The following is a 1,079,038-nucleotide window of genomic DNA, read 5'->3' as shown; positions in this document are numbered from 1 at the left end:
TCTGTAATGGTTTATTAACTAACATGTACTTTAACCTTCAAGAATAGGCCCCACCACTGCTGAATTTCATACATAATATAGAGTTCTCCTGCACCAAATTTTCTTCAGAAGTGGGGTGTTTAACTATGTCATGGAAAGCATATACTGTAACAAAATACATATTGTGATTCAGCTGGAACTTTCCCTTCTGCCATGACAACCATCAGTTCCTGATTTAACCCTGGGTTGGTAGCTGCACTTAACTTAACAGGTAATAGCAGTGTTTTCTGTCTGGAAAACCAGAAAATAAATTTGATGAAGATTAAATGTCAAAGCTGATAGAACAAACAGAACCTCTAAGAATAAGCCATGGGACAGAACTGTGGAAAAAAAAAAGTCATCTTTACCAGATTATTTCAAGTTAGCTGCTGAATTTTAAAAAATAAAAATAAATGAAGACTGTTAAAAGCATTCCAGGTGACAATGTTATCCAAGTGACTAAATACACCTTTTATTTAATGTTAACATAATACATGAGAAGGTGTGGAGCTAAGCTCGCAGTGGTTTTGCTTTACTTATAATACAATAAAACTAGTGCAGAATAGAAGGCAGTTGACACTCTCTTCCTAAAATATGACAAGTAAACAAAGCCCTCAAAATTCAGTTGCTTGTATGAGACACAGGCTTCAGAATGTGGAAGAATATTTTCTATTTATCAATTTCAAATAATTCCTAAAATCAGAGGAAAGAGGCTTTTTATTGTGTCCTGCAGATTAATTTCTTGTACCAAGGAGAGAAGAGTGAGAATTATTTCAACCACAGAGCACAGGGCCAGGCTCCTTGGCCTTCAAATTAAGGGGGCAGCAGTCTCAGTTCTTTACCAACTCTGCTATTGACACAATGGCTTTGCAAGGAAAACAGCCTCCGAAAGAAGGAAATTCAATACCATTTGTCTGTAAACTCCTAACAAATTCTGCTTGTAGCCCAGTGCCTTCTCAGTGCAGTTTCAGGATTACCAGTGTGCTTTACACATGGTCTGAAATGGAACTCTCCAGAGTTGGATGAAAGTAGGAAGTTGGATGAAAGTAGAGAAGTAATGCATCTAGCAAACACTCCCTCCAAAAACACACACACAACCAAACACCACATCTCAAACCTCCTTTCTTCTGTGAATAACAGTCCCTCTAGATACAAAAGCATCAACTGAAACAGAAGACACTCCTTGATGCTAACTAAATGATAATTGAAATAAGACACGTGACTATCCTACTGTGACCTGCAATTCCTCATTAACTCTTCTGGTCATTCTAAAGGAACATTGAAGAAAACCAGGGAGAAATTTCTTTTTAAAACCCCAACAATTTTCTCAAAGTTTTTCCCAATTTTCGCAGATTCTGAGAGACTGATAGCCAGTGTTATCTCCTCTTCCTTCCTTTCACTCTTATGTTAAGTCTCTATGATCAACATGATGCCAATTTTATGCCCCAAAACAAGGCGCGGAGAAACTGCTCAGAGACAGAATTTCAGTCTATAAGCAGGAGGTATTTATTTCACGGCCGGGGAGCAGCCAGGTCGCCCTGGACAAACTGCTCCAACTCGAGAAACACACAATCCAATTTTTATACACTTTTTGCTAAGCAATTACATCATATATTATGAATATTCATTACATTGCAACATCTACTTTTAATATTCATAACAGGTGGAGTTGAGGCGGAGTTAGAGGCGTGGTCCTTAATTTGGGGAGAACTTCGGTGGGAGTTCCGGTCTTCCTTCATCATGAACCTCATGTCCTTTTCATCATCATCCTCCTAAACTTTTGAACCTTCCCTAATTTGGGTAGCTTCCTTATGAATTTGGCAGAGAGTTTCGGTATTTGGCACCAATACCTAATTTCTTGGCATGTTCCTCTCTTTATCTCTTTGGTTTCCTCCCCATATGTCTCTTTTTGTGTGTACTAGCATTTTTTGTTCATGTTTATGTTCTCCTGTGTCAGAGCGACCTGTACCTCAGTGAATTTATTGTCTCCGCTTTCCTAATGCTGAATTCTATGTGCCTTGCTAAAGCTTGCTTCTACATTTTGTGCTTAACTCTTTATATTGCTTAAATTCGCTTTTCAGGTGTTACCTGGCTTCAAACATATGTATGATAGTGCCTTGCACACTTATTCACACAAACATAATCTCTTTTCATTGCATGTAGAATATTACCTATCAGTTTTTGAAGCAGCCCTAAAGAGTTGTTGTAAAACTGGTAAGGATTATATTTGAAACAGAACTGCTGTGAACACAGTGAAACCTTTGCTATAATATCAAAGAGAAAAGATGGACATAAACCAGATAATTTACCGCAGACACACAGGGAAGCTCTTTGACAACATGACCTTCCTAAATTATTCACTGTCATACACCACAAATTAAAGTGTTACACTACTTTTCTCAAAGGAAAATCCGAAAAAAAATTGAAACATTTAATAAAAACACATTATCACTTGCAAATGTGCAGCATTCAATCTGTCAGCACTCAGAGACATCACACAAAATTCAAGGGTAGGTGCACCGCAGACTAAGACAGCTCTTAAACTTCCATTCCTCTTTGTTACTTTATAATAGTATCTTGAGAATGTTGGCTTTATGAGATGTGAGAGCGGATTAAAATACTTTGTGATTATCACACAAAGATATTCACCTTTTAAGTGGATAGGTATCTTTGAAGGGCACCTTACAGAAGAGACATCAATCTTCATCAATTTTTGTTTCAGAAACTGTTTCTACAAACACAGCTCCTTCACATCTGAGCTTTCACCAACTTTCGTAAAAGTTAAGCAACTGGGGGGCAAGCTACCCCACAATGTGCCTTATTTAATCTGACCTTTTAAATGGTTAAGCCTTTTCTAGCTGCATTTGGTAATTTTGTGTCTTTATTTGAGTGACCTTTATATTTTCTAAAACAACTTTTCTAGCAACTGCTAAACATTTCATGAAACTACATAAAACAGCATGGAAATAAGTACAGGAATAAGGTAGGTGGCAGAAACTCAAATCAACAGCATAAATGTAACCCTTGGTATTTGACTAAAGATTCAGCTACCTTGTCTTAGTAAAGAACTGTATTTAGACAAGGTTTGTAAGCTGCAACTGAAATGTAATAGACAATCATGGATTCATGTAATTGTGGATTTAGGATATTCTAGAAAAAGATGAGAACAAAAGGCAGCGTGATGTCTTGTGGCATGAAATAGTATTCCTTTTAAGAGAAAGATTAGGAACAGTGTGGAACCTTAAATTGAGTAGAGTTTATTTCCATTAAGTATTGGACATTGCAAGAGATTAATTTTTATCTTTTTACTTGCTATGGTCAGAACACACATATTATGTCTAAATGTTTGTGAACATGTTCCGATTAGGTAGGACTTCAGAGAAAATACCTGGTGTACTACACCAGCAGCAATTTCACTTTTAAAAATATTTTTATCTGTGTAACTAAATGGAAAGATCACATGAAGTGAAGACAACAACAGGGAAGAGGTCCTGATGACCATTTCACTGTCCTACAATCCTTCAAGTGTCTCTTATCCCAACAGATTATTTGTCCATATTGTGCAAGGGAACAAAAGCAGCCATAACCTGGTAAATCCTATCACAAATACAGAATAGTTTATTTAATTAAAATTCTAGGCGAAAAGAAAGAGACAAGTTTTTTATCAGATTTTGCAGGAAAGACCAACTTGTCTATACATTTCTCAAAGACAGAATGAGCAAATAAAATCTGTCACCTGGCATTTACACATAAGACAGAGCATTTCATTCAGGGGAAAACAATATTTGATTGAAAATAGAGAAGGTTTGCTTTTAGCTTTTGAGAAACAATATAATCGGACTTCATTACAGTCCTTACAAACATATTTAAGAGTTTGCCTTATGGATCTCCAGAAAGCACTGCTTCTCTCCAATATCCTTACAGCAATATTGGTGGTGGTATCTTTGGAGAACTTAATCTTGCAAGTCAGACATAGGACATATGACAAGTCTGTACTGCTAAAATGCCTATTTATACAGAGGGATGGGATAGGACAAGAGGATGCAATAGGACAAGAGGAAATGGTCTCTGGTTGCTCTAGACGAAGTTTAGATTGGATATTAGGAAAAATTCTTCACCAAAAGAGTCATCAGGCATTGGAATAGGCTTCCCACTGAAGTGGTGAAGTCACCATCCCTGGAGGTATTTAAAAGACAAAAAAAGATGTGGCACTTTTTTTAGTGGTGGGCTTGGTAGCACTGGGTTAATGGTTGGACTTGATGATCTTAAAGGTCTTCTCCAAACTAAACAATTTTGTGGTTTTATGATACTGTGGTCCAAGTGAAGTGTTCTAAAAGAAACCTTTCCCAAATTTTGAGTTGCTGCAAGAGAACTTCCTATCACCACTTGCAAACCTAAAGCTTTGTCTCTCCACCAGTTTTCTGAACTTGTATTCTTTGGGGATCTCTCAAGGTACATAGAAACTAAGTGGGACAAAGTAAAGAGGACAGTGAGTGCCTTCTCTCCTCCTTCACTGATAAACAGAGCTGGTTCTGCTCTCCACATGAATGGTTCAAATACAAGTGCCAGTATCAGTGGAAAAACACACGTGCGTTCCAACGTTTTATGCCACAAATAAGAAATGTAGGATTAAGCTCTCCAGCAAATTATCCACAAGCATCTATCTATGAGAGAGAGATTTCATTATTCACTTGTAAAAAAAAAAACAAAACAACAAACAACCCCACAACAAACTGAACTTTGTTAAATACACAAATAGCTAGCTAAAAGTTACCTGTAAGTCATAGAATAGCATTCCTGCAGGAATACAGTTACAAGAACAGAAAAAATATTGTTATATCTAGACATAATACTTAATGTTTTGATATAAAATATTTATAAACCACTTTTTTCCATCTTCTCCCCCCACTTTTTTTTCTCATAATCTCTTCTGCATACATGTTCTGTTCAATGAAAACCCTCCAGAAAATAGATATTTATTCTATAGGTACATTTTTTCCCAAGGTAGAAACTCCATTTAAACTTTCTCAGAACACACATGAAAACCCAAGATGAATAAGAAATACCTATTTAAGAAGTCATTAAAAGTGAGAAAGCAGTAGCAGCTCTATTTGTTTTACTGAATACCAACAACATCTAAAGGAATTAAGAATCCCACAAAAGAAGACTTAAGACCTCAAGGAAAACAATTACCTGCATTATAGTAATTGGTAGTTTTGTCAGTTAGTGGCTTTCATTTGGTGGATACAACAAGTGGTAATTTTGGTAACCTGCAATCCATTACCATAAGCACTCAAGAGAAAAACATAATTCCAGGTCCAGTATAATAGAAATTATAGCAGAGATTTATAACAATCCCAGATTTATAACAGTCCCAGATTGCTAGCCAAGGTCTGAGAGAGAAAATAGCCTAAGCATTGCATAATTTATCTTTGATATGGATGTGGGCCCACTCTAGCATAATGAACCCAAACATACAGTAGTTGACGTAATGCCTGAACTTTTCACAAGTAGACACATGTTAGCAAGCAGTGCTGATTGGTTCATCCTCTAAATGATTTTAGTTCTTCAGCACACCGTACAATTTAATGACATCCATGCACCAGAATTCAGAAGCTAATTGGCTAGATATTATGGTCTTCATATTATGCACAGGGAAAGCAGCAGCCAGAGCAAGCAAAGGCACTTGTTCAAGATTATACAACTGGTTCGCACAAAGGTGGAAGCAGAAGCAATGGTTAGACTCACTCTGAGCCCATCAGATCAAATATATGTAAGTATCTCTTAAGCTATCAGATGCTTGTAGAGCACAGCTACATAAATTTGGGATTTCTCCCCATCTGTGAGTTTTGGGCTGACAACAAATTGTACTTTTTGTTCTGGAGTATTGTTGAAGGCTTCTGACGTGGTTTCTGGACTTCACCTTCTCCCCCTGAAGTTTAGTCATACAGGACAGAGAAGCATGAGTCTTTGTGGAGCACTTTGCTCTGGCACATTCCCTTTCCTCCTTCCCCACAGACCATTTCATGATAGAGAGCTTTTCCTGATGCTCTCACCACTTCTTAGTGATGACATCCCAGTGTCAAACTCCCGAATTATCCAGAATAGCTGTCCTGCTGCCTTGGAACTCTACTCTGCACCAAGTAGCAGGCAGGCTTCCTACCTACTTCAGGCACCAAATCTGAAATGATGAGAGGGGAAGGAAGAAATCATCTGTTGCATCCAGATGATCCTGAAACACACCACCAGGAGACATAAGCACATGGAGTTCATCTTGGTCACTCTGTTTTCCTGCAACTCTCTTTCTCCCCTGGCCATCATTTCATATGATATTATTGGGAACAATAATATCAAATGCCTTTCTCAAAAAGCTAGAAAGGAACATGCTGCCCAGGCAAATAGTGCAGCCACAGTCCCTGGAGGTATTAAAAAAAAATTTGTATGGCTTAGCAGTGGGCTTGGGAGTGCTGGGTTAACAGCTGGACTTGATGTTATTAATGGTCGTTTCCAACCTAAATGATTCTATGAAAGGAAGTTGGGACAGGTACAGCAAAAGTGGACTTCTGAAGAATTCAATGCAGGAAAGGCTGGGAGCTCTAAGAATCATAGCAGGAGTCTAAGAGCCTAAAAGTTCACTGTGTAAGCCAAGCCCCTAAGTGTTCAAAGTATAGTATATTAGATATACAAGGGAAGTGCCTGCCTGGGCCAGACAGCTGAATCAATATTAAAAGGGATCAAGTAGGAAATGTTTAACTGCACTTTGAATAGCTAATTTAGGGGAGATGAATCTTATCCTTAGGGCCACATTTTGCATCCTTGTTTCCTTCTGAGTAGTCCATTGCTTAATCCAAAATGACTATTTGCAAAGTATATATCTTTGCAAAATGAGCAAGGGTATTATAAGCTGACACTTAAACTATATAATTCCAGAGCCAGGGAGTAGCTTTTATTGTATGCAGAACAAGCTTTGATTGTGCTGTTAGACACTTCTGAATATACAAATATTAAGTAGGGAGTAAATAAGCGGTCTAAGCAAGTAAAAAATCCTGAACTAATTATTTGTTGCTGAGTTCTCCTAATGACAAAATGTCAAGTAAGGAAAGATGGATTATTTTTTTTCTCCCCCTAATCTTTCTGGTTTCTTGCTTCTGCTAAACTTTTACACCTTAAAAATGCTGTTATAATCTTGTGCATACAAAAGTACATGGGATAACTGAAAAAAGACCTTTTTTATCATGATTACAGACTTAATGACAGTCAAATAGTTTACAGAAGCCTAGTAATATGAATGTTGTACGATCCCATCAGGCTGATTACAATGCTCTGCATGCAATAGTTGGGGATAGAGCACTGAGTTTAGTGCTGCAGAGAACATTGGATTTAATACTGAACAATGACATTGCACATAAAATTTATAGTGAAATTTACAGGTGAATTTTAAGCACAAAAATTAAAATATAATAAAAGAATAAAAATATATGTTTTATTATCTTTTATCACTTAAGAAATTGACCAATAATAGCATCAAGTCAGGCAAGGTGCCAATTACTAAACAGAAGTAAACTACACCATTACCATCTGGTAGTAGTAGTTGGATATGAATTAATATATTCATAGTCTTTAACATATCATTACATCATCTAACCTGATTTCCAGTATTTCACCAATTAAATTTTTGCCCATTTTTCCTGTAGCATGTTAATAACCAAGATTTTACTGCAGTCAATAGAATAAGAAAGAAGTTATGATCTCATTTTGAGCCTCCCACACCCAAACTCTGAACTACTGCTTCTTATGATCCACTGATCACACTGTCTACTTAAACCAAGGGCTGATAACTAGAATCCAAAAGGAAGATCAGTAGGTGACACTATAGTTGTAGCAAGTTGAATGAAAGAAGTAAAAATCGACTATGTTGAAAATAAACCACACCAAACCAACTCCCCAAACAAAAAACCCCCATCAATTCCACTTCTGAAAAAGAAGATTAGACTATTTGTGGACTATTAGTAAGCCTAACTGGAGCTTAACTGTCAGAAAGAACATTTGGTATTAATTTCAAATTTTCAGGAAATACACAATCCACACTTCCCCTTGGCAGTTTGTTTCAAAGGTTAATCACTCTCAGCACAAAAATCTGTGTCTTATTTCTAATTTGAGTTTATGCATCTTCTGCTTCCAGTGATTTAGTTCTTGTTATGATGCTTCTATTAGATTAAAGTAGCCCATTAGTACATTTTCTCAAGCCTGTCAATCTTTTTCTATAGCTCATTTTCACATTATCTTCAGGTTGTTGTTCCATTAAATACCAACATCAAATTGTGCAGTGCAGCAGAATCAGTCTCAATATTACTTTTATTACTGAGTAATGGAGCTAAAAATCGCTACATTGCTGCAGATATACTAAGCTGTGTAAAAAAAAAAGAAAAAACATGCAGGATATATCTGCTAGAGACCATCTCCTGATAGCAAGGCAGCAGCTAGTATTTCTACACTGTGTCTGCAGTCTCTTTCTAAAACCTCTAGTGATATAGATTCCTCAAGCATTCCTTCCAAGTTCTTCAAGACTTCTCCTAACATATGAAACTCATCTTTACTATATGCCAATCATGTTGTGTTTTGTGCATAGGAGAATATGGAAAATACTTAATTCATTCTGTCACTGTACCTAATTAAAATGCGCTTGAAAATTATCACCTCACCTCCTTTGTCTTCTTTGTATCCCGGAGTTCATTGCCTTCAAGACTTCTCCAAACCTTACAACTTCCTAAGCTTCCTAACATTTTTTCAGGGAAATTTTCTAGACTTTATTGCTTTAGCCCCAAATTCCATGAATTTTGATGCAAAAAGTTAGAAACAACAGTTAAGCTAAGATTTCACCACTACTGCTACAGCAGTAGGCAGGTCTCATTTCCTCATTTTGCTGGTGATCAGCTTCAGTGTAGTCTGTCTTCCTTTTAGCACTACCACCAATAATACCCTGTTACTATTCAGAGGGCTACAGGTATGACATTAAAAATAAGCCCAAATGTGATGCACATAGGTATAAAAAAAGTTAAATAGCATTCAACAATGCCCAGCAGTGGCCAGCATGAAAGCTCTGTTCAGACACAGTTCTGCACATTAGTCAGGTATTTTTTGCTTTTATTGAAGAACTGGTTTAAAAGGATGAATATGTAGTGGACATCATTCTCCCTGTTGTTGCATCTCACCTGGCATGAAAGTTTTACTTGCCCTAAGCAAGGGGAACATTTAGTCTGATATGCACTCTATGTGATATACTATCTTTGCTTTACATATTCTTCGATGAAGAATGTGTCTTTATGTAGTTTATTCCCTTTGATAGCATTAGGCTTGGGTCCTTCTCTGTGCCTGAGCCATCTTTATATTACTGCTACAATCAACAGTGTCATATGACCTGCATCATTAGATGCACAAATGAAAGGTAGTGTTATCAATATTCCACCGTAACAGGTCTACATTAGAGATATAAATTACAGTTTCCTAGGATAAAATTAAAGATTTTCTAAAGCCTGGTAATACATTTGCTGTTTACAGTACATACAACAGAAGTCTTGTGTGGATAATGAATTCCACAGTTTAGACATATGCTGTGCTATTCACTCCAAAATGCTGCAATTTTACCCTTTTTCCTAGGTTTAAATATAATTGAGGGAGAGATTTTTTATGATATGTTTCCTCCATCAACTTCTATCTTTAATGTCATGTTAAGTATAAGGTCTTGTCTCTTAATCTTATGTCATTATTATGAATATTAATAGTGGAAAGACAGAACTTTTCTTATAAAACTCCATTTATATAATGAGCTCTGAACTGAAGTATACTATATTTCCTATAGTTCATATTAGATTTTCAACAACTACCAGTACTTTAACTAGATAAAGTTGGCACACATGACTTCTCTTTACAAACACAGCTTTATCATATATAAAATACTGTCCTGTACTTTAGAGAGACTCGCAAAAGAAAAAAAGGCAGATAAGTACAAATATCTAGGAAAGGAATAAGAAAAACCGAAGAAGAAAACTTCATTATATCATGCTACACATTCATAGCAAATTTGCATCTCAAGGATTGCGAAGCATGATCCTCTGTCTACACAGACCCCAGTAAAACTGGAAACTCTTCAAAAAAGGAAGATGAGAGGATTAGATGGATTCTGTGCAAAGGAGCAAGGTTAGACTTGAAGACCTCCTGAAATCCTTCCAAACTGAATTTTATGAATGAATAATTTCAGGCTTATGAGTCTGGATAAAGAGAAGTATATGAAGCAACTGTCTACTAAACCATAAATGGCACAGAGGTAAAAGGTCTGGAATGATCACTACCTCTTCTGGTACAAGACTGTTGCAGTTCAAAATTCATATACCAACAGAAAAGGAACTGCTAGGATTAAACAGGAAGCCTTGGGCCACAGGGGCTGGGGAAAAACCCACCATCTAAAGGACTTGACAAGATCCATTGACATTCATTTCATGTAGATTGTCCTGATCTCCCCCAGCAGAATGTGGAGAGATTTCATGTGATGCTATCAGTCCCTGCAGATATCCCTTTGTTTTCTCCCCTCCCTGTGTAATCCTTATTTCGGGAAAGCTGACCAGTATAATCTTGCCTACTGGAAATACCAAACCCTTTTTCCCCCCAAATGTAAATACTGAATCCAAGAAATGTAAATCCCTTTTTTCCCTTATTTCACCCTTGCTGCTGGAAATGCTAATAGATTATGGAATCCCTTATTTGGCATAACCCTGCCTGCCTCCTTATTAGCTTGTTAAGCCCCCGAGACCCTTAAATAGCAGTTTGCATGTTCAATAAAGGTATTCCAGTTTTTACCCCCATATCTGGGATCGTGTTAGCATTATTGGACCCTTACACAAGACCTAAATTGTCCCATATGAAAATTACTAGGCGAAAAATTTAGAATAACTGAAAGTAGTTGATTCATCACATTGCTTGTAACAAAACTTGTAGAATTTCTGGCCACAGTATGCTGCAAGTTAGTACAAGTTTAAGGACAGCCTGGGTATCTTCATGGAAGAGAAATCCTTTAAGGGCTAAAAAACCCACACAGAAAGCCCTTCTAGCTCAGTAACTTTCCAAATTATAAATAGTTTGAGGCTGGAAAAGTAATGAAGTATTACTATGCACTTGCCTCAGTCTTATACTATCCCTCAAGTATTTGCATTTTCCCCCCCAGACACTATCAGAGACAAAACACCAGGAGAGACAAATGTCCTCCCTGTCCAACCTTTTCATTACATTACCTTCCTTTTTTTCTTAAGCTAAACCATTGACTTCCAATGTTTTAACCTAAATTTTGCTCATGAGTCTTTCAGCATACTCCTTCCTTTTCCCAATTTGAATTAAAACAACTCCCCACCAAATCTTGTCTCTACTCTGATCTGCAAGTGAAACATACTTTCTTGAACCAAGTTTTACCAATGATTAGTATATTTTAATTACATTGCTGCATTTTCTTAGAAACCACTTATGTGTGATTATGATGGTCTGACAGGTTTTCACAGTGTGTTACCTGAATAGTATGTCTACCCAACTCCCACGGTTGTCAAGAAACAGCTCCTTCTTGTTCTCAGTGGAGTTTATGTCAACGTGACTGCAACAAAAGATAGTCTTCTGTGCATCCTAAACACACACACACACACACACACACACAAACATTCCCTCCCCCTTGCAACTGTCCCTGATGGGCAATGTGATTTGTCCTAAGAACACCAGGTAGGAATGGTAGGAGGAACTGTCAGGATGCTTGCAGAGTTAATGCATTCCAGAGATGGGGAGTTCTGAGAATTTTGATTTACTTTGGTGCAATTGGCCTGCAAAAGGATATAAAATGCTGCCAAATGGATCAATGGGGCAAACTGTTCTTCTGAGGCCACAGCCAGCTTCCCAGTGGATCTGCCTTTGGCAGAGATGCCTGCAGGGTGTGTCCAGCCCAAAGACAGGGAACACTCACTTTTGGACTGGTGAGTAAAAGCACTAAGATCTGGTAACATACAGAGATAAAACCCTAAAGTAGCTCCATAGATGTTTTGTGGCTCTGTAATTGTGCATTCTGCAAGGCCAAAGGTGGTAAACCTGTATGTTTTTAGTCAAACCTGTTTTATATTATAATCCTTTAGACCTGCTTATGTTATATACTGCCTTGATGATGTTTAGATACTGTGTTAGCAATAAATCTAATCATAATCATCCACATAATCAGTGTCATACTTCTCACACCTGACCAAGAATGCTTCTCCCTACTACTCTGACACAGTGAATCAATAACAGAAGCTGGATCAGTCCTCAAAGTGAAATACTATTTATCCTAATGACCAAAAAAAGTCAAGTTTCACCTGCAGTTCTGTCCAGAAGTGAGAGGCTGCTGACCACAAGGAAGCTGAACTAAGCATCTCTAGAATGCTGTTGTATGGTACCAGAATGGACAGTTTTGCTGTGCCTTCAGTGTTAATATACAGATATACTAACCAAGCACTTAATAACTGGTCTTGACATGAATACATTAGTCCTGTCCTTGTGTGGTTAAAATTTAGAGTAAAGGTTTACAAACAGTGACTAAGATAGTATTCAAATCAAAGTTTAATATGTCTTTAGGATCGATCTCTCTGTTAAATTCAATTGACACAGCTGAGCAGTGAAAATAGGTTTTATTTAGTTTGTATTAACTGAAATGTCACATCCTATACCATTTTGCCCACTTTATGTTTTGTCTTTAAATTTTTAAGTCTGCCTAAGTTCTGGGTTTATTCCTTCCTAGGAAACGAGGGGGGGGAGAACAAGTAAACAAACAAAAAACCCCAAACAAACGAAAAGCCACATGCACAAAAAAGCCCCTCACTAAACAGGAAAAGACACAGCCCTGCACTAATAGTTCCAAAGTCCAAGAAAGACTTGTTTTCTGTTTGAATCAATTCTTACAGTGTGCAGCTAAACTTTTTTTTGTTCACGGATCCATGCCTTTAAATGTCTTTGAAGGAAGATGACATAAAAACATGCTCTTTAAACTTACAGTGAACAAGAAAAAGGTGTTCTTCTTTAGTTTGCACCTAAAATTACAGCTATTTTCTGCAGAAAGGTCTAATTGCCTTCCTAGGTCATCTAATTCCATCACCTTTGAGATATTTCTTGTTGATAAGCTTAAGAAGCCTCTGTAACTATCTACAGTTTCCATGATGCTAAGCTATAAACACAGAAAACCAAATAAAACTGAAGTACTGTAGCTGCAAGCAAAGAGACAATATCATCCGCTTAGAAATTCCAGTTGCACAGAGATCACATTAAATGCTCAGAGCACAACAATTCAGGTAAAGGCCTCAAATACAACTGTTAGCAGGTCAGTGGCTATTGTGGGGTTTACCCTTTCAGCAAATTCTAAGGCACAAAAGTCCAAATATTTAAAAACAAGTTGTCATTCTGAACACTTGGAAATTTACCACTTAAAGTGAAGCAATTATTCTAGTACTCTATCTTCTGTTGCCAAATGTACCTTGGCACACATCACTTGGACATGGGCATTTTAACATACAGGAAACACAAATGTTGGACCATTCAACTCCTAAAACTGCCAAACATCAACTGCCTAATTATGAGCCAATAATTTTCATTGAATCTGTGATCTTGGATAGCAGTTTATCCCGGTAGAAATGCATTTATGCTACTGGCTTACTTGATTTCAGGTTATAGAAAGATCCTCCAATGCTGTAATATCTCTAATGAATACTATGTCTTTATTAGCCTCTGATTTATTGACTTACATTCCTGCTGTCATATAGGAAAATACCATGGAGGCACTTCAAATAGAAGGGCATATCCATTTTGGGAGAAAAAGTGAATAACCATATATAAATATGTCCGTTAATATAGGTTTTCTGTTTTATTTTCCACTTCAGAACACCAAAGTAGTTGAATTTTCCTGTGCATGCAGCTGCTTTATAATCAAGTTTGTACAGAATAAATACTTTTTCATTCAGACAAATATATTTTACAAAGCAAAAGGAGGTTCTCATTATTTGGGGGCAGAGCATTAGAAAAAAGAATTTCTACTAGCACAGCTGCTGGCTCTCAATGTCACATTGTGGCAAAACCAAGTAAAATCAGTGATGACCAGTTTTTCTGTAGCCTTTTGCATGGTAGTAAAGTGGTATGTGCAAATCATAGGTAAATTAATGCTGAAGAAATAATTTGGTTCCATTTTTTATAAAACCATAGGTGCTAGACAGCTGTGATTTGCTTTCTTTCTTTGCAGCATCAGCAAGGTAGCCAAATCTTTTATGTGATGAATGGATGCTTTAAATGCAAGCAATTTTTATAATCATACCCTTCTCACATTTTGGGGTCTGGTAGAAGTAATATTTTAACACAGCAGATTGCCAACAAGCAGCTTTAGCAGAGAGAGCAAGCTACAAGTGAACACTGCAGAAAAATTATAAAAAAGTTTTTTCAATCTAATATTTTCTGTTTTGAAATTATTTTTCCCATCGCAGTCATTGGACTACTTTTGCAATATTACATTAATAAAATGAAACTGTTTGCAGGTTCCTGGCAGTTCTTTTGTATCATGGGGATTTAATAACAAACATGGATTCAATTTAGACAAGATTGCTAATGCAGTCATTTGGAAGTCCATGGTTTTGAGATTTCAGCAGAAGTACATATTGTGAAAGCAGCTCATGATAGATATAAAGATCAGGGGAAAAAAACAAAGCTGATTTATATGAGGGATGGAAAAATTCTTTTTTTTTGTTAATTATTTTCTCAATGAGGAAATTAGCTTTAGAGAATTATACAACATTTACGTAGCCATTAAGAAAGAAAAACACAAAAGGTAAGAGAAGCAGATGATGTCTTAGATACCATGAATTAAGTACATGTTCCAGTCATTTTAATATTATGTAATATATGAGATAGAACAAGAAAAAATACAGGTTTCACCAACTGAGCAAGTGAAGACACAGTGGCATTCTAGATGATCATTATACCAACACATTCTGTCTGTTGCCTGAAGATAAAAAGCAGACCATTGAAAATCCCATTTACCTTTGCAGCATTATTAAATGCTTCAGAGCAGTGAGGTGGAGAAGATCAGTTTTAGGATCCCAAGGCATGCCTCTAGAGCCAGAAATTAACTAGCTAGACTAACACTTAGTTTCATTCCTATGGTTTTGAATTACACTGGCTGGACTTTACAAGCTTTTATGATTTTCACTGCTGTGGCTCCAGCTGCTGGGAAGGTCACTGGTGTCATTGCCTCCACCCAACAGTGTTCAAGCTTGCAGCTTTGTCTAAGAGCACCTATATAACTGAGGGCAATCTGAGAACTGGTAGGACAACAATGCTTCCTCCTCCATTGTGGACTATATAAATTATTATTTTACAGGGGTAGTCTCAAGCTCATCAGTTTACATGCTACTGCAGTACAAATAGTAATATTAATTTCTTGCAGGACATTGCTTACTGTTCAGCACAGAAAGCCAAATGGGGTGTTCTTATAATCTGCACTGCCCTGTGTTATGATGACTTAAAATGTTCTTGCATGCAGTAGTTGGAGACTGTGTTGATGAAAAAACTGTCCCTGAATACTTGTGGAAAATAGAAAATTGCCATTTCTGAAATTGAGTTACCTAAACTAGTAATTAAATTAACAGACAGTTCTAATGGTGGATACCATGACATGCTCGTAAATAATTGCCTGCTTCATTGGAAAGACCCTCTTATTTCTATTACAGCAGATAGTGACCAGCCTGTTACAGACCTTATTTCTAGCTTCACAACACATGCATGAGCTTAATTATGTTTTAATTTGTCTAGGCCGGGAGGTTCTTATCACATGAAAATTACCAGGATAAAATCTCAATTCCATCAAATTGCAGATTATTTTTCTTCCAATAATTTAATTATTTGAACAGCTATTGACACATACATTTTCCTATGGATTCAAATTGTTTTCTATTCTGTAATGTTTAGAAATGTCCTTTGTAAGGTGAGGGGGGAGACATAATTCCATTTCCTGGAGAAAGAGCACTACAAAAGGGAGTAGCAAGTCCCAGTTAGTGAGGGCCTCACTTGGCAATTACTTATAGTATAGCATGGAATGTTATATACTATCATACCAATTTGTGATTAAGGTTGCCCAAGGAGAAGGATGATGTGTCTGCAAGGACAGCTAAGGAACATTTATAGTGCAAGACTCAAGCTCATTTTCAGAGATGGGCAAAATCCTGCCAAAGCACTTGCAATTCACACATCAAGCTTTTAAAAGAACAAAATTCACACAGCTCTCCTGAAAAGTAAATAATCTGTTCAAACTATTATTTTTACAGCCTTGATAATTTTCCCTTTTGCTCAGTTATATAAAATAAACATGGTATATGTAATTTATTACTTCTAATTAAGTCATCAGACTGACATAAGGTAGTTTTTCATACTGAGAACAGCAAAGTAAGACGTTTGTGATTTATTCATTGGTACATCTTAAATTGCAAATATTTCTGAAGCTAATGCATAGAACTGCACCTCATTATTTTGAATACATCTTGTTAAAGGGCCAAGGTCTTGCCTCTTTCCCATGAGGAAATTGTCACTTCATATTGTGCACTTGAATTTATAGAAGCAGTAACTCAAGTGAGCCAATGTTTCAATTACAAGGCTTCATATGAGTATCAAAGTACTTTTTTTTTCTTCTCTGAGTTATCGAGGTTTCAGTCTCAATGGATCTGTGACTTGCTCTACATTGCACTTCCTCTTCTCATATTATAAGTTATATTCTTCAAAGTCAAAGTTCTGTATGAGCAAAGTATTTCTAGGTCACAGAAAAAACTGGGATGAAACACATGTGGTATAAGACAGTTTTACTTGACATAATCGGTCCAAGTCAAGCAAGTCAACAGTATCTGTTCAAAAAGAAATCTCTTTTCATATGTTCCCAGAGCTGATAAAACTGACCTGGACTTAATCAATCTTTATGATGGTTCCTTTACATCACAGCAAAGAAACAAGACAGTAATTTACTAGCAGATACTATATATGACACCTAATCTTCGCATTCTGTTCTAGGATCTTACTCTAATTGTAATCATTATCCTCCTCCTTATCCTTAAGGCTACCTGCATGGAAGGAGTCACCTAGGTATTTCTCTCTGTTTGTTCTGTAATAGTCTTCCAAACTGTCCTATAGGAATAACACACTAATCTCTTTTCAGGATGCTTGAGCTCTATCCACTGTGTTTTTCAAGAACTGACATCTGTAGGAGGATTTTTTCTTCTCTTTTTATATTCTTTCTTTTTTCCCCCTCTTGTTAAGTGTCTTCAAAAATCAAGTGAAAAACACATGGGGAAAGCGACACCTGCTTTACCCTGACTTTTCATTTTATGGTAGTCATGGTACAGATACTATACCCATGCAAGTCAGTGAGATTTTGATGTAGGAAACTCACCAGCTTAGCCAAAAATGTCATATTACAGTCACGTCTGTTGTCTAATCCTCACCTACCCGTGATTTTTCTGCTCAAGATACATCTCTTTCTTTTGCTTCAGAATGATGACCTGAAACTATGCAGCATAAAAAAAACCAAACACCAAACAAGTGACTTCTAATCACTTAGGAAATTCCTAAAGTTTACCACATGTACAGTCTTGCTTCCAATAGTCACTGTTCCTTCCCATTTACCTTGGTACAGCAACAGAATCCTTAATACAATACTGAATAAAAAGATGGAGAAGTAATTATTTGGTGTGCCTACATTAAGAAACTTAAAACAGAAAGCAGGGGAAGCTGTTCTTCTAACTAATTAGGAAAAAAACCACATTACCCTGTCCCAGGGTCAGTTTATACCAGTATGTCCAGCATAAATAAAAGCATTTCAAATCAACCTACTGCCATTTCTCTTATTTTCCATTTATCTAGATCACTCATCCTAAAGGTATTTCTAAGCATCTTAAGTCATATTCCTCTCCATACCGATATGTCTTCTCCACATCACTCTGAATACAGTGTATAGGAAAAGGTATGTGCTGCCTGTAAAGCAGGAATAAGAACTGGAACTCTGAGGGAACTTTGCTCTTTCTTTTTTGTTAATGCCATGTTTTTATGTGTCCAGAGAAGGGCAACAAAGCTGGTGAAGGGCCTAGAGCACAAGTCTTATTAGGAGTGGCTGAGGGCACTGGGGTTGTTTAGCCTAAAGAAAAGGAGGTTCAGAAAGACCTTATCGCTCTCTACAACTACCTGAAAGGAGGTTGCAGCAAGGTGGATGTTGGTCACTTCACCCAAGAATCAAGTAATAGGAGCAAGAGGATATGGCCTCAAGTTATGCCAGATGAGGTTTTGATTAGACATTAGGAAGAATTTCTTCACTGAAAGGGTTATCAAGCACTGGAACAGGCTGCCCAGAGAAATGGTCCAGGGGAAATACCACCACCCCTGGAGGTCTTTAAAAGACATGTAGATGTGACACTTAGGGACATGGTTTAGTGGTGGACTTGGCAGTGCTGGACTCAATCTTAGAGGTCTTTTCCAACCTAAATCATTCTATGATTGCATGGGGGGGGGGGGGTTGTGGTGTTTGGTAGTTTGTTTAGTGGGGTTTTTTGTTTTGTTTTGTTTTCACATGTTCTGTTGTTTTGGATTTTTTTGTTGTTTTTTTTATCTGTTCACATGGAAATAAGACGACCTTTTTTTCCATCTTTTTTCTCATGATTTTAAGCTTCAGTTGTTCTGGAGTTCAGTCTGCAGCTTCCATTTTGGAAAAGTAAAAACGATTTTTCTACATACTGATAGTGTACAGACTTCAATAGTAAAATATCCTTCTGGAAAGCATTTTCAACATCCTGCTAGATAACATCAACTATCCCCTCCCCCAAAAAAGTCAATTTGTAGACCTGACTGTGAAAGTGTTTGTTGTTTTGAAGAAGCAGCCACAGAGGTTTATATGAGTGGATATGTGTCCAGAAAAATAGCACAGAAGGATAGAATAGAAAAGTAAATACAGATCCCTCAAATTATTGAAGCTCAAACATTATATATAGGAGAATGATATCAAGTGCTGCATAGCTAATTTTCTCTAATTTTCATCCCATTTTGCTCCAATCTGTTTAACTGTGTCACTTTTTTCAACAAAGATGTGAAGAATTCTTGCTTTAAAATGTACTACTGTTTATCTAGGTTAAATAGTATTGACTGTGTTTCTTTGAAATTTGAGGTTGTTTCAGTCAAAACTGGACTAAAAAAAGAATTCTAAAAATCACTGCTGTATCTTGAAACAAACAATCAAACACTTCAATAGCCCTCAGCATAGGAAAACTAATCAAGATTTAAAAAAAAAAAAAAAAGAAAAAAACACTAACACAACTTTTTTTACCCCAGCAAAGCCTACTTACTGTTTATGAACTCTATTTTTATTATCAACCGATAAAGAAATCATGTAATTATCCTGATGTTTTTTGTAAATTATATAAATTTATAATAGACTATATAAATAATTAATTTAAATTATGAAATAAGGAATAACTACACATTACAGATTCTTTCATTCATCTAAACACTACTTTAAACCAAATGTTTCAGATCAAAACATTATGCTCATTCTTTTCATTGTCATTCATGCATTAGGGACAATGGAATATAATTAGAGAGCTGTGACCATTTTTAAACCTTACAATTCTCAGCTACAATTTTGTAACAAAATAGATTTACTTTCTTTACAATCCTGTCTTTTGCTGCACTGTTAAGCACTTTTCATGCTCAATTTCCATTTTTGTTTCCATCATTTCAGTGTCAGGAAGCTTCCATTCATCTTCTATCATACCATATGAGCTGAAATAGGTTTTCTGTAAACAACTGTTTGTCCTATAGGTGTGTGTGCTACTGAGGTTCTCTGACATTTATGAAGTTAAATTGACTCAGATAATGTAAAAATACCCAAAACCAACTGTGAAACCCCATTGTTACTTGAGATCTTTTCAGACAAGTGTGGTGAATGAAAAACATTCCTTTTAGGTACCAGCACTTTGTATGTGCATAAGAGCAAAAGGAATTGTCTTGGTCTACCAACCATTTGACCTTTATCAGATATACTGGACAGCTGTTCTAAAGATCTTACTTGTCTGATGGCAAATTCTTCGTGTTTCTATCAGTCCTTGTTCCCAGCAGACAGCACACCACCTCAATGTGCTCTGGTGACAAGGCTCTTTAAGCTTCAAAGATATTAATGACACCACATCTTCATACTGGTGTCAATCTCCTGTCTTCTCATGTGCATTTTTGCTCAACTTTCCTCAACTCTTTCTCTCCTCCTTGCTTTTCATCTATGTCTTTGCCTACCTCATCTCTAAGTTCTCTGTTTTTCTGGTATTAATTAAATTCTACTTTGTCAAGAGACTTTACTTCCTGTTGTTCCTAAGTGCAGGAAGATTCTTTGACAACTATATTGTTTTCTGCTCCAGCCAGTCTTGTTTGCCCTGTCCTTCAGAGCATGAGCTTCTATGGACTGCCCTTCTGCTCTAGAGTTTTGCCTCCTTAATTTTTTGTTCAGAAAGTATTTCCAAGCTCTAAGATTATCATCTATTCTTTTCCATTGTATTCCTTAGCTGCAACATGTCACTGCCTCCACTTGCATCTAAATACAGTATAAGCAACGAGACATAAGAAATATTAGACACTATTACTGCAGGATTACAATGCTGTGTCGAATGTTAATTAAAGTCACATCACGCTTTTCTTTTAATTTTACAGTAGTTACAGCTTGTTTATGTGGTACAAGTGATGCTTCTGCTCTGCAATCACAATGGACCTTCAATGGCTTAGTGAACGAGGAAAAAAGTCCATTTAGAACTTGTAAGCATCAGGCAACTTTTCATTAGTAAATAGGTATTTCAAGGAAGTGAATAATTCCACATTCTCTTAGAAGTGAAAGGAAACCTAGGGAAGAAGGCAACTTTATTAGCTGCTGTAGTTGTGACAGTGAAACCAGCACACTGCTGTGCACAGCTAAACCATCCCCATATATATTTGCCTAAAATGTGTCACAAAGCCTAGTATTTTGCCTCAAGATACTTCTCCTCATAGTTTGAATGGACTATCTGAAACTGTCTGTGCTTCACTGCTCCACCATTACTTTCTCTTTCTTTCCCTGTATTTTAAGGGAGGAGAGGTATTAAGACTGCCTTTAAGTTCAGCATCAAAGTTGCTCTTTTCCTTCGCTCACCTGGGTCCTGTCACTGCTATTCTATGGCATTTTTGTCTAGTTCAATGCTGCTATGCCCAGAAGCCCATTGTTGTGACTAATAGCAGGTAATCACCTTCACCACCAAATCACTGAGGTCTAGAGGTGCCCAGGGCAAAAATTGCTGACAGCCCATATTTTGCATACATATACAACCCCTCATTTCTACTCAACCAAAATATGACTGTGAATTTAATTGGGCACAATCTGAACTATGAAGGATTGAGGTGGAAAGGGTGGACGATCATTTCCATTGTGAATATTCCAGCTAGGCATCCTGATAAGAGCTAGACAAAAACATATTCTACTTGACAATACAGCCATAAATTCTTGAAGCTATGGTATTATTGCTAATGTTTTAGTGTAGTAACTCAGGGTAAATGGCTATGTCTTGGTTGCTACATGTGAATACTTTAAATCACAGAAGGTTAAGTCCAAACTAATTTACATCCTTTGTACATCTATTAGACTACTGAATTTCTGTTGAAATACAGAGAAAAAATGGCCCTTATGCCTTATAATATGTATAAAACAAATTACACTGGAGGTGGCTCAACGTATAAATCTCAATTTATTAATATTATATTTCTAATTCACATTAAGAGATCAATTTCCTCCCCTTTCCAGAAAGCAAGAACCTCAAATAAGATATTGTTTGTACAAGATTAACAATCTAGTGTGATTCCAATACCCTTAATCACATTGAACAACACTCTGCTTTGCTAGTAGCCCGAGTTAGTATTTGCAGAGAAAATTACTACCCAACAGCAGAAGGAATGCCAGAATATGATTTTTAATAAAATCAAAATTAAAAAAAAAAAGAGAAGAATGTTATATAGTGTAACCATTATTAGGAATATTACTATAATAAAATGGTAATAGTGTTCCTTATGCGTCTGTTAGATAGATAGCAGCAATTCAACATGCACAAGATTGTTGTTGGAACTCAGTGACAATGCAACATTTTTTGAACCTTTGTTGCTGAGAAATTACAGATATTTGTTTCCTGCAATGAGATCGAGTCCTTAAAAAGCAAAGAAAAATTGTTTCCTGTAAGCCTGCATGTAAAGTTACCACCAGAGGTGAAACAGGATTTTCCCTGCAATAAGGACAGCAGGAATAGGGTCAGTGTAAGAGGCTGAATGAAGTTTAAACTGTATGCTTTATTTTTCGAGGTGTGGTTAAAAGTGTTTGTGTAAGGTTGAACTGCCCAACTAGGTGGGTCTCCCTCCTCAGTTCTTTGCTTTTGTTACTTGCTGAAGAACAAAATCATAGTTCTCAATTGTTACTTGCATAATATACCTTAATGAGACTGCGAAATATTATTAGCTAGGAAGAGAGTTATAACTGGAAACTGGTACACCTTAATTGAGAAAAATCACTTATAACCACATTACATAGCACATTCCTTGATAAGGGCATAATGAAATATCCTATCATTATCTGAGTGCCCTGCAATGATCCGTAGACTTCTATTGAGGAGTATGCATAATTTTCATAGGAAGTGAGATTTGTGAACATAAATATGTCATTATCATAAAAAGCATTCAATCAAAAAAGAGTAGTCAGCTATGTCAAAACAGAAAACAATCAAGGTTTAATAATTATTTAGGAAGTTATATTCTTTCCTGCAAATAACTGTTTCTAAAATAGGATATCATCCATATGTAAAGTTCCATATATTTGAAACTATCAATAAGGCTAAAATTCTTTCTGATTATGCTGGAAAAGTTTTAAATCCTCCAGTTTTATGCAAGTAACTAAATAGTAAACAGAAAAATTTTCAGAAAGCAGATGTGCCTTGCCACACTCAAAAAACAGAGCTAAAGAAATATGCTTTTCCTTATACCAATGAATATTGTAACATTTATAAATTTAGGAAAGCTGTACTTTTCCAAAATTATTAAAAAAGATAAAAATAATAACATTAAATAATTCCCCTCACACTGCATATTCTCATTGCATTTAGAAAATGAAGGCAAAGGAAAAATCTGAAAACGCCAGCAGGCAAAATATATTTATTTTTATTTTAGGAGTTGAACAAAGTGCTAATCTTTACTATCTTTCAAAAAAAAAGTTGAAGCCATGGAAACTGTAACAAAAGGACATTATAAAATCAAGCACTACATTAAGTTCCATCTTAATCCTACCCCTTTTAACTTGATATTATGACCCAGACGCTCATTAGTCAGTCATCCTCTTTTTCTCTGTCTTGCAAAACCTGTCCTACCTTTGGGATGCCCACAGAAATGTGGGGGAAAAAAGTTAACATGTAAAAGTAGTATTCTTGCATTTAGTACTCTTGCATTTTCATATATTCAAATACTTCACTTTTGATATATTTTTTGAAGATGATGTAGGAAAATAAGCTTTTTAATCAGGAAATCCATCAAGGACTTACTTTAAGAGTTTAGAATTGATTGCATCAGCTTTACAGAATCACCTTCCCTCAACAAATACTGTAGCTAGCAAACTGAAGACGTGAGGACATTATTTATGAATAAGACACTCTACCAGATCATCTTTGGTTAGGTGAAAAATAAACTAGGTCTTAATGGCTGTTGCTTCACTATGAAGTTGCAAGTCCTGCAAATGCAGGTACCATGCCAGTCACATGCATAGTAGCAAAATCATACCATTGTTACTACCTTGCTCTGTGCATATTCTAGGGTTCACAGAGAAAAAGGAACCCATATCACTGCTTGGAATACCTCTTTGCAGACTTCACTGATCAGTCATGCCTCTGGAATAATGCCTCCAGGGCTGGTTTAACATACTACATAGAATCACTTACGTTGGAAAAGACCTTTCAGATCATCAAGTCCAACCATTAACCCAGTACTGCCAAGTCCACCACTAAACTATATCCCTAAGCACCACATCTATATATTTTTGAACACTTCCCCAATGCTTGACCACTTTTTCAGTGAAGACATTTTTCCTAATATCCAGTCTAAACATCCCTGACACAATTTGAGACCATCTAGTCTTGTTCTATCACTTGTTACCTGGGAGAAGAGACCAAGCCCCACCTGTTTACAGCATCCTTGACCCAACTTTCTGCAGCTAAAGCAATCAGCTGAGAACCAAAGGATAGAAGCAGCAAACTGAAGCAGTGGTGTACTACCAGGCTGCTTTAGCAGTTTATTGAGCCCTGATTAACCAGCATGGTTCCAGCAACTCCAGCACCAGCTTGCTGGTGGTACACAACTGCAGTGGTATTCTGCAAGCTCTTTACCCACCAATTGCCAGCATGTTGAGCATGCTCTGGTGGAAGGTGGTCTCAAACTGTGTGCATGGGGAGAGGGAGGAGCAAGTATGCTGAACTAAACCCACCAGTGTAACTTGAAAACATTACTCATTAGTTCTACAAGGAGTATTTGGCTGTTTTTACCCTTTAGCAGTGCTGCACTGGCAAAGTGTGCAAGGCCAAGATCCTGCAGAGCTTTGATATGCTCAAGGTTTTTCTTCACTGATGGCAATTGTAATACATTACTAAGTTAATTGATGTACTGCCAGTGAGATTTATTTGCCTATCATTCTTTCAAAGATCACACTTATTTTCTGCTTCTCTAGATGATGAAGCTGCACTTGTACCACAGTTGGGCCAAGTAGAATATACAGTTATATGCTAAACAGTTAGATGAGAGTGATTGAATGAGCACTTGAAAGGCTGAAGGGAAGATGGCACTAGCTCCCAGTTTGGATGTAATGGCTGAAAATGTTATAAATAAGTCTCACTGGCTACCTATTGTTAGCACAGCTAAAAGTGAATGTTTTCATAAAGCACGTACCCTGCACACTGATTTTCTTTACTGATCTGTCCAACTGGAAATCAATTCACCCAGCAATATCAGCCCAGTTGCAAGAGAGGTAGTCGCTGACAGACACCATATGTGCACACTTCCAATAAAAGGATTTAGATCTTGTACGTACATCTTGTCTTGTGCTTTACCATGAGATGTGCTCTTGTATCATGCAGATATAGTATAAGTCTATACTTATTTTAAATTCCTGGGATGCTGTGAAGTATAGTATTTGCAAAGCACGTGCCTGTAAAGCTTAATAGGCTTCAAGCAAGAATTGATGTGCTGTTTACCAAGTGTTACATCAGAATTCTCATAAAATTAATTTCTACAGGTAATTTAATATTATCCCAAAACTCTACTAAAAGCTTTTGGCTTAACCACATTTGCGAATTTCCTCATACATATGCTAAAGACAGCCAGTTAATAAAAGCAAAGCTAAGCACTTAGTATATTAAAGCACCATAGAAGTTCCAGACAGACCAGCTGATCACTAACAGTAATAATACTGCCTCATGGTAATCATCATTTAAGATGAACATTCAAACAAAATTTCATGTCCTAAGAATGGCTACAGGCAACTTTAATGTCAGCAACTTTGTATCTCTAGTCTGGTGACAATAGTCTGCCTTCCCTTCTATTTCTTCCTTCATATATGCTGCAAGAAGGTGGAAGGGCTGTCTGTCTCTGTTCACACTCTGCAGTCACCAATGGCCTAGATCCTAATCTCATGTGGGCAGCAATCCTTGGGCAACAGCATAGGCCATTCCAGAGCTCTGCATCCCAATTGCCAGCTACCATCGATCCATCCACCCATCCATCACTATCCTTCAGGTAACAACTAAAGTTTATGGGCACTTCTCGAGCCAGGTACCAAACTGCACGTCATACCTCTGCAGTGTGTCACAGCAGAAGTCATCTAGAAACCCAGGGTGACAGAAATAACATCTGTAGTTTAGCATTGTCTGCAAGGAAAACAAGACTGAGCAAGGTGACATAGCGTGCCATCCAGCTGACAGAAAAACAGGTGGAAGATGCTGACACAGAAGAGGAAAGATATTGCCAAAGGTGTTTCTGTAATTCAACTGTGTTTTGCTGGGATCAAGACAAAATCACGCATCCCAGACTCTTCATGAAATAAACCAAACTCTTCTTTTTCAAGGATAATTGCAATATAAACTAGGGAAATGAGCACAAATGCACATGTAATTTGGTACTGTACTTATGTGATGGATCAACAGCAGAGGAACATTTATCACAATCAAGTTTCACATTTCATTCCCTTAAAAAAAAGTTGTATGATAGAAATATAACACTATTATTTTCTAAAATTTCTTTATCATGAAAGGAATGAATTTTGATCAATTTCTCTGCTGTGAGAAAAAAATATACCAGTAGGGCCATTTGCAACATTTTTCAACAACATACACTGAAAGAGAACAACTGAAATGCAAAAGCAAGTGGGGGGCTGGGAGATAAGGGAAGTTGCCTCCTCAGAAAGATAAAGAACAAGTGACAAAAAGAAAAGATATGACATTTTCTTAGTATGTTCAATTATAGGTGACCACTAGAGAGTGTCCAGAGCTGCAGAAGCATTCTACACAAACTATTGGTTTACAAAGTGACCTTTAAGAAATTTTGGGTTTTTTCTTCCCCTAAGGGCAATTGCTCAAAGTTATTTATCTAGCCACAGCATAAGCTTTCTGAGAGAAGTGTGTATCTACAGAAGTCTGTCTTCAATGTGGTGGCTAAAAATGCAAAAAGCCCTCAAAAATATACATAAATCTAAAGAAAAATCAATCAGTGGTTAACGTGTGGATCTTTTTTAATGCATCATAATAAATGCCGAGTATGAGTTTAAAAGGAAAGTGTTTTACACCAATGTGCTTCTATGTACAAGTTTACAGAGGAAGGGGTTCATCTCCATTCTAAATAATATCATATATATATAATTCATACAAATAATTCAGATGTTTCATTTTGGAGCACACCAAAAGAGTGACACAGTCCATCTCATGACCTGGTGCACAGCAGTCTGACATGAACAAGATATGGCCAATGCCAGGAATCCACATTTATCTGCAGGCAAACAAACCAAAAAGTGGATTTTTTTTTTCTTTAATTAGGGAATTATGGAGGGCATTATCCTACACAGAGCTCCTTGCCTTACATTCCCAAGGCTGCTGTATATTGTCAAAGCAATGCTAAACAGAATATTCCTTTCGAAAATTCTAACCAAAGAAGGACTGTGAAACTTGACCTGAAGCAGTTATTGTTTCTCCATGGAGAGGACTGACTTCCTGAAGACTTTGGATTAATAGTTGTGCAGCTCTATAGCTCTGCTACTGAAGAGAAAAAAAGCCCTTGCATTTCCTCATGTGGTGATGAGAAAGTAGAGCTGATTTCCATGGAGGGATCATTCTGTCCAAACACTCCTGAGTTTTATAACTGGAATCATTGAGCAAAACAAAAGCCTTGTAGAAGTACGCACGAGACACCACACTTCAGATTTAGTGCTAGTAGTTATAACAGTGCAAGAGGATAAAAATAAGGATATCTGCACTTCGTATTATTACATTCTTCCCATATACAATAACATTCACTAATTAGCGTTCTGAGAAACGTCACACCCCTCTCATTGAGGCTCCTGCCAGAAAGCACATTCACCACGGTGTATTGGCACAGCTCTAAACAATAGATAAACAGTACACCTGCCTACAGAAGACTTTAATTATAGCCCTGCAGTAGGGACAGCACTAGATTACCATTATTTACCCACAAGGGAAGAAAAACCAGGTGATATGATCTGATAGGTTGGAACATGGTTTGATGCAATGGATCTGGCTTTAATTTTCCTGACACAGAGTGCTGAATGTTAAGTGATTTACAAAATGAATACCTGCTGACTCACTGCTCTTGTTCATTTAAAGTGTTAAGTAAAGGAGCCATGCATTAGTATGGATTAGATACAGAAATATCCAAGCTTTTAGAAGTTTGGCCTCTCAAACCCAGTGTTAGGGGCCAAGAGGAAGAGCTGGCATAAAAAAATCTGTACAGAATGGGAAAATGAAATATGCTATGCTAAAAATATCTGTGTACTGCTTCCCTTCCCTGGGCCACAGCACCCTGAACTGGCCCAACAGTGTGCCTGACTTTGACCTGCTCCAGCCTGAAATCCTCTCCTGGAGTCAATGGGCACAACTACTCACCAGGACCTGATCAATTTTTTTCCTCTGAAACAGGTGCTGGTTCTAGTAATGCCAGTAGTGGTTTTCTTACGTTAAAGATGAGTTACTAGTACCCCCAGTTCAGGAAATTGGAGACCAAGCTCAGTTTCTCTTCTAGATCCAGAAAGAGCATAATGTTATTATAAATTTCTTAATAAGTATTAAGACATTATTTTCAATTCTGCGACTTGACTATCCCTCAATATCTTTATAGAATGCCAAGAAATGGCTCCAAACCAAATGTTTGCCCATGCATTTTTGTTTCAATATGTGCTACTATCTTCCTATATACCAGATATCTGCAAGTAGACTATAGTAAAGACATTATAATAGTGACAAGCTAGAAAACGAACAGCTCTGGCAGCAAGTAGGAACATAAATAAATATAGAAAAGGATCGCTAGTTCCCAACAGTTATCAAATTGTAAAAGCAAGTAACTGGTTCTTTCTTCTGTCACGTGCAGCTTCCCTTGTCCTGCATGAGCACATTAATAAGCCTCTAACAGTATCCAGGGACTTAGGGCATGCAGCTACCCTACAGCTTGATCATAACAGAAATAAAAATAAAAGAAATAAAATAAACCCCACAGTCTTCAAAGGTTGCAGGCAGCTTTTGGGTGCATCTCTGCCCCAGCAAGGATGCCTGCAGGGTATACCTGGCTGAAAATAGGGTACGCTCACTTTTGGATGGGCGAGTAAAAGCACTAAGGTCCTATCAAATAGGGAGATAAAATCCTAAAGAAGCTACATAGCTGCTTTGTTGCTTTGTAATTGTGCATTCTGCAAGGTCAAAGACTGTGAATCTGCACATTTCTAGCCAAATCTGCTTCTATTATAACCCTTTAGACATAGTCACAGATTTGGTCAACAGTTTAAGTGATCTCTGAGAAGTTTAGGCAGCAAGAGGATCTCATTAAAGCTCATGACTCAATTGAAGGGACCACAAAGTAATTATACTATAATCAATTGTAAGAAATGATAGAGTTATTAGTTAGATACTGCACTGTAGTATTTAAATACTGAATTAACAATAAATCTTATCAAAATCATCCACATAATCATTGTGTCCTAATTCTCACACCTGGATGGGAGCCTTCTCTTGGTAGCTCTGCTACAGATATCAGAACTAAATATCTGAACACCAAAGAGAGTGTACTTAGTCCAGAACCAAACTAATAGTTCAAACTTGATCAAGAATACACCCTATAAACTTTATAGCAATCTAGTAGGAAAGGAATTCTCCTTTGAACTGTTAATTTGCAGTCCTCTTCAGAAAAATGACAATGTGAAAATGATAACTTTTATTCCCTTCACAAGCAGCCAGTCTCACATCATCTGATTTCAGGTCATATAAAAGATAATACAGTTTACTCCTCCTTGTCCTGTAGGATTGGGATAGATTGAATCATTTCACATTATTTCTATATTTCTGTATTTGACTGACAGAAATGTCACTAAGTACTAATCAATTACACTTGGCAAAGGTATTATGAAGCAGGTTTAAATTAGCTCTGTTTCCAGTGATCAAATGAATGATAGAAAAATGTGATCATAATTGTACCCATAGCTGCTTACAGAGCTGGCAGTTTGTTTGCAAGATGAATAATTACTAAATTAACTGTGTTCATTTAATAAATAACTATCAACTGTCTATTTCTAAGTCGATTAATAGCTAATTAACTCAGTCAATAGACAGATGTATCTGAAGTATCTTTTTATCAAAGAAACCAATGGTAATCATTAAGTAATTCTGCTTCAGAATAAAATTTCCCCTTACTACCATTGTCAATATTTAATTGCTGAATGAAATAACAGCATTAAAATGTAGCCCTGTACCCATTGATCATTAAAGGTATGCACGTTCCAAATTCCAGCAGGTATGCACATTCCAAATTCCAGCAGGAATTAAAGGTGTCAGAGTAAAATACAGCAGCAGCTAATAGAGGCAGTCATAGCTCATGGTTTGGGGTTCATTCTGTAATCATAAGATTTCTGCAAAAATTGTGTATCAGACAGATGCAACAGAATAAAGAGTCAAGCAGCAGGCAAAGTTAAATTTGGTAAAATCCCATAAACCTTCCTCTAAAGGGTTTTTTTGCAAGAAAAAGCAACAGTTGATTTATCTCATTTAGACAACATGCTGGAACCGATTGAAAAGAAGTGTTTTTAACACACAAGACAACCATAGTGAGGCTCTTCTGCCCCTTAGGATAGGCCAGCCAAACATCACCTTAAAAGTGCATTCTTAGGTTTTATGTTCCTTTACAAGATCATCTTTTATAACTATTGATAACTGGAATTTTGCAAGTGCTCCATCTATGGAAGCATTTAGAACTGTACAGGTTTTAATCTTGGCACAGCTTTTGCTAGCAAGTTTCTTGCTAAAGAAAAAGACAGACTTTCATATGCTGTTTTCCTCCAAGCTACATTTAACTGTGATCATTGACCTGATTTAAGGATGCAGAGGCTAGACAACCATTTCATACAGAACTATGCCCTCAGCCAGTAAACTGAACATACTGGACACCACAGGTGCAATAAGCTAGGTACCTACGTTATCCATCCACATCCTGACCCTCAGGTGCATTCACACTGTGTAGTCATACAACCTTCCAAACTATTCCTCTGATGTAGAGGCCTCTAAAATCAGCAGATCAGGGGCACATGCTTTCTTACAGCAGGTCCTACGTGTTCATGCTGAAGTGCCAAAAGTACTTCAAATCTACAGGGGAGGAAGACACAGGATTCAGAGGCAGCTCTGGCTGCCAATAGGACAGGTTGCACTGCAGTAGCATCCAAGAATCCCTGAAGACCACTTCTGATACTCAATGTGAAAGAGAAGGAGACTGCTGCCTGCAAGAACTCTGAATGGTAGCACAATGACAAGTAAACAATAGCTTGACAAAAATACTTACACAATTGAGACTGAACCTCGCATTTTGCTTTCCTCATGGTAATAAGAATGTCTAACACAGCCTCAAATATTCTCAGACCTGACAATGCCCACATACATTCATCTGTATAGCTTGACTTTAGCTAACCTGAGCCCACAGGGTAACATTCAGCCACATTGCACAGAGCTCAGGATGACCTAAAAGACTTACTTGGGAAGTATCTTGCTGTTATTACTCTACTTCTGGGACTTGATATAACCAAGTGATATTTATTGAAATACATCTACTGACCCAGAGTAATTACTTTGCCTGTAATATTAGCCTATCTTGAAGTGCTGCCTGCTTTTATGTTTAGAAAATGTAGAGGGTGTCTGGTGCTTGACCACATCAATACCTGCACATAACATCCAGATACATTACTTCAGAGAAACTAGTACAGGATGTTAACCTTTCCAGTTTAAGTTAGATCATCAAGACACTACAGATGCTGGGTAGGAATACTAGAATACTAGTGAAGAATACTAGAATACTAGTGTGAAGCATAGAGATGTTGCAGAAATTGAAGTAGAAAGATTCCAGAATAATGTTAGAAAGATGATAATCATTTTATAGAAATACTATACAGGACATAATTCATATAATACTGACAATTGCCTTATTTTCCTTCTCTGATTTGTAGTGCTGGAGTCAGCCCCAACCTTCTGCTTCATTAACACTGTCCTAACCTGGTACTAGATCCAGACTACAAAGTGTTACAGAGGAAGGATTTAATCTTTAAATGGATAAATCGAGGCTCCCAAGCAATCCACAGCATGATAAGCAAGCTAGACTTGTGTTAGTCTCACATTGTATCTTAAGCCTGTTTAATGATAGCATTGATCATAAAGGAAAGTTATAGCATCTTCATGGTAAGGTACTCAAAAGACTGTTTTGATCTCAGAATCATCAGGAGTTAAGAGAGTGCATGAAGGCATTGTAACACTAAACCCCACTTTGCCCTCTAAAGTTTTATCATGCTGTTCTGGGGAAAAAAGGGCAAAGTTTTCTTCTATGGTTTTTTGGTTGATTGTTTTTTTGTTTATTTGTCTTGTTATTTGCTTCAGTGACTGGGATAAAACTGATATTTTGCAATACAAAATACGCCAGAACAGTGTTTCATACTTCTCTAGGAGCCCAAAATTCACAGTTTCAAGCAGTGCAGGGGCAAAGACAGCACACAAAAATTGGTAGCGTGTATACCCTGGCAGTCGAAGTGGACTTAAAAAAGCTTTTCACATTTGCCAATATATCATGGCTCATCGCAGGTGAACATAAAGAAAAGCTTTTAGATATAGCAGCACCTGCAGCAAAACCTTATCCTCAAAGTATGACTCACTTTCACAGTTCCATTCATAATGTGGCTAGCACCTACTTCTCAAGTGCACGGCTCTGAGAAAAGCACACGCAGCTACACACTGCTGAGCAGAGCCGGATCACTACATAGCCTGCAGTCAGCAGAGGGCAGTGGAAAGTATTTTCTTCTCACAAACTTTGTATAATGCTTCTATTATCCTCTGCGTTTAGAAACTTCCCTGATACTGATCTCCCATGGCTTTATAATGAACAGGGTTGAAAAGCTCGACCTTTTATTGTTTTTGACTCATGCCTTCAGGCTTTAGGAAGGTATTAGTCAGTCCCTCACACCTCCTTGATTTTTAGTTTTGCTTCATAATAATAGATATTCTGGAAAATAGACCCACTCAAGTATTTATTTCACCACATACTAAGCAACCCGATTTTAAAAGATACAGAGCTCTAGATAGAAAACAATTCATGGCTGCTCAGCAATCCATGGCAAGCAATTTCCTCAATTTGATCTTGTCACAGTATGTCTACATGCAGCAGCAGGGAGAGTACTAGTTTAGATGGGCCAGGGGTCATCAGCAGCACAGGCACTGTTTGATTTAGATCTGCTTGAGCTAAAGTCTCATCCCAGCTGAAACAGCAATTGCTTATTAAAATAGATCAGTTCATCACAGTAGGAGATACTTGGAAAGCACTATTTCATGATATTTGGCCAAATCAGATAGTTGCATTTAGTAACTTCAACTAAAAAAAAAAAAGGGGGGGTACAAGTTGAAAAATAAAGAAATTGTACTGCCTAATCCAAGATTCCCATTTCTACAGCATGACAGCACATAACAATCTGGAAACTATTATTCTTTGAGCTTCCCCATCATACTCTGTATTGATAAATCATTAAATAGAAGTCACTAGATTTTTTAAAATTACCTTTTTAAGTGGAAAAATTGTTAAAAGATGAGAAAACAACCCACTCTTCAGCATTCAAATACCATATTAACCCCACTTCCAATAAAAATCCTTTCCTTGCTGAAATGCTGTTTAAATACTTTGAGAAGAACAGAATATTGCTACAGCAAAAGTAAGTTATTACAGATTTTCAGCTAGTTTATTCTTTCTATAGTAAAAGCATAAACAGTCAGAATGGTCAGAGCCACCACAAACAAATCTGCCTCCCTGGAAAGAACCGCAACAGCTAAAGGGTACTTTGGTTTCTTAGACTTAGAAAAGAGTTACTGTACAGTAAGAAGGCTATCTTAAATGCATACAGCTGCTTCTGATAAGCCTTTAGTATCTTTTATCAGAGGATCATTAGCCTTCATTTTATTCATAAGATGTAGAGGGGCCAAGGAAGAGAAGAAAGATAGAGAAGGAAGACAGATGTGCCTTATCGGGAAATAAAGCTACCGCCAGCAGCTTCGTATGTTACTATTGGATCCTTGGATTCTTTGCAAATCTTTAGTCTATCTCTAGCTCCCAAATGACTACAGATTTGCTGAAAAGTGTCTGAGTAGATATTTGGTACCAAATTCTTGTGTTAGGCACAGCATACTAATTTCCTTCTGCAAATATCCTGTAAATCACATGAATAAAACTAAAAAAAGCAACATTGTGTCTAAAAGCAGGTAGCATGTCCTATTAAAGTGTATTTTATACTATTTATTAATAAAAGTCATAATTAAGACAGAAAATCTTTACTATGAAAAGCCTACTCTTTTCATTAATTATTCCTGGTGAGAGAAACGTGTCATGTAGGTACAGCCAGGACCCCGTAGCGCTATTTATTCCATAGTCCATACTGTAGATCACCTTCAAGTTGTTATACGGTCACCTGCTTGTGATAAATCCTAAACGTAAAGGCAAGTTCTACAGTATTTTTATTTTTCTTCTACCTTTTTTCTTGATACTGAGTTAGAAAAATTACACTGTATCTTGCTAACACTTCGTCTCATTCCTCTAAATTTCTGTTGTTACTGACAGTACATGGAGATCATCTTATGTAAGTTATCTTAACTTGGTGTAGGGGGGGCATCAAAGACAGATAAAGTTTCATTTATAATTACCATACACTTCTGATACTCCAATTTATCTCAGAGTTATAAAGAAACATCAAAAGCTTGCTTCCTACTTTCCTGAGGTTTTGTGGGTTGTTGTTTTTGGTTGTGTTGGTGTATTGTAAAAAATATTTATATATCTATATAAAATTGACATTATGTCAGAACAACACAAGCACATCTTCCAAAAAAATTCTTTAAAGGTATCAGTCACTGACAAGAATATACAGACTAGAAAGTCTAATCTTTACAGCAGTTCCTCAGTGGGGACCACTGTTGTTTCCTCAGTAGCACAGCAAAAAGCTGAAATTAACTCAGCCTAACCTTTTGAAGTCAATCAGGTAGAGAAAAACAGCTCCAAACTCCCTCAATTCTGCCAAATATCAATGTTTCCACTAGTCATCTAACATCATAATTTGTTTTCTAGGCATATACACAAATGTCTATGACCTGATTACTCAGCATCTAGTTATGAGATCCTTGAAAGGCTTTTCATCAGGAACAGAAAACAAACAAACAAACAAACAAACAAAAAAAAAAACCAAAAAAAAACCCAAAAAAACCCACACACACACACAAAAAAACCCCACACACCAAGGAGTTTTGACATCCTAAGAGCAAAGTTAAAATAAATGAAATTCATCCAATAACGTTAAGGCTGCTTACAGTCAGGAGGCACACAAAATAAAGGCAAAAGGAGCACAGATAATCCATCTCATTCTCCATTCCCTTTCCACTGCTAGGTGTCTTATGGTCCCTTTGAGCAGTTATCAGCAGTCTGATTAGCATTTAGCTTAGCTTTACCCAAATCTGACCTTGATTATTTTATAGCAAGTCTCTATGAAAGTCCTGTATCTTGTGGAGCAGCTCCAGCCAAATAACTTAACTGAGGGATTCAAAGATACACATCACACCCCATGAGTTTGCCCCATTCTGAAAGGGGGCGTAGGCACTTATCTGCAAAGGAGATTCAGATTTACAGCTCTGGAGTTGAGCTTACAACCTTATAAAAGAGCTCAGAAAGGTCCCCAATCAGTGCTTATTTATCAAAACTTGCTATTTTCCCTACCTAGAAATTATAAAGATTTTCTCTTACCAATGTTTAGACCACCATATCTTCAGCACTAGGGTGCCTGCAACAGTTCCACACTGAGATATCTTATATTTAAGGGGAATGGGTGGGTGGAGGTGTGGTATGTGTGTTGGTCCCAAAATCAAGGTTTTAATGAATTCCAGCTGATGGCAAGGCTACTTAGAGTCAGCTGTTGCATGATGTGAGTAAAACTTAAAGACTAGGAATTTTACTCTTTTGCCTCATAGGTTATATAAGTGGCTCTGGAGGTTTAAAGCTGTAGGAAATTTCACCTAAACTTTTTCACTATACTAAGCAATCCTATGCCCAAAAGAGTTACTGATAATTAACTGCTTTCTAAACTTATATTTCTCTATTGAAAAACAGACACTTTTTCATACAAGCATTGTTCACTCTCATTAAATTTAAAAGTTTCTTTTGCTAGGTTTAAGGTGTCAGATTTTCTCAATTTCCAAACACCTCTAGGGTCTTCACGTATCTGAGTAGGCAAGAGTCTCTTAACAGATCTTCTTCATATTTCAGATAAGGCTAAAAGGAAAAAAAGCCAGTAGGTTTACTCTTCCCAAATGCTGTATATTCTCAGTTCTCACACCAGCAGTATTTGTCATTACCTTTCTTAGGGCATTCTTTGGGGATTCTTATATGGGAACCTAGTTTGCTTTCGCTGCAAGTAAAAGATAATCTCCTAATGCACAGTCTGTACAAAGTCATCCTATCTATCCTGGGAACAGTAGCAAAATGTAAGAGCTTAACTATGGCAGCATGTATAAACTCCAGAGTCTCACAGCACAGCTACACAGCTTTCACTGGGAATATTCTTTCCTTTCAGGTTCTGAACTGCCTGCTGTGGCCAAGCTGTACAAATCTGAAAGGCTATGTGTTATAGACTATGACAACACCAGGATATGACCTGTAGACATTCACTAGGGTTCAGGCTGATAGGTTTGGGATTTTTTTTGTACTTCCCAAGTCTTTCTCTACTGGAAAGTGCCTTTACAGGAATATATTATAATATATAATCAATTAGAATGGCTCACTTTCGCCATAAAAATGCTAAAATACTAAGACTGTTATAAAGCAAATTATTTTGCGAGTTGCAGAACTATTTGGCACTGGCACTTTCCTTTGTTCTTGACTTGTCTTATCTTTATCCTTACCAAGCTAAGTCAACAGCTATAGCTATATCTTTGGCAATGAACACAACCTGGATTTAGATGCCAAGCATATGAGTATTTTGCATTTCACTCCAGCTCTCTAGTACCCTCAAGAACAGACTGGGGGTCTGCAGATGATATTTTCTGGTTGGTTACTTGACAAGGTCTTTGACAAAAATTGATCACTGAGAGTATAGCAGCATTGACAGTAAAAAGAGCTAGAGAAGGCTCAGAGAATTTCATTGGGTTTGATACCACTTGCTGAGACTCTCTGCCCAACAGGTGATGTCCCTTTCAAGAATATATCCCTATCAACAATACTCAGAGTTGATGCTGTAGGAAGTAGAATTATTATATATATATAATCATATATATTTCCAGGCCCAAAGCCTATGAGAAAGTCTGCATTGAAAATGCAGAAGAAAAGAGTAATCAGGATTGCCTTTTTCCTCTCATTTTGGAATTAGCCTGCCTGACTGGGTCTGTGCACTGTAGAGTAATGTGCAGACTGGGAGAGAAGCAGTGTTTGTATGTGGAAAGGGTTTGGTACTAGTCGAAATAACTGCTCTTTTTTACAGTGACTGACAAGCAATTTGGTGAGAGGCATTTTAAACAGCAGGCACTTAAGAACTCCTTCAGTTGTTAGAGGTAGCCAATATACAGCAGAAATGTGATCTGTGCACATAGTCATGTGAGAGGGGTGATATGCACATTCATAAACCCACAGAGAATTATCTGGCAGCATTGCATCCACAGTCACAGTTGCTCTACAGTTAGTCTGCTCCAGCTGTGAAGAGCCAGAGGTCCTTTGGACTCCCAAATAATATTTCAAATGCACACTGCAGTGAAGCAGACACAGAGAGAATTCCTCTTGTTCCATAAACTTATGTGATACATGCTTGCTTACAGAGTTCATGCATACACACAGTCCTTTAAAGAAAAAATTTGCATCAACGCTGACACAGGTTCTTAGTGCACACAGCATTATCAAGGCAGTTTTAAATGGAGGAACGTAAAGACTCTGAAAAATGGATTTGTACTGAAGCATCTTAATCAGAACCTTTGGAGGGAAGGTTGTAAATAAAGCTCATATTTCATTTCAGCAAGAAATCTATCATCCCTATCATGTCATTGAATTATAACAGCATGGAGTGACTTATCTACACACGAACACTTCACGCTGAAGCACGTTAGTAGCAAAGGAAGAGACAAAGCCACAAGCAGCCTCTAATAAAGTAGCAAGTGCTAAGTATGAAGAGGTAAGTAAACCAGTCTACCATGAGATTAAGTTTGTAATCATGTGAGGTCCTGATGCGTAGAAGCAACTGCTGAATGACCCAAACAGCCACAAAAAAGGAGAGTGGAAAAATGAGAAAAAATACTGTTCATTTTTATGAACTATATTAAAATAATTTTCAGGATAATCCTGCCATTGCAGTAGTCCAAGAGGAGAGAAACATACTAGCTGTTCCTAAGAAAATGTTAAAGATTAAATAATTTTACATCCCACAAGTCTTTTTGTACTTGATACTGTTTTGTCTTAAATGCCACAACTTAACACAGATTGCACTCCAATAATCAATAACCAACAGCAACTTAATAGTAAAAAGTACAGATCTAGATATCAGCCAGGTGAAACATGACCTACTAATTTACTACTTGATATAAGCGATTGCAAGACATGGGGTCAATTTTACAGTCTTTGCTTGGGTAAATCTCCCATTAATTCCTAAAATGATTCCACCTTCTCAGGAAAGAATAGGCTCTCTATTTGCCCAGGGATACATGTGGAACACAATTTCAGCTTTCACAAGAGCAGAAATAAATGCCTTCTCTATTAATAAGACATAAAAGAGAGAAATTTTAAATAGTTCAACTCCAGATATTATTTGTTGAGAAAAAGTTGAGAATGAAAAGAAAACGGGTGAAGGCTAGGCAAACCACTCCATGACAGGGAGGCTGGAATTTAAGGTCCCTTCCAACACAAACTACTCTATAACTCCGTGAAAATTTGGAGCAAAAGGACAGACCAGAGCAGATAAAACTAAACCCACTTTAGCCAACAGCAAGATTTCTCTTTCTCCTACTGCCATCAGCTCTTGGTCCAAAGAGGTGCCAAACTGTTTTGTTTAACTTATAGGTCAAGATGGTTTCACAAGCACCAACCAGCTGTGCTTCAGCAAGATCTGATTTGTGGGTGCACAGCAACGCTTACCTGTGCACTGCACCAGTCAGAGCACAGCAACGCTTACCTGTCTTAGGAACCTAACCTGGTCTTCTCTCTTGTATTTCAGGTGTTTCTATTTCATGCATTGGTTTTCATTTATGTACATTTTATATATATTTTAAACCTTTCTGTACCTTTATAAATAAAGCCACTAGAAGCATTGCCAGTGGGATGTCTTCTGAAAAGCAGCAAGCCTTGCAGACTTCTCATAGCTCTCTGTACAAGCTCCTGAATACTAACATAGGTAAGGGGGCACTTAGGGAGGGTCTGAGAGGATACCACAGAAAGCCTATTAAAGCAACCTCCATTACCCTTTCTAGAGTAATATTAAGAACAAACATACAAACAATGTTTATACTGTAAGTAGAAGTCCAACATCAATACATACAGGCATACTTGAACAAAGTTTAGTCTCTCATAGATAAAAAAGCAACTCTCAAACTCACGCTATTGACTACCTATAAGATTACCTTAGAATACAGTTACTTAACCTCTTTTTGTCATTAGTCTTTCTGGTGTATAAGCCTCTTCCTGTCATCCACAAACACAGTGCTGCAGGCTGAAGCTCATTGAAAAGATACATAATTAAATGATACCAAAAACAAGTGTAAAATATAAGAAAACCTAAACAGGTAAAATCTTTGTGACCAAAAATCTATAAAGCAAGAGTCGAACTATAATTATAAGGCATCTATCACAGACCAGTGAAGTATGCATATTTGTAGGAAGGAAATAAACTTTCCTACAAAGGACAATGAATCTGTTATGTCTTACATAAGCCTGAAGATGAACTCTACCTGAAGGGCTTCCCAGAAGATCTGTTTGGAGCACCTTGGGAAAATGCTAACTGTGAGAGCTTTAGAGAAATCAAGAGAGAATTGCATGCAAGACTAAACCAACACATGGCAGACATCAGCAAAAGCCAAGTCAGCTCCCAGCTAGGAAAACATCCCTTATCCACAGGTTACAGAATAAACACAGATGCAGCAAAATGAGTCACCAGAGGAAAACAAAAATTTAAATTGGTGGCAAATGAAGCTTTTTGCACATGCATGACAAGAAATCCATTGAGCAAAACTAATTTTATGTCTGTGCTGGAATAGCTGTCTTGCATGTTAAAAGTAAAGACTACAGTGGTAAGAAGGGAAGTACGATACAGCTCAGATCTTAGGGAAAAAATAGAATCAAAAAGTCCATCCAAATAAAATACTCATTTTATTCATTTAATAAAAGATAGATTCTTCTCGTGTAGCCTTATGTTAGTACATTTTTTTTCTATTTACTGCAGGCTAAGAAGATAACATGGTCATTCAATGCACCTCAGCTGATAGCAGCTCATCAACCCACAATCACTTGTCTGTGGGTCTAGTCCACATACTGCGTCTTTTCACACCAAAAAGTCTTACTTTGTTTCAAATGACAAAGCATGACTAGTGTCACCCCATATCCTGGGGCATACAGAAAGTGGTTTCCAAAACACATAAATACATGATGAACAAGCAAGATTAAAAAAAAAAAAAAAGAAGGAAAAAAAAGAAAAATGCCTCACATCAGAATGATTTTATCTTCTTTATAATGAATAGCAGAATTGGTCACAGAATCATACCCTTATCCCGCTCAGTGCTCTGCAAACTCTGAGGTTAAAGCCATGTTCAGCTCCAGTGAGTGTAGTTCAAATATTAATCAGACATCTTCTGAAGTGTGTGTTAAAGATAAATATTTTCATAAGGGCTCAAGTATTAGGGTTGTTTCAGAAGAATGCAGTATGTGAGGAGGGTGCTTCATGCACAGCATATCCTAACCCTGTACTCTATCAAGTGAAGTGAAAAATGCTTGAAAAATGCTTCCAATAATCTGCAAACATTTACACTATAAAGTAAACAGGATTTATAAACTCCTTGAAAATGCAGAAAATAACCTACAGCTTCTAGAAATTTTTATACTATTATGATTTTACATCTATTTATTTCCCTATAACCTTTCTAGCAAAAAAAAAACCTATTCACAGTTTAAGAGCCAACTGTTTCTTACAAACCAGCTCCACAAAAATAACTGTTGTCAGGGGACAAAAGACATGTACCAAACTCAGGAGTCACAAGTGGGTTTCCCTGTGTAACTATATGGTTTTAAGAAGTTCAATCTTCTTGGCACCTTACCACCTTACTGATTCTTGGTTATCCAACAAGAGAAGAAACTGAATAAATATTTTCAAAGTGATCTGCTTTTCTCATATAAATGGGGACACATTGACAGCTTTGCAGAAATAGACATGGGTATATGTTTATTTATATTTGTGTGCATTCGTGCTTTATGTTTCTTAAGTTCAAATGCTGCAGACTTTAGAAGTCTCAATAAAAGAAAATTACTTAATTTGTGTAGGAAGTGAAGGAAGTGCTTAGCTCCAATACATCACCTATTTTAGGAGAACTAAGATCACAACCAGTGAATGAATATGAGAAGAGAGAGCATTCAGTTATACATGGATAGCTGGGCCTTACAGAAACTGTCTTTTTATATTGTAATGCATAGTGGTACAATGCAAGATTGTAATTTTGATTTTGGGCATGGACCCATAGGAATTGAAATGCATTCTGTTACAAGGCAGCTCTGAGTTCTGGAGTCTTTCTCATTTGTTTGTTTGCATTTTAAATGGTTTAAAAAAACCCAAATCCAGACAGACTTGTTTGGAGATATACTTGCAACAGAAAGAAGTAATTGAGAAGAACAGTAAATGCTAGTTTCGCGGTCCAGATGAAGTGCCAACCTGCATGGGATTCTTCTATTTCCCTTTAAATACTGTATAATAACATTAGTGGGAAACATACTCTCCAAATGGCATCCTCTGAGTATGTAAAGTGGAGTGCTTGGTTCAGCCTCGCTGAAGCCATGAGTGCTGCCTGAGGAAAGCCCGGCTGTCAGGCAGTTCCCGTGCCTGAGCCGTTCAGCAGTTGTCCCATTAGGAGCTCATTGCATTTATGGGGACAGACAACCGCATTTATAACTGTTCTGGGGTTTTCTCTCTCTGGCAGGTGTGGTGGGGAAAAAGTAAGAGATGGAAACTCCACCAGTTCATGCCTATGCCAGCTGGGATAGTCTTCTTTCTGGTCACTTTATTTCCACTCAGGATGAAACTAAAAAAAAAAAAAAAAAAAAAAAAAAAAAAAAAAAAAAAAAAAAAATCAAACCCAAACCCTAAGTGTTTACACACATATGCCTACACCCAGAAGCAAATTACTGAAACAGGAAAAGAAAAAAAAAAAAAAAAGGAGAAAATCAGGAGTGGCAAACCAAGGATTCATCACAGTTCAGCCTTGCTCAGTACAGGCAAGACCATAGGGCATTGGACAGCCACCAGGTTCAGCCAGCTCCACCAACTTGTTCCCAAGTTGAGGATGCCTCCTAATTTGCTATTACAGCTCAACCAGAATGGAATAGACCATGCGTATTTACTTGTACATACATATAAGAAATTCCTTTCCAATCACCCTTGCTAACAATTTTCTGAAATATTGATCTGTACTACCAAGTTCCCAAATAGATGTACCCATAAACAAGTTAAGTCAAAAACTCAAATATTTATTTACTGAAAACTTTCAAATATATGAAGTGTCATTCATACAAAAATAACTGTAAGATTTAAATATCACAGTGTTATTGCTGTGAGATGATGTGTAACATCTGGGAATCTGCATTTTCTGGGTATTAAATATTACTGAACAAACATATTGTTCTCATAGGGCCCGATTTGTGAAGATGAGAAGCTCTGACTCCCACTTCCTTTGCTGGAAGCCAAGAGAATTCATCTCAGAGAAACACTTTGGAAGGGTGAACTTCAAATTAAATTATTTTTTTATTATTATTATGTTCTGGATCTTGTAATAAGCACAGCTGTTTACTTATGTGCTAACTATATTTATATAGACATTAGAGGTTAAAATTTAATTTTCTAATTTCAATATATTTGCAAATGGTCTTTCTGCTGCCAAAAAGTCATAGCGTGCTATAAAAATCCATAGCCATCTTTATCTCTGTTTTCATATTTCACACATTATTAGAATGGATAAATGTGCTGACATTCAGATACAGCAATGAGCTTTTTGAAATGTCTGCTTAAAAATGGATACTATAGGAAGGTGCATATTATAGCCAATGAAACACATTTGAAAAGATTGTATGTTATTTTGCTTTCTTTCATGTTTATCAGATATTTTGCCAGGTGAGCCTATACTATACCAAGACAAAACCAGGAGGGGTTTTGCTTTCCTTCCAGTTTCCTTCCATTGTTCTGCTCATTTGGAAGAAGAATTGCCACTACTTGTAGCCCTTGCAGCTACATGTAGAGCAGTTCTTTTCTGTATCACAGTAAAGGCATGAGAATAAGGCTCTTTTTCAGAAATGGGGTATCTTGCACCTCACAAACAAAAAAAGAATAAATTAATTTTTCTTAATTTCTTTTAGCTTTATTGCATTTTCCTTATTCTGCATTTTGTGCCTGAATGTGTAAAGCTCTTCTCCTTAAGTAAGGTAATTCAGTGAATGTGCATTGTTTGTCCTTTTATCATTAGAAACAATTCAAGCAATTGGAGGAATGAGAATTTATTCTGTTTCTATTGCAATTGCTAATATTTGTCAAGTTATTGATTAAAAAAGATGTTTCTTCATTTGTAATTCTGTTACACTTTGAAAAGAGTATAAAGAGTGTTCGAATACGAACTCTTCTCTTTTTTTGTGAGCTGCAAGCATACCTTTGTTGGATATTCAGCCTTTGATAGATGTGAGATTTTTTTAAATATCATGATATGTGCTTGCATTATTATGTACAGAATGTGTATTTATGTGTGGATACACGGTAGGTAATGCCTTTTCTGTTATAAAAGGGTAAAATATAACAAACATAAATGACATTATGTAGCATTGATACAGACAGCCTTTGAATGTTCATTTTTTAACTACATAAATAAGACTTTCTAAAGGACTAATTATGTTGTCTTAGCTTCCTTGGTGTTGCAACATTTCCACTCTTTCAGAACTCACAAAAGGTTTTAATCTAAAGCCAAAGGCAGCATCACAGAAAAGTAAAGAAATACAGAAGCAGAGCAAGGGAGAGCAATCTAATGTTGAAACAAGCATCATCAGAAAAGGGAGAAAAAACAACCTTTCTTCCACATGTGTGAGCATGCTTAACCTATGACAATATGCTCACATATGTGCTCTATAGGGAGAGGAGTGGCTTCAGAGTCAGGCTGTGCTGCACCAGAAAACAGCAGTCAGTTTGCAGCTGATAGCAGAGTATGTAGGGAAATCGCAAATGGAAGAGCTTTAAGGCAAGAAGGAAAAGGAGAGGAAGCTGCAAAGGGTCTTAAGTGAGGACACAGTTTAAGAGAATATCAGTAATCCTTAATGCTATCAGAGACCTGGTAAAATTGAAGTACATAACTACTTTATAGCCATGGAGAACAGAGGCTGAGCTCAGCCAGCCTTGGAACACCATGCTTGGCAATCTGCAAGATCCTTAGTCACATCACCAGAGGTGTTTGGGGCTCATAATGTTTCTCAGTATGATCACAGGTTCATACTCAGGATAAGAGCCTCAAAAATAACCAAGTCAAATGGAAAGATGCAAAGGAAGCAGAAAAGGGGAAAGAGATCGGCATTAAGATGGTCTTCGAGAACATTAGTATTGAGTTTCACAGCTTAAAAATGTATAGAATGCAGAACTTGGAAGCAAAATAGAGCACTGGCACACATGGCAGTCTGAAGAACTTAAACGTGGGTATTGGGAATTGAGAGATGGCAATTAATTCCCTTGTTACTGAAAGCTGAGTGCCATTCCAAAGTGGCAGAAAAGGAGGCACTGCAAATGCAACATCAAACATTTTAAAAAACTGATATTATACCATATTCCTACTCAAAAACATGGTGAATGTCTTAGTGTGACATCAAAGGAAAAAAAGGAGGGTAATGTTATTATAAAGGTTGGTTCGAGGCTATCTAATATTAAAAGTCATGAAGTGTAACTGAACACAGAAAAATCCTGGGCAGCAGAAAGTATTTCCCGATAACTTTTATTTGTCTGTGTCTTCATATGAGTTCTTTAAAGGGGACATCTACCAGGTGGAGAAACATAGGCAGACACAGAGTGGATTCCCTAACAGATAAAAATCTAGCATATCACACTTATGAAATAAGCAATGAAGTCTAACTTTTGGTGCCATTCACATGGAGATAAACATATGGAAAATCCTTGTAGTTTCAGACTGACAGTCTTGTAAAGTATAGCTCTGAGTTTAGTTTAACATTTTTATCTGTCTGAAAGTTCCAGCCACTGGCTTATCCTACTTGAGGAGGAAGATGGTTAGACTGAATCAAAAATCCTTCTTAAAAACCATTTCCCCCTCTTGTTATCCTCCTTCAAAAAAACCTTTAAGACCACTTTTATAAGCTTTAAGATCTTTAGAAGTTTGAAGCTCTGTAAGCTACATAGTACTAAGACCTCTTTCTGCCAAACCAGACCATACTGTCTTTGTTTGCCTGACTCTGCAAATATTCTTTTGCTGTCCTCTGCTTAATTTTAGATCAAGATCCATTTGGGCAAGAAATCCTTGTTTTGTAAATACTTGTATAAACCTAGTACAATTCAGTCCTAGCCCAGAAAGAATTTTAGATATGGCCATTATTAATAGTAAGAATGGGAGTGGCCAGAATAGAGAAGCTGTTCTCTAGTAATGCCACGTCACTTGGAGAAGACATTAATGAAGCAGAAATTGTGTTTTCTGAGTAACTTTCACTTCATCAGTGGAAACAACAGAACTATGCAGTATTTCACATATTAATACAATCCTTGAGACAAACCATAAAAGAGATGAAGCATCTCGTTGCTGGAAAATAGCTATAATTTAAGCTATAATAAGCTATAATTTAAGACTTATGCCAGACAGAAATATGAACACTCATTTCTCTGCAAATACAAAAAGATACCCAAGGTTTAGAGATTTTACTTTCAGTTGTTTTAACAAATTTCCAAAGTTGAGGGGAGGGGTAGGTAAGAAAGGAACTGCAACTGTACTTTTTCCAAAAAGAGTGAACTGATTTTTTTTCCCCCTGATTTATAACTGTCAGATGTTGGACATAAACATGGAAATTTTAAAAAGTAGTGAAAATTGGTGTAGCTTAAATGAAAACAAATGCCAAATCATGTCAACTTGCAGGGGAAAAAAGTATTACAGATAGAAGAATGGGAAGGATATTGTGAGGAGGTGACTAGCAGAGGGAAAAATGACTGCTTGCTAGCATTTCATACCATTCTACCTCAGATTTTAGAGGTAAAAAAAAAAAAAGAAAAGAAAAAAAACCACAAACTCACTAAAGCTTAAAGTAGCAATAGCTTTCCAAGGGTTTAAAATGTTTGAAAAGCTGTCTGTGGTGAACATTCTTAGAAGGTACAAGGTGCACCGGAGGGGTTTGCAGGAAAGCCAGAACCAAAGTAACTCTCAAGATCAATCAGAAACTGCTGTTCAGGAGTTGAGCTAGAGTTAACGCCAAATAAAATGCATACTACTCCACAGAGATTTTAATGAACCTGCTTGGAGGCAACAGAATGGAAGTGCCATTGGCAGGGAGCAACATTTCAAAATAACCTGGAGCAAGTTGCTTTAAGTCCAAACATTTATAACAAAACCAAACAAAACACAAGCAGAAGCTGGGAAGAGGTTAATGAAGTCCTGTAAGCAGCAGCATCACTTCCTAAAATACACAGAGAAAACACACTATGTTCAAAGGTGTTTTTTAAAGCATCACGTGCAATACATTAAAATCCACTGTAAAGGGGGGACATTCCTTTAAACAAATTTAAGTATTAACATTCAGTAAACAAGACATCTAGAGAAAAATTCTAGTCAAACCCTCCTGTCCCTCCAAGCTAAGTTCTTTGGCATTTGTCTCTCTCTTTCTTCTCCATCCACTCTATACTTCTTTTCATCTGTGTTTCACTTTCAGCATTCCACTTGGGATCACTACACAGCAACAGCCACAGTGTTCCTGCATTAACTGTGCTGTGCCAGAGCTAGAGATGAGTTTATTCACCCGTATGCCTAAGCAACAATTCCAAGGCATTCCTTATTTCATTTTTTTTTGTGTGTGTTAGGAGATTTACTAGCTACTCCTGGAATCTGAAACATGTTTCACTCAGCTATGTGGTAATTAGAAATTATGCTCTAATAATCAGTGCCTTTTTCAAGCATCTCATTGTTTGCAAGGAGATATTTTTCTAGCCAGTACCAGAGCAAAAGGGGTGATTCTGTTATAATATATTTTGCTCTCTTTATTTTTTGTTTGATTAGTTGGTTTGGGGGGTTGTTTTGTTTTGTTTAGTTCTAGTATACATCCTGGCCCTAACAGGAAATGACCATCACTACCTGCCACAGAGCTCAGCTGCTGTTGCTAGGATTAGTTCTGCTTGTTTGACCGCTGAAGACTGGGCCAGGTTATTGCTCTAGTAGTATTAATTAATGGTGATGAGTTCCAGTTGTACCAGGCATAATGAATGCTGGGTCCTGGCACAGTTCTCAAATAGCTTCTTTGTAGTAGTATCCCCCAATAGTATGAGACTGCAGATGAACTAGTGAAAGCATGAGAGAAAATTCTTAAGACTAAGAAGAAAAGCCAGACCAGACCATAAGCTCTAATTGTTAAGCAATTGTAGACTTTCTGATGAAAACTAAGTTTCTCCAAAGGAGACCTTTTAGAAACTTATTTATTATTTTGAGGAGAGTCTCTTTCTTTTGTAATTTTTTTGTGGGCAGCTCAAGCGGATGTCATTAATACACAATACTTCATGTATTAATGGTACTTCAACAAGTATGTCACTCTGGTGGAACAATTTGCCATAATACAATTTGGTAGTTAGATTTTTCATTCCATTGTAACTAAGATGATGTTAGGAGTTTCAGATGCCAAAGCAACTGTGATGACCATTATGGATGTCCCTCCTTGCCAATTCTTGTTGCACTCCTGTATCTGAGCCTGGGCTAGCTAGAGTTAACACTCTTCCTGAACAGTAAGAAATTACAATAATTGATCTGTGCAGCAACTCAGGCCTGGCTGAACATGGTAGGGATGAATGCATTTAAAGCAGGTGTTGAGCAGCTCACACATAGCTTTTGTGTTAACAAAAAGGGAACCTGTTTTGTTAGTTCTATGCATTAGGAACACTTAAGTATCAACAAGAAAATGCTCCTAATAGTAAATATCTATGGTCTTTGGGTACACCTGGCAGGTCCCTGAGGTGGTGGTGGGAGTGTGTGTGGCTTCATTCTTTTCTTTCTCCTACTTTTTTAAGCTTTTTAAAGTGTTTAAATGAATTATGGTCTAAAATGTTTCTGGGGTGTTAGCATGGCCTCCAGCAAAGCTGTGGCAAACAGCTATTTCTGGCAAGCAGGTATGAATATCCACAGTAACTGTTTTGCAAGCCCCATAAACAAGTATTAAGCACAGCTGAAAATCTTCATCTTCTTTGCATTTGGATTCGTATCAAGAAATATCTTTTTTGTAGGCAAGACTAGGAGGAATAAAAATTGGTATAACTCAAAAATGTTATGTGTGTGATGAAACAATAGGTGATTGCCAGCAGAGCACCATTTCCATTTCCCTCTTACTTTCTTTTAGACAGTATATGCAGACATAAGTCTTGTGGCCCATTGAAAGTCACAAACAGTGATGCTGAAGATGCATATGGTATAAAAAAACTCTTTCAAAAGAAACAGTAGCCTGGGTGATATCAGGTTTAGGATCTTAACAGTCTTTCACCATGGACCTCAGGGATTTCAGGACTAGACTGCAAAGGCCTACTGAGAGAAACATTCATTATTTATGACCTTGGATAAGGATAAATGTAAACAAAACACCAACAAACAAACAAAAAGCTCAGCAGAAATTATACCATGTGGTTTTACTACATTAGGAGTTTTCATTAATAAAGTGTGGGGGGAGGTTTAGCAACAGTGTAACAATTTAAAATAATAAAACCTAATGAAAAATTAATAATAACATGAAATGTTTCAGTAATGTTCCCTGTAATGGCTGTTGACATGGGAAATAAATCATCAAAAGGATTTCTGAAGAACAAATTTAGCAAAGAAATATGTAATAAGAGTGGCTTAGATAGCCGTATTCAGTACATAGATTTAAATGTGATTCTACATTCTCACACATTAAATATTTAAATTCTCATAAGGAACAAAGAGTGTGGGACTATCTCTCTCTTCAGGCATATTACATTTCAAAGCAAGGATGTCCTTAGTATCCAGCTGAAGCCTGGAACTGCAACTGTGTTCTATTGTTTGGCCTCAAACTAATTGTAGCAGAAAATTAATTATGTCCGACATTTCAAACTTAAGTTTTTTAAAAGCAGCTTGATCCTGAAGGGCAGGAGTTGCTCAGCATGTTACATATTGAAACACTAAGTGGCCTGATTTTTCAGAACTGCTTGACTTGTCTAACACATTAGTTTTTGATAGAACCAGATGGTGTTTAGGTCTCAGCATTTCAAGGCACCTTGACACAGATCCTTAAATGCATTTCGGTATAATTCAAACTGATTTTTAACATCTCTGAGGGTCTTGCCCCCATGTACATAATAATACCATTTGGAAACGGCAGTCTAAGCATTAATCCTGTGTGCATGTCCTCTGCAGGACAAACACAATTTGAGGATTAGAGAACAAGGGAAAAAGTTATTTTTGTATCAATCTAAAACACAGAGAGCTTGTACTGAAGTTCTGGCTCTTCCTTTTCCTTCCCTCTCTCCTTCCTTCCTTTCTTTCTCTCTTCTTTCCTTCCCACCTTCCTTCCATTTTACAGTCTGTGACTTGTAAAACAACTCCAAAGTTAAAAATCTGCTCATTTGCTCTAGCCGAAGATTTCAAATTTTTTTTCAGGGATATCACATCGTATATCACAAATCATTTTTCTAACATATAACTGGAATGGTGAAGGAAAAACAAAGAGAGAAATACCATGTACATAACAGATTTCATCGTGCTTTTTATTACCCATACTACACAAAAAGCCTGAATTTTAATAATTAAGTAATAATTAAATTATTACTTAATTATTAAAGCAAAACAGCTTGAAATTACAATTTATTGACTAGCCATGGTAGAGTGAAATACTTCTGAAAGATTTTGTTTCCAAAAGGTGGGCAAATGTTGTGTGGGAGTGTCAGTTCTCTCACAAAGGCTCATCACTGCAAGGTGGTTATGCTGAGTATTGTCTAAAAGGACTGACTTGAAATAGAAATGTCTTGACCTTTGCTTGTATTGAAAGTCTGAAATTTTCTGAGTTTATCACAAGCTTAAATGCTGCTTATACCTTTTGGAGACTTTGAGTGTTTTATGAAGATATTTATAAACTATGAAATAAAACCATAATGTCAACTACACGCCTACTCTGTAATTTAACCCTGTAACCTTTTATGTAACCATTCAACTCAAATTCATTTCCTATACCTCTTTCATTTAATATTTGCTTATAGCTTGACATGGTGTTGTCTGAATTTAACTAAATCTGTCAGTGAAGTAACACTAAGGTGTTACCAGAGCAATCTATGACATCCACCACCCACCACAAATACTCTATTCATCTTCATTTTCTTTCGTGTGCTGTACTAGTCCAAACGTGTTCAACATAAGGACTCCCCCTCCTTCACCCTGATGTGAAATGACCTGTATGACCTTTACAAACCTACTAGAGATAGCATGTAGAGGGGGAAAAAGGTAAATAGAAAGTCCTACTGCATTTTAAGTCTTCTATTGGTCTTTTAAATATTCCATCTTTGGAAATGGGGCACAACTAGGTGTCAAGGATAGCAATTTCCCCGGCTAGCTGTATTATTCACAGCATTTCAGATTGTATAAGCAACTCCTTCGCTTTTGTTTCAAGCAGATTGAAACAAATATTATTGAGTTTTATTTTGTGGTTTTGTTGTTGACATCAAAAAGCAAGGAGGAAACAGGAGGCTGCAACAGCATGGAGAGAAGCAGCAGTGTGTGCACAATAGCATGCTGAACTATAACCAAGCAAACTTTCAGTGCAACATCTAAGGCAAGACTTGGCTTGCTATAAATGTCAGTAAGATCGTGTAGTGGCCCTGAGTGGCCAGAGCAAGGAGAGCTCACTGCCTCACTGGCTGCCCTGATAAATCAAATCCAAAAGTAGAAAGGCTCCTTGGGTCTCTCAAACTGTCTCAAGCTGATTTCAAGACTGGCAGACTGGCAGTATTCAGATTTTTATTCGCTTTAGTCTTGCTGGATCCTCTGGGCTCTCTGAGCATCTAATTTTTCCGAAGAACTCTGGTAGAATAATTTTATTTAACCTCATGTTTAACTTTCAGACTAGTCGGAAAAGGCCTAACATTTAAAAGAATGCCACATCTTCAACTTCTTATTTACTCAGTGTCCTAGAAGGAGAGAATCCATTGCCTTATTTTGTTTTCATGAAGCCGATTTCTTTAACAACCTGTGTATTCATGTGGAGTCATCTTTTATCAGATCTGACTTTTTGTTGAAGATACAGGCAATGCAAAAGCATTTTATAATATTTATCTATTTAAACTTACTATCAAAGCATCACAGACATTAACAGCATTTTCTTCTGAAACATAAAGATTAATGTTTATACAGAATGACCTGCAGAGCATGGAGATTTTAAACTAAACCCACTTTGTTTTGAAGGAAAATTATGGAAACACTTGGAGTATAACTGTAGAGGAAATGAAGTAGCCGACCTTTTATTACGCTGTTCGATGTGATCTTTACTGTGAAATAATAATGATAATGATGGCAACAATGACAACACTTGGTGATTTGAGCTACTCAGAATAATGAGGAAAAATGTGTCCTTAAACCAACTTATAAGCAAAAAAATGAGTTATTAATCCTCATAGGATCTCTCTAGTATACAGACAATAAAATTGCAACTTTTTTTTGTTAAATCCATATTCCTCAAAAAAAGCCATAGACAAAAATTAAACAGAAGAGCTAATCATACTATGAAGTATTAGCCTATTGATGACACATTCAAAACAGCTTTTGGAATTAATAAATACAACAGTATTATTAAATTAAATACAATTTGATCTTATTTAAAAGTATGATGCATTTGAATTGTTCTGACTCTCCTTGCATGAAAATTGATAAAAAAAATTCAAAGAGGGGATTCATTGCTAAATGAACAGGTCAGAATCAGGCCTTTATCACTATGCTCTGCAATCACACAACTGACTGCATGCATTAGACTCTGCAATATTTTTCAATAGAGCTTGGTGAGACACTGAAAGCTGGCCTTTTCCAAGTGCTAAAAATGCACACGGGAAGGAGAAGCATTGAATGTGCAGAGACATGAACAACATGAGCTGACAGGGCTTTTCAGCTCTTACCTTGTTATATTATGGGTTTATCAGTAGGGGATGGAGAGAAATCCATTGACTTTCCCAGCCTGAGGATGTTGAATACCAGACTCCCTAAAAAAATCACCGGTCTTTAAGGTGCAACAAGCTAGGATTTCACTGTTGCAATTCTTTAAGCTAATTATCATACCAGTTTCCAATTCTAAATTTGTTCTTTTCTGACTAAAGTACCTCCTCCTTCTTTTGCTAGGGAAAGAGAAGGTTTGGGATAAAATTCTGCTTGCTGAAGTCCGGTGTGAAATTAGACTCCCCTTCAACAGACTTCATAGCAATGATGTCAAAAGGCTTAGTCTTTTGTTCCTTTTCAAAAATTCTAAGAGTTTTTGGGCTTTTTTTGGTATTGTATATTTTTATAGGTGAAGTATATGCCTTCAATACAGCATTAGCAATAGTACTGAATGGCCTTGTAGAGATTAACATCAATTAGATTACATCTAAGCTGTAAAGATGTTTTTCGTCTTTTAAAGAGAAAAGCAGTGATTATTTATATCCTGCATATTTATATGCAGGTTTCCTTGACTTGCTGCTTAATACTGGTTGTATTGAGAGGTAAAATGAGCTGAATTTTAAGGGAAGAGTAGGCATCTTTTCAGTTTAGGCTTCTAGTGCCAATTGCGTTCTCTGCTCCCAAGGACTGTCCATAGGTATTTTGATTAAACAGGGTCTTGACTATAACATAGCCCATTCAAAAACTTTAGAAATTAGTCAAGTTAAATTACTTAGCACCAGCAAAGAAATGCAAGATAAATATGATGAAACCAGTCAAGCTTAGGAGTAACAATTCCACTGTATCCCAAATGAGCAAAAGACTGACTTAAAGTGAACATAACAGTCAAAGTTTGAAGTTGGAAGAAATTACCTGGGATGCCTCTATTATGTATTGATACATAAATACATAATGTATGCAAATAGGCAAAAGAGAGGTGGAGCTGGAAGCCATTGCACAGCAGGAAAATTATGACATAATTGCCATCATGGAGACATGGTGGGATGACTTGCACAACTGGAGTGCTGCAATGGATGGGTATAAACTCTTCAGAAGGGATAGGCAAGGAAGGAGAGGTGATGGCATAGCCTTATATGTTAGGGAGTGTTTTGATTGTTTGCAGCTTAATGATGGTGACAATAGGGTTGTTTAAGGATAAGGACTGAGGAAAGGCTAACAAGGCAGATATCACAGTGGTAGTCTGCTATAGATCACCCAACCAGGATGAAGTGGCAGATGAACTATTCTGTGAGAAGCTGGGAGAAGTTTCACAATTTCTGACCTTTACTCTCATTGGAGACTTCAACTTACCAGATGTCTGCTGAAAATACAACATATTAGAGAGCAAACAGACTATGAGATTCCATCCCTGGAAGTGCTTAAGGCAAGGTTGGATGGGGCTCTGAGCAACCTGGTCTAGTGAAAGGTGTCCCTGCCCATAACATACGGGTTGGAAGCCGATGACCTTTAAGGTCCCTTCCAACTCAGACCATTCTATGATACAATTTCTGGATTGTGTGGCAGATAATTTGCTGGCTAGGGAGCCAATCAGGAAAGGTGCCTCACCAGATCTGCTGTTGTGAACAAAAAGGACTGGTGGGCAATGTGATGGTTGGAGGCCGTCTTGGGCACAGCGATCAGGAAATGACTGAGTTTTTGATTTTCAGAAAAGTTAAGGAGTGGGGTCAGCAGAACTGCTTTCTTACACTTTTGGATGGCAGATTTCAGCCAAGACTTCAGTTTAGGAGACTGATTGAACAAATCTGTTGGGAGGCAGTCTTGAGGTGCAAAGGAGTCCTAGACTTGCTTCAAGAAGGAAATCTTAAATGGCTACCCCCACGTGCCAAAAGATGAGCTTATAGGGAAGACCAGCCTGGATGAACAGAAAGCTTTGGCTGAAACTCAGGATCAAAAACTTTACAACCTTTGGAATAAGAAGCAGACAACTCAGAAAGACTACAAGAAAATAGAAGGGCCAAAACCCACCTAGAAGTTGATCTGGCTACTGCTGTAAAAGACAAAAATGTCTCTATAAATACATTAACAACAAAAAGAGGGCTAAGGAGAATCTCCATCCTTTGCTGGATGTGGGGGCAAGATAAGGACAAAGAATGAGGAAAAGGCTGAAGTACTTAATGCCTTCTTTGCCTCAGATTTAATAGTAAGATCAGTTGTCCACAGAGACAACTGTTGAAGCTAGAAGACTGAGCAATCTGCTGCACTGCTTAGACATTCAGAAGTCTGTGGAGCAAGATAGGATCCACTCAAGGATACTGAGGGAGCTGGCAGATCTCACTGAGCCACTTTTAATCATTTACCAGCATTCCTGGTTGACACGGGAGGTCCCCATTGACTGGAGGTCAGCAAACATGCCCCCTGTCTGCAAGAAGAGGTGGAAGGAGACTGTCAGCCTGACTTTGGTTCTAGGGAAGATCATGTTGAATTGCATTACATGGCACATGCAAAACAACCAGTGGATCAGGCCCAGCCAGCATGGGTTTAGGAAAGGCAGGTCCTGCTTGACTAACCTGATCTCCTTCTATGACAGGGTGACCCGCTTAGTGCACAAGGGAAGGGCTGTGGATGTTGCCTACCTGGACTTTCGTAAAGCTTTTGACACCATTTCCCACAACAATCCTGGACAAGCCATCTGGCTGGATGTCCAGAGTGGTGATGAATGGAGTTAAAATCCACTTGGCAGCTGGTCACTAGCGGTGTTCACCAAGGCTCACTTTTGGGGCAGTCCTGTTCAATATCTTTATCGACAAGGATGGAGTACGCCCTTGGTAAGTTCACAGACAACACCAAGTTGGTGAGAATGTTTATCTGCTGGAGGGCAGGCTCTGCAGAGAGATCTGGACAGGCTGGATCATGTGTGCCAAGACCAATGGTATGAGGTTCAAGAAGGCCAAGTGATGGGGCCTGGGTCACAACAACCTCATGCAGTGCTACGGGCTGGGTGAAGAGTGGCTGGAAAGTAGACTGGCAGAAAAGAACCTGGGGGTGCTGGTCAACAGCTGGGTGAACATGAGCCAGCAGTGTGCCCAGGTGACCAAGAAGGCCAATGACATCCTGACTCATATTGTAAATAGTGTGGTCAGCAGGACCAGGACAGTGATCATCCCCTCTGCACATGATACTAGTGAGACTGCACCTTGAATCCTGTGTCCAGTTCTGGGCCCCTTATTACAAAAAAGACATTGGGGTGCTGGAACATGTCCAGAGAAGGGCAATAGAGCTGGTGAAGGGTTTGGAGCACAAGTCCTATAAGGAGTTGCTGAGGGAGCTAGGGTTGTTTAGCCTCTGGAGAAAAGGCTCGGAGAGGCCTCATCACTTGAGGGTGTAGTGAGGTGGGGCTTGGCCTCTTCTCCCAAGTAACATTGATAGGATGAGAGGAAAAGGCCTCAGGTTGCTCCAGAAGAGGTTTAGATTAGATATTAGGAAAAGTTTCTTCACTGAAAGTGTTACCAAACATTGGAACAGGCTACCTAGGGAGGTGGTTGAGTTATCATCCCTGGGTGTATTCAAAAGACATGTAGATGTGGCACTCCGGGACATGGTTTAACCGAGGACTTGGCAGTGCTGGGTTAATGGTTGGACTCAATGATCTTTGAGTTTTTTCCAACCTTAAGTGATTTTGTGGTTATATATTCAAGATAATTTATAACCCGTCAGGGAAATGAACGTCATTTATATATCACTAAAATTCCACATAACTAATATCTGGCATAGCTCAGACATGGAAGGTTATGTACCAACAGAAGCAAGCTTACTTTATTGTTTGTATATTCTTACCCTTTTGTTTGTTCAGCCTTTCAAAGGCTGAATATCATATCACTTACAATACTCATTAATTACCTATTTCCTTGATACTCATTAGCATTTTGCTTTTCTTCAGTGATAGATTCATATGTAGACATATTCATTTTTTTGCTTTATTTTCTTGCCTGGAAGACTAACAGAATAACATTACTTAGAGAAATAATACTGTGATTTAATGTATGAAAGCAGATGGTTATTTAAAATTACTTACTTCTAATGTTTAATATTAAGTAACATGCTTAATAAACATAAATATGATGTTAATTAGGCATCATTTATTCATGTATCCCTCTGAAACATTGATGACAATTTATTTGAGAAAACTAGGCTCATCTGCATGTTAGTTTATTTGCATACTATAAAATTAAAAAGATTTTTAAACTGTAGCTATTACTATAGATCTATTTTTACTCTTATTCAGAAGAAAAGAATGACAGTTCTGTCTTACCTGGAAATTTTTTCTCCTGGCAAATGAATGCTGTAAACTGACAACCTCAGCTGTTAACTTCAAACAAAACTTGAGAACTCAATGTACACCTTTATGTCCATAGGAATATACACCTTCTCTAAAACCTCCTTCAGATAAATAAAGTTGCATTCATGTGATCTTAAAATAAAAGATAACCAGGCAAAAGTGTATTAGTAATTTAATTAGATTTGTAAGAGCCATGTACAGTACTGAATAGTATCTATTTCCAGAAAACACCTGTACACAGCAGCAGTTTCAATTACACTCCCTGAAATACGTTTCTGTAAAGTCTTTTCCACAATTCGCCAAGCCATGTATAAGAAATGAAATGACTATTAGACATGTTATCCCAGCTTCTTTGTATTTGATAGATACAATAAACCAAAATGAAACTTCATTTTACCTCAGGTGTCTGGATGGGCTAGTATCTGCAAGTATACATATTCAAAAATCTAGAAAACTGAGTAGGAAATGAATATCAAAAATATCTGATCTTCTCTGGCTCTGCTTCTAGATGCCAATAAAAGGTTCTGAAAGTTTATTTTTAAACAATATGCTTTATTTCACAATCTTGTATTGGTTTCACCGTATGCCATATCTAATAGCCTTAAAGACCTTTGTTGGCATTACAGTATGAAGCAGGCATTTTTATTAAGATCAATATTCTGAATTATTTATCTATTTATTTCACATCTCCAAAAAGATTTGCGACTGATAAAAAAGAGAATGGAAATTATTTCTTCTGCCAAACCAAATAGTTTTGTACAAACTTTGCTTTTACTATGAGGTAACCAAGGGCAAAACCAATTCCTTTGAGGAGAAAAAGCTCCTGCCTTTTCCAGTCCAGCAATGAATGCTCTGTATTGCTAGAGCTGTGTTACTGGTGCAACAGTCTTTACTGCATGACTCAAACAGGACTCCAGAGAACACAGATAAGTCAGGGATTCCAACAATGACTCAGGCTTAAAGTGTCAGTGGAGCCTCACAGAGATATAAACTGACTGCAGTTATGAAGAACAAAAAAAAAAGGGAAAAAAGCACATATAAGGCAAAGAGCATTAGTATTCTGACCATTTTTCCACAATGTTTCCAAGTTGGCATCTTTTGCTTTTGGGGAAAAGAAAAACCAACTCCCTCCAACAAAATAAAAACCAAAACCAATAAAAAACCCCACAATCCAGATTTTCGGTTCTTAGCCAACTCTAGGTATTTTTTGGCACCTGGTAAAAAATAATCTACAGTGCAAGGAAAACAGTTTAAGAAAAAAGTTCAAAAAAACTTTCTGAAGATCTACAATTGGGAAAGTCTAGTAATATATATAAAATGGACAAGGAAAAGGAAGAAACTTTTTATTATCAGTGTCTATCATTAGAAAAAAGAGATAGTGTGAGAATGATATCTGCTTTAGATAAAGCACTGACAAGCCAGCAACATCTGAAAAGAGAAAACATCATCATAAATACTATAGTAGCATTTGGGTACAAACATTATAGGAAATATATATATACACACACATATATATGGAAAGAAAAGGGGTAACAAGGCCCTCCAAAATCCACAGTTTTCACATCCCACTATAATTGATCAAACCCATCATAGAATCACAGAATTTGGAAGGGACTCACAAGGATCATTGGGTCCAACTCTTAAGTGAATGGCCCATACAGGGGATTGAACCTGTGACCTTGGTGTTATTAGCACCAAGTTTTAACCAACTATCCAGTCATACCAAGGTAGAAACAATCCTGTAATCTTTTCAAGCCTGTGCAGCCACAAGATGGCACCCAGAGTGACAGCCTGAAAAAGGCACATCCTCAGGACTATGGGGTGCCTGTGAGTTCATTAATTACAATTTCAAGCGAACCATGCACAATGCCTGTTTAGTCCTGGCAGTTGCACCCTCTGACATGTTAATGAAGGAAGACAGGAGTACAATCTTTAAATGCTTCTCGGAGAAAGAATACTAAGTATGAAGGGAAGGGGAAAATTAAACAAATGCAAGCAGATGGTGAAATGCATAAAGAGAAATGAACAAGCAGATTATATTCAACCTTTCACCTCAGTAATCTTGCATATTCTGGACCAGCACCATTTCTGTGACAATAAAAATAAATATAAGATTGAGCCTTTGGTTTTATTATCTCTTGTCACAGCACTGAAGAAATTATGCCGTTGGGAGTCTCAGCTCGGTGATAAAACTATTTATTAGGAATTTAATAATTACAAAAATGAGGGGAAAGAATGGAATATCACAATACACATCATAATCCCAAAAGATAATTATTTCAGGCATAGATAAAGATACCACAACATGGATGGGTTTAATTTGAGAATAGAATGATGTGATGTAGCAGGACACGCGTTGCCTTTACATATAAGCTGGAAATGGAACCCAATTTTTTCTGTGCGTTAGCATGGCTTTTAACTATTATTATACACCTACCTCTACAGGAAGAAACTGTTCCTTTATATTTCCTTATTTGTTTCCAAAGTACCAGCCACACAAAGGATGCTGAAAATAGCAACAATGGGAGAGAAATTCATGTTTCATTGTTAAGCTTGACCATTTCATAAGTTTCAAGAAATCCAGGTACCACAACTTATTTTCATCACCTCACATGAACTCCTCCCTTGCTGACTGTGCTATACTTTATAAGGTTTTGGCGCAGCTTTAATTTCCTCTCTATAAGCATCAATAAACCTGGCTAAGAAGCCTGACAAGGATTACTCCTGAATATTCTAATTACAGTGGCCTTTGTATCATCTCTTCTATTATCATTCCTCTTGCACACTGATGCAAGGCAGCTGGGAGAGTCTAATCCCTGTTTGCTGAAATAATTCCTTACATGCTGCTTGCAAATGGCCCAAAATCTAGAAAAGATACAGGTGGCTTAAATTGTACTTAACTTCAACACTTGAGTAGAGCTTGGACAGAGGTAAAATCTCCTGGGACACTTTCTTTGTATTAGGCTACACTAGTTGCTCCAATTAGAAGTATAGCAACACTTTTCAAGACCAGTTGCTGTGTAATGGACTTAGCATCCTCAAATCTTCATCAAGAATGGAAGAAAAATTAAAACTGAGACAAACTCCCCCCCCATTATCCTCCCAAAATCTGCAAGATTTACACCAAATTAACCAAGTCAAACTAAAGGATGTTAAAGGGCCCAGTAATTTCCCAGTACAGTTGTGCTGCTCTTCTGAAACAAAGGCTTGAACTAATTATCTGAAAGGTACTCACTTTGTTATGTTATAATGGAATAAATATCAGACTTCCTGACTGTTGCCACACCTGTGGAGTTACTGAAAAGATATTTTAATTGAAAAGATGATACTTAAGATTCATAAACTAGAGGCTTCTTTTTGTCCTTGCTTAAAAATTAGTATCAGATTCAAAGCTATTTTCTCTTTCAAGCTTGTATGAATAAATCATAGACCTACAACATCAGGACCGAGAAAACTCTTTTGAATTAAGGCCCCATTAGTTTCAGAAGATTGGAAGCTAAGCAAAAAAAGTTACCTAACAGTATTAAAATAAAAGGGCAATTTCTCACTGGCTTTTATGAATACCCAACTTTCCTAAATAAATCAGAATACTTGTCTACCAAAGAAGACTATCACTGATTTTTTAAAAACATAAATATTCATATGACCATCCCAAAAGACATTGTCACCTGATGTCTGTAGAGAAAAAGACTGTTCTTTTTGCAGTAACAACCACGCGTCTGACTGAGATTATAGCTGGGTTTCTGTTCACATGGCACTCAGGAAAAAATAATATTAAAAATTACTTGTCCAAATTAGCAGAGCAGTACTTTGATGGATGAAAGTAAAAAACTGCAGACCTTGCAAAATCTTTTCCAGGGAATTGATCTATCCTTCAAACATATCTATGGTTTAGAGGGTAACACCTTCCTCTGAGTTTTATTATACTATTCTTTCAAACAACAAAATATTTTCGGGGAAGTACCTACCAGTGTGAAAATCAAAGATGTGCTGGGTTGATAGGTATCCAATGGGATCACCTAATTCATCTTCCTTCTTTGAGGCAAGATGAAGTGCATGCCTAGGACACCCCAAGCTGATGCTTGCATGGCCTGTTTTTATAAACTCCTGGTTTACCTCCTTACATAAATCCTCTGTCTAGAGATTAAGATTGTTATATCTTATCTGATGTGCAGACATGACACAAATTCCTGTAACAGTATTGATGTGCTAGAATATTTTGTTTCCCTATCAACATTTCCTTGCACTAATACAGCAAACCCAGCATTTTTATCTTTCTAAGACAAAGTTAATTTCTATTATTTGAAGCTTGTTACTCTCTTCCAGACACCAAATCATTTTGAAAGGGGGGTATGTGGGATGGGTCATGATACTTCTGAGCATGACATATCTGCTATTGTGTTCCATGCAAAAGGGAACAGAAACAGTGCCAGCATCAGCAATAACAGAATCTGTTTGCTTTCCCCCTTCGGGAGCAATCCAACATGTGGAAACATGAGGGCTCTGTCATTTGCAGAAAGTGAGGCTATTTAAATAAGACAGGATCCATCTGCTTCAAGATGAGCAGAAGATTGTTTGCATGGTAATAACCTCTTTGTATGTTGCATAAGATTTCTGCCACATTAGCAAATGGAGAAGATGCACATTACTAAATTTACTTATTTAGCTGTAAGTCATAGGTATCAATAGTATGGAGGATTTCACACACAGCTGACTTTCATTTAAAGAAAAGATTACAAATAGAGTTACTTGAGGAAATTTGGGAATGAAACCAGATGAATGGAGCCTTTTCTTTTGAAACCTCTACTTGATGGTGATGATTCACTTCTGAAGTTTGCCTACTTTTCACAAAAGTCAAACTTTTAACAAATCTCAACTGATATGATTAACAGGGAATGAATTGCACATATGATGTGGAGGATCTTAGCAAAAGCACACTCCACCAATTGTGGGTGAAGAAAATATATCTTTTATTTGTAACATGGAAATATGAGAAAATACCTAGTTTCCAGGTTTATCTAGTTTACTCCTGACTTTTCATCTGTTATAATAATCTTCTCTCCTCTCTTCATTAATTTATGCCTGTAATTAACTTGTACCTGTTAAGAATATGAAATGGTATGGAATACTCTTATTAAAACTAAGCTTGGTGTAGGTTTAGTTAGTATATACTGTGGATGTCTGATTAATCATTTTGACCTGTAATATCAGGTAAGACCTAGAAAAAACAATTAAATGAGCCACTGAAGACTCTACCATAAAACAATTCACCAACACCAAAAGATTTTACCTATAGATAATTTATATGAAAGTGTTATCTGAGATTTTTCTCATGACTAATGGAATTTAAAATAATTAGTATATGCAAAGGATGGATGTAACTCTCTTCCACCAATGTATTAATGTAAATACAGTGATTAGCAATTACTGGTTTGGGCCTAAAAATATTGACACTTTAAGGTTATATTCTCCTCCTTCCTCTTTTCAGAAGTGTTTTGCACAGTAGTGCAGCCTCTAAACTGGAGATGCATGACGAAATAGTGAAGCAATATGCTATGACACAGTGCATATTATGTTACATTTCTGGTAGTTGGGTTTTTTTTTCTCCTCAACTTTTGGCAACTGTGTAACCTGGCTTTTAACTGCTGAAGTATGGTTCATAAAGCATGGATCTTTAACACAGTTTGCATTATTCCTCTGCTGGAATACAGATGAAGAGCACACAAACCTATCTCTACTAGATTACCTAGCAGGTGATCCAGTACTGTAATTTTAAAACAGCTTTGAAATAACACACTATGCTGCCTTGGGAAGAGGCAGGGTAGCAGAAGCTCAGCCTATGTAATAATAGCCCACAGTTTCACTGTTCTCCTCTTGTTTCACTAGTGGTCTGCACAGATAAAAGTGGCTCTACAGTTTGCTGTGTTTTCCTCTGCCCTAGCACAAGGCACAATGTATTCTGCATCTTCTTTTCCATCCTACACTTTTATTTATTTATTTATTTATTTTAATTAAGACTGTGAAATAGAAGCATAGAATTATCAAGGTTGGAAGAGACCTTTAAGATCACGAAATCCAACCATCCACCCAGCACTACCACTGCAACCCCTAAATCACTAAACTATCTCACCCAGCACTAGATCCAGACCCCTCTTAAACACTTCCAGGGGTGGTAACTCTACCACCTCCCTGGGCAACCTATTTCAATGCCTGACCACCCTAACAGTGAAAAAAATTTTTCCAATATACAATCTGAATCTCCTGTTTCAGCTTAAGGCCATTTCCTCTGGTCCTCTCCCTGTAGGTATGGCAGAAGAGATCAGCCCCTCCTCACAAAAACCTCCTTTCAGGTAATTGTAGAGAGTGATGAGCCTCCTCGAGACTGACAAACCCAGCTCCCTCACTCATTCCTAATAGGACATGTTTTCTAGATTCTTCATGAGCCACGCATAGCTGCAAGACTTTCTTTTCAGGATTTTAGCTGCTCTTTCAGCATCTGTTTGTATTTTAGTTCACTTTCCATTATTAACCTATGGATGAGAATTTCCTTTCATATAGAGTAACAGTGGAAGCTTTCTTGCTTGTGGATACCTGAACAAATACATTTGGAATATTAAACATCTGCTAATTGGAGGCAGATTTCCAAAATCAACATGTGTGCCTACTTATATGGGCAAATTACAAATTCCTCTCCAGCTGGATAAGAGAACTGGTTCAAGGATTTTGTTTTCAGCAGAGAGATCATAGCCATATTCGCTTGGAATTGCTTTGTATATAAGGATGTCTCTAGACAGGCTAACTGGCCAATGTACATGATTTAGACTAGTTATTTTCTAATAGCTATGCCATTAAACTAGCCAAGTATATGACAGGTTTTCTTCACAGCTTTGTGAAATATCTTTATATAACCATTCATTTTCACTGTCAGACTGTATTTCTTTTATCTTAGTGTTCTTCCCAGAAGGAGACCTAGACTCACACATATCAGCAAAATGTCAGCTTGCACTGAGGCACCCAAGGCAACAGTGCACGGAGATTTTGAAAAATAACAATAGCAATGTTGCCTTTTAATAAACTATGAGGTAAGTAACAACAGCTTAAAATCTTGCCTTTAAATGACCTACTGTTGTCCACTAAATGTGTGTAAAATTAACAGAATTATAACTGAAAAAAGTGTAATTTTTAAATAAAGTTCTAGAACTACTATTGGCACAGTATTTATCTTAAGAAAAACAATTTGACATGAATCAAAACACAAATCAATTTGAAAATAGAAAATATAAAATTATTCTGTGTTAAAACTACAATAATAACAAATATCCTTATTTCTATGTTACTTCTCATTTTCTTTCTGTCTCAGCTCCTGATCATACACTCTTGTATGCTAAAGCTTAACTTAGAAAAAACATCTCTGGCTTTTTTTTTTCCTTTGCAAATACATTCCAGGAGTATAATTTTCATACAAGCAGACTTGCTATGATTGTTCTTATTGCATCTTTTTTTCCCCCAAGATATAAATATACCCAAGGGTATATTTATATACCCTTCTGGTCTTCTCTAAAAGTGTTTTTCACCATTTCTATAACATGAGACAAACTTTCTGTGTATCAAAATGAAAAAAAAAATTATTTTACGGAAGAAGAAAAAAAAAAAAAAACAAAACCAGAACAACCAAACAACACAATTTGGATGTGTTCTTCAGATTAAACCTGATGAAAAAAAGCCAGTTACTATCACCGCCATTAATTTCCAGGAGCAAATATTTCCCATCTCAAAAAAGAAATGCCAGCAGAAGCAAGTACAGTTCTATTGCCCACAATTGCAACTTCAGTTCCCTAAGGAAGGTTCTTCAGACACCTAGAAATTCTGGTCTTATTCATCTCCTGCCCAATAAAAAACCTAAACAAAAGAAAGGAAAACATCGGCCCAAAGTAAGAACAACCACAAAAAACAAAACAAAAAAAAAAAAAACAAAAACAAAACAAAAAAAAAACCACACCAAACCAAAACACTCAGAGTAAAAAAAACACAAAGGGAAAACCAAACAAATAAACAAACGAAACAAAACCCCAAAACAAACCAAAACAGAAAAATAAAAACAGGAAAAACAATAACAAAAGAACCCAACCAAACCCTTCAATCCTAAAAAACAGATATACTTCAGAAGATGGAAAAAAATTGAAATGATGCCTTAATTGTTGAGAACAAAGAGTAAATGACATAGACTAATGTGTGAAGACAGAAACCCAAGGTGTATATAAATTGATGGATGAATTACAATGTTAAAATTAGAAAAGAGGAGAGAAAGATGAATAATCTGTCATTTTTATAATACATCAACATTTGCTCATGATCAGAGATCTTTTTTAAAACCCTTTTCATCACAAACTTCAGACTTCTGTTTGACTTGGTAACAAAGCATCTGAATAGAGAGAAAAGAGCAAAATTGTCTCAACAGCCTTAAACAGAGCATTACAATTGGATGTTACTATAATAAAACTGCAGCACTGCTCTGAAGAGGGAACAGAACCTCATGGCTGTTACTCAGTAATTTTCTGAAAGATAGGTTCAATAAAAATATATCCAGTTTCTGCACTACTAAATCTCACAAGGCAACAAAAGCTTTATATATTTTATTGAATTATGCCTAAAGCATAGATTTGTAAATGAGAAATTATCTGTTCTTGAAACTTAGCAAGGAGATATTTTATTTTCCAAAGTTGTTGTATCCCTCCCCTACTCCCCCATGCTTTTTTTTTTTTCCTGGACTATAAAATAGCAGAAGATGTTGGAGAATTTTTTGACTGTTTAAAATACTTATCTGCATACCACAAAAATGCAGATGATTGTTTTAAAAGCAAACAGTGCAATGAGATATCATTACACTATGATAGAACAGTCTTTTTTATGTTCTTGTTATTACTTTGAGTACATTAGTTTATTGCAGAACAGAACTTAGAACTTACTCCACTAGAGAAGCATGAACACAAGGACTGATGCTGAGATTTTTTTAAAAACCAACTAGAAAACGCTTGGTGTTCATTTTGTTTCCAATCCTAATATATAATTTTGATACATCTATGGGTTATGTCTATGCAAGCTGACATACATGCACATTAGAAAGCAGTCAAGGTTCCTCTCCATTTTCAGCAAAAGAATATTCAAATTACTTGTTTAGTTTTCAGTAACTCCCTGGCTTGAAGTCAGTGGATAACATTCAATTGGAACAGCTGTCTGCTGGCAAAGAAATATTTGTCAAAAGTCATTAAATCTTAGCTACTAACACAGTAAGACTTTGACATTCAAGAAAATCAGAGGAGGAGGAAAAATCATCTAATGAAATTTGCATGCCTCTTTTCAACAAGTCCAGAGCTTCTAAAACAAATGTGGGTTTTGTTTTTTCATAAGCCCAGAAACCAGCGCTGCAGCCAGAGATCGCTGCACGTCCTCTGTAACACTGCCCAGCAAGAGGCCGTTTAATTTAGAAAAGCAAGTCAGAAGACTGGTGCCTCCCTGTGGAAAAATTACTGTATTTTCACAAATGTCAGACGGATCCAGCCATCAAAGGCAGTGCTGCTGACTGATGTCTGAGTCAAAGACAAACAAACAAATCTAAAGATAACTTTAATGGAGCAAATATAAAAGGATCAAAGACATAGAGGAAACTAGGTGCATGCAACAGTAGCACACATTTGGAGTTAGCTGAAAAACAAGGAAATTCTAAGGGAAGGAGGGAGGGAGAGAATATGATTTTTGACTTCCAAAATTCAGACATAAGCATGGCACCTAAAAAAAGACATTGAGGCACAAATCTGGTTCACCTCTCCATCACCACAGTCAGCTTGCTGGCAGTAAAGCCAGCAACAACCCCACTGCACACTCTGTCGGTGTACAGGTTGACTGCAGGGCAAGTGCTGTGATCTTAAAAGCATACTGAAAGCTCTGCTACTAACAACTGGAAGTTCCACCACGAAATCCTGCTGAGAAGTCACTCTCTCCAGTTTTACACAATTACTTCCCATTGTTACAAAGTTAAAAAGCCGCTCTGTACTTTCCAAGCCAAGAGGTTAATGTGTATGAGCTGATGTTGAATAGATGATAAAGACGGACAGTTAGTGACTGGGTAGGTTTGAAATATTTATGGATAGGAACAGAAGAGTATATAAATGGAATCAAAGCACGAGTTCTTTAAGGACTGAATTCTTCGTCCCATTCAGGAGATTCACAACAGTGGTGAACTTACTCCAGTTTTATCTCATTCCTGCACAGCTCCTTCTGATGAGGGCTCAGCTTTTGCTCCAGTTATTGTCATCTGAAAAATAAGCTTTTAAAGCCCAAAACCAGATACCCTAAGGATATACTAATACCCTCATCTCTATCTATCTGCCGACAAATAGCAATAGAGAACAAAATTTAAATTGTTATATTAGCTCTATTATAACTTATAACAGAAACCTCAATTTCTTAACCTCATGTCAACTATACTTTGCCTAGCTCTGCAGCTTAGATTTTCCTTACCTTACCAGTAGCTATTTACCTCTTCAAATAACACACACAGTTACATTACAATAAAACCAATTTGCAAGTATTGTTATTCCAGTAGGCAAAAGGAAATTGCTTCTTACAAGATTTAGGGCAGTTTTTACAGTAAGAACAGTTTTTAACACATCCTAGGACAGTGTCAGTTTGTCATAATCAGTAAATTGCATCCCTTTCAATGAATTTACATAATGGCTTCAGAAGAGGTAACTACAACTATTAATTTTAGTAAGTCTTCCACTGTTTAATGAGCAGGAAGCATCTCATGTTATCTCTAAAACGAGCTGTTAAAGTTAGCACCTTTCCAAAGCAATCTACGTTGGAATAACTACAGCTTGCTTTACTGTGAAGATCAGATAAAGGTACTACTTCCTCAGAAATACCAAGAGTAGAAACTCACCTAGTCACTGACAGCAAACAGGAAAAACAGGTAGAAGTACCTCTTTCCACCTGAATGTGTCCCTGCCCCTTTTTGCTTAGAAGGAGCACTTGAGCAGGACAGCTTACCCCTTTGTGAACTGAGGGCACTAATAAGCCATATGAAACTAATAAGTCATATGCTGAGTATTGGCCAACTCTGTAATCCCCATATCCCATCAGCTGGAGACTGGAAAAATCAGAAAAATGCTGTAAAATGAACATTTTATCAGGACAGGGATAGACCTTAAGAATTCTTTTCCTCTGATTCCACCAAAATGTTTGAAGATTCTTTTAGAGCAGGTCTACTAGGAATCCTATATACTGCAATGATGCCTCAGTGAAGTCCATCTCCCCTAAGACTGTAGTCAAAAATAAGCACATTTCAATACCTGTCCCTCTAGATCCTTTAAAAATAAGTTAAAAAGTTGCAATGAGTCCTACATACAGAGAAAGATTATTTTTCTTTTAACACGTTTTCAGAAACTTGGTGCACAGAATGATATATAAAATATTCTTTAAAAGAGCATTGTTTTCAAATTAAACAGTTAAGCTGTTAGAAAGTAAATCATAAGGAATCCAGTGAAAACAGAGTTGCCAATTACCAGAGAAATAGAAGCTGAAGAGATTATTAGTCATCATTTTAATTTTTCATTTTCTACACTTGTTATGTTCTATGCAAAATCCAGTGGTTGTTAATCACTCTGAAGGACATAAACATTCAAATATTAGAACATATATTTAGGCAAAATTTTCATTACATACCTCTATATTTCTATATCAACATACAGGTACTACTTACCCATCATATATCTATGTTTTCATGCGCTTTCAAGGTTCAAACTTTCAAGCTTTCTTTAGAACACTGAAGTCTGGAGATTTATTTAATGAGTTTCTTTTCTTTTAACTAGATATGAGGTTGAAATCATTTAAAACCAAGCAGAATCAAAGTGTCTTTTATGAAACTGGAACCCACTCTAGGGAAAACAAGCACATTAGGATAAGGATTCTAACTGCTTCTTTGCTTAATGATTGTCTTGAGATAGTTTTTTTTTAATCAGTACTTCCATTGATCCCAAACAATTCTAAACAATGTATATTTCATACTATACAATACCTTGATTAAATGTAATACCATGTAAAAAGAAGCAGTGGGAGGAAAAAAGGGAGATTATCATGGGTTCGTGTGACTTCAGGAGCTACCAATGTTGGTTGACATATGACTGAACATGAACCAGCAGTGAGCTCCAGATGGCCAAGAAGTCAATGGCATCCTGGCTCATATCAGAACCAGTGTGGCCAGCAGGACTAGGGAAGTGGTTATCCCTCTGGCAGTGGTGAGGCCGAACCTTGAATCCTGTGTTCAGGTTTGGGCCCTTCACTGCAAGAAAGATATTGACATCCTGGAACATGTCCAGAGGAGGGCAATGAAGCTGGTGAAGGGAGCACAAGTCTTACGAGGAGTGGCTGAAGGAGCTGGGGTTGTTTAACCTGGAGAAAAGGAGGCTCAGGGGAGATCTTATCACTCCCTCCAACTACCTGAAAGGAGGTTGTAGTCAGTCTCTTCTCTCAGGCAACTTGTGACAGGACAAGAGCAAATGGCCTCAAGCTGCACCAGAGGAGGTTGAGGTTGGACATCAGGAAGAATTTCTTCACTGAAAAGGTAGTTAAGCAATGGAGCTGACTGCCTGGGGAAGGGGTAGAGTCAACATCCCTGAAAGTGTTCAAGAAAAACTGGACTTGGCACTTAGTGCTACAGTTTAGTTGACATGATGTTCTTCAGTAAAAGGTTGGACTCAGTGATCTTGGAGGTCTTTTCCTTCCTTAATATTTTTATGATTCTACATGGTAATAATTTCATAGATAATGCTAGTTCTGGCCCCTCAGTTTAGTCCTCTGTTTCACATTGATCTTCAGTAATCTTCAATATTGTCTTGCTTGGTCATATGAAGACATAACAATGACAAGTACAGTAGTTCAGAAATGTAACCTGTATACAACAAAAAATTAATTAAAATTGCTCTGGGAACCATAACCTTGTTTAAACATGTACAATATGATAATGCTAAGTAGTCCCTTTAGGTATTCGATGTTGAATGCTTAACACTAAATTTCCTTCTGTCACTTTGGCTAAAGCATTTCCATGGTTCTTTTTTTCAATTAGATTTTGTAAATTTTGTGATATAAAGAAACAGGCTGAAGTTTTGCTAATAGCTTTTCACTTTTTAATATACACATAAGCAATTAATATATCTTTCTAATTGCACAAAATTAGGCTGTTGTTGTGAATGTTGTACCACTGGTGGTGAATAAAACATTTTCATACTTAAAATAACAAAGAAAAAGGTTTTCTGCCCTTACATAAACTTGGAAATTCTGAATAAAATAGAGTGAGGTCTGAAATTGAAAAATTCAAATGTATTATCAACCTGTATTTTGATAATTGCTGCGGGATTTTTGAAATCTTTCAGCAACTGACTTGAATTTTGCTGAAAGTTAGACTTTAGCTGGGTCTGCTAAATGCTTGAAACTCTGGCTCACTCAGCTATCAAATCCCACACATTATGAACTGGGATTACACTTTGTCTGATCAGTATAGGATCTAACTATAACAACATCCTTAGCTAATGTTGCTGGAAACTTCCCATAGAGAGAATTTCATTCAGTAAACTAAATTCAAGATATGTAGGAACATAGAGAATTTATAAAAATCTATGTTTCTTCTTAAATTAATTTTCCATACACAGATTGCATCCTTTGTGGCCTAAATTAGCCTAGAAACAACAGCAGACAAATTTAACTGGCTCAGACTGAAATTTTCTATGTTGCATATCTACCTCAGGCTGATTTCTTTTTCCTTCAAGTTTCATTTTAAATAGTTCAGCCTACTTTTAGAGGACAAAAATACAGTGCTTTACACTATGCTGGAAAGCTTCTGTGCTTTGAAGTGAAGGCTTGAAATCAGGATGTGAAATGTCTGGGTGTCAAGAATATGCCTTTTGCAATCCCTAAGAAAATCCAAGAGAAAAAAAAAGTAGCAGGGCAATAATACCCTCCATTTGTCTGCTCAGCCAATTGAGCTGTTTAATGTGGAGCTTAGGGCAGAATGACACGCATATGTGGGAGTCAAAAATTATCCTAGTTCTGATCTTTATGTGGCAAAAATATGGCAAGCTGAGCATGGGAAGGGGGAGAATAGGTTTTCACTCAAGTGATTTGTGTAGCAGTTTGTGTCCCTTTCAGCAATATCAAAATCAGTGATTAGAAATTTGTGTTGAATGGTGACAGTTCAAGTAAAATTTCCAAACTTACCTGAGTTGTGTTGTCCGTGAAACTATCTCCTAAGGAAGCAGCTCAGTTCTGCCTCTGCAAATTAATGAAATGGGGCAGGAAATGATCTGCACTCAAAACTAAACCAGTGAGATTTATGTATTTATTTGTGCAGGCCTAACCCCCACAGAGGTTGCCCCCCTCTTCTGGGCAGAGGGGCAATTTATGCCAATTTAAATGTATGTGAAACTATGGCCTTAAAATTGACTTCCAAGGAAACAAAAAATAATCATATTTTAAATGGCGTTAACCAGGCATTAATAAGGTGTAAAGCTCTGAGCCAGTCTATTAATAATGAAGTTGCCAACTAAAATTTTAAAGAAGCAAAGATCAAATAAAGATAAAACAGACTGAATCTCATTTTTATTCTTGCATCTTTATACAGTGGAGTTTTTTATGTCATTTAGTCTTTTTAGACTTAGAGGAAAAATGATCTCCTACTGTTTTGGGAGAGTTGTTGAACTGGACCAAAACTGTCCACTGAGATACTGCCATTTAAGGAGATATTATAGAATTGTATCTGCATGTCAGAATAACAATTAGAAGTCATATGTGTGTATTTTTTCAAGATGAAGACCCAGTTCTCCATAGTTTACAAGAAATTTATTCATTAATATGGGCACAAGCAGACCTTCTGTGTCAAGGAAGATTCCTCATAGGGTTGCATTGCCATTGCAAAGGTAGAAGTGAATCAAGATAATACGTTATAATTCAAGCTACAAGTGTGCTTTCCATTTTGGCTTTCTGTTTTTCATGTTAAGGAAAGGAATAATGACATGTTCACAATGAAATATTTAATGACAAAGCATGTGCATAAGAGTATAGTTTATGGGTTTATTTGTAAGAGCAGGAGCTAGTCAGAATTATTGAAATAACTGCCTCCTACCTTTTTCTTGCAGTGAAGATATTGTGAGTGATTTTTCGCTTTGTGGTTCATTTTTCTCTCCAGACAGTAATTTCGCTGCATCCTTGTTTTCCCTTTCCAGGCACTTTTATAAACAAAGAAGGCAAATGCCACACCAAAAGAACTATAAACATAATACACAATGAATTATGTATTATATTTAATGCATTACATTAAAAATTATATTCAAAATAAAAAAATTACAAGTGAAAAAATTTTGTAACCATTTCAACAAATACAAATAATTCTCTGGATCTTTTTAAATTGACTATAGATGATTCACATTGATCATTTATTATTTGCATTTGCTTTGCAAATATGCTCTTACAGTGTAGTCTAAGGCCTTGGTGTAATCTATTTTGTAACAATGTAGTTGGTTTTAATAACCCCACTTTTAAAAAATATAGTTAAAATATTTTTTATCATATAGCAGAAGACAAAATAATTCTATGTTCTCTGATGTTTACATTCTCCTTCCTTACAAATCTATCCATACTGACAGCAACCAATCCCAGTTAAACTGCTTTAGAAACTGATAAAATGTCCTTGATGTGGGCCTTAACGTAACAGAGAATGAGGAATATTCAACTTCATAGAGATGCTTCCAATTTCTACTACCGCAAAGGAGACTAAGCTCAGGTGCTGAGTCTTTTTACATATGGCTGTCATTTACACTGATCTCTTCACAAAACTCCTTCTTTCTGAAGTAACATTAGTGCAAAAGCGAATCAGATCCATTAAGTCAATGAACCAGTAGTTGATCTATTTAAAATTGGGGGGTTGGAGGGAGGTGGGGTGGGTAGGTATGTATAATTGGCTCCTTGGGGCTTTTCTATGGTTGTTCCTTTAGATGTGTGAACAGTCATTGATTACAAGACATAAAGCTTGTTATGCAGTCCTACCATTTTAATAGTTTCTTTGTGTTTTTCTCAATAAAAATGAAAGTTTAAAACAGCCTCCCTTTTAAGACGTCATGATGATCTAAACTGTATAGGTTCAAGTAGAATTTGTTAATACGACTTTTAAAAGTATCCAGTTTTCTATAATAAAATTATGGAAATGCCTGAGTGTTTTTGAAAGTCTGCGTTTGACTCAAGACCATTAAGATCATATGAAATGGCATCTTCTTTCTCAAGATCTAGTACTATCATCAGCAAAAACACTGACTTCCATCCTGGATGATGACACTTTATGAACAGTGTCGAAGGAGAGCATGTGGTATAAAAGCATTCCAACTGATTATGACGTCCCTTCCATGGTGATAAATTGAAAGCTCCTTTTTTATGTGTTGTGACCAAGATCTTGAGCAAAACAACGTGCTCATAAGAAAATTTTACCAACCAAAGAGTCTACACCCAAGTTATTTATTTACAGCTCTTAAAATATCACTAAAGAAAGGAAATGTGTTGCTATCCCCATCTTTCAGATAAGAAAACTTGAGCGTTATGCCACAGTAAGACAGCAAGGCAATTATTATGTTTCTTTCATTTTCTATTCAAGTGACAGGGTCCTTGCTCTCCTTTAAGCTAAATGCCATATTTTTTCTTCACAGCAATAAGCCATGGCTAAAAATAATTTTTTTTCTGCTCAGAAATTGTCTCATTGAAAAACTGCAAAGTACTACTTTAAGAGGAATAAAACCTCTTAGCTCTTCCTATGTCCCTGGCTTATTTCAGAGCCTCAGCAGCCTGCAAGGTGCAGAAGCTAAGTAATTATGGTTCTGTTAAATAGAATTCTAAAGAGAGTTCATCAAGGGTGTTTAGAAATTAACTAATCCACACGATTGGCCTGTGAATCTGTTTACCATCCAAACATGAACATTAAACAGATATAGCAATGGTTAAATTCTGTTGTAAACACTGAAAGAAATAAGTAATGACACAAGCAGGGCCCAACATTCATAGGGAAAGACATCTTGTTTTTACACCCTTTCAGCTGAAAGGCGATGCCTAAAAGTTACTATACCAGAATTTGGTCTCTTCCCCCATCAGTTTGCCTAGAAAAGTTGCCAGAAAAAAATTCTATCAGCAGTACAATCTTTACACAATATGGTTATTTTTCTGTCCCATATCCTCAGACTGTTAATATAACTAAGATGCTGTTGAACACTGAGACTCAGTAAAGAAGCAAGGCCTAAAGAAACATCCACTACTGTTCCCTGAAAGATACATCTCTCATCTCAGCTTTGCAAGGCTCAACTTTTATTATTAATTTTCCTTCCACTACTTTAACTCATTTCAGTATAGAGGTGCAGAGAGATGACAATAACATTTAAATATGTTTTATCTCTCCCTTTGAGCTCTTTTTTTTTAGGAGAATGACAATTACTACTGTAGGAACATCAAGATTATTGTTGTCCAAAGCAGATCCCTCCAAAATGTAAATGTTTAAATATTATCATATTCCTGTATGGTAGAACCGATCATGGCTACCTGTCATCCTACCACCACCCTGAAGCTTTCCTCAAGATGCTCCTTAATTTCCAGCACTATCTGCTAGTCAAGTATTGTCTCTAATGTGTTCTTCTGCTTCACACCCTTCGTGATGAATACTGCAAGAAAAGGCCATTATGAGTTACTCAAGCACTAAGGAAAACCAAAAACTACTGAATTGTCTGTATGTGGCAAGGTTGTTTTTAGGGATGGGGCTGGTGCGCTGAAGGGGTGGTCTTAGGACATCTAAGGAGCAAGGAAACCTAGCTACAACGAATTCCCTAGATCAGCAAATTTCCAGACACCCACTCAAACTATGCAAGCTGCAAAACACTGTACCTCACTATTAAAATGCCTCAGCTTGGATCTTCCATTCAACTTGAATTCCTTACCTTTAAAATATCACTGTTCTCTTACAGTTTTTGTCAGATGGATCACTTTTCCTTTTCTTCTTGTTTTTAAATAGCTAATTACCTTGTCACAGCCTACAGGTATATTGCCGACCCTTCTTGTCCCAAGCAAAATGCTTTGGGTTCTCACTATTCACAGAAAACACCACTGATCAAAGTCCTGTACTTAGAGAAATGCTGTTGTTTACATAGAACATATAAACTGTCCTTTTCCCTTAAACATAAAGTAACAGTTTAAGCAATTTCCTTTCCCAGTAAATATTACCCAGGGAGACATGACTGGCTCTCACTTCAGGGTGGTGATGGCATTTGATGCACAGCTGAGACCCACTGACCACTCAGTCTCAGCTTCATCTGTTGCCAGACCCACAGCATTGTCTTACCTCCTGGGCTTTGCTGTTGTTTCTGCATTAGGCAGGGCCTCTTCTGGGACAGCAAAAGGCACTAGAACAGCCATTCACATCCTGCTGGTGATCTTATGAAATAAACCAAACAAAACAAACAAAAAAACTAAATAAAACAGACAAACAAAAAAAACAAACCCACAAACAAACAACAAAAAAACCCACCAAACCCAAGCCCTACAATCCTAAGAACGCTGCTCTGGGGGTGATGCTATTTGGTGCTTGGAAAGAGATGAAAGACTACCATTTACTGAAGTATATGCAGTGTTCCTCTTCAGACACAGAGGAGGAAAACATTTCTGTTTTCTCAGAGGAATACTTCCTGAGATTGTTAGGTTGCTTCAGCACAGGTTAAATGGATTTTTACTCTGGAACTATTCATTAATTTCAAGTTGGACTAAAAGACATGAGTAAAAAATTTGCCGGCAACACTGATAAAAGCATCAAAAGAAAATCCCTAAGTCATAATTATAAAACAGAGCTAGACCACATGTTTTACAGCAGGGTTAAAGGCTCATTAAAAAGTGTGGGGTTGGGGAGAAAAAGAGGGAAGTGGTGATGATAATGAATCCCTTTTTTTTAGGTTGGTTGTATGAAAGCAGAACTCACATGATGTATTTTGTGATTAAGAGCTTTGTTACTAAAGTAGAATAGAGAAAAGAGTTCAAATCAGTACAAGAGCAGAGTTTAAAGTTAAGTGACTTTTTTAGAGTAACATTTTTGAATAAACCTTGAAGTAGTAAATGGAAGATAGAATTCTCCTGCCTGGTTATTTGCCCGAGACCATGATATCCTAATCTACCACTTTTCTACTCAGTTTTCCCCTTTTCTCTTAATAGTAAAGAAATTATGTAAGATGTGTTACATAAAAATCACTACAATCAACCCAATGGAAGCTATTATCACAAGATATTCACCTCAGGTAGAGAATGAAGCTGAATTGGATCTCTCACAGTCCTGTACAAACATGTTAAGCATGGCAACTGTGTGAGCAGAGAAAGTAGATACTCCTCTTTCTCTCTTAAACGACCAGTATCCTCTAGTAATGACTACTGTGCCAAGGTCTGCGATGCAGAAAGTTGCAAGGAAAGAAAATAACTTTTTTCTGGATAGTGACTCTTTTTAAGCATGAACTACAATACTCAGTCCAACCAAACTGAAGCCTTTTTAGGCATGAAGAGAAGCAGTCTTCTATGCACTTGTGGAAAATAGAGATAAAAAAAGCATGACAGTATTAGAAGAGTGAAGCTGAAGCTATTTGAAAATGTTTAGGGTTGCAATTTAGGATTTATTCATGTTTTTATCTGTGGTTTTAATGTGTTTGCAATATGTGATGTCCTTTAAAATGTACACTGACTCTAGCTTCCAAGTGTTGGTCCAGAGGTCATCCAAACTTTTAAAGATTAGTGTTTGTCTCAAGCTTTGATTCTAAAGTTTGTTACTTGAGCTATAGATAATATTCTCATAAAGCAACTACAAAAGTGAAAACTTAAATCCTACTTTCAAACAGCATATAGCTTAATTCTACTGACAAATGCATGCTTAGTCACTGGGACAGGACTGGGCAAGATGGCATTCAGTTACTATACTGCTTTCAAAGTAAGTCCTATACCACATCTGTGCTGTGAAAGGGACCAATGTTTGAATTTCACTTATCCAGCTGTAATATCCACATCAAGCTGTGGACATATTTCCATCATATTGTGTCTGGAGAAAATATCAACTCATGACCCAGAATCACTCTCCCTGCACCCATACAGGCTCTCGGACCTAGAAGTAGCACAGTTGGTGCTAGACCATCTCCAAGCAGAATAGACATGTCTTTGACCCCATTTTTAAAATCAATTTCATTATGAAGTACCACATTAAAAAAAATAATCATTTAATCATTGAGTAAAAATACTTTTCTCTCAAAATAAGGGGAAAAGCAAGAATAGGTGGGAGTAAACAAGGCCATGTTTCTTCTGATGCAGAAGGTTATTTTCCCTGACTGCTCTGAGGATTTTTCTTACTCTTATCTGCATAGTACTCCTTGGTTCTGGATGGGGAAGGACACTGGAGAAAATTGAAAGTGTCCAAGTAAGCAAAAAAACCTAATTCTTCTTATGCAAGTGTGAGGATATTGGAAATGGGAAAGGTGCTTTCAGGCCATTTATTCTTTTTCAATGCAAAGTTTGGGAAGTTTGGTAGACCGTCATGAGACTGGCAGACTTCTTTAGGAATATAGGGTATAGGGGCTCTGAACAAAAATCTTGCCTTAATGAAATTAAAACAAAATGAAACACAAACCAATCAAAAAAACCCCCAAACAACAACAGTAAAAAAACCCCAAAAACATAACAAAACACACCAAAATAGTGCCATTCAAAACAAACTAGACATAGTAGACAAACACAACTAGCTTGGCTCTTCCAGCACAAGGACTCATTGCAGACGGACCACAACTCTAAAGTCAGGTGAGATAATAAATTTAGTAACTAGCACCTTGTATGTAAAAAAATATATTGTCTCTACTGAGTAGAGTCAATCTCTTCACTTTACACTTTATTAATAATCTCCAGTTTTCTGGCAAGATAAGTAAATTTCTCTCACATTTTAGGTTTAAATTTGTTTGTTTTTATCATGAGTTCTTTAATAGGCAAGATTTGGAAAGAAAGCAGCTGTCAGTTACATTCTAGAATGTGGTTTTGGCAGAGATCTATTTTCTGAGCATTGAAGTCAAATCTGTTTAAGAACTGATAGGCCAAGGTCAAACCACAGTAATCTTTAGAAAGAAAATAATGAATCCTTTCAAGTGTTTTGACAGAAATCAAAGTTTTACAGCTGAAGGGTTATAGAGATACAGTACACAGAGAGGTGTGCATAAAGATATTTATATACACAAGTATACAAATGTGCGTGTGTGTGTGTCTATGCATGGGAATTGAATTGCAAAAAAATGTGGCTTTTGCTTCTACCATCATAGTCCAGTGGAATCTTGATGAAGTATAGGCTTTACATCATTATATTCTCATTTCTATAGGAAGTAGGGGAAATGTGTTTGGGGTGCAGCTTTCAGGAAAATACTTATTTTTTCAAAACTTCAGGCAACAGTGCATTTCCTGCTAAAGAGCGAAGTAACTATTAGAAATATTGGGATAAGTAGCTTCAAAAGATCCACAGCTTAAAACATTTTATGAAGTGATTGATGAACCTAAAGAATTGTGGTTTAAGTGCAGTTATGAATTAAATCTTCAAAACTTACAGATCCTAAATATCTGTCCTGTAGTTGAACAAAAGGCATAGTAAAAAAACAATGGATGAGCAACGTCCCTCCAGTCCATGACTCTTTGGGGAGCTGTGTTAACATATAATTGAAAATTCTGCTTTCTTCCCAGAAGAACCATGGAAAACAATGCTGCTTACTAACAAGAATAGCAAAGAGAAATACATGGGAGACAAGTTTGTACCCATCCATTCTTGCCTGGGGCTACACTTCCATGCAATTTATTAGTCTCCTTGCCAATTGTCTTGTTAGACTGCTATTGTCCTGAGGACAAATATGATGCATAGGGTCCAAAACTTCTGTTACCAGATGTAAAGTTCACATTTCCTTTCCTCCTAACTCTCAAAAGTAAAAGTATAATTTTTCTCAACACAGGTTGGTTAATTTAAATATCCAGATGGAAACAATACTAGCAACTTTTCTGTTTTCCTTTATAACCAACACCTAACAGATCCCAGCTGGGGGAATGGAGAAAAACAGGAAAATATCCTGGCAGTTACTCAAGTCTAGAAAGTGATAGAATAACATCTAGCTAGCTTTAGAAGAGCAATCACTATTCTCCAGGCACAGTGAGATGTCTTTATTACAAGAAATATGCATTTACAAGGGTAAAATGCAAATAAAGTAACAAAGATGTTTTCACCTAAGAAGTGAGCATGTTGCTCCCTTTTCACCATGCCTGTATATAAAATAAACATGAACCAATTTTCATTAAAGTTTGCTCCTGAGAACTCATGGAAAATATGCCTTCTACAATTCTCAATGCATATTTAAGAAATAGTCAGAGGTATGCATAAGGACATTGAAAAATTGACAAGGTGATTTTGTATTTAGATTTTTAAGGATCCTTGAGGACTTTTGGTGTTGAAATGTTATGAACATTTTCTACACTTTCACACAGTATCACTGCCTAAAGAACTAGTGACTGTAGAATTATTAGACATCTAGTTACAGTCAAGGATCACATCAGTATTCCAGATCTTCATTTGTCCTTTTATTGTTCTGTGGTCTTTAAAGAGCTCTCACCTCCAGCATGTGGTTTCAAAGTTTTCTGCAGTCCTCTTAACATTGAAAGAGTTACTGTTCTATAAAAAGACAGATTTTAAAAAAAGCCAAGTTTTATTTAATATTTGTCTCAGACCGTTACAAAGTCTTGGTTTCCCTTTGAATGACAGAATAAGTAATGGGTGGTAGAATGCATTCCTCTAAAAAGAAGTACACTGACATAAAAGGAAGAATTTAAAAGTAGTACTACCTGAAAGAGAAGACCAAAACACAGTTTGCCACTAATGGCACTGTGCTTGCAATTCCTGGAATTATTCTATCTGCATGCAAAATGCAGGCCAAGATGGAAAAATAGAAATTTGTTTTAGCAGGCTATTTTAAATTCACATAACATTAACAATGAATGTGGTAACAATTTGTGGAGAATGCATTGAATAAACTACACATTTTGAGATTCAGGTTTGAATATCTTTTTAGTAGGAAAAAAAGGGGAGTTAGATACTATTTCAGAAAATAAATATTGATTTCAAAATGAGTAGCTTAATTATTGTGATTAAAAAAATTATGTGGTTCTTGATACTAGTGATATGGCAAAAGAATATTTGAGTGCACTTGCACTTATGAGAGCAAGACAGGGTTATTATTTCTAGCTTATTTACATTATAAAATAGAGCAGCTCTTTCCTTCCTCCAAAGAGGGAAATAGAGAGTCTTAATGTTCATCTATTGAACACTTGCTGCATTTGTTCAAAATGAAAAACACATCATAGAGAAACAGGAAGAAAAATTCCTAGTAAAGTGGATTTTTCTTTAGTTCTCCTTGTAATTTAGGCACTCAATCACACAAATATTTATGTATACCTAACTGAACTGAGCAGAAAGCTTTATTCAGAATTTTCTGAGATGAAGCTTCACTGAAGTGACATAACTAAGCATGGGAGACAATAGACTTGTGAAGACATACTGTCTTCAGTTTTCCCACACTGTTGCTAGTTTGTGTAAGTGCATTCTACTTATCCATGCACCAGCCATTCACTTCTGTGTTCAAACCATTAAGAGTAAGCGTCTGCTACATTTCTCAACCTAAAAGCTAGCCTAATAATTAAAATTAAAACAAGTCATGTATGTATTTCTCTCTAGATTCACATGCATATAAAAGGCCTACTTCTGGATATCACACTGCAAATAACTTTCACTAATTATGAAGAGATGCTGTAATAAACATTTCAATATTAGAAACAAAATTAATTTTCTGCTTAGAATTTTTGTTTCATCCATCCAAAAACTAAAGATTATATCTGCCAATTCTACAATTTTTCCATTTCTAACTCAGGCAACAGTTTTTCCGTAGTTATTAGGGATGCAGAATCAAACACATTCCTACTGCATTATTTCCTAGGGAATTTATTCTCAAATTTCAGCCTGTATGCTTACTGGGAGAAAGATGCAAAGGAAGATGATACAAATCTTGGTTTTAAAATGGAATAAGGGGCTAAATGTGGCCCCTAGACTACACACCACTGAAAGAGAGGTTACAATTCTTTTTCTTCTACCTTCAGAAATACTAAGAGCAACATAAACAAAGGTTGTCTTTCTACATCCTCTTCATTTCTCTTTCATTGAGGCTCAAAGTAATACATGCCATTGATTGGGAGGCTGGAGAAAAAGATCCAAACAACATATTACAAATAGCAGAAAAGAGAATACCATATAAATTTTTAGGAATTTAACTCCCTCCACAACCTACTGAAAAAAAAATTCGGCTGCTGGCAAGCTCCCTGGCTCTACTCTAATTGAAACTTTTATTCTTTTGGTGTTAATCGTTTATTTATAATCTGACTTAAAACATTAGAAATAACTAATACAGAACTCCCGTGGACAAAACAAGCTTTTAATAAAAACCTAACAAAGAGAACAGGTTAAGCATAAGAAAAGAAAGAACAGGAAATAATAGAGGGTAAGGTTTTTTCAAATGTTGTAGCTCTCAATTATTGGACACAACAAAAAATAGTGTAGTGTAGGTCAACAGTATTCTATAAAAATTGATCATAGATCAAAGAATCATCAATAATGCAGCTGCATCACAGTTCTCTCTATGTAATTCTTTTTGTCAATGTCAGAGCGAACACACTAACTTTTGTCTCCTCTTAACTCCTTCCCCTACTAAGGAGCAACATCATTAGTTAAAATGCTGATTTTGGCACAAATAACATCACACTTCAGGATTCTTACCTCAGCCTGACCCCCAAAGGCTGCTTGATGCTTGTGTTTCATACTGTTTCAACAGTATTTCCACCTCATGTGGGACGTAAACTGTAACGTTTGTGTCCCAGAATAAGAGGGGTGGCTTCTTTCCGATATGGTGGCCGTTGCTCCTGATTTAATACAGACAGGCTGGTGCTCCTGCTTCAACTGTATCTATTGCATGCAGTAGTATGGAACAGGTCTCTGGTGAGGTCCTAACTTCTGTGTTGTCACTCCACTGGCTGCTCCTTTCCATTCATGCATGTATAATTTGAAGGGTTCTGCACAGTCCAGGAGCACAAGAGTGGCCACTGATGCCAAATCTCCTTTTATCGCTTTAAAAGTTTTTTCCTTTCCCAGACCCCATGCAGTTCTACCTCCTCACTTCTTGCTGCTTCTGTCAGAGATTTGGTTAATTCTCCTAACCTATATAATGTATATTATATTTTTCTATTCTCACAGACTGAGCAATAAGCAACCTTGAAGAGATTCCATTTAAGCCAAATTTTCTTCCCCAACTTTTTTCTTTTTTTAATGTACTTCCAAGGTAAGCGACAGACGAATTGTATTGAGCGCATTTAGAGATCTGCAATACAGATGGCAACTGTGAATAACTGTTTTAATACCAGACATAATAAAATGGGTGAGGAAAGAAGGTACAGACTAAATTAAGACTTCTAATAGGGGAAAAAGTTCAGGGAAAAAAAAAAGTTAGAGTTGAAGTCACAAGTATTTAATTTGTGCTAGCCAGATCAAAGCAAAGTATAAGCAAAAACAGCTACTTGAAAGAGTTTGATGCAAGCTTATGGATGCAATCTTTACTGGCCATTATCACCACTTTTTGACCCACCTTTTTAGATGAAGGCAGCAACATCATGTTTACACACGGTTTTATTGTATTGTTTATTTAAAAATATGTCTTATTAAGTTCTCAGAAGAGAATCATCTTACTTTACATGGGAATGCTGTAAATGATATGAATATCACTTATTCTCAGTTTAGCTGCTGTAGTTTACATGATGTGCTGTCAGATGCCTTCCAGATTTTGAATATACTCTGTCTACCACGCCAACTGTTGGGTCCATGACACTTTGAGAGAGCTAAGATTTCTCACAACTGCTTCAGCCTCTAGCCCCAGTGATCAAATCTCAATTGCAGATATCTATATCCAGGAAGTTTTTTTTTTTCCCTTTATGTTGAAGAAATCTGGTCTTTTTAAGTCTCAAGGGAGAGACTTAAACATCCCCTATATTTCATGCCAAAATCTGACCATATTAAGTGAATATAGCTGATCTCATGTGAAGGTCTGAATAGCAGGGAGAAGTGCCTGCAGACATGTTTCACAACATCTGTTGGTAATGCACTTCACTTGGAACAACTCTACTTTTTGTGGGTTAAAGCTTTAGAATAAAGTTGTAAGAAAAAAAAAATCATATTAATTACAGAACAAAAAATTTGGCCAATACTGTGGCAAAGATCTGTCAGCCACCACATTACAACCTCAAATTTACACTAAGTTAACTGTAGTTTTCTTTGGTGTTTTCTTTCTTGGTTTTCATGCCATTAAATTCACTGGTACTACCATGGCTTCAGGAGAAGAAGAATCTGTCTCCTGGATGGGTAGTTGTTTGTTCAACAGGAAAAAAGTGAAGTTCTCCACATTGGACACTTGCAGCTTTTTGCAGATTTTTAATTTTTGCAGAAGAATATTATTGTTGCTCCCACCCTCATCTACTTGCAGAGCACTGCACATGTCACATGCAGATCTTGATATTTAAGGGGCATACATCTCTCACTGGTGCTGTCTGAGCCTGGAAGCTTTAACCAAGATCTTAAAATCCAAGAACACATTTATTCCAACCCTTACTTAGTACCTGTTGGCAGTACTTACTTTTGAATGTTTCTAATAACAATTTTGTTTTGCGAAGCCAGAAGTCTGCATTCTGCTACAGTAGTATTACTGAGGGTCCATACTTAGCAATTTCTGCAGAATCACAAATAACTTTGTCTTCTTTGCTCTTAAACACAGATTCTATGAAGAAGCCATTTGGGCATGCTGGAGCGAGTAATTTCTGGTAGATAGAAAACAAGCAAAGTCATCCTCCCTGTCACTGCTATGGCTTCTGAAACAAGACAAGAAGCAACTAAGGAGGTACCATTCCACTTACTGTAATTATATAACCCTTATCATTCTCTTGTGCTGCATAAGAGGAAAGGAAACAAGAGAGGGAAAACTGCACTACCCATGCAAACAGAACTGTCCTGAGCTTTGCCTGCTTGTTGTGAAACAAATCGGTATCATAAAATTAAAACACAGTCATTTTCCTTGCCACAACTGCTAGGAATTATGTGACTGATACCTTTCTCCCAAGCACCAGTGAACACATCACTAGCACCCTAGAGGCAGCTCCGTGCCTACACACCTAATGTAAACAAATTCACACTACTGTAGACTGCAAGGACAACCCTGTTGGCACCTCTTTTGCTGTGAGACAGTAGAAAAGCTCAGTTTGGAAGCTGTGCTGAACTGGGCGGTGACAGCACAGCAAACGGGTAGCTAAGCCATAGGAGTTTCAGTATGAGGTATTTGTACATGTACCCTGTCAAAACTCCAACTCCGTGTTCTGGAGTAACAGGCATAGGAAAATCTTATCTGGAAAAAGGTTTTATTATGATACAGTCTCCTTCTGTCTCTAAAATCAGAAGATAATTGTTTAAATGGCATGCCACGTACAGCATGGCTGAATAGAGCCCAGGAGAATGACAACAACACAGTATTTCAAGTGATGAATGTTATTCACCCCCCACAAAGATGTTTAAAAAAAATACAAATAACAGTGATTAATTTCAGAAAGTTGCATATCATAAATGATAAACTGTGCTGCCAATAAAGTTTCATGCTCAGCACAAGATTAAGGTAAAATATATGTTACTAAATAATATGTTTATTAAAATGAGTTCCATGTAAATATCCAGGTGACTTTTTTATTACACTGTAACATGAGCTGACCAGAGTATTATCTATTGACATAAATAGTTTAAAATTACTTATATTTCATGTTGAACAGCACAATAGCCTGTTAATAGTAATATTGGGATTCAGCTGGAAAATAAAAGGCTTTCAGAAAGAAAATAACATTTAGTAGGCTTCTACTAAGTGGTTCTTACATACCTTTTGTAAACTGGTAAAAAAGTAATTTTCTGTACATAACTTTTGGCAAAATACAAATATATAGTGAATCCCTCATCCCCTTATTAAACCATTTGAATACAGGGAGGTTTCAAATGCCCAAATACCCTCCAGCTCCAGTGTTTGATTCACCCAAGAATAAGGAGTATTTATGTTGCCTTTTCTTTTGTGCTTTCTGTAAAGTCCTTCTTTGCCCATTAAGAATTTAAAATAAAGATGCAATTCCAAACAAGACTGTGGCACAAAATTCGTCATTTGGGATCTGATGTGAGTGGAAAAACATACAGTTAGGTTATGGGAACTCTTCCTTGAACTAAAGAAATCTGTCGTCTTTCTTTTGAGAGTATGAGATGAATCAAAGTTTGGGAAGATCTTTGCCCTGGGAGCTAGTGGTATCACAAGGGGCTCTTGAAACAAAGAAGCATGTTGTGACAGCAAAGCAAACTTGCACACAAGCGCACCAGAAATCTGGTTGAACATTACAGGTATGAACAATTCCTCCCCAACTCTTACTCCTGCCCAGTGAATGTTGAGTTGCTGACAATAAAGTATGCAACTCACCTCTTTGCTATTCTGTGAGATTGCCAAGCGGTGTGAATTGTTTCAGATTATATACAGCACATACTCAGACAGGCAGACAGAACAGCAGAGAAAGTGGGTGGAGATGAATGAGGAAGAAGGGCAAAGGAGCAAAACAAAAGAGAAGGTCAGATAAGGCAGAAGAAGGGCAGGAATGGGCAAAGACAGATGGGCAGAGAGAAGGGTAGATAAGGGACAGAGAACAGTGGAGAAGACGAGCAGAGAAGAAGGGCAAAAAAGAAGGGTAAGAAGAAGGGCAAAGTAAAATGGCAAAGGAGAAGATCAGAGAAGGTTAAGAGAAGGGCAGAAATGGGCAGGCAGAGAAGAAGGGATGGGAGAGAAGATAGGAGGAGAAGAAAGGAAAATGAGAAGGACAGAAACAGGAGAAGCCAGGCAGAGAAGGAGGAAGAAGAAAAGCAAAGGAGAAGGGCAGAGATGAAGCGCAGAAGAGACTGAGAAAGGGCAGAGAGGGGCAAAAGAGAAGGATGAAGAACAACAGAACAACTCAAAATGAAGAACACTCAAAGATTGTAAATTCACTTTCACAATATTGGCCCTAAGGATGTAGTAAGAAAATTCATTCTCTGATTTATCAGTGTTGCTTAAGGATCCATGATCAATGCAGCTAACCTCATTTCCCTCAATAATGTACACACACGCACATACATACATGCATTTTTCAATCTGAATGGGAAACATGGTAATTTTGCTCTCACCTTTCCCTACTCTACTCCTTTTTCATCTGGGGACAGAGAATTCAAGTTCTGTCACAGCAAAAAAAATAATAGTTAGAAATATTCTTACCAGAAAAGCAGTGTCATTTCGGGAAGGTTTGAAAGCCAGACAGAGCACAGTTAGTTCAGTTCCCAGCCACGCACAAGAATAGTGCTAACTTTGCAATAGCACTTTTCCTGTTAGAATAGTTTTTTCCCTATTTTTATCTTTATTTTTAGAGTATTGTTCTTAATTACTCATATTAACTGGAGGGTATCATGGTTAAAAATTGATTTCTATTTTGAATCATTAAGACCATGACCTTTATTTGTTCCATCACAGTTCTCAAATATATCTCTAAGGAGTGATTGCAATTTATTTTGGAAATTACAGATCCCATATTTTATTTATTTATATTTTTCATCTGTATTCTAATTAATATTTCTTATTAACAGGGTATGTTTTTGAATTTCAAACACATTTTTGATAAAGATAGAAAAGTCTTTCTCCGTATGAAGCTATCTGCTATGCAAAGCTGTTGTTGCATTCCTGGACATAAAATGTGTGTGTATTATCATGTGAGTGCAATATTTTGCAGCACAGTTTTACTGATATGATTTTGTTTTGAGCATAGTTTCTCCTCACTATTTGTGCTTCTATTTAAAATTAGTCTGGAAAAGGGTTGACCGTTTAGCCCAAACTCTTAACTTCCTTTTTACCCTTCTCTACTTTTTTAATATGTCATGGTTCATGGTTAGTGCATACAAACTTCTGTAGTACTACCAAAGTCAGTAGATAGTTTACACCATCAGAGGATAAGTAATTTATATATGTAAATCTACTTCTTAGCCTTAAAAAACCCCACAACTAAGACTTGTCCCAAAAATGCATCTGCCAAAGGTCTCAACAAGATTTGATTGTCCTCTGTAGTAATGGGAATATTTTTTATGCTGTTGTGAATACAGAATTGCAGATGTATTAAATTGTTTCTGTTTATATGTCCTACTTAGCCAGCAAAACCTATGCTGGCTTGCATTGCATATTCAGTGACTAGAGCTGGCATAACTCATGTTAGCAGGGGATTCACATCTCCACTAATACTGCTGATCAAAAGGGCATATGTGCTAACGCAGTTCCGCTCACCTCCAGTCCACTTCCATCCTCACCTCAGTTCAAATATTTGTGCAATCAAATTGCTAATCACACCAGGCAATGACATAGATCAAAACCCATCAAGGCACAAATAAAAATCATAACCCAAAACCACTTAAAAGTAAATCTCTAGCAATTGCAAATAGTACAAAATCAAATATAAAGTAGCACTGATTTCAATGGTCCACAAAACTTTGACCCAAAGGACTGGAAAAGTAAATTTCACAGACTAATCTTTCTAAGTTGGAAAGGATCCATGAGGATCATTGAGTCCACCTCCTCAGTGAATGACTCATATGGGGATCAAACCCATGGACCTTGGTGTTATTAGCACCATGCTCTAACCAACTGAGCAAATCTCAGGGTCATTCTTTTACATTTTTTTTTCTTCCTTTCTTCAGCTGCAGGGTTTTTTTGATGTCCTGTATATTCTTCAGTACAATTTCCTGCATTTGAGACTCGATTTTAATATCAACTTTCCAACTTGCCTCCCTTATCTTTTTGTGCAGATTAACTTTTAGCAGCCTTCTGCTTTGGAATGTATTTTGTATTTGTCTCATGAATTCAAAAAATTCAAAATAAGTGTAAAATAAACTCTGCCTCAGGTAGGTTACTGAAATCACGAGGTCTCTTCACTAATTGAGCTAAGTCGATACAGATTCTGGTCTATTCTGAAGTTCATATTAAGGACATAATTAGCTGCTGATAGAGACTAGTAAACTAGGCAAGGATCTAACAGTAGAATGAAAAGAGAGTTACAGTAAGAACAAACAGATGTACTTTGTTCTTATGTTCCAGGATTAGGTTTAGAATAAAGTTAGTATTTGAATCCCAAAGTGAAAAATGCCATCAAGGAACTTCAGCTACAAAATCCCCTCTTATTTATAATATTACTATTGTCATCTCTGAAGACACAACACATGCTAGGGTTTCAGTGGGTACATGTCCTCCTATGGTGCTGATGGGAGACATTTTTTGGCATGAATGGACATAGGAGGGGAAAGTGTTTTGTTACAAGTTTTAAGAGTGAGTGAGCGTGTGTGTAAAGATGCATACCCACAGCATTCCAGTGGACAAGGTGACCTTTGAATCATATCGTCCCAGTTGAAAAAGTGAGTATGAGGTAATAAAAACTAATGGATTAGGGATAACACTTGAGTATTTCCTGAATAACGGGAGTTGTGATAAGAAGGTAATAAAAGGAGGAAAAAAAGCAGTCTGGTTGGATTCTAAGAAAAATGCTGCATTAAGAATAATCCAGAAGAAAAATTGAAGAATCAGCAATGGTAGTGATGTTGAAATCTGTATACAAAATTTTTCATATATGGATTAGGGGGAGAGGGGAGAAATATCACATAAAAAAGGTGAAGGATCTGGAATTTTTACCAAATGCAGCATAGGTCAGATCAGATTTTATTGTATGTCTACTCCTGATGTCAGCATGTATGCAGTTCAAGAATTGCTCTGTAAGCAAAAATTGTTCATTGCACTGACAGCAGGAGTTGAAAGAGAAAGAATCATCTACCTACAGTATGTCACATTATCTGGATCTGAATTTAACCTGCATAATTGGAGAAATTTTACTTGGATGAATCAAAGTTCAGATACAGAGAGAGTATATGAAATGTCACAAGCTAAACTTAACAGAAAAACTGAAAAAATACACATAGAAGGGCAAAAAACCTCAAGCTTACCTTTTGTGATCAATGACTACAACTGCAGGGGCTGTGACTTCGAAGAGATACTAAATCTAGAAGAAAAACAGTTAGAAAGAGCCTCATTACTCATCCCTGTTGCTGATCTCCTGCATTGTTGGAGTCTTAGGGCTCCTACAATTAAAGCCCTTACACAGGTTAAAGTGTTTGACAGTACATCTTCAGCATAAACTCAATGTAAATTGCATAATTGCTATGACTATTCTTCTCACCTGGCACTTGCTGGTAGACCCTATGTTGACAACCAAACCATGAAGAGTACCCAGACTTCCCAACATTTGCTGAGCAAAGCAAAAAATACCCAGACTTGCCCTGACATGAACCCACCAAGGACCATCAATCCCTTTCCAATAGAGGGGATGTTGCCTCAAAACAGCAGGGTGGAAAGAGAGAAAACCTTTTCTTCAGTAGGAAGGAAAAATACTGTCCAGAAAATGGGAAAAAAAAATATGTAGCTGCTCATGTTTGAACAGATCTGATGACTCTTCTTACCCTGTTACCTGCTAACAGAGGAAGAAGTTGCCAATCAGCAAACAAATAGGAAGATAGGACTGGAGCAGCTCATCCTGTGTTTGATTCTGTTGTCCAAACCCAAGCTTTTGTGGTTATTTTTTTTAAACTGGGGGTGGGGTTAGAGAAAAGCAATTTACTCTCTTAAGACTGCAGATTTCTTACAGGTCTCCATGCCACAGCCTCATGGAAAATTACTTGTGTTTTAGAACCAATTGCTGCTAATGACCCACTGAAGGTCATTAGTACAGTCTTAGTCTTCAACGGAAGAAAAAAAAAAGATGGAAAAAACATTCAAAAAAGTCATCTGTTTGAAGGTTTGTTTAATAGATGGATTTATTTTGGATGTTACATTATATATCCAACAAAAAATGTTTTATTTTCTCCCTTTAGAGACTTCTTTTCTCAAATTTCTTCTTTTAACTGTCATGCTAACAAACTGATACAAACTAATAAGTCAGTCTTCTCTTGAACTCTTCACAACGATTACGTGCTAACAGAGCAGAAAAGTATCTGATTTGTCACATTTCAGGATTTGGATTGCTTGACAAATCATGACAGTTTTCTGTAATACGTCTTTTTAAATTAATTAAGTTAGAAATAAAATGTTTTACCTTAAGTAAAATTAAAACACTTCAGAGAATATCATATGACTGCTCCTTGCAAATATTAAAAGCCAAACATATATTTTTATGAGCATGAGTGATTAATGAGGGTTCAATTTAGGATAAATCTCATTTTATACAAATCATCCAGAACTATTTTCCGGCCAGATATTCTACAAACATATAATGACAGTCAATTAATGAAACCATATTTGTGTTACGCTGACAGAATGGCTTTACATATCTCAAGTTCTACTAGAACAGAGGCTCCCATTCCCAATAGTTCTTTGCAATAAAATAATATTTTATTTGACTACATTCAATACTTTATGGACTCTAGAGTATTTTCGTAGTGATTATGCTGTACTAATAAACTTGAAATACTTTAAATCATACATTTCTATCCAGTATTACAATGTCATATTTTTAAAAATTTAAATGCTTGTATGTAACAAATTCACTACGTTTCAGGAACTTGCCTAATACCTTATCAGTGAAATTGGCCAGGCTTATTTCTTTAACTAAGAACCAATTCTTTCTCATTTAAGTTAGCAGCCAACATACACTAAGGAGCAGCTGGCCTTTTGATTTTAGGAAGCATAATTCAAATTTTTTAAAACATCAGTTTTCTGATTTGGTCCAGAAGAAATAAGAATATTTTCCCAGGAGACTATGGACAAATATCTTGGGGTAGTTTTCTTCAATTTGTGTATGGGTGCATATGTATGCATCTCCATCAACAGCTGTATTCAAACACAGAGTGAGGACCAGATCATAAAGTTGCAATTATTCTTCTTTCAAAGCAACCATAAGAAGACTATCTATAAGCACTAAACAGAGTGCCTATGGACTCAAAAAGCCTGGTCAGATTAATTGATATCATTTGCTCCAAGTCAATAGAACTGCACAATAGAAAAATAGGTAAAAAATCAGATTTTATATATGGCGCTTCTAAAGATATCTTAAAATTGGTGAATTATGTACAAGTGTGTGGTTGAGATGACGAGAAGGAGTGCTCATTGTAAAATATATATTTTTTTTTTGTAGAACCTTTCTTTCGCTGACCTCAAAGACCTTTAAAGTGAAAAATCCAGCTCAACGCAGGGAACCTAAGCAAGTAATCGTTCTAATTAAAAAATAAATAAAAATTGAAAATTGTTAGAGAAATTTCATTCCAAAAGTACATATTGACAGACAAAGAGTACACAAGGAATAAAGACAATCTTAACAATCTTTACAGATAATGAGGAAGGACTGTCAACGAGAAAGAAAATCGAGGGTCTTAAAATGCATATGAAGAGAATTGCATCTCATCAGATAATGAACTTGTTTTGAAGTCACAAAAATGATAATGAACCTATTAGAAATTCTGTTCTCAGGATTAATAATGAAGATGGTGATTGGGATTGCAGTGTAGAAGAAATATTTTCATTCTAGATGAAAGAAAATGGTGTAAACCATAGGTAAATGAAAGTTAACTAGAAAAAAGAAAGAAGGAAAAGATATATGCTAACAAAGAAGCAATAGAAATTTCACTCAACAAATGAAAAATTTTAGAGCAAAATGTGGTATTTATAGTAATGAAATTGGAAACCACAGAAAGCAAATTAGATAAACCATGAAAGATATGAATGTAAACCTATTTTTTCTTATCTCAGTTTGAATATTGTAATGTATTCTGCAAATCATTTAGATGCTTTTAAATAAGTCACAGCCTTAAGTTTTCATCTTACAGTGTACCAACAACATTATTCCCTATACGCTAAGTTTTACCCATTGAATCTCAGGACATCTATAAAGTTGTCTCAAAGGAAGGATGCATGAAATGGATTTTCTACTTCAGTAATGATAAATAGTGCCTTGAATAAACAGTTAGTGTTTCCTAACCAGTTCAAAACTGCAATCACATCAAATAACCTTATTTTTACATATTTATTCTTATTAGTAACTGCTCGTCACATGTAAAATTTAAATCTCATTCTCTAGGCATTTGGTGGAAAATTGGGATCAAATAAAAACACTGTAGAGTTACTTTTTTAAAGGTGCTAGGTATTTAATAGTCTTAGTAGCATTTCGTGTTTCATAGTTCAAGCATCACCCAGAACTCACCATTAAAGCATCTTTCAGGTCAAATTTCAATCAGCTACTCTACACTACTTAAGTGAACAAACAGCAAAATAATTTATTTCTTTGAATACTTGGTAAATCAAAATACTATTATTGTCAGAGTTAATACTATTATTGTCGGAGTTACATTCCAACCAACAACATGTATCTGCTGAGCTAAAATCTATATTTGACGTTCATCAGTCTATTAATAAAAACTTGAAATGGCAATCTGCCACAGGAGTTAAAGAAAAGGAAGTGATTATTAACTCTTTGGGGGTTATTTTTGTTTCTTTTTTAAACCTGAGAACAAAAACCATGGCTCATTTTATGCTCAGTGTTCAACAAAGGCATCCTTTTTCAGAGGTAGCACAACAGAGCAAAAATAGTCTGAAAAGAAAACATTTCCTGAATGGTGCTTTCATCTCTCCTTGCAGAAGGGACTAAGGAAGGAGCTACCTGAGGGTATTCTGTGCTGGGAATATGGGGAAGGAAAAGTTGTTTAAGTGTAGTAAATTGCAAAGCATATTAGGACTAAAAATATTCAGGGCCAGAAGAACACAGACTGCAGTATTAGATAAATTTAATCAGCACCTCTTTAAAAATTACCTTAGGAAGAAGAGATGCAGTTGCTGCTGTCAATGCCTCTAGCAGTAGTGAGGGTACACTGCAGTAGAGCTGGAGGAAAACTTTGGTCTGGTTTTGGTTTATAGCATTAAAAAAAAAAAATATTAGAAAATGCCTTATTTTTTGCCCTTATCATCCTTGTAAGAGACCAGACAACTTGTCACTGCTGTAGTTGTCCATGGAAACTGGAAGCTATTCATACACAGCCAAATTCTAGTTACCTATTTGGACACAGTTCTCCACAGTGTTGTGCCGGAAAACAAAAGTTCATCCTGTGAAAGGGTATTTTCTTGCAAGTTATACATCAGATCATTAGGTCCTTATTCCTCAGAGGAGGATATTTCATATCAGTGGAATGACAAATCTTCCTGTTCAAAAACACTCAGTTTTATACTGTTTCTTTCTTAAAGTCCCTCTCTCTTATCCTTCTGACTGGTAAAATATGCAATCAACCAGTTGCACAGTAAGAGTCAACCCCTTTCCCCCCAAGGTACTGTGGCTTTTTCATTATTAGGTTTCTTTCTGGTTAAAGTCTACATGGCCACTTCATGTTATTTTGTGAGAGATAAGTTAAGATGGAAGAGAGAGCAAGGCTTAGAATATGAAATATGTTTATTTTAGACTTTTTAAAAGGCTTATTACTGCAGTAGAAAACAGCAGATTAATTTTACTGCATGTAAAACATCCATTTCTGTGAAGGGATACATATTCCAATTTAATGACCTCAGAAAAGGCATTAATATTTACTAATTAAAAAGGCATATGTGTATTAAATATGTATATATTGATCTAAAATGTGGACTATTTGATGCATGATGGCTGCAAGAATTCACATGTGTCATTCAGAATTAATCAGGCAGCTGGAGCTTATTCAGCCTCAACACATTCACAGCAGACAACTGCTGGGCTTTCTGCTCTTTGGTAAAAAACATCAAACACTATTTTATAAATAAGCAACAGTGAGTAAAATTAGCTGATGTTCTATATCTATAAACACCTTCAGCAATGCATTATTCATTGAACTATGTACTGAATGTATCAGAAGAACCTTTGTTACAGTTCATTTAAATTGACTTTCTGTTTCTTATAGAAATCGTATGATACAATAAAGCCCTTGTAATGCTGTAAGATACTTTATATGCCATATTCTGCACACTAAAGTAATTGACAGAATATATTCATCTGGAGATATACTTGAGTGTTACAGTCCAAATAATTGTAATGAAACTGTCTCAAATCTACAACAGGATGTTAAAGCGGAATCAATTAAAACTCAATACGAGGTTATAAGCGTCAGATTCATCCTGGAAAAACACCATTTACAAGCCTTATTAGTTTTTTACGGAATCGACATAAGAATCAAGATAGCTTTATCCACAGAAGCATCATGTCAAGTGGTGTTGTTTTAAGTATAGTGTGATTTTTACTTTTACTGCATCTCAGTGCCATTTGTAGGACATAACTTCTGAAATATTATGGTAGGTGTAAGATTTTGTTTCCTGTCATTATTTGGTAGCTGGAAGTGTGGGCACTAATGCCTTTCCCTGAAATCTGCATAATTTTCTTCTCATGCACCTCCACCAGTAATAAAGTGCCAGAAGGCCCCTGTGGGACCCCCGACAACACACTTCTGCAATCCTCTTAGCCATCAAGTCTTTTTCCAAGGTTCAGGACAGAGAACAGAAATTGAAAAGCCATTGCACCTCCAATGGTTAAAGAGAAATAAAAGAGCTTATAGGACTTATAGAATATGATGAAAGAGATATAGAGGAATAAAAAAATAGTGTTTGCTACCTATACTAGTTAAAGTAAATGCCCTAGATTTCCATGTTAAAAAGAGCAAGTGGGTTATAGATGGAAAGACATTATTAGTTTAAGGGGCCAGAAAGAGCCTTATTCCTAGAAGATACAAGTTTGTTTTTTTTTATTCTTTAACTTTTCTCCTTTCCAAAATCTGGGAAAAACTCCACATTAGCTTAATCCACTCTCTTTCACATAACTTGCAACATGGAGTTTCCTTCTCTTCACCCACACCTCATATTTGTTACTCGCTCCTTTTACATGAAACCTGGATATTTCAATGCATGTGATATCACTTTGTGCTCAAGGGTCCATAATCTCATGAGTGGGTGGCAAAAACTAACAACATCCCCAATTCCATTTAGTCACCCTGCTTTTGAAGCAGGTCAATATTCTTTCTAAAACATTATGAGTTTTTGAAGGATTTCTTTGCGGTTTATATGCACAATATGGAGATGTCATTATTTAAATAGCATTTAGCCATTTAAATACTTGTACCTTTGAGGTGAGGTTATTGTGCATTAAGTAAAAATTCATTTATTATTACAGAAGTATCTAAAACAACATGTTCTAGTGTACTCATATGCTGAGCCTCTTTCTTCTATTCTCATCATCCATTCTCACAAAAACAATGACAGTTTGTTTCTTTGTATTTCCATGTCTGCTATTTGTGAACATTTTATTGTTAATTGTTAAGCTTCTCTTAAGCTTCCTAGTAAATAATTGATATTTCTAGAAATAATTGAACACATTTATAATTATTGCAAATTACTTTTAGTTAAGCAAACTGTACTGCTAAATTGAACTGTTCCATACTAGTTGGCAAAATACACAGTAATAAATATTCATTTTCAAATATTGTATGATTGAACTTAATATTGAAGTATCTACTGAGAATCAATTCATTCCAACCATGCAAACAGGGAAATGCTCTTAAAGGATTATTTTGGAATATAGAATTATTACTACATTAAGTGTTATTCAGGCCTAGGAAAGCAAACACAGACAATACCAACAAATTCTGCAGAGAAGTGATAGTATCCCTCCAGAATACACATTACAAGGAACAAAATTAAACAACTTAACACAAGATATAAAATATAGTAAGTGAATAAGTCCCATGAAGTTTCTGAAATCAATCTGCCTCAAATTACAACTCAAAACCCCACAAATGTACCCAGGAACCCTCTCTCCCTCTGAACTGTCTTCTCATTCCTTGAGCTTTGCTTTGTTTTCTCATTTTCTCTGTTTATTCTTTCCCTCTGCCCATTTGGCTTTCATTGCCTCAATCAACCTCTTCTTCTGCCCCAAACTACTCTATTAGTTTCTTCACTGTTTTTCAATACTTTATTTGGTAGGCTTTTTTAGCATTGAAAGCCTACTGCTTTGAACAAGGAATGGGAAGGGCAAGTTATATGTAATCTATTTATTTGATTTAGAGTAGAATTAATTTAGGCTATTCAGAATAGGTGAGATGGTTTTTATTTTCCATGGTTCTTCCTTTTAGCTCAGGTAATTTTTATGGAATTCAATTATTTGCATGTTATAATTTCTTCAGCATCTCTTTGTCCATGTAGTGATACAAATAAATATATAGCTATACTAAACAAAAATCAGAAGACACAATCAGTATACATGCCACATTGAAACCCACTCTTTTCACCTTTTAGAGCTTCATACCTTCCTGTGATGGGTTTTGTCTTGGTAGTCAAGACATCGAACAAACATAAGCATAGAAAATCCCTCCGACAATTCTCAAAAAAAAAAAAAAAAAAATGCTTAGCATGATGCAAAATTTAGGGTTAGTAAAAAAAGATCATCACTGTTGCTTCCAAAAAACCACCAGCAATGTTTTTGTCAGTTCAACCAAACTAGCCTACTACAAGAACAAGGAATGCTTTAAAGACTACTTACAAAGAATATATTGAAATAGGCAAGATATAAGAAATTACAGTGATTCAATACCTCCATTATCCTCACAAAATGTGGAAGAATTCAGATACTCAATAAAAAGATTTAGAGCACTCGTCTTCAGCAGATTATTTTATTCTAAACAGAATCCTATTAGCCAAGAACAGCAGCAGAGGTAAGAAGCAAATGTTCCCTGAAATCTCATCATCAGAAACTGCGCACTGACACACTAAATGCCAGATTTACATCTCTGAAAGCAGTGATGAATTTTGATCTAGCTCAGTGTAAGATTGCATATGAACTAGTAAGATGTGTTTATATGCAAAGCTGTAGTTGTAAACAGTAAAACTTGTCCTTCCATTCTAGGATGCCCAAGTTGCCTACAGATACATTAACAAATATTCTCAATGCTTTACATACCAGATGTACTACAGCGAATCAACTTTCTTGTATTGTTTTCAGAAATACAAATTACTGGAAAAACTCTTTTCTAGAAGAGCATAGTGAGAAGCATTAGAAGGTTTGTTGAGGATGCATTTCATATTGCAAAATGTTATTAAGTTACAGCCAGTGATAGATTGCATAGCATGTTGTCACACTTTTATTCTATTGCTCTGCAGGAAGCAGATCCTCAAACAGTTCGGGAGACACCAGCTTCTGAGCTAAAGAGCAACTGGAGTGTGAATGAGTTAAAGGTATCATTGTAACCACTGCCACATCTACTGTGGCATAACTAATGTATGAATTACTTCAAATGACAAAGACCCTGTTAAAGTGAAATTTGTAACCTTTTGCTTTCTTTGAAATAAAAGACAATGATATTTACCTACTTTCCTGTCACACATGGGCTCTGCTAATAAATGTCAGCCTACCTACTGGGCCTGTACCTTTAGTCAATTGCTCTAATTTTCACCAACAATTTAAAAATGAAGTTTCACAAAGCCAAGTAGAATAGTGTATGATGCCATGCTCTTCTGAAATTTCCTCTTAAGTCAGGTTTTACAAAATGTGCTCCCAATTAGGAATTTTGACAAGTTTTTCTTTTTGCAAATAATTTTCTGATAACAAATTTACAAGAGTTAAAAAAATATTGATAAAACGGAACAGTTTATGTACTGTCTAGGTACTGGCAGACCGTGACAGTCCTTCTCAGGATTAATCCATTTCAGGAATTTTAGAATTCAAAATAGTAAATATGCATATACAGTAAGAAATGTATTTTCAGTTGAAAAAAAAAATTAACACAGGATTATTTTGGTCACCTAAAGTCTCTGCATGGACATATAAGTTTCCTCCTACTTTTTTTGACGCAGTTCTAATGTGTTACTCCACTTCACTATCACTATCCTCAAGCTAGCTTTCCTACCATGTTTTTCAAATGTCCTTTCCCATTTGAAATTCTTCTAAAACTTCATCACTGTTTGAAGTTTATTTTTTTTTCTTCGATGAATCAATTTATTCTAACCCATTTTGACAGAGAACAGTGCTTGTTTCCAATGATGCATCCTCTATCTTCATTTTCTCTTTCCACAATTCCATAAAATACACTTCCTTGGGGATAATAATCCCATCTTTCTACTCCACAGGTTGGGAGAAATCACAATAAAATGATAGTCCTATTTTTAGCTGGTAGTCAACTTCGTATTAGTAGAAAATACTGTACTTTCACTATATTTTAAATAATTTATAGAGGAAAACAAAGATCAGTTTAAAGAAAACATTCTTCACACCGTCAGAATGGTATTTACAAAGGAGATGAGGCTGAAGAAATAATCTGAGGAAAAAAACCCAGAGCTTTGGAGGAATGGATTTTAGTTTTGAACTCTGTGTTTTGGAAAAGATTGAATGTAAATATTGGGGGAAAGATCCGGAAGAATATTAATGGGTGGAAAAGAAATGCCATTTTCTGTCTTGAGGTGCCTGGAGTTAGTATTTAGTTCCAAAAGGAGATTACATTTCATAAGTGTAAAATAGAAATACCGTTCAGATGTTAATGTCATTGTTAGCTTAAAATTTATATTAATCTGGAAAGTCTGAAAAGCTATTGCATTGAATAACACTGCATAGAAAGGGATAATAATTAAAAATGAATGGAGGGTTAAAGAAGATTTTTAAGTGAAATGCTAATGAATTGGGAGAAGCTTAAAAGTTATATTAAAAAAATACATTTTCTAGCAGAAATTTAGAAATCTCCAAGAAATGTGATTTCTCTTAATATTGTACTGTATTCCATTCAGTCATCTGAAAAAATTATAAACTCTCAGTATTATGGTTTTTGGCTGATTACATATTCTAAGGAACAAGTGGGTAAGGTGTGAATAGATATTTATATGTTTTTGTACTGGATTTCAGAGGCAGCAAGGTGAAAAAAAATTAACTCCTTTCTTGTGTAATTACTCTCTATTTATAGGGTTATGTGTGTTTATATATATATATATATATATATATATATATATATATATATGCATTGTATAGCTAAGAGCTTTTGGATTTTTGTTTGTTTCCTAAAGTACTTCTTCCGGATAATACATTACAATACTTTAGAATGAAAACAAAAAAATCTTATTCTCCACCATTCATAACCTGCCTACAGGATTATGTTCCTTTATTAACAGACTCAGAACAAATTATTTTTTTTAACCAGTGATTGGCAACAACTTTTGGAAGTTGGAGAAATAAAATATAAAAATTTATAAGGAGCTAAAAAGAACTTGGATTATAAATACATATTTCAATGCATTGATAACAAATACCTAGGACTTCACCTTGCCTGGTTGTTGTTGTTGTTTGGGGGGGGGTTGCTTTCCCTCTCTCTTTCTCTCTCTCTCTCTCTCTCCTTTTCTCTATTGCATTTTCAGGTTTATATTCAGAGACTTCAGCATTCAGAGGAACAACAGTGCAGCAAATAGAGTAGTAATAAGAATCCTGCCAGTTTGATCTGAGTGGGAATCAGAGCAAGAGCAGGCAGATTGAGGTGAGTGAAAAAGAGGAAGGATAAAATCAACACATAGAAGAGAAGGTAGTCCAAAGGCAGCAAATGAGAATTACAGAAGGTAGCTTACAGAAACAGGTGCACATTTTTTATTTTGTGGGGTGAATGGCTGGGGGAGTGCTGATTTAGCAAACAGAATTTTTATAGCTGGTGAAGGATGAGCTAAGCCAGCTTTGTTTAACAGCTTTGTGTAGGAGCAGGGAATCCAGTGCCCCATAGTAATTAAAATGAGTGGGAAGACTGAGCAATTGGGACCTTGGTAGTGAAGCTCATTCAGCAAGTGACTGCAACCTGAGAGAAAAAGGAACAGCATTCCTTAAGGAGAACACATCAGAAGGGAAGAAGCCATTATTAAGAGATAATAGTTCACAAAAAGACTACAGAATTGTTTTCAGAGTTCAACATTTTTATATTTTGTCACTAAGACTTCCAGAGCAAAGTGCAATAATGCAAACTCTTCAGTTTGGGAAGAAACAGTGTAAAAATTTACATCTGCTCTTGTCTGTTCAAGAAACTAAGGAAATCATGGACACATAATCAAAGGCCAACCCTTGTGATCCTATGGGACAGGAAAATGAAAATAGAGAAATAAGAGAATGATACTCCTATATTATTTCTTAAAAAGCTAACACTTTCTCTCATGGTAAGTGCAAATATGACCACGAACAGAAACTAATCTCAAATAGTAAGATAAAAGTGCAGCTACAGTCTATATGAAAAGAACAGGATCATATGCTAGACTTCCATTTTCACAAATCTTGTCCTATAATAAAAAAGAAAACAAACTAAAACCAGGATAGAGTGAACCAGTTGTACCCTTTCACATCAATGGCAGGTCTCTACCAAAGACAAGTCACCACTAGAGGAGGGAAATGTGGTGAAAATAAAGATGACTAATAATAAGATGATTAGACTGTGACTAATGTTGGTTCTCTTTCAAACATAAGCTATAAAGAAGAAAAATATTCAAAAAACAAAGTATATATGTTTCTCTGTATGATATAGGAATTGGAGCTTATATTTTTAATAAATACTTAGGGACATCCAAATTTGGGTTGAAGGAAGAAGAAAACAAAACAGACAAAGTGTCTGGACTAAAATCTGAATCCAAAGAAGTTTACCTAAATTGTCAGATTTTGCTCATCTTCACCTTGATCAATGTTATTCTATTACTTTTTCTTATTACTTCAGATTATCTCTTGGAAACATTATGGAACCTCTAGTACCTCCTCACATTATTTTATGAAATCAGTGTCATCTACTGTTCTCTCAGTTATACTTTTACATATTTCAGAACCTAGACCTCAAACAATGCTATTTCATAATGCTACTTAGTTGCAAGACATTTATGTAGCATAAGTGAACTCAACGGCCATGTTCGATCTCCATATTATCTTTACTGTAATGAGTATTAGTAATTAAGATGCTGGGCCCCACAAATCCTTAAGTATTTTCAGGGTTGTGCAACAAACATCTCTTTCCTTCTTTCTGTAATACTGTCTCTATCTGTCCTTTCAATATACCTCCCTATTTCCCTACTTCACTACTGTACTCTAAAATGGTAATTTTTTTCTTATTTTTTTTTCTTTTCTTTCTTTTTTTTTTTTCTTTTTTACAGAGGTGTATGTTATACACAAACCTTTCTGGTTTGTGAAGGCAGATATATGTCCTATGTGTAGCTATAAATTCTTAGCACACACAAAGAAAAACCAAACCAAACCCAAACAAAACTCCCCAAACCACCATCAAACACACTTTCCCAAGCCCTCCAGAATTTTAGATTTTCAGGGACATGGTCTCTGGAAATAATGATTGTTTCTAACTGCAGGCTACAAATGAGACAAATATATCTATCCATTACAAATGCATGTGTGCCTAGAGCACAAGAACCTTTATTATTGACAAGTCAGGTACCAGCCTCCCCATGCGATAATAAAAAATTCAACTTAAAGAAGGAGGATAGTTAGAATAGAGATTTTTTTGGTTCGGATTTTTTAGTTTAGAAGATTTTACAGTCCTCCCCTGTGTTTGGCTGTAAGCTTTCCAGCAAAATAAAGGTAAATATGATCGTGTTTTATAAAAGACAACTTTTGTAGAAGACCTGTTGTGGTGCAGGTAAAGAAAAGTGATACTGATCCAGCTTTTGTCATCCCTTTCCTTCCCCCTCAAGATCAAGCATGCTCTAGCTGGAACAGATGCAAACCATTATAAGAAGCTCTGAAGCAATAAAATAAAATAAAATTAAAAACTGCTTAATTCAAACTGCTGTGCCAAACTACATGCTCTCTGCTGTGAAAAAAACCCAAAATGTAGTTGATTCAACCATTTTGTCCTTCCATTAAGCTGTGCTCTCAAAGTGTTTCAGTTGTCTAAGTTTGGCACTTTCTTCAGTGACCTGGGTTGGCTTATCAAAGTGACAGAAAAGCATTTTCAGGAGACAAATAGTTCACATTTTCTGCAGGTTTACTGAACACAGTTGGCTGATCCAGAGGTAAGTCAGGCTCCAAAACTAACACAGGAAAGAGTCTGGAACCACTTACCTTGAAGTACAGGTTAGAATCAACCCTTTGTGCAGGGCTGAGTTTGCTCAGTTATCTCAAACATCTCTCAGGATTAAATCTGAAGTCTTGTCCTCTACCTTTAACCAGCTGGCGTGCTATCAATATATTCCTGACATTGTCTCAGAATTGTCTCTCTTACAGTGGGAACATGTTGTTTGGTTGCATCCACCGGAAAAATCACCACCTCCAGGGGCTTCAAATTGTCTTACTAAATGTCATCATTTCTCTTAATTAGAAAATTGTTTGCCTCTACTTTACAAGAGTTCTTCAAATTGTCTTAACACAAGCAGAATTGTCTACATTGGAATTGCAAAAACATCTGTTTAAAAAACTGACAATCTCAAATGCTTGGCTGCCTAATCAACACGTTTGCTCTTCTACCTTCCAACTGATAAGTCATCCTGATAAAACATTCAATTCAGAGTGAAGCAACTCCATCTACTGAACTTTCTCTAAATCTAAAAATTAACAAACATACTCAATACTAATACCCCAGTGGGATCACACTGTTCATTATTTAAACACCACTGAAATCATAAATTATGCTAAGTGAGTGCTGGAAAGATAGGAGATTAACAACTCACACTAATATAGCCTAAAAATACCAAAGTGGGTACATTTTATGAAATTCAGTTGTGGCTTACTTTGCCAATCAAGTTCCTTGCCTCTGTATTGCAGCTTCTCTCTACAGTGAGAAAATGACTAGAGGGAATGCTCAGTGGAACATCCTACATTCTGCCCTTTGCCCTACGCTCCAATTGACATTGAGAACACCGGTAAGGGTTATGCGGTCAGTGCCGTAGAGACAGTCTGGAAAAGGCTCACAGCATTGGTTGCCCAGTTTAACAGGCTTATAAGCAATTTTCACCAGGATAAGCACCTCCAATTACTACTGTTGGCAAAAGGAACTCAAGTGCTTGGCAAAGCAGTAGTCACTGACAATCACTGCTGCAAGAAGGCTCATTCTTGCATGACAAGTCAGAATCAAAATTCTCATTAGCATTCTTAGACCATCCAGAGAGTGTTTTGTGGTGAGAGCTTCCTCTGTTCTTACCAGAGGAATTGTGTTGGTGAATATAGTATTCTAGAGGAAAAGAAAAAGTAGGACAAAATCCTTATCTCCTTGAGGCAACGCACAATTGTCTAGTTCCCTTTGCCCATAGAGCTGTTTGCGTTCTATTTATAGACAACAGTTCTTTTGTTAGAGGAAGAGCATAAGTTCAATTTCTTGTTAGGAGAACATGGAAATTGCATGAATTAAAATTAAAATCTGAGCTTGCTAAAACTAGACTTTCACTAACAGCCTTAGTGCCATGCAATACATACATGTTAGGTATAGGTACCAGTTCTTTCAGTTGACTCTAAGTTCACCAAAAACTTGCCTGGTTTGATCTCTGCTTGGAATACACACACAAAGGCACATCAGTTGAAAACCAGCCTCCAAGAGCACAAATTTGAAATAAACTCGTTTAGAATTTCTTAAGAAGTAGAATTTACTCAGATATATGTCCATGAATTTTAATTTACAAGAAATTGTCCAAGCTCAAATTGCAGCATCTCCTTCCTAAATTAGTTCTGCTTGAGTATTTGGGGAGTAATGGGCACATCAATGTGAATTCAGGTGTAATGATGACATCAAATGCTGCCATGTGTACTTTTTCAGTGTCTTATCACCTGACTATACGAAAAAGCCATGGAAGTGGCACTAGTGATGTTCTCACAAAATACTGCCTGAAATGACACTAGATAAATGAATGAAGTAGTCATCTGCTGCAACCAGAAGCAAACTAACTGTTCATTGTAATATAATTAAAAAAAAAAAAAAAGGGACTTGCACTTTATCTTTTTGTTCAAAATGTGAGTTAGAAGTGAATAAGTTTAATGTTTATAGACCTGAAAAAAAATGTGTTCAGAGAGCATTTGTGGGTAATTTACAGTTATTGTTGATTTAACTTATTTATAGGCCTTTTTAATGCAGTGAATATGATTTGTCCTCTGACTGACTTCCCCCTCCCCCCTGAGACTCACACTGGTGGCGAAATTAACTTTACAATGACAAACTAAATAGTATCATTTTTGCTAGTGCACGTTTTCAGCACAGTAGCAGAAAGACTCTGCTGGACCCCTACTGCTGCTAAGATTTCCTGTCACTGTTTGACTAGTTGAAGTTAGTAACAATTCTTAAACATTTGGGGTCACAGATTTGTAGCCCCAAACTTGGCATCCTAGTCCTCGAAGTACATTGTGGGTAACTGAAACCGCATAACACGTAATCAGGTTTTTCCCCTAGGCTTCTACACTCGACACACTTCTGATCTTCTGTAAGTGAAAAGTAGCTTCTAATATTGAAAATTAGCTTACATTTAGCATTTAATCAAAAACAATGCATAATCTTCTATCTCTACTCATATAAAAATCTTTAAAAATGTGTATTTCGGTTATTAACTTGCTTAGAGCTAACACTGTGTCTGTAGAATATCTCTTAGTTGTCCATGAAACACTCTTTCTACCGAAGAAGCCTGTTAAATATGATTAGTCCAAGCATTGCAGGAAGTGCAGAGCCTTCACTGAAGTCTGAAGACAGCCTATTCCAGGGTCTGGCTCTGAGCCTTTGTCCTCACTAGAGACAAAATAAGATAAACCCCGGAGGCATGGAAGCTAATCAGAAAGTAGTTTGCTCTCCAAATCCCTTTGTGGTGCCATCACACTGTTGGAGTACTTCCGAATTCCCAGATGGCTAGATTTATGTTCAATTTCCATGTTGGAATTTGGGTCTTTGGGGTATTTTTTTTTAATGTAAAACCAAATAAAATTAAAAATAAAAAATAAATGACCTCAAGTTCCTTCAACAACTATGTACTCATTTTAACTGTCCTACTGAAGATACTGTATCCCTCTTACATTCAGATTTCTTCCTGATATTAAACCTCCTTTGAAATTAAACCCATTATTTTATGTCCATGTAAAAAAACCCCACAATTGAGGTTCGAACGCACAGTTAAGTACCTTTCTCTGTGCTCATTTGAGCACACCTCAGGAAATTTGTCATTTATATCTATACCATTAAGAACTTCAGGAGTTTGATTGTATAAATTAAGCTTTCTATGCTTCCATTACCAGCTTGCCTTCATCACAGGAGAATCAGTGTTAGTACTTCATACTTATATTACCTTTTTTGGTTTTTTTTTGTTTTTTTTTGTTTTTTAGAAAGGACTGAATTCTTAGACAATATTGCAAAGTATTACTTAGCTCTTGAAGGCTTGTAGTCAATTATGTGTACCAGTTGAAAAAAAAAAACACCCCACAAATGCTAATAATGTCTACAATGTATGCACAAATTGGTTGCCAAGAGTTGTTAAGCTTGGATTGGAGTTGAATTACTCTAAGTCAGACAACTGTCCTTCCTGGATATGAGACATGGGGATCTATTTAACTGCTTGGCATAGCACTGCATTTATTCTCAATATGTTTGACCTAAATAACTGAATTATTTTAAATTGTTATTATACGTTTGGCTGCCCTATTCTCTCATTGTTGTAACCTTGACAAATTATTTGTTTTTTAGACTATCATCTCTGAATTATGTTATGCAGTTCAGGCTTCTTTGTAACACAACTGGTGTGGATATCTCATAATTGGCACAACCCTCTCCTACCTGTCACAATCTCAAGGTACAACTTCGGCGATTATTTTTTTTCTGAAAGCAGATAAAGACAAGACATCAAAATGTCCATTTCCAACTTCACTATTTGTTTTCCTCCATTTTACCTGAACTACTATTTCTCTCACTTGAGTTAGAAACTAAAGTTCACTCAAAATAAATCCAATTTCAACAAGTTTGAACAAGGGGAAAACTCATGTCACACTTCCAGTGAAAGAAGACAACCGGTCATGTATAAGCAAGAAAGTGTCCAGCATTCAGCTGTGTTTCTGCAAATCAGTCCTATCTCTGCGTGCATTGAGCCTGCTGGGAAATCTCCTAGCAAGATCTGCTGACTTAACGATAGGGGCATTTCCTTACTTGATCTGGGAACAAATACCTGAAAATGACAAAGTTTTAAATTATAGGTTGAAATTTATCCTCCTAGAACTGCTTAAGAGTAATCAGCTGTAAGAAAAAACTAATTTCTAGAATAGCCTTGGAAAATAAATTAACTAAAAAACAAATTTTTCTTTCATCCTGGTTCAAGTTAATGTCAGAATTTATAAGCTGGTTTTCTTGGTTTACCTTCTGAACACATGATAATTTTGCAAAGATTGCTCTTGCCTCTCTGAAGTAAGAGATAGCCCAATATAGAAAGAGAAACAATAGATCTTATCTAATTAATCAGAATGTGTATTGGAAAGAAAAAAACCCTACCCACTAAACACAATCAGTACCACAACCAATCCTAAAAAAAAAAAAAAAAAAAACCAAAACAAAAAAAACCCCATCTTATTAAAGCACTTTGGCCATGACATATTTATTAATGGATAAAGGTCATACCACTTACAACTAGGACCCTGGTTGATGCCCTGTATCAAACTTAAAGTATCAATAGGTTCATACGATTTTATTTCTTCCCAAGAAAAGCTAGCAGGTAACTAACTGAATAGGGATGTGTCTTAACTATTTCCATAATTTAAAATGCTGACAAAAAAATTCTGAGCCCTATATCATGGAAATGTTTCTTTTCCCTGGTTGCCTTACTGACAAAAAAAAAAAATCTCTGATCTTTGATAGTTTTTCTGAAATCATGCTAGTTTTTTCTTCCTTCGTTTCTAACAGCAAAGACAAGACAAAACTGGGTCAGAAATGAAATACATAAATTTAATTACAGGTGCAGATTTTCTTAAATACAAAAAACCCCTCCACAGGCTACAATGTTTTAGGGTGTTTTGGTCTGAATAACTTCGTGGGTATTTGAGTACAAACACGCACCTGAAAAAAACTAACATTAATGCACAAAAATACAGAAAAAAGCCGCAGGTATCACTGGAATGAGAAATGAGGAAATCTGTTCCAAAGTCATTAAAAATGCACTTTCAGAGTTCAGCATTTAATATTTTGTAAGGGTTCACTTAGCAGCGAGCAGAAAAATCCAAATTCCACTGGCAGTGTCTCAGAGTGAGCAGACAGAGCAGCTGAACAGAACCACTGCAAACTTAACTTTTATACTATCAAGGTACCCAAGTAAAAGAAACTATTCAGCAAGTCTTTTGACTTCACGTCTGTTGGTAGGGAAAGCAAAGGAACAAATAAAACTTCATAGATCAAATTCCAGTCCCCCTGTCCTTCATAGCCTCTCAGATTTTTCTATTTGAAGCATATAAATCTCTTTTTTATTATTATAATCACAGACTAAACCTGTGATTGCTGTACATGACTATTGAAAACACCACCAAGGAAGAGAATGCTTCATAGCAGTGTTAAGTGTTTTTATGGCAACGGTTTAATTAAAAGCTATTAAAATATGTCTGTACCTTTATCTGTGTCTTGAATATCTGTCCACTGAAAGGTGGAGCGAAATAGCAAGATCTTTATCTCTTTTGCTTTGCTTTCTTGTGTGGGTTGGAGACCGAGCACAGTAGAGGTAGGTAGGCAAGGGCAGACAATTAACATGCCTGGACAATACGATTAATACTTTAGTGGAAGCCTGCCTCTAATCTGCTCAATCTTTTTATGTAGGTTTGGTTTTCCAGCCACTCTTCATTTTACTGAACTTTTAATGAGTTTTTAATTGGTTAAACTTTTGTTCTGGACTGAAAAACAGAAAAGCCTCTTTAGTCTGTCTTTTTCAAGACTAAGTACAGCAATTGTAGTTCCTCTGACTCCTCAGAAACCGAAAAGTGTCACTTATGCTTATGTATTTGCATTCATAGCTGATGCAAGGCCAAGTATAAAAATTTGCTTTCATGGTTTTAGTCATTCAGATTAGAAACAAGCTCTCATTAACCTGAGCAAAACTAGACTGGAATTATTACTCATGACAAAAATAATTTTAAAGGGATCAAGTCAACATCCTCACCTACAACATCAACACAGACACTTCAAAGTTACAGACATTATATGGACTGTGATGGTTGCAAAAACTTGCTAGGAACTGGTTCAGAATCTAGTATCAAATTAGAAAAATAAATCTCTCCAAATATTTGAAATTAGCCTGAACCAAGCTTATTGCATTGCTTGCACAGTTCAGTAGCCAAACTGCGATGTGCTATGATGCATCACTTATGATTCATTTAAAGCTTCAAAGACTCTTCTTTTTCCTGCATAATGTAGCTTTGTTACCTGACTGAGGCAGAAGGATATGCTATTACAGTGCCTTATTCACATGCTCAGAGCATCCTTCCAAATGTCCCTTGCAAGGAGTATGAAATGAAGAATGGTTAGTTAGAATAGTTAGAACCTACAACACACACCATCTCAACTCAAAATGGTCAGTTTGGAAGAGGTGACATGGTCCTGTGCTGTCACAGCACACGGAAAAGGTTACTTTTTTACAGTAATACGTACAATTTTCACCAATCTACTACTCCTTGCCCTGTCATGCAGCCTGACATGCTGTCGCTATAATCACATATATGTAGTGGCACAGAGCAGAAAGAGTATTTTTAACGGTGTTTATCAGTACCTAGAAAGATGAAAGGAAAAGCATAATACGCTCCTGTCACAAAGAGAAAGCACTTGTCAACATAACTGATGAGCTAATGAAGGGTCAACCTTCAAAGATATCTTCTCAGCATCTTAAAGTATCCATCTTTTTTTTTTTTTTTTCCTCAGAGCCCTGCCTGATATTTTGATGCCTAGTACTTAGCCCTTGTGCCCATTCACTCCTTTTCTCAATTTTCTTCTCTAAAGCTAGAAATTCGGCAGGTGTCCTTGCAAATTAAGAAGGAAGCATATACATTTCTCCTTCCTGATTGGGTTTTCTGCTGGCTATTGGAAAGCAATAACCTTCAAAAGGTGACTGTCAGCCAGATTATTGGCAAGCAACATCCCTGTAATTCCAAACAGCAAAGTGTAAGAGACAAGGACAACTCTGTCTTTTTTGCCTCCCAGTATAGCAACCTGCTTTTATTTTTACACAATGACCATTACTTCCATTAGGGACATACTTTGAAAAGTTCTTCACCATCAAAGATTAAAACTGACAGAGCAGGATCAAGAACTGCTCCACACTGTAATATTTGGAAATTACAAGCCAAACTCTGCCATTAGACATTGATCACATTTTACAATAACACTGATAAAAGGAGGGATGGCAGCCACCCACACACAGACAAAAGCAGCCCCTGCAGAGTGGGGCAACCAGGAGATACGTCCTCTGCACTCACTGGAAAGGAGGTGGTGACCCAGACAAAAACTTCCACGAAAACATGCAGCTGCCCAGGTCTCAGGCTGCAGTGACAGCCAGAGCCTGTCACTGGTGGTCAGCAGAGAGAGCAGCTGTATGACATGCGACCAGATGGACAATCTGCTCAGCCTGGTGGCAGAGCTGAGGGAGGCATAAGAAAGGTTAAGGAGCCACAGGGACTCTGAGGAGGAGATAGTAGAATATGCCTCCGCCAGTCTACCTCTGAGACAAATGCAGCAACCAGCTGCACCACAAGAAGCAAAGGATCCCCCTACCCTCTCACTACCAGGCAGGAGACAACCCAAGAGATGGAGGGAATGGAAATAGGTTTCTGCTCAGAGTGGCAGGCAAATCCCCTCCCAGCCTACCTCACCTACCCAGGTGCCCTCACATAATAGGTACGAGGCTCTGGAACCAGGCAAATGACAATGGGGATGAAGGTGCATCCAGGCTAGAGGAATTGCCTAGAGTGAGTCAGTATACTTCCTACATCATGACCATGCCAGTGAAGAAAACAAGAAGGGTAGTTGTCATCAGTGACTTACTGCTCAGAGGAACAGAGGGCCCAATAGGACAACCAGACCTAACCCATAGGGAAACAATTCTTTGGTGCCCAGGTAAGAAACGTTACCAAGAAACTCTGATTGTTATCCATTACTGGTTTTCAGGTGGGCAGCCATGAAGCCCTAACAAGAACTCAATCAGGAGAGACCTCAAGGCCTTGGGGCAACTGGTTGAGGGATCTGGAGCACAAGTGTTCTCCTGTATCCTGCCAGTTGCTGGGAATAATGGGAGTAGAAACAGCAAAATCATACAGATCAATACCTGGCTCTGAGCTTGGTGTCCTTAAAATAAACTTTACAGTTTCCCATCCCTCCCTTTTTGCTACTTCACTCAACTTACCCAGCCTGTTTTCTGGACAACACTAAAAATCTAGACAAAACTTGGGAAAGAGGGTGATAAGAGGGAGATGAACAAAGGGCCACAGCAACATTTTTGTGCTAGTGTACTTAGTCAAAAAGAAGCATAAACACATGGTAAATTTGACTAAAAGTGTTATATTTTGAGGGTTTGTTTTGCTTAGCATGCAATTAACTTATGTTTACTTATTGAAATGAAGCCTTCTTTTTTCTCCTTAGTTTAGCAAAGCCTGGGCATGTTTTTAAACAAAAATTTAATTCTCAGTCTTAAGTATCAGCAGTTTGAGGAGGCTATGACACATCAAAAAGCTTATTGTGATGTACTTTAAAGCACTGTTATGCAGGGTTTTTCAGAGTCAAATTCTCAGCTGTTTTTGAAGTTGCTTAAGAAAATCTTGTAGTTTAATTAATAACAACAGAACCTTCACCATGTTAGCCCTCAAAACACCATAGTAAAGTGTTAAACTCTTATATCTGCCATTACCCTGAAGAAAGGTCTCTAGACTGCCCAAAAAAGCAACCATCTTTCCCACAAGTGCAGATGCAGCATACTAGAAGAGCAATGGACACAGCCTTATGACTATAGAATCCACTTCAGTGATACTAATTTATCAAGGAAACTACACTTTTTCTTAGAAGACAAATGTGGGGCCAAAGAACCCCAGGTATCTTCAGAACTTACATAAGTGGATGCCAGGTACTTGCTCTAAAGGATGATACCACCTTTTGCTATTGGTACCAAAAATCAGCCCAATTACATAGCTAAACAAAATCCAGGCACAGATGTATCTGTCAGTCCTTCAGTATGCATTTACAGTGCAGTAACAAAGTCACTGAAATAGTGGCTGTAATTGGAACCCTCAGGGCATCTCATCTAGGGATTGCTGAAGTCCACTGCTTCTCTGATACATAAAAAAATGCTTAGAGAGTCCCAGTCTGCCCCACACCATCCAATACCACTGATAATGGGGAAGTTGACTCACAATGTGTGACAAGAAGTAGTGATGATCAAGCAGTTCTGTGACAGCAGCTTTACGCCATAGGGTAATGTTTCAGACAGAAAACTGAAAAAAAACTGAAAACCCCCAAAACTTTTGCAGCCATTTCTCTAAACACATCACACCCCTTCCCCAGAAGATTAAGCATCAGTAGACTCATATAGGTTGTCTTGCAAATTGATTATTTTGACTCTACATTATAAAAATATAAGATGTGTTTGAAAGACAGAGTTTAAGGTGGGGTTGGTTGTTGTTATTTTTAAAAAAAATATGGGTTTGCTTTCCTAAGTCATCATAGACAACACTTTCCTGTTTGTTACATATGTGCATATGCACAATTTTCTTAATCTACATAGGAGAGAAACAAATGGCTTCTCTCCTGCCCTGCCTTTCTCAGAGTGCCAGATAGTTTCAAGTAATACAAATCCTGAGCAATCATCAGCACCATTTTTAGGGTGACAGATGGAAATTGTCATTATTTCTATAAATATTTAAAGGACCTTAAACAATTTCTCCTTACCTTGAGTAATTCGCTTTCTCAGTTGACTGTAATGACCACAGAAAGTAAAATAAGAACTCGGCATCCTTCATGATATTCCTTCCAAACAGGAAGCTGTTGTAGCTCTTTTTTTTCTATGTGCTATGTTTTAATTATACATATGTAAAGCTCACACAGTGATATATTTACCTCCAGAAGGTTTTACATGAGGAAGCATATCACAGTTTGAGTTATACAGCATAAAGCAAGTTTAGTTTTTCATAGGCTAAAGGCTTGTCATCTGTGAAGTTATGCTATGTGTAGAAGTGGGGTTTAGGAGCTGCACAGAGTCTGCTATGATCTTTCATTATATCAGAAGACAGAAGGCTAAAACCACCTGGATAAATTAAATACCCATATGGCAGGTCCAAATAATATGATGTGACCCAGTGGCCACATGCCCATGCTGCTGTGGAACAAGCTGCAGCTATTTCAGAATGCAGAATTTGACATTCCCTGATACCATAGCACCAAGGTCAGAGCATGCATTCCATTTGGGTCAGGGTATATGATCCCCATGCATTCACTACATACTTATTCAGCAACATTTCTACAGCAATTGTTTAAGCTAGACTCATGTGACATCTATTTAAGAGACATCTAAAGAAAGAGGGGAAGGTAACTTCTAAACCTGGGATGGGTTTGTGTCTAGTTTAAAGAACAGTCCTCCAGTTTGTATGGAGGCAAATTCCTGGAAGGTCTTTAGAACCACATCAATGCATAGCTGAAACATGAGCAAGGGAAATCATGGGTTTGTCTTGAAGTAACCTGCTTAAAAACACTGCAATTTTGAATTCTTAAGAAAGGAAGAACATTTCTCTTTGGGACAGTCTAGCATTAAGGGCTGGCTGATTATGTCCCCACAAAAAGAGTTTAGCTCTAAGTTATAAAGACAATACGATTCAGCTTGCATTGCCTAGAGAAAAAGGTAACTCTTGGGTCTCATGTTTGTCAGCCTCCAGTGTCCCAGTTCTTTGCTGATTTTATACGCTAGCTACTGTAGAAAGCAAGTCAGCTGCAACTGTGGCTAGCCTGAGTAGCGTTACCAGAGATGCAAGGAAAAGATTACAAGACGAGGATCTTCAGCAGAGTAGCTTCTAGAGAATGGGCTACAGAAAAAGTCCCTCAAAGGATTTTGTACACAGCCTATGAAACAGTTAACACAGAGGGAGAATTTTCTCTGATAATTATCAAGATATATAACTCTTCCCCAAGTGAAAGACATTTACTGGTTAATTGAGGCTATCCCTCCCCGAGCTGGCACAGGAAAGCCATTTTAATACAAGCCATCCAGAAGCAGAGGGGGGCAGAAACAGAAGTTCTTCAAAATTTTGATTTCCTATTTATCGCTGGATTAGCTGAACCCTGGTGTCAGCTACTACTGTGGCACACATTTTCCAGTAGATTATAGCTCAATGTTTGGAATAGATGCATTCTTTAACAAGACAAAAAAAATTAGTTAGCTGTTGCCAGCAAACACCAGCACGTAAAAAAGTGGGGAAGTGAACCAGGCCATTGTATGTCATTGCTACTAGGGTAACTTAGAAAACACAAGCACTCACTGCACCTTCCTGAGAATTGCCACAGCCAACAGCTTCCTTTCTACATCTACCTTATCAGCTATACCAATATCAATTTATACAATCACACTTAAACATCAGAATGCAGGATTCAAGGGAAAAAAGGATTGTTATCTTCTAGGTGTTTTTTCCTTTGAACATCAGTGTCCTGAAGTCACTATCTTTCTAGCTACTTTTGATCCATACTGCAAACATCTGCATTTTCTGAAGACTTTAGTGTCTGTCACACACACTAATCACAGAGAAAGTTCTTTTCAAGTACCCTTCATAGCAAAAGTTGCTGACAGGAGAGATAATTCCTCAAGTATTTGTCTATCAGATGACTATGCTGATGCCTCATCGAGCAGATTTAGGGATCACACTAGCACTCATTTCCTCAAGTTTTGATATGCCATCCCATTGCTTATCACTGACAAGTCTGATTGTGACCCTTTCCCCCCTTTCAAACCAGTTTAAAGAGTCCTGCTAGCTCCTGTACTAAAACCCTTTTTCCCCTCTGAGAAAAGTGCATCCCAACAGGTGTCAGTAGACCTTCATAAAGAAGGATGCCAAAGAAGTGATCTATGGGCATGTGTGTTGGTGTGACAACATTTTCCTTCTCTCAGAGTTTCTTCTGTTCCTCCAATCAAAACAGAAATAACAGCCACTAGGATATACTTCCAAGAATTTCCAAATGAAAAAAAAAAATTCTCAGCAGGTTGCTGCATCTGGGATTTCCTTTACTGAGTGTACACAAATGTCTATTAATATGAGTCTTAAATTTCCACATTCTAATAGAACTAGAAGGTTAATTACATTGGAAAGGGGTAGGATAAGAAAATTAAATTTATAAATTAATTTCTAATTAAATTATAATCACAGTATAATAATTATTTGCTCAAACAAAACTGTCCACTGTTAGTCTAGAAGTCCTACTATATCATTGTCTAGCTTCTAGCTGTTGCTCCAAGGAGCACTTCTTGATTTTTACTTTTATTTTTTCACCTTCTTATCTTGTATAGATCCATGGCTAGAGCTGTTAGGGCCAGTCAGAACTGTATTTTAAGTACTTGGTACAAGCAAACAAGGCAAATGGTCCAAATGGAGAGTGGGGCAGCAAAAGAGAGCTGGAATGCCAGGAAACACTGAAGCAATTTAACAAACCAGTCACTGAAATAAGATGACAAGGTCTTGAGATGATTATTACGTAACAGCTAAGAAATAGAGGTAAGATATCAGCAACTTAAGGAAACTAAATTTATATATAAAAATACTTGTATCATTGCTAGAAAGTAAAAGGGCAAGTAGTCTATGAGCAGACAGTTCAGCCTCAGAACACAGTGTCAAGAGTCACCTGGTCACTGAGGCAATGCTGCCTTCTGAGAACTACACGATTAAGTCCTTTTTCAAGGCAAAACCTGGGAGAGTTTTTCAGATTATTTCAAACAGACACACCAGATTCTACTTCTGATTTTTTTCCTTGGAGTCTGGCTTTCAATTCAGGAACCTGAGAGTAATGTCAGAGCTGCCAAAGTCCCAGTGGAGTTAATTTGGTTGGGTAAAAACCTTTACAAAAGGACACCAGTTGCTCTGCATGACTTGTTGCCTTTTCCATTCTATTAGCTTTTGCACCAGTTATAAGCTGAAACACCTTTCACAGCAAAAGAAGATTTTTATTTTGCTTTCATTACTTCCGTTACAGAGTATAAGCTTTTTGAGAAACAGTGTGGGTCAATCTGTGCCATCTCCCAGTCCATACAAATTGCATTATCACAGCAATATATTGCAGTGTTATGGTTCCAAGATTCAAGCTCTTAATTTTACAGTTAGATTTCTCCCACTATATATTACAATTTTCTTATGCCCTTAAGCATCAGACAAACAGTGACAGTATTCACATGCTTGAACTAACACTGCATTTTTTGGACTGCTTCTTCCTTGGCTTTATGTAGCAGCGTGTTACCATAGAAACTAATAAAGACAATTACTTACTCATATGCACCTTATCTGATACTTCTCTAGTTAATAATTTTTAAGCCTTGGTGCAGCTAAGACACTGCGATGCCTTAGCTCCTCTTGTCGTAATGAAGTGGAGGGCATAGGAAATTCCACAATTAGGTTTCTCTGTTGGCCTCAATGCTTTTCTGTTTGCTCATGAGGGCTAGTTTTAACTTCTTTTCCTCCTTCTCAGAGACTCTATCACAGTATTTTTCTTCCCATCTATTTTGGTTTGTAGGGTTTACCTACACAATTTCAAAATAGATTTTGTATATATGTGTGTGTGTGCATGTCCATGGGTTAGAGTAGACCATGTATTTGCATATTTTTCATACTTGCTTCTTAGAGATCAAGAATCTGTGCCCTGAAGCTATTATAGTCTGAAAAAAGAGGCAGGCCAGAACTGAGAACAGTAACACAGATGAAGTAACTACCACAGAATTATATACCTAGTCATCAGCAGAATTAGGAACATATATTCACACAACCATAATTTCTAGTCAGAGTTCCCTCCACTAAGCCATGCTAAGTAACAGAAAAAGTATCTCACTGACTTTAGTAGGCACTAGTCATGTTTCAAAATGAAAATCAATTAAATAGAAGGAGAAAGGTGACAGGTATGAATAATAGGTCCATAAGCATAACAATCTAAGGGATTAAACAAAACCCATTGTTATTTAATGAGTAAAAAAATACTGGACCCCACAGCATAACAATCTCTACATAACAAAGATTTCACAGTGCCAAACTGTAGGAATAGAAGGACTTACCAAAGCATTTTTCTATCTGGTTTATTGCAGCATCTTTTGTGCAGTCAAGTCTTGAATTTCTACATTTGAATCAAGTAGAGCCTAAAGTATTATAGTCTTAAAAGAAACCCAAACAAACAACAAAAACCCCCATGTAATTCAGACTATGCTGTTTACAGCCCTTTGCATTGTCTGCCCACAAAATGCACTTTCACTACCTCTTCTTCAGTGTTGCTTGTGCAAGACCACTGATATCAATGATAGTAACAACTTCCTACTTCCTCTTCAGGCCTGGTACTTATCTCTTGACCTTGTAATCAAATCAAGCACAGGTGAAACTCAGTTCTTAAAGTTCTCACTGTCTTAAGGGGGTCACAATACCTTAGAATAGAGATAGAATTTTTTAATGAAGTATAAAAGAAAATATGAGAAAAGGAAGAATGGATTAAAATAACTGAAGCAATTTAGAGCAGAACCTGTATCTAGCCAGTGTTGCAAACAGGGGGGCACATCTATGTTACACAGCAGTGTAAAGGTAGATGCTGATTCCTCTGAACTACAGCTCTGTATAACATCAGGTTGCTTGAAACAGTGCTGCATGTAGATGTAATTATGTTTGCAAATAGTTTAACTTGCACTGACACTATATGCAGGATTTTTCTGAATAATATTTAATTCTTAGAAGAAGTGTTTCACGTTTGTCACTAAAAGAAGTGAAGTCAAGGAGCTATGCTGATATTATTAGTGCTTTTCCAACACTTGAAAAATCCGAGGGATTGATTTCCTTTCATTTCATATTACTGAAACTATGAATTAAGGCTTAGTTCATTCTGTTATATGTGGGTTTCTAAAGCAACTACATTTAAGAGTTATTACAACACAAAATATTACTACTAATAATACATACTAACCAACTGAGAAATTACTTTGTTCTCTGATGAATATTGTTTCACTCTGGGTAATCAGTAGTTTCGAGGTATTTCTGTGATAGGGAATAAATTCCTGTCCTTTCAAAAAAGACAAGAACACTTTACAGGGAAGTAAGGAAACATATATAATGTAACCATGAAAAAGTTGTCAGGCACTTAAAAGACTATCACAGTACAAAGACTAAGCTGTCCATCACTTTGGACACACTTAAGCTTCATGAAAGTGATGTTATTTGGGGAAGTTTCCTTAGCTCCCAAGCACTTTGTGTGCTAATTTCAAAAAATCTTCCACTTTCCAGCACTTGCATCTAATTTGATGTTTCTTTAGCTTCATTTAGTAGAAGGCTGACAATACGGTAATTTAAATTCACAGAAAAATATCAGATTAAAAGCTATTCTTCTATGTCAATTTTATTTTTCCTTGAAAGATATATATATAAATATATATATATAGTTATAAAGTCAAATAACCTATTAAGATTCATATTTCTGCCAGGGACCAAAACGCTAGAATGAATTACCATAAACAGCACAGAAATAGAGCAGCTATTCAACAGAGCGGCTTTCAACAGTATATAGTAACAGGAAGAAACAGCTTAGAGTAGGACACATATTTTAAACAGTATTACTGAGAGAGTAGTAGACATTTAAGTACTGCAAAATGAGCCACAGCCACTTCTAGATGCAGAATTGGAGGCTGAGCTGAGGCTTTCAAAGTTGGGATTGAAAATGGTATACTGCTGGTGATGTAAAAAAAGACCAAATAAAAAGCCCCCAAACAAATAAACCTGTTGGTCTGAGAAGGCAGCCCATAGGAATTACTTACATGCAGGAATACTCTGAAACAGAACTCACTTATGACAACATCAGCAATCACTTTGGTCTTCATACTTCTTTTAATAATATACTACTGTTAGTGATGACAAATATTTTAGAGCCTTACAAATGTAAAAATTTTGGTTACTTCTTCTGTATTTGAATCAAGGTAATATTAATGCTTTTGGCCTTTGAAGGTTAAGACACTCATTTAGATATGCTTTAGGGAAAATGAAGCAAAGTGGAGGAGGGTTTTATAACATCCTACTCAAAACACGGTGATGGATAGCACAAAAATATACACAAAATATAAGCAAAAGAATACAGCAGAAAAAGAAGCTAAAGAGAAGAAAAACAAAATTAAGGCCTAATTTTAATTACAGAAATTACTATTTTCACACTAAGAACAGGTGAGAAGTGGAGTAGGGAACTGAGGACTTTTGTGTGTGCAAAATTATTTGGTACTTAGGAAATAGTGTAATAAGGGCTTTGCAAAATACCAAGGCAGAATGGATTCTTTTTTCCTGCAACACAGTAGAATTTTTGTATATAACCTTTTGATAGTGTAAAAAGTTCTGAACAGGTGTCTGTACTTTATTATTAGCACAGTATCAAATAGCTTCAATCTAGAATTTCCATTAAGTGATTAAAGAACCTCAGGAAAAAACAGTATAAGTCTTTTGATTGTGACAGAATGCTAATAGCATTAAGTCATAAAAGAATTTCTGTTTATTAAAGTGCAACATGTATTTCCCAACAAAACTACGAAGAAAAGTCAAAGAAATGTAAGCCATTTCAAAGACAAAACCAACACAGGCTCATCATAGAACACAGGATTTTTATTAACCAATGATATTTTGGCAGAATGAAAAGAAAAACTGTAAAAGCCCTTTATGTTAATTTTAAATACGGAAATATATGAATGTGTACCTCTATGATAACTTTTAAAATTAAAATTCCATACAAATATTTAAAAATAATATATATGTTTTCCATTAAACATAGAAGGAAAAATAATGTCAACCAGGAACAGTAACAAACAAACAACCATTAAATAATACCAATAGAATTTCACAGTACTGTTTTACAGACTGCCAAAGTAATTCACAGAAATTATTTACCCAATAATTCGATTAAAAAAACACAACAGAATTCTGCTTGATATTCTTCAGAGACAACAGTGTTTTTATCTAAAGGCTATGTATCTTTTTTCAGTCAGTGCACAAAGATTGAATTTGAAACAATCAGATTCTTATTGCACAGAAGTTACAAAACCTCAAAACAATTAAAAAAGAAAACATAAAAAAAAAATCAGAGGATGTGGGGAACTGTGGTACTAAAATAAAATGTTAAGGTTGTGTCTTGAATATTCTTAAATATTACATAATATTTGCCTGTTAAATAGGAATAAGAATTTAACTAATTTATGGCTTTGTAGAGTAAGACCACTAAAATCACCGATGAACTTATCAAATCAGAGATTAGATACATTTTACAGCTTTCTTTTCAGACCATATCTTGGGGCAAATACCCTCACTATTGTAATTCTGATCCAAGTTGATTTTTAAGTTGCCTTTTTAAGTGTGTTATCTCTTAGAAAAGCTATTCTCATTTCTTTCTCTTTAAATCTAAGTTACCATCATCAAAGTGATCCTGGACTGACTAGAGTATGTTCAGTGAAAAAGCTTTTCATTGTCTCACATAGAACTGTAATTTTCAATACTCTTCAACAGTGCATTACTTATACTTAACCTTCAAGTTAATAGTTTCCTTCTTTTCTCATTTTTGTTATTCTTTTAAAGCCTCTAATTTAAGTACTCTGTATGATATTGCCAATTACATTTTAAAAATTTATTTCAATAGCGTATAACAACTAGCCTTGCAGTGTACTGTTATTAAAATTAAATGGATAACAGCATGCAATACAAAATTCAATGTCTTATTAGTCCTTCAACTTTTATAGTGGTCAGTAGTGTTAAAAAATAGTATCCTGAACAGCAAGATACTCATAAACAAATTCACAATGAGAAAATGATCAGATAAAATGTCCAATTTTAATAAATAAAGCAGAATATTTTTGTTAATAGAAAAATGCCCAAAGCACTCTAATGGCCTTTGGCAGTATTAAAGAACATGTACAATTTTCAAAAATAATCAAAATTTTAATCAATTTTTTAAAATTAAAATTTTAATTTTCCCCCAAATCAGTTTGGAGTTCACATAGGTCAAACTGTTTGTGGAGATGTTTGTATAAAGGTTTTCTCACAAGAATCTCTGTCATTTATTGGAAAGGAAAACCAAAAGTGCGACCCTGTTAAATAAATGCAGCTCCTGATGCAGGGTCTGGGTCATGACTCTCTTCAGTGTTTACTTACTTTATAGAGCAAGCTGATACCCAGTGTAATGGCAGTACCATGGCTGCATGGAATACAATTACATAAATCTACTTCAGATAGTTAGAAAAGATGGTACAAAGTGCAAGGCTTTAGGGACAGAATCTTTTTTTTTTTTTTTCTGAATCATTTCAATGCTACAATGCAATTGCATTGTTCTGCTTACACTTATCCTTCAGATAAAGATAATACTCTGGTAATAAAAAGATGTAAATTCACTCAGATGCTGTTTGATCAAATTATGGAAGTACCCTTAACCATACTTTGTGCTGTTACGTGATCATTTTATCTCATTTCTTGTTATTCCAATAGATTTACTTTATAAATATTGCTTCAGTGTATTTCACAGCAAATGGCTATGCATGACCAGCCCTGGAACAGAAGAAGAGTTATTAATCTCTCAGCCTTTACCCTTTCATTACATTTTTCTGGGCAACAAAACATCTGTTCTCCTCTTACACAGATTTTTATGTACTGTTGATCCTCTTAAACAACATCAGATGCATCACTGATTAAGGACTGCTTATATTCTACTTGTAATATTGATCATCTCTACACAGAATCTGTAGAGCATGTACAAAAACATATTATTTTTTTCGCACTCTTAAGCATGGGAAAGAAATAGACTTTTATTTTTTTTTAATTAATGATATGGCAAACAAAGCCCAATGGTATAACTGGACAAGTGACTTTAGTACAAAACCAGTTTCTTATCTTTTTGACTTAACTGAGGGGTTTGAAGAGTAGTTATAAGTAAATATAAGTAAAAATACTTTTTGTACATTATACTTTTCAAACAATAAATATGAATGGAATTGCTTATGTTAGAAAAAAATATTATTTATTTGTGTGTTACTTTTTCAAAGAAGTGGGATTTGACTGTTTTATTTTTGGGCATTGCTTACATGCTTAAAGTAGAGAATTCTGAACCCTGTTGAAACCAAGAAAAAGAATACAAGTTAATAAGTTCATATTAAACCCCCATATAAAGTGCATTGACGTAATGGAAAATTAAAAATAAATAAAAATTCTACTAAGATTGTTGATATCCATATGCATTTAAAAACTACCCTATTAGGGCCTTTTCAATGTGACAAAAGCAGGCTCAAATCCTGCAATGTATTTGTTTATGCAAGTGCTTAAGTAATTTTGACAGTTTTTGGGCAGATGTAAATCAGCTCTAAGCAGTTGGAGCCTTCACAGCTAGGAAGGGAACATTTTCTGTGAATGTACTTACTACTATATCAGCTGCACAACAGTTCTGGGAGAAAATATTAAACAATTTAATGGTGAGATATATATAAAAAAAAAAGCAAAACCAGCAGAGCCTTCTTAAAGCGGAAATAACACAGGAGTGCAACCTGTCTACTTAGTCATCACAAGCTCATACCCAAAGGAAATGTTTCTGAAATCCAGAGAGACACAGAAAGGGTCACAACACAGAATATAAGGAGATGTAATTTGTGCAATAGAAAACTCTTCTCGGTGGAGTATTTTGTTTTATAACCTCTGTGTGTTATAGCACAAGTTATATTTTTTTTTCCTCCGGGTATTTATTTCAACATTTTGTAGATGTTACTCTACTTCATTTACGACCTATGTAGATACACAAAGGGTTTTACAGGGATTTTTCGCTTTTGAATATGAAGGTTAAAAAAAAAGTGCATTCACCATCGATCGTGATCTGGCATTTTTGCTGGGTCAAATATTTTCTTGTCTGTTTTGTGAACTAGGAAAGATTTCCAAATTTGGAGTCCCCTATGCATAAAGTGAGACTAGTTGGATGAAAGGCCACAATCCCAATCATCAGGTGACTTAACTCAGTATAATCTAGTTGAAGTCAATGTCATACCAATCAACCCAGTGGAGATATGGCACAACTTTAATGGCATATAAATTACAGTACTGATTTGTAAATACCTTAGTTTTATTGGTTTGCACTGTATTTAACAATATAAAGTGAATCAGCACAGACAGAAATCACTACTTCCAAACTGGCTTTTAGGAAAAGGAAAAATATCAATTTTTAGGTAGTGACTGTAATGAACTTGTAGGACAAACATGAATATTTTGGTAAGCTATCAAATGCTTATCTAATCATCATGTGAACATTTTAGTCTGGATATACACTCTCACAGGATGCAGAAAAAAAGTCATGTAAGGAAAGCCCTTCCAACATTTATGTGCGTGTGCCTAGTTTGGAATGAAAAGCAATAAGAGTCTGGATTGAAGGAAAGGAATATATTCTGGCTGTTTAATTTAACATATAGAACCCTGGCCTGTCTTGAAAGGTGGCAGAAATTGATGTTGCTGGATGATTTCATATGCTGCTAAACAGTCTAAATACAGGAGAAGTTTGTAGTAAGACTTATCTTTCCAGTATGCACAAGCATACAGCTTGAACTTCATTCACATGCACAAGGTACACAAAAAAACCCTTTCCTCTGCTCTCAGTCAAATATAAAACCAGTACTGGACAAGTGTTTTCCTTCCATCTCAATAATTTATGACCAGGGCTGGCTCTAGTCTGTTATTGTACCTTATAAACATGTCCCGTAGAAGCACTCTAGTAAGGGAAGTAAGGATAAGTCTAGAGATGATAAGCCATTTCAGGTGTGGCTCCATTAAATTACTAAAAAAATATTTAGGGCACAGGTCTGAGGTTCCTTTTGCCAAGCGATTTTTTTTAAAAAATGGGACGGACATTGCTTCAAATGGAAAGAATATTTCTTTGGGGATTTCTTCCTCCTTAAATTGCCCTCTATCACACTAAAAGACATGGAACTAACAAGAAGTAATTTTAAGCAGAAACTTTGCAGTTATGCTTTGTTGTACAGAAACAGAAAATAAAAAAAAAAGGGAAAAAAGGTACATCCATGCAAAAAAAATAATAAATGCCTTTTCCCCCTGGTGTCATGTCTTTGGATATGTACAGCCTTGGAGAAATGTATAAATCATTTTATACATGGAACTCTTAAAAAACTAGAGATTTTTAGTACAAAGGAATCAGTTCACTTCAAGAATGTCCACATGCTGTTGCTTTATGATTTACTATATACACAAGAGGATCAAAGAAAGGACCTCTGTTTTACAGTTACTGCTGTACTATACATTAACATGTGGCTAATACCCTTCTCTGGGTGAGATTTACACTTAGTATTACAAATAACATAACAATGCTGAAAATACTGATACAAAACAGCTTCAAGATGACATTTTAAAAATATCCCTCACTTTCATTGAACTGTTTTCTCCAGTGTTTTTTAAGTTTTCAGCTCTATAAAAGATTCTCCAAGAAAATAGTAGCATTTAAAATGTTTTTTTTTTGAAATTCATAGATGGATTTTTTTTTTAATAAAGTGTAATCCAAAAGTCCATTTTTCCAGGAAATAAACAACTGTAGTACATAAGCTATGGTTTGGTTTTGTTGTGTGTTTTTGTTTTTGTTTTTTGAGGGGTGTGTGTGTTTTTGTTTGTTTGTTTGTTTGTTTGTTTGTTTTTTAATGTAGTATAGTACTTGTATCCTGGAAAAAAAAAATCCTTGATTACAGCATATGTTTAATTTATTTACAGATCTGAAATATAATTGCACACATCAACTTTTGAGATGAGCAAGACTGAAATGAGTTGTTAGTAAGAATCAACTGTCCTCTGAATCTACCATGACATTAAGAGATTGCTCAGAACAGAAAGTGATTCTGAGTAGTGAAATTCTCTTACTATTATTTTTAATTTTTTCAGTAGACTTTAAATTATGAGTTGCAATGCAGAACTGGGAGTCTCGAATACCCATAGTTAATTTGGTCAAGCTGTGTTTGCAATTTTTGCACATTCTGTTTTGGCAGTACCAATGTACACATGAACATGAAGAATTTTGGCAAATATTTGTATTCATTCTTATGTATCCATCTCTGGATACTCAAAATTATCACTACAGAATATTTAGACAAAACCTGGTCTCTTCAACATCAGATAATGTAATAAAATCTGCTCTAACCAAAATAAAATCCTCAATAAACAGAAACCAGAAACTTCAGGCTGTTGAAATCACCTTGCAGAATATCTGCCAAGCTCATAGTCTATTTTTTTCTTAATCTAACCAATCCTTGTGTTAATCCTAATATTAAGTAGTGAAGCAGATATATTTAACACTAGGTAAAATCGGATCATTAATTCATTTTACATGCTCTATGTGACTTACCTTTCAAAAGTTACAGATTTTTAGTGGCTATAAAAGCTTTGTTTTTCATTATATGCTATTTCTGTTAAGTTGCACTGCCCTGCTTCTTCGTGTGAGAATGTGCTGCACCCTTGGCTTTCTTAATCACCAGTTAAGAGAGAGGGGACTTGTCTCAGATCTGCCTCAATTGTACTTAAATGTGCCAGATTATTTATAAACTACTAACTGTATCTCTTTCTACAATTCAGAATACCCTCCATCGGAGAGATTGTAAACTAAGTGTCATGTTTAGTATATGCCACATGTTTAGAGTAACTTGACTCAGATGCCTGTTTTCAGGCCTTCTGAGAGGGGAAAACCAGATCTTTTGCTACTGACAGGTCTGCAAGTTCTATGGTGTGATCAGATGATTTCATACCCCTGTGAGACCAGGCATTAAATTAATCTCACTTGTGTAATATGTCAAGACTAGCAAACCTGCTGAGTTGGTATAAACCGGGTTTTTAAGTACAGATGACACAGCCTACAGAAATTTCGACTTATGCAGGTAATTTGGCCTGGGTAATAACACTTGTCTTTTGTCTTTCACCCATTTTTGGTTTGGGAAGTGAAATGAAACTATAGGATGAATTATATAGCAGAATGTCACACTGCATCATGAGTGGTACAGTGCCTGTAAAGCACAACTTGACATGTCCTCAGAACAGAAACACCTGAAGAAATGTTGCTAAATCAAGGTGGGAGGAAGGAAGGGAAGGTTGAGGAACCAAGCTGACATTCTCATTGGGACTCAATTACTGACTTGAAAACTTGGCAAATCTCTATGGACCTTGCTGTTAAAGGAAAATCACTCATCTCCTCTACTGTGGCATGAGGCACTCATAGAACACATACAGCAGGAAGTGGTAACACACCTCTACAAGTCAAAAAATTTCACTGTATTAAAAAAAAACAAAACGTAAAAAGAGGGTCCTTAAAGATTTCTGACTCCTTATTTCCCTAGTCTCTATAAAATTCAAGAGGGTTTACTAATTATTATCTATTCATTCCTCACATCTACTTTAACAGTAATATCATTAAACATACATGATATTATTTAAGATCATCTTCTAGACCTTTCAGGAATGATAGTGACTTATAGAGGGGAAAAAATAGTTTGCCAATATTGGACTAGCAGTGCCAGCCAAATGGTCCCATTTATTATATCCATGGTGACTTCCACATGACAAATCAGGCTAGTTATTTAACAATTTAGTTCATCCTTTTGCCTCATTCCCAGATGGGAAAGTATGGAACCTACAGACAGTGCTAAATTTTTACTTTATTTTTTTCACATGAAAGTAGCAACAGATGAGAAGTGAAGACTGTGTTCTAGGCGAGCTTATTCTCCTCCTTAATCAACTCTCCTTCCATGGCAAGAATATAAGCACCTTGTTAGCCATCTTGTTGACCTAAAGTCTGTAGCTCTGCTGTGTGTAAATTGTGGTGGAGAAAAACATTTTTCCTGCTATACATGTGTAAAGAGATGGGTCCCCTCGGAGGCTGTCCAAGTCTCCCTGTGAAGGTGGTGTGCTGCCGAGGTACAGCAATTTGGTCTTTTGGAGCCCCTGAGAACATTGGATAGCTGTCTGCCTTGGATGCTGGCTTTTCTGTACTCGGTGCTGTGATAGCCAAACCATTCTGGGTGACCTCTGAAGCGAGGGTTTCATACGTGCCTCTAGTATGCTTGATGACTTCCACGATCTCCTTCTCTTTTAGCAGGTTACTCAGACACAAATTAGACAGCTGACAGCTCTTGCTTTCATAGGCTGCTGCTTGGTTGCCTGACGGGTGTCTAAAAGGGTCCTCGGTGGGAGTATGTGCTGACTTTCTGTCCCTTGTGCTGAGATTTTGGCTCACCATTCTGATTGGATATGTAGTCTGGGGAAACAAGACAAAACAAAAGTCTTAGTAAAGAACACAGTAGAAAAATGGTGTGGAGTATATAAAACACTCCTCACTACACATTTCTGTAGACCCAGCACATGGGTCTGGCAGACTAAAATGAAAGGCGACTCTCAACTGCTGGTAAAACTTCCAAGGCACTGCCAGCATAAAATAAAAGTACTGTTCATTCATATTTATCAGCATTAACATTGACAAATGCTTACTACAGGTAATGATTTAGGCATTTTCTTTAAAAAAACATAATTTAGATAAAAGAAGGATAATTTTTTTTCAGAACATAAAAACTGGATAAAAAGTTTCCACGAACTGTAAACAGATTTTCAAAAGCATTTCATATGATGAAACAACGAGAATTTTCATTGCATACAGTTCAAGACTTAAAACTCTCAAATGCTTACAAAATCTAAAGAACATGTTTTATAAAGATGTTCATGCCTTGGTTAAGCTTAGATCATGCTCAGTTCTTTTTTCCCTTGAATTCAGGTGTTTTGTTGCATATTTACAAGTCAAATACAGAGCAATAATTTTATTTCAGCTGCCCAGTAAAAATACAATGGAAGACAGATTACAGCATGTTACCAACTTCTGATGCTGTGTAATCATGCATGCATTTGATTTTGTTTAGGTGATGGTAATCTATCTGTACATGACAATGATCACTGCAAATTTTCAGCGTGTAACTAGTGTAATACTTCATATTGTCCTCCACAGAACACCTGACTGAGAACGAGGTGATGGTGCACTTTCCCTGGTTAAAGCAACTAGTTAATCTGCAACAAAGGTCCAATTTGACTACATATAGGTTTTCTGCAACAGAACTCTAAATGGACATAGTAGCATTCTTGACATTTACATTAATAAATGAACTCTGACATTGCAAAATAAAGCTGAGAGAAGACAAAATACTACCAAGCCTTACAACAATATTTTGCTAAAAATATTTCAGGATGTTTCCCTGATTCTATAGGAAACTTGGATATATTGTTTCAGAATGAATTGTATCACTTCACATGCATTTCTATTTTAAGCAACACAGAAGAATGATACAGTCAATACTGACAGCTTAAATCCTTTTTTTTAGTGTAGGCAGGCTAATGGTCATGATTTTACAGGTTTGGATGCAAGGATTGCAGGGCATTTTAGGCATCATAGATAATACTTCAAAAAATTATTAGTACTGGACCATCAATTTTTTTCCACTTTATTCGGTGCTGATTGCACCCAGATTCATAAATGGGAGTAGAACACTTCTGGAAAACATTAGTTCAGTTTTTATGCTTACTGGACATAGATGATGAAATGAAATTCCATTTGATTACTAGGGAATCATTCTTGGGGGAACCTGTCTATAAGTTCAATCACTTTTTAACAATTAATTTATCTATCTAGCTATCTTTCTTTCTTTCTTTCTTTAATGTAGTAAATAAAATCTTCCTACTTTGACAAAAGAGTCAAATTTAATGCTCTGCCAAAAATCCCTGCATTTATTGTAAGGGAATGTCACCATATGTCACCCTATGCCCTTTGACAACCTAAAGATTGATATAAAACCTTAGAGGAAGCTTACGGTGGGACTTCTAATCTATTCTCTGGATTTAAGTCTATTCTTTCTCTCTCTCTCTCTCTGCCATGGAAATGATGAAAGAATTGCTGTTTGATCTGGAACACCTGTTTATGTCTTCAAAGAATGCTGTCAAGCAACCCCTTAATCTTCTCTGCTCTAGAATAAAAAAATACCATGTTGATCTTTTCTCATAGGACTCATCTGCTAGATTATGAGTCATTTACATTTGTCTTCTCTGTACATTCCCTTCAGAAATTCCACCATTTTTTACTTTAGGCATAAGGCCCAAGAGTACAGTACTCAAGGCAATCCCACACCATTATGAAGCAGAAGAAGCACTATTAATCCTAGGAAGGGACTTCTTCATCTGCTTCCTTTAATTACTGCAGTATGAGATTAGTAATTTCATTTGGCAACAGCATGAAATTGTTCACTCATGTTCATCTGGTTGTCCACAATAGTTCCGTGATTTTTTTCTACAAAATTATTTCTAAGTTCAGCTGACTATTGTCACTTAGACATAATACCTAATCTGTCTATGTTGAATTTCATAATTTTTCCTTTGATCTTTAATGTATCAAGATAATTCCGAATTCCAGTTTTATCTATTAACCTATTTTCCATCCCACTCAACTTCAGGTAAGCTATAAATTTAATAAGAATAATCTCTAGTCCATCATTCTGGTAGTAAATGAATAGTATTAAACTCTATAAACCCCTACTTACTATAGCCTTTTCTTTTAATATTGGGCTGTTGGTAAGTAATTTCGAAGGACAGTTTTCCAATTTATGGAAATCATAATCTTCTCCCAAAACTCACAAAAATAGACATTGATATTGCAGATTGGTCTGTATATACTTGTTTTAATAAAAACACCTCAAAGCTTGTAGTGGTCTTATACACTACTCAGTAAAAAGTCTAGGAATTAAGAACCATTTCATTCTTACAGCTGCTACTGATGTGCCATCAAAAGCATGTAATGAATCTGTTTAATCAGTAAATATCCCTATTCTTGTCTTCATTCAATCAGATTACTCAGTCATAAGCAGCATGACATGTGAATAACCAGAGTTTAAACATGTTGCTGTAGACCTTTGTGGCTTTGGCTACACAGGTCACTTCTAGTGAGAAGCATGATCATTGCTAGAAGTCTTGGATACAAGTTGTCTTATAATCTTAAGAATTTCTAAGCTGTCAGTCTTGCCTCTTGAAATAGAATAAAAAATAAAAACTTGTAGGGAAAAAAATTCTTGTGGAATTATTTGTACTGACAAGGAAGGTTTTAAAGTAAATAGAGAAGAATCAACTAATCTTGAAAATAAAAACTGCAGTAGCATGTTCAAAGCAAGGCATACTGTTGAAACTGGGTACCAGTAACAGGTCAAGGCATGATTACATGATTTTTTTATACTGCTTTTTAACTTGATCTTGATGAAATGCTGTTATGAATATCTTGCACTGTGGTGTTTCTTTGCTCTTCCTTATCAAGGTTATATTTCACATGAAATATTTTCAATTTAGAAAATAAATGCTGGTTTGTAGGTCTGCAAAATACTTGCTTCTGGTTCCTGGGCAATGGGGGGAGAAAGTTTGTGTGTATCAATAAATATTTAATAATATAGATATGGTTAGGGAATCTCTTAGTTTTGTGAAGCTGTAACTTGCTGAAATTCCTCTTCTATTGAATAATTAAACAAATACCAGGTGATGACAAATTAAGACTAATTCATCTAAATTTTAAAATAGCAAAAGAAATTCAGAATATGCCATCAGTACTCTAAGACATTGGTTTGGCCACATCCCCAGCAATAAGATAACAAGATGGTTAACAAGGAGAGACAGAATCATTCTATCAGATGCATAGTTAGATATCAAATGAGCAGAGATTTTAACAGAAACACTCCCAAACCCAATACTATCGTTTTTATCTATGAAAAAATTACTGAAGAATAGCTTCCAATCAGGAAAAGAGAGAACAGTGATCAGATGGGAGTCAAAATCAGCAGTAAATCCTCTCCCCTCTCTTCACACAAATAACATTATTCTCCCTCCAAAATATTATCGATAAAAAGTCCAATGCAAGTTTGATCTTAATGCAAGTAATTTTTTGCTATCATTCTAACATTTTTATAAAATTCACAGCATACAGAATTAAAATTAGTTGTATGTTCTTGTTCATTTGATGAATTCAGATATTTAGCTTGAAAGAATACAATCCAATTGGGTTTTCTCGGTGGGCCATTCTACAGTTATTTAGGATCCTTATGAACTAGTCAGAATGAGAAAAATGTCCCAGAATGAAATGTACAAAAGTAAAAACCACACATGCCATACCAACAACAACAAAAAAGTTGGACAAACTTAAACATTTATTTTTAACCTATTTCTCCTTATCTTCCTGTAAACGTTTAATGCAAAATTTTTTGCAATGGACTTTTAGGTACCAACTGCGTTGTATGAGCATTAGACATGAGCGAGCAAAGCCACAATCCCAGTGCATCTGTTTGCCAATTTGAAGGCTGAGTCCTTGTCCAAAGCTGAAGGTGGCTTCATGCCAGTCATGCTCCAGCCTAGCCTAGAGCAGCTGCAGTGCTGCTGTAAACTGCTGCTTGGCAGTGCTCCAAGGAGCTGATCTGCCAGCTGGTGACTGCTGAAGCAAAAAATCCATTCATCTCTTTCCCTTTTATTTTTCAGTAGCTCAGCTAGAACCAACAACTTCTCTGCCCCAGAAATCCCCAATGCCACTCTATAGTCTGCCTAACTGTGGGCCCAGGAAATGGGTTGCAATTAGGATGCAAATGGGGCTGTGAAATTTCTTTCAAAAGTGTCCCATTTTAAATATATGAAGAGGGGAAAAAAAAGGCCTCCTTTGTTGTTTCAAATATGTCTTAACCTTTAAGAAAACATCTGGATTTGAATTTCCTGATCATATTAAACACATACACACAAAAAGTGCATGCTTCATGCTTGACTCTATTTCTCAAAAAGAAAACAAAAAAGGGTTTTATTAAAATCTGATTGGCTGTAAAATTTTGATAGGTTTGTATCATGATTGGTTATGTTTTAAGGCACAAATACGTGAGAAATATCAAAATATTTTAGGTTTGATTATTCCACACTGCCGCTAAATACATCAAGATTAAATCAAAATGAGAACTTAATATTCTTAAAATACCTTTTCCATACATTTTTTGAGGGTTTCTCTGTAATTGTCATTCTAGCAACTTTTTCTAATATTAGGAAAAAACTCAAGCCCCCTCAATGACCCATCACAAAGTAAAGAAAATGTACTACTCTCAGAGAAAGCTCCAGAATAATACGTTACAAACAAAACACTGTAGTCATTCATCACTTTCCGTTTTCAAACCCAATGAGCGAAATCTGACAAGAGTTAACAACAAGACAATAGTGCTGCAGGACATTCCAAAATGAATATTGTTTCTGGCTGTCCTGTGATAAAGTACTAATAAAAAATGACAGGAAAAGACATGAATTACAAAAACACCCCAAAAAGGGTGCAGATTTTTAAAATGTCTGTGTCCAGAGGCACCTGGGAGTCTTAGATGCCTATAATGTAATTCTTTCAAACAGAGCAGCTTTCTTAAATACATCATTCTGACAGCAGGCATAGAGAATAAAAACAAACAAAATACTCCCTCATCAGCCTACCCACTGCACCCTAACAACCAAACAGTGGTGTATTCGAAGAACATGGTTTTATCACCCCAAAGGATTTTTGCTTTCAGAGGTGTTAATGGAAGCACACAAGAGAAAGCAATTATTCTCACAGAAACCTGAAAACTTTTTGGATTCCGTCATGTTTTCTACTGCTTAATAATTTTGTATTTGCAGATATGCGAGGAACTAAAATGTTTTTTCCAATGCAGTATTATCTATACAGCCCAGCATGGCTCACTTGGCCCCTGTCAGGTCTCAGCTGGACTGCAGCACCTTCTGCTGAACTGTCTCACTTGCGGCCTAGCCCAGAAGTCATAAAATATAAAGCCAAATAAAGGAGTCCAGAAACAAAACAAGGTGCTATAGCTCTGTATTTCTTTGAAGGATGGAAAGGATTAAGCCCTGCACAACGTTTTTGAATTTATATCCCTTCAGATGCCTTTCGCAGTTCTGACAGTTTATATAAGTGAAGATCTAATTTACCAAAACACAGGTTAACTCAGTACTTTGGTATGCCACATCTGTCACTATGTCAGCTCCTTAATTTCTACACCTCCTCACTTTTGTGCTTACCAGCTTCCAGCCTAGAGATGATCCAATACAAAATGTAATTTAGCTGCTGCAGGTAATTGTTCTTCATTCAAGACTCTTAAAAAGCACTCACTCTTATTGATTTCAGGAGCACCTGAACTGAGAGAGTGGCTTTTACAATCCAGACCTGCATATATTGAACATCTCGTGCTGCCTTCTGGCAACATGTGACACATGAAAGGAAGAAAGCAAGCCCAGTGTATCAAAATAAGGCATGGACTAGTATCAACAGGTTATGGGTAAGAATCAGCTGCTGATCAATCTGACAGCTCTGCCATTGTCCATTACAAAATGAATGCAGTCAACATAGATCAGATACGTTTCTCTTTCTGCCTTTCAAACACCTTCATTTACTTACTGAAAGCAAAAATTATGGCATGCTAAAATTCATGCCTCTTTGCCATAAGGCCATTTAAACAAACAGGCAAATTGAATAAAAGTGAACTATAGTAAGCTAATGTCCAAAAATAATTTTCTGGTAGTGGTGATACAGTGAGATAAGTAACTGACTGAGGGCTTACATAAGATATTCATTTTCCCATAACATAGAATTATCCTTGAAAAATTTTATTTATGTAAGTAATAATGCACAGTTAAGGCAACAAGGTGTAAAATGATGTAATGCTGTTTTATAAAGCAGGAAGAAAACAGTTGAAGAAATTCCCATTAATTTCTAGTAACATAGAGTAATCACTACTCTGCATTCTCTATACTGCATTTCAAGGGTTAACTGGAAGATTTTTCTCATTAGTAAATCTAAGAGAAAAATTTGCAAATTTTATAGCAAATACTAGCTCCCCCATCTCCAGCAATTCTCATAATACCTCTGCCTCTACTGAAGCCTTTTACATCTCTTTTTACTGATCTTCTATCCCCCCAGCTTCTTTGGGTAGACATAGCTATGGCAGCCAATTACGATGAAAATCTCTTCGTTAAGCTCTTTTTATGCACAGGCTCCACCTCTGTTTACAGGCAGCAGAGTCCAGAGAAAGATGCCCAAGTCAAGCTTGCCCATGGAATCTTCGAGGCTCCACCAAAGGAGACTGGATAGGTCCCACGTTCATGCAGCACTTTGGGTCTCATTATTTCTGTGCAACCCAAGAAATTATGGCCTCTTGTGCCATGCTTTTAGCTACAGTCATATAGAAAGTCACAAGTGTCTGCAATTAAGGTCCTCTTTTGCATAACTGATGCAAAATGAACAAACAGAAAATGCAGAAGTGGATTCATGGGAACACCAGGGTCACTTCAAAAGACCACGGTTCATGCAGTGTGGGCAGTGAAGTATGACACAAAGGTCCTGAGGAAACACTAAGGGAGTTTGCTCTGGAATTACAATCAGGAAAACTGGACAAGTGCTAATTAGCCCTTCTGAAAGAATGTGCTATTCAGCTGGCATTTATTGCTATGCTAACACAGGTGTTCTGGCTTTGCAAGCCAAACTAGTATTTCTATACAGCATTTGATGTGCTCTGTAGACATAATTTGTTAAAGGATCTCTGCCTTGTGCCTTACCTATTTTATTAATGACCATAGCCTGAAAGCTATGAAGTCCATTCTATCTCCTTACATTTTAGAACTGTGTATAGTTGGTGGTGATAGAAAATTTCCCTGTGTAATTTCAAACAAACCAAGTTTCACATAGGCAAGATAACCCATCAGATAAGTACATAAAATAGTCTCTGCCTATGCCAGCAGCTTATACAAAAGAAGAAAAATATTTCATAGCATCTTTATTGTACGTCTACAAGAGTCCATTCAATTCAGATCTCTTTAAACCAGATTGTGCAGGGCAGTGTTCATTACAAGACATACTACTTAGTGTTCAGGAAAATGAACTCCAACAAGGTAAATACTATTTCATATATTTCATGTATTTTAAGGCCAGAAAAACCTGTTACAATCATCTTGTCTGACCTTTTCTGCAGTCAAAGCCATAGATTTCTCTTGGTGAAATCAAGTGATCCAAAAGAGGGAGCAGAACTACAACATAGTTTAGAATGTACGGAGAATTAACGGAGAATGTATTTTATTTCTTCTTAATTCACTAAAATATTTTATAGCAATGCTATCCAGGTCCTTACTGGAAATGTTGCTATATTCTGGTAACAAATCCTAAATTAGTAGTTGAACATACTGCTGCTGACAAAACTGCTGCTAGGAGATAGTGTCTCTACAGAGCAGAGGGGACTAGTGTCTAAGACATTTATGTATACACAGTTCTTGGAGAAAGCGCTGGTTGGATTTGGAGCTATCCCTGTCTGGAGAAATTTTGGGTCATTTAAGTAGTTATATAATATGATGTGAAGGTTCTAATCTCTTAATGTACATGATTATACAGGATGCATGACCATGAGGACCCCAATACAGCCTGCAAAGTTAGAGAGCCCAACACTTCACAAAAGCCTGATAGCACCAAGATTCTTACTTGAATCTTAAAAAACCCCTTCCTTTTCATCTTACTTCCTTGGAAACATGCAAAAAAATAATGCAGGCATTTCAAAATATTCACCATATTAGCTCCTTATTTCCTTCAGCAAAACTATATCACACAAACTTAGCAAGAGAAAATGAACAAAAGAAAACAAAAACATAAATAAGCATCAACTGAAATTTCTTATTTTTCCTTTCTTTTTATGAGAACCAACACCAAGAAATTTGTCAAAAATACTGAAATATTGGATTCTACTTCTCTATTCCTATGCCTAGCTTAGGGATGGTTAGCAACATTATATTTCACACTATACTTCCAAATGGGCATTTAGCTATTGCCCATTGCAGCATACCCTTTCTCTGTAAAAGTGTAAATTTACATTTTCTTTTCTTTACAGTCCAAACTGTGGGTTTCTCACTTGGGAAAAAAAAAGTAATAGAAGATAATTTGCTCACTTGGGTTTATGGGCTGAAGGGGATCTCACTGATGTGTACAAACACCAGAAGGGAGGGTGCAAACACAATATAGCCAGGCTCTTTCTAGTGATGCTCTGTGACAGGACCAGAGTCAACAGGCACAAATGGAAACACAGGAGGCTCCATCTGAACGTCAGGAAACACTTCACTGTGAGGGTAACTGAGCACTGGCACAGGTCACCCAGGGAAGTTTTGGAGTCTCCATCCTTGGAAAAAGCTGTCAAAAGCCATCTGGACATTATCCTGGGCAACAAGCTCTAGGTGGCCCTGATTGAGTGGGGGGTTTCGACAGAATGATCTGCCAATCTCAGCCACGCTGTGCCTTGTGAGTCTGAGATCCAATTACGAGAACAAGTGAGAGGCAAAAGACTGAACAGAATAGGAATTAGGAAGTTACATACATGTAAAATCTGCAACTCACTTTCTACTTTTGCTTTTTATTTACATCCTATCACCGGGGCTGAAGCCCCAGTGCATTGGTCCTAAATCTGGCAAGGAACACAAATTTTTCCAAGAGGTGTGTCCTTTGACCAGCTTAAGTGGCATGACCTGCATGGCTTGCCACTCAAGCCTCTCAAGGCACCCCCAAGAGGAGAGATCTCTGGTCTGACCATCAGATTTTCTGCTGTAAACTGAAATCCCTGTGGTGCTGAATTCCTCTATTTTGTAGCATTTATTAGTGTTACAAATATTCTTAGTGATCTCCCTCATCAGCCAAAACAGCACTGTTTTAAAACTGTCATCTACCTAAAAAGGATACATTTAATCTTATCCATGTACAATGAACCTGCCTTTTGTTTGAGACTACCAACACTTAAACTGACTAAAAATTTGGCCAATGTAGCTAAAAAGACACCGTGCTTCAACTCAGGGAAGTTGGAAGCATGGTAGCAAAGCTTTGCACACAGACAACAAAGCTGTCTAAGGCAGCATTCCAGGCACTCCAATTAACTGTACACTGAAAGATAAAAGATGAGCAATGTTTGAAATTCATGAAGGAGGACAATGTGCATGCACATACTCACACACACCCTGAGGACTGATAAAAGATAGTCTCAGATTTGACTGACATCCATCAACTCCTAAAGGCCTATAAAGCACACACAAACAACTCCCCAGAACATTCCAACAGCACACCTGAAGTAGGCTGTGTAGGCTACGCTTACAATGCACAGGTGCTCATTATTTAGGAGGGGATATCTTACAAGCTGCCTATCGCACCTCTGGGTTTCTGCCTCTCAGCCATTGGCAAATTGCTCCCCTTGCTTTCGCAAACCTTGCAGGAAACAGGGAATACTCTATAATTCAGGGCACATACCAACTCTGCTGCTTCCAGGCGTTCAGCTAGTGCATGTCATCTACCTTTCAGTCTTTTAAACACAATCTCTGCTGTGATCTGGAAGATGCTTAGACACTAGTTTGGCAGTTCTTTGCTCTGGTCCCAAAGTAAAACCCTTCCTCAGCTGTGGAAAGAGAGATTAAGCAGGGTGTTTTGGAGTAAAAACAACTATGCTGATGACTATACTACTAGGTATGCTGAAAAAGCACTCTTGTCTCATTAGGAATATCAAGTAGAAATTTTGAAAACCCCAGCTCACAAACATTTTCCTATCAGCCAGAAGTAAATATGATGAATCAAGTAGGTTTTGGGCATTAGAGCACACTGGAGCACAACTCAGCATATTTGTCCTAACATATATCTAATCTACTGCTGCCAGAATAGTCCTAAAATTACATTTCCCTGCAACTGGCTGAGCAATTGCACGGAGAGCCTCTAGTAACCTCAGGAAGTCTGGCAAACAGTAGGACACCCACCAACTGCTACCTGCCACATGCAATAAGCAGCACAAAGCCACCCTGTCAGAGCAGTCTCAACAGTTCACCTCCCGAGGCCAAACAGGTTAACAGCTGACTCCTGGCTTTTCATGTAGGAATAATTACACACTTCTCAGCAGACAAACTCTCATGCTGATATCTGCCTGCATAGTGCTAGGGAAGGAAATGAAATGTAGAAGCTCTACATGCACAAGATCTACCTGATCACCCCAAACTTACAACACAGGCTTTTGTTTTTTTTTTTCCCGCCCACAGTTATTCCTTAGTGCACAGTACATTGCTGCTTTGGGAAAACTCATGTTCAAGCAGCAACACTGCTTCGCCTTTCTCTTCCTTGTCCTTCTCTTTTTCCATTTCCTCATTTTCCTGGAGGTGAAGCTACAAGAAAGAAGATCTTAGAGCATACAGTTGCTTCTAAGCCAAAAATCAATCTATCCAACAGCCACAGTGACAATATGTCAAATAAAGAGAACAGAAGATGTTGAACGTGCCCGAGTGCCGGGCTGTAGTGCAGAGAACTGTTCCTGCCCCAAGCTCCAAAGAATTTTAACATGCCTGCCAGAAGAGGAGGAGACTCTCAAAGTGGGAGTCATACTCTTTCTGAAAGCTTGACCAGTGTCATGACACTCTGTGATTCCCTTTCCTTGAACTATCCTGTCCTGAAATGTGGGCAACACACAAACGCTTGAAATCCTTTCACAAGATGCAGCGATACATGGAGCAATTGTGTTGCAAACTGATTTTGAATTGAAACAGGGATATTAACTTTTCAGACTGTTTCTCTTTAAATTCAGAAACACATGTGTTAGACGACAAATAGGAAGTGGCTGCTATGTAGAAAGAAAAGCACTCTCCTTTTAGTACCTGAAGAGGAGTGCTGAAACTATGTGAATACGAATCTTTACACAGGAACAAAAATGCATTCCATGCCAATACAAAACTGAAACTGCTTCTCAATAGCAGAAATGTAGGTTCTCCTTTCTCTTCAGAAATTATTTAATTGAAAAATAGTCTGCATGTAACACCTTTCATTTCCAGATAGAGTACCACTGCTTTGAAATCTTAATAGTGGATTTAACAAAATTTATACTATAAGTTCAACACGCATCCTTGTGAGAACCTCTAACTAGAGTGACTCATGATAACTTTTCATTAATATTAAAACACATCCTCCTGAAAGCCCTAATAAGGGTGTCTAATATTTTCTTTTTCTTTTTTTTTTTTACCTGATAACAGTCACTAAGCTTTATTTTAATAGAGTTTAAATATCACAATATCCCCTTAAATAACATCAAGCAGATTTATATGTTCACATAAAGGAAAATAAAATAAAAACTATATCTACAGTACAAACTTCTCTTTCTATGCTTAGTGTATATTTACACAGAAAAATATTATTGAATATTATTTAAGGTCCTATTTAATGAAAATATCTTTACTTTCTTCCAAGAAGCTTTTAATATTAAATAGTGTTCAAACAATGTTGCCTATAACAAATCTCACAAATGCACAGAAAAAAAAGAACTTGCATAGATATTAAAATGCAGAAAGAAAAAAAAAAAAAAGCCCTAGTGAAGAAACCTGCGAATTCCTCACCCACAAAAAATGTAAGAACAAACAGGTCAGGTCACGTTGCACACAGGTAATATTTTCTAAAATGTTGCTAGAAATGGTGAAATGATGTACTGGCTTAATTTGACCATCTATATGTATATATAGCCAGTGTAAATGTGAAATAAAAAGCACACTAAATCTAACTAGCCCACAATGCCATAAACAATACCCATTATACGTTATTTCATTCTCTCGGGGAAAGAAATATATGGTAATTTGCTAAGCTATTTTCACTTCATTCTTAACATTTATGGCTATTACTAGCAAAAAGAAACAACAGCTTGACTTTTTAGCATGCAAAATGCTAGATCTGAAAAAGACATATAAAAGAAAAATATATGCAGCTTCTCACTTGTACTGTGTCAGCAAAGTCTTTAACTAGGTATTCTAGGTAGAGTTTGCTAATTATAGGTGATTTCTGGTTCTTACAAATTATCACGGGAAGACAAGGAAATGAGGAATGAGAATTCGAGAATTTATGGGAGTGTAGCACTAAAAAAAACCCCTAATGTCCCTACTTTGCCAATGCTTTGCATGTGAATTATGACAAACCACAGTATTAGAAAGCCTAATTCAGAAATGCCCCATATTTAAAAGCTGTGTCTATTCAGACTGTATATTCCTGTGTTTAACTCTGGTCGTTACTGCTTTGTTGTCAAATATGAGGCTGTAACAGGATGTCTACACTTCAGGGAATCACCTCAAGCTCACACTAAAAAGAAGGGTATAAATCCACGGAGAATTATTTAAACTTCTACCCTGGGGCCTTGGGTTCTCTAGAGAATATTTCTCTTGGGAACTACACTTTTTAATATTGTATCAAATAAAATGGCCACTGCTATGCTAGACAATATGGGGCAGAACCCTCTGTGTGCAAAACTTACCCCACTATATTAAGTTTTGTACCTCTGTCATCTTTACTGTTTAACTTGCTGCAGCCATCCCTGCCTGCTAATTCCCTTGTGCCAGTGTCCGGGTTTGAGTGGCTATGCAGTGAATTAAATAAGGAAGCTGGTGTGACTGAAAACTACGTCTTTCAAATCTCTCTATATGTGGAAAGTTATTTTTCAACAAGAACAGTTCACTGATCAAATGCTTTTTAGTCACACAAGAAAAGCAGCCAGAACAATCATCCAAAGAGGAAGACGGAGACCAAGATTTTCTTTCTCTCTCTTTTCTTTTTTTCTTTTTTTTTTTAATGAGAGGGCAGCAATGTGGCAACTGAAAGCGGGTTATGCAAAAAAACTTGGTGGGGATCCATCTCCTCCTCTGCCTGAGCTCTGCTGCCAGATGCAGAGCACTTCTGCTTCTATTGTGCTGTGACACACCATTGGCATTTGTCCCTGAAGGGAAGCAAGGCTCCTGCAGACACAGGGGATTATAAAGCTCTAGTGGGAACAGATCCCACCCATCTCCAGTGCCAGAGTTTTGCCTGTGCATAACTATAACTTTCCTACTCCTAGTCCTCTGCCACTGCCACGTCCATCCAGCCTGCCTGGCTACTGGATTTGCTGAGTTCATCTCTGAAACTTTTGTTCCATGTTCTGGTTCTTCAAGGTATGGAGCAGCTGCAAGCAGGAGTTAAAACTTTCTCTCATATATGACATCAGTGGGAGTTACCAACTTTGGAATTTCCCAAGGGCACCATCTAACTATTAATTTTGCTGTTAAGGAACTTTGTATTCACTACTTCACTATGAAAAAGCCATAAACATCCAGCAAGTTCCTAGTAGGCCACTAAATGAAAGCCATCACCACGGTAAACTTTAATGTCTTCAAGCAAATGATGACAAAAACCAAATAAAAATGTAAAACATATAAGGATCCCTTAATCATTCTTTCTACGATATAAATTATTAATAAAAATTGCATCAGAATAAACACATTTAAATGGGATTGCATGGGTTCTACATCATATCCATGCACAAACTGGTCAATTGAAATATCTACTAATATCTACTACATGACAAACAGGGGATGATTTTCTAATTTTACACAAGGATCTTTCAACTCCAGGACTGACTCAGGTATTCCGGATTACCATCTAGAAGAACATGGTTCTTACACCTTCACCCTCTGTAAAACATACCTGCTTTTACATAGAGCAAATAAAAGGTTCATAATTTGTTCTTACAAAAAAAGATAATGAAATTACTAGTGCACTCTTATACTGCAACACCCAAAGACCATCTGTTCTCGTTGGCAGGCATTTTCTTATTTTTAAAATGTGACAGACTCTTCATCAGTTTATCAGGTTATTATCTATCACCTTTAATGCTATTCTCAGACACACTATTCAATATAGGATAAATAAATTAGCATCACTTTTATGTCCTGTTACATATTGAAAAAGGTTGTTCCAAAAATTTTGCAACTTTGAATTACTTTGATATTTCTATCTTGAGAGTGAAGATACTAGGATTTTTGCTTATCCACATTGCTCATAACCAAGTGATGTAAGACACAAAGCCAGACAAAGCCTTTTTCATAATTAAACTTTTCTTTACAGATTTCTGGGATGAGATCCTGAATTTAGACAAATGAGTGCAGATGGTGATTTAAAGCTGTATGGAAGACGAATGGCAGCTGTGGCTTTCAGGTGAAACTCTCTATTTTATACAGAGCCCTTGTAAGGTCTCCAGAACATTTTGTTGCTGAAAATAGAACATCACTACGATTTAAGTCTTTTGTATGCACTTGTGCTAGCAGCTTACAAAGAGCAGTTGCTCAGTGGATCTGAGCATATACCTACATGACTCCTACTGAAGGTTTGGGGCTTTAAGGAATACACTTAAAAGGCTCTTTTGGTTGTTTGTTTGGTTTTTTCCCCTTCTGATATCTTCTGAGTAATGGGAAATATGAGAGCTAGCAACTCCCAGAAGTATCAATTGAGAACTTATTGTCCCTGACTTTATAGATAGCATACCAGATAACTGAGAAGGAATAAATTACTTTTCTTCTTTGTTATAGATATGGTGAAATGTATATGCTCAGATTTTAGAGGCAGATATTGTCATCAGAGTATATTTTAAGGCAGATCATTAAGGACACAATCACAGTTTTTGAGCTTTTAAGCAAGGATGCAAGGGGGAAATCCACATTCACCTCCCACATTCTCCATTATGATGGAAGCTCAGACACTACAATGAAGAAGATGCCACAATATAAGAATCCTTTGCTCCTCATTTTTATTTCAAGTCTCTGAATTCTGCACAAAAGGCAGTGGAAAGGTTTCCTAAGACTGAGAACAATTATATAAGGTGCATTTATTCCATACATATATCCTTACATCCATTGCACATATTGTTTTCAAAACAATCCACAGACTTACTTTAATGCCACAAGTTTAAGCTGTGAGTTTTCTGATAACTTCATTTGAGACAAATTAAAGCTCTTTGAAGTTTCCACCAATAGTGTGAACATATTTGTTAAAAACATCTTTAATCCTACTTCAAATTTCTGGTCTTCTTTATCTTCCTTCCCCCCCTCCCCCTTTTTTTTTTCTTATCCCCCCCTCTCCCGTTTGTTAATGATTCATATAAATTCATAGCTTCTATTACTGTCTCCTCATTCATTCTGGATTGCTTTTGTGCCTGAAATGGGTAACTTCTACCCTTCCTCCCTAGAATTCCTAACAATCATACATAATAACTTTAAAAATTATGTAGAAGAAATCTAATTTATATTCCCAGGGGCACTCATAAAATTCTTAAGCTGCTCCTTGGGCTCCAGTTCAGCCCTTAAATGATACAACTCAGTGGCTTCTTATCAAGGAATGTACAAATTGACCCACTAACTTTAGAGAGCTTTGGATTAGGCCCCTAGTAACTGGAATTTACTTCTGAATGTTTTAATGTGTAAGGGTAACACATTAGGACCCTGCTGGAAGGAAGGCTCCTCAATACTATATTCATATATTAGACATTTTAAAAGAGAAGCTCATAATGCTACTCTGATCATGCAGTGACATATCCCAAGTAAGACTGACTGCTTAACTGGAAATAACCAAAACATCATTCCTCCTTTCAAATTAACTCCAGTATTCTTGCCAATATGTACCACTATCATGCAGCCAGACAGCAGGCTGAAATTTAATAATATTCCCACTAAAATTAATTACAGAAAAGGAGAAAAAACTCAAAAGCTTTGTCTAATGATTGAGGTTTGAGCTTTGTTAAAGTTTAGTACTAATCCTTAAAAAATGTCTGGAGGAAATATAAAGGACCTTTTGCAATTTCACTTAAGTCTGTATAACTCCCGTAAATGCTTTTTGAAAAGTAGATCATGCTATTTAGTTTTCTGAAAAGTCTCAATAAAATGCAACGATGTAATATTTAAATTCAGTCTGGAGACTAGATCTTAGGGCATCTTTAAGCAAAGAGGGTATTCCATAATATTCCATTATTTTTTCCTGTTGTTTTAATAAAAATAAAGAAAAAAGAAGAGGAAGATAATTATTTTTTAACAGGAAGCTATTTTATTTTTATTAACTTTATTAATGAAGCTGCTTCTTCACATTCAAGATAATTCAGTCCTCACTGAAAAAAATGGCAAAAATTTCATTTTATTTCACTGAGGTTTGGATGAGAACATCAGAGGGTTGCCGTAATTCTGTTGTCTTTGTTTCCTCCTTCTCCTTCATCACAGACTACAATGGACAAGGAAAAGATTGTGTCTAACTAATAGCACAGTCATCTCTTGTACTCTCAATATAAATCTGGGATCATTAGTTCACTGAAGATTGTCACAGTTCTTGAGTTTTACCCCACATGGCAGTCAGTTTGTGATGTTTTATATGGAAAAACATTTTCATAGAAAAGACATGAAATCTTTAGGATGCAATGCAGGGGAGTTGGGATATCATTATATCTTTAAAATTACACGTCTAGATATTTCAGATCCTAAAACTCATTTGTGCTACCAAGCAAGGGATACCTATGCATTTCAGAGGTTCTGTTAAAGCTAAGAAGAGCTGCTTGCCTTAGGACTGCAATTATTCAATGTCTGAATAATGACAATCCTAGACACTGAGATTTTTTGTCACCCACATTACAAGGGATGGGGAGTTGTTTAGGTTGCTGTGGTTTATGACTAGTTCCCTGTGTTCAACACTCTCTCTTACAGCCAAAAATCAAAATTCACCCTCTTCCCTCCTGAAGCTGTGAAATTTATTAGCATTAAAACTGTCAAAGCAAGAAATTTCACTCTGAAACTGCTCAGAATACAAAATGCTGGAAATAGTAACAAAACATTGGAAAAAGAAAAATGCAGACTAATAACTCAAATGTGGTAGCAGTCCCATGACAAATTGCAAAACCATATTTTTTTAAGTATAATTAAAATGTCATTAAAGTGCTTTACGAAATACTGATTTAGTTAACATTATACTGTACATTGCATTGTAGATAATACTTTAAGCTTCTCTTCTGAAACCACCACTAAATATTTGCAGCTCATTTCTTTCTCAGTAAGTTCACAGTGTCTTATTCTGCTGATAAGACTATTGTACAGTAGCACAGTCAACAGTCCTCAATAGAAAACAACATGAATTCTACAGAGTTTGTATAATTTTTTACTGTATTTAAACAGTAAAGCTACAAATCTATCATGTTGTGGGAGTCAAAATCACATCTGGATCCAAACTTCCTCAAAACTGACAGCTTTGAGCTCATATAGCTAATATTCACTGAAAAGCAACATTCGAATTTCCACTTTAACATTGTGGCTCAAATTTGCCAGGGGAAAGATTGAAATATAACCTCTATGTTTTCAAGGGAACAACAAGACATAACTTACAGGAATTTATTTTGCTATTTTCTTAATTTTTTTCAGTCAAGTAGTAATGAGAAACATATTGTAATTCTTATGCTTGATCAATATTTAGTAATGATTGTGTTCAGAAAACCTCACAAAAAGAAACAGAAGACCCAGTTATCATATGCTGTGTAATAAAATGGTCAACTTAAGCAATACACACTATTTTCCATTTTCAGTCTTATAATAATGCATTACTAAAAAAACAACAGTAAAGATTACTCTACACTGCATTCTGGAATTTAATTAGGGAACATTTGTCTTTGAATCAGCAATCTTCGGGTTTTCTGCTTTTCACCAGGCAACAAATTTTATTCTAGCTAAGAAGGCTACACCACTGTGAAGTCCAAAGGGCTTGTTGCACTCCTGCATGCAGGGCTTGACCTACCTATATTATTTCATGGCAGGAAGCAAAAGAGAAGGCAATGAAGCTCCAACCAACACACTGCAGGGCACAGCTCAGCCCCTCAGCTAGAACAGTGGTGCCTTGGGCAAAGTGTGTTTAAGAAGAGGCAGAAAATGCTGGGCAGAGAAAGGATGACGGTTAAAAAACCCCAAACATATATATATATTTATATATATATATAGTCTATAATAAAAACTTCAATAATCTCGAGGGAGGGGAGGGAGGAAGAGGGGAAGGGGGAATGGGGGAAAGGAGGAAGGAAGAGAGGGAGGCAGGGAAGGAGCGAGGGAGGGGCACATAAAGTATACATTAAGTATTAATAATTCAACAGAACTTTTTCCATCTCTATGTTTGTTCACAAAGCCATCAATGAATGTGCTTTGCATAGCTTTGCTATTTACATGGTGAACAAAAATACACTGAAAGCTGAGCAACTGGGCATGTTGATCACTTGCAATGAATAATGAGATGCATTTTTTGGTGTATCTATAAATTCTATTGCTTTCACTTGGATAGAGTAATAACATTCAGAGAAGGAATTGACTCGTACACTCCTTGAAATTAAAAAAGTCAGCAAACTATTAGCATGAAATAATTCCTTTAGAGGTATTTTCAAACTATATTTCACTGAAGTATATTACCTTCAGATTTATTACGAGAGCCATTCAGCACAACCTGAAGTGTATTTTAAACATCCTAACAAACTAATGTCTTTTAGGTATGATAGCAGCATTTCAAACTTCACAGTTTCCTTGCTTTGTCAATGTGAATAACAAAAGAACAAATAAGCTTTTATATAAGCCTTCTGTTCCTGACTTGGCGGGTTTTTTTCCTCATACTTATAGAAAAAAGAAAGTCTTGCAGCAATTTAAGTACTGTGCACACGCCTTTGTTTTCCAGATTTGTTGCCTTAAAAATGTATTTTTTATTATATATTAATCTGAAAAGCAGTTTCAGTGTTCAGTGGATATGAAAATGATTCAAAACAGAGACGAAAAAGCTCTTGAGATATGAAGTGCTTCAGGGAAGAGATGTAATATACATATAAAAAGCAAATAAATTCCCTCTCATTGCCCTCTGATGTAGTTTTTTTGGTAAATATCTACAGTGCATTCTGTCAAGACTAATATTCAGAGCATGTTTCAAACGTGACACAGGAAAGTGAACCCAAGTAAAATTCATTAAAAGGTCTCTTTTTTTTAGCCTAGACCAGCAAAAATCAAGCAATGGCTTTCTCATTAACAGAGAAAGTAATCCTCATGTTGCTCTGGAAGCTTCTCATTCCAATGACGGGTTTTTTTATCTTCTACAAAAAATAAACTTGCTAAAAAAAGTCACATTATAGATTATTTTTAATTCTATTTTGAAGACAAAGAAATGACAGGAGCAGCACTGAAAATTATCACTGCAGGTTCTAATATTCTCATGTTAAGACCCATCACAACATCTAATACACTTCCCAGCAAAACACCTAATCATATAATGCTTACGGAAAATAAAGCTAAAGTTGCCACAAATATAGTAAAATTAATTTGCATTGGTTTGCCACATTCGATTTTACCCAACAGTTTTTATACAATTCCATGGGGCTTCATAATCGCTTAAATAGCACCTCCTCAAGAAGTTTTACTAAATAATGACAGGACTAGACAGATTTTTTTAAGGCAAACTTTTGCTAAAACTAATGCAGTACAGCAGGACTATATGCAAATACAGATTATTTCTGTATGTTATGAGGGTTTGATACACTACGTAATGATGTGACATGACTTGACACTGAAAACATATGTGTGAATCTTAGGGCTTTCTCAAAGCTTCTAACTCTGTGGTTACTACTAGGAAAATATTCCAGAATTCCCAAAGATTAACATTATAACTTTACATGTGTTCTATACATATATCTATATATGTACTGCAACTGAAAATCAGTACATAACTAAATTTGACTATTTCTTTATCGCCCTCTCCAGTTCCTTTTTATTTTACAGCATTCTTAGTGTCTTCTAATGAAAAACTAGAGGCTACACAGTTGATAAGGTGATATAAAATCTCTTACTTGTTTACTGCCTACGTGAGACCCCCAAAAGAATACATGTGCATGTATCTGTCCATGCCCATGGATCTGTTGCTTTGGTGTTTAATGCACGTAGATGTCAGGCTATAAAACTCCAAGAGTGCAGAAGCATAATTTAAAATTCCACCAGTGCGAATCTTAGCAATTCCCACAATTTAATAATTGGTCACGACAAATGCTTTACCTTATCCTTGTAGTTCATTTGCTGAAAACAGGGGTCCTGCTTTTTCATGGTATATGTCGCCATTTTAAATGACCTTATATCTAGGAATGAAATTAGCCTGCCAAATTTTAATGAAGGCTATACTATAGAGCAATATTAGTCAATTATAGTCAATATTGAGACATCCTCTAAAAACACAAGCAACTCTTGAAGTGATAAGGAGAGTTGTTTCAGTGTTTCATTTCTATAATAGATTAGATGTTTCATAAAGATCTTTGTCATAAATTGAGAAAATCAAACTATGCAATTCTGTAGAGCTGAATAAAAGGAGACAAAAATAATACCAAAGTAATGAATCAGTAACACGCAAGAGTTTCTAGAGGAAAAGTTTGTCTAGTTCCTGACTTTTTAAAATATATATTTTTCTGAATACTTTTAACTTTTTGAATATACAGCTTTGACAATAGCAATCTCCTTATAGAAGTGAGATCTGTCATTTTTGCTGAAAGACTTCTGCTTAGCAAAACTGAATTTTCACCTTCAAGGGCACTGTGAAATATTGCCATAGAGACCACCTATTTTTAGAAAGAACTATCAAACGTGCATCTAGAGCTCTGCACTTGCTTTTTCTTGCATAATGTTGACAATACTATTTTGGAAGTCAGAAGGGAAGTAGTGTTGATATTGAGCATTGAGAGGAAACAGCAAACAAAAAAATTAAAGTGGGAAGGGAGGAGGGTACAGAAGATATGAAAGAGTAGAATGGAAAAGAGGTTTAAGTTTCATTGGGTTTTAATTTTAGTGGCAAGCTTCTGTCTTCTCACCACTGTGGAAAATGTGACTTCTCCTCATGTGCAGAATTCTGATGTGTGTAATTAAAGTTCAGCTCATTCTAATCACATAACTTGCAATCGTTCCCTTGAAGGAGATGAACACCCATACTACTCCCTGTATGCCTAAATAGTACATCAGTGCAATCTTTGCAATAATTTTCTGCTTTTGTTTACTTATTTATTTCTGTTTTAGCATGTAAGTCTTTGACTACAGACTTTTTCATCAGTTTTGCTGGCACATATTCTCCTGGAGGTTGGTGGAGGAAAGCTTCAAAAGACTTAGCAAGTGCTGATGAGCAAACCTGTAGTGCTTGCAACCCCTGCAGTTTGAAACTAGCACAGCACAATTAATAGAAACAGTAGGTCATAGCCCCATCTTTATTGTCCTGGCTGGGTTAGCTCTCTGATATAAGGATTTTCTGTAGCTGAAAGTCTCCTCTAAGCTGATTTGTGTAACTACACTAGATTTCTTTGTATAACTACACTAGATTTCTTTTATAAGAAAAGTGATTTTCCACCATCTATGCCATAAAAGTTTAGCTTCACACACTTCCCCTTCTCCTGTAAACCAAGAACACCAATAATGCCAAAAATAAATGGTGCACATGATAGAAAGATGAAAAAAAACCCCCGAGAAATTTCTTTTCACATTTTGTTCACCTCATAGAACTATGACTTGTATTAGATGCCAGCTATGCCTTATGATTGGTCTGAAGACTAAAAGCTTTTTAAACATTCATGGAATAATGAATCAAATCCATCTGTTCTATCATAAATGTCTATGCAAGAAAAGTCAAACCTTCCCCTTTCAAATTTTACATTTTTATCACTTACATATGTGGCATATTAGTATATATTTCTTACTGGAGATAAATACATAAAAAGATAGACTGTTTTATTGGCCCATAACAGCACAGATATGAATTACTACTAATGTGATTTATTGTTCATGGTCCAAAATGAATTCTAAATTATTATATTCAAAGCTGTCTTCACTTACTGTTGTTTTTAACCGCCATCATCTGAATTAGCTTTTATTCTTTGAGATCATTCACAGACCAATAACACTTTTATTATACCTATCCTTGCTTATGTAAGAATCCTTTTTATAGCAATTTTGAACTTCTTTACTGTTTCAATGACTGTTATTAAATTCAAAAAGACTACATATTCAGTAAGGTGTTATTTGGTGTAAATAGAATATTAGACTCCAGCTTGAGATTTTCCCCGTTTCTCTCTATATATTGTGTTCACCAAGCTGATTTTTACCTTCATTTTTATCTCCTCTCCTGTTCTCGCAAATCCTTGTCCTCTCTGGACTCCAAGGGAAACTGTTTCAAAACCAGAAAAATTATAGTGCATGCTTATAACAGTAAGCAATCTCACTGGAACAAACAGTTTGTAAAGAACAGGAACAGGGTTAAGAATAGGAAGACCGATCTTATTTCAAATGACATTTCATTTGCCACAATTAGTAAGCATTCCTCTTTTTTTCTTGTTTCCTTGTCTTTCAATAGTATTTGATTTGTTGAGACATGCTAGGGACTCACGTGTCCATGTCACACATTGAACAAGCAGTGATCTTCACATCAGTTCTAATTGGCTGTGTCCGCACAGAGGGAACAAGAGGGACCAGGTCTTTGCATTGCAAACAGCTCTTGTGAGCAAAACCAGACAAAGCTACACCAGGAGAATCAGCTCAAACCAACCTTCAAACACACACATCAAGGCTCAGAGGTAAAACCCAGATACACAAGGCAGAACTGTCACTGCAGGACAAAACTCTTGGAAACATGCTTTGGGGTTACTTTAGCTTAGTGCCAGACATATAACACAGTCTTGCTTTAAAAACTGTTAGAATTCTGTTTTTTAAATGCCACAAATGGTGCAAATGGGGCACCTGGAACAGTTTTTCTACTGTTCCTCAGAATTTTCTCTCCAAGTTTCTACTGAAATTGATGCTGAATTGATTCATCCATTCAACTGTCAGTGTGTGTCAGCTACAAAATTTCTTTAACAAAAGTTAAGGATGTAGACTTTTCTCCACTATCTATTTCTACAGAAAAAAAGCAAGTCCCACATTTCATAGTAAAGTCACAGGGAAGTTGAGAAGTAATTTTTTTTTTCTTTTTCCTTTCTTCCTTTTCCTTTAAAGAAAAATAGAATCATAGCCCTATATAGGAATTTACCCTGGAAAATACATAACACATCAAGAGCTGTGGCAACATCATTTATAAACCAAAACTGTAGAGGAGAAAATAGTATTGCACCACCATTTATATATTGATATACAAAATAAGGTCATTATTAAGAAATAACGAAATATGTTATTGTATGTGTATATATATATACATATATATATATAATACAGCTGATGATATTTGCATTGCAGAATGTGCATTACAAGAATTCATGGTACAAAAAGAGAAAGCCATGACTAAACAGGTTGACAAATTATTTTCAATCTATGGATAAATGTGCCAATTCATACTTTTGGAAGGGTGAAAGAAAAGAGCATCTATCATATATAAAATTCTTCAGTTTTTCTTCTGAAACACCACATTATCCTCCCACAAAAAAACCCTTATTCTTATCATGTTATCTTCTTCCTCCCCAGTACCTGAAGCTTTTATACTTTTTCCTTAGGCATATCACACAGGGACTATCAACTTCTCTCTTTAAACACAAAACCTGAACAAGCATTTCTGACTGAGGTCAATTATGAAGGCACCAAAAAGCAAATTAGATAGTACATGCTTAGGCCCCAGATTCAAACCAGATCAAAGTAATTTAGCCGTTTCACATTTCAAAACAAATAGCCTTCAAATATTTGATGCTGCCTTCATGAGAAATCTCTGGACTGGTGATATTTTTTGATGAAATTATTATTTTCATTTCCCAATCTAATTAAAAGTTTCAGAAGAAATAGTCTCATAGAGCTCCAGTGAATTAATAATGCTCCATCAAAGGTACACAGAGGAGAATCTATCTGAGCCACCAATTTCTGGTAACATTTATTAAAGTTGTAAGACCAAAGCATATGAAAATTTCTAATAATTCAAAAATTTTATCAGGCTTCACAAAGCACATTGGCTTTTGACAATGTACACATTATGAGGAAGGAGCTTATTTATGTACCATACCTGTCACATCTGAAGGTCTTGAATCAAGACCTTTCTTAGTAGCCAATAACAAGCAGTATGGCCACATACACTCTTGTGCTTTGCAAAAAAACCTATGCTCAGTCTTACCTGCTGACCACCATCTGCTCAAATACTAGGGCTCACATCCACAGAATTTCTTTCCCTTGCTTTGATGGCTTAAGTAATTGGCCTCCAAGAAGAAATAAAGATAATGATCTTCAAGGCAAATTCTGAAGAAAAAGAATTCCCTACAAGAAGGTCGAATTTTGTCTCAATTTACTAATTAATCCTGTAATGTAGACCTTACACAGGAATCACCTGGAGCTAAGTTTTCTGCACTAAAATTTCATTTCAGGTACATGGCAAAAATACAGGATGTGACCCCACAAAAACACATACTATCAGCAGAAAGAGGTAAAAAAAAAAATAGAAAGCAATAGTTGTTTGACAATTGAAACATGATACTCAGGCAATGCTCCTTCATTTCACATCCATGGAAAACCTCTTGAATTTCCACTTCACACTTCATACCTAGCAGTCACAGCTGCAACTAAATATGCCACCAAATATATATATATATATATATATAACACCAAACAAGAAATATGATGATAGAAGATTAATACTATCCATACAGACCATGCTACATATGAATTATTTTTACTCACTGACTCTATTAGTCTAAATGTTGCTGTAGTTCTCTTGATTTGTACTAAATTGTTTTTCCTTTAATATCCTGCCTAATACTATCGACAAACAATGCAGTCACTGACATGGTGATTTGTACTGGGTTATATAAATGAAGGTTTCCTCATCATTGTTTTGTTTTGTTTTTGTTTTAATGTTCTCTATGTATGTAAGATGTATGCTTACACAGAAGAGTGTGTGTTCACACCTGTAACGTGCAGGGAGTGACACGATCGTGCTAGCAGCTGACAAAGACCCAAAGGCTCCACAGATGGGGATGTCACCTATGATCTGATACATTTTATGGGATGAAAACAGACAGTGATATAGTCAAGGTGCTAAGGTTACACCAGTTCTTCAAATGTCATGAGCATTTTTGTATTCCTGCTGGTAAGATTGTTAACAATTCTCAGATAATTCTTTTTTTTCTTCATTATTTCAGTAACAACTGGAACTTTCTCTCCTCTCACTATTGCATGTTCAGCCATTTATTTATTGTTACTGCTAAACAAACAAAAGAAAAAGAGTGCCAACCAGAAAAGGGATATAACCTGTGACATTAAATACTGCAAATAGGGAATTATCCCAGTAGGGTGGGATACACATATCTGAACAACCATCTTGTAAAAAACTGAAATAGTAGATTTCCACATTATATAGATTAGAAAAGCCAAAATGGAAGACAAGATAGTTTAATTTTGAATTAATTTTCAGAAGGGTGGCATAAATTGGAAGACTCATTTGAGGATGTGATTTCATATAGTGAGTGTGATAAGTGCAAATAGAAAGCAACAGGAATATATTTAGGAAGAAGAGACATGCAGAAAGGAAGGGATTGGTCAGGAAAGTGAAAAGCAAGCAGGTGTTTTAGATTGGCATTTGTATAGTGGATATATAATGTAGGAATATAATGCTAAGGCAGCAGCCATGGAGGGTAAGACAAGGAGAAAACATGAAGAAACACTTGGGGACATCATAATGGACTTAAGCTAGGAGGAGATGACCTTGCATTGCCAATAATGAAAAAGCAAATGAATGGAAAACAGGAACATAAGCAAGAAAGACCAACGCAGCTTCAAGGTAAAGAGCAGAGCTTTTAAAATCATAAATTTTCATTTTGGGGGAAACTTTAAAACTCTGCCACTCCACAGGCATCACCTAGCTAGAATGAAGTACTACGAATAATGGTTTGGTGCAGATAAGGTGTTCAGAGACTGTATGTGATTTTAGATTAAAATCTTTTGTACTGTAAGAAAAGGATTGCATCTGCATTGTGTACCAGAAGCTGCAATTATGCATATAGCACAATTCAATCCATTATCCCTAAAGCTCTTCAAATAGAGTTTGGAATAGAGTTTCTCTGTGAAGATCAATGTGACAGCAAGTTATCGCCAGATACACTGCACAGTACATCAAATTGTACAGTACAGATACTGTGTTTTTTCATGTAGTAAAAGCTGCATTTTGTTCTTAAAATATCCTGGCAAATGCCCACTGCTGTTGCAAAGTGCTGCTTAGAAAATCACAGATTTTTTTTCTTGGACTGTCCTTTAAAACGTGTAAACTTGAGGCAAACATCAATGGATGCTGAGCCTCCTGTACAGCTGATCTGCATGATTACCGGATCTTGCTTATTTTAAAGGGACTGTGTTATTCAGAGGACCCCAGAATGTTATGTATGTGAGTTATTAAACAGACATTAAAATGAAGAAAATGAATGCAGGAAAAAATCCCAAACTTTTAAAGAATAATAACTTTAATTTCGCAGTGTAACTGGGATTAAAGAAGAGATTGTGCTAATCAGAGATTCTTAGTGAAAACTGCAATCTGTGCTAGAGGTTTTACATTTAAATCTTAGTACCTCTGCTCTAAAGAAAGCTACAGTTGCTTTTAACCCAGTTTTTTAACCTAAGTTCTCCTTTATCACCTAAGTGGCACAAAACATTTTTAAATACGAAGTCAAAGCACTTTCTGCTTACCATCTTTGCTAATGTACCTTCCCTATTAGAAGTTAGCAAAAATAGAGTCAATACGGCAAAAGAAAAACACACACTTCTGATTTCAAACCACTGGGTCACCACTGCTTCTGAACGTCACCTGGAAAACGAGAAGGGCATAAGCTGCGCTAGAGACATGTTGCTGGACAAAAATTACTGCAATCAGGTGAGGAAGTGAAAAAAAAGCACAAAACTTAGTGTAGGTGTGTTAGCATCTGCTAAAGCACCAACAGACTATTTCTAAAGAAAATTAACATGACATAATAAACCATCTGCTTAATGGGAAGACTAAATGGAGTCTTTCACCATTTGAAACAAAAACATTATAAGCAAGGTGAAAGAGCAGGCAAGCTCCTGGCTGCAAATCTAGATCCGTAAGGTGTGCAAATAAGCACAATTTATAATTAGATGGAAAAAGCCAATTCATTCCACAGATTTTATTGAGATATCCATATACACAACTGTAATGTTCATATTTACAATTATCTCAGGCCTCTAATAAAAAATTATCTTTTCAATGAACACTGAAAACATGGAAAAGGGATATGTTTTCTTCCAAGGAATAAAAAGGCCATTAAGTAATTAAGTACAGACACTGGTATAACTGTGTGGTTTTATAATCTATCCTCTTATCACCCAATTCTGGTACTAAAGTAGTATTTGGAATGCAGAGAAGAAACCACATCTGCAGACTAACTAATAGAGAATGTCACAACACTTATAAACAGAATACATCTTCTTAGCTGGGGGGGGAGGAGAGGGGAGGGTGTTGTGGAAGGCTAAAAGGCCAATGATCATGTAGAGGGACAATATTGGGCATAGCAAGACCAGGGTTTCACGGGGGAACTGTGACCACGCACACCACATACAGACGTGAAGTAAATGCAGTTTTTAGTTCAACATACTCTTGCATTACATCTTTTCATAAAGAGAAGGGGACTGTCAGAGCAAGATCGAGTTAAAAGTATGATATAATTTTGTTTCAGGTTGCAATATCTGAAATTTACAGCTGTAAAATAATCTGCCTCAGAGAATACTTCTGAATCTTTGAGGAAAAAAAGCTTTGTGTTCATTTTTATTTATGATTTATTACTGTCTTTTAGAACACATTCATTAGATCTGTCCTAAACCATTTATTTCTCATGTGCAGAGGGCAATAAAAGACAGAAAAAAAGGGCTAACTTAGCTTTTTTCTTTTTTTTCTTAAATTAAAAAAAAAAAAATCAACTTGCTTCCCACCTAATTTTTAAATAAAACATCAAGTGGAATAATTTTATTTGCATACCATGTTGGCTTCTCTCCTTGACCTCAATGTATTCATTGAATTTGATCTACCTTCCTGAACTGAACATTTGCTGAACTTGTTCACTGACATTTTGTCAAGTTTTACTTCTTATAGGTCTTTTATATTAAGTTGGATCATTTGCAGAGAGTAGCATGTTACTTGTAGCATTTTCTGATTCTTCCTTCCTCAAACAAATCTCTACTTCTGTCAAGATGCTCAGTTGCACTGCGTTTGCTGCTACTACTCAGTCTTTTTGTAAGTATTTTTATAATAACTTCTATAAAGTCAGCCCATTTTTCCTGAGCTGCTGTGCATTACAGGTTATGCATGCCTCTTTTAGTTTCATTCTTTTGAAAACACATTTGTTTAACCATTTCCTTCCTGATACATGATTAATTATTAAATTAAATAAATGTACAAATATTTGTCCACAAGTACTTACTACTCCAAATGAGGAACTTTTCAAGTAAAAGCAGACAAAATAAAAATTGAGTATTGTTACCACCACATCTCTAGCTCCTACGAGTTGATACAAAAGTATTTTAGTTATCAATTGCTTACTGCTTTTTACTAGTCCACAAGGTTCTTCTATTTCAAGTGTCCCTTGGAATAAAAATAACAAAGATTTACTGTTTGTTTGATTGATATGATGTGATGCAATTTAGTAATGATTTGTTGCCATCTAGAAAAGAACTTAAACAGTCTTAATTTGAAGTCATTGACTTCAGCCAGACTGCATATGTGCTCAAGATTCCAGTGGTATAAAGAATGGATGTGCTGCAAACTTTTGGTAATTTTTTTCTTCACAGAAAACCAAACAAAAGCATATTTTCTTCCTAAAACAACGTGTACTCATTTCAAAATTTGGAACTCCTGTTTTTGCTTCTAATTGGCAGAGAAAAAAAGTCAGGAAAGACAGAAAAATCCTACCACTTGCCTAGGAGTTATCCCTATGCTGAATCACTGTTATTGCCCTACTATAGGGTTCAGCTCTTCCTAAATTAAAACTTCTGTCAGTGACAGCTCATAAAGAAGGCAAAATCCTTTGATTCCTCTGTAATACAGGAAAAGAAACATGAAATACCCTGTCCCTCATATTGCTAATTCTTTAAGCTGTTTGCATAAATTGACTGAACTCCATGTTAGATAAGTCAGCTGAAAAAAAGGGCCAAATCAAAAGCACTAAAACTCTTTGTTAACATTCGCTTGTATAATAAACCATTTACTTATCACCCCAGAACAGTTCACCTATGGCTTTTACCATTTCCTGTATATTTATTGGTCTGCATGTCGATTATGTAGGAGTATTTTCATGTCCTATTCACAAGAGGAGAATATACTGTAGCAATTGCAGTATCTAATGATTGCAGTAGGTGTACCATTATTATGCCCTTGGTACCCAAGCCTCCCTCTGGCATTTTTAAAAGCTGCTGTTGCTAGTAAGCAAAACTCTCTAAAGCATTACTGGAAAGGAACTCTGAAAAGTCAAGGTAGATTTTTAATGTTGCCACAAAGTGAAAGAAAGCTCAAAGGAAAACAGCAAACAACGAGAATCCAAGTCATTAATATCCAAATAATTTTCAGTGCAAAGATAGTGGAAGTCTGCAAAAACAATGGGGTATTTTGCTCGAAGAGTTATTTTTAAGGGAGTTTAATTATAAACTGTCTGATGTGCTCTCCTTTGAGCACAGCTTTGACTTACTTGTTTCAACTTCAGTGGCACAGCATTCATTTATGGCACAACTTCTTAGAGCAGAATGGCAACAAATGACATGGCAAAATCCATTATTCTAGTGCTCTTGCAGAGAGAAACAGAAATTTCAGACCAAAGCTTCTTTCATGGTGATCCTGTCACCCCTTCAAAGTCTAGGAGCCAAGCTCAAGCAGATAGCTAAGCCACCTGCTTAAAACAGACAGGGGAACTGAAAACTATTCTCTGCAACTGAAAAGATCATTACTGTACACAGAAATGCCTTATCTAACAGTTTTTTAAGTATCCCCACTACCATCTGGACTATGGATTACAGATTTATATATTATAGAGCTCTTGCCCGTCTCCCTTGTCTCCTTGCTAAACAGAACCCTTGCCATTTTTTAAAGAGGCACCAAATAAATAAAGTTACAACAATAAAAAAAAATAAAAATTAACTTATCAGTGAACAATATTTGGGGAGAGGCAGAATGTGTATTTGCAGTGAAAGAAAATTATTTAATGTATTAATTGCGATATATGAGTGAAAGGGCTCCACTGATCACAACCACTGTGACAAATAAAACTGCTTCCAAAATACCAAAGAAAAGGCAAAGATATTATTTGTCACTGCACTGCTAAACAGTCACTGTAGAGTAACAGTTAAAGAGTAGAACACCATCCTGCTTAGTGCACTGTATTTTCTCCTTCCTCATGCATTAAAAATGTATTTGTCAGAGTCGCCCGTGACTTCATGAAAATATAGTTTCACTTTTCACTATCATTTTGTAACAAAGAAGCAAGCAGAAAGGGGACAAATTTATTAGTTAATATACAGAAATATTTAAACTATAAACCTGTCATGATTCAGATATGTAAATTGACTCCTTCCAATATTCTCTCATTTCCTCCACAATCCATAGCTTTTCAGAGCTTGTCAAATCATTCTTTTGTCCTCTAAAGTATTCTGGAACAGTATCTTCTGATGACAGTGACATTTAGTGATGACAGTAAAGCTGATAAACTGATTATTGGGTTGCTATCACTTCCTATTCTCCACCCCCATTTCTATAAAGCTAGAATAAAATAAAAAAAAAAATCTACTACCTGTGCTGCATTAAGTAGTTCTTTTAGCCTTTCCTGTAATATTAGTCTCAGTAAAACTGAGCCATCTGCAGACTGAAGAAAAATTACACTAACCTGAACTGCTGTTTCTTGTCCCTATAAAAGTACGCTCACGTCTACATTATATCAAGGATAACATTGTGCTACTAATATTATATTTAGTGAGCAAGAGATTCATAGCGGATTCTGCTATTTAAAATAGCAGAATGTTGGCTATCTTGGTTGTCAAGGAAGAGACCCTTGTAAAGCTGCAACTTCATTTGAATGGAACAGAACAGACGGGAACAGAACAGAATAGAACAGGGCACCAGGGAGAAGAGCTCAGCATCTGTCTCTCCACTTCCCCTCCTCAGGAAGCTGAACACAGCAGGTCTGAGGTTGCCCTTCAGTCTCCGTCTCTCTAAAGCCAGAGTCCTCAGCCATCCCTCACAGGACATTTCCAGCCCTTTCACCAGCTCATTTGCCCTCCTCTTGACACATTCAAGTAACTTCACATCCTTCCTAAATTGCGGGGCCCAGAACTCCACACAGCAGCCAAGGTGAGGCCGCACCAACACTGAATACAGCAGGATAATCACCTCTTTTGACTGGCTGGTGACGCTGTGTTTGATACACCCCAGGTTGCAGTTGACTCATATTGACCCTGCTGTGAACCAGCACCTCCCCATCCCTTTCTGTAGGGCTGCTTTCTAGCCACTCCTCTCCCATTTTATGCTTGTGGCTGACACACTTTCTACTAGCTAGTCTTTCCTTCAAAATCCTTCTGTGTAGTAGTTGAAAACTGAAAGCTCTTTTACCTTTCGCAAATGCTTATCTTCATATCTTTGACAAGTATTCTTAAAACAGATAAAGCAACATGCAAGCCAACTACAATTGACTTCTGCCTGAAGACTGTTAGCCTCATATTTGCAAATGTTCTTTTTTTTATTAAGCTTAAATTTCATTCTGATCGTAGTGAATTTAGTAGGCTGCAATCTGAGTTTTAAAGTCAAGTTAAAATGTGGCAAAAAGAACTGTTTCAGAGATCTTACCATGTTTCTGATAATTGTATAAATATTACTTACTCTTCATTAGGGAAATGCAGGCAGGAGAATCCAACTCAGAGCAGCCCTGCAAGTCACTAGATCATCTAGGAACAGAACAAATCAATCCTAACTCCCCGTTGCTTCCAGTCTACTGTATAATGTGCTGGTTAGCTATACTTTAAAAGGGCTTGATTAATGAGTGCATATGCAGGAGGAGACTTAATCAAATCTTCCCTTTGCTCCAGCTGGTGAAGGCACTCATGTTTTTGTTAAGTGAACTTTCCTCCTAATTGGCACTGTCCTCTCACTTCTCAGAAGACAGTGTTTCTAGAAGCCTGACTCCACAGTCCTCTCGGTTGGTGCATACCTGTGCTTGCTAATGAAAGTACATCAATTTCTATCAGCTACTAGTCAAGTCCATGAGTTTAAATACAAAAAAAAGTCTTTTATGCCTGCTCATGGCAAGAGTCCTGATCAGTATAAGATCTCTGTGTATGTATTGTGATGTCAGTTATGGACTAACAAAAGTTAAGACTGCATTTATTGTCTTCTGTGAAGGCAGATCAAGATCTTAATTAGAAAAGAATATAATATTTTTCTATTTGACACCTTCAGCTCTTGTTTCTATATCACTATTACTTCAGAAATATAAGATACAGCTAAACATGTCAGGACATTAAATCTGCTTCTTATTTAATACATTCAGAGACCTCCTAGCTATACACTTTAGCAGCTCCGCTATTTCAAAAATGCTGTAAAATTTTATTATGTCATTTTGATCAATTTTACACTGAGGAAACAACAGCAGATGTTCTACTTCTTTCTCAGTAGAACAAAACCAGGAAAGTAACATGTGCTTCCCCTGTCAAAGGTGAACCATTCTGATGTGTCCATCTGAGTGAGCATTAGACAGCCAAAACTAAATAACTTTTAATATAAACTCCAGGCTTTGCAAAAAATGGAGACAGTATTCCATTCCTGTAATCTTCTTTCTTGCGTGCACAGTGTCCTGCCATCTCAATTCAGCTTCCTGGAATTTATTTCACTTTACATTTCCAACTTGCAAGATTCCTTTTTTCTAATAAAGGTATCAATGCTGATAACTTTTTCCCCAAGAATCTTTTCTCTTGACAAAAAATAGAACATCCTCTGTTTCTCAAAACTTTGATCTGTGTGTCAGTAAAAACCCCACATCTTTAAGCTCTATTCCTATTTATACAAAACATGAAAGATGATGTAAAGACGCAAACATGAGCGAAACCCTAAACTACTTTTTACCACTACTTTTACACAACCACGAAAATGCAAAAATCTTCCTCCTGGTTTTATTATACTTCATTACTCCTCAAGTCCCTTTTTCCTTTCCCCTGCACCTGCACAATTTTTCAGTAGTTTTTAGTATTCCATATTTCAAACCAATATACAGAGAATTTTGCTTTCTGAGAATTGTGCTGTTGCTTGAGTGAATCGAACTAATATTCTAATGACTGAACGATCTCCCATTAATTCTTGTAAATTTGATGCTTTCTACTTACTTTATATCCCCCAACCAAAACAAAATTACTCTGAAAGAAGTTTTCTGTGTTTCCTTCCCTCTCTCTGTCTAATAGGTTGAGACATATAAATGACAAGCGGTGTGATGCCTACAACAGTGCAAAATAAAATTCACAGATGTACTGCCAGACATACTACTTTATTGCAAAAAAAAAAGGAAAGAAAAAGGAAAAAAAGACGACAAAAAAAGCTACAATCTTGCAACTATTTGGTGAAAAGTGACTACAATCAAAATAAAGCTGTTCAGGCAGTATTTGCAGCCCTTTTGAATTTAATTCTTTACAGCATTCATTCACAGCATCAGACACTAGATTAGGACCTCAAAATTTATCTCTAGAAAATCCAAACCATTTTTAACATCACTTCAATAAAATAAAAATAAAATCCAACACAGCAAGGAAATCAAGGTGGTTTAAGAATTCAACTAAATTATAGTCCATTAACATTATTTTACCACAATCAATACCCAGTTTTAAAAAATGTTTGAAGAAGGGAAAGCATCATGAAAAGCGTAGATCTATCATTCCTGTTTAGAGAAGAGATTGAGAAGTTGAATATAAAAGCACATCAGATTCTTCATCCAGCTGCTGTTTGCTATGTGACCTTGCCAACTGCAAGTTGTGCCACGTGCAAAGTGACTCAATATGCAGACTTTCTGAAGCTGAAGTACCAACAGCTGAGATGGGAAAGACTGGGGAAGAAAAGGTCAAAGAACCTCTTTATCGCACATGCATACACACCATGTACCTTCTCATCAATGGATCACAGCATGTGAATCACTATTCTGGTAGTCTGAGATGATTGAGTTCATAGTTAAGGAAGCAAGTAGCCTTTTCCATGCCCACCTCAATCCAGTATTACTCAGTACCACTCATTCTGAAGCACTTCTACTAACTCTTGCAGAAAAGGCTTTATATTGGTAGTCTACATGTTGAATGATTATGCTTCCCTAGAAAAGGCAAATGCATTAATCTAAATGAGAAAAAGAAAAAAAAAAAAGGCAAGCCAAAAAAACCGCCAAAATCAAAGAATTGCAAGTAACAGATTAATTAGTATAGAGCGGGCCATGTACTGAGCATGTTTTGTGGATATTCGATTAGCACTTTTCTCAAGAACACAGGGCACTCACTGGGGGAATGGGTGCTTCAGAAGGCCTGGAGTAGGTTTTCTTACTACAGGTAACCTTGCATGTCAGAAAGAACAGCAACTAACATTACATGTTTTAATTAAGTAAAACACTTGCCTGAATACACCAGTTGCATTTTATTTCTGAATTGCAAATTTTAATTCTATCTCTAAGTATAATATCCTGACAGAGCTGCCACATAGACTGGTAAACATCCTCACAAAGGATGTCTCCTTAGCAGGAGCCCTGAGACATCCCTAATAAGCTCTGCTGAAACCTTGACAGGGAGTAGTTGGCAGGACAAAGAAACCTTCATAGGTGTAAGACAGAAACCTTGGTGGGTGCAGGACAAAGAAACAGTGATAACAAACTGGCCTTTCAGGAAAACAGGAGGCAGCAACAATTATTTGGGAACTGATGTCCTACACTCAGTTACACCAAAAGTGATAGAAAGTAAACTGCTTACCCACCTGAAATGACCTTCTCTGCACAAGATCTCCTGGACAGCCTGGACACTGGCTGGGGAGACCTGGCTGACTCTGGACTCCAGGACATGGGTCAGGTTTGAAGTGAGGCTTTTCTGTTATTGATTTGCCCCACTGCTGGGAATGGTTTGCTGAATGTCATGGTGGTAACACTTCACATAATATATTTATAGGTACACACAGGTAAACATTCACAAGTATATACTTATTTCACTAGTTGGAATTCTGTAATAAGTTTTAATATATATATTTGTTTTTCTAGTGGCAATTTTGTACTGGCTTGTTGTGTGTGCGTGTATGTGTGTGTATACTAGTGTGTGTACATCTTTACTAACAGTAGTTTTGTAGGAATTCAAAATGATTACTACAAACCCAGATCAGAAACCTGGATCCCCATGTCTTTGTCTATTACAGAATCTCGAGACCCCCATCCTCACATTCTTTACACACCTGTGGGTCAGGTAATTCTCAAGAGCTGTACCACTACAGGGCTGAGAAACTTTCCAGAAAAAATTTGGCATCCGTTTATCTCTTTATAGGGCCAATATTTGATGCTTATACTGACCTATCAATGCCCTCTTCTGGAAACACTGTCAGCCAGCCTGGACTAAGCATTTAGCTTCCACTGGATGCGGGGGAGAAGTGAGGGAAGGGGATCTTTTGTTCACTCTCAAGCCTTTAGCAGATATTTTACTACCTCTTTGAAAACTTGTAGCAACACAGCCCTACAATAAGTCCAATTATCATAATTTGCCTCAAGATAGACTGTGAGAAACCCTGACTTGAAAAATACACAAGTTGTTAAAGACAAAAATTGTCCAATTATTATGAAAATTAGCTAAGTGAATAAATACATCTTCTTAAAAAGCAGGATACCTAAACAGATATAACAGATTTACTGTACATACTGAAAAAGTATTTGTGCAAAGATGTTTATAAAATATGCCACTCTTTTATTACTCAGTATTAAACCAGACATGGCATAATAATTACCATTACTGCTGACTGTTTGAACTTTTGAGCTTTTACTCTAAGCTGACTGTATTTAAAATAATCCTGCCTGTAAGAATTTCTTCCTTCAGAAGTGAAAATAAATGTTACTTCTGTGTACATTACTTATCCCCTCAAATCTTTTCAATAGCTTATGGCCTTGTCTCCATCAAGGAGCTGAGCAACTTTCCAGGAGCTTCTGTACTCCTTCCATCTCTAACACAATGATGGCTCTCTGCCTCAGGCAAGTTCCCTCTCTTGCATCCCTCTCTTTAAAATACTCTTTATCCATACTACCTTTTAAGCCTAGAGCTTCCTGGTATATTTTACTTTTCCTTTATTTTCTCTTTTTTGAGGCTTCCCTCAGAGTGTCTGTGTTCTAAGAGGCTTCCTACTTCCCTCAGCACCCCAAGATGCTTCTCTTTCCAAGTCTGTGCTGTATGCACTGGGAAGGCTTCTGTCTGTCTAACAACACAGTCCTTTGTGAAGACTTCTGCCATAAACACGTGCTGAGTGTTTTGGTGGTGTGCTTGACACTGCAGTACCTTGCCTATTAAACTCAGTCTGGAATAAGGATTTGCAGGACCCAGTCCTGCAGGACCCAGTCCAAGGACTGCCTGTTGGATTTAGGGCAATGATTGACATGTGTTCAGCTTTTTCTGTGTGTTCATTGGTGCCTTCTGATGAGTTTGATACAGAGTGTGAGTGGAAGCCACGTTATGAAATTAAAGGTAACAGAGCACAGGTAAAAGAAAAATTCTATTCCCTGAACCACACTGAATGCTTCGCCTATTTTTGTAAAAAATACCATTTTCTAACACAGAGATGCTCTCTTAGGCTTGATGCTGTTACCTGGGTAAGGTAGGTAACTTGCCAGAAGATCTCTGATCATATTTATCACGTCAGCCTGCTTCAGCCAAGATGTTAGCCTGCACTTTTCTCACTAGTACCTCCACTTTTCTTCAGGGAAAGGTATTTTCTAATTTCAGATGGATTCAGAACATTGTTTCCATCACTTTTATCAGTGGCTAGAGGATTAGCTTTCACTCAGTCTCCTTCCACACATCCAACCTTAAAAGAATATCTCCTTACCAAGCCAGAGCATGCCTTCTGTATTTCAGGGACACAAATGTGATACAACCCTCCAAACTAATCATGCTGCATGTATTTAAACACAAAACTAACAGAAACACAGCATTCCTAGTACCAGTGAAAAAGAGATACGTGAGAAAAGGAACACTCCCCACTAGAAAAAAGCCAAAGGCTTCTGCATTATTTTATGAAGGATAGAATGTAAATTAAAAATTCCCTGCTATCTATCCCAAAATTTCTATTACTCAGTCAGCTTAACATTTGGAAGCTTTCTTCTCCCTTAGAAGTAATGTAAGAATAAGTGACTGCACATTCCAGCATAGTGCATCCCAGCCCTATGAGACAATACTACAAAGTAAATCCATTTAGCTCTGCCTGTTCTTTTCTTTTATTTTCCCAAACACTTGGGGAAAAAATTATCTACTTGCCAATGGAGGGACAGTATATGGGTAATTTCTTGGGAAAGTGGTTACAGGAATAATGATGGTTACTCTAACTGTCAACAGTTTTTTGTTCTCTAGCAAGAATTTAGTTGGATGAATTGCCATAATGTTACATTTCATGTGCATTAGAAAAGTCTCTATATGCATACAAATAATCTTTTTTTCCCCCAAAGCACATAAGATATAGAAACGCTTCTGTACCACAAAATGATCTGCAGAGTTGAGGAAAGGCAGGTGGGGAGAGGTAGACAAGAAACAATTTATACGATTCCTGATTAAGGAAAAGAGGAATTTGCATCTTGTCCAAAGACACTCTAAGTAGAGGAAAAGACCTCAATCAATTTAACAAAAGCTTTTTAGCTTCTACAGCTGTGTCTAGAAGAAGGGGGGAAAGTTGCTGCATGATAAATGGTGCAGAGTATAGAAAAGAAAGTTTTACACCACAGAGAGATATTTTCATTGTTGTAAAAAACATGTTTGTACCTGTCTGAGGCCATAGTCTTTTTTTAGCTATATAAAGCTATTTTTATAGTTGTTTCTGTACTCATGCCAGCTGAATACAACTTCTTTGAATGATAACATGTCAAAGACTTTTAAAGTTAATGAAAGTCTTGCTGCTAAAAAATGTAATTTCTACAATTACTTCCAAGTATTAGCAATAATTGCCTTTATGCTGATGTATATCTGACATGTTTTCAAAGGTAAACTTGAATTAGTTTTACAAAAATAGAGATAATATGGACAACAGATTTTTTTATAATCTAAGACTAAGAAATATTTTAATATGTTTTCTAAGAGTTTCAAAGGAAAAAAGAATTTTCAACAAACCATTAAGGAATTTATCTAATTACCAATCTTTTTTTTCCTTTATTTGGAAAATAATTGAATGCTTTGTACATTTTGATGCGTGAAGATTGTTCCCAAACATGGCAATCATAAATTTTATTTTTAAATTATTTTTCTGCATTCTTATTGGTCAGAAGTAAGCTTTGGCCATAAATTATGGACAATATTGTTTAAGTTGTATGCATGAAGAAACAGCAATTTTTTAAACAATATACATGATTTTTTTTTAATGTTAGGCTTGTCAAATGAAAAAAAGACCCTATTAATTATCTGCAATCCAATATTGCCACATGGACAATTACAAAATGAAGCTGTTGATAAGCAAGAATTGATTCTTGATTATCATCATTCTGTTTCTTGCATATTACTTGCAAAATAAAAACAAGTACATATTAAATCCAGTCAGAACAGTAATACCCTCACAGAAAGCTAGTCTATTTTAATAATGCTGATGTGAAATGTGTGTAAAATTAACTCTGAACTGCCAGGTTTTCCTAAAAATGAGCTTTTTTTATGGGCAGCTTTCTCTAGATGAATAATTTATAAAATGTTGAGTAATTTTTATGACAAAGTGAAATAGAAAAATAATAGTCTGGTATCTTCTAACTTCTGATGCTTTATCTGATCTTGTATGCTTCCTGAAACCAATGATACAGCTACAATCCTTAATCAGAGGCATCAGAATGTGATTCTTAACTGTTTTTACTCAGATGTTATCTGACATACATACATTTACATTTATTCCTATCAATATTGGTTGTAACATTCAAAAAATTATTCATTGTCTTGGTAAGAGCTTACTTAAGGTGTTACTTTACCAAACCAGATGTGAGACAAAAACAAATGTTCCATTTTGCCTTCCAGCTGCAAGTAAATTCCCACTGAGTCAGGTTTTTTTGTTATAAAAAATGAGGCATTAAGTACGAAGAATAGCTCAGATGAACAATTTCCTTCCACAGAAAGTTAAATTAATTGCAATTCAGCAAATTTATTATGTCTATAACAAAGGCAGGGCTATTTAAGCTGACTGGGAAATCCTGTATATGGAACATAATTTCCTTCCACTATTGCTTTAAAGCTATATAAAATATACATGCCAAATTAATTTATTCTAAATAATGACTTGTTGCAACCTGACAATTCTTCTGACCTGTCATTTAGGCAGTATCTGCCTTTACTCCCAGCAATCTCTCAAAAGTGTGCTGTGCAATGGCCTACATGCAATAACACTTCATCTTAAGCATATATTGAATTTCAATCTGTTTCAATTCTTTGGTACAAACTAAGCTGAAAATTTTATTTACATATGCAGATCTACTTTCGTTGTACATCTGGAGAGAAGATGACACCTACTTCTCATGCTACCACAACACAAAGCTTAGACTTGCCCCTCTCCCTCCCCAAAAAAGGTTTGTCTTTAATGCACTGTGCCAATGTGATCCATTAAAACACAAGTTTTTCAGCTTTACCTACCTAGGCTAGTATCATCTGAAAAAAAAAGTATGTTGAGGTTGGGCAAATTGATTCAATATCAGATTAATTTATCCAGTAGATAGATTTAATGCTGCTCATGCAAAAAGTAGTTGTGTGCGTCAGTACTGAGTTTATTTTAGTCCATGTTTCCTGCAATGACATGAAAAAACCTCCTAGGAGCCTACGTACCACTTACATAGCAGTTACAGAGAAGGATAGAATAGGCAAACAATTAAAGGGCTACATATTTAAAAGTCAGACAGCAATTTTGACAGAATAGATGGAGAAAAAATTTAGAAAATTTGAAATAAGATTTCCTTCCCCCTCCCAATAAAGCATTTTTGTCTTTATTACAATGAGCAAAAAATTAAGAATCATTATGATAAAAATATTTCCTGTTTTCTTCCTATCCCCAAGAATAATGTGTTTCACCAGCTGGATGGAAACCAGAACTGTTTTCAATTTTTGTTAAGGACTGAACAAAGAAGATCGATCTTTGTTGAGCTTTATAAATCAAAACAACTATACTCAAGCATTGTATTTAGTTTCACAGAAAAGAATAGAAATTGCAACTTGAAGAAAGAGGTTAAAATGGAAGAGACTGGAGGTGAAGCTGCATTGAAGATACATCAAACTGGAAACCATAAAATCAGTTTTTGACTCTAGAAACACATTCAATCACTGTTTCTAAAAGTTACACCCCTTAGGTCCATGCTGCCGTCAAACTAAGTGTAGACCCTGTTTAGCTTTCTGTTAGTGCTAAACACTCACATCACCTTAAGCACTAACAGCAGAGAAATGAACACAGGTAAATATGGTGCAAGGGAAATAGAATACAGCAAATGTGTAAACATAATAAAATGAAACATGAAAAAAAAAAAGTCTGCACATTTGGTTCCTTAGATCTCCCATCCGAGTTATACAAAAGAAAAGGGCTATTATAAAACCACAAGAAAACCTATTTAGACAGAAGTGTTCCCATTCTGTTTGTACACAAGCATGTCCTTGGGTCAGCATGAAACATTTATGAAATACAGGCATACTAAGCAATAAGCCCATTCTGAGTCTTGTCAAGCATATATTCTCCTCATAGGGCGTAACATTATGCCTGCTGGTGCAACCATACATAGAAGTAAGTGTTAATACTCAGTAAATATCAAGTGTCAATTCTACTTAGAAGTATGCTTTATAAGTAAATCAATCAAAAGTAGTTTCAAACTTGACAGCACATAATTATATTTATTTTATGATGGAAGCATCTGATGCTACATCTTTGCTACAGAAGATTCTCATCTTTGAGCTACAGAAATCTATGTGTTTAACTAGTCTCTTTTATTTCTATTATCCCTTAGTGCAAAGCCTTGGAGACTACAGTGCAACTTGTTCTTAATGGGCCTGCCACAGCTCTGGAGCTAGGACCCTACTAAACCACTGCAAATATTTATTGCAGTTGTACCGGTTTTGGCTGGGACAGAGTTAAATTTCTTCATAGTAGTTTGTATGGTGCTGTGTTTAGGAACAGTGACCAAAACACTGCTGATAAGACACAGAGGGATGTTTTAGCTATTGCTGAGCAGTGCTTGCACAACGTCAAGGCTGCTTCTGCTCCTCACACCACCATATCAGTGAGTGGGCGGGCTGGGGGTGCTCAAGTACTTGGGAGGGGACATATCTGGGACAGCTACCCCTGACCATATGACATTGTACTGAGCAACAAAACCTGAGGGGAAGAAAGAGGAAAGGAAGCAGTGAATGAATTCCTTGTTTTGCTTTGCTTGTGCAGAGAACTTTTGCTTTACCTATTAAACTGTCTTTATCTCAACCCATAAGTTTTATCACTTTTACCCTTCTGATTCTCTCCCCCATCCCACTGGTGTCAGTGAGAAAGCAGCTGGGAGTGACTGGGCTTACACCAGAACACCAGTTCTATCAGGCTGCAATCAGTCAGCATGACATGTTACAGCAATTTTTAGTATTTATGACATTGGTTCTAGGTGGTAAAAAGATTTTAATCTTTGATATTTCTATGAGAACACATCAGAGGAAATCATGAAGATTCTACTCAGAATTCTACAGAAAATATACTGAAAGAGTTTATGCCTTAAAGGCCTCATAAACTTGCGTGTTAAAAAAGTGCAACAGGTGAGACCAGCGAATTGGAGGACATCCACTAAGTACTGACACCCAAACCCTGTGTCAAATGGCACTCTGTCAACAAAACAGGAACAGTATTGAAGGATGACTTTAAAGAATAAATGTGTAGCTTTGTGATTTTTGATGCAGAGAGAAAGACAGGAAAAAGCACTTCTTATGAAGCTAACGAAATGGAAAAGCTGAGTCCTGTTTTGTTTTACAGCGTTCCTGCAGCCACACAAGTAGCTGATGTAACTTTCAAAATTGTTTGAAGTTCACCAATACCTGCCAGTATTTCTGAGCTGTGGGTGCTTACAGTATGTGAGCCCTGGTTCACTGAAGTCCAAACACTGAGGTGCCAGCAAGATGTCCTAAATAAGTATCACAGAGGGATATATTTGAATGGGTGGCTCTGTTCAGCATTGTATTTTCTATGCTGGACAATGAATTGAGAGTTACTTTGGTATACCCTAGAATTCAAGATGATCTAATTTTTCTACTCCTGTTATCGCCATTAGTCTAGGTCTTCTGAAGAACAGCTGATATTTGAATTCCCACTCTGCTCAACTATGTTGACTTCTGAATTAAAAACTGCAAGGACTTCTCTTTATCATATGATGACAAAAGCTGTATGGAAGATATTCAGCATTATATTCCAGCAAATCAGAATACGGATCTATGCTACACAGCTAACAACAAAGAAAAAGACAGAGTCTGATTTATGAAGGAGGACCTAGAATTCCTCAAGAGATGACCAGTAGAGAAATGTGGACAGAAAAGAACTAGTATGGTTGGTGGCTGAAAATACTTCAGATGGTGAGTTCGTAATAGAGATAGATGGTTGGCCCTGTTCTCAGAAGAAAGAACAATTGGCCTATAAAATGATAATAAAAGAGCATTTTAAAAAGTAGAAATGATAGCAGTGTAAAATTTAAATTATTCAGAGAAATAGAACCTAAATTGCATCTATTTGAAGTAATAAGACCAGCAAGTACGCTGCACTAGACTATCTGAAATGTAACTAAATTCAATGTATACATTAAATTGCAAGGGAATAGAAAGAAAACTACAGAACAAGTGTGTTTTAAGTCAGAGAAGAATCTCAGCAACACAAATTTTATTAAAAGAGAAGTTAAGTCAGGAAGAAGACACATACTATCAAGGCTGGGTACCGTTTAAACCACGTGGAAGTAAACAGAGTAAGGCAGAAAATAAGAATAAGTGAAAAGAGAGGAATTGAGAACGATTAACTGAACATACAAGATAGTATTGACACTGACTACGGGAGATAGAAAGTAAATAATACAATGGTGCAATGCCACAGCTCTGTGACATTTGCCTGGAAAGGTAGATTGACACAAGGACTGAGAAAATACCTTACTGGAACGTATGAATATCAGTGAAGAAGGCTGAGTGAAAGATATACAAACAGTAATTAAATTAGAATCTTAGCATGGATGAGGAGATATAAAAGCAGGCAGTGAAATAAAAATAGCACAGAAAATAAAGATGAATTGCAGGCAAGTCTTTAAAAAAACCCCGGGGTATGAGCAGCATGATGAAGAGACAGTAGGACCATTAAGGGACAAAAGTGACATTGTGGTGACAGATGAAATCAAGTTGCTGAGAGACTGAAGTCTCTGTCAATTTTTTAAATAGTGAAAGCTGAAGGTGATCTCCTGAGAGAGATATCTTTCTGATGGAGAAGTGCTTTACTTACTATTTTCATTACCACAAGGTAGAAGAACACTTGATAACGGGGTATGACTTTAGGCGTGGACTAAATATTTAATATCTTGGAATAAATTAGATAGTTCATTTTGCTGGTAACCAAGACCTGAAAGATGCACTGAAACAATAAGAAGGTCACAGACCTAGAAATTAATGAGGAAAACAGGTAGACTTTTGGCAGGTGGATTTATCATACAACATTGAACAAACTCCAAGAGATATCCAGTATGTGCAGATATCCCCATAGATAAGAAAAAAAACAACAAGATGAAGAAATAGTTCTGTCTTCAGCTGCGAGGACACATTAGTAAGAGAAAGAGATTATACAACACGCAGTGAAGTAAGGGCCAGCCACCCCATGAAAAGAGGATTGCACCTATCAGACATCCTCCAAGCACGCTATTGAACTGGAAAGCAAAAATGTGAAGTAATGGATATAATTTGTCTGAAGTGAGAAACAGACTCATAGTGTAAGATTCATGCCCACAGTGAGGTTTGATTGCTTGTGTCAGTGTCACAGCTAAAAAGAGTTATTAAAATCAATTAAAGACTACTTATGGACAAAAGAAAAGGTCTTAGCAAGAAATAATTATTAAAAATGGAAGAAGATAAAAGGTGAACTTACCTGTGCCAAAAAGCTAAGTATTGGCTTGGGCTATTGCTCTTTACATATGAGTATCCAGGGTAATGAATATTTTCCAAGTACAATGGAACAAAGTAAATACTTTCAAGATGGGAGTGAAGCATCCTCATTGGCAAAGCACGGTTAAGAGGTGAACCGAAAGTCTCTACTTAACTGTCATAATATGCAGATGATAGGTCTCACAAGAAAGTGTGCAGTAAAGTGAAAATTATAACTACTGTAAGAAAAGAGTGTGGCAGTATGCCCCTCTCATCCCATTCTGCTTAAGCAATGGGTCATGATACTCTCATCTGGGTTAAGCTGAGGGCTATAAATCTTGCTCAACAGCTAAGGGCTTGTTGACCATGTGCCAGCCAACCAAAATATGACTGGTATGCAAATATGACTATAAATCAATCATCTTACTTCATAAACAGTGGAGAGCCCACAGCCCGTTGAACTCTCCTGCATGACAGCTGGGCACCAGGATCTCCCCTTGAGGAGGGATGCCTCTCAAGGTTAGTCCTTGAGGTTGAGAGAATCCTTATTGTGCCAGATACTGGGTAAGTGAATTGGGAATAAGTTCACTGAAACTTTGAAATCTTACCTAAGTGATATAAAAGATTTATTGTGCACATACAATCCTTTAGGCATAAACCACTGACCAAGTCTGGATCCAGCCACATCTAAACTCTCCTCAGAAAAAAATTAAGAATGCAAGGGGGTCCTTTCTGAACCTCATGCCTCAATGGGAGTGTCTCCTTGACAGTTTTATCTGACCCTGTCCTTCATGAAGTAAATAATAAGGGTACTTTGCTATCTAATCTTGTTAAACCACTGTCACATTTACTATCAAATTTCGTTAAATCACTGTTTTATATCAATAAACTTATCGCTAATTCTCTCTTAAGAGTGAAATGTGTCACTGCATCCATGTACATACAATGGAAGTCCTCTTCAAAAGAAAAGATAAATGGTACTGCAAATTAGATTATTTTATTTCTGCTAGTTATTAAACAGCAAACAACCCTACATACATACCCCTATAACTTTCACATTCTGATAATTATTTGCAACCCACACAAGTGTTAACGGAGAATGTGGTCCTTCCTATGGAATTTTTATGGAATGGTTAACTAAAACATTGTGCTGAGTGTAGCTTGTTTTAACATATTCAGGTACCTTTAAATTAATTAGAACAAGTATTATTAGTTACCTAGCCACTATTTTCTTAATCATAGTTTGAGCTGCTCCCATCCCACTGATCCAGATTACAGTTAAAAACATGGCAATTAAACATGACTGTCCTCATATCTTAGAGACATGCACAGCCAAGGGCTTATTGAGACTCTCCAAACTATTTTTTAATCTTGTCCAAAAGTTGTTAACCACAGTGTAATTCAACTTCATTTCAATCATAGCAAAATTTTCAGGGCTTTACATATAGGAGGAAAAAAAAGTGAAAAGTAACAAAAGAGAAAACCATGAGAAAATGTCAGCTGCAGAAGATTCTTGACTTCCACTTATTATCCTGCAATGTTCTGTGAAGAGTTTAAGGAAAGACTGACTAAACTGTTTGCAACTAACCCTTGCTGATTGCTGTAAGAAAGTAAGATCAATTCCAGGAACAGAGTAAATCTTCAGGTAATATAGTAAAAGAAGTGACCTTGCCCTGACAGCTGGTAGGTCCATAGACCAAATAAGCTACTTCTTTTATTGCTATGTTACTGCACTAAATTTATCCAAAGCACCTCTGAGAAGGGTGGATTTCACAAGCAAACGAGCAAGAGTAGTAGGTATGGTTTATCTTCACTATCCTTTACAGCCAGTTGTAATTTTTGTAACAGAGAAGATAGTGGAAAGAAAGTTAAATGCAGCTTCACACCAATAAAATATTTTTAGGAAAATATATTGATTAAATGAAATTTTCATCAGAAAAAGTAAAAATAAACTTTCTTCTGCTAATGAAATTTTTTTCTGACTAATTCTGATAATTTAAACCATAATTTAGATGTCTTTACAGCAATCAAAAAAGATAATTTAGGTATAACACTATGATGATTTAAACATTTTTGCTTTATATTAAGAGTACTCAGAAGTTTTATTCTGTAGAAAATTTAATCTTATTCTTCTAGTTGGAATGGAAAGTAAAGTTTTTTGCGTTTGATATTCCAGGCATATAAAAAGCTCTACTTCTTCCTTGCAAAGAATGCAAATGGTCACATAAATAGGTGCAGGAAAAGTAAAAAGTGTAGGCAACAGGAGTTACTGCAAATAAATAAAAAGTTATTAACTGAAGCCAGGTATCAGTGAGAAAGAAAGAAATAAAGGGGAAAGTAAAAAAAGAAAGGGCAGGGTAAGATCAGTCAAATGTGAGGTGAGAAAGCAAGATATAGATGGATTTAGCCAGCAAGAATAAAAAACCTTCCTACCTTCATCACTCATTAAAAATCTGAGGCCTAGTCATTTATCAGGAACTGTGTGCATCTGCTTTTTGTGATATAGAGGCAACCACTTTCGTTTCTCTTCATTTATGTTAGCAAAGTAAGAGAAGAATTTTAAATGTCAGGCTATGGAATGAGATTACCTTACTGAAATCTCAGTACAGAACTGTAAAAATACAGTACATAACTTTGCATTTATGAATAGAAAGTTATCCTTCCTTTATCTGTATTATCTCTCCACCTTTATCTTAAAACCTGTATATGAAGTTTGACATATTTTTGGTCTCACAATACCAGTGAACACAAGTGTGCTGATTTTAAATAGATAAATAGGTAAAAGTGGCCTGATTTGACATTTTCCTGCAAATCCTAGTAGCACTTTTACATTAAGTAGATAATTTTGGTATGAGCTAGATTTCCGTTTGAGCTGTGTTCCTTTATAAGGTCAAAAAAAGTTGACCCTCCCTTAAGTGTAGACTACTTCTCATTTAGCAAATAATAGGCATTCTGCACCTGGGCTGTTAAGGTCGGCATTAGGTAACCGAGCCTTAACTTTGACTTGTAAATCACAGTATCCAAGCTACTTGAGCCAGCATAAATTGTTTAGTATCGATGATGCTGTACATGGGCCCAAAAATCTTGCTTTCCAAAACCAGGTGAGACTGAAAAAGGATATTAGCCCCAAATTCCTGAGAATATTCCTAAAGATGACCAATTTAGCTAAATCTGATCTTATACTTGTATAAAAATGTCATTCATGCCTGTGAACTTTGACTAAATACACTCAAGATGTCTAGAATTGAACTATAAATCTGTGCCTGGTCTGTTCAGCAGCAAACCTCTCCCTACATCACTGGCTTTCCTGAATCTATTGTGACACCAAATCAGCCACGGTGCCTTTTCATGACATCATGCTGGAAAACATTTAATGTTCAGGGCAACATGAACACTAAAATACTGCTACTGAAAATATGCAGTATGACAAACAAATCAGGAACACACTAGTGTTTTCTAATTTCACTGACCCATTATTTCCCATTTCTGACCATGTTACTTGAAAAGAAGAATTCTGTTTTATCAAGAGTATCATTGGCTTGAGACCAAGTAAAGCTACATTAATGGCTGACATTCCTTTTAAGAGAAAAACAGCTTGTGCCTATGGTGTTCATCATTCCTTGTCTGCACAAGGCTGGAGAGAAGCATCATTTTACAGATTATCACCCTGTTAGCACAAGGAAGGAGAAAGGATAATGTAACATAGATTATAAAATATAATTAAAGCTTGTATAGAAGAAACATCATTAAAATTATGTCAGCCTGCTATAAAAAAAAAGTAGATTAATTATAATGGGGCAGAGGGATGAGAAGAAAGTTGCAAGTAACAAACTTATCTCTAGATGCTCTGATTAATTTCACCCATAAAACTGTCAGTACACCATGGCACATATAAATTCCATAAATACAATTTGGATGACTTTGCAATGACGGTAGTCATGAATAATGTGAACACTATGTATCCTAGGACTGCATATGAAGATGAAAGCCTAAGGTCACAAGTTATGATCGCAGAGAAAGTACTGAATATGGAACTTGCATAAACACTTGGATCAATTATGAGCCACTGGTGAGGAGATGGATATGACAGAAGAATCCCTGCAATGGCTAAAAATACATTTTCTGGCATAAAAGGGGCTTATGTAGACCATCATACTATATATATATATCTTTATAATGCATACATATTATATTATAGTATGCATTATATTACATATAATCTATTCCTGTATTCCGCTGGAATCTTTGGAGGAGAGCACTACAAATGTACATGAGTCCATTATGGATAGATGAATGCACACAGCTAAGGAAGCAAGCTTCCTTGCTTCCAGGAAGGAGGGATCCAACAAAATGGAATAATTTATTTTGAACTAGCTATGAAAAAATGCGGCACAATTTTACAAATATCAAATAACTGTAATAAGCAAAATAAACACTAAAGTTTAGAGAAAATGAAGCATTCTCTAACAACTTATAGTATTTCTGAGAGGAAACATTTCAAATATTTATCTTAAACACTGTACCACAGAATCTGTCAAAACCTTGTCACCCTCCACTTTGATTTCACTTTTTCTACCTAGTTAAACTTATGTTAGGAACTCTTAACGTCTCCCATTCTCCATCAGAATTTCAAAACACACAACAAATTTAGTCATACACTGGTGAAATGAGACATACATACCAGAGAAAAATTTGAACATTGTATAAAATATTTATTCTTATTTATCTGAGAAACTGTAGTCATGAGGGTCTCTATCAGAAACAACACTCATTCATCAACCTTGGAGAAAGAGAAAAAAGTGGTTTAAATGTAAAACCAAATAAAACAACCCTACATATCAATTCAGGAGAAGATAACTTTCAGACATTTCTTTTGTTCAGCACAAAGTATTTGTTCGGAGAATAGTGGAGAGTATCAAGTATCTCCATCTCAAGACAAAACAGATTCGAATCTTTATATTAAAAAGAATGAATGTGAAGTCCCATATCTGAGCCAGGGTCATAACCCAGGGCTACACAATATTCTGAGATAAAACCATCATTTTTCCACTGGTATTTCTTCATGAAAAGCTTGAAAATATACTGAAACAGAGACTAAAATACAGGCATTCCTTTCCCAAGTGTTCACAGCCACCTATATACATACACCCTGTTTTTCCTTCCTCAACTGCAAAAAGAGACCCCAATGTGTTTGAAACAAAACACAGAAAAGAATCAATAGGGAAGCCTGAAAGTAAGTCACCCCATAACACATGATAACCCTATGTCTAGGATGGGAGATGGAAAATGGAACTACAAGCAAGGAAAAAAGAGTTCACTTCAGGCTGCAAAGGCAACTGAGAAGGCATTGAAACAATTTCTGAAGTAACTGTAGACATGCTCTTGAAACATAAAAAGACATATCACTGCAGAGATGTATTGGACAAAGCAACAAGAGCACACACAAAAACATATACAAAAATATGAGATTTTAAATAAATTTTCAGAGTAAGCAAATACAGCAAAGTTAAAAAGTCTTATTATCCTTATTTTATAAAGGAGTGAACAATGTAGTCCTAAAACACCAATCTCTGCAATACAAACTTTTATCTCAAATTAAAATGTTATTTATCAAACTTGTTTCTAGAAACAGCTTAAATGAAACCTGAATTGTGATACACAGTGGACTCTCCTGTTCACAATTTCCTACTCTCAAAAACTCAAAATGATCTTCAAAAAATCTGCTATTTATTTATTTTTAATGAGAAATACGAAAGTGCTAACGTATGCTCCTTTAAAAGAGTTCAATCACTTAGGGATCTGCAGCCAGGGAATTAAAATTCTCTCCTCTGGGGTAATACTCAAGATAATATAATCACTGATAACATAATATAATACTTTATATAGTATAATCACTAGATAATAATCACTGCTAGAACAGCCTGCCATGTAGTTTTATGCTGAGTTAAAAAAAAAAAATAATCAAAAGCTGAACTCTTTACCAGGTTTTAGACAATGTATTCCAGTTCTCTCTGCAGGAGCAGCCCTTCATATTGTGTTATACGTACTTTTACAATGCTCTCCTCACAGCAGTATCCATCCATATTTACACTCTGTCTCAGCAACACCTGTTCTTCTGGAAAAAATAGAAGTCATCCCTCTATTCTCTACAGTGCTTTGTAAGAGTTAGGTTTCAAGCACTTTAGTCAGGGACAGAAGAGAAGCTCTTAGTACTTGAAGATTGATGCAAGTGCTGATAAAAGCTGGAAACAGCATAGCAAACTGAAGTTCAGTCCCAGGGTATCAGTGCAGGGATGCAGCCATGTGAAGTTCCTTTGCTTGAACAGAAAGAAATCGCAATACTTCATCTTTTGACAGCAGCTTTTTTTTCTTGAAGATCTTATGTGGTCTTCATGGCACTGAGATTTGAGTGGCTAACATATGCTGCACAAATGTGCCTGTCGAAGGATAAATTCTGGCTCAAGAATGAATGTATTTATTCTCATATTAAAAAAAAAGAAAGAGTTGAGCTGGAGAAACAGCATTCTTTTAGGAGCTGTGAACTGAGAATGAATGGTTGTCCTACTCCAGGTCTACAGAAAGAAAAGTTCTACCAAGGAGAAAAGTGAACTTCTCTAATGTACCTATATTTCTGAAATTAGATCAGGGTATGTTAGCAATGCTATGCACAGATGTCCCTCCAAAGGACAATGTGTCCATCAAGGACTTCTCAGTACCCTCCTGTTCATCACTTGAGATAAGAGCTTTGGCCACATCGGATGGACTGTGTGCCACACAATTTCATACACACTGCTTGAAGACTTCTGCCAGAGCTAATTAAAACAGTTCAAAGCAAGTCTGTGTTGTGCTTGTATGCACCCTTCTAATGGCACTATAAAACTAAAATGTTAAAGAAGACCACCTCCATTAAGCAAGCAAGTAACAATTTGGCAGCTAGTGATCACATCTTTGAGTTAAGAACATCTTACAGTCAACTAATAAATCATCAAGTTTTGCTACTATCATCTCTAACTTCACAAATCATTCTCAAAAGTTGAAGGGATTTTCTGGTAAACTTCTGCCTAACTAAAACACTCTTCCTTAAAGCATAAGTTTCTATGATGTATGCTGAAAGTATTTTCTTCCTAATAATGCTATAAACTGAACTTTCATTTTATTGTTGCGCTTGTACAGATATGTAAATAGATTATAGATAAAAAATGTAGCTGAAATCTTTCTACCTCTTTCCAGGAGTAGGAGGCATCTTTACTAGAAGTCCTAGTTATGACAAAGTTTTGCAAGTTTTTTTTCTTTAATAACTGTGACATGAACACTGCACACAAAAATGATCAAATTCACTATAAACAGTATGATGAAACTAATTTTGACTGTTTTCAGATACCCTTAATAGCATTTCTCAATCAACAATACTGCATTCAGTGGAAAACTGTAAAAGAATATCTGAACCATAGATCAAGAAGTTCTGAGACACCCCAAAATTAAATGCCAATTTTACAGCAGCTTATCAAGTAGAATTTTTTTTTTTTTAGTTAGAAAAACACAGTCAAATCAATTCTCGTAAGTTTTCCATCTTCCACTAGATGCAAAGTGCATATTAAAAATGTGTTTTGGCAAACTGGTGCTTCACTTAATTTCTCTTTGTATTCTTCTGCATTTTGCTCAACCACACAGACAACCTTCCATTTGTCTGGCCCTGTTACTGCTTATGCTATGACCTAACACTAACACAGTCATACTCTTCTAATATTATGAGTCTGACTCTTCTTCACTAGCATTAATTGACCTAAAAAAAGAAAAAGCACTAGCTTATTGTTCCTATTACAAATCATTGGTGAGGTGCATCATATTCTCATAACTTCCCATCTTTCCTTCTTTAAGGACAAAGAGTAAGAAATAATGCTTACTTCAAATATTTGATTTGAATTTACCATGTATTTACCACATTATGTAGTATCAAGAACAACAGGAAGCACTAAATAAAATAAAATATCTTAAAGTTTAAATGAGTGTGTCACGTTTTCTGGTGTTTTTTGGAAGACAACAAGAAGATCACCTAAGGGGTTGGTCAGGCTGGGTTTTTGCTGGCTTTATTATCCAGCAGATGGAATGGCAAATGTGTGACATACGGAGAAAGCTATCTTATATGCCAGTTTGTTAAACAGATTGTCTTCATCATCTGACCACTGTTAGAAAGGCAATTGAAAACCACAGGCTTCTAGCTTCTCCATAATGAATGTTAAAAATGCAAATATGGAGCCATTTCTCACCCTTCAAAACGACTGTCAAAACCACACATACAGTTAAAAATTCTACGCAAGCCAAGGTGAGCCAGTATCAGCAACAATTCCCATCCTAAAATCCCTCCATGTGACCCAGTGAGAATTTAAATTGTAAGAACTGGTTCTTGGTTCTCTTTTCATGGGTATTCACTGGGAAGAGATTTCATAAATCTGATAGTGCACACCTACAATAAACACTGTCTCCAACTTAAAAATCAACAAAACCAACCAACCAACCAACCAAAACCCAAAAAACAAATTGAGAAAATAAAAGTGCTCTCAATGTCTTCATCTGCATACAAGATTTTGGTGTTCGAAAATCAGAGAGATAATTTCTGTTGTACTTTATGTGCTGATAATATACTAGTGTATATTATCACACTGACAGGTTTTGTGCACCAAATAGGTCTATTAGGATTAGCATTCTTCATGTTATTTATAATATAGCTATATATTATCATATACATATATAATCCCTTTTAGTGTGTGCAGTTGGTATGATCAGGTGGTAACTTGGTAACTGCAAGGAACATGGCAGTGTACAAGTGGTTAAATACTTTGATCCACTAGATACAGTCTGATTTTCAATGTATTAAAATCATTAATTTTGCAATATATTTAGGTTAGAAAACAAGAGAAAGGAGTTTTGGAGCTGTCCTCCAAACTGTGCAGCACGGCAGGAAAATTAATTGTTTAAAGCTGGGAATTGAGAAGATTATGGGAAGGACAGTGAAAGTGCGTACCACATTTTTATTATGTGATTCACATACTTTATTTCTGCTGGTTCTGCACAGGAAAAAAACCCACTTGTCAGCACTAGGAATGATTACCTTCCCCTTTTTTGATGCATAGTTAACCTTCAATTGCTACAACTGCTACTATTGCAAATAGGATCTAAAGCAAGGTAAACTAGTATGACTTAGAGGTACTAACATTTCTGAGGTAGTTTATGTGTATCAGCAATGATGTTTGTGCTGTTGTTGAATATTTGAACATTGGAAATAGAACTCCTTATCCTCATTAGCAAATTTCATCTTTAAAGCTTCCCTCTTCCCATTAAGCCAAGCCCAAGTACATAACAAGAAGTCCTGTATGAAGGATAAAACCACACAGATAGGCTCAGAAAGGTACTTGGAAATGCTATCATGTAAGAGATGTAAACTTTCCTACAGCAATCTCTCTAATGCATATGTTGCTTAGCATGTAACAGTTGTAATATATTTTAAATCAAGAGAATAACCACTCTCTTTCCCTCAGGGAATCTTGAAGGTTAGCACTGCTTCAAACACTTGCAAAGAAGCTACACACAGCTCACAGTCACTTGGTTCTGAACATAACGCCGGTTTAAGTGTCAGTTAGATGTATTTTACTGAGAAATGCACCATTTCTTTCTAGCATCATTAAGCCATGAACGGAAACAATTAGCAGAATTACAACAGCTAGAATCATGCTGTCATACCATTTACATTAATACAGCCCAATGTCATGACACAGTTTCAGGCTGCGCCCCCGGAAGGCATTCATTAATTTCTACTTCCATGCATTTACTCCACTCATGCGCCTAATTATTTTAATTTTTTTTTTTATTTTAATACCATTCCCAAACTGCTTTCTTTGGTACATGCTTTAACTGAGCCTATGCCTTTACAAAAAAAAAAAAAAATGGACTAAAGATTTTAATTTGTCAGTTTAAGCCTTGAGCTTTTTACTTTAGGAAGACATTTAAAAACAAGTTATACTGTTTACTACTTTTAAAGATCCTTCCTTTCAGCTGTTTTCTGATTCTTCACAGTATTTTGATACAACTACATCTAACTACTCTGCCTTTAAAGAAGGGGAAGAAATGACAAAGATAAAGTGAGTCTCAAGGTGCTGTCAATAGGAATGGAGGCATAAGAATGAAGACTAATGAATATTTTGGAAGCTTTTTTAATGGAAATCTTGGGTTTCTTTTTTTTTAAAACCAAAAGTATTTGCTTCCTTTGAGTTTTTCTTAGAAGACTGAAAGCAAGCAGTATCTTCTGAAAACTGTGCCTATGGTTTTCAGCTAATTTTACTTTTTTTTTTTAATGAGGTGGTACAACTTTTTGCTGTGCTGTGAATATGAAGATATCCTCTGCCCAGCCATGTTCAGAATTGCAGTTCAACACTAGCTTCAGCTGCACATTCACAAAGTTTGAATTAGAGATGCCCTAGTAAAATGCAGAAACACACCCAACATCCAAATATCTTCCCTTTTAAATGCTGACTGCTGCTGTATTTTCACCTATTTCCATGCATAAGTGGAAACACACTGTTGCAAAAACAACACATGAGTTTGAGAGCTCAGTAAATATAACGAGTGAATGAAAAAGCCTACTGAACCCAATAGGAGACTGTCAGCCTTGATGCATACTACGGGAATCTCCTTGAAAACCACAATTAGAAATTGATTTCAAAGAAAGGCAGACATACTTCTTTTAAAATGAAACAAATAAACAAAAAAACATTGTGTGTGCAAGTCTGGATGATCTCCATTTTGGAGAACAATGCAATCAAATGTCATTTCTTATTTTGACTCCTTAGGTTGAACAGCTTTTGAATGCTTCTACAGTGTGTGCAACTGTTATTAGTCCTGTATCAAACTCAAACCAGAAATCAGTAATGCAGTTACAGCAGATTGTTTCTGAGGTTTATTTCCACTGAATTTATTAGGATTATTTTGAAGCAAGACATTATGCATCTTAAATAAAGATATCCTAATCTGGAATATTAAACTTCATGAAGAACCACTCATTCCATTCTGTGTTACCTACTGTACATTCGTATGCAACAAGAAGCAGTAGAGATGCCCTGGATTTGCTTCAAAAGTCTAAAGGATCTCAAAGACAGGAGAAGAAACCCAGAAGCACAACTATCATACCAGTCTAATCTTTGATCCTAAATAAAGGGGAATTTTCAAAGTCATTTACATGCCTCAAAGCTTATCTTTTTTCCCCATTTTCTCTCCTTCATATGTATTCTGTTGTCCATGGATTATAAGAGAAGTACTGTTTTCTGCTCACTAAATGGATTTTGTAAACCCCTTCTAAAGGCTAGATTTTCAAAGCAGCCTGGTGATCAATACATCCAAATCTCAATGAAATAAATAGCAACTACACCAAACTTCCATGGCGCCCTGCAAAAACCCATCAGAAAACTGAAACAGTATCAGAAGACACAATTTATAAACATTTTTTCTAATGCACTTCAGTGGCCCATTGTAATAAATTCCTCTCAAGAGCTGATAGTAGTAGAGATCACTATCACTTCAAAAAACAGAAGTTCAGTCAATTGCTATTTGGAATTAGAGGCCAGGCTAGGCATGAGGCAGGGTAATAAACAAACAAACAAACATAAGTAAATTAATAAATTTGTTTCTTCTTGTACACTAACTTAGTAGAGACCCCAGCAGGAAATATTAATTATTCCAAATGCATATAACTTTTCTAGAGGGAAATTAGGTCACACTGTGTAACCCGGGTGGCAGACAGTGAAATTCATCAATATTTGCCTCTCAGGTAAGTGGCCTTTAATATCTCCAACATTTACTTTTACCATATTACCTGTATTTTTAACTGTAAGTAAAATGTTTCCATCATAAACACTGACCTCTAACAACTGATGCAATTGCAAGCAAAAAACTTTTACTGCTTTGAAGCTGATAACATGGGAGGATTTATGCTAAGATGCTGCTAAGAATGCACTCTTGTTTCTAACTGGAATTTTAATTGTCTTTGCCTTTTTAAAATTATATTCTGCATATTTTTCAATTCTTTAAATTAACTTGAGGAACTAAACAACTAATAAAGATTACTCAATTCATTCACTGACACACACCCTACTGCACCCCAAACTATACATACAGGACTGAGCAGAGCCACCTTTGTCTTAAAATATGGTTAGAATTCACAGTGATTTCAGTAAGAGCTGATTTAGGTCAATGCTGATCAAATTTGGAAATCTGACCTCAATTATTCATCATCAGACTCAGTACAAATTGTAACATAATAAAAAGCAAGAACAAATTCTCCCTGATTTTTTTTTAAATCCCATTGCACCTGCCAATGAATCTTCCTAATTAATAAACATTCATTTCTCCGAATACTGTATCTTCATCAAAGCTTTCATCAAAATTTTAACCTTTAAAATCTGCCCTTCAGTGCAGCTTAAATTACTTTGTTCATTGTTAACCCAAGGAGCTAAATATCACAAGTGCTTTAATCACCTAAATTAAAATTGGTATTTAGGAGAAGGGAAAAAAAAATCTTTTCTGAATTTTAGATACTTAGGTTCTCTTACATGTATGGTTCTACATAGCACATGAGAGCTTTTCTTCATTGTAACTTCTACTGCTGTAGTAGTTGGCCACAGTAAATAACAGATCTGACGGAAGTAGTTAATAAAAAAACACTTTCTAAACAATGCCCTATGCTACATTGGGTCCAGTGAGAAAAGCAGCATTTTTGAAGTGAATGATACAAACTGCCATGTTTCAAAATTAGTATCACTACTGTAACACTGTTCCTATGGACAGCATGGATTACCAAATTATGCTAACAGCTTCATTCCCAAACTACACGGAGTACAGCAGCAGGTCTGTATAGCCTTGCATATTTGAAAGTGTGTATTAGCCAACAAACTGGTACTTCTACACCCATTGAAATACTTTCTGGTGCATATTTCTAGTATGAAAGCCAAAACCCTCATACCAATCTCCCATGGGATTTTTTAGTTAAGTAAAGGCATCAACTGAGACAGTAAAGCAATTCTTACTGAATCTGCAACAAATTTGCAAGTACCCATCAGAATTTTTTTAACTCGGGAGGTTTTCTTTTAACTTGCACATTTTACACAGGAAAATAGATGTAATAAATTTTAGGCTTATTCAATGACTTACTGTAACAAGCAAGCAGCTTGTGAGTGGGATGGAGGGTATGAGTCTGATAAATTAATGAGAAATCTTTATCTCACAGAGTACAGGAGCCAAGTAGGACTCTGCCATTAGATCATTTATTTGTGCGTTGCTTTATATTAAACAACTCCTCCTAGAAGGAAAGATACAGAAATACCTGTAGTGGTGTGCAAATCCCCACAGTAGGAAGCTTGTTACAGGCATATGCTACAAGGAAACTGATTCATGCAGCAAGGATCAAATCTGTGTACCTGAGTGGTGTGGAGTGAAATCCTTCACATCATGTGATGAAAGGTATAAGGACTTGGTCCAACAGGAGCAGACATCGGATGTCCTGCATCTCAGAGCAGGAACTGGGGACGAAAACTTGAACTCTTTTATTGATTCTAAACAAAAATCCTTCAAATCATCTTTGCATGAAAATTACGAAAGACAATCAGGATACCTGAATGGCCACCTGATTAGGCTGGAGACTCCCCCTCCTGTAACTAAGAGAATCAACAAGCTATGAAAAAAGAAAGTAAATGAAAAAATTCTACTTCTATACAGAAATACTAAGTGTTAAAAAAAAAGTATGACTGATCACTGCCTTCTTCATATAGCTGAGAAACTCAGATTCTTAAATTAGAAAGAAAAGAATAAAATCGAGGTTCATTTGCATAGGAAAAACATCTTGCTTTTAACAGTGATCATGCCACAGGCTTCCTGGCTACTAGCAAACAGGACACCTGTGTGTGCTCTTTGTTTAACAGTGTAGAGGATGCAACAATACTTTCTGTAGTCTGTGGATGTGAGCCCACTGCTACAGGGATGCCACATTGCTGTATTACTAAAAAATGTATCTCCCTCACAGCAAAGTTTCGCAGTCAGCAGGAGTATGGCTGTCCACAACCACAGACTAGAGTATGTCAGCTTTACTGAAAGTTACACTTAGACACGTATATAAAGTTTTAGAGAGAAAAAAGAAATCAGGTAAGTTTAAAGACATGAATACAAGTGGAATTCATGCAATCATTTAAGAGAATCACTTTTGACTGTTGCCACATCCATATATTTGCATTGTTTATTGCAGGCACGTGTTTCCCACTGACACAGGATGGGCATTAAGGTCAATAACATGACACAAGTTGTGAGAAGGGAGGCGATTATTACGATAATGTCATTCTCCAAAGAGGTAGTATTATTTGGAGGATAATAATTTTAAACAACTCTTGTAACAGAGATTGCATTATGCTTCCACTTCTGTCTTTAAACAAAAAAAGTCCAAAAAGATCAATCACACAAAACCAGTAGTAAAAGCCAGAGTAAAAACCCTGCAAATTTCTTTTTTATTACTATATCAACTGACTTTCTTTTCTTTCCTCTACCTCTGGAGGAATAAAGAATGACAGCAAATTAACTATTTATAGTTATAAAAATAGTGACTTCCATCTGCTATAACTTGGAACTGCTGTCCCAACAACTTGCATGCTTGATGAGATATGAACAGCAGAATATAATTAGGTAATGTGAGTGATGTATAGTCACTTTTCACCAAAATACTCTTTGAGAAAAAGAATAGAAATATGTCAGCCTGACAGTATGGGCTAGGTACATGCAGATAATGAGAAGACTTGAAAAATTTTGGAGCATTATCCGGAATATTTTTTCCACTTTGGAGAGCTCTAGAAGACTAATATCGCAGCATTGCCATCCACAAATGAGTACACTACTAAGACAAGCAGCAAGCAAGTTTAATAATAGATAATATTTAGACAATGATACTAAGAGTCTAGGGAAAAAATACAAGATGAGAGTAGAGCTGTTCTCATTTTTAGACTATAGTATCTGAGCCAAAATGAAAACTTTTTAAAGGGTTCATGTGATGCCTCATAGCAAAATGTATCTTTTTTTATGTAACCCTGATTTTTTAAAATCTAAATAACAATTCAATTATCCACTGCAGTATACAGCAGAGATGCTGCTGTCAAATCAAGATCTCACTGAACATAACTGGCAAACCGAAGCATTCAATCATTTTCAGGAATATTATATACACTTTACTTCCAAATGAGCATATCTAAACTTTGTGAACTAATATGCTAAATAAATAAGCTTCTCACTTTATCTTCTCCTGCCTGAGCCTTTCCATTTAGGAAAAACTTATCCCTTGGGGCATACTGGGAGAAGTTGCACTGCAGTTGCACTGCTAGTATTCAACTATAACTGTACTTCAGAAAGGATTTTTCCTAGCGACTTTTGTCAACAATATTTTTTTCATGTGGAAGAGAAGAAATAACAACTTATATTTAAATGCATCTTCATGTCTATAAAATAATTTAGCAGACAAGGTCTTTCTTACAAATCTGCAGACATTATGGATCACTCATCTACAGCCAGGGGTTTTGCTTCTTTAGGAGAATCAAATCCCTCTGGTTCATCACAGAGGAAAAATATGATTTTAAGCTATAATTCGAATACTTTATCAAATTTTCTCATCAATCACTTAAGATTTTTCTTTACACAGAAAAATATCACTTTTGAAAGGGAGATTCTCTTTTTCCCCTGAACAACTCCAACTCTAAGATATTTGTCTCAGAAGTTGGTGGTTGAGCAAAACCAGAATTTTTAATTTAAATGCCAACAGATTTTCATCTTCAGAGAGTCCAGATGATTACTCCACTGAAAAAAATTAATAGCAAGGAAGCTCACAGGAAATAAGTCTTTAAATAATCTCTTCCAACACAGGAGTACATTTCTTTTTTATTTAATCATTGCAGGCGATAACTCTTAATAAACACTCATAATTAAGGCAAGATTAAGTAGCATGATGACAAATATGTTTTATTATTTGCTGAGGACAACAAAGCCTTCCATTTGGATTTGTTTCAAATGACTATGGTTAATGTATCATTCACCTTTCTAGAAGAGCTAAACCTGGGGTCATAAGGGAATCTAGATCCCTAAATCACACTGACTGCAAGGCTACTCAGGTTACCAAATATTTTCAGTATCTGAGGAGAAATCTCTGCCTTCTAGAGAAGACTAAGAGAGCATCCAAGGCTAAGTAAGACTAGCTATGACTATCTTGACTACACTGAGGAATGAATCACTTTTCACATTACACTTATTGAAGAAGGCCTCACTTTTCCAATGCAGACAACTCCTCCGTATTGAAGGTTAAAAACCATTGTTTCCCTTGCTGACCCTTCAGCACATAATTAGCTTTTAGCGAACTAAAGAACACACAAATGAACAAGTTAAAAAAACTTGTGGACAGTTAAAGGTAAGGTAGGGTAAAAGTTTGTTCATGTTTTGTCACAACAGAAAAGTTAGAAGCATATGCAGATGATCTACCTACACACATGAAGAAATGAAGCCTCCTAAATGTGGGACTCAATGGTTCCATTTTCCACCATAATATGTGCTTTATTTATGCACATACACAATGATGTGCTCATGACCTTTAAAGACAGCACCCACAGTGCTCCGCAACTTCACTCTATTTTTGAACTCTCGACCTCATGTTGGTGGAAGTAGGTGCAACACAACTGTGCTTGCCTGATCACAAAAATGCAAACTCCTTGTAACAATCCACTTTAATTCAGAGGGGATGAGATGGTCTTGTTACAAGTACAAGAGATTTAATAAAATGATTTATACAGAATTTTTTTTTCTTTCTTTCAGTTATTTATTTTTGCTTGTATGTATCTTAGGAAAGGCCAAGCATGAAAGTGGAGCTGTAAAGTAAGACAGTATTTATTGATACGACTCTGCTCTGAGAGTTCTATAGATGTGCAGCAAGCAAGAAGGGTAAAGGGGCTGAATTATTCATTGAACCTTTAAACAGCAACAAATAACACTTACAGTGAAGAATGCCTGTTTTGCAGCAGTAGGTGTGAGGTGTACACATAAAAGAAAACAGATGTTGCAAAACCTGTCCTGTAAGACCACTATAGAATCTTTTTCTAATTAGTAATTTTGAGGGAAAGTAATACGAGCAAGTTAATCACAGGAGGTACATAGCACTCTTTCTTTTGTTTTTAATTTTACTTAGAATAACATCTTGAATACTGCATCTACTATATCAGCTTCAAGGGAAAGAAAAACTGACAAAAATTGATAAAAGGAAAAGCCTTTCTTATCAAGCAATTACAGCACTGGAATGAAACAGCTGTTATTAGCATAAACTTAGTAAAAGAAATGAAAATACATGAACTACACCTAAAAAAATGTATAAAAATAGATAATAGATATTATAACATAAGCATGTTGTTACTTTTAAGTTCCAGCTTCCATTCCTAATTCCACTTCTGTGATAAATTTCCCAGACAAATCCTTTCAGTCAAAAATTATCTTTGAGCTAAAAAATAATTATTTTCATATTTTTCAGCTATTCAAATTTTAAAAGTAATTTTTTTTCCCTGTATGTCCTCATCTGTAGCCAGATCCATATTATGGTGAGAGCCACTCAATCAACTGATAAATCTGATAAAACTGATAAAACTTTACCTGTTGGTAAAGTCAAGTGGCTGCAAAACTTTCTAACTGCAAATGGAAAGTTCATATTACACAAGAAGATACAATATTGTTTTCAGATTCAGGTTAATTAAATCTTTGACCAAAGGTATTTACATTGCAGTTTGTATTATTTACTCTTTTTTTGACAGATCTAGAAACATTAATATTTCTCATCCTCAACTAGCTTTCTGTGTCCATACTTCTGGTAGTTTGATATTTTTTATTTCATCTGCTGCAGGCCTAATCCTAACATTTTACCAGCAGATTATTGCTACGTCTTCTGAAGAACCACTTGCTGTATAATTTGGGAAAAAAAGAAAATAAAATGATATGATTAGTTCTATTTTCACATTGTAACTCAGTGAATTAAAATATTTTTTCTTTTAATTTGCACTAATAGTTTGCTTTAGAATACAGACTTTCCAAGTTTCCTGTCTGCTGCTAATGAACCAGAGAACACAGAAGGGAAGAGGAAAAAGTGTGGCCAATCAGCATCTTACCTCCAGCTGCAGCCAAGAACTAATGCCCAGGGCAGGGTAAAAGACCCTGGGCAGTCACACAGGCATAGTTCCCAAATATGCTCCACCAACCTCCAGAAGAAACCATGTAGATACCCACTGTGGCTTTTCTTTATGATTGTTCTAGAACATCATACATGAATGAGTCAGTAACTGCTGCTCTTAACAAGAGCAATGAAGCAAAGCATGGGAACTTTGCTCCCTGCAGACCATATCAAAATACCACAAAGATGCATCCCTCCAAGTACACTGGCCCTGCTTGCCACTGCTGCCAGAAACCAATGCACCTGCAGCAGAAACAAACATGTGCCTTGGGCTCAGCGGCTGCAGCTCCTCATTGCAAGCGGGCACAGCAGTCTAGACATATATTTCTATCCACTGCTCCCGCTGTGGCACTACTAATCTTTCCACAGAGGATGGGCAACAAGTGCTGGTAATTTCTTATAACTGCAGCAATAACAGCAGAAGGAATAATGGTGACATTTGACATCACAGTAAGACTATTGCATCACCGAAGGTGGCTTTGGGCAGAAGCAGCTTTGAGCCCTATTCTATCACAGGCAGATAGATCCAGATGGACTGAAATTCAGGAGCAATACTCATGGATTACAATTTCTCACATCTTACAAATTAGATCCAATGTTGGAAAGGCATTTTAGACACATACTGCTTTCTGTTTTCCACAAAAACTCCATTAAAAACATTTCCAAAACTATCACCTGTACTTCAGCATGACACGGCTTCCCTTGTGACAAACATAATTTTCTTAGTGAGTTATCATTTGTAAATATCCACCTGCTCTTCACCTATGCCAGGCCCACATACCACCATAAAGTAAAAGAGTTTATAGTTTGAAGCTCTCAAAGAGTAAAACTAGATTGTGATGAATTCTCCTCTCATTTCCTAATAACATAACCTTTACCTAAAAGAGATTATCTCTCTTGTTTTGAAGTCTGTACAAAATAAATAGTGTTTCCAAAGAACGGAATAATTCAATTGCACTTCTACTTTTAATTATCTGCAGCAACTATTTATTATTTTGCTGCACTACAAAGAAGGAGAGCTAAGTATGAAATGAAAGCCAGGCAAAATAAAGCTTTTAATTTAATTCAATTCAGTGTTACTCCTTCAGCACAAGTTTTGTAAACTCCTTGATATCACTGTTAAAACAAACAGCTGGCTTTTACAGAATGATTCTGTAAATGAAAGTACTACAGATCTTGAGCAAGAGCAGAGTTGTGTTATCACAGGACTTGTGTAAGTCATGGTAAGGAACCATCATCTGAATAACTTCCAGTTTGGTAGCCAAGACAATAGAGATACAGAAGTGTAAAGCAAACCAGAGGCAAAATACTCAACGAACAGCTGATTCACCTTTGCATCCACTGTAATGGTGGATGTACTGCTCTCCTGCTTCTAGTCCTCACTAATAAATCCAGGATTGCTTTTAAAAGGACAAGCTCTTCCTAGACATTTGCCTGAACCTCAAGTGGATGATTCAGGACTTAAGAATGTTTATTACAACAACTAAGAGAACTCAAGCAAAAATTCCCAGGGAGTCAATTCTGCTTCTGCAGAAAGGTGTGAATGACCTACCACCTAGGCACACGAATCATGGCCACCATATGGGCCCTGCTACGCCCTTTCAGAATAAACTGAGCCAGAACAAAACTGTAGGAAAAGGTCATGTGAAATTACTATGTAACTAAGTATCATTCTTTTCCTCTGGCTTTTCTATAATATGTTTGCACTCTGTGTAACACTTCAAACGTAGGTCTGCTCTGACAGGAAGAAGTCGATCCACAATCCACATTAGATCTTATTTTGAGCCACAAGGAGAGTGCAGCCTCATTACTCTTTGCTCTCTATCACAGGGATTTTACAATTGCACCTACTCCTATCTCCAGATTAACATTTTGCACAGTATTTATTAACTTCTGGCTACTGAGTGCATGTTCCCCTTTTATGTCCTTTATCCCATGTTATTGTTGTTCTATATTTCTCTACATGGAACTGGAAATCCATCTATTCAACTTGAAGTCAAGCTTGTCTAAATCACTCCCAAGTTCATCACTTTCTTTGGCAGTTTCAGCTCAACAGAGGATTTCATCATGTTTCAAGTTCTTTCTCTTAAATCTTTAAACACATACCAAAAAAATGCTACTTAATAGCTTCCTATCAAGAACACAGTCATTTCACCTCCCTTGTATCAAACTGCATCCACTCATGTACTTTCTGGCTGCTAGTCTCTGACATGACCCTCAGTACTCTGTTACAATTTCTAACTTTGAACTTTAGTTATTTAAGGCTGAGTCCCAAACAGTTATTCAAATAACTTCCCCTGCTGTCGACCCAGATCTTTTAACCCAATCTTTTAACATCTCTCCACCAAGTTTACTATATAAAATCCTTCAAAACTTCAGGGGGGGAAAAGAAAGGAAATGAGGAAAAATTACATGCGGCAAACGGTTCACTGCCAGAGATGTCTATCAAAGGGATCACTCTCTAAGCTCCAGATGGCAGGTCTCCTACAGGAAGCAGCTGGTCCTTTGGCAGCATGTCCTCAAAAAGTGCCAGTGGCTACGTCTGTCTGTGGTAATTCAGGGCCACCACAGGAATTTTATGCTGAAATTATTTCAGCTGTACAAGATAAGCCTTTGCTCTTCAGTGGACCAGAGATGGCAGCCAGACCCACTGTTCTATCACATACCACCCACCATGTCAGAGATGCTCTCTTCTCTGCGAGGGGGCACATGGGTGTACCATGTGCTATGAACTGCTTTAAACGTAACCACAAAGTTTGGTAAACTTGATTTATTCGTCAGGCCACCGCATGCAACTCCTTCCCTACTGCATATGTAAAACAGATAGCAAACCTACAGTAATAAGGTGTGTAAGAAAATGAACTGTAGGTCATCACTTACACACGGGGGATGACATCACAATTTCCTTACTTGCTTTTCTATTCATCCCTTACTAGAATAATTCTTATAAGTTCAATATTACTTTTATAACCATTTCTAAACTTAATACATTCCATAGATAAAAAGGTAACCATAAAGAAATTTTGTTTTCAAATTTCTCTTATTTCTGATTAGCGTATTTGGTGCATAGTTCCATCTTATTCCATCCCTTACTCCACTCTACCAGTCCTCTAGAATCTCCTTAGGACAGGAGACAGATAGCTTGCTTTCAATCACACTTTTAAAGCCATAAAAGGTGTAGCTTCTCTCCCTTCTTTATAAAACTCTCCTCAACACTTTAAAGATGCTGATCAGCAATTCCTCATTACACTGTTGGTAAGAAGATCACCTAACTTCTACAAACAGCAATTAAACTCTGTGGGTGTTCAGCAACCTTGTTCTGCACCAGCGTGCAATGCGTTCACAATTCATTGCATTGATCTTCCTACATCAGCTACACCAGTCCACAGAGAATGCAATTCCCTAAAAATTAGAACACCTTCTAACTTACATAAGTACAGTAACAGCTTAGGAACCAGACAATGACACACAATGTCAAGACTTCCAGTCAGGCTGCAAAGCCTTGCTTTGCTCCACACATCAGTGGCACCAGCTGTAGCCCAATTAAACTCAACAGTGCACAGGTGTTCCTAGAAATGAGTAACAAAGTGAACTTCCCTTTAGGGTTCTGGAAAAAAAAATTAGTTTAACTTCTTTAGGCCTCCAAGAGCCAAATGGATTGAGGAAATGGGAAAGAGACAGAAAATGATATACAGAGGAATAACAATAATATGAATTACAACTTAATGTAATTCAACATATTTATACTAGAAAATACATATGCTCCCAGTTTACCTGTATAAAGCAAGACTAATGAAATATTTTAGGTCCACTTTTGTTTTAGCTCTGTGTCAAAGGAGTTCTTCTAACCTTGGAAAACAGCATGTGTAATCCAAAAGATAAAATGCAGTATTTCTTAATAACATTCTAAAGCTTTATCTTTTATCCACCATTTAAAAGCTATCTGTAGCAAAAAAAATTGGGGCAAAAGTAACTCAACAACTTGTCTACAATTTTGGGCAACATTTCAGTGTGTCTGTGAACAGAATGGAATCAATTCACATAAAACAGGAAAAAGAAAATGTGACCATCTAATTTTAGAAATGTGAAAAAGCTCCCAACTACAATTTTCCAAAAAAGACAAAATGAAGGTGTCGTGGTTTTATGGAAATGTGTTAAAAATTCACCTTAGAATAACCTGTTTGAGATAAGAAATCCATTTTCATGTTAAGAAATTAATCAAGCTGAGGATTTGGAGAGTTTCATTCACCAGTAAAACATTATTATATTATACCAATAAACTTACTCCAACAAAATGAGCAAATGTATGTTTATTAATTAAACTACTAGAGAGGCAAGATATTACAGTAGAGTTGTCAGCATGTAGGATTCATAGATTCACATTCTCTTAATAAAAATAAGAGCACTTATACCAAGTAATTGATCTCATTTTCTTAATAGAAGTTATAAGAGAAGCTATGTGGTTGTACAGAGAGCACAAAACCAAAAATTTAATTACATTATGAGTGGCAGCCTTTTCAATTTAAAATAGTATTTACCTTTATTGATAGGACCAGCCAATATCATAGAATATAACTGGCAGATGCTCAATTGTCTTCTAAATTATTCTAATACACTAACTGGCAGATTTTCAATTCATACAAAGATATTCATTAGTAATACTATTAATACTTACTTGTGGAACAGAATTTTTTTGTAATTTTATAAGGTAACCATGGTCCTACAAAATGAATAGGTCAATAAAGGAAAAGCAGATGTTCAGAAACTGAAGACACCTAAAATAATAATGGAAAATAACACAGCTTCATTTGGTAGACCAGGAGACAACATTAACTCCTAAAATAGTGATTTTAACTGTAGCATGATAATATGGAATATTTTTATCCTGCAGCTGGGTAGATACAACCAACTCTTTAACAGATGCCAATTTTAATAGTTTTGCTCACTGACATGTTATCAGTTAAGAAAGATAAAGAGTGCATAAGCACATTGGTCTTCAATTAATTAACATAATAGTGGGAGAAGGATGCTGGCCCAAAAAGAGATTTTGCAAGCTCTAGAAGTAGTTTGGAAACCTTGTGATTCTGGACAATAGATCTTACATATTCAGCCAAACTCTGTGATGTTTTACAGGTTTACTTTAAGTTGAAATTTAAGAATTAAATAAGGCAGGAGAAACAATACCTTGTGACCTGAAGATGGAAAACAGATCACTGAGTCTCTGGAACTAGAGACCAGAATTATATATATTATATATATATTATACCATGCTTTTGATATGGCAGTGTGTATGACTGTTTACTGACCCATGCCAACTGCCTCAAATCAAAGCACTTCCAAAGAGACAAAAAGTTCCATGGAGTCCCTGAAAAATCTATTCACATACATTCTTTTTATTTACTCTGGAGAAAAAGTCTGAGAGACAGGATTGGATCTTTCTGTGCTAAGATTACATCCCTCCTTTGTAAACAGCTGATGTGAATTGCAACACATACACAGAAAAAAAACTTTTCAAAGCAATCATCATTTATACTTTTTTTTTTTCAAACTTCATGCAAAAATAATGATTGCTCTTTCTCATTCTTAGTAGGATTGCAGACGATGCTTGATGACAATTCCACCTGTGAACAAGTTTTGTTTCGTTGTGTTCTTCTTTAACTGGTGTTGCATGGAAATAGGTACCTGAGCACAAAAATCTGCAAAGTTTGTCTGCAGGTTTGACAAGACTTCGTCCATTGTATCACTTATACAGTCTAAAGGTGTGTCAAGAAGCTGGCTTTTCAAACAACTTTTCATACCCTTGACCTGGTTCCCTGCCAAGTGCCAAATGGCAATCTTACAAACTCTGGAAAACCAGTGCTGTGAACACCTCAAAACTTCTGCCTAGGTCCAGTTTGAAAGAGAGACTTATTTTTTTGAAAGTAAAATTTCTGCTTTTCCAGGACTATTGTGCTTTCACAAAGACTCAAATGGTCAAAGGCATAGTAAATCAACCACAAAGGTGAAAGCCAGGGTGACATGATACCACAATTGTCATAAATAGTGGCAGTTTTGCTGGTCATGGTTTGGAAACGCTGGTACATTGCTAACAAGATACAACATTTTATGTCTGCTTTCAAAAGTCACTCTGAGTTAGTGGTGGAACAGTTATTTTCTAAAAACTTGCTGAATACTAGGGAATAACTGAATGAAAATAATCAAGAACTCATTACTTTCGTTCTGGGTAGTCTGTAAACCTAATAATGTGCTCTGGACAGTTCATGAAGCTGACATTTTTGGAGAAGAAAATAGAGAAGACTTTGTTTTCATAGAATCATAGAATCAGCTGGGTTGGAAGAGACCTCTGAGATCATCAAGTCCAACCCTTGATCCACTACTGCTGCGGTTACTAAACCATGGCACTAAGTGCTACATCCAGTCTCTTTTTAAAAATCTCCAGGGATGGAGAATCCACCACTTCCCTTGGCAGCCCATTCCAATGTCTGATCACCCTCTCTGTAAAGAAATTCTTTCTAATATCTAACCTTCTTTGCTAGTTCATGAGATTTTTATAAGATGGCTGCAATCAAGCCTAGACTTGGAAGAGATCAGATTACAAACACTGGGTGCAGATGTGCCCTTTGGCATTTTCATTAAAAATATTTTTCAATAACACTTGTGAAAATTCTGGAGAGATTACATTAGTGTGAGAAAATACTTTCCAAAACAGCTTTAAGAAAATAAACAATCAATAAAATAAAATAAACAATCAAGAAAAGCTACAGGTAACCTTAAGTATGTCACACTTCTTGTCAGGCAAGTATTATACTTCTAGTGATATAAGTATGCAACTTAATTAGAAGTAAGATTATACATGGCAGCAACTGTCATGTAAACACAAGTTGATTTGTGGTGTCTGGGTTGTTTTTTTTTTAGTCACAATCTCTGTGCAAGCGGTTGAGGGGAGATAGGAAAATATAGCTCAAAACAGTTTAGTCATGACCATCTCAGACATTTAAGTGATGACATCATTCTTACTGTGCTAGAAAACATTCTCAATAAGAGAAGAAACAGAAGCAAGTTCCACCATGAAATGTAAATCTCAGGGAACAAGGGAGCCTTAATGGACTCTTAGTTCCTTCTAGAGGAAGCATAACAATGTAGTCCTTAATTTCAGAAATAATCCACTGTTTTATCCTAGTTTCATTCCACCAGTCTGGAGGCCTTTTCTATAAAGGTTAGAGATGAAACAGAAATAAAATAAAAATATAAAAATCTTTTGGATTGCAAGTATAACCAAGGGAGAACTTAATTTCAGAAAACTTTAAAAGGCATTAAAATGTTATCTTTTTTCCTCCCCTCCCTATACAACAGTAGATAATCCTCTGAATTACAAGTCACGTTTTACATATAGTCTTAAATTACATTGCTAAAATATTGATACAGTCAGACGTGGTTAATTCAAGCCAGTTTTGCTTCTCATTAAGATTTAACAGAGGCTAAAGCATTTATGGTATAATGTCATGCAGACTTTGGGAAAAAGGGAATACAGCAAGCATGAATTAGGTGAGAATACAACAGCAACCAAATTACATTAGAAATAAAGAGAATATTTGATGTGGAGAAAACAATTTTCTCTTAGGCTAATAATAAGGGGTGGAGACAAGGCTAGCCACTCTCCTCAGAGAGCTTACATGAGAGAAAGATTTTGGTGGGCCCCTTCTCATCTGACACATTCTTCGCCCAGTGGGTGCCACTGGTGTGTATGAGAACACCTCCCCGCAAGCCACACAAGCCTTGGCACCTCTCAGGTGGCCCCACTTCAACTTCAGCCACACATCACAGCTGTGTGGTGGGGCTTGGGCTCTAGGCTGCGCAAATAGACAATGTGGTAAATCTAATTGTACTTCTAAATCTATCGAGAAATAAAGGAGTAGTTCAAGTAACTGCATTAAAAACAGTTTACAAAGTCATCACTTTGCAGAATGGCCGTACATGCACTGTAGCTTTAGATCAATAAAAGATACAACTTTATTTAATCCAGAAGAAATACCAGCATGTAGTAATTGTGACAACAATAACAAAAGCACTCTTGAGAAGTGTTGCAAAGATGTGACAAAGATGTTTCAGGCAATTTTGTCTGTACTATCAGACACTGCAGACCAGCCAACACCAGCAAAGTACCTTTTGAGTAACAAGTTTAATGAGGCAAAAATAAGCAAAAACATTCATGCATTCAGATCTAGTCCCAAGATATTCACTGAGGCATTACTGTGATGATGGCTTTTATTTACTATCAGAAAATTGCCTGAGACTGACCAGATACAAACTTAGGCAAAAAATACCGAGTTTTTAACTCTTAGAGAAACCAAGTACCCAGTGATGAATAAAATTGTCCACAAGAAAATTATTTGTTACAAAATAACTAAGTTGGAAAATCCAAACAATTGCAGATTAAAAAAAAAAAAAAGCATGTTACAACCACATTTCTACAACATTACATCTCTCAACAACAATAAAAATAGCTATAAATATAAATCAAACACTGAACCCAGTAGATAAGAGAACCTGCTGGTCCACATTGTGACCATGCTTTATTACCTCAAAATAGTTACAAAAGCATGGGAACACCAGGAAGGGGAAAAGAAACATTCTCACTAATAGTATAAGTACAGTAAAATTATTATTAAATTCCAGAGGGAAACAGCAAATAATATCTTTACCAAGAGGCAACTGGAATATACAGAAATTTTGTGAATTTGTTGCATTTATTTAGAAAAAAATCACACCCAAGTTTGCCTGTTATGGACGCATACACAGAGATTGATGGTATAGAGCACATATATACTCTGGGAGATTCAGGAGCTTGTTTAAGTGAAATGATACAGCTCCAGGAAGACAGAGGCTTTCTTTCCAGCAAAGAAGTAGTCTGCTCCCTGTCTGCAATGACAAAATCAGAATTTCCTTAATCATACACTTATCTTTCAACTATTCTGTTGCCTTTTTACCAGCAGAAAAGAAGAATACATCCTCCCTTAATATCAGACTACACCATTCATCTGAATAATAATTAAAGAGCAGATAAATGATTCCTTTTTTACTGCACATCAGAACTAGAGTTCTTAAAAATGTAAAAATCAAAGAATATAACTCATACTGGGCATCACATTACATTTGAAGGCATTTCCAGGCCTTACAGCAGAACTTCTGTGTAACTCTCCAATCTGTTTCGCAAAAGGAGTTTGATGTCATATCTCCAGCATTTCTGAGTGTGACAGCATTGCACAGCTCTACAGAGGCTAAGTGAACTAGAGACTAAAATTCTGCAAACCTTCCTTGAGCAAATAGCTATGCTGCAGCTATGGTTTAACTGTGATGAGGTAAGGAAAATTTTATGGTGACACAGGACTTTTCACTCATGCTCTTACTTCTGACAGAGTGTATAAATAGTAAATAAATGACAGGTCTCTATTATTTATCATGCAGCAACCTGGAACTTCTTTCTGACGTCAACAGAAAAGTAACTAAAATATTCACAAGTGCCCTAGTTTTCAATATTCACTACAATTGTAGTGAATAACTACACCTGCAACCAAGCTCTGCTGGTTTCGCACAGAAGTCTTAGCTGGTGGATGGTTCCCTCAGAGAGGAGCAAGGTACCATCAGAAGAAGGGTGTTCTCTACAAAGGCACTACTGCACAGCTGTTTTGTAGTTCCTCTAGGTAGTATGACACTGTCATGGGGCTAAGCTTTCTGCAAACGTTCAAGCTGGTATTTTGGAAATCAAAATAAAACAGATCAGTTTCACTGCCACTAGAATTTCCATTTTTATCAAAATATAAATGGTAGCATGTTTGGAAGTTGAGGTCCAGCCTCATCAAGAAATGTGCAAACATGTTTCCCTTTGCATGCTAAGCAGTATGTACCTATGCACACAGTAGAGTTGTCTAAACCTTACAATACATTCCTTACTTGTGTCTAAAACTGTGGCTGTGTAATGAGATAGGCAAATTCAGTGGAGATTCTGAAGTATATACAGGTCTATAATTAAATAAAATACTCCCCAAAGTTAAGGCATTATTCAAAATTAAGTTTTCTGATTGACTGAACACCTTATATGGCTTCTTTGAGAACATGGTATAAGACATTTTGAGACAAAACTAGGAGGCAATATCAGTTTTTCTCCTACTTAGTTACAGACCAGAAAACTAACTAACCTTCCCAACTGTGTTAGAGAATTCTGAGAGAAAGAGAGAATTCTGCTAAATTGGAATGAGACTCAGATACTGACACGCAAAGTGAATACAGAAGTTTGAAGATAATAGTAAAGCATTTCTTTGGATAATTCTGTGTTAAGGCTACAAGTGTCACCACCAGGACAATGCTGAAAGGTCCAGTAAATGGCTACTAGATACACTAGCGAAATTAATGAGAAAAAATGATGGTATCACTGTCACAATAGACTGCTACTACTTAAATGTAATTAATTGAAAAATTCAAAGAACATATTCTTCAGATTTATGGGACAGACTCATTAAAAAGTTGTGAACAACATGTCAAATTAGACAACAGAAATGACATAAAAATACTGAAAATACCATGTTTGTGGGTTTTAAGAAAAGAAACTATCACTGGGTTAATATTCAGAATGGCATATTCCTTTTACAGCTTCTTTGTGTAGTGGTTCAGACTACCACATGTTAGGTGGGAGGACAGATCCTAATCTGATTATTATCACTACTACCACTGGTATTATTATTAAATCAAACCTTGCTTTTACAGATTATCCAATTGTAGCAAAAGAAGCAACATCTCATATCTGAATAAATGGAAGACATCTATTTGTAGCTGATGAACAATGAAGTAGAAGGAAAGGAGTAAATTAAAGTTTGAAGTTTGTGCATATCCTACTAAATGAAAATGACAAAATACTACCGAAAAAGTGTCTTCCATAAAGAGCATAATTTCTTTTTTAAAAAAGTGGAGATTAAAAAAATGTATAATGAGAGGTCACTTATTCTATTTCAGTCATTGCAGAAGAGGCTTATTCTTTTACCTTGGTTATCCACTTCTAACCAAATGGGTGGTGTAAGCTTGGTGCTACCTGCAAGTCCCATTCTTAAACCTTCCCTATTTTTTGGTCCCTGGACAAACTGACTGAAGGCCTATCACTGTTCTTAATCATGATGACTCCCAGATGGGAGTCATTCCATGAGGACTGCACATTTGGTAAACACCTCACATGGGTCCAAGACCATACTTCAAGTGGAATGCACAACACAGAAGGAAAGGCAGCTTTAATGTCTTTATGCTGGCTTTATGGCAGTTAAGAACAGGCCATGCCTGAACCCCCATAAGTCTTCCCACGTAAAACTAACCTATCAAGATTATTTGAGCCAAACAACATATTGGATTGGCACTTTACTTGACATGACTGCAACATTTCTGGTTTGCATACTAAGAGGACCACACAGAGTTACAGCTCTTCTATCTAGAAGCCCATAGTTTTGGTTCTGCTTGGGCAGAGACATTTAGGTCCAGGCATCGTTCACTTTACAAAAGAAATTTTTCTTCACTGGTCACTACTGCTCCCAAAACAATGAATTTTCTGTTTTCCGTAGACAAGGAACTGCAAATGAAGAATGACTCACCATTCAGTTCCCCCCAAAGGATTTAGTGTGATGAGACATGTAGAGGCACTAATAGACTGTGAAAGAAGCGTGGGCTAAACTAATTGAGTAGTATCGATCCACTAGTGCCAGGGAGATTATCAAGAGCATCTACTTGCCCAGATGCTAAGTCCTCACAATATGGGAGATTTGAGATGAAGGGAGTGAATTGGGAAAAAATTCAACCCTCCAACTGACTCTCAGCTGTGCATTTAGCAACTCTGTTGCCGTAATACTTAACACACACACTGCATAGCCTGATTTATCTTCAGAGCTTCACAAATATTAGCTAATTAATCTTTCACCATTGCAGTTTCACTCCACAGCACATCTTAATTTTTCTTTATAATTGAAGCTAAAGATTTAAACTGGCAAAGAACTATGCACTATTTCTAAGGAGAAAGCTCCATGATCTCATCCTACTTAATTTTTCACAGCAAAAAACTTTAAAAAAAATGGATAGAGAAAATATACATATTTATAGAATAAACTACAATCATTTTTCTGATTACTATTTAGAATAAAATGCATGTTGACAGTCATAACAGTCAGTAATCCTGTTTTACTAGAAGTTTAATGAGGGATTTGTGGTTGAAGTCCATACTTTTGTATTGAAGCTGGCTGAAGTGCTAAAATGTCAAGCACTGACTGATTACTGTCTAATTACAGACTATAAACAACTTTATATGGCTACAAAATTATTCCCCTAGGTCTTCACAGTGTTGCCATCAAGACTAATTTCAAGGAGATGCTTAACTTGCGCACTATATTTGATGTAAAATTTTCTTGTTGGACGTTTTGGCATTAGAGCCCAATTTCTGGATGAAATTTTTCCAGCTATCTTTGCAACAAAAAGCTTTGTCTCTTGCCTCTGAAAATCATTTATTCATTTATTTTTATTTCTAGAACTTACTTGCTATTGAAGCTGAAAATTGCCTCAAGAGACATGGCAGTTTTGTGAGCACGTAAATGTTAGCTCAAGACAAGAAATAAACAATTCACTGCATCTCAGTTGAGAAGGGGTTGAAAGTTTAGCATGTATGCTCAGTGTCACTTCTTACTCAGAGCATTCAAAAACATAACATATCTATAATTATTTACAAAATTATTTATCCCTTTAAGGGTGAGAAACCCTTCTGAGCTCTTTTCAAATCACACACAACCTCCACCTCTTTCACTATACAGCAAATGGAGAAGGTGAAGTTTGAACTCTGTAAAACTATGACTTTTCCCTCCAGCTGATGCAAAATAGGAAAGAAATAAGTAGAAAGAGCCAACAGTGAGAGCAAGGCATGAGGAATCTGTCTTTACTGAAGAAAGGGAAAAAGGTAGATGTTTGTTTCCAATGGCTTGATTTTGGAACTATCTTATGAAATCTTTGCCTACGGCTTTAGATAATCTGACTTTGTGGAAAATCTAAACGACAAAACAGACAAGCACAAGTTCATTTGGATCAAAATTAATAGAGGATTAGTGTGCCATCAAGCTTTGCAAAATTAAATTGCTCCCCAGAATGCTAAAACCAGATTTTAATAATAAAATACTTTATTATTCACATATATTTTAATAAAATTGTAAGTTATTAATACAATTGATATGACTTCTACTAATGTCTTACAATTTTTATTAAATTGGAACATGAATTTAAGTGAAAAATGACACACTGTAGTGTATCAGTCTTTAAGGACACTCCTTCACCTGTTTTACACTGATTCCCTGTTTATTAACACATCTGCTATTTATTTCTTAATGTCTTATTAAACAGCTTATCTCATTGCCTAAGCTTATCACACACATTTTACACCACCACACTGAGAGGTCAATTAAAGTTTTTGTTAAAATGATACAAGAATAGAGTACATTATATCCTCAGTGTATACTTTAAAAGCCAGCCTCAGGTTTGTTTGATTATTTTGTAGTTTATGCAAATAAGCCATTAAGCTCCCAAGAAAAATTTCACATTTCCCAACCCATTTTCAACTCATTTTTTTTAATCTGAAAGTGTAAACCTAATTGGAGAAGTGTATGGCTTCGGTACCATTGCTGTGTATAATCCATTTCCTTCATAGTGGAAGTGATTCTTAACCATTTTTCTAATAAATAGCCTATTGTATTTACTGCATATTACATTTTTGTTTGTACCTCAGCATATTTTGCTTCACATTAAAATAATAATATTTTCACTGCTCTTTTAAGAGCTCAGTACATTTTCTTAAGAACTTGGCTGACTGAAAAGCTTTAAAAATGCTGAATATTTGAAACAACATTTCCATTGCATTCTCTACTGCTGACTGTCCCGTAAATCTACAGCTTTTACCAAAAAATTGCTCAGTTCAATAAATCTTTAAAAATATATCATTATATTTGCCCTTCCCAAAAAACTGCATTACAATTCTGATTAAAAAAAAACCAAACCCACAACTGGTCTTGGCTATCAAGCCCAATAAGAGATATCCATGGGGTAGTAGCACTGGTACTCGCAGTGGTCTCAGAACACTCTATTTCCATCTTATTCAGCATGTTTTAATCTTGGCAGTTTGGCTGAACTCACATTTAGACCTAAATCACATACTTCCATGGTCCCTTGCACAATCTTTTTCTAAGTCTGTATAAGCATATTAAAGGAAGGTGCTTTTTTCCCCCCTCGGAAGATGTAAAATCACATTGGTTTTGTGACTGACAATGAAACTGCTTAAACAGGTTTCCCATCTGTCTGTCCCTTGACTGCTCATTCCTGTCTTCAGGAGTGTCAAAATCTCTCTCTACCTGCGGTGTGCTGTTATAATTTATGGCACAGCTGCTCAGTAAACTAAATCCCTAATTTGCTGTTGATTAAAAATAAACTTGAAATTTATTTAAAAATTAACCCACTCATTCTGTGTTGTTTCTGTGAAACAGAAAACAGGTATGCAAAATGATCCCAAAAAAGATTGCATAGGCACATTTGACAGTTTTTGTATTAAAACAAATAAGATCCTGACTACCATTTTCCACAACAGTCATTGAGAAATGTGTGACTGTCATTTACCATTACTTACATGTTCTATTGAAAGATTTTGTACAGATAACACTTCATATTTAAAATTTCCTTCATTAGTCAGAGAGGGCAGAGAAGCATTATTGCAAACAACTGAAGTATTTTGAAGCTAAGTTGTACAACTATTTAAATGCCATAGTTCTCCTTCTCTTGGGAGTAGAAATGTGAATGTATTGGTTTTGTTCATCCTACATTGGAAATATACAAAAACAATCTGAAAGCATACCATTATCACAGATGATATTATTATCACAAGTTCAGGTTACATTCTGAGTTTTACTTTTTTATGTGAATGCTTTAGTTTAGCATGACTACAGTTTCTGGGCCTCCAACATTTGGAATAAAATATGCACTTGTGAGCTTGAGTGCTTTCTTTTTCTCCTCTATTGCCTCATCGGCTTCACAACTTCTCCAGTTTTCTCTTTCTGCTTATAGATATTTCCTTGACAGGAGCTAATAAATCACTGCCCCTTAAACATGCTGCTGAGGTTCCCATAAAGCTGGAGCTTTCTAAATTAGTATATAAATACACATATCATCTTTATGTTGCTGATTCAGGGCTGCAACTTTTGCACCTATTAGGGGTGCCCCATGGCATGGCATCCTCCCTGGCAAGGGAGAAGGCCCCGTCAGATTTTGGAGAGAAAGGTAGAAGCCTCTCACTCTTGGTGCAAAACAGGAGGAGAAGGGGAAGGTAGACACTTAGGGGATAATTTTTTAAACAATATTGTTTCCATGTCCTTCTCAGCTTCATGACCAAAGTCATTTATCTCCAAGCTCCTACTAAGAGGCCCTGGTACTGGCAGAGGATGAGGAAAAGCAGAACACTCACCGCTCATCCTGATGATGCTGCGCCACTATGAAAGGGGAGGTTTACGGGGGCAGAAAGAACACAAACGGTATAGAGTATAATTTGGGATCTTTGAGATGAGGGCACTCAGTAGACATTACTCCTAAACTGGCATCACAAGGACCAGCAATTGACTAAAATAAGAAACCACATTTAAAGTGAAGCTGGTCACTAGAGGCATATGCAAATGAGGAGAGAAGAGAAGCAGAACAACTGGAAGGGGAAAAAGAGCAGAAGTTTGAATAACAGGACAGGTGTTGAGATCTTGATTCTACCTAAAATCCTCCTTAAATTATGACAACTGTGATTTAATGGCAACTTTCATTTTGCCTCTCATGGTTCCAATCTCTTTACGTCCTATGCAGGTCAGCTGGATTCCCACTAAGAACTTTTTCTCCATCATGGTTGTTCTCTGTCATATTCCTCAGTTAACCTCTGTACTTTTTCTCAATTACGTTTGACTACATTGAACTGTTACATCTCTCACTGATTTCTCATCCACTTGTTATTTATTTGAAGTAAGTGCTATACCTCTGAGCAGACATATGTCTCCATTATGTTATTTCTATATGTGGTGTTTATGTATATGTGGTGAAAATGAGAAGGCTTGGTTAGACAAGATAGCAGAAGCACATGTTTTCCTGGATGAAGTATCTGAAACAAAAAATAAATAAATTATGTTTAAGAAAGGAAATGAAATTAAACAAAAGAAACTAAAATAAGAAAGAATTTTGGAAAGCCCCAAATATAGACAGTTTTAAAGGACCCTCAGCAGTATGTGAATATTCTGAGTGGTGAGCATGGGAGAAGGACATCTTCCTGGAATAAATTTTTTTAAACTCCCTCATACCCTCCTCCAGGTGACATCCTGAAATTACAAGCCACAAACACCTGTTGCAGTATTTTAACTTAAAATGCTAATTATTACTGAAAGTCAGAATGTCCTGCTGAGAAGCAGGAGACCCGGGGCCTTGGACACAGATATCCTTGCCCATACTTCAAGACTTCCTGCGGTGCCATGCATGTGGATCTGTTCTCCTCCAGTGAACAAAAATCTCTACGGCTAATTAGCAGTATGCATAAATAACTTCTGTGGGAGAGACACATTTTGGAAGTAGTAATTGGCACGCTGTCTAGCTTTGATTTGCAGTTATATTGCATGACCGACATACGGCTGGAAAGAAGAAAACATTCATTGCCTCAGCCTACTGTAGTATCTACTTAAATCGCTTAGATGAGTGGAAATGGAAATAAGTGATTATTCCAATTATCGAAGGCCCACAGGAATATGTTGAGCCATGAGAAATTTACCCTCATTTAATAAAGTGCTTAAAATTAGCACTAAAAACACAGCATGAGAGTCAAAAGCTGTATGAAGTTCAGCTGACCTCACTGCAGCAGCACAGGGCAGCAGCATGTACTGAGCTATCGGGGACACAGTCGTGTGCCCAGTCTGTGCTGAAAATCACCAACTGATATCTCTAAAAGACTCTGACTAGACTAGAAAACAACAAGAATGACTTTTAAATTGAGTATGAATATCATGTATCTATTTAGATTTACTGAAACATGCTGCCCTTTGTTTCTATCCTCTGGCATTTGTCCATTAAAGCAGTGTGCCAAAAGGGAATTGTTTCATTAAAATCTGAAACAGAAGAGATCAATGCTTTAAGTTACAAAAATTAGTCTTCTTAAAAGATACTACTTGTTAACAGAGAACACCGATCATGATTCAGTGTCTGCACTTAATTCCATCAAGCGTTCATATTCCATGTGCTTTTCAAATGCACCCACAAGCACATTTCAGGGAAACTAATAGTATTTTCTTTATAAAATAAAATTACAGATAGATTTGATTTCTTGGTTTTCTACAAAATTATAACAGTGTAGAATTTCAGATGCTTCATGAGTGGAACTACAGAGATTTCCTTTAACTTTAGTCTTTGGGGGCTTGGGTTTTTTTTTTTTTAGAATTGAATATGTTCTTCATAAATCCAAAACAGCCTCATAAGAAAATCCTCCAGCAGATTTTTAATGATCTGGGTGAAAAAATACTTTGAAATCTCACTATTTCATGACAGAATAACATCTGTATGTAACCTGAAATATCAACTATTTACTGTTTAATGAAAAAATACAGAATTAATTATATGTCATTCCATTCTCATGGAAAAAATGTTATTCTTTACGTTATATTATATGCCTCAGAAACTAAATAAAAAAATGATAAAAATATAAAGTATTTAAATGCCAATAGCCATGTCCATACAATCTCATTGAGGTAGTTCAACTGCCAAGATGTGCCCAAGAAAAAAGGGATTTACAAGTGAAAATATGCAGTATAAAAAAATTCAGTAGCACAGGCCAGATACAAACAGTATTCCTTGCACAGCCTCATTTAGTACTGATTACATCTAAAAGTGCTAGCCTATTCTGTGCAATCATTTAAGGGATATTTGTGATGAATAATATAATACAAACTAATGTAATCACAGAAGGCTTAGTTTACCAGGATTGGAATTTAAATATCAGTAGCTAAATACAACTTTTCTTTTTCTCGACTTATTGCAAATTCATGATCAATACACTATAATAACACTTTTGTGCAAATTGCCCTACTTTCTTACTAGCGACATATAAAGTAGAAAATAGGCAGAATTATTTGGTAGATTTTATTAGCACTGTTGTAAGCAGTGCTACAAGATGATGCTTTGCTGTTTGTTCTCAGACTCTTCCCAGAAGCAAAATACAGACTTGTGTATTTCATTCAGCTCCTGTTCTCCTTCTCCCTTATCATATATCTTCACTTTCCAAATGATTTTCAATGACTACAATTTACTGAACTTTGACCATCAGACTAAGGTTATGCCAAAAAACATAGGAAAAGAGCTGCTGGAATAGATAGTCCTCATAAATCAAAAGAGGAGCTGTTTGAGCTCCAGGAGTGATCTTGAGACTGCAAACCTCTAGTAAAACTGGAATATTTAAATTCACAAACAGATAAATATTATTTTAAGCACATTAAAGGTATACCATGTGCTTCTGTGACCTCAAAATACTGTTTATAATGTAGAATTGTCTCTACTAATATAAATCCAAGAATGCTGAAAAATCGCTAAGCCTACCAGTGGGATTAGACTCACTTATACAACTATTCATCCATCTATTAAATGTATTTCTAGTTATCTCAATGCTTCCAGTTCTTCCTTCTCTAGGAAGCTCACTATTCAAAACAAATTAATTTTTAATTATTTTAAATCAAATTACATTTGTGCTTTTGCAAAATGTGATTCCACAGCAGGTACCATAACAAAGCTATTACCCCACGTGATTATCATAACCAAACCCTGATCCTTATCCATTGGCTTAACTGAGTAAATTAATAGATAATTTTATATCCCACATAATTTACCTTAATCATAAGTAAGGAAAATCCATTAAGGTAATGTAATTATACAGGTTGGGACATAGCATGGAAGCAATGATAGTTCATTTAGGTTTGACCTCGCAATAATGCATGTACCTTGCAGCTTGAATGCTACAAAACTGCAGCTTGCAGCTATTTAGGAACACATCATATTTATGCCAATACACATCCTGAATACCTCTATGTAATCTTGTGAATGGGGTACTGAGATGAATTTTAGCAGCTCTAAATGTTGTTATCACCCAATACAAGAAAAAGCTGTACATATAAATCCAGCTATTTCAGAGCATTACTTCAAAAAGAAGTACTTGCCACTTCCCTTTTTTCAATTCCTAATATTTATTACAATTTTACAGTCTGAAGTTGGGGGGACAGAAAAAACAACAAGTGTCCTAGGAAAAGAGGTACTGATAAGTTAATTATGTTTACATGGGAAAATGATTATGCTGTTAAAGTTGTTGCAGAGACACGGGAGTTAAAAAGCTGAGATATGACCAAAGAGCCTAGTAATAGTCAGCATGTAATTTTCAAGAGTTTTTTTCTCAATCAGAGAAACTTATACCTCTATGTACAGTGCAGCTTAGAGAGTCATAAGGACTGTACGTTGACCCGGAACAAATATTGAATAGAAAGGACTAGCATTACGAATGGTTTATGAGATGTGTCACCAACAGAAGCAATTGGATTATATTAATTTTTCCTAGCTTTGGACTTGGTAACTTGTGTTTAGAAAGAATTCTTATTATTTCTTGTAAGAAGAACGCTTAGAAAGACTTGATTCATGTTTAACATATTGACATACAATAAATGTGCATAAGCTCATGAACACACATTAATTACATTTATTTTTATTCTGGAAAAAATGGTCGCGAGACATGGTTTTTCCACTGTCACTAAGAACAGTTTCTTGCAACAGCTCTTTAATGAAATTTTCTTCTGCCAAGTGCAAAAGTAATCAAGCTACAAGGCAGTGATGTTCAGAAACATCATTAGAAAGTTATAAAAATTTGCATGTAAATGAGCATCTTAAGGATCTTGCTACTTTCTCAAAAAAAAAAAAAATCAGCTAGCCATATAGCAATCTGCATATAACGTGTTTCTAAAAGCCAGATAAACACTGATGAATGACAGTTTAGATATAGAATTAGGACAATAAGGATTGACAAGAGCACTAATTTATTCATCAGTGTTTACCATTACAGAGGTCAAAACCACAGCTAAGTATCAAGCTTTTAACGTAAACCAATCACAATCAGAATGAAAACTAACTGAACAATGCAGCTCTGAGATTTTACAAAAATGAAGCTTCATAGCAGATGTTAATACACTAAAAAGATCACAGATCCATAGGCTGTGACCTATGGACAATCAAAAACTTGCATGGTACTGCATAGCTTTTTAGACCTTAAGAAAGGCAGTACCTCCTTGACACAGAACATTAATTTTTTTTTTTTAAAGACATTAATTTTAAAAATCACTTTCCCGCAGAAATGTTATTTCATATATAACAGGAAAGGAAGAGAGGATAAAAGAGGTTAATGTAAGAGAAATCTGCTATGCACAACACTGGATAGGTTTGAAAACACACATATATGTTTTCAGACATGTGACACCGTACCTGGTGATGTGGGGAATTGCCTTCACACGGTGGTAACGATTACACAGACTGTAATCAAGAATGCAATGCGTGACAATGGATGGATGGAAGGTAAAAGAAAGAAAAAAAAAGAGAGAAGGAATGAAAATGATATTAAAACACATGTAACAAAAAATGAACAACTAGAAAACTTCATGGGCACACTGAAGAATTAAGTGCCCTCTCCAACTCACTTCTGAGATCTCTAAACTAAACTGATCATCTTTACAGATCTCACCCTCATATTTGCTTACTTTCTGCTTGTAACTGCAGTAAAGAAAGACTAGTCTCCTGTGACTATAACATTTCAGCTGATATTATACTCCATTATTAGAGTATTGCAGATTGGAAACAAGTCCCACCACTGTCACCAGAATGCAGTTGGGTTTTTGTTGTTGAGTACCTCAACCTAACATGTTACATTAGGTTATGAACACATGGAGAGAGGTATTTAACATTTTTTCAATCACTGGAGAAAAATCTCAGTTAAATCAACAAAAGAAGAGACATTTAAAATTTATCTTAACATTTTAAAGAAGGTTAGATGGTATGTATATATACAAAAATCTACAACAACCACCTCCACTAAAACTTCACGCTGTGACGGTATCTCTTGCTTTATAGTATCCCTCCTATTATTTTGTGAGGAAGAAACAAATGGAGAGGTAAGAGACATACAGATCACACCAAGCTCTGACTCTCTGGTTCAGCAGGTTACCCAAGGGGAGCTAAACTACATGGTGTGATCCATCTACTTTAGAAACCCAGGCATTATTTGACCTTTTGTGAATTTCGTTCCCCATAATTTTTTCTTCAGCTGAAATACCACTTGGGAGGTTCCCATTGTTTGTTTCTTTCTGTTCCTTCACTGACAGGCTCAGGCTCCCTCCTCCCCAAAAAGGCCACCATGTAACAGAATGGAAGGAATGTGCTGAGGTTTGGGGGAGCCAGGGATGGATGGTAGCAAAGGGAGGGGACTTCTTTAACCTCTGTTGGCAACAAAGCAAGGGCAACATTAAGCAGCAGTGAGACTGTTCACAATTCCCATATTCAGCCTTTCAAGTGATACACGGCCAGAAAAACAAAACTGCAAATAATGTTAGACTACAGTAAACAAGGAATTTTAATCTGTGCTTTATATCTAGTTTAATTACTTCATTAAGCTGAAATCGGAACCGGAAAGTTTTTGATACTTTGGTCCACTTAAGGAGTAGATTCTATTGCAAGATGTAATCACTGCTGAAAGCCATGCACAGAAAGACATATAAAACAAATTACTATATAAGAATCTGCTGTTATTGTGGTGTTTTGCTCCTTTCTTTCTTTAACAGTAAGTAGCCAGATTATTGACTGCGGAAGAAGGAAAGGACTGCATACAGAACTATAATGTCCTCTTATGCATAGGTAGTGCTCAATATGGAAGAAGCTGAGGGACTGCATTTCTGAATTCACAATTACAAAAAAGAGATACAGCTATAGGGATTGGGCTACCATTATGGGGTTCTACGGTCAGAATACAGGTTTCATGAGAAATTCAAGATGTTAATACTACTTGGATTGCTGAATTTTTGAGTATTTTGAGTAATCTTCTCTCATTCTGACATTATCAATTTCTTAGAGAAGAAAATGGTAGCCTAAATTTAATCAAAAATTGCCAGTACACGTACAAAAAAAAGAAAATTTGTTGAATTTGCACTCCTTTGTTTACCAGTATTATCTGTATGGCCTCTGCTAAGATCACATTATTGTATGTGTATACTAAACACATTGTACGTTTTGTACGTATTGTATATTTTGTGTATACACAGATCATGTTCATTTTCTGAACACTACCTAACCATGACATTTTGGAAATAAATGTTAAACTTAGGGCATGAGTCCTTTAAAGTGACAGGTAAAAGAACAATTAATTAATTATAAAAAAATACAATTCTATTTACTTATTTCGTATTCACCCTATGCATTTTTTTAAAAAAAACCTACAATTTGAGTGCTCTGTAGGGGTTTTGGTTTATATACTTTACTAGTGTAATTTGAAAAGCATAACAAATGAATAAAACTGAGAAATCAAATAAAACTAAAGCAACCATATAATGATGAAAAATAGCACCAATTTTTCCTGTTATTTAGCTGATTTATCTGAAAATCATTAATACTATTATCAAATTAATTTCAATTACTTTATAAATTGGCAATAATTAGATTATGGACTGAAGTCCCATGTTTCAAAGCAAAATTGCTACATATCATGCAGCCAACTGATGGTTCAAAGTGAAATGCTGGAATCACTGCAAGCTGATTCTTTTATGCTACCATTTTCCTTAGTGCACTATCACAGCTTTCAACTACCGAGAAAACACATCTAAAAATAAAACACAGAACTAAAACGCAGAAAGTTATGTTCTAAAGTCACATATAAATCAAAGAAGTGAAAGCCATTGTAATTACATACGAAGTTCAAGGCACCAGGATGAAACAGCAGTTGAATCTACTGATACAGGCAGCAAAGTCACCATGTTATCCCTCCTCTCCCTAATATTTTCATTAAAACTGGGAAACTTTTCAGTAGTTTCAAATAGAGATTCTGCTAAAATTTTGATGGTAGGTCAGTAAAGACACAGTTAACTGACAGAGGTTAAACACCTTTTACTATTAATTGGGTACCACTAAGGTCTGAAGGAAAATCTAAAAAGAAATGGTGTTTATCAAAGTTGCCTATAACTAAAACTAAAAATTATTGGCAAGAAATCTGCTGAGGTGACAGCCTCAGAGGTGATCCCATGTCATGAATTAAAATAATCCTAAATGCAAAAGAACACCAGAATCGAGGTTCAAATTCAGCAAACTGCTGTGTGCAAGCCCTGCTGAAGCCAAACAAAGCTCTGCCACAGCTCACTCAGTGATCTTTACCACTGGACTTCATTCCTGGACTGCAATGCAACCACAGGCAAACCCACCATCATTTAAACACACATCAGATTCCCAGGCTTTTGTTTCCACCTTACATTTTAATATAATTCAATCAAAACTCTAGACTGGGGTATAATTTAGAGAAACATCCATTAATCCCCCTACCCCTCCATCCTTTGCACAGAGACTTGTCTCATGTTCCCACAAGGATGTTTTAATACTTTAAAGGGGGAGGCACACCTTTTTGTCTGCTGTTGAAATTCACTCATAGACAAGTCGTGCCACTTAATCACTGATTTTGGCAGTCTGGAGGAAAATTAGGAATGCATTTTTTCCTCTTTTTCCACAGTCCTACCTAGTCTTGAGACAACCTGTTCTCACTGCTGATGTGGGCAGAGTTAGGAGCTCTAAGATTCAAAAGGCAAACACAGACATGAAAAGGTACAAAATCCTAAAGTGGAAAGAAAACCCATAACCATTAAAAAAACCCACTCATAGAATCAGGGTAGAGCTACCCAGCAACAGGATCAACTCCAGGTGCACTGTGAGACATTTCCCCATCTGACTGGCTGAAAAGGACTGAAAACAGTATGAGACTGGTTTCTCTGAAGATTGGTTGTTTTTTGAGGGTTTTTTTGGTGACATACTTTCAGCTCTGTCAGTCAGCAATGCTCTGTATTCAGCACAAGTGGCAATTCCTTTCATTAATTTCTGCTGGGTAAACTCTGTTCGTTCAAATGTCATTTTCCCTTCCCTTGGATTGACTCCCAGGTGTTTGCCTATGGAGTTTATGCAGAATTCTTGTTTCTATTGGTCTTACACTGTAAATCACTTTTTCCAGAAGAAAAACATAAAAAGTAGTTGCCTCAAAAAGATATATCTTGTGTCCTGTTTTAGAAAGGCAATTTGCCTTTTCCTTATTTTTTCATGCAATTCCCTTCATGAATAGCATCAGTATGACATTTCTAGGTATGTCTTAATTTGAATGGTTCACAATTGTCTTGTCTGTGTCTCTTTACTGGGGAAGACAAATGTTGTCGTCTGGAAACATCCAATAACCACTTGGAAACCTTCCATAGGATTGTTGCAAATTGAACGTTTATAAATAGTTCCTTGATATAAATAGATTTCCTGACAATTTATAACAAAACTCCAAATGGAAGATAAATAAAGTAAATAACATTTGGTAAAGCATTTCATATTATCTCTCCAATGGCCCATGTCTAGTAAGTCTTTTGGCATGAAAGGGAATAGTTATAATTAATTATTCTTATGATGTTTAACCAGCATGCAAGTACTGCACATTTAATCTTTCATCAACAAATTTTATACCGCACTGTAAGACAGAGAGATTTACAGGAAGACTGTAAAAAGACTCACTTTAGTAAAAGTTTCATGAGAGTTAACTCGACACAGCAACAGCACAGAAACTGGAGGTTAAGGAAGGGATTTGTGAATTTGGCCTCGCTGAAAGTTTTGAATGCTTGAGAGTGACAGGACACAATTTAACAGGGGTAGGCTCCCAAGGATTTGTATTCAACCTTGAAACTGAGAATGAGACTTTTACATTTAATTCTCAAAGCAAGAGATCCAAGGGTCTGGTGCAATAACTCCTCACATACATCATGCTTGAGTGCCTTACTCCACGAGTAGACATATTGATTTTAATTAATCAGTCCATTTATTTCCAGTCATTTTACTGACTGGAAAAATCCTCATTTCCAAACTCACAGAGTTCCTCCTTTAATTTGGGCTTGTTTTTTTTCTTTTTCATAGAAATAGGAGTGCTTTGGGCATCAGAGATTCATGCACAAGATATCCTTTAGCTATGCACAGTCTTGTCCTTGGCAAAACACAACGGCAAAGCAACTCTCCTGTAAAACAAGAGTTGGGTGCCAGGTACCGTCAATAAATGGCAAGATAAGAATACAAACATTGTCCTCTATACACTATTTGGCAAGCACCTGCATCTCACACCTTCTACAAGGCCCTGTTGGAAGCCAGAGTATGCTGACATCGCTGTGTTTAAACCATATCTGAGACTTAGTTTGCTTAGCTGCTTTATCATAATAGTAATCAATGTTCCTCTGGAGTTGTTCCGGGCAAAGAACAAACGTCCTTTCATTTCCTCTTGAAACATCAAGGCTGCTACCAAATTCATTGGTACATTGCAGCAGCTATTCCAGGGGATGAATTAGTTTTACACAGACTTTTATAGGGATTTCATTTCATCAGAATTATCCCCTCTGCCCATTTAACAGTAGTACATACTTCTCAATTGAAATATTGTATCACTTCTCACCATATAAAACCTAAACTTGACAGCAGTATAATCACAAAATGTTATCTAATATTTCATCTTCCACCAATTCAGAAGATAAACACAGCGAATCATATTTACCACTGACCCATTCCAAACTGTTAAAATTTAAAAGAAACAAAGAAATTATACTATCAAAAATAAGACTGACTGAAGAAAAGAGGGTTGGAAATTGCCATTATAGTTCTGTATAGTTCTATATAGTTCTGTATAGCACAGCATACGCCAAAACATTGCAAAAGATGTTGGATATTATTTTTTGCAGAAGCTCAGAATTTTACAGTGTGGCTAGACCCTCATGAGTGGTCTAGTAAATTCTTTACAATTTTCAGCAATAAGAGCATGTGAAAAATCATTAAAGACGCAGTTAGGTACCCTGACTACCCTAAGCTAGAGCAGCAGTCAGTTGCTGTTACAGAGTGCTACAGTTATATGCTTATTATTGCTTGTTTCTTATCCTAAGCTATTCAGGGCAGAAAAAGACAGCTGCAGGAGAACAGACCTCTTCCAGCTTCCACAATGGTGTTGAACTACTGCAGATCTACTTACGAGAAACCTTTTTTAATAGACTCCAGAAGTTCACTAGAGCGTGCTGACCATTATGAATTATATGTAAGTATATAAAAAGAAAAAACTCTGTGCCGTCGAAGAATGATCTTCTGTAATGTAACCACATTTAAAAAAAAATAAAGTAAATAGTGGTGGTAAGAAGAATAAGAATGGAAAAATATCAAAACGCCTCAATGATTACAGTAGGTATAGGAGACTCCAGCACATCAGCCTGAAAAAACGTGTGAACTTCTGAGAGATGACTTCAGTTAGAGCAAGGGACACTCGCCTTCTTAATACACTCAACACCTTGTAGAATTGGTCCTCAAGGGATTTTTGTTTGTTTGCTCTACAGAAAATTCCTAATTGGGACTGAATGACAAACTGGGGGCACAAGGGATCCTAGTGGGTGAATTTTGTACATTTAACTTGTACAATGTGTCTAAACATTCAGCTTGCAGCAATTATTTCATCAGCTCTAGTACAAGTTTTTTTACTGTGCTAATGAGTTGAGTGGATGCAAATAAAAAGATATTGCCTGGAAATAAAACGTGTCTCAAGTTTCTCTCTGAGGATACCAAGCAGACAAAAAAAAAAAGTAATTCTTACTTGGAACATTTTGCTTAATTTACGTAATTCCTTCTGGAAAGCTTTCCCATTCCCAGATTTATTCATCTTTGCTATAACATAAAATCATAATTATGATTTTAAGTTATGAACATTTGTCAGGATTTTTTTACATTTTATTGGTCACTGATCTTGCATTAATCATTTAAAATAAGGATGGTTATACATTAAGTCACATAGTTCTATATTCTTTAGCTATATAAAAAAATCCCAGTAATATCAGAAAGAAAAACAAGAGTGCCTTATTGGCAAAAGTGAAAAGATTTATTTTTGCAGATATCTTCCAGAAGATCACACAAAATCATAAGACTGAATACTAGCATTCAATAGGAAACTGGAAGTGTCATGAATGTATATTTTAAATAATTCTATAATTGTTTTGATGTTTCACTTTATATGCATACACCCCATGTCCTCCACAGAGGAGATCAGAACATGACAGTTAAGAATGTCAAACTGCATGGTTTTATTTACAACAGCATGCCCTGCTATTAGCTCAGCTATTTTACTGACCTAGAAAGCCATAATGGGCACATTAATTTTTTTTACTGAGATACACACACATACATACTCTTAGAATTTATCTTCCAAGTCTGGTCTTGAGAAAAGGTAATCTGGGTTTGCAAAGTCTTTTGAAGGCTAACCAGTATTTCACTTACTGCATAGTAAGTGCTACATATTTGCAAAAACGCACGTGCAAACACTTTGAAAGGTAGTCAAGTTTTTTCTTCCAGATTTCCTTCTGAAAATCATCCAAGAATTATGGCAATATGTATACTGTGATTTGTACCATCTTGCTAATTCTTCTGTTCAGCCTCACGGCTAAGCAGAAGAGTTTTCAACATGAAAGTTTCAGAAATTGGCAATGTCCAAGAGTTTGAACTAAATGTCACTTCCATCCTTGATGATGCTGTCAGTTTTATGAGCTGTGGCACACATAGAATATATTGTACACTTAGAGCATGCTCAGCAATGTTATTTTAAAACCATGACAGATGTACAGCCCCAGCAGGATCTCACATTACAGAAGCCAGAGCAACCCTGTCATACAGCTGATCCCTTTGTTCAAGGAGGCAGAGTATCACACAGGAAAACCAACCACCCAAATCCATACAATTCCTCCATCTATTAATGCTTCTACTGTATTCCAGCCCAATTTCTACATTTCAATCTGAAACTTTTAACATCTTCATGAGATTCAGGCAATTAGTGGAGATGCTTTTCATTTACCGAGTGCTCATCCTTAACAAAAGAATAAAAGCGGCAACATTGTTCCTAACACAGAAGACTGGTCACTTGACTCGGTATAATATGACTAATTGGCTGAATAGACTTGAAGAGCTCTATAAGTTCACCACTTTCAGACCAACTTGTGCTCACACTTCTTTCTTCAAGCACATCCACGATAAAGTCAGCAAAAAAAAAGACAGTGAGTGAGAATCCACTGTGTGTATTTCCAATGAGAATTTGATGTAATCAAGTCCTAAGGGTGACAAATGAATAAAAGATAAACTGCTATATTTGAGAGAACATCATGGTAGGAGCTTTAGTTGGCATCTCTCCTATACATTTTTCTTTTTTTTTTTTTCTTTTAAACTCATGCCATCTTTAAAATAAGTTTTGTATATACCCAATTATACATCAAACAAAAATCTTTCTATCTCTGGGTGAGAACAATGAAACTGGGCATCTATACCAAGCAAAAACATATGAGAAGCAATCTAACTATCTGAAATGACAGTTTTGTCATGACAAACTATCTGCTTGAAGAGAAGGAATAACTCCTTTTAGAGCATTTTTCCAGTTTTTCTAACCCAAGCAGACTTTCTCTTTTGAGCTGGCTTTTCACTTGTGGTGAATAACATCAACATCTTTGCCATGTTACGAGGTAATTTTTTATCTTTTTTTTTTTTAATTTTTCTTTTCCATTGTTACGTATATCGTATATCAGATAGGCACAGAGATGTCTACTCACAATATGGAACTCCACTCAGGAGAACAAGAAGTTTTGAATTTCCTACTGAGACAGCAGGACTGGATAGGTATTTAAAGTTTTTGTAAGTAGAGGGATAAAATATGTTTCTCCTCATGTCCCTCTGTCATGAGAGGGACACGAATATCCCTTATCATACCTGAGAGACATCACAGTTATGAGCATCACTGACCTATCAAGAGTATCAGTGTTTAAGGAGAAAATAAATAAAAAAAACCAGCTGTGGTTATAGCTTCTTTACCTAGAAAGGGTATGGATTCCAGGATATTTGGCTCTGTAGCTCACAGCCACAAACACCATTTTAACCCTGCTGCAAAGCTGTTACTCTAAGAAGGTAGCAAATTAGACCAAGAATAACTTTGGTGAGAAGCTGTTTTAGAGCTGTGTTAGCATGTAATACAAATCTAAAGACAGACACCTGAAGAAAATTTCACCAATAGCAAAACAACTGAATGTGCATTATAATTGTCAGAGACAAAAAAATCCTGCTAATCCACCCCATATTATTCTCACACCATATTGGGGTTGTTTAGCCTGGAGAAGAGGAGGCTCAGAGGTGACCTCATCACCGTCTATAACTACCTGAAGGGAAGTTCTAGCCAGGTGGGGGTTGATCTCTTCTCTCAGCCACTCAGCAATAGGACAAGGGGGCACGGGCTTAAGCTCTGCCGGGGAAATTTAAGTTGGATATCAGGAGAAAATTCTTTACAGAGAGAGTGATCAGGCATAGGAATGGGCTGCCCAGAGAGGTGGTGGATTCACCATCCCCGGAGATTTTTAAACGCAGATTGGACGTGGCACTGAGTGCCATGATCTAGTAAATGGACTGGATTTGGACCAAGGGTTGGACTCGATGATCTCGGAGGTCTTTTCCAACCCAATCGATTCTATGATTCTATGATTCTATGTATGACATTGCAAAATTTTAGGTGTATGTGGCCTGTCTTCAGTGAAAATTGGGTCACTAGTGTGACTTTCAACTTTGCTGAATTTTATTTCAGGAGAGCTTTGTGTACTTCAGGGTTTGTTTGGGTATGATTTGTTCAGGTGATCTGTTATCATCTGTTATTATCTGTTCAGAAACTCTGTGGATGTTCTCCCTCCTTCAACAGCCACCCTCAGCCAGGCAGATCTGCCATTTTGCATGAGTCTTCCACTAAGTAACAAACACAAACAGACTCAATGGACCCAAGAATTTCCTCGATTGATTCCCAGATTGGCTAGGATGGTAAGATGGCAGTAAAATGGCAAGGTCATAACTAGACTCTCTGAAGAGGAGATGGTTAAGTGGCAGCATTTGTTGATTCAAGGAATTTTGACAGCATAAATTTATGAACATTTCAAAAGGAGTAAATATTTTCAAACTAAATTAGAGGGCAAACAGAAAGAAGGGATTTGCCCCACTTTAAAGTCAGATTTGGAAATGCAAACCATAGGAAGGAATTGCAGAAGAAATTATCTTCAAATTTTTTTTTCCCCCAATACCATGTTAAAACAAAAGCTAGTGAAATAGTAAATAGCACAACCTCTGCTAATATCTTGTCTAACAAATATCCAAGGAATACTCAGCAGCTTGTAATGCCTCTCTAGCTCACAGGTTATCTTGAATAGAGCACTTTCATGAGGCTCTATCATTTGTAACTCGAGTATGCAACTTGTTAGGTGCTGCTCTGGTAAGGTTAGGTGCTGCTGCTATGCTGTGACAACTTATTGTGTATTATACAATATTCCAATTTCTCTTCCCAAGCTATCAATTCAAGCATAATGGTACATTTTAAAAACATGAAACCTTGGGCAATTCCTCTGATAACAACAGTATCCTAAATGTTTATGCAGCTGTTTAGCAAAGAGGCTCTTTCTGACAAGAATGGCTGTTTAGATACAAGTATAGACTGACAATTTCTTTGTGATACAATAATCCTTCAAGATTTATTGACTCAAAAAATAGCTTACCTGTGGTTTGAAAGTTTAGAAAACTTTTGGTTCAACAAAAATAGCTACATATTACCAGGCCATAATTCATTCCACAAAATATTTCATTTTGCTAAAACAAAAATTTCAAACTATTTTATAAAAACAACTAGTCAATATTACTTTAATGTATTAAAAATATAATTTTTTTTTTGCCTATCAGACCACTTGTTTTTTATCTGTTTTACTAGCTTGCTTCTGAAAATTTTTTGTACAGTACTAAGAGAATCAAAGTTACAGGAAATGGTTTATAATACTTGCTTTTAAATTACACTGTATACATTTATTTTATTTGTACTAGAATTTTATACTCCTTTTTGAGATAGGATTGAAAATAAACTATCAAGTTTCTTGAGTTCTAAAACAAGATAAGGTGAATCTATTTAAGTAAAAAGCAATTAATACACATTTATAGAATAGGTAGACTTTGTTTACAATATACAATAAAAATATAGTCTACTTAGCCCAACCTACAAATGTTTCCTTTTTTCCCCCTAAGTTATTATTTTAAAATATAAAGCATAAATACAAATATTTATTGATACAGCCTTTGAAGTAGCTCCTGGTTATCCCTGTTGGAACTATTACCCGAATGAAGCTGTGCACCTTTCAAACCTTGTAATGAGAATTTGAATCTAAATCTTTTGAGATAAACTGATAAACTCAAATCTCATCCAGTGGAAATTTCCAGTTTTTCCAAAACTATCAGAAACACTTAAAAGGTTTAAAGCCATTTCTCCTCTTCTTTTTTTGGTCTCAAAACAGGAAAATTCTTTTCCCCCTGACTTCTGGGAAAAATAAAACATCAAAAAGAAACACATCCAAGATCAGATATTTTCATGTTTGTGATTGTCTTCTAGCCTCAACACAGCTATTTAAATAAAGTTGAAGGGCTCACACTGCATTTTCACTGTGAAAACATTGTTCAGGTTGTTTTAGATGGTGCTGGTAAAGCACCAGCAAAGACAAAATTTGAGTACACCGTTTTCTCTATTAGGGAAAAAGTTTCAACACCTACCAAAACCTAAGATAAAAGGAACCCAAAACTTCAGCCCCAGGTCTACAATATCTCATATTAATACTTCACACCCAGTATGAAGCCCTCTAGAATCTAGACACGAAACCTCCAAAAAAGCATACTCAGTGAAATTTTTGTATCATAGGTAATCAATAAATTCTGCTGACAGTTTTAACATCTGAAGTATTTTAAAGAATTAATACAGCACTGCTTCTCCAAAATAAGCACCACACAACTTCTCCAGCATGAGCTAACCATGAAACTCCTTTCAATAGGAATAACCCATCTTAATGGAGCAAGGGGATGAGGGAAAGAGGCAAACACTATGCCTATCCAGTAAAGATTCACTGGAAGTAAGCTTTTTGAATGAAACACACACATAAGAAACAATACTCCCTCCACCCCTCAAATGGGTAAGTAGTCCAGAAAGTTGGAGTATAGAATTAAAAACAAGATAGACATGGAAGAACATATTATGTACACAAAAGGAGGGGTTGGGTGTGGGTGGTGGGGAAAAACAGAGGCAGGACCAGATGGTGTCTCCTTAAGGATCCTGAAGAACCCCAGGGCTGAAACAGCTAAATTACTACTTGCAGGATAAATTATCATGCTTAAAACAGCCTTGTCATCTAAGGACTGAAGAATAGATCTGTGGACTCACAGATGATGATGTCTGTGCAGAAAATGATTAGAAATGATTAGAAATAGGTGAAAGTCTAGAGCTGGTGTACATCAGAATAGACATTTTCTGCTTGAGAGAAGTCATTTGGATGACAGTTTGCCAATGGTACTGCATTATCAGGATACAGAGGGCAAAGGCCGACTGTTAAGGACATTACAAGGTTGACTAGATGGGCATGAAGTGGGCAGCATGAGATAATCTATGGGTTATGATCTGTGGCTCTGTAAAACACCTTTAGTGTTCAGCAACACTGAAGAAAATAAGTTATATTGGGGATTTTAAGAAATTAAGAAAATACAAAGAACAGAAATAAGGACTATCAAAATATGGAAAAGTTTCCAGTGCAAAGAACAACCACATAAACAAGAACACACCATCCTGGAAAGGAAATTAGGATAGGATTTGGAAAAAGTTCCTAAGAATGGACTATCCACTTACGATAATAGAAGGAACAAACAAAAGAAGGTCCTTACTTCCTAAAACCAAGGAACAGCATCAGGATCAAAGAAAACATATGGCCACAAATTCCCTCATGAAGATACCTAAAATCTGTTCTAATCTCAGCTATAGCTGTGCTTATTGGCAATAGTTACAAAGTTAATTTAACACCATCTTTATTTGTTAGTTAAGTCATGTCTTCAGCAACTGGTAATGTACAGAGTTCCTCTGTGCTATGTAAGCATCATGGTAAGCCATAATACTTGTCTGCCCACACTGTTGGGATTACTTTGGATCCTCTGAAAAACAACAGGATCAGTATGGGTAAAATATTCCATTGAGCATTACAACATAGTTGCCAGCATATATGAATTGCAGCTGAAAATATCTGGGCTGTGGGAAAGTATAGGGAAAGGCACACTCCTTAGGGACTTACCACTATTGGAGATAACACAGGGCAAGCTGACATTCATATGCTCCTATTTAGAAAAATCACTGCAGAAAGCAGCCCAGAAATGGAGAAACAAGGTACTCAGATCCCTTTCAATCAGCTTGAGTTGTATGAGGGGGGCTATGCTGAGAAACACTAACTGCTAAGTAAATCCATGGCTTTAGGTAAGATCAGGCTCTCATGCCAACACTGTAAGCAGGATTCTTGATACAATTAATTTTCTGTGTATTTTAGCTAAAGAATTGAAAACTCTTTTATATGTAGCATAACTGAACTCTTAATTCAGTTCTCTTCTTCAATATAATTAGGTTCTGTTGTTTTGCACATGTGTGAAAAGACTCTGCCCTTTCTTTCCCTATACATGACTAAGCACACACATGTAAAAGACCTGGTTGCTACTTATTGCTCCTGTGAAAGAACTCAAGTCCCTATTGTGCTTTTTCTCATACTGGATTGTATGGATTTTTACCAAGAGAAAAGAAACTCAAACAATTACTCTTCCAAATAGAAAAAAACCAAACCAAACCAAAAGATTAATGTCCCATTAAACAACTGATTCATAAAGTTGTGACTAATGAATAAACATCTCTATTTTCCAAGACAAAACTAATGGATCATTTTCAAAACCCTAGTATCTATGCTATTAATATTTAACTGTGATTTCAGCCTGTTTTTCTTGTCTAGTGTCAAAAGAAAAACAGAATAGTGCGAAGTACTAGGGATATGTGGGCACATTATTCCTAGCAAAGAAAAAGTAATAAAGGAAGAAAGATCTGTGAATTGGCTCATGCATTAACCATATAGAATGCTGGCAATGCAAGTAAGCAGTGTTCAGTACAAAAAATGGGTGAGACCATGAGTCTGATTTGAGACATCACACTACAAGGCTCTGCCACATGCTTTTAGCTCTGCTTTTCTGTGGAATGCTAACAATTCTAAAAGCAACCTTGGCAAACAAAATATTTCTGTCTTGGTTTTTCATCTGTCTCATGAAGTTTATGATAAAAGAGATTCCTCTGTTTTCATTGGTCTCATATTTAAAAAAGTGGCAGAAAAAGCAGAACAGAGAATTAACTGATGGACAAGGTATTTAAGGCATCACTAATTTCTGTGGGTTGTTTTCGGTGATTTGTTCTTATAATATAACTTGGAATTTCAGCAGGAGGTCAAGCAGCATGTTCCAATCCAAGACATGTCAGAGTTAATGTGGTAGTGCATTCCAGTAACCTCAGTTTCAAATATACTTGGGGTATACTCTACAAAAAAAATATTATTTATGTATAAGGAGCTTTTTATTAGCTGTCAAATCTGTACAGAGGCCAAATTCTATCAGCAAAACAGAGGTGAAGTTCTGGAACCAAAACTAATATGCTAAACATGCTTGAACATTGTTTAGGTTTCTTTAAGTATTAAGTACATAACTGTAATTTTTAAAGTATCTTCCATTGCTAGTAAAGACAAGGGTGGAAATATTGAAACCTGAAATAATTGTCAGATTTTGCAAGTTCTATGAAGAGAAGTCTCAAAAGAGCAAGCTTCAGGAATTATTTTCTCTACCTGTCTCTGTACTTCACTTTTATGATAGCTACTCAGAACTGTAATTACTAATATTTTCCTTCCTTCAGGCATATTCAAAATACCAAATTGATGTGTGGCATCAGAGAGAAGAAAAAATAAAAATGCCCACCTCTACATTTAAGGGAGCTATACCAGATACAGCTTAGGTTTTTTGCTGACCCCTAGTGAAGCAGCCATAAATTAATAATATGTGTGGGAACACCATGAATTTGACTATGACCACCTCCCCCATTCTCTGTCCTGTGGTTATCCTAGCTTGTTTTTAAAAGTGATGGAGGAAAACAAGGAACCCTTTTGAACAGACATTTACTTCCAAAACACACTTCATTGTGTGGCTGAGGTAATACAGATATGTCAAACTTTTCAGCAGTGGGTTTATTTGAATTTGGTCAATGTAACATAAAGTGTAGTAGTGTCTACTTCATGCTCTCCTACAGTGTTGTTCAAGACAGGTGTGGAATTGCAGTATGATGACAATAAGATACATCAATTATAAGTTCAATTATCTGCAATCTACAGTGTAAACATTTACTGACTACAGCCAGGAACTAAGTGGTGTGATCTGCCTCTAAGGGAGGTGCAATGTGCTGTAGTTAATGTGCACGCTGTGCAAGCAGGGAAAGAAAATGCTATTTCATAACTTTGATATAGTTGGTGCAACTTAGATTTTTTTTCAGTTGATGGTTATTAGAGAGCCTATGACTATTTGTACAAAAGCAGGAATAAAAAAAAAAAAGAGTGTGATAAAACTACAGGGATCCACATAAAAAAGGTCATTAAATCCCTCACAAAAAGCAGTCAAGGCATGAAGAAATATAGATATCTTGTAAAGAATGCTTTTGCAGTCCTTACTTCTTTGTATAAGAATATATCATATCTTCATAATCCTCTTTTAAGGCTATGCCATCAAAAAAGGTTATCTTTGTGGGCTTTTTTCATCCTATATGGAAGGATTATTTATATTTCAAGATGCAAAACTCATTACAATAACTACTTCTATGTAATCAGGTAAGTTTTATAGTAATGTATTACAGTAATTAATTAGTATTTTCAATATTTTATAAGAAATTTATTATACCTATCCTGAAAATAATGGATTTTTTAACAAATCAAAGAAATGCTGTCACTGAAAATTATTGGTTTGTAAATATAACCATTACTTTATCACATTACTTTCTGCATTTACGATGAAGTCATTATATGGTTTTGAAATTGAATCTTTACATAGAAAGTTCTCAACTTCCAGGCAAAAAGCCATGCTGTTAGTATTTCTGCAAGGCTTCACAGCACCTGTACATCAACCACCAGTCACAGCTGGACTCTGAAGCATTTTCTAGATTTGGTATTTAGACTCCAGTAAATATGATTCTGTATGGGAAACCTGTCTGCATGGCTTGTGCTACTGTTCCATGGTGTGAATATTCCGTTTGCAAAATTGAAATACATACCTATTAGAAAATATTCCTATTCACAATTTCGTTAGGGAGCTGACAATGCCTTTTTTTTTTTAATGGGAAGATACTGTCAATACATTAAGGTTTGTTATGCCCAAGCCCATGCTCTTATTTTAAACAAATAAATTAATGGATTTATGGAGAGTTGGACCAAAACCCATAGAACTATTTCTAGGGATTAATTAATCCCAGAACAAATAACAGAAGGCAAAATCTCCAAACTGTACAACTATCAAGAGCTAAACCACTGTATTCAGAAGTGAAGTTTATTCTAGTTGTAAACATACCAGATGACCCCAGACACATTGCTCCATTTGTGGAGAAAAAAACAAACAGAAGGAAGAAAGTATTTGATGACCATGAGGTAAAAGAAATCGGAGCATTCCTAATCTCTCCAGAGGAAGCAGAGTTGCAGCACCCCAGGAAACCATCTCGTGTCAGGAGACACAAGCACAGGCTCTATTTCCATCCCTGAGACCACTGTGTGTTGTGGGGAGCAGAAGCTAGCTCACATACCTCTCCTGGCATCATGTAGTCCATCAGCTTAACTTCCCAGCCTTTTCTATGTTTTGTGTCTCAGGATTGACTCCCGAAAAAGTAAACTTCTCTGCTTCCTTGTACTATCTCTGAGACACCTGGTTTTAGCTCTCTCCAAGTAAATTAAAAATTCAAGAAGCTTCTAATTTTTATAAAAATGCTGCAGCATCACCTTTCTTTTGCTTGATAAGGTACTACAGTTTAAAGTAACTTAAAAGGCAGCTGAGAAGTTTGTTTCTTATTGTTTATTTTATACAGTAACTCATCCCCAAATTCTGTGTTTCCTTTTTGTACTGAAACTTTTTTCATCTCTTAACACTACCACCACCTATAGTAAATTTGCTAAAATGTATATAAAAGCTTCATCCAAAATGCCACAACATGCTGAAAGTTAGGAAATAAAAAATTATCATCGCTTTATAATTGGACTCATTCTTTGTTAGTCAGACACAGTCCTCCAAGGCACAAAGGTGCAAAGTGAAACAGCTCACCCCTGGCCCTGACTATGCCATTTAAGTCCTCCTCTCTTCCTCTTTCATGTTCTTGGTATTCCACAGGCAGTGTCTGGCACTGTACATATGAGGGTGCCTATCACTATGATTGAACACTTTAATTTGCAATTGAACACGTTCATGAGTTGTATTATTCCTGGACATGTGAAACTGCTCAAAGCTGACTCAGTCACTGGTTCCCACAGCACCTAATCCCTTTCACATGTGATTTGCTTTATTCACAAGATGCAATCAAATTATGAGGTTATAGACTGTCTGGGAATAATTTTTCCTCAATTTCTGGTCTCTAAGATGACAAATTTTGTTAATTGGGTTAGGAAAACCATGAAACAAAGGAAACAAATATTAGGGATGCTTTATACACACACATACTGTCTACACATGAAGCTGCAGAACTGCATCCTAAAGCACAGCAGGAGCAGGGCACACAGGATACAGCTATTCAGTTGTCTATCTCTGCTACGGATAGACTAATTGGATTAATACTGAGGGGTAAGAAATATCCTGAACTCTGTAGGCTTAACAACTCAGTAGAGATGCTTAATCCTTCACAGGAATTCCTCTGTGAAAGGAGAGAAGTATAAATCACATTACTATGATCAGCCTAGAACATAGCACCTTTTCCAATTAAGCAGCACTTTGCTGCATTCACTGACTGAGCACTGATAAAAGCCACTACAAAATGGGAATGAAAGTATCCACATTCAAGCTTTAGCTTTACAAACTAACATTAGGAGGTGGTGAAAAATATATTAAGCTTCAGGTGTCATTTATGTTTTTGCCACCCTACATCACAATTAAAGAAATGCAAATTATGTACCTTTATAAAAATAAACACACAATATTGAGTACTTCTGGTCTTGGAAGTGCTACCTTCACCTATAGGGAAACAGGTCACGTTTTTTAAGAACTACCTGAATAACACAGAGAAATTTACTGTAATGCACTATTAGTGATTGTACACCCTGCATGTCACTTACTATCCTACTGTAGCACTTATACCAAAAGTCATTGAACAGTTACACCTAGCACCAGAGACTTAAAGAAAGATTTTTAAGGTTTTTAAGATTTAAAGAAATCTCCCCAGGGTCATATTTTCTATAATTCAAGCATTTCACTATCCCGACTAAGCTCACCATGAAAAGCATCTTCCGTGAGAACCAATATGCCTCAGGAATAGTTACTTCCTGAGTGTTGCCTGTGTGTAAAGTAATACCTGCACAAATTTTTGACCCTTTTCATCAATTACTGGAGTAAATACTTCCTAGATATTCCTCTTTACCCTTTTTATAGAAGAATCTCAACTATATATATTAATACACAATTACAAAGTAATTATTTCTTTCTTGTCTTCATAGCGAATGAAGAGTATATTATTTTCTTGTCTCTTTTTTTCCTTAAACACTAAACATCTTATTGCACTGTTTTGCTACTACATCCCCTCTGCCTCAGAAGTATCAGTTAGTTCTCCACTCACATACATGGATGGATGCATGTCTAAAACCTGTAGCTGTTGGTTTTGATTTGAAATTTGCTGTGTCTGTGAAGCCTTTCCATAGATTTATAAAACTGTTGTTGAATATAATACCACCTGTGACACAGTAGCTTGATTCTAACAGGGAATAAATGCCACTTCTCTTTTGAAGTATCCCTTCAAAAACTAATATTAAATAAAGGTGTAATTTTAATGCTCAGGTTGCTATTTAAAAGGGCAAGCTCCCCTGAGAGATCATCTTTCTGTTTTCCAGCATTGAAATCAATAGTGCCAGCAATCAGTATTGCTTTCCACAGATGACAAACACAGCAGTTTATCAAGTAAGTTCACTGCAGGATCAAATGATTGGCATTTACTTTGAAGCCTTTGAGCACTTAAGCAATGCTATCTGAATATCACATAATGACTATATTGTATCAGAACCTGTTATTTTCTTGTATTAAAGTTCATATATCACATTTAATGATGTTCTACAAATACTGAGGTTTTCTAAATATAAAACAGAGATATTGGCTAGAAGGCAGCTTTAAAAAAAACAATAAAGTACACTACATCAAAATTTCCCCCCCCCTTATATCCTGTATTCTTCTGGTATTATAGCTCTTATGAGAAAGAATGCAAACAGTATCTTTTTAAATAAGCAAATTACTCCAGCATTACCTCCTGAGAGACACTACCTCATGTGTGCTTCACTTAAAGGGAATGCTATGACAGATTTGGCTATTTATTATAATGAAATGGAGCTGAAAACCTTATGGATTAAACACAGCAGTATAGCCCAGATATTTTATAGTCTGTCATAGGAGCTGAACTCACACCTTGAGAAGGTTCTGGTTTAAACCACAAATAAAGAAAATAAACAAAAACAAAACTACAAAGAAAAAAACCAAAACAAAACCCAAAGCAAACTGAAGAAAATAAATGAATGGCCAAAATATATACTGTGTTTAAGAGGTCTGCTATGTTTGAATAAATGTGTTTCTACTCAATTTCTTGGGTTTTTTGGGGAGTAGGGGAAAACAGTGCACACTTAAATTTGAGAATACTGGTGTTTAAAAGTATTGAAAGAGGAAGATACATGGAAGTTGGGAAGTGACTCAGCAGACAAACCGTGATTTTGTTGGATTTGCCTTACACTCAGAGATAACAACATGACTTAGGGCAGGAAGTAAACTCTAAAAACACCAAGTCCTCAGGTCAATTATTTAAGCTTCACTGACAAATAGAAATATTTCATCCACCAAAGTCTTAAGTCAACTTTATAAAATTAGTTTAATTGGAACTCTCAGTGTAAGATTTTGTTTTACACAATGTGGCATGACTACTGCTAACATGTACACTGTATGAGGGCTGGTATCTCAGACAGATCTGCACCAAGGATATGAAAGATGGTCTTTCATCTTTTTTCTCCCTTTTCATCCTGTTAAAAGACCACAGGTTAATGCATGCTTAACGGCATCCAGTTATACTCAATGACTTATATGGGAGTGGGAAAGTACCAAAGTTATTTCTCATATCAACAGGCTTTCCAGAAAAGTCATACAAATGTAGTCACACTTTTTGGCCTGACCTAGGGCTGGGCACAACTTAATAATGTATTTTGAAGCTGCTAAGCCTCAAATATAATTGTATATCAGTCACATTATTTAAAATGTGTTACTGTTCATATGTCAAAGGAATTACAACCTTACTTTGTGTAAAATTTCGTGCAGCTCTTCAGCTAAACCACAAGGACAGGAATACTTGTATCTCTCCTTCAATTTAGCAATTCACTGAGCAGGGTACAGAACAGTCCTTGCCCCATGCCATCATTACATAAAATGTGTATTAATAGCAATCCTGTACATCATAACAACTAAAATCATAAGCCATCCCAAATTACAAGAAGATAATGTATAACCACACTATTATGAATCACAGCTAATCTTAAGAAGGTGACTTCAAACCTATGAAACATATATTTATAAATGTCAAGCATTTAGAAATTACTCTCATAGATGCAAACAATCAAGGAAAAATTATAACAGACCAAAAAAAAATTTAAACTGCTGGTAAAGCTAAAATCATCAATGTCAATGGACCAAATGCTAAAATAATTGATAACAGTGGACCAGCATTTCAGTGTCCAGGAAAACATGAACACTTAAATTTTCCCATTGAGAAATTTATACCTGTATACACTTGAATTTACAATGAAGAGAGAAAATTTAAAGCAAAATTAAAATCTCCAAGGCTACCTGACAAAAAAAATAAGGAGAATTTAAGCTAAGTCTGGGAAAAAGCTGTTAGTGTTTGCCTAAAGCACAAATAAGCATTTAATACTTTTGACATCAGGATCTCAAGGTGAAACCAGCATGCAATATTTTGTAATGTGAATAGCCCTGAAGCCTTTGCAAAATATGTGTTGGAAATAGGATTGTAACAACTCTGTCTGGTTTTATAGATTTACATTCTTACCACTGATTTCAACTGGGAGTGTAAAACTGGGAGTGCAATACATGATGTATTTTGTGTTTTACTTCAGTGGACTGATCGTGCACTATGCTGTTTACCTAACAGGACCTGCACTGTTTCCTTAGCGATGGCTGGTGATCGAGAAGGATAAAAGCCTGTGGTAAGGTGAAATAATCCAATATTTGTCCAAGTTTGAAGAGGGCCTCTTTTTAAATTCGGCACAAAAAAGATCTTAAATGGAAGACTCGCCACCATTCACATGAAAAAAAAGATCTCCTGGGAATTTTTCTTTGGAGAATAAAAGGTGATCTTGAAGCCTGCCTTTATACTTGCAAGACCTCCATCTCTATGTTTAACTTTAGCATTGACTGTATAAGCTTTAGACAAACATCTTAAGCTATTTTAGTAGGACTCAAATTTGCATAATTCTTGGTAAATGTAGTGAGGTAGCTAGTTGACTACAGCATGAAGTTAAACAGGGAATATTTTGTTTTTTGAGGAAAATGGTCAGATGCCCTGCTTTATAACCTCACCAGCTGCTTCCATGCAGCAGAAGATTTGACACTTGACCTTGCAAGACAAGTAAGCTGTGGAGTCAAAAGCACAGCCAAGCAGATCTGGACTGATGGGAATTTTGCCTCTTAACTTCTTTTTCTCCTTAACTGAAAGAAGAGAACCAATGTTCAGTTTAAATCAAGATGAATACATAATGCTAAAAGAGCCTGCACCTGTTTTGTCCAGAGTCCTGCAAGAAGGGTAACACCATGGCACCATGGATTCACCTGTCATTTTAGTCTTTGAAATGTAGAATGGTAATTCATTTCGAGTAATGGATCAGCTGGTCAAGACTTTGAGGCTCTGGTTTTTTTGATGCAGCATTGGTATTGACTGCTCTTTTCTGATACTATTCACTCTTCTGAAAGAAATACCATTGAATTCATAGAAGTTCTCATGGTAATGACAAGAAGAAACAGATATTAACTCTCCCTATAGCATTTATCATTGTTTAAATTTATCATGTATCTACTCAATGCTTACTAAAATTATTCAGCCTGTTTATTAAAATCATGTGACCTAGGAGAAAATGCAGACAATGAAAAGAACATAGAAATTTATTTCCTCCACAAAATATATTTGCATTTCTACACTTTTTCAAAGTGTAGAAACTGTTAAATTCTGTCAACCTGATTTTTTTTATTTTCACTACAGATTCTGAATAGTTAGCAGATTATGTGCTATATTTTCAAATACATTAATGTCAAGTTGTACCAGAAAGGGAATAAAAACAGCAATTAGGTGTCATTTTGAAAGCATTTGGTAAGGCTAGTGGGGTGACAGAGGGGAAATAAGTGGTCAAACTACCCAGACAATATTTTGCATTCTGATTTTTTCCTTCCTTCCTTTTCATCTTATGAGGTCATTGACCCAATATGTCTTCATTTTCTGTTCAGACTGAACTACTTAAAATAACCTACTTAGTTGAAACTTTTTTTTAAGGTGTAGGTTTTTTTCCCTAGATTTCTCTAATTCTATTTCAAGCGAATATATTACGACAAAATAGATGTTTTACTCCAAACAGAACTATTTTGAGGGCTTGCATAAACATGTATTATGAACCTAAATGAAAAGGTCTAGTACCACATTAAGAAATACCATAAGCAATAGTCAGCCATTTCAAGTTACTTCAGCTGCTATGATAATAGTGCTTCCATATATTCAGAAAGCCTTTTCAGAGTAAAATTAGTCTTGTACTGTGTTTCTAAATGCAGTATATATTTTTGTTGATATTTATTTTATAATAAGCTACACATTCATGTTGATATAATTTCAAAAATGAGTGCTATTGCAAAACGTGTTCTGATACAGCAGATGCACTTTTTAGAGATGCTGAACATGTCTGGGGATTTCAAGGGGAAATCAAAAGAAGAAGAAACAGAAGAAACAAGAAGCCCCTCCACAGCTCACACAGGCACCATACAGCACAGCTACTTGAAGGGACAGTAGTCAATAAGTGACCAACAGGTACTAATTTTAGTACGAACCACTGATCATTGCAGTAACACAACACAACCCTATGAGCTATATAAATTTCTTTAGCCACTTCCAATTACTTTTAGGGGAATACCCAACCCAAAACTAAATTTTGGATCATTCTAAGAATTGATTTCTACTTGTATTTTATTTTGTGGACATATTCTGGACAATCAGACCTCACAATCCATACACTGATTCCCAGACACTGAATCTATCTTGTATTCCAATATCACAATAGAGAAAAAATGTTTAAAAGAGTCTTTATTACACAACCTTGATGGGTTACCTAGAAGCCAAGAGAAAACTACAATCACATGATAGTATGGCAGTAAGTTACTTTTAAATGCAATTATTAAAACATGCTTTGGCCCATAGATGTCAAAGTAAACATATTTTCTTCAATAATAGCTTTAAAATGGCTCCAGATATCCATCAGTGCCCTTTTGGAAAGGATTGGTTGTTCACTTGAAGTCCAGCCAGAGAAATATAGGGTGAATGAAAAGAAAGCCATAACTAAACTAAAATTATTTACTACTATATCATTCATATACAAACCCCATCACTTAGTTTTAAGTATTCTTTTGTTTATAATTTTCCTAATTTTACTTCACTCAGAGATTAACTTGAACGGCTGAAATAGATGAAATTAATTTCAGCACTAATATAAACACTATAAGGCAGTGCAATTTCATGTAAACTCTATCACAAGTGCTGAGTTTTAGGGATGACAACATAATGTTGGCATGTCTTACTGAGGTAGTACAAACAAAAGGAACTTGAAAATTTTATTAGAAAGATGGTACTAGAAAGATGATCACACTTACGAGGGAAGAACCCTTTGTAACTTCAATATTCATTCTGTCTGTAGTTTCCTATATCAAAGCAATTCAGTCATTTGCTAGGTAACGCTCTCAATAGATTTCAGTATGTCCCCTTAATTGCAAATAAAGACAGAGGGGTATTTTGTAATATGAAGAGTCTTTTTTTCCCATATATGTATAATAGGAAAATGTCTGAAATCAGAAATCAAACACAGACATTTAGAAATTAACACGTCTAAAGTATCAAGCCATTAGTCTATAAAGCTCATTATTATCTAAATCAGCCCTTTTAGGAAAAAAAGATGGACAAAAGTCTATGGACTATTTGCAGATGGAACATAATTTTATACCATTTCTTTATAAGTGTGCACTCTCAAACTAATACTTACTAATTCATAACCAAGGTTGAGCTACTGCCTAAAATCCAAGCCAACAGCTTCATACTGATTATGTTTAACCACTTCTGGACTTTCTTTTTTCAAGAAAGCAGGTTGGTGTCTTGCCATCAGCAGCACACTATGTCCATAGCTTATCTCTCACTAGGAGACCTCTGTGAAGCAGCAAAGCAGGACCATGTTGTTCAGTAAATGTTACAAAACACAACACACATAAAATATTTGTGTATGTCCCCATGGAAAACAAAGAATACAAAACTGCCTTTTGCAGTTCTTGACATTTTGATCCAGATTTCAGGGGAGCCGAATGGTTGTTTTGCACCACACACTTGTACTACAGCTGTACTGCCATCAAGGAAATCCATCAAGCACTGCAGAGTCCCTCTGCTGCCATTGCTCCTCTCCAACAAGTATTAATAAAAACAGAATAGGGAAAACACAGGGTGCCTGGGGTGGGACTCCACATCATCAGAAATGACAAGTATTTATACAAATCATGGTTTAGATAATACTCAGTTCATATTATTTAGACTAAGAATAAGGCTTCACGTGTCACTGAGTCATGACTCCTTTTATGCCTTCTCAAAGCCTTGTAGATTTTCTTTGCAGCAAAAGACTTGACCACCTTGATCTGGATGGGCTAGAAACAGTTTTGTAGATTTCCTTGGCATTTCAAATCAGCACAGGAAAGTGCAACGTTTTTCCTTTGCAGCTGAAACTAGAATTAAACCAACCTCATACCTGCTAAGAGACACATTTAGATGGTGAGGGTCAGCACATGACACTCCCTCAGTGGGATCAGAATGTTAATTGCTACATGCTCAAATTATGTGCTTTCAGCTGCTTTAAATACATCATCCATCAAAGATAAATTACAGTATTTAAATTGCCTTCTGCCTGTTGTTTTCAAAGGGAAAAAAATCCCAAATCAGTCTTCAAATAGTTAGTTATAAAATAAGTAATATGAAGAATTACTCCATATTTGTCCTTCTTGATTTTCCATCTAATTCAGAAGCAGGGCAACTGCTTAAACAGTATACTTGGAAAAAATACAACAATATAGCACCTAATCCTGTAATTAGCTAGGTATTTTTAGGGAATCTGTGTTCCATGTCATTGTAAGTCCATTAGGAAACAACCAACTTCCTGCAGTAGTTCTTTTTGTACTTTATAGTTCCATGTAAATGCGAATGCTGAATCTGTAGTGAGGCATCCTGTGCTTACGGCAACGAAACATACATTTGGCACACAGATGTACTCAGACTCTGTAGTTTTCCTTCTCAGACAAATTAATACTGCAGGGTACTTTTCGTGTTATTGTTTTATTCCATATGACTTATTGCACAAATTGCATTTAAATTTTAGCACTGAAGTAAAAAATGAACTGTAAAATGTCCAGATGTGATTACCATTTCAGTCTCTGGCTATATTTGACAGCTCCTTTGAAAATATCTGAAATACTTATAGAACCATAAACATGTTTAATATCATACTCAATAAATAATAAAAGAAATTATGTTTGCATCCAAAAACAGATCACACACTTCACAAAGATGAGCAGAGAAATAATTTTTCAAATCTTGAGACTGATGCTTATACTTGACCTGGACAGCTAACTGAAATTATTGTATCATTAAAGCTTTCAGTAAAGCAACAGTTACATTGCTTCTAACAGATCATTTGGATGTGCAACTTGCTGGCAAGTTTGACAACTGGATGTGAGATCTTTCAAGCTTTTATAAGCATTTTATAAATTAATAAAACTCCTTCACTGTCACAGGAAAGCCTCCTAAATACCCTTATCCCCTTGCTGTGTGGTTAGTGCTGAGGCAAGAGAATATGAAATCAGTCATGGGATGGAAGCACCCCCACCCCTGCTCCAAGAACACAGGCACATTTAGTTGTATATAAGAACAGTCTCATTTTGTTCTATTCACACCCGTGATGTTAGGCACGTACAACTGTCTGCCTGGCTGAAAGGCACATTAATCAAAAAAAAAGAAAAATCTTGCATGTAGATGGTGAGAAGTGGGGCACACAGCACTCCAGGTGAGCATCCCTCCTCCCAGGTCTCTGTGTTGTATTCTCATAAGATGTTTGAGAGGTCGAGGCAAGGGGTGCCAGTAGAAAAAAAAATAAACACATGACTGCTATTGCTAGCATCCAGTCATCACATCTACATCATTAACTTGTGCCACATGAGACAAAAGAAGACAAAAAGAAGAAAGGAGGGTTTTATACACTGTCTTTCATGTTATGCTAAAAGACAGCCATTTGCTCCCAGCCTAAAGTAGCAGTTGCTTTATTTTAATTAACTCTGCTTATTTTGCTAATATAAGTGACTCTTAGACTGCTTTTTAAGATTAGATAAAATTTTCAACTTATGAACAATCACTGCTGCTGAAAAACGAACTACAGGTGCTTATAGTTAGGTGACAGCAGTCTAGTTTTTGTATAGTCCACTTAAATTTCATTCTTTGAAACTTCCCAGCCAAGGAACATCAATAGACCAAGAGAAATCTTTAGCCAAGCTTTCTCCTACTACACCACCATACATGCCATAGTTGAGGGCTACCAAACAGTGTGACATGACAGGAGATGTTCATCGCCCGGGAACTCTTCTCCTTTCCAAGGCTGGCTTTGGCTGCTAGCAGAAAAGCCAAAAAAAAAAAAAAAAAAAAAAAAAATCCTGTTTGGCCTCAACCTGTGTGTTCTTCACAGGAAGACTTCTTAACCCTTTCTAATGAAGACTGAGTATATATTATACTGTTTATAGTTCACTTAGGTAGAAGTGAGTAGGCAAAACTGATGCTAGCAGATACACTGTACATGGCCAAGATAGCTAAAACCCAAATGAATTCAAACTTCAAAAGCCTTCTCAAAGCACCATTGAGAAAAATCATACAGACTGAAATCTCTGTCAAGTTTTTATCTACAAAAGCAGTAGCTCAGAGTGGGAATGCAGACACAAACTGCAAGCAAGTGAGGCTTACAAAACACTAGCCAGTGACAATTAGAGACCAAGCTGATCCCCCAGTAATAGTGGCTCTTTTCTCAACCTCCACAGATTATTTTTTTTTTTGAAAAAACATTAGGAATAAATTAAATAGAATAATAAGGTTTTTCACATCAGGAACTATTTTAATGTTATAGGAGATACAACACAGTCAGCTAGAACTGGTTGTGTTGAAAGGACAACCCAGAAGCAGGCAGGGACACATGATGACACTGAAACACTGAGGATTGTTCTGTAGATAAACCCATGATTAGTGTAAGCTGATCGTCACTCAAGAGTTCCTGGAAGGAATACAAAAAGACATGAATTCACACTTCTGGATTGTCTGCATCAAGCTGGTGAACCACATCTTTATACTCTTGCCTATGTTTGTCTTTCAAACACCTCTCTTTGCATGGATGATGGCATTTTTCTTGTTTGGAGTCATGCTTCAGTTAGCTTAAGTGCCTGATCCCTAAATTTCAATATCCAAGCCTACTCATAGAAACTAAATATAAGCAGCCTAGGGGTAATGATGATAATCTGATGAGTAAAATATTAAATGCTAGCATAAGGCCAACTTTATGCATATACTCACTATCATAACAAATAATGGTCTTTGTTAACTCTTCTTACAGATTTTAACTGTAAGAACATGGAATACTGCATCCTTTTGTAGCGAAGGAGAGGGAAACAAGTCACGGAGCATTCCTACTTTCCCGTTCTCCATTTCAGGTCTAGATTCATTCCCATGGAGCTGGCAGGAGACTGTGGTAGAGACAGACCCCTGAACTGAACAGTTCTTTCCACCTGGGAATTACCAGTGGGTTTCTTCAGACATACCATTAGTACAGAGGATAAGATTTTTCACTGCCAAAACATGCAATCTTGAGTAATAAAATCTTGGTATAGCTTTATTACCTATGGTAGAGTTCATTTTTACTATGTTCATTTTTGCATCTCTTTTCTTTGGTCTTTTAAACCTCCAAAGATCAGATATACAGGCAAATGTCAACAATATGAAATATTTTTAAAATAAAATTCTAGAAGCAGCAAACTTATATAATGTGCTATTTTAACAACCAAACTAAGGCGATTATTAGCATTTTGAAGAGAAGGGACATAAAAATTATGGTTGCTTTATAGAAAAGCTTAACAAGGTTTTCTGTACTGCATTTACTGTATTTCCTTATAATAAATGCTTGAAATAGCTTCCAGAAAACATTCAGCAGATATTTATTACCCAACAATAGATGACTGTAACAAAGCACATAAAAGCCTCTCATTCCCTTCCTGTGTGTTTGAACTTCAGCAGTATGACCAAATGACAATAATGAATTGAGTTTTCTATAAAAGCAAAGCAGTGGATGTTAGAAACGAATGGATGAAAAGGAGGAAAATCTTCTTAGAAAAATAACTGAAGGAGGAATGAGCTTGAATAAACTGAGTTGATATATAAAGTATTATATACACTGCTACTTAAAATTGCACAATGCCAAATGGTCATTTTTAGCAAACCATACCACATTAGTTGTATTTATAGTTCCTATGGGTGAACTTGATAAATTCTCATAAATAATTCAAGCATTAGCAACGTCTTGCTTCATCACATTAAAAACAAGTAATTCTAATTAGTGGTCTATGAAGCATATAAAATCCATGGTGTTTATGGGAAAAAAAACAGAGTAGATCATTTGTCTAGCTTCTCTCTAGAAAGGTACAGACTGTGAGGGAGTGAACAGCAAAGGGTGCATTCACAAGCTTATGTGGCATAGATAAATGCTGAATATTTTTATTCCAACATTTAACTCTCTTCAGCCATCTGCAGCAAAATGTCTATCAGTTTGCTTTTTCCACTGTTGATAAAACGCAAAAGTGATTGCAATAATCACACTTGCAAAGTCTTAGGCGGGAAATCTGGGAAAAAAAGTCATGCCATGTTGATTAATAGCAGCATTTTTTAATCCATCCAATGGATATAGAAAACTGTTAAATGGTTTAACAGCTGTATCAGAAGGACAACAAATGGCATCGTTCATTATTCAGCCTATATACTGTAATTCTGCCAAAGCAAAACATATTCATGATATCTCTAGCCATACATGCAACAAATAGCAGTATGGCAATAAGCAGAGCCTCACAGAATTTCTCCGCTCCGTTTAATATACGCTAATGGAAACGGCTTGAAAACTTTTTAACATGGACTTGCCTATTAAGCGTTTTAGTAATTTAAATAACCTACTTCAGCAGTCCCAAATTTCATTAACACTCTTAGGATGGAACTACTGACCAAAACAATGAGTACAATAGTTTTTAATTTAACTACATACAAGAGAAAAGCACTATCTATTACAATAATTAATCAAAAAGCGAATACAATCTCCATAATTGTAAATGCCAAGTGTCACCCAAGGTAACTAAAATATAACTGTCTAGACTGTAAGTCATCATGAAATGATTTTGTAATACCTCACATCATGGAGTAACATTTTTTTCATGACTGCACATACTCTAAATCAGAAAAACATGGGTAAATTCTGCCTGAGACTGCTTCACTCAAGTCTGTTCCAACATCAGTGAAAAGACTGGTATGTGAAGCCACTAAGCCTCTGACACTCAAATGTCCTGAGTAAGAGTCTTTAAGCCGCAACTTTTACATTTTCTGAGTAGAAATGTTCACTGTTGACATTCATTCTGTTGCATCCTTTCTCTACCACAGTTTCTTTCACTGGAGGCTTTATTTCGAATTGCTATGTATTCTACTACTCTACTATTCTCATTAATGAGATAAGGCATCAATTTTTTGCAGATGTTTTTCTTAATTTTCCTGATGCTTTCCTTATATAAACATCTGACAACTATGTGATCAACAGAATATTTATAACAACCGAACAGCTAAGCTGCTAGTAGGAAAAGTTTTTCACAGCAAAATTTAACAACAGGCAATCTTAAAGTATGCATCGCTACTATTGTAATTATTATAAGACAGTAGATGGTCATCTGGAGAAAGAGAAGGATTTTTTTGGTGTGGAAAAAACTTGTCCAGGAACAGCAGTAATATTTAAGCAGACAAAAGAGAAGTACTGAATGAGGGAAATTACTCCACTGACAAAGCATAAGCCAACATATGCCCATACTGACAATTCATTACAATTCAAAAATAGTTCTTTAAAAAAAATTGCTGTCAGATTTTAGATAACTGACTAATCGGAAATAGGATTAGTTTGAGAGGTAATTTATTCAGAATAAATGAATCTCTGAGTTTACTCCTAAAGGAGATCTATCAGAGATTCAATTTCATTACTCATAATAGAGTTAGGTGAATAAGGGACTCTTCAGTTTTATGCCTGAATTAAAATGATCAGATCAATCAAAAATATTTTGTAAGGCCTAAAATGAAATATTACTTAAATTGAAGAATTATTTACCGCGTTAACCTTATTTTTAGAATTAAAAAAAAGTACCATCACTTTGAAAAGTCAATCTCATTTGAAAAACTTGAAAACAAAACCACTTAAAAAGATAAATTACTCAGTTTAGTAGCTTAAATTTCTTAGATTAACTGCACATGAATTTGCAAACAGAAAATAAACTCAAAAGAAAGATGTAGCTTCAAAGACTGTATGTTTTTTCCCTTCTTTCTATTCACAGCAGTGCTTCCCAAATTACAGACTCAGAGAAGCACTGGCTGGAATGGGCCTCTGGAGGTCATCCTGCCCTGCCTCCTGCTTGGAACTACCACCAACTCCAGGTGAGCTCAGTCATGCCTCTGACTGGTCAAGTCTTGAAAACATTTGAGGATGGAGATTTTATAACCTGAGCAATGTCTTCCACAGCTGTGACAGCCTCCTTGAGTTCTTCCTAATGCCCATCTTTTACCTGCCAAGCAGTAATTTATGACCCGTCACTGCCATTTCTGCTTATTTTCATGGGGAAAAAAAGCTTAAACCCCCCCTGAATATTAAAGGATTTCATACAGAAATTACTTTAAAATATATGTATCTTTTAAGTCTCAAAATAAGTGTAAAACCATGTACTTCATTTTTACACACTATAATGGCAGCAGAAAACAACAAACACAATAAGCAATTCTTCAAGTTCATGGCTTCTGTGCTCTATTTTCCTTTGATTAAGATGTAATCAAGTCAGTCCATGAATGCAAAGCAGGACAGGAAGAACTGATTATGTCTGAATTTAGTGAATCTCACCCTGATGGACATTTATTTCAATGATGAAAGACTAAGTTTTTGAAGGGCTATTGCATTTTAACAGGAAACAATATCTGGTTTTTAATCAAATTATGATCATAGCTTTTTTTCCATGCTCAATGATAAGACAAGCAAGATACCCAATGCCATGATAAGATAGCAATAACATATTTATTTTCTTCTCCCCTATTCAGGTGTGATGTGCAAACAAAACTGATTTTTAATCCACCACTGTACATAGCAGTCCTACTCTCACTCTTCAAGCACAAACTGATGAATAACAAAATTCATTTCTATAAATTCCTCAATGTTCTTAGGTACAGAGCCACATCCTTCCATACAGTACTCCTCTTGGGGAGTTTTATAAAAGCAGGAAAAATCCTTCTTTACAATCGTGGAATGAAGAAACAAAGACAAATAAAACCCACATGTTAAGATATCACATAAAAACTTTTTATTTTTGTTTTATATCTAAGTTCTATGGCTTTTATGAGTGGATTCCAAATTCACTAAATGAAATCTCCAGTCTCCAATGTTTTCAAATAATCACTTTTTAAAAACTTTCATTGTGCTAATGTTTGTTTCCATAGAAACAGAAATGAAAGCAGAAACTGCTGTTAAAGGAATTAGAATTCTCTCCCACAAATGAATGACTTAAAAATAATAATGTATTAACAAAACAATTGTCAGAATATATATTTTATCATTTTGCAAAAACAGAGCATGATCTTACCTCTACTGGAGTTAGCAGGACTGTAACTTGTGATAACATTACAATAAGCCTAAATCGCTAAGAACATCTTACTGAGTTTAAAAATGCGATAAAAAGAATATTCAGTTAAATGGATAATTTTGTAATGAATTTTTAAATTAAATTTAGCAGGTGATTGTCAGATAAGACCATTTTGAGAAATAGTACAATGAAGATTTATGAGCCAAAAATGTAAAACAATAGATTCTAAGGATTATTAATATTTATATAATTTATTTCTAATAAACAGAATTAAAATTATTTCTAATAAATTATTTGCTAATTTTTTGAAAGTAAATTACTTCCATTAAAGACTGACTGGAAATTTTTTACAGTTACCCAGACACATTTCTATGCTCTACCTAGACAGTAATTGAACGTATGGACATCATACTTGCATAAATCTAAACTTTACAGAATTAAGAACATACTTCTTTTACAGTAATTAAGAGGTTTTGTTTTTCCCCTCACTTCTCTACATATCTTATAAACATTGAAGCACCTCCCGTAAGAAAACTGGTAATAAAAGAAGTCATAATTTACCTCTTCCAAAATCATAACTTCAGTCAAAATCTTGAAAAGAGAATCTATCCAGGATTAGCTTGCAGTTAGTAAGGTTCCTGAATTCACAAAAATCTTACTTGTGCACAGTCCTACTGAGTTAAGACACTGAGTTACTCAGATTCATTGCTGCACAATTATAATTTTTAGACAACTTTTCCTCCACCACATCAACCTCAATCACTTTTATTCTCTGGATCAGCTTCTGTTATACTATATATACCTACTACTATACAAAAGAGCAACAAAGCTGGTGAAGGGTCTGGAGCACAAGTCTTATGAGGAGTGGCTGAGGGAGCTGGGATTGTTTCGCCTGGAGGAAAGAAGGCTCAAGGGGGCCTCATCACTCTCTACAATTACCTGAAAGGACGTTGTAGTGAGGTGGGGGTCAGCCTCTTCTCTCAAGTAACATTGATAGGATTGAGAGGAAATGGCATCAAGTTGCTCCAGGGGAAGTTTAGATTAGATATTAGGAAAAGTATCTTCACTGAAATCACGGTCAAGCATTGGAACAGGCTGCCCAGGAAAGTGGTGGAGTCACTATCCCTGCAGGTATTGAAAAGACATGAAGATGTGGTACTTAGCGACATGGTTTAGTGGTGGACTGGGCAGTGTTAGCTTAATGGTTGGACTTGATCTTAAGGATCTTTTCCAACCTAAATGATTCCCTGATTAAGAGAGGCACAGCCTTTGATAGCTCAGATTTGCATGAAGCTTGGGGCTTTCCAATCTGCACAGCTTAGAGATGCCCAGTTAATTGGTGACTGTGTGAAATTAAGATATCAGGAATTTTCTTAGTCAGATGTCCAGTCTGGAGAATTCTCATCTGGCTTACAGTTGGGGGGAGAATTTTGCACCCTCCTGTGAGGGTGAAATTTCCTTATAAAGCTTAAAATACACTGATTTATTTCCTATGCTTACAATTTTCATCATACATAGAAGAGAATTCTGATAGATAAACCTTTGGAGAAAATACCTGGTATGGTATGACTTCACAAATGCGCAGGTATTTTTAATAAGCATTTTTAAGGCACTGTTTTAACCAAACTACTACTTACATCTTGTCTACATATATTTTGATCAACTCTACAAGAAAGTGACTGCCAGTACTTTTTCATAAGAGAATATGTTTTTACTAGTGTGCTAGCCTATTCATTTATGTGATTTTCATTAAAATTCTGAAATAAAACATCGTAAATATTTTCGTTCATAACCTATGCATTTACCATTACTACCTTAGGTTTTTCTCTTTATCAGAAAACTATTCAATTCAAAAAGGTTTCTTCCTCCACAATGTACCACAAATCAATAAAATACTTCTCAGCATTTTATCTTATTTCCTTGTTTTCTCCTTCTGGTTGACCAAAGAAGCCATCCAGTGCTTTGAAATATCTTGATGGTGGGCAAGTATTTAAGATGTTTCATCATGTGAACTATCTACATTAGAAATTTAACTCTTGTAATTTCCATTCTACGTATTTTCTGCTGTAATTAAAATCACTACAGCTGAATTTAAAACTATGAAGTATTTATATTTGCCCCAAGTAATTAAACTTTGTTTGTGAGATTGCAACATTAAAGTGCCATTTATCAACCAGCTAAGACTCTACTTCCTTTAATTTTGATGTTAGGTAATTTTATTTTAAATTCTTCATTGTATGAAATTCCATGCCTAGAAGGTTAGGTTAGCTGCATTCAATTCTGGCACTCTTCTTATCATTAGATGGTATGAAATTCTCTGGATATAATATGGCTATTCCAAGTGTCCATTGATCCATTTTTTTCTGTCTGTAAAGTTGATTGTCAGGTACCACATAACCGTATTATTTTTGTTGTGATCCTTCTCTGTTTCAAGAATGTCTATTGTAGCATGGTTCTTTCTATGCTATTTCTGCCCATTGATTTCTTCTTCTAAATAGTGCTAATCAAAACAGGTAAGTATTTTTCATTTCCAAATTACATGTAAATGAGAATAAATTTTCTTAAAAAGTACTACCCACTGTCACCTTCATTTGGCAATTACTTGCAGTTTGAGGACATTTCAGGCTAAATAAGGAAAATGTTTGGAATAAAGTCTTTATAAAAAATACCACAGGTATAAAAAAGTAAAAGCTTTGCCTTCTGGTGCACGATCCACTATGTTTTAACACAGGATATAAACCTAAAACCCTGACTCCAACATGAACTTTTGCAGGACAAAAGTGCAGTTTGAAGGAAATCTTGCAATGAACATGTGTGGTTTTGGCATTGTGGTGTTTTCTTTATGTATTTCATTGGTGTATTTGTGCTTCTACTCTATGTAAGAGACAAGTGACAGAAGAAAATATGAAAGCCTTTTTCACTCTAGGGTGACTATATCACAATTCTGCCAAAAAATCTGCAGCTGCATTTTATTTTGATACAAAATTTTATTAGGTCATAACTGTATTTTGTAAATCTGTGTTTTGCCTTTAGGTCAGCAGTATTCCAATGACCCAAAGCTGTGTCATACAGCTATCATTACACTCCTGTATTCACTTTGGACTCCCCATCCTGTGCCTTTGCATCTTATTTTCTTGCTAATTACAGATTATCTCATATCTTTTGATCAGTTTGGATTGTATGGTCCTTTTCTTCCACTTCTGTTGGTGTCTTTATTGTAAAACAGAAACAAAGTTGCAACCTATTCAATTTCAGAAAGCAAGTTTCTATCTTGTGGAAAGGAGCCTTAACTCCCGTATTGGAATTTATTAGCTACCCTTATACTCATAAGGAGTCTCATAGTTTATAGCCAGAGTTAAAATGCCCTTTGAGTAGAGGTTTTTTTACTTTAAAATGTTATATAAACATCATCTTAAGTCTCGACCACTCACTACTTTGCCACATTTCCCCAGCAGCTTCTCTGGACCCCAGACTACAAGAGGAAATGTGGTAACACAGAATTAGCACAGATGCCACTCAATGTTTAGGACAGCTTTGGATGCCCAGAGGTCTGTGACTTCCTGGTGACTTGCAACACCACCACTGAGCCAACCCTGCTCACTCTGGAGGTGAAGCACCCACAAGTCCCCTGTAGTCTAAAACATCTCGCATGAACTGAGATCAAATTAATCTTGCCTCTTCCATTGCAGTAGAGTTACTGTAGGATCACGGGTCATACCATCTGGAAAAAAAACATTTTTGCTACCTTTCAGCTTCTACGTGATAGGACACAGCACTCATCCAGTAGCATTGCTGCTCTGGATTCCCAGACAACCTCTTTTCCCATTCATTTTTGTACGTGATCAAGAATAGCATTCAATGCTTTGTAAGGACCAGGAAAAAACAAAGATCACCAATGACTAGAAGACAATCTTAGGATGTTCAAGCTATAATTCCACCTTCCTGTTAGAACTTTACCACAAAATATTCATAGTTCCATAAAATCTTTGCCTCCCAGAACACAAAAAAGCAGAAAAAAGCTGGATGAAATAATTCCCCTGGATGTTATGGATTCCCTTATTTACATGGGTTTTTTGCTTCCATTTGTTTCACAGTAAAGCCACTGACATATTCTATAAATGCTGTTTTAAACTTACTTCTCACATCTCACCATTTCAGCGATGTTACTTTTACTGTCTTTTCATCAACTAAGCACGGAGATTCTGACCACTTCTTCCAGCCTACTCATCCACATATTTAACCCAACCATTATCCATTCCTCTGCCTACTTCAGAGTTCTGCAATTCCATTTTGTTACCCAAATTTTTAACCTGTCTTTGCCAGATAAAACATTTTCTTCCCTTCCCACACTTTATGTTCAAATCCCAGACACTTCATCACATGATACTTAATCATTCACCTCAAACAGGGGCTCCATTTAAGAAAGGAAGCTGTCAACGATGCACAGTGCTGATTATATAGTACTGAGCATGTTAAAGCATGTTATTGTTTCAGTGTGTTTCCAAAGTCTTCAGTGATGTTGTTAATCATAAAAATCAGTAGCAGGATTAATTTAAGTGAGAGTAAGTCAGGCAGAAATTTGAATTTTCATTTTAGCAGACTGCTAAGTGACATACATATTGGATAAAAATAACTCCAGCACTGTTTTTCTGAAGGACTCAATGAGAATATTAATTCTTTCCACCATACCTTAAATAACTGTAACAGGAGTACAATTATATTTCATGAAGAGTGTTACATCTTGATATTTTTTACTTCCTTTAGATATACCCAGTAGAATAGGAACATCTTAGATAATTGCACAAAAGAAAGGACAGTCATATACAGATCATATTTTTTGTTACTTTTGCAAGACCCACACTCATAGACAAATGCCATATGTTTTCCTAGGAATACACAAGAGCAGCACCAGTGAATTTATGCAAGCAACATGTTTCAAGACTGCCAACAATGAAGCATCGTTCAAACTGCACTGTATTTTATGAATAAGCCTGTAATGTTATATTGTAATGAACCTATTTGACATTCAGCAGTGTGATGCAGTGCACAGTAATTATAATAATGCAGTGCATGGCTGTAGCTTATTATGTGCATATGGAAGACACCAATGTCTTTAGTATGGACATTAACTCAAGGTAGGAGGAGAAAGATAGAAATAACTCAAGGAATGTAAGAAAGTCCTCATCTCAAAGTCTGATGGTATTCTGAGAATCTATTCAATATACACACTCACACGCGAACACTATTAATGCAGCAGAGAGATCATCTTGAATTAGAATGCAAGCCTTTCTCTTTTTTTTAAATATATAGCACACTTTGTGATTTCTCAGGTTTTTGTAGACAGCAGGGGGAATTTATTTTAATTTAAGAGAAATTTTATTTATTATCAATAATTCCAATGGATTTAAGGAAACAAGATGAATGAGATCCCTTTCTAAAAGTTCCCTTTCCTCCTAAACTCAGCAGATGGACTTGTTCTTCAAATTAATTAGAAGGAAAGTCTTATAAGGAATATAGCTGATCTCAGTAGCATCTGCCTTACACCACGTTGTTTGATTTCTTCATTTTTTGAGGACCAGATTTTTTTATTTTTGTCTGCGCAATGGAGAGACTAATTTGAAGAATAGGAAAAAGGGTCTGTTTAGTTTTAATAATGCTTCTCATTACTATGCTGCACACATAATCTGATAATATTATTCTTATTCCCCTCCAGACTTTGAGTCATCATGGTATTTTCTTCTCTTCTTGCAACTCTATAGTGCACAGCGCAGCCCCATTTTATGATGTGTTGAACAAAACACAACAAAGAAATAAAGAAGGGGTCAATAGAAGCTGTTAGCTACAAACACATTACAGGCAATATACAACACCAGTGGTTGAATATTGACCTCAGGGCATTAACTCTATATTGGCATGCCATGCTACAGCACATGAACACATAGTCATCTTTACAACACAGAGCGGAATTTAAGAGACTCACATAATTGCCTGCGAGAAGGTACAGGAGCACTTCCAAATGCTGTGCCCTGTAAATAAAACACATTTTTTTTGGAGCAAAGGATGTCAGATTAACAGCAGCAGCAAATGAAAAAAATGACAGGACATGAAGAAAATGAAGGCAGTGAAACGAAATAGAAGAGTTTGTTATTACTGAAGAACTGCAGTTCCTACTTTCAGATAAACATAAATTATAGTGGAGAACATTCTGTGAGTAATCCACCCATCAGTGAACACAATGAACCAAAAAGAGAAAAAAGAGAGAGAAAGAAAGAAGACAGGAAAAAAAGTATCAGCCTAAGACAGGCATGCTCATACTTGTCAAAAATTAAATTTGATGGAAAGGACAATGTACGGAGTATATATTAATATGAATTTCTTTACAATAATAAGAAGGCTCAATTACATCAATGTCTTAGCTGATACTGTCACTGTTTGAAGGTAAAGTACATTTCAAACAGGTATGAAGGAGAGTGAGTGCAGTACTGTTTGGTTCTTGCCACTTCCTCCTTATCTTCTCTCCACAATTCTTCAACATGTCCTCACTGGGTCAGTTTTTTGACAGCTGACAGGAAGCAGCTTTATTAAATGCCCGATCAATATACACAGTATACTCTTCCAGTAGATAGAGTGCTTCATCTTTTGTGCATTATGCCATCAATTACCACACATCTCTGAAATACCAACTGTGCATGTAATCAAACCATGAATCAAATACCAAGCAAGTCATACCAGTTAGGATCTGTAGGCAAATCTCTTCCCAACGTGATCCCCTATTTCCACAATCTCCCTCAGCACATCCGCCCGCTCCCCCCCCAAAATCAACAAATCAATCCCATAAAAACAAACTAATAACAGAAAGGAAGAGGATGACTAGGTAAAGAGAAATTTTAGTGTATAAAATTTGAAAAGTACCATTTTTAAACTATGTTGTCTCATTCTGAATCTAGACCATGAAGCAGAGCTTTGCTCTAAATTTGTATCCAAGACTGCATCCTCCTTTCCAATGTAAAAGAGCATTCTGATAATTTGGACTGGGTAGTCAAGGGTGACTAAATTACAGTAAAATTTAGTTTGCAAGTATTGCCTTAAAAAAAAAAAAAAAAAGATCAAACACCTGCAACTTATAAGACTTGAGTGGAGCTTGGCTTCCTTTGAAGTCAATTTGACTTCTACCATCTCTTAGAAGTCAAGGCTGGGAACTGATTTACCAGACATTTAGACAGTACTAGGCATTGGTTCTTGAAGATAATTTGCTCTTTCAGGTCTTGTAAAATGCCATTTTCCTTTAGCTAAGACAAGTGAAGAATATATATGCATATCTAAAAAGTGCAACAGAAAAACCATCTTTACATCACTGATCCCATCTCCCTTTTTTAAAGGAAAACCAGAATAATGATGAAATAATTATGATTATTCTTCACTTTAGATACCATGGCTGTGACACTGCTATGCTGTGGCCACATGCAGTGCTGGGTAGCTCTGCAGAAACCATCTGTCTTACTATGCCCCAAGTTTGTCACTCAAAGAACAATTCGTTCCTGCAACTTTAGTAAGAGGCCACAGTCACTGCAACAAGTAGCCAAGAGGGCAAGCCGAGGTTAACTTGTGTTAGGGCAGCAAAAACATCAGTATCTGCATCTCTTGTTTTCAAGGTTGCAAGGCTGCCAGGAAAATGCAGTAAGCTCTCCTACTTACCAGGAAAATAGGGAAAACAGGCAGTGTGTTCAAAGCCTTTTCCTCCAAGGCAGGCAAGTGCCCTGCAAGTGCACTATCCCCGAATGCCACAGTTATTTCTGGGGTTATTTCAGCACTGTCAAAGCCCACATTTATCACCAGCTAACACCTCATAGTAGCCAAAGGGCAAGTTGGTTTGGGTACCAAATCCAATCATACACTTAGCACTCACATGAGTTCTTCAGTGGCTGCTAAGGCTTTACCTATTATTTCCAGTGCTCCCTTAAGTCTTTCAAAAACAAAATACAGTTATTTGAAATACTAAGGAAATTTATCTACAGCAAAGCTAGAAATACTGAAGAACACACATTGCATAACGGCGGCACCACAATCTCCCCATTCTCCCAACTATATGTTATCCTGTTTTGCCTAAAGGCTTTCTAGAAAAGCTGAGGTACACAGTGGTACTTTAAATGAATGTACCTCCTAAAAGTAAGTTTTCAGTTCATCATTTAAAAACATTAAAATGATCTGTGAAATCATATAAAAACCAAAAAGCACAAAGTAAATTGGTCTGATAATGGTTAAATGACTACTTGCTTATTTAGCCAGCAGTTTTCTTGTTTTTCCTGTACTTTTAATGTGTAGCATGTACATTTTCCCCAGCCATTAGTCAAATAGAAAACATTTACACAGCCTCAACTTATACAAATCCATCAACCAAAGAATTGGGAATTTAATTATTGATTGCTGATTATTATTATCACTACTGACACAAATTATGTATTTCTAATTACATAATGCTACTTTGAAAAGCAAGATGCCAATGAATTTTAATGCACTACTTTTAATATTTCTGATTTCCAGAGTAATTTGCCTTCTCAGGGGAAAAGATATTTATCTTTTAACCAGGCCTTCCTTTGCTTTTCACATACTCCAGAAATAAATGTTATCCTTCAGTATCATCTGGCATAATAATAAATAGAGTTTTTCAAAACTAAGCCAAGTTTCAGGCTTGCAGAAAATTCAGGCTCTGCTAGAACTCATGGTAGTTCAACAGCTCCAGTTACATGTAACTTTCTTTCTGTCCTCTCTATGTGGTATAACATGTAATCCTGTAAGTGTCTAGGCTTCCATGATCACTTCATACTAAATACTTTATTAAAGTTCTCCAAGTGCCCTGTGATTCACAGATATGTAGAGTCTTACAAAGGTATAATTCTATCAATAATATAGAGGCATTTTAGATTACTAATTACCTTGTAGTTACTAAGTTAATGCTTTATAAAGGTTAGCATCTGAAGCTTCTAAGGGGGTAACTCTTCCTTATCTTTTTGCTGCATAATTTTAACTAAGAGATCACTTACTGAAATAGCATCTCTCAAAATACTCTTCTCAGTATATAGCTTGAATTTCGCTTAATCTTTAAATACAGTTGCATGCATGCATGAAGTTCACCATGACTCTGATTTTCATACATTTTAAGGTATATAACTCATTTTGATTTAGTGTTCTGAGGTTCTTTCAAGGGTACATAAAACATGCTAACAATAGCATCTTTTATACCTTTATCATGTAAATGCACAGAACAGAGGTACAGAATCAACATCCCAGATCACTGTGCAAAAATGGAGTTTTTTTGGTTGATCCCTCTGCCTGTATCAACTCATAGCTAAAATGCCAGCAAGTCAGGTTGTCATTTATGAGAAGCAGGAAAGCAGTTTTCATGATGATTACACCTTTCTTAACCACTTCAATTAGTTCTAAAGAACTTAACATGCATAAATAAATCTCTCTTTGCTAATTCATTTCACATGAAATAGACTTTAAAAATTATATTCTTGATATTGCAATACACATTATTCTTCCAACAAATACCAAAATAGTCCAGTGAGTGCAGTGACATACACTTCATCAGCAGCCAATTAACATGTCCAGGTAAGGAAGCTGAAAAAAGTCACTCTTTGTGAACAGAGACTTTCTGGAGGGAAGGTTTAAAAATGGACAGCCCCTAAATTTCACTTTTAAATATACGTGTGAGGAGAAAACAGCTTTCGGTACCTGAAAAGTCAGAGCTCAGGAATCCATCCAGATCTGTAAGCTAAAAGTGAAGATGCCAGGATGCCTCATTTATAACATCTGGCCTATTCAAAAGGCCAGTGGGGGAAACACAATTTTTAGGACTGCTTTGCACACAAACACAGTATGAAAAGAAAATACATCTGCTCAGGTCTTGATTCCTGCCTACATCTGATAGCCTGTGTCACAAAATATATTGAGATTTCAGTCTGAAGTGATTGCTTGCCTGGGAGGGCCAGAGAAGCTTAAGTACTCTATGCAATCAGACTAATTTATTTAATATTTACCATAGCACCAGATGCTGAACTAAGGACCAATCAGCTAGTTAACTCAAGCTTAGGATAGATTCCCTAGGAGTTGTGTTCCCTGTGAAAGCAGGGCACAGACTAATTTTTCTGTATGTTCCTTTGCCATGTAATTTGGTGCCACAGTCTCTGTTCCTCAAAATAGAAAAATAAGAGAGGCTTTTATTTTAGCTTTTCTGCCTCCATATAACATATCCTCAGCATCCCCTCATTTTTAATGCAGGAATGTTTGATTACCCAAGACAGCCCTAAAATGAATGTGGATTTTATGCACCAGACAAGCAGATACACAGTTGTTCCGTTTACATTCCTTCAGTCAGTCATTTCTAATTTCTTTTCACTTAGCTTTCACAAATGCAATCAGAACATTACAAAACTTAGTTCTTTTTGAAAACACTATCAATTTTTAATCTTGTCAAGGTGAGAGTATGACACAGTTTCTGTCAGAAGTCACAGTTAAGTATTCGCTGAAAACTCCAATGAACTCTGCAAGAGAATCTGGCATTTAGTTCCCACAGCTGTTTTATTTCTCACATCCCCGCATTGAACAAAACCAGTCACTGTCAACTTTTTAAAGTAATGACTACAAACACCAACCAGTCTAAATATTTATGACTATAGCTATTCTGGGACAACAGCAGCAAGGAAGTTCAAATGAAAAGGGTTCATAATGCAACCTATTCAACAAAGCAAAACATCCAAGTATGTATTAGCTTGCTTTCAAAGGAAGCTTTTCAATAAAAATACTTTATCAAGTGCATGTGTTTCCTATATCTAGCTGAATCTCCAAAGTTATGATTTCACCTGTTATTAACTTAATATAGCAACCAAAGTCCTCTGGGTTCACCTTGAGCAGCTCGGAAGCCTCAGTACTGCAATATATGAAATGATCAAATCAATTCAACTGAATACTCCCTCTGCAGAATAACTACACAAATATTGCTGTTCTTTTTTTGTCACTTTCTATGAGGAATCTCCACAAAGATATGTATTAACAACAGACCAATCAATGCCAGAAATAAACAGAAGAGCTCACTACCCACCAAATGAATGCTTTTCCAAGGGTCCTCTACTCTGTTAGAGCACAAATCCACCTATTACATGGTTTAAAAGGCAGATTAAAAAAAAACCACACAAAAAAACCCCAACCCCCCTCTGCTCCTGCAAAACAACCCAAAACCTCAAGACAACTTCAACTTCATGTTATAATTTTATAAGAGCCTAACTCACGATATACAACATTTTCCCTAGACAAAGCACATAATACTTTGACATGAACTTCGAATATTCTTCTCACCACAGAAACCAGACCGTTATCTCAGAATGTTTCAGAGCACCACTAAGAATAAAAAGCACAGTCTTAAAAGACAGGCTATACTGAAGTCTTAGTTATGACCACATAAAAAAAAGGTTCAGCTGATCTCACAAGTGTTCTGAAAGATAATTCCACATCAATACATGATGACATACTATCAACGATACGTAAGATTTCCTAGAGACAGAATAACTTGCTACACCACTCCTACGTTCTCTTGTAAGAGCAGAATATATTTTTTTCACAAAGAGGGCAAATGTTAAAATGGTAAGATGTGCTTCGGTGTGACAGTTTACACTTGTATTACACAGCACTTCACTCATTGAGTGTATCAATGAAATGATGGACAGACCAGTGTGCTGCTACTCTGAGTTCAGAGGTGAGGTTCAGTAAAGGCTTCCTTGGATCTAATACTTTTCCAGTGCAATGTCTTAACTCTTTAATTTATATGTCTTAACTCTTAAAGGTTATATACATATATATCAGTTAATTCAATATAATGACATTAGTATGTCTTCAGATATAGTGCCACCATATTCTAAAATATGCAGACTTCTATCAAGTCTTTTCTCCAAAGCTTCAGTTTAGGTGCAAGAAATTTATTCATTAACATCTTCTTGATCATTGCGTCTTACTCTGCACGCTCAACTTTGCTAGGCACAAACATCTCAAAAGCCCTTTCACAAATCAAAATCTGTATCTAGCTCTCCAGTATATCCTCACTACCATAATATGATCCATAGCCCCCTTGACATAAGTACTGCCTCTTTCAACTGCATTTAGAAAGTAGCTTGTAACAGCTCCTTTTACCATGCGAGTCCCAACTCAACTCTATAACTTGGTAGTAATCTCCTATCACTTATTTTTCCATAAATTCCTGAGATGCCTGCTGTAGAGTTCTTCATTTCAGGACATGGAAATTCACTCATTTTGGTTTAAACATTTTTACCATCTTGATAGAAAAATCCGCTTTTTGTCACATGACCTATTTTTTGTGCAAGCTGATTCAATAGGACTATGCTAGTTAGGATAGCTTTGCCCTGTTTTCTACTTGAATTTCAAGCCTTCACTCAACTGCTCATTTTAAAAACTTCCCATTTAAAATTAAAAATAAATAAATAAATCCCATTTAAAATTTTACGTGCTAAGACCACTTCTACTTATGTAGAAACCATCCATCCTTCAGGCTCATTTTGACAAGTTGAATACAGAGAGGTGGAAAGCTTGACACTTTGGAAGAAAAATCATCTGTATAAATATAAATGAAAAACCATAGTCAAAGTAGGGAGACATAGGCTTTCAAGCAAAACTCAAGCAGAACAAGAATTCTTTTTCCTTTTAGAAAGATAGAATTTGAAAATACTAAAAAAAAAGCCCAAGCAAGTAAAACCCTCCACTACTTTTCATGAACAATTGTTTTCAACTTAATGTCTTTTATAGCATTATCCAACTTTAATAATGGACAACATACAGTCTTTACATTCCCTCTGATGAAAAACTGCTTATCATTTGTGCCTTTTTCCTTTATTAGGTTTCACATTGCAATGTATTTTACCTTAAACAGAGTAATAAGAAAAAAATGGTTTTTTCCTATAGTGGCCTAAAATAAGGCCTTCATACAACTCCAAAATATTTAAATCTATGTGCAATTGAAGATGATAGCACACAATCAGACACATCCATTTTCACTTTTTTGAAAGCTATGCCAAGCATGAATAAAATGACTAAAAGAAAATAGCCCCAAGAGCCAATGTGGCTCCATTGTCTATAGATAGATTAATATAAATATGTTCCTCCTCCAAATACACTCCAAACTGAAGCTATAGCTCAATAAGGAAGACGTATTTCCATCTTAAAGTTATCAGTAAATATTTTACTAACAGTCTCTTGGCACATTTTCGACTCTGAATCAACATTTACATGCACTTTTCAGCAATCTGCTTCCACATATAAGTGAAATATCTTAAAATACACTTTCACACCAGCTTTCGGTTTGCAATCTCATAAGGCCAACCTATACATACTAGGTTAGCTCTAGATACAATCAGACAAGGCAGTAACAGTCTTTCTGGGTACTTACAGTCCCTTATGTGATAGCAATAGGATACACGTTTCAAATGGATAATCCAAGTGATATTCCTGTACAGCCAGCTTCCCTTTGTTAATTGAATGCTTCCTTGTAACTCTCTTACTGGCAACAAAAACCTGCTCAAATCGCTTAGGTGGGAATTTCTTATAAATTGTGAATCCTTGCATGCCTCAACATCTGCTGAAACACTGTTCTTACATTTAAAGAAAATGTTTTGTGAATATGGCAAAAAAATGAAATCAGAAAATATTAACTCATTTGCAGACCTCTCATTCACACTTTAGATGTTATGTTACATTAATTTCTTATTCACTTTGATCTCCTGATTCTTTCTCTTCTCAGGAGACTTGACTTAAGGGAACTTGAATTTTGCTATCCCTGCCTTCCGTTTTATACAAGTTGTTTTAAAGCTACCCTGCTTTGCTCATTTAAGTCTTTCACGAACTTGGTCTTACAGGTCTCTTAGGCACTGTTGCCTAAGACATCTTTCATTTAGTTCTATTTTAGGGCTGTGCATGGGAAATTCAGACTGAAAATGCTGGGCAACTTCCACCCCTTCTCTCACTCTCCTCAGCCCCTTCCTCCTGTCAAAAGCCACCCTTCTGCTGAAAGTCTGACTGAGGGTGATCTCATGTATTTAGGTCCTCTTACATGAACTAAGTTTTCCACTAATGGACACTTTTTGTCTTGTACCTGGTTCATAACTATGATATCCAGCTCTGCAAAGTTTTTTTGGGATTTGTTTTGTGTTTTTTTGTTGTTTTTTTTTAAGACTGGCCTTATTTAGCCCTGAACTACTCCGAGCATCAACCATAGGAAAATTTCTTCATTGGATTCAAAGAGAGGCAAAAAATCAAATGATTTTGTTTCTGAAGTTATTTTCACTTCCCATTTCTAGCTGTTGTTGCTTTTGCCTACACAACTGAATTGAGATATATACATATGCATGCAAAGTGCTTTTAGAATATTCAAGAACCAATTCAAAAATGCTTATGGTATAGATATATCCACATCCTATTGATTGATTATTACACAATCTGCACCATTCTAATTGGAAGAGATCTTTGCTGGTCATGTAGTTTCCCCTCCTGCTCAAAGCCAGGTGTCAGCAATGAATTTTGACTTAACCACCTGTAAATTAAAAATTCAATAGAGAAAAGGGTAAAGACCATTGGATGATTATATCTAGATCTGAACATAACACTGCAGTAAATGTTTGTACAAAGCCTAACTGAATGCCTGGGGATTCATATTCCAATTTTAATTTAATCAGAACCTAATGCTGAAGCACACATTTACAGCTACCTTTTCAGCTCATATTTTCACTATAGCTCATTTATTTCTAAAAATAGCCTCCTGTGGTTTCATAAAAAGCAGTGTTAATGCTAAAAAGAAATATGTAACAATGAACAACTGTGCTGGTACTGGCTAGGGTAGAGTCAATTTTCTTCACAATGGCTAGTATTGGGTTACTTTTTGGATTTGCACTGAAGACAGTGATGATAATATAGAGATGGTTTTTTAACCTCAGAGTTTTCTAGCTTTTACTCTTCTGATTCTCTCCCTGATCCTGCTGGTGTGGAAGTGAGTGGATGGCTGTGTGGTACTTGGTTGCTGTCTGTGGTTAAACCACAACAACAACATGTGAAATCTGGACTTCTCTCCCTATTGCAAACTGCAAATCTAGTCCCATATTCACTGAGAAAGTGCAGAACTGCAATGCTTGCTTTGCTACATTAAATAAATACTTCCACAGTTCTCTATACTATTTCCTGTAATTGTCCCTGTTTGACATACCCCAGCAATCCAAACTCATTTTCCTGTTTTTAAGGGGTGAATATGAAGCTTGTACAAATCACCATGAATGTGATTACCAGTGCCAGTTTTGATGTGATTACATTACAGGTCTGACCAAAAGTCAATGGAAGTCATTGCTATCCCAAAGCATTTTCTTCTTGTGTAAGCTCAAATACTGTATGGAGCACTCTCTGTATATATTAGTTGTCCACATGAAAGCAGATACTCACAATCCACAAGTGGTAGGAGAATATTTGTAAAAGCTGCTGTTTGATTCAATTAATTTAATTTTATTTGTAACAAATAATATAAGTAACTAACACCAATAACTCATTATTACAAATAGCATGAGCTTTTAAACTAATTTGATGGTTCTATTAGGAAAGTGAGGATTATAGTTCAAAAATACATATCTATAAATTAATCATATGAGTATACACATGAAAAAGGTGACTGACTGTCAAGAAAGGAAAGGAATGGTTATTAGATGATGAACTCAGTCAGTATGAAAGCAATTGTCATTGGATCAATGCTTGATGGCCCCCATGTTAATTGTCCTGGACCTAACTGGTAAATCTTCACATTACAACAAAGCACTACTGCAGGGGGGTGGGGATGAGACAGGCAGGGAGGGAGAAAACATTGTCATCCCTGGTAGAAAAAAAATAAAAAAATTGATTGGACACAATCTCTTCTTTTATGCCCAAAGCTGAAGCAAACTGTTATTGGAGAAAGATTTTATTGCTGAGATGTATGTTAATTTGTATCACCTTCAAGCAGAGGACCTGTTTTCAGATTGTTGATTTAGCTTCTTTACAAAACCAAATTAAAATATAAATAAAACACATACTACAAAAGAAAAGGAACATGATTCTGGATATGTCTCATTTTGATTTTTATTTTACAGGCAGTGTATCAAGCTCTCAAATTTGATTTCCAACTGCCTGGTAGGAAATATTTAATTTCTCAGTTCCTGAAGACAATTATCTTTTGTGTCTATTCTTTTCCCGTAAAAAGAAAATCTTTCTTTTTTGTTTCCAGAATCTATAGATAAGAGTGTTTTGCCAGTTAATCCTTACAAATAATAATAATTATAAAAATCCCAGCAGGCAAATTGAAACCACAAATATTTTTACAATTCTCATATCTAAGCCACAGTCTAATTGATATACTCATGCTTTGCTCAACTTTTTTCAGCATCTGAGATTTTGATTTGGTTCAATAAAATATGATTCTTTGTTGAACAAATGGTCAATCATGGAAGTTTGCTATTAGATTTAGCTCTGCTGACTGTTTCTTCTGTTTGTTTCATATATATGAATTAATTTGACCTATGCTCACCTGAGCAATACAGTATTTTACCTTTTTTGGCATGTCCAGATACAGATCAGTGATGAGTGGTGTCCCTCAGGGGTCTACTGGGACCAGTACTGTTTATTATCTTCATCAATGACATAGACAGTGGGATCGAGTGCACCCTCAGCAAATTTGCAGATGACACCAACCTGAGTGGTGCAGTTGACACACCTGAAGGATGGGATGCCATCCACTCAAGAAGTGGATCCATGGGAATCTCATTAATTTCAACAAGGCCAAGTGTAAGGTGCTGCAGCTGGGTCAGGGCAAGCCCCAGTATCAACACAGGCTGGGGGATGAAAAAATCCAGAGTTGCCCTGTGGAGAAGGACTTGGGGGTGCTGGTGGATGAGAGGCTGGACATGACCCAGCAATGTGCACCTGCAGCCCAGAAAGCCAATCATGTTTTGGGCTGCATCAAAAGCAGCATGGGCAGCAGGTCAAGGGGAAATGATTCCAACCCTCTACTCTGCTCTCATGAGAGCCCACCTGCAGTGCTGTGTCCATCTCTGAGGTCCCCAGCACAGGAAAGACATGGATCTGATGGAGCAGGTTCAGAGGAGGGTAACAAAGATGATTAGAGGTCTGGAGCATCTCTGTTATGAGGAAAGGCTGAGAGAGTTGGGGTTGTTTAGCCTAGAGAAGTCTGCAGATAAGCAGCCTTCTAGTATCTAAGGAGGACCTACAACAAAGATGGGGACAGATTGCAGCAGGACTTGCTACAATAGGAGAAGGGGTAATGGTTTTAAACTGAAGGAGGGTCAAGTTTTTTTACAGTGAGGGTGGTGAAACAGTGGGACAGGTTGCCCAGAGAGGTGGTGGATGTCCCATCCCTGGAAATATTCTAGGCCAGGTCGGATGGGGTTCTGAGCAACCTGATCTAGTTGGAGATATCCTTGCTCACTGGAGGGAGGCTAGACCAGATGACCTTTAAAGATAACTTCCAACCCAAACCATTCTTTTTAATACAGGGCTACCCATCAGCTTTTTACAGAAGCCTTTTAGCATAGTGTTTCAATAGTATCCTAGCTGCTTAAGGAATTTATTGCAAAAAAACCCCCACAATACAACCTTATACACAGCTGCAGGGAATTGCTGTTATGAACCTGTGTGCTGCTATTACTATGCATATTTTTGTTGCTGCTTGATTTTATACTTCCTTCAGTGTGAAGGCTGGCACACCTTTCAGAAACACTCTCTATTCCATTTAAGCCTGTCCCTTCCTCAGCATTCATCTAGAAATAATCAGTTGAACATTATTTTTTCCAACCTCTTATACCAAAGCATTTTCAAAACAAGTGAATGCCTTGTAACTACATTAAAACATTCTGAATTGCAGCTCAGTCCCTTGCCTTTGTTGCTTGTCAGATTCCCTGATACCTTGTTAATGCATACTTCCCTAAGAATACAATGCTACATGCTTCACACAAAGCATGTGTGGCACAACAAAACCTAATTTGGCACAAAACATTTCTTCCTTCCCACACTCTGCAATTGAACTAAATTTTTTACTCAGTTCCAAAATGGAAAAGTCTTTTTATCACTTGATGTATTAAAATTCACTACTATTATCAGATTTACTGGTAGTGCATATACCACAATGAATTCCAACTTTTTCTGAATGGATGGTAGGATATGAAGAAAACAAAGAATCTATTTTACTAAGATTTATTAAGGAGGCATGAAACAAGAGGAAATGATAGGTGGGTAGGGACAAAAAAAAAGAAGAAACAGAAGAAACAGAGAAGCCTGGGAAGAGAGGATGGACTAAGAATCTCCTTATCTTCTTAGAGTCAATAAAAATGCCAAAGCCAAGAAGATCACAGCTACAGCATGTAGGTATGCTACCAGCTGTGTGGAAATTCCTTCTAATAAATGTAGGTCAAAACACGACTGAAAAATAGGCAGGTGACATTTCTACTTTGAATTCCAAACTGCTAAAGACATTTTAGACATCTTTGCACTTGTCATTTGATTAAAACTTTGTGCTTCTGGAGGTTACATTCAAGCTGTGTCTAGTCTTCTAACTGAAATTTCATAATTTCCCAAATCAGAGGTATAACTCTACTACAAAACAGATGAGATTAGATAAGAAAAAAAGAGTAAGTATTGGAAAAAAGGTTATTAAACACAGTAGAATTCAAACCTGAATGAGAAAGCAAGATATTACAAAGGTGGGTTTTTTTTGTGAGAGGAGTGTTAGTTACACATATACATGCACGTGGGATTTGATACAATACCAGTTTTCAGAAGTACCACAAAAATGAGAGTAACATCTGTTTGTTTTCTATATAACAGATGAGAGTCACCTTGACTTTTCCTTATTATTTTATTTTGAGGTGTTTTTCTTTCATTCTTTTTAAATAGCCTTAAGGCTATGCTACAGTCAAAGAAAGGACACCAGCTATTACGAACTAAGGATAACAAACAAAATTGTCCTAGAATGAGTGTCACAACAACCAATATGGGTTTTCAAAATCTCTTCCCTCTCCTTTTATTAGAGAATATCTACTAGAGAAGCATGAAGTATACATGCAGCAACTTCTCTGGCGGTTCAGGGCATTTTTTTCTGTCTCCCAAATTAGCAAGCATTTAAACTGATATACAAAGGGAGATGAAAGAAAAAAAACAAATCATCCTTTTACTTTGAATATTCTCTATGCCTCAGAACTCAGACTTTCTCATTATAGTACCAATGGTGTATTTGTCATTCCATGAAGGAACTTGTACCTCTGATTACTTCTTATCACTGTGCATCTCATTAAAACAAGAGTTTACCATTATAAACAAACAAAAAAAAATTATAACTGCAAAAGCTATTTTAAAAGGTGCCAAGGCATGACTAACAGTCATTAATGTCACATTTAGAAATCAAAACCTCATAAACATTATCTAATGCCCAAATGATGCACCTTCAAATAGAAATCCCTTCTTTATAGAATTGCCTTTTTTGAAGTTAAACTCACATCATCAAAATGGTTTATTTCACTACTCACTAAGAAACATACTTGAGAATGAAAAATTATTAACATTTATGGCACACAGCACTTCAATATTTTGGCAAACAACCACGCAATGAGCTTGAAGGGAAAAGAGGCATGGCTCTAACTGTACTTTGAATTACTTAAATTATTTGTGAACACACACACAAGACCTCTCAATGTAGCTCATGCAACCTACAAAACAGGAATCTTCTTTTCCTCCAACAGACTATAGAGTGCACACTCACACCTCCACTATGCCTTCCTGAGTCAGACACAGAGTAGAAAATACTTTATACTATCCTTGCTTTGAGAAGCTCTTCAAATTAATTTTCAGTAATTCGAAAAGACTGACAGAGTAAATGCAGAGAATAAATGGTGAAGAGATAAGACTTGAACCGTAGTTAATATCAAGCAACTGTTCTCTCCCCTTCACGTGATACCTACAACCAAAGGAAGGGTGGATGGGAAGGCCCTCTAGAATGTAGGGATGGGGCAGGGGGAAGCAAGTAGATTTGAAACAATTGTTCACAAATTCTACCAACCTCCAAGACTTCAAAATCTTCACAAAATCCAGGAGAGGTAGAGAAGGTGAAAAAAATGAAAAAGAATTTTACATAGCAAGCTCTATCTCTCAAAGTTCAATAAGGGAATAACGTACTTAAAGTATGAAAATCCCACAGTTTGCAGCATGTCAGTGGAGCTCCATCCTACTGTGAGGCACATGCAAAGAGATACTCAAATAGAAATGTAAACTACCTAGAAAACAAATGTTACATTGTACATGGAGGTAACTTCAATGACCAAAGCCACTAACAAATATTTACTGCTGGAACCAAAGGAAAAAGCACAAGAAAGGTCAAGGAAAGATGAGTTCAAAGGTTTTCGAGATCAGCAAAGAAACACATAGCCCACCCAAATCTAAGCAACAATATACTTGCAACTAGAGAGGCAGTCGAGCCAGTAGCAAGATAGTCTGAAAAGGAAAATCACGTGAGTTTGTTGACCCTGCAGAAACCAATACAGTCAAAATAGAAATGAAGAATCGGGATTGAAGAACCATAGCTTAGAATGTCACGAATTTCCTGTTTTCTTCTGCCTTACTAATACGAATGACGCAACCAAGATCTTGCTTGTTCTCCCACAGAGAACCTGGTCCGTGCTCAGGACCAAGAGGTGGAAGGTTCAGGTAGTGACTTGCAGCACTGGCTCACCATTTCCATACAAACTTTCACTCATCTCATTTGAATAGCTTCGTGTTTAGCTGAGCTAGTGCTAGTTAAAATGTGCCAAAACCAATTAGTGCAGAAAGATGCTGCTATAGCAACGGCATCTAATTTTCCAATTAGTAATAATTGCTGAAACACCTGCCATAAAACATAAATACATTTGGATTGGGGGTCTCTGAAAGGAACTTTGCTTTAAAGTTTCTTTTTTTTTTTTTCAAATTGACCTTTATCATGATAATGAAAAAAAGAAAGTGCTAGTTCTCGTTTTGCTGCTATCAAATGTAATACAAATAGACAAAGTATTATTTATTTTTAAGGGACTCCAAAGAACATGTCCTAAAGTCTTAAACTAATTAACTACACTGTGCTTAGAGATTCCCAGGCAAGAAAAAAAATCCAGATAGCTCTCAGTTTACAACGAAGAGCAGTGTAATGAATGCAATACAGAAATACCACCTGATGCAAATGCTCTGACTGGCAGAGCTAAAGACAAAGCAGTAGTAGCAGTGCTACGGTACATATAGTGCTAGTGCTACAGCAAATTGTGGGATCAAGCAAGATATAAATGATCATATTCACCCTAGGCAGCTTCTGAACTCTGAACATACACATTTTACATGTAGTTTTAAGTACATTTGTACTGTCCAGCTCCAGTCACAAATGGAAATGGGATTCACATTTGCTCTGTGTTACGCCTAGAAGCATCCTCTTGTAGCAGTCACTATCCACCCACACACTGGACGTATCTCAAGTCAGTGATCTAATGCTGATTTCCACTCTTAGCACCTGATGAGAGTGCTAATTTACTTTAAATTTTCTGTATTTCAAACATTTACACTTGATCCCCGCTTACACAGCAGGGATTATATACCTTTCCAGCACTTCTCAAAGATTATTTTGAAAATGAGACTTTCTTTTCCCAACTTTCTGATAGGATCCATCTGATTGCAGTCTTAAATGATGACATCCCTAAGTACATTATCATACACACTGAATTTAGAATGTGAATAATGCAATGGAAACACATAGTCAGAACACACTGGTGTTTGTAAATAATAATACACATTCAGTACAGGCAACATGCAATCCTTGAGGAAAGAGGGAAAAGTAGGTGGGTCTATTATTTCCTATACAATAACTGTGCCCCAATGTTTTGTTCTTTTGAAGAAACTAAACCCCAGGGCAACTATACAATCGACTACTTACACATTTCAGTGAGGGAGAAGAAAGTGTGCCTTTTTTTTCTCTGTAGCAAAATGATTGATCATACAGGGGCAGAGCATTTCAGCAATTCAGACTGTAAAAGACCAGCCACATACTAATTCCCTGCTTGTAAGCACCTAAAATCACCCATAAGGATTCCCACTTCAGCGACTTCAGAGATCCTAATTGGAGTGAACATAAGCAGTTAATCAGAAAGGCAGGTTTCACAACAAATGTAATAAATTCCCAAATGGTCAAGCTCAGCAGTGCTTCTTGAAACAGCAGCAGCAGTAACTGCAGCAAACAGATGTTGTTGTTTTACAAAGATAAGTTTTAACACACACTTTTAAGACATGGCTCAAAAATAATATTTCTATATTATAACAGTTTTAACTTTTTTATTATTATTTTAACAGAAAAGGAGAACAACAGTGATAAAAGACAAATTTACACTTTTAGCAATGTACACTGCTCACTGCAATTACATTTGTAAACTGGTTATGCCATCTCTTGAGACCAACAGAAACAGTTTGTAGATTTCGTTTTTCCTTGGGGGTTTTTAGTTTGTCAAAAGTAAGTTGGTTTTTGTTGTTTAAAAAAATGACCTAATAAGCTTTTTGCAGAAGTGTCCTCTCAGTCGGTGTATTGTGCTTCAGAGTTTCAATAACGCGTTTACTTCAATAATTTATATAAAATCACACTCCTTGCCCAGTTATTATTCCTGAACTCAAAGGGACATCTTTAGATACAGGGACTTATGTAAAATTTACTATTTCATTAAGCAAGTCACTTTCACTTCACCTTTGAAAGGTGTTGTCATGACAAATATCTTTTGAGAGAACAAAGTTTGTGATAAAGGCTCTTCTAGCATTATGAATTATGCTCACACTCCAAATGCTTAAGAATACAACATGCTTCCTTTATATGCTGAAACCATATTAAGGCATATAAGATGCCAAGGAAGCTATTGGAAATCCTATTGAAAGGAATGCAAAATTTTGTCAAGGTGAAAGAAAAACCTTAACAGTTCCATTAAACAGCATGAGGGTTTTTTTTTTTCCTTCATTTATTTCAGCCTCTGCAGAACTGGCTTTTCATCCTGATACCTCTTTCTAGTACTTCTATAAGCCAAGAAAACATGTAGATTAAAAACCACACAAACCAACGAACTCTCTAAACATCCAACTGCTCAAAACAATCCTGTTTGCTATTACCTAGCAAATAGAATTCTCTACACTGTAATTCTAGTTTATGACCAGCTTTTCATAGAAGGCTTTCTTCCTGTATTTCTGAATCAGGTAGTAAATTCAGTATGCTTGAAATGCCAGGAGAACTCCTTCAACCCAGCTTTTTTGGCAATTTTTAAAATAATTGTATTTATAAGGTTCTTTTTGGTCATAAAAGAACAGAAATGTTTTCAGAAGGTTCGCACTAGTGCAGGACATAAGTTCACTTGCTTTAAGCACCAGTAATCCCATTGACACCAATAAAACTATTCACACTTTGAAAATTAAGTGATTAAGCGTATTCTTACATTTTTTCCTGGGCTGGACCCCTAGGTAGTAGGCTTAACACACTCTGCACAGCTTTTACATGATGGACTATGTACTAAAACAACCCAAAAAGTCAAGTGTATTGTTTCTCTCTGGTCTTTTTCAGCATGTTAGTCTTTCAGGGGGACAATTATGAATGGTTGTCTCTGAAAACGCCCAGGTTAGCATGAGAATTAAAGGGGGTAGAAGATATGCAATTACTTCACAAAAGAACAAATCTACAAAGAATCAACGACAGGCTACACTGCAGGGAATGAGCTGAGTTAAGATTTGTACTGTGAATTAAGATTTAATGAGTCCCTGGGCAAGTTTTATCAAAGAAACTAAAGGAAAAGAAAAAGAAGACTGCTTCATCCTGGATTAGCTAAACAAAAATGCTACGTATGTTAAAAATAAAATCCATCCAAGACAGAGTGACCTTGAACATTTAGCTACAGCACTAGTCATCAGGAGGTAAAACATTCTGTTATTTCAATGTAATGATTAAATGGCTGCAATGAAAAGAAAACTACATTGTAAGAGTATTTCAAAATCACAGTGGCATATTTGTAATATGCATTTTCTGATAATAAGTGATTGCAAATCACTTATTTTTTATTTAAGGAAAGGTAAAAAGAGGGAACAGCTTTCTAAAAAAACTAAAATAATCAATGAAGTGTCTAAAATTTTTAGTAGAATATCTTTTTTTTTCCTTAATATCCTTCACAGAAACAGTAATCTGTAATTAGATGGGCACTGTATCACATCCAATACACAAATACAACTATCAAGAACAATTACCTAAATGATGGTATGAGTTCACTGCATAAAGTGAGGTTTTTCCTTTGATAACTACACTGAGGAACTGGTTTTCAGGACAGAGTAAACAGAGTTTATGGACTGATGCAGATATATCATAGGCATAAAGTGGTTATTTGGACAAAACATTTCAGTCTGTCACAGAAGTAGTTCCATTTCCCATTTCGAACTGATGATAATTTGAAATTGATGGTAAATTATTTGTGGACTTGGGAGCTACAGATTTCAAAATCATAAGAGAGAGAACATCTGAACAGTTTGAGAACATTTTTCAACAGTTTTTATTCTATATTAAACATAAACTGACACAGAGAACAGTGGGGAACGTTCTGTTTCCAACAAATTGAACTCATCCATGTAAGATATAATTATAGCCCAGATTTCAAGTATCAAAATTGCTGATTAAGAACACAGCAACTAAGGAGAAAAAGTCTGATCCAATGTCTTCTGAAATAGCCCATCAAATACTGCACATTCCACAAAATAGCAGAAACAATTGCAATTTTATTCTGTTTAAGAGACTCAATGTTCTTCTGTAAAATTGCAGGACAGAAAATTCTCTATGGGAGGGCAAGAAATTTCAAAAAACCTAATTCTTGTAACTAGGGTCATAGTCAAAGGAAAGGCCAGAGCATAAGCCTGATGAGAAGCATTACAGCTTGTTCCTATGACTTGATGGAAGCCATAGGAGTGTATATGACAATACTTAGGTCCAGATTAGACAGATCAGGCTCAATCCCCTCTTCTATTCCCTAGCAAAAATCATTAAATTGCAATCTCTATGAAACCCTTAGGACCAGCAAGAATCTAAGGCTGTAGAAACATTTTCAGAAACAAAGTATTTGTAGTTTCGAAGAAGGATCTTTCACAAATTATTATGGAAAAGCAGATTTAAAAAATGTATAAATAAGAACACCGTATCTTCACTTTTTCCACCCTCAGAGTTCAGTTTTTCTTTAGAAATGAGACCCTAAGGGATTAGCTCCCTCCTGCATTGAACAAATATAAATTTTAACATTACTGAAGCTACTTTTCTGCTGTATAAACACAGTATTACTAGATGGTAGTAAAACTAGTTGCTGTAACCAGAGAATAGCAAAGCACTGGAAAAACCTATCTACAAACAGGATAAAAAAGAAGTATTAAAAAAAGCAGACATCATAATCACCAACCATATGAAGTTCAACAAGGGAAAGTGCTGGATTCTGCACCTGGGATGGGGCGACTCTGGATGTTCGTACAGACTGGGGAATGAGATGCTGGAAAGCAGCGCCATGGAAAGCGACCTGGGGGCCCTGGTTGATGGCAAATTGAATGTGAGTCAGCAGTGCCTTGGCAGCCAGGAGGGTCAGGCAACTGTGTCCTGGGGGGCATCAGGCAAAGCATCACTGTCGAGGGAGGGGACAGTCCCGCTCTGCTCTGCACTGGTGCAGCCTCACCTTGAATATTGTGGCAGTTTTGGGTGCCACAATGTAAGAAAGATTTGGAGAGTGTTCAAAGGAGGGTACAGAAGATGGTGAAGGGCCTTGAGGGGAAGCCGTATGAGGAGCAGCTGAGGTCACTTGGTCTGTTCAGCCTGGAGAAGAGGAGACTGAGGGGAGATCTCATTGCAGTTACAACTTCCTCATGAGGGCAAGAGGAGGGGCAGGCACTGATTTGTTCTGTGTGGAGACCAGTGACAGGATCCAAGGGAAGGGCCTGAAGTTGTGTCAGGGGAGGTTTAGGTTGACTATTAGAAAAAGGTTCTTCACCCAGAGTGTGGTTTGGCACTGGAACAGGCTCCCCAGGGAAGTGGTCACAGCACCAAGCCCAACGGAATTCAAGAAGCGTTTAGACAATACTCTCAGGCATGTGTTTTGACTCTTGGGGATGGTCCTGTGCAGGGCCAGGAGTTGGACTTGATGATCCTTCCAACTCAGCATATTCTGTCATTCTGTGATGATTTTAGTAAAACACTACCATTAGACTACATCTCTTAAATTCTGTATTTTTTTCCTTCATCAGCACTTGAAACAGCTGAAAAAAAAAGCTCATTTTTATTTGCTATGAGAACCATAGTCAGTAAGATAAGACTTCAAAATTCCCATGAGATATGGCCTCCTAAGAATAGTAAACAAAGAGCCCAATCCCTTCCCTAAAATCTCAGTAAGAAGAATATATTTGTGCTTCTTCTCTATTCATGACACATATTTACCAATGAATAAAAAAATCTAATTCTACTCATTCAGTGCTAGAAAAATACCTTTTTATGCAGTCTTCAAAAATCAAGAAATTTACATCAACGGAGGCAGTAAATCATGGCCCTGATCTAAGTAATTTGGCTTTTCACTACACCTTGTCCTTTCTCCCTCTCTTCATAATGTAGCTGCTAGTAGCTGCCCTTTGTTTCAATAAACTCTTGGGTACACATTCACCTTAAAGACTTATTAGAGACAAAGGAAAAAAATCCAAGCAACATGAGAGAAACTCTGATCCACTGACATCAACAGCAAAAATTCTATTTCTGCGTGACCAGAGCATCATCTCCATATAATTCCCCAGAGAGAGGTAAAGTGGTCTAATGGTTTCAGCTCAAGACAGAAAACGTACAAAACTGCCAGACCTCAGGTACAACCCTGGGCAAGTCACACAGCTGCTTTCAATTTTCTCATTTGCAACACACAGATAACAAATCTGGCAAATGTACATGCCATAAAATAGCTAAGCATGATTATTGATTTTTGCCCTATAAAAGGCAACAGTACAGAGCTCAAGTTAAGAACACTGTATCCCAGAGCTAGTAAGCATGAAAGTCTGGAAGGAAGAGAACTGTCTACTTTTATAATTATTGATTTTTATAGGGCACATATTACTTTATTTTCTTGACACTCTTTAAATATGGAGCTTCATAAGGAATTAACACACCAAATACAAGAAGAAATGGACCTTACATAAATGCCAGCAGCAGCCCTGCTTTAAATAACAAAAATGAAAGATGCTATTAAGTAGGCTAAATGTCAGAGATTCCTGAATGCTCAAACTTAATTAGAGGAAGACTTTGTTTCAATAACATATTCTGAATCTAAGAGAGTTCAGAGTTAATTGAATACCTGTGAGGAACAATCACTACAGATTTCTAGATTCTATAAATCTGAAAAATTGAAAGAGACTTTTTTTGGTACATCCTACTGGGAAGATCTGTGAGGTACAGCTAAGCACACACCCATACAGACAAAACACAGGAACTCCTATCAGAGTTTCTCCTAAAAGCTAATACTGTTTGGTTGTTAGTAGTTTGCACAAGGACCTTAATTCTACAAGCTCCACACAAAAGGTCCAGCTGCTCTGTCCATGCAGTGCAGGGGGTCTGCCTGGACAGGAAAGTCCTGTATTTGCAGCCACAAATACTATCCTTGCAAATACTGCCTATAACCAGGCATCATGCTTTTGCTTTTTGACCATCCTGTGGTTCTTCTCTTTCATTTGCTTGTTAGCAATAATAAAGATATTTAGCTCTTACATGGCAAAAGTTTCTACAGAAGTCTTAAAAAATCTAGCAAATCTGCCACATCTCTCCAGCCCACTCCACCCCACTGACAAGAAGTTGCTGATCAAAGGACTTGTCTTTGTGACACTGACCAAGGTGACCTGGTCCAGCAGTTGTGTTGCCTGTATAACTTCTGCAACATCACCAGGCAAAGGAATATTCTTCACAGAGCAAAACTGTTTATGGCGCGTCACCTATTTAGTGACACATAGTAGAAGACTGGTCATAGTGAATTGTGTTTTCCCAGAGACTCTTCCAATCAGTTACAAGAAAACTGCTTACAAGAAAACAAGAAACCTAGCAGCTGCAGGAACTGAACTCCTAGTCTTCTCTCTCACGGGACTGCCATTATCAAGGACAGTACAGAATAGGAGAAATCACTGAAGATTGCCAAGGCAACTGCTAAAAGGGAAAAAGAAAAAAAATGAACTGATCAACAGATATACTTTTTCCCCCTGGAAACTAAGGTATAAATCCACAGAAGAATTTCTTTTACAACAGCTGTTTTTTGTTTGTTTTTTTTTTTTTTAAAGTCTGATGAAATTTGCTCCTAGCTCCACCCTGATCCAGCACCTCACCCCTCTCTGCACTGCATCATTTAAATCATAGGCAGTAATTGCCACTGTAGCTGAGCCAGAACCTGGCAAGGAGCAGAGGAGAAAAGCAAGGGACCATAACCTTTTCAACCAGATTTTTCAGAAGACAAATCACAATGCTGCTACATACCAGCAAATATAAAACACCTTTACTGCAAAACATCAGAAAGGTTGCTGCAACTACCATGCTGATCGTAAAAAATATCAGCAACATTGACACATTTTATCTCTCTGTGGCAAGCCAAGCATCAACAGTGCTTGCCACCTCATGGACAAACTGTAAAATACAGACTGTGTATATTCATGACTGGTAGCAGGATTAGAGGCTTTCAGATGAAAATTTGTTCTGTTCAGATGAACAGGATTTGTAGTCATCCACAACTGTACTGAATATTGATTACAGTTACCTGTATTTGAATCTAGCATTTTCAAATCCCTTGTAAAGAGAGAAAAATTCTGTCTCTCTAAACACACTTGTTTGTTTCAAAAGAAAATGTAGAGTTAATAAGAAATAAGAAAAAGAAAAAAAGGAGGAAAGGGACCATTATCTAGCTTTCTGGACCAAAGATGTTTCTAATGTGCAATTTATAGAGCAAGTTTACTTGCATACAGCTCAACAGAAGTAAGAATCTTCTATACCAATGCAGAAACTCATTTTCAAATACACAACATCATAGTACATCACAAACTACATTTTTCAGAGAAACTAACATGTATGATTATTGACTATCATGATAGAGCACGTAGTGGGAGTTCCTCTCCCTCAATCTGTGACTAGATTGTTTGAAAAATCTCTTGTTAAACGGGGAATTTCTGCCATTTGTCTTAAAAGGGGCATTGATATTACCAGCAAAGATCAGCCATTTGAATGCTAGTGCTGTTAAACTACTAGATGAAATACAAAGAGTCAACCTGAGTCATTAAAATGTCATTATTCAGAAAAGGTTTAGATTAATTTTCTTTTAAATCTCAGTTCCAATGTAGAATAAGAATCAACAACACATTCAATAATCTACCAATAAACCACATGTTTCCAGGGAGACAAACTAGAGGGCTTTATTAGTCTCTGCCTTATCTAGGGTTCTCCCCTCAAAAACTGTGCCAATGTCTATTTTGGTACAATATTCAAGTAGTATTTTTATTTGTATAAAAACTGGAGTAAGAGAATGGAGGGTAAGTGAATGTAAACTGAAAACTGTACTATATAACAAATTAGTCTGAGTTACTAATTTATTCTCACTTATAAAATGTCTTACTGAGTACGGTGCTTTTACCTCCTGTAATCAATGGTTTGGTTTGTTAATTGTTTATGAAGTGCAGTCTGGTTAGATACTGCCCCAGGGAAAGTAACTGTACTTAAGAAAGATGGAATAAAAATATCCAATTTAGAGTGCAAACTGTCTTGGTCTATAAAAACTTAAACGAATCTCAGATCAGTAAAACTTAAACCAAATTTTAAATCAAAACTCTACAGGATCTTTTAAACTTACTTTGATATTTTGGCAGTTCACTGCACTTGGTTGCACAATTCTCTTTAGCAGGTTTCAGCAGTTTGGAGATCGTTAGTGTGACAAATGGCTGACTTTGCAAGAGATTGTGGTTTCAGCTCTTGCTCAGATTCAGATATGTGGAAGCTGGCTTTCTTTTTTTTTTTTAAACTACTAACTTATAAATATCAAAGCTTATCCCTTCATGCTGAACTCATAACTCTAGATACTACACTTAGACCTTTCCTGCAGTATTTCTTCATAGAGTGCAATGCACTGCAACTCAGTGATCTTTCCACCAACTTAAAAGGAAAAACAAGGACAAAATTATGGCAAGAGCTGGATCTTGCTCTTTAAGTAGTGTTTAATAAAAGCAAAAAAACACAAACAAAACACTTCATGGAGAGACTCATCAAGAAGAAAGGTGAAACAAATGTAGAGACCTCTTGACAAATTCAATGAAACACCTGCAAGCAAACAAGTCTGCAGACTTATTCTAATGGAAACAGTGTGTAGACAATTGGTCTTTTTCTCCTTATTTTATCATTTAAGGTCATCTTAATGATGTTGATACATTAACTCACATAGAAACTTCAGTTCTGAGACAGCCAAACTATTGGTTTTTAATCTTAGTTTCCTCCCTGTTTCTCCACTCTCTTTAGATATCCTGGGAACCATCTCATTAAAAGACAAAATTAAACCAGACTAGACTTATGTAAATTAGTGCAGTTTCTGAGTACTTTTTTCCGCTGAGAACAGAATTCAACAGGCTAGCTGGCTTTTGTGCCAATTGTGTTTACATTATTTACATTTTCACTTGCAACTGGACATGTCTATCTCGTATTGGCCTCATTAGCCACCAGCGTGCTTGTAACAAATGTGGATAGAGCCTTTCCCAAATCTTCATTCGCAAAGCCTAGCCATGAAATTTACATTTTCACTATGGCTGCTGTCAATTATACAGATCACTTAGTATTCAAATACTAAAACATTTAAAAGTAATGAAACACACCAATACAATTACAACAGCCAGTGGAAATACCTCAAATTCCATGTCCATATCATAATGGAAATAAAGAAGTCTCTTTACCTGAATCTAAGCTCTGGACACATTTTCTGAAGCTGTCACTCCTGTCTCTAGATCAATACTCCTCATAAACTGCCCATCTCTTCTTCCCTCCTTCCTTCCTTTCCTCCCTTCCTCCCTCCCTCCCATGGTTTTCTGCAACTTTAATGTCACCAGCACTAACAATATTAATCCTCTGTCCTCAAATCTACCCCCTAGCTCTTGGCAGTGCTGAGAATTCCCTTTTTGTGAGGCTTCAAGTACTTACCCAGACTTAACATGTTACTTCAGCTTACCAGAAAGGCTGTGATGGCAAGCCTCTTCTCTCCCCAGTAAAAGCTTTCTTAGATATTCCTCTTAGATTCTTTCTAGTCCAAATCCTATAATTAATCTGATTTACTTTTTAACCTCCTATTTCTTCAATTTTTCTATCCACTTCCTTGTTAAAGCTTTTGGCTTCTCTTCAGTTTCTTTCAAACTCCACAGCCTGAACCCCAGAAGTTTTCTGCACTACTGAGTTACTCCAAAGCGTCTGAAAAGTTGTGCTGGATACCTAACTAGAGGTACAGAGATAGGGTGGCTACTCTTGTAAAAAGATATCTGCCAAGTCAAAGAAGAATACTCCTCCTTCTCCAGAAAGTTCTCGGAAATGTTGCTGTCTTTGTCATGAGTGATGGTAGTTTGCTTTCTGCAACTGGCTAGCTTGGGACAATGAAAATTGGGGAACATCATACAGCAAACATCACACAGCAACATCTCCATGCAGCACTAATGTTTACAGGGGTTTTTGCCAATCTATTAGAGCTACTGGTTATATTTAACTTTTTCTTTTTTTCTTTCAACGGAACGTGATAGGCAGGAAAAAATATCTTAATAAAAATCAGCATAATCACGACAAATTAATCTGAAAAACGTTTCTTTCAAGTGAGTTGCCAACACATTAGCAAAAATGGAAAAAAGAAAATCATAGTCACAAGCCACTAGCCTGTACTGGAAGCAGAAATAACTGTCCTCCAATCCCATTTTGCAAAGAAATCCACATCAAGTGCTTTCTCATGCACTGAAGAAATGTAATACCAGGACTGGAGTATATGCTTCCTTTCTGTTTCTAAAACTCTCTGACACACTCTGCAGGTCACAAGGCGTCATGTCATCGTATTACATTCTAAGTGGAACAGTGGAAAATGTATCAGGACCTAAAGGAAGGGAAAGCAGATTGTAAAGCCTCTTTGAGAGGGAAAAAGAAAATAATAATAATTGGGGAAAAAAAAGTACTATACAGGTATAGTAGGTACAATTTCGAGAGTTTGTTCTTTAAAGACCAAACATCCAGCTCACATAAGAATTTAAAGAGCTTTAAAAGTTTATCCAAATATGTTATTTTACTGCTAGATTAGGATAATGGCTTTTTTTTCCCTAGTCATGTCTCCTTGCCTTGGAAAACACTAGGATGGCAAGCAAGGGGAATCCGTGTAGTATGGGCACAGAGCCATTCAGTGGAGAACAGGAATGTTTGCCAAAGGAGAGAGGAGGGGGAAGGACATTCTCTAACTGTGAAGTGTGTTGGCCACATCCCGGTGGCTCCTGCAAAAACCCTAACACCTGCCACTGCAACCTATGGCCCTTGCCATTTCACCTGTGCTAGTCTGCATAAAGACCAATTCCATTTATCCCAGCAGTGCCTCCTGGTGTTCCTCCACCTCTTCAGATGGCTGTACAGTATCAGAAATTGAACAGAGAGGCTCTTGTTTTGCCAAGTATGCCACTGATGTCAGCTCTCCTATACTCAAACTGGCTGGAAAAGGAGGATACCAGTGATGTGCAGCACAATACCATAAACATGACTTAAAGCTTTGCACAATAGCAGAGCGAACAAAGATGGTGAATCAAACTCCAACACATCTTGAAACTTATGCTGGAATAAAGAAAACAGCAAATTTAACAAAGTGTGGAGGGAGAGGTGCAGTGAACCTCATGAAGCAGCCACAACATTCAAACTAATTGTAAACATTTCTGGGAAATCCACAAAGCCTAGAATAACTTATGCATATAATTTCTAATGCTAATTTGTAATTCTAATTCTAAAGCACATTGTAGTTCCTGTTAGAGTAAATATGTACTCTCACATGTAGGTGTGAATTTTAAGATCACAGGCTATACCTCTGAACCTGCTACTGCTTCTTTCTTGAGATGAGCTCCAACCGTGACACCTGGCTCCCTGTCTATAAATGCTGTCTTCATATAAATCACGTCTGTTCTACATCTCAACAAAGAAGTCAAAATATTTTCAACTTCTTTAGTAGTAAAGAATTTCCAACATTTTACTTCACATTTTTAGCTTACCCAGCCCCTGAAAAGTAATCTCTGCTGCAGCAGAGCTGCTTAAAACATAGGAGCCCTTAAACCAAATGATCGAGCTTTACAGAATAGGTGGCACTCACTGATTCACCATTACTAATTTGCATTTCAGAAGTACAAATTTCAAAACGTTCATAACCAGTTCATATCTAAAATTTCTAAACATTTATTTTTGTGTGACATTTTCTAGATATGAGAATTTCTTTTTACATCAAAAATATCTTGACCATACTGCTAAACAGTGTGATTTCAGTCAAGACACAAGACAGAAAAATTGGTATTAAAAAGGCAGGTACAAGGTATCCTTATGCTTCTAAAACTCTTTCCATACATATACTTTTCCTAGAAATGAAACCTTGGTCATGATGCAGTATTTACAATTTCAGAGATAAGTTTATTGTGGGACAATCTTGGATTAAAAAAAAATGAAATTATATAATGGAAAGTTTGATTCAAGCTTAAATATTGGGGTAGCTACTGCAGCATTATACACTAGAGACCGATGACTGGATAAAGAAGGACTGCAAAAAATGTAAAAGAAAAAGGGCTTTATAAGAAGCCAGCTGACATTGATGCTGAAATAAAAAAAAAATCCAAATCTTGCTGAATTACTTGAAAGGATTCGAATGGAAACAAGATAAATCTAAATAATAAAGATATATTAAAATACAGTAAAGCTATTTTGATTTAATTCTTTTTCCAAAACTGACAGTTTTATGAGGTATATATAATCAAATTACTTTTTTTTAAAAAATGTGTTATTTAATTTGAAAAAACAGATCACATTCAAATCTTGTCATAATGTTTCTTCTTCCCTCCAAGTCCATCACATCTACATTTTGTGAATATATATATAATAAAAATGTCACTTTTTCAAAAAAAAAGAAATCACCTTTTAGCAATTAAATTGAATAACAACTGAAACAAATAATTTCATATAAGTTTTTCAGGATATCGTATTTACTATATATTATTCAGTTAGCCTAATTAGACTAATTAGTTAGCTGACAATTATTTAAGTTGGGATGAGCTAAACAACCTATATTCTTTAATAAAGAAGCCTTTAATAAAGAAGCCTTTTTGTTTGGGTTCTCTTGCAGAGAAATCTTTACAAAAACAAGCAAGCAGCTGGTAGCTAAAAGCTACCTTCTACTACACAATTATTTACATCAAACAGCTAGGAAGTATAATGTAAACAGTATTTCAAGCATCTACATTCCTACACAGAACTACACACAAAGCCATGATTAATTTTTACAAGAAAAACTATTAGTTTCTAACCACAGAGTTTTTAATCATTATCCTATGCAGCAATAATGTTGACAAGGCAGTACAACCGCTCCCTGGAAGCATTTTCTCAATCTTTAGTCATGCTGTCCAATCTGAAATCTCACAGGTGCTGAGGAAATTTCATGCTTACCTGGCTAGGATTGGTTCACAAACACCATAGTTCCACCCTTTACTAGCCATAAAGAACTTTGCAAACTTTACTGTCTTTAAACATGTTGACCTCTAGGCATTGAAAAATTACAACTATGTTTCTTGAATATAGTTTATTTGTCCTAAATTTTCAAATTCGGCAAGGAAAATAAGAACAAAATTAAGGAGCAAGGTCTTCTTTTGCCTATTTAATAATCAAGCATAAATGGGTGTGTAATTTAGTTGTGCCATAGTTATATAAGCACACATTTGAACATACATCCAATTCAAAACCCCCACCCTCTGGGAATCTGTGCCCTAGTTTCCTGGTAGCCTACAGCACATGCCAAATTTGAAATGGAAATATCTCCCTAATCAGCTAAATCTGGGTCAAAATGTCAACTCGGCTTAGGTCCAAGTCATTGCCACTCATGATCTCTAGAATGGCCACAACGAATATTTGTGCGGCATGAGGGGCTCCAGACACTAACCACGGGGCACGGCCTCCTAACAACTGCCACAAAGCAAAAAATATATACACACTCATGCCTTCCTTTGGTACACTTCCTTAGGAAATTAATCATCAGGACAGAAACACTGCACTTGTCTCCACTGCCTTTTTTGCTCTCTCAAAGGCTGCACAATAGTTCCTGTTCTATAAAAGGGCACTTTGCAATTATGACTCCTTTAAGGGTTGCAGCTAATTTTCACACAAGCACTTTTGCATTGTAAGTGTAGCAAATTGAAGGCACTTATCTTTCAGCCAGTCAAATAAGCTACCTTAACTAAGATGCACAACGTTTCCTGGTAGAAGTTCCCTTGCAATGAAAGGAGCAGACACACAACACCTAACAGGAATTGCTCAACTGTGCTGAAGAGGATGGTGACACCAGCTAAACTTGGGGGTAAGCAGGTGAGTCTCTCATTAGTACACACACAGTCCCTCACCATCTACAGTCAGCAGGTATTGATATTTTGAAAACTAAGATAGCAAACATATTATTAGCAAACTTGTATTAAAAAACTTAGAATATTACACAAGAAAGCATTCACTTTGCAAACTACTACAATAGATGGTGATTTATTAATTACTGAGAAAAACGGTGCTCATGCAATTATTGTCTTCAGTGAGTTATATAGACAAAGAGGACAAAACTAAAGTCAAGTCTTAAAGATAGCCTATCTTCTGACTTTACTAGGCTTATACCAATTTGCACCAACAGCATGCAATAATTTTAGGTAACTTTTCTACTCTGTGAAAAAGTTACATACATTCGATGTGTATGAATACATGCACATACGTGTATTATAAAGACACTAGAAAAACTTAAATTAAGTTGTAGCGCATCCAAAATCACCCTCCCTTACTTTGCAAACAGTTCCCTTTCTTATGTAATTGTCCCATTAGTCAATAAAAAGCAGATCCACTTCAGTAAAACTGCATTATTTGATTGTCATGGAGTGTACCACTCCATTGTCTAAAAGTAAGACACCTTAACCTACAGAAAGCTATGCCCTTCACCCAAACATGATGTTTTCGAACCTTATACATATTTTGCAGAAAATTATCTTTTGTGAGGGGAAATATTTTTTATACCTGAGGCAATCCCTAACCTGGAGCTGAGAGCAGGAATGCAGCTCTCCTTAGCTACAAAGAGTACTGCTTCAGGGGTTAATCACCAGGGATTGTTTGAACAGAGGGACATCTGGCACACCTCCCCACAGAGACCAAACAAATCATTTCTAATCTCCCTTTACTGTATCAGGGTCTGGGTTTCATCCAGTGCTAATTTGGAATTTTACAGTGCATTCCGTCATTTTCACAATACTGTGTAGTTAAAAGACACAGCTTTACATTTATTCCAGCAGAGCTTTAAACTGCCAAAAGACAAAAGAAAGCTTATTTTTTTTCTAAAGAACACTCACCTAGTACTGTTGTTATTGTTTTAAGAATACATCTGTGCTATTTTTCAGAGCTACTGAATTGTGCAAAACCAAGAGTGTGAAGAATAAACAGAGCAAAATATGGCAATACAAAATGTATGTTATTTGAGATAATAGAAAGAGTGAAATGAAAAATGATACTCTCAGAAGTACCCGTTCTATAAAAATTTCAAACCATCAATTTTACATAGCAAAATGAACAAAGCAGCTCTACAAGCAAGGCAATTACTTATTTCTCTTTGTACTAGATGCAGAGAAATGGAATTAAACAGAAACACTGTTTTTGCACTGCAAACGTAAAAGCCTGAAGTTTTGCATGTGAAAGGACTTTTAGCCTTTCTTCCCCCTTTCCTTATTTTTAATTGTCCTACTCTCACTTCTCATCTGAACCCCCACTAAGGGGCAACTGTGGTGGAGATACACAGGGGAAACTTTGACTAGGATGAAATCCACTACATTTTATTTGAAAGATGAAGAGGTACAAAGACAAAAAAATCCTCTGAGAAGTATATCACATGGCATTTGTGTCAAGCAGGGTAGGAAATATGACTATATCACCCAGCTGTGCTAGGCAAAATATCATAAACATATCTGAGATTCTCTCTCTTAGTTTCATCTGTTAGCATTTGTCCTGTTTTTCAGGGGATAACATAATACAATATAATTTAAAAGTAATAAACTGTAAAAGTCTTTGAACAGATTATCACTTCAACAAAGAAATCAAGTCATTGTCTATATTCAGATATATTCAGGGAGTCTTTCATCACAGAGCAATATTACTTCTATGTATCTTGGGAGGTATATTGCATTTTAAAATCTCTCTATATATCCAGCTTTAGGACAGTAATCTGAGACTTATATCAAAATTATCATTTAAAGTTGTTTTTACAGACTCACAATGCTTTGGAAAATGAAAAAATTTAGGGGTGTGACTGGACTGTGAGATGTTGCTGTTGTACAACTGGACTTGGGTGGTCATGGACAAGCAGGCTGAGGGCCTTTGCTGAAGCGCTAAGCTGTGACAATGTCATCAGTCAGTAAACAAAACTTCACAGCCTCTCTGAAAGGCACACATATTTTTAGTCCCAAACCAAACAGGAATCGTCCTGTGCACTTGAAATATGGAAGAATGTTTCTGTGAAACCTTTCTCTGCACATTTCAGAGCCCATTTCGCTAGTACTAATACAAAATGATGTTCATGATAAATACCATGATACTGAAAAGTTTATGTCTGGAAAATGAATTTGCTGTAGCCCATAATATTCAGTAATTCCTAATTATTTTCAGGAGAAAGTGTAACTGGCCTTTTTATTTCTACAGCAACAACATAAAAGTGAACTGATCCAGGCATGGTCCTACCTTCACCCTGAAGGGGCCTAAACATTAAGGGTTAGTTATGGGAATGTTACCGGGCACAATTCAAACCACTATTCATACTTTAAAGTGAGGAGACTGAACAAAAGCTATAATAACATGATACTACGATTCCAAAGTGGAAAAGATAAATGACATTTACTTAGAAACACCACAGCTTCTGTATACTTAATGATACACATTACAGAACCCACTAACATGTGCCAAGAAATTGATATATTAACCAGAAAATTGGTCAAGTTAATAATACTAAGGGTTTGTAATTTAACCTTTGAAACTTCACTGTTACAGGAAGGCATTTATAGATGAATAAATACATACACACACATATCTGAATGGGCCCATACATAATGCTAGGCCATACTAGTGCTTGTCAAGGCAGCTAAAATACATAGTATCATTTCTGTGTAATTGTCTACAAGAAGAAACAATTTCCAACAGAACATTTACATTTCTGTGGATTTAAATATAGAGATTACTGAAGTATTATAAACATAGGAATGTCTGCAGGCCATTTTTTCTCTCTATGCAATTATTTTTACAATATTTCACATTATTTTTATGTGTGTATATATATACACACATATTCTAGACTACAAATACATACATACGTAGGTATTAAAAAGACTATATAAACAAAGTGTGTATTTATAGAATCATAGAATCATAGAATCATAGAATCGATTGGGTTGGAAAAGACCTCCGAGATCATCGAGTCCAACCCTTGGTCCAAATCCAGTCCATTTACTAGATCATGGCACTCAGTGCCACGTCCAATCTGCGTTTAAAAATCTCCAGGGATGGTGAATCCACCACCTCTCTGGGCAGCCCATTCCAATGCCTGATCACTCTCTCTGTAAAGAATTTTCTCCTGATATCCAACTTAAATTTCCCCTGGCGGAGCTTAAGCCCGTGCCCCCTTGTCCTATTGCTGAGTGCCTGAGAGAAGAGACCAACCCCCACCTGGCTAGAACTTCCCTTCAGGTAGTTATAGACGGTGATGAGGTCACCTCTGAGCCTCCTCTTCTCCAGGCTAAACAACCCCAGCTCCCTCAGCCTCTCCCCATAGGACTTATGCTCCAGTCCCTTCACCAGCCTTGTTGCTCTTCTCTGGACCCGCTCCAGCACCTCAATATCCTTCCTGAACTGAGGGGCCCAGAACTGAACACAATACTCAAGGTGTGGCCTCACCAATGCAGAGTACAGGGGAAGGATCACTTCCCTGCTCCTGCTGGCCACGCTATTTTTGATACAGGACAAGATCCCATTGGCCTTCTTGGCCACCTGGGCACACTGTTGGCTCATGTTGAGCTTCCTGTCAATTAGTACCCCCAGGTCCCTTTCTGCCTGGCTGCTCTTCAGCCACTCTTTGCCCAGCCTGTAGCACTGCATGGGGTTGTTGTGGCCAAAGTGCAGGACCCGGCACTTGGCTTTATTGAACTTCATCCCATTGGAATCAGCCCATCTCTCAAGTCTATCCAGATCCCTCTGCAGAGCCCTCCTGCCTTCCAGCAGGTCGACACTCCCTCCCAATTTAGTGTCATCAGCAAATTTGCTGATGATACACTCAATCCCCTCATCTAAATCATCTATAAAGATGTTAAACAGGACTGGGCCCAACACTGATCCCTGGGGAACACCACTGGTGACCGGCCGCCAGCTGGATGCAGCTCCATTCACCAGCACTCTCTGGGCCCGACCTTCCAGCCAGTTCCTAATCCAGGAGAGGGTATACTTGTCCAAGCCATGGGCTACCAGCTTTTCCAGGAGTATATTATGGGAGACAGTGTCAAAGGCCTTGCTGAAGTCTAGATAGACCACATCCACAGCCTTCCCCTCATCCACCAGGTGGGTCACCTGATCGTAAAAAGAGATCAGGTTGGTCAGACAGGACCTGCCCCTCCTAAACCCATGCTGGCTGGGTCTAATCCCTTGTCCATCCTGAAGGTGCTGTGTGATTGCACTCAGGATGATCTGTTCCATAACCCTGCCAGGCACCGAGGTCAGGCTGACAGGCCTATAGTTGCCAGGGTCCTGCTTGCAGCCTTTTTTGTGGATTGGGGTGACATTCGCCAACCTCCAATCATTTGGGACCTTCCCAGAGAGCCAGGACTGTTGGAAGATGATGGAGAGCGGTTTGGCAAGCTCTTCTGTCAGCTCTCTCATCACCCTGGGATGGATCCCGTCTGGTCCCATAGACTTGTTGGGATCCAGCTGGCTCAGTAAGTCACTAACTACATCCTCCTGGAATACAGGAGGGCTATTCAGGTCTCTGTCTCTGTCTATCTGCTCTAGAGGCCAGTTGTCCTGAGGGCCACCTGTCTTACTGCTAAAAACTGAGGCAAAGTAGGTGTTAAGTACCTCAGCCTTCTCCTCAACTTTGTTAACTATATTTCCCTCAAAGTCCAACAGAGAACTGAGGTTTTCCTTGCCTCTCCTTTTGCTATTAATGTATTTATAAAAGGACTTTTTGTTATCCCTAACTGAATTAGCCAAATTAACTTCAAATTCCACTTTTCTTTCCCTAATTTTTTTCCTGCATGACCTAGCTCTTTTCGTAAATTCTTCATAAGTAACCAGCCCTTTTTTCCACAGTCTGTAAACTTTCTTTTTATCCCTGATTTCTTTTAGAACCTCCCTATTTAACCAAGCCGGCCGTCTTCCCCTCCGGCTGGCCTTTCGGCACACTGGTATAGCCTGTTCCTGTGCGCTCAAAATTGCCTGCTTGAAGCATGTCCATCCCTCCTGGACCCCCCTGCCTTTAAGGGTTGTTTCCCAGGGTATGCCTTGAATTAGTTTTTTGAATAGGCCAAAATCTGCCCTCCGGAAGTCCAGAGTAGAGGTTTTAATGATGGCTCTCCTTACATCCCTGAGGATTGAGAATTCTATTATTTCGTGGTCACTATGCCCCAGGCGGCCTCCAACCACTACATCATCCACCAGCCCCTCTCTGTTTGTAAACAGTAGGTCTAGTGGGGCCTTACCCCTGGTAGGCTCATTTACCAGTTGATGAAGGAAATTATCCTCTATACACTCCAGGAACCTCCTTGACTGCCTCTTCTCTGCAGTATGAAGCTCCCAGCAGATATCCGGCAGGTTAAAGTCACCCACAAGCACAAGGGCTGGAGATTTTGAGACATCTGCCAGCTGCTTGTAGAATAATTCATCTCCTTCATCATCCTGGTTGGGCGGTCTGTAACAGACACCCACAAGGATGTCAGCCTTGTTGGCCTTCCCCCTGATTCTGGTCCACAGGCACTCAACCTTGTCACTGCTGACCTCAACTTCAACAGAGTCAAGAGACTCTCTAACATATAAAGCCACCCCTCCACCTCTTCTTCCCTGCCTGTCCTTTCTGAAGAGCTTGTAGCCCCCCATAGCAGCACTCCAGTCGTGTGCGTCATCCCACCACGTTTCTGTGACAGCAACTATGTCATAGTTTTGCTGCTGCACTATGGCTTCCAGCTCCTCTTGTTTGTTTCCCATACTGCGTGCATTGGTGTACATGCACTTCAGCTGGGCCATTGATTTTATTCTCAACTCAGGCTCTACACCCTTAGGCTTTTTTCTGGAGAGCCCAGTTGCCGCCCCTTCCCCCTTCAAACCTAGTTTAAAGCCCTCCTAACTAACCCTGCCAACTTACGGGCTACAGTTCTTTTGCCCTTCCCAGATAGATGAAGCCCATCTGGTTTGATGAGACCAGGCAACATGGAGTTTGCCCCATGATCAAAAAACCCAAAATTTTGACGATAGCACCATCCTCTAAGCCACCTATTGGTAAGCTGTGCTTTCCTAAACCTCTCCTCATTTATCTCTTCATTCATCCCAGCTAGCACAGGAACTGAGCCAATTACTACCTGTGCTCCTGTCCCATGAAGTGATCGGGTCAGAGCCTTAAAATCTTTTTTAATTACCCTGGTACTCCTATTATTGATGTCATCACTTCCAACCTGGACAACCAACAGCGGGTAATAGTCTGAGGGTTGAATAAGCTTAGGAAGTGTTTTTGTAATATCCCTCACCCTGGCCCCAGGAAGACAGCAAACTTCCCTGTGGGATGGGTCTGGCCGACATATATATATATATATATATATATTTATATATATATATATATAAAACATTTATGTTTTATGCCTAATTTTAAGTGGGCCAGATTTCAGATAGTATAAACTATTTACTTCTCACAAAAAACTGTATCCTGAAATCCTGGCATACTTAAACAACCGGCAGTTTATCTTCAAATCTTTAACTGTTATTAATATGATTGCTATAAATGTGTAAGTTAATTATACCTCATTATGACCTGAACGTTTTTGAGCACAACTATTTCAGTTTCTATAACTAGTAATATCTTGGTTAATAAGCTTCAGGAATGTGGGGTCGCTTAATTCTGATTTGGAGCAGTCGGTGGAAGAAAACATCAGTCTGTCGCATGGAGACATCTCACTCATTCTGCCTTGCAAATGTAAAGCCTCAACCATTTCAGCTGCACTTCAAATTGTCTTATGTATCAGACACATACATATTTAAATACTTTACACTATTGAAAGACATATTAACATTTATATTGACTATTAAAATTCCTGTATAGAGTCGGGAGCAATAAATGTTAATTAACTGCATTTCTAAGACTGTACAACCTCATCTTGAAAAACAAAGTTTCCATTTCCTGGGGTTTCCTAAGCACTTTCAAAGAATATGAAATTGAATGTTTGTATTTCCTCTGATATAACAAGTCTACCAGCCAAGTCACAGCAGGCATGAGCTTGATTCATCTAAAAGGTGATCTTCACAATTTATACTAGAGATGTAAGAGCCCTGGAGACGACAGAGTTAAATGGCATAGTAATTAGAAGCAGGATTTTGTCTTCCAGGAAGACACAGCTCGTTATCATCTGGAGAAGGTCTATACACAGGATAGACAGTGACCTTGTTCTGGGCACCACATCCTGGTCATCAAGCTTGGTATTTCACTTGCAAAAAATGTTACATATAGTGGAAAAGACCAGTTCACAATCTCTAAATGTGGTTCTATATAAGTTGAAATATAAATAGAAATTAACAACTGCAATTTTTTTTAATGGAAACCCATTTACATTTAGACAATTTGGATTGAGCTACCAGAAATACAGCATTATAGATGTCATAACCAAACAAACGGGAACTTCCTCTGAAATAGAAAATATTTCTTTTATTCACTTTTTCCAAGGATTCACAGAAATTGAAACTTGCTGAAAACAATTACAATTCTAAATGGTAACTGAACAGATAACCTTGCTCATTAGATCCTTCAAGATGGGTTCAATGTCCTCTAGAGGATTTTTGAAAACTGTAAAGAGCTTAGAATTTTATTCTCTCTCTTCCTTTTTTTTTTTTTTTAATATTGCCTTTTTAATAGCAGTAGTTTTGGGTTAAACCAAGATGAAAACTTTGGCATGTATTTCCACAAAATATACACCTCACTGCTGCTGCCTTCCATTGCTGTCTCTGGGCCTACTTGCAGCAGTCATTACCAGAGACTTCGAGCACACTGCAGACTCTGCAAGTTCCCAGGTAGGAAATCAGATAACCAAACCAAAGTGTAAGTACAGGGTATGTCTTGTTGATCTCCCTGCATCTCAAAGGCCAACAGGTCCTCCTTCCAAAAAGCAGGAAGAATTAAAGCCCAATACTACCAATCTGAGAATGGTGAAAACACAGGAATTCCACTCTGTTCTAAGCCTTTATGAAACAAAACTAGCATAAGAGCTTAGTTAAAACCAGATTTTGGACTGCAGAGTATGGATTTTATCTAATCACTGTTTTTAATTAGCACCATATTTACACGTGTAATTTTAATAACAAAATTATATAAAATAATCTCTGATCGGAACCCCCTAAGTCTTAATAGAATCAAACAAAAGCACTTGACAATGTAAACATTTCCTGTCACTGGCTGGTACATGCAAACACTGGAATAATTAAAAGTAAGTTTTATTTCAATAACAGCTTTTTTTTTTCTACTACCTTCAAATGAACAGGAATACCCAAAACTTCACAATGCTTACAAAGTTTTCAAGTCAGTCTTCTTTTAAAGTGAATGCTTCATCCTTAAAGATTTCCCACGGTTTCTAAATTAACATCTCTCTAAGATCTTACCACTACAGCATAGAATGTAACAAAAGAGGGGGAAGGGTAGATGCATTTTGATGTAGGAGCAGATTTTTTGGGATGGCAGCTACAGAAATGAAGTAACAGAAATGGAGGCAAAAGTCAAGCTTATACACTTAGATGAACTGCTAAAGTGAAATCCAAGCAGTCACAAAAATGTTTAGAAATAAAAATTTGTTTATAACATAGAAAATATTTTGGTAAAGAGCTATAATTTAGCCCTGTGCAGCCAGACCTTCATAAAATGGTGTAAACTTTACTGAATGAAATGGGGTAATGTCACGTTACGTTGTAGAAATATCTGCCTGCTATATTTGTAGATACCTATAAAGTCGATCGTTGCTAAAGAACAGAATAATGATGGTACATAACCACAATACTAGTTTACAGAGCAACATTAAGATGAATTTTATACAACCATTGGGCCTTATGATATCACACAGGGCATGTAAATATCATGTCCTTATAGCTGGAAAGATTATTATTTTTAATTAAATGATCACTCCGTGCTTTATAATTTTGGAACTGAAGCATTTCCTCTTTTATTTCCAAAACACAGTGTGTTTAAAATATGCCATTTTTAACATCAAATTTTTAAAAATTTGTTAAGACACAAAAAATTTATGGCATATATAAAAAAAGTGAAATGCTTGCAGCAATGCCTATTTTCAAACTTTAACTTCAGTATATGATATAAAAATAGTTTTATAGTGGGATTATTTTCAATGTTCAAAAGCAAATTCTTTACTTTGTGAATTTCTCATCTTCCATTAGAACTGAATGATAACGTTACCTCTGTGACCTTCCTTCCTTCAGTCATCTTTTTGATGCTTATATCAGTAAGCATCAGTATCAGAGGCCATAATAACCATTTACAGATTTAATGGAATTTTCTGTATTTTTTGTTACCCTGTTCTCTTCTGAAAGAGAAGGGGGGTTCATACTCTGTTTCAGACCTTTCTCCTTGGTGTCTGTGTTCTAAGTCCTTGTACAGTTAGCAGAAAGAGCTAAGCCCCAAGTTTATGTAATGGGGACAGAAGGCAGAGGGATATTAATGAGATTCAGAATTATCACAGGAAAAGCAGGCAAACAAATGCATTTTTCCTAACACTGTGGATGACAAGCATAAACTCAATGGCAATACAAAATCTTAAATTTGATAGATAAAATGAAATAGTTAACTCATGAAATATTACGTGATTTCTGACCTTCAAAAATGACTCGGTAAATCATCAGAAGGTGTTTGCAATATAAATATTCAAATTACAGTTTAATTTTAAGCTAAAGACTTGAAAGTCCACAAAAGTGTCAGAAAGGCACTTTTATGACATTCCATTATTTCCTTTTTTACCCTTCCCATATTTTCACATGCACACTGTAACATCTTCAGCTAGTTGTTTTCTGTACAAGTGTCTCATTTTTGTGTGCATAGTTAGGTCTTATTTTATCCTACTTTCTGGAAGCAAGACTAAGAAGAAAGACTCTATAAGACTCAGGAAAATCAGTATGACATATCACTACACTTCCCAGCTTTGCTACTGTCTTTGGCCCTGTTAGTTACCTATTTACCTTCCCAGAGTAACAGAGCATCCAACACACCAAGATATGATAATGCCATGAGTTGTACACATCCGAACAGTAGTAGTAGGTTGTGAGAACATAAAATACATTGATAATTAAACCATTGAAGTTTCTTCTGAGAGAGGCAGGAAGATGCTTGTCAAAGCTACAAATGCTATACAGGAACAACTTTCTCATTTCCAAATTTCTGAAAAATGCCTTCTTGAAACAACAGAGAAGATACATCACACAGACAGAAGATACATCAACTACATCTGCCCATTTCTGGGAGATTCCTAATGTGGAGATAACATGCAAAGAAGTAGCAAAGACTAACTGCTAACCAGCCTGAAAAAAGCCCAAACAAATGGAATGCTCATTCCAGGACCATACTTTGAAAAGGTACAATTTTTGGGGAGATCTAACCCTTTTATACTACCCTTAAGAAAACACTTCAAAGTGCATTTTCTAAGAGAAATTTAGCATGCTGGATTCTGATAAAAACCATGTCACAAAATCAATTATTAAAAGGCTAACAAACTAGCTGTTTTTCCCAGGAAGCTTATTCTGACTGAAGCTTATTCTGATATGAAGTGTTCTCTGATATAATCCCACCTGCAACCATGAATTAAAGCTAAAGTAGAAGACTGATTATGCACTTTTTCCTTCAAGTTTGATACACCTGTAAAAACTTTAAATGTCCCTTCATCTAAAATTCTAGTTCTGTAAAGGGTTGAACTGCATCTATTCTAACAGACAATGCATTTTCCAGACCAAATGCATTTAACCATTGTTTTACATGTTTTTTTCTTCTATTTTCTGTGGCACATCTGTGTGGACTGAAATGGGATTTAGATTGCTTAATCGATAACAGGTTATGAAGCACATCATTAGGAATGGAGTTTAATCGTAGGGACGAGGCCATCAAAAACTACTAGTGCAATAGTATGGTCAAAAGCTCACCCTTTTTGTTGCCTGAATAAGAAATTATTTCAAGGGAAAGGCATAGAGAGCAAGTACAGTAACTGGATCTACCATTAAAATGTTGGATTACTGTATTTTTGTATTTCATGAATGCTAGTTTTTATAATTATTAGGAAAAAAAAAGCTGTATTTCACAAGTTGCAATGTGAGAGAAAAGAGCAAAGACCTTAATTCCCAAAACAGAACTCAAATCTTACAAAAAGAATTATTAATGTATATGGCCTCCACCTTTTACCATTTTTGGTACATTTTGCTAGCAGATTTCATGAAGAGTGAGGAATGGCTATTTAAACTGGGAAAACACCTCCTTTTTCCAGTCAAGATCTGGAGGATGTCGAGCAATATCTGAGACCAGCCACTCTGGTATAAAAATACTTCCACATAAAAAAACCACCACATTTTATAGGAAAAATCTTGAACTAGTTCTTTAGGATACTGTAGCATTAGCAACAGTGTAATGGCAGCCATACGAAGTAAATCAAATCTACAGTTTTCCGTAGTGTGATTTTACAGCACTGTGACACTGCAAGCCTTCTGGAGAAAGGAAGTGTGCGTGTGTGTGTGTGTGTGTGTGTTTGTATGGCATTGAAACATTTTGGGTGTCACCGTGATAATAATACCAGCAGCAAAGACTTCTGGAGTCTATCCAAATGACAGGTTGAACTGTCTTCTGGGAGAGAGGAAATATAAGCTTTAAAAGCTTAACATTTGCTTGGATAGTGACAACATTGAATAGGACGTGAACTTTCCTACTGAAAACAGTTTGCAACCTCTTGAAAAATAAGCCTAATCTCAAAATTCATCTGTAAAACTGGATAACATTAAGAGAAACACACATTTGCACTCTATTATCTCCTAATTATTTTTTATTTCCTTTTTACTGTCAGAAGGCAGCATACATATGAGGCTTTTGGTCTTTCTTAGAGCAGGACAGATTGCTACACATTTGACAGCTGCAGTGGGATGATACTGCTCCACCTTTTCTCTGCCTCCTGTCCCTTTCTGGTAAACAAAGAATAAGGGGGGGGAAATAAAGTAATTTTAGACACAGTACCTGAATTGACCACTTGTGGAATACAGGACTGAACACACACAGTCTGATGCAGAAGCGGGTGGAGAATCTGCATCCTGACAGAGCTTCCACTAGTGTTACAACTTGCTTCTACTCCTTTCACGAGCCTATTTACACCTGGTGAATTTCCAGGTGATTTCACAGTTTTAAAGCAATTCCTCAGTTCAATTTTTAGCAAAAATATTTTTGTTTATTATGTCTTATTTAGCTATGAAGTCTTCTCTCCAACTACTTTTCTAATGCCTAACAATACTAAACTGTAACAGGACTGCCTAAACTAATTTCTTCAGGATAAATTCCATTAGCACAAGGCAGTTTAACAGGTAAAAGAAAACATTATGCCATGTCTTAATGGCATTCAGCACACTGCTTTGATCTCTAAAAAGGCATTTCAGCACTATGACTCCTATAACATACAGCATGTTTGCTAAAAGTAGTAACAAAAGTTTGAAAGGATCAGTAAATTATGTCTACTGTTTAAAGTGACTGTTTCTACTCAACTTTTGCGTAGATATACATAAAAACTTTTCTGTCCTATCCTGGACAGAATCAGAGAATTTCTTTGAATATGCATTTGCCTCCTTAACTAGGTCATCCATTAAAGTAATGAAAATATGTATTTTGGGACTGGCAAAACCACAAGATTCATATATGAAACAAGGATTTAAAAACTAACAGAAAAAGTTCTAAAAAGAACCAGAAAGTTTCTGAATTATAATTCTACTATTGTTCCTAAATCCTAGCTCTCAGAGGCAGTCACTTGTATTTCAAGTTTTCTGTAATATAAATAGATAATTTAAACTGCCTCAGCACTGGCTTATTCTCCCAAGTAATTACAGCAAAATGAAGTACCCTTCAGTGTTTCTCAAATAAGAAAATAGTTTATAGACTTGGAAATTCTGTTCATCTTTAGTATAAAGTAAATGAGACTGGAACTAGAAGTAATTCCTGAACATGTGATTAATTTCATGTACATTTGATATATAGATGTTTTCTATCATCCTTTTTCAAAGAACATAAAGCTAAAAATACATTGGAAGGGTAAGGTAAGGCTGCCCCCAGCCAGCTTGCACTTTGATACTAACAGAAGTATATTTATGAAAACTGCAGAATATGCAGAATACTTTCTACCTTTTTGGTGTACATACACTTTCAATTCAGAACCAATTCTTTAGGTTGAAAAACAGTATAGGATTCTACAACCACAATATAAAGAGAATAACGAGGGCTTCAAAGGGCTCTTTTCAATATGGCTTTATGCATTCATTTCATATAACGAAGGAAAAGAAATTCTGTCTTAGCAGAGCACAGTGTTTAGATTGAAGTCTTTTACTTCATGATTTATTAATATATTTCTCTTCCTTTTCTCCTGCTTCACAAAATACTCAATATTTGTTCAAGAATGGCACTGGATTTTTAAGTCATCTAACTTTTGATATTTCACAATAATTTCCTTTAAAATAAGGAGGAGAAAAATAAGATGACCATTCTCAGGAGAAGAATGGGGGGGAAAGAAACAATGTAATTGAGGTTATAAGGAAAATTGGCTGCTACACAAGAATACTACTGGCTGAACCACTGAATTAAGTGTTGGCTGGTATTCTTATTATATATGTTGCTGCAAAATTATACTGCCCAATTAGATTGGTAATCTAATATTCTAATTACACCTTATATTTTTTGTACAGTACCCAGCAGTGAAATCCAAGAACTAATTAGATAGTGAATTTGAATCCTTGTTCATTGTTTTAATAACTTTTAATGCAAGTTTTTGTTATTTGCTGCTCTCTTAATTCTAAATCCCTTTTAATTCCTCCCTCCCCTCCTATTTGAAGAAACATGGTGGGAGGATGTCATATGAGTGATATGAAAATATTTTGACACAGGCTATGAATGATTCATTAATTCTTGGTCAATAATTCAAAATTAGGTTTCCAAGCTAGCAGTTAGAGGTTTTCAGATTTTATTGGAAAAGTACTCAAATTAGAGATGTGCTCAAGAATGGGATGCAGGCCTGGTAGTTCTTAGTTGCACAACAAAAGCAGTCTAATACACTTCTGTGAACAACCACTGGAACTTTCTCAGATTGCATTTGCTTTTGTAACAGCCCGTCAGCACACTCTTCCAACCCCTCCAACAGCTACCTCTTAAGTAATGGTTTAGTTCAGCATTTGGGCAGAAGTTAGACTCAATGCATTAGTCTGCTAGGGCCAACACGGTTACAAATGTGTTTCTAAATGCTTGCTGACAACATGGCAAATGTCTCAAGACTGTTATCCAGCTGTATCACAGAACACTGAGGTTCTTAAAGGCAGTGGGAATATAAGGTAAATGAAAACTGTCAATTCAAAATGACTTTTCCTTATATAAATTAGACTCTGTATGAACAAATGGATTGGTACTTGTTTTCTTCCACACTTGGTCAACAACTATAACTCTCAGTTCTGAGCTTGGGTGTCAGGCTGAAAGGAGTAACAGCAGGGAAGAAAGAAAACAAAGGAGTGTAGGAATAAAGGAAAGAATACTTGAGGTATTTTCTCCTCTTCCCTTGCTGAAACAGACCAGTACTCGAAATATACTGCAAGCAACCCTTTGGCTGCTAAGGTACCTGCTGTGCAATGCTCCTATTAGAGGATAATGTGCCAGAATAAAACCTTAGCTGAATACACATTTTAACCTAAAAATCTAAAGACAATAATGCTAGAAAATCCAGAGAGTTAAAAAAAAAAAACACATCCTGTAGATGTACGAGTCCAGGTCAAGTTGAAATTTTTTCTGCCATCAATGGTTTTACAGTCATTCTGTGAAGACAGTAAACTTTCACAAACCTACTTATAATTAAACACCACACTAAGAGAAAACAAAATAACTTAACTTGTTCTCTGCTTTGATTAAATAACATGAGAATATGCTACACTCCCTAATATAAGCATAAATGTGGTACCATATGAGACTATTGTCCAAATTACTGTTCTGATCAATGCATACTGAGCAAACATTATAAAAGTTGAAAGAATTTAAATGGGAAGAGATACTAAACAGCACATGAAAGGGTAAATGGATCTGGTTTGCAGTGTTTTCTACACAGCTAAATAGATTCCAATTATGCTGTTTCCCAAGTATGAAAAGCACAGTGCTTAAGATTACACATAAAAATTACTTCTTGTTAAATAATCTCTGTGCTTTTGTACACACTGTTCTCTGAGAGGTCCATATATTTCACTTATAAAGGCAGTTTTCCTGTGAGTTTTGATCAGCAACCCTATTATCTATTCATGATTAGTTGTTGGGGTTTTTTTTAGGGAGGAAAGAAAGAAAGCAGTTTCATTTCCAAGCTAACAATATAAACCCCTCAGCACTCAGTGCTTTAAATGAAGCTCCCCTAAGCTAGTTCAAAATGAACTAGCATGGGTACACCTCAGCAGTGTCGTAAGTCCCGCAGAGGCTACTCAAGAGCATTCCAGTCCCTGTATACTCAGACAACGCTGAGTAGATATGCCCTAAAATGTGAAATGTCCCCAGCCTAATAATTTGCAACACAGATTTACCACAGCAGATCCCATATACTTACTATGAATAAAAATCCAAAGATGTGTGGATAAGAAAAAGCAATTCCCTGCCTCACTTCATGTGCTCTGATATCACTAAAAGTACACTGTAGACAAGAATTTCCCTGGAGCCACCTGCAGCTCTGTTTTCAGCCCTGTTGCTAAAAGAGAGTCACAGTTTAATGACCCTGTTCACCTCTGCTTCCCTTACTGCACTCATGCCTCTCCCTGAGGCAGCCTGACACAGCCCCCAGCAACTGAGGTCAAGCCCAAGGCCGTGTTCGGTTAAATGATGCACTCCCTGGGGCTGCCTTTCGGGGCTGGTGAAGACTCTGCAGTTGGAAAATGTGGCTGGATACACAGTTCTGTGTGTTTGTGTGCATGGGGGGTGGGTGTGTGTGTTTGTGTGTACTTCTGCACAAGCAACAGGCAGAATATGCATGACATTTACTGGTCATGCACCAGCATCATGAGACAGATGCACCAGCACTTGTTGAATAAGTGAATTATTATATTTATTTATATCCACAGACTACATGAAGCAGGTGGCAGGGAATTGCCCCTCCCTCTGCTTATTTGGGGGACAAAAAACACACACCCCAGACTACACAGTCCCTCTACCCCTATGAATGTAACCAAGCACATGGGAGACAGAGACGGTCCTGATGTTTGGGACAAAGGATGGATAGATAGCACAGTGAAATATTTCTTTCTCTTCTTCTTTTTTGAATCATGGCTTTGGCCCTTGCAAAAAAATTGATTCAGTTTCCCATGAAGATTTTTTTTCATCAATACTTTAAGAATTTGCTCTTTGACATCCTAACGTATTTATTTAGCACACAAATTTGGTGAATTTATTTTAAATTTACACTCCTCTACTTGTAGTCTGAAAGTAGAAGACTATTCAATGTGTATCATCTGTTTTCCATCTGAGAATACAGAAAATAAATATTGAAGTTTATTTGGAATAATTAACAAAGTAAAAATAAGCTTCCCTAATTTCCCTTAAAAAAGTGGCATTATCCTAAATTATTCCTGATTTCTTAAGAATGTAGCTGAAATCTATCTTACATGAAGACATCACTGTCCAGTTTCACCACAACTACAATTTCTCTACAGTTTTGCTTCTGAAAATGTACAAATATATGTATATATATAACAAGTTGATAATAACTACTCAAAATAAATGCTGTGTCCTATTATTGAAATGCCTGTGGAAAATGTAATTAATAATAGACCAGATCATCTTTCATACATTTCTTTCACTATTTCTGTATATTTTACCCAAGTGTGATTTCCTGTCTCACCCTTGTATCAGGCAATTTCAAGGTACTTAAGAATTTCCTTCTGAAAAAAGCACAGAATGCTGACAGAAAACAATTATCATGGCAAGCATATTTCCCCTTTAAAAGGGAAGTGGAATTGAAGTATGCTGACTTTTCCCAATACCAGTACAATTTTGAAAGCATGTTTCTACTGCTGCACAAAAACTACCTTACACAGAAGACAGCTATTTCATTTTATGCTGTCCAAAAAAAACCACCCCATAATCAATAAAAATGTTATAACTACATTCTTCCTATTTAAATCAAGAAATAAAGGGACAGTACGATGCAGGTATGGATGACTTGCATTCCAATGCCAAAAATTCAAGCCTAGCTACTTGGTATCCTTTCCCTTGGAAATTACTTTCAACAGTATCTAGGCCTGGAACTTCCATATGCTGAAAAACTCCTCTCAGGTTTGCAATTGCTCAGTTCTAGTGGAGGACAATGACTCCGGCAAAAAGCTCAGGCTTGGAGTTAAATTCCCACTGTGGCACAGTGTCAAATCTGCCACACGGCAAAACTTGCCAGGTCTTCCAAGTGGGTAGGGTTACCTGACTGCAAAAAATAATTTCTCTGAACTAATTAAAGTACTTTGAAGCCAACTGGATTCTGGGGCATGAGGAAAAAAAGGGGTGCGAATTCTTACATGGCTATAATGAAAATACTTGTTATTTTCCTGATTATCTTGAAAGATACCTTTGGAAATAGCAAGCAAAGATAAGGTATATCAAAGAGAATGCCAACAGTGTTTTAAGAAATAACAGGAAAGTGTCTTCAAGAAAAATATTTGCAAGTGTAGCTCATTCTGGGTAGTCCAGTTTGTGTTTCTCCAGCAATGAAGCTGATGTACGTTATGGCAGAGATGAGGGATGAACTCAGTGGATTGGCCAGACACTGAAACGTGAAACAATCTCCAAAAAATGAGAAAACCATGCTGTCTTAGAGGTTGATCTACAAGCATGGCTATCTGTTACAAACTTGTTGATCTAGAAGTAAGGCTAATCTGGCCAAAATTAGGCTCATAATTTTCAGCCAGTGCTGTTCACTAGGCTCAATAGATTGCTTTCCAGGGCATTGGAAAGAAGAATCGATCACAACTGGGGCATAATTGGAAAGCTTGAGAGAATCACACCTCAGAAATCACCTACAAAAGACCTGAATATTTTGCTTCTGTCTTGAAAGATCTGCAGAAACACAATCCTGACACACATGCTGAACAGATACTCAAAGGGCTCCAAGCCAGATATTCACTTGAAGACTCCCAGCAGCTTGAACATGACATCTGCAGTTTTGCTGGTGTCACCACAAGGTCAGCTCCTACTTCAGCATCACATGGCGTTTTCTCCTAATCACTCTGCCCACTCTCCTACCTCCCAACAGTATTATCAAGGCAGGAAAAGAGGGGAAAGGGGGAAAGGGTGCCTGAAGATATGACTAATCTATATCAATAGCAAAGATACAGACTAGTAGTCATCACAGAAACTGTTGGTAGGAAAAGTGTCAATGCAGATTAACATTTGTCCACTGGTTATGTCACTTATGCTGTGCCAGATGAAAAATTTTGAAAACATCTGGCTCTAAAATATAATGTTATGGGAGGCTTCTGTCACAAAACACATGTGGACAGGACAGTAAATAAATTAATGAAACCAGCACAAAGCCACAGGGACCATGTCCACCGTGTAAGTCGTGCTTCCATTAAAAAGAACAATACAATTACAATACTTGTTTCCTGTATATCATACTCTCATCAGACATAATTTTCGACACATGCATTATTCAAGCTTCACAACACTCTCAAACTCCAGAATATTTAAATTTGAGTTTGTTTTGGCACTGCAAGCTGATTTAACCATTCCACAACTAGTTTCTCAAGAGAATCTCACTGCAAATTTGGTTCCAAATTTGATTTTTTTTATTAAGATCAGTGTAAATAAATGAAGAATGCTCTCTCATATGTATTTGTGAGAGCTGTCCATAAAATTCAAAAGGAAGTAGTTCTATTAAAAAAATTTATCATTAGCAATAGGCAACTCCAAAATTTCAGCATTGTACAGAAGAATTTGAAACAAACAAAGCTATTTCACTATCCCTGTAGATGAAGATTAAGGGAAGAAACTAACTGCATATAAATGAGGAGAGAAATAGCAGCTTACAACACAGTTAAAACTCTAATGATTAATTATCCATATCTAACATCAACATGGTAACTTTTTGCTGACCCTAAATATAAAAATATTTTGACTTCAAACAAAGCAAATATTTCTCTGGATTAACCTTTGAAATTGTATTTTATAATCTGACTACAGAGTATGAATAGCTATCACCTCACTTGCCTGTTTCTTTTAAACGTGGGAAAGAATATCCAAATGTAAGCAAGAAATTCTCCATGATGGAAAAAGGAAATTTTTTTATTACTCAAACCAGTTTAGTCTTCCCTGAAGAGAGTCACCATATCAGATGATTACATTCTGTTAACTCATCAAAAGAGATAAATAACTAAATTTTAAATGTCTATGCTACTTTTTTACTTCATATTCTTAACACGATGCATATAAATCACTGAATTCAACTGTATAATAGCCTATTTTTGAAGCAAATAACCCACCAAAACCCACAAACCATAAAAAGTAATTCTTTTATGCAATATAGAGTGTAAAAATACTAAAAAACTAATAATTCTATATTGAGCGAAAATATTCTGGATTGAGATGCGTCTCTACATAAACAGATAAAGTAAAATGCACTGATGTGGGCACTTAATTATTCCTCTATATTCAACTCTAGGGATTAATATATGAGTGTCAAGGCAAATACATTTGATTTATTTTAGACTTAGTAAATTCAATCTTTGCCAGTTCCTAGAAAAACCCATGTCTTAGATTGAGAAGGTATGTAAGTAGATCTTGTTGATATCTTTTCCCACCAATTCTAGTACTTACTCGAAGAATACATTATTAAAAGGATGACAATTTGAGCGCTAGCTCCACTTTAAAAAAGTCAAAGTATTGATTGTTTTACAAGACTTCAAAGACAAAGGCTTTCATCTGGTGGTTTCCACAGTCAAACTACAGGTATTCCATACTGTGAGACAACTATTGTGTGCAGAATTAAGCTCATATCAATTAGACGGCACTGTTTTTAAAAATGACAACAGCCACAGCACAGAAAAAAGTGAGCACATTCTGTGAGAAATTCTACCCCTTCCAGAGAAACTATTGGTTTCCCTAACATTAAATAGGCATTTGCTTTCATAGTAGCAGGAAGAAGCAAACCAACCATGAGCACAAAACAGCACATAAGTTAAAAGTTAATCTCATGAAATCTGAAACTAGTGTACTGTCATTGTTGTTGGCATAGGTCTGTCTGTCTGTCTGTCTGTCTGTCTGTCTATCTATCTATCAGTGTAGGGGGAAAGTATTTTAACAGCTAGGCAGTAGTTACCAGACTAATTTTGGCAGCATAACATAGACGTGGGTAGAATGAGTTAAAACTGCTGCCCATGTATGCCATTTCCTCCTGCTTTCAGTAGGAATTTTAACCTCCAAATAAATCAAAGATTAAGAGCCTAATCTATAACCACAAATGTGGAATATTATCTCTTATATTGATGCTGCAGATTACAACCAGTGCATCTTAGAATGGACCTTACAAATGTACATATTGGTTTGGCTACAGAGGGAGAGAGCCAGAGTAACACTACACAAGTTCAGGAATGTTTAGAACAATATCATGATGCTATGATCAAAATAAAGACTACGCTTGCTTTATCACAGAGTTACTGAGATCTGATGCTACAAAGAACAAAAGATTCTAAGAGGAAATATAAGATATTATTATAATAACCCATGAGTGAACAATTCACTGCCCATTGTGGTGGTGCATCCTTTGGCAGTGATTCTTTAAGAGGTATTAAAACACTCACTGGCGACAGGCATGGAAAGACAAAACAAAAACTTGCTAAAAAATTGGTGGAAGATTTAAAGGAAAAAAAAAAATGGTATCAAGACTTGAGAATTTGTAAAGGGGTTGTTACTACATTTATAGAGCTCTTCGAGGAGAAGTGGTTTACTCTACCAAATAAGCAGAAAGACAGTGCCAGTTCGCAGTTATCTGTAAGTCTGAAGGATACAATAGTACAACTGTGGCAAAGAAACTCCTCTGGTATCCCCAATTTCCTACTTGTCTAAAGAAGACAATCAAAATATTCAGTATCCATAGCAATATTGGAGGGACAGAAAGGACACTGATTTTAGAGCATAGGTTGAAAGCCTTGACTTTTCTAGGAAGCACACTTTATTCAACCAGCACACCCAGATGATATGAAGACATGGAGAAACTTCTTAGTCTCAAACCACAAGTATAATAGTTTTTATTTTTTCTTAAAAATCTGAAAAACACCTTGCTTAGGACTGTAATCCAGCATGGTTCTTAAAATGATATTACATGCAGGTATGTGGAGTCATAAATATATGTATATAATTTTCTAGACCAGGACAATACACTGGAATGAAAAGTAGAGTCAGTGAAGAGGCCAAAATTATACAGTTCACTTTTGGCAGCCAGTTTTGCATTTTTTATATAATAACTAATGCTAAGAAAAGATTTTTATTTGCTGAGAAACAAACCAAACAAAAAGCAATAGGCACATAACAATACAGCCCACCAATTCATTGGTAAGGGAAAAGTCTTAGCCAAGAGGGAAAAAAACTGGCTGAAGAACCCAACAAGACACATGAGACTGTCTATCATCATTTAAAAACAGTGTGAGTGACACTGTTGGCTAGATTTTCCTTTTTGTCATGCAATACCTTCTTCCTACAATGGTATTGACACAATCATCACTGGAAAACTGCCTGGGAAAGTTGGCTAATGACTAATTAAAGGGTTTGCTTGTCAAAGATGGCATGATGACTGTCTGACTTACCTCTCCCATTTTTATACTCCCCTCAAACACATTGTTGTTTTTCTGATTTGTGCAATAACCATTATATCATTTAAATATAATCATATATGTGAGAGAAAGCAATCTTTCCACAGCACGCATAAAGAAAACATGAATATTAAAACAAAAGGAGATGATTGCAATTGACTTGAAAGAGCAAGTGATTAAGCTTAAATGCTTGTAATTTAAAAGGCACAGGCAAAGCACATTCGCCTACACACTTCCAGAGCTCTCTTGAGTAAATACAAGCCAACACAGCTCACTAGATATTTTTAGTGTTATTTATCCTACACAGAGCTCTACAGAAGAAACAAAACCAACAAAATAATCCTTGTTTTCTATAGTGGCCAAATTTTGATGGCATATGTTCACGAGTACTACATGAATACTACAAAGATCAACAAAAAATAACTTTGGACTTAGTATACGATACACATTCCTTTCAGGTTAGACTGCTATTTGAATATATTTAAGCACTGGATTCTGCACGCTGTTGTTATGCAGTAAAATATATTTAAAGCCACATATACTCCTGAGAGTAAGAACAACAGTTTTCTCTTTCCTTTTAGTGCAGAATATAATTTACACATCACTATGCATATTCAGTGTTGGATATGGTTCTCTGACAGCGTTTTTCTTTTTATTTATATTTCTATTTTTCTTTCTTGCAATATCCAGGTGTATTACAGGACTGTGGTTTGCATACAGTATGGCAATACTTATACTGCTTGCTAACTTACTTTGGCCTAATTATTGACTGCAGCTGGATCATATCTCTCACTTGGTCCCAGCAGAATACTGTGGCAAAAGTGCTGGAAGTCATAGTAATTAGTCATAGTCTGACAAGAGCAAAAGATGCATTTGTTCGAACAATTATTTTTTTTTTCTTAAGGGAACACGAACTCTCAAGCACAAACTGCAATAAAATTCTCTGCATATGGGAGTTAGCTGATTATCTCTGTGGAGACGCTGAATATAATATTCACACGCCTCACTTCTGGAAAGAAGCTCAGAGTTGGCTACAAAAAAGGAACAGGAGAATTTCAGTGGCATGCTGGGGCATGGATCTGAAAACGACATTTACCACTTCACCACAGCTTGTCAATTCTCTTTGAAACGAGAAATTCTAATTCAGACTACACCCTGATTAAAGTGAGTATTCAATATACTGAGAATTCATCCTAAGTAAATGCATGTGTTTAATCGACCATTTAGGACTCTGAGAAAGAATTTTTCTCAGCTTCTTCCTCTGAATGAGCTCTGTGAACTCCGTAAATGTAAAGGGTTTGAATCAGAGTAAGTTTATCTTTAATGATTAAACTGCAGGCTTAGACACATGTGAAAGTCAACAGGTTTGATTCACAGTGCTTTGATTCAGCTTTTACATCTTCATCACTAGATTAATAATGAGATGTTTTCTTTACTACTGATCTAACTCTAGGTGTCTATGTAGAGGAACTGAAACATCGTAATTAGCAGGATAAAGAAGCCAATCTACTATGCCAATAAAGCCAGAAAGTATTCCTCAGAATTACAAATTACATACACATTTGAAATTAGCAGGAGTAGTTGCATATTCTTTTTTCTTTGAACACTCACTTCGTGACTGATAACTCTGAGTGAAGGTGTACTCTATTATGGACCTTCCTGACATGCACTGGAGAGGTTCTTGACCTTGCCTGGCCAAAAGGATCTACTACTCTGCTGGAAAAAGATCCACTTTTTTGTGAGGGAGAAGTAATGGTCTTCAAGACTCTTGTTGCATATGTGAGATAAAAAGTCATGCCTCTCTACTCAACCTTCACTGGTTTTTATATGGTAACATCTCTCTCTCATGCTTGGTATTTTCCTTTTACTGAGTGCTTGAGAGTATTGCTGACATCCGATTTTAGAAAGGGTCAAAGAAAGTGGTTAAATTGCCAAAAACATTGTCACTGATATCGACATGCCCGGAGAGATGTCCAATGTCACGTACCAAACCCAAATAGCCTTCAGGCTTAAAAAATTGATCTTTCTTCTATTAAATAATTTCTGCTTTTCTTAGCTACCATTATCTTTCTTAAACATCTGTCAGAATGAGTACATCCATGCACAATAACATCATTATGGAAGTGTGAAATACTGAAGTGTCCTTCCATACTGACATCAATTATGGTTTGATTTGGGGGCATTGTGAGCACACCTAAGTTTCACTGAGTTCACTAGGGTTTTATAAAGCAGAACATGAGTCAGAACAGGTAGATTCAGATATCAACAGGTTTCACATGAATGCCTATGATCTCAAACCGTTCTCCACCTGCCACTGAAATATAGGAAGAACAACACCTCTGAGATCATGTATGTTCCTTTAAAAGAGTTTGAGAAAGAGCAGAGATTAGCTCCAATCATAAGTAAAATATCAGTTAGAGAAAATGATTATTAGTTTAAGCCACTTATCTTGCACAGGAATATCCTAAAGGCCTTGATAGTATTAAGAAAGAAACAAAGAAGCATTTTTTATCATTCTTCTTCTGGAATTACTGCAATTATACAGTTGTTTGTATTCAATATAGGTCTTTTATTTTTATTTTTTGATCTTTGAGAAATCCTTTCTGTTAATGTACACTAAGGCACAGGATAAAACAGATCATAGGCTGAGCTGATAGTTTTGTTCTATGTATTGTTCTGGTTGCTGAATTCTTCCCTAGATAAAAGTTTTTCGAAGTCCTTATCGCTTATTAAATTTTAAAGAGTCCGGGCTAGTAATTCCTATCACTCAAGCTGACTCTTCAAAAATTTGAAGTTGAAATTAGTTGTCTAAGTTTGAGAATGGTGTCAAAGCAAAACACTCTAAGACAGAGTTCCCAAATCAACATTATTCACTTCAAAATTTTAGTTCCTCAGAGTTATGAGGTTAGAGAAATTTCTCTCAGCTCCTTAGATATGTCCTTTGTCTTTCTTACTGAAAGAAATCCAAACCTAGAAAAGTAACAAGCCACTGAATAGCTTTCTTCACACAGCTTCATGGAAGACATGCTGGTATTTGGCCTCTACATTTTCTTAATTAATTTTTTTTCAATGTGCAAAACAAACCCTACTTTCTCATATCCAAAATGTGCCTATTATGTTGAAGGCAGTTGAACAGGACTTCACTGGCATTCACTCCTTCCACCACATGTCCAGGGTTTTCTCTGCAGTTCTTAATATGCTTTCAAAACCTTCTCTAATCCCAAATTATCCACTTACTTGAAAGATGCTCAAGCTGTGTGGAAAATGAAGAAGCACTTGTTTTAAAGATGAAACTGAGTGGAAATTCAGAAGAAAGGGCATGGGATCTATAGTGGAAGGGAAAAAAAGAGACAGAGAGAGAAGGCAAGAATAAAAGTGGAGGAATACACATGTAGACACAATAGATAAGGATGCTAAGAAATCAGATGCAGGCTGAAGCTGCAAAGTTTAAGAGAACACGAAAAGAAAAGCCTGCAACTACTAGACTTCCTGTTCTTGGACAAATCCAACTTTCTTTAGTCTCAGCAACCACCTGTGAAATTTCTTTAATCCAAGCGAATCTCTATCTTGTTCCTTGATGAAAAAAAAAAAAAAAAAAAAAAGAAGTTTCATCAGAAATCCTTAAAGTTACAAATTAAAACATTACCAAGAGAGGAGACACTGAATTTTAGGTACTTGATATAGGCTGAACAGGATGAATCATAATGCAGAATCATAATGCAGAACCGGATAACTACACATTTTTACCTCTTTGATTCAGTGCCCAAGGTAGGTACTACCCAGTGAATGACCACATCTGTATAATAAGGGAACCTGCTAGCTCTACATATCTTTGATAAGTAGAAACTAGAAGATGTGAAATGGCTGAGACAATGAAGTTACTGAACAGTACCTATGTAATTGGATCCTTGCTTCCACCATCAAGTTTGTAAATGTAGTGAAGCCAACACCCCCCAAGTTTTCACAGCTATCAACAAGCCTGTATATTCTGTATTTTCAGGATTATGTGAGGCATTTAGGGTTTGATTCTATTAAGTACAGAATGGCCCAGGCCTAAAAGAGTTAACTGAGATATCTTGGCCTGCTACGAAACCCAATACCTGTTTTGCTGGAAGAACATTTTAGGAGCACTGGTTAATATCATGTTCTGTTTTGCTCACTGGACCAAAGGCCTTATTATAGAAAGAACAGAAGCAGTACACACACAGTAATAAATTAGGTAAACTAGATGTTTGAATAATATCTAGAAGGCTCAGAGCCAGGATTTTGCAAGCTTAAAGAATTCAGGTCACTTAATTGAAGAGGTGAAATTGAGGAAGACGTCCATGGCGACCACCAGAGGGATGAAGGCTTGAGGAGAAGACCCCCACAGTAGAAGATTGCGCATGTCTGGAAAGACTCCGCCCAGAGACTAGCCCACTTATTAATATGTATATTAAATGTAGTAACCATGTATCTAAAGTGTATAAAATGGCTTAGTTTTGCACTTTCAAGTCGAGCAAGTTTGTCCAGCGCGAGCTGGCTTGCTCCCAACATTGAATAAACAAATACCTTGCTGCTTAAAGATAAAAAACCGTCTCTGAGCAGTCTTTCGGGCCAATTTTTCGGATTCAGGATTGTGAACTGACTCATCTGGATCAGTGCTTTGAAAATTACAAAAATAAAACCAAAGAACAGTAATAAAACAATCCAGATTAAAAAAAAAAAAACAACAAAACTATGCACTTTTGACAATTTGAAGTGTTAGCACCCCTTTGCCTCAGTTTTCTACACATGCAATAGGCATACAATATCGTTGTGCTAAAGCCATTATACTTGAGTGCATTTACTACAGCATAGCATTATGGGACTCAGTTAAGGTTGCAAGAACTCTAATTCCACTAGCTTTAACCAAATTTCAAGCTGTAATAATCTCTTAGTATAGCTGTTGAAATGCAGTTTTGGAACACATTAGCATACTAAACATAATAATGTGCCATTAAACTTTGCAATCCAGGCATATTAGATACACATGCATATTCTAATAATATGCCCTGATAGGATAATCATTATATCATTACTGGAATCTGCAGATAAGAATTTAAGCTAGTACCTCACAACAACATCCTCAGCCTGCCCACTCTCAACATTTTACCATCATAAACCAACAAAAATTCATTCCGTTTGCAATAGGTTTCTAAATGCATATGGAATATCTCTACCTAACATTTCCAAAACACTGTGTGGATTGCTTCTGACAGCTCAGAATGGAAGCAAAGTGATTGTTGAGATCTTTTGGCAAACTGTGAGTTTTACACAAACCAACATGCTTTTATGACTGGTAAGGATAGGAAAAAAGCTGATGTAATCTGATCAGAAATTTAATGAGATTATGGATGCACAAATGCATATGATCTCTATTTAACTGGGGAAAAAAGAGAAAATATCCATCTTGCCACTAATACCTATAAATGAAAAACAGTAGAAATTCCTTTTTTCATGTGCTTTTTCAAAAACTGATAAGGAATGAGATCATATATCTAGCTGCAACTTCTGCTAAAGTACAAAATGATAATACAATTAATAGCTCCTCCAACTGTCATAGAGTGATTATACTAATTGCCTTTGTAGTAGCAGCATCAAACACTGTCTGTATTAAACAAGAGCTGTTGGAAGGACGAATACCTCAAGAACTGCATTAATGACAAAATGTCAGAGGTTCCAAGCAAAAATTTCTTACCCTACCTTTACAGAGTATCACCTGCCTATGAAACGGAAATTAATGAATTTTCTCACTGTCCTAAATGAAAGAAGATGAGGATGGAATACACCTTCTTTTTGCTAATCTTTTAGCCAGGGAGCACTGTTTCAAATGACAGACAAAGGTAAAAGAGAGAGCCGCAGAAAAAAATAGTTTTCTCTTAGAGCAATAATCAATGCAAAACGACGATGAAAGAAATTCTAGGGCTGAGGGAAAAAAACCAATAAGCACACATTTTTAAGTTACCTTGTGGTTTTAGTTAATGATAAAATATAAAGACACAAAGTTGAGCTTGATAGGTAATGGCTTAATTTTCATTCAAAAGCAAGATAAACAAATGGGGATCTAAAAAATCCAAATTCAAGACTTGAAATAAACACCAAAATAAAACTTGAACTTCCTCCACCTCCAATTTCCTCAACATCCAGCTCATTTTGCCATAATGCCATGACCAAAACATTTCATTTTTCATTGGTGATCCTCACCAAACATTTCAGTTCTGGATTTATTTTTCCTCAAAGTTTCATTTTGCTTTTTATGTGAAGTTTGACTTGAACCCTATACCGAAGTAAGGGTTAGTCACTCACCTGAGATTGCAAAAAGACTAATAACAGAGAGGGGTTTAGTTTTTGTTTGGTTTGGTTTGGTTTTTTTTTTTGGTTGGTTGGTTGGTTGGTTGTTTTTTTTTTTGAATCTGTTCGTTCTGCTACAAAACTAGACAATGGCCCCTTTAAAGGACATGGTTTCAAGTCCAAAACGTGCTTTGAATCCCCAAAAATCTCACCTTTGAAAAATACACTTCACTGTTTTTATTGTGGATCAGCAAGCAAAGTAAAAAAAGACAAGAAAAAACAACTAATGAAGCAACACAGAAATCAGTGCAGCTCTAAGAGTTTAGGCCATGTGAAGTACTGTTTGATCCACTGCTTCCCTTTGGATCCTATCGAAAATCAGCCAATTCAGAACACAGCAGTCAACGAAGAGAAACTTGTGGGGTTTTTTTCCTTCTTACAGGCACATCAAATTGCAGTCAGAGAAATCCAATCACTTTAAAAGGGACATTTAAAATACATTTTTTAAAATAAATTTGCAAGTTCAGCTGGAGCATCCAGTATACTCTACTTAAGGTGATGGGAAAGAAAACTGTAATCATACATAGAACATTATTATTCAAACCAGTGTGGTGACAAAATGTCACAGAATAGCTATAAAGTTAATTAACATTTAGTTATAAAATTAATATTACAACCTCAGGCCCCTAAAAGATGAGAATGTTTTCAAATCTGAACTGAGGTAGTAATCCACTTATCTAGAATCACTTGCCTTGAAGAGCAAATTTTGCATGATCCAGCAGCCTCTTTCAAAGCTGAGGATAGGTATCTACTTTAGATGATCGGAGCTTGTCAAACTTTGTGTTTCCTGCAACAGAAAGTACTTTTTGAGTGGAAGAGACAGGCAAAGTCTTTGAAATCTTCCTTACACAATTCCCCAAGAACTGGCAGCTAAAGAGCTTTCTCAATTATGGAAAAGCAGCTATTTCCACAGTACTGCTAGACGGAGCTGTTCAGTACAGCCCAAACCATGGAACATTCCTGGCTGGTAGATGAAGATATTTTCTACCTCTCACTAGAACTCCAGGAATGATTTTAATTCATGCTTTGTTGACTGAGAACTTGGAGCATATTACTTAAAATACAAAGGGACTGTTTGGATGGACTATATGTCATTACCCACAGAAAATTAAAAAATTCTAAAATCTAATAAAAACGCCAGTGTGACCACTATAACCACAATCTTGGTGTTTATGTGAAGAAATATACACCACGAAAGTCTGTAGCTTTTACATATGAACACTGTTCGCATAATCCCCTTCCTAAATATCCACTGTACCATCTCATACAGCTGCTATCAAAAACTGCTGACACTTCCACTGACTGTGGAATATTACTGGTAATATCCAAACCTGGTCAGAATCTACAGGTTTCCAAGGAAACTTTCAACATAATCCACCTGAATACAACAACACAATACACTGCAGCCCCTAGAAACTGCACAATAGGCAAACACTTTCTCTTTCAACCTAGCAATTGTCAGAGGAAGGTATGAGTTTTGAAGAAAGCATGTCCACTTCAATGTAGTTTTTATTATTATGAGCGGGAGACTATAAAATTTGCCTGCATTTATCACTTGTCCTGGAAACCACAAACATCCCCCAAAAGCTAACACAAGAGAGTAAAACTAGAAAGCCCTATAAATTCTGTTTTCTGAAAACTTTTAAAAGCTTTACCTGAAGTTGCACTTCTACTTGACCACAATTCTTATAATACAAACTGTTACAAAACATGTATGCCTAAAACCTGGCATCTATTAAAATCAATTATTTTCAGCTTTGTATTACTTGTTGAGGTTAAAATCCAGTTAAAAACCTGAGTAAGCTTTCTAATATCCTACTTACACATCTAATTCTCCTAATGACAATACTTAAGTATGAGTGTTAGTGACATGAAAACAATTAATTGGTTTTCCCTCTAGTTTTTTCCCTTCTTCTGACTCTCTGCTTTTGTCTTCTCCTCTTGTTTCTGAAGTATTAGTCAAAATATATGTGCTTTGCTAAACGACATGAATGCTTAATATCTTCTGAGATTTATCACAAGAGCTGATACTTGAACTTAAAACTTTAATGGCACACTTACAATCTTATAATTCAGACAATTTCACTGAGGGTAATTCACTAAGATCAATCAGATCTAAAAAAAGATAGGGTGGGGAAAGAAAAAATGAAACTAGCAAGTAATGTACCAGAGACACTCTTTAAAGAACACGTTTCATTAATTCAAATTTCTAATTAACTACTGAACATTTGCAAATCATGGACAATGAACATCTACAAATCAAAGAAAAAAGCCACTGAGCTTGCTATGAAGACCACCATTAGGTTGTGTAATCTGATTTAATATGTAGATGTTTCTGTGTATTTAGGAACCAAAACTTGAATGTCAAGTACCACCAAAGCTTTAGATTCTCATTTATCATTTTTCATGTCTGCATTAATTTTCATCTCTAAATTTTCCCTCTGTGTTTACTGTAAGTTATGCAGAATGACTTCCCAGTTGAAACAAGCCTAGCAGTATTCCCCGCTGGTTTTGCCAGAGGCAGGCTTTGTTCTGGCTCACCTGGCAGAGCTGTACTGACGCCTGCGCCTCAGGACAACTGCAGGTCTCAGCCTCCATTGCGGTAATGTGAAAATGGTACTCTCTGTGGAGTTTGTGAAGGATACTGTAACCCAAATTATTACATGCTCAATCACTCCCCACTAATCATCAAAAAAAAGTGCTTAGCATATCATTTTCTGTTATTACTTTACTTTGTTTTGCCAATTCTACTTTAAATTTTACATTTCCTCCCCCCCCTTTTGCACTGCCTAAAAACAAAACCACTAACATCTAGTCTTGACTAATTTAAAATTCAAAATATGAAAGGAAAAATACCCAGAAACCCAAAGTGGTCTAAGGAGGGATAAAGGTGCACCGCCTGAGAATGAAAACACATCCAAAGCCACTACAAAAGCAGCACATCCCACTGCACACAACAAACACAGCACAGGCTCCTCTCGCTACATCCACCCGGGAATGAGAGTGGAGAATAATACTCCTTCTCACCTCTTAGAGAACCTCCTGCATGGGTGCATTTTTTTCTTCTTTTCTGAATGGACTTCAGAAAAAGGCACAGCAGATAGCCTTAGGACCTAAAACTAAATGTTATCTATGTGGTTTCACAGTATGCCCATTTATTTCTGATACTGCAGAACAGAAACAGGCACATAGAGTCATCCTGAGACGTTCCTGCTGGGCAGACTTTTCTGCATGCTTGCATAATGGCATAGGGATACTTGCGAATAGTGATTTTTTTCATATAATAACTAATATTTCATTTAGAGAACTGAAAATTATATACTCTTAGGAACTACAAACTCTGCAGGATAAGAATTAAACAGTTGTATTTTCCCCAAGGGAACAGAAAGTTGATGTGTCCTATAATGAATAAAGCATCCAGTTGTTAAGACCATGGATGATTTAATCCCATCTTGATTATTCTTTTTAAACATCTAGGAAAGAATGGGTGGCATACTGACTTACAATGAGGTTAACACACAAATCTGTGTGAGCCCTTCTCTCTGTAACTCTGCTGGAAGTGCCTTACACGCATGCACACACCTACACCCCCCCCCAGGGGCTTTGCTTCCTGTTTAACACAGACTACAGCTCTAACATCACCAAACTGTATTGCCTTGACTTAGGTGGCTAAAAAAGATCTGTAAGGATCATAGAATGGCCTGGGTTGAAAAGGACCTTAAAGACCACTTAGTTCCAACCCCCTGCCAACACAGGGGCACTTTTCACAGGTTGCTCAGAGCTTCATCCAACCTGGCCTTCAACTCTTCCAGAGATGCGGCATCCACCACCTCTCTGGGCAATCTGATCCAGTGCCTCACTACCCTTACAGTGAAGAACTTTTCCCTAACATCTAATCTAAACCTACTCTCTTTCAGTTTGAAGCCATTCCCCTCTGCCCTGTCACTTCATGCTCTTGTAAAAAGTTCCTCTCCATCCTTCTTGTAGCTCCCTTCAGGTATTGGAAGGCTGCAATTAAGTCACACCAAAGCCTTCTCTTTTCCAGGCTGAACAAACTCAATTCTCTCAGTCTTTCCTTGTAGGAGAGATGCTTCATTTCTCTTATTATTTGGAGCCCTCCTCTGGACCCACTCCCACAGGTCAATGTCTTTCCTATGCTGGTGACCCCAGAGCAGGTTGCAGTACTCCAGGTGGGGTCTCACCAGAGCAGAGGGGCAGAATCAACCTCCCTCAACCTGCTGGCCTCAACCTGCTTTTGATGCAACCCAGAACATGACTGGCCCTCTGGGCTGGGTGTGCACATTAATGGGTCATGTCCAGCCTCTCATCCACCAGCAGCCCCAAGTCCTTCTCCACAAGGTGGCTCTCAATCTGTTCATCCCCCAGTGTTGATACCAGGGCTTGCTCTGACCCAGTTGCAGCACTTGGCCTTGTTGAAATTAATGAGATTCCCATGGGCCCACTTCTCAAGCTTGTCCAGGTCCTTCTGAATGGCATTTGGTCTTTTAGGTGTGTCCAAAGCACCACCTAGCTTGGTGTCATCTGTAGATTTGCTGAGGGTAACGGCGGAGGGGTTCAGACAGAAATGCACACAAATCAATATGATTGGCAAAAATGTCCGCTTTATTAGAGGAAAAGCAGCTTATATGCTGCTTGTGATGCAGAGACATGTGATTCTTTTTCAGGTTACATTGGATACATAAGGTAAACACACTGAGCTGTACATTACTAATTGGACCACACCAGGTGTCCATAAAACTTGTTTTCCTGCCAGCATAACTCCTCCGTCACCCTGGCACAGGACCTGCAGTCATATTAGTGGCGCAGTATTTTTTTTACTGTCTGCACCCAGCCATGCCAAGGTGAAGGTCGCAGAAATGCAATGGAAACTGTTCACACAGTTTCTGTCCTCCGACAGAGGGTGCACTCAATACTTTGTCTATGTCATTAATGAAGATGATAAATAGCACTGGTCCCAATACAGATCCCTGAGGGACACCACTTGTCACAGATGTCCATTGGGACTCTGAGCTGTTGGTCACTACCCTCTGGATGAGACTGTCCAAACACCTTCTTATCTATCTAACAGTCCACCCATCTAATTCATCCCTCCCCAACTTAAGGGATGTTGTGGGGGAAGAAGTGTAGAGATAAGAATGGTGAAATTACAGTGAGAGGGCAGGTTCATTGAGATGGCATTGCTGTCACATTTGCGATTCAAGAGAGAAAACACTAGTGTGGCTGGGATGGAGGCAGCCCTTGGTCACAGCAGCCCATATGGTGCTGTGCCTTGCATTTCTGGCTAAAACAGCATTGTAACACACCAGCGTTTTGGCTGTTGCTAAACAGTATGAAGGCTTCCTCTCTCCTCCTAGCAAGTAGGCTTCTTGTAGGTACCCACAAGAAGTTACAAGGGTGCACAGCTGGGACAGCTGACCCCAACTGACCTAAGGGATATCTCTGACCCTATGGCATTGTACTCATCAATAAAAACTCACGGAAGGGAGGTGAACAGGGGTATTTGTGGTTATGGTGCTTGGTTTCCCAAGCAAGGCTTAAGTCCCAAGCGTGCTTAAGTCCTGCTTCCCAGGAACTGACTTAACATCTACCTGCCGAGAGGTAGTGAATGAATTCTTCTTTTTTTGCTTTGCTTGCATGCATGGCTTTTGCTTTCTGTATTAAACTGTCATTATCTTGATCCAAGAGGTCTTCTCATCTTCCTTTCATTTTCACCTTAAAGTGAGAAGGGAGTAGGTGTCGGCTGGAGTCAACCTGGCACAAAACATATAATACCCTTAAGAGAAAAACACAACCCTATTTATCTCTGCTAATGGAACTGGTGAGATACAGCACTGAGATTCAACTGTGGAAGCTGAACCTCCCTTGCCTGCCTGATGTCTTCCTGGCCAGTGAGGACTCTGTGAGTGGCTTATTAGCCGTGGAAAATTTAAAAGCTCAGAAAAATCACTGTCACCTTATTTGTGTGTCAGTAAATAATTCCTTTAGATTTTAAGCTGTATATATCCTGGTTGCAGAAGACTCTCTCCATCAGGCCAAAGACGCGTGACTAAACTGACACATGTTGTTCTATAAATCTCAGCTATTTTGACAAGCTGCATGTAAAAAAGTTTGCACATACATGTACACATGCTATATAGGAAATTTTATGTGTTCTGTGCAGGCAGTAGGGGGTCCTCAGACCTCAAAAAACATGTAAATGTGTATTCATTAGAACAGATAACTTCATGAATGACTACTGTAAAAAGCAGGAGAGAACCATGTCCCTCTCCACTGGTCCTTTATATATTTTATATATATATAATAAAGCTATTCCCTTATATATAAATAGTAATTTTAAAAACTTCATCAGAATATTGCTATCAGTTACAAGTCATTGCCTCTCCCCCATAAAATTGGAGTTCAGAACTGTTACTGTCTTTCTGGGTTACCCACCAGTAACAGATGCATTTAGTCTCCTAAGCCCATGGAAAGTTTTTGGGGTGAAGCAAGGGAGAAGACAGAAGTTTGATGAAGGCAAGGGTAGAAGAAAACTGTGTTGTTTAAAAGCTTTCTATGGATTTGGACACTCAAATCACTGTTAATTTTTACAGCATCTTAATGAAAATATTAATGAAAACCCTTTGGTAAAGCATAATTTAGTTCTCTAGATAGGCAGTTTGCACCACTTAATGAAGTTCATATGAGATGAACAAGGAAATGAACTAGAAGTTACTTCCTGATCTATCCATATGTTTTCTGTGCAAGCTATTTGCATTTAAGTCTGAACACAAATTTAAATTTTCCCTTTTACAGGTTGCAAATTTAAGCACAGGATATATTAAGTCATTTTCTGTAGACTATAAAGTAGGCCTGCAAAAGGACAAAACCAGTTTCTCATAGGGATGAGGAAAATGATGGCATTCAGCAGTATAATATCACACTTTTATAGTGATGAAACAGGTAAGTTATACGACAATACAAATGATGTGATTTCAGTAAATTACACTTGAAGGCACAATAATGGATGAACAACAGAATTCCTCTCAAATCCTTAAGATGTAATTGGTAATAGCTGTTAGTAAAAGGCATTGGTAATATATGGTTACATCTTCATATTTAGGAGTTTAATGGAAGCGACATAGAAGGCACCATTTAATGTTACTAAGATTGATACCCTAATGAAACAATGTACTATTCTCCACTTCTAAAATAAATTAAATTACATTTTAATATTCTCTTAATTTACATTTGTACTCACCATGATGTATTTGATATGCTGCCTAGTAACTGGTTCTCTAGGAGTATTTACTGTTTGGCTAATAGTAAACTACTGCCTGCTTTTATTTCCCAAGCATACCTCAACTGTTGTCATTTCCTCCAATAAGCAAATAGAACATCTTGCACTGACGTTAAGACCACCTAGCAATAGATGCTTTCTAATATACCCAATACTAACTCACAGGAAGCACCTACAGGTTGAACTAGAGTAAATTAGTGCTCCGTGACAGGCAATTATTGCTGCAAAATTCTGAATTTAAAACATACAGCTCTATAGTGTGAGAGCTGCCCCAAGTGCCAGGCCAGAGCTGTGCACCGTTCAGCACAAGATGCCTCTATCAGGCTTGCATCTGGGACACATCCAGATGGCAAGATACAACCCAACTCACCATATGAGTCAGTCAGTGTCCTGAAAGGAAATCCTCAGACAGACTTTGCTTAGAGCAGGCCATGGGGAATCAAAGCTTCTCCTAGAAAGACTTGGGCTTGTCAGTATTTTGGATGCCACACCCAGGATGACACTCACATTATGAGCCACACTGTCAGCTACCACAATTACAAATCACGTCCGGTTTATGTGATCAGTAAGGTATATCTGACTAACGGCTATTCCTTGATGAGGTTCAGAATTGACAGGAATTCTCAGGATCTTACCAGTTGAGCAAAAGAGTAATTTGCTTTTCTGACTCCTTTCAGCAAATCTACCCAGTCACTATGCAATTTCTTCATGTTACATATCAGAGTAATCATTACTAATTTCCCATAATGGAGTCCCATATCTTCTTCAGAGTTGGTATTCCATTAATGTCTTTTCCCAATCAAATTCAAAAATCAATCTATGAAATAATTACCAGTCATGAGGATGTTACGGTTAATATGAAAGGCAAGTTTAATCAAAATGGAAACACTCTCTTGTGGTATCTTTTGAAATACAGTTTTATGCTGAAAAATCATACCCATACTACAAAAAGACTTTTAAATGCTACAAAAAAACCCAATCAAACAAAACATTTATTTTTCTTCTTATCCTTTGTTCTGACCTAATTATGGCCTTTCTTGCAATAAAGTTTCAGTTACCTGTAACACATAATCTAGTTACCAAGATATGTACCACAGGCATTTGTACCCTTAACCATTGGCACAAAAAAGATGGTCAGACCAGGGAGAACAAGCATCTGCAGGACCCTACTGTGTCTACACTGGGTTGACCTGCATTACTGAAACACTGGTCAAGAGTATAATTTTTAAGTACCTATCTTCTGTAAGTAATGACCTTTCAGCAGAACAATGACAGTCCATGTTTTAATAGAATTTCAGCTGTAAAAAAAGAATCCAGAAAACGTCAAAAGCCTGAACATATTTGAATCTATCTCTTTATGACTGCATCAACATTATCACATCCTAATTCTCCTGTACATGGATTTCATATGTCATTTGAACCATCTTCTATGAAAGCCACATGAGAAACTAGGCCTTACCTAAATACTGGAAGTTATTTCATTAGAAACAACCTCATTTCACCTCAAGACACTTGTGTAAATTTATCATAAAAAAAAATAATCAAGACATGAAGCATGTGCATAGCTTAACAATAGCACTCCCATTACAATGAGGAATGCTATGTCAGTTCCTGCATTCTCTCTGCTCTGAATCTATCAGTCAGAGATGTCTGGTCTGTCACATAATCTGGAAGAGAATTCAACTGGTCTGTGTTTATGAAACACAGACTATGGTATTACCCAGATCTCCTTGTGTCATATTTTAAAGCCTATATAGGAAAACAAATATTTGAAAACCTGAAGACTCTTTTTTAAACTTCCATTACAACATCTAGAAATAAAAAGATAAAGGGAACACGGAATTTCTCACATCATATTTTTGAAGGTGGAAAAGAACAACTTTAAGCAATCTACATTCAGAAAGCACCAATTTAAAAAAAAATTATTTGTGTGGCCTTTTGGGGTAGTGAAATTCTACTAAGGGTAACCTTAGACAAGGGTAACCTCTACAAGCTTCATGTTACACTGCATATTAAGATACAGTATCTTGATACTACATATGTGATAGTGCCCGAGTAATTTGAAAACCAGAATATTTTGTTGATAAAACAAAAACTCTTAATGTCAAACAATTAAATAATCGTTTCACTGTTCCATGACTGTTCTCCTTCCATGCAATTTCACAGACTGTGGTGCAATTTATCATTAATTTATTGCACTCAGCCCACAGAAAAATGTCAGAAAGGTAGATTAGTGAGAATAAACGAGACATCTAAAGAATGGAAGAAAATCATTAACATAATTTTCATAAACAGAGTTAGATAACAAGGTTCAAAAATACTAAATCACATGACCACGTCACACAGGAAGTCTATGGCAAACCCAAGACATTAACACAGATATGCCAAATCCCAGTTTGGTACCCTGCGATGTGAAACTTTCCTGTCTCTAAGTTTATACCTGTGCAGACCTTGAGAGAAGTAGTTTAACACTAAGATGAAATGCAAAAAGCATACATTAAGTTGTTCAGCCTGGACATTATGTTAGATATAGCTTATGCTGCTTTCCTTGAATACTTAGTTTATTTTTTTTTTTAAACACCTGTTTCAAGAAGACACTATTTTAACTGTAACCAGTTCAGGAAAGGCTTTTACTAAATAACTCTAAGTATGGAGAAAAAAAATAAAATCAAATGTTACTCAGCCTGTCTGGACTGATACTGCTAGCTCCTGTTTAAATAGGCAGGCAGAAAGAACTGCTCATACTTCCTATTCAGGGGGAAAAACAGAAGAATGCTAACTTGTGCCAAATCTTTTTAAGCGTTATGAATTTACATCAGCTCAGAAGTACGTGCTTCTGAACACTGAATTTTAAAGTGGGTTAGATTTTTCTTCTGTTCCTTAAAATGCTTTTTCCCCACTATAAAAATATGTCACAGTGAAAAAATGAAAATATAACAGACTGACTTTTGTAATTCAGTATGCATGACACTTATATCTTCACGATGAAAGCTGCAAACTGGTGTTTGCTTATGCTTAAATTTTTCATTAATAGACATGACTTATAGGTCTTGTTTGTGAAATACACCAGTTATGATGATTCTGAGACAGAAACATTACTGAGATGAAATGACAGATACTGAGATGTTCCTTGTTTCTCCTTTCATTTTATCTCAAAAATAAGGTCCTTTTTTATCTTACTCCAGCACACAAAAAAAAAGGTTTTTCTATTATTTGCTCTACAATCCCTTCTATAATGAACATTAAAGATTCAGTATGTCAGTCATATGAATAGATTCAGCCATTTTGAAATGGCGGTGTTTAAAATCCTATGTATATACACAAAACAAACCCAGTTTTTAGCTGGCATCTTTGCTGTCAAAAGGCAAACACCAGTGTGGATAATGGATGATCTAAAAAAAGCACAAACTGGGTGCCAAAACCACCTACAAGGCCAAAAGGAAAATTGGGAACTCAAACCAAAGAAATAATTAAGATATGCACTCAAAAATGCCAACTGAACGATGAATGCAACACGTGACTGGGTTAAAACAAGTTTTAACTCCACAGAAGCATATTAGCAAAACAATGATTTTTTATTATTACTTTTTTTTCAATGGTATATAAGGTATTTTTATGTGGAAAAGATTATTTTCTAGGTAAGTATGGAGAATACAGCTCCCAAAGAAAAGCACTATTGTGTAGCTGAGATTTTCTGTAGTTTTAATATTATAGTTTCACCTATTACAAATGCAGTTCATAAAGAAAACCACTTGTACATAATAGAACTCTTCTATGTTTTTAATAGCACCAATAATCCCAAGCTTCAGTTCGTTTTCTTGGGAAAACGGGGATGACAAGCAGCAAGCTTTTCTGCACGCTGCTTGCATTACACAAGATGGGAACTGCATTATGCCAGCTGTTTTGCTCAGGAATGAATCAATATTGGCAGAAGGGTCAGACTAATATATTGAGATGATATTTATTCTCCTATCTGTCATTCTCCTCTCTACCCTCATGCTGCCAAACCGTAATAAAACTAGTGAATCATAGTGAATGTATCTGTGAGGCTGATGTCACCAGACGACAACTCTAAGCCAAGGCAGGTGCTAAAGTACCATTGCTCACCCTAGAAGGTGCCTTCGGCTGTGTCCCTCTCCCTCCCATTCCCACACCTACCCAGTCTAAAGGAGCTTCCATCTGTTTCATTTTCAGATGATCTAGTTTCTGAGATCATAAGTTAGAGCAAATGAGGCTGACAGGTGAAATAAAAGCATATAATTTTTTTTCTTAAACTGCCTTTTTTTTAATTAATATGGTGCAGAGTGACACATTTTGTTGATCCATTACATTTCTATTTGGAATATTTTAATGTAATTATTTAATAGCCTAAGGCCAACAACAGATAAGTTTGCATGCAAACATAACACCCAACCCCAAAAGTTATGCAACCTGCACTGTGATTTTATATGCTTTAAAGCCCAACAAAAACTAAGCAATAACCATTTCAGCAGCATTTTCGTGTCGGGGAATATATATTTTATGCTCATTTTGTAATATATGACAGCACCCTGATCCTGCAGGGTGACGGAGACAGCAACCCCAGATGCTTGCTTACTTAAAATGTTAAAAGGTTCTGTTTCCACAGCTCTATAGCAAACATGCACGGTAATGTTTACCAGATAATCTTCTCCCTGCAGAAGCCTGTTGCTGTGGCAACCTGTTGGAACACCCGACATGCCAAAGTGCCCACCGTGTACGTGCATGCAACACACAATAGTTTGTTGTGGTTGGAAAAGACCTCTTAGATTATCACTCTCCAGTTCCAGGAGAATCAAGTTGAAACAACAGAAAAGTCCATCTCCATCACTGCTGAATGGCAGATTTTTGAAGTTATAAATCCAGCAAGAATGAATCTCTTTGTACCAATGACAGCATTAGAAGACCCTACATAGACTGGAATTGGCATAAAAGCAGTCTATTCATTTCTGGTGAGCTTTTTTTCTCCCCCACTACAAAATGTAGTCCTGAACCCATCAGAGACTATCTAAACATGGACTTACCACCCTGATGGCTCATTTTCAAGCCAGCTGGCACCTAGATGCTCTTTGCAGACAGGTTTTAAGTTGACCTTGACTATGTCATTGTTATGTCATACTTCCAATGCTAAGTTTGAATTTTTGCATATTTACTAGAAATAATTTCTTTTAATAATGAAGTATCACGTTAATTTGTATATTAATAAATTAAACACAGCAAAAGGATAGCTAATTGCTAATAACTAGGATTAGTATGATTCACACGGCAAAAAAAAAATCCACATCCTTCATGTATTAGCCAGTATAGTTACAAATTCATATATATGCATTTCTCAAATGTAGTAAACTTTGATAGAAAAGGCTATCTAAAACAGTGGCTCCTTACAACTTTTGGCAGCAGTCTTGGGTTTGGAAACTGCATAATCTCACCTCCCTGTCTCGCACATGCAGGAGTTTTGCCGGTATTTTATTATTTGGATTATATCAGTGCTCTCCCATTGATCATGACATTCAAGAGAAAGTGTTTCCAGATGTTCAGAGGGAATCTCCTGCATTTCACACTCATTGTGGCCACTGCCTCTGGTCCTGCAACTGGGCACTACTGAAAAGAGCCTGGCTATGGCCTCTCCCTTCAGGTACTTAGATTCCCAAACCTTTTTTCAGCTAAACAGTCTCAAGCTCTCTTAGCCTTTCCTCATAGAAGAGTTGCTAGTGCCTTCTTTGTCTTGGTGGCCCTTTCCAGTACGTCTGTGTGTCTCTTGCATTGGGAAGCCCAGGACTGGTCCCAGCACTACAGGTGTGGCCTCACCAGTGCTCAGCAGATCAGAAGGATCCCCTCCTTTGACCTAGTCAATACTTTGCCTAAACCTTCACTGCATTATCCTTCCTGGCTAGATCACATTGCTGATTCGCAGTCAACCGGCGTACACCAGGACCCCCAGGTCCTTTTTGGCAAAGCTGCTTTCTGGATGGCACCTCTCCCAGTTGCCACAGTTATTCAGAAATTACTGAGAGAGGCCTCACAGTGACACCACCATCTCACTCACCATCAAGGTCTGTGGGTTTATCTATTTAAAGTCTGCTTAAGTATTCTCTGACCTGATACTCTTCTACCAAGGGTAGTAGTTGTAGTAAATTAGTCACATAGAAATAATTAGTGGATGTATTCATAATACATACCTTTGTACAGATCAGAAACCAAATCACAGGCTATCAAAGATACCTGAATTTAAAATAAAACAAAACCAAAACCAGAGGTGGTGCTTTAACCCAAAAAATGAGTCCCAACCAACTGCTGCTATTCTGTTCTTTAAAGTACTTCCTTTCAGGCAGCAGAATAGACTTTAATCTTTTCTGCCTAGAATTCAGCAGCAAGGGTGCTTTCTTGCTCACAACACTTTTTTTCTGTATTTGTTTAATCAATAGATTCATTTTATGTAACAAAACACAATCTGGACTTTTAATCAAGCTGATTTAAGTCTCCGCTTTTAATTATAAGCAGATAAACAATTATAACCAGAGAAGTTAGAGGAGGTATTAAAGCCTAATTTGACTAATTTTCTTCCTAAAACAAAAATGTTATCTTTTCTAGCTTATCTTGCATTGTACCAGCATCAACATCTGTACATCCAGGAAATATTTTCATGTCAATAATTTAATAACATTAAAATCTTGCCTATTTATAACAGCACAGATCAGTTTTCCCCTGAATTGTATTACCAAAATGTTTCTCAAACATCATTGCCAAATGGCTTGTTCAAATCTCTACAGAAAGGGCACTGCTCATTGAGAAACAGTGGCAGATCTTTGCTGTCAGAATTATCCACAGGGGACAAGTTTTGCCATCTCATAATGTTTCTAAACCTTTTGAATCACTTGTGTGGTCTCATAAAGATTTCCCTCGATACCCTGTAAACAAAAGGTCAGATCTGCATTTACCCAGGTTCCACAGTTGTGTGAGATTTATCACTGCATTATCTGAAGATATGGCGTGGGCAAGCAAGCTGGAGCACTGTATTTCATTTCAAGCAGCTGAGGCCTCCAGATCTCATTTTGCCTTTTTTGGTGTTCTTTTTTTTCCCCTCTTAGCAGAACTGAAAACATTTTGGTTTGTTTTCTAGGTCACCTGAACCATTCAATTACAAAATTAAGAGATAAAATAAGCCAGTCATGTAAAGAAGCACCATAAAGAAATTTTGAATCTTTTGCTAGGTTTATCTGATGAGCAGTCTTGAAGTAAATTAGCTATCTGTAGATACATTTTTGGCACAAAAATTTGTCTGGATTATCAAGCATTAAAGGAGCAGTAACAGTTTAAACATGGTGAGTGAGTCTGGAGAAGCTTTACATAATATAATACAGTTATTCTAAATCAAATAGCAAAGAAACAGTATTTGTTTCCCATTTGTTTGCTTTGGGCATTTGACAGAACTTTCTGTGCAGATTGTTTTCTCTGCAGTGTCAATTCTCTCTGCTGTTTCTATAGTCAAGAAGCACCAGGCACAAGCAAAGGACCAGAAGCTATTTTAAAGTTTTTGCTTCCATCCCTCTCTTTGCTTCCTTTAATTAGCTGGGTTCATGTCCACATTTTCCCTTTAAGCTAGAAATTGCTTGAGCTCTTAGTGTGAGGTTTTAGCAACAGATGGTACGCTTTCCTCTGAGTTAATTCTGAACCAGCATCTCAGGGTTGAGATTGCTAGAGGTGTTATCTTACAGCAGAGATTCTGATTTATAAAATCATTACCAATCCAAAGCCTGCTTTAAAGTAAAAGTTGTTAAGCTCTGCTGTGGCATTATTCTGTGTCAAACAGCTGCTTCAATGCATCTAAGAGAAATATGCTACCAGAATGCTGAAGATGCAACAGTGAAACAGGGTATTAAATGAAGACGTGTTCACTATTTTCTATTGAACAAAATACTCTCTCTCTCAAGCTCTCACACAAACAACAGCCAAGTTTCTGCAACTTTTTGCCAATACCAATGGAACAGCATTCCTCAACCTCGGCTGAAGGCAAAAGTAATACAATACAATGAGAAGAAAGCTGGAAAGAAGGTTAAGACAATCTGATAAATTCAAAAGGGGAAAAGGAGATAGTTCTTGGCCAATAAAATGAGGAGAGCAGCATAAGGAAACCATGGAAGCCTGAGAGGATGAGTAAAACTGTGAAAGAAAGAGAGTGGCAATGGGAAGGGCAGAGAAGATCATCTAGTCAGAAAAATGCCACTAGGTCGAACTGTGAAACTGAGATCTGATGATAGGAAATTCCATAAAGTCTAGAAAGATGTTGAGAATTTAGCAGACAGACACAATAAATACATATTTTTAATTTAACATGTTCTTACAATAACTTGCATATTAGCATCATTGGTCATGAATCTATTAAAATATGGAAATAAAAGGAAAATGAAAGGAAATTAGCTTGGCTCTTGGTACTCTTCATTCCTTGCACGAAGAGCAACATTCAATTGAAATGCTTCCTGAGGCAGAGAAAGATTAAAAGAAAATTAATGGTACTCTATGGGCACAAATGACATTTCATAGACTTTGTCTGTGGTTATCACAGCTGAAGGCTAAATAAAAAATTAAGTCTGAGTGAAAGTTCGAATCATATGATATGCAGTTGCTTTTACTTCTTGTTGCCTAAGTAAATTCCATTGCACAAATAATGAGTAAAGAGCTGAAACTATAAAGAGTTCTACTACTTTGACCACTGACCAAAATCTCTATATTTAGGTATCAAAAGGTTAGATAACATGTTTGGTTAGGGGTTTTTTCACCCCCAAGAGATACTGAGGATACTTAATTCACACCGATCTTTTACACACAGCAGCCTCTGAATCTTCCCAAAGGAAATCTTGATCGCCCTTCAGCTATTGTCATCTGAGCACATTGACCTTTATCCTTATTTATGCCCAATACTTTCAAACTAGCATAATGCTCTGCAGAATTTATTTCATAAGGGATCTTTAAATTTGTCTGCAGGTTCGATATTTGTCTAGAGTAAGTTAAAATCAAAATTCAACCACTGATTCCCATTAATTAGACTTGTGGAACAACTGGGAACTGTTGAAACATGTATGGCATGATGAATAACCTTTGTGCTAAACATTATTCTCTGGTCTCCTCTACTTCTTTCAACTCAAAATTCACCATGTCACCACTACTCACTTCAGCAGTTCTCCTTCTCTTCCTCTCTCTCTCTCCCCTGTTCTTAAATCCTGTAATTCATCTACTATCTAAAATTCAGCCTATCTTCTACACGACATATAATTCAGGAGCAATTCCCAATAAAATACACAGAAGAGAATATATATATTGTTGCTTGTAATTAGCATGGACCTGATTGTTAGCTTGCTCCCTCTCTTGCAGGGTCTGATAGTAGTTTTCTAATAGTAACAAAACTCTGTATTCACTGACCTTTTGTGATAATAATTGTTAAAATAACTATATCTATATACTTGGTATAAAATTGTATAAAAGTGAACAATCCAACCATTGCTAAAAATACAGACTATAAAACATTACAGCTACCAAGGAATTCAAATATGCTTCTTTTGCTCAGCCAGAGAAGTTCTTGTGCCCTTTCTCTCTAGACAATATGAAAAGCAGGGAGGGTTTTTTCTGGCTCTGGAGCACATATAAGCTCCTGGTCTTGAAGGACAGGATTAGGAACACACCATCTGTCTGACTGCTCATTCCCATGGGAGGAAAGCAGGGAACACAGGCTGGAAGAGAGTTACAAATCATTGTAAGAAGTTCTCCATTCAGGCAAACCGGGACAGGGGTGGCACAGCAGTGTGCATCTGTCCTGCAAGCTACACACAACCTCAAGAGTGCCAAATTATCTGCTGGTGTTGAACAGTGAGGTTTTAATCATAAGCAATTTTGTCCAGTATGAGTTCATTACTTTTTCTCCAAAGATGTTTACAAGATGAGTAAGCTAGTGGTTTATTAAATCAGCACTCATAGTTTATATACTTATACTTGCTTTTAAATTCACTGCCATAGCCTGGACTCCAGTCTGACCATTTTTCATTTAAAACGCAAACCCTTTGGGGAACAAATAAATAAATAAAAAAGAAAAAAAATCAGAAAAAGTGTGGCACAAAGTATTTAAGAATATTTTCCCCAAATCAAGTTCAGCTTTCATCTCCCTGTTTATCCCTCTGTTTTATTTTCTAGTTACGTACAAATTGCTCAATGATATACTTCAAACACAGAACTGCATTTCTGGAGCACCAGACAACACCCCAGTACCATTACACAGAAGTACTTAAGGGCCATCACAGTATGAAATCTTAAAATTAAAGGTTTTTCACTGCTTTTCTGCATAGCCTATCATAGCACTGCTGAACAAGGCTGTGATCCTCTTCAGAAGATCTCCCTAGAAACCAGATGTTTGTTGAGGTTTTAAATTGGTACTTATTGTATCATACTAAAGATATCATGCTGTGAGAAATGTATAATGCACTTGATGTGTGTGCTTGTCCCTTGGCATCTGCTGACTGAATCAGGCTCCCTAAGTGCCTTCTAAATAGCATTTGCTTTGGAAACAGTATCAAGAAGTAAAAAAATACACATCTTAACTCATCATTTGGGATTAAACAGATTAAGGAATATTTTTGTTTAGCTCTGATTTCCTTTAAAGATAACAGGATCAACTGCTGTTGTACTCTCTAGAGCTAGAAGACAATCAGGAGGATGAGAATTCTTGACTGCATAAGATACTTGTCCTGGACAGGAATTTATTTCATTCAAGAAACCTTTTGATTGGCAAGTTTTGACCTCTCTTCTACACTCAGGGTTTGGGTTAACATTGACTGGCCTGTGGTCAATACAATACAACGTACTCTGCACTTGATAGAAGTGAGAAGTTTTCTGGAATCACAAGCAATTTATATTGTCCAATGAACTGTGCGTGATGCAGTAAAGAGTAACATTAGACTTTTTTCAAATCTCTTTTTTCAGAGGCAACAGGGTGTGCACCAATAGTGCCTATCATAGACAGTAACAGCCTGTTTTAAAATAACATTGTTTCTGTTTTGAAGTGGAGATACAGGTGCATAGATATGTAGAGCAATGTAGGTGCACAAACGAACAAGATTACTTTGGTCAGATAGAAAAGATGTCTCAAAGTTATGAAGTTAAAAATTCTTAGTGGTAGAAGTGGATAATACTTGTTCACTTTAAAATTAGGTCTACTTATTTTAATAGCAGATAATCACAGTAGCCTGGAAATATATTAGTGTAGAATACCTTACATAATTTTTCTTTGCATTTGGAAAACTACTTAAAATTAGCACAGCTTTACACCCCTCTCCACCAAAATCATAAAAGTAGATTTACCACTTTGGACATTGGACTGCTTATTAGCCAGTCTTTGTCAGGAAAACCTTTTGAGTTTCTTGTGGCAGCTCTTTCAAGACTCTCTTCTCACTGTTTGTTGAACTTTTATGTCTAAATTCACTAGAAAATGTTCTGAATATTTAAGCAAACCAGAAAACCAAAGTGAACAACATGCAGTGCTTAAAGACAATTTTGGCCTCAGTAGTATGTGCAACAACCTTATTTACCCTACATACAGTGCTGGCCTAATCCTAAATGTCTCCGATCCTGAAATGAACATCTCATTTGATTGGTGTTTCCAGAACTTAAAGAGAAATACATAACAAGATATGCTAGATTAAGTCACAAAAATTGTTTCTCAAACCTCGTATGCTTTGAATCCAATCTCAAATTTAATCATACTCACAACAAATTATTTTGCCCTTTCACAGGCTGACAAACAATGTGAGATCTAGAGCCTTAAGAACTAGAGCAAAGCAAAGAGGAATGCCACATCCTACAGTAAGAACACATTGGAGAATGTCTCCAAACTGTTTGGATAGTCCACAAGCTGCATTTAGGCTGCAGAGGACAGGTAAACTCAGCTCTTTGAAACCAATCTTACCTTTCATGTAGCAATGCCTCACTTCTGAAGACATTTAAGTACATTGCTCCCAATAAAATCACCGATCACAGTAGTGCTCAAAAGGCCTTTGAGGATGTATGTGGTTGCTGGCAACCTAACAGGGTAAGCATATAGGCTTTTTGTTGAGGATGTGAAATAGGACAAACATCAGGATGGAATCCACAAAAGGCAGGATGCTGAATATAAAGTTACTTCCAGGAGAAACAGGGAGACATTAGCCTGAGCCCTAAGAACTCATAACCAAAGGTTAAGTTGTTAGAACATGCATCCAGAATGTGAGAAACCAGTGTGATTACCCTATTCAGACTCAGGAGATTTGATTCTCCTGGCAGGGTGCTCTAATTAGCAAGCTGTCCCCTATTGTGGAGCAGGAAGCTTTAATCTTCCCAATGAAGCTATTAGACTTTTCAGAGAACAGGAACACTGTAGCTGCAACTGTGCAGAGACAAGAGTTCCTGAGGCTGCTGCAATGGCTGCTCAATACACCTGAAATGCATTAAAGCACAGACCACATACGCCATTTCCTCTCCCAGGCACGTGTGTCAATAGCTGTAGTCATGGAATCACAGAATCACAGAATAGTCTGGGCTGGAAGGGGCCTTTTACGGTCATCTCATCCGACCCTCTTACAGCAAAAGCAGGAAAATCTTCAAGTGGATCAGGTTGCTCAGAGCCCTGACTGACATGACCTTGAATGTTTCCAGGGATAAGGCACATACCACCTCTCTGGGCAACATGTTCCAGTGTTTCAAAAACGCTTATTGTAAAAAATTTCTTCTTTGTATCTAGTCTGAAAATCCACAAATTCTCTTCGGTGGTCAGGCAAGCCTCAAATGCTACGAAAAATACAACTGCTTCAACAGAGGGACTGGCTGGGAGTGCCAGAGACACCCAATAGGTGGTTGGGTAGGTCACTTTTTGGAAGGTAAGTGATGGGCAGTCTCACCTCCTCAACCAGAAAGATGCACAGATACTTTGTTTCCTGAATCCTGGGTGATAGCTCTATTTCTTGGAAGAGGTAGCAGAAGAATGTGAAAAAGGGGGGTTATGATTCAGTGCACGTGCTGCAAGAAAACCACTGCAATAGGTGTTGCAAGAGAGACTGAAAAACAATGCCAAATCTGTGGAGCGTGTAAAAGAGGAAGAATGAGATTAGCACCAGGTACCTCAACTGCATCCATTCCACAATATCTAATACATACATCCCCATCCAGAAAACAACAACACTGAACAAAGTTTTTCAGGACAAACTTGGCATTCAGATGTCCAAAGATGCTTTTAAACATCTTGTGCCTTTTGTGGAGCTCCCTTATGGTCTCTTAGATCTCACATAAGATTTCACATTAAGTGTATGTCTATTGGCTACTGTACATAGTCAAAGCTGTTAAATCCTTGGTAACTAATGATATGAATCTCTGAATTTTCCAGTTAAGGATTGATTAGCCAATGATATATGATGGTTTGAGATTTTCAAACTGAAGATAAAAGGTAACACTTGCATTCATTACATTGATGCCTAAATGCCAATAACCCTTTGTTTTTAATAAGACAACATACATATTACATGTCTACAAAAGCCAAAAGAAGGTTTTCATTTTGGAGCCCTTCTGACAGGTAGGAAATTATGCAGACATACACACGACTGTATGATCACTGCCCTAGGGAAACTGCAACAAACTAGTATTAATAACACATCCCTAAATAATAAGCAAAGAATTGTATATAGTGATGAAAACTTTTAAACATCACCCCATGTCCTAATGTTTTTACTCTGCTTTCCCTTCTTTTGTATTATTTTCTTCCTTTTTCTGTGCCAAGATACAGTACTTCAGTACTGAAACTTGTTTTGTAGTTTGACATCTGAAGAGTCACTTTCAAACTTGAACTCCTATCAATGTTATTAGACACTGTGGGAACCAACCTGGCTTGCAAAGGAGGCCAGGTGAATCCCTAAGGTTCAGTGTTCTGTTTCATTTCTATACCCGGTCACTAACTGTGAGACCATTTGTCAGCAGCAGTCTTGAAACCTTCAAATAATTAGTTCTCGCAAAGATAGTCAGAGACTGTAAAAAGAATATGATATGGAAGACTATAACCAAAAAAAAAAAGCAAAACTTAATAACCCACACTTCTGCAACGTGCCCTGCCTTATTTGGAAACAGTTGAAGGAAAGTTTGTCAGTTAAGTTTGTACCTTTTTACTCCCTTTATACTCCAATTAAAAGCACTGCAAGAGAAAGAAAAACCTTTCAGAACTGAGTTGGGATGGGAACAAAGGAAAAAACTAATTAAACTCAGCAATTAAAATTGGCTGTAAACAAAAGACAATTGTGTGTGTGTGTGTGTATAATTTTCTAATTAAATATTCTGTACAGGTCCACAGTAGACCACTTTGAAGAAATGTTAGCATAAAGAGACATATTTTAAAAGCATCTTTAAAAAACTTTTACTTGTTTAAAAAATAAAAGAGTGGTAAGATTCTCCCATCATCAGATCTGTGGTGTGTTTGTTCATTTGTTTCTGGTCTCTGACCAATATTCTCAGTACTCATTTACGGCCAAGCAGAAATACAGCATTTCTAAAATCACAGCACTGCTGGAATTGAGATCTCATAACTGCATCTCAGCCTCCTACTTCTGAAGAAAGTGGTCTTTAATGACAGTAGCCACTGAATTGAGTATATCTCAATGGCAAACACAAAAAAATGGAGGACTGGGAATAACAAGAACAAACAATCCAGTAGATGAACCTTTCCGTCTTAGAAATTACCTGTGGGACTTGGGAATGGTGGCTGGATTTTGTCAGCCACTAAGAGACTGGAGATGGGAAAAAGGGCTACAAATGGTGCCAGAAGCTGAAGGATGTTTTTCAGAACTGGCACTTCACTTGTTTGCCTGCTAACACTTATTTCAGATGTGAAGCTGGACCCAGCATCTTTTGATTTTAAAAGATTCTAGAAAGATATTCCTCTCACATACAACTGACACATGGCATGTTGACAGGTTCCTTCCACCCTGAATGTTTCCAGTCAAGTACTTTTTTTTTTTTAAATAATCAGTGCTTTGGTGGCTCAGCTTCTGAGTCATCTCCCTCCTTCCCCTTGCTCCCCAGCATATCAAAATTCAGTAACACAGCCCTCACTTGAAAGTGGACTTACTGGTTTCTGCTGATGCTGTTTACAGCTTAGACAAGCTGTTTCTGTGGAGAAGAGCATGGCCCATCATCTTTAAGCATTCCTGCTTGCGTTTGTACATCAAAATTCACCAAATGCACAAGATCTCAGATGAATTCAGTGGTGTACTCAATTCAGCACACCAGAACCAAAAAGTCCAAGATTTCTAAAGAACTTAACTAGAACAGGGAGAACAATATTTTTTCATTTTCTAAACTAAAAAACCATTACATATTCCACTACCTTCTTATTCCAGCTGGGGTACAAGGTTTCAGTTTTGTCAATGCTAACAATACTCCCAAATACCTATAATTTCACTATATTGATAACTTGGGGCTTTAAAAACCAACCACACAGCCAAAGAAACCTCCCCAAATCCCTTTGTCTATTTTGACCACTGAGGTACAGGAAATAAGCATACAATCCTGACACTACTGTGATATTGATATGATCATGTTATAATCTTCCTCTTATACTTAATACAACAAATTTTAAGTCTTTAGATAAAAACCAACGTCATTGTAGAAGAAAATCCCAGTGCACCTCCTTTTATGTGATCCTTCTTGACCTAGAAGCTTAACGAAATTTGATAAATTGAACTTATTTTAAATTATATATGTAATAAAAATCAATCTAGCCTATGCCCAGGGGAAGGGGGAAAGAGAGTGAGATACGCATAAAAAATAATCATGCTGTGATAGTAAAGTTCTTTATTATAAACTGTTGACTGTTGCATTATCGACAGATGGCATTCTACCCATGACAAAGTCCATTTCCTATATCTCCTTATGCTCCCAATTATGTGTTTTTTGAAGTGTAGAAAAGGCATTTTAGGTATTAAAAATTTGAATTTTAATTTATGTTTAGATAAGTTTAGTAAATGAAAATATACCACTTTGATGTTTGAAGCTGAGAAAGAGTGAAAGGCTCACTACTTCTTATGACATAGGAAGTCAGAGGATAGCTTCAAAATGATTTGGGGGTGTTCAACTCAGGACACCATTTTATTTTCAATATTTTGTAAAATCAGCCATAAGTGAAGGATTTTAAACTCTATGTGGGAAATCACCAACACCCTGTATCAGTCTCCAATTCTGTTTATATATCTACACAGCTAAAAAGTGTTAGTTTGGAATTTTGATATATTTGCATAAAACCAGAAGGATGTTAGGGGTTCAAGAATGCGCTTGGCCACAGGAGAGAGAGAAAAAAAACCAAACTGTTCTGGAAACTGTACTTTTTAAAAGATGCGAATATGTTTTTGCTTTAATAACCACAACAATCTCAGAAAAGTGGTCAGAAATACTTAAAATCACAATACATATTTCCCACTTCATGCATCTCAGTTAAATGTGTGCAGCATGCTTAGACACAAATACCCTTTTGTGTCACGTTTGTGCACATATGAAACCATTCAGTATTTTTCATAGCTTTGGTCAACTTTAAACACGAGTTTTAAAAGCGAGACTCAATTTTTAGCAACAAAATATTTACATACAACCAAAGGGACTATCATTACAAAATCATTAGCTTTTCAACCTAATTTTAGGAGAGGTTTTCCTGAAAATACTTAATCTAGGCCAAGTATAGTGGAGGAGAATTTTGTGTGTTTGAAACAGTTGTTCAAAGACTTTCCAATAAAATGCAAAAAAATTATGATAATTATATAACTTAACCTTTCCCACATATTTCATAGCAGCTAATAGCCAACTATACTACTAAACATCCTATGGGCGATATAATAAAAAGTAATGCATGTTATTCAATTACTAATTAATTAGAAGCATTTACTGTGTTTAACTACCATACTGTGTGATAGCAGAGTGGTGATTTCAATGAATGCACTAACATTTTATTAATCACATGGCAATTATTGTAATAAATTTCCATAGAAGTGGTATTATGGGACCATAATTCTAATCACCATCCTTTATTAAAATTCTTGTTAGAGTCAGACAATTACCAACAATCAAGAGGAGATACTCTGACAATTGCTTATGGTGGAAACAATACAATTCCACAAAAATCAGAATACAGGGATGATGAGGGTGCATCACCTGCCTCTCTTCAGAAGTTTCTGAGGAAGAGGCAGGTGCTGGTAGTGACAGTGGCTGTGAAATAGCTGGCTCCTGCTCCTCAACCCTGGAAAGGACAGGGATGAGTCTGAGCAGAACGAGTCTCCCAATAATTACATGTTGCCATTGCTACCATGCCGGGCCCACAAGACTATGACCCCCAGGCCCACAAGACTATGACCCCAACTCTCTACAACAGCTTTACTTGCTTCATGCCCCTTTATATCATCACTGATATAAAGGACAACAAAAAAGGTCCTAGAAGGACTAGGCCAGTACCTCTTCAGTACCATGTCAGCAAAAAAGTCTGTAATAACCAAAAATCATGACTTAAAGTAACTCTTATTTTGATAGCAAACTGTTCATGTGTTATTTTGCTCCTTTCAGGTGACCAAAACAATAGATCTGGCCACAGAGTTGTGATTTTATCTTGCTTTAGAGATGGCAGGTTCCAACAGAAAAACTACAGTGCTTTTAATCAACATGAGGGTTACACAGGTGTGCTACAGCTCCACACAAAGCTTTCACATAAATAAATGCAATCATATTTATGCAGCCATTCCCATGGTCCTAAAATGAAGTTGTTTGCAAAGACCACTATTTCTCTGCTGAAGAGTCTGACGGGACAGGGTCAAGTTTTGCCAGCTTGATGGCCCTTGCTTAGTTGCAAGAACTGGATGAGTTTGGTTCAGGTAGATTCTGCAACACACAGGAGGGAGCTAAACATAAGAGACATCTGAAGGGACACAAGCAGAGCCCAGCAGGTGTGCACCATGTTCTTCCAGAGATCAGTAATAAGTACACATGGGTAGAATCTACACATGTGATTTGTTATCAGCCTGTTTTGTCTCCCATGCATCTCAGTCTCATAATGTAGCAATTAACTAAAACTTCCAAGATTTCTGCATCATAAACTACTAGAATACCATACTATGCAAAAAACCCTTAAAAACTCATAGTAGTCTGATACCTCGTGGTGTAACAACTACGGGTTGGCAGGTTTTCACCAAAGTTTATGAAGTCGCAACAGCATGAAACTGGTGTAAGCTATGGAAGAGTGATACTCTCTTTCAAAATACAGTAGTCCAGGAACTTGAAGCACTCTGGAGAACAATTTTAGAAGGTGGAACCACACAGAAAATTAATTTTAAGCCCAGAGGTGGAGGGAGGCTGAAGCAACCTACATTAGTGTTCTAGAATTCCTCCAGTAGAAACAAATAGCCTAATTTGCTAAAATCAAAGTTCAGGATAGCAAACAACTTGCAATTCACGCAGCTGAAAGTCAAAGACAAAAAGCCTTGATGAAGTTTTACAATCACAAATTTATCAACTAACAAACAAACTGTTATGAGAAATATCTGTGTAGTTGTGTATGGTTTCCAGAAGAGGACATAATGCACACCATTAAAGAGATTCTAAAACTATACTATGCAGTTTGCATAAAGCAGGTAATTTTAAATCAAGACACTAATATAGCAAGTTTAGTTTCAAATATGGTAATCCAATTTTCCCTCTCCTACACCCATGAAAAATAAAATACAATATTGCTAGGAATATGCATACAAGAATGCCATTGTACTATAATGATACATTCAATAATCACTTATATTTGAGTATTATTTTGTGGTAAGCATTTAAAAAATATCAATATATGACATGGCTTCTCTCTGTATAAAGCTTATTAAAAGAGAGCAAAATCTTTGCCTGTAGATTCACAGCAAAAATAGATTACAAAAGAAATACCAAATTATTTACTTGTGCTAAGAAACAAAGGCTGACTCAGAAAAATAACATACATCTTACATACTTAAAATATTGTAATAAACATCTATTTCAAGAAGATACTGATATTTATCTAAAGTACACTCTAAGTTTCTTATTTTTAAATTTACTGAATCTGTTTGCATTCACAAATGTCAATAAATTTCTCTGTTGTCAGAGAGCAGATGCAACATACTTTTAATAATAAAAACCCCACATTTTAAACCTATGCTATATTTCCTCTGTACTGAAGCAAATTACCTAACCCTTAGCTACACAGCAGCTGGGATTTACTTTTCTAAACAGAAATTTTATGCTGGCACCATCAGTTCTGCTTCATTTGTGATAGACCCACAGATTTTATTTTCCTCCTATGAAAACAAAGGGAAATGGAACACCTGGTAGCTGTCATGTCAAAACAATGTATTGCAGTCCATGGTACCCTCCATACCTAGGGACTTCTTGCATAATGACATGAGAATTCTTCCCTTCTAGCCTTCTCCTCCTCTTGCAAGAGCTTTGTAATAGTCTGCTGCTCATAATTTTATACAAATACTAGGCCATTATTGCCCCACTATTAAGCCATCCTGATTTTTCATCCATTAACAAACGCAATAGAAAAATTATTCCATTGAGTCAGATGTTTGCAACTCTTGAAAAAAATTGTCTCCTATGCCCCTCAATTTTTATGCTTATAAAGTTTGCAAAAACTACTTAAGAACATATTCCTACATACAACTTTTTAGCTCAAAAAAACCCCAACCCCAAAACTTAAAAATATACAAGGCTTCCCTGGTCACAGAATAAAAGATAAATTCTCTAGAACTTAAGCTACTGCTATTAAGTGAAACTCATGTGTTTGACAGTACACTTTATATTATTTTTTTACTTCCTTGGAGTCTTCACTTTGGAATTCTTTTCCTTTGTCTCTCTTTCTATTCCTCCCTCTGCCCCTCTTTGAAAGAGTTCGTCACTGGAATCAACAGCAGCAAATGGCAGTTTTTTTACATTGGTAATAGATCACTCTGCTGCTGGCTAGTAACAGAAACCTGCCATCCTTTATGTGCTCCAGTCTGAGCAAAATAGCAGATAACACCCTCATAAAATTTTATTAGTTATTAAAAAAAAAATTAAATTTTTCATTCATAAGAAAGTATCATTAAATCATTGAACTCAACATGACTAAGCAAGAAAGAATAAGTATCGTGGATTCTGACTCCAGTTGTAAAAAAATCCAAAAATCAGCCATAAATGGACAGTGTTTTATTTTTGAGAGGATCTCAATCTACACTTTAAATACTCTCATGCTATGTGTCCTAGGAATTTTAAACACCAAAGCATTTTCAGCGTCCCCTCTCTCTCCAAGCTTTGCACAAAATAAAACAATCTTGAATATACAAAAAAAAAAACAAAACCAAAACCAAAAACCCCCAAACTATATTTCTTTGTTTGTAACCTTTAGAAAATACCATTAAGAAAATAAAGAGATGGCAGCATTTCTAAAAGTATCAATATAACAGCCAACAACAATAAATGCTTATAGTGAGATCTGTAATTGCTATATCCATTAGTTCTCCTTTCCTACAGCCAAACTTTGGATCAGTTAAACACCAATACCTGCAGCAGTTTGATCATTTACTGTGAGAATTACAGAGACACATATCTTCAAAGGTACTGCAGAAACACAGCTAGTTGGTTTGGTTAAAAAAAAAAAAAAAAAGATGAAAAAGTAGCATCAGAGAGCTTTTCTGTATTTTCCCATTATTCTTGGACTATATCCCTTTCTGCTCAGGCAAACCACCAAGAATACACAACACATGCAAATACCCACACAGACTACAAAATCATAGACAAATTTGCCTAAGTCACTCAATGTAAAATCAGGACTCAGAAACAGGGTAAGTACATACTAACTGGAGCAAGATATTCATGAGAACTGAAAAACATAAGGTTTTTTTCCTTTTTTTCTCTAGTTGTGTCTAACTTGCTACAATGCAAAACCACACAATAGATTTAAAATTCTCTTTAATAGGACTGTTATGATTACTGAAGCAGAACATTTAACTGTTTTACTAAGTTATAGCTAAATAAATTAAAAATACATTGAACAACATCAGGATTCATGCTAACCTGAGAGAATAGCACAGTTCACCTGTGCAGAAAACCGCCACAAAAGAAACGAGAAAGAAAATTTACAGCAACTGAAAAGCAACGTGCCTGTGCAGAGCAGTAGGAATAAGCTTTCCAGTTTTGCTCACATTTGTAAGTCACTGAAAACTAGGTGACCTTCACAGGTTCCTTTCCAAGTTAATTTTACTGCGATTATAGGAAGCTCTCCAACCAGAAGCCACAAGAACATCAAGAAAAAAATGGGTAGATAGTACATGGACCTTAACAGTGAAAAATGCTGATATGAATTGTAGAATGCTCAAAGACAAATTCCTTCACCAGGCTTTTAGGGGTAACTGCAAACACATCTGGAAGGTACTCTCCTGTGATCTTTTGAAAGATATCAGCAGCTCTAATTGTTAAATGCAATTTAAAAGTAACAAATTTATATTCGTTTGTTCAGTACTAGTACAATACAATCTGTCATTAAAGTCTACAATGAAATCCTACATCACATGAATGGATCCTTCAGCATGAATTTGAATTCCTAGTCCTCATTGTTTTATACATTCTCTCAATGATATTTCCCCCACATGGAAAGAGATAATATCTTAAAGTGTGTTTGCACAGTGTAAAGAACAAATCACAGTACAAAAAATAATCAGACCTCAAAAATCAGAATCATCATCTAAATTCACTCTTACACTGAGAGGCATCATCAACGCGAGTCACTCCAGTGCGACACCATTCTAATGTTCCCTCCAATGCTCTTTTCTTGCTCTGATGCCAATGCAATTAGCATCTAACACAATAAATGTTTCATCCACCGCTGGATTTCAAACTCCTCTCTCCCCTGCCTTTGGTATGTATGATTTCCTTATTCTAAAATGCAATAGGCAAAACCGGGGAAATCCTGCTTCTCCTAACTCATTCCTCGGTTCCGTGATGAATACCTGGAACAACACTTACCCTTGAGAACACCTCTGTCAGGCACAGAAGAAGCATTCATTTACCTGATTCTCTGACAAACAAAGTTTATTAAGTTTAATAAAATTCTCCAACACATGTATCCATCTTTCTTTAGCAGGTTGCTTTGACTAACATTTTAATGTTAGTCTAGTGTTTCTCTCATTTGTTTCACACCACTGTTATTTTTAAGTGGCAACATTTCCTATGGGACAGTGGTACAAGAGGTGGTGTTTGGTTATATTATGGCAGCACTTTAATTTCAAACAAAGAAGAGAGAGGGTAGAAAATATATAAAGAAGGCTACACTAAAAATTCTAAACTAAAAATATCTATGGCTCATGAATAGATACATGATCTGACAAGACATTTATCAGCACTTATGAAGACTGAGTAACATGGCTGGGATTACCCTCTTCTGCACAGTTTAGACTTTGGAAAAAAGAAGGACAAAAAAATATTTTATTTTTTATTTCAAATTACTTCTGTTCTGTGCCACTATCATTATTTATCTTGGCACAATATAACTTGTATTTTTAATGAGGAAAAAAAAAGAGATGATAAGTTGGAAAATATTTAGTCATGCTATATACAATCATTCATGAAAAATTTAAGTGTATGTTATCAATAAAACCCAAAGCAAGTGTTGAAGTTACTTGAATTATAGCAACATAGCCTTCATTTCACAGACAGCTAAATATCTCTTTTTCACACTCTTTTTGTAGAGCTCTCAGTATGGATTTTGTTCTTAAAGTAGTAATCTGATTCACTGCCAACCTCATTAGTAATTTATTATAAATGTTCCTTTTCTAAAGAATCCTGATTTCTCCATCAGATTAAATGAAATGTATATAACCTTGATTAAGCTTTCATTACATGCTTATGAATGACTATTTTGATTATAGGATGAGAATTAGAGAATATCACACGATCTGCAGGCTAGAGATAAGAGTTTATTAGAAATTAAGAACTCTCTTCATCTGTCATTGATCTAGTATAAGTAATTGACTTTATCTCTACTACTATTTAACCATCTGTAATAACGTTTGTCTGTTTCATATTCACAAATTTGCTTTAATCTAACCCTTTGCTTCACATAATTTGGAGACACTTCTTACAAGTGATTTCCTCCCCCAGGCCTATAAACTATTAGAATTGACAAAGTATCTTTAAAATAAAGGAAAAAAAAAATTAATCTTGTGCTTGAATGGAAAACGTAAAAATTCAAATAAATGTATCAAATAATTTTCCAATTTAAACACATCCTCAAAGTTGCCTTGTTTAAGAATAGGATTAGGAGAGGATTCATCAACTCAATCAAACTAATACTTTAATGCTTCTCTGAAATTCTAGTACCTTGGCTAAAATCCTCTGAGAGCAGACACCTCTGTTTTCCTTTATTTAGATGTGTCAAGCATCAATTCAATCCAATGATATGCCATGGAATTTATCATGTTCATAAAGCATTATTTAATAAAAATATTTGATCAGTGGGATCACACCCATCACATATAGACTTTAGGCTTCAGTCCTTAAATGGAGATAAACAAGATGCAGGAGAACAATGTGGTTTGCAAAATGCTGTTTGCACAGCAGTTTACATTGCTATCTTCAAGCAGAACAAGGCTGACGGGTACCAACCTGTGAAGCACTCTCTTTCTGAGACTGAAGTTTATTTTTATTTCCATGTTGCAATACGTCTTGATGAATAAAAATAATGTTTTCTAAGCTCACAATTAGTATGTGCCAATTTATTTTGAAACAGGTCTGAAATGAAATAATTGCGTGATTTACCTTCTAAATTATAATTTTCAACTTTGTGTGATGGAGTCCTTTTACAAACACACGGTATTTGTGATACAGGGAATATTTATGTGCACACATACGCATATACATGCACTCTCCTCCCTTCAAAGAAACAGGCTGGCACTAGGGGACAGACAGACCAAAGCTGAGCACAAATGACAGGATGAAAGAATCTCATATTGGAAAGTCTCACATAATTAAAAAAGAATTAGAAACTTCCTTCACATCCCTTCAAGTGAAGGACAGTTTTATGGCTCCTCATACTTTTCTGTCCTTGACCTTTTGTTGCAGTCAGTAATGGAGCATTACCTGCCAGAAGCTGGCATTGCATTGCTGTCTCTAACAGAGCCACATAGATTTATATCTGACCTCCTGCTCTTCAGTTTTTTCCCCTGTTCTGGGTTTTAATTATCACTCCCATGCTCACAATTGGAAAATTCAGTCTTTCTCCATCACCACTGCTTGTACATTATTTCTCCATGTTTACAGCTGAAGCATAAATTTTATAAACATCCTGCCACCCAACAACTGCGTTGTTAAAATACCACTGCAGTATGGATAGTGAGGTAAAAAGGAACACTGCATAGAGTGTTTATCTGCTAGCATTTTTAAGAAATAAAAAAGAATCTGCAGAAACCAAATCCAAAGAATAAATATTTTAATCCCATTCATCAAAAAACTTCAAATTAAATAAAATTATGCAAAAAAATGTTTTTGGTTTTTGTTTTTCTTCCTGCAAAACATACTAATCATCTGATCATTCCTTTAGTTGCATGGCCTACTATTCAAGTAATTAGACCTCCCTGCTTTTAAAAACATTGCATTTCAATTTTTTCTGTTCTAAAAGAACCGCAAATAAAGACTTGCCCTCAGTTATTATGTGTCTGGATCTTCATCTTCCTCCTACTGCTTAAGCTACTAGGTGTTTCCAAAACATTAATAATATGTATTAGACTCTTGGATGTTTAAATGATTGGCAGAGCTACTTTAAAAGCATTCCTCCTAGACCAAACTTTATATTTCCAAAGCTGATAACTTCAATATCAGATCTTTTGAGAGACAATCCACATTACATGCACCAGGATTGGTGTTTTCTGCCTCCATTTTCTGTGCTCATATAAATAACCAGAGAATTATTACATGCATTAAGAATACAAAATCCATAAAATAATATAATAGTAATAATAATAATGATAATAATAATAATAAAGTCCAAATCATATTTCATACTATTGCAGTGCCAAATGTGGTTTCTGTGGTGTAAATAATAGAAGTAAATAAATAACATCTATAAGCCTTGCTTGTGTGTGGTAAATTTTTTGCAAGATATTTGATAATTGCTAAAGAATTTGTAGCTTGTATGCAAACAGTAGGAGAAGTACCACTTGCTTTCCTCCCAGCAAAGGAGAAACTTTTGCATTCAGTTCAAATCCTTCTCTAGAGGTTACCTTCTATTCTATTCTGCCTTTTTCTTTGAAATCTATTCACAAAATGGGGCAAAACATAATGAAATAAAGACCTCTTTCCAAAACCATGCTGAAGGAATGCCATTTTCATGAGTTCTTATGCTTAACACAGTACTGTCAGCACATTTCACAGTAGATTAAAAGGACTCATGTGAAAATGCAATTATAGGGTTTTTTAATAATAAAAGAGAGCACTGTTTGGATGCAAGACATGCCACACACTAAAAGACTGCAGTGTAGCTTGGTACCACTGGATGTTTACTAGCTCACTAGAAGGCAATGTCAAGAATTGCACCAAGTCCTATATCTGTGTCAGGGTTTGTAGGATATATTGTGGTGACACACCCAGGCCTCCCCTCCCCAAGGGAAAGGTACGACAAGGAAGTTGTAGAAACATCAACAGCATGGGGAAGGGATCCTGATCAGCTTCATACGAGCTGGGGTCTGGCTACAAGCCAAACACATGCTTGAACACGTTCTCCAGGAAACTAAAATAAGTATCTTCAACTTTCATCATTATTGCCCAATAAACTATTCCTTTTATTACACATACCTTCCAGCTAATGGTGTGCAAAAACACAGCTTCGCACTTCAAATAGGAGAGTTTAAATCTGTTTAATAGCCTTTGAAACTTTATGATAGGTATTAACTCAGAAAGTACTCACAAAGTTTTAAATTCTCACAAAGTTGGGTACAACTGAGGCAAAATAAAAAACTTTGACCAGTCAGTATATTTGTTGCTGGTCGTTTGGATTTTTTTACAATTACTTGAATTTTTTAAAAGCCACCCATAGAGTTTGCAGCCCTGTAATCCCAGGCTATCACACTAGCAATGTTTTATACTTACGGACTGTAAGGCCAGGAGGACACAGTGTTTTTACAGTGAGTGTTTAGGCAACTACTACTACGATTTCAATATATTGAAGCAAATATGTGCAGTATGAAAAGAAAATACAATTAATGAAGTTTCTTCACTGGCAAATCCCAAATAATCTACTATTGGTGCAGATCTATAAGTATGGTATAGTCAAAGCTAGATACTTCAGAATCAAATTATGTTTTGGGGAGAGAAGTTCACATTATGCAAATGGAAGGTAAAAAGACACAGTGCCTGCAAGAAAATTAAAAAGTAGATATTCTCTCTTCTTTGGATAGTACATCTTGGCTAATTGTCAAATAAAGTAAACAGGATGGATGATGGTTATCTCTTAAGAGCTAAGATAACATCCTAAAGTATTATGGCTCCATTTCTAGCTCTGCTATAAATTTCTGTTCCTGCCTTAGAATGGACAGTTTAGTGTTTCAATTCCAACTCAACAAAAATCCAAAGAGTGTGTGCACTTTGGTGTAGCTTTAGTTTCTACAAAATTAATCCAGACTATAAATATATTAAATATGTTACTGGAATTACAGACCCGATTTCTCAAAGACCTCTCCTACCTCTCTGGGCCTCTAAAGGGCCCAGGGAGCAAGGATACATGAACACCCTCAGCCCATCTTACTATTCTTACATACATAACAAACAATTTTCCTAGAGAAAAACAAACACTCGACAGATATCTTGAGACAGAGAAACACTGCTGTTTCAAATATAGAAAGCTGCAGCTGTTAAAAAAATAAACAAACAGAGAAGATAAAATATTTTAATAACAACTAAATAGAGGATCTAGACATAGATGTGGGATCAACAGTGCCTATTTGTTCTAATCACTCAGATTTCTTTTATTCAGAGAAGAAAAAAAAAGCTCTACAAATTATGGGAACTTGCTTAGGCTGCACCAAGGCACAATACTTAAAAAAGAAAATAACCACTTGAGTGAGGTTCTCCATTTTCCTATATTTTCTTAGGTAAATATTTGGATTATCAGTGTTCAGACAGACTGGACAGTTTTGCAGATTTCCAGTGGCCAAATAAAAGTTATTTTGTCTCCTACTTAACATGAACTTAACATCTTTAATCATCAAATAAAAAGAATACATAAAAAAATAGGCCATTAAGTCTTCTACTTACATGAAACTTCTGAGTTAATGATCACCATAAAGACCTTAAAAAGTATATAAATATAATTTGTAAATATATAAAGCCTTCATAGACACAGTCAAGAAAGTTATGTGCTCCTCTTTCTCCAGTAGTACTTTTTCCATTTAATATAGAGAACAGCACTCCTTTTATTCATGGTACATTAAAACTGGATAAACTGTGATAATCACTTTGAATACTCCTAAGGCAGTGTCCTAGTTAGGACAGCTGAAGACCAGTTCATCATGGTGGGTGTAACCCAAAACTGTGTATTCTATAGCCTTCCATGCCATTTCCCAGAAACTAGACTATTGTTGTCAATAGACTATTCGCACCCTCTGCCCATAGAGCCTGACTCCTCAGGCTACAAACTAGGTGTTAAGAGGCCTGTGAGATAGGAGGATGCTCTTGTCCTCACACCTTTTGTGGAACTCCCCGCCCTGAGGGAAGCACTGAGCATTCCTGCCTGAACTGGAGGATATATAATCTTGGAGTTTTGGAACATTTTTCAACCACTCTGTGGGATCCAGAGAAAGACTGCAGCTCATCGCTCTCAACCAGACTTAGACCACCCTCAACTGGACTGCAACAGCTTTTTTTTCCCCAGCATCTCACTGCAATCACCACTATTGACCAGATTGCAACCGCTCTCCCACCAGCAGGTTCTTCCCCTCTCCCTTTACTTTGGACTCAAGCGGGGCCCAAGGAACACCACTTTGTTCATGCCCCAGGGTACTGGGTTATACATTTGGGTTTTGTGGGTTAAAACCAATTGTTTGTTTGTATGATTGTACTTACTGTATTATTTTAGTAAATTGTTATTCTGACTTATAATCTCTCCTTTGAGTTGAGTTCATTTCCCCTGCTGGTTAACTCTAAACCAGCACATTATTGGCCGCCCAACGTGGGGCAGAGAGAGAGAAGTCAGAATCACAATTTCATTTTTAAGCATTTGTCTATTTGGATATAGAAACTCCCTGATCACCATGTTGTTTGATGCATTCACATGGATGTTGTATTTGAGCCTGTTCATATTTCCACAGATGGGGTATTATTTGCCTGTTTTGATGCTCTCTTTAAGACCAGGGAGAGGGATCCAAATTGCTCTATTAGTATATTATGTTTATGTCATTCTAACATCAGAAGCAATGAGTTTCATTGTAAATGTGTATTCAGTCCTGTTTGCCTGTCCTGGTTTGGGTTGCTACCTCTGGGGCCTCATTAAAAATCGTACCCAGCCTTTTGGGGGAACAGGGGGGGATGGTTGTTTCCAGCCTCTCACCTCCTTCTTCCCCTTCAGACCTGCTACAACAGTTTTTGAAAATATTGAGTTCCCTTTTGATGTTAAGGACAGCATAATGTTATTGTTAGTGTTGCTCTGTCTGCTCTGTACTGTGTACACCATGTTTAGGGTCAGAACAGGGCCTTCTAGGGAGGTTGTTTGGACACCTGCCCTGGGAGCAGATAATGCTGAGTGGCACGGGAAGTGGGAGGACATCAGCCAGTATTTGGAGAAGTTTTCTCCTCCAATGATCTGGAAATTCACCCCTGAACAACTGCAGGATCCTGTTAGCATGATAAGACTGGTGAAGGGAAAATGCTCTGGCAGCTCCAGAGATGGCCAGCTCACAGCAACCTGCTGGGCCCTGGCCACTGCCTACCGGGCACTGCTTGACATGGTACAGCACTGTCAGGGGGAGGAGAGAAGGACCAAATCCACAGGCACCACGTCCACCCAAACCACAGCTGAGTCAGAGGGAGAAAGAAATGGATCAACTGTCACCGTGTCCACACAAACCATCGAGGAGCCAGAAGAACCACCAGAACCAATAGCAGTCGCCCCTGTCCAGAAAAGGAAATCAAAGACTAAATCAGTCCGTATAGCAAATGATGATGAAGAGGCAGGACCTTCACATCCACCGGAGGAGACAGAGCCAGAAATAATCACTCGGTCCCTATCCCTGGGTGAGCTACGTGAGCTCCGGAGAGAGTTCACACGACAGGCAAACGAGTCCATTCTGACCTGGCTGCTCCGAATCTGGGATGCCGCAGCTAACGATACAATCCTAGATGGGAGTGAAGCCAGACAGCTGGGATCCCTGTCTCGAGATGTAGTCATTGATCAGGGGATTGGAAGGAGGCAGGAAACTCTCAGCCTCTGGCGGCGACTGTTGTCCAGTGTGAGGGAGAGATACCTTTGCAAGGAGGACCTCCACGTACAGCAAGGACAGTGGAACACGATGGAACAAGGTATCCGGTGCTTAAGGGAGTTAGCTGTACTGGAGATAATCTTTTCAGAGGATGAAAGATTCCCTAAGAGTCCAGATGGTGTACAGTGCACCTCCCAGATGTGGTTAAAGTTTGCACGACTCGGGCCAGAAATGTATTCCCGCTACTTAGCAACGCTGCAATGGAGGGAGGGAGAGGACAAGGTGGGAGCATTGGTCAGTAAACTCAGGATTTATGAAGACACTGTCACCGCCCCATTACGAGCCCACGTCTCATCTGTGGAAACCAAACTGGCTGAACACGTCCGAAGCCTGGAAGAGAAAATTGAAGAGGGACACCAGAAGCTAAGAGAAGAAATTAAGGAAGGGATTTTCCATATCTCGCCAGGACAAACAAGAGTCTCTGCTATTAGGAGCCAGCGTCCCCCAGCTAAGGAGAGAAGGTACACTCCACGTGGCGATCTATGGTTTTACCTCCGTGAGCACGGAGAAGATATGAGGAAGTGGGATGGGAAACCCACCCCTTCCTTAGCAGCCCGGGTACGTGAACTGAAAAGAGGAACAAATACCATAAAGAACTCTTCAAGGGTAAACGTTGCTCCAGTCTCTCGTGGGCAAGACTCCAGACGGTACAGGAATGATGATACGTCTGATCCTCTTGAAGGGACCTCCAGGTCATACCCACAAGAAGAGCACAATGAGTACCATGACCAGGACTAGGGGTGCCCTGCCTCTAGCCAGGTAGAGGAGAGGGACAATCGAGTCTATTGGACTGTGTGGATTCGGTGGCCTGGCACATCAGAGCCACGAAGATATAAGGCCTTAGTGGACACCGGCGCACAATGTACTTTGATGCCATCAAGATACATAGGGGCAGAATCCATCTCCATTTCTGGGGTGACAGGGGGATCCCAACAGCTGACTGTACTGGAAGCTGAAGTGAGCCTGACTGGGAAGGAATGGCACAGACACCCCATCGTGACTGGCCCAGAGGCCCCGTGCATCCTTGGCATAGATTACCTGAGGAGTGGGTATTTCAAAGACCCAAAAGGACTTCGTTGGGCTTTCGGCATAGCTGCTGTGGAGACGGAGGAAATTAGACAGTTGAACACCTTGCCTGGTCTCTCAGAGGACCCCTCTGCTGTCGGACTGCTGAAGGTTGAAGAACAACTGGTACCAATAGCCACAGCAACAGTGCACCGTCGGCAATACCGCACCGACCGAGACTCTGTGACCCCTATACATAAGATGATCCGTGAACTGGAGACCCAGGGGGTGGTCAGCAAGACTCGCTCACCCTTTAATAGCCCTATATGGCCAGTGCGTAAGTCCAGCGGAGAGTGGAGGCTGACGGTGGATTACCGTGGACTCAATGAAGTCACACCACCCCTGAGTGCTGCTGTGCCGGACATGCTGGAGCTCCAGTATGAGCTGGAGTCCAAGGAAGCCAAGTGGTATGCCACCATTGACATTGCCAATGCCTTTTTCTCCATTCCTTTGGCAGCGGAGTGCAGGCCACAATTTGCTTTCACTTGGAGAGGTGTGCAGTACACCTGGAATCGACTGCCTCAGGGGTGGAAACACAGTCCCAGCATTTGCCATGGACTGATCCAGACCGCACTGGAAAAGGGTGAGGCTCCAGAGCACCTACAGTACATTGACGACATCATTGTATGGGGGAACACAGCGGGCGAAGTCTTCGAGAAAGGAGAGAAAATAATCCAGATTCTCCTAAGAGCCGGTTTTGCCATTAAACGGAGTAAGGTCAAGGGACCTGCTCAGGAAATTCAGTTCCTAGGAGTGAAGTGGCAAGATGGACGCCGTCTAATTCCAATGGAGGTGATTAACAAAATAGCAGCCATGTCCCCACCAACCAGCAAGAAGGAAACACAGGCTTTCCTAGGCGCTGTGGGCTTTTGGAGGATGCATATCCCCGAGTATAGTCAGATTGTAAGCCCTCTCTACCTTGTGACACGGAAGAAAAATGATTTCCAGTGGGGGCCCGAACAACAACAAGCCTTTGAACAAATTAAACAGGAGATTGCCCATGCGGTAGCCCTTGGGCCAGTAAGGACAGGACAGGACGTGAAGAACGTGCTCTACACCGCAGCCGGGGAGAATGGCCCTTCCTGGAGCCTCTGGCAGAAAGTGCCTGGGGAGACCCGAGGACGACCGCTGGGATTCTGGAGTCGGGGATACAAAGGATCTGAAGCCAGCTATACACCAACTGAAAAAGAGATCCTGGCTGCCTATGAAGGAGTTCGAGCTGCCTCAGAAGTAATCGGCACCGAAGCGCAGCTCCTCCTGGCACCCCGACTACCAGTGCTGGGCTGGATGTTCAAGGGAAGAGTTCCTTCCACACATCATGCTACCGATGCTACGTGGAGTAAGTGGATAGCTCTGATCACGCAGCGAACCCGGATAGGAAATCCTAATCGCCCTGGGATTCTGGAAATTATCACCAATTGGCCCGAAGGTGAGAGTTTCGGACTATCCTCTGAAGAAGAGGAGGAGAAGGTGACACGGGCTGAGGAGGCCCCACCATATGACAAGCTACCAGCAGAGGAAAGGCGATATGTGCTCTTCACGGATGGCTCCTGCCGCATTGTAGGGACAAACCGAAAATGGAAGGCAGCTGTATGGAGTCCCACACGGCGAGTTGCAGAAGCGACCGAAGGACAAGGTGGGTCAAGTCAGTTTGCAGAGCTTAAAGCCGTTCAGTTGGCTTTGGATATAGCTGAACGAGAGAAGTGGCCAAGACTCTATCTCTACACTGACTCATGGATGGTGGCCAATGCTCTGTGGGGATGGCTGGAGCGATGGAAAAAGGCCAACTGGCAACGCCAAGGGAAACCCATCTGGGCAGCGGAGATGTGGCAGGACATCGCTGGCCGGGTAGAGAAGCTGAGCGTGAAGGTCCGTCACGTAGACGCTCATGTAGGCAAGAAACGGGCTAATGAGGAGCATCGTAACAACGAGCAGGCAGACCGAGCTGCCAGGATTAAAGTGTCTCAGGTAGATCTGGATTGGCAGCACAAAGGAGAATTATTTCTGGCTCGATGGGCCCATGACGCCTCCGGTCACCAGGGGAGAGATGCAACATACAGATGGGCTCGTGACCGAGGGGTGGACTTAACCAAGGACATTGTCTCACAGGCCATCCATGACTGTGAGACATGTGCTGCCATCAAGCAGGCCAAGCGGGTGAAGCCTCTATGGTATGGTGGACGGTGGTCGAAGTACAGGTATGGGGAAGCCTGGCAAGTTGACTACATCACGCTCCCCAAAACCCGCCAAGGCAAGCACTACGTACTGACCATGGTAGAAGGAAGTACTGGATGGTTGGAGACATACCCCGTGCCTCATGCCACTGCCCGGAATACCATCCTGGGCCTTGAAAAACAAGTCCTGTGGCGACACGGCACCCCGGAGAGAATTGAGTCTGATAATGGGACCCATTTCAAGAATGGCCTCGTAAACACCTGGGCCAAAGAGCACGGCATTGAGTGGGTGTATCATATCCCCTACCATGCACCAGCTGCTGGAAAAGTTGAGCGGTGCAACGGACTGCTGAAAACCACCCTGAAGGCACTGTGTGGGGAGACTCTCAAACACTGGGAGCTGCATTTAGCAAAGGCCACCTGGTTGGTCAACACCCGAGGCTCCATCAATCGAGCTGGCCCTGCCCAATCAGAACTTTTGCGTACTGTAGATGGAGATAAAGTCCCCGTGGTACATATGAGAGGAATGTTAGGGAAGACTGTTTGGATTAGTCCCACCTCAAGCAAAGGCAAACCCATCCGAGGGATTGTTTTTGCTCAAGGACCTGGTTCCACCTTGTGGGTAATGCAAAAAGATGGGGAGACACGTTGTGTACCACAAGGGGACCTAATTTTGAGTGAGAATGGTCTGTAATGTTTCATTGTATATATATATATATATATATATGTATATAGTTTTAAAGGGATATAGTTTTTAAAGGGGGTTAATCTGGGCATGACATGGATGGCATAGAATAAGGGGTGGATAATGTCCTAGTTAGGACAGCTGAAGACCAGTTCATCATGGTGGGTGTAACCCAAAACTGTGTATTCTATAGCCTTCCATGCCATTTCCCAGAAACTAGACTATTGTTGTCAATAGACTATTCGCACCCTCTGCCCATAGAGCCTGACTCCTCAGGCTACAAACTAGGTGTTAAGAGGCCTGTGAGATAGGAGGATGCTCTTGTCCTCACACCTTTTGTGGAACTCCCCGCCCTGAGGGAAGCACTGAGCATTCCTGCCTGAACTGGAGGATATATAATCTTGGAGTTTTGGAACATTTTTCAACCACTCTGTGGGATCCAGAGAAAGACTGCAGCTCATCGCTCTCAACCAGACTTAGACCACCCTCAACTGGACTGCAACAGCTTTTTTTTCCCCAGCATCTCACTGCAATCACCACTATTGACCAGATTGCAACCGCTCTCCCACCAGCAGGTTCTTCCCCTCTCCCTTTACTTTGGACTCAAGCGGGGCCCAAGGAACACCACTTTGTTCATGCCCCAGGGTACTGGGTTATACATTTGGGTTTTGTGGGTTAAAACCAATTGTTTGTTTGTATGATTGTACTTACTGTATTATTTTAGTAAATTGTTATTCTGACTTATAATCTCTCCTTTGAGTTGAGTTCATTTCCCCTGCTGGTTAACTCTAAACCAGCACAGGCAGTCTTCAGGGTCACTGGACCTTAGACTTTGTCGGAAGACTTCTGTCTAAAAAACCAGATTTTTCTTTTGCTTTCTGTTTAACTGGACGCTTGTAAAATATTTAATATCACAAGTCACTTAAAAAGATGTAAAAATCTCTGAAACTACTCATGTTCTTGATCTGAGACATTTTATTACATTTAATAAGCAATATGATGTCACTAGTAAATCATGCCAGGAAGTTTAACAACAAAATTAAAGTAACTCTGCTTGAAAGTATCACTAGATGAATCACAACCAGTAACAAACAATAAGTAAAACTGATGGTAACAGAATTTCACCTGGTGTAGATGGAAAGCAGCCTACTCCACTAGTAGCTGGATGAATTTTAAAGTTTCATCAGACTTCTACAAGTAGTCATTAAATGAAGAAGCCATTAATTAAATCTGCAAATGATGCATTATGTGGGAAGATAGTTAAGTGCTAGACCGATGAAAAGAAAAAGTGGGACTATGTTAATAAGAATTATCAAATTGAGAATAAAAAAGTGCTACTTAGAACCTCTAAGCACCATAAAGCTAAACTTTATGCATATAAAAGGCATTAGATTTATGTTTCTATATAAATGTAAAATAGCACTAACAATGCACTGAAAGACCTAAGATTGAAAATAGAACCAATAGCTAACCACCCCCCTCCCAAATATTGAAAACTGCAAAATCTGCAAAAGCAATTCCAAAACCAGAAGTAGAGTGAAGCTTCACAGCAGACTGCTTCTTTTGTTCATAGCATGGAATATATTGACAAGTTTCCCTACAAAATATGGTTGTAGTTAACAAGCTGCCTAAGGGACAAAAGTTTAGAAAAACTTGGGCTGCTCTCCTCTAACTTCACCTCTAATGATTCAGACCAACTAACTTGTGATTACAAGTCTCTGGGGGTATCTCAAGGCCCATAGAATACAGTCAAACAAAAACAGACAGCGTAGTTTAGCCCTCAGTAGTTTAGCCCTCAAATTCCTACATTCAGCAGAAATTCATATAGTTATCATCAGTTAATCAAGCTTCAATAAAACTGTGCTGCTGCTTATGCTGCCCTACTGAATAGGATTCCACTGGTATTTCTTTATGAGAATAAAGTGAAGTATTCTGACATATGGATAGGCTCCATATATCTCTATACAATCTACAGATGTAATATCAACAAGCATGAATCAAAATTGCTGTCTTTTCCTATGGGAAATCAGTTAAGTGTTTGTTTTTGTTCTGTACAGAATACAAAATACTGGATCTAGGTAAACAAATTACTGTAACACAGAAAATGATTCTCGGTTTGTCTTTTTATAGTGGGGTTTTCATTGTAGCTTTTTTCCCCTTGTTTTAAAGCAGAAGTAAAGATTTATTTCCTTTTATTTTATGTTATGTTAGTATTGCTGTCTCTTTTATGGTGTAACCCTGATTTTATAGTGGTTTTATACATAAACATTACTATGCTGTGACTCAGGAATAGCATCCAGATCTTCACCAATCCCCCACAGTCCCTTACATAAAGTTGCATATTTTATCCAATCTTACTTGCCATTCATGCCCACCCACGAGACACATTACTCACATCCAAAGATTATAGCATTGTTATGCTGATGATACCTATTAAACATTAATGATGCAGTATCCTGGCATAAATTTAAAGTGCATTTTTAGATGTAAAAACTTGAAGATAGCATGAAATATATCAGTTTTTCTGCAAAATAAATTTTATACTGTTAGTTAAATGCTACAATTTTACCCTGTCTCTTCCAAATAATTAACCAAAAAACCACATTTATGACTATATTTTCAGCTAGTCCTGGTTACACTGTAAATCAGTTGAGAAAAATAACTGTAAATACTTTATAGGAATTAATACTTCTGTAAAGATGATAAATAAATGACTTATATACCTTCTATAGTTGAAGCTTGCTCTCCTGTTGGCACATTTGCTCATATCCTTTCACAACAGAATTAGACTTTTAGAAGACGCTGACACGTTTGCAGTACTTGTTCTTTAAAAAACAAGACAAAACACCTTTTTTGTTTTTCCTGAGACAATTTTCACAATTTCTTTAAATTTGAAAACTCTGACTTGTTCAGACATCCAGAGGACAAACCACTATAATACTTATCAATCCTCCACTACTGAGTAAAGCAAGAGAGACAGAAGACATGTAGAACAGCCCAGGCTGGTTTTGGATATTCCAAGCACTGTCAATAGGGGCACTTAGTAAGATGATTCACGTCATCGATCAGTCAGCACATCTCTCACAATTTAAACAATCTGCTGCCTTAGCAAAATGGTTTGCTTGCAGCTTGCAGGCGCCCTTTCACAAAGCAGCTCATGTTCCCCACCGTGGGATCTGTATTACACTGAAAAAGTAGAGATCCTTGAAAAAGAAACAGAAAACTATGAGGGCAACTGAAGAAAGATAAATAGGACACTGCTGCCTCCCACAGCAATTCACATTTTCTTTATCCCCAACAACTCTGTTGCAGAGGTCAAGTTTGGAGTCACTACTTGTTCTAATGAAACAAGACACTTTTTGATGGATAGTATTTCAAGCAAATGCTACACTTCTCACTAAGCTGGCTGTTACATTAAGATATGTAGAACAATAAAATATTTTTGAAATGCACAGTTAGAAATAATCTTCTTTCTCATAATAGACCTTACTTTCCTTGGGACCAAATCCTCTGCAGTTCTCCATATAATATCCTATTGAAAGCCAGAGGGCAATAATACGTAAGTGCTGGCATTAGGCTTTACAGTGCTTGCATTTTACTGAAATAGTAGTATCAGAGTAGTCAAGGAAGGTGCAGTCTGAGTTGCGCATCTTTGGAGACATTGAATCTTTCTAGACTTCCAAGAGGAAAAAAAAAAACCCCAAAAAAGCACCACAGAATGGCTTGCAAAATTGAACTTAGCAACATGACATCTTTACAAAGTAACCCAGAAACACGTCTATCTGCAATCAGAAAGTACTTAGTTAACATGCTGGTTTATTTTCCTGATAAGTTACCAAAAGAAAATAGCACATTCTGACATCAAATCCATCAGAAGAGCAAAAGATCAGTTCAATTCAGCTGATCTATCATCCATAACAGAAAACAGTAACACTCACTGATTACATGCAAATTTGAAACTTTGGAGTTGTATTTCACTTTTTCATTTAAGTCTGATTATTTAGAAGCTCAACCTTGCTATGAAATAGTAGGCTATGGCAGCCCACAGGGAAAATGAGACACATTACATACCAAGAATGATGAATTTGGGAACATCACACAGCTCATGGGGTAGGTTGCTGTCCAGCTGGCCCATATTCTGTGATGCATTAATCAGAATCGAATCAACTACAGTAGAAGTTAATCCTATCATAACATGGTAAAGCAGAACATGCTACATTATGGTTCCATGTCATGCTCCCATACACCTTCAGTAAAATAATACCACACACAAAAATGCAACTCTTTTATACACCATTATAGAATCCTCCACACTTGTAGATGTGATTCATGCTAAATCAAGCGATGGGTGTAACAGATGTCAAGGGAACTTTCAGGGGAATAATGCTAAAGTTCTTACAGGAGAAGAATGTGCGGGTTTTTCTTTTGCTTTGCTATGAAACAGCTTATTCAGTAATCAAAAGTTTCAAAATTAAGCATCGAAACCCACATAGGCAATAATCTTAGTCAGAGTAAATTCTATTTTTAGAAACCTTCTCTCATTTTTTTTCTGATAGCAGATGAATTCTCTTAGAAATTAGTAATAAATTGATCTAATCTCGGCACGATGGAATGTACTTTCAGATTAAAATACTCTAGATTTATTAGAAAATAAATATTTTACCTTGGAGGCAGAAAATAACTAACCATTTTGCAAAGTATTCAAGATGTAACCCCTGTCCCCTCCAAAAAAATAACCAAACAGCAGAAAAATCATTTCCCAAAACCTTATTAGGTTAAAGCATGTGAATCTCTGAAAAATATTCCAGTTTGTTCCAGAAGGAACAAAAAGAATAATCTTAATCTTTCTATTCCCGGATTGTTGAAACTACTTTTTCAGAATTCAGAGTTTATTTGGTTTTGTTCTGAGGAAAGTTCCAATTTGTTCAAGCAACCTGGCACAGGAACAGCCATATTAATTAATTTCTATAATAAATATATCACTTAGAAAATTCAGTAATTCTCTCTTCTCACAGTATGGGTATTTAGAGACAATCTTAGCAGACAGTGGTGGAAGTATTGGACACAGTCCCATGCCATACACTAAACAGCAGACCAGTTTCTGAGACCATACATTTCATGGTTTAATAGCAGCATACAAACTGAAGAGCATTTAAACTATGCCAATTTATGATCCACTACGAATCTCACTGTATTGCTTTTTCAAGCTAGGTAAAGACAGATAAGGGTTTTAAAATTGCCTATTTAAACTGTTCATAACAAGCTGATTAGCTAATGGCTTTTGCATTACGAACACTCATTTTTACTTTGAAATGTTGACACAAAGCCATCACACTTGTTACCTCTACTACACTGATAGTATTGCAGTATGGCAAATTTAAATATTTTATGCAAATATTAACAAAAAAGGCTGGTATCTTTTCCTAATAAAGACTAATTCTTGACATTCAGGGAATTCAAAGAATTTCAATAAAAGGCAAATAAGGAAACCAAGGTAGAGAAAGGAAAAATGACCACAGTGAGATCCTACAGAACATCAGTGGAAGCATGAGGTCAGAAAACAGGTTTTCTGGTCATTAAATTCAAGATTCTCAGTGCTAAATCATGCTGTGGTGGAAGATAGGTAAAGCAGAAATTCCAGAGCAATCCTTAAAACGCTAAGTGACATTACAGTTACATATACAAAATAACATAACAATAAAAAAAGCAGAAATACCAATAATAATATATACTCAGTTCATCTCTCCCTTTAGAGGAGTAAAATATATTACAGCATTTTATCTTCAACAAATACCTAATTAACAAGTAGAATTACTACTGCAATTTTTTCAAATGCTATGAATTGATTTGAGTGGTAAATCTGCACAAATGGTAAAATGGAAATTTTGTAGGTGCTTTGATAATAGCACCTACAACCCAAGTGTGGACTATTTATGTTTGTATATGCTAATTCAGACTTCTGTATCATTTTGAGATGAGGAGAAATACTCTTGATACGACTGAATTTCAACTGCAGCATCCAATGAAAGTTTTTCCTTGTTCTGATACTTTACCTTCCTTATTTATTCTTCCTTAGCACAAACAATATTGTGCATGCATTTTTTTTCTTTGGCTGGTGGGGTGTAAATGTTGTATTTTTTAAGCACTCCACTTTTCATTGTGGTGTGCAAATGTTTGCATTTCTCAGAAGGAATTGTCATGTCATTATCCCATACCTTCAACAACTGCCCATAACAGAAAAGGACTTAATTCTCTAAGGTATATACAAATAGATTACATCATCAAGAACGTGGGCTGTCAAGAGCTAGTGTGTCACTAGTTGCAACCCTCAGTGATACTTGACATTTGCAGCATGGCCCTCTAGGACCATGCTTGCAGCATTCCCTCTCAAGGAAGGTCTGTAACTAGCATGAGACGTTCTCTGAGGACCCAGTATACCAGGGTGTTTCTCCAGTGCTGCCACATATGAGAGTATTCTGCTTTTGACAATCCACCAGAAAAAAAACCTATGACTCCAGGGTTCCTGTGACTCCTTGGCACCCTGGCTCTTGACCCTGCCCATGGAGCACCTCTATGTGCTACCACTGACAGTCACAGTCCACAGACTACGGGCAAATCTGAGCATCAGCTTGCTTCAGCCTCAGTTCTCCCTCTCACAACTCAAGGTACAAGGTGGAGTATTTCACCATAACTAACCTGCTGCTGCAGGGGAAGCTGCACTGAAAGAGAAGTCAGTGGGTTCTTACATCCCTCCACCCATTTATGCCAACTCTAAAGATCAGGATGCTGCAGGACAAGATGGTGCAGATGGGCCGCCCTCACCGTGTCAGCTGACTCACACGGTGGCTCCACAGTCACTATATTCAATGCTACACAGACAGCAGAAACCACTTCAAACATCTTGCTGTTGGAGTGCTGTATGTAGTGTAGAACTACATCACTACTTGTTACTGCTTCTCTTCCACTCCTTCCCCCAGCCTAAAAGAAAAACATTAAATTCATCCCGCAAGATCTAGCAACAGTTGACTTAGCATCTGTCAAAAAGAGAAAGAAATCAACATTTGGAGCTAATATACTATGTAAACATCTTCTTATTCCTATACTCTGGGGGTTGCAGGATGCTAAATTAAGGGTAGAGCACAAAGAGGCTTCAGTTGAGTTTGGGGAATATATTTAAGGATGGGTGCTTCTGAAAACATCATGATGAATTTGTCTAAATGAAATATTGATGAACAGATATTTATCTCTCACCAGCCTTACATTACCAGCATTGAGTTTTCCTAGCAAACATAAAACTACATCTTTAAGGCTTCCCTTTCAATAGCTTCAGGGTTTCAGAACTATGGTACATATGGTAACTGAACTACTTTTAATGACCCAATTGAAAATACAGTTAACAAAATTAGTACTTTAATTGTCATTTATCCAAAAAAGCAAGGCTATCAACTTACTGCACTATGTGGAAGTTTGAGATTGATTACTCAGGATTTAAAACATTACAAAGGCTGCCAAGAATCTATACCTACCCAGGTACAAACCTAAGCACGTGCATACTCTTGATATAGCTTGAACTCCAGCTATTTCCACCGTATTTAAAATTTAAACTGCTTTCGATTTATCCCTGTGAATTCTCAAGTCAAAGTCACATCTCTTCGTATCCGTTGTTTAAAACCCCATTGGATCAACAAAGTATCAGGTTAAGTTTGAGTTCACCTCTTTACACCAGCGAGATGTTACTCTTCCAGAGCACAAAAAGTCAGTCAAAGTTTGGACTCCACAGTCTCGTCCTGCAGCCCTACCCATTCCAACGCAAGTAGCAGCGATTGCATCACAGATCACTGTTGTGGTGAGCTCTCCAAGACAAGGCACTACTCAAACACCTAAAAATCACTATCCATTGTGGGGAAAAAAGGAAAAGCCATGCAATGTTGTCCCTAGGCCCTCTGCTTTCATGGAGACCTGAAGTGGTACACCAGCCAGCTGCTGCCTACAGCACTGGTATTGTTGGGCCTCCTGCTGCTCCTTTCTTAAAAACACTGGCATGTCTCACACCCCAGGGAGGCAGGTCAGGAGCTCAGTCAGTAGCACCTAACCTGACAGAGAAGTGAATACCTTCCTGAACTGCCTCACCGGTGGTTTGGGGAGAGCTGCTGCAAATTCAGTGGCAAACTGCCACTAACAGCTTTAGCTAGAGTGAATCACACTTCAGGAAGGAGTCAGGCTTCCCTGTAATGACCTACTCTTCTCAATTTCATGATATGCCCTTTAAACTGCCAGCACTGGCATTAGAGAGCCCTCAAATTGAGACAGCCAGTAGAAAATTGTTCACTTTTTGCAGAGTCAAGATGTAGGTTCATAATATGAGTGAGCAGCTCAGCACGACTGAAAGGGGCAGCAGGAAGACAGAAGTCTGCTCTGCGATCGAACTTAATCCCAGGGTGATCCTTCTCAGGTGACCTCAGATTCGTATCACTGAAGGCTGCTTTGCTAAAAAGTATTTTTTGCTTTGCAGGTTCCTATTAATAAAGAATTATTGACATTTTTCTCCTTCCCACTTAGCTTTAATTAACTGTCTCAGCTTTACCATTGTTTATATGCAGTACTGAAGCTGCAAAATGATTGATGCAGAAAGAGTTTCTGCAGAAATTCTAAGCTTAGAGATCCATATCAAACAGTCTCTAATATGGTTTTCCTTACAGAACTCAGATTCCAGAAAATTCTCCGAACAAGAGATGGTTTCTTGCCTTTTGCTCGTCTCCTTCTACTTACTTTGGACTTTCACAAACTATTAATTTCAGATCTTGCAATGCAATCCCCAAAAAACAGCAGCAATCTCAGAAGGCCTTACCAGCACCAAACTGATAGGAAGGATTATTTTGGGTGTCTTGCTGATAAATTTCTGATTCACTTGAGTGTATATACATATATACAAACTGTAGCAATCCAAGTTCTGGTGGTAATTCAAGATCTCTCCCTGCAAATAACCGGTATTGCCACTGTAATCACTCAGCTTTCTTAAGGCATTGAAAAAGATGAAACATTTAAATGTGGCATTTAAGTAATTATGACAGCCTAAGTGAACACCTCAAATGAGGATAAATGTGGAGACTGAAATTGCCTTAGCAGTGATTACTTCCAGCTCTTGCAAGTCCCTGGCAAACATTATTAAATAAATTACTATTGGATCACAACTTGTGGACAGCCCTTGAAGTTCAAAAGTGACATTATTTTAAGAACAACAATGCATAAAATTACACAGTTTAAGGTTTGAAAATAACTGTGAAACGGGGACATACCAAATAACTGTAATTTATCTCATTAATACCCAATGAAGGGAAGGTTGTTTGATTTATAACGTGTTTTGATTTTGAAGACTTTTGTCCAAGAAATCTTCAAACAAAATAGACAAAAATACACGAATTTTAGAGTAACAATTACTAGTACTTTAAAATCAAATTTACACTTGCAAATAAGATCCACCTCTTTTAAAGCTAACACTTTGAATAAGTGGTACACATTATGTCAGGTAGGCAACTGTACAGACAGCTGCAGAAACTTCAGTGACATAGCACTGTCACAACTTGTGAATTTGGATCAACATGTTTTTTGTGGATCTAGTGAACTAATAATGAAGTTAAGAGCTTGATTTCAGAACTTAAAATTAGGGAAGAAGCAGTATACAGAAGACTACAAAGATGCAACTAACAATGAAAACTCACAAGAAGAGGATTGGGTTCAACTTTTCCAAAATAAATGAAAACAAGCATTTGATAAAACATTTAAAAGAACTTTCTACTTCAGTACTAATAATGCTTTGTTGTTGCATACAGAATCTTTGCCTTTTTCAGGCCCCCAAAAATGCATTAGATCACAATTTTTTAAAGAAATAAGGTGCGTACAAACATGTGATAGTGTATCAAAAGTCAGAGACTGATCAAGAACTGTTAAAAAAAATCAGACCTTGAAATATCAGATAAGTCTCATTAAGTAAAACAGCTTTTGCTGTTCCCCATTCATCCCCCCTCAAATAATGATTATATTTGTTGAATGTGTAAAGATGAAAGCATCTCAAAAGCTTTTCCTACAGACCTTTTTCAAATAATTAATAAATAAACAAAAGCATATATATGTAAATAGTTACAACAGTCATGAAAAACCTACAAATCTGTTCATTAAAACTGATGTCCACTTTCGATTCAGGAGACTGTGTACAACACATTACAATGTAAAAAAATGGCCATTTTTAAAATACTACCGGGCGTAATTACAAGCCCTAAAGGTCAACTTCATAGACTGACTGACAGACAGAAAAATGGTCCAAGGAAAAACAACACCGGATAATCTAACAGAAGTTGTCACTAGTTCATATGAATAACCTCTAAGTTAGGTTTACGGAGCTATTTTAGTGAGTTTTTATAAATGTAACTCTTCGTCAGTCTGGACTGCAGCTTTCTACATACTGAATACAGATAATTTACCCACCACCACATCATGGAATTATGGGGCCAGAGAAAAAAAGATGTTACGTCACTGACCTGCATTATGTCCACCTTATGAAGCCCAATGTTTACACTGCAGCAAGGTCAAGATCTGTGCTCTGGAATCCTCTATTTATTTAAATTAGAAACTCACACTAGTAGTGTAGAAAATATATTTATTATAATAATATAATATGTCATAATGATAATTTTTAAAATGTCTGAGGTCAAATGTATTTGCAAGTCTTCACCAATCGTGATTGGTTCAGGTTTTTTACTTACTTATTTAATAGTAGCCATATCCAATAAATAAAACAACAAATATTTCACTAATCAGCACATAATCACCGATTACTGTCAATGGCTATGATTTTATGAGATGGTTGAAGAGTAGGTATGTCTTACCTATCGTTAGTAAATGTTTATAAATTAACATTTTTCAACTTGTAGCATATAAAAAAAAGTTTAAATTATTTGAAAGCAGTGAAAAGATTTAAATATAAGATAATGATTGGCTTTCAGCTATGGGTTTTACTTTAATTTAGAAAGAGGTAGTTTGCAATTGACGACTGTAAAAATAAGATCTGCTAAATTTTATTTTTAGCTTATCATGATTGAAAATTAATACTTTGCTTAAACTACCACATTGCACAAATTACCCATTCCATCACAATGTGCATATGCACTTTTAATCTTCCTCTGAAAACAGAACCAGGAATTAAGGCCTCCAAGAAATTTTCTTCTCTTTCAGAATTTTAGATTCTCTAGATCTCAAAATCTTGTATGTAGGAACAGACAAAAAGTGTACATATAAAAAAAAGTCCAAAGGTATTTATTATTACTGTTAGCACAAGAAATTTGTTATATTACATGTGGACACATGCATTTTATTATACCATGATCAAGTTTCTTACTACATAAGGGTTTAGCTTTCCAAGAATAAAAACAAGGTATTCATCAAAATAGTAAAAGGAAAAAATAATTTCAGAATTTCCCTTCCTTTGATGTGCAGGTAAATTCCATCAAATCAATAGCAATTGTTAAATAAAATCCCACTACCTAGTTTAATTCATCAGAAGTTGAACCTAGATTCAAAATCAGGTATAAGACGTATACTTTTGACGTGTGCCAAAAGTGGTATTTTTTTTCCTCTGTTCGCAGAGCATTAAGTGGAGTAACGAGAAAACAAAACTGTTTGCAAATGTAAATACAATGAAGCAGTCGTTAATTAGCACATGCAAATATAAGTTCAGAAAATTGCTTATTATCTACAATGTTCAAAATGTTAAAGTCTATTTATACAAATTTACAGATTATATTTTGTGTAATTAGGTGTAAATTTTAAGGATATGCATTAATCATAATTTTTTGCAAATAGGATTAATTAGAGTTTGTAACAGCATGTGCGAGTGAAGACTAACCATGAATCATACTTGCTCAAGTAACAGACTAAATTAAGTCAGCATCACTTTTTAAAAAAATATTTTTTAAACAAAGGGAACTATATACTTCAGTATCATTTCAGAAACTCTCATAGTAAAATAAAATATATAAAGGAACTGATCATGCCCATTCAAAAGGCACCACAATGCATGTTGTTTATGATGAACCAGAATTCCCTCGTGGAGTGCTCTCGATTTGCACAGATCATGATCCCAGAGTTCAATGTGCTAGAACAGGTGACAGCTGAGACAAGGTGACAGAATATTTACTTCTCTCTGCCTCAGAAGTGATAAACAGCTGAATACTCACATTGTGTCCCTCCAAATAACTCACAGTTTCATTACAAAATGAGATCTGATCAGAACCTAACTGAATAAGCTACAAAAGTCGTACAAAGTCCAACAGAGGCAGAACACTGCTTTCTGATAAAAGAGCATCACAGCAGACTTTATGTATATATACTGTACTATACTTAAAATTCTAACATTTTCATCAAGCAGCTTGCAGGTAGAAAAATTCAGATTCATTTTGCAAAGATAATAAGATTTTCTAAATTGCAAATGGGCAGTCTCCCCTGCTCTCTCCAGCCTGCAAGAAGTAATGGTAAGAATAAAAAGAAATACTACCTGTCTACCTCACCCCAAAGTTTTTGGACAGAGACTAATATAGAATTCAGCTTTTAAACTCCATGGAAGAGGAGCAAGTTATAACTTTTTAAATAATTTTTTAATTTGGAGAGCTAAACAAAGGAAGCAACAACCAATTGCTGTCCCCCTTTTCCTTACAATTTGTAAATAGCTTTTACTTCAGTCTTGACATATGTGTTCACAGGAACTGTACAAAAAAAATCATTCTATTTGTGCCACACAAATAAATAAGATATTCAATTCTATATCCCATTATAAAAAAAAAAAATAAAAAAAGGTGATTCCCATCTCTGACACCCTTCACAGCAGCTTTTTTGACCCTTTTATAGGCAAAGCAGATTAGCAGATTTCTATTGTAGCAAGGGTGAAACCTCTTCCAGGCAAATACAGTGAAAAGTCCTCACTTCTAGGACACAACAATTAATACGCATTAGTACAAGATGAAGTTTTTGGCATCTTTCACCTTTCATGTACAAAAGGTTCACACAGGAAAACCTCTATTGTGGTAACTGAGAATACAAGGATGGAAAATGAAAAAGAGTTCTATTAAAAAGAAAAAAAAAAAAAAGGCAACACCAAACCCCCTCCTCCAAACTTAAAAATAATTATTTTTTTCTACAAAACCTACCAGCTCCTCCTATTTGCATAAAAAGTTGTGCCTGGGTCATTTATACTACAAAAATATCTAAAATTCCAACAGTTACCTTGATCCAAATCCAGAAACTACATTTAGGTTTTTGGATGATGTTCACTGCAGCTGGTAATTAAAAACAGCTTTCTATCTGGACTGATGTGCTACCAAATTCAGTATACTGAATAATAACTTCCTAATAACTTCCATGTGTCTGCAAAATTTTCAGTGAAGATTTGACCTCGTTCACCAAAAAGATGCTGTTTAAGATGGTAGTTTACATTTTTCTAAAAGAAGGCCCTGAAGCTTAAATATTCATCAGCACAACCTTAGAGCTGCTAAAACTAACTGTTTTTCTGAAACAGCAAACTACAGTAAGATGTTAAGTTACTGAAGTTAATATTTATTGCAGCAAGCAACTTAACCCCTTTGAAAATGTAATGTTATTAAAACAGACCAAAAAAAAGCTCTTTGGATATCTTACATTATATTGGCCTTAGAGATCCTTTGATACTGCATGCTGTGATTTGGGTTTTGTTCCCATTTATGGCTAGTAATGAAACGGTAGTCCTTGTGTAGGGAGTATAATCTGGTATACTCATAAACTGGTTGGCCAACTTTGCCTAACCTAAGGCCTCATAAATAATTCAGACAATAGAAAGAAAAGTTTTCATGGCAATTAGTCAACATGTAAAAGCCAGAGTTGCCACTGGTCAATTCCTACCTTGGCAAATGTAGCTTCCTTGAAATTAAGAGGGTGTCAACATCAGTACATTGCTTCTTATAATCACGTGTCATTCAACCAATTACTTTGCAAATGTCACACTGAATTCAAAGCAGTTACACTGGGGAGGGGTTTTGCGTATCATGGTATTTGTAGTGCTTGTGTGCCACTTTTTACAAGGAAATATAGCATCTAGTTGGTGACTAAATGAAGCACACTAAAGAACAGATTCCCTTGTAGCTTTTTTTTTACCAATTCAGGAAATCTGAACTGCCCTGTGGATTAAATACCCTCTCTCCCAAAACTTTTCACATCCCTACAGAGCTCTGCAAAATAATTTTAAAGGAACATCTTAAAAGATACCTTATGTGTAGGTTTTCTTGGTTATTTTAATTTTGACTAAAGTTACGCAAAATAATACAAATTAGTGGAAAAGAAGGTGGTATAAGTAGGCAAAAGACCTCCTGCAATTTCTAGGGTCACTGCAATTCCATGACAGCTGTATCAAAACCAAGGTTAACTGGCAAAGGTTTCCCCCATAGCACAAGGACCAAAGCAACACTCATTTACATACAGAAACCTCTGTTGCAAAGACTATGATTAAAGAGCAGGGACTGTCATGTGGATCCTCTAGTTGTCAACTACAGCCAAAACTGTTGCCATAGGTGTTGACTCTGGAGTCAGATATTGGCCTCTGAAGACAAAGTAGGTGAAAATGACAGCAAACAGTAATGGGAAAGTGTAAGAACATCTAAATACCATCATCGTTATTTCTGAAGCGCCAGCGGGCCAGCTGAACCTTACTTGCATCAGTAACACGAATGTGCTAATTCAACATGTGTTCAGGAAATCCACAGCTGGTGCAGTAACTCAACATTAACCAGGAGCCCAGAGAACACACTTTTGAAGGAAAGAAAAAAGAAGCCTAAGGATTTTGTGACAATCCTTGATGTAACTTATTTTCTTAACATGGGCATATAACCTATTCTGTAGTAGCTGACAGAGATGCTGAGTAAGGCAAAAAATATTAGTAAAAAATATGCAATAACTTTTTTCCAATTGGAAATTTTATTCTACACTCAAAAGATTTCCCTCTTAACCTCACTGGTACCTCCATATAAACTTACACTTCAAGTTATTGGTTCTGCACTATCAATATGATTACAAAGAAAATAATAAAGACATATTTGAAAGAAAGATTTCAGGTAAGAATAAGAACTGCAGATGGGGAAGATGACTTCCCAAATGAGCACAGAAGTAGCATGGAAACTGAAGTGCTGACAAAGAAAAAGTCTGGGAACTAATGAAAAAGGGGGAAAAAAGAAGAAATACAGTAAGGAATAGAAACTAGAGAATTACAGAATTGTAATGGGTCAATGAGGCAAGTTTGCAAGAATAAGAAGTGAAAGCACTGGAAGTTTCCAGAGAACATTTCAAAGAAAGATACAACAAACATACAAAAAAAAAAAAAAAAGTGAACGTGTCATTAACTATATTGTAGAGTCTTTATCTCTGATCCCCATCCCAGTGCCTCCCCTGCTTGCGCCCTCCAAAAGAAAATAGTTTCCTGTAGGCAGCAGAACTTTTTCAGAAATAATGCATTTGTTAACCTGTGAGAACTGACCTAAACTTCAGTCTTGGGAGAGATGTAGGAGTGGAAAAATGTCATGCACTGTGCGAGGTTTCCCTGCTCTTTATTTGAAACATCAACTCTTACTCACACACACGGAGCGGAACAAATTTATCCAACCAGGGGTTACAGAATAACATTCCACATTACTGTTGGGGTTATATTTAATGAGTTTTGGCAGTCCTTTTAGCAAAAAAGGGAAAGAAAATACTATATGCAAAAGAAAACTGAAAACGCTAAGAAAATGTGCAGAAGAGATTTTGAATGACTCACCCTAATGCCTCAGATAGTTCAATATAATGTTCTGGCATCCCAAATTGAACGTGGAAGTTGAGTCAGGCTGTTCGCATTTCCTTGTCCTTCAATCAAAACAGAGCTTCCTCTGGCTACAGATATTGAGCGGTACACTGGAAATATTTCTGTAGAAGTTTTCTTAGTCTGATGGCTAAGAAAATCTGTAGCAGCATCAGGCCTTCCCTGGGCAAGAATTATCTAGAAAATAGAGTAGCTCTTTAACATGGCCTTTAAAAGGTTTTCTATGAAAAGGAGGTGAAATCTTGCCATGCAAAATCTTGAGTGGGTGTGCTTTGCCAGGTGCATTTAATAAGATTTTTATTTGGTCCCACAATAATCTACTCAAATTAATACAAGAAGATGAATATTTTACGAACACATGGCCTTAAGTCTTTGAACATGTTTTTTATGCTTATGCAGAAATACTGGTACTAATCATAGATTAACTAAATTTATCAGAAGTAAAGCAGCTCATTGCATTCACTATTTACAACCAAATGACAAGAAGAGCAATAGTTGGAACAACGCAGGACAGAAACAAAGCTGAAGTAAGTGTCTTGGATAGAAGAGAAGCTGCTGAATGTTGTCAAAATATTAAAGTCACCTTTTTTTACTATAACATTAAGTAACTCACCTAGAGTTTTAAAAAGCTTCAAAAATTTTACAGGTATTGTGCAACAACAAGAACTATGAGGTCTGTTCTGAAGTACAAGCTAGCAATATGAAAGGGGAATATCACATCAGTGCTCTCTTCACATCCTCCAATTTACCGCCCTAGGATCTTCCACAAACACATGATATGATAAACATACAGAAATTATTCTGTGTTTAGCCAGAACAGTAGCCTGACCTACTGAAAATTCAATACATTATGAGCACTAGTGCAAAGTAAGTCTTCTGGCAGTATAAAAAGTTTTCTGTAGATGCCAAAAAGAATTTAAAGGTGTTTTAATTAAATTGTACCTCTGCACGATCAGCTGAAAATAGTTGCACTTTATGCAGTCCAAGTTGACAGCATACAGTACAGTTTTCTCAATATACCTTCCAGAATATGTTACAAATAGTTCAAGAAAATCAAATGGTGAGTAAAAAAATTTTACAGGAATTTTTTTCTTGATACAAGATGGAGTAAACCAATATAATTTTATAAACACTTAAAAAGATAACTAAAATTACCTTAACATCCACAGAATTGAAAATAACATTATTTTCTCTTCTTAGATTTTGAATATAGCAGTTAGCATTCAGAACTACAGGACAAATATGACTTCCTAGTCCTTGAGAATTATTCTGTATGGGTAGTTTTGCCTAAGATGTAATTGTTTTCTCTTTCCTTCTGCCTCAAAGTAGGAAAAAGCCTAAGACAAAACAGAAGTTAAAAGAAAAACTGTGACTTTCCGGTTTTTGGTATTGTTGAAGTTTTAGAAGCAAATGTGATAAAAATTATGTTTTATAGAAAAGATAGAAAGGAGAAGATGAGCCAAATGGGACTATAATGTGGAGAGAGAATAAAAACAATACAGCGAGATAAAAGGAAATGAGCAAAGGAGCAACAGCAGGGGAAAATAATGAGCCAGAACAAAAGCTCCACCACTAACAGAGTTTGCAAATATTTCCAACAGAAAGAGAAATCTGCAGACACGGAAACCAGAGAAAGGAAACCAGAAAAATATAGTGTTTAGGAATAGAGTCAGCCAACTAATTTTTTACCTTCCTGCTTAAGGACGTATAAAAATCTCTTAGATTCAAGCATTTGTCACCTTCTTTTATCAATATATGCCCCATATATATCAATATATGCCCCAATATCCACCTTATCTGCTTGTTCAATAAAGACAGAACTATAGATAGTGAACTATATAGATACATTTTTTTCAGTTAACTACTGAGAATCACCTATTAAAAATCACAAACCTTGAATACTAGTTTTATGACCACTATATATGATAAGAAGTACATCAATTAAAGTAATATCATAAACAAGAATAATCAGACTAAATGTAAATGAGAATACATTCCTTTAGGGATGTTCTCAAGATAAGAGATTCTCAAAGGTAATAAACTCATAAAAAATAGGACTATCAGCAATTATCAGTCTTCAGGTTGATGAAAATCCCCAATCTCATTTGGTAAACAGGCCAGTTTACTATTACTGCCCCTTTATACTTTCGTTTGCTTGTTTTTGGGTTTTTTAATTGTTTGGTTTTAGTCTTGTGGGGTTTTCTTGGGTTTTGGGGTTTTTTTGTTTTGCTTTTTCTCTACTACTGGCCAATCTTGGGAAAGAGCACTGAGCTATAAGGAACTTCACAAGACATACCAACTGGTCTCTAAGGATATTTGTTGCAAAGGAAAATATTAAAAAGTAAGGAAAATCCAGGATGAATGTTGGCAGACTGACAAATTCATAACAGGTTTTATTATCCTCTTTGTTTTGTTTTTGTTTCCTCTTTCACGCTACTTGTCCATGTTATTTCATCAGTCAGATCACTCAATTTGCATCTTGGAGTTCCAGAAGAAGGCAATTTTGAAAGGTTTTACTGTTTAAGTTACTATTGAGTTCATATATGTACTGTTTTTAAAAGATTTGAAAATTAACTTCTGTAGCAACAGAAGAGCAGGTATAAGCAATGCATGCAAACACGTTTTATTCAACTTTTTAAAAGAGACTATTTTTCTGTTGCCAAGCAGTTTATTCCCATATATTAAATAGCCAGTGTTTGACAGATGCTTGTGAAATGGCTACCACAGAATTTGTGGTTCAAATTTGGGAGGCAAACTCTGCCTGCTGCTCAACTCCTACGTGATTGACATCAAGCTTGCACACTCTCAAGTGTTGTACAGATTCAACAAGAATTGTGATGAAGTATCACCACATATACACTAATAAAAATGTGGTAGATCACTAGGTCAAAGATTTTTCCAAAATAGTAATATAAAATGCAACACTAATCCACTCCATGTTTTTGTGTAATTCATGAAGACTAACTGTTCTAAGAACACAGTTAAATAGAATGATACTATTTGTAATTTTTTCTGTTCTTTTTCTGAGGCTTGGACCACCTGAATGACACACTCAACACAATGCCCAGCTCCTGTAGGGAAAAACAAATGCAAGTTGATGGATGAATTCACTACAGTCATCACCAACACCACCAATCGCAGTGTATCCAGGTATTTTGGAACAAAAGTTATGCTGTTTCACTAGTTTCTGAATTTGCTATGGAGCTAAACTCACACATCTAATCAACCATTTTACAATACTCACATATTAACAGATTTGTAACTCCATGGAAGCATTTTCCTAACATAAAGAAAACCAATTATAAGATTATTAACGTTCATCCCATTCAGGTCAGCTGCGGGGTTATGCTTTGCTTTTGTTGCTTTTGCAATGAGTTTATGCGGCAAGGTGTTGGCAAAAGGAGGGCTGCAGGGTGCCCTCTGTGAGAAAAGATCATGGGCTGCCCTGTGCCAGACATAAATGCTTCCAGGCAGTTCCACAATGGACCCGCACAAATGACACAGCGAGCATCTGTAAAGCTGGTGGCACCTCTGTGAAAACATTTAAGAAAGGGTAAAACACCAGGGAGCAGAGGAGTAAAGGAAAAAAAAAGGTGAGAAAAAGCTCTGTGAACATCAAAGTCAGCGGAGAAGGGAGAGAAGGTGCTTCAGGCACTGGAGAAGAGATCCACTGTGGCCTGCGGAGAGCACTGCACTGGAGCAGATGGATATGAAGAAACTGCAGCCCATGGAGAGCCCACACTGGAGTGTCTCCCGAAGCAAAGTCAAGACCCTCAGTTCCAGATCCCAACTGAAAACCAGGAAAGAACAAATGACACAACCTCTTAGCCGCGCTCAGGTTCATTGGGAAGCTCTCATAATTTCCAGAGTCCCATAAGTAACATTACCTGAGGCTTCAGCTCATATTATATTTAGCTTTGCAATTCAGAGAGCTTCTCACATAGAAAAAAATGGGCTCACTTCTGTCCAGTTATCAAAATGATTAAAAATCCCTGGGTTTATTTTGCTCTACATATATATGAACAAGCTTTTGGCAAGCAACTAGCCTGTTAGCTATTGTTCTCTAATAAGCAACTTCCAGTGTCAGGAGGGGACAGTTCCACAAGCCTTTAAAAAAAAAAAAACAAACTTGTGAGAGTAGGAGTATAAGTAGACACATGAAAATGCCTGAAAAGCCAACTATTCATCATTAGTCTCAGGACTTTTAATCATGTTATGCTATTACTTGAGTTTTCTCAGAGTACCCGGATGCTTGCAAAACATACAGAATCTCAGAAGTTGACTTCATTGAGCCAGACTGAATCATTGAATTGGTCCATTTGCAAACTTTCGCTCAAGCCAGTGAAACTTCTCTTTCTTCATGTGGTCTTTATTTCTGAAAAAGCTGAAATTTGGCAATTTCTTAGGGGTTATCTTCGCAGAATTAATTCATAACCTGACAAGACTCTAGTAGTAGATTTGTCTCCACATTAATCTTTTTTCCCTTATCATTTAACAGACTGGAAGATGAAATACAGATGTACACACATACACAAAGAGATATTCACATGGACACTTTCTAATACTTGCACATTGGAAAGCTCACATCTTTGATGTGTGCACTTAAAATTGTTTCATATCTTTAAGATATGAAGGTCCTACTGCCTTTATCATCTGCTCCTCTGTTGCAGTTGTGCATTCCTCATTCGTTGCTCAAAATGTAATATGTCAGTGCAGGTGTTGGCATTTCTCTATTATATAGTATGGATGCACCATTACACAATACAGATCAAGCCCCTCTACTTTAGTATCAAATACAAAGGTACCACTTAATTTTATCATTAAAGTTATCATTAACAGCACCACCAAGCTTTTCCTATGTTTTTAGAGGAATAAAAATCTCCCTGAAAGTAATGAAGCTAGTACTGAATATAAAGTTGTAATATGGTATCTAATTCGGGCACTTTCATCTTCAGCATGATTTAATACACGCACACACAAAAATATATCTCTGTAAGTTTTTTTGCAATGCATTTGCTAGTAATCAAACAGAACTTTTTTTTTCTTTTATTGCTGCTATATCCAGTAGATTCATTTTAAATTTAATGCCTTTTTGTACACTACAAAAGAAACATATTACTATTCCCCAAATATCATTTATAATCCTTTCCCTTCATGTTCCTTCTTGCTGTTTTATCATTAATGTTAATATTCTGTTGACTCTTAAAAAGTAGAAGCTTCCATTACTAAAAATGAATAAATGAATACTAAAAGAGCACTGTATTAAAATGAAGGACGAGTACACAGCCTGGATATACTTCTCACTGCATTTCTATTGAGAAAATACTAGTAATAGGTTAGAGATAGAAGTGGCATATGTTGGTTTTGTCCTCCTAACTTTTAACACTCACATAAAAGTCTAAAGCATCTTGAACAGTTTAAACTATTATCTAAGTGACCAAATACTGTAAATAAACCTAAAAACTAGTGGTCAACACTGGGTAAACTCAGCTCCAGAAGTAAGCCATTGATGTCCTATCTACTCAAGAAAAACAAAATTTCCAGCTCTTTCACCTATGCCCGCTATGCACACAGCATCTATGTCCACGAACAACCTCGATGATTACGTTACAAATTATTTTTAACACCTTTTGTAAACATTGTAAGCTACAGGAATTCTTTATTGGCCCAAATGCTTACTGAAGTACAGCAGAATACTTCAGTATTCACACTGTTCTGTGTTTTCATATGGAAATTGCTTCAGAAGATCAAATTAAATGAAAAAGGCAAACAAAAAAAAACACTGACTGAAAAAAAAAAACTCCCTTCAATTCAAGCAGAATGTAACCTTTCTGCCTCTCTATCCTACCCCAGGCTTTTTGAGACTCGTCTTCCTTTCTGAGTGCTTATAATCTGACTCCTCTTAAAATCACTCATGTTCCTTCTCAGCCTCTCCAACATTTACCACAGAATATTTGCTCTAGCTGTAACATTTTTGCACCTTTGTTACTTTTCAGTCCTCAATTTCTACTTTTCCCCCTCCTATGCTGTGTGAAACAGCCTTGCACTCGCACATTCACAAGTCCCTGGAGGAAAGCGCTGAAAGCAAACTCAGGTTATCTGGTATCACTTGAAATGCATCAAATAGAGAAAAACAATGTGTGCTAGTTAAAACAACAAACTCCTGTACTTGTTAAATGCCAATGCTGAGAATGAGAATAAAGTATTTTGCCAATACTGTTTTAGTGTTGTATCTCTGTTAACACGGTGCTGCCATTGCTTGGAACAAGGTGTAGGCTTTGGATCAAGCTAACGACACAGGCATCAAGATTTGGTTTTGCCTGGCCTGCCTGGATATTTACAGAATATTTTATTTCTGGATATCTGTAGGATATTTTACTTAAGCTCTAAAGGGCAGTTATCTAATGACCAGGTTACTATCACCTTTTTGCACCAGCTGTTCAGGTTTTAGAGCTCCAGGACTATGAAGTTACTCACCATCAAAGGAAAGAAATCTTTGGAGCATGGTAAAACCAGTTGTAAGGATAACAGAGATATCACATAAACTTGCAACCAATGATAAAGAGCAAGGTGTACAACATGTTAACAAACATATTAGAGAGATTCCATCCGGATTCCAGAATGAGGAGAAAGAAATCAACATTATTATCAGACTCCTTCCAAGGAGTTGTAATAGCAGATTTACTGTAATGCTCCCACTCCCACAACAAACTAGAAGCCACTGGACTCCAGATCACAAGAGTCTGTGCAAGACTGAGCAATACATCAACGAAAGAGACAGGTACTGGGAACATAATGTACATTTAATTTTTTTATTTTTTTCAACTAGATGTGCTAGTATCACTCTGTATTGCAACAATAATTTTTAAAAAATCTTTGATCAGACTGTTAAGAGTTTAATTAAACTAGCATTAAGGTCTTGCTTATGTATATAAAGTGTTGATTGTGTCTCCCTGAAGTTAGAATAGAACTTGTCAATCATAACAGCAGCAAGAGGTAGACATTTCTATGCTCATCAATGATTACAAAAAGGATTTTCTAGACCAAGGAAGAGAAGGAAGAATGGTAACAGGTTAAGTTCAAAAAGATAACATGCACATGCTCATTTCTATAGTTTCTTTAAATTATGCATTTGCTACTAATTGGTTTTACAAGATACTTCCAACAAACACAGTAAGAACTACACAACTAAACCCACAACGAAGTTTCAGGCAGCCTGACCAAAAGGGCAAGAGAGGATGCCAAAGATGACCGTTATGATCAAAGAAGAAAAGATTATATAAGACTGATAAACAATAACACTATGTTAAGTGGTAAAGAATTTCAGACAACATAATGCAACATCACCTATGAAGAAGGTTCATTTGCTTTAAAGATCCTGAATGAATATTCAGCTGAATGCTTTTATTTTCAGTTCAGCTCCATTTAAGAAAAACTGCAGAAATGTTTTTTTTTTAAATTAGTGCAGTATGTCCTCTGTTTGAAATTAAAGGTACAGGTGCCTAACAGTTGCTCCAGCTGAGTAACTGTTCTTACTACATACTATGAGGCCTGATTGAAATGGCAGAAGAATAAGATTCAAGTATTGTATCTTTTCAGTAAGAAAAAGTATTAGCAGGAAAGGTTAAAGAATACTGCTGGCACAAGCACCTTCTTATCTTACCTGGTAAGGGTGGGTGTAGAGTACATCCTCAGGTGAATTAAGCCATTCCTGGGTAAGGTTACACTGAAGCAACTAACAGTGGTGACAGGGTTTGTGGTGAACTTCACTGTTTGCTTGTGGTTTCTTGCTTAATAATGCCATGAACTAGGAATTACCCTTCCCCACCCCACCCTCTCTGGACAACAACTACTATCAACTCAAGTAGCACAGTCATGTCCAGCAGACGCAACATTTACTTTGCTCACATTAATGTTGTCTTAGCAATGTCTCTTAGAAGCTGCAGGAAAATTAGATAGAAAGTAAAGCCATTATTCCAATGGATTAAAAAAAATCAGTATACGTTTTTAGGATCAGCTCTCCTATTTCCTGGGATAAAGATGGGTAAATTCTGGCCTTGTAAAAGCTTACCTAATACCCTACAGAAATGTCTCTTGAGTCCCACATAAGAATTATATACATCATTATGAACATTCATCAGATAGACCACATACTGAAAGGTCCTGACCCTGTATTCACAATTCGTGCAAAAGTATTGCTACTGGAAGAAAAAAATACATGTTTTAAAAAGTAATGTTTTCCTCAGGTTTCTAGATGTTGAAGACACTTTTTTCAATCTCTGAGACAAGCATCAGCAAAGGATTTTCTCAGTTACAGTGAATCACCAATGGATGACTGAATGCACAAAATGATAAGAACAATTTTTATTTCAGATAATAACTTTGTGATGGTTTACTAATAATTTATTCATAGATACATTTAATAATGAAGATATTGCCAAAAAAGGTGGTTTGACTGTTCATAATACAAATGTTACGATAAGTAGTAGAATTTTGCCAGCAATGGTGACTTGCAGTTCATTTCATATACAGCAGAATATAATTAAATCCATAAGTGCAGAGTGTCCAGATGTTGTTTTTTAATTTAATAATGATGGAACCAATGAGATGCTGATAGGTTTGTAAACTAAGCCTTCAGAACATGAAGAGTTCCACAGGGCCTTTAAAAACAAACAAAGAAACAAAAAAAAAAAAAAAAAGAAGAAATGAAATGAAATCTTAGTGATGCATGGTTTGATGGCAACACAAGGTTAAATGAAAAATGATTGTTTCTGCTGTATGCAGTCATGCAGGCAGCATGTAATAATAAAGCTTCTTTCACACTAATCATCAACATACCAACGAATTAAGTGACAAGGCAGACAAAACCAGAAATATGACTCATCAGCTTGGGTTTGACACGGTTCTAGTTAGAAAACAGTTACATACAAGAGATGCCATGTTTGTACTGGAAAAAGGTCACCAGAATGAGCTAGTCTATGCTAATAAAGGAAACCTACATACAACATAAACCACTTCCACATTACGATAAAACTGTGTCAGCAGATCATCTTGTATTAAAAAACACTCACTCCAAATGTACTAAGACAACAAAACCCATACATATGTCTTATAATGCAGTGGTTATCCATAACTCATTTTTCAATTTTCTTTGTTGATCTTTTCTTCAAGGTGAAAAAAAATTTTTCTCATTTTTAAGAAAATATATTCAAAGGCTATTGCAAAATCTTACTATTTTTTAGAATTTTGACAGTTTTTGAGCACACTTCACTAAATTCCCACTTCACTCTTTTGAACAACACTGAAAAGGCTTCAGTGCTGCTATTTTCCAGCCTTACAAACAGGACACTGTTAGTATTCAGCATAATGCATGAGTCAGCAAGGTATAATCTGGTGGAACAAGGATGTCTTTTTAATTTAAATCAAATAAAAACTATTGCAACATCTTGTTTTTCAGTATCCTATTTCTTTCTCTCCTTAGAGTTAACAGGTCAGAGTGGATACAGTAAGAACATGCTATTAATTCTAGGGCTAACTCTCATTTATTTCATGCTGAGAGATGTCATGAACTGTCTGGTAGCATCTTTATGACAGAAACAGTGTAACTATAACACACTGAAAATACACTACTGCAATAAAATGTTGGTAAGTCATACTCCTAAGTACAGTAAAGAAATTAAAGTAAAACAAGAAATGAGACAAAATGGTTATAGTTTACAGATATAAAGTGAAAAAGTAAACTTCTGGAGAACTATAACGGGCACACAGTGATGGAGCTAAAGCAGAAAAAGTGGGAAAAGCTATGTCTTAAAAAAAAACAAAACAAGCAAAAATAACTTCTAGGATGAATAAGTAGCAATAACTAAACACCCTTCTTTGCTTCTTCCCTTTCTTCTCTCCCCCACGCCAAGACACCTAAGCAAAAGTTAGTGACAGTAAGTTTGGTCAATATTTCTATATACCTCATATTTTATTGCACTTTAAAAGCAAGATAGCAGCAGCATAACTGCAGATATCAAGACAGAAGAAGTTTATGACAGAAAAATGTAGAAAAAGTAGAAAGATGGAAAACTTAACAGGCAAGAAGAACACTACTCTGTTTATAAAGAGTATATTACAGGAAAACAGTGTTTTAGAGATACAGAGACTACAGCATTATATTAAGTTTGGGTCTACAAGGAAACAGCTATTATATCCTCAAACCACCTACTACTCCAAATATTGAAGCGGTACACAGTTTATTTACACAAGCAGCCAGAAACCAACTTGCATGCCACAAATCAAAACTAAAGATCATTCATACCAACTACACACCACACAGAACACAAATTTTATTGTTCTTCACTCCTAAAGGTGGCAAAATTAAATGCATAATAACCTACCGATAATCTGCCACAGAATTAAAGTGGTTAGTAGAAGCCTGTCTTTTCCATATGGCAAGCCTCAGTTTCTGTCCCAGAACCCAGTTACTTTTGAAGTTTCTTTATGTGAAAACTTGTATCACTTTTTGCACAGCACCACAGACACCAAACCCTCAGCACGTGTGTCCTCTGGCAAGTTCAGCACCAGTAACTTGAACTGTTTATACCCATTGTGAGCAGGTGTAACAAATCTTTCATCTTCAATATTTCGTGGTTGAATGGAATTCAAACACCAAGTACATAGGGGTTTGATGGGGACGCAGTGTGTTTGATCAGGGTTGGTGGAAGGCAATCATTAAAACCAAAAAAAGTTTCAGCATAACATTGCACTATTAATGGATGAAGAGTTTGACAATTTGCATAAGTAGGACACCTTAAAACATATGTGGATTTTAAAATGGTATTTTGAAATTGTATACTAAAAAAAAGGAAACTGCACATAAGAAGAGAAAATGATTTCTATAGGAAGTTGTAGGAAAGGATGTAGCATGTCAAGAACAACCTGGATATCCAGATATGAATAGGTACATAGACATACAACCAAAGCAAATATCAAAATAGTTAACAGCTTGTTTGATTTCTAAAGGTATTTTTAAAAAAATTGCATTAGACAAAGGTATATTATGCATAAGTTTGTGTTATTTCACTGTATACATTAGAAAATAAACTGAGAGAGAAAATAAGAAATAAATGGAGAAAAATAATCTAGTGGTAAGATGCAATAGCAGATGGACATCAGTCTCCAAGGCGAGGAGGGGAAGCAGAAGTAGGATGCATTTCTAGTTTAAGTGGCAAAATACAGCTCATTTCACACTGCAACAAACTATGCAATACTGTGGGCAGGAAAGTATTTAGATTAAACTGGAAAGTTCAAGAAGTTCAAGTACTTCAGTATTCTATTCCCCTGCCCTCCTAAAGTAGAGGACAATGCAACACAGTCCCTTCACAGCATCCATAAGCTACGCTGACTGGCTGCCAGGGAGGATAAGGAGCATAGAAGGGAGGTGGAGGGGAACAGTTAGAGCATCCTCCTCCATATCTTCCACTCCCTCCCAGTGAAACTCAGAGGTTCTAGAAAAAGTAGTACCCAGGCTTTAAGAGGGTAAAGGAGGCACGATGTCCAAGGCAATTCACAGTAAGCTACAAAACAATTACCCTAAAATATGTATCAGTATGGATTTTAATACTGCATGATTGTACAGGTGATAAAAGTCAGTGCCTTCTGGTATATCACAGAGCACTGTTATAAACACAAGGCTGGTGATCACCAAGGAAAGGTAATTTTTGTCTGTAGCAATGCAAACCAAACTGTAGCAGATTGCGAGCAATCCCACACAAGTTTGTTGTCTAAGATTTTAGAAGCATCATACAAAACGTAAGGATCACTAAACTGGAAAAAACTCTCATTAAATATGGAATGAGTTTAGGACCAGTCCAAAACCTGTTTACATCAGCTTTACTCTCAGTATGAAAGACAAAGAACAAAGAGAATAGCAGTTCTCAGATGTGAAAGCTGTAATAACAGCACAAGGCAAGCACAGAAAAGACTGCAGAAATCATGTCAGTTCTTCAGAATTTCTACTCTGTGGAGAATAAAATTAAGTACAAACTTTTTCATCTGAAGACTGATAAAGACTGACAAAGTGGTGCCGAGTTGGACTTCTTTTGGTGACAGAAATGAGAAGTGTACTGTGACTGTTTAATGCTGCTTCTGAGACACATTTTAATGAAAATGCATTAGCAGGGGCACATGCTGCAGCGTGCTTGTGTGATGCCTGCATGATACTTTGGACTACTTATTTAGCTAGAAGCCATTATTAGAGTTGCATCCCTTAACATAATCTTGTAATCAGTCCCAATGCTAGTTGACTGTATCTATTCATCTTTCGGTCCATTCCAGCAACCTGATCGACATGGAAGAAATTATGCTTTGGTCTCTCAATAAAATAAGACTCTGCAAGCCCAGAAAGGTGAAGGAGGTTAAACTAGCATTGATTATTGAAGACACATTAATAATTTATTATTTAGCAGCCTTGACATCAATCTGTTGTGCACATGGCTCTTTATGCAAGACTCCCAGTGCGTTTTAAATGATTCTCAGTAGACATATTGGAAAACAGAATAAATTTAGGACTATCACAAGATGAAGATCCCTTGACATTCTGCAGTACAAAGCCTTCTAAGAAACCCTGATTACTTTCTAATGTCTTCCATTGAATACATAGGGTAGTTGGGCTGGTATTTTACTTTCAATCTACTCAAGCAGCAAAGTGGTCATGTTAATCACTTAAGAACACAGTAGCATTTCTCATCATGGAAGACCTCTTTCATCCTTATCAAAAATTATTTTAAACTTTATGTTTTAATTCCATAATTAAGTTTCTATTAGATCATTTTAATATAGAAAAGACATTAAACAGTGTGCTTTCCAGTTCAAACAGTTCTTTATGAGAAACATTATCTTTACTGCTACAGACTTTATCTTCCACTTGCTTACTAATACAGTACTGTAAAGCAATTTCAGTTAAAAAAATCTAAGTGTGCTGTATGGGAAAAAAACAGGGAAATCTATCAGAAGTATTATCCAGGAATTTAAAGGTATTGCAGGAGATTGCATGATCCAAACTTTACTGATCATCTTGATAGCCAGAATCTGACTGTAATTATGTTATGGCTGCTAACATAAAATACAATATATTAAATTCCATCACCTCTCAAACACATAAACATTCACTTAATACTGTTTAAGCTTCATCAGAGCAGCTCCACAGAAACAAGAACATTTCTTCCCTTTGAAATGCTGCACTTCCTCATTTCTTCACCCATTCCTTCCTAAATATAGATTAGCCTCCAGCTTTATTTCATTACTGTACACCCTATGGACAAAAGGATTAATTCCTCATCTAAGTCAAAGTCAGAACTTCCATTTACTTTTAATGACACATCTAAATGAATTCCAAGGCTAAAGAATAGTCTCTTAACTACTGGAGACATTGTCCAGAAGTCAAAAAACCCCAAGCATTGCTTTATTTTGGGGCTAACCTGTCTCAGTTTTTTGCACTGCAAAATAGGCAACTTTTAAGATTATACAGTGAAACGAACAAATATAAAACAAGCCATTCGCAATGGCACTATCTTAAGCATTTCTGAAATATTATACTATGAAGTGTATATCAACATTTGTACAACATTTATGAAAGAATGCTATGCAAATTCCTAACTAGTATTCGCTTCCAAAGTTGAATTAAGGAAAAATAAAAAACATGAGGGTTATTTTTTTGGTTGGTTAATTTTAGTTGTTTTTTTTAATTAAAGCAGCAACTCTGTAACGATGATGAAATGAACTTAAATTTTCTGCTTACCTCTTAAACTAGATCTTAAGTATTCAATGTATACTCTTCTCAGAATGTGCGACTAATGGAGTGAAAAATATATCTTGTATTCTCTGGTCTGTTTTACGTTTTTCTATTGAATCTTATTTCATAATAGCACAATGTTCTTGTAGCTATACACATTTACTGACATCCTGAATAAAATGATGAACAGATACTACTTGCCACAGTAACAACATGATCTTTAAAATCTCATACAAAAGCAAAGAATACAAATGTAATTGCCACTTAGTTTCCACAGAAACACAGTTGAACCGATCATTAATAGCTATCCTCTGAAGAAAAGCTGCACAGTCCAAAAAATAAAAGAGTAAAAAGTTTTAACAATATTACAAAAAGTGTTTATACTATTTATTTGCACATCCTTCTTCACTCAATTCCCTTCACGGTGATGATAGCAGGCTTGTCTTATTCCTGCATATTAATTCAAATTTCTCTGCAATCAAGTCCCTGAAATGGAATTTGCACAAATAGTCTGTACCAGATAAATACAGGTGAGGCGTTGTTCCATAGAAAAACATTCCACATTTCCTTTTGTTCTTGCATTGCAACAGCCTATTTAAAAAAAATATATTATTGCAACCATGACAAAGTAAGAGACATTTTAAGCAGGTAAGTTTAAAAAATGCATTCTGCTAATGTTGAAGAGGATGCTGCTAAAGAAAAGGATTTATTTGACTTACTGTTGTTATTATTATGTTTAATACTCAGATCTCAGCCAGAAACCTGTACCTGTTTGGGAGAGGGAGTTGTAATTTTATTTTTTATTTTATTGATAGAACACCTCCTCTCTCAAACTCCAAGGGAACGCAGACTGAAAAAAGGGAAAAAAGATACAATCTGCTAACAGCAGGAATCTCTCCAGCATAAGTACCACATATTTGATTTGGGAGAGAACAATCAAATGCTTAAGTCATACCTGTTAAAAAAACAAACCAAACCAAAACCAAACAAACCAACACAAAAAACCCCCAAATCTCACATATTGCTTTTTAACATTTTAGTGGAAGACTTTTATTTGACATCCAAGATATAAGAAAGCAGCTGTTAAGGATAATTACTCACAGAAGAAATGGATATATAATTGCAACATACAAAAATGTTTTTAATTATTTTTGAATATTATGTCATTTTCACCAGTAATATATACACACCTCAGAGTTTCAGTAAATTCCACCAGACATTATTTCATAGACAAAGTAGAACATAAGAGTTCATATTCAGCAAACCAAAATCATGAAATCAGTGCATATGAGTACATTGAGTAAAGTACTGATTTATTTGCCCTAAATAAGAAAATAGTCAAAAAACCCCATCTAACAAACCACAATTGTTGAGCAATACATATAAGGAGAATAATTATAACTACGGTTTTGTTCAATGTATTTATTTAAAACGAAATGTTAGTACTCCTGGTTTGATCAGCTTAAAAGAGTCTGAAAAAAAACACTGAAGCGTACTTTGGTTCAAAAACTTTTCAGATTAGAACATGAAACTTTTATGTTTCTATTTTAAGAAAACTATGCAAAGACTCAGAAGACAAAACTTTAATGCTCCACTGATACAAAACATACCAAAAGGAAGGCTTCAAAACCTGCTTTAATTCCATCATTCTCTTCATAAATTTGAATCAGCACGTTGATATATACCAATGCACAGCCATAGCCTGATTTTGCAGAACAGTTTTTGGCAAGAATTACTGTTAAACTGCTCAGATCACAGAACAGAACTGTGCTAAATATTCCACATAGTGGCATTCTTAATCAAAGATTATTCAAAGGCTCATGTAAACAAGTGAATCTCTTGCATATATTTAAGCAACATCCCACAGACAAAATACTTGTAGTTAGAAAAACTGGGGGAAAAAATATTTCTACAGTTAAGAAATATTCCTTGACTACCTTCTTGCATGAGGATACATACTATGAATTCACATTCTAGGAGAAATTCTGAGAGATGCTCTTCAGGAAATGGAATTTTAAGATCACTTGGCAAAATCGTACTTACTCCATTATCTTCCAAAATTCAAATCTTGTTGGGACAGCATACGACAATTATAAACATAATAACTTAATTAAAGCATCAGTAAGTGTGCAAATGAATACTGAAAAAAAAAAATTACAATCCACTAATAGATATCCTCCACATTCATTTATGCTATTTCTCAGCTCTTTGTAAAGCCTAAAATTAGCAGAGCATTGGTGTGATGACAGGTAGTTGTAATTATCTTCTCATGTTTCCTAAGGTATTTTAGTATCTGGACACAACAGCAGCAGAGGCAAACCAGCTGACAGAAGTCTGAACACCCATAAAGATGATAAAAAAATACTGTTTAATACAGCTACTTACATCATGGCATACAAGTTCTGTCTGCGTGGATTTATCTGCTTGGGAAGGAAGAGCCTTCTGAAAGCACTGAGCCTTTTCCTGTAAAACAAAATAACATTGCACAGGTGAGTCATGTTTTTCCTCACTGGCTTTACAGCTACAAATATCCAGATAAATTCAAAAGTCATGCATGGACAGTTGTTAGGATATAGATTTAGTATGGCACTATTCTCACAGGGAGGTTGATTTCCTTACTGTGATATCCCTTTATAAATTTATCTTTCTCTTAAACAGAGGGTGAACTCAGACAGTCCAACTATGAAGTACAGCTGAGCCCACAAGAAGGATGTCACTGAAACCTGATACGGAGCACAGCAAATACAGGTACAAAGCACTGAGTAGCTGCCGGAACTCTTGCAAACATCAGCACCTTCCAATAGCAAAGAAACAATTTTTTTTTTTTTAAGAAACATTAAGGAATATGCAAACTCCACTGCAGATCACAACGCTGAGATGACTTCCATTCCCCTGATGCAAACATGATATTGTACCAGTTTCTGCTTTTCCCATCCTTGTCCCTCTGTACCTCAATCACTTTTGGAAGTGTGACATGGAATCTCTGAGACAGGCTTGAGCAAAGATATCTTGCTGCTTTGACACTATTATGTTTCACCAAAAAAAAAAAAAAGGATTTTGATACTTCATTTGAAACTCATCACTAAGCAGAAATGTTGGTCCTCATCAAACCTGTATGTATACTACTTTAGGTTCCAGGAGAAAGCATATGATGAAACAACTGTAAATATGTGGGGTAAGGCAGGAAAAGGCACACAGGAGGGGAAGGAGAATCAGTAAAGTCCTTTACTGTATTGATTTATGTTTTACTACTTACTGATACAGTTTTATTTTTCAGCTGTATCCATACAAAATAATTATCTTGGACTCAAATTCCTCAAGATCTACAAAAGTGTATTTTAATGTTACAGACAGGTGTGTATCACAATAAAACAGAATTTGTTTAAACTGAATTTCAAGTAAATTGATTTCAAGTTCTCCTGTTACTCATTTCAAGGCAAGATGTGTACACTGCTATATTAAGTAAACAATAGGAAGACATCAACATCTAAGTAACCCTTATCTCTACTATTTCAACCTTTTAAACAAGGGGTGGGGGGAAACAGAATTCAGACTCATCTCTTCACTTGTATAAGATACTTGTGCCCCAATTTGCTGATGTAATTAGAGTTAAAACTGAATTCATAAAAAAGGCAATCTCACTTCTGACAGAAAAGCTTCATCTTCTCGAGGTTTGAATTTACTAGTGCAGTGCCTACAGCATTTTTATGTGTTTAAAAAACAGCTATTATTACATATTTACTCTATTATTTAATCACATTTTACTGCTCAGAAGCTCCATGAATTTTCTAGTTACAAACACAGATACAGACACTGGATGTTCAAGTAACATTATGACTGGACCAGTACTAGGTCCAGTGCATCTGATCAAACTTAACATTTGCGTTCTTTCTCTGTGGATTGACAAATATATGTTTTGAAGAAACAGGGGATAAAAACACAGAGGAAGTCAAAACATTCATTAAGGCAAACAATTAACTAGGAAATCTAGAAAGGCTGGAATAACAAAATCCACTTCTTTCCCTGAGCTGCTCATTTAACTACATATGTGTAGTGAGATCCATTTTTAATACATCCAAGTTCTGACTCTACATTAACGTGGCAATACTTTTTATTTACTTTTTAGTAAGCTAACTAATACAAATGGGAAAGACTGAAAATTTCCAGGTGCCCAGATACTGCAAACACACATTTGGAACGAAAACGTCTTCCTTTTTCTCAATTATAGCAAAACAGGAAATGAAAAATCTTTACAAGCCAGGTAGCACACTTTAACATTAATTCATAACAAAGAAATAAGTTACCTGGACATATATTTCCACAGCAGCCTTCTATTGCCTTCACATCATTACTCCCAGAGACAGTTACTATTATAAAGTAACACTTTAAAGCATTTTTTTAAGGTTTTTCAAGTCCTTAAACTTCCTTGAGACCTTTCTGCCATTTTAAAACACCAAAGTTGCCTTCTTCCAGGGGCTTCCTGGTGGACCTGAATAATTAGTGACTTTTTCCACATGTGATCCAGTCTTCATGCCACTAACTTCAAATGCTGCACTCTATCATCTCCCCAAACATCAAAAAGCTCACAAAAGCTTTTTCGTAAGTCTGTGTTACAAAGTAAGGATTTAGAGAAAGTCAAAACACAGTACAAGGGGATTCCTTAATGCCACAATTTTTATTTTGAGAGATTTCATGGAATCACAGAAGGTTCAGTTGTCATCCTCCTGCTTTCTGCCCTTTCTCTGTGTTTGTCTGAGTCAGCTCCACCTCCTCTATAAGATATTATGTAGTAACAAGACTGCAAATAGATTCTTCCTTATCCTTTTTCTTTACAGCGTAAACAAAATAGGTACCTTTGCCTCTCTAAAGACCAAGAAGGGACCAAATAATTTATTTTAAAAATATTTTTAGGACTTTTTAAGATAGAGCATTACCATTCTGTGTGTTATTATTCTTTCTTACTAAAATAAATATAATGTAAGTACATTTGCAGGTGATACGGATAAGAGCATGAAAAAATTTTATTCTCTGGGTTCATCCTAATTAGTGAAAAGGTAAGAAGAGCTGTTAGCAATCCTAACTGCAACATTACCAGCAACATTCATTGCACCCCTCCCTCTCACGTACACATGTGTGTGTGTTTGAGAGCGTGAATGTGTTAGGGTTAGAGAGAGATAAAAACTATGTGGAAGGACATTTTCTCAATCATTTGCAGTTGCTTAAATTACTGAGATTACTGACTCTAGTATTTCAACAGCCTTAGTGAAAAGCATTAGACCATGACCAATAAGGATCATGTTCCTATCTATTTCTTCACATTGGAATAAGTTCACATGTAGTTTATATCTCAAACTACTACCTCTACTACAAGAGCGTAATTGTTTGAATACTTACTATGTTATTACTATGCTTGTAATAAATCACCAAAAGGTGCTGAAATAGGAAGATAACAGACATCAGCTGATAACATCTAAGTAAAAATATTAAAGTAGAAAAGTGAAATAAAAGAGTAAGTGAGAAAAGGCCTTAGTCTTCATCACTGAAAGACAAATAGTAGGAAAGAAGTCGAGTCAGTTACTACCAGACTACTTATTTTTAGGGAATCAATACAGGTTAATCATCTTGAAACATGAGACTGGCTTTCTAAAATGTTCCTTCTCCAAACCGAAGAGTATCAAAACAATTTTCATAGCTTTGACTGTGAATAGGTCAAAGTTATTTTTTGTGACTATTCTCTCATCCATTTCTTTACCTGTGACAGCATGGTGACCACTTGTGGTGCTTCGTTTAATTGCAAATTCCAAAAAGAAAATGCTTGAAAATCACCTTGAGTGCTCACACTAAATCAAAGAGCAAAATTTACTGTTCCAGCTGTTTTAGAGGAAACAGAAGCCTACAGGACAGTACAGCTGTGGCTTTCACCCCTAAGGAATCTATTTTGTCTAGTTGATAGCATATTAAAAGGTGGTTTGTTTTTTTTTTTGTTTTGTTTTACTGTTCACCTCCTAGCTGTTTCACCTTTATTCTTACTTAGATTAAAAAAGAATAATATCGTAAAATTAACTTTTAGCCTTCAAATCTCTTAATACTCAAAAGACTCAATCTCTCTCTCTCCTATAGTCTGTACAGATTATTGTACAACTGTATGAAAACAAATGTGGTCTTTTTAAATTTTCTCTCAGCATATACCCAAAACAGCCTATGGCTGTCATAAACACTGCGGTCAGATTTACAACTTACAAATCATTGTTTCTCTTGCTTCAGGCATTTACCCCACTGTGAATAGCAACTTATGTTCACCACAGAACTGGAGGGAAAAAGCTGTTCTTCAGAAGACTTATAAAAATGCAAAATCTTTTAATTTTTATGTGCTTTGGGATTAAACTTAATCAACAGCAGCAGTTAGGTAGTGAGAGCAAAGGGACAACAAACAGAAAAAATCCTGCTTTTCACCATCTATTCTACCTAATTTACAGACTACAATGAGCTACAGAATTGACTTTATGACAGCTATTTCCATAGAAATTGAGTCCCTACTGGTTTGAATTTCAGTTTGGGAAGAAAACATAACATATACAGCATAGCTCTAGTGATCAGCTGTGGTACAGCTGAATCACATCACACTTGAAAATGCTTTGTGAAGCCCAGCAAAAAGCCAAGCTGTCTCCTTAGTACAGGATGAGAAAACAGCTACAGCTTGGTTCAACACTCAGCAGATAAATGTACTGAGAACTAAGGTGCTCAAAAGCCACAACAAATTTCAAGGCATTACTCTGGAATCACAGTGGCAAATGGGTGTGATCATCCCCAAGGAGACTAGCCCACTGATCAGGAGAAAAACAAGGGAAAACTTGGTGGGAATGCATCCAAGTATGCACAAATACAGATTTCACTGAGGGTTATAGTTCTGTTAAATCACTATAAACAACAAACACCAAAACAACATGGAATTTCAGTGAAGAGTTCAAAGTTTTCACGTAGGACTCACACAAACCAAAACAGTTTTTCAGTCATTACATTATAATTTTTTTGTAAAACAAAAGGCAAAGTTCCATGCATATGCTAAGTATGGTATCTGGAATGAAAGACAACATACCTTCTGTTTTGATTTCTATCAGAATACAATATCCAGGTGTGAATCAAGAAAGGCTAAGAAAAGCCTGGCCTCAAGCAGTTTGCAATATTTAAATAATTAGTTATTGCCAAGTCCAAATTTAATAAAAAACCCACAGTTTCTAAAAGTACAATCACTTCACGACAGCTCTTTGAAGATCAACAATATTTAATAAGGTTTCAACTCTGATAGAGTTACTAGTCCTGTTGTAGACACGCCAGCTAATCTTACTCACAATACAGAAAAGTTTTACTAGATCCTAACCAGAGAGGGTTATTACTATTTTTTTAAAAGTTCTGAAATCCTTGTTATCTCAATTATTTTCTTAAATTTTCCATATCCCAGCCCCACAAGTTAAAAAACTCTTCTGTTTTTCTGAGTGCTGTACGACCTTACCAATAAAATACAATTCCAAGCTTTGAGAGCATAGTCTATCTAATCAGAAACACAAAACACACCAAAAAAGTGAATCTCCTTGTCCACTGAGCTGACAAATGTCAGACACAGGAAAAGAGTCTTAAAAATTGTATCTTCTGATTTTCATTTATTTGACTGGACCATGCTGTATCATAAACATTGCCATTACCACTTGTGCATGTATTGCAAAATTAAACAAATTTTTACAGGGACATGAGATGACCCCAGAATGTCAGGATGAGGATTTTGCAAATATACCTGAGTGTTTGAATTTATTTTTAAAAATCATCTTGATGAGATGCTTTAAAATATAGATATCTGTTTATGTTATGTGAAAAAAAAGTACACCCATTGAGTTTCTTGGATCAGGAGAACTCTTTAACAACAGATATATTTTGATTAATTATTTCCTGTTACAGAAAGTAAAATATTACATTTTCAATTGGTGTTAAAATTTATGATTTATATTTTAAAGCAATACCTGGTTACTGCTTATTTTTATCATTCACTCATTTAGTAAAGCTGAATAGCAAGCAGACATTTCCTTACTGATTACATTTCTCATGGCTACTTTTAGACATAAATGTAAGTAAACACATCACTAGAAGTATAGAGGAACTTTTTCTAGTGATCACATCTCTAAAATAAAAATAAATTAAAAAAAAAATCAAGGATCACACATTCACATATGGCCCAGATATAGGCATGCAGGCTGTGAATAATGCAAAACAATAAAAAATTTATAGGGTCACACTCTGTGAATAATATGGTCATAACAAGTGATGACAATCTTAACACCTGAAGAACAAAAACAAAAACCATGACTTGAGAAAAGTGGTCCTGGAAAGGAAAGAATAAACAAGCACTAGTGCAGTCATGACCCTTCACAAGGCTGACATATCAGGCATAGTAATTCATGTAGAAATTATCTCTACAAGTAGTTTTGAACTTTTAATAAGCATTGTTGTTAGTTTTAATTTATGTTATGGTTGCATCCAGATGTCCAAGAAGATATTAGTAAGTCTCATAGTAGCTCATCTAATACAGAATTTTATCGCTCTCAATCCATATATACTTGGATTATCACTGCTACACAAACTGCTAGGACCACCTAGATAAATACAATCCTTTCCCAAAATATGACACCACACCCAACAGACAAGACTAGGAGTCAGTATTATCCCAGTCTGATAACTCAGAAATTGTGATACTGGGACACTAAGCCTTACAGCAGCAAAAAACAAAACCCACCTTAGTACTATTGACTTGATCATCCCACAAATATTTAAAGAAAAGTAGAAAATAGGTGATTTATTTGTTAAGGTCATGTGTGAAGCCATCTCCTGACTTATGGAGTGCTGCATAAATCCATAGCCTAAATGTCATGTCCTGGAAAAGCAGTCTTCCTCACACCATTAAATTTCAACACATTCACATTAGATAGGAATTTCTGGGCTCAGTTACCTTTTCAGAGGCCACAGTGAAGAGTATTCGGTACAATACTGAATTACTACACATTTAGGTTCAAATATCCAACTTGCACACCATTGATTCACAATGCTTGAGCATTTTTATCTAAATGGACATCACCTAAAAATCAATGAAATTCTCTTCAATTAGAGCTCTCATTTACTTAAAGCATTTAACAGCCCCACTTAAGATATGAAACTGGTTACTGTTTCATATTATGGGTCAAACCAAGTGTTGACCCATAAGCTGTAAAGTACTTGCTCATCAAGAATAAACAGGTTTTACCCCATTTAGGTTCTGCTTTTCTTATGTTTACTAGCTGAAAATGGAGATGAGACACAAAGTCTCTAATTAAATTCCTTGCAAACTAATGTTCAAGTATTTCAGAAACAACTCCAACTTTGAAAATCTCTATCCTACCCCTTAAACAAGGATATAAACATATTTATTCCAAGTATTTGTCTCATTGGAGTAGCACTTTTCTCATAGTCTAGCGAGAATTAACTCTAAGAACCCAGAGTAGGACAAAATGGATTGGATAGATTATTCCTTATGCGCTTCTGCTTTCAGTAAAATATACTGCCACAACATCACCTCTAGCTGGTATGCTCATGATTCAGCTGGCAGAGTTGTGGTGACCACAAACACAGAGCTAACATGTAAATGAACATAAACCTCTCAAGTCTGGTAAAGAAAGAAACCACAGTTTATAACTTCAGGTTTTTCTCTTTATCCTTCTTCACAGCTACCACATTTATCACTTTCATGGTGTACATGTTTTTAAATGCTGACAGGTTCTGCATGGGTACACAAACAGAATTTCACAGTCTGTCCAAAACATCTGTTTTGGAAGGGTTGGGGTTATTTTTCCATAATTTCTTTCCTTTTTTTTTTTTTCTTTTTTTCTGTGACTATCAGCATTCATCAAAGGAAAAACTCTCTGGTTAAACAAATACAACATAAAATTACAGCATTACGAAAATCCCCTAGCATTAACTAACAGATGACTCTGCAACACATTTAATATAAAGTTGTTCTTGGGGAAGTTAGTTTATTAATTTTTGAAAGTATCAAAAGCACTTGTTAATTTTTTGTTATGTTTTTCTCCCCTACCACGTGAAATGCTACCATGTCCTTTAGGCCTCTAAGTGGAGATGTTTAAGTGTGGTGCCTGTGAAATACATCTCTTGGATTGCGGTTTCCATTCCCTCTGTGCACACAGGGACATCGGTGGGATGCGATTAATGTCAGCAGCAGTCACTCGGCACATAAATTTAACAGCACACGCATTAGGCAGAGTGCAGGAATCATTAACTCAGCACATCCCAAATTGCAACTGATGTTTGTTGAAGGCTTCTGGCATTAATTAAACCTCACACCGCTAAGTGTTTACAATAATTTTACAGACTGCTGTCCCGAAGAACGAGATTCACGACTGTGACATTAGGAGCATGTAGCACAAACAGAAGAAAAGGGTCATTTTCGAACTGTCCCAACAACTGCATGAGGCAGGAAGATTTTGATCATTTGTTGGTTTAATGAATAGAGGAAAATAATAACATAAATTAAACAATTGATGCCACCATGGAAATCAACAAATCCCTGTACCAATCTCTGCGATAAATAAGGCTGCAGTTTCATTCACTGATATCAACAATATATGACCCCTGTATCACTGTACATATATCCAGCAATATTGAAAACAACCCACAGCTGCCATTCTTTGACTTGTTCCACCTGTGAAATTACGCCAGTTATTTAGTAATTTATCTGTAGATTTTGGCAAGTATTTTGGTCAGAACCATCAGTTTGGGTTTAGCGCTGCCAGAACAGGACAACTATGTGGCTTGCTTTTGTCCTACACTCATGGGCAGCCCATTAAGTTTACATATTCACATGCACATGCTGAAAGTGATCACTGCTGTCTGTCCATCTGTTCCTCAGTAATAATTTTTTTATTACAGTGGTCAATACTAACTAGTCCAAGCAACGGAGTTAGAAAATTAAAGCTTCTGTAAGTTTCGTGAAAATCACTGTCTGCACAGATGAGAAGAGCCAAGTTGGCAAGGGGCTTCAGCATGAGCTTCAACCTGACAGTCAGTCAAACAGGCAACTGGCAGAGAGCTGTGTAGTGCCTTCAGCCCAAGTAACACTTAGGAGCTCAGAAAGGTCTTTATGGGCTGTATGGGAAAGCGGGGCATGAAGCATTATAGGGAAACAGAGGGTTTCAATAAAAGACTAGGGAGATATACTCAGAATAGGATTTAGTAGTATTGCTCACGAAAAAGCTTCCGTCACTACACTAGGCACTCACACATACTGCAAAGACTTTTTCCTCTGCAATTAATTGCTTAAGCAAGGACCAAAAGGCACTTTTACCCTTTGCGAATCTTCTCTCAGGGGAAGCCACATCATGGGGTTTGCCAGTAATTGACAATGGAAAGCTATTAAAGTAGAGAGCTTTTACTGCGCATTCAGGTTCACCACTCATGCACTCCATTCTTATCCACTCACCCCAATTGAGATACTGAAAATTAAGTATAAAGCACATCATATTCAATTCGATAAGACAAAACCAACACACTTTAATATGCATTATCAGAGTATTCCAAATACTATCTAACCAAGGCTTACAAGTAATGTTTGACAGCTTTGTACTGCTTTTCCTAAGCAGAAGAGTTTTGACAAGACAACAAAATTTTCTTTCACTTCTACAATACCAAAGCAATCCAAGCCAGCTTTCTTATTTTTCATAGTACTTAACTGACTACAAAACAGTAACATTTCAGCACAACATGAGAAAAGCATATCAATCTCCTCTCCTTTCAAATGTGTCTTTAATTAATTCAGAAACTCTACCAATGATGGGAGTTTGATTTCATGAAAGCTACATGACTGTTACAAATCCTACAGCAAATCATTAGGATGCTTTGTTAAGCATTTTAGCAGTGACATTCTGATTTCAATTGGTGAAACTAATAAAATACACAGTGAAATATTCTTATCATTGTATAAATGTTGTACTTTTCCAAGCACCTGCAAAAGATACTAACAATTCTTATACTGTACAAGGAAAGTAACCATTACATTAGGGTTTTTGGTATGATGTGCACAAAGAAGTTGTTGCACAAATAATTAAAATGTTTCTTATTATTTCTGGGAGCATTACAGGATCTGTCTTTTTTTCTCCTTTTTAAAAATACAATTTCTCACCATTTAAGGAAATGGTGACTAGACCTCTATTTACCACTGACATACATCATAAGCAAAACACGTTGCTATGGTCCCCAGATTACTGCTGTAATCAAACCAAAAAGGATGACTTATCAGGCCCATAAAGGAGCTGTCACATAAAACTGTTCAAAGAGGGGAAGTAACAACTGAAACTATGATATATTCATAAAAAACATGAGAATTACGTTATACAAGTCTAAAGAGATACCCTGATACTTTCTTATAGAGTTTTTCAGACAAAAAGAGGAATAAATTCTAATTTTTTCTTCAGAAAACAGGACATGAAAAAGAAATGAATCTATGGCACTTGAGAAACATTAACAGTCAGTTTATACTGTAACATAAATTCACTCTGCCAAAGAAACCCTCTTTATTGTCTCATAATTAGCCTGTTGGTACACTGTTGTTGATAAAATCGTTTTGCTAAAATTTTTACAAGTGTTCTTTAATTCTGCCATAGCACTGTCTCATCTCATAATGTGTATCTATTATCAGATTAAGGATTTGTTTGCAATTGCTGCTTTTAGGTAAGCCAGTGTTGCCTAGGAAGTTGCATCATTTCTGCACACATGCTACATGCTCTAGTATCTTGTAAAGATATAAAAGAGAGATGAATCCTGTCTGTTGGTCAAAGACCAGGGACTCCCTCTGGTCCTTAAGTGTAAACCAAAAAAAGACAGCTTTGAAACAAAAGCACTTTCAAACTAGGCAGGTTAAAAGATGTGATGAATGGCTGAAGTAGAAGATGGAGATATAAAACTACAAACTTGGTCAAATTGGACTGCACAAGTGAGCAGCAGAGATCCTTTGGGGGTTAATAAATAAACAGGTAACAAGAATTTCAGGTGATTCCTCGAGTTTCAAAGTGACGGACTGGGAGAGCACTGAAGAAAGTATCCTGTGCCTTCACATATCAGCTTTTCTGTGAGCAGCTGCCTGTGGCCGCTGCTGGAGACAGACAGCTGAAGGGCTGGATAAATCCTTACACTGACCCAGTACAGTTTTTCTTATTTCATGTTCTAAAGCCTAATCCAAAACCAGTTTGCTTTGAAATACTGCAATATCAGTATTTCAAAGAGGCCAGGTGACATTGTTTCAATAGACAAAAAAATTCCTTGCCTCTATTTTTCATCCAGTTTTTCCTTGTTTCTTAATAACTGAAAGACACTTTGTGTAGATACAACAGCAAACACTTTTTTAATCCAAAAGAAAGTGACAAGACTCAAGGAAATGGCACGAAGCTGAGTCAGGGGAGGTTAAGGCTGGATAACAGGTTCTTCACCTTCACCTGCAGCTCAACCACCTAGAACAGGCTCTTCAGGGAAGTGGTCACAGTACCAAGACTGACAGAGTTCAAAAGTGTTTGGACAATGCTCTCAGGCACATGGTGTGATTTTGGGGGCTGTCTTGCACAGGGCCAGGAGTTGGACTTGATACTCCTGATGGGTCTCTTTCAACTCAGTATATTCTATAATTCTAGAACTTATTTTAACCTACAAACTCTTTGTGCCTAATTGGGAGCCATATGGCAGCTCTCAATCAATTTTCAAAATTTCAAACTGAATGACAATAATAAAACATGGTAAAGACATGGGTGTTTTATTAACACAGAAGTGAAAAGAGACTCTATAAGACCCTCTAGAGGTGCATCCAAAAGCTAGTGGCAAAAGCAATTTAAAATTTACTTCTGAGACCTTGGGGGTAGCAACCTGTGCCTCCACCATACTACTGCTACTTGGTTCAGATTTCTGTTTTCTCCAGCAACTTCCTGCACTGTCCACTGTAACAAGATCTCTGTGGATTTAGGAATCACTGTGACACAAATATCAACTATAGTCATTAAGTGAAAGCTGTGCAAAAAGCTCAGCCGTTTTTGTTCACTGATAATTCAACCAAGTCAAATAAGGTGAAAATCTGATTTTACCCTGTTTGTTAAATGGGTTTTGCAGAACTTAAACCTGACCATAGGTTTGTGAGTTTTTCACCTACCCAATTGTTCAATCCATTTGTGTCCTGGTTTCCTATCTGCTTTCTTGAAACTGACTCAAACCAACAACTTGGAACATCACTGAACTCTCAAAGTCAGATGTTTATGAACAAACTGGTTTAGATTGTTGCCTATTTGATACTCACAGAAGGTTTTACAGTTTTTGTGTCTTAAGCATTTATGGCACGCTATTCCATTCATAGTAACAAAGAGCCTCATTCCTCTGAATCCAACTCATTTACAGAATGATGTCACAGGTCTATTTCCAAATTGTGTGAAATATGAAATATAAAAGCTGAAAAAAACAGAATTACTTGAACAAACATAATTTTGAAGTACAGATATTATCAGAAATGGTAGATGTATCTTGTCTTCTATGGAAAAAAAGCTGAGTTTTTCCTGAGTTCCTTGAGAATTTCTCAAGTCAATTATCTCAAGCTTGCAGGTTTTTCTAGTTATTTGTTCAAGAAATACCTCTGAAAAATGGACTTGTTATTCACAAGCACCACTTTATATCAAAAGAGTGAAAAGCTCGAGAAGTTCAATAATTTTAGGAAGAGATGCTCAGTTTATTCTGTTTACACTGACTTCTCTAGTATCACTTACAGAGACAGTATTTGCTTTCCTATCCTAATTTGCATACAATCAGAAGTGAAGAAAGACAGCGACTATTTTTGAAGTGCCAAAATTGCACCCAACCTGTGAAAGACTTTACTGTTTTTGGCAGCCTAGGTCTCAAATTCTACAACAGGAACTACAGCAAACATTACAAATGGATGAATTTTCCTCATTTCTGTTCTTCTGAGTGCATTTCATTTCTATCCTAGTTTTAGGATAGAAAGTTCTCCAGAGGCACTCCAGAGATCTTTTGTGACATTTGATCCTATATACTCAGCTCAGCTTCACTCATCTGCTGCTCAGACTATAATGTTCTATTAGTTGTCTATTTTGTTTATTTATTGTTCTTGGTAGAAGTCACTAGGTAGACTCTCAACTAGAAGGAAACTGCACCATGCAGAGACCTAGTCAATGCACTTACACACAACACATGAAATAGGCAACATGAAGAGATCATTAATTTGTCAGTGGATATAAAAACTGGGACTGTAAGAGGACTTCATCCAGAAGACCATCTTTAGCCCTACAGCTAAAGGCTCAGAGGCTCTGGTGGTACCATTAAAGCTTTGCTTTCTTAGGCTGGTGTAATTTGTGTAATCTTTACAGTCTTAAAGATAGTGACCCAATACTGCAGTTTATTTCCCTGCTATAAAACAGGGAAAAGGGGAAAAAAAAAAAGAAAAAAAGGCAACACAAAAAAAAATACAAAATTGCCCATACAATTTCCTCATGATCAGCGATCAGGATAGTTAAGAACTGGACTCACACACTACAAAGCTAAAATACTGACACAAAATTCTAAGTTCTAGTCAGCTGAGTTCAAGTCCTTTTGTCTTTTTTTATCTGCACTAGATTTGAGATGACCATCTCTTGCATTCCTTGCTTTCCACTCATGTTATTTCCTTGTGGACCTATTCCTTCCTTGTAACTTTCCTGTGTCCCTTCTTTCCTTGCCAGAGAGTCTCTAATAATCTTTGTTCTTTCTCTGCCAGTGAGAGGCTTTGCTCTTCCCTTTAGACTTTAGTCTTTGATACGTGTGACCCTTAAATCCAAGGTTTCTCTTCATTGCAACAACTTCAGTTTCAGGAGCACTCACAACAACTGGCTGCTAAAGTGTCAGGGCTACCACCTTTTCAAAGTTCTTTCTGAAGAAGTAAAGATGTCACAGGAAGTACAAAAATGGAACTCACTTCACTGTGAAGTTATCTTTGAACTGGTACTTTTATGGCATTAGAACATCCTCAGGCATGAAAATACAAACACACGGCACCTTTGTTATTCTCATTACCTTTTTTTTTTTCCTCCCACCAAGGGGAACACCTGTTTTCTCCATCACAGGGATCTATGCTGGAGCAGTTCGTGAGAACTGCAGCTCGTGGGAAGGACTCACGATGACGAAGTTGGTGGAGGACTTGTAGGAGGGACCCCGTGTTGGAGTGGGGCAAGAGTGGGAGGAATCCTCCTCATAAGCAGGAAAGAGTGGCAGAGACAGTGTGTGATGAACTGACCACAACCCCCATTCCCTGTGCCCCTGCTCTGACGGCTAGAGAAAATCCAGAGTAAAGTTAAGCCTGAGAAGGAGGGAGAGGTGGGGGAAGTTTTTTTTTAAGATTTGGTTTTATTTGTCATTATCCTATTCTGAATTGATTGGTAATAAATTAAACTAACTTTGTCAATTTGCCCATGACGATAATGGGTGAGTGATCTCTCCCTGTCCTTACCTCAACCTATAAGCCATTAATTATATTTTCTTTCTCCTGACCAGCTGAGGAGGGGAATGAGGAGCAGCTTTGGGGCACCTGGCATCCAGCCAGGGTCAACCCACCACAACAGGTTAACTGTGAGCCTACAGGAGATGCACTCTGCAGTTGACTTGACCACGGACAAGCGGAATGAAATTCTGCATGTCCTAGAAGCACAGAGGTGTATTGCTGCACTCTGCCTTTACTACTAGAGGGCAGAATGATTGGAAAATTTATTTACAGTAGTCCAAAGAAACATTGTAGAATCTTATATGACTGTAAGATCAGTATTACAAGAGTCTCAACTACTTAAGTTATACCTGGTAGACTGTAAGTATCTCCTTACTCCGGGAAAGGCCCAACGATTTTAAATTTAATTTAACACACATTTTTAGCAACACATTCTCAGAAAGGGAGGGGAAAAAAGAAAAAAAGAAAAGAAAGAAAGAAAAGGAAGGGCAGGGGCGAAGAAAATTAAAAGGCTCCAAAACACATTGGCTTTGATGCTACCTTTTCAGGGAAATTTTTAAATTGGACAAAATGAGAGCTCCAAGGTCAAAAGGGAAAGGAGTTGCACTGTAATGTACCTCTCTCAGAAATCCTTTCCTCTTCTATTTTCATTCATTTTGCAATTCAGAAAGGTAGTCACCAGAAATTTCATATTCTATATCAATGATTCTTACCAAATTGCCTTGCAGTGCAGGTTACATAGTTCATATACTTCCCTCTGTTCTGTCTGTTCATATGTTTCAACTGACTGCTTTAGACAGGTGGTTTCTTTATCCATCTCTGAATTTCTGTTCACTACAGTTACTGAGTGGTAGTCTCAGGATGCTATTCTGAAAGAACAATAACTCTGATTTCCCCAAGTGTACTGTGTCATTACAATCTGTCAGGTTAGCATATCCAGCTTATCACTTCATTCCTCATCCAAAAACGAAGCTCCAAAATCATGTATACCCTTTAGACTTCTTTTGCAAAAGTGAACCCAGAGCACATCATCATGTTTTAATCACAAGCATAATGACAGAATAGTTCACTGTAGTATCAAACTAAAAACCTTTGTGGGAAATCTGTAGAAAGACAATAACATCCTCCTGCATTCTTGAACAAATTATTATTATTTATACAACTCACAATGTCACCAAATTAGTTGTCTAGATCTTGTAATCTACTGTGACACTATTTTCTACATGTGAAACCATGTGCTAGTAGAAGCACATTCCTTAAAATGTTTTAGCACCTGTGGGAAATCAAGTACAGTCTGTGCCTTAGTTCGGACAAAATATTCCTATGAATCAGGTTCCAAAGATGAAGTTAAATAAAAAAAGTTCCTAGTAAGTTGTCAGAAAATTTGTTTTTTATGTGGCAGACATAATTTTTAGTATTACAGAGATCACTACCCTATAAATCCTGGGGGTTTGTTTTCTTTTGGGTTTTTGTTTGTTTGTTTATTTAATTGAACACCACCATATAAAATATTTTCTGCTTATTTGTTCCTTAACAGTAACAACCTTACAAAACACTGGGCAACATTTGCTGTTTCTCAAAGGGATAGTTCCCCCAGCAATAGTTTCAATGAAATTCAGCCTTCTCAGTTAGTGTTTTTCTTAAAAGATATTTTGTCCTGCAAGGCTTTTGGTGTTATTTTTAATTTCTTTATTTTTTTAAGTATTTAATGTGCTATCAAAATCTATTCCGCATGAAATATAACTTTTTAATTGATTTCTAATGCCTCCCTCCTCTAGCAGCAACTTCTGGCAGGAAGGTGGAAATTTCCAAGGTTTAGCTCACAGGGCAATACATTTCGTGTTTCGTGGAAAAGAAGAAACAAAATCTGAACTGCATAGCAAACCATGACTATATGAAAAGCAACAAACTCCTCAGAAGATTAATTTCTCCCTCTTTGGAGGCTGGGGAGGTAAGAGAGTGGCAGGAAGGTGGCTCATGTAACTGGAAATTTTACCACTGCCAGCAGGAAAATGAGAAGAAGTGAAGCCAGTCTTCACTTCAGGACTTCCCGTGAGAGTGCTTTATTTTGCAGCCTTGTAATTATATTTCCATAATTTAGTCACAAACAATATTATGACTTAGGTACTTTCCCTTAATTCTATCTCACAAAAAGAGCAGGTTTGAGTTTGTCACTTATCACACAAGTTAGCTTATTAAAAACATTTGGCAGAGCTAAGTGATCATAAGATACCCTTGCTTTCCGATATTTCTTTCAGAAATAGCTTTTACATATCTTCTTGGGACAGAGCTTCTCAAACAACATGGCTTTCTTCATGGCAATGTGATTATATCAAAATCAAATTCATGTATCTGATTGACAGACTTGCTTGTAATTCAAAGAGTCCATATCGTTAGTGTTGCTCTTTTAAATAAGAACAAATAATTTTTGGTGATCACCTTACCTTATTAGTGACAAAAAGACTGTATTCAACCTCATTTCCCGACAATCAGCACATAAAATTCTGTGCTCAGCCTCAGAGAAAGGTTTTCTAAGACGCAAAATTAATTTCTTACAAATTAGCGTAAGTTAAACTGTTCTTCTTGATTAGGACGTCTAGCACTATTTTCCCAAAGCATCCATGCCACCACCAAGACTTCTAAAGCACTTTTTCTAACAGGTAACATAGTTGTACAGTTCTGGCATAGGGGTTTTTTTGCTAGTTTGGAGTTTGGTTTTGTTTTAGCTTTTATTACAATGCAGTTCTGGATTAAGCTATTAAGTCCATAAACAAAACATTTTTCAAGTGCTGGAAGCATGCAATTATCTGTATTAACTTCCATGAGACTCTCAAATACCAATTGCATTTGAAGACTTATGCAATTTTCAAGATAAGGACCCAGAAACCAAAATTTAATGGAAGTAAAAAAATACAAGACAAGCACTTAGTCTTCAAAACATGGCTATATGATGAATAAATGCCCTTAAACCAAAAGAGCAGAGAAAACAGAGTTAAGTACTTCACTTACTTTAGCATCTGACTAAACTAACATTTACATACTAATAGCACAACATAGTTTCACCAACTGAATTACATTTTCAAAAGCCAACGAGCAACAATTGCTCCTGCCAACCTGCCAAGTAAAACTAAATTTAATGAAAACCTGAAGCATAAGCACAGAAGTAGAGGCATTTAAAAATAAACATGATTACAAGAAATTAAGTTGCAGAAATTGAAAGATATTTAAAAAATATTACGAATTAGATCCTGGAGACTGGAGAACGGGTGCTTTGTGTAACAAATTAATTCCAGTGAACATACCAGTTTGTTTATTTTTATTTACATAAATATTTAGCAGCTATCATGACTTTTCATTTGAAAACTGAAGTAGTCAATCAAATATTTACTTAAGGTAATGAATATATCTTGTATTTCTTATACAGTAACTTTCAATTAAGCCCCCTATGATTAAAATGGTGAAAAGAATGAGATTGCAAATGTTTTAGAGCAGCACTGCCTTAGGTCATTAATTCAAGTTATGGCAACAAGTCTTGAGTCTACAAAGGTTGAGGCCAATTAAGGTTGATATATTATAAATACTGAATTTGTACCACATTTCAGCTTGAGCACCACAGTGTGAATCCAAATATTATCAATCAAAATTGCTACATCATCATTGGAGTTTCATGTGTAAAACAGAAAAAAAACCCTATATTTAATCTTACAAAAGTGACAAACTAATTTAATCACCATATTCCTAATACCACATCAGTATTAATGATTAAGGATAAACTCCCAAGCACTTGCAATTTAAGAAATAGAGGTTTTACTTTGCAGTCAGAGGGATTTAGTCTCTCAATAATTATTCCTGCTACGCATTATTACATAGTGTTAATCATCTAATCACATGATTTTAATGTTTACTTAAGTTCCATATAAGATGGCATATCTAGGGAAAAATAAAACCCATACTTGCTTTTCAAAGAGCAAAGAAATGGGCATGCAGAAATAAAGTATAGAAGTAGCAAACTAAAAAAGCTTCTCTAATGTCATGGGGAAAAAACTTTTAAAAAATTTATTAAAATAAGTATCTGGAAGTTAAGGGAACCATGAAAGATGGTAATTAAGGAGATACAGTCATTGCTTATTAACTGCATACATAAAAGGTATTCTACCAAGAACACCAGCTGCTAGCTGCAGCAAACCTATCAGCAACAGTACTTGTATGGACCCTGCTTTGTAATACAGAGTTGCTGTATGAACTGAGGTACAATACAGGTACCATAGATGCAAGAACACTGACAATTTAGATCAGAATTAATCACATATGATAAGAAAGGCATGGTTAAAACTTTTGATATCTGCTGAAGGAAGAATATAGAGTAACTTAACTGGATTTTCTAAAACTCTGAATTTACGTAAATGTAAAAGAATACTTTCCAATAAAAAAATACCACTAGCACAAACCCATTTCACAAAGGCAAGGTAGTAGTCAAATGAAAAACAATACAGAGAAGCAAACTGAACCAAGAGATTTCTGCAAGTATTTCTTCAAACTAAAGCCTCTATAGGGCTTGCTCCTCCCAGTATAAATCATTATCTTTGCTATGAAGCACTTCAAACTCCTAAAGCACATACAAGTTAGAATTACCTACTACTTAGGTGAGAGAAAACTGCTGGATCATGTTTTTCAACTTTGTATAGAGGTATGTACACCCAGTGCAGTTACAGAGAAATTACCAACTATATGGACTTTTGGTGCAGAGCAAAAAGAAATTCTACAGCCTTCAGTATTAAACATACTATATTTGGCAATGTGCCCAGACTACCTTCATTTCCTTTGTGGTAGATCAATTTAATTCTACTGCAGAGATATGAATTCTTAACACTACACTCACATTGAACAGACAGGGAGCAATGGCAGTTGCTTTGCATTCTAGGCCTTTTTTTGAATACAGAACGATGCATTTTCTTAGTCAATTAGAAATACAGGCACAGATTAGACATCTCTAGATGCCTCCTGTTAACTAAGAAATCCCCTAAATGCGAATGAGGCAGCAGCCATACTACATTTTTAAAAAGCAATGAAGTTTAGTGGTATACTCAGATGAGAAATTAGGATTATGAATTATGAAATATATACTTCTATATAAACACATACAAAAGAATTCAAGAGTATTGACTATCCAGAAGATATTCCAACTTTAACTTCCTTCTGAAAACTTGAGCTTGTACTATTTTTACTTCCTTATTATACTGTATTATTTTTAAGCAAAACTGATTGAACATCCTTTGCTAATCTGTTCTACCCTGCCAAATTCCATTCCTCTATGCTAAGTTCCACATAATACATTTAATACATCCAAATAAAGGAAATTTGCAAATCACTAGGCACCATGTGCATTGACCTTCGCTCTTCTTTTGAATTTGCAGTATGGTTCATTTTAGTCAAGCTGTTGAAACATTTGTGCTATAATGCATCAAATTAAGGCAACCAGCTGTGATGTTTAATTTAAGCTAAAAGTTTATGATCTACAACTACACAATACCTTAGGGAATAACTGATATTTCATGTTACTAAGCTAAATACAGATCAAAATGGTTACAATCTTCCCCACATTTTACACAGAGCACATTGTCATTAAAGTTTGAGTCTGTAAAGAGCATGAGCATTCAGTCAAAGCTGCATTATTATAGAGAGTAAATGAACAAACAGTTCTAGCCTTTGCTGAATACATAGATTCAAAGCCTTCTGGTCTAATGTGTTATTCGATTATGCCTATATTTTATCCTTCATTATGTGTAATGGACTTTCTCCAATTGTGAGAAAATGAATTAGAAAAAAAAAATTAACTATTTTGTCATAATGCACCATTTTTAGCAGATATTTTGTCCAAACAGATACAGCACATAGAGCTGAATAACTCGAAGAAAAACAGCAATAAAAAAAAAACCCAAGCATTTTCTACCTACGAAGCACTCCTGAAAGAAAATCTCCTCCAACAGTGGCTAACCTATTGTATTGTTCTTGATAACAGCAATGTATAAAAGGAGAAAGAAACAACACTTTCTGAATGATTAAGTAACTATACCTTTTGGAATGTCTTGAAAGATTAGTAAAGGAGAGAAAAACTAAGATGTGGCTATATATCAGATGTAAAAAGTATGAAAAGTAATGCAATGAAAGCTGAAACTTCAGGTTACCCATCTAGAAAGAAATGGATTCAGCTATATAATATTGACATAGGGCAAAAACATCATGCATAGTAACTAGCTCACTACTATATGTTCATCAGTGCTCAGCTGCTCTTCTAAAAAGTTAAACCTACAGATGTTATGGCTTATAAACATACGATACATAAGTTACATGCTGCAACTATAAAGACATAATGACAACTCTTACTGACAATGTCCCTTCTAATGTGAACTAGAAAGACAATTTTCCTTGATTCTGATATGTTCTCTGTAGCTCCTTCACTTTAACAATCTTCTGCAGAGCCAAAATACCCAGCCAACACCAGCAAAACGAAAAATAAGATCTTTGTGTTTACTGCAGCCTTCTGGTAACTAGCTCTGCCACAGGCAAAGAGATTCAAGTATAACGATGGCCCATAATGGGTGTAACTCCACCACAGGGGTGCACTGGAGCCTCCAGCTATTTTTTTCCTAGCACAGGGAAAGGCAGGAAGCTATAAAAACCCCTATTTTATTAAATTAACCATTTCATAGATTCATTCTATTTGGGTTAGTGTAGCTTCTCTTATTGGAAACCGGAAAATTACTACTACTTCGATGACATCTATTAGAACTGGCTTCAACTAAAAAAAGGGGGGGGAAATTTATTTTTCTCATTACAACGAGAAACTCTTTAACATCCAGAAACTCACAGTAATTTTAAATACATGTTAATATAACAGATGTCCATTTTTACTTACCTAAATTAATTTTAATCACCACTCTGCTTCCCTGCCATATTGCAATCATGCATGATTGCAGTCGGCAGTTTCATCAAAGGATCACGCAATTGAGAAAGCCCTGCTGCTTGAAAGCTGATTACTACACCAACATCCTTGTGACAAAAACTATTAAGATCTAAGGAAGGCTGAAAGCAAGCACATACTTTCAACTACATACTGTTTGACATCTCATTGAAATCAGAAGAGTCTGCTGTACTAACATTTGAAAACTGGGGATTACCTGGTACAACATAAATTTGAAATACAACAGTATTTAAAAATCTTTCCTTCAGACTCAGGATAAAAACCACAAAAACTCATAATGAAGAAAAGTCAACCTCAGCCTAAGATGGTTTATAATGCTGTGAACAATTATTTAAAGGATTTTTAAAGTGAAAGCCAGTGCTGAATGCTTGGCTTGATCTTTAATAACACAATTATAACACAACAATCATTAAAACACTCATATAAAAGTTTATGCAAACCATATGCCATCCACGCAATTTCAAACAAGCACTATAATTTCATAGTGAGAACTAAAAACTGTGAAAAAGCAAAGTACTTTCTGTATACAAGATGTTGGAAGTCATAACTCTAATATCTACAGCATTTTCAAATTATTACAGACTGTCATTCAAGCAGACACTAGTTACAACTCAGACTGAAACAAAATCAACCCAAACTGCAAAATAAAGATCCATAATAATTATATTTAAACGCAAAATACTTGACAGTGAATTCCTCCTTTGTTTGCCTGCCAAATGCTGAAGTCAGAATGTTGTTACTCTGGCAACATTGGATCAAATGCCTGTAAAAGTAGACTTTAAATTTTGTAAAAAGAATACATGATATCAAGATTTATAAAAAAGCCAAACAACAACAACAAAAAAAAACAACTGACAAAAAAACCCCACAAACAGACAAACACAAAAATCCACCAGAAAACTGATCCTTAATTTACAGTTTTTAAGGTAAAAAAACCCTGAGTGAAAGTAGTTTGTTATTATGGTTATGAAACACCTAGAAAATGTTAATCATGAATGATTAACAGTTAACAAAGACTATGTCAACCTCAGTAGCACCTTCCTCAGTGGCTTTGTAAATACCAGCAAAAAGTACTGGAAAAACAATACTGATTTCTTTCATAAAAAATCAGCTGAGACTTCCCGGAGTCATAGGCATCTTTAAAATTCAACCAAAGCCTTGTCCACAGATGACCATGAACTATTTGAGACTTCTATTGCTTCCAAATTTTTTCTACTATTTTCTGCCAAAAATACCAGAATAAAAACTTCTAAAAAGATGAATGTAAATATAATTACCTGCATGCTGAAAAAACAATTTATTCCATACAAGGACTTCAGATGCACAAGACTGTTGCACATAGAGCTAAACTCCTGTTACTATGGGTAGAAACAGTTCTTTCAGCTAGTGACTTCCCACCCATCCTTATAACTGCTCAGATATTTACCCTTTTTTTGACCAATACAATGGAGTTCCTACAAATATTACTTCTTTATTATTCCAGGTTAGCAAAGTAATAAAGTCTGTGTTTAATAAGCATATGCCAGAATCTCACCTGAATTTCATCTCAGTTCATTTTATCTTTTCCTGACATACACTGATGACCAAAATTGGTGGAACTTGAAGGGATAAGCATTTTAAAATGTAAAACTATCTCACTATTCTATATCAAAATGTCATGGTTTGAGATAGTCCCGAAATCCAAACTACAACCCTTCTCTTCCGGTCTGGTTGTGATATGTTTACATTTCTGCAGGAGCGCCCATTGGGCAGAATTTCAAAACTTCTAGGGGTTTCCACCCCTTGGGGTCTACCACTTTTCTCAGCCTCTGGGGGAAAACAAGGTCTAAACCACGACAACACTCCACCCCTCGCTCCTGCGAAATTGTCAACATATCACAACAACTTAAAAAAAACTCTAATCAACATGCAATCTTCAATAAACTAAAATATAACCAAAATCTCTCTACTACACATCAATATAGCATCATCACAAACTTAACTCTACTCTTAGTACTTAACTTACATTACTATAGTCTTACTCTTACTCTACAATGGTACAGTCTGTGTTTTGTCTGGAAAACTCTTTCTATTACCACAAGCATCATGGCTCTTATCTCTTTCCCTCAATAGTTCGCAACCATCTAACTTTGAAGTGTTGCTTAGAAATGGTGATCTTGATGGAATATCACTTGAATTAGCATTTTGTAGCAACATTACAGTGCATAAAATGGTATTTTCTGTCAGAAGAAACAGAGAACCTACCAGCATTGACAGATGTATGCATGAAAGACTGGACAATGCTACGGAAGAAATATGTCTTCAAGAATCCTGATATATCTGAAAAGTAGTGTATTATTTGCTATTTTGTCTCATGGAACAGAAAAAAAAATACACAAGAAAGTTTTCTGGGAAAAGTTTGTATTCTGCAACTTTTACTGTAATATTTTGCTAAAGCATTATCTATCAAAGAATATTTATGTTCTGTATTCTGTTCTACAGCAGCTTTGATGACTACAGGTTTCCTACACATTATCTTCTCATTGATACAGTGTTTACACTCTCTCTTTTTTTTTTAAATTCCAGGAGGACAACTTCTTAAGATTTCACCTGAAGTTTATTTTTTCTAAGGGTATGTGTATAACTTCCTTAGCAGTTTTCTTTTTTGACAAATCGATGAAGGAAAAAAATTGTTGTATTTTTGTGATGATCACTATTAAATATCAACAGTTAAGATTTGAGCACTTTTGGAGGTGAAAGGAGCCGGGGAAAGAAGTACTTAAGTGACATATCATAACCCATGCAATCTCTTTCTAAAACACACTAGCAATGCATTCAACAAAGTATTACAGTCTACACATTTAAATTTTTCTCAGACAATCTCAAGAAACTATTATTTCGTAAAATTCTCATCTAAAACCGGCCAACAAGCTTTTTAAACGTGCACACATACAGCTTTAGAACTATATCTTGCAAAGTAAGTTTCTATGAGGAAAATCCCCGTTTATCCTGAAGTCTCAGGACACTACCAAGAGCCAAAGTACTGAAGCAGTTTGCACATTCACAAAAAAGCCCCACGGAATAATGGAGATATTGCACTTGCTCCCTGTCAAAATAAAATATTTGCTTAACATTGAACTTTTATTTCTGTTCAAGAGATTATTTATTACACTTCATAATTACAAAGAAGGCTACCATTTTGTGGGTATGGAAAATGTTTTTTTAAGAAAAGCATTGTCTTCATGGTAAATTTAATTTCCATGGTTGAACAGCCCTTCCAGACATCAAGCTATTTACTGCAAGCCATTGCAGACCTGTCTTAGCAAACATAGACACGTGTGGCCCAACACAGAAAGCACCTACTGCTCATGAGAAAAGGAGTTTGAAACTTGTCACATTTGCTCTTTCTATAGTTCAAGGAGAAGAAGAAAGCTCTGGAAAGGAGTGGGAACCAGCTCCCTGCTCTGCTAGGGACTATGCAGGAGACCTCAAGCAAGCTCCTGGGGAAGAGAGCAGCAGAAGTCACAAATTCCAATATAAGCAGTATTGGGTTTACCACACAACATTGCCATTCTAAAGGATAATAGATGTTTCGAGCCTAATTTAAATGCACAGCCTAGTCAGCCTCCGAGAGTTGTATCACAGAATTGCTAATACTGATGTACAGGTTTTATTCTCATCTACAGATCTGAAGGAAGATTTAAAATTTACTGGGTGAACATATGAATACTTATGAGACATGTTAGTACATATCATTGCCAATGGAGCCAGTGTTAATTTCCTAATTCCACATTAATAGGAGCAAGGAAATGGAAAGTGATACAAATTAGTCATGTTGATTACTGATGGAAATGGGGTAGGAATATAAAGTAATATTGAAAAAAAATTCCATAAATATGTAAATAAATAAATATCCTCATCTAGTATATTAGATAGAAGGATTCAAAATGAAAGAACTAATTAAATTTTTATACAGTTTATAAAATATTAATACCTCAGTAATATTTAAGTAAATGCATTTTGTTCATATTTAATCCTATTATGCTCAAAATATTGAAATACAAATTATCTACTGTTAGTATAATTTTTTATTTTTTTTTTTGTCTTAGGCAAAAATAAACAGTGAAATTACCACAGGAACATTAGGGTTTTTTGTAATTTACTTTGGTAGACATTCCCTAAGAATATATCTGGAAACAAATTCAAAGACAAAAAATTCCAAAACACACCTGAGACACACCTTGAAAGGTGACCTCAATAATAAGACAATTTCTTCAGTATCTAAAGTGTTAAAGAAACATAATTATTTGAAGAATTGTTCTAGGCATAGCATCATCTTGACAAAAGACAATTCATCTGAATTTCAGAGGAAAACTGGCAACAGTCAGACTGACGTAAAATGGTAATAATGGTTTCATACATGTGCATATGAGAGAATTTATTACTCCCTAGATATCTCAAGTTTGTATTATCCAGACTAATGACTGAACTTAACATTATATTTTAATTACGAGACTATCCATATCTATCCTTACTCTCCTCCCCCAAGCCCCCACTGCCTGGCTGTTCATTTACACTGCATCTCTTGTGTCACATGTAGCCCTTATGTGACCACATGATGAGCTGGATCAGCTCTTTAACATGAAAGCAAACTCGATTTAATTTTGTTGAGGAAGTTTTCCATTATAATTAGACTCATGTTGTTCAGTTATTAGCCCTTAAATTGGAAACTAAGAAGGAAAATGAGCAAAAACATTCCTTGCAGAAGAAGATTCTGCAGTCAGATTTAGTGAAATCACCCAAAAGAGGTGGGATACCAACAGAAACCAAACATGTAATTTGAAGGGTTGGGATATTATCCTTTCACCCTCTAATGTTTCCTACTACTCAAGAATTGGGAGGAATGCTCAGGTGGGAAACAGAATGCAAAGGAGGGAATTTCTGCACACACAAGATGACTCTCTTTGAAGGCAGGCAGGTCTTGCAGAGAGACCTGGACAAATCAAAGGCTGGTCAATCACCAACCGTATGAAATTTAACAGAGACAAGTGCTGGATTCTGCATCTGGCATAGGGCAACTCCAGATGTTTGTACAGGCTGGGGAATGAGATGCTGGAAAGCAGTGCCACAGAAAGGGACCTTGGGGGCCTGGTTAATGGCAAGCTGAATGTGAGTCAGCAGTGCTCCGGCAGCCAGGAGGGCCAACCGTGTCCTGGGGGGCATCAGGGAAAGTGTCACCCACCAGTCAAGGGAGGGGACTGTCCCGCTCTGCTCTGCACTGGTGCGGGCTCACCTTGAATATTGTGTGTAGTTTTGGGTGCCACAATATAAGAAAGACATTAAGCTCTTAGAGAGTGTCCAAAGGAAGGCAGTGAAGATGGTGAAGGGCCTCGAGGGGAAGCCGTATGAGGAACACCTGAGGTCACTTGGTCTGTTCAGCCTGGAGGAGACCAGGGGAGACCTCACTTCAGTCTACAACTTCCTCGTGAGGGGAAGTGGAGGGGCAGGCACTGATCTATCTGGTGACCAGTGACCTGAGGAAATGGCATGAAGCTGTGTCAGGGGAGGTTTAGGTTAGATATCAGGAAGAAGTTCTTAGCCCAAAGAGTGACTGGGCACTGGAACAGGCTCCCCAGGGAAGCGGTTGCAGCACCAAGCCTGACAGAAGCAGGAAACATTTGGACAATGCTCTCAGGCACATGGTGTGACTCTTGGGGTGGTCCTGTGCAGGGCCAAGAGTTGGACTTTGATGATCCTAGCGTCTCCCTTCCAACTCTGAATATTCTATGATTATATGTTGCTAAATAATGCCACTTATGAACAGAACATATTGTGGATGTAGAAAATCTATGCTGGTTTACAAACTTATTTAGCAGATTTCGAGAAGGAAAAAAAAATCCATCAGTATCTATAAGACAAAGAAAAAAATTCAACTTGGACTGCTCAAAGAGAGAAAATTACTTTAAAATGTGAAGCTATGTTAGGAAAAGCAGTAATGAAGTGTCTTTCCAAAGACATCTGCTCCTGACCACTATTAGAGACAGGATTCTGTATGAGACAAATAGTTCAGTTGAACCAACTGATGATGTTTCTCATAGTTTTAGAAATACATGAATGTTCTTACACACATTTTTATGACCTTGTGGAGGAACCCGCAAGCATTAAGTCAAGCGGGCAGTACAGCTCACAATGAAATTTTAGAAAAATTAAAGCCTAACTTCTGGCCAAGCAGTTAAACACATAGCTAATTTTAAGGTCATGCATAATTCAAGTTACTTAAAAAACCCCTAAGTATTTAAATCACACATAATGCTCAAATGCTCTACTGCAGCAGGAAATTACACAGAGGATGGTATGGAACTCTCATAACCTTCCTTAGTTTTCAGTTTTAGGTTAACCTTCAGCTTATTATAAAGAAGAGTTTTTGAATACAATTGATTCTGTCAGTGTCTTAGAGTCTGGATGCAACTTTAACATACTGACAACACTGTTAATGCTTTTGAAAACTAAACCAAATAATTTCTCCAATATTTTAATAAAGGGAGACTTCATTGAAGTCATTAAATGAGAATATGAAAGGCATAATTTTGGTTTAATGTGGTTCAAATAATAATTTTAAAGATGCCAGTATTAGGCTACCCTTCTGGAAGACAGAATCTCATATTTAGCCTGTACTATGAAGAGAAACAAGTTACTATAGGAAAATGTTCACTTTTGTGTGATACAAAGCAGGTTATTTTGCTTGCTCCATGATAATGCAGCCTTAAATATCAAAATTATTTCTCCTCATATTACAAAAAGGTATGAGTTATGGAGATATAAGAAATTCATGTACCCAGAAACATACACTTCAGTGTGTTTCTGTACTCAGCTCCCAGTGGCATAGATTTGCTCTCTCATTCATGATCTTATAAACTGTCCTACATAGAAGTAACTTTGTTATCCCCCTAAGACAATAAAAAGATGTTTAAATACCTCCCTAGAAAAATCAGTTTGATCATACTAAGGTTACTACTTGGCAATTTATTAAACTTCTGTAATCAGGCAAGCCTTTAACAGAGTAATTGAAAAAGACATAGCACACCTTGACAAAACCAATTGGTCCTCAGAATAGAGGCTATGGATTGCTGCACATCTGCACTCTACCTAATACAGCATCTGCTCTTAGACTGCCCCTTTCACAGTAACACTGAGAGAGAAGCAGGCAGTCCCTGCTGACAGACCCTGCACCTGTGCAGCTTATGTGAACATGGAATACAAGGGAACAATGGTTGTTTTTACACCACATATTAGTTTGCTGCTGTATGGAGAAGCCAGCTGTGTTCAGCAGCTCCATCTTTCAGACCTCCTCTTTAGAGACTTCTGCACACTCCCAGTGCAACAAATAAACTCTGCTATGAGTGCTGCTCCGCTTACAGAGCAAGCTCTGTTGGCATAAGAGCTTTTGAGCAGCAGTAAATAGATCCAAACTAGGACTTGTATTACATAAAATTGCATTTAATGATTTTACAGAAGAAACCATAGGAGTACGAAAAATTTTCAAAGCAACAATAGCCTCTATATTGCAAAAGACATCTGATTGGACTTAAATTGACTGAACCAGATGAAGAGATGCACACAATGCATGAAGACTCCTATTATACTCTTATGTCCTTGCTAATCTCTAACTCCATAATCATGGCCCTTGAACTCAGGGAGTTTGATCAAAGCACATCTTCTGTGCCTCTCCAAGTATGGGTACATCCTGGTAATGTTCACTCGCAATGAAACAGTCCATTCAAAGCTTTCAAAAGAGCTGCTTTCCACTCTAATAAAGAAAAACAAATGCAGTTGTAACTTCAAAGCGACCATCTTATGTTTTACACATTAAACTAAACATTGAAAGAGTGAGGATAGCTAGCTTTGTTTTATAACAGGTGGCTTAATGGAAAATCTCACCCAACAGGACGACAATTTTCTGTCCCACTAGCTCATTTCTTGCAGTAGTCCAGGATCCCTGTACCTATTTAATATCAGTTATCATTACAGTTTCCAATTTAACGTCAATTGAAAAATCAGACTTCCTGATTGCAACAGCAGTTAGTGTCAGGTACTACATGACACGTAGAAATTTTTTTCAACCTTTCAATAAAATATATGGCACTCACTAATGGCTTTGTTTCAAGTTGTTTCAGTGAAGGACTATCCAAAATAAACGCTTCAAAGAACAGGACTGAGAAAAGCACTTATGGTGATAATGCCTTTATAACCATATGTATAGCTTGAGAACAAACAGGCAATTAATAAAACTAGATAGCATTAAAAAATATAATCCTATAACAATCTGGAATTCACTTCAGATTAAGGGGAAAACTTTCAATTTCCCTCAACCTTTCATAAAAAGGAAACAACTTGTAACTACACAAGTATTCTAACAGGAACAACGGCAAAATCTTGGGAAACATGAAAAATCTTACCCAAAGTATATTTTTGAAGATCTTTTGGAATTTTACAAAGGCTAATATGAGTTCTCATAATGGCACTTCAAAAATAAGAACATCAGAAGTATACCAGTGTTATTAATGCATTGAGAAATTACTGTTTCGAAGCACCTTCCAAAACACAGTCTTCCTCTAATTATCAATAACGACTTAGAAGTGATATGCACAGCATTTAGGACAGAGTTGTCCCATTCACTACTAACACAGATGTGATTTCATTTTCTTCATAATTTAAGGTTTCTAATGCATGAGAGAGTGGTCAAGGATAAAGCATAATCTTTCTAGAGAGAGACCTCCCATTCCAAAGCTATGAATAATGCAGTAAGAGTCACACTGTCACAAAACTTCGGGTGTCTAGATTCAGTCCAAATTACCCAAGTTGAATAAATCTATCTGTCAGATATCTCATTTCCCCTAACTCCTAGTACAAGTAATACCTGTGAGAGGTGCAATAACTTCCCTAAAATTACTGGGCTGTATCTTAAAGAGATTGTTCATAACCAACTCACAGACTGAAGACCAACATTTACACTTTGACATCTCAGTACGTAACCCTACATCAAAACTAAGCAATGTTCAGCTATTTGAGGCTTTGGGGTTTTTTTGTGGGTTTTTTGTGGGTTTTTTTTGTTTGTTTGTTTGTTTTTTGTTTTTTTGGTTTTTTTTTTCATTATTTTTGGTTGTAATTCAAACAGTAAGATTTAAAAGTTTATTCTGTATAACAACATATTCTAGGATAGTATCAACTTTGGAAGTGTGCATCTCTTCATGTAAATATGGAAAACAGATTTTGGTTTTTAACTTTTTAGAGAAATCAACAGAATAGGGATACAAATGATCTATTTGATCAATATACGTAGAGGAAATGTACAATGAGACACAACATTCAGTAAGATCCAAAAAAAAAAAAGCTATCCACAGGAAATGGAGTTTAAATGTGAGCAAAGACCAACAATCACCTAAAAATGGAGCATAAACCACTGCCACAGCAAATTTATTTTCTTTGTATCCATAATCGCACAGGACAAATCTGACCAAATCAAACAAAACAAATTTTGTCATCAACTTCTAGAAGAGACTGGTATCTGCTTGCTTGAAATTGCAGAACTGCAGAGGTTTTTAATACAATAAATCATTCAGAGATAATCAGAGAAAATTAAATGAATTCTGTACTAACTAATTCATAAACAGTAAAATTTTATGCTATCACCTTGCATTCAAGAACTCATTCTCTCTTTAGATCTACATTAATGATATGACATTGGCATGAATGCTACATGAACGGGACTAGCAGGATTCTTATAAACTGATTAGGCACCGTAAGGGACAAGTAATGATCTATGCATCTTTCAGTGATTCAAAATCACCAAAAAAGCAGCAAAACATAGAATTCAAGTGAATTTCAGTCATTTCCTAGAGAAAGGAGATTTCAAAATACTAACAGACCATTTCACAGTGCTTTTTTTTCAGATAACATTTTTAATGCTCGCTGGCCACACATCACATGTTAAAGTTGTGCAAATAATCCTTTAACTGTCTCTGCCCCAAGAGAAAATACCTTTTTCTTGACAATAAAGTTTTAGTTTACCAAAGTAATGAAGAGAATAATACTGTTTTGGTAGGAAGAGCCACCATTGGATGACCATGGTAAGTGAAAGACACAAAGAGCACAAACATCTTTTCTTTCGTTCTTGTTAATCCTCTCCAAAATTGATGGACATAAATATGTGTAACTCTCATCACTAAGAAAGCCTGCAATAGAAGTAGCACCCAATTTCTTTTCACAAAAACAAAATTTGTACCATATGTACCTTTTTGGTAACTCCTCTGTCAAGGCTAAGTTCTTCTGACTTGGTAAAATCTTTTTTTTCCAGAACAACTGAAACACCCTTTTAAGCTGGTGCTAGTGTCTAAACCCCTCTAAAAGTAATTTCCTACCTCTGTTTCATTAAGCTTGGACATGTTTTAATGCATTTCTGATTCCTCTTGGTGGTAAAAATATTACAGGATTCACAGCAGTTGCAGTGAAAGGGAGAGTAAAAATCACCTTCAACAGATGACCTTATGAAAAGAAATTTTCTATAGCATTCTAGCATGATTTTTTCAAGTCTTCCCTAAAAGCTGTTTCCCATTCTTGTTGAGATTTGCACTCTTGTAGCTGCTATTGCGTCCTTCGGCTACCATAAACCAGAAAAGTCTCAGAAAACAAGAAGAATTAGCAAACCTTCAAAATTATTCTCTTGTTTTCTTCATTTTAATCCCATGAAGTCTGAGAAACACTGTTGCTATTTCACTTCAGAAAGATTAGCTTTCAATTTTCTAGCAGACAAGGGGGTGTGTGGGCGTGTGTGTGTGTGAGATAGCATATGGTATTGTCAACGCTTTCCTTTCTTCGTTTCCAGCCTGATCTTAAAAGTAACGCCTTGTTCTTTTTGGTTATTTGATTAAGGAGGTCAAACCATAAATCACAGAGAGAGGCAGGCAACTTGGTTAACACTGGCCTTTCTTGAGCTCTTTTACTTCCAGTGCAGTACACAAATCATCTTTAAATCAAAAGGCACAACCCGATCTAATGAATGACAAAGTAAGTTGCCAACAATCTTTACATGTGAGGTGTTACATTAATATACCTGTCCATCAAAAGCATGTAAAGTAAATGAAGCACTCTCTTACAAAATGGATACTTACAATTTTCCCCTTTAGGCATTAAATGACAGGACTTGCTGTAAATCAGCACAACTCATCAGCACATCATCTAGGAACACTTATGCATGCCTGCTAAAGACCCAGTCCTTATCAACAAATATATCATCATGAACAGAAATTAGAACTTTCTTTTCTCATATTTTACACTGAAATTTTGCAGAGAAAAAGCATGTCACAAAAAATTACAATTTTATTTTTTTTTTTACATTATAAAATGGCTTAATTGTGATTATGGTAGACAATTTCTCACTTCAAATTTGTTTTGCTTATTTCGTTTTTTTTTTTAAAGACTTCATGCCTCTGCTAAACATCATATCCAGGTATTAATGCAAACAAAGACAGTTGCCAGGAATGAAGCCTACACATGAGAGCTTTCATGGCATGATTTAAGGTGCTTCCCAACCTTGTGCAAGAAACAGAAAACAACTACTCTGGGGCTGGCATAAGTGAATGAGAAAAGGATTGCATTGTTACTTCGGGTCCTACAGTGGAATAAGAGATTACGTGGTTCTAACCCTAAGACATGAATGGGATGCTATCAACGTATTTTCTATAGCCCATTTAAGTTCAAAGCAGGCACAATAGGGAATCAAGTCTAATGTAAAGTTGATGTACACCTGATAACTGAGATTGTTAAACACTTTTTTTAACAGCAAAGAACCATGAACAAGCTTGTCCATATAATTCTCTCACAACAATTACATATGAAAAACCAAAGCAGATGTTTCACAGAAAAAGGAAGGATATCTATTTTCACTCATTTTAGCAAAAAAACAGATGAGCTGTGAAAGATGTCCCCTTGTACATGATCATTCTCAATTGCATTAATTAGTCGTAAGTATAAAATTCTACTCCTACGCCTTCTGAAAAATGTAACACTATTTATAGTATAATTCAGGAGCTACTTCACCCAGTGCCTAGTGGGAGACTAGCAACATTACTGGGCACTGGAATATTATTCTATATTTTATTTTTTCACATCAGTGCAGAGAAGCACAACGATTCTAGCACCACAAAACACAAAGAGAGATGACAATGATTAATAGGGCTATACCAAAAAGAGTCAAAATCATAATGAAATGCCAAGTAATGGAGTTTGACACTCCTTTAACATTCTTCACCAATAAACACTTCTAATTCTGCAGCCTGAATTAATTACTAAGTGATTACTGATCAAGAAACACTAAGAAATTCACAGATCTAAACTCCTGAAACCTGTAAATTTGAGGCCCTTAAGATCCCTTTAAAGATGGTGTCCCACAAGTTAGATGTATGGTACAATACAGTTACTTGTGAAGAGATGTTCAGCAAACTAAATGAGCAAACTTTTGCTAACATTTTTTGTTGACGTTTTTAGTGCACACTAGTGTAAGTATACACAAAAGCCTGAATAACATTCCAAAAGTTACCTCACACCAAAATCTCTTCCTGGGTACTAGCAGCTACCTAGGCAGCAGCTCTCCAGGGAGAGGTGAATAGCTTCCTTACCCTTCTAAAACAAACCTAATTGTGTTGATGAGGTCTATTAGCCTGGGATGTCCTTTCTGTTAATTATATCAAGTCAGAAAATGATTAAGCTACAAAACATTCCAAGCAAAAGAAGGAGGATGATCACAAAAACTAGAACAGCAAGACATAACCACTATTTTTATTTTTTTTTGGAGCAGTGCATGCATGCCTATTCATGCATTCTGACTAAAATGATAAAGATAAAATCTATGCCAACAACCAACCTAAAAATTTTACAAACTATACTGGGCAAAGCTGTAGAAAAAGAAAGTGAGAAAAAATCTGCTCTGAAAAGGGATCCTATAAGTCTTCAGTATTTTATTAGAGGAAGAAAGAGTAATTAAGGAGTAATTGTATTCTGTTCTTACTGAGACAAAGCACAAAAACATCTAGTTGGTGCACCATGGGGCAACTCAAGTCTGCTGCTCATCTGAGACATAGTCCCATGTAGTACTGAAATTCTGAGCTGTAATCACTCACACACACTCCTTCCTCATGATTTTTTCATCATTTCATATATTTTAGCTTTATTCTATATCCTTGACATAAAAAATATTTTTCCACACATTTCTTTTCTTAGAAGTCCTATTCTTAAAAATATATCCTATTTCCTTAAAGATATATCCCATTTGAATGTAGTTTCTCAGGCACTCCTGAAGATTTAACTTAACAGAGGCAATACTGAGTTCTCAGCTCTGTAGAATATCTTCTACTGAGACTTCGTGTGATTATCTCAAATGCCAGTGTCCATGTAGAGATTTTATAGAAATATATGGCTTGTTCAGATATTGACTTATATGGCTTACCCTTAAACTAGATTTCACTTGAATTATACAAACTCACTGTTAGAGTCCTTGCTTCAGAAAAATCAAATTCATGTTCACCAACCTTTTTATCCCTATAAGAGACAGATACGTGGGGGGGGGAGGTGTGACATAACCAAAAAATCCCAGCCTCCCAAACCTCACACCACAGCCCAAAAGGTTCCCCATGGGTAAGTTTCTCACATTTTAAGAGGGAGAATACTAGACAGCATAAACATTGAAGCATTTTACCTGTAAGTCATCAGATCAACTCTAGTTCAAATTCACAGTGAGTCAAAGCTCTTCCTATGTGACAGCCACAAGTTTTCAGTTAGCCCAGAACTCCTTAAAATGCAGTAATGTAAACAATAATTTTATTATGATATTGATATAATAATATGACTTATGCTTAGACACTAAGACCAGAAATTTAACAGTATGCTGGGCTACTGTGCCAAGCATGCAAACAGAAATTGCCTAGAGCTGTATTACCCCTCAGTGCTGTGGAGGTTGCACCTGAAAATAAAACACATTGTTTAGGGTGCCCCAGTATGAGAAGTGGATGCAAATTGGAGAGATTTCAGGCCACTGTGATAGTGATCAAACAAAAACGAAGGAGAGGTTAAAGAAAATAGTTTGTTTAGTCTGCAAAAGGGAAGGCAAAGAGGGGATCTATTTGCTCTCTCCCACTATCAAACAGGATAGAAGCCAGAGGAAGCAGCCAGAGCCTTCCTAGATAGACACAGAGAAAAGCAAAGAGCAACAGTTCATGTTGCAATAAGAGAAAGTCCTACTGGACACAAGAAAAAAAATCCTTCACAGGACTGCTTAGACCAAGGAGGCTGCATTGTTTCCATCCCTGGCAAATTTCAAAACACAGCGAGAAAACGCCCTGAACAACTGGGTCTAACTTTGAAGTGAATGCTACTTTGAGCCAGGAGGTAGCACTGGTCCTTCACTCCTAAATTACCCATCCTTTTAAGTTACCTGCTTATGTTCTTAAAAAAAAAAAAAGAAAAACATCAAATGATATTAGAATTTATGATATAATGTATCATGTATCAAAGATGTGAGAGCTAATAAATTGACTTATGCATGTATTTGTTATGCTCTGCAACTGGTCTTACAGGACAATGTTCTTTTTATTTTTTTATCTCTCTAGAGATAAAACTTTTTATCTACTTTTATCTCAGTTTTTTTTCAACTGAACATAGCAATTGGGCAAACACAGCACATTTAAGCCCAAACTTCAAATGTTCAGTGCATTCAGCGCTATTCACAGTCAGAATTGCAATTCAACTGACTGCCTGTATCAACAACTCTCTGGGCTACATGGTCACTGCTTGTCTTTTGGTGTTTCTAGTACTTCTCAGGCCAAATTTTATGCATTCCTTATCAGATCAGCCTCCCTGACTCATTAAGCTCCCTGTTAGGGACTTCATGTTTCAATAATTCACAAATAATGAAAAAAAAATTGTCAAGATTAATAAAAAAGGAAAAATAAAGCTGAAATGGAATTAAGAAAAAACTTCATGTTCTGCAGACATGTTTTATTACTGATTCTCGGAATTATCAAAGACACAACTTTGTCTTTGCCACACTTTTAGGGTTCTTTCTATGCAGACAAACAGACAAGCATGCAACATGCAGCTTCCCGATTTCCTACAGGTTAAGTACAATTGCACACAGCAGTTAATTGAAGCCCTACTGTTTAAGAACCAGCTTTTTCTCTCCCTCTCAATCTGCCTACATGATTCAGCAGAAAACCAGATTTTTGCAATAAATATATGTGAAAAAAGCTCTCTGCTTGGATACTTCTTAAATTTTGCTGACTAAGCAGAATGGTCCACGAATTTGTAGGTCAAATCAAGAAAAACAGACATACATTACTGACGGTGATCTGACAAATGAAGACAAAATAGCACTAGAAAAGATGTTCTAAGCTACTGGTGGTTCATCAGTTCCTTTTTCTCTACCCTTATCACCCCAATGGTTCTGAACCTGAGGGAGAAAAGAGAGCAAACATCTTTGTCCCTTAAGAACTGAATTCCATTTCCATAAATTGAAGATGCAACAAAATGAATTCTGCAAAATTCCAAAAAATTATCTCAGCTTTCTTATTCACACTGGCTAAATGAGGATCCTTTGCACAGCAAGTTCTACAGGCTGAACATGCCTCTGGTTGAAGTGATCTCGAAAGGTGGATCTAGGGACAATCCAAAAATCCTCCTCTGTATACCACCCTTCCGTTTAGAACCTATCACCCTGCTCTTTAAAGCAGAACGATAAACATAGTTCAGCTAAAAAAACAGAATGAATTCTTCTGCTTCTTTAGATCACCCTTTAATTACTTCCACTTTTTATTTTTTTAGCCTATTAACCTGAGCTCCACCACAATCACACCAACCAGACTGAAGCAAGTTTACATAAGTTTATTTTTATTCCTTCTCATCACCATACTAGTAGCACAGTAGCTCCACTTGTTCTTTCTAAAGCCAGAATAATACAGCATCCTATTTCTCAAGTAGCATTGTCTGGTGAAACCCTCATTTTTAAGCTGCAACACAAATATCACACTGTGAGAAAGTCTGGTTTTATAAAATCCTGTGTTAATAATCGGCGAATTCTGATAAATACCACAGCCTGCAAACTCTATTACTCTTCTGGTAAATCACCAGAGCTCCCTTTGAGAAAAACAATATCATCTGTAAGTCAAATTGGGAAGTGTAAGATAAATGCCTTCCATTATTACTAGAAAACGTTGAAATACGTTAAGTACATTTCAAACATACTGAATAATTCATGAACAACAGCTCAGAAAAAAAAAACACCTCACCAACCAAATGCAAAAAGATATATTTTCACTCTATATTCTGAAGTCAACAAAGAATATTAAGAAATAGTTTATTATGTCTATTTTAGTAGCCATATAGAGCAACCTAATGAAAAAATACTCAGAATTGAATACCCCAGACAAACCAAACAAATGTACGAGTGAGATTAAGATGATTTACTATTAACCAGTAGCCCTTTTTCTCCTTATAATTTAACTGTAATATGCGGCTAAAAGTCAGTGAGACTGTTTTTTATTTGATTTTCTGATTATGACCATATACAGTCATTTTATTGTCTTCTAATCAAGATACAAGGGAATATAAAGAGTTCATCTAGTTAAACTATCAAGGGAGACAAAATATGAAAGGAGATTACTTGAGCAATATTTTTTGGAAAGAATTTGCCAATGAAAGTAGAAATCTGCAAGCCAGCTCTCCGCTAGGACACTACTCAGGCTTTTGTGTATAGTCTTCTAACACACTTTTTTTATCAATGATATCTCACATGGCACTTTTTACTACCACTCAGCATGAAAGCATTACAGCTCTTCAGTCACCTGCCTCCTCCCTGAAGGATGAAGAAGCATTTGTACAGACCCCTGCCTACCTCACCCGGCTTAAATACAGGGTAATCAGCAGGTCATTTCGGAAAACTTTGCCATGGAATCCATTCCCTTCTCGTTGCACTGGGATATTGAAGAAATCTCATCAGGAGTCAAAAGGTATTACAGCTGAACATCAGTACAAATGTCAAAGCTTGAAAACAGTAGCAGCCTTCACCCAAAAAACTAGAAATGGGCATCAAACAAGCTTCTGGATCAAGAATTGATAAAACATGGAAAAAACATTAAAAGATGTGCAGACTGCGTGGATTCTATAGAAAGAAGGGAACTATATTTCAAAAGATGAAGAAAGATGTAGGAAATCAAAGCAGCAGAAGACCAACCCAAAGTGGAGCATTAAAAATCTGGATGGAAGAAAGAAGCTTGACCCCATGACCAAAACCTACCACTTCATGTAAAATACATATTGTGAAAAAGGCATTTATCTAAATTCTCTGAAACACATGGATGGATAAATGGCCACTTCTAGTAGCTCTTTAGGACCACCATCCTTCCCACCTACGCTGGCAAAAATAACAGAGATAACAGAGGACATGCATGATAATGATTAGCTACTCAAACACAGAAGATCAATAACACTTCATTCTATTTAATTCACTTCTCCCAAACATGGGAAACAGCTACAGAAAAGGACAGTTTTGCTCTTCAAAAACTGGAGGAGGTAACAGAAATACCTTTTCAATTTCAGAGCTAAAGCTTCACATAGACAAACTGGGTATGCCTGCTGATCTGCTGCTTGTCAACACGGTGGATCGCATGAGTGGAGATTGGTGGTCACCTTGGCCACAGCAACCACGACGTGACTGAGTTTAAAATCTCTTTTGACAGGAAGAAAAGTGCCAGCAATACGTCACCTCTGGACATGAATATACCATGAGTGAATGAAACAATTGAGGACGAAAACCTCATAACACTCTTGCCTTAAAGAACTTCACCAGAATGTAAAGAAAAACTGTATTCTGCCATTAAAATACAGATGATTCTTCATTGTGATGTTGCTACACCAGTGTTTATGCACAGACTTTTCTGTGAATCATGCTCAGGTATGGCAAAGAAACTGGACAAGTTACTAAACTATAATTAAGGGGAAGGAAAAAAAAAGTAAAAAACCCCATTATCCTCCTATCAATCTTTAGTGAACTACACAGACAGATGAAACATCCTAAAAAGTAAAAGTATTCCCCAATCTAAAAATTAATTATTGAAAGAAATAACACTACCAGTTGATTCATTAAACACCGTGGTGCAGAGCTGAGGATAATGCATTTATGAGACAACTACAATAAAAATGTGTCACACACATGCCTTTAGCAACATACTGAAGCTGTTAAGTCATACAAATTAAACTGTTGGTCTTCAGAAGCAAAACAAGCTTTTCAGCATATGTGTATTTGATTTTAAGCAACATTACTTTCCTCTGTGCTTTTTTAAACACACATACACAATAGTATTCCATTAGATGATACTGACAGCAGTCACCTTCATGCCAGCTCAAACTTAAGTACTTCTTTGAGAATTCATCTAATATCACTAACATTGGGCCATGTCAAGCAACAATGAATTTCAATATTTTTAGCCAGCTTTCCTTCTACGACCTTCTTTATCATAAAGTGTTAGCCATCCTTGAGTGCAAGGTAACTACCAAGGAGACACTGAACGAGAGACAGCATGTGCATTTGTGTGTGAATACGTGCATGTTTCTGTGTATCTCTAAATACATGTATTACTGTAAATACATATATTTCTATGTGTGCATGTTTATATGAAAAACACAAACTAAATTAAAAAAAATAGAATTTTGAGCAATCTAAACTATACAAAAATCACACCGGCTCTTTGCTGACCTCATCAAATCCTTTATTCCTAGCACTTATAAAACCACATGGATTTTCCTTTGCTTACCATCAGAGACTGAAATATGACTTAATGAATTAAACATTCTAAGATCACCAAAAGGCTTCTGTCCCCTGTAGCAAACTGAAAAGAAACAGCTGCACAACCAGCAAAGCCTACCCCTCCCTGAATATGCCTACTGCAAAAGGACCTTCAATTGTCAGCCACCTTTAGACCTTTACTAGACTTAAAACTTGTTAAAAAAATGAAGTGAAAAAAAAAAAGGTGAAATTGAGACCTACATTTTGTCCTTCAGATAGATCAAAAATTAAAGTTCTCCAAGATTTTGGCATAAGGCCAGATCAGAATTGCCTGATTATAGTAGAGGGCCTGTCAGGAAAATGAGTACACATCTCACGAAGTCACCTGTCTACAAGTGACACTCAAATGACACTCCTGTTGAAGACAAGCATACACAATGCATTACTACTACAGGAGGGTAAGCCTTGGCACTGTGTCTCAAGGGACACTTTGAGCAAATTTATTATTTCAGGTTTGCTCATTTTTGCAGTGTTATTTTTATGAGCAGAGTCTCAGTGAGACCAAGAATACTCTACTCAGTGCTACTGTCATATTTTTTTATCTGTGCCAAACACCGCAATAGGAAAATGTTTTGTAGTAGACTTAAACTCATATGCAGAATCCCCTCCACAAGCGCCAAGGAATATTAAAGATCCTATCTGACTGGTAGCCTTTCATCAAGGGCCTGGTGTAAAGAGGAATTGGAGCCTAATCCTCGTTGTGTGTTATAGGATATTGCCATTTTAACACTTCATGTCTGTCTTATGGAACTGATTCAGAGAGTAATTACTGCCAAGATAAGCCTTTTCTCGAATACAAGCAATTAATTTGCCTGTAAAAAAAGGGGGAGGAAGGCTGATACTTTAATAATGTTTAAGTACACCTGATCTATTTCTTTTCTACTCCTCACGTTTCCTAAATATGAGGAAGTAGGAGGATTTGAAAGTACTTACAAATGCTGGTTCTTATGTGAATCATCCAAAGGTCTATAATATCTTCTCATAAAATAGCCAAAATGTAATAACACTACAAACCAGCAGAATGTACAAAAAATGGATAATCAGTGTAACAATTAATTTAGGTTACTTTTTTTAAAAACATACGGACTATTATTCCTTTTGAATGGGAATTATGTGATTGCCTTAACGTTTCAAAGACAACTTTTTTCAAATTTTGAAAATAGCCTGGTCTAATGAAAATTTCTCTTTTTCCTAACAATTAAAAAAAATTTATTTTTTACCACAAGTTCATTAAAAAAGAAAATTCATTCTTTGCTTGTCAAAACAAGTTGTGATGTTAAGACTAAAATTGAAGGGATCTGTATTGGCATAACTACATAAGGTGATTTTTACACTTAACCTAAGTGTCTTTCATAAACAGTTCATCGGCAGGATTCAAAAGCATCTAAGGCTTTCTGTTACACTTCAAAGCTGAATAACAAGTACTCATCTTCATGATACTTCAAAACATCAGCAATTGGCTAATTGCCCATTATTGAAATCGATCTACAGAAACAGCTAAGCTTGCCATCATTCTTGCTCTCCAGGAATATATTATATTTAGGAAACAGCAACAAACAAAGAAACATAACCTCCCCCCGACCCCAAATAAACAAAAAAACCCCACTTCCCTCTCAAAAACAACCACACATACACACACCTCCTCCCCCAAATTACAGTACAAGCCCCCCACCTCCTCAAATCATTTAACATAAAGTTTTGGGCAAGGAAGTAGAGCTTGTTTATGATTTGAAAAGACCAAAAAAAAAAAAAAAAAAAAAGGCAGCTATGTCTTATGGAATATCCAGTCCTAAAGGATTAGTTTCTACAGCTTGACGAAAAGCCCACTTAGCTAGCACTGTACCTAGCTATTCCATAAATGTAAAAAGTCTAAATACTTGATAAAGAGCCACCTCCACAGCAGAAAAGTATCTCCAACAGCTAGGCCATAAGGGGGATTAATCTCCTGACCTAACTTTGCCTCCAGTTCTACTCAGAATCCACTCAAACTGCCTCACTACATTTTTTATTTCTGTGGCACATGACACATGACTCAAGTTACACAGGGAATCAAGGTTGAAAGGATAATGCTGTTAACACTCATTTTTCAGTGTGAATGTCGCTGTACCAATGACAGCAATAGAATAAATGTTACTGTAAACAGCAGTCAGTTATTTTTGCCAATATACCATGAAAATATTTTCTGCTTAAAGTCATTCTAAGTGCTCACACTGCAGTGGAAAAAGATCGATTTGGGAAAACGTACGTAAAGATGCAGTTACAGGTAGAGCTGGGCATGAGACAGCCAAAGTTTCAAACATCTTTGTGCCCAATGAAAACTAAGACATTCATTTATTTTGGCTGATTTGGGGGGTGGAGAAGGGAGAAAGGAAAGAGAAAAATGAAAAAAAAAATAAAAATAAGAGCACATAAATGACTCCATTACCAAACCCTGGAGAATGGATACAATTAATTTCTTTGATTTACTAGATAAGATAATATTTTCACAAATGAGTAGAGTTTTGAGACAAAGCGATGTTTTGAACCCAAATTTTCAGTTTCTGCTGAGGTTTACCTTCACAGGGAGCCTTAAAGCAGGTTTTAGCACCTGACATCTTGGAAGACAAACTCTCCTTCAATTTCTGAAGCAGGTATTTTTCAGGAGATAATGGGAGCTTAGAGGAATTAATCCCACTTCCCTGTCTACCCCTATTTATTTCTCCAAAGACAAACAGACACCCTTCTGATGACCAAGGGAGTCAATTCAAAATAATCACTAAAAAGAGAACAAACAAAAAATTCGCAAGAGACTACTTTTATGTGTTCTTTTTTGTTTGCTCAGAGGTAGGTGATCGCTCCTTGCATTTTATCCTTTCCACCTCGGTATTGTAGTTGAGCATCTAAACCCTTATTTTCATTCCCGAAGTATTAATCTTTTTCTCCCTTAAAAAGCTAGGTAACAATTACAAGAGAGAACAGTTTCAGGTGTTTTGAACCTTCATCAGCTTACAGCAAGTCAGCTCACACTCCCCCTTGACATTTTCCACCCTCAGCTCCGTGCAAGGTCTCCTTCATAATGCACTCAAATGAGGCAGAAATAGTTCTTTACACTATTTGAAAGTTAAAAAAATATCCAAGGGGAGAGGGGAAGGTAACTAGGAAACGCCAGAAAAATGAGAGAAAAGAAAGAAGCAAAAGCTCCTGGAGAGCCAAAATTTACCTGAAATTCACTTTAGTTTAGTTGAAGAGTTCTGCAGTAAAGCCAGTTAACCAAGGGGTTTACATCTACATGCAAGCATTCAACTTAATGGAAAATAACAAGGAAAGTACAGATTTCCATGTACTTCTCAAGAAGTACAAAACTGACTCCCACTCAAATCAATTTTTATGTGCTATCTCTGAATTAGCATCATGATGCCACAATTTCAAGATAGGTAGGTTGTATTTACAAATCTTACATTTCCATATTCAGAATGACAGTGAAACATGGGTTGCCCTAAGATACAAGAATAAAAATGGTAGTTATCCATCAAGTGCTAAGCCTGTAATAAATTGCAGACATGGAAACATGTACAGTTTCATTAGCCAAAAATTACTGCTCCTAACTTTTGTAAACATTCACTTTCTGAATATTTACAGTCTTACAAACACATAAGTAACTATAGCATTTGCAGAATATTAAAGCATGCTTTGTATCATTTTTGGCCAATTTTATGTAAGCAAAGAAAACATTATCAGAATTTTCTAGCAATCATTTTAAATTTAATTCATTTCTAACAGCTCTGAAAAGAGAGCTTGCTTTTCCTGAACAGTCCACTGCATGCAGCTCCTAAGAACACCTCACACAATCAAGAGCAAACTTCATGAAGTGCCATGGTGGCAGGGCCCAGGGCACCTCCAGGAAGAGAGCACTAGATGTGCAGTGCAAGTGGTGGTGTCCAGAAGGACCGAAGTCCTGCTTCTCCTCAGAGGACTTCAGATTGCATCATCAGCTTCATACAGGCTCATCAGAAGCAACAGAGAAACAACAGGGGCTTGCTGCAACCATATTGAGCCTTTTTTAGATGCTCAAGATCAAAAATGTCATTGGAAATCGCTGTTTCATAGCCACCTAACCTTAGACAGTGCCCATGCCTAAGCTGAGTGGGTACTTCCCCAGCTGGATTGCTGAGGTCCTTCAAAAAGTAGACTTTAGTTCAGTGATCCCGACAATGTGATAAAAATCACATTGTTTCTGGAAGATTGTCATAATGTTCAGTTCTGGTACAACTTCTAAGTGAGCTCTTTTACTAGACTGCCACTAATTCTAGCTGCTCTAGAAATCCTGGCATGTCTTACAACACTGCACCCTTAAACAAAACCCCCACTTTTCTACAGATAAATTTTATTGCAGAAGAAGACGTAGTAGAGATTAAAAAAAAAAAATCATTTATGACTGTACTTAGATATCTCAGACAAAAAAATAAAAATCCTTTTTTTCCAATCCTGTGGGCACCCACTACTTTTTTTTCTAAACTAAAAGTAGTTTCAGTCATATTCATCTTCCAGTCTCTCTTTATTTAGTACAACAGGAGTAAATCAGATAACATATTGAGTCCTTTCAAAACTTAATTTCAAATGACTAAATGTGGTCTCAGGAATCTCACCTGCACTCCTTTTACAAGTTCTAGAGTGTCAAAACTGAAGTCAATTAATCATGCATTAAATCCATGACACTTACTTTCAATCATACAGAAATCCTTATTTCATAGCCCTAGGAAGTTATAGTTTTTTTGTCTATTATGACAGTTCCCTGTGAGACTGACACATATACAGATGAACTTTGACAACAGTTAACAGCAAATGAGCTACAGCTCCCTGTATCAACACAGGGTAATTTCACGTCGACAAAATTGCCGACCAGTTAAATAGCATATGTTCTGAACTTGACTGATATAAAATTAATGCTCCAGGACTGTGCAGAAGCTTGATGTACCCCGTGTCCCATTTTGTCATTTAATTTTAGATAATAATTACATACTATATCATTTCTTAATGTAGCCAAATATGAAACAAAGAATATTGATGACCTGTATTTATTTTGCAGATGTTACTATAGCAAAGAAATCTTTCATCCTTGAGCAGCATTACATTTTTTGCATGTAACTTGAAACTTAGCTATTTATAAGCTATTTGGCATAAAAGTATACTGGTGTTTTTAGTGAACATATAAAAGATGCAATAATAGATAGACCTGAATTAATTCTGTTCCAGTTCTGAGCTAGCCATGAGGCATGAGATAGAAAAGCACAAAAAGGCCCTGAGGTAGATCAGCTAATTAAGATCTAATTAAGGAAACAATCCCATATCCCAAAGGGTGCTAAGAAAAATCTTAGGTGCTTGCACACCTGCAGCTTTCATAGAAGGAATGCATGTGTTGAATGCCTTCCTGAATGTGGTGACCCTACATGCTTTCTCTGCAGAGCGTTTCAGTTCTCTGTGAACAAGGAGGTAAAAAATTGCTCTTCCTTTATTTAAAAATACAGAAGACATCCATGTTCCACCAAAAAAGAAATTTTAAAATTCTGTTAATACAGCCTAATAGAATAATAAAATGCATTTTCATGTGTTTGATTTTTTTAATTTCTATATCAGGTATTTTACTTTCTTCAGTCACTGGAAAGTATTCTGTCTATCCTTAAAATGGTAGTAGTCAAGAATTAGTAGCCCATATGCTATGGAAAGGTTCAGCAAATGTAAGAATATGTATTATTTTATGTAAAGACATCCATTATGGATTAAAAAAAAGGCATTTCATTTTCTACTGAACAATCTTGTGCGTGTGAAAAGCAGCTCATGGGAGAAGTACTGACAATTTATCAGGCATGTGCATGGCCCTTCAAGATTTCTGGCATATGCTTACAGTGCTGTGCTACTTAATCTGCCTCTGATCAAGACAACTGTCAACACAATCTTTTCAAAGAAACTTCTACTAGCAGTGAATCTAGATAGCCACTTCAGAGGCTGACAAGTCCCTAGAAATGTACAGTCAGTGTTATCAGTGTTTATCCATATGATTAGCATAGCCTTAGGCTAGCTACTCTGTAGAGGGTGTGAAATTGTATTTCTTTAATTTCTGCTCTTGGAGTGACATTATCAGGTAAACGAACTCAAAATCACCCATAAAAAAAAAAAAAAGATTGCTTCTTCTGCTTACCAGCTCCTCACGAAGCTGGGCTATGAGTTCATCTCTCTCCTTCAGCTGCAGCTTCAGCACCGAGCATTCATCTTTTATTCCATCCTACAAAAACATCAAAAGAGATATTATAATAGGCTTAACACTTTTACTTTGCTCTTGACAAGAAAAGGCTGTTTCACACAGTGTGAGATAATTACATTCAAATAATGAAACTCAATTCTCCTTTGTCATGTGTGGTATTTTCAATAACATTTTCTAAGCTGCTTCATAAACAAATTAATGCATCCAAAGACATTACACAAAAATGTGAATAGCTCCCTGCACAGAAGTCCATTTCTTTGTTTTCTGGATTTTTAAGCCTTTTTACTGAAGATCCTATCAGGTCATTCCTTTTCATTTAAGGAATAGCTATGAAATGTTATAATTTTAATCATACAAAACAACATTAGAGAAATATCAATTTAGAAGCATTATTGCAGAGCTCTTGATCTTGGAGAGATGAAAAAGAAAGCACAACAGACATCCAGAGGAAAAGCAAAGCATGCATACATCTTTTGTCCCACACCAGCCAAAACAGCAGCAATTCTGGTATTAACTAGGGGAGAAAAGAAAATAGTTACCACTTAGCAGCGTAACCATTGACTAGAATTCAATTTGACTTGCATGAAAATGAATCTAATAGCTAAAACTGTAGCAAAACCCAGGTCCATGAGACAGTCTGCAAGCTGTCCACAGGCAATTTAATGGGTTCATGTAAATCTGAACACCTTAACTGAAGAAGAAATATCGATCACGTAGCTTTGTGTTGTTCTGATAAACACCCAAGAGGAGAAACTCAAATTAAATGACTGCACTGTTGAGTAATAAAGACATAAGAAACTAACCAGCTGGTCATATAAATGTAACTGAAGATCTCTATCTTTATATCCTTCTACCATGGAAATATATTTAGTTTGGGAAATTTAATGGTTTGGAGTATCAATATTTTAAAAAACCCACACATAAAAGCCATACAACAAGAAAACTTATGGAAATCTGCTGGTATTTGCACAACACTTTGTTTAAAAATAAAAAAAATTGGACCTCTAGTTATCAGCTAATAACAAGTGTAAGAGTGCAGAAATTAAGACCATGTAGAGTTCAGGGACTCGAAAGGGTATAACAAGTGTGATAAACTTGAACTCTGTCAGTACTGATGTGGTTTTGATTACTTATCCTCCTGCAAAATGCGTTTATATCAATATTTTATCAAGGCTATCGGTCTAATGAGAACACGGATGCTACGAAAACATCAGTCCAAATAATTCAATCTATGCTCCTGTATACACTGTAGCTTTGAGGCCATTTTGCTGAGTTTAATAAATGATATGTACTACATATTACATAAAGTATTACATGTTATAATGTTATTCTCATTATTTTTATGAATGCTGTTCATTATTTTATTATGAAAAAAGGATAAGAATTCTGCTCTCCATTGCAGTAACCACGTTTATAACAGGCTTGTCCAAGACTCTGGAAATATTTGATAAAAAGAGAAGTCAATTAACATCTCATTCTTAAAGAGAACTGTTAGACACAGGATGATCTGTAAACAAAACTGTGCATCTTCAAACTACTTTCTTTTATTAAATATAATCAAAAAGGTTTGTAGTCTAAATTCCAAGTGCACCTAATAAAAAATGTAAAAGCAGTGACTATTTATCATTTTCTTCACTTATATGCTCTGATACTGTAAAAAAAAAAAATCACAATTTAGCTGCAAGTTCACTATGGATCTGCTGTTATTATCATACACGTTTATGGTCAGAATATTCTTCAAATTATCATCCTCTTACTTAGTTTCGGTCATCAGCTGTGACAGTGATTGCTACATCTCAATGCTAGTATTTTTCTGTTTTAGTTTAATTCTGTCCATTTGGGAAAATGCTAAACATAATAGCAAATCTGTTTCTCATCAGATCAGATCACAAGATGACAAATTGTTCTGTGTGTGAAGACAGCTGCAGCAGGTTATGTGTAAGTGCCAAAAAGCATAATAATTTCCATTTTGAATACTTACTTTATACTTCTTCATACTTCGGAACAAATAGGCATATCGTGCTTACTATAATCAAAGGGCTATAAACAGAACTAACCAAATATCATGGAAGATAAATGTACTGCTTTTCCTTTGATACTAATAAGAATATGCTTCCAAAATTGTACCATAAAATTAAAATATCATAAAACTCACTTGATAAATGTGCTGAATTTCAGACGCTAAACAGATTGTTTACCAACTTATGGTACCGCAAAAAATCAGCAATTACTTAGGATGTAGCGTCTTAAGAAAACAATCCTAGAACAAATCAAACTAAGAAATTTTAAACTGAATACTGGGTCCAGAAAGATACATAAATGACGTAACAGTTGAAGCTTCCTCTAAGTTATACAACAGATCTATATGGCAGAATTAATCCATTTCTAGATACCTGCCTAGAACATTCAGAGAAAACACAAGCATATAGGATTTTAATGCCAACAGCATAGGAGTCCAGAGAATGTACAGGATTGTGGACATCTTTTACGGTTCACTTTATAATATCTGACAGCTGAAAGGCAACAAGTAGTTTTGTGGATCTTACATGAAAATTGTAGAGTAGCACCATTATCTATCTCCAAACAGAGACACCACTTGTGTTAACCCGTATCATATTGATACACCCAGTTTTAATATAAGTAAGAGCATCTTACTATTTGAGATTACACATGAGTAGACTTCTAGATATTACAGACCGTGTTTTCAAAAATGAGGTTTTTGTCAGATCATGAGTAGTTGTATGGGTTATTGTTACTCTTATTTTAATTAAAGTCTTAATGATACTAGCACAAGGCAGAGAGCCTGAACCTGCATTATTTGGTTCACGGTGTCAAAATGAATTCACTGGTCTGGTCCCCTGATGTATGTCCACCATGGCACCTTATGTATGCAGTATGACTTTTTTTCCCTTTCTGTGCTCACTCTAGCTTTACTTACTGCATCAATTTATATCTGTTGTATCAATTCCTTTCAATCACACCAAGAGAGTGTGATTTGGCTGGCTGCACTTCTTCACATGTGCAAAGCACATTGATTTTGTTTTTTTGGCTCATCTGTTGTTCTGGTGCTGCGCCAGTCCAGTTAGTCTTGGCTGGAGTCCCAACAATGCTCCCAAAGAGCAGCCGCTGACTGCAGGCAATGGTCACACTTAACTCTCCTGCTTCTCACGTCAAGCTGCCCTGCCAGCTGCTGCTTAAGCCCAGTACCAGGGTGAGAGAAAGTCCATGCTTCAGAATTTCCTTATAGAAAGCTTAACAGGCAACTCAGAGAAATCTCCCACAGCCATCTTGACCCAGCACAAGCAGAGCCTCACTGCAAGTTATTTTTCTGGTAGGAACAAAACAGGTCAGTAAAATCCTTAAGCAGGTCATATCAGAACATGTTGTACATCTTCTTTCCACACAGCTTCAGTATTCAAATCATATTTCTAAAGGAACAACTCTATTTCATTTCTTGATCAGGAAATCAAATGGAGCTTGGGGAGCAGGGGACCTGATCTTATAATGATAAATAAAGCTGCTTAATCTCCCAAAAGAATCCTTATGCAATATTATAATATGTTCTAATTTCAATTGCATGGAACATGTCAATAAATATTTTACTGGACAAATTATGGCAGCTATATCCATTGAAATACTAGAATTCAATTGATACTCTACTACGAAAGTAGCATCAAAAAGACTATGTAGGCCATGTAGGCTTTAACTTCAGACATTTATGAACATAGAGCTAAACAAATAATATTTTCTTCACAGTGATCCACATGTATGTTAACTCGGAAATGCAGATTGGACAAATTAATTTGGTTGTTTTGGTGGGTTTTTTGTTTTGGTTTGGTTTTTTACTACAGTTGAAATTTGCTCTCTTTCAGAGCAATAATTAAAAGTATTACTTTTAAAGGAATGAAGGTTGACTAATAAACAGCAAAACATAAAACTGAATGATCATACTAGATGAAGGTGACGATGTGTCTCATCTGCAGAAACCATGAATAGCAGCCAAGAGTGTAACAAGCAATATGAATGTATTTTTCCCAATATAACCACTTCACTCATTCTTCCTTTATGGCCAGAACTCATACACACAGTATGACACCTCTTCTGGTGATATCCCTAAATAAATCACACATTCATTAAGAGAAAACAACCGAGTGAAACAAATCCCCCCATCCTTCCTTCTCAGCCTGCTGTGGAACAATGTAATTGTTCCTATCTTAAGAAAAGACAGGACTACTTCCTAACCATCTTCTCCACACCTTCCATTGTTTTATAAGTCTGTATGCTTCCTGCATAACTACTGTCCACTCTGTTTAAAGCTAGGAAATATCTTTGTCCTTACATAAGACACTCTGTATCTCTGGTCAAAACCTATCAACAACCTTTTCTAGTTGCACTGTATCATTCATTCAAACCAGGTAATCAGGGTTCCATGTAGCACTAAAGCAGCAGATGAGCCATCCATTCACACAATGCACTATGATATTTTGCTTTGGATTAATTTGTAAGTAATTATTCAAAATAAATCTTAAGGGCACAAATTTATAGAAAAAAAATCACGCATCTGCTATGTTTTGTATAGAAGGGGGAAAAAACACAATCAAGCACTCTTTTGTAAATCTGAAGTCAAATGTCAGAAACTTCAGAATAAACAAATTTTGGGAACAATGTCCCTCTACCTAATTCATCAAGAATGCTGTAAGAACTATCAAGAATAATGGCTCAACTGTATGTACTTCTTTTTTTAATTTTAATAATTATTAAGGAAGTCTTTCTGAGGAACTATGTCTAAAAGTTCTCGTTCTTCATTTAGAAAAATAGGACTGTTGTTCCCTTGGGTACTCCACTGTGTCTGCTGACATTGAATCTCAACTGTCTTTCATCTTTAAATCATTTAGTATGACAAAATCTTTCTGCAACATTTCATACCCCATTTTAATTCTGATTACTCTGGACCCTCTAGAAATATAATTCTTCCTTTAATAAATGACTACTTACTCATGTCTTTTGTACTCTACACCTCATCTGCCATTAATCCAAGAGGAGACTTTCCTCTTATATTTTAAAAGCCTTTGATGAAGGGCCTTGTTAAAAGTTTTTGGAAATTAAGTTAACTACAAAAACCAGATCATGCTTATTCACATGCTGATGACTCTTCCAGCAGACTTCTGTTATGATTAAGATCTCAGGAAGTCAGGTCTGCTTTCCCCCCTTTATTATATTCATTCACGGTCCAAGTAAATCTATTTTCCAGAAGAGTTTCTACTAATTTACTCATCAAGAAAGTCAAATTAAAATAACTTTAAAATAACTCCAATAAACAAAACCTGTCATCTTATTTCCCTCTATCCTTTTACTAAAAAGGGATAACAGGCAAGAGTTAGCAGTTTGACTATTTCTCCTATGTTTCATACTTCAAATGAGTAGCTAGTGGAAGAGACTTCTTATTCTGTGCTGTTACATTACTACTCCTGGATATCTTAAACTAGCATTTCAAGACTCATCCCTTGGACTAGTTCTCCCAGTGCTACTGGTGCATCTATTTATATGAAAACAAACACTTTTTTTTCTTCTTCCCCACAAAAATCTTATTTGCCAGGAGTTCTTCTTCAACCATCAATTTTCTTTAAGCATTGCAAATTCTCCGGCAGACTTCATTGCACTTATTAACTTGTAGAAAACCTTCTATAATCAGGGTGGGGTTTTGTCTGTTTGCAACCATAATGTTTAGCAATTTAATATTCTATTAACTCTCATCATCATCAGGGAAAAAAATAAGCTATTCATTTCTATTTTCTTTCCTAGTACCAACCAAATCAGCAAAACCAAAACCTGTTCACACTCTTACATGCAAACAACCTTATTAATCATGTAATGCATATAGATCTTTCATGTGAATCAGCCTATAACTTTGTACAAATATAATTTCACTCAGAACTGAAATGCAGCCACTTTTTTATTGGTATGTCAGTTTCTTTCTGCCAAGTAGAATGACAAAAAACATTCAGGCCAAAAAAGTAAAGTAAAAATATCTGCCAACGGCAGCATTTTTGTAAAAGTTTCATTACTGCCATACCAGTGAATGTATTTCTTCATATTCAGAGAATAATGTCCTACACAAAATCTCATTTGCCTAAACAGAACAAAATGAGCCCCAGTTGGATCCTGGCTGCCCTGGGATGAATAGAAAAATTTCTTCTGGCTCCAAAAAAACACAGGCCACCAAGCTCAAGTCTCCTCTCAATCCACTGTAGTCTTCTACTATCAGCTTGAAAATGTGAACATTTCCATTATTTTAGGCTGAATTCAACATTTAAGCTTTAAAATATTCTTTGTCCTGCTTTCTGGAACCACAAGAAAGCTTCAGACAGGAGGAAAAGGGGAGCATTAGGAAATAGTGACTTCAACTCTTCCAGTTGTGAGGAAACAAAACAACAATAATCACAAGACAAAATACATATTTTACCATTACTGTTTTATATAAAAATAATTTTAGACTGCTGAAGATGATTTGAGGAGGGAAACAATGAGTAAGTTTTGAGATCTTCCAAGCACATTGGAATTAACAGAAGTAATCTTATTAAATCCTCTCAAGAGAATAAGAAGGAAGAGATCCAGCCAGTTCTGCTTGAGGTTATAATTATGAAAATAATGTGTAATTCCAGTAAGGTCTTTAGGATCAAATACACAAATGCTTGCACATATGGATGTTGTGTGCAAATAACAAATACCTTTGCTTTGGCAATTTCTTCAGTACTTTCACACCAATCTAACTCATTCCAAAAGGCTTACTAGATCCACAGCTGTAACACAGTAAAGAAAGAGACTTTCACATCTAGATAAAACAAGATCCCAGAAGTACCACAGTTTATTTTTATATCATGAAGGTGTATTGTAGAGAACATGATGTCTTCTCAAACTATATTTAATGGTTCTAATTCACTACTGCTTAAAGACTTTCAAATATTTAAATAAACACACTGTATAATATTACTGACCCTTAAAAGAAAATAGCAATGAATAGCAAAATGATGCACAGCTGTCATTCATTTTGATATTTCAGAACACCTTGCTACACTTAATGTAAAATTTGCACATATAAAACATGAGGATTTCCTGCCTTTAACACACTTGCTAAACACAGATTTGTTTCTCTAAATAAAAAATTTTGTATATCCTCATTTACTACCATTTAGTACACTAAGCTCTGACACACACTGCTTCTCTACAAATACTGAAGTTTTATCTCTTCCTATCAGTAGGAAAGAATAGATTCTGAATTACAGAGAACACACTTCACACCAAGTACACATGTATAAAGTCAATTGACTTAACTAGACTATACATTCGGCGTGACTCCCTCACAAACTGCATACTCATGACTTACTGACCTTAAACAAAAATGCATTTTTCAGTTGAGAATAAACCTTTGTTCAACCAATGGGACATTCTGACAGTAAGTTTTATGCAGCTACATCAATCTTCGAATATCATCAACTTTGTATACATACAGAAAATCTGATTTCCGGACTGATATTATGGTCATTACAAAAGGCAAGACTTGTTTATCTTAAAGAGTTTTTGAGAAAAAAGAAGCAAACAACCAAACAGGAAAGGCTTTGCCAAGTAACTTAGACCAACACAATTCAGCTATCAAAAGATAATTGTCCTATGATAGCATAACTACAAAGATACTACAGAATTTAAGTCTTCTCAGACAATACAATACCAATTATAAATACCAACCAGTTTGTCCAGTATAGAAGACAGTACAGTCTGATCAGTACATCACTCACTACCATAACAAACATGCTAATACAGAACTGCTCTCACTGTTTCTAGGCTACCACGTAAAGAGATAAATCAATGCACTAAGCCAAGCAGAAATAAAATTCTTCGCATAAAATAACAGGAATATGAAGGGTTGGGTTTTGTTTGGTTTTTTTATATATATTGAAATCCATCTACATTTTAAATCAGAATATTTCAAGTATTTTTTATGCAAGACTTGTATAACTATATTGTTCTTTTCCTAAAAATGAACTAAAAATGTATTTAGAAGCACTATAAATTTATCAGTCTTGATAAAACGTTCCTCTGTAAAAACCAGACAAATAAACACCTTAATAATGCCAAGATACCATGGGAAACACAATGGCCATGAAGTAAAGACATCTTTTGTTTATTTCTTTGCAACCAAGTAGCAGATTAGCACTTAGACTGAAGCCAGTTGGGGATTTTATAACAATGCATTTCCTCACTTTAAAGTGTTTATTTGATTAGAAAAAGCCCTTGACCGCTTTGAATAAAAATTCATCAGTTTTAAAGAACCTTATAGGGGCAAAATGTTTCTGTACCATTGAGGTGGAAGAATAGCCTGCCCATGACTTCGGTGGCAGAGGGGGAGGTGGATGGAGACACGTGTGCTTCCTCATCACAACAGGGACTTGAACCTGAGTCACCTGCATTTACTGCAGCTGCTCTGGTCACCCATCGCGAAGACTGACTGAGCTGCCCGCACATTTTCTCTTCACAGGAAAACGAAACAAAATCTCAATAGTCTGCATAAAATGAACTCCTGATTCAAGTAGAACATCATTCAAGCTTCTTTGTTACAAATGAGAAAACAGCACAAGGAGAAAACAGCACTGTGGCGGACAAGACACCAAGGGAAATTTATGGAATATGGCTGCTGCTTCTGCTTTGTAACAGCGTACCTGCTTTACCTTCTCTGCATACACTTATGAGCATATGTTCTGCAGAACTTTTTATTAATATTAAAACACATGACACAAACGGAGGTAAACTAAAGAGTAATTTGCCTGGTAATAGCATTCTAATTATGCCTGTGGGATTTGATTTAAAAGCATCCAAATGCCAATAAGAACTAGGTAACTTCATAGGTTAGCTGTGATTAGCTCTTACTAGACTTTATCTTCTACAGATGGGGAAAGTTGCAGGGTTATAATCTAAGAAAAATAAGGGGTTCTTCTAGATTTGTATTTGCATGAATCACCTCTTTCCACTTTTAAGACTTACTGTTTAATTCTTCAATATTTGTCATTGGTAAACCTAACCTTACAACCTCTTCTCTGCTCATTTTGAGCAAACAAAAAAAATGCCAAGAAACTCAGCCAAAAAAGAGCTTGATGTTCTTTTCTTTAGGCAGTTTCCCCAGGGATCCAGCTACTAAAATATTTTTTGTAAGTCATTTTTTACATGATATGTGTGTGTCACAGAAGCATTAATTATGCTGTCACTTGCAGCACAACATTACACCGAGTTAAGTTCCTGCATGATTCTTCCTTCACCACAGTTACAGGGTCTTAGCTGTTTACCCTTTCTCATTTTAATTATTCAAAAGCATATTCGACTTACAGCAATACCTCTGCTGTCTCCTGGCTTTTTTTCAAAAAAGGGAAAATAGATGTATTTCAGTGTCCATTTTTTTCCCGGGTAAGTGTTCTATCCTTACATACCACCAGAGAAGCTTAGTCAATAGATGTGGTGAGCAAGACTAGATAGATTAATGAGCTCATTATAATTCATTAAAGAGTGATGTGAGGATGACTGCCCACTTTAATTAACTTTATTACCGTAGGAAATTGTTTCATATGTCAAACTCATCACCAAGCATGCCTGGAAAACATTAGAGTGGTAATCAGACTTGATACGAGAACCTTTCATTAGCCTGTAAGGCCAAAGACACTTATAATGACAAAGAAAATACTAAAAAGATGGACATGAGAATGGCTAGCATAAAATAATTTATCATGTCTAATAATTCAGTGACAAACTTCACAATGGTGATTTCAAGTTAAAAATTTGGTGGAACAGCTGTGTTGCTACGGCACACCATGTGCTCTTTCTGTAATCATGAAATTAACTGACAGTAATAGATTTAGAAGGTTTAATAGGTCAGGTTTGCTCAGATAATAAATCCTAATGCAAATTAACTATGACTCAAATATTTTAAAGAAAATCTTAATTGTTAACTGAATTTTCTTCAGAAATATGTGGGCCTCTTTCTCAGTCATTCTTCAGATTAGCAAACACATTTCCACACATTTTTTGGTGTAATTTGCAGATAGACAACAGGTAAAGAACTTTTGCAGATAACAACAAGTAAATATACCTAGGTAAAATAGCAGAAGATTTGGAAGGAGAGAAATAGAAAGTTAGCATTAAGAGTTTCGTTCAGTCTGCAAAAGTCCCATTGGAGAAAGGATTACATTCTAGGATCCACTTTTTTAATGACTAAAGGCCTGCCACATATTTACATTCAATGTCTCCTAAACATTAATCAAATGGTTTAAGGTCTAATCTCTGTAACCTCAATAATTTATTCCAATCATGACTACTTTATCATTCTAATTACACTCTCTTTCACTCTAAGCAACAGTAAACCTTTCTAAGCCCTACCTTCCTGATTAGTTGTATTTTGAATAAATTGCTTAGTATTATCAAGTTATATAACTAATCAAGAGTTTGGTATTTGTGTTAATACAAATGTTAAGGAAATACTTATAAATGCCTCGGTTCTATTCATGAACAGAACAAGTGATGAAACTATAGTATAAATTAATACTTTTTAAGATCAGGGATGATCAAATTTTTCAATAGCATATCATAATGAAGTATGGAAAATTAAGGCTGAGCGTATGTTTAGTGATAGGAATTATTTCCATTTTAAGATAATTTTCAGGTGGTTTTAGAGCAGCATAATGGGAGAATCCCCCCCATACATGAGGTAATTAAACAATGTACAATAAAACCGCTTTTCAGCTCTCAAACATACCATTATATTTTCACGCCTTACGTTATTCATCCACTCCAAACACCCACTACCTCAAAGCAATTCTTTCTCCTCACATTTTCACAAACAACTTGCTAGTAACTCTTGAATTTTCTAGTGCAAAGGAGTAGGTTCCTTTATGACTACACAACAGAGCAACTGTCCATTGTTATTCTGTGTCACGTACAAAAGTAGGTGTCTCTCAGTCCTTTGCACAAGCTTTGCAACATTTCCCCCCCAGCAAATGGCTCCACCAGTTACTATTTGAGTATGATATTGTTAAGACTGACAGGGCAGCAGCATCTGACTCAGATATTTTCACATTCCTGTTGAAAATACAGTACATGTAAGTATCAGAAACGGAGGATTAACAAAAACAAATAAAGAAAGCCAACACACAGGTTTCTGGGATGCCCTCTTTACAGTTCTGTGTGCTATTATCCTAAAGGCAGTTGTTGCTATTGCACTGTGGCTTACAGAACTAATAAAATAAGTCTTACAAAAGTCTTCTGACAGGTCATTTTTTGAATCTCAGAGAAAAGGAAGCTGAACAAAAATGCAGTGAAAATAACTCAGAAAAACCCTCACATTTTTTATTTTTCATTTGTTGCCATGACCATAACTCAATTATCTTTTGCTTGTTACTGCTCTCAGACCCCTTAATCCTCTTTACCCTGTACTACACCTGCATCAGGCATAATTAAAGTCGGTATAGTTTTCCCAAGCCATGCTGGTTCTGAGCCCAGGACTTTATATTCCCTGAAGATTTCTAGATACTTGAGAGGGGGGAAGGATGAACCCAAGACTGAAAATATTTACCATAGGATTCCTGGGTCTACTACCAATAATTGAAATAGATGGAGGGATTTTTGCAGGTCTTATTTTCTTATTTTAGGAGTGATTAATACTGATTTCCCAATCAGTTAGTATTTGTATGCTTCTCCCTCTTGTATATTATCTTTTTGAGGGCCAACAGTATCATTAGAATGTCTAGTCCAACATCTGAAATATTTTTTATTTTAATAGTCCAACGTAAGGAGAAACATTTTCTGCAGTTTAAGCTGTGAAACAGTGAAAATAGAAGCAAAACAAACACATCACGCCAAGCTACCCACTTCCATATCCAGGTGGGAGGATTTGAGCAAGACTTCGGCATAGTCATCTGACAACTGTACACAGCGGATTTACGGGAGCTACTGAAAACTCAGTAATTTCAGCAATGCCAGATATGACAAGTTAATTTGCTCAAGTAAAGTTTGTTCAACATCACCCTTGTTTATGTATGTAGGATAAAGCTAGGTGTAAGTTTAGTTAATCCACGCAGACTGATCACTCTGCACATTTTGAAGACTGCCAAATTACTGTCACCTCATCTTTTTCTCACTTGCATCACTTATTATTTGCACTTTTCTGGGAGCTGTGGAGTGAAACTAGGATTAAAATCAAATCTCAAGCAAGGCAGTAACATAAAAAGAGACCTGCTTGGAGTTGATCCTCTCCGAATTTGAAGTACAATAGCCCTTGCTAATACAAAATTAATGTAAAGGCTGGGGTTTGTCCATTTATTTGAAAGGACACTCAACATACTAAAAGTTCTGTTCAAAACAGTTCTCTGAGACATTACAGGACTGATTTGTGTACTTTCCATTTTATTATTACAAGGCTATACAACCAAACCATTTGTAGAGCTAATACATAAAGTTCTTATGACAAACCTGTTGTTTAGATGTTTTGTAAATTACTATGTTGTATACAATAAAGACATAGAAGGAAAATAATCTGAATTTATGTGTGAAGAAAATACTTTGAAAATCCCTGTTGAACTGGTCATTGAATCAGTAAATTATACTAGTATTGTTCCCTAACACCACTGAATAGTCTATTTATGTCAGTTTAGCTGTGGAAAAAACACAGCTACACTTCTAACATGCACTTTCAGTGCAACAAAAGGCCACATACATAGTTTTTTTGGTTTAAAAACTAACAGCAATAGGACTCTCCAGATATTCAGAACTATATCTGCATATACAGAAGCATGAGAGCTACACTTATTAAAAAAAACAAACAAACAAACAAACAAAATAAGTCCCCAAAAATAAACTTAAAATTTCAGTTTCTTCACTTTTTGGGTTCCTGACACAGAAAATCAACAGGGCTGTAATTTTAAGAAAACACTCAAAAATCTTAAGTACCATGTGAATAAGGAAAAATCCTGAAAATAATGGCGACTTTCACTATGTTTGGACCAATCACATTAATCAAAACTATCATTTTTTTAAGAATAAGTATTTAAAGAAGCAAAGCCCAACTGACTTAAGTTATAAATTAATGTAAAAAATTAATTTCCTTGTTTTTTCTAGTTATATTCAGCTTAAATAACCTATCACAATTTTTTTTAAATATGGTAACACAGTTCTTTAGTATGTTCATAGCCCTTTATTGATTGTAGTCTATTTAATTATATTTTCTCAAGTATGTCTTTTTGAAATCCACATGAAAAACTGTGTCATCAATCATATTATTCTTCTCTCATGAAAAATAAACCTAAATTTTTCAGCAGTATAACCTGTTTATGACAAATGACTCATCAAATAACATCACTCGTGTATCGATCTATATGTCAAATTCAGTCTTTGGGACTCCTACTTCAAAGATGTACAAGATCTCAGTCATTCACCTTTATTAATTTTTTAAAGAGTACTTATTGTCCTATAGTTCATACTCCTCCTGCACACATTTTTTAAAAAGTTTGAACTCAACCATCAGCCCCATCCATGAAAAGTAATAATGAGGTAGAGACTAAACTAATGGAACTAATTAAAAACAATCAGCAAAATAAGGCTGGAATATAAAAGTTCACATATTTACGTGGCTAAAAATAAAAAAGATTATGCCCTTTAACCTGGACCCTGATTTTTCTAATACATATATGTTTAATAACTGTTAACATGAAGTACACTCTCTCTCATTTAGCTAATTGTGTGTTATCATGTTTCAAAGTTTCTTGTCTTCTTGCTCCATTCAAATTACGCAGAACAATTACCTTATATCAGAAAATCAAAGGTGGAAGAGGGTTATTTCCTTCTCAGTTAAATTTCTTGATGGAAGACTAAGTGAAAATGGGAACGAAAGAAGCTGATGGCTCTTGGGGCTAACCTAGCTGATGAGCACAGAGTACTGGTAAACTCTCACTGAGAGTGTATCAGCTACTGTCAGTGCTTTGAACACTGTCTAAAATCCTAAGTCTGACAGACAGGCAAACAGAATTTAGACTCAACTATTATTTCTCAGCTGTTGCTATATTTACACATCATTTGTATTAAACTTTGTCCTATAAAAGTCAAATGCTAGCCCTGGAAATATAAAATGGCTGACTTCGCAGTAAAAAGAGCAGAAGTTTTAGCTAAAATTAGTAGAGAAAAATCATTCAAGTGTGAAGTTTGCTGTGGTAATATGCATGGTTTCATCTGACTCCCGTCACCCCCACTCCAGAATTTAGATGTGTGAAAATCCTATGACAACAGTTACAGAGTGACTTAGAAAATGACATAGAGTCCTGGAGACTGTCCTTCAGCACCTTTCACACTGTGGATGAGTAGTTTAATTAAGGCTCTAAACTAGGGAAAGAGATTACTTCCATATCTATATATGATTAAACAATTGTCCAAATGAGGTCCTGATTTTTAAAAGATGATATTGAACACTATCTCATGGGTTAAATCTCTGAAGCAAATATTAGAATTTACTTTAATTGTTGATTGAATGACTCATTTTCGCAGAAAGTTTTCACCACATTGAAAGGTATCTCCAAAAGAATATCTCCTTTATGGTATACAGAGACACTGCTTTTGTTCTTCTGTCTGCCGTATATAAAACAAGAACTCATGCAAAAGGTCATGAAAACATTAACACCACATCTGTAATCTATAACGAAGAAGACAGTAACATCCAATATGGGATGCGCTCACACCTTGAACCAAGTTGCAAAATGTTAGAAAACTTACTGTTATTTTAATAAGCTTAAATAAAACAGAACCAAGCAAAGGTCATGAATTTAACCTTTTTTGCTGCTGTCAGTGAAAAACTGAGAATTTTTAAAGTTAAACAAGTTTGCCTGTACATTTAACAGATACAGATGTAGTATCCAGACATAATACCACTAAAGCTGCAGCATACCCTTCCTTCCATGTACACAGAAGCAGATCATGTCCGGGTGAACACCACTGCAGGCATTATCACTAACAAAACAAAACAATTACTTCTGCACAAAATTCACCCTCTGCCCCTTCATCAAAAGGCTATATATTGCCACAATATTCATGGAATTAGATCATCATCCTCTATATATCCCCACAGTTTTATGAAGACAGATGATTTGCCCTACGTATTTTCTAAACAAGTAATAGGTTAGGCACACACTACCAGGTGTTATGAAGATTAACGGGACTATGCAAACTAGTAAGCCTGTGCTCACCTACAGGAGTGAACAGTAATTTTTTATATCCTGCAGAGGGATGAGTTCAGACTTCAGAAAACCAGGAAAAACCAGACTAATTTTACAGAGCTATCAAATAGAATGAAAACACCAGAGTAGGCTTTCTTCATTAAAATAGAAGCATAGATTTATTTATTTTTTTTTTTATTCAGTAGAAAGAAGCAGCTTTTGGGAGAAACACAACAGCTTATGGTATCATGAAGATCAATGCGGGCAACTCCTATTTTGCTCTCCACAAGAGCAACATGTGGTTTTGCCAGGCATCTTATTGCCCAACTAATTTATAATTATTTTTACTCTGTAAAGTCAAATTATTATTTACTCTTTAGCGCTATTGTCAGCTTTCAACTAAACCTCACAACAATTAAAATCCTTCTGCACTGACACAAATCAGCTATTTTAAAAAGCATTAGGAATGCTATTAGCCTTTATAATCCAGTCCATTAAAAGCAAAGTAGTATATGTGTATTAAGTAGGAATGAGATCAAAAGGCATTAAACTAGTCACCAGAAGTAAGTAAAATTCTAATCCATTAGCAAAAGAACCATTTGCTGATCATTTGCTGCACAAGATGTTAGCTGGCCGAATCACCTTTCTCAATGCTAAATTCAATATACATGAGATAGGTATAACACAACTGAACAGGAAAATTTATATACACCAGCTTATTTCTAGAGAGTGCAACCTGTTATAGAAACAGTAGAAATTTTGCATTTGAATACAATCCTGTCCAGTGGCTGTAACTGAAATTCCACAGTTCCTGAAAAGAAAAAAAAAAAAAAAAGGAAAAAAAAAAAGCATCTATGCAGTTTCTTATTGGATGTAGGTGATGCATTAAGTGAGGATTGCCCTTTTAACTTACTCTTATTCATTTATTTCATATACTGACTCCTACTTATCCTAACTGAATTTATGCTATTCTACTTGTTATACAATTAGATGCAGCAATCAGTATTATATTGCTCTGGACAACACATTTGCTTATTTGGTCTTGGGTATTCCTCAGGGGTGCTGTGCTGTTCCCTCACAGAGGAGTGCAGGAGGTCAATGTTGTACACCAGGATAGATGCTTCTATGCCCCAAATCTTTAATCAGCTCCATGAGCAGCTGCTAAAGGCTACCTACACATAAGCTCAGGCCCAGTTCCAACAGTTTCTTATCCAAGGCCTCCCAGATCCTGATAAAACCTGCTGGTTGAAACTGGGATGAGAAAGGATTAATCTTATTTTGCAAGTGATGCTTTTTCCCCTGCTTAGCAGACCCAACTCACCAAGAAGCCTAATTAAGTGCCCAGGTTTGTGTATGTGGTGACACAAACCTCCAGCCCCATGAGGGAAGGAGGAGCTGTGAAAGGGTAAATGAGTAATGTAATAAAAGAATCGATTAAGTAAGACAGAAAAGAAGATTAGATGAAAGAATAAATAAGAAAAATCATGAAAGAAAAATTAAACTAGAAGGAGTCAGCAAAAACAGTGGAAGAAACGTTTACAGCTTTTGATAAAAAATATGATTAGAATGAAAGATAAACAAAATAAATGCCCCAGAAAATCTGAAATGTTTCCTTCTGCTACAATTTACAATAATCAAAACCAGAACAGATTCAGTAATGTAAATAGTGTCATATCATGTATAAACAGAATCTAATTTTCTTGTACAAGAACCTAAAATGAATGTTTTATCCAATGTCTGAACTTTTGATGTGTAAGTAAGTAATTTGCTGAAAGACTTGGTGCAGTATTCATCTTTCATTCTTGCCTTGGAAAGGCATGCAATCCTGCAGAAGTCATATAGAAGAAATAATGCCTTAACAAGGAAGTCAGGGCTGTATGAAGAAATGCCCATAGCTGAAAAATTCTAAGTATTCAATAATTTTTAGAGGCAGCCCCATTGGAAAAATTGCTGTTCCAGCAGAAAAAGAGACTCAAATCAATGAAAAGACAGCAAAGGATAGAGAGAAGATTTTGATCTTACAGACTATAGGAGACAAGATTTTTTAAGAGTCAGGAAAAAAACCCTGAAGATTGACTGGACCTTGACTAGACAGTGCATCTAACACAGGACCATAAGCTAAGGATCATTTCCCATCAGGGGAAGCTGAACCTTACAGATAGAAAATAAAAGGCCAGAGTAATTGATGTGGCATGAGCAGGTAAGGAGGCCATACCTCTGGATGCTGCATGAAAAGTGTAGGGCTTGATGGAATGGCAAATATGCCTAATATTTTTCAGGTTGCTTTTTTTTCCTGTACCCCAGGCAATGCTATGCTCAAACCACTACATCACTATATATTATTTTCAGTCTCTGGATTCAGATAAAAGACAGCCCACACGTACCTGGCAGAGCACTTGATCTATGCCTATTCAATTCAATCTATGTCTTAAAATAGCCAGGCACTGTGCTCATCCTCCTAAGACAGAAAGGATGGATCACCAACTCATACAAGCTTCACTAGGTAAGATTTCATAAATGTTTTATAACTTTATATAGTATCTATTTCAGTATCAACAGAATGGTAATCATAATGAATGGGATTTAATGGAGGAATGTGTATATCAGCAGACATAATTGACAGAAAATCATAAAAATTTACGCCAAGCTTCATATAATAATCAAAATTAAATACCAGATGGTATTATTTTTGCACTGACAGAACATTCTCTCTGCTTTATGTCACTATAATAACCTTTGTGATAGAAAATAAATTAAAATATTGATTACTCCCTCCCCCTCCCTTTAATGCAGGGAAAACTATTATAAGAAGGTATCTGGCTTATTTTTAAACACAGAATGGACAAAGAGCCACCTAACTTATCAGAAGATAGTACTGAGATGCACAGCCTAAGAACCAAGAAAGAAACCACACCTCATTTTATTCCTTTCTCAAGTTTTCCACTGCTCAAAGCCAGGATAGTATGGCTTATTCTCACCATTGTACTTGGCTCTCATCATATTAGAAGGCAGAAGTCATTGTTTATCGTCTCTCATCTAACAAAACTATTCAAGCAGTTAAACTTCAAGGCTTTCCATCCTCGGATTTCTGATTATTCAACAACACTTCAGACATTTTTAAAAGCATAGTACAAAAAAAAAATTGACAGATTGCATTTTAACTGTAAAAATTTGTTGATTAAAGAGGTCTTCTAACTGAATCAATCAATAACTTAAGTCTGTAATTTGCTGAAGGGAAAGAAAGTGTAAGAGGACAAGAAGAGCACTTAGCAAAATTGGTTAATTTACACACAGAGGACAAAACACTTCCAGCTGTAACCAAACGCAAAATGTTTCTTCTTGTGTTGTTTATGGGGTTTCATTCAGGCTGCTGGCAAGGATGGCGAGACTAATCTCACTGCATTTATGGGCTAGAAGAGGTCCCACTTAGCCTGCTGAACTCAAATTACATCTATCACAGTTGAGAATCATGACTACAAAGCTCAGCAAGAGCTTTGTTGCAGGGACAAGAGAGCCAGGAAAGGGAATACAGCAGTCCAGAGTACACTCTATAGGGAGGGCAATCAAAGGGTGCATAGGCATGAAAAATGTACAGCAACTAAGAACAGGGAGTGATGGGGTGGGGGAAGACATTACTCCAAGGAGTGACTACATGCCTGGGTATTTAGGGTTTCCAGAGCCCAAAGCCTACAGTGCAGGCTGATACAAATGTTTATTTCCCTTCACACTAAAAATGTGGTGAATTTTATTGTAATTAAAAGGTTAAGAGACTTCCAAAGATATGGAATTTGAGTCCAGAAAGACAGGACAAGGAAGTTTGATGGTTTCAGTATGTATCTAATAGTTAAGGTAGGGCTTTTACCTCATAAAGCGCACTGTCTCAGGAAGGTACCCCTTGTCAGAATGTGAGGAGGATTTATGGATTGATTCACACTGATGGTGGAATGGCTTTCTGTAAACTTCTAAGAAAGAATACTATGCAAATCGGATTAAGTGCAGTACCATTTCACGATGAGGGATGGTCTGGATTACATCCTGCTACAGTCAGACATAAAATATGTCAACTAGTTTATAAAATGTACTAGTTTATGATCAGGCATAAAACTTAGACCTTTCATTTTTGGAGCTACAGCTTAAGTGTTTTTAGAAGTACATATAAAAAACACTTTATAACTCAACTGCTCGATAAAACATTTTAAAATATATAATTCCAATACGTAATTTCAGCTTCTCAAAAAGCAGTAATACTGTGTGGCCTTAGCTAATAAAGCTGTAATAAACACAAGATCACACCAGGAAAATGCCACTATGTATATACAACAAATACAACAGGAATTCATCTCTCATGATAGCATTTTGAAAAGTTTTAGTAAAAATCAGAAATTTATTTAGTCAAAGTTACCTGATTCTAATCAGGAAACTAATGAAAAGAAATTATGCTCATTTAGACTGTTACTCCAAGCACTTCCTGAACATAGTTTTTGGTTTTGGAAGTCTTTAGAAATTTATGATGATTTGACAGACTTTCAGCTGTACAACTATGTTCTCAAGGTGTAGAACACATATTATGCATTACTCAAAAAATATCATATCCAAAAGGTCTATTAATTGTGTAACTTTCTACCAAACAAAAAACCAACATGTATCTTTTTTGAAATACTAGGTTGCAGCTGCATCCCTATCAGAAAGGTTAAACAGATTTATCTTTCAAGTGCAAATGGGATGGTCTTGAGATTCATCAAACATTCCTCTTGGGATCACAGGTCCATGCTTTCTTTCAGCAGACGTTCATTACTGTACACTCACTTGGCAGAGGCACAATATCCAAACTGTCTCGTTGCCATGTGATGGCTATTCATCCTGAACATCAAGTTTGTTGAAATGATTTCCCTACATATCTGAGGGCATGACACCACTTTCACTCTTGTATTTTTAAGCTGTTTGTACAACAGCACTCCTACATAAAGATACTGGCAGCAAAGGAAGCAGATTATTGCATTTTATTCTGAGTGTGACATGGCCATATAATAAAGGGATGCTAGATAAATCCGAGGGGTTTTTTAAAGGAAATAATTACTATTACAAACCATTCACAACCAGAATATTGTTACATTATGAATTTGCAAAATATTTTTAGTTGAACTGTTGAGTTCTGGTGAATTCTGCTTTTATGTATCGAGTTCCAAAAGCTGGAACCATTCCTTAAGAAAACATTGCTGTTCAGTATGGCTGCTTTCTTTGTGAAGAGCACTTCAATACCTCAAACACTTTCAATAACTCTTTGATTTTATTTCCCCAGCACTGAAAATGCCAGAGGTGTGCACTAATAAACCCAAACACGTGTATAAAGAAAGACACATATTTATATTAGACCTACTTTTAATACCATAAAAGTAAGTTGCTGCAGTTGAAGTTATATTTTTCAAAACATTTATTAATTCAAGGGGCCCAGTATGGCAAAGTGTCTTCAAAGACTACCTGCAGAAATCTTATGTTTTAAGCAAGACGTCAGAAGAATAGAAATAACTCCTCATGAAGATCGAAAGATACATTTGGGAGAACTACTGTAAAATCAATGTATTGACAGGGGCATCCAGGTTATATGGGCATTTCTAGCAGCACCTTAAATTTGTTAAATAAAAAGTTGAGACTGATTTACAGATTCTGGTAGCTTTACAAAATAGGAAAATTATATGTACAACAGTGACTATGGACTTGAACAAGTTTTCCAAAAAGAAGGGAGACTTTTCTGACATTATTTCTTAAGAAATATATTTAATGCATTAAAATAAGTAGGTACCTTGTATATTGCTTTGAATGTATGTTTGGGTGTGCATTTTACAAACTGTATAATTCACAAGTTCTTTTTTCAGACAACTTTATTTCTCCACATGCTGTGTAAATGACACTGCTACTTCTGGTATGAAAGACTTCACTTATATAAATATCTACCATAGGTACAGTAAGCCTTCCTCTATTTTAATTATCATCAAATGACATCACACAGTGAATGCTTTTAACTGATATTAAGCACTTTTGCATATTCAAATGAATCAGGCCTTTGACAACGTTTTCACAGAGCAGCCCCTAAAAGAAAAATTCATAAGCTACCTGAAATGTAAGAAACTCTTGGCAGTTTAAAGACCTTAGCTGGTTGCTCTATTTGTAATTTGCAAACATTAATTTTCCGTACAAAGCTGTGTTATGTACCAGAGCAGGCATTACCTGCTCTGAAGAGCAGCATTTCTTTTTGGTACAGAAGATGTTCACCACTGCCTTTTAAGCAATCTTTAATTTTAGGTAACAACAATTCTTTAGAAACTTGACTTGAGGAAACTACTAGGTATTTGAGTACAAAATACCTTTCCTTTTCATGTCTTATGCTAAGTAGCAAAAACTAAGGAGCTTACACCACTAGGCACTTCTGAAAACTTCAGCTAAAACCAGCCACTTTTGAGTAACAACATAGCTACATCTCTGGAAGTGCTACATTTAAGAAAGAATGTCCTTCCTGAAATCAAATAATTTATGTTTAGGTTTTTTTCAATTTAACAGACACCTAGAAATGGACGGGGGGAGGAACCAAATAGTAAGAAAACCAACTATTTCTTTTACTTCTGACAACCTTGAAACTTCAGCCACAGCTATATTATCCTGATTTATCTTAGCATTGAACTGCACGCCTGACTCTAAGGATCCAATTAATCTTCAGTTTCTCTGCCCCTTTCTCCCCAGTGGAAAACCCAATCATGGAAAAGTACTTTTCCAGATTAGAAAAAAAAATTTGTGATTTTCATTTGATTAGGCAGAACTATTTTTTTCTTAGATGTTGCTGGTAAACCCTTTCTTGCACAGGTGAAGTTTCACAAATCAAATACCATGCTTTCCCAAGAGCAAGAGAAAACAAATGTTTCTGAAGAAGCTTACTATAAAAGCTCCTGGAAAGGGACATTGAATTCATTTGGATTTCTGAATAGTCAAATAAGATAGTTTAAGAAAGATCTTTACGTTCTTAGTATGGAAAAAAGTATTTCAAGTAATTTGAGTGAGAATGGACAAAAAGTTAACAGTACTTGGCATCACTCTATGTTGGAAAGATTTAATAGATGATGGCTGATGTGACTATAAGGGAAAGATAGGATTCTTCTTCCCTTTGCATCACCACACAGAACTGAAAAAGACAGGCGTGGGTATGCAGTTGACTTACCAAGGAAAAGCACAGCAGCTGGCTTTGCAGCTAGCTGAAACCCTCACTTCAAGTAATCTCTTTCCTTTAAACCTTAACTGCTGTGAACAGGGTTGGCCATTTTCTGTTCTGGATCCAATCTCTTTATTCAGGTGGATTTTGAATAACTTATCATTTCCCAAAATAGTCAGCAGGTGGCATACTCCAAATAATGGAGGAACTAATGGCAACTATAAGACTCATCAATCAGAGAACCTGCAGCTTAGGTCACAGGAACCTTGCTCAATCCTCTGCCCATGAGTAAATCTTCACGCTAGCGCAGATTCCAGCTGGAATTATCTTCCTACGTAGCCAAGGCCTTTCCAACAGAAATTACCAGAGTAAAACTGCTTCCACAGCACCACTGTGAGGGACACTGTCCTTCAACCCATCCAGCTGTCTCTACTATCCCCCTTCTCCGAGTCTAGTCTTTGCTGTTTGCACGGGGCCCCCAGCTCTGACCAGCATCTTCCCTACACAACAGTTTAGATAGATGAGACTTTTGCAGCAGAAAGCCAGCTGCTTCTCAGTATAGCCTTTGTATCAGAAAACTAACCTTTTTCCTGTGAGTCCATCACATGTCAGTCAAATCAGCATTATGCAACTGCTATGCCATGCCACTTCCATACAGATTGGCCAGCGAGCTAGAGAAGCATCAAGCCTTCTCTTCCTGTTTGGACTTGTGGGCAAGGTATGGCTCATCAGCCATTTGGTGGCTATCTCTGATTTAGGCATCTTCTCCTACTCTTTGCCATGTGGCTTTCCTGTTAGTTATTACTTTTCTGCTGTTCTCAAAAAGTGTTCATATCTTATGAAGTGCATGATCACATCAAACATGTAATCTTTCTATTATGACACATTTAAGGTCTTTTTTTCCCCATCGTGTTAATTGCTTTACTAAAATTTAATTTTGACTAACTGAAACATTGCTGTCATGCTCTAATAGCTACAAAAATTTGATAGACGTATTTAGGAGCAAGAAATTACTGTTGTAACAAAATTTGTATGTGAATCTGTCTTCACAGGCGGTGAAGACAGTCTAGTCAAGTTGTACTCATTTTTCATATAGAAATTTTATCTTTCTTTCCCTTCTGAGTGAAACATCATCTTTGAGCTTATTTTCTACTGAAACAAATAGGACCAAGTTTTATGGGTGTGAGTTGTTTGTTGTTTGGTTTTTTTAATGAAGTAATTGGAAAGATGAAACTGTATGTCATCATTACCATTACATGACATCTTTACCCCCTGCCTGTTCCCAGCCTCTCATCCACCTTGGTGACAAGAAAAGGAAGGGATGAAAACAGTTACTTGTTTAATGGTATTTTCATTATTATTTGAATTTCAGTTTCATTATCTGTTAAACATGAAAGAAATGTTTGGCTCCTCTTGTGATATGAGGGAAGCAGAAAGAGACTTTTAAAGAGAGAATAATTGGTAATGAAATGTTGCTTAGAATTCAATGATAAAGACCCTTATCCTAAACTTTCAGACTTTATGTATATAATGTAATAGATGACTACTAAGAACTTAATAAACAAACTTTTAAGATTAGCAGCCTTTTGCAAAATGTATTCATCTTGTGTTACTTACAGCAGCTCTTTTGATCCAAACTTATTTATTAGGGACAATGTAACTTAGAGGGGAACCTGATTTTCATCGAAATTGTCAAATATGCAGTTTTTTAATCTCGTATGCATGAGATCAAAAACCACTAGAGCAAGGTGACTTTAACATGTTTCCTGTAATGTAAGGTGTCAACCCTTCTAAAGCTCTGTTAAGTTCATAATAGGAAAAACTAATTAAGACATAGAACAAGACATAGTATTATTAGGCAAGACATTGCCCATTCCCTTCATGAATAACAGATCTAATCTTACCAGTTCAATGAAACATCCTCAGACCTGCCAAAAAGTGGTAATTAAATTATAACATTCATAACAGTCAAACAGTTAGATGCCAGTGTGGACTATTTGATATGAATTAATATTCTTATTACGAATGAGCACCCCCATAGTTTTCAGTATGCAACCTGCAGCATCATGTTCACGTCCCTATTCTTACATATTCTGGCATCTAGAACATTTTCAAGTACTAATATTTTGCACATATACCATGGCTGCCTTCTGAGTACTTCAAAGGATAAATAAAATTAGTCTCACTATGCCAGCAAAATGAATAAATGTACTCTGGCAGTTCTTCAGATAGAATTTAAATCACCTACATTATTTCCCCTAGGAAGATACCCTGTTTGTGGGACAGAAGTTCCGTATACTCCTATTTGCACTTTTGCACCTTAAACCCAAGGCCATCTTTCTCTATAAATATACTACTAGAATAGCACAAAGCTTGCACTAGTTGTAATTTAAACACATCTTTGTAAATCACAAATGGAAATTCCCATCCCTGCAATCTTCTGCCTTTTGTACATCCAGAAAGAGAAAGAAAAATCCAGCACTCCTTTTTGAAAATCACAGACAGATGCAATCTTTTCTTGTTCTGGGGCTCTTGATAAGAACCTTTGATTGGCATTTGATTTACTTTTCCTCCTATTTTCTTTTAATGCCCTTTCTTCTCATGAAACAAAGGAGAAAAAGAGGATGAGTAGGCTGCTGTCAAGAGCGACATAGATGCAGCTCTGAATAAAAGCAGGTGTAATTTTTTTTAAAAAAAGCAGCTATAAATTGACAGTATGTTTATAGTAAGTATGTCTGTAAGAAATGTATACATGTATCTGTAGGTGGGTAGATATCAGGGTGAAATCAGTTCCCCAGGGAGCCTGATAGTAAACTTTATAGTAAAATAAATTTTATATAAAACTTTCTAAAAACTACATTAAGTCTGAATGGTCTTCAACTCACCCAACCCAAAATACTCTGCTAGGATTAAAACGAGCATATAATTTTTCAAGTACAGAAAATTTCTGTGTTTTTTGAGGAGAACTGAACAGAACCACAGTCACTTCTCAGTTGTCCCTGTGCCATGGGAGACAACTTTCCTGCTTTGCTGGTCTGATTTGAGCCTCTCACATAACACTCCACTTCCACAATTGTGACTTGGAAGACAAACACCATCCCTCCAAACATCCCTCTCTTGGTCCTTCTTCCCCCACTTTATATACTGAGCATGGTGTCATATGGTCTGGAATATCCCTTTGGCCAGTTTGATTCACCTGACTTGGCTGTGTCTTCTCCCACCCTCTCATGCACACCCAGCCCCCTTGCCAGTGTGGCAGTACGAAAAGAGCAAAGGCCTTGGCTCTGTGTAAGTCCTGCTGAGCAATAACAAAAACATCTCTATATCATCAATGGTGTGTTCAGCATAAATCCAAAACACAGCCCCATACCAGCCACTCTGAAGAAAACTAACTCTACCCCAGACAGAACCATCACACCATAGCGCAAAATAGAACTCTCTACCTATGCCACTTCTGCTACTCGTAACACTTCTTGAGTAAGCCTGGTACATAGAGAAGCTCCACAAAGTCCCATCATCCGATAAACTATGTCCTCATTCCAGGTACCCTTGATCTCCATTAGTTATCCTTTCAGTGGTAGCATATTCTAGTTGCAACTGGATGTTTATGCGTTCTTGACCAGACCAGATCACTGTCACCTACAGATGTACCCAAAGCTGTTTCATTCATAAAACTTTGCTCTGTCTTGTCACATGAGGAAAACAGTTGTGGTGGGTTCTGTTTGTTTTTGCCTTTTTCATTAAACTAATAAAAGAACTTAATGTCACTTACTGCAAGTAACTTGTTTGGGGCTTATAGTTCAATTAATAATTTATTAGAATAAACAGATCCTGTGCCAAGGTCCTGCCCTTTCCTCAAATCCAGCTCATTTTCCACCTGTATGCAAGCAAGTGGAGCAAAACCAAAACAGAGATCTCGCATACAAACACTCATGATGACAGAAGAGAAGCGAGGCTGGGAATGTGACTGCTTCTTCTGGAGGTTTAAGATTATACCAAGTTTGAAAAGAGATTAAGCCAGGGAAGCAGCAAGTAGTAAAGTGGAAGATAATAAGATCTGGATCTGTCACTGACAAGCTTTTTCATAAAGTCACAACTCCATGCTGTACTTTTCCCTTTCATTTATTTTGTTACTTCAAGTTAAAAAACTCTCAAATCTTTTTTTTTTTAATTGAAAAAATATAATCAACTTGTTATAGAAAAGAACTAGGGAGGTTCACACCTCCGGGGTGGTTTATGACCTTGAGAAAGCCACCCAACAACTTCATGTCTGCACAACAGAGCATGGCAGCCAATCTGTACTATATACACATCGTTGCAATGATTTTTTTTCTTTTAAGTACTCTTAAAAATTTCACACACATAATAAAGATTGACAAGCATACAATTCATTCTCTAGGTCATCAACTACATGGATGTATTTTCCATCTCTTCTCTGAACAACTTTTTTTTTTTGTTAAAACAAGGTCATTTGGATTATCAAATTCTATTCTGGATTATCAAGTCTTCTCTGCTCAAATTATAATGGAGGTATTGATCCATGATCCTCACATTTATTTATGTGTTATCAGCATTTTTCACACAACACAAAAACAAAATTAAAGAAGTAGACATATTCCACTTCTTTGGGAAGGCAGCATGGATGTTTTATAAAACTGTGAATCCTTGTTCACATACCAAGAATCCAGCAAGCATTGATGCATCCTTAAGATGAGGAATTAAATAGTTAAAATGTGGACTTCTAAATCAAATTTTGAAGTGTCAGTGTGCATTCTCAGTTGACCCTTCATAGTAATATGATAGCTGTCATAGGAACAATAGTATCCTTACAAGTAAATAATGGAGCTAAGGCTGCGACATTGTCACATTTTTGGGTAACTGACTACCAGTCTGGATCTTTTAAAATCTCTTTTGTAGTCATTTAACCAGTTAGACCCTTACACAGTACTTTTAAATAAATTTACAGCTAAAGTTGCAGCGTAAACATCAGCAATTTCTTTATGTTCTTTGAATTGCATTTGTTTATACCACCATGATACCCACAGACACCAATTCTAGTGCCAAATAGATTTAACACCAGAAACGGTTATCACAATTTTTCAAGAGCATTGAGTAACTACTTCTTTGCTGAATGATAGTGTAACAAGTGGCAATCAACCTACTCTGCAGGAGACTCCTAAAACACCACTGGGGACAAGCCTATGCTGCAGCCAAAAGAATCACACCAGGAAACACAATCAGCTCACTGTAAAAATTCTCAAAAGCCTCCAAATTATTACTTTTAAAAATTCAATTGCCCAAAGGACTGGGAAGGAGTAACAGTCAATCTACAAGAAGCTGGTATAACACAGCAAAATTTCCCAAGATGCTCATGTTTTTCATGGCATCTTTTTGAAGTGGCCCAAGATGAATCCTCATTCATATTGGCAGTGTTTCTCATCATGTAACATACCAGTATTTTCATTTAAAAACAGGACTAACATCAACTGTCACATCACAGACTATATTTGAACCCTTTTTTAGGTAAAACACTTATAGAGGAGATACTTTTCTGGTGTTAGCCATGTGATATTTTGTGCAAAATTTTGTTCTGTAGGAGTTGATATCATAGAGAAAAAACTGAGTCAAGACAAAATTATGAACATGCTGTTATTTAAGACATGAAAAAACCGCAAACAGATGGAAAGAGCTACCTGATAAACTGAACTCATGCAGGGCAAAGAAAGATGGCTTCTGTTGATTTAACCTAACAACTGTCCAATTCCACTAAACATCTTGGTTGTAAACATTTTGGTTACACTGCCAAATGCTCAATTTTGCTCAACAATCTAATGCTCCATTAACCACAGTGTGACAGTCAGGTGGCTATTTTTTCACTCCCACAACAGGCACATACCGAGAAAGTAAGATGTCACTTGATTCATTTAAAGAAATAGTACTTCTGTAACCCAACTACCTTTAACCATTCTTAAGCCTAAACTGATTTTATGAAAACTACATCTCAGCTGAAAAAAAAACAACAACATTACTGATTAGGCTGATATGGTTGAAAAGTACAAAAAGTTGCACAGCACAGCTTATGTATATTTTATATCTGCAGGGGAATCTTTTCAGCTTAACCCTTTAATCAATTTCCCTGGCAGCACTTTATGTTTTGCAATGTAGAAAAGTCAGCTTAAATGTATCTGGACTGAACTATAGGTCAGTTCTGTATGTATACACAGTGAACATCCTAGACTTTGGAATGGACCTAGGGAGGCATCATTCCTGCATTACAGAGGAGAAAAGTGGCATGGTCCATCTGACACTATCCATTCATCTGTCCATCCATTCACCCATCTTAAATTGGACATCATTGGCACAGTTGATTGCCCAGAAATACTGGAACTACAGGGTTCAGGCTTCCTTTGACTCCTGCTGTGCAAAATAACAAGCCCCAAACCTCTGGCGTGCAAGAGCCTACAGAATCATCACACACACAGAACTGGTGCTTTGTTTGCATCTGATCTTTTCTTTGACTGAAGTCAAATCTTTGTTTCTTGACCACTTGTTTCTCTGCCATTATGCTTTAACTAGCATTAAATGCCACCTTGCTTGCACTCATGTCCTTCTTGTTTTCCTCCTGACAAATTGCCCACAGTCAGAGGCACAAAAGAACCTGACAAAATCAGCTGCACTCCACATTCTTATGTTTATTTTTTCCACATTGCCAATACAGCCTGAAAGGATGAAGCTGCTGCAATTGGACAGTCAAATAGCAACCTCTTATATGTATCACAGAAGAACATTTGATGCCCCATAAGCTAACTTAACTTAAAACTGTTCCTTGGTGAGATAAGCACTTGCTTAGATTCAGTTGCTTTTAATGATTCATGGAGGCGTGCAAGACATTCCTATGTACAGGTGAGCAATTATGATTTCCATAAATCACAAAAAAAAAAAAGGAAATATTCGAGAAGGGATTGAATAACAATGGACACTTAACGCCTCATCTCCTTGTGGCAGAGTAGCCACTAAATTTTCTTAGCAAATGCATGCCATTTCTTTTTCAACACTTAAAGTCCTTGGTGTACAGGTTTCCAGAGGGGAAAAACATAAAACAGGAAAAAAAAAAAGAAAATAAAAAAAAGAAACTCATTTCCCTATGAGATGAGAAGGACTCCGTAAATAGAAAATAAAGAAATATACAAAGAAATATTTAACACACTACATTTCCCATTCAATAGTATGATGTAAGGTTAAACACACTATTTTTTGACTCATCTTTCCACTCTTATTTGTAATCAAAAGCAATTTCAGTATTATACAGAGAACTGAAGTATCACACACTATGAATTACTTCTCTGTTTAATGCTCTAATGAAATGGAAGTTATCTTAAAATAGAACAAATCTTCCTCAGATGCCACTTATTTATTAAAAGAGAAATTATCTTTTCCTACATGTGACTGTGAATGAAGAGATCTGTTTGCAGAGTGGGTTTGGTTTCCCAGCTTGAGTAGTAAAGGAGTTGCAGAATTCTTGTTCTGACTGGGAATATTAGCCCTTTGAGTAAGACACAGGTCAGTGAGGAATTATTAATATCTGGAAATTGAAACCAGAAAAAGCAGAATCCGTTCCCCAGTCTGAGACCAGGACAACATGCAATATCAGCAATACAAATACCTCTTCCTGTGACAGGAAGATAATTCCTCTTCACCCTATAGGAGTGTTATGAGCATTAGTGTTTGCAAGAGCCTCTGTACCTCAGAATTAATTAATATTTATGATGATCAGTCACATCAAATTTGCATGCTGAAGATATCTAGTTGATGTGTGAGTAGCATTTATATGATTGCAGTACTGATACATTAAAAAAAAAAAAAGAGACAGCTTCATAACATTTGTTACTTTTTTCCCAATTAATTTCATTTACTCCAAGGACCCCTTTCTGTCCAAGAGCTGCATACCTCTTTATAAAACATATTAAGCTCAATAGAATGTTGGTTTAATTTATGGACAGATAATTCTGTGAGGTTTTTTTCCTGTCATGATAAGGAATTATCATTTTGCTAAAAAATTTGCATTCATCCTCACGCATCACTAAGGATAATTATGGAAATGGAGAATACTAAAATCAACCATTCTGTGGTTGTAGAAGAGAAGAGGATAAAGATATTCAAAAGAGGAGACTGAAGCAAAAGGCTTAAAGGATTAATAACTTAAAAGCCTATACATATTATTCATTCAAAATGTTTATAAACACGGCAATAAACAACACATATACCAACTTGCAATTGAAGAATCACCCTCAAGAATACAGTAGAGCATAAAGCAAAACAATGAAGATACCAAGAAGCCACAAGTACCATTTTGGTCACTTCTAATCATGACAAATACCTTTCTGTCACAGCCAAAGACTTTGCCGCTTATAGCTTGGGGTGACCAAATGACACAGCATATGATCTGCTTGTTTCCTACTAGGAAACACAAGAGTGTACTGAAATGTTTGACATTTCCATGGGACAGGAAAACCGTTTCTTATCCAAATTTAACTCTGTATTGATATGACAACTTGCCTTCAAGTGGTCAATTTGACAAAATCCCTCCTCTCAGTGCTGCTCAGCGACCAGAGCTCACTGCGGACAAAGCAGCAAATGCACATGCAGAACTGCCTGCACAGAGGTTCTGGCCTATTAAGTTTGTAACTATAGAAAGACCTATAGCCAAAGAGATTGAAAATTTGATCAAAGAAAACTGACCTAGAGCAATCCAAACAATCACTCAGAATTAGTAAGGTAACAGTACAGTCCAAGTTCCCCTCTCAAACAGTATCTCAATTTCATCCTACTTATCAGCTGCAATACCAGAATGAAAACAATATTTAATATCTTTAAACTTTTTCTCTCACAGTACTAAAAGTTGATAATTTGTGTGTGAAACTCCTAAGTTCTTTAACATTGGCATGCCAAATAATTACTTTATTTTAAACATTCACTCTCCCCTATTTTCTTCCTATTTGTTTTTTTCATGCTTTTATTGCATATTTGTTATTAGGATACATAATTACACACTGCAGATTTCCAGTTAGTCTCTGTTTCCTAAGCATTTTTAATTTGATGCAGACATAGCAGTCTGTCAAAGAAGTGAGGTGATAGGTATTTTAGTGAACAGTAAACAAAAAAACTTCAGCAATAATATTTGTGTCATGCTGCTTGTAAGAATTATTTATTCCTTATTCATGATTTTTCCATTGGTTCAGCTGTAGATAAACTATTTTTTTTCTGAGCTTTTTCTCTTTTTACCGATTTATTGAAATAAACTGGCTATTTAGGCATCTTGTTAGAAGCACCAGAAAAAAGTTTTGTTCTGTAAAGGCTTGTGGAGCATTATGTGCTTCTCCCCTTCACTTAAATCTGAAACTTCACTGTGAAGAAAAAAAAAACCAAAATAAACAACAATCAGTTATGCTGGTTCATTCCTTTCTTGGTTACTGACAACGTCAAGACTTATAAGGATTACAGAAAATGGTCATATTGATTTCAGGAAACAGAGATAATCAGACACCAGAGGAACAGAACCTTTAGGGGACTGAAAGCCTGTTCAAAGGTGACTTTAATTAAATGAGGACTGGAACTATACAATACTGGTGAGAATAAATACTACAAGAGTAAAGACCTGGTTAGGATGGAGAGGAGGTCCCTGTAATTCCCAATTTCTATCAAAGAGCAACCACGCTGCTGACCTCAATGAACTTCATCATCTGCTGTCTAGGAACTGAACTACTCAGAATTAATGGAAAAGGATTTTTCCTATCTCTTTTCAGATCCCTAGTACTTAAAGATACCTTCATCATACCTTGATCCACAAGCCCTTGCTAATCTTAATCTCATGAAAAACTACAATTATTTGGACAAAAATTTTCAATGTTCTCTGGTTATATCAAGATAAAAAACTTCTCAAAATTTACTACAAAGCCAGATCCCATGAACTGAAATGATCATTTTATCACAAAGGAAAGCTGCCTTTTGCAAGAACCAACAAACATCAGATTTTACAGATAGGGACCTGGGAATCAGACATGTGCCTTAAGAAAACTTTCTTCCATACAACCTCGTTATCTTCATCTAATCTTTCAGAACTCATATTTAAAATTACACAACTATCGGAAGGCTACCCATAACAGTGTACCACATAGCTGTAGAAGTTTAAAACACTTTGAAAATATTATCCAAACTAAAAATTTGCTATTCCTTCTCATCTATAGCATTCATCCTTGCTCGAAGATATCAAATCTAAAAAAAAAAAAAAAAGTGTCTTTCTTTAGTTCATGTATTCTCTCTGATTTTCTGTCAGATGATCTGCTGAGTATTTAGTTCTTTATTCACTAAGACAAAATCAAGTGATTAAATATGTTTTTAGGCTTTTTTGTCCTTCCCCTCCCAATATCAATTCATTCAACCATGAAGGCAGCACTCTTTTTTCCTTTAGCCCCTCCCTTTTTTTAACAGAAATTTGCAAGTAAAACATATCCTCATCCATTTATTTAAAAATGTTTATAAATTTATATTTTTTAAAAATTACAGGGTTTTTTTTTTAAAATTGTCAAAGTTATCTCTAAGATATTTAAGTACAAATGGCATTTTGCTATCCATTTTCCCTATGACAACAATGCAATATACCCACAGCCTAGAGACTAGGTTTTTAACATTTTAAAAAGAATTAAAACTGACACTTTCCATTGTCTTCATCCCCAATGCCTTTCAGAACTCTTATTAATCTCTGATAAATGAAGAAACCTGAATAAATAGATTTCTTATTCTACACATGTAAAGAGATACAACTTTTCTGGACTACTATTAAGAGCCAGATCATATAGCTACATATTGTTTCAATAAACAAAGATACCTTTTTACTTCTCCTGTTTTTAAAAGATTGTGTAAAATGGAGGAGAAAACTTTATGGTTCCTAAACAAATGATAAGGCATTAAAAGGTCACCTTAAACATACGAATACATTTCACTACCAACCATCAAAGTACTGAACTGTACCAGCAGCAAGGAGAAGAACAGAGAGTAAATGGAACGCACATGCTAGGGTTTAAAATAAGACTACATTACACCATTCAAAAACAAAAAAAATTACCCCAACATTACCATCTTATGATCTTTAAATGGAGGGGAAAATATTTCTTTTCACAAAGAACTAGCTTTAATGTTATACAACCATGCAAAGGTTGGCAGAAAGAGGAACAGCACTTCAAAAGTCCCAACCAAACACTGTAAGTCACCAGCTGTATGATGCAATCAAAGCCTCCAAGACAAGTCACATCCCTTGGTAAAATTAAACAGCACAGTATAAACAAGTGACTTGCAAAGAAGTTTAAAACTTACCAAGAGACACAGCATGTCCAAATAACAAACTTAAATGGAAAAGAAACCAAGAAACAACAAAAACCAAATCACTGCTCAGTACCTTGTCTGCTCTACTAGAGAGCAAGAGGAAAGACAGGATATAGCTGGGTTTCCTAAGTGGCACAAGGTGTCTCTGTTTCAGCAATTAAACCTTGCCTTTAATTTCAGGTGATTACACTTAAGAGAATATATCCACTCCTTAACAGCTGTCTAAATTGCTCACCAAAATATCTGTCTCTTCAAACTCTAGGTGAATGTTACCAAAATCAGTCAGTTACTTTTAGTGTCATACTTTTGAGACATTCAATTTGATAAGAATTTCAAAACACTAACCTTGTATTTCCTACAGTTTTCCTGTTTTCTACAGGGATTGTGTTTGAAAATGTGGCCATTAACATTACTTATTTCAACACCAGGAAAGTCGTTCATATATGTTTTGTTAGAAGAGTCAAGGACTGGATGATCTGCATTTGAAATCATTTATTTGACAAAGCCAAAACTTTTTGTCAAAAACACATTAAGTTTCCATGCAAATGTCTTTCAGAGGCTTTCTGGATAAAAAATGTGGTCATTGGCCAGAAAGAGAGAAACCACCTGCTACAGTGAGAATACACATCTTAGATGCAGGAAACCCATTTTCAAGTCCCCAGTTTGTTTAATTCATTCTAGGAAGAAAACATATATTGCTCTCACACATACTGGAAAGTGAATAATTATTATTGAATTAATTCCTGCATTGCAAACAGTTTACATTTTCACTACACTGAATGAAGTTTATGAAAACACTCAAATTTTATCTCATTTATGACAATACAACCACAAAAAAAATACTCTCGGGTTGGAATGGTCAATATGGTTTTACATTTTCACCTTTAAAATAACTGCTGGGGTTAAAATGGTCAGTACAGATTAACATTTTCACATTTAAAGTAACTGATGCCTCTGATATAATCCATGCCATCCATGACCTGAAGGCACATGCCACTGTGTCATCGATTTAAACAGAATTTTACTCCAAACCTCTTATAATAATAATAATAATTCTGCTCACTAAAAATAAATTCATCATATTTTAAAAATGCCTGTTAAGGGAAGTTCTCTGTTTGAGCATCCAGGAGCCACCCTGGCAGTCACTCTCACACCCTCTGAGCTTGGACCGAGGCCCCTTCACAGCTACACACCCCACACTCACAGTCAGACCACGTTTCCCACAGCAGAGTCTCAGATGTCCAGATCTTTAATATAATTTAATGACAGTGCAATAACTACATAACAGCTTTAACTGTCTCCAAAGAGGGACCCTGAACAAAAGAAATCCTGGGCTTTTATACCCTCACAATCTAAGGGCAGGAAAGTCTGGAGTCATCTGCTGCTGCTGTGTCCCTCAGTGTCCAGTCACCTGCCTGGGCCAAATGTCCCAAGGCCCTTTGATAAACAAAGGGTCAGCATTTCAGGAGCTCCTACCTTGGCTTCTGTTCCCCAGAGCTCATCCTGGAGCTGCACCCAAGCTACCTGCACTGAATGGATTCTTCAACGTGCCAAGGTTCTCCCCCAGATTTACTTACACCTATCAGTCCCTAGACAAGGGAAATTAGGAGGATTTACTGTCTGTATTGAGACGAAGAACTTTAAGTGCTCTTACTGGGTATATCAAAATCCTCCCATGGAGTTTCAAGAAAATCTGTTTTCATAGTCTTAGTGATAACACCTTGTCAGGAACCCATAATGTTACAAGTTTTATGACTTTTAAATATTAGATATAGAGTACTCAGCAGGACAAACTTACTCTGTAGGTATGCATCAGAACACATTGTGAGCATGCACCTGTCTGAGGGAAAGGAACCTGAATGAACCCAATATCTACCCTTGTAGTACTGATTATATCAAATATTAACTGAAAAAAAGTAATGATGATCCTTCTGCATTCCTTTGTTGAAGCATCATCCGTGTTTCTGGTTGCTTTTGGAGACTTTAATAAGATATACATTAATAATTTTCCTGTATGTGCCCCACTGAGTAAACTAACTGAATTTACAGCACTAAAAACATCAATTTTGCCTAAGATCATGGATTACAATTTTGAAATATTGAACTAACTGTCATGCTATGACAAAAGTTTCAACAAATTAAGGAAAACATGCTAAAAGAAAATGCATGTCCACAAAATTTGGGAAAGAAAGTAAACTATGATCAAGGCATTGAGGCAGAAAGAAATCAGACAATACAACATAGTTCTCAGGGTCATTCCTGATTTTTTTAGTAATTATATCAGCGACACTGGGAAATTACTGATGTTGTACCTACACTCTCTGCAATAAAAAGTAATCTCTTCTTTTAAATAAACGTCCTTGCACCAGGACAACCCTATTACTGAGTTCAAACAAGTTTTCTTGAATGATCCCCCATTTCATGTGTCAGGGCCTTCAGCTATTACCTCTCTTGAAGTTTTTTATTTTCAGACTAGACTTTGAGCTGCAAGCCCTGAAAGAAATGGTAATCTCAGGAAATATCATCTTATGTTCAGAATGTGTAAATATTTGTCTGTCTTCTCCATACATGAAGTCTGGCAGGTATAGATTACCCACAGGCACTCAAGACTACTTTCGTCTGGGTGATAAAATCTTCCTTAACTATACATCGGTCATTCAGAAAAGAATATCCATTGAGGCATTTTAAGTCCACTCTTTCCTACAGTCTGTTTTTTAACACTTCATTACAGCATCCTGGTCTTTACTCTGCTTTGGAAAATTGCTTATTTAGTCTGTTTGTTTCTCCTTACTCACCCAATGTCCCCTAAGAGAGCTAAATCAAATACGTCCATGTAGGGACGTATAATAGCCCAAAGTATCTAAGCAGTAACATTATCTGAATGATTAACTCACATACAGTATTCCTAAAATTGTATAGCAGTATTTTTGGATTATACAGTAGCTCTGCTGTCTTCTACATTTCCTCCTTTTAAAACTTGAAGGTAGGTATTTCTGGTTCCATGGTGTACAGGAAAGCTTTTTCAATGGACACACATAAAATACATAAAGAGTTGTTCAAATTTGCCCATAAATGTAACCTATTTTCAACAAGAGTAAGAAGTCAGAATCAATGGCAGACACAGAAAATGTCTTGAGACAGAGACAGCTTGTTTTCCAGACTCAGTTTAATGGCCAGGATAAACTTACACCTGAAAGAAATTATTAGGTCAGGGGAAAACTGGGAAAGTTTGTTAGTTTGGGGGTTTTTTAATTTTTTTCTTTTATTAAGTTCTATTTTGATAATACTGTTCTTTTTCACTCCATTTCATATCAGTCAAAGCTGAGGAAGATAATTTCATAGCCACATCCACACCCTGCTGGATGGGCTGATGCAAATATTACTCATGAAACAGGTGATGTGGTCATAATGAGATAGGCTTGCTGGCAGAACCCTGTTCCTAAGGAAAAGTGTGCACAGAGCTACTAAGGAAAAGGAAAATAGAGTGAATAGATATACAGATGCTTCTTGCAATAGGACCCATAATACCTACTTTGGACTCCTACCTTCAGAATAAATTCAGTGGTTTTGCAGGTATCATAGACTAGGATGATAAAGACTGCAAAACAAATCAGATGTATAAATCTTTTTGAGAAATTGTAAAATTGAAGGCTTTCATCAAAGGTAGAAAGCTGCTGTGATGATGTGGCTTTTATAAGTCTGTGCTACACCAGTAGGACATAAGGAGTCATAAAGAAAGCAAATACTGACATGGAAATAAAATTAAAAAGTGGGAGGAATTGATTAAACCACTGAAGAATGGTGACAGACTTGTTTAAAATAAGATGGAGACTGGGGCAGCAGATTAATAGAGGTGGGGTTGCATGAGTCATACTTGTATAACTCTACTCACTTTAGTAAAAATACCAAAAGCATCCACAAAAAACCCTCCAAAACCAAACCCACCCCCCAAAAAAAAAACCCAAACAAACAAAAAAACAAACAAAAAACACAGAAGCTTCAGAACTTACATGCTTCTCAGAGGAAGCAGAAATTCAGGCAGAGGGCGGAAGGAGATGGATGAGAGCTACTGAGGCCTCCAGCCCATGAAAGAGGATCAGTGAACCCTAACCTCTATCTGCCCATGGGTCAGAATGTCTATGTGATTATTTCAGAGTATGTTTCAAAAACAAACAATACATTAAAATGGTCTTATTCAAAGAAGTGACAACAAATATTTAAAATATTGGAAATACTGCATTTAAGGTAGAGAGGGTAAATATGGCTGCTGTGCCAATCAGCATAAGAAGTTTTTTGAAGTATAGGCCCATTTTTTTGTTATCATTGCTGACTAAGTTAGGAAATGACCTCATTCTTCACCTGGATATATAAAGTCACACTCTCAAAGATAAGTCTGCTGGGCTAACCAGCGATCACTATTGTGACTGTCATATTGATTATTCCAAACATCCGCAGCAAAATTATTAATCTGATTATTGACCAAGTGGAAAATTTATCTCTTGCTAAGTTGTATGCACAAATGTCATGAGCTGCCAGAGTTGTGTCCATCAGTGACTGCAAAGATCTGTGTTTACAGAGCCAGTAGAGCTGCAGGATGAACAGCAGAACTGTTAGTACAGACCTATTTTAGTATAGATCTATATAGACCTACAGCAGTGGTAACACTTATGAGGACTGTTAGCTTTTGTGGCTTCTGCTGGCACTTACATTTTCTTACTTAGGGAATTTGCATGAAGAGTATTAATTACAGAAGTCAGAACACAGTAAGATAATAAATGCTGAAGGAAATTCTCAACTCCCTCAAAGCAGAAAGGAGAGGATGGAAGATTTATTTTTGCTTTTGTTTAATGACAATTAGTAAAGCGTGGTTGAGATTAATCATAGAATTGAAACACAATTAAACATTCCTAAATTAAATTTATGGTTATTATTTACAACTTGGTTGTGGCTAATAACCAGTGAGACTGATGCTCATTATAATAGATAATGTATAATTAGGTAATATTAGATACCTTATGTACTAAATGGCTGTCATATATCTCTTCTTAAAAGGCTGTCACTATATTTTAGAACAATTTTAAAATAATAAAATACTATCATAATAAAGCACAGTATAATGAGTAGGAGAAAAGAACAGGTTCTAAAAAATTGATGAGACATTGCTTGGTAAATTGACCTTTTAGAAATACCCCTTCCTTCACTTATCTTCTAAATGAAAGGCAGGATTATTTTTAATTCCAGCTAATGAGCATAGATATAAGTAGTCATAATTAAAAGTCACTCACATTTGAGCCAGCTCTGGTTTTGCTATTATAACATAGAATAACACTTGAGTTAAAGTTGCATGACAAATACTGTTTTATTTCAAATTTTTAATTCTAAAATTTTTCAACTGTGACACAACTTTTTCCCCACAAGATAAGGACCTAATTCTTCAAGCAATATTATACAGGGACAGAATAATAAATTTCTGTTCAAAGGAAGATCCTCTCTACAGAATAGTTTAAGTTCAAAACCATCAACAAAGATGATGTTCTTTTGTGAGAGGAGAAATAAATTTTCCCCATAATATGAGAAAATATATTGCTTTTTTTAAACACTTTTAACCATGGAAAACAGCAGAGGACTGAAAGCTGGAATTTGACATAATAATAATCACTAAAATGAAATGCCTATGAGTGTTTTATCAAAAATTCTTTCAGAAAAACTTTTCAAAAGTGTCTGTATATGCAGCTGAATCGGACTTTTTTCCAAGATTTTGAAGAGCACAGCTAAAGAAGACTGCTCTGAATACCTGTTTGTCACTAACTCCACAGGGAGAAGGAAACCCGAAGGCACACAACATTGTGTGCATTTCTGGCTGCTGTGTAAAGTTGCTTTTTCCTCACAGAAAACAAAATTTACTATTTACAATAGCTATGGAGCAAAAGTTGCTGAACGGCGCTAATGATATATTTATCTTTTCATTTTCCCATGGTTGCTTTTAGGATTAAACAGCACTGGAGTTGGCTACCTTTATTTCTTACTCAATTGTTTTCTATTCCTTTTGCTAGGTATCACTTATGCTCTTTTAACGGTACCATCTTAACATAAAAAAAGCACAATGATTCAATTAAAATAGCAGCATACAATGGACCCAGGTGGAGTATCTCTTGCTGCACTGGAAGCGATCTTCCTCCAAATACTCCTGAGTATGGTCTCCTATGATTTGCATCTTTCTGGCAGTGCTGCATGTTACAGCATGTGGAATAGACTGGGAGAATGGTAGCTGGGTTCCATGTTAGGAGTGCAAGCACTCCCAGGGGAATCTTGTTTCCAACTTCCATTAGATTAAATTCAAAATCTTAAAATGGTTTTGAACAAGCTTAGGTTCTCCATATTTATATGGACATATAATCACATATATCCTGTGAGATTAAAAATGACAGACATCTGTTTTGGTGAAGCTGGATGTAAAACAAGAGTATGATGACAGGATTTGTATTCTTTCTTTAAACAAAAATAAAGGTAAATTGTTAAAATCCAAGGAAGGACAATTGTCTTTCTTGGTATGGTTGAGAACTGGGGTTGGGTTTCATTTCACAGTCTAATATAAAAGCTCATTAGCTCAGAGATCCTCAACTATCCCAAAGAGAGGTAGTTTTTAGGGCCCTGCTTCATTTCACCTCTGTTTTCAGAACCACAGAATAGAATTTCTTTTTCAATCTTCATTTCTACAGGAAGGATGTGGGAAAGGTTTATTATCATGTTGCTAAGGGAAATGCATCATCCCATCATCAAAAGCCAATATTATTGACTGACAGTACTTGGAGAGGGTTATGACTTGTAAAACCTGTTATTCACATTTCTACTGGAACAATACTGCTCTCTCTTGGAGTGAGTCAAGGAGAAATAACAGAAATTGTTACATTGTAAATTACTCTTTTTTTTTTTTCTACTAAAGGCCATTGGCTGTGAGATGTATTTGACTTTTTCCTGGTCTGACCTCCATTTTACTTGAATTCCAGAGGACAATGTTTCCTGTTTTGAAAACTGAATGAAAATTAAAGATTAAATAATGCTCCCTGCCCTATTTTTCAGTTTCTTGTACCATTTTCTACTAGACTTTTAATCTGAAAAATTTCTTTACTGTTTTGTTAGAGCAACTATTCCACTCCAAATAAGTAATTTACAAACCATTTTGAGCTATACAAGCACCATCTCCTCCAAAAATAAAGGCACTACAATGTACTTGTCAGAGCTTCCCTGATGCAAACAGAGCAGCATTTGCTTACCTCAGCATGAGAGTTCATTGTACTTTCTCAAGTTAGATTTTCTTACCTCTTACATCTTTATCTGTGCTGAGCAGACCATTTCTTCTTATGTGACATATCTTAGTGGTTTTCCAGGCACAGGGAGATACAATAACTACTGAATCTGACTTAGGATGTTGACCAGACTTCAGTGTGCCTTTAATGTGGTGTCCCAAGGAAAAAAGATGTGCACCCAGGTATCTTGGAACAACACTGCTCAATTTCAGCCACATGTGACTGAGGGACAGGGGTCTTGTAAATGTGAAATCCCAAAAGAGGAATGAGAATCAGTGAACAGCTGACCACTGATATCCCACTTGTTGGGATCATCACCTCTGCTGATGAAACAACTGAGCAAGCACAATCCTTAACCATTCTAATAACAGGAATCATCTGTTTATGAACAGCTAGTTGATTATGACCTATAGGCTACAAGTCTTGCACAGACATACAAAATATGGAAAAAATAAAAAAGGGTTTTTTTTCCAGAGCTGGCCAGGTCTGAAGGGTGCTGGTATTTCCTGTGCCATGTGCAGGAGAGACACAAACTTTATATCATGAAACTTTATTCATTTCAGTTCTTCATTTGTAATTTAGCATCATCACAAAGTGACTGAAAACACAGTGCAAGCAACTAATTCTATCCAAACAGAAGGTGGAAACTTATTCAGGAGAGGGAAAATTTAAAATTTTTAAAAGGGATATTCCTGTGAGTGTAACTTAGTCCGTATTATGACAGTTGAGTCAACGGTGAGGAAGACACAAGTTCCCTCTTCTTTATCTAACTAAACAACTGGCAAGTTGTTTGCTTCCCAACACAGCACCGTTCTGAATACCTGGGTGGCCTCAGGAGAACTCTTCCAAGAGTCCGGCTCTGCCTAAGGCCTTTCTGTATCCCAGGGCTGGATACCATGAAGTCAGCTGAAAAAGTGACACACTGTCACTTACTCCTCAAAGCTTAAACCTAATGAAGTCGTGGACATTGACCAAACATTTATTATTAAAATTATTAAAATGCCAGGCCTGTAGCTTACACCGGATTTACGACAAACCTGTTCTTTGACAGATCTTTAATGTCTCCTGTATCCTCAGAGTAACTAATCACTGTTTCATTAAAACGTGTACTTGAAATACAAAATAAAATTTGTTGATGATACACACATATCCAGGAATGCACATATGAAAATGTATCACCAGCGCATGAAATGGATAAAAGCACAGTGTTATAAATAACAGTTTATAGCTCTAGTCTGCTGGAAAAATATTCCTCTCAAAACTAATAACATTTTATTCGAGGTATTTCTTGAAAATTGCATTACTGCTATATACACAGGACATCTGCTGATACCACAGTAATTTAAACAAAAGGAAGAAGTAATAATAGCACTTCACAGTACCCCAGATAATATGATAAGCCAAAATTAATAGACAATATTTAGTATTAAATTAATTAACCATACCTTGAAAAATAATGGCTCCTCAGGGAGAGGGCTAACAGGGAGTGAGGTGGTACTACTAGCTGGACTCATGTCTGTACTCTGAAAGAAAAGCACACAGAGTTTGCATTTTCAATTAAGTTCTGTGGACAGCTTTTTTTGTATTTTTTTTTACATTTTGCGAGAGAAGAAAAAAAGCTTGAAAACAACACTGAAAATCCAACAGAATTAGATTGACAAGGCAACTGCAATCTGTACTTTATTTACTTGTAATTAGTTCAAGTATTTCACTAATGGTTAAGTACTCTGCATTTTCTTTATTTTAAATTACTCCCCATTCAAAGACTGAAAGACATGCACAAATACACAAATAAGCCCTAATATATGAAAAGAAACAGGGAAGACCAAAGTTGTTAATAAAAAGAAGTCATTGTTCTTCAATGGACCTATCAAGTCTAAATGCTTGAAAGATTGATCTAAACCCCTACTCTCTTTGTTGGTTAGTATGGTCATTATTTTTACAGCTGTGATAGATATGAAAAGAAGTGTGGAAGCTCTTAGCGATTTGGAATGGTAATAATAATAGAATCAAATCTGGATTTAAAAAACACAATAACACAACTGTTCTGGAGAAAACTAGAATATAAGATACTTTTTGGAAAATAACTCCTTAAATGATAAAATGAAAAGAAATCCATCACAACCACCAATAAAACAGAAAAGATATAATGAAGAATACAAAAAAAAATCAACAAATTTGCATGGCCTAGAAATGCATTTCCTTTTCGTACTGTAACATTGCAATGTAGAATGAATTAATGGATTCAGCTTATTTAACTAATCTGATATCTGTTTTCACATCAATATGAATCTACTCAGAGCCCTTTAAAAAACCCAAATTCTGCAAGTGAAGAATATGGCTCCACCCATTAAGTGATAACAGATCACTCATCAGAAGATTTTTACATTATGTAGAGACATTGCATTTTATTCAACCAACTGGTACATGATGAAAAACGAGATAAAATTTTGGGTACAAAATCCCTATGTCAGATCTCAAATAGAGCGCACAGACTTCAAAGTTAACACCTACTAAGAAAATTTCTCAATTTACTTAGATACACATCAGTTACACCACACCGGAAAGAAGAGACAACAGTTACTTGCTAAATAAAAGAGATGCAAATAAAGGAAAAAGAAGGGGACCATGGTAATTATTTCCTAAGAGAAAGAGAGAGTCAGGTAATTAATAGCACATGGAACACAGAGAAGTTGTTGAGGAATAAGGGAAATTATAGCATGTCAGAAAGCCAATATTTCTGTAGAATTGATCAGTCTCGTATTCAGAAACATTACAAATTTTAACATGGACTCCTGCACTCAACCAAGAAAACTGGCCAATAATCTTTACAAAAGGAAGTGAAATATAGCTCTTTTAGACTAAACTCAAAGTACAGACAGACTGGACACCTCCTCTGTGGGAGTATTCTGCATCAAAAGCCAACAGTTCAGCTGAGGACAATTTGTCTTTTAATTTACACAGAATAGAAAAAACCTAAGACAGGAAAAAAAATCAAGTAGCTGCTTCCAAACCAAATCAAGTGCCCTAATTTGCATCAAGTGCCCTAATTTGCAACTAGAAGTTGCAATGATTATGTTCCTTGACAAAACATCTCAGGGCACATACCTCAGAAGAACATCTGCTCTTCAATGATGACTGGACATGAGCCAGCCCACATCTGAATGTCACACTGGTGTGGCACCATGCCTGAACTAGTAAGGCTGTTGAGAGATGGGGTATATTTGAAGGAGCGCTGTGACTACACAGCTTCTGGACTGAAAATGGCCAGACTTTGAGTCTGACCAGATAGGAGCACTGGCAGAAGAGTCTGTCCCTGACCAGCGCGCTGTTCACATGTACATACTCTCAGCGGCCCCCTCCAAGAACTTCAGTAATTTTCCCCTCTAAGGAATGCACAGCTGTTTCCATGCCTTTGTAAATTAATTAAATCTAGTAGCACTAACACAGTTTATTATAGCAGAGAATTGAGTGGGACAGTACCAAAAGTGTTGTTTCTTGAGCTACTAAAAACTAATCGCTGCTTTGAGAGGTGCTGTCAGCTTGCCCTCCTGAAGGGATATACTAACAATTTCAAACAACATCACAGCCCCCCTAAATATTCTGTTCATGGTATATTTATCACAATCACACTTTGCAGTCTAAGGCTCCCCGTACATATAAAAAAATATCACTGTGAGGAATTCACCCAATGGGTACTTTTAATTTGATGTTGTCTTTTCAGTGCTTTTAGGCCAATTTTAGTCTGGAACAGGCTGTTAAAACACAGAACATTAACTAGACATTATTAGAATTTTTCCAGCAATTTTTCCATGATTACAAAGATCAATGCTCAAGTTTTATTCTAATTTCTGAAGCTGATCAGTCTAAATATACATCATCCTTCCTGTGCAACTGAATGGGTACCTTGGAGTCACTGCTAGGCCATGTTAATCATTTATCCTCGGAGAGCAACGTTAAAAATGTGATTAACTATCATGAAGTTTCTTGATAAGAAGGCAAAGGAAGAAAACAAGTCTAAGAGAACAAAATTCTACATCCTGCTTGGAGATCAAGGATCAGGATCCTGTTTGAGGACAGATAACCACCATTTGAGCCAGATAAAAGAAAAAGCAGCTCTTTCTGGAGCTGTTTTAAAGTAGTTACAGGCTTGGCTTTGTTTTCTTCCACTTGTGTATACCTGCCTCAGAGCAGAATGTTTCACAAACCTACATACTGATGTAAATTGTCTAACAGCAGAGTAGAGAATATAGTCAGTGGTTTTCCAACAATACAGACGATCAGGTATGTGCACATTGTGAAAAACATGCTCCTCTGAAAACAAGAGTCATCTTCCAGTCTGCAGCAACTATTCTTTAAATGAAAGCAGCTTCACCTCACCTCATAAATTCGGATTTTTCTTGGTACAAACTCTTGCCTTTAATCTCATCTTTTCTAGGAAGTGGCCCATGTATCAACCCTCATTAATTGTACCATAAAATAAGGACTGTCCACTGACAGAAGCCAATTTAATTTGCTACAACTGCTTTTCAACAAGGGTAAACACTGCAATGGTATTTGGCAGACATTGACTTCTCTGGAGATCAGTATCACAATTTATTGATCTAAGAAGTTAATACTGACAGAGAAAACCTTCAGTGGATATTAGAGCTAGAGATCAAATAAATCTTTATAATAACTGAAGAAAAGACAATCTGTGTACTTTATAGCTTTTACTAAGGAGTGTTGAACTGACTTTCAGAGTGATAGTTTTAGTTGTATCATAAGTTATGTCAAAAAGTATCATTTTATAATCTAGAAGTTGAGTAGAGCTAGGAAATTAATAAGTGCAGTCAGCAAACTCAGTAGTGACATTTTGATATACCGAAGATAATCAAAGACCTGCAAATGGATTTATTAATGGGTCTGCATAGCATCTGTATGAAATATTGTACTTAAATGTTATTATCCCATTTTATCTGTGGAAGTGAAAAAGAAGGGAAAGTGATTTGCTCAAAGCTGTGAAGGGAGGTTAGAAACAAAGACACAATCAGAAATCCAGTTATTCATCCAGACTGCGCAATGGTCTACACACTTTTGGAGTGCTCTGATCTCTGTAATTTCTATACTATTTAGCATCACAAAGAGGCTTTGCTGATACACATACATCATGCAAAAAAATCCTATTAAAAAAATGAGGCCAGAAAAATGAATATTAGTTTAGATAAGAAAAGACAGTAGATACACAATACAAACTTTCATCTCCTACCCCCACAGCATGTTTGAGAAAATGTCCCCAACACCTCCAATCTCTCTCACTAAGAGAGAGTGCCTCCTTATAAGGTGGATAGGCCTATTTTCTAACATCTCTGAATAGAATTCAGGTGGTTACTTCATAAATCTATTTCATGTCTCTCTTATTAGAAGGTATAGTTAATTATTCTTACTAAGTATTAATAAATGCAATTAAAAGCTGAGACATTTAATTATTGTTTTCCAGCATTCGCCTGGTCTTGCTGCTTGCTGCTCCCATAGCTTAGAAGCCCACCTGAGTTATTGCAGCTCCCACTGCAGGGATGAAGCATAAATTACATCCGCTACTGTGTCTTGCTACCTATTTTTATGCTAGTATGTGGCCAAGTATGTTTTCAGTCGTTCAGTTCTCTACTGATTAACAATGAGCAATTAGTATACAGGTGTACAGATTAGACCTGATTGCTCTTACAACGTAAGCAAAGCTAATCACCTGAGCTGTGAAACGCCAGTGGGAAATTTCACCTCATATAAGACATTGATCTATCACTTAACAGCATTTGTATGTCTAGTACTGTTTATTTTAGAAGACTCTGAGTTCTCAGGAAGTCTATCAAATCTAATACTTTGCACAATATTTTTTTTCAGCGAGGAGGGATCAGCAGGAAGCATATTTTGTTAACTTTCTACTTTGAAAAATAGCTGGAAAGATGCTCTTTTAGCCTTTTAATTAGGATGAATCAGTTATAAAGCCCATAACCATCATGCAACATAAAGTGTGCATAACCACAATTTGTTGCAGGGTTACAGTGTTTGAAGTAGTTCACACTCCGATTGTATTTTCACATTGTTTGTTTATATTTAATATAAACTTAATTTACTCAAATATTTAAATTGACCAAGTTACCTATCTCTCCTCTCCTTATATTAAATGCAAAAATGTAAGAATATGAAAGTACTAGGCACAAATTACTATTACTACCGGTTCTTCAGTTTCAAAAAAATGGCAATATGAAAATTCTTAACATAAAAATAATTTAGTAGCGGGCGCAAGGAAAACACCTTAATAAACATGTTTTTAAACGTGTAAATTTAAAGAAAGAGATCTAAGGGTTTCTGGTTTACAGTGGAGTATATACAGAGGAAAAAACACAGTATTTTTATAAGCATAGAAATGTCACATTTCTCATAATAGACAACGACACATATACACCACATAATTAATAGATTTATGTAATAGCAAATATCTCTTCCTTTCTGCTCTTTAGTTTCCCCTTGCTCATCCCTCCAATTTGTCGTCATTCCTTGCTTTCCTCCACAAAACCCATAATAAACAGAGACACAAGTTTCCTTGGTCAGATAACTTCCTGGCACACAGAGATTAGATGAAGGGTCCATTAATATGTAGGAGAAAACCATTTTTACCTTCCCAAACAGCAAATTCACCTCGAGTTAATCTCAAAAAAACCCCTTCACTTCCATCACAAGCAGAATCTAATTTCAAAAGTAATTTGGACAATGACTTTGGGGTTAACATCTTTTGGAGAAGAGTACTTGCAGGATCATCAATTACTGTCACTGTGTGAGTTGGGACTGCTACTATGACACATTATATTAAATGCAACTCCAGACATATTTTTATCCTAATGAAAACCAGGGGGTTGCTTTCACAGATGCAAATGCTTTGTTGATAACACAGTCGAGAACTGATTTCCTTGAGCAAAACTCTACTCCCCCTTCAGTTTCTATTGTTTCTTTCATACTTCATTGACTATACTATCCAGCCTTGACATTTTGTTATTGTATATTCTTTCCTAATAATATCATATAACATCAGCTTTTTCTGCTCTTTCAGCAGGCAATTGAGAGAACCAAGTGCTCTCCTGGGATTTTAATCTGCAGGCTGCCTATTTCAATTGCTTTCCTTTACTTGCAGGAGATCTTTCAGGTTCAAATGTACACATTTTTTTGCTCAAACTGCACTTAGCTTTGTGGCAAATATGATGGCTGCCTCACACAGTAGGTTCAGTGGGGTTTTTGTTGGTTTTTCTTTACTCTAGTCACAAAGACACGTTCTTTCTCCAAAGCCTACATCACAGCACTGAGTAATTACCTGATACTCCATACCACAGTTATAGCCTGAATCTAGAAGAAAATGTCTGCATCCATTTAGAGTGTATCAGCAAAGAATTTGTGGGCTCTCTCAAACTCCTTTATCTTCCCTGCATAGAGATCCATTGTTTTTCTGCACTTCCAAATGAAACACTTAGAAAAGAAGTAACCAATTAATTAAACTGACAAAGGTAAAATCAGGTACCAGAATTGACTCCTCTCCCTCTCTTACATACACATGCATGTTCTGTATCATTACACAGCATAGTATATTGGGACCAAGATAGAAGCTGTAGCCAGAAAGGATCAGATATCAATACAACCAATAAATGCACCTACAATTACATTAAGGAGGACAAAAATATTTACAGAATATACATTTAAATATTACTGGATATGTGGAAGTAATTATCTTGATGGGTTAGGAAAAAAATGCTCCTGAAAACAGGTTGCTCTCTAAGTTCCTCTGAACTATCCACAGATGGCCACTGTTTCGGCCAGACACGGATTTAAGTGCCAATTTCAGCAAAACGGTTCCTATGTTCATATACTCATACAATTAACTGCTCTCCATGAAGCACTGAAAGATATTTGTGATCTCCTTACAATGTAATGTCTTTTTTTTTAGTCTACAAGAGACATGATTCCTTTGAGACAAAAATCTATTTCCACTAGCTATTAATGAATATTTTTCTTTAAGGTACACATTTTAACATACACTAAACTCATGTCCAAAAAACTATACATGTTTTACTGTTCAGTGTATCTCTTTGTCCAAAAGTACATTGGGATACAGTTGATATCTCCTCCAGTATTGTGGCTGGTCTTCTGACTATAGTTTCCCTGTCATAGAGTGTCTTCATCTAAATGAGGGCAATCTTTCATAATACTAACAAAACTTATTTTTCAATTCTGAACATGATGAAGCCAACCTGATTTTCATTAATAACTTGCTGCTCAGTTGTCCAGTTGTTTCCTACCTTTACTTTACTTTGTAAGCATTATGTAGGCAATTTTGCCAGATTTTCACATTGGTGTTTCAATATGAGGCTATGTTTTATTTTTCTGTGATTCCCAAAAAGATTCAGATGCCTTCAATTGCTATGCATTTCTCTGAGGTTTTAACAAGCCATTTTGCACTTTCCAAATGTTGTGACTGCAATTATTCTCACTTCTTCATCAGTTCTCAGAAGGGTTTTTACAATTTCAGTGTGGAACTACTTTTGACAGTGTCTTTTAACTTATTTGGAGGCAGAGGCGCCATTCTCATAACTTCCTTGAATTACCCAATAACAGCTTAGAGGAAACATTTTAAACATCTGTATGTGTCTGCTGCTAAATCAAGGAAGACACAATTGAGGTTTTTTCCCCACTACAAGAAAAGAAGTAAGTGGCATTTTACAATTTGAAATAGATTTTCCATGGCTGCAGCAGTGCTTCCATATAATGGTGATAGAAATAAAAGGTAAATAATTAGTAAGTAAGTTTTGCCATATTATTTGCTTCACAGTGGTTTTAATTGTAATACTCTTTAATGATTTTAGGAAGCTGAATCTATTTGTGCAACAGAAGGCAATATGTCAGCTTCTGAAATGTAGAAATTTTGATTACCATAGACACAGTTTCTAGAAAGCAAAGCCTGCTTTTTGGTTTAGGGAGCAGGTTCCAAAGTGAAGTTGGTCAAAGCAGAACGAAAATTCCTTGATTATGTGGTATGCTGACTTTCCACCCTCACACAGTAACTTTCATTCTCATAGGAAAGAATAAGGGTAAGGCACAACAGGTAATTCAATTCCCACCCTATCAGAGGGTTCAATAGAAACTGCCCCAACTGCAGTAAGCTCTCCACAATTTTTCTAGTTATACTTGTTCTTCTTCCCTACTCCATTCTAATACTTACTGCTCTTCCCAGCACTAATCAAGGTATTCATAGAATCACAGAACTGTGGAATGGTTTGGGCTGGGTTGGAAAGAACCTCAGAGATGACCTAGTTCCAACCCTCTCTGCCGTGGGCAGGGACATAAACCAGGTTGCTCAGAGACTCCTTTCACCTGGCCTTGAACACTTCCAGGGGTGGGGCATCTACAACTTCTCTGGGCAACTTGTGCCAGTGTCTCACCACCCTCACAGTAAAGAATTTATTCCTAACATCTAACCTAAACCTACTCTCTCTGCTTGAAGCCATTCCCGTTTGTCCTGTCACTACATGCATCCTTCTTTCTTGTGGGCTCCCTTCAGGTACTGGAAGGCCACAATTAGGTCATGCCTACACCTTCTGTTTTCCAGGCTGAACAATCCCAATTCTCTCAGCCCTTCCTTGTAGGAGAGGTGCTCCATGCCTCTAATCATCTTCATGGCCCTTCTCTGGACTTGCTCCAAGATGTTGATGTCCTTCCTGTGCCATGGACCCCAGAGCTGGATACAGCACTCCAGGTGGGATCTCACCAGAGCAGAGTAGATGAGCAGAATCACCTCCCTCAACCTGCTGCCCACGCTGCTTTTGATGCAGCCCAGGATACAACTGGCTTTCTGGGCTGCAAGCACACATTTCTGGGTCATGTCCAGTCTCTTATCCACCCACACTCCAAGACTGTCTTCAAGACTCTGATCTTTCTCACCTTGCACAACATCTCACTTGCACAGCATCTCCTGTGCACTTCCCATTCCCGCACCCATCCCATCACCAACACTACTGCTTTTGTACCCCATCTATCTGAACTTGAGTGTTCCCACCTTCTCTACCTCTCCCTCTTCCTTTGGTCAACACTCATTCCCTTTAGTCTATATACAGGCTATTACATATATTAAAATACATCTAATATATCTAAAGTATATATAGTGTACATATACTGCATATATAAAAATTGACTGAAAAAAATCTTTATGTAGCTGCTGTGATGTACCAGCCATACAATTAGTTTGCTACTTAAGATACATACACATTGAAGCTGGTCAAATAACGCACGTCTGAAAAATATGTAAGATTTTTGCTGCAGCAAACATCCATTTTGACACAACTTCTCAGCCTCAAGTTCTGTGCAGTCTGGGGAGGCCAAACTACACTGCTTAAGAAACTGATACGACTTGCAAAGGAATAGAAGAGTTAAAAATTGCCTGTACTAGTACTTAGGCATTGCATTATCACTATTTTTAGAGCCCTCAGCTGAGCATTTTGTTTTAATTTTTGTGGTTTGCAATGCAATTATATACTAAACGTGCTGAGATATCTAAACAGCATTTGATAAAGTCATTAGCAATAAAATATTCATTTTTCATTTATATTATGTCCAGGAATACAAATGAGTATAATTTCTTCCTACCCTTCAACATTAATAGGGAAACCAGGGAGAAAAATTGAACACACCTTTCACATTCATTTAGCTACAATAAAATATAAAGAGCTTTTAAAATGAAAAACACTTTAAAAATAATGCTACTTTCTGGGTTTTTTTGGAGGCACTGTTACGCGCATCTCCATTATAGTATTTATATATTTTTTAGTTTGGTAATTCCACAAAGCAAGGTACTGGCTCTGTCACCATGTGATAAATCAGTATGCCTTGAAATAGCTTTGGTTGAACTGTTACAAAAATAAATCAGCAAGAGTCAGAGCAAATGAGGAGACATGTCAACAAACTCCTAGGTTCGTGCTACAAGCTATGAGTTTTATCCGTACTCACGTTACGCCACAAAGCAGCTGGCACTCTGGCTGATCTGATGGCACTCTCTCTGCACGGCTCCATTGAGTTTCTTTTATCTGCTTCTTTTCCCCTTGAATCCACCACTATGATTTTAGCTCTCATCAGCTGCCACTGCTTACAAGAATCTCTGTAGGCTCAGTTATGGTAAAAACAGAAGCTTTTCTTGGCATCACTGTTGCATCTTTCACTCCTCAGCACCACAGAGGTGATGGCAGGTGCTAACACCACTTGGCTGCTGCAAGGAGGCCCTGTGGTTGTCACTGCATCAGCTGCTTCCAGAGGCAAGCTCGTGCAGAGCAAACTGCACATGACTAACTCATCCTAGGCATGAGCTATCATCTGAGTTAAAAGCAAAAGCTAGTTCCCCAACTGCTTCCTAAAATCCCCAAGAACTCTGAAAGAAACTGATATCCATAGGCATATAAAAGAATACCCTGAAAGATCACAGGATCTGCAGACAGCAAAAATAAATGATGTCCATCAGCAGGGCTGGGCTGAAAAACCTGGCTCACAGTATTCCTGGTGAACTCTAGCTCTTATCCTATTGCTGCTCTCAACATTTCAGGAGTGACAAGCTCAATATAAAAATTTCATCAGTCTCCTTTTTCATGTCTCTTAAAGTTGGGACAATTTATTTTTTGTCTGTATCAGATACTGCATACAAAGTAGAATCTTGAAAAGGCGGTTGCTGTGAGAATACAGGCAAATGTTTTTTTGGCGAAGAGTTTGCATAGAAATACAGGAAGTGAACAGATAAAATACAAGGAACTTTTAGCACACACAGTGAAGATGCAAAAATACACTTGTGGAACACTGCATTTTCAACAGAAGAAATCAATATTGAGGGAATGCTAAAATCAATATTGCCATGCCTATCTATTTTATTACAGCTTTTCAGTAATGGCCCCAGACCTTTTTCCTCTAAATTCTGTGCCAATCAGAGCACATGATGATGGCCTTTAAAAACTTCTCAGTATTTTTTTTTTAACATACAGTACTCTTATTGCAGCACTGGGATGTTTAAAGGGTCTGGAAGCTGCCCACATACGATCAGAAGAAAATTCTGCTGCCAGGTTTCAATCTTTTCTAGTCTAATGGCTCCGTTTCTTTCACGTTATGACTGCTCTTCAGTAGAATAAAGTCTAATTGGTTTCCGTATTAGCAGGGCAATCGACAGGTGCCCAGAAGCAGTTTTAATCCTTGTCATAACCGGAGACACAAGGGTTCAATTCCAGGAGTTCTGTGAAATCTTATATTAAATATAACTCCATTAATAATTTCTTTAAAATTAGGAAAATTTGCAACTTTTACTGATGGCTCCTTAAAACAAGATATTAACAGTGAATACAAATTACTTGTACATTACTTGTTTGTTTTCCGCAAATTAGAGAGTGTCATATCTAGAAAGCAGGGGAAAAAAATAAAGCCATTTTGTAGCTTTTTGACAGATAGAAGCAAAAATCCAATAGAAAATCTTCATCACGCAAGTATAGTTTTCCTGAAGGAAAATGACAATTTTCATAGGATTCTTGCTGAATGCCTTTAACAGCCTATTATAAGCAGGTACCTAAACTTAAGTAAAAATACTATGGTCAAAAAAGCTACTTGAAGGTATATATTTTTCAGAGGACTTTTACAAAATCACAAAATAGAAAACAATTCATACTATTATTGCCACCTGTTTACAACAAATTTCTTTAAAAAGAAGAACTTTGTTTTTAAAATGTCAATAGTAAATGTTTTTTAAATGTTATTAGTATTCAAGGTGCAAGGTATGGTTGACATACTAAAAGGATGGGATGCCATCCAAAGGGATGTGGACAAGCTTGAGAAGTGGGCCCATGGGAAGCTCATGTAGTTCAAGAAGTGATAGAGAACAGGCCTGAGAAGAAGAACAAGGGAGTTTTAGAAAATGAGAAGCCAAATGTGACCCAGAAATGTGCACTCACAGCCTAAAAAGCCAATTGTATCCTGGGCTGCACCAAAAGCAGAGTGGCCAGCAGGTTGAGGGGAGGTGATTCTGCCTCTCTACTCTGCTCTCCTGAGACCCCACTTGGAGTGCTGCATCCAGCTCTGTGGTCCCCAGCATAGGAAGGACATGGATCTAATGGCGCTGGTCCAGAGGAGGGGCACCAAGATAATCAGAGGGATGGAGCACCTCTCCTACGAGAAAAGGCTTAGAGAATTGGGTTTGATCAGCCTGGAAAAGAGAAGGCTTCAGAGAGACCCTACTGTGGCCCTTCAGTACTTAAAGGGGGTCTGTAAGAATGCTAGGGCAGACTCAAGCAGAGCCAGTTGCAAAAGGATAAGGGGCAATGGTTTGAAACTAAAAGAGGATGGATTTAGCTTAGATATAAGAAAAAAGTTTATTACAATGAGGGTGGCAAAACCCTGAAACAGGTTGCACATAGAGGTGGTGAATGCCCATCCCAGGAAACATTCAAGATCAAGTTGGACAGGGCTCTGGACAACCTGGTCTAGTGGAAGATGTCCCTTCAACTCACTGCAGGTGGGTTTGACTAGATGACCTTTAAAGGGTTTTATTCCTTGAACATAGGGATATCACAGAATTCCAAATCTTCAAAAAGACAAGCAAGGGCTTTGAACAGATTTACACAGCAGTGACTTGTACTCAACAGTCACAAATTCAAGTTCCTAATCTTCCTGTTTCACAACCCATTTCAAGCAGATGAAGGTATCATGTACAAATGGGGCCTGAAGTAATGAATCACGATTAATAAAGTTCAATTTATGAAATCAACAGCAAAAAGACAAGGAAAAATTAAGAGGGGGGAAAATGTCAGAATGCAAGAACATCAAAATAGCATTGATAATTTATTTTCTACTTTCTATTTTGAGCAGTATGATCATTTCTGCAGTTTCATTTGAATTTATTTATAAATAAAGCTGATCAATGGTTTGTATTATAAAACGAATTCAAATGCGAATTCTTATGATAATTTAAATACTTTTCAAGAGAAACATGGTTTTCTTCTGCTGCTTCTCATTTAAATCTGTGCCTCAGGTGCACAAATTTAACCTTTATCTTGCAGTACTTGTATAAGCAAGACTAAGTTAATCTGTGAGGCAAAGTCAGACAGTTCCTCCAGGACTAAAGTATCTTCTCTCCTATGGACTGTGCAGGAAGGGAGCTGCTACTGTACAGTCAGTCTGGACATGAACATACACAGTGAATGATCTGTTCTGATCTAACTTCCCACAAGAAAACTCTTCACACAATTGCCAGGGTGAAATATAACTATTCTATTTTAAAACTGGAAGAAACCCCTTGCTCTGTAAATGCAAATTGTAACTATGCAGTAAGTATCTCTTCTGGATAAAACCAAACTTTTTATCCCCTCACACTTTCCATTTATAAAGCAAAATAGGGAAACTGGAGATTTGAAAAGGTCAAAGCCTTTTGTACATCATCATGCAATTCTCCAGCTAATAGTATAGTACTCTTAACAACTCAGTTTAAGGTTTGCTGAGTGACTATTATCGGAATGATTTCTAAAAATAACATCAATTGCTAGATGCAAGGAGGAAAGAGAAAAGGGTGTGATTGCTGAGAAACAAGCCTGACAAAAAGAACCTATGTCTTTCGTGCCTATTTTGACACAAGCTTTTAAGCATTTGACTTACTGAATTTCAGCTGCCTACACAAAGATACACCATTCGTTTGATATATTATGCTCAAAGGAATTGTTCTTTATTTTATATGTTTTGTGAAATATGGAGTCTCGATTTTCTTTATTCTAAACAGACTAAAGAATAAAATTTAACAGTATAGCAAGCAAAAAATAATAAGATATTGTGTTGCTATAGAAATCTGAGAAATTCTGACAATAAAAGTCACATCTTCAGATTTCAAATGTATATTAAATACCAACAGTAATTTTCCAAAAATACAATATTACTTTTCATCCATTAAAAAGTCACAGAACGAATCTGAAAGAACTCACATCATGCAAAAAAAATTGCCCTACAACTCAATCAAGAGCTAGAAAAAATAGTCTATTTTGTTTATTCTTTATAAGGAATGGGTGGGAGTGGGCTTCTAATGTTGCATGATTGTCTTGTAAAAACAAATCACTCCTCAGATATGTTCTTGAAGGCCAGCAGACAAGAACAGAGACATTTTGTTTCTGGTTGCCAAGGGATACAGAAGACCGTTTTCACATAGGGAATCATCACTGCATTTGAAAAATGGTCTTAGCAGAAATTTCTGTCACCGATGCGCTGATGAGTCTTTCTCACCTTCAGCGATCCTGCAGGGATCTACAGTCCTGATGTTGGATGAGATACTGTTTTGTTTTTTTTTTCCTTTTCAATAACTATCTATCCCCACGGCCTTTACAAAGAATATACTGCCATTAATACATAGTAAAACTCAGAAGTATGATTACACAAGGGCTGAAACACTTCTTTGGAACAACAGAATGTTGTACAAATCCAACTCTGTAATAATGAATACATGCAGAGTAATGTTTGGTATGACTAAAGTCTTGTATAGCATGATTTTCAACCAGTTAAACAACAACAGAAGACTTTACAAACAATGGGACAGTAGTATCTGATAATTTACTCTACTCTGGTGGTTTCAGACAGCATTCTGGCATGTGGATTTTGTGCAAATCCACTTGTATGCCACATATGGGAGCTTTCATAAGAAGCAACATCAGTTGCAGTTCATTTCCACTGAGCAACAGAAGCTTGGAGGAGGGAAGGGAAGCCTTCAAAGGATAATTTCTCTGACATGAGAAAAACTATGTTAGACAGAAATAAAACTTTGCAGCTTACTAAAAGATTGCATCAATAAAAGAGTTCCTGAAAAGAGTCTCAGTGGTATACTATCAACAACAGCTTTGGTATCTGATCTCCATTAGCAATTATGTACATTTTGTATATTTTTTTTACAAAAGATGAATAATACATTTCAGTATGCAAAAGTTAATAGGACAGTCTTTATTATATCTTTATCAGTTCAGCTGATGCCTAAAGTGCTTGCTGTGATAAGATGTACTCCTGAAAGGAAAAATTCTCTCAAAGAACTGAGAACTAAGGCATTTTACCGTAACATTTTTGTAAGAGTGTGAAAAAACAGGAAGCCAAATGCAGTGGCATTCTGATGGTATAACTGATTCCAGAGAAGTGCACATAATTAATTTCAGAGGTATAGTTACGATGAATTGATATGAAAGCAATAAACGGGGGGTTTATCTCTTAACCCACTCAGATTTAGTTTCAACAAGACAAAAATTGTCTGGAGAAGATTACGAGATCTCCAAGTTAACCTTTTATCTGACAGATTAATGTAGTCAGATAAGAACATTCAATGAGCTATGAATGAAGGAGAAAAGGACACTGAAGTGGTTTATGAACTCTCACTGACTGTGAGCTGGTGAGAGAGCCAGGGCATTTTATGCTGAAGAAACCAATAAAGAGTCAGAAGAAAGAGAGCCAAACACCCACTGATACCAAAAAGGACAAGACCTGAAGAAGAATGTCTTGACATTGTGTGGAATGGAGGGAACGTTTTTGAGTGATGGATATGAAGGACGGCCTTGATGAAGAGTAGGATGACTGGAGAAGTAGAAGTCTAAGCACAGTCTAAGAGGATTCTCTGTAAATCTGAAATAAGCCATTTAAGAGATCCCAAGGTTGTTTTCAGTTATTACACAAGACATTAAAATAGGCTTGTGTTGTGACAAGTAAGACATGGAAGAGAACAAGCAGGAGGAAGTATTTACATATAGGTTTTCTATCAAAAGCTAATCAAAATACAGTGGGCTGACTGGGGCAGGTGGGAAGACTGGAGAATAAGAACAAGTGAGGATCTTGATATGGGCTGAACAAAGAGCCGGATGAAGTGCCAAAAGAAAGGAATTCTTTGGAATAGTGAGGTTGAAGAAGGTATTATAATTTCTTCTCTCTGAAATGGAAAAGAACACTAAGAAATAAAGCAACACAGCACCCTCAGTATTACTTGTTTTGTTCCAGGGATGGACTACTTCAGTTTCACAGTGTGCTACACAATCTACAATCAGATGCTAAAAAAAAAAGAAAACAATACAAGAAAAGTCTTGCTATTCCTATCCAGGTAACAGCAGATTTCTTGTACAATTTCATGTGTGTGTTCTAATTGGGCTTTTGCATCTAACTGTAGTCCTGCTAGATCTGCAAATAAAATAACAAAAAAAATCAACAAAATGAAATAGTGATGAAGGACTGAAATCAGTCCAAGACACTAGCCAAGATAAAGGATAAAATCATTTCATGTGCTTACAAATTAATACAAAGAAAGCAAAACCAAACCAAACTAAAACATTAATTGCATTAATGCACGTAACTACCGTTCTTTACCTTGATCAACAATTTTTTTTGACTTAGCCTTTTTTTTCCCTATCTGTCTATCTATCTATCTATCCTCAATACATATACTCAAGTATGCATGCTTCACACTCCACTGATGTTCAGACAAAGCAAAATAAGTACTTTCACTTTCCTGTAGGAGCATTCTGTAAGACAGATGAAAAAACAGATAAGATGTGATGTCTTGTGAGATAGTTTACAGTATTCAGCACAATACATAGTGCAGTATAAATGCAATTAACCAGGTAATTACAAATTGATGTCGTTTCCCAGCAGAGCTCACTGTTTATTTTTTTTGTCTCAGATAATGCAAATCACCTGGTTTGTAATACATATGAACACAGAAGACAATATTTTCTCTAAACTCTAAAAGGAAGTGAAATGGCAATTTAAGATCAAGAAGTCTATCAGAGAAAGGAATGGAAAGCAGAAAACATGATAATTATTTGTCTAGCTATTGATGTATTGAACAAAATAACCCTATTTAGAGCATAAAACAAAAAAAAAAACCAAACACAAATATTACGTAAAAGACCTCTTCAGTGTCTTGCAATACAACACTAAACTTACATTAGATAAGGTTCCAATGTTTCATTTAATGGTTTTGCTATAACAGCTAAAGGGGAAACGTAAACTGAAGATCTTACAAATGCTGAAAGATTTCAGTTTGTCTTACTGATTTTTCAGGTACACAATCAAAGTTACTCACATGTTTGCACTTAATTGTTTCCAAGTTTAGGCCTCCGGGCAAACACAAGACAGCTTGTAATGACACCTACAGGCAGCCTGCCAAATGTTTTTCATTATAAAGATTCCTCTGACCTTTTCTTCAAAGCTTTCATGCACACTCTCTTCTCTGCAGGTCTTTTATATGTAGTTCAGAAAACAGCCTTGAACTGAAGAAGTGACTTTTCATTGTGTCAAGAAATCTTGCTGAGGTATAAACCACTTTAAAGTACAATTTCTCTACACTTTTTTCACATTCCTTGGGAAAATGTTGGCAGTCTACCTAAAACAGTAACCCATTAAAGTAAAACCCATACAACTTAGCTCATTGCACTACTGAAGTACTAGTGGGTGCCACAAAATCCACAAAGGAATAGCTGTGAGCTGTCAGTGGGAGGAAACTGTCACTTTGCTATATTATACAAACCAGTTTCTACCAGGAAATATAAAACTTTTCACCTGAACTGAACCATAAAAGGAAATCTATGGACACAGCAAAACAATTCCTTAAAATGAAGTTGAACCAAAGATACCACACCTAGATTATATGGTCTAACATGTGACCTTTATTACCAAGAACTGTAGTAGATGCAACACCTGTTTAGAAGGAATATATTCAGGACAGTCATTCTGTCACATTCAATTTGTCAAACTGTTGAAATTTCAGTTGTGCTTCCTGATTGCTGATATAGCTGACAATTACAAACATGGACAACTGCTGGGAGAGCAGGCAGGAGACGTAGGAAATTTCTGAGAATCACACACAACAAGTACAGGAAGCAAACAACAACAAGAAGCAAAATACACCCACCATATTTGCCAGCAGAGTTATCGGTCCTTATCTGATGGAATATATAATGCATTTTCTGATTCACATCTGGTAACTTAAGAGGAAATTCTCTGAAGATGAGGTGCTACAGCAGTTCCTTGTGGGTTGGTATGGAACGACACCAATGTTTTCTTCAATTAGAGACTCTACTTTGAAGGGTAGCCCAGGAAAAGGCAGCTGTGTGCTGAAGTTCCCCTGTGCCTTAATACTGGTGACCTTCAGATCAGATCAATAGCAGCAAAGAGAGCAGTTTTGTCCTAATACCCCCCGCTCTTTTCCTACAAAGTCACTATTTCACAAATAACAAAGTGTTTGAAAGTTAGACAGACTGCTCAACTATCTGATAATGTTTCTCAGTTTCAAAATGTGGGCAAAATAAATAAGACCAGGCTCAAGAGATCTGACAAAACATAGATAAATATGGCATAAAAAACAACCATAAAGCTTTGTTATTCCAGTTTAGCATTACTCAGAAGTCAAAAACAGGCTTGTTTATTCAATACCATAAATGTTTTCCCCTTGCTCTTCTAATACACTAAAGGGATTAAACTATCACTGCTTTTCAGGATGAAAGTGGCTGCTACCAAGCCTTGTCTGTTATCTGAAGCCAGATGGTGATATTGCAGGCTCGGAATCTCAGGTCTGTGCTGGCTGAAAAGCAACCTTTACCTGATGCAATAATTTTTCATTCCCAAGTGACAAGCTTTCTGGAAGCACCAATGAGGAGAGGGCAAGATACGGGAGGACAGAAAGCAAGCCAGCACAAGGGAAGTGATGAAGATTGATTGAGTTTGCTACAGACAGCCCACACTGCTCAAGGTGGCTTACGTGCTTGTTTGCACAGGCAGACTCAGTCACTTGTAAACATTCAGTCCATTTTTAACAGGGCATACTAAAGCTATGGTTTAGCAGAAGAGGCTAGAAATAGTTACTGGTACCAACAGAGTCATGGCAATGGCATTTTATGTGATTAATATTGCATTTTGCCTACTCTAACCATTACCCTCAACATTAGCCTTTCTCCTGCTTACACAATGAACTTCAGTGGTACACAGGACAAATAGCTAACTGCATGTAGAACAGTAGAAATGTTGTAGTTGTGCCTTATCCCTTTAAAGTATAAACAAAAATTGCCTTCAATTAATGATTTATGTGAGTCAAAAATACTGTGATATTTAATCTAACCATCTTGTCCAGAAAAATGGCACCAAATGACACCTCTTCTCAAACATTTTACTGGCACCCCTAGAAAACCCTCTTTCAAAGTCACACCGGAAGATATGAATGATTTTCAGCAAATAATTTCCTCGGTTTTGCAAGTAGTACCATAAAGTAAAACAGAAGGCAACATAACACTGCTTAATAGCTTGCCTATAAACCTCCTATTTCCTTCTAACAGTATTCCCCTCTCTTCCTTCTTCTCCCTGAGACATTTGTCACAGTGTCTTTAGCATCTCTGTGAAGATTAGGCTAGAACATATACCATTTATGCATGGTGTTGCATATGTATTTTTAAGTGCAGATGTCTGTAAGCTGGTCTATATAACAGATGTGCAGGATCCTAATCAACTGTTTCTGTTTAAGTTTATAGTTCACTGCCTTGAAATTTCTATTCTACCTAAGCAAAAAGCATTCAAATGAACTGCCCCATTAGTGTAACTACAAGGAATGAAAGAAACTGTGAAAGCATTCATAGCAGTCTGCAATCAGTATTACAGTATGCGTAACGTGTAACTTTTCCTGTATTTCTTGCAGGCTTCTCAGAAGTTACAGAGATTTCTTCAGAACCAAAAAGTCAAGAGGAAAACCATCGAAGCTGATTCAGTAAGCTTTCACAGCAAACAATCTCAAGTGAACCAGCACAAATCATAGGTTTCAGGGGAGGGTTTGATGCCCTATTATTTTTACCCCATACAAATCATGAGGAACAAATAATTGTAAAGAGAGCAATATTAGAGGCAAACAGAGCCCAAAAACCTGCAAGTCCTTCTGCTTTGACTGATTCCTCCAGTATGTCTGATCAGCCCTTTGGATTTGCTAAATGAAGATGTAGGCTCAAGTATCAATTATGTGATTTAAGTACTTTTGGCTAGTGCTAGGGAAACAAAGAGGGTATGCCAGACTTAGTACTATCTCAATCAATGCAGATGAACTCAAATAAACTGAATAATAGCTGCTTCTGCCAAAACCAAATTGAGTAAACACCTTTAGTCTGCTTCTTGGCTAACCAACACTTACTGGTTTTTGTCTGCAAGCCTTTCAGAAGCTCAAAACCAACACCCCTTACCCTACCTGTTATCCTATGGATTAAGAGAATGATATACATATATATTTTGTTATATCACAGTGATAACTGTGATATAAGAAAAATGTGATAATTAAGCCCAGTACCAATTAATTCATTTTGAAAAAGGTATATGATAGGAAGATGCAAAGAATAAACAGATGGCCCAAAAATCAAAGCCCCCATGGCTGATGCAGGCACTAATCTTAGATTTGCCAATGTCTCAAACCAGAGCTTCACCCACATAATCTCTTTTCACCCTTATTGGCTTTAATCACTTGCTCACAGACAACAAACAAAGAGCTTACAAAGTAAAAATAAACAATAAGAGCAATGTAAATGCATAACTGTAATATAAACACTTTCCTCCTGAAAACAACTTCTTTCACAGAGGTTAAAGGCTAAATTAAGAAACAATAAGAAAGAATTAAAGCAAACTCTAAAAGGCTGGCTGGAAAAATGAGAAATACAGCAGCAGTACATGTTAACTATGCGATATCATGATAATATACTTTCATATCCTACTATCTCCATAGGGCATTTGAGTTTTATGAGATAGTGGGATGTTTTGTACTGAATTTTGAAAATTTTGAAGTGATAACTAAAGTTATTGTTGGCACTCTCTGAACGGAAAGACTAAATCACTGGTATCTGCCCCTGAATTCTCATAAAGCAAAAAGAACCAAAGGGAAGGGATTATAAAGCACTACAACCCCTTCATCTCCTGCTCAGCTCACAAAGCAGCTTGCTCGAGAAGCAGTTAGGGAATGATATGTTGCATTTTTCTGCACCACATATGGTGAAGAAGTTTTAAAGACTGACAAATTTTGAGCTCCCAAACTCAAAGACAAAACCCAAAAGCAGTAAAGGAGGACACCATGCTGATTCTCATTTCAGCAAATCTAGATACTTGTGAAGTTAACATCAAGTGTGCAGCCATAACTTGAAAAGGGTGATTAGTTAGCTGAAGCTCTTTCCAAACTAATATTGCACAATATCACAGTAACACCAATTTTCGCAGTCTCTGGAACGACACTCTGCATGGTTCTTCCCAGGGCTTGGCAGTCTTTTCTCCAGCACCTGTTTCCTGTAAATTGTAAAATTCCCGTTCTTCCCTTCTCTCCAAGGACAGTCAGAGCCCTTTGTGTGCTCACAGATGTAGCAGAGCCTTTTCTCATACTTCGTTCTCATTCACAAGCAGTTTTGATTTTTTAAAAATCCCTCTTTCTTTAGGCACTAAAAGTACTTAACAATTAGAGCAGAACCAATACAAAGAGCCCAAATAAAGACTTATACAAATACACAACAACATGTAAAAAACATGAATTCTATTGAATTCTTGACATGACAAAAGTAGGTCTGAAAGACGTAAGGACACAAAGGGAAAAAATTACAGCAAACAGCTTTCATTATCGGATGTTCTGATGCCCTAGAGGCTCTCTCTCCACTGCTTTTGACTGGTCATCCTGGTCTAAAGCATGTATTAAAATTGCTTTGATTTTCAAGGATGCCCCGAGAGGCACATGAATTTAGGTTTTAGGTGTGTTTGACAAAAATCAAACCTGCAAATATTTTAGTTAAGACAAATACTTTCAGTCAGAGATTTTTAACAAATGTATCTCATAAAAAATTTCCTTTCTCAGTGATGTCAAAGACATTTATAAACTTCTCTTTCATCAAAATTCTCTGCTCAACAGGTGACACTAGTTTATCAGGAATAAATGCAACACAATTCAGCCTACCTGCATGCACAAGGAGTGCCATATTAAATTGAATAAAGCCCCACAGTCATGAGTACTTAGCCTGATGATCTACATAAGCTATTCCATCACTGTCTCATGTTTAAGGATACTCATGATACAAGGTCAAGAGTAGTAGTGTGAATCAAGTCCTTCACGAGAAATTTCTAGGGAAGAGGAGAAAGCGCTGGAGACAAAGGTAGCACGGAAGAAAGGAAATCAACTTCCAGAAATGTTCTACCTTGCAGCAAAGTTCCTTATGAAAACAAAGCCTTCCAGAAGGAAGAAGAGCATTAATTTTTTTAATTAAACAGCTTTGCTCTCAACTATTTGTAGCTGTTAATATCGTTTTTAAGATCTTATTTTCCTACATCATACATCCCAATTTTTAATACTTGTACTGGGATTACATGGCAAGGTTTTGGCAGCAGGAAGGGGAGCCTCAGGAGGCCTCTGTGAGAAGCTGCTGCCCGTGTTGAATAGAACCAACACCAACCAGCTCCAAGACAGACCCACTGCTGGCCAAAGCTGAACTCATCAGCAACGGTGGTGGCACCTCTGAGATAAGAGATTTAAGAAAGGGTAAAAAAAGCTGTGTAGCAGCTAGAAAGAAGAGTAAGAATATGTGAGAGAAACAACTCTACAGACACCCAGGTCAGTGCAGAAGGAGGGGGAGGAGGTGCTCCAGACGCTGGAGCAGAGATTCCCCTGTAGCCTGTGGTGAAGATCATGGTGAAGCAGGTCTCTGGAGGTCCACATCAGAGAAGACATCCACCAGCAACCCATGGAGGTCCCCATGCTCGAGTAGGTGGAAGTTCCCTGAAGAAAGATGAAGGCTGTAGAGAGTACACACTGGATCAGTCCATTCCTGCAGGACTGAACCCTACGGCCAGGACCCCTGATGGAGAAATTCTTGAAGCACTGCAGCTAGCAGGAGAAGCTTGTGAAAGACTGTATCCCATAGGAAGGCCCCCATGCTGGAGAAAGGGAAGACCATGGGAAGAAAAAGCAGCAGAGAGAAAGAATTATGAACTTAACCCTCATTCTCCACTCCATGTGCTGGTCAGGGCTGGGTGGGGCATGGGGTGAGAGGAGCTGGAAGAGATGAGAGGACACTGAGCTTGTGCAGAAGGGAGGGGTAGGGAGAAGGTGTTTCAGTTTTCTGTAATTCTCACTATTCTACTCTGTTACAATTAATTGGCAATTAAATAAAATAAATTTTCTCAAGTCAAGTCTGCTTTGCTCATGATAATAGTTATTAAGAGATGTCCTTGCCTTTATTTGGATCCATGAGCTTTTAATTGCATCTTTCTCCCCTTGTCCTATTCATTGAGGGGGAGCAACACAGCGGCTTGGCGGACACTTGGCAGTCAGCCAAGGACAACACACAAGAATACTGCACCATGCCAAAAAACCCAGTATTAAGAACCTACAGAAATGAAGAAATTCTGATCTGCTGTGAAAAGGCTGGAATAGGCCTTCACTATTTGGAAAGATCTTTGACAAAGCTCCAATCAACAGGTGTCTGCTTTCGGCATCAGCTACCCAGTAGATAACAACAAAATAATATTTGAAAGGAACTATGACCAAAGTGTATGCAATATTGAGCATCATTCCAAAGGAGAGTATCTAGACAGATGGCCAACTGTGCATGAGTGAAATGGACTGACAACATGAAATTGAGAAGTAGGACATAAAAACAATATAATAAAATGCCAAAGACTTAAAATACTGTTCCTCATGAAAAAATTAAAATTAAAGGCGCTATTAAAGAAGCATAATGTCTGAAAACTAAACATGAAAATGATCTTTAAAGAAATTGACGGGCAAAAGTGTATCTTCTGTAACTCATCAATTGAATCAGAACTCATTTTCACCAGCATACTTCAAGACACCAGTCTTGAAGTGCCTTGAATTTTAGGCACTCAAATGCATGTTGACAAGGTTCTTTTGCTATATGCACTGGAAAGGCAACAAGGACTAACTGTATAGTGGACCACAACACTATTATACGAGGTCTATAACAGAATGAAAAGATCAGTCTCTAGAGTAGCTAGCCATAAACTTGCACACGTGAGGATAGAAAAGGAATGAGGCTTTTAAATTGTCTTATTTTGAAAATTCATTTTTATAATAATTAGTGAAATAAACCTGTGCTTTCCACCTTATTAGCAACTATAATCATCTAAATTTTAGTTTATTTCACCTGTGCAAACCCAGGTAAGTGTTCTCAAACAACTGCAGCTTACACACAATTTTTAGCATATATATAACACATATAAATATTAAAAAAATACATCATAGAAATGCATGACAAAGTGCGGTTATATATTAGGTAACTTCCATAGCTCATATACTCAACAAATAATGGAACCAAGCTAATATATAACGTGATATTGCCTTGACTCTGCCTCAAAAGAATAATGGACATTGCAGTTCATTTTTCTTTTACATAAACTCATTGACATTGCATTTATAATCAGTCTTCTACACATAAATCTGTTTTTACCACACTTCTGCTACATACTGTACATCCTAGGTTATAGAGCTCATGGTTATTTTTTTTAATTATTCTGTTCAAATACACCCATAAGACTTCGCTGTATTTACTAGTTATAGACAGTTCCTAGGCAGGTCAGCTTTCATTTCCTCTCACTCTTGAACTGTCAAGACTGAAGCCTTATGTTCTATAAAGAAGACTGTGAAGTGAACAACACAATTGTAGTTAAACTACTTTTTTTCTTTAAGACATTCAAATATACTACAGCTGTGTAGCAACATTAACTGTGCAAATGCCCCAAACATTCCATAATTCACTTAAAGAAAATGCCTTATTTCTTAACCAGAAACTTATTTGGAGGAAAGATAGAGCTTTCAAAGAGGGCAAAAGGAAATCTTCTTTCTGCAACGTTAGTCTTTTTGCAGTGGACATCTAACAATGCTTATTCATATTAATATTTGGTGAAGGAGAGTGACCTTAATAACTGTGACCAGATGGAAAGAAGAGGGGAAAACTGTACATTAGATGAGAAAATGTCTCTAGGTTATGAGAATATAAGGAGGGTGCGAAGGAAGGAAGGAGAGACTGAAGCTGCTGCCAGTGGCTTTGAGGGACATAAAAAAATACAAGAAATTTTATCTTAAAACCAATCTGCTTTATAATATGAAGGGAGAATCAATAAAAATAAGAACAAATACTTCCACTGAAAGTGCTCCTAGGAATTGCAGACTATAAAGGCTCCCTTGGTAGGAGTCATCAGATTAGTAAGAGGACTTATGTGCTTCAAATCACAGGGTTTAGCACAGGAGGCAGACTATAAAGGGAGACTTTCAGCTTATTTTCAGTTCTGCTTGATGCCAAGTACCTCTAGAAATTCCACTGGCAGTCTCTACATTTGTAGTCAATGCATTGCAGAATGGTTTCCAGACAGTGCTTGTGGGTTTCATATAACTTGCCCACAAAAGTAGTGTGTATTTGGGGAACAGAGAGAAAGTGCTGTGGAGATTCACATTTGATCATGAAGAAGCTTATGCAGATTACAAAGAAGAACAGGGACAACTGATGCTGAAAATGCCAAGTTATGCATAGTTAAGGCAGATTCTCACTTTTCCTGGTGAGGGGAAGTGAAGAGACTCTTCAATAAATTTGTATGCATATATTACTTTATCTTCCTACTTCAAGTCATTTAAATTGACTTGAAACCTTTAGTCCTGTGGGTTGTCCATTTCATAAAACCTCTATAGCACTATTACATCAAAATAAAGGCTATGACAAAATTTCTGCTGGTTAGTACAGAAACTGAACATTATGTGAGATTTTTCACTTCTTTAAAAGCTGAGATTCAATTTCAGTGACCAATTTAATGGTTCAGACCAGAAGAAAAAGCAGTAATTCCTCCAGAATTGATGAAACTGCCAACTGAATGAGCGTATCAGCTAGAGGCATCTCTCCTTAGGTGGAAGTTAATGAAGCCAAGATCCTGACTTCCATATTAGACTATGTTCATAATACATGACCTGCAGTTTTCTAAGTGCTTAGGGAAAAACTGAAAGGCGAGACAGACCAAAATAATATTTTCTAAGATCCCTGCTTAGGAAACAGAGAACTTAAAATTGCTCTTCTAAGAATTTGATTTCTGAGGTATTTTTTGCCTTTTTGTTATTCAACTCACTGAGGAAGGCTTATTAACTTCCAATACCAATATACTAATGTTTTACTTAAAGCCAGCTGTCTGCTTTCTGCATTAGACTAGCACAGCGATCCAAAATAATTTCTGCAATCCATTAAATTACTTCAGCATTTTTATGGTAACTCTTCTTGGTATGTTAGTCATTCCCAAGAACATAATTTAGATAAAAAGCACTGCATTAAATACAGAGATAGTACCAGGATCCAGGAAAAAAAAAAAAAAAATTTTATAGACAAGTATTGAACAAAGGCCAATGTAAAATCACACTCACTGATATTCACATAATGCTTGTTGGCTTTTTTCTCTCTCTCTGAACCAATGAATCTTAGATATGTTTCTGCGCAGAGGTACAATGTTGAAGGGAGAAATGAAGAGCATTTACCTTCTGCCTTCATTAGCTGCTTGCTCAATCGCCAGAAGTGGGTCTGAATTTCCTCAGGTACGTGAACAACATAATCACAGCTTTCCAGCATCCCTCCCACCCTGTTGTTGTGAAAATAGGTGCTGCTGCTACCACTCTCTATGGTTGCTAACTAAAAACACCATCAGTGGGACTGCTGAGGAGACACAGTTTTATTGGTGTCTGGCAAACATGACCACAGAAAACATGTATGAGAGAGAGCCTTGAGTACAGTTAGATGAAGACATAGTTCATTTCCCAACCTTGAGCTAGACCTTGCATGAGCAAGGGCAGCATTATGGGGACCTCATAATATGGTAGACAACATTTGCTAGACTCCCATTTAGCATTTCACCAACAAAATTCCCAAGTCACTCTTAAATGATTGAAGTCTTTTTGAATCTGGACCATTAACAGTTCTGCATGATCAGTAATAGTCAGCTTTACAAAAATAGAAGTGCTTACAACTATATGAACATATTTGGAAATGGTGAAATATATGTGTAAATATCTGTCAGTACCTAATCAAATAGAGATTTTTGCTTTTCCACATGGCTGGCAAACTGCACTAGCCATTTGGCAGGGCACATGCTTGATTCAAAATATGCCTACATAATCCAAACACAAGTATGCAATAAAAATAAGTTCAGTAATATTCCCAGTTATAAAGTTACCCTCTTATATAATAAATTTAGAGCCAAAATGAGATTTTCTAATATACCAACTATGCAGGCAACACCACCACCTTGCCTTTTACTGTATCATATAAGAACATAAATAATTTTGCTTACACACATACATATAGATAATGTACGTTAATGTACATATTAACAGACAACTAATGCATATACATATGTTTTAAACATGCTTTTCGTACTTTGACTTTTATGGAATACATAAGCCAAAAATGCATGTTCCTTTAATGTAATAAAATTCAGAAAGTTAAAGTGCTTCTTGAAGTTAGATCTGATAACTCTGAATGCACTGGTTTTTCGTATTGTAAACAACAGTTATGTAATTGAACACTGTTGACTGACATTCAATTATATCTCAAAACAAACAGATTTGGTGCTTTGAATTTTGAATTTGATGTAAAGAAGTTTAGATTAAAATAATTTATTGACAGGCCAGTAGGTGTTACTTTAAATAAGTAACCAGCTACTTACACATCTGCATCAACTTTCTATGTTACTTTCTGCAGAAACATTTTGACTTCTCTGTTGAACAGTGGCCCACAGCCAGGATGGATTCAAACACTATACTCCTTGACACAAAACCAGAAACGAAGATAAAACGTCTTTCTAACAATAGCTAATCATCGCACCATGTTCATATCATTCATACAGCTAAAACTAACTTCACAGAATCAGACAATCCTGGATGGTCATGTCAAGGTAACTTCATCTCTATGTCATCACGTGGCATGGCAGTAATATGGAGACCTGGCTGTGCACTGTTGAAAGCCCAGCTTGGCTTGTTTGAAAACCCGGATTTTAGAACTGTCACTATTTTGGCAGGGCAGTTCAGAAGGAAGGAAGAACTCCTAGGGCACCTACTCAAACACAAGGAAGTCTACATACAGTACGCCCAAGGCATTCTCCAGGCTGGATTAACAGAGTGATGTATGAAGCTCTGCAGAGAGCAAGGCTGCAAAGATCACATTTATACACTCCTGGCAAAAGAGAAAGGCCTCCAAATTTGCCTCCTTTTCTGCAGCGGAGCTACACAAAAGTAATTAATTCATGACATAAGTAATAGTTATTTGGGAAACAGAAATGAGAAGTACTTCAAGGCTAAATAAGGAAGGGTCACTTTTTATCTGAATATTAGCAACACATTAAAGAATACTCCTTGTTGCCTTCAAACATTAACCTCAAGGTAGACAAGATAGGGTTTGGTTTCTTTCTTGTGTATACTGTTGTAAAGCATGACTAGCTAGTACAGTCTGTTTCTGTTTCTCTGAGAGGTTTCACAGTGCATTTGTAACTCACTCCTGTTCCAGGTAAACCGGGTTTGAATCAGTACTTAACAGGTAACCTTTATCTGTAATACTTACAAATACTATCAGTAAACTGCAGTAACTGGTGTAACTGCAATGTTGTCATATTTTGACATCTTCAGACACCACTCTTAAGAGATGGGTAGATTTTCCTGTATTAACACATTCATCTTAATTTTAAACAATGTTTTCCCAAAAAAGATGCTTCACTACTGACTTTCTGAACATTAAGAAAGGAAAAAGAAAATTCAAGACTCTAGAGAGATAATTAAACCAATAAGCAGTCCCTCTTTTCTTCCTTGTGTTACACTGATCCTTATAGGTTGAAGCTAAAACAAGATGTTTAAAGTATCGATGTTCACATAAACAGATCCCTGGTTAGTAGGCAGGCCTTTGCTGCATAAAATCATTAACTGAGGCCCCTGTTTCAGAATAAGAGTAAAACTAATCACTTACATTGCTCCCTCTTGAGACAAAGACATTAAATCTATGCAAGTGTTTGCATTCCATGGACTTTCAAAATATTTTAAAATGTCCTCAGATACTACTTTAAACCAAGGCATTTTTTAAAAACCGTATGGAATATACATGAGACCATAGAGGTGGTAAAGGACATTTAATTGACCTTTGTAGTGTTTTCGATCATGCCCTGTGTAACTTCATGAATTCCAAAGAGATATGAAAATAAATCATATAAGGGTTTGAGAAATTATTCCAAGCCTGGCTCACTCTATCGCCGCTGCTTTGACTTTCCATTCTCCCATCTCAAAAAGACAATGGAATAGATTGTTTTAAGTTAAATTCAGCATGACATTCAGCTCTGACTGTCAGTAATTTAGAAAGCAAACTAAAAAGGGTCTTTGGGACTTAAATCTTCATTACATAGGCTATATTTTCAACAAACAAGCCAAAATTAAAAAGCATTTTCCTACCTCACTGTGACATTTTTAATGCAGGAAGATGAGCTATTAGATCAGTAATTAAAAGATAAGAGAAATGGATTAAATTAGTAACTACTACATGTTTGTATTATTCAGAGAAGCTACTGAAAATTTTACTTTTGATCGATTTGATGGACTAGCTTGGACCAACTGCTGTCACTAGCCAGCATACCACCCAACACTAATAGTATATGCTTTTCTAATCAACCAATGCCATCTGGCTGCTGGAACAATTCAAGTTAGAGGAGAGTATTCATTACAAGCAGACGTGAGGAGGAGAGGAAAGGTGAGCTGGCATCATGAGGGCTCAGAGCCTCCTCCAATCCCATGCCCACTGCCTTCCCCAGTGAAGAGCCTGGCTTTCACTTTGGCACCTGACCATATCCTCAGTGAGCCTGAGCCAATTACAATTTTCAGATCAACATCCCAGCTATTGCACAACTTCAGGATTGGATTTAGGAGACTGGTTTGGGTCCAAGCTTCACAATAAATTTAACTAAACTATGTGCACAAGTGCAACTTTCTTGCTTTATATTATTCTTAGATCATGACAGTGTCTCAGATAACTCAATACTGATTTTGTTTCATAAAACTACTTTAATCAAATGACAATACTATGCAGCATTTAGACAGATAAGGTAAGCGGAGAGATTTAAAAGACAAAACAAGAGGAAAGGTACTTAGGAGCTGTGAGGCAGGCAGTGTGAGTTTATGGACAGTTGCTGAGAATTTAGACCTACATATTCTCTAAAGCTAGCAAAAAGTTAATTCCTCCCTTTGGATAGTAAATATAACCACCACTGAACTATGTTCATTCTTTCAGGATCCAAATTTTAGACTCCTAAATTGCTGGAGACTCCTAAATTACAATTAAGAATACAACTCACACTGAAAGCTTCTTTAGCATGAAACCCTCTATATTAGTTCAGAATTTTTCTATTTGAAAAGCTCTGTTGGCATTTTTATATATGCTATTTGATGCCACACTTTCATTCAAAATATAAAACATTTTTGTTCTTGTAAATTGCACAAGATGAAAATTGAAGGTATAAAAGAAGAGACAGTTTCAGGGCTTCCTGACAAGCAACACTAAAGCCATGATTTCTTAATTTTCCCATAATGCAAATGGTATAGGCAAAGCAAAAGACACCCAAGCTATTATTATGTCACACTGAATTATAGAAAAGGGCACTCTGGCAAGCTGAACATAAAATGCATCCTTTATTTCAGCAAACAAACCTTATTTAGTGAAGAAAATGTGATATCCTGGCATAACACTAAAAGTGAATGAAAATTATATTTATTTTTCAGGATCAAGAACAAAAGATGCCATCACAGAAACACAGCATATTCTAATTTATAGTAATTTCCACCCATAGCATCCAGATGGAGGATAAAAAGGCTTTTCTATACACATACAGAAGGAAATGTTGTTGCCAAATGCTTCCAATTTAACTTGATTTATGTGAAAACACTCTATTATCTTCCAGAATCTGCTATCCTGAAACATTAAAAAAATGAACTCTTTAGGATATCTATCTTGACTACATGAATAGTATGAGCTGTGAGACAGATTTAGTTTATAAGAACTGAAGGAGAAAAAAAAAAAAAGTTAGCAGCAAAATCACTTCGGGGATTTGACTGAATTAAGGGAAAACCAATTATCTGCATCACTCCAGGAAGTGTTACACCTCAGCTTGTTCATTCTTCCCGGGTACCTACAAGGCAGTGGAAAGGAGAAGGGAAAGGAGGAGGAAATTAGAAAGCAAGATTGATTGTTGATGCTCTTACACTTGTTTCTTTATTAATAAAATAAAATAAAATGCTTTATTCACTGTGAACAATCATGGCCAAAAACAGTTATGCTTTCCCTGTTGACTATGGAGTAGGAGTGAGTGACAGGGCATAGATCACGTGGGTATGTGCATGTATGTACACAGAGAAGGTATGTTGTGGAGTCACACTGCCTAACACCTGTTTGTGTGACAAGTGTTCCTCTCCAGGTGGGAAGCAGAGAATTCTGAAAAAGAGAATTTTGTCAGGAAATGTTCCAGTCTTCAGACTCTTACAAATAACACATCAGTATGTTGTACGTCCTGGTCTGAAGCGTCCTTGCTAAGCTGCAGTACCTGGAGGAGGGAAGGTTGCCCCGACTCCCACTGGACGTTACCAGGTCTCAGAAAGAGAGAAATCCAGAGAGAAGTTGGAAGACTACATGCTTTTGCAGAATGCTAACTGGTTGGTTTAAAATCACTAACTCATTCTAAGAAAACAAAGGAAGAAAGACATGAGCTTCAGATGTGACAGACAGAGGATGGGACAAGCCAATTCACTTCTTCAATAGCTTAGATTTTGTTCCAAATTATCAGTCGTAACTTTTGGCCTGGTTTCCGGCCTTCACCCAAGCTACAGGCACATAAGCTATTTTAGACATAAAATTACTTTGCACTATAGGCAATTAGTGAAGCCAAGAGGCCACCAGAGAGCTGCACATGATGAATGTAATTGCTAGTAGGAAATCCTGGAGGGTTTTTGACCTTGTTGCTAATTTTTTTTCTTTCTTTCTTTGGGAATACTCTGAAAAGATCACACAGCTGAGACAACATTGTTGCCTCAGAAAGAAATTATGAGGTAATTTACTCATTAAAGAATTAATAGTTTCAGAGGCTAAAGAGTTTATGAACAAGAATGTTAAAAAGATCTTAGGACCAATATATCAGAAATTGTTAATACCAGTAAGTTCAACTAAAAATCTGGTAGGCTTAATGTTCTTTGGGGGAAAAAAAAAGCCTCAGAAAGGAAAAAAGAACCACATTCTTCAGAAACACAGACCAGTGTCAGGTGGGGAGCATCTGCTGCCTTAAAAGTAACACTGTTCAACACAGATAGAAATAACAGAACCGAAGCAATTGCATTGACTTTTTACAATTTACCTCCATGTTTCTTTCCAAAAATATAAAGGGAAGTTCCTTCAGTCAATAAATCATTGAAGCCATAGGGAAGGATGTACCAAAACCACTGTTGCTCAGCAGGATACTGACACCCTCAGCATTCAACAAGCTAATCTGGGCACTGCCAGCAAGGAGGTTGGAGCAGCCTGGATCTCACATCGGCACTAAGGCTGCCTTAGAATCTATTCAAAGGCTCCAGTGGCTTTTGAAGTTCATGTTGTGCCTAATGGTGTGACAGCTACATTACAAGCTACTCTAAGTTTAAAACAAGCTCCGTTGCATCTAAGCAAGCTGCAGTCACTGCAGTGCAGGTACTTCCTATGCCTGCTCCTGTTCAGTTCAGTGTTAACAGTCCCTTTAGACAGGTTTGTATTTTTTTGGTGTGTAGAGAGCTGCTCTGAGGAGGTTATGTCTCCCATACAGAAAGGAAGATTAACTGGCTAAGAGTAGTGCTCCTTCACTTGCATACAGAGAAATTCATAAAAACAAGTGTTAGACAAAAAAAACCAAAAACAACAATGACAAAAAAAGGCATCAAAGTCTAACAGGAAACGTAATAACAACACTCCTTGGGTAACCACGAAGAACGCTCTGAGCTTCACTGGAGTTTATCACCAGTTATAGTGATAAATATGTATTCACATGTATTATTATGCCCACATTGATGGATAATACTTCACTCCAGCTGCCTATTACACAGAAGGTATTTCAACATCCTCTTGCAGAGCCTCAATAAAAGGACCATCAAACGGAAGGCTTAATTTTTCATCATCGAACGAACACTCCGATTCCCGTGGGAGGGCTCTCTGCAAAGGCAGGTGCATTGTGCCATCAGAGAAACGCAGCAGACCTATGCCTTGTAATGAAATCAAACAGCTCAGTAAATCTAATACACACTCTAGCTGAAATTTGAGCTTCAAAAGCAATAGCCCATAACTTCAGAAATTAAACCTAGCAGAAAAGCACTGATGGTGCTCTTAGATGTACTATTTTAGTGTCATTCTTACCTCACATGAAAAGCTGCTTCTGAAAGATAGAGCCAAGCTGTGTGGGCTTGATACTGCCATTAAGTCAGGTAACAGCATTATTTTACTGCATACTTAACAATGCTGAAAAATGGAGATTTAGTTTCTCATGTCTACAAGGTAAAAAGATTTCCACATAAACTGAATTTGATAGGTTTTATTTGTGGTTTGTTTCCTCGTTTTGTTTGGTTTGGGTTTTGTTTGTTTTTTTTAAATGTCTGTTCAAGATCTTTTCCCTAGAAAGACAGGCTACAAGAATGAAAGCAGTATAAAAGAAAAAAAAATCTTTCTTTTTTTATATGGAAAACAGAATGCATACCTCCACGTGAGTAGCTCTACTGTAGCAAATACACTTAGAGCAAACATTACACCAGCTTTATATTCTTTTGCCCTCTAAAGTACTACAAAACCACAAAATTAGAATCATAGAACAGTTTGGGTTGGAAGGGATCTTTAAATTAGTTATCCAGTCCAATCCCCCTGCAATGAGCAGGGGCATCGTCAACTAGATCTGGTTGATCAGAGCCCCATCCAACCTGACCCTGAATGTTTTCAGGAATGGGGTATCCTCCACCTCTCTGGGCAACCTGTACCAGTGTTTCACCACCCTCATTGTAAAAAATTTCTTCTGGTAGATTGCAGTTGTTTTGACATGTTTGGTTTCTGATTTGAGATTTTGGGAGCAGGTCAGTTCCCTAAATATAAGTACCTCTGAGATATCCTAAAGTATTTAAGTCATATATAGGGTGGCAGATATGACATAGGACACGTAGGAGACTAATGCTCTTCACGAGCTGGAGCGAGAAGATAGATGAGATTACCATAAGGCATAATAAATGGCACTCAACACTTACAGTAAAGGAACTGAAACAAGCCCTTTCAATATTTAAAAATATTTACTTTATGCCTTGCTCGTGTACGTAACTTCGAAGAGTGCAGTTTATAAAAAGGTCGAAGTCTGCAAGAACTTCTGTATAAAGACTGGATCCCTAAAATACCCTGAACTTGCCATCTCAGAAGGTACAATTTTCAGAGCTCTCCTCAAAACTGAAAAACACATGGGAAATTATGACACTGTTGACCTTCAAGAGGAACCTTAAGAATGGTTAGTCAAAAAGAATAATCCTTACTGAGCTTTACATTACATTATTTATCATGCCTTTGTCTTCATCTCTTCATTTTTTACTTCTTGCTGGGTACAGAATTATGAAAATACAGCACAAAAAAATCTCATCTGGCTCATGTAAAGCCCACATAACACTCCAGAAGCCAGTGGAAGCTCTCTGGATTTCCGGAAGAAATTGAAGGTGGCTGAACCCCCATGGTGTTTGTTCAAGTTTTGGTTACATCAAACTATGATAATTCCACACAAACCTGAGTTCCAGCAGGACCACAGGCTGAAAGCAGAACTGGCACAGCATTTCTCACAGATGGATGAACTCAAAATGCCATTGTCACTCAATCCTATAATATGTTATTTTTTACTTACAGAAATCACATGAGAAAATTTCAGGGCACATACTACCACTCCTAACATTGTCCTTCTCAGAATACAGTGTATTATGTCTGAATATAAACAGATGTTTCCACTGCTGTTATTATGTCTTAACACTGCTTTAAAAAATCTCTTTCCATTCTTGTATTCTCATTTCCTTCCTGTGTACATATTATCAAACTGCTCTACAAAGGATGGTTCCTATTCCTTATATTCTGATACCGATGGATATATCTAATTTTCCATTTCCCACACCTTCCCACTCCTATCCAGTGCCTATAACATTCTCCTTCCCCTCATACACACTGGTATTTTCCTCTCCATTCTCTCTCATAAATGGACAGTATCATCTATCGTGCTCAAAATATGCACTCAAATGTCCTTACGTCTTTGGGAGATTCTTTTCAGTGAGGGAAGAAGAAGAGCCTTTGCTATTATTGAACCTACCATTAAAAACAGCCGGTGAAGATCCAATTTTAACCTTTTTTTTTTTTTTTAAGGAAAAGGTTTGTCTTCTGTTTCCTACCACAATTTTGATCTAGTATCAAAATTAAAATCCTCTCAATGATCTTTCATATTGTCTGCCAGACAGCAGTACACATTGGCTACTCTCTACCCTCCCTCATCGTACTACTTCATTAATGTGATCTCAAGGTCTCCTTCCCTCTTTCATAATTTCTAATTACCTATAGGCAATATTATAAGGAATGTCCATTAGCATAAAGATTATTTTTGGCATGATAAGAAACATGTTAAGGTTATCAATCTTCCTCCAGACTGAAAATTATATATTTTGCCACCTCTGGGTTTTACCTTAGAGCTTTTAAAAAGTAGCATTCCATGCAAAGAGGTTAGATTTACTACATTCTTTTTTAATTTTATTCCCAGCTATTTTTATAACACTACATTTGAATTTAAAGTTGAAGCTTGCTATCACATATAACGAATGACAGAAATTTAAAAAAGGATAATTTCATCTTCCTTACAGTCCTTCCTTACAGAGTGTTTAGAGTTTGGTCTGTCATGCTGTGAAACTGGCTTGGCTCTGCAATCTGCAAATGTACTTCTAAATACCGGAAAAAGTCTGTGTGAGCATCAGGCAGAAAACAAGTTCACCATTTGAAAAGGCTTGTCATTTGAAAATACAAGTAGGACATATGTGGCTCATAAACACAAGCCCCCCTTGTAGGAAGAAATGTCTAATTAGTTGTCTGTTAGAGCTCATGTATCCTTCAATATTTAAAGCTAAATCTCCATGTGACAAATATGAGAATATTCACAGATTCACCATAAAGCACACACGCATATTTATATCACACATTCAAAGGTAAATTTAAAAAAAAAAAAAAAAAAGCCATGTTCCTTGCTCTATATGTTTGCAAAGCACTAGTAAATGTTGCTTAATTAAAAAAAGGCAGGTTTTTTAGTACATGGAAACCACAGAAGGATGTTAGAATCTGCAGGTGTGCTCTGAGCCACACAGAAGAATAAACTCCCTCCTCCTCCAACCTTACTTGTTCTACCCAGAAATGGCTCTGGTCCAATGACTCCCTTGGTGATTGCGCAGTGGATTCTCCCTTCCTGCCACTGAAGTGTTGAAGCTATACATCAAGAGAAGGCAAGGTTTAGTTTTCCTGACTTGCAGTTAGTAAAGCAGAACAGGCACACTGCAGGAAATAAGATTTTGTCTCTAAAGAGCCGTAATAGTTTCCCTCTCTTTCCTCATCTTCTCTTGCCCAAAAGAACAGCAAGGCAGGAAATGAAACATCATTTCTCCTTCTGGCTTCCTCTAACTAAGAAGAGCAGTTACCAGCTGCTCCTTGTGTTGACACATGTTAGAAGACTGATTCTGTCCCAATCCATCTCCTGTAGTCTTGGTACAGAGCAAAATCTATTCCATGTGAGAGAATAAGAAAGTACCAGATTAAAATCTCCCGGGTTTCTATCACCTTTTTCAGAATGAAAAACTGAAACCACTGGAAACATTTGTTAGAAGTTTTTAAACAGCAAGAAGGAGCACTTCAGCAGAATAAATCAAGTTCTTGCCATTTCATATATGGTTTCTAAAACAACTGCTTCTGCTCCCTGAAGGCATTTAATAGTGGACATAGTTTAACAGCTGCTAAGCATGTAAAACTGTCTACTTAAAAATGCCTCTTGGAACTTTCACACACAACTCATTCATCTTCCACATAAACATATTTCATTAAAAAAAAACACCTATTCCCACCAAGAAATAGCTCAGAGGTAATCTCCAGTAACTTGAGAAGCCTTTTTTTCTGTACACCATAAATCTTAATTCCTTTTTTCCAAAGCTATGTTTGTCTTTTCTTCCTAGGTCTATTGTTTCTGATAATCAGCATCTGATTAAGACCCTTTGTTTTTAAAAAAAACAAACAAACAAACAACTAACAGTACACAACGACAAATAAGCAACTGCACATGTTCAGGTAGTATTAAAATTCCTGAAGATTCAGCCTAAAGATATGATTTCATTTGAAACTATATATTAATTCAGAATACATACACTAGCTTTTATGCCGCTTTTACTGGAACTTAAGACAGCCTTTTTTCTCTTTCCAAAAATTATTCTATATATATGCATGCACTTAAAAATCGCTTCAGTTCCATCTCTGAAAGCAATCAACATTAAGTTGTGTGTAACAAAACAATGTGAACATTCAGCAATAGGGCTTGCAAAATCAAAACTACATTAATATTTTACAGGATGTAGTATTATTAGGAATACAAGGACACATGTGCCCTAAACAGAGAGCTGTGTGACTTTAGTGATTGATGTTTCTGTCTTTAAACAATGAAGGTGAAAACACAACAAATCCAATGTACATGGTTCCACAGAACAAAGTTTTTAATAGGTCTTTTCAGTCCTACAAAATTCTATAGTCACTGTACAGTAATCTATTAATTTTTAGAGGATAGATTAAAAACTCCTTAACAAACACTGATCTTTCCACATCAAACCCTGTAAAAATTATTTAAAAGGAGACTGAAAAACTCTTTTGGAGTATCTTCTCAATTGGTATCTATTATGGTTAATGGAAAGACGTAAACTGACCTTTTATATACCAGATGGTCACCAAAAGATGACTATTACAAAAAGTGATATGCATATGCAGAACAAGAAGCCAGTGACACAGAGGAGAAGAAATTTACTATGAATTAATTAACCCATGGATGAAATAAAATAAAAGGGAAATACTGGTATTTTGCAATATCCACAAAACGTTCACCAAATATTCACAAATATTTATAGCATCTACAATCACTCAAGGGAAAAAAATGCTTAACACACAGATAACAAATGCAGATTAAGAACAGCATCAGTCATGTTCACTGAAGGTAGGCATAATGAGCCTTTTGTCCAAGCCCTATCTGTAATGCAACAGTGCACTGGAGGTAGACGTGAGACTGTCATGAATATACCTTTGCAAACACCTAACTTCTGAAACTGGCTTGGCTTGAGAAAGTCTTAAGATTACATTAAAGCACAACAATGCTTATTCCGGTTATAAGTAAAGATGTGTTTTGTAAACAAAATTAGCCTGCACTAACTTGTACTGTACTTCTGTGCTATAATCAATCAAATGACAATAGCAACAACAAAGCTTTTTAATTTCCACAGCCAAGATCTTTTCCTGGTCTAGTCAAAGACAAAACAACTGCACCAGGCAGACTTTAAAAATAAAACTGATGGCTGCACTATTCCCTATGAGTATCCGAAAGAATGGAGTTACAAATCCTGGCCATGCACAGGACAGCCCCAACAGTCACACCACGACTCTGAGAGCATTGTCTAAATGCTTCTTGAACTTTGTCAGGTTTGGTGCTGTGACTGCTTCCCTGGGGAGCCTGTTCCAGTGCCCAACAACCCTTTGGGTGAGAACCTTTTCCTGACCGAAACAGTGGCCCTGACACAACTTCAGGCCATTCCCTCCTGTCCTGTCACTGGTTACCATAGAGAAGAGATGGGTACCTGTCTCTCCTCTTCCCCTCATGAGGAAGCCACAGACCACTATGAGGTCTCCCCTCAGTCTCCTCTAGCTGAAAAAGCCAACTGACCTCAGCTGCTCCTCATATGGCTTCCCCTCTAGACCCTAAACATACCCATAAATCCATACAGTCATCATTTTCTTTATTTCACTGCAACAGAAGTTAAAGTACCACAGTCAGCAGTGTAGGTCCACTACTCAATGTTACTGAAATCTAAGGTGCTTAAAAACATCATTTTCTAGATAGATGACACTCTATGTAGGAAAACCAGAAGTTAGTCTTAGTGCATGCATTTGCTTTACATACAGGAACAGAAGCAGGAGTATTGTCATTAGAAGTGCCCAACTGTGCAGCATCCCATTTAGTTCATGTCAGTTTGGATGGCTGATCCAAGCCAGGTTCTACTGCCTATTTTAGAACTTGCAAATTCAAATTGCCAGACTGACTTTATCTGTTTCATGAAGGCCTTTGTCTCATGCTGCAATTGAGCTGCTGTGTGCTGGAGTGAAGTAGAAAACTGAAATTTGGGCATCTATAGCAAAAGCTGCAACTAGTGATTCTTTGATTACTTATGCTGTAAGACCATGACATGAAGCAGAACAGCATTTGCAACTGAGAAGAATGGTAGATTTCAGATTTGTTATTTTCAGTGAAAATTAGGAATTATTGAAATGAGTCCACATAAAAATCAGAAAAATGCACAAACTACTGTTTGTTTTTGAATTTACTTAAAAAATTAGCCCAGTTTTCATTAATGTAACTATTTTAATTTCAGCTGTACTCTGCCAATCATAGTGTGAAACTAAACACTACTTTGGTACAAGCAGCTTCTTTGCTGGTATCCAGCAGTACACAATGTCCTCTCCTCTGCCAGTACTACAAGCTATCAATTCATTCTGCTGGGTAGAAACCTCTCTAAATAAAGCTTTGCCTTAAAACCTAATATAGGAAGAAAAATACCCACACATCTTGTTTTAAGTTAAGTCTCATAATCTCACCACCAGCACCCTCCTAACTCAGAATAAATCCTGTATGTTATACAATTATGAATGCATTAATTTTTTTTCCTTATCCACTCCTTCTAAGATTTTTTTCCTTCAAAAGCAGGTGAATCAACTTGTCACCATAGTAGTGATGAACAAGAAGGGCCTGAATGATGTCATGGGCCAAAGCCATGAGAATTTCACTGGACAGTATATGAATATTGCACATTACTGCTCCAAAAACCATCTGAAATAATGGCTACCCCAAACCTTAGTCCTCATACTTTCTCTTGTGGTTGGAGCTCATAATCTTACAACAGGAGACAGTTTCTAAAAATACTCAAACAAACAAATAAGCAAACAAACAAAACAAAAAAAAACAACCTAAGAAAGCTAAAAAGCTCAGCTGCTTGATCTTATTTCTGGAGTTCATGTAAAACACTTGCTAAAGTGTACACATACAAACCACACAAGACCAGTAAGACATGACAAGAAGATCCAAAAACAAGAAATAAAGCATATTTCTTCTTAGAAACAAGGGAGAAAGTGTTAATCTTAGTGAAACAGGATTCTTGCAGTACTGGCAAAGTTACTGTCAGGATAAATTACTTGCTTCAGCAAATACCAAATACAGAAGCAGGCTTGTCAGGGTGCCAGACTAGCTCAAACAACCCCCCTTCCAGCAAAGCATTTCTACATTTGGTTCATATTTCATCACTTTTCTTCTGTTTCTATTTTTGCATCTGTGCTTCATTCCCTCTCCTTTGTGCAGCTATATTCCAGATCATGGCAGGAATTTGCAATTTAACATTAAAGCCAAGATGGAATAAATGAAGGGGTATTTTGGTGTAACTTGCACAGAATGCCTTTCTGAATGACACACATGAGTAAAGCTATCATTACTTACATTGCATTTTCCAATAAGAAGATCCAAATGAAAAAGTAGTTTATAGCCATGTAAATTTTGATTATTCTGACACACTGAAAGAGCTCCAGAAGAACACGCATTTTGATTTCCCAGTATGTCAAAAAAGGCTCATTTCTATCTGTACTCCACAGAAAATGGAATAAAGTTCTACATTGTAACCATGGCACAAATGGAATCTGAAAAAAAAAAAATCAGCACAAGAATAATATGCTCTTGAAGACTCACTATATATCTATTTATAAACTGGTTCTACTACATGAACAAATGTGAACAACGCAAGTTAGCACTGGCTTTGAATTATCACCACATACATGCTCTTCCAGCTCTGATGGAAACATATTCCATAAGACACTGTACCAAACTACCACAATCTCAATTTGTTTCCAGTAGGATCTGCAAGACCACACAGGTATCTGTCCACAGTTTTGAATGTCACTTACAAACACAGATCAATCAGTGATCAACTGATTATAATTTATTTAAACACTACAGAGAATACAGCATTATGCAATGACAATATTACAGGACCAAATTCATCCAAAACTCTTTTTTTCTCTAAGATTTAAAAACTGTCAAGATACTTAAAAATGTCTCTCTAAGAGCCTTTGTGGTATTCTGATGGAGATACATGGGGGGAAAGAAACTGCATAGTATCAAAATAAGAAGAAGACTATGTGGTACTACTTCTAATATTAGCATACTAGTATACTGTATTTTATACTAATTCTTACTAATCCTAGACAATTAAGTTGTACATAATGCAAGTCCTAAAGTGACTAGAACATGAGAAAATAATTAATCCAAATAATACTGTATAATTATGTTTTTGTAAAAGCTGGGATATAAATAGTAAACAATTATATTTTGAGCCAATAAATTACCCTTATAAATTGCTCAAGAAGCTGGCAAAATATGCCATAAATATGAGATAAACAAAAAGATGCTGAAGCTGTGGAAAAAAATCAATTATCTGGGTATATAAACAAACCAACAGCCAAAAAAGTGCACAGTATGAGCAAACTACAGCATATGGTAAAATATGGCCTGCAGAACTGCCAGACAAAATATACTGATGAAGCTTGCATTGTCAAAACATAATGACATGTTAATAAAGATAGATATATCTAAGAAAGAGCTTAATCACAAAAGTCAAAAGAAATACATTAAAAGTTCATATTCATTAGAAAAATCAGTTGTGAAAGAACAGTTCAGTGATGGAATGACATAGGTTAGGAAAGCCCAGTACCTAAACAACAGTCCAAGAAGCACATATTTAAAAGTACTTTGCATTTGAAATTATATAACAAATTTTTGGTATGAGTTCAGTTTTTAGCAGAAAATTCAAGGCAACCATCAGCAGGAGACAGAGGCATATTTTAGGTATATCTGTAAGAACTGTATAGTTATGCATGTATCACAAAGCCACATTTATCTTTGTAAGTAGTTTATTGTAAAAGTATATAAATAATTTACAGCTACACACCCACATTTTACCCACAGACACACACACACAATCACAATGAAAAAATACAGTTGGGTCCACCAGAATATGAATTATAATGACAACCACATACAAACAGGAACTATGAGTACAAATCCATTTTGATGTCACTGTTTATTTGTTCAGGGAGTCCAAAGCTCACACACATAAAGGCAGAGCTCTCCATCTCAATGAGCTTTGAAAGAGACCTTTAATGAAATAAAGAACTAGACAGCATACAGTTATGACAGTTGACTGGTTTTACAAAGGTCAGTATAATTAGCAGTATTTTTATCCTGGATTATCTTAAACTTTACCTCTAATGTTCAGTTTGAGAACCCCAAATAAGCTAACTCTCTCTTTCAATATTAAAAGTAGCCTATACAAATAGGATACAAAGTTCTTCCTCCCTGAATGGGCAAATTAGGAAAGGTCCCACTTTTGTGGGAGATTTGCTTATATCTTAAGTGATTATTTTTGTTAAATCTTTTAGCTATAAAACATTCAGACACATTAAACTGTTTCTCTCTATATGTACCATGCCAGTTTTTCTTTAAAGCAATCATTGCTCCATAGCACTGTGCATGAGAAACTAAATATCAGGCAGACTAGGAGTACAAGCTTAAGACACCAGCTGATCCAAAGCTGCCTCACAAAGTACAGAGAGAAAAAAAAAAAAAAAAAGGGGTTGGGGACTGGTGAGAAAAAAGCTCATTTTCATAGCAAAAGGACTGACACAAACACTGCTTGCTCTCTCTGTGCTATTGCCAGAAATTTATTAGCAGCAGAGGTCTTGCACAGATGAGTAGGACTGGCATGGCTATACACTGGAGATTCAAGTATTTATTTCACCATGGATCTAATTTCATAACATAGTTAAATGAAATGTGAAGAACAATTTTTTGAGAAGATTTTGCATGGGTTGGCAAGTTAACAGAAACCTGCTCCTCTTTTTCCATGGTGGCAGTTTATTGTTGTGACCTGAGAGTTGTTTTCCTCATATTACAAGAAAATCTAAAACCAAAACAAAACCCAAAAAACCCCCACCACAATGATTTGCCCAATAGAGACACTAGAATATAAGCGATCCTTGGCTAGTTGTTCATTCTATTTATCCCTACCCTACTTAAAAGAGGTAAGTCATCAAACTGTATCCTTGCTTAGCTGCTTTATGACACATTCAGTTTATACTGAGGCAACATCAGTTATTTTTTAATCTGTATTTGCTCCTATCTAGATTATCTTCATACAGATTTGACACAAGAGCCGTTGATAAAAAGAAGAATTCTCCCTTTTAAGCTTGCAAATAAGGATATTGTTTTTACCTGACACCTTTCCAATATTTTAGATTTAGTCTAGGAGGGAAAACAGAGGACAGTTGTCAATTTCAATTAAAAAAAAAACAAATTCCTAGGCATGAGCTAAGTTTGCATTTTACATTCATGAGCTCTTAATCACAAGGATGATTACTGTCTCTGTAAAGGGAACTCAACCATTAACAAGAAAATGTAAGGAGAAAGATGAAGGGAGCAGCATTCTGTGCTATTTCATACCCAGCTGAGACTCCGACCAAAGGCACAGAACTGCTGTACTTATAATATTAAGATATATTAAAGAGAGAAATACAGATTGTTGGACATACGCAATATTTCTTTAGAGACACCATGTATTCATGAAAAATACATGTGCCTCACTCTGGACAATTACAAAGGTGTAGAATATGTCTCTGATGTGCAATTTCTAAATCCTTTTCCAAAACAATGTTTCTTTTTCTGTCACTGGGATTCATCGTGTAAGTCTTCAAACAAATCACTTCATCTTCATGAATTCAAGTGGAGCCAGACTGCACAAAAACAGTGCTATTATTATTGTCAAAATCAGAATTATAGAACAGTCCAACTCCCCTGCAGTGAGCAGAGACATCTCCTGCCAGATCAGGCTGCTCAGTTGTAAGCATGCTATATCAGCATTTTTCATATCTTATCTTTCTTCCACTAGAAAAATGATCAGCACTGTTCTGCTAACCTGGGTTACAAAGTAATGGAATGCACTGTGCAGAGAAAGCATTAAACAAATCTGCAGCACAGAGCTATGCCAACATCCATCTATGCTGTGAACTGTGAGAATTTCTCCTGCGACTACACTAGCACTTGATTCAGAAATTCTGGATGATTAGGGGATAACTAAGATATCAAATTTAATTTCTGGAAAACCATCTTCATAATCATATATGAACACAAATATTGAAATGAGTAACTATATGCCCAGCTGGCACTCCACTACCTGAATACGAGACTTACACTTTTATCTATGCTATTTTATCCTTCTTGTACATCCATTTACAGCAGCAGTTGCATATTATCAGTTTTACTGCTTTATCTATAGAACCAGTCACTTTTCAGTGTCAAGAAAACTCTGAAAGCTATCATGAGGAAGACAAAAAATCTTAATACAGTGGGTATATAGGACTGTAAAACTTCAGAAGTTGAGAAACTGTATAGATGAGGACAATTCTTTTTGCTTTTAACTTACTCCAATTTGAAGGCAATGGCACCAGCTATAAACCTCAGATGAAGTGCTCTTTATAAATTCCATAAGTGTTTGACAAGTTGGTACTTTCATATCTACAACTCCAATAAATGTGCAGGAAAATCAATTATAGTGCAGCTTAGGTGCCGTGCACTCATTTTCATCCCACTCCTATTTCCAACTGTTTTTTTCTTTAAGAAAATGGATAACTTATTGGGAAAATTGTTAGATCTGGCAGTATTATTCATTTTCTTATCATAAACTCTTCCATCTACCCTCTGTCATTTAACTTAAATTACTTATGAGCTCTAACAACTTAGTATAATCAATTCCTTCTACAGCCTTTTGCAGACATTCTGGATTTCTTCCACTGCCTGCTCATAATTTCGTAATGCACTCTTTGGTATTTGTAGATTTATCAGACAATGCAACTGGTGTGATCAGCTCCATTGCCAAGGAGCGTCAGGTGCACTTTAGCTGAGTGACCTGCAGCAACTGATCAAAACCACGGCAGTACTAAATGACAAAATGGTTTCAGTTTTGTAACTGTTACAATTTCATGGTCTTCAGCCACAGGTTAATCACAGCCAATTGCACAGAACTGCTGATGTAGGGACATTACATATTAATAGGGTTACTATTTTTAATGCCTCTCTGCAAGGTGCTCTTAAGACCTGGCTGTTGAGGAGGCTGGGGCAGTATGTTATGCAAATCCGTGCTGACCTGGAGCACACATTGCACTGCCCTATGAAAATGTTTCATTTTGGCAACCACAGGAGAAACAAGAAAGAACCAATCACTTGCCTTCTGAACACATGGAGTACATATATATGTATCACCACCACCTCCATGCAGGAGAGAATAATGTTTTATGGTGACTCTGGTTTCACTAAGGCTGCAGCACACAGACATATGTAATCTACAAACATTAAGCCACTAGGTCAACAGCAGATCAAACAGAACATAAATGGACCTAAGAAATTTTCCAATTTCAGTATTAAAAGTTAAGAGTATTCATTTGAGACTGATAATCGCAAAGTGGGGCTCAAAAACACTTTGAATGTGGCCTTTTAAAGAACTTCGTCGTGAGCATGGGCAATGACATGAACTGATAACTGAGCTGAACCATTTCAGATTTTTTTGTTGAGTCGAGATTAGTGTGACTTCGCAGGAGTCAAAAGCTGTGTGCCCATCCCAGCCTGTAACCTCACACTCTGAATTACTCATAGAGTGTCAGGAGAGCAAATGAACACACTTTCAGGAGCATCTGTTGTAAAGTACAAAGATCCTTGAGGGAATCCTTAAGAGAAAAGGAGTCCAGGAAGGCTGGATATTCTTTAACAAAGAAATCTTAGTGGCACAGGAACAGGCCATCTTCACGTGCCAAAAGACAAGCTGGCAGGGAAGAAGACCAGCCTGGCTGAGCAGAAAGCTTTGGCTGCAACTTAAGAAAAAAAGAGAGTTTGAGACCTTTGTAAGGAGAGGCAGGAAACTCAGGAGGACTTCTAAGATTTCATGAGGATATACATGAAGAAAACTAGAAGGGCCAAAGCCCAACTAGAACTTAATCTGACTACTACTGTAAAAGACAAAATCAAAGAAGTTTCTATAAATACATTAACAACAAAAGGAGGGCTAGGGAAACTCTCCATCCTTTACCAGATGTGAGGGGAAACAAAGTGACAAAGGATGAGGAAAAGGATGAGGAACTTAATGCCTTCTTTGCCTCATTCTTTAAAGTCTTTAATAGTAAGACAGGGACAGGAAACCTCCATAATCCAAGAGGAAATGGCCAGTAAACTGCTACACCACTTACACATGCCCAAGTCTATGGGGCCAGAGTACTGAGGGAGCCGGTGGAGCAGTTCACCAAGGCATTTTCAGTCATTTACCAGGTGTCTTGGCTCATCAGGGAGGTCCCAGTTGAATGGGGGTTAGCAAACATTATGCCCATCTACAAGAAGGGCTGGAAGGAGGCTCCAAGAAACTACGGGCCTATCAGCATAGAGTTGGGTGGGAGTCTGGATGTGCAGAGGGATCTGGACAGGCTGGATTTGGATTGATGGGCTGAGAATTGTTTGAGGATCAACAAGGCCAAGTGCTGGGTCCTGCGCAACAACCCCATACAGCACTATAGGAGTGTGGAAGAGCGGCTGGAAAGCTGCTTAGCAGAAAGGGACCTGGGGGTGCTGGTCAATGATTTCTGAGGAATATTCAGCTAAGAAACCTAAGAAATAGGACTTTAATTACAGCATACAACCTGTTTCAGAGTATACTAAGTTCAGCATACATAATGACAATGTTTGAGCTGGTGCTTGCCCTATGAAGTGTGCCTAAAAATTATGGTTGGGAGGGGGGGAGAGGGGAAAGTTTTCATGTAACTTGAGAACATCTAACAACACAGCAAACACTGAGTTTGTTTGTTGTTATTAAATACCTTATAATGAATAATCTCAGAGTAAAACATCTTCACTGTGAAAGTGAATACCAGATTATATCCACCAGCTCCCATTATTCTCCATTACCCTGACATATACTCTTAGAAAATACACACAAAGTGTGAAATGGGGGGTTCTGCTTCTGTCTTTGCAAGTAGCTGGGCATAGGTATGCCAATGCATATTTTCAAGTGAAAAAGCAATTTAATGTGATAAATTTAAATCCTATTACTAAATCTAGTACATTTTTATTATTAGTTATTTAAATTTATGGGTATATGCAGTGTCAACACACCATGAAATGAAGGAATTACCAATTTCCAGCATGAATTACTTGATAAAAGGGACTGTGTTAAATGCAGACTCGTTGAATAAATCAGCAATGCTACAGTGGTTAATTACAAAGTTACTTAAAGGAAGAAAACCTGCAGTCTTTTACAGTGTATTAAACTTGCAATTGGTTCCTAGAGTGGCTAGCACAATATTAGCAAACACAATACATTTCATAGTGGACTGCAGGAAATGCTTTCATGTCTTTAAAAACCATAGTTTAAGGCCAATTCTATATTGCTTAGCAATCAGACCACAAAACATTGGAAGCAACACTTAGCTTTCTCTTAGTACTTTCCATTAGTAGATTGCAAGTGCAGCATAAAAGAAGACTCTATAATTATGCTTATTTTACTGATGAGGTGAAAGATGCACAGGGAGAAGTAATGTACCCAGTGATATCTGACAGACTAATTGCAGACTGAGTGGTCTCACTCTGCCCCCCTAATCTCAGGCAGCTCTCAGGGTCAGACTCACAGCAATTTTAACCTCATTTTCCACATTTCTCTTTTTTCTTTTTTTCAAGTGTAATCTAAAGACACTGTATTGGACCCATTAAGTTTTAATGACAGCCACAGACAGCTGCAATTTCCCTCAGTAAAATAAATGATTAATTAGTAAAACACAGTATGCAATGTATGTCCAAAGTGACTTATTCCTATTGCTAATTGTAGGAATTAGCTAAAGCTCTACAGCCTGCATGCTGTTTTGCAGAGCTCCAAAAAAAGCATGGGCATGCACTGAATAATTTATATTCCAAATTACACAAACATATAGACAATGTATCTTAATTTTCTAGATTAGCAACCAGTAAGGTCACTTCTGATAGCCCCATAAAAATATCCAAAAGTAGAATTATGTAGTTGATAAACCATATATTTCATAAAGAATACAGGGAAAATATGACCTGCAGAAACAAGTCTAAAGTATGGAACAGCATATTGGGGAAAAAAGTGGCAGAGATTAAGTTAAAGAGCAGTTCAGAGCAGAAAGGCCTGTCTGAAGTCAGAAAGCAGAGAATCCATTTCTTAGGAGTGGGCAAACCTACCAATGCCACCCATCCAACTCCCTATTTTTTCCCTTTTTTCTTTTAAATGAGAGGAGTCATCACTGACAAAAAGGTCAACACTGTTAGACTTTGAGGGGGGAAAAAAAATTTCAAACCAAAACCCAAACAGTTCAATAAACATCAGAGAGCCGGAGAGAAAAGACAGACCAAGAACTACTTGTAAATCACAGGCAGGCTACACGATAGCTTGTATTGTCTTCTAGGCTGAATTGGCTTCTATCAAGCTGCCCATGATGCCAATCTCTAGTAATACTTTTTCATGAAATGATGCAGCCCACAAGCCTTCATTATGCCATTACTGCAGATCTGTCTGTTAGAAATGGAACTGCCATGAGAAAAAGCTGCCGAAGGTAATTTGAGATATTTTCTGGACGGCTTGGTGGATTGCCTAGTTTCCTCACTTGCCAGGGTCCTTCAGACTATCTTCAGCTTTGTTCAATGAAGTTTTCAAAACACTAGGGGACAATCTGCCTTATGAGACTGGCACAGCCAAAACTATAAAGAATTATTAGTAGACATTTTCAAGGCTTTTCCACTGAAACTGAAAAGGTAATTAATTCTCTTAATTGAACGATCATTCATTAGCCTTTTACTAAATAACATTCTCAATCTTGCAAGTTACTGCCATGTCTTCAATTTCCATTTTCAAGATAAGACTAATAACAAGCTAACTCACTGCTTTATAAAGCTGCAGCACAGTACAGCATACATTGCATGCAGTTTTTCCATTTAGATTCTTCAATTACAAGCAACTGCAACAAAAAAAAGCATATTCTACTAGCTAGTATTACATTTTGGTAGATCATAATTAAATTATTCCTTAGAAGCGGTGTTGAGTGCTTAAGAAGAAGGATTTTATTGAATAATAGGGCTAATATTTTAACTGAATTAGCATGTTATTTTTCAACAAAGAGGTGTACACTACTGTAATTCCTTCTTCTACAGGTAATATCAGCTATAAAACAGAAATACTGCAGCCTTTTTTCTGGTAACCCGTGTAATTTTCCCCGTGTAGTTTGTATGCTCTGTATGTTTTTTTAAGTGGATGAAAACGTGACATATTATTATTTTTCTAAGTAATCTTAATTTATATTTTTAAATAAAATATATCACTTCTATACCATATCAGCCTGCGAGAGACTATGTTTCACTACATCTAAAAATATTTGAGCATTCCATGGTAAGGAAAGAATTTTTCTTTTATGTCTTTTGTTCTGTACTGTTGTGAGTTTGATTTATAATACTGGTTGGGGCAAAAGTGATTTCTGGATGAAGAAATTACATCTAGTTGCAATGGAAGTAGGGTATCTTCTCCATGGAAACTGTCTGCTAAATATGCTCAGATGACTTATTTATCAGATTCTTCAATACAATATTTCAATTTGATGGGATTATATTTTCCTGTAATCTTTCACTAATAATTTAAAAGTGACGTAAATGCATAAATGTCTGTATTTCTGAAAATAATCAAGTTGTGTCATTTCAATATAAACTTCTAATATATTTCAAGGTCATCTTTTCTTCGGTTGTTCAGACTAGTTACTCATGGTGTTTTGAATCATATTCTGGGTTTGGCTTAATTCTTACTAATTCTTAACAACACCTACGGTGTAGTGGATGAGTTTGTTAACTAAGAAAACTGTGCAAACCTCGAAAAGTAATTATTTGTTTCAAAAATTAGCACATGTATTTATATCAGTAGAACTGAAATATTGCACTACATAATAAAGAGCTATTTCTCATGTGGGGATACTAAGAAGTACGCTCCCATACCATTTTACAGCATTCTTCATAACTTTTCTATCACTGACATTACACAAGCCATTCACTGAAAACTGAAATAGAAATAACAACTCAAGGCAACAAAACTTTTCAATAATCATCAGATTGGTGATTTCATTCTGTCCAAGTAAGAAGTTTTTCTAGTACATAGCTAAGAAAATGTAATTCTATCAAGCTATTAGATCTCAAAGGTGTTGATAAACAGCAAGTTAAATTCCAGCACATCTAATATGGAATTAGAAAAAAGCCATTTTGATTTCATAAGGCAAGACAAAAAAGAAAAGCAAAGGACAAAGACACACTTTGTAACAGTCAGATGGAGAGATGGAAATTATATGACACAAAGGAACAAGTAAGCAAAAGACTGAATGATTAAGATGACAAACTAAAATCAGTGAGTTACATAAGGAGAAATTAGTAAGCGGAAATGAAATTCCAGCGAGTTGCATGAAGTACCTTGTGTTTCTTTTGTGCAGATCAACTGGCGAATTTTCTTAAAAATGAAGTAGTATAAGGTACAACATATTTCCATATAGAAAATAACAGCAGATTCTTAGACAAGCTTAATCAAACCTGGTAAGTTAAAACTAAAATTCTTATGCTTCCCATCATGGTAAGGAAGAACTTTTCTGAGTGTAATAGAATTATTCACATTAGAAGCAACAGCGAACGCTGCCAATGTTACCACCTGAATGTAACAACGGCTATGGCATGTAGTATCATAATTCTTATTATTTCTTTCCAGATAAAATGAGGTTATAAATCCTTTAAATTCACTCTATATTCTGACATTATATAAGAAGGAACTGATGGAGAACTAATGACTTCAATTCTGGATTCAGCAAAACAGGAGTGCATTAAGAATCCCAACAGCATACATGAAGCTTCTAGAGAATCAAAGGAAACTGGAAAGAGGCTTGCCATCCAGCAAAAAAATGTGATTTAGGAGGACTGATTGAAAAGTATCATGAGTAAATGATAAACATAGTTTATCAAACAAAAGGCTGACAAACCTTTTCAGACAGAGCAGCAGTTGGTTGAATTTAGATACAGATGACCAAGAAGTGAGCAGTAAAAAAACCCTAAACTTCTATTTGGTCTTTATTGTATGATGAAGCGGACTGCAACAAGAGAAATTCTGTTCACATCGCAGGGAACAAAAATACAATGATGTAGTCAAATATTGGAATGCTTACCCAGAGACAATATGGAAATGCCATTTAAAGTACCAAAAGTTTAAGTGGGCAAGAACCTGAGCAACCTGTTCTGAGCTGGCTTTGCTTTGAGTAGAGGAGGAGGACCTCCAGAGAGCCCTCTGAACCTAAATTATTCTGTAATTCTATGAACTATATAGATAGAAAACAAACCAAAAAAATTATCTTTCTTGTAGATCTCAAAGATAATACACACTGCAATTCACACACATGAAGATAAAAGTTTGTAATACACACCTGAGTCAAGGTTCCACAGCTGGAAAGTACCAAAAAAAAAAAAAAAAAAAAAATCCAACACAATAATAATTTGATTTCCCTAAATTTCTAAAGGGAAACAGATACAAAATAAAATTTTTAAAGAAACACCAGCAGTCCATAGGGGAAGCAGGAGAAACCAGCAGGACAGGACAAGATGTGACTCTTGCAACTGTTAGGAACAGCCTACAAAATCTGATTTCAGACATCATTTACATACTCAAGCTGGTAAAATTATAGTACTCTTAGTTAAGAGATTTTTTTTTCTTAACATCTCTCCTCTAAATAAATTGCATGTTTGTAATGGTTAACAAATGCAGTAAGAAAACTGAAAAGCCCTAAAATACTGGAAGAAAATCATACAACATATTTTGATCTAAAGCAGTTGGTCTCTCCTGCCTTCTTTTTGCAGCTCAAGAGAAGCTTTACACTTTGGAAGCCAAGATGGCAGTATCAATTAAATTCTGTTATAGTATAAACTTCCTGACCTGCACCATGTTGAGGCATGACTATTTATACTTCTGCATCAATTCCATATATTCAAGACATATTAAAAGGTATAAAGTCATAAACTTTACTGACCCTTTTCTGCTGCTTAGCTCATTAATGCTGAAGGATATTAATCTAACAAATAAGTGGGTGATTACCTCTTGAAGAACCCTCTTCATTTTCAGAAGCAATGTCTTTACAGCTGTGCAGTCTTGCAGCATCAATCTGAAGGGCAAAGATTCAATGCCTCCGCCTTCTTCTAGACTGGTGAAAGGCCACTCCACAGATGGGCTTCCAGTCAGCTGGCTAACACGAGGGTACCTGGCTTCTGCTTGGTCTACCTCCTTTGACAGCTTCAGAGATAGGTTCCTTACAAGAGAAAACAGAAAGATCAACACTAAAATATGAAAAAGAAAAAAACCAACTTAATAATTTGGGGGGATTAGTTCCTTTGTGTTTAAAGATGCATAACACATTCACTTTTTGAGCCTGCTAGCATGAATGGCCTTTATAAAATACATATAGCCATATGGTGTTAGCAATAAAATACACATTTATAAATGTACCATATTCTACAGGAATTGAAACCATGCTCTATCTCATGCCCTTCAAAAGAAAGCCATTTTCTTTAAACAAAATATCCTATGGTCAAAACTGCTACGGGCCTATTTTATTTCAGTTCAGCTTCATGAAAAAATGAATCTGTCATGCACTTTCAAAAGCTAAATCAAATCACATTCTTCCATATGCTTTGACTTAGAACTCAAAAAGAAAAGAAAACTGCAAAAAAAAAAAACCTCACTTCTGGGCTGGCGTCGTGACTTAAGATGAACCTGCTATTGTATAAAATGGAATTCAAAATTTAACTAATCTCTACTCGCTCTGAAGTTCAGTTATTACCAAAGCTACATAAGCAGAACATGAAAAAAAACATTAAGTTGTGGTTGAGAATCCATTAAAGGCACAGAAAGATTCAGAAATATTTTGACGGCCTTTGGAGGTAATGAAAGACCATTATTTTGCTGTATACATACTCCCTTTAATATCAGAGCAAGTTACGTACAAGACTTTCCCATGATGAAGAAAGTGCAGCAAACACCAACAAGATGGTGAGGGGGGCTGGAGTGCACACTAAATGAGGAAAGGTTAAGAGAGCCAGCTTTGCTCACTCTTCCAAAGAGGAGAAGTGAATCTCATTGCTGACCAGAGCAGCGTTTCCACTAGGAGGGTTCAAAAATTATGGAGCTATCCTTAGGGATGCACAGTAATAGGATGAAAGACAACAGACAGAAGATAGAATACAGGAAATTGTGACTAGATATAAGAACTTTATTTATTTACTGACTTATCTTTTACCATGAGGATGGTCAAACAAAGGAACAGAGGCTCAGAGATGCTATTGGACACCCACCCTTGGAAATATTCACACTATGCTGGGACAAGCCCCTGAGTAACCTGCTGTATTTGGAACTGCTTTTAGCAAGAGCTTGACAGAGAGACTTATATAGGTTCCCTCCCACCTGTGTGACTCTGTGATCTAGAGGTCAGAGATTCTATCCGCCACAATCAGCCCAAAGTTTAATTGTAGAAAAACAGAGGTTGCTTGACATTTTGGTGGAAGAGAATGCAACTAAAAACAGTAAGGATTCTTCTGGCATGAAAGCATTCACAACTTCAATTCTGCACCTATTTGGTTCTCTGACCAGCAGGGGAAAAAGGACAAATCTGAATGGAGAATATATCTGAGAATGTGGCCTCACCGTGCAATAGTAGAATATAATTACTACTAAATTATAAAGTGTGGTAACAGCAATGCATGACACACATGTTCATACTAAATTAATTCAGTACAATTAAAGATGTTAGCATAAGCGGTGAAGAAAATGACAATTTTTATTCATTTAAAGGATTGTTCCAATTTTTTGTTCCATTTGAATTTTCATGCAACGCAAAACTGATTCTGCCATAATTTAGAAGGACAAAGAATATTTTTCACATTAAATTTTCCTTAGTTAGCTTTGTTTTTATAGGATCCACATACAAAAATGGATTAATGTGATTTTTTTAAGAAACTCCAAATGCTATACGAAAAAAATTGGAAATTAGAATACTAGAACTATCTTTTAAGGATGGTTCATTTTCATATTTTGCAAGCTATGTAATACGCAGTAATGAGAACATGTTATATCAAGCAATGTACCACAGGGACCACATATATGGACAGATACTCATGATGGCCAATGGAACTAAAATTATTTTTAATCTAGGCTTTTCAAGACTCCCCTAGAAAAAACAAAATTAGTCTGTTTTAATTTTTAAATGCACTGAAACAACTTTGAGTGGAATATTTTGCATCCTTTAAAACAATAATGTGAGGTACATGGTAAAGTTGCTTTTGATTGAAGGATATTAAGCCACTGCTTTTTCATAACCTCTACAGGCATCCTAAAAGGGTAACATCCTGGCACTGAGAAGGGACCAATTTAAGACCTATTGCCTACCAGAAAGAGTCTTTTATCGCATATTATCAGGAAGAAGAACCTGGTATCACCAGCCATACCAAGCTCCCCAGCGACAAGGACATAAGCAGTACTCTTGGAAAACTATCTTTCTCTCTTATATGGAAGAGATAAAGTGTTTATGTATAAGCTATAGATGCACTGGAGATACAGCAATTCTGAATTTCAAATAAAAAAATATCTTTGATTATTTTGGTGGGCTTTATGTTGACATCACACCACTAAATACATGAATTCACTATCTTTTCAAATACAGAGTCTTGTACTAAAGTATGAAAAGCACCATAATAACATATTACCACTCACAGTCATAAGAGTTTAAAATCTAACTCAGTTGCTACTGAAAAATAGTGACTCAAGTGTTGGTATACAATGAGTATTCAGATAATGTAATCCTTTCTGATAGTCCAGATGTACTTTAACTGATTTGTGACAGAAAATCTCTTCACTGTCTGATACAACTCATTCTACCTGCTGCAGAAAAAAGCTCCTTTTAAATACATTTCAGAACTGATCTTTCATTAAGTTCATTATTAACAACGTCCAGGTGGTCTGTTACAGGATTATTACAGTAATCCACTGCAGTTTATCTCAATGAAGCAGTAGAGATTTAGCAGGGGGAAAAGAAGTCCTCAGTAAATTAGAAGTTTGACTTTATTAGTAAAACATCTCTTAACCTCTGAAGTTGGAGAAGGAGCTGGTTCTTCAACTGGTAGTGCAGGATCTCCTTACAAGATGGGCCAGCACCCTCCACCTTCCAAATATGTATTTACTGTAATAAAAACATTTCAGAGGCAAATGTTATCTGTGACAAACTGTTGATTAAGAGCCTCAAAAGTTCTATTTTAATGACTAAAGACAACATATTTCCTTTAAAGAAAATGTATTTCCTTTAATTCTTTAATATTATCAATGTACAGTATTTCAGAAAAGCAATTTGGTCACTTTTAAATATGTGGCTCCTGGCTTCAGCCCATTTCCTCAGGACCTGTCACTGGTCACTCTCATTTCTAATTGATAAAAAATCCAGAAGCTACAATACCCACATTTAGTAAAATAGTAGTGCCGTTAAGACAGATTTCTATTTCAAAAGCAGTCTTTACTGAAACAGTATGATAGCATTAAAATAATCAATCAGTGACTTTTAGCATTTTAACAGCCTCTATAAATCTAATGCGACTGCATGTTTTCTGAGAAAGAGACACAGTTATGCAGCTCTTTTGAAAGCCTCTTCCCACGAAGAAGGTAGAACGAAACCAACATTATGTCAAAGAATTTTTAAAATATTCTACTAAAAAGAAAAAAAAAGTAAAGAACAGGAAAAAAAAGGATAAAAAAGGAAAACAAAAAGAAAAGAAAGAGGACTCAAAGATAAGGATTTGCAACTTGAGCTTGTTTAAGTTATTCTTCTTTCTTACTGATCCTCACATCAATGATTTGAAGAGCTTATGGTAATTTGAACTTCACTTACATAAAGATCCCCAGATTATGTGGACTTTAATCTTCTTAGTTTTCATCGGCAGTGCTCAAGATGTTGGTATAGAAGAATTAGCCTAAACTAATACAATTGGTTCCCCTGAGTCTGCTTTTCTTGATACCAGCTTAACAGAAGAGAACCCATGTAACGCTGTTGGCATCAGAAAGGCTCTGCAAGCAGAGCAAAAGACCCCAGACTCTATGGGAAGAGCAGAACATACCTTCTTTCTTCCCTGAGGGCTTATCTTCTAAAGCAGGGTCTTAGATAAAGCCTTAAATCACTTATTTCCAGTGTTTGAGTGTGCAACTTTATATGTTTATATTCCTAAATACAGATATCATGTGTATATATATATATATGTGTATTTTATAGATATATTTATATTTACATATATTTATATATGTTCTACAAGTCATACACACACTCATATATAAACACATAAAATTGATCTTCATAAATATTTCAGAAAAACTAAAAGTTCTTATTTGTCCGTAACTTGGCCCATTAGAAACATACGACCTTTTACATTAGAAGAATGTTTTTAGTTCCATACAGAGGTTATATCCTGAAATCCTTTCTCATACAAATCTAGAGAGCCTTCAATTCACGCATCTTCCTCCCATCCAGAATTTTCTGTTTTATCACCAACAATAAAGAGATTTTTCCTCCTTTAGAAAAATCACTAATTCCTATTTAGATAAAGGTCCCTCAGTTGGACCATGTAAGGCACATCAGAGCAACTACTTCTGATTTTTAGAGAAAAATCTGTCTACCTCAAACTCTTCCAAAATTCAATTCAAAGCACTCTGTGGCTCTCTTAAAATGATGAACATTACCTGTCAAACCCTACTATCATCCCAGATTGAATCTTAATCCCTGAGTGATCTCTTACTAATCTCATCTAGTACAGAGAAATGTTCTATCCCAACCGGTTTAGAACTGAAATAGATGGACACATTTTGGAAAAAAAAAAAAGAAAGGCCTCTCACCATATCTAGCAGAACTGAGGCACAGATTTTTAAAAGGATGTTCCTAAATATTCCAATGGGCACATAAAATAATGCACTGCTGGGTGCCTACATGTTCTGAAGATCTAGTCAAGGAGGATAAAAATTGGCAAACTCCTCACTCAGGTCTGAAAATGCAGCCTTTGCAATACTGAGAAGATAAAAAGGTAACCAGAACATAAACACTTGGCTAAGTACCCATATTAGCATTCTTTAGCATCAAAATTTATACCTCTGTCTCACACAACTCTGCATTACTTCTGTTCTAACAGAGAATGCTTCAGAAGCTACAGGGATAACATCTCAGAATATTAAACATCACTGTGTCATAAGGTACACTTTGTTTGACATTTTACAGCTTTTAGAACTAGGTATCATTTACTGGTACTCTGATGTTATGATTTTTCAAGGTCAGCCTTTTAGAAAAACAGTGTTCAGTATCTGTCACTACGAAACTCTCCAAGCACACAGGAGTGTACACACAAACTCTAATGGCTAATGCTGCTGTAAGTTAAGCGACTAGCAGCCTCTTCCAGTACAACTACTTTTCTCTCTCAGGTTTATACCACAGTCATCCTTTGGGCTAGAATCTGGTGATCATGAACTATGGCATCAAATTAAAGAATTAAAAAAAAAAAATCCCTCCATCTTTCAGCTGCAGGTAAAGTACAGCTGATATGGCCATGTCAAGCATTTCTTTCTCTAAATTCCACAAGAATCGAGCTCTCTGTTTATATCCCCTGATCTAGCATGCAAAAAGCACAGCACTTCAGATTTCAGTCCTTTTCTTCCTCTTGGAATCCATCAGGAAAATTTAAATGTGCTAAAGTAAGATAATTCAAACACTATAGAGCAATCAGATAATGTTAAAAAAATAGCTACTTGGGAAAGACCAGTGGGGCTTTTTTGCTTTCAAGTACTAACAGTGCAGTAATAAATAAAGCATTACAGACAAACCAGGAAAAGTAAATGATGATGGCTGGGCATTGAGATTTTGGTACTTTGAGTATTTAAAAATTTTTATTACCCCCCTCTCCTCCCTTCCCCCTCCAAAAAAACAACAGCAGGGGATCATTCTTGAAACTATGGTAAAATTAGTATACAAAATATAAATTTTAGCTAAATTATGCACACAAGCAAGCAGTAATTCACAACACATCTCTGGCTGGGATACAAACAAAAGAAAGCATTCCTGTCCCTGTCCATTGCAAGGGAGCTGGAACTAAATGATCTTTAAGGTCCCTTCCAACCCAAAACATTCTGTGATTCTTTTATTTGGACAAAAGATAAATCCATCCCCAGCCACTGCAGTGGTTGTAAACACTACTTCTGACGGGACACTGCCTCAGTACAGATTAAAGCTAAAGGCACTTGGTGTTCTCTACAAATCTCACTTCAAATGCACTCCACGGAAGTGACCGACTCAGCTGACCTGGGACTAGAACCACAAAAGCTAATCCATTAATGACAGCCACTGAAGTGTGCCCAGAAAACTTCATAGTATTGGGGGAAAAGGAGAAATATAAACCCGTTTTGCCACTGTCACCTTCTGGATCAAAGCAACATTTCTCTTCACCTTTGCTCTTTGATCTAAACGCTTGAGTCTTGCCTTTAGAAAATGTGAAAATGGAACATAAAACTCTCAAGTTTTTACAAGGTTAAAAAAAGTTTAAAAAAGCTGGAAAATCACAATGGATATCGGATACGACGACCGTCTTCCAAAAAGCACAAATGAAAGCACACTCCCTTCATTCAGTTACCAAACTAGGTAGGTTCCATTAATTAAAAGCAAATTGTCAAATACTTCCAACTACAAGTCAGTATTTTTCGCTATCAAGGCTTTTCAAACTTCTGCTCAAAATTAGGTACATTTTAAAACGGGAAAAAAAAAAGAAAAAAGCATTTTCTGTGTCTAATAAGAAGCTGCTGAACAATCACATCTAAATTCAGAGGATAAATCCAGCTACTTTACATAGCAAATTTGATTAATACGTCAGGAGGAAACTGCAACTCTAAAACCCATCCTATTTCATTATCACATAAAATAGTTGGAACCTAACGTTAACATTAAAAGAGCTTTTATGTTAAATCTTTTTTTATGCCCATTAAATGAAAGCACGCAACAGATTTAGGGATATAATTTATGAAGAAATACAGAACATGTAGTAACTATATATCCATTCCTGAAAGACAGCAATCTACTAGAGGGTTTTTTTAATGCTTATATTGTATTCTTCTATAAGGTTTTTAGGAAACATTATGGAAGCCTGATCTACACAAAAGAAACAAAACAACATGAGAAATCCAGCACCAGTGCTAATTAATTTCTCTAGTGAAATTTGCAGACAAAAACATCCTCACACAACAGTTACAAATAATCTGTTTTCTTGATGAGTAATGGTGTCTATGCATGTCCACATACATATTGTTTATATTATCAAGGAGACCCAGAATATCCTCGGTTGGAAGGGAACCATGAGGATCACCAAGTCCAATCCCTGACTCCACACAAGTCAACCTGAAAGTTAAACCATGTATCTAGGGAAGCTGTGGAACTTACAAAAAAAGAGTAGTGTTTTCAAGCTAAAAGCAAGACAGAAATCTTCCTCAGTCCATTCACTGATGTAAAATCTGCCGTTTCATAATCAACATTGTCAGGCAGGTTTAGATAAGAAATAATAAGTAAAAAAAAAATTTAAGAAGTTAAATAATATACACTTTCTGGTCTCCGGCCAAAACTGACCATAAATAAAGTGTATAGATGTCCTAGTTAGGACAACGGAGACCAGTTCATCATGGTATGGGTGTAACCCAAAACTGTGTATTCTATAGCCTTCCATGCCATTTCCCAGAAACTGTTGTCAACAGACTATTCATCCCTCTGCCCATAAAGCCTGACTCCTCAGGCTATAAACTAGGTGTTAAGAGGCCTGTGAGATAGGAGGATGCTCTTGTCCTCACACCCTTTGTGGAACTCCCCGCCCTGAGGGAAGCACTGAACATTACTGCCTGAACTGGAGGATATATAATCTTGGAGTCTTGGAACATTTTTAACCACTCTGTGGGATCCAGAGAAAGACTGCAACAGCTCTTCCCCCAGCTTCTCACTGCAATCACCACTTTTGACCAGACTGCAACAGCTCTCCCACCAGCAGATTCTTCCCCTCTCCCTTTACTTTGGACTCAAGCGGGACCCAAGGAACACCACTTTGTTCATGCCCCAGGGTACTGGGTTATACATTTGGGTTTTGTGGGTTAAGACCAATTGTTTGTTTGTATGATTGTACTTACTGTATTATTTTAGTAAATTGTTATTCTGACTTATAATCTCTCCTTTGAGTTGAGTTCATTTCCCCTGCTGGTTAACTCTAAACTAGCACAATAGAACAGAATAAATAAACTTCCTTTTAGTATAACTGTGCAAAAGCTATTCCAGAACTGTAGGTCTAACACTTGAAGTTAAACCTTTAGCTCTATGAAGAATGCCAGGTACCAGTATGAAACAAACAGCTCACATTCAGATGTACATCATCTTAAAATAAGAGTCTGAGAGCTTCACAAGCCCAAAGATTTCCCAGGAAGCACTGACCTTCCAAAGGTTCAAAACCTCACTTTTTCCCTGGAATATTGCACAGCTCAAGCTATTAACTTACAAAAACTGTCACTGGCATAAACAGAGGCAAATAACTTACTAAGAAAAATTTCCAGCTGTACAGGGGGATGAAAGCTTTTAAGTTATGGGATCCTTCATGTGTTGTTTTCTTGGGAGCGTCCTCTCAAACAACCAGAGCACTTGTATTTATTGAAAAAGGTTTCACTTACAAGGCAGGTGTTGCAATGTCTACACTTGGAATTTAATTAGTGAAATTAAACCCATCCAACAGCATATGCTCAATTTTTTAAACAAAGGCATCAGAGACCAAACAAAAAGCAAGCAATAAGCTAATGAATGTGTAAATTAACCTAATTGCTTTGTTCCTACATGACATAATCAATCGCTAAGTGCCACAGAAGAAATGTGTTATTATATGATACGGTAAAACTAGCCCACCTACAGGAGACTTCTCTGACTCCAGCGGTTTGTTGGAGATCTCCTAGGAGGCGAATCAGCTGACTAGGGGGCGGAACCCAGCCCATCCTCGAGGGATTTAAACGGCTGCTGGGAGCACCAGTGACCCGGAGCGCGGCAAACAGGGACGTGGCATGGCGGTTAGCGAGGCAGTTCGGGCAAGCAGGAGGGGCACAGCCACCTCCCAGCTCTCTCAGGCGAGCTTTTCTCTTCTTTTTTTTTTTTCTCCCCACAACTCAACTAAAGCCAGCAATGGTTTCCAAAAAAGCGAAAGCCGTTGCTGCTGCTGTTATCACAAGGGGTGCGTTCACACAGACAGAACCCCCCAAGAAGGACACCAAGAGGGCCGCAGCTGTTCAGGTCTCTGGCTGCACAGAGCGTTTGAGCCTGGCGTTAGTACCAGGGGACAGTGTGAGTGGGGTCTGTGTACGATGCGAGCAGGTGAATGATTTGCTCTGCCTGGTGGCAGAGCTCAAGGAAGAGGTAGAGAGGCTGAGAAGCATTAGGGAAAGCGAAAGGGAAATGGACTGGTGGAGTCACACCCTTTTGCCCCAAAAAGAAGTCCAGGAGGAGACGGTGAAGCCCTGCCCCTCCTGTCATCAGGCAGATGGAGTAAGCCAAGTAGATGGGGGGGGATGGAAACAGGTCCCTAATCGGAGAGGTAAAAGAATCCCCTCCCACCCCCCATGACCTCCCCGGGTGCCCTTAAAGAACATGTATGAGGCCCTGGACCCAGATAGTCAGGTAGAGGACAGTCAAGAGGAAGATCTATCTGGAGGGTCTCCTGGTTGCACCCTCGTCTACCAGACGGATTACAACCACAGCTATAAAGAAAAAAACAAGGGTAGTTGTGGTCGGTGACTCCCTTCTGAGGGGAACTGAGGGCCCCATATGTCAACCAGACCCATCCCACACGGAGGTCCGCTGCCTTCCCGGGGCCCGGGTGATGGATATTAGTAGGAGACTCCCTGAGCTAATTCGGCCCTCAGATTATTATCCATTGTTGGTAGTCCAGGCTGGCAGCGATGACATAAATGGAAGAAGTACCAGGGCGATTAAAAAGGACTTCAAGGCAAGGACTTCGGTCAATCAGTAAATGGGACAGGAGCACAGGTGGTGTTCGCCTCAGTTCCTTCAGTAGCAGGGATGAACGAGGAGAGGAGTAGGAAAACTCATCAACAGGTGGCTAAAGGATTAATGCCACCGGTGGAATTTTGGTTTTTTTGACCGATTCCATGGCAAATTCCATGGTACCTAGTCTCTTCAAATCAGATGGACTTCATCTGTCTACGGAGGGCAAAAGGACTCTAGCCCATAAGTTGGCAGGGCTGATCATGAAGGCTTTAAACTAGGTTTGAAGGGGAAAAGGATTGAAATTGGGCTCTCCAGAGAGGCGCCTAAGGGTGGAAAGCCTGAGTTGAGTGAAACCAGCAGCCCAGCTGAAGTGCATGTACAGCAATGCACACAATGGGTAACAAACGAGGAGCTGGAAGCCATCATGCAGCAGGAAAGCTGTGATGTAGTCGCCATCATGGAAACATGGTGGGATGACTCTCATGACTGGAGTGCTGCCATGGGTGGCTACAAGCTCTTCAGAAGGGACAGGAGAGGTGGAGGGGTGGCTCTATATGTTAGAGAGTCTCTTGACTCTGTAGAACTTGAAGTCAGCAACAATAAGGTTGAGTGCCTGTGGATCAAGCTCAGGGGGAAGGCCAACAAGGCTGACATCCTGGTGGGAATCTGTTACAGACCACCCAACCAGGATGATGAGGATGATGAATTATTCTACAAGCAGCTGGCAGATGTCTCAAAATCGCCAGCCCTTGTTCTCATGGCTGACTTTAACCTGCCGGATGTCTGCTGGGAACTTCATACAGCAGAGAAGAGGCAGTCTAGGAGATTCCTAGAGCCCATAGAGGATAATTTCCTGCTCCAGCTGGTAAATGAGCCTACCAGGGATGGGGCCCTACTAGACCTTCTGTTCTCAGAGAGGGGCTCGTGGGAGATATGGTGGTTGGAGGCCGTCTGGAGCACAGTGACCATGAAATAATAAGAGTTTTCAATACTCAGAGATGCAAGGAGGGCCATCAATAAAACCTCTACGCTGGACTTCTGGAGGGCAGATTTTGGCTCTAATCAGCTTTATGTTCGTCCTCTGGACCTGCTCCAACAAGTCCATGTCCTTCCTGTGCTGTGGACCCCAGAATTGGATGCAGTGCTCCAGGTGGGTCTCAGTGGAGCAGAGTAGAGGAGCAGAATCACCTCCCTTGCCCTGCTGGCCACACGTTTTTTGATGCAGCCCAGGATACAATTGGCTTTCTGGGCTGTGAGTGTACACTGCCAGCTCATGTCCAGCCTCTCATCCACCAGCACTTCTGAGTTGAGTCCTTCTCAGCAGGGCTGCTCTCAGTCCCTTCATCCTCCAGTCTGTACTGATACTGGAGGTTGCCCCAACTGAGGTGTAGCACCTTGCACTTGGCCTCGTAATTAAAAGAGTAAAGTTAACATGTCTAGGAATAAAAAGGTTTTTTCTGTCTGGACCTGTAATTAGATATGTAATTAGTCTGGAGTGTCTCAGCTTTAGACTAATGTCACAACTTCAAGACAATATACAACAGAACATACTGTGTTCAGAGCTGGTCTCTGTGCCTCATTTGGATGGATGGCCTTCTTAAGGCTTGCACAGAGGTGTGAATACCCATCTCCTGAAGCCATACCTCTGTTTCCAGCATGGGCCAAGGTGAATGCTATCTAATCTTCTCTTTTGTGCACACTGAAGGGTACTTGACATTTAAAACCAGATAACACTGGCTAGCAGCAAAGGGGAAGGTTTCTATTCACACTAAGCCACATAAGCAGCAATCACTATCTTTGTTCAATTGTCTTGTAAACAAAGTGCAGAATGCAACTACTGCTCTGTCCAAAGAGGGTAAAAATGATAAAAGTCTTCCTCTCCTCTGTGACATATCCCAGGAGGGACAATCTCATTCCAGTGAATACAGTTAGGGGAACTGGTCAAAAAGGGATAAAGTTCATTTCTTCTGACAGGAGTGATAAATTTTATACATTTGACACGTGCTGTTTTTCACTGGCTTTGTGAGGAGTTGAGATAAAGATGAGTCAGATACCAAATTACCTCTTTAAAAAATCTTGATGCCACAAAACCATAGGGAAGCTAGCAGCATTCACTTAAATCCACAGTTCCTAGGCCCCAAAAATCAAAATGTCATGCCTTTCAGTCTGCATCTCATAATTTATCAAGATTTTTACCACCTAACTAAATAGTTCTTCTACTCGTTATAATAACAAGTTGCTGTAAACGGTATGATCAAAGCTTCAGACAGGAAAGAGGGCACAAAATATGGCATGCAGAATGCATATTTTTAGTTATTTCTTAGAGTGGCCAGGAATTATTCATATTCCTCTGAGGCAACACAGGAGAGTAGGGATACCTGTCCTTGAATTTTTTTTATTCCATCTCACTTATTTGGGCTCCTGATATTCCACAGTCTGTGTACCTGCATCTCCCACACTTAACACCTGGCAGTAACCTCTCAAAACTACTACAGAGGTGTTTCCACAAAGGAAGATTATCTCCTTACACACACCCCCAGCAAGCCACCCCTTTCTCCTAAAAGGTTTCATGCAGGCAGCATAATAAATTGACGTTAATTAAGCACAGTCAAGCTAAACTGACAACAGAGTGATTTAGAAGGTACTTTGACCATCACTAGTATGAGGGTTTCAACAAAACTCCAAGTATAAGCTGTAAGTTTTTCTCCTTTCCAACAGAACTACTGTCCATCTTTAAGTAAAATACATTTTCAGCTTGTCCAGGGTCATACGACAAAACACAATATTTGCCAGCAAAATCTGGTAGCAGACAATTAAATAAGTTTTCCCTTACAGACATTTTTATTCATTCTAGAAGCAGAATTTTTAAATTTCAGTATCATTTGCCAGACAAAATGAACCATGATGGGCTGAACCCTGCATTTTTTTAAAAAAAACATCAGTCACCAAGCTTTTTTGTTTAATTTTCAAGAACAAATACAATGTTGGAAAAAGATAAGGAAACAGAAATGCCTAGATCAGAGCACAGTTTAAGAAAAAATCTCTTCTAAATTACTTTCTAAGTCCTGTAATATTACAAATTGCTTTTAAAAAACAGAAAATAGAGTAAGAAATAACTAACCTAATGCAGATCATTCCTCATTCATCCCATCACTTCACTCCTGGATAAAGGCTGTCACAGAAATAACTAAGAGATAAATGAAGCAACTCATTTAAATGAAGGCAAAAACTGTAAGACAGACAACTAACACCTTTATCCATGTGCCAGAAAACAGAGGAAAGCCAATCCTACTGGACCTCTGATTTGCATTTGCACAACTCTACAAAATGCAGGGTGAAAGGCAGGAGATTTTCATGCTTCCCCTTCAGGATAAGCTACTTGAGTTTTTCACATGCAAAACTTGCATGGCACAAGTCATGTACTTTTGCCAGAGCAATAATAAAGAGGAGAGAAAATGTGAAAATGTAAAGCTGATGCAACAGGAGTATTAACCTCATTTTTAAAACAAAGTAAGGATAACCAAATAAATAATTACAATTCCCATGCCTTTAAGTGGAAGACTAGAAGCCTGCACTTTGCAAATTGTGATTAGCTCACTACTAACAGAGAGGAATCCTGTAGATCCTACAAGGACAATTAGGTTATATAAGAATAAATGATCACCCCTTCAGAACATGAACAGAGAATTCATTTGCATACTTACAGCAGCCACTGCACTATCAATATAATTGTTGAGGCAGCCACTGAAACAAGCAAAAGTTGTAAGGAAGAAAGTTTAAGATGGTGTATCTTTATTAGCATCCACTATTCCTTGTTTTCATCCTGCTTGGTTGACTAAGTGAGACAACTGGTAATGTTATTTGTATAGATGACATTTTTCCCCACAGCATCATCTAAAACAACAGGCTGAGCATTCTATACTTAATTATGTTATTTCTCATTTTTTATGTGCTACAACTTTTTTTGAAAAAAAAAAAAAAAAAAAACTTTGGCATTTTAATCAGCATTAAATTCCAGTACCCCAAGACACAGTGGGTAACTACAGATGAAAATAACAGAAGTGATAAAATAGCAATTCCACACCTTGACTGATATATTTATACCTATCTTTCTATATCTCTCTATACTCATCTCTGAAACAGTGAAAGCTGTGGAAGCTTGGAAAATAAATACATACTCTTTATCCATAAAATTCCTGAAATTTAATCAACTAAACCAAACCATAAGTGCTTTTTTTTTATAGGCCCATAAGGTTATCAATATAAACAGGTGCAAAATGAGTGTTAGAGATGTGTGGTAGCCAGCAGTTTTGTCATTTTGTTAATATTTGGTACATGATTCCTCTTTCATTCTTGATATTGACAGCAAAAGCAATTAAAGTCTTGGATAAGCACACTGCTTAATTCAGTATGCATATGGTAAAAAACACATAAATCTATTTGCTCCCGAAATACAAACTTCTCCTTCTAAACTAGACAAAAATCTCTTCTAGTTTGAACAGCACATTGTCCAGTTTAAGAGCAGAAATTTAGAAACGTCAATTACAAATAATACCTGGGGCTACTGCTCTTAAATTAGAAATATTTGGAATTTCAATAATAATATAGGCAAGACTTCTACTTTATATCCCCACTTAAGTTGGCACATTTTATCATCACACTAAACTATTTCTTAAATGTGAAAAGGAAGTACTAAGCCTCTCATTAGCACTACAGGCTACAGAGGCAGTGATTTCATGGCAGTCGTACATCCAAATGTTGGTAATAACATCTCAAATATATATTGAGAAGCTTTTAGAGAGGAAGGCAAATAATGTAGAGTGAATGTATAAGGAGGTACTGTTGAAGGACATCCTCTTCCCAGCCTGGGGGACACTGTTTCACCTGTGTTTCAGCAGTCTATCTCTGCGTATGTTCCAGCTAAGAAGAAGATCAAAAGCAATTGCATATTCTGCTGAGGCATTTCAGAGCTTATCACACTACTTGTGTAACTTCAGCTGTGGTCTCTCCTGACTCTCTCCACTGAATTTCAAATTTCAACATTTAAGTGGAAGAAAAAATCCATTTTCAGTCAGCTTGCTGTCAGTAATTGAAGTCACGAAGCAGAGTTAAGGCAGGGGAATTTTGAAAAAGGTCTTCTACAAAAAAACCTGAAGAGTAGGGGCAGCTCTTACTCTGGGGATTGTAGGGCCCATCACTACTAGAACATTAGCAGGTCAGCTTGGTCAAGTCATTTTATTCATGTGTTAAAGGCCCAATGGACGCGTCAATGCCAAACCCAACACCTCAGGACATCACAATTGGAAGTGTATTGTCCCAGCACAGTGGTCTCAAGGAAGGGAGACGCAGAGAAAGTGTGAATCCATCCCAGCTAAAACCGGTAAGAGCTGCTTCTGCTCTAGGACTGAAGTAACCCCAATATATTTTTGAACTGATATTCTGAAGCTCTAGAAGAGTATTGCCACTAAAATGTTTTTATTGCCCCCCTGTATTTCATGGTTGTAGAAACTGGGGAAAAGATTTACGTATGTAGAAGAAGGAGCTTCATGTATCACAGTGCTGGGCTCTACCTGATGTGACAAAGGCTACTGCTGATGAAGGCAATGTTTTAGGTGAAAAAAACAACTTTCACTTACATGTGTGAATCTTACCCAACCCATCTCAATATGTATTCACTGCATGAGGTAATTAATGCTGTTTCTTGACTGATCAAAGATTCCTGTCACAGGTGCACAAATTGCATTTAGATGGCTGAGAGCAGGAGAAAGCTCTTTGCCACCCGCAGCATCGATGCAGAGGCTCAGGTGAAAACATAAGAACAAGAGAAAAAGGCCATATAATTAAAAATACTCCCTTCCTCAAGGACTTGTATGTGGAAAGCAGAGGGTATAGAAAAGTTATCACCTCATTTTGTGCTGCTAATCCCCCAAACTATCCTTCCAAACACATTCCAGTAATGCCAGACAGATGGCAAAGAGTGATTTCAGTGGTTCTAGGTGAACACACCTGACTAAAAGCCTTATTACTCATTTGTTTCCTTGATTCTATCAAAGACATTCAAGAACAATTTTCCTAGCTAGTGTTTTAAACTTTTTACTTATACTCCCCCCCCTTGCTCTTGCTTTCAAGAGACAAAACTTTGCAAATGGACAAAGAAGCTTTTGCATTAGAACTCACTGGGCCAACACAGTTGTAAGAAAATATAAATATTGCTTGAAGATCTTGAAGTGACACTTTTTCCTGCTCTTTAGTGAGAGTTACTTGGGAGCAAAGAAGGACAACTAAAGGGTATTTTTTGCTGCCTGAATGCAAAAAACCAGGAAATACTACTTCTGTTTTGGATATTTTTTCCAAACTTTCAATGATGAGACCTGTTATTGCTGCATTTTGAAAATCCTACCAAGCATCAAAGCCCAAGAGCCACACCACATTACCAATCCACTACTGACCACTGCTTCCTAGTAGAAATAATGATTGGAAAAACAAATAAACATCAAAACAGACATTTCATAAGGAAGTGGAGCATAGAAGCTGAAATAAAAACCCTCACCAAAGCACTAACAAATAAATAAATACACAATGAACCAGTCATGGAAAAGAAAATCAATAACTGAGAATTAAATTTACAGTAAGAGCAATTTAACTGTAACACAGAGAATGACAGTTCTGAAGAACAACAGAAAAGAAGTGTAAATATGAACAATATATCAAGTACTTAGAGATGAGAGGCAACTGGAAAAACACTCACATCCATGCCTTACTTTATCACTCATGACCACACAAAAAAAGAGAACGACAACCCTATTTTTCAAACTACATGTCCTGGTCCTACAGTCCAAGTGCATATAAGTGACAGGATAAAGTAGGTATGTTAAGCTCAACTTCAGTTTAGCCCCACCTGTGATATTACATAGTTCCAAGCAGACTGAGTAAGAACCACAAGGTAAGCCTACAGCTGCAGGTAAGTCCTGACTGACAGCTAAGAATAATGGGGAATCACTGTCACTCACACACAGATGAAAAACTCGGGCATAGACAGATTATGTTTTTCATCAAAACTGACTTGAAGAAGTGTCATTTGTGAACCCCAGCTGGCAACTAAGCATCACACATAACCCCCCACCAGCAGGATGAGAGAAATAATGGAAGAGTCAAAATAAGAAAAACCTCATGGGTTGAGATAAACAGTTTAACAGGTAAAGCAAAAGCTGTGCATGACAGCAAAGCAAGGAATGCATTCACTGCTTCCCATGGGCAAGCAGGTGTTCAGCCACCCCCAGGAAAACAGGACTTCATCACACGTAATTGTGACTTGGAAAGACAAACACCATCACTCCAAACGTCCCCACTTTCTCCTTCTTCCCCCAGCTGTACATATAAGCACGATGCCAGATGATCTGGAATATATAATCCTTGGGTCACCTGAGGTCAGCTGTCCCAGCCGTGTCCACTCCCAGCTCCTTGTGCACGCCCAGCCCCCTCGCTGGTGGGGCGGTACAAAGAGCAGAAAAGGCCCTGACATTTTGCAGGTGCCACTCAGCAGTAATTAAATGTCCCAATATTATCAACACCATTTTCAGCACAAATACAAAACATAGCTCAAAATCAGCCACTGTGAAGAAAATTAACTCTAGTGCAGCCAAAACCAGCATAAGAAGTATGATGTCTTGAAACAGAAAGCAAGGCACTTCAATGAGACAAGCAAGTTAATATGTGAAAAATGGTTAACAAAAATTATGCTTATTTGTATTTGGGCATAGAGAGAAACAAAGGAAGAGTTTAACTGGCATTTTTATAGCTTTTAATCCCTTAAGAGGAAAAAAAAGAAAAAGAAAGAAATCCTGATGAGAATGTGAAAGTCAGGACTAATTCATTACTTTTATGAAACCATCACTCTCAGACTTATTTGATTTCACAATACATTCCAGAGAGTTTACAAAACAAATCAGCTTTAGTCTAGAAAAACAAAATTAAAACCAGACAATTCAACACAAGTAGTTCCTTCTCTAATGTTCCTTTGCTGTAATTTCTTTCAGATTACAGCCATCAGATTAATCTTTTAACTATAATGTAATATTTTTAGTTCATATCTAGAAATATTCATTTATTTGTTTATTTTCTTTAAATACCCTCCTGCATAGTAGAAACAAAATGATGAAATACAAGTTACACATAATTCCTGCACATGGGGCAAAATGGGCAGAAGTAGCCACTCAGCTAAGGAGAATTTTTTAAAATAGAAATAATGGGGGGAAAGAAGAGAAGAAATTTATATATATGATAATAATCTTAGAAGGTTCCATTAATAGCTAAATGCTGTTGCAATTCTAATTGCATGATCAGTAAAATATTGTAATTTTATGAAGAAATTAACGGAAGATTCTCTGCCACACACTGTTTCTTCTCAGACCTGACATTTACACCTATCTTTTTATATCCTTATAGTGAAAGTGCAGAAAAGCAGTAGGTGATACAAGCCATTCTATCCAATCTCATTTAGAACAAAATCCAATTATTTATTTCACTTAATGTGAAAATCCTTTCTAGCCATTAATATTTTCATAAAGAGTCCAGTCTCCACTGTCAGAAAAATTTAAACCCCGGAGGGAACTTCTGAAGCATAAACAGGATTAAGATTTCTGGATGCTTTTTATGCAATGCATTTCATACCCCAGGATGAAAAATCTCAGTGTATGAACAGTTCCCATAAGCCTTTTCTATGCAGATGCTTTTCTATTTTATCCCACAGCACAAATACAGTATAAATAGCAATGACAGAGTTTCAGCCTTCAAAATGTTAGCTTATAAAATAAATATTAAAGACCGCATAAAGGACACTTCCCATTATAATAATGTACAGCAGACAGCAAGCTTTGGTTCACTCCCTATGGAAAATGTGCCAAACATGCTCTTCTGTATAAAGTGCATAGCTGAAAAATTCAAATTGTGAAACTTTTGTTCTCCTGCATATAAATTGCCTTCTCAGTATTGTGTGCCAGAAGGGCTTGTTATGCCAAAAGGAAAGCAGTCAGGAGGAAAAGGAAACAGCAGGAAGTAGGATGTGAATTTGGTGTTACTCTAAAATGGATAGAATACATTTAAGATATGAAAATCAGTAAGACAAAGAATGGTGTAAGCTACTGCTGCAGCTATCAGATGCAGCAGGTATCTCTCACACTGAGGCAAGCTTGGCAAAGTTGCTGCAATTCTTCCAAAATGAGATTGATGGGGCAATAGCCAGGCTGACCTGCTGGCAAAATACAAGAAAAAACTTTCCTCATGGTGATCTCCTCGCCTCATTCAGCAATGAACCATGAAGAGACATAATCACACAGACCTCAATTCTCCCAAATCTATAAGGCTGGCTGCACTTAAAAGGGTCATCTTTCAACAAAGTTCAGCTCTGTGTCAATTTTGTCAGTCCGCTCAACATTATCTTCGTATGCTTTCTCAGAGGAGAGGTGAACCATTATCAAATATAAAACACTTGAAATAGTCTACTGTTTCATTTTTCTTCATTTTATTGCTCAGTTGTTACAGCAGCTGTTTAATACTACTTGAATGAGTCAATTTTTGACTGTAAAAGCAAGAGTTCCACTTTGTGTTGCAAATAAACAGTTGGAGCTAACTTTCTGGAGCCTCTTTTTCATTGAAAATGTTAAAAAATAGTTTTCAGTATTGAATCAGACTAAACATACATTGAAAAATTCAAGGCAACCCATGAGTGGAGTCTGCTATGTCCTGTCATCACCATTGCTCTGGTGATATGGAAACAGCAATTTAATTGTATGAAGTAAGTTTCTGCTTTGGACTGGTGTATGGCCACTGGAGCAAGTAAGGAACTCACTTCAGAGTTTCAAACTCTTTGCTTAGCTTTGCTTTCTGCTGTTTGCAGAAAGTGAGACTATGTTTTATTTCCTGAACAAAAAAGTCGGTATATCCTAAACTGAAAGTTCCTTGATTGTACAAACATTTTTAGAGGGTGTTTACCTCTACAAAGCCTAAATTTTAGTCACTGGCATGGGCATCACTTTTATGGCATCAAAATCTTATCAGAAACACACTCACAGCTGGACAAGCTCTAGCAGTGTGGACTTTGCTGCTCTTGGTTTCATCACTCTCAAAAGTGTTCAGAATGCATATTTACTGTCCCTTGAACACTGGCATGCTATCCCATGGCTTATCACTACTGAGCCTGGTTTTAACCCTTCCCTCCTTCAAATCTAGTTTCAATCCACTTCAAAGAGCCCTGCTAACTCTTCTGTGAAGATCCTTTTCCCCTCATAGATTGGCGTACTCTGTCTGTTGCAGCAGGCCTGGTGTCATGTAGACCAATCCATGATTAAATAACTCAAAATTCTGCTGGTGACACCAGTCATGGAGCCAGGCATCGATCTGCTCGGTCTTCCTGTTCCTTCCAACATCACTCTCTGCAACTGGAAGGATAGAGGTTTCACTACTTGTGCTCCTGCCCCTTAACCATTAACCTTATATTACATATAAGGAAGGGTAATTTTCTCTTGATTCATAACAACGAAAAAATAAAAAATTGAGCATTTACTCAAACACAAAAAGAATGACAGCTAATACAACAACAAATCCAAGAGAAACGATATGCAGATGACTTTCTATTACTGAAATGGTCAAACTATTCTTCCTATACAGAAGCTTATTTAAATGGAACAGTACAGTGCATATAAACTCCGTAGTCCACAAGGTTTGTTGTTTTTTTTTTAATGAGTGAGAATTTGAAAAGTTTGATTCAGTGCAGGGAAATAGATTCAGCGATTACCAGAAAGTAGGGGCTAATCTATGAAATCCATACTACAATCCTAGCAGTATTCTTCAGGACTACTAGTTTATTGAAGAAAAAAGTTCTCTTAACAAAAAAAAAAATTCATTCTATATCAGGGAATGCACCTGAAAGGGTTCCAATAAGAAGTTTGGAGTTAGCTGGCTTTTAACAAACCATAACAACAGCTTCAAAATTATCAACATATTAACATCCTTTTTTTTTTTTTTTCCTGTCAAGTAAATCCCGTCTTTTCTTCATGTTTTTTTCTTCACAGGAGGTATTAGACAGTGGTTAGAAAGAGAACATGGTAGGATGTAGCTGAACAAAGCCCAGTGAGAGGCAGTAAATCGCTTGCATCCTATTCCCATTTTTGAGGCTTCTGAAGAAGGAATGAAGTAGGATGAATTTGTGCCAAGAAAGAGGTTAATCCTTAGCCTTATCTTTCCAAGTTTAAAATCCATTTCTAGGCTTAGTTCCTCAGGTTTGGATTAATCACCTCTGATTTAGAGTATTTTTTGTGGGTTTATTTCTTTTCCCTTTAGTTCTTTCCTCTTTGCTTCTACCAAGTCTACATTGCCTATTTTCATCAACATCCTTTAGATTTCTTCCTTCATTTTCTTTCCTCATCTTCACTTCACAAAATGTAGCATTGCCTCCTACATTGCCAGTCCTGTGCCATCTGGTATCTTTCAAGAAAAAGGTACCACTGTGTCACCTGAGTGGAATTAGAAATTTAACACGTTACAGACTTGTATCAGGTCTCTGACATTTTCCTAGGCCAGACTGAATCTACAACATCTAGTGACTTTGCAATCTTTATTTTTTTTACCTTCCACTCTGTTCTTCTCATACCTAAACCTTTCTCTTTTAAAGTTCACAGATACCTTTCAATGTGAACGTGAATCGTCTCCTTTCATCACTGTATCCATTCCAGACTATATCACAACCTCCTGCTCTGCTCTGCACTGGTGCAGCCTCGCCTTGAATACTGTGTGCAGTTTTGGGCACCAAAATATAAGAAAGATATTAAGCTATTGGAGAGTGTACAAAGGAGGGCAACAAAGATGGTGAAGGACCTCGAGGGGAAGCCATATGAGGAGTAGCTGAGGGTACTTGGTCTGTTCATCCTGCAGAAGAGGAGACTGAACGGAGACCTCATTGCAGTTACAACTTCCTTGTGAGTAGAAGAGGAGGGACAGGCACTGATCTCTTCTCTGTGGGGAATGAAGTTGTGTCAGGGGAGGTTTAAGCTGGATATTAGAAGAAGATTCTTCACCCAGAGGGTGGTACATTGCTGGAACGGGCTCCCCAGGGAAGTGGTCACAGCACCAAGCCTGACAGAGTCAAAGAAGACAATACTCTCAGGCCCATGATGTGACTCTTGGGGATGGTCCTGTGCAAGGCAAAGGGTTGCACTCAATGATCCTTGTGGGTCCCTTCTAACTCCCACGTGTGGCAGTGGAATACCTGACCAACACCTTCATTCTACCTCCTAATTACCTGGAGAGCTAACCTGCATCTTTCATTCTACCAAATTCCCCTTACCAAAGACTTCTATACAGACCTTTATTTTCCAAGATTACAGCCATATTCATCACAAGCCAGTGTCTTCTCCAACTATGTTTTCCCTAAATGCCAAAACATTCCCAGTTGTCAATGCTGGAGATTACACACACCCATCTGAACAGTTCAACACGGGACTTCTGACCAGAAGGATTCCTTAGGGACCTAAGTGTTTCACAATCAATTTGGATGAACAGTTCTGTATCAATATTAAACAATTCCTTTATCAATATCTAATTTGTCTAACTGGACTGAGAAAGAACTTCAGTTTAAGACTGAACTTCAGTTTAAGATCTGACTGTCTATGTGTAACCAGTGTTGTCCAATGAGCTGTTCTGAGAGAAAAGAGAAAGACTACTCATCTTGGTCTGATGCCAGTTCATAACGTTAACATGGGTATTTAACGCAATATTCAGCTAATCTGTAGCTTCTTGCTGTTGTGTTAATAAGGTGGTTTTATTTTTTGCTTTATATATCAATAATATCTAAAACACTACTGGAGAGAGATTTTACCGAACATCCATAAAAAATGCTTTCTTACATTACCTTCCAATTTCACATTTCAGAAAGTTCAGCAATTTATCTTTAAATAGAAAAGAAAAACTAATATAAACAAGGAAACGAAAAACCTACACAGCAATTTATAAGGAGATGCCTACAGTAATAGAATTTCTGTAATATACTATGACCTGAAATAGACTTCCATAAGCAGCAAAATAGCGGAAGTTTCAAGAGGATTTTCCTACAGATATTTTAAAGGCATATTATATATATTATTAATGCAGTAATAACAGTAAAACTTTATGTAGCTACTTCCTTCCCACGACCAGAAAAAAAAAACAGTTTGGTGATGACCCGTTTTAAGTTGCAAATCATCAGTCTTGCAGTACAAAACTTCTGTGTATTAAGCCATCAGTAGTCCATGTGGAGACAAGGAATAGAGACAAAAAACTACATTGACATTTTTGATCCCTGACCCTTGTTCCCCCTCTTTCTCTCATATTTTTGCTTTCCACAGTTTGAAATGAGTCAAATGTTTTCACTTCCAGGGCTATGTTACAAAAAAAAAAAAAAAAAAAAATCCATTCCTTTCTCTTATTTTTCCTCCCACCATGAGCTAGAGGATTATGAAAGATGGTCAGTAAAGAAAGAGGCAAGCGATAACTGGTACAGGGAAAGCCAAAGCATCCAGGATACCAAAGTTTTAAACACTTCTTTTAAAGCTTAGCTTTCACTGCATTTCCCTCTTATATTCAGCATTAATACAAAAGCAAAAGATTTGTACAGGCTGTAACTAATTCTTACCAGAAATGGAAATTGTCTAAAAAATTCTTTTAAACATCAGTGTTTCACAGGACTAATGGAGACCTGCAAAATAGTCTTTTATTTCTGCTTTACATTTCAAAAGACAACCCACCTTTTCACAAGAAATTTGAAAATCAGGTCACAGATAAAATTACTACCATGTCCAAATTCCTTTGAAATAATTTTCTGCCTTTTGATTTCTAGTTTCTTAAAGGTGCCACCTTGGATACTGTAAACTTACCTTCTTTACTTATAACCAAATGCATCTTATAGAACCATGATTCTTATCAGTAATGTCTTTTTTTTTTTTTAACACACCTACCAAAATACTATATAACTTACACAAGGAACTATAAATCTTCTCTAATTATTGCAGAAATCTGACAAATTTCCTGAGTGCCTACTACACATTTGGAATATCTTCTGTGATGAGTCAACTTCACCTACCCAAGTTAATTACATTTTATCCTCTAGAGCTATTGCTCAAAGCAACTCAACTCATTTGGCTTTTTTAACAACTTGGGACTCGCAGCAAAAACTAACAAAAGAATTTAATTTTTTAAGCAGTTACAGGGATCTGAAGTAAATGCCATGTGCTACTACTTTTTGGTATGACACGTTGAAACATCTGCAGTATTCCACAAAAGGAATTTGGTTAACTGCCTCACAGTTTATTTAAAAGAGCTACAATAGATGAGAAAGTTGGCTCCTAAAACATGCAATAACAGCTTGTAACCTCATTATTACAAACTTAATCAACATGTTCCTGGCCTTGCAGTTGTTTTTACTAATCTGTTCACATGAGATTATTATTTTCACCCTTCATTTGTATTGAGGTAAACTCAGAATCATGCCTAATACTTCATGAACTTCAGGAAGTAGTAATTCCACTGAGCTTTAGTTAGATATTCAAAGTACCATTGACATGAAAAAAACCCTCTGTATCCCACCTTGTAAATTGGGGGATTCCTGTCTTTCTGGGCACTTAGTATTGATCTTTTAGTGCCTGCAAGTGTCAGTGCTTATTCTCCATTCTGATTTACAGGTTAAATCTGATTATTTTCTATTGCAAAAGCCCTTATTAACTGCCTCATGTAACTGTCCTAACTTTAGCTGAGTCATTCATCTGCTGTACTCTCCAGCACTGGTTTAGAGAGGGAACTACAGACCTGGAACATTTGGCATCATTTTATAAAGGTCACCCTGGGTTTCTCCAAACTTTTACAGCCCCACAAGTACTTCTTCTTATTCCACCAAAGACTGCCTTGATTCCAGTTTGTATAGATTCTGTGGACTTAAAGAAAAAGAACAAATAGATCCACATAAAATTTCACAGTTAATTAGTCTTGTGTCTGATATACAAAATGCACATGCCTCAGTTTTCCAGTCCTGACTGTGCTTTCTCTCCTTGCAATTCAGCACTACCACTCAGAGCTTTACCACTCAGAAGGAAGTATCTCAAAAAACATGGAAGCACTGCACAGATTTTCAGGACGCATCCTGTGAACTGGTAATAAATCAGTCCCCAAAACTTTAAATTGACTGAGGACAACACATCCTAGAAGGATCTTGCCACAGCACTGTAAGAGGTTTAGGAATGATGCCATATCACATGGTATTTGGGAGGGAAAGCAACTCTCTGCTGAGAGATACCTCCTGTCTTGCAATTTCTTGCACAGAGAAGAGGACAGCAGAAACTGTGGCAAAGAAAACCCGCAGCTCCTTTAAGATCCAAATACTATGCTTCTTTCTGATCACAGCTTTAATGTACCAGACCACTGGTCTGCAGTGCAATCAACATCTTGCTGTGCTGGGTTCCATAGTTACTGAAGCAGCTCCATAATTATGGACACGGCATACTGCATTATCTTAACATTATGTTTTGCGCATTGGTTAAGAGGCACAGCTCAAAATGCGTGCCCAGGAAACTCTTTCATTATGGATTATCAGCACAATCTGTTCCCTATCTGTCACCAGCCAAGAGTCTGGGGTTTCAGACATGCAATTTCTTTTGTCTATGTGAAATATATGTAGGCCATATACTTATTTACTGTGAAGCACCTGCCTCAGCTAACACAGTCACGTACCCTTGTGAAGCTGAAGACTGCTTCCAATAGCAAATTTAAGCATTGTATATAATGCCATTCATTCAGCACACCTAGGTATGATATGTAATGTCTATGTAATGACTATTTATTTATTTCATTTATTTTTAATACTGGTGATAGCAGGGAGGAGTTGCTTTCCTTTAGTTTTCTATGAACAGGAGAAAAGTAGGTTCAAACAGTGATTCTCTACTTACCAACCTATTTATAGAAAATAGAAAAAGTTTACTAGCCACTAGCAATGAGTGTAGAATTCAGCTACAGAAAATTCATTACACTAAACTTGACAGGGGAAATCAATTAAATTAAACCCAGGAAGGTCTCATACTCATTAGAGAGCTCAGTTTTGATGTGAAGAGACATATAGTGCTACACCTGCTTTATTTTTTGGCAGATCTCTCTGCTACTTTCTTAAATGTGCCTCTCTACAATGAAAAGAAATCAAATAGTGAGAAGCACAAAGTGAGTTGTATCAACAGTTTGTGAGAAAACAGCACTGCAAAGTTACTTGAAGAACCAATCTTACAGAAGCAGTTTCAGTTATTCTGCTGCTTATCAGGAAGCAACAAAAATATGAATTAAATTGCCTAGCACTATTTCTGACTCATGCCTGTATGACAACCAAAACCCTTTAAAGAGCAAGCTTAATGCCCATCTAATTTAGAATATTTTTTTTCATACTCTTAGGCAAACAATACTAATTAAACCAAATGGCTGAAACATGGTTCACTTTTGTTTTAAAAAAAATCTTCATGTAAATGATGATATAAAGCCAAATGTTTCACAGTTAGAAATTTATGGCTGTTATCATTTTATTGGCACAGTAAAATGCTACAGCTATATTAACATATCTATGTATAAAGTGCCAATTTGCCTTTTAATGTCCATCCATCTCTGCCCTCCTCTATTGAGAACCATGAAAATCAGTCTTTTGCTGGCTTTTGAACAACTGCTAATTTCCTTTGGCTCAAAAACTTTGATTTACTTCCCTTCTCCCCCACATGTCGGGGCAGCCATAAAATGTCCAGGAGAAGTTAAGAGTGTAGCACCCGAAGGGTTATGGAGACTATTTACCCATATCAGTGTTCTTTTCATTTGTGTGCCATTACTAAGATATAATGAGGGTGAAAAAGATGGTTTAATAAAACTGAACAGCATAATAACAAGTATCCTTTGTGTGTCTGCGGCACAACAAAGGGAAGATAAGAACTCATATTGCTCAAGTGATTGAAACTTGATTTCTCATATCCGGAGCCAATGCTTTCTTCTTTTGCTGTGCAGTGGGAAGGGTGAGGACAACATCAACTGTGTGGACTGCACTACAACCCAGTGTCTCCTCCTGACAGCATGAGTACTCACCAGAAGTCAATTTATACTCTTCCCCCCCTCCAGCTGCGAAGAGTGATTCTGCTGGACTTCTGGTAAACCATCCTGTCTTTACGCTCTGCCAGTCCAGCTTTTTGGCCTCAAGAGGTTTCACCTGATCTACAGTCACAAGATGTGTGCCAGAGCTTTTGAACCCAGCACTTCAGGAACACTATCAGAGCTACTGGAGAATATCTCACCCTGCTACCACTTCCAGCAGTAACTGAGCCCCTTATAGAGCTGATAAGCCGTGGGTAAATGAGACTGGGACAACAATGATCCTAAGAGAAAAAGCACTGGAAGAGTGCCATACCATAGGCAGTATTGTGATTACTGTGCAGAAGACACTGTACTACAATTCCTGCGTGATCAACTAAAAAGGTCAGAAAATGTAATGATAAAATTGTACAGTAATTTTCAGTTGCTATTAGTAAAATTATTGCTATAGGAAAGTACCTAAGAAACAACCATTCAAAGAAATGATAAAAAATGATGGCTTTGCAAAGCTGGAATCACTCTGCTCCATCTGTCCTGCGGTGAATTGAAGGAGAACACATTCTACATTCCAAGTCCGAAATATTAACAGCCTGGAAAGCACCATATGCATTTTGGCATTCCCTAGTTAAAAAAAAAAAATTAAATTAAAATCTCGAGTATAAATTGCTAAAAAGACAGACCAAGGGCTTTTTTCTTCTTGTGAAAAAGTGGGTCTGTATGACTGAAAATGTTCAAAAATAACAGAAGTTGTCACGTGTCATAGTTACTCTGAAACAGTATTCCAAAACCCCTCAAATTTTTCTGCTACCTTTTGTTAAATTTCTGCAAGTCTTACAGGATTTCAACAGAACAACACAATTGCAAAGTAAAATCTACTAGGTTTTGATATTTAGTGTAATCTTGTCAATAACATACAATCTAAAAACATTTGTCCTTAGAATTCCACTTTTATTGAGCTTCATGCAGATAGAGACTGAATACTAAGAGCTGAAACCATCAAGAACAGAATCAAAACTTACATTTATAATTAAGGTAGTGTAATAAAAAGAAGTGACAATTTATGTTCTCGAATTAAATTCTCTTCTCTAAATAGCAAGAAAAATGCAAAACCTATTCTAGGCAGCAATAGTCAAATGCATAATTTCTCCTTTTTACTTTTTTTCCCCTCCAAAGAGCCTAAAGCTAGTAACATACACAATTTTTGTTCCAGTGCATCTCTTCAAGCAGTGGGATATAGTATACATGATTTGAAGCAATTCCTATAATATACTGTAAGAGAGGCTATTATAACCTATACTCAATTAGAGTACAGAATAGAAAGGGCACTTTACTTCATTATCATTGTTTATTATTTATGGAGAAAGAAAATGAAATTTGGAAGAAAACCAGGATGAACCATGCTGAACATGACAAATATACATAACAAAGAGTGCAAATAGGAGCAAAATCTTCATTCTACAAGCAGTAGCAACATTCATGATGAAAATGGTAAACTCTGGTATAATTTGCATGCTTTTGTTTTGGCATTCTGCAGTAAATGACACTTCTTCAGACATAAACTGCCTTTTAAAAATAAAAGAGAGGAGAATTTTAAATGCAAATTTTTTACATGTCAGCACAAAAACATCCTTCATTAGAGATGGTACTGGCATCAGAAATGATAATTATACCACAGAGTTGCTTGTTTCTGCAACTTGAGTTCAGAATTTCTTGGAGTTGTTTAACACTTCACAGCATTGATGTCAGGATGCCTAACTTTTCATAAAGGGAGATTATGCACTAGGCACAGTGCCTCATCCTAAGTGTTATAACAGAATGTCATAGAATGGTTTGGGTTGGAAGGGACCTTAAAGATCATCTAGTTCCAACCCACCTGCCATGGGCAGGGACACCTTCCACTAGACTGGGTTGCTCAGAGCCCCATCCAACCCAGTCTGGAACACTTCCAGTGATGGGGCATTCCCAGCTTCTCTGGGCAACTTGTGCCAGTGCCTCACTACCCTCAGAATAAAGAATTTCTTTCTAACATCTAATCTAAACCTACCTTCTGTAGGTTAAAGCTATTCCTCCTTCTCCTATCCCTACACACCCTTGTGAAATCCCTCTCTGGCTTTCTATTAGGCCCCCTCCAGCTACTGGAAGGCCGCTCTAAGGTCACCCTGGAGCCTTCTCTTCTCCAGGCTGAATAATCCCAGCTCACTCAGCCTGTCTGCAGAGGAGACATTAATCTGTATTAATATGAAACAATGTATAAATAGAAAATTAAAAATATAGACTCAGTCATTCATTCCTGTTCGTTAAAGATTATATTATTGGCATCTTGATGCCTTTCCCACACTTTGTATTCTCTACTGTTAGCTTTCCTTCCCTGAAGATAGCACATCTGCCCAAACTGCACACCACAAAAATCATTCATTTTGCTTCCAAACAATTTTGCTAATCTAGAGGAAGGGTGCTATAATATAGTTTTGGAAATGAAATACAGTATGTGCTGCTTAGGAGAGACTAGTCTGGAAGAATGGGCTGAACAAAAGTGAGGGGGAAAAAAAGCTAATGTCTAGGTTTTTTCCTTAGAATGAAAATGGAGCTAGATATTAACACAAAAATATCTTGTTTGTTGAATTCAAACTAGCAAAGCCCATTCCTAATACAAACAACCAGTATTACTATGTCTCAAAAAGGTGAACTTCATTAATGTAAGCTGATACATTATTTTTTTCATCCTGTTCTTTTTTTTCAAGAAAAAAGGTCTTGTAAATAATCTGTTCATACTTGCCTAACTCAAACACTTTCTTCATAGACATATCTTTCATTTGGAAGCAACGTAAAGAAAAACTGGATTCTTCTCCTCATAATGGCTGCTCAGTCTGCCTTTATTTAGTGATATATATCAGACAGATAAAGAAATTAAGAAAAATGCTTAAATTAATTCACAACTTGAGCTATTGTTATATACAGCATGCAACTTCAGATAAAATTGTCATGAAGCTATAAAAGACAAATACAAGAAATACTATTTAGTAGGAATAGTCTAACCCATTTTACTTTCTTGACTTCTACCTGCAATACTACAGCTCTTCTCTGCTAGTTTTATTCATTTTAGACATAACACATAACTCACCCAAATAAAGTAAGGACGATTAGGCAAAGAATTACAGGCAACAAGCTTCTAAAATTATTACCACATCAAACTTTTTAAACCATGCAAGTTATCATCAACATATGTACTAAAAACACTTCAGGTATTCTTAGGTATTCCCTAGGAAATACACTTTAGGCATACTTCAAGTATATTACAAAAAATTCCTTCAAGGAGCTAAGAACGCAGAAAATGTGAAAATTAAAGAGACAGTCAAGTTTTAAATCTGTCCACTGTCATCATAAAGAGACAAGCAGAACGGAACTAGAGACACGAATTCCTGGTTTCACCTACATCCTAGAGAACAGAAATTGGAATTGGTCTAATATAATTTTCTTAAAAGGATTACTCTGCCTTCATATACATGGGACATATATCAGATAAATGAAATCCCTGTGAGATTAATTATGCTAGAATTCATTCCTCAACATAGAAAACAATATAAAACTAGGATTTTTGTACATGCTTCTTTTTTTCCAGTTTTAGCTGCTTTAAATCAGAATTTTCAGACTACATAAGGATATATCCTAACACCTATCTAGCTGCTTAGAAGTCCTCATATTGTCAGGGATGGTAGTAAATCTAAACCTGTCAAATAAAAATACCTGACAGGATGTACTTCTACTAATGCAAACAAAAAAATACTTCAGAACTTTGCAATTGTGGCATCATAGAGTGATTGCAATTCAGTAGCAGGTATCCCAGTAGGGTGATGACAAGGCAGCCTGAGCCTTTCAACAGGACAAGGCCAGATTCTATCACTCGCCCATCACACCTCTACCCAATAACTTCAAACAAAATTATCATGTACTCAGCAAAATCTCTGCCAAATTTGTCATCACACTTTATATCGCATCCTCAAGACAGGAAGTAAGTTTTCAGTTCAAAAAAGTCACCAAGCAGGTGTTGTTTGCAATTGTACGATCCTACAATAAATGTGGAATATTATAGGCCATGAAACAGTAAACAATTTCAGAACCATGACATGATTAGATCACTACTCTGTCAATAGCTCTCTAACTGTTCCAAAGAGCAGGATCCTCTTTAATCACTATCAAAGGGAAACAGAGGAGGGCCTCAAGCTCATGTAAGACTTCCAAAGTCATAAGGAAGTCTTTCAACTCCACACAGCCATCAGTGGGAAATCAGTCATGCAGTATGACTGCACTCAAGTTGCTCTAGGCACTGTAATTTGGAATTTCTTTACTGTTTTGTGTTTATGCTTTTAATGTGACACTGGAAGACCAAAGGTTAACTTGGGCATTTTGCGACTATGTTTCACTATCATGTATTTTTACTTCCTACTTTTACACAGGGAAATGCACAGAATACATCCTCAATAAGAACATCTCTAAGGCTGAACTGTGAAGGCTTGTGGTAATTTTTTCAGCTTTTTCACAAACACAATCTGAAGCACTTTTCCTTTGTGACCTGCCAATTTAAATTGAAGCTCTTCAGATTACCATTTGGAACAACAGACTTCCCAAAGTGAATGAAGTTTGATGCAAAGAGGGAAATCTTTCTTCAAATGCAGATGTTCTTTATATTCTTCTTCCTCAGAATAGCAGATGCAGAAGCAAAATAGCATAAATTATGCTTGACCTCAGCAGGAATAATTTATACTCCTGAGTCACTTTATGTGCATAGCCAGGAGGGAGCTGTCTGACTGTATGAATTTTTACACATCTTTCAGCTAATTTACAGATCCGGTGTAAAACTCAAGGACATCATAAATATTTGTGGCATCACCTAGAGAACTTCGGGTTCATAAACCGATTAATTGATTGCATTGGTCCACAAAAGTATTCCCTTCATCCCCAACAGAAACAACCTTAATTTTATTGAAGTGCTTCGGAGCAATATACGAGAGGGCAGATCAAGGAGTATTTTCATGGTATGAAATGTGCCTGTCTCATTGCAGCAGAAGGAAAGCAACATGATGACCTTTTCTAAGACACACCAAAGAATTTGTAACCACCACCGTCAAATACTGGAAACCAGAGCGGGAGCATACATTACTTGTGATTCACTGTAATTATCAGAAAGTTAATATTGACATAGAGGTCTCCATCTCTAAATGGTACTACATCTTACTTTTTCAACTTTCCACTTTCCAGAAACTCATTTATTTTTAACAATTACTGTTACGTCCTTCTTAACAGTTACTAACGAGTCATTTTATGAACAATAAAGGACGCCTTGAAAAACAGGGTCAGATCTCACATGGCTTAATTAGCTAAACTCCATTAACTTTCATTTGAAGAGACTGGTTTGCAGTACTAGAAAATTTGGACATTTACTTCAAAACACAGCATGATGACAAAGATCCATTTTTGATACAGGTATGCTGCCACAAAAAAAAACTTGCCCACAGATGGCAAACTGCATTTAATGCCATCTCCTTGTAGAGAGTCCCATAACCTGCCAGTTAGGGAATATTTTCGAAACGAGCCAAACTCAGCACTAAATTTAACATAGAGAATTTAAATGCCCAAGGTGAATATGTTTTCACCCCCTCAGTCCCTCAGTCTCAGCCCCTCTCCCCCTTATATTTTTTTAATTATTTATGCTCTTTTTAATTTAGTTAGGAATTTACAAATGTAAACTACAATGTTAAGAATACAGCAAGTAATACATAATTAAAAAGAAAATAAACATTTATTTTCTTTTGTGGTGTCTTTAAAAATTACTTGTAATTGTTTCAAGTTAAAACATTTCAGAAAAAAAATACTTCAAGCTTCCCCATCAAAACCACTGAAAAAATTCCCAGAAACAGATTAGAATTTTGTTTGCTCTGCTGCTGGCAGTGTTCTTTCAAAAAAAGGAAATTAATACTATTTCCATCAATTCTACCACTTCAGTTTTAGCAGTTCCACAGACGTTTCCTTATTCCTGCACTAGCTGTAGAGTGCAGCCGAATCCATCAATGTTGCAGAAAAAGGAAACAGTTCATTTCAAATAGAATTTTATCAGATGAGAAAAGTGGGAAAATATCAAACAACACCTTGATCACCATATTAGATTAGTAGGGTAATGGAATGACAGTTCACATTCATTCTGTAGCCACAATATAATTACACAATATACTCGAAAGATCCCACAAAGGGCAACATTACTGCAGCCAAGGTTATTATAAGAAATAGCAGCATGTGGTTGTGGGAATGTAAGGTGAAACAAGTTAATAACTTCCTATTATCTACTGGTAAAGCTGCTACCTCCATATGCGGAAATAAATGACATGAAAAAAAAGCTAAATTAAACAACCAATAATTTATGTGAGGTAGAAGCGGACTACAGATGGTGATCCTAAGCTGCACAAATCACAGCAACAGCAAAAATCACCTCCTCCTGTTGGGAAAACACTAATTTCAAATGCTTCTTTACTGAAATGCATGCTAAGGTAGAAGCACTTAAAAGCATTAGAGAAACACTAGACTAAGTACTCATATACATTAGTGAAAAAAGAAATCTATGAGGTGCTAAGCCTCTCTGTTCCACAGCCTGATAATCAGAATTTAGGAGAACATTTAGATGTCCTGGACGCAAATTGCTCCTCTGCCTGAGGGACTTTTGACCTACATGTTTCTATTTGTCCTCATGATTCAACCACAAAACTACAGGGAGTTTTTCAGAAAATGTTGAATGCTCCACTGATTTTCTGACCAACCTAAACAGAAGAGCTCCAACAAAAGGGAAGGAAATATTCTCAGAATACTAAATTCAAGGAGCTCTGCTTGGGTATAGGGCTTCACAACCTCTATGCCAGAAGGACTGAAATGGTGGCTTCCCAAATACAGTCCACTTTGCAAGTCACTGACCTACTGAATAAAGCAGAAATCTGTGATACATCTTTTCCAAAATTTCCCATCAGGCCAGTTATGTCTCTCTCTTCCACAGCAGAAAAGGAGTGTGTTCAAGTGGAAAAATATTATGAGAATCAAATCATTGAACAAAGGAACTGGTAGAAATACTATTATCAAGTTTAAAGTGGTTATAATAAGAAAGAGAATTGATAAAATCTGAAACTGCTCTTTAGTGTGTTTGCAGTGGCTCTTTGAAAGAACTCTGTTAGCATCCTTCTAACATCTGGTGCTACAGGTGAAGAAGTCAGGGCAATGACTTCTTGCCAATTCCGTGAATCCCAAAGGAGCTGAAAAAAGGAGCCAGATGTCAAATTAACTGACTTTGAGCATGCCCAGAGGCATAAAGTTGGGCACCACAAATTAAATAAAGATTTTGGGAACAGTGGAAGTGACTAGAAGCTCTCATTTACAATTTTAAAAACTATTCTGTTACCTGTATCTCCTCACTGTCTGAAGTGGAGTTTCTTCCTGTACATTTTTTTTCTGACTCTGATGTTGTAAATAACTTTTTATTTAGTTCTATGGGTGGTTTGTCAATTATGCAGAAAAGTCAAAGTTCTCTTCTAAATTCTGCAGGATTTATAGAAAATTTTGTGACCAAACGTAGGAATGTTAATCATTCTTTAAATCTTGAAAAACATTTGCAGTAGATTTTTAGTAGACTATGAAATGTTTTTACTAAATTATTTATCAAAAATTGTGCAAATACCTACAGGCTTCTTTGCTCAAAGCCTGAAAAGACTGAAATGCATCTTCCCTTCATTCTCATATAGGCCAATTTAGAAGAGTTCCATTCCTTTAGCCCTAGGTTGAAAAAAATCACTTGTCCTAGAAGCAGCATGGTATGAACATATCTCAGTATATCTATTAAACTAACATAAACTTTTCAAAGGAAAAATTACTTTACATCAAGGCATAATGAAATAGCTGCACAGAATCATAGAGCACCCTGTGTTGGAAGGGACCCACAAAGATCATCGAAGTCCAACTCCTGGCCATGCATAGGACAGCCCCAAGAATCACACCATGGGCCTGAAAGCATTGTCCAAATGCTTCTTGAACTCTGTCAGGCTTGGTGCTGTGATCATCCCTGGGAAGCCTGTTCCAGTGCCCCACTACCCTCCGAGTGAAGAAACTTTGCCTAATACCCAACCTAAACCTCCCCTGACACAGCTTCATGCCGTTCCCTCTGATCACCAATCTGATGTCACCCCGGTCACTTGTCTCCTCTATGCTCAACCTGTGAACCAATTGCTCACCCACCACATGATGGGTGCACACATGCAACTGTGTGCTGGACAGTTTGTCCAGAAGGATCCTGTGAGAGACAGTATCAAAGGTTTACTGAAATCCAAAAAGATTACGTCAACTGTCTTCCCTTGATCAGCTAGGTGGGCTACCCTGTCATAAAAGGAAATTAAGTTTGATAAGCAGGACTTTCTCCTAATGAAGCCATGCATGTTGGTTATGCATTTAATTATTTTAAACATTAAAAATTTTAAACTGGTTAAATATGGTATTATCTAGACCTCAAAACAAGTTGAAAGACACAAATGCATGTATGCAAATTTACATACATGATAAATCTTAAACAAGGAGTGAACTGCAGGAAACAGAGTTGAAAAAAAAAGGGCCTTGTAGGTAACACCAGGTGAAGCTAATACAGGAGGGTATATTCCCTCCTCTTACCATAAGAATCCAGGTGTGGTAGCTATATACCTAGCAACCACCAAACAGAGTAGTCTACAGTTACATCAGTCACAGAATAGAGACACACACACTGCAAACTCTTTAGGTGATGTGCCTTATCTTAATCTTGTATGCTTGTTTCATACCAGCACAGCTGGGTTCTCATCTCTGATAAGGAGTTCTCTCTGTGACCCATTACAGTACAAAGACAACAAAAATTGTCCTCAAACAGACCAAAAGAATTATAAATCACTATTTACAAGGGAGAGCAGCAGCAGAGATCCTTTTCCAGGAACACAGAAAAAGACAAGAAGTCAAACTTTAAATTCAGTAACTTATGTCCTAGGCAAAAAAAGGGCTTTCATCTCATAAGTAGTATTACATGATATTATAGTTATCAGCACTGAGACAAATAGTCTGCCAGCATATAAAGAACACTAGAAATCAGAGGGAAAGGTTAAGAAAAAACCATACACGTCACATTTAAACAAACATTGGGTATTTTCATTCTTTGTAACATTTATGAAGACAACGTATACAGAATAACTGACTGTCCCTGAGAAATCTGGGTTGAGAACAAGGCACATAATCTTTGCCTTCTGCTTTCACTAATGGTTGGAACACTCCATGAGAATAACCAGACAAAACTTAAAATTTTTATCTCTGTTTGAAAATTATCACTGACTCAGTGATGTGCACAGTCTTCTCCCACAGCTTTCATATCACCAAAAAAACAAACAAAAAATCAAGGAAGCTCTATATCCTTCTCAAGAAAACAGCCCAGATTCCTACTGTATGAGTATGCTTGTGGTTTGTCTGCTCTAACTTAGCTGCTTTTGTCAAGATTTACAGACCTCTTCATGTGAACTTGAGTCCTTCTTTATTAACTTGCCCTAATGCCAAATAACTAGGAAACAGTGTCTACAAATTAACCTAGCACTAAGACAAGTGTGTTAAAACCCTATCACCTATACTGTGGAAGTTTTCTGTGATGTTGCTGGGAGCATCTGCCAGGAAAGCTGCTCTAGATTTTCCATTCCAAGCTGAATTTTCTATGCCAAGCTTTTTGAACCTTGAAGCTGACATCTACCAAATGAGTTGTCAAGTTCCGAAAGAAATTTTCAAAGACATTCAGAAAATACTGTGCTTGTAAAAGAGTTGTAAAAGAGTTGTTTCCAGCATTCAGAAAACCCTTAACAGCAACTAATTCATTCCATCACAAATTTGTTCCATCTCACTTTTGATTTAATTGTCAAGTACTTCTCCCTCTTATCTTATTCAGGCTTCTGGTACCTTTACACACCAAGCCCTTCTTCTCAAAGATGACATAGTATGTCTTCCCCAGCTACCTATTAATAACACAAGGCTTTAAAAATACTTCTAAAATATCAATAGTTATAAACAGCAAGTGATATTCTGATTTTAACTTCCATCATTGATTTCTGTATTTTCCTGGACACATACAAAGTATGAAGCTAATATTGATCTGAATGATCTTATTTTATTAATTTTATTCCCTGTCCACTCTTCTGTTTATGTTGTCTCTTGGAAACAGTAACAGAGAAACTAAACCTCTAGTAGCATTTCCTCTCAAATACATGGTACAACAGAACATAATTGCTAAATGGTTTTGGGGGAGTCACTAACTGAACTTCTTCATACCACTATACTCACTTAAAAATATAACAATCAGCTATTTAATAGTGTCTAGAGAACCATGAAGACTAACTGAGCTAATTTCTTTCACAGCTCCATACAAGGTGTTGCATTCACCAGGGCTGAGTGATCCACTTTTGCTACAGATTTTTCCATGGAAGCATTCTCTCCTTTCAGGGCTTGAATCAGTTAACTCGATACTGCCAATAGCAATTACAGAGGAAAGAGGTGCTGCAGAGTGGCCTGAAATACTTAGAACTCTGCTTTAATTATCACTCTGTTTAGAATATGGAGGTATCAAGCAAATAAATAAATAAAATGCAAAGAAAAAGTATATCATAGGAATCATAAACCCCCAAAGTATATTCCATTCTATCTCCTTAAAAAGTAGCATCTCATAGTTATGATGATTGTGCTTGCTTTTTTTCTGTCCTAATGGTGCTTTAGCATTCCCCTCTTAAAGCTTACATTTCTGGGATGCACATAACAACACTATCACCACAATTTAAATTTGTGTTACACAATGAAATGTCAGCCTTATCTATTTATATTTTTCCTTCACTTGCTTCCAGATTTTCATCAGCATTTTTAAACGGATACTGTATGGTGCAAGTTCTTTTGAAGGAAAATCCCAGTATTTTCTTTGGTGGCAAGTGCTAGCTGAAACCAGACTGGACTTGCTCATACAGTGTGCCTAGTCTATGTTCAGACCTATGTTCCACAGTCACACTTTTCAACAGCTGCCAGGAATATAAGACTACACAATAAAAATGTTTTACTGGTAAAAATGATTACTAGTTGTGAACAAAACCACTCCATAACACTTTTTGATTGGTGTCTTCACATTTCCCAAATCACTACTCTCCATAAATCCCAAATGATTCAGAAAAATCAATGGCTACTGGCAGAACAATATTTTACAAAGGTGACAGGCAACAGGCAGCGTAATGTTATCCTTTCTAACCTGTGTGGCAGTACAGATGATATTATTGTTCTATGTTTAGGCATACATGGCTCTTAATACATATAAATGTACACAGACCCATACAGGTCTGTGTATAGTTTGAATCAATGGGATTATAGACTCAGTGCATGTACACTAGAGAGGAATAACAATCAGGAAAATAAGGTTGAGGCTAGAGAGAATAAGCACTAGTCAAATATATTAACCCATCACTACTACGTTATGTATTCTAGTTCTCGACAGGAAAAAGCCACAAATAGGTTTCATATACATATGAAAAAATTAGTTATCTAAACTTGTTCATGTAATGATATCCCAACACAAAATCTAATTGCCATCAAGAAAAGGGATGACTACTTCAGAGATCATTTCTGGTAAGGTCCTGTTCTATGATAGCAATAAGCGCACCCTTTTAGACCATATGTTCACAGTAAGCAAATTCAAATGGCTTATTAGTTAGAAATATAGAGTAGAAGAAGTAGGAATTAACTGTAGTTTAAAAACAAAAAGGAGAACAGTAGTGAGACATTAAAACAGTAATTTCGTAATTAATTGAAGAAAAACTGGTAAGATGAAAGATAAGAGAAAGTTAAAAGACTGACTCACAGTATCAACTCAAAATTGAGTAGCAAGGTATAATTTCCATGGGCTCTGATTTTCCGGGATTCTGCATCCAACTTGTGCTGTTTTTCTTTGGAATCAGATGCCTAGTCCCATTATTAGATCTAAAAATATGAACAACTGATCATATAGAGAAAAAAATAATTTCCAAATTTGAATGGAAGCATACCTGAACTAAGGATCTACAGTTCTTGCTGCTTCCCTTATCTCCAAAGCATCTGTCAGCATAGTGAATAAATTCTACCTGGTAGCCACATTTGAAAAACAGGATAAAAGATCTGTGCTTCAGAATTAAATCACTGACACGTGAGGGCATGAGTTTATGCTGTGAAGTCCTCAGTCTTGGTTCTGTACAGAAAATAGAGAGTAACTGAGAGTACTCAAGAAATATTCTAAATGGCGCTGATACCAAGAAGCAACCCAAACCAGGTCACCTGGACTCACAAGTACATTCATGGAGTAATTGAGTCCAGGAAGTAAATATAGAAACAGAAAAGCTGTAAAAGCACCTTTTCTATGAGGGTTTCTCCAGTTTCTCGTTTTTGTTTACTTTTTATTTTCCACAAGACACAAGTTTTCTTTTGATTTATTTTCTTTTGATTTAATCACCTATGAAAAGATAACCCCATAGGCTTTTAATATCCTAAAGCCTCAAACATTCCTTCTTAGTAGAAAAGTTTGAATATTTCATAGCTGTTACACTGATGTTAACACAGGAATCAATCCACATTCAACCACAGGACTCCAGAAAGTGTGTTCTCCAGTTTTTACTTTGGGATAGGCTGGAAATGGGATGAAAAGAGGCATGAGTGAAACAGGATGTAAACATGGCATTAGGGCACATTTGCTAAACCCACAGGTTCAATCCAGAAAAGAATTAATAATTGAGGCTGTGCTATTAACAGCATCAAAACCAAAAACACTCTGGTCTTTGTTGTCTGTTGTAATTTATATAAATGAAAGGTAGAAATATAGTAAAGCACTTTGCCCATGAACTGATGAAAAAGCGTTGGAGGGTTGGGACGGGGAAATCCTCCGTGCCAGAACCACAACAGTAAAATTGAAGAGCACTTTTACTCCCTACATTTCAAAACAACAAAACACAGGACCTCATCACTTATGATTTCCAAGATACCCAGAGCAGAGGCTGTAAGAAACCAGGGGTAAAATTTACAAGGTATCTTAAGTAAAACATTTTCCTACATTTGTAATTTAAGACAACTAGATGCTTATCCTAAATCTCATTAATGATTAATTGCTTCTAAAAAATACTAAATGCACAGCTACATCTGAAACTAGGACTTTTAATTCCAAGTGTTTTAGCAATTATGACCCTTGATGCTGCTACCTCCACCAGTTACCTGTGACCTCCACTAGCACTTTCTGACCTAATCAGAGTATTGCTAATTATCTTGCTTTCCTCAGGCCTTTTATAGTGTACATTTTACCCCATTTACAGTCTTAAATTTCTTGATGGCTGAAATAAACTCCTACCTGTCTTGCATATGGCTTCACTATATATGGAAAAGCGACTGGATCCACTTTGATTGGAGTAGCAATCAAAGTAGAAAGTTGGTTATAAGTATACCTAGCTATAATATTCTTAGTAAAAGAGTATTTGAATTAAATTCTTGTGTTTATTTTAAGGAAGAGGTCTGACATGATGACCTGCTGATCCAAACCAGCTAGGAGAATCTATGAATTATTTACTGTCTTTACTATATGATCAGAATTTGTATTTTCCACATGAATTGTACTGTTGGCCTTAGCTTATTTATGCCAATTACATAAGAATGAAATTCAACATATCAGGGTTTTATACTGGCATGAGCAGTAACATAATAAAACTAAAATCTGTAAACTGGAAGAAAAACAGGTCAGATGTCAGGTTTCTGATCGGGAATTAAATTCTGCTGCAATTTGAGGTCATAACCTGTAACACAGAATCTCATCAATATTCAGTGATCTTGTGTATGCACAAGGAGGGTGTGTGGGGGTGTGTGAAAAGGCTTGATCTAGTCAAGATTTTTCTATTTGTTTCTTTTTCTGAAAGAGGAGAACCAGGATAGCATTAAAAAGAAATAGAAAAGCTGCCTCTACAAGATTTAACCAAGACTTTTGACTGAAAACTATGTAAGTGTGCATTGACTTATTTATACAATTAAATCCCTATCATGCTTCATAAACCTAGCTTCTTATTTCTAGATAAAATGAAGAAATATAAACAGGAAGTGTGTCCTCCTATTGGTACTTATTTAGTTTTATGAAGAATAAAATAGTAAGGGAAGTTCATTCTTGTCACAATTTGCTTTACTCTGAGACATATTTATTAAGATATTTTGACTGAATCCCAGTATGTTCAGCGCTTGCAGCCCTCACTGACATCTGCAAAAAGCTACAGATCTTTTCAAAGGGAAATACTTCATTTCTAACAGATCTCATCTGCAATTTTGGCAAATTCCCTTCAAGCCAATGACTCACATTTGTATTTGGTCTCACTCAAGTGCATTGGGAATTTTACATACTACTCTGTACTCGAGGACTGTCTCTCACCATTTAGATAAAAAAGGGCAAACTGACAGCACAACAACATAACTATAGCTTTAATTCTTGCAGTGCAACTAAAGCCTCAAGGGTTTACTCCTCAGCAAAGAGAATTGGAAGCTGCAAATTAATCTGGCTGAAAGTTCCTAATATTACAAGTAGTAGGGGATCATTAAGCTCTTAGCAGCATTGGGTGATAAATGGCTTTTTTATAAACTGTGACAACCAAATATGAACCCAGAAGACCCTACATGACTCAGGGACTGCTGGAGTATAACACTGCATGTGTGCCTGCCAGGTCTTCTCCTCACAGGTGTGTATGTCAGACATGGATAAATCTATGGCAAGGAGACACGTGTGCAACCATTCCAGAGAGAACCACGGTTTCCCTGCAGGATGGTTACAGGCATAGTTCTAATCCAGCATAACCTATTAACCATCAATTTAACAGTGACATCAACCTGATCCAAATCCTTCAGAGTGAAAGACAAGTACTATACGAAATGTTTGAGAAGAGTGCTGTCGATATTGTTATTGGATTCCAAAATCTCCTAGAAGTTCAGCATTACAGGAGAATAACTGTGAAGAAAACCTGACTGTTCAGACGCAGAAATGGATAACATTAATTATTCTCATGACAGCTTTTCAGAGAAAACTAGTTTGTCAAAAGTGAGTAACTTTGATGAGGTAATCAGACTCAGTTTATTAATATACAACAATCATTTCCTCTATCCTTGCATTTATAAAGAGCTTGTTATATAAGGACTAAAGTACCAATACCATTACGTACACACTACTGAAATTAAAAACTGGGGTACAAGTTTTACTGCCTCATTACACCTCAGTTGATATAAGCACAATCCACACAACTATCTTACCTCAAGAGTCACCATATTTAGCAAACGAAGAAGAATTACTTTGCAAACTTGTTTTTCTCAAAGGAAATCAATACTGTTTTACAATTATTAGACTGATTTAGTACCCTCTATATTCATATACTATCTATATTTACATAATCCATTACAGCATTGAATTTTCCTCATTTCAAACAGCACACTGCCTATATAAACATCCTACTCTTTCCAACTATTTCAAGCATGTCTACTATTATTTCATAAATAGTAGGTGATGTATCATTTCTAGTTTAGGCAAAGCACCGTGTTTAATATGGTATGTCAGAATAATCTCTATTCTGCATGCCATTACTTTCAAATATTTTCCCCATCTCTTTTATTAGTCAGTCATAATGGGTTTTCTTGCTTGTGTCTCACTTTATTAATTTCTGTTTTTTTTCTGTGTGGGTACCTTCAATATTCCAAGAGAATTATCTCCTCCCACCTTTAGAGTGGTACTAAAGTCATACTTCTTCTGTTGTGCTTTACCATCCAGATTTGCTTTTCTTTTGAATGTTCATCTTACTGTTCAACATTAACCTGTGAACCATCATGCCCGAAAAAAGCTTCTAAGTAAAATAAAAAGGAAGGCACTATATTACTTTATGTTGTTGTAGCCTAATGTATCTTACATCTCAGAATTCTTATTTCTCTCATATGATCTAGTTCAGATAACCTAACAGCAAAAAGACCTTCCAACTAATTTAATTGAACTTCTGCCCTTCACATAAATGCAATAAATAATTCCCTTATGAAAGAGTATTTGTCTCTGTCTACCAGTTGACAAAGACAAATATTGCCATTTTTTAGCAAACTGCAAATTCTTTAAATCTCAATTTAACAGTAGCTAACTGAAGACTCATGGCAAAGGTTCCAAAATCACATTTGCCAACTAATCCTCCCCAGGAGATATTAGGAATTTTTAGTGAAATAGTTTCAGTGATGTTGTTTAAATTTCTTCTAGATTCAGACTTCATAGACCATTAATGCATTCCTTTTTTCCCCTTCAAATTTGCTTCTTAGTAAACTTGGACAGTAATGTGCATGTGTGTAACAACCCTGAATAGTACAAATACTGCATTGAAAATACTGCTTAATTAATAAAGCCATTCTACTGCTGGCAGTGTGTCAACTAAAAGACTGGTGTGGTTGATCACAGCACACATGAAGACGATCCCTGCTTCAAGAAGATTACGGCATTTTCTGTAATAATGAATTAACAATAGTAATAATTACTGAAGCCTTGGGGGGGAGGAAGAGGTTGCTTGCTAACTTCATCTTTTCTTTGTTCCTTAAGGAAAAAAAAACAAAACAGGTGAAGGGATTTTCTGACAGTGGCTTGTGTCTGGTGGACTAAGCGACAGCAGCTCTTCTGCGGGAATAATTCTCCTGAGACTTTTCCTGGCTGACGGCCTGGTGCTACGACTTAGTTCCAGGAACAAGGAGAAAATCCAGGAAACACATTCATGAAAAGGATCAACATACATTTCTGTGGTATCACTAACAGTATACTACTGAGGAAATTAATATGCACTCTGTATTTGTAATTCAGTTTTAAAATATATTTTAAATATGTACGTAAACTCAAGCGCACACACGCACACACGCACACATATATATATAAATTTCTTTGAATACAAGCCATAAATTTAATTCAAAAGGTTTTAGAAAGTGTTTAGAAATCTGGCTCTACTGAATACAAAAAGACTTTGACATTATCCCTACTGAATTAAAGATTCACCTGACAGCTATTTTATAAATTTCATAACTTTTGAGGATAAACTATGCACAGGTTGTGCTGGCTTCTATGAAAAAGAGTACTAGGAGAGTGGAAAAAAATCTTAGCAAATAGGGGTTTTTGTTCTGTTTCCCATCTTGTACATGAATCCATCTTGAAAACATGCAAATACCCCTTTTTTTCCTACTGAAAACTGCATTTCTAGGTGATAGAGGTGTTTGGGTGAAGAAGATAACATGGCCAAGATTTTTGGACTATTGACCAAAATAAATAAGTCTATGTGGACTTCCAACACATTCAGAACACAGAAGATCCACAGTACTTAAGCAGGACATACTATGCCCTCCTATGCTAGTGAAGAGAATTTAGGGGTAGACAAGGTATACTTTTGGAAAATGAGTTCTGGCAGCTGCAAACTACTTTGAGCAGAGCTGTGGAATCTTCTGTGTCAAATGCAACAGTGAAATAAGACCAAGTAAAGTTCTAGTATGAGAAACAAAGATTCAGTACAAGTAGGTTTTTAATTCCATAAACTGTTTTTGACCATTACCTCCTTATATGCATGAAATTCTCTAAGCTTATTTATTATCACTCTGACCTTTCAAGTACTAAGAAAAAAAATTTCTGTATGTTTCTTCTGCAAAGAAAACGTAAAATTTTAAATGTAATTAGCACGTCAAATCCATGTTCAGGTGACGTCTATGCTTCAGCAGCTTCCACTGCTTATAAACTCTACAAGACCTTACAAACTACTCTATCTGAGAAAAATGATATAGTAAGAGAAGAAGTATCAGTAAGAAAGTAAGAGTGGTGAGTATTCATATGGTCAAAATAAAAAATACAATTAAAAAAAATCAAAAACCTTGAAAGCTGTCTCTTGATTAGGGCTACCTGATATGTTGTCACAACATGCTGAATCCATCAAAAGAAGCCTGCCACTTTCACTGCTGTAAAGAATGTTATGTTCAACATTTCTTTTGCTCCAGCAGTTGAAACACCACATGATGTGATTTAGAGTCAGTCACAAACTTAATATTATCCCAAAGCAATTGATTACCACTGCGCCTGGTCTCAGTCCAGAGCTATTAATAGGCTTTACACATTAATCCAGTATAGATGTTTGTGACCTGTAGAGTTGTTCAATTTGTAGGATAATATAGAATATAATGTTCAAGCAGTGGAGAGACTTTATTAATAAAGTGTAACTATTGAGTCATCAAGAAACAGGAGAAGAAGGAATTTTTTGTTTCTTGAGTCAAGCAGTTACTAACAGACCATGCAACTTCAGGAGATGACACCTGATCAAAAAAAAAGGGGTATTTATGTCTCCAATGACACATGCAAGTTCTTCATTTATCAATATCAAACCACTCCCTGAGCTCTGTGGATATGCAAATCCATCTAACTGGAATTCCTGTAAAACTCTAACAAGAAGGTTACTATACATTTCAGGGAGATGCATTAACTGGGAAAGTGAAGAGGACATAATTCCAGATAAGTTAGGTCAAAAAAATATAGGGAAAGGAGATGGTGACTTCAATAAATTGCTGTGACAAAATAAATTAAGCTTTGGGTTTTTTTATTCACTTCCTATTTTTGTTGTTGTTGTTTTAAACAAACATTAATACAGCCTTTGTAAATAAGGACAAAGAAAAACATTTATGTTTGGATCTGGAACTTATGTGAATTGAAGGTTTCATGCTATTTTGGTATCATCAACCATGTCTACAGACATGGCAATACTAAAAAAGAGAGTGTTAGTCTTCAGAAACTACATAGCATCGATGGGGAAGAAGCATTTTGCAGTGAGCAATATTGCTAAAAAAAGCTCTCTGGCACTGAATAAAGTAAGTAGAAGCTCAACTAACTCTGATGTAGTTTGTGAAATCATCTCACTTTTATTTTCTGTCAGATTTTATCTAGATGTCCCTTACAATCCAAAGCAACTGTTTGTGGCTTATCTTTATTAGAGCTGATATCACAGGACTCACAGTCCTCAAAACTGCCATGACTGTATCTTATTTCTTATAAATGCTACCTGAGTATCTGCCTTCCTTTTAACAATGGCAATGGAAAGAGACACAGTCAATATTCATTTTTGTTCCTGGAAGAAGATGCAAGTGAGATGCAATTACAGCTTGCCAGCTTGCTTATCAAATGCTATCTGGAAGAACTGGCCACTCACAAAGAGGGGACACCTCTAAGACAGTATCAAATAGAAGAGATGACCAACTTGTAATTATCCAGAAATATGTCATGGGATTCATCCTAGAAGGCCCCTCCCCAGATTACTGTGTAATCACTTCCCACGATTCACAAATCAGAGGAATGTTCAGAAAATTAAATGTGTTGTTCAAAATTTAAAACTTCTCCATCGCTAGAAGAGTTTATCACAGCTGCCTCCAACAAAAAATACATGATAACCATGTAGCTGCTGCAGCTCCAACAGCATCACATGAGCATGCAATGATTTCTTTCATTGTTATTGTAGGTAACCACAAATAACTGAATATGGGTAATACAAGAAGAGAAAAGGGATTGCTTGGGGCACAGAGACTCAAGGAAAAACTCCTGCAACCAGTACAATGCCCAGACTGGGAGGATCTAACCAAATAAGAATAGAGAGGCAGATAAGCCTACACACATACATGTTCCAGCTTGGAACATACAATCTAGGTATTTTAAACATGCAGAGGAGCCAAAAATTTGGCTCTTTGCTGCAGACTCTAAAGCTACTACAACGAAAACATTTTTTGCCTACTCAATTTACCTCCTCAGTGTTCATTAAGAAGAAAAAATGAAAGGGAAAAAATTGCTCTAACTTTACTTGAATGCAAAATGGATTCCATCAAATGGAATAAGAATTAAAGCTTTGAGCCAATTTTATTTGAAATCCTTTGACAAAAACAGAAATAGCTAGTTCTTACAATTTAAAAAAATATGCAATTTTCAGTTGAAAGTAAATCTTGTTACTAAAATTGCCCTTTACTTTTAAAAAGGCCAAGAGAAACCATTAAAAGCTTGAAACAGAATCAAAATGTTCTGAGGATATCCATCTTATATTTAGTTCCACGTCTGCCAATAAACGCTTTAATTCCAAATTGGAAGAAAATAGTTTTAAACTGCTAAGTAACCAAAGCGTAATAACACAATTCCTTTAAACTCAAGCTTTCTGAACTGTTTATTCAAATGCTGTAAGTTGACTACAAAGAACACTGAATGTTGTAAAAAACAATAAGATTTATATAACTCTAGTATTTAAACTGAAGCTCTTACAGTGAAAACAAACTTGAGATCACTGTACAAGTAAAGCTACATATCAGCTCATCATATGGAAGTTACTAAATTGTATTATTTACAGGAAAACTTCACTTAAGAGCCCTCAGTGTAAGTATATGCGGTGAAGGCAAATAAAGGCAAATCTCAATTTATAATAATTTTTAATGCAGAGCAGATCCAGAAAAAGAACTGACAGTTTACTGGTCTAAATCTAGAATGCTCAGTCTTAATAAAATGTTAGCCTCTTCTCATCTGTATTCATCTCAGTGCTGTCCACCCAGTTGTTTCTGATTTTAAAACTGACAGCCGTGAAATAACAGTGAGTGCTATTATTTTTGTCAGAATGAATGTAAAATACCAAGATTCTGGATTTTATTAGGGTCAAAGATCTAAGGAAAAGGGATTTCTCCATCTCCAAAGCCTTGCAAAGGCTTTTATTGGAAAACAGGTCTGAGTGTTGGGCCAACCAGTGTCTATTTTGATACCATCTACACTGAAACTTCTCCAGATGCAGAGGCCAAATGCAGACATTTGAATATCACTGGCATGCACAGAAACAATTTCTTCCATGCTCAACAAACCAACTCATTTAGTGATGTGAAGGTCCATGATGTTGCTGACAGAGACTTTAACATTGTGTGATTAGCAATATAAAGTGACAGACCCTATTTACTATGTGATTCTTAGGCTCTTTCTTCAACCTAATTAAGAAATACAACCCACTAAGGGCTTGAAAAGTTTATTTTCATTGATGACTGGATTTTCTATACCTATTCTCTACCTGAAACTTCTAATTGTGAGGAGTCAGTGACCTATTCAGCATTAAACATGCTGACCTGCATACATAAGAGTTAACATTTGTAGTCTTCAGAAGTGTAGAATGACACGCCTGATCCCATTAGAGTCTTCTGGGTAGAAATGAAACATTTAAAAAACACAATGAAAAATAAAAGCTTAGCTTTAAATGGCTGCGAAGCTGGAGAAGAAACCACTGGAAACTTCTTATTAGAATTGTACCAACAGGTGGGTGGTTATTTCCCAGAATATGTTGAAGTTTACTGTCTTTCTATATGTTGTTAAAACCATCTTTGTCAGAAATTACAATCCTACAGGCACATAAAAATTATTCTATAAAGTCAGACATACACAATTTGTAAAAGATTTCATTGTGCCAGCTAGCAGGTCTTTTCCCCATGTTCTCACAGTCTCTCCCTGTGGCCCCACTTTTCTGTTTGCTGAAACCACAACTTAGTATCTATTTTCTGTCTAAAGTGACAGAAACTATTCACCACTGTGCTGTTATAGCAAATGCTTTTAGGAACATACAAATCTCTCAAGTAAGCAGAGAGATGCAAATAAACGTGCCCGCCTGCTGAACAAATGCAATGTTTCAAATCCATACTTTGATGGGGTAACCCTGAGGGCACTGCTCGGCTTCAAAGAAGATGAATATGAGGAGCTATGGGGGAATTCTGTCCAGCTGTCTGTGTTTCATTCAAAGCTTGCCAGTATAGCTGGTGAACCTGAAGTATTTCAGATTTCATTTCAGCTACAGCTCCAAAATGACGTTACTCTGAACTTCATCACGCTCCTTTAAATTGAAAAAAAAAATTAATATCCAAAGCCATTATTCAAGAAGGAGCTGGGTTTTTTATCTTGCTTTACCCACTTACTTTCCAGTTTTGATTTATCAGGTTTGTTACTAAAAATTCTCATAAATGAGAAACTAAAGCAACTGAACCATATTTGCATCAAAACAACTTCACTGGGGTGCATGAAGCTTACCTTGATAGCTTTACTATGATTGATGCAATTGTTACCAGCAATGGGAAGAGAAAAGGAGGGAAAAAATGTGTGAGAAAAAGTAGTGTCTATAAGCTTGACTAGCATAAATGCTCTTCTCACTTTCTTCTGTGTGAAGACTTGTTTTCATTTAAATTACAAAATATTTCAGAGAATCTAATGTGATTTGACAGCTAATCTTAAATTGTGTCTCTATACAAAAAGGGGAACAAAAATCCCAAAGACAAGATATTATCTATCATGCTTTGAGAACGTTGTATCGGCCTGGAGCAACTCTCCTACAAAGACGGGCTGAGAGAGCTGGGGTTATTCAGCCTGGAGAAGAGAAGGCTCCAGGAAGACCTAATTGCAGCCCTCCAGTCCCTAAAGGGAGCCTACAAGAAAGCCAGAGAGAGACTTTCTGCAAGGGTATGTAGGGATAGTACAAGGCCAAATGGCTTCAAACTGAGAGTACATTTAGATTAGATATCGGGAAGAAATTCAGCACCATCACAGTGGTGAAGTGCTGGAACAGGTTGCCCAGAGAAGCTGTGGATGCCCCATCCCTGGAAGTGTTCAGGGCCAGGTTGGATGGGGCTTTGAGTAACCTGGTCTAGTGAAAGGCGTCTCTGCCCGCGGCAGGGGGGTTGGAACTAAGTGATCTTTAAGGTTGCTTCCAACCAGAACCATTCTATGATTATTTTCAAATCTAATATTTAATGCAAGCATTCACCAAATAGACAGCTTAATACTTTTTACAGTCTTTCTTGAGATCCATCCTTTCATAATGAATTGGTATTTCTGGTGTAATGGGTAGTCATCAAGCCCCTTTCTCATGTTTAGAGTACATTTACAGGCAGCAATCTCACTATCACATGAAGAGATCATTTAAAGCATTAAGCAAGATGCCACACAAATGCCTCTAAGCACTGTGCCCCATGGCATGCTGGAGTCACTTCCCCCTGAACCGCCTGGAGCATGAATCATCTCATAAACCAAAAAGCTCTACTGAATATGTCCTGCCTTCAATTGCATAAGTTTTTACTTTCAGAATCGAGACAAAAGCCCTTCAAGGAATATGTAGCACAGTGACAGACACTGCTCCTATTGAACACTGTAGCTGTAAACATGAACAGTTCAAGAGCAAAGTGCAAGTAGATGAGACACCAAGTCTCCTGTGGCTTAGGGACAACCTTATAAATATTTTCATGCTTAAGAAAGACAGAAGCCAGGTAAAAATCTAAAATTTTTTCTAACTTCTTACCCACAATAAAAATAGTAGAAGGCAGCATTTTTTTAAATCCTATCCTTTCTTTAAAAGTTTGCCTGTTTTATGGATCTAAACTCCACAAAGTTTCAATAAGACTGACCAGACAAACAGACTTTAAAGAGGGATCTTCTATTTCCAAAAGTACTCTCGCAGGGTAGTAAATAGAATTTATACACAGCTAGAAGCCTGGATTTGTTTGTAACCTCCTATTCAGCCACAACACACATTCAGCTAAGTATACCCTCAAATCATTCACTCAAAAATTCCTTCCTTGAATAATTACAGTCAGTAATCTAGGATGTAGGTTGTGTGTGCACTGTACACTGCACTGTGTGCAACAAAACCTACGTGGTATAAAACAGTTCAAGTATTTGAAAAAAAAAATCATTTATTGGTTCTTGTACTTTCAGGCACTTCAGAAAACATTACCTCTAGCAACTGTAATGTACATTTTTATCCTTTTATTTAAACACCTCATTTTAGAAGTATTTTAGAAAATTATAGGGATTTTTACATCAACTTTTTGGAAGAGATTTTTACATCAAACCTTTCTGGAATTGATATTGCAATCGGAACAACTGTCTTTTGGAGAAAATACTACTAAACGGAGAGGATGCAAAGCTAGACTAATACTAAAAACAAGGAGTTTGCACACGATACTTGCATGAAAAGTATGCCTAAAGCCAGACTAAGAAGAATAAGGAAGAGATCTACAAATTAAACACCAATTTCACTAATATCATATAACAAATAACTTTATTATCATAATCAGTCTTTCTTATGTAGGTTATTTGTTGATCAAAACATCCTCTTGTGGTTACCAGTTTTGAACACTCCTGCTCCGAAGATTCTGTTTCAATTAATGCCACGTACTGGTAAGATCTGTCAACACAACACACTAAGTTCACAAATTCTGTTGTTCCTAAAAGACCTGATAGACAGTATTATGAAGCAGCTTTACTGTCTACTAACTTTTTTTTAGAAAAGCTACAGCACAAAATACAGAGTGGGCTTTTGCACAGAGTAAACTCTTGTGAATGACGTTCAGTCTCAACTATTAGGTAAGACATTTTGCCCATTTGCCAGCTTGATATTTTGCCTGCAGTAGATCTTCCAATCTGCTAAATTACCTTCTTTTAAACATACTTTTTCTCAGACTGTCCACAGTGATACATTTAATCCACAACTGAAAATGGAAATAAATCATAAAAATAGACCGAATACATTCTATAGCTCATATACAGACTGTATCCTAACTGGTAATCATTCAGGTTTCCTCTGAGATGCATATTTTATGTATAAACTGCAGGCCACAGGCTACTTGCAGTCAGTCATGGACCTCTGTGCTTAGGTTTGATTTCTACAAAAACCATGGCACATACAGGAGGACAGGAATGATGTGTACACAGCTGCCACCTCCATAAAAGGATGGGACACAGCTGGAGAGCATCCTTCCGAGGAAGGAAGAGAAGCAGTAACTGTTCATATAATTTTTCATTCTTCTTCTTTTAAGAAACTGTACTTTCACAATACCCACTTCTCAACCTTCCCCTTCTCTTTATACAAAAAAATATTTCTGCTTATCCCTCCACTCCCCAAACCAAATGAATCTTAGAGAGCCTCTTATATTTCAGCCCACCCTAGGAACAGAAATGAGGAAAATTAATGGCTCCTGTTTTAGATCTATTCTTCCTCCTTGCTTACATTCAAACCCCCCACCAAAAAAAAGGTGAAAAATCATCTGAAAGACAGTATTGTAATATGCAGTAGCACAACATTTCAGTATGCCCAGCATAACAAGGTGCCTACAAAGTCTGTTTTCTATTATCACTTTGTAACTATAACCTTGGCACTTATATATATATATATGCACACAGATTATGAGACACCGTAACTCTAAACAGAAGCTAAGAAGAAAAAAAAACCACATCAACGAACCTGATCTAAGGTACTCAAAGTTTATTCACATAAGTAATGATCCAATATAATCTGTCACTATCTAAAAAGCACGATAATTCTTGTCACATCAGGTTATTAGTCTGCCAGTCACATCTGACTTATTTTCCACTAGCAATGGCAACAACTGGATTTAAAATATATTTATTTTCCTTTGATAGCTCTACATATACCCTTGCACATTGATATAATTGTAAAGAACAAAAAATATCCTGACTTTTAAATAAGTAGGTGACGTATTTTTGTAAGGAATAATGGGCTTGTCCTACTAGAGGGAAAGAATCATTTACTCTTATGAAGAGTCAGTCAAATCTCACACGAGATATGCTATGCTAAATTGTGATCTTCAGCTTGCAATCATGGGAAGTACTTCAATGCAAGAAAAGCAAAAAAAGCCATGACAAAAGGAATAAGATGAACTTGACAAAATAGCACATATTTTCAATCTGGAGTATGAGTTTTATACAATTACCCTATGACTTTAAAAATGATGGACAAAGCCATTCTTTGGAGCTATTCAGATAACTCATCTAAAATGTACTCCCTTCATAAACATTAAACCAGAAAAAACAAGCTAAATACGTCAATTAAATTATGCAGAGTGATCCAGTCACTGGTGGTGAGACACAAAAGACACTTAAAGGCTGTGACATTGAACAAGGTAACAGATGCTGAGAACCCAGTTCCCTGAAGCAGAAAGCACAGACATAACTTGGGCACCTTAAGTTATTATAAAGCAGACAGAGAAAAAGAAGTTGCCTAAAAGTAGAACAGGCTCAGAACAGGAACCCTAAGCAACCCGTGTAAAACACTCATGGGAGAGGACAGTCTTAAATCTTTTCCATTTAAGATGACTAAACTGGACGCCAGAGACATCCCAAACTGTAAAATTACAATCTGCATTGTCCAACAGCTACTCTGTTACAGATTACAACTGTCAGAGTGACACTCTGATTTTCTTTATTGCATTTAGGCATCTAAACTATTAGAACACGCTCCAACATTCACTTTACTAAATGAGTGCAAGCTGGAGGGAGGAAGCAAGAAAACAGCTGTTTTCCTGCCCCCATCATTACACCTTGCACGAACATAGAGCAGGCACCAACAAAATGGAGATCAGCTATACAGAAAAGGACTTCAGGGTCCTGGCAAGAGCAGAGTGGTCAGAGAATGCCCCAGCAGCGATGAAGGCCAACCACACACTGAGCTGCACTAGTGAAGCCAGCAGGCTGAGGGAAGTGATTCCATCTATGCATTCAGCACTGGTGAGACTATCACTATGGTACTATACCCAGTGTTTGGCTTCCAACAGCAAGACAGACATATATCTACTGAAGAGAGGCCAGTATATGGCCACTGGAACCAAGGGCCTGGAATTCCATGATATATGAGGGGAAACTTGAGAGAACAGATTTTTTTCAGTCTCACACTGTCTAAAACTACCTAATGCCAGGTACAGAGAATACGGAGAACATCATAACAGGTAGGTGCAGAACACAGTAAATTCTTACTAGATACATTGAAAAAATTAGTTCTCATCAGGGCTGTGAAACACTGAGAGATGGCCTCAGAGAGGCTGTCAGATCTACATCTTTGAAGATACTCACAACTCAAATCGACAAGACCTGGTGTAACAGGCTCCAAATGGACCTGCTCTGAGTATAGGGTTGGACTAGATATCTCCAAAGACCCCTTCTCAAACAAATTATTCTATGATTCCTTGAGCGAGCTCAGGAATATTTATTACTCCTACTCCTACTCCTCCTCCTAGTAGTATTATTACTACACATAGACTGAAGTACCTAAATTCTTCCTAAATGTTTTTTTTGGGGATATGAAAATAGTTCTCAATACCCAGCTACCTCTCATTACGATAACAGTTCTCTCCCTCCTGCCTTGAGTACTTCATCATTCTCCGCTGGAATTACCACTGCCTGATACTGTCCGTGACTCCACACATCATATTGAACTGAAATTCTGGATTGGAAAAATCCAAAGCCACTTATCATTTGGCCATCTGCTAACCTTGCCACTTCTCTCTCCTCCTGTCTTCCTTATTTCCTTGTGTCTCTAATGATTTCTACTATGAGTACATAAAAGTAGATAAAAATTAAAGGCTAACCGTTCAATAGCTTGTACTTGGTACTGAATTTCTAGTAGCAAATATTAATTCAAGTATTTTGATTAACCTCCTAGTTAATAGAAGCATATATACCATATGTAACCATCATAATAATCCCAGACAATTGCTAAAATATGACATTTAAAGTAAGTTTAGACTGTCAAACAAAAGATTAATTTACACAACAATGAAATACTGCTAGGTTGCAAAAATATTCCTGTTCTCAGAAAAAAAATAAAGCAAAGACATAAATACCTAACAATAAAACATCCTAGTTTGTAGTTTTTAAATCTGCAATTACCTGTATGCTTTCTAAAATAAAATAAATATTAAAAGAAGTTAATACATAATTTATTTTACAGGTTTAAAATCGTAAGTGTGAGTACAATTTCATTCTTATCTTAAAAAAACCTAACTGACAGATATATACTCAATGTGTTTAAGAGAGAGACAGTGTAGTACTATTATCTCAAATGTGAAAAATTGTATTATTAATCTACAGTGTAGTTTGTTTCATAACCATGATAAAATACTAATTTAAAAAAATAAAATGCTTCTGCAAAAATTAGTTTAATGTATCATCCCACAGAAGTAGTATATAGCCAAGCTACAGCATTTCGGAAACGAATTGCAAGTGAATCTGTAATTCTCAAACAGCAGCAAAAAATGAGCAGGCTGAACTAAAAAATATATCTGACAAGTCTTAGACCTGAAATATTTGGAGATAAAAATTTTATTTTAACATGGCCAGGTTTTGTTGGCAAATCTTGCAAGAAGTTGACTAATGCTCCAGCTGGTATCAATGACAGAGCTCTCACTGATTCCAAGCAACTGCTCCCATTCAGAGAAGCAAAATGCTTTCCTAGCCCAGGGGAATATCTTAACATTCTTTCACAAACATACACAAAAATAGAAAAAAAACAAACAGAAGATAAAACTGTGACTCCCTTTGCTTTTCTCTGCATACCTCATGCAGTCATTTCTCCCAAATCTCCTTCCAAGCGAGCTTAATGGGAAGAATACTCAGCAAAACCAGTAAATATCTAGTGAAGTTAACAGAAAGCAAAATTAAACTGCATTACACAGCCAAAAGTAGCAGAAAAACAACTCTAAAAATACACCATATAAACTCCAAACCGAAATGTGCATCCCTTGCCATTCTCCAACAGATACTAGAAACCCTACCTTGCTCATGATGGTGAAGTTAACAAAAGCATTCAAGAGAGACAAACCTAGATTCTTCCTAGCACCTTAACTTAGCTCCTTCCATCATGACTTTCGATCATAGAAAAGGCAACCAGAGATTGCAGCCATTAGAATCTTGGAAAGCAATCATGCTATTATTATCATCACAGTAACTACTTATACTCAGCAGAGAATGTTAAAATACTGACAAATTAAATAAATCATGGAATAAGGGGGGAAGAGAGAAGAGAAGAGAAAGGTAGAAAAGCAAATCAACATGTCACATAAGCCAGCAGAGTCAACAAAATTATTTATTTCAATTTTCTCTGGCAAGGAATGCCTTCTTTTAACACCCTTAGTTTTTGAAGTTGATAACTCAAAGGCCTTCTCCACTATTAACTGCTGTCAACTGAGACTCAATAATTTAGCACTGGTGTGTCATACAGCTGTGATAAGTAACGTTTGATCTCAGTCATCCCATCACAGACACCATGTGACAAGATGAACTGGCAATAATATGCCAAGATGTTATGAAACAACAAACATTTCCCTCTATCTCAAGTCCAAAGGAACTTTAACATGATTTTAAACAAGAAGATATAACCTAAAAATATTGAAAAAAGAATAGAGCTCCAGATGACAAAGACAGGGCCGTTTCCTCCAGCACAGGCCTGTATAACACATGGAAATACAACTCTGGACTGGGATCAAAAATAACCTCCATGACAAAGTTCAGGAGTTCTGATCTGATGGCACCAGTTTGTTCCACCAGTCCAGACTGCTCTGAGTTATAGCTGCCAAAGCCAAAATGTGAGACTGAAGCAATAAAGAAAAATATCTCACTCCAGAAAGATCTTGAAAATTTCACTCCTGTAAGAGCCATGTAACTGAGAAGTAGGAAATATATTGCGACGAGTGCACAGAAGAAGAGTTATTACATGTTTTTCTCATTATTTTTATATATATTAAAGTCTTCTCCACTGGCAATGACAAAGCACTTAGAGCTTTCCCACCTAATTGCCTACTTGCTAGATCTCTTTAACCCTCTGCTTAAAACATCATGCATTACAGAAGAAATTCTTCTCCATTATTAAAACTTTGGTGGTTTTTTTTAATATTATTTCTAAAATGCCTATTTCCATAGCTGATAAACCCCAGGATATTAAGAAAGCACCTCTATTTCACTGAGCTAAATTTTATGCTGTTGTGGCTTTGCAAGATAACAGTCTGTTCAAGATTTACAAGAGGCAATGACAAACCTCTTCTTTAAATTATTGTGGCAGATTAGGATTTCCGCTTGAATATTTCTATTTCATAGTCTATATTCAGTGCCTCTATCTAATTATTCAAACAACTGATGCATATTTGCAACAGAGATGTACACCTCCACGAATCATTAGCTACATATATACACCCTAACACATAGTGAGCTCAAAATTAATTTAAAAAAAAAAGTTAAAAGATATGCCATTTTATGTGTGATGGCAACATCACAGTAAACCACATTAAAGTGGTATTCAAATGGATGTATTAAAAACAGTTCAACATGCAGAACTGCCTGACTGGATGCTTATGGTGCTTCTGAAGAGCTAATCCTGCCAAGGAAGAAAATTATTATTCATTTCATCTGAGCAGTTAAGCATAAGGTAATATAATGAGGAAGGCTCAGCTAGCAGGCTACTTAACTTTTCTTCCTTGAAGCACTGAAACCCCTATTAAATTTTTGTACTGAGACCTAAGGAAAAAATCTAACTCTAAATCTAAGCACCTTATGATTAACTGGTGCTTGCTAGGGAAAGCACTGTAAAATCATCAATTGCAGTAGCACCGCAGAGGAAGAAGCTTTTAACAAATATATAAGAAGCCTGCAATGAGAGAAACCATTTCGTCGAGATCTGCATGCAAAGGTCAAATACAATTTTCTCCTGTACCCTTTATGCAACAATAACAATTGGCTTTTAGGATGCTATTGTTTTCTTGTAAGGCACAATAATGCTGACCTAAGGTCTCATTTAAAGTGTGCCATTCCTTTAGCAAAGGCTGTCTTCTTCAAAGAGCATTTTTGGGCAGCATTATAATAATTCACTATTACTTTATAAGGCACTGCTCACAGACAAAAGGAGTTGGTGGAGGGTGCAAACTAGCAGGAAAAAAAATGGAAAACAGGCTTGTTGACAGAAAAGCTAATTCATAATGAGTCATCTTTGGCTATGATTACCGAATGATTAACTTTTGTTTTCAACTTTAATCAGTTCTTTCCTAGGGGTTTAATTTTGTTCAGGACAGCTCCTCCATGAACAAACTTGATATCATCTCTCTTGACTTGTGTGTATTCACACCATTACAGGATTTAAAACTGTATTCTATCTATATTGAAACGTTTTTCCCCTTAGATGGGGATGTGTTTTCTGTAATCCTGGACTAACTGTACCAGCTCTCCAGCACCCCAGAGGTCTGTCTGGTCCACCCACTTTTGACTGGATACCTGCAAAATGAAGCAGTTTGGCTCACCACCTGGCGAAGCACAGCATGAGCAAAATACTAGTTTTCTACAGTCACCTGCAAACTGAGAGAACTAAGGAAAGTGGAGGTGATCCCAAAGCATCGTGGCTTATTCAGCTGAACCTCTAAAAACGTAGGTGATTATTCCTATCTTTTCAAAACCATAAAATTCTGTCATAAGATGAATTTCTATTTAGAACTCACATTGAGGCTTTCTGTCTCAGTATTTGCTAGGAACACCAGCAAAAGGAAAAGACAGCCTCGTGACATTTTGCCTTTTCCATTTGTCATCCCCTCTAGAAAGCAACATAAAATGGCAGAGAGCAGTTTTAGATTTCTCAAATAATTTGTTTTAAAAACGTTTCTCACTAATATATGACACAAAGAGGGGACTCATCACTCCACCCTAAACACTAAATAAGCAGCTAGTGACATGACAAGGAATTCCTCCTCTGGGACAGCAGAAACACAAAAAAGATGGAAAAGAGAGTGCAATTAATGCCACGATTCTGTCTCTACCAGGAAAATCCTCAGTGGCTGTGCCAAGCTCCCATTTATTGTAGTAGACTAAACTCTGCAGGCAGAGTTTGGCCACTGTGTGCACTTCAGGAAAAAAAAGCCGGAACGGTTAAATACCAACTTGACTTCATAAAGGAATTATGTTTTCTAAGCAGGACAAGAATCTGTAAATGCATTATCTGCTATGCAACGCTATCCAGTTTTGCATTTATCTTGTTCCTTCTTCAGTGAGCAGGCAAACTTTCATGCTTCAGTAACAGACTCATAAAAAGTGCCTGATGGACTGCAGAAGGTATTTCTACTGCCCTGGAAAATTACATAAATCAAATGCTGAGCAATTGTCATTTTCCAGCAAAATGCTATTATAAATAACTGTTTATATAGCCTTATCATTTTTTTCTACCTGTCAACTACTGATAAAGATTCACTCCCTAAATCACAGTAATTTCCTTTTAGCTGTCAGACAGGAGATTTAATAAGGTGATAAAGAAATAAATGAGAAAGTGTGCTTTACTTTTTTTAAAGAGTTGTATAATTTTGTGTAGTTGTTTCAAAAGCATTTTGCTCTCATTTTTTAGTTCATGTCCAAACAATGACACCAATTTCTTGTGACATGATATTCTCTTTGCAAACTTTGATATAAAAAACTCGATAAAGTTTCTTCACTCAGTACAAAAAATTTAGTTTGGAAATTATGTCTACTATCAGGCTGCTTTCAGATTTTTTTAAAGTAGAATCACAAAATCAGCCACTTATAATTTTACTGGAATTAGCATTCAAAGCTGAATATCCTTCCTCATCATTTGTAGTATCACATAGATCATCCTAATACAATTTACTCTGACTACCTGAAAACACAAATTCTGTCAGAGACACAAGGATTCATGCATTCACATCTAATATCACAACAGTATTAACTGTATAAACTACTGCGTGAATGTCAAATTTGGAGGGTTGAAACTTAGGTAGACTATGTAGGATTTGAATGTAAGAAATTAAGTCCTTCTCGGTAACCTACAGTTTCTCTTCTACATTCTTGCATGCTATCATGCAGATGGCAGTGACTGGGAGTGTAGAATTTAATATTTTTTTCACCATCCCAAATAATATTATTTTTAAATTTAAAAATACTTTTCAAAGTAAAACTGTGAAAAATTAATCATGGTATGAACAGAAAAATGCAAACAGAAAGGGACCCTTCAAACTGTGGTTACCAAAAATGAATATACACAGAGTGTTGATCAAGAGTTTTTAACAGAGGAAGTGACATATTTCTACATGTAAATAATACCTTTAAGTTGTGATCATCCTTCAGCAGCATTGAAATGGTATATGTAATTGCTAAAGTCAACAGATTTTCTTCAAGAGCTTTGCTGCTTATGTTTACTATCCAATTTTACAGAGATTAGTTTCACAAAAACAGAATTTTTACATGGCAACATCCCCAGGGGTATGCAGTCATCAGTTCGCATAATGATATTTCTGAAGATAGATAGAAGAATAGCTAAGACTCTTACAAAGAAATACAGCTCATCCTTTCAAAAATGCACATAAAAAAACCCCCTGAAAATTAATCCAGAATGTATTAACCTTCATTTCCTCTCTTTTTTGAGGGTTGAAAATAGAAATTTACAACCACAAATGTTACTTTCAATTTCTGAATTAATAAAATGGTCTGCTGTGGAATTCTCAAAATGAAAATATTCATCTTCCCAAAACACAACTACTTGTGTCTGGCTTCATACTTAAAAATTAAAATAGTTCACTGCTACTATGGTAGACACAAACACCAGTGATCCCCTGTGCTGCTCCAGGTGGTAGTTTTGGGGTGGTTAGAGTAGCTATGTCATATTAACTTCTTTTCAAATATAATTTTTTCTCAAACCTCACATATGATATATGAAACACCGTTATCACCTGGTTTTCATGCCCACACTTGGAAAGGACAGACAACAGGTTCTGTCATACACCCTCACACTCAGTAATACATTATACCCGATGCAGATTTATAAACCAGCTTTTCTGGCAATGTCTCAGATATGCTCTCCCTTCTTACAGAGAGAAGGTGATCTATGGCAGAGGGCAGTCAGGTAGACTCTGGGTTTATGAGGACGTTTTCACTACTGACTTCCCAGGTGAACCATTTCAGTCATGAAAGAAGAACATTAAATGAACTGACTGACAGATCCCAACAGGCACAGGTAAGGGCAACATATGTCTTTCCAACCTTTACTTGCTCAAACTGCTTTTTGTCCTTCCAGCATCCCTCAGCTTTACAGGATACAGAGTTCTTAGAAAACTTTCCACTTCAGCAAAATTGCTCCTTTCCTGAGATAAGGCCACTGTTCTTGTTGGCCCCATGATGATGAGAAAGATATACTAACCTGACTTCTAAACAGGTTTTCATTGTGAAGGAGTCCCCAGTAATCAATTTAACCAAGTAGATACCACTGACCATATCTGAAGAGGTAATCTCTTATTGTATAGACTTTATTGGTGCTTTTTATTGATGGTACCAATATAAACTTGAGCTAAGGCATGAAGATAAAAATCAAATGTTACTACAGCTCTTCTTTTTCACTGTCCTTGTAAATCCACTCAGATTTAGTATTTAGACATTTGTGCTAATGAGTGTGATTCTTGTTGGACTTACTTGACTTCACAGATTTGAATAGTAAGTGAACAGAATACGTGTGAAAAAATGTACATTTATTGAAGATTTTCCTGGTAGGTTGAGGAATAGTGCTTTCAATTTTGTCTAGATTCTGTCAGCAAAGTCTACTATTTCTAGTATACCAACAGTCACAACCATTTTTTTTCTAGGCAGAAAATAAATTGCAGATTAAAAACAGAATTTCCTCTGAGAACAAAGGACATAGGGAAAAGAGCCAAAACTGGAAGGATGTCAATAACACTGTACATTGCTTTTTTTCTTTCCGCTTTTGGGACATTTACTAAACTCCTGAGAATTACAAGAAAGAATTGTGCTCTGTTACTTTTCCATACTAAAATCAATGAAGAATCTCACAGCAAACTCTTTGTTGTGTTTCAGAAAAATAACAAGGTTTTTCCCTTATTTTGTAGTGTTTCATTTTCATTCCTTTCCTTTTTTCTTCTAATCCTAGAAAATACTTTATTATTTCTGAATTTGATGCGGTAGCAATTCTCTGCATTTTAATACTGTACCATACCACAAGAAGCAAAGGGTCTATATAATCTTCTATATTTCTATAATTTAAATGTTATTTAAAAAAAAATTAAAATCGCTCTTGCAAAATCATAATGGCTTCTCATTCCATCAAAGGACTATAGAGATAATTAAAATGCTCCTTTAAACAAATAATTTGGTCAGATTTGCTTTCTAGTAGTGAAGCACAACTTGATGTTTGAAGCAATCCATTTGAAAAGGCTGACTGTCTTTACATTTCCTGCTCTTCGAATGATTTGGGGTGGATCCATACCATAAACTTTTGGGAAAGGTCTTTTTGAGACAGCACGCTAAAGAACATGAAATTACCACACTCCTACAGAATTTTGTGATTGCTAATGCTACAATGAGGTTTACTTCCCTCTTCTAGTTTAAGTATCCAAAGATTGATTAAAATAGAATAAAATCTATCATAATGTCATAGTATTAAAAGAAAGGTAAGATGAAAGACAGAAAAACAGGTTTAAAATAAATTTTAAAAAGCCAGATAGTCCTCAAGTTCACTGTAGCCATCTGTCATTAGTCAGGCATAGGTACAGTGGGCTAATTAAATGTTAATGAAATATAAATAATCTGCTGGTCTCAGAGCATTAGCTAAGGAGCAGTAACTGCATAACAGCTGCTGCAGCTCACTGAAAGTGCTCATGTCAGCACCTCAAACAACATCCAAAACCTGGCTTCTAAACAGCTGAATGAAATAATAATGACTTCTTCATGTAACTCATTTCAGAGGACCTGCAATAATTTTTGCTTAAGAGAGAGTTGAAAGGTCCACATGATAGCAACAAAAGCTGAATAATTTCATGAAGCAATACAATTAAATGTGAGATTTTTTGTCTGCTGTTTTGTTAAAATCTTTTTAACCAAAGCACAGTATCTGTAAAAGCAGTGCTGTATTAAGATGCTAATGGAATCGATAGAACAAACTCATGCCAGGAATATTGTTTGAGACACAAAAGCTTTGCTCCTCTTCTATAGCATCATGGTCAAAGAGCGCATTGGGCCAAAGATAAGATTTAAGCTCGCTCCCCATTTAAAGCCTGAATTTTTTTTATGCACAAACTTCTTCCTAACCAGAAAGAAGTGTTACATCTACCTTACATCACCAAACTACTTGAAAACAAGCAGATCCATCACTGCCCCCATGTTTACAAAGGCAGACACAAAGTCAAGTGTAAATCACTCCACAAAAAAATTCAGCATGCAATATTAATGCACGTGTTTCTATGTGCACACAAACACACATCAACATGCATTATAAACACCTAATAACTAGAAAAGGTTACTGATTGATGGTTTCTAGGGATGTTCTAAACAATCTGGGGCTATTGTTTGAAGCTATTCATATCAGTGCTGTATCAAGAAAAAGGATTTCCACTCCATAGCAAAACTCATTCACCACAAAGATACACAACATTGCTGCAAAGACATAATATTTTCCTGTAGCAGGTAGAGCAAAAAAATTCTTAAGAATACAGAGCAGTGGTACAGAAACTCTCTGCTCACTGCTGACAAAGTCCATCTGACACAACCTATGACTCTGAAACTATCAGGGAAATGTTTCACTCTCCTCTCTTCAGCAAGAAGGAAATTTGCAGGAAATCAGTTGAGAAACTTGATAATCAGTATGCCAGTCACATTCATCCCTTTCAAATAACACAAAGGAATATTAAACTACAAAGTTACAAAGAGACAGCATCAAAATCAATTAAACTCTTCAGATTCTTCAGTGTTCTGAAATCAGGGGAGTTCTTGTTTTAACCTAAACAGAAGTAGTAATTCCATTTACTATAGACATAGAACACCAAGGTGTGTAAAATACCTTTATACTGGGTGAGCACACGCACAAACATTGGCAATTTTAAATAGGAAATGTGCACTTCCATATTCAGATAAAAAAAATGAATACTGGTTTTGAATCATTAGTCAAGAATTTTCCAGCAACTTCTTGCATTTGGAAAATACAAGCTCTTTTCAGCTCCTCGACTGAGAGTATTACACACATCATCAGACATCATCATCACATTAGTACACACATCACCAATGTGTGTGTGTGTGTGCCCATTGTCAGAAATACGCTCAGCGATTCAAAAAATCTTTAATTAGAACAGGTCAGACATTAGTCCAGCATATGTAAATTCACACTGCCTGTGCTGGCGTTTAAATTGTAATCTCTGTCTAGCTAAAACATTTTTTCCAAAAGAATCCAGGAGCTTCCTACCTCAATAGCAAACATGAAGTCGTACCACTTAGCTCTGTGCTGAACAGTAGTTGCCTTTAGGCTGAAACCTATGGGCTAAGCAACATCAAAGCAACTCACACCAGGGATTCAGGATGGGAAGCAAGGAATGTCACATCTAACTGCAACTGCAGGGAGAATAAGGTAATCACTGTGGAACCAATCAAAACTGAATTTGGCCAGGGCAGGGGGGGTTTATCCCCAAAAGTACCATGGGATCTTTCATGACCACAAATGGTCAGAATCATGTTTTCACACCGCATTCAAAAGCAAGCATCTCATGGCTCTGAGCACTTAAGATCTCAGTTTGCAACTAAGTTGAAGAACATCACCTGATAAATCATCAGCATCGATCTCCTTTTTCTTTAGGAATGCCTTACCCAAGTACGCATCCAACCAGAATTATTTAAAGCCAAACAGCACAGTACCTTTAGTCATTATTGCAAAAAGAAGAAGAAAATCTTGCTTATATTTTGCTTCATACTACAACTTGTGTAGTCCTAAAAAGCATTATTAGGTGATACACTCCACATTTCAAGATATGTTATTATGAAAAAAGATGAAACACAATGGAATATTACTGTCATCTTCAAAGTTCTCCTACTTAACTTGGGGAACACAAAGAGATTTCAAGCTTTTCTCCTTTTTTTTTTTATTTTGTTTTTAAACATTTAGATCATATCTTTCATCTTTTGAAGATGTCATTATGCTCTTTTAATCTTTTATATTTTGCTTCTTCTTAAGCTCTTGTCCACATCCAGGGAAGCAATTAAGGACTGTTTTTTGGATGGATGTGTGCAACTGCAAATAGATAGCTTTAATGAGTCTCTCACTTATAGTGCTAATGTCTCTAAAGGAAGACTTATTCAAGAATGCATTAGCTTTCACATTGAGCAATATCTATGGACCATTAAAAATAATAGCCATCACACTTATTTCTGTAGAGAAAATGGAGGAAGATAAGTAATATTAGTGTTTTATTTTCATTCTGTATAAATTCTCTGAAAACCCCAAAAGCTTTCCTAACCTTTCCTGTCAAAGGAGCCAATAAGGAAAGTCATCACAAACATGACAGGTGTGAAGCTTCCATTTATTTCCCTTAAGTATGGTGAAAATATATTCTATTCAGGATACTGTAAGCCAGAAAATGACTTTTAGTTTTCTACCTCTCAACCTCAGAATTTGACTCTACTTTTTTTCAATTAAATTAATACAGCATATTAGTCAAAAACACTAGTCATTTGATTAAAAAAAACAAATAATCATGAAAACGGGATCCTCTCAATTGTAATTGTGTGTGATTTTTTCCTCCCTCCCTTTCCGAGATATACTAAGATTACTTGATAGGTCATCACTGGAGAGTCAATCCTGGATGCACATCATGAAGCTCCAATGCCTTTTCTGAAAGGATGATATCAGGCAATTTCCAAGGAGAGAGAGATTCCTAAATCTTAATTTGTTGTCTCATCATTAATAAAGACAAAATAATTTCTGCATGATCACTGTATAGTCCAGAAGCAGGGCTGTTCAAAAACAACACTGGAGTAGATCAGAACCCCCTTTTTGCAGAATTCAAGTATCACATTCATCCTGTCAAGACAGCTGAAGGCATATTAACTGATGAACTGGCATTCCAAACTCCATCTACATCAGCACATAATTTTTGTGCCATACTTGGCACAAAAATTTGAATGTGAACACCAAATAGTTAAAACCAATATATACAAATACACTTGAGAATACAATGAAAAAGTGTCAATATTTTCTGTAGAACCTCAGCTAGTCTAGTCACTGCTCAGTAATTCATGCAGAAAACAAAGTTAGCTAGTCTACACTTTCATTCTCCAAGACACATATTTTTAAATAACTCTCTATTAACAAAACTTTTCCCCTTCCTTCCCATGTTGTACGTTTTTTGGCATTCTTAGTTGTATTTCACAGGTGTGTTATAGATAGAGAGGCAAGAGAAAATGTAACTGTATTGTTGATATATAGCCAGTACCATGAGTGACACATGGATAGGAGCAAGAAGAAACCCAGACAGCAGCTCAGACACAAAACTGGTGTTTCATGAGGCAAAGTGTTGAAGGAAACAGAACGTTGTGTCATGTGAAGAGATGGGACACAGGGATTTATAAAACCCACACTAAGCAGGCGACCTCTCACTCTAGATTTGCCCCTCCTGTTTTTGATTGACTGCACATAATTTACAAAAGTATTTTAATCAGTTCAAATAATTAATAATAATGAAAGCTGTGCTGAACTGTGGGCCTTCTCAAGCTCTTGAGGTATTTTTTGTTAGTTTCTCCCTTTTGTCAGGCTTGTGTCAGGCTGAAGAGTGTGTTTAAAAAACATAACAGAGGCCTTCAATATTGTTTTTGTTTCCACCATAAAGGCTTGTAGCTTTCTTCCTTACTATTAAGAACTACATGGCAACATGAAGAAGAGTACCATAAGAAAACTGTTTAAATTCCATCCTACTGTGAGATTAATAAACCATGGAAATCTGACATTATTGCAGATGCAGAGCATTATTTCCTTCAGGCAAAGCTTTCAAAAACATATTCCCTAGATGTATAGACAAAATATTTCATTTTATTTTGGGGAAAAGGTGGCATCAATGTTTGACTTCAAAAGTACCTTTTTATTTCCTGAAATGCTACCTCACCTGTAAATTTCTTTTAAATAATTATAACAGAAATGATTACTGAAAAAAAAAATCAGTATGTTCAAGTCAACAGATTTGGGATTTTTCAGAATACTGAGACCACTCCCACAGCTCTGCCAGTGTGCCTATTGTGTCACAGTGCTGTTCCCATACATCTCCCACATTATCACAACCCAGTTATGGTAACTGCTCTCATCTGCTTGTCCACAGCATCTGCATCCTTCAACATTTGCTACACATTTAGTTTCCATACACCGTATGGATGGTTGCTGCCCAGTATAATTAATTTCCTAGGTTTCTCTGGGAATCCATCCCATCAGTTGGCAAGGAATGCAGCTCTCCATCTGACTCCTAGCATGAACTGAGACTATAGTGCAGGGAAAAGGGTTCATGCTTTCATAAAGAATAATTTGAAATATGTAAGCCAGTATTTTGATCTTTAAGCAAAATAGCATTGCTGGTGTTCTTTGTAAATAGGGAAAATACACATCTGTAAATCAGGATTAAACTGAATTGTCATTACACATTATAAATATCAGTGCATAATACATATCAATTTAATGGTACAAAATTCTACAATCATAACGCTTTTAACCACTGGGATCCTCACTGAAAACATAACAGCTGATGCAATTTCACAGTATCGGTCTCCTCCACATAGCCACCAGGGCAGGAGCTCTGGTAAGGTGCTGCTGTCATGATAGGGATCTACCAGAAGAAAAGCACAGGTTGTATGTATGTATTTCACTTCCACCCTCACGCTCCAGTCATGCACTGTAACGCTGTTTATGCCCAGTGAAATGAAGATGACCTGTATGAGCTAAGTATATTGATTGCCAGAAGGGAATGAGATAAATTTCACACAATCTTAAATTGCAGTAGTATGTCCTGGCCAGATAAGGAGGAGCTGAGAGCCAGGGCTGGGAGAAGGAAGCTGGGCAAAGGTGGCACTCAAGTAACTGTGTAACGTTTCCTAAGACTGCTAGGCTTCTAAAGCTGGGGTTTAAATGTGAAGAGTTGGTGGGTGGCAGCAACAGTTTTAGTTACCATGAATGTGAGTAGGCAGAGGTGCAAGCAAGGAGTTAACACAAACTACATTTGTGATGGGTAATGCAATCTGGTGGCAAAACTCTGATTTAGGACAGCCATAAAGGTAAAAACACACAGCTTACATCTACAATTGGCATAACTTCAAGAAAGAGGTCTGTGAAGAGGAACTGGGGCCCATGTAATCACAAGAGATATGAAAAAACAGGCAGTATGAAAACAAGCTAATCTTCATCTTCAGTACGGTTTTACCATCTGGAGGTAAAGATCCAGCCATGTACTTACAATGAGAAGACAGCCTGTAAGTAGCCATACTAGAAGTGAATACTGAGGGTTCAGTAACATATTCTATGACAAAGCTTGGGATTTTTCATTCACTTTAGCTTGACTACAGCAAATACTAACATTTGCACATGGCAATGTGCACTAGAAATCATTAATATGAAATTGCCTAGCAATACCATATTTTTTCATTTACAAAACTTTGCAGTACTACTGAAATACTGAGGCAACATAATAATGCAGCATATGACACAAATACAAATTTAAGAGCAATAAAATGTTTCAGCAACAAAATGAAACTTCTTGCCCAATCACAGATTTGACAGGGAAAAAAAGTAATGGTTTATTTATTTTGCCTAATGTTAATCTTTGTTGATATTCCCTAAGGTCAAATATATCCACATGAGCTTATGTTTTTATATGAAACTATGATTACTGCACAGGAGATGATTTTTTACATTACTTTCAAAAGGAGAAAAAAAGAGGCCAATTTCAATTTTCAACCACTCAAGTGAATCTTCAGAAGCCTCCACAGCATTGTATATATCTGAACTAAGGCAGAATTTGCACCAAGGAGTTTTATCTGTGTAGGCATATGCATGCCTGACATCTAAAAAGGCAGAAGCTATTCTTCACATGATGTATCTTCTCATCATACATCCACAACTTCGATATTCAAGATACACAAACTTGGAAATATTAATTTTGCATTAGATGTTAGTCACAAATCAGAACAAAACATATACAGTCTTCCAGAGATTTCATCTACTTATACCGTTCATCATCACATGGGTTTTGAACATCTTAAACATATACTGTCTTGCTCAGAATGAAAACAAATAATTCTTGAGAAAGGACAAGAGTTTTCTCTGGAGCTAAATTAGGTTATACAGCTGATCACTTCAAATTACTGCAACCCTACAGCAAATGCACAATATCTTCATGCAAGCAGGTAAGCAAACTAAAGGCATTGCATTGTAACAACCAACTTCCACTGGCTGGACAGAAGGCACAAAAAAGCATCTGAAAGCAGTTTTTTCCAATATGACATTTTTATGTGTGTCATACACCATCTAAAAATCTTATGCAAAACTAATGAAGCTATTATATTTTGCTACGTTGGCAAATGCCTTCTCTGCTCCTCAGATCTTGCACACTACCACATACTAACAACAGTAAACCTTTCAAGGGAACATTTTAACACTACACTTTTCTTGCATACTGATATAATTCAAGTAAGATTTTTTTTCTTCAAAGTGTTTATAATAAAATGCTCACAACAGTGAGAAAATTGAGATTTAAAGCAATATTGTTGGGCTTCAAACAGCATGAGTTCACTGCAACAAGCAGAAAAAATATGTTAACATAATCACTTTGCTTCAGCGAGCACCTCATGAATTCTGGATTAAAAACAAACAAACAAACAAACAAACCCCACATTCATTTTTAGTAGGCAAACACAACAAGTTTAAAGAAAAAATAACAAAACAAAAAACAATTATAAATTTCTATTTCCTTGCGCAGTGACATTTTAGGAAATTCCACTTGTGCAATTACTGTCAAGCACACCGGACATCAACTGAACTTTTGACTGGGTTGTCATAAATGAACCTCTACAAAAGAAAAATTAATAAGGGTGATAAGTCTACTCTTCACAATGCAAAGACAGTGTAATAGCTATGGCTCCTGTAACCAGCATTATTTTAGAAGTGGAAATACAGACTGTTGTGATCTACAATCCATAAGGAGGTTGAGAAAAAAAGTAGCCATATCTTAACCTTGCAAAATCCCAAGACTTTATTAAAATGATTTTTCTGCAGTTATTTGTGTAAATCAAATATACTGTGGAGTTCAGAAAATTAAAGTGACCAATGTCCTAAAACAACTAAGGGGGGTGGGTAGGAGGCAGAGATGTCTCTGCCTTAATAGAGAACCGTGTCTGTTGGGCTTGCTTTCTGCTTTTGTCTGTATATTGTCGAATCTACTGCAGACAGATGAAGAATATGAAATTTTAAACCACAGATTGTGGCTTCTTAGCATCTTTTGCAGGTTTTTTTGTTTGTTTCTTTGTTTTTTAAACATAGTTAATACTGCCAAAATAGCTCTGACTGACAAAAACTTGAGTCTTTTACTATCTGCCTAATAGGATTCCATAGAAGGTTCCTTAGAGAAAACATGGATGGATTATCCCTAACATTAAGGGTACAGATTAGTTTCCATATCCTCTGATCCCAGTAAGAATAAATGCTCTCTCAGATTCTGTTCTTAGGATATGCCAAATACAGATTATGAGATTTCAGAATAAAATCTGGATTTTATTCTGGAAAAAATCATTCTTGAACCACCTGAAAAAGATTACATTACTTCTGGTAGAAGTATCACTATAATTTTAAGAGAAAAAAATGGCATTACATTCCCTGTTGCATCCCTTAGGAAGACTTCCCTTAGAAAATCATGCTTTAATAAAGTATATATACAATCACTGTGTTTCCAAGAAAGTCCACCACAAAGTACAACAGACATTAAAAGGAAGATATCAAGCTTTTAAAACCTTAAGAAATATCTAGTATAGCTTTAAATGCTTATCTAAGAACTGAGGTAATACAAAGGCATACTGTCTTTGGCTGATGCTTTTTGTACAGAGCCGTTCTTTCCTACAACAGTGTTCTATCAATTCTAGAAATTCATTAGTACCAGAATTTACAACTCGGCGTTAATTAGAGTCACCTATACAATTTATTCCTGGTGTAGATGAAGCTCCAGTGTCATGCATCAAACAATGCCTCAGCATTCTTACATCCCACACAGTAATCTCTATTCTTTTGCTTAACTAGATTTGCTCATTCCTGCATTGTAACAAACAGAGATTTAACTGAACATAAATGGTTTGTACTCAGACCACAGGTATGCATGAGTAACTCCTATTCAGCTGAGCCAGATTTCAACTCCCATTGATCCATTTCCTTTCACTTCAAGAACAAAACAATGAACAAAGTTCAAGTCCATACCAAGCAGAGGTGAATTTAACATGTGGTGAATATGAACACTCTGTTTCAGAGTAGATTTTCATCCAGAGTGACCAAAAGACACTTCAAAAAAATTCTATTACAACAAAATCTTAAAGTGAAGAATTTGATTGCGTAGAAGACATACTCCTAAATTGCCAGTATTAGTATCTTTTTTGAATAGAAAAGGTGATTATTTCCACCATAAGAGCAAATACACATCCAACTTTCGAAGTTTCCACTGTATGGAATTGCACCCATACACCAAGATTTTGTTATGACTTGACTCAACACTTCTGCAGCATCATGAAAAATCAGCTAAGGGAACACTGTTGCGGACAGCTGTGGTATCAGCAGTTCATGCAGGACTGTCGTGGTTTAACCTCAGCTGTCAACTAACTGACTGCCCCACCAGCAGGACCAGTGAAAGAATCAGAAGAGCAAAAGCTAGGAACTCGTGGGTTGAGATAAAGACATTTTATCAATAAGTAAAGCAAAAGCTGTGTATTCAAACAAAGCAAAGCAAGGAATTCAATGCTTCCCATGGGCAAGCAGGTGTTCAGGCATCCCCAAGAAAGCAGGGCTCCATCATTCGCAACAGCCACTTGGGAAGACAAATGCCATCATTCCAAACGTTCCTCCTTCCTCCCCCAGCTTTATATACTAAGCAGGACAACATATGGTCTGGGATATCCCCCTGGTCAGCTGGGGTCAGCTGTATCTCCTTCCAACTCCTTCTGCACCCCCATGCCCTTCACTGGTGAGAAAGTAAGAGAAGCAGAAAAGGCCTTGACACCTGATTTTCCTTTTTACAAATGTTCTCGTCTTCTGTTTTCAATCTGTATACTAAAATTCCTAATGAGCTGAGATCTATTTTAATGAGTATTGAGATTTCTTCATAGTTAAGATTAATTTTAATGGTTGTTCCTAATGAGTGGATGTCTGTTTTAATGATTGTCACAGAAGGATTAATTTTACATAGCAAACATAAAGAAAAGATGTGAAGAGCCATGGACTCTATTGGTTATTCTGTTTTGTTATTCAAGGGTGCTGATTTTGACAGGGATGGGCTTTTACAAAAATCCCACTTGTGCTAAAATCTACTGTATCATGCTCAATTTTCTACATCATTTTTCAGCATCTCAAAATCCACGAAAATAAATGTTTAGGAACAGTAAATACTGTAAACAAAAACTTGTGCTACACCTTTTAGCCTGAAACCTGTCAATTGACTTAAACCACCATGTCCTCACCAAAGCATCTCCTTGGAACTCAGAGCTATAAATCTGTAAATCAGTTACATAGTGCTTGGCTAGGTATTAGGACCGTGAGGGCAAAAAGTCCCAAGAAAAGTTCCAAGAAGCAGACTTGCCATTAAAAAAAAAAAAAAAAAAAAGAACAATTTCATTCTATTGATAGCAATTACACTTTTGCAAGTTTCTTCCTCATTCCCCTGCTCTGGACATTCACTCTTCTCCCTCAGTTGTCTGCTTTAGGTTTCTGCTCCCAAGTGATGCTGAAGCACGCAGATGAGTGGTTATCCCAGCCCCACCCTGAGATTAGGTGGGGCTGGGATGAGGAACATGGTGAAATAAGGCAGGCATGAACCTTACTTTTTATGATCCATAGCTGAGAATAACTATGGCGTAAGTAGATGCTGCACCAAGTCAGAAAACTGCTGTCAATTTTCAACTTCAGTTCAAGAAAACTGTGCAACTATGTAGAAATCTTTCCCTAAATGCTCTGATAGGCTTTAAGACTGCAGGTTAAACCTCCCTTACTGCTGGAAGGTTCCAGTGCAGTGCCAGATCACAATGAATAAGGTTTGGAGCTGGCAGAGGGTGACTTGTCTGGGAAAGCTTCTCTATAAGGTGTAGAGCTACTACCTGATTCAATTGGACTATTGAGAATAACTTTTTCGGAATGTGATTTCGAATCTTTACCCACCAGAAGTGGTTAAGATCTAGACTAAGCATCCCCATCTGGAAAAAGTAAGATCTTAAGTATCTAATAACTAATACTTAGTCAGAACTTCATTACCCTGAAAGATTTGAGTCTTCCTTACTGAAATCACTATGGGTAGCAAATGGATTTCTAAGTATGATTAATATCAAAAGTGAATTTTAAATGTTCAGTGTAATGAAGGACAGAAAAGGTAAGAGATCTCCAAATTCCTTTTTAATGGTTAAAATGGTACAAGAGATTTTATCATGCTACAATCTTCACCTCAAAAGAAAGAAATAGTTTAAATTATTAAAAATGAAAAGAGGGTCCACTCTTTGCAAGGACACAACATTCATCTGTTTGAATTATAGTTTTGTCCTTTGTATCTTCCCATAGTTGAAAATTTATGGCTAGTTCTATTGGAAATAAGAATGCTTTTATCTTTAATTTCTGCGTTTCAGTACTTATTTTCCTAAAGTTCTTTAAATATTGCCATGCAAATGTACTTATATTTACATTTCACAGACATGTATCGTCCCAGCTACTTTACTGAATGAAAGAACACTGGATAAAACAGCACAAGCTTGCCACAAAGATTCATGCACAGGCTTAAATTTCAATGGACTTTCATTTGCTTAAATTATAATAACTATGCAGATCTTCATAGTACTGTAGTTGAATTTTTAACATATATTAACTTCATTATGACACTTTCAAACTTCAGATAAAAGTGCATTTATGGTAAGTTATATTTTCTGCAAAACTCAATACATCAGAATCTAGGACTTTCAGACACACAAGTAATACAGAAGAGAATTTTCAAATCTTCTGTATTTACTTCTTTCAGTGGGGGATTTGAGCACCAAAGCACGCATATGAATTGGCTTTCATGAACTTCGTTGACTTTATAATGTTCTAATGCCCATAACCAATGTATTTTAGAAAAAAACACCAGCAAAACAAACAAACAAAAAACCCCCCAATCCTCTATTTCCATGAAGAGAGTAAAAAACCAATAGCTACTTTATTTCAGAAGGTACTATTCATACATGCTAAAGGCCTCCATTTCACAAGCACACATATGTATAAGGACACCTGTTCCCTACTAGTTTTTTTAAGTCAGAGAAGCAGCACTACTCTTGGCCAGTACAAATTACTGGGCAAAACCATTCAGCACAGTGCAGCATCCGGCATTTTAGCATTAAATACAGAGACCTTTTAATGTTATGAAATTAAAGTTTACAAAGCGAATCTCAACCATTCAACTGCTTTACCACTGTATTTGCATTAATATATGAAAGGGAGGTTGTAATTAGTCTTTTGAAGACAGTATAACAGCTGCCACATTTATATTTATCTAACTATATAACTCATGGTTTAAAGTTCCTACTTTTAACTACCTTAATTCATCACTATCTGGAGGAATTAGCAACCTCAGGATAGGCATGTTCTTCAATCAAAGTTTCCCTATAAATTTTGGCTGACACAAGGTTTTTCTTTATTTTTGCTTTGGCAGACGGATATAGCCATTCTGAATTGAATTTTAAAAAATACAGCCTTTGACCAACACATGATGTGATGTGCTCAAATAGCAACCAATATGCATCCAAACTGACAGATCTTTAGAACAGACATGAATTTTTCATAGGTGTGCTTGAGAGAACAACTTTATCCCTGTGTCATCAATATACAATGGGATTCATAACCCCAAGAAACCTAAGGAGCAGAAATCAAGACAGCAAACCTGCTTTTTGCTCATCAGCATTCATAAGATAGACAGGGCTGAAGCGCATTTTTTCAGCAACAGGCACAAAATACATAACATTGTTAGAAAAGAATGTCCTAACGTAAGCAAGCAAGATTAGATGTCTCACAAAACACATTAGCTATATCAAAAGGATCAACTGCTAAATCTTCCTGTAAAAAAATCGTGCTTGAAGAAAGATTAGCATTTGTTCATCCGTTCACCATCAGCAATGGAGAATGTCTACATGATACATTAATCAGTATAATATAAATAAACCATCAAGCTCTTTCCTATAGAATCTATAGAAACAGGGTTACAAGAAAAACATTAAAAAAAAAACAAACTAGACCATACTCAATAAAACCATTTTCTACACTGATCAACTGTATCAAGCAAAAAAAAAAAAAAACCCTGTTAAAAATAATTAATCTGCTATTATTTCCGGATAGTTAGTTGACAGTATGTCATTATGCAGGCATACTCCAATCACTCTAGGTAGCATTCCATTCAAGCTAAAATACTCAAGTTTTTAGTAAAACAAGTGAACGAGAAAGTTCTAAGATAACTGTTGTTTCTAGAGTCCAAGGGAGGTTGCTCATAATTTACATTTCTTGTCATGGCATTGTATTGAACCACTGACATCTACAGCCATAGTTGCATATATTAATTCAAGAAATATCTGTGCAGCTTTCTGTTATGAGACAAGACATCTCTGAGGATAAGCAATAGAACTGCCTTGGACAGCCTGACTTACTGGCAAAGTACACATGAATCCCGTGCAGATAGCACAGGCATCTCATTTCATGTGAGGTATTTCTCCCCATTCACCCCAACAAAAATGCAGCAAACAAGTTGATAAAATTAGTGAACTCCTGCATAACCAGGAGTTCACTAAGCCTATGTCATTATTCTGGTTTTACACTGATATAAAGAGAAAGTAACAGAACTCACTCTTATGAACCTCGCATATGGTCATATAAAGACCCCCAAAAATACATTGCCTATACATATTCCCTAACAGATTTGAAATTTTTACCGCCTCCAAAAGCAGATGATGAAGATGATGATGATCACAGGGCAGCATGATGTATTATTAAGTAAACTCATTTATAATCTCTGCTCTTATTTTTTACTATTTACCACAGACTTTATTTCATTATAAATAATAAGGAGGCCATATTTGGAAAATATTTTAGAAAATATCCAGGGCCTAGAGAAGATCAGTTCAGAATTAAGGAACACTGCTTCCTTCACCTCACTTTAAGCAAACTGCAGCATAGAAAATGATTGCTAAAGTATATGTAAGAAAATCACAAATACCTATTTTTAAGACAAGATTAAAAAAAAATTAATTAATTAATTATCTGGTCCCATAAGAATGACTTTACCAGACTTTCCACAGAAGTATGCTTTCTCCATAGCCATTGCTAGCAAAAACAGGGCTTTCTGAAAGATCCATTTTGTACTTTACTAACTTTGCAAAGGCCATTTAAGAAAACAGGTAAATGTGGCAAATCAGGACAATGCCACCTCTAAGATTAAAAGATACAAGGCTGCTTTTACTTCATCAAAAAGAAACTTATTATTTATTTTATGATATTTTGACTGCCCAAAATCACCAAGGTACCCATAACATCACTTCTGAAGCCTTAGCAATATCTAGGCATGAGTTAGCTCTCTCCCATCCAAGTGAGGAAAGCAATCTATAAAAACGTATCTTTTCTTGTCTAAAGACAGGCTTCCTGTCTGTCTTCTATTACTTTTTCTGACATGCTCTGAGGTCACCTCTGAAGCAGCTGTCAACAGGTGAAGAAAAACAGCCCTTGCCTTCTGTCAGTGATACAAAAGGTATTCTCCTGCTGGAGGAGGCCTATCCATGCCTGTTTCTCCCAGCCACAGACTGTGGCACAGGCTGAGCAGTGCCTGTTCTCACTGCTCTTTCCCCTGACTATCACTGGTACTACCAGGTTAGACACTGGGAAACAGGGCTCATGTGAGGAAGTATTTCAAACAGATAATGCTGAGCACTAAACTCATTTCAGTTCTGGTAGCAATTTGTCTGCAGACAGCACAACAGATTTGTCTCAATCCTCATTAAAAGTAATTTAATCAGCTTTTCAACACAGTTTTGAAAAGGCTCAGGATGGTAATGAAGCAGCACATAGTAGTCATGGCAGCTATACATTTGGAGCGTATGGCCTTTGCAGTGGTGCTCAGTGGGAATTTCACAGAGGAAAACTAAGAGAGATCAGCACAAAACCATCTGTAACACAACTTGTTAGCCTCCTTCTCCATGGAGGAGGATGTAAAAGCCAATGAATATCTTGGAAGTTGAGAAGGCCACTGAGCTACCCAGCATCATCTCCCACCACTAGTTTTGTATTCCCTTGTTCCTGACAACCATTTGAAGTTAGAGGTTATTAAATGATCTAAACAAATGAATGTGGGTAAATGAAAATCAATTCTTTTCCCAAAAATGCAGAATCCAGAAAACTTTGGTTTATAACACTCTGGCTGCAGGATAGAAAACACTTCCTTGCTTTTTAATGGTGACTTGTAAGAAGGCCAGACCTACATACATAGGCATGTAAGGCAAAAACTAGTCTAAGTCTAGAGACTTTCCCCTCACTCTTGATTGCACACACAACTGTTAGTCATATATATATATGAATCTAAAATAATAATCTCATAATCGACCAACAGAGTTGAGACTTTGCAGTATGTATCCTTAGTGCCCCTAAACATGTTTTTCTCAATATATAGCACTCTTGCTTCAATACTAAAAATAAAAAAGCTGTAGTGTACTTAGCATCACGAGGTGGGCACTCTCACTTCACAAGTAAGCACAGAAAATTACATGACATATTTAGAGAGTTTACTTAACTGCTGGTTTGTAGTTCAACATCAGCACATTCCTGTATCTGAAATTTGAAAGATACACAGAAATAGCACAGTATTGTTTAATATGTATTTAAATAACAGCTGATAATATACTTTCCAGACAGTTTATTTCTTTTAAAAGAAATCAAAGAACATTCTCCTTTTTAAATTCATTGTCATATCATGAAATTACTTCAACTACAGTTTCTTTTACTTCAAGGGACCATATTTCAGATGATCTGAAGTCTTGCAGACTATGCCACTTTCCATACAGGACTGATCGTTCCTGATAAAGCTTTTAAAGCTTCCGCAATAGATAAACAAAACCTCTGATTTAGATCAAGTATAAAAGGTGTTTAAATACTTTTAAAATTTAGTCCACTGCAAAGTTGATGCTGTAAGTAGTACCCACCTTATTTTTTTACAAATATAAAAACTGAGGTATCGATGATAAAGTTTAGAGTCAAAAACTAATAAAAATAATGACGTTAACACCTGGTTTAGCAATATTATTAAATACTGCATACATAACGTGACTGTGCACCCTATTTGAAAGCACTTAAGCTTTAGCGAAATACAGACTCGATAATTTTCCCTACTTCTTCTCCTCTTACTTGTGCATTCATCATTTCCAGGTTAAGAGAATAAAGAGAAAAGTATGTGAAAGGAAGTGTGAATCTACACTACAGATGCCTTAATCTAAGTAAGATTTATAAGATAGGATTAGATCTCTCGTAAACAGCCCCGGAAATAAAATAACTCGTCCGCATCGCTCTTTCATTCGCTAATCCTCTTTGCAAAGTGCTTTTTGCTACACAATTCAAAAAACTCTAACTCCAAAAACTAGTGGCAGAAAAATGGGGGTAAAGCAGGAAGAGAGGACACAAAAACATCGACATATTGTATAGAGGTATTTAAAAGCTTCTGCTTGAAATATTTCATATTATTTAGTCTTTTTCTAGGAAAGCTTTCATAGCTTCTTTGACTCAAAAGAACAGAATTTCTCTTGTATACACACAGTGGCTCGCAATGCTGAAAACTCTCTAACTGTTCCCATAGTAACCAAAGCCATCCTTTGTATTTAATTGTTGTCTTTTCAAATATAATGTTACTGTAGCTGGAATCAGTGTGTTCTGTTGCCACCTAAATTATGGATTCCCTGAAGCCTATCAGGCATTTATTATAAATTCAGGTTGCTTTCAAGAATTTGAAATGTAAAGCCTTTACTGCAGTTGGTATCACAGTAATAAAATAATTCAGGAAGAAGAACATAGATAGCACAGCGCTGGAAGCATTAAATATTTTTTGAACAGGTGAATTTTAGTAACTTCAGTTTTAAATATGAGGATAAACAATCCTTGCTAGAGCTCATACCTGTACGGAGCTCCTTTCTGAACTTCTCAGCTTTATGATTCATTCCTGTAACAGACCTGGACTAAATTCCAAGCCCTCTGAATGTATTCCCAGTTTTAGGGGACATCTTCAAAAAAAAGAACTTCTGGAACAATAAATAAAGAATGATGATTTCCTTTCTTAAATTTTCTTAAATAATCTGATTTGTTGCAGCACAGTATTTAATCTCTCATTTTAATGGCACAGTGTAATTTTAATCTGCAGAACAAATGAAGATTAGAGAACTTGAAAACAATTGCAAATAGTATTTATTATTACACACCTTACTTGCATTATTCCATTTCAAGTCCATCTGCTATCAAAGTAAAATGTATTCTGTATGCTATTTCTATGTATATTTGTTTCCACATCAGCAGCACAGGATTTAGAAAGTAATAGGTAATCCTACTTCTGGACACTTGGGCTTTCTCATTGACCCATAAATGTTATTTTCTAGCTCCTCCACAAGTTATCTCAAATAGAGTGCACTGTTCCTTGGACAAGAAAATAAGGAGGTTTTTATTTACCTATTTTGGAGTGCTGTAACACACTTTGTCAGAATTGACAATAAATAATCAAGTTTAGCAATGGTTATCTAGACCATATATCTGAAAATGTTCACCTAGAACATTTACATTTTTCCAGTCAAAAATATCAATCATTTCTATTTACACAGGTTCAGATAAGGAATAGAAAAATAAGAATGCAACATTAGATTAAGATTTAAAAGGGATTACGAAAATACAGCCCCATTAACTGGGGGCTGTTGTAGGACAAAATAACTTGGCATCACCTTACCACTTAGTTAATCTGTCAAAAAGGACTTCTGTTTTTCCTGCCCTGCCTTTAAACTGCATGCATGAGACCTTACCAATCGATGCAATCAAAACTACAAGAAGTGCATTTTAAAATAAAAGAATATTTTTCATTCTTGGTTCCCATAACGTTTATTCCAGGTTGGTTTGTAGCTCTTATTTGAGGTCTCTGTCAGTTCTGCACCTACTGCTGCCAGGAGAGATAAGTCCTTTTCAACTCAGTATCTTCTAAAGTAGCAACCTGGGCACATAATAAAATTGTATATGAAGATGTTGACTATACAAAAGGACATAATAAAAAGGTACTTGGCTCCTGAAAAAAATCAATATTTAAAAATTTGAATAAAAGGCTGGGGATGGCACAGTACGTAAGTACAACAATTAGATGAACATTACCACACTTTTGGATGAATACCCTATAGGCTTTCTGTATAAACAAACAAAAAACCAGATAGATAAAGAGTTGTACCAAGAGTATAGTTTATAAGCATGACCGATTAAAACATGGGAACGCTTACCTCAAAGCTACCCTCTTTTTCCCCTGCCTGTGCTTCCCTTGATTTTTCCCAATAGCTCACTCCTAATAATCTCCTATCTATATTTCCCTCTTCCTGCTTGTCTTGCTCATCACAGGAATCTTCTTGGGATTTAGGAGATTCACTGAACATAAAAAACAGCTGATCTGGGAGGAAAAAGGGGTTGTAGCCTATGTCATATTTTGATGTATAAATCCTTGTTCCTGCAAAAGCCACCTCACACTTATGATGCAAGTACTGGCATCTTTTTCTTTCCCTGCTTCTGTTTTTTGGAGACATTTATTAGATCTGTACACAAGCTGATGTTGTGGGCTGCTGCGATGGAAGCTCTAAATCTGGATTATTATTATTAGGTGGAAATATTTGCAATACATGCTGTTGTGCATTTAATCAATGTAGCGGCAGCAAATATCTTTTATGGGCAACAAAAGCTACATACTTCTCCATTATGTAATGATAAAGAGAGGATTAAAATAACCAAAACAACTTGTAATCAAAACAATTGAAATGAAATCCTACTGTATCCACAAAGATCCAGTAAATGAACCTGGAAGAACATGAAATACTTACAGGTTCAGCACAGGAAAAGAAAACCAAAAAATATTCTCCCCTCACAAACATCAGTGAACTTTTTACATGGTGGTCACTGTACCTACTACTGATAAATAGCAGCTGGGCCAGTTGATATTAGTATAACAGAGATTAATCCTGTTCCTGGAGCACTGGAGGAAGAACTTTTATTTGTACTCACTTCTTAACTGTAGGGATGAGGTTTGCAGCATCCGGCTCTTTTAAATTAACTGCTACTTGTTACAGTATTTTGTCTTTACAGCTTAACTTTACTGCAATATAATTGCAAATTTATGTCTTAATCCAACCCCACCGATGCTGCATGTTGTCCTAGCATGATGACACAGAGTCCTTTCACTTTCGTCTCCTCTGCTTCCTACATCCCCATTTCCCATTTTGCTTTTCAGGGCTGGTTTGTTTTTTTTTAAGCTGTAGGTGTTTTATATATCCCATATGGTGGCTACCATAGCAAGTGTGTTGACTGGGAAAAGCCAGAAGGGGGAAGAGAAAGAAAAAATAGTAATAGTACCATTTCACCCTTTTAGCTATAGCCTTCCACCTCCACTATCACTAAATCTATGTAAATGAAAATAATGTATTCATTACTCATTTTGATAAGTTACTAAAATCCCTGCTCCTAGGGCTATTCACAGATACACTGAAAATGCACACAGAAGAGAATAAGGGATATTGCCTTTATTTCTTTGATATCTTAAGGAAAAAATAAGTAAGAACAAAACAAACTGTACCTAGAGGTGGGGATAAGGAGCTTGTTCTTAAAATTATTTCTGTCCTTCTCTAATATCTCTTTTTTATTCTGCAAAACAGACCAAATCTTCCTTTTAGAAATACTAATATTTAGATCATTAATACTTCTGGAGCATCTCTCCACATCTAGTTTGGCAAATTAAAAACTGAATTCCCCCTGATAGTATGTGAAACATAGTATGCAGGTATATATATTTTTTTTTCTCATAATTCATTTCCTCTAGGATGCAGGTAATATCTCATCTTGAAGCACTATGAAGAACTTTAGATATTTTTAAGTAGTATGTTGATCGAACTTAAATTTGTTCCAGTGATATTCCTATTTAGATCATGATAATACAACTCAAGAGTAGTACATTTTCTAACAAAGTTAACTCTAATACAGCCACTGCACGAGATGATGGGTTTTAGGAATGTTCTGAAAATACATGGTTTAGAAAACCCCTCAATAAAGCCAGTAACATCACAACAACACTTTTTCACCGATCTTATTCAAGAGAACACCTGATAAATGTTTTCACTGGAAGTGTATAAAGACCTTTAAAACAGCACAGCATAGTCCAATAGCTGTACCATGCAGTCATAACTGCAAATCTACCTGGTTTTTCCCTGACATCCATCCTTTCCCCCACTTCCAATGACAGAAAGAAATCATTAATAAATGCTGTTCTTTGTTATGCTTCAGAGATATTAAATTACTGTGAAAGTGAAACAAATACCTATCTGCTATGTACTTGATCTGTTTTTCTAGTTTTAATCTACAATACATTTTTCTAACCAAATTAAGCACTTTACAATCCTGGCACTACATGTACAAGCATATTTCCTTCATGTTTTTTCATTTTATGATGCTTTAATTGTTCACAAGTAATAACATAGTTGATTAATTTTTATATTTGATGCTGCAATTATGCTTTGAAATCTAATTTGTTAGAATTGTAGTTTAATACATATGCCACAGACTTCTAAATTAGAAAAAAAAAACGATCCCCTGGTCCCTTTCTCCCCCATCACCCCACCCCCGTCTCTTCAGCATTTAGACAACACTACCTCAGACTGTCCTTTCTGCAGCACGAAGGTAGCAGAGAGATCCCAACCTGCCTTAATTGCCTTGTGAGATGAAAAAATACAACCACTGGCTGTCTATCAAACAGAACTTCAGTTACAGTTTAGCAACAGCTTATGCTTTGACATACCAGACTGTGTAATTCTGTTTCTGCAGTGGTTCCTAAGACTAAGCACTTCCATTAAATTTTTTGAAAGCTTGAGTCAAAGAGGTTCGACAAATATTTTTTGCCCCGATTTTACAGCAAAATAACTTCTGTACACTTTGAAGATTTCAGACATGCAAGAAGAAAAGGATCAACAGGCACGACTGGCACTTCTCTCATTCTCCCCATTTGAGTTAAAAGGGCTTTCTTCCAAATCTCTGAGGACTCTTTGTGCTGCCCCAAAATCAAGTTCTTTCAACCCCTTGAATAAGTACTCGTTAAATAAAAACTCCAGATCTCCTTTAAAACGTGAAACTGAGGGAGTAACAATGCTTGTTCTGAGTGTCTAAACTGGACATGAATTTAGGCTGGATGAAAATGAAGTTTGTTTTCCAAAGGGAATTTGTTTTTCCTTTTAAATATGAAGTAAATGAGTGAGTCATCTTCCACGTGCCCAATGCAACCCTGCCTCAGAAGGATATTATGCCTGAGTGGCTCTGTACAGTCATACCAGCAGACAATGGGTATGCTCTTCAGAGATTAGGCAGCTGCCATATAGGATAATGGAAAACACTGTAATTTTATCAGAATAACAAACACTGTAAGTGACTAATGCTTCAATTTAGAACAGCAGCTCTTCAGATGTAGATCTCCAGATTAAATATTTGATGTTCAATTGCCTAAGCCTGTCTCAACCATCCCTGCCTGCAATGCCTACAGTAACCATCCTTTCCAAGGAACCAGGTAAGACTTTATTTACTTCAACTACATCATCTTTCAAAATTGCTCCAGACGTTAAGGACTACTGACATATATGTAATAATTTTTATTTCATCACACACAAAAAAATCCCAGCACGAAATAAAAATTCAAAATTGTCTTACGGCTCCTTCTTATAATTATGACATATATGCCAAGAATATTTTGCAATGATTACTCAAGGCCATCAGTTTAGAGGAGTTTTTGCTTGCCAACTATTAGGCTGTCACTTTGAGATTAAGTTGATATTGGTGATCTGATTCATACTTCTCAGTAATGTAAATAAAGCAGACACTTCCAGACACTACAGTACACACAGGATAAAACTTCCACTCCTGAATCAAGTGCATCTTAAGCCCTTGCCTTTTTTACAGATATATAAACATAGATACATACATACATATATAAATATATTTGGGTAACAACTGGCATATTTTCAAATAAGATCTCTAACTACATAGTTCAAAATTACTGATCTTGACGTATTTATTTTGGGGAAATGTGTGGGCATGAAGGACAAGCAAATCAGATGACACTCTATTGCAGAAGTGTCCAGTAGAGACCGTGATGATTCACAGAGAACAAAGAAAAGATGGTTGCATGAGAATGCATGGACGTAAAACTAATATAGGAATTAAAAAATTTTCTCAGGTCTGATAAATAAATGGATAATCTAACTCTAAAGGACATTCTTCTTAGGGTGATGTCCAAAACCAGAATGACATTATGGTATCATAAAGGTATCTAATTTTACGGATGTGAATGGAACAATGTGATCTTTTATTCTTGCTTCAGGCTGAATCAAAGCCATTTTCTAAATGTCATTGTGATTTGGTGACAATGTTTTTCTTATAACAACTTCAGATCTAGTTAAGATACTGTACTTGTTGACACAGTTACGTTACCCACTGCTTGCTGTTGAAGCAGGGGAAATTTATACTCCAGATTACTATAACTGGATTGTCCTTTGTTTGTGCAGTCCAATGCTTTAAGTCAGCTTTGGTCACACTCTCTGCCAATGTAAATTACAGTAACTATTTTGCCTCTCTGAGTTCTATACAAATTTTCACCATTTGGTGCTCAGAAACATCACTTTTCAGCCAAGTTGTATTACCCCTACACATTTTGATTTCCTGAATTTTCTTTTATTAATAAAAACTAGCTACACAATGATATAATGAACTCATCTTAAAGTTACAATTATCTCAACTTGAAAATTCCTTAGTGTTCTTGATCTTCCACACTTAGATCAAACACCTTGCTCAACATTCCATCCCTACATCTTTTCATCAAGCAGAGTTCAGTCACATAAGTAATACTTTAAGCAAAATGACTGAAACACTCACGGTCAATTGTCCATTAGAAACCAAGTTTCTTCTCAGAGTTAAAGAGGAAGCTTTCTAAACAATGAGTACATTTGCAAAGCATCAGAACTTTCTTGGTAGGGCTATAGAAAAAGTCTATATAACCTCTTCCCTCCATAGGGCAATTGTCCTCATTCCTCTGCCTCCTGCATTATTGGCCACCACACAGAAAAAGACAGGAGTTGAACTACAAAATATTGAAAATATTGAGTGCTGTAATTACAATTAGTTAGTGGCTCTCAAAAACCAGCTTATTCAATATTTTCAACTAAAGATCAAATTAGGCTGCACAGAACTGCTTAATCCTTTGGTTGCAAACAATTGCCTAAGATATTTAAATTACGTATGTAGATTGTTTTCCTGCCAATCTCTCCCATAAATTGATGATTGCAGTGATTGAGAAGAAATATGAGAACTGATGATGCTCCCATTCTAAAACCACACATAACGTTTCTTCCATATTCGCTTTGCACTGCATTTGTATTTCCTTTGTACAACATTTATTTATGTTATTATTGTTTTTACAAAATTATTTTCATTTTTGCAGTGGCCAGACACAAAGGGGAAAAGAAAGTAGAAACAACAGTGTCTGGTTTACTGTTTTGTTTTTCCTCACAGCAAGCACAAAGAGATTACCAATTTGAGCAGCCTAGAGAATAGGCAATGTCAGGTAGGAGTTTCCACAAGTTAGGTTTAGGGACGAGCAGACAATAAATGAAGTGTAAATACTATATTTTTATTGTTTTCTGAAAAGTTTCCCATTTCAAAGAAGACATGAATACAGCAAAATAAGTTATTTTCCCATTATGTGCACAAAGCAATACAGGATGTACAGAGAGACATGGAGTTGTTATAGCCATAGGCTATGATTTGTTCTTTCTCTGTTTTATTGCAGAGGGACAGGAAATTGGAATAATCAAAATTGAGTTTTTAATCAAATGTAACATCTTAGTAGCATCTTTTAGACAAAGAGGTAATTTGTCACTTGTTACCTTCATTATGTTTAGGTATTTATTAATTCTTTGCATACTCATAGCCAGTTACATACTCTTAATATGATTTTTTTAATGCTTTTTTGCTGGTACAAAAATAAACCACCTTTGTTTCATTAAGCCTAACTTTATCAAAGGATAAAGTTATTCTTTATAATAATTTTATTATTATAATTTTTATTATAAAATTATTATTATAAATTATTATTATAATGTTATTATTATAAAGAATAACTCATATTATAAAGAAAAGCTCATCCCATGTTTCTTCTGAAGAATTTTCTATATCCTACGCAAAACTCATCTTTTCCCTCGGCTCTAAAGCAAATCAAACATCCTAATCTACAGTGGAAATTACCTTCCCAAACTCATCTGCTGTGATTTCCACCTTTTGCAGGTGGCCTGTCACACGAAAGGTAGATGATGCTCCTCACCAGTAATACCTGCATCTGTCCTGTCCATTGAGACACAGGGAGCACTCATAAGCAGTTTCCACAGGTGTGAGGAGGAGACAGTGCACTTCCTATCGTGTGAGTCACATGAATGTGTTATAGCCACTCTTAAATCTACACAGAGAAAAAGCCACACACTCACCCACAAAGGACCACAAAGCAAGGGGCTGCAAGGTCCTGTGTGGAGCATGGTCCACTGTTCTGGCCTGCACCCTCAGAAGACTCAGGTCTGGCTGGCTTCCCGAGGAGGACCTTCAGTATCCAAGCATGTTGATCAATTCTGGGAATGTATTTGGCCCCTGCGGATATATATATTTGATTTCTACTAGCCCAGGAAGATATTTTAATGATGGATTTGACCACAGACAGCATAAGCACAGTATCTGCTTTAAAGAAATGGATAAAAATTTCACCTCCTCTACCTATTACCTATCACTAAAATGTAATGATAGAAAGTAAATTACAATTCAGCTGAAACCACAATTTTCAAAGTGCTGTCATTCCAGGGCAACACTGGGCATCCCTATTCTCTCTCTACTACCCTAAGAGTTACACACAGTGTATCTTCCCAATTATCCAGAAAACTGAAACAGTACAATCATCTTTTATCAGGTTTTCCAAACAAGTCTGAAAGGCATTCATTTTTCACGTAACTAAAACATGCCTTTTTGAAAGGACTGTCAAAGCAGACACAAATCATGCAGTGCGCACCACTGCCTGACAACCTGGCTGCATGAGAGACCATATTTCACGTTACTGCTAAAGAGCACCGAAAATTAAAAAGATAAAATAACAACACTGTTGCTTAGAGGGGAAAAAAAATCTCCCCTGAAATTTAACAAAATACAAAATTAGAGGGAAAGATAAAAAAAGGAAAAGAAAATCTGCAACTGAATAAGTGAAGAATAATATATAATCAGCTTGGTTTGAACTTCTTTTGAAAGGAATTAGGCAAGGCTGCAAGAGTCAAAAAAAGGATTACTAGTCTTCTGATGTAACAATTATATTTCTACAATTTGAAACTTTCAGAGAGGAAAAAAAGTTCCTAAAATTTGGAATATGCTTACTGCAGCTAACAAATATGTATGCACCAAAATCTTTCCAGACACCAATCTGTATCTGTAGTAAAGTCCCAGGCTGGTATCTGTACTAAACAGTGAGGTACAGAATGGCATTAAAGCCGTAACTCTCCCACTTACCACCCTGTTTCACACCAGTAAGCACCCAGCTAGTCACTGTGACTTCAAGAAGCCTTCTCATGTATTTAACTCGTGTAAGAATCTTGTTCAGGTTAAGTACAATTGCACGGTACGAGTTAAACAGCTTTAGCACAGACAGAATATAGAAAAGACTCACTACATAGGTTCATTCATGTGTTTACCAGAAAAAATCTGACTTGATCTTAAGAATCTGAAGAACTGTCAAAGGATCTGTAGCATTTAGAATCATAGAATAAAATCCCAGAACAATTTTGAGTTGGAAGGGACCTTTCAAGGCCATCTAGTCCAACTCCCCTGCAATGAGCACGGACACCTTCAACTAGATCAGCTTGCTCAGAGCTCCATCCAACATCCCTTGAATGCTTCCAGCGATGGGGCCTCCATTTCTCTGGGCAACCTGTTCCAGTGTCTCACCATCCTCATCGTAAAAGCCTTCTTCCTTAGACTTAGTCTGAATCTACCCTCTTTTAGTTTAAAATCATTACCTCTTGTCATATCATTTTTCTAGGATCTTCATCTAGAAATCTCCCCTAAATTTCAGGAAAATATTTCTGACATGAAAAACAGTTGGCAAATTACTGTGTCTGCTTTATGACATAAGACCTGTAGCTCTAAAAACAATTTAACAGCAAATAATATTTTTAAATAAAAATCAAAATCAGAACTGTGACAGTAGCTAAAATACAAATGCACAAACCACTTTTAAATTGGCCAGCTCAGAGGGCTACATGTTGCCATCACTATTCTGAACTGCAGGGCAGTCATATCCAAAGAAACTAATGAAATTAAGTATCTAAGTACCAGCCCAACTTTAACTCTGATAAATTAAAAATTATGCACCTGAACTTCACTATATTTTTTCAAGCACTAGAAGCACATGAGTGGTTTTCTGTGTTTACATAGGAACATCATACAGCAGCAGAACATTGTCTGCTCAGGGACACATGTCTGAGAAACATCTTTTTCCACACTGCCCCTTGAAAGCTGACCCTTCAGCCCAGTAAAGCTGAAGCTAAGTTGCTTTAAAGCATAACATACAGTTGCCTGGGCCATGCTTCCTTTTCCATGCTTCTTCATAAGAACTTGAAATGGAAGTGAGGATTCTTCATGTCATTGCTCTGTGCCAGCAGCTGATTTATTTATATTAGAATTCAGATAGGAAGGACTAAAATTAGGACTATGCAAACAGAATACACTGTTCAAAATGTTCAGATTGTTTTAGCACCTGGGCACTTTGGAGAGCAACTGACTGATCTATCACTATGGCAACACAAAGACTCCTCAATAACTTTGAACTGCTAAGACAGCAAGAGGTTTTTAAATCTTGTATTTCTACAAAATATAACAAAGTTAATGCAACATCCTAGACAAAGTTTAGGGCCCAGAAGGCAAAGTCAGGTAGAACTCACATTTCTTATTTTTCACCGCGACCTCACACTGATCATGTATTTCTCTGCCTCAAGAGTCTGTTTTGGAGTCGAAAGACGAAAGCTACCACTTTTCCTCTTGCCAAATGCATTCCTGTTGAATAACTGAGGTATGGATTCTGCACAGTGCACAAGCACACAAGAGTTAGCAATTACCTACATATCACTAAGAAATTGCTCCCTGATGAAATGGTTTCAGCTTCCAAGAAAAAATACAGGGCAAAAAAAATTAGCCTTTTATTCCCGCAATCCTGTAACATCTAATCATTGACAATTCAAAGAATTGTTAAGCTTTGCTGCTACCACTTCTGGTACCATTTACTGCTTACAAAAAAAATACATTCAGCAAATACAGTACATTATTTAAAACCACTAAACAGTTTCTTTCTAAAACAAAATAACATCATTAATCAAATATTATACAAGTCTCATTAAAGGCTTTTTTTTTTTTCTCTGCCCAGGCTTCACAGCTTCTTGTTTCCTGAAGGTCTTGGATATAATTTTACTATGGTTTACAATACAATTACTTTTGTTTATTTATAACTGTTTAACATTTTATTATCATTAACATGCACTTTATCTAGTTTGGATTACACACTTTCTTACGTAGTTTTAGAAAGCATTAGCTATTCTAAACATGCTCTGTCCCTGTTAAGACCTGAAAGAAGCAACTTCAAGACCTCAGTGGTGGCCACTGCTCAGCCCTCTATCATATGCACAATTTTTGGACATGCAAGTCAAAACCATACAGGTGCACAAAGATAAGCATAAAAATCAAAGCATTGGTGTTGTTTCCAACTATGATTATCAATAACTATAATCCACACAAGCAGATCAGGTCAAACATGGACTTTGCATTCAAGTCAATGGAATTCAAACATGTCAAGGGCATGTTTGCACTGGGGACAGATGGCACTGGGTTATTTAGACACAGGAACTGGGACCTGTTTTGCTGGATATGGAGAAAATTATCTACATGTAGAAATCACTGGATGAAATGAGAGATGTGAACAGTATGCTGATGTTTCATAGTGCTTGAGGTTTTTTTGAAGCCTTCCTACAATTACTTTGAAAGTTTCTACATTTACTGAATTCCGGCTGCAAATTTTTTCCAGCGAGACAGTTCTGTTTAACTTCCAATATACTTGTCAGAAACATTCATACACTGATGCAGTTTCATATGGAGAAGTTCAAATAGATTTAATATGTTTAAGCACAAGCTTGTTTCTGATTAAGCAGATTAATGTACTTGCTATTACCAATAAAGCGAAGGAAAAAAGAAGTCTAGGAGGTGTCATCATGCTAAACAGGTACCGGAGTTTCCTACTTGGAATTCATAAGTGATTATGAAGCGCTGAATCTAATGACAGTAGATGAAAAACCCAATCAAACAACACTGCAGGTTTGCCTTTCAGTGAAGAGAAGGCAAAAATGTTCTATACTGCTTGAACTAACCATAAAAATTACTCTGGATTTCAGCACCATACTTCACAGCTCATTGACTTTCCAACTCCTTGGTATTCAGAGAGCCACACAACTGAACCACTAAAACAATTAGAGGCTAACCCTATTTCAAACATTAAGTCATTGCAACAATACCTAGATGATAGGTAACATACTGTGTTAAATTTTAAGTGCATGTAGAGCAGATGAAATGGGTTTATCAACAGATTGAAAAAGATGCCACGGTCAAATACAGACTTAAGTCACAGATCTGTAACAAGATCACATCCCATCTTATCTAATCCACCAGTGGTGTTTTGGATGCGTGGGTTTCTTGGGGGTTTTTTTGGTGTGGTGGTAATAAGAGGATTGTTTCATTTTCTTACGTAATAAGCATGCAAGCCAGGATTTCACAGACAAGTTCAAAGCTAAATTTGTATATACCAAGAGAAGCAGAAAACTAAACATAAATGTCATATTATCCATTGTCATGTTTTTAATTACCTTCCACACTTTAAAATGCACAGACTCCAAGTTTGTGCTGTGATAAGGTCTTACCATTGTATTTGCCTCCTTTTCATGAGAAGAAAATTATTTTTATTCTCCAAGGACTCAATCATTAAGAAACAACCATCCTGCCTGGTATTGCAAGGCAAATGTTACTGTGCACACTGTGGTTATGATTCACATCTATGCAAGATATCAAAATACAGTCTAATTAATTAAATAGAATTTCTTTAGAAGCCCATCATCACGTTTTTGAAGATGCAATCAAATCTTGTATCACAGAGGTAAAATAGTCACTGAAAAATACTGAAATATCTCAGATGAGCTCAGCATTTAGGAATTATGTTCTTTATAAAAATCAACTACCTGCAAGAATGAAAGGACTATTTAAACAAAAAAAATCATCTTAATACATCTGTTAAAAAGTCAGTTTCTCAGTATAAGTGATGATTTCCTCTATATATGTCATTACCAAAAGCCTTGGGAAAAAATATAGGCTAATGAACAAAAGCAGCAGCCTAGCCTCAGGCCAGTTTCTACTTTTGGAAACACCTATGTTTCCCAACAAAGGTTTTGGAAAGGTGTTTTGGAAACACCTTCCCTGATGAAGGAGAAGGGAGATGTATATGCATATCCACAAGAAGGAATCTGGCCTGGTATTTAAATTGCACTTGTAAAAGATAATGTTATTTGAATAACTCACTGTTTGGACACATCCGGCATCATCATCTGTTCTTTCTTCCTTGTATCCACCGTTGGCTCTACAGGCCTAAGTACTACAGCAGCACATGAGACTATTGACTGGTACGAGTCTTCCCGGCAAACTGCAAAGATAAAAAAAATCTCAGTGTTGAAGAGTGAACTCAGTTTGCACTTTAAAGGACAAAAAAAAATAAATCAATTCATACCGTGATAAATACAAATGCAAATAATTAATCAGACTTCACTGTGGTCACCTGCAATGAAAATGCCATTGTTTTCCACATTTCCTAAATGTGCTTGCTTGACACTTTTTTTTGACATTGACTGATCATGCACTAAGTTTTATCTAGCACAAGATCTGATGTCAGTCTACTCATTGGTGTACCTGAGTAAAAGGACTTATATTTCATAAATGACATCAGAATATGATGCACTTCTTTGTCCTTTTTCATCACAGACTGAAAAAGAGAGTGGAAATAATGGATGGTTTCCAGACAAACCTCCAACATTCAAAAATTTCTGCCTTTGTTAGAAAATAGATTTGAGAAAATCTGATTAGTGATTTATTTTTTCTCTGTTATTACTCACTTTACTCCAAAAAGGCCAAATCCAAGTCGTCTAGAAGTGCTATCTGATCCTTTCTTTTAATAAAAATAATCTATGTGTTGCTGTGCTGAATGCTATAACTTAGACGATATTTAGAGCTTGAAGAATGATCATGTATTTCAGCTGAGCACCTGGATCAATTAAGACTAATAAATGAATACCCAAAAGTTTATGACCTCCAAACAGACAACTATATGTGTCACAGGTTATACATGTTCTAAACTCTGAACTGTGTCATTATAATTTAGCTTTTAGCAGTTACCACTCCTACTGATTTTGAAGCTATGGGTTTCCTTTACAGCCAAGGTATACCTTTCTGAGATTTATAAAAACTAGAATTAAGAGTTGGTTATATTTAACAAAGCATAGCAGCTTCTTATATTATATCTGCTACTACAAGGTGTCATATAAAAACGAGAAGATATGTGGTGACCTATCTTTAAACAGAAAGTCACCTGGTAATTTATAACATGCAGAACTATTTTACAGAGGGCACACATGCACATACACATCTAATTACATAGCCTGTGAAACAAGAATGATAGCGACAAATTCTTAGCAATTCACCAGAACGAACATATTTTACAAGTACATAAATTTATGCAAGATTGGTATAGCTGGGATCATTGAGCTATGGCATTTATTTATCAGTGGAAAACTTAGTTCTGAAGTCTTTCCTACCTTTCAGTCTCCACAATGAAGTGCCTCCTTACTGCCCCACAGACAACATACCGTTTGCATAGCCTATGCTCCCCTTACAGAAGAAGCAAAACTGGAGTAAAGCTTCATCCATATTGCCCTGACTGGGTCAAGATCCACTGTGGTGTTTTACTCTGAGCACTCAAATTACACCTTCACCATGAACTCAGCACACATCAAGACGACATGCTCCGTGCCCAACAAACACCCTGAAACAGCAAATGGCGCTTCAAGGCAGCTACAAAGTAGATTTTAAGGAACAGGTCAGATTGGGGCTGGACAATTCTACAAAGGTCAAAAAAATGCAAAGATCTTTTTTGCTTTCCAAGCAATTCTGAGCCATTTAGCAAGCAGCACAAGGTCAGCAGGAATACAGGCAGCTTCTGCCAGGAAGAAAACCTTTCTGAGAGTGCAGGTAATTACATTTAATTCATCTGATGTTCTCCAGCATTGTTTATGCTTGTATTTTGAAATATTAATGTGCACACTGTGCTAAGCGACTAAGACACGTAACATGACCGGTATTTTTTTTCCTTTGGAACCAGCGCAACTCGAAACTTTGTCACTGTCATAGACACACATCTCCAAAACATGGTCATACACAAAGAGAACTTGCTATATCGGCTACAGGTATGCAAGTAGCATATACATTACAGCTTCAGGCATAACAAATTAAGATAGAACTAATGCAAAATATTATGAACTTGAGAAACATCATAAGAAAGAATGGAATTTCAGGTGATTTTCATCCTACTATGTTATGTGCAACCAGCAGACCATCTACTAGCAAGGTGCTATTTGCTAGGCACCAAGCAATGTAAAAAACACTATCTTCTCATTACAACCAGGGACTGAATATGTGCAAATAAGAACATTTATGTCTGTTTCTCTCTTTATTTACAGTCAAAGAATTGCAAAGAGTTAGGCTTGTCAGAGGGTGATACTGACATTCAGGACCTGAATTTTAATCAGAAACACTGATAAAAAAAGGGAGCATAAAGGATGAAGCAAATACATATTTTTCTTTAGAAGACCTGTGATACTGCTTGAACATCAAATTATTACTTTAGAACTTGTAAAAAGTTTCATGACAAGCATCAAAGTGTAGGGTTTGCCCTAGATCACCCACTGTCCATCAAAGCAGTTACAAAGAAAGACAAAATAGGGAATCACAAGTAACAAGGATGACACAGCTTGTCTTTACAGAAATTTCACAAATGAATAAAACTGTGAAATTGCTTTTGTTTAATAATGAATGCTATATAGGAGTTGTATAATCCCCTAATTTACAGCTGAAGACAAACCCAGTGGTCATCCAGTGATTGGAGCTAATGGAATTTATTATCCTCCCATTCTAGACAGAAGCACTATTTGGTCTCGCTTTTGAAAACCACTACAATTCCTCCTTTTTATCTCAAGTCTCTGTGTACACAGTTTCAGTCATTATGGGACAGTATAATTAACAAAAATGTCATGAAATAGCGATGGCACAGCAGCAAGTAATTTTCACCTACTGGAGTGGTGCTCTTATTATCTGTTCATAACTTGCATTAAAATTACGAGAGTGTGTTTGAATGTGGACTCTCAACTTTAATATTGATGGAGATGAGCACTGTTTTACTTAAGATTGTCTGCATTTTTCACTCCAAACTCAACTCTTAAACCCAGCTTCCTTTCTACACTTTAATTTTTTATCTACAAGTGGCTTCTATTACCCCCAAAAAGATCATTTATGATGTCTACATATTGTACTCTTCACGAATCAAAATCTCTTTGATCCTCAAAATATCACAAACCTCAGAATAACAATTACACTAAGGGATTACCCCTTTTAAACACAAATCCTCTCACATGTCCAACTGGCTTTTTAACATCCAGCAAGAACTTTAAAAATTTAGCCTTCCCACATGAAATGGTAAGGAAAATTTAAAAAAAAACAGTAGAATTTTATATCATCTGAATTGGTGTCTGGCAAACCCACTAACATAATCAGCTGGCCCAGCCTATTTCATTACTCCTGATGTGAGTGTAGAGAGCAAGCTAACTCCATGCTCTCTACCCTCTGGGCCCAGCCATTCAGTTTTCAATACACCTCAATTCTCTGCTCACCCAGCTCAATCATCAACAGCTTGTCTATCAGGATTTTATGAGAGACAGCATTGAAAACCTTATTAAAGCCATGGCACACAACAACGAAACCAATAAAGAAAATCTGCTCATCTATCTGCTACATTTTTACAATGGCACACAAACATGAAGTACATGCTGTAGGTAGAGGTTCATTATCACACTTGGTGTTGCATACCCCCAGAATGGTGGAAAAAACTGTACAAGGTATCAACAACAACAAGGGAAACAATCAGGTGATTTTACACTGCCTGTAGCAGGTTCTTTAAGAAACTAACATTTAGTATCTGAGAAGGTGTTATACACTGAATAACTTCTGAAATAAATAAGCAATTTGTATGTAAGTGAGATTGCACTTTTCAGTCCTTTATTCACAATTCAACTACTACATGAACAAGCTAATAACTGTAGAGAAATAACACAACTGGAGGAACATCTTTACTTGTGTTATCATTAAAGAAACAAATAAAAGACACTACCTACCAATTACAAGTCAGGTAAAGGACAACTCTACAGAAAGGGAAAACTGCATAGAATGCTATTATAAAAGAGCCATACCACTTTTGAAGTTGCACAAGTTCTCCTCAGATTCTTCAATTTAATGAAGCATACAGCTTGTTTTCTTCCATTGCCAAGTGTTTTAAAAGTACCCCATATATTTATGTCTAGGAGTGCTGGCTTGGATTTACCCTAGCTGGTTTAAGCAGTCCCACAACATCATTCACTATCAAAACAGATTTCTACATCTGGAAAAGAAAAACATTAGCTGCCGGTTTTTTCCCTCTGCTGTTTCTCTTGAGAACAATGAGAATGACTAATTAGACAGTTTTCTTCTACTTTAAACCAACCAGTGAAAAAATTTGAATTCCCTAAATAGTAGGACAGTAGGAAGCCTTCAACAGCTACTGAATAGAATGTATCTCTCCAGAGAATAAAAGGATTTTCAAGTTCTAGGGGTGTCATTTACATCATGTATTTCAAACACTTAATTGTACACACTTTTTCCCTTTATTCTTTTTTTTTTTTTTGTAATTGAGGAGAAAGAAAATCTGGTTATCACTGCTTGCTATCAAAAAATAAGTCTCCCTTGACACAAGATGCAAGTGATGGTTAGATGAAATTAGCAGCAAGTACTACCTGCTTAGAGAAAACAGAAGGGAAATGTTCATATGCAGTGTGCAATGAAGCATAAGGGAATCATGATACAGGGAGACAAAACCACTGAGGTATTTCTGGATTTAAAAAAGCTGGGCACTTATCCTGACAATTCAAATATTTACATTTATGCCTATGAAGTTTAAAATAATCAGCTCTCATAATTTAAGAGACAGATCAAGTCTGGAAGCAGCCACTGTTTTTAACCAAAAAATCTTCTGCTTTGGTAAAAACCTAGGCAACCAGTCAGGAGCATGGAAGGTGCTAAATACTTTACTCTGAAATATCTGTCAGCTGCCACTGTACAAGACAGGGGACTGAAATGTGAGGGAGCAATGTCTGGATCTTAATATCCAATCCCACATTCCTTTTACTACAAAAGGTCAGAAAAGATGTTTTAATAACTCTGGAACACCAATTCTCAGTGCAGGCATCTACATCTTAGCACATTGTTTCCAACATGTGTCTCTGCCATGAAGAGGCTCAGGAAATGAGCCACACTGAGGTGGTCTGAGCAAAGGACAAGGAAGAGCTGCAAAATACGTAACCCACATGCAGGTTCTTCAGATAAGGGAAATTCAGGACAAAGAACTGTTACACATGAAACAGAGATTTTGCTAAAGAAAAAACCCCAAAACCAAGCCAACCAACCAAAAAACGCCAACCAACCAAAAAGGAATAGTGGATCTGCTGTAAATTCCTTTAGTACATTAGGACAAGTGAAGAGCTGAGGAAAGAAAAAGGAACATTTAAAACATATAACTCAAGCTATTTTCCTAGGAGAGCTGATGACACTAGAAATAGAATATAACAGAGGATGTTGAAATCCAGCGTAATAACTGTGGTATGTCCAGGAAGAACTGTGATTAATCATCATGATAATCCCTTCCTGACTGCACAGGTACCTCCCCTGGTAGACTCGGGCCACTCAGCGGGCTCAGAAAAGAACTAATGTTCCAACTTGTCTCCCCATCAACCCCAAACATCACCTACATGAAACACTTCAGCAAAACCAAGTGTATGAGTTCAGTTCCATACCCTCTTTCTCAGCCCCAGAAACACAATAAAGTCTTTCACTACTTTGTTATTAAACCCAAAAGCCCAAGGAGACTTTCAGTCTCTAAAGCAACAAAAGGTCAAGGTACTTCGTGTGAAAGCCATTTTTGCCCGTCTGCCTAAAAAAAAAGCCTAATATTAAAAAATAATAATAAAAAAGCCTAATTTCCCTGCTGCTTGATTCCAGATTTGATGATGGTCTTTGGAGAAAAACAGGAAACTAAATGGATCTCTATTTTATTATTAGTTCAACAGTTATTCTAGGGCCTCTTGTCCCTTAGAAACAACTACATTTCACAATATTGGCCAAATAAATACTTAAGAGAATGAGAGTATATGCTCACAGTCCCCAAAGGTTTTGCTGTAATAATTCTGCAATAAAACCACAGGCCCAATTCTTAAACACAACATAGTCACAATCAGAAATTTTGTAATAGCAACAATTACAGACCCATTATGGGCAAATGAATTACTTTCTATCAGGTTCTTATGTTTCATGGCTCTTTTATAGTATTCACAAAGGCTGCACACACATATCTGCTTTGTGCTATCTACACTGGCACGCAAATGTGAAGGGTACATAAGGCAGTGTTAAGAGGAACCAGGGAATTCTTCTCCTACACCAGCAGTTCTGCAGTGATTATCTGCACCCTTGCTTTTGTTGTCACAAGCCACTGTGATAATATGATAAGAGCCACCTGAGAAATTTGGGCCTAGTGACTCGCACTCTATGCATAAGAAATTTAACTGTAATCTTTCAATGTTCATGCTTAAGGAAATGCTGATGTTAGTGCTGATACTGAATGAAAGGGTATGCTCTGATCACATAAGGACCTTACAGACATGATAAGCGATGGAGAAACACTGATTGCTAAAACAAACACCCAGGCAATGGGGGTGGCCCACTCTTTGCATTGTACTCTTAAGTACAATGTATTGACAAAAGGACTGTAGCTTGGTCTCTCCTGAGGTAGAGAGATGCCTCAGGGTAGCACCTTAACACCTCTTCAGTCTTCTCAAGCAGCCTCCCCCAGCTTACACTGACTTGCAGACTTGCTTTAATGAGTGGTTGTGTCTGTATTTACTAATCTCTCATGGATTTTATGAATCTGTTCAGTTACTTACATTCTTGCACAAACTCCTAGCATTCACAATGTCCTGTAGACTTCCAAAGCCGAACTATAGATTACGGGAGGAAATATTTCTATTAGTCCACTTGAAACTTGCCACCATGTGGTTTCCTCTGACTCCCTCAGTTTTAGTCTTGGAAAAGACAATTCCCCCTTCACCTTCCATTCAGGATTTTACAGGCTTCTTTTGGATACTTTACCAGTCATTTCTTTTGCAGGCTGCAGAATCTGCATTTGTTCCTGTATAAAACCTGTTCCATAGCTCTGGCCACCCTGCTGACCTCTCAACAAACAACCACCCATTGCTGCAGTTCCTGCAATGATGGATCACTGCACCAGGAGGAACTGTAACTGCATTTATGGAAAATTAAGTAGGTTACTTTTTCAGCTGTAACTACTGTACACCTAAAACATTCTAAGTATATCTCTTTGTGCTCGAGGCTGCTTCTAAAATACTTTCTTATTCACAGTGAACTACTTACAGCAAATATTGTTCCAAGCAGCCTACATAGAAATTGAAAAATCAACCTTTAAAAATAAAAGCATATTCTGTATACAGTAGGTAGGTATTGCTTCTCAATGTCAAAAAGCATTGGTTTAGTGTTAACATTAGGACTTTTAAAATAACAACTAACTTTCATTAGCTTTTGGGAACACTATCAGTCAGGATGATGTCACAGGCTTGTATTTTTAGCACTGCAGTCTGTGACTTGTTTTGTGACGTGAGCATTAATAAAAACCATATGCATAAATGAGGGAAAGGTTATAATGAAAGACTAATGATCTGAGCCCCACCAATCATACCTAACTCTGCCAAATTGCAGGAAGTCTCATGAATATCTCAATACGAATCTCCGTTAAAATAAGATGTGGAGGCTCAGTCATTTGGTCTCAGTGCGTGGTAGTAATCACCATGTGATCCAAAAAAGTGCACTGGTTTATTCACAAAGAGGCTTTGAAGATAACTGGTTACATTAATTTACTATAGGAAACAGCTGCAGGCAGGTTCATAGGGGAAAGAAGGCTGGCCCAGACCTCCTCTGTGGGTCTGTTCTTGGCCTACATACAAGCCTGAGCTCTCAGACCCCTTGTCCTCCTGACTTCCCAACAGTTACAAAGTGCAGGGCTGCCTCACTGGGAGGCACACAAGGCACAGGAGCTCTCACTGAGTAATAAGTAAGAAAAACACCACGGGTCCTAAGTGACGGAAGAAAACAGAACAGTCCAAAACTCTACTTTTCCAGTAAGAATGAAAAAGGTATTACTGAAAGTGCCAGTTTCAGATGGAAGCATAAAGCTGTGCCCCAGTAATAACCATAAGGTACCAGAAACTGGGAAACATTTGTCTCTCTTCCTACAGGACATGGAGGAAAACCCAACAGGGATGCCACCAGCCACAAGAGCTGGCTGCCTACAAGTTCCTTTTTCAGCCAAGAGAAGAATAATAATTTTAGTTCTGGTTTTGATCACATTTGGGTTTCTATTTAAGCTACGTGACGCCTTCAAGAAAAGGAGAGAAACAGGAGCGACTGTGACACTGGCATCTTAAAAGGAGGAATATAAAAAGGCCTGCAGGGCATTTCCGTAGGCATAATACAAGTCCCTGAAGGAATGACTACTCTAACAACAATATCCTCGACTGTCACTCACCGCAAGTAAACCTGTCAAAACTCAATAGCAAGTGTTTTCAGGAGCACAGTCTCTTGGCTTCAACTATTATTCTTGGCCTAGCTGAAATCAAGACTGACGGGCAAGCAAGATTAATTTATTGTGGTTTGTACTGAATGGCTGTAGTCACAAGAAATTTATTTAAACAATTAATACACAGATAACCTCCAAAAGCATAGTTTCCCAAGACAAATTATTAAATAAAACCACAATGTCACCTCTCCTTGCAGACTCTAACAACAAAAGCTCACCACAAAAATTGTATGAGGCATTTTTGTTTTGCAAGACTATGAGGCTATTTGGATTTCTATTACAGCCGTATTGGCAGTCACTGGCAGGAGCACCAGGTACAGTTGCCAGTAGAGCTGTTCATCTTTTCAGTCACAGAGTGACAGCCTTTGTCAACTCCAGTGACAAGCAAATCAGTGAGAAGTCCCAACAGCAGCACATTGGTCGTAGCTATTCCAGACTCATTCCTTCCTTCACAGAAGTCACTCACATACTGTATTTAAGAAATTTACACCCAACATTGAAGCGATTAGAGAATCCACAACAAAAAAGACCTCCCTCTCTTTTCTCAGGGAACACATCTTCCATATTTATTACACAATGCAAGCAATATATGTTACTCCTTTGCTCTCTTTAAGGTGGGCGTGGTTTCCTTCAAAAACAAAACAAAACAAAAAACACCCAATCAAGACACACACACACACACCACCCCAAGGGAATTTTGCAATCACTGTTTTTGTTTAGTGATTAAACTGCCCCAACTCTGGAACACTAATTAGTTAAGAACTCCAATATTTACCCACATCCCTTGAGAAACTTCAAAATCACTATGTGCTTAACTGATATTGAGGTTTGGTTTTGTTTTCTTAATGCTAAAAGTGTCAATTGTATGAAATCAGTTTTGTAGAACTATTTAATAAATCTAACAAAAACACATACTAAAACAAATCAACCTCTTCAGAAAACAAAAATAAACATTTATTGGGAAAAGTCAATTCCACCTTCTTCATCAGACTCTGTCTGGAGTAGTTACAGACCTGACCTGGGCTAAGCTGCAGCCTGGCTCCCACACTCATACAGGAAAGCAAATTCAGCCCAAATGTGTCTGCAGTCACTGAACCATCATGCATAAGCAAACAGCTGCTACTACTCCAGCAGACTGCTCCAGTGTAACTGCAAAGCAGCAGAGAAATGAGGAAAGTAGGTAAAGCATCACCCATAGTCTTTCCACTCAGTATTCCAGAAGCAAAGGGATAGGCCAGTAGCACTTTGAGCACCTACTGATAGACTCTGAACCAGGAGGGGAAATAGAGAGGCTTTAAGGAACAGCAGGTGAAAAATGGGATAAGACAGAATACACAACTTCCTCTTGTGAGCATCTACCATTAGGCACCCTCTAAACCTGGACATGAACGAAGAACATTTGTATGTTCACAGGGCTAGAAAGGGAAGGTTGTTCAGTGGTATGTTGTGACAGCAAGCAGAAGAGGGACGCTAGAAGACAACCAAGACAAGAATTTCCTAGGCTGCTCACACAGGTTTTTATTCAATACCACAGAAATGATGTTCACAAGCTGGCTAGGTGACAAGAAAGGTTAAGGGTAGTTATGAAAAGAGAACGGTATGAAGCCTCTCGTGCCAGAAAGAAAATGAGGAATACCATTTGTTGTACCTGCATTTTTAAAACTCTGCCCATTTACACAGCTTGCAGACTTTGCTACACTTTGTGATTATTGCATATGTTTTACTATATTTCAAGGCCAAATGAAACTATTGGGATCATCTAATCTGACACGTGGCACATGTACATCCTGTGGTTCTTCCAAAAGTTCAATATTATAGTCCTGATGAAAAACTTGGAAGAGTAGAGGTCACTGCTACACCAAGTTTGTAAGTGATCTGAGGAGTTCTTCCAATTAATGGTCAAAATAACTGCATAATTTTTCCAATTGATTTTCAGACTGCTAGCCATATATCTATGCTGCCGATAAAGCATATGCCAAGGAATATAGATGCACCTTCCTGAAAAGCAATAAAACAATTGATCATTATGCTGATACCTTTTCACATTTTCTCTAAAAGTCTCAAATATTCTAAAAAAAAAATCACTAGGGCTTGAAATCCAATCAAGTTTTGAGGGCAATATATTTTACCTTAAAGAAAAATAAATTAAAATAGGAATACATTATACTTGGCACAAAGGGCCAGGACAGGCATATCAGACAAGCTCAGCAATCTTGAAGAGCCATTAAACCAGATGATTATAATCAACACTGTTTAAATGGAGCCCAATGGAGGATTGTAGCCCTAGAAACAAAGATTAGCACTACACCGGTGCAGTTTTGGTTCAGAGCAAACCAGCAACTCAATGTGCTGCCACTGCAAAAAGGTCCAACACAAGCCTTGGCTCTACCAATACAGAATTGGTGATTCTGAAGTCATTGAAGTCAGGCTTAACTTGGTTACCATCTTGCCTTGTAAAAATGATTGAAGGGTACACTCTGCTGTAGGTGATCTTGTATGAATGAAAATTCCAAACCTCCCTAAATAAGCAGAAGTCAAACTCTTAAAGGCAATTAAACTTTTTTTTTGGGGGGGGGAACCAAACACTAAACATAAAATTGGTGACTGTCTGAGTCTGAACATATTTAAAATTAAGATTAAACTATTCTGAAAGATATGTGTTAGTCAAGTATATATCTTAAGGTTGCAAAGCATAACTCTGCAAAGTATAATTACTCTGCTATTTGGGAGATTGTACTTGATGAACTGAGGCCCCCATCTGTGAAAGTCACAAAAGTTAGTTGTTCAAAGTCACACTTCAAGGGTGTGACATAGATGTTTCAGTTACACAGGCCTGTCAGCCAGTGTTTTTAATTATACAAACAGTCATGGCAAGCAAAAAAACATTAGCATGTATAGAAGTATTTGGGAGGCTGTTTTCTTTAAGAAAGTTATTTAAACCATTTTTCTCTTGATGTAATTTTCAAATCTGATACTGGCATTTACACTGCAGTCCCACAGAACTCAATGGAGTGAAAGAAGATCCATGTATCAGAAAATTACATGTAAAACTACATGGGTTTAATTTCATCCAGAAATATTTTCTTCTGCATAGGTAACAACTCTGCATAACATGCAGATGTCTGTTAACTGTCCATATGCTTGGTACCCATATGAAAACATCTAAAAAAACTTCAGTGCTGCCTGCCACTGGACAACGATGCAACACGGAGATAAGACTGGTGCTGGAAGCAGAATAGCCAGATCTCAGTGGTCTCCATCCAGACCTGCATTACATTTGCTCTAATCTCATTAAACATCAAAAAAACTTACCAATGAGGAGTAATTCAAATTCCTAACGTGACTCAAATAAAAACCTAACTAGCAAAGAAATTCAGTGGCTTCTCTTCATGTTACCAGTGAAGTTCTTCACAGAAGGCAATGATACAAACCTATGAAGCAATGCAACAGCTAAAATCAAGCATTACAAATTCATCAGTTTCTGTTCAGATTATACCAGCCATACCAGATGCAAAGCAAAAAATGAATAAGTTAGTTTTCTTTCAGTGACAAACAATGATTTGGAAATTAGATATTAACAAAACATACATTTCCATATTATCCCTCTACCTTGATTTAAACACCTTTCCTCTAGTTTTGGCTCTGATAAGGAAAGAGTGCCATTTAGTGGTCAGGTAGGTTTGCTGCACTTTTTAAACTAAATACAATAGTGTACTCTGACAATATTAGTACAGGAACTGCAAATGATAAGTATTGGCACCATTATCAATACTGTTGTTTTTACTTGAGGAAATACTGTAAATGTTTTTTGGACAAGTATGATGTTTTATTTAAAGCATGATTTGGAACCTGCATTGAATCTTTTTTTTTCTTTGTCTCCCCCAACAGCAAAGAACTACATGCTCTTTCTCCTGCTCTCCACCAGGTGTTAATCTAGGCTATAAATTTTATGAATATAGAAGAGGATACTGGGAAATTCTGTAGGAGCTGGCAGGAAGATAACTTGAAAACCTGTTCCAGAGAAAAAGTCATTATATTCTAAATCAGCAGAAGATGCACAGAAAACAGGAGTAAAACATACATTACTGATTTTCACTGGATAACACTCTAGCTGAAGATAAAAATTAAATGGTCAGATTCACCTAGAGCTTTCTGTGGATTCAGCAACCTCACAATTTCTGAACCCAAGGTGAACTGGTTAAACAGAAGCAAAAAGATGAAAGCTCAATTCTCAAATTGCACCATTTGTCAAAGCAGATGAAGAGTGTTCATGAATATGGAAGACTGGTTGTGCATCTGTGAATCCAGCAAAATCTGGCCTAATGACTATTTAAATAGTGAGAACACATTCACAGCCCCACGTTCCATCTTCCCTTGGGAAATCTTCAATCTTTACTTCAGATGTCACGCCAGAGGCATCCGAGGCACCAGTCAAGTACAACAGGTCCTGCTGAAAGTTAGAGTACAGACAGACTAGATTTCTAGAGGTACCTAAAAATTAAGATAAACAACTTTTTTCCTAATCCACAGTGATCCTGGAGACATCTTTTACCTACAAGTAAATACTAGGGAATTTGGCCTTATATAAAATCAGCTTATATCCATCAGCCTTCACAGCTTGTTTCCAAGGGACAATACTCTCCTTACTACATATTTTTATAGCTTGCTTCAAAAGGATACCACACACAAACACCACACAAAGAGAATGTCCAGGCTCTAGAAAAGTCGTAACCTACATAGTGAATCAGAAGAAATAAGCTTCAAGGTTTCTAAAATGTAGTGCACTTAATGGCACTGTTCCATTCTCATCCAAAGGTCAACAGCTATCACTTTCACAGCCTCATTTAACATCTTAGCACTCCCTGGAAGGAGTCCCACTAACTTCAAGAATACTCTGGATGCCAGGGTGCAAAGTTTACCCTTATCTCTTCAAAGGGAGAGTGATGAATATGATCTCTGGTATGCAGAGTATTTCCTTCCATTTTGGAGAACATGGTCACCAACCCTGGAACTTCTTTCAACTTGTTCTTTAAGTCACTGTGTATAAGAAGATAATTGACTTCGCTCTCCACTTGGTGAACAATTATGCTCTTAGCTGATTAGAATTTAAGAGTAGGCTTAAGATTAACACTTGACATTTGCTGAAAGCCCTGAAATTTCAAAACAAGAATTACTTGGAAATTACCCAATATTTTAAATATCATGTGTATGACTCAAAATAAAACTTCACTCTTGATAAAATCTTAAATATAAATGTTAGGTACTGCATTTAACCTACTAAAATATTCAAAATATAAAGATCCCAAAGGTGAAGGAAACATACTTAACACATTACCTTCCTCAAAAACACCTCTGGTAATTGTCCTATATGATGAAATTTTATCCACCAGTGGCATTTAAACCAGCTAGATGCTTTATACACTCAATAGCATAAAAAAGCTGGAAAATCAGCTATCTAAATTATCTTTATTGCTTTGGAAAGAGTAATTCCTGTACTCAGGTGTGATATGCCATGCATAAAATGTGCTAAAGTTACTGTGCTTTAGGCCATCAGCATCCATTTAGATCTAAAAAGCGGGCAGTGCATTTTCTACTCAAAGATTTCTCACTGTATGCTTTCACTTTTTCTTCATACATTCACTATCTTATTCCTGGCTTTGGTTTCAGAGGTATTGCCTAGTCTAACAACATAAAGCATAAAATACCGTCATGAGATAGCTGCAATCCCCTGGGATTAAACACTTGACCAAGGTTTCATTTGACTATTTCCCTGTCAGCCTCTGTACAACTGTGCCAGCAATGTGGATAGCAATGATTATATACAGAACTGCTACCCACAGATGAAAATTCTAGGAAAGAGTAATACATTAAAATTTGATATTTATAGTACTTCTGAATTCTGAGCATCTATTTTGATTTTTAGATCTACTGATGGATTTGTTACTGAAATATGTTTTTAATATGAAGTAATACATTAAACACTTTGCAACCTGTCAACGCTGAGACAGCAGAGAGGCTGTTCAACCTAACTAGCAAATGATTCCCAGAGCTGTACTGTCAGTATTAATGATGTCAGAAAACAAACATGAAAGAAAGGAATGATTACTTTACACAACCATGACTCCTTTTGATGGAGTAGGAAGTGAAAGTTGCACAGTAAGGTATGGCTCGCTGCAGCTACAGATAGGATATACACAGACCCCCGTGCCCCCAAGGAAGGTGAAGAATGACAGAAGGACCAGCACTTTTCAGTTCCGTGAAATTCAAAGATGGAACAAGTAGTCAAAGACTACAACTAAGAGAGAGTCAGGGTGGTCACACCACCAAGCCTGCCAGAATTCAAGAAGGATCTGGATGATAGCCTCAGGCACATGGTGTGACTCTTGGGGACGGTCCTGTGCAGGGTTGGGTTTTGGACTCTGTGATCCTTGTGGATTCCTTCCAACTCAGCATATTCCGTGATTCTGTGACTGTGGGATCAAGGTCGACCACGGAGATCTCAAAGATACACATTTACTGTGGGATACATGAAACTTTCCTTCTTAGATAACTAATTTAAACTACTTTTTTTGAAAAAAATAGCAGCCAACTGGTGGTGTCTTTTCAGGATGGTGGAAGTCAGGATTTATGGCTCTAGAAGCCAGAAATAATAGCCTCAGCTTGGTGTCTGTCTCAGTAGCTAAAACCTAATATGCAGGAAGTTTCAACCAGTTCTGGGCATCACATGCTCTGTGTTTTGTCTGATGTTGGCATAGCCCTGAAGGATATAGAAGAGGTAGCTTGTCTTCTAACTGAGAGCAAGAGAAACATTAGTAAACCAGAAGAAGGTAACAAACCAGAAGGAAACTGTGAGTTAAGATACAGTCTCTACTTCAGTACTCTTTGTGCAGAAAGGGCCTATTGTTAAAATCATCCAGTTATGCCTCTGAATAATAAAGAAAGACACTGAAAAGGAGTGTACAAAACGCATCAAAAATAAAACCATATGTAAAGTCTGAGATACAGCTGATGTGCCTAGTAGCTGTTCTCAGCAGGAGTCTCCCCAAACCTCTATTGAAGACTGTAACCTCTATTGAAGACTGCTGTGGCAGTAAGCAGCAATGAGGTCCTTCTGCTGATATACAGACATTGTACAGTCAATTACGACACTGTTGAGTGTCTGTTCTCTGAGCTCTGTTCTCTCTTCCTGGGTTATGGAATATCTAATTTGTCATAAACACAGAGAGAACGAAGAAGTATTTTTAAATAATCTAAGCAAAACCCAGTTTGAAATTCAGTACACAGAAATGTATTAGGCAAAGGTTCTGCCTTGCTTATACATGGAAAACAAGGGAAGTAACAACCATTTTGGGCTTTATACTTTCTCATAGGACAATGAAACATCACAAGAAAAGTTTGTGGGCCAAGACATTACTACTAAAAGCAATCTGGTCACAAGCATCTGGAGGGCACTCAGTCACACAGGTATACATACCCCCACTGACATGTCCTTGAAAGATGGCAAAACATTGCCACATTGTTGGAATTTCTGGGTAACTTGCACTGATGCTTACACAATGCCTTCTAAATAAGTACAATAAAACTGCAAGAAATTAAAAATTGCTTTAAAAGAAAGACTGTCAAATGAGAGAGGGTTTCCTTGATAGCTCCAGAGTAAAGGTCTCAAATAACCACGATTCGAGAAACTCCTGCATCAGAAACTTCCAGTTTCTTGCTTTGAAATCTCAACAGAACAGTGTTTAGCTTGCAGAGCCAATAAAAGGCAGAAAAACCTCTTCACATCCTGCCCAATTTGCTAGTCAATTTAAAGCATGAAAAAAATGCTTTTGTTTTCCTAAGTGCTTAATACCAAACAAGTACCCCTTTTACTGTCAGAAACAGGGTATTTTCTTCCTTTTCTAAAAGCAGTGCATTTATTTGCAAACAGAGACTCAAGTGTTAGTTTAGACACACACCAAAAACAAAACAAACAGCAAATTAAAAACAAACAAACACTTAACCAAAAAGATCTCTTCTTTAGGAATTTCAACACCACCAGATACATTCCTGGTGCAGGGCTATACTGCTCCAGACTTATCCTAGCAGAAATACCAGAAGACAATGAAGACTGAAGGGACTGTAGGCCCCACCATATTCTGCAGTGATGCTCTGGGAGGGAAGAAGGCTCCAAGTGGTAGGTTAGAGCCCTACCCTCTGATTAAGGTCTCTATGTTAACTGAGTATGGATGACTACAACGTATGAAATTTTAAGCTTATCAACACCACCTCTTCATTTTTAATGATGAAGGTGAAACAAAAATTTACAGAGCTGCTACAAAAGTATGTGAAAGATTTTTAAGTATTTAACAAATATTTAATTTAGTAATACTTAATAGTAGCTATGCCATAGCTTAAACAACCATAAGTTTTGTTAAGTTCTGCCAAAACTAAAAAAGCTTTTTTAAAGTAAGAATTTTCTGAAATGTTATGCTCAGTCTATAGTCATGCATGCATACTGCCAATTGAAGGCTAACACTGGGCACTCCTGTTAAGAGCATACCACACATCCTAATGGGAAGCTTCACCCACTTCTTTCCTTTTAGCCTGCATTTCTGTATACACAAGCAGGAGACATTCAATTCTTGCTGCTTCTCTCTCTCTCTCTTAAATAGAGATCTTTTGCCTCCCAGTTACAGAGTGATTCTGCTCTTGGTTTTTAGGAAAATGTGGCTGCCTATTTAAAAAAAAAAAATTCCAGTTTTTCCCTGAACAAACAACAAAGACAGGGGCTGAAATCAGTTTGGATGGAATATTGTAGAACCATTACTGTAGATAAAATTAAAGTATTTCCAACATTACAAGATCTATTTGAAGGTAAACTAATACCATGCTGTTGAACAGGTATTTCACAGTTTTGACTATGGAGTTGCCTTCCCTTGAGAGGCATTTTCACAGTTTATTTACTATTATTACAATGTGAGAATGCTAAAGTCCAGTATAATAGAAAATACCCTTGCATATAATTTGCAGGAATGCTTTGTCATGTACATAAATTAGTAATGCCACTGGGATAGGAATATTCAACAACAGAAATCAACTTCAAAAATTGTACAGTAAAATTTACATTACCACAGCATTAACTTTGCATTTTATAGAACCTAGTAATTAGTGATGAAGAAGTAAGCAATCCACTGCAGTAGCTTACACTGTGTGTTACATGGGAACACGCAAGTGGTCGGTTATTTCAGGAAGTTCCAGGTCAAGCTCAAATCAAGTGCAAAATCTTACTAATGGTGAGAAAGAAAGCACACAGAATTTGTATGCACTGCATTTTGTATGCTGAATAAAAATAGGCAAACAAATGCTCATTTCTATGGAGTGCTGTGGACTACTTTCCTATGTGAACATGAAGAGAAGCCTGTAAGTGCACAAAAAAAAAGGCTTGACCGTTTATTTTCCTTGTGGCTTTCAAATACATCCAATACTCAGCTAATTCAGAAAGGCCTGTATCTAATCAGCAAAGTTACTGCTAATGTCAAAAAGCATTTTAGTTCATTAAGAAAAAAACATAACCACATCTTAAACGCCAATTATTTTTTGAATATCATCAACGTCTAAATTTCTTATGGGCTTCAGATATGTACCACTGCCTCCCTGATACAGAGTGTATGTACTATGAAGACCTTACATTGTAAAAATACCCCACAGGAATGTTTTAAGCAAAGGCATAAGCAGGATCATGACCCTGATATTTAATGGGAATGGTGGCAGAGGTACAATTTGTAGGAGGATTTGATGTTTAAGAATCTGATTAACCTTCATTAATTAGGTACTGGATAGAGAGGGAGTATCGTTCAAATTCTTAGTAACTCGTGTTGACTTCGCAGTGATATGAGCAAACCTGTAGTTTCTTTAAATGCAGTACTCTTTTTGGTTTTTGTTTTCACTGGTGTGGCTTTTTAGGCATATTGACAAACATCCACTTAAAAAACCGTCTCTAGGTATAATTATCTTGTTATCAGGTTGTTAATTACTGCTGAAATTAACAATGTCATATAGGATTTTAAAATAATTACATAACATGCAGGTAAAGATTCAACTTACATAAGCAAATAAACACTATCAGAATTTTTCTACCTACAACACACTCCTTGTGTCCAGTGTCACAGCTCAAGACCACTGTCCTATCAACGTGTTTTGGACTTCACTGGCATCAAGCACATAGGAACAACAGTTTTGATGGAAGGGCTGGAGGGAAGGTAGGGATGAGGATGCAGAAGGATAAGATACAATTTCCCCACATTTTATGATATATCAGAAACTCAAGCTAAATGAATTTTTCCCTAATGCTTAAGAATACTATCAGGGTACAGAAAGTTATACAAGGCATGAAAATGGCATTTTGTGCTGTTATCTTCTTTGTGGTTTTAAGTAAAAGAGTTTTGAGCACGTGCCATATTATAATAGAAATATATTGAATTCTGCAAGATCCTTTCCATAGAAAGATGACTTTCTCTTCTCTGTTGCTAAGGTCTCTCAGGTAAAGACAGGAGAATGAATGAGAACAGACACAGTTTTAATCCAGAGCAGAAACTCCCAGGTTAGTATGCTATTCTGGCCCTTTTATTATAATTTCTATATATAGGAATTCCCTGTACTTATAAATCAATTTTTATTAAATGAATTATCCCCTCTTTACTGAATTATTTATATCTAACTCCTTATTATCCCAAATGTAGATAGAGTACAATCATAGGTACAGTGAGAAATAAAATAATTAAAATTTCCCAATTTCTACCAAAGAATACTTCTACAGTAGTTTTTCCTTGTGGCGTTAATTCACACATTTCCAGCACTTTACAGCCACTGAATTGCTTCTCTCTGTAATTCACATATTTAATTCAAGCCTTTTATAGCCACTGAATCACAGCTTTCCTTTAAATCTTCATTTTCCAATCAATCCTTGCAGTTGAAACTGTATTTGCAGGTGCATAAAAGTATATTCCTTTACAGAGTAAAAACCTGTTTTCAAATACTATTTTAAGCTCTAAGGATTTGTAAAAGTAGTTAAGCATACAAGATACTACAGTTAAACTAAATGTGCATTTTGAGTGAACCTTGAAATAACCTTGTTCGGGAAAAAACTGGAGTGAAGATGAAGAGACTGGACACAACAGCAAATGGTCATCCTTCCTAACTCTATCACTGATAAAGGAGCAAAACTCCCATGAGCAGATCAGTGCACTGTACACATTTTCTGAATTTCAGCCTTCCACTTTGTCCAACGGACAAAAGATAGTGTGTTCAAAAGACGAAGCTAAGGCCCAAGTTTTTATCCCAGGTGTGCTATCGCTTTTCTTTGGCTGCAGGGCTTAAGTGAACCAAGCTTTATTAGATCCAAGAGTTCTAACAACTATGAAATACAACATCTCGCTCTCTTTGGACACTGGACTTCCGTCTGATTCCAACAGTCCATCAGCCCCCTGAGAGCTTGTATCTCACTGGAAGTCAAAGGAAGAACCCAAAGACACCAAGTGCTTTTATAAAATAAGACTACTGCTCTGAGGTCAGTTAGGTCTTGCAAAGTGAAGCACCACAACACCTTTATAAGCAGGACACAGACCCTGAGCTGAGGAAAACTGGGATAACTCAAACTGAGCACCAGTACCTTACACATATGTATAGTTCTGATTAAACATGGCTGTTTAATCAGTCATTCTGGCAGCCTGGGGATATAAGCAGCATAAAGCATCCATCTAGAAACAGAAAAAACATATCTAGATAGCTAGAGCAGGTAGGAACAATAATGTAGTCCCCACACAAGACTGACATCTCTTCACACCCATAGAAAATTGGCAGGGGGGCTTACTCTTCTTCTAGTTATCCTCTTAGCACTGAGAATTTTTTGGAGTAAATGCTAATTTGAATTTTCAGTTACACCCTCTGCGGCCACCATTTATTACGCAGCTCTGTAAAGGACAGCTAACACCTTAAAATGTTACAGCATTAATTATGTACATAAATCACTATACATTGGACACAGTTAATTTTAATCATTAATTAATTGTTTGCTGTTTTCGTTACAGAGACTCAAGGCTTAATTAAATACCACAGGAATAGTCTCTCATGTTTTCTGACAGACACTGTCATAGATGAAAGTGCTCAGAGACTTTCTTCCTCCTCCCAATTAGACTTACGTCCTCTGCAGTCATCCTGCCAATTCAAGGCACTATTACAGAGTGCATTAAGAACAACACATGGAGATGTGCATGACAGATCTAGCTACCTGCATACCCCCAAGAGCTCTTCCCTTAAAGCCTCTGAGACCCTACTGACTACTCACTCAAACAACTGAACACTACCATAATGCTATTTATGCTGCACATAGTAGAGATATATCACTTATTTTCCAGCTACTCTGAAGTTTTCAGAGACTATCAGAGAGTCTTCTATGGTTGAGGCTGCTGTTACAGTTCAAATTTAGTGACTTTGGAGATCTACACACTGCCAGAATCTCAACCCGCACCGCATTGTTTAAGGTAATTTATTAAAAAATGTTGCAACTTATTTTGCTAAGGAGTAAAGGATAAAACCATGCAGATACTTATATGTGAAAAAGAGCTCCAACAACAGAAGTAATAGTTAATTTAAAATAAAACAGTGAGGCACTGCTAAACCAAGGTATGTCCATGTATGACAGCAGTTATGCTCCATCCATTTTTAAACCAATATACTGGCTGGTACGATTTGTCATACACAGCAGTATGATAAAATCTCAGATAAAACTTTTGTCTTCTGCCACTAAAAACTTTGCATAAGCAGTTAAAAGCGCTCTTGCTCTGGATAATCTGAAAGGAATCTTACTTCATTATTTTGCTAAGATTTAGCTTTTTCACACTCTACTTGTCAATGCAAATCCTTCAGCTGCATCTAAATTCTCTCTTACAAGAATTATACTAACAGACATATGTAAAACAGGGGAAATTCTTTCTTATTTCACAGTATCATTATTTATTTTATAATTTCATAGCAGTAGTATCTATCCAAAGCAATTGATACCAAACAGCGGATGCTAAGGATTGTGGCAAACAAACAAAAGTTATTTCACAGAATATCCTGAGTTGGAAGGGACTCATGAGGATCATCAAGTCCAACTCCTGGCCCTGCACAGGACAACACCAGGAATCACAGGCATGTGCCTGAGAGAGCCATGCAAACACTGAATTTCTACTACAAAGAGGCCTCTATGCCAGAAGCACATAAATTAATTCAGTCCTGAACAAACAATGAGCTGATGAATGTGTGATCCTGACATACTTGTGCACAGATGAGCAATTCATACTAGTGAGCTACTCATCTTCACCTTTAACCCTGGAAGAGTACAGATTACCTTTAATACACTCTTCCAGGATCTCATCTGTGGCACATGCAGGAGCCTAAGCTTTTCCTCAATCCTCAGATGGAGAAATTGAGAACTGAGTTCTGTTGTTTCTTATTTTCCATGTAAAAATGGAACACTTTGGTAAATACATTTCATATAATGACACCAAGGCTGAGGAGAACAAAGTATCTTTTAAGATACCAATCTACTACCAAAACCAATCTACTGAAATTGGTACTAACAGAGTTTATATTTAGGCACATCCATGGATGGCCGAACACAGGCAAAGATGAAGTGTAGATCTGAAAGTTCAAGTGTAAATTCAACTGACCAAAGCCAACCATTTGCCTTCTTTGAAAGTTCTAAAGACCAAAAGATACAAGAATATTTGTATTATTTTGGGGACTAGTGAATGTTTTTACTGAAAGCATCATCTCAGCATGACTATGTATGAGAGAGTCTCACGAGGCCCTGCATTTAGTCTCAAAATGATTCTACTAATATGCTCCATTTATTAGTATAACCTTTTTCTTTTCCCTCGTGGCAACACCAGAATGCTTAACATAGCCTCTGGGTTTCTTTTTAGGCTAATAAATTATTGCTAATAAAAATCAAAAGCAGCTCACAGTTCTGTTGATTGAAAAACCTGTTAAGACCAAGATGAGAAAAATAGTTGGCTTCCTTCTTTTTACACTCTTTCCTCTACTAATGAAGTAAAAGATCAAACAAAATGTACAAGTCTAGATATTTAGTTTTCAGAGAAAGTGAGCATATTAGAATAAGAATACGCAACAGAAGCTAACTTACTGAACAAGATGGCATGTACCTGGACATTTTCCTTACCATAACGAAGAAATCATATTGCTTCATGGAAGTCATGAATGAACACAAACACAGTGTGTATCAAAGAGAGGAAAAAAAAGTGTTTCTGATTCGTTACCCACATCAGAATTTAAAAAAAAAAAAAAAGAGAGAAAGAGAAATTTGCATATTAGAACAGTATCCATTAAGTTTAGGATAAATGTCTGTTACAGAAAATGGTAAGAAATACAATTTTGATCAAGAATCAGGGTCAGAGGTAGAAAACATAACAGTGGGAACTCTAGGTACATCTGTTCATTCATCTTACCATCTATTTTTCCTCTGCATACATCACTCAGATCTATGAACACAAGATCCAAATCAAAACAGGAAAAAACGTGAAATATGGGTAACTGTCAAGGCAACTGGCTGCAGTCTCATAATTGAGGTAATGGAAAGCTCATGGGAAACACACCATAGGCAACATTCTGTATTGGCAGGAAAAACAAAGAAAAACAAACAAACCCAAAAGCTCAAAATGAGGTATTTAGCTCTTTCCATCTCTAACTTTTGCATTATCCAACTCTACTAGGTGATCTGAATGTGTCTGGTGAAGAGATTAGCAATGAAAGAGATAAAGATGGCATGTATAATTTCGACAGTAAGCTTTAGGGCTATTTGCCTACTGTTGGCAGTGGGCAGTTTAGACTAGTTGGAGCAATCATGACAAATTCTTTCTCAAATACATTGGCTTTCACTGCAGGTATTTGGAAACAACAGAGTAAAATTGAGGCTTGTTAGGCATAGCTGGAGATTGAGTTTACCTCATATTTAGGAAGCCATCTCTATAGCTGTTGAAGTTAGCAACTTAATTTGCTTTGAATTTAAAAACTAAAATTAATGGCAGCAAAAGAAAACAATTTTCAGCTCAATTTCAGCATAATGAACAGGAGCTGCATAGCTAAACAACAAAAGTGTTCTGCATTGTAAGATTACATAGTGAACTTGATTCTCTAGCAGTCTTCAAATGGAATTCCCATTTCAGTCAATTATAGACTGTTTACTTCATTGCTTTTCGAGCCTTTAAACATCACTGGGTTTAATTAATTAAACAAATAAGCAACAGTTTGATTAATCAAGTGTATATGCAAAAGCCACTAAAAATCAGGATCAAGGAAACCTTTCCAGCAACTTCAAGTGACTTTGCATGATCGCATCAGTAATGGTCTGCCATGAAAATAATAAAACAAATAAGAGAACTGATATTCTCTAGGTACGTATCTTGATGTATGTGACTACAGCTTTACCACAGAACCTAGCAAGTATCTAGCACTTCTCAAATACAATCCAGTTGTATTTGCAAGCAAAACAGATTGAGTCCTTATATCAGTTTTAAGAAACCAAGACAGAACCCATAAAAACAACAGCAGGATTCATGTCAGCAGGCACCTATACCTGGGTTAGTTGTTTAGACAACTTTACAGCCCATGCAGAGAAACTGTCACATCTGAAGTCTGTCTCACAAGTGGTGGTGCTCACCAGCCACTAAGAACACAAAGAGTCCTTGATGGTTCAGAAGTAGATTTCTAAAATTAGACAATATGAACTTCAGGCCTGGGCAGTGACAAGAGAAAAGGGGAGAGAGAGTGATGAGGTGTAGAAGTAGTGGTTTGAAATCACCTTCATTCATGCTCTGAAAACAATGAGATGTTGCAGGAAAAAGTTATACAACCTAGACACTCAAAATGCCTGCTGTTAATGCTAAGGACTGCAGTCAAAACACGTCTTAAGTACTAGGGACTAAGCTTCTGCCTGGATGTTTAGCCAAACAAATCAAAGACTGACTGAAGAGCAGCAACATCTTACTTGGGATAGCTTTCAAGATCACTATCTGGCTACCCATGCAGAAAAATGTGTGGGCAGCTTTTAAATCATCTCCTGAACTACATTCTGAGGTAAATTGCCACTGATCTTCATTTGTCTTAAAATGCCAAGTTCTAAACTGCAGAGGCACAGGGACTGATTTGCTAACAATTCAGACATCAAGGCAGGGGGCATAGGCTTATCAACAGGACAGTTCTCAATATTAACTAAATCCTAGAGTAGAAACATGATTCTAAGCAGCTAGCAATAGTAGAACATACAGGGGAAGGTATATTTCCATGCCCTTCAAAGTTTTTCAATATGAGAAATTGGAAAACTAAGTCACAGGGACAACCAAGGCAGAATCTTATGTAGCCTGATACATGAAGAAAAAAACAAACTGTGTCTCTAATAGAAGGAAGATAGCAATTACACATGACTGAAAAAATCCAACCAACTGAATTAAAAAGTGCTGAATATACCATATGGTATAAGAGTGACATGGAAGGAAAAATAAAAAGAAGAGGAAAAACCTCTCAGAATTCCAGTTTGCATAAATGACTGACACTAATTATGACAATGACATGAAACTACAATGCATGAAGAAATATTCATCCTACAAAAATGTTTCACATTAATATAATTAGGCTACATTCATATATCAATAATTGACACCACTTATTTCTTCCAGCTAAGTGAGTTTAAATTACTTCATACAAAATAAAATGAATGTAGGTTACTATGGTGATCAGTATAATTGAGGAATAATTGGTTTATATTTTAAACAAACACATTTGTTTCTTCAACCTGAGGCTCAGAAAACATTTAGTTTTGAACTCTGAACTTCAGTTTTCCTGCCTAAAGTCCAAGATGTAGAGGAAACTATGACCTCCTCAAAGTGATTAATGCATTAAAATGATCTGTCCATGATGATGAATTATGTATAAAACCATACCATTCTATCACTGACTTCCGTTCAGTAACAATATTTGAAATTTATCAAAAAAAGGTATCAAGCAATATGACGGCATGTAACTGATCATTTTTCAGTCATGGTATTCCAGGCTGTGATCTCCCCATAACAATATACGAAGCATTAGGCCTGACAAGTATTAAGATGAGAAACCACTGAAAGAACAGGAAACACCTGTGTCTTGGGGATTGGTTCTGTTTCTTCAGCAAGGGCACTAGTTCCATGTCCCACTACTGTACAAGACGATACTGTGCCTTCTTATAGTTATGGCATAGGAAGACAGATGCTTAGTTCATTAACACAAGTCAAACACTACTGATTTTTTTCCCAGAACTAAAGTGACTCATACTGGCTCATAAAATCTGTGTTCACTGGCTGAATGAAAGATGTCAAAATATTTTCACACAAGTAGGGATGGTCAATTATGTGTTTTTTCAAAATTTCTGTATTTTCTTCTAGTTCTGAAAGAAAGCATTTTTCCACTTCTGCAAACAAACAGATGTTAGCAATACCATAATTAGTAAGTTCTATAGTAGAAGTATCTAAACTCTCAATACCAGTGGATACCAGAAAACTGTACAGAGAAGGTATTACAAGCACAGGATCCAGAAAGTCACAAAACAATCCAGCCTGTGATTGGGTATAGAGCATACTGGCAAGCGTACATTACAAAAGTGGCTCAGATGGTTTGCAGTATTTTTTCCTGCATTGTAGTTTGTTTGCTAAATCGGGTTTTAAGCAACCAAGATGGTGAAGGGCCTTGAGGAGAAGCCATATGAGGAGCGGTTGAGGTCTGTTCCGTCTGGAGAAGAGGAGACTGAGGGGAGACCTCACTGCAGTTTACAACCTCCCCATGAGGGGGAAGAGGAAGGGAGGGCACTGATCTCTTCACTGGAGTGACCAGTGACAGAACCCAAGGGAATGGCCTGAAGTTGTGCCAGGAGAGATTTAGGTTGGATATTAGAAAAAAGTTCTTCACCCAGAGGGTGGCTGGGCACTGGAACAGGTTCCCCAGGGAAGTGGTCACAGCACCAAGCCTGACAGAGTTCAAGAAGCATTTGGACAATACTCTCAGGCACATGGTGTGATTCTTGAGGTGTCCTGTGCAGGGTTGGGGATTGGACTTGATGACCCCTTGTGGGTCCCTTCCAGCTCAGCATATTCTATGGTTCTGCGGTAATTCCACTAATATTCCTGTGATGCCACCATAAAATGTTTTGAGATTCTTCAGGATGAAGAGGATCAGTTAAAATATGGATGTACATACAGAATAAATACTTGTAAAGTAAATACACTTTACATGTTGGGTGCAATATGTATGATGAGAGCACAGTTACAGATCTGCCAAAGGCAGAATGACAGCACAGAGTGCTGGAGCCCTTGGACCTTCCTCAGTACAGACTCATTATCACAGCCTGAGGATGCAGTACTTGATGATTCTCATTCCTCATGCTCTAGATCAGAATCTCCTGCTTGCTTCTATTCACTGTCAATCAAGACACTAAGCTCCCTGTGGAGCATTTTGTTTCATCACTGTCAATTTGATTGAAAGCTATTTACTTTCTCCTTTGTTAGGAGTAAACATCACCTGCAAAATTACAGCAAAAGAAGGTGTAACAAATAATTTCTCAAACAATCCAGTTGGTATCAGAATCCTATTTGCAGAACACTTATCAAAGTTATTAAACTGCAGGATACATTATAGCACTTGGAATCACAGCACATAAACACCCATAAAGAAAAGAATGCATCCCAAAAGAATCCTTATGTGAGAGATAAATATTGATGAGTAAAGAGTATCTTGCAAAGGATTATATAGACAACACAGACAGAAGTAGATCTCAAATTTCCTGAATCAAGACTACACGCTTTTCCTGTAAACTGTATGATTTATTTCTCCTTGCCCAGGGTACATCTGTAATTCCATTGCAGTTTCTGGGAAGGCCATAAAACTTACCAAAAAAGAAGCTGTTCAGAATACAAAATACTTATATAAGTGTAAGTTAGTGCTGGTTTAATTTAGGATATTTATCAAGTAAAACAAGTTTAAAAATATATTCATTCTTATCTGTTAATGCTTACACAGCCTTTACCCATGCTCAGCTTATGAAAAAAAGAAACAAAACTCAAAACTAACAAGAAAAATATTTCTCCCCTCCTCATAGACTTTTCTTTTTTTCTTCCCAAAACCCAGAAATCAAACAACCAGAATGACAATATTTCTGTCATAGAATAATTATTGATTTCTAGACCAGAGGTACTACAGAGAATGCACAAATCTGCACGATAGCCTTGACTGTTAGATGTACTGTTAGAATCTCTCTGAATTATGTGAAAGATATACGATATCACGTTACCAGATAGTTCCCTACTGGGTGCAGATGAGAAGAACATTACTCAAATGGCACTCCCTCCAAAGTCACTGTAGTAAATTCTTTCTTCTGACTCAATAGTCACCTATTTAAAATGGCAGTCCTTAACTAAAATAATCCTTCCAAGTATATTTTACATCCATTTGTTTTAGTGTTTATAACATACTACTTCTCTAAGCAAACTAGCTAGCCTACGCTAGAAGATACGAGTCTGTAAAATTCAGGTTATACTTGATCATCCTCAGCTTCATTAGAGCTGAACCAACTTTAACATCATAAAGCCCACCACAAGTACCAAGGAGAACAGTCTGACACAATGACAAAATTAAGTTGTTTTGCATTTTGTAACTGGAGCAAAATTAGATCTTTACCAATCAGTTTGCTAGAGATACTTTCAAATGCAAAGCAAAGTTCTGCATTCATTTGGAAACTGAAATCAAGTCCCTAACAAAAATATTTCTTTAAAGTAGGTTTGTTTATAAAACTATAGGGAGTACAGAAAATATTTTGTTGCTGTCCTCAAACCCAATATGCATCTAAAAGTTTATCACTACCTTAGCAATGCGAGATTTTCTTTTACCAAAAATGTTGGGAAAAAAAATCATCTAACATAAATAACGTATCAAACACTACGTTCCCTTCCAAACTACTCCCTAAGTCGTGGCCATATTGATCAACATAACTGGCCTCCAATAGGGAGGTCTGGAGACACACCATCTTTAACACTGCTGATGCTTTTGAGAAAGCACGCAGGATCACTCTTGAGGAGAAAAGACAACACAGAAAGAATCCTGTCTTGTAGAATATACCACCTAAGGAGTATTTCTGCTGTGCCTTTTGCAACCAGACTTGTCTACCTCGTATTGGCCTTTTTAGCCACCAGTGCGCTTGTAACAAGTGTGGGTAGAGCCCTCCCCAAATCTTTGTCCATGAAGCCCAGCCATGATGACTGCCTCAGTACTCAACAAGTGCTACAGGGCATGAAGAGATCCCTAGACCACAACCACAAAACCTCATTTGCTCCATGTTAACAGACATAACTCCAAAAACTGAACCTTGAGGATGACTGAAATTCAAAGTTACTCCTCACTGGGAACTCTACATAACTCTGACACTGTACATGAGAACTCCCTTTTTTATAACATCTGCTGTGTCACCTCCAGAATATGTGACTTCTGCTTTCCATTTGCAAGTGACAAACTGTAGAAGTAATAACCAATAGTGGCTCAGCAGCATTGCTTGGCTGCCACCTCAAGAACTAAGAAAATAAACAAGGAGTTTTCAGTATTTTCAGCATGCAAGAAGTTTCATTTCTGTCATGCTATCTCATATGAACACACTTACATGGTAATGTTTCAGAATGAGTACCAGAAAAGGGTTTAGAAAAAAATTACACAAAGCAGTCCAAAGCTATACAATAAATTCAGTGTAATACTCCTTATAGTATTTGCTACGGAAAATACAATTAAAACTTTTTAAGCTACTACATTAAATACTAAGGTAAAAGACTACAAAAAAAAAAAAAAAAAAAACCAGATAAATGTTTCTAAATCCTACCCCCTGCTCAGACAGCACACTGTCTATTATTTTTAAAATACAGGTACACTAAAGGTACACTAAAAGGCGTGAAAAGTTATTAAGTTATTAGCTTATTCTTGCAATCTGGACAGCTATACCACACAGACTAATGCATGTGAATACAAAGATGGGGAAAAAAAAAACCCTCACACCCAAGTCAAAACTACTGAGATCATGAATGAGCAGAAGGCCAAGTTCCACTAAGTATGGAAAGCTGCATCAGCATACGAAAAATTACCACTCACCACATCACTAACAACCCAAAGAACAATGGCTTCATAGATCCTCCTTTAAGTAGTCTATACCTAATCCCCTTTTTTAAATCCATACATATCCTCTTTAGTGTATGTAGGTACTGCATCAGAAAAAGAAAATATGGACAGTATTTTGATTTTTATCAAATCGTAGCATCTGATACTTGAATCATCAGTACTCCTTAACTCCATAAAACCATTTAAATCAGTGCATAATATCTCCATAAATTATTTGATTACTTGGTACCTAAACAAAAGGGTAAGGAATAAAGGCCTGTGCACTTAATGGCACAGACTATATAATCAGGTAGGAGCTAAGATGCCATTAAAACACCGTAGATCCAGATCCAGCTTCTGCTTATTGAGACAGAACTGCTTTTCCAGAAATTGCGATTTGATTCCACAGCACACAAGCTCTTACTTATAAAAATCTCATATAAAAATCTCTCACCGAGTTTTGGCTAATTTTTCCCAGTGTAGGTATTCTAGATGTTCATATTAGGTCATGTCACAGATGGAAAAGCCTAAAAAAAGTCCTGTGCTCAAAAACTCTTGTGTGGAAGAGAAGAAAGCAGCAGTATCATTTTAGTCACCTACTGGGAAAATCTATTGGAAACTACATGCTCAAGATACAAAATTCAGAAATGAAACTGTAAGATCATGGTCTTTGGTTAGGCAAGAAAAATCAAATATTCTTGTTAAGAATCCCCTATTCAGATTACTTTAGTTATTTAGGAACCTACACATGTGTTCAAGGCTGCCAGGAAGGACAAGGAAGAGACCCAGACCATGCAACTTTCTAGGCTGACTTAGTTGGAATTACTAGAACAATAAGATAGGCTCCCCCAATAATTTCTTCTGAGGGCTGCAAAATATCAAGGCACAATATTTTTGCAAGAGAAACAAAATTAATTTATTTAAGACAAGAGACAGTGAGGGACCTAATCAGCTTCTAATCTCTTTCTGGTTTATATTAAAGAACCAATCTCAGATCGCTTCTTAAACAGGACTCTGGTGGGTTAAAAGGCATGCTGAGATTTTAAATGAACCTCACCAAAATGAACACTGAATAAGTTATTTTTGCTGTGGGGTTCCCCTCCCTCTCCCATATTTTTTTTCCAGGTCTACTCAGACTACTGAGTGTACTGAGTGTTATAAAAAAAATAAAACGGTTTAATAAAAATTTTCTTCAGGAGTAAAGTCTTCTTACTACCTATTTCTACTCTGCTTGGATGATTAAGAATTAGCCAGGAATTATGTCCTCATTGTTTTGGGAAAATAGCAGAGTTTGTATGGACTAAGCCTCACCAGACAAGAGTACTTTCTGAAGGATTTTTTTTATTGAAAAGATATTAACATTTTAATTTAAATAAGCAGACTGTGCTTTGCTACCAACTCTAATTTTCCTTGCAAAACAAAACAAAAATTTTGTGGTGTCTTCAGATCTTTTTCTTTCATATCCATGTGTAGAAAACACATGAAATTAAACAGATAGATGGCATCCCCAAACTATTTTAGGAAAAATAATCATTACCCACATTAGTCCATATATTAGTTACAACTATAAATTTTCTCAGGTGGACTACGCAGTTTAGTCTTTTACCAAATATGTTAGCAATACTGTGCTCACACATACTTTTAGCCACAACATAATTGTATTTAAGCAGATGACAGCAACTGAATAGCTATTAAAAAGTCAGTCTCACAGGAGGCAGTAAGATGAATTGAGTTCAAGCTCCAAAAACCAAGGTCAGTTACGAATGAGCTTAAATCTGAAGCAAATGATCCCACTGACTTCCATGGAGATAGTTATATGCCTTAGGTTAGATACATGCTTAATTCCCTACTGAGACATTCTCACAGCAAATTCTTGAAGCATCGAAAAATTCCTTTTTCCCAAAGGAAAAACATGTTTTTTCTAGTACTCTTTGATACACTAGTAATGTATTTCCTGCAAACTAGCAAACATGCATATATACAAATGAGTAAAAACAGAGAATAAATCTGAATCTATAATGAACTTTAAAAAGATAGATCAAAGGGATAAGTGGTAAATTCAAAACATGCTGAATCATCCTTCATATAGACAGGAAATTGAACAGAACAGTAAATGCAGTGACCTAAATCCTTATGAGATATCTTTCAAATATATTTTTGCAGCAATAAGGACAATTCATTCCACATTATTAGAAAGTAGATTGATCTCCAAGGACTTCTACCAACTATAATTTATAAATATAACTAGCATTATTAAATAATCATGGTGACTCTATTCTACAATAGGAGAAACAAAATAATCTATTGGGAGACAGAATTCTCCATTATTATAGCTGTAAAAATCTGTCAAACTGTTATCTCAGTTGTCTGGATTTTCAAACTTGAAAACAAGCAAGAATTACCACCCTTGACCTACAGTTTCAAAATATATACTGTTACTTGACTAAGCTGTTACCTGAAATCAAGAACTAACTAAAGGCTGAAAATATACAGGCTGTCTGCATTTCATACCTCAATATGAGATTTGAACAAGAATGTATAGTAGAAAGAATCCCATCAAAATACAACTCTTTAATAGAAAGCAAGCAGAATGAGGCTAAGAGAAGAGTTAAAGATGAACAAGTAAGGTGGGTTTTTTTGCACAACACCTCTAAAATGAGCTGAATTTGCAAAAGTAGTATCTTATTTTATAAAGTTGCAATCATAATAAATCCAAGTGTCACCTAAGGGAATACAAGCTCCTGCATATTTCAGGAAAGTACAGAAAGCTTGGCAGGTAAGAAGAGAGGAAAAAATGTGCCAAATGTGACTGTGAAGGGGGAAGCAAGACAACCTTACTTCTGGTTAAGAAAAAACTGACACAACTGTAAGTGTCTTCCTCTACTTACAATGAAAAAATATGGGAAATATAAATTCTCCCACTGTAAGAAAGTGCAGTCTTTTCTCTCATCTCCTCTGGCCTTGCTGAGTACCCTTTGCTTCCCTCCTGGCACCTGCCACTGAGCTGATTGTTCCTGTATTCCAAGGGAAAACCTCAAGAGCTTTTCTTGCAGGTTAGATAAGAGTCCAGGCTATTGTGACACTAGATGGACCACATAACTTACCTCTCCATAACTTCTTACTCTGTGTTTGCCATGGGGAGCAAGGGGAGCAGCACATGCAGCAGGCACACTTGTATTAGAGGGCCCCTGCTTATGACCCCTGCAGCCTGAAAGATGCACACCACCTGGATTTCTTTCAAACCTGTTGATTTCTTTTCAGAATAGAGGGACAAAATAATACCTCTGCTGGTATCTGAAAGCTAAGAGAGTTTGAAAAACTATTTTAAGCTGCTTCCCATATATCATTCTAAACCAAATTTAGAGCAACTTCATTCCAAAGCATGTTATTTTTCCCAGAAGCTAAACGTGAGATTTTTTTTTCCACACCATTTTTCCTTCTTACCTCTATTCATTTCTTTTCCCCTTTCTAATTACCCCTACTCTTTACCACCTGTGATAACTCAGTGTCAAAGGATCATGTATGAGTTTCCACAAAAATTCAGAACAAGGCAATGCCTTTTGCCTGGTCAAACTCCTTCCACAGCCAAAAGTGCCCCTTCCAGATGCACAATGATACAGTCACCAGCTCCTCCATGTAACTCCACACAGCTCTGCAGAGTCTGTGAATACAAGCATGCTGCATTTGCAAGCTGAGGGGCTTTGATTGAAAATCCTCAGAACCAGGAGCTATTTGCATTTAATCCAACACACGCTGACAATAAGATGGTTGAGTAATGTATTTATGTCATTCTAGCTTAAACCCTATAATTTACAAGTACATCATGTCAGTAATGTTATATTAAGAAGTATCAAGAATACTTTTTCCTGAACCCCAATCCTGCAAAAATCTCCAAACAAGTCAAACAAATTAAAGATTAAGTAGGGAAGAAAACAATGAAATTGAACCTTAGAAATAGAGTTATTTCGTGTTTTATTCATGGAGAAAATGTATCAGAAATACAGAGACTTGTCAAAACTATTTTCTGTGAAATTAACAGCTTTGGGGAAAAGCACAAAAATAATATTACAGCACAGCTATACTTTCACTTTATCTACTGCCTGCTTTTCAACCTTCAAGTAAGTGTATTTTTACAGTAAATTGCTTTTTTATAAAGAAAAACTTCTGTGAGAAAAAATTGATCAAGTCAGGAAGATCTTCAACAGGTTAATCATGGTGCCTGGGCTTTTGACAGTCAGCAAATTCACAATCTAGTATAACAAAGAGATGTTTACTACCAAAATTTTTTTTTTCCCTTAACAGTTTCTTGGGCCCTAGGGCCTCTCTGGTTTTCTTAACCTTTGAAAAGACACTGCTTTAATCCTTTTTCCTAAAACATATGTTTTAGGAAATTATGTTTCCAGGGCTGGAAATATTTAGAAAGGGAAGAAAAAATGAGCATATTATCCAAAAAAAAAAAAAAAAAAAAAAGCACTACACTTATTTACCATCAATTTTCTCTTATTTCCCACCATTCCAGATTCAGCAGTTACTCTGTTACAAGTGTCACTAGCACTCAAAAGCTGAGTGTGAGGAATTAAAGCACAAGACACTGACGTGGCCGGACACACAGACTGCCACAGACAAGGTGCTGCCTGCAATAGTGCCTACATACAGAACTTGTACAGGATGCAAGCACAGACAGGTCCCTTCCTCCTCTTGGGCTGGTGAAGACTGAAGGTCACTAGTGAAAGCACCCCCATCCCACTCTCTGGATTCACATGCATAGTTGTGGATGCCTCAGATACCAGCATAGTTCCTCTGTCTGCCCAGCACCCCTGCCTACATCCCAGCCCCTCTTACCTCTTATGAGAATCCTCTGCTTTAGCAATTGCTTATTTTATCAGCAGCGTATGTGACCTTAACACCATACTACTCACCACAACTTACTCACCAAATCTCTTTCCCCAGTCTGCAATGCACTGCCTTCAGAAACATGCTGATTTTTCTTTACTTGTGAAGTTGTGAAAGAATTTCAGTTTCACCACTGTTTGTAGTGAAAGAGAAACTTTTCATAGAGCAGGATTCAAGAAGCTCTCAAATTACCCATTCATCAGACTATGCTCTTGAAATTGAGAAACCTTTACTGGCAATCAACTTTTCACAGACTAACGCATGGTTCAGCAACTCTTTAAATATCAAACTGATAAATGCTTAGTTCTGTGGGGGGAAAAAAGGAAAATTATAGGGATACCCATAGATTCAGTGTAATAACAATTGGTGCATGAGTTGCTATTTGCAGATCCATGTATACATGTGTTATCCATCCCACAAGAGAACACTTGTTTCTCGTACTCAAAAGCTCATTCTAAATATTTTCAGCTGCAACCACACTTTCCTTTAAATCTTAACTGGAAACAGACTCCCTTTCCTAAAGATATTACATTATGAAAACAGGAGAAAAAAGAGCCCCAAACCCAGTAACACCGAGGTCACACTCAGTAGGTGCAAAGAACGCACTGTCTTTTGGAGAAGCTACTGGAGCGGTGGCAAGGAGGTGCTTTGACAAACTTCCATTTGAAAGCTGTTCCCTACACTAAGGGGTTGCATGGAAGAATGTTGATATCTGGCGTGTGAGAAGGAAACCCAGGCACTATTCACTTTGGGTCAGACTGAACATTTCTAAAATAAGCCTAAGTACAGAAGGTAAAACCAGAAAATTGTCTTCAAGGTTACCTTTCAGAATGTATCTCACATTGTTCCCTTGGCAAAGACAGGTGTACAATATCCTTCTTAAAACATATTGCAGAAAACTAGCTAGGCTGTAAAATACAAAAATACTGGCCTCTTCTAGGGGTCTCTGAGAGGACAAAACATTCTCAGGAACTAAATGTACCCCCCCGACCAACCTCCGAAGCATTTGCTACATATTGATCCCTCTCCTAAAGCTGAACCTAGGCTGCAATAAATCTCAGGGCTTACTGCCTGCATGGCAATTATTTGTCAATTCCTTCCTCCATCAAGAGAAGTTGGAGATAAAAACAAGGAAAAAAAATATCAACAAAATCCAAATAATACAAAGTATTTGACAGAACCCTCACAGAGACAAAAGAAGGGACAACAGGCTCTCTCATCACAAGAGATTCAGGGAAAGACATACAACAACAAAGTCACCTAATATTTTCAAACACTACAGCAGATAGGACTCAATCTGTAATGATGGACAGTAGGTACACTTTTGAAAGATGTAAAAAGTAATTTATATTTGAGCCCAGGCTTTAGTTGATTAGTACAATAGGTTTTTGCCATATTTTTTCCCCCTGTTATATAAAGAAACTTAGGCTTTGCTTTGGCATTTTTTTCAGCAGAAGGAAATAAAAAGTAAGAGGAGCAGTAACAGGAGTGGACACACCAGCAACAGCAATGGCAGTGTCTGCTCCACTTCCTAGAATGACATAGGAAGAGGCACAAAACAGAACATAATTGGCCTCTAAAGACTGTAATGGCTCTAAGTTATTAATGCAGCTGCATCCCAATAGTATCTCGAGGATCTCTCAAACTTTAATGCCAAATCCCCATGACTACTAGAGTACCACTTTCTAAGTACTACAAGTAAATTAAGTGACTAGCCCAGGGTAACACTGGAAATCTGCATCAAAGAATCCAGCTCCACCCAGGAGACCGAGACTGAAGTTTTAACTATCAGACTACCATTTCTTTCTTTACCTAAGAATGAAGCTACAATGATCCCAGAGATAAATATTTCATAATGTCAAAAGCCACCACTAACTCACACTTTCTAGACACATACAGTTTCGGTCTGACCTTGAAGTAGGATCATTGCAGAAGTTGTATGGAAGGTCAAGTTGTTTTTATATAAACTGAATAATGGTTGTTCTGCAGAATAATTGTGAGATCATAATTGTTCCTCTTAGTCCCTTAATCTCTCAAAGGAAACTGAGAAGAAAGAGCATGCTCCTTTCAAGTTCTCATTACATCTCCATTTTGGCAAGACATCCAGTCCAGATCTTTGTAAATTCACAAAGCCTGAGGAAAAAAAAGCAGTATTTGGCATCCTACTTAAACTTTGCCATCTAAAAATGCAGAATTGCTTTAAATAGGACGGTATGCTTTGATTTGTCATAACGTTTATTATTGCATTTATTTTCTGCCTGCAGATATCATTAAAGATGATGTTTCATCTCAATATACGTATAAAATCAAAGGAATGAAGAAAGGTAGTATGCCTAATTTAATTACTGTCCTGGTTCTTTCAGTAAATGATGGTTGAGCATACCAATATGAATAAGTATTTGTAACTAAATGTCACACTATAATTATGAAAGAGCAGGAAATTGAGATACAGACTCTGATTCTAATTGCTCCATGATAACCATACAAATGCATCTCACTCAAAGTATTCTTTCATGACCCTGGAGTTCAGGACTGTGCTCTTTTGCTCTTCTTGTCTATTTATGAAGAAAAAATCTCTTGGCATCTAAATTATGATGTGATCCTCTGTGATGCTGCTCCATTTAGCTGAGTAGGATTTACAAGTACATATCATTAATAAAATTTATAACAGTCAGATAGGAAGCTAACATATATCCACCATTTGAATATATCATCTCTCCACACCAAAAAAAAGAGCTAAAAATTCTAATTTGCTCAGGAAACTAAGTATTTTGCTTGATCCACTGAGAACACACATCACAGGCCAATTATCTATATCCCAGACATGATCTAAACATATTCTGATGCAATCACAGCTAGAAGTTAGTGTTACACTCCTCCTGCAGCTCATGAACTAGGCTTGTTCACAACTCACCTTTTAAAGTAAAATACATTACAAGACGTTTAGGATAAAGTCAATTTGGTAGCGGTTGCAGGGTTTGGGGTTTTTTCCCCTCAATTAAAATTGGAAACTGCACCATCCACTTACATAAATAACAGAACAGAAACAGGACTCTCAAAATTCGGTACTTCTTTTCCAGAATAGGGACCAGGATGCTCCAAGATGCTGGCAGACTAACTTTATACAGCCTATGGTTTCTATTTAGTTTCAATCCAATTTAATACTAACTTCTCTAGTCATTATTTCTTCTTCTCTTTGCTTTCAGTAACTCCCACTATCAGAATCCTAACACATGCCCAGCCACAAGCGTGCAATGGTTATTTTTGACTAACACAAATATGCTCTTCTTATTTAATAATGCTATCCATTCTTTCACTGCAAAGCCTGCAAAAACCCCTTTTCCTCCATGCCCAGTGCTCCTAAAGAAGCTGTAGATCATTTTCAGAAGAGTTTAGAAGATGACAAGTTTTATTTCATTCTCTGGAGACCTTAAGTTACTCCATTACTGTGCAATATTTATTAAACGATGTTTCCGGGGGAAATGTGTAGCTTAGTAGAATATGTCCTTCCCAAAATATAAAAGTCCTTCTGTTTCTAACCTCTTCTAGCTGTGTAGAAACTAGTTGCATGTGACTGTCTGCTCCATACTTCAAAGCCATGTGGGAAGTCAGATGTACATGTGAAATCAGGCTGGTCACAGTTGTGGCTTGTGCTGCTCACCTTCACAACAAGAATTTTGATGGAGGAGTTGCAGGCATTTATTCACCAAGTCTTTTTCTCTTACAAAAATAAAAACTTATACGAACTTCCCCTTTTAATTGGTATTAGGATATCTATATAGTGGTGTAATTAATGTAGTGAAATCACACATCAGTTTTTGGTTTGTTCATTATTAGTACTACTTACTTTTTTATTATCTTATTGTCCAAAATTCATAGTGACAATGCAAGATGCTAATCAGCTAAATTATCTATGAACATCCTTTTTGGCAGAGGCACAGAGCTCTGTGTTATTTTACCATTACAAATTTGATTCTGTTCAAAACATGTATACATAAACCAAAATGTTTTTACACATTTCAAAAATGAACTGTAAAGGCAGAAAACTAAAATGTAGTTATAGTTCAACCTGATCTGATACAACTCTAAAAGGTGGCATTTGGCAATGGCAAAGCTTTCAAAATAGCTCAAGGAGTTGAGTGTCCAATTCCAAATAAAAATCAAAATATGTCATTGTTTATAAACACAGAAACATAATTTGCTGCCAACAATACATTACTGAACAATACATTCAAATTACCTAAATATCTAGTATCTAGTTCAAAGCAGCTGTCTGATAAAAATACATAGTCAGTATCTTTTTGTCCTATTTTCTATTTAAAGGCAAATTAAAACCTCTGAAAAATCTGCTTTCCTTGCACTGACAAACACCAATGGATTACATGGGCACTTTATTAAACTCTTGGAGACAACTTCTGCTTGCGAGCAGGACATCTGCTTTGCTAGAAAACCTCAGGAAAAACAGCTAGCCAGTGCTATTTGGCCCTTTTGAGTTCCTATGCTGTTGCCACCGTCTTACAAAAGTCTTACATCTATCCAGACAACAGCTGTGCTAATGTCAAAGCTCACTGCCCACGCTGTCCCCCACAGAAACTAATGCCAACTCCCGGCTTCTGCCAGGAGCCCCCTGCTTCGGGCAGGGCAACAGTGGCAATGAATCCCAGCTGATCCACCTCAGCCAAGGGGCTGACTTTCAGTGATTCGCTGCCAAAACAAGTAGTATAACTTATACATTTTTCTATTCCCCTATTACATTTCAAATATGTTTCACATCTGAAAATCAAGTAAATTTATTTCTGGTTTACAGTTTGTAACTATCAGTGTCAATGACTACCACCACTACATTTTTATATACTTTTTCTATAACAATATCTGTATTTTTCCCACTCTGGTCAAAAAAAACCACCAAAAGACCAAAGGGGTTTCATCTTAGCTCTGCACTCCTACCCTCCATTAAAAAATTAATAAAAATCATTAGTACATTCAATTAATACACACAGGAGGAGCTTCAAACTCACCACAGAACTTTCACACAGCTTGTTCATCATATTCAAAATAACTCAGCAACTACCTTAATAAATTGTTGGTGTAATGACCCAGTGATATTAGTTTCATTGGGTGCTGATGGCAATTGATCTGCAAGCTAGCTGGATTTAAAAGAAATACAATATAAATTCTCGTCTTTTTCTTTCTTAAAAACAAATGCACTGGTTTTGTTGGTGAGGCTGATAATACCTATTGTAGTTATGTTGCTGTAATTTGACATTTAAATAAGTCTGTTTAAGTTGTGTGTCCCAGTCAAAAACCAAAACACTATTCCTACCTTGCCCTTGGAGTCATGCAGTAATCTGTCAAATGATTTTTTTTTATACACATACATATTTGTGTTATGATAGAGTATTCTAGCCCTAGATACTATGCTTGGGATGTCACTAATGGGCACTAAATAAAAACTGCCTAATACCAACACATTACAAAGTTAGAGCCCACAGTTTCCAAGAACTTCACTAAGATGTGCCTCTCCCTGCTCATTACTGACAGTGCCAGGTAGACAATATACCACAGTATTGCATTTTAAACATAAAGAACATCTATTTAATAACTATTTTTCTATTTTTTATCAGGTATACATGAGCAAGTGTTACAGTATAAGAGTGATACTACTACATCAGAGCTTCATATGCTCATTCCTTTCATTTATATTAACATAAAGCTACACCAGAACAGGCCCTTCTTTCTCAACATCCACTAGTAGAAGAAAATATAGAGAGAGCACATAAGAGCCACTGCCACCATATCGAAAGTTACTTTGTTAAGTCACATATACTCTTTTTCATTCATAAACCTTGAGCAACTACCAAAACATGTATTACCACAGAGTTCTGAACACACTTAAAATGTTTCTAACAGGCGTGATCTTAACTCAGGTTTGATCAAAATGTGCCCATCTCTGAAAGCGTTTGGTTTTTTGAGAGTTGAATAATATTTAGATGGATTATAAAGTACACTGTTGTATTTCCACTTTTAATCCATTTTTTTTCAGCAAATAAAGAAAATAATTTCATTTCTGAAATATGCTGCCATCCTTCTTGTATACGCTGGATTACAGCTTTTCAGCTGAGGCTGAGGCATTAAACCCAAAATGGCTGAAACACTGGCCAAAGACAAATCTCTTCTAAAAAATTTAGCAAGCTACATTATTCAAAACTATTCAGCAAGCATTCAAGCTACAACATGATGGATGCGCAGGCCAGTCTGGGTATACAGCTAATCAATATCACCCTCATGAATAGTCACTGCATAGTGTGGAGCCTGATGTGGAGGAGACAGGCGCATGTGCTTAATATTCGGTGCCACAAGCAGTGCCCCTGACTTCAGCCCAATCACTCGCTACAAATCCCAGCTACACCCACACAGCTTTGTAAGAAGAGGCAGGGCACAGGTTTTATGACACTTGTGGCAAACACTTAAGAAATTACAAAAGCCCTTGGATAGCTGTGCTTTTGCGAAGTTTCAGAAAAGGTTACTATTTACTGCAGTCCTGATTTAATGACAACTAACTGTATAAAACCTTTCGGTTTTCAATCAGCTATGGCACAACAGAAGCACACAACTTATGTACATTAATGTGCATTACTTGAATAAATTCCCCCCTGCTTATACCACTGAATAGAAAGGTTTTCCTCATACATTTGACTAATCAATACTTGGAATCAAATACATCTTGTTTCATGAGGGAAAAGGAAAATGAATGAGGTTAAATTAATGCTGTCACTTTCTATAAACCGGCAATAGTTTCCCACTACAGAAACCACTAACTTCATTATTTTGCAATAGGAAATCAACGCTGTAGCATGTTTTAAAAGTCTAATTTACTAGAGCAATAAAAAGGCACCCTCAAGGCTCATCATGTATGTCATATTATGCTTAATTTTAAGCATTCCAGCATAAGAACAGTAGGCAAAACTCTCAGCGAATCAAGTTGATTAGTATTTTGAATTTGTATGCTGTAGTGCTCTCCACTCACTAAGTACTATATAAATATTATTTTATTAAATTTCAAAGCAATTGTGTTAGGCGGGATAATAAAATGTCTCTGTCTTACATTCTTTATCTCGACAATACAGCCTTTAAAACAGAAGCAAAAGCAGTAAATTAAAGCAGTAAACTCACAGGGAGAAGGTCAGAAGTGAGGGTATTCAAGACTTCTGAAGCTGTGCTAGGACTAGCAGGGCACAGAAATCTACATCTGAAGTAGAAGCATCTGCCTGAGGTTTGCAAGTATCTCCTTATCTTCTATTGCATGGTTAGAGAAAAGGTTTGGGGTTTTTTTTTATTATTTTCTGGTACTCATCAGGGTTCACAGCACCTTTTTGCAGGAACCCTATTTCATGAGGATGCTGCTGGAGAGCAACTAGCTCATTAGGGAAAAGCTGAGAGGACAGAATAAGAACACAGGTAAAAAATGAGTTGGAGTAATAAATAAATAAAAAACCAAACACAAACAATGAAAGAGGTAACAGATCTTTGCCCCTTTTCCTTTCTAACTCTCTATTTTAATTAACACAGTGTTCCACTTTCTGGAACAATGTCTCCTTGCCTGCCAACTGGCTCCTCGCTCCTCTTTAAAAAACTCCTTAATAGCCATTTCTCCCAGAAATCCTTCTAATAGAATCTTATTTCCTATTCATAAATGGTCTCTAAAATTATGGTTGATCAATATGATACAATTCTTTTGTTAAATTATTATTATTTTGTAAACTTCAGTACAAAGTCAAAGACATATCCTCACCCTGGCAAATACTGTTCTTTACAACCACAGCAGCTAAATGTAAAAAATACTGTAAATCGTGTCTTAAATAAAAAATTTCTAAAAAACTAAAACTCCTAATAACATTTAAGAGACTTTCTCAATTTGCCATTAATCAGCCAACTGTATTTATTAACTGTGGCACTATGCTTCAGAATCGTTATGTTTCAATGACACAGCTTGCTGTGTACAGCCTCCCGATCAAGGAATAGTTTGTGATAGTCAAGTTAAAAATGCAATGTTAGGCCTTGTATTTGTGTAATTTCTCATTAAAGATTTTCATAGGCTTTTGAAGTTTACTTATCCTTAGCTATTCCCTAGTTATCCCTCTGCAACAACTGAAGAAAGAACTGAATTCTTTTAAAATTATACCTCTTCATATTTCAATGTATTTTTTAAAATACTGAAAGGAGCTTCTCTTGGAACATTTCTCCCTACAGTAATTCCCCACAGAATTGCTTACTGGGAGCCAAATGAGGCAGAAGTGAATTGTAATATGGCTCTAGGACTGCAGGCCTTAGCCAAATAAATGCTATAATCAGCATCAGTATGTAGAACATCAACAGGATTTTTATTGTACTGCAAATAGTCACAGTAGTGTTAATAACTCTGACTTCCAGAAGAGAATAATTTTAACCTTTCCATGCAAGACACAGCTTTTTCTATCATATTTTTACACTCAAACACCTTCATTTTTATAACAGACATAGAACACTCCCAGATGACTTCAGTATGATACACATGTGAATGTCACATACAAAGATGCCTTTCAAGTATTTGAGAAACACAAGGAACTTGTTGGGAAAGTAAACAAATACAGTAACCACTGAAATATGTAAAGCTGACATAACATAGGGCTGAATCTTATATATGACAGCACATACTAGCAGGGAAAAAAAGGCTCACAAACCTGTATGTCTGATTGTGTTGACTGAATTTTAGTGAGGCAAGCCACAGGTAAACTGTCAAGCCCACCGTCTTAAAGAAGCCTTTATAAAGAGTTCAACAAACCTACTACTACCAGAAATTATGGAAAATCATCTACTCTTCAGGCCACTCACATACTCAAAGAATTAAGAAGCTCCTTGGTTTTATTCAAATTCAATTAGAATAATATATTCTACCATAACAGTGCTGGCTCATTCTCTGTGTGTCATTTGTTGTCCTCTTGTTTCTGAAGGGGGCAAGATTAAAGATCTTAAAAGACAGAGTGCTTCCCAATTACCTGAAAGAGCTTATATGTACATGTCCAGAAATATGATCGCTTTCAATTTGCTGAGTTTTTAAAAGGTTAAAGTTCTGCATTACACTAATTGTATATCTTCAAAATGCTTGATCACTTGATCACTTCTGTATTCCAGTGCCTATTTAAAAAATCACATCAATAATATGTGATTATGTATTCTAATTGAAGAAGTTTATAAGAATTCTATTTAGGTAGGAATGGAGAGGCCTATTGAAAAAAAACAAGCAAGCCCAAAAGTGAAAACAGGGAATGGATTGACTTAGAACTGTTAAAAAGAATTTTGGTTGAAAAGTCTCAAATCCTGGAAGTGGGCAACAGCTTAATGCAGGAATCAGAAAAGCAACTTTAAAAAAATGTTTAGGTGTCAGTATCTAACTCAAGGGTTTTCTGTACTGCAGTGGTATGCAAATGCTAAAAAACTCTGCAAATCAAGCCTCTTACCTCAATATCTTAAATTAAGAGGATGATTTACAATGACACTAATCATTTTGTGCCAGATCCTAACACAACATAAAGACATGAGCTTTATTGTGTCAACATATCAAATTGTGTCAACCTATACTGTGGCTCTACCCTACCAACTCTTTCTTCCAACTGCATGACTCAAAACCAACAGTGACGGCTAGGTAAATCCTAAATTTTTTGCAGACAGACCCACCACCAAACAAATAAATCAAAGAGCAAATATTACTAAGATAAACACATTTGTTTTTAAAGACAGTGTGCACACTGCAACATAAGTTTCTACATTACTGCTCAGAATAGAAATGGTCACCATTCTTCAAAGGGCAGTGCAGATCTCTGTTTTGAAAGCACCTCATTTGCTCTGCATAATGAGCCAAGAGTAGAAAGATCATGTGTCATATCACATCTCCATCTTAATTACTTCTCTATCAAGTATAATGTCATTTAGGCATTATGATCTCAGTTGTTCCAGAAGCTGCTATAAATCTTTGTAATCATACACTGGACATGACTTTTCCTTCACTGTTAATTCAGTGCTTGTAAATATAAAAAAAGGAGGAAAACACATGTGATGCCAAGTGCAACATGGTAGGGAAGTTTATTTATGGAAAATGGTTCTGCTAGTTAATTTGTTTCCAAGAGGTCCAGGGAATAAACAAGTCAAAATGCTATGATTTCTTATAAAATGTTAACATTTGTTTTAAGCTGTTTGAAGCATGTTTCCCATGTGTTGACTTTCCGCAACCAGTTAATAGCATTATTCAGTCCAGGTTAGAAAGGGCCTTTTCTGTGGAGTTCATTTGTTGCATCCTAACTCCCAGTAATTTAGGAAACAGTGATCATGCACATATTGCTGCTACAACCCTCCACAATCTCTACCAAATAAAATAGATGTTTCATCATATAAGTAGATATGCCGACAAGTTTAAAAAGCACAGTACAATGGTTAAACAGAATTATCATACAGATAATTCAGATATGTTCACAGAATAATCATACACAGAAAATTTGAAACAAGAGCATAATTCAAGCAGTTTAACTGTAACCATTGCTAAATTTGCATCAAAGAAGGGCCCAAAACTGCAGATGGCACATACCAGCCAGCACATGGCTCAAAAACCCCACTTTCACGTGAGTCTGCAGGAATGGGCACTATTGGCACCTATGTGGGTGAATGGACAAACGGGTCAGAAAACAGCAAGTAAAAGAGAGGGTGAGAATTACTCCTGCTTAAAAAACAGAGTAACACAACAGAATACAAAATCAAAACTCTACCTGTGATCAAGTACAAATCTCATGTATGATTTAAGACTCTCCAAATCCTTTTGCATTGGCAGGACTTTTCATATTCACAGACTAGACACTACACTGCCCCACATCACAGCCAAAGGAAATGCAGCGTTTGTCAGGTGACACAACTTAGCATAACCTTGCATAATCCTATTATAAAACTGTACTGAACACTCTATGAATTGACCTTGTTTATTGCTACTAATCAAGGCAGTGCAGCAGGGCTTTAACCAACCCATGAGAGAAACGATCAAGTTACGCTCACGTATCAAGTCAAACCTTCTTTATCTGAAGATTATTCTGGCACACACAAAATGTGATGGCAATTATATCAGCAATGCTCTTTTTGTAAATGCCTGGGGTAGGCACCAGTCATTTTAAGTATCTAGAAAAACAGATGGGTCTGCCCTTGGCGCTGAAATTCTTACATAGCTGTAAAAATCAATTCCATTTCATAACTGACCATATGAAGTCCAAATGCAGTGTAAAGAGCATTTTTTTCTGATCAATTACACATATAGAAACAACACAACAAAATGCATACTGCTATTCCCCTTCCAAAAAAATTACTTCTTTTTATTTCCAAGTAATTGTACTGAAAACATTTACTTTATATTTCTAGAATAACAGTACCTCACTGAAGAGGGTCAGTATTTATCTGACTTACCAGAACGATGGTGATGTTGTTCTTCTAGGAACTCCAAGTCAAGCATTAGGTCATCTTCATCCAACTCACAGGAACCCAAGTTATTCAAAACATCCTAATATATATTAAAAAAAAAAACCAAACAAAAAACATTTAGATAGATGTGTTAGTCATATTGCTCTGCATAAAAGAATTACCAATCAGATCTGGAAAATACATTTAAGCAGAAGCTATAGAAAGTTTTTCTGCAAACACTGGACCAGTGAAAAACAGTATGAAACAACTGTCCAAATGTTTTTGTCACCACTCTCTCTTTGTAGAGGATCTCAAATATTTAACCAAAAATTCCCAAAGTACAAGTAATACCATTTATACATCTTTTTAAAACATTCAGTGATGGGTGTCTTTGCAACTCTAATCATAACTTCTCATGAAGACAAAAAGCGTTATTTTTAGCACAACATAAAAGTATCAGTACTTGTTTTTTATTAAATTTTGAAATTCTAAGCACTGCCTGCCCTTACCAATATACTCTGAAGAGGGGTTTACTGTTCTATTTATCCAAAGGATAAAGTGACACAAATTTAGGATAAACAGGAAATTCAGGCATGAATTATCAACTCGTGAATTTTTAAGTATTTCTGTGGGTGGCAAAGGCTAACACAGACAGACAAGAAAGCCTGACTGTGAAGTGTAGCTGCTTAGGTTCCCCATTTCCCAAGTTTTAACCACAGACAGATAAGGCAGCTTTACACAATGCATCCTCTGAAAAGATAAAATGGGTAGAGGGGTTACAATTAAAAGAGATCAAAACAGTAGCTTTTCACACTATCTAATCCCTACAGGATTAGCTTCTCAGAAGATAAAATGACTAGTTATTTCTCAGGTAGATATCTTTACTCTGTAAACACCGAGTACAGCAATATCATATTTAGGCTTCATCTGGGGTCATGAAATGGTGTTAGCTCGGCCTTCGCAAAGCCCTGCCTGGAAAACCAGGGTCTGTAGCCAGACACAGGAATGACAGCCAGTCTCAGAAGAGACAAACTGCTGACAGGGGACAGAGAGGCACCCTGGGAGCCATGGTTGAAGAAAACCTCTCCTCTGCCATCCAGGGAGCAGGCAACACACACCAGGAGAGTTCACTGTCTTGTTCCCTGTTCCTATGCTCACCACAGGCAACTCTGGAAAATGAAGCAATGAGGTAATTTTCTTCTCTAGCCCCCACCAACCTCAAGTGGCTATACTCAATGTATTAAAAGTGATAGTCATACTCCATTTTCTTCCCATGTATATTTTATTCTAAAGTCATTTCTTTTGATGTTATATTATGGTTTTCTCCACAGTCACCAACATCTAATCAAAGCTATTCATGCACTCTCCAGCTGGCATTTTGTTTGAATCTACAAGCAATATTGCATAGCCCAATTCTTCAATTCACCCACAAGCAAAAAAGGTCAGTAGATCCTGCATGAGATGCTGGCACCCCTTACATTTCACATGCTCCCAACATCAATGTAACCCAGACAACAAAGCAAATCAGCGTTGAAGGAGGCCAGGTTATTGTCCCAAAGTATCAAGCTGTCTGTGAGATCTCCATATAGCAATCTGCTGCATAGAAAGCAGAGAAATATAACAGTTACATACATTAAACTAGTAAAGGCCCTTCCTGACTTCAGTTCTAACCATTTTTTTTCGGTTCCTTCTAATTCTCTTAAGTCTTTTCCCACCACAATAGATGTCAATTCTTATTCACACTCACCACTTGTACCTAATTCAATTCTTTTGAATAATTATTTCTTCAAACTCTTTCAGAAACAACACACAGGCAACACAAGGACTTTTTCTTGCATTCTTTCCCTGACTTACTATCAGGGCAGGAAAATTCTTCTGAGATACAGAACACACTGCTATTACTATATTTTTGCTCCCTTTTTAAATTTAGATGCTCAAGCTTGAGCAAATGGCATATTAAACAACTCAGAAAGTACAACATACCTTGTTTATATATTGTTTTATTAATGTAAGAAAAAGACTTGGAGAAAAGGTCCATGAGAATAATCCTTGCAGTTTTTAAGCAACAGCTAAATGTTTTTCATACCAGTAGAAGGTCAAAAGGTTGAAGTACACAGGTTTGTCTATCCAACTGACTCCACACTGATATTAAAGCTGAGAATCCTTTGATAAGCTATACCAGCAGTAAGGAGCATGATTTCATGCTAATTTAGCATCTTCTACATTTTGTGCAGTAACTTATGCGTGGTCTGAAATCTTAGGAGATTGCCTGTGAAAACAGTGATTCACAGCCCTCATCAAGAAACAAATTCCATTTGATTTGGAAAAAACAAACAAACACAAACAGAACCACAGTTTCTAAATTAAAAAAACTCCTGTATAAGATAGACCAAAAGGAAAATGTTTGTATACAACCCTTCTCCTTATTGTTGCACTTTAGGATCGTCTTCACTTGCAACCTCCAGAGAGGAGGTAAACCATGCTCCATCTATCCTCTCTATCCTGTGAGGCTGAAGTACACCCTGCTCAACACAACACCTCTTCTTGTCCACCTGAACTAAGGGCTCCCAGCTGTCCTCCCAACGCATCCTTGCCCTGCCTTGCCTACAGCCTCTTCAATTGCACCAACAGCAGGGCAAGCTACAGTGACAAAGAAAAGCTCCTCCAGGTTTATTCTTTTCATAAGTACCTCCTCTGAGGAAATAGTCTCCCTCTATTCCCAGAAGCTCACTTGTTCTTTATAAAGGGGCAAATGACAGAACTGGGACCAAACAAATTAGAGCAGCTACTCTCCACCATGGCAAGAACGAGGGTTTGACAGAGCTGCTCCCCTGCCAAGGATGTCAGTGATGGCAGTGCAGCTGCTTTCCTTCTCTGATCACCCACCTGCGGGCAGAGTTCTTCCACAGAGACAAACCAAAACCGAACTCACAAATGTGTAAAAGCCCACCCAACCAGAGAGCATTAGTTAAGTTCCCAGGGCTGTTCTGAGTAATATTTTCTGAAAACGTATAATTAGAAAATAAGAGAGCCAGGCTCCTAAAATGACCTGCCTAATGTCACAGAACAGCTCAGCAGTACCACTGTGAGTGCACACTAACCTCCACCCCTCTGCTTCCTCACCAGGATCCATTACTCCTTTGTTGCTATGACAATTAGTAAAAATTGTCATTTTTTTTAAAATTTAATACCTCTTGACCTTTTTCCTGTTCTCCCCCTCACCACCAATGCTGCATCCTTTGAAGAATAACGCAATTAAATATTAAAAAAATATAAGAGAGACCAAGCTCTAAAGAGCATTCCAAGTAAATAGCTTTAAGGCTTTGCTACCTAAAGAAAAAGAAATAAATGCTTTCATCAAGGTCTCAAGGAACCATTTGTTGTCTATTTATGGTAGCATACCTTTCATTTATTTTAGGAGGCAAACCATTTAGTTGAGGCAGAACCTTGTAGCAAAAACCTCTTTATTAACTCTGTAATAGCCCCTTAGAAGTCTTAAGACATACTTCCTAGTTCTGCTGTCTGCTTGACTTCTATCATCATTTTGCCTTTATAATATATTCAAAATGAACATGATGATGCTTTTTTCTTCTAGTTAGTCTCAAAGTTGATCACAACTTGTGAGAAGCGCATGTGAACACAGTCAATCATTTGCCTACATCTCTCAGTTTTTCCTGGTCAACACAGGTCACAACCAGTTTAAAAACTAGTAAACCCAGTTTACCAACTACCCTTTCCACCGTTGACTTGATTAACTACGACTACTATTTAAATATTTCTATTTAAACAAGAATTTAGTAGAGATAATTTAAACATTACTAATTCAGAATAAATAGCAGCAGAACAAAAGTAAAATGGTTTAGGATGCTTTTCATAACTGATAATGGTTGTAGCAGAACAGAATGCTAATCCAAGAATATTTCAAGGCATCAGTAACTTCTTACTAATAAATTCCATATTTAAAATTCTTTCAGCAACAACAAGAAGTATAAACTGCTATTTTCATCCAACAGTTAGGTATCTTACTCAGGGCTCCTTGAACTCAATGATACTCAACTTAGTTGTGACCGGGCCCAGAACTTCTTAACATTCTTAAGTAATATGACCTAAGAAGAGTTTTAGTATGAAAAGATGCTCAGTGATTTGCATGGATAGAATTCAGAAAAAGCTGAAACATTTTAGTGATAGAGATGTATTAGACATGCAGTTCCTCCCAGCCAGATGATGTGTATCTGGACAATAAGTTTACTCAGGGTTGCTAAATGGTGTTTCCTTTCTCCTTTATTACCCTCCCTATCTCCCGTCTCTCTTTCCAGCTTCCCTTCCTATAACCACTCAAAGGAAATCTAATGCATAATACATAAATTTCAGTACCTTTCCACAACAGTCAAGTATTTAATTATTTGTATACCCGTTCAGTACTTAAAATGAGTTTGAAAGCTGGAACAAATAACGACAGCTTTAGTAGTCAATACATATAAAATGAATGCGATAACATGTCTCCAATTACTGGGCTTAATCAAATAACAAAAAGCAAATAACATTTCTTTATGAAGGGTCCTTTACTATGTTTTTTTCTTTCAAATCATAATTCCAAATAATCATCTTACGCATATAAATACATAGTGAAATTACTGCTTATGGAATTACAGTAAAAATTGACTACTTTGGTATTAAAAAATGGTAATAAAACACACATATGAATATGCAAATACACTAAAGCATATTATTTTGTTAAGCAATGTAACTCAATTCCACATGGACCGAGTAAAACTGTATCAATTGCACAATATACATAAACAAAGCAGGGTAAATCCATGTAGGACTGAGTATTTACGACTAAGAGACAAACCACGATTAAGAATTGGTTTTAGGTAACAAATTTGCCCATTTAAATCAGCCAGTAATCAGTGACACCAATCGAAAGATTAATTTCTTTGTTTTCACACATTTTTATTCTAGACTTCTTGCTCCTATACAATTGAAATTAAATGAAATAATTATTGAAATAATAAGCAAGGTTCTAAAGGCTACAGAAACATGTTCTCTATCATTATCAGCATCTTTGGAGGGTTGTATATGTTATAATTTATTCTAATTAACGTGCTCAATATGATATTCAACGGCTTCTGTATAGTTTTCATGTTCTATTCTGGTATCTTGAGGGAGATTCGGCCCTGACAAATCTTGTTTTGCTGAGCAAGAGGATGTATGGGTTTTTTTTCCTAACCAGTGTTTTGTGTTACCACACAGGCCTTGCATTTTCCAGTGTATTTCAAGATTCTTTGACACAATTTGAGATTTCCATTTCATTACTGTATTGTAATACTGCAACAAAATCTTGACTATTGCTTAGAAATGGTTCAAGGCTTTGAGAAGCTGAGGTCCAGCAAGCAACTTAATGAAGCTACAAGACTGAAGCACTGGTGTGTTTGCAATTTCTCAGTTCATAAACATTTCTCTCAGACATATCCACGGCTGAAGACAGTATACACAGAAGCCATTGAAAGTTAACTCAGGTTATAAATACATTGATATAACCTTTCTATCGTGAACTTGAACATATTGACTACATTTTAATCTTTAACATCTCTTTTGGTCAAGCTTTGCACCTGTGCTCAGCAAAACCACTGTTTTTTTCCTCTAAAGCATTTTGTCACTTGTGCTTCCTCTGATGGGTGCCTTGCAAAATATTCACCACTGCTGCAACTCAAACTGAGCAGATGAGCTTTGGTCACAGGCATCCCTCTCTGAAACCCATGTCTTCATCATCACCTTTATTGTATACAGATGCATTTCTCCTCACCTGTCTGTAATCCTACTTTGGTGCCTCTTTAGACTATACCAGATAAGTCCTAAACCTCAGGGAAGGGAGTAATTCTTTAAAGCTTTTTTCCCCCTGAAATAATAATAAATGTCTCTTTTGCATAACAGATTATGCAGCAATCACTGGATTTTCACAGATATTTTTAGAACTACAAGAACAAAATTTTAAATTCACTTTCCAAAATATGCTTAGGGTTCTGTTTTGTCTGTCTTTCCCCCTACACTGGCCTCTAGACATCTTCTGGATTGCCTTCCTCTGTGCTATTGTTCTTAACTATTTTCTAAATACAGATTTTCATACATTAGGGAGTGGGGGAGGGGCATTTCCAAAAGGTAAGGAGTTAGTGTTCATACCTCCCCGTTGAAATGATGCACTAAATGTGGTTTATAAAATTCCTCTCAGAGTATAACAGTGTGTTAATATTTAATATTATAGAATCCTTTTTTCCTTCATTGTAGAAATATATGTGGGAGGCTATTTAAAATCAATGCCTTTGCAAGAGTACATAGAAAATACACTCTAGGGAGAATAATTTGGTTTTTTGTAAAGTCACATGTATGACAATTCACCTGTATCTCCTCAGGGTCACTGCACATCTGATGCTGGAAAAGATCAGAATTAAATACTTATTTCAAGACTGAAACGATTTCTAAAGATTGCTGAAGGATAGTACTTCATCAAAATTGTACTCAGCAAAGGAACGCGGCATACAATCAGCATAAGAATGAAAACTGAGATATACTCAAGGAAAAAGAAAGACCTTGAGCTATTTAAAGTAATGTTAGAAGCTCGAACTGTACCTGAATAATTCATGGACATAATGAAGTATTTCCCCTTCTGCTCTCTCCCACACACTTCAAAGGGAAAATGAAAGTACATGAAATCCAGCAAACAGAAGAACTTTTAAAAACATGGAATCCCTGCCAACAGCTTAAAAATCTTTGTATCAAATGTAAAGCTTATACATTACTTTCATATACCAAGACCAGCTTAAAAGCGTTCTTTTTTCCTGAATAGCACCACCCAGAAACCATTCCCCATACAAATAAATTAGAGACTTTACAAAGGAAAAAAGTAAATGTCATAATGTTCAGTAAGAACATTTTCTGTAGCTATCGTGTGGAAACCCATTTATATTATAAATTAATGTGCCCTTAAGAACCAAAGACAGAAAATTAGCAATGGAGGGAACTGTCTAACTATTAAGCTCAGATCCATCACACTATTCTCCAAAATATTTTCCACGTTGCACTCTTTTGGTTGTGTAAGGGAAGTGCAGTATTTTCTGTCCCACTGTTGTCACTGCCCTTTCGATTCTCTCTGTGCATTAAATCAATGTCTGCAATGATGCTCCTTTTGCCTGAGTGATTATAACTAATGTACTCTCCTAACAGGTCTCAGGTTCGCACTCGTCCACACAGGGTTCGCTCAGCCACAGCACGGTCAGCTCCCTGAAGCCACGCAGGTGTAACACAGCCCAGCCCAGGCACCACCGGTGGCAGGAACAGGGTCTGAGCATGCTCCTGTCCTGCCACAGTGTCAGTTAATACCAGATGACGGGGAAGTGGCACCTACCTTCAGAAGTCCACAGGGAAAAGCATTTGAACAAACATCGTGCTGATGTATGGCACCAGTGTACCCTCTCCCCTTCTTAATCAGCTTCCCTGTCACCGGGACAGCAAGCATAGAGATCACAGGGTAGGGAACTTCAGTCAGGGGTCAGTAGCCCACCTCCCACGGCAAACCTACAAGGGATTATCTTCCTACATAGCAACTGTAGATGCTGCCAGCAGGTCTTGGATATATTTTCTGCTGTGGAGCGATTCAAACACCACAAAGCTGGTGACAATAACATGCAGCTATTGATCATAGTGCAGTAGGGTAACCTGTCTGTAATAACACTAGTCAGTCAGTGGACTCACCTTTGCAGGAGTAACCAAAGCCACACTCAGTATTTGCTTGCCTTGAACTCAGATATATGCCCACAAAAACAGAGGGGCCAAAGCCAGTGTTTTTGTAGCACAGTAATGCCACTAACAGTGTAAATGGTAACAACACACAAGTATTTTTTAACGCTGCTAAGCACAGGAATATAAATAACATTTAGTTCCAAAAACTCAAACAAAGGAGAGTGACATATTTGCACAAGCTATGTACAGGAAAACATGCGAACAAAAAAAATCTCAGAAAGTTGATAGCAAAGGTGGTACAAAATGCAGGAAAGGTGTGTGATGGAATCAGAACTAGTGCTGGTCCCAAAAATAAGATAACCTATAGGGGAGGCATATAAGGTTCCCTCCCTTTCTTTTTGTGGAGGAAGCTAAGGACAAATCCACCAAGGGTGAGTGAGCAAAGATGAGGAAGGAAGAAGCAGCACAGTTTGGTACCAGTTTCCAACACCTGAGAGTACAGGAGCCTGGTCTCCACAGCCTCAGTGAGGGCAATGCCAACGATCACTGCCATCACCAGTACTCACATCCCAGCAAGACTGGCCTTGTTTCTCACTCTCCTAAACACTCACACTTTCAACATCTTTAATACATGCACTTACACACATGTATGTGCATATACCTACTTGCACCACACAGTCACAGATAAATAGCTCTTAAGAGAGCTAGGAGACAACAGATGTCCTCAGCATTTAAATTTTAGCACACTTTATGCATCTATTAAGTATTTAAAATCCATGTTCAAGTCAACCCTAGATAAGGATCAGCTTCTGACAAACCAGATAAAGACAGCAACCACCTAACCCTGAATTCGCTATCTGGCAAGAATATCAAAGTAAAAGCCACATTTGAAATGTGCACAGCCTTATGCGCACCAGAAACTTTGAGAGACTGTTTGCTATTCTTTCAAATAATTCTAGAGCACTCAGATTCACTTTGGTTGTAAACAGAATCAAGACAACTGCATTCTCTGTGTTCAAAAAGGTGTATACATTTTTCATACATCAATCTACAATTTCATTAACAGAATCCTAGGGAAAAAAACCTACTTTTTAAAAAGTATGAAAATGCAGTCAAAGAAATACAATAAAGCTTAAAAGGACCAAATAAAGCCTCCTTTAATAGATTTTTTTTTTCCCCTTCACTCATACACACATATGCTTTCCTCCCAGCAGAGGGATACATCTGCAGCACGTAATTTGCTTTGTGGATTAGTTAATGTTTTTACAGCTTTTGTAATGGGCAAAGCGTTATGCAAGCGTTCTAGTGCAGTCATTATCATCACATAGCTTTGGGAAAGTTTTCTAAAGTTGTGCCAGATTTTTCTGCCAAACACAGAAAAAGCTCCTTGAGCATCTCTATCCTGCATTTATATAGGATATCACTTATACCATTTTTTGAAGCTTATTTGTATATACCTTAAAGATGTGAGTACAAAAGTGAGTATATTATTCAGCACATGGAATGGTGAGGTAGATTTTTCCAAAACCACTCAAATTAAACACATAACTTGTATCTAAACATTTTGTCAGTTGAAACTTCGTCTGTGTCCTGAGAGCACCCAAGTCAATGCTCTGGCCAGCATTTAAAGGGTCAAAATTGCTTTGTGACAGCTAAACAACCTTCAATTTTATTTTTGCCTTTTCTCAGCCAGTGGTACACACAGAGGAAAACAAACAAAAGAAAAAGGATATAACCAAAAGAACTAGTGAGGCCCTCAGTGCCAAAAGGAACAACATTTAAATTCAGGGGATACACAAAGGAGACCCTCAGTATCATGATAAACCACTGTCATCCTATATCAAACTCTTACTTAAAGAATATTATTGTTCTGACAAACCACATCAGAATAATTCACCTTTTGCCACAATCCAGCACCAGCCACATTCATCTGGTACACACAGATGAATTCAAAACCCATTTCCCCAAATCAAGCTCAAAGGCTGATTGATTTTTCTTGCAAATAAAAGAATGTCCCAATTTTAGTTGTATCATGTTGGAGTCAGCATTTTTGGATGTCAAATGACAATAATCTATTTTATGGCTTGAGCATGATTTTGTTTCTAAGAAAAGACTAAGAACTTGCTACATATAAAAAACTCAAAACTCTTCTAGACATATGATTAAATAAATATTTTTTCTAGTAACAGGAAAATTCAGTACTTTTTTCTTCCCAATATTATTATAAGGCAATTCAAGGCTGAACCTTCCATTTCTAATTCTAATTTCTAGCCTGTAATATTGGCGATAAATCACTAAAAAGTGAGCTCTGTAAATGAAACCACAAGTGACCCCTTACTATAGTGTCATTAATGCAATATATAATAGATATGCTATTGCTAATATTATTTGAATTCCTTCTGTTTCCATGGCAACGTTGGCCTACGGCTGCTCTGGTAAACAGGGTTTTATATCATTCTTTGAGAAACGCTTCTGCTCATGTCATTTTTCCACTAGTGCATACTCTTCTCCACTTTCTTTGTTTTGGTTTTTTTTTTAAGAAAAATTGTAATGGCAATTACTGGTCCAGAAGAAAGATTTTTTTTTTTTATTTATTTTTTTTTTAGTTATTGCAGTTGGATCGTCAGTGAACTAGGAATTTGAAGCAAGATAACCTGTTACAAGCTTTGTCAGCAGTACAAAATACAACACTCCATCTAAATGGAGCAGTATCTAGCAGTATCCAAATCTAACAGAGACAGAAACCATAACCACTTGCTCGAGATTCTGCAATGCATACATTTTATGAGCTTTGCTACTTCTCCCTTGTACTTTCAAAACTATTTGATGCTTAAGATAACAACCTCTTTCAGTACTTACATGTGCATGTTCTTCTTACAAATACTTCATTATTAAGGGGGTGATCTCCTTGCCAGAGCGAAGTGGAAAAACCTGAGAACACAACACTCCTGGAGAGGTATAACGCTCCTTGAACTAGGGACAGAGAAGATACTTAAGACTAGTCTTGAAGCTTTTAGGCACCCCTGTCTGTCCAGGCTAACCCAACAACAGCACTAGTTTTATCACTGCCTCAGAGCCTAAAGAAGATGCTGAAGATGCTTCCCTTTGTAAAGCAATGAACTCCCAGTTCATCTTCAGTACAACATAATCCTTAGTAATGTTAATTGCATCACAGACTGTTACTTGCTGGCAGGACATCCAATCCTTCAGTAATTTGAGTCAACATAGCTGTTTACAAATCAGACTGATGTCAGCTTTATGAAACTGGGAAAATGTAATTGCTGATGCATTCTAACCAGTGAAAGCTAAAATAATAATGCTACATAAAACATATGTTACATATACATGCATAAGGAACTCAAATAATGTTATATGCATATTGTAGAAACTGGATCAGTGTCTGGTCGTTCAGAAGAAAACAACATTCTAAAAAATTATGTACTGGATTTGCCACAAAGCAAAGCACAAAACTTGTTTTTCACTCTGCTTATAGGTCTTTCACCCTCAGTTCTGGTTCCTTGTATTTCTGTTCACTGTGTGGCTTGGCAGTTTAAATGGCACCTGCAATATTTCTTTGACAATTCCCATTCTTCCTATAAATTTAATAGAAATAATGTGCATATAATGAAGAATAGCAAAGAAATAGCACATTTTTGGTTTAAAAGGACAGTGAATGAAAAAATGCACTCACTGAATCAGCAACTTACTTCTTAAAGGCTCTCCGGTTTGCCATTAAATATCATATATCAAGTCACAGAATTCCTCATCCTGAGCATGTGACAAGTCTGCTATTTGAACGAATGGGGATGGGTAGCTTATTACACTGACAAGTTAGACCTCAGGTCAGGAAAGACTTGGCTCTGCTAGAAAGTACTCCAAAGACCTTTTCCACTAATCAACATTTATGCATCTTCAGTACAGAGAGCAACTGAAACTATCTGAGGTCATGGTGACACTGTCAGAAACTTTCTCAAATCCTTACCAGAAAAAGACTGTCATTATAATGATTTTCACTTGCCATTAATTCCCAGCTGCCTAATTTAGTACGGTAGAAAGCAGTCCCCCCAGTACTAATTGGAATAAATTTTTAATTTAATAGTCTAATGTGCTCCAGTTTGGGGTTTTTTTTCCTTTCATCGAATCAATGCACTCATTATTTGCTAACGCCTAGGTGCTCAGGGCAAATTGTTAAGAAGCCTAAAAAAAGATAGCCTCTTGGTCAAGTCTAGATTTAAAAAGAGTCAGCAATACATCATCACAGGATAGGTTATGATTTTCTTTCAGAATGAGGTAAAACACAGTCTTCTCTTTTGGATAGTGGCATTTATAGGTTCAGATAACAAATGTTGCTGTTTTGTTCCCACTCTAAACAGGCAATACCACAAAAATCCAGACTCTCTCAGTGCTAAAGACAGGTTTTTATCCCATTACATGAATAAACTGAATTCTCATGGACTGAGCTTCAGTAGAGCCATCACAATAAACTCATCTGGAGAATACTTGCCAAAAAATGTTATTCAGCATATAGCAACACACAACCTTAATGTTCAAATTTATACTAAGAAGAACTTACTCTCTTAAATGAGACCAGAACTCAATGCTTAAGTAGTCAGGACTTTAGAGAATAAACTGAATTATTACACAGTAAATATCTGCTGTCTTAGGGATGGCAGATTGACGTTATTTTCAAATATTTACTAGAATGAGGAAGTACTCGTACTATACCTTCAAGTATCTTACTCCAGAATATTTGCACTATACCAATTTTTTGTGGTGATTTGATTTTCACCCAGGTTCTAAACTCACTTCAGTCAATAACACCTTTTACAAGGATTAGCAGACATCTTCACACATCCAAAATAGAGGGACATGTTTGGTCTTGGTCAATATCCCTATTTTTAAGATGTTTTTCTGCATGTAACCTCTTTTCTCTAGCTGCAGTTGCTTTTAGTGTAAAATAAAAGGAAAGTACAGAGGTAAAGAGGTTTTAGAAACATGCAGCAGAATCTACATAAAGACTAGATACTACTGAATCTGCTGAGCAAAAAATTCTGATCAAATATCAAAGCTCATACCTTCTGCAGCCTTAATTCTGTATATATGGACTGGATTAACCAAAAATTAGTTTTGTTTTCTTTCCACTTATTGGAGTCATTAAGCAAACAATCATTGTGTAAAAGCCAGTACATGTAAATACTGTTCTGGAGTTCAATACTATGCAGTACTATTATTCCCAGCTCTGCAGTGGAAGAGTGTACGTACTTTTACAAATGACAACTTAATAGGTTTTCTTACAGTGTTTCCTACAGAATAAGGTTGATGTCATCCCACTGTCTAAGCACGAACTTTTTTTGGCCTTTCCCTGGGAAGTTTTGAACCTCTTTAGCAGCACTAACTAAATTGGACAGGAAAGTGACGGTCTTAAAGGCAAAATGCAGAAGCTGAGCTACAGCAGATATTTGGATGGAAAAGTGAGATTCTGCACTGCATCTGCTACAAGCAAAAGCCAGGTGGAAAATGGAGAGCTGTAACTGCCTCAGCCATAATAGTTTCTTTCGTTTGTAGCATCCTATGCCTATGCAGAATGCCAAGCATGTCTTTTGATCAATGTCTTTATATACTAAAAATAATAACAAAATAAATCACAATTTAGTGCAGTAATAAACAAAGAAAGTTCACATAATGTCTTTTACTTTGCATCATGCCATTTTGCATGAAACTTAGCTCTTTCATTTGTGTACAATGTCCATGTGCTATTAAATCATTCTTTGCTGAAATGTCTTGAGACAATGCATAGTAAAAAGGAAAGCTCTGTTATGCCTCAATACAGTAGGATTTTATTTTCCCCTCCATATAGTACTTGCATTGCTACCAAGCAACAGCTTTGAACAATTGGATCCTCTCACTCTGCTACTCAAAAAGCTGCAAATTTCTTTTACAGCCTGTTGATGCTTACAGAGGCAGAGTAAAAGCGTGCTAAGCCAGCCTGTCCATCACTTCACTCACAGCCTTTCTACACATCAAAAGAACTCCCTAGCCTACCAGTTGCCCAGCACCTTTAGGCATCTCTTGCCCTTGGGCCACACCACAGAACTCTGAAGTTGAAGGTTGGCACTGCACAGCTTCAACATAAGAATCTGACTTGCCATGGTATTTTATCTGTCAGGAGATCTGTCAGGATCTCCTGAGACATCTCAGATCCTTCCCAATTCCAAGCACAATGCACTGCCAATTTCATAGTATCACAGGGTTACTGTTCCTTGCCCATGACAGTGGCACCATCAGAACTAAAAAGCTCAAAGAGGCTTCCTTGCCACAGGCCTCACCTGCTGAGAAATTCGAGTACCCTACTCACTTTCTTCCTGACACTTCAACAGGGTTCTTCTACGCTGCAGAGTGGCATGCTGTTCCTAAATGCTTCCAAAATATTATGAGACCACTACCTGTATAAAATAAGGAAAATATAATTCATGTTTTAATCAAAAGGCTTAGCTATCATACTACACAAGAAACAGAGCAGCCTTCGACTCCAAAGCACAGGCACATTTTACATCAGCGTTTACAGTTCCGAAGAAGCCTAGTGCCACCGAGTGGCTAAGAGCAAAAGTGAGTTCCTTGGTAAAACGTACTGTATCTGCAGAAAGCAGATGTGTTTCCCAAAAGAATAACGTCTGAGTTGCAGTTGGCAGTCTGTTTGTGTTAAGAAAATCAGGTAATCAAAAATTAATTTCTAGGCACAACAATCAACAGAAATCTTCATGGATCTCTGAGAGAGACAAATGGTGTCCTGATACCACAGCATAATTGCCTTCAATTTCTGCCTCAGGGTTCTGTATCAAATTTAGAGTATAATGGAAATGTTTATACATTTAAATATTAATGCTACCCAGAATGTAAGAAGTACATCATAATTGCTGTTATCAGTGGCAGAGCTTAGAGCTTCCTGGCATCCTTTTAAAGTAACTCTGAGTGCAGAAGCTCCAAGCACATTCTCTGTTCTATTTGGATTTCAAGCAAACACACAAGTGCTTTCTTTTCAAACTAAACCCAGGATGATATGGTACTGCCTTTTGTCCTTGATATATACCAACTTTATATCCAAACTGTATTTCAAAAAAACAAGTTTCTAAAAAGTGAATTAAAGAAAAGTTATGCCAAAAGGGTTTTTTAAATACTCGGAAAAACATCCCCTTTAAAAAAAAAAGCACTCAAATTGTGACTGACAATGACCTGTCTCACCGCTCATTTCTTCATGGGACCTCTTAAACTGAGCATAATCTTTTTACAGGACTCTGGGCCACTCCTGGTGATTCAAAGATCCTATGAAACACAATGCAAGTTCTTCAGGTGTGACTTGTCATTTCCTCTTACTGATATTAAAAAAACCCTGAGTATAATAATCGTACCAACTTTCTGTATCCATACACATTCTATCACATGGTTATGCACTGCACCACATAGATAATCTAAATTTCTCTGTTCCATTTACAATAAAAATAACAGCTCAGGATAGTGAACAGTTTTCTGTTTCCTGTGATACACCATACTAGCTGATGATTTCAACTCCAGCACAAAGCAAAGAAAAATTATGCTTTCAGATTTATTTTTGCACATCTGAAAACTCTTTCCACTGAGGTCAGGGAAAATTAACAGACTCTGACATGCAATCTTACTGTTCTCTAAGTCAGTAATGGGCAAAAAGAAAAGCTTCTAAAGACTGCACTTCTTTTTGAATACTGGGTGGTAGTTAAATTCCATATCAAGATAACTCCATAGATTGTCTGTGCACTCAGAAAAGAATTTTTAATTTAATCTCTACAGTATAACTAATAATCTTTGCTGTTTTAGTTGATAATACAGCCCTTAACACAATGTGATACAAATGGAAGTAAAAGCAGTCCATCATTAGTGTTGAGAAGGTTAGAGAGAAGAGAGGACAAGGGTTTTCGTAGCAAAGCACAGTACAAGGACAAGAGGTAACAGAGATATACATTGAAACAACAGGGAAATAAGGAGAAACTCATTCTACAAGAAGACAGTACTGAAATAGCTCCTTGAGGCTGTGCAGTCTCCAGCCTTGGACACTTTCAAGACCCAGCTGCATCAAGCCTGGAACAACCTGGTCTGATCTCACACCTGGCCCTGATGTGAGCAGGAGGTCAGATCAGAGATCTCAGAAGGTCCCTTCCAACCTGAACGACCCTGTAATTGTACAAGAAACAATATACATAAGGCATATACAGACAAGAGACCTATCTTCCTGTTTGGTATTTTAAATTAAGCTGGTAAGAAAAAATCATGAAAACATCAGAAACAGAAAACATCTCAAACAAGAGATAACAAGGCATTTCCAAAAGCAATATAAGGAAAACACGCTTGATAGAAAGTACCATAATAAGTATATTGCTGTTTATGGCATGTGATCATATTTCAGTACTGGTAAGGTAATAAAACTAGAGGTTTTTTCTCAGACAGCTCTCATATTAAATACATGTACAAGTAGAGGTTCCCATCTGTAGAAGCCCAAAGACTTTTTTGTAATTTATTAGGGCAAGTTAGATGGCATTTCTTACCAAATAAGGTCCTTTCCATGATCTCCAAGCATTTGCAATATTATGCATATCACATTTCATCCTATTCTTTCACTTACTATCACCAAATTTCTTGTATTATACTTCTTTTTTTTAATCATTGATTGCATTTTGTGTTTAGATTTAAGAGAAGTCCTTCCTTATCTAGTTGCATGCAAAGTCTGTGAAAGCTTGATTTCTAGTCAGGCTGGTAAACCTTCTTGGTTCCCAGATCATGGCTGGGGGTCAACAAACAGCAATTACAAATACAAATTATAAGTAACTATTTCCCTGAGGACATGGTACAAAAGGAGAGATTAATTCAGACAACATTTAAATCAGCAACCAAACCATCTTCTCCATTCTGTGGCTGTTTGATGCACAGAATATTTTCCTATGATTGTGAAAAAACAGTCTTCTCTTCAGAATGAGACTCCAAATTTATGAGTTATGAAATTACTTTATGACACCACAGTTTCTTATTACAGTACTGCTGAAGAAAAATTTCAAACCCATTTGCATCTGCTGATACAACATCACGTTTTATGCTGACAGGCAAGGGACTCATTACTACTACTACTAAACTTCAAGAATAAAAGTTAGCAAAAAAATAAAGATGATAGGTTTTCATAATTATTTTTGAAGCTTGATTTCAGTCTCTGAACAGTAAATTCTAACAAGGAGCAAAACTCTCTAAGTGAAATCTGAGTTATTTGTGGTCTGTCCACAGGTATATTCAGAGCTCACATTACAAAAAGTCCACAACATAGTAGATGCTCTGCAGATTTATCCAAAGGCGAGCAGTGGCACTAGGTGACTTGCTGATTTCCTACAAAACACCTCGCTGAATCAGCTGCTTGGCAGAGACAACAAAAGCAGTTATGAGTTTACTTGCAGTGTCCCTTGGATTATCCTGCAACTCCACAGACTTGCAAATTAATCAAGCGCCATCCAAGAACATTTTCAACTATTCCTTATCCACAGATAAGTGTCATGAAACTCCTTTAAACAGAAGCTGGTTTTCAGAACACAGATGTTATACTCTACCAAATCAAAATGCAAGGCTAATCATATTTCAGGAAGGGTTTTTGGACTGAACTATGCACTGACTAACAGGAGCCAGGAATAGACTAAGAAACCGTATTTTTTAATTTATTCATTTATGGATGAAACAACTTCCCCGACAGTGCAGTCTCCACTGAAAAACACTTCTACCTTTAAGGAACGAGTGGGCAGCAGAAATGTGCAACTAACAAGTGTGATTATTTCAAAGTGCTTTCAAAGCAGGCCTGTAACTGAGCATGTTAACATCACTGCCCCTCCTGGATGTTTTAGATATGCCCTTTACTTACTGTTTTGGGGAAGTCTGTTTACTGGTTTCAGACAGGCTCACATCAAACAGAAGCACTGTTTAACAGTTTTGCTGTGCAGGCCTAAGTTCTCTTCTCACTCTTTAAAATTACCAAAAACAAGTTTAGTGAAATGGATTTTTTTGTCAGAGGGATTGATAATACTTTCATCAAACTCCCAGAAGCTGAAACTATAAAGTAAATTTGGTGAAATATACTTTCTTTTAAAACCAATAAAATTCAGAATCTTCCTACCCCCCCTTCACTTTAGTTGGATATTCAGCCCTTGTTTCCCCAAATTCCTTACAGTTTGATACAACCATAAGCATATGCTTTTTTCCTTACTATCACTGTGACATCTTCCATGCCAGGTTTTTCAGTTTTGTTTTGCAGTTGTGATGGGGGGGTAGGATATAAACCTAATAAGTTCCTTATTTTCAAAAGTGAAATCACAGACATACTAGGCAGATCTTACATGAACACTAATCAATTCCATATCATTAGCAATCACATCTTCCACCTTTTTTAGCAATGTCCAAGGTTGTTGTAAAGAGGACACTGCTGCCTTACAATTTCCACAAGTATAATTTGACCATATGGAATAATCTGAAAAGGTTCCAGTTTTGACTCAGCTCGTTTGATTATCATCCAATCCAAGTACCAACATCAACACTCTCGACCAAAGCCAACCTTCGCAAGCAACGTTTTGCACTTCTTTCATTTTTCATCTCAGGATCCAGGTAATTCAGGACACAAATAACAGTAACAAGTAGACAGAAATGCTGTTTTTCTCAAACGCCCATGGGCTTTTACTGACATCACACAGTAAACAAAGAAAGCCAGGTTCTCCATTCTTGTGCTACAGTCAATTCTGCACGAGTACAGTTTTATCAAAATGGGCCTATCACCAAATTTTTATTTAAATAAAGTAAAACCTCCAAGTACTGTATTACTACTAATTCTGTAGTGTTAGGCTTCAGACCAAGATAAATTCCCCAATAAAAGTATAAAAAGCTATAATTTCATCAGTGGTCATCACAGATATAAAATTAAGACAAAGACTGCCTCAATGCCCAGCAGATTTTTGGGGGCTGGGGGGACAAATGACCCACATATGGTATTACATCAGCATATCATTAAAGTGAAGTTCTGATCTGAAATTAATCACATTCTTATAAGGTGGCACACTGACTAATAAGAAAAAGTACTTGCTGGAGGCTGCAATTTTTTCCTGTTAGTAATGCTTCTACTCATCCCAATTATTCTCATGAGCACCATAGCACAGTATTTAATCAAGGGTAGAAAGAGAAAGGGAATAGAAAATGAAGTGGTAAATGGGGAAAATGATGGGACACCCTCAGCAGAGCTATCTCCCCTCTTAAAATACTGAGTATTTCTCTTCAAAACTGCAGATAATACATTCAATGAATACTAATACATTCTTTTAACTATCTAAAATGCAATCTACTTCATAAATTTATTGCTGCAGGACTTTCAGACAATTCTATAACCAAGACAATAACCTTACACAGCAATATTTTCTGCACGGGAGGTGGGAAGGATTAAAACAATACTTTGTTCTTTGAAAGATCTGGTCAACGTTTTTTGGGAAGAGACATAATGCAAACTCTACTTCTGAACACAAGACAAATTATCACCTTTTCCACTTATTAAGAAAACGATAAAAGCATTTCTTCATACACAGGTTCAGTTTCAGATTGCTTCAATTCTGTCAAAGTCACTCTACCTAGTTTTTGCTATTGCTGGTTGTCTCAAGGCTCTGCAGTAGCCAACAGGCAGCACTAAAGACAGAAAAAAATTAGTGGAATTTAGGATGACTGGTCCTGCCACCTGAAACATCTGAAGCCACAAAACAGAAAATTTTGCTCCTGGAAAAACAGAGCAGGATTATATCAGTTTGGTGGACAAAAGTAGTGCTTAGTTTTCCACCAGTTTGCTGGTGCAACAGCATACCATGATATGTGTAACTGAGGAAGTTTGTAAAATGTCACTGTAGGAATATTTGCAAAAATACACTGGTTGCTTAAGTTTAAAAAAAAAAATCTCTAAGACATTTGAAATGTAGTTTTCCTGAGCAACTGTGATGCAAAAACACGTTCTACGACAGCTGTTATTTCTGAACATTTGAACTCATGATAAAATCATGTAATTACACATACATATAAGCACACGAGCCAATATAAAACTATTAACGTCCCACACAGATATACACTCCAGAACCTCTCTCAGACACAAGATATGGGTCCAATGACTTAACAGACCAAATGTGAAAAACATTTTCAGTTAATGGTGCTTTCAATGAGTACTTCAGCTTCTTGCTGATTCTCTGGCAATGCCTCCTGTAGTAACAGGTTTTTCTTCCTCCTCCACTCTTGTGACACATGTACAAAATAAATGAATTGTCTGTTGGAAATCCTGCCTTTTTTGACTTGGCACCTTCTACATACAACAACTTTACCTGCTGGCAAGCCGCGCTGAAGCTTCACAACTGCCCACAGAGCACACAGCACATAAGTCATAATCATGCAAAGATGTAGAAAGGCTAAAGCAGGACAAAAGAAGTTACTGAGTCAAGTCTGCTACACCAACACAGTAGAAAATACAGCTATATAATTTCTATCCAATATGTTCTGCTTATCCAATACGTTCTTAGAGATTTCCAGTCATGTAGATTCCACAATACCCTTAGTCAGACTGTCTGGTTTTTACCATACTTACCATCAGAAACCATTTCCTAATATACCTCCTGGTCACTCCTTAATGCAAACTATGACAAATACTTGTCCTAATATCATAATTTTAATATTTTGAATATAGAGAATATATTATTTTCTCCATGCCAGCACACTTCAATGTATTTGAAAGTAATTATTATTTTCTTCTCAAATTTCTCAAGCTATTTGATCTCAAATCATCCAATATTGCCCAGAGTTTTCTTTGATCGTTCCTATTGCTTCTCCTTCCCCTATGCCTCACAAATGCTTGAAATATGGGTGCCTGAACTGAACATAGTACTCTATGTTGAAAACTGAGTTCTTGTTTCTGCATATCAGAATCAGGGAGTATCCCTCCCAAATACAAGGAGTTTTCCAGTAACACCTATTGAGAGTTATGCAACTTTCACGACCACATTTAAGTACTGCTATACAGTATACTCTGTAAATCAGGATATGGATATTAACACTATGTTATACTCAAAATAATGTTTTTAGCTCAGCAGCTTCTGAACTTACAGATATAAGATCTGTGCTGAACTGGAGTCACGTAGCACTGATGTATCATCCCCTTAAACTGCTGAGTAAAAACAGGCACAGTTTTCATTACAACTGTTCTCATGAGTATTTCCCAATCTCATTGCTATACTGGCTGAAAGAAATTAAAAACCATCTTCACTCAGTGAAAACATCAATGATATCTTTGATATCTTTACTTTCTCCAAGAACGTACCAAAGCATTAAAGTTATTCCTCAAGTTATTCAGCAGAACAGAACAGAAATTAAAACAAAACCAAACAAACAAAAAAACCAACACAAAAAAAAAAAACCAAAACCAGAAAAACCCACATAAAAAAATCCATCAAAATAATGAACATTAAAAAGAAGCCCATCAAGAAACACAAAGGAACCAACAAAACAGATGTACTAGAGTATACATAAGTTAAAATGGAGATATTAAGATATAAGATACAATAAAGATGAGTTTGAGATGCATTAGAAAAAAAGCCACAGAAAGGTGGCCAATTGCTTGACTTCTGCTGGGTATTCCTAGGCTGCCACTTACAGACACGCATCATGACTGTAACACCACTGACACTAAAGAAAGCCAAATTTTAACTATTCCCATTTTAAACCCTTTTCTCTTGTCACTAGTAACTTTTCCCACGTCTTTCATAGAGATAGTTCTTTTCAAGTTAGCATAACACACCAAACTAAGTTACTGTTAGTTTTGCAAGAATGATGGCACTAATGAACATCAATTAGTGTCTAAAAACTAAACATATGAATTTCAATACCAAAGGAGGCTATAGATGGGGTGTGGGATGATGTACCAGCAGAGGAGCTTGCTTCAACTTCCTCTGATGCAATAAGCACAGAATTGGGCCTAGCTTTTCATATTTAGAGAGACTCTTCTTCTGAATATAAGCATATAGGACACACAACCTCCCAGGGCTCACACTGCCCACCAGTAATGTGTTTTTTGCCTGCTGGACCAAGTTTAATATAACTGAAAAATTGTGTTCTAAAAAACACTATTTCATAACTTGCGCCTGAAGCAGCAATATTTTTGTAGCACTTGATTTACCTCCGACAGGCTGTATGGAGTTCAGCATCGGTATCTCTTAATCTATAAAAGTGTGGTTTATTATTGTACTGGTGAGTGAAAGACTAGCTACCTCACTGTGTAATATACCGTCCTGCAAATCCAAACTCGGGTTTCTCATCCGCAGTTCTGCAGTCTGTGCTGATCTGTGAGATTAGAGTAGAGCCTGGCCAGAGAAGATTGCTCCCCTGGCGATATAGAATTTCGTTAACTTGATCAAGGGTTGTATTAAAGCATTAAGTAAAACCTTAAATCACTGCCTGTTGCAGCTCTTGCACAGACACTCACACACCTCAAATGTATTAGTATGGGCAATCATATTGATAAAAACAACATATGAAACACACAACAGCAAGTAAAACTGCCTAAAATTGTACTTCTCAGTGGATGCACAGAATTAACAGCAGCTTATTCTCCATCCTCCATAGAGAAATTCAAGATTTTTTTTCCTCTATTTCAACATTCTCTTCACTTTCTTTTTATAGATATACACATAAAAGGCAAGAACACAAACCCATGTGGATCTGTACACTGCAAGGAGAAATTTAAATGCTTCATTCTGCCTATCTGTCCTTAGAGTATGATTTAGATGCTGTTATTTCATGTCCATTTCATTCATGTCCAAATTACCTAAAGATAAACAAATGAAATATAGTACTGCAAATGGAAAAAGCAAAACTCACCACATGTACTTGCCAGGGGACCACGGCTTGCAACAGTATCAGCACTGATCTCAATTCAAAAGGGGAAAACAGTTTAATCTAGTAATCTGGAGAAAATCACTCTTCCACTTTGAGCATACAGAATCAATTCAGCCTAAACCCAGTATTTTTCACATAAACTACTAAAAAGTTCAAAAGGGGGGGGAGAGGGCCATTTGGTTTTTTAATTATATTAATATAATATAATTTTGGTCCTCTGCCATAGATAGCTGCTTCTCTACTCATACATGATATGTACGCCAAGTAACACTTCAAGGTTTCCAGAAAAGTAAAAGTCATTTAAACAAAGCAAAATTTCATGTTATAATACTTTAACCAACTTTGACTGAATGTTCCCAATGACTCCATTGAACATCACAGTCCCTGATGTCCCAGTGAGCTGCAGTCAAAACACATCTGAAGTACAAAATGTAATAGGCTTCAGATGCCTCCTTCAAATTGTTTCTCTGGAGGTGCCATTCCAGCAAGGTCCTGTTTTTCATTTCAAAAAAGAATATTCATTCTCATGCTGAGGTTTTTTGCCTCCAAACTGTTGTATATTCTAAGGTGACTATTATGTGCTTCTATATAACACCTGCAGGATTAATGGCAAATTTTAATATATTTATACAGAGAAAAAGAAATGCAACTACCTATCAGATAGTTCTAAAAACCAAAAAACTGGTGCCCTCATAAACAGTACCTCTATCACTAGCATGAAAGCCTCTAACTGAAAAAGAAATAGATTATTAGTTCATCTTCATGGTACTTTGCTACATTTCTCTTACAGGTCTGCTTATCAAATTTATTCTACATACATGTAATTTTCTGCTCCAGATAAATAGCCTAGGCTCATCGTAACAGCTCAGCCACGCCTGCAGGCTAACTGGAGTCAGAGTTTTCATTTTCAACCTAAGATTGGATGTGCTTGGCCAGTCAATGCACCACAAACCTCATTTTTTTTCCTCTAGTAATACAAACGCAATAAAGCCAGTGAAGTTAATGGAGGTTTGCACTACAGTAAAAACTAGGAGAACAGGGTTGGCTGGGTAGACAGCTGGTTGGTTTTTAAATGCAACAGAAAAGACATACAAAGATAATTTCCTTTCCAGGTTAAGGAAATCTAACATTTTCCTTAAGCAAATGACGTAAGTATTTCCTTCACCCATGGGAATATTAATTCTTAAAATAAAGAAACAAAGAGATTTTTGTTTATTGATTGTAAGGCTAACAGAAAAAAATTTACTCGACAAACGTCACTGGGCTGAAGTGGCAATAGTCTCATAACACAGACTGATATCTATAGATTAGCTATGCATTTTTAATGAATGGAAAATTCTGAACAGTATAATAGTAACTTTACTTGTTGAACCAACATTTTGAAGTATATTTTCAATCTCAAAACCACCTGTAGAACTATAGCAATAATAACCTGAAAAACATAACATGAAATAGCTACCTCAGAATTACAAGCATAAAATCTTTATCTTTCCTTTGCCATGCATGTATACACAGCTCCTTCTGATTCTATTCATTACAGCAAATTCCAGAGTTTATACAGGCCTTTAACTCTGGCACACATTCAGACATTAGAACTGAAGAACACAGATTAGGAGATAGCAAAACCCTTCAGCAAAATATCATTAATCACCTTATGTTTCTAGGGAAGATTACCCCTCATTACATCAGCAACTTCACAGTCAGCAAGATGACTGTACTTTTTTTTTTTTTTCAGAGACGAAAAAAATAAGTCATTTAAGCAACTTAGCTCAGGCTGTGCAGCAAGCTTGTAAGAGAGGCTAAGGGAGAGCCTCACAGTTAACAGCTTCTCATCTTTTTACAACCTACAGTTCCAGGCACTGCAAATCAAAGTCCTTCTCCAAGAAACACAAACTCAAAAAAATATGTCCAAGTTTTACTACTATCCCTTCGCTGTAGTATCTCAGAAAAACAAGAGACTTCATGCTATATTCCATCATATGTACAGAGAGTATAACTAATATTAGTATGAAATATTGTCTATTATTGTAAACAAACCTGTACTACCCAAAGATCTGGATGAAATTACGACAAATATTTTAAAGTTTGTACAGCACTCCAAGCATACCACAAGCTTTATACAGACATAAAGATAATGCTGTGACAATAAAGAGTGTTCAAGTTACACACATCAGATACACAGAGCTCTCTATCGGTCCTGGACACAGAAAACAGAAACTGAAAATAAACATGACTGATGATGTTTCATTAATAACCATGATGGAGTGTTCCAAGCAAGAAAACTATGAATAAGAATTATTTAGGGGCATAGAGACTGCAAGATTTTCCAAAAAGAAATGAGATAATTTAATAAGCAGGCCATAACTTTCTTACTACAATGTTAAGCTTTCTATTTATAATGTATGTATTTGTGTTAAGGAGCCAAATATCTGTAATGCTATGAGAATTTCTGGGGGAGCCAACTATGCACAATGACCATCAACGTGCATTTTTTATTTTTATTTTTAACACCTTTATCTGCCATTACAATGCACAGTTGATCCTTCTTCCGCTCTTCTTACACAGTGTTTAGATCATTGTAAGGAAAGACAGCAAGGAGGAAGCCTCTAATTCCTAAAGGTCCTATTTATGAGTTGTCAACTTACGAAGACCTACAACCATTTGTCTTTTTTAAGAATGTAATGGGTGGAATGTAGTGTATCAAGCCCAAAACAGATTTCACCCTGGAATCAGTAAGCAGGAACACTGAAGGAGATGATAATGTGCTATATAATATGGGTGTATTTAGAAATAAATCCCAAAAGTAGAAGAAAACCAAAATACCCTAATACATCAATCAACAGAGGGAAGCAGGTAATGAAAGAGTAATACTTGCTCACTAAATATTAAGCTTTTATCTCTTAATCTGTTATTTCCATACTCTTCATTTTTACCTCCACCTGTATTTTCATCTTAATGGTTAAACTGAGATAAAAATTGTTCTGCCTTAAAAGGGTATTTTAATATCTGCTTACAATCCCAGTAATCTACTTCCTATTTCTGTTGCGCCTTTTTCAACCCTCTATGAGGGGCCATTGAAACAGCAAGCATTTTTCATCTCAGATCTTTTTCCAGCAGTAGGCACATTTACTACAAGCTCTTGTCAGTCCTTTCGCAAAAATGAGAAAATTCTTGTACTACCACAGGCATTTTTGAGAGCAATGCTACTTTTTGCTTTTCTTGACCCTTTTTTCCTAGAGAGTATGTTAAGAAAAAAGGGACTTGAAGTACTGTTTTGAAAGCAATTTTATTTTCTCAGGCAAAAAGCAATCTGCTTGCTTAGTGATTTGACATTTCGAAGTTGATGATATTAAAGGTTTATTTACACACCACAAAAATCTAGTGTGTTCCTTCATTCATTTCTCAGGTCTTCAATTCCAGCATCATACAATAAGAGGGTACAGTATTGCTTCACTTCATGTAAGAATTCATAAAAATATAACCTCATTAAAAAGAACCCTTTGACTAAATTTGTAAGCAAGCAATCTGAACTGCAGGTGCTTTCCAGGTTTTGACAATGCAGTTTATATTTGAATGTCATGAAGAACAATGGTATGATACTTGGCTATATCCAAGCATTTACACCATATCTCTCCTCATGCAAAATTTCAATTGATTTTATTAGAATTTCCCCAATACATTTCTTCTAGTCTAATAAAAAATGCAATCCTAAGACAAAATGTCATATGTTCTGTACACGAGGATGCTCTAGAAAATAAAAAGGGTGTGTATATTTTTCTTCTAAGGTTACAGAACTGTATTTCAAATAACACCAAGAACTACCTCCTTGATATGCAGTCTGAAGTATTATTAAGAAACACTTATCTGTCAGAGAGAAATATTTTGTTGCAGGCTTGCAGGATGAAACTGGGACTGACTTCTGCAGTTGCTCTGAAATTCATAGATTGATAACAGACTTCAGTTGCTTGAGATCAACAGAGATGGGTGAGGATGAACAGTATGTAAGTGTGCAGTAACCACATGCTTTTTAGACTGCTGAATTCAAGTGCATTTTCAGGTATGAGTATGGCCTCCTGACTTCAAGGATCTCACACTAATGGGAGGAAAACTGTCCTGGAAAACCCTCCTGTCATTTGGTGGTTTGCTTTGCAGTTTATAGTATTTATGCTAGTAGCTAACTCAAATAATGTTTCTACCATGTCTGTTAAATGATGAGTAACACCCTAGTGCTGGACACTGGAATTTCTAGATGACATCTACTGTAATAAAGTTGTCTCCCTTCTCCTCTCCCTGAGTCCATCCCTTTACCAAGAGACCTCTAAGGACAGCAAATCATATGAAAACCTGAAATGATTTTTTCTCACTGACTTGCTACAACTGTTTGTGATGCCCTCTGATATCCTTGTAGTTAGGATTTTTGGAATTTTTTTTGGAAACATTTAGCAATAAGGCAAAGACTGTAGGATGCAAAATCTCCTGAAAATTACGAACAAACACCAAGAAAAAAAAAACCCAAACACATTTCCAGAGAAAAACACAAATCCAAAGCAGGGCAGCATAAAAAAATGCTGGCTCACATCTATTATACATGGCAGTAGCAATCAGTACGTATAGGAAAAAGACCTCTGTAAAATGTGACAGAGCATTTATTTAGCTATATTAAACCAAGTCCCATTTAATGAAATGTGACCTTACTGTGTGCAGAATCTCAAGTGGAACCTCAAACAGTGTCAACTGGCTCAGATCAGATGTAGTTAAAAACCTGCCTCATTTACATAATGAGTACCAAAACACATTGCAGATCCTTAAGAATCCAGCTAACCCAACATTACAGGGAAGAGAGGGGACAAACGCTATCCCAGTTGAAATGGATAACCATTGGGTTGGATCCACACAGCACAAGATTTGTCATCACAGAAAACAAATCAGTAAAACTGGGTCAAATGCTTTAATAGTGAACCAGCCCAATAAGGCAAATCTTTTACAGTCCTCTCAACAGTCAGCAAGGGAGAACAGTCAGAAAACTTACACATGGTTCAGAAGGTAGGTTGAGACATCAGCCACTGTTACTTATCTGCTGGAGGAGCCTTTTTCTCCACTGACTACAAAATACACCAGGGATATCAACCATAAGTCGAAGTTAAATTTTACAAATAGGTCCTACCAGGTACTTGCTATACAAGAACACAGAGGACAGATGTCCAGTGTTGGGAGATGGGAGACTTGAATCCATATGCAGGAGAAATAAGACAATATATAAGAAATTTACTTATTTATTACACTGAAGTTAATACAAAACATTCTAGAGAGTTGGCAAAAGTTTCTTGTCCTTTAACTCTAGGTTCAAAGACTCACCCTCATAAGAAATCAGAGACGTAAATCTCAGCATATAAATGAGAAATGTTGGGAAGCTGCTAGCTGCTTGCTAGCTGCAAGATGGCCCAGAAGGAATGAAGCTCTTCATGCCTATCCCCTGAAACACACAGCCAAGCCTTTAGCCAAGACAAGTGAAAAGGAAGCAGGAAAATACTTTACTGTCTGAAGCTCTACAAGGAGTAAAAAGCATGAGCAGTCCTTCAGCATGAAAGAACCATTAGGGTTAGTGATCTTATACATCAAAGAAGGAAATATGTGGGGCCAACAACAGACCTTGAAGAGAGAGCAAACAGGTTCATTCTTCAATGGGCTTGTGCATTCACACACACTTTTGTTATCTTAAAAGGAGGGGACTCCTCTGGACTCACAGAGGGAGAACCAAAGCAAGCGCCAGATCACTGCAGCTACCAAACAGGAACAGCTCTACTCAACCCCTTCACCACCTTCTTTTTTAGGGAAGGGGAAGAAATGGCAACCAAGCATAATAAGAACTTCAGATGATAATATCTTTGCTCTCTGGAGAGCAATCGGAAGCTAAAAAGTTCTCTAAAGAGTTAATCAGAAACAGCACAATGAAACCAAAAAGCTCAGAGATTAACAATATCTGGTGCAGAAAGCTTCATCTCCAAAAGCCACTCTTTTACATGGCAAGCTTTCTTTCCTTGTGGTCTCTTCTCAGCATTTATTCCTGTGGATATCTACATAATTTTTCTACTGTTGTTAACAGAAATGCTTTTAAAACACAGTTTTGCAGCCATCACATCCACAACAGGGACATAAGGGCGAAGACTGGCTTTCGATTCTTTATCATGAGTGATGGGTGCGTGATTAGTAGAGAAACTTGCAATCAGTCCAGCCAGATCGAGTACCTGCTTGATTGTTCTCTGCTGTCCACATCTCTTAGGAGAAACGACCCTGTCAGACAGGACCAGCGAGACAGCAGCAGTCTCTGCAGCTATCACACTAAGATACACAAAGCATCCTTAATTATAACGCTATCAAAGTGCAAGTCCCTGAGCTCATCACTTCCACTACGTACAAATGAGATTTTCTGTTACCATGAACTCCCTCTATTAGCTTATGTCACCTCCTGCAGCCCCTCATGTGCAAATGTTATAAGAGCACTTTACAGGTTGACAGTTCAAGTTAACAAGTGTAGAGAAAATAACATGACAAGCGTGTGGAAATGACACAAGTATCCCCCTTGTGAGCTTAGCCCCCTAATAGAGCTTGGCAGTTTTCACCTACAAATGTAAATGATGAAAGCTGCCAAATTAAGAAAGGCACTATCTTTTCTTTTTTTTTAATCCAGAAAATAAATAAAAAGAAATAGGAGTTTGCGGTGAATAGCTGCAGTGGGAGATGAGCAATAGCATCATCTTGGTAAAAAGCAGCCATATAAAAAGTTGATAAACTGGGTATATTTTTTAAATTCTTCTGATCTATTACTGTTTTTCTAGACTTTTACATGTGTGAAAAATAGCTTACATTCTGTTTGTATTGGTTGAAGGCACATAAAAATACGGAGATGAGCTGCTGAAAAACTACATTAGCAGAATTGTTGCAAGCATGATTGACTAAAAATCTAGGAAAGCCAAGGTTTACTAGAAGAAACAATATCTTTTACTGGACCAATTTTACAGCTAAAAAAAACAGACATATGCCCTGGACACAAACACTTCTTCCAGGATAATTTCTTATTACCTAAGGAACTGGCCCTAACAAGGATTTATGTGACAAAAGCTTGTTCATTTTTTCCTCTATTTCAATTAGACTATTAAAATATATTACCTGTACTGCTCATTTCTTTCTGCACCGTGGTGCACCACATCTTTTGACAAAAACAAATATCCCTTCACAGCATCTGTGGAATTGAATGCAAGTGGATGAAAGATGAATTAACAGATGAAGAATACTCACTTAAATGCTGACAGACAAGCAGTTATGATCAGCAGGCCCTCCAGAAAATATACATGTAGCTCTCAGACAAATAAAAACCATTAAGAACAGTTGCAACGAAGAGAATCCAATGCCAATTATTTCCCATAACACACTGGATTAATTTCATATGTCATCCCACTGAGCTACAAACAGGACTCCGACTTCAATGAATTCAACTAATAACACAAAATGTGTGTTGCTGCCTGCACTTTATTTTCTCTAATGCATGATAGTTGTATCGGCTTCACAGGAAATAGCATAGTGGAAAATTATCAATTCTGCACAAATTTACAAAGAGCTACTCTCTTAACTGAGCAAAATGCTTTACAAGGGACACATCATTTGCATGAGCAACATCCACGTGAAGTCAATATACCTTGCAGCAAAGAATTCATCTTCTTGGGAGGTGCAGTTTATTTTACTCTGGAGATTAAGGTATTCACTGCTACTGCAGTTATCAACTATACATACAAGAGTAGCACAGGGACGAGGTGGTGATTTTTGTCTTTCTCTACCAGTTATTTTCACAAATGCTGTTAGAATCAAACAGGGTTGGGTGTTTTTCCTCTTGCTTAACCTACCCTCCCACAAAAAAATTCATGCAGCCAAGTAAAAATCATAAAAACCAACACAAAGACTCCAAATATTCTGCAAGTAAGATATGCAAAGACCCCAGTCTGTTCAAATAAAAAAAAAAAAAAGGATTTACCAAGAAGGTACCTTTGTTTATAACTTACAAGTAGCTTTAATGGACAGCAAAATGCCAGGTACTAAAAAATGCCCTTAAGTCTAAGCACAAAAGACAAACTGAGGCCTAATGGCTGGAAGTAAAAACACAGCTACCATTAATTTAGGAATCAGGCCTGTTTTTTTCATACTCTTGTTTTTAGTGGTTTGGTTCCTTGGCTGTTGTTTAGGTTGTTGTTTGTTTTTTATATCTCACACCTTGGGAATAACCTAGCAAGTGAAGGCACAGTTGTTCCATCTCTTAAGAAGGAAATATTAGTAGATGTACATTCTTTCAACTTTATGCAGGAATATCATTACATACATAGCCCTATGCAAGTTCATCTTTATTGTGAAGTCATCCATGAGTCAAAACCACTATGATTTCAGTATTCACCACATTACATATTGTTTGAAATCCGAAGTATGACCATTCACTAGAAATACCTATTAGCCTGTGGCTTTCGTAATGCTAGTGTGCAAACTCTGTATGTAGCAATAGCATATCAAAATGGAACTCAGATCTGAAATAAAGTCCTAATTCATGTTAGGATCTGCTAAACCCTTCTGTTCACCTTGAGTATGAAAATAACTTGCATCTATGCAAAAAATGTTATCTACCTTTGAAATACGCAGATGAATGAAAATGGAAATTTCCTTTATTTGCCAAGCAATTCTAAGCTTAAACAAAGCCCCTGATGGATTCTGCACTGTTTGTTCTATTTTTGTTAAATAAGTACTGTTTGCCATCACAACACAGAGACAGAATAACAAGCGATGAGTTTGTTCACCAGCTTTTAAAACATGCAATAATGATTAAAGCATCTGATCATGAAAAAGTTTTTACCTACCCATAGGAACATTAGCTTTTCTTTCCATACAACAACAGCAACCAGGTTCATGAACAAATTAATTTGGGCAGTTTTATGTGCTAGTTCCAAAATGGAGAGTTCCATTAAACAAACTGAAATGTGTATTACAGAGACAACAAAGCATCCTAAAACCTTTTTAACAGACACCCTGCTGCATGGAATTTTTTTAAAAAAATAAATACTGAACAACAAGAGATATCTTTGAACTTCTCTGATTAACAGACCTTACAGGCCTCCTACCAAGCAGCAATAAATATGCTTCAAGAAATCAGTCTATCACTTCATACCATTTAATAACGCCACAATTGCTTTTGTTATGCAGACTGCATAGAAGGGAGAATGCTATCCGAGAGCAAAATCATGCATTAATAGTGCCTTTCTTTCCTGTGTTAGTCAGCATAGCATCCCTGCTTTAGTTCTATTCTCTTCCACCTGTAGATTCTTCCAGTAGACAGTTGAGTCCACTTAAAGCATTGAGATAGAATAGTTTGGCATCCACTTTCCCAACTCAAGTTATTAAAATGAACTACTGTGATTCATGAACCATGGCTGAGTGTCTGACTATTCCTTTCACTTAGGTTCAAGATTTTTATTCATGTATTTGTATCTCTTTGAAATAAAAACCTCACAAAGACACCAACACGCTGAGATTCAGTGTCTCATCAGTGCCTAATACTGGCAATGAAGAATCTGACATTCACCAACCTCCATCCTAAAGCTGTCTGTTCTGATGATATCATTTGCACAAATAAGCTTTGTTGGTCACTAGTCACTTCTCAATGGGCTATTTTACTCCTGATTTTGTGTCTGGGCACAGTAAAGTAAGAAGGACATTTTACTATTCCGTTATTTTTTATTATTAATATTCTAACATTAGTTCTGGTCATATTTTGTTACTTAACTACTGTTTAACTGGAATTAACTTTATTTTTGGATCCCTTCTGCTCCTAGAAATCTGGAAAGCAGTATGAATAGCTTGAAAGCTTGCCTCTGAAATAGAGGTAGTTCTCTGTCATTGATGATGCTTCTTTTTTGTTTAAAAGACACATAAATTTTCCCACTGCGATCAAATCATAGAAAATAGACCACTTGTTTTTTAAACTCTTCTTTCAACAGTAAACTTTAGAAGTGATTCAGTGTAAAAACAAGTTAACCTATGCATAATTTCACAGTTGATTGAGTACTAATTTACATTAATTAGATGTAAAACACACATCCTTAACATGTGCTTGGGTGCAAGCAAAATCTAAAGCCCAGAAATGACTGTGTCTTATTTTCCTTTACTAATTTTTCTTTCTGCATAATCTTTAATAACTGCACAGACGCTTCCTCTGGCACAGGAATGGGGAATACAAAGAATATTCTAAGAGGAAAGCAGAAGTTTCCCAAAAGCTACCTTCTGTCTGACATGGGGGAAAAAAAATTGCCCTGACTCTGTACCTCTGACGATTAGTTTAATAGTGTAGGTGTGAACAAGGCAGATTAATTAGACACCTCAGAAAATCTTTTAATCACTATGAGATCCACTTAATACCTCACCAGCAGCAACCAGTCCCTAATCACCAGCACAAGGCTGTAGTTTGACATGCATTTTAACAGCTATGATAAAAAACATGTTTCCTCAGCTTGCCACCCTCAACCAGCAATTCCCCTATGCCCACATCATTCCCTACAGCACGGTGCCGTGACTGCAGTAAACCAAACCTGGGCCAATTAATCCAGCTGTTACTTGGTTATTTTTGACCAAAGAATTTTCCAACCAGTAGAAGCCCCGAAGCACCCGCATCAGGTTAGAACAATAAAAATGCAATATGAATAAACAGGTGACACCACATCTTTTCCTAATTCCCTTAGAAACATCTACACATTACACACAGAATTGATTTCAGAAGCTTAATTTTATATCTGCAGGTATATGCTCTGATGGATACAATTCTGTCCATAAAACAGTGTACATTTACACTTCATGTAAATTCATTCAATACAACCTCCCTCTTGTTCTGAAACTCTCAATAAATTCTTTTTAATGTGTCATAGTTATATTTACAGATATTGTCCTGAAGAATGCTAAATCATATCAGGCAACAATTCATCACATAAGCCTTAATCACAGACTCAAGAAAAAATATTTTCCATGTTACAGGCTTACAAAATAAGGAACACAATGGTGACATCTAAACAATAGGGTAAAAACAGTTGCACCTGGTGAAAACTGGGTGAAAGGAGAAAAAGATAGAGAAAAAGAAATGCTGTGGTCTACTGCAAAAAGACCACATAATTGTCACATCAGAAAGCAGAAAACATATTTTGTATAAAGACTTAACAAATTAGGGAAGATGTCAGTGCTGGGGATACTTTGTGATTTAACTTTAATCAGAGCCAACATGAATGGAAATTATGGGCATAAATCTTTATCAATAAAGATGCAAATATATTCCTTTTCCTTTTTTTCTTTCCCCTTTTACAGGCTGTGAGAAGGTACAGCGTTTCAAAGAAAAGGTATAGCTTTGATAAAAAGATCAAACTGCTTTAACCATGTCACATGAGTCCTTAAAGAGTAAAGACAAAAATGACAAGATTTATACTCATCTGGAGGAAAAATTCTGCTAAAATGTGACTAATGAAAATACTTACACTATTGTGCACAGTGGCACGCTTACAGCAGGAAAATTTCATTACTTCCCTCTTTCAGCTGCAATGCCTGACAGGTTTTTGCCAACAATGCATATTTTACAGGCTGCTTTATTTTCTTCTGAACAATGTCCCCTAGAGGGAATATTCACAAAAAAAAAAAAAAAAAAAAACAAAAAAAAAAACAAAAAAAACCTAAATTTTGCTATTTCAGGCAATAGAAAGATTTCAAATTTTTCCTGGCAACCAGTCCTGTAAACTCTTGACCTGTTTAGTTCCCAGCTTCTCCCTTGATTTCTTTCTGATTTATAAAATTACGGAAAGCCTCTCCCATCTTTCCAGCTTATTTCACTGACCTACTTCCTACCCCCTTAAATTTCAGAGCTCCTAGTCCCAAACTTCTCCTGAACTTCTTTGCTTCCCAATGCCTCATCCCTTCCTTTTCCACAGTACCTGTACTGAACTCCACTTCATACTTAATTGCAGTTTTCTTATATTCAACCCTTCCTCTCTTATCATCAGCACTTTATAATTCCATCCATTTTCTAATGGGAACATAACCTAGCCTCCAGTAAATCCTACTCTTTAATCTCCTTGCTTCTCTCTGGATGAGGTTCTCAGTTTCCCTACTCTCACTTCCTCCACTCCAGTAAAGAGACACATTTCAAAAGTTGGCAAATTTAGAAAGACAAAAGTCTTCTAGGGTAACAGTCTGCCAAGTCTACAGATTTGTAAAAACAATTTCATTTAACTAAGTGTTCCCTCCCACTATTTACTCATTTTTCTTCACATAACATGAGTTTCACAATGCTTATTTTGGGATAGTTTCTTCAAAATATATTCCAAACACATACAATCTGATCATTTCAGGTTAGAGTAACTAAGTTAAAAAAGGGTGGATTTTACTTTTATCAACTACAAGATGCCAAAAAAAGATGACAGGAGACTTCTGATTTTTGGAGCAGTCAAAATTAACCTCATTTCCTTTGATATACTCCAAAAAGTTATTCAGTGAAGAATCTTGTAGAAGTCATTTTTAGGAGACATGAATTCTGCTACTGAGCTGCCTGTTTCCCAGCATCACATAACAGGATAGGTATGTGGGAGTAACTTAAAACATATATATATATGAATAAAAAAACAATTAAGTAGGAAAAACTGAAGCTCTTCTTTTTGTCCAAGATCTCTGAACAATAGAAACAGGCTTTGATGAACAACCTTCCATTACATTTCAACTGATTAAAACTCCCTATCCCATTGCAGATGTTCAAGATCCAGAAGCAGGCTGTTACTAAGCATTTTAACTCCCCTCCCCAGGTTTTCTTGCAATATTGCATTTTGTGATGTGCAATGAATTGCTCCAGCTATTACTAACTACTACTTCTCAAGTATCGATGTTTGTCTGACTGTAAATCAGCTCCAAATTGTAACAGCTATCCAAACTGTTTATGCATCTATAAATCTCAGACAATTATCCATATTAATATTCTCCGAAGTCAAGAAAGCTGCTCATAGCACAAAATCACAAAACATTCTGGTTTTTTTCAAGAATTTGAATAAAAAATACACATTCCTGAAATTTAAGTGCAATAATTTCAGAAAGGTTTGTATTGTTTGGGGGGTTGTGTAGAGTTTGCTCATGGAAATATCTATTCAGTGAGTTATGAAAATTTTACAACATTGATATTAAGTTATACACCAGGTCTGTGTTATTTCAATGAATTTTATTAGTTTTACTGAATGAATGCTATGAATACAGAAAATTATCTCTGAGGCAACAAAATACGTTTTAACATCTCATTCCTTTCCTGAATTACATACTTTTGCCTATTCCTCCATTAAAAGGTGAATTAACCCACACAAACACTCCTAATTTCCATATATCAATCAGTAATACAGCCCACAAAATGTGGTCCTGAGTCTTTAATGGGCTAGCATGCACTTGACTTAAAATCAGAGAAATCTCCTGTTCTAAATAGCAAGCTTCTGGGTCTACAGCCAGTTTTCTAGCCACGGCCACGTTCTTTACCCAGGGTTCATCTAGTATTGCCTCCAGCAACACACTGTCAAGACAAGAAGGACTGCAAATATAAATGACCTAACAAGTGACCCAACAGCATTTCGATTTCTCACCCCATTACCTTCTTTTTATCAATCAAAGGGATCAAAGGCCTAGGAGAAGCACCTGACCCTGAATTGCTATCGCCTGGGGGAAAAAATATTGTATTTATTCTGAGTTTATTCTCACATAAGCAAAAGAATACAAATAGGCAGCTTATGGGAAAGCATTCCAGATCTCTCTCTGCAAGACTGCTCTTGGTCACACTGTTTGAGGGAGCTACACAGCAGGAAATGATGTGGACAGGAAAGGACAGGGGCTAAATTAGTCACTCCAAGAACAAAGCCAGGGCAATTTTCAAGTTTTATTTTCATAACAAGTGAGTACAAACTATCTATGAATCATCTGACCTACAGAATGATAAACCCAAGACTGCTGGATTTGTATTCATTAGTCATAAATTTCAAGTTCAGTGAATTAGCTCTCTGTTAACTGTCTCCCTTAGAAAAACCTCCTGAAGATTTCTGTTTTCCTATTGTATGCATTATTTGCATATGCTAACCCAAGAAGATATACCACAGCTGAAAAATACTGCCCATGCTAAGGGCATCTCCCAAGATAAGAGACATGACAGTAACCTTCTAGCTTATAGCAGAAATTCAATTAAAAAATAATTTACCTTTCATTTCTTAACAAGTACTTTCTTTTACCAGTACTGGAAAGAAAGATTTTTCCACTTAAATATTATTCATTGCACAAAGGCCCCTCTTTTATTTAAAAACCCAGTGTAGTAATCAAAATACAGACATCAGATCAGCCACACTAGGTCACTTAACCCTATAACCTATCTCCACCAATGATAACTTTCAGGTTGCCCTGACCTGTGTCCCTTCTGTGGAGAAGAGATCCCAGTATGCAAGCACACAAGAGTACATCAGGTTGTAACACCTCTTCCAATTTTTTCAGAAACACTTGTTAGGGGCCTGGTTGCCTCCCCACCCTCTCATGCTTCTATTCCCATCTGCCATCACAGCATATCACAGGAACTTCTTGTCAACCACTTCCTTTCTCTGGCACACCAGCTCCATACAGTAGGATGAAGAAATATAAGAAGCTGAGTGTAAACATGGGGATGAACCCACTTCCTGTGAGTTTAAAATTTCTACCCAATGCAGCAAGTCTGCAGGCAGAGCATGACTGGGCAGAGCACACAGGCACAACAAATTAGTTGGGAGCCTGTGGAGGTGTCAAAGGAGCTCTGTTCAGCATACCCTGCAGTTCCCTAGCTTCCCATTTCAATACTGGACTCTCATTTCTTTTCACTATCAAAGGACTTTGAGCATCTGACATACGAGGGCGGTCACAGGGTGTAATGAAGACAGAGCCAGACTCCTCTTAGTGGTGCCCAGTGAATAGAGACAAAGGTGCAAAATGAAATTCAAGAAACTGAGTTAAAAGCTTTGGTTTTTTTCAAACCGTAAGGCTAGAGAAACACCTGGACAGGATGCCAAGAGAGGTTCTGCAGTCCTCTACTATCACAGACACTTTGAACCCAGCTACATGCATCCCTGGGTAAATCCTAGCTGACCCTGGTTTAAGCAGAGCTGTTGGATCACATAATCCCCAGAGGTGCCTTCCAGCATCCAAGATTCTATTTCTCTCCTACTACTGATTAATGTATTGTGAGAGTGGGTAGGGAGTATTCATTAGATTTGTCATAAGACTGTTTAATCCTTGATAAATTACTGACCACTCTCACAGGTCCACAGCATGACAAGCACTGAACAGAAGGTAAAGGTCTTCACCACAAATGAGTTGTTTCTTTGGAGTTGGCACTATAGGCAGTGACATACAGATTTTAGTAGCCCACACACAAAACCAGATTGAATGTTTTTCTTCAAAAGCACTACATAACAATTCTGCTACAGTACTCGTCTGTAGTCAGAACATGCTGTGCTTGTGGAAAATACGATAATGAATAGGAAAGAAATGTAGAAGTCAAAATAGAATAGAAAAACAACCAAGCTGCTTTTGTTTGATAAATATAGTTGTTTAAACAATATTAATCATTAGTGTGTATTTTAACACACTAACAGATACTTCTGTACAGAAAGAAATCTTTCCCTTCATGTGGGAAAAGAAATCCTAAAAATATTGATGCCTCAGAATTTTTTGATTTTTTTCCATTTTTATAGATTTTAGAATTAATTATGTAGTGGATGTAGTAGATTCTAATGTATCAGTAGAACTTTCTAGTAGAAGTAACTACAGCAGCACACAACTCAGGTATCACTTCCACACTGAGGTCTCTACCAGCATAATTAACATTCATTCTTTTACTGTTTCACTGTATTATATCTCTTAGCAGTATTTTCCAGTAAAAGTAACGGCAGTAGCTTAACGGTTGCACATACCAAACCCCCTCCCATATCAATTCCTCAAAATTCCATTAGCTGTTTAGTCTTCAAGTTGGAACTGCAGAAAAACACCTTAAGGCCTGCACCAAAGACGTAAACATAGGCAAAAGTGTTTCAAGCCCAGAACTCTGGAGGGCCTCCAAGGACTCAACGTGATAAGAGGAGGATGAAGATGATGAAAGAGGGGTCGCAAACTCCCCCAGACTCAACTCCCGAGGGGGTGTGCCAGAGGGTGGAACGAGGCAAAACCGGGGGTTGGACGAACAGGGATTGGATGGACATCATTATAAAAGCATAGAACCTGTGGGCCCGTGCACACGTGCTGGTTTGTATTCCTGTGGGCCAAGGGCTCATTAAAGCTCTGCTCTTCTTATCTTATCTCCTACCTAAATTGGCCTGGAGCCTCCTCCTGTTTTTCTCCTCAGTCTTTTAGGCAACAATATCAACTCCAAGTGATGAGCAGCTTCAGAACAAGACTTCTCTTACATTAACTGGCAAAACTGTTTGGGGAATGTAGTAAGACTAGCACAAAAGTATATTTTTTTAGAAAAATCCATTACTTGGGTGTGCTTTACACTTAGATTTTTGAGTCTCAATAAATAGCTACAATTTTCCTAAAAATACAGAAACAGAAAAATAAACACAATGCATTACAAGGGACATCTATCTGTAGCTTTAAAAGTTCAGCACCCTGTATATTTGTTCAGATAATAATACTTAGAGTAAGGACTCCTATATTAGAACTTCAGAAGAAAGTATCAAAAACCCAACTCATACTGGTTTTGGATGGGACAGAGTTAAGTTTCTTCATACCAGCTTGCTTGTACAGTCCCGTGTTTTGGATTTGTGACCAAAACAGCGTTAACAACACAAGAAAGTATATTTTAGCTATTGCTAAGTGGTGTTTGCACACTGTCAAGGACTTTTCTGCTCCTCACACTGCCCTAGCAGTGAAGAGGCTGGGGGTATGCAAGAATTTGGAGGGGAAACACAGCTGGAATAGCTGACCTCATCTGACCAAAGGGATACAATGTTGTGCTCAGCAACTGAAGTGGGGAAAGAAGAAGAAAGTGGGAATGTTTGCAGTTATGGCACTTACCCAAGTACCCATTATGCGTGATGGAGCCCTGCTTTCCTGTGGATGGCTAAACACCCACGGGAACACCCATGTCCACCCACAGGAACACCCATGTCCACCCACAAGAACTATTCTGCATTGCTTGTGCGTACAGCTTTTGCTTTACCTATTAAACTGTCCTTATCTCAGCTTGCAAGTTTTCCCACTTTCATTCTTCCACTTCTCCTCCCCATCTTGCCAGACGAAGTAAGTCAGAGGCTGAGTGGTGACAAGTTGCCCACTGCAGTTAACCCTCAAAAGAGATAAAAGGCCTCTTCTTGAATATTGTGTGCAGTTTTGGCCACCGCGATAGAATAAAGACATCAAGATGTTAGAGAGTGTCCAAAGGAGGGAAACAAAGATGGTGAAGGGCCTTCAAGGGGAAGCCGTACGAGGAAAGGCTGAGGGCACCTGGTCTGTTCAGCCTGGAGAAGAGGAGACTGAGGGGAGACTTCACTGCAGTTACAACTTCCTCTTGAGGGGAAGCACAGGGGGCAGGCACTGAGCTCTTCTCTGTGGTGACCAGTGACAGCGAATGGCCTGAAGTTGTGCCAGGGAAGATTTGTGTTGGATATTAGAAAACTGTTCTTCACCACAGAGAGTGGTTGGGCACTGGAACAGGCTCCCCAGGGAAGTGGTCACAGCACCAAGCCTGACAGAGTTCAAGAAGCGTTTGGATGATACTTTCAGTCACACAAGGTGTGACTCTTGGGGATGGTCCTGTAGAGGACTAAGGGTTGGACTCTATGATCCTTGTGGGTCCCTTCCAACTCGGCATATTCTGCGATTCTGTGTAATTCTGTTCTATTTTCACTGCATTACAAATACATCCATCTATTACCATGTTTACTCTGGGATTTAAAATTGCCATTTAAAATTGCCAGTAACTCACTCTAACTTCGACCTCTATTAATGTAACTCCATTTAACTGAAATTATAACACCAATGTTAGTTTACTCTTTTTTGGGCTATAATGATTATGTCCTTAAACAAGTGCATAAAACATTACAGCACAACCATTAAGTCACATCTAAATTAATTTCTGTTAGTTATTTGATCTCAAGAATTAATTCAAAGTGTCTAACAACTGCAATCTGATTTTCACAAGCCCTTAATTTGTTAAGAAATGTATAGTACACTACAGACATTAATTTCTCCATCTTCCAGTTGACCTAAAAATCACGGACTAAATGCTGAAATCCCCATTTGCCATTTCAACTTTTTTTATGCTATTAGTATGTGAAAGGCACTTTCTCCATTCCAAACTAAGAATACAAGGCTCAAATTACTACTTACCTGCAGTCAGCAGTTTATTCCTATTTAGATAGCACTGTTCAGCCTTATGCTATCAAAGTAGTCCTGACAGTTCTTGCTTTAAGTGGCTTCCACAGTTTCTTTCCACAAAGGAGCAAAACACCAAATTCATTGCAAAAGGGGAAATTTTGTTACGTTAGTACAAAGCTAGTTATAAATGAATGCTGTCAGGTCCACTTCACATGAAGGGTGAACTACTGCCTTACAGGGTTTGCTTGAACAGTTCAATAAGAATTGATGTTCCTAAATATTCTCCCTCGAGAAGCCTAGCATAGCAGAGAATTTGAATTAAGCAAAAATCCCATAATTCAGTGACAGAAAAGAAAGGAACATCTACTTCAGCTACGAAAAAGCTTTTATGAACACCACAAATACCAAAGATAATACACGCAGAGCAAGTTAACAACAGGCTGCAGTTATTCAGAAAAAACATAACCTAGTTGATTCTAAGGAAGGTTCTTTCCTGTGCAAAAGACATTAAAGAAGTGTATGCCTTTTACTTACCTAGTTCATATTTTTATAAGTTTCAGCATATCTGAAAAAGGCTGTTTTGTCTGAGGGTTTTTTTCAACCTGAGTTGAAGCCCTGAGCACTCAAATTCTCCTTATAACCTTTCATTCACTACCTTTCTAGAGTAGGCTGTTAAAACATTAATCATTAATCTCTGTAGGTGGAGAGTGTACCCCATAAGGTTTTCTCAGGCCTCTACAGGTTACATTTACAGGCCACAAAAACAGCCACCTTCAATTCCACTTTCAAATCTACTGGTCGGTCACCCACTGAAACTCATTCAACTTAAGTATTTTCAACAGCATCTTCCACCTCCTGTATTAGCCACAAATTGCATAAAAATCTCAGCTTCCAATTCTCAGTGCAGATTGTCAGAGGTATGAAGCAGAAGGTCAAGCCCATACTCAAGGAGAAAAGTGCAGAAGAAAATGTTAAAGTAACCTGAAATGAATACGAAAATCACTTCAATCCTCTCTAGACTAGCAGCCAACCTAGTCTGACTCACACTCTCAGCGCTACATCAGCCACCAGCAAAATAGCATGCTATTCAGTATAGAGAAGAGGAACACAAAAAAACATTTTAGCCCTAATTCATGTACAGTCACTGAAGTCCGTGGGGGCACAGAATCCTGTTGTTTCTGTCATGATGTAGCAACTATATTAAAACTGGTGCTTCATAATAAGACTACTCAGATAACATTAAAAATAAACTCATCTATGAGAAGCAATGAACAAGCTTTCATGATTGAAATTCATTGTAGATCTGGATACAGCTTCATAAGGTACAGTATCAAAAATAAGGATATATTTTAATACAGTGGCTTGGATAATTGCTCCATCATTGCAAGTACTATTTCTAAAGTATACTAGAAACCTGACTATTAATTGCTAAGTCGCCCCAAATCACTTTGGTAACAAAACCAAGGTACAGTTACACACATAGAATATCCAGGACACCAACTACAATTTAGACACCAACTGCTAATTAGGTAATTATCACAGATGTTCTGGCCAGAACACATTTTTGTTAGTGATCTATGTTTTAACTTTCTGCTCCCTCCAGAGATACACTAGGAGTCTCAAATACTTGCAGGTAATATCTCCTTTGCAAGCATCTCACTGTTTTTGTGTCAATCATTTACCTTTGTTCTATCCTCCTGAAGTTTCAGATGACCCACTCTGTAATAAATTAGTCAATTATTAATTTTTCAAATTTAACACTTAATTGACATATTCAACCCCTTCCATTATCAAACTGAATTCCTGCCCGTGAAATATTACCCTATATTCCAACACTGCTTTTTCCATACACTGTTCTTAATTTATGTTATAAGCATACTTTCTGAGATGTTTGGTACTCAGAGCATCCTCACGTAATAAGCACAGTACAAGCAGGAGGAAGAGGGGATTTTGGCTAAGCATCAGCATTGGATGGGTAAGCAAAAAAAAGCTCAGTAAAAACCCTCAGTAATACAGTACCAGCAGGCATCTTGAAAAATTATCTTTAGAAAAGGCAAAAAATTAAAATGAAAATTGAGAAGGGAAATAAAGCAAGTTTTGTGGCAACTGCAGTTACTCTAGTTCATGGTACTCTAGTTCTAGTATGGGAGAAAACGTGAATGCAACTATCTGACATCTTGACAACAGGGCTATGAAGACTTGTATCACTGTTAAAGCTGAGGGAAAAAAGCTGGGATGTCCCTAGGCCTTGAAAGTCCTGGGCAACGAGCGGTTTTATCTAATATATAGGAACCACAGGAAAGATGCAAAGAAAGAAATGGTACAGTCAAAGCAACAATCGGGAAAACTAAGTTGTGCAGCTCTAATTGTGCTGACACAAGTAGGTAAGGCTGCCTTGCTCTTGGCAAAAGAAGTGGATGATGCAGCATTCAGGGCAAGCATAAAAATTTTACCTGCAAGGGTGAAAAGCTGTAGCTGAACTTAAGAGATAAAAACCAGGCAACATCTAGAGAAGATTCAAGCATGAGAAACTGAAGAAAAGACTGTGCTGAAGAGTGCCCGGAAAAACACAGTCCCGCAGAACAGAATGCTCACCCACTGAGACAAGAAACAGTTGAAAGATAAAGTTTCTTTTAGTTATATAGCACATATAGATAGATAGGTGTTGGCAACAGAGCAGTCACTAAGACAAATAAGTATTTTCCTTGTAAATAATAGCAGAGAGGCAGAAAGGCAGGTTTGTGAGAGTAAAATATAAGTGGGCAGTCTCATTCTACTGCTTGCATACAGTCATATTTCTAGACAGAGTGAAAACATGTATGCATGCAGCTCAGTGCAGCTTGTTTCTTGAAGTTGGGCAGTGTGGTCTCGGGGCTCCAAATCTGAACTTTTTTTATCTTGCAGTAACACACAGTTACTTCCATTTATATCATCCTTCATGACTATCTGGTTTTAATAACTGTAATTTGTTACCATTTCAAAATCTTTATCAGCAACTTAAAAACAAAAAAAAGGGCAATTTTTTTAACATTTTCTCTTTGTACTGATAAATGTGATACTCAGGATAGTCATCTTTCTATATCAGCCACTACTATGAGAAGTGATGGATAATTTTGTTGCTCCCACACATCTCGATTTCTGTTAATTCTAAGTACTGTAGCACATCAAGTCTTTTTTTTTTTCCCTGCTCTTCTGACTCTTGATTCTCTTAAAGAACTTAATTACAGTGGTTTGGTGGTCTGATCTAATTTTTTTTCCATGTGGTTATTCTAATTATCTCCCGTATTTCAACTATCCAGTTTTGCATTGTTTTCACTGGTCTTGCAGGGCTGCATATTTCAGACCATTTAGGTCTTCTACCATGCTGCTTTGCATTTTTCTTTCTTTTTGCCTCTCTTACCCACTGCAAAAGAAGAACCACTGAGGTAGAAATCGAGCTGTCAGACATAGCCTCTACGAGCCTTCTGAGACATAGTTAACTAGTCTACATGTTATGTCTGAATATTTAAAGCTGTTAACTGATGAGTTCATATTTGGAACATTTGAATGACCAGAGTTTCTACGGCAACATCCACTTCTTTAAATTGCATCAATACCAACAATTTTCATTTGAAAAGTGTCTATTATACAGCATAGGCTAATAACATTGAACTGTTCCAACAAGAGTCCTGAATTGCCATTGTCACCTTCTGGGCAACTGTGACACGTGAGTCCAAAACCATTTTTAGGGAAATGGTTCCCTCTTGTGACAAAAATTGGTCACTGCAAGAACGCCGGTTTAGTTATCCAAGCAGTTCGTCTCCAGCGTCTCTCTCAGATCGTTACTTACATTACTAGGAAATTGGCACGTTCACAGAGTTATTTTGAAGAATTTTCTTTCTTTCCCGAAATCTCATTGATGAGCAGCACTGCTCTTGGCCAGATTATAAATTACTTTCAGCAGCTCACAAGTGAGTTAATGGCCCACTTGGGGGAAGCGGTGACCATTTTTGCAGGTTTCATACATATTCCCAGTATTTAGGAGATCAGTCTATCTAAGCTTTTACCTATCACCTTTGAAACAAGAACTGACAATTATGCAAGAATACTCTACTACACCTGCTACTATGGTGTTAAACATTAATTGCTTGTGACAAGCTTTGAAGAGGCCTTTTTATTGTTCAAATATGTATTATTACGAACATTCAATTTCTTAAATTTTTTTATCCTTTTACTTCCAGGGAACTCTGTTTATTCTTTTGTCTTCTGATTTTCTGTGGGGAGGGAGTGGTTGGTATACAGGGCAGTGGTTTCAGGTTGGGTTTTGTTTGATTTACTTCTTAAACTTCGCTTTTTACTAAAAAAGTTTTTATTTTCTTAAGATAGGAAAATGATATCCATATGTATTGGGGGGAAAGGAAGAATAATTTTACCCTTCACTCATGAGTATGCTCTCTAATCTTGTTTTAAAAGTCCTTGGTTTGTGACTGTAATACAAATAAGCCTGAGCAAAAACCTGTAAATTTGTGGACAATCTTGCTAATGGAAGTGGGGGGGAAAAAAATCCTGGATTTCATATACAAAACGAAGAAGGGACTCAGATTACCACCTAAACCCATCTACACTTTGCTTACTTCATGTTGTTACTGGGTTGTCACCCTCCCAATTCCACCATTAATACAGGGCTAAATAGAATAAAGTGCTACAGCATCAATCTAGCCCAGTATTTAAATAAACAAAGAGGTCTACCTAACAGCTTGGGTCTAAAAATCCAAGTAAGGTTTACAGGCCTGAGCCAAGGTTAAGCAGTATTTTATGGTATGAACTACATCCGCATAATGCTCTGTATGAAACAGCATCTTTGAATGCCATCATGTTCCTCCTGGCTTTGAAAAATAAAATGTTATTTACTGATATCTGGATGCAAACTTCCTGCAAAAACAGATAAATATGCAAAAGCTCAGTTCTTTTTTAGCACAAAGGTTTCTTCTACTATTTAGCAGTTCTATGTCTCTATTTCTGTGCTGTATCTCTGGGTGCAATAATCCAGTGGATACCAAAAAAAAATATTTAAAAATCAATTTTTTTGGTAAAAATAAATTTTTGTTGAAATAAATTTTGAATTACTGTACTACTTCATTTGACAAGCTGACAACAATCTAGAAACAAGAAAGGAAGGTGTGCAAAATTTCCTCCTTCCTAAAATTAATTTGCCTCCTGCCCTTTCAGGTAGCATAAAATTAATCTGATAAATATGCACAACCTGATCCTGCTAAGAAGAGAATAATCCTGCTGGTAGTCCAATCTGCCCAGGTTACCCTTGTATTGGCAAGATTTTTCTGTAAAAGACATCAAGTAACTCCATTTTAGTTGAGTGTTTTAGCAACCATTGCTTCAGGACACTGGTACCCAGTGAAATCTGTTGTGCATCAGCCACACGTTCACAGAATGTGCTTGGCTACCGATATAATTTTCTCTTGCCATCCTCAGCAGCATTTTCAAGTCCAGCCACAAAGGAACATTTAGATGATACATTCAGACACGTGGATGAGATTTATCAAGACAACAGATGGGTTTCACATCCTCTTGAGAAACCCCCAAACCTGAATTTCCTGCCACAGTTTCTGTAAGGGGATTTCACAGTAAATCAGATTCCCTCTCAGGACCCGGTTTTATTAAATGATCAATCAGGAACAGAGAAAGACAATTCTAGTCTTCCTTGGCTTCTCAGGTGGAAGAGAAGATGTTATGTTTAGTGTTAGCCAAAGCAGCATAAAAGTTGCCTTAAGCACTGGTATGAGTTGTTGACTTCTGGTAATGGCCTGCAAAAATACATCAAAAGAGTGCGTAACTGGAAATCTAAGATCAGTTTGCACCAATCCATTTCCCATCTCTATGGAACTGTAAAAATTCTCTCTTACAAAAGGCAGTTGTGGTCAAATCTGAATGTCTCGGAGATGTGTTTGGTCCTGCATAAGAGCTATTACATAAACCTGAAAAGGAAAAGCCTTTTTATACATCTGGTCAGCAAATATAGGTAGGGGTAAGAAACTTGCACCTTTTTGCTTTCCATGAAAAGCTGTGTTTGGATACAAGTACAAACTGAATCCTCCTTTTTTTCAGTCAACATGGTTAATAAAATATTTCAAACTAATAATGACCAAAAAGCTTGTTTTAAAGATTCCCATAAGTTAAAGAGTGAATTCCTTTGCTGCAGTATTCGATCTCACCATCTTTTTTATTTCTTTCACTGGAGAGCACATGCATAAATATAAATTACACTCACCTTAAAATATTTATTCTCATTCGCTATAGGAAAGCACTTGTCAGTCCGTTCCTCCTACTACTGTTTCAAAAACTCTCTTGCAGTTATCTGATCTGCCTTAGCTTTTCCAGTCCTCTGGACTCTCCAAGGGTTCTTGTAAAGAATCCTTTCTCCTCTTTACCTTGTGCTCACTGAAAGCACTCAAACTTCTCACCAGTTTCAAAAGGGACCACTCAGACCTCTCAGATGAGCCTCTTTACAGACAACTTCCTCTCTATCCAATTTCTGATCTGATCTCACCCATACCAGACAAGCACATGAAGTAACTACCACAGTAACAATAAAATGTTGCCACAGAGTAGCCCACTGCATTTAACCTCAGAAATAGTTGTACAGAACGTTGATGCAGTTCCCTCTCCCAGTTTTTCTCCCAGGCAAATCAGCAATGTGTGACAAGAAGAAACTCTTCACAGAAAATATGAAAACCTTTTCACAGTGCCATATCCTGCAAAAAAATACTTTTGATAGCTGTAGCTGAGCGTAGGTTACATTTTGGAAGCCTGAGACAGTTCCCCCTGTCTTTATTACTGATAGTTACTTGCAAAGGCACTGCTTCTCACTGTACTTAGTTACACCACTCACAGAAAAACATGAACATATGTATATTGGAATAAAACTCACCATGCTGTTCATTTTTGAAGAGGACGAGCTTGCCCTCTGCTTCCGTAGGCTGTTCAGCTCCTCTGCATTTCCATCCTTTGGTTTTATGATCAGCCGACTGCCTCCAGCAGTACCTTCCGAAGAGGATCTCAACCGCTTCTCAACAAATCTGCCTTCTCGGCAAGGACTGAAGCTATTGGCAAGATCAACTACAAACAGAGAAGCAATCAGCAATCATTACAGGGACTTACTCTGTGTAACTGTTTTCTTAATCAGAACACTTCTTTGCTTGAAATGCTTACTTTGAAAGGGAATCCCCTAAGAGATGTTCTGTAGAAAGCAGACTGCGTTTACTTGGATAAAAGTGTCACCTGGGCCACCAGTTCACTGTTCAGCCCTCAACGAATTGCACACTCAGCACACTACAGCCCAGTCCATGGCTCCTCATAGAATCCAGAAGGGTCTTTGCTCCATCCTTTTCTTTCTCCCCTTGTTATAGGACACTTTCAAACTCCTGTCCAGTAAAATCCATCAGAGAAACTATCACTGGTTCACTGGTGCCAAAACTCAACCTGCCTTACCCTCCACCCCAAGGCAAGTCCACGTTTTATAGGGTCAGGTCACAACTTTGTTATCCCCACATAGGACAGGGATGCACATTGGTTTCTGTTTCTGTTCAGCCTTCCCAGCTCAACTCTGCCCCTGCACCCTCCAAACTGAGCCTGCAGTCAGTGGGCTGAATTCCAGTCCCCAACTCCAGTTAAACAATAACAAAATAAGAAAGAAGGAGAAAAAATACATTTTGAAGTGTTAGAGCAAATTTAGAGATGGGGAAAGATAAAAAGCATGATAGCATAATAAATGTCACAAAGAAAATCTTATCTTCTTTTGCATTTTGCAAGAGAAGAGACATTTTCTCCAAGGGTTCTCAAAAAAATCCAGATCACATAAAAATATACAAAGGTGTACTAAGAAATACATGGCACTTCAAACCTGCTCATACATTAATGTCATGTTCACAATGCTATCTATAATGATACCAGCTATGAGATCAGATACAGAAAAGAAAATACCTATTAACAAAGAAAAAGCAGAGAAATATTTTGTATTCACATCTGGGTTTAAATACTGTTTTAGAAAACCAAATGTTTAAACCAGTCTGTTGCAACAGATATAACTACTTATCTTATTGAATGCCATGTAAGCTTTTCCTGTATTTGCTTCATTTCATATGGCAGGATTTTATATCTTTTTTTTCAATGGTCCTTTCGTATGCTTGGTCAGTTTGTAATTTGAAATACATTCTTCACCACACACGAAAAAAATTGTATTTTGAACAGCACTATAAAACCATAATAATTTATCATTAACTTTTATATAGCGCAGTATTAGCTCTAGTGTTTCTGTGAACACGAACCCAATTTACAAAAATCCCTCTATCACAATCTCAGCTCCAGTTAGCTGCGTTCCAGAAATACAGATTAAGTATACAATTGCCAGCGCATGAGTCTGAAACACACTGGGCATTTCTAAACATCCCTCCAAGTTGCTCACTTGCTCTTCTGCAGTACACTCTAGCGAGGCAGAACCAAAAATATGAGCTCGTTCACAGATGAGACAATGTGGCAAGGAAGACAAACGGGGTGCTCAGGACTGGTAATATACATGAATGGAAATATTTTTTCTCCAGAGTGCCTAAGGTTCTGAGGGAAAGAGGTGCCTTCTGGTGAAAGCTAATTTAGTGGATTAATTTGTCTTTATGTTGCCATTTATGTACAAGATATCCAACCAAGCCTCGCAGTGACTAATAATTCAAAAAGCAAAATTGTTTTTGATTGCTTATAATCTTATATGCCTAGATAAACATCCAAGCAAAAAGATGGGTGTGAATACATATGAGTTTACTTAAAGTCATTCATCTTCTAATACAAACACTATATATGCCGCCTTGTTACCTCTTAAAAATTTTGTCCCACCAGATACAGCCTCGGGATTATTCGAGAAAGCACCAGTCATTAAGTTTGTTTAAGAACATCAACTGTCAGAGATAAATGTTTTCTGCAGGTGTCCTTCACTCAGGGGCCTTGTGCCTTACTTATCAGCATTTCTATTGACTTAGATTTCTAGGCACAGTCTTTCCACTTAATCTTGTTAGTATTTCCAAATTCCTTTTCATAAACTAAAGACACAATGTGAAATCTAGATAGTAATTAACTCTCTCAGTTTCATAGATTACACAATGACAATTTGGACGCTTATTTGAGATGGAAGCAGAAATAGGATCTCTCGTACTCTGCCACAGAAATATCCACTCTAAGCTACTCCATAACATAGTTGAACAGGGAAAGAAAAACTGGTAATTTCAAAACCTAGATCAATATAACGTAAACCATGTCATTTTTCATAACCAGACTACAAGAAGGTTTATTTCTCTGGTGATGTTTCCATCCCAAATTTCATAATTTGTACAAAGTCCAAAATAGGCATGCCTCAAAAAAATCCCAGCTTCAGCCTTTAACAAGAGTCAAGAATCAATATTCTCTTTCTTAATTTGTTTTCTACCACAAGAAAGCATAGCTACGAACAGCAGTGATGGGTGTTCGCAAACTGTACAACATCAATTCAAAAAATCATAGACTTTTTGTTTAATTCCTACAATTTTGGGAGGCGGACACAATTTGTAACTTTTTAAATTCCTAGCTAGCTCCTACAAATGTACAAAACCACTTTATGACTCACCAATCCCAACAGAAAAACTGAGACCAAAAAAACCCCCCCCAAACCCAAAAATAAGAAGACCGTAAGACGTACCTTTAGGATTGTTCGTTTCATAACCCTGCTGTGTTTTAAAGGACTGAGGTTCAGAACATGGAACGCTCTTAGACTCCGTTACAGGAACTGGGCCTCTCGTGTGCTTGGATGGCGTTCTTTCATCTCTGTCCCCAGTCAACCCTCGTGCCTTTGGAGAGAGTATCACCGGTTCTTCACTACGCTGTAACGCAAAGGTTTCTAAATGTGCATTGTCCACATTAATTTTTTCTATGTGTCTGGCATCATTAATATGCAGTCCATTGGCTTGCAACAGTACTTTTGCTTGATTAGCAGCTGAGGTTTTGAATAAGGTATTAGATCCGACAGTACATGAGCTCGCGTGACTCGCAGGAGATACATCAGCAGAATGGACAGTACTTTCCACAAAATCCGTTTCCCTTGCAGGAGTAGCATCAGGATTAAAGAAGACGTGAGAGGTAGAGACATCCTGGCCAAAATCCTCTGCAAGCAGCGCACCAGGCCCACTGCTGGGCAGACCATCAACCTCTGAAACAGAATCCTCCGTCAGGGCGACAAAGTCAGAGGGGGTCTGGGCAGCTGTGAGGTCAGCTGAGAGCAGAGGGGACTGCAAGGAGCTTCCCATGCACTCTGTTGTCTCGGCTGAGCACGGAGGAGAGGACTTGGCAATCACAGGTTCGCTTTCCACATAGGATTTAACTTCCAGCAAGCACCTGGACTGCTGCACAGAGGAAACGGACTGACTCTCTGGAACTGGTTTGGAAAATCTGTAGTGTGATGAAAAAGATTTAGTGAGAAGTTTTCGTGTGGACTGTTTGACAGAATATCGGCTCTGCTCCTCCGCAAAGCCCGAATCATCACCCTCATTCTTCCCAGAGCTTATGCAATTTATGAAGACATTTTTATTAGCTGAGGGCTCCTTTCCCTTTTCAAAATCGTCTGTTAAAGACCTTGTTATCTTCTTGCTACGTGAGCTGCCAAAGCCAACTGAATGTCTTCCTCTGCTTTTTATGTGCTCCTCTAAGTTGAGTTTTTGAAAAGTGCTGAGAGAGGACTGGGCACCATTCGAGATGTTAACATTTTGATTAGCTGAGTCCTGCTTCTGCTCACTCCCTTTCTTGTTATGGAAGCTAATGGAAGGAGTGCGAAAAATACTCCGGCGCTTTCCTGTGCTCCCTGAGCTGGAGTTTGTGCTGGATGGAGAGGAGGTGTGGGCACCGACAGCATTAGCAGAAGAAGGTGAGGAAGGAAGGGAGTCGTGTCTCCGGCTAACACTTCTCCTGAATATTGGCAACCGAGATACTAGAGTCGATCGTCTGGATCCTGAGTCCCCCATCAGGGCACAAAGTGTCCGTGGTTCCTCACGGCCAATAAACTAACCTGGAATTAGAGAAAAAAAAAAAGGGAGGGGGGGAGATAAATAATTCAGCCTCAAAGCCCGCTTGAACATACTCTTAAGTCAGCCTAAATAAATGAGATGTCAACATCAATTTTGTGTATAGCTGCGAGTTACTGCATATGCATTACTGAAGACTTCTAGAATTTCAAAGTGATGTTCAATAAGCAGCACTGAAAACCCAGCAACTGAGGAAAGATGTGGCTCAAAACATTCCACAGATGAAAGATACAGTTTTATATATGGTATTGTACAACACAGATCACAGTGGGTAATAGCATAAAATCTAAACGTCAGAAGTTATACAAGCATATCACCCAAAATGTCCTTGTTTTTGTAAGTTTTTAGAACAAGTCGTCTTCTAAACTGTAAGCTTTCTTAGAAAATATTTGATTTTTCATCATCTGAGTAGAACAAATCATTATTTTATGTTTCTATATACTCAGATTTTTGCATGAAAGAAGAGGATTTAAATTTTCCAATCTTCATTGAACTTTCAGTTGGATTTTTAATTGCCTCGTGCTCCTCCTAAAGGCTGCATGTATCACTTTGCAGCAGAGAAAATTACAGGATTGCAGTCCAGTCAAAATATGTACCACCAAAAATTCTTCCTAAGAAACTGTAAGTTCTGGGAATTTATTGTCAAAATACAGGATCGTGTTTCTATATTGGAACTTTGATGTTTCCTTTGAACACTCCTCTAAAATCCTCCCACAGCATATTTGCTTATAATTGACTAATTTTTCAGGGTTTTTCTGAAATCAGTGAAAAGTGTTTCATACACAGGCACTTAAATATTTTTATAAATATTTAAGCAATAAATACTTATTTTGATCAGCACCACAGATGTACCAGAAGAACATTAATCATTATGAAATATATACCAGTTCAATCTCCTTTTTGTTCTCATTATAATAAACCATCACTGCGAAAGACAGCACCACAGAGGGAGCAATAAGAACATGTACTATATAATCAAAAGAACAAGAGAGGCTGTAGGTATAATGCCCAAGCATAACTTCATGAGCTGCTGGTGTTCAGCATACAGAAATAAAATCCAAGTAATTTACCTAAACAGTGTTTGTCTGTCAAGTGCAAAAACGAAGTAATTCACCTGATGAGAAATTTGTGTTATGTGGTCACAACAAGGATCTTAACTATATAAATTTATGTAGTGTATACATACACACACACATATATATAAAATGGGAACAGAATATTTAAGCAGTAATAAAACTACATATCTAACTGTGAAAGACAAGGTAAAGAGTAAGTTCAGAGACTGTTTCTGACTAGATATCAGACTGTACATAGTGTTAACATTTTTTTTAAATGCTAGTATGGCTGAACATACAATGCCAAGCAGCCACACTATTCACAAGCACCAGGAATCAATAAGCAATTTTGTACTTTAAAATGAGAGAAACAGCTTGGGAATAGTCACTAATTGCTAAAAGTCATTGGTGATCTCTGATGACAAGCTAAAACCCAACCTAGACAATACCCAGGTTCTGTGATTGAAACTCCAATTCGAATTCAGTCTGACCAGGGCAAAACTGACAATACAGAACCCCACAGAGTTATCAGAACAACTTTACATCCACCAAATGAACTAATGCACAGAAGCCGTTCCATTTCACTGACAAGTAAGAAAGTTTGAATTCACACCACTGTGTAAGAGCAGCTGCAGAGTGACAGCACAGAGAAGCCAGGGCCCTGTGAACTCACACAGGGGCTGGTGTTATACCAGCTTGTTCACCTGTCCACAATTCAGCCTACTGAAAAGGGGCTCTTGAAAGCCACACGCAACCTTCTCCACCCTTCCCCCTACAAACTTCTCTTACTTCTTTAACCACTTTAGCATCTAATTGGTTTGGGGTTTTTTTTGCTTTTCTGGACATCTACTTGCAGGCATACTGATATGTATGGATAAGCACACATACACAAGAGATTGTGAGGGTTCTCCCTTCTACTGTAAGCACAGATCGTAACTGTCAAAAAAAAAAAAAGACTTCAGAATGCAGTTTTACAACAGCAGCAGATGAGCAAACTATTTTTAAAATATGTTAGATCACTACAGACATTTTACGGTCAGACAAAACATTTGCTGCCATCATTCTCTCTCTTGCCCACACCTTAATTGTCAGTTCACTGAAGAACAAGCCATCCTGGCTTATAATTATTAAATTCTCCAAATTGAGAGCAGAGGGAAGCAGAAAACTGAGCAAAAAAAGCACATACTGTAGCTTGCACTGGAAATACAAAGGCTGTGCCTAAATAAAAACAGAGATTATTTCTAATTATTGACCAGTGAATAAACGCAACCTTAGCTTTCCAGGTGGTAACAAATACACTGCCTCAAACTGCAGATAACAAAATGGCATTTATTCAGTCATTATTCCTTTCTTGTCTCTTGAAGGAAGAGCACAAATAACCTGTCAGAAATTCTCACCCATAAAATACGAACTAAGTATAAGATACTGTTTCTTCTATCTTCTTCAGTAGCTATCAGAGGACATTTCTTAAAACATATACATCCATGTGTACATGCATATAGGACTGCTTATGTGCATATATATAGTTTGAATACTTTGAATGTTGTGAATATATTAGTAATATTCTTAATATTATTCTCATATACCATTTATTTTATATACACAAAACACACATTTTGCAGCGTTAAATTGCCAAAGTTGAGCACTGAGTTAAAGTCACAACTCTTCTACTTGCAACGCAGGGAAAAATAACCTGAATTTCAAGATACTAGTACCCCAAGACACTAATGAAATCTGATCTTTTATCAATTTCTTTTGCTTATTGCAGAGGAGTTATAAACATATATGTCTTATTTTGCTTATATGAGCAAAATAGGAAGTGTTTCCTTTCAGTCTCCACATTTAACATAATTCTTTGTGCTTACAACTTTATAGCAGTAACCCTTGCAGAGTGAACTTCACTCCAGCTACATCTTCTCTGCAAAATCATTAATGTTCTCTATCTAACATCCTTGTCCCTACTGCATTATTCTGAAAATCTGAAACAAAGGAAAAAGGAAACAGCAGAGAAAGTCACCTCTGTAATGGTATTATGTCATTCCAGACACCTCTTTCAAATTTAAACTGGACAACAATTCTGATTCTACACAGTCAATTGAGGAACTAATACAAAGCTCTCTGTAACATAAATTATTGTGCCTTTAGAATACTAACAAGAAGCCAAGTAAACACGAAGGATCAAGGACAAGTGACAGTCTAGGAAGGCTTCTGTCCTATGCAGGGCCAGGAGTTGGACTCAGTGATCTTGATCTGATGGGTCCCTTCCAACTTAGTATATTCTATGATTCTAAGACTGTCAGTTAGATCAGGTTCCTTGTTTAGGACAAAATATATTTCGCATCATTATCACATAATGAGAACACTCAAGAAAATAGTCACAGTATTCTGTATGGAGGTTTGAATCTTGGTCAAATACAGAATCATTACTTTGTAATACTTTCTAATTCTAAAATCCAGCTATTGCCTGAAACTGTTTACTCAGTGCTGCAGAAGACAGACATTCAAATTTTGCATTTTATGGAATGGATTTTTGATGCACATTTTTGCAGCTGGTATTACACAAGGCAGAGTTCAGTATAATGAAGGAAAATGAGTAAAGTACTTTGAAAACAACTGCAGCCAGAGTAATAGTGGGTTATTTTAGAATCTGCACTTCCCCAAGAGCTTCGCTAAAGCTCAGTTGCTGAGCTCCTGTGCTCAAAAATAATGTAAATGATGAAGTGTGAACAAAATATTTTCCCTCTTCTTGGCAATTTTAAAAGCTAATCAAATAGAAATAGTTTTCTTTCATGTTGGTCTTCACAAAAATGCTGGAAAATGCAAATTAATCTCAAAAATACCTTACATTTATGTATTTAATTGCCAGAGAAAAGCAGGAGGTCAAGTTTTTTTATACTTGGGGTTTATTCTTTCCCCACAGGAGATCTCTGGAGGAACCATCCAGCTATGCTATATTAGGCCTTTATCTTGCCTACAGCAGTTGCATGATTATGAAAAACACGAATGTACAGGGTAAAAATTACACAGGTAGCTCTACATTGTCTTGTCAAAAGAAACTAACTGTTCAACATTCAGACAGTGAATGTAACTGCAGAGAAAATCCACAAGATTTCAAATAAGTAAAATTATCAAAATATTACACCAATATCTCCAGAGAAAGTTACTCCTCCAATCTACCAGCTGAAAAATAAAACCCAGTACTTTTTATTTCAGCTTCTGCCAAGCAGTTACTACTCTCACAAGTGTGCCAGAGTGCAGGGCATTCAATATATACCTACTCCTCGTGCTGCTGTTTTTGAACCCCAGTAGATGGAGCTATGGATCTACTTTTTCAACTACTGCGACTACGAAAAAGCAAGTCAGTGCCTTCTACATTTCTCATTGCCTTTGAGGCAAAATTTAGGAATTGGAACTATTTGTGAATTTTACCATTATCATAATTACAAGTCCATAACAAGAGATAACATATGCTTATTCAACACTGCAGTGTGTGAGTGCAAACACTCTCTTTATGAATAAACCAACCTGTATTTTTCAACACTCTTTAAACAACACTCTCCTAAAGATGTTCTCCTTTAAGATGCACCCCCTAGAAATATCAAACAGTATCTTTCACACAAAGAACAAAACTGAATTAGCTATCAAGAGTTTAAACTGGGAGATGACATGTCATAGCTGAAGGGCCCCAATCTTTAATCACAGCAGAATATCAATATGCATCTGCTCCCTACCTCTGCTCTCCACAGCTGTTATGATTTTTTAGACAGCACTCCTAGTTTAAGGATGATGACACATTTTCTTTATTGCTTTGAATCAGGAACTGTATAATAAAGCAACAGACACAAGACTAACATGTAAATCTGCAAATATACTCCATTCCTCAAGTGAGCACTACCGTACAGCAGGAGGCAAGAACCATGTCACACACATAGTCTGTAGACTAGCTGGCTCCTGTCTCACACAGAAATTAAATTTACCCCAGGATGCTACAAATACCCACAAAACCACTTGAAAATAAATATTTTTAACTGGTGAGTCAATAGAAGTCCTAATGCAGCTGATGCACTCATAAAGAGCCGTCCTTTAGCCCAACAGTGAACAGCCTCTGACTGCCACCTGAATCATAAAGCATTACTACCTTGAATACAGTTCTAATTTTATCCCAGTATTATTTGTCTCTCTAGCATGTTTGTGACTGAGTTTTATCTGCACAGCTCCCAAAGGACACTATGTGTGCACAATCCTGTACATGAGGAGAATATAAGAATCTAAAAAAGCCATTAAAATACCAGTTTACATTTAAAACAAAAGCAAACAAATAAGCACCTGCATATAAGTACTCAGGAGTTTAGCTGTTACCAAGGACAATGTAACTGAATTAATATTAATTACTGAAATATTAGCAAAGCCAAATACCTGAACAACAGAAGGCACTAGCTAAGAAAGGTGGAATTGTGACAGTGAAGCAATCTAGTTTTGCAAATTAAACAAGTGAAACTCCTCCTAATACATAATGGTTCCATTTACTTTTGAGAATAACACTCTTCTCTTTCCTTTCCTTGTGCACGTAACCCTTGCAGCATCATACAGAGCTCAAGAATGTATTTTGTGGAACAGCAGTCGCAGTCAATTCTCGGTGTGAAATTTCTAAGCTACTACCATGTCCCCACTTGCTTGTAGCTTAATTTTTCTTAACAGTCTTTATAAAAAAGAAGAACACCTAATACAGGTAGCTTGACTTCTAAAAGTTATGTATGTCTATACACGCACACACATACAACTCTACACTTTTTCCCTCTGTACTGAAAACCAATTGTCCAAAATAGATTTTTCATATTTGGCATCAGCTTTCATATATTTGGAAAAAAAAAATAAGAATACAAACACTGAGCTATACTAAGTCAAAACATGATATTTCTTTTTAGTTTCCTGTGTTCTGCAGCCCAGGTCCAACTTTGTTTTCAAACACTTCTATGCTTTCAGAAAAAAACAGAGGAAGCAAGCAAGTAAATTTGCAATAAAGTCTGAAGCCACACATATATATTAAAATCCCATCTCTGATTTTGACTAGTCTTGTACCAGTTGAAGACTCTGATTTCATATATCATTAACTGCTATTCCCAGTGCTGAGATTAAATTAGAGGTGTAACAAACATACAAAGATGACAGCTGGAGATAAGTTATCTATATATCCTCTTTAGACTTTAAATTAGCCAGAAGGCAAATGTTAACATGAGACAGGTCACACACAACTCAGTCTTTCCTTCATTATCACTGGGTATTTAAATTCATCCCTCTTGTACCAGGTGAACTGCAGGTTTACTAAAAGAGAACAACAGAAACTGATGTCTAGAAATCTAGAGGTCACAGTTCACTCCCATTTAAATCATGCCCTACTTCTAGTCTTGCTCTTGTTGATTGTGTGAAGATAAGCAATTAACTTTCACCCATTCAACAATGAAACACAAGAGAGGTCAGAAATGGAGTAAGGACCATACCACAGTGAAGCAGAAGTCACATTTGTTTTGGTGTGTTGTGCTGATTTTTTAATAGAAGAGAAACCACATCTCTTACCTCTGTCACTTATCTGAATTCTTGACAAGTGTACAATGCATTTCTGAAAAATTTGGTATTCACAATACTTATAGTTTAATTAGAAACAGTTACAAGTATAAATAATAACCTAGAAATGCAAATATCAAAGAGTATATGCTTGCTTTGTGATTCAAATGTCAATGGCATCCACTCCCCTGATTACCATTCCCAAATGTGCTTGTATGCACTGAATTATTCACTTTTAACAAGTGAAGTGGACTTACACAGGTCCCTGAGTGCACATGGAAATTATACCATAATGGGACAAAAAGAAATAGGCTAATTTGGAGACATCTTTGGTGGACATGGAGATGGCAGTCTAGGGACTAGGAAGGATTCAACAGGATCAAACAGCATCTTTCTCTCCCTTCACATCCTTCTCTCCTCTCACCCCCATTCTTGTTGCACATGGTAGTGTTTTTAGGATGTTTAGAGACAACAGAAAATTATGTTCTAGTAACAAGTTTGGACTTCACACTAAATACTAGTATTTCATCATAAATACAGGATATGTTCATATATAGACAGCGATTTGACTTCTGGCTGCATTTTATTTTAACCAAAAGGGAAAAGCAACCTAGAAAGAATCAGATCTTTTCTTCTTTCATGCATGATAAAGAGGTGTAAGATGCCCACTAGAGCACTAACTCATGTGCACGCTGAAAAACAGCAGATCTAGCATTTGCTTCATCCCAGGTCATAAAGAGAGGGAAAAACTCCTTGCCAGCCATTTGTTCTGGAATTCAAGTGGAACAGATCACTGCTGCACAAGACAGTTGGTATTCTCATGAGGAAAATACCTGGAATAACATAGCCCTAGCTCTGTATCAATCGTGCACTGTTCACTGCATAAAATTTGCCAGTAGAGTGAAGCAAACCATCAATACAACTCCCACAGGTATTCAAAGCATCTCTATTAGAGCCCCTACAAAAAAACTGCCAAAATTTCCTAAAAATATTCTGATGACTCACAAGATATCATAAAGGTCTCTAAAGCATAATCCATCTGATTTGCACAGTTAGTAGTCAATTCAAGCTCCACTTTAATGTACTCCTACTAAAATCTGCACACTTCTTGCTTACCCTATGGAACCATCTTGTAACTCTCTCAGCACTACACAGTCCCAGCAGAACTGCGAGTCTTTGTTCAGTGCTCTCCTGTGTCTATTCCTCTTGTCTTCCTGAATCACAACTTCAGTGTCATCAGCAACTTATTTTTTATGCTAAAGCTTCCTGCACATTTCCAAGTCTGGCAGCTTTTCAGTCTCAAGTGCTGTCTGCTTCTGCTGTGTATATGGCAACCAACAAGGGCTGGAGTCATTTATTACCTCTGTCACCAGTTCAATAAGTGACCTTAATGGCATTAAAAAGGACCAAATCCTCATCGGTTGTAAATTCAACAGGCTCCAGTGAAGTGAATCATGCTGATTTAAGCCATTTGGCCTTTCATCCCTATAAGCCTCAATCACCCTATCTGTAACTCTTCTTTAACTCTTGCAGAAGCAATACTTGGACATGCATGGTCCAACCACTCCTAGTACAGACTCACAATTTAAGTGGATGGAAGCAGGGTTTTCTTCGTGTCTTTCTTTTTTTTCTGACTAAGTACAGAATCCCTTAATGGATTATAGTGAAAACTGATAAAACCCTAACAAACTAATCATGCAATTCTGAAGATCCATACAACACCTGTGCTCCATTCCTACTTCTCCCTAAGCACCTTAGAGCTGCTGTTGGAAAGAGAGTACTGCGATGGAGAGACCCATGGTCCGCCTTACATTCTCACAGTGAAAAAGGCTGGGCACTAAGAACTCTTTCAGGAGATCCAGAGAAGTGAAAGGATTTTAAAAATAAAACAAACAAATGTGGCTAATATTATTCTTGAAAGCAAACTGTGAAAGCTCTGCCTAACACAGGGAGTCTAATTTACAGATTGGTCTCTTGATTAATAAAAAGGTAGTTGTAGTACATCACTGTTGCAGCTGTTGAATGTATTAGCACAAAATAATAAAACAGCAACAGGAGCAAGAACGGTCTTTTCCAAATTCCTCTAAGCTCAACAGAAAAGAACAACAATTCCCAACTCATGCCTTGAAAGAAATCTGGTGATGTAAAATGAACTGATAATCCTCAGACTGAGGATTCAGACTGACTGAGACATTCCAGGCAAGCTACTCTCAGCTTAATAAACTCTAATGAAAGGGAACCACATGATTACTGTTCCCTGCAGTTTTTGCCACACATGAGATGCATGCCTTGTGGGGCTGAATATTAAATACATTCATAATTACCATCCCCAATATTGTGTAATTTTGTTATTTTAATTGCAAACTAACTACTTTTGTTTCTTTATATGTTAATGTACTCCACTGGACACTACTTATAAGAATACATTTTTAGGAATCAAGTGTACTACATTTAGAAATAAATTATGATACTTATCACATTCTACCTAAGACTTCCATGAACCTTAGCAAAGACTCAGGCAAGCCCCCTTTTGCTATACTGAAAATATAATTATTTCTAGGTTAGATTTATCACACTCATTTTCATCTGTCTCTTTCTAGTAAAAACAATGAAAGAGAAGAGCACTCAAGACAACTCAATATATTCATATACTCAAATTCTAATTGCAAGTTGTTAATCAAGCAATAAAACACAATAGCTCCCATTTCTGTGGCAATGAGTATAGCACACTTCAGGAAAATCAAGTGCCATAGCAGTAATGCCCAGAACCTCCTATACCAAGTTTGCCCACACACAGTAAAGACCTGCATTTCATTTTGAAAACTGAAGGTTAAGAAGGTCTAAGCATAAAAGTGATGCCCACAAAACAAGCACAGAAAGAAGTAAATTAAACCAGCTTGCAAACTCTGAACTGCCTAAACAGAAAAAAAAATCATGGAAGTTTATAAGAATTCTAGAAAAAATAAACATCTAATTTAATTTGTTTAGGAACCCAATTATCTGGAAATTCAGAGCTAGTAGTCACAACACAACACCAACTTCCATTAATGTTAGAATTCAAACCCAAGTTCAACATAGCAAATTTTCAAAAAGATGGTATATCACAGTTTCCATTTACCCCAACTACTATATAAATAGCCCAGTGTTAAGTGGAAGAGTAAGGGTCTTTGATGCCATCAGCTTCTGATCAGAAACTCGGGGAAGAAAATCAGCTCACTTTTCAACCTATAAAAAGATAAATGCGTAGAACAGACAGTTAAAGAAAAAGCAGGTGGAAATGCAAAATAAATTTTAAGAGTTAATAAAAGAGACAAAGATGGAAAATAGAAGTCGATGATAAAACCACATCCGAATGAGGAAGAGTCCTAAAGTCATCCTGATTTTTTTTTTTTTTAATTCCATTGAAAGATATATCACAGAAGAGTTCACTGACTTACTCCATGACCATTCTCTCACAGCTGGTCAAACTCACCTGGAACTTAAAAAAAGGACCTTCTGAACAAGCATGTTACAAGGTTCAGTTTTTCTTGTGCTAATTCATAGATGTTAACTAACTCAATTCTGCCAAGCACTTAAGCGCATGCTTGACTTGGAGAATAATCTCATCCCTATTCAGTAAAACACTTAAAAGCACACACTTCTTTCAAAACATGAGTGGTCCCATTGACTTCAATGGGACATAAGCACAGTGCTGAGTGCTTTGCTGGATCAGTGCACAGAGACATAATTTAGCCCCCTTCACTGGATGATTTGGATACCCTGTCTCTTGTCATTTCATAATAAAAGAAAAAAAAAAGTAAAGAAAACCTTTAAAGGTAAAATTAACTATACAGTAACTGTAACCCAAATTGTCCTATTCTGAATGCTTTTTAGGGTTATTGTAAAAGCTGAAATGAATTGTTTTACATTTTATACACTAAGAACAAATGAATACATTATTTTCTTAAATTTATGCACAAGCCTAATTGCTATGCAGGCACAATTAAGAAGATCTAAGAAATGCAAAACCAAGATACCATATGGTTCTCAGTTCCAAAAATCAGCGACATAAGAGAAGATTTCACACACTTGTGTGTGAACACAAAACTCCGATTAAAAGACAGCTAAATACAGCAGGTCTCTATGCTTGCCTGAGTTTTTTAAATACAGTTTTGAATGCATTAAAGAGCTGTCAAAAAACAAGTCTGGGTATTTCCCAATTACCTCCATCATGCTTAATAAGTAAACAGTTTGCACAGTAATCATTTAAAGGATAATAATTTCACATCAAAAAATTGATTTACAGGCACATATTACTCCATTTCTGCATATATACTTATGAGATGCCAACATCTATATATCCCTGACCTCTGACTCTACACAGATTTGAAGTTTTGCTGATTTCGTTATGCTCTTTTGAGATAAGTGAGATGACCAGTTTTGCACATTGCTCATTTAACACAAGCACATTTTGGCTGCCTTAGTAGCACTGGCGAGTCTGAAGCTGCATGGGGGAGACACCAATAAACAGGAGGGAAAACTCAGAAAATTAAGGTGGTTCATCTCAGTTACTATGTCAGCACTCACAACAGAGCAACCAAAAGCCCACAGCTAGAAGTTTTGGACGGCTTTAAGTTTTAGCTCATGGTAGTGTCTATTCATGACTTACTCCATCACATGTAAGGTCTACAACATTAAGCAGCACTAGCATTTCCATACTTTCAAAGTTGCCTACAAATATCAGAAAGCATGTTGTGGACACACTTGTACAGTCTCAAAGCTGTTGCAAAAGCAGTTATTCAAGGCCCATTCTTTTTCCATGGCCCTCAAGTGATCAGATAATAAAAGTCACACTCCCACCAGTAAGCATTATTGCTACTGCGGTATGTATTACAAAGACTGGCCTTTCTCATTATAAGGGTTTGTTTTATCATAGTCAATAATTTTAGCTTCTTCTGCTTAGATGTATCTCCTTCAAAGATGAAAGATGTCAGTTAGAAAGCTTTATTGCACTTGAAAGTGAAGCCAAAAAAGAGTCATTACAGTCAACAGCTCCGTGTCCAAGTGGATATCAGTAACAAGTCACATCCCTCAAGGATGGGACCAACGTTATTGAGTATCTTCAGCAACAACACAAGACAGTGGGATTGAGTGCACCCTCAGCAAGTTTGTGGATGACACCAAGCAGAGTGGGATATGCTAGAGGGGAGGGATGCCACCCAGAGGCACCTTGACAGGCTTGAGAAGTGAGCCCATGCAAACTCCTGACATTCAACAAATTCAAGTGCAAGGTCCTGTACCTGGGTTGGGGCAATCTCCAATACCAGTACAGACTGGGGAGTGCATGAATGGATTAAGGGCAGCCCTATGAAGGATGTAGGGATACTGGGATGGAACACTGGACAGAGAAAGATTGAGAATCAGAGTTATTCAGCCTAGAGAAGAGAAGGTTCTGGGGAGACCTTATTGCAACCTTTTAATACTTTAAAGGAGATTATAATTAAAAGAGAGAGACTTTTCACCAGGGCCTGCAGTGACAGGGGAAGAAGCAAGACCTTTAAACGGAAAGCATGTAGGTTTAGATCAAACATAAGGAAGAAATTTTTTATGCTGAGGATGGTGACATATTGGAACAAGTTGCCCAGAGAAGCTGTGGATGCCCCATCCCTGGAAGTGTTCAAGGTCAGGATGGATGGGGCTTTGAGCAACCTGGTCTAGGGGAAGGTGTTGCTGTCCATGGCAGGGGGGTTGGAACAAGGTAATATTTAAAGGTCCCTTTCAATGCAAACCTTTCTGTGAGTCTGCCCAATTCCCAGAGCTGCAAAGAAATGCTGAAAGGCACCTAAAAGCTGTCAGCTGCAAAAAGCCTGCTGGAATAACTCCATAAAGCAAGAGACACAGCATGTTAGTGTCAAACATAAATTCCAGGTGATTGTCAAAGGTGTCCCAGAACTGATATATGTAGCTCTGGAAAAGCCCCTTAATGATCAACACAAAAAATGAAAATAAGCCAGTGACATGATTCAGATTCTGCACACCAGGAGGGAAAACATCTTCTGTTTAGAACTGCTTAATACAGCTGCTGAGCCAGGCCCTCCTACACTGTAGCACAACATGTGAATGTATTCCCAAAACACAGCCCATTTACATCTGAATACTAAAACATCTACTGATCTCCATATATTCTAATTTCCACGTATGCCTTGATCTTTTTATTTGTTACATAATGAAGCTTTCAAACTGGAACAAACTAGTAAGTAAAGAGCCAGAACAAGGACATTTAAGCTACTGTTATTACCAACTTCTGTGAATAAGAACTTGTTACTACGCAAAATGAGCATACTTGCTCAACAGTGAATCTCTTTGCATATTTGCTCTCCTTGTATTTTCATGAATTTATTTCTCCAGAAATGGAAAGTGTTCCTTGATTATTTTTCTTCAGAAAAAAAAAAAAAAAAGACAAAATTATCTAACCAAAACACTCTACTATTTGTTAAATACAGAAACGGGGAATGTTCTGTTAGAAGATGGAAACTGCAACTAAAATTCAAGAGTAACATCACTGAATTCCAACAGTGGTAGTCAGATTAAGCAGCCTTATTTAAAGCATATTCTGAACCGTGGTATGGTACACCTATTCTTGTGGGGATATACATAGATGACTATACACAGATACCCAAAATACAGACAGCATGAATCAGGAGCAAGCACACATTATTTAGAAGTCTCAACAGGATGGTGAGTATATTAACACAGCCTAGTAGCTCCTGTTAGTCCCTGTCAACTGCACGGGTTAGACGACAAGCAGTCACTTTGCACTTGTAAATGCCACACTGAAGCAAGCATCCTGCTCGCAGACTCTCTTTGCACGCTGCAAAAACAATGCTAAGAAAAGGATGTGGAGAGAAGGAGTTAACCTCCACAGAGAGGAAAGAATTGGAAGTAATGAAGGAGAGCTCTGTTCCTGGACAGCATACTGCCAGCTTCAGAGCCAGAAACGAAACTCTCTTCTTCAGCGGAGCAGGATATATTCTGTATGAAAGTTCTAGAACCCGAAAAGTGTTACCAAGAAATTGAATTTGTGACAGCACTGTGCCATCCGCTGGCTTGGATGAGATGTTCAAAAACATCTGATGCACAGCAGCCTTAATCAGTCAGTCTTGCTAAGATCTTCTGAAAATCAATTTTATGCAGACAGACAATGAGGACTTCTAAAAATCAACTTTAGCTACTATAAAAATCTACTGTATCTTACTACTGCTTACACAGACCATAGCAAGAAGCTGCATCAACTTCATGAGATAATTTCCCAGAGTGTAGCATTCGATGTCTTTATGTTCAGTGATGACAGAGGGTGATAACAGCAAATCTCCCTCATTTTCTTCTGTCAAGAACATATGTCACAAAGGCAAATCTCACACATACCACATGCAGGAGATGACTAAGAAATGAGGCAATAATCTTCCAGCATCTGACAGCAACCAGACAGTGCAACTTCGTAAAGGAAAACACTGAATGGAAATGAAGTCTTTTCTTAGAAATAAAAATGCTGCTACAAGAAGCTTCAAGATGTTTTTTCTTCTTCAACTGGTGACAAAAGTATCTAGTATTAAAAAAAAAAAAAAAAAAAAAAAAAAAAAAAAGAGCTTCTTATTTCAGGAACCATGAGTTATTTTGATTAGATCAATGCCTGTAGGTCCCATCTCAGTCCCCTTATTTATTTAATCAAAAATATGGTCAATACTTCAACAAGTTTACAATTCAAACAAAAACCAGATATCTGAACTGGACAAAGGTACAGGATGAAATTGAAAGAATGGTAGAGAAACTACAGGTATTCTGTGATGGTGTAAAGTTTCCTATTATGGTTTTAAGTTTTAGAAACAGGGATTACATATCATATAGACCTCCGATGGAAGTCAGTAGAAACCGGTCTTCCTTCTCCCCTGCTTTGATTCTAGAGATACTATAGGTATTTTGCAACTTTTTCAGTTAACCACAACCTCTTCTTTCATCCTAACATTAGGTTTTCTTCTCATTGCTTATAACTCAAATCAGGATTTCTTGGGGATACTGGGATGGAACACTGGATAGAGAAAGACTGAGAATCAGGGCTGTTCAGCCTAGAGAAGAGAAGGTTCTGGGGAGCACCTCTTGTGCTCACACCAATCTGCATTCACCAAGTACCTCAAGGCAGCGGAAAAATCATTCCATTTCCTCTGTTTCTTCCCCTTGTTGTCTTTTGCCATTCCCTGCTAAATCTACTATGCAGATCACAGTCCCTGAGGGATTCCAAAAGTGTCCCTTGAGACAGTTCTAAGCCTTTAGTTGTCTATGTTGCTTCTTATTTAATGCCCAATTATTGAATCAATTTAAAAAAATTTTGTAGTTGTTTTACACATATGAAATTTTAAATTTTACTCATGTTTTTGAAAGATTGCATATCTTATCTTTGTCTCTCTCTTTCTGTCTTTAACCTAAATGAAAAGTGGATGGAGTCCTTTAATTTCCATCCCATGTGGAAAATTACACTATTGCTGTATTACTTTTCCCTTAATGAGATCAATAAAATTAACACCTCTGCTTTAGTCCTAAATTCCTGTCGAGCAGGGCAGAGATTGCACTCTCTGTTACCTCTTAAGCTCATTACTGCACTAATAATTATGTCAAAGGTTACAACGTTTTTGGCTGTGGGCCAAAGGCCATTCTGTAAAATATAATGATGAGTTTTCTTTTCAGTCTGTTTTTTGGATCCCATCACAAACCATTTCAGAAGAGATAGCTAGATGAAAAATAGTTGTAGCTCCAGGATAGTCTAACAGCAGCTAACAGCAGCCCTGAGCTTCACAAGTTACTTTCCCTTTGTTATGTACACACCATAAATACAAGCCACACAATTCTTCACCTCGCTAAAATATATATATATATAAATATATATATTCTCTCAGATCCCTACGGTCAGGCCTCAATTTCACTCTTAGATTTATCTCTGTCTTAGAGCAATAGTTCAGGACATGGCTTTTCTCATGTCAAGACCCTAGCTGACTGCTTTTATGTTCTATCTCATCCTTCACAACAAAAGTCTGGTAAAATGAACACACATGACACTTTTACAACACTTAGATATATGATCATGGGAAATATTTTATTGACTACTTCTTCATATTAAACTTTTGTTATATGACTCTACATATTGCACCAGGATGCGCTAAAAGGCATAGGGAGGTGGCTGGGTTACACCAGAAGGCACTTGGAGGGGGGGACCTTAGGGTACCACGAAAGGGGCAGAACCACACCTGGGTGCTCCAAGAGACACACAGAGGCCCCCAAGGCACAAGCAAGGCTCAGACAAGGCCTTTGCCTGGCACCGAGGAAGCACGGAGGGCCACGTCAAGGAAAGAGGGTCTGAGAAGCCCCCTCTCAGCCTGCTGCTCTGTCTCCCCACAGCTCACCATGTCCAGCCTCAGATCTCCGTGTGGCCGCTCTCTTCCCTGGCAGCCTTGGCCTTTTCAGCCATCGTGCCTTTGCCACACTCATGTAGGATGTCCCTCCCCAGGACCTGGAGCAGCAAGACACAGGGAGCCAGTCCTCCTCTGCCCAGCTGGCTGTAACCATGAGGTCCTTGCAGGTGGCCTGTTTGAGCAGCTCAGTGGGGTTTGGCTCATCTGCTGCCTTTGCAGACAAGCCAAGAGACACTCAAGAGTGGTGAGTGATGGGGTTCAGCCAGATGGGATGGTGCCAGGTGGCTGGGAGCCAGGACTCAGGCCAACCACATGTAGGGCAAGGACTAAGAGCCCACGTGGAGGAGAAAGCTTGGGCAGGTGCCAAAGCTTCTCTGCCTCCTTCCCAGCCCTTTCCCCAACCCCAGGAGGCAGAGGTAGGTCTCAGCCACTGCAGAGGAAACAAGGATGGGCTGACCAACAAGAGGAACAAGACAGAGCCTGCCTGAGGTCTTTTCCACATGATCTGCTGCCTGGGACAGCCCAGCCAGACCCAGGTTTCTCCAGGAGTGTCAAAGCCCAGACAGAGAGGTCTCAGGCCCTTGAGGCACCCCCTTGCCCCTTCCATTGTGCTCCCTGCTCTGTGCCTCCCTCAGCTTCTCCAGGGACATGCTGCCATGTGATTGCTCCTGCAAGAACTATGAATTGATCTGCTGGCTGAAGGGAAACCCTGACTTGGTGAAGATGTACCTAAGGCACATGCGCCACTGCTACTCACACAGAGACATTCTCCAGAGACAAAAAAACATATGGCAATACTTGGAAGAGGAAGAGACATTTCTCTGCTTGACTATACATTCACAGCTCCAGCAAGTCTCAGGGTGGGGGCCAGGACATTGCAGGCAAGGTCACAGATACCATAATCATGTCTTTGACAACTTCTAGCTAATTTAAGTACTATCACAAATCCAAGAAGGAATGTGGGAATGCATCACTGTAACAACTGAGACTTTCCACTGTGAAGAAGGAAAACCTGTCCAACTTTTGCTCAAGAGAGAGGATACAGAAGTTATAACCACAGGGTACCCTATGGTTTTACCTGTGAGACCATGAAGACATGAGCATGTGGGATGAAAAACCTACATCAACTCTAGAGACACAGATACATGAATTCCAGAGAAGAACTATCAAAAATGGGGATTCTTCCAGAAAAGTTGCTGCTGCTCCAGTCTACAGTGGACAGTTTCCCAGGCAGAGTGGAAAGGCTCCTGATCCTATGGGAAGAAATTCTAATCCATTTCTACATGGAGTGAGCGAAGGATGCTATGATCACTATTAGAGGGGCCCTACCTCCAGCCAGGAGGAGTAGATGGACAACTGGGCTTACAGGACTGTGGGGATCCGATGGCCTGGAACATCAAAAGCACAGGAGTACAAAGCTCTAGTAGATACCAGTGCACCGTGTATCCTATTGCCATCAAGCTATAAAGTGGGCTTTCAGTACAGCTGCCTTGGAGACAGAGGAAATGAAACATCTGTCTCTCTTGCCTGGTCTCTCGAGGACCCTTCTGTCATGGGATTACTGAAGGTTGAAGGACCATAGGTACTGATCAGTACCCCAAGGGTGCACTGGCAGCAATGTCACATCAACAGAGAGTCTGTGATTCACATCCATAAACTGAGTCACAGACTGGAAAGTCAAGGAGCAATTAGCAGGACCTACTCAACCTTTAATGGCCCCATATGGCCAGTGTGAAAGTCTAATGGAGAATGGAGATTAACAGAGTATTGTGACGTGAATGAAATCACACTGCTGCTGAGTGCTGCTGTACGGGACATGCTGGAACTCCAATAGGAACTGGAGCCAAAGGCAGCCCAGTGGTGCCACAACTGATATCACTGATGTGTTCCTCCAAATCCCTTTGGTGACAGAGCTCGCTTGCACTTAGAGGGAGCACAGCAGAAGTCAAGTCAACAGACAGCTTTCATACAATCACAGAATATCCCAAATTGGAAAGGATCCACAAGGTTCATAGGTCCAATTTCTGGCCCTTCACAGGACAACCCAAAGAATCACACCATATGACTTTAGTAGACAGGAAAGTTAATGACAGTGTAACTTTCTCATCCTCACAACAACTTCCGTTTTGCTGAAGCTGATCTTCATTAAATTGCACTTCTTTCTACTAATGGTCAGAGTTAAAACTCTGCAGGGCCAGGATTTCATGTTTGCATCCAGTAGAAAGTCAGCTTAGAGCAGCTGCACATTATTTGTGTATTACTTGCACTTTTAACTCCGCAAGGAACATCAGAGTGGTTGGACAAGGGGGGGCGGGGGGGGGGAAACAAACAAACAAACCAAACAACCAAAACAAAACAAAAAAAGGAAAAAAAAAAAGCCTTCCAAGAAGTAAGACATTATCATTCTATGAATGCAGCTGTGAGTAACTGCAGACAATCCATGTCCCTAAAGACAGCCACTGGATAGGTTTGGGGCAAAAAAAGCTAACAGCATGGCATATATTTTGGAATTGAATCTGACTGGGTCAAGATCTGGAATGGTGACAGAACTAGGGCAAAGTGGGAATGATTTTGAGAGACTGCTCCTTCAGCTCCATTAGAATAGCAAGTGCAGTCCGACAGGTAAAATGTGTTGAATGCTAAACTTAATGACTGTCTTCCTAGTGAAAATAATACCCATGCCTCACCATCTAACTACAGTGCCCATCCCAGAAAAGCGCAGAATATTAATGCAACTAATGCAGTCTTACACTCAACCAGATCATCAAGAAATATCACTGAATAAAGGAAGGATTTTTTCTTGTATTTTATCCTCATAAGACACTTTGAATACCACAGTGGCCCAATAAGGCAAAAGAGTCCAAGAGGCAACAAATAAATCTATCAGAAATTTGTTCATGTACAAAAAAAGCCTTGGTTTGTTCCCATTTGTTGCACCCATTTGCTCATAAATTTGTGCATAACAAAGAAAAGAGTATTCAGCCTTGATTCATCCTCAGTTAGATAAGGGAGTGAGATCAAACATGTACAGCCTGCAAAATTACTATCAAGAAAAGATCTGACAATTACTAATTGGCTTAAGTAGAATTAAAGGGGAAAAAAAAACTAGTCATGGATTTCTAATGAACTGTAAACAAACCACAGAAAGAGACAATAACACTTTGTAGGGAATAGATCAAGTTTCACACTTGACAAAATTGATAAAAGAGTTTTTACAGTTAGAAAATACCCATTAAAACAGAATCCTTTTCCCTTTTTTGCACCTTCGGTACTATTCCAAGAATTTAAGAATCAGAGTCCTATAAGACTACATATCTCTCTAGCAAAGGGCTATGCAAGAAGGTCACAAGATCATCAGTTTTCCGTTGAAGGAAATATTATCCACATTTTTACACATTATACTCATAATGGATATTTTTCCACAGAACTGTAAGGCTGAATTGAAAAAAGGAAGTTAATCAATACATTCCTCGAGAGGCTATGAAGGCTAACATACTATTCACAACAAACAATACAAGATTCCTCTTAAAGAACGTGACCAGACAGGAACAATTTTAACTGACACTTTTAAAAATAGATCCTATTATAGCCAGTCAGCCTCTCTTCGACTTCCAAAAGCAAGGCTGATTTTAGTGAACTCTGAATTAAGATTATATTCTTCAGGCTACTCCAAGGCTGAGCTGAGCTATCAAAACTTGCAGAGGAAATTTAGCATTTTCCCCTAATCTCATTATCTTGCACTCTAGTCTGATATAACTTTATACCTACCTTCCATGGCATTAGAAAGCAAGCACCTTCTATCACTATAGAATACTAGAATTAACATCCAGTTTCTGGAACTCCCTTTATTAATGAAATACACAGTACTCAATAGGAGTGAAGAGACTGAGGAGACAATGTCTTTCAGCACTGCCTCCAAGGTGGTAGAGTGTCATTTAACAGATGCTATGCCCCTTGGCAGCTTCCCATCGACCCCACAGCTGTGGCTGCCTTTGCAGAAACATCAGTCTTCAAGACACCAGTGGTGTCCCCCTGCATATCTATGGTGCCTTGTGTGATTTTGAGAAAGTCACCTAGCCATTCAAGCACTAAAATGGCTAATGCTTTCTGCATTATTGTAAAGATATAATGAAATGTCTACATAAGAGCTCTAAAATTTTTAACTGACAAACCCTTCGGAAACAAACAGGCGCAGCAAAAAGTGGGGACAAATAGCACCAAAAAAGAAAAACAGCCCTATTAATGGCATACAAAGTAATTATTTACTAACACTCACATGGGAAAGTTCCATTGCTAAATGTTAGACCACACATCTGCTGTTTGCTGAGAGCATATGGTGCAAATGTAAGAGGAATTGCTGACTAAGGGAATACAGCACTTTATCTGGACAATGAAGCATAACTTCAGAAGGACTTGCAATGCTCATCATCCTTCACTAACCACATACAAGTTGTTCTACCATTCATAGAACCATAGAATGGTTTGGGTTGAAAGGGACCTTAAAGTTTCAATCCCCCTGCCATGGACAGGGACACCTTTCACTAGACCAGGTTGCTCAAAGACCCATCCAACCTGGCCTCGAACACATCCAGTAACAGGGCATCCACAGCTTCTCTGGGCAACCTATTCCAGTGCCTCACCTCCCTTGCAGTAAAGAATTTCCTCCAGATATCTCAAGTTACTCTGCTTCAGTTTGAAGCCATTATCCCTTGTCTATCCCCCCACGTGCCCTTGTAAAAAATGTCCCTCTCTGACTTCCTCATAGGCCCCACTCAAGGTATTAGAAGGTCCTATATTGTCTCCCCAGAGCCTTCTCTTCTCTGGGCCAAACAGCCTCAACTCCCTCAGCCCATTCATGAAGGAGAGGTGCTCCAGCCCTCTGATCATCTTCATGGCTTCCCCTGGACCCACTCTAACATGTCCAAGTCCTTCTTATGTTTGGGGTCACAGAGCTGGATGCAGCATTCCAGGGGGGGTGTCACCAGAACGGAATAGAGGGGAGAATCCCCTCTCTCAACCTGCAGGCCATGCTGCTTTTGATGCAGCCCAGGATACAACTGGCTTTCTGGGCTGCAAGTGCATATTGCTGGCTCATGTCCAGCCTCTCATTCACCAGCATTTGTAAGTCCTTCTTCCCAGGGCTGCTCTCAGTCCATTCGCCACTCATTGAGTATCAGGATTCGAGTACATGTTTGCAGGGCCCTGTTTTGAACTCTTCATGCTGTACCTCTTATTTTTTTCCTATCTGAATATGTAGCTAGGCCACAAAGTCACTCAAGACCAAACAATACAGAAGTAAAGGACATCTCTCAGGCTAAACTCCAGAGAAAATAGGTATTTTCAGAATTATCTTTCTTTTGATAATTTATTTAAAAAAAGAAAAAAAGCCTTCAGGTGACGGTGTCAGACTTACGATCTATCCTGAAAGTCAAACCAAACTCAACAAGCAAGATATGCCCATCAAAAACCTTTTAACTACTCTGTGCTAGTTTAACAAATTTAGATTGTATGGATAAATGTAAACGATTTCATATTTACTTGAACTTATTACTTCAGTTCTCCACCACCATCCATTCTTCAGCATGCAATACACTCCTGTGTGTATTTAAGCAGATGAATTGTCTCATTTGACACAACATCGTGTGGTCATATCGGATGCTATGGGTTAGTCCTACTGTGTTTCATCTCCTTTCAACAGACAAAAAGGATATTCAGCATCTTACTGCTCCTTTTATTAAGACTTCTGTTTTCCTGACATTCTTGCAATGAATTACAAAACGTATGTTTGCCTCTTATTCAGCTCTGACAAATTAGCAGTCTGAATTTGCCAAGCACAGGAGTTCAGCCTTCCACACTTTACTGAATGAGGAAGTCATTAGTAGGTCAAAGCTCAAATGCTGGCAAACCCGTTTGAAGTTATTTACATTCTTATACAAATACTTCAGGGGCATGCAGTGCATATGGCCCTTTCACACACTCACTCCTGCCTGATTTGAGGTTACCACGTGCAAGGAAATATTTGCAATGTTCAGGCCAATAGGTTACATTAACTGTTATGGTCTTATCTTTATTTTCTGACTGAAGCTTTCAGAGTATCCTCTATAAATAGAGGAGGATCAGAGGATCTTCAGAGGATCTGAAGCAAGTTTCAAACAAAAGACCAATACACTCATGAGATGGAGAAAACAGCCAATTACTCAGATGCCAAACTTTGGCTATTTCAATATAGCTATTTAAATATGGCTATTTCAATACAAGGAACAAAATACGCAGGATTGTAAATGAAAAATACAAGAACAGTGAGTTTTAGGAGCAAGGTAACTAAAAACAGAGGTGGAGCTGAACTATCAAAGTATTCCTTAAGATTCTTAGGAGATTTGATTGGACAGACAAGTCAGATTGTACCGAAAATTTAATTAAAGTTATTTAATAGGAAATAGTATTATAGTTTATTACAGCGCAACACAAACTTTTAGCCCACAAAAAAAAAGCATTGCTGGGAATATGCACACAAGAGACACTAGTAAAAATTTAGAAGCTAAAGGGCAGCCTTGCTGCAGCTGATTTCAAGTTCTTATATAGACATACATGTACTTGTAATACACATATCTGTTCTTTAATCCAGACCAGCTGAAGTTACATGGCAATAACAAATCATCGAGCGCTAATCCTACCCCTGATCAGCCAGTTCACACATGTCATCAGCGATCACTAAAACTGCTGTGGAAGAATAGTCTTGTTTGAAAGAAGAGGAGAATCCTCTCTGTTTTTGCAATTCCTGCTCTGATCTTATTTTCTACAGGATAGTAGTTTATGCTGCGTAAAGTTTGCAAGCTTGGGACATCAGCACAAGGCACACAGCTGCACGGCTGCTCCTGCTCTGGCCCTAACACCTGTCCATTGCTCCAGCAGAACTCTTTTGCACTATGCCCAGTGACCTACTCCAAAAAAAACTCCCCATCCTCAGACTGTAACATCTGAAAGTCCTCCAAAAACTTCATAAGTGAATAGCCAAAATGACAGCTATAATCCTCAAGCTCTGACAAACAGAAATTACAAATTACAATGGCCAAATAGCACAAATGCAAGTTTCCCCTGCAGTTTCTGAAGCTGAGAAGACTAGGCAGCACCAATGAGCTTTTGGAAAATAAATGCAGAAGGCTGTGCCAAAGCAAAAGCAATGCCTTGAGACACTTAAATTTCAGGGCAATGTAGACTGTCCAGATGATACCAGTAAAATATAACATTATGTTATGCTCATACTGCTCCTGTAGAGATTATAAAAACACCAAATCTCAGTGCTGAGAACAGGAGTGCTACAGTACGTAAGGCAGACCAAGTGAAAGACTTAAATTTTATAAAATGTCTATCTTTTTACACAACTAAAGACATTTAATAGTTTCAAGAGTTACTGTTCACAAGTTAAAGGCAATGTTGAATGACAGAGGGGAACACTTGTAAGTTTGGCCAGGAACACTTACTTGAGTTATGTCCCCATTTAGGAATGCACTATACAGGAATACAATACCTTTAGGAAGCATTTCCAAAGCAAAAACTAGAGGAGAAGCTAGAAACAATTCCTTGATGCTCTCTTTGGGCTACATGAACTATTTTGCCTTTTTATTTGAAGGAAGTAAAAATACTTGAGAGAAATAAAATCCCACAGACAAGCTCCTATTTCAATAACCTCTCTTTACATCACATGAGAAAAGCCAATTGCAAAGTTCATCCCATTAAGCTGTAATTAATTTAGTCAATAAAAGGTCGAATCAACCCCTGCTTCTGAGAATATATGCAACCCTACTATGAGGAAGGAAGAAATATTTATTGTGCTGACAAACAAGCCAGGTGCAGTGATGGTATAAAGATGTGAACACTCCCAGAAGAGGACAGCTGCAGCCGTGCCACAAGAATATCGCACATCAACTGAAATGACATCAACCTGACAGCAGTCAGCAACAAGGGTCTGTGAAACTTCATCTGTAAACACAGAACACAACTCACCACCAGAACTGCCCGAGGACATGCAGTAACAGAGTGCCCAACTCACACTACTTTGTACAAGGAAGGATGGATTACACCCAATTATATCTTGCTTACCCATCTACTCCCATCATTTAAGGTTAATGTGTTATTATATTGCTTCCACTTCAAAATCAAGAGAAGCTTTGTTTTGCAGCCAGGCTTTACAAGTTCAGGCATACTGAACTCTTATCTGAAACACAGATGTTCATTATCCATTACTACAATGGCTTGTCTGCTCATTAAGTGACAAACAACTGGGTTTCTGGAACACCTTTGTTCAGTGCTGGTTTTGCCAGTAAGCTGTAAATAGCACCCATCATACTACCACAACCATCAATACAGGACAAACATAGCAACAGTAAGAAAACTACACAGCAGTGGTTGTAGGGCACAGCACAGCTTTCACTTTGATGTCTCTTTCTGAACTGTTATTTTGGTGGTATCAGTATCAAAGGACTAGAAATGACCGACTGCTCTCAAATTGCACTGTGAATGCACACACTCTCCCTCGCACCTAAAAATCAATAGTTACTTAGGTTAGCAACAAGGAACTGTATACATTGCTCCTGGGCTAGATGCCAGGGGTAAAGCACCACTTTCCCACTGGCTTTTATAACAGCATAAACATGGTTGCAAGTCAAAGGCAGCCTATGGATACTTCAGAGGGTTTCTCAAGGACTTGATCTGAAGAAGTAGCCATCTACAAGAATGCAAGCCTATGACTTCAAGCCTTCAGTCTTTACTAAGCATTTTCCAGTCATTTTTCCCCACAAACGAACATTAGGAGGAGAGGACAGCCAGTAACATCAATACCAGAAAGTGGCATTTTTCTTAATTTATATCATAAAGGAAAGGATACTTTGCATTATGAGCCATTACAGCCATGTTTATGAATCCACACGCAAAAAACAAGTAGTTCCTTTCACCTCGAAAACAACCAAAGAAATCAGACCATGTTTCAGTTAGTACATAACTGCTTACTTACAGGAAAAAAAATACAATTTTGCTCTTTTTTTCCCCCTACTAATGAAGTAATGCTAATTAAACCATATAATTACTGAATACCAAATAAAACCTTTTTTAAATATTCGTGGAGATTTCTTTATTTTTCTTTACACTATTAACATCTAAAAAGTAAAACTGAAGTTAATTTTATACATGACTATTTACTCAAAGTATTCTTATAAAGTTATTGATCAATGTTTGAAGCACAGTGTATGTCTCAGTAGCAAAGTAATCAACAATTGGCTGAATAGTCATCAGAAAAGCAGTTATTTTTAAGAGGATTACATCCTTGAAGACATATAAACACTACTGTGACTTACCTCAAATTGTCCATTTACTACACAAAATTATAATTAAAAGGTACTTTTTCATCCCATACTGAAAGTATGTTGTAAAAATCATAGGCAAACCCTGAAGAAGTCTGTCATTACCAGCAATCTTTTCTACATTTTTCCTATCCTGAAAGTCTTGTTGCAGATGAGTCTGGCAGTTAAAGCACAATTAAATCAACTCTCAGATGGACAATGATAATAGAGGTTTCAACACTAGTCCAACATGAAATATGTTTAGAAACCAAGACATATAATAGCTAATAATCACATACAAAAGTACTAGTTGTTCATGAATGCATTTTTACGTGCTTAAAAACCTAATTCTAAAATATCCCTGCTAAGATGACTAGGTTGGTATTATCAGTTATTGTACTGGCAACATGTTCATGACCCAGAAAAGAAGTCCAGCTGCTCCTAGAGACTGAAGATAACTCTGGTCTAGCTAATGAAGTCTGTGCAACCCAGTGCTCACTTAGGGATGGCAGCTCACCTAGGAAAGGATCTGTCCCCTAGATAAACTGTCAAGATTGCACATTCAATGCCAATTCAAGCTCCTTGCTCACACCAAGTCAAACTTGATTAACTATTTTCTACAGTCTGAAGTAAACAAGTTGGAAAAATGTTTATGTTATGACACAGCAGAATGGAAAATGGACAGACTTCAAAAACCTGGGTCACTGGTATATCAGTCCTCCACACTGTTTGGGAAGTATTGTTGTGAAGACTTTGCAACTATAACCTATGCATGAAAATACTAGTGCTTCAAAGTACAGCTTGTTTCTTGTTTTAAAGACCTTTTTAACAAAAAGGAATAATTACCATTTTTAACAGTGCTAATACTTCCTCAATTGCCTCGAATAACACTGGCTTTTGTCTAGTGTAAGAATGAAATTCTTTTTCCTTTTAAAGAAACAGATAGAACTGCAAATGCATTAGGACACACTTTCTGTGCAGGCTATACAGCCATAATGATAGGAAGACACTGTTTCATACATTAGCTGACGTGCTCAGTAAGAACAGCAGATGCAAGTTCCCCTTCAATGGCATTACACCACATTTCCACTCAGAAAGGGATTTTTGCTAGCCTGGGTTCAACTACCTTATTATTACAGGTTCTATTCTAATCACTGTAATTAAGGAACTGACAGCACTTCCATTATGAATTCTTTTCCAGGGGTTAATAATTGAGCTGTAAAATTTGCTCTGGGATAGAATTTTACATCTGGGTATGAAAGCCTTTTTCAATGCAAGCAGAAAAGGGGTCTGGGTTTTTCCACTTTTCTCTGAATAGACAATTATAATGCTTAAAAACATCTGAAAGCATTCTGAAATACAGCACCTATAACAACAGTGCAGCACTTTCAGAGTTTAAGAAAGTAATTCAATACAAATCTCTTATTTTGGTTCTGTGGACATAACACAGAAAAGTGATTTATGAGATATGGAGTCAGTTCCTGCCAGCAGACTCTCCTGTGTCTTTAGGCAGGTAATGTCCCTGTGCTTCACCCTCCCTATCTCTGGAAGGAGGATAATTAGCATAATGATCTACACATGAAATGAACTCACTGAAACCTAGGGAACACACTGTGCAGCTGACATGGCTTTTTTAATATAATAGGCAACTGTTGACCCCTGCACATCTGCAGACTCTCCATGCTTCCTTCACATGCATTCAACATCGATGCTGTGCCTATGACAAGTTAGGCCACCTACAGATGTCATCCTCATAAATATACTTGTCCCATATAATCAATGAGAAGGCTAATATCAAAGTTTAAGGACCCTGATTATGCCTGAAAATTGAAGGCTTAACTACAGGAGTCTAGAGAGCTTAATATGCATATTACAGTAGCCTAACTCTTTGTAACTACCCACATAACCTCTCTACAAAAATTTTTCTATGCTGTTTAATCAGACATGAAAAAAAGGGTGAACGAGGTTTTAGCTTAGTCCAAGATTTTAAAAGTTATCACTGCTGGTATTACCTTTTGCCATCTCCCTATCCTACCTGATTTGCCTTGCCATACCTGATCAGAAATCCGCATTATAAAAATATATCTTTTTAAATTCTACAGAACTTCTTTGCCTCTCAAAAGCAGAATCTCTCATATATGAAAGGTAAATCAACAACAGAACAGCTCTTGGAAGTAGCACCATTAGAAGAATTGCCCTACTTTCAAAACTCCGAACGAATTAGCTCTTCTAGGCAGTATTCATCAGTGTACTTCTTTCCTGAGGGTTTTTTAACAGAAGGATTCACATCAAGAGATCTGATGTCTGATGCCACAGTCATGCCATCAACAGAATTTCAGGGTAGTTTGTGAACAGAGATATTGCAGTTATCAGTCTCTTCAATGCTGTATTTTCTCTGCTTGCCTTGATACACAGTCATTGAGGACTGTGGTTATCACTATCCCTGGTATAATACTGACCAGAATAAAGTACCATTATATCTGCACAGGGAAAACAGGCTTTGGGCTTTAATCCTCTGACACTACATTCACAATCACTTCATACTTGCAGTGCTACTTCTCTAAGATTATAACAGTACCCTTAAAAACATAAAAAAGACTTTCTTAAGTACTTAAGGCACAAGCTAAATGACAGCAGAAATCTTGACTGTAGCAGAACAACTTAAAATATACACACATTCTCACTTCAAATAAAAAACATAATATTTGATTATAACTATGGTTTTCAGGAAACATGTTAAAAATATTACCTTTCTAACAGTAAATTACTGTTAGAGTTACATTATTCCTTAAAATAAACCCAAACAAGGGGGAAAAAAATTCCTTGTTTTACTGCAGGGAAACGCAGTAAATCATTTAAGTCCTTATAGGTCAGGTAGGACAGAGCTCTGAGCAACCTTGTCTAATGGAAGGCGTCCCTACCCACAGCAGAGGGGTTGGAGCTAGATGACCTTTAAGGTCCCTTCAAACCTAAACCATTCTATGATTCTTACTACTACACAACAGGATCTGAATATCCAAATTCCGGGTACTCCTCAGAAGCCTGGAACCACAGGATGCGAACAGGGGAACCACCAGTACAACTGTTAGTGATACTTCAATAGATAAAACACCCCTGCTTTCCTTTACATCTCTGCTTTCTCGTAACAGAGAAGTACAAAAAACAAAGCAAGCTCAGGTAAGCCACTGTTTACAACAAAAAACCCTACAATAAGGTTTAAGTAGATCTCAGTAGAGATCAACTTGAAAATGAACCCATACCTGAATCTGGTGTAAGAAGACCATGTTAAACTGACAAGCAAATGGCCACACTTATGTTTCCTAAAAAAGCCAAAGGTCCTCTTTCTATTTTCTTTTGATTGAAATACCAAGTATTTTAATAAAGTCTTGCTGACATCACTACTTGATGAACCCTGCACTTAACTAGATTGTGTGAACTGTATTGCAGAACATGGGAGGCCATTACCTTGTTTGTGCCTCTTCAGCACTTCACCAAACCATTGAAGAGGAACAGGAAAAGCATCTCCCAAAGGTGTTGTCCACCAGCCTGTGGAGCCAGTGTCACTAGCCTGTCTCCCTCTCTCTATCAGTTCAAAAGCAGAGGTAGCTTACAGAGTCTACCAAACTACTAGAGTTCATATTATAATAAAACAAGATGACTCAGCAACTTACAGGAACAAAAAAAAGCTTCATGTTTTACAACTGAAATCAGATTCCCAGTAAAATCTGCAAGCAATAAAGAACCTACAATAAACCTATTACAAGAAAGTCACACTTAGAAATAACTGCACAAGGCCAGATGAATTCCTTTTAATACAACTTTAAAGAATGTTTCAGGAGGAGAGAAATTAAAAAAAACACAAAACAAACACACCAAAAAACCCCACCACAACCCTCAAAAAAACAAAAAACCCCACATTCAAACCTCAAAGTGCCGTTTGAAAAACTACACTGTAAAATTATCATCCATTCAAAGACTTCTCAGAATTTTTTCATCCAAATAGCCTGGGCATTTTGTAGGTGTTCTTTTAAGTCACACACACACCTTACGGACAATGACATTACAGAAGGATAAACAGAGGCAAAGGATACAAGGTTTTCACTGATGGTCAAACACCAAAACAGCATCAGAGTTGAAAGGAGTTTCCCACTCTGTGAAAGTATTTCCCCAAATATCAATCATGGCAATTTTCAGAATAAAATTTGTTCATTGTTAAAAATAAGAGTATATGTATGTGTCTGTGTGTGGATCTCCAACCAAATTTACTTCTTGTACAGTAAAGTACACAAAAATCTTATTTTTTCACTATTTTCTTTCTTCTAAATACTAAGTAAATTTTGCTGAAACATCTTCAGGAAGCACAAAGTTCAGACAGCTCATTTAGTCTGTTACAAACCTCACTACCAAATTACAACTGTAGTTTGAATGAAGAAATGAGTCAATATGTCCTGACTGGCCTCTTCCATAAGCAAATACAGTAAGAAGTTTATCTCCCCAAAATCAATATTAATAAAGAAAATCCACACCACCAAAGAAAGTTAATACCCCGTTGATTTAAACAGGTGAGAAATTACTGTATCTTTGCTTTCTACCTGAAAGCAAATAGACCAAATATTTGCAGAATAAGTTGTAATTGGAATTAGTCAGCTGCTAAATTTTGTACACTGCTTCACTGTCTCTTAGTAAATATACAGATGTGTAAACTGAGCACTTCTAAAAGTGGTAACTATTCAACTGTTCCAGAGAAGCCAATTTCCTAAAGCAAAATCTTATTCTACCTCAAATAAGAGCAAAGCACCTCAAAGTTTTACTGTAAATACTGTCATATGATATTCTTTCAAAGTACAAAACCTTGTGAAACGAGGAAATAACTTCTGAACTACCTGGCCCTACCTCTTAAACAAGCTGTCTGTCATAAGATTTACTGCAGAATTCAGCAGAACAGGACAGCATATGAAGAAATAAATTAATTGGAATCTAAACAATAGCCATGAAAAAAAGTCAGTTTTAAATTTAAATATAATTTTAAATATATAAATATATAAAGCAGCAGGACAGAGAAAATTATGCTGCTGCATTTCTGGTTTACACATATTCATGTGCACACTTCATTTCTTAGGGTGTTTTTTTGTTTGGGTTTTTTTTTTTTTTTTACAAAGAAAAACAGTGTTTCTCGAACAAGTTCCACCAACCATGTTCTCTTTGCCCTAAGGCAAACAGGCTAGGAACTGTTCCTCTGGGACTCAGCTCCAGACATTCAAATGTGCTTCTGGGTGGTGCCAGATAGGTTTGTAGAAATTGCAGGGTGTCAGAAGCAGTGATCAATCGTAAGACAGCAAGCAAGAACAGCAGAGTTAGCAGGAAAGGTTATTGCTAAAAATCCTACAGGAACCCTGAGGAAAAGAAGACCATTGAGGGGAAAAAAAAAAGAGGGGAAAGGATGATAAGGGAAAATAAGTTTTGTAGATGAAAGTGAGCTTAGAAAGAAGAGAGTGAGGAATGTTAGAAGACACAAAGACTATGACATTTGAGAGAGAAAAAAAAAAACCTTACTGCTAACAGAAATGCAGAAGCAGAATTTTGGTTTCCTCATTTTATTTTTGGAAGCTCAGCTACCTTCAATCTGCCTCATTTCGGCTTCCTATGCACAGATCCCAGGCCTTACACGGAGCTTGCACGAATTTAACTGAACACTGAACTATTACATCTGTGCAGATTAGACCAAAGAAACAAAGCCTGATTCACTTTCTAAATGGCACAGTAATTTGATCAATTTTAGGGGCACAGAAGGTATTACTAAAACTGTATCAGAACATTATTAAAATAGTGTAACCTTACGCCACAGTTCCATATCATCCATCTCTTCCTTGTTCCCCTGCCACATATACCCATTCCTTCTCCTTCAGCCCAAGCCCACATCCTCACAGTCCATTTATTTTCATTAGTCTTTCATTCCTATGCCCTTTAATTCCATATTCTAAGTGGTCTTCTGAACAGAATTTTTCTACCTGCAACTGCATTATTGTGTAGGCTGTAATCCTTGAAAGTAAAATCAGATCAAGAAAATTTCTTTTTTTAAAACTTATCCACTGCCTAGTAGGGAAAACAGGAAGCACTGCTCACCTCATAGATTTTCCACCTTCTGCAATACCTGTAAGAGTTCACCCGTGTTCTGAGCTTCCTGTCCCTTCCCTCTTGCTTTTCACCCAGGTGAATGCAGTTATCCTCCAGGTGTAGCTGATCTGGTAACCGAAGGAGGCAGGCAGGCAGAAAGGTCTTAGGACAGGCTGAACAACAAGCTAGCCCTTGGCAAGGTCACAACTATCTTCCATGAAGAAGAGTCGAATCCAACTGCCTGGGACAGGGAAGACTCAGGCTGCAGTTTCCCTCTCTGTGTGATTCCTAGCAGAGATGTGAACCGAGGACTGATTGGCAGGCAGTGTCTCACTGACAGGGTGTGATGATCTTGGGAACTCTCCCCAACAGTCTCTCCTGTCAAACCAATTCCATTTTGCACCAAACACATACATATGCACTCAGCAGGAGAAAGAAAGAGAAAGCTGTCCCACTGAAGTGAGTGATCCCAGAGCCACCTATCTCACAGAAGTCAAATCAGGACACTTGAGGGAGAAGATAAGTATCAACAGTCCTATCTTTTTTCCTACAAACTCCTAGGAACCTTAAATTTTTTGTTTCTACTGAAAAGTGTCCAAGAATCCTAATAAAACATTGATTTTCTGTCTTAATAAAACACTTTTTTAGCTTATGTCAGTCTGCCATATAATGAAGCAACAATCCTTGTTGGCTAATGTTTTTTCTTTCATTTATATTATAGCTCAGCCTCCAAACTAAACATTAAATAAATTTCAGACCTCAGACTTTGTTTCATACCTCAGTACAACTCCTACAGCTCTCAAGCATTAAGATATCTAGAAGCCAAAGATCAATTATTTGTTCAAAACCCTACCTGTGTAACAGCTCATCACTTATTTTTTCATCTCTGATTTAAGCATTTTTTAAAGAAGCACATTCTATAATAAATTAAAAGAGAACAGACATAGAATGGTGCATAGAAGCATAAAGAAGTATAAACAACATTGCTTATAGTAACAGAAACCAATCCACTTCATTCTTAAAACCCACTAAACCTCTTATCCAATCTTTAAAATACACAATGCTCATTATACAATACGTAAGCACTGTCAACATTCATAAAAACACACACAGTACATTCTAAACACATGCAGTAAATGCACTCCTATTAAACTGAAAACAACAGTGCTGTCACACAGGCAATAAATCTCCCTTTTTCCTGAAAGAATGTTTTCTACAAGGGAGCAAAAATCTCAAAATTAAGTGGAAAGGTTCATGTGATGTTTTTACATGCAATTATACTTTAAGTCAGCAGACTGCAACATGCAGAGTAATAGGTATTCACAGAGAAAAAAATTAATATTAAGTTACACTTATATGTACATAGGGTGATAGATTAGCAAAACTGTGTGTACTGTACACATATCAAAGAAAAAGAAAACAATCCTCACTCTTTTCCACTTCTCGGTACAAAGTATCACACCCTGTACATGTAACCATGAAGTTGGTTCAAATGAATTATGGGATTAAGGTGAGTTAAATCAACAGAAGAGCCTGGAGCCAGGAAAGTTTCAATACACGTATGTACAAATATACTTTTCTACCCTTCCTAAATAAAGCTGGTGTCAAAATACAGCTTTATATTAATCCAGCAGCTCTTGCAACTACTGAAATCATGAACTGGACTGACAATTCAGATCAGAATTGCTGTATCATTTTCTAAGTCTTCAAATTGATTGTGGTGCAACTATATTCCCACTACAAGGTTCCCAAGGCAAAAAACATGTAAAGACCTGACTGTGAGACAGTGTGGACCTCACATTTACCAACTACATCATCCAGTCAAAATGAAGCTACATGTATCAGCTAACACATAAACACAACCAGCAATCTACTTCAGAGAGATGCCACTTCTGACTGAAGTTTTATGATTTTGAGATCTGCTCTACAGAATCAGGACCCAGACTTCTCCCAATGCAGGAATTACTGCTTTTAACCTTGGAGATTTTGTTTGTTGAATTTACATGGCAGCTGCAGCCTGAGCTGCAATAAAACTGCATATAGCAGGAGCATAAATCACCTCCTTACTAGATACATTCACAGAAGCTGGAAACAAAGAATTTTTTACACATCAATGAGCAAGAAATACATATTGTTAAATGTATTGCTTGAATCTATTATTAAGGGAGTCACTTTCATGTTTTATTTAATGATTACCATAAGAATCATTTATACGCTGAAAAAATTATGTTGAGTTTTGTCTGTCCATTTGTGGGATCTTTTACATATTTTCCAAAACCTATTTTTTCTTCTTTCCTTGTACTATTCACACATTCAGAAAAATGCTTCCTGAATTTTAATTTGGAATCTGTAATAAGGTTCAAACAAGTGACTCTGACTATCATTAATCAATTAACATTTTATCATAGCAAATCACAATGCAGCTGTGTTTCAGAGAGAAAGCATTTTCATGGATGAGATGAGAGGTAGCAATTTCAGTGAAAAAAAAAATTAATAAGCATCACCACCAACCTTAATGTATATTCTGAGAATGCAATTAGAGTGATCTCAACATACAATAGGTCTGAACTACTGAACTGCAATTAGCAAAACCCTTTTCAAATGTGCTGTATGGACAGAAGATACAGAATACATACCAGATTTAGACAGTGCAGCTGGGCTTAGTAAAGTACTAAATTAACTGAAAAAAATAAAAGAGCTAACTCAAGGACTTGTTTACCAAGTGTTAAATACGTTTTACACAACTTCACTGGGTTGTGGAAAGAGAGTCATCAAACTAAGAAATGGGAATTCTACCTGTCAGCAATGCACTGGCCACACAAAACAGTTATGTACTTGGCAATGCCCTAAAACACAAAAGCGGAGATCAGACAAGCCCTGAGGTCTGAAAAAAAGGAAATTCCTATGGAGCCTCACATTCCTCTGCTGTAATCCTTCATACAAGGCCAGCTGAGGGAGGGGGTTTAAAGACCAGCACTTAGAAGTGAGGTCCAGTCTGGAACTGCAGAGGGAGTCAGAACAACATCTGGAGAAGGAGGTGCAACCTGCATCCTAAGCAATTTACACTACTTAGCTGGTGCACCAGCATATTTAGCCACAGTTGGAAATTCCTCCTGGCTGTCACACTGCTGTCCAGACACGACGCCTTCCATTAAGAAAGCTTAACAGTGATAAATGTGTGTACCCCAGAAATATTCAGAAAGTAAAAGAATCGTGATTACAGACCAAATCTAGTAGTGTGAATCTGATCCTTGTTTTCAGTACTGAAATATGTTAATAGTTTTTCTTTATTTTTTCCTTTTTAATTATTTTCTTTCTTAATGGTAGAAAAAACCCACAGCGTTTAGTTTACTTTATGCTTTTTTTTCAGATCTGAAAAAAATCCCCAAATCCCCGGCCAAATCGCCCAGCAAAGAGTTGAGAGGCACTTCAACCTATCCTCCCATTGCAAATGGGCTCCTCTCCCACCCAGCTGAGTCTCACTGCCCCCTCTTCCTTTCCTTCTGGCACAGGTAGAATTAGAGCACAGAATAAATCAAATCAGAGAACTTAACTACTTGAAATCTAATCAGGTGAAAGCAAAGTGAATTCTCCACAGGCTTAGTTATGATGCTGCAATGATGAGGAACAGCCACACAATGAATGCTAAGGCCTGGGACAAAGACAACAGCAAGAATATTCCTCTGGTGGCAGCACGGACATCTGAGGAATTTAAGCAGTTCTGACCATGGCTGCATCATGTAATAATGTCCAACAGTCAAAAATGAAGTGGCAGTCCACTGTCTTGTTATAATTATCCACAGTTTAATTTTAAAACATGTCTCAAATGGTTTATTCACCCTGACCCTCTAGGGGTTGACTTAGGTAAAGCTTTGTCAAAAGCACTAAACATCAATATTCTTTGCTTCTAATTTGCTACCCTTATGAAAAGCATCCCTGTCCATCTTAACAAACTGTGTCAAAAAAAGGTTTTGTAACAAAGTGAGTAATGCTAGTGTACACTATAGCTGAAAAGCTGATCATTACTTCTCCAACTACAAGCCCCAGAAAAGCTGATTTTCCTATTTGGCCCCAGAGAATGCCCAAAGATATGCAAAACTATACACTAATATATGGATGGATATATCAGATTCTCTCCAGGAAACACCTGTGTACGAGTAAGGGAACTCTACCATTTCCTCAAAGTTTCAAACAAATTATTTCTTCCTTCCTTTTACATTGAATGGCTAAAATTTGTTCATCTGTGAGATGAGTAAAGGATAACATTTTAACCTTTACACATTTCCAAATTCTTGCAGGAAGTTTTCATGCTGCTCTCACCATTTCTTTCCTGTAACCACAAGGCTACACAAAGACCTTCCTTCTTCACATATATTCTGCAGCAGAGAGATTTTTGCAAGCTAATCTGTGCTGGTTTGCAAACAGAACTTCTCTGCACACAGGAAGGCTGCCCTGTCACCACTAATCACGTTCTAGAAACAATAACTGTGCAGGCAGCACTGGCCAAACCTAGGATACACACATCCTCACATTTACCAAGCATCCTAATTTGAGTGGCTGTCAAATCTTATCCTACATTTACCTTACACCCTCAATAGCACTGTGACTACTTCCAAGAAGGGGGAAGACTTTGTGAATTTTCACATCATTTCCTATTTAGGGTCGTATCTGCTCATGCTACCTCGAGAGAACAGTATTTATCCCCTTAAACACAGTGTTAAGAACCAACGTATGATGCTTTGTGATACTTATTACATGCCTACTATCCTTTAGGGATGAACAGAGAAGAAATTTGCACCTTCCAAGTGCAATCTTGTGCCTCACTTCTTGTGCTTCCTCTATGGGAGGGGACTGAAGAACTGTCCAGAGCAGTTCTGCCCCTAGGATTTGAAGGATAGTAGTGTATATTGTTTAATGCTAGGATATCATTTCATAGAAAATGTATATTTCTGGAAAGCTATTAGGGAAATTAATTCCTCTAGAAACTCTAATTTTAAGCTGTCCATAGCATTCATTTTTACCTTTTGAAAGAGTAACTTCCATTAGTCAAAACAGATAAAGAAACTGTTTTATTACCTGATACCTGGTAGTTTTCCAAAACAATCACTTTTGTGCTCAAGGAAAATCAGCTCTCTAGAGAAAAAGAGGCACCACAAAGAAAAGCAGCATTTTGTTATATGTTTTTTGTCAAAAAAAAAAAAGGTATCAAAACCACAGTCCACTTTTTCTACCTGTTTTCCTTCCTCCTTCTCAGTCTTCCACTGCACTTTGATAGCAGATGCATTTGATTAATTATGTGCTGGCTCTGGGTCTAAAGCACAAATGAAGGCTATTTCCTTGAGGGCTAATTGCCAGAGAAATTCGTAGGGAAAAAGAACCTGCTCGTGCCAGAACTTCAGCTCCCCCTGGCCTATGCTGAGGATGGCAAGAGACGGCACATGGAAAATCTGTATCAAACAGAGATGTCTGAAAGCTTTTATCACATTACTATTAGAAGTATGGCAAAAAAGGGCTCCAAAATTGCATGAGGATACATCTTGCTCTTCCTGTTCTATCACTTCTGCTCTAATAAAACTTCTCCACAGTTTTAATGAATCTTTAAGGATAATCAGTATATTTCACTCTTTATAGTTACACTTACTATTTTGAATACTTTTTTTCAGACTGTTTTCAATAAATTAGAACAGCAGAACCAATATAAGGCCAATTCTGAGTCCTATGACCATTTCTTAAATGCACTGCCTTTCTTTTTTGCTATGTTTTTCACTTTTTCTTCATTGTAGATCTATTCTTTTAGGGCTTCTACTACAATTGCTTGCAGAAACAAGGAAGTTATGGAATTCTACCACATTCTTTTCTTTCTCAGAAATTATACGGAAACTTCAAAGCTATTTTACTGACAACTAGTGCAATAACAACACAGGACTTCCAACTATCATAATCTAAGAAGCCTTAGAAAAGATGTCCCTGAGATAAGACACTTCTGTTAAATAGTTCTTAAGAGCAGATGTTAACAGGGATGTTAAACATCACAAGCTTACCTTCAAAGAAACAAACTAGGAATATCAGCTCATTTTACATTTGCCACTGAAAAGCTGACAGGTGGTGCCAACTAAAGGATGCTGTTCAGGAGACTTTGACTAAATATATCCAAATCCAATAGTAGTGTACAAATAGCTGTATTAAATGAACACTGCATTTGGTCTGGAAACATTACAGCTTACTATCAGTGTGCTGGATCCTACCTCCTTTGACCTCAACTCTCCTCACACACTCATCCATGCAAGGTTTACATTAAAAGGTAAGACTCCTGGAACCATTTCTTTTAGCATGTTCAATCCTACTTACAAGCTCCTTTTTATAGCTGTAAGAAGACATAAGTTTATTACATTTGAAGCCATTTCCCTCTGAACACAAAATGCAGGAAGGCACCAGTTGTCAGAATATTGAAATTAGGCTCATGAACGCCTTTAAAAATATGCATCATTAAAATTAGTGTTTTAAATAGCAGATGAACAATACTCCACCTCTGAGACTTCTTCTTTGTATAGAAAAACTGCATCTACTATTACAGTGCCTTAATTTTAACATTCACCTTCTTTCTGAAGGAGGGTTAGTAGCCCCATGACTAAAGTGCCTGTCACAATGACATTTTTCTTGAAGCTGGAAACTGAGAGTCAGTTTAACCCCATCAAAGAATTACAGAAAATTGGAGGACCCTGCTTTCAAACACATGCCTTTCAATTGCATCAAGAAATGTTCATGAAATAAAAATACTATCGCAGTGTTTGAGAAGCCTGGTGCTCCCACCAACTGGCTATAAAATTTCTATCATTAGCTACACTTGATCAACCCCCGCACCTCAGTGTGTCGTACCAAACAGAACTGACATCGTTTGATGCAAATGCTTCTTGAAGGGGAAAGAATCCTGCAAAAGAATGAGTACGGAGTTACAGGGCAATGAACTGAATATTTAACACAAGCTGGGCTCTGCAGGAGGAATGTTTTAACAGCTACCATCCTAGTCGTCCTTTGTAAGCTAGGACCTGAGCTTTCCCTCACTGCAGTGTTGAAACACAATGCAGCTAAAAAGTAAGGACTGAAGCTGATTTTTATTGATTCTGCACCATTTCAAAATCACATCTCTATGTTCAGACTGCATGTTAAATATGTATTTGATGTAACATATACATCTTGGTGATTGATTTGGAGCACTAAACAGAAAACTAGAAGGTCACAATGTGACATTTGTTTTTCACTCATTATTTTCTTGAAAAGCTGAGAAAATGCACTTGAAAAAAAGGCAACTTAATTTAATAGACACAGCTTTAAACTAAATGAATATGAGAAAAATAACTCAGAAATAATTTCAGAAAGGGGATTACAAACCACTTTCAATTGCATTTTAAATTCTCTCAATACTGGCTACATATGCTCACAGATGTGATCTGATATGCCACTTCAAGGACAGATGCCCTCAGGGTACAAACATTTACACCAAGTATAATTCCGGATTTATCAGAATCTGGCTATTGCTCTGGGAAGGTCTGGTCCTGCACTGCATAGAGAATGTGCTTGTAGAGATTGAAGTCATCTCAGTGCTTGTCTCTCTGCGGCACAGTTCAGAGGCTTTGCATAGCATACTTACCCAGAGGAGAAAGAGATTAAAAAATTTCCATAAGAGTGCAAACACTTGTTAAACAACTTGTAAAAATGGGTTAAACTCAAGATACGGTATTATGATAAAATCACCCAATTAGATTTAATTAAATCTGCCATTCATCAACTTCTTAAGCATGCAATATCTGTACTACTGCATAGTAATAGCAAACTGGGCATTCCAAAGTCTTATTGACATCTAATCTATAATACAATAAAAACACTATGCTAATCATAAGACTCTTACTAAAAATAAAAAAAAGAGGGCTCATTTTAAAAAAGATGCCAGCTTTTCAAAACTCTGTGATCTTCAAACAAAAAGCAATAAACAAGTTTGCACACTTCTCATTCTCCTTGCCAGCCTATGCTTCTCTATTTTAGAGTTGCCACAGACAGAATTAGTAACTTGAGTGATTTTTCAATGCATTTTTTCTTGTAATTTTTTTAAATGTCTCAAGTATTTCTGGCATATATTTAATATTTCTGAGCAAATATATCTTTATTGAGTGCAGTGAGATGCATATACAACAGCTTGACTTTTGCACTTGAAAATGAATGTGTACGTGGATGAGTAAACATGAGAGATTATAATTAGCCCTGTTGTTCCCTGTTCTGTCTTCACAGATTGGCATAAAATCAGGAGCAGTCTATACGACTGAATCTTATATGATATGACTGACTACTTTTGCAAATAATGAAGAGAAAAGAATATTCCATATATATGAGATGAAAATTTCCATTTCAACATTCTCAAAGTAATGAGGTTTGAAGTCAAAATGATTATTTGCAAAGAATAGCTGTTCCCAAGAAAATACTAGATTTAAGACAGAGAAAACTGCTAGTCTGCCTTCCCTTCTATTAAAAAAATATTTTTCATTTCAACCTAATTTATTTTCAAGTAAAAGCTGGAAATATCCTTAAAACCATTGTCAAAAAACAAACCAAAAAAAAAAAACAAAAACAAAAACAAAACAAAACAAAACAACCAAAAAACAGATTCCATCAAAACATTCTGCAAAAAGACACCACTGCAACCCAAACCTATATCCTCTTTCATGATCCAATCTAGCAGACTATCATATCAAGTTAATTAAAAGAAACTCTGTAAGATGCTGTCCTTTAAAACAAAACTGTTACTAGCAGATTTAAAAATGGATACTCAGAAATCAAACAGCTTGCCAATTTTTTTTAATGGTCTCCTACTAATCCCTGTTTATGTACTTACTATCTTAAGTAAGTACACACTTGTATCTCTACAAATGACATAGAATAATGCTTATTCGTGACAATGTATATTACCAATAGGCAACTTTCAAGTAGGAGTATCTAAGTTTGTAGGCACAGCTTTGCTGTCTTAAGAGTTTCAATATATGCACAGGGAGATCAAGAATAATTTTGCCACTTCATATGCTAAGTGTGCCGTGTCCAGTGTTACTGGGTCACTAATAATCCAATGCAGATGGTTTTGTGAACTTTTAAAAGTTGCTTTTTCAACGTGTAGAAAGCACAGTACAGCAAATGCACCAGCTTGAGCCTGAGCCCGAACTGAAGCCAAGCCAAGGCTGGGCCAAGCTGGAAGGGGCGTTGCTGCCTCACTGAGCACTGATGAACAGGTGAGCCCCACTCCCAGGCTGCAGGGCTCTTCCCTCAGCAATGAGGATGCTGTAAGTCATTGCTATGCTGCTGTCTGAGCTCTCAGGCCATTTTCCAGCGTTATGCACCTCTTTTTTTTGGTGCCATGTCTTTCATAGATTGGAAGGATGCCAAGAATAAAGCCAAAGCCTGTGCAGTCTATAATTAACTCAATCTTCTAAGTCAGACAGTGGCTTTCTTGATTTGAATTCCCTAAATTTGCAAATTTGTGCTTCTGACAACATACCAGCTCTTAGATTCAGTCATTCAGACACTGTATTTTTATCTCCAGATATATGTATGTATTATCCTCCAAAAGTATGAAGTCTTGAAAGTCCACTGTGTTCACTTAGCATCATATAAACTATTCTAAGACTATTTTATTTATGTTTGCCTCTACTGTAAGCCCAAATATTCCCAGGAAAGAATTATAGTTCATTAAAATATTTTTCTATTTAATGTCCTTTCTGACAAGCCACACTTGTCAAATGAATGTACCACTCTCTGATTTATAGGTTTGATTTTACTTTCATTATGGCATTATAAAGCAATGTGACTACATATTTCAAACCAACAACATAGCATACTAAACATTTTTTCTCATTTAATACTGCTGTCTAATGTCAGCCAAAGACTCTCTGGCCATTCTGCTGCTCTCCATGGCACATTTCTTTTGCATAAAAACACCAACTGTTCAATCAAGAGCATTAAGAATATGCTACTGCAAGAGGCAGGAGCAGCAGACAGTATAAACACTGTCAACTTGGGACTAATTTTTAACATTTCTTATTTCATATGAAAATCACCAAAGCAAGAAGTTCCAAGAATGTATTTTTGCATCTCAGTATGTTTTATTTCACCTAAATGAGAAACTCATTTGTTACATCAAAGTAAAAGAGGCATATATGCACAACTTGAGTAACTGTGATCTCACTGCAGCAACCTTTGGGCTCCCTTCCCAAGCACCACCACCTGCCACTGCCCTCCTGGTTCCCCTGGCCTCCTATCAGGGTGCAAGTCCCCAGGACTAAGAACTTCCTGCTTTTACTTTAAGAAACATAGAAAAATCTGAAATAAAGTATTAGCAAATGCCTGACAATGAGGTGACCCCTGACAAGTCTTTCTTAAAAAAAAAAAACAAAACAAAAAACAAACAACCACATACAAAAAGTACCTCCCCACACCCAAATAAAATAAAAACTCCAACCCACCACACCAAAAAAAAAAAAAAAAAAAAAAAAATACCAAAAAAGAAAAAATCCCCCTGAAATTGACAATTATAGAAAGTCAGAAAAAGAGATTATGAGAAATAGAGGTGGGACTCCTTGAGGAAGTGAACCGCTGACCCTGATCCAACAAAGCACTTTGCCAATTATTAACTTCAAGTACACAAAGTGATCCTACACAACTCTCCTGAGCCATTAAAAAAAAATCTGCTAAACTGTCAGCCAGGGAGAAAGCCTGACTGCTTACAATTATTCCTGCAGTTGTGTGCCAATTCTGCTGGTCAGATACAAAAGCACTGCTTCTTCTATACACTGTAACACTGTAATTGTTACCATTTTAATGTATTAGCAAGTCAGATGACTCCAAACACTTCTACACACATCCTTACAACCACACACTAGAGAAGTTTTACTCGTCAGTCAACAAATTACTTTATATAAAACAAAAAGCATGTGTATAATACTTCAAAAAGTGTCTCTGATCATCACTCCTTCCCCACTGCAAAACATCCAAAACTAAAATGCTTGTGTCACAGACAGCATTAGGGCTCTTTTTGCAGAGACATAATCACATACTCCTTACAATTGAGTAAGTTCTTTTTGTCCCTCCCTCTTGTTGTAATAAATATTTTCAAGCATGTAGCACAATACTTCATTTTATTATCCCATCTTGAATGAGATGTTCCAAAGTATGTGGAACTTGCTACTGTCAAAGACAATAGCAATACGTTAACACTAAGAAATTTTCAAAGTGCCATTTTATAGTAATTGCAATATTTTCTCATTATCACCAATTTTTTATGGAAAAGTCTGTCTAAAATGTAAAGGAAAGGCTTACTGTCATGATACCAAATTTTCAGGTGTTTTCCCACCATATAATGCAAATATATATTATTAATTAAGTTGGGTACAGGAGTTCCATCATACCTGACTTAAGAGAGTATATTATGAGTTTAGCCTCCCGAAGCTTTCTCTGTGAAGAACAGTGGGCTCCATAAGTGAGCTAATCAAGGAACTAATCCAATTTAGATGTTCTGAACTGCTTTACAGAGAAGCCTCTCAGTCTCCACTGACCACAGAGGAAAAACAGACTTCTAACATAAGAATCTGAATTACATGGATAAAGTTAGATGTTGTGGACACTTCTTCCCCTCAAAAATGCACTTGAAAATCAAAACACATTCTGAAATATGACTACTTATTGCTTTATTCATGAAACTGAAGACATCTCAAAAAGCTAAGTCCCTATATAAATCTCACCTTCCCTAAAGAAGAACCAACTGGTGCAGGCAGGTCCCATCCCCTTGCTGATAATCAGTGCCAGCAGAACCTGCAGCAATTGCAGGGACACAGTTCTGTACTGTAACATGTAGTAACTCACAGGACCAGTTCACTCACTGGCTTGTAGCCCAAGTGTCTGTTGTTGAATAAAACCCTGCTTTCTCCTCCAAGCAAGTAATCCAGAACCTGCTTTCTCCCCCGAGAAAGGACAAGTTTTTTACTATACACACTCATCTTCCACTAGTAACATCAACCAAAATGCTGTTCTCACCTGTTCCTCACTTCACAATAACTTAAAAACGCAGCAGAGGTGACAAGAAGCCCCCTTCTTCCCTCAAACTTTCTGTCTCAAGTCACTTGATTTTAGTTCAATAAAGCTAAAGCACCACCAGCAAACTCATTGCCATTGCCATCCTGGCTGAAAAGTATAAAATCTGATAATGTTGGGGTTGTCAGAAAGCATTATCGCCCCAGAGAGGTGGAAGTCTGTAGCCTGCATTTATTGAAACAGGAGATTATGAAGGGTATGAAGAAGGCATAATTTCCAGGAGGTTGTTCAACTATTGTCAGATTATCTTTTTATCTGCAGTGCTACACAGAGATTATCTTTGAAATCTTACAAATACGTACCACTATATCTTAAGGGTAGCAGGAAATACTCCAAAGGTTTCCTTACATATACTAGAGGATTAAACCCAGAAAATTAACCCATTTGGCCAAATTAAGCTTAGTTGGCATTAGGCCAACCATCTGTCCTTAACCAATAGGAAAAATTAAAACATACACTAAAATGTAAAAAAAAAAAAAATCATCCATACTCACTATTTTGTCAAAATGTAACAAAATGTAATATAATCCATTGCATAAAAGCTTGTAATTGCTGCCCACACAGTATTTTTAAATAAGGTTATTAAAAGGAAACATTTCTCCTGCCAAAACATTTAAATTAACAACATTACAATTACCAAATACAAGGAAATAGAACTCCTTGGTAGAAAATTGTAACGTTTCCATTTGGAGGCTGTTTCAGTGTAAGTAACACACAATGAACTTCACCTCAATTTTCAAGCAACAATTTCACTTGATTTCTTTAAATTTTTTTTAAAGAAAAACACAAGACCAGATACTTTAGGAGGAAAAGAAAAAGGAAGCAAACCAAGATCTTTCCAATGTGTGTTCATACCTCCCTTTACTATAACTTGCAGGTTGGTTCTGATTTAACCACTGCCAGAGTTTTTACTAGCTATACCCATTTTCTAGAAGCCAGTTTCTTTCTCCACAAGTGGTAATTCCTGTATGCTAAATGCATATCTCATATGAACCACTACAAGGCAGGCAGACTTTCATCCTGGCAATGAATTTAGGGATCATTATAGTCTTTACTGCGCAAACATTAGGCTGCTTCCAAGTGTGGCAACCACGTAGGCATTTCAACCTGTGGTCAGGTTAGAAGAGACAAGAACTCTCTAGCCCATATGTCACCAATATAATTTTCAAGGGAATTTTTGCATAGAAAGCTTAAGTAACCATCCCCACCAAATTCCAAATAAAGTGCTGATAGGCTTCTCCCGCATAAGCCTTCACTTAAGACACTGGACTTATTCTTCTTTATTGAAGATGGTTTGGCATACACAAAGAGAATGCAATCACTTATTCAGATAATTAACAGAAACTCTACTTAGTATTTTCCCAACATTAATATCATAGCTGCAATAGGAAAACATGCTTCAGATGCAAAAAATACGCACTTAGAAGTTACACCTAGCACGATACATAAGGGCATAAGGAGCTTGAGACTTGTCAATTTTTAAAGGTTTGGGGTTTTTAATCACTATTTCTAGCAAGTTTTCACAAATCAAAGAGAATAAAAGTGCAAATATTTATATTTTCAGAGGACTGATGTGTAGCAATGCAGTCACGCTCAAAACCAAGCATTCCTTCTGTCTCCCATGCCTCTAATCTAAGCAATCAGATTTAAAAGGTCTCTGCAATTTCAAGGACTTAGGTTAAAATCCTTGCTGAAACCCTGATTTCTGTGCATTGTTCCTGACATTTCACAATGGCACCAGACAAACTGCATACTCTCCATGAGATCTATCACAGCTATATAGGAAGTCATTTACTGTGTCCCATAACAGACTGCTAGTCCAATTTAAGTACATGAGAATTACAGTAACCAGCAGCATGAAAAAGGAGTTAGATACTCAATTAGATGAGGGGATTGTTTTTTGCTCTGAAGCTTAAGGTTCAGAAGAGGGGAGGGAATCCCTGTTACTAGCAGGCTTAAGACATCTGCATATCCCCAGCTTTTGTGGCTATTTTTTTGTACAGAATCAAAAAAAGGTAGAAAGGGGGAAAATCCTAAATCCCTCTACAATCCTCTACCAAGTTTTCTGTAAAATGAAACTAAAAAAAAAAACAACTATGTATATCTTTTTCTTCACTTAACCTTTAAATGTGCACAGCACGAACTTACCTTATTCATATAACAAGTCTCCTTGAAGTATGTGTTGATCAGGACTGCAAGTGATGTTAGTTAGATGCCTGTAGCCCCAGTGCACCAAATGCTTAAGACAGATGTACTGAAGAGCAATAGCCCACATATGTCTGGGTACTCTATTCAATAAAACATCTCAGCCTAAGCAGGTCACAATTTTCTAGTTAAATATACAATGAGGGATAAAGTTTAACTCTATAAGGCTTGAGAGAACACAGGTGGGGTTTTTTGGTTATTGTTTTGATTTAGTGTAGTAAAAATCCCATCTTTTAGTTTACTGCAACGACAATATACAGTAAACAATAGCTGAACACTTCCAATATTCCCTCATCGCCCTGTTAATTAAGGAGAGGTAGAAGAAAAAAAGAAACTGTAAAGAAATAAACAGACTTCCAACAAAATGTGGGGGGGGAAAGTAGCAATACAATACAAAGTAAGAAACAGACTATGAGAACAAATATTTTGCGTGATAAGGTAACTATGATTTAAGTCAACAGCTCGCCCTCAGTGTTGAAAATCTAACTATAATGAAATCTTCTACATATCCAGACTGATTATAGGAGTATAGTACGTTCCAGCACATACTCAGCTCTTCAGTTAGTGTGTTTGAGCATCCGTTATTAATATTTAAAAAAACGTGGTACCTTCTGTTCAATCTTCATTCATAAAGTCCAGATCAACAGAGAACATGCTTAAAAATTGCACCCAGTCCTGAATAAACAGAAACTAAGAAGCAGACCTTTTTTTCCCTCCCAAGTTGACTGTCTGGTGTATGTACCTTGACTCCTTCTCACATCACTAACTGATTGCAAATTTTATTTTAAAAGTATGATAAATCAACAAACAAACATTTTACTCAGTTTAAAATTCAATTTTTATTTCATGTTTCCTTGTGTGTACTCTTTCAGTAGTAAACAAACAGATTAAAGCTGTTCAGCTCTGATTAGCTCTTATAATAGTCTCAGTATGGCAGTTCTACACATCTTGTCCCAAAAGCTTATCAGATTCCCTTTATCAAGGTATCCATCTGTACTGACATGGAGATTAAGGGTTCTTAATCCACTTCTGAATTCTTTAACTCATACAAAGCTGCTCCAATTACTTTACTCTAAATAATGTTTTGGGCAACGGAGTCAGGCAGAGCACTTTATCTTTCCACTGTGCTGCACCAACCCTCATGGAACATCTCTGCATGTCAAGCATCTCATTGGTATAGATTAAGTGATGGAACCTTCACTATATAAATTGAGATCACTGAACTTTTATGTCTACCACTATTCTTTTTACAAAGGTGATTCTGTAAGAGCTATAAGAAAACAGCTCTTGTGCTGCTCTAAAGTGAGTACAGAAGGGAAGCAGCACCATAGGTCCCTACAGCAATCAGCTTATACAGCAAAGCATGATAACCTTTATCTTAGCCTGCGTAACTGCTGATGTTGTTAGGGGTTATTAAAGTATCCAGCTCTGTTAGAATCCAACTCCAACATTTAACTCTCTGACCTCCAGCAGGCAGTGTGCAGTGACATTTCCTGATAGAATATATCCCACAATTTCAATTGCAAAAATTGCTTGGGTATACAGTGTTTACGTTCAATGCTTCCATGAAGAATGTCCCTATACAGATGAAAAACACCTAACTCACCATTGTACTGATATTAACTTCCAGATGGCTAGAAAAAACAGGTTGTTCCTATCACTCCTTTTTTTTTATATTCATTCATATTTATTATGTCACATGGATGTCAACATCCTTAATAAAGCCAAACATTTTCAGTTCAATGGTTTCTAGTCTTTCTTTTATTGAACTAATTGCATAATCACCTATTTGGACAAACATAGAATAACCCTACTATCCTTGGCAGAGTTACTGCAGGCTCATAATAGCCTAAATTGGAAATAAAATTTTGCCTATTATCAGTCTTTCCACTATCCGAGGTGCTCCAAGAAACCCCTGATTGATCAGTGATCTACAACATCATGCTTATTTAGATACTGGAAAGCATAACTTTAATTGCATATACAATAGCCAAAGCACTTTTGTTGAGATATCTAATATTCCACTATCGTGAAACACATTTTTCAGGCTTCACAGATGCTATAACCTCTGTTAAGCCTCTAGGGCTACTATTTACAACACAATTCTGATAATTTTCTAAAACAGTTGTACAAATAAATCAGATCTGATACTCAGATGATTAAAATGCTCCAGCTTGTAAGTAAGAAATACCAGCATCATGACACTTTTTTTTTAAAAATTCCTGTTAGCTAATACAAAAATGCAGCTTTCTTAATAAGCAGCAACTGAGACCTCACACTTTCAAAAAACTTCAGACTTCCTCCTATGATCAGCAAGATCTAAGCTGCCAAAAAAAGAGAAAATCCTATGTTCCAAAGCTAAGTTTCTCAGTATAAGTAGACAGAAAACAAAGCAGAATTGTTTCTATGTATTCAGAAAAGACTAAAAATATAGGCATATGCATGGCCCTGCATTGCTCATATTCATATATAAACTATGCATTAATTTGGCAATCCAAATATCAACTTAAGAACTTCACCACTGACCAGTTCAGATAAAATGTTCAGATAGCATGTTAACCAAGTGTGATCAGACTACAGTGCAATAAGACACCAGAACAAGAGTAGAATTGCTACTTACTGAGGTGATGAACTGGATGTTTAATTACACCTATTGAGACCAGTCTTTTTAAAAAATTGTATTAGCTGCTTCAGTTTATTTCCCTCAAAATTCCTAAACATTAGTACGTACCATCACAGAGAAAGCTGCACACACAAAAATGGAGAGGACTTGAAAAGAAGTGGAGAGTATAATTAAGCAAAGATGAGTACAAAAACTCAAACCTAAAAGACGAAGTGAGCTTTTACTTATAACTAACCTGTGTATGTACATTACCTTTCCAGCTTACTATGATTTTTACAAGGTGCCTCTAACAACAGATATTTCTCCATTCTTAGCTGCCCTTTGAAGTGAGAGCATAAACAGACCAACACTGATGATAGTCTATTAATTATGCTGTTAAGAGCCTAGTTTTCTTTTGCACTAAAAAAAAAAAAAAAATTCCTCTGTCATTTAAGGATAATCGTTTTGCTAATAACAATCAAAATGGGTAATTCTCTGGGATTTTAGCACAATGTGGTGATTTATGTCTCCAGCTCTTGTTTCCAAGGATTGTAGATACCTGGCCCATTACTGGTTGCAAAGGTTAGACTTTGGAATGAATAAACCGCGTTCAATTTTATGGAGAAGACACTGCTGATGACTAGAGTCTTTAATATCAAAACATTCTATCCAAATATTTTTAAGTCTCAACTTTCAGGGACTTCTAGCAAGTCTCAAAAGCGCAAAGAATAAAAGCAGTTGCTATGTAGGAATCGCATTTGCAACTCCTCCTAAAGCTACTGCCACTCTTAACTGTGCAAGGCAGAACACTGGACTAAACAGGCCACTGACTGAACTATTTCGGTCATATCTGCATTTTTATTCTGAAAAATGCCTAATAGAAAGTCCAAACCATAACTAAGATGTGCAGTAGAAGACAGCAAAGAAAGGCAATAACATAGTTGACTGATTATTCTTAGCTAACAAAGATGATAAAAATAATATATATTTGGTGGTTTGAGAACTGACTGAATGGCAGATATCAGAGTCATAATCAGTGGCAGAGGGTCTAGATGGAAGTCTGCCACTAGTCGTGTCCCTCAAGGGTCAATACTGGATCCAGTATTGTTTAACTTATTCATCAATTACTTGGATGAAGAGACAGATGCTTCCTAAGTGTGTTCATTGACAACACAAAGCTGGGGTGGCTGATACCCCAGAGGGCTATGCAGGACCTTGGCAGGCTGAAGAGATGGGCAGAGAACTGTCTGAAGTTCAACGAAGGCAAATGCAGGGTCCTGCACCTGAAGAACAACCCCAGGCACCAGGACAGGCTGGGGACTGACCTTCTTCTGCAGAAGAGGACCTGGGTGTCCTGGTGGACAACAAGCTGTCCAGAAGCCAGCTGTGCCCTGGTGGCCAAGAAGGCCAATGGTATCCTGGGGTGCATTAGGAAGAGCATTGCCAGCAAGTTGAGGGAGGTGTGGCCCCTGGTGAGGCCACATCTGGAGTGCTGTGTCCAGTTCTGGGATCCTCAGTACAAGAGACATGCAGCTCCTGGAGCAAGTCCAGCAGAGGGCAACAAATATGATGAAGGGACTGGAGCATCTCCCTCCAGGACAGGCTGAGGGAGCTGGATCTGTTCAGCCTTGAGAAGAGACAACTGAGAGGGGATCTCGTTAATGTACGTAGTATCTGACAGGAAGGTGTCGAGAGGAGCCAAGCTCTTCTTGGGGTGCCAAGAGGCAACATGCAGAAGCTAATGCACAGGAAGTTCCACCTGAACATGAGAAAGAATTTCTTTTACTGTGAAGATGACTGAGCACTGGGATCATTTCAGCTGAGTCAGAATCCTCAAGAAATAATCTTTTATCATAATCTTGAGCTAATAAAATTTTTGTTTCTGGAAGATTAAAAAAAATTGCCTTGAAATAGAAAGCAAATTTTTTTTGTTTAAATGCCAATACCATTTCCTGAATCTGTAGCAGACATTGTTCTACAAAAACCTACTACGAGTTGAAAAACAAAAAAGCCTGACGCATTTGAACATTCATCTCCTTTCCTTGATTCATCTGCCTTTTCCTCATTTCTCAACACCTTCTTCCCTTTCCTATTCAAGCCCCTGTGGGATCATTGCAAAAGACATCCTCTTCTCCTTGGACAGGATGGGACAAGATGCACAAAGAAAAGCGCACTTGAACTCAAACCTGGCAAGTTGCAGTCCAGGCAACTACTGCAGAAGATCATAGGGCTGCAGGAGCCCAGAGCACACAGAATAATCGTACCTCACCAAACACAGAGAAGCACAACACCAAAGCTGTGCCTATAATTGGCAGCTGGAGATGAAGAGAATCTGTAACAGCAGCGTTCCTCCAGTGAAAAAGAGCACTGGAAAGAAGTGCTTCAGTGCTTCTGAAGTGAAGAGAAGCAGAGTTTAATGTGCTTGGTAACAAAACTGGGATTTAAACAGAGATTTGTGCTGGTTCCTCTGCTGTTAAAAAATCAACATAAGGTCCACTGAAGTGTACAGGGCAATGGCCATGCGTGTGGTCTGAGACAGTATTTTTCGCTGTTGCTACTCCATTAACTTACTTAGTCATTGCTAATCAATCTACTAAGGAAATTAAATAGCAATCATTTTCTACACAAATTCCCACATGTATGCACTCACTATCTTACTGTGAACCCAATCCAACATGCATGGATACTGGCTTTTCCTTTCCTCTGACTTAAGTGTGGGATGTGAAATATATTGCACCTCTTAACTCCTGTAATCTTGGTTTTTTAGACAATTCAAAGCACTTCTACTTTCCATATTAAGATAATCTTATTCATTTACTTAGGGGATAAGCTATTTGCCAGAAGTCCAGTATGCTATTTCCAATTCTGTCTTCTCTGAACTTTAATTTTTTTATGCATCTGCAAAACAGGGAAATGCCAACTTCATTAGGCTCCTCGAGATCACTATTTGGAAGGCACCACACAAATGCTAATCACCCCTAGTTTTAAGCATACTAAGAGAACACACCGGTATTAGTTGTTTTCCAGTGAAAGCCTTAGTGGGCCTAAAACTATATAGGGGGCAAGACTTAATAGTGTATTCTCAGAAGAGAGGTTCATTAAGAAATACGCAGGGTGGACTCCTCAAGTTACGAGCTATCAATAAGGAAGGACCATGAAAGGCAGCTGGCACCTCAGACAATCATCTTTTCAACAGGAAATAATGAGGTGCAGCAAGATGCACTCTGCTCTGCCGGCCTGGCTGTTCCCACAGCCCCACTGCTCCCACCCACATTCTGCACTGTGCAGCTTTTTCAATCTAGGAAAACAATTAATGGATATTTGTAAAGTGCTTTTGGAAAAGTCAAGCACTGTGTAAGCACTAAATGTAACTGTTATGGCAAGGAGACCGGAAAGGTTTTTAAGTAGTTGAAAAATATACGCTATCTGTTTTAATAAAGCATTATTTACTCTCATAGCAGAACAGATGTTCTTAAGTTTTACGCCACCTTACTTTTGATTATACCACAGTTCACAGATAAAAGTAAATTTAAAAAAAAAACAAATAAGCTGTTTTTTAAGATCATCATTACTGTAGAAATCCCTTGACAAAAACATTTATTCAAACAGAACACACAATTTTCACCAGGCAGTTGTAAACCGTAGAAATCATGTATGCAAAAGGATTGAAGCTTATGTAAATATGTGCATTTTGCACAGCATATATGCACAAACACAGTGTAAGTTACGTTTGCTCAGAATTTTTTTCCACAAAAAAGAGAAGCAAAACAACATTCACTATCAACTGTCCATTTGACACTGGCACTGCTGCCTTTTCTCTGAAAGCCTCTCTTGGTGCCCAAGTGAACACGCTCATTTCAAAGAATGATCCAGCTGTCCAGCTGTCATATGGCTAAAGGACCACCATTCAAGGTTAACAATCCTATTGTCATCCTCTAAGACACTGCCAACTCCAAGCACACAACCTATACATGTACACAAAACATCACTCTCCCCTTGACACCAAATTTCTCCATTTCCTCCTCACAGGCCCTTACTGCTGCCCCTCTCTACCAGTATCCCTCATCATTCACATCTTCCCCTTCTGATGCAGGCATCACCGAAGTCCTGAGGGTCCTTCTTATCATTTGCTACAGTTTATGCTGTGGTATTGAAGAAGTTGATCTAAATCAGTCCTGGAATTTATCCACCACAACTGACTGGGCAGAAACAAGGGCAATCCTTAGAGCAGGGCAACCCCATCCAAAACCCTCAGTCACCAAAATGCATACAACCAACCCCTCAGCTAGGAACCAGTGCTCCTGTTATAGTCTGTTTCTGACACGGCATCCCAGTAGTTTCAACTGATGCACAAAGGGCAGCCTTTGAACACACTCTTTACTTGCAATATCCTAAACATATCAGGTTCAGCTTTCCCACAGATGCTGTATTGTGATTTCATTTTTGTCATATTTCATTAGCATAGATTCAGCATTAAATAATATTGGGAGCCTCACACTTCAAGTCATTAAAATATTCCCCTCAATGTCATTAGCTGTGTATGTCTGCTGAGTCTTTAATTGTATTTTGAAGAACAAGAAATCACAGACATGGAAACCACATGAGAGAAATGGCCTCCATCCAAAATGAAACAATTTAACATCCTAAACTACATAACTGAGTAGTAGTTTAATTATAGCTTGTCTAATTATACTTTATGACACTACTCTGCAATACTGTAGTATAAAATCAGCTTGCTTTTACATATATATATACACACACACAAAACAAAGAGCATTATGTTTGTGCTATACGCAAGAACATTAGAAGTTCATAGTCAGCCAAGAAACATGCCATATGCCCTCCATATACTTAACCCCATAAAATGCCTCCAGAACAACATTCTGAAGAACCCAGCTGCAGCAAAGTGGTGGACAATATACAGTATGCCTCAACTATCTACAAAGTTTTTCAGTTTGTGTCAACGTGTTTGAATAAAGATTTCTTTGGAGAAGTACCAAGAAATAAAGAAAGAAAAAAAAAGAAAAAGTATCATATGCTTGAGTCCAAAAAATACACAGAATCATGGTGGAAATAAATGAGAGACACCTGGTTAAATTAGGGTCTTTGTATTGGACAACTCAGATGAAAGACTGGTAATTCACACTCTTCATTTCTGTGGTTTCAAATTTACAGGTACATATTTAGACATCCACTAGAGTCCCAAAAATATCAACATGGGAACATGTTCATAACAGTTTCAAGCCATGTACTGATTGCATGAAGTGTCTGAAAAACTCCAGGTCAGCAGCAAACCCCCTACAGAAACACTGACTCAACGCACTACAATACAGGAAAGTATAAATATTTCCCTCTTTAATCTCCAGATGATGATGGACTTTAATAGAGAGATGCCACCCATCTTTCATTTCAGTTAGCTGAAAGAACCAATTAGATGCACATTTTCATAATGAAAACGTGAATTCAATGTGAAGCTTTGTCTAACAACAGGCTTGTACAGCAAAGCCTAAGCAGAGTTAAGCCATGGTCTCCAAGGGCTTCTCCTGGCACAGAATGCTAATGCAGGATACAGAGTGACTAACTGCATGCATCCACAGATGTAAAAGGCAAAAGGCCAGCAGATAACAAGAAAAGTGGATGCAGCCATGGGGGGGGGGGAGGGGGGAAGAAACATAAGTTTCTAGTTAGCAAAATTCATAATCACTCCAGTTCTGAGTTAGAAAAATGCTTGGCCTTTTTCGTTCAGCATTCTCAGGAAAGCAAGGCTTTAAGTGTACACATACACAATTGAATTGCAAGCTTTTAGAAAACCCACTCACACCAGCAGGAGAAGCCCACCATGAGCACTGCCTAAGCACGTGGACCATGCAGAGGACAGGCTGTGAGCTGTGCCAGGCACACGAGACACTTCCATCTGGCCCATCACCTGCAGGAGCCGCAGAACAGCTGCTCAGTGATCGCTGACCCAACAGCTGAACACCTCCTCTTGGACACAGTCTGGCATACAACATAGGTGCCACTTCTTTCATGGCCTGGGGTATGACATTGGCTGCCAAGGATGGAGGGAAGCACTTTTCAGGTCCTGGATCCTCTTTTTACCCCAAAAACTTGAACAATCCTATCTCTTAGGACACATTAAAATAAGTTCCTCCAAACGCATTTTAAGCCAAATTTAACTCACTATATAGGCTTATAGAAAACAGTCTTCTATGAGAAAATTAATTGTATCCATATTTATTTTTATAAGTCCCATGGAAACCAATTAAATTAATTAACCTCTCTCCATCAACTTTTCTGTTAAGTCTGTCCTCATGTGCAAGAATATGAAGATGGAAGAGGCTACATCATTTCCCTACTCGAAGCTGTAAAGAAAAAATAAATTAATGTACAGAGTAATCAGCATGAACACTTGAAAAATGCTTCCATTTTTAAAATATTTTAATCTTAAACAGAAGATGCCTGGACAGTGAACTCTTTAAAAACAATTACTTTTTTAATCCATCCATCACAGTGTCTTAAAATAAAATTTACTAAGTGATTGTGTGCATCCCAGGAATAAGTCTATTATTCTCAGATTTTAGGGATGGAGTAAGCAAGATAAGCACTGCTTCCAGCCTCATATATAACACTCTGCACAAAGTACTTCTCTTGTATTCAGATTCCAGGTTTTACAGAAGCATTTTCTATACTTCCAACTACTAAAAATCACTCTATTTCAAGAACCTTCACCTTACCTGCACTTGCATTTCCAAATATACAGCAGGAAAAACACCTCCTTTATTTCTGCTCAGTACTCCCCCATGCAGAGATATATTGCAGCCTCATCCCCTGTATGACACAGGGATTGGTTACCCACTACTTCAGTGAGTCACTGTTTTTCTTACATAGTTTAAGGGTGACCTAAACCTTTGCTTCCTATTAATGAAATGTTTCATTTAGCTTATTAAAATGAACCCTGTACAAGTGAGTTCATCTTACCAAGCAGCACAAATCACTCTCTGAAATTGAATTTCTCTTATTAGGTTGTCATGATTTGACATGTATACCACTACATAGGTATACACCCTTTTGTTCATGTAGAATCTGAAAGTTTAAGAACTGATTTTTGAAAAGAAGTGATGTTAGTCATGGCCAAAGTACTTTTCACATCATTATCTGTTAAAGGGTCAAACTGTGACAGATACACAGGATACCCAAGCAAGTAGGGGAGATAAGATTTAAAACACAAATACCTCTAGAGAGAGGTATCTCTCTCTAGAGAGAGAGTAATCCTGTCTCCTCTAGAGACAGGATTTCTTCCTGTGAATAGAGTTGAGAGGCTAAAATACTATTAGCTGTTAAAAATCTAATGTTAATCTGAAGTCATGTTACAGAATCTGAAATTAATTCAGCTGCCAAGAAATTGCTGTCATCACTTGATACATAGAAAATAAGATCTCCCTTGTTTGGCCACGCGGGACAGCGGATTATCAAAGTTCAAAAAACAAAAAGAACATCAGCAGCATTCCCCTAGCTCACAGAATAAGACTGTCAGCTCATGCAATTTGCATTACCTTGGGCACTGTGGACATATCTAGCTCTTGCAAAGACGTTCAATTCTTAATTTCCATGATTTTAAACACTTAATTTGAGGATGCTTTGTGAATGCAGAATTTTAATCTGGTGCAGCCATTCCTACAATGTGCAGCCAGCTCACACACCCATCTCACACAGAGGCAAAATCTTATGCTCAGGAAGAACATAAGATACCCACCCCACCCAACATATTTTTGGCATTAATATATATATATTAATATATGTTATTATATAATATTATTATATAATAATATTATATAATTATATAGTATATCTATTAATATATATTATTATATAATATAATAACATAATTTCTGGCATTTTCATGCCAGAATTTCTGCATACTTGGTAACACTCATTGCATTTCACTTCCATAAACTTGGCCTGCATTCCCTTGAAAACATAGAGGCTTTTAACTAATCACAACACACTGCAGCATGAAGCTTCAAGTTTACATACCCACTGTATGAAAAGCATGTTAGAAAAATTTATTTTGTTAGAATCGGCTACACCTAATTTAATTTGTCACAGCCAATGACAATCAATAAACAAAGATAGCATATTTTAAGCATAAAAAAACTTTACCAATATTATTTCTTACTATTTTTCAAACCACAATTGATCTAGAGAATACATACATTGGCAAGCCAAAAGTTCTTTAAACCAAAAATCTTCAGAACTTGATTATTATATTTTCTAAGGCACTCTTTCATCAAATTGGGTGAAGTACAGCCTTTTCTCTGAAATCCACAACTTCATTATAAGAGTTAGAAAAATGCTTGATCTTTTTCATTCAGTATTCTCAGGAAAGCAAGGCTTTAAGTGTACACATACATAACAGAATTGCAAGCTTGATTTCCACCATGAAATTTAAAATCTTTTAGGTTTCTATCTATGCCTTACTGTGCCCAAGCAGTGACATCGACCATTTCATGTCTTGAACCAATAATTCAATTTAATACAGCATACCTGAATAGGTAGGAATAACAGCATACCTGAAACCTCTGTCATGAACCAAAAAGATTAGAAAGAAAAATCCAAAGATGCAAGAGTTGCTGACATGGTGCTTTAAATACACTTTAAATATTTAAAATATTCTCGTACAATATTCGGTGAATATTTAAAAACAGAGAGATTACTTCTCTGAGTTGGTATCCGTATATTATTTTCTTGATCTCCATCACTTGCCTGGTCTGTGCTTTCTAGGGAAGAGTCCGGAAACCCCACTAACAGCCTGAATTACTTATGGATTTAGGTAGAGCTTAACCCAGCTTTTCAGCAATGACAGTTTTTCTCAAAAGCCCATGGTTGCTGTTACTAGCCTTAATGACAGATTGTTCATTAGATTCAGGACATTGACAAAGTGTTATTTAGATGAATGAGGTACACTTCAGCTGGAAAAACATTGTTGTGAATTATGCACCTTCCTCAGCTCTTCCAAAGGCACAGTCTGTTCCTCCACAGCAATCCTTTCAACTCATAAACACCATAAAGTAGGCCAGGAGCTGCTGGAAAGCTACTCTCCTTCTACAAGTGTATGCTATCCCCCTTCTTCCGTGGTTGCAAATCTAGCCAGACTTCCTCAACAGACAGAAACAGCAAAGCATCCGATGAAGATAACAGATGAGCACAATCCAGAGAGCTATCCAAAGGGTAGAGTAATTTACATGGTAGGGATCTGGAGATGCAGCCAGCTAACAAGAGTATGCAGGGTAAAATCATTCCATGAGCACTGAGATCATAAGAAGGAAAGCACATGGTTCCTCTTGCTAGAATAGACCTAGAAGACCTCTTCGGGATAACTCCACTGTGCAAGCTGTTATGAAGAGGTAAAGAATAAAAATAAGGTCCCGAATCCAAAGCAAAGGATTCAAGGATCTATGTTGTTCTGATGAAACAGAAGACCCACATGCTGCTCCATTTGAACAGACTAGAGTCCAAAAAAGACAGAAGGTAAAAGCAGTGTAAAAGGCCACAATACACAGGGAGTCTGTCAAGCTGCTCACAACACATCCTTACGGTGAATGAAGGGTAAGCACCAGGACAGATGGCAGAAACTTTTAAAGCCTACCAGTGGCCTTTTTTTCTTTTGTAATCAGATGTAGCTGTAGAGATTAACACAACATAGTAAACAGTTTGAGGATTACACTGAAATTCATCTCTGTATGTATACACTCGTAGACAAATAAACAAATACAAAATATATTCTGTTTCATCTCGAGCCAGGCTATGATTTCAATTTCCATCACATCTGACCTCTCAAGTAAATGTCACTCAGTTGGAAATCCCTCAGGGCACTAAATGGACCAAGTGAGGTATGTAAACACTGCATTGTAGTGTTGAGGAATACATCTGGTCCACGCACCTCAGCTTGCAAGCCTTGGACTGAGATGCAGATCGAAACAGACTGAGCTCTAGGTGGGAACCCAAGAGAAGAGGCTGTGAACTGCCAACCTTTGGGTAACTAAGAGCCTGAAGATGGGTGATGCCAGCCAGGTGGATGAACACAGAGTGGGGGGCAGTAGCCGAAGACTCTGGAAGAAGAGCCAGACTTGTGCACAGATAGACTATGAGGGGATAAAGGCCCAGGGGTTCCTTTGTTGGAGGTCCTACTCAGAGGCACCCAGTTTGAATTCTTTCTGTGTTACTGTGCCATGAAAAAATGACTTCATGGAACGAGACATCTGAGACTTTGCTATGAGAAACCTGGGGTTGAACCAGTAAGGAAACCTGGTCTGAGTGGGGTGTGTGGGGAGTCAAGTGGGGCTCCTGTCATCTCACTGGAACCACCTGCCATGAAGGGGCTTCAGTCCCAGTAGTTAAGGTCTCTGGTATCAGGAGTGTGACTGCCAGGAATGCTCAGACTGGGAAGTTTCCTTAACAGTAGCACAGCATATGTCTCTATGGATTTTCAGTTGATTTTGAAAACTAGATTCATGACAAAACATTGCAACCTTCAAAAAAAATCTTCACAGAATGATATGACAAGCTATGACTTAGCATTCATTAAAGGAAAACACCTGTTCCTTTGGCCTGGTTTCAGCTGGGATAGAGTTAATTTTCTTCTTAGTAATCATTTAGACATCATTTTTCATACACTGGTTAATTAATGTCAAAAATCTACTTAACAGGGAAAAAAGAAAACCAACAAAGAAACTCACGAAAAAATATCTCCTGAAATAATTTCACCTATACATATCCCAGCGACTAGAGTCTTTCCCTTAATACCACAAATGTATGTAGAATATTGCTTTGTTCAGTTATATTGACATCACTAGGAGCATACTTTGAGAAAGGATTGTAGGACAGGGAATAAAGAGAATCACATTTTGTTCATAATAGCTTTTGACTTGGGAATCTAGAAGACATCTAAGCAGCATATTCTGGTTAATTTACTTTGATATGTGAAGATTAACTCCAGGGAAATAAAAATAATACACTCAAGGATTCTTCCCACCACCTCTATAATTGTTTCTATTGTCATAGATTCATTAAATCCCACTGGGAAACCCCTAAGTATTACAAGCTGCTCTATTCAAGATAATAAGTTAGCCCATGAAATAACTTTCCTCAATAACAATCATTCATAATAGATAAATTACAAAAGGTCTTTCTAATACACACATACAGTAACCAGAGCACAACTGAAGTCCAACCAGCACTGACTGAAGCACAACTAAAATGAACAAAGGTAAAACTATCACAATGCCAAAGCAAGAATCCCATCTTAAAAAGGGTGCCTCACCCTTGAGTCACTTTCTTGTACCCTGCATACCAGTTTATCTCAGCTGAAATTGTCATTCCGATAAACAGGTGCACTTTTGCACACTAGCTCAGCAAATGAAACACTGCAACACACCTGCCTGACAAAGCAAACCAAGCTCATTTTATATATAAACATGACTTGAGTAATTACTGTAGTGCCCTGCCCAAACTGTTTTCCAAAATAAACACACATGGAGGGTTTGGATGTTGTTACTGTGCCAAACACTTACACAATATAATTATTTTTTTAGCACAGTCACTCTCTTCATTTATTCTGTATGTTCTTCACCATAATTTGTGCTCAGGTACAGTTCAGAAAAGTAATACGCTTTCTAAATCTTAGCATTAAGAGTGAAGTATTGAAATGTAACATTCCGTATGTTTGTTAAGCTACTCTTGACACAAAGACTCCCTTGCTTTATTTCTAAGCTCATTTTCTACTAGAGCAGCAAACCACTTAAAACACTTTCATAGGATTGCACACTATTTGAATACAAATATTTGGATTTGGCATTCAGTATTAATTGCTAAGTGTTTCGCTATTGCAGAGAAAACAGATGCCTCTTCTTAATGCACACTCCTAAACCACAGGTACCAGACAGATGCTGAATGGCAACAGAACGTAGATTACTAGTTTCCCATCTTCAGCTGTAACTGGGATCTTTCTTCAATTTATTACACTACGGTCAGCCAGCCCAATACAAAGTTCTCTGAGTTGGCACAGCTTCTATTCTTCCAAGCACATAGGTGCATTCATTCAAAGCAAAACCAATTCATCTGCACCTTCTTGACAGCAGAGTTTGTTTGGGCTTTCCCCATCCTTTTCTGACACAGTAGAAAAAAAAAAAAAAAAGAAGTCTGGTCTTTGCTCCTGTTGACAGATGTGCTGAATGTCAATGAAAACAGACTAACTTAAAAACCACAATACCTGTTACCTTCCCAGTCAAAAGTTGAGTTTAATAAAAGCTCCATACCTGCAACATGCTTTCTTAAGGACTTCAGGTAGGTAAGTAATAAAAACAAAAAGAGAAGCAAATCTGCAGGTGGTGTAAATGGATACAGCACAAGGGCTTGAACAAACCAATTCTCATCAGGCAGGTGTCAGTCCAACACCCTGAATGAGTGCTCCACCCTATGCTTTTGAAAAAGGTGATATAAAAATAACCCAGGGGGAGGGAGGAGGACCATCAAAAAAATAAAACCCCAAATGAACAACAACTTAAGAAAACCACTCAGGTTTTTTAACTCATACATCATTATGAACTCCAAATCAAACAAGGCCTAGTTAGCTACAGATTTGCATGTTGTAGTTAGTTCATTTTAATGTCTAAGAAGCTCCCAGCAGCCAGGACAAATACAAGACTCCTCTCCCAGGTTGACTCTTTGCTACTGATCATAGAATGAACTCACCGGGCAGCTTTTCTCTCAGCCAGAGAATTTACATGACTGTCTCTCCTCCAATTTCTCAAAACTTATTAAAACTTTAATTACATTTTAGGACTTCCGTTCTTTTGTCAAATACCGCTAAAAGCAAGCAGCAAGTTCAAAAATATCTGGTGCAGATTAATACACAAACAATACACCAGGACAGTAGGATAGCACAGGAAATCAGCATAAGTTGTTTTCACTGCAATGTGTTTTCATTTATTGTCTGAGCAGCACAATTTACCAAAGGTTTGCAAGCTTCTTCAAGGACAAAAAAATGGTTTCAAGACGAACAGAGGAGAACCAACACATACCAAGGGAATGATGCTACAGACACTGTCATTCAGAGGCTATTACATTTTCTACCTACTCCATCCTTCTTTCACTCAGCCATCAGCAGCCACTGCTCAGCCTAACAAATACGAGGCCAAACAGGAGCTACAACCATTACATGCATTTGGATCAACTGAAGGAAGAAGTGCTGTGACACTAACTGAGGATCTAGACCCATAAGTGTACATTTGAGAACAGTTTTAAATTCCTTCGTTATTAATTTTAATAAAAAATTTCTACAGATCTCATATAGTGTTTACTATCTAAATTAGAAAGAAATAGTGGTTTCTGAAAACTTATTAACAAAAAAAATGGGCAACAAAAGGAGTTCAACTCCTGTTTGTTTTTTTTTTTTAATTGAAGGGGGTGGGCATTTTCACTGTCCTTTCAAGCCCTCCTCAAATCCTTCACTTGAAGCAGTTGTTCAGTTCCTCACAGTTCCTCACCTACAGCTCTCAAGCCTCTCTCTCAAGCTGTTCTGTGTCATGTCAAGTCTTGTTTTGTTTCAACTATACAAACCCTTTATGACAAGGACTTAGTCTATATTTAGAAAATGCTGCATAAACATATAGTGCCATGTAAGTGTTTTACAGTTTTACTGATGTTCAACTTCAGCACTTTGAAAGTCACATGAATTGTTTTGGGCAACTGCAAACTATAAGGGAAAAAAGAATCATTTATGTGAGCAGGGAATTGCTTCTTTTATACATTCTTTTTTCACCCTTAACTATTTTCAAAGCATATAGAAACACAATAAAAAATTTACAATGCAGGATCTCACTCAAATTCAAATGAAAGCATAAGAAAATAGACAAACTCTAAAATTCTCACACCTTTTTCCAGTAGTAACTTTTTGTTTGCCTTCTTCAATGAGCAGTATCATCATAAGACCCTCTTAAACCAAGGCTACAAATAATGTGTGCATTTCCAATACACAGCTTTCAGAAACATCTTGCCCACAAGATATTTAACTCCTTAAAACAAAAAAAATGCTTTTTAATTTGGTTTTATTATTTTCTTCCCATCCCCCACCTCCCAGTTATTGACTATTTAGAGATGTCAGAGCAGATTTTTAAAGCTCCGAATTTGTTTCAATTTTACTGTTACTAAAGTAAATGAAAGAAATCCTTTTTTCTGAACCATTCACTATTCCTCATTTAGAACAGAGCATAGCCTTCAACAGAGTTTACCTTCTGACTTTGAGAACATTTCTATTTTATGTATAAATATATATTTATTTATTTATTTATATGTGGGTCTGTATGCAATATTTACCCCAGAAAATTGATCCCTACAGTGTCTTGGGAATATCGGTTATCCCTGCAAGCAACTCACAGAATGAGTTAGCTAAAAACTTCATTGAAGTCTTATTAACACCCTAGTCATCTTCACTCTTAATTTGAAATTATTATAGGTAAAAATGACATGTGACTCTTAACAAAGAGGATTCAGATGCATAACCAAGTTATCAGACCTTTAGCTATGCCACATAAGGTGGCTATTTGCATGTTCTTAGCTCATGCTAAACACTAAATGAAACAAATTCAAACTAACTTTCCTGTACATCAGAAATAGACACAAGTGTAGCAAAGCTGCAGATCTGACAGTCTAAAACAGCCTTTTAGCTTCTGGTTTTGATTTCTGCATGGTAAAAGTTTAATCTGTAACAAAACCTACCATTAACAGACAATTGTACATTACTTCCTTATTAAGGGCCATGAGCAAGTACTAAAGACTGGTGTGAAATTTGCTGAGACCCTGCCACAGACAGTCAGCCACCAAAAACATAATTGGCCAAGATCAGGATGTTAAAATGAGGGTTTAGAGAGGATAGAGATTACCTTGGGGCTAATGTGACTAATCCCTAAATTTCTTCTAACACTTTTTTTGCGGTAGAGTAGAACAAAGGCATAGAGTTGAGAGAACAGAACAGCTGATTTTCCTTTTCATTCCCCACCAGCTCTCCTCTGTGTCTTTTTCTTTCTCATCTCAGCAGATGCCCTAGAGTTTGCTATCTGTAAAATAAAGATCAGCAGATAAAATGAAGACATTTGTGGTGTCAGCTCTTATCAGCTGACAAACTAATTTATTCATATTTCTTTTACTTTCTCCTCATCTACTCCACATGCATGTTTTCCACAGCTCTCTACTCAATTTTATTCTTCCTTCTACTTTCCCATTCTTTATCAATTTCTGAAAATTTTAAATCCAGGAAATCATCTAAACAACCGTGATTTTTTGAACCTGTGCTATCAACATCATAAAAACTCTAAATGCCCGTATTGTGCCCTTGTATAATCACTACCAGTATAGAATAGATGCCTATTGCTACAAAGCACCTTATTTTCAGATGCACTGAACTTATATCAATTGTATTTGCAGTGTCTTAACCATTCTAAAACTCCTACTTTTCTGGACTTACTTATTGTAAGAAACATTTTCATAACCTAATGTTTAGAAGTACTAAGAATTTAATGATGTAACAAAACCCCATCAAAACAGTACAGGCTCAGTAACTTGAAAATCAGTCATTAATAAAATAATTATTGTACACAGCAAACTAACAGACACTAAAATATTATTATGGGTGTAATCAAGGTCTCATGAAAATCAGCAACAGTTTTGCTACTGGGTTATGGGACATTTCTCACAGAGCTCACAGCTGCTACACTGAAAAAATGGGTTCAAAACCGTAACAAATTAGGATTCTTGAGTCTCCTCCCCACAATATAACCACTGTATGAACTGTACCTACAAAACACTACAGAATTGATATAAAACAAACCCACTTTATTTTGCTACTCACAGTAAAGGTAGAGCCTGCTATCACCTCTGCACACCACAGTCCTTATACCACATCTACTTTTACACTGGGAAACAGTAAAACCAGAAGAGAACAGCAGACACCCACATGGCTCTCCCAGCCCAGGAGATCCTTGGCAGCTCATTACCCTCTACCAGAAGAAATGCAGATGAATCAACTGGAATGCCTTCATAGGCTGCTTCTGCAAGACACACAGGTGTGCCCTCACATGCTAGGTGGGGGTTTATTTTAGCCAAGTAGTCATGCAATAAGTCAACGGTCTGGAACACAAGTCCTATGAGGAGAGGCTGAGGGTACTAGGGTTGTTTAGGCTGGAGAAAACGAAGCTCAAGGGAGACTTTATCACTCTCTGCAACTACCTGAAAGGAGGGTGTGGCAAGGTGAGGGGTTAGCCTCCTCTCTCAGGCGACTAGTGACAGGACAAGGTGAAAGAGCCTCAAGCTGTGCCAAAGGAAGTTCAGACTGGATATTAGGAAAGATTTCTTCACTGATAAAGTGGTTAAGCATTGGAACAGGCTGCCCAGGAAAGTGGTGGAGTCACCATTCCTGAAGTGTCAAAAAAACCATATCACTTTGTGATATGGTTAAGTGGATACAGTGATATTCAGTAAAAGGTTTGACACAATGTTGGAGGTCATTTCCAAACTTAATAATTCCATGATTCTATTATACCACAACATTGCACTTCTACATGCATATCGAACTAACACGTTACATGACATCAATTTGTAAATGCCATTTCCTACAGACGCTGTGTGTCCCAACTTAAAACATATTTAAGTATAAAGAAATATTAAAAGCTTAACATGTCATTTTAAGCACAATTGATACCTTACACTCAAGCTGAAGGTATGACCTGCTCTCAAAGTATTTGAGAGGTCTGTGAATCTGAAAGAATGTACATCAACTTCCAGCATCAACTTACTTGAAATAAATATGGAGAAAACCACATCATTTTCCCTATTGCCATTTTCTGCCAGTTACCTCCCTTCAGCAACATCAAGAGTAAAAACATTAATATATCATTGGAAGAATGTCCTTTCCAAGGCAGTTTAATAATTTCTGAACGCAGCAAATGAAATTGTTAGCATTTTCATCCTTTCAATATACAGATTACATTCTTATTTAAAGCTTCTGTGTTAACAACAGAATAAACAGTCTTGCACAGACTACAGTATTAAGCATAGTGGCAACTAATAAAGAAAATGAAAGGCAATCTTATTTTTGGAAGAATTTTTATTCTATTTCCATTGTCTCTGTGCCACATGTTCAGTTGGCCATCAAGAATCCAGCCTTCATATTTTAAAGTATAAAACCTGATAAAACAGTTACCAGGGCTCCTATTGAAGTTAGTAGCAGTTTAGCCATTGGCTTAAACTTCCCCAAGAAGTGACAGTAAAAGTTTGCTCTTCTCCTCTTTCCTCACTTTCATATAGCAAAAAAATGAATACAAAATACTTGTATTAATAAATAAATGAGTCAGGATAGTTCAGGAATATAACCCCAGAAATTGGCACTGCACTAAATACAGCTAGAAGACACTGTAGAATTTGGAATTACTACCTAGCACACCGAACAAAATACAAAGCACTGCTGGTGTATTTGGTTACTGGCAGAGTGGGCAGGAGCTGTCACTACAACCTCAGCACAGCACACCCCTCTTGACCACCTTCTGGCTGTACTGGGTGACTCCCCCTTTGTCAGGGTCTGAGATTTTCCTGGCCTGGATGATGACAGGTTAACATCACTGGAAGGTGACATTTCCACAGATGTCATTGCTTCATAGATAAATGACCAAGTTTGGACTATGTCACAAGCAACACACAGATGAGAAACCTGTAGAATACTTCTGTACTATTACCCAAATCTAAATCTTACTGCACTATACAAAATCAGTAAATTACTTGAGAGCTGTTATTTTTGTATTAAAACATTTGAAGAGATCACATCAAGACGAAACATCAAAGGAGGATCAGCAAAGAGCCTCAAAACAAGAGTGAAAGAAGAAAAAAAGAGAAGAAAGCCAAAGCTGGAAATATATTAGAAATGAATGCTACACTTTCAGAAGCTATGATTTGCACTACCAAAATTTATAGGAGAAGAGTGTTTTTAAAAGCTTCCTACCAGTCTGTCACAACTGGTTCTTCCCACTGGAATACAGCTGTGACCCTCAGAAGCATTACTGACTGAGCTAGATCTCAAATTCCTGATATGCTAGAGCATTATAAAAAATTAAGTGGTATTTCCTTAAATAATGTAAAAGCATCATTACATTCTACGAGTGCAGAACTGCTTTCTCTCAAACATAACAACAAAACGAAATCCAGGAAAAACTTTTTTGCCTAGACTGAAAGAAATAATCCAATAGTATTTAGTCCTTGTGGAGAAAATGCTGCATAAATTTACACACAAGTCCTGGAATTGGATCTGTTAGGAAGTTTCCACATCTATGCCAAATTATCAAACAAGCTATATAAACACAATTAATCCATTAAAATAAGACTATGGGACTCAGGATGCATATTCCAGTTCAACTGTCTGTCTCTATCACAGATCAACTATATGACTTGAACATAATCACTGCTTCAATTTCCCACGTATGAGGAAAACAACTACACATTCATACTTCGACACTCACAAGGGCTTTCATAACAATAACCAGGGCAAAGAAATAGTACTGTCTATAGGCAATATAGAACATTTGGATACAAAATCATCATCACTCAGATCTTGTAATACCCCTCAATAGTGTATTCTTTCCTTTTAATCTTTAGCAACAGACTACAGCGCACATTTAATAAAAATCTTACTTTTTCCACATTCAGGACATGACTGCTTTTCCTTATTGCTTGCCTGTAGTTTCTTTTCCCCTACACTATCATATATATTATAAAACAACTTCCTTCTATAGGACAGTCACATTTCAGGTAAAGACAGTAGACTTCACAGGAAGCATTATCATTTCATTGCCTTACAATGGAGAAATGATACTACAGTCTTCAGTCACAGAGTGTGTGAGTTAGTACTATCTAAGCTATACACTCCACTATGTAGTGGTGAGAGTTGTGGTGAGAACAAGTCAAAAAGCAGTAAGTACAAGTAAACATTTAACTAGCAAACTACTACAGAAGTTTAATATCGTTTGCAAAATATATGGCTGCATCTTCCATACTCTCAAAGTTATAGGCCTTTGATGAATACACAGGGAATAGAAATACACATGAAACATTACAAGTACAAACGACAATGCACATTTAAAGAACTTGCAAGTTCTGTATCTTACACGCCATCTCAGCCAGCTAAAGTCTAATACAAAAGCATATTTACTTTATCAAGGTAATCCAGTTTACTATCACTGCAAAAAACTGCCAAATAAATGCAATATTGCGAGAAAAACCTGATGAAACTGCAGTTATTTCTCAGGAAACAAACCCAGCCCCCACTTGCCATTATTTATGTACATATTTCCTTTTGTTCCCCCCACCCTATCCCATGATGAGCCCCTCCACTGGTAGTAAAACTATTCTTAAGGGGAAGACATGAGGCACTGAACCTTCTAACATAGAGTAACTTTTGCAAGATAGAAATATAGTTCAGTTCTTTCCCCTAACAAGCTGGTAGTTATTCCAAAACTAAAGTATGAATCGCTTAATAATTTGACTGTAAGCATTTATAAGGTTTCTTTTCCATTGATATGCTATTTCATCCCATGCTTTACTTGCATCAATCAACCTCAGAAAAACCACTGTGCAACATTCACTTCTTCCCTTGCTGCAAAGGTCTGTAACACTTGATAAATACACAGCCTCCTTTTATTAGAACAGCTCCAAAAGTACAGTGAAAACAATCCAGGAACTTAAAATACTAGGGAAAATGTCACGTCCTTAGAATATGCAGATTTACATTTTTCAAAATCTATCATTAAGTTTAATTTTACAAAATGCTTTTTCCAGTGACTTGTATCTGCTTCAATCCCAACAATTCATAAAAACCATACATTGACCTATGCAACTCTGCCCTTTCAAATACTCCAGATGAGCTAATCCAACAAAACCATAGTATCTTCCATAAGCCTTCCTGGAGCAGTGGGAATTTCTTCAGATGGAACAATAGCTCTACATCTCTCTTTCAATTTATGAAACACTCTATTTAGCAAAAATAAAACCCCAAAACACTGAAAAACTTAAATTCAGCAATATCAAGTTATTAACTTTAAAGGCTTTTGTGAAGCATTATGTTCAAATCTAAGACATTCAACCACACACAGCTTATACAGCAAAAGAGTTCGTGCTGTCACGCAACCATATGCACAGATCTGAAGATACAAGATGCTTTTTCAGCATCTTCTGTGACTAATAGACTTGAAAACCAAACACTACCTCTTGTAACCCAGATATGGTATATATCCTATACACTGTTCCAGGTCCTCCTGGTACACCTCCCCATCTATACTCAGGCCTGCACTAAGCTCTCCAGAAGGCAGGCCTCGCTTAAGCCACCAGGTACTCCATGAAGTACTGCCAGGAATCAGAGCAACAGGACTTCACGCTGTGGGCTGACAGACGACTTTCCCACTGAACTAAATTCCCTCTCCAAAGTGTGGCAGAAAGCTGCTACACTTAGTATCCCTCCAAACTCAACTGGGGAAGTTACTTGAACTACAGGGACCACTGCACTCCAGACTCTAAGAGGTAAAGGAAGCCCAATTTGCAGAAAATATCCCTTGTTCATATGTCTCGCTGTCAGCAGATTCTGAGACAGTGCTGCCTATTTAGGGGATGTTGCTCTCTGCTTGGGATGCAAGAGAGATGCTTCAGGGTGAAAAGTCATCATAATGTCTCTAAGAGGACTCTCTAAGGCTATTTGTTCCTCAGAGTTATTCCAGGTCTGAGTCAGCCCTTTCCATTTACATTTGCAAGAAAACATTCTTGAAATATTTTTTTACTGTTTTTGTAATACTTTTCTGTCTTACAGCAGCCTCAAAAACAATGGCTAGAGCAAGCACTGCAGAGATAATCCCTAATACAAAAAAAAAAAAAGTATTACTACTACTTTCTGGTTAAATACAAATATGACTGTCTTTTATACCAATTGCAATTGTACTACAGGCACACATACAGTGAGAAGTTGTAAAGAGAATAAGAACCCTCTTGAATGATTAGGCACAATGTCTTTGCTATCTGAGCTTTTCCACTTCATTAATATTTCACTTTTATATATTCCTCACTGCTTTTACAACATGTTCCTTTCTCTCCTTCTTAAGTATGAGCAAGGAGAATTGTTTGAAGTAACTCGTAGACCTTGCCTCACATCCCCACCTCCATGCCCCCTGAGAGTTTAACACTTCAAGTGCAACATATACTGGATAGAAAAACACATCTGGCGCAGAGAGGGATAAGAGGATATTCTGAGTCTCCTTTCTAGTTCCATTCAATAATAAAGGTGTGCAATAAGAAAACAGTGTACTGCAGTTTCTGTCTATGCCAAGACACAACTGCTGTCAATCCCAAAGGCAAGACAGAGACATAAAACTGGGTGGCAGGGGGTTCCCTTCTCTGTGGAAAAGCAAAATAACTGTTCTTTTGCAAGACAACTTGCAGCAACATTCTTTTCCTTGCCAAAAGTCGAAGATAACCTCTTTAGCCTGGAGAAGCAACACAAAAACTGTCTAGAAGAAATACAGGATTTTCATGAACCTTTTTCATAATGAGCATATCATCACCATCTGCTCCACTTTTTAAGCATGCCATGCGATTTTGGAAAACACAGGCAGCATCTTCCAGCTCCCGCCTTACAATCCATGGGAAATGTCACACATGACCGCGAGCGCCCTGGCCCTACCCATTCATATTTCTGAAACCACTTCTCCCTATCTTCTTCATAGCTTAACTGCAGATTGCTTAATAAACACTGAGGGAGAAAAAAAGGAAAAACGTAGAGAGAAGAAACGCCAAAAACAAACAAACAAAAAACAGACCTACTCTTCTCCCCCGTCACCTGCCGCAGCGAGGCCGGAGCGACCGCCGGAGCGACCGCCGGAGCGACCGCCGGAGCGACCGCCGGAGCGACCGCCGGAGCGACCGCCGGAGCGACCGCCGGAGCGACCGCCGGAGCGACCGCCGGAGCGGTGCAGCCGCCCGGCACCGGCTCCCCGCAGGCCGGGCCCGACGGGCTCCGCGACGCCCCCGAGCCGCCCCCCGCAGCCCCGCCGCTGCCCCGGCCCCGGGACACACCTGCGGGCGCCGATCCCCGGCCGCCCCGCCACAAAGACGCCAGTGCCGCCGGTGTCCCCCCCGCCGCCCGCCCGCCCGCCCTCGCTAATCCCCGCCGCTACGGGAGCGCGGCTGCCGGGGATCAGCGCGGAGCTGCGGCACCGGCAGCCCCGATCCTCCGCCGCCGCAGCTGCGCCGCCGGTCGGCGCAGGGCGCCCCGCGGCCGCCGCCCCGCCGCCGGCAGAGGCGAGGCCAGGCAGGGGGGGCCGCCCGCGCCCCGGGGCGACACCCGCCGCATCACCTCGGCACCTGCCGTGCGGGGCGAGGCGGCTGCGGGGCACCCGCACGCCGGGGACCCGGCGGCGCTCCGCGGCCTGGGCCGGCTCTGCCCGGCGACACCACTCTGCCCAGCGTTACCTGGCCGGGCTCCTCCAGCGCCCGACGCGCTCACAGTCCGCCGGCGGGGGCTGGGGACCCTCCTGGCAGCGCAGCGCGGCGCGGCGCCGTCCCCGCCCCGCTGCGGGTCGCTGGGTCGGTGGTCTCCTGCGTCCCCCCCGGCGCGCGGCGAATAATCCGTGCGGAGCAGCGGCGCCCCAGCCCGTCAGTCTGTCCGTCCGCCCGTCATGTTGCGGCCGGTGTGTGTGTGCGCGGCGGGCGGGGAGGGAGGGAGGGAGGGACGGAGGGCAGGAGGGAGGGATGCGGGGGCGGTCCGGGGCGGTGCTTCCGCGCGTGTGCCGGTGCGGGGTGCGGGTGCCCGCGGGGCACCTGCCGGGGGGTGCGGGGCGGCTTCGGGCTCTGTGTGTCCGTGTGCGGTGGGTGATGAGCTTGTCCGTACGCGTGGGAGTGGGTCGTGTGTGTGTACGCGGACGCGTGTGTCATTGCGCGTCCCCGCGTCTGTCCGTGTCCGTCTGTCCGTGTGTCCCCGCGCGGAGCACCTCCCCCGGGCGAGAGGCTAGCTGGCGGAGAGGGGAAAAGTCCAAGTCCGTCCGTCCATTCCCCCCGCCACCCCGGGAGGAATTCAGCTCCGCTCCGGTGTGTTTACACTCACCATCTGCTCAGGGATTTGTATGTATTTTTTTCCCCTTTCCCGGAGGTCGGTGGAGCCCTCTGATTTCACTTCCTCGTCCTTTTTTTTTTTTTTTCAAAAGAGACGTGTTTTGTAATTATTTCCCCGTTGCTCCATCGGCATCCCGACGCGTTCCTGGTCCTAGGGAGGGAACGAGGAAATGAGGTTTAAGAAGCATCTCCACGCCAAAAGCAGGTCTCGGCTGCACCGCTGTAAGAGCAGAAGTGATTTCCCTGGAATATCGGGTGAGGGCAGAGGTCAATTATGTGGCGTTTAGGTGTAATGAATTAAGTTCCTTATTCAATTCAGAAGGAGAAGGTAAAACAGAGGAATAACCACGTTCTTTGTGGCTAATACTTAAGGAATATGACTGAGTTTTCATACCCCGTTTTTTCTTGCCAGTGTATACAGGATCCCTCCTGTATCACATACCGAAGTGAACTACCCTGCCTCATTAAGAACATTTAGGTAAAATGAGTGACAACTCAAAAGTGACAGGCTGCAAGTATGTGCCTTATCCCCTCCTATACCAAAAAATAACATGCATAACTCCTTGCACTGAAGAAATGCATTGACTTTGCAGACTTCTGTCTCAACAGGAGTAAAATGTGTTCATTCTGTAACATCAGTGCTCCTCGTGAAACTGAAGGACCCAAAGAAATTTCAGCTATTGGGCTTATATAAAGAAATGTAGGTCAGAATGAAGTCAATGAGAGTTTTGAAGAATTTTGAGTAAAATAGATTTCCATAAAATACAGCTACAACTTAAGAACAACAATGAGATTCTACTGAAATTCTGAATAAGAATAGTGTGAGAGCACAGAAGTCAATGTCATACTTGGTATGAAAGTATCAAGAAACTGAATAATTATAAATATGTCTTTACCAGAGCTAAGCTTTCAAACGAGTTCACCATATCTAATTATACTTAAGTATAACTGTCAGTCCGTTCAATATGTTCACAAGTTTGTTCAATGAAATGTAATAACCAAACCTAAAGGTGTTTCTGTTTCTTCTTTAGCCAAATAATAAACCTAAACCAGATAAAATGTATTACAGTCACAGAGGAAAGTTTGGCATACGCAGCACACAGCAGCACCACAAAAAATGCTATGTGAGAGAATGGAGAGAAATAGATTTTAAGTAACCTATCATCCACATTTAAAAGGCAAAAGATCTCATATGTCACCACCTCAAGTGTAGATGTTCCTTATTGAAAGTACCTACCTTCACAGTTTGGGAATTTCAAATGAGAGTATGCAGTGAACAGATCATTTTACTGAGAGTTAGTTCATAACCCTGCTAAGTACTTAACCATGTACTCAACTCCATTGGCATGAGTCAACTCAATGAAGATGAGGATATTTGCCATAAGTAAAATTATGGACTGCTTAGCTGAGACAGCCTTGAATTTAGAGACGGAGGAATCCATGTTTTGCTGAATCAGGCATCTCCTAGATGTATTCAGCTGAAGGTTCACAGAGCCTCCTAATGGTTAACTCCGGCTCTCCAGTTTCTATAAGCTCTTCAGCATGCTTTGCCCTGAAAGATGAGCTCCTGTGATTAAACAGAACTTCCAGACACATTCACGAGTGATGCATCCAGTGAAGCTGTTGAGGCTTTGATCAGCCCAGTGACTCAGGCAAATGAAAAATAGAGTCAGCAGCTAGAGGTTGTATGGAACAATGTCACCTTTTCCAACATTAAACTGTGTTCTGTTGATTTTGGGGTGGAAGGGGGGGGGAAGCCCCAAACATTGTCATAAGCATAAACATGGAGCAATGCCTGTTTTTAAATAGGTTTGCTAGCTGAGGCCCCAGCAGGTAGCTATAGGAAGTACTGGAAGAAGAACCTGTGTATTACCACACCCTGGATCTGCCCAAGCACATGTAAACTGATTGTCTTCCCTCCCCCGCCTCCCCCGTTTCCTTGTGGTGTGACCCTGGTGACTTCAGCAGAAAGCTGCTCTGTATGACAGGGTGTTTCACCAAAACCTTCATTAGGTTTTGCCGGCGCAACAAAGCGTTAAAAGGAAATTTCAGATTCAGAGATGTGTGGTTTTGCCAGGAATAAGACATTCTCATTGACTGAGAAAAAAGGGTCATGAAAGTCACTACAACTGATACATCTGATTCCCTTGCATTATTTGTCTGCTCTTTGCATTCTCTCTGTTTGCATTCATGCCTTGTTTCCTGATCAATGATTTCACATTATCCCCATGCTTGATGCTGCCTTCTTCCAAAAAAATAAGAGGGATTCGTGTTTTTCACACTTTTAGCACTTGTTTTTTCCGTCTCCATAGGTATGGATGCATCACAGGCAGGTATAGGGGAAGCTGAGACGTGAGATCAAATCAGTTTCAACAGCTACGTCCATCAGGGTTGAGCATGGCCTCAAGGCCTCAGCCCTTCACCAAATAGGCATCTCTGTATTCTTGAGACAAGTCTTCCTGCACAGAGAAGTGCTAGTCTGCCTTATTCAATAGACTGTACGCTCAGTGGTTGTCTGCAGGAAGTTTGGGGCTGGTCAGAGCTATAAACAGTCCTTTTGGAGTAAACCAGATTAGTCTGTTTTGTAGGAGCATTTTACAGGCCAAAAAGGAACTGGTTCTGGAGAACAGCTAAGTATGTCTTGCAGTGACTCATGACCACAGTCTGGGAGAACAACCTAAACTTGGCACTAGGGTACTCTGAGGCATCAGTCCAGGGGTTGTATGGACTTCACTAAAGTTTTTCTCTAATGATACTATTAGAGCCAGGCTGGCATTAGGAGTATTTCTATACCATAGTGACCACAAAACACTCTGGTCAGGTCCTGGTTTACCTTACTATCAGAGGACTGTGCAAAGGAAGCCTCCTGTACCAAGTTGCTTCTACTCTCCTTTCAAAAGACATCTGTTCAGTGAAGCATTGTCACGCTAATCAATATGTATTGGTTTTGTATTGCACACAATCATATCCACTTACACCTTTGGAGCAAGGATTAATCTAGTGACCTTCCACTTGCTGTATAGTGCCATGTATGTGCGGTATACTGAATAAATACTGAAACTGGTCAGTTTTTGTTAAAAGCGATGAATTTTATCACCCTAACACTGAAATCTCAAAGGATGTTGAAGCCCGCTTTAGTTAATCATAAAAGAATCTGAAGTAGTTTTCAAATTGCTGTTCATGCATTTTGTTCCCCTCTTTTAAACAGGCTGTAAGTTGATTTATACTCTGTCTTTTGGCTCCCTCAGCACCAATGGCAAAAATGACACCACTTTTTAGAACTATAACCATTTTCACTACTGAGGCCAGAAAGAACAATTACAACTAGAAATACAGAATTTCTATTCATTCAAGAAGATAAATGCTCCTTACACTTCAAAATTTAGTTGATTAAGAAAGGTTATTTGACTCTCCTTTTGATGAAAAATCTCCAGTTTGGCATTAAAAAAAGATCAATCCCCATACTCTGGCTTTTCTCCTTGTTTAGTCTGTTAAAACAGTTTCAGTTCACCTATTTTGGCTTTGTTATTTCCTTTCAGTTAATGCAGATATTGTCATTGTTCATTGCTGGAAATTTTGATGCCAATGAATATATATCTGCCACAGAAGGGCAACAAAAAGATTTCTCATTAACAAACCAGCTTTGTAAATATATTTTTCTAGTTAGTCTGATTTTAAACACTGTCAATATGCAGATTTCTTCCTCTATTGTTATCAGTATAATCAAAAGAGTAAAAATCTCATCTGCTCCAATATTCATATAAATTATATTAGAGGTAAGTTTGTTTACATTTCCATAGAGAAATATGCCGTAACTGGAGAATGCAGTTTTGTATAAGTGTAAGTTTATTTATTTGTTTCACTGAAACTGTCTTGGCGAAGAAGATAACATTACTAACTCAGAGGGATATTTCCCCGGTAAAATATGTGTACACCGACTGAGGGTCCAATCCTGCAGTAGGTGAGCAAACTCCTCATTCTCCACTGTAATCCCCAAAACTCCACATGGATACATAAACCTGAAGGACTCTGAAGGACTTGAGCACTATATTTTCACAAACAGCATCTAGTCAAAGCCTCCAATGGCTGCCTTGTCTGTTTGCATGCCTTTTTATTTGAACAACAGAAGTCTGCATGAATGCAGTTTTACTTTTCATTCTGAGCTCTTCAACTTGGAGGATCCCCTTGACAAAATATTTTGGTTCTCCAGGCTACCAGGGTTTATTTGTAAATTGTCTGTTCAGCTTTGTAATCTAACTTAAATTGTGGAAATATTTTGGTTTGTCTAGGGATTTTTTTAAAGATTATTTTTATACTTTTACATGTTTGGCAAAATTGAAGTTGACAAGCATTCTTTTCAGCCTTATTCTTTATCACTTGTACAAAATAGGAAAAGGAAGGAAATCTGCTGAAAGGGAAAACTGTATTTTGATTTGAAAAAGATTGAGTGCTAGAATCGAAAGCGTAGTCTGAGGGTGGTATTCTGGACCAGAAAATAGAGGATTGAAAAAAGAATAACGTGTGTGCTGCATTTTGTGGTGTCTGTGACTCCAGTGCATCATCACAGCAGGAGCTTTCTTCGGTACCAGTGAACCTGGGGGGGAGGGCCTGAGCAAATTCTGCATTTAAGTCTCATTAATTCAGTTTGGCTTGGCCTAAATAGGACCTCAAGTTGCTCAGTTAACATGCAATTATGGAAGTTTTCCTCATAGGTAGAGTGAGCAGTAACTTCTCTGTTTGCAGACAAAAGACCATAGACGAGACAAAAAAAAATGAGGCAGACTTTATCTGAGATTAGGCAGAGGAATGTAGAATACCCAGGTGTAAACATTAATACACCAAAACGTATAAGGTGCACACATCTATTATGCAGTATAACAGCTAAAAGATCATTTACTGAAAAGGCTTCCAGCACAGGTGGACTGCAGGACCCTTGGTCGGTTGTTAAAACTGTTACAGATACTCCATACCACAGGTTTTGCTTGGTACTGTTCACCCAAGTGGAAAGTCAGCTTTCTATTACTCCCTTCCCAAATTCTCCCATTCACTTCTGCTGCTTTTCACTTCTCCCCTGAAATGCCCATTCTTCATGTGCCCATCAACCAATACTGACTTTACAGAAGAGAAAACGTTTGTTTCTGCACTTCATCAGCTTAGTAAATTTAAAAAAAAAATCTGCTAGTTAGAACATCTAGATAACCTTCAAATGTTGGTCAAATCGTAATTAATATCAAAATCAGAAGAATACATCATGAATTTTATATTAATCAGCTGGCTTGTACGATCTATAACCAGCATCTTGGCAACACCTAGAAAAATGAATAAGTTCATTCAATTTCTGATATGAATTCTGATATTTCACACAGCCTTTCAAGTTTGATCTTCACAAGGAGGAATCTTCCTAGAAAAACATACTAGAAATAAATACATAGTTCTGAGTTCCCTCATGCGTTATCTCTGTTTCCACGATGCAGTGGTCACATGGGCAAAAATTTGGAAAGCTATATTTGGATGGTCACGAGTGCTTTTTCAGGAAGGCAAAGGATGTGGTCTTTGTATAAAACACCGCTTCCATATTTCCCCAAGCACAGAAAAAAACACATTAGTTTTTACATCTTTAGCAGTCAAACAAACCAACCTGTGGCAGACCTCGAATGTCCATACACCAGTAAAGACATACCACATCAAAACTAAAGTATTTTAGACTTCACTGAAACTTTCAATTTTTTAATCTAGGAGGCAGATTGTTTAGGGGCTATTAGAACATGGTGTGCCTGAATACTCAGTGTGCACGTTCCTGTGCCCTGTCTGAGGCTGCAGGTGGAGAATGGACATCGGGGACTAAAAGAATCAGCAGCCCCTTGCTGAGCTAGGGTTAGAAAAAAAGTTCTCAGCCTGACCTCATTACGTTTTCCACAGTACCATCTTTACTTGGTATTTGCTGCCACATGCAATGCAATTTCAGGCCAATCTGGGTGAATTCAAGATAGCATTGCAAAGTAGCATTTGCATGGAAATTTCCAAATTGGCACCAAAGTCTGAAAGAGGTTGGTGCCTTGCATTTCACTTCAGGTTGCTATTGCAGCAGGGACAGCTTTGCTTCATCAACCACTGCACTGGCTTGTTTGATCGCAGGGCTCCAGGAGAGAAGGCATCAAGCCACCAGCTCTCACAATATGCAATCAATCTGAGATGCAAAGACACGCTACGATGCATCCCTTTGCACATTCATGTCTATTATGCCTAACTTCATACTTAGTATTTATGGAAGCAAGGGCATTTTCTTTATTCAGACATCTCATTGTAAAGTCAGTTTCCAAAAATATTCAAGTCTCTGTTAAAGATGGACAAATGCTGAAACCCATGTTGTGATTTTGATTTAAGTGCAAGGTCTGCTGCTAGGGACTGGAAATCTAGTCTGCTTAATGAATTTAATGGGTTTTATCTTACATCCTAAGGATATTTATTATCCATTGCATACTCTATTATTACACAGTATTGTTATGAACATCACAGACACCCCTGATACATAGCTCTACCATAGTTAGTATGAGAAGATCAGCACACTTTCCCAAATACAGAAATGCTGAGTGTTGCCTCATGCACTGAATATTTGAACAGGCGCCTGCTTTGGCTGAGGTCCCTAAAGCACATATCCCTTCCTAGGGAATGTGCATCTAGAAAAGAGTAACAGTGCCTTGTAGTAACAGGGCAAGTCTGATGTTCAGCGAAAGGCACCAGCTCCCTACTGCACTTCTCCTGTGGAGGTTTCTATCCCAGTTGGTGATCAGTTTAAATTACCTGCAGGATGATGCCAGAAAGGTCTGTTAATTTATGTTATTTATAGTCACATAAATGTGATAACTGGTATTAAACAGTCAAATTTTCAGTAGTGTGGACTTCTAAAGCATTAGAAAGTGCAGAAGCATAGACAATGGGGGTAGAAAGGTACCAGAAACTTGTGGAGTTCAATAGTGCCCAGGCATTGCCAAATACATACACTTCACAAGTAAATCAGTAAGAAAAACTGTTCAAAGCACAAAACTGATTTCACTAGTATACAGTAATAATAATTCACATTACAACATTTTCTGACTTTTTTATCCCTATTTACTCTTCCCCTGAGTATAGTTTTATATTTATCATTACTGTCTTTGAATCATATACAGATAATAAATAGGATCCTTCTGAGATACATGTAGAGAATAGTTATGAAATAAAAAGATATTTCTTACTAGCTCTATTAAGTGTTCAGTTTTTCAGATTACTTTACTCATCTGTGCCTAGACTATAACATCTTACTGCCATTGGAGTTGAGTTTAAATAAAAATGGAAAACGAAAACCTGAGTGTTGTAGCAAGTAAAACATGCCAGTATATTAAATATGTGTTCATTAACACACACACACAGAAATGCAAGTGTTTTTCCCTCCCAAGGGCAACAGTAAGTTATGCCTCAACAAGCAGCATGGATTAATGTCCCTAAATGCTTCTCTCTTCAATAAACATTTGTATACCTGCCATGAAACCTGAGGAATCATATGCCCTTTGGCTAATTCCAGGATACTGAATTTATCTTTGTGAAAAACAATGTATTACATAATTCTATTCATTCAATGATGATTAAAAAAACCAACCAAAAAAAACCCCCAACAAAAAAAATCCCACAAACAAACAACACTACAGCAGGACAAAATATTTCTTTTCTACATTGTAAGCATAAGACATTTTTACACAAACCCGTTGTTTCTGTTCTTTGACCGGATCCTATGTTTGAAGTTTATATAGATATATATAAGATTCTTTCAGACAGAAGTTGCTGCTTAGTCAGTGGTCTAGCCCAGCAGGATTCTGGTCTTCATTTAAAATCTTGGGGAGTAAATAAGTCTGAGAGATTCCGAAGAGTATATAGGAGATAGGGACCTAAATCCTATTAAAATACCAGAAATTGGATACTAACTCCCATAGACTTCCTCAAATATGCCATCTGAAATGGATGCACTTTTCAAGACCACACTTTCTTTCTAGTCTGCATTTCTTTTTACAAATGTAGGACCTCTGAAAATACCAAATGATGGTCACATCTTTTGTTTAGAAATTATGAGTGTCATCTGCATTATATAAGACCACAAAATTTTAGCCCTTGTAGATGATGTACTGACTCAATGACAGAGAAAGCTTGCTATGGAAGCTCATGAGAAAACACACATGAATTTTACTAATACTTAAGTGAAGAACACAAATTTGTATGTGCTGAACTTGATGGCAAAGGTCCCAGTAATTTTAATGGGACCAGCCCTGGAGTCATATCAGTAGGTGAATTATCTATAACCACAGTACTAAACACACCCCCTACGCAAGGATAGTACTTACATTTAAAGTTCCAAGAATTTCACCCTACTTCTTAAAAAAAAAAAAAAAAAAAAAAAAAAGACATTTAGGCCTCTAGCTAATAGGAACAGAGCAGGGCTTGGAGCTCTGTATTTTAAAGCATCTGTAGCATTAATAGCCAGAACATAAAATCCAGATGGCAGGATGATTATACTCTAATATCTTTTATAAAGAGTTAATTACACATATTTGAGGCCTGATCCAAATACTGTTAAAAACATGTCAAGAAAGAAAACAGTTGTCTGCAGAAAGCACCTAGAGTTACTGAACTGCCATTCCTTAAAAATTGCTCCCACAGTAGTAGAGGTAACAGGCTAATGATATTTCTATATTGCCTATTGCTATTAATATATTTGAAAAAATTCTTTTTATTGTCCCCCACATTTCTGGCCAGCTTCAACTTCAGCCTGGAGAAGAGGAGACTGAGGAGAGACCTCACTGCAGCCTACAACTTCCTTGTGAGGAGAAATGGGGCACACACTGATCTCTTCTCTGTGGTGACCAATGACAGGACTGAAGTTGTGTCAGAAGAGCAGAGAAAGGTTCTTCACCCAGAGGGTGGCTGGGCACTGGAACAGGCTCTCCAGGGAAGTGGTCACAGCACCAATCCTGACAAAGTTCAAGAAGCATTTTGACAATACTCTTAGGCTCATGGTGTGACTTGGATTTGAACCTGATGATCCTTGTGGGTCCCTTCCAATTCAGCATATTTTGTGATTCTGCGAGGTGGCAACAAAGATGACATATTAAAATTTGTTCTACTACAAATGTTTTTTAGAACTCTACATATTCTAAATCTACAAATATATAGGGCACATCCCTGTAAGCAGAGAGAGAATTTTATCCTGTTCCAACTTTCTGCACCAGGCTTTTCCAAAAAGCCATGCTTTCAGAGGCACTAAACAGAACAAATTATTTATTATTTGCAAATCGAGAAATGTGTCTTTAAAATTACTTAAACTTCCCTTCAAAATACATGCAGAAATTTCTGAATTATCACTGATAGTATAAGCTGTGTTCAAACAAAACTCACTGTTAGGCTCAACTATCAACACTGCTCTGCTTTAGCTTTTAAATAGTGTGAAAAAAGAGGGTGGGAGAAGAAAGGCAGCAGAAGTGCTAATGCAATTGTTTGATGTATGTGAGAGGCAGCAAGGAGGAGGCGGGCGTTCTGCTCGCAGGCTGCTGGCAATGGGAATCGCAGGGCTTTGTACTTATTCTACATGCTCTTTAGTGGAAAATAATTACAGCTGCACATAAAAACCACACTGTTGATTTTTATTGGTCTAATGTTGCTGTTACTTACATCTCCACCGAACAGTCCATTTTTCATGGATTTTTTTTGCTACTCATCCCTGTACATTGTAGCCAGTGAAGAGAGCTGTGAGTGTGTCTGCTCCTGCACCATTCCATATGGCAGTTTGCCAGTGGAGAGTGACTGACTTCACTTCAAAACGTTTTCTGTTTAATTAGTGTGAAAAAACCCAGCAGCCCAATTATCTAAAAGGACCATGCAGGTTCTCTTCATAGCGAGGAAAATAATGCCACTGATGTGCTCTAGTACAGAAATATCTAGGTTGTTTCATCAGAAGAGTGATCAGATATTTAACAGTGTATTCTTAGAATAACCAGTTTGGCTCTAGAGTCTTGAATTGCACAACTAGCCTACTAGGAGGATGCTGCATTAGAGTTTCAACCCTTAAAGCCTGAGTTCAGTTATTTTCTCTCAGCCAGCTGCTTGCACCTTCCCTACACTCTGCGCAGCTTCAGTAACCCTCAATGAGACATTGGATAAAATACACTGAAGGAATCAGGACTTGAGGGCCACCAAATAGGTGGTGAGATCTGAAGCAGGTATATTCTCAGCACAGTGCTAATAACAGAAATCATGTCAGGTTTTGCAGCATCCTTCTTGGCTCCAACATCCCATATCTACCCAAATCAGTTGGAGAATTACCTTTGACTTCAATATTGGGTCCGCTGCAATCAAATTTTTCCTTGGACTTGATCCAGACTCCCTTATTTCAATTCCAGGTATATTAATCTAGCTAAGTGTGTAAGTTGAGCTGAGGGCTGAAGCTGTTCTTGCGAAACAGTCCTCTTTATTCTAATAAATGCCTAAAAGTACTGGTTTTACATTTCATATAAACTAGTTCATTGATTTATTATTAAAGTGCATAATTTTTAATCCATACTGAAATGTTTTGCTTTGCAAGCCAGAGGGGGAAAAAAAAATCCAAACCCGAACCTTTTCCTTTGCATAGAAAGTCCATTACATCAATAGAATTTTATGTATGTTCATGTGTAGAAGTCCAGGGTTTTACATAAAATTATCTGGATCTTACTTATCATACTGTGGGAATATGCTCCGACCTACTGCAGCATAAATTTCTAGAAACTCCAATTCTAGTATTTACCCAGCACTTAAAAGAAAGATAATGTTCCACACTGCTTGTGAAACACATCTGTGCCCATTATTGCAGTATTTATAGAGGAAAGACTCCTGACACCACAGAGTAAAATTTCTTGAAGAGAAAAAAGAAAAAACAGGCAGAAGGCTTCCGGAGTGGAGGGTGAAATTGCCAAGATAAATGAGGGCACCTTTCAACTTCATTCAGGGACTGCTGCTATCCCTCAGGACTGGAGTGTCTGTTACCATGGTCTGCTTGTAAATATGGTTTTGACATTAGTATGTGGCTAACTGAATGCTCCCCAAAGAGCTAGGAAGCTTTTTGACAACATGGCAAACACCAAAACATTTACTAGTGCAGTGGAGTCAGAAAGCCACATTCAGGTCCCCACTCAACCCAGCTGTCTGATGTTCAGGTAAGCACAGTAGCCTGAAAGCTGTTTTCTATTCTTCCCTGTGTACACTTCATAAATAACTCCACGTTTATTAGCCCAGCTTTTCACATCTGCAGGGAATTGCAGTAACCTATGGAGCCAGCATCCAGATGACTCTTTCTCAGAGTACATTCAGATAAAATACTCCAGACAAAAAAAAAAAAGGAGACCTCAGCCCTCCAAAGTATTAACCTGTTTGTCAGGATAGCTCCTTAAGGAGTAGATCATAGGGATTCATGTTTTTATGAAATAGGCAGGACAGGAAGATGAACTTGGGCCTCTCACGCGCTGCTGCTTTGGAACACACAAGCCATTGGAAACCAGGCAATGTTGTGCTATGTCCTTCCACCCAATCCCCATTAGGCAGGATTGATTTAGGTCAGAAGGGATCTCAGAAAGCCACCTGGTACTAACCCTGTTCAAAGCACAGTCAGCTTCAAAGATGTATCTGACTAATGCCACATTTTGGAATAAACTCCCAGAAAGGGGTCACACTTTGGATCCCAAAGGGAGAGGTGGGTGGCACATAGTGAACTGCAGTTCTTTCTCTTAATGTTCACTTTCTAGCTGTTACAAGCAATATGGGCTTTTCTGGTTTCAGAGGATCCCTTGCTCTGACTTTTTTAACCTGTTTTTCAAAGGAGCCTGGATGCCCAGTTGAGGCCTGAATGCTAAATATACATTGAATGTTGAGACACAAGTCACCCCAAGCAGGTGACTGTGACCTACTGGGCACCGTGGTTCCTCTGCAAGACCTGCAGCACTTGGAAGCACCTCTACCATGACAGGGATTTGTCTACGGACCCTCTGAGATGTCAAATCAGCCCCTGACGAAGAGAAATTGCCAGATAAAAGCATGACACAAAGGAGAGACTAGAATCAGTGGCTCTAGCATCAGAACTCTAATATTGCTTTTATCTCTGGTAAACTACTGCAAATAGTACAGACGTCCTACTCAGTTTTTCACGAGGGATTTTATGAAGCACACTGCTTGCTGATTATCCATGTCAGCTATTAAAAAAAAAAAAAATCTCACAAATCTAAAACACATCTTTACAATAGGAAGTATAGACATAAAACTCTTCTGGAAACATGCTCACACAAAATCCCATTAGTATGTGAATTATTACTCAAATAATGAAAAAGCAGGAAAGAATATGAGTAAACTTGATTGTGGTAGAAAAAATACAGGTACAGTAGAAGAAGGTATGACTCAATGCCAGTCACCCTACCACATGACAGAGCTTGTGATATGGTAGAGAGCTGTGGGGAATAGGCTGTGAACTAATCAGCCTCTTCACAAGCTGACAAAAATTCTTAGGAAAGTAAAAAAAATTAACAAATAACACTATTTGAACACTAGAATGGTAGGTACACAATTAATTACAGTGGTTTAGGACCAAGGGATAGGAAGTTTCTAACTTTCACATAAACTTTTTTTTTCCTAGTCACAAACCCCAAGTAACATCTAAACGATTAATGACTAAATGATTTACCATTCGGTTATAACTACAACTACATATTGCTGAAACTCTAAGCTGAATAAAACCATGTTTTATGGCATAACGTTAGATAAGTCAGTTGATCATCTTGTTTCACAATTATTTCACATGGATGGCTGAAAATCTGAGATTGCTTAATCCATAAAATATCAGAAATAACAAACACTGAAGAGAATTTGATATGTTTGATCATTATAAACTAATTGATAGGGAAAGCTGGTCTGGTAGCTAAGACTGTTTTCCCAAAAGGATTGATGAGGGGTGTTGACATCTTGGTGGAGCCAGGGTGAATGTGATGGTCAGAGAGTCCATCCATGCTCTGCTGACATACAGCCACAGGAATCTGCATCGAGTCTTGTGCCAGAAGTAAATATGCTTTGATCTCTTTAGTGAACAGACCGTGTGAACCAAGGCAGAACTAGATATTCAAGTTTCTCCACCTCCTGGGAAACTGAACATCATCTCGTTAACCAGAGTTCCTCCCATCCCTGTGGCAGAGGCCAGGCTGGGTGCACAGCCAGGTGCTTGAGTGCAGAGAAGGGTCCCAGTCAGCCCATGGGTCTGGAGGGATGCTTTGCCCTGAGGTGCTCTCAATGCTTGCTTCCACTTCCTCCAAGCACCCACCTGACACAGAGTGTTTGAGCATGATTTCTCACTGTCCTGCTTTTTCCTTCACCCTGGGGTGCAAGTTGCAAGGGGCTAACCCTCAAAACGTCATGGCCCTTCACAATATTTCCAGTGTGTTTGCATCTGAACAAAAGGCCAAGTCCTACATCCATGGGTAAGAACTCTTAAGCAATGCTCTCAAAATAGTCAGCCTGCACATTTTTAGCACCCAAATAATTTTATATTTTATATATAGGTGTATGCACAACACAAAGCTCAGCATCTCTATTCACACAATGACAGCAGTGTGTTGGCAAATATTTTGCAGCATTTTTCAGTTGTTCCCTGGCCCCTCTGCAGCTGAGGAATAAAGGCAATGAGGCCTTCTGTGTACTGGAGCTAGACAGCTGAGGAACCCCTCTGCCCCATGTGACAGGCTCTCCCATGATCAGACAAATGAGGAGCAAGACAAGGGAGACCTTCAGAAAATCCTGGGAATGGGCCAAAACAAGAGCTCTCGCTCCGGTAGGTTTTTTGTTACCAAAGCTTAAGGAATGGGCTTTAAGAAACAGTTCAAGCTTACATTTTAAATGAGGTAAAACTTGTACATGACCTTTCCATATCATCTCCTCGTTCCTTCTTAAATGATATCCAACACACGTATTGGAATCCAATTTATGAAAAAGTCCTTTCTGAACGTGTCTTTTGAGGAGAAAGAAAAAAACTCTAGAAAATACCATGTCAGCATCACAAACTAATGCAAACTCATGTTTATAAATAACAGCTCATAGTAGCATTGCAGATCTTAGATGTTTTCATCATTCTGCTAACCATAATGTAGAGAAAAGAAATTATGTCATATGATACAAACCAAAAGTATCCTAGGTAAAGAAAGCATACATTTGCACCTTCTTGTTGTTCTGTCATATAAAATCAGGATGTCACTCTACTGGGAAAAATAATTCTTATCAATAAAGAGGTGGTATCTTTGACATTTGCTAAGATATTGCTGAAAAATATCTTTAGTATGAATCACTTCACCTCACCAAACAGGATAACTGACTGGAAACTAAGCTCTAAAGCGTGATGCCTACCATTGTGCCTAATATGAAAACGCAATATCTACAGCCCCCATAGCTTAAAGGAAGAAATACCCCCTGCCAGGCACACACTCTGCTCTCTGCCTCAAGTTCATGCTGCAACGTAACAAATGGCTATTCACAGATAATGAAATTTTATTCATGAAGAAAAAAAAGCAAAAACAATGCTAAGATCAAGACCAACATATCTGCAACATCAGCATAATTTTTAGACTGGTTCAGAAAAATAACCTTGAAATTCCAGTGAGAGTGAAAGCCGAGTGGTAGTTCCACATCCATAAAGATATGTAGCACTCATGGTTAAAATAATGTGTGGCATATGGTAAACATCTCAAGGCTAAATAGACCTTAGGGGCAGAGGGAGAAGGAAGTTCAGTCAGATTCCCTGACCTGACTCTCATTTTCCAGCAATGCACATAATGCATTTCCAAACAAAAGACACAGTTTTGTAGTGATGTTGAATTTTCTTAATTTCACGAGAAAAATCATTACACATTAGGCCATGAAGCACATGGCTAGGTAGTTTTCCAATGCTTATCTGATCACATATGACAATTTACAGTGATCGTCTACCGAGCTAAACACTTGCAGTGTCATCAAAATTAGTTAGGAGGTTTTATTTGACATGCAAATTAAGAAGCATGAGGAAATTAAGAAGAAAGATACTGCAAAATTTTTTTTGAAGAATACTCAGGCAGATGGAAGAAGAGTCTCAGAATGGTGTTTCATCTTTTCCTTTTTTTTAAATCAACAGCATGATTACATTATACATGGGCTTCCTCAATCTATACAAGAATAATTTAAATAACTGAGATTATTCTTGATGCCTCCAATACTGTACCAGTTGGGCTGAGTCAGCTGGTGCTTAGAAGGAGCAAGAGATGATATATCTTGCTTCAGTTTTCCCTGACATTTGAGGTTCTCTGAACCAAACCTGTCTTTGGCTTCTGCTGCAGGTCACAGGAGGTGATGGTAGCTTCAGAATCTGCACGATTTCTACCCATAACAACAGCCCTTCAGCCCAGCCCACTGAAGCATCCTTTGTGCCTGCCTGAAAGGAGCAGAAATAACTACAGGAAAAATATAGTCCAGATATCCCTTCCCATTCCTGGTCAAAGTAGGAGCTGCTTTGTATTCTGACTTGCAAATGCCGAAGTTGCACCAAATGTCTCGCCTTTTGTTTCTCTCTTCTTTTTCAAATTAATGCTGCTTTAGTGCTGCCCCCGCCCCCCAACTTTAAACAATTGCCTCATTAACAAAGTTCAAGTACAAACCATACTTCCTTTAGCACCTAAAGTCATTCCTATCCTTGAGAACTTGATTGCTCATCTAACCTTAAGTAATTTTAAATAGCTACTGCTTCTATCTACAGCTTTATCCACGTTAAAAAAAAAAAATCTTGCAGATACCAGCTCATGATGAGCAGGGTCGGACTGTGTGCTTCGATTTTCTTTTTAATCTTTATGTCTGTTAACAGTCAAGTATTGCACACATTGCTGTAGATTATTTATAAAAAAAAAGGTGTTTCCATAATTCCTTTCAAGTCATTTGCTTTGCTGAAAGCTCAAGTCTTAATTTTTTTTTTCAGAGAACCATCTATATGTGTTTATTATGAATATCTGTGGTATGCAGAAAGCTAATGCAAAGGTAATAGTAATTAAAATTAATTGCGGAACTTAATTACAATGGAATAGAATAAACATCAATGATAGTATGTGCATAATACACTGTCAATAGCTGCATGCACTTAAGCACTCATAATCAGCACCAAATATTTCTTGTGGCTGCATACGAGTTTACCACCTAAGCGAATAATCACCGTATGTGTGAATTCATGGTAAACTATTTTAAGAGTGTAGCGATTAACGCCACTAGATAATTGCACAGCACAAAGGACTATACAGCCAGTGTTCTCGTACTCACGCGGGGGCGGGGGGGGGGAATCATCATAGCAATCAGTAGTGTTTCAGAGCCATATCAGATTAATTCAGAAGGGAGACTTAAATTGCTATGCCTTATTTATGATTTAGATATAAAAATTCACAAAACAAATGAATGCTTATCCTTGAGATTCATTCTACTCAGTACTCGGCTTTTCATAAAGCCCACAGCTTGTCTTCATTCATGAACTATCCATTGTAAATCAGATGACACTTGACAGGGCATTTCTGTATTTCATCTTTTTAGCAAAGCAGAGCATCAATTGCCAAAGATCACCAAGTCAATACCAGAACATAAACGAGAGCAACTGTAAGCATAGAAAATGCAGTCAACCGCTTCTATTGTTATTTCAAGCACGTGAGGAGACAGACCTGTATTTCACTTAACCCATTTACACTCCATTTTATGTTTACGAAACTGAGCTGATGGGTGCAAATGGCTGCAGAGTGATTTGTGGTTACAAGCACAAACAAGGGTCCGGAGCTCCAGGCTCTGCATGTGGATCACATTCGTACCTGTTTTTAAAGCTGGGCAAAGATACTGCCTCATCTTGGCAAAGGCTTTTGTGTGCAATGAAACAAGAAGCAATATATGTTTAAAAATAGTACCGTGACAGGCAATTTTGCATTGGTTGGATTAAAGTAGCAGTAAAAAGTAAAATTCCCATGATTTTACTCTTCTTGATTTGCTACTTGGGTAAGAAACAGCATGAAAGAAAGTCAGCCGAGGAGGATCAGATCATCATGTTACTAACTCAGGTAGTTTCGCATGCTAATGGGTTGGAAATATCCCACTATACAGACTGAACAAGTTGAAGTAAGGGGTCAAAAGGATTTGAAAGTATTACCAGGAGCTGGAAAATAAGAAATTGAGTCTAACTTTTTTTTCCACCAGTACAATTTTTTCTATTGTCAACTACTGAGCAGTTTGTATGTATCAAAAGAAGCCATCACGACAGACAAGAGGTCTGGAAGTCCCTGTGCCCATTAACAAGCCCATAATAGATAAATCTGGATATGCCCATTCCTCTTCTCCTGTGAGACCACTGCAAGGCAATTTGGCAGACAAAACCTAAGTGAATAACTGTAGTGTCAGATGCAGAGCCCCGGATAAAGTACTGATCCATGAGAGCAAGTTCAAGTCAGGGTAAGCCATCCTGAGCTATCTGACTGAACTTACCCAAGAGCAGCCTGGGAGCATCATGGTGAGCCTAGAACTCCTCACACTTTGAACAGAAGTCTCTTCTGTAGCCATGTCAGTCATTCCTGGACTTCCCAGAGCAAGTTGACTCCCAGCATTCTCCAAGGAGGTAAAAAGAAAAAAAAAATTAAACTTGCATCTTTATCATATCAGACTTCCCCAGGGCTCTCCCAGAGACCAAACTTGGAGACTGTACAACAGCACTGCCTCAAGCATGACCCCTGGCATAGCCAGAGGCCGTCTGTCAGATCTCCAGAAACACAAGGCCACTTAAAACAGATTCAGATGGACGCTGGCAGACAGACTGTCAGCATCAGGGTGCAGGGAGGCTGCGAGGCAGCCCTGCACATGGGAGGAGGCTGGGCATGGAAGATGCAAGCCTACAGCATTTCTTGCTTCTTCCTGTAATCATTGTACTCATACATTGCCGGTGTGTGTTGTCAGAATTACATGTGCTTGCAGAAGCATTAGCAATGATGAACACCCTCAGTATCAGCAATCCAAAGATGGTTATGAGGAAAAGGGAAGGGTCTGTTACCAGCCTTGTCATCTTTCTGCTGAGCTCTACCTTCATTTCCAGGAAAAGCACAGGTTGTAACTACAGTCCACTAGTAGGAGTTACTATACACTAACACATCATAACAGAAACCAAGCCCTTCTGAGCAGAGCCCTGGTTTATTTTCTTCTGTGATAAAACAGATTTTGTGTAGACTACATTCTAAAACTAATTTCTCAGCTATTTATTGTCAGACTGTCTTTTCAGAGCCTTGGAAATCTTCTGCAATGAACAGCTGGCAAAACCAAAGTGCGTAAGTTTTTATTTGTCTTGCAGAAATTCCATTTGTGTTAGAGACCAAAGCAGGGGGGGATTGGTTTTGGGAGGTGCTTTATGTCTGCAACTGAGATGCATGGGGCAGGGAAGAACCCGCTTTGTAGTAAATGCTTGTGTCCAGTGGCAAGCTGCTTCATCAGTGGGAATCTATATTGCACTTGAGGTAATTCTCTGCTGCAAGGAATGGTATCAAAAAGGAAGAAGGCTCTAGGCGCTTGCTATGCCCCTTCTGCCAAAGTACACTCAGCTTCTTCCTGATGCTGCTCTAGTTTATCATTTAGGAATATTTGTACAGGTCTCACTAAATATGCATTTACATGGCTTGGATTTATTTCACTCTTAGCTGATACATTCAGAAATTAGTCTACCAGTCATAAGAGAACCACGTCACCCCTAACCATAGATGTTATCAGCTAAGCATGTGATAAATGAAAAATTTCCTTAACATAGTTCTTTCAGTAGCAGACAATGTTCAATATTGAAAAAAAAGCACAAGAACAATCACCTCAGACCTGACTGCATTGCTGGATAGAAATGTGCAGGGCAACACTTTGTCTACATAAGGAAAGCTCTAAATCATTTTCACATCCTGTAGCTCAAGATTTACTCCCCAAGTCCTCGTTCTCCACACAGCTGTCACAGCACTGACACAGACTGAAGGACATGGGGAATTTCAACACTGAATCTCCTCTGCCTTCTCTCAGAGAGGTCAACAGCACATGAAATAGTGTGGTGACAGCATGACACATGGCAGTGCCGACATGACACAAAGGAGATTTTGCATCTGTTTCCACCGGAACAAACACCAAATACCTTTAAAACGCCCATCACCCCATCTTAGCTGTCCAATACTCACTGATGAACAGGATTGCATAGCAATAATAAAAATGTATTTGCCAGATGAGGCCCAGGGATAGTAAAATATTTCAACAAGGCAACACATTTAAATTGTCCTTTCTGAATTGCAAAACATAATTCAGAATTTGTTATGATGCCTCTAGTTCCCAAGCCCAGGAAAGGCCCCTGTGTTACCAAAGTTATCTCACATGATACTTTTCCCCAAGTATCATTGAATCTTTAGTTCAGATAAGTGTTCTTACAAGTTTTTATTGACTACAGTAGACAACTTCACCTTTCTGACAACTGTTTTCACCAGAACAGGAAAAGGCTCCAAGCGGCCAATTTAGTGCAAATCCTGCTCCAAGAGTGCAATTTAGTGGTTCCCTTCACATATCAAAAGAAAAAAATGTCATCACTGATAATTCTAAGTTCACTAGCTAAGAGGAGTTATTATAAATGTCTTTACTAGATTAGGTGTTAAAATCTAATCTAAAGATGTCTACATCAAAATTAGGTTTTGCTTGAGCAGTAAAACACATATCCAGATCTAAGGATGTTAAGTGAAGGAAAATCTATTTTTTTTCCTCCGGGCATTTTCGTTCCAATGGCTAATTGCTCTTAAAAGTAAATATAAAAATTCATAATTAGCTTTCTTGATTACTCAGAATAATTCTATCCTTATGCTGTTAATTTTTCATATTGCTGTTAATAAACAATAGATGGGGGCTGGGGAGGTGAAGCAATCTACGTTTTCTGCAGGAGAAGAGAGATGAAAGTGATACAGCCACAGGAAAACACAGATCCACCACCAAATGGCCAAATTTTCACAATGTGAAAACCTAGAGAGCTCCACTGAGCTCACTCGCTGTACCAACTAAGTCTAATTGATAACAGAATTTTATTTTTAATGCTTAAATCTTTCAGTGTTGACTTATAGAGTTTTTGAAATTACGTATCAACAGACAAAATATCTGAGCAGAGTCTAAAGAAAGGCTTGCAGCTATTCCATCAATAGTTTTGTAGCTTGCAGAGAGATTGTCCCAAGAGTCACTAACATGCACTCCAGTTCAAAGTTTTACATTTAGATTGGGGAAGGACTCTTGTTCTAATATACAGAATATGGATGCTCACACAAGATACATTCATAGCCATAATTCAAGTCAGTATAGAGAGCTCCGAAAACACATATTAAATCTTGAGAGATGCGACTTCACAAGTTTGAAATCTTGCGCTATTGAACAGTAATTCACTCTCTCCAACTCTCCTATATAATTAAGCCACAAGCCACTGTAGAACCTGAAGGCTGTAGAGCAGTTCAAAACATTTACCTCCCTAGAGCAAGAAGCTGGTGGAGGAGTGGAGAAGGGATCAGCAGCTCTGGCACTTACTCGAATGAAGGTATCTGCATTAATAAATGGTTGGATATTTTCCAGCTTAAGCAGTCTTTCACAGGCCAATGATGGGGAAAAAAAAAAATCATGGTTTATTTCACAGATTTCTGTCTGCATGTGTATTTACCATCAGAGGCATGTTTTAGTATGTGTTTGCTAGAACACAGACAAAGGCATCATACCTTAAAAATGGGCACAGTATTTTAGCAGGAGCATCAGCAGTAGATGCAAAGCTATCTAACGTTTCTGATGTGGTCTGCCTTTTCAAAGTGACAAGAAAAGGATATATTCATTTTTGGCATCTCAGAGTGACATGATATAGCAAAAGAGTTAAGGTGCTTCTGTACCAACTGATAGACAAGTTCAGGTTAAATATAGATTAGTAAAAGCTGTGACTTTCTAGCACTTTATTTCCTTTGGCTACAGAAAATAACATATTCTCTCATATTAGTGTAAACAGATTGCTATCGCAGGCAGATGTTTGATACTCGATTTTATGAATTGTTCATCACCTGAAACAAGGAGTTTGATTTTTAGAGCCAGCATCTTCAAAATGCCCAGCCATTTGGTAGGAAAAATCTTGCACTTGCTGCTTAGTTTCTACTTAAGCTCCATCCCAGCCTCCAGAAGGGCAACTTTGAAGCAGCAGCAGCATGTCTCCCCAGCTTACATTTCCTGTGTTCTCTGAGGGGGCTGAGAGGCAAGTTTGGTGACATCAGTAACCCCTTGGATTCATGTGGCAGGCCCTCAATTTTCAGAAGCACAGAAGTAATCACTCTCTGACAACATCTCTCAAGATATATTGGTTTATTTTTTTGTTTCTGACTGTGGATCCACAGGCTTCAAATCAAGACAATAAAACAACTGGTCTTTTTTTTAACCCTATCTTTTCTTTCCAATGAAGTTGTCATTTTATCAAAGTCACCTTAAAACAGTGGGACCAAATAATTATATCAACATGTAGATATTTAATTATGTCAATCATCAATCTGTTAGGCTGAAGAAACACCCCTGTGGTAAGTAGACTGTAGCACAACAAGTACAAGTGAGTGACATGATATACAGTATGTTGCCAAGAACTTATAGAAAGTAGTATTTTCTCAAGGAGCTCAGAAGCTAAAATTGAAGTCACTAGAGGAAAAAAAAGATTCCAGCTTGCTTGCCTGCCTAATAGGGTCTAGTGCAACCCTGCATTTGGGCAACAATAACAAGGGGGCTGCTCCAAAACAGTAATTCTGAGATGTCCTTGTCAGAATATGGGAAAACATGCACTGTGACGCTTTATTTGCTGACTTGTTGGACCTCACATATCCTTGGAAAGAAAAAAAAAAAAGGTTTCACCTTCCTGTAAACAGTAACAAAGGAGCTGTTTTCATGTGTTCTGTATGTTCTCTTTTTGCCTTGGCAGTAAGTTTGTTTGATATTTCACAATATCTCTGCAGGAATAATCTTGGAAGAGAGCCACAACTTCCTAAAAAGGTGTAGTAGATACTAGTGACCCCTTCATTACTAGAAAAGGAATCTGCTAAATAAGAATTTCCATCACTATTACACAATACACATATCTCAGCAGAAAACACCGCTTTTGACCCTAGATGTAATATATATATAGATATATATTTCATTCACTTAATTAATAGGAATATGAAGTTTCATTACCCAAAACAACCTATATGCAAAACAAATTTTAATAGGTGGTAGTATTGCACATCCAAAATAAAGAACAGTAAGGAGAAAGTTTTATTATAGAGAGTTAGCAAGCATCCTCTTGTTGTCAGTTTTCCACAAAAGTGTGTACAGAAAGCAGTGCACATCCTTCGTCTTAGACTTCATCACCCACTGCATACACTCTGGGGAAGGAGAACAAACCAATCACAGAAGGGGAAAGAAATCCATCAAAACACTGAATGATGAGAGCTCTTCTGCAGGAAGGAGTCACGAGTTAGAAAAGGAGACCCTGTGGCGAAGACCCTTGCTTGAATATTGTGTATATTGATGCATACAAATAACTGTCAGAGTCTCTATGTATATACATTCTATGCAGCAAGCATATTTTGCATAGGTGTACAAACAAATCAAACAGTAGCCATCTTTACATTCCTTTGCATTAAAGGGAATGAGAACAGTTAAATCCCTATGATCCAAAATACATTAATTCCCAACTTTGAGAATTTTGCCTTGTGAACATTTCTTTGATCAACAAGTGCCTTGAGTAAGGTGGCTGCACAGACACAATGCGCTTCTTTTTCTAGATCTAGCCTTTCAAATCTACTGTATCTACATTAATGGTATTACCTTCACAGGAAAGGCTTCTAATTGCTTCTGCAGAGAAAGGAGCTTAGACATCTCTTAATGCACAGCTGTTCTCTAAGCTGACTTTCAAAAACCTAGATTTACCTCTTGTATTTCGAAAGCTGTTTATAGAGATAGGATGTTAAGGGGTAACATTTTTCACTGTGTCTTTTTTTCTAGTTTGCTTCTCTATTCTTGTTTTGGTCTTCCTAGATAAGAATGCATTTTAATTCCACACATTTCTTAATTAGTTGTTATCATAATTGGAACATTATGGATCAAGTTGAGAATACAGTGTGAAAATTCACATCTCCCCAGCATACCAATTTAACAATTAGCCAGAATATAAGCACAAGCCTGCATGGCAACTGTGCAAACACTCCAAACGGAAAAGAGTTTTATACAGATAAACAAATGAATGCAAAAAGTGTCTTTAAGAAAGAGTGCCTATTTGCTGTAGTCATTTTGCTGCAATTACAACCCAGTCCAGGCAGACAGACTCACCACCTCTTCCTTGCTCCCTTTCTGCTCCACTAAAGAAGCCATTTTCTGTTCATCACTTTTTAGACTTACCTCTGCGCTGCTGCTTTAGCCTTTGAAAGAGCATCAGAAACATTATGAGAGCAATGAGGCAAAGCATTTGACTACTTGTAGTTGACTTTGTGGATGCTGACAGCAGTCATAGGAAGCCTCTTCCCAACTCTGTCCCACCTCCTCCTTGGCTCTCACCTGCAGAGAGCACAGTCTGCTCTGACTACCCATTACATGGAAGGCACCTCTCCTATACAGGGGTTAAGAAGCAATGAAGAAAAGGAAGATTTCTTTCAGCTGGCATACACTGTTAATTAAAAACTTATGATATAGCCATTGTTACTGGTAAACACAGCAACCAAAACTTTAGAGCCCCATGAGAAACAATATAAAACTCAATTTCCATTAAAAACAATACAAAACAAAGAAAAAATCTATTTATAAGTTGGAATTAAACTGATCTCCTAACTTTTTCCAGCCATCACAAGTTGAGAAAAGGTGACATATTTCTTCCCAAACTGATAATTTTGTTTCATTCCACCTGAGATTTGTTACAGCACTTAATGAGCACAGGACAATAAATGCCAGGGCCAGTCCATTTAGCCAGATCTTTTCTCCACAGAATAAATGGAAAAAAGTAGTACAGCTATAGCTGCAGAGAAAGAGAGAAGGGGGAAGAAGAAAATAACAAGTCTTTTCTTGTCTTCCTTTGGTCAGGCCACAGCAGCCCTCAAGTGATAAAATAGAAACTCCTGTGAGTTAACCCAAAAGCAAACCCCAAAAGCTTCTTCTCACCTAAAGCAGGATCCTGTTTGAATCTCTCAGCTGAACTGATTCACAGGGGCTTTTTTTATTACCAAGCAGGGGGAGCTACTCAGCTGGGGCCATTTTTAGTATATTTTGGAGAGGGGGGGCAGAAGTTGCCATCAAGTTGGATTTAACAATTACATTTGCTGTACAGTAGAAGAGGAGAACAAAGTTTTTTAGAAAAGATGGAAGTTCTCAGACCACTTAAAATGGATATAACATGTTCATTTCATTTACAAAAAATGGTTAAATAAGCTGAAAGTGGAAGACTTTATTCTACATAAAAGAATTGTTTGGTATTGGACAACACTTTTATTCTTAATTTTTGTAAAGACTTTTGAACAAGGGCCTTTTTTTTAAAAAGGGGTGAATTTTAAAATCAAAATCAGAATAGGTAAGAGGGAAAGGAAGCAGATATTACAGCAAGTTGGGGGAGTGAGGACTAGAATCTCATTACGCTAATACCTGGGTGTATTGCAAAAATTAATTAATTTTCATTGCACTCTTTGTGAGTTGAGGGGATGATAGTATCTCTGTTATACAGAAAGGAAGTGATACATAAACAGCTTCATCGTGGGGATCTCAGTTGGTCAAGGTAGTACATGATGTTTCAGAGCACACAGTATTATATAGCACTTAGTATGGTTAAAGCCCAACCTTTACACACCAGTTTCTCTGAAAAAAAAAAAAGTACAACATGATCAGTAAGCTCTTAGTAGCAATTTGTTCTTTGCATTCTCATTCTGGACTATTTCAGTTAATTAGAATTATCAGTTAATAGCAGAGGGTTTGCCTCATTCTTTAAAATATATAAAAATAAATTTTAAGAATGCCCTCATAGTTTCTATAACACCTGAGATTATCAGCACTTTATAAGACAAATCATTGTAAGAACAGATAGAAACTTTTTGCAGATAGCATAGTCTGTATGTGAATTGATGCTGAGTGGTCTGTTTTTGGTGTTGGCTAGCCTTCATTTCCCGAGACCCTTATCTGATGTTAATGATACAATAGGAGCTAATTAGTGAATAGTCAAGTGTAAACTAGAGAAATCCTACCTTGTTTCCCTACTTCTCATCTTAAAACTCAGGGCCATTCCTGCTAATTGCATTGTATGTATCACTTAAGTGCCAATATAAACTGCATGAAAAAGATAACACTAAACTGCCAGATGAGTGGAAAGGGTCTGACCTTCTTAGTCAAGGTCATTGATAGTGTAATTATTCTGATAAACTAGGCATAATAATCTCATGTACTATCAAGACACCCAGGCTATTCAATTTGGTAAAAACACATTGCATTTTCCATTATACAGTCCATGCTTATGCTTTTTAAACATGTATCATAGGTTAAAGCTACCCATGCTAAACTGCCTGACCACAGGGCTGTGTGTCAGGACAATACTGGCAATGGAAAAAAGAAAGGTGTTGGAAAGGGTTGTTGCATGCAAGGCTGCCCTACATGACCCTCCCACCAGACAGGCAAAAGCAGGAGGATCCAGGTTTCACTTTTCTGCTCTCTCCCTCTCGTGGAGCTCTGGGTGGTGGAGGTTGTGAGCAGTACAGCAGAGCAGCCTAAATGCCTGGTGCAAAAGAGCCCAGTTTTAGTGTATAAGGTGTGGGAAGCTCCATCAAACTCCTTAGAGTTTGGTGCATCCCAGAGAATGCACCAGCAGAAGGACCAAGATTCAGCTGCTGTGCTATTTCTTGGAAGGGGTCTGACGCTGAGGGAGAGACATCTCACAGTCCCCACCAGAAATCCTGGCTAAATCAATTCCTTTGCCTTTCATGGATTTTGACTTTACAGTCTCACCAGCTCTAGTGCAACCTTTTTGCTAAAATAAAAAAAAAAATAAAAAAAAAAAAAAAAAAAAAAAAAAAGAAGAAAAGAGTAATCGTCTACTCTACTCTCTGCAACGGGCCTGTGTTTGCAGATTCAGATGAAATGAGCCCATGTGGATTTACCGTGGGGTGCAAAGTTCAGAGGGAATTGCTCTCACTTTCCCAACAAACAGCTCAGCCCTCATAATAATCCCTGAATTTAAAAAAGCCTTAATCTTTATTCACAAGGAAATCACTTATGCATGCACAGTCGACAGGACAAAATGCAAAGTTTCGTTGAACTTCAGGCTGGCTGCACTTATTTCTTTTGCATTCCTTAGGCTCTACAAATAAACTTCAACGTATCTGGGAAACAGTGTTGTATCATTCAGATTCCTATAAAGTCAAGACAAGGATTTTCAGCATGTAGAAAACATACCTAGCCTGTGACTGAGACATTTGAGCAAGTAACACAAAATACTGCAGTGCTTGCTTGCATTTAACACATGACCAACCACTGTGGACTCTTCTGTGACTGACAAGAAATTCTGTAGCCACTGTATTGGGATGGCTGTCCCCACTGATCAAAAGTAGCTGGGGAAAGGGCTGGGCAGCTTGTGGGAAGGCAGCCAGGCAACACGTGAAAGGCTTTGGAGAGAATCAGCCCTCCAAGGGTGTGTAGAGCCTCCTTCAGAGCTGGAAGCAAACCTGTGCCTGGGTGAAGAAACAAAGCTGCAAAGAAATAATCCTTTGGTAATGAGACTAAATAAAAAGAAGTTGATTCTAGTGAACTACATCAGTGATTCACATTCCTGAAGTTCTGCCACAGCTCAATTGTCTTTGGGGCTCTTTTTTTATACTGCAGGAGGGGCAGAATATGTATTTATTTGATAGGAAAAACATCTTTCTAGCCTCAGGGGGAAATATAATCTTCCCCATTGCAGATATCAAAATTTTATGCTGGTCTGTGTCTTGTTCTGTGTACTTGCTGCTCAGTAGCTTTTGGTCTGGGGTAAATGTTTGTACTGCCACATTTAATCTTCTGATCAGCACATCTTCTCTCCTTTTTTTTGTTTGTTCACAGGTCTAACATATCTCTAAGTAAAGCAACAGAGATTTAAATAATTACTCATTAAAATATGCAAATTGATGGACAGATATAAATTGGAGGATAACAGAGAACATACCTCCCTATTCCAGCATAGCTCCAAAACACTATTTTTCTTCTGTTACAAATGTTTACACAGAATCACACAGTATGGTTTTGTTCTTTGTGTATCCACCTGAGGCTGGTTTAAGAGTTGAGATCGACCAGCTCACAGATAACACTGGAGTGACATTTCTATCTTTTTCTCAAATCTAGTTTATCATGAGTCCAAGGCACACAAACTCCAACAAGCACTGCAAAACAATGAGATTTGGGAAAATAATTTCATTGACCATTTAATTGTCACTTAACTACAGTCCCAAAAGACAAGGTGGAACATATGTTTTTTCCTCGGTGACCTAACCACTTTAATCCTTGGCTACAATCTATCATCTTTTCTTTTCAAGCCTAGGATATTTGTTATTTGACTCTAAAATAACATATTCTCTAATGTGATTCCAAACAGGTACACCCTTTCTTCTTGATTTCAGGTCGAGGAAGGTGCTAACTACACTCTACACAATAGAAGTCACTGAATTGCTATGTAAGCTGTTAGGAAAATTAATGTATTCAAGTCTCTGCAAACCTCTTTCTTCCTTAATCCTCATTTCAGGGTTGGCAAATCTTCTTTTCCTTGGTGATTCTACCTCTCCTGTGCAATATGTATCTTTAATTACATTTTGCTATACATAATCCAGGCCATCCAGTGTCATATATGTGACAACACAGAAAATGGCTTTGAAGCTAGGATGGCAGTGGGGCTGAAGGAAGCCTGTCAGGAGTACAAAGAAATACTGTGTGTTGTTTCCTGCATTTTGAAGGATTCAAGGGTCATAGGTAAAAAGAAAATAAAAAATCTGAAATGTTTCAGGTTTCACTAGTTTTACATCATTGCATTAATTTGATAATGAAAAAACAGCAAAAAGCTTTCAAATTTACTGTGAAACCCTCCTGAAAATTATATTCATTTTTTCTCTAGATTTATACAAATCACTTTTCTCCTGCTTTGATTCTCAGACAGAAAGCTTTCCCTGAAAAAGAAATGCCTTTTGCTGTGTGTTTGTACAGCATGCTTCACAAGATTCACAACAGCTGTGGAAAAAGAATCAGTTAAAAACTATTGCTTTAACAGGAAAAACACACTTCATAGGCTTTCATGCAGCAGTCATCCACCAGGACTAATTTGAATATATGAGAAAACAAAAGCCTTCTGAGGGCTGCATTAGTAATCAAAGGAATTGCCTTGGCTGGATAGGGAATCAAAAGCAAGAACCTACACTACAATATCCACAATGATGGACCACTGCCTACACAGGCCAAAGATGATACTTGAAAGTTGTTTTCACAGCTGCTAAGATGAGGAAGGACTGCTGTCCCAGGTGAGATAATGTTTCTGGAGTATCACTAGGGTACAAGCAGCAACTCATTTTGTGTTGTCCTTTGACTCATGCTATATCCTCCTCCAAACAAGTCCAGGGTACCTTGATTTTTGAGAGCATACCCTGCTCCGCCTTGCCATAATTATGTAATTACTGTACAGAGTCATCTAAATATCACTGCCTTTGTAGGTATTGCAAGTTGGATAGATAGAAAAATCAAGATATTCCTAATAACTAATAATTTTCAAAACTGTTAACCAAAATGCTTTTAAAAGCAAAACCATGTTGCAAGTACATTAGCAGTGCCAGGCATTTTCAGAGCTGTCTTGGGCCCTATATGCCATTAAAACATTTGATGAGAGGTGCCTTAAATATGGTCCTCCTGTTATACTGTCTGTTGCTGTATTTCTGTCCTTGTTAATTAAGCAAGAAATTTCCTTTTTTCCCCTTGTCTTTACTAAATTAGACTGTGCTTGCATTAGTCTTCTCCATATGGTCATTAGTTGAGTTATATTTCATATGCAGAATAATAAGGTGAGATTTATTGTAGACATCCTACAATTCCAGATGTGGTTGCATGGTCAGGGGTTGAAAAAGTCAATTCCCCATTCTGCCCCCACTTCATCTCTCTGTCAGATGTTGCGTCTAACTAGCCAAGTAAAATGCCAGTGCCACCTGGGAGGGGGCACAGAAGAATACACACCATAAATGCGAAATTAATAAAGCTGCTAGTTTTCTCTGATGAAAAAAAACTGTAAGCTCATTCTCAGCTACAGGGAAGCAAATACAGTGCAAGTAAACAATAGGCATGGATGGAAGGATTACAAATATCTCAGTTCCAAACAAATTATCTTAATTCGACAAGTCTTTTTTCTCTTTTCATCTCGCCTTTTTTTTTCTGCAAGTATTTTACTCAACAATGAATACAGTGCTCAGTCTGCTACACAATAATGAAAAAGAACAGCTGCGTGTTTCTGTTTCCACAGCAGTCAAAGAAAAAGGCAAATAGTCTTTTTTTTTCTTTTTCTTTTGCAATCATGCACTTCTAATACAAGTGGTGGGTTTTAGGCATTTAGCCCAGTGGATGTCAAGAATGCTACAGTGATTACATATTATCTTGTCACATCTGTTTAGAAGCAATACATAATGCTTAAAATATCTAGATCATGATAGCTTATTAGCCACCTATCAACACTGTCAAGATATGTAATCTTAGGTAAGATTAAGATCCATGCTGGAAATAAAAAGTCAAGGAAAGATCTGGGAGTTGTTAATGATAGGTCTGAGAGGTAACCTTGTATTTGCAAATAGACCCCCCTTTAAAAAAAAGGGGAATGAAACAGGAAAAATTCACAGAGAGAGGATTAAACAAATAATGAATCTGTTATAAGCAACAAGAAGCCTTGTCATAGTTTATGGTACTCTACAAAAAAATTACAAGAGTGAGACATATTTCTTATAAGAGACAACCGAGTGTGGGAGGTATGGGTTGAAGTATTTCATATGGGCAGTTTCTCCAAAACTGTTGGGTTTTCTACAGAGTAGATTTTCTCTATTTTTTTTTTCTATATAGATTTTCTCTAAGCAGTTGAGGTTTATTGACAAGACTATACAAAACAAGATCATTATCTGACTCTGATGGATATAATGTGTTGAATAACATACTTCATTATAAAATTTAATTTGCTAGGAATGGGAGTTGGAAGTATATTCCCCATGCCAACTAATGTCCATGCGTTAACAAGCTGTCTGCATATTCTAGGTTACCCTGATGTTCATAGGCCTCTGCAAACAATGAATAAAAATATTATAGAAATATCAGCTGCACAGTATTTTCAAGTTTTGGGATAGGGCTATTAATTTGGTGAATGTTTTCTCTACAGCATCCTTGCATTGGTGGAGGGGAATGGGCAGTCGTTACGGTGAAGAGAACTCCAGGGGTGTTTCAGTATCCTCAGTCTATATTTCCAGCCATCAGCATGGAAACACTTAGAAGAAACAAAGTATGGTAGGGAGACGGTTATGTCTTTTGCCAGGTGTACAGATTTACAAAGAAAACAGCAGGTGAATCCTTGTTCTTTGCAATTCGTATATCCACAATTCAGGTAAATCTGTACTTGCCAATGTTTTTCTCGGAACAGGCCTCTGGAATGAGATGCCAGCTAGAAATCTATGTAGCATCCTTACTTAAGTATAGGCATCCAATCTTTGTATATTTATCACTAATCCTGACCTCCAAGTTACATTTTTGTCTCATATTTGTCAAAGCCTCTTGCAGTCTTCCTCACCTTAAGTTACAATACAACATATGTGGGAAGGGACAGGACACCTGTGCCTGTATGGGTCTGTATGGAGGAATGGCATGGGCTGGAGCAAAGGACTGCAAGCTGTGGCTTCTTATTTAGTTGTATAGCCCATGTTTTTGATTCTCAGGGTCTTGGCATAGAAAAGTAATAATGAACAGAGAAAATAACAGCAGAAAGTAGAGTAAATGCTTTGGAATGGGTAAATTCATTGGGTTTTTTCCAAGCACTAAAGGAACCAGAATTTACCTACTTGGATTTTAGCCAGTAATTTGACTGAGGGTAGCTCTCTGGATAAACACAACACTCACAAGTCTTTGCCAGTAATACATATTTTAGTAGCAGAGGCTGACACAGATCCAGCTGATACAGCTGTATGCTTGTGGCTTTTTTTTTCATTTCAGTTGCGTTTTTTTTTTAACTTTGCTCTTTTGTGATTCATTCTTCCCCAGCTACTAATTTTAGGGATTGGGAGGTTTTAACATGATGATAACTCCTGGGAAATAAGCAACAGAATTGCTTATGCCATTTCTTTTGGGAATAGTTCTGTGTTTTTCTTCTAATCCTGGTGTTTTGGTCACGTAAATAGAGATGACATGAAAGAACACAAAAGATGTTAAGCTAGAGAATCTCCTCCCTCTTGTGAGCACAGATGCAGCACCTTGACTGGAAATCTTTCAGATGCAGGATATCAGGGGAGGGTGAAGGAGATTTCTTTTGAGCGATGTAGGCTGGGCTCCTTTTTCAGATTTCAGTCTAATCACTCAGGTTAACAGCAAAGAATTATCAGCAGTGAAGGGACGAATCTGCCAGGAGGCTTTAGCAGCTGCAGTTCTGTATCGTGTGTTATGCAGCACCTGTCACTGGTATTCAGTTAAAACATATTGGAAGACAAAAATTCAACTATGCACTTATGAGAACGGGTGTGTGAAATAACAGGGTACAGGAAGACAGAACCTTTTACCTGTTTGTCGGGGTGGTGACAGAGATTCAGGAAGAGCACAAGCTTTTCAGTGGTGATGCCATCAACAGCAAAACTCACAAGACCTTTCTGTCACATTGAAACTAAAGGTAATTTTGCAGTTTAGCTTCAATGAGAAGCAGGCTTTTTGTAGAAGAAATTTGGGCAGCAACGTGTAACATGCCACCAAACATGGCATGCCAAAAATAGAGACAGGGTACTGAAATACTTGGGAATTTCTTCTTTCCTCCTTCCAGCATAAATGCACCTCTTCTGAAATCTCATCTTTGCAGTGCTTTGCAGAGATTGAACTAATTTTCAGCAGAAATAAAGAATTGAGTTCACATTTTGTCAATAACAGAAACAACTTACTCCTGAGGCTAAAGTACTCTGGACCTCTCTAAAGGAAGACCAGATGAAGAGTGAGGGAGGTCTGCAGAGAAATGTGTCCAAGGTGCACTTCATCTCTTCTCCATACTTTCAGAGCCACCCAAAGAAAGGGAAAAACCCACCTCACCATATGTAGCTGGCTAAAAACATGCATGTGCTGTTGCTTCCCAGAGAGCTGCAAGGAAGAGACAGACCTGAAGTGGGAAGGGAAAAAAATAACAGAACAGAAAATAGCCAGCAGCGAACAGGACAAGGTGGAGAAAGGCAATGAGCTATTGCTAGCCAACAAAGATAAGGGTGATAATAAAAGCCTGTTTAATGGAACAGGCATAAAAGAAGAACCAGGGAAAAGCAGGTCCACTGAAAAATAAGGGGGATAATCAAATTAACAAGAATTTTATAATGGCAGGGTTAATGAACTGCTATCTTATGTTAGTTACCCAAAGGAGGAAAAGGGTGAAGAAATATGACAGATTTACGCATAAATGAGGACCTAGATAATGGGGAAGTAACAGTTGACAAGTAATGGAATAATATAGTTGAATTTTTAAGAGGACATTTTAGTTAAGTGATGGGAATAATAAAAGTGTGTTGAAATCTCCATCATTGTTCAAATTTGAGCTACTAATTTTTCAGTAAAGCTAAAATATTTACTACCATGACAGTGCCCAATTCAAGAGCTGATGGAGACAGCAATGTCCATTAACACTCAGACACTCTGTCCTTGCCTTCAGTGGGCTTGGATTTAGACCTGAGCAGGTCATGTGGGGTACTCACTCCAGCAAGGTGGAGACATTTCTGGACTTTGCCCAAAAAAGCACAGTGGGCAATAAAATTTTAAGTACAAAATTGCTCTCTTATTTGCCATGTGACTGTGAACTTGCTCGTAGCTAGGCTTGTGCCCAGCTCAGCCTGGACCGGATCACTCTGCAGTTTTCAGGACCGACCCCATCTGAATTTGGTATTTCCGTCTTCTCAAGCTTTGTAGTTCAAACTTGGTGGCAGAGGACACACGGGAACTGCCGCATTCTGCAATACACATTTCCCAAAAGGGAAAGGGTGAACTAGATCCATAAATTCATTGTTAAAAGAGAAGAATTAAAATGAGGGTTATTTGTTTTGCAGAGGATTTATCCTCCCTCATGTCCATAGCAGGAGCCATAGGCTTCTGATTAAGGTAAAACATAGTAAAAGAAGTAGTAAGTGACTGGTAATTGGTTCTTTTAATAATATTTTGCAAATCAGCTGCAGTTTTTGGCACACATTATACATGAACGCCAAAACTACAGTTTCTGTGAACATAAGTTTATACACATGTAAAATAGAAAACATGTTGCTGCTGTTTTTAGTGATTTTGCCATGAAGGGATTTTTGCATTCAAAGTAGACATGCACAAAAAAGAGTGGGAACGAGAAGACTGCTTTCTAGCTTGATACTTATTTTATATGTGGAATTGATAGACAGATTTGTGATTGCTAATTAGAAAGAGGACAGTTCCTTAGCTAGGAGGACATTTCTATTCAAATTCAGGTATTTCCACATTAAAAGAGGATTATAAAATTATTAAGCTTTTTATGTTCTAGTTAGCAGTCATATTTCTTAGCACCCAACATTTAAAAATAAAATATATTATGCACTGCCTGGAAAATAATTTGTATAAATATTTTTCTTTCATAAATTGTATTAAAAATAAGGCAGCCAGATATTCTGCTGTTGGCAAGAGGCAATTCAAGTCATCACCCTCATGGTCCTTCTAATCCAGTTATATGTTTACGGAGGAGAAAGTGTGTGTAGGCAACATGTGTCCCCAGAAGGGTAAGGCTGCTAGAACTGGATGGTGTTTTGTCTATGGTTTTTTGGCTTTTTGTAAAATGTGGATTTTCCTGTAGTGCATTACAGCTGTTCTCAGTGGGAAAACAGGAGGAAGTCCCCATGGAAGCAGAGCTGCAGAAAGGTGTTAACTTTCCAAGGAGTCCTCTGTGGCTGCTGGCACTCCTGGCTGGCAGTGAGCAGGTCCCTTCTCTCTACCTATCACCAGCCTCTTGGTCAGGAGTCAAGCTGGAGACAAATTCCCTTTCCTCCAGTAGATCAGCTCTGCTGGTTGTACTACATGATTTCCCTTTGTTCCACAATATTATCTAGAAGGCCTTGGATTCATACCTAGAGATCTCTGGCTCTGCCACTACACTGTAGAGTTGCTCTGTTATCAAATGCCTGACATGTCTTCAGCGATGAGGTACTATGTGTGTAACACAGTAAAATAATGCCTCAGTCCTGCAAGCCTGATATCATCCTTTCCCCCTCTTCTTTCACTTCAGGTAACTCATCACTGAGATATAGTAACCTTTCTTGCTTCCTGTTTTCAAGTGCTGCAAAGGAACTTTAAACAGTAATTATATCCACTAAGGACATTTACTAAGCTTTCTACTAGTCATGAAGGAATATTTCAGTTTGTGCTTACTGGACTCAGAAACAAACCCAGCCCAACAGCTCCATCGAAGAGGTAGTCATGCTGAAAAGCAGAAAAACTCAAGCAGATTTATCAAATGCCAGAGAGATTTGCAGATTTGCTGAGCAGTAGGATGCTTGTGGAAACAGATTTCATCTTCCCAGAAGTCTTAGGTTAGTTTAATCTTAGCTTCATATGAAGTATGAACTTTCTAGGATTGGACAAGTGGATAAAAATTACAAAGTTATTTATTTGAGCTTTTTTTAAAAATCATCTAGTGATTTCTCTGTGTATCTGTTAAAAATGCCATAAAGCACAAACTCATTTCTTATCAAAGATTGTAGTATTTCAAATGAATCACTGCTCTTCAAAAATCTGATCATCTAAGGAGCTATTCCTTCCTGCCCAACATACCTTTTATTTTTTCAAATATTCTCCTGATAAAATGATTGTATTGTTTCTCCGTTGAAATACTAACTCATTTCAACTGACCTGTCTTCTTTTTTTGTCAGAAGTGCTGTCAAACAGAATCTCAGAAATTACTTTTCTTACTAGAGGGGAAAAAAATAGCTTTCACTGACACATGCTACCTGATCTGAAAGCAAAGTGTCACTAGACATTTTTAAAATAACGTTCAAAGAGGATTTATGTATTAGTTTCATTTCAGCATTGTTGTGGTTTAACCCCAGATGGCAACTGAGCACCACAGAGCAGCTTGCTTACTGCCCCACTGGTGGGATGGGGGAGAGAATCAGAAGAGTAAAAGTGAGAAAAATCATGGGTTGAGGTAAAGACAGTTTAATAGGTAAAGCAAAAACTACATGCACAAGCAAAGCAAAACAAGGCATTCAGTCACCACTTCCCACAGGCAGGCAGGTGTTCAGGCATCCCCTGGAAAGCAGGGCTCCATCACGCATGGCAGTTTGTTGGGAAGGCAGACACCATCAGTCCGAACGACCCCCCTTCCTCCTTCTTCCCCCAGCTTTATATACTGGAACTGTGCAATGTGGTATGGAATATTCCTTTGGCCAGTTGGGGCCAGCTATCCTAGCTGTGTCTCCTCCCAACTTCTTGTGCAACCCCAGCCTCCTCACTTGTGGGGTGGTACAAAGAACAGAAAAGGCCCTGATGCTGTGTAAGCGCTGCTCAGCAATATCTACAACATCCCATGTTGTGTTATCAACAGTGTTTCCAGCACAAAACAGCCTCATATTAGCTGCTATGAAGAAAATTAACTCTATCCCACCCAAAATCAGCACAAGTATAATTTATAATCCGATCACAAAATTTCAAAATTACCCATATATATTTACGTATAGAAATTTTTATTGAAGTCCTATTTTTCTATTTCTCCTAATGACACCTGTTATTTTTGTTGTAGGCCTTGTTTGATGGTACTGTGTTCTTAAACTTATTAGCACATTATTGGACTCCAGTCTAGTTGAGTGAGACATTCAGGTAACATGGCAATATGAGACAGACACGTTGCACACATTCATAAAAGCCACTCATTAAAATTTTGGTGGTTTTCTACCCAACAGGACACAACTTGTTTCAACACAACATGAAGATTGAGTGTGGAAGTTTAAACATTGATGAAGTATGTTTCTAATGGTTAGTTTTAAGGTAAAGGTTTTCAAAGGTACAATGAATCCCCTAGAACTCCCATCTGTGATTTTGAAAGTCCCTGCATCCAGGCATTGCTTGCTGTCCAGATTTTAAAATATTTGAGACCTCCTTCTTTGTAACACATTCAGGACACACAAACATCAAAATTTCATTAAAGAAACAAAAATTCTAAGCAATATTCCTAATAGAGAAAAAAGTAGTATGTGCTATACCTCTAGTCTTCCATCCTGATTATGATAATTCTTATGCAGATAATTTGGTAATCTTGGTTGGATATTTTACAATTTCAGAATATTTTGAAGGAGCCCTAAATACAATGGAGCAGAGAATACAAAGGCAAGACCTCTGTGGAGAGACAGGGCTTGTAGAATGTTCACCTAGAGACTTTATTGATCATGAAAGATCATCTTAATCATAGATGAAAGAATGCCAATACTAGTTAAACACAAAGAATGATTGAGACTCTGTGCGTGTGCTTATATATATATAATAATAAATATATAAATTAAGAGGTCTGGAAATCTAGCATTAGTATGATAATAATTGCAGAGCAGTGCCACCAAGCATTTCCAAAAGGACCTATTATATGAACGACAGTATTGTGTTATTGTGCTGCTTCAGTGTGGGTTTTGTGCCTCTAGGTAAAGAGAAAAAGCCGAGCTGGGATAATAATGTAACAAAAATAAACCAAACCATCAGGGAAATGAAGATACAGGCCAAAATGAGGACATGCTCTTGTTTACAAGTCTTGCATAAGAGTGGAAAGGATGAATGTACAATATCTGTTGTGCTGGTGTCATGCTACAAGTCTGTACTAGACCTGGCAAAAGGATGAAAATATTATTTGGCAAAGGCTTAAAATATTTTAAAATCTGGCTTGGCTTCAAGATGAGTTACAATGAAACATGGGGATTCTGAAATCCCCAGGGCAGAAATATTCTGGGAAGACAATTATTGTACTTGGAAGTCCTTCTTTTGAAAACCGAAAACATTTCATTCTGAAAATATTAGAAGATACAATAATAAAGAACTGAAAACTGAAAGAAGTCATTACAGCTATAAGAAATTCGTTTCACAATGTTAAAATGGCACCAAGCTTTGATCTTTTTAGCATCAGTGTCAGAGAACAGGAGGGTTGTAGAGGTTTAGGAAAGGGAGAGAGAACCTCTGCTCTGGATGAGGAATATACCAAGAGGAATAAGAGGATTAGAGGGCTTCTGACCATGCCAGTTGAACTGGGTGCTGCTTGCTTGGAAGGGCAGGGTTGCAGTATCAGAAACATTAGCTTTTTTCATTCTTTCCTCACAGTGTCTCTCCCCACCCCCTCCCCCAGCTGCAGGTTTAGCGTGCACGGTGGGCTGCTTTCCCTCACATGCCCTCATTAACCAGCTCTTCAGTTCGTGCTTCCATCTCTCACTTAGTGTAGTTGCTGTCACCAATAATATATTCCCTTTGATTCCCTTCCTCACTTTCTTCCCTCCATAGCCCTCCAGAAGACATCAGGAAATTTGCATTTCTATCTTAACAGTGCATGACTTAGGAACAGTGAAGATAACTCATGACACAAGCAACTGGGAATGGCATCACAGACAAGTGTTATTTGACATATATGCAGGCATGCCCTACATATCTCCTTTGGCAAAGCACTGTTCCTCAGTCAGCCAGATTCCTCTTGTGATAATAGCCATTCAGTTTGGATTTTCAAAGCAATCTCTGCATATCTCTATCAAAACGGGAGAAATCAGTACTCCTCCAATTCACCCTTCTCCCATCTCCCAGGAGAGAGATTTACAAGAAAATAGATTTTTTTCAAAATAAGCATTGAAACAGACAAAAAGTGCTGAGAATTATATCTGCATCACACATGTTATTGTACAATTTATGTCAAAAGTGGTTTTAGGCACATCTCTATTATTCTACACGAGACGCTTGTTACGTGGAAAGCTGATCTTTGGCATCTTTTGTATCCCTTATTTTTTCAAGGGAAAACAGGTGGGTTTGTTTCAACATTTAGTTTTAAAATGCTGCATGAATGAGTGTTTTATCTTGATACATGATTTGCTTTGAAGATTTTCCAGACTTCGTGGATTGCATCCAAAGGTCTCCTCAGTCTGCCAACACACAACTAAAGCAACCAAAGCATTTAGTCACTCCAGAAGAATTGCAAGTGTGCCTAAAATTAGGCTTGTGCTTCACATTTTTTGTGCCTAAGCTGGTGACAGGGCACAGAGCACCTCTAAAGATTAAAGCCGCAAATTCAGTGTTCAGTCTCTAACAGATGTTTGTTCTTAGATTGCTCAGTAAAATAACAGACTTAGCCACTCTGTTTCTGAGGTGTTCAATGATGAATTTTTAAAATAAATATTACTGGAGTGATTTTATTGCACTTCTCAAACTAACATTAATATAATGGATTTCTGGTTAACAGAAAGGAGTAGTGAGTCACAGCTAATGTGACAATGGGGAAAACACATTAGCTTAATAATGAGGGGATTAAATCTGAGGTGTGACTGTCTTGACCATTCAGAAGGATTTTATAGCGGGTGCCACTCGGATTGAAAATACAACCTTATAAGAAAGCTAAACATGAAATGCAGTTAGTACAACCTGGAGTTACAGGCAGCTATCCAGTGTAAAAATCTAGCTCAAACACTGGAGATAAATGCATTGGAGTTCAGTGCAAGTGTAAAATGTAATTATATCAACAAACATAGATCCCTAAAGGACTGCAAGATGAGAACTTCTTTCTGATCACAAACAATTAGCATCTGGCTGACATCCCACAGCAGGAAGACCGACATCCTTTTTTTACATTTCATTCTAATGAGTGCAACTGTGGAAATAGCATTATTATTTATGTAGGCCCCAATCCAAGACAACACTTAATCTTATCAGTAGGAATTTTAACCCCAACATACGGCCGAGGCAAAGAGGTTAGTAAGATTAAAGAGTGATTAGTTGTTCACAGCCATGGCTCAAGAAAGTGTTTGTGTGTGCACAGACCACTTCACCATGCAAGTCCTGGAGATAACCAGCCTAAGCTTTGCAGTTGGCTTCTTCCTGGAAAGGGTGAAGGAGTAGGGACAGCACCTGATGAAGGGGGCAGCTTCCCTGGGACACTACAGGCTCTTGGGAGCAGCTGGAGTAGACAAAGGCTAAAATAGCACTGCCCAAAGCAGCAACACAGAGTAACTACTACAGCAATGGCATGATAACTGCTTTCTTTTCCTTTCCCTTTGCTTGCCCTGTAAGGTACATCTTGGTCATATTGACAACTAATTCAGTGCCTCAAAAAGTTGTAGTTCAGGCTACATAGACTTTATGTCTTTCTCTGACTCACTGTTTGGAGGCTTCACAGAAAATGCAAAGAAATCACTAAGAAAATAAAATCAGGTGTTTACACTTCAGCTATGTACAGTATGTACTGATATAAAAAGGAAACCTAATGGGAAACAAATGAGAAATGCAAGTGAAGCCACCCACTGTGTAAACTCTCAATTGGTTTTGGGGTTTCTCCCCTTCCTTTTTTTTTTTTTTTGAAAATGCTTAGTTTTCCCTTCTGTGTGCCAGTACCTCCTGGAGCATAGCATCTTCTGTAGCTTCAGAAGTTATCTCTGCTTTAATAGCTGTGCCTTCCAAGCTGTACTACAGGTTTCTCCTTTTCTTCCTTGAAATCGTAATCCTTTGTACCCACTGTTTTTTTTTTAATTTGCTGCATGGCTACCTTTGCCTGACCATTGGGTCTAGCTGAAACAATACTAAAAAAGCTGTATTGTTAACTCCTTATGTTTTCTTTTTAAATTTTTATCCTTATATCCTCTGTTTCTATGTTTACTTTGTAACAGAAATATTATATTTTTGCAAGACTTTTAAAGTCCTTAATTTTGACCTTCTTAGCCTTTTGTTTAAGGTTTTGTTTCAAGGTATTGTTTCATTTTTCATTCGAGAAAGAAAAAATAATTTAAGTGGAGAGAAAGTCTTAAACAAATCATGTGTCTTGCTGCTTTAGCCTTCTGACTTAGCTCTGCTGTGCCACTTGGAGTCTTTCATCTGCTTTATGAACATTCATGATTATTTTAGAACAGTACTTCATTGCAACATCCTAGCTAAGCAGCTTTTCTAGGATGTGTGAAGGCTTTGAGGCCACTTAGAAAAGTTAGCCAGGTTGTTCTGAAATGCCTTCAGTGGTGATTTGACTTAATCTGTCCCACTGTCTTGAAACAGTCTGAGTTCTCCATGGCCATTGGGACTTGCTGCCTCTGGGAAGGCTGGTGGCACAGAGTGGTAGAATAAAGTTCAGTTTAGCTACACCATCACAGAAAGACAAGTTAAATTACCTCCATGAAATCATCAATATTCCCATTTGCCAATCCACCCTGAAATAGATTCTACTGCCATCTTTGTTTCTTTAGTCATCAGGGACTCTCTATTCTGTATGTTGTCAGATATACATTTGGCATACACTATTTGAAACTTTTCACTGGGTTTTGTGTAACACAAGCAGCAGAATAATAGTAAAAAACCTGTACAGTTATGTCTAGGTCAAAACAATATCTCCTAATGTAATTACAAGCCCATAAAAGCCTGAGGCACACATGCAGGTCCATAATGCAACATCCATCACCACAATAACTAATTTAGAGCTTCCCATTGATGCCTTTTTTTCCCCACTAAAATACATAAAAACATCTGTCTTTTTGTTTTCCCTATTAGAGACCTAAGAATTCCATAGGCCTGCTCTGGACTAGTGCCTTCCACATTACTGGGACACAAGCAGGTCATCATATTTGTGGGATCCTAAGTACTGTGTGTGCATTACTTATGGCTGATGTGACCTCTAGGCAAGCCAGATTTTGAAATACACATACTGAAATATTACTTCTTGCAAACCCAATATTACTTAGGCCTTAAAGAGACAGTATATCAGGTAGGTTAAATCTCCTCATGGATAAGAAAAATCAAATCAGCCAAGTTTGGTAGATGAAGTGTTGTGACACTTGCTCATCCTTCCCCTCACCCCCTGCCCAGCGATTCAATAATCCTCAACTCTAAAATACAACATGTTATCTTATCTTTTTGCCCAAGACTTGAATAGCATGTGCTGTTCTGTTCTCTGCAAAGGCTAAACTGCCATTTTTAAGTCATCACCTTGAGAACAGCTGAAGGTGCACAGAAGCCTTGGCACACCTTCCCATATCCTTGCGGCATTTAACAACAAATGTTCTTGACATAGAAAGAGATGAAGTCACGTGCTGTAATTGCTTAAAAGATATAACAGGGTGTGCTAGTGATTTGGCGTTTCTCAGAACAACCCAGACCAGCACAAAGGTATTACTGCTTTCACACCCTATAATTGCAGAGAGGTTACAATTGTTTAAAAGAAGACCTTGCACAAAGCTCCTGCAGAGGCAAGTTTAACTCAGGGAAGAATCTAATTCAGTCCTCTAAAAACAGAATTTGGCCTGGAATCAAAACCACAATATCATGAACTCCCGCCTACCAGTCTCACTGACCAAGAGACGCTCTACCTGCTGTTTGCAATACAGACCAATGTCACCTGTGCCTTCCATACTAACAGCATTATCAACCCAGCTTTGATATTTATTGCTGGTGATATAAAAAGTATGAACACCCCAAAGCATTTTTTCTGTCTCAAACTCAGTTTGCAGCACAGGCTGCAAAGCTGACAAAAACCCAACCTTTTCTTCCCTATGGCAAATTGAGCTCCCACTGGATTTCTGGCATTGCTTTTCCTGTGCTCCAGAGAAGCATTGGAGTATGTTTCCCCCACAGATTATTTGTCCCCTTGAGCCCCGGTGGAGCCTTTGTGGAGGAAGTCCAGTTCCAAGCTGAATTATCTTCCTTGTAGGATCTTCAAAAGAACACAGGAAAGGGATCTGTCTAAGAGCCTACATTTGAAAATTTGCATGTACACTCTCCCAAGTGATTTTAAAAGACAGGGGTTATGCTGAAGAGGTAACAGAACCTTATAAAAGGTGATGTCTGCTGTCACCATTGGTGGCCATTCTGGTCCGTGGAGCAAGGGTTTAATCCAAACTACAAATACGAGTTACTGCAGCCTGAGCTGAAGTGCTCCTGATGATTTTGTAAGTTTCTTCTGTCCCCTAAGTATCAGTCAGCAAAATCTGCAAAATACACACATCACATGACTAAGAATATTTTTGGCCTTAATCTGAAAGTTACTGAGTAAAATATATGCAGTATTACTGTTCATTTTTTTAAGCTATTTCAGATGCTTTTTTTTTTGCTAAGAACATGTTTTACTGCTAATACACATATTGCTGATGCTATTTAAAAAAAAAATCTCAGTTCTCAGATTCCTAAAAAAAAAAATAAATTATATTGATCGAAGTGTGGCAAATATTTTAAGAAGGATTCATTTTATATTATGCAGCACAGAATCAACTTGGAAGTTTCAAAGTGCATCATCAGATTCTTTGAAAATGGTTTCAATCAACCTTCACATGGCTCAAAAATCCCTCTGTTCTGATTTTGCATAAACAAGCTTGCCCTGTTCTTACTGATGCTGCAAGGACTACCAACAAGGTGCTAATGAGGATTTTTGTGTGTGTGTGAGTAGGGACATATCTCTTAACAAAGAATTTGACTAATCTGACAATGTCACTTCTCTATAAGAAGCCAAACATCTGTCAGCCTGTAATGACTTCTGATCAATAGTGACATGGCCAGATTTGAAACTGGCAACCTGGAGGCAAAAGGCTTTGTACCCTGTTACTAATGTCCTGAGCTCTCCAATCCCCTCTGAGGTGCTGCTTTCTAATGAATACATTCTACATTCAAGATGACAAATGGCTTCAATTAAAAAGAGATCTTTGGGAAAACATTCCTGTTGTTGAACGGAAGACCCCACAGTATTACTCATTTATTCTTTTAGGCCACTGGAGTTAATATGTCAGCTCTACAAATTAAAAGTTTCTGTGTGAATCATGAAGGAAGATGTCTGGGAGTCACATCGCTTTGAGACACAAGCTGCTCCTCCTGTGCTCACCAGGAGGTGGGAAGCACGGGCTGGTGAGGGCCAGGATTGAGAAAGATGTGCCCCCAAGAATGTCAGTGGTGCCCGCAGAGTCGAAGTCCTGCCTGTCTTAGGACTTGGTAATTGTTACAGGTGCTGCTTTTAAAATACAACAAGGACTGCAGACACTGCAACAGGGAGGGAACTGGATGAGCTCAGTTATCACGAGGGAGAGCTCACTGTTTCTCCTATTACTATGAAGCTAAGGTAGAAAGGTGAGGTCGAAGGGCCAGCTTCTCTGAAACTGAACTTTAACAAGAACTTTTGCTGCTTTACTCCTCATTCCAGGTTATTTTTTAGGCCATTACCTGCAACACAAGCACTTTCTTTCAGCCTTGGTTGATGGCAACAGATGGAAGGGGTCTAAGTGCACAATCATGTGCTTCGTGCACCCCACAGACCTTCTGAGCACTTTTGACTGTGCACTTTTCGAAGTTAAGCCTTTAATTCAGATATTCAGAGTCTGATCCTGATGTTCTTCTGAAGCCTGAGGTCAAGTGAAAGCTGTGCAGTTCATAAAGTTCCTCACAGACATACACACCAAGCAGCCCCGAGTCCACCTGAGTTGCAGAGCAGCGAGTTCAGGAAGTGGAGAGACTGTGCTAGACAAAATACGTAAAAATCCCCATCCTGATTTTAAGCAAACCATATTAGAAGCATATCATTGTGGTTGGGCAATAAGAAATGCAGTGAAGTTTACTGGCTCACATAACTCGATTAAGCTTAAGCTTTGCTGCTTAAGCATTCTTGTGGGAGTTGAACGGGGACAGAGGCAGAGACTCTACAGCAGCACTGAAGGTTTTTGGTCTGAGCTCTTCACTGCTGAGGCTTACAGAGGATTTGCATGCACCCTGCAGCCTCCAAATCCCCTGAGCTAGTCAGTCTGTGATCAGCTATCCCAGCAGGACTTGAAGCAACTCCACCAATTTACGTCCCACTCCTGTCTCACAGCTGGATGTCTCAGGAGTGGCTTCACTTGACCTGTGCTGCCCTGAGCTCTGTTGTGAAAAGAGGTCCTCATCTTGCTCTCTGTTGCAGATGCCCCTCCAGGATCCCTCCATCAGGTCACCACCAGTGTTTTAAACTTAGTCATCAGAGGCAAACTGTGCAGGACATGTGACCATCTGAGCTCTTCTAACAAGTCTCACAACTGCTTCTACTGGCACAAAAGGGACAAAGCAGAAGGCAGTGGTAAATCAGACCAGGAGTTTTAAAGTGGCTAGAAGCTGATCCAGAAGATTACATTGTCTGTAGAAAAATGGATTCAGAGGCAGGAAGTCACACTTCTGCTTGGGAACCTCTTCTATTCGTGACATTGCTGTGAAATATGAACTTTTCCTTCCTCTCTCCAAACTGTTCAAAGAGTTTTCTCTGACTTGACTGAAAGGTCATCTAGAAGATTGGGTCCAGCTATTCCCATCTGTCTTTCTTTTTTTGAGTTCAGGGATTATCAGCTCTGTACTTGTCTCAGCAATTTTAAAAGCCCTCAGATATTATCTTCAATTTTGATCAGTGAGAGTTTTTAGCTAATGGGCTCCAACGGGGAAAAAATTGATTGTTTCATAAGGAAATACTAAAATGACAAGGATGATTCTTGTTGTTGAGTGTCTGAAAAAAGCCTAGCACAGCTGAACTGCTGTGGTTCTGGATCCTGACTATGCTCATTTCTGTAGGATTCCAGAATATAAAACTGCATGGCAGTTCAAATGAGACCCTGATCAATTAAAATCCTCTAGACCTGATTATACTCAAAGTCAATGAAAATTAACAATTACAGGCCTTGTTCATTAGCAGTGATGCCACTGTCAGAGAGATTATGTAAGGGGGCCAGCACATATGCAAGCTGAACGCGTGAGATGACACAAAATTAGATGTTATTTCAGCATATCCTAAATCCTTAGGCAGTACTGTACAGTTTTCACAAATATGAAATTACCTACCTCAACTTCCACATTAAAAGCCATTGCTGCAATATCATTAAATTTCAAAAGTGGTTTGTACAAAAAAAGTAGTGAACTAGTAGTAAAAGACCACACACCATAGTCCTAGCTTAAATGTATCTTGCTCTGTGGCTTGAAACTGTAACAAAGTCAAATCCACAGTAATGTTTTCCACTAATGATAAGAGGCAACATGGCTGGGGAAGAGTTGTTTTGGCTTTTGGCTAAATTCTTAACAAATTTTTGGGCACACCATTAGTCTGATGTACCTTGTACATACACAGAATTTCTGTTTGTACACACATGATGGTTTTAGCCCCCACCATTACCTGAATCCAGGATGCACAACCAACTAAACACCACCCTGCATTTACAGGACTTCATTTAAATGAGAATATCAGAGGTCCATTCAGCCATTCAGTGTATCACTCCATTTAAAGTCTACTTCACAAAGCATAGCATCAGGCAGATATAAAACTTGGCCTGAGGAGTTTTTTTGGCTCTGATATTGAAATTTTGGAGCTTGAAATGCATCTTAGCAAGATACCTGTGCTATAATTTATTTAAGCTTTGTAACAAATTTGAATTCTCTGGTGCTTTTCTTCTACTGTATGAAATGCTGAGGAGTCTGTTCAGATTTACAGTTCACTGATCTGTGCTGAAAGTATCTATTACGATAAGCAGAGGAATGAATGGAAGGGAAAATTGTCTATCAGCACTCTCAGAGAGGTGAAGTTTTCAAGAATAGCTTTCAATCATGAAAGTTATAAAACAGCTACATTTTGCAAGTGTAGTTCTGAGAACATTTCCCCATCAGCTCTAGTAAATTGCAACATGGCTGGGTGTATCTGCCAGTATATTAATGTCACTATTAAACACCCGATAGAAACAGTGCAGCTGCAGAATTTGAGAGTGAAAGAAACACACAAGCAGTCGAAAAGCAATTCCGTGGTAAATGCGTGCGTTTTTGCCTGGAAGCAACTACACAGAGCAATCTGAACTGCAATTCAGAGCTGTTGGGAGCATTCAAAGGGCTTTAACCTGAAGAAGCACCTAATGTCACTGCAGTTACTTACATAACAGTCCAAACTGCTTTATAACAATTCATTTAAAGGCTTAAGGTAGTTTAAGGATTTTCTTTATGGCTTCACTGATGTTGCCATTGCACTTGCTTTAAAGTTTGCTAATATTTTTATATTATTTGTATATTATTTTTATAAAGAGTATTTAAAACTCTAAACAGTAACCTAAATGACAAAAAACCCACAAAACAAACCCAAACAAACAAACACACACACCCCCATTTATCTTAAAAAAGCGAAGACAAACTTTTGTGCCAGCTTGTGTCCTGTAGCTTTCTAATGTATGTAACTGGTATGATTTGACGCATTAAGAGGAAAAACTCACCTTGCTAGGTAGCTTGCCTATTTTCCTGAATACATTTTCACAGTCAGGATCCAGAAGGCTGACACTTTGAAATTGCATTTTGTTCTGGTAAGTGCTGCAGAATTTTCTTAGCAAAAGAAATGTGAAGAACTCTCCTGTCTCCTACATTACGTCAATACTAACCAAGCATTACCTGCAGGATCTTCATCAAGCCCAAGTCTGTACCTCAGCTGCACCTTAGCACCTGGGGATCAGGATTATTGGTAACAACTGATGATTTACGTGGTTGTTATCATGCTTGGGAGTGGCACTGTCTCCTCTCAAGTCTGTCAGCACCTAACAGAAAATAACAGTTAATTCTAATTAACAACCGTCACTAAACTTGTGCCAAAACTCAATTTGACTTCAGATTTCTGGCTGAAATACTAGCGGCATGTATAAACTGCACATGTTTCTCTGATCCTTACTTCCCAAAGCAGGGAGGCTTTCTCCTTTTCTGGGCAGGATCAGCTGGAGGATCCTTAACACTTGTGAGATGTAAGGACCTAGATCTTTTCCACCCTTTCTCTCTTTCTTTGTGTGCTATGTGGCTGCACCTCAGCGGCTCACCAGCAGTGATGGCTCACTGATGTGGCAGCTTTGGAAGGGCTCTCCTTTATCAGTGGTTCAGACTTTCTTGTCTCCTCTAAGCTACAACTGTAAGGAAGCAGAAACGTCAAGCCAGTTTCCAAAGGATAAATGTCATCATCATGAGTTATCACAACTAGTACTGCATATTTTCAACACCCTACAAAACCAAAATCAGCTCAGGGGATCTCCAGTGCAGGATTTAAAGTGCATCTGCCCTGTGCAATGACTTAGGTGTTGAAATGTGTCAGGACATTAGCTGGGATGACCAACAGAGTGTAATCACGCTGTTGAAAAGCAGGGTTAGTCACCACGGGAAGAACAGGGAGATACTCTGACTCATGCCATCTACTACTGAAGGCCAGGCAGCCTGTAGGTAGCATGGACAATGCTTATTGTCAGTGGCCTACACTTGAAACACCCTGACGTTAGAGGAATACCTTCTATCCCATTATTAATGCTTCCCTTTTCTCTTCAGTTTGCTTACAAAATATCTTTGGGGATGCAAAGGGAACAACTTGAATGGGAAATAAAGCTGCTGAGGTAAGCAGGGACACCAGCTGTTTCAAAGAGCTGGAACAAATTGAAATCAAAGGTGACAAGAGCAAAAATTTTGCAAACTGTTTGGACTTCAAAGTGCACAACAAACTACCGTAGGGGGCTCAGGAAACACTGCCTATCCAAATCTGCATCAGAACTCAAGCATCAGTACCTCCACAGATCCACAGCTCATTCAGAGATGACTGCTTTTATTCAGGATTTCAAAATCGCAGTTGGAAAGCAGGTGTTTGTGAATTCCGGTCCAAAATAACAACTGGGAAACAATTCAACTCATAGTTCACACAAGTAGAAGCTGGACCACTGGAGATACCCTTGAATTGCCTGGGTAAGGAGTGCTGCAGTCAAAGTAAGGTGCCAAAAGGCTCATTTTTCTAAAAACCTGAGGTAAGAAACCTACAAGAAGCAGGGAATCTGGAGGTGCCTCTTGTTCCATTTAATCATAGTGGTGGAAAGCAGCCTCTCATTTCTGTTGCTGCTTCTGGCCAGATGTGTGTAGCACTTCTTCACTTGGAGTACTGGTAGCTCCTGAAGGAATTCCTCACCTCCAATGCCAGGCACTTTTTGACTACTGCCATATGACTGGTCAAACATGAGGTGTCGATTGCCCAATGTCCTGCCACTCCCCTTCTCTTTAACCTTATTGAGAGTGTAAAAGAGAGAACTCCCATCTGCAGCCTCCTTATTACAACCCACAGTGTGGTGCCCTTAAATAACACCTTTCTTGTGTAGGTCTAATTGGCCAATATATACTAGCTGCTATTGGCTCCTTTAAGTGCATGCACAGTGCATTGGGCGTGCATGCATGTAATTTATCATGTCAAACTCATTTTCTTTTACACAGTATTGTTCCTGCCTTTCTTCTTCCACAGGCTTATTATTCTGCATGAATTTCCTTTGTAATTAAGTGGCTTGGTTACCATTCCCAGCTCTGGAAAAATGACAAAGGGAAAACATGAAGAGCTGCAGCCTCAAATTGGTTTGCATTCAGCAGGGTTGCCTGCCATTTGTGGAGACCAGCAGATGTCAGCCTAAATTGAAAAATGGAAAAGAAATACTGTATCATAATGTTAGCATCTCCCATGCCAGATGGGAGCCTTACAGAATATTGCAGGAGCAGTTAGCCAGCAGTGGTTAAAATTCAGCGTTGGAACAAGCACAGTTATGCTGCATGCACCAATAGTGTATTTTGATTATAGAACTTAATTGTATCATAGATCAATGATAGTTTAATTTATGAGGATTGATTTTGCTAATTCAAGCAGTTCAAAAGGCACTGTTAAAGCTTCAGTTCATTTAACTGTATCTGACTTTAGCTTTGCTCATGCTATCAGAAGATAAATGACTGTATATAAACTAATACCTTCGCCTCCCTACTTGTATATTTATTTCAGCATCTGTCACTAACTGTGAGTTACATTTAAATGCAAAGTGTTAACTGGGTAGGATACAGAGCTGAGCTTTGCATACTTAAGATCTGGTAACAAAAGCATCATATGGTTATTTTCACATGCAGACTTACTGATTCTTCTGACAGTTTATTGTTGCCATATCCCTGAATTTCATAATAGATAGTTGTTGCACTCATATTAAACAGCAGCAAGACAGTCGTAAATGCTGTGCCAGAAGAAAAGAAGGATGGGCAAGCCTATTCAAGATGTGGTTAATGTAGATCACAACTTACCAGCTGTGGTACAGAAACCTGACATCTTGTTAAGCCTCTGAGAAGCTCACGGGACTCCTTCTTGAAGGTCTAGATCATAAAGCCAGCATTTACATGAAAACCTTAACATCTACACAAAACTTGTGTTTCCCACCAATCCATTCCACACACATGGAATTTCTACCCCTGACTTTTCAGGCAAAAGATCTGAGAGTTAGAAAATCAGGCAAATAAAATCATAATCAAGAAAACTCAAGTTAATTATTTTATGCAATCGCAGTGCATTTTTTGAGCCCTGAGAATTCTCACCCTGAATGTGAAAGCAATTTCCCGAAACAGGTCAAATCACAGGGAGAGACTGGTTTGTCAGCTTTAAGTAGACTGTTTACAAGGAAAAGCATTCATATGTTCACCTTAATTTCACGCTGACTTTTGCATCTTCCTCCGTCTCTTGCTTAATCTGATAAAATCAGTCAATACTCACTCCACTTTTATGCTGCCTGTGACAAGCAAAATCCACACTTGATGCACCTTGCTGCAACCTCTGCATTTTACAGTGAGTCTGAGTAGACTTTTGTCAACACAGCCAGGCAATCAATAAACATGGTTTTTCACTTGTTTGTTTTAATCTTTAATCCCATGCTTATCCTGTATCAGTTGCAGTGGAGTGGGGGGAAGGAATAGAATCATAGATTCATAGAATATCTTGAGTTGGAAGGGACCCATGTATTGATCTTACGAAAAACCAAGAAAAGGAGGTGCATTTTTCTACAGAGACTGGATGAATCAGGAAGACTTGTCACCATGTGACAAGCATGAGCTGTGCAGAAATACTGGAAAAGCAAGTAAATTATCTTTCTGTCAGCAAAGTGTCATATCACAGGAGACTGCAAATTGGAAAGCTTTTCTAATATCTATTTTGACTCAACAGCATTGGTCAAAAAAATGAGAAATAGAATCATATCTATCACTATTAATTTTGTGTTGTAATGATATGGGAAAGTTCCTCTTCCCTTCACTGCCCTGTCATACCAACCCCTCAAACCAGCTTTGTTTCACCTGTTTAGAAATCAGTGGAATAGTGCTGACTCAGACCATCTGATGCTTTCTTGAGCTTTTGGAAAGAACAGCAGAAAAAGATTCATTGCATGCTTGACAATCATAGTATTGCCAAAAATACTAGTTAGAAAATGAAATCAGAGCACAGAGAGAGAATGGCACACAGGGAAAAATTAGGCCACAAATTGCAACAACAGTGACACCCAATAAAAGGGATAAAAAACCAAATGAAACAAGTGGTCCAAAATACATTTTGTGTTCATCTCTGTGCCCTGTCTATTCCTTCTGTAACTTTAACAATTAAGTCAACACACCCATAGCCAAGTAATTGCAGCTCCAGGGGTCTCTCAAACCACACAAACAGCAGGTGCATGCAAGCTTTCCCAAGGAATGTCGGATGCCAGCTCTTTCCCAGGTCATACACTCTGTGCAGGGACTTTCCTATCCCTTTGGATCAGGGAGTAGGACATGCTCTCACTAGGTCTTCATGTTGCCTTTGCTGTTTTCAGGATTTCTCAGACAGATGTCCATTTTACAGCACAGGTGGGGAGAGAAGGTCAAACTGAGCTCCCAAAGGGATGTCATCTCTACCTTTCAAACCACTATGAAAACGTACTCCTGCTTCCTGATGAAGAATAGGTCTCCCCCACATCTCCCAAGCAGAGGGATGTTCTGGCCTTGGAAGTGGCAAATTGGAGGGGACCAAGCAGAGCAGATGGGCTGATCCTGTGACTAAGTTTTTCACAGTTGAGTCAAGACGCTTTTTCAGAACAACCTTCATGGGCCCCAAGGTGTTTCATCTCTTTTCAGGCTTTACCTCTAAAGGAACATCATCTTTTTCCACTCTGCCTCCCCCAAGACTTTGTCTCTCCCACTCCTGTTTCATGTAACACGAGCTATAATAACATATGTTGGTGGGGAAGAAACCAGGCAGTAGCAATTTGTAATAGGTTTCTACAGAATAGCACAGAGACAGATTGATACAAGTTAAAAGAAGCAGCAGCAATGCAAACATGCTCTGCTCATCATAAAAGTCTTTCTTTTCTTCCCCATATGGCATTAAACAACCAAATCTTATATCAGTGATTAATTTTGGTCAAGGGGCTGTATTGACTGGGTACAATAGTGCTGTCTAGCTAATGTACAGCTGGAGTCACACAGAAAGAAAGTCAGTGGTAGGACAAAAATACTTTATCAATGTCTCTCCTGCTCTTTGTTTTATCTTGCTCACCAGATGGGCTCATTCCTCCTTCCTTGAGAAGACCTGAGTCTATTTTGAAGCATATCTTGAGCTGAGCTTAACATTCTGGAAATCACACAGATCCCATGAAAGCTAACTAATGAATCATTGTCCACAATAATTTTATCCTTGTATTTTCTTTTGCTCTTAATCCTGCTTTTTTCTATATGTTTCTCCTCTGCTTCTGTATCTCTTGACATGACAGTACATGTTCCCTTTCTCTGTGAGGCACCTCCCTTAATGCTGACTTCTTTCACTTCAGTACCATCCTTCTGTGTATCATTACCGGGATGCATCTCACACCTTGGCTTATAAGGGTGGGCTTTTTAGTTGTACATTCTCAACATAGTTTATCCTTTTTCTCACACTCCCACTTTCATTTTCTGGTGACATTCCCAGGATTGGATCCTGTCGTGCGGCCACCTGTTAGGAAGCAGAGAGCAGGAGCCCCTCGGGACCCTGTCATATTTGTCTGCTCAGTGCTGAGTTACAGCTGCTGGCAGGTGACCTATGGCTCATTACCGCATGAGCACAGATGTATTAGACTAGTAGCAATGCTAAAACCATTTAAAGGGCGTAGATACTGTAGGAGAGAGAAATTGGAAGTCTGAAGCAGAGCCACATGGCTACCAGTGGAACATAAGTGAACTCTTGACAGTGTAATTATACTCACCAGAGCACTCAAAAATAATTGCTATCCTTAAGAATCAAGCTGCTTGTTTTAATCTTAATGGGGAAAACTGTTTTAGATGGTCTTGGCACAAAGGTAGGAGAAGCCAGACAAAGAAAGATGCTTTCCTTTTATTTTCATTGGATTTGTCTTTGAGACTTGAATTGTTACCCTTCTGTACATCTGCACAATATGATAATTATCAAATTAGTTGCTGTAAATCCTGAGCTCATTCCATATGGTAGGATGAAAGGATTGTGAGGACACATGTGCAATAAAGACATTTAATTTGGAGGATTTTAGATTTGGAGGAATATCTGGTAATTCCCGTAATACTGGCACCATACAAGTAAATCAGAGAGAGTTTCCAAAGCAAAATGTGACTATTTTCTGAAGTATTATAGCAGTTCAACAGTCTGGATAGTTTTTTGGAGAAATTGGGATCTCAGCTCCTAGGAGAATAAAGGGAAGTTTTGTGACTTCAAAATGTGCAATTTCAATCTGCTAGCTGAAAGGAGAGTTAGTCTTGTAATGCAACAGGTGACACTGAGGTGATTTTTAAAAAGGGTTGCAACTCTTTCTGTGAGCACTTTTGTATCCACGTACTTGAGCAAAGTCTCTTTGAATTTTAAAGTGTTTAGCTTCAAGAGTTTTGGGGGCTCCAGAGGAACACATAGTTTCAAGCTGACTGTTTGAAATGCTGTGTCAATTAGTCCCTCTCCAAAAAGAAAATATTGGACACCAAAGCAATCCCAGGAGGAGGGGAAAACAGAATCATTCAATATATTTTACATTACTTTTCATAATCAAAATATATAAAGTAATATATGATGCCAAATTAGGAATGAGGATCTCTGTAGTTACCAGAAAGTGTAGTTTTACTGAAGTTAGTTTTTATGCTGAGACGCACAGCAGTCTCTCATTTATTCTCAGCACTAAGTGTTTGTGGTACTTTTTGGTTTCATGTGAAACCCAGCATCTAAAAATTGTTCCTGTTCACACTGCACTCAAGCCAGCTGTCCCCAGACCAGGCAGGAAAGCCTGGAATTTTCAATTGTAACCTCTGTGACACAGAAAAAGACACAACTGTCTGAGAAATGGGAAAGGGAAGCTATTTGGGTGCACCCTTGAAGGGAAGCTACCCCAAGAGGAGAGTTAAATTTTTTAAGGCCTACGTGAATCAGCTTTCTGGGAGCAACTGAAATGATATGTTCACAGATCAGACCCTAAATTGGTGCATGGGAATTCAACCACGCTTGTGAAGTTCATAAGACAAAGCAGATCAGAGATCACACAACAGACCTTAAAAACAAACACAGAAGTGTACTGAGGTGGTAGAGAAAGGTGCTGTTCCCAAGGCAATTCTTTTAATGCTCCTGGATTATGGAAGGAATAGGATTTGAAAGCAAATTACCAAAGCAAATATTTGATAAATGAACCAGTGAATCATCAGCATGACAATGATGGTGGAAATTATGATGCATGCTGCCTTCACCAAAGAAATGTAGAAGCTCAGAGCAGCATGGATGTAAGAACTGAGCCCTTGTGAGATTTCACAGTGTGTTTGGAGTGAAAAGCAAGTTAAAAGCATGAAACTGTATGTGATTCAGTACAGAAAGGTTGAAATACTGCAGAAGTATTGACCACTTGAGAGGTAAACTGCTGTGATCAATCCTGTCAAGTTGGAGAGACAGGTCCAACAACATCAGCACTTGCAGCATGCTGTTCTCAGCACACATGAGCACATGGCTGCTGCTGTAACTCTGCAAAGGATAGCCATCATGCTGGGGAATGATGAAAATCAAACAAAAATTTCTCATTGAAGATGTTAGCTGGGAAGGGGTTGTAATTGCCAGCATTTTTGAAAATAATTGTGGAAAGAAAAATAGTAAACTATATGGTGATAAAAGAGTACTCCAAGATGGTCTTTTTCTCACCAGACATCATTATGAGGACTAAAGTCAGTAGTTAAAAAGCAAGCTCTATTCAGTTTACAAAGACACCATCATAACTGGTTATAGGCTTCAATTCATCCTGAGATCAGCAACCCACCCTAACACTCATGGTGGCTTTGACAAGGTACCAGCATTCACTAGTTTGGTGACACTCTCCATAGATGGCACACAGACATTGCTGCTCTTAATAATTGCACTGGTTGTAGACTATGAGGTTCACAAGCACACCTTAGAGTGGCCTGAAAGTCAAATGTACAGACACAACATGATGTTGTTTCAAGGCAAGAAGACTTGATCAGGAGCCTGGCTCTTAACCTGTCAGTACTGTCAGGCACTTCTACTTCTCTGTTACTTCAACTTTTTATATGCCTGTTGTAAACGTTAATTTACTTTTGTCAAACATATTGCTCTTTCCACCATTACTGGACTGCCTGCTATGCACATGTTTCTCCATGTAGCTCTATTCCGTCAGATAGGAGTGACACATACAATTTGGTATTTATTCATTGCTATAACCACTTAAACCTGAGATTCAAAAAATTTGGCATGCTAATACTGCCACTAGCACTGCCCTCTTCATGTTCAATACAGTTAGCAGAACTAAAGGGTTACAAAACCAACTCCTCATTTTTAGCTTCCCTCAATTCATACTGAAAAACTGTTGGACATTTTTTCTACAGTATTTAAATCTATCTTGGGATTTTTAAATGCAAAATGTAATCTCATTATTTTCTTAAACAAATATTTTGTAATTACTTGGCTTAAATTCGACTGAGTGGTTCTCACTTAGACAAGGATTCCATTTTTTTATCACAGTAAGTTACTGCAAAAGAGTATTCACAATCACAGGCAGCTGACATCGGGTAATTTGACATGAGATAGATAGCACTCAATGAGTTTATTATTATCAGTTCTCATAAGCCAGGGGAAGCTCTGTACATACCCATCAATGCACAACCTGGAGTTAGGCTTGTTACATATCCATGTCTAACTTATATCCCAGTTTTGACCTAATACTTGGAGAGAGCACAATAAGAGCTGCGATTGCCCAGGGTGGCCCAGATGCCCCCATCTTAATCACGTTCTTCCCAGTAACAAAGCAAGTACACTATTCAGACCTACTCAGGTTTTGCTGCTGGCAAGCTTTCCTGGCAAGTTTAGGAAGTCACATGATTCTTTATTCTGTGTCTTCCTTCTGCTTTCATATGGACATCAAGACTTGTGTTTAAGTGCTTTAATGAAATCTCATTTTACAGATCCATATGTCTTGCCATTCATTCTCTGTCTCCAGTAAACAGGAAGTTTTCCTGATCAGCAGAGAAGATAATTTTTCATCAGACTCTCTCCAATCTTAAAAAACTCTACAAGTCTGTCCTATATACTGAGCAACAAATTCACAAATCAGCTCTTGATTAACTTTTTCTGCAATGGTTTTAACTATTTTCCAGTTTTAACAGTCCTCTTCTGTCTTTGTATCTTTGAACATGCTTCTAATCCTGTTTCAAAAAATAGATCAAGGTCTACCTGCTAGCTACAGTCTTCTGCTGGGCAGCATTGCTGGGTGACCAACAGTATACCTTAAACTGAAAGGATTTCCAAAGACTTTTAAAAGAGATGTATTTGTTTTTCAGTGCTGTTAAGGAGCCTTTGATGTATACATATTTTCACAGTCACCAGAAAAATTACCTGAGAGAGTACAACCTGCAAAGAGAGGTATGAAACAAGCTACCAAATGAGTGGAGAGATTGTATGTTAGGGGACACTAAACAGCTTCTCACCTGTGTGCATTTTCTTCTCTCCCAAAGTGTATTTCACCTGGATGAAAAGTAATTTCTCCCCATCAGCTTTTCCAGTTATTGCCTGGAAAAAAAAAAAAAAGATACACACACAAATAGCAACAATGAAATAAAGAAATACTGTGTTTGTGTAGAAACAGATTGAAAGAATACTCTATCCTGTCTTCCACACAAGCTTTCTGGAACTTTGTACTGTATTATAACAGAACTAAAATGACAGTAATTAGGGTGCCCATAGGACTTAATAAACTGAAAATACAGGGAAAAAAATCTGGGTTTATTTTATGGTTCTGAAGAAGTGTGGTGCATGGATATTACATCATGAACAATTTCCAAAGTCACTGCCGTCTGACCATTCTCAAAACCATCACGGAAGTAGAAAGAAATACACGGGAGGAAACATGAAAGGCTGAGGAAAGTCAGGGCTGTGGTTCAGCTCCAAGTCACATGGGCACTGTGAGAGCCAGGAGAACAGGTACAGAGCACACCTGATGCAGGGCTTTTCAGAAGCAGTGGTTCAAGCTTTCAGCCTCCTCTGAAATTTATAGGGAGGCTTTGTATTTGTGTGGTAACTTCACACACCCACCAAATAAGCTGGTGAAGTCCCACAAGAAAATCTACTTCACACAGTGAAACACAGAAATTGGTTTCCTAGACAACAACTCCATGAGGAAAGTTAGTATCTATTCTGAAATAATTCAAAATTAAGCCTTTCTAACTGTAGAAAAAAATCACTGTAAAAGCTCACCTTTCATACACCTGGGCATCCTAACTTTTGATGAACACTATCCCACATCTTAGTTTTAATTAATTTTTCTCTTCATCCTTATTTAGGAAGGCAAATGTATTCTTATTTATTAATTTTCTTTAAAGCTTACAAACATGGCCTGTGTAATTTTTCTGACTTATGCCTTTGCTGCACAATTATTTAAACATCTGATCTTCCTTTGGGGAAAATGGCCATATAGACCAGTTAAGTCAAAGTCCAAACCTATCCTATACAAACAAGACAAGCCCACAGACAAATTGAAGGGTGGGCCTAGATCTGTATCTACTGCTCTGGAAGCTAGGAGTTCCTCACAGATAATTCCACATGTAAAGGAATGACCTTCAGCACTTTTTGGCCAATATAGGCTGTATTTAACACATATTCATCCTCCTTTCCCAGGAGACTAGTGACAGGACGAGAGGATATAGCCTCAAGCTATGCCAGAGGAGGTTCAGGTTGGATATCAAGAGGAATTTCTTCATGGAAAGGGTTGTTAAGAGTTGCAATGGACTGTCCAGTGAGGTGATGCAATCACCATCCCTGGAGGTGTTCAAGCAATGACTGGACATGGCAGTCAGTGACATGTTTTGGTTGACAAGGTGGTCATCAGTCAAAGGTTGGATGTAATAATCCCAGAGGTCTTTTCCAACCTAAGCAATTCTGTGATCCATTGCTGGTGGCATTCCAGTTTAGTTTGCTGCCTTTAAACTTTTTGTGAGGTCTCTCTCCTTCTCCTGTAAGCATAGTTCCTGTTTTCCGGAATTAAATGTATTATGATAATGTGTACCTATTAACAAGCTGTAAAAACGCCCAGGTCTTGGGGCCAAGGTAACAGAGTGATTTACTTAGACCCTAGAAATTATTGATGAAAACCATACTTGAGGTTTATTATGTTCTTCTAGAATGTGTCTAAACACTGAGCCTGAAAATTGTCTCCTGCTTGTATAAGCTGGTAATGGCCCTTTGTTTGACAGGAAATAATAGTAAACAATTTTCTCACGTGTGTATTTTCACTTCAGTAAGTAGCAATAAGTAGCCTAGCAATGGATGGCTGAACCTTTTTTTTTCTCTTCCAAGGCAATTTGCAGAGGAGTCAGAGTCATCAGATAGAGCTGAGGATAATTCTTTGTCTAAACACGTCTATCATTTTACGATTTTTGTTTTAATTGACAGCTTTCTTGAGTTTGCCATTCATCCCGCTAAATCCGTGTGGATGCGAGATATACTGGTTTCCAATAGAGGGCTTAAAGAGCATTCAGAAAGCTTTTGGTATTTATAAAGAACTTCTGGGCACTTCAGATCATTTGTATGGTATCTCCCAATCCGAATAGCAAGCTTTCTGGAAGTACTTGTACAGTGTTTGTAAACAGCCGTGGTCTGTTTTGTTTGCAACTTGCTTTTTCTAAGAGGAGAATCTTGAACAGCAACCACCACAATAAATATTTTCAGAAACACTTCGGTTTGTTTACATGTAACATGCGAATGCAGAAGACTATTTTCAGCTAGCAACCACCACAGATTTCTGAGGGTGGGGAAGCAGGGCAAGGAAGTTCATTACCAGCCAGTGTGTTGGTTTTAACATATCTATAGCAACTTCAGCTAGGAAGCAGCTTGCTTATAAAGCTTTCTTACCAAGCACTCTTGACTGGAGTCCCATCTGAAGACAGTGTTTTGTTATATCTCACTCTTGAGATCTCTCCTGCCATCACTGCTATCATACAAAAAGGAAAAGTGGCAGCTTTGAAGAGAGAAAATTACTCCAGTGGAAATTCTACTGTATATTTTAAACGCGAAGTGGTGACAAATACTTGTACTTCTTATAAAACTGCTGAAAATGTGATTACACTAGGAAGATTTAGTAAGTACAAAGCTTTCTTCCACAATAACTAAAGAAGGTTTCCATCTTTTGTTGTTGATAACTCTATCATGGGGACAGGAGTATTGAGATCAGGCTTTCTAACAGTCAGTTAAGAATAGAAAGAAGTATGGATTCATCAAATCTAAACTGAAAAAAAAACGTGGACCTTGCTAACTGTGGTACATCTGATGGGCTGAAGGGGTTAATGAAATCAATGTTGCTGCTAGGCAATAGTTTCTGCACCCAAGTAGCAGCCACCAGTGACAGATGTGCAAAGCCATGGTATACACTTTAATTCTTTGGAGATGTTCAAATTGTTTGTGTGTTGTCTTATTTTGTTTTGCACTGTTTTGCACTCTCCTGCTCACCTGCCCAAGTTGAGCTAGGGAGATTGGGTTTTGCAACTGCCTCAATGCACTAATTATCCCACTGCTGAAGGTGCTTAATCATTGGATACCCACTGATTTTGGTGGGGTTTAGCTGCAGAGTTGCTCCTAATAGATGCACTCAGTCACTGCCTGAGTTCAGAAATAATGGCTTTCTTCCTGCTTGCTGCCAATGTAGATGTTATTATCGCAGAGAAAAAAATAATTGAACAAAAATATCCCAGATGTAGGGACAGACGGCAATACCCACGAGTCAGCATCAGGCAGGCCTGTGTTTGCAGGGAAGCTTGGCATGAGCTGTAGTGAGGCAGGGCTGTGCTGGCTAGAAATGGCATGTGAGGAAAACAAACCACTGTTCTCAGTGTGAATGCTGAGTGTATGAGGGGCTGGAGAATGTGTTCTGCGATAACTTGGTTGGTATAGGTGAGAAAATGATAATGCAAACTCTGGAGTAAATTGGATGGGCTTGTCAACGCCGGATCAGACAAAACGTTGCCATGGTTATTGAGTCCCCCAAATAAAGAGAACACTGCTCACTCTGAAGTACAAAGGCTCAGGATGGCTTTGTGGTCCCTCACAAGGGCTGTGGGCAGAGATGAGCGTTCAGATGTGCTGCCTGCTATCATTAGGGAATGCAAATCAGAGCATGAAAATGGAAGCGGAGGGGTGACAAAGTGCCTCAGGAACTACCTTTCCTGGTTAATGCCTAAAAAGTTCTCCTGGGAGTTCAGACTGATTGCTGTCTTTTCTGCATAATGGGTAGGCTGACTGATTTTATTGATCCTCAGTTATTTTTCAATATTGTTTTCTTCATTAGCCCAGGCAGCTCAGGTACATAGTCACGGGCCCATAAATAAGCTTCAGTGGCTGATGCAAACCAATCTTTACAGTGAAGAATCTGCATTTTAGTTTTTAACAATAGACAAAGACAACTACACCTAGTTTTAATTCATCTGAGGAAAGATTTGAATGGATTGTTACATGGTGCAAAAAGGGGAGTGTACATTTATTATATTTTTAAAATATTATATTTTATTATCTTTTGAATAGTACAATAAGAATTAGCTTCAGTGCTATTTATATTAGGGAAATTGGTTTTATAACTGTTACTCCTACAAATGTGGTATTAATCAGAATTCTTACTTTAGCCCAGTAAATTTTTAGTTTTGTGAGGAAAAAAAAAGGTGAAAATAGGAAAGAAAACCACTACAGTGATATAGAAATTATCTGGTTGCTGGGGGAAAATAATGTCTGTGAAGATGAGGAGCCAGTTTGAAGAATTTAGAGGGAAGGGCAGCAAGGGCGAAGAAAGTCACATTAAAACAGAGATGCAGTCTCTGGTGGGTCATTTGAATTTCATCTGCAGAGTAATTTTCATGCCATTTAGCCATAACCACAGCAGGAATGAAGAGGACTAAACACATTAAAATGACAAAGTCATACAAGGAGGGATTGGGGCTTGTGGTCATTACATTTGATAAAATTCAATGATACGGTAGGCTGAGTTAGTGCCGTATCAAAGATTTTGAGTGTTTACAGAAAAATATGGTATGCAACAGGAGAAAGGTCTGTAGCACACTCATTCAGGGTTCATGGTACTTTAAGAATCCATCAATTACAGATGAGAAAGGATTTCTGGCCTGAGAAAAAAAACAAAGCAAAAATACAAACAACAGCAAAACATCCCAACCTGTTAACAAGATTTGCAGTTGACCCTTAGACTAAAGACTTGGTTTTGGGTATTTTCAGATCCTTCAAGGAAACATAGGATATTTTAATAACTATTTTTATGCTGCAAGATCTCTTAACAATTAATTAGTGGATTTAGAGCCTCAGAAAATGGGCTTATACTGAAAGTTTTCATCAGTTTTCAACTATTGTCCTTAAACACAAGCCACAGTAGGATGACCCCCTGAAGCTGAGTGGATGCTGTTTAGTGCTGCAGACTTTTGTACTTCAGGTAGCCAAAAGCCACAGGCATATGCCCATGATCATGCTTCAGTACCTATGTTTCTGGTGGAGAATGTGCATATAAGTTTTGAACAATAAAATGTAGATTTATGCATCTGAGGAAAGAGATTCTCTTATCAACAGACAGCATGAGACGAATTCAGTCATTTCATGGACATCCATCTTAAGATCTGGTAAGGTATATTAAGTAATACTAGGAAGAGAGCTGAAGATTCTTATATGTTTTCAAAAAAAGTTTCTGACAGTGGAGAACAAAATAATTGAGGAAGCTTCAAACCATACTGGGCTTCAATAAATTGGCATAAATCATAGTTAGTTTTTTTCAGCTTTTAAGAAAATGGAGGGAGACAAACACAGAGACATATAAAAGCTGATCAATTAGCATTAACAAAGGCAGCAATCAGAAACAAACCTAGCCAGTCACACCAGACAATAGGATATCAAGAAACTGCAACAACCTGGGACTTTGCAAAGGATAACGGTGCAAACCTGAGGGTTTATTTTTTCACGTAGTCATAGCATGAACTAAAAATAATTTTTTATTGGACTGATGCTTGAAGAATCACATGAAGACTGAAGTTCATTTCATCTTGCCTCAGTAGTTAGTGAATATAATGCAGAAACAAAAAAATCATAGACTTACAGAGGTCAAACTTAGAAAAAACTTTGGTTATATCATTTAACCTTGTGTACATTATAGGTCAAATGCTAAAATGTGTGTGAAGCCAATATGTTTGCCCTAAAACTTATCACCTAAGGCAAATCCAGCTGTGGTTTAAATATTTCAGCAACAAAGAGAATCCACCAGATCCATTTTGGTGTTTTTCCTATGACTACTTATATTCAGTGCTAAAAATGAGTACCTTATTTCTAATCTGAAGGTATCTCTCTCTGTTTTTGCTGCCAGATTAAAAAACCCTTCAGTTTGTTATTATACTGGTTACATAAAAAACCATGAATTGATTAAATGCTGCCATATCAAAGTATGTGGTGAATAATGTTAGGCAAAATAAAAAGAAACATATTTTTTTCCAAACAGATTATATACTATGATTATTTATTGATACAATGAGCTAAGTAGTAACCCAGCATCTAAGTCATCAAAATCTATCCATCACTTTTGGTATGCAATCAGGGTGTAAAGGAATAACCAAAACCAGCTTTGTATTGAGAACTGATTCTCAGCAACCTTGTGTAAGTAAGTATGTCTATGCAATGTAACTGTAGATCATAATTAGATTTATGCTTCCCAGTCATGTTTAAATAGGGAAAATGTTTATTTTTCCTTCATCTCCAACCTGTTGACTCTTGGTGGTTGTGCACATGGCTACAACCAAACAACATCTTGGAGAATCAGCACTACAAATGCCATTACATTCATTACTTTCAGAAACTTACTGTAATTAAAGAAACGAAGTATTTAAAGATAAAGCTAAATTCACATGCAGGTTGCTTCATTTGATGAACTGCTTACATTTATGACCGACTTAGGTACGATACAACAAGTAACCACTAAATGTGGTTACTGGTGGATACTTGGCCGGTATAGAGCCAGTTGCCAGTCTGAGCCAGACTTGCTGACCATAATTTAACTCTAATAAAGCGTTTCCAGTAATTACTCTGTCAGTGTACTTGTTACTATTAATATTTTCAGCCTGAAAAGTGAGTTTGTCTATTCCATCAATGACCAGATAGCCAGAGGCACGTGGACTAAATGATTCAATGGTATATTCAAAAACATAGACCCCCAGATATGGAACATGGAACTTTCCAGTTGCTGGAGCAAATGAAGCGCCATAGTTGACATCCAGATTGTTAAATCTGATGGGTCCTGGAGTTGTCATTCCATATGTATGAGATGCAAAAAATGCCACCATAGGTGCATATCTGTATGATCCTTTTGAAAAATCTGGAATGGAATAAAGAACAATTTCAAGTGGTGTTACATTGTAGAAAAGCAACTCAGACCAGCCAAAAGATCAAAAGCAGCTTTTCTGAAATGACATCATCCCGTAGCTTGAGCAAATGAAATATAGTATTTCTGCAAAATTGCATTTTTCTATATTGTAAAAAACATAATTTTCTTCACAATTAGTGCTAGGTGTATACACCAAAGAAAAATTTTAGAATCAGCAAGGGAACTTTCTGTTGCCTATACTAAGCTATCATTAGAGGGCTTTCTTTCCACCCCCCACCGCCTCCTAGTTTTTCCCACCCCAGGATCTCTCTCATTGTTCATGTGAGTGAGCTGAAGCCAAGAATTTCTCTGGAAATCTTAGATGAACACTGAAGAGGTTTAGCACTCCTGATGTTAAATGAAGGAATAAAAGTATATGTGTTTCTTTTCAAGCTGAGCCTGCACACTATCATTACCTGCCTTTGTACAAATGATTTCATTCACTATTCATATGCTGTCATGAGTGAAAATCAGCCAAATGAGTGCTGAAAGGTGCATATAATTCACATTCCATGTGGCCTGGATGTAAATTATTTACTTGTTTTCTGGACTGAATAAGCATAATTTCCACTTTTCTTTCTTTCTTTCTTTTTTCTTTTTCTTAATTGAAATTATCTTTCAAGGGCTACATCCTTTGTTGATGAAAGCCAGAGGCATGCCTAACATGACTCCTTGAGGCCATAGTCCCACACATCATGGTAACTACTAGTATTTATAGAGCATTTATGGCCCTGTTAAAGCTAGTATTCCCCAGAGATGTGATTTTACCTCCCCCTACAAACTCCATGACATCATGTTCAAACACATCTATTGCGCACCCTCCACTCTGCACATTTCATCAGGGAGCTTTCCAGCTATTGTGGCAGGTCCCAAACCAATTTAATCCCATCATCTGCTCATATTAAAGAAAGAGATCATGAGTCACCCACTGGGATTGATGTCTTCGGCACCAAAACACGGGACACTACTACTAGAGGTGGCACTCATTAAAGTGAAATGTGAGACCTCTGACCAGCAAATGCTCTCTAATTAGGCCCTGGGGCAGAGGCCCATACTGCCAGCATATTGCTCTACTAAATTCTGTACTTGCCGACGCTCAGGGAATTGTCGTTCCCCAGCTTCACGCTGCAGTTGACTCCTCCAAAAGGGTGGCGACAAGCGCAAACAAAAGTCTGTCTGTCGTTGATACAGGTTCCTCCATTCTGGCACGGGGAACTGACACAAGCTGAATACTGCCCTGTGAAAGAGAGAGAGGAGAACCAACAACCTCAGTTGCAATGTCATTACAGCAACACTTGCCAAGTTTACAGTATTTTGTAAAGACTCTTTGTCAATGCATAATTTCTGCTGAAATTCTTTGTGAAGGACAACTTCAGATTCTGTCCAGGCTGTTCAGACCCTTTGCTGGTCCGATCTATCTTTACTTGAACTCAGCAAGCCCCCAAGATATTCAAAGTTCCCTCTAAGTGCCAAGTTCTGCTTGTCTCAGAGGGTCAAGTACACACAATAAGGTAAAAGATGCTTCCAAGAAGTTAGATCATGCTGCTTTTTCTGGACAGAGCCAGCTAATCCTTGGGTGTACCAAAATACAGATTTTGTACTGCTGGTGTGCAGGTTGGACTGTCTTGTCTATGACATGACCCAGCCAGACATGTAGCGACTATTGCAGGAGAGTCTGGCTCCTGGTGATGAAAGATCTTTAATGCTATCCAAACCACTTCCAGTACTTGTCCCTGAATAACTCAACTCCAGGATGTCTGCAAAGATTGTTGTAGAAGTTTTCTGTTGCAGGCAATGAAAATTACACCAAATAGAGCAGAGCAGAGCACCCTTGCTGAAGATGTCCTTGCCTCTGTTCCTGACTATGTATGAGCTGACCAAATCACACTCAGCCGATAAGGAAAAATCTGTCAGGCCAGTGCTGCTGAGCTCTGAGACAGCAACTACTGAGTGTAATTGTATAATGTGGTGTCATAATAGTTTTAGGGGGAAGAAAATTCAGGTCACATTAAAAATTAAATAATGCTATGAAAAATTCTGAATACAAGGTGTTCCCAAACCATACATTTTTCTTTTCTCTTGTTTTGGTTAAATAAAAGTCATATGTTTTAGCAAATTTTTTTTGCCAGGAACTGCCAGCAGACCTCTAGAAAAAGAACTCCACACAGTCCTGTGATGGTAAATCTACATTGGTAGGTCAGAACTGGAAAAGTCTTGCATAAAAGGATCTACGTATTGGCAGGGAAATGTTGAGCTGCAGCTTCACACAGATATTTCAGTAATGCTCATGTTATCTTCAGATTCGTAATCAGCCGTTTCACAGACTGATGCATTAAGGCAAACTATTTCTGTGTGATATTTTAGTTCAGTGAGCAGAATGCTAAGGCACATGCTACAGTGACACTTGAATTTACTCTGATATAGCATATGATTTAAAAACACAACAGTAATTCCTTCCACAGAAAATAATGTCCATCCCTTAATGCCTGAAATAAAGTAATTTGGGACTGTCATGACTGGGGTCACAGCACAGGCAACTGGACATGAGGAAATAATGGTTTTCTTCTCAGATAATAGTTTTGCTGCACACTTAATTGAAGTTATTTTTCACTTACATTTACCAAGCATCCACATATTTACCAAGCGTGAAAGGAAAGCAGAAAAGGAAGGAAAATAGCTGATTGTGCTGACCATATCATATTCCCACAACACAAAAGCTTTGTGTAAGAACACGGCAGTCTCTCTGTTAATTGGCCTCTGCTTATCATAAACAAGAAGTAAATCCAAGAAACAGGAAAATGATCACAAAAAGGAAATGACAATGATGTTGAGACTACTGTTTTAAAAGTCTGCTGAGGGGTGATTTTGCCTGAACTTAACCTTGGAGTTAATTCAAATTCAGGCATAGCTTTATCTACGTTATATTAACCCTCCAGGTGCAGCATTGCTTAATAGCAGCTGGGAAGCTCTTCCATTTGATAGAAATAGGAGAAGCTGTGAAGGGATTTGAGTCAAGTTAGGATTTTCAGAGTAAGAGGCAAATACCATAGATCTCCACTGTGAAGGTAATCTCTATCCAATTATGCTACAATAGCATGTTTCTGCTGTCATTTCTGGCTGAAGCTACTCCTATGTCCAGTATTTTCTTTTTCTTTTTTCCTTACTGAAGGGTGTTCTGAGACAGAGTATTCCCTCCTTGGGGTAAGATGCCAAGAGGTTCAGGCTAGGAAAAGATTTCCTACTAGAGTACGTATTTTATTGTTAATTAATCTTTCACAACTTACTAGTGTAGATGAGTAAAAGATGGAGACTGTAAATTAAAGGCTTAAATTGTAGCTATTAATAGCAGAGAATAAACTGAATGCAGTTGCTTATTACACTTGGCATGGTAGGAGTGAGGATAACGAGTTAATGCTCAGTTTTCCTACTCTTTCGAGTTAATGCTCAGTTTTCCTACTCTTTAGGAGGGCAAATATCCAGAAGCTCTTTTGGGAAATAGACTGCCAATGCTGTGCAAACAGATCTTCAAACAAGCAATGATGCTCTGTCAGTACCTACTAGAGTGTTATTTAGAAGCAAATCAAATACTTAGCAATTTAATGGTCTCCTTATGGAAGGAAGTAACTCCAGTGGTTAAGTTTGGGAATTCTTCTGAACAGGAAGTAACTGGCCAACATTTTTAAAATATTTAGTTATCAGTAACTGTTTCTCAGGAAGTCCTAGGAGATTGGAAGTGCCTGAGAATCTACTAAACCACCCTGCTTGCACAGGGTCAACCTGGTTGTCAGCCTACAGTTATTAATCACCTCTGGTTCAGCACTCTCAGTCTGACAGTGATACAGGCAATGGCCATCCCCAGGATTCTAGATGCAAGGAGTGTCAGGGAACAGGAAAAAGACAGCTTCACCTGGGCCAGCACCCAGGAGCTGGGGGTGACAGCAGGGCTGGTGCCTCACCAGGACAGGTGACAAGCAGAGCATGGCAGGTGTGGCAGGAGAACCTACCCCTGATAAGACCTATAATCCAACACAATGCAAGTTATCAACCGCAGGCACCCGGGATGCTGTCTTGGTGTTAAAGTATGCTAAGACCATCCTGGTTCACCAGACTTGAAATATGCATCCTGCTATTGAAATAGGATTTGATAGCTAGTCTGCTGGCTAGTAGATCTGTAACTAGCAGTCAATCACTTTATACTATGAAAGTCCAGTCTCCTTGCATATAGTCAGGTTCTTCTGACATAACCCTTCTTGGGGTGTATGTGTGGAGATTCCTCCCTTGGCTGGGGATGCCCTCCAAGGTTACTCCTTGAGGCTGAGAGAAAGAGGTCTCCCCATGAGCATTGGTATGGGTGAGTTTCATCAGATCTCTACTTTATAATTATTCCTTTTTGCTAGCTTTAATAGGACTGCTTCAATAATTGCTTTGTTACAGTGTGCTATACTACATTATGCTATATTATACTCTACCAGTAGATTTTTAGTGTTTATATTGTGTACTAATAGTTCTGATTAAGATCTTTTGTCTGATCATTTCTATGAAATAAATTATTCATTTTGTATAAATGTTCTCATTTTGCCAATCATCAAAACCTGCGGGACAAAAATTTGACAAAAAAGATTGACAAAAGTTCAATCATACCTCTGTAATTCCTTAAATTTAAACTATTAAAATAATCCGAGGTTAAGATTGGGTTTAGCTGCACCTAGACTCCTCTCTGAGAAGGGGTTTAGAAAGCAAGGGAATCCTTTCTGTACCTTGAGACTCACTGGCAAGGCTTTGCTTTTTAACAAATTTGTCTAAGCCTTCCACTGCCACCTGTGACAGCAGGTTGGTCATGGTAACCAGGGTTAGTCACAGTCTAGCAGAACTGAAAAGGCCTTGGATTTTGGCTTGAGCTGAAAGAGGGATCCCAGTCCCATGGGCAGGGTGTGCAGTCTAGGGGCTAGGTCAGGATGCTCAGGGCAGTTAAGGTGCTCTGGGCCCTGTCAGGAAATTCAGGTATAAGCTGTTTAGGGTGTTTGTGCTGCAAAGAAGCACAAAGGTTCACCCACAGTACTCTTGTGCAAAAAGCAAGGAGGAGAGGTGCCTCAGCTGTGCCCTCTAGTTTTGCGTGGGGGCAGATTGTCAAGACCCATCTGAGCTGCTTGGACTCTGGCAAGTTTGTTTCTCTGTTAAGCAGAGGTGTTTAATACTTCCAGTGTGATGATTTTAGGATCATCAATTTAAAAACAAAGAACCATTTTCATCAATCCATTAGTCTAAAGCCTAAATATGCAAAATTGAGGTGTAGGTCATCAAACTGAAATGGAATAACCATTACACTTGTGCAATTAAATTAATATGGAAAACATTTAAATAGGTTAATTTCACTCCAGGCTTGGATGATAAAGCAAAAATGGAAGCTTGCATTTCTGTTAAGAGTCAGAAATCCTGTGAAAACAAAATCAGAAATAAATACAAAGGAAATGGTGAAATGAAAGAAATTACCTCTCACAAAGATACACTGTTTTTAAGTACATAAATATGTGAAGCACAGCTTCACTCAGTTATTCATGTTGGTGGGAGGGTGACATAATCTGAATAAAGCAAAACCCACACCAAGAGAGCACATGGAAAGCACTGCAGCGTCTAGACTCCTTAGAAAACAGACACAGCACTAAATAGCAACAGGAAAATGGGAACAGAGCTAAGTTCCCCTTACACTATATCACACATTTTTGCAGTAGAACAGTATTTGCATTGGAAGGTAAGACCAACCATAATCCATATGCAAGACTAATGAAGAGTCACTGAATATATATATTTTGTAAGGGCTGTCATATCCCCTATGTTAGATGTTGAAGCTCTCTTAAGACCACTACTTTTTATCCACCCTGGGTTGCCATTACAGTAAGTATCAGGTAAAGTGTTAGTGTTTTCACCCCTAACACATGTAGTGCAGCCTCTAGCTGACATAAACCTTTTCTTTAGTTCATTCCACAATATAGGAAGTCTGCAAAGGTATATGTCCCTTTGAGTTGCATATGCAACTCAAACTCACGTTGTTTTGTCTTGAATTCAACTAACTGCTTAGGAAAGTGTTACCTCAGGATCAAATCCTGAACACATTAAAGCCAATGAGAACCCAAATCTGTTAGAGTAGGATCAAATATTGATCATATTGGAATCAATGAGAATTGTCATTCACATCTTTCTAGCATTTTTTTTCTTAATTGAAAAAGACAATCTAAGATTAAATACTTTTTATAATTAGCCAATTATGCCTCAGGGTTTCTTTGACAAATTTTAGAAGAGATGGCACAAATCTCTGGGTGGTGTTCTGGAACTTGAGAGAAAAAGCTTTCCTGGAGAAGCAAAATCTACCCAGTCAGAAGATGGATACTTGTTAATTAGGATAATGGCCTTACTTCTTCAACTTACAGAAATGTAACATATGACTTTGCTAGGCATTCAATATTATTGAGTACAAAAAATCATTATAGATGGAAAAGTCTGAATAAACATTGCTACGTAGAAACCTTGCGTAGAAATAAGGCTTGTTAACATCCGCAAGATCTGCACTTTCTGTTGGAGTGAGAATACATACAATGTTATCAAGCAAGTTATTTGTTAAAATTCAGTATGAGACAAATAATAAATAGGAAAGACATTAATTCATTAATGTGGAGTGAAAGACAGAGCAGGTGGCACCTTTCTGTGCTCCAGGCAGGTAGCACCAAGATATTTTCCAACAAAGTAGATGATGTGGGAAAGATCAAAGACATCATATCTCGTTTTCTCTTAATTTTAACAAAGGTTTTGCATTTCCATCCTATGCAGTGCCAGGAACAGACAAAACACAGAAATGACTAAGGAAGAACTGACATTTTAAGTAGCAAAATATTCAAACTAATTTGTAGTAAGACCATGGCAAATCTTGGTGCATTTTTAAGCGTGACTGCCTGCTGGAATAGCTGTGCCCCCTCTCTAACTGAGAAGGTAATCAAGGACTGAAATCCTTTGGTGGGGATTGCTTTCAGCAGAAGCCAAGGTACTCGTGGGACTGGAGCTTTAAAAATGATCCTTTCCATTGATTATTGAGAAACACTGTACCTAGGACAGGAGGAGACAAAGGAGCAAGGCGGGGAAAGGAAGGAAGAGAGAGGACAAAGAAGATTGTCCATGGCCTTAGCACATGAACAAAAGTGATAGCTCCTACTATTTCCACATCTGCATACAATAGGGACCAAATATTGTTTTAGAAATATTCCTAAGTTTAAGAGTGCTTTACAGAAAAGGTTTAGGTCTGAATCTTCAAAACTACCTGGGCATGTCTCTGTCATTAAGGAATCTGTATCATCTTAACATGAATTAGAATCATCTCAGGATTTCTAGTCATTTAGTCACTCTTCATTTTATGTATTGTACCAGAAATTATATTTCCATGAAGCATTATCTTGGGCTATTGATTTTCACTCAAGTATGACTCCAAAAGTCATAATTCAGAGTTTGTACTTCTGTGAATTCATTCATATGAATCCATTTCACATGATGACATTTGAATTTAAGCTCAGAAGCAAATCACACTCAAAGTTTCCATTTTAAGAATGGAAGCTCCTACTCAACTGAGCTGTTCTCCAGGTGGATTTGAGCCAAACGTGCTTTATTGGCTGCACTCCTTCTTTTGCAAGAACACACTGTATAACTGTAACTGTAATTTCAATGAATTACTGAAATGAGGCAAAAGCCTCATTACAGTCATTTGGTGTATTCACTTGCTTCAGATTTTTGATACTTTTCATCCCTGCTGACATTGCAAAGTACTGATGCAACTCCATATTTCTCTCCCAGCTTGTATACACTTTTTTTAAACTGAAATTACTAATTGAGATGCAGACACAACATCTTTTTCTTTAGATTTTGTCTAAACTGTCAGTTACATTTCAAGGGTCAGGTTCTCAGCTGAGGGTGTGTGCATGCACATGTATCTTAAAATTATCAGATGTGAATTTAGGAATATTAAAATGGAGCTTCTAGATGCCTTAGTGCAGTCTCCTCATAAGAAAAACAAATTCTCTTGTAAGCAAGAGACTAGAGTAATCTCAAGTTCCTCTGAAACGCTCTTTCTGGCAGTCTTTACACTTTTTCTTACCCTCAGTCGAGTTCTGCCACTCAGTTCGTCACAATGGTTACATAAGCCTTTATTAAAACACCCTGATTTTTAGTAGAGCAAAATGCTTTACCTGGATCTATAGTATTATCCGTGTTTCTTTGGCTTCGGCTTGCCAGGCTCGTGGTGATGTTTGCTGCTATTTTTTTTGCTGGGGCTGGTTTCTTTATAACTGGCTTCATCTGCTTCTGGAATCTGGTGATATTGTTCACTGCATTTGCCACTGATATGTCAACATGCTGAGTTAAATTTGTCAAAATAGTTCCTGCTTTTACTTCAAGGACAGATTCAATGAGCTCTTTGAGGCCTCTCTGCAGCAGGGGTATATCTGGCTGAGCAGATTTAATTAGCACAGGGATACTCGCGTTCACTCTCTGGATGCTGTTGTTGGTAACCTGACACAGTCCCCAGGCCTCATGAGCCGTCTTGTTCACTAGTGGGATGACGTTTGAGAAACGGATCGACTTGGCTTCCAGGGCCTTGATTCTGGAACTCAGTGTCTGAAGCTGAAGTGAGACCACTTGTTCTTTCTCTGCTGAGGCAGCATTGGTTCTTTTCAGCGAGACACAGTTGTTTGCCAGAAACTTGGAAATTTTTGACTCTACGTTCAGAAGGCGGACCTCATGGTCCTTTGATTCCTCCACAGAGTCAAGTAGTTTTTCTTCTAGGTGGCTGATATCTTGTTGCTGATTTTCCACTTTTGATGCTGTATCATTTAAGATGTAGAGAAGTCTACTGAAATTGTGGAGGATACTTTTGTCAGACTCCTTGTATGGAAGATCAGAAAGAGATGGTGCTACTTGTGAATTGAATTCATACTTCTTGTTATTGAGCAGTGTCTGGAGGGATTCATTCAATTGTTGGAACTCAGGAATGAAAGCCAGGATGCTGTCCAGTTTCTCAACTCTGCCACAGCAGATTTCAGTCTCATTTCTTAGAGCATGCAGCATATCTTTCAGGACATAGTTATCTTGAATAGAATCAACAGCACCGTTTATTACTATCATGGTCTTGTTTAAGCCATCCTCTATTTCCATGGAGCATTCATTAATACGACTCTCAAGCAGTTCCTGATAAGCCTGAGACTCATTTTTAAGTACTTCCTGAGTTTTGGAAAGCTCCTTCATTGCAGAAGTCATTATGTCAATGACAGTAGTAAGGTTTTCAAGCTTCTCATTGATATCTTTAACTTGAATTTGTTGTTCATACTCTGCAGTCAGACTAAAAGGTACCCCTTGTTCAATCAAGGGTTGTAAGATCTCCATATCATAGCACAAATCATTAATTTGCTCATTCATTTTGTCCATCTTATTGTCCAGTGGTAGGAACAGGTCAGAGAGACTCTTGTTTAGGACAAGCATGTTCTCTTGGGTTGCTGCCAGCTGTGTTTGGAAATTTGTTCTGCTCTCTGACAACATGTCATCACAGACCCCCAGAACAGAGTCTCTCTGAATTTCCAGCGCAACACTGAGATTGCTGATCTTGCTGTCTTGGACTCTTAAATCATCATAGATCTCCAGCACCATCATGCCTTGTTTCTTTACTTTCTCGTGTAGTGTGAACATGTACTCTGTAAGATTGTACTCCATGACTTTATCTGCTGAAGGGATGCTTTGTCTTGAAGACTGTTCAGCTGATAACAGTTGTTCATGAGCATCTCTTATTTCAGTAAGAGTCCTATTTAAAGATTCATAATAAATGGCACTTCTTGACTGTTGGTGCTCCAAGTTAATTTCCAATGACTTCTGTTTTTCTTGTAAAGCTTTCAAAGGCTTGTCACAAGCGAGGGCCATTTCTTCTTTCATCTGCACCATGTGACTCTTTAGCTCTAGAATGTCAAGTCTTGTTGACCCACTGTCATTCTCCTGAGCAAATTTTTGTTGGGTTTCATTCAGGTGCTTGACTAATTCTTTTGTATTTTCAAGCTCACCTGACAAACTAGACACAGTCTTGAAAATTTGAGCCATGCTCTCTTGCATTTCACCTTGAAATACTTTAAAGTGTTCTTTGACTATGTCTTTGACTAATTCATTGACACTTCTGGATTTGAGACCTTTGGGGAAAAGGAGAAATACGGAAACAATCAAATCAATTGTATTAGCCACATCTAAGTTTTTCCCACAATGTGAGAAAACACACTGTTGTACAGAAGTAAAACACACACATCGCTGCCCCACAGAGCAAAATTTAAACCTGAGAAATGTAGAAGATGTCTAATAGTGTTTGAGGATTCATCTCTGTTTCTACTGAAATCAACAGTTTTGCTGTTATTTTGAAAAGGCAAATTCAGACTCTGCATGTGGTTTCAACTTTGATCTCCTGCTTAAGTGGTTTCTGAGCACTGAAAAGAGATCTGTGTGCTTTTGTGGCTCTCTTATAAAATGATGTGTCTTTTCTCCACTAGAAAAGTAAAGGAAAAACCAACCATTATGATCAAGAAGTGAAAGCAGAGACTATGACCTTCCTACTGTATGTGCTAAGTGATCATATGAAACACTGTAGTGAGAAAGAACAAAAATACAAAGAATAACCTTACTGAATAGCTTAAGTTAATAACATGACAACTGCTGCAAAGTGCAGACATTTTAAAGGTAGAAACTTTTAGTCTTGCAGACTACAACTCTTTAAATAGCTCCTAGGAATACTGATTTTGAAAAGTACTAGGCAGAGGTGAATGTGTGGGAATTCTGCTCCTGTGAACAACATGAAAATATGTTTCCCATATAGCCTTAGATGGGTCAAGACAGTCATAAAAAAAAGAGTGCTGCATAATATATTGTAATTAATTAGAGCAGTAGTTCTGCTTTGGTGTGAGATTAGGAGGATTTTTATTAAAATTTTTCTCCAAAGGAAAACACTGAAGCATTTTTGACATGTTTTTCCTAAAACAAATGAACTACTACTACTACCCAAGTAGCCAGCTTGTGATATAATGCTTAAATCATTCAACATTGACAATGCCTCAATGACCATAGGTTCTCTGATTAAAACTGTATTGATAAAGGCAGAAATTCTCTGTTGCCTTCCCCTATATTCCTCTCAATTAGTTCTATAGCCTGGATTTTATTGATTTGTCTGTAGAACACCAAGGCATGTTCTAAAAACTTATTTGAAGGTACATTCTCATCAAGGGCAGTAAAAGGTCAGGAAATCAAACCCATGAAAAGCAATGCAATTTTGGGCTCCAAGGGTGCAAAAGGATTCCAAATGAAAATGGTTTTGTTCAGCAAGCTAGAGAGAAGCACGGTAGTTTTTCATGTGTTCAGGTGGTGGCTTTTTTCCAGGCAGGATATAGTATGCAGGTACACTAAGTTGGCTAGCCTGGGAAAGAGCCACTTGAGAAATATAACATGAAGTTTCATAAGCGACAAACTCAGCTACCGTCAACAGCAATTTTACACAAAGCATAATAAACAACAGTGATAATACTGAGATTACCTTTATTACTTTTCTCTTTACTACCTGAAGAGCAAGTGAATGACTAGACAGATGTATGTACATGAATATGCACATGTATGTGCACACTTACACACTGAGATATCTGAGAATAAAGATGTCCTGGCAGCTGAGAGGAAGAACCAAGATGTGAACGCAGAGTCAAATAACTGTCATGTAGCGAAACCATTCTAAGTGATGATTTGGTCAGGTTACTTTATGATGCTGAAAAATGTTCTGTGCTCTGAGACACAGCGGGCTGTGAAGAAAAGTTTAATGGCTGTGGAAAGAATCAAGATTACTCTAAACCTTCTGTGAGGAATCAATTAAATTCCTTTGTCTCAGCAACAAATCTTGATAACAGACCATTCTGCTGAGAGAGGTGTTCCACAGGATCTATACCTTTTCTTTCTGTGACAGCCAAGAAGGTGCCAGCCACCCTCTCTCCTATTCCTACTCTGTTTAGCCGGATTGCAAGTGCATTATGGAGCTCAGCTCTGGTTTTCAGGTGTTCCCATTTCCAAGGGGGTGTAGAGCCTGATAAAACAGACAGCTTTGGGTTTCTCTCTCCACTGCTTGCTGGCCAGGACAACTAGGTAGCAAGTAAATAAGTGCTACTCCAAAGCCCACCAGGGGCTGTGGGAGCACACTTCTCCACAGAAAGACCTGACCCAAACTTGTACTGTAGGTGACAATTGGGTATATTCTTGAGCTCGAGCTGAGAATACGTGCTGTGCACTCAGGGATGTAACTCAATTTCTCTGTTGCTCATTTTGAAATAGAAAGGTCCAAACTACCCGTGAACATTAAAGACCTTTTGCACTTTTTATGATATTATAAATTTCAATTTTAACTTCCTGGATCAAATCCAAAGGGTGTAATTACTTTGTGTCAACATATACTCCCTTTGCAGTTTCAATTATTTGAAGAATAATGTGCAAAATAAATGTACGTACGCAGGAGACTGAATTAAGGTTATATATGCAGCTGTAAGTGACATTTCTGACTTGGAAGTGATTAACACTCCATTGTTGAGTTCATTTTTAAAGGCATGTACATTTTAATAATGAAGAGGAAAGATGTCTATAAAATATAGAGTTGAAGGAGGAAGAAAACAATATCAAGAAGTAAGCAGAGTTTATTAAATTAAAGGGAGAATACCAAATTATTTTCCCTAAGTAAAAAGTGCAAACAGCCTCCTGAGTACTGAAAGCAATTTTTAAAATGCACAACAGGTTTAACAAATCAAATTAGAGAAGCTTATCAGTTATTCCAGTGAGTGTTGCCCCCTATTAACAAGTGACGGGTTTGTGTCCCCGAAGTCCCTTTATAGATGGAACTAAGAATTAAAGACTTTTTAAACTGTACTGAATTGCTTGGTCACAGAATCAGACCTCACTCCTAACAAACCCTTATACAAAGCTGGGCAGAACTTGGAATTTCTGCGATAATTAAAAAAGCTGATGTATGGATTGTGAGCAAAGGACCTGGGCACCATGGGAAGAAGACAGAAAAGTAGATGAAGAAGGAAAAAGCCTGAGGTGCATGAAGCAACTAAAGACCTAAGTGTGCTTTGAAAGTGCATTGCTTCAGGATGGCAATGGTAGTGGAGAAAGTTGTAGTTTTCTACAGTGGAGCTTCTAAGTGTAATTTTTAGCAAGTCTAATGTGCTATACTGCACCTCTGTACCAAGTTACAGGACAGCATGGAAACTCTTTCCATACTTTAGGATGCTCTTTATGCATTTGGTGTACAACTGACTGACATTTTCTGGACAGAAACCACAGTTGCCCTTTGTCACTACATATAAAAGCCAACAAAAACATTAACCTTGTTCTTTCTCCCCTCCTTCCCTCATTCCTGCTGTTTACCTATGTACAAGGCAAGTATAACCTGTATTAGAATGCCCATTATTAGAGTCAAGAAATGTAGTTGATAGCATCATTTTCATTAGAGCTACTTGGTTAGGAGATAGATTGAGAAGATGAATCAAAAAAGGGCCATCAACTGGAGATTTTGTCTAAACAGGTGTAATATAAAGCATTGCACATAAAAATAATAAAGGTTTGAAACACATTTAAAGAGAAGTGTGAAATAATGGGGGTTTTTTTGGATAGCACATTTTAATTAAGACTTAGACCCTGAAATATAGATAGGGACTGGAGAAGCAGGAGCGCAGGTTGCAGCAAATCACCTGTTAGGCTAGCATGAAAAAGACAGATAGAATGAGTGGAATATGAAAAAGAATGAGGAGAAAGCAGAAGGGAAATGGAAAATATTCAAAGACAAATTAAATGTATACCCAAAGGTCAAGAATGCCATCTAGCAATATGTGGAGGGGTGAAAGCAGGTCATTGATCAAGAGATGGAATAAACTTGCATACAAGGGAGCCATCTAGCACATGGTAGGAGCAACTCAGGAGACAGAGGACTGAAAACACAAGAAATAGGGTCCAACTTGGTAAATCTGAGGGGTATACAGAAGTACTTATTGTTTCATGAAGTTTTATCTCAATGTAAGGAGTTCCAGATTCTCTGTTCTATTTTTAATCAGTAGAAAAAGTCCTCTGGATTCTAAAGTGTAAAATACAGTTTAGGGAAAATTCCTGAAAAACGAGAAAAATATTGCACATCAAGGAAATGAAAGTTTCAGTCTGAATCTGCTTGTTAAGCACCATTTGTAGTTGGGTAACAAACAGGTCTTGCTGCAGGATTCACAAAAAATGGATGTATAATTCTGTTGGTGAGGATCTGTCCAAGCTCCTGATCTCTAACTGTGTCTTTCCCATATACGGAACACGAGTACAGATGTTTATCAAAGGTAGCCTAATATGGTCAGTGAATTATTCAGCATGATGTTTGCCATATTATTAATACAACCACCACAGAATTCCTTATATAGTTCTCCTGCATATGTGAATTATGTATTAAGGCATATTAGTTAGACTTGGTAGCAAGGCAAATACTACAACCTTTATGTGCTGTCAGACAAACAAAAACAGAGATAAGAATATTTGCAGAAGTTCTGTGTAACTGAAAATGCCTTGATAATGGCTTAAGTTAACATGTAGAGGATGTAGTACCCAAGAATACAAATTTTTTGTCACTATGAAAGACACCATAAAAAATGGTGAAATAAACAAATCCCTCTGTTATGAAATGAAATTAAAAATGAGTTCTCCCCATAAATGTTGAGCAATAGAACAGGACAATCCATGAAGGCTTTTAGCCTTTTTTTTTTTTTTTGGTACCTTGCAGGGTGAGTGATTACATTAATTTATTTTTCTTACCTTTTAGAAAAGACTGGAAGTCTCTGCCCTTATCTTCATTGATTTTGCCTTCCAGAGAAGAAAGCATCTTGCTCACATCATTCATTGCAGCCGCAATGCTGTCAACCTTCTTCTGTAGAAAAGTCAGTTTCATCTCTTGACTGCTAATCTTCTCGTTCATTTTTTGTGTAAGTGCTTGGTCAGAGAACAAAATTAGAAGAAAAAAAAATACTGTTAAACCACTGTGGGGTGAAAAAAAAAAAGGAAGTATAATTGACTTAAAAGACATTAGTTGAAAGTGGGGTGAAAAGTTTCTGAATTTTTAGTCTTCAGTGAATCATCTTGATTTTTGTCATGTATCACGTATTAGTGAGGTTCAGCAGCACAGCAGTAACTAATTGCTGAAGCATCCGTATCCATTATAAAGTATTTGTAATTCTACAAGAGTATTTTGAATGGTTAGCATATTTTAATCAACATAATGCCATCCTTTCTCCCCCTAGCATCCTACAGGGTGTTCAGTTATCCCTCATTTAGTCTATCTCCTTTAACACAATCACAGAAGCATTCATTTTTACTTACTATTTATAACATAACTTCATGAATTTGCAAGGCTTGTGTCTGAAAGAATACATCATCTTTTCATTGTTCAGGTCAAAATAAAGACTTGTTTAACACAGCAGCAAGACAGAAAAACAGCTAATAGATAAAGGACTTTGGAATAATCATTAGTCTGTCATTAAGAATAGATGCTCAACCTATGAAGCCAGGTTTATTTTAAAATCTGCTCAAATTTTTCCTGACACTCTTAGTCTATTCAGAAAAAAAAAAGGCCTAAATGGATGCTTTTAAGGCAGTGAAGAAAACCTTGATCTTGAAATAAGGACTCCACATGACTTCAGCTAGCCATCTGAGTTTCACAGATGACAGTAATCAAACTTAGTCTGGGATTTTCAGAAGATGCTGATAAAATTAAATTCTCGAATCCCTATAAGCAAAGCTAGAAAATCTTGTCAGCTCCTTCAACAATTCAGCCTAAATGGGCTACATTAGACACGTGATGTTAGACACATGATTCCAGCCATGCTATGACTTAATAAACTGCTAAGAAAGAGATTCTTTAGCAGTACATACTAATATTTATTAGTGTAAATTTACAGTATTGTTATTGATCCTTTGTCACTTTTCATTATGGCACCAGCGTCTATTCCCATGGCACTAAACAGTTATAATCAGAAATCCTGTCTAAGCACAGGGGTCTAAAGACTCCAAAAAAACCCCAAGCAAGTCATATGTAAAAGGGCATCTTCTTCTGATGACTTTCACTCTTCAAAATTCTGGTATGTAAAAAATAAATGTGGCTTATCTAATTAGATAGCATTTGAGAAAATCCAGAAAATTCACTAAATGCACCCAGTCAGCACAGATGAAGCATGCCAACACCCTTAAGAATGCTCTCCTGCAGAGATATATTGGTAGTAAAAGTCATAATTGCTAGAGCCTGGTGAATAAGGCTAGCTTTGTTAGCATCTCCAGCTGTCTTCTCTGCCCAAGGTATCTACTTACACAGATACTAAAGTGTATTTATAACTCAAACACCTAGTTTAGACTTTGGCAATTCTCTCCAATAGCCTTGCATAGACAGTCCATTGACAGATCTTTGTCTGAATATTCTTCATGGTCATACTGTTTTGTGACAGACAAACAGATCTGGATACTTCTGCTCCTGGTTGAATTGTTACTATCAAAAAGGGGTTTGAATTTCTTACTGGCTCATGCACAGCCACCCAAACTGATACCTAACCTGCAGGGTGTAATGCTTTATTCGGTTTGGTTTCTATCAGTTCTGACTGAGGGAAGAAGAGAAGCTGCATAGATGAAGCTGAAAGTGAGAGTTTATGCTGGAAAGTGGCATGGCTGCATAGTGGGAGCTGGAAACAAAATCTGGCTTGTAGATTCATGGCAGCTTCTGATGGAATGACAGATCAGGGCAGTCAGTCCTGACCCCACGTCATGTTTGCAGTGTTGGCACCCAGAAGACGTATCTCTCTCCTTCTAGACCTACCCACTTTGATTTAAAAAAATAGCTAATATGTAATTAATGTGGAGCTCAGATTCCATTTTCAGATTTATTTTTCAGAGCATAATTCCTACTAAAAGAAGTGGCACGTTCCAGTGCTCACTTCTTTATATGTGTCCTGTCTGCTTTACTAAACAACATCCTCCTCCCTCCACCATTGAGAAACTTGGTTGCTAACACAATATCATCAATGGGCAACAGAATCCTAACTCCCATTTGAAATACTTTTCTACATTTTCATGCCAGATTCACTCTTTCCCTCTCTTTTTCTGTCTCTCAGTCATGATTTAAAGTAAAAACATATGTGACATAAGCACATATATGTGTATTGTCTCCATAAAACCCTGTGGTGATCTCAATTCTGACATCCTGTTCTCCCAGCATGCATGAATATCCCAGCCCAGAACAGTATATTGACAACTGCAAAACACAGATCTGAGAACATAAGTTGCCTTATTTATTTGATTCTTTAAAATGTTTTCGGATATAGGCCAACTGTGTGAGTGACAATAACAGTAGAGTGTGTAACAGCTGATGATTATGCAGAAAGCCAGTGTAGACATCCATAACCAAAGCATCAACAGATCCAAAAGAAAGGGAGGTAGTAAGAAAGTTCAAGGAACATGCATCCTTTACACCATATTTCACATGTTGTCCATCTTTTTGGCTCCTCACCATGTAAACTACAAGCTTATTTGACAGTAAGTAGAGAATGCTGCCAAATAACTTGCATATAATTTGCCACACAAAATTTACCTGACAAATGCAGTTTCGCTCACTGCTGGGGAGTATATCACAAGCAGAGGATGATTTTTTTTCAAATTACTTCCTTATTCAAATATGTTTCACATATTTCTTTACTTGTTAATTAAACAAGATATGCTGATTGTTGGCAGTTCTGAGTACACAGACTTTCTAAATAATTCTGCCCTACCAACATATCTACACCCTCAAAGGCATATACAACTTCAGATGGTACAGCCTGGAGTATAGTACAGGGTGCCAACTACTTCAACACCTCTAAATCATGGATACCTTTTCATGTTTCTTTATAGTGAACAATTAGTATTTGAAATAATGGTTAATTGGAATGATCTGATAAACCATGATTGTTTCTGCTCCCAGTCTAGCGAGTGCACAAACACGCCCGGCATGAATAAAATTCTGTTCCCATGAATATTTATGCAGACAACTATGAAATTAATTTTCTGGAATATTTGTGCTGGTAAACTTTAAATCACGCAGATGGTAATGAAAAATAAATACAACAGGAAGTGAGGACACCCAGCATTCCTAGAGACCAAGAAGTGGAGAAGCTTTTCACACCACAGTCATCTAACATAACTTCTCCATGTACATCACTATCTGAATAAAAGCATTATTGTTAATAACCAGCTCTTACAATGCTAGATGGTCTGTACGTACCCTTGCAAGACAACACTGACATTATGTTCCAAAAACTTACAGTCTAGATAGGTTAAAGTAAATGCAAAAATGAGCAAATGAATAGTGCAATCAGAAACAGTCTCAAGCATCTGTGGTATAAAACTGTCCCTGTGTTCCTTAGCTATTTGATAATCCTAGACAGAGTAGCTTAAAATGCGTCTAAGCTGCCCTTGTTAAAGCTTGAAGTGTCATTGTATTCATTTTGAATAAAGTATCAACTTTTGTAAGAAAATACATAACAATAATCACACATTCAGATAATCAATTAACACCATTACACTTTCTTTTATGACCAGTGCTGGTCTCTACTACCCCTAGATTTAGTTTTGGGGTTTCTTTGTTTTGGTATTTTTTGTTTATTTTTTAAATTTCCCCCCCCCCAACTGTTAATTAATCTATTTTACTCAGTAACACAATAGTTTAAATATCTCTATGGAGCATACTTTCCTGGTTTTAATTTAGTCACAAGACACTCTATAAATGCTAAGCTGCTGGTACCCTTAAATTCAGTTTCTTCTGCCCAACTGTATCAGATGAGCATACCACTGAATCATGACTGCTAGGAATTCTGAAGGTTCATTCCGATCCCTTCAGCAGACAGGGATTTTCCTCAAATTGTTTTTGCAGTGATCTAAGTGAGTCACACGGTCAGTGACTGGGCTAGAGGCAATAGTAATGGTAACAACTGACCTGGCCCACTGGGGTCCTGAGGAGCTCCTGGTGTCCTCTCAATGACAGTTCTGCTGCTTTCAGCCTGGTTGCTGTGTATAACTGATTGTTGTTCTTGAGCTAAAAGAGGTAGAAAGAGGAAAGGAGGTGAGTGAACCACAGAACATGACAATTTGGATGATTCCACAACAATTTTTTCTCTTTCTCTTCTATACCAACTTTACCAAAGCCTACTTCTTCTACAGTGACTCTTTACCTGTTAGTGCGTCTGTAATATAGTGTGGGACACTGTTGATGAAGACATTGACTGGCTTTATAAAGGGCTTGTCAAAATTGGCAGAGGTTGGTGTTAATATTAAAATACCAAAACTTTCTTTATAATGAACAGAATTTTTAAATGCTCAGGGTTAAAAATTCTAGAGGAATATATTAGAACAATATAAAACAACAATACAAAGACAATATAGAGATTGTCAGCTGTAAAATTAATTAGGGCTTTTTATAGCTACAAAATTAATCAGATTTGCTGAAACTAATTTTGGGCCTTTTTTTTGTGTTTTTTGTTTGTTTGTTTGTTTGTTTGTTTGTTTGTTTGTTTTAACAGATTACACAGGTCTTCAACTATGGAAATGTTACCACTTAAGGCAATGGTGATATTACATTGTTACAGAACCTAAAAAATACAAACCATTTCAAAACATAATCAAATTCCAAGTTCCAAAAAATATCATCTGAGATTTGTGACTGGTACACACATAAAAAATCTTCACAAAGGTGATAATTTTATAAATATTTTCTTTGGTGATGGCAAATGGGACTATCTGTCTTTATTTCACATTTCAGCCTAAGAGGTCACAAAACAATTTGTAAAAAGCTGTACTGACATTATTATTATTTCATTATCACAGCTGGGGAAACTGAAGTCCAGAAAAGTGAAGTGCCTTCGTTCATAAATGATAGCTGACAGGATAACTGGGAACCAAACTGAGGTTTCCACCTTCCTGACGTACTTCTCTAGCCATTAGGCTTGGTGGTGTTGTTTTCATTTCATTATTTTTTTAAAAAATGAAATATGTACAAAGTAGGTCATGTTTGCTAGTGTAAATTCATACCAATTTTTATATGCTTGCTCAGTTCATGAAACATTTTGAAGTGGATGTTGCTCCAGGAGAAGCATATCTAAGGAATGCCCCTTATGTGGCACTAATGTGATTTCCAGTCTTTAGTACAGTACAAGCAGAATAACTTGGGCATGGTGACATTATTTTACAGTTCAAATATTAAAATCTAGTTTAGCCATGTGAGTTTCCAGGGAAACAGAATAAAATGCTGAATTGAGAAATTCCATGTTTCATCCATCTCTAAATAGTATATTTGAAGATAAAAAGATTTAAGGGTGATATAAGACATTTTATGTTGTACATTAAGGGGGCTGTAAAAATTAAGATAGGAACTCAGAGGAAATTATCGTACGGACTGAGAGTTTCATAGAATCTATTGAGATTAACTGATAAGAAATACAAAATCCTCATATAGTTATAATTTAAAACAGCTTCTGTTATCTTCCTGTGGCACGGTTATTGACTGCTAAATACTTGCATTCAGCCCAACTCATTACATAGGATTTATCAGGTGGGGATGTGGTGATATAATCTATGACAAGGGAGTCAGTTACTTGCCTGTGATAAAGACCAGCTGATTGATGTCCTTTTATTCTTTCATTTACCAGCCTTTCTGTTGCTTTAAATGCATTCACTGACACTGTTAGTGCTACAGACACCACATTTTTTTATACTATCAATCTTATCTTTCATCCTCCCTAATAAATCAACTGCCCCACTCACAACTCCACATTCTAGAATACTCAAACCGTTACAGTTTTGTTCGGTTTTAGAGTTCCAAGGATATATATTTATCCCTGTGTGCTTGTTTTACTAATGCTTTGAACTGTTCAGATAACTTAATTGCTGTAAGACCCAGGATTCAGTATTTCTGTTGGAGCAAACCAGTAATGGAGTGAGCCAATAGTGCACAACGCTGCCTGTGACAGCAGCAAGGACTGCAGCCAGAGATGCACACAGACATGAGCTGCACCCAGAGACAGTATCACACATTGTACACCTTTTAAATTTCATCACTGTATAGGAAAGGTACTCCTCAGGCACCATTAGAAATTCAGGCTTTTCATTTGTGAAACCAATTCAGAAGAGTCACTGGCAATATAGCTTCTCCTACATCATTCTTCCAGCGTGGCTCAGGCTTTTTCCAACAGAACAATTCCAAGACATCGTATGGCGATTACATTTACATGTTCCTTGGTCCCACAGCTCAGATTTCCCATCTTAGATGTTAGATAATGGAAGATATGATGGGAGCACCAGACCGAAAATCTAATACACATACTCTTTAGGGTAAAAATAGGCATCAAATGACTCACATTTGAGATCTTTTAAGAATTAGATATGGTATGCTCAGTTTAGGCTAAAAAAATAAAATATTAGACTGCTAGACCCACCTTATAGGTGCCATTTACAATAACAAAGCAACCCAAACAAACCAAATAAAGCAGCAGTATAAACCCCTGAGCAATGAATTCTTCCAGTTATATCAGAAATATTGGGTAATGCACATCGAAATGCAACATTAGGGGCCTGTCATTCAATATATTGGCCTAGATGTATAATTTATTGTCCCATGTATTTTTAAACACAGTGTGCAAAACCATTTCAGGGAATATTAAAAATATGGAAATTGAACCTTTTTCTTGCAACTTATTTTTGATGAAGCAGGAGTGGCTGAAGGGGAATCCCTTACGGGGGTTTGGCAGTTTCCTCCCACTCTCTATGTTTCAAGATGAATTGCTACCTTTTGTGTGTGCAGTTCAACCTAAGCAGAGGACGGCTCTCACTCCTGTGCGGAACATTGCACAGCCATCTGCTGGAGAAAGGACATCACTGCCACGCCAGGGAATTCGGCGCTGACAAAGGCTTTGGCAGAGCCGGCCGCTGCTCTAAACCACGGCCGGGGCAAATGGAAGGAGATTCGTACACATTCGGTCACCTCAGCCTCACTCCACAGCAGAGCCAAATTCAAACACAGAATGATCTACATTTGAAGATGCATCTTCCAGTTCTTAAAATCTTTTGTGACACATAACATAGTGTTTAGAGGCCATATGTGCATGAGGGAACTGAGATTTCTTCCCCTCAGACATTACTATACGCACAAAGTTAGTTAAAATAAAGCTTTTTTTAGTAAAAGTGACAGGTCATGAACTTTGCAGCACAGAACTTACATGTCCTTTTGTTTTAACAGTTTTGCTCCCAATTAAGCATTTGATATTCCCAAATCAAAATAACGATGCTTTTGTTGTTGAATTGTCCATATTGCGATGTTTCATGAGACTTATAAGAAGTCATGTCTACATTTTTCCATTCTTAAAAAGTTTCTTATAAAATTGCATTGTCCATGCTGGACTAGAATCCATGTCTTATCCAATTTGGCCATGTGTTGCCACAGGGGAGGTAAGGTTACAAACAGCGATCTGAATACATCTCTTCCCTTTCACTCACTACTGCATTACCTTAAGAAGCATCTGTAACCAAGCAGTTAAAACGGGGCTACCAAATAACTTTTTCAGATGTCTAATAATAACTATCAGATGGTGACAAGTGTTTCCTCCTGCCTAAACTATCAGACTGAAATAGTTACATATGATTTCACTCTGAGATAGAAGCTAAACCAGAAGGCATTTTAAATTAGCATTTGCTACAAGCAACCCACATCACACTAACAGTGCCTTCCCAGGATCTAAAACATATTGTCAGAACACCCCAGTTCCCCTGGCACAGAAATCCTTCAGTATCATTTCTGTTGTTGAACAACAAAGAGGCCAAGTGGAAGGCTCAATGACTCTGGAGAGCCCCACTCAGAGCTTACAGTGTCTCTCCCCCGCCGGAGTGCCTGAAGACAAGGCTATTGGGCTCCCAACTGTTCAAGTTCATTAGCTGACGTCCCTTCGTGGGAATTGAATAATACAGGCAGGGCTTGTGCTGGTGGTCTGCTCCTCATGGGAGGCAGGATTCCAGAAGCAGGGAAGAAAAGCTTTTCTGACATAACACCTTTCATCCCAATCTCTTTAAGCACTTCTACAAGCATTAATTAATTAAATATCCCAGTGCCCCTGTGAGATAAGTGTCATCTCAATTTTCTAGATGGGTAAACTTGGTTATGCAGATTATAAGTGGCTTCTCCAAGTTATTCAGCAAGCCAAAAGAGGTTTGAAAATAGAACCCAGGAGATGTAATTTCAAGCCTGCTCCTGTAACACTTCACAGAATTTTCCTTTATTCTTAGTTTTACACAAGTGACACTACAAATTGAGTTATATATCTTTTCTTCCTGGTCAATGTTTTCCTGTTGTTTTGATGCCATTTCAATTTTATCAACTCTAACCTCCCCCCTCAATGTTACACTTTACATTTTTTTAATCTATTTTTGCTCATGTTTGCATTTTTCTGAAAAGAAACCTTTAAAACCTCTGATCCATGCTCACTGGACAGCCTTGATGACTGAGCGTGTCCTGTGTTAATATCTGACTCCACACTCTGCTGCACAGAGGAGAATTCTGTGCCTGCTGAGGTCCTGGCTCTTCAATATTGAAATTTCCCTCCTGGATGTGAATAACAGTGATTTTTCTTCATTCCCCTACATTAATTTTTAATCATAGCCTCTACTTTACCACTGCTGATTGAATTCCCTATCACATCTAATGGCCTTTCTTGTAATATTCATTCATTTAAAACATGTATGCTGATGCCATATTTAATTTTTCAAGGGGTGCTTGCTTAAGGCCAGCACCACAGAAACAGCTATTATACAGATGTAAAACTGCAGTATGATGCCACATGTTTGATCATGAGGGCAGAGGTAAAAGACTGTTTTGTCTAAAAGGGCACAATTATACAGGGACCATGTGTAATATCTAGTAAAATTCAGTCACTGTTGAAATGAACAACAAAAGTCCTACACAATTCAGAGGGGGAAAAAATCGATACATTATTTTATCGCATATAAAATATATTCATAGAGCCTGAAACTGAAAGCCAAAAGAGTAACAGTGCTGTAGATGAATTTTACAGCGAGCATTCAATAGATGACCTGAATTTAATATCCCCAGCACTGCAATGCTCAATAACTAAAAGGTCAAAAAAAGAGGCACACTGAATATGAACTCCATATTTTAGCACAATGAAATAAGGCTGACGATTTTATGAGCTTTACTTAGAGTGGAAGAGAGGAAAGGACATTCTGTTTAGCTTCTCTGGAAATTCATGTGCAGGGAAGAGTAAACATCCCAAAGTATTTTAGTTTACTGGGCATTTTTTCTGGTTTTAAATTAATGGGAAGGGCTGTATTGGTTTTCAGCACAGCCATTTGCTCACAAACCAAACTGCATTGTTTTCTTTTGCTGAAGTGAATAGTCTCAAACCCTAACAACTCTACTTACCTTTGGGTTGGCAGTTTTGCCCACTGTACCCAGGACAGCACTTCCACTCCAGTGATGTTACTATTTTATGTTTGATCCTGTAGGCTTGGTGTGTTGTTGTCTGGGACCTGAAAAACAAGAAAAATTTAAACCTGTTTTAGGTGACCGAACAGGAGTTGTAGGATACCTGTATAACCACATGACATTATCTCACTTGTGAAATCTATCCTTTCATTACCTGCTTGGAAGCTAACCAGGGTTTGGTGTTTCAATAGCAATCACAGCTTTAATATTGCAGCCTTCTGTTCATCTGCATGAATTTTAAAGGAACCTGACGTCTATTTAGTGCTGTCAGATTTTTTTTTCCAGAATATCTTATTCAGGAGTCAAATACTGCAAACTGTCATGGAAGATATTACAATTAATTTCTACTAAACTGAACAAAGTGAGCAAAAAAATACCATTGTCATGTACCACTTTCTTTGAAATTGGTGAAAAAATGCATTCACAATAAATTTATACCACACCAGCTCACATTTAGTGTACACTGGAAGCCTTCCATTCTGATTATTTTAAACAGGATTATACAAACATTAATCCAATAAAGTGTGAAAATTTCCACTCTGGATGTCAAGGAAAGGAGGGCATGGATTCGTAATTGTGATGCCTCAATTATTCCTGTTACAGTGTGCAACTGCAAAGGCAGCAGCAATTTTGTTTCTGTATTTCAACACATTCTGCGTGTCCTGGCTACCCCATCACTTCCAGCTTTCTTAACTTCACAGAGAAATCAGTTTAGAATTAGCATGCTTCAGTAGGGCATACAGAATAAACTACAGCAAGTCTCCTTGCCCTTTTAATATGCTAAATCCAAAGGTTGAATAAAAATAATATCATACAGTACTACTAGTTGCTAAATGCTAACATGAAGAACACCTAAAATTTCAGAAAATACAATGATAAAATGGTTACTGAATTGTTTTGGACACAAAATCCCTGTCTAAATTGTTCCAGAAGAAGAGACAAATTTGAAGGGTGTCAGACAAAAAATACCCTCCCAATGAATTATAAAAATGCCACCTTGTTTTACACTCCAGCTAATCTTATCACCCCTTCATAAGGGATGTAATATTATATATATTAAAATTCTCATAGCAGCTGTCAGGAGCTTTGCATGTGTTCCCAACCAGCTTTGCCTCTAAGAAATGGCTTTTTCAGCAGCAAGAACTCAATAAAGATTAAGGTGATCAGAAATCAAGACAGTTCTCAGTTATTTTGCTTTATGGATGGTCTTATTTTATGATAAAACCACCTTATTCTGCATTAGCATAATCCATTCCTAAAACCACTCACAAAAATGAAGTGTCCATGAAAGAAGTTAATCAGGAATAGCTATTTCAAAAATAACTCTCAACATATACAAATCTCAAAAATATACACAGTAGAGATTTATTTACTGGAGCAGCACAAGAAGCTGATGTGAATCATCTAGATTTAATTAGGGGAAAATACAAAACAAAACAAAACATTAAACTGGCAACATTTCGGTCACGGGGTCCACTCCAGTGTTTTGCAATATGATCAACCATATTTCCAAGTCACGAATCCTAAGGAACCTCTATTCCCTGTTTCACCTCAAATCTTTAAGCATGCTTTGCCATACCAGCTAGAGAAATAATCCCAGAACAGTCAAACTGACCTGTAAGAGATTTTTGAAATTTTTCAAGGGGAAAAGACATTACAATCTCTGTTTTGTTGGTGCTGTTTCAGTTTGCTATTTTCCAGATTCATGTATTAAAACCCGATTTCATTTATGACTGAAATGTAACATTTGGAGAATATAAGGAGGCACCTAGACCACAAATATGAATATGTTTGACAGAGTCATTATTTATGAGTTGCATCCAGGCCAATTACTTGCCTAGGTTCACGGCCTGACCAGTGAATAAAGCAATAAAGTGCCAGAAACAAGCACTCAGCAGAGAGATAATAACAAAAATACTTGCGCCTCTCAGGGGAAGCCTTTTGCTCTAACAGAGCACAAACTTGGAAAACTGCACAAAAAAAGGATTTTGTATTTTTGCACCTTTCATTTACTTGAAGACTTTGAACTGATCAGAGGGCCAGAATGAAGGCATGCATAATCATGATCGCTTATACTTGCTATAGAGTTGTGCGAAGATAAGACCTGGAAACATGCTAATCTACTCCCTCTTGTTTTAAATTTAATTTCTAAAGTCATAATTGTATTAATTAAGCATGATAATTAAAGAACTTGCAAGTATTCTTTCTTCCTAGCGCTACATACCTCTGAGCACATGATCCAATATGCCAAGTGCAAGGCTTCACTCTGCCTGATGAGAAGGTTTCCAGGTTGTCCACTACCACTGTAGGTAGGAGTCTGGTATGGACATAAGCACACCAATTTCTGTAAGAAACAGAAGGTAAATATGATTAAAACTACAAATAATATTTTCTACAATATGATGATATATTTAAATGGGAAAGTTAAACCCATAATTTAGAAAGAGGAGTAAGTTATGAAAGAAAAGTTTGTTTCTCTCAGACTGCCAATGTTGTCTTGACAATTACTTAGTCTTTGTGCTTCAGCAAAGAAAACAGATAATAATAATGTCTCCATCTCTACATACATTTATATTGCAAATCTAATTTTTTCTTTGCAAATGTTTGTGGAGCTCCAAGTATAAAGAAGCTCTTCTAGACAGCAGTAATGTCAGGTCTTAAAATACACCTACATTTCAGACTAGAGAAACTGTTTATCTAGAGTTACCAAAGGTTTGTTTGGTAAGGTTTTAAGTCACCCATAGCTTTCACTTTATGGACAGACATTTCTATTGTTTCCTCCTTTCCCCAGCAGTACTCTGAGTACATGTAGGCTGTGTTTTAGAGGGTACTGCGGGGTCAAAGCCACACACAGAAGAAACATGTCATAGCTCCACACTTGCCTGTGCCACTGGATACCCATCCAGAGAAGGAAGTAACATAAAAAATGATCAAGCTCTAGATCACTGCAGCAGAGGCTGGAGCTGATGAGTCCGCAGGATTGTCAGGTTTTTTAAAAAGGTTTCTAAGGATGTTGCAAGAAAATGCAAACTGTTAAATCCTATTTGGAAAGTAGGCTCTTGGTAGAAGCTACAGTAGAGAACAGAATTAAGTAGAAATTATAAATTGAATAATGACTCAGGACAGATTTTAACAGGGAAATTATGTCAAAGAAATCTATTGGCATTCTTTGACTCAGAAGTGGGTAGATAAAGGTGTGATTGTTAAAGGTTTTTGGCAAGGTCACTCACCAAATGTATTAGAGGGCAGTGAGGGAAGCAATCTGTAACATAGTAAGAAGATAAATCCTGCTATAGATAAATAAAGCATTAAATCAGAGAGATTAATGACTAGCTAGCTTTCTCAAGAAACAGTTTATCAGCAGAATCCCACATGAACCTGCAATAGGCAGTATAGTCATTAATTAGGGGGTAAGTAAGTTAATAGGGTGATTATAGAGTTATGCGGAACTATATAAATTCATTTTGTGTAGTAAACATAAAGCTGATCTTGAAGAATTGCAGAAATCTCATGTTACTGAATTTCCAACTAAGTAGGTGTCAGAAAAGGCCCTTGTAGTGCAGAGTCAGTCACAAATAAAGACAGCCTTATACAGACATACTACTACCTAAATTAGCTCTCATCAGAATAAAAAAAAAGTAATCTTAGAGTCATTGTGATTAGCTCTTTGAATAGGCCAATTTATGTGTTCAAAGCCAGGCTGGATGGAGCTCTGAGCAACCTTGTCTAGTGGAAGGTGTCTCTGCCCATGGCAGGGGAGTTGGAACTAGGTAATTATTAAGGTTTCTTCCAAACAAAATCATTCCATGATTCTGTGATCCTGAAGAAAGCATTATTGCATTTCTGCTGTTGGAACAAATGTCTATTTGGCCCAGTACAGATTTTTTCTTTCATCTCTAACTTAGTACAGCCTTTCTCAGGATCATGCATTATTTCCTTAATATCATATTTTATTTTTGATTTGGCAAGTTAGTGACAGGACATTGTTTCAGTTGTAGGGCTGGTGGAGCTGTAAATACTTAATACATAATATTTGCATACAAGAGCTTAGAGTTCGTCTTCCTGGGTCATGTTTTGCTGCTAACATTTGCTTCCAGTTGTAGTAGTTTTGTTAGTGTTTCATAATTCAGTAAGAAATATATTTACCCTTGAAATCACTCTCTTGATATGGGCTCCTTGCAGCAAATATTAAAATACAATTAAGACCAGATTAGTTCCATATACTTAAGTCGCATTACTCCAGATTTAGACTGCCTCAAACATGAACAACAGTACAAAACACAAAATAGTATCAGTATCTATCCTTAAGTGGTTGCTTTTGTCTACCGAGATCTTACCAGTGAATGCACGTTAAGCTCAGTAGTCCTATATTTGGAAAATGGTTCCTGAGAAAACAGCAGGATAGGCTAGAAAGCAGGATGCTAAGTAAGGCCAACAGGCTGAACCTCACAATATCTCTGCTGCCACTATTGCAGAGCTCTCTTCCACAACACATATTGTTTAATTGATGAATAATGTGTTTCATATAAAACAGGCTTTTATTAAGTGCCTTTGATCTGATTTTTTCACTCACTCTACTTCCTTGAGAGTTTTCATTAAGATAATATTTTTTTTTAATTGAGTATAGAAAGGCTGTGCTTTTTTTTGTTCTGCCTCCTCTAGTTATAGCCTTTTGTCTGTGTGTATTAATCAGAGACTCCACGAAGAAATATTTGCTAAAAGGTAAATGCAGCTATCAAGCATAATCATAAAGATTAGATACTCTCCTCACTTCCTCTGCAGAAGCCAGGAGAAACTGTATGCAAGTTTCAGACACATAAAATTGTCGGGATCAAAAGGAGATGTAAGTCTTCTGAGTTTTGCAGAGGAATAATGAAGTTACCCATACCATCCCTCTGGATGGGGCGTGTGGGTCCTTTACAGTCTCCTATATCACATGGAGACTAGCAGTAGTAACTAAATAATAATGATATTTGTAGTAAACATAGCCAACAGTAAGCCAAAGAGAAGCATTGTAGCTGCATCCCTCCCAGAATACCTCTGGACAGGAGGACAGGCACCCCCTCTTGCCTAACCTTCCTCTGTCGGGAAGACATCTCTTCCATGGGGCTTCCTCACCAAGCATAAGGGAGGAGCAAGAGGGGGGAGTCTCCCTAACAGAAGGGGAAGGGGCAACCCCACAATTCAGGCACTGACCTCACCACAGGGCCGGAGACCAGCAGGCAGCAGTGGGGTGACGAGAACAGGTCAATTAGCAGCCCACCAGGCAGAGATCAGGTAACAAGTCAGGTCCAAGAGGACAAGCACCTTAATAAGGAGAATATGCTCAAGCCTGAGCTGAAGTGGAGCCCTGACCCATGAATGTGGAGGCTACAGGTAAAGTTGCTTAGGATCATCACAGCTTGTTTATCTTGCCCAGGGCACTACCACTGAGCTCCTTTCTCAGTACAGGCATGAAATCTCTTCCCTTTCATGCTGTAGTGAGGGTTCTACATATTCATATTCAAGATAAAAAACTGTAGTTTCTTTCTCTGAAGTGTAGCAGAGAGATTAAAAAAAATCTCTAAGCATATGAATGGGATAGTAAATATTTCTTAACAGATGCAGAAAGTGATTCTGGGCTGGACTGACAGCGATCTATTCAGGAGGAGCTCTGATTAAGAATGGGGATTTGCTTATGATTTAAACTCGATATAGAGAATGCAAACATCTAAATTCCAAATAATTCTCAGCAATTAACTGATGGCATATGAAGTCCGATCAGAAGACATCTGAAGCAATAATACCTCCTCAAGCAGTTATGCAGTAACACCTGGAATACTGTGTTCAGTTCTGGGCCCCTGTCATGGTTTGAGATAGTCCCAAAATCCAATTCCCTAGCTCTATTCCCCCTCCCACATCTCAACTTAGTGTGAGATGGGTTTTTCCAGACAAAACATACCAGACTCAAAGTGGGGGAAAGGGAATATATTACAATGACTGTACAAATAAATACCATATCACATTATACACACGATCACAACTATCTCTACCATGACATATAGTATTTACAATGGACCAGATCTCTTCTCCCCTCCAAATAAAAGTCCAGGAGAGAAAGAAGGATAGATCCCTTCCAGTCCTTAAGCAGCAGCATCTTCTAAGGCAGCAGGTTCTCCTCATCTCATGCATGCAGCAGCTGTGGCTGGCTTTCTGCCAGCACTCACGAGGGAGGTATCCAAGCTCCCTCGGCCCCCTTGACGCAGGCAAAGGGGTTTTCCGTGGGCTTCATAACCCCAGACAAGGTCGTATCACCACGTCATATCACGAAGACACAGGGGGTCTTCGTGACGGTCTGGTATCTCTTGCAGGGCCTCTGTGCCCTGTCTCTCAGGCTGCCACCGTGGCAGCAGTGCGAGGGGGGAGCCAAGGTCAACTCCCCCTGCATTCCATCTGGCCGTCCTGGTCCAGCTCCGGGACGTCTTTTGAGCTTCTTAGCTCCTCTCTCTCCCCGGTGCTGCATGTCTAAAACTCTTCTCCTTAATAGGAGTCCATCTCCCTCTTTTCTCAGAGGGATCTCAAAGGAGTTTTGGGGGGCTGGTACAGTCTTACCCCCAGAACTCTGTCTCTCAGCTGCTGGCTCTCTTTTTCTCTCTCCCTTTCCAGGAGTCTTCTCTGTGGTGCTGCATGTTGCTTCTTCTGCTCTTCTGGTTCAGGTCCTTATCTGTCCTGGCTCTCTGCCCCCGTTTCTCTGGTCAGTGCCGGCTGCTGCTCTGCACCCATGGAGAAAACATCTCCCGGCATACTACAGACACTTAGTCCAGTCTAGCACTGTTCCAAGTCTCTGCAGTTCCCCCCAGCCAGGGGCTGGGAGGCCCCAGAGGCCCCGAGGGGCTCAGAGCCCCTTTCTCGTGGCTCACAACATGGCTACCCCTCCTTCAACAACCAAAAAAAAAAACTACTCATCTCTTCCGGTGAGCTTGTGGGATGTTGAAATTTTTGCAGGAGCGCCCATTGGACAGAATTTCAAAACTTCCAGGGGTTTCCACCCCTTGGGGTCTACCACTTTTCTTAGCCTCTGGGGGAAAACAAAATTCAAACCACTACAGCCCCTCAGTTCAGGAAGGATATTGAGGTGCTGGAGCAGGTCCAGAGAAGAGCAACAAGGCTGGCGAAGGGACTCGAGCACAAGTCCTATGAGGAGAGGCTGAAGGAGCTGGGGTTGTTCAGCCTGGAGAAGAGGAGGCTCAGGGGAGACCTCATCACTCTCTACAACTACCTGAAAGGAGGTTGTAGCCAGGAGGGGTTGGTCTCTTCTCCCGGGCAACCAGCAGTAGGACAAGAGGGCAGGGTCTTAAGCTCTGCCAGGGGAGGTTTAGGTTGGATATTAGGAAGAAATTCTTTACAGAGAGGGTAATCAGGCATTGGAATGGGCTGCCCAGGGAAGTGGTGGATTCTCCATCCCTGAAGGTTTTTAAGATGAGACTGGATGTGGCACTTAGTGTCACGGTCTAGTAACCATGGCAGTAGTGGATCAGGGGTTGGACTTGATGATCTCAGAGGTCCTTTCCAACCCAGCTGATTCTATGATTTTATGATCTCCTTTACTGTAGCACATTTTCTGTCTGGGAAGCAAGGACCTAATGCCTTAGGCAGCTGGGTGCTAAGTTTCCCACCTCTACAAATTAGGAACCCAAATATAGGAGTCAGATTTTAAAATCTGGGCTACAGTGAGCAAGGGGTGAGGTTAGGACTTGAGCTTGTGGTTTCCTAGTCTGCACTTTACCTTTGCATGCAGATTCTACAGCTCACTAGAGAAAGGGATTAAGTAGAAGACATATAACACTGTTGTCAGTGACAACCTTTTCTGCAATGCACATGGTTGGGGTATGGTTTTAATAATGGAAAGCCATTTTACACCTTAAGCAAATGTAGTCAATGAAAACAGGCATAAAAAAAATTGTAAAAGACATGAAAGCCCCAGAATACACAGTCCACTTAAAAATAGAAATAAACAAACACTGCCCCCCCAAGAAAACCTCTTTTTAAAGTGTATACTGTAAATCCCGTTATTATTATTATTATTATTATTATTATTATTATTATTATTATTATTATTATTGCTGAGGGTGGCTAGCTTTGAGGTAACAGCTCCTGGCACTTGCCTATTTGGAGATGCCCTCCAAAGAGAAAAATGATACAATACACCCCAAGTGTATCAGTTAAGGGCTATTCATGTTTTTTAAAGACAGTCTGAACTCAGCATTTTGCTAACTAGCTTTTAACCAACTTGAGTAGGTTGTTTCCATTTAAAAAATTTAACTCATTGTTTCTATTTAAATATTAAACTCATTCTTAAGATATGTGAGTGCAATGTCTGAAACTCTAGTTGTCACACGGACCAGAAATCTTTGATCAGGCTAAATTGGAGGAAATATTCACAGCAAAAGAGCCCCTGGTGTGATTCATAATTAGGTTTATGCTACCAATGAAATAAGCTCATTAAGAGACGTTAAGAATGTAAATATAATTTTGAAATCAAATTGTCTGAAAAAATGTAGATTTGGAAATAGAAGATGAAGCGTGGCGGAAGAACTATGACAGGCTGTGTTAATGCAAAGGCAGAACAGAAGACAACTGATTTGCATAACAGGACTTTAAACCTGAAAATCCTCTTTACCCTCCCTGGAATAATTTATTCCAGATCATCAACACAGGCTTCTAACATGCAGATTTTGTTGAGAGCTGAAGGAGCCCAGCATCTCTTTTGCATTGAGCCTGATTTCAATCAGGAAAGCCGTATTTGAAAACAAAACAAAATCCTTGCAACATACAACAGAAATCCAGCCTGGAAAGAGTGGTACAAGTCCCTGACTGGCATAAAGCCCAAGCAGCAGATTTCATCCTCCTCTTCCATGTATTGGCCTGGGACACGCACTGGCAGCAATGTGTGGGAGAGTCCTCAGGCCTTTGAACTAGCTTCTTTGATGTGGTATTTGCAGCAGCATTTCCAGCTTGAATCAAAATGCTGTTAGCCCAACTCTGCACCCAGCGTGATTTGACTATACCCAAAAGTGTCGTCCCACCCTTAAGGAGAAGGCAGCACCTATACCGAGCAGCAGGTCACAGTGCTAAGAGCAGCACTTGCTTCTGCTGGAAGCAGTGAGCACGTCTGCTCGATAGCTTCGGCATCTCGAGTCCTCTGGGGATTACGGCCACTGCCAGCTCCGAATCCTGAACAGACGACGGATCCTGGAGCCTGCCCAGGCGGCTGGAACAAAGCGCCTGCAACCGGGCAGGAATCCATTAACGGGACCCAGACGATGCCTTGAGGTCTTGCCTTCAGCTTTTGCGGTCGCCGCCTTCTGCTTCAGGGGACACTCGAGAGCCCTTAAACCCGCCGCTGCTTCCCTGGCGCTTTGCCGGCACTGTTAAAACCCCTCGCCTAATTCTCAATTAGTGGGTGCTCGGGCTCGGCTCCGCCTCGCTGGCGGCGCTGGGATGCGCTGGCGGCGCTGGGATGCGCTGGCGGCGCTGGGCTGCGCTGGCGGCGCTGGGATGCGCTGGCGGCGCTGGGCTGCGCTGGCGGCGCTGGGCTGCGCTGGCGGCGCTGGGCTGCGCTGGCGGCGCTGGGATGCGCTGGCGGCGCTGGGATGCGCTGGCGGCGCTGGGCTGCGCTGGCGGCGCTGGGCTGCGCTGGCGGCGCTGGGATGCGCTGCCAGGCAAGGCCGGCAGGTGGCGGCCGCGGCCCGCGGAGGGGAGCGCTGGGAAGGCAATGGGCCCGCGGGAAGGAGGGAGAAACCGCAGGGAATAAACGTGCCTAGCTCCAAAAAGGAGCACTGTGGCTGCTCCTGCTGCTGTTGGTCTGGTCTGTGACAGGATTGTTCTGAACGCGTTCGCAAGTCAATGGAAATGCGTGTGTTTTAACTCCAGCGGGCTTTGAACCCACCCTCTTGGCGCTGTGTTACCAAATGTTGCTGGAAAGCAAAGTGCAATTTACACTAATACCAAAAAAATCATGATTTCCTTATGGTGAGAGGAAGTACATGAGACTGCAAGGACCCCTTCCACAGCACATTTGCACTGTAAACTGTTCGTTGGGTACATTGCTGAGAGAAAAAACCCCAAGCCTCACAAAAGCTTCCAGCAACACCTGTACGTGGTGATTGCTTCCACTTGCTTGTAAGCACAGATGTTTGTAAGTGGTCCTAAAGTCAGCCCACGGGAACACCAGAGGCAGTCAGCCACAAAAGGTATAGAATTTGTTCTGCCCCTTCATATTATATCTGAAAATTACTTATTTTTGTCTGTAAGTAAATTAGATTGCTTGGCTTTTAATAGAAATGCTATTGAATCAGCCCAGCTGAACATCAGTGAATCATGAAAATCAGATTATTGTGTTGCTGAAGGAATACAAAAGGACTCAGAGCTGGAGCTGCTGTCAAAGTCCATGCCCAGCTTGGTGGTTGTGTCTCCTTCATGTTATATGCAGCTTATTTGTATTTCACAGAATAGTTTATGAAATACTTATCTTGATTCTACACCTGTTCTCATTTTTATTGTCCTTTACATCTGAGCAAAGGGGATGTAGAAAGATGCTACAAGTATTTAGAGCCAGGGGATGCCTTATGAGGAGAGCCTCAGGGACCAGGGTTTGTTCAGGCTGGGGAATGGAGGACATGGAGGGCACCTCCCAGCAGCCTCCCTGGCCCTGCAGGGAGGATATTGTGTAGTTGGAGCACAGCTATTCCCAGCACTACAGGGCAGGAGGACAAGAAACAAGAGGTGCATATTGAAAAAAGAGAGGTTCAGACTGACTATGATAAACTTTTTCCCTATAAGGGCACCCAAGCATTGGAGCAGGGCCCAGAGGGGTTGTACAATCACCAGCTCAGAGAGTGGAGCTCAGTGCCCAACTGAATCAAACCCAAGCAACTTGGTCTAATCTCATGCCCAGCCCTGCTGTGAACAGGAGGTCCCTTCCAACCTGAGTGATCCCATGGGTCTGTGAACTTATGATCTTGCTTATATATCTATCTATCTCCTTTTGGTGATATTATTGTTCTTCTGAAAGAAGGTAGGTTAAGTGCACCCACACATAAAAACATATAATAACATAGTGTGGAAGAAATCCATTCTTTTTTTTTTGTTGTTGTTGTTGGGGTTTTTTGGTTGTTGTTGTTGTTTTTTTTTTGGGTTTTTTTGTTTTTTTTTAAGATAGGATCTTTCCCAGTCTGAAAGACTGCTACATAAAGATCAGAGCATAAGCCCTGAATTTGGGTTGTGTAAAAGTACATTGCTGTGATCTATTTTCAATTTGCTTTAAACAATTTGACAAGTTTGGATGAGGAGAGATAATGTTGATTGACACAATGTAAACACTCAGATTATAAGGATAGCAAGCACCTTCGCAACGTTTTTTAGCTCTTGCATGGGAGATCAGATTTTAGCAACTTCCTTTGAATTCCACTAGGTGACTACAGAGACTTCTCACTTTGTTGATATTAGTGATGTGGTAAATTCTCTATTTAAATCAGTATTAGTCATCTCTCAAAAATATAAGATCTATTTCAAAGAAAAATTAAAAACCTGAACCAGAATCAGTTAATTTTTTAGGTTCAGTGCCTAGATTCCTTTGTTCTGAAAAATATAAATCTGAGCTGAAAAAAAAATCAGTACTCACTAAGGACTGACCATGAACAAATCAAATTGGGAAATGTGTTTTACATGGTGATTGGAATGGAAAGAACTCTAAAAAGTACATTTGATATGTAATATAATATCGTATGTGATGGTAAAATATGTTATAGGATGTGGTTTTGTTCCTGAGAAACAGCTGAATTGTTGACAATGAAGTATTAGGTGTCAAACAATTGTTTAATGTTTGGTTTTTTTCAGGACTCAGTGTCCTGACATTTTGTCCTGTCTATTACAAAACACAGATTCTACTCTCGTCATTCATTTCCTTTTTTTGTATGTACAGTGCTGAAGCCTTGGACTGCGAACAGCCTCTTTGTTTCATCCAAGTTTTTATTTACTCTGTCCTACCTTGTGCTTCAAAAATTAATTCACAATTTCCACTTATCTAGCACTTCACCAATCTGTTTTAGCATTTAAAAAGTTCTCTTGTTGCAAATCCAATCAGCTCTTTTAGACCTGATCTCCCACTCAGTGTTAAGAGCCCTTTAAAACAATCAAACTTTTCCAGATAGAATTTAGACTTTTGAGAAGATATCCATCAATCTCCTTTGAGAATCATCCAGTAAAACCCATTTGAAAAAAACCCAGAAAAGCTGTTCTTTAGAAGGGCCTTAATTCTACATTTTTCCCTCTGAAATAGAAATTTATTTTCCATCTACTAATTGATCCAGAGTATGAAATTCATTAAGGTAGTTCTGGTCTGTTTTACTGTCAGTACTTTTCAGGTGACCTTCAGTGGTACTGGTTTGATTTTCATTGCTTTGTTAGTCCTTTTGTAATCTGCAGAAAAGGAGATTGTAGTGTGTCAGTGATGGCTTCTCCACTTTGAGAAACAGTGACAAAAAAAAAAAAAAGCCTTTATAAGTGAGAAAATAAACCCATGGCAGTTCCATGGGTGAATGGTGTTCTTCAGTCTGTTCATAGTGTTGTTCTGGCAACTTCTCTTTTCTTATTTACCTTCAGTAAATGAAGGTAAATACCTTGCCAGTTTCTTTGTACCTGATTTGTCACTTAATCATGCAGATGTATATCTTTATGGTGTCACTGATTGATTTTAGGGGGCTCTTGAACAAAAAGTATCTGAGCCAAAGTCCGTGAAATTCAAGGTGATTTTTTTCCACAGGCTTTTCCTCATGACTGATGGTGTTGCTTACCAGGACTGTGATACAGAATAGATGCTTTGAGATTTGCAGAGAAAATATAATTTGAAACACTTGCATTCTCTAACTGGCAACACAGATAAGCCTTTGGAAAACATATGGGGACACCTTGCTGCTTGTCCTCTTCCTTACCAAGTCTATTCTAGAATTAGTGTTAGTTTCCCAAAATGTTAATTATATTCAGATTTGTAAGAATGAGTGTTTTCTGTGCACACTTGAGCAGATGTTTCTGATGTACCTTAAATGAAATGCTAGGAAGAGTCGAATATTTGCAATATCCTGTCCGGTTTGTTACCATAATCCCAATCTATGCAGAGGGGTGAAGGGATGTTTTAGGGATGAAAAACAGTCTGTTCCTAATCCTTGCTGTTCCCATGGCAGATGAAACAAAGAACAAGAGCAAAGTTAAGCATGAACATCAATGCAACAGTGCAATGAGATGAGCAGAAACACTTCTTACCATCCTGAAAAAATTCAGAAATCATCTGTACAGTGGTGCCTTATCTAAATCTGATCACAGAAAAACTAAATAACAAGACTCTGAGGAACTTAAGTACTTTGTGAGAGTCTCAAAAGCAACCTTGGCGGAGAAGGGATTTTTTTTCCAGTGCTGTGTTTTCTGTGCCACTGAAGAGTCTGTCATGATTCTACCTAGCCATTATTGCCATTTGCAATGGTCTTTGGGACTGCAGTGGGACTAATGCTGAGCTCAGAGTGTGAAGGAAAATTGTATTGTGGCCTTACAGCCAAACAACAGAAATATCTTCAGGATGCTGCTGGACAAGAGGGGTTTATTGCAAAGATCTTCTGCATGGCTGAAATACAACATTCTGGGGGCAAAGCCTGTCAGACACCTCCTGACACTTAGCCACCAAGATGACCTAAGGACATTATAAGAGTTACCTCCTTCCAGCTCACAGTAAGTATACCTAGTGAGGCAGAAACCTAAGCCATGCATGACTGTATTTTTCGTAAATGCACAGTGATGCAAAATCTTAAGAAATCGATTCAAGAATTGTTCTCTCTGCTCCATTAAAAAGTGACATGATGAAAAGAGACTGTGAACCTTGCATTAACTAGGCAGTTAAATCAGGTTTCTATGTGTCTTGTGTATCTGAACCATCTGCTGATCTTAACCATTCATTTTAATTTGTCAGTACACTAGAATTCTACCAAGCTGATACAGGCAAAAGCAATTCCCATGGAGAAATGCAGACGTCGGGCCATGAGAATGAAATATTTCAGCACTCCTATCACATGTGACAGCTAAGCAAATCTGTCCCTGGTGCTGACTTTATTAAAGCCTCCTGTGCTTAGTAATAAAATAGTCACCTCACCAGTACCCAAGGTAATGGCACGGGAAGTCTATAAAGACCCTCAGTGGATTCCTGATAACTGGAAAAGGTGTAATATACACATACTAAGAGAAAAGAGTTATGTAGAGCCATTCAACAATGTGGAGACACTGTGGGTAATTTAAAACCCGAATCAATGTCTCATGTATTCAGGAGCTGCCTTGAACAGTAATTAATAAAGTAGGGTTCTGAATGGAAAGATGAGTGAGGTAGTCTCAGGACTCCACCTCAGACTTACTCCATGGCACCACTGTTATTTAAACTGCTTTATACAGTGAAATACTGCAATTGCCTCTCTCCTGAGAGATATGAATATGAAAAATATGTATCTCAAATGAACTCAATTGAAAAGAATGTGTCATAAATTTTCTTCTTTGACATCAAATTGCTGCTCAGATTTAATGTCACTGAACTTTGGAAAAACTCTCTGGTTTCCCAGCATTTCTTTATTCATTGATATGGATTGCATGAAACTTTCAAGATAGGTAGAAATAAAGAAAAAAGAAAACAAACCATATTTGTAGAGACATTAAGTCTTACATTTCAGGGCTTAAGTCAAATTCATTACTAGAAGCGAAGAAAGGAGTTTTCCTTCAGCTCAGGCCATTCCAGATATACTTCCTATGAAGTTTTCTTATCCTTCTGAAAGCTTGGGTGCAGACCCCACCATAAGGGGGGATACCTCACCAGAGAAAACACTCTTCTGAAAGAGTTTGAGAGCAGGTAGCTATAAATTATGTCCTCCTGTACCTATTCTAAGGTTAACTATAAAATTGTTCCACTGTGAAAGAACAGGATTTAATTGTATCTTCATGAAAGTGAAGAATAAGGAAGAGTTTAGGGTTTTTAGAGACAAGGATATGCCCAACATTTAGTCCTTATAATACCACACTAAGAAGTGATGTAGAGAGGCCCAAAGCAAAGCTTTGCCTTATTAACAGTAGAATCTTGGACCTGGAGACTTTAGACCTGTACTGTACTTCTGATTGGGTGACTGCCTATTGTAGTATGTCTCTGCCCCCAGGAGTTCTGCTGGAATCTGAAAAGCTAAACTGAGATGAGTTTTTAAAATAAAGTAAGTCATGGTCTTTGGCAAATATGGTTCTGTTTCAGTAGGGAAAATAAGTATTCTGACAGTTCTGAGTGCATTTCTCTCAATAAAATGAAAGAGAAACTTGTCAGAACCCTGAGGGCACCTGTGCTTCTTATTCTCCTGGACCAGCCTGATCCAGGATTTCCATCTATACATCCTACTTGTGGGCTCAGGAGCCCCAGTGAAGTTCTTCCCAGGGCTACATTGTGTCTGTGGCAACCCTGACCTACAAGCTGACATCCTGGCCTAACTTTGACCTTGCCCCATCATTATGGACTTGCCTGGTGATCACTTGCCCTAGTCACCATCACCAGGCCTGATCCTGACTTGCCGATTTGCCTTCCCAGCTTCATGTTGGCACTTCAGCATCAACACGGACGTGCCTGGTGATTTGGGCTCTGGGGGGGAGTGCTAGCTGCCACATCTGGATGTGTCCTGCCTGCCCTGCTTGGTGGCTGTCAGAAATAATCTTCAGGAGCAAACTTTGAAAATCCATTAAATATTTCCAATTCATGCTCTTCTGACATTTTAATGTGAATTTTTCAAAAATAGAATGAATCAGAACTTTTTTCTGACATAGTTCTTGTATGCATGTGATAAAATATGTGTATGTAATATTGTTTCCAAATAATCTAGGGTAGAGATAACAAGGGAATTATCTTTGTAATTAAGCCATTAAGGCACATGACCTCCTATAGAAAGGGGTATTTGGGTAATTACGCTTGTACAATGGGCACCTATTGTACCTTGTAGGTAATCTGACTGGAGACTCTCTAACAAAATATATGTATTGGTATTTTTAAAATTATAAATGTGTTTTAAAACAAATGCTCATTCTTGTTTGTTTTCCTTCCTCCTGTCTCTCACTGATCTCTCCTTATTGTTCCTTCTATATGGAACCTCTCAACATCAGCATCTGTTAGCACAACGGGTTGTCATAAAAGATTACAGAGTCACGCAGTTCCTGCAAGGTCACTCACAAATTTAGGTTAGAATACAGGCTATAACAAGAGAGATGCTTTAATTCAAAGTAAATTCAAAAGCAAATTGTGCTTCCAAATTTCCTCAGAGGTAGTATACTTTACAACTGTGGACTCTGCTATCAAGTCATTCATGCTGTGCTCAGGCTTCAAATGAGTAAGCTTTTGAAGAAAGCTGCATGTCTTTACTGGAAGTCTCACAGCATCTCTTGCACTTTATTAGCAATAAAGATTAAAAAGATTTAAAGGAAAATATAAGATGGAAACAAATTTAGGGTGCAGTCAATGACACCTGCACATAATAAATCAAAATACTTGTGTTCTTATGCATGGTTTCTCAGCAGTAACTTTTCAGGTGTTTCACAGCAGTGATTGGTAACAGTGAGCACACTAGACTTGGCATTTTCTCATGCCTTTACTGAAAAAAATGAGTCACAAGCAACTTTATTATTCCTCTGGGTCTAATTCATAGGGAAAGGAAGACGGAATAGTGAAGTGATTTACTTAAGTCACAGTCCAAGTCAGTGGCAAAACTGGAAGAAAAGCTCAAAACACTCTAGCTGATTGTAAAAACACCCACATACAGTAGGAAGACAAGCCTTTTAGCACGAGAATCTTGCTGCGAAAAGGATTGAGCCACACCTAGAACTGTAGACATTTGCTAGAGAGAGAGAGGCTATTGTAGCTCAGCAGTTTAAGAAAGAGAGAGGGGATTCAGCACTCTGTTTTATGCTGGGGTTTCATGCTGCTACACTTTCCTGTAACTTTGATATGCAACCCTGGCTTTATCGTTAACTTGCTCAATGGAATCAAATATGTATGTTGCACAGCAGGTTGCTCCTTGACCACTCATGAAATCAGGTGCTAGAAAATGCATGATTTGCTTGTTTTGCCTCTCTGCAGTTGCAACTATATGTCATTATGAAAACAAAGTATGAGACCATCTTCACCAGAGACTGATTTTTTGCTATCTATATTTATATCTTAAGTAAGAGATAGAATGAATATCTGCTGATTCACAGAGTTTCTCTAAAGATTAATTTCACTGAAATACTGTTCTTGAAGAAAGCTGGGAAAGATAAAAACCAAGGTTAGTGAGTATTAATAGCTATTTTAATGGAGATGTAGTTATCAACTCTCATGTAAAAAGAGAACCCATTTAACTTAACTCAAACATTCTGCCCCACACTGTAGTAAGGTGTTGTAACAGATGACATTCGCAGATGACATAGGGGTATACTAGGAAAGCTATCTGGAAAACACAGCTCCTTACTGTGGTATCTCTTTCAAGTAGAGGCAAAGAACTCTTTTCCTTTGGGTCTTTGTGCATTATTTCCCTTATGCATGATCCTAAACATGCTCAGATCAATGGCAATCTTACCTTTGAGTTGAAGGAACATTAGCTCCCAGTTGTACATAGCAAGATAATTGTAGGAGTATTTCTAAGGGATGATTTATTCTCTTTCTCATGAATTTGAATGCTAACATTTAGGAAAGTACTATCAAAAGAAGAAATCTATATTCTGAAAGCCTACTCTCCATAACTACTATGGAAAACAACCAATCCTTTGTGTCTTTCATTTTCTAGCAGTATCTGATTATATATCAGCAATTAAGGGAAACTTGCAACATCTGCAAAGACAGTATTAATATCCCCATTGAGAACTGAAGACACTGGGGAACAAAGAAAATAATTGAGTGTTCCAGAGCTATAAAACTAGACAGTACAGTTTGATATATTCTGCTATGCATAGCTATTATGTAAGTTATACAGTTCTGAATGCACAGTCACCTGCAACACCACTTTTCATAAGTTTTTATGTGTTTCAAATTGTCAGACATTGACGCATTTTGTACACTTAATCGCTTGTATTTTCAATTTAGTGGAGAAGTTTACGAACACAATATTTTCAATAGATTCCAAATGAAATAGTGCATATGCAATTTCTTTTATCCACAAGAAAAAAAAAGGGAAAAAAACACCAACAAAAGTTTATTGTGCATAAAACTGGGGAATATCTATTGTAGTTCTTTCCTACCCATATATGATAATGAATTTCCTGTTGATTTTGAGATAACTACCCTGAGGAATAAAACATTACAGCATTTACTCTGTTACAAATGCATGGTTTTACCTGAGTAGGTGCTGGAGGTTTGGTCCCTTGCTTGTTTTATCTGATCTTTTTTAAGCTCAGAAAATAATTTTGCTGAAATTGCTAGAACTTTTGCCAACTATTTCACTGGGAACAGAAAAATAGGCATTCCTAAGCAGTACACAGGACACAAGAAAAACCACAGAACTTACCTTCCCCTGGTAGTTTCAAAGCTGGATGCTCTGGAGTTGGCATCCTGCTGGGTGCTGGTGATGCCAGTGCTATGGGAGGACTGCTTGATAGATCTGTTCCCTGGAGCTGTAGCCCGGCTTGTAGTGACCCCTTGCTGGAGAGGGACTTCTCTAGCATTGCTTTGTAGAGTTGTCCCTTTGCTGCTGGATGAGCTTCCCATCTTGTCGCTGTCAGAGTCTCCATCACTTGACTGCATTGCAGGGGTAGGTGTTGTCAGATTTGAAATTTTCTTCACTGCTTTCATTCCCAGAGTCTTGCCTGAAGACGCAAAAGGAGGTCCCTGTAAATCACTCACTTTGTCAGCTTGGATTTCCGAATGGGGTGACCCTGCAATTGTGGTCGAAGATGGAGTCAAGTCTGAGTGACTTATCTGGGTTTCACCACCCTGTCCTGTGGTCCAGAGCTTTCCTGGAGTGTTAAATCCAACACTGCCACTCTGTAAGTGCAATAGTAGCAACAAGAAGATGATCTCCTTCATTCTGATGGTTTGTAAATGCTACAAATTATCTCACATTTATTTCCCAAACAAGAAATCCTGAAGCTTCTCCCTTCTCCTGAGCTGCTACTCGTACAGTGAGCCTACCCAGAGGATGCCCTGACAGGCTTTATTTTCATAGAGAGGAAACAGATTTTGGTGTTTCAAAACTGACTGAGGAAGCCTGGTTTCCTGTTTCTGTGGATTCACCTTCAACCTGTGACCCCTTGGAGAGTGAGAGCCTGGCAGCCTATGTGGGAGGAAAAAAGAAGTTTCTGCAGGAGGCACAGGATAAAGACTAACGGCACAATAGAAATGTGGAAAAATATGTACTGTGAAGTAATCCTGAGGGATAAAACCTGAAATTATTATCTAGTTTTCCTTTCACATGTACATGTACAGAGAAGTGATGTGCCCTTTGAATGGTTCATAATTGTGACCTTGTTATTGAAAAAGATTTAGCAAAACTGGTGTGCTACACAAAGCTGAACATCAGCTGTGTCTTCTCTTTTTGTTTAAGCACACTGCTGCCAACAGTGAGGACCTAAGGAAGAGGTTCACACTGTACCCACTGTTGTACCACAAGCCTTTGAATGTAATAATTTATCTGTAGTCATTGGCCATTTATGCCTCATCCTATTTCTATACTTCATAATGATGCATATGAAGCATTTCTCTAGCATTGCCCATAGGTGTCTGGCGTCATTTCAGATTCTCTAAGGTACAAGAAACACCTACATGAGCCTGGTAGGGGCGGCATGTGATCTATGGGAGATATGCCCTTCTGGGGCATTTCAAAGAGTGTTAAAAGCTTACAAGGGGCAACTGCATCCCATCCTCCCCATTGGCTGTAGCTGCAGTTTAGACACTTAGTTCCCATGCAAGTCCATATCTATGAGCCTCTAAATACATATCTCTAAATATGTTAACTGGATCCCACCAATAGATAAGACGGAAAGGAGTATCCTGAATCACTGAGTCCATTCCTTCACTTTTCTTGCATGCTTTTACAACTAATATTGTCCTAAACCAATATTAGTTGCAGTCTAAACATAATATTGGCAACTTTACATGCAGAAAAGCTCTGAGGAGATGGTGCCAGGTAAGGTTATAGAACAGATTACCGTGAGTGACCTTCACACAGCACATACAGGACAACCAGGGGATGAAGCCCATCCAGAATATGTTGAGGAAAGGAAGGTCCTGCTTGACCAACATGATCTCCTTTATAACCAGGTGACCTGACTACTGGATGAGGGAAAGGCTGTGGATGTAGTCTACTTGGACTTCAATAAAGTCTTTGATACTGAGACTCCCAGCATTCTCCTGGAAAAACTGACAGCCCAAGGCTTGGGAGGTGTACCCTGTGCCAGGTTAAAAACTGTCTCTATGGTCAGGCCCAGAGAGTGGTGGTTAATCTACATTCAGCTGGTGGCTGATCACTAGTGGCATTCCTCAAGGCTCTGCACTGGGGCCAGTCCTGTTTAATATCTTTGTGGATGATCTGGATGATCTGCATGATTTGTACACCTTCAGTAAGTTCACAGACAACAGCAAGGTTGTTAATAACTTGCTTTTTTTTTCAGAAATTACTTTAAAAAACGAAAAACAAACCCAAACCCAAAAGCAAAACACCAAACATGGAGGATAAATCAGTAGACCTTGTTGCAGTCAGGTAAAGCTCTGTGATGACTGTTCCTATTTGGAAGATTTGGATAACAGTGCTTTGCTTTCAGTTTCCAGATGAAAAGGTTTAGATGTGCTAAAGGGTTGGGTTTTCCATTTGTTGTGGTTTTATTTTTCTGTTTTATTGTCTTGGTAAAACATAGGGTTCTGTGTAAGTAAAACAGATGCAATTTTGTGATACAACACTTTAGAAAAGACATGCAGTTGTGCTTCCTTTTGGAGACATTATTTCCCCTCTCTTTTTCTTATTCGTAATGAAAATCTGTAAATGACCTTTGAATGTAGGACACAGGAGACAATCTAATGAGCAATTTAATTTAAAGACTAACATAAGATATTTCATGTCAGTGCTTATCTTTCTGAGCTTTATATTTGCGATTTTGAATTAATACCATTACCTGATTAAGCATTTGGCATCCCATATTTTTTAGAAATCCCAAGACAAAATTAAGGGTAAATTAGTGTTGACTGTATTTGCAAATTAAACTCAAGCTGACTTAAAAAAAAATCACAGCAGCTGCATGCTGTGTTTATTCATGCAGTTAGAATGCCTAATAACAAACAAAGTTTGGATTCTGCTTTTAGTTACTTCACTGCAAGTGTTAATTCTGCCTCTAAATTCAGGTCAGCAACTACAGATTTCCACTAGTGCAGAGAAAAGCAGTGTAGAAAAGTCTGACTTTTGGTCGCTGATAGATTTCATTACAGCAGAGTTTATTTCTCTGTCTGAATACTCCAAAATGAAAATTTATTGTTAATATGATTTGATTAGTATATGTCTGGCCTGTAGATTAAAAGATAAAATTGTTTGAAGCTGGTTTTATTTATCAAAACAATCTTGGTACTGTGAGAAACTCAGGATATCCATTTTCATGTTGCTGCGTGCTGGATCTAAATCCCAAGCTCATTACAGATTGTATTGCAGCATTTGTTCACATCCAAGTGCTTCCTGGTGCAAATTGAACCCAGCAAAAGATCAGCACTTGGATGCATTTGGTGAAACTTAGGTAGAAATAGGTTCAAAATTATCCTGAAAATTCCCATTCAACATGCTGCTCACTCCCTTAAGCATAAATCCATAGGTGCCACATCTTTTGATGAAATCCCTGAAATCCCTGCCTGTTGGGCTGGCCTCATGGGCTTTCCTTGGAAATTATCAAAGTTGACCTTGGAGCAGAAGCTGGATCTCAAGTTTCCAATCTATATTAAGTGTCCATCTCAGAGTCTACATTCGTGCTTGTTGTTGGACACATATTCTTTCACTCGATGAGTCTTTACTTCTGTATAACGTATTACACATTCAGCAGGATGGAGAGTCTCTCATCTCCCATGAGAGCACAGAATGCTAAAAGAAGCAGTTTCCTGGGAGGTGGAAATAGAGTGTGAAGATGCAACTGCACTCCTGGGGGGCATTTAAATCATCAGGCCACATTACATGAAAGAATAGTACCCTTCTGCTCACAAAAGAGTTATCCCTGTTTGGTACTGCAGAAGAAAGAACAGGGTCACAGCTGCGGTTCTTCAGATAAGGCAAGTACTTTGCTGATGCCTGATTAAGTTGACCAAAGGCTGTGATTCTATAAACAGTTTTATATTTGACATCTGCTAATGGCACACACTCAACACTCTGACTTCAGACAAATCCCTGAATATCTCATTGAATAACTTGAACCGTCTTCAGAAACTTTCAGCTCTCCCCAAGCACTGTAAAGAGAGCATTTTGCTTTCTTCTAAGTTACTAGAATGCATAGCCACTTTGGTAGAGCTACTGTTGATTCTCCAGATTATTTAGTAACTTCTATAAGTTCACCTTGGATACCCAGCCAACACTCTGTCTCACAGCTCTGTGAGCTCTGTCATCCTCATTCTTTGGGGTTTACCAGTAGTAAAGCTATCCCCAGTCTTAGTCAGTCCAAATTTATAGAGGTTAATCACCCCAGAACCACTCAGGCCAAGGCCTGCACAGCCAGATCACCTTCTCTACCTATGCTGGCAGTTACAACAACAGATGTAACACACTGCTCACACCATGGGTTGTATGCCTCCTTAGCACCTAGGGTCACAAGTGGTATGGCAAAAGAAGAGAGTTTCTATGCAAGTGTCATGGTTTAACCCCTACCAAGCCTCACACAGCCACTTGCTCACTCCCCCAACAGCGGAATCGGGGAGAGAATCACAAGGGCAACAAATACAAAACTGGTGGGTTGAGATAAAGACAGTTTAATAGGAAAAGCAAAAGCCATACACACAAACAAAGCAAAACAAGGAATTAGTTCATTTCTTCCCATGGGCAGGCAGATGTTCAGCCATCTCCAGGAGAGCAGAGCTCCATCATGTGTAACAGTTACTTGGGAAGACAAATTCCATCACTCCAAATGTCCCCTCTTTCTCCTTCTTCCATCCACTTTATACACTGAACACGATGCCATATGGTATGTTGGGTCAGTTCAGGTCACCTGTCCTGGCTGTGTCTCCTCCCAGCTTCCCATGCACCCTCAAAAACCCTGCCAGCATGGCAATATGAAAAGCAGAGCAGGCCTTTGCCCTATGTAAGCCCCGCTTAGCAGTAATAAAAACCTCTCTATATTACCAACCCTGTGTTCAGCACAAATCCAAAACACAGCCCCATACTGGCCACTATGAAGAAAATTAACTCTATCCCAGTAAAAACCACCACAGTGAAAAAGCTGTTATTGAGCAGCACTTTATTCCACTGGCATGACTACTGCTGGGAGAATTTGGCTTTTCCTTGCTCCACATCAAACACACTTGTATTTGACATAATTTCTCACTATTCTTGCAGTGCCTCTTGATACCAGCTGAGCTGGTCCAGTGAAAAAGGAACTTTGCTTTCTTCTCTCATATACAGATGGACAAAGCAGCACCAAATACATGAAAATACATCAGTATAAGAAGAAAGCACTTTTGTAGTCAGTACACAATATTGCAGAAAGTTTTTATCAGGTTTTACATGAAGCTCTTTAAATGCCTCAATATCAAAAGGTAAAGTCTCTTTTCCTTCTCATAATGTTTCCTCTGTAAGCCCCAAAAGCATATTGAAGGCTTCTGGGCAATTCTGAATCCCCTTAATTGTTGTTTGGTTTTGTTTTTTTTTAAGAGCTCATATCCAACATGTGTGCCTGGTTAGTGTGAATTAAAAGCATATATTACGAAATATGCTATCATGCTTAAAGTGGCTACATTTTACTGGTTATAATTATTATAGACAAGAATATTTCTCCATGTCTATCCAGGAAGTTCAGATTTTACACCCAAAATAAGATTCAATGAATCAATAAGATTTCTTAAGTGTTTTTTTGGTCACATAATACAGATCACCATGTCCCTCTCAAAAAAATAACTCTTTTGAATTTTAGTTTCCTTAGAACAATAGTAACAGGAGAAATCATTACTTTGTGTAGAAAGAACATAGTAGCAGAAGGATATCCCAATTAAAGGTCAGGATGTGAAGTTTGCATGTTTACAGCAAGAACTCTTTGTGTTTTTGATGACAGCTGCAGTTGGGATCCAGTTAAGGCAGAGAGTTATATTCCATGATCAACATCATCCTTGATCAAACTAAGCAAACAAAATATCCTACAGTATTTGAGTATACCTTTGCTGAAGTATTATGTAATAGCTGTGATTTTAAAGTGTATTCTTTTACTTTGCCTTTGGGCAAGTTTTTAGCCTTCAGAGACATTTATATATTCTTTCACATACACTGTGTGAACAGTGGTAGGTGATGAAGGAGATTGCTCTCTGCTTTGCTCTTACTTCAGCCTGTCCTTAGGGCAAAGCTGACATCAGGTTAGTGGGAACTGGCAATTGCCTGGTTACTTAAAAAAAGAACCCAACCCTTTTAGCCTTTCCTAGAATTTAATTTCTAGAAATGTCTTTGATAGGCAAATAAACCAAAGAACACTAGGTTTTTTTCTAGAACAAAAGAAGTAACTCGTGGGTGCAGAGCTCTAACTTCAGCCATTTTCTTCCCAGCATTGCCTCCCAGATGTGATGGAGGCACTGGGCTTTGGTGAACACTGTAGCCTCTTTTACCAGACTGTAGGGGATGGTACTAAAAGACAGTTTAGCTTAAGGAATGCTCACACTATTCCCAAGTTCCAAGAAATCAACAAAAACCTAGGACAGCAACAGCTACCTATATAGCCTTTAAAGCCAATACCAAGAAAAGCCTGGCTTTACCTTCAAGAGTGTGGCAAGCTGGGGACTAAGCAATGATGTCTGAAGGACAGAAGCTTCCTGGATGCACTTTTCTTCTGTCTGATGGTGTGGAATTCCCACTCATGTGATTGTTACTGACAAAGCTCCAATAGCTGTGAAAAACAAACTCCCATGCTAGCTCATTCCCTAGTGTAGAGATCGATAATGTTCTGTGGAAACTAGAAGGAACTAGGGCTGCAACAAAAAGCCAGAGAAGTAAAAATTTCCTTTATTGGTAGCACATATTCATATCTGTGCCAGGGCGTTCTCCTGCTGCTGAAACCCCCGGTTCCACAAGGGGTGATCAACCCTCCTGAACAGCCACGATGCAAGGACAGTCAAACCCCTTGGCATACTTTATGGGCAGGACATCAAGCGCTGCAAATTCTTCTGGAGTGTGTATCATATCTGTTTTGCAGAGTGTAGTGCTAACAGACAGCATTCAGCATGTGAATCTCTCTCCTTTGGCAAAAATAGTTTATTGATTTTGTTCACATCAATGGGAATGAGAAGGGAGATTGGGATGCTTCCACTACATCTTTGGTAGCAAAAGGAAAGGAATAATGAAGGGAAAGAGAAGTGACTGAAGAGGAACAGGGCATGAAAAGGAAGGGAAACTGGTAAGAGGCAAAGAACAGAGAGATGACAACTACAGAAGTAGCGACAGTTCTGGAAAGGGAACCCTGTGACAAAATTTGTATTTGCTACTTCAATTAAGATTTCTTAGACCCTCAAAGACCTTTTAATGTCAAGCTTATCCTGGTATGGGTGAAACAAAAAATTTCCAAAAGTAGAACACCAGAATACACCTGCACTGCTTTGTCTCCAGGGGGTCTCCAAAGAAGTCCTTTCCTTCCTTACACTGATTGCCTGTGCCAGGATGTAAAGAAACAGATGAATGTGTGAATGAAATATGCATCAGGGCTACTGCTGGCCTCACAAAAAATGAAGTGAGTGTCCAGAATGAGGTGAGAGCCCGTTCCACCTTTGCTTTCTCCTTTCCACTTCATTCCTCGTATTTTCTGGATATTGTAAAGGATACCTAGGACATTTCAAAAGTAGTAGCCAGAAATGACCCATAATTACCAACCTAATAACACTGATGAATCTGTCAAGCCGCATAAGGAGCAGCCTACTTTTAGTCAGTTTGCTACGACTGCATGCTGCAAAAATCAGACTGAAGCTGATACTCCTCTCATCACTGTGTTTCTTAAAACTGCTGTTTCCATGGCAAATATACAGACTTGGCTTTCTACAATCACACTCTTTAATCACTTTTCTTGTAGATATGTATTTCATGGGAAAATAGATTTCTTCTCTGCTCCTTCGTCCCCATCTCTCAGGCAGCTCTGTCTGGAGTGAGAGTCATAGATCCCTTAAAGGGCAGTGAGAAGCCATTTGCTTCTCATTAAACAGAACGAACATTGCACAAGTTATGCAAAGAACAAGTCTTTATGGATCCAATCAAGATAAAGATCTGCTATAAAAAGCTATCTGCTATAAAAATCTGCTATAAAATCTGCATGTGTTTTCCTAAGACCATAGGAGTTCTGCTCAAGAGGTTTTATTTTTCTGCATTTTGCACTTCTGAGGCATCTCTGGGTTAATTTCATTTTTGTCATTTTATACAGAGACTTGCTTTTTCTGTTTTCTATCACTCAGGCCCCAGCGTTGCAAATGGTAATGTGCAGATAGCTGTGAAGTTCTTCCACTACTCATGAGCTATGGCCTGTTGCCAAACTCTGTCTGTGGCATTTGGAAAGGCTTAGTGGAATAGAAAACTAAGAGGGAAGGTGATAATACATCTTTAATACATTTCAATATACATAAATTTAAATTTAAGTTTGTCCATTATTCTGTCTCCTAATTTTTGCTGCTGTGCTTGAAATTTGTCCAGGGTTAGTTGAATACAGGACTAGAGCTTGTTACTGTTCAGAGGGTGGGTGTATGAACTGCACAGGAATAAATGTGTCAGTCTAATTTTTGTGGCGATCTTGGTCTGATAAGGGTGTTCTAGTTCAGTAGGGTGAGTCACTTGATTTGCCTGGTGTTTTGCAACTGGCATCTCTGTGGTTTCACGTGTATTGTATCAGGATGTGGTAGTGTCTTAATTTCACTGAGATACGACTCAGGTAAGTTGAGACACAGAACTCAATCAGTTAGCAGCACATTTCAGAAGAATCTGCAAAAGTATCTCTCTCTAGGGTGAAGCAGTGCTGTGGCAGTGAGTTTTTCTAACTGGATTTTTAAGCATATTTTTATGTAAGTAGGCTTGATAGAAGAGCTAAGGATGTGGAACACCTATACAAGAGATTAATTTGATTTACAACGACTGGCTGGAGTCAATTTCCAACACTGATTTTGATTTTCTTTTACAGAATTTACTTGATCATGTTGTTCTCCCTTTCCCCCTGATACCAAAATTGGCAGAAATATGACGGCTCAGAGACAGTTTTGAGTCTTTAAGTATCAAAGGTATTTATTTTGAGCAACGTTGGGGAATTAGGCAGCTCTCGCTGCACAAACTAGCTCTGAAGTTCCCAGTGAAAAGTCAAGTAATTCATACAGTTTTCATGAGTGATTACAACATCTTTGCATGCATATTCATCTAATTTTGCAATCTAATTTTCATATTCATAATAGGTGGAGTTTAGGCAGAGCTTGTGGTGGAGTCATTCTTTTGGGGAGTTTTCTGGTGGTCATTCCTGTTCTTCGGCCTCAGGAGGGTCATCTCTTCTGTTCTTCTTCGTCATGAACTTTTCAACTTTTCCTGATTACGTACTGGGAGCTTACGAAAACCCTCCCTTGATTCAGCTTGTTTATCTCCCCGGATGTCCATTCTATCTAATTCATGACTACTAAGTTGTCCTTTCTATTATCTTTTCATTAGTACAGAACATACATAGGCAGAGCTCTTGGAGCAGGGTACCACTTGTCTCTGCTACCCCTTGCATTAATGTTGCAATCCTCAGAGCGAGGGTCTGTAATATCTCCTCAGAACAGAATGCCAGCATCTCAGAACCCTTACTTGGTTTCACCCCTACTTAAAAAGATACTTGAGGATCTATGTTCCTTAAGACATTGTTTGAAGGTAGGGCAAATTATCTCCAGATGTGACCAGTGATGTTGTGTTTTAATTTTTCCAGTCAAAAAAATGGTGCTTAGCCATGGATTAGCCAGAAAGGTTATTCCAAACTAGCTGAAATTTACTCTTCAATGTAGCAAGAGTTTCAAAATTATCCTTTCCACCCAGACTTAAACTCTCACACTCAGCTACTGTGTGGATTGCTACTAAGTGGAGCCATATTTTGTTTTCTTGTAAACTTGGATAATATGTAAAACTAATCTATATTGAAAGCTCCTCAAAATCCTCTGATCTTGTAAAAGAAGGACGTTGCTCCAAGCTCTAGGAGTGAGCCCTCTGCTATTTACAAAGAAGCTTTTCCCATCATACGGAAAATAAATTTGAGAGACTTTTCTCTAGCTCATGCAATTAATTCTATTCCTAGAAAATGCAGTCTTGACGTGCCCTGGGAGAAAAACAAAAGGAGGGCAACATGAACCTCTGTGTGTAATCTTCTATTTGAGTAATTGTAGATTATTTGTAGTGACTAATCTTTCCCTTGGAAAAAAAAGCGAAGCAGGGTTGAGTAATCTGCGCTGCAATGGTTGCTGCAGCTGGGAGTTTAGAGTTAGACTGGAGCCTGAAGTGGCCTCATTTAGAAAATAATGAGCTTTGGGAATGAGTACTAAAATCTAAATATATGCTCATGTACAGTAGCCATGACACAATAAGTGCCAAATGAGTGCTGGGATTTGAAAGATCTCTCTTTCTTAGCTGTATCACTAAGAGGAAAACTGGAAGTTAAGACAGCATCAGAGTAGGTCGGATCAAGCAGTAAAGGCCACCAGCAAATGATTTCAAATTGAAGAGTTGGGAAACCTTGTACCAAGTGTGTAAGTATGATTTCTTACTTCTCAAACTACCTTCTTTTTTTGTTCACATTTCAGATGGAAAGCCTGGGAGAATGCCAGAAGAGGTTGATTTCTTTTTTTAAAAATAGAAATAATAATACAGTCTTACTTCAGCAAAATGTTTGGGGGAGTTTGGTGTATTTAGAAAATTCCCAAATTAATAAAATGTGTTTTTTGTCACCACACCAGTCACTACTGGTGAAAAGATGAAAGAGAAGAGAAAAGGAAAAGAAGCAAAGAAAATAACTGAGAAAAAGTTTTCAAAATAAAAATCAAAACCAAAGCAAACCAACCAACCAAAAAGTAAAATTGCTCCAATTCATAAGCTAAGGATTTTGATCTTGAAAGCTTTCTGTGAATCCCTTTCCCTCTATTCTGTCAGTTCTGCTACAGAGCAAGAATGGTGATGCATTGAGACTGATATATTCTATCCTATGTAGCTGAATGGTAGGACCTGCTGCCACCTCTTTTGGCCACTGAGGAATGTAAGACTGCAGTAGGACACCTAGGACATTGTTCCTACAGGAGCTACAGACCTGTCTGATCTGTTTTCTGAAGGGCCTTTAAATGCTCATGAAAAAACCAAGCAGCTTCCTAAGCCTAGCCAGGAAGGCACTAAGACATACTCAATCCCTCTGTATAATATTCAGGCATTGAAAAAGAACAGGAAAAGACATTTTCCAAGCATCAACTGTACTGTTCAAACTTGGCACTGGAGAAGAAAAGGGGCCCTGGGAGCACAACCACTTGAGTGCTCAACATGAATCTCTCTTAGACTGGATCTCTGGAAGTATTCAGAGTGAGCAAGGCCTGACCTTCTCTTCCAGCTTAAACCTTAAGCCACTATTTCCCTTGCTAGAGGGAACATGAAACATCTATTACAGAAAGCCCTGGTGTTTCGTTGGAAGTCATGTTGATGGACTATAAGCACCAGAATCTTTCAGAGACCTAGAAACAACAGAGCAGCCACTGATTTAACCAGTTGCATCTTGGCCTGGGACAGGAGTGACCTGGACTTCATATATTGTATTGCAGTGAATATCCCAGGTGAGAAAGGCCCAGTAACTTTTCTACATGTTTTTAATTTCTTCCAATCTCATTTTAACAGAGAGAGGAATCCTGTTCTACTCTTTTAATATCTACCAAATTTGTTTCTCCAGCTGATCCTAGTGCATGTAGAAATGTCTTTCCACTCCTGGGGAATGCTGGACCTCTGAGACCTTTGAGCACAGATTATTTCTATCTCCTCAAGCTCTTTCTGTCCATTCAGAGGAAGGCAAGTGATATAGATGCTGCTGCTCTATTCTCTGTTTACCAGAAAGCATTTCTGGAAGGTCTGGACTTGTTTCGGTTTCCTTGAAGCTTCATTTTAACTTTTGCATTGTAACAGTAATTAGCTAACGGTCAGGTAGCTATTACTGATCTTGTTTTATTGTTTGCTTAGCTCTGTATAATCGTGTGATGTGATATTTATTGTTATCTGTACTTACACATAGCAGTAGCAAGTAGTTTTCATGTGTAGAGTGGATTATCTGTGACCTCCCCAAAAAATGCACCATAGAGGACCACAGGCATGGGATCAAAGCAGGAGCTTTAAAACACAGGCAAAGGATCATATCAGCAAACCCGTGACTACGGACATCTCATCACTGGTCAGTTGTTATAAACAAGATACAAATAAGTTATCAAAGGAAAGCAACCCCTGCAGCTGCCTAAAACCAGTGCTAGTGGTAAGGGAAGAGAACAAAGAATTGGTATATAACATATGTTCAACTCACAAATGAGGCTGCAATATGGTATCACAGACCAAGGAAGAAAGAGCAGAGTGTAGATGCTGTTACCAAACACAGAAATGATCCCAACCACAGGTTCTTGGCTGAGAAAGGAGAATTAACAACTCCCTCTTCCCAGAGAGGAGATGCTGACTGTGATGTAACTCCCTGCCCATGGCCTGGAGCTATCAGCTTTCATACCCAGAGGGGCAGTGCAAGGGTGAGCATAATACCAGAAAAAGGGGTAGGTTCTAGGAAGTTTGTGTATATGCCATTTTTAACTGTATTTCATTTGAACTGTGTATCATTGAAATTGGACTAAAAATAGTCATTTCATTAAATGACTTAGTTTCGTAAAACTAAAAATAAGTTCTTGATTTTGCACTTAAGGTGTACTCCCCTTTTTGCTCATGAATTTGGAGTATAACGGTGGAGAGTTCAGGCAATTAAGTCTTTTATATGGATGCATAAAACGGGTAACAGTGCAGAGCAGAATCTGTACCGGGAGCAGCAGGGAAAATCCCACTGGTGTGTGTTGCAGTCCAGCACAAGCCTTGCCAGTAACCTGGGCCATTAACCAGGGGTGTTTCCAACTACTGGATGGGGAGTTTCAGTGGATTAATTTCAGTAAAAGGACTCACTGTCAATGACATGCAATTCTGGTGGAAATCCAAAGAAAATGTAACGGAACAGGGCAGGACAGGCTGTTCTCAGCTTCCTGTGAAGCTCCATGCTTCTATAAAATGGGTTGTACAGTCTGCTGGAAAATACAGGCTTCACAATTTTACGAGGCACAGTAAAATAAAATGATTGATGGCTTATTCCTGACTTTTTATGCAGCTTGAACTGAGCAAAACATTTTTCTGTCATGTGGTGTGTTAGGGCCCAAGATGAGTGCTTATATTTGTGTACAAGCTATGCTCACCCTCTGCAGTAATAAAATTTCCTCTATGGACCCCATTTCAATTTCTGCATGTTCTCCGTTGGTTTGCCACTGCTAGCTACATTTACTGAGTTTCAATCAGCCCTGATACATTTCTGAGTCAGAGGGGTGGAAAAAATAGCTTTACTTTAGGATGGTGTCTGTTGCTGTGCAAGAAAATATGCATATCTAAAGTAGCGGCTAAAGCCTTCCTAAAACCACTCAGGCAGGCATTGTAGGGTGTATAGAAGAATACCTGACTGAAGGTGAATCATGATGTTGAGTAACCCAGAGTGGCAGGCATGTAATAAATTTATTTAATACACAGAATCTGTGCATGCTCCCTTTACTGTTCTTCGGCATTTAGCTTCGCTCTTGTCCAGATCAGGTGTGGGGTGGCAGTGCAGCATGGCTCCCCCAGCCTGCATGCTGGATCTCTTACTTAGGGCCACTGGCAAACTGGTGGAGAGGCTGGGGGATGACTAGAGACCCCTAATTTGACCAGGTTGTGTTTCAACGGGGTTTTTTCCCCCATTCTGAGTGGTCAACTTTATGTTAGTAAAAGGAGAATGAACTATCCATTTACTCAAAAAAAAGTGGGAGGAGTCTCAGAAGTACAAGCTACCCTGTTTCAGTAGTATGTTTTCAAGGCATTTTTGAACTCTTACCCTCTTGCCATTCTTGCCTCTGCAAAATAGATATGAGGCTTTGAACATGGAAGGCCAGACAAAGGATGAAGAGAATGAAGGTCCAGTTACACCAGAGGTGTCAATACAATCAGAAAGACCAACCCCCTGTATTAAAAGCATTTTCAAGAGGAAGAAAAGATGGGTTATAGTTGTAGGCAATTCCCTTCCAAGGGGAACAGAGGGCCCAGCATGCTGACTGGGTCCAATGCATGGGGAGGTCCGCTTCTTCCCTGGAAACTTCCTAGCCTGGTGCAGCCCTCAAACTACTACCCATCACTGACCACCTAAGTAGGGGGCGATGAAGTGGCAACACATAGTCCAAGTGCAATCAAAAAGGACTTCAGGGCCTAGGGACATTTGGTAAGAGAATCTGGGGTTGTATTCTCCTCCATACTTCTAGTTGAAGGCAGTAAACAGGAGGAGTTGGAAACCATCATGCTGCTAGCAAGCTATGGACCTAGTTTCTATTACTGAATGGAAATGAGGATGAATCCCATGACTGGAGTGTGACTATTGATGGCTACAGGCTGTTCAGAAGAGACAGGGGAGGAAGGAGAGGTGGAGGGGTTGCCCTCTACATCAAGAGCTGGATTGAGCGTGAAGAGTTGTCTCTGAAAAACAGCCATGAGCAGGTCAAAAGCCTGTGGGTAAGAATCAGAGACAACAAAGGGAACCCTGTGGTTGATGTCTACTACAGATCACATGACCTGTTGACAAAGCCTTTTTTGCTCCAGCTACGGAAAGCATCGGACTTGCAAGCTCTTGTCCTGCTGGGGGACTTCAACCACCCTGACATCTGCTGGGAAAGTAGTATAGCAACCTGTAAGTAATCCAGGAGACTCCCTCCATGGCAGAGGAGTTGATGCTAGATGATCCTTAAGGTCTTATCCAACCCAAGCCCCTCTGTAACTCTATTATACTATATCAGTTGTTATATTCAGCAACATAAGAGGAGATCAATGACTTTTCTTAATCTGTTCTCTTCTTGCAAGATGCTCAGAAACATTTAAAGATACCTGAACGATACAGTCTTTAAGCACTTTTCCTGGTACAAATGTAATCTTAACACAAATTTATGGACAGTATAGTGAAGACAAAAATCTGAATCTACTCCCTTGCAGGTATAGATCTGAAGAAACTGCTAAGAATAGAGGAAGAAAAGAAGTTGGAGTAGAGATGAGCTGGAAGCAGAGTTTATAACTGAGAATATATTTGCTCTGTTTTTCTGTATTTTCTCATCTGATATGGTGACTGAGGTGAGTGTGGTCAGCTCTGGAGCTGAAGCTAGAAACATCAGCCCATGAGCAAATCTGAAACTTAAAAGCATTGGGAAAAGTAGGGAGAGGAGAAAACAAGTGCAGTCACCCTTTTTATAGTAAGCATTACAAATTCAGCCAAGGGTTTTCCAGCAACACCTAGCAGTCATTAAGCACTTGCCAAGCAAAATTTCCTTGGAATTTTGAGGAGAGTAATTTATCCTGCTGACAAAATAAAATTAAATAGTAGCCATTTCAAAAGGAATGTAATAGAAAATGTTTTGGAGTTTTGTTGGGTTTGGTTTTTTTCCCTCCTTTAAATCTTGCTGGCACATTTCAAATGGATTACAAATCCATTATTTTGTGACTTGATAGAGTATGTTTGAACTTGTACTCCAGAAAGGGTTAAGTTCTTGCTTTGATTGAGACCTTAACAAGTTTGAGACATAAATTTTAAAAGTACAGTTTAAGTAAGCCATTTTAATGGGATGACTTAGGGGGCTTGATTTTTCAGAAAAGGATTACTAGCACAGAAAATGCGCACATGATGCTGAAGGATGAAAACCTCACATCAGTAGTACAAGTAAGTTATATCCTCAACATGCATTCGTGATAGACTTCAAAGGAAACTCAGTATTATAACAGTTTAAAAGTCCTAGAGACAGTCATCTGTAGAAAATATATAAAATATGATCAGTAATGTCAGGAACTCTTGCCAACAAACTGAGCATTAAACATGTATGAAGACTGTGTTGCTCCTGTGCATACTTTAAGAGCATGCTGATATACACTGTTGAATTGAGGATTCTGAACTACCAGTATTCCTATACAAAGCAATTATTTCATATAGGCAGATCACCATAAAAATTTATTGGAATGTAAAAATTTTTAAGCCTTATGATATTGAAGGATATTGTGGACTACACAATATTTAGTGGGATTTTTACATGTATAATCATTGAGAATCTTACTGCTTTAATTGAATTTGAAGAGTTTAATTTTTTAGAAAAGCTAAAAAATCTGCAGTTCTCCACTGAAAACTACCATTCCTGGAGCTGTTAATATAGAATATGGTAGAATTTTTTTCTTAGGAGGACATTGAGGATCCATTATTAATTCTGCTTTGGTTACTGTTTACTTCTCAAGGAAATTATTTTTGAGACACATCTGTCTATCCTTATCCAAAGCTTGTTGGAGAAAATGGGGAACCTGCAACTGATCTCATCCATTTTGTAATCTTGTCTTCGGTGTTCAACAGCTTAAACAAGAAGTTTTCCTTTTTTGATTGGGGTAAATTTAAAAAAAACCTCAGAATTTGTCAGGAAAGCTGCTTGCTAGCTGACATTTTTAATTGCTGTGGGAAAACAGACACATACGAATTCTGTGTAATATTTGATTTCCAGCACAATTTTTCAATGAATATTCAGATTGGAAATGTATGTGGAAGAGAGAGGCACTTCAGATGAAGATGTTACTTGTGAGGTACACATACTGGTTGTTAAGGTAACAGAAGAAGGAACAAGCAGAAACCTTCATCGAAGCCTAATTCTCATTGAACTCAACACATTTTGGCTGACTAGAGAGTTCAGCATCTAAAAACTGGAAAGAACATAGCAAAAGGTCAAATACAGAGACATGTTAATCCTTTGGAGAAAACAGTTGATGAGTCTGCTCGAGTTATCGAACCTCTTCTTCAACCACATGAAATACTCTTCATGTCCTAGTATGCGAGTCTTGTACATTAAAAAGAGAGAGACAAGGTTGTAACTCACGAATTATAGCAGAGGATAGGAGAGCTAGTGACACAGCACAGCATCTCAGAGCTTAGAGCCTGGTAAACAAATGCAGTTGAGCTTCTAATGTTAATCACAGTTCACATGTTTGGAAGAAAGCCTGAAAGGTTGCAAACCACACTGAAAGACTATTCAACCATAACTAAGTCTATTGGTTTGTCTGGGATAGAGTCAAATTTCCTCATAGTAGCTGATATGGGCTGTGTTTTGGATTTGTACTGGAAACAGTGTTGGTAACACAGGAATGTTTTAGCTATTGCTGAGCAGCGCTTACACAATGTCAAGGCAATTTCTGCTCCTCACACCACCCCACCAGGGATGAGACTGAGGATGCACAAAAAGCTGGGAGGGGACACACCTGGAACAGCTGAACCCAACTGACCCAAGGGATATTCCATACCATATGGCATCATGCTCTGCAATAAAAGCCGAGGAAAGAAGAAGAAAGGGGGGGACATTTGCAGTTATGGCATTTATCCTTCCAAGTACTCATTACGTGTGACGGAGTCCTGCTTTCCTGGAAAATGGCTGAACACGTGCCTGTTGATGGGAGCTAGTGAATGAATTCCTTATTGTGCTTTTCTTGTATGTGCAGCTTTTGATTTAACTATTAAAGTGTCTTTATCTTAACCTGCAATTTTTTGTGCTTTTACCCTTCCAATTCTCTTCCCTATCCCACTGTGAGGGAGTAAGCAAGTGTCTGTGCAACAATGAGTTGCCCACAAAGGCTTGACTGTGACACTAAGGCAAAGCTTGGCAAGACTAACATGCAGGAGGCAAGCAAGCTGCAGTATTGATCTACTCTGTAAATGAGACTCACTAAGACACTTATAGAAGCTGCAGTGACATAGACAAGGTAACTTTTCCCCTAGCTAAGCCTGCAAATGTAGCATACCCTTGGCTGGAGAGGGGCCTTTTGTTTCCATGAACACTTACTCAGATTTAGAAACTGCATGTCACATTAGCAGGGCTGTATTTTGCTATAGAGCTTCCCAAAATGATCTCACTTTCTCCAGCAGACTGAGGTCTTCCTACATGTGCCTATGCAGACATGTCGTTGAGAGAAATATATTTGATCTTCACCTGATTCTCAGCTAGAAAGAATAAGCCTGTATTTGTGGACTTATACAGAGAGGATTTTATTGCAAGAAATATCTTTCTCTCTCCTTACAACTACAAAGGAATACTGCAACAGGATCCTGCTGTTCCATTGATTAAGACTATTCTGCTGTTTCTTCGAGGAATGCTAAATGCATTGGTCTCTTAGGAAGCCCAATTCTCTCAAGCAGCTCTGCCTCTGAAATCTGTAATCACAATAGCAGATTAAAAAACTCTCAGACTGTCCCATTAGCCCTTGGGCCAATGCTCCATGCTAAAATATGCAATTTTCTTTGTCAATGCTCAGACTATCACCGTCTTCAGTGTGAGATTTCAGTTCAATATCTGAGCTTTGTAATATCTCCAGATTTACAAGGACACAGCTGCTTCTGTCCAACAAAGCTCTGTCTGAACAGGCTGTGATACTTGAATTAACAAATGTTTCAGATCTCAGGGTAGCCTAAAGGGGTTGTATGAATGCTTACTTGCCCTCAGTAATCTCATTTGGGGTTCCCACTCCATACCCTCTGTGCAAGGGCCTAGGAGTCCTGTTTGACCTTGGTCTCAGGTCTGAAAGTTTTGCCTGAGCTCACCATGAGGGAGCAGCAGGAATGGGGGCTGCCCCACACAGCAGGGATAGGACAGTGTACAGGGTGGCTCCACCATGGTCAGGGAGCTTGCTGTTGGGCAGGACAGGGCTGATGACAGCAACTGGCTCCTGCCAGCCCAGGGACAACCAGCACAGCACAAGGGGACAACACTATCCTGAGTCACTCCCTCAAAGGGCTGGGATTAGGGTGAGGTAGAGTGGGGTCAAACAAGGCCAAAGGACAAATAAGGCCACTGAGTGCCTTCATGACCCTGAGAAACAGAGGGGCTCAGCTGCATATTGCCTATTTCTCTGCAAGTGATTTATCCAACTAGCTACTTTTATTGCCTAGAAGTCATAAAGGGTGTATTCTCAGCTTCATGATGAGTATTGTCCCATCTGTGATGTTGGGTCCCCATGAACCTAATGGCTGGAATATACAGAAAAAGGCATAAAAGCTGCTAACCAACTTAAGTAACCATAAGAAACATGTTACTAACATTTGATTTTATCATCTCCCTTCTGTATGTGTTAAAACCCATATCCTATCTCCCAAGCAGCCTTGATGCCATGAAAGTCAACTTTAATTCAAAGGAGGCTTTGAAGCTGGGACATCATAACGTAATGATATTATTCATAGCCTTGATCTTTTTATCAAGAAAAACCATGAAAATTTATATCAAAAAATATTGAAATAGTGTTCCCTCTGTAGGAAACTAAAATCAAAAGGAGAGATTGCATTTTAAGAGGGGATAAGGTTCTCTTTAGACTGAATTTATAATCTGAGCCACAGCAATTGGAAGGCATACTCTTGTACTAACGTTATCACTGCTCTAAGCTAAATGTCCCATTTATTGTGCATGCAGGAGACTGACCACAGCCAAGGTTAAGCAAACTAGGGTTAGACGAGAGGGAGCTATCAGGGTCTGGATGTTTCAGAAATGTAAACAATTTTGAACAGAGAAATTCTACCTGTTGAAACTAAATAAGTAATGAAAAAAATTGTAACATCAGCCTGCTACCAATCACTGTGATTTATTTTATATAAACATACATTTAATGAATACTTTCCACACATTCACATCTACAATAACTCTATTCTTCATCTAGTCCTTAAGAATAACCAAATTTTAATTCTTAATGGCTTTCCATATGCTATGAAGCATACAATCACTCAGCTTGGTGCCATCTTCAAATTTGCTGAGGATGCACTCAATCTCTCTCTATCACTAATGAAGAAATTAAATAACATTGGTTCCAGTATGGACCCTTGAGGGACACCACTTGTTACTGATGTCCCTTGGGACTCTGAGCCATTGACCACTACCATCTGGATGTGACTGTCCAACGACTTTGTTATCCACCTAAAGGTTTACTCATCAAATCCAACTCTCCTTAATTTAGAGAGAAGGATGTGGTGGAGGACTGTGTCAAAGGCCTTATAGAAGTCCAAATAAATGACATCTGTAACATTTCACTAGTCCCCTGATGTAGTCAGTCCATCATAGGAGGCCCCTAGGTTGGTCAGGCAGGACTCTTTCTTGGTGAAGCTTTGCTGGATGTCACGAATCACCTCCCTGTTCTTCATGTGCCTTAGCATAGTTTCTAGGAGGGTCTGTTCCGTGGTCATCCCAGGCACTGAGGTAAGACTGACAGGTCAGTAGTTCCTAGGCTCCTCCTTTCTACCCTTTTTGAAGATGGGTACTTTTCCCAGTCAGCTGGTACTTTGCCTAATTGCCATGACTTTTCAAATATCAGAGAGTGGCTTGGCAGCTATATCAGCCAATTCCCTCGGGATTCTGGGTTGCATCTCATCAGGTACCAAAAACTTGTGTACAATTAGATTCCTCAGGTGGCCATGAACCTGAGCTTTACTTATAGTGGGAGGGACTTTGCTGACACAGTCCCCATACTGCTGTCCATCCACTCAAGAGGTGTGGGAAGAGACGTTCCTATATCATCACCGAAAATTTTAGATCCTTTGGGATGTTTTACATAACATTTGAAGCTAGAAATACAAATAATCTTTAAAACTAACCCCTATTTCCTCTCTTAAGAGTGGTAAAATTAACTTAGACATATAAGAAGGGGTAATATTTTTGCAGAATTACAATACAATAGTGTGGTTTTTTACACTCTTGGAAATTAAATGCAGATGTAGTGAATCTATCATATGATGTAAGCACATTTTCTTCTACAGTTCAAATCCCCAATTTTTAGCAGCAAAATAGATCACAGTAGACCAAAATAAACCACAAAGAGACATTCCCTAATCGATATAAAATGAGCATTTGCTCATTCTGTAGCTGTGTACATTTGTACAACTTAAAAGAAAATGCAAGTGAGTCTACATTTCTAGAAAATACATTGATGATCCATTGTTTCATTGCTGGACAATGATATCCAAAACTGGTTTAGGCTATATGACAATATATTTTTTTACATTTATGATTGCATTAGGGGAGAGATTCACCTCAGTGCATTTACATTACTGATAGGGAGAGCTCTTTGAAGCAGACCTTCCACTCTGCCTGACTTACTGGTTGAATAACAGTCCAGTCACAGAGTATGAAAAGTTTTCCTTCCACTTATGGGTATTCTGTCCATGGGACCAAATTAGAGCATCTAAAACATGTCTGTTGCAAATTTATTCTAGATGCTTTGGATTATCCACTCTAGAACACCATACTGCTTACAAGTGTAGACCTGGCATAAGAAGACAGGGTCAGGGAGACCTTCTAGAAGCAGCAAGATAATTCAATCTCTTTTGTGGAGTGTTCAGGGAGAGAAGGTCCTATGGCAGGGCCACATAGCACCACCTGCAGCCAGAAGCCAACAGCTCACACAGCTTGTGGATTCTCACTGAAGAGCAGAGAGCAGCTCCCTGACCTCAGGTGAGCCTGAAGAATTTTCCAGTGACCAAAGAGGAATGTGCAGGGCTTGCTTGCTGCAACTCAGAGAGTTAATGAGCTAGTCTGGAAGCAAGAGCTGCTTCCAGGGATAAACTACTTTCATTTTTGGTTGGGCTAATCAGTTGGCCTGATCTAATTGGACTTCACTAGTAAATTTGGGTTATTTACCTAGATTTTACTCAGATCATACCTGGCTTTTTGAATGTTTTGATCTTCTTTATGGAAAGGGACAAGACAGATCCCCTTCAAAGCTTTGTCTGACTCAGCATTTCATACCAGGCCATGTGTAAAGTTAGTTCTGTGGTCCCTGCAAGGAATCAGTCTTTCACAGGGCTGGGCTAGATGGTAGCCCCACTCAGACAGGTAAAGTCATGTGGAGATCATTGAAGTCAAAAGCAGGTGAGGATGGTTTACAGTGATTACACACTAGATGTGTCAAAACTGCAAAACTGTAACGTGATGAGAAGATGCTGGATTGGAGCAATAGAGCTGACTTATGGAAAATGTTAAAGAGACTGGAAATGCTGTTCTTAGACTGAGATGGCTTAATGAAGTGTCAAGGTCTCATTTTCTCATTCATGCTGTTAGTCCTTCAGAGCACAGATGACCCCTGCAGAGTGAATGCTATTTTATTCATAATAGACAAAAGTAGTGGTGACTGAAACACAATCTTTTAAAATCACCAAATGGAAATATAGTATTCAACAATTCTTTAAGGTGCTCAGCACACTGATTTTAAGTGAAGAACATTAAAGTTCATTTAGGAAGCTGAATGTTCAATTTAAAAGTGTGTCATCAGTCACATTTCAAATTGAAACTCAAGCTTGCTGATGATGGGAATGCCTTTTTTCAGCAGAGCATTCCAACTACTCATAGAATAATGAAAGCTGCATTTGGCTCATGAATAACAAGGGGAAATTTTTTACGACTTCAATTTATGCCCATTTCAAGTAGTTCTGAAAGAGTATAGTATTTGGAGGGAGCTTCAGAAGTACCTAGTAACATGGTTATGAGGATGCCAGCAGAAAATATGCCACAGGTACAAAGAGTTTACTACTTGATTAGACATGAGCAGTAAATAATAATTACTAACACTTTATTGAAATATTGAAATTAGACCTTTATAAACAATTTATATACTAAACTGTTACCTGTAAGAGCCCTGATTAGGGACGATAGCAATCAGCTTCTGCTGCTGTAACTCCAGCAACTCTGTGCCTGATGGCTTGGAAATGAAGAAGATATGGGAGGGGTTCTGTGTAATGCACAAAAGGATGCATCAAGTTCAATGCATATTGACATAGACATTTTTGAGCAGTGGCATAACCAGGATTTTTTTAATTGAACAGCAAAGCAGATCAATCTCTCTCAGAGAAAATGCAGCAACAAAGGCAGCATCTTATGGTCTGTTATCCACGAGTCAAACACGTGTGGATCTTGGCTGCAATCAGCAGAGAAGATAACAGTGAAAGCTGAAGAGAAACAATCCACTCCATATTCAAAGTTCTCTGCTAAAATAGCTATAGGGATGTTAAATTCTCATTTCACAGGGCAGTTGGTACCTAGAAAAGCAGTGATCTGTGATTATTGCTTGCTGTGAACGGTTCACCTGTTTCATTCTCACGACTGCTTCTCAGATCCTTCATCTGTGCTTTATTTCCGTGTTTGTATTTTGTCATGAAACCAATATAATAAGCCCTTTTGAGCCAAGAATATTGGCTATGAAATGTCAAGCACAATGGGGTATTCATCAGCAGTTATGAGTTATGAGTGAAGTGAATGCAAAAATACATTTATAGGGGAAAAAACCCCACGCTTTTTATATTTTGAGTATTTCCTGCAGATTAGGACTGTGAGGAGCAGGCAAACTCCTGAAATACTGATTCTGCACAAGTTCTGCCTCTGTATTTCAGAACACAAAAGGAAGTCTGTATTTTGGCCTGGGGAAAAATGCAGTTGCAAAATATGAAAGCAGACCAGCCTATTGGGATCTTTTTTTCTGGAGATACATGGAACTGACTATTTGTTTTAAAAATGGAGATTTACCTGTTTCAGGCAAGATCATTTGGATTTCTTACAGAGAGCATATAGCAGGTGAATGACTACGGAGGGGTCTGAGCCACAACATTGGATATTGAATGCTTCTTCAAGTCTATTTTGATAAACTAAATCAGTAGCCTTGTTTTGGGGGAAAACTGGTTTTGTGCTGTTTGGGGCAACAATGCTGAAAATCTGGCCAATTGTTTAGCTGCTATGGGTGATGGACCTCACTCACCCAAGCATTAAAGTCTGAATATCTCTCGGTTTTACAGTGAGTTGCCTTAGAGGTAATGATGGTACAAACAGCCTGGGAAGCAAGCACTCCTACAGCTGGGACTTTGGAACTTATATCCTAATAGAAGTAGGCCACGATTGCTGTGACTCTGACCTTGCTGACTTGGGGGATTTAAAGTGATCTGGTCATCTAACAACTTGGAGGCTTTGGCAACTACACCACCTACTCTGACTTTTGCAAGTGCAATCTTGTTCCAGTATTCCCACAGCAAACTCCTGGAGAAATAATTTGCCTAGCACACTGTTTCTACCATGTCACATCTCTTTTTTGTGTGTTCTCACTGTCGCTTCTCTTCCCTGGACAAGACACCTGAAGGCTTCCTGTAGCCCATACTTCCCAAATCGACCACCTTCTGTCTGCTGCCAACATACCAGTTCTTGCCCCTCTTCTGACAGGTGCCTGTGGCATCTGACCACTAATGATTGTTTGAGAATATTTCATGCCCTCTACCTTACCAATCTTCATGCATGAAAAGTGATTCTCCAGAAATCTCTACTCAGCCCACTGACAACCTGCAATTTCTTTCTGGACAAACCCCTCATGGACATGCCTACACAAGTTTGACTTGAATTTGACTGTGGCCTTTAATTGTGACCACTCCCACCACGTTTGCTGCTTTGTCTTCCTTTTGTCCCTTACCTAACTATCTTGTCCCCTACTGAAGTGATCTTTCCAGTCTTTTTCTCCTGCCTCCTGGGCATCACTGCAAATGTGAATGCTTCAAATCGCTTGTGAATTGAAACAAATTGGAGAGCCTAACAGAAATTAAATGTTTCTAAGGTATAGTTTTTTTCAAGATCTGAGCTTGAGGCTGTAACTGGAATGGCAATTTAAATTAAATTAAATTTACAGGTACATTTATTTTGTGCATGATTATAAGGAAAAGTAATCTTTTCTTTTCTATTGCTTGTCAACATTGCCCAAGCCTGAGTATACATCCCTTTTAAAGAAATCTGAAATGTCTCCCCTGAGTCACTCTATGCCCTGCTTAGTGCTGCATATAGACAAATTTTAATAGCCCAGATGCTACCTCAAAATTAAGAGTTTTAGATCAAGACAAGTGCCTATATGTTTTGTGGTAATACAAACATCTACAAGGAGGTACAGGCCTGTTGGTTGGAAATTGCACTAAGATAACACTCTAGTAAGTGATTCCATGTAACAAATAATGAAGCCAAAGAAATCAGAAGTGCTAACAATATTCTCATATTGGTATTTCCTTTGTTATTTTTTGCTCCCCTGAGTCAATCTCTGGTTTAATGTCAGCATGAATGGGAGTTGGACTGGATCTGTAGTTGGTGTTACAAAAAAAGTGTTGGCAACTGATGACTGTGTCATGAGCTTTTGGTGACTGGAGTAGCACCAGCAAAAGGTATCTAAGGGACTGACTTGGCTTGGAAGCTTGCAAGCTGGAATCAGAGAAATGAGAAGAGAATCATGTGTTGTTTTTTCTGGAGAAGACTTTATGTTTTCCCTTTGGGTTAATGTGGAAAAAACCCCAAACAATCCCCAAGCTATGTAGTCTTTATGTACTTATTCCATATATTATTGTTTACATATTTTTTATTTGCACATGCTGAATGTTCAAAAAGAGAATCCCGTTTTTTGGTGCAGAGAATCTCCATTTAGAGATTCTCCACTTTGCCAGGAAAATGTTAGTGAATATCAGATACATGTAAGTTCTGTTTATTAAATGTATCAGACAACAGACTTTTAGCAATAAAGAAAACTTGGTCACGAGCAACATGAAAAACAAAAATTTGCAGTGTGAAGATGCACTTGTGTGTTTGGATTGTTCATATTTTTATCACCTCTAGATTATTAATACCTCTGATGCCAAAAGTGCAATCTGAATGAAAATGGTCACTTCTATTTTATGTGATTTCTATTTTATGTGATGCCTACTTTCCCTTAGAAAGTACAGAAAGAAGACAGTTTGATAGAATGAAGTATGCTCCTATTTGGGTTTTCCATTTGTTTAAACAGCTTTCTGGTGACTAACTTCAGTATCTAATTAAAGCTGCTGTGTTCCTGGTGTACCTCTCGAGAAATGCTGCCATTCAGGTAATTAATGTGCTGTGCCTGCACTGGCTCAGATACCTATATTTGCAGCAGGCTACTTTAGAGCATGCTGTCTTATCATTGACCTTGGAGAAATCTGGCGCTGACCTCTCACTCAAACAGACTTTGGGACAAGACAGGCATCAGACCTGACTCTGCGTGATGATTCCCACTTTTCTAGCATTAGCATTTTCAGTTATATGAGATGATGATAACATGTTGCATCACATGTGAGGAAGACGATTGTTTCTTTCACTTACAATCAACCCATCTGTGCTACGTAACAGGAAACATCCTAAAGAACAATCAGCACTGATTTTGCCAGGCACCCTTAGGTCACAGCCCCTTCTGACGTACTGGGTGTCTCTGAGTAGAAACATACTGCCAGATGGCCTCCTTGGCACTCAAGATGTTGCTTTTCATAGCACAGCTTCGCTTAAGGTTCCAGGTGAAACAGAGTTTCTTTGCCCTTCAGCACTGAATTCCTAGCCCAGACAGATTAATTAATTAATGAAATGTTACGGCTGCTTATGAAAGATGTGATAGGTCTGTAGCTTCATCCGTGACTGCAAGTAAAAGGGGTGAAGGTCTGGCAGGGTTTGTCTGTAACAGAGGTGGTATAAAGCTGTGAGACCCTTCTATCTGGTGACTAATGCCAAGATTAGTGTAACTGAGCTGACATCTACCAAATGAGAGACATACATCAATCTTCCTTAAATATATATATATGTATATGTACATGTGTGTGTACATACCTCCAATACGGTACTTCGGCATATATGTCTGTATCAATTAAAACATTTTTATATATATACACCTCGTAAATATTCTTTCACATATGTCTATGCAAATACATAGAATCATAGAACGGTTTGTGTGGAAAGAGACCTTAAAGATCATCTAGGTCTAATCCTATTGCCATGGGCAGAGACATAGTAGGAACATATACATTTACATACACTAATCCACCCAAAATGTCTGAGCTATGCCTGAACAGATTTCGAGGAGAAAATCTGCTTTACCTATGCTAAAATATTGTGGTGAACTTTTCTTATGAGAATGTTTTTATTGTTCATGTTTGAAAGAAGGAATTTGATGTTAAGCAACCTCAGTTGAGATATACATTATTATAGATATGTTTTCAGTTCTAGCCTAATTTGTTCAAATATTAAGACTTATGGAGTATTCTTGCCAGGATTTTGCCAGCAATGGAGAGCAGAGTAATACCACAGTAATTTGAACAGTCTGATTTAATTCCTTTCTTCTTATATAGGGTGATGATGACTGCATCTCAAAGGTCTGATGGTAGTTTGTCTAGTTCCCAACAGCGTACCACAAACTCATGAAATTTAGCATGGAGTGCAAGGCCCCCATGTTTCCAGACTTCAGGTGGAATTCCATCAACCCCAGCTGTCTTGCCAATTTTCACCTGCTGTATGACCTTAAGGGTTTCTCCTAAAGTGGGGGCAGTATCCAATTCATACTTTACCAGTTGTTGTGTGATGGACTGAATGGCTGAGTCTTGGACTACACGGTTGGTACTGAATAGAGTCTGAAAGTGTTCAGACCATTGATTCAGAATGGAGGTTTTATCTGTCAGAAGCGTTTGACCATCTGTGCTGAGTAGAGGACTTTGAGCTTGGTATGTAGGCCTGTATGCTGTTTTCAGGGCCTCATAGAATCCTCTGTGATCACCCGTGTCTGCGCATAATTGAGTTTTTTCAGCTAGACTGATCCACCACTTGTTCTGGATGTCACGGAGTTTCTGTTGGAGCTTGCTGCACGTAATGCAAAATGTTTTTCTTACGTGACAGGAGGGCAGTGCAAGGTGTGCTTGGTGGGTGGTTCTCTTCTTCCTCAACAATTCCTGGATCTCTTGATTGTTTTCATCGAACCAGTCCTTGTTATTCTTGAGGGAGAACCCTAAGGATTCTTCAGAGGACTGCAGGATGCTGTTTTTAATTTGGTGCCAGAGTGTTACGAGAGAGGTATCTGTAGAATCTGTGGAATGGTTATCAAGCCTAGTTTGAAGATTAGCCTGGAATTTGGCGAAATCTACTGCCACCACCTGCGACTCCTAGAACGCTTCCATCAACGCTGCCTCCGTACAATCCTAAACATCCACTGGTCAGATTATGTGACTAATACATCTGTTCTAGAACAAGCAGCAGTCACAAGTATTGAGGCCATGTTACTGAGAACACAGCTGTGCTGGGCAGGGCACGTCTCCAGGATGAAGGACCACCACCTCCCTAAGATCTTGCTTTATGGTGAACTTGCCACTGGCTGCCGCATGAGAGGAGCCCCGAAGAGAAGATACAAGGACTCCCTGAAACAACATCTCAGCCTTGGCCATATTGATCAACATAACTGGTCTACTCTGGCCTCCAATCGAGAGGTCTGGAGACACACCATCTATAATGCTGCTGATGCTTTTGAGAAAGCACGCAGGATCACTCTTGAGGAGAAAAGACAACGCAGAAATAATTGTGCCCTGCAGAATGTACCACCTAAGGAGTCTTTCTGCTGTGCCTTTTGCAACTGGACGTGCCTGTCTCATATTGGCCTTTTTAGCCACCGTGCTTGTAGAAAACGTGGGTAGAGCCCTCCCAAAATCTTGGTTCGCAAAGCCTAGCCATGATGATGAAGACTTATGGAAGAAGCCCTTCTTCTTCCACGGTTTCCACCCACACACTTTTTCCTTGGTTAGATCTCTGACGCATCCACCTGCGCTGGACATGTTCTGGCCTGAAGCTGAACAAGGCTTGACCTGTAATTTTCAGCTATGAGATGGTACATGCTGTGCTGCATGCAGACACGAGCTGAGAACAGGAAGGACTAGACAAGTTGTCTGATCTGACTATGTCAAACACAAGAGCTGGAACTGAGATTTCTGAGAAAGAACGTTATGTCAGATAGAAGCAGGTAAACCAGAAGCAGAGGAGAAGCAACAAGAGTAAAGGCTGGAGCTAGGTCTGCTCATGGAGCACTAGTTGATCTCTAAGGACCCTTTCAACACAAACTATTCTGTGAGTCTGTGCTCTCCATGTTCTGTTGTGATGCAAGAGTCTAGAAAAATGGTCTGAACTCCCAGTTGCCTCTGAGGTAGTCCACAGTTTTGTAAAAAATCCAAAGACTAAAATATGTTTGCATAAAAATTGCAGTTTCACACAATTAATGTATTTCTCAAATTAAGACCATTTTCAGATTATCTGCAATTGGTAGAAAGACTCTCCAGTGGAACGATCAGTGTTACCTGTTACCAAGAGCCTTTCCTAAGACAGCTTCCCTTCATACTGCAGCTTTGAGGTTTTCAAAGGTACCTTTTTTCTGAGTAACATCACCTATCAGTTCCGTAGTAACACAGGGAGCCTGTATGAGTCACTCTTTGAATAAACAGGAGAAAGCTGTCAATTTACTTGTGTTCAAGGGGAACACTTTTACAGTGTTTCCACATGAATAGTTTTATATTTGAATTTTTTAACCCAGAGAGAGTAAATTCTGCAACATTGTTCAATTGTCTATAATTCTTCTTTTCATATTAATAAAGTAGATGTACTTGATCACAAGCAACTAAACCAATAAGTTAGCCTGCAAGGCAAGATGAATTGAGGGAGTTTTTATTACTAATTAATTGATTTTTGCTCTAGATGCTCATGCAAAGTAAACAGTGTCATTAAATAAAGATTTGTTTTAAATGCAATCAGTGGGCAATCTGTTTGCTACTATCCCTTCTTCAGACAGGAAAGGCTTCAGGGGAGAACTTACTGTGATACTAATAGTACTGAAGAGACAACCTACAAAAAAAACCCCAACCAGCTGTTGTAGACAATGTGGTTTAAATAGAAACTGCCTTGCGGATACAATGCCAATTCTGTGTCATATTTAATTCTGTTTTCCACTTAAGTCCCATCCATTTTCAAAATGAAGAATTTCTTGTGTCAACATTTGTGCCCTACTTTTTTTCCTTGCTGTGCCTCTTAACCCTCTGATTTAGAATTTAACAGCTGCCTATTTTGAATACTACAGATGAAATTTTAAGCTTTACTTCTGCTGTGGCAACTGAATCCCTCTTGCCTTTACCTCTCTGTTCCTAGCTGCATGATTTTGTCAACAGACAGGCTGCTACTTTGTTTAACAGCGGAACATAATTCCTGCCTTTGATAAACATAAGGCAAAAAAAGAATCCTTGGAAAAGCTGGGAGTTGCAAACATCTGAGCTCTTCTTCGTAAAGTTTTGGAAGTAGAGCCATAAATGTATGAGGTTATTTATCATACTGGATTCTCTGTTATTGCTAATATAATAATATCCAGATTTATATCAGCATAATAAAAAGCAACATTTCATGCTCACAGTCACTTGCATGCCAGAAAAACAAAAGTCATCTTTAAATCTGGAAGATAATACTTACGTAAGGAGTGCAATATTCACTTTAATTCTAATTTAGGGTCTATGTTTACCGGCCAGGGTAGCAGAAAGTGACTGAAGGAATGGCTTTCAGTGAGCTAGTTTGCATACCTAAATTGCTAAGCCAGTTAACAAAATGTGGAAAGAATATGATTTTGATTAAATTTTATTTACTGCCTGAAACTGTACCTGTTTTCCTCTCCCCAAATTGGGAGAAAATAGTACCATACCTAGTTCTTGCACTACAAACTATGAATATGCTACACAGGATGAAGGAGATGAGTTACCTTACGTAATTTTTTTAAGGTTTTCTTGAGAGCAGAATTGTGAGGGAATGATTTATATTGTTACTCTGCACATTCTTAGACAAAGAAATAAAATCTGTTGTTTAATGCTTGGTTGATTAAAACTACCAGTGGAATGAAGCAAAAGAAAGTTGATCAAATGGTACAGAAATATTAAGGCTTATGAAGAAACCTGACAAGAGGAAGATGCTACACTTCGTGTTCAGAATGAAAATAAAACCAGGGATGCATGAGCAGTCTGCACAGGATGATGGATGAAAGATGCTCTTTGCAGCTCACAGCCTTGTATCTCTTCTATACCATGTTCTGTTTCTCCTTTCGGAGTGCAGTAAAACCCAAACTGTTTCTGTAGGTCTTGCAGGATTTGAATTGATGTACTGAAGCTGAAGGTCCATCTGTTCTAGTGCCTTGTCTCCTACTGGTCTTGGCTTTTCATGCCTAAATTCTGTTACTAAAATAGAGAAGTTTGATAGCTTTCGCTTTCTGGGGAGAAAGTGACTTCTATGCATCAGTTTAAGATTTGAGTGGCAGTGGACATGGACTGTGTGGTGGAGAATGCCAGGAGAGGTATAGGGGTCAGTCAAGTCTTGCTGTACTGGTCTCCATCTGGGATGAAAATTTTTGTGTGTCTACAATAGGCTCAAATTACACTTGTAAAACCAACACCTCCCGTGCTTAAAAATGAGCTAGGCTCATGGATCTTGTGAGGACAGTCACACTGAACTGCAGTCATTTAGGGTCAAAGACCTGGAAGTAGATGAAAAAGCAACTAGATGCTTGGGGAGATTTTCTATGGCTTTGGTGAAGTGAAACAGGGGGGTACAGCAGTCACCATCAACAGCTTCCTTACACTTCTCCTAAGATGTGGTCGCCCAGCCTTTGGAACGAGTGGTGGGTGTCCGGAGTCCCAGGGGGGTCCAAGTCGCCTGGTCTGCCTTTTACCTCTCGATCCTCCCCTGATCCGCGCCGATGGAACAAGTGCTCCCAGCTGATCACGCCTCTCACCTCACTGCCGCGGAGGATGTGAGCGGGTGGGCGTAGGGGGCTGGGTGGGGGGCGCAGCTTCTCCGCGCACACCCCGGCAGCGGGTGGGCCGGGAGGGAGCGCGGTAGGTGTCTCCGCGCCTCCGCCCCTCCCTTCCTCCTCCCTCTCTCCCGCGGCGCATCCTCCCGCCCCCCGCCCTCGCCTCTCCCCGGCACTCGTCGCCTGCGGGGCTGCTGCCGGGGGTGGTGCCAGCAGCGCCGGCCCGACCCCCCGCCTCGGGATGTTCTGAGCAGGGGCAGCTCCCCTCGGGCCGCTCCGCGCCTCGCCCGCCGCCTGCCCGTTCCCCCCGCCGCCCCTCGCCTGCTCGGAACGGGTCGGGTCGGTCGCCGGTGGCGGAGGATCCCGGCGGTGAGTGCGGGACAGGGCGGGGCGGCCGCCGGCCCCGGGGGCGGAGGGGGGGTCGGGGGCGCGGGGGCGCTCGGGCGTGGGGGGAGCGGCTCCGCTGCGCGTCGGTGCTGCCGGGACTGAGCTGTGTCTGTGGAGCCGTGCGGGATGCGCGTATGTGGGTATGAATATATAGATATAATTATATCTATATATGTAATATCTATCTATCTGTCTGTGTCTATCCACCTATCCATCCTTCCATCCATCCTTCCATCTATCCATCCGTCTATCCATCTATCTCTCTATCTGTCTGTCTGTCTCTCTCTCTCTCTCTCTCTGTATATATAGATAAATTTCCTGTTGAACGTCCTCGTGTGGGCACGGGGGAGGGAGGAGAAGCCGGGCGCCGTGGCCACCTTGTGCCGACGGCGTGTCCGCGGGAGCCCGTGGGTGCCCACACGGTCGCGCCGCCCTGCCCTGCTCGGTAGGTGCCTCTCTATGTGTATGTATGGATGTATGTATATGTATGTTTGCACATCTGTATGGGCACGGCGCCCTGCTCTCTCCTTCCCTCCCTCCCTCTGCAGGTGCCTGTGTGCTGTGTGACACACCCCGGTGCCGCACGCCCGCGGTCCCCAGGTGCCCCCGCACCTGTGGTCGCGGTGCTGCCCTGGGGGCGGGTTTGGGGACAACCTCGATGGAGGAGTCGGAGGGTCCCGCGGGCTGGGTCCTGCCTCCACCCCGTCTCTCTGTATAAAGCACCCCCCCTTCGCCATCCCCAGGGTGACAGGTACTGTAGGCAGTTTGGCTGGAGCACAAACACTGCCTTTCTTCACACGCTCGTCACGAGTTAGTAGAAAGCTGCGACAGCCCAGATGCCTTCCTAGACATCCATTCCTCCTACTCAGGCTCTGGCGAAGAAGAAAAGATAACAGGCAGCACTTCTGTCTGTGTGGGTGGAGGAAGAGAAAGGAATATTGATAATGTATTTGTTGAAGGGACACTAATTTTTGGTTTTAATTATTATTTTAGTGGTTTCAGTGTAGCGCTGTGCTGCATAGCTGCCACGGAACTCACTTGGTGGCTTTAGTTCAGTGCTTTTAAACCCCTGCGTTCTTCCTTCTGCTTTTTAGTAAAATCTTTTCTCGGTCCTGATGCATGCAAGGAACCCAGTCAGGAAAGCTCAATTTCCAGAAGAGGGACGTGGACTGTGTACAAAATGCTGAACAACTGGAAAAGCAGCATTTTCTATTTGCTCCAGTCCTTCTGGGTTGTAATGGCAATTTCCTACAACAAGTGAACATTTGTCATTCAGGAGGGATTTTGATTAATGTGGTTTGTTTTGCAGGTTGGTCTGTTTGTTTGGGGATTTTTAAGTTGCTGGTGTTTTTTTTAAGTTGTTGGGGTTTTTTCTCTGAATGAGAGGTGGAGTATCATTAAATGCAGGGCTAAATCCTGCGATCAGCACATGAACAGAACCATCCTTTGGAAAAAATGATGCCTTGTTAGACAAGGAAGGGACTCATATTAGTGAATCCATCTTCCAACCAGTACTGCATTATTGGCAACCTCTCTTAGGATTCTCTGGAAACAGGATCTCTGTTTCCTATAGCTACATAATATAGACATATAAATAATATAATTTTTAAGTAATTGTGTTCCCATTCAGTTGGAATAATTTTTTTTTCCCCTTTCTGGGATAAAAGACTTTAAAAATCTTATTGAAAGTGTACTGTCTTTTTTTTTTTTTTTTTTCTCTAGAGCTGTGTGAAGAAAGTCTTCAGCCATGGATGTGTTCATGAAAGGACTTTCCAAGGCAAAGGAGGGAGTCGTAGCAGCAGCAGAAAAAACCAAGCAGGGTGTGGCAGAGGCGGCAGGAAAGACAAAAGAGGGAGTCCTCTATGTGGGTAGGTGGGCAGCGGAGACCACAATGCTGGTTGGTGTACACAGACATTCACAGCTGGATCCTCATCAGACCTAGTATTCTAAAAAAAAAAAAACCCTAATCACTCATAGGAGACCATTGCAAAACAAACAAGAGGAGAGTTGTGACTCCTGAGCTCCAGTTCTTTGATGTTAGTTCTTATGTCACGTGCTGGCCATGTGTCACTGCTCTGTGGAGCCACATCTGTAACACCAGACTGAATGAGGTTGTATCATGGGAGGTGCCTTGCAGTACAGGTCACTGGCTGGTTATTCTATTCAAGAAGTTGGTACAGTAAAAATAAATTTAAAAAAATATAAAAGCTGAAGTGGAAGGTAATTTGACAGCATTCTATAGAACGTGGAGTTTAAATAGGATTTTAAGAGAAGACACTTGAGAGGTTAATTCAGGAATTGAGGATTAGACAGGCTGACTGATTGGCGTGTTGACAGTAATGTTTTGTGTGGCAAAGTGTCATGTCTTCGTCGTTTGAAGTTAACTTCATATTTTGTACTTACTATTGCAAATTCCTAGCATTTCCATGACTTCTCCAAGAAGAACAGCTACAGTTAATGGAGTAGGGCAGGTAGACCCCAAGGTAGCAAAGCAGTTATTAAGTGTCATTCTAGGACACAAAAGTCTTGCATAGAGGCAGGGATAAAATTCTTTTCAAATCCTAAATTGGTACTTTTATGCATGATAGCCATCTTTATTTTAGCAAGTATTGGGCTTTAGAGGACTGTCTTGTAAATGCTGCCATGAAAAATTCACAGAAAAATAACCTGCCAAGACTATAGGAGTAAGTGGTTATTTTTAAAAAAAGTAATTATGGATCTGTTTCTCTTATTTATCAAATAAAGTTAGTGCGTAATATAAAGGAGGGGAAAACATAGCCTTTTCTGTAGGTCCTTTCTATTTTGCTGATTTTGTAGCAGTTCAGCTCTGTAATGGATGCTGAGTGTGCCAAGGGAGATGTGCACACATAGCAGAGAGAAGTTAAACAGAGCTGAAAACCGGAGGCATTTTTTTTCAATGGGAGCACTGAGATCGCTGCAATTCCAGTGTCTTTTTAGGATTCCCTCCACCCTTGCAGGCTAGTGCCAGTTTGTGAGAAATTATTTCTGCTCCAGATAGTGTGGACTACTCATTTGGAATATACTTCTCTCATTTTGAGCCACAGCAAAGCTCAGTGCTCTTGCCAACAGGGATGGCAATTATTTTGAACACTAATTGTAAGATAAGTCTATTTTAAAATGAGCATCTGCTCATTTTCAAGATACCAAAACAGATGTTCTCTCACCGTAAATTGTGCTTGATGTTGGAGTCATTTTTCAGGGGTCAGGCTTTCTTTTATTTTGTTTTCTTGTGGTGCTGACCATGCTTCTGGGGTCATTGATTTCTTTGTATTGGAAACCTCCATTGTATGCTGAATTAATCTTTGTGTTTGACCTGTTCTCCAAACCGTAATAATATTTGAACCTAGTTCTGCTCCCAAAGGCAACAGATTTCCTGTTGACTTCAGAGACGCTTTTGCTGAGGTTGAAGTTTGGAGGGCAGGCTTGCTATTTTTTTCAAGAATAAATGACTGAGGACAGCAGAACTCTGAGCCATGATAGGGACTTGTGCATGTGACTGTAGTAATGGTGGATGATCGTTCTCGTGCCAGATGCCTCCTCCTTTTCAGAAGGAAGGAGCTGTATGCACACTTTGTTGTGCAGGTAAAAAAGCCTTTGGTTGGAAGCTGTCTCCAGGAGCTCTGGCAGCCTGTGTACAGTTGTGTGCTTGTCCATACCTGCAGGGTGTTTCAACAGGATCATGTAGGGTCAGGGGTAAATTGGGAGCTGGGTGTTTCTCTGTCTACTTCCCAGGCACACAGGAGAGGTGGCTCTTCTCCTGTGCAGCGTTAGCAAAGGCCAGTGTGATAATCTCTGGTTCTGTAGGCTGGTAATGGTTTCAGTGCAAAAGGTGGTGAAACCCCTTTAAGAGCAGAGGAGAGGAGCAGCACAATGCAGTAGACCTCCTGAAGATTTTCCCCTCCCTTTATCGTTGGGTTTTCAGGTTTGAGTTTCACAGCCAGATTATACTGTGAAAGCTGCCTGACATCTTGTAAAAAAGAACCTAACAGCACTGGGCTAAGAGGGACATGTTGGTGGTTTTTAGTTTCATAACATTCAGCCTTCAGTTACTGCTGGAGAATTAAGAAAATGCAAAGTCTTTGGTCCAGATCCCCTAGATGGTATGGTCTCTCACTTGAATGAGTGGAATTGAAGTAAATATGGAAAACATCTGGACCTTCCTGTCCAGGCTGCTGTTAACTATTATGTGAAAGATCATAACATAATTCTACCTGGTAAAGGATTAACTGGGAATCTGTTTTTTCCCTGTCTCCTTTTTCTTCCCTCAATCCATTGTCTTTATCCTCTTTTTAAGTACTCAAGATACTTTTCAATACAGTCTACAATGTGGTTTTATGCTTTCATGTATTGTTTTTTGAGGTTTCTTTCCTGCCAAATTCCTCTGCTGACAGGCTTCATCATTGGCCAGCTGAAATCAGTGGTCTGTCTTGACTCATACAAGTGCAGCATCAGAACCTTTCTTGATGTTAAACAAGGGCCTGATCATTGTTTAGAAAGGATGACTGAGGCTCAGCAGTCCTGTGCTGCTTGCGTTTGCTGTAAGTTTAAAACTGGGTCTCTCTAAATCCTTCAAGAGCTGTTGGTGTGAAGCAGTGAGGAAGTGAGTGGCAATACCCCCACTTGCTTTGAAACCAGGAGCTGAGAGTAAGAAGGATGCATTTGCATGCTCTTGGTGATGTAGTGTTCAAGATGTCCACTGAGCTTTTTATGTGCTACCAGTGAGCTGAAGATTTTGCTCAATTGACTCTTCAGTGCATGTTCAGTGCTCAGAAATGGAAGTTTCCAGTCCATTTCTGGTGTGTCATACACTAGCACAACAAAGGGATAATTCATCAGCTGCAGGGTTGCTAACAGATGAGTTGTTTACTACTCCCTGTGCTGGCACGTGGCCGTAGAGTAGAACAGTGCAGTCATGACCTATTTGGCAAGACCATCCAAATTCCTCTGCTGCACTCTCTTTTCATGAGGTTTCTTGTTTTCCTTTGATGGTAGAAAACCCAGCAGAGTAGTTGAGGGACTCAAGATCTGTCTGGTGGAATAATGGGCTTCAGGACTTGGAAGCAACCATTTTCCTTAGATGTTAATTTCTCCTTCCCCTAATTTGGGCTTATGTCTACCTGTCTTTAGCCAACTCTGATTAAGCAAGGTGAATAGTCTGTTGGTCTCTCAAATAGTCCAGAAATGAGTGTATTTCCAAACTGCTGATACACTCCTTCTTTCTGGCATAATGATAGTGATGATAATAAATTATGAAGAGAGTCTATGGTATTTTTTATAATTGCAAAAAGGCAGAAATTCTGTTTTGGCTTCTCCCTCGCCTCACACAAATGTGTACTATAGCTAGGAAAAAAAGCATTACCATGTACTACTATTGCTTCTAAGTAGTTTAGATCAGAGTTAGGTTTCTTGGTCTTTATATTATCCCTACTCTGATTCCTCTTGTTTTGCAGGATACATCAAACAAGACTATTGATGTTTTGGGAATGCCAGAATGAAAGACAGCTAATTTCTCTCAAATACAATGTGGACGACCAGCTTTCCTTCTTTGCCAGCCAGAAGTCACCCTACTGAATTAAGCTGTTGTTATTTATAGGCCTGTTCTGGCAGCTCCTAATGTACTTCTAGATGCTGTTGTAGCTAGGATGGCAGAAACAGCTACTTGCATGCAAAAATGTGCAGTAGTGGGGCAAGTAGTATTGAGCTCTAACATATGCTGTAAGATCTGGAACACCAACTAGCTGGTTGTTTGCCAATTAATGGATTTGGCTATACATATCCCTGTTCTGTATGGGTCTATGAGCCGAGTTTTCATTAAAGAAAAGCCTCTCTTCCACTAACAGAGAATGCAGAGCATTTCTTTATGAGTTGTGGTTATAGCAGTGTTATGTCAGGGCAAGTGAAGTAAGAATCAGCTTACATAGATCCTTCTGGAGCTGTATGCATTGCAGAGGTCCTCAGGGAGTTCTGTCATACCATCCATCTCTTACTGGCCTCAGGGAACCGAGTGCTTGATAATTCACAGGTTTCCATGTCTTTAATAGCTTGGCTTGCAGACTGCAAATTCAACAAGATGAATGAGATACTGACCAGGTTTAACAATGCATTTAAAAGCATATGCTTAATATTAGGTATTCCAATAGACTGTAAGCCTGCAATGGTGTTTAGTCTTTTTCTAGAAGTCAGTAGAACCGTCCAGCATGTGTTCACAGTGCCCTGCTTTTTCAGTCTCACAGTATCACAAGATTGAGAACCAAAGTCCTAAAACAAATCTTTAGACGTTAACACCTTGCATTTAATGAAATTTATGATTCTTCAATGGTAAATATTTTCAGTGAGAAAAAACCTTTTTTTAAAGAGAAAATTAAAATAAAGGGAGAAAATACTTCTCAGCTGTTTAACCTCATCATTAGCTTGCTGAAGGAACATGTCATTTTACTTGATGCAGTATTTTTTCCCTTTTATTTGTTGTGGATTATTATTTTGCTGTTGCTCATGGGTAACAGAGCCATTTCAATGCTGTACTCAAATAGTGTCATGAATAGATGGCTAAAGTTCCACAAATTGGCACTAGTAGCCAGTAGGACATGTTGATGAATGAACTTATATTTTATTTCAGTGTTTAATTGTATTATTATAACAGTAAGTTTCTTTCTTCTAATATTTTTCTGCTCGTACATTTTCCTCTAGTGTATTTCTACTTATATCAGTTTGTACATGATTTTTATAGGGTTAAGATAAAATTGTATCTATGTTAGAAGTGTAAAGTCAGAAGTATAAATTATAATGTCTCAAATACTGAATGACAGAGACAAAAAATTGCATTACAAATAAGGTAATTCTGTGTTGCAAATAAAGAAAAGTCATCCTATCTCTGGCAGACTAAGTAAGATGATTAACTAGGAGCCATAAACTCTGTCATTGTAATGCTTAATTGCACATTGTTAAGTGTCATAGTCCACAGATGGATACTAATCCCTGAAATGTAGCCAAATTCTAAAACCTGACAAGGACAAGTAGAGGTCTTGTAGGGAAAAAGGCATGGAGGTAGATTTTGAACAGTGGTATGTGCTAATTTGTTTCTCCTCCTGTTGAAAACACAAGCAATTCTTCCCTTTGATGCATCATGGTAAAGAGTTATGATCTTTTTTACATAGCTGTTCCAAAAATCGTTTTGGTCTTCAGGATGACAGTTACATTGCTTTCACAGGTCTTGTGTTATGACTCAATCTAGTACAAGTTCTAGGTTGCTGCCTGCAAATCATATATGAGCTGTCACATGTGCCTGTGACGACGAGGACACCAGATGCAAAAGACCTTGAGTTTGATTTCGGTGGCTTTTTCATATTTAAATCCTATCTACCATTTAAGGTTTCTCTTTTGTATTAATTTACGTCTAAATCTGGCTAGCACTACCAGCTCCCCATGATTTTAACCTCTAGGTCTTTCTGTAGTTCAGTAATGGCTGTCAACCCCTGCGAACTGAGATCTGGCCAAGTGTTGTAAAATGAAATTGTAACGATCTTCTGGGAACTGTGGCTCTGATCTTCTCCAAATGCATGCAAGAGCCTCCTTAGGATGTCAACATTAACATGGTTTCTGTGCAGGGTCATCCATGTGAGTTTGCAAACTCACATGAGAGGCTTAATACGGCTGTTAGGAAAATGGCAAGGAAATGAGTATGTACAAGAAATAAACTGCAGAAGTGTTTCCACTGTTACTCACCTTTCCACAGTCAATATATATCCATGCAGTTGTTCTTTATTGATAGTTTTACCTCTTCCCTTAGATTAAATTCCTCTTTAATTTCTTTTAATAACCTTAGAAAATACTGTGTGCAACTGTATGTAACCTATATATTAATCCCTCTTTATCATCTGCCTAGTCTTTACCAGTACTTAAGAATATGCACTTTCAACTGAATACTGTTCTTTTTTTAGGTTCCAGGACCAAAGAGGGAGTTGTTCATGGTGTCACAACAGGTAAGACAATTATCTCTCAATTTCAACTTCTTCTCTACATTTGATTAATCAACCATTTAGCTGTTAAAAATTCTTTTTGAGAGCACTACAGTTTACAAAAAATAGAAAAACATAGGAAAATTGAGAGAGCTGGTTGGGTGGGATGACTGAAGAGAAATGGCTTATAGGAAAGAAACAAATTTCAGAGCTTTGATCGAATGATTTGAATTTGTCACAGTTATGAGTGTTTTGAGATGGTTTTTAGAACTACCTAATCTCTCAGTAGCAAGAGTACTTTCAGACTTTGGAATTAATGCCAGGCATGTATGTTCACAATAGCATTTCTACACCAAAAAAGGAGTAAATTTGCATTTTAAATTGATTTGCAGGAATCGTTTTAGGTATGAACTGAAACCAGTAACAAATAATTTGTTTTAAGGGGCAAAATGAATGGAAGTCTTTGATATCTACAGAGTGCAGGAAAGCCTTAGCTGACCACAGTGCACTGAATAGAATGTGTAATTTTCTGCTGTAGAATATGAGGCTTCTGGAGATGTGAAGAAAATGCATGCTCAAGAATATTAATTTGTTTTTCCCCAAAGAAATGAGAAAACAAATAAGGTAGTAGAAAAGGATTTTTGTTCTTAGTGTACAGCCAATGTATCATTCACGTGTGCTCACATAAGCCAGTGCCAAAGATAAACAATGGTACATCAAAATGTCAGTACTTAATATCACAGCCCATATAAACGATGGAAAAGTCAGTCAAGAGTATTTCTAGTAACAAAACTGAAGAGAACATCTATGATAGTCCTTCAGAGTTGAGCCTCTGGCTAAGCATGCGTGCTGTTGTTATGAGGTTTGAAATCTCAGCCTGTTAGACCTCAATTAAGAGAAATAGTCAAAGGGATCGTTACTTTAACCAGTAGAGGATTGCAGTAGAATGAGATTTGAGGCACATATATCTAATATCATCACAGATGTGGGAACAACAACTGACAGCAGTTGCAAGCAAGTTAATAGAGGTGATGTACACCAAGCTGGGCTGTGGTAGAATCCAAGTCAAGGGCATTTGCACATGGATGAAACGTGCTGAAGCAATAGGACTCAAGTAGACTAGCTCAGTGGGGGACTTCTTTCCCATCTCCCAGAAGAAACTACTGATCTCAAATGCTGTGAGTATCTTTCTTTATCTGATTGCAATATGTGTAGTGAGACAGGAAATTTTAAGTAAATGAATAGAATTTTTGACAGGTTTGAAAAGATGGTAAATTTTATTCTGGAAGGAACAAAACAGACTCTAGAGCCAAACATAAGGAGAACACATCTGTTACATGCTGTGCCTATGAATAGAAAATTTGGAAAAGTTACTGTCAATTTTAGGCAAAACAGTGGTTGTTCCTCATGCACTTTATGAAATGGGTGTCACAAAGTGAAACACTGAAAGCTTGGGAGTAATGGGGTTTGTGCCACAGTTTGCTTCCTTCTGGCCTGTTCAACTGTTTGAGATGAGTTTGGCTGTTGAATGGAAATGTAAAATAAATAGGGGTTGAATTTCAGGTTGAAATATGACTGTGAGGAGACTTCAGGCAGAATCTAGAGAGCACGGTATCCAAAATGAAACAGTATGAACTTGGTACTATAAGAACAGAGAAATTTCTTGGGTCATATTTTAAGAATAAAAAATAATTGTAAGTCTATAAAGAGTTGTTCTGGCCAGCAGAGAAGGTAGATGAAAACAGATTTGGGTTCAGTGTAGTCATGCTAGGAGGTATAACATGAAGACACTGAGAAATGCCAGTGAAGTAGAAATCAAATCCCTTTAAATCAATGCTATTAAGGTTGATATAACAAAACTGCCCTTTAAGACACTTGTAAAGACCTACTTGTCTCTTTTCATAGGACTGGGAGTTCACAAGTTCTGGTTGTCTTAGCATATTAACTCCCCAGTGCATCAGGTGAAATAAATATTTTATTATGTAAATAAAAAAGGTTTGAGAGGTTGGAGACAATCAAATCCAAACTAGAATCACAGATCAAAACAAGTGTGTTCACAATTGTGCAGTTAGTCCTTTCTTACTGTCTGAGTTCCAAATCTTGCTAGTTTTGCTATTTTTGAATAGTTAGTGGTTTAAAACCCTGTGCTGGTGAGATAACTGTGAGCTGACACACCTCAAAGTGCTATAAAACTAAATACACTCTTTGGTCAATTACTTTCCAAACCCAGACATTCTTGACTGAGATGTTTCTTGCTTTAAATGTGACCTGATTGTACCAGGTTTAGTGGCATAAAGACACTGTGAAATGAGGATCCTAGGCTGTGCTTCACAGGAATATGGTGAGAGTGTTATTTGTGAAGTCACCCTTTCTCAGAACTTCTGAAGATGAAGCAGCTTTAATTATTGGTTTTATGGGGTGTTTGCTTGTGTTTAGAATTGCCTTCCTAATTAACATGTCTACTGGCCTTTGACTATAAATGCATAATTCATCTACCTTGCTTATCTCCCAGGGATAAATGTCCAGAAATAAACAGTATTAAAGATAAAATATTTACAGTTCATCTCCTGATATTCAAAATAAAGCACTATTTGTAAATAGATCAGGGAGAAAAAGCCCTTGGTTCTTCAACCATGTGTCTGTTTCCTGAAAATGAGTGAAGACACAATATCAAGTTATGAACCATAGTCAAGCATTTTGCTGAATTATTTTATCCAATCATTCTTGTTTTTCTTAACACAGTTAACACATTCCTGCTGTGTTTATTTTAACTCCATCAGGTATCTTACAGAAAAATTGCATAAATTAAAGGACCACCAATTTATGGCATCTTTGTAAATGAATTCTTCAAGTACTTAAGACTTATTGTCTGAAATAGATATTCAAAAATATATTTAGTGCAGTAAGAAGAAATTCAGAGAAATCCTGTAGTTTTCATCTACTTTTATTGTTCAAAGTTGAAAGCAACTAGTTATCATTTTGAATTAAGCCAAAGGTTTCACAATGATATTGTATGTTACCCAGGTGCCTATAATAAGTAGGGAAAAGAAAACTTCAATGCTAATATTTTTTGCACCGTGCTGTAGTAAGTATTTGAACTTCAAATTCAAAGTTAGCCTCGAGATGGTTGTTGTACATCGTCCCAGGGTCATTTAATGGAATGGACAGTCTCTGCATAGACAGAAGTAATCAGGCCAGATCACAGCAGAGCTCTGCAGAAGCTGATTTACCCTGTTTCTCAACACTGTGATGCAAAGCATGTATCAATTCTACAAAGACTTAAGGGCTTAAGATCATTAAACAACCTGGTATTCAGATTAATTTAATTAGTTGGAATCAACCCCCTACATTCTGAACTGATTTGTTTGTGCATAGTTAATGCTTTCCCCTGCTTACTACTTAATGAAGGCAATAAAATATGTGAGACTGGAAACCTATTTTGGTTTTTCTTCTCCTGTCACTGGGGTTTCAGAGCTGGATGGTCACCAGGCTGGAGCTAATTATCAGAGTCACTCTGGTGACTTCGATGATGTTTGGGTGCTCTGATTTCTGAAGCGGTGTATGAGAGATCTTTCATGGTAACTCCCGCGTCAGCTTTCTCATGCTATGTCTGTGTGCGGGTTTTGGCTGGGGTAGAGTTAGTTTTCTTCATAGTGGTTTCCTATGAGGAAAGGCGCTCCATCCCTCTGATCATCTTTGTGACCCTCCTCTGGACTCTGTCCAACAGGTCTATGTCCTTCCTGTGTCAGAGCCCTAGGGATAGACACAGCACTCCATGTGGGATATCACAAGAGGGGCAGAATCACCTCCCTTGACCTGCTGGTTACGCTTTTGATGCAGCCCAGGATGTCTCCCAAAAAATGAATGAGACAGAGGAAAATTGAAAAGCAATACTGATACGTACCCAAAACACATCTTTTTTTCGTTTTGTTTTTTTATATATATATTTTTTTGAGAATAGAATTTTTAAATCTACTTCTGCAAGATGCCACTCTAACATCTCTGTTTGAGGTTTCTTTTTGCTATTTGAATTAATATTGGAAGCAATAGAGAGTTTCTATCTCATAATGTTTCTCAGCTTGTTTCTGCAAGACTGCATGTACAATCAGGTCTTAACATTCTTTGCAAGATACACTGTGTCACTAGGACACACTTTAAGATACGTGTTTACAAAAACTAGTTACATGTAGAATTCAGAGCTTTTTGTAGTCTGTAGCTGGTAATAATCAAGTGGGGCATCTTAACAAATGTCTTTTTGCACTTACTAGTATTAAGTCAAACCTTCCCTGAGGGCAACATTTGCTTTACAGCAAAAACCACTTTTGGTTTTTTTTTTTTCTGGAAAAAACATGGCAGTAGAGTAGTGGATGTATGCAATAAAATTTCTTGAGAAGTTTTTAATCTCATTAGCATGTATGGTTATGGAACAGACTTTCTCTGTTTCTAGTTTCAGAAGATATATAGTCTGTTGTTGTCCTGCTCTGTAATGAAATCTCCTGACCATAGCAGAGATAATACTCATTTGGTTCCTAACTTTTCCCTTTCACTTAGAATGAGCATTAAATTATCGCCATCCTTTTTCTGTCAGCAGATATGTATTATTTGGGTCTTTAATAAAAATTGTATTGTTTATCTTTCTAGCTTTTTCCTAATTGTTGTTTTTAATGTCAATCATGGCAGTGTATTCTGCCTGCCCTGCGATATGGACGGCTGATACTCTTTATGCAAGAAATTAAAGAAATGTAATTTATCCACAGAAAGTCTAGTTTTTTTGCATGTGCTTCCCCCAAAAAAGACTCAAAAAGGGTGGCCTAACTGCCAAGCAGAATCCATCCTGTGCTCAAAAAGGATGCAAATAAAGCTATGAATGCATTTTATGGATCAGAGGGAATTTATCTTGGAGGAAAATATAGGATTAGTTAGAATTGCAAAAATATATGGGTGTTTTTGAAGAACAGTCCCTTGTTTAGATGAGTAAATTTGTTTTTTGCTGAAAATCTGGCTGCATAACTTTAAGGCATGAAGTCATTCCATTCCTTTTCTTAGTTCAAGCTGCTGTCAGAAAGAGCCCTTGGGAATGAATGAGCAGAAAGAATACAGTGATATTCTGAAAGGTAGAATGGCAACTGCTGATGTATATGTAGGCAAAATGAGTTATTGTTTCCCTGGGGCTTGGAAGTTAGCTATTAATCCAGTTTGCTTTGGCATCTTTGGCATTCAATCTTTTTGTAGATTACTATTTTATGTATCAGCATCAGGGTAAAAATCTCTAGAGAGTCTGCTAAAAGGTTGTATTTGAAATTCTCTGGTTGAGCATTGGTAGATCTGCTTTTTAATTAAATATATTCTAAAAAATGAAAATAAAAAGAATAATCAATGCTTTTGAGCCTAATGAAAGAAATCTTGTCTTCCATGCCCTGTACCATGTAGCAAGGTGTTTGGTGGACTAACTGGAATGGATTATCAAACTGGCATATATGACACAGTGAGTTGAACATAATAAGGGCCCTTAAATAATGACTTTTCTTTCCTAAAGTACAGCTAGACATGAATGAAAATGTCAAATATCTTTCACATGAAAGATACTGAGCCAAAAATAAGGGTTATTTTTACCTCTACTGCTCCAGTGTTCTCAGTTGGATAGTTTAATTTCTTAAGATCCACTTGGGGTACAGAAAATGTAATGGCCTTATGGCTTTTCATGATGTTGGACTGCCAGTGATAAAAAAAATTCTCTGAAAACCTTACAGCTCCCAGAGTCCTAATGTGTTTTTCCATCATCTGTTTCTCCTCAGTGGCTGAGAAGACCAAAGAGCAAGTGTCCAATGTTGGGGGAGCTGTGGTGACAGGAGTGACAGCGGTGGCCCAGAAGACAGTGGAAGGAGCAGGGAACATCGCTGCAGCCACTGGCTTGGTGAAGAAGGATCAGTTGGCCAAACAGGTTTGTTTATTTACAGTCTTTTCCAGGTGAAGAAGTGAGCAATGAGTGGTCTCCATGAACTGAGGGGCAGGTGGAGTGTTTTCTTTTCTGTCTGCCAGTGGATCATTTGTGTTACACTAAACAAATGAACAGCAAAAAAAATGTCTGCTGTTTATAGCTTGTAGTTTGAGTGATTTGAAGAATTTGGGAACTTGAATAGGATTAGGCATGAAACTTTACTATTCTGAAATGTCTTAGCAAATTTGTATCATGGTTTAAAGTGTGATCTAGTGATGATTCTGAACTCAGCAGCCTCTAGTGGAGGCCAGCCACTGTAGAATAACTGTTTAGTTAAATGAAAAGGTAACTGTTTTTCCCAATAACTCAGGATTAAAAAGCAACCTGCTAGTGCTGAAAGGTCAAACAGCAAATCTCAGGTTTAACAGCACAATTTGTGTCCACTGTAGCTGAAGATTGGTACAATTTGGTGTACCAATCCACTGACTGGTTAGACATATTACATCTAAAGTCAAGATCCAGCTGGAGAGTCTCTATCTTCCATTAATACAGCGACACTATCTCAAAAATGCCTCCAAGTATTCTGAACTCTTCAGATTAAATTTTCTCTAGCTCATCCTGTAAAGCACTCTGTAGGTGTTTTTATTCCAGCACCAAGGTGAACATAAGTATTTGCACAATATGAAGTGTTACTACATTTTTGTTGCTGATACACTGTGATTATGTTCTTCCACTTACACTAGGTGAAAAGTGACCCCAACTGGTGGGAGCAATGATTTCCGAAACGTGTACAGTGTTGTTTGGAGGCAAAAATAACCCAGAAGAGGCAAATACCTCCCTTTGTGCTGTTTTCTGTATGAACATTTAAGACTTAGAAAAAATAGGATTAGGAAGAATATTTGGTATTTGCATAAAGATACTGTGTCACAGATTTAGCATGAAGTTCTATTGTGCATGTTATTTCCAGTTGGCATCCAGAGAAGCTGTTAAAATTGAATCCTTAAAAACTTTTAGTTTTTTCCTTGTCTGTTATTGAAGTGTATTCCTATCTGTCTGACAAATCCTATTGGTGCTTTAGTATGGGGAGCAAAAAGGGATATTACATTGTAGTAGGCATTCATTTCATTGTGGTGGCTTGTTCTTGAAAACATCTCACAAGCAGTTTTATTCTCTTTCAAAGCAGTTTTCCTGGGGTTTTTTTTAGTAATTTTTTATTCAGCTTCGGGCAAAATGTTGCTTTTTATGTGGTCACAGTCCTTTGTAAAAGCTATGTTGAAGATTTGCAAAATTGAGTATCCAATGAACTGCCAGGGGATACATGAGTATGGCATGGCCACAGTAGTCTATGCCCTTAGTTCCTGCTAAAGCTCTTCTGTACACAGAGAATACTCATTTCTGTTCATAGCTCTTCAAACTCAGTGTAATAAGGATCATCACTGTAGTGATGCACTATTACCTACTTTAGTATTGAGCATAACTAATATTTTTTATGTCAATATACATATAGAGATCCTTATAAAGTATAAAGGAAGTCTTCTGATTTTCATTTAAATATGTTCTGCATATTGTTAAGCTTAAATATAAGTCGTGATGGCTCTAGCAGGATAAAATCACATCTGTGAAATGAAAGAACATCCAGAATGTACATGCATATTATTCCACGGCCCTATAAATAGCAACATTATTCTGAACTGGTGCTTTGTTCTTTAGATATGTAAAACCATTCATTTGATTCTTGATACCGGTATTTTTAGACTGAGATTCTCAGTCATCTCTACAGTATGGCCATGTAGCTGATTAGTATCTGCGGCTCCTAGTGGTCTGCCTTAGGTCTCTCTCTCTTTCTGGTTTTGCAAGGGATGAGTTATCATTAATATCAAAATTGAATCATGTGGTTTTGCATTCCTGTGCAGCTCAGAGGCATGAGATAGACTTATGCTTGGCTTTTCCAGGTAAAGTGACAGTTGGGTAGGCCAGTTGAGGGCATCCAGAATACCAGTGGGACACAGGTCTCTTGTAGGAAACAGAGTCTTTCTGAAATAACAGAAGGTGTCAACCAAGCATTCAATCAAAGTATCATTGTAACTTTGTGGTTTATCTCTGTAAGGTTATGTGACTTAAGGCCGTGGTATATCTAGTGTACTCTAAACTAGGAATAAGACCATGATTAGCAATAGCAAATTCATTCCCTGAGCTTCAGTGTGGCCAGCCAAATGCTTTTGGAAGGTTATTCTTCCTAGGGACATCTACTTGGAGTTTATAAACTCCATATAAAGCAAATGGCTGGGTATATCATGTGCAAGATGAACACTTTGCTTGCTTACACAGGGTAAGCCATTTGATTGAACAGGGAATTGCAAATGCAGCATACCATTGAAAGCAGATAGAACCATAATTGCAGACTGTTTTTCCACAGAAGGCATTAGACAATAATATGTTATTTTTAGTTAGCTTCTAAACGTGTGACAAATTATTTCTTCCAATTCACATGAACCCACGTAATCTAATCCAAATCCTCCAACTGAATGTAATAAACAGTGATCTCCTGAGGTCCCTTCCAATCTGAGTTATTCTGTGAACTGCTGTAAACTCAACCTCCATGCAAGTGAAGAGGTTTGCATATTTGCCATCAATTACAGAATCAAGGACTGTGAAATAAATACAGAATCATAGAACATCTCAAGTTGAAAGGGACTCCTAAATTATCATCAAGTCCAGCTCCCTGCTCCTTGCAGGGATTAGCTGCTTTAAAACATGTTTCTGGAAGCCCCCTGAACTGATGTCGTTGCTGGGATCTGTTACTAGTTGATCTGCTTGCCTGTGTGAAAGCTTGCAGTCTTGTGTGGTGACTGGCATTTTTCTTGTGCCATGATGGAAGTCTGGTTTTGACTTTCAACCAGTTGAAAACACTTGTAATTTTCTTTACCCGTGGATACGACACTGCTTACGCAAAGGAAATACTAAGCAACTTCTTGGAAAAATCCTTTCTTGAGAAGTTTGTCCAAGCTTACCTAGTGCAGCCTTTAATATTGGGGTGCTTTGGAGCATGAAGCAGAGGCTTAACCATCCGACTGAGGCCAGGCTGGAGGGCTGCTGTCACACCACACTGTCACCTACCTGCCCCGCAGCTGGTGTAAGCAGGCAGTGCAGAGTGACAGCTGAGACTAGTGAGAGACAGGGATGACTCTACAGTGCCCATCTGAGGGCTGCCCAGGGGATTTCTGCTGTGGCAGAGACTCACTGCTTAACACAGCAAGGGCAGTGGCGGTCAGTAGGATTGAATTAATTATAAAAGGGCTAGTGTACTGCTAGCAGTATTTTAATAAACAACATTTATTCTGTGCTTGTACATGTTTTATTTCTGTGTACAGTGTGAATGTGCTTCTAAATTAATGGAGTTAAAAAAAAAAAAAAAAGGAAAATTATTGATGATTGCATTTAATGGTTTTTTCCTGAGTTAAGAAAGCTGTAAAATCCAGATTTTACAATCTGAATATTCTGTTTTCAGCTCAGCATGAATGTATGGACCCAAATAGGCTGGAGGGGTACTGTAGTGTATAATACTGCCTGAGAACAAAACACAGATTACAAAGTTTATTGTTTTCAGATAGGTAATTAACAAATTAAAGTTCTTGACCTCACTAAATTCATGTAATTTGGTTCCCTAACATCTAAAGAATAAAACAGTTGGTAAGTTCTATGATTTCTATGGTGAATAATTTTATTTATACTAGCACCAAAATCCCCAGTCAAGCTAAAACCTCACAATTCTCTGCCTACCATGTCAGTATATAGTCAGATAGATTTCATGTGCTGTAGATTTACTGAAGTAAATAGAATAGCAGACCTTGTCCTTACCATATTTGGGGTCTATATGATCTGTATAGGTTGTGTTTGATATCTATATGTGCTAAATCCTTTTTCTTTTTAGTGTCTCTTAATTTAGCACGTTTACGGTAAATACCACTGTAAACACAAACATAAAACTACAGTAGCAGGTAATGTAGGTAGGTAATATACCTACAGAGCAGGTAATATAACTCATTGGTTTAATTACAAAGCTTTCAGAGAAAAAGACTTTTAAGTGTCAAGATTGCCAATTTAAGCATTAGGCATTTTCTTCTGTAGGGAATATTTCTTAACTAAGAGCCCTTGCTAATTGCATTTTATGTGAAAATTAATACAGAAGAATGAAAGCAATGTCAAGTTTGCAGTGTCTCCCCCTCCCTGCCCCCATGCATTTCCTGGCACTCCTTAGAATTTGAACACTGTCATAGCATAAACATTCAGTGCAGTGGATCCCAGGCATAGAGCATTTCTTGTGTTATTAATTTTCTTGCCCAGAATAGCTACTCTTATGAACGACCAAAACTTTCCGTGCACCATTAACCATTGTTTAGAGCCAGTGTGAATCCAGTCTGGGGAATCACCATAATCAAATATACAAATATGTAGGAGCCTTCTTCATCCTTTTTACAGGGAAGCTCCATGAGAATAAAGACATGATGAAACGCCCTTTAATTTTGATGAGAGGAGAGCGACTCCCTTTTGATTAAGACACCAAGCATCATAGTGTACTCCAGCCAGCTATTATTTGTTCATGTGGGAAATCTTATTAGTAGAAGGAAAGCAAACCCTGCAAGTGGCTCTGACAATTTGTCTTTCAGTGGCAGAATGAAGGTTTCTTTTTGTATTAAACACTGGTTTTTTTAAGTGCAAGTGAAACCTCTTCTTTCAAAGATTTCTGTTTTGTCTTATTGCAGACTAAGATTCCTGTGTTCCCAAAGAAGTTTTGATTACCACCTGTAGTTTAAAAACCCAAAAAGTTGAATATGAAATCTTTAAAGTGCAAGGTTTTGCACTTTATATTTTGAATTTTAGATCAGTTGAGAAACCTTTCTGTAGAAGTCTTATGGAGAAATAACCACAAACTTAGGATTGGCATTTGACTTTTACTGAAGTTATCTTGGGTATCAATCACAGAAATTTGAATACCAACGTTGGAGTCCCCAGTGCTGTTTTAATGTTCTCCTTGCTACTGCGTACAATATAAATGTCTGGCTTGATAGATGAAAAAGCTCCAACAGGCATTTTCTCATTTAGTCTCTTTCTATCCTCTGAGATCTATTTAGTGTATTATTTTATTTCCTGCTGTGCCATAATACTGACATGTCACATGAAAATTTTTGAAACTTTTATGTCTAATTTTTTAACGTACTTTTTTTTTGTAAATAAGATTCCAGACATGACAAAATTTGGATTTAGGTGGAACCATGTATTTTGATATGAGTATCCCCTGGTTTTCTGACCATCTTTACATTCAGTATACTGTACAGGATGCGTGACTGTTGAAGGATCACTGCTTCTCATCTTCTTTCCAGTCTGTAGATGAATCAATTAATCTTGAAAAGCTTATCTGAAAAACAAAAAAGGAAAAGTTAGGGAGCAGAGATATCCAATTTCCTTATTCAAAAGGGAATTAGGGATTTTTTTCCAGCTTTGCATTATATTTTATGCTATTTGCCAGCTATGTCCCAAAAGGTAAACAGACCCTAACTAAAAGCAGAACAGTACATGCAAGTTACATGAGACTTGAACTGTTGTTCTTTAGTTGGAGTAAGCAGGCTTATTCATCTCTGATAGCACTTAGTATGAGCAAAACATCAAGCCTAGCCTTGAATTAAGCAAAGAAACTTCAATAAGCTTTTGGTGCGCCAAATGCAGAAATAGCCTCCACCCTATCAACTTCTGGAGCTGATGCTTTTCTGTAGACACTGTAGAGCGAGCAGGCTGCAGGGGCTCAGCAACTTCTAATTTCTCTCCTCAACTACTTCTTGCTGTTTATGGCTCTAATGAAAGGTCACAGTAGAGAATGGATAAGTTTATGATAAAATATATGTAACCTAGATCCCTAACCAGCCTGCCAGGCAGCAATAGATCTAACCCTCTGCACTTGAGTCAAGTAGTGCCAGTTTCTGTCTTGCTGTGCAATGCAGAGAGGGTTGTTCAGGGTGGGCCTGACCATGGTTCTGATGTGACACTCTTGTCTGGTCTATGTTTGGAAATCATAGAATCATAGAATGGTTTGGGTTAGAGGGGACTTTAAAGATCATATAGTTCCAACACCCCTGGCATGGGCAGGGACACTGTTAACTAGACCAGGTTGCTCAGAGCTCCATCCAACCTGGCCTTGGAAGCTTGCACAGCGTGGTTTCTGGTAGGATGACTAGCAGTCAGTCAGTCTTCCTCATGGAAACCAAAGTGCTTTAGGTGGTGTATAGGAGAAGGCCTGCTCAAATAGTCACAACTAAACATCAGTCAGACAAGGCTTGCTTTCAAATTTCTATTTAAATCATAATGTGCAGAGCACATGGTATGAGGTAGATTTTTCTTTATCCCTTATGGTTTTATTTCTTGATCTCTGCATAATGTATGAGTGATTGCTGCAAAACAGAAAGGATATTTAACAGCTATTAGCACTCTTTCCTTTTTTAATTTATGTAGATAGATTGAGAATGGAAGAATATTCCCCATTAGAAGATCCACATTGCTCAGGACTGAATCACAGAAGACCCTCTTAAGGGAAAGCATTTGTTAGCTCTTTCTTAAAATTCATGAAGAAAGTGGGACTGTCAGTGAACTAACATATCTCTTTGATTGTGGTGTATTGTGGACTGGTTTATTTTGGTAGGGCTTTTTTTGCCAAGCTCAGAATTAATGATGGTGTATTGTATTAAAACATCTGTAACAAATCAATTCTGTAAAGCTAATCCATATTCTTTAAACAAGAAACTCTGGTTTATTATAAATCACAAGGCACCCATAGGTAGGTGATATTAAAGTTTTGAATCTGCTTTATGTACACAGTCAAATCTCCTCCTCATGACAATGCATGTATTTTTTTGATGGGAAAGCTCATGAATCATCCAGGTTGTGCAGAAGTATGACCATCAGTGGACTTGTGAAATTGCACTACGCTCCTGTATGAATGCTCTGTATTGGAATCAGAGTGACTTTGATTCAGTGATTTGAATTTATTAATGAAACAAATTACAATTACAGTTGAATCCACTTAATGCAGTTTCATTAATACAGTCCTGTTTCCCTTTTCTGTTTCCACATGGACAGATGTCACATATGTAGCTTAGTATATGTCGATAGTGCCTAACGGCACTGTGAAGAACAGTACAGAGTGCTTGAAGCAGACTCTAATGTTTACAAGCAATTTTATTTGATGAAATGTGCTAATGTTGCCTACAGGAAATAGGTGGATGAATAGGAAGGGCAGAGAAGTCACAAAGCCAACAAGGAAATACCGTGTTTTTCTTCTGCCTTTCTTTTTTATTTTATAAGATGTTCTTACCTGTCGCTTCCTTCTCAGCAGGTATGTGCATGTTCTGGTAGCACTTCTGGACATGAGTAGATTAATTTAATTTCACTTTGAACACCACCGTTTGAAATATTTAAAATCAGGATGGGCAAGATAGAAATGAATATGCACAGAAAATAACAATAATTGAGGAAAAACCAAATGGCAAAAGATCAGTGATTCCAGATAGGAGTGCCAGAGTTTCTGTGTTTGTTGAAGAGAGTGTTGAAATGCTGGTAGGATTTTGGTAGGTCAACTTGTGCTTGGCCTCCCTGATTGGCAGAGATAATTCCTTTCCTGCTGTGGAACATGTTGTCAGTACTTTTTCTCAGAAGGCAAAAAAGCAGTATATGAAGGAAGACCACATTCTCTCTGTCAAAGCATTTCCATGCATTCACGTCTGTGACTTAAGCAGAACTTGAGGGAAGAAAACTTGTGTGGTGTTACCGAAATACCCTGGGGGTTATTGCTCTTCATTAATTCAGGAACAGATATCAGTCTAATCTAAAGGTCTTGTGAGTTTTCCTGGTTTCCTAATGGCTTTCGTGCTGTGAGATAACATTTTAGTGCAGACTGATGTTCAGGGTCTACCTGCTGCCTTCCATACTTCTGACCATAATGTTTTCCTAATTACCTGTGGAGAAATTGAGTTAAGAAGCTTTTGAGTGGCATCACATTGTTCTTTGTTTTCTAGCAATTGCTCAACCACAGATTTATCTTTGACCCTGAAGAAATGAAGTACCCCCATCTTAAACCGAAAATGCCAATCTCCCTCAGTGTCCGAGAACAGGAATTGTTTGCCAGCTGATAGAAATGTGAACACATTCTCCATTAGGAATTGTTCATGTCATGATAATGAGATAATATCTGTAGTATCTACAGATAACAGAACACAATTTTTAATTTCTTTTTCTTTGACTTGTGAGGGAGAAACAAAAAGACACTCCCCATCCTTTTACCAGGAGGCTGCCCTCTGCATTTGTTATAAGGGTTTGCTTGTCTGCAGTCTGCTCTGTTTCATCCCTCTTCTTAACTTTGGTCTCCCTTCCACCTCCTATATCCTCCAACTCCAGTTTCCATTCTAACCAACCTATTACGCCCCCGTAATGCATTCCAGGCTGCTCTGAGATTGTATATATAGCCATTTCTTTATGGGATTCTCTCAGGCTAACTATGGGACCAGTTCTGTTTCATAGTGCCCCAGTCTCTCCTGTGTGTCCCTCTGTGGGGTTTCATGAAGTACTCACAGATTTTTTTTTTTTTCCCCTGCTCTAAATAATTACCAATCCTATGTTAAATGTTCAGGAAGGTGCTACTTGCAGAGAGGAATACTTGTAAGTTTATTTGGGGATTCATGATTCATATTCATGCCAATTATTCCCGTTCTTGCCTGCTGTTGTGTGAAAGATTCGACTGTTTCAGATGGGAAATAGTTTTATGTAACCCATGATAGTTGGGCAAACTTAATAGTGACATTTTTGCGCAACTTGAGGTAAAGGTTTTATAAGCTTGCAAACATTACTAGGTTACAATAACTATCTCCTTAGCATCTTCTGCCATGTTTCAGTGCTCCTTTATTTTGCTGCCAGGATGGAGTGTGTAGCCTTGGAAGGTAAGGAGCTTAAATGTGATTCATTCAGTGCCTATCTGGAAGTCATTATCTTCAGAGGATTTGTGATGGTAGCTGGTGTGACTTGCTGATGTTGTAAAAGCCCAACGCTGCAGCTGGCAGATTTTTTTTAGCTAGCAGTGAAAGTTTATGGTGCTGAAATGACATTTTGGCAAAGCACTGCAGTTTGTGTTTGTGTCTGCCAGTCTGTTCAGTGAAGCACTGCAGTGAGATGCTTAATAGGCATGAGTGGCAAATTGGGGTCCTGGATTGAAGTAATGATGAGGATTGTATAATCTTCAAGGATTGAAGTGTGGAGTAAATACCTCTCTATGGAGAAATAGATTAATCTGTGTTTTCAGAATGTCAGTCCAATGTCAACTCCCACAAAAACCCCCACCAAAACCCTGTAGGTTAAGAGGGAGAGGGAGGATGAAAGAAATAAGGCAGGATGCTTTTATTAGGACTACCTAATTATTGGCGGTCCTGTCATTACTGTTAGTAGAATGTAAGTTTATATCTGAGTACTTGTGATGATCGCCAAATACCAATGGCATATGATAGCATTTTGGTGGCAATTTTGGCCACTGATAAAACTTCCTAAACATATATATCCAGTAATAGGTAAAAGCTTGTACATAGCCTGTTTATATCTGGGACTTCTTCAAAGCTGCTAGCAAGTAACGAAGGAGATGACCCATTTTTTTCTACAGTAAACTGTTATTAAACTTTTTGGCTCTCACCTGCTTTCAGCTGTGTTAAATTTGTCCCTTAGAGGAAGTTGATAATTTTTCAGTTTTTAAGTTACTTGTCTAAGAATGTTTCATTATATATATGGACACTGGAATTTGTTACTGGAGAAAGCTACATGGAATGTCTCAGAAATGTATCTGAAAATTTAGATGGCAAATGTCTTTTTTGCCAGTCTAATGCAAAATATTCCCTGTGAGGAAACTGGAGGTGTAAGCTGCTAAAGTTGTCCTCAAAAAAAAACATCCTTTTTGAAAGAGTGAAGCAGGCAGAGAGCCTGCTTCTGAAATATATTTGACATATTGATTGCCCTCCATGCTTTTGGTGTTAGCTTTCAGAGCTGTTTCCTTTATTAGCACATACCCAGGAGGTTTGCCAGGCTTGGGTCAGAAAAGTCAAAATGAAGCTGAAGATGAGGAGATGCAGCCAGTAAAGAACTTCTTTTGCTGTGCTTAGGAGGTTAGCTATGAACAGAGAGAGAAGCTGTCTGTAACTGCCTCTCCTTTGGAAGCTCATAAAACAGGATTTGTGCCTTTGAAGCTGCTTAATCCCTCTGTCCCACCTCCCACTCCATCCTCTGTCAGCCATGCATATTTCTTCTCTGGGGCTGTGGGACAAAGCAAAGGCTCTAGGCTTTTTTTGGCTGACCTTTGCTATACCTTTTCATTGTGTAATGTAATTCTTTCTTTGTGTGCTATTATATGTAAAGAAGATATGTGGATTTATTTTTTTTTCTTTCTAATTCCCTGTGATGGTTTTAGGGAAAGATTCACTGTGGTCTAAACAGACATGCATTGCCCTGAAGCTGTATGAAAAATTCAATTAGGGTATCAGGGTCAGTGTCACTCATGAGAAATGTCTTCTTATCCTTAAAGACTGTATTTATAACAGGGAGTGTCCGAGCTGAAGAAGGGAAGCAGCAGTGGTTGAAACAAACTATCACATCTAAAGAAAACTATTTTTACAGCTAAAAATGCTGAATCTGCTTGGGGAAGGAAATTACAAGGGCAACTGAGCTGGGTTAGAGAGCATTTTTAAGACTTGAAGCTTCTCTTGATTTTATGTAAGCCTTTAGGAAGGACGCTGGAAGCTCTAAAACCTGTTAGCAGCTCTAGTATTAAGAACTGACTATGAGCTTCTGATTGCTTCTAATGCAAAGTGTTTGTAATTAATTAAGCTAATAATTTATAGTAAGTTAATACTTTAAAGATGTTGAAATGTGTGGTTTAATTCTAAGGATGTGTGCGTTGCTGGCCAGTTTGGTAGAATTTATATCCCTAATGCAGTTTATAGATGATAATATGTACATGAAGCACTTTTGCTTTGCCTAATGAATATACTTATGTCAATTTAAAATAATAACATTACACTAGTGGCATCAAACACTTCAGTTCATTACTTAACATCCAGCATATCTTAGGCATGTAAGAACTGCACTCAAAGATGCTTGTTTAACCCCTGTCTGACTTAGCTAGTACTTCATGTAGTTGATCTGAACAAATGATTCTTTTCAGATTCCTAGTAGCATCAGTTTTAATGGCTGGGTCATTTTAAATTTTTTGAATGTGATATGTCATCTTACAAATCCCTCAAAATATAACTGCCCAAGTTCAGATAGACATACTGTACGTAAATTGTTTTGTAGAGAGAGGTCAGAGATCAAACAGAGCTGGAGGCTGAATTAATTTCCCTCTCTGGAGAAAATTATTCTACCAGGTCAACAGTGAAGTCACTGGCAAGGTGATGTAAATGTGAATGTGTTTTGCACGGTTCCTCAGGTGGAAGAAAGATTTCCCCTCTCCTCCTCACCTGTATCATGGTCTTAGAAATTTATCTGAAGTGAATTTGTTGTGTTTAATGGTGCTGGACCAATGCATTTAGCAGCTAAATGCTCTTCCTGATCCACAGCATGGAGACACTGCCCTGTTATGAGCAGAAATTTAAAAGGCAGAGACAGGAGGGGTTAGTGATGGCTGTTGTGACAAGAGTGCAGCACAGGGTTATTAGACTAAGAGGTGGAAGATGGAAACTTTTAATAGGAACCTTATGTCAGTTGTTACCTTTTGTTAGCTTGGAAACAGCTTCTTGAAATGAGGGTAATTTTTTTCAAGTACCGTTATTTCCAATAGATTCCAGGTGTTTACTTTTTTAAAAAACGTAAGTAATAGCTATCCTAGTAGCTTTGAAGGAGGGCATGTGTTCACATACAGCTGACCTGATGTCTAAGCCAGAGTAGTGAACTTGCTTTTCACAGTCATCAGCATAATGTTTCCTTCGTAGTCTATTTTTGGAAGGGGTGGTGTGCTCATCATTCACAGGAAAGGTAACAAATTTAGCAGTGCTTCTTTCCACCTCCTACACACCATCTATGAGATGGAGTTTTTAAGTCTTAGCTGTCTCTGCAGTTTTTTCCCTGAGTTACATTTCAGAAATATGCTTTATAATGTGTCTGGTTGGGCTGCTGTAAATGCCAGCTGTTGTCCAAACTGAGAAATAGGAGGCTGGGAGAAGTAATGAAACCAATTTAAAAAGAAAAGCTTAGATGTTGCTTTGGAATCTATTTGTGGTAATATAAACACCTCAATGACAGCTGAGAGTAGTGGATTTGTTCATTTGTCTTTTCCCAGCTTCTGTTTTCCTGAGCTCAGTTGTATGCCTCTAGATTGTATGTGGTGCATAATGGGAAGGGAAGCAACTCAACAAGAGCCTTTGCTGGCCTCCTGAAGGAGAAGCAGGCTTGGCAATTCATCCTGGTATCCTCTAGTTAGCAAAAGTCTCTTTGTGGAGACAGAGCTGATGTAGGGGATGAGTTGGATTCAGGAAGGATGGAAAGACTGGGTAGAAAATATCTGATGATCAGGAATCAGAGGAAGGAGGAAAGAGTGGCCATGTATGAGAGAAGGCAGTTCTTGTATTCATCTAACATTCAAGCACCATGAGGAAACCTCTTAATCCTGTTTCCTTGGGGTTTGGGATGCTGGCACAGAACTCCCCCTCCAGAAATCTGTTTCTGCTGCTGGGAACAGGGAAGAAGGGCTAAATCTGTGATAGGGGATGTGCAATGGATTCGATCTTTCTCTTACACCCAGTTGCTCATTTTTTTGCCAGCAAAATAGTGTCTTGGAAGTCTAGCAGCTCTGGAATTTGAATATTTCAGCCTGATGTTTTGCCTTTTTGGTGAACATCAGTAATGAACATGAATCCCATGGGAGGAAAAAATTACATTTCAGATTCTTTTTTATAACCACTCTGCATCAGTCCTAATGTTGATCCCTTTGTTTGACTGTTTTGATTGACTGTTTTGAATATCACATCCTAGCGCTTACAATTGGAGTTTTTGAATGTTCTGCCTTAGTTTAGAAAAGCAGGGCTTTTGAGTGATTGTTTTTTCAGGGACACAGATTCAGCTGAGATTTCCAATTATCTGAAAGGACTTGTACGGAGTCCATCATGTCATGTCCTCCTCTTCTGCTTTCCTGTTCCACCTTTCAGTGCCTGAGGCATGTTTTAAGCTCTGTGCAAACCATCACATCAGTCTAAGTCTTCCTAGATTCTGTGTTTTGACATCTCACTAGCTCACCTAATTAGTACCCCTTACCCCAAGGAGAAAGAAAATTATCTTAACTGATCATATTCTGAGGATCTTGTATTTGAATGGGTTTATATGCATTAAAAAAGGAGAAAAATAATTTTTGAAGATTATTGAGTATAAGAAAAAGATACAGCCATGTGCTTTGTAGGTGCTTATTAATTATCCAAGTTTAAAAAAAAAATCTAAATACCTTCTAAAATTTCCAGTGAGTTAAAATCTGTTCTTACTTGGCATTAGGTTCATCTCTCCTTCAGGCACTCTTACAGATTGTGGAGGAGACCTGTCCTTTTGGTTTGCACAGGGTGCACAGTGTTTGACCAGCTATTTTATGAGTCTAGTGCAACATCATATTGTGCCATCACAGAACCATCACAGAATGGCTTAGGTTGGGAGAGACCTTAAAAATCATCTAGATACAACCCCTTTGCCATTATCCAACCTCCCTGCCATTATCTTCCCTCCTCCTTTGTCGTGATCTCTATAGCTGTTCTGAGGAAGTAAAGATGACCACCTTGTATTGGTAGACACTAATCTCCCCTTTACCAGGATAGCAGGAGGACTGACTGTCCGTCTGCCATTGGGCACAATACTGACACTCAGAGGAAGTGGCAACAATTTCAGCGAAGTGTAAAGAATTTACACAAAGTGTCTGTTATGTGCATACCAGAGTTGTACTCACTTCCTACCCCCAACCTCCCAGGTAGACTGATAGGAGATCAGAACTAGATTGATGCTTTTCTGCTTTTCTTACAAATCATCAATGTGCAATTCAAGATAGCTTTTTTATAACCTTAATGCTTAGCTTCATTTACGTAAATCTGTCGAAAGCTACCTTGCTTGCCAATGTGTAAACAGGTACAAGAATTTTATCCAAACTGTCTATGCAGTAGAAATTGAACATGGAACTTGGCTAGAAATCTCTTTATTAAAATATAGTGATTGTCCAAGGGAAGTAAGAGCTCAGGCTGACTTTTTGATTTTTCTTTACATTTAACTGAGTGTATCTGGCATTCAGGCAGAAAAAAACACCTGTCATAGCATTTACCAAACATTCTTTAGAAGGAAGAAAACTTGAAATAATTTGTATTTTTTGTTTTGACATGAACTGTCCACTGCTAGCAAAAATCACTTCAATGTAGCAGTTAAAATCATGACTGTTTTAAGCTACTGTATGTAGCATATTTCTGAAGAGCTTTTGTGTTACAATATCTCATCTACTATGTCTCTTATTGTAAGACTGTCATGAGATTTCAAATTGGATTGTTCTGGTTTTTTTAAATCTCTTCTGGAGGAGAGGGGGGAATTTGGCTGGCTCATCCCCAGACATTGTGGCCTGTCTTTGAAAACACCCAACTATGTGTTGATTGCTGGCTCTCTTTGTTAGAACACACCATGCTTTGACAAAATGTCATTCTGCGTGTGGCCACCATTTCAGAATGATTTGAGAAGTGGGAGCAAAGAAGTGCAGAAATACCAGTTATCTTTGCATTAGAGGAGCTGTCTTCCTAGCAGTGAGGCACTGCGTGAAGTTCCCTCACTTGTTTTGGATAACAAGTTAACTTGTTATAATAACTTATAATAACTTGTTAACAGAGGTTTGGAAGAGCTGCTAGTAGGATCCAAGTTATACAAGCTTAGGAGTGAGGGACTGGACTAAGAAGCTCCTCTTTTGACTGATGAATTGAATTGTCCCTCTCAAGAGGCACAGCTTGCTTCAGTTCCAAAATCAAAGGACAAGAGACCAGAGTCCAATTCTTGCATGCTCTGTGGTCTAGCATTGGAAAGAGTTGGGGTATGCATGCAAATCATTCACTGAAAAAACAGGCTTATGCTTGAGTGCATGCTTCTCATAATCATCTTTGTTCAGGAGTGTTAAACGGGCTTTCTTACACTAATGTTAAAGCTAACAGTGCATCAAAGGTAAGACTTCTATTTTTCAGCCACTCAATAGTGGCTTTGGTGAGCAGGTAAACTGAACTGCAGTGAGTGGGGCTACTCGAGAATATGGAAAAGTTTCAACATTTGACAGGTGATTGCAGGAAGAAAACCAAGCAGAAGTGAATGGGCATATTGATAACAAAATAATCTAAAGTACATACACAGGTATGTACCTAATTGGTGAGGTAGAACTCTACAGTATTTTAGCAATGATGGTATATAATTTCATAGTTGTTCTGATTAACAGTAGGCCTTCTCAGTTGTGTCTGCACATATATTGGCTACAAGGAGTGCATAGTTTCATTAGGTAAAGTCAGCCCTTGGGATATTTCCATGCATGCTTTGTTGTTTTGGTTTTGTTTTTTTTTTGCCTCTGTATTCAGAACAGTTGTGACTCATTTCTGTTTAGCTTTTGCTGTTGGAGCAGTGCTGCAGTGTTCAAATTTTTTATTAGTAATCTCAACCATCATTTGGTAAAGTTGTATATGAGAGAGAAATTATAGTAGTTGTCCTTGACAAAACAAAACAAACCCCTGAGAGTTTTGCCACTAGGCATATTGAATAATGATTAAAGTCTCTAGAGGGTGGAAATAAATGGGATGTGTAATTTTTCTGGCTTTAAAATTTGACATGAAAATATTTTGTTCTTCTTTGTTCCTTTTATTGTTCTTGCATAGCATCTGGAGTGTTGTCTTCTCTACTGTGGGGGTCAGCATTAGTCATCTGGGCGGATGCTCTTCCAGAGTCATCAAGCTGTAGGTGGATAACATCCAATAGTACAGAGCAGCAATAACATCATATTCTTGCCGTGTGAAATGGTTTTGGGGTCTGTTAAATTCATCCTTTATTCCTATTTGATACACCTCTTTGGCTGCATGAAGAAGGGCTGTTATAAGCCTGTCAACTGTCTGTTCTATCTTGTACTATTGTTTTTTTTTATCAATCTGGTGTGTCTTCTAGATTGGCAAGGTTTTAAAGAAAACAGAATTTATTAAGGACAAGAGGGTAAGGCTGGTAGAGTGGCAGCTAGCAGCAATTAAGTTTTCTTACTTCCTTTGACAGTTTTTATCTCCCTGTTTGTGCAGCCACTGACACTCTTTGAGGATGAGTACAGCAAAGAAGGATGAGGCAAGACAGGAAGGGATGATGTTGTCAGTCAAACCTACCCAACAGAAAACTTGTTCCATTTTCTTGGTGTATGCTTTCTATTCTTCTTTCTCTTCAAGATTTTTCTGATCTTTGAGTACTTAATTATGCCATATAAATAGTTTTGTTATTCAAGACTGTGCCGACTGAACATCTGAGCATCTGAGATAATTTGGTGCATGGCTGTATTTCTTACCAAATTATTTATTCCACTTCTTGATCATTAGTACTAGTATAATTGTGATATTAGTAAAAAGATAAGGAAGTACAAAAGCCAGGGAGCAGGATGTTCTTGTCAGAGGGAAACTTGTTCTTCAGCTGTGAATATACAAAATAATGTTCAGTCAAGCGTTGCAAAGAAGTGCATTGCAATTAAAAAAAAATCACAGATGTTAATTCTGCTATTGGACAGATCAGCCAGACCATGATGTGTTTGCTTTCCTGAAGTACCATCGAATCAATATGCATTTAGTCTTGTGTATGTGCCATGGTCAGCAACTCTTTTCCCTTATGAAATACCAGCATATTTCATACTCTGTACACAGACTTTTTAACTCTGAGGTAAGTAGTAATAATTTAGAATTATCCTGTCCTTTTTTATTGCTTTCTCCTCCACCTTTCCCAACCCATGTAGTTTGGTTCTTCATTGCCATAGTCCCTGAAATACAAGTAAGCTATTAGAGTCTTCTTCAGATTGCCAGAGAAGCAGGTTATTACTGCAAGGTGATGGGAGTTTTTGATTTGATACAAGATAGTGATCACAAGACTGGTGACCTTTGGGTTTTCGAGCAGTTACTTTATGAGGGCAGAGTGGTAGAACACCATACATTCTAGTTCTTGTCCTTCATGTCCATAACTGCAAAGAAAGCTGTTTATGTGGAAATGGAACAAAGGAAATTTTGTGGCTTCTGTGGAGTTTGGATTATTTGAAATTTTTTCAGTCTTATTACTGGTACTGCTCAAGGATGGAAGCATGTTTACAACAGGGAGACGTTCTGGAAGAATAGACCTGCAGCTATTAAAATATCAGTGGATGTGTGTGAAATTTCACACCAAAGTAATTACGCTTTTAATTTCAGGGAAAGAATTTTGCCTTGCTTATTTCTGCCATACCTTCTAGTGCATACTAATTCTTTTATCCTTGTGGTTTAAGTGTTATCTTAGTACTTGGGCTGTATTTGAAGTGTTTCCTACCAAAGCACATATGCAGTAGCATGAAATGTGATAGCAGTACCATTCTGTGCATGTTTTTCTTGACAGTGTCTTTCTTCTGTGTCACATTATTTAGACAGGATTGGCTCAAGTGCCACATATAAATGTCTATTTCTGTTTGAGAAAAGAGATGGGAAACTGAATTAAATGCTCAGTGCCAATTAATATTTAAAGATACAGTTAAAAAATATGTATTCAATCAACCTGAACTGGCAATACTTAGCTCAAATGTGGTTTGTTTTGGTCAGTCCAGACATAATAGATGTAGGTGCTGCAGAAAAAACTGGATTTGCATGGCTGTACTTCATTTTAGAAGATGGTGAGCACCATGAGTCCTAGTCAGCCTCTCAACATTGACTGCATCACCTTTGAGACCAGTCCTTGTGGAGACTGAATCATTTCACCCCTCACATGGCCGGGGAGGAGGATGCCTTCTGCCTTAATGGATTGCAGTGAGGGGGGATGCACACAGGCCATGTTGGCCTGAAGTTGGTGTGTTGATATTTTCCTTTGTGTGCTTCAAATCCTGGACCAGACCCCCCCAAAATCACATTCCCCAATCACAGGGACTGTCCTCTAAGCAGCCACAGTGCTTTCCTAAAATACAGTCTGAACTGTGAGTAGAGCATAGCATGTTTTTTAGTAATCTTTGGGTTAAGACCCCCATGATGGTTGTCTGAAGTCACACTGTACACATGAAGAGTATAGTTTGAGTGGATGGAGAAATACACCTCTCAAAGCTTTGTAGCTGTACTGCTCTGCTCGTTAGAATAGGATCCTCAAACATATAAACTGACAAAAGTCATTAGTCCTTACACTCTGAAAAGTATGTGGATTATTTCAAAGCACTTAAAAGCCAAATGTCACTTTTCATCTTCAGAGCAGATGCTTCTAATCTATTGGAAATGCAAGGCAGGAAGCTTGGATTTCTCTTGCTGTTTCTGAAGCAGAAGAATATAAGCTACATTAATTAGTCCTATTAGTAATGTTGATGTCAGAGGTGCTAACCTGAACTAGTCAATTGTCTGCCAAATGTGTATGTGTAAGCATCGATTCACTGCCTGAGTATTGATTTAGACACATACAGGTAGTGTTTAAATGGTTTATTGGAACATCCTATGGGGCTTTACCAGCAACTACTTACACTGGTTACTATACACCAGCACTCCTAAAGCATTTTAGAAACTGTACTGTCAACAGCTTCTGAACACTGAAAGAAATCTTAACGCCATCTGTCTAGTCAGGCACAGCCTAACCCTCATGAGTTGCTTGTCCTCTTAAATTTAAACTAATTAATTTTTTAGTTGGGTGATGACTGTCTTCAGCTTTTTTGATATTAAGTTTCTTATAGTAACAGGAAAACAAAGCTTGGTAGCATCTCTTTGAACAAGGTTTCTATTTAAAAGCTTCTAATACAAAGGCAAGGGAGAGTTGCACAGAGTGGCATGAAATTCAAACGTGGCACTGAGTTGAGCTGTTCAGACTCAGAGCTGCATCTTTGGATATTGCTGCTTTAGTGTTCAGCATTGGGACAGATTTGCAGTGTAGATTTAAATTGTTCATTGTGCTTCTTGAAGTTATAACCATCACTGGAATGTTTGAAGTTTCTTATGGTGTTAATATTATGTTGATTTTTGGAAGAAAAAAATGGGTTTTGGCCTTCTAGACTGTCATCTGAATTCAAAGGAAATGTTTTGTTTGAGTGAACAAGACTCAAATGGCTGGAACTTCAGTGTACATGTATTGCCATAGTCATATTTGTTTCTTGGGTCAGAAATGTCTAAAAATGTATGTCAGTTTGTCTGGGAATTATTCTGTGAAGCTACTGTTGGGTTTTTTTGCTTTGTTTTTTGGGTTTTGTTGGTTGGTTGGTTTTGGGGGTTTTTGTTGGTTGTTTGTGGGAGTTGGGTTTTTTTGGGTTTTTGGGGTTTTTAATCTTTTTTTTTTATTTTGGGGGTTTCTGTTTGTTTGTTTTATGTTTTGGGGTGTTTTTTTGGGTTGTCGTTGTTTTGTATGTGTGTGGGGGCTGTGTTGGGTTTAGTTTGTCTCTTTTCTGGGGTGAACCAGGTCAGACTAAAGGTATATTAAATTTGGGATGTGATAGCAGGCTGAGAAATCCCTCTGTCTAGAATGATGTTTTATAACATGAGACATGTTTCATACTCAGTAGGCAACTCTATCCTGTTGCTATAGAAGAGCACATGATTTAACTCCTAATTATAAACATGCAAATAGGTCATGGGAATGGCAGCAGTGAGCATTCAGCACTAAGGACAGAAAGAATTTTCCTCCTCAGAGAAAAAAAGAAGGGAATTTTGAAACTAAAACAAAAAAAATAGTGGTGGGTCTCCTGTAACTTGTCTACCCTCAGCAGGGGTATTTTTCTTACTTAATGATGGGTTCCTTGTGACTTCACTTGCCATTAGCTTGAGAAGACATTGATATTACAGTAAAAAAAAATCAGAAAAACATTTAAGGGCATTTATCTACAGGATTATTCACTTCGCAAGTGAATAAATAGTATTTACCTTCAAGGAGATATGGTAAGTATAAAGAAAAATAACAGCTGAATCAGTCCCTATCTTCTTGAGAACTTCCTTCCAAAATAACTGGAATCAATTGTATGGTGAAGATAATTGTGAAAGCCATAAGGCTGTTGGTTTTTTTTTTCAAATCCACAGAGGACGGAAGTGGCCTTTGACACATTCTGGATTCTTGTACTTTCCCTTCCACACGTGTAAGCTACATTGAACACATTGCTCTGTATAAGAGATCTGCCACTGGCCACTTTTTTTCTCTTCCTGGTGCCTATGGACTGAGAGAAAACTTTTCCATCTTCAAGGAGTCACATTGATTTCCTAGAAATACGAGTACTTGCTGCAACTATCAACTATCTATTCTCCCCACCTTGACAATGAGTGTTAGATGTTTTAGTCCTTTTGCTTATAAATGCATCAGATATATTAACCTAAAAAGAGTTATAAACATTGGTGTGGCATGGGAATCTCATCTCGAAGATGCAGGACATCCATGGCAGGGTCTCACTCTTCCCTTGCCAGCGGGGATTTGCAATTGAGGGAGTTCCTAACTCAGAGGTGTCAGTAGGCTATATGAAAAGCCCTGTGTTTCTCTGTGATACCTCTCAACTTGACCAGTGGTTACTTGAATCCATGTAACCCTCTGCAGCCAGTGTCCTACTGTAAGATTTTGATTGTGGCACTGGTGATTTTATTTAAAGTCCTTTAGTTTTCATCTGTGAAGACAGCTGATCTATCATTCCTAATCGTCTTTGTGCTGTTTAGCAGCTAAAGGTCATGTTGATGATCAAAAAAATATCAAATCTGAGCTCTTTCAGGTGCTCTTCATCGTGATATTTTTTGGCGTTAACTGAATTTCTGTTTTTATTTGCACTTCCCGAGAAATATCCACTTTGCAATAAAATGGGAAAGAAGAAGAAATCCTACTCTTTTATGAAACTTGTTCAATAGAGCTGTATTTTTCTTGTCTTAGACCGAATGATTATAAAGAAACTGGGGAATCAAAAAAAGGATAAGCTTTCCATCTTGGTGCTAGTAGCCATCTTTTTCCTGTAGTACATTTTCTCATTTCAAAACTTTATTATGCAGAAAAGAAATTTAAGCTGTTGTGTCCATAAATGATGTGTGAGCAGATTTCAATTTTCATTAATTTTCCCATTATTCAAAATTATTTGGCTGTTTCAGCCAATAAGTTGCTCTGTCTGTTTTTTGCAGTTTGTTATTTGTTCTGTGTGTTTGGTCACTGATCGCACAGAATGTTCTTGCTCTTGGATAGAAAGGCTTCCAAGCTCACAAAGCCTTTCTAAAGGAACTTTGCAAATAAATTACTGCATGCATATTTGCAGTGGCTTTTCATGTGTATGATAGTAGAATGCAAATAAGAGGAATGGTGAATGCAATTGAAATGGCTGTAAGAATTGTGTTCATATGAGTATCCTGGAATATTTTGCGATGGCTTAGTGTTACTGCATCTTCTCATGAATACTTTTAAAAATAGGTATTGTAAACACATTGTCTTCAAATTGTGGGTATATAGAGGTATTAGCTGGGTGCTGGTTTTGTAGCAAGACTTACTGAGATAATTTTGCTGGCCTTTAAACTGTTGTTGTTAGGTTTCTGACCTAACAGGTGGAGGTGAAGGGGAGATGTGGCATCTCTGAGCTGTCTTTGGGTCTTTCTGGTGTTGTGAACAGTAACAGTTATGCTTGGCTCACGTTTTCAAGACTTCCTGCTAGAAATAGTTGGGGGACAGGGGGGCTGTTAAGTGAAATTTTAAGCTTATGATCAAATTACTTGTGGGATAAATTCTGGAAGGTTTATGCTTGAGATTCAGTTTTTAGATTTTTGTTTTCCTGTTCTGCTGCCAGAAATCAGAATTTCTTCCACTTCATTACCACTTCTAAATCTGTGACTTGTATGCTGTGTTTTCTGTCACAGATCCTTAAGGAAGATATTTTTAAAAAATCCCTTTAGTAACTGATGAGACACTTGCCTTCAAACTGAAACGCTGTCATTTATTGTTACTCTTTCTTTTCAGTCTTTCACTTTCAATTCAAAAGGCCTTGTTTTTATTCAAATCAATTTGAATTAATTTTTAAAATAAGATTTTGACGTTCAACACCAGCTGCTTGATTAAAATCTAACTAGATTCATTTCACTGTGTGCCCTTAATACACTAATTTTGCAATTCTGAGCAAAAGAAGCAATCTTGTCAGACAAGATTTGCTCTGGTGTTTTGTTGCTCGTGATTCTGTTTCCCTCCAGGAGCAGGATTTTCAGCTGTGTGTAGTGTTGGCTGTTGCAGTCAGAGGAGTAAGTACTGATTTCCTCTCTGAGAGCAGCGTTAGTGCCTCTGGTGCAGTTCTCAAATTCCTACCCTGGCCTGCTCGTTTTTTTGTTCATGAAGCACCAGAGCACCATGTGACTGTCAGTGGTTGTCGCTTAGCTTTCATCAATGCTTATTTTGGACCACCCAAAGATCTAGTCAAGCATCTGTTTGGAAATTTGGTAGGAGAGTAACCAGTCTTTTAAAAAAACCCAGAGTATTTCACTTCTAGGAGTTCGGGTGGGGTTTTTTTTAGTTTGTTTATATAGGCTTGTACTGGTTATTTTACTCTCTCCTCCAAAACAACTGGAGGGAAGGTTTCCTTCAAATGGAATGCTCTTACCCTGTCTCTAAGGCTGTGAAAAAGAAATTGGAATAACATACCCATTTTAGCTTTTTAATGAAGCAGTTCTCTGCCATCAGCCTGTGCTTTCTGTACAATGGGGGCCTATTCTTGGCAGTGGAGAAGCAATTCAGTGAAGATTTATTTGCAGATAACTGCAATTTTGGCTATTTCCCTGTAAAGGAAACTTAAATTGCTGATTGTCCTGTTGTGTTAAAAAGCACCAACTAATTACTTTGTTTACATCTCAGCAGCAATGGAATAGGTGATGTCATTTTAGTATTAAAAATTAAGTCACTATCTAAGGCAATTGTTGAGTGACCCATAATTAGGATTCTAACTTCAGGGTGTTTAATTTGAGATTAATTAGAAGTGTCCTGAAATAGGTATTTTTAAAGTGCTTCCAATTGGGCTTCTCAATGTTACTAATGCTGAACCACTCTTAAATGAACACAAACTTGGCCAAAAAGTCCAAGAACAAAAGTTCCTCAAGTTGGTGATTAAAACCCTACACTCCACCCAAATGCGTGCCATAAATAAGTGACATACTCCTACCATGACAAAATTAGTTGAGGAGAAAAAAGACTCATGGTAAAACTTGTAAATGTCATCTTTGTTAGCATGGGACATGTAGGAGCCTTTTCTAAAAAGGAGGATTCAGTGCTCTCTGAATAGACGAGTACAGTATGTTAAGGCTCGTGAATAACATAGTAAATCTCAGTGTCTTGCATTATGCACTATGATGTTGGGAATGCTATTTTTCACTGTTTAATTTGCAAGATGTACTGTTCTACCAACTACAATGCAGCACACTGAAATTATTGATTCTTTGGGGAAAATGAAATTAAATGAAGTCATTGGTTTCATCTGTTTGGGACTTGAGAAAGCTGTGATTGTGTTGTGTTTGAAACAAACATGGTACAGAGTTATCTTAGAGTTTTGGGGACTCCAGATTCATAACAGCGTGGGTACAGCTTAGGACAGGTGAGACAGGAACTTTATTCACTGTGGTCCTAGTGAAAGAACACTGGGACAGTGTTCCCCACTCTCTAGTACTATCCTACCTCAGAAATGGGGAGTTGGAAACTATCACGGACTGTTAATAATTTTCTGTACCATTGCTTGAAGTTCAGCACCTTTTATGTTTCAATTAAGTTGTTCCCCATTAAAATAGAGTTTGATACATAATTCTGCAAGAAAGTAGTTATATTATGGTTCTTGGTGATTTCTTTGAATGACCTGCGAAAATCTAAGGAATTTGATTCAAACAGAATCAAGACAAATGGAGATTTAGGATGGGGATAGCAGGAAAATAGAAATTGGCCACAATGTGTCAGAAAACTTTTCTGTGAACATCCTGCTGGAAACTGATGGAAAAATCACAGCAGCACTAAAACCTCTGAGTACATGTTCTGCCAGCATCATCCTGCTGTGAACAACCTGAATTCAGCATCAATTACCTGGTAAAGCTTGGCTTTGGTGGTAATGCCCACCAAATGTCCCAAGGAAGAACGTGCAAATTGCAGGTGATATGCTTAGTTACACTTTGAGGACTCAACTTTCAGTTCCTGCTGGAAAAGAAAATAGACCCATATAGTCATCAGAGCAGAAGAGAAGCCAATAATGTTGCACAATCTCCACCTTAAGGCAGTGAACAGAGGTGCCAGGGATTACAGAAAGAATGACAGATAGTTCAGTTCCTGCAAGTAGTTGGTGGGTTATTTCTTTATGGATGAAAGCATGGGAGCTGAATGAATATCAGAGTTTGTAAGTTACACTAGGTGATGAGGGGATGCAGCCAATACAGATATACGCAGCTCGTGGCTAAGGTAATGATGGGAGCTGTGTACACTGTGGAAGCAATCTGTGTTATTCCAAAGAGGGACAGCATGTGAAAATAAATAGAAAAAATTAGTTCAACAGGCAAAAAAATAATAATAGTAGTGTCAGCATATAAAGTGATCAGCAAAGACCCAGGAGGATATCCAATGTGGAGAACATGGCTGAAAAACAATTTAAGGCTGCCTTTTTCTCAGAACAATCGATGTTTTGGGGGAGGAGAAATACTCATCTTGAGCAACATTATTTGGGTGATACACAAACTTTCACATGACTCCCACTGAAAACCTGTTTAAATGAGGAAAACTTTTTTTTTCTGTACATTCATGTCCCTTTTCCCTGATGAGGACTGGGAGGGAGCTTTGTGTGTGAGGCACATGCAGGTGGGTTTTCGTCATAGAAGACAAAGCCATTCACAGGGTGAAACTGGGAAAGATAGAACATGTGAAGGCTTTGTCAAAGCATCTTTAGTTGAATTGAAGTGTAGTTATGAAGCTGGTGAATTTTGGGCATATAATCATTAACAATTAGATGTTCTGTCCTTGGAAACAAGCAGTCAGAGAAACTGACAATAATGCAGGATAAGCTGCCTGGTGGCAGACAAGCATGTGGTCAAGAGAAACTCTGCAAAATGTGAGAAGTGACATTTGCAGCTGGTGACCCTATAGTGAACTGTGTGCATCCTTCCAGATGTCAGAGAAAATCAGAAATTATTATATTGTATTGTAATGTTAAAAATAAGTAATTTCCATGAATTGTTGTTCTGTTGGGAATAGGGATAGTGATATTCGGTTAAGGATTAATGTAGGAAGCAAGGAAGAAAATTCAAGGTTGGATGGATCAAGTGAAGCTTTTTCCAGGTTCTCTCAAGTACTAGTTGTAAATTAAATGGCTGATACTGAACACAAGCTGCTTCTGTAACAAAAAGGATCACTGAAACAACTTCCAGGAAAGATACCTTAAGGGCACATTGCTAGGCAAGATTATTTTTTAATTGTCTGGATGCATTTTGAGCTACTTTGAAATTTGGATCCATGGACAGAGGTTGCTAGAGAAGTAGGGGGAATGGTTCTGGTCTGTCATAAACTTCCTGCAGCTTTACATTTAATCACTGGAGATCTAATAAATCTGTTTCCTTACCTGCAGAGCTTGCAATATGTTTCTTATCTATGTAAAAAGTAAGAGCTTGGCATGATACTGTAAGCAAGTGGAAGACTTTTGAAGAGGTAAACATCAGCACAGTATTTAGTAAAGCATCAGTATTTAGTAAAGCAGTGCTAAAATTCATGTCTGACAGAGATGTATAGACTCCGTTTGATCTCACTTTAACTCCATGGCAGATCCTGAGCACCACTCTTCCTATGCAAGACAGGTTAGCCCTGGATATTTTGTGCTGGGTGATCTATTGGCCAGAAGGTAATTAAGTGAAGATGGATCCCCTCAATAACTGGGGCTTATAGGTAATATAGCTGCTGTCATAATGGTAACCCTAGGAAAAAGAAAAAATTAAAAATTGAAGCATTAGATGGAAATTATGGGAAGAGGAGTTGAACGTAAGGTGTTTGAAGCAGTCTTACTAACTTTGGGGTTTTGTTTTATTTCTTTCTTTATGGGTTTTAAGTAGTTGAGAGATCCCTTTTCTCACTTAATTCACATATTTCCCATCAGAAACTCTAGAGAAACAGAGTGGTCAAACTAAGGACTCAAGAGCTTCATCAAAGCTACCATGAGGCTTTTCCTTTCATTACACCATGGAAGTTGGATTAGTAATGATAGCTTTTGCTAGTTCATTCCTTTTTTCAGTGACCACTGTTAATAGCAGCTGTGGAATTCTGATCTGATTTTTAGTAGCTTAAAAAGATGGATTCCTGTATGTGTGAGACCTATGTCTGCTCTCCCCTTAACAGCTGTACTAGAAGCAGCAGCCAGAGATCAACCAAGCAGATCATTTTATGATCTGCACTGACAAATACATAAATAAAAATCTGGCCTGGGTTTCTGAATGGACTAACTAAATAGAGTATTCTTTGAGAAGTAGGTTTCTAAAAGCTGTCTTGTTTTGAATATTCAACCACCTCTGATAATTCATCCAAAAGAATTTCTTACAGGCAACTTACAAATCCTTGTCTCCGCTGCCTGAGTTGCTTGTAGTAGATAAACTGTAATGATATGTGTGGGCAATGCTTAGGCAGTTCTGCTTTACTTTGTGCTTAAATTATATTGCTAAATATAATATATACCTGATAAGGTTTCAAATTTTCCATTTCCAGTATATTTTACACATTTTGCCTGTGCTTTCTTAGTCCAGTGTAATATAGTAAGGAACTTCTGGGTTTGGTGCTGTAAGTTTTGTTTGACATATCAAATAAATGTTTTAATTTTCGTACTGCTGTTCTGTCGATTTCTTTATTTCCTTCTGTGAAGAAACACGTCTCGGTCCACCTGGCACTCAGGAAACCTCTGAGCACAAAACTGGGTATTAAAAAGGACAACAAAAAAAGGTTGTTACTTGGAAAATAGGCTGAGGATTGTCGCTTGTGTGGCAGGAAAGCACAAAATTCATTGAGTAGTTAGTGATCTCAGTTGCTTTAAATGTGGAGAAGGAATGGCCTTGTTTTATTGAGGCTGAAGTCTCGGCAGCAAAGGAGAGGAGGAGATGACTTTATAGGAAGTATTCAAATGTTCTGAAGTCCTGGTTTTTCACTTGTTCACTTGGGGGGAGAAAAAGCTGTGAAAGCAAGGAAATTACTAACTCACTGTTTCACATTGGAAAATATAGATAACAAAAGAAACCCTGAGAAATGCCTCACATGAATCACAGTGCCAGAAACACCAGGACTTGGTCACGTAAAGGACTGAGTGTATGCTTGGATTCAATCTTCTGTGTGGGTACAAGAACTCAAGTGTATGTATGTAGAAATCCTGAGTGGGATTAGGATGTCAGGGTGCTGTTGTTAAGTTTAGCTAGTGGATATTGTTAGTTTAATCTTTCTCGTGGTAACCCCAGTGCTTGGACTGAGTGAGGGTCCTGGGGATCATGGCAACATCATGTTCCTCCAAGTGGTGCAAGTCTCCTTGCACCACCTATCTAGGCTTGTGCCTATTTCTTCCTTAGCACACATGGCTTTAAAATAGCTTCTAACCTGGGAGCAAGTTCTCTATTTTCTGGCTATGACAGATACTGTTGGTAATACAGGTCTTGCATGAGTCAGATATTAGTCACAGAGCCTTCTGCAAAGATCCAGGCTGTAGCATGCAGAGAACAGAACACTTTTACGTAGTGCAGCCCCTAATTTCCACTTCAAACAGACGATCAGGATGATGGGGTTATTAAAGACTTTGGATCTTATTAAAGGCCAAGGTTGGGACTGAGGTTTTGGTTGACATCTATATAAGGGATGCAGGGGGGAGACAGCAGGGCATACAGGGTGCAATTCTCAAGTGGCAGCTACAAATAAAGGGACCCAAATCCTTCAGGTCTCAACTCAGCTGTGCTGAGTCAGATGAAAAACACCAATCAGCAGCATTGCTTGGGCTGCCCTGCTCCAGCTGCCAACCAAGGGTGTGCTGGTTCCTCTCCAGTGCCTACAGCACTTGTCATGAGCTTTGCTCTGGTGTCAGTGGGCAGTGGCAATGACATACTTTCTGTTTCAGAATAACACTTTATGTAAAAATAAAACCCATGTGAACCAGCTGAGTAACGTGTAATCGTGATAGTGTAAATTTGGCAGGAGAGTCAGAGTTTGCACTTGTTCTCTTAGATGCTCAGACGAGGAGAGAATGAGACTGTAATCGATATGGGGCTTGCTGTTTGAGTAATGCCTGACTTGCAAAGGCAGACAGTTCAATTAACTTGTCTGTCAAGAACTATGCCTATGTAAAAATGCAGCTTACAACAGCATTTTTCAGATAATCTGTGGTCATAGTTAAAACCAGATTTTTGAGAGATTCAGTATTCTACCCTGGATCTTAAGTCTGGTTATCCCTTTGGTACCCCTGTGGAAGCTGAGCTACTTTGAAAAATAGTCCTTGGAGTATACTTAATATCATAAAAATTTTAGTAGTGCAAATCTGTCTAAATAGTTTTAACTTGCTTTTCTGAGCTGCTGACTTGTACTAGTTTTCTCAGGCATCAGGTGGATTGGGTTTTTTTTTCATTTATTTTAAATAAAATGTAATTGTTTAACTTTAGATTGTGGGAGCTGAAAGCATAAGAAAAACACCCAATATCATCAGGAGGGTGACTAATGTTGGCAGCACTGGTGATGCTGATAGACATTAGAAGATAAAGGAGAGCAGATGGCGTATCATGATTTTTTGAGTGCTCTGCTTATTTTTGCCTCTCTAATGTAGTCCTTTGAAGAACATTACCTGAATTTTAAACCTTTTCCTTCTCTCACACAAAAAAAAAAAAAAAAAAAAAAAAAAAAGAAAAAAAAAGAGTGAGAGTAATCATAATGTTTTCAAAGCAGAGCCTGTATTATGGTCACATCTGGTACCCAGAATGCCTCTGCATGTCTACAAACATTTGTTTGCACTTGAAAGGCACTGCTTTGTATCAGCAGTTAGCATTTTATTTTCAACTTTTCTCTCCAAAATTTCCAAAAGAAAACAGAAATTGCAAGTAAACATGGCATACTCTTGACTTCAAAACCATGGCAAACCTCTGGGATTATTTTGCTTTCTAGCAGGGCAAAGCTCATCGCTCCACACTTCCGAGTGAACCTCAAGAAGCAGTCTGGGAAATGGAGAGGTTGTCAGGAAAGGGGCTGGGAGCTGATTCCTCCTGTGCAGTTTGTAAAGAACAAGCATCAAGAGGGCCTTTTTTAGCTTGTGAACTTTACAAACTTCAAAATAAGGCTCTTTCTCAGCAGTCACATGGCACTGAGAGTAAACAAGTAACTACACAGTCTAATAATCAATGAAAGGACAGAAATGTTGTTGGAGAAGTGCTGGCACATCTATACTCTCCTCAACCTGGCAAACACAGAATCAAATCTCTCACTGACTATATGGAAAGCTTGAACAGGTTCTGTATATATTGTGAAAGGTTGTGGTAGATATCTGAGGAAAGATTATATTTAGAAGGGAGACAGATATTGGTAGAGGTCTCTGAGGAACTTCATCCCAAATGTTAACAAAGCTTTTATAGTAAAAAAAAAAAACAAAAAAAGGTTGAGGAAGTTTTTCAATGTGTGCTATACTGGTAGAAGAACTGCATTGCAAGAGCTGGTGCTGGTGTAGACACATCAGTGTGGACAGACTGGTTTCATGATCCCAATATGTACAACTAATACAGCAAAACTTTCCAGTGGAAACTTATTATGGGTGACCTAACACTCAAACAAAGCAGGAGCTGGTGACTCCAGACTTCCCCATGCTTAGACTGTGCTTGTATAAAAGACCAGGGGTTCCTTGGTTTGGGATCCCTCCTCAGAGGCACCAGTTTGTTATTCAGTTACTGCACTGTGATTAAATTATTTTAAGGATCAGGATGTCTGAGAGTCTGCTATGGGAAACCAGGTGTGACTGTGTGACTGTGGGGTGTATAGCTGTGAAGGGGCCTCAGTCCCAGCTCAGGTGGTGCAAGTGTGACTTCAGAGTAGCTGTTGGATGGTATGGTCGAACAGAGAAGTTTCCTTAACAAGCAGCTGACTTTGTTAAGTTCCCATGTAGAAAGACAACTTTTAATTTGCTGTTGGTTAAATATGGGCTTTTGAACAGATTCCCCTGACTAAAGCAATGTATTGTGGAAGGGAATACAAAGGTTTTTTATTTGAACTAGAAAGCTCCTTTAGTATTTTAATGAGCACTCACTGTGCTGGGACACTTGAACACCCTACTGGATGGTTTACTGGTATTTCAAGTCTCTGGGTCAATTAAAATGTGGAATAGACGTGGTGAAGCAGCAGCATTAATGTTCCCCAAGCTGGAGTGTTGAGTGATGTTACAGGTTTGGTCAGTACTGCAGTTTGGTGATTTTCAACTACTGGGCCAGCATGCTGGAGGAATTGTGCTGACAGCCATCCAGCAATAAGCAGGGCTTGGAGCAAGGCAGGTGGTCCTTTGGGGATGTAGAGGAAAGAAGCTTCATCACTTCCAAAAGTCTGGCCCCTTGGGCTTGACATCTTCCCATGTAACGTTGTTCCTTACAACAGGTCAGTGCTGACTGGCCTTGGAGGACTGCTCTTACCCGAAGTGAGAAGCACAGTGAGAGGGGGACAGTGAGGTCCTCACTGAGGGCCAGAGGAGCTGCAACAACTCATGCGGCAACACATGGCTGCTGGGTTTGCAGTTAGTGATCCTAAAGTGCAAAAAAAAAAGAAAAATCTAAAGCAGAAGGGGAAACAAAATGTATTTCAGGCAGAAAAGCAAAGCCACCTGAGACATGAGCTCAGCTGGGCTGGGAGGGTTGTCAGCTGTGGGCTGCCCCTTGCTGCTGTGAGCTCAGGTCTCTGTTGTCTGACAGCAAAATATATTGCTCATGTGTAGCACATCTAAAAAAGTAGGTTGTTTTCTGTGTTTAACCACATCTGTGCTAGAAAGGTATTTCTTTTAGGCAGGCAAGAGGAGGAATGAACACTTCCTTTGGGTTAGCCACAGACACTTGTCCTGTGGAAGGAAATTGAGTGGTATTTCCAAGATACAAGTGCAAGGGAATTATCCACTTAGCCTGGTACATCCAGCCTTAGTTGTATTCTAGGCTTTTGTGGGTTCCATCTGCATCCACAGTCAGGGGAAAAGCTTTCCCCTTCCTTTGTGGAGAGAGCTATACATGAAGATCTGTGCCTTTGGCTTGACTGAAGCACACCTCTTTAGCTGAAGTTAACCAGCTCTCTGGGAATTAGTGCCCCTAAAGATACAAATAGTCTCAGTCATAAGCAATCTGTCATAGTAGATAAGTGGTCAGTCATGGGGTCCAAAGTCAACACAAGTGCTCTGATGTGCCAATTATGTGGTTGTAGATAACCCATATGTGGTATCTAATAAATATTTTAAGAAAGTGATATGTCAAGGAGTGGTACAGCCTTGATGTATTACTTACATATCTGTCAAGTTTCTGATAGATATCTGCTGTGTCTGTGCTCTAATCTTGGTATCAAATGGTACACTTGGCAATGTAAGAAGTTATAAGGGACAGTTATTCTGTTAGTCTCTGTGATGAAGCCTCTTACATTGTCTGAATGATTGACAGGTGTTTTGGCATTTTATAAGAGAGCAAACTGACAGGCTGACTGGTGAACATAAATTTACATCACTTATACACTGTTAGTTTTTGCTAACAGTGCACTCTGCCCTGGTGTTTATTTGTGCAAAACCTGTTTAATCTGGAGTAGGAGGCCATGTTAAGTTGGTAGTTAGTGTTAAGAAAAAAGGTCGTTTTTCAAATGGAACAAAATGAAGTTGCTACAGAAATAAGTAAGAAGCAGTTAATTGAAATTCAAGGAATGCAAAGAAGGAGCTGAGAATCTGATCTAGTGGTCTGGAATGCAGAAGAAATGGCCAACAGTCCATCAAAAGTCAGTGCCTCGTCTCCACGACCTGCAGTTCTTCTCAGTGGCTTTCTCATTCTCGTAACACAGAGAGAGCCTTTTTCAGAATATTTTGAGGGATTTTTTTTTTCTCTTCCCCTGAAGAATAAATCAATTTGCATTCATTATTTATTCTAGGGTTTTCATACTGTTGAACAAGCTGGTCGATGGTTTTCCTACAGGAAAGGTAGGCTGTGCTCTGGTGCAGGACTAATTCCCTGTGCAAGCCTATCGCTGGGAATGCACCAGCAGTGACCTGCTGGCCACTCACGCAATTTAACAATCATATTTTGAAGGCTGTAATTTTGGCTCATAGCAAATATCCAGGAAATACTCAACCCTGGGTTGAAAAAAAAAAAGGATTCTGACCATCAGGTATTTTCTGTGAAGTTACAAAGTCCTTGCTGAACTGCAGGGCCTGACCCACAAACTCCTTCCCTTTGTTTGTAATGCTGAAGCCTGAATTATTCATAGAGTGGGGACTCGGAGCAAACTGCAGAAGCCAGCGCACTTAAGGTGATTAATGAAAGTCTGAGCTGGTGCTTTACAATGTAGATGAGTCATTAGTATAACAGACACACTAACAAGCACGGAAGAGAGTTTGTGTGGGAGGGTGGAAGAGTCATCTCTGCTTAGGTTGCTACAGAGTTGAGCCGGAGCAACAGGTCTGGTTACATCTCAGTGCTCCCAGGTGCTTAATTTCATCTCACAAGTTAGAGACACATCCCCTCATACAATGTGATACATATTACAATATAAAACAATCACACATGCTTCAATGGGATTAACAGGTTCAAGTGCATTAGGGTGTTGCTGCTCTTGGGACCAGTGTCCTACGCCTTTGAAGAGGGTGGTGTTAATGCTGCGTTCAATGTGTTGAGTGTGTCTCCAGCCACTATTCTCAAGGCACTTAGTTTTGGAGGGGGACACGGTAATTAAAATTTACTTCATAGAAACCCCCACAATGTACATGTGTTCTGTGCATACAGGTTATGTAGCTTGTGGGGTTCACAGCCCTATCTTCTGTCTGTTTATATTGCTTCTGTCTTCTTTTTTTCATTAGTTTAGAAGGCAGATCGATGTTTTGTTTGAGGATTTTTTTTTTCCTCTGAAGAAAATGGTGGGCAAATGGTCATACTTTGTATTCACATGAAGGAAGTAGTACTAGATTTGAAACCAGTTAAACAATCCCGGAAGGAAAAAATTCCTTTCTTCCTGACTGCTATATATTTAACAGGCTGCTGCATGATCAAAGGTCCCTTTAGGATTTTAAAATGATGAGATAAGAACGAGTTTAAATTCTCTAACATTTGTGTTTGTGACAGCAAGAATGTGAGAAGCAATGTCAAATGCTTGAAGTCCGCCCACTCGTGCAGTGATCACTGAGTCATTTTACTGATAGAAGCCAACTCAGAATACTTCACCCCTTCTATAAATGTTGGACCAAACTCAGCTGGGAAATGGGAGCATCACCCACACAACACAAGCCACTAGACCATTTTTCTTTTGTACAGGGTAGTCAGCAGCAGTATTAAAAAAATAACTTCAGTGCTGAAGGGGTTCTGTTTCTGCAATGAATAGTCATTGGGGGAATATTGGCTTCTAAGTTTGCTTTGCCTTAAATCTTGGTTTCCACGGGGTTGTTGAAGACACTGGGCTTGAATGGTGTCTCTTTATATGTGAATCTTATGCTCCTATTGCAATGAGGGTACAGTAGAAGAGCTCACTTGTCAGTGATTTAATTTGGGAAATTACAGATGGATACATGCTGAGTCTGTCTATCTAACTTCCAAGATGTTGTACCTTATCATACTAAGTAGTTTGGGGTTTTGGCACTTGAAACACTTTGGATTTCTGAAGTTTGTTCTTGATTCACTACAGTGTTATGGTACTGTTCAACCTATGTAAAAGCTTTGACTTGAGTGCAACTAACTACTTGCTGAAGCATATGCTTGAAAATCTTTGCTGAGTCAGGGTTTAGATGGATTTAAATGTTTAAAAATAATTCAAGTTGAAGTAGATCAGCTTTTAAGCTTTCGTTAGTAATGGTATTTTAATCTTCTCTTATCAGATTGCTTACATATATGTTGTGGTTTAAGCCCAGCTGGCAACTAAGTACCACGCAGCCGCACAATATGGTATCCGTTTGTTGTCATCATTGCAAAGAATGTGTTGAACTCTTTTTCTGCAATAATACATTCAGAAAAATGCTTCTGAGTACTTGAGGTACTGGTTATTCTTCTGTAAATAGCTTTTTGAGGATGCTAGATGGTCCAAGGCACAACCTGGCAGAAGTGTCTTTTGTTTAGGTAAATGTAGCCCACTAAGCATCCACACTTTGCATATATTTGTTTGCAATGTTGCAGGTATAGCAAAGAGATTAATAACATTAGAGCAGTTAATTGTTGCACTTTCCGATGCCACTGCCTTTCTTGGATAATTCCTGACAGATGGGCAACTAAACTGGAGAATAGGGACCAGTTGGTTTGTTGCCTGCTCTTACAGAAATGATACACGTATAACAGAAATCACTGCCATTTTCACTGGCACTTCACTATTTCCTCATTGAATCTGCTTGTTGAACAATGCTTCTTATGAAATAGTAAAAACATTATCTGTCTTTATGCTACAAAACTACAAAAATTATCATACTTTAATGAGAGCCATTGAAACACCTCTACGCTGGGAATGCACAAATATTTGGCAGATAACTGAAACAAAATGATTTGGAAATGGTGATTAAAAGATGATGATGCAGCATACTGCTGAATTTCATTTAGTTTGTTTGATCATGTCAAGCTACATTTACTTTTAGCCTCATGTTCCACAGAAGTGTTTCCTAGTCTGTATCATTTCTAAAATGGCATTTGCATGTAAATTCACCAGCTGAGTGTCTAACTGATACTGCTCGAGCATTTCCTAACACTTGGACATCTGGCTATGGCAGTCTTGCAAGTGAGTTGTGTTCAGATCTGCATGGGTGATTCTCAAGATCTGGCTGTCCTTCTTATCTAAATGTTAACCAGGCAGCACATGTAGAGAAACATCTTTATGGCTGGTAGCAGATAGGTTTTTGTGTTGCTTTCAAACTGCAGGGAGTCATAAATACACATCTTTTTCTGAAGCATGGACTAATCCTGCCAGTCTTCTTGTATCATTCTCAGTTCTGAAAATACAAAGCACTATGATGGAGAAAATGTTTTATTGCTTTGGGCAGTGTATCGATGTTCAGGATCCGCAAATGTGGTTTGTAGGAGAAAAAACCGTACCAACTGTAATTGAACATGTGTTCTCTCCTCCTCTGTTTTAATCAAACATCCTTGTCTCTTATAGAATAAGCTTTGTTGGTAATCAAGTTTTGTTGGTAATCATTCTCTTTGGCATGACATACATGAAATTATTCTTCCTCAGCTTCATCTGAGCTTCTGTAAATCACATGTAGCTTACTGTTATGCCATGAATTTGAAGAAAAGTGGTTTGGTTTGGTTTTTCCTATTTATCCCCAAAGTACAGGGTATAATGAGTGCAATTACTAAGCTGTGTATCACTCAAAACTTCCTGACAGAATTGTGGTTTTACCTGCTGTTCTGGATGTTGGGAACAGAATAAATGTTTTTATCTCAACTACATTTTTTGTATGCTACCTCTCTGGTGTGTATACATTGTTTTTTCCTCTGGTATGCTTAAATATAAATGGGGCAGTGGCTGGAGTATAATTGAGTCCCCTCTCTCAAAGAGATATTTCCCTTTCATTGTATTCCCTGTGGCTGTGGGACTGACTGCTTTCCTGTGAATTGTAGCAATTCATGGTGATATCTTCACTGGGACTTAGGTGCATTCCTGGGTGCAGAGGGCAGCCCCTGCTTAGCTGGTTAAGTTCATACAGCTAATGTGATTAATAATAAGAAATGACCAGAGGAAAAGTGTCATTTTAACCATTCTGATAACTCACATTTGATGCTTCTTTGATCCTTTAAAAGCAGCTTTGCATTTTAATTTCAAATGGTTTAACAGAGTTTATTAATAGAAGGCTCCTTCTGGTAAAAACGGTGAAGTAACAATTCCCCTTTGAAGATTCATCTCTGGCTGAGATCATCATCATCGTCCCACACTGGTTCACATAGTTTTCTGACTTCAGGCACCACTGGGGCTTGCCCTCCTTTCCTCTTTCAGCAACATGATGAGCAGTATCTCTGCCCTACTTGACTCTGTTTCAAACACCAAGCAGCCACATCCCAACTCTAGCAAGACTTGCCTTGCATGCAGTTCTCATAAATGAGCACCAGAGACACAGGCTAGGGGATGCTCAACAGGTTTTTCCTAACTGTTTTGTATGGACAGAATAAGCTGGCTTACCCCAGAGAAGACTGAAATGAGTTAGGGTAATGGTTTTTCCAGTATCAAGCCCTTGCTACAGAGAGAAAGGAGACTGTGTCCACTGGGAACAGGACTAGAAATATCGTTGCTAAGTGGTAGTGAGAGAGATCAAAGTTAGACACCAGGAGAGATGCTAATGGTAACAGTAATTAAGTGCAGGAATAGATTGCCTGGGGATGCTGCCTGGGGATGCTGGGAATTTTTGTCACTTGAGGCTTTTAATGTGGCTTTTCCCAGACATCTGTTGGGAATGACTTGAAGAAAGCTGAACCTATCTAAAACAGAGATGTGACTTAGGTGACTCCTCAAAGGCCATCCAAACTTGCACTCTTATGATTTTCTATGTATGAAGTAGTAGTGAAGATTTTTATGGATCCCTTTTGGGATAGCAGCACATATCTGAAGAGAGGGTTATAAACACAGGCTGCTCTCAGACATACAGGTATTAAGTACAAAACTGGCTTAGTGGGGAGTAGAGTACATCAGGCTTTTACTGACGTAGAAGGAGCAGAATTTGGCCTGGGAAAGGCTGTGTTGCATTGAACTCCACTCTCATGCAGTGTGGATGATATCAGAGTTCAGTCTGTTGCTTTCCAGCATCTAAGGCAGAAGCAAAAAGCAAAGATAACAGTAACAGTGCTGGGGGAGGAGGGAAAGAAAACACAGATACTCAAGTATTATATATTTAGGTACTAGTCTTTTATGAGTCTCCTTGACTATTACACCTTACTAAGTAAACTTTATTAAATAATTCTTTTCACTTAGTTGAAGAGTTATTTCTTCTTCTATGGAAGAAGAATAAGCTGAAGAGATTCTTATGATGTTTGTGTTTCATGCCACTGGACTGTGAAGAAACCTTTCTCAATTCAAGTGAAAGCTCTGAATAGTTGTGTACTTGCTTCTAGATGAAGAGTGTCCCTTCAGGAACATAAATTTAAAATACAGGCTGACTCTCTAGTCTTTTGTAGTGTTTCATCTGCTGCTGAATAGATCAAAATCGCAGGAAATACATCTGAAACCCTTATAATTCAAATAATTGTTGCAAGTAGTTTTTTTAGAGCAAGTGCTTGTTTACTCCTCAGAAGAAATATATTTTAAAATTCCCCAGCTAGGTAAAATGTTATAGTAGGTTGGAGTTGAAGGAATGCTTTAGAGAAATGCTCACTGATAATAACCGAAGGGTAACCACTTCACTTACAGCACGTACTATCAATCAATCAATCAATCAATCAAAGCCTTTGAAGGTGACTGTCCTGCTACTAGATCACCTGTGAGCCCACCACTCAATGTGCTGGAGAGTAAAAGCAAAAGAGCCAATGCTGATTGCATTAGCTTCTCCCCTCATACTCTAGGAAATAGCAAAAGGGAGAGAAACCTGCCCTCTTTCCACTACCTGTAGAGAGATCTTCCCCTTTCTTTAAAAACTTCCTTGGGAATGAGTGAAGTTGCTTCCTTGCCCTGTGAATACAGTCACACGAGATGGGGTACAGAACGTGTGCTCTCTCGGGGACCATGTGTAATGGAGTGGGAACTCATGCTTTTTGTTGTGCTAGAGGATGGCTGGTCCAGCAGTTTTTTGTAGGGGACTTTTCCTAAGAGTAGGAGAAATAACTATGGTTCAGAGATTGCTGTTTTGGATAATACAGGATTGAATGAACTGTTTGCATAATTGGAGAATTTTTTTAGAGGAAACTTATTTTTATCCTTTAGTTTTGCCTTTAGGAAAGAGAACATATACTCATGGAGTCTATACAATAAATTCTGGAGTTCATCTGCACTAAAAATTTATGTAATGTTGATATTCAAACTGTTTTAAGTAAAGTATGGTAAAAAAACTTTGCAGCTTTAACTGGGACCATGCTGTTCAAAATCATCTTTATTGACTTAATGGAGCCAAATCTGAGCAAGGTTGCTCTTTTCTATGTTGACTGTCAAGCTGATGTGTACCACTCTTCTAGTTAATGTGATCTGTCAAGATCATGTGTCGTTATGTTAGTTTTAGTCAATGAAGGCAAAGCTCAGGTATCATCCTTGGAGATCGTTCCTGGTGATGGGTTCATACAGATTGAAGAATTCTCCATTACAGCAAGAGGACAGATGGGTTTAGCTAACCCCAGGATGCTTCTGACAGACATAGGGTCTGACCAGTTCCTTCGTCTTTCCTCTCTTTTCTAGGATGTGATCATTCCTGCTGTTCTCCTTTGGGATCTTCCAAAATCCCCAGCAAAGTGTGTTGTGTAGGTTGAATTCTGTATTCAGGAGAAGGCACTCTTGGGCTGGCTTAGACCAAGTAGGTTACCTCACAGGCCTTGTTAATATATGAGAGAATGGCTTGCCTATTTTGCAGTAACATGACATTTCTGGCTTATATTATTCTTTGGCTTTGTAATTATTTTCTGAGCACCATTTGCCCTTCATCTTTGACTTTGTGTGCCTAAGTGTCACACCTTTTCCTGTTGAAGTGCATGTTATTTATTTCAGTCACTTACTCAGTTTTGTTAATGTACCTTTGAATTATGTAGTAAGAATAGTAAAAATAAACTCAGGCTGTTTATTGTTCCTTCTTAATGCATAAGACCAAGCAAGCACATAAGTGCGGTCCTTGGTCCTTCTTCCAAATCCTTATTGAAATTAGTGGTGTCACTTGACTCAAGATTCCTGTGAAACTGCACTCTGAAACTTCAATTTTGAGAATCTAAATAACAAAATTTATAGTAGCTGTTGTTCAAGCAGATCCCTTACCCTAAAGTATTGTCATTACCTTGTTCAGGAGAATGTCAAGAGAGTCAGATCTGTGACCACATCCCTCTGACGTGATGTCCAGTTAGCATGTATCATTCCCACTATCTTGCAATTAGAAATTACTTCAGTCTTTCCAAATGATAAGCCCTAGTTTATTCTTTCCCTATCCGTGGAGTTTTCCATGTCACCATAGATTTCGGAGACCAAAAAGGATGAATCTGAGAGGACTGTGTGTTCTGGATGCACTTACATCCGTTACTGATGTCACATTGACTCATCCCCTGGGCAATCTCTTATTTTAAGTCACCTGTAATTAATGCACATGTCCGTCACTGTAGAACTCATATGACCTGCTGGTCTGGCCTGAGAAATGAGTGGCTTCTCCATGTAATCCCTATTTATCAGCAAATAGCAACATACCAGTAACTCTAATTTTATCAGCCTGGTTAATGCAAACACGAATCTGAGTTTCAGTAGAGTTGATTCCTCACAGAAATGTTCCTGTTTTACTCTGAACTGAGTCTCATCTTTGCAAGCAATACTAACTGGGGAATTTTAATGGAAGGGAAGAAAAAATGTACACAATCTGTGTTGTACTGAAATTTGTTTTTCAATGAATTTGAAACAGTTCATAAATTATTGTAAACAGAAAGTATTTCCAGCCATTTATAAACACCGATAAGGGCCTGTAACCACAGACACTCAGTCCTCACATTCATTCCTCTCCCTATAGGCTTCAGTCTTCTTCCTTTTCACTTTTGTCATTGCTAACTGAAAGGCATAAAACCGCAAATTAAAATGTAGCCTGTAGCACTTGCAGGAACTATCTTAGCCTTTCATTGGAATTGTGCTATTGAGGTGATATTTATTTGTTTAATTAAATGCCTCTTCTTTGTTTCATTTCTCCATTTAAGGAGAAGAAGGGCAATAGTCTTATTTCATTATTGGTACTCTAAATGAGTTGTGCACCGGAACAGCTAGTTTCCTTCACACATAATGCTTTCTCATCAGTTCCTTCGCTTAGGTGATCAGCTTAGGGATAATTAAAACAATTTACTTTATTTCTAGCTAGTGTGCAGATACATGTCTGTATCTCCAGAGTAAAACTGCTAGACTGATGATGATGCTTTGCCATTCACAGCTGAATCTTGGAGGCACTGACTATTGCAATGAGTGAGCAGGAGCTTTAAAGCATCCTAAGCTGACCTGGCAACTGAGTTATAACCAGTGAGCTCCATGAATTTAATGTCTTAGGACTAGGAAAGTAGATGAATTGAGGCCATTTTAGCATATCTTTGTTCTGCCTCTTGTTAGAATTGTTTGTTCAAGAGTTTTTCTCCCATCCAGATACATTGGGCTTTATGGTCAAAATACCTGTAAAAAATAAGTTACCAAATGATAAAAACAGTTATTTGTTCATTTTGGTCCAATATCCAGCCTCTGAGTGTCCTGGTGGAGTATGTTTGGTGGAGAAGGAGAAATACAAATTATTTTCTTTTCAAAGGGGAATTTTGAGCCCATTGGCACAATTGCTGTTCAGCTTGTAGCAAGAGGTGAATTTGTAGAGTAACCATAACAACTGCACTGAGGGTATAGAAAAGGAATCCCAAAATTTTTCTTTAAGCTCCACTGTGTAATGACTGACAGTTCCCAACAAAAGTTCTTACAGAGGGCATAATACCAAAATGAAATGGGTTTATTCAGGCTGGAGGGATATTGAGTTACCATTGAGTTACCACATATTGAGGCAGCCCTGCCGAATTATAGGTTTGGGATGCAATAACAGGCACAAGACCAATAGCTTTAGGGATAAACAGTTAATCTCTAAATAATGATATGGTGATAAAGACAGATTACTGGTGCAGTTATCCAGACTGTAACAACAGCATATTCAATAATTCACTAATACTGGGCTAGACTTAATATCTGGGCTCACAAAGATGTACAAGACCATGGCTGTCAGACAGGCAGGAAGCAAGGCTGACTTCTCTGAACAAGCTACTTGGATCAGTTGACAAACTCAGGAAATGTCAAATTCCCTGATGGGAATTCCATTTAGTTGTTGAGTCAGGAAAGCACTGTTTCCTTTTGTTCACCAGGCATCATATCCCACCTCTCAGCCAGTTCTGTCTGTGGTGTGCACAGAGCTTGCTAGTACAATATAAGGCAATCCCACCGTTACTCTAATATATCAGTACATGATAATTTTGCAAGATAATAATGCTTTGGATGTGTATTTTTTTATTTTGAGCTCTTGCTGGTGCCACCACCTCGTGTATACGAACAACAAATTGGACTGCGTTAAAATGACTTTGCATGGAACATTTTGTTGGGGGTCTTAAAGGACTTTCCAAAAGGGACTTCAAAGGTCTTTACACCAAGGTATACCAAAATTACCTTGTAAACCAGCATTTTCCCCATTCCAATTCACTGCTTTTTCCATAGTGCCTGTTATCTTGATTCACAGTTAGTCAGTAATTATAAGACACAAAATAAGACTGGCAAGTGATGTAGTGTGACCAGTGCTCATTGGGTTTATAATAATCTATTCTGTTGAAACTAACAATGACTTCTCATGTTGCATTAACTTTTTAGGTGTTTGAGACAAGCTTCACCTTGTTTTTATGTATATAATTGAATGTGAACAGTAGGGCTTTCTGTTAGAGAAAAGGTCCTCCCACAATATCTGCATGGAAAATTTCATAGAGGTCTCAAGAACAGACGGAAAATCAGCAATTGTGAAACAACGTGAATCCTAAAGTTTATGGGGGGAGCTTATCAGTGAGTATAAATATATGGTGGCAGTGGCGGTAGAGATTGAACCAGACTCTTCAGCATTGCCCAGTGATATGTCAGGAAGCAGTGGGCACTGATTGAAATATAGGAAAGTCCATTTATATGTAAGAAAAAGGCTTTTTTCGCTGGGTGAGGTTATCCAGCAAGATTATGGAGTCTCCATTTGTGGGAATGGTCAAAATCTGATCAGGCATGGCCCTGAGCAAGCTGCTCAAGGTGGACTAGACAATTTCTGGAGGTGTCTTCTGACCTCTGTGATTAGTGGCTTCCAGGGTGATCACCTCTTGGCAGGATAAATGTTTTAAGAGCTGACAGTTTGGTAGCCTGGTTTATTTATCTCAGAATATGGAATCACTGCAGAAGGAATTAGTCTCCAGTAATCATGAGAATTTGCATGACTCTAAGACTCTTTCAGTATTCATAATGGAAGGAAAACACGTTACTAGTCAGGGAGATAGTGGATTGTAATGCTTAGATCAGCTGCTAAATTACAATTAAAATGTTTCCTTTTGAAGTTGCTTTTTTCTGTGGCTTGAGACATATTTTCTTTCTGGTGGCAATAACTTTGCATTCCAGCACACATCACTGAGAGGACAGAAGGCACACTCCTGAAGTGCCATCACTACATGGTGCTGACATAGGAGCAGTACCATGGGCAGACCATTTGGTCTGTTTTCCATGTGTGGAAGATCCCAAACAGTCTCTCCCCTTCCACTAAGAGTGTTATGAGGCAGGAAAGAGAGTGAAGGGAAAGAATGAGGTATGATTTTCACCAAAAACACTGAAATAAGAGAAACCTATCCGGTGACATTTTCCTGGTAAAAGAAATAGTCCTGAAGTTTTGTCAAAGACTCTGTATTTTAACAGGTCTTCATTTTAACCGGGTCTTCAGGAGGACTTCTTCATTAGTTTCATTACTATTTTATTGCAAAAGTGGGTCATTTCACACTGTTGTGCACAGAGCTTAGCAGGATTCATTCCCATAGTAAAGGAGGAGGAGTCAACATTTTGGAGCCATAACAGCACCTTCATCTCTGAGAGTCTTTAGTTAAGCTTTTCAGATCATCTAATAGAAACCTTTCCCTCTGGAAATGACCTTCTGTGTGGTCTAAGAGAGGTTGCTGCTTCTAGAGAAAAATGTGTCTTTCATACTAAGACAAGAATTGGTCTGTTGGGTGGTTTTCCTCTTCCATAACTGAGTTAGGATATGGAATTATTGATCATGAGAACATAAAATTGCATTTCTTTGTTTTAAAGGAGGTAAATTATGATATAAGATGTACCTTAGATGGCTCTCTGTTACTGTGGGTGTTTGTTTGCTTTTGTGATATCCTGAAATTAAAAAAATGGTACTTCAGAAGTAGAGAGCACCACCATTAAAAATTATGTGGTCACCTGTGCTCTACATTTAAATGTAATAGATGTGACCTTGAGTAATATCATCCTCATCTGAACTGCAGTGACATCAACATGGATGAGGGTGTTTATGTTACTATTTGCAGCTGGACAAAGGTGATAAACCTATCCCAGGCAAAGAGTTCCCTTGGTGGTTTGGTACAGCTTTTAATTTGCTTCATTTGAAAAAATAATGGTGGTGTGATTGATGTTGTATTTTTCTAGTGCTGCTGATTGTTTTATTTGAAGCTGTAGAGGAATCTCCATCCTGAACTTGCTGAAGGAACTTGGGAAGATGATAAGTTCAGTCTTTTAGGCATTGTGTCTTTGTAATCCTGATGGACAGTCCAGATCCATGGCAGAGGTTCCTAACAGACAGCAAACAAACTTTGAAGCTCTTATTTGAAATTCGACTGGCAAGTCTCTTTCTTTGTCGTTACTAATGGTCCTGGCAGTTTCACTTGCCATCTGTTTTCCTGCTACAGATAACATTAAGCTGCATACTTTCTTTCTTTCTTGTGAAACCCCAACTGTTCTTGTGCACATTTTTACTGGATTGTAAGCTGTTCCTTAATGATTGGGAGAAGCAGAAATTAAATTATATTTTGGATTAAACAGGAGAGTAGGAGGCTGGAGGTTTAGTTCCTTAGAGCTGATACGTTAGATCAAGTGCACAGTAACGGCTTTAAAATTTGCATCATGCACACTATTTGACTATTTCAGTCATAGCTGGTAGGGATTGATGCTACTTCTCATAAGAGTAAATAGGCATAAATACCCTTAAAAAATTTATTTAGAAGCTAGGTTAAATAAAAATGAAGATCAGGTCATCTGAGGAGCTCAAGTGTTTTGATAAGCTGAGGCAGAACTGTAATTGGGCCTAGTTTTTCTGATAATTTCATACTTGAAAAATTACCTTTCATTTTCACCTTCAAAAATTACCTTTTACTTGAAAAATTATCTTTCAATTACCTTTTGAAAACCCCAAATTATTGGCAGTTCTGGGAGACAAAGGTACCTATTAGATACCTAAATAAAGGTATTTGCAAACTTATTTGTTGGCGTCCCTTGGCTCTTTGGAATTTGTGTTACCTATACCATAGAGCAATGCAGGATGTTGACTCAGAGCAGGCACACCCATGGAGAGTACTTGCCAGAATAGTTATTAGGTATTGACTCCACATGTACTGTAGTGTTTACCTCTAAAGGAAAAAACTTATCTGGCTCCACTGAGAAGCAATGGGACCAGATATCTTCATATTTGACCTTCTAAAGTCTGAAATAAGAGCTAGAGAGAAGAATCCATGTTATGGAAATAAATTCTGCACATCATAGACTTTGATGATAAGGGTAAAAAATACATGTACCCACATATGCATCAGAAAAGGTGACATCCAAGGAAGAACAGGATTACTATCTGGCAGATAAAGTCACAATCTGGGGAGGTGCAGAAAATGAGGAACAGAGCATTATAACTATGGTCACCTGGTTAAACCACAGAGGGAGCCAATACATGGCAAATGGTGAACTTGTGTATTATACTTTATTTTGTGTTAAACTTGCAGAGGTGAGTTTCAGGTTTAGCTTCTCTTACCCTCATTTTGTCTGTATCCTAAATTTAATTTAGCACCGCTATCCTTTAAATTGTAGACTTTGAAGAATTACCTCATTAGTCTGGTTTGTGACTTACTTAATTTTGTATTTCTGTCTACTCTACCAGCCTGCAGGTGGTTTTTTTAAGTGAATTTCTTCCTGAGTGTCTGTGATTGTGTTTTAGTGCATTTCTGTCTAGACCGACAGCTGGTATAAATCAGCATGATCACAATAGTTCCACTGAGATACTCTGCCTGTTTTCATATCAATTTTCTTACAGTTCAGGATGAACTCCAGCAGTTTTTGCTCTGCCAGAACTCATGTTTCTTCTCTGTGAACTTCTGTAGTAACAGCTACAACTGAAATGTGGGTTTTTTTCCTTTGTGCTTGTTTCAGATGGTAAATAGTATCTATAGTTCTAGGACAATAATAAGTTTGGTTTAATAATCTTACTCAGCAAATTATTCCTTACACCATTGCAATCCCATTAATTCTAAGAGGCTCTTATTAAAATTGCTTTATAAAATAGAAGTGCTTCTGTAATAAAGAAAAAAAATGAAAGAAGCTGAGTGACAGGTATTATATTATACCATGTATCATATACTAATAGTGCATAGAATAACATGCTGGTTGACATAGGAAAGAATGTAGAGGTATGACCCTTAGAGGAAAAAAGCATTTCCCAGTACAATTGGATTCTAAAAGTGAAGAAAAAAACCAGCATGCAGTAATCTAAGTCATAATAGCTTTCCCTTTTTTGGCCACTTTGCAATATATTTTGAAGCCAAAACATTAAAATAAATATTTATGAGGGTGTGGATATGTCTATAATATTAAAAAATAGATAATTGAATTATGATTTCATTTGTGTGTCTTGGTACTATCCAATTCTGGCCTGCAGGCACTTTTATGTACCTGTGACTGTATTGCCCCAAGCAGTTAAACAGGAATTAACGTGATAACTTAATGTGATGCTTAAACAGTTTGCATAGGACTTTGTTTCCCAGGTCAGTTTCTTAAGACCCAAAAATCTTGTTTTGGTTTGCTTCCTGTCTTGACCAAGGCATTTTCTGTGGGATTAAAATATTTTCCAAAGGTATTCAGCAAGTTGATAGTGGTACTGTTCTTTTGTTAGGATTGACTTCATGATCTGTCCATGGCAAGAGAGAAATGGAATCTCAGCTATTCAAAGAGATGATAGTAGTCGTTCCCACAGATTCCCCTGTGGAACATGGAGAAGTTCCCTCTGGAACTAATGTCCTCTAGCTCTTCACAACCCCTGGCAATCTGACAACCAAAGGACAGGCCAAGAAATCTGAGAGGGAGGAAATAACGCGCTTTGGCCTAGGTGGGGAAGCAAGCAGTTACTGTCACTTTTCTTTCCCTATTTTAAATGTAGAATGAAGAAGGTTTCCTACAGGAGGGAATGGTGAATAATTCAGATGTTCCTGTGGATCCTGAGAACGAGGCTTACGAAATGCCTCCAGAGGTAAATCTGTTGTGGTGTTTGCAGCGAATGCATGTAAGAGAAGGGCACGGGAGGAGGCTGCATGCGTGAGTTACAAGAGCCCAGCACACACTGATGCTGTGAGCTGCAAGGGCACAGCAGAACTGTGGTCTCTTTGGCCAAGGTCTGCCAGAGGTGTAGTGCTGGGAATCAGAAAATTAATTGCTATTTTTGTTATTAAGGGAGTTAAATGGGAAAATACTGTGCGTGTTTCAAAACACTTGATCCTGGGTTTCTGACTAATGCACAGTAACCTTGTATCTTTTTCGTATGTTTAAAAGCAAATGCAGGACAAACTGCATCTTGATAGATTGTTTTAATAGCTTGGCCACTTACCAGTCCATCATGCTTTGTAAAACACGATCTTAAGTTAATGCAATTATGGGAGTAAATTATTTTGTTGGTTTTTATGAACCAGCTATCTAAAATATTACTACAATATCTGGCATGATGCATGAGTAGTTGGAGTAGCAGTTTTATGGTAGCGCAGATAATTAGACTGAAAATGAGAGGTATAAAAAATTTAGGCCATGATCCAGTAAAAGACTTAAAGGCACATTTGAGCATAACATCTTGAATATCAGTGAAATTTTGGATACTGCTAATGCGTCTATAGTTAAAGACTCCTTTAAATGATTGAGCGACTTGTATGAGAGTCCGCAGCACCTGGTGTGCTGCTCAACCCGGAGGTTGTTCTCCTCCATCTGCAAGTGAATTTTCAGGGTGGCCTCATGAGTTCCTGGCAATATCAGCTGAATTACGTGTTAGTCATTGTAAAAGTGAGAATTAGTTCTCTTCTAAGTACCATATCTTGTAAGGTACAGGATCTGGAAAATGTGACAAAATACAAATAAATGTCAAGATCCTGATCAAATGAGAATCCATACTATTTTGGCATTGAATCCACCAGGACTAGAATAAACAGTGAAAGTAGGATGTATTTATCTAAAATATTAGCAGTGTATTTCCGCTCTCCCCATTAGGAAGAGTATCAAGACTATGAACCTGAAGCATGAGAGTCCTTTTCTTCCTTTTATCACCTGAGATCTACTAACTACTAAAGACGTCCCATCCTGTACAAGTGCTGAGTTCCAATGTGCCCAGTCGTAAAATTTTTTTACAGTTTTTACGGTGTATTTTGAAGTCTTCCATCAGCAATGATTGGAGTATCTGTGACCGCATCCACCTTGTTTCAGCATTTCCCTCCTGCTGAAATGAAACCGGTTGGCAGGGTCATTGTTGTGCTGTGGATATTGTGGCTTCAAGTTTAAAAGTTAAAAAAGAAAATCTTAAGTAAAAACACCTAAGTGTCTAATGCTTATTTCTAATTCTGTACATGTTTTGTTGATAGGCTGTCAGTAATTTGATATTGTTTATGATACAGTTTTTATTTGTTTCCTATGACTATTCTTTCTGTGCAGAGATGACTTATTGTGAGAGCTTTATATATATGTGTATGTATTATACATATAAAAAAAAGTAATTGAGCATGAACTATGCACCTATAAATATTAGCTGTTGAAATTTTATTGTTTTGTGATGTGTTTTATTAACTTGTGTCTGTAAATAATGGTGTTCAACTGAAGCAAATAAAACATAACCCATTAAAAACAAATTTCTAAATTAGTGATGATTCCTAACACCACCTTTCTATTCCAAAAGGCCCTGTTAAAGCCTTCAGACTTGTTGCTTCTTGTAAAGGAACTGGAGGAATAAAACCAGCAAATGGCAGCCCAGTCTGTGCCTAAAAAAACCATGGTGAAGAATGAGAGCATCAGGGCTGCTACCTCAGCTGGAGTAAATTGTTGACCAAATAGATTAACTTGTAAGGCTAATAAACTTTCTGTTGTAAGGACAACCTGAAAGTGAATGAAGTCATTAATAACAGGCTGCAGCAGATTATCAGGAAATCATGAGGCCTTTGAAGAATTACTGTTTCGAGGTTGTTAAAGTGCTGGGGTATACAGTGATGGATTAGTTGCAGTGAATTTGTCTTGTATAAAGTTCCAGTTAGAAAAAGTGCAGTCTACTGTCTGTTTTTAGAAAGATTAATTTTCAGTTATTATGTTGCCTGGGCATTTTTCCATATAGAAAAAAGATTTAAATGTGAGATGTTTTTACTTTTATCTTGTTTTATTATTTATTTTGGATCTAATGTTACCTCTAACCTGAAGTAGTTTTGTATTTAAGGTTCACTAGTCTTGAGTGGTCTGGTTAACAGGTAAGTATCATTGTCTGGCTTTCTAAATGGGAAACTTAGGCACAACCACATAGTGCATATCCCTGGTATTGCACAAAAAGAGGACCAAAGCCCTGGAGGCTGAACTCTCCAACTTGTTCTTGAATTGAGTTCCTTTCTGGCTTTCTGCAACCTCCCTGGTATTAGCATGCCCAATGTGGAACAGATCTTTCCAAGTATGAACCCATCCCAGCTGTATACAGTGAGAGTTGATGGTGTAATAAATATAAATAAAATACTGTGAACTAAAATCACATGGACACACTGGTTTCTCTATGCTTAGAAAACCAGTGCTTCAATTTCCTATGTCACCCCCCAGTCCCAACCCTGTATTTCTAAGGAATTTCATTTATTTCAGAAGAATTTCTGTATCTTTTTCAAAGCAATTAAAATTCCCTTTAATTGTTTCAAACAACTTGCAGGCATTTTCATCAATAGTTTAGTTGCTTAATGGAGCCCAAAGTCCTGTGATCTTTAGCAAAAATCTTCCATGATAGCCTGCAACAACCCACTAACAGTTTGCAGTCTCCTTCAGAGGTGGTGCATCAAAAGAATTTCTTGACTTGGATGCCTCTACTGTTAAAAATCAATGCCTCAGTGACAAATCTATTGATTGTATCCCTGGAAAGTCAGGATAGAACACAATGTAAGATACTGCTTTTATAATTATTAATGTTGTTTTAGGATCTTTCTATTCTAGGAGAAGGATTTGGGAAGAAAAGCCCAGTGCTGTAGTGTGATTTTTTCCCCAGCATGGCAGCAGGGACTCATCCACTAAAAGCAACAACTGAGACCAGTCTCATGCTTAATACTTCAGAAAATAGCTCTGGAAATAGTAGCCTAAGTAGAATATGTATTTCTGTTGTTCATCTTCTCTTCCACAGCCCTCTAGGTCTTAATTGCTCTATTCTTTGTTAGGGGATCAAATTAAACTGGTTGTTCACATGTTGCAAATAAGTCATGCACTTCTTAAATAAGCTATGGGGAGCAGTATGCCATAAAGAACAGCAACAAGAATAAATCTGCTCCTGAGACTGGTCCATTGTCTGAAAATTTAAGAGTTAATTAATTTCTTTCGTTGGTTAACATCAGATCATTTAGAGTTTTTAGGTAATTTAAAATGTACTATAAGTGATCAGTTTAGTTAGTTCTTGTGCCTCTTGCAAACGTGCCCTCAGATGGCCCCAAAAGTCCATGGGACCCCTGGTTACTATGGCAGCACAGTGTGATGCATTGTTCTGGTAACATGCTGCATTTTAATTAGATTCCTGTAAGGGCTGTCAGACCATCCTTTCCAGGTAAACTAAGTGCCATTTTGTCTTGCTTTCTGCAGTGATATTGTCTTACTTTTTGAGATGAATACTGACGTGTGGATTGCAAATGTCAGAACTGTGTCGGCTGCTAAAGCTGAACTAAATAGATACTGCTGCATTCGGATTTTTTAAAGTGTCTACTCTGGGAATTAGAAAATGTTTAGATAAAATTTGTTTAAACAATGTCTGCCAGAGAGGAATATAACTTGGAGCTCTTTTTTTCTTAAGAACTTGGATTTTAACTTAAATCAAAAGCAGTCTTCTATTCTTATATAAATAGCTAATAATGAGCCTCAGCATATCCTAGTACTCCAGGGGAAAAACACATGTGGCTTTTTTGTTCCAGTTTGACAACTTTAATTGGTCTTATAATGGTTCCTAATTAAACACCTTGTAATAATATTTTTATTACTGTAAATCATAGTGTTAATACTTGTGTTACATGCATACATACATATAATGACTTTCAAGTAATTTCGTTTCCGTGCCAAGACTTTCCTTCATTCCCTCAAGACAGCTGTAGACAAGTTAAGGTAAATTGCAATGTCATAAGCTCAAAGAAAAGTAACATGCCTGCATCTCTTCAGGAAGCACTGATTTTATTCATCCTGGCTTTCATAGCTTGGGCAGCCCAGACTCAGGGATTCTCATATATGAAGAATCAAACATGGACAGTGGATCCATTAGCTGCAGCAAACTCAGAGTAGAGACTTCTGCCTCCAAGAGCTGTGAGACTGGAAGATTCAGGGCTGTCCATTTAATGACTGAAATTATTCCAGGAACACAACAGAAGACAGGTACAGAATGGCTTCCTACACATATTCATAAAATCTTACTATACCAAGCATACATATATATATATATATTTGGTGTATATATATATATATATATATATACCAAATAGAACTTCTTAATTGCCTCTAAGATTTGATGCAAAGTTTACTGAAATCTGTGGAAAGATTCCTGCTGGCTTCAGATGGGTGTTTTAGGACACCTATAGCTCCAGTATACATTAGATCTTCTCATAAAAAATTCCATGTGACAATCTGTACTGATGTGATGAGTTTCCAGTTCTTTTCTTTATCCTTTTTAGGGATAAAATAACTGCTGAAATCCTGGATTCTAGAGTTTCCTAAGGCACTGGCTGTACAGTACTTAAATCAGATAGGTGGTATGCAATGGGGGTGATGCTTCAGGGCTCTGAGCCCTAACTTGATGAAAATAAAGAGAGGTGTTTTTGTTGACTTACATGGATTTGGATGATTCCTAGTGCCTCTCTTAAGTCTGAACAGAACTAAGACAGCAGAGATCAGGTGATCAAAGGTAATTTACAGAATATCTAAGAGTAGCAAAAGTAGCAGAAAAACAAAGATATCATAATAGTCCCACAGATAAGTCTTTACCAGACTTTTGCAGCATAGCTGTGGTCTTATATACTGGCAGAATACCATACCTCAAATGTTGGGTTTGAATAGAGTGGTTGCCCCTAGGTGTTGCAACCTTAGAGGTAATTACTCCTTCAGGTAACAGATATTTATTCATATATTAATCCAAAGTAACTCTTTGTGTTCTGCTCTGAAATACCTTATGAGGTAAGTGGGAAAAGACAGATGGTTCCCTGACACTGGTTTTGGGTTCCAGTGACTTTAACTAAATTATCTGATACTTTTTTGCCCCTAGCTTGAGGCTGTTAATATTACTGGGAAAGACTCTAATAATGAGCTTCACAACGTATCATTGTTCTGCTTGGATATACGGAGGTCTGAAATAATAGCATCACTTTTCACATAAGCAGACCTGCCCTTGAGTTAAGGTAACCAAAAGCAAAGGAGATCTTAGCCTTTAGTGTCTCCGTGATGCATTTTTAATGGAAAATATTATCTGTTTAAATGCAGACATAAATAACTTTTCTCCAGCCTGCCTGACATTTAATGTGTAACTCAGAAGGTTCCTCTGATACAAAAAAGACTGGCAGATGGAGAAACAGCAGGTGGAACCTCAGATGAGACAGCCAGGAGGTAGCAAACTAGGTCAGATGAGATTTCTTCCATGTTGGAATCAATGCTTTCACAAATGCTTCCTCCAGTGGATGAATAAAAGTGGGGTTTTGGCATTTTCCATTAATATTCACATCTCTGAACAGGTCAGACTCTATCAGCAACTGATACATCTATGGGCCATATTTCTGTGGGAAAGGCAGAAACGTCTGAGATTACAAGGTGCTTTTTCCAGCATAGGAGAACAAGAGGCCAAAGCACGTATGAATTTCTGATGATTAACTTGAGATTTAACAAGGAGAATGTTTTTAGGAAAAGGCAACTGCTGGGATACCTCAACTTCTTTCCTTTTTCTTTCTGCTCACCCCTCTCACATTTATTTCTTTCTCTCCACTGATCTGCTAAATTCTCAGAGGGTTAGCTCTTACCCTGTACCCACTGCTACGAGTGTCCATTTCATTGCAAAATTTTACTCTAGATATGTCTAGTACATTGTGATGAGGCTGCAAGCACGCCTGGAGAGCTGGGGTTTTTAGTCTTTGATCTTCCCTCTGAAAAAAGGAAGACGGCTCATCTCCTCCTTGGTGTGCTCTGTCACTGCAGCCAAGGCATTGCCCCTGAAGTGGAGAGGCACAGTGCCTGTTCAAGGAGCACCGAGGAAGAGGTTGGAGAAGCAAAACAGACATGAGAGCCATGCTGAGAATTGGCTGGCATTCATCCTGCCTCCCTCCCCTGGGCACTGCTTCTGGTGTCAGAGGCTAATGATAGAAAATAGCCCATGGCTTTACAATTCTGCCAGGGACTGGCACCTCGAGGAGCCAGGTAAATTCAGGGACTCTCCATGAGGCAGAATTCCTGTGCTGTTTGAGGAGAATTGGCTTTTATCTTGAATTCCCTTTTCTATTTTTCTGCCACCAGAAGTCCTCTATACCAAGAAAATAAAAGCAATTGACCAAGTAGTGTACTAGATTAATAAGTAAAGAACTAAGTATGAAAGCTGATTTTATCAGTCTCCTGTATAGAAGAGGGAACTGCACAATGCCCTTGGGACTGTATCCTCTGCTGTTTGTTCAGGTGTTTTATTCATGTGAATTTCAGTTGCACAATTTCGTGAAGCCTTGCAAAAATAGCAAAGACAGTCATCTAATGTTAGCACTTGATAGGATAGCATCCTGCTGAATTGGTTGCATTGCCTACTTATCAACCCCAAAAAAATCTCAAAAGGAGCAGCCTTAGCAAAAGGACATAACAGTGCTGTTGAGTAAAGGAGGAAAACATGTTAATGGTGAAAATGTAAAGGGTAGTAATTTACAAATGATACATAATAAGGCCAAAAAGATATTAAATCTGTGATCTCAAACCACTAAGTGGCAACTTTCCTTGGCAAAGAAAGGTGACAGCATCTCCCACAAAACACTTGAAACAAAATTCCTCCTATTTATTCAGCCCCCTCATTCTGAAATTGAGTTTCCAGATCTGTCCCAGATTTGCAGCTAGAGAGTGATATATTTCATTTGAATAATTGCATGTTCTTAGATGTGAAATAAATGGACTTCTGAAAGCCTTCAATTTTCAATCTCAGTTTTATGAAACCTCAACAAATTCAAATACAATGATAATTTCAGTCTGTTGTAGTCTGTGCAAAGTAGGCAGTTGCAGTGCACTAAAGTGACAGCTCTCCTCTACTAACTTATTTCAGGTGAGTTTTTCCTGCTTTAATTGTTCAGAATGTATGGGCATTGTCATTAAGTACCATAAAGTGATACTATTTTAATAATTGTCTTTGGAGGTAAGGAGGATTATCCTAAATTCAAGGAATCCATTTTTAAGGCACTTAATATAAATACTAGGTAACATATTTGAAGCTGCCAAATTCAAGCCTTACAACTAACTGGCCAAATCTGCAGTAGCGGAGTTTTGCAGGTGTAACCCCATAAAACTCTACAAATCCATATGTGGCTTATCTTACCTACAGTGCAGGACATTATTTGGTCCCTTACAGCAAAATACACTGTATAATAAAGATGCAGTGTTGCTACTACACTTCTGGACTAGGTGTTCTTGATGATACAGCTACATCAGTCAAGAATCGTGTTTTTTCTCACCCATGTTGTGTTTATGCTCTTTTAGGGGCTGAAGCCCTTGTCACAGGCCAGTTCCACTTATTATCCACATGATAATAAAAGCACTCCACCCAGAAACCCTGGCATTTCCTAGTTACACAATGGATTTCTTGGCAAGCCTTCTGCTCCTAAGAACTGCATGGCTTTTCTGAACCCAACTGCCAGTGGAACATTGGCTCCTATGTGACCACAAACAAGTTCTTTATGTGAACTGTAGACCATCATGTAAACAATCGTGTTAAGTCAGGGTAGTCTGTCTCTCTCTCATAAGGAGATAAGCTGTGTTGCTTAAATAAAGGGAATTATCCTGAGCTTGACTATACAGCTGAATAGATGAATGTTGCCAAGAGCAGCTCTGCCCTGGAGCAGCTCTGTGACAAGGCAGCTCTGGGCTGGCTAATGCAAGTCAGTCTAGAAATGAGAGCAAAAGTGCTCCCTCGCTCAGGAGGGTGGGTAGCTCTGAAAGGTGAGAATTGATGGTGAAAGGAGTGCACTTTGGGGAGAAACAGCATTTAACATGTTGATAAATCACCCATCTGTTTTCTTTCTTTAATCAGTTTGTCTTGTCTTACCTGTTACAAGGTTGTTGGAGAAAAGGTCATTTTCTGTTCCATGACTGCTCAGTCCCTTGTACAACAGGACCTCAAATGTTACTGAAACTTAAGTGGAATATAAGGATAATACTGTTAACCTGGAGGTTGGTTATACAGAGTGAGGTGTGTTGCCTCTGGAGACCCTTTGGAAATCCGCAGGAGAATGGTATGGGTGGTGTGGGAGTGGAGTTCAGCTCTCAACCACCATGGGCTACTTCAGCTCTTTGTAAACTATTGACTGAGTTCCTGCCAGGCTTCTCATTACACAAAACACAAGTGCTGTCGTGGAAAAAAAAGTTTGAGTTTACTCAACAGCAAAGAATTTTGGCGCTGCTTAAAATTCTGTGCCTGTGCCTTGCCAGCTCTGCCTCCAGGTTAGTGCCTGAACCAGCTCCACCTCCACCTGGCTGACCGGGATGTAATTTCCAGAGAAGATGCTATCTTAAAAGTGAGATTTACTTTATCTCATCACAGAAACTCAAAATGGAAGGAAAGAAAGAAAAGTGTGTGCCTTCACTGTTTCAAAAAGCAGATACTTTCTAGAGGTAAGTGGGAATTGCTTTACGATTTCTTCAATACCTGCAGAAGCAGTGCAGCCAGTGTAGGGCTGTGTCTTCTGCTTTTTGTGTCTGTGATGGGCATGAAGGGTTATGATTAGAAAATTAAATCAGTGGGCAAGTTCAGATCCCACAACACTGCAGCATAGCAAGGGCTGTAATGAAAGATATAGAGGCAGACTTTAATTCAAATTCCACTAATTGCTTATGGTGTTGTGGTACAAAAATCACTCCAGCTCAGTTTATGACCCCACTGTAAAACAGAAATAGCTGTGCTTGCAAAGTGCTTGCAAATCTGAGAGGTGTTATTACTGCTAATTCTGAAGCTACTTTGACTCCCTTTAATAATATGGATGCAATACAGCAGAAGAACATAAAGAACTGGAAATTAATTTGTAGCTAGTTGCCACAGCTTGATGTTGCTTTTCCTCTTCCTTCTTCTGTCAAACTTTTTATGTCTTTTACCAAGGCTGAATGGCTCTTGTGACTTTAGGAAACACAGGACGAGATCAAAACAGCTGAGCTGGAAGGTGTAAAAGAATGAGGTTGCAGGCTCCCCTGAGTCATGCAGGTATTTGTATTAAAATGACCAAGCCATACTGTTGATAGATGGCTGACTTTTAAAAAAAGAAAACATTACCATGAGGGGTTTTTTTACCCGTTTATGGTTCTACTGGTGGAAAAGAGCAACAGGAGGTTTTATCCTCCAACTTCTTAATTTAAATTGAAAGCAAAGAATGGGCTCAATGAGATGTAAAATGCAAGCAAGTCTTTAATTTTCTCATTAAATAAACTTAAACATGAATGTTCACATGGATATCGTTGATTTGCACGACATCAGTTTGCAGCTGAGGCACCTGAAGATTAATGTGTGTATATCTTCCCTGGCTGGGGTCATGCCACAGCCACATGCTGACCCCAAGACTGAGGTCCATCCTGCAATGACACCTGCACTAGAGGAGAACTATGACTTGCTCTGATCAGCTCTGAGTTTGTTGATTGGGGTACTGTGTGCCCAAGTGTTAGGAGTTGGAGTGCATCCTTCCTACATGTTTTTTTTCTTCAGGGTTCTTCACACACTGTTTCCAAAGCAACGTTGCCAAAGAATAGTTTGTTTTCTCCGTTAACTTTTGTCCTTGTCTTTCTGCTGATCTTACAGTGTTCAGTTACAAAGCCAAAGACGTGTTGACTGTCAGGTCATAACCTTGCATGTCTCTGATGCCCTGTGGATTCTCTTTAGAGACATAATGTACAGAAAATGCAGGGATAGTACAATTGGCCATGTGCTGATTTAAAAAAAATAATCTGCTTTTTCTTGTTTTTATTTTCCATTTATGCTGTTTCTAAACTAAATGATTATGAACATATCCATTTTTGTGTGCACATTGCTACATAGTAAGTAGGCAGCTTGGCCATCTGAAGGGAAATAGAGCAACAGAGATAGAGAATGGAAATGAGCATTGCAGTGGCTTCTCCACAGTTATCTTTCTGTATTGGTGATTCCAGTTATGTATCACAGTGTAGTGAGTTTGGATTTGCAGAGCCAAGAGGGAACCTTGGAATAAGTGGTCCAGGTGAGAACCAGGTGTGAGCAGGCTCTAGAGAAGCAAAATCCATTTTTAACTGTAGGGACAATTAAACAGCAGACCTCAGAGTCCAGATTTAATTAATTGCTCATTGCAGTACAAGTAGTTTATTTCGTGCTTGTCAGTCTGATTTTCGTTTTTCAGAAAGGGGACTGGAGTCACCTTGCTATTGCTTTTGAATCCAAATTTGCACAGTACTTTGCTATTCAAAAATCCAAAAATAAGTGATTTCCTCTTCCTGCTTCAGATTTCTGCCTTTGGGCTTCAGATTTCTGCCTCTCTCTTTGCTGATGCTTATCAGGTTTACCTTCAAAAGTAACTTGCTACGATTTTTGTGGGTACTCAAGGCTTTACCTATCACTTGAGAAAAGCTTGCTGAAGCACAGAGGGACCTATCGCTTTCCTATTGCCATTCACTTAGGTTCACACAGTGGTGTATTTCCAGTGCCATTTTTAATTATATTTGTTGTAAGAAAATCAGTATTTGTGACTGTCATGTACAGTTTGTTGGCCAGCTTGCTGGTATCATTTCTGTAGTTTTTTTGTGAGACTGTAAATTCTCTGGACAGGTCTGCAGCCTGTTTCAGATCTCACTTTCACAGTCATTACATAACCATGAAATCCCAGGTCCTTCAGTTGTTATTTGTTGTTGATGCTAGGAGGGCATCCTCAGGCCCTAGACATGATTGGGCCAGGAGCTTTAAAATACCAGACTGGAGAAACAAAGCTGACAAAGAATGTAAATGCATTGGCTTCTATTTACAAAGCTGAAAGGGAGATTAGTTTTTGGTGGCTTTTTAGAACATCTGGCATATCCCCAGTGCCATGCAAATAAACAACAATATTGCAGGGAAAGGCTGTGAAATACTTTTGTTTTAAATGCCAGCAGTCCCCTATTTGCCACAAATTACATCTGCCGGGGGGTGAGGAAGATTGTTTTTCAGAGTCAGTTGGAAAAAAACCTGGCTTGCAGACTGACTTGCTAGGGATTGAGTACTGACCCTCCAATGCATTTTCTGATGAAAAAGTGGGGAAACTGTAGAGTACTGTTGGTGGCCGAACATCAGGTGTCAGGATAAGCCAGCACTCACCATGCTCCTCCCTTCGTTAGGATGCCACCACAGGGTCATGGCCAAGCGTTTCCCTTCCTAAGCTGTAGGATCACACTTTACCTCTTTAACACGGGAACAAGGGTGCTCTGATGGGGATCTCTGCTGAAGGGGTGCGATTGGAAAACATCATCTCACCCCTGCACTGCAGACATCAAGCAGAGGTGCAAGGCAGACAGCACGGCGCAACTTCATTTTTTCCTGCTAAGTGAGATTTTGGCAAAATTCCCTCTGTCCTGTGAGGGATTTAAATTTGAATGGAATTCCTTAAGATTTTTCATGTTACTTTTGGCACTACATACTCTAGTAAGATCTTTTCAGTATTTCTACCTTGCAGTAAGAAACTGTCTTAAAACTGTGTGTTATTAGAGGGATAGCAGTATCTTAGTCCTGTCTTCCCCCTTCTGCCTCATCACCCCAGCAAATTCTGGTCTGTAGATTTATCATTCCTATTATTTTAGATTAATGATGCCCCCCAACTTCTGAGTGTAACCTTATTGTGGAGTATCTTGAAAACCACCATCATCTTTCAGGGCCCATGTCTGAATATACTTTAAAAACCCTACTAAGAATGTTATTCATATGGCATCATTTATATACTGTTTTTGAATTGATTCTTCTTAAAAAGGACTTAAAAAATCCCCACCAAACCCCTCTTATCTGATTTGTAGCACTAATATGCCTGGTTTTTCTTTTCTTAAACATGATTTGCCATTCAGGCCATCAGACAAGGAGCTGAGGAGCAGATAAATCTGTTTAGATCTGAGGTTTTTTGAACACGTGATTCACCAAATGATAGTATGCTGTTTATATTCCAGTTATTCTAGTGATTAAATGGTATCAAATTAATTCCAAGTCAGGCTCTCAGTGAGGCAAGGCAGTGCATATGAATCACAGTGCCTGCTCATCTCTGCCTTACTGGTGCTGCTTCTGCTTCCCTATTTCTTCTTCCTTTGCCACATGTGCATGTGCAGCCTGAAATGTCTTGTGCAGCTGAAGAGCTTGATGAAGCTTGGGGAGTTTCCAAGTCAGGGCTTTAAATCATGTGCTGGTGGACACACCGAACTACAAATATCAAGTTACAGACAGGTGCAACCTTTTGTCCGAGTATTTTTCCAGGAAGTCAGGGTTACTGTGCTAACACCTGAAATGCTTCACCTCTGTTTTTAAATAGCAGCTTTTTTGTGGACACTCTTAAAAATCAGACTTCACAAGTTTTTAGCTCTAGATGTGTCAGGACACAAGTCAGTGTAAGGGACATGATTAGTAAGATTTTCTTGGCTTGCCCTTTAATTTGGGAGGAAGTTCTTGTCTTTGCAGCCTGTCCGATGCTTATGTGCAGTCACGCCACAGAGGCTGCTCTTGACTTTTAAATTACTATTGATTAGAAATCGTGATCCTTTTGTCACTTGTAGTCTGTAACTCAGAGAGAAAACAGCATCTGCTAGAATGGAAGAAAACAGGCATGTTCTGTTTTAGCAGCTTTAAAACCAGTCATTTAACTTTGATATCTCAAATATATCTCATTTCGTATTAGTGAGTTCATATTTCTTCCATCAGCTCTGACTTTGAGCAAGCCTCTTCCCTGTCACACTCACCTTGGACTACCTCCATGGTCATTTTAAAGGAGACACAGGGTGTGTGCTTTTAGAGGGGGACGCATTTGATTTTGAATCTGAGTTTTTAATTTATTCTTTCAGCAAGTTAAAAACCCAGTGGCAAGTCCTAAGGAAAGTGTGGGGGTGAAGCCAGCTCTTTCTCCCCCAGTTTCTGGAAAAACTATAGAGATGCCCAGCAAGGGGCATCTCCCAGTCTGTCATTTTCACACCGAAAGTCTCCTTTTTTTTTTTTTATCTCTACTTGTGCACTCCCAGTTTCCCGTTTTACCCACCCTCGAGATCAAGGCAACCTCAGGAAACTCCAGTATTTGCTGATACTTCTCACTATTCAGCTGTAGCGTATAGGAATTGACTTTAGATTTTGCACCAACTGTCCAAAGGCTGGGAAAAAGGAGACATGCAGAGAGGATGGTGGTGAAGCTGAGTGAGGAGAACATAAATGCTGAAGAGAAAGAGCTGTTGTCAGGAGAAGGAGAACAGAGCTGCTTCCTTTCCTGCCCTTAGTTGCTGGCTGGTGTGCTTGTGTGCTTGAAAATCGGGATCTTCCATCTCAGAACAGACTGTCACTACCATGTTTAGACAAAGGAAAATAAGTGGCTGCTTGATGGCAATAAAATTGACGGAAGCAGGCTGGACTCAAGCTGATGCCCAGTGTAAAAAAGCGTACTGCAATTATGCCATGCCATTTGTTTCTAACACACCTGCTGCTGTTTGTTGTTTATTTGTTTAATATTCCTTTATTTGTACATTGCACCACCCTTCTCCATTCTTTGCCAAAATTCTATTGCTAATGATTAACTGCATGTGGCACTCCTGCAGTGAGGTGCTCAGTGCTGGGTTATATCGTGCAGTGCTATAGCAAAACAGCAACAGAGAAAATTCAAGCCTAGAAAAGCAATAATTTGTTACAGTAGAAACGAGCACAGAATGAGTCACACCACTGACAGATTGTGACATGCAACCAATCTATTAGAGGTTTGCTTTTCTGCAAGATTTTTCTCCCTCTCTCTGTTCCAGATGTGCTTTTCATAAAGGCTTCACAGAATGCACAGACAAATATTTCCTATCTTGGAACTTTCTGTCTATCTATCAAAGCTTTTTAAAAAAGACCCTAAACCTGGAAATTTGTAAATGTGTGAAGGGGTAGCAGGGCCTTTCTTCTGTCTTATGATGCTTTGACATTGTTAGTAGAGGATGAATGTTAACAGCAAGTATTTGGGACTGTAAAATATAGCCTGGAGGTGTACCTACCTGGTCTGTGAAAGGTTATTTGTGTTAGCCAAGTTTTTCCAGGAAGAGATGTATGTCATCATCAGTTTCCTTGGACTTTAGGGCATTTGCTCATTGCCAAGATATGAAAATTTAGATTAAGGCAGCACCTAGAGGTGCATCTTTGCTCCCTGATTCATACTGTAAGTACTAGGTCAATCATCCTTTACCTCTTAATGGTAAGCAGTCTTCCTAAAGAGCAGGATATTGAAACCTGCTAATGCTTTTCTTAGGACTGAAGGCTCTGTGATTTACTGTGGGGGTGACTGCGCACTGGAACAGATTGTCCACAGAGGTTGTGGAGTCTCAGTCTCTGGAAATATTCAGGAACTGTCTGGATGCCACCCTCTGCAATGTGCTCTAGGGAGCACTGCTCTAGCAGGGAAGTTGGGCCAGATGACCCCACTGGTGGTCCCTTCCAACCTTTCCCATTCTGAGATTCTGTGATTTAGAAGCCTTGATTATCTCCCTGTCCACAGAATAGTTCTTCTGTCTTCATAACAGCGCTGTGCAAACAGGCAAAAGGCAGGAATGCACTTGTAGAAACTGTGACAAAGTACTGCCTTCTCCATAGATGAATGGTGGGTATCTTACATGATTAGTCAGTCTTTTAAATCCAAAGTACAGCTATATTTTGCACTGTGGGCTGGGGGGAGGCTGAAGAATGAGACTGAACTCTTCATTACTAATCCTTATGTGCAAACAGTTTGTGAAGCTCAGAAGGAGTTGCTAAGAAAAGAGTATGAAATAATATTTGAATATTGACAGTGACAAGGGCTGCATAATCTTTGGACACTCCCTCAGCCCTGAGTTATTCCTTAAAGGAAAAGCAGCTCAAGAAAATGGTATATGTTCAATTCTGTCCGTATAGATGTAGACACAATATTGAGAAACTTAATCAAATCTTTGCAAGAGAGGAAGAATGGGTTCTGTTTAAGTTTGGTGTTCATCTACTTGCCCTAGTGCTTTGTCTGGAGGAGGCAGGCTTGAAGACTTTAATTAGAAATAATAGGTAAGATTACATACTTCTCAACTGTGCACCAGAATCGTAGTAAGTTGTGTTTCTCAGTGGGCAAATGCAGTGTATTTTTTTCCCTCAAGTGAGGGAACAGTGTAGCGACAGTGCTGGAGGTGGGACCTCCAGGAACTCGCTCATCAGTTTTATCATGAAGAAAGCAAGGAAAGGGGCAAAGATGAAGCCTGGTAAAGATCCTACAGAAAGTGGGTTTGAGGCATTTCTTTTCAGTGATATAAACAGTTACAAAAATGAGCACAATAGAAAAGATCAAGGATGTGACAGGATCTCTGAGAGCTCTTTCATCAGAAACTTGACTTAATGGCATTGATGGCTGGAAAGAAGGAGCTCCAAACATCTGCTGTACAGTGAGTTCAAAGAAGATGAGGAGGTGAAGAAGCAGCAGCAGAGGTGGGCCCTGGCATGAAGTCATAAGCAACACAGAGACAGAGCTGAAATACTTGCTTTTAAAGCTCCACCTTCCAAAAGGGCTCAGCTTTCTAATTAGGAAGCGGCATGTGGGACTTACTGCTTCCACAGAGCTGTTAATGGTATCTTGTGTTGTGTTTGTTTTTTTAAAAAAAATACTTATTGCAATTGCCAGCCTCACCTTACTGTCTCGAGAGGGAATTAAGGCAACACTCGCTCTGGCAGACACAGCTGGTGCTTCAGACAGGGCTCACAGGAAAGGAAGCTGTTTTGGCTTAAGCTGTTTCATCTGCAACCACTTTGCTTTCCAACAGAGACCTTGGGTGCACAGTATTTAAAACTTAGGTGCATTATTAATAATAACAGAGTATAAAAGAAGATGAAGCAATCTTTAAGTACACCCTGGTTATATGTTCCATGAAATGGGCCTTTGGCACACAGTCACCTCTCAGGAAGCTGCCTGCTCTTAAAGCACTGGCAGATTTCCGTGCACAGCGCAGTGGGGGTTTTTATATCAGCCTTAAAATGGGATATTTGGTATCCCGAAAGCAGTAGTTATATCTGCAGCCTGTGCTTTCAGCTGCCTTTCTGTCTTTCACTAGGAGGTGGCACAGTCTTGGGTGAGGTCACCTGCATCTCTCCTGCTGAAATGGTTTCTGGAGAGCTGGAGACACAGGTACAGTTCTGTCTGTCGCTGCCTACAAGGCCAGGGAATTGATTCAATCTGCCAGAACTTTGGATATGGTGCGGTATTTTTCCTGAAAAGTGTTTTTCAACTGCAGATAAAAACATGTAAGAATTGGAGGTTGAAAAATATTCCTAATGGGGAGGAAGAAAGGTGTAACTGTTGGTAGTTATTTGTATTTTGACTCTCAAAATAGCTTGATCTCTGCACCACATACAGGTATATCACTAGAGGGGAAGTTTTGAGGCGGGTAATGAGTTTTGGAGCTCGGGTAGTGGAAGAGCTGGAGAAGTGCAGTATGAGCAGAACACTGCTACATGGGCCAGGCAGTGTTTCCACTTAAAAGCACAAATAGGAAAGTATTAATAAAACTAAGATCAATTGATACATTCAATAAAAACAGTATCTACAAAACTGCAACTAATGCTTTTGCAAGGACTCAGAATATTTGGAAGTCCTTAGACTTTCCAGTCTAACTTGGAGAGAAACTGCTGGGAAAGAAGTGCCATACAGGGCACTGCTGCCATAATATTTCTGTAGTGACTAGATGGTACCAGAATGTTTCTAGCATTATATGAGCTGAGGTCAAGTTTCTTTGGTGCTCATCTGAATTAAAAAAAATTGTCACTTATTTCTAGTGCCAAAAGAAATGCAACTTTATTCCCCCATACATAGATATTCAGATGATAGTTCCTTTATTTTCCTGAAGGGAAGGTATCATAATGGTAAAGAGTTTTGGTTTTGTTTTTAATTATCTTTGTTTTCTCATTGCCTCCATAAAATTCATTATTTTTCCCCAGCTGTTTATGTCTCCCTTCTGAAGACACATGCTGTTTATGGGTGCACTATTGTTCTCCCCCTTAATACATTTTTAGCATTATTTCCAGTTTCAACTAACAAGTTCGTTTTTATCTCAAGCTGGAGAGTTGCAATAAAAATTTGCCATTTAATGCTTCACAATTGAAAATCTTCTGATAGAGCTTTTCATGTCTCAGGTCCAAACTGGGTTCCAGTTTGTTAAAAGAACTCAATTCTGGCTATTGCCTTGTCAATACAATACAGATTTCTTAGTGTTGTACCCAGTGCTTGACAATGTCTGGGCTGGAATTCAGTTTAGAAAAGGTGGAAACGAATGTCTTCTATCCTTTCAGGTCAGGTGTGCAGCCCTTTCACAATCTACTGGTCACTATATTACATTTCCAACTTGTGTGGCATCCTGAAAATATGGGAAACAAAGAACGATGTGATTAGCCCAACTATTGGAATGCTGCCTATTGAATATAAATGGTAAATTAGCTTTCCAGACAAAACCTCTCTGAAGTAGAGTCTGCTGCTCAAACCACTGGCATGATGCTCCTCTTTAACTCATGTAGTGCTCTGTCTTGTCACTGGTATTTCTTCTTTCTGGATCTGTTTTTCTCTAAAGTTGTTTTCTGAGAAAGAGATCTTAATCAGTTGAAATGTGTGGAATAGTAGTATCAGTCTTTTCCTTTCTTTTCATTTTAAAATATATATATTTTGCCTTCTTTTTTTTTAAATTAAGATTCAATCATTTAGCAGCAGTTTGTTCATGATGCTCAGCTTCAGTTATTTTGGAAATGCTTGAGTTTTTCTATGAAAAAAGTCTATTATGATTTTTAACCATCTCTTTGTGTTATATCAAGTTCCTTATATACTGATTTGATAGGTTAAAGGGGACTTAAATTACAATCTTCCCTCCACATACATAAATTGCACTTCTAGTTCTATTGAACAGAATTCATAAGTATTTATTTATTTTTTTTAAAATAGACATATTACATATAGAATGTCAAGTATCCATAGGCTTCAATTCTACTACTGTGTGAAATTATGGGAAATGTGTATGGCCTTAGGAGTAACACTTCAAAGAAAATGCAACAATCATTGCAATGCACGTGCTGCAGAACGATGCAATTATGGTGCTGAGAAAAAGGTGCATATTGCAATCTTCAAATATATGTCTATTAAATTAGATTAGTCGTAATACACTCATGGTCACTGCTGGTTAACTTATGAATCAGTGTATTCTCATTAACAACAATGATATTTTGTTCTGTGCCAATAATTGCTGCTAATGGGTATTTCCTTGTTTTGTCCTGGGTGAAAAATATTCCTAGTAAATGACCCTTAAATACTTAGAAAATTCAGAGCAATAAAATGAGAAACTCACTTGCCTACCACTCTTCTAATACAATGAAAATTTTCCAGAGGAGCCTACAGTGTTTAGATACCTGCCATACTTCGTACTGCAATTTGTTTATTTTACTCCAGGTAACTCTTCAATCTCCTTCTAGTGTTTTAGACACAACTCCAAGCCCAACATGAAGTGATGGAGTGTGCCTCTAAGGGAGCTTGCAGCAGTGCAAAGAACTGATTTTATTGATGATGGTGTTTTTAAACAGAAAATGACAAGTTGCTTTGAATAATCCATTTTTTCCCTACCTGCAGTGGAAACGTTTTCTATTTGTAAAATCTGTTATTTGTGCTCTGTAAACCTTTATTCTACTGAAAAATTTCCATAACCTCTGGGGTTTAAATTAATATTAATGTATTTCTGTGTACTGTCCTCGGGGAAAGAAAAGTACAAATTGTTACTGGGATGTGAATAGAGATGTATGTCATTCATTAGGCATCTGTTTTTAAAATCAAGCTGCTCACCTGGGGGCCTACACCTGGGGGCTCTTGACTGTGTGCACCAGGCTTCTACCTAGATCAAGACTGGGAGTTGGTGTATGGATACTGTTTATGTGTGCCTTTTCTTGCACTCTACTCTTCAAATCTCTGGATGACCAGCCTGCTCCTTTGGCCTGCTTGTGTCTGTGTCATCTGGGCAATCTAGAAAGAGTATATGTTTTGAATCCATTGCTTTGAGTGGGGGTTCTTGTGCCTCAGTGTGTGTTTCAAGGTGGGGGAATATCTTCACTGCTTGCTCATCCTGAAATGGGAATCCGCCCCAGAAATGTGTCTTCAGGCGATGATGGATGCAGTATTTCAAAAGGCAGTGTACTGCCTAGGATTTAGACAACAAAGATGTCTTTGTCCCTAAAGGTTGGTCTTTCCACCAGAAAAATGTCAGAATTATATTCTCAGTTATAATTTTGAGGGAAAATCAGCACAAGAACATATAAGCACAAAAAATAATTGCCCCAAACCACTAGAATCTTTTGTGTATGAAAAATTAATCACCCCTGCTGGGGAATAACTCCTGGTACATGTGAGGAAATTTCCAGTAGCTGTGAGAATAGAGTAGCAAAAACACAAACCAGCAGAGATCTCTTAGGTATGAACACAGCAGAAGGACTTCAGAGAAGGTGATCCCATGAGAAATTGTGGATGCCGGTTTCTGTCAGCAGATGAAAGCAAACCGTCTCAGGAGATGGAATGCTTTGTGGGGAAAGGAAAGCAAAAGTATTTCTGTCCCCTCTTACTCATACCCTTTCTGAACAAACGCTGTCATTTCCTGGGCCTCTCCATCACCCTTCTATTAAGTTTGTCCACAAATTTCGTTATTTTGCTCCTTCTCTGATCCACAGAGGTAGATGATCTATGACTACATTCAGTTACCCTGTCAACTCACATATCTCCAAAAGCCAGAATCAGCCTCAGAGTTTGGAAAGACTCAGAACCTGGGGGATCTGCCACCCTCCCTTAGGTGTAATAGAAATGCATAGGCAGACTTGGGCATGGGGATACACATTCTGGTTTGAAGCTACCAGATGGTAACATGGTGATGAAAGGAAATGCATAGATCATCTTGCTCTTCTACATAGATGCATCCCTGCCTTGGCTGGTGTATTAATTTTCAATGAAAAACAGCACCTTTTTTGTCTTTTGGCATTTAAATTGTTTATCTTTATGTAGTATAGTACAACTTTTATTTTCAAACCAGAAATGGAAGTGGCATTGTTTCTCTTAAGACAGCAAGCTTGTGCTTTTAAAAGACTTTAGATTAGTAACTCTGTTTATCCACCTTCTTTTTGCTTGCTTCATTTTTCTTCTTCCCATCCTTTTTGTAGGTATGCTTTTGGAAATGTCATTATTGGAGGCAAGGATCAGTGCAAATACTAATGTACTTATATTTCCTGATGCCTGCTCAAGCAAGGCTTTCTTCTTTTCTGTCTTTGAAGAAATCCTATTTATTTTAGTAATTAATTTTAGGCTCATTTCCTTTATGCCATTCCCAATTATTGGCTGCTGTTCAGGAGGGTGTATGTACGTGGCTTGAGGCCAGCTGTGCCCATCAGGGGCATATGCATGAAGGAACTCCACCCACCCATGTGGGTTCTCAACAGGGAAAGCAGGAATGAGCTATGGGAAGATCTAGAGAGCACATCTAATTATGGGGCTGTTCAGCACTAACTGTGCTGCCTGTCTGTGCTGCATCATGAAAGCCCTTGTTTGAAGGTTTCCTGTCCTGCCCTTCACTACTGCAGGCTGATGTTTTCTGCTGGATTACCTGCTTTGAAATGCAGCGTGGCCTCACCTCTCCGGAGCCCCGTGGAGATAGGCTGTGGGATGCATCCTATAAAGCAGGCAGCAAAACCCCAGCTGTGACTGTAAATGTCACAATAGGGGTTGGGAAAGATGTTAAACATCAGGCTTCAGGTCTTAAGCCAGTCTCTAGTTGCCTGGGATCAAGATGGGGTGACAAACATTTTTGCATCTTGCAATCTGGTCCTGGCCTTGCTGTGCTGAGATGGAAAGGTGGTCTCTGCACATCTGAGCAGCACAGAGCAATTTCCATAGCAACATGGTCAGCTTGTGTTTTAATTCTTAGTGTTAATGATGTTATTAATTGAAGAGTGGCGGTGTATATGGGTTTCAGCCTAAAGTTTCAAAATTCTCTTGTGCTAGGTGCTGTACAGTCATAAATAAACATTTCATGCCTAAAATGCTTTCTAATAGCTCCTTTGGGGTATTGTACTGGTAAGTGACACCTATATTTACTTATTGCTTTTGTTTATTTCCAAGATACTTTTTGAAGAGCCACATGCTACACTATTACCGGGAATCAGGTAATGGTGGATGTTTAATTTTCACAGTGCTTGAAGGTAAATCTGTGTTACCACATGCTGTTGTATCATAACACTGGGAAAAGGAAGGAATACATTGTGCGAGCCTCTGTGCACAGTTAAGGAAAATGTTCAATAAGTTCATGATCACCTGGTTTCATTTACTGAACCTCAATGGATGTTATGTAATATATTAAATGTCACATGTAAACATAGCTGCAGAACTTTTCTTCAGGAACTCAAGGTTTTGTCTCTCTCCTGGAAAGCTGGATGCTCAATGTGTCTCTAAGGAAAGGGGGGGTGTTACAGAGCTTGGTGATGCTTCCCTTGGAGGTGCTTGTCACCTCCCTGCTGAGAAGCATTCCTGCTCTCTGCCTACAGCAGACACTGGCACTCTGGATAATTGTTGCCTGGTTAAGGTTTCTCATACTTCAGGTTTTGAAAAATATGTTGATGCGACATTTGTGGAAAGGCCTCAAATCCACTTGATATTTCAGTTCTGGCATAGGCCTGGATTTGGCTTTGGAGTGGCATTGGTGAATGTCGCTAATTCCAATGGAGGGGAAAAATTAAATTATGTCAGTACTAATATAATTACATCTGTCATCTGCTTAGAAGTTCAGGTATTACAAAATATAAATGACTTGTACCTGTATCACTGATCCCTGTTCTTAACCTATCAATCACATTTGGGGCTTTCACTGAATCATACGTAATTATATGTATGAGGAAGGGATGTTCTTATGCAGAGATCTTTAAGCAAAGAGTTCAGAGTTCAGCTGTCTCCAGGAGGATACAACATCTTTGCACATCCCGTGTCTTGGCCCAGAAATGAGCATGGACAACATCATGGTTGCCCTAAGTGGCTGTCACAGATGGGGAGAGATGGCATAAGGTACCTTCAAACATTTTTCCAGACAAACCTGGCACAGTGCTGCCCCTGCTAACTTAACTGACATGGATGAAGGCTAGAGCTAGGTGTGTGGGAGGTGTTGTGTGGCACCCTATTTACAATACAGTAACTTTCTTCTACTGCCAACAGAATTTCTTCTATGTACCCAAAGTACATGGGTCTTTGTGAAACAAAAGAATATAGATATTAAACAAGAATTTACAAATATCCTTGCTTCCCAGGGTAAAGAGTTTGGTGGCTTTTTCGATAGAATAAGGTGTCAAGAGTATTTTTTCCTGTTCTCCAGCTTTTATATAGAGACTACAAACTCCCACTAGTATGTGTGGCATGACAGGAAGAATTGTTGCATTAGCAAAGAACTGCTGACCAAAAATTGAGTTAGCGTAAGCAAAACTCTGCTAGGTGTTTCCAAGACAGCAGCTTTCCCAATCGTTTCCTATGCTGCAGGCAAATCTTCACAATGCAGTTTATCTGTGGAACAGGAGAGAGGCCATTGCTGCCTTCTGCCCCTCAGACAGGATTCCTGAAAAAGCAAAAGACATTCATGCCTGATCCCTGTGTTTGTCCTTTATATTCATCAAGGTGGGCCTTTGGAGGACTGCTAGCATACCCTTATTAGTGTAGGACTCCGGGGAGAAGGCGTGTTAGAAGGATGAAGAAGAGTGGGATGGGAAACTGTTTCATGCAGATGTCAAATGTCTGCTGATCAGTGGTCCCTTAGTGGTCACAGGTTAGAAAAAGCTGAGATTGCTCTGACTTACTGCCAGGGCCAGGACAGGAGCCAGTGTGGCTGAAAGCTTACCCTGGAGACTGTTACTACATTTTTGCTAAGACGCTCTTTAGTCAGGATCAGATCTAGCCCCTGCACCTTCCCCTGGAGAACAATGCAGGGAAACCTTGCCAAGGAGGTATTAGCCAAGGGGATGGAGGAGCAGAAATAAGAAACAGTGCAGTGCAGGTTAATGTAAGTGCTTTTAATCCACAAACCTCCTGTCAGCATTAATCATTTCCATCTATAACACGTGCCGCTGTTGCTGTCAGAGTTGATCCTCGTCCAGCTGGCTGTTGCAACATTGCACAAGATGCCAGACCTTCCCAGAAGCCAGGATTGTTAATGCCATGAATCACCCAGCCTCAGCTGGCTTACACGCTGGGCTTTGTTTCAGGGACCTTTGTGTCTGCCCAGTCTCTCTTGCTCACCTTGAGAAGTGCAGCAGGGTTTGCACTGTCACACTTACCCTTTTTCCTGTGCAGTGTTTATCTTTATGCTTCTAACATATTTGATTTCTTAGTTGTTTTGCTGTTTTAATTGGCATCTGTAGCAAATCCATGTGAATGCTACAGGAATACAGGAATGCTTGTTTCCATTTGCGAATAAATTTGCATCTCTTGCATCTGTGTTATTTAATTTCCGGGGCTAAGGGACACTGCCTTTTATTCTGTGTTTATGAAGCACTGGAGCTCTGTGCAATGAGGTGTCCGGGCCCTTGAAGTTGAATGGCAACTCCGAGGTCCCCTGGGGCCTGAACCACCATGGTCCCAGGGGGAGCGTTTCCTGGCTGAACTCAGTGTGAGCAGCCATCCAATTTTATCTCCTTTTTGGTGCCAGGGGAGGGAGACCTCACAGGCAGGGAAAACATGCACAACCCTGCTCTGCTTGGGACCGTGGCTCTACTCTCCAAAGTTCTTCCTGAATGGTTGCTGCTGTCAGGGAACTGTGGGCAGGGTCCAGGTCAGAAGGGAAAATAAAATCCGTGCCCCAGTCCATCATCAGCAGGTATAAGGATGGTCCCCACTCCTGGAGCTGAACTTGGGCTTCTTCTCAGGGTCTGGACAGTGACAAGAGCTCTTCCTGTACTACCCTGGCTATGACTCAGGCTATGCCACCAAGTTCACCACTGTTTGAGCTTAATGCTCTGGTACTTCCATGTACACTCCTGAAGGGCACCCAGTCTGGATTAGGATATCCAGGAATGGAGACTTGCTTGCTTTCATTCACAATGTGCTTCAGTGATTAATCACTGTCATGATGAAAAGTTGTGTGTTACACCTAGTTTTAATTTCTCTGGCTTCAGCTTCCATCAAGTGATCCAAGTTACTCTTTTCCTTGCTAGATTAAAAGGGACTTCGGGACTTTCTTGTTTCCCCTCCAGGGAATTACTTGTACATTGTAATTACATTACCTTTCAGTCTTCATTTTTAAAATCACCAAAGAGATTTTTCTCCTTAAGCTTTTCATCTGCAAGGTGTATTCTTGGTTCCTCAGGTCTTTGTGAAAACTCTTTTCTGCATCTTTTTTTAATCTTTGCAAAGGAACTAGTGATACTTAGCTCAATGTCATTGTCATATGTTCTTTCTGCAGCAGGACAGTATGACACTGAAAGCTCAAGGTGGGCTTTCTGGATGTTGTGGCATAGCCTTCCCTGAGTTGCTGGTCCAGGATGGATTTTGTCATCTCCTAAGTTTGTTCTGTAGTCTGTGTGTTGAGATACAGTGCTTTGTACTGAAACCTATCAAAATGAAAATTTCATGTCCAGGCCCAGCTTCTCATATTGTCTCTGTCGTTCTCTATGTCTGCTTGTCTGTCTCAAAGTTTTCATTCTACTCATCTTTGTCATTTGAAAATTTGATCGTTGGAGTTTTTAAAAGTACTTCTGGATGACAAGTGAAAACAATTGTATCAGAGTTGTATCAGATCTAATATACTTCCATGAAAAAAGAATCTCTAGAAAAAATGTGATTTCAATTATGATTGTTTAATAAATTTGTGTCTGTCAGTCTGTCAATTCAAATTCATTTCTATGAGCCATTTTTTATCTCAACATACTGTAAAGATTAATTGAGCATTTCAGCAAGGTCTATGTATACTACAATACATTACACTACACTGCATACCTGCAGTTTTCTTTATTAAACAAACCATACATCCTCAAGGATGTTTTACCTTTTACATACATCCTTTTACCAAGGATGTTAACACCTCTTGATGGTGTTAATTACATCCTTCACTGACTGTCACTTGAATCTTTTATTAATCTCCCCATGATTTTATTTGAAACTGATGTTAATTTCTCTGGGTCATCTTCCTTTTTCTTCTTGAATTTTTCAGATGAGAACAATGCACTAACTGTGCATGACAACACTAATGTATATAATATTTTTTTTTAAATTTCTTTCCTGTGCTGTCATATCCCCAGGTATAGTTACACTACTCACATAAGTGGTAAAGACATGAGATGATTTCTCGCTTGTCCTGAAAACAGGTAAAAATGAACACGGTTGCCTGATAGCAAAACAATAAATGCTTGTTTGTTTGTTTTAAAACTACATCTGCTTGAGAAAGTTCACTCCATTTTGTTTAGGAGCAGAAAGAAAATTAAACTCTTCATCAACTAGATGCCTGATTCTGGCATTTTTTTGTATGCTCATATTGTTTTCTTCAGTAGTTCTTTGACAGAAGTTGTCAGGAAGACAATATTGGCCGGGAAAAAAAACAACTAGGGACATCAGGGCTAGCAATAGCTGGCCCTAATTTATGGGAAGAAAAAAAAAAAGTACTCTTTTCATTTTAAATTAGGGATGTTTTTGCAGATGAAAGTACATGCATTTTAGCAGTTTTCTCTTTCTTCTGGTGACCAAAAGGATTAGTTTTTTAACCTTAGATTTAAGAACCTGTAACATTATTTTTGTATGAAGCTTTGCACTGCCTATTGATTTTGTTGCCACTGAAGTCTCCGCTGACGTTGGGCTGCTACTGACTCAGGGTCATGTCATGTGCCAGCAAATACAGTCTAATCAGATTGTGGTTCATTTGGGACTGAGCAGGGGTTTCAAAACTTCTTTCCCTCAACTCTCCTCTTTTTTTGTATAACTGGTGAAAAGCTATTAGTACTGAAACTGTTTAATTTGTTCTGGTCCAGCTCTTCGGCTTTGAGTTGTTGTAATTGCGTTTGAGAATTGAAGTCTCTCGTGCTTGTATTAATATGATTTTTCACTTTGTTTTTTATTCCTGACAAGCTGGTACATGCAGAAAAAACTAGATCATAGTACTAAAAGTATAGTCTGAAGTTTACAGAACAAGGGTGATGTAATTTGTAACTAGCCTACCTCTTTCTGTTTATTTCCTAAGAGTGACTATAACTTGAAAACTGTTTGTAGCGTCACTGCCATGCAAATGAACCAACTAGAGAAATGAAAAATTCCCAAATGATGAGAAAGTATGTAAAAATATGCTGAAGGTGTGCATTTAGGTTCTGGAATTTAATTCTCTACTTTTCCTTTTTCCCCTGGTCTGACTGATTCCGTGTTTGGGTATACTCTGTACAGTGAGGATACTCTTACTCTGAGCCAAAGCCCATCAGAGTCCATTCTCAATTCCTCGGGTGATGTCCTGTTTTCCTCCAAACAGCATTAAAGGTTGGTAAAAGTCTCAGATGTGAATAGAAATTTACTTCCTCTGCAGATCAGGAAAATATTCAGTGTACCTACTGCATGTGAGAGACTTACTGAGTTTTCATGCCCCCTCCACAACCCTCCTTTTCATTCTGGAAATACTCAGTTTGCAATAAACTGGAAAAAGTTCACAGGTCTTTGGGCCGAGAGCACTCCAAAACTTCTTGGATCCAACATATCTCAATATTCAAGAGGAATGTCTTTGCTCCCTCTGTCATCTGGATTCATCTTCTGGTGTTTTACAGTTCTTAACTGAATGATCCAAATTAATATGAGTCTGAGAAAGAATGTGAGGCTGCTTAATGCCTGGGAATAAAAGAAAATCCATGAGGTAGAGAGACAACTGGAAAAAAAAAAAAAAAGATAAAATAACCATTGCCTTGGCTTGTACTTTATCTCAGTGCTACCAGCTCTTTTTCTACTCAGATTAGGCAGGCTGCATGTTGACACAGCCTAGACTGCATGCTTTTACATGAAAAAGCAGCATTTTAATTAAATACACTTGCTTCTTTTTTCAGTGACAAGCCTGATGCAGTTTACAGTGTTATTCATTCTATTTAAAACCGAGTTTCTTATCTTTTTTCCCAAACTAAGAGCTTTCATTCTCAAATTCATAATTTTCTTTATCTGCAGTGTTTGCCTTGGTTGACAAGAACAGTGTCATATTAAGGTTCCTTAATTTCCCTTAAAAATTATAAGTCTGGTGACTTTTCACTTCAACCATTGCAGTGAGGAGCAGTCCAGTCTTCCCCTTCCCCTTCCTCTTCCCTTTCCCTTTCTCCCCCCCTACCCCTCTCCTCTTTTCTCTTTTCTCTTTTCTCTTTTCTCTTTTCTCTTTTCTCTTTTCTCTTTTCTCTTTTCTCTTTTCTCTTTTCTCTTTTCTCCTCCTCTCCTCCTCTCCCTCTCCTCTCCTTTCCTTCCTCCTCTTCTGCAATGCTTTCCTTTTTCTTTCCTTTTTTTCCTTTTTTTTTTTTTCTTTTCTCCAATCCTTTCTGTTTGGGCTCACCGATTAGCAATATTTTTCAAGTGGAAAGACCAGTCCTGTTTGCCACACAGACGGGTTGTTGATTAGCAAGTCACAGTGAACAAACTGTAGAGTAATTCTGGCCCCACTGAAGTGAGTTTGTGGTGATGCCATTTGTACCATATTTTCCCCCTTCAGGGTCTCCACTGGATGGAGGTGTCTCCAAGGGTCTTTGCAAGACATACATTGCCATAACGACTGTGATTTCCATCTGTTGTCAAATGCAACCAAACTACTTGAGGTAAACGAGAAAAGCTGCAATGGATGTCTTCAGTTGTTCAAAGCTCCGTTCACCAGTGCTTTATTTTTCCAGTTACATTCACGTTGGACATAACCATTCATTTGAAAAGAATATTTATTCTCAGCTGATGTTGGCATGAGTGGAGTTCTGTGTGAGTCTGCAAGGGCTCACAACATCCCTAGCTGCAAGCATCATTCCTCCAGCCAACTCTCCATATCATTAGCATTAGAAATCCTGAAGGAAAGATCTTCTCAGACAGAAACCAATCTGTTATATTTTTCTTCTGCAGTGAGCTCAAGCCCAGATCTCTAGGACAAGCCCAAAACAAACTTTCCTGAAGAACAGCTTTTAAAATTAATCCTCCAAACTATTACAAATTTGATTGCAGTAGTATGTAGCACTTAAATATGAGGATTCATCTTCAGCCTAAAGTATATACACTATGTAGTAAATTTAACTAATTAAGTCTCATCAAAATATTACAAATTGCAAACATCTTAGGAAAGACTATTATAATTATATTGGACTCAGATGTTCAATTAAACTATTAATAGTAATAATGAAATGGGAGAAAAGTACCCCACCCTAAAACCTCTTCTGTATTCCATAATGTTAGTAAGTAAAGATTTAGCCAGCAAGTTGAAACACAGGCAGAATGTTTATGTTCTTCTGTAAATTCCAGCCTTTTAGCTACTGCTTAAGGATTAACATATGAGAGCAATGTCTTTTTTGATTAATTCTCTTTAAATTATGTTAATTGTTTCTAGGAAACATTTTAATATGAGTGATATTAGGAGTTTCCCTCTCTGCCTTTTGTCCTGAAGTAGCAAGCCCAAAGATCACTCTCAGCTGTGCAAAGGCTTTTGAGAAAAACATTTTGCAGGCTATCTAACAGCCAGGGTAACTTGAACTGCCAGGATTAATTTTTCTTGGAAAATCTGGAGTAAACGCATTGCAAACTTTTTGGTTAATATATGTTTACTTCTGGGCTTAAAAGTAAATCTGATCCCAAAACAGTACTCATGAATCATAGTCCATGGACATCTGGTCCAACAAGGAGGCAAGGCTGAGCAAAAATACGTTTGCAATTTCTCTCCTTACCTCTAATGTATATAATTTACCAAATGTTTACTAGAATTTTAGTGGATCTAGTAAATCATGCCAAAGATGCCTATGGAACTAATTTTGTAAAGCAATTGGAGAAGAATATTTCACTTAGTCCTTTATTGCATCAGTACTCAAAATAACATCTCCAAATTGCCATAAAAATATGGAGGAAATCATCACCAAAGGCAATGGGTGATGTTCATGCTGGAATCAACCTCTTGCTCAGGGGCCCAGGCACCTACTTGTCACAAGGGTGCTACATCCCAGCATGGCTCACTTGCTCCAGTATCTCTGAGCAATACTGGTGGTGTTCATACGTGGCTGTTGCACCAGACACCTTCTCTAGTGACTTGTATTTGTTTGGGGGCACTTCACTGTCAGAAACATCTCTAGAGAAGGGATTGTTGTCAGGCGCTTTAGTTAAGTGCTTAAGAAAGGCTGTTTTCCGAGTATAAGCAGTAGGAACCTCTTGTTGATCAGAGGAAGGGTGTGCTATCCTTTCTTAGGTTGCAAGATTTCCCATCTGGTAAGGAGAGATTGAGCACCACGATGTGTACTGGAGCAGTCTCAGCCATTTCACAAGAAAGGCCAGTTCCTAGTCCCACTCTCACCACCTGTTAAGTGAGCCTAAACTTTGAGACTTTGAGATCTGGATTTTCAGGGTTTCTTTCTTACTATTTCAGCTTTCAGTTAAAGAGGAGATGGGACAGTAGTATCCAGCTGGATGCAGAAGAAGATCTGTCATTCTGCATATGTCACTGTTTTTGGTTTTAATTTGGTTTCATGATTTGATAGGCAGCCCGGTCTGCTTAGGCTCAGTGCATAATTGCGTTGTCTGTGAGGACTGCACTGAATGACACCATCCTAGAAATTGTTTAAGTGGCTGTAATCCAACTTCCCAGGACCTCTGGAGTCTTTTCTGACAAGTTATTGTTCTACACACTGAACTGAACAAAGCTAGCCTTTGGTTAAGAGCCCTACTGATACCTTGTATCTGAAATATATCTGGAAAACACTGGTCATACCTCTGGGAGTGGGCTTTTTTCCAGCTCTTTTGAAGCACAGGTGCCCTGGTCTTGCAGCTGGCCAGATTCTGCCTGCTGGGGAGAGTAGTTTTGCAGAGCTGCTGGAGAATACACAAGAGGACAGCAAGTGAAAATCACACTGCCTCTCTGTTTTCTCTCTGAAACAGAAACTATTTTGCCAGTCTTGGAAAAGTATTTCCATCATATAGCTGCTGTTTAGAGGATGAAGGTTAGCCTGCTAAGCTGCCCAGAGAGCAAAAAGAAAAAAAAGGTAGGTGCCAGGGATGGTGGGAGAGGAACTCTACTCCAGATGCCTGCTTGACCTCATACAAAGAACTTGTACTTTAAATGGCAAAATAATACTTAGCTTACACATCATTCGGATAGAGAGAGAATGCCCACCAGCAGGTTTGCGGAATGTTGCTTGGGAACACAGGAAGGAACACAATTCCCCAGTAACCTTTGCTCCTGTGGTGCCAGTTTTCATTGAGGTACAAGTGAGCAGAAAGGTGAAATTCTTTAGGAATAAGGCACGATGCAGAAAAAACAAGGAAAGCTGCAGCATGCCAGGTGGCAAGCCCTGTAGAAGTCTGCCAAACTGACCTCTTCATAAGGGAAAACTAGCACCCATTGATGTAAATTCATTCTCTTCCTTCTTTGCTTTGCTAAAGGTTGCTGAAGGTGGTGGTTTTTAAATTCATACATTATTTGAGTGAAAACAGTGATGTATTAGAGCTGGAGTTTTTTCTACTCCCACTTGACACATTGTTTTAAAGATTCCTGATGTTGTGATTCTTTCTTGTGCAGATGTTAAGGCTGCCGTTACTTTATGCTGTTGGAACTAAAGCAAGCTCCAATACAGCTATACCCAGCATCCATGTTATTGTTTAATCCACCAGCAGAAAAGCAGTGAGAACTGTCTTCAAATAACTTTTATTCTAGAGAGTAGTACCACACGGAGATCACTTAACAGCCAGGGTCCGCAGTTTATGAGACATTATTTGATTCCTGTAATTTGATTTCTTCTATTTCAGGCAGAAATCTATGAACCAGAAATCAAAGAAAATTTTATTTCAGAAGCACCTGAATGCAATATATTTGAAGCAAAATATTTCCCTCATTTGGCAGCTGCTGCAGGAGACCATAATATTCCTGTTGCCAGCCACAAGGTCTGTGGAGCAGCGTGGAACCCCTGAGTATGTCTGCCCCCTGGAGATCCCTGCTGTACAAGTCACTTCAGAGCAGCCCAAAACTTCCAGCTCCTCCATCCCAGCTCTCTCACAGAAACACTGGCATTACTAACAGCCCTGTGTCCAGCTCTTTCAGGATGTTACTCTAGAAGCTGGAAGCAGAGTGGGGTCAGGTTCTGAACCTTCAGTTCATTAAGTAGGTACCCAGGAACCCAGAATAGTATTCAAGAAATCAAAATCTCGAAGTAACTGGACTAGAGTGAAATGTCAGACTTACATTCTGCGTTACTCGTTGTAGGGTTTCTGTACATAGCATTTTAAATTATTCAGATTGAAACAGAATATGGGTGCCAAAAATGGGGAATGTTTATGCAGTCTTAGACATATCAGGCATAGCTTTTCATTTGAACTGAGATTTATGAAACAAACCAGTTACCTGCAAACATGACACAGTAGTGTTGATTCCTCTGAATAGTTTCAACTCATGCCTAGCAGGGTTGACTTTGATTTAAAAGGTAATTCTGAAGAATGATTTGATTTGGATTTTCCTTTCAGTAGCTTGTCTGCAGGTGTCTGATGAAAATATTCCTGAGGTAAATGTTACTACTCACACAGTCCCTGTATTCTCACTGCAAATTATTCACCTTCTGTGTATTGTAGAGGGTGGTAAAAAAACATTGGAAATTATATGAACATTTTTCTTATAATATCATTGTATATCTAATTCCTCTCTTCCTGATGACGTTTTCTGATGTGTAAAGTGACTGGATCTTTTCCAGGCCGTTCCATACAGCTTAGAGATATCCTTCCAGCAACTCATTACTGAGTTACAATAAGCATGATAGACTGATTAGGCTAATAGTTGGCTTGGATTATAACTTACAGGCTTTCCTACTTTAATTTGAATGCATATAATACGGAGAGTAACAACCACACAATTACACAGATTCTTTCTTAGAAATTGCCCAGCAGGGATGGATGATCCCCATTCAAATTTTCCGTTGAAAATTACAAATATATCAGAACTGCAGTTTTAGTTTCTTTTTTCTGTTTTGGTTTTTTTTTTCCCCACAGCTGAGTAATATGTCTGTAGGCCTTGGGAACATTCGTGTGTCTCTGAACTTACCTTTTTTTGCGTATGTTAAGAGTTTGGCTACAGAGCCAAGCTGAGTTTACGCTACACAATAAGACTCAGAGATATGACAGTACTGATCTCTGTTGATGTCAAGAAAAGTCCTGAAAATGCCATAGGACTGAATTCTGAATAATTGGGGGGCATTCATATAGTTTCAGAAATTTCAAGATAAAATCATAGTCTTAAGGATAAGTAAGAACTTTACTGGCTTAATGCTTAAAACTGCTGGATATTCTCTTTCTTCAGATGCTGCTGCTTGAATATTTATATTTTCTTTTTCAGACTAGAATGTTCGTAAGCCAGCTAGCAAGCCAGCTTAGATGGATTTAACCTGCAACAATGTCTTTCACATATTTGTCATTTCATAGCTCAGGACATATTTTTTATCTTCATCTTCTGGTAGTTTTCATTTTGCTTTTAGGCACAAGTGAATAAACAGTCTTCCAGTAGAAAATCTGATGAGCCTGATACATTCTAGGGAGGAACTTGAACATCTAGTCTTGAATTACCTGCATGGTCTCATCTATATATGCTTTCCCAGATGAGCTTGGTTTATGCTTCTAAGCTATCAGTGCAGAATAGATATTGCCAAGAAACTAATCAATAATCTACTGGGGGATGGCACATCCCCCCTTTTCTGTTCCTTATATACAGCCTGTAATTTCTGTGATGTGTCCTTCTCTGATGTTCACCACACAGTATCTAATTTTATCTTTTCAACAGTTACCTGGTTGCTGGTTTTCAGTTGCTCTGAAAAGACTAAGTACTTTCTTCTCTCTCCTGGGACACTTTTACTTATTTTTTATCTTTTCAAGCTCCTCAATGCAGTCCTGCTCTGGCTATTTCTGTTACATTTCAGTCATGGGAATGCTGAAAATCTGGGGTTGGTTCTCAGGTTGTACCAAGAGTGTGTTGTGACAAGGGTGTTCATCAGATGCAAATGAGGCTCACAGAATAAGTTCTCTTCGCCTCTTCTGGGATTTCCAGGCTCTGGAAACATCTTACTAGTGGTCTACACAGGGGGTCTAGAGACAAAAGATGCACCAGGCTTATGCACCAGACCAACCGCTTTGATATCACAATATCACAAGCCTATATATAGCTGAATCTTGGTTTTAAGCCCAGTTGCTCTTAGAAGAATGACAGCTGTTCAACTGCAGGTAAGATAAAAATTGACAGACAGGTCTGAACTTTTTGGGGTGACTCTTCCTTTTGTTTAGGCATATGAAACTCATTTCTTTAAGGTAAAATAAACTCGGGAAATTTAGTCCTCTACACAACATATACCAGTGTAGTGCTTTAGGCAATCTAATGTCCATTTCTAAGTCAGAAATTTATAGATTTAAAGACCTACACAGGAGATTACAGCTTGAGGAGGTAAAATGTTGCTGTGGTCTGTGTTTTCATGCTCCATGATGGCATTTACAGCACCTAGGAGCTGGATGTTCCTGCTGCTGTCCCAGGTACTGACATGGATAAATTTCAGGAGTTCAAGCATACTCCTGGGTTCTTACTAGTTACTTTCATGTTGACCTACAGAACAGCTTGTGCTTGCTCTTAAGTGAGCTGTAATTGGGAATGTAGTGCTGTTTGTAGATTTGACAGATAGTGGATTTGTCTCCCTCCTTCTCCGCCTGTTTAGTGAAACCTAAAATCTCAGCATCTAATGCAATACTCTCTGCTCATTCTTCTTTTAACTCTCTAAGATTTCAAGGTAGGTACAAGTTTCCCATCGTGGCAGCTTCTAGATTTAATGAATACTACCAGCACAGATTAAGGCATCATGAAGGGAAACCCAGACACACACTGAAAATATAAATTCTCTGTCATGCTAATGTTCTTTCTCCCGGTGATGTCCTTTTCTTTCCCCACCCGCACCTCAAACTCCCACTCTGTAGAGGCTTCTTTTGTGCATGATTAGTCACTGCTTCTTCCTGCCAAAATAAACCTACCTACATTTTTCTTGTTATCATGTCTGAGAGTGCCCTGAAAAATCTCTGACTTCCTTTGTTTGAGCAGTTCATCCCTTCTCATTTCTTTACTTCTTTCCTTCCTCTTTGCCATTAGACGGTGTACACTATAGGGTGTGAGAGGCCAGGAGAGATCTGTAAAAATTGTATGTGTGCTTTCAATCAACTGTTTACTAATGGTAGGTAAAATTTTTGGAGAGCTGTGCTCAATATTAAACCATTTCAGGGTAGCTTTAGAAATTGTGCATCTTTTGTGAATTTTGCTTTGCAGAGCTATATTCAGCAAAACTGAGATGGCTAATGAAAACATTTCATCCTGATACTCTGAAATTTCACCAATCATGTGGTTTTGAAGGCAACTTGCAGTTGTGAAAGTACTGTGGAGCCATGCTGCTTTACAGAATGCAAGAAAAAAAAAGGCCCATATTTAACTTAGATAAGATTTTCTTTCAAATATGAAAACTTGTTCTTACCTCCCTCCCAAGAAACAGATTTGAGTGTTCAAACTGAATTGCAAAGAGTTGTTGGGATGTAAGTAGATAGAAAGGATGGACACTGGTAATAATACAGCTACAGTAGTCTCAGTGATGGACTCCAGAAAATGAATTGTGTTCTCAGAAGATAGAGATGGAATCTGCATTAACATTTTTAAATTCATGCATCTTTTTCTCTGATAGCGCTTGCAGAGCTAGGTCTTCCAAACTTAGGGAATATGATCTGAGGTGACTGAGCCTTTTATATAAACACACACTGAAAGTCTCCTTATGGTGGAGGAAAGGTGGCCCAACACACAACCTAAGCAGCTCCTCTGAGAGCACTGGAGATTTCTGATTGTTGCAAGTCACTTCAAGATGACTGAATGTAACAGCAGCTTTGCTTCAAAGGAATTCTTAGGCATAAATTTTCTTGCTGTCACATTTCAGCTGGCCTAAAGGGCTACACAGAATCATAAACTATCCCAAGTTGGAAGGGACTGACAAAGATCGTTGAGTCCAGCTCCTGGCCTGGCACAAGACCATCCCCAAAAATCACACCATGTGCCTCAGAGTATTGTCTAAACACTTCTTGAACTCTGTCAGGCTTGGTGCTATGACCACTTCCCTGGGAAGCCTGTTCGAGTGCCTCACCGCCCTCAGGGTGATGAACCTTTTCCTTATATCCAACCTAAACCTCCCCTGACACAGTTTCATGCCATTCCCTAAGGTCCTACTACTGGTCACCAAAAAGAAGAGATCAGTGCCTGCCCCTCCTCTGCTCCTTGTGGGGAAGCTGTACCTAGTCAAGGTAAATATTCAGACAGGGTGTGTGCAGGAAAAATTGCTGAATTTTGTCTGGTTATGTTTTAGAAATAGATTGGAAAATAAAGTGAGAGGCATCAAGAATAAATCTTGTACCTTTCTGAATGGGATCTGTAAGGTCTCACAGTGGTGAGAGATTTACCCAACTGAATACAGCTGTGGGGAAAGGGGGAGCTAAGTAAGGAACTATCTGACATGATCCGGTATTTAAGCATCAGAGGCATGTGCAGACCTAGACAGGTACATCACTGCAAAATAAGAAAGATATTAAGCTATTAGAGAGTATCCAAAGGTAGGCAACAAAAGGCCTTGAGGGGAAGCCATATGAGGAACAGCTGAGGTTACTTGGTCTGTTCAGCCTGGAGGAGACATGGCAGTCTACAATTTCTTCATGGGTGGAAGAGAAGGGGCAGGCACTGATCTCTTCTTTCTGGTGATCAGTGACAGGGAATGGCCTGAAGTTGTATCAGGGGAGGTTTAGGTTGAATATTAAGAAAAGGTTCTTCACCCAGAGGGTGGCTGGGCACTGGAACAGGCTCCCAGGGAAGTGGTCACAGCACCAAGCCTGACAGGGTTCAAGAAGCATTTGGATGATACTCTCAGGCCCATGGCATGACTCTTGGGGATGGTCCTGTGCAGAGCTAAGAGTTGGACTCGATGAGAATTGTCAGTCCCTTCCAACGTGGCATATTCTGTGATTCCGTGTGATTCTGGATCTCGCAGTGTGGGAATCTGCCGGGAGCACTCGGTTTCACTGACCGTGCATCGCCATCTGGTGACTGGCCGGGGAGAGGAGCCCTCAAACCTCGCCTTTGCCACCTTGGTCCCTGACAGGGCGCACCCTCCGCTCTGCTGCCCCCTCCGCCAACACGAGCCCCTCGTCGAGCTCAGCAGCCGGGCCCGCCGTTCCCCTTCTGCCGTGGCTGCAGCCGCGGGGGAGCGAGAGCTGGTGGGAAATGCCACTAAAATGCCGCTGACAACTTTCCAAAGAGGATTAAAAGTATTAGCTCTGGCCTAGGGGATGATGGTCCTGGGCTCAAAACTGGTTCTGTGTTTGCTGCCCTGTCCTCTCAATTTTAGGATCTTTTTCCTCTGTCAGCTTTGAAGGTGATCTTCCCCACATTCATTCTGTGTCATCAAATCTAGTTTTTCTCTTAAAATGTAGGGAAAAGTGGAGCTGGTAAGCTGGCATGTGTAAACAAATATTCATTTAAACACTTGGTGAAGCATTGCTTAAAAATTGGGACAAACTATTCCCTTATTTTCATCTATATATTCAGCATTTGTATAAAAAGACATAAATAAGAAACTAACTGAAATTAAGAAAAATTACATCATTCTGCTCATGTATCACAGATGACACACACTATGCTGAAAGAGAGACAGATCCCAAGTGAATTGAGGCAATCTGACTGCAAGATGCTCAGTCTAACAAGGGTAGGTGACTCATTCTGACTACCAAAAAGACTCAGAATATTTTTTCTTTTTTTCAGAAATAAGAAGACAAACAAGCAAACTATAAAAAGCAGCCCAAGTATGTTGAAATAAAGAAATCAGTCAAGCTTTGGGATGTCTAAAGGAATCACTAGAACCAGCAAACACTCCTGAGATTGTGGAGAAATGGAAAAAAGACTTAAGATCTTACATATAGCAACTGAATGAACTGATTATTTTTGCGAAGAGTATCTATCTTTGAGAATGAAAGAAGAACTCTTTGAGGGATAAAGTTACTACCTCTAAGAAGCACAATGACAGGTGTAAAATGTATTTATACCTTGACTAATGATTTTATCTAAATAAAGAAGAGTATGAAACTCCCAGTGTTAATTGCACTTCAATTTGAGAATATTAATCACACTAATTAGAAAATCAGCATGTCATATTAACAAATAGCAACATGTTTTTAAAATATAACAATATTTTTATATTTTATATTAATTTTATATCAGTCTGTATTATATTAAGTAAATAATAATTTTAAAAATTGGTTTAAACCCCAGAAAAATTTACATATGGTAAAGTTAGATATGGCTGCAGATGTTTAGCTGGAAGGATTTCCTGAAAGTCTAACATTAGCAAATCTCTCTTTTAACCTGTCTGAAAGTCCTGTAAACACCTGTCAGTACAATGCTCAGTGTACCCACTGCAGAACAAGCTTAGAATAATGGTTAGTGTTTCATACACCCTTTGGGAAATCAGAACAAAGGAAACCTGTTTGCAGCATCTGTAAAAGCACAAGACTACAACAGAAGACAGTTGTATTGTGAAGAAATAAACAGAAAAAGAACTTTTGGAGGTGATTAGTTCTAGACTTGAATGAACTAAGAAGAAACCATTATCTGCGAACAACACTATTGCTTGAAAGAGGGATGCATTTTTTCATTGCCTGGAGGCACAAACAGTGCCTTATTGGTGATTAAAAATCTGGTTATATAAATAAAAATTATTATAGAAGGAGCAATGAAGGCAGAGCCATGGCTTTTCAAGAAATCTACGTAATACTATAATTTCTACATGTGCTGCTTAATTTTGTAAGTCCTTCATTATTTTAATGGCAGTTGGTGAACTCAATACATAAAAGTAACAAAAAGCAAAATTATTTTTCATTCCATAAATTGCAAGTCTTAGAGGCTCTCCTGGAAAGCACTCACTATATACCAGACAGTGATCAGTAATCAGAGTATTAAATTTCAAAAAAGTATAACTACAAAATAGCATCTGTTGAAAAAAAAAAAGAAAAAAGAGCTTTAAGGACTACCCTGTCCTGTATTTCTGTTTACAATCCTAGTTTTTATAACTAATTGGAGACTACTTCTTTTTTTCACCATACAGAAGAAGATAAGAAAAATGGCTTCTGTAAGATAGCTTGGTGATTAAAGGTGAGTGGGATGAACCCTGTCCATGATGACGAGTGAATGTGCTAAGTGAATGGATGATCACAGCTTCAGGGAGGCTCCAGGGAGCCAGGTGAAGGTCACCAGCAAATCACAGCTTGTCATGCACTATGGTGATTTTCTCAAGATCTGTCTCCAAACATTATAGAGGTTTAGTAGTTAAAAAAAAAAAAAAGGGAAAAAAAAGAAAAAAGGGGGAAAACCCACCAAACTCCTGCATGTAGTTTATTTAGCAAGTTAATTCATATAAACAGTTGAGCACTAGACTCAGCAAAACAATATTGCTGCCTCTTACTTCAGCTTAAGCTGGTAAGGCTGCAGTTATATTCCATCTCATTTTGTTATTAAGACAGCATCTAGGTCAGCTCCCTAAAATGTAGGAGTTAGTTGTTCAGTCTGAAACCATCTTCTGGGGCCCCCATCTAATGAATGTCCTTCTCATTTCTTGGTTTTACTGACACTCAAGCTGTCGCTGAAGCATCCATGCACATTTACATCCCAACTCCTCCAGGAGAGGATACAGTGATTGCACACAGAAAGACACTTTCTGCTCTAAATGGTAGCCACAGCCTGTCATTTTCAGGTGGCTTTGGCTGCTCAATTGCCCAGTCATCATGAGCCTATCAGTGTCAGGGGAGTTGCATTCCTTGGGCAGAGCCAGAAGTGCTCTCCTAGACCCCTTGATGTTCTCTATGTTGCCTTCTCAGCTCTTTTCATTTCACAGCTCTACTTTAGGTGTAATTGAGTTTTACTCTCTTACTGCTGGAAGACCAAGGAATGGAAAAGACACAGCAAAATCAGAACAAAACAGCTGTTCAGGAATGAGACTAGAAAGTTCCTTTTCTCTTCCTTTCTTTTCAGTTGTCTCCTAACAGCGGCTTCTACTAGGAAAGGTTTCAAGAAGAAAAACACCGGCCTGCACAAAAAGCTACTACTGTGAAAATACATGCAACTTAAAAAATCTCATTTTAACGGGTGGAGAAACTGTCATGCAGGCTGTTCATAGACCCATGACGAGCTATTTTGCTGTTGTCAGATTATTTACTCATGGTAGTTTTCTTCTGCAAAGACCAAAAGTACATTATTGCATGACCGTGCCATGGTGTGGCACAGGGCTTGGAACAGGGTGTGCAACCCTTACTTGGAAAAGCAGTATTGCTGACAGACAACAACTGGTGGATTATATGGCTTTAAAAAGTCTGTGCAGATTACCACATTTAGGAAGGCTGTAGTGTCTCTGAACTCAAATCTTCCTCACCTTTGGGCTAATACAAGTATTTGTGCAGTCAGATGACAGGCAAGACTCCGGGAGCTGAAAAATAGCCTTGCCAAAACCAATAAAGAGATTTATTTTCCAACCTGCTCAGTACTGCACAACATTCACAGAAAAGCTGCTATTAGCACAAGGAGGGGGTGTGGAAACAAACAACTGTGGAGAAGGGCAGGACTGCCTCTTTCGATGGCTGTGCTTGCTTAGGAAGGCTGAAAGTGTCCTTTGAAGTACAGCCAAAGGCTAGTCATCTAAAAATGTTTGAGTCACTGCACAGCCCAGCTTGATTCCCTCTCCTTTGGAAAACACAACTCAGGCTGTCAGTGCTGTTAGGAAATCTAAAATTTGGAATGTTTCCCCCATCTGGATACTTACTTTGGAAGGTAACCTTGAGTAAATTTTTGAGGTAGCCTTGAGTGAATTTTGGGAGAAAACAATCAGACTGGGTAACATGCCACCACTGTTGGTATTCAAGTCTTTGTCAGCTTAGCACACAGAGAAACGAGATCCTTGAGAGGTTCAGCTTTGCTTGCCAGGGAGCACATGATGGGAACATCATGATTTGCTTTCGTCAACTTGCTCTTAAGGCCACGAAATCTTGACTCATTTCTCTTGCTGGAATATTTAGGACAGGGTTACATGAATATTTCCTCATTGAAGAGAAGGAACTGAGACAGACATTGGGCTGCTCTGATGCCAAGGACTTCATGAAATACTTTTGAGAAAGCTGTGACTTTGTGTCAATAATGCAGAGATACTGTAAATATGAAAGAGTTGATGTTTTTATCTCAAATGTACTGGTGGGATAAAAGCTTATAGCTTCCTTTAAATAAGCAGGTAATTTATCTTGCTTAGACTGTAGAAGTGTATATCTGCAGACAGATCTTTAAAGAGTGTCACCTTTAATGACTGCCCATCACCTTGTCTGTCTGACCTGAGAGATGATCAGTATGAAAGGAAAACTACACTACCAGCAAGGGTTTATTTTATGACTTTGTGACTGACCAAAAGTTTCTGTTGAAGTTAATCTGTTTTATTTTGTAATAAGTATCAGCAATGAGCAAAGCAAAAAACGACTGACACTAACTGGACCGTGTCTAACCTGGTGGTCAGCAAGATACAGTAGACCACTTCAGAAACATTGCCAGAGATGTGGAGCCGCTGCCTGATATACAGCAAACTGCAGTGGCACCAGCAGCAGCAATAGCAGCTGTCGTACAAACACTGACAAGGTCCAAAACAGGCTGTAGACATTTGTAATAAAATAGTGTGGAATAAAGAGATAAAGGAAACCTTGTAAAATCAGAACAAACTGTTCAAAGGAAAGCAGTACCTGCAAGGAGGTAATCCTAGCAGGAAAAAAAATCAAGGGCATTCTAACTTTGCAGCAAAGATGTTCTTGTTTCAAGAGAGGAGGCAAAATCCTTTGTGTGTGAAGCATGTTGGAAAGGTTTTGACAAAAAGTGTGAAAGAAAAAGGCTGTTTAACTTGAGCTAGTGAATAGGGAGAAGACTTAAGAGATCAGTATTCATTAGCTACCATTATCAAGGGTAAAGTATGATCAGAAGTGACAGTTACACAACTTATAATCACCCACCAGTTGAACTGTGGTAATTCAAAGTTGATGGGCATCATGATCAATGGAAAATAAAGCAAATACAAAGACAATGAGACAAGACAGAAGTAAGTTCACCTTCATAAGATTAAGCCTGAGCTGTATCCTCAGGTACCAACTAATCAAGATTGATGTTTAATATTCTAATCCAATAGTGATGACTTTTCTGTTACCTTGAGAATTTATGGTTCGTTCGTCTGAATAAATAAAAGCTTGCAAATCTGAAGATAAGGCATGATTTAAACTCAGAGCTTCTCTCCAAACATGTGTTCTCAGTAAAAAGCAAAAATTCAAACTAAATTTATGTTCAGGGCCTGATTTGTCACTTGACTCTTCCAGCATGTTCCAGGCATCAATCAAAATACAAGACCTTCTGTCATCTTCAAAACAACCTGTTTAAAAGCTCTACAAAATACCAAAGGTAACATAACTTTAATGAAAAATGAAATATATGCTCTACTGCTGCTGGATGAAATGGTTGGTGGTGAAGAGAGAAAAGGGCTCTTTCTGCCTTCTGATCATCTCGCAGGAGGATGTATTTCATAGATGGAGACTTTTCAAGAGCTTTCGACTTCACATATATATGTGACATCTAAGAAGCCAGAAAAATGCTGGACTGTGAATGCAGAATAAAAAAGAAACATCCATCAGATGAGATATATGCATAGCTCTGGACTCATACCTCATCATTTTTCAGCTAGGTTAGTCACTGCTAAGTACAACGCCAGTTACCTCACACATGTTCAGTCAAGCCCCTACTGTGTCCTCAGAGCACTTTACAGTTTTGGGCTGCTCTTGGCTTAATCTGAACTTCTTTAAAAACATGTTAGAAAAAGTGTTTTTGTTCGTCTGTATACCTGGAGAAATATAGGCAAGAGTCCCCCTGGTATCCAGAAGAGTGCAACAGGATGTGCCTGAGACACAGGCTGCAGAACAGCATCAGAACACAGCATCTCACCTCACCAATGCTTCCCTTGACAGGAGCAAAGGGAATTGTTCAGTCATTACGGAAAGGGTCAGAGCAGGCTAAGCTGGGAAAACTATAAAATGTGAAGCTATATAAAATCGAGTGTGATAGATGTAAGTATTAATTAGGAGTTAATTACCTTCTGTTACTGATTCACAGGTGTTCTGAGCCTCAGAAAATCAGACATGAATTTGTAAGGTAAGGACAATGGCATTTTCACTTTGTTGCAGAACATGTGTTTCTGTCCATTGTAGTTTAGTCAAGTAGTTTAATTCATGCACTTTATTTCTTGGAAGAGAGACCTAGGGAAAACAAAATGTTACTACACTGAAGGGGTACCACCAGTTCCACTTTGTGACTTATGTGACTGGTGCATGTGGTCAGTCTAAGATTACACAGAGAAATGAAGTGTGGAGGCTTTTATTTGTCTCTTTTGTTTGAATGCATGTATTTTCATGTAAAATCAGAAGAAATTCCAGCACAGGAAGAGAGGCTGGGCAACTAGTAATGTGAGTTTATAGATCTAGAGATCCAGTCACTTGATGCTACAACTGCCCAGGACAAACCATTTTTTACCATAGTGGTAGCAAAACCTGTTTTAATACTGCTTCAGTGGGCTATCCTCATGCTCCTGTTGGAAGACTATTCCAGGAGCTCGGTCCCAGCATTGAACCCTCAAAATATCCAAGTGAAACTCATTTTTCACTGATTGGTACCTGTTTGATTTGCTGCAAGTACAGTCTAGTAGTTTAAACAGTGTTCTCCATTTGCAGTAGGTTCCATTCTGAGGACAAATCCTAGTTTTCATTCTGTTAGGTAAATAAGCTGTGCTCTTTCAGGTTTTTTTCCTCATAAGTTGCCTGCAGGCATTTCTTGGTGTATAAACCATTCTTCATACAATTGCTAGATGCAGAATTGTAAAGAATGTTTTCTTTTCATCTTTGAAGGAGCGACCTACTGCTTCTCAGCCATTTTAAGAAAAATATATTTCCAAATACATGTTCAGAAGACTGCAGTGAAACAAAAAGACGTGGGTATAACTAGAAATAGTTTCTGGTTTTGTTTCTGTGTAGAAAACCACTGTCCTGTGCTTCAGCAGCACTACTGTACTTGACTGCCAGCCACATGTGCTGGTGACAAACTTGTGACACCCTGCTGGAGTTGATGATGTCTATTCTGATGTGATGCCTGATTCATTTTTAATCCACAGAAAAACAGAAGTGCTTTTTTAATTGCTTTCCATTATTCAGAAGGAAGAAACAAAAGAGCAAGCTCATTTAGTACCTCTCTATATTTGTACTATGCCAGACTACTCCACAGCAGGTCCCTTGAGCTTTCTGAAGATGTAATTTTGTTCAAAGTACATGAAGTCAAGCATTTGGGCTACCAGGTCTGACAATGGTAAGTGGCAGAACGCTGTATGACTCAAATTAAAAGCAATCAGTCTGGGATATAGACTCAGACCTTCCTTGCTTTTCTCCATTTCATGCTTCCACAATTTTTGATATGGTCTTGTACTCAAGCTGTGACTTATCACCACTCCATTGTAGTTGGATCAACAGGAGGGTGTTACTTGTGGGTTTTGTCATTGCTTGAAAAACAGGAGGGAATGCAGGAAAACCTAGGCATTTTCCTTTTTTAATGTATTTTGATTAAGGAATAAAGGTTATAGAGGTCCTTCTAACCTTAAAATAAATAGCTGGGGGGAAAAATAATTAAAAAAAAAAGAGAACTCTTTAAATGCTTGAGCAAGCGAAAAGTAAGGAACTAAGTTCGTGTTTGGAAGTAAATATATCATGTAAATAGATCTGTTTAACTATGAGAGTTAAATTCTATTTTTAACATGGAAGTTAGCTACCTCTTAAGCAAATTATATTCCCAGGCAGAAGGTATGTCACAAATGTAAAACTAACAAAGTGCAATTTACATTTTGAAGTGATAACATGAAAGAAAAATTGCATTTCAATGGCTTATTCAACCTTTGTCAGATCTTTTGTAGCTCCGCAGATAGCGTCAATGTAACACCATTATTTCCTGTAAATGTGCTATTTTCCTCTGCAGTTATTACGCAGAGTTCACCAGAGTGCAACAAAATGATCTGAATATGCCTATTGCAGACAGTGTTTTATTCCACCTTGAACTGCTCGCTGGGTATAGATGGAAAAGTGTGCTCACAGTAAATATTGAGCTTCTGTAATTTTCCAGAAAACCCAGTAACTCCCTTTGTTTAACATACACTAAAATATGTGTCAAGCAGAGCAAAGAAAACCATTCCAACCTTTCTGCTTTGAGGAACAGTTACAAAATCTTTGACCATCTGTATACGGGGAGAGGATTCCTAACCTGAACTCTTGGTTGGAAGGAGATTGGCAATATGGGGAAAACCAGGATGATGCCAGCAAGAATTTCACACCAATCTGCTTGAAAATAGAACTTACATTTTATTACAAATGTATCTGCTTATTCTCTTTATATATTAAAATTTAGTAATAATATTTTGATTGCTATTTATTTTAGTAAAAAAGAAGAAAGCTTGCAGTAGGGGGATATTAAAAAGGATATTAGAAGATTATAGAATAATGATAAAGTAAATATTGTTGCTGCTCAGGCAGATATTAACCATGCAAAGGAAATTGGAAACAAGTCTTGTGGAGGAAAAAAAAAGAAAAGAAATGGGACAGTGATGTAGAGAGAATAGAATGTCAGCACTGTTTGCATCAGTTTTCAGTGAAGATTGCAGGAGAGGCTGCTCTGACCTATAGAAATAAATAGCTGAGCATTAAAACCAGGTAAAAAAAGATTCTGCAGGTTAAAAAGGTTCTACAGGTTCAAAAAGACAGAGCAAAACAGGATATTCTCCATCCCAGAGCTCTGGCTCAAGGTGTAAAAAATGTAATTTTTTACTTTAAATAAACATGAAATTGAGGTGTCATAAATACCATGACCGTCAAATAACAAATGAATAGCTTTTTTTATGGGAAAAATTAAAAAAATGAGTTTCATAAACAATGCATCCTGTCATCTGATATCAGAATGCACAAAATTCCAAAACCTGACAGAGAAAGGTATATGGCAGATTGAAGCAAATTAACCTCCAGATCCATGAGACATAGGCTTTTTTTTTAAAGACGAGAAAGTAGAACAGTTTTCATCTACTTACACGTAAGCACAGTAATTGATTTCATATCACCAGAAAAAAGTACAATTTAAACTGAGGGAGGCAAGATTTAATAAAAAAATACAAAGCGGATAAAAAGCTGCGCAAAGGGCACATGGGAGTGGCCAGTCAGGAGAGAGCTGGCTGGGGGAGGTGACGAGGAGCAGGTTTGGGGGCGATGTCTGTGGGCCTTTATGGTTGTGCAGATGAGCTTCTATCACATAACCTAACAATTATTACTAAGCAATTGATACTGCATGATGTGGACTGTATTTGTGTATTCCCGATGCTCAGTGTACATACGCACTCCTGCAGTACATGGCATGTATGGCATCTACAGTAGCAGTGCCATGACTGGCCACATGCATTCTCTTCAAGGGAAACACACAGCTCAGTGGGACTTGCTGAGTCCAGAGCAAATACCAAGCTGAACAGCCAATCTCAAGCTCAGAGTTACTTTTTGAGCTCCCTGGAGAAGCTGAGGAAGGTGAACAGCCTCTGTCTCAAGACACTCTGAAGCAGAGCAGGCCAGCACTGTCACCAGAACATTCAGTTGGATACATTACTGGGTCCACACTCAGCATTTAAAGAAGGCTCTGACTGAGCTGCTCAGTTATTAGCATCTTTGTATGATTGCTGCCCCTTAGCAAAATGAGACATATCTCTCCAGATGTTGTCACTTTTTCACACATTACAAGAAAGCATGAGATTTCTATTTATCAATTCACTTAGCTGAACAAGACTATTCCAGTGAATGGCAAATAAACAGATAGAACATAACAGAGAGTGTTTTGTAAAGCTATTATGACTAAGCTTGGATTTTAAGAAATGTAAAAGCGAAAAAAGACAGACCAGTAATTCCATCTAAATGACTGGCCTAATTTCTAGTCTAAAAATCTATTTTAACTCCGTGTAATCACAATATTGCGTTGATTAGCTCACTGGAATGTAATCTTCTTAGTGGTTCACAAGGCTGCATTTAATCTAGATGATTATGATTAGTGCATCTCTGAGCAGTTAGTTCTGTATTGTTGTGGCTCCTAATGATCTGACTGTGCATTAAAATCCACCAAATAAAAGTTACTACCTAACTTATTGTTATTTGTTCTAATGTTCTGCACACACTAGTCATTTTTCCTTTATTTGAAGTCTTATGTAAACTTGCTAACAAGCCACCAAACACCTTGTAGCATATGCTTTCTCTATGTCAGCATCTATTTGCAGTCTTCATAGTTAACAACAAACAAATAAACAAACAAACAGGTTTTCTTCCCATGGATACTAGTGTAGCTTGTTCCTACATTGTCACTTTGTTGATTACCTGTTTGGTAAAGGGTGCCTGACTTAGTAGCTTCACAGCTCTATTTGCAGCAAGAAATTACATCTGCAAGACAGGCTTTGCAGTGATTTCATTTTCTTTCAGTACTGGATTAGTTCTTATATTAATCCCTATTAAGACAAGTAATTGTTTGTAGAGATCAGCTTTAATAGCAATGCTAAGGTTTTCACTCTGCCTTTGCCTATGTATAGAAAGTCACTCAGCTGTGAAAGATTACATTTCCATCTGAGGACTTGTGCCAAGAGAAAAGGAAGGTCATCCCTTGCGAAGGGACAACAGAAGCACTTCCTGCAGCAATTGCTGGTTTGCTACAGGAGTTAAAAGGCAGGACAATGGAGCTATGGCTGGTTAGGAAATAGGAAATGTGGGACAAAAGAACAATTTTAGCTTGGTTTTATGGAGGTTGTAACCTCACTGAAGCCACTATAATCACACCAGGACTGAGTTGGGCCACGCTGTCTTCAAAGAAACAAGCTGTATCTAGGAAGAATAAAAAGTGTATTTGGTACAGCCTTTTGAAAGTGCATTAGCTGAACAGTGACATCTTTTGCCATCCCTCTTTCCAGCACATAACACCACAGAAAGCTGTGAGAGTGCAATGTGTCCATCTTTCTGCTGCCCTCCTCACTACTTCTCTGTTTTAATTTCCCGTATCAGGGAAAGAAATACTCGCCTCTACCCTACACAGAAGAGGCTCAGCATTGCAGATGTCTATGAGGGGGTAATAGTGTTGTAAATCTAGAGCTGTGCAGTGCAAATCAGAGATGCTTGTACACATTTTCTAGGTGTTTATTGCCTGTGTGTTTTAGGCTGCATTTGCTGTGGCAGTTCCCAAAGCCGGAAGAAAGGGAAAGGACCTGTGGAGATGTTTTCAACCTCAAGATCCACCTCCAGCTACCAGTGTGAGATGGCCTAAATTGCTCAGCATTTTCTCACATCTCAGGGGAATCTTGGTTACAAAATGCTGCCAGAGTGATGCGAGGTGCACACTCTGGTCTCTTGCCAAAATGAGGCATTTCTTAGCAGCACTCAAACTGCCCAGCTATTGTGTGTCAACATATACCTTCACTTGGCACCACCAAGATGACTTGTGCTCCTGTGCATGGTAGCTATGTGACATTAAAGTGCATTTCAGGTGCTCAGACTTTTTTCCGTCCATCAGATTGAGCTTGACCAAGAAGTCAACAAGTGTTACAGCTGTTGATAAAATGGTATAAACCTAGAATTGGAACTAAAGGACATAAAATTGCTTGAATTTACTGCTTTTAATTATTTTTTTTAGTTAAAACAGGTGTCTTATACTAACAGGGGAATAACAATTTCTTAATATCTGTGTGAGGCACCTCGGGCTATTTTTACTTCTAACTTATAGCCACATTGGTGATGGGAATAAGCAGCCAAACCCAGCTCCCATCTCTGGGCCAGGCTGTGTAGATAGACAGTGAAAATACAGAAAAAATACTATCTTCTTTCCCCATGAGTGAGGACACTTAGATCAAATGCAGTATTACAACATTAGCTATTCGCTGCCTCTGAGGACACAGTTTCATGATAACCTTACTGAACCAGAGGTTCTCGCTGCCTTAGGGGCAGCTTCAGATGTGAGCAGACAACCCAGAGGCTGGAAGAAGGAGATTCTGCTGCGCAGAGAAACAGCAAGTGGACACAACAGTAACAGTAATAAAGTTGTTGAACAACAAATCACAGAGTGGCTGAAGCTAGAAGGGACACATGGAGGTCATCTGGTCCAGTCCTCCCCGCTCAAGCAGGGCCACCCAGAGCAGGCTGCCTGGGATCACATCCAGGTAGTTTTTGAAAATCTTCAGTGATGGAGACCACAACCTGTGGGCAAACTGTGCCCGTGCTCAGTGACTATCACACCAATAAAAGCTGTCAAACTCAGCTTCTATGTACTGGGTTAGATATTTAACTGGAACTATCCTTGCAGTTGATGTAGTCTGCAGTCCATGCTTCTGCTCTCTACTGGAAATTACCTTGCTCTCTCATGCATTTCAGAATCCTTTCAAGATTCTGAATCTGCCATTCCCTCTAGTCTTATGAGCAGCCTGGCTGACAAGATGAATGGATGTTTTCAGAGTGGAAGAAAACCTCTATGTTTTTTTCCCTCTTCCTACATGTCTTTGAAAAAAGCCCCAAAAGTCACGATCCAAACCCCGGGTGGCACACTGTGGTGCCACCTGGGGAAATCAGTGTACCAGACACTCGGCTTATGCCAACTTCCAATGGTGCCACCAGCAAGTAAAAGGACAACAGTGTATGACCGTACTGCAGCTCCCATATTCTCTTTCCAAGCACGCTCCACGGGAGAAGGCATATCAAATAAATCAAAACCTCTGTTTTCATTTATTGCCCTATGACAGCCCCACCACAGAAGTGCTGTGTGTTTGCAGGCACCCTGGGGAGCAGAGGTGTGCTCTGTACGTGCCTCCGTGCACTGTGACTTTCCACTGCAGCTCACTGTGCATCTCCAGACAAACAGCTCCATAAAGGAGCTGGGGAAAGTCTGCTTGCAGCAAATGTACAGCTATGAGCACGTCTCTCCACTCTGATTAAATGCCTGCTTTTTATTCATGGCTCCTTCCTCTCTGATAAACATCAGAAACAGCCTAATTATGTTTTTCTCACTACTCAACTCGTGTTCATTAATCTTATCTACACGTATCTCCACATAATACCATAGAGACTTGGAGTCAGATTTTTCAAAGGCTTTTAAGCACCTCATACATGATGATTTCTATCAACTGTGACATGGACAATTTCTATAAATTCTTGTTTTCGCCGATCTGTGTAAGGAAAGCTGGTAGCTTAGAAAAACATTACACAAATCATCTGAGTAGAAGTAAGATAGAGAATGGAAAGTCTGGTTGTTTGTGGGTTTTCAGATTTCCAAATTAAGTTTCATACTTGACAGGAAAATAGCTCTGAAACCGAGTCGATTTAAACAGTTTGTATTCCTCTATATCACAGTAAATTGCTGAATAAAACACCTAAAACTGAATTCTTATGAAATGTTGGCTATTGTGAAAAGTGGCATGTTACATTATTGTCAAAATTCTTTCCCTCTCAGTGTTTTGCCAAATTAACACAATTTCACAAAGTGCAGTTTCACAAAACCACATTTTTTAAGGGAAATTAAGATCCTGATCACAGCACAGCCTTACCTGCCTGAACTAATGTTTTGCATCAGCTGAGCATGTCCATGGATTCTTTTCTGGGGTTCTAATGAAAACATGACCTAAGTCATCTCTCTGGAATTGTTTGAAAGTTTCAGCTCCAGTCCTGTAAATAACAGGTTCAGACTAAAATATAAGGAAGAAATATTTTATCATGAGGGTGGTGAAACAGTGGAACTGGTTATCCAGAGAGGTGATAAATGCCCCATTCCTGGAAACATGCAAGGTTAGACTGGATAGATCTCTGAGCAGCCTGATCTAGTTGAAGCTGTCCCTGCTCATTGTGGGATGGTTGCACTAGATGACCTTGAAAAGTCCTCTCCCAACTGTTCCATGATTCTACATGCTCCACAGATACATGACTGAAAGAGAAACGATAGATCTTCTCTCAAGTGTGGCTGTCAAGATGATGAATATCCTCAGTTACAGAAATGAAGAGAATCACATAGACAAGCTGCTGCAAAGTTCTTTTGCCTGCCAGGAGAGGTTTTCCTAAGGTTTTCCTTAGTTTATATTTGATGTTATACTGGAAATCTGCTCCAGGAAGGGAAATTAGTATCACCAAAGGATAATATTTAGTAGTGTGGAGTACTGAAAATCCTGCTACCAGGTGGAAAAATTAAATAAATAAATATGTATTATTTGTAAAGTGAGACCATGAACAAGGAAAAAACAAGTGCATCAAATACCACTAAAGCACTGAATATGGTGAAAATTTTCAGAGTTACCATTAACATTATATTCCATGACCTGATAATAAATCTGATTGTTTTCACCTACTTATAACAATTTCAGATTATTTTCTAACTTTTGAGACAGTTGCAAGACTGTCAACAGACCTCTGTATTTAAAGTGACTTTCAATTTCTTCAGGATAATCATTGCTAATGCATAGGATGTGAGTTCACACTGAAATCTAATTTCTGTGTAAAGAGGACCATTTGATCTTTTGACACATGTATCCAGACAATGGAGATGTTTAAAAATAGGACTGAGGAAAGTTCTCATGCCGTGACTGTGAGACGTGATTTCCTCTTGCCATGTAAATATTTCTGAGGTTTCTGGTTCAGCATGAGGTTGTAAATGTTCAGAAATGCTTTGGATAGTGTTTGTAGACCTGTTCAATGCAATAGGAATTTTCTAACTGAAGCAAAACAGGGATGAGGCTGCATTACTATAGAAGCTTCTCCCAGCAGCTTGGATAAAGCATAGCCCAGGAGTAGCAGCTACAGGGAAGCATGCCTTGGCTTCGTTCTCTCAAGGAATTTCACAAATGCTATGGTCTAGTGGAGGTGGTCAGAAAAGAGGGAGATCTCCTGAAATGCCTTTAATAATGGGAAGCACATCCTGAAATGAATGATTCTGACAGTTTGATGGTTCTTATGTCACTTCTACTGCAGAGATTTCAGTAGTAAAATCTCTGCCATTTCTATGATCTTGGCTAATAGGAGTATTCATTCAAATGGCAACAGCATGTCAGAGCTTTGAAATGGCTCAGTGATTCTCAGCAGCTGAGGCAAGGAAGCAAACTGTGTGCGTGTATCTGGATTTGCTTTATTACTTCTTATAACTGCTGTGGGGGAAAAAAGACAAATATTTTAAAGACAAATATTTTTATGTCACCTTTAAAAAATGCTGTTTAGAAACAGCTTAAAACATAGCTGCTGATTTCAATCGTTCATTTTTCCTGACTTCATTCACAGGGTTACAAGCCTGCTAGAAGACCAATGGTACCTTATGGGAGTGAACTTGGTGTAATGGATGCCTCTATTAAAATGGTACTGGCAAGACTGAGGCCCCTGAGAAACTCAAAGCCAAAAGGGCTGAAATGCTACAAATTATCAGTTAGTACAGCTGAGGCTGTTTTCAAATACATTGTTTTGTTGGAGTTTTTGTTTGTTTTTTTCTTCATCCACAGGACAGTGGATGTGGGGTGGTTTTTTTAGGATTTTATTTATTATTTTTTAAAGTTTTTAGCATCCTGCAAAAAAACCAGGCACACAGTTTGTAGCTATGTGCATGCTTCAGTGTTGAGGTAAAATGTGCATGTAATAGAGAGTGGCATTTTTATAATAATTACGTCAAATTACATAAACTGACAACTGTCACAGCAATTTCCTGAAAATTTGATGCAGTGATGGGTGTAAGTCAGGGTGTCTTTCTCTTGAAAATTTATATTTGAAAATTATTCATCTATAATCCTGCTCCGTGCTGCTGTTATGAACTACATGCAATGCTGATCAATTGCTGTTAATTGACAGTGTAGCATGCCACATTCACCACAGAGTTACCAGTGCAGAGGCATCAGGTTGGTAGCAGCCCAAATAAGCAGATACTTTACACAGCCTTTGTCAGGAAACCAATAGACAATTTAATTTAAATGGACCCCAAGCAATATTATGACCCTGACTTCTGCTTCATCTCAGAACCATCTGCCCAAGCCTCTGTGTTTGGCAAGCTGTCACAAGTGTCCAGGCTCTCCAATTCCAGGCTGTGGCTGATGTGGTGCCACTGGGGAGAGGAACTTGTGTGACCCATGACTGATTTTGTTCACTTACAGAGGCTGTGAGCTCATACCTCACACCTCAGTGCTAGAAGCCTTAAAAGCTGAATTATGTGCTCAAGTAATATAATTACAGTGCCTTGTGCAGTAAGTCAGAAAGCAGGAAGCAAATTACATGCACACAAAACTCAGAAGATCATTATCATGCACAAAATATAGGTAGGACATGATGCCAGTATGCTGGCAAGACTGCACATGCTATTCAAATATAGCATTAAATCCAGATTCAGTACTACATGTGGCAAAGCTCTTTGGCAAAGATTAGATGTGGACATTGGAAGGTTTTTTTATCTCCAGGTTTAACTCCCAAGTCCCAGATCAGGAGAAGACACTGGGAGGATACCAACATGATACAGCTGAAGTCCCAGGGAAGTTTGCTACCAAGGCAGAGAATTGCCTGATGGGAAAATGAAGTGCTGCAAGTCCTAGTTTGTTGCCTTATGCAGTGACCTCAGTGACTGAACTGACAGCTGACAACTGTGCCTCTCGTTTTGGCCCTTTACAGAGATTCCTAAAATGACATTGTAGCAGAGGTGTAAAATCAGAAGTAAAAGAACTACCCTTGAAATTTGCTGGCATAATCAGTCAATTAATGATTAAAATGCCGTGTGCTTGGGCCAGTGCAGTGTCCTATGTCAGTGAAAAAGCTTACATGTTCTTAAACTGATCTTCAGATGAGCCTTCTATCTTCTGAGTAGCCTCCTGGTGCATCCACAACACTCACAGCACCAAAGAAAAAAAAAGAAAAAATAAAAGGCAACAGTATCATGTGGATTCTGACCTGCAGGGAAAGAAATCCAGGAAAACCTCCAGAGTTTAATGAGGACTTGGTGCTTGTTATTTTTTCATTTGGGGTTTTGCAGTGTTTTTCATAACCAATCTTGGATCAGCAAAGGTGAGTAGATTGACACAAGTGTGTAAAAATTTTAAACTGTCTCTCCAATGGGTAACTCAGATAGAGTTACAGAAGTAGGATGGGGAAGTGGATTTAGCTTGTATAGTTTAATGTAGAGCAAGTAGAAAGGAGGGGGAAAACTGACAGTAAATAAAGCCTCTGGAGGAGGCAGGTGAATGTGGATTGCCACAGCCATTGGCTGAGGACTCAGGATATGAAAGTGAGTGACAGAGCACAAAATCCAGAGATGGTAACCAGATGTGAATTATTTTGCTTTATAAAAAGAGATGCCATTCAGTCTGTAGATGCATCTCAATGAGAAGTAGGAATGAAAATCTGTCTTAAAATGCCTTGTGAGAATGCACAGAATAGTTGGATATTTTATACTAATCTGTCTTTCTTGCTGATGTCTGTAAATACTGAGCTTCGTTCTTTGAATTCCTATTTGTTCTGTTCTGGCATTATTATCTCTCCATCATTACCAACAAATGTGGAGTAAGCCATCTGGAAAAAAACAAAAACATATTCTAAATTATGTTTCTCTCTCTACTGTCATGTGAGTATTAACTCAGATAAATGAATTTAAGCTATTCCTGGGTCCGTTATCAATCTGCTATAGAGAATGACAGTAAATTACTCTCTATCCTTTTTAAAAACATTTTAAGATGTATGTAGTGAGAGCACCAAACAGTAATTCACCCTTCTGAGGGATAATACCAGTCTTTGCAGCACCTGTTCTCCCACTTTATCTGTGAGTCAGAACTGCAGCTTGCCACAGCTTTTCCCAATGATCTACAGAGAGAGGTGTTCTGGGGAAAATGCTTTTTAGTCATTGTGAAGTAGATCATATTTTGTCTGTCAGCTCTTCAGAACTGGTATGAATTTCTTTCACTGCCTGCCAAATTTATTTTAATGCTGACCACACATAGATATTAACTGCAGCTTGCCTGCATGTTTTTGCTCAGATGAAGCACATCATTCAATGAGATTCCACAGATACAACTTTGAAAAGTAATGTTCCATGATTTAGCTGATAATTCTGGTAGAGAAAATGGAAAGGATTGTATCTCATTCAGTTTTAGAAACAGGAACTCTGCACAGCTTGGAAAAGTAAGGGAGTAATACTGTAGTCATCAGATATAAACATGTGACAAACCTGCTGACTGAGAAAAACCTGGTTTGAGACACTTGGGTCTTAGTTTGGATGAGCATTTGGGATGCCACTTATTTGAATTGTGTGCCGAATTTTGGGAGTTTTTTTACAGGTCCTTCAGAGAGGTTATTTTTCATCAGCATCGTGTTTATTGACACACGTCTAGATTTCCTGACAAGATACCAGTCAACCTTCAAAATTGAAAGTGAACATACTTCCCTACAATGAACAGATTTCTTTCCCCATTTATTTGCCTTCTGTTCCTACTTCTGATATATATCTCTTCCATACATATTCTCATTTTAGATGTATATATAAAGATAGTATATATAGAGATTATAATTTCTTAATGACATATATGCATATACCTTGTGTATACATTCCCCCAGTGTAATGCTACACTGACTCGGAAATTGTACAACGTGGCCTATGGTTCAAATTCTAGCAAAACTATAAGAACTGAGAAGAAAGTAAAAATTGTAAACCTAAGACATGCCATTCCCTTTCCTTATATCTCTTGACTTTTCTGCATTTTAAAGGGCTTCCAGGGCCCTGCACAATAAATTTTACATAGGTTCTGACATGAACTTTCCTGTAAGAAGTCACCAACCTTGTAGCAGTTTGCTCATTAGAGATCAAAGCAAGGGAAGATGTTGTGAGAGTTTTTTATGAGCCCTATCTGCCCTCTCTCTATAGATCTTGCCAAAAGGGCATTCATCATTTAAGTTAATGCAGAAATAGATAAATTGCTAAAAACTACTAATTTTCAACACTAACAGAAATCAGCATCATCTTTTGCAAGCTTGTGTCTAACTTATTTACACCTTAAATGTTCAGGCCTAACAGAGCTCTACTCTTTCTAAGTGTAGAATACCACTTCTGCTATTCCTTTACATGATACTCAGTCCCTTGGTGGATGTGTCCACAGGACAAACTACTTTCTGGCCTTACTTTTGCAGCAATATGATGACAGCAACATTTAGTCCCTTCCTTTTGTCAGGGAAAGCAAAGTTAAATAAAGAAATCAAACCCCCTTCACAAGTCAAAGTGAAATTCCAAGTAAACTAGTAGAGAGTGCTTAGTGAATAAAAAACCACACATGATTTCAGTCATGACCATATATAGCATAAAAATGCAGAGTTAAAAAACAAATCAGAAATTAAATCATTCCGTATAACTAAGTTACCAGGTCCTGGGTCCTCTGATATCTAAATCAAAGGCTAATGCAACAGGGCCATGAGACACCCTTTGCACCCCAAGAGTGTCCTTCAGGCTGTCCTTTCTATTGAAAGAGGTTGCAGGGGTACACATGCTTGCATGAATGCGCTTTCTACCTGCAGTTTGTCTGATGTGTCTCCAGCTCCCACAGGTCAGATCTCCTCCAGGTGCCCTGGAGGGGTTGGATCATCCAACTGACAGCTCACATCCTAACTCTTTCACCCGTTCACATGAATAGGCTGAGACTAAATCTCAGCAGCTGGATATTATTTTACTGGTGTAATCATTAGATCCAGCTCCAAACTGAAGTTAGTGAAGGTGTCCTATCACTGTAGTGCCTTTGGATAAGCTTCTCATTTGAAGGCAGAAGGTGGCAGCAGTCTTTGAATGTATGGGCTTGCTAGTGAGCATGTTTTATAGAGCACTTCTATTCTCTCCGACACATGAACAGTGGGCTGAATATACCAATTTTTTTTTAGTTGCTGGCAAAAGGTCAGTAGCTATTCTTTTTCATTTAATGGAAAGAAAGCATGAAAAACCATTATGATTTAGCCCTTCTATCTCTGCACTAGATTAATTATAGCTAAAATTATCAAATCCTCAAGTTCACAGGCAGCATTCACTTTAAGGAGAAATCATTTCTCTTTCTTGTTGCTTTTTGTATGCAGTTGTGCTAACCAACATTTTTAACAAAGTTGTTTTGGTTTTTTTTATAACAGCAGCATGTAATAGTGAGAAAACTATGTGAAGCTGTGTCAATTCAGTACAAGATGAAAGGTCCAGGTTTTCGAAGGGGAATTATTGAAAATGCAAATAGTTGTGTCTAATGTAGTTCTTCAGGTGCTAAGCCTCCAAGATTTTTGGCAACTTCTGAAGATACTGAATAGTACTCATTTATTTTTTTTAATTGGCTGAGGAGAGCAGGAATGACTTTGTAGGCAACTGGCCGCTGCATTCCCACTGGGGTGGGATGAGAAGGACATATTCTGCAATTGGATTCCTTGTTGATGCAGAGTTGCTAAGAAACATGATTCATTCCTGGCACTGTAACTTGCTGTCACCATGTAATTCCTATGTCCTGCCTAATGCCTGAATAAGTAACGAACATCGTGAGTCTTTCTGTCTGATGACTGTGCAATTATCATATACAAAATGCAACAGCAAGAAAAGTTAAGACAATTCTGCTACAGGGTGAGATAGGGAAATATGCAAAGTGAAACTGCCTCAAGAAGGGGGAGGAAATGAAGTTGAGCTTCTGGCATCCTGGGCTATTAAGTCAGTAGCTGAAAGAACAATGCGTTGCAGTAGCATCATCATACTGCCTTCATATAAACCTCGCCTTGTCAGAATATATGCCAGTTTGAACTCCAAAGACCTGAGAGATGGAAATGAAACATCTAGTTGTGGATTTGGGGCACCTCACTGCTTGGCTCTTCAGAATCTACTGCACTGAGATTTTATGGGTTAGAACCCTCTTCTGCAGAAACCTTACATACCTCCAGGAGGTGTGTGGTAAACAAGCAGGAAAAATGAAGTGTTAACTTTTCAACTTTACATTGGGCTTCTAGGCAGTGCTAAAGTTTCTAAAGGCTTTTGTAGATATAGTCCTTCATTAAATATTATTAATGTATTATAAATGGGGTTTAAATTAATATTTGAATAATAGACATATTATTATAATTGATTTGGGGAAACTACAGCCCTTAATACTAAATGCTGTCTGCCACTGTGTGTAATATTAAGGTCTTCACATTAGTACCTCACCTCTACCTAACTTAGGAGGGTGTGAAAAAAATTTCTTTAATTTGGTATTGTTAAAACAAGGTTACCAAACAAGAAAAATAAATACATGTATTTTTCTAATTAAACAAGTAAGGCAATCTCTTCTTAATTTAAAAAAAATATCAAAGGAAAAGCTCACAGTCAATAATTCTACCCTGGGAGAAAAGAGAGGCAGAGATTAATAAGAAATTCTGTTAGTACATGCCTGTGTATATGAGTGTAATTACCTCCCCTAATAAAACTGGACAAAATTATGTATTTCTGCACACAGTAGACAGAAAAAAAATATGTTTCGCTTATTCAACTAAATTTTCTAGGGCAGTAAATTAGTACAGTCCTCAATAATATCTGAGTAATATTTCACATAATCTATTTTATCTTTTCCTTCCATAATATTTATTCTTGCATATTTCCCTGCATATTGTGTAAATGTGTATATCAGGTCTATTTGTATATTTTCCTATACAGAATCAGAGGAAAGAGGCACATTTCCAATTATCCAATCCTGTTATAAAGGGTACCACTTTTTTGGCCTTGTTGAGATGGCAAAAATGCACTGTGTGTGTGAATTCTCCTTTTATGCTATTCTTACAGTTTCCTGCTTCTCAAATAGCTATGGGATGAATCTGAACATAAAGTGAAAGAGAAGATCATCATAGTGCAGGACAATTTATTACCTGAATGTGTGTACTAAGTTTGCTGTGCCAGTAAGGAATAGGAACGTCATTTCTGCATCAGGTCTTGCAGGACTCCTGCATCCCCTGGGGATGCAGAGGATCTAGCCAGGTTAGTATAAATAAATCAAGCTTTTTTAACTGTGTTGTGGTTTCAGGGTAAAAAAATCAACTGTAGTGTCTCTTTATTTCCATGGAATGTGTCCACAGAGTTCAAGACCAGGCAGTCACCTTCCTCTTCCAGCATGAGCTGGCTACCAGGAATGATGCTGATTCATTCCCTGCTGAGCACAAAGACATGCTGTACAGATACCAGGATACAGATCTGAAGCATGTCCCATAGAGCAATTACCGTCCGTGGCAGGGAGATATACTTTCTCTTCACTTCATGTTTGACCCTTGTTGATATTTCTCAGTCCAGCGTGAATTTAGTACCATGTTAGTGAAATATGAGGAGCACAGCTGAATTAAATCTGTTCCAATTCTTTGCACCAGCCACTCTCTTTTCAGCAGGATATTCGTAATGAATGCAAACACAGAAAACAGGATGACAGCCATGACCACCTTTTGAGTCAAACATGCTCGGATTTTACTACCTTTCCAATCTGTCTCCTTCCTGCCCAAGGAAAAGAGAAACATTGGAAATATTTTCCTATGTGTTGGTCTGCTTGAAAGAATTTTGTTTTCTGCAGTGCTCACAGAATGTTGTGAGCACTTTCCCCCCAGATAATGGACCTGAAAGCTGCTGAGCACTGACTGCTGTGCAGCAAAGCACATGTGCAGGTAAGTTTAAACATGCATCTAAGTGTTTTGCAGGATCAAGGATGGAGTTTATCAGCATTTTGCTGTATAAAGGATAACAAAGTACCAAGTCCAGCGAAGGAACATTGAAAATTCAGATTTAGGACGTTCACTCAAAAACAGGCAAAGGAATTGGATTTTGGTCAGGAGATTGTACAAGACATTGAGATGCAGATGGTTGATCTATGCATGAGAAGCAGTCAAAGGTGTTTTCCCAGAGAACAGGAAGGGGTTTTTCTGAGAGCTAATGGCAAAGAAAACCGCTCTTGAGGTTTGCACCTCTTTCTACAGCATTGCAGGTGTTCGTGGCAGAGCACAGTACCGAAGTCTCAACCAACTTGGATGAAACAGGAGCTGCAATTTACTGATATTTTTAAGAGCTAAAGGTTTTCCAAATGTGTGAGCACCCATTGAGACCACCAGAAAGGGAAGCATGAGCTTTCCATCCTTCTTCATTAAAAGATTTAAGCACCTCAGAGCTCTTAAAAAAACCCGCTCTATTCTCTTTCTCCTTTTCTAGTTCTCTTACTTTCAAACCCACCTGATGCTATCAATAAATAATTCTATTATGAGTACATAGGAATGGCTGTCATCCACAATTTTGGCATTTTACACGTTCCTTTCATGGACTTTTCGCTAACTCTTGCTAGAACAAGAGCTGAGACAGAAATAGATAATAAACTCTGACTGTAGAAATTTCCTGGCAAACCACTGCACATTCTATAAATTCTTGTTGAACTGTAGGGATCAAAATTAATTCAGGAATACAAACTAGCTACTTACTTTATACTCTTGGAATTTATTCACTTGCTCCAAAAGCCTGATTAGGAACCAAGGCTGTCATTTCAGGACACTGGAAGGATCAAATATATGGTGAAAATAATTAATTTTGAAGTGTGTGACCTGAAAAGAATTGCATGGTATATATACTCATATTTAACATTTAGTTTTACATTCATTTCTTCTACGTGCTAATGCATACAAATTATGACTGACTTCTAAGGCTGTAAGTCAAAAGCAGACAACCTAATAAATTATCCATCTGGTCTTCTAGGTGCCAACCTAAGTAGTAATAATAATAATAATAATAATAATAATAACAATAATGTAATAATAATAGCACTGAACTAAAAGGCAATCTCTAAAAATCATTGCATTTCACAGGCTTGTAAGAATATGCTACCTAAGATAAGTTAAATGTAAATGGAAGTCACCAAAAAATTTCTACTGTAGCATGTAGGAACAGCACATCATCAAAAAAAAACTGAATTAAAATAATCTATCCATATGTTCATCAGTAAAAGGAACAGAAGATGAGATGTCTACATTATTTGAAGTGGCATGCTTTATCCACACTGGTGGATGGCAGGTGGTGGCAGGTATCCCTGCACAAGAATTATAATGAAATCAGTGTACATCTTTTTCATTTCATCAGAACTTGTCTGTTAACCTAAAATACTAGCCAGGACAAACCAAAGGTAAAAACCTGCCTAAACCAACAATTTTCTTTGAAGTGTGGAAAACCAGCAACAGCAGTTTTCCGTGTTCCTGGGTATAGCAATAAAATTGTGTGAAATACCAGGAGAGCGGAGGACTTTCGTTCCACATAGATGATTTAAATATTGGCAGAATACAACTTGGTTGCTCTTTGTCACTTTTCCTGCAGGTTCACAGGCTTGTTCGTTCTGGATCCTGTGCACAGCCTGTTGTTACCCTCACACACAGCTGTCAAGGGAAATTACTCCCCTAACATAGTTTCTTGCTACTCTTGTTGTACTGAGTGTTGTGCAGTTCAGTGGCAAAACTCCAGTGGTCAAGATGTTACTGGAGCACAGTCAGAGTTCAGGTTGCAGAAGTTAATATTGGGCTAAATACCTGTCAATAATCGCTGCCCAACCCAAGAAACAGAAAGCGTGGAGATGTTGATATTCTGGCAAATACCCTTTCTGGTTTTCCTAAATAGAGACATTTAAATGGGTGCTGATATCACTTTCCTAGACAACTAGGATCTTGCTCATTCCAGGATGTCTTATCTGGTATGTCCTGATATATGAATACTAATATATAAATACAAGCATACTAGTATATGTCTCTAATATACTTGCACCGTTAAACAGTCTTTTATGACATTTGATGAGGTCACATTTTCTGAAGATTCTTGCATTATTCTTAAAAGAGACTTCAAAAACTCTTTTAAATGTCTTCCATCGAAACATGTGTTTGCTCAGGTCTACATTTATCCAGTACTGTCCAGCCATCATATGATTAAGAAGACTTCAAAATGCCTCACAGGAACAGTTTCATAGCCCTGAACTTTAGGCTTAACTACATCCATTCTGAAATGTGTTAAAAGAGTGCCTTTAAGACCTTAAATTAGCTTTTCAGCATCTAAAGGGGGCCTACAAGAGAGCTGGAGAGGGATTTTTTACAAGGGCATGTAGTGTCAGAACAAGAGGGAATGGCTTAAACTGAAAAAGAGTAGGTTTAGATTATATATTAGGAAGAAATTCTTTATTGTGAGAGTGGTGAGGCATTGGAACAAGTTGCCCAGAGAAACTGTGAATGTCCCATCCCTCAAAGTGTTTAATCCAGGTTAGGTAGGGCTTTGAACAACCTGGTCTAGTGAAAGGTGTCCCTGCCTATGGCAGGAGGGTTGGAACTAGGTGATCTTTAAGGTCCCTTCCAACCCAAACTATTCTGTGGTTCTGTGATTCTGTGAATTTGGAGGCATACTTCATGATTAATGTTTGCAAAGGTGTTAGCAGCAGCTCTATAAGCTGAGCACTCAGAGGCACTATCAACAAAATAAGAAAGCACCAGAGAGCAAAGCCTGGTCTTTCCAGTCTAGCCTTTCCCACTGCTATTCTAGTATTTTAATTCATCATCAGGAGTCCATCATAACCTCTTCTCTTTCCTCTGAGAATAGTTACCAAGAGAATGCTCCTTAATATAAACTGGAAACTATCTCTCATCTAAGAGTGTTTACCTTAGAGATAATATAATGATGAACAGTAAAACAAATGCAGTTTGAAATGCTGCAAGTACCCTTGGATAGGAGGAAAGCAGCTGATATTAATGATGCTCTTTGTACAGCACCATTTCTCAGAGACTCCAATCCCTAATTGACTTCAAGAAAGTGTACATTTACACAGATCAAGAGAAGAGTACTGTGGTACAGATTTATCCTTGCTTCCTGCATTGATCAACCAGCTTGTGATGATTTGGACCTCAAGCTGACTGAGAGTGAAAAAAAATTGTTATAAAATTACATTTAAAAATTCCTTTTCTTGATTTTCAACTGCTCATGCAATTCTTTAAATAGGCAAAAATAAGCTCACCCAATTTTTAAAAATCTTGACTTAAATGTTTGAACACTGATGTTCTGATTTCACTTTCCCGGTCTGTGGTGTGAAATTACCACAGATATGTAGAAGCTCTGTTGTTTGAGAGGAAATGAAATGCATTAGGAAGAGTAAGAGGGACTTCTCTTAGACCTTAATTTCTTAGTCAGCAGCATTAGCTTAGCTTGGTCTGATAATGGCTAAGAAGACCTTACTGTAGTTACAGTAAAAGAAATGTAGAAAAATTAAACACGCCTGTCCTATTGTATATTCACTATAGCTCGTGCATTCCCAATATCAAAAGACTTAACACTCTAGATCAGCATTTTGGAAGTGCTAAATGGAGTTCATTTGACTTCTTCATTTCAGTTAGGTCTGATATACCATTTTTTTCTTGAAAGTCAACCACATAATTAGTAAACTCATTCCTGGTGGCCAGATGCATTAATAAAGCCTTCTCTGAGGGGCAGAACAGAGCTACTGTTCCACTCAGTTTCAACTACCCGTTGGTGGGAAGAGGCACATTGGAGCTGTGAAAAGATGGCTTGGCCACAGAGCTGGTAGAGCCTCAAGCACTGCAGTGAAAGTAAGCTGCAACTTACTTAAAACCTTTTTAGGCAAACATCCTGAAACCTTCCATTCTCACTATGCTTATCGTGTCAACAGAAATGGCAAAACTGGTATCTAATCCTGGTGGGACAGTGCTGCAGACCAGTGGCTGTGTTCCCCACTGGGAAGGCTGACCAGCTTCTCCATTACTGAGTGGGAGAGGAAGGGAACATTGTTCTTGGGAGACCTTAATGCTACACCTGAAAAGTGTGCGAGCATTTTTACTTTTCCTCCAAAGTTTGGGAAACTATGGCAGCAACTGATGAAAAGCCAAAATAATTAACTGGGTTTCAGTGAAGGTTGCAGTGACTGGTGGTGCTGTCAAGTGGGTAGGGTTTCCAGGTTCACAGTGCTGGTCTTTTTTTGGTAGTCTAGTCTTTTTGCTGGCCTCTATCCTGTGCTGTTGGGATTGTGAGAGCCTGGGCTGAGGATGGCTCTGTCTTAGGTCTTGTTCTTGTCTGTATTTTCTGTAACAGAGATAATACATATCACATTTTCAAACAAAACCAGTCTGGAAAGATTTGCAAATGGTGTTTAGAGGATCTCATTAGCAGGTCAAAATTATGCCGCAGCCTGAAAAGACATGATGCTATTCAACAAAAAGAGGTGATTATTCCCATCTAGGCAGAAGTTACCACTAGCATATAGCACTGGGTATAGTTGGAGCATGGGGCCAGTTTTACATTGCAAGACAAATGCAAGACACAGTGAAACTGGTACAGCTGTTCCTGACCTGAGGCTGGAGGTGGGTCAGCTCTTTCAGACCAGATTTCCTTTGCTTCTGATGCCTTAGGATTTTTAGGATTTTTAGCTTTTTGTAGATTTGTAAGTAGCCATGTAGTAAATATAGATTTTTAGTATAATTGTATTGTCTCTCACATTTTAGAATAGTAATTAACACTTACCAAAACCTATTCCCCACTTAGTATCAAATTTTCTAAATTCTTTAGGCTTGTTTAGGCTCCTTTCAAGGCATGACTATGGTAAATACATCTTGTTTAAGAACGTGTGCACCCCAGGCCAGGACAACAAGATACCACATAGTCAAAGCAACCTTCAAGCCTGGAACCCTGAGAGGGGTTCTTGGATCGGACCATAAATTGTGGAACCCCTGGATACAAGCACATGCCTTTGTACTCCATGAGCCAGAAGGCCTTAATTAAAAGAGCTGCTCTCTATTTTATCTGTACTAAATTTGCCTGGTGAGTTTTTTCTTCTGATTTTAGGCAACACTTCCAATGTCAACTCTTAGCAACAAGAGAAAGTGTAACGTATAGCAAGGAGAAGCCTGTTTGCATTTTCCCCCAAGGTGGCTAAATGGGCCTATAAGCTGACACAGACACATGACTTTAGCTCTGGGCTGAATTCCAACTTATTAGCTCTCCTGAAGACTAAATTTCTGACCAGGATACAGGCACAGTATCCCCACAGACATTAGTGAGAGCAGCATAAGCATACTCAAGGGCAAAAGATAGACCTCCTGCTTTAGTACTTCCTCTAGTTTTTGTTACCCATAAAATTCCAAGGAACATGTTCATGTTAGAAGAAGAAAGAACAAATGGAATAAAGGTAATTCAATGGCTAAAACAAAAGTGCTCCTAATCCTATCTCTCTGTAGCACCTGCTGCCAGCAGCAGCTGTAGGAGCTGGAGCTAGAATTTAAAGTTATATGAGTAATTCAAACAATTTATGTGCCAAAATTCATATTACTAAAATATATCCTTAGGGATGTTTCAAAAGCATAAATTACATTTACAATTAATGCAAGAGAAAAAAAAACAAATCAGGGGGTTGAGTTTTGGGTTTGGTGTTTTTTCCTTTATAAAGACCTTTATAATTGTGGATAAATTGGATAAATTTGCCTGCAATGAGGGAATGCATCAGGGTGATTTTTTTAACCTTCACAAAACGATTTGTCATCAGACACTGAGTGAAACAACTGTGAAACAACAAGCAAAAACTGGTAGTGCTGAGTGAGAGGTGAATCTCACTTGGCATTTTATCTGACCCTCACAACAATATATCTAAGTGATCCACATTCTTTAATACATTTATACTCCTAATGAACCTTTAAGATAAAAGACAATCTCTCTGTCTTATGGAAATGTACTACAGCATAGTTAAGATATCTCTCACATTTACTAGACAGGAGTCTGCTCTGGATTTACTCATTATATCGTCCTAATAACTTGATAAACTGGGTATACCCACCCTAATTAAAGCATTCCTTCTGCAAAGAATTACTCAGGCATCACTGAAAGGCAGAATTGCATGGAAAATCATATGACTAAGAAATAAACTGCTTTTTTACATCACTGAACTCTCATTGCTCTGCTATGCCTGTAAAAAGCAACACTTTGGCTTTGCAGACCAAAAATACCATGCCTTTTTCTTGCTAATGGTAAAATCATAGGAAAGGGGAAAATCTGCCTTTATAACATCAGCCTTTTGTTCGTCCTATGAGAACTGTGACCACCAAATACAGTTCAAGCAAGAGCGTTAGAATAGAGCATAGCATCTATTCTATTACCAGAGGACAAATATTTTCATGTAAACTCTAGTTGCGCACAATCCCCTGCAAAGTCACCAGAACAGAATCTGCTACAAGCAGATTTTCTATTTTACAGTGACACCTGCAGTGTTGAGAGGAAAGTGCCACTAGCAAGAGCAGTGCTGTTCAGTTGTTTTGTATTAAGACACATGCTGATTAGCTTTCAGGGCAGCCTGTGAAGAAGCACAACACGATGTCAGGCTTGGAAGACATTTTCCAAAGAGGACAGGTCCACCACAAGCTCATCTATAGGCTTGATTAAGAGCAGGGGTTGATTAGCTGGTGTTACTAAGGAAGCCAGGATTTTTACTCCCCACTCACTGTGGTGGGGGAAATCACATCTCCTTTTGAAGCAGTGGTAGCTTCCAAGACTTATTTGGATTTCAGCCTTCAGATATTTAGAGTCACAGAATCACATAATGGGTAAGGTTGGAAGAGACCATCTAGTTCAACCTCTCTGCTCAAGCAGTGTCCTCTAGAGCACAGCCTAACCAAATTGAGCCCTGACTTCTGATGTGCGGGTGCTGGCAGCTCTTGTTATAAAGCAAAACCAGGACTGAGTTTGTTTCTGAAGTTTATTGCCAAGTCTGTGGCAAACTGCTCCTCTCCACAGACAGGTATGATTCAAAACATGTTTGTATATTTTCCCCCAGTTACAACTGTGCCATTCATATTGAAACTACTGAGCTGCTGGGGGAAATCTCATAAGATAAATGCAGCTGCTGCTAAAAGAAATGGTTCATGCTGTATTCTCACTAATACTATATTTGGTTGTATTTTCCGGTCTTTAACCATCAATGTGACCAGTAACAGATAAACAACTCTTAAAAAGATTCAGGTGTATGCAACAGTAGCCAGACTTCAGTAACTCACAGATATTTAAAGGTACAGACTGCTACTAGTAATGACGAGTTCCTCCAAGATAAGGGAATGTTCCTTGGAAGAAGATATGTAAACAAAATTTCTTGCATGTTCAAAAAGGAGTGGGGCTTCCCAGAAGGAACTGATGACCACATTTCATGCTTGTTAAAATGTATGCCTAAAGACTTTTGCTTACATATATATCTTAATGAGCTTTCTGTGCAGAGAGGTAGAAATATATGGACCTATATATTGGACTAGGAAAGAGGATTTTTTTTTACCTCTAGTTTTGATATTCCTCTTGGAAGTGGACGAATGAGACAAGGCTTGAAAGATAAAGACTGGAAGTGAGTAAACCTAAGATAGAACCTTATATAGCTACAAAACACTAAAGAAATAAACATATATTTGCAGAGATTTGCTTTCACTACTTCCATGTTCCTGTTTCTGATGGAAGGGCAATCCAAGGCACATGGAGGTGTCTCAGGTGAAGCATGCTACAATTTATGGAAAACAAAAGTTCCACCCTCATCTCTGCAACTGCACCGATGCCTTGGGAAAATTGTAGATCTATGTATGGGCACAGACATTTTTTTTTCCTCTGCTCACCTCCAACTAAGGGATGTTTTTCTTTTACACTGCCTGTGCTGCACCTTTAAGGTCTTAATCCATCACTGGAAAGTCCTGTTTGGTGCAGTGATCCAGTGCCCTGTATGCAGAGACGCTCATGACAGAGGAGCCTCACCGTTCCCAGCTGTCTGCAAAGGATCCACATGTCATGCTAGTTTTTCATCTGCCAAACAGACTGATTTACATGAATACAAAGAGAGCATATGGTAAGAGAACAGCTACAAGGTAATCCTGTTAAAAGATGTACTCTTTCTGGGGAAAGCTGGATTGTTCCAACTGAGAAGCTAAGCCTGCTCTTGTTAGTGGGAGTAAGTTCTGGCCCATTTCTCTTTTGTTATTCCCCTACATGTTGTTTGTGTTCAGCCACAGTCTATAGGGGGAAGAGGGTTTGGAGCCATGACTAAGCGATACTTGGGAGTGTGTCTGTACAATTATATTCCAACCATGTTATTTGATTTAAGTACCAGACCTGTGTTAAGGGAAAACATGGGTATGCCTCTACTAGAGGGCCACAATCCAGTACATGATGACAACTGAAATAGAGAGATAACAATCCTAAAATCCTCTGGAGAGATCAGTACATCAAAACAGATGTTTCAGGCCACAACATGCAATTTACATTGTGCAGCTGCCCAAATTTCTCTCAAGGGGCAGTCTTGTTCTTTAATCTTCATGTTGTTGCTTTATTCCTTCCTGTGATTTTCTTCTACAAGGCAAGTCACAAAGCAGTAGAGACTCATATAATCCAATGGAGGTTTGACTGAGGGGATAGGTCATAGATGGGGATTTGGGAAGCTTGGCCATGATTCCGGGCTTTACTGGCAAGCTTTTCATTGCATTGGATAATGCCTTTTTCACTGCTGCTTGCTCCTCCTTTATCTCCATTGCCTGTTCAGCCTGAAAGCCCTAGAATTAAATGATGTCTTGCATGTTTGTACAACCCTCATCATGCTGCAGCCCTTATCTCCATGTTGTGCAATTCTCTACTGACCATAGTGTTCATTGCTTGCCTGCAAGAACTTTCTGAGAGCATTTTGGACAAATGCCTACTTCTATAAGGTGTTAAAGGGCCTGGTTTAATAGTACTTTGTAAGAATTTTCCCGGGTTTCCTACAGAAAAAATATAGCAATTCTTGTCTAAAATTCGATCACCATTCAAAACTGTACTCTAAGTAGGGCAGCATCCACGTGTCCTGCAATTAGGTCTGTCTGATGATTCAGACCATACATTTTATGTGTGACTGAAAGAATGAATCCCTTAACCTTTTTACATTGACCAATCAGCCAGAAATCTTTCCCACCTTATGTCTCCACTGCTATAACTTCCATAGGCTATCCCCTACATGACCACTGACATGTGTTGTCTTTGACTATTCTATTTTGCATTATTATCATCATCATCATTATTATTACTTTCTTTATAATATTCCACATTTACCCAGATACTTTTACACATTTTAAATTCTTATTCTGTCATATACAGTCCCTCTATTCCATATATTGTTCTTTCACAGAACATAAGGTAATTTTGATAAATATATCATATATCAAAATGTATATATATTTATTATCCTTATCTACTAATTTGACTTTCAAGTCAGTGGTGCCATTTCTTACCAGGCATTGACTGAACCTGCTTTTCTAGTCTACTCTAGTGAATAAGTACAACTGTCTTTGGCTTGGGGAAGGCAGGAATAGCTACAGTCGGAGGATCTGTATCACCTTTTTCAGGTCTGAATTCAGCTGAATGTGTATAAACCATCAACCCTTTCATTCTGAAATGATAGTGGTTGGACTACTTGCCTAATCTAGTCCTTTATAACTTAGAGCATGCTCTGTTTTATTCTGTATATCTCAGATACTACAGAATTAGAATAAAATGCAAAACCTTTGCAAGTGCTTAAGCAGTGTGTAGCTTATTCCCAGAAACAATTATTTCTGTGGAGGCTGAGGTGTGTTACCAGGCAGTTTGAGAGGACAAGGGACAAAGGACAAAACAAATCATTCATTCTGAGTACATTGTGGAAGTCCAAGAAGGAAAGAAAATGCAGTAAAAGCTCATTTCACCCCTGCATGCTGTATGTTCCTACATGCTCAAGACATGGATAAAAAGACAGATGGGAAGTGACTGACTTCTAAGAGTTGCTCGGCAAGCTAATGACAGTCAGAAACAGACCTTGGCCCAGTGCCCAGGAAACACAGGCACAGCGGGGCTGTCTGCACCTCAAGAGCATGCCTGTGAGACCCCGACCTTAGTTGCAGGAGAAAGTAAATTCCTTCTGATTCTGAAAGATCATCTTCTTTTTTGAAAGTGTGACATGGAAGACCTCTCTAGATTTGCTGTGAACTTGGTAATCAAACAGAGAAGCAGATAGTGCATCAGTGTGTCACTGGTGCAGTGACACATAGACTAAAAATTCAAGATCATCAACAGTGAAGCAAAGGTAAAGCTGTTTCTTTGTTCCATAAATATCAAACAAGATATAACCTCTGAAGAGTTTTTCCATTCTGGTCTAACGGAAGGTGACCCTGCCCATGGCAGGAGGTTTGGAGCTAGATGATCTTTAAGGTCTCTTCCAAACAAAACCATTCTATGGTTCTGTGATTCCATAATCTTTCATTTCAGAATTACTTTTTTTCCAAAACATGGACAATTCAGGTTCAGCCATGTATTTGTTTCTATAACAAGAATGCCTGCAATTTATCAAATAAAGATGCCATCAGTGATCTTCAGTTGATGCAGATCAGTACAACTCCATTGAAGTTCTGGGAGTTCATGTCAGGAAAGAAAGGGCGCTGCTTATTTTGGTTTGTCCCATAGCTACAACAGAGCTGAGATTTCTAAATTGTTGCACCACAGGAGACCAGACAACTTCAAGCTGCTACTGTTAGTTTTTCTTGTGAAATCTAAACCTGCTTAATAATATTCCCCTTGATATTTAACTTCTGGAGACACTATGTCTGAGGTCACCAGCTGAAGAGCCAAGCGTAAGGACAATTTTTCTTTGTTACCTTGGGACTTCCATTTTCAGCATTTCAGCCTCTAATAACAAAGTAAATATTTTCAATACCAGTAGTCAAGAAAGTTTAAAACTTTCAGTAAAGCCCACTTAATCTTCCAGTAAATACCATTTCAAGTGAGAGATGATGTTTTAAATTCTTTCTTATTTTATTTGCACCAACTGTCCCTAGCTCACTATCAGCTAGAGCTTGCTAAAGCTTGCAGCTGGTATCCTTTGAAAATTTCTCAGAAAGCAGAGTAAAGCTTTCCAAGGGGTCCCCCGAACACCTGCTAATTTAAAAGCACATAATGATACATTGTTAATGGATTACTTCCTGTAGCAATAACACTTTTCACTCTTTTTTTGTTTGTTTGTTTGGGGGTTTCTTTGTTTTTGTTTCCAAACAGTGCGGCATGATGGCTGACAACAAACATCACACTCTGAAGTCACTTAATAGCAGTCACCTCCTGCCAGAAGAGACCGAGCAGCAGACATCAAAAGTGGAGAAAAGTCAAAAAGAAAGTAAGCTGTAGAAGCAACATATGATCATTTAAAACTGAAGAGAACCTGGGAAATTCCTTTATTTTTTCCCAGAGGAAAAAGGACAGACTTCGTTTTTTCTATTAATTTATGGCTCACCTCTCTGATGGTCAGAATCACATAGGGATTAGGATGCATAAAGGAATTTTGGAGGGCTGAGAGCACAGCGTTACTCAGGTAATGCAAAGGAAAGCCATAAGCAACCCATCAGCTCTGGATGGTTTTCAGTCAGAGGAGACAGACATGTACCAGGACAGGTATATTGGGCAGGATAGAGCTGAGGATGTCAGGGTGAGCTGGCCAGTTCATGGGGTAATCGAAGCCTGAGGTGTTGTTGAGCAGGAAAGGAATGAAGGCAATATTTTGCATCAACATTTTTAAAGATTAAATAATCATTTTCAGTCAATAGCAACATTCAACCACCAGATACTCTGTACCTCTGTTTGTAGGCCACCGCTTCCATTTCATGGTAATTAGAATTAGTGTGTTCTGTAATTACCTCAAAACAAAAGCCATGAAGTCCATCTCTGCCTGTAAGTCACTGGTAGCTGAACATTACAGAGGTCTTCTTTGTGATGCTGTATATGACAAAGCAAAAAAAAAAAGGTTAAGCCCTTGTTTCACGTAGTAACAGGTATCTATGTCAGCAGCAGCCTGGTATTTTGGTAGAGGTGTGCCCTTGTTGCTGTGAATCACACTTGGATGTAAACTGAAGCAGTAAAGAAAACCATGGTCATCACACTAAAACAGTTAAGGCAGCACATTTTTAAAGACATTTAGTAGAACTCCAGCAAATGTGCTGTGTTGGAACAGGAACACCAGACACAGGGACTGCCAGAAGTGTTTTTGGCCCAGGAGCGAGTTCGCTGCTTGGCTTCACCAGCAGTGACCGTGAGCCAGGAGCTATTTGGAGAGACACAGGAAAATGTCTCTCAAATTCCTCTAGATGGCACAGCATCTTGACAAATCTGGAAATGAAGGTGCTTGGCAGACAGCAGGAGCCAGACAGCCTCCACTTGTCTCCTGAGAATGGCTTTTCCTGCTGAATTGTGGCTAATTGTTCTAATTCCACTGTTAGAATGGAGCTCTTTCTTAAAGCAAGGTAGGCTTTTGTGCCCAAAGTCTTGCCTTCCCCATCAGCCTCCCAGGGCACCTGGGCTTTGTCAGCTCTGGGCACCCATGCAGGGATGCAGCACATCCCACTGGAGGTTATGCCTTATGTAAGATCTGGAAAAGATAAAGATGGAAATTCTTCTTTCTCTGTAGCATGCTATGCTCAGGGTTTAGCAATGCGCTGCTGTTCAATTGAATCCCTTGCTCTCTAATAACGGAAATTTTTTCCATGAGAAAAGAGTTTTCATAAAGCCACTAAGTGGCATTGCTGGCCTGTAACAGTAGATCTGAGAGAGACACACAGAATGGTTTCTGCAGAGCTACAAACCACGTTGCTCCTTGAGTTACTAGAGGAAAGCAGTCTGACCAAGCACATCCAGCTTTCAGTAACAGGACCTCTCCCGTGCCAAATTCACTTGCAATGGTTTACTCATCTGTTGAGTCCCATCTCTTTCTTCTGAAGCTTCTGTCTCATTTTTAGGAGTGGATCATGAATTGCTTTAACTCTCACATTGTGAGGAGAGAAGAGCTGTGTCTTTTTAATCCCAATTGAGGATGGATCCTGACACCAGAATTTCTTGGAGTTTTTACTAACCCTGGCTGGTACATCTGCTGCTCAATCCCAGTAAACAAGCAACTTCTTTTATCTCCTAGAAAAGTCAGTCTGTTCCTAATTAAGCAGTTAGCAATTATATATTTGCCCCCAGAAAACTCCCCACCAGGCTCTCTGCCTTCCCAAATATTCTGTTCACATTTAAAAACACAGTAACATGGGGGCAGGATCTAGTCCATACAGAACTAAATTATGCCCACACTGACACAGAGCACAGGAGATTTACAGAAGGCTTGAGATATACACCAAAGGGGAAAGTACATTTCCCTTGACCACACAGCACTCATCAAAAGATAATGAATATACAAATGACTTTTGACATGCACAGAAAGTTGTAGGCCCAGATTGCACTATCCATACTCAAGCAGCATTTCCCCCCTCAAAGTCACCTTGGCCACTTTGTTGGTCCAGGAACATGCATAAATACAAATAAGCAAAGTGTTCTTCACCAAGGTCACTGCTGTGACATCTTTAACATGCAAAAGATCATTTCTAGAACACCTTGCTTGAAGCATATAGGGGATCTTAATGCAAAGTATTTTTAGATGTAATATTTCTCAAGGCGCAATAACTCTGGAATCAAAACCAAGCAGAGGTTGTTAATTCATGATTGCGCTGGCTTCCTTGTGAGTGGCAGCTTGTTAAGGTAGAGAGACTTTATGCATGAGCTGAAGTGTGAACCAAGATCATCATGCTGATTGTTTCTAGCTTACACTGTTCGCTTTTTTTGCACTAGCAGTGCTGCTATACTAGCACAAAGAAAATAAAGAAATACATGGTAGGCAGGAGAACAGTGACTAACCAAAGAGTCTGTTTACTTTGAGTGGTTGCAGTGTTTGAAGACCCTCAAGTTTTATTGCACATAGTTCTCCCTCTGGATCAAAATCATATTACCATTTGTGTTTACAGCTTGTAAGCTAAAGCAGTCATGTATTTTCCTGTATGGTCTATTGCTGTCTGGTTGTAGAGAGCTCCATCTGCTGCAGCTTTTTCCTTACACCATATAATGATGGTGTATTAATAATCAGAAAGCAGCTATGATCTGTCATTCCAGGCACCACCTGTTTTCAATCACATATAGTGAGATTTTGTTTAAAATAAGTAATTTAAATACTCATCTTTGAGCTCTGCACCCACCAAAGTCCTTTCTCTTTGACCTTCTTTCTCAAGGTGCCTAAAAAAGAAGGAAGATCTTCTAGTACTTAAAGGAGGCTTATTAAAAAGAGGAGAGTGACTTTTTACGTGGGCAGATAGTGCCAGGACAAGGCAGAACAATTTTAAACTAGATGAGGAGAGATTTAGATTAGGTGTTAGGAGGAAATTCATAACTGTGAGGGTGATGAGACACTGGAGCAGGTTGCCCAGAGAAGTCGTGAATGCCCCATTCCTGGAAGTGTTCAAGGCCAGGTTGGATGGGGCTTTGAGCAACCGGGTCGAGTGGAACACATCCCTGCCCATGGCAGCAGGGTTGGAACTAGATGATCTTTAAGGTCCCTTCCAAACCAACCATTCTCTGATTCTATGATTTCTGCATCAGGATTTTCAGCAAAACTACACCAGCCTTATTAGCAGCAGAGAGGTTTTTGAGGAAAAGCGTATGTGTTTGCAAAGTTTAACTATGTCATCCTCCTATTGTGTATGCTCCTGCTTTCTGTACAGTATCCCCAGTAATTCTGAGAAGTGAGGAACATCGTGACTTCACTGGCATGATTTGTTTTGCATCCATAATTGCCCAGGCTGCATGTACGAAGTTGGTCCTATGGCTTTGGAGAGTTCAGCCTGCCGCCTCTCTGGGTTATTAGAGGGACTCGAGGATTTACAAACACTACTGTCAGAAAGCTTTGCACCTGTTATTGTCGTAAGTAACAGCTCATGTCACCCAGGCAGGCCAGCAAACACTGCAGCAGCCATGTCATGGACTGAATCAGCCCATGTCAGGCTCTGGTGAGCAAACAGATGGTTTTCAAGCCTCATTTATCCCTACTTGCTAGTCTTCCACTATGCACAGCTCAGAGAGATCATACAGCTGGCACTCAGTGGTTTTATTCAGAAAGGAGCTAAGCACAGTGACACAGCACTGTGTCTTCCCTCTGCTTCCATTCTGAAGAAAGTGGGCATCAAGAAAGCTCTGTACCTGTCAGGGTTAAGTCATTAATGCCATTTACCTGGAAGGGCTAAGTCACTAATGCTTGTAAAAACAGTGGAAAGGAAAACAAGGTGGACATATCCATACTGCTCTGGCATAATTTTAACTAGAAAGAAAGTGATGCTAAACTGTTGAAAATGTTACTAGCAAAGCAGTTGAGAAGGGGGGTGTCTATTTTGTGTATCACCTCATTCTTGCCCGATCTTTAGCAGTACCATAATAAAATGGATGAATAATTAAAACTATGTCCCAATACACAATTATAATTTAAATCCTATGCTAATCCTAGCAGTACACTCTCTTGTACCTGAGAGGAAAGGGCGGGAATAAAAACCAGACCTGGCTCCAAGCTAAACAAGTGTCTCCTCTGGAAAGGTAATTAACAGCTGGTCTCCATGGAGCCTGTATCACAAAATCAATAGAGGTCAGTTCTGATTTGCCTTGTTCTTCTTTACTTTGTGCTGCTTTCACTGTTTATAAAAATGTTTGTAGGTTTGGCTGTTGGACTCTCATTGGAAAAATGAGGCTAAGAGGGTTGTGTCCACTGAGGTGCATGAAATCATGTAAGTTTGCCTTGTTCACAGAGGTTTTGACAAATCTTAATTTCAGGATTTCACTCTACCTGCACTTTCCTGAGCTTCTTATGGCAAGCTGGCATTTTTATCTTCTTGTGCCATTACAGAAGCCATATCAGAATTCTGACTTTCCATTGATTTTATACTCAGTAATATGACTCAGGACTTTTTTTAAGACTACTGTGATAGCAGCTGTCCTAAACACAAGAAAATTTAGGAATAAAACCAGTGTTAAAGTGGAAGATGGAGCTGTTTCTATAGTTGTGCACACAGATGAGGCTCCCTCTAGGATCATCTGGAAAGGCTTTAGAAACCTGGAGTGAATTCAAAGAATCACAAATAATTAAACAAATAATTAATTTATCAAAATGGAGAGAGGAGATGGACATTTACTGAAATGGGGATATCCTTGCAAGAGAGGAATTGCACAAGAAGGTTAACATACTCTCTGTCAAATGAGCGTTCAACCCAGATCAGACGGTCTTCTAGAAGTCTTATCACGGATAACATAAAACCTGTTTGGCCTCCTGCAGAAATCTCTGGATAACGCTCTGACCGGTGTCACGAAGCATGTTAGACTAGGAGAATACGGTGTTTTATTCTGACCTTAAATCACATGAGCATTTGATTTTCTAGCTGCCTGGTATGGTCAGCATGGCTCACAGCTCTCTTTTTATATATCTTCAGAAAAAATAAGACTCTGTCTCAGATACCTTGCACTAAGTTCACAAAGGACTCAGAAATTAAGTCTGACTTCCCATGCCTTTCCAGATCAGCTAATGATCTAGATCTTGTTCCCTTTCTCGCTACCCTTTTTTTGGTTTTTCTCATTTACCCTGACCTTCAGAGCTGTAATAAGAAGGAACCTGAAAGTGGAATATGTTCCCTTATCTGTTGGCTCTATCCCAAGATACAGCAGAGCTGCCTGGGAACACAGGCTTTATGTGGTACCAGGGTGTTAAATATTTATTATATAATGTGTAACCTACACACCTTCTTTCCTTCACATCCCCCTTTCCACCTTTTTTTCACCCCTAATAAACTTGCTTGGCTACAAACAGGAAATCGTAACTTAAAGCAAACCCTGCTGCTCTTCGTGTAATTGGCAGGGAACAAACTGTTGTCAATAACAAACCAGAAGGATATCAGGAGGACTTTTTTTTTCACATAAGCAGTGTACAGTGCACAGGACTTTTTTCCTATGGATTCTGTATCAGTTTTTCCCCTTACCATTTACAATAAAATGAGGAAATGAGATTAAAATTTCACTACTGAAAGCACACTGGCCATTTAGGTTATACTTTGTTTAGTAGTGCTTCATGTTTACTTTGCCGATATAACCTTTCCAGATATTATCCCCTTCTGGTACGATAAATAAATATTATCTTTAAAATAGAAGCTTTACATCACTGCATACGTAATAGGTCTGAAAACATGGACACTTTGTAATCACTATATAGCCATTTGTAGGTATTGAGCTGCCTGTCAAATTGTGAGCTTTCATATGTGCAGAAAGATAAAGAGTGAGATGAAGAATGAGAACTTGTTGACCCAAATGCTCTCTGTAAAACCACCATCTGCAAGGACTGCGAGGAACGAAAGTTCTCTAAAGGAAATGTTGGATTTCTCTTTGAAGTTCACATACTTTTTGATCTTATTTCTGCTCTCAAAATAAAAAAAAATTTAAAAAAGAACAATTCCAGAAACAATAGAGAAAGCAAGTGCACCTATTTCTAGACATATTTTTAGCTTTTTGAGGAAAAAATAGCAGCTGATCCAAGCTGGTCATGAATAACAATTTCTAGGTCAGGGTCCAACCTGCCACCATACTAGAGAACACTGGAAGCTGAGACTAAGTCTCACAAGGACAAATCAGTTGTCTCCTTTTACCACTTACCCTTGATTCCAGGGGTTTCCATCCCAGCACTGTCAGTCAGGGGGTTTAATTTTGAGAAATAGAAAATATCAACAAATTAGACCACATGTCTTCTGAAGTCAGTAAAAAAAGATACTTAAATAAGTCAGTGCAGCCAAGTTCTCACAATGAAAAAAATTAGTTGAAATGGCCACTCCTCTTTCATCTCTGTAAATCATGGAGGATTTTTATAAGTTCATCTCCAAGCATGCAATTCTGCAAGATCTGAAAGCTTTTCTATGTTCTCAGATGACTTCTTTAGCTCTTAATAATAGGCAAGTGTATCTTACAGAATTAGAGGCACAACACTAGAACAGTCACAACCCTCTGTTTTGCAGTGCAAGTATCTTTGGCTAAGCAGGTGGTGGCTTCCAAAGGTACTGAGTATATAGCTAATTTTTCTCACTTTGCTGGCCAAACTGGCAAATGACTATTGATATGAAAGAATATTAGCAAGAAATTTAGCCTAACAGAAAGGCTGAGCCAAGTGATCTGCAGAGAAAAGTTTTTATATTTATTCTTGCTTGCCATGACAAGGAGCTACTCCCTATACTTTAACTGTATGAAGTAATAAAATGAATTTTCATGTAATGGAAAGGATATCTTCTTTTCTACTGAAATTACTCTCTCTACTCTTTTCCTGGTGCAATAGTCATTTGTGTTCTGTTTCACACCAAGCTCTAAGCTCTAAGCTCTCCTTTAGAAGAGGCAGGAGCATAAGCTGAAAATATTCTTATGCTATCCCCACCATTGAATGAATTTCCACTGTCCTTCCCACACCAAGAGCACCCATAGGACCAGGGGCTGAGGAGCATCCCTGAATCCAGCAGGGCCAAGATGGGGTCTCTGCTGGTCTCAGGAGCCCCAGCCAAACCCTATGAATCCAGCTAGAAGGCAAACTGAATTTTAATTTCTCTTTTTTTTGCTGTGTCATCTTTCATAGCACAGCAGGGCCTCAGGAGGAAGGTGCTGTCCCTAGGAGAAGAGCAAACCTCCTCCCAACCCTGTTGTGAAATGCTGGCAGAGGAACAGCTGAACACCTGAAATCTTCAAGACTTCAGAGACTTGAAATAAGGATCTAAATTGTTAGATTTTCACCAGTTTGAAAAAAAAATTATTTAATTTTAATTGCTGTTTACTAGGGTTAAATTTAAGACAGTCTCCTAAGAGTTTTCAGCAGAAGACTAATAAAAACAGAGGAGGACAATTAAGGAAGGGTTTCATTTCTTTTTTTTTTTTTTCGAGGGCGGGGAATTGGTGGGATTTCTTTAGCCACTGAAAGGCTACAGTGTTCCTCAGGCTGAAGGTGTAGGGATGAGAAAAAACCAAAGAAACAGGCAAGAAGTCATTGACTTCTGAAATGTGAAGTGTTTGGCTGCAACATTGGTTTCAGGTACTACTCTCATTGAGATGCCAAGCAAAACTGTAGCTGACAGGGGTAAAACCTAGTTCTGTTTATTACTCTAAGAAGTCATTTAAAAAGTCAATTTTTTTAATCCTGTTATTTTGAAAGAATAGTCTTTGATCCAGGCCACAGAGTAGTTTCTCCACTTGATTTTGGGATGTCACTGCTGCCATGCAAACAGGCATAGCAAAGGGCGTATTTCCTGATAGGATGTTCCTGAGCTTTTAAAGAAAAGGCCTCAAACTTTACAACAGAATCTGCATGACCCACACAAAGTTCCACCAAAAAAAAGACCAGCTTCCACTTTAGGGTTTCTTTCTTCAGCATCTGTTAATCTAACACACAGTGTTGTTAAAGGCTATTACAACCGAATTTGCCTGTTTGTGGCAGAAGGGAGAAAGATTCACCTGAAGGCAAAATCCAATTAGGGAACTGGAACAGGGAAGCAGGGAGGAGGGGCTTCATTCAGATGGTTCCTAAGCTGCCTCCATTTCTACCTTTTTCTAGCAGTGGGAGCACAATGAGAAGCACCCACTTAGTTGTTTTCAGGGCAGCAGCTAATTGGCTACTAGTTTGAATTTATCTACCATTCTTCCTCTGTTCCATTGTACCTGCTTTGCTGAGCTGGTCTTGTTATGCAACATCAGGGGTGCACATCAAAGTCTAATTGTATTTTCTTTTCTCTCCCTTCTCATAAGCATTGATGAAGCTTCTTGAAGGTGAGTTGACATATTACAGTCAATTATAGAATTGTCCTAAATGGAATGTTTATTTTTTGTATGTCTTTTCCAAGAAGCTCATGCAGCAGGGATTGAAACTGCACTTAGCGAAAGGCAAAGGACAGTGCTAAAGCCTCTGGCCAGTGTCTTAGAGAATGAATCCAATCTCTGTCTGATAGCCACTATCAAACACAGTGGAAAATCCCTGCAATCAAAGTTTTGGATGAATATGTATGCAGAAAAAGACTTTAATTTGGTGACACTTTCTGTAATTTTAATTGATTAGTGCTAGATTATTGTTACATGGACACTGGAGTTGCAGAGATCCTTGTTATATTCAGTTTCTGAGAGTTAAAAAACAAATAGCATTTCTTGGGCCTTTGGTTGTTATTAACCAGGCCCTTAAAAATTGATCTCTTTTGAACTTGGACAATATTACTCCATTTTCAAGTTACCTTAACTCAGGAGGGAGATGATGACAACTTCTAAGGAGACACTGCTTCAAGTCTTTTTATACTTTCCAAGGACTGCTCTTAACAATACCCATTTGATAGAAACTGCCTTTGAGTGGGGAGGTTTGGTTTAATACAGACAAAAAGAGGGCAACAGTTTAGCATCATATAATAACAAAGAAACACAGCAGCTCTGGAATGTGCAGTTTGAGATTTAAGCACCTCTTCCATCCCTTCTGGAACTTTCTGAACAAAGCACTCTGTGTTTTGCCAAGCCTTTTTGTTATGTATGTGCTACGTCACCATGCTCCTTGGAAACTTGACTGCAGTCCTCTCTCCCCTATCACAAAGCAATTGTTGCATTCCTTACCATAGGATCACAGCAGACATTTTCAGTAAGAATGGGGTGAGGGACCTTCCCTTTTTAGGGCAGATTTATTCACAGGTAGTGTAACTCTATGAAATGTATGACCTGAGAATCTCTCAGGCCACCTTTTCAGCTGTTCATAGGGTGAATAGTGTTTGGAACGCTTCAGCTTTAATATTTAGGAAACTACTTTGATTAAGATTGCCTTTCACACAGCTGAAAAAGGTCCATTTAAAATAGGAACCATTACAGACTACTTAAAATAATGCATTTGAAGGATAGTTCCAGAGAGAGTGAGAGGGAATAAGAGATCCAACTTACCAAAATTAAATTACAGGATATGAACAACAAAGGAGAAATCTTGCACTAGGAAGCCAGCAACAGTCAGAAAGCTCTGTACTGAGCAGCGATGATGAAGATGAAACAAGAGCTAATGATGTGTATGTGCCTACTATAGCATCTCAACAACAGGGATCACTGGACAAGGAAACTTAAAGTTCAAAGTACATATGCCTTATGACCCATCAAACACTGAATTTTGCTTTTTTTAAAAAAATTTGTATACAGACAGGACTAAGTTATATTGCTATGACCTGGCTTAACTTTGAAGCCTTCACTTTCTCTACTAATTTCCCTCTTTCGATGAGGACAACATCCTGTGTTGCATGATGATCAAATGATAACAACTTTAGGAGAAAAAGGCAGCCCAAGGCAGATTTACAATCTTGTCTGTATCCTTATAGACAAGTTGGGGGGTTATGCAAGGAGGGGAGATTAGTCACAGGCCATAGCTCACAATGTATTGCATTTACTTTTCATGCCAAGGTCTGGTAGTGATGTTGGATATGGAAATACTTTCACTAGTATTGATGAGGCTTGGCATCACGAGACCAGCAGGCAGCAGCCGGGTAATTTCCAGCAAAAACTCTTACACATCCTCTGCTTTGTCACACACTGTGTCTGTCACACACTGCCTTTCTCTCTTGGAGTAGTGGCCATTCTTCCCGAGGGAGACTTGCACGTAGGCTATTGTGGAGGTTATGCTTTTATGGCCAGTTCTTGTTCAGTCCCATGAATGTAATGGAACCCTGATATGTTTGCATGTGGCATGGGGATCTTGCAGCTCATGTTGGGTGCCTGTGCAGTAAAGTCCCTATTCTGCAGAGAAACAGGAAAGTCCTGCTGCAGGGGTACTCCATTTGGATAAGAAAGATGCAATACATTAAGCTAATCAAATGAAATCAGGTGTCCATGTGACTAGGGAAGATGAAGATCATGAGAATTGTGACATAGAGTGTTTTTAAAGTGGGGGGTTTTGCGGAGGGGAGGGAGAGAAATGTAGGTTAAATAAAACTTATGTGCTTTGAGTCTTTTGGATTACTGAAAGGCAGTATAGCAGAGAACTTGAATTGGGAACTTTAAGGTGTCAGGTCTTAAATATGCCACCTAAAGGGTTTCTACTATTCTAAACCACAGTGCATTTTGCCAATGGATTTATAGATGTTTAAATTTTTGTTTTTAAATATATTGGTGAACAAATCCCACCCCTTGGTTACTATGAAAAAGGAATATTTTGTTCCTTCAGTCTCAAGTTTCTCTGTTACAGAATGCACCTTCCTGCTCTGTTTAGGTGAGGTTGAAAGAGCTCAGTGCTGCAGCATTCAACATTGACCAAAGGGTCCTTCCCGAGGCTGGAACTTGCCAGAGCTGTCTGCAGTGTTACTCTGTAGTGTCAGACCGCATTCCCTTCTGGAACGAGGACAGCTCGATCCTTCAGTTACAAAGCTGCTACTGATGACCTGTTGGAGATTAACTCTGCCAGTACATAGACTGCCCAGTGCTGGAGACTGCTGTTACTTCAAATCCTAGAGCAGGGTGACTGACTGCATTTTCTCGCAATGAAAACTAAGATGCTGTTTCCTTTAGGACAGGGAGATCTGAACTCCTCATTACATGCAGCAAACTGAGAGAGTTAAAGACATACAGGGTTCTTCAAAAGAAATGTATCATGGCCAGTCAGTACAGTCAGATGATTATGTGACATTTTATATATCAGTAAACCTTGATGCCCAGTGGTATTAATGGCTGCTCTTTCTAGGTCTGTTCTCTCTAGGGAATGGCAACCAGCCATGAGGTGTCCAATTTTTACTCACAGGTAAGGATCCACATGTTGTCATCCTTTCTGCTTTGTGGGAGGGGGAACGGGGCAGAGGGGGAGCTGCTCAACTCAGTTGGCTAATGTGGGATGCTACAGGCAGCTGGCTTGAAGCACAGACCTTGCCATGGAGATCCAAAAAATTCCTTCTTGGTTGTGTACGCAGAGGGAGAAACCCTTGCCAAGAGGGCACTGGCAGATCTGTGGGTCCCTTATTATCCTAGGAGTGATGAACTGATTCCAGATACTCCAAGTCCTACTGGCCTGGTGCCAAAAGAGCAGCAAACTCAAATCCTTTCCTCCCAATACGGGTTGTGGTTTCCTTTCTTCCAGATTCTGTGAAATGAACAACTGTTTTTGTCAACCCACTGCAGCCATCTCTTCTACAGTCAGTGCCTCCCTGTTGCCCTTGAGACTGCCAGGGCTTGCCCAACCTGCAGGACAGAACTAACTTATGATGACTATCATCTGGTTTACGTATGAGTACTTCTGTTTCTGAAATACAGACTCAGATGGATTTGGAGGGTTAGGTCTTAGAGGGACTTTTTTCTTCATGTATATAGTTCTTGTTGTTTACAATTCCATTTTTCCTGAATTTAGTTATAAATAAAGTCTTAATTGATTTAAATACCACAAGTCTCTGCTCATCTATGTTGGACTCTGCTGAGACTTCTTTTAACAGGTGGAAATAACAGCCTTTTTTGGATCAGTCAAAAGCACTTATTCTTTTCATCACACTGAAGTCATTGATTTGGGCAGGGGAAATGCTAAAGGCATAAGCTTTGTAGTTCCTGTGGCCAGGGTGTGTTTTATGGGGAAAAGGAAACAGGCACTGCTTGGGGCATGAGGGTTTCTATTTCTTGGGACAGACTCAGATAGATATTTTGGTGCAAATGTCCTGATTTAGGTGCCCTGAAGATTGAAAGAGCAGCAGGTTGTGCATACATCCGAAGAAAACTATCTTCTTTCAGAATAACTTCTACGTATCTAGACACCTTGTTTATAGTCTGAGCTGCTCCTTGTTATGCCCATAGTTATGATGTTCCACTGATGACTGCCAGCTGATGACAGGAGCACTGCCAGCTTCTATGAAGCTCTGCCCCTTCTAAAAAGCCTGTAAACTTAAGGGCAGTTGCAAGAATACAGCAGTGCAAAGTGCTGTGTTCAACATTTAGCTTCCAAAATAGAAGAGACTTTAAGTAGTGAGGTAAAGACATAAAGCAACCGCCGGGGAGCGCACCACCACCATGATCATTACCATCGCTGTCATCTTCATCACCCACCACCATTTACCTTTCCCACTGCAGTGTAACTGCAGCTTTCATGGGGCACATATTGTTTGCTCCTTGTTTAGAAAGTAAATTCACGTTGAAGTTTATGCGATATTGCCCTGAATAGGACCAAGGCAGTATGTTTGTTAGAGCCTGACTGAAAGAGTATTCAAATTAACGGGCACTCTTCAGTTGACTTTCAGGGGCATGCAGTTGGGTGGTGCATGTAGTATAAGGAGCATCCTCAGCTACTGCTACTTAAAGTCGCTGCAGGTACCTGAAGTCAATTGGGCTGTGCCAGCTTGTTCCAATAAATTCTTCTCTTTGTGTGGAGATACAAGAATAAAATGCCTTACACATAGAGAGAGCCTGTAAGGGCACATGGGAAAATACTGGAACTGTGAGAAGACAGTAAATGATTTCAACAATATTTCATGGGGAAATAGAAAATAATACCTCCAGCTGATTACTTTCAAGCAATTGCATGCTGGCCTCTGAAAAGGTGTGATATTATTCTTTGAAGTCCTGTGCTAGTGCTGTTACACTCACTATACACACAGGAAGTATTAGAATAGACATTTGAGAGAGTAGTTTAAAATTGGCTAACTCTAAGTTTTTCTATAAATTTTAAGAAGTTTCTCCCTTTATCTGGAGTTAACATCTTTTCAAAATTCAGATATTCATATATAAATAATTGTTTAACATCCTATCATTCCTACTGAGAAAAAGTCAAGTCACTTTGCATGAAAACTGTATCTGCTAAGTGGTAATCAAACCCAGCCCATATTTCACTCAAGGCAGCATCATGCATTTTGGGTATTCACCCAAATGATAGCCTAATGATAGCCTAACACACCCACTTCACCCAACCAGGTGCTTCATCCTTGTGAGACTCTTACTCAGGTAAAGCACCTATTGAAATTAAAAAAAAAAATACCTCTAGGAATTTCTGGGAATCTGCAGGGCTTTCTAAGACAGGCTCAAAACTCATTCCAGTGACTATGAGGGACACATGCACAGTCATGAATAGATGACTTGGGATCACAGAGCCTGATGTAGGACAGTGGTGGCTTTCCTCTGTCTGTCAGGGAAAGTGATGCTCTGCACTTTTGCTGGCACCACTAGCGCTGAGTCTATGGGAAGAGCTACATCTTCTAACGTGGCCCAATTAATCACACATTCAGTGATAAGTTCCTGAATGCCAGCAGGATGAAAAAAGTGCATAAACAAAGCAGTCTGACACCTGCCTTACTGCTCTTTGTATTAGCAAACCAGTGTAACTTGGGGTCAGAGCAGATTACAGCAGGGAGAGCCACAAGAGCATCAATGACTTCTTCTCTTGCCCATGCAAACTACGCAGGCACAGCTTGGTTCCGATACTGACACGCTGGTCTAAATACACCTTACAAGGATTTCTTTAGCTTCCCAACTGTCACATGAGTGGCATCCCATGGTGAGGAGCTGGCAGAGGAAACTGAGGCAGATGGCTTCTCAGACCCTTCCTCATCCAAAGGGCTCCAAGTTGTTGTGCTTCTTTGGAAATCTGTCTGTATTTCCATCCCCCAGCAGGGAATAAAGAAGAGTATGACATCTACCACTTTATTCTCCCATGTCTGTGTCCCATGACAGCTCAAGTCTAAGGGCAAAGCACTTTCCTTTATCCCCTCCAAAAGGGAAATGTGTGCTCAGGCCTCCTTCAGCACCAATGTGTCTTGTTTCCATCTCACACCTTCCCACTCACTTTCCTCCGGTCTTTCCACTGCTTTTCCAGCTTTGTATAAACACTTCAAAACCTGTCTTATCTCCATACACCAAGTGCACAGCGATGCCAGGACTGGCCAGAGTTAACAGCAGGAAGTTTCGAGTCCTGCACCAGATGGCTGAGAGAGTCTAGCAGCTCCTAACAGTGGGGGAAGCAGAGGAGTGACAGCCTGACATGGCAATAAGGAAATATTTTTTTGCTCCACAGCACACTTGTCTCAGCATTTGCAGAGTTGCCAGGCCATACGGTATGCTGTCAGGAGAACCAAGCTGCAGGGAGGGAAGCGGGAAGTAACCCTTCAAACTACGGGCTGGCTTCCTGCAGGGAATTTTTACTTCTTTTCTTCCCATTGCCTGCCTTGTTTTAATGCTGGCTGCGGTTGAAGCAAGGGCTTTATGAAGGAACATTGCTGGTTCTTTCTGTATATTACTGAGATAAAGAGTGGTAGAATTAAGTGACTGAAAATAAACTCTGGGTTTTTTTGGTTCCTCTTTTTATTTTATTATGGTTTACTTTGGAGTTGGGGTATGTTTCTGATTGCTAGGAAATGGGCTTGCTCAGGGCAGTCATTTTTTTACCTTCCATTAGAACAGCTGCCAAAAGGGAGTAGCTGCTTATACCCTCTTTTTATTCAGCCTTCAGAGTCCTTAAACTGCTCCATCTCCTGCTTGATGAGACAAACTGCAGCTTGTCCACATTGCTTGAGAGTGACCTGAAATATATTTGAGCAGACCATGGTATTCTGGAGGCACTTCCTCCCCACACCACAAAGCCACCTTAAAACATTGACCCTTTGTGTTCTTGGGCTGCAGAAACATAGGAAAGGTGTGTGCACACTGTAGAACGTATAGAAAACTGAACTAGGTGGGATTCTTGCTGGCAACTCCTTAGCCGCAGAAGCTCCGTGCTTCTGGTTACATGGCACCAACCAAGCAGGGTGGGGGACTTGGCACTGTCTGAGCTGAGCTGCTGGACGCTGCTTGTTCAGGGCAACCTGGCTGTCTCCCTCCCCTCTCTACTGCAACGATGTAGCATGGATGTACCTTTGGAGGTTGCTCCTAACTTCAAGTGTTTAAAGTCACATCAGACATAGAGAAGGAGAAGGAGAATTTGCCTGCCTCTGCAGCTAATCTGGCTGCAGCTGGGTGAGGCTGTGTCTCAGCCTGCTGCAGAGCTAGAAACAAAAAGTCAGGCTCCAAAGTCCTGGCTGGTCACTGCACTCGACCAGAAAGATGAAGAACATTGAGAATGCCAAAGCTTTACTTCACAAGACTGCTGGCAAAGACTGTACAACACAGAAATGGACTCCCAGTAGGTTCATAAGCAAATAATGCCATAAAATGAAAGTTATTCTTTCCTACAGCAGAGCCGATGAATCTGACAATGCATGTAACCAGATTTAATTTAGGCTTCGAAGTAAACTAGCATTTAGAGCAATTTGTATGTATTTTTTAATTGGTTTTGCAACCCTAATGTGGACTGAGCACAGATTCACCAGCATTTCAAATAAACAGGCTCTCTGCCCCAAGACAAATTCGCCAAAGTGACTGAGACCTACATAATTCAACCGATGTGCTAGGAGAACTGGAGATGTGTTCAGCTCAGGATGTGCAGTGCTGCGGCAATAACATTAGTGGTTCCAAGCTGAAAAGGTAAACAAAATGACGAAACACTTTAGGATGAGCATTAATCAAAACCTCAGGGAACCTGGGGCAGGTTCAGAGAAGGATTCATGCTCTGTATGTTAGACCCCTTCTGTCAGCCTTGGCACTGCTCCCATATAGCCATATTGTGCTATTACAGCTCCTCTAACAAGGGATGTATGTCATGTAAGCACAGCCAGGAAGAACACTGCTCCCTCCCCAAATAATCATGCTCCCTCCCCAAAAATTCATGATTTTCCTTTAAAGCTTGCCACTACATTCCTGTCTCCAGTGTGTAAGTGCCTTTTATGCCAAGCCTCACCAGTTCAGGATTGATTTTCCACCATTCCAGCCCCCATACTACCAGGATTCCTCAGCCTGCGAAACGTAATTATGCTAAGATAACTATTCCCAGAGGGAATGCCTTCAGTCCCTGACTGTGTAGTGCAGGCAGTATGGGAGGCTCAGTGTACTGGCTGAGTAAGCATTCTCTTGGCTTGAAAAGATCTACTTCTACATGGTAGAGAGGCCAGGAAAAACCAAAGACGTGTAGCTCCACAGAAGTTATAGAAGCAAATGCAGTGTTCACAAACTCTAAAAACTTTTGGACAGGCAGTGGTTCCCCTACATATCTAACAAGAACAAAGGATATTTGTCTATCTTGAAACCACTTGCTTTTCTTCACCTTTCAGCATTTTGCCAGACAACTAGAGAACTTAAACAGTGTCATTTGAAAGAGGAAATTGAATCAGACCACCTTGCAAACACAGAACAGGTGGAGCAAATAGCACATGCTCAGACTGTAACCTAGGTTAGGTTTACATTTGCATTTACAGCTGAAAACTCAACAGTTGTCCCTAAGCCATTCATGCACAGAAGAAAACAAAATGCCATCAAATACAGTATTTTCTAGGAAGCACTTACTCACATTTATTTTAAAAACAGTCTTTAAAAATGGAAACACCATAAGAATGTGAAACACAGGATATGGGGAGCTAATGCTTATTTGACATTGAAAGTGTAATTACTGTTATTTTTCTCTAGGTATTTATTACATGTTTGAAAGAATTTGTTTGCTTCTCCTTAAGTCATTGCAAAAACAAACAAGCAAAATTGGTGCTGCTATTGCGGTAACAAATATAAACAAATAAAAATACCTCATCTCATTTTAGTTAGCTAAATGAAGTTTGTGGTTAATTGTTTTTCTAATGACTTTGGACCTAAGGATGATAGTGTTGGTGGAAGGAAGGAAATCATACAGTAGATGACTGCTGTTTAAATTATTATAATGCTTGTAGCAGCAAAAAGAGCTTATCCTGTAATAGGTATACCCAAAATATGATGAGAAGGAAAAACACAGCTCTGAATGTGCTTGTCCTGCTTGCATTAGGGGTTGTGGTTGTGGCACACCGAGGTGAACTCAGGCCTTTTGCAAATGGTCCTGCTCTGTCTGGTTTTAAAGACACAGGCTGAGACATAGGGTCCTCCAGACCTGCCTGGGCATCGTGGTGAGCTGATCCGTGAGCAAAGACATCTCTCTGGGTGTGTTGTAACATCAGCAGGAGCAGGGCAATGGCAGGGCACCCTCTTGCTCTCACCAAGGCCCTGAGAATAATCACAACAGACTCTGGGAGACTCAGGTCAGTTTTGGGGAGAAGGAATTATGGCCATATTATTCCACTGATACTTTTTATTCCCATCTCCAGCCCACCACCCTCATGGTCTGCTGTCCTAGGCTATCTTTTATCAGGTTTCGTCTGTCTAACTGGGATCACATCAAGCTATGGACTTAAGCCCAACTCCTTCTGATGTGTGAAGAACTGATTACTGCTATTAGTTTGTATCATACCACATGCAGCCCCCAGCTGGAAACCAAATCCCTTTTCTGCCGAGAGTTAACTAAATGAAAATGTGCTCACTTTTCCTGCATATTCGGTTTGAAACTACCTGGTCTCCTTTTGAGTGGAGTGGTTATATTTGCTGGAACGTACAAAGGGTAAGAACAATAAAAAAATAAGTGTATCAAGTCTTTGCTGCCATTTCTTACTCAGAGGTTGAGGTTGGTGCAATGTATGTGCTAAGGGGAAGGGAGAGCAGAACGGCAGTGAGGGTACACTGCAGTATTCATAAACTGCTATTTTTGTGTATATAGTCCCAAGCTCTGTGGGCATCTATACCCTTGTTTCATACTGCACTTTGAGATGCACAAGGTTATCCTTTAACACATCCAAGATAATAAGAGAAGGTCTAGAGTCCTTCTGACTGAGCTAGAGTCAGAGATATTCATTGCCAGAAGCAATAAGAACAAGATGGCCTTAAATTCTGCTGCTTGGCCCTAGTCATTCTCACAGTGGAAGCTGTTCTTTTGCTTTTTGGCCCCCTGCCCATAAAAACTAAACATGCAATTAATGTTAAAAGGGAAATGGGATCAAACCAAGATCTTTTTCTGTGTGAGTCTTTAGGATTGAAAGGTTTTTCTTCTTTGTAATAGACTCTGGTGCAAAGCCAAAATAATAAATGCCACTGATGTGGAGCACAAATTTAAGCCTTATACCTGACAAAGCTGTTAAAAAACTAATATGCCCTTTCTTCTATCCCTCATAATTCCTAGAGATGGGAAGCTGGCAACAGGGTTCATTCATAGCCTATAAAGACTGGATCCCCTCTTGCATTGTGTCTGTGATGTGTGTCTTTAACATCCACTGCCTTATTTTCATCTTTAACATCATGTTTTAATGTATTGCTTGTCAGTGCCAGGGTTATGGAGTTCCTGCAGGTGAATGCTACCAAGTGTTATGTATTTCAGCACTGATCTATTTTCACTTTAAAACATGAAAAAGGGATGCTGCCTGCTAGCTTTTGGGGGGGGGGGGGGGGGGGGGGAAGCCAATGACATTAAACCTAATATGACTGCAAACATTCCACAGTTTCCTTCAGAAATCACAATCAGACACGCTATTGTTGTTTCTGTTTCATTTGCCCACAGTGATACAGGTCATCACAAAACACCTTCACATTCTTTGGGCTAAAGGAGTGCAAATACAATAGAAACAAAACACCAAATCACCCATTTCATTCCTTTCCCCGATGCCCCTGAAAACCTACCAGTTGAAGTTACATCCAGCCACAGTGTGGATGTCTGGCTCTGGCCCAGCTGTGCCAAAGGAGGGCGAAGAGCCAGCCAGGGTGGCAGAGAGCTCGTGCAGGGGTACAGAGGGATGTGTGTCTGCACCTCCCCACCTGGCTGCTCGCCAAGAATCTGGTTGCTGCAGAGGGTGCACTCTGGCTGTGCCTGAGGCTGCCTCCTCTTGACCTGCAGCACAGCAAAGCTGGTCTAAAGAGTGCCCCTGGCCTGGAGCTGCCCTACAGCTCAGTCTCACTGGCACAGTGTCAGCTGAGAGAGGGCAGGGGGGTGCATGCGCTAAGACTGTAAAGGGTCATAACAATAATCCAGGCACCTCACAATTTGCATAACTAGTTTTTCTGAGGTCCTCTCTATCCATGTTTGGTACCTAGAAAAATCTATCTATGGACCAGCAGCCTGGTTAAGGCATAATTTTACTCATTTGGTTAAACAGTTGTGTCTGGCTATGAAACTGGTTTGTTTTAAACTAGTTTGGCTGGAATTAATTAAGACTAATTTTGAAAGAACTCTCAATCGTAAAACAGATTTTAAAATGCCACAACCACATGCAAACTCTCAATCCAGTTCAAGTTCATTTAGCTGGCATTTCTACAGCTATGGCATCAAGGATCATGCAACCACAGCCTAGGAATCAATTTGTGTTTTAAATAAATAGATTTAGGCCTTTTTCTCAAGATTACCTTGTAAGGTATTCGTGTAAAAGGCAAATTGCCAATCAAGAGGCCAGTTCTGAAAGCAGGCAGGCAAACCCCAGCAGTGATATGGTGTTAACTGCACAGGTAAAGCATGTAGATACATCTTGTTTTCCAAGTCAAAGTGCATGTGCTCTTTGCTAAAGATTTCCTACAGCAAGTTAATAGAGAGAGTCAAAGAAGGCGTGTTATTTTCTTTCCTCTTTTCATCTTTGTTTGGGCGTTGAAATACTAACCATCTCTGTAGGCAACTGAAGAGTTTTTAGCAAAACAATTTTTGCAAAGGTCTTTTCGTCACCAAAATTCACCATTTCAAAACCAAATTTTATTAACATGCAATATTTTAAAATTTTGATTAAACTCAGGAAACATCAAAAGTTTCTCCTTTTCATGAATAAATAAGAATGCTCAAAAGCACAGAAAATTTGCAGTTTCCATTAAAAATTGTTACGAAGACTTAAGGAGCAAGAAACCACGTAAGAGCAGGGAAGAGGGAAATTTCAGCATATTGCATGCAGTTACAGTTCTAATGCCACAAGGCTTAGATTGGAAACTGTAAAAATATGCTCAGGTTAGAAACCCATTTCAATTTTCTCTTTTAATGCTGTGCTTGGCAGTGTAAGGGCCTGAAATCGTGACAGATTAGGCACTTTGGCAGGTTTTTAAAATGTCTAGGAGACAGATTTGCCTGGTTCCACCCACCTTAATAGACACTGGCAATCCTTGAGGCAGCTTTTATAGTTTTGCATTAGTCTTTTCTCTGTCTCTCTAAACAAATACAGCACGTGGCTGCCATTGCAGGGGAAGATGAAGTAAATAACAAACACAGAGTGTCAAAAGTGGTCAAAAGTGAAGGTGATCTTGAAGCCCTGTAATACTTTGCCAGGAGTAACCAAGAAAAGGGCTGAAGTGGGATGCTTGATGGAGGCAGCAAAGACTTGGAACAGCTTCAAGATATGCAGCACAGAGGGCAGTGGGGAGAAGAGCTTTGTCAGGTAGGGACACCATGAGCTAATCACCCTGGAAAAGAGAACGAAGGACCTGATGCTGTAGAGGAACACCGTGGGTAAGAAGATGGGTCGTGCCTGGTGCTGGTACATCTAAAGGTTAAAAAAATTTTCACTGAGTCTTCAAGCAGCAGCTGGGACTTAAAGAAGAACTACATTCTTTTAAGTAAGGATGGCAAAGGGGATAAAAGAGTGGTGGTGTTTACATTGCTCTTGAACCAAGCAGACTGTTGAAATGTGCAGGCTGTCTCTCTGCTGCCTGCAGTGGCTCCTCCTCCACATCTCCATGGACAGAACCACCTGCCTTCTCTGTCAGTGGGAGAGTCTGGCTGTTAAAAATGATGCTTCTCAAAGTGTATTTAAAGGAATTTATCTGCATGTATTAAAATCACTGTGTTGCAAAATGTTCTGTGCTTCTACCACAAATTATATTTTTTAAATAGTTATAGGTCAGAATATTGTGCTATTTTTTGCTGATGCTTTTTGAAGACTGCTACAATACAGAGCTCATAAAGAATGACATTTTTGCACTTAGTGCCATTAGCTTGTATGCAGAAAGGCCAATTATGAAGGCCACATACATTTTGTCTTGTTAGGAATGAAAACAGAATGTACCAAATAATGCTACTGATTGTAAAATGAAAAAATATGCCCCTTTTGCAAAATGATAGCTCAGCTTATGCAAATGAAATATGAAGAAGGCAACAAATCTTGAGTTACATTTAGGAACTAAGCAAGACAAAGAGATATGTTGTTTGCACTAAAAGCTTAATGAAATTGCCATTTCCTTCCTCTGCACAGCATGCAGACGTAGTACTGAGCAATTAACTTGATATCTTTGGATTACTCCCAAACTATATTTGACTTCATTACAAACTCACAGAGGACTGACTGCTTCTGCCTCCACTGATACCAGGGTGTGAAGCCAGACCCTACACTAATCATGTGAATCACAGAGAGGTCTTTCTAGGATCTTGTATTGCTAGTGTGTTCTGAAGTTGTAATCTTCTACTTCTCACAAGTTACCTGCTTCATGGCTTAACCCACACACAGTTCTCTCTCTGGTGGGAAAGGAGCAGGTCAGCTTTGCTAGGAAATAATTCCTTCAGAAGAGATGGCACTTTAGACTTCTCTGGCTATGAGGTATATATGGGGTTTATATGACATGTCAGCCCTGGAATATGTGTAGGAGTTTGGGAACCAAATATTAAAGTTCTTCTGGAGCAATAACTTACTACACAAAATGAAAAACACTCCATTCACACATACTGAGACAATAGCTGTTCCAAGATCAAAAAGGCCCTGGTGGTTCAGTCATCACAGCTACCTGATTTGAATCAGGCCTGTTAAAAGCTAGAGGTTCCAGTGGCCTATATGCCACCAAATGATACAACCACAGGACACAGAGCCCACCTTGCTTGTGATCCCTGTGGTCAGGGAAGTGTTGGTTGACACAGCATGACAGAACTCCAGCTGAGGAGCAATACAGACCAACTACCAAATAGCAAAGGAGGTGAACAAACATAGTCAGTTTTTAATTTGACAGTGGAAGAGCTGGGTCTCTTGCACCATAGAGTGATCTCAGATTTGAGATTTCCCTTTGTTTAAAGGGAAAGCTGTCTCTGTTTCTGTCTGCTATTTTTATTGGCTTTGTTTTGTTCCAAAAAGCACTCTGTCATTAAAAGCCCATAGCTTTGTTGCATGTGCAACAGATAGTATGCCTGAAGATTCAGAAGACCAGAAAAATAGTCCATGTCCAAGGAACATCCCACTGAAATAAGAAACGAAGTTCAAAAAACAGGTGAAAACAAAGCTTGTTTAGAGATAATTGCTGTGGGAAAAGTAGCCTACACTGGTACCCTGTGAGGAAAGCCGAGTATCTGATTTGAACAATTTTCAGAAACCATGGTCCCACGATATGGCTTAAAGGGCTTGCTTTGCTGAGAACTTCTGTTTAATCTTTATAGAGAGGGACACTCCATTAAAGACATTACTCTGTTTTCTCTAAGCTTAAATCAGAGGAAAATCTAATTATGTTTGGACTGTCTTCTGAGCAAGATACATCCTGAATTAAATAAAGATGGCAGACCCCGTCCCAGGACAGGCCACAAAATACTTGCCAGAGTACCAGATATACTTTCAGGTCATTTAATGTTGTTAGACACCACATCAGTAATTATTGGATCAGAACCACCTTTTGGGGAGGGTGTGTGTGTGTGTGTGTGTGGAGGGGGAAGGGATGGGTCGAAGCTGACAGAGGTGGGGTGGCATTGTGTCCCTCATGGCAGGCCCTGGAGCCCACATGGGACAGCCCCAGAGTAGCTGTCAGTCACAAACAGCCTGGGAAAACTATAACACACCACAGCTCCTGGAGCCCCTAACCCAGCTCAGACTGGTAGGGACAGTGAGAACCTTGCCCCTAACCCTGCTTTGGAACCCCGGAGTGGCTGGTGGGTCAGAGACCCCCCCCCCGGGGGGGTTAGTCAGAGGGACCAGAGCAAATAAAAACAAGGGCATGTGTTTGTCTCGTGTTGCGGCTCTGCCATCGGACTTGTGAGACCTGGTCTTCCACAAGGTTCTAGTGGTAGCTATGTAATCTGTCTCTCCCTCTTTCTTCTCCTCTCCTGTTGCTCCCTCTCCTTCTCTTTCTTTGCTCCTGCCTTGATGCTTTGGGTGGCTTGGAGCTGGAGGGATTGGATTTTGACTTGAATGTTGTGGAGTAGTATGTGCCGGGTCAGTATTGTGGTGGAACATTTTGTCTAGCTTTTTGTGGTGCCCTTGGAACTTTTGCCAAGTTCCCTTATTTTCTCCCCTAAATTAATAGAAGTACCTCTTGGGAATAAGTCTGTGACTTATTCTCTTAATGCTCTTTAATGCCTCTTAATCTCAAAGTATTAAAGAACCTTATATATATTTTAAAGTAAGACTCCTGGCTGAGCCTGTGAGCAAGCAGCTCTGGGGCTGGTCAGTTTGTCCAGCATTTGTGTTCATGCTTTAGCACAATCTGAAAAGTGCTGTGTAAGTCACCCAAAAAATTCTCATAAAAGAAGGCAGATGCTTACTGATGGCCATGGCAAAATTCTTGAAAGAAGAGATCTTAGTGCTGAACAAGGTGTCTCAATGCAGGAAAGGGCAGTGCCGAGCAGAGCAATGGGTGCTGCGTGACAGGTTACATTGCCAGTGAGACACCTGGTGTATTTTGTTCAGTTGCCTTACTGAAGAGGCTGAGTGTTTTATATATGCCCTGGTGCATTTCAAGGAGTGATTGTAAAGATGTTGAAGCTGTATTTATCTGTAAGCATTGTAGCAGATTGAAAATGCAGCAGCAGGAGGTATTTGAATATTTCTACTGCTGCAGAAAAAATGTTGGATGCACTACACCGGCATTTCTGATTAACCTTGGAGCTAATTGATGGGGGAGTCAGTGAGGTTGACAGTCTGAGCATTGTGAACAGCACAGACTGAATCAGGGGAGCTATCTTAGGACACCCTAGTTTCACACAGAGGTAACAAGAAGAGTCTGGTGCCTGTCGTGCAGCTCAGAGAACCTGCATGAGTTGTCACCTCACCTGGTGAGTGGGCAACCAACCTGGCATGTGCAAAGGGTAGCTCAGTGTCTCACAAGCAAGGGCTACCTGATAGGCAGTGTTAGAAAGTGGCTTGCCCTACATTTGTATACAAAATGTAAACATATGTATGCATGTTTTTCAGTCAGTGCTGTACATTAATACACCCAAAAATGGCTTTCTCTTCCACACCATGTCCATGGTTTCTTTTAACCTATGAGCCATTCATGTCAGGTGTTGTCTCATACACTTGCCATCTGAGGGTTATTTGAACACAGATTAGAACAACTACTCAGGGTTGTGCTGCCGGATGTTGTTGATTTTTGAAATCTTGCCTTGATGCCCAAACCAAGTTTTTAGTTCCTTTCATCAAAAATACCTCTTTCCATTCTGAGAGCAAGGCAAGGCTAATCATTATCATTATCCTGTAATGGAGTGATAAAACCCAGTGACACACACAAAGCAGCTGTCACAGCTTCTCTCAGGCAGCCCATCAGCCCTGTCTATTTTTTTACAACAGTTTTAATGACAGTGATGTGCTGATGTCAGGGACAGGAAGGGCTGTAGGAGGGGCAGAGCGTCACTTAGTTTGTACTGTTGCCCAAGGCAACTGAGTGTGCACAGACCTTTGCAAGCTGCATGAAAATACATTATTTTCATGGCTCTTGTCTTGCTTAATTATCACTTCAGCAAGATAATTTCATTTCTTTTTTTCTTCCCATCTCTGCTTATTCTTTATAAAGACCTTTCTTGAAGTAGAAAAGGTCAACTATGAAAAAAGTCATAGCAAAACCCAATGCTAAATAAAGGTTAGATGATTTCATTTGACTCCTGTGTAAACAGCAATTGTGTTTTCTTCTTTGTGATTTATTAACGAGGGAACTGACAGAAACATCTATATTTAGAATCTGTGAAAAATTTGATTAGAATGGGTTCTTGAGACTTATTATTTGCATGAGTAAGCCTGATGTTTGGCAGAAGGACTGCCCCAATGCTGCAGAATGCCTCTGCTTTGCTTATGAAGCTCTATACAGCTTTCATCCATGTGAACATGTATATCCAAAAAGGTACATGGTGCAGAGTCAAGCAGGACACCTTCTGAAGTCAGTAAACCAAAGGGTTAATCCAACCAGAGCAACTTTTAAGGAGATATAAGCTCTGTACTTGCTGGAAGAGGACATTAAAAATCGCTTTACCTCTGTTCTTTAACATCTGATAAATGCAAATTTTTACAATGGACTATATCCTCCATTTTATTCCTAGGAGCAACTGCAGCTCCTCCAGACCTAAACTGACATGAGTTATAAAAAAATATACATTTAAGTGGCTAGAATGTAAAAACGGAAAGGAACTTTATTTGATGCTCTGAAAGCACAGAGGCACGCCCTGGAAAAAAAATAAAGCTAAAGCTGAGATGCTGAAATCTTTAGGTCTTCTGTTCGTTGTTTTCACCTTCGTCTTCCAGTCAGTGAGCATGTGAAGTTGTGAGAGTCCCTTGCATCTCCCTGTGTGTGTTTAATGATATGATACTTACTCCAGGTGTCATATTACCCTCCTTTTGGTCTATTCAACTGAACAGTATGGAGCTCAGATGGTCTGTCACTTTTCCAAAATGTTTGCAAAATAAAGCCTCTTGGATAAAGGTGCTATAAAACAATAATGTAAAGAAGAAGCACAGGGGGTTGAAGGAGAAAGACCTGCAGAAACAGAGAAGGGCTAAAGGGAGGCTTAAGTTATAAAACAGGAGGAGTAAGGCAGAGTCATTTCAGTTGCAACAGGCTGAATATTGTTGATGAGTACCAGAAAGCCAGACAGTTTTCACAACAGGCTTTTGCCTTTTCCTGTCTATTTGTATGCAACACATCACACGTTCAAGCTGGTGGAGAAAGTGACCTTACACAAGGGAAAGCGAGAGTGAGCCCAACTGCTGTGCTGCTCCAGGGCAGCCAATCCACAGCTGATGCCTTGTTGCTAAATTAAGCAACAGGCCAGGGTCTGAAGCAGACATGGACTCAGGGCCTCATAAATCAAATTTCCCTGCAGCAATAGAAGCTTACAGGGAAAAAGCAAACAGTGCTCTTGCAAACCCATTCATGCATTTCCAGACTGGCCTTTTTTTTTTTCCCTTTTTTTTTTCTTGGCCATTTCTGAACAGTTCAGAGCTATTAGTAAATAAATGTTGCAACAGATT

At 37.7% G+C, this 1,079,038-nt stretch overlaps 3 protein-coding genes and 3 long non-coding RNA genes across 11 annotated transcripts; 4 read left to right on the top strand and 2 right to left on the bottom strand.

Annotated features, from left to right (window-relative positions):
- The first annotated feature begins 37,292 nt into the window (after positions 1-37,292).
- Positions 37,293-40,454, top strand: LOC135413844 (uncharacterized). The gene is made up of 3 exons (XR_010430430.1): positions 37,293-38,101; positions 39,137-39,313; positions 40,358-40,454. It is a non-coding gene; the product is annotated as an uncharacterized LOC135413844 (long non-coding RNA).
- An 85,340-nt stretch (positions 40,455-125,794) lies between these two features.
- CCSER1 (coiled-coil serine rich protein 1) lies at positions 125,795-781,923 on the bottom strand. Of its 4 annotated transcripts, XM_064651916.1 has the most exons (11): positions 781,783-781,923; positions 709,418-710,776; positions 706,628-706,815; positions 658,588-658,681; positions 612,546-612,666; positions 520,527-520,737; positions 468,307-468,384; positions 425,679-425,762; positions 379,487-379,564; positions 248,547-248,592; positions 126,362-126,562 (listed from the first exon to the last, which is right to left on the bottom strand). In XM_064651916.1, exons 2-11 carry the CDS (start codon positions 710,730-710,732, stop codon positions 126,477-126,479), a joined length of 2,301 nt encoding a protein of 766 aa, XP_064507986.1. In that variant the 5' UTR covers positions 710,733-710,776; positions 781,783-781,923; the 3' UTR covers positions 126,362-126,476. The 4 variants fall into 4 exon arrangements, with proteins under 4 accessions (XP_064507984.1, XP_064507985.1, XP_064507986.1 ...); XM_064651914.1 differs by lacking the exon at positions 248,547-248,592 and having other exon boundaries at positions 125,795-126,562; XM_064651917.1 differs by lacking the exons at positions 126,362-126,562; positions 248,547-248,592 and adding an exon at positions 371,674-371,984.
- On the top strand, positions 781,924-783,054 carry LOC135412913 (uncharacterized). The gene is made up of 2 exons (XR_010430017.1): positions 781,924-782,000; positions 782,514-783,054. It is a non-coding gene; the product is annotated as an uncharacterized LOC135412913 (long non-coding RNA).
- Positions 783,055-844,185: 61,131 nt separating this feature from the next.
- MMRN1 (multimerin 1) lies at positions 844,186-889,486 on the bottom strand. The gene is made up of 8 exons (XM_064651910.1): positions 888,861-889,486; positions 872,513-872,632; positions 870,226-870,332; positions 864,739-864,837; positions 860,544-860,717; positions 853,892-855,871; positions 846,757-846,903; positions 844,186-845,618 (listed from the first exon to the last, which is right to left on the bottom strand). Exons 1-8 carry the CDS (start codon positions 889,376-889,378, stop codon positions 845,197-845,199), a joined length of 3,567 nt encoding a protein of 1,188 aa, XP_064507980.1. The 5' UTR covers positions 889,379-889,486; the 3' UTR covers positions 844,186-845,196.
- Positions 889,487-920,673: 31,187 nt separating this feature from the next.
- SNCA (synuclein alpha) lies at positions 920,674-982,939 on the top strand. Of its 3 annotated transcripts, XM_064651911.1 has the most exons (7): positions 920,674-920,789; positions 921,117-921,252; positions 922,530-922,675; positions 928,766-928,807; positions 934,579-934,724; positions 981,217-981,306; positions 982,308-982,939. In XM_064651911.1, the coding sequence occupies exons 3-7, from the start codon at positions 922,555-922,557 to the stop codon at positions 982,338-982,340; spliced, it is 432 nt and encodes a 143-aa protein (XP_064507981.1). In that variant the 5' UTR covers positions 920,674-920,789; positions 921,117-921,252; positions 922,530-922,554; the 3' UTR covers positions 982,341-982,939. The 3 variants fall into 3 exon arrangements, with proteins under 3 accessions (XP_064507981.1, XP_064507982.1, XP_064507983.1); XM_064651912.1 differs by lacking the exon at positions 921,117-921,252 and having other exon boundaries at positions 920,680-920,789; XM_064651913.1 differs by lacking the exons at positions 920,674-920,789; positions 921,117-921,252 and adding an exon at positions 920,849-920,947.
- A 78,618-nt stretch (positions 982,940-1,061,557) lies between these two features.
- On the top strand, positions 1,061,558-1,064,389 carry LOC135413843 (uncharacterized). The gene is made up of 2 exons (XR_010430429.1): positions 1,061,558-1,062,514; positions 1,063,237-1,064,389. It is a non-coding gene; the product is annotated as an uncharacterized LOC135413843 (long non-coding RNA).
- Positions 1,064,390-1,079,038: the final 14,649 nt, after the last annotated feature.

The sequence above is a fragment of the Pseudopipra pipra genome, chromosome 4 (assembly GCF_036250125.1).
Source record: "Pseudopipra pipra isolate bDixPip1 chromosome 4, bDixPip1.hap1, whole genome shotgun sequence".
Classification (NCBI taxonomy): Eukaryota; Metazoa; Chordata; class Aves; order Passeriformes; family Pipridae; genus Pseudopipra; species Pseudopipra pipra.
Note: the sequence above shows the minus strand (reverse complement) of the source record. Positions and strands in the feature narration are given on the sequence as shown.

What these genes read in the sequence shown, in the direction of transcription:
- SNCA (XM_064651911.1), top strand. Translation starts at nt 922,555, where the DNA reads ATGGATGTGTTCATGAAAGGACTTTCCAAGGCAAAGGAGGGAGTCGTA. An exon ending in AGAGGGAGTCCTCTATGTGG is followed by an intron (nt 922,676 to 928,765) that starts GTAGGTGGGCAG and finishes TTCTTTTTTTAG; the next exon opens with GTTCCAGGACCAAAGAGGGA. An exon ending in CTTACGAAATGCCTCCAGAG is followed by an intron (nt 981,307 to 982,307) that starts GTAAATCTGTTG and finishes TCTCCCCATTAG; the next exon opens with GAAGAGTATCAAGACTATGA.
- CCSER1 (XM_064651914.1), bottom strand. Translation starts at nt 710,732, where the DNA reads ATGGGGGACTCAGGATCCAGACGATCGACTCTAGTATCTCGGTTGCCA. An exon ending in TGAAACGAACAATCCTAAAG is followed by an intron (nt 706,816 to 709,417) that starts GTACGTCTTACG and finishes CTCTGTTTGTAG; the next exon opens with TTGATCTTGCCAATAGCTTC. An exon ending in AGGAGCCATTATTTTTCAAG is followed by an intron (nt 425,763 to 468,306) that starts GTATGGTTAATT and finishes ATGTTTTTGTAG; the next exon opens with GATGGAATAAAAGATGAATG.
- MMRN1 (XM_064651910.1), bottom strand. Translation starts at nt 889,378, where the DNA reads ATGAAGGAGATCATCTTCTTGTTGCTACTATTGCACTTACAGAGTGGC. An exon ending in TTTGAAACTACCAGGGGAAG is followed by an intron (nt 872,633 to 888,860) that starts GTAAGTTCTGTG and finishes TGTTTCTTACAG; the next exon opens with AAATTGGTGTGCTTATGTCC. An exon ending in TCAGGACCCCAGTGGGCCAG is followed by an intron (nt 860,718 to 864,738) that starts GTCAGTTGTTAC and finishes TCTCTGACCAAG; the next exon opens with CACTTACACAAAAAATGAAC.